General features: G+C 42.4%; 2 protein-coding genes, 1 non-coding gene and 2 pseudogenes across 6 annotated transcripts; 3 read left to right on the top strand and 2 right to left on the bottom strand.

Annotated features, from left to right (window-relative positions):
- Window positions 1–119,052: 119,052 nt before the first annotated feature.
- Window positions 119,053–119,170, top strand: LOC124796759 (annotated as a pseudogene).
- Window positions 119,171–229,285: 110,115 nt separating this feature from the next.
- LOC124796453 (myosin heavy chain 95F) lies at window positions 229,286–624,893 on the top strand. 4 transcript variants are annotated; one of them, XM_047260673.1, is made up of 26 exons: window positions 229,286–229,305; window positions 306,683–306,746; window positions 423,468–423,502; window positions 510,441–510,646; window positions 525,952–526,025; window positions 528,433–528,562; window positions 528,949–529,113; window positions 532,178–532,440; window positions 532,601–532,750; window positions 534,914–535,173; window positions 549,283–549,440; window positions 549,545–549,709; window positions 549,812–550,035; window positions 550,883–551,080; window positions 551,194–551,418; window positions 556,586–556,793; window positions 564,208–564,332; window positions 566,061–566,177; window positions 575,016–575,236; window positions 581,108–581,198; window positions 582,776–582,918; window positions 596,012–596,059; window positions 604,459–604,579; window positions 611,159–611,276; window positions 623,662–623,886; window positions 623,993–624,893. In XM_047260673.1, the coding sequence occupies exons 4-26, from the start codon at window positions 510,451–510,453 to the stop codon at window positions 624,145–624,147; spliced, it is 3,780 nt and encodes a 1,259-aa protein (XP_047116629.1). In that variant the 5' UTR covers window positions 229,286–229,305; window positions 306,683–306,746; window positions 423,468–423,502; window positions 510,441–510,450; the 3' UTR covers window positions 624,148–624,893. The 4 variants fall into 4 exon arrangements, with proteins under 4 accessions (XP_047116629.1, XP_047116630.1, XP_047116627.1 ...); XM_047260671.1 differs by having other exon boundaries at window positions 229,287–229,305; window positions 596,009–596,059; window positions 623,993–624,892; XM_047260672.1 differs by lacking the exon at window positions 229,286–229,305 and adding an exon at window positions 229,458–229,476 and having other exon boundaries at window positions 596,009–596,059; window positions 623,993–624,892.
- LOC124797062 lies at window positions 415,911–416,028 on the bottom strand (annotated as a pseudogene).
- Window positions 624,894–626,839: 1,946 nt separating the features above from the next.
- LOC124796005 (fatty-acid amide hydrolase 2-like) lies at window positions 626,840–1,050,982 on the bottom strand. Its single transcript, XM_047260088.1, has 12 exons — window positions 1,050,962–1,050,982; window positions 1,043,187–1,043,343; window positions 842,867–843,051; window positions 703,504–703,720; window positions 678,637–678,854; window positions 669,804–669,915; window positions 669,555–669,712; window positions 669,316–669,459; window positions 663,589–663,690; window positions 659,089–659,256; window positions 650,061–650,243; window positions 626,840–627,212 (listed from the first exon to the last, which is right to left on the bottom strand). Exons 1-12 carry the CDS (start codon window positions 1,050,980–1,050,982, stop codon window positions 627,111–627,113), a joined length of 1,767 nt encoding a protein of 588 aa, XP_047116044.1. The 3' UTR covers window positions 626,840–627,110.
- On the top strand, window positions 646,664–646,738 carry Trnat-ugu. The gene has a single exon. It is a non-coding gene; the product is annotated as a tRNA-Thr (tRNA).
- Window positions 1,050,983–1,153,433: the final 102,451 nt, after the last annotated feature.

Raw genomic sequence — 1,153,433 nt, 5'->3', positions numbered from 1 at the left:
ATTCGAAGTTCACTGCCAAGTTATAATAACCTTTCGGTATCCAGTCACGGGCTTTACCGCTACACTACGAGACCCCTTCATAAAAATTAAAAATACTGTATTGTCGTCCAATATACGAACTTCAGAAGCAAGAACACCCTTTTTCGCGCCTTGTTTTCCCGTACTCGTAGTTCACTGCCAGGCCGCTCCGAGCGCTGCTGTCATTCTCTGCTTCCTTGTCGTAGCACGGGCCTTACATTTTCTGTGTCCTACGCAGGTAAGAGACCACGTGCATGCTGCTGCTCTCCTTTAAATACGTTCCATGACATACGTGTTAAATATAGAAAAAATGACCGCTATTCAAAACTGTTACCAGACAGTTTTGTTTCCCAAAATTGCTCCATAAACCACTTTTCCAATTAAACTACCATATCAATTCAAACGATTAGCGATATATGAAAGTACAGAGGTAACGGAAACAAACACCACTGATTGCGAATCTGGTACGCACTTCATTTCACTTCTACACATTGAGCCGTGTCACGGCTCATCTCATTTGATTTACCCGCGAGATTATTCACTTGTTTTCGCCGCAGCGATAGGGGGCGTGATCGCTGAGCGCTGTTGGCGCTGGTGCGCGAAGCAACAGTTTTGGAGGACGGCTCGGTCGGGGAGACGGCCAGAGGACCAGTCTGTCAGTCAGTCTCGGCGAGTCTGGTCAGTCGGTTAGTCGCTCAGTCTGGGAGTCGGTGCAGTGAGGCGACAGAGTCAGTCAGAAGGCAGCTACTCGCATGTTAGTCGGTCGGCTTTAAGTATCAGTCGGGTTCGTCGTTACTCCGCGGTTGGACGAGTTGGCAGTCAGCAGCAGGCAGGTCCGCACGGTGCAAGTACGCGCCGGGGCCGTGGTCGACGCAGACGGAAGACCGTTGGTCGATCGGTCGGCTGGTCGTCGGATGGGTGCAGGACGGAAGCGGCTGGGAGTCAACTGGTGCCTGCCGTTTAAGGACTGCGATAAGATGGCTGTTTCCGAGCATGTGGGGAGGACGGAATGCTCGCTTGCTTAGCGTGGTTCTCCATGACCAGCTGTTGTTTGTTGGGCCTAGCACTCGAGTGTAACAGGAAACTGCATTGGTGTGGTTCTCGTCACCTGGCTAAGGCCGAAATTTTCATATACTTTTATTATATTTCATGATCACTATTTATTATGGGGTTGTTACTTGTAGCCAACATTTTGTGATTTGGAATAATTCAGAATATCATCACGTGCCAGGAGTCTACTGTGAATAGTTCTTAATTTGTTTCATAGTGTATGGCACGGTATCCACTATCATCGATCATTTTATGAAAGTTCTGTCCAAATTATTATTACATTAGATCTTGTTAAACTTGATGCGTTTAAATTGCAAATTTCCTAATTTTACTAATATTGCTTGGGATATAGATTTTGAGGTGTGTTGTCTATGCACTTAAAAGGACTGTGGTGAGTGAGAAGCACACTTGAGTGTGTAATGTTTTTCAGTTTCATTGTTACGAAGTGACTATTATTTATATTGCGTGATTTGTTGAATTTGTAGTGCGTGGAACTTTAATTTGTGTGATTCTGTTTTGTAGAATGTTTTTCGTCGCAGCATTTGAGGAACAGTTGTTACAAGAAATTGCTAGCTCTGAATTACCACCTCGTTAATCGATCATTTATTCACAGATGTGTTTGTCTGTCTGTAGCAAGTAAGAGGCAGCAACTGTAGCTTGTTAGTACAAAAACTGTTATGCAGAAATTTGAATAGGAAAAAAGCAGTCGTCCTTTATTATAAAGTTGTTTTATAGTATGTTGGAAGATCATTCTTTTGAGCTGTGTTTATTCTGTATCAATCAAATTTAGGTATCACACAGCTGGCAGAAATGATTGTTGAGCTCGTAATAGATTGTATGTGTGAAATAATTCGTGTACTTTTGTGAGTGATGTATTAAATTACTTATTTGTAAGTTGTTTTAAAGATCTGCATTTCTGGTGTTTTCACCTTATGTTGAACCAAAACAGTATTCGTGAGGTCTTGATGACTGCACGATATATAATATACCTTTTACTAACAGTACCTTTATGTAATGTTTCAGAGTGGGGCTGCATGTTCTTCTGGAGAATGTTTTAAAAAAATTCTATTGCTAAAATTTCCTTTAAACTGTTAATTGTATTGACTTGGATGTATAACCAATTATTGTTAAATAATAAATTTGTGTCAACAAGGCTTGGTCCAAATAAATCTGCCCACAGCTTCCCCATCCTGGCTCTGCTACCGTCTGAACTTTACAGATATGTTTAACGTTTTTCTGTAAACTGGGTCTGATGGCTGACTGTGGGAGAGTGAGGGCCACGGGGGTAAAACTGCAAGTGAGTCGTAAAACTGTTCCGCACTGAAAGGCAGAGTCCCAGCCAGGTACACACTGTCAGAAATGGTGTCCCACGTTCTGATAGAAGCTTTGAAGAGGGCACGAGGCGGAATTTGACAGGCTGTCAACTTCCATTGTGAGAATCAACGTAAAGAATGCTTTATAAAAATGTAGAGATATCCGAGAGGATGGGAAAACAAGAGGCACTCAGAGTGCGTAGAATCTGCTGGAGCCAAAGGTGGCCAGCAGTAATTGACGTTCAAATTTTGTAAGGGAGCACCAGCGTGGTTCACCAAAATTATTTTTGTAGAGGGGATGACAACTCGCAAGTGCGTATGTGCAGCCACTGTCATTGGGTGAGATGTGTAACCAATCACATAGGGGCAGAAAATTTTTGCTTTCTGACCCGTTCTAAGAGAGAAATGTTTGTTACTGGTCAGTCACGGGAGATTATTTAGAAGGGAGACTGCAGTTGTCTTTGTAATCTTTTCATTGGTCAGAACTCGAAAGGTTTACAGTGATTGGCTAACGAGAACCTGGTGCTGGCAGAACCAGCAAGATTTTGAGTGGGAGAGCAGATAGACACTTCGTCTTGGATTGTCAGAGAGAGAGAGAGAGAGAGATGTCCCTCGCTTTAGAACTTCAGAGAGGAAGGACTTTGTCCTAGCACTGATCATAGATGCCGGGACTGGACTTATAACTCTCAACTATCACTGCAGCCATCCTATACGCCTGAGTCGCAGAACAATGGTAAACACAAGTCGTATGTGCCTGTGTCTTGACGAGGGTACCGTGAAGACATTTGTTTGGCGTTAGAGTTCTGCTTTCCTGAATTAATTCATGCAGTCAACTAGTTGAACTCGGCATGCACTTCGGCAAGGAAATGTGTTTATATGTATTTTTCTGGATCTTTTCTTTAATCTGCTAACTAATTCAACAATCATTGCAGGTTTATGCGGATATAGCTAACTGTATCATTTCATTTCCGGTTCCACTCACCTGTGCCAAGGTACTATCGTGTATCTTTTGTAGCTTATTTGAACATCTGTGGATTTTATAATTATCTGTATTGCCTTTTCCATGACTGAAATCAGGTTAATACACCTTAGCAATAGACAGTTATTGTCACCTTTAGTTTCATCCCACAGTTTATTGAAACCCTTTCCCATTACATCTATGTAAGCTACAGTACCCATATTTCATATTTAATGGGGTCATCCTTGTTTAAATCCAGATGTTCATCAGTTACCGTCATACGACCTCTTCTTAATATTTCACACGCCCTTATGGGGAGTAATCTGTTCACTGTATAGGTCACTGGGATCAGATCTTCTTAGTATCACAGATATTCGCTAAACGCTCAACCATAGATTCCCATAATGCTGTATTCACACATGAACATATTATTAGACTAAACCTAGAATTATTATAATGTAAGGTGTCAGGCAAATGTAACACCTTCCATGAAAACCCTGACATGATAAGCAAATCCAGTAGTATGTTACATAGCTCCGAATAAATCGTGACATTAAATTAACCAAAGTAATACGAGTAACGAGTGAGCAAATGGAATACCACAGACTAGTACAAGAATGCCTAAATGCATGTCATACCTTCCCACCGTGAGACAGACGCAGTTCCGAGGGGAGAAACGAGAAGCCGAGAGCAGAACCGTGTTAAGCTAGAAGGCCCTACGATAAGGGACGGACACCCACGTCGCCAGCTAACCACCAGGTCCACCCCCCCTGCCCATGTTAAAAGCTAGAGCCCTCCAGAAGAACAGTATAGATCTTACGATAACACTAAAAGGGCCACACCAGCTGCAAGTTTTAGCGTGAGAGTTTTTCGCATCTCTATTACGTTGCAAACCTAAAAAACATTGCCCCACCACGAAAAGCAACCGCTAGGACCACCCCCCAGCCCATGTTAAAAGCTATAGCCCTCCAGAAGAACAGTATAGATCTTACGATAACACTAAAAGGGCCACACCAGCTGCAAGTTTTAGCATGAGACTTTTTCGCATCTCTATTACGTTGCAAACCTAAAAAACATTGCCCCACCACGAAAAGCAACCGCTAGGACCACCCCCCAGCCCATGTTAAAAGCTAGAGTCCTCCAGAAGAACAGTATAGATCTTACGATAACACTAAAAGGGCCACACCAGCTGCAAGTTTTAGCGTGAGACTTTTTCGCATCTCTGTTATGTTGCACACTTTAAAAACATTGCCCCACCACGAAAAGTATAACGTTTCTCATTGGATAGACAGCATTTTTGTAGGTGGAGCTTAAGGTTAACATTGAGACCCTGATTGTTCAGGTGAAAACACAGCCAGACAGTTTTTTTTAAACCAACTTCAGTAAATTGTAGTAAGGAGAAGTTAGAAAAGAGTTGCTTCCGAGACGGCGAGGTGAGCGGAGCTGTGCTGTCCGCCGCCCCCTGACTAACACCGACAATGTAATGAATGCACGCGATGCCGCATTTTTGAGTGCATAAGGCTTCACTCAGAACTGCAGAAGTCTCATCTGTTACATCCTCTTTTTACATAATACTAGTGTCGATCGTCAATTGAAGCTCATGGTATTCACATTTGCTACGTAAGTTAAAATCTGAAACGCGATGATTTTTCTGTTATATAATTGTTGAGAAGCCACATCAGCCACTGTAATTTACGACAAGTTAGATAAGTAATTAAAGATAACTGAGGGTCACTGTAGACCATTTTGATAGTTTTCTCTTTTGTGAAACTTAATTTAAACCTAGATTATAGATGTGATATGGCATAGGTCATCCTTCGATCCATTGTAGAACTTGGAAACCCATTCAGGGAATATTCGTTCACATTTTTGTTGAACGCAGTTGGTTTTTATCATCCTGTATTAAAACATTTCCTTTTATCAATAGTGCAATTTATAAACAATGTTTTGTGAGTAGGATAAAATTTCCAATGGTAAACTTAACTGCTTTTTTGACGTTATTTTACCAGCTAACTAAAAATAGGAAAGCCTTGAACCCCTTCCACTAAATTTAGTTAGTATTAAGATTCTTTTACAGGGAGTGCAGTGGAGCTGACGCTGAAATCATTAAGTATTTGGTTATATCATCGCTAGTCTCACTGAACTCTTCTGAACTCTACATGTCATGTGTGGTCTGGCGTCTCCTTACCAGCAACAGGTCCCAGGTTCAAACTAGTCAATTCCCTAAAAAACACGCTCAGAGCGTCGTTGCGCGAAATTGGTAGGGAGACACGACTTAGAAGAAACAGAAACCACGCAGAATGATAATAATCACTTTGCCATCTCTCGTTACAAAAAGAATGTAGTATTACGTAAGTTACGAGGGTTGCCCAGAAAGTAATGCACCTCATATTTTTTCTTCCACAGTTCCTTATTGAACATAATGAGAATTACACACACGAAAGACTGGTGTTTTATCTGCACACCCTATTTTTCTATGTAATCTCCATCCCGTTCTATGGTCTTCCTCCAGTGCGAAACAAGGACGTGTATGCCTTGTCAGTACCAATCCTTGTCCTGGAGGTAGAGCCAGTGCTTCAGTGTGTGAACTTCCTTTGCTGACACAGTTGCAGCGCCAACTGCCGTGTCGTAATGCGTCTGTCCTCGCGAATGACATCAGTTCGCTGCAACATGTCAGTTGTGACAGCCGTGGATGGTCTTCCCGACCGCTGCAAATCATGGAGCTCAGGCGAACCTTCATCTGATGGCCTCACCCTCCGTCTCCAGCGACTAACTTCTTCTGTCGACAGCACATGCTCCATAGACTTTGCACAAGCCTTTGTGAATATTCCACACAGTTTCTTTCTTTGCATTGAGAAATTCAATGGCGGCACGTTGCTTGTAACGTACATTACCTACAGACGCCATTTCGAAACTGTCCTGCATCTACACTATATGTCGGAAGCGACGGAAACTTGGCACGCTCACTCAGGATACTTCAAATAATACATAAGTAACGTTTCGCATTCGTAGCATTGTTTCCGGCTGAGAAAAAAAAAATCCGCTGCATCACTCTCTGGGCAACCCTCGTACTAGCAAAATTCCTAAACATAATTACATCTGATTGTACAATATGAAATAGTTATGCTAAAAAAGTGCGTTTTTCTGCCCTCTAGATAGATGGTCTTTCATGCAAATGATTCACTTTTTATTATTCGCATTTCTATAAGGACTTAATACAACATTTGTCAATGGCCATTTACATACTAAATCATTTGAAGTATATCTAACAGTTGACCGTAGGTAGTCATTACCTGGATGATTGAATAAGGAATTATGGAACTCAGGCTGCCTTCATACTACACTCCTGGAAATTGAAATAAGAACACCGTGAATTCATTGTCCCAGGAAGGGGAAACTTTATTGACACATTCCTGGGGTCAGATACATCACATGATCACACTGACAGAACCACAGGCACATAGACACAGGCAACAGAGCATGCACAATGTCGGCACTAGTACAATGTATATCCACCTTTCGCAGCAATGCAGGCTGCTATTCTCCCATGGAGACGATCGTAGAGATGCTGGATGTAGTCCTGTAGAACGGCTTGCCATGCCATTTCCACCTGGCGCCTCAGTTGGACCAGCGTTCGTGCTGGACGTGCAGACCGCGTGAGATGACGCTTCATCCAGTCCCAAACATGCTCAATGGGGGACATATCCGGAGATCTTGCTGGCCAGGGTAGTTGACTTACACCTTCTAGAGCACGTTGGGTGGCACGGGATACATGCGGACGTGCATTGTCCTGTTGGAACAGTAAGTTCCCTTGCCGGTCTAGGAATGGTAGAACGATGGGTTCGATGACGGTTTGGATGTACCGCGCATTATTCAGTGTCCCCTCGACGATCACCAGTGGTGTACGGCCAGTGTAGGAGATCGCTCCCCACACCATGATGCCGGGTGTTGGCCCTGTGTGCCTCGGTCGTATGCAGTCCTGATTGTGGCGCTCACCTGCACGGCGCCAAACACGCATACGACCATCATTGGCACCAAGGCAGAAGCGACTCTCATCGCTGAAGACGACACGTCTCCATTCGTCCCTCCATTCACGCCTGTCGCGACACCACTGGAGGCGGGCTGCACGATGTTGGGGCGTGAGCGGAAGACGGCCTAACGGTGTGCGGGACCGTAGCCCAGCTTCATGGAGACGGTTGCGAATGGTCCTCGCCGATACCCCAGGAGCAACAGTGTCCCTAATTTGCTGGGAAGTGGCGGTGCGGTCCCCTACGGCACTGCGTAGGATCCTACGGTCTTGGCGTGCATCCGTGCGTCGCTGCGGTCCGGTCCCTGGTCGACGGGCTCGTGCACCTTCCGCCGACCACTGGCGACAACATCGATGTACTGTGGAGACCTCACGCCCCACGTGTTGAGCAATTCGGCGGTACGTCCACCCGTCCTCCCGCATGCCCACTATACGCCCTCGCTAAAAGTCCGTCAACTGCACATACGGTTCACGTCCACGCTGTCGCGGCATGCTACCAGTGTTAAAGACTGCGATGGAGCTCCGTATGCCACGGCAAACTGGCTGACACTGACGGCGGCGGTGCACAAATGCTGCGCAGCTAGCGCCATTCGACGGCCAACACCGCAGTTCCTGGTGTGTCCGCTGTGCCGTGCGTGTGATCATTGCTTGTACAGCCCTCTCGCAGTGTCCGGAGCAAGTATGGTGGGTCTGACACACCGGTGTCAATGTGTTCTTTTTTCCATTTCCAGGAGTGTATGTGTAGCTCGTGGAGGATTTATGGCTGTGTCACATTTTCATATTTAATTTTTATAAAATCGTCTGTAATTTTTGATATAAAAGTTAGATTTGAAATGTAGCCAATTGTGGTGTTTGCTGACATCGTCCGCTTCCATTTGATGCTTCATATGATGTGTTCATTACAATAGTTTAATTTTAACAATATCTATCTTCCAGCATAATATTCATAGTTAAAAACAGTTGTAATGTTCTTAATAAGTATTGTATAATTGTGCTTGAAGTTGCAATGAGCTCATTTCGGCACCACAATTTATGCGGTGTATTTCATTTTATTGTTTCATGTTTATAAGGCCTTTAATGTAGTTTCCCTGAAAATGCAAAATCCATCTTATGTTTCCTTCACTGTTGTCGCCACGCCCATGGTTGTGCGGACCTGCTGGGGAAAACCTAGTGCCCACTGATTCTCTGCTAGCCTGAGGTCAGCCCTGCTCAGATGGCTATGGCTCTAAGAGGTGACTAGTCGTAATGCCATACCCCCCTCCCCCATTTCATATTGCACTTACTTAGTTAATTGTAATATGAAGTAGCACCAGACCTCGTTCTTATAATCAATTAGTTGCATAAATTCCTGTTTGTGTAAAAATGGTGTAGTAAATTTTTCTGACTCACGATTCATTATGAATTCCAACCAGAAAACACACATGTACATAAACATACAACTACATCTAACACAGTCACGTAAATATGTCTTAAAAAGTTCCATTTCTGGGCTTCATCTACATAACAGAGAATATTAAGAACTGAACACACACACACACACATACACACACACACACACGCACACACACACACACACACACACGCACACACACACACACACACACACACATATATATATATATATATAAATATATATATATATATATATATACATATATAAATATTTATATATATATATATACCAGTTAAACACTTTTAATTGACAGTATTTCACTGTGCAAAGAAACTCTTGGTTCTTGTTCATCGCACACTATTTCACATTCAACACTTCACCATAGTTGTGTATCAATTTTGATGACAAGTGTTGCTCTGTGACAACATTAGCTGATTATCACTGGTCTCCCGCGTCCTCTGCTACTAATGCTGCGTGTCTGTGTCTGGCCAACTACACTCTGCACCGCGTCTCTCCTTCAGCCAAGTCTATCGGCAAACAATCGACATGCCCTGACTTACTCTCAGTCGGTACTGGTCGTCCCCAAATAAACACAGATCCATTAACTACATTCATACATCTCCCCAAAAAAACGACATAGAGAAACAAGTAATTTCTTTGCGTGGCTGCTTTTCCACACACTATTCTCATATTCAGCTTGCGTGAAGTCTCTAAAATTGCTTCGAAGACTGTGGCACAAAATAAAAAAAAGTGGTAACCCTTTTCTAAAATAATAAATAAACATAGTTAGCTCTTTCTGCCCCCCCCCCCCCCTCAAAGAACCATGGACCTTGCCATTGGTGGGGAGACTTGCGTGCCTTAGCAATACAGATAGCCGTACCGTAGGTGCACCACAACGGAGGAGTATCTGTTGAGAGGCCAGACAAACGTCTGGTTCCTGAAGAGGGGCACCAGCCTTTTTAGTGGTTGCAGGGGCAACAGTCTGGATGATTCACTGATCTGGCCTTGTAACACTAACCAAAACGGCCTTGCTGTGCTGGTACTGCGAACGACTGAAAGCAAGGGGAAACTACAGCCGTAATTGTTCCCGAGGGCATGCAGCTTCACTGTATGGTTAAATGATGATGCCATCTTCTTGGGTAAAATATTTCGGAGGTAAAATAGTCCCCCATTCGGATCTCCGGGCGGGGACTACTCTGGAGGAGAAAGAAAACTGGAATGTCAGATCCCTTAATCGAGCAGGTATGTTACAAAATTTAATAAGGGAAATGGATAGGTTAAAGTTAGCTATAGCAGGAATTAGTGAGGTTCGGTGGCAGGGAGGAACAAAACTTTTGGTCAGAGTTATAAATACAAAATCAAATAACGGTAATGCAGGAGTAGGTTTAATAATGAATAAAAAAATAGGAGTGCGGGTAAGCTACTACAAACAGCTTAGTGAACGTATTATTGTGGCCAAGATAGACACAAAGCCCACGCCTACTACAGTAGTACAAGTTTATATGCCAACTAGCTCTGCAGATGACGAAGAAATTGAAGAAATGTATGATGAAATAAAAGAAATTATTCAGATAGTGAAGGGAGACGAAAATTTAATAGTCATGGGTGACTGGAATTCGGTAGTAGGACAAGGGAGAGAAAGAAACGTAGTAGGTGATTATGGATTGGGGCTAAGAAATGAAAGAGGAAGCCGCCTGGTAGAATTTTGCACAGAGCACAACTTAATCATAGCTAACACTTGGTTCAAGAATCATAAAAGAAGGTTGTATACATGGAAGAAGCCTGGAGATACTGACAGGTTTCAGATAGATTGTATAATTGTAAGACAGAGATTTAGGAACCAGGTTTTAAATTGTAAGACATTTCCAGGGGCAGATGTGGACTCTGACCACAATCTATTGGTTATGAACTGTAGATTAAAACTGAAGAAACTGCAAAAAGGTGGGAATTTAAGGAGATGGGACCTGGATAAATTGAAAGAACCAGAGGTTGTACAGAGTTTCAGGGAGAGCATACGGGAACAATTGACAGGAATGGGGGAAAGAAATACAGTAGAAGAAGAGTGGGGAGCTTTGAGAGATGAAGTAGTGAAGGCAGCAGAGGATCAAGTAGATAAAAAGACGAGGGATAGTAGAAATCCTTGGTTAACAGAAGAAATATTGAATTTAATTGGTGAAAGGAGAAAATATAAAAATGCAGTAAATGAACCAGGCAAAACGGAATACAATCGTCTCAAAAATGAGATCGACAGGAAGTGCAAAATGGCAAAGCAGGGATGGCTAGAGGACAAATGTAAGGATGTAGAGGCTTACTTCACTAGGGGTAAGATAGATACTGCCTACACGAAAATTAAGGAGACTGTTGGAGAAAAGAGAACCACTTGTATGAATATCAAGAGCTCAGATGGAAACCCAGTTCTAAGCAAAGAAGGGAAAGCAGAAAGGTGGAAGGAGTATATAGAGGGTCCATATAGGGGCGATGTACTTGAGGACAATATTATGAAAATGGAAGAGGATGTAGATGAAGATGAAATGGGAGATACGATACTGCGTGAAGAGTTTGATAGAGCACTGAAAGATCTAAGTCGAAACAAGGCCCCGGGAGTAGACAGCATTCAATTAGGACTTGGTTCAAATGGCTCTGAACAATATGGGACTTAACATCTGAGGCCTAGAACTTAGAACTACTTAAACCTAACTAACCTAAGGACATCACACACATCCATGCCCGAGGCAGGATTCGAACCTGCGACCGTACCGGACGCGCGGTTCCATATTGTAGCGCCTAGAACCGCTCGGCCAACGCGGCGGGCCAATTAGAACTAGTGACAGCCTTGGGAGAGCCAGTCATAACAAAACACAACCATCTGGTGAGCAAGATGTATGAGACAGGCGAAATACCCTCAGACTTCAAGAAGAATATAATACTTCCAATCCCAAAGAAAGCAGGTGCTGAAAGATGTGAAAATTACCGAACAATCAGTTTAATAAGTCACGGATGCAAAATACCAACGTAAATTCTTTACAGACGAGTGGAAAAACTGGTAGAAGCCGACCTCGGGAGAGATCAGTTTGGATTCCGTAGAAATACTGGAACACCTGAGGCAATACTGACCCTACGACTTATCTTAGAAGCTAGATTAAGGAAAGGCAAACCTACGTTTCTAGCGTTTGTAGACTTAGAGAAAGCTTTTGACAAGGTTGACCGACATACTCTCTTTCAAATTGTGAGGGTGGCAGGGGTAAAATACAGGAAGCGAAAGGCTATTTACAATTTGTACAGAAACCAGATGGCAGTTATAAGAGACGATGGACATGAAAGGGACGCAGAGGTTGGGAAGGGAGTGAGACAGAGTTGTAGCCTCTCCCCGATGTTATTCAATCTGTATATTGAGCAAGCAGTGAAGGAAACAAAAGAAAAATTCGGAGTAGGTATTAAAATCCGTGGAGGAGAAATAAAAACTTTGAGGTTCGCCGATGACATTGTAATTCTGTCAGATACAGCAAAGGACTTAGTAGAGCAGTTGAACGGCATGGATAGTGTCTTGAAAGGAGGATATAAGATGAACATCAACAAAAGCAAAACGAGAATAAAGGAATGTAGTCGAGTTAAGTCGGGTGATGCTGAGGGAATCAGATGGGAAATGAGGCACTTAAAGTAGTAAAGGAGTTTTGCTGGCAGAAAAATGGTTCAAATGGCTCTGAGCACTATGGGACTTAACATCTGAGGTCATCAGTCCCGTAGAACTTAGAACTACTAAAACCCAACTAACCTAAGGACATCATAAACATCCATGCCCGAGGCCGGATTCGAACCTGTGACCGTAGCGGTCGTGCGGTTCCAGACTGAAGCGCCTAGAACCGCTCGGCCACTCTGGCCGGCGGAGTTTTGCTATTTGGGGAGCAAAATAACTGATGATTGTCGAAGTAGAGAGGATATAAAATGTAGACTGGCAATGGCAAGGAAAGCGTGTCTGAAGGAGAAAAATTTGCTAACATCGAGTATAGATTTAAGTGTCAGGAAGTTGTTGCTGAAAGTATTTGTATGGAGTGTAGCCATGTATGGAAGTGAAACCTGGACGATAACTAGTTTGGACAAGAAGAGAATAGAAGCTTTCGAAATGTGGTACTACAGAAGAATGGTGAAGATTAGATGGGGAGATCATATAACTAATGAGGAGGTATTGAATAGGACTGGGGAGAAGAGAAGTTTGTGGCACAACTTGACTAGAAGAAGGGATCGATTGGTAGGACATGTTCTGAGGCATCAAGGGATCACCAAGTTAGTATTGGAGGGTAGAGTGGAGGGTAAAAATCGTAGAGGGAGACAAGAGATGAATACACTAAGCAGATACAGAAGGATGTAGGTTGCAATAGGTACTGGGAGATGAAGAAGCTTACACAGGATAGAGTAGCATGGAGAGCTGCATCAAACCAGTCTCAGGACTGAAGACCACAACAAAAGCAACAGCTCTTTCTGAAATGAAACTATGCACACGTTAATACAAACACGTGAAAATTAATATCAGTGAAAGAGAAAAGATAACTTACATCATCACGAAATTACACGTACAACAACGACCAGAATAAGAAAAACAGGACTTCCTAATGACAACGTAAATACTCCTACATATTCCTTTATCGCTCCAAATATGTTTCATCATCTTTATTTTGAATGCAGGCTTATTTCATTTCTGTTGACAATTATTCCTCATGTCCCTATCTTACACCGAGGTGATAAACGTGTTGGACTTCCTGTTGCCTGGCGTAGTACAGAAACTCGACGTGGCATGGACTCAACAAGTTGGAAGCCCCGTGCAGGCCATCCTGCCTCTATAGCAGTCCATAATTGCGAAAGTGTTGACGGTGCAGGGTTTTGTGCACCAACTGACTTCTCGATTACGTCCCACAAATGCTCGATGGGATTCATGTCGGGTGATCTGCGTGGCCAAATCATTCGCTCGAACTGTCCAGAATGGTTTTCAAATCAGTCGCGAACTACTGTGGTCCGGTAACATGGCGCATTGTCATCCTTAGAAATTCCATTGTTGCTTGGGAACAAGAAGTCTGTAAATGGTCTCCAAGTAGCCGAACACAACCATTTCCAGTCAATGATCGGTTCATTCCATGTAAACACATCCCCCACCATTATGAAGTCACACCAGCTTGCACAGTGCCTTGTTGATAATCTAGGTCCATGGTTTCGTGGGGTCTACGCCACATTCGAACCCCACCATAAGCTCTTACCAACTGAAATCGGGACTCACCTGACTAGACCACTGTTTCCCAGTCATCCAGGGTCCAACCGATTTGGTCACGAGTCCAGGAGACGCACTGTACGAGATGTCGTGCATAGGCACCCGCGTCGGTCGGCTGCTGTCATAGCCCATTAACGCCAAATTTTGCTGCAGTGTCCTAACGGGTACGTTCGTTGTACGTCCCACATTGATTTCTACGGTTATTTCAGGTAGTGATGCTTGTCTGTTAGCGCTGACAAATATACGCAAACGCCGCTGCTCTCGGTGGTTAAGTGAAGTTCGTCGGCCACTGGGTTGTCAAATAGTTCAAATGGCTCTGAGCACTATGGGACTCAACATCGGAGGTCATCAGTCCCCTAGAACTTTGAACTACTTAAACCTAACTAACCTAAGGACATCACACACATCCATGCCCGAGGCAGAATTCGAAGCTGCGACCGTAGCGGTCGCGCGGTTCCAGACTGAAGCGCCTAGAACCGCTTGGCCACTCCGGCCGGCTTACTGGGTTGTCCGTGGTGAGGGTAATGCCTGAAATTTCATATTCTCGGCACACTCTTGACACTGTGTATCTCAGAACACTGAATTCCACAATGATTTCCAAAATAGAATGCCCCATGTGTCTAGCTCCAGTTGTTATTCTGCGTTCAGAGACTGATAATTCCTGTCGTCCGGCTGCAACCACGTCGGACACCTTTTCATATGAATCAACTGATTGCAAACGACAACTCCGCCACTGCACTGCCCTTTTATATCTTGCGTACGTGATACTACCGCCATCTGTATATGTGCACATCGGTATCCCATGATTTTTGTCACCTGACTGTAACACGGTGTCGGTTGTCATTTTTTGTGCACATCTAGGGCACCGCCGTTGAAAATTTCTGAGGATGAAGAGACAAGGGAGCATATTTTACTGTGTTGCCAACGGTGTTGATTGGGAATTGATTGAAAAGTTTTGTTTACAGCCGTGACACACCTATCGTATTACAAGCGTTGGTACTGGTCTGTATATTCGAACTTAGTTCTATCTTCAGCAGCCAACTTACTAATTTTTCAGTGGCACGTTTAGGTTGTTTATCTAAAGTAACTGGCTTGGTGTTAGCCCTCTGATCTGGTGTTTTACACTACTCACAATTTCTTCAAAACCGTAATCTACGTAAAAATTACACTTATATCATCAATACGTGCAGTAATTTCTCATGTCCACCTATCTTCTGGTTTACTAGCTGGGTGACAAAACGAACTGTATGTTATCTGTCCCCCATGATCCGAAGTGATGAAAAGGAATCGAAGTGTGGAAAACATGTGGTAGTATAAGAATTTATGTTCGAAATTAGAACTTAATTGAAATGTACAGACTAGGTGTATCGGTTTTGAAAAGTGTAAGCAACATCAATTACTTGCCAGACTGTTAATGACGCCTATGAGATCCATAAGAAGTAAATTTCGTTCTTCTTGCAGCGGTGCTCTCCGTACACTAAGGGTTCGATGCATAGTGAGGTGTACCCGTTTCTCGCCAAAGTAAAACACGCCTGCCGACCCTTTGCAACATAACCTCGTCAAGGTGAAAAAAATGGTTCAAATGGCTCTGAGCACTATGGGACTTCACTTCTGAGGTCATCAGTCTCCTAGAACTACTTAAACCTAGCTAACCTAAGGAGATCACACACATCCATGCCCGAGGCAGGATTCGAACCTGCGACCGTAGCGGTCGCGCGATTCCATACCGTACGCCTAGAACTGCTTGGCCACTCCGGCCGCCGTCCAAGATGACACGAAACCTATATTGATATGTATTCTGTGGTATATGCTGACAAGCTGTTTGTGTTTCTACTGCGGCAGGTAGTAAGCGGTAGATACGTGGCTGATCACCTTACACACAGACCATCTTCATGAAGTTTTCTGCATAAAATAATGAATAGTATAATCGTTCTACTGCCTGAAGCATGTAGTTGAGATAGAGTTCCATTCGTTCCTTGACATATGTAACCGCAAGAACTGATGCACTTGTAGCTAGGAAAACTCCACACACGTTCCATGACCACCTTCTAAACAATCATTAAACCAGTCATTCTATAGCTTAATCTACGTATAACTAACGTAGAAGGTAAATTGAGTGTATGCGCCAAACTAGACGAAGGAGCATTGTACGCAAAGTCTGTTTATTATGTATAATGAGCTAATTGGAATTAATATGACGCAGTTTATTGCAATGTGAGCGAAAAGCTTGGCTCTGTGGCGATGTGGAACCAGAAGGTTGCTATGTGGAAACTTGCAAAACATTTCTGTACGTGTATACACACATATTGGAACAATGGACTCGATCAACAGACGCTGTCCAGAGACTGTCTGCGTGTTAGTACGAGCTTCAGTACTCTTTGTTAACAAGGTTCGTAGATAAACGTTATTATAAGTGGTGTATCACTTCTGCATCAGCATAGATCGTATAACGATCTAGCAAAGACTGCCTAAAGAGGTAATAAGAGAGAATAGTCGTTCTATCCGAGGACAGACTATTAGGTTGGTGCATAAGTTCGTAGTGTTTTTGTTTTGCATGTTGGGATTCCGGTTGCTCTTTATTTGTTTATTGATTAACATTCCTTTATTTGTAGTTCACTGTTACTATTTGAGTTTAGATATTGTCATTATGTCATTTGGAAGTAGTGAGTGGAGCTGTGGGCGCTAAAAAATGGAATGCGAAGAGAAGAAATCGGAACATTTCCGACATATTCTTCTGTTTAAGGGGAGGTTTACTATCTTTGGCCCGAAGAAAGGAAGTTTCTTGAGAATTTTTTCTCGGGATGAGTTATAGATATCAATGTCAAATTTGGTCGAAATGTTTATTGATATTTCCTCTACAAACTGGAATTATTTCGACCGGAAATGTCGAAGAGCAAAGGCGGAAGTGCCGATGAAACGAAACAAAATTTCGATGTAGACCTCCACGTGCGGTATGTCACAGGTCAGCCGGCTCGTCTGAAATCAAAACTGACTTGACGTTAGCGAAGTATATAAGATTCTTTATGAGTTGTACATCGCTTAAGTTATTTGGACGATAGGAAAGAAAATGGCGGCCATTTGAAGAAAAGGGTGTTTTTCACTGATTTTTCGACTTCGTCAGCCAAGTAAAAATATTTATACAGGGTTATTACAAATGATTGAAGCGATTTCACAGCTCTACAATAACTTTATTATTTGAGATATTTTCACAATGCTTTGCACACACATACAAAAACACAAAAAGTTTTTTTAGGCATTCACCAATGTTCGAAATGTGCCCCTTTAGTGATTTGGCAGACATCAAGCCGATAATCAAGTTCCTCCCACACTCGGCGCAGCATGTCCCCATCAATGAGTTCGAAAGCATCGTTGATGCGAGCTCGCAGTTCTGGCACGTTTCTTGGTAGAGGAGGTTTAAACACTGAATCTTTCACATAACCCCACAGAAAGAAATCGCATGGGGTTAAGTCGGGAGAGCGTGGAGGCCATGACATGAATTGCTGATCATGATCTCCACCACGACCGATCCATCGGTTTTCCAATCTCCTGTTTAAGAAATGCCGAACATCATGATGGAAGTGCAGTGGAGCACCATCCTGTTGAAAAATGAAGTCGGCGTTGTCAGTCTCCAGTTGTGGCATGAGCCAATTTTCCAGCATGTCCAGATACACGTGTCCTGTAACGTTTTTTTCGCAGAAGAAAAAGGGGCCGTAAACTTTAAACCGTGAGATTGCACAAAACACGTTAACTTTTGGTGAATTGCGAATTTGCTGCACGAATGCGTGAGGATTCTCTACCGCCCAGATTCGCACATTGTGTCTGTTCACTTCACCATTAAGAAAAAATGTTGCTTCATCACTGAAAACAAGTTTCGCACTGAACGCATCCTCTTCCATGAGCTGTTGCAACCGCGCCGAAAATTCAAAGCGTTTGACTTTGTCATCGGGTGTCAGCAATTGTAAGCGGCAAGGCTTCTGCTTTAGCCTTTTCCGTAAGATTTTCCAAACCGTCGCCTGTGGTACGTTTAGCTCCCTGCTTGCTTTATTCGTCGACTTCCGCGGGCTACGCGTGAAACTTGCCCGCACGCGTTCAACCGTATCTTCGCTCACTGCAGGCCGACCCGTTGATTTCCCCTTACAAAGGCATCCAGAAGCTTTAAACTGCGCATACCATCGCCGAATGGAGTTAGCAGTTGGTGGATCTTTGTTGAACTTCGTCCTGAAGTGTCGTTGCACTGTTATGACTGACTGATGTGAGTGCATTTCAAGCACGACATACGCTTTCTCGGCTCCTGTCGCCATTTTGTCTCACTGCGCTCTCGAGCGCTCTGGCGGCAGAAACCTGAAGTGCGGCTTCAGCCGAACAAAACTTTATGAGTTTTTCTACGTATCTGTAGCGTGTCGTGACCATATGTCAATGACTGGAGCTACAGTGAATTTATGAAATCGCTTCAATCATTTGCAATAACCCTGTAGTTGATGGGTCGGAATAAAAGTGGTACAACCACTAGACAGTTTAGTTAGCTTCGTCGGAAACAAAAAATCATGCCAATCGTTTCAGTAGATTTCAAGTTACCATAGCGCGCGATAAAAAAAACGTAATTTCGAGAAAAACGCGTTTGAAGTTTTGACTACATATAAATGCAATATTATGCAACGTACGTTCGATCTGCTATTCCGGGTCCATAAATTAGTCCTTCCTCTTCCTCACAGAGGGCGTTCTGCTCGATCTGGGCCATCTTGTGCTGCTCCAGAGCCGCTCGTACGGCCGGTGACAAGTGGTTTTCCGTCGCTTGAATCCGGTGGTCATCCGAATGCTTGGCGAACTGCGTCGAATAGAGTCCCAGGGTGACGTCATTCGTTGTCATGGCCTTCAGAATTGCTTAATATCCTTCGCTGAAGCTGCTCACTGCCAGGGAAGTCGCAACCTCCACCGTCTTCGCACCCGAATGCAAATGCTTGGGAGCTAACTTCCAACAACACGCGTTCAAACTTTCATTTTTTCCTCCCAAGCACCGGTACAATAACTCGTCCAGCGAAAGAAAAAAACTGGTGCGTGAAAAAGGCCGATTTCCGGCAGGTGCATTTTTTTGTGCAACCGCGAACAATGAACATTTCCGTTCCGTCGGAAAAACCATTTCAGGTGTGGATTCTAAACACTTCTGTGGATCCAAAAATGCAGTTTTAAAAAAAATCGATTTTTTGAACCAAAAGACAGTAAACCTCCGCTTAGTGGAGGGGGTGACAACATCAGAGGCAGCCAGAAACATTTGCGCCGTGTATGGGGATAAGGCCTATGGACAGAGCACGACAAGAAAATGGTTGTCTCGTTTTAAGGAGGATCTTTTTGACATTAGTGACTCTCCACATTCAGAAAGAGCATCAGGGTTTGATGAAGCTCCTTGAATCGCATTAATCCACAATGATGCCCTGCCAAAATGCTGAGCCACGCTGCCTCTATAGCCGCCCATAATTGCGAAAGTATTGCAGCTGCAGGATTTTGTGCTCGAACTGACCTCTCGATTACGTCCCATAAATGTTCGATGGGATTCATGTCGGGCGGTCTGTGTGGCCAAACCATTCTGTAGAATTGTCCAGAATGTTTTTGAAACCAATTGCGATCAACTGTATCCCAGTGACATGGCGCACTGTCATCCATGAAAATTCCATCGTTGTTTGGGAACATGAGTGGCTGTAAATGGTCTCAAAATGGCTCTAAGCACTATGGGACTTAACATCTGAGGTCATCAGTCCCCTAGAACTTTGAACTACTTAAACCTAACAAACCTAAGTACAACACACACATCCATGCCCAAGGCAGGATTCGAACATGCGACCGTAGCATCAGCGCGGTTCCGGACTGAAAGACCTAGAACCGCTCGGCCACAACGGCCGGCTGCAAATGGTCTCCAAGTAGCCGAACAGAACCATCTCCAGGCAATGATCGGTTCAGTTGGACCAGAGCACCCAGTCCATTCCATGTAAACAGAGCCCCCACACCATTATGGAGCCTGGTGGCTTGCACAGTGTTGGTGGAAGCGTATGGGAGCAATGCACCCACATGTGACACGGTGGCCAGGTGGCGCAGACGCTTCCAGTGTGGTCAAACAAGTATGAGTATCGGAGGACGAAGTGGAGGACCATCTCTGTGTGAAAACCGGCGGGAGCTAGAGGAGTGAAGGCCCTGGTGCTCCGACAACAGCTTATGACAACGGAGGTGACAGTGGGAGATGCGAAAATCTGCCATGGATCAGCTTTCAACATATACGAGATTTGAACGTGACAAACGTCGCCGCCCGCTTGGTTCCGCGACTTCTCACAGCCATTCGAGAAGCCCGCAGCACGGCGCCAGCGGCGGAAATGTTGCAGCTGTGTGGGGCCAATGCAGATGGCTTTCTCAGCCGACTAATGAACCATAGATTACTACTGGCTGTATCACTCTGATCACGAGACACAAGAACGAAGCAAAAAGTTGAAAAATTTCGATTAACCATCGCCGAAAAAGGCTCCGCCATCAGCAGGCAAGGTGGTTCATAGTGGATTTGGAACTGTCACTGTGTAATGCTAGAAGATTACGCTCATAAGAGGCAAACCATGTAACGAGTATGCCATCGGAATCTCATGACGAAATAATGGGAGGCTGTCAAGACAAAGCGGCGCGGGAAGCTGTGCAAGGAGGTATTGTTGCTCCAGCTGAAATTAAACTTTCTTGGTAGGGTAAGCAAACTGAGACGCTATGTATCATTTGGAGAAAGGGTTGCACAACGGAATGGTCAAAAGAGTAAGGCTCGTGGCCCTGGTTAATCCATAATTAAAGAGTAACAGAGGTTAACTAGCTACCGAAATAATAGCAAAAGGAGTTCCATTACTGTGGATTTATTTCACTAGGATCTACACTCATGAGGAGGAACTAAATGTAGCGGATATCTACATTCAAAAGTAACAAAATGCACATGGAGTATTAACTGTCTCAGTTAAACATAACACACACATGAGTTGTCCTCAAGGTACTGGGAAATTAGTATAAAAGATGTGTTGCCTCGAGAGATTGTGTCTGAATCACCTATAAACAACGTGGGAAAAATTATTGCTGTACCTATGCTACAAGGTGATGTGCTATTCTGACAAGCACAGGAGCTAATACGTGCAAGACATGGTAACCCAAAATTCACTGTAATAAGGACTCCCAAATCGCGAACGAAATAGAATAACTAAAATAAGAGTCGTCATTACAGCTATAAGTAACATCCAACGTTATCGTGACGTTCTTAAAATTCGCGCGGTGGCAGTCTCGGCTAAATTCAAACAACAAAGCGAGAACACTCACAAGTCTTCACGGCGCCAGGGTTAGAACTCCATCTTTACTGCTCCAGAATCGGGCCCCGAATGCCAGAAAAAGTTTTTCTCTCTCTAAATTCTGGGGGCGCACTGAAAAAGTCTGACTAAAACCGGCTTCAGCAAACCATTGTTCGTGCTGACCCATCAGAGAAGAGGATATTGTCCTCTCCAATCCTCCGCTATTCTGGTATGTTCCCTAGAAAAATCCACGCCATAATATTATGGGCGAGACAGTGCCCTATACATGGTGTTACAAAAAGGTACGGCCAAACTTTCAGGAAACATTCCCCACACACAAATAAAGGGAAGATGTTATGTGGACATGTGTCCGGAAACGCTTAATTTCCATGTTAGAGCTCATTTTAGTTTCGTCAGTATGTACTGCACTTCCTCGATTCACCGCCAGTTGGCCCAATTGAAGGAAGGTAATGTTGACTTCGGTGCTTGTGTTGACATGTGACTCATTTCTCTACAATACTAGCATCAAGCACATCAGTACGTGGCATCAACAGGTTAGTGTTCATCACGAACGTGGTTTTGCAGTCAGTGCAATGTTTACAAATGCGGAGTTCGCAGTTGCCTATTTGATGTATGGACTAGCACGGGGCAATAGCCGTGGCGCGGTACGTTTGTATCGAGACGGATTTCCAGAACGAAGGTGTCCCGATAGGAAGACGTTCGAAGCAATTGATCGGCGTCTTAGGGAGCACGGAACATTCCAACCTATGACTCGCGACTGGGGAAGACCTAGAACGACGAGGACACCTGCAATGGACGAGGCAATTCCTCGTGCAGTTGACGATAACCCTAATGCAGCGTCAGAGAAGTTGCTACTGTACAAGGTAACGTTGACACGTCACTGTATGGAGAGTGCTACGGGAGAACCAGTTGTGCAGGCACTATCAGCAGCTGATTGGCCTCCACGGGTACACTTCTGCGAATGGTTCATCCAACAATGTGTCAGTCCTCATTTCAGTGCAAATGTTCTCTTTACGGATGAGGCTTCATTCCAACGTGATCAAATTGTAAATTTTCACAATCAACATGTGTGGGCTGACGAGAATCCGCACGCAATTGTGCAATCACGTCATCAACACAGATTTTCTGTGAACGTTTGGGCAGGCATTGTTGGTGATGTCTTGATTGGGCCCCATGTTCTTCCACCTACGCTCAATGGAGCACGTTGTCATGATTTCATACGGGATACTCTACCTGTGCTGCTAGAACATGTGCCTTTACAAGTACGACACAAGTGGTTCATGCACGATGGAGCTCCTGCACATTTCAGTCGAAGTGTTCGTACGCTTCTCAACAGGGAGGTGCCACGGGTCGTAACACATCTGAAATGTAACGTCCACTGTTCAAAGTGCTGTCAATGCGAACAAGAGATGACCGAGTCGTGTAACCAATTTCACCCCATACCATCGCGCCGGGTGATACGCCAGTATGGCGATGACGAATACACGCTTCCAATGTGCGTTCACCGCGATGTCGCCAAACACGGATGCGACCATCATGACGATGTAAAGGGAACCTGGATTCATCCGAGAAAATGACGTTCTGCCATTCGGGCACCCAGGTTCGTCGTTGAGTACACCATCGCAGGCGCTCCTGTCTGTGATACAGCGTCAAGGGTAACCGCAGCTATGGTCTCCGAGCTGATGGTCCATGCTGCTGCAAACGTCGTCGAACTGTTCATGCAGATGGTTGTTGTCTTGCAAACGTCCCCATCTGTTGACTCTGGGATCGAGACGTCGCTGCATGATCCGTTACAGCCATGCGGATAAGATGCATGTCATCTCGACTGCTAGCGATACGAGGCCGTTGGGATCCAGCACGGCGTTCCGTATTACCCTCCTGAGACCACCGATTCCATATTCTGCTAACAGTCATTGGATCTCGATCAAAGCGAACAGATGTCGCGATACGATAAACGGCAATCGCGATAGGCTACAATCCGACCTTTATCAAAGTCGGAAACGTGATGGTACGCATTTCTCCTCTTTTCACGAGGCATCACAACAACGTTTCACCAGGCAACGCCGGTCAACTGCTGTTTGTGTATGAGAAATGGGTTGGAAACTTTCCTCATGTCAGCACGTTTTAGTTGTCACCACCGGCGCCAGCCTAGTGTGAATGCTCTGAAAAGTTAATGATTTGCATATCACAGCATCTTCTTCCTGTGGGTTAAATTTCGCGTCTGTAGCACGTCATCTTCATGGTGTAGCAATTTTAATGGCCAGTAGTGTATAATCCCCAAATCTAAATTTCCCCTGAATATCATTTAAATTTGGTTTCTTCATTTTTTTGCTCCCATCGTTACGTGAAATGCGGTGCAGTGAAACTACCTACTCAGCATATACCGGACTAGTCTGTAGTCACCATGGATTGATAGCGCAACCTGTTATCAGGTTCAGCGGACTGACACTTGCAGCTTGCCAGGTTTGCGAAAATCCAGGTTGGCCTGCTTCAACCATGTGCCTAAGTGCACATGTGAAAGTTACCCTTTGTATGTAAATAATGACAGTGCTGGGTTCAAATGGCTCTGAGCATTATGGGACATAACATTGGAGGTCATCAGTCCCCTAGAACTTAGAACTACTTAAATCTAACTAACCTATGGACACCACACACATCGATGCCCGAGGCAGGATTCGAACCTGTGACCGTAGCGGTCGCGCTGTTCCAGACTGCAGCGCCTAGAACCGCTCGGCCGCTCCGGCCGGCAATGACAGTGCTGGAAAAACTCTTACGTTATTTGATTTTCAAACAGCTGAGCAAAACTGAACGTACTCAGACAGTTCTCTCTTTACTTATTCTGATCATTAGTAAAGTGACACACAATATTTTTAGCGAAACGCAATCTGACTTTCAATAATCCCTACAAAACAATCGCCATGACTAACAAAAACTTATACCTTTCATGAATCACTTACCTCACAAAAATCTTCGTTACTCGAACTACTGCAATACAGCGAGCGCCAATACTGCCAGCTAAATAAAAGATTCTAACTACTTAAGGCACTAGCTACTGATAGGCATAGTTAGCAAATGAAAGGTTTTGATGGAGAACAAACAATGTATTTATCATAGTAATGTTCAGAAGTCATCATTTATGTATCAGTTAATGACATCCAGTCTTACAAATTTCCTTTTCCTGACGGACACACGTCCAGATCGTCCGCTCACAGTAACCTCTCCAAACCCTGGCATCTCTCTCCCCACATCCACCACTGCTGGCGGCTCACCTCCAACAGTCCAACGCTTTGCGCTGTTCACGTCCAACTGCCCAACACTACAATAGCAAATTTCAACACTGTAAACCAGCCGCCGGCCGAAGTGGCCGTGCGGTTAAAGGCGCTGCAGTCTGGAGCCGCAAGACCGCTACGGTCGCAGGTTCGAATCCTGCCTCGGGCATGGATGTTTGTGATGTCCTTAGGTTAGTTAGGTTTAACTAGTTCTAAGTTCTAGGGGACTAATGACCTCAGCAGTTGAGTCCCATAGTGCTCAGAGCCATTTGAACCATTTTTGTAAACCAGCCACAGACTGCACACAGCGCAGTCAGCGATTTTAATACAGAGCGCTACGTGGCGTCACCAACATAAAAACCAAAACAGCCTACTTACACATGTGCCTTTGTGTCTCCGTTACGGCAGATTGAGATGCTTTAATATTTGCTGCGAAGAAAGGAGCGGGCAGGGTGGTCGGAGTGTTTGTACACCTCTAGGTACACAGACAACAGCCGCCGCTTGTGTCGCAGGGTTGCCTGTTTGCGTTACCCTAGTCAATCAGAAGAGTCGGTTCTCCATCACATTCGAGCCAAAAGTTTAGCGCGTCGGCCCCCCTGCCTTGCATGAAAGACTAGCGTTAGACCCTCCGCGCCACGGTGACGCCCGTATACAGGGTGTTAAAAAATTCCCGTTACAAACTTCTAGGACTTGTAGAGGGGAGTGAATACATATTTTTTTGAATAGGAACCCATGTCCGGAAACGAACCGTTTCCGTGATACAGTCGTTTGTAAACATGTTTTCTAGGTGAATAGGCAACAGGATAGTTATGATAGGGCGTGGTTACATCGGATCGGCTAATGTCATTTGGCGTCTATCCTACCTGTTCTGACCTGATTGACGTCTCTGTGAGTGTTACAGCAACGCGGCTGAGTAAACGTTTGCAGATTATGTTGTGGCGTAACAAGACAGCTACGCCACACTGAAGTAGCCGAATGGCACGCGTAATCTCACGTTGGCTAAATAGAGATCTGAAACAGGATACGTAATGAATGGTAGCAAGAAAAGTACGTAGCTGCTTTAATACTTAACTTTTAATCCGTCATTGGTTTACAACGTTCTTGATGAGACATTTCATACGATAACTATCAAACTATGTAAGGCTAATGGCGCCTTGCTAGGTCGTAGCCATGAACTTAGCTGAAGGCTATTCTAACTATCTCTCGGCAAATGAGAGAAAGGCTTCGTCAGCGTAGTCGCTAGCAAAGTCGTCGTACAACTGGGCGAGTGCTAGTCCGTATGTCGAGACCTGCCTTGTGGTGACGCTCGGTCTGCGATCACACAGTGGCGACACGCGTGTCCGACATGTACTAAATGGACCGCGGCCGATTTAAGCTACCACCTAGCAAGTGTGGTGTCTGGCGGTGACACCACAGATTACATCGACATAATCCTTCTTAGTGGCGAAGCTCACGGTAATGGAAGAGCTACTAGTCGCCTTTATAAGGATCGTTCTCCACAACTTTCGACTCCATTGCACTTACCTTCGCCACAATTAAGCAACGGCTCCGAGGAGAGGTACTTTCACTGTCAGCAGCTTGACTATGATGCTCCAACGAAACGCCGCACTCTCCAATTGGAAGAGGCCGTACTGCATCACGCTGAAGAGAAATCGACAACGAGCACACGAGCAATTTCTTTGGCTATTAATGAGTGGAACTGTAAAACAAGTAATCTGTTAAGTCAAGCCTAATCAATTAGGTGTAGAGGAGGTCGCGTTACCAACATGTTTTCAAACGGCTGAAGCTTGGAAACTGTGTGTTTCCAGACATGGCTTCCAGTTTAAAATATTATCTGATTTCTCCCCTTTACAAGTCTTAAAGTTTGTAACGGGAATTTTCGAAAGCCCTGTACATTACATGGAAGGCGTCTCCATTGTCTGAGGAACAAATAGGCTGGTATTCCAGGAGGCACGCGACTCAAGAGTGGAACCTACCAGGCGAACATTACACCAGATGGAAATCATTTTAATAAAATCGGACGTGCTTATCCCTTGTCATCTTAAGAGGAGTGCAAGCTACTAGGCAAACAGCAATTGCTTCTGTTCTAATTGACACTTGCGGCTGCTATCATAATTTATTGATCGTGTAAATCTGATGAATGCAATGAAACATTTCCTTCCATTATGCTTTACTACCATTGCAAACAGATAACGATTGGCAAAGCAAATGAACGGCCAAGAAACGCAGAAAGATACACTGACAGAAAAAAATTGAAACACCAAAAAATGATGTAGAGTAATGAATTTCGGGAATACATTTGTCTGGGTGACTTATGTAAGTCATTAACATTGAAATATCACAAGTTAATGTAAGCACGAGATAAGCTAGTACAGTAATAACCAGCGTAACCGTTAGAACGTTGAACGTAAGCATGCATACGTACATACATTGTGTTATACGGGTGCCGGATGTCAGTTTGTGGAATGTAGTGTCATGTCTGTTGCACCTGGTCGGTCAATACAGGGGCCGTTAATGCTGTTTGTGCCTGACGCTGGAGTTGTCACCTGATGACTTCCCGGCTCTATTGGAGATAGAGATCTGGTGACCGAGCAGGCTAAGGCAACAAGTCGACCCTGTAGAGAATGTTGGGTTACAACAGCGGTATGTGGGCGAGCATTATCCTGTTAGAAAACATCGCCTGGAATGCTGTTCATTAGTGGCAGCACAACAGTTAGAGTCACCAGGCTGGCGTACAAATTTTCGGTCAGCTTACGTTGAATAACGCCCAGATTGCTCCTGCTGTCATACGAAATCACACCCAAGACCATAACTCTAGGTGTAGGCCCAGTGTATCTATCACAGACAGGTTGGTTGCAGACTCTCAGCTGGCCTCCTAACCAACACACGGCCATCACTGGCACCGAGGCAGAACCAGCTTTCATCAGGAAACACAACAGACCTCCACCCTGCCCTCCAATGAACTCTTGTTTGACATCACTGAAGTCGCAAATGGCGGTGATTTGGGGTCAGTTGAATGCACGTTACAGGGCGTCTGGCTTGGAACTGTCCTTGAAGTAACCGGTTTGTAACAGTTCTGTGCGACACTGTAGTGTAACTGCTGCTCAAATTGTTGCTGCGGATGCAGTACGACGCGGCATAGCCATTGGTCGAACACGATGTTCTTCCCTCTCGGTAGTGCCACGTTGGCGTCCGAGTCCAGTCTTAGTGCAACCGCACATTTCCGTGACAAACGGCGTCAGCAGTCATTTACGATGGCTACATTCCTGCCAAATCTTTCTGCAGTATCGCAGAAGGAACATCCAACTTCTCATAGTCCTGCTACATGAGCTCGTTCAAACTCAGTGAGGTGTTGATTATGGCGTCTTGGTTGCCCTTCAAGGCGTTCTTGGCTACATCTGCTCACCACTCTTACGCAGCTGGCGCGGAATTTAAACAGACATAATCTTTCAGATGTAAGAATACGCCTACCAACTTTCATTTGTGTCGCACAACTCCTTTTTGGTGTAGCGATTTTTTCCCGTCATTGGATAAGCGGTAGTAAAACGTATCAGTTACTAGTCTCACAGGAAATGCTTCTCTTCTAAATGATATTTGCTAGGCCCTATCATTACTTACTGATCATGAATACCTGACTAATACAATGACACGCTTCCTTCCATGAATCTTTACTAGCTGTTCAAAGAGCTACGCAATGGCAAAGAATATGAACAGTCAAGAAACGCAGAAAGAGGTGTCAGGGAGATCTGACGGGATCCTCTCGCATAACAACGCCCCAGCTCATTTGTACACAAGACATAGTCACACGTGCTTCTTGTTTGAGCTGTCAAATTTTCCGTCAGCCTCATATTCTGCTGACATGACTCCTCCGTGCTCGTATGAAGGGCCGCGCGGGATTAGCCGAGCGGTCTGCCGGCACGGTAGCTCAGCGTGTTCGGTCAGAGAGCCGGTTGGCTTCTGCAATAAAAAAACTGAGTGGAAGGATCAACCACCGAACTTGAACAGGATGTCTTGCGACGTCCGCAACGACCAAACACAGCGATTTAAAAAAAAATAAAAATAAAAATAAATAAAAAGCGCTGCCTCATGGACTGTGCGGCTGATCCCGGCAGAGGTTCGAGTCCTCCCTGGGGCATGGGTGTGTGTGTGTGTGTGTGTGTATGTTCTTAGGATAATTTGGGTTACGTAGTGTGTAAGCTTAGGGACTGATGACGTTAGCAGTTAAGTCCCATAAGATTTCACACACATTTTTTTTTCTATGAAAGAACCACTGCGTGGCAGGCATTTCCAGAATGACGAAGAGGAGATTTTCGAAGTGGAACGTTTCGTGAACAACCGAAATTCAGACTCCTACAATCTATACCTCCACGAAGTCGTCCTTCGTAAGGGAAAATGTGTCGCATTGAACGATGAATATAAAGATGGACTAACATTGTCATCAAGTTTCATGGTCTCAGCTTGATTTTTTTCAGGATGGTAATTAAAACTTTTTGACGACTTCTAATAAGCTAGCGAGATTATAAGAGTTCTTAATCACTCGCTTGATGTGGTCTTCTATGGACCATTCGAGAACGTATAGTTTGAGTTTTAACGTGACAGACTAGTTCGTTCCGCACATTTTGAAGGGAAATGGCTTCACGAGAAAAATGTACCACGTACGGCCTGGTTCGTTCGGAGTTCTGTTACGATTTCCATTGAACGTTTCTAGGTCATTATTCACGAAGATGCATACCTATATCTTTCCGCATTACAGCTGTCTGTGAAGAATGAAATGACTTCTTTTTAACCCCCGACGCAAACAGAGGGGTGATATAAGTTAATTTAACTTATGTATCGTGTATCTATCTGTGGCATCGTAGCTGCAAACCGAAATGTCCGATTTTAAAACTTTTTTTTTTATTTGAAAGATAGTTTAATGCCATGGTTCTTAGCTATGTTCCATGTAAGTCTGTTCAGCCCTTTTAACTTCATCAGCTACAGTAAATAAAAATATTTTCCTTCAGCGCACTCTCTTGACATACGCTACGTAATACGAGCTGTATCAAGTTATATCAAGTTACGTAGTATCAGACTGTAGAGCTCAAAAAGATCTCAATAAAAGTGCGGTAGAAGATTCGTTTATTTTTTACGGTTGACCAATAATGATGATTTTTGGCTTTAAAAGTGGCCTGTTTCGGAACCTACTATGCAGGAAAAGGATGAGTGTGACTCAAGAGTAGAAGATAAACGTATGCCTTCGCAGATTTTTTCATATTTCTTTTTGACGTCTACAATTCAGATATAAATAAAATGATTTTGCTCTAACAGTTTAGGCAACCCACTGCAAGAGAGCGCAATGGCAGCGTACTTCCTTCCGATTTGATTTAGGAGTACCACCACTGCTTATTGCTCATGTTACCTGAATTAGCTAAATATCTACTAAAAAGTAGCCAATGAATATATGTACCAATTAAAAAAAGAAACATGTATATCACACAAGTGAAAAAGATCTCTCATCGGAATTTCATGTTCCGTCGCAGACAGTATTTGTGTGAATATGAGGATAAAGTGTCGATTGTACCGTATCTACCAGTAAGTTACAAGGATAAAGTTAAAAAAAAAATCAAATAAGACTTAAATTAAAAATTTAAAAAATGATACAAAAACCAACAAAAAGTAAAAAATAATATGTATTGTCCCTTTAAGTTTAGTGTGAGTATAAATATTCTGACACAAGCGGCGTCGCGTCGGAAGGCCGCTGAGTAAATAAAATAAAAATAGAATACATCTAAAATTGATAAAGTATGAATTCTAAACACAAGTCAGTTACCCAGGCAACGTAGGTAAATATCAAAGCAACACTATCAGGTCGTGGACCCTAAGTCTTAATTAATTTACGCCGAAAAATTCCCAATAGATACAAAATCATCAACAGCGCCTACCTTCACGCGACTGCCCGTCCGTGTCGCTGCACTTGGGTCACGGTCCGCGTGCCGCATACCGCGCACCACGCGACTTGCGCTCGCGGTTTAATGACGTGTGAGTTAGTAGCCTGTGTCCTGCAGACGAACGTATTATATAAAACAGATAGATAACCCTATTTTTTAACAATTTTAGGCTAATTAAAGACGGATTGGTTTTCATTATTTATACAGGGTGTTACAAAAGGTACGGCCAAACTTTCAGGAAACATTCCTCACACACAAATAAAGAAAAGATGTTATGTGGACATGTTAGAGCTCATTTTAGTTTCGTCAGTATGTACTGACACAAGGTAATGTTGACTTCAGTGCTTGTGCTGACACGCGACTCATTGCTCTACAGTACTAGCATCAAGCACGTCAGTACGTAGCATCAACAGGTTAGTGTTCATCACGAACGTGGTTATGCAGTCAGTGCAATGTTTACAAATGCGGAGTTGGCAGATGCCCATTTGATGTATGGATTAGCACGGGGCAATAGCCGTGGCGCGGTACGTTTGTATCGAGACAGATTTCCAGAACGAAGGTGTCCCGACAGGAAGACGTTCGAAGCAATTGATCGGCGTCTTAGGGAGCACGGAACATTCCAGCCTATGACTCGCGACTGGGGAAGACCTAGAACGACGAGGACACCTGCAATGGACGAGGCAATTCTTCGTGCAGTTGATGATAACCCTAATATCAGCGTCAGAGAAGGTGCTGCTGTACAAGGTAACGTTGACCACGTCACTGTATGGACAGTGCTACGGGAGAACCAGTTGTTTCCGTACCATGTACAGCGTGTGCAGGCACTATCAGCAGCTGACTGGCCTCCACGGGTACACTTCTGCGAATGGTTCATCCAACAATGTGTCAATCCTCATTTCAGTGCAAATGTTCTCTTTACGGATGAGGCTTCATTCCAACGTGATCAAATTGTAAATTTTCACAATCAACATGTGTGGGCTGACGAGAATCCGCACGCAATTGTGCAATCACGTCATCAACACAGATTTTCTGTGAACGTTTGGGCAGGCATTGTTGGTGTTGTCTTGATTGGGCCCCATGATCTTCCACCTACGCTCAATGGAGCACGTTGTCATGATTTCATACGCGATACTCTACCTGTGCTGCTAGAACATGTGCCTTTACAAGTACGACACAACGTGTGGTTCGTGCACGATGGAGCTCCTGCACATTTCAGTCGAAGTGTTCGTACGCTTCTCAACAACAGATTCGGTTACCGATGGATTGGTAGAGGCGGACCAATTCCATGGCCTCCACGCTCTCCTGACCTCAACCCTCTTGACTTTCATTTATGGGGGCATTTGAAAGCTCTTGTCTACTCAACCCCGGTACCAAATGTAGAGACTCTTCGTGCTCGTATTGTGGACGGCTGTGATACAATACGCCATTCTCCAGGGCTGCATCAGCGCATCAGGGATTCCATGTGACGGAGGGTGGATGCATGTATCCTCACTAACGGAAGACATTTTGAACATTTCCTGTTACAAAGTGTTTGAAGTCACACTGGTACGTTCTGTTGCTGTGTGTTTCCATTCCATGATTAATGTGATTTGAAGAGAAGTAATAAAATGAGCGCTAACATGGAAAGTAAGCGTTTCCAGACACATGTGAGGAATGTTTCCTGAAAGTTTGGCCGTACCTTTTTGTAACGCCCTGTGTAATAAGCAATTATAACTGTTCCAGCTATTTTGGAGTGTGGATGCGGGGCAAGCAGAACATGAAGAGATGACGCCAAACAGAAGAGTCTTATACCCAGAAATAACGAAAGTTTGCTGTTCTAGGAAGGATAGCTGCTGTTAACTTATTACATTTTTTATTTATTTAGCATTCTCCCGACACGACGACGCTTGGACCAGAATATTACTACTTACATTAAACTTAAAAGAGCAGTACATATTAGTTATCTACTTTTTAGAGGTTTTTGTGTCGGTTTTTCTAATTTTTAATTGAAATTTTATCCTATATTTCCTTTCCTCGCCATACCAGTTGCCCGCAGTTGTAGTAGAACTATCGCCTATTTCTGCACTGTTCGGATCTGTGTGTGGTTACAAAGTTGATTGTGACGTCTATCGGACACTCTCTATTCCCTTACTTTTCGCGTGGGTATCACAGACCAAGTGGTACTAACCGTCTTTCCATTTTTTACTGTCCGGCGACAACGCTCCGCACACAACGTAAACCGTCACACGTGCTGGTCAGTGGATGGAGGACTGGAGTCGGAGGCGTCATGACCCCTCCCCACCCAAAATAAAGAAACATTTTAACAAAAGTGTGTATGCTTTTTACGTGCCGTATCAATTTCGAAAATTCCCAGCTAACTTCCAGAGAATAAAGCAGCTTGAAAACTAAGTCTCGAAAATGGCAAGGAATTCAGAAAATTAGCGGCGTGTTTAACACAGAAAACTTGTCCTTGCATGAGGGCTTGCTCATGCGGACAGGATCATGGCCTGATACTCTGCAGAGAAAATTTCAATCAGGAAAAGTCGCCCATTCACTGGCTGACCGTACCTCCTGCCAACAACAAATTCGACGTGGTTCGTGAGTCTAACAGAGCAGAAACAGCAATCCACAAGAAGTTGACAGAGATAACACAGAAGGGGAGAGACCCTCCGCGAAGGGAAAAATAACAAACTGTTTTGCCAGCCATCGGCAGAAACGATTGAAGGCAACAGTGTTCCCAGCATTTACACGCTCACAAAGCAGAGCTGTGTTCAGTCCGGGACACTAATAATGATGAGTGCACGGTCGGATTCTATATCGTGCTGCTGAACCAGGCAACGCTTCGCAGTTGCTAAATAAGTAGGCGAAGTGGAATACGTCCTAATTTCTTTCTCCCCTCTCTCCCTGTTCATCTCCTCCTCGCCCTACCTGCCTCTGTCAATCTCCTCTTCTCCCCTCTCTCTCACTCTCTCTGCCCATACCTCTTCCTCACACCTGTCTCTGTCCTCCCCCTCCCTCCCCTCGTCTGTGCCCATTTGCTCCCCCTCACTATCTTCATCCATCTGCTGTGGCCTTCCCCCTCTAACCTTGATCTTTGTTTATTGTTACTGCAAACCCTACATCGATTGAAAAATAAAGTCACTTAAAATGAACTGGTAAGTCGATTGGGATCATAAATACGAGGGTGGTTTCAAAAGTCCTCGGAACGGAATAGAAAAAAAGTACTTCATCACTGAAACTTTTTTTATTTTCCAATGTAGTCTCCTTGTAGATTAATGCGCTTTGTCCAACGATGTTCCAGTGCCTTGACCCCATTTCGAAAATGAGTTTCCTCCAGGCCTGCAACAAAGTTGTCCATTCCGGCTATCAATTCTTCGTTTGAAGTGAATCTTCGCCCACCAAGAAAAATTTTCAGTTTTGGGATGAGAGGGAAGTCAGACGGAGCCACATCGGGTGAATAAGACGGGTATCGCAACAATTCACACCTTAGTCCGTGTAATTTTGCCATGGCGACAGCTCATGTATGCGGGCGAGCATTGTCTTGACGGAAGATGACTTTCTTCCTTGCTAAACCTGGCCTTTTTTCACGTATCTTTCGTTGCAATTTGTCCAGGAGCTTAGCATAGGATTCTCCAGTAATTGTTTGCCCAGTGGGGAGATAATTTTCAAACAGAATCCCCTTCGCATCCCAGAACACTGATGCCATTACCTTTCCTGCCGAAAGAATTGTCTTTGCTTTCTTTGGTGGCAGAGAATCTGCATGTTTCCAGTTCTTTGACTGTTGTTTTGTCTCTGTGGTATAGACGTGCACTCAAGTTTCATCTGTGGTGACAAACCGTCGCAAAAAATCTTCTTTGTTTCTCCTAAAATGGGCCAAACATTGTTCCGATATGTCCATTCTCATGCATTTCTGACCCAGCGTCAAGAGACGTGGCATCCATCTTGCAGGTAATTTTTTCATTTATATCTCTTCAGTTAAAATGCGATATTTTCTTTCAGATGACATCTGGAAAGCATGACCAATTTCACGCACTTTCAGTCGGCGATCCTCCGTGACCATTTTGTGCATTTTTGCAATGGTTCCTGGAGTAGTGACACATCCTGGTCGACCACTGCGTGGATCATCATCCAAGCTCTCCCGACCAAATTTAACTTCATTTATCCACTTGGCAACAGTTGGACATAAAGGAGCAGAGTCCCCCAGTATATTCTGGAAATCGGCATGAATGTCCTTTGCTTTCATACCTTTCCTTACGAGCTACTTAATCACTGCTTGAATCTCGATTTTTTCAATCTTTGCAAATCACTTCGCGGGAACAACAACAGAACTACGTCACCATCATAGCTCTCTTCCAAGAGCACTGACGTGGCACGTGTTCACACGCAACAGTCCAATGAATATCACGTGAACAACTCGTTGCACTAGCGCTGACCTCTCGTGGTGATCCCGAGAACTTTTCAAACCAACCTCGTATAAGGGGTACAGGAGAGGCCTCCGCAGCTATTTAATCTGTGAGGATAGCAGCTCCAACGACAGTGTTCCTCACCCGACGAGAGGCCCTAGCCACACGACATTTAATTTCATAGTTTTAATGTGTGAACGAGTAGACTTGCAAAGTTTCGGATGGTAGTTTTGTAATAGCAAACCGATATGCCATAAATACATCATTCCTCTTTCTTCCTAAAACCGAGTGCAACGAAGAAAACAAAACAGCGGACTGTTTCGTATACGGTTTTTGTTTAAAATTATGTATAAGGAAAAATAATATACATGTGGATGAAACAGTTTGTCTAATGGTTTAAATGCCTTCGTGTCTAAGATAAAAGCACATCACTTTCTTTCTCTCAGTCGGTTTTAACGGAAAGTCTGCACATTATTGTTTAAAAAAATATAGCATCGGTGTCGGTCTGAAAGTTAGTAGGGTATTATGTAACACTTTAAGGTTAAACTACCAAGAACTTTTGGAGATTTTTGCTAACAACGTTTACCTTTCATATAATAAATATATATTTATGCTGCACATGTATTTAAAAGAATACACAGCCAATGTCTGTCTGTTCATTACAGCATTGTGTAAAAATTTCAAATAAATTGGTCGAGAACTTTTCGAGATATTTGCAAACGACGTCTCCCGTCTATGTATTACTTATGTATTTACAGGGTGTTTCAAAAATGACAGGGTATATTTGAAACGGCAATAAAAACTAAACGAGCAGCGATAGAAATACACCGTTTGTTGCATTATGCTTGGGATAACAGTACATTTTCAGGCGGACAAACTTTAGAAATTACAGTAGTTACAATTTTCAACAACAGATGGCGCTGCAAGTGATGTGAAAGATATAGAAGACAACGCAGTCTGTGGGTGCGCCGTTCTGTATGTCGTCTTTCTGCTGTAAGCGTGTGCTGTTCACAACGTGCAAGTGTGCTGTGGACAACATGGTTTATTCCTTAGAACAGAGGATTTTTCTGGTGTTGGAATTCCACCGCCTAGAACACAGTGTTGTTGCAACAAGACGAAGAATTCAACAGAGGTTTAATGTAACCAAAGGACCGAAAAGCGATACAATAAAGGATCTGTTTGAAAAATTTCAACGGACTGGGAACGTGACGGATGAACGTGCTGGAAAGGTAGGGCGACCGCGTACGGCAACCACAGAGGGCAACGCGCAGCTAGTGCAGCAGGTGATCCAACAGTGGCCTCGGGTTTCCGTTCGCCGTGTTGCAGCTGCGGTCCAAATGACGCCAATGTACACATATCGTCTCATGCGCCAGAGTTTACACCATTATCCATACAAAATTCAAATGCGGCAACCCCTCAGCGCCGCTACCATTGCTGCACGAGAGACATTCGCTAACGATATAGTGCACAGGATTGATGACGGCGATATGCATGTGGGCAGCATTTGGTTTACTGACGAAGCTTATTTTTACCTGGACGGCTTCGTCAATAAACAGAACTGGCGCATATGGGGAACCGAAAAGCCCCATGTTGCAGTCCCATCGTCCCTGCGTCCTCAAAAAGTACTGGTCTGGACCGCCATTTCTTCCAAAGGAATCATTGGCCCATTTTTCAGATCCGAAACGATTACTGCATCACGCTATCTGGACATTCTTCGTGAATTTGTGGCGGTACAAACTGCCTTAGACGACACTGTGAACACCTCGTGGTTTATGCAAGATGGTGCCCGGCCACGTCGCACGGCCGACGTCTTTAATTTCCTGAATGAATATTTCGATGATCGTGTGATTGCTTTGGGCTATCCGAAACATACAGGAGGCGGCGTGGATTGGCCTCCCTATTCGCCAGACATGAACCCCTGTGACTTCTTTCTGTGGGGACACTTGAAAGACCAGGTGTACCGCCAGAATCCAGAAACAATTGAACAGCTGAAGCAGTACATCTCATCTGCATGTGAAGCCATTCCGCCAGACACGTTGTCAAAGGTTTCGGGTAATTTCATTCAGAGACTACGCCATATTATTGCTACGCATGTTGGATATGTGGAAAATATCGTACTATAGAGTTTCCCAGACCGCAGCGCCATCTGTTGTAGAAAATTGTAACTACTGTAATTTCGAAAGTTTGTCTGCCTGAAAATGTACTGTTGTCCCAAGCATATTGCAACAAACGGTGTATTTCTATCGCTGCTCGTTTAGTTTTTATTGCCGTTTCAAATATACCGGTCATTTTTGAAACACCCTGTATATACCATATATGTTTAGAAAGTATGTAGAATATCTCTGTCCGAAATTTCACTACAATATTGTGAAAAAGTTTGAAGTAAATTCGGACAAGAACTATTCGAGATTTTTGGTAACAATGTCAGACTACAAATTATCTGTTCATAGTAGTGTAGATGACGTTTGTGTTACGAAAGTCTGTTACTACTGAAGTTCTTAAATCGGTTGCATGGTAAGTCTACTTCTCAAGTTTTCGGACGAGGCCATTTCAGGTCCTGAATTTGACTGGACTGCAGTTTCTTTTTTTCTTTTTTTTTTCTTTTTGGAATAAGCGCTGAGCGATATACCAAGCACGGATGTAAACAAATTATTATTGTTTGAAAATATTTATTATATTTTATTGTTATTTTTAGTATTATATAATATGTATTCGAACAGCGTTATGCCCTGTGCTGTAGCTTGCAGGACAGAAAGGTGAACCAGACATCCCGTACGCTACAGCCAGACCGGATTAACGACGTGTGTGCAGAGCACCGGCCAGACCCTGAGTGTGCTTTACAATTTACAGGCGGTTTCCCACGCTTGTTTAGGCAAATGGCAGGGCCGGTCGCCACATTCCGCCTCAGAGAATGCGACACACAAACAGTTAAACTACGATCACACAAACAGTTAAACCACGATCACACACAGGACAAGGTTTACACAAATCGCAGGCAGGTGGAGCGCACGACTTCCCTGTTTAAGGAGATTATTAGGGTAAAGTGCCCATATTTCTGATGGGGACTTACCCCGGGTAACTGAATATCTCCCTTACTTAATACTGCACTCCATAGCTGGCTCCGACAACCAGTAGCAAAGGTCATTCTCATACACTATTCTGAGTTTGTTGCCAGTCATGTTAACGTTTCGTTCTTCGCAGTTATTTTTGCATTACAGTGAATATAAACATTTTCTACAGATCTCATCTGGAAGCAAGGTGCCCGTGACCGGGGAAAAGTGTAGGCCACCTTCCCCACACCACCCCCTAGTTCTCAGGTAAAGGAAAAATATAGTCGGGTGTTTTTCTTTCAAGAAAATGATCGAGACGTCGGTTTTATGCAGGTTTTTAACACGAACGGGATTGGAACTTTTTATGGCTACATAGAAGTCGCCATTCGTCTTCCAAAGTATTAAAAATACCCCATATCTCGTGAACTCCCACCCCCACCCCCATTACATATTGTCGTATGGGTGCCCTTGGTTGGAAGTCCTTCTCCAAGTTAGGTAAGACGTAATTTTAAAATATTTCATATGAGACAGTAGTCTGAAACAGTCTCTTTCTTACCTAATTGATAGAAGTGTCGTCTACCACTCACTTATGGGTTAAGTTGTGCTTAAATAGAGGTAAAAGATGGTACCTAATAGCGGGTAGTAATAGGTTGCACTATATCGAGTACCCAAAATTCGACGGCTGTATACCCAAGCAGATGTTCTGAATTTTGTTGCAGATGGTACCTTTCCTGTGTTTAAGAAACAAAGACATTGGGCCATTTATGGTTTGGCCACACTGCAGAGCCGCAACAATAGAAGTGGCTCAAACTTGACCACTTGATTGTTTCGTATATGGATGTTCCTTCACAGCAACCGGCAGCATGTGCAGATAAGACTTCAGAAGCTACAGCAGGGCAACTGTAGATTGCAGCTTCCGGACTGCAAGAAATAACGTTTTTTACTTTTGAAAGCAGTTCAGCTCCTCCGCTTCCACCATCAAACCCAACACACAGCAGGTACAGCAGCAGTGCTGTCGTCATTTACTTTTATAAAGGCTTTGAAGAAGTCCCTGGCTAAAGGAAAAAAGAGAGCATCTACCAAGACTACAGGAAAGACACCACCTTCGACAAAAGCTGTTCTGGAAGCTTCGTGTGATGCATCTGATAGATCATCATCTCATTCCCATCGACACGCAAGTCGTCGAAGTGGCGACACCTCAAAAGACTTGCACCAGCCGACCGGTCTACCCGACGGGAGGCCCACACGACATTCATCTGATAGACCTTCAACAAGGGCTACCAAAAGGGAGCTCTGCGTAAGAAAGATCCTGAGAGGCACGAAGCAGCAGGATCGTAGTGAGGACGACTCTCTCCAGCGTTAATGAAACCATGTTGAAAGACTCACCAATTGAATATGCAAGAGGACGCGCATTGCGTTTACTGCGACCAGCTGTGGTCTGCTGATGCCTCTAAAGAGACCTGGATTAAGTGCATCGGTTGCTTTCTCTGGTGTTATGAGATTTCTGCGGGTGTCGACTATGACACGTGAATTTATTTTAAATGTGACTTCTGGATCAAAAAGCACGGAGACTAAACATTTTTCTTGTTATGGCTAAAACGTCGGAGAGTAATCGACAATTAATGGAACACTCTTTACTGATATAGGCTACGTTACTAATTTATTTTACATTTTAGTGTTTAGGAAATGCGAAAACCTCTTTAATTACAAACCATATTTTTTGTCTTGTTATTACAGAATGAGAAAATATTCGGAAGCTTTTTTGCAAGGTTAGTATTTAATTGTTCCTTAGAAATGATAAAGAACATTTTCCATAGTTTAAAGATTATTAATTTACTGGTAATCCTAGATTTAAAAACGGTACGCTTTTATAAGGCACTTCCCCAATGAAGTTTTAGGTGCCTGTGGCATGTTAAAAGTGAGGATGACGGAAAGTTATTCTTAGAGGGAGAAGGTGCTGAGGGCAAGACAATAACAAACCGTGACAATTCCTCAGTCTCCTCCAAATTCAATCCCAGGATTCGTGTCTGAGACAAAAAAATGGTTCAAATGGCTCTGAGCACTATGGGACTTAAATTCTGAGGTCATCAGTCCCCTAGAACTTAGAACTACTTAAACCTAACCAATCTAAGGACATCACACACATCCATGCCCGACGCACGATTCGAACCTGCGACCGTAGCGGTCGCGCAGTTGCAGACTGTAGCGCCTAGAACCTCTCGGCCATCCCGGGCGGCGTGTCTGAGACAGATGGTAACATTTGCCAGTGTGATGGGTGTCTTGCAGCCTGCTTCTCTGCCATGAGAAACTGTCTCAACAGTCACAGTGCTATAAACAGCTACACTGAAGTGCCAAGTAAACTGATATATGCACTTGTATTGAAATACAGAGATATGAAAACAGACAGGATACGGCGCTGCGGTCGGCAACGTCTATAAAAGACAACATCTGGCGCAGTTGTTAGATTGGTTACTGCTGCTACAAAGGCAGGTTATCAAGATTTAAGGGAGTTTGAACGTGGTGCTATAATCGGCGCACGAGACATGGGGCACAGGATCTCCGAGATAGCGATGAAGTGGGGATTTTCCGGTACGACCATTTCACGAGTGTACCGTGAATATCAGGAATCCGGTAAAACATCAAATCTCCGACATCGCTGCAGCAGGAAAAAGATCCTGCAACAACGAGACAACGACGACTGAAGAGAATCGTTCAGCGTGAAAGAAGTGCAACCCTTCCACAAATAGCTGCAGATTTCAATGCTGGGGCATTAACAAGTGTCAGGGTGTGAACCATTCAACGAAACATCATCGAGATGGGCTTTCGGAGCCGAAGGCCCACTCGTGTGCCCTTGATGAATGCACGACACAAGGCTTTACGCCTCGCCTGAGCCCGTCAACACCGACATTGGACTTTTGATGACAGGAACATGTTGCCTGGTCGGAAGAGTCTCGTTTCAAATTGTATCGAGAGGATGGACTTGTACGGGTATGGAGACAACCTCATGAATCCATGTATTCTGCATGTCATTATTCTGACAATGGCCTGCCACTGACATGAAGAACACACCTGAGCACACTGCAAGTCGAATTCTCAATGCCTATATGCAATTCGAAAAACCAAAGGTAGGTGTACCAAGGATGAGAACTCATCGGACAACTGAACTATAGAGTCTTTATCTGACTTGGCTGCGAAGTCGAGAGTAGACGGCAGCAACTGGCGTTGCAGCAGCTGTGGCGGCGGTGAAATACTAGTAGCATCGTGACGCAGTTGGTAAAATTAGTGTTACATAAAATATGCTTCAGTGCTCAAAGGAATGTGTGTTTTCCTCTGCTCGCCAACATCTGCTAAACATGTACATCAGTCTATATACACTACTGGCCATTAAAATTGCTACACCAAGAAGAAATGCAGATGATAAACGGGTATTCATTGGACAAATACACTCCTGGAAATGGAAAAAAGAACACATTGACACCGGTGTGTCAGACCCACCATACTTGCTCCGGACACTGCGAGAGGGCTGTACAAGCAATGATCACACGCACGGCACAGCGGACACACCAGGAACCGCGGTGTTGGCCGTCGAATGGCGCAAGCTGCGCAGCATTTGTGCACCGCCGCCGTCAGTGTCAGCCAGTTTGCCGTGGCATACGGAGCTCCATCGCAGTCTTTAACACTGGTAGCATGCCGCGACAGCGAGGACGTGAACCGTATGTGCAGTTGACGGACTTTGAGCGAGGGCGTATAGTGGGCATGCGGGAGGCCAGGTGGACGTACCGCCGAATTGCTCAACACGTGGGGCGTGAGGTCTCCACAGTACATCGATGTTGTCGCCAGTGGTCGGCGGAAGGTGCACGTGCCCGTCGACCTGGGACCGGACCGCAGCGACGCACGGATGCACGCCAAGACCGTAGGATCCTACGCAGTGCCGTAGGGGACCGCACCGCCACTTCCCAGCAAATTAGGGACACTGTTGCTCCTGGGGTATCGGCGAGGACCATTCGCAACCGTCTCCATGAAGCTGGGCTACGGTCCCGCACACCGTTAGGCCGTCTTCCGCTCACGCCCCAACATCGTGCAGCCCGCCTCCAGTGGTGTCGCGACAGGCGTGAATGGAGGGACGAATGGAGACGTGTCGTCTTCAGCGATGAGAGTCGCTTCTGCCTTGGTGCCAATGATGGTCGTATGCGTGTTTGGCGCCGTGCAGGTGAGCGCCACAATCAGGACTGCATACGACCGAGGCACACAGGGCCAACACCCGGCATCATGGTGTGGGGAGCGATCTCCTACACTGGCCGTACACCACTGGTGATCGTCGAGGGGACACTGAATAGTGCACGGTACATCCAAACCGTCATCGAACCCATCGTTCTACCATTCCTAGACCGGCAAGGGAACTTGCTGTTCCAACAGGACAATGCACGTCCGCATGTATCCCGTGCCACCCAACGTGCTCTAGAAGGTGTAAGTCAACTACCCTGGCCAGCAAGATCTCCGGATCTGTCCCCCATTGAGCATGTTTGGGACTGGATGAAGCGTCGTCTCACGCGGTCTGCACGTCCAGCACGAACGCTGGTCCAACTGAGGCGCCAGGTGGAAATGGCATGGCAAGCCGTTCCACAGGACTACATCCAGCATCTCTACGATCGTCTCCATGGGAGAACAGCAGCCTGCATTGCTGCGAAAGGTGGATATACACTGTACTAGTGCCGACATTGTGCATGCTCTGTTGCCTGTGTCTATGTGCCTGTGGTTCTGTCAGTGTGATCATGTGATGTATCTGACCCCAGGAATGTGTCAATAAAGTTTCCCCTTCCTGGGACAATGAATTCACGGTGTTCTTATTTCAATTTCCAGGAGTGTATATTATACTAGAACTGACATGTGATTACATTTTCACGCAATTTGGGTGGATAGGTCCTGAGAAATCAGTACCCAGAACAACCACCTCTGGCCGTAATAACGGCCTTCATACGCCTGGGCATTGAGTCAAACAGAGCTTGGATGGGGTGTACAGGTACAACTGTCCATGCAGTTTCAACACGATACCACAGTTCATCAAGAGTAGTGACTGGCGCATTGTGACGAGCCAGTTGCTCCGCCACCATTGACCAGACGTTTTCAATTGGTGAGAAATCTGGAGAATGTTTTGGCCAGGGCAGCAGTCGAACATTTTCTGTATTCAGAAAGGCCCGTACAGGACCAGCAACATGCGGTCGTGCATTATCCTGCTGAAATGTAGGGTTTCGTAGGGATCGAATGAAGGGTAGAGTCACGGGTCGTAACACATCTGAAACGTAATGTCCACTGTTCAAAGTGGCCTTACAAAATTGTCGTAAGTAGCACATAGGCGTCCAAGAGAGATGAAATTATAAATGTTAAGTGTCTCCATCACATACAAGCGCTTGTATGTGATGGAAACACTTAACATTTATAATATCTCTCTTGGACCTCTATGTGCTACTTACGACAATTTTGTAAGGCCTGCTTGTTATAGGCAACTATTAATATTACCATTGTTTGCCTTGATGTTGTAACCTGTTTGTGTCCTAAGATCCGATGATGGCGGCTTTAGTTTCGCCGAAACCGGTAATCATGGAATAAAAAGAATTCTTGGGATCTTGGCTACCAGTTTAATGTTTTACAACAATCTAGATCGCTCCCACATGAGCACAATGTGCTCCCTACACAATACACCAAGATATTTTAACACCTTTCGAAACCTACACACAAAATTAAAAAAAACTTCCTTTACTTAACACATTTATCTGTCCTTCCTTGACTAAAAACTCTTCGTAGAGCCGTAATCTCTAAATTTCATATGAACACAGACGATCTTCTTCGTATCTTACATCATAATCACTGATAGCTGTATCTTGCACAGTATAGTTCATAGGTATATGAAGTGTAGGGAGATATGGATGGATTTGGGGTAAGATGTATAGAGGTGTCTGAGAAGAATTGTAAGACGTCGTGGTCTCCTGACCTTCATTGCTTATATATTCCACCCTCACAATCATATTCCGCACATCAAGACGCTTCATTCGAACCCAAACTCGATAAGATTTAGTCAATGTTGTATGAATTCATGTAAACGATAGGCAAATAACTAATAAATCGCAAGTGCGCACTGTGGTTGAAATACTCGAGGCTGGCGTACACACATACATTCCAGACACGACGGTCACAGGAGCTTTTAGTTCGGGAGACGCAAACCGCACAACCCTTCAGAGGACGCCAAATGCCGAGGTGTCTGCCCGTGGAGCGGACAGCAGGTGCCCGAGTGAAAGGGGGAACGACCCCGTGTTCGGCTTAAAAGCAAATTCCGCTACATTGTGTGGGAGCGGCCAGCCTACGCATTCTTTACACATAGCAAGCAGTTTCAGAGATTTTCACAGGGAGACAGCAAACGCCAAACGCCAATGCTACGGATTTCCGGATTGGTCGCCTTAAATGAAACGTCATTCTCCCGTTTTAGAAGAGCAATGCTGATTGGCAGACGATATTCCTGACGTCTTGAGCTGAAGGAGTAATGGAAGAGACGTCTGGCGTGGAGAGGGGCCGTTCCGTTGTCGCTCTTGGAGCGAGAACACGTAACGAGAGCTTGTGTGCTCGTACGTGTACTCAAAGAGCGAGGAACAAGACTCTCCTCAGTACTTCACTCGGAGAGCACCTCTGTTGAGAGCGAATTGGAGTGCGACTCTATATTGAGTCCTTTCGATTAAGCATTGTTCACTGTGTTGGCCGCCACACTTATTGTGCGGTGTGAATGGACAGAGTTATAGTTAAACGCCTGCGAGCGAATTTTTGAGCGGCATCGTGGTGGACTGGTTATCTGACTGGTGTACCACGCCAATAGTTAGACTAGGGGCGAATAGGAGTCCTTGACTTCATCAAGGTGTAGGGAGAGTTTGATTGGCGAAGGTCAATCCAGATAGAACGAGAGTTATCTTATTTGTCAGCAGCGAGCGGCGCAGACAGCAGTCGTCGCAGCTTACATTATTGTGCGCTACAGTTTTTGCGAGCCCCATATTTCCTCCACAACAGTACACTTCACTGCATTTCACACGCGACAGCTTCGACCGTACCTAGCAACATTCTAAAGGATAATTATTCTAAGTTGAGTAGGCGCACCTCTCAGCCATTCTGCCAAGTCAACAACAATCTTAAACTTTGTATAGAAATTTCATTAGTGAATCCTATCCTTGAGAGGTAACTTCACATTCCGAAAAGAGCCAGAATATAACTTGTTCAATTCATAACTAAAAGTGCCATTGTGATTCCTCAGAATGTTTGCAAAATAAATAATAACTTTCGTTAGTTTCATGTTTTTCTTACACTAACTAGCACTACTCCAGTACCCAAGTATCCCACTAGTTACGTAAGAAATTTTGTGAATTTTTGTGTCATTTCCTTACAGCGGACGACTCCAGAAGATATTTATTGCTGAAAGTTTTTCAGGCATTTCTCTTTAGAACGTTAGGAGCGTCTGTCTGACTTCTGTAGTAGTGTGGGGGTGGAAATTGCATCTTGCGGGAGCCACAGGGTAAAGAGTACATCTCAGATTAATCCGTTGCGCAGAATAACAGAATCTCAGATCAACCCCACGCTCACACAAGTGTAAGAGTGTTGCGGCAGAATATGTGACTCGTTTGTATCGGGAAACGTCCTTTTTTCTCCTTTATTGCAATTCAATTCATATGGTGGGAGGCCATTAGATAACCACCCAGAACTTAAAAGTTTAAGTATTATGTAAGAGGATGTATTAAGCAGCAAGTCTTGTTTCGCATGATTTTTTTTTAAATTTTGCCTCAGGTATTCCGCTTGAGCTCCGTGCCGTCCAAAGAACTTCATCCTAGGTTAGGCTCCTGCTTTCGATTAGAATTAATTTTCTTTCAGGTGATTATGGCATACCAGCCCGTGTGAGCTGATGATCCAGAGTATGGTGATAGGGGGCAGAATGCTTCAGATGCCGTATTGCAAGTCGGTATGCCATTTTGATAGTAATAAGAAACTGAAGGTAATGATAGCAAGCGCGCATATACCCGGGGACAAAGCGACGCAGCCCCGCCCCCCCCCCCCCTTTCGCCGCCGTAGTTTTCATCAAAAGGAAAAAATACAGTGTAGTTTGGTGTTTTCTGTCAAGAAAATTATTTAAAAGTCAGTATTGCGCAGATTTTTAACAGGACCGGAAGTGGAATTTTTTTAATGGCTACTTACAAGTCGCCATTTGCATTCCTAAATATTAAAAATACCCCATATTCCCAGGTCTACCTCCCCTACAAACTATCGTATGGGCTCCCTTGGATGATACTGATGGTGCAGATGAGCGGCCGTCAAAAAAAATGCTTTTTTGTCGGAATGATGCACCAATGGGAAACAATGAACGTACGCTTTATTACTGTGGAAAAAAATGAATATACAATGATGAGCCAAAACATTATGACCACCTCCGTAACAACTGATTCTGAGTATCAGGGATCTGACAGTTTGGCGGTACGTTTGTGGAGATATGTGGCAGTTGTTGTCTACGTAGAGGTCATGTAATTCGCGTAAATAACTGGGCGCTGATCTGCGTACGCGGTGAAGGCGCCCGATAGCGATCCAGATGAATTCCATAGCATTTACGTCAGGCGAATTTGGTCGCCGAGACATCAACGTGACTTCAGTATAATGCTTTTCAAACCATTGTAGCACGGTTCTGGTTCCGAGACAGAGACAATTATAAGGCTGGAAGATGACATCGCCGTTGTGGAGGACATCAAGCCTGAAGGGCTGCAGGTGGTTCGCAGCTTTCAGCGTGTCTTTGATTACTGCCACGGGTCCTATGTACACTGCTGGCCACCGTAAATGCAACACCAAGAAAGACAAGAGGTAGCACAACAAAATTTATTTTGTAGATAACATGTTGACCAAGTATCAAATGATTACGTTTACAGACGTCTGTGACATGTGGTTCCTGCCAGAATCAGTAGCCAGAGTAGCCGCCATTGTTGGAGATCACCGCTGCCACACGTCTCGGCATTGAGTCAAAGAGACATTGGATGTGTTCCTGGGGTACAGCAGCCCAAGCAGCTTCCACACGTTGCCAAAGATCATCTGGTGTGGCAGCTGGGGATGTAATCTGGGTCACTCGTTGAGCAACCATGGACCACATGTTTTCTATCGGCGAAAGATCCGGAGAGCGAGCCGGCCAGGGAAGCACTTCAATCTGGTTATTGACGAAGAACCTTTGGACAATGCGTGCCACGTGTGGTCGCGCATTATCCTGTTGAAATATGGCTGTGGCCGAGCCCTGAAGGTAAGGAAGGACAACTGGCTCCAGCACCTCGGATATGTAGCGCCGGCTATTTAAAGTACCGGCAATGCGTACTAGAGGCGTGCGAGAGTACTATCCAATACCGCCCCATACCATAATACCCGGTGCAAGACCAGTGTGGCGGTGCATAATGCAGCTGTCCAGCATCCTCTCTCCACGGTGTCTCCACACTCGAATCCGACCATCGTGGTGCTGCAGACAGAAGCGTGCCTCGTCAGTAAAGACAACGTCATTCCATTCTGCCGTCCACATCCGTCTGTCATCACACCATTGGTGACGGAGACGTCTGTGGTTCTGCGTCAATGGTAGACGAAGCAATGGACGTCTTGCGGACAGACCACTCTGCTGTAAACGGCGTCGAATGGTACGCGCAGACACTGGATGATGCGTTACAGACGCAATGTGCTGTGCTATGGTTCGGGATGTCACTGAGTGATCCGTCACTGCTATGCGCACAATTTGCCTATCTGCACGTGCAGTGGTGCATCGAGGTGAATGCGATCGACCACGTCGGTCCGTCGTACCCTCCTGCATCCAACGGTCACATATCCGCATTACAGTTGTTTGGTTTCGTCCAATACGACTAGCGATTTCTCTGTATGATAATCCACGATCTCGGTAAGCCACTATCCTTCCTCTGTCGAACTCGGATACTTGATCAAACGATGTTCGCTGTTGTTTACGAGGCATAACTGATCGTCTTGTGAAACAACCACAAGGTAAACACACGTGCCGAACGTACACTCGTCGAAATCGCCAAGCCTGGCGCTATGAGGTGGCGTCACAGGCGCGCGTGATGTGCGTCTGCGCTGAAATTCTAATCAGTTGCATATCTCATCGCTGCAAACTCATGGTGTAAATTTCACTTGATTCGGATGCTTCCTTCAGGGTGTTGCATTTACGGTGGCCAGCAGTGTAAGTGCAGGAGCACTTGCCCGTAGCATAATACTGCTCCCGTAGCATAATACTGCTCCCACGAGTCTGAGTTTGTGGCGTGCTGAGCGTTTCGAGCCAACGTTCACCTCGATCACGGCGTTTGTGGAGGTGAGCATCGACCTAGTGTATCAAAAGTGTGATTCGTCCCAAGAGCCTACATGTTTCCGTTGATCTACAGTCGAATATCGATGGTCCCGTGCCCATTGCAATTGTAATTGACGATATCGTTGGGTCAACATGTGAGCACGTAGGGGTGGTCTGCTGTGAGCTCCATGTTCAACAATGTACGATGAACGGTGTGCTCCGAAACACTTGTGCGTGCACCAGTATTCTGCTCTTTTGGTAGAGATGCTACAGATCACCATCTATCCTACTTTACTGAGCAGACAAGACGAACCCCATGTTCTGTGAAGAGTCGTGGACGTCCAACCATTTAGCGCCCATTGGTAGTTTCATTGTCCTACCTCTTTACGTAGTTGCTCGAGATACTCGTTCACAGGCTCTGCGTAATAATAATCTGCCCTTTGTGAAAGTCTCTTAACTCAACGGATTTCCCCATTTGTAGTCCATATCTTCGCTAGGTGATTCTCCGTCGTTGTCTGATCCGCTTACATACATTTTTTTTTACCGCGTCACGTGAGCTCAACACCACCAGGCGGCATCCAACGTCTTGGTGGGCAGTGGTCATAATGTTTTGGCTTATCAGTGTAAATGGTGTTAGAAGGAGTTGTCAACAAACATCCGAACAAGGAGACAGAATACCAATACACATTTGCTGGGGGTAGATGGTGCAAGGAAAGGGCTTCCTCTTGATAGTACAGAGGAAGAGACCTAGGAAGCAATTTTTACAAACGAAATACTGGCACAAAAAGTGGTGCATACCAACAGTAAGTTACAGCAAGTGACAGACGGACTAAAGTAGCGGAACCAGATGGAATATCAAGAATAAAATCTTGAAACAATGAAAGGGTTTATAGGATTTTAGTTTTCTTCAGCTATATTTAAATCAAACAATGAATCCGCCATTTTCCCGTTATCCGTCGTTCCTTAGTTGCTCCAAATATCATGGAGATATGTTCTGGCTTTGAATCTAAATGAAAGGTCGTTTTTTTTTTTGAAGTACGCGTTTCGCTTCTGTTATTTATGAAGTATCTTCTTTGGTCTGTAATACATGTTTGTTTTTAGACAGGGCCTATATAATAAATGAATTACGTAGTTACTATGTTACATTTTATTGTCTTTTTCTCTTGTTTTTAAGGTTAGTACCACCTTTTACAGCACAACTTAGTGTGGCTAAATTATCGTTTGGTGTTACTTATGTGGTGTCACCGCCAGACAGCACACTTGCTAGGTGGTAGCTTTAAATCGGCCGCGGTCCTTAGTACATGTCGGACCCGCGTGTCGCCACTTTCAGTGATAGCAGACCGAGCGCCACCACACGGCAGGTCTAGAGAGACGTACTAGCACTCGCCCCAGTTGTACGGACGACGTAGCTAGCGATGCACACTGACGAAGCCTCGCTCATTTGCAGAGCTGATAGTTAGAATAGCCTTCAGCTAAGTCAATGGCTACGACCTAGCAAGGCGCCATTAGCCTTACATAGCTTGTATCTAAAGAGTCTCACTTGTATCGTCAAGAGCGATGTACCACAAGGATGGATTAAAGTTAAGTATTCCAGGAGCTACGTACTTAAATTTATAGCAATTCATTACGTATCCTGTTGCAGACCTATCTCTATTCTGCGTGAGCTTAGCGCGTGGCTTTCGGCTACTTCCGAGTGGCGTGGTTGTCTTGTTACGCCACAACAACTTAGATTTCCAGTGGTTCAAGTAGTAGCACATGGACTAACAACACTGCAGATCGTAAGAAAGACCAAACGATAAATTAACATCACGAAATTTGTGTTGTTCCGACCTAAAAAACAAGAGAAAAACATGATAAAAGGTAACTTAGTAACGTAACTACTAAATAACTTATTTATTATATACATAAAAACAAACGTGTATTATAGGTCACTGAAGATGCCTCATAAATAAAAGAAGTGAAACATGATGCCCAAAAGGAAACTACCTTTCATTTAGAAGCAAAGGCAGAATGTACCTCCACAAACAATGAAAGTTTAAAAGCAATGTTTGTAACATACGGTACAGATCGGAAGGTGTGTAACGCACTTGAAACATATAAGCGTAATTTTAGTTTGGCTTCGTTTCGATTCTGCAAGGGAAGAATTTGATGAAAGAACAGCCGTTCCACGGATATTTCAGAAGTTTGTTGAGAACTGCCAAGAAAAGTCTTCAATTGGTGAATTTACATGCATAGATAAAATGCTCATTGAATTTCGAGGAAGGTGTAAATTTAGGATGTACATGCGGAAAAAGTGGTAGAAAGTATCGTCTTAAAATAGTGATTTTGAAAGATGCAAGAAAACACTTTTTTTAGTGTATCCTCATATGGTGGAAAAGGCGGCGACGGAGAAATTCTAACAAAAGAAAAAAAAACATCTAGCCACTCCAACACACATGGCGTTACAAAAAAGAAGGGAGATGACGGTATAGACTTTTCTGCACGATACGTCGTTTTGAAGCCGCAGTGGGCGGGACCTGCCGCCATCTTAAATAACCAAAAACATCAGCAGAATACTGTTAACCGATTGCTTCTTGTTCATTATTTCTGTCGTGTACACGCAACAGCTTTTTTAAATACTAAAAATTAGTGCCTGCATGAATAACATAGCGTCAGAAAGGCAATTTCGGAATTTTCCTGTTATCGAGTGTGTATTTGCTCTAGTAATACATTTGGACTCGTTAATGAACTTGGTTTTTGCTGATATATTCCGAGTAAGCAAGAAGAGTCGGATGTGATGTGAAAAGAATGCTTTCGTAATCCATTTAATTCCACTTTTATTGTATTGGTGTGGACAGCAAATGGAGCCAGAAATCCGAAATCAATTATTGTTTGCTTGCCGGTACTCTTCTTGTTCGTCATATTTTCAGCTTTAGTCTTGTATGCACAGAACTTTTAAGGGTCACATTTACAAAAAACTTACCTACATCATGTTTGTTAGCCCATAAACGTGTATAATGAGGAAAGAAGGAAGGCATGCTATTGTGCTTTATGCATCTCAACAAAGTGAACAATTATCGAAATGTCAAAAAAAACAGAACTGCATAGAGGTATACATCCATGCAGAACAGAGTTCTTGTTTTATTAGATTGTCAGTGCATTAGTCTCACTGTAGTTTATACATATTCTCACTTTGAAATCTTACCTATGATGCCTAATTCAGTGTGTGGCCAATAGTAGCGATTTACAGGATTAAAAAAAAAAAAACAAAAAAAAAACCACTACAATAAAAGTAAACAGCGCAACCATAAATTATATAAATAAAAGAAAATATCGCTTGAACGGATCCACTTACGACTGAAATGTGATTCCTTTAAACTTTAGATTACTGTCGGATCGATTAATACACCAGTAGACGATGCAAGCTGTAATTTGTGATGAAACAACAGCGTCTCCACACAACCAAAGCACCAGATGCAATTTGGGATATGGCCACGAAGGCCACAAGTATACTCAACGGTCGAAAGTGAGCACAGGCACGTTAGAGTGACGTCAGGGGACGTACAACTGAGATGAACCATGGAGGTACAGATGCGGTGAACCTAACGTTTTGGGCTACATAAGATGGCGGACGTCGGATTCAAGTTTGTGACGCAATGACAACTCCATTCTTATTTTTACCTCCATGCCAACACAGGCTGTACTCAGGCTTTGCAAGCCTATCGCAGGAACTAATCGTAACATCTCTGCCGATAACTGGTTTTCGCCCATCACCCTAATGAAGGAACTACAAAAGATGAATCTAACTTACGTAAGTACACTTAAGAAAATCTAATTAGAAATTCTAAAAGAGTTTAGATCTTCAGCAAAAGGAGAGGTACTTTCAGCCCCGTTTGGTTTTCATGAAAAAATAATAGTAGCATCACATGTACCTAAGAGGAATAAAGCTGTAATTTTGGCATATTCTACTCGCCATGCAGCTCAGGTATCATAAGAAACTAAGAAATCACTAATCATTAATTTTATAACAGTTCCAAAAAGGGGTGGCATCTCTTGAGAAATGTACAGAATATTTCACAAACCACATGACTCGCAGACGACTTCTTGCAGTTTTGTACACTCTATTGAACATTTCCTGGTGAGTTCATCAATAATTTATTTGGCCATTCGTCCACATCAGTTGTCAAATCAATTCTTGGTAATTGGAAAATGGTGGTTTACCCTCAAAGACTACAAAATTTAACAGTATGTTCGTATGTTTTATCAAACTACAGCTGAATATTTAAATAAGTAGCTTGAACCCATTTTAAGTTTGCAGGACTGCAGTTGGGTAACACTTAAGGCAAGAGTACCCCAATGGAAGGATATACAAAAGACTAAAAATTTCATTCATGTAATGGCTCCTTCAACTACAATAGATGATAATGGTCTGTGTGATAAATATGTGTATATTTAAACAATACATCATACCATGGAAAATATTAGAAAATGGAAACTGGAAAAACTGTTGGGTGCACATGATTTCACATTGTAATATGGGCAATATGCCTTCTAGATTTCCGAAAGTTATTTGATCCGGTGTCGCATTGAAGGCTATCAAGAAAAAACGAGCATATGCGATAAGTTCACAGATATTTGAGTGGCTCGAAGACTTCTTAAATAACAGAATCCAGTATGTTGTCCTCGGCGGCAACTGTTCATTAGAGACAAGGGTATCGTCAACAAAAAAAGTGGTTCAAATGGCTCTGAGCACTATGGGACTTAACATCTGTAGTCATCAGTCCCCTAGAACTTAGAACTACTTAAACCTAACTAACCTAAGGATATCACACACATCCATGCCCGACGCAGGATTCGAACCTGCGACGTAGCGGTCACGCGGATCCAGACTGAAGCGCCTAGAACCGCACGGTCACAGCGGCCGGCTATCGTCAACGGTGCCCCAGGGAAAAGTAATAGTAACGCGGTTGTCCTCTAAATATAAAATGACTTGGCGAACAAGGTGGGCAAAGTGTCGAAGTTGAGTGTCTGGAGGAAGAACTTGTTAAGGTAATACTATACTTTCAGTTACAGCTTACGCTCACTCGCAAACAATTAACTGAAGTTCAGTATTGTCGTAATTTACTTTTAAGTTCATTAAATTGCAAAATATTGTACACATTATTCGGAAAAAACTGTTGTTTATGACTGGGTAGAAAATACTACACGTCCCAAGTTATGTGACAAAATTAATATATTCCACGTTATGGGTTGTGATGAATTTCCTTCACAAGAGGGCAATGTAAGGAAATTCGCACCGTACTACTTGCGAACGACCTCTACCGGTATTAGTTTGAAGCTCTTGCATTCAACGTAGTACTAGACGTTGCCAACCGATGGCGTGCACGTAACCGAGAGCTGCGCAACGTGCAGTAGCTCTAAGCATTTCAAAGGCGCGAGAAATTCACTTGTTTCCTCACGGGCTACCACAACGTTAATTCTGTTTCTCGCTTCGGCGTCCAGATGTCACTCGAAGACTTTTTTTTAAACTGCCTCACAACATATTTTCGATATTTTATTCATCAATGACATTTGCCTTAAATCAAGACGTGCATATTTCTTGTAAAAATGGCATAAAGTGGCATTTTTCGTAGATATTAGAACGTTAAGATGGATAGCACATCGACTGTCAAAAAGAAGGAGTTGTTTTCATTGCAGTAACAGGGAAGCTCAAAAGGTTAAAATTGCTAATTCGACTAATTGCTGCCGGTATTTAAATTTTTAGAATTTGCATTATCACAGGTTTTCCCGTTAAACTTCTACTTGCTCAATTACAGTGTTAGATGGTGAACGTCCCAAATCGCTTATGAAAGTTGTAAGAAGTCTGAAGAAACCATCAGTACCTTACAAACTTTTCACTAGAAAATATGCTCTGTTATTCTAGTTTCAATTCTTCACCTAGAAGCATTCAAAGACATTAGCAGGAACAGGATGGCTTAATCTAATCTTGTGTTATCAGCTGACAGCATCTTGTAGCTCCTCCCTGTCGTGTACCTTAGCGACAGAAGATAAGCAGTTGACATCAAAAACACGTAATATTACACAAAAGCATGTCTCTAGAATAAATTGCGCATGTCGCTGCAAAAACAAACACTGTTACTATTGCAAAAAAGTTGCTTGTCACAAACACCCAATCATGTTGCTAGCTGTTCAAGAAAGCGATAAGAGTACGGCGATCGGTTAATAGCACCTTATCAATTGAAGACATAAAGTCTGAAAATGAGTCCGTCATCATATATTTGGCACTTTATTTTACAGGTCCGTCTCGATCACACAAACTTTTACACTTCAGTATTACCGGTCTCGGCTACAGCCATCTTCAGATCTGTTGCAAACAAAAACAGTGTGTAACCAACTGAATTCAGTTTGCTGACGCTAAATCTATAAAAGGCCTGGTTCTTCATAAGAAAGATAAAAAGTGTTTGTATGATTAACAGCCATACGTACCATAAAATGTTCTGATGTAGTATCAACGTCAAACTAAACATGTAGGTTCATGGTAAGTGCTGTTAATGATTTTTTTTTTCTTTATTGAGTTTCGATTACCCCCGAAGGGGGCGGGCTGGCAGCAGCATAGTACGCCGCTCTTCAGCCTACAGAATTTTTAAAGCATAAGAAGAAGATAATAAACAATAAAAGCAGGCGATAAAAACGGTGACGCCGGCTGGAGTGGCCGTGCGGTTCTAGGCGCCACACTCTGGAGCCGAGCGACCCCTACGGTCGCAGGTTCGAATCCTGCCTCGGGCATGGATGTGTGTGATGTCCTTAGGTTAGTTAGGTTTAATTAGTTGTAAGTTCTAGGCGACTGATGACCTCAGAAGTTAAGTCGCATAGTGCTCAGAGCCATTTGAACCAAAAACGGTGACTTAAATTGTAAAATGGCGGAAAGTTTTGGAAGTTGAAACATAAAACAAAGGGTTAGAGAGGTTAATTAAATACACAGGAAGCAGACAGGTAGAATAGTAGGCAGACAATTAAAAAACCACGGTAACAGTCTGGTTTCTGTTCACAAGAGGTATAATCATATAAAAATCACGACCAGCGACAGTATGATTTCTGTTCGCAACATGGAAAAAGACGCACAACACTTAACACTCACTTAAAACACTGCACTAAAAAATTGGCAAGAAGATGACACACCACAGCCAATGCAGATATCGGGAGGGGGGGGGGGGGCGACCTGGTTAGATGAGGGGGAAAAAGAAAGGGAGGAGGAGAGGAAAAACGAAATTTGGGGGGGGGGGGAGCTGATGGAGGGAGATGACTCATAAGGGGGGGGGGGAGGGCAGATGCGAGAGGGAATGGGGAAAGGCAGAGGGGGGAAAGCAAAAGGACCCTGGGGAGAGAAGGGAGTCAGAGTGAGTGTAGGTGGGGAAGAGGGGAAAAAAAAACAGGATGGAAGGGGGGGAAGAGCGAGCCCGGGAAAAGGACAGAGGAAGGGAGGGGGAGATGAGGATCAGAGTTGATAGGAGGCATAAATGGAGGGAGAGAGGGCATCGTCTAGGAGGGGGATATGATGGAAGCCACCTTGGGAAAGGAGATGAAGGGTGTGGAGGTGGAGGGTAGGAGGGACACAACAGTGAAGGTGTGGGAGAGGGCGGGGGTTGGAGAGGAGAGGAGCAACCAGGGGATGAGGGGGATCAAGTTGGCGGGAGGTGTAGAGGACGCAGATATGATCAAGGAAAAGGAGCAGATGGGGGAAAGGAATCACGTTGTAGAGGATCCGTGTGGGGGACGGGAGACATACACAGAAGGCGTGGCAGAGTGCATAGTGCTTGAGGATCTGGAGGGACGTATAGAATTTGGGGGCGGGGGGGGCGGGGGGTGGATATCCAGGTGGGACTGGCATAACAGAGGATGGGGCAGAGCTGATGATCAGAATGCATCTAGTATTTATACAAGGAAACTGTGGCCAGCAGAGGGCACTATACCTAGGGTGTATGATTAACCAGTATCGTAAATGTAATGGTTAAAATGTGGTATGCTAGTCATTAATTAAAATTACTTTGCATAGTAAAACGAGCGTCTGACATACTATACGTGGAATCAGGTCCACACTTAAAATCCACATAAAAAGTGCAAATACTAATAATGTGAAGCCCCTAGCCTAGCAAGGTAAAACATACGATTGTATAAGAGCCAGCATAAAAAGTATAAGATTAAAAAAACCTATAAAATAAGATATTCTAGCCTGACAGGTCAATTGTCATAAACGTAATTTGAGGTAATTAACAAAGCAGTGGCTAATAATTAAAAATTGAAAAATCGATAGTCGATAATACATCCGGCGTGTGGTCACACTGGCGGCACGTCTTGGCTTGTCTGTATGAAGTTCTGTTTCCCTGCGGCGGAACTTGAAAGCCCAGTCTCCTCATCGCCGGCGGCCAGCGCACACGACAGCACGTCAATCCGCTAGGGCGCCCGACGCTGCTCAAACCAGTAGGTCTCTGAATACATCAGAATAAGCATTTAGGTTAAACTGATTCCATTCATTCAGCAGTAATTCCGGTTACCGTTTTCTGTGCACGTAAATCTCCATTTCCTCGAGTTGGTTCAGCAAGGAGCAAGGCTTTGAGCAAGAGGAAGGACTGGACTATTCTACTCTACATCTACGTGATTACTCTGCTATTCACAATGAAGTGCCTGGCAGAGGGTTCAATGAACCACTTTCATGCTGTCTCTCTACCATTCCACTCTCGAACGGCACACGGGAAAAACGAGCACTTAAATTTTTCTGTGCGAGCCCTGGTTTCTCTTATTTTATCGTGATGATCATTTCTCCCTATGTAGGTGGGTGCCAACAGAATGTTCTCGCAATCGAAGGAGAAAACTGGTGATTGAAATTTCGTGAGAAGATCCCGTCGCAACGAAAAACGCCTTTGTTTTGATGATTGCCACTCCAATTCATGTATCATGTCTGTGACACTATCTCTCCTATTTCGCGATAATACAAAACGAGCTGCCCTTCTTTGTACTTTTTCGATGTCATCCGTCAGTTCCATCTGATGCGGATCCCACACCGCACAGTACTACTCCAGAACAGAGCGGGCAAGCGTAGTGTAAGCAGTCTCTTTGGTAGACCTGTTGCACCTTCTAAGTGTTCTGCCAATGAATCGCAGTTTCCTCTACCCACAATATTACCTATATGAAAATTAAAATTTAGGTTATTTGTAATTGTAATCCCTAAGTATTTAGTTGAATTTACAGCTCTCATATTTGTGTGACTTATCGCGTAATCGAAATTTAGCTGATTTCTTTTAGTACTCATGTGAGTAACTTCACACTTTTCTTTATTTAGGGTCAATTGCCACTTTTCGCACCATACAGATAGCTTATCTAAATCATTTTGCAAGCCGTTTTGATCATCTGATGACTTTACAAGACGGTAAATGACAGCATCGTCTGCAAACAATCTAAGACGGCTACTCAGATTGTCTCCTATGTCATTAATATACACTCCTGGAAATGGAAAAAAGAACACATTGACACCGGTGTGTCAGACCCACCATACTTGCTCCGGACACTGCGAGAGGGCTGTACAAGCAATGATCACACGCACGGCACAGCGGACACACCAGGAACCGCGGTGTTGGCCGTCGAATGGCGCTAGCTGCGCAGCATTTGTGCACCGCCGCCGTCAGTGTCAGCCAGTTTGCCGTGGCATACGGAGCGCCATCGCAGTCTTTAACACTGGTAGCATGCCGCGACAGCGTGGACGTGAACCGTATGTGCAGTTGACGGACTTTGAGCGAGGGCGTATAGTGGGCATGCGGGAGGCCGGGTGGACGTACCGCCGAATTGCTCAACACGTGGGGCGTGAGGTCTCCACAGTACGTCGATGTTGTCGCCAGTGGTCGGCGGAAGGTGCACGTGCCCGTCGACCTGGGACTGGACCGCAGCGACGCACGGATGCACGCCAAGACCGTAGGATCCTACGCAGTGCCGTAGGGGACCGCACCGCCACTTCCCAGCAAATTAGGGACACTGTTGCTCCTGGGGTATCGGCGAGGACCATTCGCAACCGTCTCCATGAAGCTGGGCTACGGTCCCGCACACCGTTAGGCCGTCTTCCGCTCACGCCCTAACATCGTGCAGCCCGCCTCCAGTGGTGTCGCGACAGGCGTGAATGGTGGGACGAATGGAGACGTGTCGTCTTCAGCGATGAGAGTCGCTTCTGCCTTGGTGCCAATGATGGTCGTATGCGTGTTTGGCGCCGTGCAGGTGAGCGCCACAATCAGGACTGCATACGACCGAGGCACACAGGGCCAACACCCGGCATCATGGTGTGGGGAGCGATCTCCTACACTGGCCGTACACCACTGGTGATCGTCGAGGGGACACTGAATAGTGCACGGTACATCCAAACCGTCATCGAACCCATCGTTCTATCATTCCTAGACCGGCAAGGGAACTTGCTGTTCCAACAGGACAATGCACGTCCGCATGTATCCCGTGCCACCCAACGTGCTCTAGAAGGTGTAAGTCAACTACCCTGGCCAGCAAGATCTCCGGATCTGTCCCCCATTGAGCATGTTTGGGACTGGATGAAGCGTCGTCTCACGCGGTCTGCACGTCCAGCACGAACGCTGGTCCAACTGAGGCGCCAGGTGGAAATGGCATGGCAAGCCGTTCCACAGGACTACATCCAGCATCTCTACGATCGTCTCCATGGGAGAATAGCAGCCTGCATTGCTGCGAAAGGTGGATATACACTGTACTAGTGCCGACATTGTGCATGCTCTGTTGCCTGTGTCTATGTGCCTGTGGTTCTGTCAGTGTGATCATGTGATGTATCTGACCCCAGGAATGTGTCAATAAAGTTTCCCCTTCCTGGGACAATGAATTCACGGTGTTCTTATTTCAATTTCCAGGAGTGTAGATCAGGAACAATAGAGGGCCTATAGCACTTCCTTGGGGAACGCCGGATATTACTTCTGTTTTATTCGATGACTCTCCGTCTATTACTACGAACTGTGACCTCTCTGACAGGAAATCACGAATCCAGTCGCACAACTGAGGCGATACTCCGTAGGCACGCAGTTTGGTTAGAAGACATTTTGCCGTGTAGCACTTTACGAATCAAGCAGCCTGCTTTTTACTCTTGCAGCTTCAAATAAAATGAGAGCAACAACTTTTGAGGTATAGATAGCACTACTATACAGCGATCTGCAAGAGGAGATCCACGTGAACCAACCTGACGGATTCAACGATGCTGCAAATAGAGTTTGCAAGCTTAAGAGCACGTTATATGGTCTAAAACAAACTCCAAGAATTAGAATGAGTAATTCTCAAATTATCAGATGACAGGATTTGTCAACACTGACGATGATCCTTGTATCTATTATCAAGGAAGACAGAAGCACCATTACAACATTACTTGCCGATGATTCGCTAGTTACTGGAAGGAGGCCAGGCACCATACTGAAGTGTTGATCAAACTGAATCAGAAGACTGAAACGATATTTCGATGTTAGACATTATATCTTGCGATGGAAATTAAAATAAGTCTACAGGCACTTTTTGTAAATCAGTCTACGTATGCAAAGAAAATCTTAAGACAGTTTAAGCTTGATGATTTAAACGCAGTAGCTAGACCTGTGGTGCGTGCGATGGTGACAGATGAAGAATATCTTGTCAATGATGAGCCAATGGAAAAGCTTGAATCCTACAGAGAAGCTATAGGAAGTCTACTGTACCTTTGAAACAATAACCCCAACCAACATCAGTTTTGCCATTAGTTACTTAAATAGATTTACTGTAAACCAGTGGTTATTCATTAGAAAAAGATGAGACACATCTTTCAGTATCTAAAAGGAACGATGAAGTTTGGTATATTTTTTGATGGACGTTCATTATTGCTTTGCTATGCAGATTCTGATTATGAAGGTGATGCCTCAAGAAGTTGCTCCCCTAACGGAGTTCCTACCAAAGCAACGTCTTGGGGCAGCTTCAACAGCTGAAACAGAGAACCAAGCTGACGTCTTTTCGACCGACGATATAATTAAGTTGGATAAGACGCCTTCGACAAGAACTTGGAATTTCAGATTTGAATCAGTTCCCGGCGGAGGTTCGAGTCCTCCTTCGGGCATGGGTGTGTGTGTTTGTCCTTAGGTTTAATTTAGATTAAGTAGTGTGTGAGCTTAGGGACTGATGACCTTAGTAGTTAAATCCCATAAGATTCCACACACATTTGAACATTTTTTTTAATCAGTTGGCAGAACTGTATACTGACAATCAAGCTGCCATATATGTTTTGAAGACGAAAGCTCATTTAACAACATAGTGGAATGACTAAAACTGAAACACGTGGAAAGTTCAAGTCAACTTGCTGACATACTGACTAAACCACAGACTCATAAAGTGTTTGAAGAATTAATTAAAAATAATTAAGAAGGAATGTTGAGCGTTAATTATTTTGCAACGTTTTATTGTCATATGTTCCACATTGTTTTTTGGAAACAATGCTATAGTAATTACTCTTTGCTCGGTCAGACGTTTCTTGTCCAAGTATGTTGTATGTGAATAAGTTATATTACATTGCACTCCTTTAAAGATCATAAAATAGTTACTTAGCATTAAAAACAAAATTTATCAAGATCCAGTTAGAAACAGTAAAAGCTCTGACAGTGAGAAAAACTACATGTGTTAGCCTCCCTTGTACGGTCATCTACAACTGAAACACTCAGAACCAATAGGCATTAAGTCACTGTTTCAAAAGTTTTCGGTAAACTAATTAATGCTTTGAAAAGTAGTTTGAAATATTAAAACGATATCCATTTAGTAGGTCAGTTTGGTGATACACAATATTTTACTGGCTATTTCTCACATTTTTGACATGTGTTGCTTGCATTACAGCTTTTTTTGTGACTTAACAACTTTTGATTTGAACGGATGAAAAGTTGTTATGTCACTGACTTAAGAACTTCTCATCTTTAATTTTGGATATTTCCATACTGAAATATAATGACAAGTTATCACAGCTACCTGTTAGAAACCTATTTTCACCATTCCAATGTCTACTATGGATTTTCCAGTATTGGTACACACTAAATACTGTATACATTATATTAATTTCATTTTCGTCAAAATAACATCATTCCATCTCTACTACATCATCTTCCACGTCACTACCACACATGATTGTGTCATAAGACGTGGTACCTTCCGGCAAAGTAACACATTTCAGCAGCGAGCGAACATCAGCATATTTTGCCTTCTTAATCTTCTGAAATTTGTCTGATGCATTTTGAGCATTGTCATGTGCCCTTTGTAATGCTTGCAATCTCACTCCTCTCTCCAGAAATGACTGGGGTTGATGAAGTGTTGACGTTGTCTGACGAACTTCAGGCACACATCCTCTTCTGAAACACACTCCCTGGAGTGAAGAAAATTCAGGAACACATTGCAACATTGCCAAAAAAAAATCTTTCAGTGAGCATGATTGAGTGTACTAGTTTGGGATGGTACAGATAAAATTTCTGAGCACGTTCCAGAGAAATATGGAACCAGGATGCAAATACATATCAGAACATTGTCAGTGGCATCTTTGAAGGCATAAACTTCAACAACTGGGGTGCCGTCACTTTCCCCATTATCAGTGAGCGGTCATTTGAGACAAACAAAATCAATGGGATTCTTATGCAGTAATCTCTGATGAATTTGACTCGTACGGAAGGAACTAAGACTTTTTTTCCTGTCAACATTGCAAAAAAAAAAAAAAAAAAATCTGTCAGTGAGCATGATTGGGTGTACTAGTTTGGGATGGTACAGATAAAATTTCTGAGCACGTTCCAGAGAAATATGGAACCAGGATGCAAATACATATCTGTTTTTGCGCTGTGAAACGAAGTTCACCACGGAAACATTGACAGGCTGATCAACAGACTGATCGACTTTGTCTGCAACTTACCATTTCAGCCATCTAACAACTTCATTTGCTGATTTTCCACAAATTGTTTCAGAGGATATAAACACAGCTGCAGCATTGGAAGCCACGGTACATAAACCTGAACTATGTGGTCATAATTTTCTTTTACCGGAAGAAGTAAATTCTTTTAATAATCAAAATAAATTCACTCTTTCTCAGATGCCTCCTTCACTATCCACAATTATGTGTAGAAATGTTCAGCTAGTGCAATTTCTTTTCCAAAAAGACAGCAGCTTAGCTTGATCACGATGCTGCATTGTACCGAGCATCCATTTTAGTGCTATCATTACAAATATCTCTTTTCGGTTGACCAAATTTCTAAGGAAAATCATGTTGGTTTAAATCAGTTAACAACCAATATTTTATATCTTTCTGCAGCTCATGTCACGGATCAAGTAAGTGTCTATCTAATTGAGACACTGTCCGTTGAGAAGACAGATACTTCACAGTTATACCTTTGGAGTGACAACAATGACTCTCCTGAGTGGAAATGTTGGTGGTAGAATCACGTATCTTCTGGCGAACATAACCAGGTTCCTTATGTCCAGAAGCATGCTGTCCTCCGCCATCCTCCCGTAAATGATTCACACGTCTTATTTTTCCATCCAGTCTTCCTCGCTTTATACCATGAAGAACATGAAATTCCTTCATGCATATTTTAACTTGGAGACTGTCACATTTGACATAGTAATGGTAGTTTTCCTCTGTTTGGCATCCTGTTTGCAAGGACGACGAGTCTGAACCTGTGAAGTATGATTATTTTCATTAACACTGCTATAGAACACGACGTATCGTTCTCTGGTTCATGTCAGATTAACCATAATACTGAACAATTAACATTAATAGTATAATTGAACTTTAATTTATATAATGTTATGTCATGACTGTTACAGTTGCAGGATATGCTCCCAACTGCCTTTATTATTAAGTTCGAGGGGCGTTAAATAAATAACGCAACACATTTTTTTCGGAAAGCAGATTCGTTTTATCCAGGAATGCAGTGCACCGCATTATTCCCCACTCTTTTGGATAAGAAACCCAATTTTTGAGAATATCTCCGTTCATTACGACGGCCTTACGTCACGTTACTGGGAGAGCCTGTATTCCCGCCTGGTACCACTCTACTGGTCGACATCAGAACCAAAATCTTGCTGCATCAATAACCTCCACATCATCCAAGTATTGCTTCTCACGGAAAGCATTCTTCATTGAGCCAAACATATGAAAGTCGGATGATGCGAGATCCGGACTGAAGGGTAGATGAGGATGAACAGTCCAATGAAACACTGTGGACTCCTCCCGGGTGCGCAGACTTGCGTGATGTCTTGGAGAAGCAGAAATTTGTATTTTTGTGACGATGAACACGCTGAAGTCGTTCCTTCAATTTCCTGAGAGAAGCACAATACACTTCAGAGTTGAGTGTTGCACCATGAGGGAGCACATCAAACAGAGTAACCCCTTCAGAGTCCCTGAAGACTATCGTCATGAGCTGACCGGCTGAGGGTACGGCTTTGAACTTTTTCTTCGGAGGAGAGGTGGTGTGGCGGCACTCCTTGGATTGTGATCCGTATATCACCTCGAATGAGAGTGTCCACACGTTCCAACATTGCAGGAGTCACAGCTGTGTGCAGCCGGCCGGCAGACGTCTCACCCAACGACTCACCGTGGCATTGTTCACTGCCAAATCTCTGAAGGCATTCTGCAAGCGCCTATGAATATCTGCGATGCTCTGGTTTTCTCCAAAAGAAATTCAGTGACAGCTCTCTGTTTGGAACGCAGCTCCGTTGCAGATTCCATTTGCAACGTCCCCTTTGAAAAATTATACATGACTGTGCTTAAACTGATACACAATATTTTTTTAGCGCAACGCAATCTGACTTTCAATAATCCCTACAAGAGAATGGCCCTGACTAAATTAATCTATACGTTTCACAAATCACTTACCTCACAATAATCTTCGTTACTTGAACTACTGCAATACATCGAGCGCCACTACTGCCAGCTAAATAAAAGAATCAAACTACTGAAGGCACTAACTTCCGATAGGCATAGTTGGCAAAAGAAAGATTTGGATAGGGAACAAACAATGTATTTACCTTAATAGTGTTCAAAAGAGATAATATATATTATCAGTCCATGATATCCAATCTTACAAATGTACTGTTTCTGATAGACACAAGCCCAGATCGTCCGTTCTCAAAACTCCGCCATCTCTCTCCCCACATCCACCACTGCTGGCGGCTCACCTCAAACTGCGCAACGCTACGCGCTGTTAACATCCCGCTGCCCAACACTACAATGGCAGACAACAATGCAAACTAGCCGCAGACTGCACAAAGCACAGCCAGTGATTTTCATACAGCGCGCTACGTGGCGTTACCAATAAGAAAACCTAAACAGCCTACTTACACATTTTGAATGATACGTATAGCACCGTCACCTATCGGAACTTCATGAACCTATAGAGGCTGAAGCGGGAACCTTCAACAATGTTCCACAACAAATTACGCGTTTTTTCAACAGAAATTGGTCCGAAAATAAACGATATTTTGCATCACTTATTAAACACCCCTCGTATCCATTAAATAGTATTACTAATCAGGAATGTAACAGTATATGTGAGAATAAAATTCGACACAGAATCTAATGCACACTACAGTTTTAAATATTACGTCTGGACAAGAAAGAAAGTGGACATTAGGTTATTGTATGTATGGTAATTATTTCCACAGAAATATATGCTTTTATTTTATAACAGTGGACTACAATACCTGTTGTTGTTCGATGCAACTGTGGAGACAAGTATTTTGTTGCTCATGACTGTCGAGATCCTTAAAGTATTTGAAGGTCATGTCTTCTTGATCATTGGAGAACTTTTCTGCACACCCACATCTGCAGTGAAAACCTTGAATATGGTCACATGGAGTTACAGTAGCCCCTTTGAAATCTGTGTAGGCTTTACCTCAAACATCAGATTACAGAATAATAAATAAATAGTGCTGCAACACATGAAAATATGTTTCTACATGTTATAATTGGTTCAAATAGCTCTAAGCACTATGCAATTTAACTTCTGAGGTCATCAGTCCCCTAAAACTTAGAACTATTTAAACCTAACTAACCTAAGGACATCACACACATCTATGCCCGAGGCAGGATTCGAACCTGCGTCCGTAGCGGTCGCGCGGTTCCAGACTGTAGCGCCTAGAACCGCTCGGCCACTCCGGCCGGCGTTATAATTTTTTGGTCAAAAATTTATAGGTTTCTTACCTGCAGTTTTCAATTCCATGCCAGTGAACCAATTCCATTTGCCGGATTTCTGCATCTTTTACGTCCACGAACGATATTTGTTGTAGAAGGCTCAAATGATCTATAAGCAAGGACTTAATCAAAAGGAAGGGGGAGGGGGCGTACATGAAGTCTGGACGCCCATACCACCTAAACGACATTATACACGACCTATCTGCCATGTACTGAAGCTGACAGATATTTTGATTTTCAAACCGAAGAAAAAGGAATACGCACTATCGATAGTCAGCAAGGCCAACGATAGATTTAAACTGTCTATATCGACAGCACTATCGGCTACCGCCCTCCCAGCTAAGATCAACTACTGTACGTCTTTGGCCTTACGTGAGCTTAGTTGTTGTTTTGTTAAGACCAGTTCCTACATTCACTCGAATTTAATGTAAGTGCTGCCGTTTATTCCTTTTCTGCTGGGTGCTGTTGTCGTAATTTCTAACTATGGGTGAGTTCTAGCAAGAAAGAAGAGGAAAACCGATTTTGATTCACCCACTAGCGTTAAAAATATGTACACACTACTATAGTAGCCTAATTAGCTACACATATCACGTTAATGTTATCACTAGAATAGTTATGTGGAGCCTGGCAGAACTTTGTACTTGCAATATTTCAGTATTTGTTCAGAGTGGTAAACGTCATAAGAAATAATGTTAAATTAAAATCACTGCATAAAAATACACTTAGATTTGCCAGCATCGCCCAAAAATTTCAGCGATCAACAAAATCATCGCCGAAATGGCGATAGCTCCATTATTTTAAAAAATTTCTCAATATTTTATAATTAGTGCCCCAATGGTAAAATAGTGCCCAATCTGAGTAATAGAGTGACGGCGGCATCGGCGCAGTTTCGATATCACATTGATGTCCAATTTAATTAAATTTCTCAGTTAATTATCTCATCGCAGATGACGTCATACGATTTCCCCGGCCGGCACATGGGTTTCCATACCCTGCCCCTTCCTGCCCCTCCCCCACCACCCTCTTGGTGGGAATTTGTTTTTGGTGGGAATTTCGAATCTTGGCGGGAATTTCAAAAATGTCGGGAATTTCTGTGTCCCAGGTCTGTGCTCACGTCCCCTCACCTGTTGATTGGTGGGAAAGGAAAGCCCACGCGCAACCCCCCCCCTCCTCCCCCCCCCCCCCCTAACACATGGAAACTGTCAGGATGCAGGAGAGGAAGGTTAAGTTATTGTTTATTTTGGATGGGAAACAAGTAAAGATTGGTATTAATTAAGTAATTAATGATAAAGATCGGTACTAATTACATGTCTATTTGCATAGCACTGTAAAAGGAGCCCCTAAAATCGCAATCCAGCTAGAAAACTGACAATGCCATACAACTGATGTTAACCTGCTGGGAAAAATTTCACAATAACACTCGAAGCTAGTGGCAGACGTACTCAATCTCCAAGGAGAACAACCACTTTACTTACAAGCTGGCTGTGAAAAAGCTGGAGTGGAAGAAACTATCTTCACTTTTGGCTGGAAGAATGTTCAACTGACAAGATGCAGGTGTTGGACAGAGAGGAGTTTAATAAATGTATTACAGGTACTTGTAACTATACAGCTGAGGACATGTATATCGCTGTCTGGCGACAGAGTTCACTACAGACACTTCCCACTGCATTGCTTGACAATCACCCTACAGCCCAGGTAATCGAAATTCAAGGAAGCCAGTACATGCTACCACAAGTGATGGGAAAACCTTCACTGTTCTAAATACACATCGAAGCTGTAATGAAACAAAAAAACAGCACTCGTAATCAATGTGTCATAATGAAACACATGTACTGGGGATTGGGGAAAATCATAGTCCCAAAAGATTGCCTCTGGACAGAGGGGCAGCAATTGCACATGTTTTCATCAATATGTGGTCATGAACTAACCAACTCTTAGCCACTCTTACCTCCATTCATCCCTCCCTCTCCCTCGCACTCCCCATCTTAAGTAAGAATAAGGCTTGTTCTATCTTGTCACCAATCGTCCACAAAGAGATCCATCTGGTGGCGGTGATATACTGTCTCTGGTGTACAGAACTCAGACTTCCTGCATAGTAGCCGGCCGCGGTGGTCTAGCGGTTCTAGGCGCTCAGTCCGGAACCGCGCGACTGCTACGGTCGCAGGTTCGAATCCTGCCTCGGGCATGGATGTGTGTGATGTCCTTAGGTTAGTTAGGTTTAAGTAGTTCTAAGTTCTAGGAGACTGATGACCACAGATGTTAAGTCCCATAGTGCTCAGAGCCATTCCTGCATAGTAATAATAACAATAAACTGTTTGCAGCACTGTAGTAGCTCTTATGTAGTGTTACGACTTCTCCACCACTTGTTAGCAACAGACACAGTGGTTGCGCCAAATACTGAGACAGCGTGGAGTTTTACAAATATTTATTGAACTTCCTTATAATTTCTCCCTCGTCGTCGCTGCCCAGCCCTGCGGATCCCTCCGCCTGGCTGCTGCTGTGTAGATTCTCCTACAATGCGTGCAACGCGCGCCGCTGATCGCACTCAGGAGCCTCAGGCCACCAGTGCTCCACTGAAGCCAGGATGCCCTGTGGTTGACATGAACTCGGCGCCCCAGTACGGGCACGCCCACGGAGCCGCGCGCTGTGAGGTCAGCTGCCGACGCCTGCTGCACCGGCGGCTGGGAAGCTGTCAGTCGCTATGTCCGCGAGGTCCCGACATGGATGGACCACGCGCCATGGGGCCGGGTTGCAGTGGAGTCCGGGCATCAGTCCCCGGCGGCGCCTGTAACAGACCGCGCTGCAGCCGGTCCTGCTGGAAATTCTCGCTGTAGTTAGTCAGCCATGGTGCCGACCGAACTCAGGCCGACCTCCAGAGCTGAAGTTGACATCTGGCAGCGAACGAATGACTCCTACGAGCTGGAGCAGACTTCCGGAATCGTCACCTACAAAGACTGAACTTTTGGACACGGACCACGTCCGTCCTCAGATCCTAACTGTTTCCTAATGGCTTCTGTCTGTTGCTGCCTGCGCTCCACTATTTATATCCGGCAGGAGGACGTTTTTTACCCTCGGTGGTAGCTTTTTGTTATTACTCCCACCGTATATTGCAGCGTAACTTAGCGTGCTGGCCTCACTTCCCCTTACTCAGCACTCTCCAGGCTTCGCTCAGTGCTCGGTCTGTGTGCGTCCTTGCGTCAGCCTGTTGGTAGACTGCTGCTGTCAGCCAGGCTATCTGTGCGTGCTTACTTCGCAACGCCTCGATCGCCGGAGTGCCTCTGTTTTGCCATTCTCCACTGCGTGAAGCAACACTTACTAGATGTGGCTGCAACACCATCTTAAGTAAGAATAAGGGTTCTATCTTGTCACCAGTCGTCCACAAAGAGATCCATCTGATGGCAGTGATGTACTGTCTCTGGTCTACAGAACTCAGACTTCCTGCATGCTGTTAAACATATTTCTCGCAAAGACTGGAACAACAACGAAATTCCAGAGGACCCTCCAGATCGCTTTTTCAAGCGGACAGCTGCTATGGCTTCTGTGTGCCACCAACATCCACCCAGTGGGTAGACAGTGCCTTGGAGTGCGTGGCTGGGTGATCCACACGTTTGGTCAGCACTAACGATTCCCCCATACAAAATAGGCTGCAACGCCGGCGGCCCAATGAACAAAAAAAGATAAATGACAGCTATACCAAGCGCTACTGGTTTGTTTACAATGCAGCTGCCTTGCACCATCCTTCACACCACACCCACAAGAGCCTACCATTCTGTGATGAAGAACAATTGTATTTAACGTCAATGAACCTCTTGTAAGCGAGCATCTATTAAAAATGATAATAAATACCCTGTTTCCACGAAAATAGGTGCAAGCCATTTTCTTTTAGTTTCATGATCAAAATCTGTATAGTTTGAGAGTATTCATTGTGTTCAAAATATAAATTATCATGCAATGTGGGTATTACATTCTTTTCAGATGGTATCTGTACAGTCATTCTTTTACGTTCGACTGCAGGATACACTTCGCATCTCTCTCCCACTGCCTCCCATTATTTTGCGACGTCTAACGAAGTGAAAAAAAAAACTGCAACCGATTGCAAGTGACCAAATATCAGAGGTCGATGCTATACATCTGACAGATGTATTAACTTATCTCACGTCTCCTATACATGTCCACCTTCATTAAATCGAAAAAAAACTTCCACTATTTTTCTGCGAAAACTGACAATCACTGCAGAATGTCCTTGTTATTCCAAAACTGCCATTAGAGTAAAGAAAAACGCGAGAATTTAAACTCCAAGGTAAAAACATCTATGTTAAGCGATTTCTTCCCCTTTTATGAACAAAATTACATGGTCTCAGAGCGTTCCTCGTATTCAAATCAGTGTCTATAAATAAATTGTCATGTATGTGTGTGTTACAAACATTAAGTGAAATAACATTATAGAATACAGCCTTCCGCGCCATTTGCTCACATGTGAGAAAAACACACTCATTTTATGTTTGACACAACAAGCTATAATTCAAGAGGACTTTCTTGTTTTGTACACTATGACAGGTCCCGTTTAACCAGTGCGATGTAATATCACACTGGCGTTTACGAAACGTAAAAAAAATCGTGAGTGCATGTCTTGTAATAGAACCTCCTAACGACACCTAGTGGAAAACCCTATAAGACCCCTGCGATACATCGAAAACATAAACTGTCTGTGTGCTGACATCTGACATTTTTGCCCCATAACTCTCCTCTACCGAACTGTATGTAAGGTTTCTGCAAACCGTTCTTGAAGAAGTAGTCCAAATCCTGCAGATTCTTCGTTTTAGTTTTGTAACCAATTTGATCATCACAGAACGGCCTGTCTCACGCCCTCTACTCACATGTCGCGAAAAACACTATGATTTCTAGGTTCCACAATGAACTATAATTCAAGTGATGTCTATTTTATAATTAGAAGTTATGAAGTATGTAATAACATAAGACTTGAGGTAACGCATATTTTTAAACACACAGTCGTGACAGTAATAATAAAACAGCCTTGCTTCCATGAGAATAGGTGCAGTGGATTTATATTAGTTTTTTTTAGAAAATTCGTTGTAGTTTGACAGCATTCCACATGCTCAAATTACAATTTGTCATATTTGAGGGCATTGCATTCATTTCAGATGTATGAAATACCGATACAGATCAGCATTTATATAGCCATTTAGTATGTTTGAGAGCACTCCTCATCATTATTCTGTAACATCTAGAGTAGGAAGAAAAAACTATGGACTATCTGTTACCAAACTTTAACCAGTTATACCACTCCTTGTAACTGAATCTCACTGCTTCTCTCTGTTCCTATATTTCGAAAAAACAAATACCGTCTGTGTGTTGACATTGGGCATATTACATATACATGTACTTCTCCATTGGAGCGTATGGCCAATGATCAAAGTCACTTGCACAAACCTGTGTAAAGATTTGTTACCTGTACTGGAGCAAGACCATATCCCACAGACTATCAGTCACAAGAGAGGGTTCCTGTGTTGTTCTTTCGTAAGCAGTTTAATAGATTGTTCTTCAGCTGTAACACACTGAAGGAGTATATGACTACAGCTTTGTACACTGCCATACATTTTCTTTTCCTACCATGACTTTGAGGTATGGTTCAGGTGCTAAGCTGACATTAATATGTTATAATCTATTGGCTGCCACAGAAATCTGAACATTGCGTGCTGTAAACTATGCTGCACCCACTACACACAGGTTGGTAGAAATAAAACCAAGAGGTGATGTTTCTCATTAACAAAATTTAGAAGACATCGCAACATAAGGAAACTGTAGAGATTCAGCATTCCGGAGCATTTCCAAACAGGTATGCAAAGGTGACGACCTATACAGTTAATCTCATCTTCCACACTGATCGTGTAGCAGATGTGTCAGTGTTCCATTTTGAAGAGCATTGTTTTCTCTTCTTGCAGTCACGTGCATAATCTCTATTCTGGTGCTGACCATTGTCAGAAGGTGCTATTCACAACACATGTGGGCTAGTAGAAATAAAAAGCAGCACTGTTCTTTTATTGGGGAAAAAAACTGTGGAGGACATTGCAGCATATGGAAATAGGACGAGTCTGCAGCGTTGAGGAACTCATCCCAACAACTGTCTGAAGGTGATGACCTCTACATTCAATCCCGTACTCTACAGTGACAAGTTGAGAGGTGCCATGTCTTTACGAGGCACACAGTGACTTGCCCCCTCTCATATTTATATCTTACTCTGAGTAATTCGATTTGGGGAAGAATGCCCGAGTATTGTCATTACAAGGCTAGAATTGAGAACTCAGAAGATATGAATATTTTCCTCTCTAATTGCATGTGGTGAAAATTTGCTATTGCTTCACACGCGGACTTCTCACACAGCATCTCTCGTCGCCCTGGTGGTCCGGTGACAGACGGGTTCTGCTGATCTTGAAAGGGTTAAGCCGACGGGTGTGAGGGAGTCGAGTGGATACTGTCCACACGCCGACATTGTTATAGGAGCGGGGACGACACGCCCACAGGGGCCTGAAGGAGCGGCTGGGGCTAGAAATTCCGTTACTTCGTAGAAACGTAGTGAAAACACTTTCTGACGGACTACCAGCGAGGCGTGAGATTGACTTGTATTCCGAGGCAGTCTTGGCGGGCAAATTCCCGCGTTTTCTGCAAAATCATAACTGTGATTGGCTTGCTCAGGGGATAGCTCCGTGACGCAGCAAAATCGGCGCGGAAATTGGCGCCAAGTATCTCCAATGGTGGAATAGTAGTGCTTCGGCAATAGAGTGGAATTTTCCGCCGGTTTTCGAGTTGCTGTGGCACGTTTAACCACGGCCACTGTCGTGGGGGTGGGAATGTTCTGTGTTCGGCTTGTATGGGTGCTCTTGAGCGAGTCGGCTCTCTCCTCTCGGTCTGAGTAGGTTACAAGACTGAGCTCTCGCTGCTCTGGACAGCCTGCCATTGGCTGTCTAATATACTTTCATTTAATTGTAACTGTTGGGCGAAGTTTCTGAAGTTTCGACTTCAACCTAACTTTCCGATTACTGTTGGCAATTGAGCGTTCTGCGTACAAGCGGCCTATGTTGTCTGTCTTGAGCAGTTTTGGCTAAAGTTGACTGTATGGGAGTTACTGTGTGATTTCGCTTGTTAAAATCAATCACTGTACCGTCAGTGATTGTGTAGCGAGCCATCTTCGTCTCTCTCTGAGGCGCATTTGTGTTGCTAGGAAGTCTTTGGTCTGGAACAACCAGACCAGGATAATTTGTTTCAGGCTATACTCGCGACATTATCATCACCACGAGGGGACGTCGAAGCAACCAACCATCGCCTCAGCTATGCCAGATCGTGTCCTTGCAGTTAAGAAAACAGCTTGGTAATATATGTCCGCAGCACCGGCAGTTTAGGGAATTTTGCTATGTGACAATCAGATCTCAGCGGAGCGCGTCTGTTCCCGTTTTTTCTAACGTGGTTCTGTCTTGGGTGTTCATTGTCTGAGTTCTCACTACTGTAGCAGCAATTAATGTTGGGTTGGCTGGGTGTTGTTTCTATTAAGATTTCAGTTGCAAGGAATTGGCTCCACATACCACTTGGTCATAAATGTCACATCTAGTTTATGGACAACTTCACCTTCACAGCATTTATTTGAGTATCCAATTTGATGTATTGTAAATGTTTCATGTGTTTTGTTTATTATTTTGAGTTTAGTCATAATAAATCAAATTGTTATTTAGGACAGAACTTTCATTCTGTTGATCGGTAGAGCAACCCTTTCATTTCTCACTACGTTAATGAAACTTTCCTTTATCAAATTAATTTCTATCAAATTAAATTATTGCAGTTGCCAAACTCTTTTCTACTCCACTTGCAGGGTCGATTACAGTCAGTTCGCGTTGCTTCTTAACCCATGTGCAACAGCAAAAGTCGGAGTTAGAAAAGGGGGGGGGGGGGGTTGGCTTAGAGCATCATTTACATATGAAGATTCTTGAAGAATTTAGTGTTAAATACACTGCTAGCCCCGGCACCTCGCAAAGTAACAGATGTCCAGTTTTCTGCCAAGGATCTCGTCAACTCAATCAAATAGTGTCAGGCTATCATTATGTCGTTATCAACAGCGTACCAGTCGACAGATGGAATGGAAAAGACATGATCGATATGTGACGGTGTACTGTAATAAGCACCACAGTTGATAGAATGATCAATTTTACCACATTTTCCATAATTTGAATGCCAGCCAATAACCCTGCAGCATGTTTCGGAATTTTTGTATCATTGCTAAGCCATTCCCAGTACTCCGTCTCCTGCCTTCCAAACTTCACAGGAGTTCTTTTAGGAAACTTGCAAGACGAGCACTCCTGGAAGAAAGCAAGTAGCGGAGACATGAGTTAGCCACAGCCTAGAGGATGTTTCCAGGATAAATTCTTCATTCTGGCGAGTGGGCGCTGATAGGGAACTTTCCGGAAGATTAAAACTTTGTATGTGGGTGGACTTGATGCAAGGACCTTTGCCTTGAGCACGCAAGTGTTCTACCAACTGAGCTAACCAAGCACGACATACGACCCTTTGTCACAGCTGCCACGAAGTTTCTTATCAGGGCACACTCCACTGCAGAGTGAAAAATTCATTCTGGAAATCGTAATAATGTTCATGATGAAGTGCGAAGTAGGCGATCATCTGCAAGAACTTGATGTAAAATTTTGAAGAGGAAGAAGGGTTTCCCCGAGTTTCAAGAAGAGTTTTTTATGAAACTACTCGTGATCAGCGTCACAAAAATGATGATGACATCAAAACTACCGCTCACTTGTGGTTGGCAAATCTGACAACACATTTTTATGTGAATGAAATGCAAAAATTGGTTGTTCATTTTGATAAGCGCCTTACTGCCCCTGGAAATTATTTTGAAAATTTGTTTAAGCTTTAGTCTTTTACGTAATAATAAGATTATTTTAAAAAGCACTTACGTTTAATATAAACATGACACCCATTTTTTAAAAAAAAAACGGTCCCATATCTATGATTCTCTGCATTATATATGTGATACCTCATCTCTGCTGTCAATCACATGGGACGAATGCACAGTTCTAATATGAGTACCTGACACCGCTCCAGATTATATCAGGTACTCAATAGCCAGCATGCCTGTCTGGGAGACGACACATTGAGGAAAAAGCGAACTTACAGATAAGGTTAGACCTGTGAAGTCACGACACGTATCATCATTGAAAAATGGAAGGCAACTTCACTTGTTGTTTTTCAGATGCAGGAAAAAACGCAATTTTCCAGATAAGATACGGCCCCAGTGTACTTACGAGCTACAGTGCAGCTGTAGAAGGAAGCAGACGATGTACGTTGGACATCAGGTGACTGACACGCCACAACGGAGGGCAGAGCTCCATCAAGAGTCATGAAACTGAAAAATCTTACGAGAAAGGGTGTTTTTTCGAGTGTACGGGAAATGTATGATGTATCAGCGACTCAAGCATTATTCTGGAATGTTTTAGAAGGAACATTTTTTTTAACTGTGTGCCTTTAGTGTGAGAAAACATGGTGTCAAGAATAACAAAAATTGTTAGCAAGTAATTTGATTCCTGCGATTCAAAACCTAAGCTGACCAATTAAAAGTGAGGTGACATCCGGCACGAATTTCGACAGACCACCATGGGAGAGAGAAATTCATGTATATTTGTACGGAGAGACACTTCGCTCCCACTTTTGATATGAGACATTGATTTTCAGCTCTGGTGAGATGTGGTGGTTGATTTCTGCCGACAGTCGCTCAAGACTTTGGTCGTGACTGTTTGTGAGAGTCAGTACTGGTACACGCTTCGTCCAGTACTGCCCAGCTGGAGCCACTGCCATCGCCAAAGATAGTGATGGCGCCTACTCTGCAAAGGCAGCCATCAAAGCGCAGATAATCGTCACTTAATGAGACACATTAACGCACTCATATAAAAGTCCTCCTGCTAATGCTCTGTTTGTCACGAAGCAATTAATAATTAACACTCAGATAAGTGGCTGTGAGATTCCTAACAATGAAATGGCCATTTAATGTTTTTAAATTCTGGATTATGTTGGGAGATGGTACTTCTTTTGTTTTAACATTAAGAGAGAGTGACTTTCTAATAAATGTTGTAAAAGGGAACTAGCGTAAATTTAACAATAGTTCAGAATGGATGATTGTTGAACATTAATGTGCCTTCACTAATCCATATTTTTCCAGTTAACAGACCTCTTCCTTTTATTATTATTACCTACAGATGCCAAACTCAAGAGCTTGACTTTAATTAGCTTCATTTTAATTTGCCAAATTTAAGTGTATTATTTATAGCTGACAAAATCAATTAACAGTCCTTCACAAAAATTACCTCTCCAAGCTGAACAACTTTACAGATCGATAAATGCATAAATGATATGCCGTGTGTCCGCTAAACAAAAGTATAGTACAACTTCTTTTCGTGGAAGAGCCTTTATCAAAAGCAGTTCCCCGGTCTCAGCACTAGGTACATCGATGTTTAGATTTATAATCAGCAAACCATCAGACGATTCGTGACGGAGATGTCTGGCTCAATTTCCATTGCCCGTTCATTCTATACAGACCTTAAAAGAGCTGCACGTCCTTCTTTTATGTGCTCATGGTCTGTTGTTGTTATCCTAATGGGACATGTTGTGTTGATATGAATTCTACCGATAGTTATCAAGAGATCATTCAGATATATTTTCTGAGAGTACTTTTTTTCCTTTCTTATGCAATCCATAGTTTCTAGTGTCTTATTAACATCCTTCTTTCTGTTTATGTGGAATGTATGCGGTGTTCGCAAACGAAAAAATTCCGTTCACTAGTGTATACATGCGACTTGCTCGGTGTATAGTTTCGGAAATGGTGATTCGGACGTAGCGGTACTGCTATATAGTCGGTTCAGTCACCATATGCGGGAACTACGGATATCTACGGGGGTCGTGCGAAGAGCCTGGTTTACAAGTTTTCACTCGTCAGTCGCGAGGGCTTGGCAACTGGGTTCATCGCAACCGATTAAACTGTTCTTCATTTTCCTGGGATTGTGCGCCACTATGTGATCTGTTGTGATCACGACGGCCTATATTTTGAAAAGATGATGTGTTTGAACATTTGTGTGCAGTAATAGCACAGACATTCCACAGCACTCGTTAAAAATGTAAGCGTTTCGACTGAGTGTGTAGTATAAAATTATACGTTGTCGTGTTGGAAGTCAGATCTGGAAGCTGGAGAGACCTATAGAGATTGAGTAAGAGTCCCTAACCGTTCTTTCCTCCAACCTGTCGTCTTCTAAAGTTGTGTCCCCAGCGCAGAAGACAGTCGTCGGTCGTGGGATCTTCTTCAGCCGAGCCTGCTATGCTGTCATCTCGAACTTGTACCTGTGTTTGCGCTTTATTTGTGGGACGCCACTTGCCCACGCTAGTCTCTGTATCTACAGATGGCAAGATCTGTAGTACTGACAATGATGGTAGGCGACACCTCTCGTTATTGTATCCTGTTTGTTTGTATTACTATTCACTTTTTACTCTGTCTTGTACAACACTCGACATAGCTTTCTTAATAGTACGGTAACTTTTCTGGCAACTTCCGATATAGAGTACATGTCCGTCCGAAACAGAGATACATGTCCGGCTCTGAAGAGAACCCGAAACAGTCTGACTAGCGCAACCGAAGTATTTCGTCTCCCAGGCGCGCCAAAGCGACCCGAAGGTGTCGGAAGCACTTCGGTTGTAATATCATTACTCTTATGTTTCTCAAAACTAGTGAAATTTAATAAACAAAAACGTAGGGTAACCATGACAGATTGTGGTACTATAATAATAATGTCGTGTGACTAGGGTCTCCCGTCGGGTAGACCGCCCGCCTGGTGCAAGTATTTCGATTTGACGCCACCTCGCCGACTTGCGCGTCGATGGGGATGAAACGATGATGATTAGGACAACACAACACCCAGTCCCTGAGCGGAGAAAATCTCCGACCCAGCCGGAAATTGAACCCGGGCCCTTAGGATTGACATTCTATCGCGCTGACCACTCAGCTTCCGGGGGCGGAGATTGTGGTACTGAAAACTTGGTTAAATACAATGAAAACTATATAAATAATTAATAAGAGAAGTTAGGAGTCTAACTCGCGTAATTTGCTCTGCAAACTACTGCGACGTTTATGACAGAGGCTACTTCCCATTGTACCTCTTCTTAGTGATACGTCCCGTTCCATTCATGAATGTAGGTCGGGCAGAATGATTACTGAAACATTTCTGAAAGCGCAGTAATTGCTCTAATCTTGGTTTCATGATCCTTACGGGAGCCGTACGTAAGTGGTTGTAGTACACTACTCGCCATTAAAATTGCTACACCAAGAAGAAATGCAGATTATAAACGGGTATTCATTGGACAAATACATTATACTAGAACTGACATGTGATTACATTTTCACGCGATTTGCGTGCATACATCCTGAGAAACCAGTACCCAGAATAACCGCCTCTGGTCATAATAACGGCCTTGATACGCCTGTACATTGAGTCAAACAGAGCTTGGATGGCGTGTACAGGTACAGCTGCCCATGCAGTTACAACACGATACCACAGTTCATCAAGAGTAGTGACTGGCGTATTGTGACGAGCCAGTTGCTCGGCCACCACTGACCAGACGTTTTCAGTTGGTGAGAGATCTGCAGAATGTGCTGGCCAGGACAGTTGTCGAACATTTTCTGTATCCAGAAAGGCCCGTACAGGACCTGCAACATGCGGTCGTGCATTATCCTGCTGAAATGTAGGGTTTCGCAGGAATCGAATGAAGGGTAGAGCCACGGGTCGTAACACGTCTGAAATGTAACGTCCACTGTTCGAAGTGCCGTCAATGCGAACAAGAGGTGACCGAGACGTGTAACCAATGGCACCCCATACCATCACGCCGGGTGATACACCAGTGTGGCGATGACGAATACACGCTTCCAATGTGCGTTCACCACGATGTCGCCAAACGCGGATGCGACCATCATGATGCTGTAAACAAACCCTGGATTCATCCGAAAAAATGACGTTTTGCCATTCGTGCACTCATGTTCGTCGTTGAGTACACCATCGCAGGCGCTCCCGTCTGTGATGCAGCGTCAAGGGTAACCGCAGCCATGGTCTCCGAGCTGATAGTCCATGCTGCTACAAACGTCGTCGAACTGTTCGTGCAGATGATTGTTGTCTTGCAAACGTCCCCATCTGTTGACTCAGGAATCAAAACGTGGCTGCACGATCCGTTGCAGCCATGCAGATAAGATGCCTGTCATCTCGACTGCTAGTGATAAGAGGCCGTTGGGATCCAGCACGGCGTTCCGTATTACCCTCCTGAACGCACCGATTCCATATTCTGCTAACAGTCATTGGATCTCGACCAACGCGAGTAGCAATGTCACGATACGATAACCGAAATCGCGATAGGCTACAATCCGACCTTTATCAAAGTCGGAAACGTGACGGTACGCATTTCTCCTCCTTACACGAGGCATCACAACAACGTTTCACCAGGCTACGCCGGTCAACTGCCGTTTGTGTATGAGAAATCGGTTGGAAACTTTCCTCATGTCAGCACGTTGTAGGTGTCGCCACCGGCACCAACCTTGTGTGAATGCTCTGAAAAGCTAATCATTTGCATATCACAGCATCTTCTTCCTGTGGGTTAAATTTCACGTCTGTAGCACGTCATCTTCGTGGTGTAGAAATTTTAATGGCAAGTAGTGTATATCTGTTATGGGAGTTTCGTTACCTCATTCGGTACATGTGATAAAATCGTTGGAATACAATTAGTAATTAATGTGCTCGTTTGTGGTAACAAAACCCATCTTCCACAGTTCCAAGGACGGTGGATGCTGACGCATAACAGCAAATTACTTAATAACAAGCCGTTGGAAACATGGGCTCCCAATATCGTATAGTACAGGAACAACCTGTTAATACGAACTACCCACTTTTTTCAAGCTGTCAGAAATAATCTCCTTATTGTGTTAGTCTCTTCTCCATAATGTAGACGTTTTTCCACGAACTATCTTCTGCTATAATACTTTGAGGATATCTGTAAACATGACGTCCTGACGAAACAAACCATCACGAATCTTGAATTTCATAATAATTTCGTTTTCTTATTATTCTTTTAAAATTTGTATTCCCTGTGGACAATGACTCGATAAGGAACATATTGTAGCTCATTTGTGATGTTGCTGTAGGATTCTTTCCGGAAGTCAGGTGTTGTATTTCTTGCATATGAGTTCTTAAACGAGGCAGGTTAGACAAGGTTTTAAATTACAATTTTCACGGAAAAGGTTGCATTATCCAAAGAAGAGCTTCACTAGTAATCATTTCAGATAGTTATTTGTTAGGTATTTGATTTTTGTTAGGTATTTGATTTTAGCTAACTTTGGGGAAAATAATCTTACCAGCGTTTAACTGGCATAGTGGTTTCCTTAGTGAAGCAACAGACGAGCGGCATTCAGTGAGAAACGCATCACTTTTTTATCTGAAAGCATGATGGTTTTACTCGGGATTCCAATACACCATATTATTCTCCACTCTTTTGGCTACAAAACCCTATTTTTCAGTATGATCTCCGTTCATTGCGAAGGGCTTTCTCCACCTTAGTGGGAGGGCCTGTATACCTGCGTGATACCACTCAGCTGGTCGACAACGGAGCCAACCTCTTGCTGCACTAATAATCTCATCACCACCCATGTACTGCTTATCGCGGTGTGCATCCTTCATTGGGTCCAACAGACGGCATTCTGCAAGCGCATATGACTATCTGCGATGCTCTGGTTTTCCGACAAAAGGAACTCAATGACAGCTCTCTGCTTGGAAAGCACCTCCGTTACAGACACCATTTTGAAGGCTACGTACAGCGTCGCCACCTATTAGAACTTCATGAAAGTATAGGGGCTAAAGCGCGAATATTTCACGAAGTCTTACAACAAATTCGGCATTTTTTCAACCGAAACTGGCTGAGAACAGAAATGTGTTGCATTACTTATTAAACGCCCCTCATAAATTTGTGTTCCTAAGATTGTCGACAAGTTATGATAAAGGAACAGACAACCTCTTCAACAAAGCGTGCTTATGAAATTAACCTGAAATTGAGACTGGCTTAAGATGCCAATTATCTGACGTTTAGAGAAGGTTACATCTTTAGAAATTGCATCTAAATGCCTCCACTTTGGCTCTAATTTCGTCTTTTTCGTCTACTGTTGTGATAGATAGCCAGACAGCGCTTGCGTGGGCTCAATGGCTGACAAGCAAGTTTCACGTCGATCAATAAAGAATAAGAAATGTAGCGTCTCACCTCTCGTCGATGACGAGGTCATTAGAGACGGCGCCAATGGAGACAACTGAGTGAGGTGGCGCAGTAGTTAGCCCACTGGACTCGCATTCGGGAGAACGACGGTTCAAATCACGTCCGACCATGCTGGTTTAGGTTTTCTCAGATTTTCCTAAATCGCTCCAGACAAATAGCGGGATGTCTGGTACCGCGCGCAGCGGAATTTGAATCCGCGCCAGACGACATGGACGTCGAAGACCCCTAGAGGTCTCTGCACCATCGCGCCGTGAGCCGTGACGGCCTGCACCTCCTGGCCCACTTTTAGTGTGAGGGCGCCACAGTGGAACACGTGGTCTCAGCGGCCAATAGCGGCGCCCCGATCATGAATTTAAGCGCCGGCCTCTCCCTCAGCCGGCGCCCCTCCCAAATTCTGCAAGTCCCTCCAGATCCTTGAGCGTCATGCACTCTGCCTCGCCTTCCGTATACGCCTCCTGCCCCCTGCCACGTCAGCCGGCCGCTGGTGGCCGAGCGGTTCTGGCGCTACAGTCTGGAACCGCGCGACCGCTACGGTCGCAGGTTCGATTCCTGCCTCGGGCATGGATGTGTGTGTTGTCCTTAGGTTAGTTAGGTTTAAGTAGTTCTAAGTTCTAGGGGACTTATGACCTCAGCAGTTGAGTCCCATAGTGCTCAGAGCCAGAGAGCCCTGCCACGTCTTCACTGTTGTGTCCCCCCCTACCCTCCATCTCTACACAATTCATCTCCTTTCCCAAGGTGGCTTCCATCAACTCCCCCTCCCAGATGATGCCCTCTCTCCCTCCCTTTCTCCCTCCTATCAACTCTGATCCTCACTCCCCCTCCTTTCCTCTGACCTTTTCCTGGGCTTCCTCTCCCCCCCCCCCTTCCATCCTCTTTTTTCCCCACCTACCCTCTCTCTGCCCTCCTTCTCTCCCCCGAGTCCTTTTGCATTTCCCTCCTCTGCCTTTTCCCATTCCGTCTTGCACCTGCCCTGCCCCTCTCCCCCGCTTTGGTTCCCCCCCATTTTGTTTTTTTTTTCCCACATCTGTCCAGGTCCACCCCCCACCATCTGCCCTTGGCTAGGGAATGTCATCTTTGTGCCGACATTTTCGTGCAGTGTTTTACAGTGAGTGTTCAGTGTTGTGTGTCTTTCGGGAAGTGTTGCGAATGGACATCATAATGTTGCTGGGTGTGATTTTTAATCTCTTGCAAACAGAAACCAGACTGTCGCCATGTTTTTTAATTGTGTGTCTACTATGTTACCTGTCTGATTCCTGTGTATTTTATTAGCATTGCCAACCCTTTTGCTTTATATTTACTTTCTTGTTCTGTGTACGAGTGGACGTAGTTGTCTAGTTAGGTTTTGTTGTAGCTCCGTTGTTTCGATCTTGTTGTAGTTCGTAAGGTCCTTCGTTGGTCGCGTCCGTCGTCTCCCGTTGTGTTGTTGTTCGTGGGCCGCTCTGCGGGTCCCGCAGCGCTTTCCATCACTTCAACATCGCGGCCGTTCCCGTCGCAGTTACAACAGGACGGTTCCTTTGTAAGGACACTACCAATTTCCTTCCTCAACTTTAAAACAATCGGAATTTGTGCTCTGTCCCTAATGACCTAGTTGTCGACGGGACGTTAAACGCTAATCTTCCTTCCTTCCAATGGAGACGAAATGGTAAAACCAGGCACTGGCTTGTTGATATTTCTTATCGAAGAGTCTTAAACAGTTGCTGTTGTATCCAGAGAACAATAAAGTTATCTATGCATTTTGGCATGTTTTTCGTCGCCCAAATGATTCCAATGCCAGATTCTGTACTGAACCATCCAGATCCCTGAATCTCCCACTGTCCTATTACTACGCTCTATAGACAGACAATGCCGTGGCAACAAATTCCTTATCACATATGTCGCTTTTCCCTCCTTTAACTTCCCAGATAGCTTTATAAAAATTATAAGCTACATAGTGAAGGAAACGTTAAGCAATCGCTCTACTGCCTTTTTATATGAATTTCTTGATGAACAAATTTCTTGTGAAAATTTGTGTACGCTACTCGCGCTATTTCCATTTACTTTCCTGACCCAGCTAACGTCAGTTTAACACCACTGATAGAACGTTTGTAAGGATGAAGTAAATGCGAACTAAGAGAAAGACTAATTTATATCATGCTGTGCCATCTGATGTGCACTTTGTAGTCATTCGAAAGGACAGCGCTGCAGTTTTGGATGTAAGTATAGTATTAGCTTACGAATTATTATTATATATAGTATTAGCTGTGATCCAGTTTCCTCCTTTTAAGATTTATAATAACGCAAGACAAAATTACTACACTTGAATAGCAATTTTAAGCAACGTATTATGGATGGATCTCTAATTGCTTCAGACAGGAGAATTCGAAGCAATAAATAAACTTGTAAACAGGAACAGTCCATCTCTATCTTGAAGTGACTGAGAAAAACCTCGGAAAATTTAAACTGGGATAGCCAAAGTCAATATGAATGTGAGACATCCCCAATACAACCACAGGATCGCATCATTACCCCATATTGCTCCGAAGAAGTAATTCTTTCCAAAGCTGCATTTCACTTGAAATAAGTTAATCTGGAATCATGCTCACATCAAACAATGGCGGTAAAGTTAGATCCGAACGATGGCATTGATAATAATATCGTTTACGCCTCCATTATTAAGAACCTTTGGAGAACCAACCAACCAAGACAAAACTGTTCAACGTCGAATGGAATTACCGAACCTTCTTTCTAATAAATCATGGTTGGAAAACACTAACACGGATTATTTGCAGAAGGATGCAAACATCTGGTAACAGCCGATGTGGGGGAGGAACAGTTTGGACTACGGAGGAAGATACAAATAGGTGAAGTGAAACTGATCATACAACTTATCTTAGAAGATAGGTTGAAGGAAGGAAAACATACCTTGATAGCATTTGTGGATTTATAAGAAGAATTTGACAATATTCTGTGGAGTATAGACTTCAGAGTTCTTTAAATAGCAGACATAAAATACAAGGAGCCAAAAGCTATCTACAACTCGTACTGAAACCGGACTGTAGAAGGAATTGTAGAGGGAGTGAGACAGGGTCGTAGCGTATCCGCGATGTTATTCATATTCACACTAAGCAAGTACGAAAGGAAACCAAGAAGAAAGTTGGAAACGAATTAAATTTAAGGGAGAAGAAATAAAGACTAAGAGCTAGGCAGAATGCCGAGCTTAACGTCTGGCACCACGGGAAGGCGGAAAGAGAATCGCATATTAGAACATACTATGCACGAGACCCATTTAAACGTAGGACAGATTAACACACATAACAGCAAATTAGTCATGCAGGAACTCCGCAGAGTCGTGGAGGAGAGGAGTCTGGATGTGCTCTGTCTGCAGGAACCATACTCCCTGGCTGGGCGAATCCCATTTGCGGCAGCAGGATGGCAAGTCATTCACAGCGGAGCAGAACCCAGAGCAGCTATAATGATCATCAACAAAGCACTAAGAGCCACAGTGCTCTCCCAGTTCTCCGACGATCACTGCAACGTCGTGGAACTACAAACACCAGCCGGAGTACTGTACATCATCAACATGTACTTCCAGTACGGCCGGGCAATAGATGAATTCTTAGACAAGCTCATACAGGTAACCACGGCGTTGCGGGGACGTCGATGTGTTATCACAGCAGACATAAATGCTAAGTCCCCCCTGTGGTTCAGCGGCACACGAGACGACCGAGGAGAGAGGGCCGAGGAGACCATTATGGCGCTACAGTTAATGGTCGCCAATAAGCAAGGAAACCCGCCCACCTACGCAGGAGGTGGGGGCGAGGGCACGAACATTGATGTCACGTTGGTCACGCCCAATCTCGCCACCAGAATAACAAACTGGATGGTCTGGGATCAGGTAACAACCAGTGATCACAATCTCATCACATTCTCATTGGGAGACGAGGAGTGCCGCTGGGACACGGGGTGGGAGACACAGTTAACCTACAATAGAGCTGACTGGGACCGCCTGGCGAGGGAGTGTGAAATACCGACATTGCCCGATGGTGACGAAAATGTCGAAGGATACGCCGAGCAGCTGGTGAAAGCAGTTGTTAGGGCGGTGAAAGCTGCCGTACCAACCAGGAGAAGAGCCGTAGCGGCCTCTCCGTCACCATGGTCAGCTGAACTGGGACAGATGCGCCAGTCGGTCAGGAGGGCGAGGAGGTACTACCACCGGAGTGTCGTCTGGGAAGAAAAGCAACGCTGGTTGCTAAGATACAGAGAGGCAAAGGAGCACTTCCAACAAGAGCTTAAAGCAGTAAGGCTACAGAGCTGGGAAAAATATGTACAAACGCAACTAGCAACAGAACCATGGGGTGTACCGTACAAGTTAGTACGGGAAAAGATTAGGTCACCCATGGTGCTGTCCACCGTCAGGGGTCAGGGCAGGATGACGGAAACCTGGCAGGAAACTGCTGAGGTCCTCCTCCGTGTCCTGCTGCCTGACGATGACGAGAATGATCACTCCGAGGCACAACAGCAGATCTGGAGACAAGATGAAGAGGAATACCGGAATAACTACATGGTATATCCCTTCTCCGAGGAAGAACTAGCCACACAGATAAATGCCCTTAAAAAAGGCAAGGCTCCTGGCCCAGACGGCATCACCACAGAGGTGGTACAATTCCTGGCCCCCCAGTTGGTAGCACCTCTCACAAAGTTATACAACGAGTGTTTGCGGCTCGGGAAATTCCCCCAAATATGGAAAAGGGCAAACGCAGTAATAATCAAGACAATCCCAGACAAAGATCCACGAGAACCTAAGTCCTACAGGCCCATCTGTCTACTAGACACACTGGGGAAACTTTTTGAGAGGTTGCTGGCAGACAGACTGGCAGCACACCGAGCTTTGTGCGGGATGAGTGACAGACAATTCGGCTTCAGGTCTGGGAGATCGGCATCTGACGCTATTGCCCTGGCTGCGGAGGTCTGTGCCTCTACCCCGCACAAATACGTGGTCGGCATCATGGTGGATATCAGTGGCGCCTTTGACAACCTGTGGTGGCCCTCGCTCTTCTCCCGATTGCGAGAGAAGGAGTGCCCGAGGTCGCTATATGGCTGTCTCAGGAGCTATTGTGAGAATAGGGAAGCCTGGCTATCGTCCCCTAGCGGGAGAATAAGTAAAAAGATCAACAAGGGGTGTCCACAGGGGTCTGTCCTGGGGCCACACTTTTGGGATATTAATATGGAACCCCTTTTGGATAACCTTCAGAACAGCGACGATGTGCTAGAGGGCATAGCCTACGCGGACGACCTCCTCCTGCTGGTTGGTGGCCGTAGCCGCGAAGACTTAGAGCCAAAAATTGAAGGGGCCATATCAATTCTAAGTACATGGTGCCACATGTCCAAAACGAAGATTTCACCAACCAAATCTACATATTTACTTCTAAAAGGACAGTTAGCTAGAAATCCAACTGTAAGGATAGATGGCTCACCAGTTCTTCGACGCCATGAGGCGCGATACCTGGGCGTAATCGTCGATGAGAGGTGGACTTATGCATCACACATTGACACCATTACACAAAAATCATTAGAAACATTAAATAATCTAATTGCCATTGGACACAAGCGATTTCACTTACCACCAGAATTAATCAAATTATATCACAACAACATATTGACATCAATTGTAGGGTATGGATCAGGAATCTGGGCCCACAGACTCACGAGGGTTATGCCTGCCATGGCTGTGAGAAGAGTGCAGCGGAACATGTTACTCAGATCAGTTGGGGCATACAGAACAACACCAGGAGGAGCCCTAACAGTACTGATGGGGCTCTGTCCGCTTGACATAAAAATCAGGGAACAGGCAACATGGTACTGGGTAAAAAAGGGTAACAGGGATAAAATAGTTGATCTAATGGGGATTTACGTGGGGAACAAAATAGAAATCAAACGACGGGGGGGAAGAACTTTGGCAAGAACAATGGGATAATGAAGAAACCGGTCGTAGGACACATGAATTGCTGCCCAATATCAAGGAAAGGTTGCAATTAAAACACTTCACACCGTCACGAGGACTGCTGCACTTCCTCACAGGTCATGGACCTTACCCGGCATATCTATGCCGGTTCGGGAAACGGGCGACACCAGCGTGTGACTGTCGGGCCACACCAGGCACCCCAGAACACGTGGTGTATGAGTGCCGCCTCTTCGACGACGCAGCGGCGCAATTTCGCCAGCAACTACCACACCATGACACGTATCACCTGCTCAGGCAAGAGGACCATTTCACAATCTTAAACAAGTTGGCCAATGAGATCTCACTCAAAGTGATAAGGGAATATCTCAGGAACAATGACTAAGATCTCACTACACCCAAATTGACTCCGCGCACCTGACCTGTTCCGCCGAGGCGTGGACTTGGCCAGCCGCCTCACAGCTGGAATCCGCCACGCCTTGGATTAGGGGGGGGGGGGGGGGGGTGCGCCCAACTACCGATCTGAGACACTCACCGATTTTGACACTAGGTTAGGATAGGTTAGAAGTAGGATAAGTTAGGACAAAAACATTAGTATAGTGCTGCAGCGATCTACAACTTCGGCCAGCCCGGTGCCAGGGGCACGTTCACCGGGATTAGCTCGGTGAACAGGGCCAACAACGTAGGTTTATACTTTGCTGGCACATTTGTAACGCTGCAGGTAGAAGTAGCTTAGTATAAGTAGAATAAAATAACATAGGAAGACAAAAGAGTAGTGCCCATAGTGAGAGCAATAGAAAACCAATATAGAGTAAGCTGTAGTACTAAAACCAAACTGTATCAACTAGGACCCACTAATTGTATAAGGTGGTGGGTTGTATTGTATCATGTATGTATTGAGAAATAAAGATTTTTTTTTTAAAAAAAAGAAAAAAAGACTAAGAGCTCTGTCGATAACATTTTCATTCAATCAGATACGGCAAAGAACCTCAAGGGTGGGTTGAACTATCTTGAAGACAATTATAAGATGAACATCAACAAGAGTAAAACAAGGGTACTCGAGTTAAATCAGGTGATGCTGTTAGAATTAGGTTCGGAAACGAGACACAAAAATAAACACAAGAGGTTTGCTCTGTGGTCAACAAAGTACAAATAACAAACAATGGGAACAGCAAGAAAAAACTTTCCTAAAGAGATAAACTTGTTAACATCGAATATATATTTAACTGTTAGAAAATCTTCCCTAAAAGTTTCGTCTGAAATGTAGCTTAGTACGAAAGTGAAATGTGGCTGACTCACAGTTCAGACAAAAAGAGAATAGGAACTTTTGAAATGTGATGCTAAGAAGAATGCTGAAGATTAGATGGGTACATCGTTGGACCTGACGAAAATACAATCGTCAGTACAACTAAAGGTTCTTTACTTACTCCAAGAGGAGAACGAATGGAAATTAGAACATATAAAATATTAATTCACTTTATTACAAGATAGATATGAAGATTTACTTAACTTTCTAGAATCCATATACACAAGAATGTACTGAGTATTTACAACTATCTCCGAAAATTAAAGTATCCCTGTTTACAGACAATTTTGCAAGACTCTTCACTTTGAGTACACAGACATAATGTTCACAGCAAAAGATCACAATTACACATGAAACACTCTGATGCCGTATCTAAGGCATCGGTGTCGTGTTAATCGCTGATCACGAACTGGAGTTGAGCGTTCCTCTTCTTGGCTGTAAATAGGCGTCTAGGTGCGGTGGCGCTGCGAAGCTGAGAGAGGGTGTGGTTTCACCAGCACCTCCAATTCGTCATTGCCGTATGTAGCGAAACTCGTTATCTTCTGTGGTATCGATCAGAGGTACTGACTTTGTTACGGCACAGCGATTTTTAAACGACACCACTTACATCATACGACTAATGAGGAGGTACTGAATCGAGTAGGGGGGAAATTATATTTATGGCACCACCTGTCTAAATGAAGAAATAGGGCGATTGCGCACGTCTTGAGTGGTCAAGGAGTCATCAATTTGGCAATGAAAGAACGTGTGAGGAGTAACAATTTTAGGATACCATGGCGTGACAACTGTAAGAAGGTTCAGATGATTAAGGTTGCAGTAGTTATGCTTGGATGAAGAGGTTTGAAAAATATAGACTAGCGTGGAGAGCTGCATCAAACTAGTGTTCGAACTGAAAACCGCAGCACCAAGTGTCAGTTTCAAAAAGAGCATTAAATCATCAAGCTATTTTTTATTAATGCAATTTGTCTAGCATAGTCGATAGGCCTTGTAACGTCCGTATGGCAGTCAGAGTTCTTTACGTTAGTAGAACACACGGGTTTGGATGTGGATTAATGAAACACGCCGCTTGAACACTTCACTTATTTACAGAATAGGTAATTGCGACTGCGGCCAATTACCCGCGGAGATTGTTGACATTCATGCCCATCATTAGTGCATTAATCAGTCTGTTTATATATCATTAAGAGCATCGTAAAGTGTAAATTAGTCGTGATATTATTGTGAACATATTGAAACTGCTGCAAAATGTAAATATAAACACCCGGCGACCTGATACAAAAACATACCCACTTCCGGCTTCCATTTTTATAACAAGACATAGTAAAGTAAAATTATAGCAAAACTAAGAATTTCAAAGAGTCACTGGTTACAGTTAACAAAGATAGACGCTATTGCTGTAAATAAGGTGTACAGAGGGACTAGCTTATGATGAGAGTTAAGACCCGAAACGCGTAGTACAGTATTAACAAAAAATTGTGTTTCATTAATGAAGTCAGTTTGTTTTCTGTATTCTATGTGTAAATATAGCTGTACCTTACTGTCCTACTTCAGTGATAAAGTTTTTGAGGTCGGTAGACCTGGTTCACATTTAGCAGCTCGTGCAATACAACGTTTTTTTACCATCAAAGCAATTAATGCAACCGATGGAGATACGGTTGGTGACCTCCTTTTCGTCACATAATAGAGACTGTGTAAATTCGATAAGATGCTGTTGTTTCTTTAGACAGCTGTCTTGGTGGTCCGGACATCCTGATTTAGGTTTTCCATGATATCCCTAAATTGCTTTAGATAAATGCCGGTATGTTTCCTGTGAAAGGGAACGGCCGACTTCCTTCCCTGTTCCGACGGGACTGATGACCTCACCATTTGCTCCTCTCCCTCGAATCAACCAACTGACGTCTGGAGGACTCATGCCATTCTTTGTTCCACGCTGCCTTGGCTGGATTTCTAACTCTTCGTAGGAAAGCGATTGCTGGAATAAACAATGACTAATTTCTCCATTGTGATTCGTCTCTGTAGCCAAAACATTTACTATTTGCTGTAATGTACCTTTCTTCAATCACATGCTGACTTCCTGCTCAATAATGGAATAATGTTAGAAATTTCTGTACGTTGTGTGCAAAATAACATCTTTTGCTGTACCAGTGTTTCATGAGAGTAAGTATCCGATATGATGACGATCAGTTCTTCCACTTGTTGGCACTTTTCCAAAGTTGCTGCCGTGCGACCTTACCGCTGTTTTGGCGTTCTGCACCAAAACACCACTTTCCACGGACGCCTGGGTGATTCTGTACGATATCATAGCATTACGGCCTCCAAAGCAGCTGTCTGCTGGCATCTTAAGGTAACTTACCTGTGAACGCTCCAAAAGACAAACATCGTTTGTAAAGTTTATGCGGCTGTAACTAAGAAATGTGAACTTTGTAGAATGAAAATTGTAGCACAAAACGAGTGTTTCTTGCGGATACACAGTTCATCAAATTAGTTTTCACGTTCACTTTGTTACAATTTTTTGAAAAGATCAGTTAATTACATTTTTATACACCGGTTCATACTGGAACCTATGCACTGACTAACTAATTTACACAGCCGCATGATATTTAAGTACACATAAACAAAATGTCTATCTAAATAGCAGACTACAATCATGTCATTTCAGGCCGGTGTGGCCGAGCGGTTCTAGGCGCTTCAGTCTGGAACCGCGCAACCGCTACGGTCGCAGGTTCGAATTCTGCCTCGGGCATCGATGTGTATGATGTCCTTAGGTTAGTTAGGTTTAAGTAGTTCTAAGTTCTATGGGACTGATGACCTTAGAAGTTAAGTCCCATAGTGCTCAGAGCCATTTGAGCCATTTTGTGCATAAATAAATATGTCAGAAAATTTAATTCAAAGATTTATTTGGTCTATGATTGATCTTTTTTGTTTCTAATACATTCCAGTTGCATAATCTTCTTGGTTTACATGTTCCTCAACTTCCCTCTTCTTTTACCTGTTTCTCCTTGTTATTCTAGCATCTCGAGTTGCCTCAATGACCCACTTTTCAGCTTCGGCCACTGTCATGGAATCAACTACCAACAGTGATCGTCTCATATCAAACCCAGAATATATTTCTAGCAGCTCCAGAACTTCACACCCACTATCTGCCCGTTACTAAACAAATTGCAGGCATAGTATCTTTCGAGAATGACAAAATAGCTGCAGCTCCAACTACAGAAAAGTGTATAAGGAAAACAATGCTCGGAAACCAAATATATACACACATCAAAACAAATTTTGCATTACCTCGGTTCCGAGAGTTCCGGAACCTGTACAGAAAATTGGAATAGAGATCAACATAAATATCATTTCCGCCCTTTTTACTGTGTGTGTAAACAACACATTGCATGTTGTACCACCATATAGCGAGACCTTCAGAGGTGGTGGTCCAGATTGCTGTACACACCGGTACCTCTAACAGCCAGTAGCATGTCCTCCTGCATTGATGCTTGCCTGTATTCATCGTGCCATACTATCCACAAGTTCATCAAGGCACTGTTGGTCCAGATTGTCCCACTCCTCAACGGCGATTCGGCGTAGATACCCCAGAGTGGTTGGTGGGTCACGTCGTCCATAAACAGCTCTTTTCAGTCTATCCCAGGCATGTTCGATAAGGTTCATGTCTGGAGAACGTGCTGGCCACTCTAGTCGAGTGATGTCGTTATCCTGAAGCAAGTCATTCACGAGATGTGCACGACGGGGGCGCGAATTGTCGTCCATGAAGACGAATACCTCGTTTATATACTGCCGATATGGTTGCACTATCGGTCGAGGATGACATTTACGTATCGTAAAGCCGTTACGGCGCCTTCCATGACCACCAGCGGTGTACGTCGGCCCCACATAATGCCACCCTAAAACAGCTGGAAACCTCCACCCTGCTGCACTCACTGGGCAGTGTGTCTAAGGCGTTCAGCCTTACCGGGTTACCTCCAAGCACGTCTCTGACGATTGTCTGGTTGAAGGCATATGCGTCACTCATCGGTGAAGAGAACGTGATGCTAATCCTGAGCGGTCCATTCGGAAGGTTGTTGGGCACATCTGTACCACGCTGCATGGTGTCGTGGCTACAAAAATGGACCTGGCCATGGCCATAGGGAGTGAAGTTGCGCATCATGCACTCTATTCTACACAGTTTGAGTCGTATCACGACGTCCTGTTGAAAGTCGCGAGCTCTATCTTCTTATCTCGTGTTTTCTACTGAAAATCTCGTGCTTGTACTATTGTTAACTTTACTATTACAGAGATCGCCTAAACTTTATTATTTTTTTAATTGGTCCTGTGCACAACAAATAACTTACTTGGTCTTTCTGCTGCCACTGCTTGATCTGCTGCATTCCAATATTTAACAAAAACATAAAAAGACCTATTATTCATGCTGAGTGCAATGCATGTTCTGTATGGCGGTTCCTGCTGTTGCTGCGGCAGCTGCTGCTTACTACAACTACATATAATTCAAGAGAAAGGGTTTGGTCAAATCTAAACTCGATAAATGATAACCCAAACAAGTAATTCCTTTTTTCAAAAACTATATTCTGAAAGCGATTTTTTCTCATTCAATTAACAAAACGCTAGAAGCTCTTTGAACAATCGCTTCGTATGTAAATCTGTCTCCAGTGGCATTAAAGCACTATTACAAATTAATCAAACTCTTGAGACAGACTGAAATACTTCTCAATTAAATACATAGTGAAACAATTCCCTGACAATTACAAAAGAAAACAATGACAAAAATCAATACTTAATCTATTCGCCTAACAATGGTTTCCCTTAAGAATTCAACTCCTATCATTATCAAAATTACCGTCTGATGATACGCACATACACAAACGCTTTTCTTTAAATTAATAATCGCGCTGCAAATTATAAAAAATATCAACTCAATACCAAATCCTGTGTCGCTGCTGGCGGACACGGCAGTACGGCAGCTCGGCGACGACCCCTTGCCCAACACACGTGCGCACCACAGCAGGCGGGCTCCTACACTGGCTTCCAAACTGCCACTAGTTAATCCGTGAGCTGCGAAGCGCGACAACAATACCTTAGATTCCAGAGCTGATGTATGCGCGCTGTAGCCAACCTTTAAATCCTAAGAGAGTTCTGCAAACTCTCACTGTGACTGCACGAAAAGCATTATTCAACATGGTGGCGTTGCTGTCAGGGTTCCTCCGAGCCATAATCCGTAGATGGCGGTCACCCACTCCAGTAGCAGCCCTTGGGCGGCCTGAGCGAGTAACGTCATCGACAGTTCTTGTCTCTCTGTATCTCCTCCATGTCCAAACAACATCGCTTTGGTTCACTCCGAGACGCCTGAACACTTCCTTTGTTGAGAGCCCTTCCTGGCACAAAGCAACAATGCTGTTGCGATCGAACCGCGGCATTGACAGTCTAGACATGGTTGAACTACAGACAACACGAGCCGTGTACCTCCTTCCTGGTGGAATGACTGGAATTGATCGGCTGTCGGACCCCCCCCCCCCCCCCCCCTCCGCCTACGCCTAATAGGCTCTGCTCATGTATGGTTGTTTACATCTTTGGGCGGTTTTAGTGGCATCTGTTAACAGTCAGAGGGACTGTGTCTGTGATAGAATATCCACAGCCAACGTCTATCTTCAGGAGTTCTGGGAACCGGTGTGACGCAAAACTTTTTTTGATATGTGTACATACAAGGGAAACATAAGAACATCGTGAAGTGTATCTACTAACAGAGCTGAGAGCTTGAAAATCAGCTGTATAGTATATGTTTCTGGAACTGCAATTTCAACCACCGTTTTGTTCAAAAAACACTAAAGATCGATTTCAGATGGAAAAAAACAAAATCTCGATTTTTTTGAAGCAATGTCACATGCGAGTTACCTTGGATTATCAAACCTGATTGCAGCGTACTGGTGCTCATTTAAAAATCTTGTAATAAGATTACTCTCTCGATGTCCTCTGCCTAATCACAATCAGCTCTTATCAATCAGTACAGTTAACAATAAGTCCACTTCGTGCAATCCTTCGAGCAGCAAGTAATTACCACAACTTCTGGCCGAGGAAGGCGGAACCTGCGATTTGGGCACACACACGTGTATGCATATCCACAGATCGGAAGTGGAGATGCTAAAAGCAGGCTGGCAGGGGTTTCTTGAAGAGAGCTGACGCCATAAATAACTGCTTGCTGGCCTCTCATTACGCAGATAACTCGTGTCGCCGGCGGAACGCTTCCCCTCGCCGCATACATCACTGCTAACGAGGCGGACGGATACCCGAGCTGCCTGCAGTTGGTCGCACGCCGCTCAGCGACGTGGCCAAAATTACTGTAGGCACTTACATGTGATCCACGAACTACGTGAAAAGGCCAAAGTATTCAGTTAATGCCTTTAAAACTATTCATTTGTCAATATTTTCATATTTGAAAGGAATCTAAAAACGAGATAGCCCCCTAGCTGCAGGTTAAACCCTCCAGTTATTTGGATGTAGTAACTTCAAGAAACGAAATAGCACCCAAATCTAGATGGTGTGCTGGAACTTACTGACCAATCTGCCAGAATTTAATTGCTTAGTGTTGTATCAGTTTGATTCTGTGGCGCCGCGCCGAGCCGAGCGGACTGGACTGTGCTGCTGGTCCCGGCGGAGGTTCGAGTCCTCCCTCGGGCATGGGTGTGTGTTTGTCCTTAGGATAATTTAGGTTAAGTAGTGTGTAAGCTTAGGGACTGATGACCTTAGCAGTTAAGTCCCATACGATTTCACACACACTTGAACATTTTTGATTCTGTGGCAACGTCCAGACTCGGAAAATTCTACAGCATCCTGTATCTGTTCAATACCCATCAACAGATTTAACCTACCTTTGGGAAAATATTCTTTGTCCCCATCTCCCTACATATGTCAAAGACATTTCGTACGATGTAGTCACAGGCATGCTCCCGACATCCGATGGTAAATACAGGTTGTACAAAAATGCACTCCGTCTTCAGGCCACGAGTGGCCCAGCGGGACCATCCGACCGCCATGTCATCCTCAGTGGAGGATGCGGATAGGAGGGGCGTGGGGTCAGCACACCGCTCTCCCGATCGTTATGATGGTATTCTTGACCGAAGCCGCTACTATTCGGTAGAGTAGCTCCTAAATTAGCATCACGAGGCTGAGTGCACCCCGAAAAATGGCAACAGCGCATGGCGGCCTGGATGCTCACCCATCCAAGTGCCGACCACGCCCGACAGCGCTTAACTTCGTTGATCTCACGGGAACCGGTGCATCCACTACGGCAAGGCCGTTGCCCTTGTACAAAAATACTGATCGGAAACTTCGGAACTTTGTTCTCGATATCAAAATATTACAAAAAGCTCGTATGTACAAAGGGTCATAAAATCCTTCATTAGTGAGGTATGAAAGGATTTATTACCCATGTGACAAAATTATACATTTCCCAAACATATTTACATAACTGAAATGATTTGTTATTCATGGCGCGAAAATAAAAGATTTACCAAAGATATATACAATTACAAAAGCTGCTCGAACGGACTTGCATCCTCTGGGTCTGCGCTGCAGCATGTTTTAGAAAATTCCTGGTCTGTTCCACATCTGATCAAATCCATTTTGCATACGCTCCCTCAGAACATTGACATCGGTACGGCAACTGAATACACCAAGGGTTTTGAACGTGCCCGGTGGTAAAGAAAAACACTGGATTCAAATCTGGCGATCGGGCATATCATGCAATGGACCCCCATCGGTAAACCCACCTGTTCGGAAACTGGTTAGCGAGATACTGGCTAACTATCCGTGTAAAGTAATGTGGATCACCATCGTGGATCAACCACGTCCGTTGGATGGCGTCTAGAGGAAAATAAAGCCATCATTTAAACATTGAATACGTCATTGTGATGCATTATGATGGAAATTGTTCTAAAACAGAATAAACGATAAACAGATAAACCAAAACAAGTTCCGTGACGAACTGTAAACAAGAAATTGATTAGAATTTCAGATCTGAGCTAAGGTATAAAATCGGCAGTCACTGCACGAAATTCCTTTCATACCTCCCTAACGAACGATTTTTCAACCCATGTTTATAACAACTTTCCGTAATGTGTTCGTATCAAGAATAAATCCCTAAAATTCCTGACATGTATTTTATACACTCTGAAAATAAACTACACCTGACACGGAATTTAATCTCTTCAATCTCGAGAGCACCAATGTCCATTGCTTTTTCCGCAAGGAACCAATTCATACATGGAAAGCCGGTCGGTGGGGCCGAGCGGTTCTGGGCGCTTCAGTCTGGAACCGGAACCGCGCGACCGCTACGGTCGCAGGTTCGAATCCTGCCTCGTGCATGGATGTGTGTGATGTCCTTAGGTTAGTTAGGTTTAAGTAGTTCTAAGTTCTAGGGGACTGTTGACCTCAGATGTTAGGTCGCATAGTGCTCAGAGCCATTTGAACCATTTGAACCATTCATGGAAATGGACGAGCAGGAAACTAGCACTGACTGCTTAGACTATGCCTTAAGCGACAGGAATCATGGATATTTTGAGCCCGTATGGGGAGTTATTCTTATCTGCAGGGAAAAAATTTTCTTTTTTATAGGAACAGAATTGTCTTTGTTTCTCGGTGAAAGGCCATAAAGTCCATAATGTTAGGAACCGTTTAGTTATTGCGCCAATACTGATGTACGTAAGTAGAGAAATAAAATTTTTAAAAAAGGTGTGTCACATTACAAATCCAAAGGTCTTGAGTTCAGAAGCACATTATTCCATAGATTTATTCTGACACTAAAGGCTTTTTTAAACTCTGGCAATGATCTGTAAAAGTTAAAAATTTCAAGTTGCACCATGGTTGGCAGTTCATATTAAGATGTAGGATCTCCTCATTGCTGGCTGGATAAGTGAGTTCAAGGTCATGCCATCGCCATCATTACTGTGTCTACAAGTCCAGTCGCACAATCAGCTTAACAGCTCATGCATCCAAGTTGCTAACAAGAATAACATACAGAAAAGGGAAAAATAAAACTGCGGATGTGTTAGATGACGATCAGTTTGACTCTAGGAAAGTTAAAGGCACCAAAGAGGTAATTATGACGTAGCGGTTAATACCGGAAGCAAGACTAAAGAAAAATCAAGGCAAATTCATAGGGTTTTGTGACCTGGAAAGAAGCGTTCGACAATGTAAAATGGTGCGATATGTTCGACATTCTGAAAGAAATAGGGGTAAGCTACAGGGAGAGACGGGTAATATACAATATGTACAAGAGCCAAGAGGGAATGATAAGAGTGGATGACCTAGAACGAAGTGCTCGGATTAAAAAGTGCGTAACACACGGAAGTAATCTTTCACCCCTAGTGAGCAATCTGTACATCGAGGAAGCAATGATGGAAATAAATGAAAGTTTCAGGAATGGAATTAAAATTCAAGGTGAAAGGATATCAGTGATACGATTCGCTGATGACATTGCTATCCTGGGTGAAAGTAAAGAAAAATTACATGATCGGCTGAATGGAATGAACAGTCTAATGAGTACAGAATATGGGCAGAGAGTAAAACGAAGAAAGACGAAAGTAATGAGAAGTAGCAGAAATGAGAAAAGCGAGAAACTAAACATCAGGACTGATGGTCACGAAGTACATGAAGTTAAGAAATTCTACTACGTAGGCAGCAAATTAACCAATGACGGACGGAGCAAGGACAACAAAAGCAGACCGGTGTCGGCAAAACGGGCATTCCTGGCTAAGAGAAGTCCGCTAGTATCAAACGGAGGGCTTAATTTTAGGAAGAAATTTTCTGTGAATGTACGTTTGGAGCACATCATTGTATGGTAGTGAAACATGGGCTATGGGAAAACCGAAAAAGAAGAGGATCGAATCATTTGAGATATGCTGCTACAGACGAATGCTGAAAATTAGGTGGACAGATAAGGTAAGGAATGAGGAGGTTCGGCGCAGAATCGGAGAGGAAATAAATATGTGTAAAAACTGACAAAGAGAAGGGATATGGTCCCAGAATGAGATTTTCACTCTGCAGCGGAGTGTGCGCTCATATGAAACTTCCTGGCAGATTAAAACTCAGTTGGTAGAGCACTTGCCCGCGAAAGGCAAAGGTCCCGAGTTCGAGTCTCGGTCCGGCACACAGTTTTAATCTGCCAGGAAGTTTCAAGGGATATGATGATAGGACATCTGTTAATACGTCAGAGAATGACTTCCGTGGTACTAGAGGGAGATGTAGAGGGCAAAAACTGTAGAGGAAGACAAACATTGGAATACATCCAGCAAATAATTGAGGGCGTTGGTTACAAGTGCTACTCTGAGATGAAGAGATTAGCACAGGAGAGGAATTCGTAGCGGGCCGCATCAAACCAGTCAGAAGACTGATAACTCAAAAAAAGTCCTATTAAAATCACTTGATGGTTGAGTTCTGTCAGTTACTGATACAGTGTTGCCACATCGTCTACAAGCTACCCCTCAGTTGTGAGCGACACACAAACACGGCGTGCCACTTCACAAATGCTGTTAATGAGCAACGCCGAGCAATGTTGGAACCGGCCACCGCGAGGTATAACAGAAATGACAGATGCTTTGTCGACAGCTGATCAATTACTGGACAGCGGCAGAGGACGCCATTTGTAGTCCTGAATTTAAACTCATGTCCTAACTCTTACACAACCTCGTGGTGTGCAATTTATCCGAGAAAACAACGGTCAACAGTCTGCGGCAGAACTGATCGTAAAATCACGACCTCTTTGTTCACAGTGATTAAAGCTAACCTTTACGAACAAAGCTGAATCAGAAAAATTTCAGTTTCAGAGCTAAAAAAAACTGTAATTTCTCGCAATCATTAACTGGTTACCAGAAACTATCCTCACACTGTGTACACGATCAACCGCTTTACCAACCGATGAGCAGTCCTGGTTGGCACTTGCAGATCATGAAAATACAATAACGGAAGAAAAATAATGGCGAATAAAAAACACTATTTGATGCGGAAAATGACGCGGTAAAGCTTTAAAAATTAAAAAAAATTTCATTTCATCAATTGATTGAATAGATTTGAAAATAAAAGAAATAGTTACGTATTACGAATTTCGAACCTACGACCTTCTACACGGCATATTAATGTACCAACCTCTAAGCTCGATACTACAATGCCTGAAGTTGTTACATTAATTCTGATATCGCAGTAGCAACGATGAATTGCAACCTTCAAAAATTTGGTGTCACGTAATGTCGTGTGAAACTTTTCTAATGTAAGCCAATCTCTCTGATTATAATAACGCTGTACGTGACGCTGAATCGCGACTAGTATGGAAGGATCCAATAGTACAGGGTGTTTATAAATGAATATCGGGGTTTTAACGCTTTATAATATTTATTTTATTAAACTTACAGTTATAAATGATATGTCAAATGAAAGAGCAACTGAAACTTATAAATGTTCAATGTGAGTAGTATTTGTCACACAGCACACATCAAGTCTATAGCCGAGTTCTTCCCAAATGTTGATAAGTGTCTGTCTTTGGTGATTGTAGCAACAGCTGCTTCAATCCGGTTTCTTAATTCAGGGAGGTCTGCTGGAAGCGGCGGCACGTACACGCTATCCTTGATGAAGCTCCAAAGGAAAAAATCGCATGGCGTTAGGTCGGGTGAACGTGGAGGCCATGCAAAGCAAGCCCTGTCATTGGGCCCCTTGTAGCCTATCCAGCACCTGGGTACAGTGAAGTTCAACCAATCGCGTACTTCGCTATGCCAATGAGGTGGCGCACCATCTTGCTGGAAAATGAAGTTCTCTGGCTCATCTTCTTCCAACTGAGGGAAGAGCCATTGCTCTAGTGTATCAAGGTAAGAAGTGCCAGTTACAGTAGGTTCACCAAAAAAGAAAGGCCCATAAACTTTTCGCCGCTATACGGCACAAAAAACAGTCACTTTAGGGAATCTCGTTGCCTTGGTACCACCTCGTGAGGCTTTTCTGAATTGCAGATGCTCATATTGTGAGTGTTAACATGTCCACTAAGATGAAAGGTCGATTCATCACTGAAGACAACATGATCCAAAAAATCTTCATCGTCATGAAACAACATTTCGTTTGCGAAGTTGGCACATAATCTATGGTCTGCTGGCTTTAGAGCCTGTAATAACTGTAAACGGTAAGGACGTAGTTGTATGCGTTTTCTTAAAACTTTCCAAACAGTCGACTCGGGAACTTCACGACTAGTCCTCCGGACTGATTTCTTTGGGCCACGAATGAACGACTCTCCACTCGCACAACAGTCTCTTCATTAACTCTTGGTCGTCCTGTGCTCTTTCCTTTACAAAGCCAGCTGGTATCTTCAAATTGATCATACCATCTACGAATTTTATTATCACTTGGAGGATCACTAGTCGCCATCTTCGCTACTGCCGCTGTCTAGCGGATTGCGGCGGAAACCTTGCTCACTGGTGCCAAACACAACTGTTTTAGTTGCTCTTTCATTTGACATATCATTTATAACTGTAAGTTTAATGTAATAAATATTATAAATCGTTAAAACCCCGATATTCATTTATAAACACCCTGTACTTGGTTAGTACTGTGCGTGAAACGCGTGTAAGTCGTAAGCGTCGTGTGTGTGTGTGTGTGTGTGTGTGTGTGTGTGTGTGTGTGTATGCGTGTGCGTGCGTGTGTGTGTGTGTGTGTGTGTCATTATCATGTGTGATGAAATATGAAATCAGGATTCGGGATCCAAACACAAGAAGGGAGAAAACTGTACAAGGGGAACTCACCAATTATTGTGGCAGTATGGCAACGGCGAACGGTTCGGGCGTGACGCTGAGCACTCAGATTGGTGAAACCAGATCCAGCCGGCGAAGTGTCAACTAATTGTAATCAGACTATAATTAAGCACGGTAATGTACAAACCAACCTTCAGTTTGGTGACAGCTTTACCTTGTTACAAGCAAATTGTATAACAAGTTGAAGTTTTCTCTGATTTTCCTCATTCTCTTTCCTTGACAGCTATTCAAGCTGCTAAAAGGTTTATCTGCAACATATCTCGTCATTACCGCATACGGTACGGCCACATATAACAGATAAGTACGCATTGCTTTTTAATGTATGTACACTGCGATATCTGCTGCTGATGAAACTTAATTTCCTCCAAAAGTGCACGTGAAGAGTCCTCGTTATATAAAAAAATGTTTATCTACCGTTAACGCAGAAATTCTTAAAAGACATATCAAATACTGACAGTGATACAAAAGATAAGTTGGAGCTAACACATTTTGCACACGAGCAATGCCTGTTAAGTCTGCCGCTGTATGAAAGGACGTTTTGGCGTAAAGTAAAGCAAAATAAAGCGTTTTCTGTCAGCACTGTATCACTTTTACTGAAAAATAAGTCTTGTTTCTATCAGTTATGTAAGGACTTACACATCACGATGCCTACATCCAGGATGTGTGTCTGGATTTGACCCGAACTTTTGAATTACTAGGTTCGTGCATAAGTTCGTTGCGTTTATCCGTAGAACACAACAGATGCACATAAAAGAGACTTTAGTCATCAATAATACATTCTCCTTCACTACATAAAACAGACTGCCAACGCTAGTGTAAACTTTCGATTCCGCAACTGTAGAATCACGTGTTTTTGAGGCGAAGAACCCGTCGAGGCATGTTGAGAGCGCATTTTCATCTGGAAAGGAAGTAGCTTGAAGGTTGTCCGATAGACAGCGAAAAGGTGAAAATCTGAGGGCGCAAGATGAGGTGAACGAGGTGATGTACAGAGTTTTTCGTCAGTCGTGCAGAATGCGGGCGGACGTTATCGTGCAGTTGCATCACTTCACGCAGTCTTCCTGGTCGTTGCTCTTGGAATCCGTCTGCAAGACGTCTCAGTTGTTGACAATAGATGTCATCAGCGATAGATACATCTCGGGAAACCAATTGGTAGTAGACCACACCGTCGCTGTGATGCATAACAACAAAATGGTTGAAATGGCTCTGAGCATTACGGGACTTAACATCTATGGTCATCAGTCCCCTAGAACTTAGAACTACTTAAACCTAACTAACCTAAGGACATCACACAACACCCAGTCATCACGAGGCAGAGAAAATCCCTGACCCCGCCGGGAGCATAACAACATATTTTGTCAATGTGCGCAGATCTTTTGGCGGGGAGTTGCTGCTTTGTGTGTGCTCAACGTTTCATTTCCGTTCCTTATGTTGGTACGAAGACTCTATTTCTAGTTACCAGCAACGATACAAGATAGTAAAGGTAGGTGGTTGTTCATGAGCCAGTTGATGACAAGCAAACACAGATCCAGCCCCCCCCCCCCCCTCCCGTTGATTATTTGTGATTTTGACTTAGAGCACGTGGTACCCAACAGCCGATTTTTGAACCTTCTCCATTGCATGTTAATGTCGCACGATGGTGTAATGATCACGATTCATCACATTTGCCAGTTCTCAAGTACACTGCATGGATCATTGTGAATTAATGCGTTCAAATTGCAAGCAGACTTACAAACTACTCAAGAACATACTAACGAACAGGAAAATCAAGGTCTCACTCCATGGTACGAACAGTAAGAGCATGGTTCTGAATAATGGTCTGCCACAGGGTTCGGCACTAGCACCCGCTCTCTTCAATCTATATATAGCTGACTTGCCAGAAACTAAATCACGCCAATTTGCGTATGCAGATGACCTGGCCATCGCATATCAGAGTAAAAACTACAACGATCTCGACGAAACACTGAATGCAGACCTTGAAGTCCTGAACACCTATTACTCCAAGTGGCACCTACTTCCCAACCCCAACAAAACAACCAGCACCATAATGCACCTCAACAACAGAGAGACACACAGAAAATTACAGATCTCTTCGAATGGCCAAAGCATAAGACATGAGGATAAGCCTAAATATTTGGGAGTGAAACTAGACCGGACCCTAACGTACAGCTCACACCTCGAAGGCACAAAGCAAAAACTAAAATCCTGCAATGCTATCCTTTCGAAACTGGCTGGAACAACATGGGGATGTGGAGCGAGCACTTTGAGAACTTCAGCACTAGCCCTTGTCTACAGTGTAGCTGAATACTGTTCACCAGTCTGGAGGAGAAGTGCACACGTATCTAAAGTGGATGTCCAGCTGAGGGAGACAATGCGAATAATCTCGGGAACACTCAGGGCCACCCCCTGTGCATGGCTTCCTGTATTAGCGAACATAGAGCCTCCAGAAATCAGGCGATCACAGCTAGCCCTAAAAACCTACAAGAAAATTATAGACAACCCGGACCTCCCTATCCACCAAGATCTGACACCGACAAACAGGCTTAAATCCAGATCACCTTTTTGGAAAATCGGTGAAGAACCACAAGCCTTTGAGCCGAGAACGGCCTGGAACGAAGTATGGTCGGCAAGTGAACTTAAGAACAAAAATTTAGTGCACGATCCGAACAAGAAGATTGATGGCTTCAACCTACCAAGAAGAGTGTGGACAGCTCTAAACCGGGCCAAAACGAGTGTTGGGAGATGTAAACACCTGATGAACAAGTGGGGCCTAGCAGACAGCGCTGTATGTGAGTGCGGTGAAATACAGACAATGGACCATCTACTCGTGTGCAAAGTGTATGGCTATGGTGGTGAACTCATGGACATACATAGACTCAGTGACTCAGCCATAGAGTGGCTCAAAAACATATCTAATATAGTGTAGAATTATATTGTTTTCTTTTTTAGTATATAGTGATAAGAATATTGTAAATTATGCCTCCGTGATGCCGAACGAGTAAGTAAGTAATACGTTCAAACGATCTCCATCAAACGCCGAAGATCTTCCTCAACGTGGAGAGTCACTAATGTCAAAACGATACTCTTTGAAACGAGAAAACCATTTTCTTGCCCTGCTCTGTCCAGTGGCATTATCCCCATTCATTCGCAAATGTTTCTGGCTGCTTCCGTTGCTCTAAGCCCTTTATAGAAATCAAATAGAAGAATATGTTGAAAATGTTCTGATTTCTCCACTTGGCACACCATTTTCTAGCTTCCGCAGCTCCACTCACTACCTCCAAGTGCCAAAAAGACAATATGTAAACTCAAAAAGGAACAGTGAACTACAAATAAAAATTTAGAAGCGCTATATAAACCCGTAGCATAAATTTCCTTTACTTCACGCCGCGCAGGGGTTAGCCGAGTGGTCTCGGGCGCCTTGTCACGTTTCACACGGCTCCCCACATTGGAGGTTCGAGTCCACCCTCGGGCTTGGGCGTTTGTGTTGTCCTTAGCGTAAGTTAGTGTATGTTAGATTAAGTAGTGTGTAAGCTTAGGGATCGATGACCTCAGCACTTTAGTCCCATAGGAAATTACCACGAACTACCTTTACTTCACGTCTATACTCACAATTTTTTTTTCGTCATCAGACTACCGATTTGGGTCTATAATGACCATCCTCGGATCTGCAGCAAAATGTGGGGAAAACACAAATACACTAGCAGATTGTCTACATCTTAAAACAATAAAATAGACCATAATGAAAAGTATTACTGACATACATTTGCATTTGTGCCCTTTAAATATGAAGATATATGCTTGCTTTATAAAAAAAAAAAAGTCCTAATATACTGGAGCCATAGTGGCATCGTCAGATGCTAAACACAAAATCAAAATGTTCAAATGTGTTTGAATTCCTAATGGACCAAACTGCAGAGGTCATCAGTCCCTAGACTTACACACTATTTAAACTAACTTATGCTGAGAACAACACACACACACCCATGGCTGAGAGAGGACTCGAACCTCCGGCGGGAGCGGCCGTGCAGTCCGTGATATGGCGCCGCATACCGCGCGGCCACACCGCGCGGCACGCAAAATCAGCGCGAGCATCGTCAAATATTTATATAAATAATAGTATATACAAGAGTCATCTCGTCAGCAGCACTACTGTTCAAAACAAACTACCGTATAGTAGCCAAAAAATGTCTGTGTTCCAAGTTGGCCAGATATCGCTGCTGTCTGGCAGTCTGTTTGCATTCATTGGGCTTCTTTAGCTATTAGTCTTTTAATTTATATTATTCTGTGTACTCGGAAAGCTGCTTATTCTTTATGTCATTATCTATAATATCGCCGCTTGAGCATATGTTAATTGTTGTTGTTGTTGTGGTCTTCAGTCCTGAGACTGCTTTGATGCAGCTCTCCATGCTACCCTATCCTGTGCAAGCTTCTTCATCTCCCAGTAACTATTGCATCCTACATCCTTCTGAATGTGGTCAGTGTATTCATCACTTGGTCTCCCTCTACGATTTTTACCCTCCACGCTGCCCTCCAATGCTAAATTTGTGATCCCTTGATGTCTCAGAACATGTCCTACTAACCGGTCCCTTCTTTTTGTCAAGTTGTGCCACAAACTCCTCTTCTCCCCAATTCTATTCAATACTTCATCATTAGTTATGTGATCTACCCATCTAATCTTCAGCATTCTTCTGTAGCACCACATTTCGAAAGCTTCTATTCTCTTCTTGTCCAAACTATTTATCGTCCATGTTTCACTTCCATACATGGCTACACTCCATACAAATACTTTTAGAAACGACTTCCTGACACTTAAATCAATACTCGATGTTAACAAATTTCTCTTCTTCAGAAACGCTTTCCTTGCTATTGCCAGTCTACATTTTATATCTTCTCTACTTCGACCATCGTCAGTTATTTTGCTCCCCAAATAGCAAAACTCCTTTACTACTTTAAGTGTCTCATTTCCTAATTTAATTCCCTCAGCATCACCCGACTTAATTCGACTACATTCCATTATCCTCGTTTTGCTTTTGTTGATGTTCATCTTACATTCTCCTTTCAAGACACTGTCCATTTAGTTCAACTGCTCTTCCAAGTCCTTTGCTGTCTCTGATAGAATTACAATGTCATCGGCGAACCGCAAAGTTTTTACTTCCCAATGTGGCCGAGCGGTTCTAGGAACTTCAGTCTGGAACTGCGCGACCGATACGGTCGCAAGTTCCAATACTGCCTCCGGCATGGATGTGTGTGATGTCCTTAGGTCAATTGGGCTTAAGTAGTTCTAAGTTCTAGAGGAGTGATGACCACAGGTGTTAAGTCCCATAGTGCTCAGAGTCATTTGAACCAATTTTGACTACTCCCTGTTATCTACCGCCAGAAGCACAATAAATATTAATGAAATTCACATACCTTAGACTTAGCGTGAGCACATTAGTGCAGTAATTTCCGTTAAAGAAACTTCATAAACTGTATCGAGAAATTCACTCCCGGGTAGTTCTGCATGAGGCTGCTGTAAAAGTCCAAGTGTTATGTACTCAAACTGTCGGATGCCAAACCTCAGGATGACGGGAGGGGGAGGGTCAGTGCCCGGACGAGCAGGCGTTTTCCAGGGAGGGGGCTGGATGTGTTCATATAATTCAGAATCGCAGCTCTTCTTGATGTGTTCATAGAATGCATTTAAAAATACTGGAGTACTCAAAACCGAACATTTGCCCGAAACAAACATCAATTCGTGCCAACGCGATGGACAGGCTTGACTTTTTAAAACGCTCTTTGGTATAAAAAGCGACTCGTTTCAACTAAGAGAAGGAATTTCCAGTATCATAATACATTTAGCCAAACTCTGTTCTGAAAAAGAGATGTATCCACTTCCTTAACGAGCGAAAATGGCTTCAGAAAAAAATATACTTACTTTAAATGCTTTTCAGTTTTTTTTAATACGTATTCTGGTTACTTCTAAGAAATGGAAAACGTATGCGATCTATCAAGAAGAGTATGTGGTGCCGACCGACTGCCGTGCCATCCTCTGGAACATGGCATCATTTGAGTCTGCTAAGGAGGGGCGTGGGTTCTAGCACAGCGCTCTCCCACTCCTTGTCAGCTTCCCAGACCTCGCAATCTCTACTTTTAATTGAACTAGCTCCTTAATTGGTCTCTCGATGCTGAGTGTATCCAATTCTGATCCTCCCACCACAGAAAAATCCCTAACTGTACCGGCAATTGAACCTTGGTCCACCACATGTTAGTCAAACACGCAGTCCTCGAATGACGGAGGCGAATTCCAAAGAAGTGAAGTCTCCTGATACGTTTACAAAATAATTTGTGCTTGTTCTCTGAATCATAAAGACGTTCATAATTAATTAAAAATACGGTGCTAAAAGAAAAATGGCAATTAATTTTATTTTGAAATCCTGATCTGTGTGATTCTGGAACACGCAGTTTCGAATTTGAGCTTAATCCTGCAGCAAATGTGGGAGTCCCCCCTCCCCCCTCTCTACTCTGTCTCCCACACGCTTGGATCCTCTGTCTTAAATAATTTAGATTTTTTTTTTTCAACTGAATTTAGTACTGCAGTAAATTTTGTTGGATGTTCAATTGCGTCTTAACGGGCCCTTTCATTGCCACCTTCAGTTCGTGGAACAACCAGAAGTTAGCCGGGGCCAAATCCAGCGAGTGATCCGTTTGCTGGCCAAAAACCCGTGCACAATCTTCGCTTTGAGAACTGGCACGTTGTCATGGAGACGCAATCATGAACCTGCCCCTTGGTATTCTGGTCAAATTCTCGCCCAGAAACAAAAACCTTAGCACAAAATGTGATTTTGCCTCGCTGCTCCACCGCCATTTTCCGACGAGTATCAGCCACGTTCTCTTACATGTGCGACCAGGACGTCTGCTACAGCTATTTCTTTGGCCTTCTACACAGCTCTTGTGGAAACGTCGAAGATCGTAATGCTGCAACTCCTACTAAGACAGCATTGTTGTTTGGAATTTTACACAAGATTCCTAACAGAATGGGGACACATTGTGTATGGACACAAAATTACAACTTAGTCGTATAACAGGAAGTGCTGTAGACTTTTTAACATTCCGGTCTTATGATTATCACCTCTGTATTATGTATTACTATATCAATACTCTTATATCTCCAGAAATAATTAAATTCAATTACTTTTCGATAATAGGAAAAATTCCTTCATAAGAGTAATAACTATACCAAACAATAGTAGTTACAATATCCTTTGTACCATAAACAAACAAAATCGATTCAGAATATTAATATATGTAAAATGTTTCGATAAAAAAATATATATTTCGATCTTATCATCCGTAAATGGTAGGAATTAAATCTCGAGCCTAATTAACAAAATATAGATAGTTGGTCGTTTAGCATTGTTAGAATGCTTATTTCTGCAATTTCAGTATTAATGTGATTTTTATGTGCTTAGAAAATGTCTTAAACTTGTTCTAGCAAGGTAGGGAATATTATAGAGTGTTTGATAATGCTTTAAAACTATTTCATACTATAAATTATGTTTTGCACTATTATAACCAATAGTACATTGTAGGAAGAGTAAAAATAAACTGCCTCGAGTATTGTTAGGGCAGAGGACAGATCTGTGCACACAGTTGAGATAAGTGCTTGGTGCTTGATTCAGGCTTGGATTTACAATAGACCAACTCGTGTGTTGTACATTGACTAAAACAGCGTATTAGAACAGTAAAGTGACGGATTATTTCGGAGACTTAAACAGTTTGATTTAATATCGCAAAAGGCAGAACGATATGTGACTTTATATTCGTACTTTGTTGAGTATTGGTGTTGAACAGTGCAATATACCTCACACACGCATCTCTATCAAATTACTGCATCTGGACTACTTAATATCGCCAGTGTAGTATGTGACACTATCGGTTAACTGTAGTAGTAACAACGAGGCTTATTACACCGAAGATTTATCATGAGCTCATAAGATACAGGTTTTGAAGCGAATAAATCTACGTTGTGGCCTACATCATTGTAGTGAAATCCATTATGGTATCCTGTATTTATTGAACAAGCATATTTTAGCGCATGTATGCAGTCGTCGAGGGACACCAAGGCAAGATATTCACAGGTATTTAAACCATTTTTAACTACTCACTAACCGATGGGACGTTACAGCTTCTTCTTCTTCTCATCTCTCCTCTCCTTCTTCTTAGCCATTATCCAGCTATTACTGAGTGAAAAAAAAGGTTCAAATGGCTCTGAGCACTATGGGACTTAACTTCTGTGGTCATCAGTCCCCTAGAACTTAGAACTACTTAAACCTAACAAACCTAAGAAGATCACACACATCCATGCCCGAGGCAGGATTCGAACCTGCGACGGTAGTGGTCGCACGGTTCCAGATTGTAGCGCCTAGAACCGCTCGGCCATTCCGGCTGGCTACTGAGTGAAGATCTGTTAACGTATTCTTCCACTTCACTATTTCCAGTGCCCTCAGATTCCACGTTGTTATAGCAGTCCTGCTGATGTCACCGAGTCATTTTTCCCGGGGTTCCATGGCTGCTTGTGTGTCCCCAGGTTCTTGGTGAGCTCTCTCATTGCTTCACCTATTGAAGTCTTGGGCAGTGGTATTTCAGGCTGGTGGCTCCGTCGAGGGTGTGTTACCCGTGTTCTTCTTTTGATGATCTCGTTTCTCATCTTGCCCTGAGGCTGATGCCTATTAGCATCAGACATTGATTAATAATTTTGAAAGTGAACATTTTTAACAAAAAGGGCACACCTGAAAAACTGCGAAATTAAAACAAATTTTTAAAAATTTGCCAGATACCTGTAGGAGTCTAGTTCTGAGGGTTCTCTATAAACTTAATCACTTATATAGACAGCTCATCCATTTTGGGAACAGAGAATCTCGACCATTTTTGCCTCTTCGAGGAGGTTTTAATATGAAGTTTGAAGTCACATAACAAATGAAAAAAAACAATCTTTTTCCGTATGATATAATTACAAATTAACTATTTTTTTATTTTATTTATTTACTTGTGCTGTGAAACATTTCTTCTTGCCAAATTTTATGATCCTTCGTCAAGCAGAAGTACGGTATAGGTTTTAATGAATGAGTTTGCGAGTATAAAAATATGTGATATATATATATATATATATATATATATATATATATATATATATATATATATATATATAGCCGCATCCTTCGACTACATGACTTAGAAGCTTCAGGTTTTTACATCGCCAAGGGACCGTAGACCTTAATATGTGACATAAAGTGCAGCTTAATACATCTACCTGTTCCTGAGAAAAAAATGGTCTTAATAGACGGACGGGCAGACAGACAGTATGATAACAAATGACATTTTTTTTCATGTGAGATAATTACAGATTTACGCATTTCGGATTTTTTCTTTGGTTGTACTGTGAAACCTAGCTTCTTGACAATTTTTACGATCATAAGTCAACGGAAAGTACCTCGTAAATTTTGATGAGTGATTTTGCTAGTATCAAAATGTGCAACCTAAATGACCGCAGGTTTTATACATTGACTTAGGAGTTTACATTTATTACACCACCAGTGGCCTACAGACCTTAGTAATTGACATAAATTTTGACTTGATATGTCTATCCGTTCCTGAGAACAAGCGGTTTCATAGGCGGACGAACAAACAGAGAGTCAGATAAGAAACGAAGAAATAGATTTTCGAGTGATTATAATTACAGATTTCCAGTTTTCGGTTTTTTTTCCTTTGGTTGTACTGTGAAACATTCCTTTTTGCCAAATTTCATGATTCTCGGTCAACGGGAAGTACACTGTAGGCTTTGAAGAGTGAGTTTGCGAGTATCAAAACATGTGACATAAATGGCCGTATCGTTTGATTGTATTGACTTAGAAGCTTCAATTTTTTACAGCGACAGGAGACCGTACACCTGAGTATGTGACATAAATTTCAGCTTGAAACGCCTACCTGTTCCTAAGAAAAAGTGTTTTAAACAGTCAGACAGACAGACGGACAACAAAACGATCCCATAAGGGTTCCGTTTTTGCCGATTGACGTACGGTACCCTAAAACTTGGAAATGGTGCGATACCTTCTGGGGGGGGGGGGGAGGGGGGGGGAGGGAGCACGTTCAAAGCATCATATGGCGTAACAACACACTTGAGTCAGAGTGTAACACGAATTCAACGATTTCCAAATAAGATGTATTACAGTGCCTAATTGAGGTATGTCAAATGATGGGCAGTGATGATGTGGTATCAAGATACTCACGATTGTGTTCACATTTCACATTGTGATGACATGGATAAAGAATGGTTTCAGTTATCATTTTCGATTTACCATCACTTGATAGTCACTTTCAGCTCACCCAAGATTTGTACTTGTTACTGCGGTTACTCTCCATACTAATAGGTGGCTTTTATAGAGTGACTTTTATAAAGTGACTCTCGCCTCCTGAGAAACAAAGTTATGCTCCCTCTCACTTGCCCGAAGTCCGCTGACTGAACTAACGGAAATGCGCAAGGCTTTTCTAAGCACTGTTGGGCTAGTTTGTCCAGGCAAACATTTATTTGACTTCTTTTTATTCAGTTCGCTTCGCCATGCAGTTACGTTCTTTGAAAATTTTGCCGATCACAAGCAATCGATATCACGTTACTGGCCCCAAATTATCGGACTCGCAAGCACAGTGCTATCAAGTCACCGAGTCTGTATGAGACATGAGACATCAACAACAGCTAGTCATCGAGCAAGTGAAGTCGACTTAAATACCCGTGGTTTAGTTGACTCGCTATAGGCTATTGCTAAGATGACTATTTCAACATGAGGTTACTGATGGTGGAGATTTTGAGAACAGGAAGATGACAAAAGATTAGTGCTCTCCACCACAGTACATGCACTGGACGGTGAAAATACACTCCTGGAAATTGAAATAAGAACACCGTGAATTCATTGTCTCAGGAAGGGGAAACTTTATTGACACATTCCTGGGGTCAGATACATCACATGATCACACTGACAGAACCACAGGCACATAGACACAGGCAACAGAGCATGCACAATGTCGGCACTAGTACAGTGTATATCCACCTTTCGCAGCAATGCAGGCTGCTATTCTCCCATGGAGACGATCGTAGAGATGCTGGATGTAGTCCTGTGGAACGGCTTGCCATGCCATTTCCACCTGGCGCCTCAGTTGGACCAGCGTTCGTGCTGGACGTGCAGACCGCGTGAGACGACGCTTCATCCAGTCCCAAACATGCTCAATGGGGGACAGATCCGGAGATCTTGCTGGCCAGGGTAGTTGACTTACACCTTCTAGAGCACGTTGGGTGGCACGGGATACATGCGGACGTGCATTGTCCTGTTGGAACAGCAAGTTCCCTTGCCGGTCTAGGAATGGTAGAACGATGGGTTCGATGACGGTTTGGATGTACCGTGCACTATTCAGTGTCCCCTCGACGATCACCAGTGGTGTACGGCCAGTGTAGGAGATCGCTCCCCACACCATGATGTCGGGTGTTGGCCCTGTGTGCCTCGGTCGTATGCAGTCCTGATTGTGGCGCTCACCTGCACGGCGCCAAACACGCATACGACCATCATTGGCACCAAGGCAGAAGCGACTCTCATCGCTGAAGACGACACGTCTCCATTCGTCCCTCCATTCACGCCTGTCGCGACACCACTGGAGGCGGGCTGCACAATGTTGGGGCGTGAGCGGAAGACGGCCTAACGGTGTGCGGGACCGTAGCCCAGCTTCATGGAGGCGGTTGCGAATGGTCCTCGCCGATACCCCAGGAGCAACAGTGTCCCTAATTTGCTGGGAAGTGGCGGTGCGGTCCCCTACGGCACTGCGTAGGATCCTACGGTCTTGGCGTGCATCTGTGCGTCGCTGCGGTCCGGTCCCAGGTCGACGGGCACGTGCACCTTCCGCCGACCACTGGCGACAACATCGATGTACTGTGGAGACCTCACGCCCCACGTGTTGAGCAATTCGGCGGTACGTCCACCCTTCCTCCCGCATGCCCACTATACGCCCTCGCTCAAAGTCCGTCAACTGCACATACGGTTCACGTCCACGCTGTCGCGGCATGCTACCAGTGTTAAAGACTGCGATGGAGCTCCGTATGCCACGGCAAACTGGCTGACACTGACGGCGGCGGTGCACAAATGCTGCGCAGCTAGCGCCATTCGACGGCCAACACCGCAGTTCCTGGTGTGTCCGCTGTGCCGTGCGTGTGATCATTGCTTGTACAGCCCTCTCGCAGTGTCCGGAGCAAGTACGGTGGGTCTGACACACCGGTGTCAATGTGTTCTTTTTTCCATTTCCAGGAGTGTATGTTGGGGAATAGCGGAATCTTTAACTATTCATTGATGTCACGTTTTCGCCGGCTCTTACTTTGTGTTAACTAAGCAATCCTTTACAGTTTAGTGTGTACTAATTAAGAGATTTACCACAACTACCTCATTAAATATGTTGGTTTTAGTTAGACCTTTAATATCATTGGGCAATTTATTAGACAGTTTGATTGCCTGGTACAAAACACTGTTTTGAATTTTTTGTAATATCCTACACACATCAAAAAAACGTTTTGCATCAGCTCGGTTCTGAGAGTTCCGGAACCTGTATAGAAAACTGGAATAGAGATCAACATAAACATCATTTCTGCCCTTTTTATTGCTCATGAAAATCACACATTGCATGTTGTACCACCATACAGCGAGACCTTCAGAGGTGGTGGTCCAGACTGCTGTACGCATCAGTACCTGTAACACCCAGTAGCACGTCTTCTTGCATTGATGCATGCCTGTATTCGTTGTGGCATACTATCCAGAAGTTTAACAGGGCACTGTTGGTCCAGATTGTCCCGCTCCTCAACGGCAATTCAGGGTAGATCCCTCAGAGTGGTAGGTGGGTCACGTCGTCCATAAACAGCTCTTTTCAATCTATCCCAGGCATGTTCGATGAGGTTCATGTCTGAGGAACATACTGGCCACTCTAGTCGAGCGATGTCGCTATCCTGAAGGAGGTCATTCACGAGATGTTCACGATGGGGGCGCCAATTGTCGTCCATGAAGACGAATGCCTCGCCAATAGGTTGCCGATATGTTTGCACTTTCGGTCGGAGGCTGGAATTCACATATCGTACAGCCGTTACGGCGCCTTCCATGACCACCAGCAGTGTACGTTGACCCTACATATTGCCACCCCAAAACATCAGGAAACCTCCACCTTGCTGCACTCGCTGGACAGTGTGTCTATGCATTCAGCCTGACTGGGTTACCCTCCAAACACGTCTCCGATGATTGTCTGGTTGAAGGCATATGCGACACTCATAGGTGAAGAGAACATGATGCCAATCCTGAGCGGCCCATTCGGCATGTTTTTGGGCTCATCTGTACCGCTATGTATGGTGTCGTGGTTCCAAAGATGGACTCGTCATGAACGTCGGAAGTGTAGTTGCTGATCATGCTGCCTATTGCACATAGTTTGAGTCGTAACACGACATCCTTTGGGTGCACGAAAAGCATTATTCAACGTGGTGGCGTTGCTGACAGGGTTCCTCCGAGCCATAAACCGTAGGTAGCGGTCATTCACTGCAGTAGTAGCCATTGGGCAGCCTGAGCGAGTCATGTCATCAACAGTTACTGTCTCTCTGTATCTCCTCCATGTCCGAACAACATCGGTTTGGGTCAATCCGAGAAGCCTGGACGCTTCCCTTTTTGAGAGCCCTTCCTGGATCAAAATATCAATGCGGACGCGATCGAACCGCGGCATTGATCGTCTAGGCATGGTTGAACTACAGACAACACGAACCGTGTACCTTCTTCCCGGTGGAATGACTGGAACTGATCAGCAGTCGGACCCCTCCGTCTAATAGGCGCTGCTCATGCAAGGATGTTTACATCTTTGTGCGGATTCAGTGACATCTCTGAAGAGTCAACGAGACTGAGTCTGTGAATCAGTATCCACAGTCAACGTCTATCTTCAGGATTTCTGGGAACCAAGGTGATGCAAAACATTTTTTGATGTGTGCCTGTTATTCTTAATGTGCATATTGGATTGGTAGATGTACTCAGAAAATGCAGTTACGATCCTCAATTCTTTAAACATATCTTTACATTAAGTCCCATTATTGTTTTAGTTGTTATTCTTATTACATTTCCCTGTAGTTTGAAAATTATGTCTATATTTTGTGCATTTAACTCCCAAAAAAGTACAACACTTGCTGTTTCACACTGATGATAGAACTTGAAGGGCATAATACAATGTCAAATTTTGCTAGCATGTTTGAGTACTCTTTCAACTGACAGTCAGTAATAATCCGTAAAAAAATTACTATTTTAAACAATGTATGGAATTATCATATACATATACACTGAAGCGCCAATGAAACTGGTATAGGCATGCGTCCGCAACACCTATATAAGGCAACAAGTGTCTGGCGCAGTGTTACATCGCTTACTGTTGCTACAATGGCTGGTTATCAAGATTTAAGTGAGTTTGTACGTGGAGCCATAGTCGGTGCACGAGCGATGGGACACAGCATCTCTGAAGTAGCCTACGACCATTTCATGAGTGTACCGTATCAGAAATCCGGTAAAACATCAAATCTACGACATCGCTGTGGGTGGAAAAAGATCCTGCAAGAACGGGTCAACGACGACTGAAGAGATTCGTTCAACGTGACAGAAGTGCAACCCTTCCGCAAATTGCTGCAAATTTCAGTGCTGGGTCATCAACATGTGTCAGCATGCGAACCATCCAACAAAACATCATCTATATGGGCTTTCGGAGCCGAAGGCACACTCGTGTACCCTCGCTGACTGCACGACACAAAGCTTTACGCCTCGCCTGGACCGTCAACAGCGACATAGGACTATTGATGACTCGAAACATGTTGCCTGGTCAGACGAGTTTCGCTTAAGACTGTATCGAGCGGATGGACGTGTACGGGTATGGACACAACGTCATGAATCCATGGATCCTGCATGTCAGGAGGGGACTGTTCAAGTTGGTGGAGGCTCTATAATGATGTGGAGCGTGTGCAGTTGGAGTGATATGGGACCCCTGATACATCTAGATACGACTCTGACAGGTAACACCTACGTAAGCATCCTGTCTGATCACCACTGAGCATTCCGACGGACTTGGGCAATTCCAGCAGGAAAATGCGACACCCCACACGCCCACAATTGCTACAGAGTGGCTCAGGGAACACTCTTCCGAGTTTAAGTACTTCCGCTGGCCACCAAACTTCCCAGACATGAGCATATCTGGGATGCCTTGCAACGCGCTCTTCAGAAGAGGTCTCCACCCCCTCGTACTCTTACGGATTCAGGGTGTCAGTTTCCTCCAGCACTACTTCAGACATTATTCGAGTCCATGCCACGTCATGTTGCGGCACTTGTGCGTGCTCTCTGGGGCCCTACACGATATTAGGCAGGTGTACCAGTTTCTTTGGCTCTTCAGTGCATATACTGTATTACTTTCCCTCTTTAGGGTGAAATCCGTGCTATTTTTTGTTTCTTCATTTTCATTTTTAGTTGACTGAAGTTCATTACTAGTAAGCACCCTTCAGATTTTTGAATTGCTTTCTGTACAAGGCGTTCCTTTGCTGTATCTGTAATTAAAATATGGCTGTGATTGCCAAAAAGAGAATTTTTTCCCTTGTCTAACTTTGTCTGGAAAAGTCACGATCCTAAGGCACTAGGCTGAGGAACTCTTATATTCATACTTTTCATTTGAGAGTTGTGTTAGCTCAGCCCTCTCTTTCCTGATTTTCAGATGTGATCAGAACCGTAAAAACTGATTCTCGATAAAACACAGATTATGATCTGGCCGTAACAGTTTTCGTATCATGTGCAGCACAATAGTATTACGAAACTGACCATCAGTTACATAAGACCAGGGCCGGCTTAAGGCCCAAGCGACAAGAGTCGACGCTTGGGACGCTGAGGTGAGAGGGGCGCCAGAGGCGTCTGAACAGTTAAGATTTCAGTTCAGGACGTATCACGATTAGTGGCGACAGCTTGGAGTGCCAAGCTGAGGGGGCACCGAAAGTGCGAGATTTGTATACAGTGCGCACTGCAATAACAGTCCAATTAAAATTACTTGGTAGTTAAGAGTTCACGCCTTTGAGCTGTATTCTCCCAATCCGAGTGCTCAACGTCACGCCCGAACCGTTCGCCGTTGCCAGACTGCCACAACAATTGGTCACGTGACTTCCAATTCCTTGTCCGGCTCTGTTTCTTGATGTTTTTGGATCCCTATTCATGGGTCTGAGACATTTATTTCGTATTTCATCATACATGATAACCATACCAAAACCAACAACAAACACACACAACGTTGTAATGAAATACACACGATTGTTGCACAGCACTAACCAAACACTACTGGGTACCCGAGCACAAAACATGATTTAGCGTCATATATAGAGTTATAATGATCACAGAGATCGAGTTACGTTAAATAAGCTTTTCATGACATTGAGTGAAGCCGAACGTCTGAAGGCTGCAATTCGTCGTTGCGACTGGGCCACGACAGTTATAAATATAGCTACTTAACCTAGGATTGTGGCATAGCGTAATGGTTACGTATCTAAAGTCATAGGTTCGAATCTCATCAAAGGTTACGAATTCCTTTTTTAATTCTAAATCTAATCAAAAGAGTTTCATTATTATTATTATTATTATTCAATTAATTGTTTTAAATGTATTGTTTTATTTATAATACTTCGTCGCCCCATTTTCATTATAGTATTGACATTTTTATTTATTCTTATTTTTCTTCATATTATTCATTTTTCGTTTGAAATCTGCCTGTGTTGCCTACAATCTACCACCAAGTGCCAACGAGGACTGCTCATCGGTTGGTAACGTGGCAGCTCGTGTAGCGAACGTGAAGATAGTTTCAGATAACCAATGATACCGAGAAAAAACAGTTTCATTTTAGTGCTGAAACTGAATTTTTTTCTGCCTTGAGTTTGCTCGTAGAGGTTACCTTTAATCGCTGTGAATAAAGCGATTGTGACTTTTAGTTCTGCCGCAGACTTTTGACCGCTGTTTTCTTGGATACATTGCACATCAAGAGGTTGTGGTAAGGTTAGGATATGAGTTTAAATTCACGGCTACGAAAGGTATCGCCTGCCAAACTTCAATCATTGGTCACTTAAAATCAGCTGCCGAGAGAGCATTTCGCATTTCCGCGTTACACATTAACGAGATTTGTGAAGTGACCCGCCGTGTTTGCATGTCGCCTATAAGAGAGCGATGGTCACCTATCAAGTAATTTTAATCTGACTATAGCAACGAACACTGACTTGGATGAAAGTTGTAAGTAGGCTGTTTGTGTGTTTGTGTGTTGGTAGCGCTATGTATTATATCTCTGACTGCACTGTGCCCGCTCCATAAGAGACTCTGTGGCTGATCGGACTAGCAGTTGGAAGTTAATAGTAAGCGGTGATGGAAGTTGGAGGTGAACAGCCAGCAGTGATGGAAGTTGGGTGTGAGTAGTCAGCAGTGATGGAGGTTAGAGTTTAATAATTAGCAGTGTTGGAGGTTTGCATTATCAGCGCGAGCAGACGATCTGGACGTTTCCGACTTGGAGATTGAATATTATTCACGATTATATAATTTTTGGAACTGAATGTCATGCATGATTATATAATTTTTGAACTGGTTTGTCACATTATTAAGTAAAAAGAAACTTCTTTATTTATTTTTGAAACTGCTGAGTGAAACTGAATGCAAGTCGACCTGCTTAAACTGCTGAGTGAAACTGTACCTAGTAAGCCCACTTTCTCTTTACTTATTCTTATCATTTCAACACTGACCTACTGAAATTGCCCTCACTAACAGAACTCAAGCTTTTCCTATACATTAAACACCCACAATATTCAACGGTAACGCGATCTGACTGCTTTAAAATTAACACAAAAGTTTGGCCCTGACTAAGAAGAAATCTTAACAATAACCTATACAATCATAAGTAACTTACCTCACAAAAATCTTCATTACCCGAACTACTGCAATACAGCAAGCGCCAATACAGCCACCTAAATAAAAGATTCTAACTACTGTAGGCTCTAACTACTAATAGGTGTATGGTTAGCAAAGGAAAGATTTTCTTGCAAAGCAAACAATATATTTTTTTACCTCAATAATGTCGGTAACGGCCTTGCCGCAGCGGTTACGCCGGTTCCCGTGAGATCACCGAAGTTAAGCGCTGTCGGGCGTGGTCGGCACTTGGATGGGTGACCATCCAGGGCGCCATGCGCTGTTGCCATTTTTCGGGGTGCACTCAACCTCGTGATGTCAATTGAGGAGCTACTCGGCCGAATAGTAGCGGCTTCGGTCAAGAATACCACCATAACGACTGGGAGAGCGGTGTGCTGACCCCATGGCCCTCCTATCCGCATCCTCTGCTGAGGATGACACGGCGGTCGGATGGTCCCGGTAGGCCACTCGTGGCCTGAAGACTGAGTGCTTTTTTTTTTTTTAATAATGTCACAAGCAGTTCAAAAATTGTATAATCGTGCATGACATCCAATTCCAAAAGTTATATAATCATGAATAATATCTCCAAGTTGCACACGTCCAGATTGTCCGCTCGCGGTAATAATGCAAACCTCCAACACTGCTAATCATTAACCTCTAACCTCCATCACTGCTGACTACTGACACCCAACTTCCATCACTGCTGGCTGTTCACCTCCAACTTCCATCACCGCTGTTAACTTCCAACTGCTACTCCAACCAGCCACAGAGTGCACACAGCGCAGTCACAGATTTAATACAGAGCGCTACATAGCGCTACCAACATACAAACACATAAACGGTGTATTTACAAAGTGTACGAGGGTAAAGAGTAAAGAGAGAGAGAGAGAGAGAGAGAGGGGCCGGGGGGGGGGGGCGCCGAATGATAAGTTGTGTGAAATAATGTTGTCCAACCTGCTCTGCATAAGGCGTATGATACATAACGTTATCATAGTGCTTTAACACTTATGCACCTTGCGCCTAGTCGCCGTGCGACTGTATTTGTCTCACGCCCAACTAGAGGCGAGCGTATAGGTTGCATGTGTATGAGAGTGATTCCGTTCACAGCTTTGTTCGCACTGGGCTCCACTACTTCCGTGTGGGGCAAGCACGCAAGCTACAGCCGCACGGCGTCTACCCGCAAGGCGCACAAGTGTAAACCACCTTTATATGTACTCAGAAAAGGAAGCGGTAGGCAATAAATAACCTAGACAGGAAAAGCGAGAGCAGCGATATGGCCATGAGCAAGTGAAATCGGTTAACGGATCATGCTGTCTCGTCCCCGCAGCTTCACCGGAGAGTTGCAGCATCCGTGATGCGACGGCCGTCGCTGGGAACTTCCTGCCCGTCGCAGAGGCAGGCGCTGCCGCCGCCGTTGCCGCTGCTGACGCAACGTGAGCCGCCCGTTAAATGGGGCCCCTCCCGGCGCCGCCGCTTGTCCAACACGTTAACACATTTCAGCGGTACACTTCAAGGTACCAAGCCATTCCAGTGCAACGTCAGTCACATCCACTGCACGTATTGGGAACTGAGCGACAACGAAAATGTTGATATTAGAAAATTATCCAAAGTACTGGGTGGTTATAATTACAGTGCAGCTACTCACAGAGATCCAGTGTGTGCTATAATTATCGTATGGCAACGACACGACACTTGGTAGATATTCTAATGTCTTAATGTGTAACCGATTAACGCTGGAAAAAATTTATTCCAATTTTGGCCACCAGATGCAAACCTCAGGCTGTGAATGCAAGAAAGACGTATAGAAAAGTTTCCATATGTAGTGGATTAGGCACGGGCGTGGACAGAAAAGGTCAAACAAGTGCGAAAGGCATAATGTTGATTTTATTATTAACCGCCGTCTACGCAGACTGTTCAATATGAGCGCTGGAGGCGTCGACGAGATGCTGTACGGCGCCAGATTTGCACCTGGCGGCAAAATTTAAACTAATTTTTTACCAGCGTAAACGGTTCTGCCCCAATGCATTAGCATATCTACAAGTTTCACTGCCATACGATAATTGCGGCACCCCGTGAGCAGCTGCACTTTTTTTATAAGCACCCGGTACCTGATTAAGTGCATCCGGGCCACCTATTAGTGAACATTCGTACGCAGTGTGTCCAACCTTCGTCTTTATGACGGCCTGAACTTTGCTGGAAGCAGCCTTAATGAGGTGCCTGAAGGTCTCTGCAGGGATTGCATTCTTCCTCAAGAGCCGAAACCAGAGAAGTTAGTCGTATAGGACCGTGGGATTTGGAGAGAAACTGATGTTCTAACTCATCCCAGAGGTGTTCCACTGGATTCGGATCGGGACTCTGGGCAGGCCACTCCATTTCAGGAGTTGTCTACAAACCATTCCTCAAAGATGCTGCTTTATGACTGGGTGCAGCCTCATTCTGATACAATCATCCTCTAGTGTAGACAGTACTCAATGCCGTAAAGTGTGATCATATCCTTCCGCATTTAGCGTTTTCTTAAGCACAATAAGTGAACCACAGTCTAAGCACGTAAAACACCGCCATACCGTAACAACACGTTTGCGCGGACAGTACACTGTCTCATTCGAGAACGTTCAGCCCTTTCTTCTTTGTATACGCACGACATCCGCTGTTGGTACGACCTCGTATGGTTCCCAGACACTGTGCGTTATTCAAATGTGAGCCATACAGGTGAACTGCGTGCAGTTTGTTTTGTAGACAAACTGCAGTTTTCCAGTATCCTTCGACTGGGCCGTAGCCCGGTAACTGCTTTACCTCCAGCTGAACCTGTGCAGTTACACTACACTGCTACTCGCAGACATTCGTATGACATGAACGAGGCGTGACTTACTTATTACATAGGCAAAGGACACTGTTGTTTAACGGTTCGCGAAGAGCACAAATACGCATTTTTTTGCGCTGAGGGTTATTTGCAAGTCTTTGAACCAGCCTAATGCTTTGTTGAGGTCTAACTGGATATTGCTGAAATTTTTAAATGATCCAGTTTCCTCAAACGGAACGGCATCATCTGTCAAAAGCGTGAGATTGCAGTTAATGCTATCTGCTAAGGCATCAATAAAAACTTGGGGAGGTAAGTTATATATATCGTCTCACGCTAAGACCATTGCGCAAAAAGAGAGGCACATTGTCAGGAAAGAGCATATGTTCTGGGTATCCTGCAGGCAAGTAATGCTGCGGTACAGAGGATAGGTATATAACTAGATGCGCCTGAAATGTTGCGGCAACTGGAAGCGTACTACAAAGTAGAAATACGCGAGACAGTACAATTCTTGTTATCCAAACGTTTAAAATACACAGATTCACCTTGAAAATCTGGCGGCACATGGACCAAATGCTATGTCGCGCCCAGCGGTACTGAAATGGTGCCAACAATTTCACTCTGAATGAGATTACCACTTTGCAGCGGAGTGTGCGCTGATATGAAACTTCCTGGCAGATCAAAACTGTGTGCCGGACGGAGACTCGAAGTCGGAACCTTACATATCAGCGCACACTCCGCTGCAGAGTGAGGGTCTCATTCTGGAAATATCCCCCAGGCTGTGGCTAAGCCATGTCTCCGCAATATCCTTTCTTCCAGGAGTGCTAGTTCTCCATTTTCGCAGAAGAGCTTCTGTGAAGTTTGGAAGGTAGGGGACGAGGCACTGGCAGGAGTAAAGGTGTGAGGACGGGTCGTGGGTCGTGCTTGGGTAACTCAGATGGTAGAGCACTTGCCCGCGAAAGGCAAAGGTCCCGGTTTCGAATCTCGGTCCGGCACACAGTTTTGATCTATCAGGAAGTTTCAATTTGACTCTGGTCCCACACAGGTGGGCGATACTGATCAGGAATGAAGGAAGGAAGATATTGCACCATGTGATTTCCATCATTTCGGCAGAATAAAGAACATCGGATCGGGGAGGGGGGGGGGGGGATTTTGAGCGAGGAGGACATTCACATAGCGGTACTTTTAAAGTTCCGTGACTAAGAAGCGGATTTCCATCGTCGAGGAGTTGAAATACTGGCAGAACATTCCGACCGTTATAAACAGAGACTTCATGACTACGTTGAAAAACAGTATCTGGTAAGTGTGTCACTTTGAACTGTAGTGCAGCGTTCAGTAAACGTAACGGCAAAGTGATACTACGGTGTCAACCGGGAAAGTCCAACACAAACTCAGGACTACACTCAATTCATCTGGCAGATTCTCCACTGTTCGCCACCTGCAACCCTACTGATTACTAAGAACACAAACTTGTATGCGATAAAGCAAACAACGTATCATCGTTCACCAGAAAAAATTAGCAAGTAGAAAGAAGATTTCTGGTTGTGTATGATTAAGCAACACCACAAATTACAGGAAATTAACTGTTGTTGTTGTGGTCTTCAGTCCTGAGACTGGTTTGATGCAGCTCTCCATGCTACTCTATCCTGTGCAAGCTTCTTCGTCTCCCAGTACCTACTGCAACCTACATCCTTCTGAATCTGCTTAGTGTATTCATCTCTTGGTCTCCCTCTACGATTTTTACCCTCCACGCTGCCCTCCAATGCTAAATTTGTGATCCCTTGATGCCTCAAAACATGTCCTACCAACCGATCCCTTCTTCTAGTCAAGTTGTGCCACAAACTTCTCTTCTCCCCAATCCTATTCAATGCCTCCTCATTAGTTACATGATCTACCCACCTTATCTTCAGCATTCTTCTGTAGCACCACAGTTCGAAAGCTTCTATTCTCATCTTGTCCAAACTGGTTATCGTCCATGTTTCACTTCCATACATGGCTACACTCCATACAAATACTTTCAGAAACGACTTCCTGACACTTAAATCTATACTCGATGTTAACAAATTTCTCTTCTTCAGAAACGATTTCCTTGCCATTGCCAGTCTACATTTTATATCCTCTCTACTTGGACCATCATCAGTTATTTTGCTCCCCAAATAGCAAAACTCCTTTACTACTTTAAGTGTCTCATTTCCTAATCTAATCCCCTCAGCATCACCCGATTTAATTTGACTACATTCCATTATCCTCGTTTTGCTTTTGCTGATGTTCATCTTATATCCTCCTTTCAAGACACTGTCCATTCCGTTCAACTGCTCTTCCAAGTCCTTTGCTGTCTCTGACAGAATTACAATGTCATCGGCGAACCTCAAAGTTTTTATTTCTTCTCCATGGATTTTAATACCTACTCCGAATTTTTCTTTTGTTTCCTTTACTGCTCGCTCAATATACAGATTGAATAACATCGGGGAGAGGCTACAACCCTGTCTCACTCCTTTCCCAACCACTGCTTCCCTTTCATGCCCCTCGACTCTTATAACTGCCATCTGGTTTCTGTTCAAATTGTAAATAGCCTTTCGCTCCCTGTATTTTACCCCTGCCACCTTCAGAATTTGAAAGAGAGTATTCCAGTTAACATTGTCAAAAGCTTTCTCTAAGTCTACAAATGCTAGAAACATAGGTTTGCCTTTTCTTAATCTTTCTTCTAAGATAAGCTGTAAGGTTAGTATTGCCTCACGTGTTCCAACATTTCTACGGAATCCAAACTGATCTTCCCCGAGGTCCGCTTCTACCAGTTTTTCCATTCGTCTGTAAAGAATTCGCGTTAGTATTTTGCAGCTGTGACTTATTAAACTGATAGTTCGGTAATTTTCACATCTGTAAACACCTGCTTTCTTTGGGATTGGAATTATTATATTCTTCTTGAAGTCTGTGGGTATTTCGCCTGTCTCATACATCTTGCTCACCAGATGGTAGAGTTTTGTCATGACTGGCTCTCCCAAGGCCATCAGTAGTTCTAATGGAATGTTGTCTACTCCCGGGGTCTTGTTTCGACTCAGGTCTTTCATTGCTCTGTCAAACTCTTCACGCAGTATCTTATCTCCCTTTTCATCTTCATCTACATCCTCTTCCATTTCTATAATATTGTCCTCAAGTACATCGCCCTTGTATAAACCCTCTATATACTCCTTCCACCTTTCTGCCTTCCCTTCTTTGCTTAGAACTGGATTGCCATCTGAGCTCTTGATATTCATACAAGTGGTTCCCTCCTCTCCAAAGGTCTCTTTAATTTTCCTGTAGGCAGTATCTATCTTACCCCTAGTAAGACAAGCCTCTACATCCTTACATTTGTCCTCTAGCCATCCCTGCTTAGCCATTTTGCACTTCCTGTCGATCTCATTTTTGAGACGTTTGTATTTCTTTTTGCCTGCTACATTTACTGCATTTTTATATTTTCTCCTTTCATCAATTAAATTCAATATTTCTTCTGTTACCCAAGGATTTCTATTAGCCCTCGTCTTTTTACCTACTTGATCCTCTGCTGCCTTCACTACTTCATCCCTGAGAGCTACCCATTCTTCTTCTACTGTATTTCTTTCCCCCATTCCTGTCAATTGTTCCCTTATGCTCTCCCTGAAACTCTGTACAACCTCTGGTCTTTCAGTTTATCCAGGTCCCATCTCCTTAAATTCCCGCCTTTTTGCAGTTTCTTCAGTTTCAATCTGCAGTTCATAACCAATAGATTGTGGTCAAAATCCACATCTGCCCCTGGAAATGTCTTACAATTTAAAACCTGGTTCCTAAATCTCTGTCTTACCATTATGTAATCTATCTGATACCTTTTAGTATCTCCAGGATTCTTCCAGGTATACAACCTTCTTTCATGATTCTTGAACCAAGTGTTAGCTATGATTAAGTTATGCTCTGTGCAAAATTCTACAAGGCGGCTTCCTCTTTCATTTCTTCCCCCCAATCCATATTCACCTACTATGTTTCCTTCTCTCCCTTTTCCTACTGACGAATTCCAGTCACCCATGACTATTAAATTTTCGTCTCCCTTCACTACCTGAATAATTTCTTTTATCTCGTCATACATTTCATCAATTTCTTCATCATCTGCAGAGCTAGTTGGCATATAAACTTGTACTACTGTAGTAGGCATGGGCTTTGTGTCTATCTTGGCCACAATAATGCGTTCACTATGCTGTTTGTAGTAGCTAACCCGCACTCCTATTTTTTTATTCATTATTAAACCTACTCCTGCATTACCCCTATTTGATTTTGTATTTATAACCCTGTAATCACCTGACCAAAAGTCTTGTTCCTCCTGCCACCGAACTTCACTAATTCCCACTATATCTAACTTTAACCTATCCATTTCCCTTTTTAAATTTTCTAACCTACCTGCCCGATTAAGGGATCTGACATTCCACGCTCCGATCCGTAGAATGCCAGTTTTCTTTCTCCTGATAACGACGTCCTCTTGAGTAGTCCCCGCCCGGAGATCCGAATGGGGGACTATTTTACCTCCGGAATATTTTACCCAAGAGGACGCCATCACCATTTAATCATACAGTAAAGCTGCATGTCCTCGGGAAAAATTACGGCTGTATTTTCCCCTTGCTTTCAGCCGTTCGCAGTACCAGCACAGCAAGGCCGTTTTGGTTAATGTTACAAGGCCAGATCAGTCAATCATCCAGACTGTTGCCCCTGCAACTACTGAAAAGGCTGCTACCCCTCTTCAGGAACCACATGTTTGTCTGGCCTCTCAACAGATAACCCTCCGTCGTGGTTGCACCTACGGTACGGCCATCTGTATCGCTGAGACACGCAAGCCTCCCCCACCAACGGCAAGGTCCATGGTTCATGGGGGGGGGGGGGGGGGGGAGGGGGGGGGGGGAATTAACTATTGTCAAGATAAATATGTATTCTCCCTCAAAAGAACTGTAACGTGAATTCTACAAATCTATCGTCTAAGAAATTACTCAATGTACAATTTTTTACAGATTTCTGCACTGAAAATTGAAATTTGAGTGTGTTGTAGAGTACATGATTATTTACAAGATGAGTTTGTTTGCTGTTTTGTGATGCGATCATGTGAAAGTGTTAATGTTAAATTAAATACTAAAAAAGGAAATAAAATAAAATTTACTTGGTCTGCCACTATAACGTGTAACTTACTTCTTTAAGTCCCCTTGTACATAATGTAAACAACAACGATAGTACCGTGTTACATACGAATCGGGCAGTGTCTATCGATGACCGTCCCTTGAGAATAAAGTGTTGCAAAGCAACTTATTTCTTTAGAAGACGTCGATGTGTTATAGAATCAAAAACTTTTCGAAATTCTAAAAACACCGAACCATCTTTCTTTATTGAAAAATGTGTGTGAAATCTTATGGGACTTAACTACTAAGGTCATCAGTCCCTAAGCTTACACACTATTTAACCTAAATTATCCTAAGGACAAACACACACACCCATGCCCAAGGGAGGACTCGAACCTCCGCCGGGACCAGCCGCACAGTACATAATTGTAGTGCCCAAGACCGCTCGGCTAATCCCGCGCGGCAATTTCCTTTATTCTGCCAATGGAAATGATTACAGCGTGTGAATAGGGCAAGTTGGTTTCTAAATTATCGGTGTTTTCGGAATTCATTTTGATTTTCATGGTGAAAGTTATTTTCTTCCAGATATATCATTATCTTTGCAGTCAGAAAACGTTCTACCATTCTGGTGCAAGCAAATGTGAGTGATACAGGAGGGAAGCTTTGTGGATCAGTTGTCAGTGACCGGTGCTCTTTCCCAATCACGGAAAAATATCTCTGCTCAAAGGATCTCATGTAAATCATGGTTAAGAACGGCGCGAATTTATTTACAAGTTCTGTATACAACCTGGCATCGGACCCTGGGGCCATACTGAACTTTAGCGATTTAACCTGCTTTTCAACGCCAATGACAGTGATTAACAGGTCACTCCTCTTAGCAGGGGTACCGTATAATTCATCATTGCGACTTTTGTTTTACTGTTTTCTATTTAGGTTCCTGTACCGTCTGCTATTACCTGGCCACTGACTTTTGTGCCATTGGCAGCCTAAATGTATGGTTAAAACTGCTTGGGATGTTGAGATAGGTCCTGTGACAATATTTTGCGACGACAGTTATTGATGCTTCGTAGCTGGGTGCGCTGCAATTAACATACGCCTGTCTGGGGATTTATGATTTGTTTTTTTTTTTTACATATTGTGCAGTAGCCGCTTTTTCTTAAGATGCTTCCTGTGATTGTCTGTGTACCACGGGAGTCTCTTGAATCTTTAATTATTATGTTGGGTACATATTTTTCTAGAGCTTCGCTGACTATTCGTTTGAACTTCTTTCAATGACTGACCCCACAACGTCGCATGACTTTAAAGTAAGTAATTATCATACAAGACATTTATTGGAGAATCACGAACGCCCCCGTCTGCTTATTTTAACCATTAATATGTTGTATTTATGAGACAGTGATAAAGAAGCAGTCCATTGTACACTTAAACATATACAAGAAACTCCCTCAAGAATGCATGGCAAGACCATCAGTTGTTATTTCGAAAAGCGGAATCTCTGCGAATGAAGTTGTCTGCTAAAACGATATTCTTACTGCTTCCTTCTCCTAAGTAAATACTTTACTTACGTTAGGTGCATTGCCTCAGCAGATAATTCCAGTCACTGAAGTTCATTTTGCTCGGACAGTGGTTTAGGAAATGTCGTTTTACCTGATGCTCGTTAACATTGTCCACAGGTTATGAAGCAGTTATACAGTTTTATTAACGTAATTGTGTCAGTAGTGTGCGTCAATGTTAATATGCTGGGCATATTTTGTGATTATTGTTTGACCTCGCTCGTGACATAAAACACTTCATTTTGACAAACTGCCTATTGGCTTCTGTCTCGGGTTCTTCGGCCGACGTTCATCTAATGATTTTTCTGACATTTTGCAGGTGGATAATTTTTATATAAACTCTTGGAAGCATAGAATTATATGCTATGCTGTGTGGGTTACTGTGCTAAGATACGTTAGCCTCTTGAATAAATTTCCAGATGTCATTTTTCTTGTGATTGCTATGTTAAAGAATTATTGACCTAAACGGGCAGAGTATATAGGGTGTTCCAAAACTGCTCATTCAAATTAATACAGGAGGTAGAGGACATCAAAACAAATACATTTAGTTAGGGTACACATGGCCCCCGACGGCAGTGTCTGATGACAGGGCCGTTATACACCGAAGGAAGTTAAGCATCCTAATAACAGCAGTGGCATTCACATTCACAAGGACTGCACGAATACGCGACATTGGCATCTTCGGACCATTGAATGTCGTGTCCATTCGAAGATCCCTGGCTTGTCCGCACCAATACTAGCAGGACAACAATTATAACGACGACATCTTCTTCCGTTTCCACATTGGTTTCATGCCCTTCCAGCTGCTTCATATGCCCAAAGAGGTAGATCCATCGAATCCCGAAGGGGGCTCTCAAATGATTCTTCACGGTAGTGCTGAAATGGGCTGGCACCCCATCGTGCTGGAAGTATCTCCTATGCCTAGCATTCAGAGGTACATCGTCCAGCAGTTGTGGCAACACAGATTCCACGAAGATGCGATATGTCTGTCCGTTGAGGCGGAATGGAGGAATGTATGACCCAGTCAACACATCATCGAGAATGTCGGCCCACACATTAACACCGCAGCGCTGTTATAAGCAAGAGGTCGAGTAAAGTATGGATTCAGCTGTGCCCAAATATGCGAACTGTTGACATTGAACGTCAGTACACATTCACAGTCAGCGAGACCGACACAACAGGTTACGTCACACCACTAAAAAAAAGTTCCCTAAATTACAAACTGACATCAGAGACTATACACTCCTTTTCGAAATACACACATAAAAAAAAAGTTTTCCATCACCTCGGTTCCGAGAGTTCCGGTACGGGCACAGAAATCTGGAATAGAGATCAACATAAACATCATTTCCGCCCTTTTTATTGCTTATGAAAACCACACATTGCATGTTGTATCACCATATAGCGAGACCTTCAGAGGTGGTGGTCCAGACTGCTGAATACACCAGTACCTCTAATACCCAGTAGCACGTCCTCTTGCATTGATGCATGCCTGTATTCGTCGTGGCATACTCTTCACGCGTTTATTAGGGTACTGTTGGTCCAGATTGTCCCACTCCTCAACGGCGATTCGGCGTAGATCCCTCAGAATGGTTGGTGGGTCACGTCGTCCTCAAACAGCACTTTTCAATCTATCCCAGGCATGTTCGATTGGGTTCATGTCTGGAGAACATACTGGCCACTCAAGCTATGTCGTTATCCTGAAGGAATTCATTCACGAGATGTGCACGATGGGGGCTCCAATTGTCGTCCATGATGACGAATGCCTCGCCAATATGCTGCCGTTATGGTTGCACTGTCGGTCAAAGGATGCCAGTCACATATCGTACAGCCGTTACGGCGCCTTCCATGACCACCAGCAGGGTACGTCGGCCCCACATAATACCACCCTAAAACATCAGGGAACCTCCACCTTGCTGCACTCGCTGGACAGTGTGTCTAATGCGTTCAGTCTGACCGGGTTGCCTCCAAACACGTCTCCGATGATTGTCTGGTTGAAGGCATATGCGACACTCATCGCTGAAGAGAACGTGATGCCAATCCTGAGCGGTCCATTCGGCACGTTGTTGGGCCCATCCATACCGCGCTGTATGGTGTCGTGGTTGCAAAGATGGACCTCGCCATGGATGTTGGGAGTGAAGTTGCGGATCATGCACCCTATTGCGCACAGTTTGAGTCGTAACACGACGTCCTGTGGAATTATTCAACGTGGTGGCGTTGCTGTCAGGGTTCTTCCGAGCCATAATCAGTAGGTAGCGGCCATCCAGTGCAGTAGTAGACATTGGGCGGCCTGAGCGAGACATGTCATCGACAGTTCCTGTCTCTCTGTATCTCCTCCATGTCCGAACAACATCGCTTTGGTTCACTCCGAGAAGCCTGGACTCTGCCCTTGTTGAGAGCCCTTCCTGGCACAAAGTATCAATGCGAACGGGATCGAACCGAGGTGTTGATCGTCTAAGCGTGGTTGAAATACAGACAAGACGAGCCGTGTACCTCCTTCCTGGTGGAATGACTGGAACTGATTGGCTGTCGTACCCCCTCCGTCTAATAGGTGCTGCTCATGCAAGGATGTTTACATCTTTGGGCGGGTTTAGTGACATCTCTGAGCACTCAAAGGCACTGTGTCTGTGATACAATATCCACAGTCAACGTCTATAGTCAGGAATTCTGGGTACCGGGGTGATGCAAAACTTTTTTTGATGTGTGTATATTCGATGTGATGCTTTCTACCTCTTGCATTAATTTGGACGAATGGTTTCAGAATACCCTGTACAAATGTCAAGTTAATGTGCGGGATGTTTCAGAGAGATAATAAATACACTAACGGAAAAAATTTTAGCACCAAAATATGATTAATGCGGAGTAATGAAATTTGTCTAGGTGACCTACTTAAGTGATTAACATTGCAAGATAACAAGTTAATGTGGCTCTGAGCACTATGGGACTTAACATCTATGGTCATCAGTCCCCTAGAACTTAGAACTACTTAAACCTAACTAACCTAAGGACATCACACAACACCCAGTCATCACGAGGCAGAGAAAATCCCTGACCCTGCCGGGAAGCGAACCCGGGAACGCGGGCGTGGGAAGCGAGAACGCTACCGCACGACCACGAGCTGCGGACAAAACAAGTTAATGTATGTGCGGGATAAGCCATTGCAAACGTGAAATGCTGGTACATTAATAACCGGTGCAGATGCCAGAATTTTGAACGTAGACATGCAAACGTGTGTGCATTGTGCTGCTCAGGTGCCGGATGTCAGTTTGTGGGATGGAGGTCCACACATGTTGCACTTGACATCACTGAAGTTTCAAATGGCGGTGGGTTGGGGTCAGTGAAGTGCACGCTATAGGGCATCTGGCTCTGAGCTGCTCTTGAAGTAACCGACTTGTAACAGTTCGTTGTGTCAGCGTGGTGCCAACTGCGACTCAAATTGCTGCTGCAAATGAACCAGAGCCATACGCCGAGCACAATGGTTTTCCCTCTCCGTAGTGCCACGTGGCCGTCCAGAGCGCGGTCTTCTTGCGACCGTACATTCTTCTGGCCAACGCTGCCAGCAATCATGCACAGTGGTTACATTTCTGCCCAGTCCTTCTCCAATACCGCAAAAGAAACGTCCAACTTCTCGTCGCTGTACTACACGACCACGTTCAAACTCAATGAGGTGTTGATAATGGCGTCTTTGTCACCTTAAAGGTAGTCTTGATTAACATCAGCTCACCACATTCAATCTCAAAGGTAACTAACGCTCACTACCGTTACAGTGTGTGTTTAAAGCAAACCTGGCTTGCATCCTCATAGTGGCGCCACTCTTATGGGACTGGCTTGAAATTTAAGTAGACGTCTCCTTTCAGATGTAGAAACATGCCTACCAACTTAAGTTCATGTCGCGCAACTCCTGAGTGTTTCCATTTTTTTCTCTCAATGTATTTACGACGTGATAGTATAGCATAATTCGAGTAAAACATTCCATACAGCGTACGTCCAATTTTTATTGGTTACAGAGACACAGCTGGTTATAGTGATAAGTTTTCATTTCACCTGTTCGTATTCCAGTTGCTATGAGTTTATTTGTTAAATTTGTTAAATTACTTCAAAATCTGGAGACTCCAACCCAGTGCGAGTAAAACAGAAGTGTGTTGCTTCCATTTAAATAATCGTTTGGCGAACTTTAACTGGAAGTAAGTTTCAGAGGCAGAATTCTTCGTCAAAATTGGAACCCAAAATATCTTGGTGTCATCCTGGACCGTACGCTATGCTTCAAACAACACCTTCTTAACTTAGCTCAAAAGTTGTGGACTCGAAACAACATCCTCCATAAGCCATGCGGAACTACCTGGGAATCTTCAGCAATCATCCTGCGATCTTCAGCTCTGAGCTTGGTGTACTCAAGTGCTGAGTACTGTGCACCTGTTTGGATGAACAGTCATCATACAAGGCTTGTTGACACCCAGCTGAATAAGACAATGCGCATAATATCTGGCGCAATCAGACCTACTCCGGTTTATTGGCTTCCACTGTTAACCGGTATAATGCCTCCTGATCTACGTACTGCCCTTATGAGAGAATTCCACAAGATCTCCAGGTATTCTAATCTACCCGTGCATAGCGACCTGCCACTTTTAAATCGTAAGAGACTGAAATCACGCCATCCAACTCTGTGCGATGCTGCTGACATGGTTGCTAAGGATTTCAAACCTCTCGAAGAATGGAAATGTCGGTGGGAAGCAGTGACAGATGTGCGTCTGCATAACATCTTTTCAGGTGCTAAACTTCCAAGTGGATTCGACTTGCCACGCAAGACCTGGACTACCCTCAACAGAATCCGAACCGGCCATGGCCAATGCAGGGATGCTCTCTGTAAGTAGAAGAAGCGGCCTAATCCACCTTGTGACTGCGGGGCTCCATACCAGACTGTTCACCACATTGTCAGTGAATGCAGGGTTCGAGCCTATCACGGTGCTGAGGAGGACTTCCTGCTAGCAACTCCAGATGCAGTGCGCTGGATTGTAGGACTGGATATTCTGTTGTAAAGACAAGCTTAAGTTTCTTATGTGTCAACATGTGCTTAAGTTTCTTATGTGTCAACATGTACATATGTACAGGACTATTACAAATGATTGAAGCGGCCGGCCGAAGTGGCCGTGCGGTTAAAGGCGCTGCAGTCTGGAACCGCAAGACCGCTACGGTCGCAGGTTCGAATCCTGCCTCGGGCATGGATGTTTGTGATGTCCTTAGGTTAGTTAGGTTTAACTAGTTCTAAGTTCTAGGGGACTAATGACCTCAGCAGTTGAGTCCCATAGTGCTCAGAGCCATTTGAACCATTTTTGAATGATTGAAGCGATTTCATAAATTCACTGTAGCTCCATTCATTGACACATGGTCATGACACACTACAGATACGTAGAAAAACTCATAAAGTTTTGTTCGGCTGAAGCCGCACTTCAGGTTTCTGCCGCCAGAGCACTCGAGAGTGCAGTGAGACAAAATGGCGACAGGAGCCGAGAAAGCGTATGTCGTGCTTCAAATACACTCACATCAGTCAGTCATAACAGTGCAACGACACTTCAGGACTAAGTTCAACAAAGATCCACCAACTGCTAACTCCATTCGGCGATGGTATGCGCAGTTTAAAGCTTCTGGATGCCTCTGTAAGGGGAAATCAACGGGTCGGCCTGCAGTGAGCGAAGAAACGGTTGAACGCGTGCGGGCAAGTTTCACGCGTAGCTCGCGGAAGTCGACGAATAAAGCAAGCAGGGAGCTAAACGTACCACAGGATGGTGCTCCACCGCACTTCCATTATGATGTTCGGCATTTCTTAAACAGGAGATTGGAAAACCTATGGATCGGTCGTGGTGGAGATCATGATCAGCAATTCATGTCATGGCCTCCACGCTCTCCCTACTTAACCCCATGCGATTTCTTTCTGTGGGGTTATGTGAAAGATTCAGTGTTTAAACCTCCTCTACCAAGAAACGTGCCAGAACTGCGAGCTTGCATCAACGATGCTTTCGAACTCATTGATGGGGACATGCTGCACCGAGTGTGGGAGGAACTTGATTATCGGCTTGATGTCTGCCGAATCACTAAAGGGGCACATATCGAACATTTGTGAATGCCTAAAAAGACTTTTTGAGTTTTTGTATGTGTGTGCAAAGCATTGTGAAAATATCTCAAATAATAAAGTTATTGTAGAGCTGTGAAATCGCTTCAATCATTTGTAATAACCCTGTATATGTAATTTAATTCTATGATATGTCTGTGTTAGCGATACGCTAAATAAAATATTTGTCGATTGTCATTTTTGTTTCGAAGTTCAAGTCGTGAAGTCGTGCTTGAGCTTGCAAAACTGAATTCTTCAACTGTGATTCTGACTGTGATATGTTGGCCAGTTATACTGTATCGTTTAAGCATCCCGCACGTATTTGCAGATGCTAAGTATATCAGTATGATATTTGCGTACGGATTCTGTCATGGAAACACTGCTATTATTTGTAGAGAATAGGGTACACGATGTCCTAAACGCAGAGTACGAGATTTAAGAATGTTTAATCGTGTTTTCATTAAACTGTCTGTGACTGGAGCAGTACCCATCAGTCATACTTCATCTGAACGTGCAAACGAACCGAGTGTGGATGAAGTAGATAACATTATTCAGTTGGTAGCACGTAGTCCTCCAACAAGCACCCCCAAATTTCTACATGTGTCGGTGTCCCACATAAAAGGACATGACAGACATTACGTAAGCACGGTCTCTGTCCTTATTATTTACAGCAGACTCAACACAATTAGAAGAAGATGTAGGTAAACGATAGGAATTTGTCACTGGCTAATAGCAAATCTTCGAGTAATCCCATTTATACTGTTTGCTGATAAAGCCACTTTCACTCCTGACTTTATCAATAACACTCGTAACTCACAGCGGTGGCCCGATTAAAACTCACACGCCTTTGTAGAGAGAGATGTTCAGGAATGGTTCTCTGTAAATAATGTGCTGCAGTATGATAGACAATCAGTTGATTGGGCCTGATGTGCATCGTCGTAAGGTTACTTTTCTCTAGACAATCTTGAAAATGAGCTTCCAGCGTTACTGGAAGAGGTTCTTTAACTATAAGAATGGGTATGTTCTTCCAACATGACACGACCCTTGCACATTCTAGTCGTCAGATGACGTACCATAACACTCCCCGAACGACGGATCGGGAGAAATGGTCACGTTTCTTGACCATAAAGGTCCCTGGACCTTATCCTTTTAGATTTTTGCCTGTGGAGGTGATTGAAAGGCTGAAAAGTAAACCCAAGAGACGACCTCAGAAGGGCTGCACGTAGTGTTAAGATATGTGGTATCAAGATACACGCGATTGTGTTCGCATTTCACACTGTGATAATTCAAATTGGTTCAAATGGCTCTAAGCACTATGGGACTTAACATCTGAGGTCATCAGTCCCCTGGATTTAGAACTACTCAAACCTAACTAACCTAAGGACATCACACACATCCATGCCCGAGGCAGGATTCGAACCTGCAACCGTAGCAGCAGCGCGGTTCCGGACTGAAGTGCCTAGAACCGCTCGGCCACAGCGGCTGGCGTAGTACTGCCAAGAGAACTCGAAAATGTGTCAAAGTCGGAATGGTATTTATGGGAATCAACGCCGGCCTCTTGTGGCCGAGCGGTTCTAGGCGCTTCAGTCTGGAACCGCGCGACCGCTACGGTCGCAGGTTCGAATCCTGCCTCGGGCATCGATGTGTGTGATGTCCTTATGTTAGTTAGGTTTAAGTAGTTCTAAGTTCTAGGGGACTGATGACCTCAGATGTTAAGTCCCATAGTGCTCAGAGCCATTTGAACCATTTTGGGAATCAACTTTGGATTTAATCATTTGCCTTTGCTTAATAGTTTTGTATTTGTTTGGGTTACATGCTAAAGGCTTTATCTCTGCAACAGAGAAAAATTGGACACATATTATATGAAATGATCTACTCGTATTCAAATTCGTCTATGCTATCATCTGCTCAGACGTGTTTCGTAGATTTTCCCGGCGAATATGCTTCTCGACGACGTAACGCGCCATCATCATAAAGTTACTCCTGCTGATTCGCGTAACTGAAGTAAGTCGCACGGAACACAATCGACACGCCGACCTCCAGCAGCTCACAAAATCAGCAATTGCTAAACATTGCCTTGGAACCAACCACAAAATGAAATAAAAATCCACAAAAGTTCTGCGTAACACATCCTACTATTGGGACTGTGCACACAAGAAGACTATCGAAATCCGACTGCATGAGAACCTCATCAACAAGGATAATGGATTTCAGTTTAGTGAAGGGTGGGTTCCACCACTGAAAATTCTCCAAACGCAGCTGAAACGAAACAATGAGCGACCGGTAGAAAAGTCCGAGCAAAATGCGGTGGCCGATGCGCAGTGACCACTTTTCGTCCAAAATGCTGGGCGAGTTAATTCGTTTGTTCGGAAGAGGAGGCTGACAAGCGTTTACCACCTTGTAGCCAGTCGGCGATGTCAGAATCTAGGCGGACGCACTGTAATCTTTCTCAAACGATTTTACAGAAACTACTCGATAAAAAGGTCGTTTTTGCTTTACTTGTAGCATTATATGTTAATGGCCATGGTTATTGTCATGTTTACGTGAAAGTAAGACACTGCGAGCAATTCGGAAAAGTTTGCAACGAAAAATAGGGGTCGCTACGATTTTGGATCTGGTGCGTATTACGTAATATGTTGCTGCGTATGAAATTTAGCTAATGTATCGAATTTTTCTTTAGACTTGGGTGGAGGTCTCTATCTGTCACCAATAGCAAGAAAACTGGCCTGACGTAGAGCACTCATTTGCGATCGCACCGCGCCAGCGATAAAGGCAGAGTGAAATAACCACAACATTCCTCATATTTCATAAACGGTTTGAGATATCGAAATGAGATTTTGGCAAATGGTAGCACACGAAGAGGAGAGTTATTACGTTAAACTTCGTTATCTACTGTGTAATTCCACTAACTACAGAGTTTTTCGATGAAAGTATGTAATTTTCAAGGGCCATCGATAGCTGATAAAACGAGAAATGCTATGGGTTTTGGAACAACGTAAGTGAAGTCATTACACGTATATTTTGTACTGAGGAAGTGATTTTTCATAAAATGCTTTAAGGTGCAACATTTGTGGTTTACTTATTCTAGGATTGAAGACAACTGTGTAAGTTGAAATGACATGTTTAACAAATGTCGCAAAATTAGCACAAAAATACACGCTTTTACACAGCTTTCAATGTGACAGCAAAAAACAGTTGTCAGGATAACGCATCTCGTCAACATCAAAAGTGAAATAATTCTAAACACAACAATATTAAATATTAACTCTCAGAAGGTTAAATTATCGTAAACACGACAATATTAAAGTTTAACTAGAAGTTTCGTTACAGAATTGTTCCTACACTTACGTTATGATGTTGATCAGTACTACGAAAATCGTCCAATTCCGGTTCAAAGCAGCGGTGCTATTTTTAGGATGACAATCAAGTCTACGGTGGATGGTTAGTTATGTGACAAATTGAGCAAAAGATTACCCAAGGTCGTTCGAGTTTACAGTGGACCCAAAATGGTGAAAAAAGTGGCTCTGAGCACTATGGGACTTAAATCTGAGGTCATCAGTCCCCTAGAACTTAGAACTACTTAAACCTAACTAACCTAAGGATATCACACACATCCATGCCCGAGGCAGGATTCGAACCTGCGGCCATAGCAGTTGCGCAATTCCAGACTGAACAAGCTGCTGAACCAACAAGTTTACACCTCTGCCCATGCTGTTTACCTTAAGCTGCGATGAGCTATCGTCCGCTGGGCCTCTCTCTTCCGCTGAAATTCCTATAAAACTAGTTACACCTTTGCTGAATTTTCCAGCAGAAACTTTCCCTATGTTTCTCGTTATGCGAGAGAACATGTACTCATCCCTAGTCTTAGAATGTGGCAATATACACGCGCGTTTGGAGCAGTGTGCATATTATAATGTCCTCTCAGTTCCCACAAGAACAATTAACTAATTGGCTGGTTCGTTTCTCCACAGTTGGCGCTAAACGATGCTACAGCTAATTTCTAGCTGGATATCAGCCGCTATGAACGCAGTGTTCATACAAAGTTCTCCTCTGCGTCGTACAGAGCGTTATGCACTCTGTTCTGCACTTGACGCCAGTTCAGAGAAAAGTCCCTGAAAATTTCTGTCTTATCCTACTCATAGCCGAATTGTCTCCCCACCTGGGTTCTTTTGTTCTTCACGTCACGGCTTTTTTCGACCAATAGGAGCGTTCCTCTCTACCAGTCTCAAGGTCCCTACCAATAAATTGCGTCGAAACTTTGGCTCTTTCCTCCTTCCTAGCGCGTTTCTGCCAATCGGACGTTTTGTGCCCATTCCAGACACCTAAATGCATACATCGACTCTCTCACGTGTGTACCACTCGGCGGAGACATGGCCGAAAATGCATCACTGATCTTGTTTCGTATGCATTTGGAATTCCTAAATGCAGTTTTCTAAAAACTTTCTTTCCTGTCCTCCATCAGATGGGCAGTCATACTCGGTCTCCCCATCTGAGTCACCTGGACGGTCTTTGACTTACCACCTGGGACACCCCTTTAAGTAGTTTCTGTAGTACCCGCTGGAGTGCGGCCTTGCCTCTGCCCTCGGCCCTCTGAATTCCAAACTAAAACGCCTCTCGCTGCTTGTTTCACCTTCCGCTCAAACATGCATTATAGGAACGGTGTGTTAATTACACTCAATTGAGTGTCATCCCTTTTTGCGTTACATACTGATAGACAAATTTGCTCATTACCACCAAATTAAGTTAGGTGTCATATTTGGCTTCCCATTGTGATGTATAAAGCTCTCATGTAAGGTACAAATCTGACCACCATTTATTCTGCCACCTTACAATACTTTTCCTCAGTTTCTCACTTAATAACCCACTGTTTCAGAAATCTGTCACAATTGCGACTGCACATGTTAGTGAGGTGAGAACTGCGTAAACTCCGCTGAGATATGGCAAAAGAGGCAAATTTTAACATGATAACACGAAAAATGTGTAGGTTTTACTGAAAATTCGCCACTCGTGACACTTCTCTGAAAGTTGCGAATGGTTAACAAGGCAGACGAAATAAATCGCTGCATTTTTGGTGGAGTTCTTTTTAGATGATAACCAAAGCAGAGGTGACAGATTTTTTTGAATGGTCACCATGCAAGTGTGGGCGTGAAGGGACCCCGCTTAATATTTATAAAAAATGTCAGTGCAGACTTCAATTAGAACAGCACTTCACCTCCAGCTCTCGGCATTTCCCCTACAGCGCCTACCTGCAGCCCCCACCACTGCCACTCTTCTCACACGTGTCCTGCCGTCTGCGCATCTACAGGCCACGGTATTCTGCGTGCAGTACTCATATATCGCGCTTACTGGTCCAGGATATATATCAGAAGGAGTAACCTGGTGATGTTGGTACATTATGCCTTCGAAAATTTGTTCCACAACGGTAAATCAACCCGGCTACATGCCTGGAAGACTTTCAAGCAACTCCTCAAATATTTGCTATTCCTACAGAAGCATCTCATCCAGGTTTACAAAAAAAGAATAGCAAGGCGATGAAAAACTTACTACCAAATATAGTTGTGTCAAACAGGTAGCAAATAATCTGAGCAAAGAACGGATAAAGTTGGGATTTTATTTCCGTTTGTGCTCATTAGAGACAGGGAGATAAGGATGTGGAAGGAAATTTGGCCTTACCTCCATCAACCATCCTATTATTTGCCTGTAGTGATTTAGCAAAACCACAAAAACATAAGTCATGATGGTGGGAAAAGATTTTAACTCAGTTGAATAAGAGTCCAGTGTTTTAAGCACCATCCCAGCTGCGACATGTCCCATAGAATATACTCAACAAAAAAGTTAATGTCTAACAAAACAAAGAAGCACAAGAGGTCCACTGCAAGAGCACTACCTGCATCGTGTGAGAATAACAACTCTCTACACAGCAACAAAGAATTAGCAAATGACAAAGACACAAAAGCACTCCCAACTGTCCAAGAGGACATACACCAATCAATAGACAGAATGTTAAACACGTTCAGCAGGACAAAGCCTGCCGGTCTTTAACAGCTCAAGAACAGTTCACAACCTAAAGAAATAAGATGGATTAACGAAAGTAGGAAAGAGCCACTATACTGGGAGCAGTATTTCTCATCATCACAAATGCACGATTTGCAGGTGGTAAAATATGAAGTGGAGAAACGTTTTAATAGAAAAGGGTATAAGCAACGAAAGTGGAGCTCTGGTCAATGATGGGTTTTTATGGTGTCCTCAGAGAAGTAGAAGTCAACAATAAGGAAGATAATTAACTGAGCATGATTGACTGCTCTGGCCGCGTAATATTACCCAACATGGCCTCGCTATGTTGGTATCGTGCACTGCAGAAAGCAAGGGGGAACTATGCCCGTTGTATTTCACGAGACATGCAGCGCTACTGTATGGCTTAATCATAATGGCATCCTCTTGTGTAAAATACTGCGGAGGTAAAATATATCTCCAATCGGATCTTTAAGCGAAGACTACTCTGGAGGATATCATCATCAGAAAATAAAACTGGCTTCCTACGGTTCAGAGCGTCGGAAGTTAGATCCTTTAACCTGGAAGAGAGATAAGCTATCTTAAAAAGGCACATGGATAGTGTGACAAGTGTGGCGGTAGGTGGAACAGGACTTCTGGTCAGGCGAGTACAGATGATAAATACAAAATCAAATAGATGCAGTTCAGGAGTAGGTCTAATCATGAATAATAAAATGGGAATGTGGGTAAGCTACTGTGAACAGTGTGGTGAGCACAATATCATAGCTCCCGATAGACACGAAGTCAACACCCACCACAATAGTACAAGTTTATATACCAACTACTGGTGTAGACGATGAACTGGTTCAAAAGGCGTATGATGAGATAAAGAAATTTTTACAGATAGTTAGGGAGACAAAAATTTGTGATAGCAACTGGAATTCGGCAGCAGGGAAAGGAGGAGAATGAAAAAAAGTAGGAAAACATGAACTGAGGAAAAGGAATGAAAGAAGAAGCCTGCTGGTGGAATTATACACAAAGCGTAATTTAATTATTCAAATGGCTCTGAGCACTATGGGACTCAACTGCTGAGGTCATTAGTCCCCTAGAACTTAGAACTAGTTAAACCTAACTAACCTAAGGACATCACAAACATCCATGCCCGAGGCAGGATTCGAACCTGCGACCGTAGCGGTCTTGCGGTTCCAGACTGCAGCGCCTTTAACCGCACGGCCACTTCGGCCGGCAATTTAATTATTCCTATCAGTTGGTTTAAGAATTGTGAAAGAAGGTTCTGTACGTGGAAGAGACCTGGAGACATCGCAAGATTTCAAATACATTATATTATAAAGGAAAAGCTGAGGCTTCGAAATAGATTTCAAATTGTAAGACATTTCCAGAGGCCGATGTGAGCTCTGACCACTATTTTGTACATCAAAACTTAAGGTGGCGTCGGATAGTAACCAACTGAAACTGGGTAAAGGAATACAACAGAAGACGAACAGGTAGTTTTGAGAGACCCAGTAGAAATCTTTGCCAAACATAAGAGATACTGAATTTAATTGACAAAAGCAGAAATTATACCTAGAAAATGAAATAGGCAACAGGTAACAAAAGTGTCTATAAATGATGTTGACATAAAGTGCAAAATGGCTAAGCTGGAATGGGTAAAGGGAAAATGCAAGAATGGAGACACACACATGATGCTGCATGCTAAATGCACCTACGGGAAAAGCAAAGACGTTAGGATAAATGAAAATCAGCTGTAAGAATATCAAGAGCTCAGCTGACAAGCCCGTGGCAAGTGAAGGGAAGGCTGAAGAATGAAAAGAATACGTAGAAGGGCTGTAGTAGGGAAACAAACTTACAGATGATACTACAGAAATGGTCAAAGAAGTAAACGGAGACGAGATGGAAGACATGATGCAGCGAGAAGAATTTGACAGAGCACCGAAGTACCTACGTCGAAAGAACGCTCCTGCAGTGGACGACATTCCTTCAGAATTAGAGAGATACTTGGCAGAGCAAGCCGCGGCGCTAACACTGTACCGGTGCCTGACGTGCAATACACATAAGACAGGAGAAGTACTCTCAGACGTAAAGAACAAGAAATAATTTCAGTTAAAAAAAAACATGTGCTAAGAGATGTGAATATTATCAAACTGCAAGTTTAATAAGTCTTGATCTCAAAATTCTGACACAAGGTGTATGTACTGAATGACGGGAAAACTGATGGGAGGCAATCTCTGGGAAGATCTGTTTGAGTTGCTGAGAAATGTAGGAACAGTACTGACCCTACAACCTATCTTTAAGATAAAAGTCAAACCCACGCTTATGCGTTTGTTTATTTAGAAAACCCTGTTGGCATTGTTGGAATACACTCTTCGAAATTCTAAAGGTAACAGCAATAACATATAGTGAGCGAAAGGTTATTCATAACTTGTACAGAAACCAGACATGAAAGGGAAGCAGTAGTTGAGAGGCTTGCAGTCTATCCTTTCTGTTATTTAACCTTGACATTATAATCCTATCCAAAAGGGCAAAGGACTGGAAGAGCAGTTGAACGGAATGTTTGTTGTTGTGGTCTTCAGTCCTGAGACTGGTTTGATGCAGCTCTCCATGCTACTCTATCCTGTGCAAGCTTCTTCATCTCCCAATACTTACTGCAACCCACATCCTTCTGAATCTGCTAAGTGTATTCATCTCTTGGTCTTCCTCTACGATTTTTACCCTCCACGCTGCCCTCCAATGCTAAATTTGTGATCCCTTGATGCCTCAGAACATTTCCTACCAACCGGTCCCTTCTTCTTGTCAAGTTGTGCCACAAACTCCTCTTCTCCCCAATCCTATTCAATACTTCCTCATTAGTTATGTGATCTACCCATCTAATCTTCAGCATTCTTCTGTAGCACCACATTTCGAAAGCTTCTATTCTCTTCTTGTCCAAACTATTTATCGTCCATGTTTCACTTCCATACATGGCTATACTCCATACAAATACTTTCAGAAATGATTTCCTGACACTTAAATCTATAATCGATGTTAACAAATTTCTCTTCTTCAGAAAGGCTTTCCTTGCCATTGCCAGTCTACATTTTACATCCTCTCTACTTCGACCATCATCAGTTATTTTGCTCCCCAAATAGCAAAACTCCTTTACTACTTTAAGTGCCTCATTTCCTAATCTAATTCCCTCAGCATCACCAGACTTAATTCGGCTACATTCCATTATCTTCGTTTTGCTTTTGTTGATGTTCATCTTGTACCCTCCTTTCAAGGCACTGTCCATTCCGTTCAACTGCTCTTCCAAGTCCTTTGCTGTCTCTGACAGAATTACAATGTCATCGGCGAACCTCAAAGTTTTTATTTCTTCTCCATGGATTTTAATACCTACTCCGAACTTTTCTTTTGTTTCCTTTACTGCTTGCTCAATATGCAGATTGAATAACATCGGGGAGAGGCTACACCCCTGTCTCACTCCCTTCCCAACCACTGCTTCCCTTTCGTGCCCCTCGACTCTTATAACTGCCATCTGGTTTCTGTACAACTTCTAATTGCCTTTCGCTCCCTGTATTTTACCCCTGCCACCTTCAGAATTTGAAAGAGAGTATTCCAGTCAACTTTGTCAAAAGCTTTCTCTAAGTCTACAAACGCTAGAAACGTAGGTTTGCCTTTTCTTAATCTTTCTTCTAAGATAAGTCTTAAGGTCAGTATTGCCTCGCGTGTTCCAACATTTCTACGGAATCCAAGCTGGTCTTCCCCGAGGTCGGCTTCTACCAGTTTTTCCATTCGTCTGTAAATAAGTCGCGTTAGTATTTTGCAGCTGTGACTTATTAAACTGATAGTTCGGTAATTTTCACATCTGTCAACACTGCTTTCTTTGGGATTGGAATTATTATATTCTTCTTGAAGTCTGAGGTTACTTCACCTGTCTCATACATCTTGCTCACCAGATGGTAGAGTTTTGTCAGGACTGGCTCTCCCAAGGCCGTCAGTAGTTCTAATGGAATGTTGTCTACCCCCGGGGCCTAGTTTCGACTCAGGTCTTTCAGTGCTCTATCAAACTCTTCACGCAGTATTGTATCTCCCATTTCATCTTCATCTAGATCCTCTTCCATTTCCATAATATTGTCCTCAAGTACATCACCCTTGTATAGAACCTCTAATACTCCTTCCACCTTTCTGCTTTCCCTTCTTTGCTTAGAACTGGGTTTCCATCTGAGCTCATGATATTCATACAAGTGGCTCTCTTTTCTCCAAAGGTCTCTTTAATTTTCCTGTAGGCAGTATCTATCTTGCCTCTAGTGAGATAAGCCTCTACATCCTTACATTTGTCCTCTAGCCATCCCTGCTTAGCCATTTTGCACTGCCTGTCGATCTCATTTTTGAGACGTTTGTATTCCTCTTTGCCTGTTTCGTTTACTGCATTTTTATATTTTCTCCTTTCATCAATTAAATTCAATATTTCTTCTGTTACCCAACGATTTCCACTAGCCCTCGTCTTTTTACCTACTTGACCCTCTGCTGCCTTCACTACTTCATCCCTCAGAGCTACCCATTCTTCTTCTACTGTATTTCTTTCCCCCATTCCTGTCAATTGTTCCCTTATGCTCTCCCTGAAACTCTGTACAACCTCTGGTTTAGTCAGTTTATCCAGGTCCCATCTCCTTAAATTCGCGCGTTTTTGCAGTTTCTTCTGTTTTAATCTACAGTTCATAACCAATAGATTGTGGTCAGAGTCCACATCTGCCCCTGGAAATGTCTTACAATTTAAAACCTGGTTCCTAAATCTCTGTCTTATCATTATATAATCTATCTGATACGTATTAGTATCTCCAGGTTTCTTCCATGTATACAATCTTCCTTTATGAATGGAATGTGGAGTAGTCGAATTAAATCAGGCGATACCGAAGGGTTTAGATTAGAAAATTAGCCACTAAAAGTAGTAGATGAGTTTTGCTATTTGGGCAGCAAAATAATTGATGGCCGAAGTAGAGAGAACATAATATGCAGACCAGCAGCAGCAAGAAAACCATTTCCGAAAAAGAGGAATTTTTGACATTGAACATAAATTTAAATTCTAGAAAGTCTCTTCTGAAAGTATCTGTTTAGACGAACCCCTGTACGGAAGTGAAACGTGGACGTTAAACAGTCAAACAAGAAAAGAACAGAAGCTTTTGAAACGTAGTGCTACAGAAGAATGTTGAAGGTTAGGTGGATATATCGAATAACACTTAATGAGGGGGGACGGATTCGAAATGGGGTGGGAGGTCACTGAAGAAATTTACGACTTAACCTGATTAAATGAAGGGATCGGTTGATAGGCACCAATGAACCGTCAGTCTGCTAATGGAGGGAAGTCTGGAGAGTAGAAATAAGAGACGAAGACCAAGACTTAAATATAGTAAGCAGGATAGACTAGAGTGGCAAGCTACATCAAACTAATCTTCGGAATGAAGACCACAACAAAAACGTATGTTCTAAAATGATTACAAAATGCTATTCGTAAATACATTTTAATTTTAGACTAATTGCAATGCTTTTGGAAATAATAACCGAAACGTCACGCGTTTCATTTAGGTAACCGATGCTAACACAAACAAAAAGAACTGTCAAACTGAAAAACATACAGGTTTAAATCCGCAGAAAATTATGATTTTTATTTCGATTTATGTTATCTCAGTTTTTTGGCCACTGTATCAACATCAGTTCTCTTATAGTTACACTATGGCCTTCTCTGGCTACACAAATAAATTTAGCTAGCTCTATTGGCTTAATTGAAAAGAACCTACAGCTGAATAAACACTATGGCCTTCTCTGGCTACACAAATAAACTTAGCTAGCTCTATTGGCTTAATTGAAAAGAACCTACAGCTGAATAACCATTCAGCAAGTAACACTTGTCTTTAGCGTTGAAAAAATGTGTCTGTCAGAGGGTAACTTCGAAGAAACAAAATGCTTAAAATTTCTTCATTTCAATTGAGTTACCTGTATTTGGTGAAACACTGTATTAACAACCTGTGTGCCATAAAATAGGTTTTAGACCAACCTTGTTTCGATTCTTTCGCCTACATATTACTTTTATACATTTCCAATTCGCTTTATCTCGTCTTCTTATCTTTTCACTTTCACGCGTCTAGATAGTTGATTTCAGACTTCGCGACCTTGTCTGTCAGTCAAGAGGAAACGTTTTAACGCTTTAGATAAATTACCTGATGAATCATCGCATGCCTCTGTCGAGCCCTGCGTCTACTGCTCGTTGCAGAAGTGTGATTCCCGCAGTTCATCTGTTTGTGAATCACCTAGCTTAATTACCCTGCTTACTATTCAGTGCCGGAAATGAGCGAAGTAAATATTTTAGTGTGTCAAGACCTTTCTCTTGTTGCACAGTTTTGCATGCATACGTCACGCTGTAGAATTGCTATGCACTATAATAAAGAATTGTTTCCTACAGGTTGAACTTTTTCCACATTCTAAGCACACTCTACATAAACGTACATCGTTCGTTACTTTACCACAGTGGCACAATGCAGATTCAGAGTCAACCTGCATTTAGAATAAGGGTAAAATGGCCTACAGGGTTATTTGGACCTCAAGATCTCCATTCACACCTAAGGAAATACTGGTACCTTTATACTGGAACAAAATATATGTGTAATGCTCAACAGTAAATACGGTGAAGCAGTCATCAGGAAAACATGAAACTGATTTCTCGTTCAGTGTAAAATACCAGCCATCTTTATTGCATCAGAATATTTGAAGGCTAAAGAGTGAAACTCATGAACTACTTATTTGTGTTGATGAATTAAAAGTTGTCAAATCTAGTTGCCCTAAGCTGCCTCTGTGAATATCATGTGACTAATGGTATAGATATGTTAAGTGTTACATTATTTACGTTGACATCTAACTTCTGTAGAGCAGAAATCGAAAATGAAGTAGTTGCTACAATTAAGAGGAATTCTCATAAATTTAAGAAGAAAGACATTCACTAAATTTTGCTTAAAGTAGCATATGGTAGCGTGTACCACAGAAGTAAAATTTCATAATGAATTCTTTATTGCTGGCGATTTTATTTATTTCCTTACAAACTTTTTTACCAGCAATTTACGACACGTAGTAACATTATCAATGAACTTAGTCCTGACTGTAAACTTCACAAATAGGACAGCTAATTGGCAATATATTTAAAGACAGGTCTAATCAACAAAACTATATTACAGAACCAATAGTCAATGACGTCTCACACTATGACGTACAGTTTCTAATATTAATGCCAATTGGGATACAAAATCTACTAACCTAAGTTTTGGAGGATAGTCAATAAGTCAATGATTAATTATTTTAGAAAAATTTTCAACGATAATGAACTGCAGTGATGTATACAGTGCTCGTGACATGAATGAAAAATACAACACATTTATTAATAAAGTCCTTACCTTTTTTGAAAGCTATTTTAATTAAAACCAAGATTAGACCAAAGTCTGCAAAAAAAGCCAAGGAATAAAGGTATCATTTAAGAAAAAGAAAACTGTAGATGTCAGTCAGAAACAGCCGTTGTATTTATGCTATGGCTCTTTACAAAATATACCAAAATATACTGCAAAAAACTGAAGGTAATAACACAAACATTAAAGCAAACACTTTTTGAGAAAAAGATAGGGTCACTGGGTAACAGTGTAAAGACGGTATTGGATATAGTGAAGAAGGGGACTTGTAGAACCAGAAATCAAGAGGAGCAGACAAAATTAAGACTAAATTATTCATTGGTAACAATTGCGTGCAATGTTGCGAAAGTACATATAATTTAATCTAACCCAAACTGTTTTTGTTGTAGTGATATAATTATACAGGGTGTTAAAAAAGGTACGGCCAAACTTTCAGGAAACATTCCTTACACACAAATAAAGAAAAAATGTTATGTGGACATGTGTCCGGAAACGCTTAATATCCATGTTAGAGCTCATTTTAGTTTCGTCAGTGTGTACTGTACTTCCTCGATTCACCGCCAGTTGGCCCAATTGAAAGAAGGTAATGTTGACTTCAGTGCTTGTGTTGACATTGCGACTCATTGCTCTACAGTACTAGCATCAAGCACATCAGTACGTAGCATCAACAGGTTAGTGTTCATCACAAACGTGGTTTTGCAGTCAGTGCAATGTTTACAAATGCGGAATTGGCAGATGCCCATTTGATGTATGGATTAGCACGGGGCAATAGCCGTGGCGCGGTACGTTTGTATCGAGACAGATTTCCAGAACGAAGGTGTCCCGACAGGAAGACGTTCGAAGCAATTGATCGGCGTCTTAGGGAGCACGGAACATTCCAGCCTATGAATCGCGACTGGGGAAGCCCTAGAACGACGAGGACACCTGCAATGGACGAGGCAATTCTTCGTGCAGTTGACGATAACCATAATATCAGCGTCAGAGAAGTTGCTGCTGTACAAGGTAACGTTGACCACGTCACTGTATGGAAAGTGCTACGGGAGAACCAGTTGTTTCCGTACCATGTACAGCGTGTGCAGGCACTATCAACAGCTGATTGGCCTCCACGGGTACACTTCTGCGAATGGTTCATCCAACAGTGTCAATCCTCATTTCAGTGCAAATGTTCTCTTTACGGATGAGGCTTCATTCCAACGTGATCAAATTGTAAATTTTCACAATCAACATGTGTGGGCTGACGAGAATCCTCACGCAATTGTGAAATCACGTCATCAACCCAGATTTTCTGTGAACGTTTGGGCAGGCGTTGTTGGCGATGTCTTGATTGGGCCCCATGTTCTTCCAACTACGCTCAATGGAGCACGTTATCATGATTTCATACGGGATACTCTACCTGTGCTGCTAGAACATGTGCCTTTACAAGTACGACACAACATGTGGTTCATGCACGATGGAGCTCCTGCACATTTCAGTCGAAGTGTTCGTACGGTTCTCAACAACAGATTCGGTGGCCGATGGATTGGTAGAGGCGGACCAATTCCATGGCCTCCACGCTCTCCTGACCTCAACCCTCTTGACTTTCATTTACGGGGGCATTTGAAAGCTCTTGTCTACGCAACCCCGGTACCAAATGTAGAGACTCTTCGTGCTCGTATTGTGGACGGCTGTGATACAATACGCCATTCTCCAGGGCTTCATCAGAGCATCAGAGATTCCATGCGACGGAGGGTGGATGCATGTATCCTCGCTAACGGAGGACATTTTGAACATTTCCTGTAACAAAGTGATTGAAGTCACACTGGTACGTTCTGTTGCTGTGTGTTTCCATTCCATGATTAATGTGATTTGAAGAGAAGTAATAAAATGAGCTCTACCATGGAAAGTAAGCGTTTCCGGACACATGTCCACATAACATATTTTCTTTCTTTGTGTGTGAGGAATGTTTCCTGAAAGTTTGGCCGTGCCTTTTTGTAACACCCTGTATAACTATAGCCATACATGCTAGGTGAGCCAAATAAGCTTATTCTATGACGTTACTAAACGGTTTAAACAGAACTTAGGGCACATAGCGAGCGAAGCTATACTTTTGTATACATCAGGAGCGTACTACGATTATGAGGAAGTCCCATACTCCGAGGAGCGTAGGGGACGATGCGGGAGATACGCACCGCCGTACTAGGCAAGGTCCTAGTGGAGGTGGTTTGCCATTGCCTTCAACCGAACGTAATGGGGATGAATGATGATGACGCAGACGACACAACAACACTGAGTCATCTCGAGGCAGGAAAATCCCTGACCCCGCCGGGAATCGAACCCGGGAACCCGTGCGTGGGAAGCGACAACGCTACCGCAAGACCACGAGTTGCGGACTGCATACTACAGGGTGAGTCAAAAAAGGATTTTACAGCTTAGGAATAATATAGAAATTTATTGAGATAACTTAGAGAATCGGTAGATGTGTCATTTTATAGCAAACAACCTCAAATTCGACTCACGCTACCACGAGCCCCAACGTAGTGCACAGTTAAAATGACTACTTTCATTGGTGCGGAGCGTGCTCGCTATGTGTTTTGATTTCATTAAACTAACTCTGCAACAACTGTTCGGCTTAAATTTCGCACAGAATACTCTAGAGAACCTCCAAGCAAGTCTACAATTTATTTGGCACTAGAACTCTGTTGAGATGGGTTGTTCACTGCGAGATGATGAATCACCAGGTGCCCCGCGTGTCGATGATTATGTCGAAAGGTTAGGAAGAGCTTTGCCCGCAGGCCGCAAAAATTAAGATGACCAGGTTGGGATAGTTTACTACCAGCAAGACAGTGCACCACCTCTTTCCTCACGGAAGTTCGAGGTTTCCTCGATACTAGCTTCCCAGGTCAATGGATTGGTCGTGAAGGACCAATCGCATGGCCACCTGGCTCCCCAGACTTAACACTGCTGGATTTCTTTCTCTGGGGTTTCATTAAAGACCATGTTTATGTTCCTCCCTTACCAAACACATTAGCCGATCTGAAAAATCGAATTACGCTGCCGTTACACAAGTTACGCCCAATTTCCTGCGACGAGTGTGGGAGAAATTGACTACCGGTGGGATGTTTGCTACATCGCAAATGATAGTCACATCGAACCAGAATGACATTTGACAGTTTTATGCGAAACTTGATGTTGTTTGCTACATAATGACACATCTACCAATTCTATAAGTTATCTCAATAAACTTCTATATCATTGTAAAGTCCTTTTTAACTTACCATGTACTTGACGAATGACAGATGTAATGAATTCGAGGAAACATAAAATCACAATTGATATTTCAAGTAGTAACTACTACTTGGCGAAGCACATTCCTGGGATGACTTACAGACCAAATACTTCCCCTTCACATATTGCCTGGAATGCAGAATCCTCCTTTAGAAAGCAGCACACAATGAGGATTAAAAAACTTCCAGTACACCATGTACTCACACTGGCAGCAACATCTCGTCATGCGAGGATCCCACAAAACTCTGGAAAGATTTCGGGACAACACTGAACCATAGTCGCTCTATAGCTTTTCAAAAGTCGCATAATTCTCGGAATTAGGCTTGACCCCCACATTCCTTACGATATCATTCGAGACGTGACTAATTGGAATGGGAGTAGATCACTTCGGAAGCCAGCAAAGTATCTTACACACGTAGAGTGTTGATCAAAAGGCTATCGCACGATTCATAGGCGACAGAGTTGCCAAAGCGTCACGTTTAGTATTTTTTGTGAGCCAGAAATGCGTTTGTCCATACTTTGGGCTGAAAAAAATATGGTACACACAGTTATCATACTGTCGTACAGTACGTTGAGGAAATTACAAGCGATAGTTAGCGCCAGCACTGTTATAATAATTTCTTATTTTCAATGGCTTACTATGGTCGGTCGCCTAGAAATAAGCGAACTGCCAATAAGTGGTAAACTGGCTATTTTCTTACAGACTGTAACTTCAAGCATAAACTTGCAACGCTGAAATCTAGGGCTGATATGGCGCTATGTACAAAAATATTTTACAACTCAAATGGAAATTATTTTGATAGGTGAGACCGTGTGCGTATGAAAATACAATAAAGTAAAAACAGCGAGCAGCCACTGCTGTAATGTCATTTATTAGAAATAAGTAGGACCGTTACCAGTTTCGAACTTACAGGTTCATCTTCAGAACGATATCCACATTTAAAATTACATCACTGTGTGCATGTGGTGTTTGCTCACTATAAAGAACGTTTCTTGGGGTGGTGGAATCCTACAGCAGAAATCGATGTAATAAAAAGGCCTATTTTAATGTTAATGGAGCTATCATCAACTTACCGGGAGATCAAAAAATCAGTATAAATTTGAAAACTGAATAAATCACGGAATAATATAGATAGAGAGGTACAAATTGACACACACGCTTGGAATGACATGGGGTTTTATTAGAACCAAAAAACTACAAAAGTTCAAAAAATGTCCGAAAGATGGCGCTTCATCTGATCAGAATAGCAATAATTAGCATAACAAAGTAAGACAAAGCAAAGATGATGTTCTTTACAGGAAATGCTCAATATGTCCACCATCATTCCTCAACAATAAAGTTATGAACAGCACTGTAAAGCATGTCCGGAGTTATGGTGAGGCATTGGCGTCGGATGTTGTCTTTCAGCATCCCTAGAGATGTCGTTCGATCACGACATACTTGCGACTTCAGGTAACCCCAAAGCCAATAATCTGTGGATCTGGGAGGTCAAGCACGACGAAAGTGGCAGCTGAGCACACAATCATCACCAAACGACGCGAGCAAGAGTTCTTTCACGCGTCTAGCAATATGGGGTGGAGCGCCGTCCTGCATAAACATCGTACGTTCCAGTAGGTGTTTATCAGCCAGGCTGGGCATGATGCGATTCTGTAACATATCGGCGTACCTCTCACCCGTCACGGTAGCAGTTACAAAACCAGAATCACGCATTGCCTCGAAGAAAAAAGCCCGATATCGGTAGATGTGGTAAATCCAACCCATACTGTGACTTTCTCGTCGTGCAATGGAGTTTCCATGACAGTTCTAGGATTTTCGGTAGCCCAAATTCTGCAGTTGTGGGTGTTGACAGACCCTCGGAGCGTGAAATGAGCTTCGTCGGTCCACAACACGTTACTCAACCAATCGTCATCTTCCGCCATCTTTTGAAACGCCCACACCGCAAATGCCCTCCGCTTCACTAAATCGCCAGGTACCAGTTCATGATGCCGATGGATTTTGTATGGATAGCATCGGAGGGTACGCCTATGTGCCAACCAAACAGTAGTGTATGGAATGCCGGTGCGACGTGCGACTGCACGAGCACTGACTTCACCGTGCATAGACGAACCCGCTACAGTCTCCATTTCTTACTGAACTGTCTCAGCAGCATTACGCCTTGTGCTCGGTCGGCCACTACGGGGTCTATCGTCTAAACAATCCGTGGCTTCCCCATTCTGATAATACAGCTTCGCTAAAAGCGCCTTTTCAGGTAACGTGAACATGCTGCGACTGCTGGCGCATCTGATTCTCTCTCTCTTTTTTTTTTTTTTTTTTTTACTTTATTGTTATTTTAAAACCTATACAACAGGCAGGCTGTCAGCAGCACACTACGCTGCTCTTCAGCCATAGAAGACACAAGCAGCAAAAACAGTGAGAAGACACATAAGTCACAGAGCGGTGGGCAATAAAACAGGAGACACATAGAGACAATCACGGAGCCGTTCACACTCGTCGATAATCCACACTGCTAGCTGATGAGACGACGCACAACCACTGAAGATGATGATGGCACTGGTGAACGATGGAGGGGACGGTGAACACTAAACACTCTCTCTCTCTCACTACAGCTCCTTTTATACGCATTCACTGACGTTTTGTTGTCCAGCGCCATCTGTCGGACATTTTGTGAACTTTTTTTGTTCTAGTAAAACCCCATGTCATTCCAAGCATGTGTGTCAATTTGTACCTCTCTATCTACATTATTCCGTGGTTTATTAAGTTTTCAAATTTATACTGACTTTTTGATCACCCGGTTTAATAACAGAAACAACTTCCTAGGATAAGAAATGAATTTGTTTGTGTTACTTACATCGTACCTCCTGCGTCTTTTTATTGTACTGCTGACTGTTTTCGAAGAAAATACCAGGCAAGATTCCTTTACTTTTCTATACTTTGAACACTCAAAAAAAAGTGTAGAGTACCCAACACCAGAATGTAATTGCACTTGGGAGTGAGGGCGCTTTGGTGGCTCGTGTGTTTACCTGAACGTTAAGCTATTCGGACTTCCAAAGCGTATACGACGGATGAAAAAAAGAGATGTGCTTTTTGTTTACTGTTATGTCACCGTACGTTCCAGAGGACGGCCACGGGAGGCCAAGTGCAATAATATCGTGGTTGGGTAGTACGTATTTCGGCCACACGGAAGGATGGCGATAGCAGAGACCAGTCGCCGGCAAGCTAGCCGGAAGGTGGGTCCGGTCATATATACCCTGCCATCGCCGTGCCGAGACATGTACGAGTATCGGTCATCATCCGTAGGACGAAATATACTTTTAAAATAAATATAGCTGTTCAGTCACGCCCGTACTGTGCTCGGGGAACATCAGTGAATAGAGAGCATGCCGGGCGGAATTTATTCTGTTTAATTTTTCACGGGACGGACGATACGACGGTAGGCTGTGCAACTGTGCAAGGTTGTTCTGTGTACAAAAATGTATGTGGAAAAATGAAAAGAAGAAGTTCGTAAGTTTCCTGTTCTTTACAACCAGACAAATGAAAAATATCGGAATGCCGAGTACAAAAACAACACAGTCTGAAAGAAAACTGCAACAGATTTGGGTGCCAAAGGTAAGATAAAAATTATACAAAATTTAATAGCAGAAATATATTTATTTACTTTCTATTTTGCAAACAAACAGAAGTTTTTGCTTAATGTCATCCCTATATCTCCAAGGCTACGCGTTCTTGCCATTACATACTTCCTTTGGAGAATTTAGGAAATCTTTAAGTTGATCTCGAGCAGCTAATGCATTATCTGCTATCCCCCACGAATTGGAAGTAGGACCCTTAAAATTTTTTTGAACCTATCTTTAAAAAAATCGGCCAGACGTTCCTTGGGTAAAGTTGATAGTCTCCAGAAAACGTGTTTTTTTCTCAATTTCGGTTCTAGTTTGTTGAAAAGTTGACAGAACGTGTGCTGAGTCATCTTAAAATATTCATAAAACTTCATCTCGTCATTAATGAGATGAGGAGATAATGTACAAAACTCACACTATACTATAATGGTCTTGTTTTCCAGACACAGTGGATCCAATTCATTTTCCTTTTTCTGCCTTGCTTCTTTTTCTTCTTCCTCTAAAGTAAGTTTTATAAAGCCTAATTCACTATCAGAAAAGTTAGCGAACATATTTACAACTTTCACAAACAGAAACGTAGACCACCACTTCAGAGTCACTACAAGGAACTACAGAAATGCGGACGAGCCTCGATTATGAGTGGTTGCTAAAGGAACAGGCCGGAGCGTGACCGTCACCCGTCCGACACCAGGTCCTGACACGGACCGGGTACGTTTGACCGCATCTTGAGCGAAATATTCTTCGTCTGCTGCAGTGTGGCCGTTGACCAATTCACTACAGTGGGGAAACGTAGGTACCAGCAAACGAGCTGCTCTGCCAGTTTTCTAAAACTAATTTAAATAAACTATTCTGAAAAAAAAAAATATTCTTTCATATCTTGTAGCCTCTAACGTCTTCTGCATGGTGAACTGCCTATGTTTTCGTTGATGGTTGTAGTTACTTTGATATTTCGAAATTAAATAGTCCACTACACGAAATTCGAAAACTTTGTAACGAAAACTAAGTGTTGCTATGATCTTCTTTTCAGTAAACGTTTAGCGCATTGATGCATACCAAGTTTAGCTAAAAAAACTGGGAAGTTTATATCCATCCCGAAATTCGAGAAAATAAACTACATATGGTGCAATCACTCCCGTCGGAATGCGCCACTATACAGAAGGAGCAAATTGCTCATAACATCCATCATATTTCATGTAGATACAGATACAGCAGCCATAATCCCCTTCGAGACTCGGAACAGCAACAATTGATACAAACTACAGGTTTACTGCAGCTGATGTGAGCTCCATGGCTTGATTTAGCGATGGAAATGTAAACGGTTAAGTGGAAATAATGCTGTATGATGAAGTGAGGAATGAAACATTTCCTTTATTTGACAGTTTAAATCTACATTTCCAGTAACAACTGGTTTATTCTGAGTATAGCAACAGGAAAGTCAATTATAAATTACTGTGAGTGAAAAGAGTTGTTGAATTTGGTTTTGAGTAGTTAGGTAACAGCTTTCAACTATTCAGGAAACCTTTCGAAGGTAAAATAAAGTCCGCAGGCGATGTGCTGAAAGCTACGTTTGTATTCGACAGTTGTCCGCCAGTAAAAAAAAAAAAATGGTTAAAATGGCTCTGAGCACTATGGGACTGCCGGCCGGAGTGGCCGAGCGGTTCTAGGCGCTACAGTCTGGAACCGCGTGACCGCTACGGTCGCAGGTTGGAATCCTGCCTCGGGCATGGATGTGTGTGATGTCTTTAGGTTAGTTAGGTTTAAGTAGTTCTAAGTTCTAGGGGATCGATGACCTCAGAAGTTAAGTCCCATAGTGCCCAGAACCATTTGAACCACTATGGGACTTCTGAGGTCATCAATCCCCTAGAACTTAGAACTACTTAAATCTAGCTAACCTTAGGACATCACACACATCCATGCATGAGGCAGGATTCGAACCTGCGACCGTTTCGGTTGCGGGGTTCCAGACTCTAGCGCCTAGAACCGAACGGCCACACGGGCCGGCGTGTCTGCCAGTAAATTCGCAGATACCGCAGGACGATCGTGATACTGAACAGCTACAAGAAATGCCTGGAGTCCGAATTTGCAACACACGACACTTAAATCTAAAATTCACTCCTTCACAGTAAGAGAAAACTTCGAAAATTGCTTAAGCAGCCCCACAGGAGCTACGTCGCGCCAGTTTTCAAGTAAGAAAGACCTAAAGTAAATTAATTTGTTGGACTCAATATCAATTTGATTTCCTGTTAATTTAATTGCCTACGAGTAGTAATTTGATAATTTTGCTATCACTGGCTACAAGTATTAAGTATGAACAACAATTCCTGTAATTAAGAAATTTTTGTTTCCTTAGCATTAGAGTACTATTTCTTTGGCTCTCCTTCACTATACTGAGTCACTGAGTGTTTTCTTTACGTAATTGTGCTGATTTCTTTCTTTACGCATTAGTTCTATCAACTCTTCCGCTTTCACAGCAGCTAGCAGACAGGCCATGCTCAACCAGGTGCCACGCTCAACCGTTGAGCCAGAGCACTGTGGACATAGCTGTCGGTCACTTACGACATACGGATAGCATGATAGTCGTCCCTTACTGTTGTAATATTGCACGACAAAATATCACCCATCACTGTGTACGATTTCCTATAGTCATTGACTTCCCAAAGAATCAGTTTTGTTTAAGCGAAAATGTTACGCTAGCAACACCATTTCTCTACCCACATGAACTCATTAATGTACTGAAATTGCGCCCTTCGATGTCGCCCATGTATGCTGGAATTTGCTGTCTCGTTTTCACTTCTTTAGTCGGCTCTTCGTTGAATGAGTCAGACGAGAGTGCCTGCGTGACGAGGATGTCTCAGTACTCTTAATCACTTATTATTAGTATACTGTTCTACAAATCGTCCAGGTTTCGCTTTACTAGGACAAATCTTTCCAGATTTTCCATCTGCAACAAACGTCAGCGTAAGTCTTACACAATGTTTAGTTTTGCTGTACTGGTAACTAAACTGATAACGATGAGATCCTACGTCGAACTAAATACGACACGTTGCACGTATTCAACTTCCTGATACCTCTGCTAGCTTTTTCGCCTAATCGTTAAGCTCTAGTGACATATAAACCGCGTCGCAACACAAAAGGTTACCGTGATATTTAGCGGTGCCAAAACGTAGCAGATGACATACAGCAACAAATGTGACGAGCAGCATTCCCGCAGCACCTCCAGGAAGATTTGCTTATAAGAATTTATTTTATAAGGTTTTCGTATTTCTTATACCCCAACAGCAGCGTTTTCACTGTCTGTGTGAACTACATTTCACAATATGTAGCAGGCTAATTCATTTGTAGCTAATATAACTACCAGTGGTGATTCCACAATAATATATTGCCAAACATATTTCGTATGGTCTGTCGACGGCTACAGCATGGCTTTATTGATCACCTTAATCCGCGTAGATGATAGCAAAAAATGGTTCAAATGGCTCGAAGCACTATGGGACTTAACATCTGAGGTCTTCAGTCCCCTAGACTTAGAACTACTTAAACCTAACTAGCCTAAGGACATCACACACATCCATACCCGAGGCAGGATTCAAACCTGCGACAGTAGCAGCAGCGCGATTCCGCACTGAAGCGCCTAGAACCGCTCGGCCACAACAGATGATAGCACATTTTTCAGTTGTGAACATTTGAAGGAAACGTCGGAGCTTGATTCCTATTATCAGAACAATTCAAACATGTTCATTTGAACATACGTGCTATAATACGTTGGTGCTAATGCACAGAGGTTGCTACAAACAATGAAAACATTTATCACTACTGAAACGAATTATTATGATCCATCTGTTGTGCAGACGACTATAGCGTTTACGTGTCGCGCGAAACAAACTTGATTCGCTACGAATGTATAATACTCAGATGGCACTTACTGCCGAATGTGTCCGTAATAGCTCGCTACATTTGGTTGAAACACGATTGGGTCTCCGTGTACTTCAGTTCCGAGGAACGTAGGTTTTTAGACCGAAGAAAAATGGCTCTGAGCACTACGGGACTCAACTTCTGAGGTCATCAGTCCCCTAGAGCTTAGAACTACTTAAAGCTAACTAACCTAAGGACAACACACACATCCATGCCCGAGGGAAGATTCGAACCTGCGACCGTAGCGGTCCCGCGGTTCCAGACTGTAGCGCCTAGAACCGCACGGCCACTCCTGGCGGCAAATTTTTACACAATACTTCCACTTCTTCAGAACAAGTGAGAAAGTGCGGGTGGACACACTTGTATAAGTCAGTTTGCCTCTCGACTGTGGTGAGTAAAGAAAGCACCAAAAGAAAAGCACCAAAAGACGATGCCATGAGGGCAATTGAAACGTCGAATTTGTTTAAGAAATAGAAAACGAAAATAACTCAGAAGATTTTGCTAGTATAGCCAAACAGCGTTCTGTGCGACCTATGTTTGTAGCAACGTTTTGCCTTTTTTGGGTCCTACGTCTAACACTTTCCGACCCCTCTGATAGATATTCGTTACAAATATCTACAGCCATCCTGTGTATTAAGATTTCGAGCTCTTACGGGTCTCCTTCTTATCGTCACTGCCCCCACGGCAAAGGATGGATAATGAAGATAGATTCAAACTGCAAAACCAGTGCCCAACAATTTCGAGTGATTTTAGCTATTTTTAGGCGTTTTCCCTAAATGTCTGTCAATCAGATACTGTTACATTTTTGTTACTTTTTCGTTATGTGACCATTCGGGCTGCCCTTTTTAGTAAAATGTTCCATAAGTAATCGCTTTCGTATAAATATGCAGCATCCTTGTGCCGCACCAGGGACTCAATGCCTATCTTTTTCTATACATGCAAGTGAACCTATGAGAACGTTTCACTTCTTATACTTACGCCCTTTGTTAGTTCGAGGTATTCGTGTGACGGAAATAGCTCCTGATGTCACTTATTAACTACTTCATTTATGTTTCGTCAAGCAGAGAGCACTCTCTGCAATCTCTGCCCAAACTGTTATTTTGGGAAAATATGAGGGGAACTTCATACACTTTGCTTTGAGTAACTTCGGAGTACCCCGAAATAATTTTTGTGTCTGTAAAAGGCTCTTTGTCGAGAATAGCATGCTACCGGTACGTCTTGCTTAAGCACAAGTCCTCATCTAACCCCAAATCCTGGTTAGATATACAAATAGTAGGGCAGCAAGGACGCCACACCACATTGCATTGTTGCCAAATTTATTCAAGATGGCGGATCCAAGATGGTGGCGATAGATGTGGCAAAATTGCAATGACTTCATGTCAGGAAGTGCAAATTTGGCAGGAAAATAGGTCAATTGGGCTACCTCCACTAACCTAATCCCCTCCCCCCTCCTGGACAATGGCGGGAAGTTCAAATTTTGGTGGGAAAAAGGTCACTTGGGCTACCTCCACTAAGCTAAGGAAGTGGTGGGAAAATTTTGGTGAGAAAATAGGTCAATTGGGCTACCTCCAGTAACCTAAGTCATCTGACCACCACCTCTTCCTTGAAATTAGTGGGAAAAGGACTCAGTATGTGCTGGATAGGACGGATGTAAGTCTTTATTTTGTATGCATTGTTTATTTAAACAATTTGAATTATCGTAGGCAGTAGCTCCATCCAGTGTGTTCACCAGGAGTTTCAGAGTCTAACTGAGCTAGTACACAGTACTGCCCCCAGAGGGTGCTGCCCCCCTTGGCAGTCTGGGGAAAATAGTGGTAAAAGGACTCAGTCTGTCTCCAGCTGCTGGAGAGGGGAAGGAGTGTACTTTATTTATTTTGGAACAATTTATTTAGGAACGGATTTCATGTAGTTCATTTATTACACTGATAAAAAACACTCGTCCCTGATATGGTTGAGGTCACAGTAAATAGCCTACATACCTGCACACTACTCGTAAATCACCAAAATAAGCCGGCCAGTGTGGCCACGCAGTTAAAGGTGCTTCAGTCTGGAACCGCGCGACCGCTACAGTTGCAGGTTCGAATCCTGCCTCGGGCGTGGATGTGTGTGATGTCCTTAGGTTAGTTAGGTTTAAGTAGTTCTACGTTCTAGGGGACTGATGACCTCGGATGTTAAGTCCCATAGTGCTCAGAGCCATTTGAACCATTTTCACCAAAATAATGCAGTACACTGATGTATAGACAAGCAAACAACTCGTAAATTGTCAAAATAATGCATGTAAAATGCTCTGCAAACACTCTCACTAATTATAAACTGTCGAAATAATGCATTGCACAGCCTACAGATCTGTTCACAAAATAATGCAACAGACACGTACACTAGGTGTAAAATATAATGCATGTGTTACCCTCTGCAAATACACTCACAACGCTTAAACAGCCGAAATAATGAACTGCACAAACACTCATTGCACTTAAAAACGCTTTCGAACTGTGGTTAAAAAATTCGACCGAGACATATCAGTGAACTATTCCCTACAGAGTTCAAAGGCAGAATGATGACCAGATGTATTCTTCCTAGCAATCCTAATGGGACAGCCTGTCCCACATGTGAGACACCTCTAGCAGTGCACGTGTTTAGCTAACCACCATAGCTGATGCATAGCTTTCAGAGCTGCAGGTCCAGCGCCAAGGGAGATGTCTGCATAGCGGCTCAACCTCACAGGTGCAGCTAAAAGTTTGTCAGTGTTATACTGACGTCACATGTCTGTGTAAATATTCATAATAGCTAAGTCTCCCTCTAGGAAATCGTAAAGTGTCGCAGAAATAGTTAACGGTCACTTTCGTTGTTGTAGGAGCTTTTGTGATGTCTCAGCTTGTCTGCATGGAAATTCTTGCCCTAACAGGACTTGTTTACAAAAATAATCCAGAGTGAAACAGAATGCACTCTTCCTGAAGCTCCTAACGAGGCATCATGTGCTACCCTTCCTGGAAATCGTGACGTCCTACTTTCAACATGCGTCTCAGAAACGGTAAACGTTCTCACCGCTACAAACCTTCATCTTGTATGTGCACACTTGCGAAAACACCATTAATCATACAAGCATTCTTATTTTTTGGAAAGGGAGCACAGTCTAAGCACAGACAGGAAAATCGGAACGATTATTCAAACAGAATTCGAAGCACTGTCCTTCAGAAGAGAAAAATGTCTGGAATTTTCGGTGTCCTACAGTTGTTGGTACAGAGATGTCCTAATGCCGCAATGGCGGATGAGAGAGAGCATCCCACCAGAGATGAATGGTCTGCTTAAACTTGTCTTCGAACTCTTGAACACTCTCAGAACTGTTCGAACCAATCTGTAGAGGCTCTTATGTCCCAGCGCAAACGATGTCTTGTGAATGAATGGAGCATTCTGATTGGCTCTTACTTAATTTACCCGCCAAATTACTGATACTGCTGGTGTGGAAGCACTGTCCGCCTTTTTTTCTGCAAACGGGACTTTCAGTGGCAAAACCATTTTGCTTAGGTCGCCATATAGAACTGAAAGTTAAAACCTGCAAAAGTGGTGTACAGATCGTCAAATACGGGAAAACACTTCCTCAATTACATTGCTCTGCGACTGAGACGGATGCTTGAATATTTCAGCGTAAAACCGATCTCGAACCGGGCCGTATATCATCACATACTGTATCGATGTAGTAAATACGCAATTCGTATCCTGCCCCATGCAAAATCATCATCTATGACCGCAAGACACTTGACCATATACCGCGAAGACAGGATTAACACACGGACCGAATATAATCCTCGCAGCACTAGATATTTCCCGCGAGGTTGGTAGGTCATCCATCGAAGCCGATGGTCACAACTCATCTGTCCCCGCACACACACACTGGCTCAATGATGACCAGAGCACCCTCAGCAGACCAAGGTCACTCTCCAAACTGTTGTACAGAGGCTGGGTCGGTTCCCTTCGGCACAACGGCGTTACTGTTTCTGGTAACGACCTACTTGCTTGCTTGCTTTGTACACCAATCTCCAGACTGGCTTGGTTCAAATGGCTCTGAGCACTATGGGACTTGACATCTGAAGTCATCAGTCCCCTAGAACTTAGAACTACTTAAACCTAACTAACCTAAGGACATCACACACATCCATGCTCGAGGCAGGATTCGAACCTGCGATCGTAGCGGCCGCGCGGTTCCAGACTGAAGCGCCTAGAACCGCTCGGCCGAACGGCCGGCAATCTCCAGACTCTGAGATTACAAGAACATATATATTTTCACATGGTTTGCCAGAATATCATATAATTTGTGCGATACCTCTCTATATCAAGCATATAGTAGTATGCTACCGATGGCTTGCACAGTATAATTCCGAAGATATAAACTGGAAATTATTTCTCTAGAAACTCAAAGCTTTAGCGAGGTGCAGCGTGCTTTAAACCACTGAGTAACTAGAAGTTTATCCCGTCTGCGAAGATCTTTACGCGAAAACTCAAAAAAAAAAGAAGAAACTGAAGTTTCCACCCGTGAATACCGATGTCGGTGATATAACAGATTCCAAATCATCCCTATAATTTACAAAGTCGACTAAGGTGCTTCTTATGTCTAGAGAACCAGCAAACGTGTCTTCACCTGTCTTGCACCTGCTAGGTGCACACACCACAATCGATGTTCTCTCAACTAAATAACAATAAAAAGATTTTACAGCCTACAGAAACAGCAAACATATTCAACAAATACTTCACTGGGATAGCTGAAAATTTAATAAAAACTAATTTTAGTTCAACTCAGTATCAAGTGGTAAACAAGTGCAACAGTAATAAATTTTCAATGTTTGTGGACCAAGAAAGCAGGGAGGAGACATTGAAGGCTGTCAGAGAACTAAAGACAACATACTCAGCAGGAATTGATGGTATACCGAACAGAATCCTAAAACTCTGTATACAAAATATAATTGACCCCCTTACTCACTTATGCAACTGTTCCCTAGAGTCAGGCATCTTTCCAGATCAACTAAAAACATCAAAAGTCATCCCTATTTTCAAAGCTGGTGACAAAGATGAAGTAATAAACTATTGTCCCATTACATTAACATCCTGTTTCTCAAAAGTAATAGAAAAAATTATGTGTAGTAATTTGTTAAAGTTTATAAACAAAAATAGTGTGCTATCTAATGCTCAACATGGCTTTAGAAGCAAGAAATCAACGGAGACAGCAATCTATGAATGCATATCTACTGTATTAAAAACAATAGATGAAAAACAACAAACAACAGGTATATTTTTGGACCTAACCGAAGCCTTTGATATAGTAAACCACAAAACCCTATTGAAGAAGCTAGAGCACTATGGAATTAGGGGGTTGGCAAATGATTGGATTCGTTCATTTCTCAGCGACCATAAACAAAAAGTATCCATCAGACATATAGATGATAAAGCACGAATAATCACAGAATATGTATCATCACAAAGCCCAATCACTTACGGGGTACCACAAGGGTCGGTAATGGGACCCCTACTTTTCTTGTTATATATCAGTGATTTGGATATACATATTGATTCCCACAAAGTAATACTGTTTGCTGATGACACAACAATACTGGTAAAAGCAGCAAAAAATGAAGATATACAAGAAGAAGTAAACACAGTTACAAAACATCTAAGTAACTGGACAGCAGAAAATCAGTTGATAATAAACTACAACAAAACAGTAGCCTTAAATTTCCATAACCGCCAAAACACCACATTGATATATCCAGAAATAAAAATCAATCAACACCCTATTGCAAATGATGAGGCTACAAAATTTCTCGGCATCTGGATACAAAGAGACTTAAAATGGGACAAACACACAGAACAAATTAATGCCAAGCTGAGCACGGGCTGTTATCTTCTTAGGGTTCTCAAACAATGCATAAATGAACAGGCAATATTGTGTGCCTATTATGCATACTTCAATGCCCATCTCAAGTATGGACTCATATTCTGGGGAAATTCCCCAGCAGGTCAAGGGACATTCAAAATACAAAAAAGAGCCATTAGGATTATTACAGGGAGTGGTGCTCGACAGTCCTGCAAACCAATATTTAAAGCACTGAATATACTACCTCTGCCATGTATGTTTATTGTTGACACACTAATGTATGTAAAAAAGTATATGATTGGAAATGATGAAAATACTTTAAAAAACAAAGATATACATGATTATAATACTCGAATAAAATATAACTTACATGTACTGCCAGCCAATACCAGTTTGTATCAGAAAGGTACATGCTATCTGGGTATTAAACTCTATAATAGACTATCAAATAGTATAAAATGCTTACAAAATATTAGTGCTTTTGAAAGATCTGTCAGAGAATATCTACAGTACCACTGTTTCTACTCAGTAAAGGAATACTTGGACCAGAATAACTGTTAAGAACTAAAGCTACTGTAATTTTTAACATTGTATCATTGTACGAACTACAACTATTGAAATTGGTAGCATGTTGAAAAATGATTATTTAAATATGTATCATTTTGCACTTAGTAATAAGTCCAATATCATCCTGTACACTGTACTACATATGATCAAAGGACTCAATAAATAAATAAATAAATAAAGGCGGGATATGTACAGAAGCGGTCAAACGGACAATTTACATTGGACGGAATAATGGCCCAGCACAAACACACGTCCATATTGAATCTTCTCAAATTTCCACAGAGAACACTCGCGATCACGAAGGCTGTCCAACACATAGTGAGTATTAGTTCACTATTCAACCGTCTAGAGGGCGACAGGGTTAAATCAGTTACATTCTTGAACCGCAAACGGTCTCTCCATTTGCACAGCTCCTGCCATTAGCCAGAAATGTGAATTATTTCCGCCACAGGCCACCGCCGCCGCGCACCACGCACCCCCAGAGAGAATCATTCCTAGGAAACTGGCTACATATATATTTTATCACTATACTTACAGTTAAATACTACGATCGCGATCTCAATTGGACGATATTCGACAATGAGCGAAGTGTCGGAAATACCCCCTGCTGACGGCTCTGGCTCTGGAAATACACTATGTGATCATAAGTATGCGGACACTTGGCTGAAAATTACTTACAAGTTCGTGGCTCTGTGCAGGCAGGCCAGTCAATTACAGGGATGTTATTGTCGTGTAACCACTCCGCCACAGGCCGTGCATTATGAACAGGTGCTCGATCGTGTTAAAATATGAAATCGCCATCCCCGAATTGCTCTTCAACAGTGGGAAGCCAGAAGGTGCTTAAAACATCAATGTAGACCTGTGTTGTGATAGTACCACGCAAAACAACAAGGGGTGCAAGCCCCCTCCATGAAAAACACGACCACATCATAACACCACCGCCCCCGAATTTTACTGTTAGCACTACATACGCGGGCATTCACCATACCCACACCCTGCCATCGGATCGCCACATTGTATACCGTGATTCGTCACTGCCGGCCGGTGTGGCCGTGCGGTTCTAGGCGCTTCAGTCTGGCACCGCGTGACCGCTACGGTCGCAGGTTCGAATCCTGCCTGGGGCATGGATGTGTGTGATGTCCTTAGGTTAGTTAGGTTTAAGTAGTTCTAAGTTCTAGGGGACTGATGACCTCAGATGTTAAGTCCCATAGTGCTCAGAGCCATTTGAACCATTTGATTCGTCACTCCACACAACGTTTTTCCACTGTTCAGTAGTCCAATGTTTACGCTACTTACACTAAGCGAGGCGTCGTTAGGCATTTACCAGCGTAATGTATGACTTGTGAGCAGCCGCTCGATAATGAAATCAAAGTTTTCTCACCTCCCACCTAACTGTCATAGTTCTGCAGTGGATATTGATGCAATTTGGAATTCCTGTGTGGTGGTCTGGATAAATGTCTGCCTATGACACATTACGACCCTCTTCAACTGTCGGCAGTCTCTGTCAGTCAACAGACGAGGCCGGCCTCTACGCTTTTGTGCTGTACGTATCCTTTCACGTTTCCACTTCACTATCACATCGGAAACAGTGGAGCCAGGGATGTTTAGGAATGTGGAAATCTTGCGTACAGACGTGTGACACAAGTGACACCCAATCACCTGACCACGTTCGTAGTCCGTGAGTTCCACGGAGCGCCCCATTCTGCTCTCTCACGATGTCTAATGACAACTGATGTCGCTGCTATGGAGTACCTGGCAGTAGGTGGTAGCACGATTCACCTAATATGAAAAACGCATGTTTTTGGGATGTCCGGATACTTCTGATCACATAGTGTATGTTACCCGACAGTGGTCATGCAGTTGTATCCTTTAAAAGCATGCAACACGAAGAGCGAGCCGAGGATTCCCCATTGTTTCTACCGCACTACGCCACACAAAGCAACTACAGGGCGTTTCAGGAAGTGAGAATAACCCTTTCGAAGCTCACCTTATGCATCACTGGCGACGTGGTGTGCAGACATGCCTAGGGTTGTTTATTTCTCATAAAGTGCGTTAACGCTACATTGAATGCAGGTAGCAATTACTAATAACACTAACGCAAGAAACACATAAATCTCTGCACTCGGTACTACGGTTCTAGAGGCGAAACTGATTTTTACTTGTTCTCAGAATGAAATTTTCACCCTGCAGCGGATTGTGCGCTGATATGAATCTTCCTGGCGTATTAAAACTGTGTGCCAGACTGAGACTCGAACTCGGGAGCTTCGCCTTTCGCGGGCAAGTGCACTACCACCTGAGCTACCCAAGCACGACACACGCCTCGTCCTCACAGCTTCGCTTCCACCAATACCTCGTCCCCTACCTTCATATCAGCGCACACTCCGCTGCAGAGTGAAAACTTCATTTTGGAAACATCCCCCAGGCTGTGGCAAGCCATGTCTCCATAATATCCTTTTTTCCAGGAGTGATAGTTCTGCAGCATCGCAGGAGAGCTTCTGTGAAGTTTGGAGGATAGGAGACGAGGTACTGGCGGAAGTGAAGCTGTGAAGGGGGGGGGGGGAGGGGGGCGTGAGTCGTGCTTGGGTAGCTCAGATGGTAGAGCACTTGCCCGTGAAAGGCAAAGGTCCCGAGTTTGAGTCCCAGTCCGGCACACAGTTTTAATCTGCCAGGAAGTTTTACTCGTCCTGTTTGGAACGTTTCTTGAGCGATTCTGTTCAAAAATTTCTCTGAGCACTATGGGTCTTAACATCTATGGTGATCAGTCCCCTAGAACTTAGAACTACTTAAACCTAACTAACCTAAAGACATCACACAACACCCAGTCATCAAGAGGCAGAGAAAATCCCTGACCCAGCAATTCTGTCATGTGACTATATAAAATAATTTCACTGGACATATCTTAATACAGAAGAGTTATTTTTAGTTTATTATTGAGTATTTGCAGTTGTTAAATGAGCTATTCTGCAAAAACGCTAAACAGGTGAAGGTGTCAGCTGTCTATGTCACTGAAGAGCCTGTCCCAGATGCAACACGCTATCAGAGAGTATTCGACAAATGCATCGCCTCAGCCTCAGCGGTCCCACCGTCTGAAGAGGTGTACAGGATTATATCAGCTATCTCCTTAACAGAAGTAGGTCACAAAGGAATTAAGGAACTTCAGATATTTCAGCAAAAGTCAAGCAATGCATAACAGCAGATTACTGTTCTACATTTAAACGTGATCAGTCTTATTTCATCAGGCATATTGACACTCACTTAGAATATAAACTGTGGATGTGTTGTAAGTGGCTCCATTCAGTGTTTCCCACTCTATCAGTGCTAGCAATTTATGAATGGAAGAGATTTGTGCAGTCTACCAGTAACGCAGTTAATGGTGAGAGAAGTGCAGTAATTCTCAGGTTATTCATTCATTCACCACTAAGTGACTGCAACATGGTCACACAGGTTTAGTGTGCTGTCAGCGACAGACTGCAGCAAGATGCCACATTTACCAATCCAATCCCTTTCGCACCAACACTAGATACATCACTAACATCACGCTTACAGATTAAGCACTTCTCAGTCATTGTTTATAGGAACGAATATCAGATAAAAGCTCACTTAAAAAATGATAAGTACTCGTTTAATAAACAGAAAATGACTCCACTATATGATCACGAGTTTAGTGAAGTAATATTGTCTACTTACATAAGAGAACTGGACAGGAAACGAAGGGGAAGTATAGTATGTCTGCAAACGGAAAACAGCAGCGCTCGTGGTGGAGGACGTCATCTTTTCCAGAACAGTACAACTACTGTACAGGATGACTAACAATCAATTTTCCCTGTAGCAGTGCAGAACAGTGTGCAGAGATTCATGTGGAATCTGCCTATATGCTTTTCTTGCATTTCTATTATTAGCAACTTATATCTGTATTCAATGTAGTGTTAACACTCTTCACAGAAAGTAAATACTTCCACCCACATCAAATTCCCACCTGCCCAGGGTGTCTGCGCACTGCGTCACCAGTGATTCATAAGACGAGTTTCGGAAAGGTCGTTCTAACTTTGTAAAACATCTTGTAGCTGCTTTTTGTGACGTAGCGTGGTGGAGAGAAACGGATTCCGTCGGCTGGTTCTTCTTTTTTCAGACCTTTGAAGGAGGCAAATGCATGACGACTATCTGGTGACATACCTCCCCTCACTCTTTTATTGTCGACCTCCATCTTTCAACCCTGCTACATTTCCAGAGCACAATTTATCTATTAATTCGGTTGTGCTGCGTTCATATGTCGTCCAAACGTTAACATGTGTCCTGTAAGCATACTATTTAATAATTTACATTTATTTTACACCATTACACTGCTATTTTTAATAATTTGCAACTTCTCCATCCTCTGCAATGCAGAAACTATTAGCCCTAGAGCAAAAACAAACAAGACTTTTTCTGTAAGAAATTAATGTAGTTTAATTTTGTACTGGGGAAACAATTCGCTACAAGCCGCGGTGTTCTAGATATTTAAAAAAAAAAACAAAGAAATGATCTTTAAAGCCCCTTTCCGGCACTTCCCATGGAATTTTTTTAAATTTACTGGAACAAGTTCGCACGTAGATTTAAAATAGTACACTTGTATTAAATCGCAGCGTAACTACAGTTTCCTCTGGGCCGAGAAAAGTAGTTTGTAAAGAGTGATACGTCATTGTAAGTTTTATCACACGTCTTCAAAAATCGAAACTAGTGGCTTTTTATAGCTGGGGGGCAGGGGAAGGGGGAATTGGGCGAGGTTGTATGGTCAAAGAGATGCATTCTGGCACCTAAAAGTTTAGAAATTAAGCACTGGTAGTATCCCTTTGACGCTGTGGTAAATAAGATGTTTCTTGTGAGAGCAGAGAACAGCGAACGGAAACATTAGTGTTCTCCTCGGATCCTACTTGTACAAAGGTTATTCAGATCATTGGCATTGATGAATGGTGTTTTTTTAAAAAAAAAAAGAAAAGAAAAAAGCTTTCCGTGATTAAAGCAGAGTAAGTTCCCGCGGTTTAGGACAAAGCCATACCACGGTCGTGACAGAATATTCAGGTCCATTTCCACACATTGCCGCACGCTTATACTGGTATGAAAAGATGCAATTTATGTTCAGAGAAGGGACGCATTTTATATTCAGAAAAAAGAAATTCTGATCTCTGCTGCATTCGGGCCATGAAAGAATTGACTGGCCACTAATGAAAATTTGTGCCAAGGCCGGAATTCAAACCCGGATCCCCTGCTTACTAGTCAGATGGACATGCACATGTCCGAAAGAACAGTCACCACTCATACTGACAGACACAAGACGCAGTCGGCTGTTCCAGGTGATTCTCATCTGCAGCCGTGCAGGCTGGAGTAGGTCAACACACGGAACCTGGTCATATTTCTTTCTCCTATTGCGAACTTCCATTTCACAAGTATGTGGAAAGCTTCATTTCCTTTTACGCCGCAGTGCTGCCTCACTCCCACTTTAACAGTCCTTTCACCACCACGGCGTAATTCTACCAGCCGTTCTGCTGTTTGGCATTCCAAGTAACGGGTTGTGGAGATTTGCTTGACAAGTCTCATTGCTTAATGATTTGTACTTTTTTAGTATAGGAGACCAGCCGATCTGTATTATAAGACATTCGCGGATGGAACCACTGAAATAACACTACCTTTATGGCCAGTGCATTCCCTAATGTCTCTTCTCTTATTCTCATAATTCCTACGCTACGCACATTGTGTGACAACAAATCCCTTAAACACTTATTATTTTTATATACGGGGTGATTAAAAAGTCAGTATCAATTTGAAAACTTAATAAACCACGGAATAATGTAGACGGAGAGGTAAAAATTGACACACATGCTTGGAGTGACATGGGGTTTCATTAGAACCAAAAAAAAAAGTTCACAAAATGTCCGACAGATGGGGCTGACAGCAAAACGTCAGTGACTGCGCTTGACAATCGTGTATAAAGGAGCTGTAATGAGAGAGAGATCAGATGCGCCAGCAGTCGCAGCATGTTGAAGTTACCTCAAAAGGAGCTTTTAGTGAAGCTGTATTATCAGAATGGGGAATGTGCTAGTTCAGCGTTACGATCCTATCGCCATAGGAAGGGGATTCGAAAGGGTAAAGGTCCTTTCACAAATGCAGCTGTGGCGAGAATGATTTCGAAGTTCGAAGCCACGGGTTGTTTAGACGATAGACCCCGTAGTGGCCGACCGATCACAAGGCATAATGCTGCTGAGACAGTTCAGGAAGAAATGGAGACTGTAGCGGGTTCGTCTATGCACGGGGAAGTCAGCGCTCGTGTAGTCGCACGTCGCACCGGCATTCCCTACACTACTGTTTGGTTGGCAATTGGGTACCCTCCGATGCTATCCGTACAAAATCCATCGGCATCATGAACTGTTACCTGCCGATTTCGTTTAGCGGAGGGCATTTGCGGTGTGGGCGTTTCAAAAGATGGCGGAAGATGTCGATTGGTTGAGTAACGTGTTGTGGACCGACGAAGCTCATTTCACGCTCCGAGGGTCTGTCAACGACCAGAACTGCGGAATTTGAGCTACCGAAAATCCTAGAACTGTCATGGAAACTCCATTGCACGGCGAGAAAGTCACGGTATGGGTTGTATTTACAACATCTAGCGTTATCGGGCCTTTTTTCTTCGAGGAAATGCGTGATTCTGGTTTTATAACTGCTACCGTGACGGGTGAGAGGTACGCCGATGTGTTACAGAATCGCATCATGCCAGGTCTGGCTGATAAACACCTGCTGGAACGTAGGATGTTTATGCAGGATGGCGCTCCGCCCCATATTGCTAGACGCGTGAAAGATCTCTTGCACTATGAAACGTCCCCTTAGAACAATTATACATGACTGTGCTTAACCTGACACACAATTATTTCAATTTCCAGGAGTGTAGCAGTTCATGACAAATTACAAAACCCCGCCATCTCTCTCCCCACATCCACCACTGCTGGCGGCTCACCTCCAACTACGCAACGCTACGCGCTGTTCACATCCAGCTGCCGCTGCCCAACACTACAATGGCAGACAACAATGCAAACCAGCCACAGACTGCACACAGCACAGCCAGTGATTCTCACACAGAGCGCTATGTAACGTTGCCAATAAGAAAACATAAACAGCCTACTTACATAGCCCCCATGCTCCCCACAAAAAATTTTACAAATTGTTTTGGGCAGTGGCCGATAATGATTTGATAAAATTTTTCATAATTACAATAACAAAGAAATCAAAGGCACACACTTATTGATACAATGTTGGTCAAAAGCTAAAATTTTCTCACAGTCTATAAAGACAGTCCTGATTCATCACAGTAAAATTACAGTGTTTTTCTTTTTTTTCAAAGTCTGAACAGTAAAAGAGAATGCACACAGAAGTAGTGGATTTCCATGCAGTCTTGAAGAAGTAGTGTCCTTCCAATGGAAAGACAGTGCTGACTCTTGACATGCAGACAAGTAATGGGCCACAACAGAGTAAACCCACAGCAGAGTCATTCGACGTTTTGAAGAGTATTGGTAGGTAGGTCATCGCAGAGCAGATGCACTGTAGTCCTGGTAGAGATTACGGTATTGGTGGGCCACCAGAGGTGCAGACCCACTGCAGTCCTTGTAGAAATAATGGTACTGGTGAGTCAGCAAAGGTGTAGACCCACTGTAGTCCTTGTAGAGATTACGGTATTGGTGGGCCATCAGAGGTGCAGACCAACTGTAGTCCTTGTAGAGACGGCCAGCAGCCATCTGTTGCGAATGTGCAGGTGCACAATCACCATCGAAGAGTCTTGCAGAGAATATAGCAAGTCCATAAACCACCACTTTTACACTCACGAACTTTTTGGAATTGTCCTTAGAACCAGCAATGCTGTTATCCAGTCCCTTGCTGAATTATTAACACATGTGCAAACACTAACAGTCCCTACTTCTCACATATTGTCCATATACTATGACCAACAGAAACGTGTGCAGTGAAATGTAATTTACAAGTTACTTAATTTGATGAACTGGTGACAATTACAATTTTATAACATGAGAATACAATAACAAAGGTACAAAATACATCATTAAAGAACATAACAATACAGATAACATTTGTAGTAACACAGGCTTTACAAAAGAATAGAAACAAACATATACATCAGTATTACAAAAATAATGACATAAGTACATACATAAAGATCAGAATAACTTTTGAAACATCACCTTCACATATGAGCAACAAAACAGAATAAATAATATCTCAACATCTTTACAAAGTAAATAAGATATTATTAATGCCAGTTATATTTGAGGATAACAGTATTCCTCATCATAGTGAATGTAGCTTAGTATTAGAAGAGAAAAAAAATTCTATGAAACAGTACACAGAGACAGGAAGAAAATAAATACACAAGGGTACACAAACACATAGCATAATAATACAAAAGGAAAGGACAGGGTTTGTTTTACTGCAGTATTTTGCAAACAAAACTTTCTTTACTTCTTGGAGATCTCCCTTCATTCATCACTATTCCCAAAAAAGTCCTATCTATACCTGCTTTCTGTATTCTATTTATATTTCTTTCAAAATAATTATTTCTCAGTACAAAATACTCATTTTTGCCAAATCTGTTTCTTATAGCTTCCAATTCATCATAGTTAGTTTCTTATACAGTCTACCCCCTCTTAAGCTAACTTAAATCTACTGAGCTCAGATGCTAAACTAAGGGATGAGGCAATGCAGCAGCACAAAACAATTAATGCAAACAACAATAAAAAAATGGAAATTTGCAAAGCAAGCTACAGTAAATCTAAATTACCAAGCAATTCACATTACAACTAATATGAGGCAATGCGCAGCAAACAAGAAAAATAAATCTGGCTTAGCAGAGTAACACAAATTCAAATTCAGTAACACTATGCCCGGCAAACAGCAGCAGTAAATGCTATAACGTATACCTAAGCATGACAAAGCTCAAGCAGAAAAAATAGTACACTACAAATGGCCATGTCTAATACCTATGTCACATCTTAATACTAGAGTGATGCATCACGAGAACTTACACTACCAGATAAGTTACCAAATCGTAAAGAAATTATTTATGCAATTCCTGTGAAGGGAAATGTCTATTTATGTGCCCTCGTTTTCTTGGAAGTAGATCATAAATTTCTTATTGACTGGATCTGTAGGCATAAAATAACTATATTAGTACATATTTTATTTTAACCAATGCTGCAGTGCAGCTAGAAACTAGATATTAAAGAAAATGAGCAAATATGTACAAAGGACGGCTTGAAACATCATTCATTAGCCATATGGCATTTCATAAGGCAGTAACAATTCTCTCAATTCTCGAGAAAGATGCTTGTCATAATCAGGTGTGCAGATGTAAGTATCTTTCCAAGTAATGAGCGTGTCGTATTTGCGGTGCTTTCTACAAAGGAATGTCAATAGCGAGGATAATGGCCTCCCTTTTTTTTTCTTTTCTACCTGTGCCTCTGAGAGGCACTCTAATGGCTTTTTTCCAGGCGACTGTCGCCCAGCTGGGTGCCCACGACGCATTACGTGCAGGTGGTCACTTAACTTTCTTACCGAAGTATTTACGACAGCAGTTTCTGCTACAGTGGCAGTCTCATATAAAAATATTTCACAGGTCAAGAATTTGCGTTGCAATTGCGTAGATACAAAATCTTATGAATATAACAGTGTCATCTACCTCAAACGTACTTTAAAATCATGCTCCCTTACCAAAGACATCATTCAAAGCTCTCACAGAATCACAGTGGTACCAAAAAAATATGAACAGTTCACAAAGTACAGACAAAATACAATTTCGTAAGTGTGAAGTTATCCAAATGTGTAATTGTGTAAACATGTGTCACTGATGTAGTAAAAAAAAAATCTTTATCTCTCAGTTAAATGATCAGATAGCTGTGTAATTTGTGTGTTAGAGAAATATGGTACCGATGTGTAAAGTTGTATAAGCAAATACCATATTAGCTAGGGCTCCTTGTGCTTGCCAAACACATGGTACACAAAGTAAGCATGTACCCCCCTGAGGATCAATGTAATTATACCCTCAGATGTTACAGATTACAGCAATGGAATGAAATGTATCACGGAAAAACTTCGTATCATTGTACTTCAAATATCTTTAAAAATAAATGTTTTAAGTACAAAATTAATCACTCAAATGCGTGTCCTGTAGCGCTAAATGTGCGTCTTGCTGTAAGATAATTCTGTGGAAGTGTCGTAGTTATCGTCCTCTGTAAGAAAAGTTCTGCTGAAATCAATATACTTACCTCATCATAAACGAAAGTGAAATGCTTTGCGTATGGGTACCGTAGTTATTACGTACCTTACTGTGATCAAGAAAGTACTATAATGTAACGTATTGTTGTGCTACAAAAAAGGCTGTCTCATTGTAGCTATACCACAAAAGTTACTACTAAAACATGTTTTACTTTCCAGAATAATACAGAAAAACTGTGCAGAAATAAAACAGAAACACTGCAAAAGCAACATTGTATATTGTCACTCATTAGTAGCGTCGTGATAAAATCGTGTAGCTGTCACATAAACTAACCACTGTGTCATCTGGTATCTCACAGAAAGTACTTTAAATCCAGAATATATTTTCAAGTAAACCAAAATGTTGCATTAGATTCTCATTAGCAGTACCAGTATATGTTCTAAGTATGTGAGCCTTATAGTCGTTACGTAATCGTGCAACTAACAAGCAAGAATGTACAAATACAACACTGTGTCGTCTGTTCACAATAACAATGCATTCGTAATTTCTGTTTAAAAATGTTCCCTAGGTTCTAGACTGGATATTTAACTTCAAACATTGTTGTATGTTAACAGATTCTAAGTCTGACAAAGCATACTAGTAATGTAAAGTGAAAGGTTATATGGCAAAGACAAAGTTAAAAAGCAGATTATCTTTCAATAAACGGTTTTACATGTGAAATGTGGTGCAATCCTTTACCCTTTCTAGTACGCAGAGTTTCAACTTCAAAGTAATTATCATGTTGTATACGTCGGTAAAGAAAACTGGAATTTTTCTCAAGGTTAGCGTCTGTGTTATTTTTCTCTGAGCCAGCCGGCGCAGGTGGCTGCCTGTGGTGCGAGTCATTGTCTGTTCCTTTGTTGGCGCGCATCGTTATTGGGATTAGGAGACCTAGCTTCTACAAATTCACGTTGTCGAAAGTGCCCTGCTCTGTTTGAATCCCGCCAGTTCTGATGAAATTCAGGTCTGTCGTTATGATTATCTCGTCTGTCGTCATGTCGGTAGATTTTATAATTTCTTTCTTGTCGGTCATGTGGTGGAGAATTTCTTCCTGAATCGTAACTGCGCGCTGAACTGTTGCGTCTGAAAGTATTCTGTCTCCCTTGATAATAATAGTTCTGGTTGCCATATTGTCTATTTCTATGATTGTCTCTGTCATATTCATTACTACGGAAATGCGATCTTTCTCTGTAACTATTATTACTCTGCCAGTGGTTGTCATATGGGTGGTGTCTGTTTTGGTCACGATTTGCGTTGTAAGAATAGACCTGTCGTGTCCAGTTATTGTTTCTGTCGTCACGGAATTGTGACGGATGTGACCTGTAGTGATTGTTTTCCTGTTTTCGCATCCCGCGACTGTCTGTGTCAATTTCTAATTCTTGTAACAGTCCCTGAAAAGCTTCAGTGTCGTCTTTGCAACGTCCTGCCAAAATAATATGTCGTAAATGTTCAGGCAATTTGATTAAGCAAATGCGGATGAGTTCTGAGGGGCTGTATGGGTTTGACAGGTACTGATTCTTATGCAACATGTCTTCAAAATATTTCACAAGACTGGAAAATTCAGATTGTTCGAAATGTTTCATCATTATATGCCATGTTTTACTCGGTCTTGTGTGGCTTGAGACCAATATGCTAAGAGGAAGGCATGATAAAATTCTCCTTTGCTGTGGCAATCGTGAATGACCGATCGCATTCTTACAGCTGGTTCATTCTCTAAGTACCCACAAATAAATTCTAATCTGTGTTCTAACGACCAGTTGGGAGGAAAACAATGAGAGAATTGATGGAGCCATGCTTGTGGATGAATGTCGTTGCCAGAATTCTTAAATGTTTTAAATTTACATGTAGTAATGAACAGCTTATAGTCAAAGTCATCATGTCGGCGAGTCGCATAGCGGTCATTGTTACGTCGTTTTGGCGGTTCCATTTCAAAATTCGGTGCACCTTGCCAATTTCTGTCATAATTTCCGAAATGCGCTGTGTTATTATTTTGTGGCTGTTCCATATTTCTGTGTCCCTCATCCCGTATTGGGGCACGAGTGACCTCTGAAATACGTAATTCTTGTATTACCTGTGTCAGCTGATCTTGTACTTCCCGGATTTCTCTTTGGTGTTGCGTATTAATTTGATTCAGATTTTGTTTCAGTTTCCTAATTTGTTCGCACTCTTCTGTCTCATTAAAGACTACCGGTTTTGTGTCATTCAGATTATCATCTACCTTCGTAGATAAGTTAGTGAACTGATCCGAAAGTTCGGCTACTTTCTCCGATAGTGTACTTATTTCCTCAGTGTGTTTTTCTGAACCAAGTTTCAGAGTGTCCATTCGTGTTGAAATCGTATCTACTGTGTCCTTTAAGTTTTCTTGAGTTTTTGCAAGTTGCGTAACCGAATCGGTAGATGCAACTGAGTCAATTTTAGCTTGCAAGGTGTCGTGATTTTCATGAACAATAGTTTGCAGTTCTTTTGTGGCTGCTTCGTGATTCTGTAATGCATTTTCATGACGCGAAAAAATAGGTTGGAAATGCTCACAAATTTGTGTCTTTACGTCATTACAGACTTTTTGACATTTCGATTCGATGTTATGTAACTCAGTAGTTAAATCTTTCACGTATTTGTTCAAGCGTGGTGTCTAACTTTTGAAGATTTTGTTCCATTGTGTCTAACTTTTTAAGATTTTGTTCCATTGTGTCTAACTTTTGAAGCTTATGCTGTGTTTGTCTCTGATTCTGTTCCATCGTGTCTAGCTTTTGAAGATTTTGTTCCATTGTGTCTAACTTTTGCTGTGTTTGTCTCTGATTTTGTTCCATTTGTTGCATTAATTGCAATAATAATGTATTAGTGTTTGGAATCTGTTCCTCTATGCTTTTTGGCAGTGCATTTGCACCGGCAACATTCACATTTTGACAAGCAGAAAATGTGTCTTGACTTATTTGAGAAAACGGTGAGGACCCAAAACCTGAATCTACAGTATTTGCGAGATTGTGTCCTGTCATTTCGGATTCCTGAGGCGAGCTGTTGCCGAGCGATCGATCGATAATGCTTCCCTGTTCATTACCTGTTTCACTGTCTACGCCATTGTTTGCAACCCGCTCCATTTACTACTTTGAACATTAGTTAATTCATTACTCTGCGGCGCTAACACACTGCTTACATCTTCACAGTCATTTCTCAGTTTACTTTGGAGGCTAGTATTACGTTTTTCACACGCCGTAATTGTCACAATATTTCACACGATAACACAGAAAAGCACAATTTGAAGAGCAAAAATAAGAGAACACATTAACATAGCACTGAAAATAATATGTAGTTAATTGCAAGCGCAGCTGCGAAATACTTGGTGCAAATCTACATGCATGCCACAACTGTTTTACTGTACAACAATGAAAGACTGCAACTACAAAGGAGATTCTCTCTACAATTACGCGCTAGCAATAAACAAAAGCTACACTAATTACACAAACTACAAGAAAAAAATCAGAAGATTCCAGTGAGGTATCCTCGGCTAAGGGTCGACATATGAAACGTCCCCTTAGAACAATTATACATGACTGTGCTTATCCTGACACACAATATTTTTAGCGCAACGCAATCTGACTTTCAAAAATACCTACAAAAGAATGGCCCTGACTAACATTAACCTATACCTTTCACAAATCACTTACCTCACAAAAAACTTGGTTACTCGAACTACTGCAATACAGCGAGCACCACTACTGCCAGCTAAATAAAAGATTCAAACTACGGAAGGCACTAACTACTGATAGGCATAGTTAGGAAATGAAAGATTTTAATAGAGAACAAACAATGTATTTACCTTAATAGTCATAATATATATAGCAGTTCATGACAAATTACAAAACTCCGCCATCTCTCTCCCCACATCCACCACTGCTGGCGGCTCACCTCCAACTGCGCAACGCTACGCGCTGTTCACATCCAGCTGCCGCTGCCCAACACTACAATGGCAGACAACAATGCAAACTAGCCACAGACTGCACACAGCACAGCCAGTGATTCTCACACAGAGCGCTATGTAACGTTGCCAATAAGAAAACATAAACAGCCTACTTACAGCACGCGTCGTTTGGTGATGATCGTGTGCTCAGACGCCACTTTCGTCAAGCTTGGTCTCCCAGGCCCCCACATCTCATTCTGTGCGATTATTGGCTTTGGGATTACCTGAAGTCGCAAGTGTATCGTGATCGATCGACATTTCTAGGGATGCTGAAAGACAACATCCGACGCCAATGCCTCACCATAACTCCAGACATGCTTTACAGTGCTGTTCACAACATTATTCCTCAACTACAGCTATTGTTGAGGAATGATGGTGGACATATTGAGCATTTCCTGTAAAGAACATCATCTTTGCTTTGTCTTACTTTGTTATGCTAATTATTGCTATTCTGATCAGATGAAGCGCCATCTGTCCGACATTTTTTGAACGTTTGTATTTTTTTGGTTCTAATAAAACCCCATGTCATTCCAAGTATGTGTGTCAATTTGTACCTCTCTATCTATATTATTCCGTGATTTATTCAGTTTTCAAATTTATACTAACTTTTTGATCACCCGGTAAATTTGGTTTCGTGCGGCGGCCCGTGTTCACATGGGTCTGCATTCGCTTACTAAGGATACTACTCCAGACTAGCCCTATCGCCGTAAGTTTATCGACCTACGTACGGAGCTTTGCGATAGTACCTTTGTATACACTAATGGCTCTCGGACTGGTGTGTACCTTTGTCATTGGCACCGACGATTTTCGGTATCTGCTTCCGGAACACTGCTCACTATTTGCAGTGGAGCTCTTCGCCCTGTATCAGGCCACGTAGTACATTCTACGACACAGGCTTTTCATTTGCGTCATTTGCTCCGACTCTCTGTGACCTTCAGAGCCTCGGTGTGCTGCATATAGTCCATCCCTTAGTGCAACGGTCCAGGAAAGCTGTCACTTGCTCACTCTTGATGGAGCCGCTGTGATGTTTATGTGCTTCCTGATCACGTCTGTCTGACGGGAAACGAGGCCGCTGCTGCTGCTGCTAAGACTGAAGTCCTCGAACGTCGGCCCGCTAGTTCTTTCATTCCTTCCGGCGATCTCCGTGTTGCTGTCTGTCAGCAGATGGTGTCACTTTGGTATTACCACTGGTCTTTCCTTCAAGGGAATAAGCTCCGGGGAATTAAGCCTCTTTCAGAAGCTTAGCGAACCTCCCCTCGGCCCTTTCGCTGCGAGATCAAAAATGGTTCAAATGGTTCTGAGCACTATGGGACTTAACATCTGAGGTCATCAGTCCCCTAGAACTTAGAACTACTTAAACCTAACTAACCTAAGGACATCACACACATCCATGCCAGAGGCAGGATTCGAACCTGCGACGGTAGTGGTCGCGCGGTTCCAGACTGAAGCGCCTAGAACCGATCGGACACAACGGCCGGCCGCTGCGAGATCATTTTAGCTAGGTTGCGTATTGGTCACTGTCGTTTTAGCCATCGCTATTTGTTAAGTGGTGATCCCCTACCACTTTGTACCTATTGTCATCAACCTTTGACGGTTCGCCATTTCCTGACAGAATGCCCTTTTTTAACCACTTACGTTCTAATTTGCGTTTGCCGTCTGAGTTATCGACTGTTTTAGCGAACCATGCTCGGGCTGTCGACCGCGTTATACATTTTATCTGTCGTATCAATGTGGCGAAGGACACTTAATCTTTAGTTCAGGAACTCCGCTGCCTCTATGGCGTATTTGAGGGACCTTTCTCCAGCAGGAAGTCCCTGTTCATAGCTGTCTTTCCTTTCGTCGATTGGGCTTAACGTGTAGTCGCTTTTAACTCCTTTTTCGTCTTCATGTTCTACGGTTCCCACATGGGGGTATATGACCTTCGTTGTTTTTGCGCCCTAAAACAAAACGAAACCATCATAAAAGAGAGATATTGATGTTAGCATTCCCGGTGTTGAAAAGTAATTAAGACAACTTAACGTGAACAAGACACCAGGTCCTAGCGAAAGTTCAGTTATATTTTACATTGGATATGTCTCGGAATTAGCTCCTTCTCTACATCGCATTTATCGCGAATCTCGTGCGCAACTATCAAAATTGCTTGACTGGATATGAGCACAGGACACTCCCGTTTATAGACAAGGTTAATAGATCGGTGACACAGAATTACAGACCAGTATCACTGATCTCCGTCTATTGTCGGATCATATAAGCTCAAACATGATAAAACCAAGCGTGTGAAACACAATTTGCTTCATTCACATACGACATGTTGTACACGCTAGATGTTGGTGAACAGGTAGATTGCGTCATCCTGTTCCACATCGTTGACTGACCAAAGGAATATTTGACTAACAGAACCCAGTACGCTATACTTAACGGTGAACGTTCCACTGAAACGGAAGAAACTTCGGGTGTGCTCCAAGAAAGCGCAGTAACACTTCTATCGTTTCTAATATGCATAAACTCTTTATCAGCTGGGACCAGCAGTACTACATTGAGATGAAAAATTCATGAGATTCCTCCTAATATCGTATCGGACCTACTTTTCCTCGGCACAGTGCAACAAAAAAAGTGGTTCAAATGGCTCTAACCACTATGGCGCTTAACATCTGAGATCATCAGTCACCTAGACTTAGAACTACTTAAACCTAACTAACCTAAGGACATCACACACATCCGTGCCCGAGGCAGGATTCGAACCTGGGACCGTAGCAGCAGCGCGGTTCCGGACTGAAGCGTCTAGAACCACTCGGTCACAGCGGCCGGCCACAGTGCGACAACTCGACGTGGCGTGGACTCAAGTCTTTCAGGTCCTCTGCAGAAATATTGATGCATGCTGTCCCTATAACCCTCCATAACTGCGAAAGCGTTACCAGCGCAGTATTTTGTGCACGAACTGACCTCTCCATTGTGTCCCATAAACGTTCGATGGGATTCATGTCGGGCGATCTGGGTGGCCAAACCATTCACTTGAATTGTCCAGAATGTTCGTCAAACCAATCACGAACAATTCTGGCTTCGTAACATGGTGCATTGTGGCTCTGAGCGCTATGGGACTTACCATCTGTGGTCATCAGTCCCCTAGAACTTAGAACTACTTAAACCTAACTAACCTAAGGACATCACACACATCCATGCCCCAGGCAGGATTCGAACCTGCGTCCGTAGCGGTCACGCGGTTCCAGACTGAAGCGCCTAGAAGCGCACGGCCCCACCAACAAAAATTCCATCTCAGATGGCTGCAAATGGTCTGCAGGTAGCCGAACATTTTCAGTGATTGATCGGTTTAGTTCGACCAGACGACTCCGATCATTCCCTGTAGACAAAGCACACACCAGTATGGAGCCGCGACTAGTCTATGGTTCAAATGGCTCTGAGCACTATGGGACTTAACATCTGTGGTCATCAGTCCCCTAGAACTTAGAACTACTTAAACCTAACTAGCCTAAGGACATCACACACATCCATGCCCGAGGCAGGATTCGAACCTGCGACCGTAGCGGTCACGCGGTCGCGACTAGTCTGCACAGTGCCTTGTTGACAACTTGGGTCCGTGGTTTCGTAGGTTCTGCGTCACACTCTAACCCTAACATCCGCTCTTACCAACTGAAATCGGGACTCATCTGACCAGGCCACGGTTTCACATTTATACAGCGTCCAATCGATATCTTCACGAGCCCAGTAGAGACGCTGCAGACGATGTCCTGCTTTTAGCGTAGGCACTCACGTCGGTCTCTGCTGCCATAGGCCGTTAACCCCAAATTTCGCTGCATTGTCCTACCGGATACTTCGTCGTACGTGCCACATAGATTTCTGCGGTTATTTCGCACAGTGTTGCTTGTCTTTTAGAAGTGACAACTCTATCAAACGCCGCTGCTCTCGATCGTTAAGTGAAGCCCTTCAGCCCCTACGTTGTCCGTGGTGAGAGGTGATGACTAAAATTTGGTGTCCTCTGTACACTCGTGATTCTATGGGTCACGGAATATTAAATTTCCTGACGATTTTCGAAATGGAATGTCTCAAGTGTCTCGCTCTAACTACCATCCCGAGTTCAAAATTTGTTAATTCTCGTCGTGTGGGCATAGTCACGAAGCGTCGGTGACTTTCTCATGTGAATCACCTGAGTGCAAATCACAGCTTTTATACCTAGTGTACGCGATACTACCGCCATCTACAAATGTGCATATCGCTTTCCCAGGAGTTACTGTCACCTCAGTGTATAGGATTTCACGCGAAGTATGCTGGTCTGTATAGGAAAGTGTCAACCTTCGACAATCATAAGGAACTGTAGAAGTGCGAACGGGCGCACACATACACATACATACACTCTTTCTCTCCCTCCCTCCCTCCCTCCCTCTCTCTGTCTCCCTCTCTCTCTCTCTCTCTCTCTCTCTCTCTCTCTCTCTCTCTCTCTCTCTCACACACACACACACACACACACACACACACACACACCGACACAACTACAGACAAAAAGATGCTTTCTGAGCTTGCCTACACTCACAACCCACACAAAACACAAAGGAATGTGATAACGAAACTTTGCCAGCATCCAGCATGTGTGAAGATCTTTATAACAAGTAACAGTTGTACAGCAAACGATGGATGCTGGCAAAGTTTCGTTATCACAGTGTATATGCATACATATTGCATAAAAAATAGTGAAGTGTTACCAGCTGGCAATAGCAGTGGAGTCAGACGGATGGATACTAACAACAAAAACCGCCCACACTGTCACAAAGGAATGTAACTTCCTGTAACCATCTGAAGCTGAGCCTGAAAACGTTCGAAAACCGGTACATGGAATGAATAAATAACTATTTCAAAAAAGTGATTGTTTACAACTTTGTGTATTTACACTAAAAAAGAAGTGTTTTCGAGAATATATAAACTGTGACAGAACTGCCACATATTACTTTGCGATATTAAATAAATTCCGTAGTAGTATTGTCTTAACTTTTCTGGGGATATATGTAGCAAGGAGCAAGATTCTGAAAGTTTTGTTTTCTGAGATAGGCCAGAGTGGATGCGTTGCGGAATGCCTGTATGGTCTTGGAGCTTTGAATACGGTCTGATTTACAACACAACCCTGTTGGGCTGTGGGTTCGCAGAACTGTTCGGCCGTAAGCTGACCCAGTTGTCCACACGCCGGCATGGGACTTGAAATTAGAGCATAGCGCCCACTGGTCCCCTGAGTATTGCTTGCGCAATGAATCTGTGTGTCGTGTAGGCTTGATACAAACACGCAAAACCGCCATTTTGCCGTCTCCAGTGTGAGAAAATTTCTGAATCTTACATGGCGCGTGGGAAAAAGGAACACCAAAATCTTTCCGTTCGAGCTTTGATTTCTCTCATTTTATTATTATGATCATTTCTCCCTACGTAGGTGGGTGTCAGCAAAATGTTTTCGCATTCGGAAAGGAAAGTTTATGACTGAAATTTCGTAAATAGATCTCGCCGCAAAGAGAACCGCCTTTGTTTCAGTGACTGCCACCCCAACTCACGTATCATATCAGTGACACTCTCACCCATATTGCGCGATAACACGAAATGAGTTGCCCTTCTTTGCACTTTTTCGGTGTCCTCCGTCAATCCTACCTGGTAAGAATCCCACACCGCGCAGCAATATTCCAGCGGAGGACGGACAAGTGTAATGTAGGCTGTCTCTTTAGTGGGTTTGTCGCATCTTCTAAGTGTTCTGCCAAAAAAGCGCAGTCCTTGTTTCTCCTTCCCCACAATATTATCTATGTGATCTTTCCAATTTAAGTTTCTCGTAATTGTAATTCCTAGGTATTTAGTCGGATTGACAGCCCTTAGATTTGTGCGATTTATCGTATACCCAAAATTTATCGGATTTCTTTTAGTATCTATGTGGATGACCTCGCACTTTTCTTTGTATAGTGCCAATTACCACTTTTCGCACCACACAGAAATTCTCCCTAGATCATTTTCTATTTGGAATTGATCGTCTGATGATTTTACTAGACGGTAAATTACAGCGTCATCTGCAAACAATGTAAGGGGCCTGCTCAGATTATCACCTAGATCATTTATGTAAATCAGGAACAGCAGAGGACCTATCACACTACCTTGCGGAACGCCAGATATCACATCTGTTCTACTCAATGATTTACCGTCTATCACTACGAACGGTGACCTCTTTGAGAGGAAATCACGAATCCAATCACACGACTGAGACGATACTCCATATGCACGCAATTTGATTAATAGTCGCTTGTGAGGAACGGTATCAAAAGCCTTCTCGAAATCTAGGCATATGGAATCGATCTGAGATCTCTTGTCGACAGCACTCGTTACTTCATGGGAATAAAGAGCTAGCTGCGTTGCACAAGAACGATATATTCTGAATCCGTGTTGGTTATGTATCAATAAGTCAACTTCTTCACGGTGATTCATAATGTTCGAGTACCATACATGTAATTTCCAGATTGGGATAACATGTGTTCACCTGCCGCTGTGGCCGAGCGGTTCTAGGCGCTTTAGTCCGGAACCACGCGGCTGGTACGGTCGCAGGTTCGAATCCTGCCTCGGGCATGGATGTGTTTGATGTCCTTAGGTTAGTGAGGTTTACACAGTTCTAAGTCTAGGGGACTGATGACTTCAGATGTTAAGTCCCATAGTGGTTAGAGCCATTTGATTTCTTAATATGTGTTCACTTTCTTAGACAGTGCCTTCCCCCATTATTAGACGGACACAAAGTTGGCTGATACTGGTTAGCCGAGAGAAACGGAAGACCTTCAATCTGACTGGCATTTCCAGAAGAAGCTGAGTGGACAATGAAATGGAAGTCAACTGATTTGCTGTGAGTGTTTCCCTATCCGCCAAACCGGAGCGCGCTTGTCACCTGCTGTGGTATGGGCAGCAGTTGTACTGTACTGCACCTATGATCTGCTCGCTGGGGCGTAAACCCGAAGGGCTGAAGTTACCTCAGTAAAAGACAGAACACGAGTGCAGATTTCTATTTGCTCTCTAGTCAGGAACAGAAATTCGACTCAGGTATTCATCCGTAAAAAAGCACTTCATTGCGTGTCAGACTCTACAGAGAGGTAAAGAATAGTCACTCGAGTAAACAGGATAACAACTCCGTCACGGAAAAACGACTTCATGTGCTCCATATATCAAAACAGGTTCTCCACTGTGGCTTTCGCCAGCGAAGTCTCTAGGTCAGTCCCTAGAGGGAACTGTCTTTGATCTATCCCTGAAGGGAAGTGCCCTCGATCGGTCCCTGGAGGGAAGTGTTCTCTTCAAACCATACCCCGCACCCTCCTGGACATGTGGCGTCTATGTTTGAGCTCAGACGACGAATTCAGAGGCTGTTACAATACCACTAACTCCCATTACATGGGTCATGAATCTGCCAATCAAACGTTTGAAGCTCTTACTCCTTCCAGAAGATTTTCTGGAAGTTTCTACTTACCCTCCTACATACTTAGCACTGCACCAATCAAAAATACGTCTCTGCTTTTCAGCGGGAAGTGTGCCCCGGTGCTTTCTATCATAAAATCCCTCACAGGTTAGCTCGCGACTTCATTTGTGATCCCGCGCATTCCTTTGTACTAAAAGGATGTGTTTTCGCCTTATTCCGCCCCCACCCCCACCCCCATGCTCTTTCTCCGGATACGCTACTCAAATTTTTTTTCGTTCCACCACAGAGCAACCTCCCGTCTGCTCTGTCCATGCTACGGGGGTTCTGCGACCTCTATTGCTGTAAACCGCCGCCTCTACACTCTGCTTTCGCACAGGGCAGTAAATGTCTACCTCTGTAGAACACAACTCTCTTCCCAGTCCCTCTTCCGCCGATAGTGATTTCTGAGGAACGGGTGGCTCACTTTACCGTTTTTACAGTGCTCCTCTCTAATTAATTCCCAGACATGCAGTACTACAAGTCTTGCTAGCACGTGGTGCTAGCCAGTATCAGCCAATGACATGATTAATAATCCGATTATGCATCGTAAACAGTGATACAATATTAATATAAATACTGTATAAAAGAACGTGAAATGTATGGTGGCAAAGTCTTGCTACTTTCCAGTACAAAAAATGGTTCAAATGGCTCTGAGCACTATGCGAATTAACTTCTGAGGTCATCAGTCGCCTAGAACTTAGAACTAATTAAACCTAACTAACCTAAGGACATCACACACATCCATGCCCGAGGCAGGATTCGAACCTGCGACCGTAGCGGTCGCTCGGCTCCAGACTGTAGCGCCTAGAACCGCACGGCCACTCCGGCCGGCTTTCCAGCACAGTAGGCAACGGTAGAGAATGAGATTTTCACTCTTCAGCGGAGTGTGCGCTGATATGAAACTTCCTGGCAGACCAAAACTCTGTGCTGGACCGAGACTCGAACTCGGGACCTTTGCCTTTCGCGGGCAAGTGCTCTAGCACACTTTTTTTGTTTTTTACTCACATAGGACGCCCTCTGGACGGAAAATAATGATGCGTAATTAGCATCAATAACAAACAAAACATAAAGGGAATTAAAGAAAACGCCCTCCTGGCAGAACATACAAAATGGCATTCGCGTCCCACCAACTTGTGGGTAGACGCACACTGAATCCCAAGGCAGTCAGACATGTTCCAGACACGTCTTCGCGAAGAATATTCCACTTTGCCGGTACTTTGGTCCGAGTCTTGGTATTACACAATGACACTGAAATCACCTTCTCATACCTGGGACACCGCAGCTGCAGGGGGGATCGAAGACGGCACTACCCAAAAAGTTGGCATACGCGGATGGTGTACGAGAATAGTAAAGCCATCTTGGAGGAACGTCCAAAAATCACGAACACTCTTATCGCCGTCATGGAGCAAATAAGAATTCGAGAGGTCTTTTATCCAGATCACAGCGTTGGTCTTCGTATGTGGGAAATAAGTCTCATCTGGGAAGTAGAATCGGTGTAATGGCATGGGGAGCCGTACATAGAAGAAAGGCAACCATCTACTGAATCAGCTGCCACACCTCTGCAGAAGATCCACACGTCAGTCGATATTCGTCCGTATCAAACGGGTGACAATGTTGGCACAGCGGCGGATCTATCACTTTTATGGCGTTTAGATGAAGTTGTGTCATGTATTTTCCATTAACGACCAGACACCAGGTCGCACGGGCGCTCGTATCGAGGAGGACATGGTGCACACAACGCCAAACCACGGGCCATGCGATCGTAGGATATCGGCTTTCCACAACATTCCGAGTATGATTTCTCATCATTAGGCGGTAAACATCACGTGCTGTAGGGTTCCTGGTACTAGGCCAGTCGGCATGGACATAAATGTATTCGACGAAACAGATCCTGACATGTGAGAGAGAGGGAGAAATATGGGCTACTGCAACGGGTGCCACTCGAGAGAGAGGGGCCAGTTCGTCAATCAGGCTTCCCTATAATCCGGTTCGGCGGCGGATCCACGATTTAACCATCGTACTTACATAAAGGGCAGCTGCTCTCGCTTCGACGTTGACAAGGCTGAGGCCACCATCTCGAGGAGGAAGTGTCAGCGTGTCGTAGCGGACTTTGGAGATAAGACCTGCGATTAACAAAGCAGCCGAACGCCGCCTGCAGTCTATGTGCCATTGCCTTTGGCATCGGTAAAATCTGTGCTAAATTGGGTAGTCGCGAGACTAGATGAGTGTTAACAAAATCCACGCGTTGTAACATGTCCATTACTCTCATTGCTCTCAGGAGGTTGACACGAACGTTCGTGCGGATAGCTTGGAGCAGGCGATTATAGCAAAATGAGATAATGCGCTGTATTTCACACGTAAAGGTGATCCCAAACATTTGAGCTTGTCCACTAATGGCAGTAGAGCCACACTCTCCGCTACAAGACCGCGACCGACGAACATAGCACTGAATTTCGTCAGGTTCACACGGCTGCCCGCAGCAGTCCCATACTGGGTGATCCATGCCAGTGCCTCTCGCACTTCATCCTCCGACAGAACCAAGAAGCCGGCCAGAGTGATCGAGCGGTTCTAGGCGCTACAGTCTGGAACCATGCGACCGCTACGGACGCTGGTTCGAATCCTTCCTCGGGCATGGATGTGTGTGATGTCCTTAGGTTAGTTACGTTTAAGTAGTTCTACGTTCTAGGGGACTGATGACCTCAGATGTTAAGTCCCATAGTGCTCAGAGCCATTTGAACCATTTTGAGAGAAATTGTTGCTCATCATCATGGTAAAAGTTGGGAATCCTGCCCTCCAAATCGCATTTTATGGGAGCAGAGAGGAAGTACAAGAGACACGGAGACTGGGTGGAGACATGTGGCCATGGGGCACCTGGTCGCAGTCTCGCGTATTTCGCTGAGCCTTGAGTAAATGACACTTTTTGCGTTGGCGCAGATTTTCCTCTGAGCAACTCACAACTGATAAGGTCTACTCGGCAACTTGTGTTGCTTTCTCAGTAATTTCACTTCCTTAGATATTTGATCCATTTTTAGCTTGTGTTTTGAGATGTACAAATTTAGAAAGCCTATCACAGTTCCGTAGCAATCTTCCATGTAGTTTGAGGTACCAAGCAGCTGTTAACAGTACTTTCTGTACCAATTGAGCTTCACTCGAGCTGTCACTTCTTGTATTTTTGCATACATCAACGGTTTGAGTTACATTATTGTTGTGAGATTCAAGTGAGCAACTATTTTTTACATTCATCTATTGTTTAAATAGTTAATTGTAAATTACTCAATTGTGGTACAGACTTGAGAAAGATAAACTCATACGTTAAGCTAGGCAGATGCACTAACCACGACGCCACACATGCGCAGAGGTTTTGCACAGCTGCACGGATTACCCTAGCACGCATTCTTCCGCAATCCAAATTCCCATAAACTCGAACGCATTGTAGAGGCTCTCCAGGTGTACAGGGATAGCACCTCAGCATTCAACGAAGTGAGATATCCCGCCTGAAATCCAGGCGAAGGTGCTTAAATCAAATGAAGCTATACAGTTTCAGGGACATTTTCAGGTTGTGGGGTGGCGGGTGTAATTTATTGTTGTTATAAAATGTTTCCTATTATTTATTTAATGCTGTTGTTTGCCGTTCTCAACACTGGCTCTCTAACGACAATATTGGCAACCAGAAAGTGATTAGCAAAACGTGAAGCCTGTAATTAGAATTCCTAGTGCCCACTTCATCTGTGAAATACACTTATAGCTACAGCTTATAGCTCTGAGTAATTAGGAGATTGTCTGGGATTCATAATCAAAAACGATTCTGTCTAAAATTTTCACTATATTCTGAAAGTCACAGACCAAAAGGAATCCACACAATCCAACTAACAGAGCAGTTCAGAGTCTAGTGCGCTGATGCAACTATAACTGTTCAAATTAAATGTTTAAGTGAATGCTCGCCATAATTTGATGATAATGTTCATCAAACGCCACGCTAAATAATGGTAGAATGTCTGTCCCGCGACGGCACGTGAAAATACGACACACGCCAACTGAAGATAGATCATTAAAGTCATCCCAGAATTAACACTTCACTCGAAAACGATTTCATGGTTACGCGTATCCCGAGTAACTTATTACGGCATCCGAGGCTGTTTATAGCAATGATACAGACGCGACGCGACGCGACTCCTGACACAGGTGGTGCGCTAATCAGCGTCTGGAGAGAACTGGGGCCTCCTTCTCTCGCGCAGCGTTCTTATATATAAAGCCGCGGTGCGGACGGCTAAGGGAACGCCTGATTAAATCCGCTCTCCCGACTAGCCGCTGGGCTAGTAATGCACCACTTTAAGTTATTGAATAAATCATTGCTTCCTTTGCTGATGGCCGATGAAGCTCTCAAATTAAATGTGCATTCAGCACACAGGTAAGTAATGATAACAAAAGTCTGACGTGGCTAAGTCAAATATTTTGGGCGAGAGAATTAATTTAATTACACTACACGCAGGAGACGAGCTCTGAACTTGCCCTTTGGAGATATGCTATCACTATAGTTTTATAGTTATTCAGTTGAAACTTCTCACATCTTTATGATTATAGCGGATCTCCCTTCTACTTAAATTTAATCATCCTAGCCTTATTTATTCGCCTACTTAACCTATCTTGCTTCCTTAATTCCTAAGACAAAAATCAGAAAATTATGAATTCCAACTAAAATTTTAATTTGTGAGATCCAAAACACTGTTTCTACTAAATTATTATGAAAAAGGAATCTAAATATAAATTTTTAAGTTTCTAGCTCTTTTCTGTTACGCCAATGATTTTTACAGAAAAACGTCCAAATTTAGAAAATGGTTAAAGTTATTGAACTGATATTCAACACATATTGATTTAGTATTACTCCTGACATGCTAGAAACGTTTCAGGTCATTTACTTGATTTTTAAAGTATTGCGCAACATTTATGACGTCAGTGCTAGTTACAGCGGACTGACTGGCACACAATGGAAAGATTGATGAGAATTTTATAAGGCGTGAGTAGGCTGCTTCCCTACATCACCCTCTACTTAATTTTTTTTTATGTCAATGTACGAAGAAGAAAAAAATATTTAATTACAAAAACGGAAGCAAGAGTACAGCTTAACTCCCTATGAAAAATTAAAATTGAAATGTAAACATAGAGAAATATTAAAATAAAACTGATTACCTACTTCAATTATTTAAATTGCTGGCATGTTCACTGTCTCTTAAGCAACATTATCACTCGAAATTTAAGCAAAATCAATGAAACACTTTGGCATACATATTGTCTTAGACAAACAAACACATAAAATACGTAAAATTATGAAAATCTTAAATCCATTAAATACATTTTTACATAAACAAATTTAAAGAAAATAACACAGTTATTCATGTTACATAAACAGATAATTATATCTTAGCAAATCATGAGAATTTCATTTTTACACACGTGGTTGTAGCCGCTTTGGCTGGCGTTCTACACTTCCATTCACAAGAGTAGAGGAGAGGAAGTTGCTATGGTGTGCGTCCTTCACGTTCACTCTAAATTACATGGGGAAAGGGGAGGGGTCACTGTGAGTTGTGTCCAAGTCACTCCACGCTTTCACGCAGCTACCAGGCTGCCATTATCTGGTTTGTCCTGTAGAACAAACAAAAAGAGTGCCTCAGACTCTGTTCACTTAATATCTAAGGGTGGGTCAGAATGGAATGGGGATATATACATTTTACCTTTCAATATGTTACTGGAACAAAGTTCACAGAACTTTTTCAATTTTACTCTCGCAGTTACTTAACTGTCATAAAATCGGTAAACAAATGGCTCAAAACGCCGTTAGTCACGTACTAGAGAAAATTTATGCTCAAGGCATACAATCATAAATCCTATTTAATCTCAGTTTATTATTTCTGGGCCGGAACACTGAACCAATGCTCGGTACATTCCTGACAAATCTGTATTTTATTTACTTAACTGACTCATCTTCGATTACCTTATTCTTAGAGATAGTATGAGTATATTTGATTAGTAGTTGTCTTCTCAGCTTCTTTGTAATTGCGAGTAACTTGTAGTAATATTACAGTTCTGAATGTTCAAAACACACTGCGTTTAGTTGACTACTAAATCCACTTATTGGTCCTCTACTGCTGTGTCAGTTCCACATCTGCAATTATGTACTTACTTCATCGAAGTGTATTTATGCTGAGCTATAAATAATGTTTCACGTCTGCCATTATGTTACTCAATTATGTTGCTAGTGTATGTACTTATTTAACACTCACTCTATTAACATTTAAAGCATAGGATAGCACATTTATTCCATATCTATAGTGTATTGCAGCTGATCAGTTTGCTCACGTGGCAATCCATTTCCACTCGATCGGACGCTGAAACCACAGGTAGTCACTCTCGACCTACCACTAAAGTGCATTAAGTAATTATGAACGAGCGTAATGCTGAATTCCTTAAACCTATAGGACACCATGAGCTGCTCTGTCTCATCTAACATAAGGGTACCTATGGTCCCATTCACGCCTCCAACTCATAACCTCAATACGTGTAGGTGTGTCCTGTCACACACTTCACCAAATAATTTTAGGTGGATAGAAAAGATGGAGAGAGAGTGAAATCTGAAAGGGGAAAGAAGATCTCACACAGCTGGGACTGCACAGCTGCCAACTGTGTAGAGGTTACAGAACAACCTCCTCCCTACAGAATTCATTCACTACCTATGAACTTCTTTAGGTCGATCACGTTCCTGAGACCTAAGAGCTTTTTACTTTCAGGGTACTCTAGCCTATATGCATTGGCATGTGGTTTTCCTATGATCCTAAAAGGTCCTTGGTATACAAACATGAATTTCTTTGTTTCTGCTTTTATTTTTTTTTATTTTTTCTTGGTTTTGACAAGGACTAACTGACCTATTTCAAAACTGGTGGGTACAGCTTTTGCGTCATGATGCTTCTTCCTTTCCAATGCTCTTTTTCTTATATTTGGCCTAGCCTTTAACTTCTTCTCATCTGTGGATATTTGCGTTAGAATAGGGAATTCTACCATATCTGCAATCACATTGTGCGGTTCTTGGCCAAACATCAATTCGCAAGGCGCAAAACCAGTTGCATCATGCCTTATGTTGTTAATTACATTCTCAAAATACTTCATGTGCTCTGCCCAACTTGAGTGTTTCCGAGCACAATAAGTCCTGCAAAGCCTATTCAATTCTCTCATAATACGTTCACTCATATTTCCTTGGGGAAATGTTTCACTCCGGCCTTATACAGGCATTCTTTAAATCTATCAGAAGTAAATTGAGGCCCATTGTCTGACAGCAAATTCTTCGGAACGCCAACGTTCACGAAGAAATCTTTTTCCAACTTTCCTACCAACGTTTTTGCATTTGCTCTTTTAATTGGGTATAGCTTAACATATTTACTAAATCCATCCACAACAACAAAAACATAGGTGCAACCACCTCTCGAAGCAGGAAGAGGACCAAACAAATCACAAACCAGTAATTCTAGTGTTTCAGTTGGCTCTACTGAATGCATATCCCCTTGTATTCTGGTGTTAGCAGCACGGACTTTCTGGCACGCTACACAAGATGCTAGACGCTTGGCAACACGGCGGTACATGTTGTCAAACACAACCTTCTCTTTTAATTTTGCAATGCACTTCTTTGCACCGTGGTGCCCATACCTCAGGTGTACATAGTCGATTAGTAAGTCTACATGTTGTGAGGGAAAGCACAGCTTCCACTCAGAAATACCTACCTTTTCCCTCCTAAACAGAATACCTTTATGCAGACAATAGTATTGCGAAACCGTATGATAGTTCGCATTTCCTAAATAGCTCTTCACTAATTTCAGCTGGTCATCTGCATTCTGCTCACGTCTCAAGTTCTTAGTCACTCTCTTTAATGCACTTTCTTCCTTTACTTCGTGCAACGCAAACATTCGTACTTTACTTAGGTCTGTTGCTGTAATTCCCGCGTCATCACAGAGCTCCGCACTTCTAGATAACCCATCAGCTACCAGATTGTCTTTCCCTTGAATATATCTAACCTCAAGGTCAAACTGCTGGAGATACAATGACCATCTTACCAAACGAGCATTCCTCAACTTACAGGTCTTTAAAAAGGTCAACGCCTTATTGTCACTGTAAACAATTATCTTGTGACCTAATAGATACTGCTCAAATTTCTGTACCCCAAATACAATTGCCAATGCTTCCAGCTCTGAGTTGCCATAATTTCTCTCTGCTGCCTGTAAAGATCGACTTGCGAAAGCTATAGTCTTGTGCACTTCTTGTTCGTTCTCTATTTCTACTTGGAATACCTCCACAGCTATACCATAGCCACTAGCAACAACAGACATACAGAATGGTTTTTCAAAATCAGGATGATGTAAAATAGGACTATTAATTAAAGATTGTTTAAGCACCTCGAACGCCTGTTGACATTCTGCTGTCCAAACCCAAGGGGTATTCTTTTTCAGCAGGAGGTGAAGACAGGGCGCATTTAAAGCCTGATCACTAACAAAACGCCTATAGAAGCCGAAAAGACCGAACATCGATCTCAACTGCTTCTTGTTTCTGGGAGCCTCAAATCTTTCAATGACTGCTAGCTTGCCTGGGTCAGGCAGAATACCTTTTCCACTTATCATATATCCCAAGAAACCTATTTCCTCTTTAACGCACTCTGTCTTTTCAAGCTTTAGTTTCATGCCACCTCTCTCAATAGCCTCTAACACTTCCTCTAATAAAACTATGTGTTCTTCCCACGTAGGAGTTGCTATTAACAGATCATCTACGTAGACCGCTATTTTATTAATTAAGGCTGGCCCTAAAACATGGCACGTCACACGTACGAAGGCACAAACAGAGATATTAAGTCCGAAAGGTACCACACGGTATTGGTAACAAACTCCTTCGTACAAGAAAGCTGTTTGCTTCCTTGAACTTTCCGCCAGTGACAAATTCCAATATCCACACGTGATGTCCATAGAAGTTAAGAATTTTACTCCCCGGAACTTTTGCAATAACTCGTCCATGTTCTGCGGTCTATCACTTTCCCTAACCACTATTTCATTCAACCAACGAGCGTCCAAGACCAATCTGACACTCCCGTCTCTTTTTGGTACAACAACAAGAGGATTATTGTACTCACTGACCGCTTTTTCAATCACACCCCACTCTAGCATTCTCTGTATCTCGTTTCGATCCGCCTCCTTCCTAGCTACATGTATTTGGTATGGCTTCCTGAAAAACACTTGGCCAGGTTTCACCTTTAATTGACATTCATAACCTTTGACCACGCCAGGTCGATTTGAAAATACCTTATGATGCCTTTTTAATACTTGTCTCAGTTCTTCCTTCTGATTAGCTGAAATTTTATCGATTTCCTGCAATTTAGCTTCTATTTTGTCCAAAATAATTGCTTCTTCTTCTTCTTCTTCTGTGTTTAGCTTACTTTTACTAAGATTAACACCTTCGTCCCAATGTCTCTTATTTTTCAGAACTCGTATAGGCAGCTCCCAAGTTTCATCATTAGTTACTACATGTTTATCAATAAAAGGTACCGTAATTACTCCGGTTATCGGCAAGACCATTTTTAACTGGCTTCTTTCAAAGTCAACAACACTCTGATATTTTGACAAGAACTCTATGCCAATTAAAACCTCAATACTGAGATTGTTTACAATTAAGCATGGATGATCAATTATATTACCATTAATATCAAAGGGCAGCAAAGCTTCTTGCTTTACAGTTTTTGACACCTTGCCAGTAGCCCCAATTATTCTTAGTCCTGATACCCTCATTACTGTAAGCTTGTCTTTACCAGGTAATGCATCAAAGGAGGACTGAGATATCGCACTCACCTCACTTCCATTGTCTAAGAGACAACGTACATTGATACCCAACATATTGGCTATTGTTATAGGGTGGCTTATTCTAGTTTGTACAGGTGGTTCCTCAAACTCCTCCAATAGTTCCTTTTGGATTTGTCTCCAACTAAAGTGATCGACATCTGTCTTCATTACATTTAGGTCAAAGTGTGTAGGGGCTTCCTGAATTACATTTTCAGCTGCCTTTTCCAGTCGATCTATTAATTTCAAATCGAAACACCGCACGACTTCATTAGATTTAGTTTGCTGAACATGACCCAAATTACTGTAGTCTGAGCGATTCTGCGCCTCCAGACCGGGCATAACACTAGTTATAGCTAAACTTCTTTTATTATTATCGTCAGGTTCCTTCTCAAGTGACAACTGGTCACAGCTACTGGGTTCATCGACCCCCAACAGGCTATCCTCTACATTCTCACTTACCTCCTGTCCTAAATCTATTAGTACAGTATCAACATCCTGCACAGGCACATTAGATAAGAACACATCATCCTCATCGTAAATAGAAGCATGAATTTCTTCTGCTTCTTCACCTGACAATTCAGTATTTTGTAGCTCCTCCCTACCGTTACACTGCTGCGCCTTCTCTTTCTCTTCCCACTTAGAAAGCGTCTCTAACACGGTATCTATCAAATACTGTGAGTGATCTAATATTTCTGCTGTATCCTTAGATGCTACCGACCCCTCATCCACATGTTCAGTCTGAGTATTCTGATCGCTCTTACCAATTATTGTGACTACTGACTTAGGAAAAATAACCGCCTGGTGAGTGCCAGTGTCCTCATAGACGGGAACTAGTTTTCCTGCCTTGGCGTACTACTGTTTCCTTTATTTCCATTATAGTTAACTGGCACAGCATTGCTTTCCGCACCGTTGTTTACCTGCATAATATTGTTCAGAACAAAATTGTCATCATTTGGATGCCATTGTTGGTTCTGATAATTATTTTTCCAATTCCTACCTCTCTTAGGATGGCGAACACCTACTGTTCCGATGTTTACATTGCCGTTATGCTCGTTCTTAAAATTACTACTAGGGTTATTACCATTTCTGTTATTACGTGCTTGCTCCTCATTGACAGCAACACGCTCTACACGTTCCAAATATTCAATGAAACGATCCAGATTGTCTCTAGGGGCAGATATAATTCTAGTTTGCCAATACCATGGCAGTTTGGCTTCAAGACCTAGTATTATCATTTCAGGTTTTAGCTTTTCGGCCAAATATGACAACCGTGAGATCCGTGACCTGGTAAACTCTTTAATAGATTCCTTGCCTACATTGAAGCGTTTTCCACTCCAAAATTCTCTCAACACTTCATTTTGCTTATTGCTAGACCAATACTCATTAATGAAAGCTGTTTTAAATTCCGCTAATGATTTACACTTCAACATAACATCAGCTGACCAACGCATGGCGTCACCTGCTAAATGGCTTCTAATAAATGATATTTTCTCTCGTTCAGACCAAGTTGGTGGAATCACATCTTCAAAATCGTTCCAGAAATCTAGCGGGTGGATATTTTTATCTGGATCGAACCGCAAGAACTGGCGACACCCGATAAAAGCGGCGTTTGCAGCTACAACTTGTTGCATACTACCATTACCAGAAGTTACTGAAGCTACTTTACTCTCACTGCTAGCAATGTTAGTACTAATATTTTCTACTCTCATTTCAACATTATCTACTCTTTGCACAATATGAGTAGTATCAGTTTTGATTGCATCTACTTCTGCTTGACGTATGTTTACTTTTATATTAACATCTTTAAACCTATCTGAGCACAGTTCAGATTCCACCTCGATCTTTTCTGTTAGCTTGTGCTCCAGCTTCGTATCTTCCATTTGGAAGTCTTCGCGAGCCTCAGAAACTTCGGATTTTACTGTTTTATACATCTCAGATGACTGTTGAGCAACTTTTTTCTTAATATCCTCATGGTTGTAATCAATTTTATAATTTAAACTGTCCAGATCTTCTTTCAACTTATTGCAGCCAGTCTTGTAAGAAGTTTCTAATTCAGCTTTATTGGATTCTAATTTATTGTCCATTGCCTCAAATCGTTTATTAAAACTGGTTTAGCTGGCCACAATCCTGTTATTTACCTCAATTATATCAGATTTTAACTCAGCTGTCATTCTAGCATTACTGGCTGACATTTTCGCATTACTGCTTTTGACCTCAGTTATTTCAGACTTTAATTCAGCTGTCATTCTAGCATTACTGGTAGCTATTGCTTGTAATATAACATTTAAATCAATAGCCCCAGCCTCTTTGGGTTGCTCACTAACTGGCTTTTTATCACACTCAGGTGACGAAAAACTAGCTCCAATACCAGAATCATCAAAACTAAATGAAACTTCTGATCGATCAGTCATATCTGACTTATCCTTTTTAAATTCTACCACCTCTGATGACTGTTTCGTTTTTAACTCATCAGATAAACTATCATCCAATAAATTAACAATTTCTGGTTTCTGCTTTACTACAGGGGTCTCTATTATTGAATCATTGCCCCTTTTCACACTACTGTTATGAGTTAATACTTCATATTTCACTTTAACATTACTATTTTCATGCATATTTACACTTGAACCGTTGTCGGGATTTACAGTTGCCTCACCAGACATAGGTTCTGATTTAAGTTTAGCCTCGGTTTCTTCTGGCAGCTCCATCGCTGACAGTCTTTTAGTGCAGGTTAGTAAAATTTTTAACAGCTTTTCACTTAACTTAGTTCCTTCTGCACAACGTATGGCGTTGCCGGCGCGGCGTACCAGGATTACTGATGTGACGCGGCGCGTTGAACTGCAGAAGGCACTTCGACGACTGCTGTGTGTTTGCGTGGTCCGCAACTGCAAGCGCGGCTCCGGTTGCTCCGGCGGATGACTGCGGTGAGGCGAAACTGGCTTCTCGCGATGCCGGTAGCGCCGCTAGACTGAGTGCCAGCTCCGTCAATCCAGATGCGTTGTTAATCCAATTGCGTCGTTCACATGCACACGTAACACTATCACTGTTCTATTACTCAGTTGCGTGTCGCATTTCACTCCCGAATCCGAATATTTAAAATCACTTTCACTTTTAATCAGTTTCTTTCCCAGCCGATGCACCATATGTGGGGCGGCGGGTGGAATTTATTGTTGTAAAAAAATGTTTCCTATTATTTATTTAATGCTGTTGTTTGCCATTCTCAACACTGGCTCTCTAACGACAATTTTGGCAACCAGAAAGTGATTAGCAAAACGTGAAGCCTGTAATTAGAATTCCTAGTGCCCACTTCATCTGTGAAATACACTTATAGCTACAGCTTATAGCTCTGAGTAATTAGGAGATTGTCGGGGATTCATAATCAAAAACGATTCTGTCTAAAATTTTCACTATATTCTGAAAGTCACAGACCAAAAGGAATCCACACAATCCAACTAACAGAGCAGTTCAGAGTCTAGTGCGCTGATGCAACTATAACTGTTCAAATTAAATGTTTAAGTGAATGCTCGCCATAATTTGATGATAATGTTCATCAAACGCCACGCTAAATAATGGTAGAATGTCTGTCCCGCGACGGCACGTGAAAATACGACACACGCCAACTGAAGATAGATCATTAAAGTCATCCCAGAATTAACACTTCACTCGAAAACGATTTCATGGTTACGCGTATCCCGAGTAACTTATTACGGCATGCGAGGCTGTTTATAGCAATGATACAGACGCGACGCGACACGACTCCTGACACAGGTGGTGCGCTAATCAGCGTCTGGAGAGAACTGGGGCCTCCTCTCGCGCAGCGTTCTTATATATAAAGCCGCGGTGCGGACGGCTAAGGGAACGCCTGGTTAAATCCGCTCTCCCGACTAGCCGCTGGGCTAGTAACGCACCACTTTAAGTTATTGAATAATCATTGCTTCCTTTGCTGATGGCCGATGAAGCTCTCAAATTAAATGTGCATTCAGCACACAGGTAAGTAATGATAACAAAAGTCTGACGTGGCTAAGTCAAATATTTTGGGCGAGAGAATTAATTTAATTACACTACACGCAGGAGACGAGCTCTGAACTTGCCCTTTGGAGATACGCTATCACTATAGTTTTATAGTTATTCAGTTGAAACTTCTCACATCTTTATGATTATAGCGGATCTCCCTTCTACTTAAATTTAATCATTCTAGCCTTATTTATTCGCCTACTTAACCTATCTTGCTTCCTTAATTTCTAAGACAAAAATCAGAAAATTATGAATTCCAACTAAAATCTTAATTTGTGAGATCCAAAATACTGTTTCTACTAAATTATTATGAAAAAGGAATCTAAATATAAATTTTTAAGTTTCTAGCTCTTTTCTGTTGCATCAATGATTTTTACAGAAAAACGTCCAAATTTCGAAAATGGTTAAAGTTATTGAACTGATATTCAACACATATTGATTTAGTATTACTCCTGACATGCTAGAAACGTTTCAGGTTATTTACTTGATTTTTAAAGTATTGCGCAACATTTATGGCGTCAGTGCTAGTTACAGTGGACTGACTGGCGCACAATGGAAAGACTGATGAGAATTTTATAAGGTGTGAGTGGGCTGTTTCCCTACAAGGTCTCAAACATATATGATGTATGTATGCAGACTGAAGTGACAAACGAAAATTTCTACCTAGGCGAGGATTCGAACGGGTCTCCTGCTCCTTAGGCTGATGCACTGACCACTATGGCACGCTGGAACGGTGGCTTTACTCAACTGCCTTAGCACGCCTCCTTGATCAGTCGAAATTCCCACTGATGAAAGCATCTGTGCCTGTGTTGCAGGCAGGATCCCCGTTTCGTTCAATGGTTTGGTGCTATTCCAGTAGAGTGGGGGAGCCTCTGTAATGCTGTTTGAGTTTAGGGGGAATACCAAGTGGGCTGAGACGAGAATGGCAATTTGGATTGAGGAGAGAGGCGTGCTAGGGTAGCTTGTGCAGTTGTGCAGAGCTACTGTGCCAGGGCGGCGTAGTGTTTGTGTATCTGCCTAGTGAACAGGAGCTCTGGGTTCGAATCCCGGCAGTGGTAACAAATTTGATTCATCGCTTCAGTGAGCATATACAGTGTGGTCCGTTGATAGTGACTGGGCCAAATACCTCAAGAAATAAGCGTCAAACGAAAAAACTATAAAGAGCAAAACTAGTCTAGCTTGAAGTGGGAAACCAGATAGCACTATGGTTGGCCCGCTAGATGGCGCTGCCATAGGTCAAACGGATATCAACTGCGTTTTTTAAAAATAGGAACCTCCATATTTTATTACGTATTCGTGTAGTACGTAAAGAAATAGGAATGTTTTAGTTGGACCACTTTTTTCGCTTTGTGATAGATGGCGCTGTAATAGTCACAAGCGTATAAGTACGTGGTATAACGTAACATTCCGCCAGTGCGGACGGCATTTGCTTCGTGATACATTACCCATGTTAAAATGGACCGTTTACCAATTGCGGAAAATGTCGATACCGTGTTGATGTATGGCTATTGTGATCAAAATTCCCAACGGTCGTGTGCTATGTATGCTGCTCGATATCCTGGACGACATCATTCAAGTGTCCGGACCGTCCGTTGGCTAATTACGTTATTTAAGGAAACAGGAAGTGTTCAGCCACATGTGAAACGTCAACCACGACGTGCCCAAGTAGGTGTTTTAGCTGCTGTTGCGGCTAATCGCACATCAGTAGCAGACAAATTGCGCGAGAATCGGGAATCTCAAAAACGTCGGTGTTGAGAATGCTACATCAACATCGAGTGCACCCGTACCATATTTCTATGCTCCAGGAATTGCTTGGCGACGAGTTTGAACGTCGTGTACAGTTCTGCTTCTAGGCACAAGAGAAATTACGGGTCGATGACAGATTTTTTGCACGTGTTCTATTTAGCGACGAAGCGTCATTCACCAACAGCGGTAATGTAAACTGGCATAATATGCACTATTGGGCAACGGAAAATCCACGATGGCTGCGACAAGTGGAAGATCAGCGACCTTGGCGGATTAATGTATGGTGCGGCATTATGGGAGGAAGGATAATTGGCCCCCATTTTATCGTCGGCAATCTAAATGGTGCAGTGTATGCTGATTTCCTACGTAATGTTCTACCGATGTTACTACAAGATGTTTCACTGCATGACAGAATGGCGATGTACTTCCAACATGATGGATGTCCGGCACATAGCTCGTGTGCAGTTGAAGCGGTATTGAATAGCATATTTCATGACAAGTGGATTGGTCGTCGAGACACCATACCATGGCCCGCACGTTCACCGGATCTAACGTCCCCGGATTCTTTCTGTGGGGAAAGTTGAAGGATATTTGCTATTGTGATCCACCGACAACGCCTGACAACATGCGTCAACGCATTGTCAATGCAACTGCGAACATTACAGAAGGCGAACTACTCGCTGTTGAGAGGAATATCGTTACACGTATTGCCAAATGCACTGAGGTTGATGGACATCATTTTGAGCATTTATTGCATTAATATGGTATTTACAGGTAATCACGCTGTAACAGCATGCGTTCTCAGAAATGATAAGTTCACAAAGGTACACGTATCACATTGGAACAACCGAAATAAAATGTCCAAACGTACGTACGTTCTGTATTTTAATTTAAAAAACCTGCCTGTTACCAACTGTTCATCTAAAATTGTGAGCCATATGTTTGTGACTATTACAGCGCCATCTATGACAAAGCGAAAAAAGTGGTCCAACTAAAACATTCATATTTCTTTACATACTACACGAATATGTAGTAAAAAATGGGGGTTCCCATCCAAAAAAACGCAGTTGATATCCGTTTGACCTATGGCAGCGCCATCTAGCGGGCCAACCATAGCGCCATCTGGTTTGCTCCTTCAAGCTAGACAAGTTTCGTTCTTTGTAGTTTTTTCGTTTGACGCTTATTTCGTGAGATATTTGGCCCGGTCGCGATCAATGAACCATCCTGTATACATCATAGATTTCTGAGACCTGAGTAGGTATCAGGAACAATACAGAATCGTTGCGTGCTTTGAAGCTTAGGAGAGTTTTTGCTTTCGCCCTACAACTGTTCTGGTCAGACGAATCTTAATTAGAAAAAAACGACCAGCTTCTTTTGTACAGCTTCATCGTGACCTAACCTTGGCGGCGTTCAATTGTAAAACAAGTGTCCCAACTTGGAACATTTAATATCTTCGGTAGGAAATTTACTCTATTTACATCACTAATGATGAATGAGAATTACTCTGATTTTCATTTACAACAGTTTTGAGATTATTCAGAATTTCAGTGACTGTAATTAGCGCAGTTCGTTGATTTAATGTCGTTTACAGCATGCACCGCCTTGTATAACGTTTCTATGTTGAGTACGTAAGTGGGGTAGGCAGTATTCAAACTCCACTGCCGAGCCCTAGCACGTCTCTGCACACACCAACAATAAGCAAGAATATTTTAAAACAAGAAGCAAAAACACCGTGAGTAAATTACAAGCAGTTTTTATAAGGAAATACCATTTTTAGTACATAAGTAGTAAAATATTTACGTTTAGTTTGTAGGATATCCAATTTTCCAGGATGACCGCAGAAGGTGCTTTGTAAATAAAAGCGAACCGCGTCTGATAAAAATTCTCTTTAATTATTTTCAGTTAGCTTAAGACGGAAAAACCAATAACAATTGGTGCCTCAACATATGCCCATGCAAAGAAACATTATTGGAGCAGGACATGGACAAAATTTTCAGTTGGTATAATGAATGACAGCTCTCTTTAAATATGGATAAATGTACGACAACATCTGTAATAAAGAAAAAAAGTACCGTATATTGTCTGATTATAAGATGAGTGGTGAACATCTCAGTACGCCACAACACCACGAATTAGAGTAGTGTATGTCACTTTGTACGACACATTAAAAGTCGGGAGTTCTTTTTCAAACACTCTGTTTTCATAGGATACTGTGTTCTTTTTCCTTTGTTTTGTGAAGTGCACAGTTTTACATTTTGAACATTTAAAGCAAGCTGCTAATCCCTGTTCCAATTTCAAGGCCTAACTGAATAATTGTATAGGTTCGTTCAAAACGTATTTCGTTGTAGATAACTGCATCATCTGCGAAAAGTCTGACATTACTATTAATATTGTCTGCAAGATCTTTAATATACGACATGAACATCAAACGACCCAACACACTTCACTGGGGTACAACTGAAGTTGCTTCTACATCTGAAGATGACTCTCCATCCAAGATAACATGGTGTGTCCTCCCTACCAAAAAGTCCTCAATCCAGTCACACATTTTGCCTGATACCCCATATCCACTTTTGAGAATAATAATCGTAGTGCCAACGCTATTTTGTCGAAAGTCGACTTGTTGAGAAACGTGGCTGTTGTACTTAAGGTTTATAATTTATATAAAAAAACAGCTACCAGCCACATGTATGGTTTAAAAAAGGTTTATTATCTTCAGACCATGACCGGTTTCGGATTTTTCTTTACAAATCCATCTTCAGATGGCAGATTACAAGCATTCTTAGTTGGACCTAGTTTTGTTTGTGTTATTCGTTTGCTGCGGAGCTGTGTAGTTCTGCCTGACGAAATATTCGTGCGTTTATGTTGTCGAACGCAAGCTTAATACACTTAACAATATGCACTATGTGAGTGCTATTCCAGTCAATGAACGTCAAATCCAACCTCATCATCTTAATTACACACGCAGCACACACGAATAACGTTTACAAAACGTGGCCCAGCTTCATATTACAAACGAGAACAATATTTGCAAAGAGCTTACAGTCATAACGATGTTAACTTACAGATGCTGTATAGTCGATATGGGTACAGTAAAATATCTCTTTGCTGTTGTATGAAATTAATCTAAAACGGAATAAATAAAATTACATACACATAAGATTACAAACATTATACGTAGTACAGAATTACTGTGTGTTACTAATTAGTTGTTACAATAACACAATAACTATGAAAGACAAAAAATCAGTAAAATATGTAGCCCTACCATATATAGGCCCACTTTCATATAAAATTTCCAACTTATTCAAGAAGAAGAATGTCAAAATCAGTTTCTCTACCAATAACAAACTCCAACAAAGAGTCATACACTCACTCCCACGCAATAGCATACCCCATAAAAGATCTGGAGTATATAAACTCAAGTGTAACAACTGTCCTAAATTCTACATTGGCCAAACAGGTAGAGCTTTTGAAACAAGATTCAAGGAACACCTTGATGCCCTACGTCTGAAAAACCTAAGAAAATCTGCTTTTGCCACCCATCTTGCAGAAAACAATCATACAGTGGGGAATATAGAAAACAACCTGCAGATATTACACCTCAAAGGTTTCTCATTGAATCTACTAGAGGAGATTGAGATTCATACACATAAAAACAGGTTCCCTGATCTCATTTTGAATGAACAGACAGAGTCAGTTAACACCCCTTTCCTAAATAACTTTGAAGAAGCTCTCACTTTTTTAAAATAACTTAAGCCTAATATTCCATCAAAAACATTCAGTATACAGGCCCCAAAAACTGCGTATATGTCATTGAAAAAATTGCATAATGATAATATGTGCATTGCATATTATGTCATATATTAGAATTTATCTCCTACTATTGTAACAACTAATTAGTAACACACAGTAATTCTGTACTACATATAATGTTTGTAATCTTATGTGTATGTAATTTTATTTATTCTGTTTTAGATTAATTTCATACAACAGCAAAGAGATAATTTACTGTACCCATATCGACTATACAGCATCTGTAAGTTAACATCGTTATGACTGTAAGCTCTTTGCAAATATTGTTCTCGTTTGTAATGTGAAGCTGGGCCACGTTTTGTAAACGTTATTCATGTGTGCTGCGTGTGTAATTAAGATGATGAGGTTGGATTTGACGTCCATTGACTGGAATAGCACTCACATAGTGCATATTGTAAAGTGTATTAAGCTTGCGTTCGACAACATAAACGCACGAATATTTCGTCAGGCAGAACTACACAGCTCTGCAGCAAACGAATAACACAAACAAAACTAGGTCCAACTAAGAATGCTTGTAATCTGCCATCTGAAGATGGATTTGTGAAGAAAAATCCGAAACCGGTCATGGTCTGAAGATAATAAACCTATTTTAAACCATACATGTGGCTGGTAGCTGTTTTTTATATAAATTATAAACCTTAATAATCGTAGTTGTGGTATTGAGTCAAATGCTTCTCGAAAATCGAGAAATACTGCGTCTACCTGACAGCCTCGATCCATGCTGAATGGCATGGAGGAGGTTGTTCTGTTCGACATACCTCATTATGTTTGAACTCAGAATATGTTTGTGGCTGTTCTTGTGGTTATGATGTGATCCCCTTATTTCACTCAAGAAAACGCTAAATGCAGAAGGCTCTCAACACATATAACAGCAGTGTGTATTTTGCATAGCAGAGGAACAGTTTGGAGGCGATGACTGCTCAGATCAACACGTCAGTACACGTTGCCGTAAATCAGCGACTGCGAGGCAATGGTTTGTGAACAGAAACATACATGGACTGGCCGCAGCAAGTCCTGTTCTGAATCCAATGGAACGCCATTGGGATAAGACAGAACGAGCCGGCCTCCGTGGCCGAGCGGTTCGCCGGCACGGTAGCTCAGTGTGTTCGGTCAGAGGGTTAGCTGCCCTTTGTAATAAAAAAAAAACTGAATTAACCGATCAACGACGAACTTAAACGGGTGTCTTACGACGTCCGCCCCGAGCAGATGCTGCTAGCGAAAGCGAACAAAATTAGATTATTAAAAAAAAGCGGTTCTAGGCGCTTTAGCCCGGAACCGCGCTACTGCTACGGTCACAGGTTCGAATCCTGCCTCTGGCATGGATGTGTGTGTTGTCCTTAGATTAGTTAGGTTTAAGTAGTTCTAAGTTTAGGGGACTGATGACCTCAGATGTTAAGTCCCATAGTGCTCAGAGTCATTTTTTTAAGGCAGAACGTCGACTTCTCTCCAGACCGCAGCGTCGATCATCATTGCCTTCTTCGTACAGCAAGTTGAAAAAGGGAGAGTAAGGGCGTGGGGTAAGGCGATATTTACATGAGCATTATAAACCTTTTCCATCGAAATTTCTCTCCTTTATACCTCCTCTGCGCTACCACAGATAACGTGTCACTGATCTCATTTGTACTAAGATTGCAGTATACGCGAGGTGCCTACGAGTATTTGCTTTCACCGCCCTTAGTGGAATGCATAAGTTCTAACAAATGTTCACAGCCTGCAGTCTTCTATAGTTGTCCCCTGCGCAAAAAACAGCACGTAGGTCGTGATCCGTTATCTTGAGGCTGTAAGAAACTCTTAACGAGGAACTGTTGTTTTAGAATAATTAAATTTCCAATTAGTTTGTTTGTATGGGATACCACTCGCTTTTTATTTTCAGATCACGAGAAGCTGCACAATTACATTCCACTTTAGGGTCATAAATAATTTCCATCCTTCAACAAAATAATGAACTGTGTATTTCCGTAATTAGTATCATACTGCTCTCAACTATATGTCCAAATAGCCATACACTGTTAAAATAGTCTTGACACCGACTGCAGCAGACAACATGTCTGTCCTCCGATGCTGCCGAACCAGCTCTCATATTTACAAACTAGACATTGAAAATTAAGACTTAACTGATACCGCAGCGGAGAACATGTTCGTCTGCCGAGACTGCCGAACCCGCTCTGAACTTACAGGCGAACCGCTTCGCCCGCCAGTGAAGTTAGGCGCGATGCGAAGATCACCGAAGTGCTTCATCGGCCTTTTCGTCTTGCAGTTGTTTTTTATTCTGCTCGTTATTAATACTTGTGAAACAATGGAATGGTAGCAGGCTATTGAGAGATGCTTTAATCTGAACTGCAAAATAATACACTGTTTAGTTTACCTACTATTAATAGCAAAAAGTTATCATTTTGGAGCGCAACTTCCGAACGCTGCAGCCAGTTGCGGAGGACCTAAATTTAGGCGGTCTTTCTCACGATACTCATACCGGATAAACCATCCGCCACCCGTATCTCGCACCACCCTACGTCACCTTGCCACTGCCGCCCTCTCTAGTATACAATGGCTTGCAAAGTATACACTCATGCTCATAAATTAAGGATAATGCTGATACATGGTGAAACAACGCTCTGGTGGGCGGTTTGTGGGTTTAAATCACCTCGGGGTATGACTATGCGGTGCATTTGACCTGCGGTCGTCACACGGTGACGCTGGCAGCAGTCCACATACACAGAGGTGCGTCGCTGCATGTCAGAGTAGGATGCAGCGAGTAAGTGTGCAGACGTTTTCAGAAGTGCTAATGGTGACTGCGTGTTGAAAATGGCTCAAAGAACACATATTGATGACGTTATGAGGGGTAGAATACTAGGGCGACTGGAGGCTGGTCAAACACAGCAGGTCGTAGCACGGGCCATCCGCGTGCCACAAAGTGTGATCTCAAGATTATGGCAACGATTCCAGCAGACAAGAAACGTGTCCAGGCGCTACAGTATGGGACCTCCACAGAGTACAATACCACAAGAGGACCGATATCTCACCATCAGTGCCCGCAGACGGCCACGGGGTATTGCAGGTAGCCTTGTTCGGGACCTTACCGCAGCCACTGGAATAGTTGTCTCCAGACACACAGTCTACAGACGACTGAAGAGACATGGTTTATTCGCCCGGAGACCTGCAAGGCGGATTCCACTGACCCCTGGTCACAGGAGAGCCCGTAAAGCCAGGTGTCAAGAACACAGTACATGGTCATTGGAACAGTGGTCCCAGGTTATGTTCACGGACGAGTCCAGGTATAGTCTGAACAGTGATTCTCGCCAGGTTTTCATCTGGCGTGAAGCGGGAACCAGATACCAACCCCTCAATGGCCTTGAAAGGGACCTTTATGGAGGTCGTGGTGGAATTATGATTGGTGCACGTATACCCCTGCATGTCTTTGACAGAGGAACCGCAACAGGTCAGGTGTATTGGGACGTCATTTTGCACCACTACGTCAGCCTTTTCAGGGGTGCAGTGGGTCCCATCTTCCTCCTGATGGATGATAACGCACGGCCCCATCGAGCTGCCATTGTGGAGGAGTACCGTGAAACAGAAGATGCCAGGCGAATGGGGTGGCCTGCCTGTTCTCCAGACCTAAACCCCATCGAGCACGCCTGGGATGCTCTCGGTCGACGTATCGCTGCACGTCTTCACAGCCCTAGGACACTTCAGGAGTTCCGACAGGCAATGGTGCAAGAATGGGAGGCTATACCCCAGATCCAGAGTATGCCAACCCGTTGTGCGGCCTGTGTACGTGTGCATGGTGATCATATCCCACATTGATGTCGGGATACGTGCGGAGGAAACAGTGGCTTTTTGTAGCACATGTGTTTCGGGACGGTTTTGTCAACTTATCACCAATACCGTGTGCGTTCCCTATGTGCCTATGCTATTAGTGCCAGTTTTGTGTAGTGCGACGTTGTGTGGCATTACATTCTGCAGTTATCCTTAATTTATGAGCATGAGTGTATATTGGTTATAGCTGTACTACTGATTTCATTGGTCCGTTCTGTTTCGTATCTCTCTATGACACTATTTGGCCGACGTGGTCTAGCGGCCAGAACACTAGTCTCCGGCCGTGGAGGTCCGGGATTAAATTCCGGATAGGGGCGGTGATTTTTCAACGTTCCAGACCGTCCAGGCCGGCAACAGATCCACTTAGAGCGCTATCAAACGAGTCCTGGGAATCTTTCCCGTTGGTAAAATACTTACGTCCCACACTTTACCTTTTATTGTTCTGTCCCCAGGTATTTAAAAGTTTAAACACGTTCCTCTAGTTCACCAGTAATCTTGTGATCGTAAAATACCAGCTTCTTTCTCTCGGTTAGTCTTTATCGAACTATGGAAGAGCAGGGAGGAACGCGACAGAAGCGGCAACCGCGGCACGTGTGGCGACGTGCCGAGCCTGTTCAGGGAAACAGCTGGCCACCCCGCGCTTCCGGGGACCGGAAAACGGCGCCACGCCACGCTGCCGCCTGCAGTCAACGTACCGTCTGTCTGTCTGCCGGCTGTGGGCGACCGTACAGCCAGGGGCACACAGTGCTACGGCCGCCTCTGGCGCGCCTCCTGCATGCAAATCAAACTTGGCTGCTGGTCCAAGACCTTCTCAAACACCCGGACCCGCTCCTAAGCCCACTGACCTCGCTTAACCCATTTCTGCCCACCATAACACATACAGAGGGTTTCAGAAGTGATGGTCAATATTCAGGGATATGACAGGAATGATCATTTGAAACAAAAGTCAAGAAACATGGGCTCTAAAACCCATACGTTAATAGCTATGAGCAATTCTTGATCTTCGGTACTGTGAAACAAATCTCTTCTACTGCAATCTCTTTGCTTGGCATATTTTTGGAAGTGGTAGTACGGTCCAAAACAAGAAAAAAATGTCTCGTAAACATGTGTTCTAAAATCCACACCTTAAAAGTTATGAAAACTTCTTCATTAGAAGAGTTGTGTTTCTAAGTAGCGATGATGAACAGGTACTCATAACTCTTAAGGTGTGTGTTCTAGAGCGCATGTTTATTGGACATTTTTTTCTTGTTTTGGTCCGTTCTACTTCCCAAAATATGGAAAGCAAAGAGCTTGCAGTAGAAGAGATTTGTTTCACAGTATAGAAGATCAAGAATTGCTCATAGCTCTTAAGATATGCGTTTTAGAGCCCATGTTTCTTGACTTTTGTTTCAAATGATCATTCCTGTCAAATCCCTGAATATTGACCATCACTTCTGAAACACCCTGCATGTCACGTAACATTCTGCCAGTGTTTTATCTTGTTGTCAATAATGCATACGCTTGTAATGTCTATTGTTATATGTCTCTCAGATAAGAACGCTGTCTTGATTTCTGTCAGTAGAAACCAGGAGAAGGGCAGTGAATGGTGTTTCCATTATGAAGACTTCTTCTGAATAAGACTATGTCTTGGAATAAAAAGTAAGTATTATTTTCTGTCGCAATATATCACATAATTTTAAAAATGTTAGCTTAATTATAATTTCAAAGGTGCCGGAGTTTATGATATAGGATAACCATAAAATGCAATTCATTTTTATGGTCCTTTTGCACACATTTTACGCAGAACAGTCAGTATGATGATTCATTCTTTCTCACAGGTCTGTCTCTGCATGACATCCTAAGTATTCTTGAGGAAGGAGAAGACGAGGCAACACATATATCTATTGAGTCTCCTGAAGCTAATATGGAGTCAGATGATTCTGGTGAAGAAGACAGGGGGGGGGGGGAGATAGACAAAATTCGACCAAGGCGCCTTCATATACATGGATACTCTGCAAATCACATTTAAATTCCTGACAGAGGGCTCATCGAACACTCTGGAACTGCACGCGGAAAAAACGAACACCTATATCTTTCCGTGCGAGCTCTGATCTCCCTTATTTTATTATAATGATCGTTTCTTCCTATGTAAGTCGGCGTCAACAAAATATTTTTGCATTCGGAGGAGATAGTTGGTGACAGAAACTGTCAATTAAATGAAACAGGAAAGTTACAGATCTGAAAAACTGTTTGCAAAGTGATCACGCTTTATTTCCTGAGAGAGATCATAATGAATTGAGTAGCTTGTCTCCAGTTCAGTGCTTTGAATTATTTTGGAATGGTGAAATAATTACATTTCTCATCATTGAATCAACAAAATACGCCTTGTTCAAGAACTCCTAGGATCCCAAAATAATACATGAAGAAATAAAAAGGTTTTTAAGAATTCTAATTTCCTCGCGCTGTAATCCGCTACCTGCGACAAGATGTTACCGGGATTCAAGGTTGGACGTGAGAAATGAAATGGTACACAGCATGAGAAGTGGCAGATTTGCCACAATTATGAGATTCATTCACTCGTGTAATAACACACAAATCAATGTAACTGATAAAACGTGCAAACTTCGTCCACTAATAGATACGCTAGGAAAAGTGTTTTCTCTCCAGGTTCAGCCTGTGAAATAATTTCTATCAATTCACTTTGTAAGTAGGCTGTTTAGGTTCTTACATTGGTAACACCACCGCCACGTAGCGCTCTGTATGAAAATCACTGGCTGTGCTGTGTGCAGTAGAGTTGTGGCGATTCGTGAATGAGTCGTTCACTTGAACGACTCTAAATAAAGAATCGTAAGAATCGAATCGTGATACGGACGAATCGTCGTTCAAAAGAATCGTAAGAACGATTGCGTGTTTCCGAGTCGTGACGATTCCAAGTTCCAACGATTCATCGATTCTTAGTACGCTATGCTTCGAAGGCAACTTCCGAATCATGCAGATTGCAGAGTTGTGCCGAATGATTACGACCGTCAGATGGCAGTCAAGTGGAGGATGCGTGTGAACAAAGGAAGCTCGGAACGAATAAACGAAGTTCGTGGGCCGTAATATTACTCGCGGAGGGGGGGGGGGGGGGGGGGGGGGGGAAGAGAGAATATAGACCCTCTAACCAATAGGCCTACCTTTCTTGGCGGATCGCCGTGTAATACCGTCTTTAAACAAAAGCTTTTTAATTAATAATTTCAAGTTCGAATTTTCGAATGTTATCGTGTTGAGATTCATATTAAATTTTAGTGAAGTAATGTCGCTGTATGCGATTGCATCCTACTGTTTAGAATTATGTCGTCTTCTCACGTAAATATGAGTGACAGCGGCAAGTTCTCAGACAAATTAAAAGCAAAATACCTATGCTTAGTATTTAGAAGAAATGAAGTTACACTAAATTTGCTGTGTGGGAGGGCTGTCAGCTGCGTTATGAATTACAAGGGTGATGTGGACTTGGAAAGACATCTTAGCACAGAAAAACATAGGATGATATGAGCCAAACCACGTCTGCCTCGCTGCTAGATTTTGTTACTATAAAACAGACGTCTGTAGTTAGATACGTTCAAGCCACACAACCAAACTGGCATACCACATAATTTTGCACAACCTTTCGCACAAATCGACTCCTCTTTCCTGGCATACTGAAATAAAACAATAGATGCAATCAGATCAAACGTGACCCTTCATCAATTAAGGCATTACACGTATAAATCGAGAATCACACTTGTAACGTCATATGCATGTTTACTCATAAATAAACTATTTCTGGCATATCTTATCATGACAGAGTTCGATTCTAACCCCATTGACAATTTCAAACATGTCCTGCCATCTGTGAGTAAGATGTAGAACTTTTTGCATTCCGTAAGAATCGTGCCATCGCAGACTAGAATGAATCGTAAACGAATCGTAGGAATCGATTCGCAATGTGAGATTGAATCGTAAGAATCGAATCGGAAAAAAGAATCGTGTTGCCCAACTCTAGTGTGCAGTCTGTGGCTGGGTGGCATTGTTGGAATTTGCTATTGTAGTGTTGCGCTATATATATATATATATATATATATATATATATATATAATGACTTTTGAACACTATTAAGGTAAATACATTGCTTGTTCTTTATCAAAATCTTTCATTTGCTAACTATGCCTATCAGTAGTTAGTGCCTTCAGTAGTTAGAATCTTTTACTCAGCTGGCAGTATTGGCGCACGCTGTATTGCAGTAGTTTGAGTAACGAAGATTTTTGTGAGGTAAGTAATTCATGAAAGGTATAGGTTATTGTTAGTCAGGGCCATTCTTTTGTAGGGATTTTTGAAAGTCAGATTGCGTTGCGCTAAAAATATTGTGTGTCAGTTTAGTGCTGATCAGAATAGGTAAAGAGCGAAATGTCTGAGTACGTTCAGTTCTGCTCAGCTGTTTGAAAATCAAATAATGTAAGAGGTTATCAGCACAGTCATTCATAAATTTTTCTAAGGGGACGTTTCAACTTCCTGAAAAAAGTAAATAACTGCCAACAGATTTTATTTTGACAACCTATTTACATCACCAACATTGTTGGTTCTCCTAAAAGAACGAGGTTATGGTGCTACTGGAACTATTAGTGAGAACCATCTGCCTAAAAAATGTCATCTTATAACCTCTAAGACAATATCCAAAAATAATAAGAGAGGAGATTTAGATTACAAGGGCAGCAAGGAAAATGGAAAGATTATTACCAGATGGCCAGATAATTATGAAGTAACAACTGCTTTGACCAGGCAAGGTATCAATCATTTGACCTCTGTGGGCATATACTCCAGATAAGAAAAGAAAAGAACCTTTGTACCCCGATAACATGTTATTGCAGAATACAACGAAAATATGGGGGACCTGACCGAATGAACGAAACTAGAATGTTATATAGGATGAGCGTCTGAGGAAAGAAATGATGGTGGCTAATTTTTACATGGTTACTGGATGTGTATGTACGTTATTGTCGTTTCTCTACGGAAAGACAGCTATTAATATGCCACAACTACAGTTTTGGCGTTACGTTGTGAAATGTTACATGACTTCCAATGCAAAAATCCTTAGAGGTTCTGGCGGCCCTGCAGATACACTCCTGGAAATGGAAAAAAGGACACATTGACACCGGTGTGTCAGACCCACCATACTTGCTCCGGACACTGCGAGAGGGCTGTACAAGCAATGATCATACGCACGGCACAGCGGACACACCAGGAACCGCGGTGTTGGCCGTCGAATGGCGCTAGCTGCGCAGCATTTGTGCACCGCCGCCGTCAGTGTCAGCCACTTTGCCCTGGCATAAGGAGCTCCATCGCAGTCTTTAACACTGGTAGCATGCCGCGACAGCGTGGACGTGAACCGTATGTGCAGTTGACGGACTTTGAGCGAGGGCGTATAGTGGGCATGCGGGAGGCCGGGTGGACGTACCGCCGAATTGCTCAACACGTGGGGCGTGAGGTCTCCACAGTACATCGATGTTGTCGCCAGTGGTCGGCGGAAGGTGCACGTGCCCGTCGACCTGGGACCGGACCGCAGCGACGCACGGATGCACGCCAAGGCCGTAGGATCCTACGCAGTGCCGTAGGGGACCGCACCGCCACTTCCCAGCAAATTAGGGACACTTTTGCTCCTGGGGTATCGGCGAGGACCATTCGCAACCGTCTCCATGAAGCTGGGCTACGGTCCCGCACACCGTTAGGCCGTCTTCCGCTCACGCCCCAACATCGTGCAGCCCGCCTCCAGTGGTGTCGCGACAGGCGTGAATGGAGGGACGAATGGAGACGTGTCGCCTTCAGCGATGAGAGTCGCTTCTGCCTTGGTGCCAATGATGGTCGTATGCGTGTTTGGCGCCGTGCAGGTGATAGCCACAATCAGGACTGCATACGACCGAGGCACACCCGGCATCATGGTGTGGGGAGCGATCTCCTACACTGGCCGTACACCACTGGTGATCGTCGAGGGGACACTGAATAGTGCACGGTACATCCAAACCGTCATCGAACCCATCGTTCTACCATTCCTAGACCGGCAAGGGAACTTGCTGTTCCAACAGGACAATGCACGTCCGCATGTATCCCGTGCCACCCAACGTGCTCTAGAAGGTGTAAGTCAACTACCCTGGCCAGCAAGATCTCCGGATATGTCCCCCATTGAGCATGTTTGGGACTGGATGAAGCGTCGTCTCACGCGGTCTGCACGTCCAGCACGAACGCTGGTCCAACTGAGGCGCCAGGTGGAAATGGCATGGCAAGCCGTTCCACAGGACTACATCCAGCATCTCTACGATCGTCTCCATGGGAGAATAGCAGCCTGCATTGCTGCGAAAGGTGGATATACACTGTACTAGTGCCGACATTGTGCATGCTCTGTTGCCTGTGTCTATGTGCCTGTGGTTCTGTCAGTGTGATCATGTGATGTATCTGACCCCAGGAATGTGTCAATAAAGTTTCCCCTTCCTGGGACAATGAATTCACGGTGTTCTTATTTCAATTTCCAGGAGTGTACTTCATATCAAGGTAGCGCGCAGCATGACATCCGATACAATGGGAAAAATCTCTGGTAGCTAAGAAAAGAAGACGCTGCGCCGAAGAAAACTGCAAATGAACTCCAAGAACAACGTGTTGCAAATGTCATGTTGGATTGTGCACAGAGTTTCGTTCCGTTACACAGTACATGAGTGCTGTTGCCGAAACATAATACCGATGACATAAACTTCAGTATTTTATTTACTGTCATGTATTTCACTTAAAATATATGTTCTGCCTAGCTTGACATATATATTTTACACTCTCTTTTACTTAATTTGTTAACTACATTCTTTCTAGCTTGATGAAGTATTTTCTTTCACAACAATCTAATTAGTAGAATTCTTAATTGAAAGTTAACTGAGGGAGAAATGTGTTAAGCGACTGTAATGTATACCATGAGATGATGTGGAAATATCGCCGAATCGAGATTATCGTTAACACCAGAAACGTTTTAGAACTGGAGTGTTGGAGTCACGTTACCACGTCCAATTTAAATATACCCTAGCGACGATGTGTCAACGACTGGCAGACAGCTCCTAATGCCTAAACCAATCTCTGACGTAATTAGTGTCACACAGGTCTCACTCACTAAAATCTTGTAACAAATGCAGTTGTGGAACGCGGTACATGACTACTTTCTTGTAGCTTCCACAGTGTTAGAAGAAATGGGGACTTCAGCTGCGAAACATTTTTCATGGAGAATAAAAACTATTGATTTTCTCTCGAACCATTTCAAAGCTTCAACCATTCTGCTTGAGGCACACAAAGAGAATATCGATGTCTTATACACTGTGTTAGTAAGCCCCCCGCCGCCTCCCCCCCTCCCCCTCCCCTCTGGCGTAATTATATGCTAATGAACACACACCCATAAACGAAGTTATTGTCCTAGTAACTCAAGACATACTGTAGAATGGTTCGTTTGAATACGCGTGTAACTTACTTTCGGTTGGAGCGTTCCTAACAGTGGAAAAATGGTTCAAATGGCTGTAGGCACTATGGGACTTAACTTCTGAGGTCATCAGTCCCCTAGAACTTAGAACTATTTAAACCTAACTAACCTAACGACATCACACACACCCATGCCCGAGGCAGGATTGGAACCTGTGACCGCAGCGGTCGCGCGGTTCCAGACTGTAGCGCCTAGAACCGCTCGGCCACTCCGGCCAGCCCTTACAGTGGAGCGGAGTTTAGTGACACGCTGTCCAGCTGTTCTTGCAACGCACTCTCTCGGAGTTTCGGTAGTACACCCCTGCGTGATGAATATCTCCTCTCTTGTAGCGTCTGCCTGTGGAATGTGTTGAGCATCTCCGTAATGCTCTCGTGCCGAGTAAACGATCCCATGACGAATACGCCACTCTTCGTCGGATGTTATTTGCCTCATCTGTTACTCGTAGTTGGTAAGGATCCCAGACAGATAAACAGTACTTAGGTACCGGTCGAACAAATGTTTTGTAAGACATTTCCTTCGTGGGTGAATTACACTTCCTTAAGATTCTCCCAATGAATCTCAGCCTGGCATCTGCTTTCCCTACTTTTTGTATTAATTCCACTTTAGGCCTCTTGGAATGATAATTCCTAGGTATTTTGCGGTAGCTGCTGTTTTCAATGATTTGTCGCGAATGGTGTAACCGAACAGTAGTAGGTCTCTTCATCTACACTCATGCTCATAAAATAAGGATAATGCTGATACATGGTGAAACAACGCTCTGGTGGGTGGTTTGCGTGTTTCAATCACCTCGGGGTATGATCATGCGGTGCATTTGACCTGCGGTTGTCGCACGGTGGCGCTGGCAGCAGAGGTGTGTTGATGCATGTCAGAGTACGGTGCAGCGAGTAAGTGTGCAGACGTTTCCAGACGTGCTAATGGTGACCGTGTGTTGAAAATGGCTCAAAGAACATATATTGATGACGTTACGAGCGGTAGAATACTAGGGCGAATAGAGGCTGGTCAAACACAGCAGGTCGTAGCACGGGCCCTCCGTGTACTACAAAGTGTGATCTCAGTATTATAGCAACGATTCCAGCAGACAGGAAACGTGTCCAGGCGCTACCGTACGAGACGTGCACTGTGTACAACACCACAAGAAGACCGATATCTCACCATCAGTGCCCGCAGACGGCCACGGAGCAGTGCCCGCAGACGGCCACGGAGTACTGCTGGTAGCCTTGCTCGGGACCTTACCGCAGCCACTGGAACAGTTGCCTCCAGGCACACAGTCTACAGACGACTGAACAGGCACGGTTTATTCGCCCGGAGACCTGGAAGGTGCATTTCACTGACCCCTGGTCACAGGAGAGCCCGTAAAGTCTGGTGTCAAGAACACAGTACATGGTCATTGGAACAGTGGTCCCAGGTTATGTTCACGGACGAGTCCAGGTATAGTCTGAACAGTGATTCTCGCCAGGTTTTCATCTGGCGTGAAGCGGGAACCAGATACCAACCCCTTAATGGCCTTGAAAGGGACCTTTATGGAGGTCGTGGTTTGATGGTGTGGAGTGGAATTATGATTGGTGCACGTATACCCCTGCATGTCTTGACAGAGGAACTGTAACAGGTCAGGTGTATCGGGACGTCATTTTGCACCGGTATGTCCGCGTTTTCAGGGGTGCAGTGGGTCCCACCTTCCTCTTGATGGGTGATAACGCACGTCCCCACCGAGCTGCCATCGTGGAGGAGTACCTTGAAACAGAAGATATCTGGCGAATGGAGTGGCCTGCCTGATCTCCAGACCTAAACCCCATCGAGCTCGTATGGGATGCTCTCTGTCGACGTATCCCTGCACGTCTTCAAACCCCTATGACACTTCAGGAGCTCCGACAGGCACTGGTGCAACAATGGGAGGCTATACCCCAGCAGCTGCTCGACCACCTGATCCAGAGTATGCCAACCCGTTGTGCGGCCTGTGCACGTGTGCATGGAGATCATATCCCATACTGACGTCGGGGTACATGCGCAGGAAACAGTGGCGTTTTGCAGCACATGTGTTTCGGGACTGTTTTTCCAATACCGTGGACTTACAGATCTGTGTTGTGTGTGTTCCCCATGTGCCTAAGCTATTAGCACCAGTTTTGTGTAGTGCCACGTTGTCAAACGCCAGCCCCTGCATCAATTGCCTATTCTATAGCGTTGCAATCTTCCTATAGATAACAGCATCGTTCGCGAATAGCCTCGCGTAGCCTTCAACGTTATGCTCCAGACCAGGGTTAATCAACCTCTTTTATCCCACTTTAGTATTTCCGTTAGCAGTAAAGTTTTGTAACCAGCCATCAACTTGAAGGTTGGACGTTAATATTTCTTTGGAAAGTTGGCCACTGACTCTGCAGTGGTGTGCATACACAAACCCTGAGTCTGAGATATTATTATCGCGAGTGGTAGCGTACGAACAGTTGTTGAGAGTATTCGGACGCAGACTACGGTGGAAAGAAAACGCGTGACAAATGAAGGCTCAGCCTGCCGTGACCGTGCTATTAACGCCGGGGGAGACTTTGGTAATAATTGAGGATTTTTGCTAATTTGCTTTTTTGTTGCACGTTGTTGTTGCTTGCTTGCTTGCGCACTGGAGTGATTTTGTCAGATTTCTGGATGCAGACACTGAGAATAATACTCGTATCTTTATAATGACCAGTTACGTGGTAACTGATCTAAGACATTGTGGAATATTTAAAGTTGTTGCTATTCGAACTGTCTAAGAAAAGGAAAGGTCAGAGTAAAGTTCGTCAGTGTTTAAATTGTCCATTTTCAGAATATAGAAAATTAAAAATTTTTATTGGTTTCTTTCATTTTTTTATACCGCCTAAGGCTTGTTGACTAAACCTCTCCTCATCATTCAATTTCTGTATAAAAAAATTGGAGCAGTTGTGTCAGTAGTTTTGATCATGCATCGCATTCTGCGTGGATCACAGTATTTCTTTTGAATTAGTTTAGCGTGTTGCTGGTTGTAGAGTATACACGCAGTTGCAGCGGCAAGACGAGGTAAGTTGTCTGTTCCGTGCAGGAGCATTACTGTATTAATTGTTAGGAGACATTAGAAGATATTTTTATAATAGCAGTGAAGTAGAAGAGAATTTGATTTTTCATGATTTGTAGGAAGAGTAATAAATTTCTTTTTTTTCTTTTCTTCTTTTTCTCATACCACTAATATCATATGAGATGGAGCCTTACACATTTCCGTAGGTCTTTCGCCTGAACAATAATAGTTACAAATATTGAAATAGACAACTTTCAAGCTTCACGGTAATAGTGTTTTGTAAAGTGTGAAGTAGCTTTGCTTAATAAAATTTATAAAGCAGAGTTACAACAATTTAAAGCAGATAATAATAATTATTTGCCAAATATCTTGAAATGAGACAGTCTCAGTTGCAATTTTTTTATTTCTGGAAGTGAAAAAATAGCAGCAGAGGCTGTCTCATTTCAAGAAATACACTACTGGTCATTAACATTGCTACACCAAGAAGAAGTGCAGATGATAAACGGGTATTTATTGGACAAATATATTATTCTAGAACTGACATGTGATTACATTTTCACGCATTTTGGGTGCATAGATCCTGAGAAATCAGTTCCCAGAACAACCACATCTGGCCGTAATAACGGCCTAGATACTCCTGGGCATTGAGTCAAACAGAGCTTGGATCGTGTGTACAGGTACAGCTGCTCATGCAGCTTCAACGCGATACCACAGTTCATCAAGAGTAGTGACTGGTGTATTGTGACGAGCCAGTTGCTCGGCCACCATTGACCAGACGTTTTCAATTGGTGAGAGATCTGGAGAATGTGCTGGCCAGGGCAGCAGCCGAAAATTTTCTGTATCCAGAAAGGCCCGTACAGGACCTGCAACATGCGGTCGTGCATTATCCTGCAGAAATATAGGGTTTGGCAGGGATCGAATGAAGGGTAGAGCCACGGGTCGTAACACATCTGAAATGTAACGTCCACTGTTCAAAGTGCCGTCAATGCGAACAAGAGGTGACCGAGAAGTGTAACCAATGGCACCCCGTACCATCACACCGGGTGATACGCCAGTAAGGCGATGATACATGCTTCCAATGTGCATTCACCGCGATGTCACCAAACACGCATGCGACCATTATGATGCTGTAAACAGAACCTGAATTCATCTGAAAAAATGACGTTTTGCCATTCGTGCACCCAAGTTCGTCGTTGAGTACACCATCGCAGGTGCTCCTGTCTGTGATGCAGCGTCAAGGGTAACCGCAGCCATGGTGTTCGAGCTGATAGTCCATGCTGCTGCAAACGTCGTCGAACTGTTCGTGCAGATGGTTGTTGTCTTGCAAACGTCCTCATCTGTTGACTCAGGGATCGAGACGTGGCTGCACGATCCGTTATAGCCATGTGGATAAGATACCTGTCATCTCGACTGCTAGTGATACGAAGCCGTTGGGATTCAGCACGGCGTTCCGTATTACCCTCCTGAACACATCGATTCCATATTCTGCTAACAGTCATTGGATCTCGACCAACGCGAGCAGCAATGTCGCGATACGATAAACCGCAATCGCGATAGGCTACAATCCGACCTTTATCAAAGTCGGAAACATGATGGTACGTATTTCTCCTCCTTATACGAGGCATCACAACAACGTTTCACTAGGCAACGCCGGTCAACTGCTGTTTGTGTATGAGAAATCGGTTGGAAACTTTCCTCATGTCAGCACGTTGTAGGTGTCGCCACAGGCGCCAACCTTGTGTGAATGCTCTGAACAGCTAACCATTTGCGTATCACAGCACCTTCTTCCTGTCTGTTAAATTTCGCGTATGTAGCACGTCACCTTCGTGGTGTAGCAATTTTAATGGCCAGTAGTGTACATAGCCGGTTGCTGCACCAGGCGCTCAGTATGGAATGGAACCAATTCTACTTACCAATTACTTTATATCAAATATTAATGAAAACTTATTGTTTAATATCCCAACCTCCTGTCGTCCACCATGAAAGCTGGAACACCCACTAATGGGTAGGGCCCAGGTTGACTATCACTGTTGTAGATAATTACTACACATATTGTACACAGTAATGACCCCGTCATACACCGTTGCAGTACCCTGAAATTACGTTTACATCTGCCGATTTTGTCCCTTTATGAACGACTCTTTGCGTTCTGTTTTAAGAACGACATTTTGTGTTCTGTTTGTAAGGAATTCCTGAATCCAATCACAAACGCTAATCCGATACTCTTCAAGTTTATATGTTTTTCACTTAACGACAGATGCGGTACCGTATGGCGTGGCTTCGTGAAGTAAAGGAACACATGATCAACCTTGGCGCCTTATTCGCAAGAATCCTGAAATCCTTGTTGATTTTTATAGAGGAGAAGTGCTTTCTCTGAAAACGTTATAATGCTTGAGCATAAACATGTTCCATAACTCTACAACAGACTGACGTCAACGACACAGGCTTAAAATGGCGCATGTGTACGACGACCCTTCATTAAAACGGGAATGAGCTGCTCTTTATTGTAATAGCTAGGTGGCCTTCGTTAATCCAGCGACCTAGATAAACTACTGCTAGAAAAGGAGCCAGTTCTGTCACAAAATTTCTGTAGAATGTTGCGGGTATCTCATCATATCCAGTAACCCAGTAACATTTCCATATTTAGTATTGTTACCAGGCCTGGTAGGATATATAAGGGGCGCGAACAGCGTAAGTTTTTGAGTGAACACTGCGAAGGACACGGAAATGTCGCGTGCGCGTGTGAACAGCGTTATAATCACCCAACAGTCTGAATGGGGCGTCACTGTGGGTCTCCATCGGCCAGCTGGTCGAATCCTCAAATATCCAGATTTGTGAGCCATTTGGATGTGACAGTGGGTCAATGTTGGTCTGCACTGCATGGAATCGTGAGAGCAGACACATACGTCGCCAACGTTCCGCTCGACCACGTCTAACCACCACATGGGAGGATCACCGTATTGTGTACAAAGGACATCATAACTCTTTCACATCTCCGACTACCATCTGAAAACAAATAACGGGTCCCCCTGCAGAATTCTGTATCATCCCACACCATTAGTTGACTATCAACAATCTGTCTAGGGCATAGGCTGTTGTTGATACCACAACACCAGCAGTGCGTTTGGAGTGGTAGTGCGACCAGAATGTATGGACTGCTGATGAATGGCGCTACCCCGTGTGGCCATCATCAGGGAGTATGGCGGCGATCTGGAAAAGAGATCTAGTCCTTCAAATATTTCTGAGAGCCACAGCGGTATTCCTGCTCTCGTCATGGAGGAGAAAGCTAGCGATTATGACAAAGTGATAGTTGGTAGTGACTGAAGGAACTCTGATGGCACAATGGCACGTGAGGACGGGAGGAAGGAAGAAATATCGAGTTTAACGTCCCGTCGACTTCGAAGTCATTAGAGACGGAGCACAAGCTCGGATGGTGTCAAGGATGGGGAAGGAAATCGCCCGTGTGCTTTCAAAAGAAACCATCCCGGCTTTTGCCTGGAGCGATTTAGGGAAATCACGGAAAACCTAAGCCTGGATATCCGGACGCGGGTTTGAACCGTCGTCCTCCCGAATGCGAGTCCAGTGTGTTAACCACTGCGCTACCTCGCTCAGTGGTGCGTCACGGGCATCCTGAGAGGCCATGTGTTACCTCTCATACGACAGTAGCGCGGTGCCATCCTTTAACAGGACTACGCTTGCCGCATCTGACAAATGTCTCTGTGATGCTGAGAAACTCATGTGGCCACCAAGATGCCCAGTACTGACCCTGATAGAACATAATGTTGGACCAGCCCGGATCCCAATTCCATTCCAGTGCCAGTATCCTGGATATCAACGACCAGTTACAACAGTCATGGGTCAGCTTGTCTTATTGTCTTAGGAGAGGATACGACGGTTTTATGACACCCTTCTCAAACGAATCAGTGCATGCATCCAGGGTCAGAGGGGGTGCAGCGTCTTACTGATAAGTGGGCTCATACTGTTAGGTCCTTTGTAAATGTGATTCGATTTTGTAATCACTGACATAACATCGTATCCCTTCAACTCACGAAACTTCACTTTATACCCTTCTCCCCCTCTGGGTGTTCCACTTACAAGTCAGACAATGCTTTTTTAAGGCTGTCATATTTCTTTCTTTCACTGGTGCCATGACCCGCACTGGCGCAGGTTCGTCATTGTTAGGAACGGATTTGGCAAGGTTAGTGGAAACGGGCAGCCAGATGCCCTTCCTGCCGCCACCCCGTACCCCCTGGGACGGAATTAGTATACCCCTGCTCTGTCTGCGACTAGTGTAATTAATGGATTAGTGCGAACACGTTCAGATGTCTGCGAGTTGTGGAGCTGAGGCGGAATGAGGGGACCAGCCCGGTATTCACCTAACGGGATGTGGAAAACCGCCTAAAAACCACATCCAGGCTGGCCGGCTCACGGGCCCTCGTCGTTAATTCGCCGGGCGGATTCGATCCGAGGCCGGCGCGCCTACCCGAGTCCAGGAAGCAGCGCATTAGCTACCTTGGTGGGTTTAAGGCTGTCGTCTTTGTATACATTTAATTCCTTTCCCCTGTTAGTCCTCATTCGTATGGGTGGCACACTTTTGAGCAGTGTTGTACGATGGATGGCACGAGTGTTTTGTACACAGTCTCTTTTTGTTAACTTATTGCACTCTCCTGTTATTCTAGCAATGAACCAAGTCTGCTGCATGTTTCACCCATGTGATCGTTTCATTTCATATCCCCATACACTGTCACACCGAGGTATTAGAGTTGAGCGATTTCAGTTGTACTTCATTCACAATAGTCATATGGTACTATGTTTTTCGTTTTGTGAAGTGCACAGTTTTACATTTCTAAACATTTAAGGCGTCAGTCTTTGCACAACTTTGAAATGTTATTAGTGGCGGCTCCAGAGATTTTGCCGCTCCGTGCACCCCCCCCCCCCCCCCCACCCTTTCCCCTCCCTAGCCGGTCCCACTCCTTGTAATTTCACACATTGTCAACATTTTTCACAATGTCGTTCACCTGCGAGGTCTTATTTGTACACATCACACTTGCTCACACATGTTTCTGACTGAGTACGTCTTTACGACCACCAGTAATGAAACGGAAGAGAAACGTTTTCAGTATAATACATTTTGAGTTATAACTCCAAAATTAATTACGTTCCCTGAGCGAAGGGGAGCGAGCGGTGCGAAACCGGTAGCAGGACCAGCTCAGCTGAGTATTGCATTGTCGACGGCACGTCTCCGCTTCTGATGCACAAACTGAAAGGTCATAGAAAGCGAATCACTTACATGTAAATGCTTCATTTATTGAAAAAAAAGTGTATACATCGTCACTACCTATTTAGTGCGTCCATAGTACACAAAGGAAAATCTTCTATGATCGAATATTAAAAGTCGTGCTTTCCGACAAGCCCAAAAGAATAAGTTTTGAAACCACTTTCTTCATTTACTGTAGCGAAAATTAACAGTTATATCCTAAACAAAGTTGTTGAAACTCGAAGAGAGTGAAATGGAACGAAATTGCATAAACAGTTCGTGGAGTGCTGGTTAGTTGCTTCAGCCCCAAATTAAGGTTTGGTAGCTGTTTTCCGTTTTATCTTAGCAACAGTATCTATTGATTATGGCTTCAACGCCGAGAAAGAAATGGGAATGAGCGAATGCTAAAAGAACAAGAATGTAAGTGGTATTAATGGCACATCCAAAGGAGTGGGAGTGATGCGGAAGGACGCCATACATGTTTACACGAGTAAATGCCCCTTAATTACAGTGTCTGGATTCTGAGGACTATAGCATTTGACGGGCAGTGCATATTTCAGTTACTTTACCTGTTTATTAGAAAGGGTTTTTCTCAGCTGTACTGCTATAGGTATTTAAGGAATAATTAGACCACGATCAACTGACGTTTATCTTCATCTCTCTCTCTCTTTTTTTATATAGAACTTACAACTACTTAAGCCTAACTAACCTAAGGACATCACGAACATCCATGCCCGAGGCAGGATTCGAACCTGCGGCCGTAGCGGTCGCGCGTTCCAGACTGAAGCGCCTAGAACCGCTCGGTCGCAGCGGCCGGCCACATGGTACAAATTGACTTGGCAACACTGCCGCTAGCAACCTTTGGTATTTTGAAAGAGACGTGACCAATTCCGGCGCATCCTTAGTCGCCAATTTCACAATAACGTAGACTGTTACCTGTAGGATACTAGATTTTATGAACGATTTGCATCTACAGCTTATTCTCAGACTTCTTCGTTTATACAAAACTTTCATTGTTTTGTTTCATCCATCCTTTTGGAACCATACTAAACCACAAGTTTTTGCGAACCCCATCAAACCCCGCTGCCGGGGCGGTGGTACGGTTCGCCCTCCTCCACCTCTCCCTCCCCCGCTAGAGCCGGCCCCGAATCTTATAAAGATGAACTGAATATTCGTACTTCTTTTTCAGCTTTCGTTATAGACAACTACATTACTACACTGAAGAGCCAAAGAAACTGGTACGCGTGCCTAATATCGTGAAGGACCGCCGCGAGCACGCAGAAGTGGTGCAGCACGACTTGGCATGGACTCGATTACTGTCTGAAGTAGTGCTGGAGGGAATTCACAACGTGTATTCTGCAGGGCTGTCCACAAATACGTAAGATTACAAGGGGGTGAAGATCTCTTTTGAACAGCACGTTGCAAGGTATCCCAGATATGCTCAATAATGTTCATGTCTGGGGAGTTTGATGGCCAGCGGAAACGTTTAAACTCGGAAGTGTGTTCCTGGGGCCACTCTGTAGCAATTCTGGACGTGTGGGGTGTCGCAATGTCCTGCTGGAATAGAGTAAGTCCGCCGGAATGCGCAATGGACGTGAATGGATGCAGGTGATCAGACAGGATTCTTACGTACGTGTCACCTGTCAGAGTCGTATCTAGACGTATCAGGGGTCCCATATCACTCCAACTGCACACGCTACACACCAGCTTGAACATTCCCCAGCTGACATGCAGGGTCCATGGGTTCATGAGGTTGGCTCCTTAAACGTCCATCCGCTCCATACAATTCGAAACGAGACTCGTCCGACCAGACGACATGTTTCCTGTCATCAACAGACCAGTGTCGGTGTTGACGGGCCCGGGCGAGAGGTAAAGCTTTGTGTCGTGCAGTCATCAAGGGTACTCGAGTGGCCTTCGGTCCCGAAAGCCCATATCGATGATGTTTCGTTGAATGGTTCGCACGCTGACACTTGTTGATAGCGCAGCATTGAAATCTACAGCAATTTGCGGAATGGTTGCGCTTCTGTCACGCTGAACGATTCTCATCAGTCGTCGTTGGTCTCGCTCTTGCAGGATGTTTTTCCAGCGCAGCAGTTTCAGAGATTTGATGTTTTACCGAATTATGTTAACAGAATCTTCCGTCGGTTCTTAGTAGAACAACATTCTGATAAATGAAAAGCACCAGTTTGCTTTTTTTCTACAATATTACTTTTATTGTTAACCGGTTTTCGGCTTACAAGGCCATCTTCAGACATTCACTCAGTAAATTACTTTTATTGTTAACCGGTTTTCGGCTTACAAGGCCATCTTCAGACATTTACTCAGTAAATGTCATTCACTCAGTAAATGTCTGAAGATGGCCTTGTAAGCCGAAAACCGGTTAACAATAAAAGTAATATTGTAGAACACATGCAAAATGGTGCTTTTCATTTATTTTAGCGGATTCCTCAAGCGGTACACTAATGAAATGGTTGTGCGGGAATATCCCCACCTCATCTCTGCATCGGAGATGCTGTATCCCATGGCTCGTGCGCCGACTACAACAACACGTTCAAACTCACTAAAATCTTGATAACCTGTCATTGTAGCAGCAGTAACCGATCTAACAACTGCGGCAGACACTTGTTGTCTTACTTAGGTGGTGCCGACTGCAGCACCGTATTCTGCTTGTTTACATACCTTTGTGATATTAGAAACAAATAAGCCCTCGGTCACAAATATTAAGTTAAAACTGACCAGGTTTCGACGCTATTATGAGCGTCGTCTTCAGAATTAAACTAACTGTTCTAAAACATAATAGGTGTATAAGACATTAATAAATTAAAGTGTGTACTGACTGGAAAGAGATGCAGTACTTACAAGTCACATTTTAAAAAATCTAAGCCGGAAAGGCGACGTCATGAATAGTTGTGAATAAGTTAAGATGGCGAGGCGCTAAGGGCTGCTCGTACCTGAGTGAACAAGGGTTGCAACTTAATATTTTTGACCGAGGGCTTATTTGTTTCTAACATAATTCTGACACGGTCACTGAACCTTAGCAGCTATGTTCAAAGTTTTACATACCTTTGTATTTGAGTACGCGTGCCTATACCAGTTTCTTTGGTGCTTTAGTGTATTAAAATGTTCTTTGCTTCAAGAGGAACTGATAATGCTGGTGGCTGTCGCAGCTGAATTCCTACAGCCTCTGCTTCCTACGAAGGCTTTCAGGAACTGATGGTGCTGACTTCCTACAGGTCTGGTGGCTTCCTACAGAACGCTTCCGGAGGGCAGTTGCCGGGTATGCAAATGGCGGCGCGTTTCGCGAAGGGCCGCGAGCCGTGGCGCCCGGTGGACAGCCCTGCAACCGCTGGAACAGTACGTGGCTGACGCGGCGAACAAGAGACAGTCGGCGGCGGCAGGGCTCAGCCGAGTCGCGCGCCAGTCTGCGGCGGACCTGTGGCGTAGCAACACGTTCGCCCGTCTGGTGAGTCCGCGCTGCGCTGCGCCCTCACAGCTGGAACGCACTCACCTGCCGCGCGCGCGCCAGCCCACCACCGCCAACCGTCGGCTTTGTCAGCTGTGCTGCAAACTGACGGAGGTCAACTTCGCACCGCTGCGTTTGTCCTCAGTCAGGCTCCACGAACATTGGCACCAGGTGAACTTTTAACATCAGTGAACCAAACGGACACACGGAGCTCTACACTAACAATTGCCATTTCAAACTTTGTTCCTTTAGCTGAACTGTGCGGCTGCGCCTTCCTGAGTGACACAAGTTCCACTCTGCCGTCATCTTTCTCCTGCTACAGCGAAATGCACATAGATCACCTCGCAAGACGTGCGAAAATGACACTTAAGAACTACACCTTTTTGCAGTGTTAATTATTCGATATTGCCTACTCATTTCCCTACCAGTTTCTCTATTTACATGCTACCGTCATTGCCTTAAGGAAAACCCATTCAGGCTATTTTTACAAGTTTGTGGCAGGGACTACCTAGAATTTTACCTGTACCGTTTGGCGTTCTTCCGGTTTCTTTTACCGCTAGCAATATATAGTGGCAGTTAATAGTATACACGGTTTCCTGTGCTCTGCGACTTCCGACGCATGACGAATGGAAGGGTGGTCGGAGTGGGAGTGGAAGATGAATGTGTTTATGAGGGAAAAGTAATTTCCGCGTGGGAGGGACAAAACTACAGCTTGTGTGCGACAACTGGAAAGAGAGAGTGTTCGCGTCCTGGGCGTAACGTACATCTGACGTGACCGAATTAAGTGCGAGCTTCGGAGGTTCATTTGTAGTTGCTCTTTCTCATTAGAACAACATATGTAGCAGGTGTCAAGTGTCCGCTAGTCTGTTTTTAGGGTAGTAAATCTGCGTTTCACGTTATGGTAGGACGCAAAATCTGCTGAAAACACGCACGACGATGTGAAATAACATCTTTAATGGTTAATAATTGAGGCTGAAATTGTGTTAATCTTTATGTTTCCCTTGGTACGTATTTCTAGGCTGAGTACCGATAATGGCCAGTGCACACTTCGATGCTCAAATATTCTTCCAAACAGCTTGTGAGGTTAAAAATCTGTACAATACTTAGTAATATTTCATTTTTGTTCATCTCAGTAATACGCTCTCACTGACACCTACTACAAGGAGCGTGCTTTGTGCGTAAATGCAACCTGTCAGCATTCTGTAAGTATATTCTCATTCGCTAAATCATCAGTCAGAACTGTTGTCAGATCTAGTGCAAGTATTAAATCACATTTTCTGCTTACAATACGTGAAACCGCCAGTTATAATTTGACTTAGAACTGTCATACAGTGACCTGGCGTGTAGGAGGATAAAAGTGTGCTTCCGCCTCTAGATGATGGCGTCAGTCTGTGTTTAGCTAGAACTATAATCGACCTTGACGGTTGGTTCCAATGAAACTAGAGTCCCCTCTTCGTAATGAAAACGTCCGCGAGAGAGCCATCATTACGTTCGTAGATCACAGGCGAAAGGAAAGGACAGCTCAGCTTATAACTTACTGTACGCAGCCTTTATATGTGGCCGGATAAAGGTTTTAGTAGCCGTGCCTCATCATTGATCATTCTACATCATTTCGCGTTAGCTGCCACGCTTCTCAAGGGATGTACAAACGTTTATGGCTTATCGGTTTCCCTTTCCTACTTGTTCAGGAAAGTGAAAAAATCAGTGCAGAATTTTAACTTCACGCTAGTGCATACGCACAGGTTACGTGGGGCGGTCCTCAGCGCGGTACATATACATATTAAGTTGCAATTTCTTTGAAATAGTAAATCGTGCTGCATCAAGCGCATCTCAATGCAGCAGATAAGAACAAAGGCATTTTCGTATAACTAGTATGTAATAACCGACCTTGTGAATTTGTTAACTTCCAATAAGGTGAGACAGAGAGAAATTACTGTACGTCGATTAAAACAACAAAGTGAGTGACAATCAAGTAATGAGGGGGCCGACATCAGTTCACGTTTGTCCAGGCATACAATATGGCTGCAGCAGCAACAGCTAGGTGTATCCGTTCTAGATACGTTCACAAGTTGCCCGTTTACGCCAGTACTGGGTCTGATCCGCATGATGGTAATTTAACACTTTTCTGACCGACTAATTTAGGACATTTTGTGGAGTAAATTAAACAATGGAGCGACGAACAATGCAGACGGAAACGTATTACAATTGCTAACGTTTCCGGCCTGAAGCGTCGTCTGCAATAGTGTGTAGCAACTAACTCCTGAGGTAGCAGAGCGATATGACAACGGTAGACAGAAAAGCAAGCGTGACCAAGGTCATTCTTTGATTGATTGTTGTTATGGTAATTACATTATCACCTTTTTCTTATAATTCGCCGTTGCCTACTAGGCGCAGATGTTTGGGGAGGGGGTCACAATTTGTTACTGTCTCCTTCCCCTCCAAACAAATCTTGTCATCATCTCTTAACATGTTGGAGACTTAGATTTGTTAATAATAATAATTTGTTTACAATTGTGTTTAGTACATTGTCTTAGCCTAATCACCAAGAAATTGTCCATCAAAGAAATACGTCATTTGAAAATCTGGGATTTGCAGTCATGCTGTTTATTGCTTTAAGAAGTAATAACAGCGAAAATCACAACTCGACACTGTCTCACCCAAGAGGGGCCGGGGGGCAGACCTGGGGGTATGGTGTATTTTTAATATTTTGGACGACGAATGGCGACTTTTAAGCAGACATAAAAATGTTCCACTTCCGACCTTGTTAAAAACTTGCGTAATACCGACTTTTAAACCATTTATTGAAAGAAAAGGACCAGAGCGAGTTTGTAAACGGGTAATGTCCTACAGGGCCTTTTCTTTGCTGTTTTGACTGCAAACAGTCCTCTGGTTTGCCGGTTGTGCGTGTCAAGTCATCTAATCCCATACTCAGGGACTGAGCATAGGGGAGAAGGTGCAGGAATCTTGAACCGCCGTTCTAAGCTAGGTCTTACTGGAGGTGGTTTGTCGTTGCCTTCCTACTACCCGTTACGAAGTATCAAGTGTGTATCTGCGTTGTGTGGATGACTGAAGGCGTGTTGTGTTTGTGTTGTTATGGATGAAGGGAAGGGAGATAATAGAACCTACTCCTCTCGAACACTCCAAAGGGGTCGCCTAGCTTGGCACATCCCAGTCCGACGTATGGATCATCATCGACGGTGTCGCATGCTCTTACTTCGTGAGAAACTGTGGACAGGTTTGGAACTTAATCCAGGGACACTGACGCAAAGGATGTTTATCAGGAACTTCAGCTAATCTTGCTGACTAAATACTGGCACTGAAAGTTTTCTACTACGATGGCCCGAGGAGAGCGCCGCAGCGCTGATGTTCGTTGGCGACCTTGGCTACGATGGCGGGTGCGGTTCTGCATGTGGACTCACGAAATGGCTCCCATTTTTTCTTGACGGCCAGCACCATAAGCCGGTGAAGAGCGACATTACTTGGATCGAATGTTCTCTGCAGGCGATTGGGCCATAAGCCCATCCACGTGGACTAGGGCTCCGGCAAGAAACTGAAATCTGTCCTGTGTTAAATATAGCTTGCGATTTCTAGAATTCTTGGCCATTATCAGCTCTTAGTGCCCACGCTGCTCTATTCTCCGAAAGCTCGTTGATAAATTTGTCTGTGTTACTATACAAAATCTTGTTCTAAAATGATCTTGGGAGGTCTGGAGATATATGCCTGTGCTGCCTACATGGACATATACAGGTGCATCCGTCTGGAACTTACAACGGGAGGCCACGATGTAGGGATCACAGATATACCGGGTGATCAAAAGGTCAGTATAAATTTGAAAACTGAGTAAATCACGGAATGATGTAGATAGAGAGGTACAAATTGACACACATGCTTGGAATGACAAGGGGTTTTATTAGAACAAAAAAAAAAATACAAAAGTTCAAAAAATATCCGACAGATGGCGCTTCATCTGATTAAAATAGCAATAATTAGCATAACAAAGTAAGACAAAGCAAAGATGATGTTCTTTACAGGAAATGCTCAATATGTCCACCATCATTCCTCAACAATAGCTGTAGTCGAGGAATAATGTTGTGAACAGCACTGTAAAGTATGTCCGGAGTTATGGTGAGGCACTGGCGTCGGATGTTGTCTTTCAGCATCCCTAGAGATGTCGGTCGATCACGATACACTTGCGACTTCACGTAACCCCAAAGCCAATAATCGCACGGACTGAGGTCTGGGGACCTGGGAGGCCAAGCATGACGAAAGTGGCGGCTGAGCACACGATCATCACCAAACGACGCGCGCAAGAGATCTTTCACGCGTCTAGCAATATGGGGTGTAGCGCCATCCTGCATAAACATCGTGCGTTCCAGCAGGTGTTTATCAGCCAGGCTGGGGATGATGCGATTCTGTAACATATCGGCGTACCTCTCACCCGTCACGGTAGCAGTCACTGACGTTTTGCTGTGCAGCGCCATCTGTCGGACATTTTTCGAACTTTTTTTTTTGTTCTAATAAAACCCCATGTCATTCCAAGCATGTGTGTCATTTTTCACCTCTCTATCTACATTATTCCGTGGTTTTTAAGTTTTCAAATTTATACTGATTTTTGATCACCCGGTACTTCAAACTTTGCACACCTTTAGTAGACATTTATGACAACTACTCTTGCAATTCTGAGAATATCGCAAGAGAAGTTTTACACGTCTATTATGTGGCTTATGAATCTGCCAGTAGGAGCGTGGCGGTCAAGTGATTAGCGTTCGAACTTCGTGAAGACGAACGTGTATGAGGCGACGGTTCGAGTCTCGCTCAAACTTAATTATTAATCTATTTTTTCATCACTGGTCATATTATTTAATTTAGAAGACATTTGAGAGGTAATAAGATGAAAAAAATCGCATTTATTTGCACAAAGTATTTGTATGAAGTTTCAATTTGTGTTTTCCATGTCTGTATGGTAAATGACATCCTGCAACGTGTGATGTCGAGAGCACATCGGACGAGTAATTCCACATGACTCTTGTGGTCTGGCGCACTGTGACTTGCTATACTACTGACTGTCAATAACGTCATTCGCATCATTATTCATCGAGGTTTGACTTGGACTTTCCAAACGTGTCCCTCATCTTTGAAAATTTAATTACAAATAGTAAACAGTTAAGTAATATATGAAATTCACTACAATTTCACGAAAATGCGCATGGTTTATTTCATTATGTTACTCTCAAATGTCACACAAATTAAATAATGTGGCCAGTGATGAAAATAATGTAGATTGAAACATTAGTATTAACTGTATTCGAACCTTTGCCTCGTCCACGGCCGTTACGCTAATCAATAATGCTAACCACATGATCACAATGACTTCTTGCGCCCGTAACCATTGCATTGATACATCATTTAAATAAGAGACGCGTAAAACTTCTCTTAAAATTTTCTCGGAACTGCCAGAGTAGTGCACCTTACTACTTTCACATTATGTTGTTTCAATGGCCTAGTAAAGGTGTACAAAGTTTGAAGTAAATCCGTGATCCCAACGCCTCACGTTGTTAGATGTTCCCCATAATTCAGTATTGTGGCACCCTGATAACTTTTACACATTTATACTCGTTACCTGTTGCTGTTTCCCCAGGGCTGCATAAAAACTAATTCACAAAAAATTCATTTTCCACTCCAGTTGGCAAAGGTACTTGCACAGATAAAGAGGTGCGTTCTCGGCTGTAGATGATTACTTGACAGATAACCGAGCGAGGTGATCCAGTGGTCAGCAAACAGGGCTCACATTCTGGAAGAACTGGGTCCAGTTCTCCGTGCAACCACCCTGATTGTTTTCGTAAAACGACTAAGGCAAATTCTGGGATTGTTTCGTTGAAAGGACACCATCTATTTTCTTCCTCATTCTTGGACTATGCGGCTCAGTCTGTAAAGACCTCGTGGTCGACATGACATTACAGCCTAACTTTCCAGTTTTGAATGATAGGACTCTTCTTTTTATGTTTTTGTCAAATATGGACACCTTATGAAGTCTTCAGCTTAGTGAAAACCTTGTAGCGTTTTAATCGTATCACCTAAGGATGTCTGCAGCGACAAAATAAGATTCTTTTTTGTTTATTATGACCGATTTCGTCTTATGTTAAAACCATCCTCAGATTTTTTGGGCTTCGTGTGGCTGGTGCAGGCGGCTCCTCGGTTTTTCAAGTGATACCACGATCGTGCACCAGCCATAATGAGCCCAAAACATCTGAGGTTGGCTTTAACATAAGCCGAAAACGGTCATAATAATAAAAAAAAGATGTTGCGACCTCGACTAAAGTTTTAACTGAAATTAGGTTTTTTCGTTGTGAAGCCCTTCTCCGTTATAGCTTTACGTTTTGTTTACAGTCATCAACATACTAACATAATACTAAACATATAACGGGCGAAGGCCACAAACCACTGTGCCGAAACCTAACATTCTGTTAAGAGAACAATCGACAATTATTTACGTATTCATAAAGTCTGTGACGCTTGAATATGGTGGCTATATTAGCAAACAGGATACGATTTTATTATTAAGTTGACATAAAAAAGAGATGAGTTACTTTGCTATTGTTAAGACAAAAAAACAGGTGCAAACAGATCCTGGTACCACACGAAAGCAAATGAAAATTCCGCTGCGTAACAGAGTTCTGTGTCATTAATTTGTCATTAATAACCCATCTCAGTTCAAAAATAACAGCGAAGTGCATAACTACAACATTAGAAGAAAGAATTATCTTCACTGTTCTGGATTAAATTTCACTTTGGCACAGAAAGGGATGGATTATGCTGCCACTAAAATCTTTGGTCATTTGCGAAATAGCATTAAAAGTCTGACAGATAGCCAACCAACATTTAAAAGCAAATTAAAAGAATTTCTGAATGAAAACTCCATCTACTCAATAGGTGAATTCTTAGATATGAAGTAGTAACTCTAAAAAATAATTATTATTTAGTGTAAACATCATTACGAAATCTCGTATTCATGATCTATGGAACAAGGATTAATGTATGTATGTATGCACTAATTTAACGAGTAAACTTATTTACAGTGCGGTATTGTAACTTGACTAGTAGATATTATTTGTTCACTCGTTTGCGCTGCGCCCCTATTTTGTTCCAAGAAAGGGCTCGCAAAACAGTGTTTGTGTTCGTTGAGACTGCTGCGTATCTATTCCTGTCTACAAATTGGCAGGCGCAAAATTCACAAGCACGAACCGGACTACCGTACTAATACAAGGCAAACTATCGAAACAAGTGGTGTTTCTGCAGTGTAACGGATAACGCTTTTGAAGTAGTGTAATAACTCGTGGGGTGTTGTTGTTAGAATCTTGGAAAGACGTTCAGTGTGGCCCAAATCATTTACACTGTCTCTTTCATTGCAAAAATATGCATTATTATAATTAGGGAATCAAATCGTGGTGCTATAAAACGTCGTTGTTTGTAGAATCGTCGCAAAGCTTAGCATGTAAAGCTCCTGCATGCATACTTCCATTCTGTGATTTCGGAAAGATTCGGAGTGGCACGTATAGCCTATCCAAGCTGTTTATTATACACTCCTGGAAATTGAAATAAGAACACCGTGAATTCATTGTCCCAGGAAGGGGAAACTTTACTGACACATTCCTGGGGTCAGATACATCACATGATCACACTGACAGAACCACAGGCACATAGACACAGGCAACAGAGCATGCACAATGTCGGCACTAGTACAGTGTATATCCACCTTTCGCAGCAATGCAGGCTGCTATTCTCCCATGGAGACGATCGTAGAGATGCTGGATGTAGTCCTGTGGAACGGCTTGCCATGCCATTTCCACCTGGCGCCTCAGTTGGACCAGCGTTCGTGCTGGACGTGCAGACCGCGTGAGACGACGCTTCATCCAGTCCCAAACATGCTCAATGGGGGACAGATCCGGAGATCTTGCTGGCCAGGGTAGTTGACTTACACCTTCTAGAGCACGTTGGGTGGCACGGGATACATGCGGACGTGCATTGTCCTGTTGGAACAGCAAGTTCCCTTGCCGGTCTAGGAATGGCAGAACGATGGGTTCGATGACGGTTTGGATGTACCGTGCACTATTCAGTGTCCCCTCAACGATCACCAGTGGTGTACGGCCAGTGTAGGAGATCGCTCCCCACACCATGATGCCGGGTGTTGGCCCTGTGTGCCTCGGTCGTATGCAGTCCTGATTGTGGCGCTCACCTACACGGCGCCAAACACGCATACGACCATCATTGGCACCAAGGCAGAAGCGACTCTCATCGCTGAAGACGACACGTCTCCATTCGTCCCTCCATTCACGCCTGTCGCGACACCACTGGAGGCGGGCTGCACGATGTTGGGGCGTGAGCGGAAGACGGCCTAACGGTGTGCGGGACCGTAGCCCAGCTTCATGGAGACGGTTGCGAATGGTCCTCGCCGATACCCCAGGAGCAACAGTGTCCCTAATTTGCTGGGTAGTGGCGGTGCGGTCCCCTACGGCACTGCGTAGGATCCTACGGCCTTGGCGTGCATCCGTGCGCCGCTGCGGTCCGGTCCCAGGTCGACGGGCACGTGCACCTTCCGCCGACCACTGGCGACAACATCGATGTACTGTGGAGACCTCACGCCCCACGTGTTGAGCAATTCGGCGGTACGTCCACCCGGCCTCCCGCATGCCCACTATACGCCCTCGCTCAAAGTCCGTCAACTGCACATACGGCTCACGTCCACGCTGTCGCGGCATGCTAGCAGTGTTAAAGACTGCGATGGAGCTCCGTATGCCACGGCAAACTGGCTGACACTGACGGCGGCGGTGCACAAATGCTGCGCAGCTAGCGCCATTCGACGGCCAACACCGCGGTTCCTGGTGTGTCCGCTGTGCCGTGCGTGTGATCATTGCTTGTACAGCCCTCTCGCAGTGTCCGGAGCAAGTATGGTGGGTCTGACACACCGGTGTCAATGTGTTCTTTTTTCCATTTCCAGGAGTGTATATAGGAAATATATCGTTTGTTATTTGAAACGCAGCGTGCAAGTGGGCACTTTTTCAGGTGCCGCCATGCAGGCGCTTATTGTTTTGTGGGTCGTTAGAGCTCCGTTAGCACGCAGCTAAGCTGGCAGTGAGAAAGCCGAGCTACGAATCGACACTTAAAAAAGTCGGCGCTGCAAATTCGCTAGCTTAAGTCACAATGGGTCGTCAAAATAACTGTACAACGTAGTTACTAGAAAGCTGTTTTTCATAGAGTTTCTGACAACTACTGTAGTTCATGTCAGCCAGGATCCATTAATGTATTATGCCTGTGCGTTAGAGTGACTCTGAAATACTCCCGTGTCTAAAATTAAAGCAACAAACAGAAATTTTGCAAGGTTGCGTTTATCTTGCCACAAAATAGTATAAACAGGTGATAGTAAAGTAGAAACTGTGTAAAAATTACAGGGCACACACAATTGTAACACACATAACGTTAGACAAAAACAACGGATTTGCACACATTCCGACAACTGGTTAATGTGCTCAATACGGCGTGTGACCACCACTGGCAGCAATACGGGCCTGACAACTACTGGGCATGCTGCGAATGATGTCATCAGTTTCATGTTGAGGCAACTGACACTCATTCTTCCTGCAGAACTGCTCACAAGTACCGGCCGGAGCGGTTCTAGGCGCTTCAGTCGGGAACCGCGAGACTGCTACGGTCACAGTTTCGAATCCTGCCTCGGGCATGGATGTGTGTGAAGTCCGTAGGTAGGCCGACCCCGGTAGCTGAGTGGTCAGCGCGACAGACTGTTAATCCTAAGGGCCCGGGTTCGATTCCCGGCTGGGTCGGAGATTTTCTCCACTCAGGGACTGGGTGTTGTGTTGTCCTAATCATCATCGTTTCATCCCCATCGACGCGCAAGTCGCCGAAGTGGCGTCAGATCGAAAGACTTGCACCAGTCCCCTACCCGACGGGAGGCCCTCGTCACACGACATTATTATTATGTTCTTAGGTTAGTTAGGTTTAAGTAGTTCTAAGTTCTAGGGGTCTGATGACCTCAGATGTTAAGTCCCATAGTGATCAGAGCCATTTGAACCATTTTTTACTCACAAGTCTTGGAGAACGGTCAGTGCATGCTGACGTGATGCAACCTGTCTCCCTAGTGCATTCCAGACATCCTCCATGGAATTCAAACTGGGAGAGTGAACAGGCCATGTCATGCATGCAATATCTTCCGTTTCCAAGAAAACATCATCCACCCGTTCTCTATGAGGTCGAACATTATCGTCCATCATTACGAAGTCTGGGCCCACAGCACTTTGCAGCAACCACATATGATGTCTCAAGATCTTGTCACGATGCCTGACAGCAGTTGAACCTTGTTAGTTCACCTGAAAAATTTCATAACGAGGTATTTGAGTGGTCAACGTAATGCTTGCCCACACCATTAGGGATCCTCCTCGATATTGGTATGTTTCCACAATGTCTGGGTCCCAAAATCATGTTCCACGTTCCCTCCGGATGCGAATCCGTCGGAATCACTCTCCAGGGCAAATTGGGAATCAAATGGTTCAAATGGCTCTGAGCACTACGAAACTTAACTTCTGAGGTCATCAGTCCCCTAGAACTTAGAACTACTTAAACCTAACTAACCTAAGGACATCACACACATCCATGCCCGAGGTAGGATTCGAACCTGCAACCGTAGCGATCGCGCGGTTCCAGACTGTAGCGCCTAGAAGCGCTCAGCAATTGGGAATCGTCTGTGAAAGCAATACTGGCCCACTCTTCGACTGTACAGGTAGCATGTTTTCGGCTCCACTCTAGACATTCTCTTCTGTGAAGACGCACCAGAGGTAAACAGACGGCAGGTCTCCGACAATAACCAGAGTGCTATCTTCCGTGAAGAACACTATCGTACAGACATCTGTTGACAGTTTGTATGATTATATCGTGAACTAGACACGGGAAGGGAAAATAACGGTTTGTTGCTTTATTTTTGGACACCAGTGTATATAGATTTTGAGGATAGTTTCTCACACCCGAGAAGGAAGAAATGTTATGTGAACATACTCTGAGAACATCTGGTTTATACGAGAGTTGTACCAAAAGGAAGGTTCCCAAAGAGCTACAGCGTCGAAGGAAGGTGCAAGGCTAAATCCGACAATCTTTTCTCGATTTCTCGGAAAACTTTTGTTTGCGAACCTCATGTGAGGTTCAAAACGCTCAGTTCTGAGTCGATTGTTCCTCAAGAACTTTGCTGTTTTTCTCAAAAGCAAGAGCCGGCCGCGGTAGCCGTGCGGTTCTAGGCGCTCAGTCCGGAACTGCGTGACTGCTACGGTCGCAGGTTCGAATCCTGCCTCGGGCATGGATGTGTGTGATGTGGCTGGCTCTGAGCACTATGCGACTTAACTTCTGAGGTCATCAGTCGCCTAGAACTTAGAACTAATTAAACCTAACTAACCTAAGGACATCACACACATCCATGCCCGAGGCAGGATTCGAACCTGCGACCGTAACGGTCGCTCGGCTCCAGACTGTAGCGCCTAGAACCGCACGGCCACTCCGGCCGGCTGTGTGTGATGTCCTTGGGTTAGTTAGGTTTAAGTAGTTCTAAGTTCTAGGGGACTAATGACCACAGATGTTAAGTCCCATAGTGCTCAGAGCCATTTGAGCCCAAAAGCAAGAGAGAAGCGAACCAAAATATCTTAAGGATTTTTCATTTTAGGTGGTACACCAGCGACAATATATATAAATGAACTAGTAGAAAGCATCGTATGTTCTCTAAGGCTGTTCGCAAATGATACAGTTGTCCATAACAAAGTAGCAGCGCCAGAAGATAGTAACGATTTGCAGAATGATCTCCAGAGAATTGATGAATGGTACAAGCTGTGGCAGTTGACCCTTAACGTAAATATTTAACATATTGCGCATATATAGGAAAAGAAATACACGACTGATGACAAACTGCTGGAAACATTATCTACCATAAAATACCTACAAGTAACTATCCAGAGCGACCTTAAGTGGAATGTCCACATAAAACAAACACTGCGAAAAATACATGCCAGACTCAGATTCACAGTAAGAACCTTAAGGACATTTAACTCATCCGCGAAGGAAGTGGCTTACACGGCGCTTGTTCGACCGAGTGTTGAGTAATGTCCATCTATCTGGGATCCCTACCAGATAGGACTGGTAGAAGAGAGAGAGAAGATCCAGCGAAGAGCGGCACATTTCTTCACGGGATCGTTTAGTGGGCACGATGGGGTTACGCAGATGCTCAACAAACTCCGTTGGCTGACGTTACAAGGGAGGCGTTGTGCATCACAGAGAGATTTACAATTGAAATTTAAAGAGAGCACTTTCCAGGAAGACTCGGGCAACATATTACTTCCCCCAGATACGTCTCGCATAATGACCATGAGCAGAAAATTCGAGAAATTAGCCAATACAGAGACTTAACGACAATCAATCTTCCCACGTGCTGTTCACAGTGGAAGATGGTTGGAGTTCTCAGTTAGTGGTATAAAAAGTACCCTCCGCCACACACCATTAGATGGTTTGCCAAACGTGAGCCCAATCGATTGGCCCGTGTCTTAGGTCTTCTCGTTGTCAATGTAACTACAACACAGAATTTTTTGGACAACGCAATTAACTGGTTGTCTATATTATTGACTATGTATATTCCTAATATACTGGAGCCATAGTGGCTCCAGTATATTAGGACATGTTTTTAAAAAACGGATCTGAAGATGGTCATTATAGACCGAAACCGGTAGTCTGACGACAAAAAATTTCTAACCACGGACGTGACGTAACGGAAATTTATTCTATATTCGGGTCACTGTTCCATTCGCGACCATGTCGCAGCTTCTGTATGTACTTATGCTTTATGTATACCTTAACAGTGCAAAATAAATATTTATCGTCAGCAAACGTCATCTCTCTTTCAGGTGGTTTCATGAGTGTTTTATTAAATGTTTACTGACGTGATTGTAGCTACACAGAGAGAGTTATACGGAATTACACAGCCCGAATTATGCGGAATAGTAGACGGTGTGAGACACATGGAGCATTATACATCTACTGTTGGGACTTTCAACATTTATCAACCCACAGCGTCAAGAATGTACCGATATTATCATCTACATCTGACCCACACATGGTAAGCTACCAAAGATGTGTTACGGGAAGGGAAGCACAAAGCGTCATCATCATTAATCGATTTACTCATTGCTGAGTGTCGCGACGTCGTGTCTTCGTTCATTTCTTAATTAACTGAATATTCGACTGGACGTCTTCATCCACAGCGATCTTTAGCCCTTCTTCATACAATGTGAATCTTCATCGCTTGATCCAGCCATCTACTTGCTGCTCTTCCTCGTGGTTTCTGCCTTCTGTTTTTCGTTGCAAGGTGATCAGTTATGCATTAACCGCTTCTCCCCAAGGAACTGTAACTAGCTTTGACTGACACTGCAAGATAAACTTCAAATTACGCATAACATGCCACATCACGAAGGCATCAATTTGGGTGTTGTCACTAGCTTTCAAGGTCCAGGCCTCACAGCCATACAAAAACACAGGGAACACCAAATGATTTCACCAAGCTGATGTTCGCTGTTTTGGATGATGCTGGGTTCTGCCAGACCTTGGTGATCTCGCGCCTCGGACACGGACGATTCGTCATTTTATTTGGTTGGTTCAAATGGCTTTGAGCACTGTGGGACTCAACTGCTGTGGTCATAAGTCCCCTAGAACTTAGAACTACTTAAACCTAACTAACCTAAGGACATCACACACATCCATGCCAGAGGCAGGATTCGAACCTGCGACCGTAGCGGTCGCGCGGTTCCAGACTGTAGCGCCTAGAACCGCTCGGCCACACCGGCCGGCGTCATTTTATTTCTTCATCGTAATTGCATTTGTGATTGATCGGAGATTCTAAATATACACAACCATTCACTGCCTCCGGATCCTTTCAGCAACCTGTAAACTGGATTTTATCTTAACCTTGTCGATTAATAACCATTAGTTTGGTCTTTTTCATGTTTATCTCTAGACGAAATTTAGACAAACAGTCTTCATTCAGAAAAACATGCGGCACATTTTACATTTCGGTCCTATTCTAGTCTTCACATATGGTGTACAACAGTCACTGTCCATACGTCACCAAATAAGACAGGAATACTCTGATTTCATTTTAATGGTCGTTAGGTGATAGATACGTGGAAGAAGTGGTATTTACATTGATGATGATTGACAACAGTTCGAAATTAGATCGAATTAAATTTCCTGAATGCGAATAACTTGGTGTCAGCTGTATTAGGTTCAGATGTTCCATCTGTTGGTGACATGTGAAAATTTGTGCCGAACCGGGACTCGAACCTGAATTTCCCGCCATCGTGAGTGGTCACATTACCATTAGGATAACTGTGTCTAGTCTAGGCGAGAGATATGTAGGATTGCTCCACTGAATTTTATTTTGATAACTGTCTTCCCCACAAAGCGGTTAGATGATAATTTCTTTTCACATTGCTCTTATAGTTATCCATCGACATTTCGTCGATTCTCGTGGCCGATCGGGGTTAATGAAATGAAACAACTTCTTTTTTATCTATTTACACGCATTGGATTAACTATCTTACGTTGGCCATCATGTGCCAGTATTTGCAGTGAGCCTTGTCCTTCCTGATAACTGATAATTTGTTGATGTGACCATCCTACTTCATCCGCCTAGAGCCTCAGAGTTATCTGGAGGATATCAGTTTTCATCACGGACATAGTTGCGGTTAATTTTATTGTCCTGACCACAGACGTCGAGCGAAAACGTTCCCGTTAATGGAGAAGTATCAACTGAATAAGAGACGGACCAATGACGTCACTGACGAAGAATTGGAACTTGTCGGAATACGGCACCAGAAGACCTGCGTGAGTGATGGTACCAGAAGAACGCCAACGGAGTTAACTTGACACAGTGGCGTGCGAATACGTTCATTTGACACTAGATAGCTGGAATAACTTAACTTGGTTTGACGTATGAGAACTCCGCCGATTATATTTCTTGGGTGTGGTTAAAACTGCATGAAGTGCTCATCACTTATTCTACTGCTCTCCCGTGTAGATAACGTAAGTAAATAAAGCGATTTTTACCTCGCCAAACTTATCACAACTACTTTTCGGCTTCACGGAAGGCACATTGATATCGATTATCGTACCATACGGGGCTGTGACGTCCACAGTTTGCACTCGTCCTGCTTCAGAGATTCGTGTATATACGCTGCCTGGCAAAAAAAAAAAAAAAAGAAGAAGAAGTACACAGAAGGAGAGGAGAAAACGAACGTCACGGATTGAGACGGTATGTGTTACTGCAGTGATTACATAGCAGGGTCAAATTTACAACTAACTGGACAGTATGAGCGTCCTATTATGGTCTGAATGCATGCACTGATTCGTTTGGAAATGTAGTCATAAAGCCATAGTATCCTCTCCTGAGACAAACTGGCCCTCAACTGACGTAACCGGTTCTTGATATCCTGGATAGTGACTGTGCGACGGAGTTCGAGCTGATCCTACATATGTTCTGCCGGAGACAGAACCTCCCTGGCTATGGGAATACCTCGTAATCATACAGACAGTTCATAGGGACACTTGCCATGTGTGGACTTGCATTGTCCTGTTCAAAAATCGCACCATTATACTCTCGCATGGCAGGGACCATATGAGAACGCAGAATGTCTGTGACGTATCAATGTGCCGTAAGATTTCGCCCCATATAGCCATGACATGGACCCATATCCGATGGCTCCCCACACCATGTCCTTTACAAAGGAAAACCGAGGAGAACTGCCCCAATTTAATCCTCGTACCACTGAAAAGATGAAGGAAATAAGTATTAGTGTCAGTGGGGTTGAGAAACAGCTGAAATCGTTAAAATTGAACGAAGCTCCAGGACTCGATGGAATCCCTGTCAGATTCTATACTGAATACGCGGCTGAGTTAGGCCCTCTTCTAACTATAAGCTGTCGTAGATCCCTCGTACAAAAACCGTGCCATGTTTTTAGAATAAGTCACAGGTCAAGTTACCCACAAACTAACGTCCAATATCCTTGACATAGATTCGTTGTAGAATCAGACGATCATCTGAAACCCAGCTCGCACTTTTCTCACGTGACATACTGGAAGATTTGGCCCAAGACAACCAGGTAGATATCTACATGGATTCTCTGCAAATTACATTTAAGTGCCTGGCAGAGGGTTCATCGAACCACCTTCACAATAATTCACTGTTATTCCCATGTCGAACAGCGCGCGGAGAAAACGAACACCGATACCTTTCAGCGCGAGCTCCGATTTCCCTTATTTTATTATCATGATCGTTTCTCCGTATGACGTCGGCGTCGACAAAATATTTTCGCTTTCGGAGGAGAAAGTTAGTGATTGAAATTCCGTGAGAAGATTCCGCCGCAACGAAAACCGCCTTTGTTTTAATGATGTCTACCCCAAATCCTCTATCATTTCAGTGACACTCTCTCCCCTATTTCGCTATAGTACAAAACGTGCTGCCCTTCTTTGAACTTTCGGGATGTATTCCGTCAATCCTGTTTGGTATGGATCCCACACCGCGCAGCACTACTCTAAAAGAGGACGGACAAGCGCAGTGTAGGCAGTCTCTTCAGTAGATCTGTTACATTTTCTAAGCCTCCTGCCAATAAAACTCAGTCTTTGGTTTGCCTTCCCACAGCATTTTCTGTGTGTTCTTTCCAATTTAAGTTGTTTGTAATTGTAATTTCTAGGTATTTAGTTGAATTTACGGCCTTTAGATTTGTCTCGTTTATCATGTAACCGGAGTTAACGATTTCCTTTTAGACTTGTCAAAAGTACGAACATGCGAGGTATCAAGTGAAATTTGTGACTCGATTGAGGACTTTTTGGTAGGGAGAATACAGCATATTATCTTGGATGAGAGTCATCATGTAGAAGTAACTTCAGAAGTACCCCAGGGAAGCGTGTTGGAAGGCTGTTCATATGGTATATTAATGAACTTGCAGACAATGTTAATAGTAAAATGAGGCTTTTTGCAGATGATGCAGTTATCTATAATGAAGTACTATCTGAGAGAAGCTGCATAAATATTCAGTTAGACCTTGATAAGATTTCAAAGTGGTGCAAAGATTGGCAACTCGCTCTAAATGTACAGAAATGTAAAAAAAAAAAAAAAAAAAACAACGCAGTATTCTGTGACTATAACACCTGCGAGTCACAGATGAAATCGGCCAATTCATGCAAATACCTGGATGTAACGCTTTGTAGAGATACGAAATGGAGTGATCGCCTAGGTTCAGTCGTGGGTAATGCAGGTGGTACACTTCGGTTTATTGGTAGAATAGTGGGGAAGTGCACTCAATCTACAAAAGAAAATTTGCTTACAAATCACTTGTGCGAACGGTTCTAGAAGACTGGTCAAGTGTGTGGGATTCGTACCAGATAGGACTAAGAGGGGATATTGAACATATACAGAGACGGGTCACAGATTTATTTAATCCTTGAGAGTGTGTCACAGTGATGCTGAAGGGACGAACTAGAAGACTCTTGAAGACAGACGTAAACTACCTCGTGACTGTCTGTTAACAAAGTTTCAAGAACCGGCTTTAAATGATTGCTCTAGGGATACACTACAAACCCCTGCGTATCACTCACATAGGGGTCGTGAGGACAAGATTAGAATAATTACTGCATGCGGAGAGGCAGGATGTTTGAAAGCAGTCATTCTTCCCGCTCTCCGTACGTGAAAGGAACAGAAAGTAACCCTAATAACTGGTACAATGGGACGCACGGTGTTACGGCGTAATACCAAGCGCCGGCACGCCAGTCGGGAACAACAAAGCAGAGAAGGCTGTGAGAAGAAGTCAGCCAATCGCACGCTGACCGGGCCTCCCTCCAGGATGACAACGCGAGAGCAGCGGCCCCTAATGTGAAGAGGACATAAGCGCCGTGACCGACTGGTGACATCCAGTTCAGTAGCAGCTTCAAGACAAGTGACCTGGCTAGCAGCGTCCACGCTAGATCACTTCGCTTGTACTCGATATGTAGCACAGACTTCGGATTATTTCGTATGTCGTCGCCCTTTGCCTGCGACACATCTGTGTAATTGCAAAAGTTAAATATTTGTACTTGCCTTGTTGTAATAAAACTCATTAATACTATTTGTTTGAATGCTTGTCTAGCGGACCGAGTATGCAGGCTTTGTAGACAACACACTCTCTGTTATGCACCTCACGGTGGTTCGCAGAGAATAGATATAGATGTAGACAACGCCAGGTTTAACACCATTGTGCGTCTCCGAAATGTTGAAATATTGAGACCAGTTCCCAGGTCGCCGCCATAATCGTCGACTATGGTCATCCGGGATAGTGCAGAATCGCCATTGATCGCTGAACACAATGCGCCACCATTCATCAATAGTCCATGTTAGTTGGTCACGGCACCACTCCAACCGCAGCTGTTTGCGTTGTGGTGTTAATGGCAGCCATTTTCTTTTTTTCCAGTTTTTAGATTTGGTTCCACCTTTTGTGCCTTTTACTGTGTATCTTTTAATTTCGTTATTTTATAATTTGGCTCCCCTGACTGGATCCGTCCACTTTTAGCGCACCCTGTTTCTTCTGTGCGACTGATGACCTCGCCGTTTGGTCCCATAAACGCTCTCGATTAATCAATCAATCAATCAGTCCTCTCCCAGAAATCACAGCCATTAGCCTTTTCTTAATTTATATGTCTCTGTTGCCAAATTTCGTGTTACATCTTACATTGAGCATATCGGAAATATACAGATATTATAAGAGTAGTCCAATCAAACTTTAACAGGCAATAGCTTCCCCACCAGTTTTTACATTACGAATACTACTCAAATGGAAACAGTTAAGTCATCAATGGGAACATTGATCTGAATATAAAAGAGCATCACTAGTAATGGATTCACTGCGGCCCATAACCTATATTGGCAGAAAACAAATTGCAACACCAAAAAATAATGTAAAGCCAAGAAATTTCGAAAATACATTTGTCTACGTCACATATTTAAGTGATTAGCATTGCAAGATCAAAGGATAATGTTGAAACGTCCCCTTTGAAAAATTATGGATGACTGTGCTGGTAAACAGCTGAGCAAAACTCAACGTACTCAAACAGTTTTCTCTTTACTTATTCAGATCATCACTAAATTGTCACACAATATTTTTAGCGTAACGCCATTCAATAATCCCTACAAAATAATGGCTCTGACTAGCAATAACCTATGCCTTTCATGAATCATTTACCTCACAAAAATCTTCGTTACTAGAACTACTGCAATACAGGGAGCGCCAATACTGCCAGCTAAATAAAAGATTCAAACTACTGAAGGTACTAACTACTAATAGGCATAGTTAGCAAATGAAAGATTTTGATAGAGAACAAACAATGTATTAACCTTAATAGTGTTCAAAATTCATAATATACAGGGTGATTCAAAAAGAATACCACAACTTTAGGAATTTAAAACTCTGCAACGACAAAAGGCAGAGCTAAGCACTATCTGTCGGCGAATTAAGGGAGCTATAAAGTTTCATTTAGTTGTACATTTGTTCGCTTGAGGCGCTGTTGACTAGGCTGAAAACCAAACTACCCGAGGCAGCCCGTGACAGAGCACTTCATCACTGGCCTCCAAGAAGCCCTGATCTTACCCCCTGCGATGTTTTCTTATGGGGGTATGTTAAGGATATGGTGTTTCGGCCACCTCTCCCAGCCACCATTGATGATTTGAAACGAGAAATAACAGCAGCTATCCAAACTGTTACGCCTGATATGCAAAAGAGAGTGTGGAACGAGTTGGAGTATCGGGTTGATATTGCTTGTGTGTCTGGAGGAGACCATATTGAACATCTCTGAACTTGTTTTTGAGTGAAAAAAAACCTTTTTAAATACTCTTTGTAATGATGTATAACAGAAGGTTATATTATGTTTCTTTCATTAAATACACATTTTTAAAGTTGTGATATTCTTTTTGAATCACCCTATATATATATCTGTTCATGACATCCAGTCTTACAAATTTCCTTTTTCTGACGGGCAGACGTCCAGATCGTCCGCTTATAGTAACCTCTCAAAACTCTGGCATCTCTCTCTCCACATCCACGACTGCTGGCGGCTCACCTCCAACTGCCCAACGCTATGCACTAGACTTGGCCACTGTTTTTATGTTTCGATACAGTGTATCGATACGTGGGACTGTTTCAGTGTTTCGGAACGGCTGTGGTTCACTGTTTCGAAACAGTGGTGTTTCATTCCGCCCCTGTCTCGGATAACCGGACCAGATTCGATCTCGAGCCAGACACAGAAACTGTATCGTTGTTTCAAAATAAGGCTGTTTCAGTCCACCTGTGCTTGGAACGGACTAATTGTATTGAAACAGGGATGTTTCATTCCGCTCTGTGTCGGACGAGATTCTGAAACACAACATACCGCTTCATGAAACACTTTCAAGAGTGTCGAAATCTTTTTGACAAGAAATAGCATGAAGCTTAAGAAGATATCCGAAAATAAAGCTTCGTTTCTAGCTGACTGTGCTATTCCGAAATGGCGTAACATCTGCTTTATAAACACTAACAAAACAATAAAACAATGCATACTATTCACATTCAAAATAATAAATATGTGAAAATCGTTTAGTTAAATTACACTTTTTTATAACATACGCTTCTCTGTTCATGTGCAATACTCATATTAAGAAACGCAAGTAAGCCTACAACATTTTGAATAAAAAAAAAGGCGTAGAGTGACAGTTATTAGACATATACATAAATTTGATGTAGGTATAGTTGCAAGCAATCTGTTTGACATATCACTGATAGTGTAATGGTGAACGGGAAGGGCTGGGAAGCATGGTGAATTTATAGTAACGGTTCGAAACACCTTGAAAGACAAATTTTTTTTCTGTTATATTTTGTTATTTATTCGAATTATTTGGCGTTATTTGTGAGTCTGTAGTCACTGTGCCTATTATCCACAATGATTCCCTTTGTGTACATGGAAATTAGCAGGATGGGTATATTCCCCGCACTAACGGAATGTGGGAATCCCAGTAGCATATCCGTTGTTTCTGCAGTTCGCTCCCACCTCCAGTTCCGTTCGTGGCGGTTCTTCTATTTTCAGATACGGCTGTCCTCAGCCAATTGAAAAGTATGAAAGTCACACAACACGAAAGCAGCGCATTTGCAGCAGAAAATACGAAACTGCCAAGACACCTAGGTGATAGTTTCATACTTTCTGCGATATGATTAGCGCTCTCGCACCCACCTCATTTGTGTTTATATGGACATACTTATACAGTAGACATTCAAGATGATAAAATGTGTATCAGATTACAAAACACAAACTGTTTCACTGTTTCGAAACAGCGTATCGAAACATTACATTGTACTGTTTCATTTGTTTCGAAACAGTTATGTGTTTCAGTTTGCCCATCTCTACTATGCACTGTTCACATCCAACTGCCCAACACTACACAAACGAATATTCCAACAATGAGACCAACCAGCCACAGACTGCACACAGCGCAGTCAGCGATTTTCATACAGAGCACTACGTGGCGTTACCAACATTAAAACCCAAACAGCCTACTTACAATGTGACCCCGAGATAAGCCATTGCAGTTGTGAAATGCTGGTACATTAATAACCGATTTAACCGCCAGAATGTTGAATGCAAGCATGCAAACGTGCCCGGGGACCGGATGTCAGTTTGTGGGATGGAGATCTATGCCTGTTGCACTTGGTCGCTCAACACAGGGACGGTTAACGCTGTCTGTGGATGACGCTGGAGTTGTCGTCCGATGATGGCTCGTATGTGCTCGATTGAAGACAGATCTGATGATCGGGCAGGCCAAGGCAACATGTCGACATTCTGTAAAGTATGTTGGGTTACAACAGCGGTATGTGGGCGAGCGTTACCCTCTTGCAAAATGCCTCCTGGAATGCTATTCAGGAATGGCATCAAAACAGGCCGAATCTCTAGACTGACGCACCGGGTGGTAGGGATAACGAAGAGAGTGCTCCTGCACGGAACCGCACCCCAGACCATAACTCAAGGTAGAGGTCCAGTGTGTCTATCACGCAGACAGGTTGGTTGCAGGCTCTCCACTGGCCTTCTAACCAACACACGGCCATCACTGGCACCGAGGCAGAACCAAATTTCATCAGAAAATGAAACAGGCCTTCACCCTGCCCTCCAATGACCTCTTACTTGCCTCAATTGAAGTCGCAAATGACGGTGTTTGGGGTCAGTGGAATGCGCGATGTGCCACAGCCATACGCCGAACATCATCTCACCACGTCCAGTCTCAAACATAACTAACGCTCACGACCATTACAGTCCGTATTTAAAGCAAACTTGATTTGCAACCTCATAGTGGCGCTATTAGCGCCAGTCTTACGCGACTGGCGCCAAAATTCAATGGGCATTATCTTTCAGATGCAGAAACACGCCTACCAGCTTTCATTTACGTCGCACAACTCCTTCTTGGTGCTGTGACTTTTTTCCGTCAGTGTGTAAAACGCATGTACTTTATGGTAAATCGACAGTTTAATATAAAATACGGATCATGGAGAGTCTCAGTATGCATAATATCATCAGAGGCGAAAGTTACGCTAAGACTAAGGAACCGCCCCCCCTCCTTCCCCCCCTCTCTCAGGGAACCGGCATAATTTATTGTCGTACTTGTGTCTCAGCGAACATATCTATCGGATGCCTGCAATTGTTTATCTTTGTATTTAAATTCTGCTAGCTTTCGTTAATTCAGATTAGAATATCAGCATTACTTGATTGATGCCAGCGCCTGAGAAGCTGTATAAAATATCGGTAGAGAAGAATCAGATACCACTATAGCAAAGTTTTGTATTGTATTAACAGAATAATTTGAGAAAATAATACTTACCGGAAGAGAACAGTGTAACATATCACACATCTAGACAGAAAAGGCGGCGTATTAAGCTGGAAAAGGCTACGAATTAAGCTGTCGGTACATAAAAAATAAAGTCGTCGAAATCTGATTATGGTTTCTAGAAACTCTTCAGAGTACACTGACATCAGTGATATGAATTTTCAAGTGTTTTCAGATAGTAAATTCTTATTCTAAATTTTTACTATGAGTAAAATTGGTTGCATGCATCCATTTTCTAAGATGCCCATGGAGAAACATGAATCGCATGGTTCAAACGGTTCAAATGGCTCCAAGCACTATGGGACTTAACATCGGAGGTCATCAGTCTCCTAGACTTAGAACTACTTAAACCTAACTAACCTAAGGACATCATACACGTCCATGCCCGAGGCATGGATTCGAACCTGCAACCGTAGCGGTCGCGCGGTTCCAAACTGTAGCGCCTAGAACCGCTCGGCCACAGCGGCCGGCTGGGGGGGATGGGAAGTGTAATAACTTCGGGTCTTATAATGTAATGCTCTGCGGCTACACAAAAGGCTTAGTAGCTCTAATAGGACAGTTGAAGAGGAAAGGCAGCGCATGTTAGCTACTTAAAGCAATTATCGCTATTTACCTGTGATTTAGTAAAATCACTGAAAGCTTACATAAGGGGACCTGAATGAGGACTTCACTCTGTAAAAGTTCATTTTCTTGTTCTTTCTGTTGTTAAAACCCACTGTTTTGCAGCTTTCATATTTTTCATTTCATTTCTTTTTATACGTGTCTGTGAGTACTATGTTCTCTGTTCTGACTAACGAGCTTGTATCAGTTTCGTGATTCGCTGCTTTAACCGAGTCGGTTGCTTCAGTACTACTCACACCTGATTTTCGAAAGTCCATAATCTCGCTGTCATGTCCTGATTTCGCCTACAAATAATAAAATCCTCTTACAGTCTCTGTAGTGCTGTCAAACACATTGGAAGACTGTACTCTTTCTCTAGCATTCTGTCTCTCATAGGAGACGCAGGTCGGTAGATTACGCTATGAAATGTTTGGAATCTACTCATCATATGTAACTGTGACAAACAAAACAGATACTAAACATCTTGTCTAGGCAGGTATCATTATACATGTACCGTAGGAAATGCATAATGCAAATGCCGACTTTAATGCAATCATTTACCGACCAGTTTCAATCCAAGACGATGTTCACGGTAGTGTAATATGCAATTCCAAAACCAATATTACAAATCATGCACTTTTCAAAATCCAAGGTACATATTTTAAGTCTTGCGGAACAGTTCTGAACACATTAACTATGCCAAGCAGAATAATTCTGAATATTATAGCTGGTGCGTCATTCCACATAGGTATTGTTTTCAGAATTGGTCGGCTTGACTTGAATTATGTACGTAGGATTTCGAAAGATGTGTGACATGTAATGATGGTTTTATAATTGCGTATTTGACTATCTTGAATAAGACGGTCCTGCACTGGAAGCGGTCGATAAATAAATTGCATTAAATTCGGCGTTAGTTACATCTCTGTAAATTAAAGAAATCATTGATTAGTGATTACAAAAGTCTTTGGTATTCTTTCATGATGAAGCCATCAAACGATACAATGTCTACAGTCGTAACGAAGTATAAATTCTGTTAATAATAATAAATAAATGAATTTAAAAGGACCACAGACTACTTAAAAGAATAACAAACGCTTTCAGTTACTTTTAATGGCACCACTTGGAAGAAACGCGCTGTTTATTTAGCGGAACGAACTCTGATAATTACGCAGCACCCAAATTTAGATGGAGGTTACGATAGTACTGGAGTAGGCTGTAGCCTAAATATTCACAGCGTTAAGTCATCTTGATAACAATCCGGTGTGTTATTTCTCTGCGTCACTGTGCATCCAACACAAAAATCTGCTGTCTACTGATGATATTTGTACCTAAAATCATACAAAACGTTTCTGTAATACACGAATGAATAAATTTTACATTGCCATGATACGCTTGGGATGTTTTATCAATCAGCCATGGTTGACACAGCATTGTGTGTACTCGTGCGTGTTCCGTTCGTCAGTTGTTATCGTGCACACAACGCCAGCACCTCGGCGTAGATGGAACTTTTCAATTTGATTACCATTCGCTCCTAAATGCCACGCAAAACTATAAAAATAACCGATATTCAGTAGATAAATGTCATGCATTGCCTGTTTCTACATCGCAAACATTTCAAAGTGCTTATCGATTTAACATTACCATAAAAAAACAAAAACGGACATCATCTATTTTAGAACATTGGTCTTCATCGAACTTGACGCGTAACGCACACTACAAAAAACTGAGGCAATTTGCAAACAATTTCATTTCCAACTGTAACCTGAAATTCCACTGTCTTGCAAGTAATTAACAACCTTTTCCTAGGAAAACATGAGTGAAGTGATATGTTGCTGCTGGTTTCGTCTTATTTAATCCACAATGATCAGGTAGATTTCTTATTGCATAAGTAAAGTAGCTCACATATTAACCTGAAAATTATTTTGAATACCACAGTGCTTACTTTAGCATGCTCCTGTAATTTATATCATCGATGAATTCTACCAGAGGTAGTATAATCTTCGAAAAGTTAGGGTATCCATTCAGGATATTTTAAGATAGAACGAACACATGTATCTAGTCATGAGAAGTCAGGTGCAGAACTAAAATTTATTGGGAGGTCAATGAAGTGGTGTCGTTCATCGGCGGAAGGGCTGTTTAAAAATCTTCAGCAACATGTTCTTTATTGACGAAGGTGGCTGTTTACAAAACTCTCGTATGAGCGGTTATTAACTGTTGTTCAGTCTACAGCACTTACTATGTTGGATTCAGGGAAGATGGAATGTATTCAATTAAATACTGTCCGTTTTACCACGCATTAGTTTAATTAACATCTGCAGCTACACGTGGTCTTCATGTTCCTAAACGAAGAGGCGCCATGCCACTGGGCCAGAATTGTACGCGAATGGCTTGAAGAACATTCTGGACAATTCTAGCGAATGATTGGCCACCCAAACCGCCCGACATGAATCTATTGAACATTTATGAGACATAATCTAGAGGTCAGTTCGTGCACAACATCCTGCACTGGCACCACATTCGCAATGGCGGACGGCTATGGAGGCAACATGGCTCAGTATTTCTGCAGGGGACATCTAACGACTTGTTGAGTCCATGCGACGTCGAGTTGCTGCACTACGCCAGGCAAAACGAGATCCAACACAATATTAGGAATGAAACTTCCTGGCAGATTAAAACTGTGTGCCCGACCGAGACTCGAACTCGGGACCTTTGCCTTTCGCGGGCAAGTGCTCTACCAACTGAGCTACCGAAGCACGACTCACGCCCGGTACTCACAGCTTTACTTCTGCCAGTACCTCGTCGTGCTTCGGTAGCTCAGTTGGTAGAGCACTTGCCCGCGAAAGGCAAAGGTCCCGAGTTCGAGTCTCGGTCGGGCACACAGTTTTAATCTGCCAGGAAGTTTCATATCAGCGCACACTCCGCTGCAGAGTGAAAATCTCATTCTGGGAATATTAGGAATGTCCCATGATTTTTCTCGCGTCAATGTATAAGATGAAACATTTATAATGCGACTGCCATATTTATTTGAAATACTGAATGTTCGTGTATTTCGTTATTATTCTATCAGAGGTTTTTTTTCTAGCAAGCCATCATGCGATTTGTGGCAGAGGGTACCTCTCTGATACCACTATTATTTTCCCACTACCCTTTTCCATTCGCAAATGGCACATGGGTAGAACGACTGTTGGAACAAGGTGTACAGCTTTGCTTCCGCCGTTTTCCCAACATATGAGGCTTTAATGAAATAAATTGGTTACACATGTATCATTCAAAGTATTTTCCATCGCTGGCCACTACATTCTCCCATCATTCGGGCAGTGTACGAATCCCGCGTCGAAAAAATTGTTCATCTTTTGAAGCGATCCACGAATCGATCCAGTTTGTAACTTATTCATGAGATCGGAAGTGTTGGTCAGCCAGGCCATGCGCCAGGGACTGAGTGTTGTGTTGTCCTCATCATCATCACTTCACCCCCATCGATGCGCAAGTCGCCGAAGTGGCGTCAAATCGAAAGACTAGCACCCGGCGAACGGCCTATCTGAAGGGAGGCCCTAGCCACACGACATTTATATTTACTGCAGCGAAATCTTCAGACGTAAAAGTAATTTCATGTATAGTCGAAATAAGTATTGCAAGATCTATACGAGGGGGAGGCCCCCCCCCCACCACCACAAAAAAAAACGGAATAACATTGCCGTGGGTGGAGCTTGGAGAGTACGCATTTCTGCCGTTAGGCGTGCACAGCGCAACTCAGTGCCAGTTGTCGACCTGGCTTGTTCTGTTCATCTGTAGTGATTTGTTTTTGATAGCGCTGTTTTGTTCGTGTTTCGTTTTTGATGCTAGCATTTTAAGTGAACAACGCGCAGCTGTGAAATTTTGTTTTCTACTCGGTAACAATGCTGCTGAAACTGCTTTAATGTTGAAGACAGCTTACCAAGACGACGCCATGGGAATAGCTCAAGAGTACGAGTGGTTTGCTCGATTTAAAAATGGCGACTTGTCGATTGATGACAAACCTCACTCTGGACGTCCATCAACTGCCTGAATCGACGAAAAATTGAAAAGATTCGAGAGGTTGTGCCCACAGACCGTCTACAGACAATTGATCAACTGTCAGAGATTAGTGGGTTATCTAGGAGCTCGGTTCAGTTAATTTTAACAGAAGATTTGGGAATGGAAAATGGTTGCTGCCAAGTTTGTTCCTCGGGTTCTGACTGACAATCAAAAGGAACGTCGAGTTGAAATATATAATGCTTTGAAGCAACTGTTTGAAACCGATCCAGGTTTTCTGTCAAAGGTCATTACTGTTGATGAGTCATGGAGATGTGTTTACAACCCAGAAACAAAGCAAGAGTCAAGCCAAAGGAAGACGCATCGTCAGCCCGTCCAAAAAAAAAAAAAAGTCTTCAAGTCAAATCAAACATCAAAACAATGCCGATTTGTGTTTTTGATGCCAAAGGCGTAGTTCATTCAGATTTTGTTCTCCCATGTCAGACTGTCAATCAAACCTTTTATTTGGAAGTTTTAATAAGCTTGCGCAACAATGTTCGTCAAAAAACACCCGATTTGTGGCAGACAGGAAAGGTTCTTCCACCATGACAACGCATCTGCACACACAGCCGTCTCTGTCAGACAGTCTTTGGTTAAAAATGGCACTGTTCCGCTGTCCCATGCATCTCAGCTGCCTGACCTGGCTCCGTGCGACGTTTTCTTATTCCCGTGAAAGGACAGCTGTACGACAACATTGAAGAAATCAAGAAAAAAACGAAGGAGGAGTTGTCAGCCATTTCTAAAGATGACTGCAAAAATTGCTTCTAACAGTGGAAGCAGAGTTGAAGCACCGATGGGACAAATGTATTAGTTGTAATGGGGAGTACTTTGAATTGGATAAGGTTGTTTTGTAAGCAATTTGAAAATATATAGCTTAAAAGAATTCTTGTTTTCTTGGGTACCGCTCATACTTTTTAAAATATGTGTAGATGACCCAGTGGATAACATCGGAAGTCCCATTCGGTGTTTCGCGGATGATGCTGTTGTACACAGAGAAGTCACACAAGAAAACTACAGCAAACTGTAGGAAGAGGCTGAAGAGGATTGTCACTTGCTTCAGGGAATGGCAACTGATGCTCAGCATAAACAGATGTAACATATTGCACATAAATAGGCAGAGAGACACTTTATTGTTTGATTACACGATTGCAAAACAGTCACAGGAAGCAGTCACATCCATGAAGTTTCTACAAATACGCGTACGGAGCGATTTAAAGTGGAACGACCAAATAAAACTTAACTGCAGGTAAGACAGATGCCAGACTGAGATTCATTGGAAGAATCCTCAGGAAATATAGTCCACCCACAAGGGAGATAGCTAACAAAACCCTCGTTCGACCAATACCTGAATATTGCTTGTCGATCTGGAATCCGTACCAAATACAGGAGATTCAAAGAAGAGCAGCGCGTTTCTTTACGGGTTCGTTTAGTAAGCGCAGTGGTGGAGGCATCAAGTGAGGCGTACTGCATCACTCCGTACACTACTGTCGAAGTTCTGAGAGCATACGTTCCTAGGAGAGTCAAGCAATATGTTGATTCCTCCTACATATGTCTCATGGAATGACCATGAAGGTATAATTAGAGAAATTCGAGCTCACACGGAAGCTTACCAACAATCCTTCTTCCCGCGAACCGTGCGCGACTGGAACAGGAAAAGGGGAACAGACAATGATACACAAAGTACTCCCTGCCACAAACGGTAAGGTGCCGTGCGGAATATAGACATAGATGTTGAATCAATGACATATTCTAAGCCAAACAACTTTTGTGAAGACAGGAGGTCTCTGGAGACGAAGTGAGCTGAATGTGTAGCTATTGTAATGGCTCTCTTGAAAATAAATTTCTGTTGTTTAGAAATGTGACGTCTCTCGCTTACATTTTACTAAACCTTGCACAAAACGTTGTGAACACTTCGGTTAGAGAACAAGACAGCCGAGAAATAAAAGGAAATAATCAACTATTCTCTATTCCTCCCACGGGCATGAGTGTGTGTTTTGTCCTTAGTGTAAGTTAGTTGAAGTTAGATCAAGTAGTGTGTAAGCCTTGGGGCCAATGACCTCAGCAGTTTGGTCCAATAGGAACTTACCACAAATTTCCAGTTTTCTTCCTCTCCTTGGCTCCCTCCATCTTCTCCTCTTTCCTTCCTCTGTTTTCCTCTGATTGGCCTGTCAGGCTTAATCCATAACAAATTCTGTTCACTTGCAAAAGAACACCAGTAACTTCCTAAACTGAAGCTTCCTAAACAAAATGCGATATCGCTAATACGCCAAAAGATTACTTAACAGAATTATTGTAATACCAGAGTGATTCATCCCAGAACATGGCTGGAGGAAACAGTTCCATTCCGCCTGAACCCGCAATATTGCGAAGTGAGCACCCATTTGGTGACGCAGCGTGGCTCGAACATGAGAAACCCGCCCACAATGTAGCTCTTCGCCACCTTTGCCGGAGCGGGTAGAGAGAAAGTGCAGGCTGCCTTCCTGTGTAGTCACCGAGTCAGCTGTTGGACCCCTTCGCCCCCTCTCACGCGGCTGGTGTGGCAGGATGTGTGCAATCGGGTCTGGCAGCAGCAAGTCGACCGCGCCAAGGTCGCCACCGCAGGTCGATGCCGCGTGCGAATCGATTGCAGCTGCCAGGTGGCGTACGGCTTCTTCTGTTGGGGCACTGTGATGTAATGTATTCCTACACGAACACCATTAATACATTCATGTCTAGCGAATAGGAGAACACGGTAATCACCCTGACCGATGGTTTAAATATTTACAAATCATGGTCTTTGTTGAAGGGGACATGCCTTGCCTTCCTCTCACTTGAGAACTGGGCCACACAGCAACTCGAGAAGTTGGCTTACGGCTAGTTATGAATTCATACGCACGGCGCAACTTGGCGTTTCCTTTCACGCCAGTAAAGTATTATTAGTGTACTAGAGGATATCTTTCATGTAACAAAGTATCCAACAGACAGCAAACTGTGATTTTATAATCGTACTAAATTGCCTGGGTATGTATTTACTCCATTCTTCTATTACTCCATCTCCAACTCCCTCATCTCTCTGTCCATCTCCTTCTTCTCACTCTCTCTACCCATCCCCTCTCTCCTTTTCCACCACTCCTCTCTTCTCTCTATCCATCCTCCTCCCCTCTGTCCCTGCAAATCACCTCTGTCAACCTCTGCCACCCCCTCTCTCTGTCCACCTCCGCCACCCCCTCTCTCTGTCCACCTCTGCCACCCCCATTCTCTGTCCATCTCCTCCTCTCTGCTCCCTGTGTTAATCTAGTCCTCCCACTTCTGCCTATCTGCTCTTTCGCCTCTGTTCATCTCCTCCTCCCCCTCTCTTTCTCATTCTCCTCCTGTCCTCTCTCTGTCCATCTCCTCCTCCTTCTCCTCCTTCTCTCTGTTCATCACCTCGTCCCACTCTCTCTGTCTGTATCCTCCCCTTCCCTTTTTGTTTCTGTCTCTTGCTCTCCTGTCTCTCTGGCCATCCTCTACTCTTCCTTTCTCTATCTATTCCCACCTGCCCTCTGTCTGTTCACCTCTTCCTCCTCATTTCTCTGCCTCTGTCTTCCTTTCCTGCTGCTTGGGGTAGCCACGCGGTCTGAGCACCTTGCCATTGTTCACACGGCTCCTCCCACCAGAGGTGCGAGTCCTCCCTCGGGCATGAGTGTGTGTTTTGTCCTTAGTGTAAGTTAGTTGAAGTTAGATCAAGTAGTGTGTAAGCCTTGGGGCCAATGACCTCAGCAGTTTGGTCCAATAGGAACTTACTACAAATTTCCAGTTTTCATCCTCTCCTTGGCTCCCTCCATCTTCTCCTCTTTCCTTCCTCTGTACATATTTCCTCTCCCCTCTCTCTGTCCATTTCCCCCTCACCTATCTCTATTCTCCTTCTGCTCGTCTTCCTCATAACTGTGCCTCTCTCTACCTTTCCCCTCGTTGTCTGTCTTACTCTTCGTCGTCCTCTCTCCACATTATCACACTCACCCCAGTAGTAAGTTGGTGGTTCTTGCTCCTACAGTATTTCCTTCCAGATTGTAACTAATATGTGCACCAAATTTGATTGAAATCGTTCCAGGGGTTTAGGATGGGTTTTCTACTCTTGGTCTTGCTCACATAAACACATGTCAAATATATTTCACAACCTTTTTGACACATATTTGTACCCATATTTCACCTGTATGTCAGCGAATTTTGCACTGCAGATTCATTTTCATGTAGTTTAATGGTTATGATATGGTACCTCCTGGACTAAGTGTGGTACGATGATATATTTTTGTAGCCATATTCAGTGGCAAATGTGGATACTGTCCATGAAAAGTGTTGTGAATAGTCTTAGTAGCTAAAAAGTAACAATTTAAACGTTATGCGTGATGTGGTAGTTTTTAGCACATTACGTGTTTATGACATCATATCTCCTGAATTAAGTGTCGTACAGTGATTTAATTTTCCTGGTACATTGAGTGATGATTCGAATGCTGCTTGAAAAATGTGTCAGCGAGAAAAAGTTTCGTAAAGATTTGAAATTATGTGTAAAGTTTGTTGGAAGTCGCTAAGTGCTCTCATCCTTAAATACTGTACGAATAAAGTCCGGTTATTTGCGCGTCGTCAGATACGCTGCAAGACAAACATACAGTTTCAACTGTATATTGGTCGTATTGTGTTAAACTTTTAACATAAGATTATAACTCTTAATGAGCAGATTGTGAGAGTATGTTAAATCTTCAAGTTCAGTCAATAATAACGCGGAACATTGAAAATCAACTTTTTGCTGCCCCTGGAAGCCTGTACGTGGGCAGCCTTGCAAATGGGAATGGGTTATAGGATAGTCGCTTAGTAATACAGATTTTAACACGTATCCTGCGGATGTATAGCATCCTACAACTTCTCACTTGGTTGTTTCTATATTCTAACTTATTCACCCATCCAGAACACATAGCGTCAGTCTGAAGAATCTTGATACTTCCGTTACAGATCGTGTTGCACTTTACTCCTTAAACATATGTGTACAAGATGATCATGGGTGTGCACCACATATTCTTACAGAACGTTTTTGTTCAATGAAGACTTTCTTTCTTAAAGTTGGGTTATCCCACGACATTATTCCATATGACATTATTGAATGAAAATATGCAAAAATGTAAACTTACTGATTTGCCTCTCTCCAAGATTTGCAGTGATTCTAAGTGCAAATGAGGCTGAACGATGTTGTTTTAAGAGTTCCAGAATGTGCTTTTACTATTTTAGACTCTCATCAATACGGACATCTAAAATTTTTGTAGTTTCCACCCTATTTATTATTTCCTCACCACGTGTTACGCTTCTAATTGGTGTAGTACCCCTACATGTACAGAACTGAATTAACCATTTCCTCTGTTTCTGTATGTATGCTTGGATTGATTGCAATACTAGTCTTATCCGCAAAAATAACTACTTGTGATTGTTCTACATTAAACGGAAGATCTTTTACATTTCTGCAGTCTGCTTCATGGTAATAAATGGTAGAACTCGTATATTAATTAAACAGTGACACAAAACTTTGGACAAAATTACCAACAGTAGAGTTGTTGTTACCTTTAAATTTGTTTTCCTCTTGATCTTCTTGAGAAGTAAGCTTCTTGCCGGCCGGTGTGGCCGTGCGTTTCTAGGCGCTTCAGTCTGGAACCACGTGACCGCTACGGTCGCAGGTTCGAATCCCGCCTCGGGCATGGATGTGTGTGATGTCCTTAGGTTAGTTAGGTTTAAGTAGTTCTAAGTTCTAGGGGACTGATGACCACAGATGGTAAGTCCCATAGTGCTCAGAGTCATTTGAACCATTTTTAAGCTTCTTGTTCTCGTAGTCATATGCCCGAAGATTGGTTTGACGCTGCTGTCCGTGCTACTCCGTACTCTGCAAGTCTTTTCACCTCTGCATAATGACTGCCTCCAAGATTACTGAGCTGCAGCTGGTAGTTTCTGCCTTACGGATTCTTTACCCTTCCAAAAAGCTGCAGATATAAGATATTCGTCAATACCGCTGTTCAGCTAGATAAAGAATATGCCTAGCTAGTCGCTTAAGTCAATTGCAAAACTGTGGAAAAGCCAATGTCACTGGTTCGTACCTAGATATCGTAAGGAATTCGAACCGCATTGCGTTGTCAAAGACACGCAAAGATACGATTTCTTTAAATTTTGATTTATATCCTCATCGCGTGCCGTTGTCTGAGCAGCCACCTGTCAGAAAGGTATCTACTAACAGCTCGGAGCAATTGCAGTTCCTGAATACCGGAACACAGCTATCAACAACTGGCTATACCACTCCGTTCCTCTTCTCCCACCCGAAGTGGACAAGACGCCACTGACCACATTTTTCAACCCATAGTGTATAGCTTTCGAAGCATCGGGCAATAAATGAACTCTAGCAGCCCAAGACACACGTCTAAATAACAGAAGCATTAGCTATCAATTTGCATTGATTGATTGTTCCGTTGGTTCTTGGTAGAATATTTTATACATTAGAAATGATAACACGCACACACTTGTGTAATATTCTGCAATATCTATTATTTATTTCACCACAAAAAGTTTCTGAAAAACAATTGGAAACAATAAAAATAGATTAAGAATGTGCATTATGTGATGAGATCGCCACTAAATACCTGGGAAAGTCTAACATCGTTTCTAGTGCCCCACCAGCGAAAGACAAGATGTATTAAACAATTTCAAGAAGAAAATGAGGGATTATAATGTTACTGCAATCCGATCAGACAAAGGAAATACTGTTGTCTTAATGAACAAACGTAACTACGTTAACAAAGTGGAAGGTTTCTTAAACTCCGCCAACTTCCAACAGATACAGAAAGACCTTCAGGTCGTATAATGATAAAATTAAAACTGTTGTTAAGCAGTACAAAAGTATATTAGACTTGATGCCTACTTTCTCACCAACATAAATCGTATAGCTCCCGGACTGCATGACCTCCATAAACTCCATAAAGATAATATCCCAATCCGCCCTGTGGTGTCTGCATTCTCAGCTCCATTTTACAAATTAACCAGAGAGTTAAGTGCAAATCCCCCGCCCCCTAGTACCAAGCTAGTTTCTTTTGATGTTAACAACTTTTTCAGTAATATACCTGTTCAAGAGTGCCTAAACATTCTCACAGACTTACTAGATAAATCAGGAGTTAACCCAGTAGTCACAGATGACATAAGATTAGATACACAAACTTACCTAACAGTAAATTATTTCCGTTTCAATAGCAGGATATACAGTCAGTTGCTCAAGACATTGCTGAAATCTTCATGGGCAGTTTCAAAAAACAGTTTTTGGAAAGTGATCCACTCTCTACCAAGGTTGGAGAGTGGTTTAGATATGTTAATGATGTGTTGTGCTTATGACAGATGAGGAATTCCTCAAGCAACTAAATCCCAAACACAACAGTACAATATTCACAATGGAGTTTGGAGGTAAAAACATATATTATTTAGATCTAACCATAGACACAAGTCACGATAATTATGGTTTCAAGATTTGTAGGAAACCTACCATCACGGATGTTGTAATACCTGCCTATTCTCAACTCCAATTCCCCATAAAGATGCTTCCTTTCCTTCAGTGATAGATCACTTTATGTCCATCCGCATGACAATTTACGAATGGAATTAAATAAAATCAGACATATGGCTTCAAACAGTGGGCTACTCTTGTACCTTGGTCAACACTATAATGCACAAAAAGCAGAAACAACAGGTGTACTCTGTTCTTTCATCCTATTCTAGACTCACCACCGCAAGAACGCAGTAAATGGTGCACAGTGTCATATTTAGGAAAAATCTCATTAGGTATAGCCAGAAAGCTTAAATCCAGGAAAGTAAAACTATTATTTTCTGTGCACAACACTGTTCGACACTTTTTGCCTGATGGTAAAGACAGCAGTTCAGCTTTGAAAATGAGTAGAATATATAAAATAACATGTAATTGTGGTAAATTCTATACAGGTCAGTCTGACAGGATAATACACACCCACTTGAAGAAAAACCACAGAAGTTGGAAACTTAGGAAAGGAGGTTCTACCATCGCAGACCACCTGCTTAAACGACGCCATAGATACAAGGTGAAACATGAAGTATTACATCACATCCCTAAGGGAAGGAAGATGAACTTTCTTAAAATAACAGAAATTATAAACATATGTTCATCAATCAGCCCGAGCTTAGTACTGCATGACCAGACACAATTCCCTTATTCGCCACGTCTAGCTGCAGATACCACTCATAATACCAACCAGGCCATGTTGTAAATTACTTCTTTCACTCACATGCCCCTTTTTCCTTTGTTTCAGTTACTATAATTTCTATAGTTGTGTTTTAAAAAAATAACTTTGTATTATCACAGCTGTTTCAGTTACCTGCTTAATCTCACTAGTATAATTTATCCGTTTGTAGTTTAGAACTATTTTGTTCAACCACACCTTTGGAACATGCCAGCCAAGTTTCTTGTTCAATTTATTTTCTTCTATGAACAACTGTTATGATTTGTATTTAGTCTCTTAGTTAATGTGTCACACATTTTACCTTAGTTAAATAACATTAATCGCATTTACACTGAAATAATCCCGTTTGTTTTATTGTTAAATCTAACATTAACATTTTTCATGCCTGTAAATGGAGATACTCTGTAGGTGCACTAGTTTAAATCTTTGATCCAACAAAATTTCACTGCACCACATACTTATCTTTGTATCCGATGATGGCGTAACAGCCGGAAACGGGTTTGTAAAATAAATAATAAATATTGTAGAATATTATATCATTGTTTTCATTCATAAACATGTCAATTATTTAAAAAAAATATAGTAATAATCGTTCATATTCATTAAAAAACGCCAGTCCAAAACTGTCTTTGACTTTATTGCAATTGTAAAGCTAAAAGCAACATAGTCCATTGCAGTGAAAAGTTACTGCTAACACGCACTATAAAAGTCCTCTATGGCATTCATAACTGTGATTCAAATGAATGATACGAGCTTTAAAAAGTGAACATGAGTCAATGAGATACCATCGCAGATAGATCAGTGGGACGCCAAAGAAGTGAAAGGTAATTTTCACTGTTTACCAGAATTACGAAGTGGGGAAAACAAAACAGATTTCCATCACATTGCCGGCGAAGGAACTTGTGACAGGGAATGCCAAAATGTATTCCAGACTCCTCCTGATCTTAAATAGCTGACGAGAAAAAGCCCAGAAGGTATTTTTTTCGTCCTGCTGATGGAGCTACGAACAAGAAACTGTCCCCAGTGGTCAGAAGAAAGCACAGGTCACACCCATTTAGAAGAAGAGCAGCAGAAGCAATCGACAAAGCTACCGGCCAATATCCTTGATATCCATCAGCTATAGAATCTTAAAACATATTCTAATTGCAAATGTCATGAGTTACCTTGAACCTCCTTCACACCAAACCGGCATACATTCGGAAATCATCGATCATGTGAAACCTAAATCGCGCTTTTCTCACGTAATGTCCGGGAAGCCATGTATCAAGGCACTCAGATGCAGGGTGTTCCTAGACTTCTGAAAGGCATTTGACTCAGTGCCACACATACAGTTATTGTCCAACGTACAATCATATGGGATATCAAACGAGATTTGCGACTGAATTGAAGTCACATCTTGATAAGAATTCAAAATGGTGTAGGGATTGGGCACTCGATTTAAATGTCAAGAATTGTAAGATTGTTCACTTCACAAAACGAAAAAAACGTAGTACGCTACCACTACAATATCAGTGAGCTACTGTTGGAATCGGTCAACCCGATCAAATATCTGTGTGCAACTATATGCAGGAATTTGCCATGGAAGGATCACATAGCGTCAGCCGTAGGTAAAGCAGATGGCAGACTGCAGTTCAATGGTAGAATGCTAGAGAAATATAATCGGTCTATAGTGGTGACTGCATTCGCGCGACCAACTCTAAAATATTACTCAAGTGTATGGAACCCATACCAGATAGGACTAACAAGGAATATTGCGCGGATACAAAGAAGGGCAGCACGAATAATGACAGGTTTATTTGACCTGTGGGGGAGCGTCGCAGAGATGCTGGAAGAACTGAACTGGCAGACACTTGAAGATAGACGCAAACTATATCGTGAAAGCGTGATTAAATGTTTCGAGAACCATCTTTAGAAGGTGAATCTAAGAATATACTGAAGTCATGTACGTATCGCTCCCATAGGAGTCGCGAAGACAAGATTAGACTAATTTCAGGGCGTGTAGAGGCGCTTAAGCAATCATTGATCCTGCGCTACATGAGTGAATATAACGCGAAGAAGCCCTAATAATTGGTACAATGGGACGTATTTCCTGCCACTCACTTCACTAGAGGTGTGCAGAGAATAGACGTAATCTTTTCTTCATGTAATCTAACAAAGAACCTCCTTGGTTTATGGACGAATTCATCCGCCTGGCTTCGTATTCCGCTCGTCACCATCTCGTTTTCATTGCGGTTATAATCTCTGCATAAAAGACGGGATGTCCCGACAGGCTGACTCACTCATTGACTCATCATCATCCAACCCAGACCACTAAGGATAGAAACTTGAAATTTTGTAGACAGTGTTCATCTCATACGTTAGACGTCATTTAAGATGGGATTTTTCGAAATTCTACCCCTAAGGTGGCGAAACAAGGGACGAAAGGTTTCTTAAAAAAAATGTCGCTAGTAAGGCAATTTTGAAGCTAGCTCTACGAAAATTGTCACTGTCACTGTCTCCTTCTTGTTCTCTCTTAGTGCTATTATCTCATTCATTTCTTCCCGTTGCTGCCGTCTCTTCTCGTCGTCATTATCTCCCTCTTCCTCGTTTTCATTGTCATAGACTCTGTGTCACTGGCTGTCATCCACTTCCTTCTTCTCTTTTCTCCTCTCCCACTGACACTGTCTCCTTCCCTCTTTTCTTAGCACTGCTCTGTCGCCGTCATCTATGTTCTACCGTCACTGTGTCCCTCTCTTTCTCTCACACTGCCATTGTCTCCTTCGCTCTTTCTATACCGTAAGCACTGTCTGCCATCTTCCCGTATTTATTACTTTTCCGTCTTTTTGCCACTGCCATTGCCTTTTTCTCTTTCAGCATAAAAATGCGCGAATGTATTTACGTGCCGAAATTTTTGGGAAAATTGAATGAGGCAGAGCAGCAATTTTTGTGGTCTGATAGAAGCATTTTTCCGTTGGTAAATTACATAGTTATTGCTTTCCTCTAGGACAGTGGTTCCAAACCTGGGAATGATTACCCTCTGAGGGGTAAAATGAAATTTTCCGAGTGGTAAAAACTAAAAGATTCGCTTCTGTTTCAGTTACGAAACTAAATTATTTTCAAAAGATCATTGCTATTATCACAATTTAGTAACACTCTAATATTGATTACATAAGCTATCAGTAGCTACTTTTTCTCAGATAGCATTAATCCGGTGGAGGTTATAGGTTCTTCTACTTGCCAGGTTAGCCGAGAGTGCTAATATTTTGCTTCCTGGACTCTGGTAGGCGCACCGGCCTTGGATCGAATCCTCCCGGAAGATTAACGACGAGGGTCGGTGTGTCGGCCAGCCTGGATGTGGCTTTTAGGCGGTTTTCCACATCCCACTAGGTGAATACGTGGCTGGTCCACACGTCCCGCCTCAGTTCCACGACTCGCAGACATCTGAAACGCGTTCGCACTCTTCATGATTTACACTGGATGCAGACAGTTGGGGCACACTGATTCCATTCCGGGGGGAGGGGGGGGGGGTGTAAGGGGTGATGGCAGGAAGGGCGTCCGGTCACCCCTTAACATTAACCATGCCGTATCCCATTGTAACCTTGCCGACTATGTGAAAACTATGGGACAAAGGCAAAAGCGATGGATGGATGGAGGTTATAGGTTCCTCTCATAGTTCACCCGCTACACATACATTTTGTTCTTTGTCCTGTACATTGCTGATGATAAAAGTGAGACTTATACGTAACAAATGCTAAATATCTCGAGCAGATGTGTTCTCCAAGTTGGAGATAGTATCAGCAATCGTACAGAAATTGCTTCATTACATGCTTTGAAACAGGTTAATGAAGTAATTGACAGTGCAACACAACAGCAACTATGTAAGGATGTACACAGTATTATTATTGTTATTATTATTATTATTATTATTAGACTGGTTGGACACAAAACATTAGGAGTCTGAAGTTGTCTAATTTGTGCCAGTTCAGAAGTAAGGAATCCAACAAAAAAAAAGAAACAGTGAGTATAGTGCACACGTCTGAACTTGTTTAATTTTAAATGGGTTTGCAGTGTGCGGTTCAAGCAGATGCTACGATGGAGAGGAGTAACACAGGGAAATATGTTTCGTAACGAGTTCTACCCACACTGTGGATAGTTTGCTTTCATATCCGAGAAGGAGTTGTAGGTAGCATTTATGATGCACCACAAATCGCTTTGTCATTCTAACACACACACACACACACACACACACACACACACACACACACACAAACGCACGCGCGCACGCGCGCGCGCACGCGCGCGCGCACGCACGCACACACTAAATGTCATTCGTCTTTCCCATCTTTCATCATTTTAAAAATAAAAGTGTTCCAAGAAAAGTCTTTCAATCCAAAGGTTAGTTAGGTACTAAAGTTGGTGATATTGTGGGAGATGGGGAGTAATGGTCTGTGAAAGGTAGGGAACCGCTAGTCTATGACGACTTTTTAGGCTCATCTGTCTTTCACACTGCCAGTATATCAACAATATGTGTGCTTTCTACGTTGTTCTTGTAGTGTCTCTTAGCATATCATAAAGAGAACGTTTACTTTCTGCAAAAGCGGGTATGCCGTTTGGTACAGGTTTTCAGGTCATTGTTATGAATTATCAACGGCTATAAAATACGCACATGAGAACACAAGTTTCTTCGCAAAGTTTCTTCACGTCCAGTAACGTAAAGTGCGTGTTTCGTAGCCTAGTTTCTTCGTGGTGTACTGCAGATTGTTTTTAACCGTTCGCCGGTGTTCCTCGTTGATGACGTACTGTAACGTTAAGCGGCTCTCGCGCGCCAGTGTTTGCTCTGTGCGGCTCTGTCTGCCGATGAAGGCTTCAGGAAGCGACTTACCCCTCGCGCACTCCAGAGGCTTCCGACAGTCGTAATCACTTTTGTCTCGTGAGTCTGCACGTGGAGTAGACCCACAGTAAGCGCGGTATTTGCCGAATAACTCTGGCCCGGTGTAGGTCTGCTTCGTTGTTTGCACTTATTTACTTACTTACTTACTGCAGTAGGTTATGTTTCGCATTCACATATAAAGAACATCGGGCTTCCTTCTTCGGCTTTCTTGAATGAGATTCCTCTTATCATACCACATCTGTAACCGAACAAATTAACTGTAGGGTTCTGTCTCGTCATGTGGATCTACGACAGGAAGCAGTTCCAATCTCACGATTCATGAAATCTGTTTTCAGGTTTATTTTTTCAAGTAGCGGTAACAATCTACGACCATAAACGTTAAATTGAAATTCATCCAACCGCTGTACACACATCCTGATAAGGTGTAAGTTACCCGCTTGACGTAGAGTTGTACTGCTCCAAGTTTAACACTATAGATAAAGAAGGTGATAGTGTCCATGGAAACAAGTTTCGTGCTCTGCATACGATAGATAAAGGAGAATTCTTGGAAAAAAATTATTGCTGTATTGCGTGTTGAAGTATTTGCGATGGCTCTGAGCACTATGGGACTTAACATCAGAGGTCATCAGTCCCCTAGAACTTAGAATTACTTAAACCTAACAAACCTAAGGACATCACACACATCCATGCCCGAGGCAGGATTCGAACCTCCGACCGTAGCGGTCGCGCGGTTCCAAACTGAAGTGCCTAGAAACGCTCGGCCACTCAGGCCGGCTGGAGCATTTGCAAAGATACTACGATTCTCAGACATAGGTTTTGTACACATAAATGACTTAACTCCGAAATGATAATTACACAGGGTACAGTATGATTTCTGATGTGGAATTATCGCCGTTTGTTCGTCTGCAGACAGTGACGATAGTGAAACTTCCTGGCAGATTAAAACTGTGTGCCCGACCGTGACTAGAACTCGGTCCCGAGTTCGAGTCTCGGTCGGGCACACAGTTTTAATCTGCCAGGAAGTTTCATATCAGCGCACACTCCGCTGCAGAGTGAAAATCTCATTCTAGTGACGATAGTGAATATGGATTCGCCTGACTAAATTGGCACTCAGTCTGAAGACTTTATGGTACACGCAAAGGCGTCAACGCAACTGCACAAAATAATGCTTAATTTGGAACGCTACACGGAAACAGCTTCGACCGAACTATTTCTGGTGAGATCGCGCGGTACATAAACGATATACGAAGCTGGCTCAAAAGAAACTTTCTGATTGTTTCAGTGTATAAAACTCAGATCGGATGCGGCGAAGTGAGGACTGAATGGAGGGTGATCGATGACAGTGAACCCAGGGTGTCGGATTGTTGCAGATGTCACAGCGCTCGTGTGTGATCTGCCAACATCTGATCAACATTTATGTGGGAATAATGAATAATTTGGGTGTTTACGTGAAAATAAATATAAAGTGTGTGTTTATGGCATTTAACCATTGACATTCTAATATCGAGATGGCCTAGTCCAGATAGACGAGATTCCACTTTAATCTCACTCGGAGTACATAGGGAGTTTAAAATTTGGAAACGCCTTTTCTTTCTCCGTAAATCAATGCTGACCGACCTCATGAACTCATTTGTCTTCTCACGTACAATGTACTATTCGGTGATCATTTCAGCCAATATGAAAAGCTTTGTTGATGTCTTGCAACTGCCGGCCGCGGTGGCCGAGCGGTTCTAGGCGCTTCAGCCCGGAACCGCACGACTGCTACGGTCGCAGGTTCGAATCCTTCCTCGGGCATGGATGTGTGTGATGTCCTTAGGTTAGTTAGGTTTAAGTAGTTCTAAGTTCTAGGGGACAGGTGACGTCAGATGTTAAATCCCATAGTGCTCAGAGCCATTTGAACCTTTTTTTGTCTTGCAACTATGAGAGTATGCTGAAAACTAATGCCCCTTAATTTTTAATGTGAGAACTCTTAAACCGTTTTAAATAAAACAAACATTATTAAATTCTACAAATTTATTTCTCAATACAGTCACCCTGGCGACGAATACATTTCCCCCAAGTAGAGACCAGTTTGTTGATAACATTACTGTAGAAAGTTTGTCTTTGTTGAGGGAGTCACAATCTCACCTCTGACTGCACCGCTTCGTCACTATCAAAGTGAAGTCCTTCAAAGTGTTCTTGAACTTTTGGAAACAGATGCGGCCAAGTCACAACTGTACGGAGGGTGATCGATGACAGTGAACCAAACGCGTCGGTTTGCTGCAGCGCTCATGTGTGATCTGGCTTGTCATGCTGAAGGAGAGGGTGTTCCATGTGTGGACAAACTCTTCTGCGTTTAGAAATTCGATTACAGCACGCTCTTTCTCGCGCACCAGCGTAGTTACGTTACACACCGCCATGTTTTTTTTTTTTTTTTTTTTTTTTATGTCCCATACTCCGAGGAGCTTAGGGGACGATACGGGAGACCCACACCGCCGTACTAAGCAAGGCCCTAGCGGACGTGGTTTGCCATTGCCTTCCTCCGACCGTCATGGGGATGAATGATGATGACGACACAACACCCAGTCATCGCGGGGCAAGAAAAATCCCTGAACTCTACGGAAATCGAACCCGGGACCCCGTGCGCGGGAAGCGAGAACGCTACCGCAAGACCACGAGCTTCAACCGCCATGTAATATGCTACAATTAGTGACCATCTAGCGGCAGTGGGCTGCAGATATGTAGACATGAGGAATAAAGATGTTTAACGTTAATAATGTTTGTTTTATTTGGAAAGATTTAGGAGGTTTCACATAAAAAATTAATTTTTGCTTACTTAGGGAAATTGTGGTTAACAATATGCGTCGCTTCAAAACGAACGGCAGCATTTACTCGTTCAACTCTCGACAGAAAAACGGTTTCGGCTTGGATAACAAACACGTCCTTAATCATTGCACGGAGAGCAGTGCATTTTTCAACAGGTCCCATTTCAATAAACTTCCAATAGGACCGAAAAATGTGTGGGATGATGCCCCCATTTTTAAATCTATGCTGAAAAGCATCCTTATGGCATTTCATTTGTTTGTTTAGTATCTGTTGTTGGAGTGACGTAGGTGTTCGCAAGGGTAAGCGGGGAAGAGGGATTAGGGGGGATTTGCTCCCCCGAACCCCGAAACTGAAGTTTTTATTCATTACAGATGTCTGATGGACTTCTAGCAGTGATCGCCTGTGATTCTATTAAACTTGGGCTTCGGCCCAGATGGTCCCGCTAAGCCTCTTCCTAGTTGCAACGGACGAAGCTGAACGCTCCGATTCACAGTCCATTAGCTGAAAGTTATGCAGCGTGATAGCCGCGTCTGCGGCAGAAAAACTTCTGGTAGGTGACAGAAATGGCCACCCAGGCAGTTCCGCATACGTGTATGTCGTACTAATTGCCTCTTTCGCCGAGAACTGTGGTAATGAGATTCTTGCTCCGTGGTGGCAACTTGCACACCCGTTTCGTAAGAGTCTAGGGCAAGAGTCTGGAACGGATATCCACTGTTGGGAAGCAGACTGACTACTGACTTTCCAGTTCTCGGCACGTAACTCACTTCAAAGAGTAGATTCAGTTAGACGGCAAAGTAAAACATTATGTGGTTTGTCATTTTCGGAAGAGATTTCCTGGACCGCAAATTACGAAAATGTTAAATGTATTTCTTTTCTACATGTTTCATTCACTTGAGCACAGGATGAATATGAACGAGACCAATAATGTGAATAATTTTTTTTAATAAAATTGAATTTTTAGTATACCACGTTTTTACATCGCACTAAAAAGTATTAAAATAATTTCTCCTATCCCCATACAGATACCTAACCCCGTACACATATTCCTGAAACTTTCTGATTGTACATTTTGCATGGCTTGTAAGATTTAAAAGAAAAAACGTGGGGCGCATGCAGTACAAAACTGATGCATGAATAGTGCACCTCCTTATTGTTTTCTGTTGCATGTGCCCCACGTTTTTCGTCTTGCATCTTACAGGTATTTTCTTACCTATTAAAAATTCACAATCGCAAATTTCAGGACTGTTTGTACGGGTTTGGGAATCTGTATGGTGCAAGGAGAAATTATTTTATAGTTTTTAGCCCAACTTAATACCGTGGTAGATTAAAAATTCATTTTTTAATTAATTATTTTCTGCTGTTTAGTCTGTTATACCTGGAAATTTTCAATCAATTTCAAACATTATGATGAGATTAGAACCGAGACATAGCGTAAATTTCGGGATTATCCCAGTTCCTTTTCACCTGATTCAACCAATATGTTGCTCCTACGTATATCTCACGAACGTAAAAAAGAGAGAAATTCGAGCTCACACAGAGGCTTACCATCATTCGCAACTGGAGACGAAAAAGAAGGAAATGGAAGTGGTACACGAAGTGCCCTCCGCCACACACCTGTCAAGAAAGCGAGTTAATATGGCATTGTCATCGAGTTCTGAGCTATCCTTAAAATTTCCACTGTGACCGAGCGGTTCTAGGCGCTTCAGCCCGGAACCGCACTGCTGCTACGGTCGCAGGCCTCGTACGCTGATGTGTGTGATGTCCTTAGGTTAATTAGGTGTAAGTAGTTCTAAGTCTAGGGGGCTGATGACCTCAGATGTTAAGTCCCATAGTGCTTAGAGCCATTTGAACCATCTGAACCTTAAAATTTCAAGTCTGTAGCCCATGGGGAAGTTGGTTTAAAATCAGGTGCAAAATATTATACCGAACAGACAAGAAAATGATATACCTCTCCTCTTCCCCCCTCTCTCTGTTCAGATGTGCCCGCACGCTCGCATGCCGCCTAGAACACATTCCGATCCTATCCTCACAACACACTCGTCCAGCAGATTACCCAAGATGTCTGGCATTACCAACATTTTATGGAAATCTGTTTTCAATTAGAAACACAAATGTAAATGCAGTCGAAATTCGCCCAGAGAGTTTAGAGCAGTGTGATGATATAACGGAATTCTTAAAAGCATTAAATATATGCAGAGAAAAAACTTAATTATCGATAAAACCAGTGTTTAAGGAAGGGCAAGGATGATTTCAAAGACAAAGCATTCCTGCTTTTTCTTCTATCCTTCTTTTGGGAGACGGACTTCGTGGCACAGTTATACAGGGTGAAAAGCATTTAAACCGATATCAAAACAAATATTTTTCCCTAATGTCGTTTTTTTCCTATGAGGAGTATTTAAACCGGTAGAGGAAGATTTCTCTGGCGGCAAATTAATTAAACCAACAAACACTTTTCCATTTTTTATGACAAAGAGACAACACAACACAACCCAATTTCAATTACAGTAGATTTTCAAAAATGCCTCCATTGTCACGCAAACAAAGGTTACACCGTCGGATCATGTTCTGTCTGACACGGGCAAAAACCCCAGGAGTATCCTGAATTGTTCCTGCTGCTGCTACTATCCGGGCAACCAGATGCTCTTCTGATGCAACAGGAGTTGCGTAAACAAGGTTGCGCATCTCTCCCCACACAAAAAAGTCCAGAGGGGACTGGGGACCGAGCAGGCCATGGTACAGGACCAACTCTGCCAATCCACGTTTCTGGGAACCGTAGGTCCAGGAATCGACGCACACGACGACTGAAATGTGCCGGCGCCCCGTCATGTTGGAACCACATGCGTTGTCTTGTAGGGAGCGGGACTTCTTCCAGCAATTCCGGCAATGCTCTGGCGAGAAAATTGTAATAGTGTCTGCCATTTAATGGCCTAGGTAGCAGAATTAAACAGTCCCCAACAACACCGACCCACACATTAACGAAGAACCGCACTTGATGAGCGCTAGTAACTGCGGTATGTGGGTTATCCTCACTCCAAACATGCGAATTGCGCATGTTGAAGACTGCATCACGCCCGAACGTTGCTTCATCGGTAAACAACACAGAGGATGGAAATGTAGGATGCATTTCACACTGTTTCAGGAACCACTGCGAAAATTGTGCTCTAGGTGGATAATCAACTGGTCCCAGGTTGTGGACACGCTGTAAGTGAAATGGACGTAACAACTGCTCTCGAAGAACTGTTCTTACATTCGTCTGATTGTGCAATTGCACGAGTGCTGATTGAAGGATCCCGCTCCACATGCTGCAAGACAGCTTCCTCAAATTGCAGCGTTCTTACCATGCGATGGCACCCCTGTCCAGGTAATCTGCTAAATGATCCGGTCTCACGGAGACGTTGGTACACACCAGCAAAGGTCGTATGATGCGGGATACGGCGATTAGGATATTGTTGTTGATAAACCCGCTGTGCAGGTTGTCCGTTGTGGTGCGCTACGTAGTACGCACGAACCATATCAGTGTACTCACTACAGTCACCCTGGCGACGAATACATTTCCCCAACGAGAGACCAGTTTGTTGATAACATTACTGTAGAAAGTTTGTCTTTGTTGAAGGAGCCACATTCTCACCTCTGACTGCACCGCTTCCATTAGTAAACAGAGACAATGCTCTACTACACTGGTGGACAGCAGTTGCCTACAACTGAAGATCGTAATACGCCCTCTAACAACCGAAGATCGTAATACGGCCTCTAGCAACTGAAGTGCGTGAAACGGCGTCCACCGGTTTAAATAATCCTCATAGGAAAAAATGACATTAGGGAAAAATATTTGTTTTGATGTCCCCTACAACCTCCCAGAGTTTGTCGGTTTAAATACTTTTCACCCTGTACACACCGAACTCGCGTTAGATTTGCGATTTAAATTTCCATCTAGTCTTCCAGATTTAGGTCGATTCCAGCAATGTCCGTGAAGTCAGTTCTTTTTTTCGTTACTGAAGAGACTTTCTGTCTTTTCTTACTTCATTTCCGTGTCGGATTTGTTGTTGACGGCAATCAGGCTGTGAACGTGCTCCATTATCTGGCTGGAGTTACAGCTATCAGACCGCAAACACATCCACGGCACGCCCTCGCGCTAGCAACTGAAAAGTTCAAAAAAAAAAAAAAAAAAAAAAAGAAAAAGAAAAATGGCTCTGAGCACTATGGAACTCAACATCTGAGGTCATCAGTCCCCTAGAACTTAGAACTGCTTAAACCTAACTAACCTAAGGACATCACACATATCCATGCCCGAGGCAGGATTCGAACCTGCGGCCGTAGCGGTCACGCGGTTCCAAACTGAAGCGCCTAGAACTGCACGGCCACACCGGCCGGCAACTGAAAAGTATCCAGTGTTGAACACAGTTTTTAATTTCAGGAATTCCTTTCCATTTTCCAGATTCTTGGTTTTTAAGCTACTTTAGTTACGAAATTTGGCCTCGAAGTTTGCAAGTTGATGTATGTGAAATTATAAACGTTTCTACTGAAATGCCCCTTTTATGATTCCCCCCCCCCCCCCCTGCCTCCCTGGCTCTGCGACTGCTGCTGTGTGCACTGAATGAGACATACCGAGAGCGCAAGGAGTGGGAAACACGTATGGTCAGAGCGACGAGGCATGGTGGGGGGCGGCAACCAGCCGCGCCGCTGGTTACCTTTACCTCCTCCGGGCTGTCTCGGACGCGACGTGGTCAAATATAGCCAGGCAGACACGCGAAGCCCGGCACGGCGCGATGCGCGACCTTGCACCAGTCGATACCGCCTTACGTAACACACACAACACCTGACTGGCGTTCCAACATTTCCTCTTACCACATCTGCGTCTCGGATCACTGTGTGTAGCTGATGGTACTTCGTAGAGGTCCATCATTTCGCCCATTTCCTGTACAATTCGTGAATGGTTAGCGGAGAGAACGACTGCATCTGAGCGTCCGTATGAATTGAATTCTCCAGTATTCCAGTTACGGTCATTTCGCAGCATGTACACTACTGGCCATTAAAACTGCTACACCAAGAAGAAATGCAGATGATAAACGGGTATTCATTGGACAAATATATTATACTAGAACTGACATGTGTTTACATTTTCACGCAGTTTGGTTACATAGATAATGAGAAATCAGTAACCAGAACAACCACCTCTGGCCGTAACAACGATCTTGATACGCCTGGGCATTGAGTCAAACAGAGCTTGGATGGCGTGTACAGGTGCAGTTGCCCATGCAGCTTCATCACGATACCACAGTTCATCAAGAGTAGTGACTGGCGTATTGTGACAAGCCAGTTGCTCGGCCACCATTGACCAGACGTTTTCAGTTGGTGAGAGATCTGGAGAATGTGCTGGCCAGGGCAGCAGTCGAACATTTTCTGTATCCAGAAAGGCCCGTACAGGACCTGCAACATGCGGTCGTGCATTATCCTGCTGAAATGTAGGGTTTTTCAGGGATCGAATGAAGGGTAGAGCCACGGGTCGTAACACATCTGAAATGTAACGTCCACTGCGAACAATTTTGCTATAAACACTATTTATTTTTAAGTAACAGGCAGGTGAATAACTACATGAACAAAAATGTCCTGTGGGTTACCGGGCCCTTTTATATGCTCACTCAGTTTCTAGACGGTTCACTCCTGGTTTTTAGGTAAATCTAGTAAGACACTGCTCGGATACGTAAAGAAAGCGATCGTTATGAGATAATGCTTGATACTATGCAACACGTCTAACGTACAGGTAACGCACATAGACCCCTAGTGTTGCCTATAATCCAGTCATCAGCTCCGTATGAAAGAGGGTAGGCCGACCATAATTAAAGTTCCTAATTCGCTGCTAAAATATTTTTCTCCGCTTAGAGATACTCATTCTTAAGGACTTCTTGTTGACAATCATTCTAACTATTTAGTGAGGTAGGTCGTATGCAGATGCAGCGCACCTGGTTAGTAGGCCCTGTTAGTTCGGTGAAATTTCATCGTCTCTGAGCCGCCAGATTCAATAAAAAGTCGCTTATCGTCACCGAGAAGTGTCGGCGGACATTCTGTCTCGAACAAAACTTGTCCAACACAACTGGCATTTATTGAAAATACTTGCAAACGCTTTGTATATACTCAGCAACTAGTCGCAAATCGGAGCTGGGGACGAGATGCTAAATGATCAAAGTGCCCCGTGACCGGAGACGCAGCGGGACCGAGGTAATAATCTCTTCGTAATGCCTCCCACTGAGTCGGCTGCTTGTGACAGCGGCCCCTCTGCTGCTGTCGGCTGCGACGTGGTGGGATTTTGTCTAGCGGTTTCCCGAAGTAGCTGTGACGGGGAAATCTCCGGATGTGCTCTTTCGTCTTGCCTTCAAATCACACCTCAGATCCCACTCTTTAGTTGAATGCACTTTTATCCGTTTTGCCTCATTTCGAAAGGAGTAACTTTGTAGGAGGAGGAGATTAGCGTTTAACGTCCCGTCGACAACGAGGTCATTACAGACGGAGGACATGCTCGGGTTAGGGTTAGGGAAGTAAATCGGCCGTGCCCTTTCAAAGGAATCATCCGGGCAGTCGCCTGAAGCGATTTAGGGAAATCACTAACGCTGTAGGTTCCTAGTGAAATTTTTTAACGCCTTCCGGTAAAGCTGAGTCATGACGATTGTATCCATCGGACCAGGTACCACAGTAACAACGCATTCAGCTTTGGTGTGAAATTCTCTGTGATGTAAGCGAAAGAGTTGTAAGTGAAAGGGTGCGTGCTGAATTGAACACTTAATTTTTTCCAGTACACACTAATGTGAAGTATCGGCGGTGAACACTGTGAGGAGATGAAGCTGACGTCGATGACATAAGAAGAAGAATGAAGATTTATACAGAAACACAGAGAAACTGAAAGCACAAAAAAAAACAAGATTAAAATTTTACGAACACCTTCGCTGTCTGAAGAAAAACTAACCAAAATATTTTTCTTCTTCATTTCCAAATTAAAAAAAAAAAAAAAAACACTGGCAGGCTAAACTAAACAAAATGGGACTAAGACGACTCAAAGACAGGAGAACAAATCGTTAACAAAAGGGCGACTTCCGTAAACTGATTAATTCTACAATATTTATGACTAAACACCAAAATCCAAAGCTAACAGACTGATGTTATTTGACTGGCAGTCAGCCAACGTACGAGAAAGTTCTGGAAAGAAAGAAGGAAACATGCTGTACTAGATTCTTAAGCTACGGGTCGTCTAGAAATAGTCTAATTCTTAATTTAAATAAATAATAATCTGTTAATAACAGGATGAGAAGTAACAGAAATGAGAACAGCGAGAAACTCTTTAACATCAGGATTGATGATAATGAAGTTAAGGAATCGTGCTAACTGAGATAAAAAGCAGACTAGCACTGGCAAAAAGGGCATTCCTGACCAGGCGACGTTTACTAGTATCAATCATAGGCCTTCATTTGGGGAAGACATTTCTGAGAATGTACGGTTGGAGCACAGCATTGTATGGCAGTGAGACATGGACTGTGGGAAAACCGGAGCAGAAGAGAATCGAAGCCTTTGAGATGTGGTTCTACAGAAGAATGTTGAAAATTACGCGGGCTGATAATGTAAAGAATGAGGAGGTTCTGCGCTGAATCGGCGAGGAAAGGAACGTATGGAAAACACTGACATGAAGGGACAGGATGATAGGATATCTGTTAAGATATGAGGGAATAACTTTGTTGGTACTAGAGGGAGCTTTAAAGAGGGTAAAAACCGTAGAAGAAAACATAGATTTGAATATATTCAGCAAATAATTGATGACGTACATTGTAACTCCTACTCTGAGATGAAGTGGTTCGCACAGGATAGGAATTCGTGGCGGTCCGCATCAAATCAGTCAGAAGACTGATTAAAATAAACACAAGTAGTCTCTCTCTCTCTCTCACACTCACTCACTCACTCACACACACACACACACACACACACATACACACACACATACACACACGAACATATCATAGATATCACAAAAACACAGTCAACAGTTGGCAATAAAATTCGATCCTTGCCAATAACATTCGACAGCTGCTAACACATACCAAGATACATCAGAACAAGTATTCAGTTCCTAGTTCTGTGAAGTCTGAAAAACAAACTTCCAAATAGCAATTATAAGAGAAAGAACAGCGCTAAAAATGGAACAAAAACACAACGTATAGAACAACATCCACGAAACCTGTGAGTAAAACTTTAAATTATTGCTACAACAAAGAAAAGCAAACTGGCAGAACTGTTTCTAACCAACACACACATCGCCCCAAATTTATATCACATACTATAAACAAAAATTTGCACGTATTCCCGGCCACTGAAGATGCATTGCAAATAATAAAGGTGAAACGCGTATGGCACCAAAATTGTTTCATTAAGTTGTAATTAGAGGGTCAAAAAGTAAAAATTATCAACTTATCGCGATATTATACGCAACTGAGGACGATAGGACTACAAAATCTGAATACGTCGTGAAATTTAAGAGGACCTGCAGACCAACAAGCTTTGTACAAAGACTAATGGCGACCACTCAAAATTAGTAAATATATTTTAGTTTGCATAAATAGGCGAAAAAACTCAATAACATTTGTGATCATATGTCGACTGTCATGGGGGATCACTGTAATGATTTCAGATGGAAGAACTACAAAATCCTTGTTATGAGGAAGGCAAATGCCAGCCTAATGCTCATTGGGAGAATGTGAAAAGCAGCAAGAATGAAATCTTTCAGTCTGCAGCAGCTGTTGTGAAACTTCCTAGAAGATAAAAGCTGCATCCGGGTTCGGGTACTGATCCACATTGAAGATTCAATGTGTCTGGATACACAATCCGTAAGTGCATTGCTCACGAAAGGTGTAGGTTCAGGTCCTGGTATGACACAAATTTTTAATACCAATGTCGGGAAGCTTCACATGGAAGTGGCCTTGTTTCATTTATGTGGCCGCTTACGAAACCCTAGTCAAACGTATTATTGAATACTGCTCGGCAGTCCTGGATCCACAACAACCTGAATTAGAGGAAGAGATGGAGAAGAGCTTCAGAAATTGCGTGGGTAGTCAGAGGAAGTGCACCATGGAAATATTTGATTGGTGCAAAGGCTACTGGGTAGATCAGTGTGTTGCTACAACAGCTTACTGTTTAAATGCAGCGAATTAACGTCCCAACCTACAGTGATCAGCGGGATCTATGCCCAACATGCAACCGCTGACCTCTGCCGTCCGTTTCGCAATTCCGCTTAGTTACTTTGATACAGGGTACGAAAATGCTTCATTGTATTTTGGGCCAATCAGAGCCCTCCGTTTTGGTGCCTACGTATATCTTGCCTTCTGGAGTCGACCAATGATCGTCTTCATACCTGGCTAATGTAATACCATATCACCAGGAGCGCTGCGCTGTTCTCTCTCTGTTCCCCACTTTATTTACACTCTCTCTCCCAACCAGAGGCAACATATTGCCCATATTGCCCAACGTTGCATAATCTTAAGTATCGCTCAGTTGAGTAATCTCTGTTAAAGTAATCATTATAAACTGTCCGCCACAGCCACCTCCCCAGGTGTGGACTCGAAGCCATCAATGCCATATGATCATTTCATTTCATCCACATTTTTCGGCCAACAAGTGTTGTGCTTTCTTCTGCATTTGCGTGATGCTTCTGCTGTGTTTACTCCCTTCTTCCAAGATGACAACAGACGCATTCACTTGTGCGGAATTAATTTTAATGTTTATCTGCCGTGGCGAAACACCCACAAACAACATCGGCCACAGCTCGCCATAAATTGCGTCCATACAATTGTAGAGCTCACAGCTTATCGTTCAACAGCAGCGTTGAATTCCCAAGCGTCTCGGTTTCACCACCAGTTCATTTCGACAGTGCCAAAATTATTAATCCACAGTTCGGACCATCCGGACCCTAACACTCTGCCGTTCCGTCTTCCTCGCTCGGTACGGTCCAACCCTCCTCTCTTCGTCGTCAGAGGGCCACTCGGCACCAACTCGGCGCCCCAGTATCTCTGGCGAGGCCAATATTGAACACTCGCGGCCGGAACACAATCGTGCCGAAAATCGGCACACACTGGGCTGGTGCTGCAAATCACCCGATATTAATCCCATAGAAAAAGTCTGAGGCTATTTGGAACAGCTGTGAAAACGTAGCAGTAGTTCCTCACAGTGTAATAGCTCTACGCGATCTACTCGTCAGTGAGTAACTACAGCTATATATGGCATACCTGAAGAAATGTGTAGACTCTCTTCGTCATCACTATCAAGCCTAGAGGTTGTGTTCCAAAACTGAATAGCATAGAGACAGAAGTGATGACACTTTCTGCATGACCTGACCATCAGTTTGCAGAACAATGCTCAAGAACGTACAGTGCAAGCTGTTACTGATTTGACTGATGGGACTGCTAAGTGTTATACAACCTATTGCACTCCCCTGACTTAAGCCTTCGTGAGTTCAACTCGATTTCTAAACTGAAGGAAACACTTCACGGCATTCGCTTCAGAACTGCTACAAATTCGCCGGGCAATAGACCGCGCCGCTCGAACTGTTAACACAACTGGCAGTGCTAAGAGTATCCTACGTCTTCCACATCGCTGGCAACTGGTTATACCCAATGCTGGTGACTACTTTGAAGATCAGTAAAACTTTGAAACACGTATCTATTTTGTAGGAGCTGTAAATAAATATTTGCCACTATTAAAGTTCCAACCCTCGTATCTGAAAGGGAAGGGACCAATGTGGGCAAAGCAAGAACAAACTTTCCGACAGGCGAAATCCACCCCGTTGGGATTTCCTTGTCAGCAATGCCGTAAGGCGTTTACGTTTACGTGGACTGTGGAAAAAGCGGAAGAGAAGAGAGATGCAGTGCTGTAGAAACACGTTGAAAAACTAGGAGGACATGTTAATATAAAGAAATAGGCTGTTCTTTGCTGCATCAGCTAAGAGGAAAACACTGACAAGAAGACAGGATGATAGGACATGTGTTAAGACATCAGAGAATAACTTCCTTGGTGTTGAAGCGAGCTGTAGAGCGTAAAAACTGTTGGGGAGACAGAGACTGGATTACGGGCCACAAGTAATTGAGGCCATAGGGTGCAATAGTTTCTCTGAGATGAAGAGTTAGCATAAGAAAGGAATTAGTGGCGGAACGTATTAAACCAGTTAGGAGACAGATGACAGAAAAGAAGAATGAGAAAGAAACCACGGGAGTGTTTTGCGACATCGTTTAATCTTAAGATATCCATCCAAGGACAGTCACCACCCTACATTTTCTGACTCAGCGGTAAGCTTTGAGGTTTCACTCAGAAAATTAACGCAGGCCACAGAGATGAGGAACTATAAATCAGCTCTTCTGTCCTTATGAGCCACGAATTCACGATGAAACTTTCTTGCACCAACAGGATTACATCTGAGTTAGCGCTACCCCACTGTTTAGTGTTAGGCCGGTATTACACTATCAAATTTCTTTGTCCAAACAGAACCTGGATTCATCCGAAAAAATGACGTTTTGCCATTCGTGCACCCAGGTTCGTCGCTGAGTACACCGTCGCAGGCGCTCCTGTCTGTGATGCAGCGTCAAGGGTAACCGCAGCCATGGTCTCCGAGCTGATAGTACATGCTGCTGCAAACGTCGTCGAACTGTTCGTGCAGATGGTTGTTGTCTTGCAAACGTCCCCATCTGTTGACTCAGGGATCGAGACGTGGCTGCACGATCCGTTACAGCCATGCGGATAAGATGCCTGTCATCTCGACTGCTAGTGATACGAGGCCGTTGGGATCCAGCACGGCGTTCCGTATTACCCTCTTGAACCCACCGATTCCATATTCTGCTAACAGTCATTGGATCTCGACCAACGCGAGCAGCAGTGTCGCGATACGATAATCCGCAATCGCGATACGCTACAATCCGACCTTTATCAAAGTCGGAAACGTGATGGTACGCATTTCTCCTCCTTGCACGAGGCATCACCAGGAAACGCCGGTCAACTGCTGTTTGTGTATGAGAAATCGGTTGGAAACTTTCCTCATGTCAGCACGTTGTAGGTGTCGCCACTGGCGCCAACCTTGTGTCAATGCTGTGAAAAGCTAATCATTCGCATATCACAGCATCTTCTTCCTGTCGGTTAAATTTCGCGTCAGTAGCACGTCATCTTCGTGGTGCAGCAATTTTAATGGCTAGTAGTGTATCTGACACACGTACGACACACCTCCCACACATTCGGAGGCCGGTGTGCGCAGTGGAAGAAAACCTTTCTGACAGCCGGCTGAATCTATGGGATATCCCATCGACAGTGCAGTGCGACATCTAAAATGCCTAATACTGAAATTTAAAAACTAAAATTCACGATATAAATTTACCTTTACAGCCTTTAATTTTCAATTTTAGCCTCAGTTCCCATGAGTAAGCGAGATATTTCCGCTGTTAATGAATTACGTGAAAAATATAGCTCGCGTTTTGTTCAGCAGTGGCTCTTGAATAATCTCTACCGCCATGCTCATATGTTAAGCTATTTTGACAACAAAATTTTTCAGAAAATACATTCTGAAATACGTCTTAAATTGCAGCGTTAAAAGATCTTTTAAAATGTCGGTACGTATTTCTTTTTCTTTTCTACAAACGTAATGCAACAGGTGAAAATTTTGGATGCGTCGTTGATTTCTGTCCGACGCCGGTGTTAAGTGTCAGCAGTTTATTGGCACTTACCTTCGATGATCTCAGAAACAGCTCCGTGTTCCAGTCGATAGTGACCGGTCATCAGAGCCACAAGAAAAAGAGAAGCCACATCAAATGAGGAAGCGTTAATGCTGACATTAAAAGTTTGTTTTAGCTCGTGAATTATCTGTGAATATTATCGAGCCATTAATTTAATGAGTGACTGTTGTAAAATATTAATACTAATTGCCTACAGAAGAATGGAACAACTGGTGGTAGCAGACCTGGGGGGAAGATCAGCCTCGATTGCGGAGAAAACTAGCAAAATGGGAGGCAATACTGACTGTACAGCGTGTCCTAGAAGAAACAGAAACCCGCATGTATAGCTTTTGTCGATTTAGAAAATGCTTTCCACAGTATTATGAAGGATGAAAGATGTTTTTGTTTAACGTCACTCTGCAGTCATGGACTGTGCGGCTGGTCCCGGCGGAGGTTCGAGTCCTCCCTCGGGCATGGGTGTGTGTATTTGTCTTTAGGATAATTTAAGTTAAGTAGGGTGTAAGCTTAGGAACTGATGACCTTAGCAGTTAAGTTCCATAAGATTTCACACACATTTTGAACATTTTTTAACATCAATTGCACATCGAGGTCATGAGAGATGGAGACTGCCCGTCGACTTGGGAAGGATGTCGGTCGCGTCATTTTAAAGTAACTATTCCGGCACTTGCCTTAATGATTGATGGAAACTACGGGAAACATAACTCTATATCAATGGTTCCCAATGGTTCTTAGACCCCCCCGCCCCTCCGCCCGCCCGAATATCACGAACTTTAGCACCTAACTAAATCGTAGAATGAAAGACTTTCTTTTCTTGGAACACTTTTATTTTTAAACTGATGAAAGATGAATGATAGTTTGTGTGCGTGCGTGCGTGTGTGTGTGTGTGTGTGTGTGTGTGTGTGTGTGTGTGTGTGTGTGTGTGTGTGTTAGAATGAATGCATTTCAAGTGCTACAAACAACTCCTTCTCAGATAAAAAAAGCTAACTATCCACAATGAGGGTGGACACTTGTTACAAAACATACTTCCTCAGCTTTACTCCTCTCCACTGCGGGACTTCGTAGTGGTAACGCCGATTCGCGTCAGATCACCGAAGTTAAGCTCTTTCAGGCTTGGCTAGCACTTGGATGCAGATGTGCAGAGGCTGTTGTTAAGCGAGGTGCACTCAGCCCTTGTGGGGCCAATTGAAGAGCTACCTGATTGAGAAATAGCGGCACCGGTCACGAAAACTGACAACGGCCAGGAGAGCGGTCTGCTGACCACACGCCCCTCCATATTCGCATCCGGTGTGGAGAGGAGTAAAGCTGAGGAAGTATGTTTTGTAACAAGTGTCCACCCTCACAGTGGATAGTTAGCTTTTTTAATCTGAGAAGGACTTGTGCCTAGCACTTGTGATGCACCACAAATTCCTTCGTCATTCATTCTAACACTGAGAATGATCGGTACCGTTGGGCCGTTGGGCCTTGAAGGCTTGTTCGGACGTTTTTTATTTTATTTTTTTTTTTCATTTCGGCATCTTGACCTGCACTCTGCAACTCCATTTAAAATCAACTAAGTTAAAATGTGTGTGTTATACTTACTCTTCGTAAATCACTCCATTGCGGCAGTCCTTACTTCTGAATTGGCAAAAATTGGGAGATTTCATATTGTTAATGCTTGGCGTCTGACCACAGCCACTAATAGTAACAGTAATAATAATAACAATACTGAGTACAGCACTATAGTAGTAGCTCTTATGTAGTTACTGCTGTGTCATGCTTTCAAATAATTCACTTATCTGTTTTGAAGCGAGTAATGAAGCGATCTCTGGGCTATTGCAGCTGTTATCTACAATTTGGAGAAGACTTTTCTTGAGATATGTAGAATTTGTTACGTATACGAGGTGCGACAATAAAGTAATGAGACTGATGTGAAAAAAATGTTGCTTACCGTTTTGGTCAAATTTAGTGTTGTCTCCTTCAAAGTAGTTCCCTTCTGATTGCACACTTTTTCGAGCGCTTCTGCCATTGATGGTAACATTATTGGAACTCATCTTCTGTAATATCCTCCAAGACCCTCGTCACAGCTTTTTGGCCATCTTGTGTTGTTTGAAAATGGTTTCCCTTGACCACCGTTTTGACACTTGGGCATAGAAAAAAATCGCGCGGAGTGATATCTGGTGAATAAGGTGGCTGTGGTAGTACTGAAATTTGTTTTGAGGTTAAAAATTGCTGTACTGACAGAGCAGTATGGGATTGCACATTATCGTGGTGCAGAATCCAGTCATCAGCAATGCTGGCACGGACACGAAGAACTCTTTTACGAAGTCTTTCTAAAATTTCTTTGTAGTATTATTGGTTAACTGCTTGTCCAGGAGGCACTCACTCTTTATGAACAATTTCCTTTGAATCAAAAAAGCACACAAGCATGCATTTCACTTTTGATCTTGACATGCGAGCTTTTATTGGTCTGAGTGATCACTCTGAGTACCATTGCGAACTCTGGCGTTTTGTCTCTGGATCGTACTCAAAAGACCAACTTTCATCACCAGTGATAACACGGCTCAACAATTCTGGATTGATTTCCGTTGCCCTAACAGATCGGCTGCCTTATTTTTCCGTGTTTCTCGCTGTTGTGGTGTGAGATTTTTGGGGAACACTTTTGCGCAAATCTTTCTCATACCAAGATCTTCAGTTACTATTAGACGAACCGTTTCTCGATTGATGTTCAGTTCTTCTGCAATTATTTTCACAGATAATCTTGGATCAGATCGTACGAGTTCATGCACCCTGGCCAAGCTAACATCCGTCCATGAGGTTGATGGTCGTCCACTGCCGGTCTTCATCTTCAACATTCGTTCTGCCTTCACTAAACATTTTATGGCGATGAAAAACTTGAGCTCTTGAAATAACCTCCTCTCCAAAAGCCTTCTGAAGCTTACTGTAAGTTGTCGTCGCGTTTTCACCCAATTTAACGCAAAAAGAAATGGCATACCGTTGCGCAATATTATGCGGTTCCATTTCCGTGACGAGAGACAGAAACACGTGTTAACGTATTACAGCACAACTCACGACTGAGCAGTTGCATCGACGTGCTGCTTGGACTAGAAGCAGCTTATAGACCAAGGTCACAGATATTGTGCCTACACAAGCCTGCAGGGTTGCCACATCTTGCAAAGAAAATCAGTCTCATTACTTTATTGTCGCACCTCGTAAGTCTCACTTTTATCATCAGCGATGTACGGGACAAAGCACAATATATGTGTCTAGTGGGTGAACTATGTGGGGAACCTGTAACATCCATCGCATTAATACTACTAATTGAGACAAAGTAATTATTGACAAATTATATAATCAATATTAGAGTCCTACAATATTATGATAATAGTAATGATCTTTTGAAAATAATTTAGTTTCGTTGCTGAAACAGAATCGAATCATTTAGTTTTTACCCCTCATAAAATTTCATTTTACCCCTGAGGGGGTAATTACCACCAGGTTGGAAACCACTGCTCTAGATGCCCTTCGTCCAGTCCTTGTAGCCGCTAAGGATGCCCACCGGCCGACGTGTCATCCTTCGCCGTGCGGGGTAACGGTGATGTGGTATGCAGGGGCATGTGGTCAGCACAATGCTCTCCCTTCCGTTTCGTCGACCTACAGGCCTTGGAGCCACTACCTCCATTCAAGTAACTCCTCAGCTGGCACCAAGAGGCTGAATATACCCGGCACCATTCCTCCCAACAAGGAAAAATACTTGACGGTACTGGGAATCGAATCCTGATCCGCCGCATGGCAGCCGTTTACGCTGGCTACTCACTCACGGAGACGGACCAAATCTGGATGAGCATATGGGATTTGAACTACCGTCCTCTCTTATACAAACCTAGTGTCTTACCACTGAGCCACTTCGCTCAGTTCGACAACGTTGACTGGAATACACTCTTTCAAGTTCTTTAGTTATCAGGGATAAAATACAAGGAGCGAAAGACTATCTACAGCTAGTAAAAGCTTATAAGGTTTCAAGCATATGAAAGGGAAGCAGTAATTGATATGGGGGTAAGGGGGGGGGGGCAGTTGGAGACAGATTTGTGCCCTACCCTTCACGCTATTCAGTTTCTGCATAGAGCAAGCAGTAAAAATGAAATGAGGGAAAATCTGGAAAAGGAGCTGTAGTTCATGAAGAAAGAATCCAAAATTCAAGGCTTGCCAGCTTTTGTTAGAACCAGGAAAATGTACTGTTTTTGTTATCAGCAGCGTAAGACACTGTCAGCCCTCGGCTATTGTTAACTAAGCGCTACAACCTGACCGAGGACTTCAACTTGACCAGGTTCATCTCCTTTCTTCTATGGAATCGTAGGTTCTACGTTGACTTTCAACGACAGCACAGCCGATGGAGGTCATCTGAGAACGTTCTCCCTGAAGGAAGGTACTGGCCCCAATACTCTCAAATACAGGGTGTACATAAAGTCCAGGAACGCTTTCAATTATTTATCGCACAAGAACTTAACATTGTACAGTTGTCATACATATTGCATTTTGAAGAGAAACTCTGAAAGTGTTTTTTTTTTCTTATTTACAAACATTCGATATGCGAACCATGAGTGACCCGCAGACGTCAATACGGCGATCGAATTCTTGCCATACCCATCCCAGCAAGGCATCGCCAACTGTGGCAGTCGCTTCCCGTATTCTCTCCCAGAGCTCTGCTACATCACGTGGTTGAGGCGGTACATACACCAGATCTTTAATGTGTCCCCACAGAAAAAAGTCACACAGAGTGAGGTCTGGTGATCGGGGAGGCCATTTCAGGAAACAGCTCGCTCCGCACCTGAATTCGCCATGTTTGCGACTAGCGCTGACTATTGGCAAATTACCAAACTATGCTGTGGCGGTATACATAAAAAAAACTTTCGGGGTTTCTCTTCACAATGACATACGTATGATATCTGTACAATGTTATGTTCTTGTGTAATAAAGAATTGAAACTGTTCCCGGACTTTATGTACACCCTAAGAGTCTTAAAAAGGTGTGCCTGAATATGTGTAGAGATGGCAATGCAAAGCCTCATAAAAGTGTCATAATTGTAGGATACTGAAGAACAGTTCTTATTCAACAAATGAAAATAAAATGAGTTAAGGTTTTTGAACAATAGTAACTTTAAGGTTTGTTAGTAGGGTATAGTACCAATATTTAGGAAGGTATTTATTATTTTTCAATGTAGTTGTAGTGTTATAGTTCTTCGAGGGAAAAGTAAGTACACTTAACTATTGAACTAACAGCTGTACTGGTATACAGAAACAGGTATTTTTTTTAACATTTAAGGGCGGACAGTCACGAAAAACACACGCTCCTTAAAAGATGAACCAAATCCACAATTTTGAAGATAGGGCAATTAAATTATGTACCATGCTTTACATGGAAACAATACATTTACTGTTTAATTACTTGTATTGTATATATTTAACTTCTTTACGGAATTAAAAAAAATTATACTAAAAAAAAATAATATATGTACGTTTTTCTCAGAAACTGTTCATGAGATTTTTGCAATTTTTTCTCTGTTTAATTTCTTTACATATAGTAAGCTTCTCTCATGAAGTTTCTAAACTATATGGAATAGGAGAATTTTAATATTTTTTAGTCTGAATTCTATAAGTACAAAAAAAATTTCATGCAAAATGCCGTTTTCACGTCGTCGTCATCGTTGTAAGGTTGCCACTGAAGTGTTGTTTGAGGTGGAGGAACAGATGGTAATCGCTCGGCGCAGGATCAGGACTGTAGGGTGGGTAGTCTAAAACTTCCCAGCCAAAACTGTCCAATAAATCGCACGTCTGACCTGCAGTGTGAGGTCTTGCATTTCATGGAGAAGGACAATTGTCTTTGTCAGCATGCCGCGTCTTTTGTTTTGGATCGCTCTGCGTAGCTTTCTCAGGGTTTGGCAGTATGCTTCTGCATTGACAGTGGTTCCTCGTTGCATGAAGTCGATCAAAAAAACACCATGCCTATCCCAAAAAACCGACGCCATGATTTTGCGCTGGGACAGAGTCTGTTTGGCCTTCACCTTTACAGGCAAGTGTGTGTGTCTCCATTCCATGCTCTGTTGCTTCGATTCGGGCGTGATATGCGAAACCCATGTTTCGTCTCTGACTCAAAAAGCCGTCACCTTCTTCGTGATAACGAGTCTAGAGCTTCATCGCACACTCAAATCTTTGGTTTTTGTGGCCCTCTGTTAGGAGTTTCGGGACCACAGTTTCCTAAACTTTAGGGTTCAGAAACAGTGTTGTAAAGTACTTATCTCGACACGTCAGGAAATTGGTTTGAGAGGCCTATTATTGTGAAGTGCCTGTTCTCACGAATCATTGCTTCAACGGAAGCCACTGTGATCTGTATTCAAAGAAGGGTGACCAGAGCGGTCCTCATCATGGACGTTGTCACGGCCATCTTTGAATTCTCGTACCCACTTAACGCACTTTTCTTTCGCTCATAACAGTATCACCGCCTACTTCGCAAATCTGTCGATGAATTTTTGCAGCACACAGGTTCCTTGCTAACAAAACCCATTATCATTGAGCGAACCTCACACGCGGCGGGCGAGTTGATTGTCTTAAACATTTTGAAAGCACAGAACAGAACCGTACAGGTTAGCTACAGAGCTGAAACTGAGCACAGTTGTTCCTGAGGCACACGCGCTCGTTGCGGTATGCGCGCGAACTGCTAGTTTCAACAACAAAACGGACCTTACTTAAGGCCGGTATTACACTATCAAATTTCTTTGTTAAATATCTTTGTCAAAGATAGTTGATGGTGTAATAGGGAACTTTGTCAAATGTCGTCCAATATTTGATCAAATCTAGGTCCTCGCTGTAGATTTGATCAAAGAAGTCGCTTGTCTACTGTTCACTGCAATGTGACATGTTACCACATGGAGCGCTAGCATCGCTGCAGCGTCCTGTCATCTGTAGTGTTTTTATAAACATTGCCGGTAAATACAATTGGTGTTTGTCGACAACTACAAAATTAATAGAGATGTATGAAGCTGATGAGGCGCTTTACAACGTGAGGGACCATGAATACAAAAATAGATTAAGAAGATTGGAGACCTGACCTAACATAACCTAACCTAACCCTCTCCTGTAGCAAGGAATCGGAGTGTTACAGTGAGCCTGTCTTCTGCAGATGTAGCAGTTCTTAAGTGAACATTGTGCTTTGTGATATGAGGATACACTTCACTGTGCACATACAGAAATGTATGCTCATCCATTCTTAAGCAACTGATGTACGACTTGACGTCCTCCACTATAAGCTCACGTAACAAGTTTTGTTGGATGCTTTTATCGTGTCGTCGTAAAACCCACGGCTTCACTCAGGTATGTTTCCTTTTTTTCCCCTGCTTCTCTTCCACATGTGCACACAGTGCAATTGTGGTACATGCAACTGCTGCGGTTAATAACAAGTTGTTGTCGTCAGCCATCTTGAACTTTGACGAAAAATATGATGACAGTGTAATACCGCTTCTAGCGCTACGTCAAAGATCTTTGTCAAATATATTTGACGGAATATTTGATCACATCTTTGATCAAATCTTTGACAAATAAATTTGATAGTGTAATACCGGCCTAAAAAACACGCCTCTTACAATATGGTCCATACCCTAAAATAGAAGGATAAAGTAATATTAAACTGTTTACTGAATAATGTAAATTTTTTCCCAGAACTGATTTTTTAACCAGCACCGTACGTTGCATTGTGTTACCTATGGGTCTCATGCAGGTTCTTTTCCTTGTACAAGGTTGGCGCTAGATAAGTCTTAAGTACTTCTTTAACCTCCCTCCCCCCAACCTCTAAAGGCAGACAGTGGTTATCAGCAGGAAAGGAACGGCTCACGAGAGTGTCGCCATGGAGACACGGCGGTGAATGCAGGTGTTATCTGGTGGCCACACCCAGCGCTCCCATCGACATGTCCATCATGCTGTCACCGGCTGTCGGCGCGGAGGCAGTCAAAGGAGGCAGCAGCCGCAGTTATCAGCCTCACGCTTTGACGCCCGCCCCTACTGTACGGCTTCCGTGTTATGCGCGACACCAGACACTGCTATTCCCTAGCGCCAGCTTCAGTGATCGAGAACTGCGTGGCTGTTGTACGCGAATGGTGACATCAGAGTTGCACATGCTTATCAAAGTAACGGGAGCACCTCTGATATGAAGCATTGACTGAGTTTGGGAAACAGTAAGGAAAAATATAAAACTTCCTGCCAGATTAAAACTGTGTGCCGGACCGAGACTCGAACTCGGGACCTTTACCTTTCGCGGGCAAGTGCTCTACCATCTTAGCTACCCAAGCACGACTCACGCCCCGTCCTAACAGCTTAATTCCGCCAGTACCTCGTCTTCTACCTTCCAAACTTCACAGAAGCTCTCGTGTGAACCTTGCACAACTAGCGCTCCTGGAAGAAAGGATATTGCGGAGACATGGCTTAGCCACAGCCTGGGGGTTGTTTCTAGAATGAGATTTTCACTCTACAGCGGAGTGTGCGCTGATATGAAACTTCCTGGCAGATTAAAACTGTGTGCCGGACCGGGACTCGAACTCGGGACCTTTGCCTTTCGCGGGCAAGTGCTCTACCATCTTAGCTACCCAAGCACGACTCACGCCCCGTCCTGACAGCTTTAATTTCGCCAGTACCTCGTCTTCTACCTTCCAAACTTCACAGAAGCTCTCCTGCGAATCTTGAAGAACTAGCACTCCTGAAGAAAGGAAAAATATAGTTCGACGTCACGTCGACGACTGGGTGGTTAGAGACTAAGAGCAGACTCGGACTGAGGTAGGAAACCAGTTATGCCTTTTCAAAAGAACCATCCCCTGTTTTGCCTAAGTAGTGTAGGAAAACCACAGTTATACTAAGCCTAAGTGGTTGGACGATGATGTGAACAGTGAAAAATACTAGTCCAGAGTGCTAACCTCTGTGCCACCTCGCACTGTATATTAATATTACTTTTCTAGGCAACATATTCTAACTCAGTATGAGGCTCAACCTAAGACTTCAGTGTTACGAGTTCGGAATTGACAATCATTCATCTGTCAACTGATGTCATGTTCAAAAAATGGTTCCAATGGCTCTGAGCACTATGGGACTTAACTTCTGAGGTCATCAGTCCCCTAGACTCAGAACTATTTAAACCTAACTAACCTAAGGACATCAGACACACCCATGCCCGAGGCAGGATTCGAACCTGCGACTGTAGCAGCAGCGCGGTTCCGGCCTGAAGCGCCTAGAACCGCTCGGTCACACCGGTCGGCTGATGTCATGTAGCTCAAAAGACACAGTAGTAATCGGAATACAGTAAATTGTATTTCATACCAGTGAGTTGGACTTACGTTTGAACTGTGTACGACGTTAACAACGTTGAAAACTGGAAATTTGTAAATTACGGGAAATAAGAGAAAGGAATTAATGAAAAAATTCTAAAATTTCCAATGTGACAATTTTACGTTGAAAAGCTATAATGAACATTTCGTATCAAATGATTAAAGCAAATGAACAGTGGTGCACTGAATATGTTTTGCAGAAGTAATCTTACGAGAACGTAGTTTTTCGCGGTGACATTTTTGGGTAAATGTTTCACGGATTTCTTACCACGTTACATTTGTATGTACGAGTAAATTCAAGCTTTTGACAGCTTCTTCCATCTTCATCGTCAGGAGATATCTGTAGACTGTATTGTCTCATTATTTAGTTGACCAAATTCTGTCATGGAGACGTCACGAAGTCGCGGAACTTGCACAGACTACTACAGATTATGTCGGTGTCTATGACGGAGGCACATTAGTAGCGATCTTTATTTCGTTAGACGATGGATAATTTAGCTTATTTCTCTGTGCTCCCTTGGTGGTACACGGTTGACGTTGAAAGGTTACAGATAAATAAGCCGATTTATCCAGCGCCTAAAGAAGTCGACATCGCTACTAATATCTTCGTATATCCATATTTAAACTGGATGAAGGTGGGACACACTAGTTACTGCCCGCCATCCATGTGGAGCACGTGTTGGTCTCACCGCGGACTTCTAGACTGAGCCACACACAACTGATTTGATCAAAGTGTACGGGCCTAAAGATGGCGTTGAAGCAACGTCGAAACTAGTACCGAAGTAAATATAAAATCTTAAGTACAGCTGGAGGAATTCCATTTTTAATAAAAATCGCTACTAATATTCCTCTGTAATATTTCTTTCTTTCGCTTACGCCATAGTCCCGCAGTGATCGCAGGGTCGGCGTGGTTACAACGGATTTGGCAGAGTTAGTTTTAGGAATGGCCGGATGCCCTTCCTGCCGCCACCCCGTTCCCCCCAGGACGGAATCAGTGTACACGCCTAGTGTAAATCGTGAAATAGTGCGGACGTGTTTCAAATGTCTGCGACGCGTGTAACTGAGGCGGAACGTGGGGACCAGCCCGGTATTCACCTAGCGGGATGTGGAAAACCGCCTAAAAACCACATCCAGGCTGGCCGGCCCATCGGCCCTCGTCGTTAATCCGCCGGGCGGATTCGATACGGGGCCGGCGCGCCTACCCGAGTTAGCGCGCTCGGCTACCCTGGCGGGTATTGATATTCCTCCGTGATAACATCGACGTATTCTCTACGAGGGGCGTTCAGTAAGTAATGCAACACTTTCTTTTTTCTCGGCCAATTTCGGTTGAAATAATGCGGAATTTTTTGAGGACATCGTAGGATATTCCCGCTCCAGCCCCCAAGGATTCATGAAGTCCAATAGATGGCTGAGCTGTACGTTGGGTGAGGTGTCCGTCACCGCAACAAGAGCGTTCAAATCTGTTCATCTCCCGCTTGCCGGCCGACGCACACAGCTGTAACTCCTGCAATGTACTCGTAGGCATTTTGCGGATACACTCATGCGAGGTAACCGACAGCTCACAGTCAAACACCACGCTGCTCAACTGCACATTCCTATTGGTGCCGCTTACACGCTGTTCCACCGAAAGAAGTTCACAAAACTTCATTGAACTGTTCGCACTCCGCTGGAAGCCGTACGTGGATGATGGGAAAGTTATGGATGCAGCAAGACGTTGCCTCCGACGTCAACCAGTAGAGTTGTAGCTTGCGGGCATACAGGCCCTCACAGTAAGGTGGCTTAAGGGCGTCGCATGGGACGGAGAATATGTTGAAAAATAGGGTCTTGTAGCCAAAATAGTGGGGAGTAATATTGTGTATTGGGATGAATGAAACCAACCTACGTTCACAAAAAGAAACATGTGCTGCATTACTTACTGGATGCTCCTCGTATATGCAAGTTTCGTGACTTCGTGACGTCTCCAAGACACAATTCGATCAAGGGTAACACCCATTTCACAAGACTTTCAACAGACGTGACTTCATTTTCACATCTCGCGCGATATCGACAGCTGTAGGAACTGCTATCGACTTTTGACAAGGAATAATATGAATGTTATTGCTCATCGTTTCACTCACAGCCAGTTAAAATGCCCTCTTAGGCTCCTGCCTAACCACACGCTCGGAAATCGCCATATATTCGGAAATAAAGAGCCAAATATTTGCAAAAAGGAAATGTATGAATTTTTAAGATGCTGTTTTCATTCGCAGCAATTAAAACTGTCCTTTTAGTTTTCTCGAAAATTTCCAAATATTTATTTCACCCTTTGTTCTCTAATCAGACGGAAATGTAAGTACCATCGAATACTGCAGAACATAGTTGTGTTACATTCGTAAGGAAGTCCCAGAATGTGTTGAGAACACTAAGACGAAAAAAAATTGCGTATAGCGGGATGCGAACCTACATCCTTCGATTACATAAACAACGACATTATCATGACGCTAGGACTTATTAATCTCCTGTCTTGGTTACCAGAGCACGTCTTGAAAGCTTGTACGTTGAAGTATGTTTCATGCTTAATTTGTAAATTATTGATGATAACAACCTATATGACTTTTAATTATAACAATAATTATAATTAATCGTACGAAGAACGGTGTGTTTTTATAAATCTCTGATAAATGTGCATAAGGTTTTGTGGGAGGCCCGTACCGAACGCTAACGAAAGTCGAAAGCGGTTGGTGATTTTGAGTCAAATTTGCAGAAATTCTTGCGAAATGTGTGTTCCCTTTCGGCCAACTAAATAAAGTACCACTCGGCCTACAGGTACGTCCTGACGATGGCGTCAGAGTTGGTGTCGAAAGCATAAGCTACCATACAAATCTGACGCAGTAAGAGGTCCATGAAGCCTTTATCCAAGTGATAATGTTTGATATTCATCCACAACATCACACTGTAATCTGATGCCAAGCACATTTCCAAGAATCGTATCAGACTTGTGAAATTTCAGCTTAAGCATCGTAACGTGAATATCTTCATTAGGTATTACTTTATTCAAAATAAATTGATTGTGTCCATACCGACTGAAAACCAAACTACTTGGCACCGAGATTAAAGCACTGGACTCGTCTTCGCGAGTAACGGTGTTGACATCCCTCCATGGACATCCAGATTTAGTATTACTGTGATTTCCCAAAATCTACTGAGGGAAATTGAGAATGATTCCTGCAAACACACACAACCCGTTCCAGTTCTTGTTCAATCCGAGGATGTGTTCCGTGTGCAATGACCTCATCGGCGATGGCACGTGAGTCAGCGAGGCAGTGCAACCCTTGTGGTGCGACCAAGAAGCTAAATCTTCACGATATGAAAATTTGTTATTATATGCTTATCGAGAAAATAGCAATACCAGTTATCCATTCTAAATTAAATTTCATTTTGAAGCTGTCGTTTCGTCAGTACTGGATGAGGCAAGCGTTTGTGATCCCGCAACATGACGTCAAAAAGAATTTCACCACCCGGAAAGCAGAATTTGTACGGAAGTTGAAAGCCTACTACACATTTTTTAAAACTAAAACTGAGTACATAACTGGTGTAGCCTCAGTAGTAATGTCCCGAAAATTGCCATTTTTATGCGAAATTTTGACCCAAGAATGAATATTAACGCGATCTGACTTCGTTGTGATTGATGTGCTCAGAAATGGGGCTCGCCGTGCAACACAGGTGCCTCGGTACCGGTTTTGGATAGCGCCATTTTGTCATACGAACAGTTTACAAATTTATCTGTTTCAGAAATGCTTCCACTCTTGCCACGAAAGCGAATGATCATCCGCTCTTGAACGTCGGATAAATCGTTCCGCTTCTGCATTACGGCGACTGCACTGTTTTCTGGGTCCCCCAACACGTTTTATATACCCTCAGCTCTAGTGCTGCTACCTGCTGTTTGCGAGTGGTTATCGCACGTTGACGTCGAACATAGATGGTGGTCACTGGACTCGTACTTTTCCTGACATACGTCGCTCTTCATCCTGAGATGAAACAAAACCCGCAACAGTCCAATTTTGCACCTCATTCCTTGAACAAGCTGTTCCCAGTTCGATGCGAGAATCATTTCCTACTATAAAAACATAAATAAATAAAACTCTACCAATTCGGTTTAATGATCAGCAGGACACATGGAAATGACGTTCAGTTCCTCGCTCATCTTATCCGTAATTACGTCGGACCTCTAGGGGACGAATATTTGGTGATGAAGCGAGGTGGAAAACGCATTTTAATCCACGTGCTCCAGGACACGAGCACTTTTCTCGAGTCCTTGGTAAAACTCTCTCATACTGAGAGAGTTTATAATAGTTGAAAATTTCAAGTTTGCGTCTTTCATTGATCAGTTATTATTGGGATGAATAACTGCTCTCGCTTGGCACCAGCAGAGTAGTAGTAATACAGTAACGGAGACTGATTTTGGGACATTCCGTATTTATGTGACAATCAAAACTGTCTGCCAGACGACAGATGTGGTTAAGAAGAGACCAGTTGCCTATAAGTAAGACGCAGAATGCAGATGTAACTAAAGAGGCGCGTCACACATTACGCCTGCACCACAGAGGAGTCGCAGGATGGGTTTCGACGGTGCAGGTCATCGACAGCGGCTGTGTGTCGATCCTGGTGGGTATCGACCGTGGTGACTAAGACGGGTAACCCGATGCACGACGTGTCTGCACGGCGCGGATCGATTTCAGCCCTCGGTGCCACGAGTGGTGCTGAGAACAATGTGGAACTCGAAACCAAGTTCCCAACCGCCGCCGAAAGCTAGGCGTTTTATCGAGTCGGTCGACCGGACATTATTCGTGACGGAAGTGTATTACCATTAGAGATACACCATTTGCAATTTGGTGCTGAGGCTAACTCAGAAATTTTCAGCGTGGTCATCGAAGCAGAACGTTCACGCGGCTAACGGGGTTGATGCAAAGAGTGGCAACATCGCATGAACGGAGACTGCAACATCAACACTTACTAGTACGTTATTTGATCAAAAGTGTGCGGACACTTATTAGTGTGTCTACTCTTCGCCTCGATGCCACCGTACTCTCAGTGAGGTATGTGAATGTCTTTGGAGAAATGGCAGTCCGGTCTTCTTAAGGAGAAGAGCAAACCTGACAAGGTAGTGATGTTGCACGCTGGGGTGTGAAACGAAGCCGACGTCCTAACTCATTCTAAAGGTATTCCAGCGTGTACAGATCGGGATTCTGGGCAGGCCAGTGCATTTGAGGAATGTCACTGCCTATAAATCGTTGCCTCACAGATGCTGCTCTATGACAGGGGGGAATTGTCATGTTGAAAGAACCATTGTCTTCGAGCTGTTCCTCTAATGCACTGTTGGCGCTACACATGATGACAGGTGTTCTCCAGGCGTACACCCGTCCCACTCTCTTCCATCTTTCTATTTACATGCCTCACATAACGCCATCAGCAGTTCATTCATTCCAAGGGGCGTCGCTGTTAACAAAGCGGCAAAGCAGTTCGGAAACTGTTCCTTATCTCTAATACGTGATTGATCGCGGTTGAATCTGCAGGATTACTGGCAGTAAGATTGCGTCATATAACAAATTTACGGTGCGTTTTGGGCTTGTCATCTGAAAGCAACAAAATTTCCTGCAGAAAGTGTCATCACTTCTGTCTCTGTGCTATTCATTTTTGGAACACAACCTATGACCAGCTTAGAGACAGAAGTGATGACACTTTCTGCAGGACCTGACCATCATTTTGCAGGACAGTGTTCAAGCACGTACAGTGGAAGCTGTTACTGATTTGTTTGACTGATGGGGCTGCTAGGAGCTATACCACCTACTGCACTTCCCTTACTTAATCCCTCGTAAGTTCAACTCGATTTCTAAACTGAAGGAAACACTTCACGGCATTCGCTTCAGAACTGCTACAAATTCGACGGGCAATAGACCGCGCCGCTCGAAATGTCAACACAACTGCCACTGCTAAGAGTATCCTACGACTTCTACATCGCTGGCAATGGGTTATACCCAATGCTTGTGACTACTTTGAAGGTCAGTAAACTTTGGAACACGTATCTATTTTGTACGAGCTGTAAATGGCTCTGAGCGCTATGGGACTCAACATCTTAGGTCATCAGTCCCCTAGAACTTAGAACTACTTAAACCTAACTAACCTAAGGACATCACACACACCCATGCCCGAGGCAGGATTCGAACCTGCGACCGTAGCAGTCCCGCGGTTCCGGACTGCAGCGCCAGAACCGCACGGTCACCGCGGCCGGCTGGAAATAAATAGTTGCCACTATTAACGTTCCAGCCCTCGTATAATTAGCTTGCGTGGAAGAATCTGCAATTTCTACACGGTTGTTTTCCTCCTCCTGGCACATTGCACTTCAGAAGAATCTGTCTTTTCGAGTTTCGTAATCAATTTCTCCAGACACGTAACAGACATCACACTCCTGAGTGCCCGGAACTTATGCAGGGCTAATGGCGCATAGTCACCGTTCTTGTAAACGACGTTTACCAGCAGCGCGAGACGCTGCATTGAGACATTCATGCCGAGGACTTCAAACTGAATCAGACACAAACTGAGGAACAGCCGTGTACCTCGCTTCTGTTATTTTACATATTCTGCCGCTTACGGCGCCATCTAGTGATAAAATGTTCGTTAAATTGTGTGTGTGTGTGTGTGTGTGTGTGTGTGTGTGTACGTGGGCGTTTGTGAGTAACATCAGTGCTCCTCTGTTGAGCCCCATTGTAGGTCGGTGAGAGCATCACAATAAGAACTCGGCGGACTTCTTACGTCGATTAGAGGGAATGCCTTTGAATGACTGATATTCTAGTAAATTTTAATGTGGTCTCTCTTTTCACTCGTGTTCCCCTGTCTGATTTGTTACGGGTGATTGAGGTTAGGTTTGGTGTTGGATTGACGAACCTATTTCGACATATGTTGACTTCTACTTACTTTTAATTCAGTGACCAGCACTGCGAGCAGACATATAGAATTACGATCGGAAGCCCGTTGTCACCTATTATCGCCACTTTGTTTATGGAAGACTTCGAGAAACGTGCCTTGGAGTCGACGTCTTCGAAACTTGCGTGTTTTTTTCAGATACGTGGACGATACTTTTGTTGTTTGGCCTCATGGCAGTGAGAATATGAACGACTTTTTAGAACACCTATATTCAGTCACTCGAATATTTGTTTCACGGTGGAGGTGGAAAAGGATGGCTGTCTTTTCTTCCTTGGTGTGTCGATCAGGAGGAAAGTTGGTGGTACGTTGGGACATGCAGTTTATAGGAAGCCTGCTCACACTCGCTTGTATTTGCAGGCTGACAACGGCTGGCTGTTGTCACCCTCTGGCTCAACATGAAAGAGTACTGCGTACCTTACTTCACAGGGCCCATGTCATCTCGGACCCTGGGGGTTTGTCGGCTGAGTTAACCCACCTCGTGGTCACTTTTCGTCAGAATGGTTGCCGTGAAAGACAGATCACAAGTGCGTTACCCTATCGACCAATTGCGCATCGTGTGAACGGTGATGATACAGCCTTCTTGCCTAACGCAGGGAGCATTTCGAACAGAATTGGTCGTATTTTGCCGTGATGTGAAATGTGGTTTTCGACCACCGTTTAAGATCAGGGGCCATTTAGGTTCCGCTGAGATGATCTTGGATTGCATAAGACGGATGTACATCTTATTCCTTGCAATTGTGGCATACCATACATTGGTCAGACTATCAGGACTGTGGCCCGCCCGGTTGGCCATGCGGTCTACCGCACGGCTTTCCGAGCGGGAAGGATCGCCTGGTCCCCGGCACGAATCCGCCCGGAACATTTGTGTCGAGGTCCGGTGAGCCGGCCAGTCTGTAGATGGTTTTTAGGCGGTTCCCCTTATTCCGCCTTAGCTCCACTACGTCGGCGATTGCTGCGCACACAAGTTCTCCACGTACGCGTACACCACCATTACTCTACTACGCAAACATAGGGGTTACACCCGTCTGGTGTGAGACGTTCCCTGGGGGGTCCACAGGGCGCAGAACCGCACAATAACCCTGGGTTCGGTGTGGGGTGGCGGAGGGTTGAAGTGGACTGCGGTAGTCGTCGTGGGGTTGCGGAGTACTGCGGCTGCGGCGGGGACGGAGCCTCTCCGTCGTTTCTAGGTCCCCGGTTAGCACAACATAACATCAGGACTGTGGAGGACTGGTGTACCGAGCCTGAGCAAATGTGCCATTGCAGAAAATTGCCTTGACACCGTTCATCCCGCAGAATATAAAACACGGAGAATCTAGCATCTACTTCCAGCTATGGGGAAAGTGGTATTAATGAATCAGTTGAAATTAAATTAACAAGTAACGTTGTTAATAGAGATGGCAGTTTTTGTTTAAATTGTGCATGGAATCCAGCTCTCCTCCTTGACCTAAAACCTAGGATCAGGGTTAATCCTATCTCAGCCATTGATTATTGATTTCGCTATCGATAATTTTTGACGTCAGCCATCACTGTTTTGTGATGCGCTAATGTTTATTGTATGTGTGTTTGTGTGTGTGTGTGTGTGTGTGTGTGTGTGTGTGTGTGTGTGTGTGTGTTACCGGAGTTTCTCTGGAAAGCGTGGTTCTAAATTCGCTTGCACAGCGCTTACTTGCTGCAGTTGCCTTGAACACGGGAGTTTATACTCATGTCCAAATATTGGCGGTTGTGGACGACATCACCTGCCTGTATTCTCCTATGTTACTTATAATCTGTTTTGGTTTCATAATGTTTATTCTTTCCGTATCTGCCGTCCCTGAATCGAAAGCAACACACATTCGCAGATAAGTCAGCCGTGAAAAACTTTTCTCGCTTAGGGATGAGGTTTGAAGGGGAGGTAAATTTCGCATTGTCGTGGAGTGCAGCGCCCCCGCGACGGCTGAGAACCGGCGGCGCTTACAAAGCGATGCACGTACGGTACAATGCAGTGTAGTGGGCGACCTCGCTCAGCCAGTGGCGCGGCTGTGGCGGTCAGGACCTTGCCCTTGGCGACAGGAGACGGCAGGGGCCTGGCAGCAGCGTCCCCACAAACGACCCGCTGCTACGTTTGCTGTGCACAAATTTAGGTTCAGCGAGCGTTGTAGCACAGGTATTCACCTTCAGTTATTACCGCAGCTCCTATCGAAGCTCAGGTGAACGTTCCCCGGAGAATAATACTGCCACCATTGGTTTACAATGAGGCGACAAAAATCATGGGATAGCCATAAGCACATAGACAGATGGCGGTATTATCTCGTACACAAGGTATAAAACGGCAGTGCATTGGCGGAGCTGTCATTTGTAACCAGGTGATTCATAGGAAAAGGTTTGCGACGTGATTATGGCAGCACGATGGGAATTAACAGACGTTGAACGCGGAATAGTAGTTGGAGCTAGACGCATGGGACATTCCATTTCGAAAATCGCTCGGGAATTCTGTAATCCGATATCCACAGTGTCAAGAGTGTGCCGAGAATACCAAATTCCAGGCATCACCTCTCACCACGGGCAACGATGTGGCCGACAGCCTTCACTTAACGACCGAGAGCAGCAGCGTTTGTGTAGAGTTGTCAGTGCTAACAGACAAGCAACACTGCGTGAACTAACCGCAGAAATCAGTGTTTGACGTACGACGGACCTGTTCGTCAGGACAGTGCGGCGAAATCTGGCGTTAATGGACTCTGGCAGTAGACGACCGACGCGAGTGGATTTGCTAACAGCACGACATCGCCTGCAGCGCTTCTCCTGGGCTCGTGACCGTATCTGTTAGTCCCTAGACGACTGACAAACCGTGGGCTGGTCAGATGAGTCGTGATTTCAAATGGTAAGAGCTGATAGTAGGGTTCGAGTGTGGCTGCCTGTGCAACCTGGTGGAGGCTCCATAGTGGTGGGACTGTGTTTACATGGAAGAGATCGGTTCCGCAGGTCCTGCTGAATCGATCGTTGACTGGAAATGATTATGTTCTGCTGCTTGGAGACCATTTGCAGCCATTCATGAACTTCATGCTCCCAAACAACGATGGAATTTTTATGAATGACAATGCGCCACGTCACTCGACCACACCATTTCGCGATTCGTTTGAAGAACATTCTGGACAAGTCGAGCGAGTGATTTGGCTACCGAGATCGTCCGACATGAATCCCATCGAACATTTATGGTACCCAGCATGGCTGAGTATTTCTATAGGGGACGTACAACGAGTTGTTGAGTCCATGGTATGTCGAGTTGCTGCTGTACGCAGGGCACAATATTAGGAAGTATCCCATTACCTTGTCATCTCAGTGTATGTGTGACATATTTGTCACAACATGTTTTGGGACTGCGTTAGCCCATTATCAAGTGGTATAAAACAAAGAAACAAATCAATACATCGCAGTACTAAAACACGTACTGACAGCCATGTAAATACCTATATTGCCCTGTAGTACACATACCTCGAAGTTTCTGTGCCATTAAACACCGCCAAAAGAGAAAACCCAGCAGCAAACATGCATTGTCAAGCTTGGAACTCTTCCTTTATCACTTCATGTTTGCTCACAACACTCTCACGACGCTCACGTGTAAACTAGGCAGCTAGCTGCTTCAAAAATGATTCAAATGCCTCTGAGCACTATGGGACTTAACATCTGAGGTCATCAGTCCCCTAAACTTAGAACTACTTAAACCTAACTAATCTAAGGGCATCACACACATCTATGCACGAGGCAGGATTCGAACCTGCGACCGTAGCGGTTCCAGACTGTAGCACCTAGAACCGCTCGGCCACACAGTCCTGCAGCTGCTTCACTTATCAAAGATAGTACTATCCTGCAACGTATATATTTATCCCCCAATGACACTACTGTATACCGTAAAATCTTTGAACAATATATCATGTTCTAGCAAATCCTAACAGCTAATACTGCACTTACGGTGCAATGTGTGCATCCATGTAGACTGACGAACAGCACACATTAAAAGCTATGACTAACAAGTAGAATAACTTGGTGGCCGCTTCTGAAGGAGGAGATAGGCGGTAGGTTTTAATGTGTGCTGTTTGTCTTCCTACACGGATACACACACATACCACAGTCGACTATGTAGTCTGTTACTTACACATGGCAGTCAGCGCGTCCAATTTCAGTAGCGAAACTGCTCGTACTAATTTTAGATTGGCGTCATTAGAGAGTGCCACATGCAAATTGCTTCTAAGTGCCCACCGAACAGGAAGGTCTAATGTTTTCACCACGTCTGTAGCTCTGTGGGATTGTATGCAGACAACACAGTTATGTCCTGGAAGTTGACATCGTTAGGAGATGGTTACGAAATGCATATAGATTTACGGATGACCAGTGTCTGGTGCAAGATTAGCAGTTGACGCTCGACAGTTATTTATGTCCCAGCTGTGTCCATCCACAAAGCAGATCCGTTTGCAAAGATAACGCGTGTCTCGGTTACATGAGAAGTCAATACGAATTTTCAATATTTTTATCGTTATCACTTTCACGTGATTCTTGTACAGTAATTATGATGATGAAGGCTTGCACCTTCTAAATGCGTCAGTTTTAGTGCCTTCGCGTTTAATAGGTCGCTAAGCCTACATTTTAACGTTGATTTTAACAACCATGTTCTCGAATCCATTATGGGTAAAATCAAACTTGTATTTGTATCTACCTGTCGTTGCGGCGAAGCTTTATTTTTCGCGAGATTTACAAAGAATAAGAGGATACTGTTATACTTTTAACTTGATCTGCAAACTTATGGTTTCTGTCCTTTCTTCGCAGGTCTGGTGCCCAGTCAGTAGTGACGTAATCGAGGACGGAGCCTGTTTCCCCAAGATCATTGAAGGTAAATACTAATGAAAAGAAAGATAAGTTGTAGCATTTAGTATAGCTACCGGTTGACGTAGGTGCAGGGCGGAAATACAGACAAAATTGTTGAGATTGCACTTTAATAAATTAAATGAACCACGAATAAATTTTGTTAACGGTAGGAAATTGTGTGTGTATGTATGTGTGCGTGTGTGTATTTGTTTGTTTGTTTTTTTGTTTGTTAGGGGCGCTCAACGAGGAATGTGTAAAAAAGTCCTAGTAAAGAAGCAGTCAACTGCAATGTGTGCATGCGTTAGCAATAGTGATAAAAAGAATGCCACACTTATAAATGGAGTTACATATCGGCGATTTAACTTATTGCCGAGGTAAAAAATGCATCATTCCAACGTAATTCTCTTTCTTCCACTCTCACTTTAATTCTTGCACCCCTTCTTTCACAATTATCTTCCCAAGTATCGTTCTTTTTTACTTTTGTCACAGCAGTCTGCAGCTGAATTTCAATGAAAACAGATAAAGCCTATATTTTTAGAAAAAAAGCTGTTACTTCAACAGTCAAAACAGTAAGGCCATAGTTATTATTATCGTTGCGAATCATGTTTATTACCATGTCCGTGCTGTCATTGAGAACAACGTCAGCACTGACGAGCCTGCTCCACGTCAGAGATTCCTACTACCACCAAAAAATGTAGATCTGATGATGATCTTTGTAGTAGATCGATCAGCAAATAAAAAGTAACAACTTATAAGCGACCACGACTGTGTTTACTAAATAATTATAATACTATAAGGTCGTTGTTCCCTAGAACAATTTTTCAAAAATGCCAGGTTACGAACTACTACACAAATTATTTTTCCTAGAAATGAAGCTAATACTCATAAAATGTTTCCCGTTAATATACTAATACACAGAAAGAAATTCTCACAAGATTGTGGCTGTCTGCTCGCAGGCTCTCTCACAGCCAGTCAACTGTGTAAATGTGATCATAGGAACAAACAATGAAACAGTTTCAAAATCTTACAAAATGTGGAAACAGTGCTCGGCAAGGCGGACAGATTCTTTGAAAAGTCAACATGTCCAATTGCTGATAGCGGCCAAATCTAGTCTTTCAGTTAGCAAGAGAGTAACGCAGGTGTAAACAATTAGATAGCTGTCGTTTTTGTTCTTACTTGCGCTTGGATGTACACTGTCGGAAAAAATCGCAAAACCAAAAACTAATTAATGCAGAGTAATGAAATATTGGAAATACATTTGTCTACATAACGTTATATATTTGCAAGATCACAGGTTAATGTAAGCGCGAAACGAGCCGTTGCAAATGTGAAATGCTGCTACATTAATAACCGACGTAACCGCCAGAATGTTGAATGCAAGCATGCAGACGTGCATACAGTGTGTTGTACAGGTGCCGGAAGTAAGTTTATGGGAAGGAGGTCCATGTTTATGGCATTTAGTCGCTCAATACAGGGACGGATAATGCTGTTTGTCGATGACGCTGGAGCTGTCGTCGGCTGATGTCCCATATGTACTTGATTGGAGACAGATCTGGTTATTGGTCAGGCCAAGGGCACATGGCGACACACAGTAGAGCATGTTGGGTTACAACAACGATATGTGGGTTAACCTGTCTGAAAACACCCTCTGGAATACTGTTTACGAATGACAGCAAAACAGGTCGATAACCCAGATTGGCGCAAAACTTTGCAATCAGCGAGCTTGGGATCACGAGAGAACTCTTGCAGTCATACGAAATCGCTCTCCAGACCATAACTCCAGGTGTATGTCCAATGTGTCTAGTACGCAGAAAGGTTGGTGGCGAGTCCTAAACTGGCCTCCCCCTAACCAACACATGACCTTCACTGGCACCGAAGCAGAATCAAATTTCATCAGAAAACACGACCTCCATCCAGCCCTCAAGCGAGCTCTCGCTTGACAGCACTGAAGACGCAAATGGCGGTGGTTTGGGGTCAGTGAAAGGCACGCTACAGGGCGCCTGGCTCTGAGCTGCTCTTGAAGTAACCCGTTAGTAACAGTTCGTTGTGTCACTGTGGTGCCAATTGCGGCTCAAATTGCTGCTGCAGGTGCACTGCGGTGCGCCAGACCTTACGCCGAACACGATGGTCTTCCCTCTCGGTAGCGCCAAATGGCCCTCCGGAGCCCGGTCTCCTTGCTACCGTACATTCTCAAGACCACCACCGCCAGCAACCATGTACAGTGGCTACATTCCTGCCAAGTCTTAGTGCAGCATAGCAGAAGGAACATCCGGCTTTTCGTAACCCTGTTACACGGCCTCGTTCAGACTCGGTGAGGTGTTGATAATGGCGTCTTTCTCGCCTCAAAGACGTTCTTGACTAATATCAACTCGCGCAGTCCTATCTCCAAGGTAACTAACGCTCACGACCGTTGCAGTGTGTATTGAAAGCAAACCTGATTTGCATTAGAGTCGCTCTTATGCGACTGGTGCGAAATTTGAATAGACGTCATACTTCAGATGCGGAAACACGCCTATCAACTTTCGTTCATGTGCCACAACTCCTTGGTGTCGCAATTTTTTCTTCCGTCAGTCTACTATTATTGATACTTCCTTGACTTTTATCCCTAGCACCGAGAGATGGTGCAGTGGTCAGCACGTAGCACTCGCTTCTGGAAAATGACGCTTCAAATTCCCCATCTGGCCATCCATATTTATGTAGTTTCTGTAAATCGCATATGGTCAAGTTCTCATTCAAATGAGCAAAAAATAGGCTAAGTTTGGAAATTTTTTTGGGACAATGAAAAGACATACAAAGGGTCTGTTTGGGGTTTACGATTGATCATAGTTTGAAATTTATTTAGATTTTCAATAAACAGACAAAATGGCGCCCGTAAATATGTTTTGATCAAGCACCTGCGAATCTGAAGTACGCAGACTGCGTGCAGTGTAGCCCCTTATGAGTTACGTGAAATCAAAAATGGATAACATCAGTCGATACTACATTAAATTTATGGGAGCTTGTACATAACAGCAATGAAATAATCTTAAATTTAACGATATGGTGCTAACTCGAACTTTGAGTTAGTTTTTTCTCTCATTCTTACAGCTTTACCAAAAATTTTTAGTATTAACAAATTTCATGTAAGTCTTATTAATATAAGCTCCCAAGAAAAGTATTCACTTCTCGGGGGTCAAAGTTTAATAGTTTGAATCGCTTTTCTTTTATGCTGCACGCAGTTTTGAAAAATCTTTTTTCGAGAAAAACCTGTTTAAAGGTTAGGGAAAGCTTTTGTATGTATTATTAGTTCATTTTGCATGAAAGCTACATGTTATTACATGTCTTTGGTATCGCTGAACACAAATCTGAAGTCAGATTTTCAAAATGCAAAATGGATAATCCAATATGGCTGGCCAAAAATTATGTTTTTACCAGTTTTGACCAAAATTTAATCTGAAAAAATGTTTTCGTTACTTACGTTTAGTCTGCAATTCCAGGAGGGTACATCAACCCTTTCTCTATCTCGAATTGTTCCTAGAGAGTAATTCCCTCATTCTTCGAGACGAGAAAAGTCGATCTGGATGAGGTGGATATGCTGCGTTCGGCAGCTCAAAACGGCTCTGAGCACTATGGGACTAACATCTTAGGTCATCAGTCCCCTAGAACTTAGAACTAATTAAACCTAACTAACCTAAGGACAGCACACACATCCATGCCCGAGGCAGGATTCGAACCTGCGACCGTAGCAGTCCCGCGGTTCCTGACTGCAGCGGCTAGAACCTTCGACCACCGCGGCCGGCGTTCGGCAGCCTGCACACATTGTTCGCCAACGTTTTCGGGGCTACGAGTGCATGCATACTGCAGTATAAATCTTTTGTGCACGCACGTCACGGCACGACAAGTTTTCTACCTGAGCCGGATGTCTCCCGCTGAGATTGTCCCAAATCGGCCGTGACACTGCTTGGACCAATGGGCTGTAGAAACTTCTGTAACGCATAACGTACGCATTAAAAAAACGTTTTCTTCCGAACATTCTAGACACATGTACCTTTCAAAAAATGCAATAAAAAAATTGAATTTTCGACCGTTTTGAATGAGAACCTGGCATTAAGACAAATGCCGGAATGGTTCTTTTGAAAATCCTTGAGAGGTTTTGTTCCCTCTTTAATGACCTTGCCGTCAACTGCACGTTATGTCCTAATATTCCTTCCTAATTTTGTTTTCTGTACCTACCACCGAAAAGAGCTCTTAGGACGATACTACACTGCTGGCCACCGTAAATGCAACACCAAGAAAGACAAGAGGTGGCACAACAAAATTTATTTTGTAGATAACATGTTGACCAAGTATCAAATGATTACGTTTACAGACGTCTGTGACATGTGGTTGCTGCCAGAATCAGTAGCCAGAGTAGCCGCCATTGTTGGAGATCACCGCTGCCACACGTCTCGGCATTGAGTCAAAGAGACGTTGGATGTGTTCCTGGGGTACAGCAGCCCAATCCGCTTCCACACGTTGCCAAAGATCATCTGGTGTGGCAGCTGGGGATGTAATCTGGGTCACTCGTTGAGCAACCATGGATCACATGTTTTCTATCGGCGAAAGATCCGGAGAGCGAGCCGGCCAGGGAAGCACTTCAATCTGGTTATTGACGAAGAACCTTTGGACAATGCGTGCCACGTGTGGTCGCGCATTATCCTGTTGAAATATGGCTGTGGCCGAGCCCTGAAGGTAAGGAAGGACAACTGGCTCCAGCACCTCGGATATGTAGCGCCGGCTATTTAAAGTACCGGCAATGCGTACTAGAGGCGTGTGAGAGTAATATCCAATACCGCCCCATACCATAATACCCGGTGCAAGACCAGCGTGGCGGTGCATAATGCAGCTGTCCAGCATCCTCTCTCCACGGTGTCTCCACACTCGAATCCGACCATCGTGGTGCTGCAGACAGAAGCGTACCTCGTCAGTAAAGACAACGTCATTCCATTCTGGATTCCACATCCGTCTGTCATCACACCATTGGCGACGGACACGTCTGTGGTTCTGCGTCAATGGTAGACGAAGCAATGGACGTCTTGCGGACAGCCACTCTGCTGTAAACGGCGTCGAATGGTACGCGCAGACACTGAGTGATGCGTTACAGACGCAATGTGCTGTGCTATGGTTCGGGATGTCACTGAGCGGTCCATCAATGCCATGCGCATAATTTGCCTATCAGCACGTGCAGTGGTGCACCGAGGTGAATGCGATCGACCACGTCGGTCCGTCGTACCCTCCTGCATCCAACGGTCACATATCCGCATTACAGTTGTTTGGTTTCGTCCAACACGACTAGCGATTTCTTTGTATGATAATCCACAATCTCGGTAAGCCACTATCCTTCCTCTGTCGAACTCGGATACTTGATCAAACGATGTTCGCTGTTGTCTACGAGGCACAACTGATCGTCTTGTGAAACAACCACAAGGTAAACACACGTGCCGAACGTACACTCGTCGAAATCGCCAAGCCTTAAATGGCGCTATGAGGTGGCGCCACAGGCGCACGTGATGTGCGTCTGCGCTGAAATTCTAATCAGTTGCATATCTCATCGCTGCAAACCCATGGTGTAAATTTCACTTGATTCGGATGCTTCCTTCAGGCTGTTGCATTTACGGTGGCCAGCAGTGTATTTAGATATTCGCAAAAAAATTTCGAGTATGTAACCGCAACTGTTGTTTATACGTCATGATCAATTTCAATGAATTTTGAGTTCATTTATGAAGCAACCTGTCCTTTCGAATGAGTTGTCCATTGCTCGATAACATCGGGAAATCAAAATGCGCGGTCGTCCACATTTTTAGGAAATCTAGAATACTTGATCTGAGTAGGTGGTATGAAATGTTCTGAATTTGATTTATATAGTCCGTAGCACCATAGCTATTGTCTGCAGTGGACTGTCGCGTTCACGTGACTGCCGTCGGACTTCTTTGTGCCTGCAACCCTGTTCTCGGATGGTGGTCCGGATACATGCTGTAGATGGCTTGCAGAGATCTTTTCTGCTTAGAAAGCGCATCAACGCCAAGGCTTCGCGCCCTGTTCCCGCGGGGGAGAACCAGCTTCAAAGTTCAGCGACCGTCACGACTTGGAGAGACACGCAGCTCGCCGTTCCGCAAAGCCACGCTCTTCTTGGCACATCTCGTGCTGCCGTCTCCTGCGTGCCAAGCATTTCTGTCCACCAGTTCAGCGAAAATGATCCTTGCACTGTGTGTCTGGTTGCACTAGCAACTACGTGCTTCTAATGACCAACTGCCAGGTATCCGCGTTACTTTGCTCGAGGAATAGGTACTATTTTTAAATCGCTACTCCGCAAGTCACCGCGTTCTGGGTAACGACAGGTACGTAGCGTGTCAACATCGTTTAATCCCATCTTTTGCAACGCCTGAATTGTTGCGTTATTTATTTAATCGTCTGGCTCACGGCCTGATGAAGGTCTTTTTAGCTGACACTGCTTGGGCGGTTTGCTTGTCAGGTATCTCTGAAATACACTCTCCGACCAAAAGAATCCGGACACCTGTTTGTGGACATCAGCATCGGACGTGTCCACCGTTCACTTGCTTCCCGCACTACGACAAGATTTTGGAATCTGAACTTGACTGTGTCGGGAAGTTAATATTAATTTTCACAAAACAAGGTTCATTGATACGCGGTTCGAATAAAACAAACTAACCCACTTAACTACTGAGCCTTACAAACATATGCATAAGTAATAAAGATCTATAAAAAGGTAATACACAAACAAGGGTTTACGAGCATAATTGTCATTTCTTTTCCCATGCTACTGTACACGGTACCTAATTTATCATCACTACCGAGATATCTTTTCGTTCAGAAGGAAAATAAAACAAAACAATTATCCAGATAACGTTGTTTAGCTACCTGGGGGACGTTAACCAGCACGTTTGGTTCAAATGGCTCTGAGCACTATGGGACTTAACATCTGTGCTCATCAGTCCTCTAGAACTTAGAACTACTTAAACCTAACTAACCTAAGGACATCACACACATCCATTCCCCAAGGCAGGATTCGAACCTGCGACCGTAGCGGTCATGCGGTTCCAGACTGAAGCGCCTAGAACCGCAAGGCCACAGCGGCCGGCACCAGCACGTTTACCTTTCTTATACACTGAAGGGCCAAAGAAACTGGCATAGGTATGCATATTCAAATACAGAGATATGTAAACAACCAGAAATCGGGTCTGCGGTCGGCAACGCCTATATAACACAGCAAGTGTCTGGCACAGTTGTTAGATCGGTTACTGCTGCTACAGTTTATCAAGATTTCAGTGAGTTTGAACATTGTGTTATAGTCTGCAAACGAGCGATAGGACACAGCATCTCCGAGGTAGCAATAAAGTGAGGATTTTCTCGTACGACCATTTCACGGGTGTACCGTGAATATCAGGAATTCGGTAAAACATCAAATCTCCGACAAACGCTGCAACCGGAAAAAGATCCTGCAAAACGGGGACCAACGACGACTGAAGAGAATAGTTCGACGTGACAGAAGTACAACCATTCAACGAAACATCATCGGCACGGAGCCGAAGGCCCACTCGTCTACCCATGATGACTGCACGACACAAAGCTTTACGCCCTGCCTGGGCCCGTCAACACCGACGTTGGACTGTTGATGGCCGGAAACATGTTGCCTGATCGAACGTCTCGTTTCAAATTGTATAGAGCGGATGGACGTGTACGGGTGTGGAGACAACCTCATGAACCATGGACCCTGCATGTCAGCAGGAGACTGTTCAAGCTGATTGGAGGCTCTTTAATGGTATGGGGTGTGTGCAGTTGGCGTGATATGGGACCCCCGATAAATCTAGATACGATTCTGACAGGTGACACGTACGTAAGCATCCTGTCTGATCACCTGCATCCGTTCATATCTATTGTGCATTCCGGCGGACTTGGCAAATTCTAGCAGGACAATGCGACACCCCACACGTGTAGAATTGCTACAGAGTGGCTCCAGGAACTCTCTTCAGAGTTTAAACACTTCTGCTGCCCACCAGACTCCCCAGACGTGAACATTATTGAGGATATCTGGGATGCCTTGGAACATGCTGTTCAGAAGAGATCTCCTACCCATCGTACTCTTACAGATTTATGGACAGCCCTGCAGGATTCATGGTGTCAATTCCCTCCAGCACTACAGACATTAGTCGAGTCCACGCCACGTCGTGGTGCGGCACTTCTGCGTGCTCGCGGGGGCGTACACGATATTGGCTCTTCAGTGTATGACTCAATTGGATGCCTCTCGCCTGACGACCACAGTTTGCACATCTGGAAGCTCACTGTCGACGTTTCTACCTACGGGAACTTTTTTCGCCGTGGAATGGAGGGCTGAGGATGATTGATGCAGTGGTCTACGCAGAAACTTGAAGATGGCTTCAGATTGTCGACAGAGCGTAACCGAGATGGTCCATTGGGGAAGAGCCTTGTAACAAAGCGACGTTTCCTATGCCTATCACTCAAAGAAGAAACAAAAGAGGACGAAGAAAAAGAAGAAGAAGAAGAAGCAGACGAGTTCAACAGTGAAGGAACTGAGAGGCCTGGTGCGGCGGGCGTCAGCGCTGAGCCGCCTGTGGTAGAGGAATCTGGAGCGCGGAGCCTTTGTTTGTAGCAGTTCGCGGCGTGACGCCATCGTGTACTCGGCGGTAATTGCTCATGTTACACGCATTCCTGCTAATCGCGAGATCGCTCGGTTATCACTTCCCACAACAGCGCAAATCTGTCCCGACAGATAAGCTGGTACGGAGAGATACCAGCCGCCACGTTGGTGAAGTCTGACTGCAGAAGTCAACCATTTTGATACTATGCTACATCCACATTACCGTGCAACTGTGGCAACTAACTTTGAAGTCATCGGCAATGCTTAAATGCACCCCTGCTTTTTCTGATTTATATGCAAGAAAGGGCTAACTCGTGAACACCCATGGTAGTAGGCATCAGAATATCTGGCTAGCCGACTGCCTTAACTCTACGCAAGGGAGGGACAAATAACTTCTCGTCGCTTGATCTACCGCACTAAAGCTACCGTATCCGACAACATAACTTTCTTGTAAGGTTTTGGTTGCTCCCTGTTCATATGATAATTCGGCTCCATGTAGGGGAAGGTCTGGTACTCTCAGACAAGTAAGCTTTTGCGAGTTTACATGTTTTTAAAAATGTTATATTGGAACATTCTGCACACTAAACAAGATTATGATACTTACTTAACAGAATTATAAAAATCAATGGCATAAGAATATACGTTCATTGATTTTTTTAAAATATTTGTCCACCATTTATATTTTTGTCGTTTAACTTTTTGGATAATTGCAACGAGTAAAAAAAGTCATTTTTGTTATAAAAAGTTTTAATTGGACAGAAAATGATTATAAACATCAAACTAAAGTAGACGTAAATTATATATCTTAGTACTAATTTTTCACGTTGACTGAAATACGGAAAAATTCAAATAAAGTTATTAAGTTAGTTTTCAACAGTATAGGCCTAAATCAAAATATTGATTTAGCGTGTTGTGATACATTTAGCATACATATATAAAAGACTGTTCAACTTTACATGGGCACCATTCTCATGGCCCCAATCCTCACAAGCATAACACTGAATCGAATCTTCTTGTTGAACAATATTGTTTCCTGTCCATTATTGAATGTTTTCGGAAAATTCTTATTATTCCCTACAACGAATTTCGTGGCCACCTCCTTGTTTTCCTGTACAGCTTGATGTCTGTTATCTGTGTACTTCTCCGAACTGAATATTTTTTATCTGCTTCCCTGATTTTCATTTCAAGACGTCTGTCTTTTTCTACGGTTTCCTTCATATTATTTTAATCCTATTATTGTCGTAACTTTTCCATATTTGCCTGATAAAAAAAGTTATTTTTTTTTGCTCCTGTCTAGTCCGGCACAGCCCGACATTGCTTTTGCCGAAAGCTACCTTAACGTACCGCTGTTTTAGTCTTAACATTCCCGTCGTTATTACTTGGGATAGGCATTGTCAGAGGCTACAGTGTCTAAATATACGATAAAAATATAATAGTAATTACTTGCAAACCAAACGCAACTTTCCTAGAAACAGGCAACCTGTTGCCAATCGGGAAAGCACTAGTTTTGACTCAAAATTGCGTGATCGGTCTTTTTCCTCAATAATTCGCTCTGCTGTGACGCGACAAGTGCTTTCAATATCGCAGGAGTTTAGTTTGGAAACAGCTCTTGTACAAAGCAATTCGCTGTCCAATACTGCCCGACCTTCCATTACACAGAGTATCTCACGGCTGAAATTAACGAAGCATGATCTTCGACAAGTGATATTACGCCAATAGTTGAGTATTTTTCTTAATAGTAGGTACTCGCAACTTTCTAACATCTCCATACTTATACACTCTGCAGCTACTATACTGTATCATGTTTCTGTCCTACTCAGTTTGTGTACGAACCAAGGGAAAGATGTCTGTATGCATGGCTCCTACGCGCCATGCTCATCTTTCCTCTGTGAGACATTCAGGGAATGGAAAAAAAAACATGGAAACACCAAAAACACAGCACATTACCATGTCTAACACCGTGTAGGAAACCCGTTGGCATCCAAAACAACTTCCACCCGTCACGAAATGGATAAATATAAGTCCTGTATGGTTTTCAAGGAACTCATACCAGTCTTCCTCCAAAATATTTGCAAGTTCAGATAACGGTGGTGATGGAAACGTATAGCGATCACGGACACTTCTCTCCAAAGCAGACCAAAAAGGCTCAATAATATCGAGATCTGGTGACTATAGTGGCCAAGGCAATTCATCCTTGTCCTCACAAAACCAGTCCTGGACGATGCGAGTTGTCTTGGAACGCAGCTTCACCTTTGGCGAACAAACATTGTAGCCGGCCGCGGTGGTCTCGCGGTTCTAGGCGCGCAGTCCGGAACCGCGCGACTGCTACGGTCGCAGGTTCGAATCCTGCCTCGGGCATGGGTGTGTGTGATGTCCTTAGGTTAGTTAGGTTTAAGTAGTTCTAAGTTCTAGGGGACTTATGACCTAAGATGTTGAGTCCCATAGTGCTTAGAGCCATTTTTTTTGAACAAACATTGTACCATGGCATAGAACTGACCATCCGAAATGGTCACACAATCCCTGGCAGTAATGCGGTCTTGCAGAGTAGTGATACGGTTATCTAGTCGTCACCGAGCCCCGGCCATGTTTCACCCTTGGAACGTACGAGGGGTGTTTGAAAAGTCTGTGCAAAAATAAAAAACTACTTACGTACTTGGGGTAAACCTTTTTTATTTTTCAACATAGTCTCCTTTTAGACTTATACACTTCGTCCAACGCTGTTCTAATTTGTTGATCCCTTCCGAATAATAGGAATTGTCCAAGTCTGCAAAATAGCTATTAGTTGCTGCAATCATCTCCTCGTTTGAATAAAATCTTTGTCCCGCCAGCCATTTCTTCAAATTGGGGAACAAATAGTAGTCCGAGGGAGCCAAGTCCGGAGAATAGGAGGGATATGTAACGAGATAAAATCCATTTTCCATTAATCTTGCGACCACAACTGCTGAGGTGTGTGCTGGTGCATTGTCGTGATGGAAGAGGACTTTTTTGCGGTCCAATCGCTGGCGTTTTTCTTGCAGCTCGGTTTTCAAACGATGAATAATATTTAACTGTAATAGTTTTACCCTTTTCCAGATAGTCGATGAGGATTATCCGTTGCGAATCACAAAAAACAGTCGCCATAACCTTTCCGACCGAAGGAATGGTCTTCGCTATTTTTGGTGCAGATTCTCCCTTGGTAACCCATTGTTTGGATTTTTGTTTGGTCTCAGGAGTATAGTAATGTATCCACAGTGACGAAACGACGCTTAAAGTCTTGCAGATTCTTCCTGAACTGCTGCAAACCATCCTTGCAACATTTCACACGATTCCGTTTTTGGTCAAGCATGAGCAATCGTGGAACCCATCTTGCGGATAGCTTTCTCATGTCCAAATATTTATGCAAAATATTATGTACCCGTTCATTCGAGATGCCCACAGCACTAGCAATCTCACGCACCTTAACTCTTCCGTCATCCATCGCCGTATCATGGATTTTATCAACGATTTCTGGAGTCGTAACCTCCACAGGGCGTCCAGAACGTTCAGCATCATTTGTGCCCATATGGCCATACGAAAATTTTGAAATCGCGTATAAACTGTTCTAATCGAAGGTGCAGAGTCACCGTAATGTTTATCAAGCTTCTGTTTAGTCTCCTGAGGCGTTTTGCCTTTCATAAAGCACTGTGTATTCACCACACGAAATTATTTTTCGTCCATTTTTTGACAATCATTCGACTTCCCTGATTCACATGAATGCCAAACACAAAGAAATAGACCAATATGGCTGAAACTTGGTGCGCGTTCTTTCCAAAGATGCTATTAACTAAACATGACCTCGATACGCGCCGGTGGTGCCATCTATCGGACTTTGAAAGGACTTTTCAAACGCCCCTCGTAAAGTCGGCCATAACTTGTTTGCGGTATAAATCTAGTGTACGGTGCCTCTAGAAGCATCAGTCACTTCGGTTCCCTAGGTTACGGAAGCACCAGAAATTTCCCCACGTTCGAATTCACTTAGCTCCGATATAATGCACTCACAACTGCACAGGACACTGTTCTGAACACGACTGATGCAACGTGTTGAGGACATTGCACAGGTGCCGTTCGTGGTCAGATACAACCACGCAACCTGCAGGCTTGGCTAGCAACAGTAAGCATGCATTTCTCGCCATATTTCCATATTTTTGGCCAAACCGTGTACGATAAATGCTGCAGAAGTGCAGCATACATTTAACACCGGTTCTCAAACTTTGTTCTCGTCTTCCAAAGACTTCCTTGTAACTTCCCTGAACATCTCTGTTACGCATTCACAACGGTTACGTCGACCTGTTACGATACTATAAAAAACTGATTGTTGCAGGAAAACAGATCATACTATTGTTTTTCAGACAGTTTCCTCAACAAAAACCATTTTTAATAAACGTCATCCACTTTTACAGAATACTTCCAAAAAACCTAAGTAGTCCATTAACCTTTCCTACTATTTATTCCACGTGCGTACTCCGTTTCATATTCCCCCGCAGTATTACTATTAGGTGTAGGCTTGTGTCTTTCGATATATTGGAACAAGAGTGTCTTTAAATACACTCCTGGAAATGGAAAAAAGAACACATTGACACCGGTGTGTCAGACCCACCATACTTGCTCCGGACACTGCGAGAGGGCTGTACAAGCAATGATCACACGCACGGCACAGCGGACACACCAGGAACCGCGGTGTTGGCCGTCGAATGGCGCTAGCTGCGCAGCATTTGTGCACCGCCGCCGTCAGTGTCAGCCAGTTTGCCGTGGCATACGGAGCTCCATCGCAGTCTTTAACACTGGTAGCATGCCGCGACAGCGTGGACGTGAACCATATGTGCAGTTGACGGACTTTGAGCGAGGGCGTATAGTGGGCATGCGGGAGGCCGGGTGGACGTACCGCCGAATTGCTCAACACGTGGGGCGTGAGGTCTCCACAGTACATCGATGTTGTCGCCAGTGGTCGGCGGAAGGTGCACGTGCCCGTCGACCTGGGACCGGACCGCAGCGACGCACGGATGCACGCCAAGACCGTAGGATCCTACGCAGTGCCGTAGGGGACCGCACCGCCACTTCCCAGCAAATTAGGGACACTGTTGCTCCTGGGGTATCGGCGAGGACCATTCGCAACCGTCTCCATGAAGCTGGGCTACGGTCCCGCACACCGTTAGGCCGTCTTCCGCTCACGCCCCAACATCGTGCAGCCCACCTCCAGTGGTGTCGCGACAGGCGTGAATGGAGGGACGAATGGAGACGTGTCGTCTTCAGCGATGAGAGTCGCTTCTGCCTTGGTGCCAATGATGGTCGTATGCGTGTTTGGCGCCGTGCAGGTGAACGCCACAGTCAGGACTGCATGCGACCGAGGCACACAGGGCCAACACCCGGCATCATGGTGTGGGGAGCGATCTCCTACACTGGCCGTACACCACTGGTGATCGTCGAGGGGACACTGAATAGTGCACGGTACATCCAAACCGTCATCGAACCCATCGTTCTACCATTCCTAGACCGGCAAGGAAACTTGCTGTTCCAACAGGACAATGCACGTCCGCATGTATCCCGTGCCACCCAACGTGCTCTAGAAGGTGTAAGTCAACTACCCTGGCCAGCAAGATCTCCGGATCTGTCCCCCATGGAGCATGTTTGGGACTGGATGAAGCGTCGTCTCACGCGGTCTGCACGTCCAGCACGAACGCTGGTCCAACTGAGGCGCCAGGTGGAAATGGCATGGCAAACCGTTCCACAGGACTACATCCAGCATCTCTACGATCGTCTCCATGGGAGAATAGCAGCCTGCATTGCTGCGAAAGGTGGATATACACTGTACTAGTGCCGACATTGTGCATGCTCTGTTGCCTGTGTCTATGTGCCTGTGGTTCTGTCAGTGTGATCATGTGATGTATCTGACCCCAGGAATGTGTCAATAAAGTTTCCCCTTCCTGGGACAATGAATTCACGGTGTTCTTATTTCAATTTCCAGGAGTGTATTTAACAATGGTATTACTAACAGTATGCGACATGTTTAGAAAAGAAGATTATAACTGTTAAAACTTCAAGCAAAATTTTTCGCAACAAAAGGCGAGAAAAATGCTAAATGTTACGAAGCAAACGTCATCTCTTTCTAGGATATGTACTTGCCATTAGAAGTGAAATTGCTGAGAAGTGGCACTCTGGACCTCCAGTCTACGCATTATTCGATGCGCAACACTGGAGTCGTTGACAAACATTATATCATTCTACTGCTGTTTTGAAGCGTTCTGAAATGCTGCCAAAATTACAGCTCTCCATTTGAACAGAAAAACAGAATTGGCAGTATCAAACGGAGCCGGAGTTCTTTTCCTGGTAAGATCTGTTGCGTGTAGCATTTTCAAAGTATGCAATAAAATTTTTACTTGCATGTCTCGATGAACATTATTGACGAAAGATTGCGATCCGAAATTACTTAGAAATAAATTCACTGAACGCGAGTAAGTTGGCTTCAGCTGTGTTAGGTACAGGTGTATTACCTTTTGGTGACGTGAAAATGTTTGTGCCAGACCGGGACTCGATCGTGGATTTCCCGCTTGTCGCTAAGGTTGCCTTAAACATTAGGCTGTATTCATCGTGGCGTACTACCCTCAAGGTCATCAAGGCACTCAGTGTTGGTCCAGATTGCCACACTCCTCAACGGCGATTCGGCGTAGATCTCTCAGAGTGGTTGGTGGATCAGTCGTCCATAAACAACCCTTTTCAGTCAATCCCAGGAAAAGTTGTAACACATATTTTCATTTTGAGGGCAACACGTGGTACACTCGGATCGAACTGTTAGTCTCGGAGATACGTCGGGAAAAAAAAATCGAGGTTTTTCTTTGCGCGTGCGCATTTCACGAAGTCCAGCTGCCAGGAATGATGGAGTAGTACTGACACAAAGTTGCATCGTCCCTTTAAAAAAAATTGCGAGTTGAAATACTGACGTTTGAAATTAGTTCTTTACTGAAGTACAGCTGCCTCGTCAACATTTAGCATGAGCCGTGTGGTGGCTTGTTCGTGACAGTCTCATTCAACCATGTAGCTCACGGTGACTGGACAAGTCAGTTCGTTCGGCAGTGAAAAGTTGTACAAACACAAAGACTGCCACTGTTCGGCGAAGGACGGGTCGTGGTGTAGGCAAAGTCGGGGATAATTATTTATTTATTTGCTAGTCTTAAGCAAAGAAGAAAAGAAATGGAGACTGGGATTTAATGCCCTGTCATTCTAGACAGAGCACTGGGTCAGTTGGCCTAAGGCGAACGGAAGCGTCCTCAGCAGCCGTACTCAAGCAATCAATCACGTTACGAGCCTCCGGGAATCAATCACGTTACGAGCCTCCGGAAAGTTAAATGCGCTCCGAATAGGACTAGGTTTAAAGTCTACTTGCTTTGCTGCTTCGCGCACAATTATGAGCATCGTGTATAGAATTCTATTAGAATTAGTGACACACAATAATGGTACATGAACCTGAGGGAGTTTTTTAAGCCCAGTTAGTATGTCACATTGATCCGCAATGAATAGAAATCACGCTTCGCTACTCAAAATGAGCTGCCTTGTCCCGCACACTATTATTACAGCCACCCACCTGGCCCATTATGCAATAAATCAACATGCTTTAATCACTGTCGTGAAAAGAGAGCAAATCGGAAAGGCGAATTGCTATACTGGAGAACAGACAAGAAACTTTAGTCAAGTGACCACTAAAACAAGACACCTACTTTCGCAGAAACCTGACGCGAGATTTAATTTCTCGCGATAGAAAACAACCTGCTACTAGAAAGGAAACGCCGTTATTCGCCTCAAGTGATCGAGGAATATCACAGAAAAACCTCAGACTGAATGGCTGCCTAGTCATGCTCCTACAAGACGCTGTTCCAATGAAATATAGAAGCGGCAACACATTAATAAACAAATGCGTGACCCACATATTCTGCTGTAGCAGGTAACTCTACCGGAACAGTAAACGTTATCGGTTATCAGGCAGATGCGAGTAGGGACTCACTCACATCAGCTCCTATCAAGCCGTAAATCACTTTTCCTGCTCCAAAGCAATCAGCTGGCAACGCTGAACGTCTGCTATGCGTTGCCAAGTGCTTTCAGGTGGCTCATTTTTTTTTTTTCTTTTCAAAGTTTGCAGTTTTCCACCGTAGCATTAAACGAGCCTTCAAAGGTACAAAATTGGAAGTACGGTTCTTTGAAAATAATCTCCAATTTATGAACTTTAACCTGTAGCGCGATTAAAATTACGGAATTCGTATGACGTAATTGGGCGATGATCTTTCGACAGCTGATTTTAAGTGACCAATGACTGAACTGCCGCAGATGACGCGTTTTGTAACCCTGCATTTAACCTCATGTCCTAACTCGTGGTGTGCAATGTATCCACTCTTCAGCTGATGGTTGTCCACATTCGCAAGTGCGAATACATTTAATGATCAGCCTTTGGCTCGGGCCAGATCCTTACTACCGTCCCACGTCCAATTTTTGTATCGCTCTACTGTTCGGTTTTAGGAAACCAAACGATGACTACGTTTGATGGCATCGTCTGTCTGGCTGCTTGAATTTGCGCTCGCAATGGCCTGATTGGGTAACTTCAATGCTAATTTACTCGGAAACGGCGCAACAATTGTTTCTCGGCACAACCTGCGCTGCAACACCCTCACAAGCTTTTCAAACTTCCTGACCACTTCGTATGATGGGCCAGATATCAGCGGTTGTCGTTTGCCGTTGTTTTACCCCGTCCTACACTCGTGTTCACATGTTGAGAGAGCTTCGAAAGTCACGATACAACATGAGTTACAGCCTTAATATTTTTACTAAAATGTGCCGTTACAGCATTGTCACACGTGACACAGTGATACACGTACAAAGTATACAGGAAAACCAGCAATGAATTCTGGGTAACTGTTTGTGGTTTCCCTCCACCACTGGCTTCCAGCCCGCCCCAGAGTGGGATGATAATGTGATAAGGGGTGCTTAACAGCAGGAAGTGCTGTGGTTGAGACCATCCATCGTAGTGTGCGTGTACATTTTTCATCGGAGGGGGGGGGGGGGGGGGGCCGTGATCCGAGGTGGCTGTGCAAGCAAGGACTGCAGTCCTTCGGCCTGTATTACCCACGTTGGTTCAGTCGGTCCTAAGTTCGGAGGAATTAGCCGACCTCGTCCTGTAAACTACATTTATAATATACACCGAGCGAGATGGCGTAGTGGGAAGACACTGATATTATGTTCTAAAAGATGGTGATTCATATCCCCATCCGACCATACAAATATTGGCTGTCTGTGATTTCCCTAAGTCGTTTAAGGAGAACGCCTAGGTGGTTCTTGCGACAGTCAACGGCTAATTTCCTTCGCAAACTCGCCCCAGTCGAAGCTTGCGTTTAATTTCTAACGACTTCGTCTTCGACAGGACGTATAACCCTAAGCTTCCTTTCTTTTTTAGGTGGTCTGAATTTCACATCAATGTATGTAGATAACTTCCCTCTCCCATTCTTTCTTCTGTGTAACTGGCTTCTTGTAATTTTTTGGAAGGTAGTAGTAACGAAATTTTCTATACTTGCTTTGTGTCCCATCACTAGCAGATAGCTTGCCTGACAAAGTAAGACATGATCGGATTTCAATGTGAATTCGTACATGTACATGTACAAACATCGTCATAAAAAGAGCTGCACCTAAAAGGACAAGGCGGATTGCGATCATCGTTGGCAGGCAGGTGGACGTTGGTACCACACATACGAAATGATGTGATACACCATCCCATGCTGCTTGCAGAGCGCGTAGATCCCACTGATTGGTGGGTGGAGGTGGAATCCTAATGACACGTTCTGTAGCATCCTCCACATTTTGGATCGGGGAGAGATTGGTGAATGCGGCTGGCCATGTCAGCGTGTCCAACGCAGCCCGGGGAGTTTGCAGCGGTATGAAAACGACAGCTGTCCTGTTGAAATAGGACGTCGGTGTGAGCGTTCACGAAGAGCAGAGCTACCGCTTGTAGAACCTCATCCATGTGCAGCACGTCTGTCACGGAGCCCGCTGGGAATGCTAATGGTGGACGGGCACCATAGGATAACGGACTCCACACCATCACATTAGTTCAAATGGTTCAAATGGCTCTGAGCACTATGGGACTTAACATCTTAGGTCATCAGTCCCCTAGAACTTAGAACTACTTAAACCTAACTAACCTAAGGACATCACACAACACCCAGCCATCACGAGGCAGAGAAAATCCCTGACCCCGCCGGGAATCGAACCCGGGAACCCGGGCGTGGGAAGCGAGAACGCTACCGCACGACCACGAGATGCGGGCACATTAGTTCAAAAATGTTCAAATGTGTGTGAAATCTTATGGGACTTAACTGCTAACGTCATCAGTCCCTAAGGTTACACACTACTTAACCAAAATTATCCTAAAGACAAACACACACACCCGTGCCCGAGGGAGGATTCGAACCTCCGCCGTGACCAGCCGTACAGCCCATGACTGCAGCGCCTTAGACCGCTCGGCATCACATGAGTCTTACGGGACGTGTGATAGGAGAGCATAAACCGCTCTTCGTGGCCCTCTGTGCCGCCTCTTCAGACACAGACCCGGTGGTTGTCACCTCCAAGACAGAAGCGGGACTCGTCACTAAAGGTGACCTGCTGCCAGTCTGCAGGCCACCATGTCCACCATATAGTCGATACCAGGGGAATGGGGCGCGACGCTGTGGAGAGGTGAGTGGCAGCTGTCATAATGGTTGGCGTCTGGCGAATGCTGCGTCATTCAGCCGCCTGCTAACGACAGTAGCTCTTTCCGGATGTTGCATTTATGGTAGGTCAGCTCACTACTGGATGGCTCTTATCGTTGCCATCGGATCTGCTCACGTGTGGTGGTCAATCCTCCAGTGGTCCCCCTCGTTGTGCGTGCCTTCTTTACTACTGTGTACTTTATGTTCCTCTTTCTACTGATTTATCGGCAATTACGTAATCGTGTAGTGTATTTCTCCAACTATTTTTGCGTAGTACGATGTATTTATTTACGTTTACGGTCAAATGGCCGTCCGTACACCAATCATCGAACCTCTGGAGGTACTCCCGTAATTCGCTACAGTCTTCTGCAATTGGTACCTTCTTACAGACAACCGCATCATTTACGGACAGCCTTAAGGAGATTTCGGCGTTACACATTACATCTTACCGGGTAGTTGTAACTAAAATGCAGCCATTAACGGATGTTCAGTACAGGCTGTAACTATCGTATGGCAGCGAAACTTGGTAGATATGTTACTGCGTTAATGAAGAAGCAGTGAAGCTGGGGTAAAAATATTTTCAGTTTTGGCCACCAGGTGTAAATCTGGCGCTGTACAGCATCTCGTCGACGTCTCTGATGCTTATATTTAACAAATTGTGTAAGTGGCGGTTAATAATAGAACCAGCACTATGCCTTTCTCACGTGTTTAACCTTTTTTGCCCACGTCTCGTTCCTAATCCGTCACACATGGAAACGTTTTTATATGTCTTTCTAGCATTCACAGTGCCACATTTGCACCTGGTCGCCAAAACTGAAACTAATTTTTTCTAGCATAACGCATTAATCTACCAAGTTTCGCTGCCATACGATAATTACAGCCCGCACTGGACCTCTAGGAGTAGCTGCACAGGGTGTTTGACTATTATAGGTACAAATCAAAGGGGCGAGTAGAGGACAGTAAAACCGTTATGAAAATAGCTCAACTAACCAATGGTTTCTCCAATACGACGTTTTGCGACTGAGTAAAAATGCTTCAAATGGCTCTGAGCACTATGGGACTTAATTTCTAAGGTTATCAGTCCCCTAGAACTTAGAACTACGTAAACCTAACTAACCTAAGGACATCACACACGTCCATGCCCGAGGCAGGATTCGAACCTGCGACCGGAGCGGTCGCGCGGTTCCAGACTGTAGCGCCTAGAACCGCTCGGCCACAACCGGCCGGCTTACCACTGAGTACATGAACATCTAATAACACTGTCCCCGAGTATCCTAACTACAGATGCGCATTTGAGAACAAACACATTACAAGAGTGTTCGACAAGGCCACCGTTCCTGTGAAGGCAGGCATCAGCACGTCTCGTCGTCGATGTCCGTATACGTTCAGAAATTCCACGCGCGTTCCGAAGCACTGACAACCATTCACATTGCGTTCCCAGAGTTCATCGACACTATCATCAGGGCTTTAATTTTTGTGGCGGTGTTCGTAGCGACAAACACTTGGCTGTAGAAATGGCTTACGAAGTCACCGCCACACTTTTAATAGCGGGCCGACCGGTCCGCTGGAACAGTGAACAGAAAGATGAAAACCCAAACACTCTGATTAAATAAAAGTCGGTACTTATCTTTATTACGAAGATACAGAAACACGGTAGTGAACTCCGTGTCTACAGAAATCTGTCTAGTTCGAGTCGGAGCGGCTAGGTCAGCGTCGGCTGACGACAAACAACAACTCTGCCGCGATGAACACACAACTGACTAGCAAGTACACAATTCGGTGGCGAGTATACAACTGAGCGGCGAATACAGAACTGTACTAGCGCTCGCGACTCCAGCGCTTAAGAAGCCAGAAGCCAGCGGTGGCGCGCGCAGACTTGCGGCGATTTGCTGTCTCGCTGGCGCTGCTTATGCGGACGGCGTCCGGACTTTGATGCTGCCAACCTTTTGGCAGCGGGCTCGGGTGGCATTACTGGCTAGGACATAACATTAATTATACCCACAAAAAAATTCAGCACGTTAAAATCGGGAGAGCAGGGAGGGTATGGTATTGGCGAGCCAAGGCAGATACAATTGTCGAAGATTCGTGATACGTATCCCCGAGCAGGCACATGAAATTGAGCCAGTGCACCATCACGCATGTACGACACACGCATCCTTTTACAATAAGGAACATTTGTAGAACGTAGGCTTAGACATTAGCAGTGTTGTAACATTGCCACGACTGCTCTTGTGGATACTTCGTATAGGGGAAGCCATTGCTTTCCGAACTGATGCTCATGAAGGTTATTTGCTTGTTTCAATACCTTATACTCGCCACTTTGGTTTGTACCTGTAACAGTCAGACACCTTGTATACCGTAAACAGTAACTATTCTATCACACTTTTATGGGCTCTCCTGAAATGACTTCTATATCTGTCGATTTTGTCCATTAAGAAGGACTTGTTGAATACGAAATGGTTCAATGGCTCTAAGCACTATGGGACTTAACATCCGAGGTCATCAGTCCCCTAGACTTAGAACTACTTAAACCTAACTAACCTAAGGGTAACACACAACCATGCCCTAGACAGGATTCGAACCTGCGACCGTAGCAGCAGCGCGGTTCCGGACTGAAGCGCCTAGAACCGATCGGCCACAGCGGCCGGCTGTTGAATTGCATCTGCAAGGAAGTCCACAGTCCATTCACAAATCAGGTCCAATAGCTGGTAAGTCAGCGACTGTTTACAATTATACGGATGAGGAATAATGCTGGAACAAGTTTAAATTCAGTCGAATGAGCGAATTATTTAAACATAAGTGATTCTGGACTTAAGCCTATCTGAAGCCAATTTACAGTAAAAAAAAAAAAGAAAAAAAAGCGCACCACGAATGAATTATCCGAATGGGATGAAAAATTGTAGATGTAGATGTGATGAACGTGTAAAAACAAACAAATTATTACAATTTCAGGAAATTGGATGATTTATTCAAGAGACAGAGCTTCACAAACTGAGCAAGTCAAGAACACGTTGGTCCTCCTCTCGCCGTTATGCAAGCAGTTATTCGGCTTGGTAACGATTGGTAGAGTTGTTGCATGCCCTCCTGAGGGATACGACGGCAAATTCTGTCCGATTGGCACATTAGATCATCAAAATAACGAACTGATTGGAGTGCTCTGGCGGTAATGCTCCAAACGATCTCAATTGGGGAGAGGTCTGGTGACATTGCTGGCAAAGGTAGGTTTGGGGAGCACGAAGGCAAGCAGCAGCCGGCCGGTGTGGCCGAGCGGTTCTAGGCGCTTCAGTCTGGAACTGCGAGACCGCTGCTGTCGCAGGTTCGAATGCTGCCTCGGGCATGGATGCGAGTGATGTCCTTAGGTTAGTTAGGTTTAAGTAGTTCTAAGTTCTAGGGGACTGATGACCTCAGATGTTAAGTCCCATAGTGCTCAGAGCCATTTGAACCATGTTTGATTTTGAGCAAGCAGCAGAAACTCTCGCCATGTGTGGGCAGGCTTATTTTGCTTAAATGTAAGACCAGGATGGGCTGCCATGATCGGCAACAAAACGTTTTGTAGAATATCGGTGACGTACCGTTGCGCTGTAATGGTGCCGCGAATGACAACCAAAAGGTTCCTCCTATGAAAATAGATGGCATCCCTGACTATCACTCCTGGTTGTCGTCGGGCGGTATCTCGGGGCGCGTCCAGACACGTGTCCGGCCTGGAACCTCACTGACTGCAGTAGAACTGTTTTGAGCGATGAGTTCCGCTTGGAACTGTGCCTCGATGGCCAGCGAAGACGTGTCTAGAGAGGCCCCGGACAGTGGTGCGATACCAACCTGACTGTAGCCCGCCATAAGGCCCGACTACCTGGAGTGATGAACTGGGATGCCATTTCTGTTCATAGGAGGAACCTTTTGGTTGTCATTCGCGGCACCCTTACAGCGCAACGGTTCGTCGACGATATTCTACGACCAGTTTTGGTACCCTCCAAGGCAAGCTCTCCTGGACCTACATATCGGCAAGATTATTCTCGCCAGTACACGGCGAGAGTTGCTATTGCTTGTCTTCGTGCTTGCTTGGCCAGCAAGGTCGCCGGATCTCTCCAGCGTTTGGAGCATTATGTGCAAGGCGCTCCAATCAGCTCGAGACGATCTAAGGCGCCAATTGGACAGAATCTGGCACGGTATCTCTCAGAAGGACATCCAACAACTCTATCAATCACTGCCAAGACGAGTAACTGATGCATAAGGGTCAGAGGTGGATCAACCGTTATTGACTTGCTCGATTTGTGAATCCCTTTCTCTTGAATAAATCGCCCATCTTTCTTGAATCGTCGTCATTTGTTTGTCCGTACGTGTACATCACCTCTACCGATTTCCAACCCAACTGGGTAATTCTTTCGTGGTGCGTCCTTTATTTTTTTTATTTTTATTTTACAATACTGGCCATTAAAATTGCTAGACCACGAAGAAGACGTGCTACAGACGCGAAATTTAACCGACAGGAAGAATATGCTGTGATATGGAAATGATTAGCTTTTCAGAGCATTCACACAAGGCTGGCGCCAGTGGCGACACCTACAACGTGCTGACATGAGGAAAGTTTCTAACCGATTTCTCATACACAAACAGCAGTTGACCGGCGTTGCCTGGTGAAACGTCGTTGTGATGCCTCGTGTAAGGAGGAGAAATGCGTACCATCACGTTTCCGACTTTGATAAAGGCCGGTTTGTAGCCTATAGCGATTGCGGTTTATCGTATCGCGACATTGTTGCTCGCGTTGGTCGAGATCCAATGACTGTTAGCAGAATATGGAATCGGTGGGTTCAGGTAGGTAATACGGAACGCCGTGCTGGATCCCAACGGCCTCGTATCACTAGCAGTCGAGATGACAGGCATCTTATCCGCATGGATGTAACGGATCGTGCAGCCACGTCTCGATCCCTGAGTCAACAGATGGGGACGTTTGCAAGACAACAACCATCTGCACGAACAGTTCGACGACGTTTGCAGCAGCATGGACTATCATCTCGGAGACCATGGCTGCGGTTACACTTGACGCTGCATCACAGACAGGAGCGCCTGCAATGGTGTACACAACGACGGACTTGGGTGCACGAATGGCAAAACGTCATTTTTTCGGATGAATCCAGGTTCTGTTTACAGCATCATGATGGTCGCATCCGTGTTTGGCGACATTGCGATGAACGCACATTGGAAGGGTGTATTCGTCATCGCCATACTGGCGTATCACCCGCCGTGATGGTATGGGGTGCCATTGGTTACACGTCTCAGTCACCTCTTGTTCGCACTGACGGCACTTTGAACAGGGGACGTTACATTTCGGATGTGTTACGACCCGTGGCTCTATCCTTCATTCGATCCCTGCCAAACCCTACATTTCAACAGGATAATGCGCGACCGCATTTTGCAGGTCCTGTACGGGCCTTTCTGGATACAGAAAATGTTCGACTGGAGCCCTGGCCAGCACATTCTCCAGATTTCTCACCAATTCAAAACATGTGGTCAATGGTTGTCGAGTTACTGGCTCGTCACAATATGCCAGTCACTACTCTTGATGAACTGTGATGTCGTGTTGAAGCTGAATGGACAGCTGTACCTGTACACGCCATCGGAGCTCTGTTTGACTCAATGCCCAGGCGTATCAAGGCCGTCATTACGACCAGAGGTGGTTGTTCTGGGTACTGATTTCTCAGGATTTATACACCCAAATTGCGTGAAAATGTAGTCACATGTCAGTTCTAGTATAATGCATTTGTCCAATGAATACCCGTTTATCATCTGCATTTGTTCTTGGTGTAGCAATTTTAATTGCCAGTAGTGTATTTATTTATTTTTTGTGCTAGAGTGTGTTTTTCTTCGAAAGAGACTCGGTTATTTACCTAACACAATGCAGATACAGAATGTTAGATTTTCTTTGTGTAGTAAATCCTTGCGGTGATGACTTGTTCAGCACTAGTGTTCGAAATGTTGCCCTCCGCATAAGAACAGTAACGCGTTTTGGCGGCTTAACGGCCTCAGCAGGGAGCGATATTTGCAAACATAGGCGGACTCGCGACTCGGCGGCAGCGGCCGCCACACCTGAGCGCTGCCGCGCGGCAGTGCGGGTGAAGGCACGCTCTGCGGGTGCTGATAGCGATAGGCTTATCTGGCCGGCCGGCCGTGTCGCGGAGCCGCTATCTGCCAGCCGCCGGCAGTGGATGCGGCACGCCTGTGCGAGCACCAGGACCCGCCCTCCCGCGGTGCACACGGCCACCTCCTGGTTCTGCCACACCGCCGACTCTTCACGCGGGCGAGCGGATTTCCTTACACTCATCTGGACGTCACCACTCGCCAGGTACTGTACACCAGCATGTGGACAAATGGGGCAGCCACTTGCTCGCCCGCTCAGAACTGCGACTGCAGTATAAAAGTGTTCTTAGAACTGTTACGTGGTTGATAGTAAAGTCCTCTGTCGAACAGAGCGCCCAGGAAAGTCTGTTCAGTTCAGTTGCGCTGCCATCAAGCCTTTGCGGGTTGCCAAAGTGCATAATGAACATCTTGCTCTGAGACCTAGAGATAGCACCATTGGTTCGTCTCCTTATTCGTTTGCCAAGTTCTTGACAATATTGTTACGACTGTATTGGCTCCGATCGGACTCCTTTATCAAGAATTCGGCAAATTTTATCAGTAAATTGAACGGCATAGTGGTCCAGCCGGAGTATATATTACTTAGTCTGATGTGGTATCGCTGCTTACGATGGTTCCTCCTGCTATTGCTGAACTTTTTAAATTTTGCCTCAAAACTGTTTATTTAAACTGGAACGATTATGTCTATGAACCCACGGATAGCGTAGCTAGGGAGACCCCCTTAAGACCAGTTAGAGCGAATTTCTTTATGGCATATTTCGAGGAGCGGCCATTGGAAACTGCCAACAGGAAGCCGCATATTTAGTTCCGGTACGTAGATGATATGTTTGTTTTGTGGAGGCATGGCAGAAAGGAACTAGGTCGTTTTCACAAGCAACGGGATTAATACGAAGATTCACTTTACCATGGATGAAAAGGCAGGCGGAAGATTAAATTTTCTTGATGTGCTAGATTTCAAGAAAGAAGGTAATACCTTAAGCTACACAGTTTACCGAAAACCCACGGACACAGGCCGTTACCTACACCGGGATTCGAGCCACCACCCATAACAAAGCCGGGGCGTTGTAAAAACATTGGGAATAGTGCAAGTAACATTGCGAATCATAGCTGGTTAGGGCGGAATTAAAACACTTCACCAATGCTTTGCTCAAGAATGGTTATTCGTTCGTTGAGATAAAGAGAGCGTTAAGATCGCAGTGCAAAAATCATAGCGATCCACAAGTACCTGCAAAATAAAAAAGTCTTTCGTTAAGGATTTTACTGACCGCATGGGACAAATCTTGACAAAACGAAACTTGGCGATAATATATAGACCCTTCTGGAAGATATATCATCACCTAAAGTTGGCCAAGGGTAGCCGCAAACCACTAGGAAAAGCAGGAATTTACAGGATGCATTTGTGGGGAAGTGTACGTGGACACTAGAAAAAGAACGGCCAAAACACGACTAGAAGAGCACAAGGGCATCTGTATAAGGGGAGAGATTGACAGATCAGCTGTTGCGGAACATGCTTTCCAGCCACCAGACCACCACACTCATTTTGATACAACTCAAATAGTGGCCGCCACAAGCGGGTCCTATGAAATGTTGTACAGAGGGCCATAGAAATTATTAAACATCCCAGGAATTTCAGTCGAAGGGAAGAGGGCATGAAACTGAATGACGTTTTGTTCCCGGTGCCGAGGAAGATGTGTACCTGCCTTCCACCATGGGATGACAGCAATAGCAGACGACATCAACCGACAACGGCTAATTACGCTGGGTATTCAAAACATGTAATGTCACACCACTGCGCTGGTGCACACGTAAAACGGAATTTTGCCTCAGTCACTAGCGAACCAGGGTGTAAATTGGACACTCAATGAAGCTACGATCCCCTTTGAAAATGCCCTCCGCAGATGGAGATGAAACCTTGGGTTTTATTGTGACATCCATAAGACCACGGAGTAACAGCCGCACTATTTTGTTAATTGTGAGTATAAAAAACGATCGCACATCGTAATCGCCCGAAATTTGGTAAATTTTCCCGTCTCTAATGTCATATTGCATCCTACTTCATATCCTTTCGTTTTAGTTAGTAATTTTTGTATTGAAAGTTGCAAGAGCTAAAACCTCGTCGCCTGGTACTTTTTTTTCGCCACACATGTTCCAAGACAATTTATTTGCAGGGTATATCTTGATGGTGTGGGACGAGATAGGGACATTTTCTGAGCATTTTGGCGTAAGGAACCGACGGTCTTCGGTGACTCGTTACAGAGGAATAATGTAATTATGATGTATTCGAGTTGTTATCCCCGAATACCTACGTTTCTGTGAAAATATCTTCAGAACAGTGGAAAGGCTAATAATATGCGATCATCGAAATTTACAACACACAACACAGATGCAGAAGTGCTGTGTTGTGGTTGACATGTAGCGGGAACGGCTCAGCATAGTGTTGCTGTCCCGCTCTTCCGTTGCATTCAGTGGACGAGGTGCATACCGATCAGCTCTTCATCATTGAACTCATCCATATTGCTGAGTTTTACTTTTAATAAACAACTAACACTGCGGAAAAAACAAACCCGAGACATATTCCTTATTGTCGTTTCTTGTTACCAATATTAGTTTATTTCTAAGAATAAGCAGCTTTCACTCGGTTAATACTCGGCAGAAATCAAACCTCCATTTGGATCGGACTTCCTTAACTCTTGTGCAAAAAGGTGTGCAGTATACTGCTGCATCCATTTTCAATAAGCTGCCACTCGAATTCAAAAGTCTTAGCAGTAATCCACGCGCTTTCAAATCGAAACCGAAGAGTTTCCTCATGGGTCACTCCTTCTATTCTGTCGAGGAGTTCCTTGAAAAATTGAGATGATTCTCATTGTATTGCTGATAGCGTTTACTTAAACTTTCTTCTCTTAAACTTTCTTTTCTTTTCTTTCAGGTTCATGAACATTTATTTTTATCTGTTATTACTTTTCATGTTGTAAGTTCATGTACTGACACGTTCCATGACCTTGGAGATTTGCTCCTCAATTTGGTCCTACGGAACTTGACATTTAAATAAATAAATAAATAAACACAGCAGTAGTGAATGCAGACTTGTGGGTGAAGGGTAAAGTTGGCATTACTGTTGTCGAGAGAAAACACCGTAACTGAATGGAACGAGTTACTTTGCAAACAAGGCACACAGTGCGTATACCGTTGACATTTTCAATGTTGTGCAGATAAGACAGATACAAAAATTAACGGGTGTACGAAATCAAACGAAATAAAACTCCTCTGTATCGAACAAGTGGAGGCCACAGATTCCTTATACTAAAATACTAAGAAAATATCCCTTAACAGCTTCCGAACTTTTGTCGGTGGAGTTTGGATTCAATCTGTGGAGTTCGGGTTTACCTCGTATACAACATAGACTGAAAACTTTTACTGTTACCAGTCACCGTTTATTTCATTTATTTCGACAACGTGCTTCGAAGGTTTCCATCATGAGATTGATTTATGTAGATTAATATGGCATGTGTGTATTGTGCTGGGGCTTTGGATAAGCTTGTGACAGTGCCCAGTAGAGAAAGACAAAAGGAAATGTTGAAGTTTAGCATGATCTCCAACATCTTGCTCATTGCATATTGTTTTGATAACAACGCCTCGTCCGAAACCATTGCGATAAGATACAAATGGCTATGACGCATGGTCTGCTTTTGCTGTTATCATCTCATGCACCGACGATAGGCAAAACGTAATAATGTTCGATTTAATAAAAATACGACAGCAAGGTGAGGTGCAGACGTGAAGGGTATGACATTTAATTTGAACTTATTGCGTAAGTTCGTAGCGTTTTTCCGTAAGTTTAATAAACACAAAAGATACACATTATGCTAATGCTGGAGAATTGGCTCATAGCCTGTGTCAACACATTCGCCCAGGATTGATCATTACTTGGATGCTGCACCGGATCCACTCCCATGGCAGGAGGATCTGCAGCGAATTGACGCATGGTGCAGGGAATGGCAATTGAATCTCAATGTAGACAAGTATAATGTGCTGCGAATACACAGAAAGATAGATCCTTTATCATTTAGCTACAAAATAGCAGGTCAGCAACTGGAAGCAGTTAATACCATAAATTATCTGGGAGTACGCATTAGGGGTGATTTAAAATGGAATGATCATATAATGTTGATCGTCGGTAAAGCAGATGCCAGACTGAGATTCATTGGAAGAATCCTAAGGAAATGCAATCCGAAAACAAAGGAAGTAGGTAACAGTACGCTTGTTCGCCCACTGCTTGAATACTGCTCAGCAGTGTGGGGTCCGTACCAGATAGGGTTGATAGAAGATATAGAGAAGATCCAACGGAGAGCAGCGCGCTTCGTTACAGGATCATTTAGTAATCGGGAAAGCGTTACGGAGATGATAGATAAACTCCAGTGGAAGACTCTGCAAGAGAGACGCTCAGTAGCTCGGTACGGGCTTTTGTCAAAGTTTCGAGAACATACCTTCACCGAAGAGTCAAGCAGTATATTGCTCCCTCCTACGTATATCTCGCGAAGAGACCATGAGGATAAAGTCAGAGAGATTAGAGCCCACACAGAGGCATACCGACAATCCTCCTTTCCACGAACAATACGAGACTGGAATAGAAGGGAGAACCGATAGAGGTACTCAAGGTACCCTCCGCCACACACCGTCAGGTGGCTTGCGGAGTATGGATGTAGATGTAGATGTAGATGTAGATGGCCTCGAGCTTATTGAAGAATGTTGGAACGTGCGGACACTCTCACTCGAAGTGATCGACGGATGACAATAAAACACCTCGCTGCTCAACTAGACGTCTCTGTTGGTAGTACTGAAACACTCGACCATCAGTTGGGGTACTAAAAAACGTGTACCCGCTGGCTTCCTCGGTTTCCAACTTCCATCTGTTTGGCCCAATGACGGACCACTCCGCGGCAAGTGCTGCGTGGGGTTGATGGGGAGATTACTGTTGCAGCAAAACGTTGACTCCGACAACGACCAGTAGGGTAGGGATGGCGGTTATCGCTGAAACAACCGGCTTGCGGTTATATCTGTTTTCTTCGACGCCAGTTTATCCTGACTGTTAAAATCGCTCAAAGTAACCAGTTTATGAAATAACCAGTTTTCGCTTTTTATTCCTGCTATTTCCTGTAATAAACACAGATATCGAACAGAGATTGAAAACTTTTGACTCCCTCAGTTTCAAGGCACATAGAATCAAAATACCACATTAAATAGGCAAATAAATGAGAAATTAATCCGTCCACCGTTCGCTGCTTTTCTCGAAGTGGTCGAATACTACAAAAAATCACTAGTCTTCTGATACTGATTCTAATTTTTTGAAACTCTGCTCAAAAATCATGTTGTAATCGAGGATGATAGCATTTTTAGGGCTTTAGGAATAATCAGTGCTAAAGGGCAAAAGCTGAGGTTGAAGAACTCTATTTTTCGTGTTAATTTGTCTATTTACAAGGGCTACAAGCAGATAAAGGTATATTATGTAAACATAGGCAGCAGATCAGCTACATTCTATTTTTGTCTAACCTATGAATGAATTGCTAAGTTTGAAGTTTTCTCCTCAAATGTCGCACGCTTGTCGTGGAGACTAGGGACGATGCCATTGTATTGTATGTGAACCGGAGGCCTAGAAACGACGGAGAGGCTCCGTCCCCGCCACAGCCGCAGTGCTCCGCAACCCTACGACGACTACCGCAGTCCACTTCACCCCTCCGCCGCCCCACACCGAACCCAAGGTTGTTGTGCGGTTCGGCCCCCGGTGGACCCCCAAGGGAACGTCTCACACCAGACGATTGTAACCCCTATGTTTGCGTGGTAGAGTAATGGTGGTGTACGCGTACGTGGAGAAATTGTTTCCACAGCAATGGCCGACATAGAGTAACTGAGGTGGAATAAGGGGAACCAGCCCGCATTCGCCGAGGCAGATGGAAAACCCCCTAAAAACCATCCACAGACTGGCCGGTTCACCGGACCTCGACACAAATCCGCCGGGCGGGTTCGTGCCGGGGACCAGGCGCTCCTTCCCGCCCGGAAAGCAGTGCGTTAGACCGCACGGCCAGCCAGGCCGGCACGGTGCCATTCTGTAGTACAAATGATGTCCGACGACGACACTGAGAAAGTACCATCTGGAGCAAATGGGGTATGTCCTGCACCCTGCATGTACACGCTACCAGCTAATAGACTACGCCACATGGTAACAGGTATTGTCTCAGTCACGCTAAACTATTTCTCATGCCATGTGTTTGTTGCTCGTTTCTGCCGGCATTCTTATTAAAACGCCACTTATAGCTTTCTCCTTTTTCTGTTATAACGCGACATTTCAAAGCAGTGAAATTAAAACGTACTCGTTTTTTTTAAAAAAAAAGCTTTATTTTAAAATAAAAAATTTTAACATTACTGCTGCATTTGTTAATTGATATTTCGTTTCTTTTTACCCGGTTCTTAGTAAAAAATAAAAAGCACCTGTTGCAACCGAGGCCAAACAAATACCGAAAAATACCGGTTGGTTATTCAGTGCTAAAATACCGGTACCGATGTTAACTAGTCGTTTGCTCCCATCTCTTCAGTAGAGTGGTACCACGGGGGAATTCAGGTCCTCCTAGTAAGGTGGCGCAAGACGGTCGCATTGAATGAAAATTATGCTGAAAAATAGGCTTTTGTAGCCAATACAGTTGGGAGTAATATGGTGTTTCGAATCCTGATTTCAGAAAAAAAGAATACGCTACATTACTTATTGAACGCCGCTAATTCATTGCCGCTAGCACTGACAATTTGTATTTATTGTTCTATTTATCGTCAAATAATGTAAACTGTGTGTTTTTACATGTAACATTGTAATTTACAAAAGTAGTGTTTGATGTTTGATGTAACTTATAACAAGCTTCTGATTCTTCAGTTGCTCTCGGCACGTTACTTGATCGAACAATCCACGGGTGTTCTACCAGTTCATAGTGCACAAATGTTCGAAATCTTGCCAGATTAAAAATATCAATAAACGAAATATTGGAATAACAGAGCAACGCCGGCCGCTGTGGCCGAGCGGTTCTAGGCGCTTCAGTCCGGACACGCGCTGCTGCTACGGTCGCAGGTTCGAATCCTACCTCGGCATGGATGTGTGTGATGTCCTTAGGTTAGTTAGGTTCAAGTAGTTCTAAGTCTAGGGGACTGATGACCTCAGATATTAAGTCCCATAGTGCTTAGAGCCATTTGACCAATTTAACCGAGCACCCTGAGTTATTATCTAGAAACAAATATAAAATTCATGTAAACTGGAAATATCGTTTACGCTAGATAAGAAAAATGGCTCCGAGCACTATGGTACTTAACATCTGAGGTCATCAGTCCCCTACTTAAACCTAACTAACCTAAGGACATCACACACATCCATGCTCGAGGCAGGATTCGAACCTGCGACCGTAGCGGTTGCGCGGTTCCAGACTGAAGCGCCTAGAACCGCTCGGCCACACCGGCCGGCCCGCTAGATAAGATTTTGAAATGACATATGTAGTGCAGCTGTATCGACCCAGATAGCAGTACGCGTCAAGCGCCACTTCCCGGACAGAGAGATGTCCCGGCCACGGATCGAATCCGCCTGGTGGATTAGCGCCGAGGGCCGGTGTGCTGGTCAGCCTGAATGTAGTTTTTAGGCGGATTTCCACAACTCACTAGGTGAAAACTGGATTGGTACCCAAGTCTCACCTCTGTTAACACGATTTGCAAACCTTTAGAAAACTGTCGCTCGCTATCATGCGCGGACAGACGGGGTACATGCATTCGTCCCGAGGGGTAACGGGATGGCAACAGGAAGTGCATTCGGCCATTCCTTAAATTAACAATGCCACATCCGTTCACAGTCATTCCGACCTTGCTCCGATGCGGTACGAAGGGACAAGAAAAATATGTCGTTTATGCATTACGTTAAAGTGCGTCCTCTATGACAAGCTCAGTACAGTGGAAATATCCAGTGTACTGAGATATATAGCCACGTTATCAGCAGCGCGATGAGTGTGCATTGCTGTCTGTTTCTCGGAGGCCTAACAGCCTTGTATATCCTCTTTATCGGGTCGTTACGGAGGGACTTATCCAAGTGGACTGAAAATGAGTGTGAGGGAATCGACCTGACTGCCATTAGAGAAGCATCAGACGGGCATCTGAAGTCTCTCATCGGAGACAGCATAGCCGGGCGCTTCTGTAGCAAAAAGTGGACACCGCCCTTCTGCAACGAGAGTGGACAGCTTCGGTGCTTGTTCTTGCTGCATTTCCTGCGTGTAATAAAGTTAGAAAATGTCGAGGTCGAAGACAAGAACAAGATAACAATGCCTGTTATGCATATAAATCACTTGTCGACTTTGAAAACGTGTGTGGATGTCAATCATATATCTTGGTCATTTCCGATACGGCATAAATAAGCATTAAAAACAAAAAGGAAGAAAACTATGTAGACATTTACTCGTCAGGCCACAAATTTAAAGTACTTCGTAACACATTGTTAATAGTCTGCAAGAGAATTTGCTACAGCTCACGACCAAATTTAAACATTCACACTATACTGTCAAAAATGTCAGTCTTCTACTTAAAAACTCTTTCACGCTCTCAGAGCGTGTAACGTTGCTTGTCTTGATTAATCTCAAATTTTCTTTATGATGCAATATAGCAGTTTATCTTGTGTTTGCACCTTTCTTATTTAGAAATCTGTTTGCAATCATCTACATAAATAAAAATCTATCCAGGATAGGTCTTGAAATCTTGATGCCTCTATCAGCCAAACGATTACAGAAAGTGGAGACTTCGTCTCGTTCGAATGACAGAATGTAGGGAGGCGTCATCACACTGGAAGTGTTCAGCGAAGTGATATATTGAATTCGTAGTGGATAATAAAGCACCCTCTAGTTGTTCAACGAGCTTTCGTTAATGCTTTGTTGTGTCTTCTCATCTGATCCTCCAACGTTTTATAGGTTAAGAGGCGTCGCACATTGATTGAGAAACGACACTGTAAATTTATTTCCATTCTGTCGCGTCTGATGTCATACGATTATCAAGAACGGACCGAGACTCAAACTCGGGACCTTTGCCTCTCGCGGGCAAGTGCTCTACCAACTGAGCTACCCAAGCACGACTCACGCCCCGTCCTCACAGCTTTACTTCTGCCAGTACCTCGTCTCCTACGTTCCAAACTTTACAGAAGCTCTCCTGCGAACCTTGCAGAACTAGCACTCCTGAAAGAAAGGATATTGCGGAGACATGGCTTAGCCACAGCCTCGGGGGTGTTTCCAGAATGAGGTTTTCACTCTGCAGCGGAGTGTGCGCTGATATGAAACCTCCTGGCAGGTTAAAGCTGTGTGCTGGACCGAGACTCGAACTCGGGACCTTTGCGTTTCGCGAGCAAGTGCTCTACCAACTGAGGTACCCAAGCACGACTCACGACCCGTCCTCACAGCTTTAATTCCGCCAGTACCTCGTCTCCTACCTTCCAAACTTCACAGAAGCTCTTCTGCCAACCTTCGTTTGTTACTGTTCATGTGTAAATGTAGCCGCAAGAAAAAGAAAATGTATTGTCTCCGAAACCATTCTGAAATAGCGTAAATCTACGTATACATACTTTTTGCTTGAACTGACAATTTCCGTCACCTTCCGGAATGTCGACTTTGCCAGTTGGGAGACCCTGTGTAGTATTACGATTATAGCTGAACGACGGACGTTGTATATCGTTGCGTATTATAGTCAGCCGGCAGTAGATGCTGCATCAGAGATCACTAACCCTTGTTGTTGCCTGTGGTAGCCGCATGGAACACTTGAACTCGCGCAAATGGTCGGCTGTCGATAATATATTTACCCCCATCGTGACGTAGTGCATGCTGGGTGTAAAGTTAGTATCTTTACTACACGATCCAGTCACATTAATGTGACCACTATGTTCGACGTCAGCGTGCAGTAACCACTCAGACAGGTAGGTGGTAGCACTGGCAGTGGAGGGTATATAAAACTTGTCGGGGGGACGCGGAAAACAGTGCACTCGTTCTCGTAACATGGAAACGGAGCGATTTATTTGACGTCCAAAAGGGAATAGTCATTTGCTTTCGGACCTAGTGTGGAAGCATTTCCGAAACGTCTGTTTGTGAACTTTTCGCGCGCCGCTGTGGTTGAACTACACTGTGCATGGCAAAATGGCGCTATCCGAAACCGGTCTGAGGCAACTGTACTGCATCACAGACCGTAGATGACAGGGTTGAACGACAGTTGCGGAGATGTGTTCGGGCGAATAGGTGTGCAACTGTTGAGCAACTGACCACGTAGGTGAACCAAGGGTCTACCAACGCTGTCTCCTCAACGACCTTCCAACGAATGTTGCTGCGTATGGTCTTCTGCAGCAGCCACCTGCATAGTTGCTGAGTGCTTTTCATTGGCGAAGAATCCCGGAATTTGCTCGCCTGCACCGCAGCCGGACGTCCACTGAGTGGCGACACGTGACCTTTCCAGATGAACCTAAGGACATCACACAACACCCAACGTTAGACGCAACGACTTATCTGCTCCAGTTCTGTATTACGTAAGCATTATGCATGCTCAGTGCTGACGCAGTACGGGTTTTCGGCACATGGTTGCTTTGCGAAATATATTTGTTTTTATCTCCTGTATCGTCCCTACTAGGTTGGACATTGAATTTTTGAACAATCTGTGTACACGCCCACCAGAGTTACCATTACGAGACAGCCGGCCGCGGTGGTCTAGCGGTTCTAGGCGCTCAGTCCGGAGCCGCGCGACTGCTACGGTCGCAGGTTCGAATCCTGCCTCGGGCATGGATGTGTGTGATGTCCTTAGGTTAGTTAGGTTTAAGTAGTTCTAAGTTCTAGGGGACTGATGACCACAGATGTTAAGTCCCATAGTGCTCAGAGCCATTTGAACCATCTGAACCATTCCGAGACACCCAAACAACGGTCTCCACGAAGTTCGTGGTCTGACATCACAGATGTCTCACCGTCCTTTTCCAGGCTAAGAATAATTTGTGTGAATGCACAGTGTTGCCCAAAAATGTAATACGAAGCGGGATAATAGAGCCAAAACAACCATAGCAAACAGGCCTTCGCGTTTCAGTGCCAGAGATAGCCGAGGTCATTCTTATACGACAGACGTAATTATGATTGTAATGAAAAGGAAATTAAGATGGATGGAACATGTAGCCAGGTGAATCACAGAAGTTCTTTGCTGGATAGCAAAAGACGAGGAAAGATGGTTGACGACATAATGGAGGGTGAATGCAGAAAAAAAAAGTTCAAATGGCTTCAAGCACTACGGGACTTAACATCTGAGGTCATCAGTCCCCTAGACTTAGAATTACTTAAATCTAACTAAGCTAAGGACATTACACACATCCATGCCCGAGGCAGGATTCGAACCTGTGACCGTAGCAACAGCGCGGTTCCGGTCTGTAGCGCCTAGAACAGCTCGGTCGTAGGGGCCGGCTATGGGTGAGTGCATGGCGCTATGGGTGAGTGCATGGCAGTTGGAAACATTCAGGGGCAACGTAATTGCGTGCTGTTGAAAACCGCAAATGTAGAGAAATACCGCTCAAGGACTTCGTCCACTTGTGAGTGCCAGATGGCTGATGGAGCAGATAACGCGTGTGTTTACATAGAACCGGCGCCTAGGAAAGCTGCGTCGAAGGCCCTGAACCAAATTTGCACATTTTTTCTAGCTTCGTTTCTGTGGCGCCGTAGTAAAATGTGTGTAGTGCGGCTATTAGAAATGCGTTTTTCGTAAACGAAGCCGTATCACCGAGTCTTGGTACTGAATCCTCTGTTTCTGGTCTTGTACGGGTCGTATCAAGAGAGGATAGTTTTCTTGAAATGCCTGCAAACATTAATAATTTAGTGCTATACCACAATGCAGCATTGTGAATGAGAAAAATTTAATTGTAATGCGAAAATGATCAACAAAAATAAAAGCTAATAAATGAATAAGAAGACAAAGGTGCCGTTGTAAATTAAAAAAAAAAAGAAAGTAAAATAACACATTGGAATAACTGATACCCAGAGAGTAATTTCATCTGTTGGGCATTCAAAGGCTAAGTAAACGTAGCCAATAGGTTGAACTATAAGTAAATGCATTATCATATTTTTATTGTGGTTTTCTTTCGCCTTTGCTGTAGGGAACATTATCGATTTACATCAAAGACTGTTACTATACAGGGTGAGTCACCTAACATTACCGCTGGATATGTTTCGTAATCCACATCAAATACTGACGAATCGATTCCACAGACCGAACGTGAGGAGAGGGGCTAGTGTAATTGGTTAATACAAACCATAAAAAAATGCACGGAAGTATGATTTTTAACACAAACCTACGTTTTTTTAAATGGAACCCCGTTAGTTTTGTTAGCACATCTGAACATACAAACATATACGTAATCAGTGCCGTTTGTTGCATTGCAAAATGTTAATTACATCCGGAGATATTGTAACCTAAAGTTGACGCTTGAGTACCACTCCTCCGCTGTTCGATCGTGTGTATCGGAGAGCACCGAATTACGTAGGGATCCAAAGGGAACGGTGATGGACCTTAGGTACAGAAGAGACTGGAACAGCGCATTACGTCCACATGCTAACACCTTTTTATTGGCCTTTTTCACTGACGCACATGTACGTTACCATGAGGGGTGAGGTACACGTTCGACGGGCGTTTCATAGGACGTGGAGGACGCATAAATTGGCCAGCCCGTTCTCCTGATCTTACACCTCTGGACTTCTTTCTGTGGGGTACGTTAAAAGAGAAAGTGTACCGTGATGTGCCTACAACCCCAGAGGATATGAAACAACGTATTGTGGCAGCCTGTGGCGACATTACACTAGATGTACTGCGGCGTGTATGACATTCATTACGCCAGAGATTGCAATTGTGTGCAGCAAATGATGGCCATCACATTGAACATCTATTGGCCTGACATGTCGGGACACACTCTATTCCACTCCGTAATTGAAAACGGAAACCACGTGTGTACGTGTACATCACCCCTCATGGTAATGTACATGTGCGTCAGTGAAAAAGACCAATAAAAAGGTGTTAGCATGTGGACGCAATGTGCTGTTCCAGTCTCTTCTGTACCTAAGGTCCATCACCGTTCCCTTTGGATCCCTACGTAATTCGGTGCTCTCCGATACACACGATCGAACAGAGGAGGAGTGGTACTCACGCGTCAACTTTAGGTTACAATATCTCCGGATGTAATTAACATTTTACAATGGAACAAACGGCACTGATTACGTATTTGTTTATATGTTCAGATGTGCTAACAAAACTAATGGGGTTCCATTTAAAAAAACGTAGGTTTGTGTTTAAAACATACTTACGTGCATTTTTTATGGTTTGTATTAACCAATTACACTAGCCCCTCTCCTCACGTTCGGTCTGTGGAATCGATTCGTCAGTATTTGATGTGGTTTACGAAATATATCCAGCGGTAACGTTAGGTGACTCACCCTGTATAATAAGAGATACATCACACGATCCAGTAAATTCAGTGGTTGTCTGACAGTTGATATGAGCTATTAGAGCGGCTTCAGCTGACAGGTGCGATTTCTGAGGAAAGAGTCCCTTATCGCGACAAGAGAATGCACTGGTCGTCAAGCGCGAGCAGTCGCTTTCGCAACGGGAAACATTGATCTTCATATCTGTTCCACTGGCGCATCTCATGAAGTTGATACTGACGTCTCCACTTCACTAAGCTGTCACTTTTGGCTTCATTTTCTCACACAGGCAGCGCTAGTAGATTGAGGAAGACGAGGCTAGAAATCGTACCGCGTAATTTTGAATCAGTAAGCAAAAATTCTTACCACGTGATCACAGACAATTATTCATCTCACTTTTCCGTATCTCTGAAGCCATTGAGGTAGTATATACTCTTTATACAGTGTGATGGGGAACTATCAGTTTCAAAGTGAAACATTTGGACTATGAAGCATATCTTATGCTGGCTACGTGTTCAAAATAGTGAGACTTTCACATCTGTTCGGCAAATACATGTTACTATTCAGTACTTCGTGCATCGGAATGTTCATTGTAACAGCTCGAATAGATTAGCGCAAATGTGGTAGGGTTTGAGATTGTTTCGCATTGAGTTTATCCACAGGAAAAAGTAAATGTAAATGTCGCGTGACTAGGGCATCCCGTCGGGTAGACCGTTCGCTGTGTGCAAGTCTTTCGATTTGACGCCACTTCGGCTACTTGCACGTCGATGGGGACGAATTGATGATGATTAGGACAACGCAACACCTAGACCCTGAGCGGAGAAAATCTCCGACCCAGCCGGGAATCGAACCCGCGCCCTTAGGATTGATATTCTGTCGCGCTGACCACTTTTTTTTCTGCTCGGAGCGGACGTCGTAAGACATCCATTTAAGTTCGTTGTTGATCTGTTAACTCAGTTTTTTTATTACAGAGGGCACGTTACCCTCTGACCGAACACGCTGAGCTACCGTGCCGGCTGACCACTCAGCTACCGGTGGCGGACAGGAAGAAGTTACAAACGGAGAAGTCTGAATAGCGTAAATGAGAACTCGCCGTTATGGTTTCACCGAGGTGAAAAACTATGCTTTCATCGGTCGTGGGTAAGTCTGAACAGAATTCGAATGCCCGTGAATCACGTCCGCACCCGCCGTTTGGAATCTGGATGATGATGATGATGATGATGATGATGATGATGATGGTTAGTGTTTAACGTCCCGTCGACAACGAGGTCATTAGAGACGGAGCGCAAGCTCGGGTTAGGGAAGGATTGGGAAGGAAATGGGCCGTGCCCTTTCAAAGGAACCATCCCGGCATTTGCCTGAAACGATTTAGGGAAATCACGAAAAACCTAAATCAGGATAGCTGGAGGCGGGATTGAACCGTCGTCCTCCCGAATGCGAGTCCAGTGTGCTAATGGAATCTGGAAGCTGTAATCAGTGTTCCAGGTGCATTGTGTGTATTTGCAAATGTAACATGGCTCAGAAGCTTCCCGGGGACTGGGTGTTTGTGTTTTCCTCATCAGTTGATCATCATTCGGAAAAGTGGCGAGACTGGATAGTGTAATGACTGGGAATTCGTACGGGCGCAGATAACCGCGCAGTTGAGCGCCTCACAAACCAAATTTCATCATAGTCATCATCAGGCACTTCCATCCGACGTCCACGGTATCAGTGTGTGGCAACGAGAATAAGGCCAGAATCTATGCTGTATTACCTCTTCCTAGTTTCTCTGAGATTCGTACAGGTTGTTTGTATGTACCATGTAGTCGGCATTTTATACACAGGGGCACTCTATTAAGATAAAAGCGTAATTGTGTTTGTTGTTCGGTCTTCAGTTCGAAGACTGATAAATGCACCTCTCCATGCTACTCTATCTTGTGCGGGCCTCTCCAAATAACTGTTGCAACCTACATCCTCCCGATTCTGCTTACTGTATTCACATTCTGATCTCCCTCTACGATTTTTACCGCCCACACTTTCCTCCAGTATTAAATTGGTGATCCCTTGAAGTCTCAGAATGTGTCCTATCAACCGATCCCTTCCTTTGGTCAAGTTGTGCCACAAATTTCTTGTCTCCCTAGTTCTATTCAGTACCCCCTTATTAGTTGCGTCATCGACCCTCCTAATCTTCAGCAGTCTTGTGTAGCACCACTTTTCGGAAGTTTCTATTCTCTTTTTATCTGAACTGTCTATCGTCCATGTCTCACTTCCATACATGGCTACAATCCAGACAAATACTTTCATAAAAGATTTGCTAATACTTCAATCTATAATTCAGCGTTAACAAATTTCTCCTCTTCAAAAATACTTTTCTTGCTATTGCCAGTCTGCGTTTTATATCGTTTTTACTTCGTCCACCGTCAGTTATTACGTCCAAACAGCAAAATTCATCTACTACTTTGTGTGTCTCGTTTCCTGATCTAATTTCCGTTGCGTCATCTGGTTTAATTCGACTACGTTCCATTATCCTTGTTTTGCTTTTGTTGATGTTCATCTTACATCCTCCTTTCAAGACACTGTCCGTTGCATTCAACTGCTCTTCCAAGCTCTTTGCTGTCTCTGACAGAATTACAATGTCATCGTCAAACCTCAAAGTATTCATTCCTTCTCCCTTAACTTTAATTCCTATTGCAGATTTTTCTGTGGTTTCCTTTACTGCTTGTTCTTTGTACATATTGAATAGCATCGCGGATAGGCTGCAACCCTGTCTTACTCCTTTCTCACTCACTGCTTCCCTTTCATGCCCCTCGACTCTTATAACAAACAATTAGGGTAGGACGCACTGAGCACTTAGTCGCTGATAACAAATCATAACAACAAATAAATTTCATTTTGATTATTACGGGAAAAATGTAAACAACAGTACAAATACATGGGCTCGTAAAAATCTTATGATTTTAAACTTGGCTATGATACAACAACCGTACAAGAATATGATATGTAAAATATAGACAACCGATTGCAACAAGATCGTAATTTAACCTGATTTCGAAATCGACTATGGGTGTCTTCATTAGAAAAGCCAAATAGCTACATGTCGCAACAGATGAACGGATTTATGAGCAAAATGCTCTCGTCATCTAAAATGCTCCGTAAGAAGATAATATGTAAACCATATAAAAATTAAAGAAATTGGAACTGACATAGAATTGGTAATTGTCAATAAAATTATGGCTACATGACGTAGCACACTATTCACCGCTTGGGGCTATTAGAGGAAACTGACAGTTACCAATTTTGTGCCAGTTCCAATGTCTGTAATTTTTATTCTATTTAAATATTGTCCTCTTATGAAATATTTCAGAAGAGGAGAGCCTTTTACTCCTAAATATGTTCATCTGTTATTACATTAATTGTTTCGATTTTCTGATGAAGACATCCACAGTCGGCGTTGATACCAGATTAAAGTAAAATCTTGTTACAACCGGTTGCTGTATTATGCAAATCACAGCACAAATACAATAATTTGTTCCGAATCGAAATTGTTAGATAACCTTATGGCGATACGACAGCTTCCGTAAGGTAAAAACAAGCAATACTCTCACCAGGCCGCCGATTTGATAGTACAGATACTCTCCATGGGAATGCAGAATCAGTTAGATGTGCAGATTACAATCTCTTAAACTATCCTTGATTCTGTTAAGTTGTATGGGAATGCAGGTTTTCTAGGCCAATATCATTGACGAAATCTTCACTGGTTAACAGCTGAGTCGTGGCGTCGTAACGTTTCGACAAGTTTCCTCCTCGTCATCTTCAGACGAACTCAAAGCTGCCTGAACCCGAAGGTTACTTTGATACCGCAGTGCTTTACTAGACATGGTTCTGTTGGAGGTGGTATGCCGTTGCCTTTTTCTGTCCATTGAACTGAAGGGACATACAGTTTAACATGGACTCCGAACCACCTTGCAATTTGACATTTTGCACGTGTTTAAATCATTACCAGAGACGAACGAAGTGATAAAAGACTGAACCCCAGAGCTTAGAATTTCTTATGTAACACACATTTAGCCACTAGTACGCGAGATCAATTTGCTGAACCTCTAACACAAACTGGCTTTCAAAACGGTAGAGAGCAGCAAGGGGCGTAATGTTTTTGGAGAGAGGAGTAATGTCCGGATCGGTGGATTGGAAGGAACGGGCCAACAGCCTGGCCACCCCGCTCTCCAGACATTACGCACCTTGACTTTTTTCTGATGCTATATCAAGGACAGAGTCTTCGTCACACCAGTTGCACACGTCGACGAACTGAAGGCTAGGATACAAGCTGCTGTGAGTACTGTGACAGAACACATGTTACGAAACACCTGGCGGGAACTGGAATACAGCCACGACATTCTCCGAGCTACCAAGGGAGCACATGTTGAGGTTTGCTAACACAAGTGGTCTTAAAAAAACTAGTAACAATAACCTATGTAACGGCTTCAAATGTAACTTATTATGTCAAACTGTTATTCTGTTATAAATTTTTATAATCAGTGTAAGATTTTGTGTTCACCCTGTATTACGACCCTGTACATATAGCTCCCGTAGGGATCGCGAAGGCAAAATTAGACTAATTATATCGCGCAGGGAGGGATTTAAGTAATCGCTCTTCTCACACTTCATACGCGGTTAGGATGGACTGAAGCCCTAATAAATTGTACAACAAGTACCCTTGAAAAACGCTTCATAGTGGTTTGCACAGTTTATATGTAGATGCAGAGCGCCGCGTAAACGACAGCCCATGCGTTTCCGTTCGGTGAAGAAAACCTAAAACAGTTGATTCCGCTTTTGGGGGTTCAGCAAATATAGTGGTCTTACTCACCTTCCCAAGTCGTCAAGTGGCAGAGACCTGTCACTTGTTACTCAGGACGGTGTACAAGGAAAAGGCGGCGGCCCTGGACAGCCGCGTGGCAACACGGTAGGCAGGCAGTAGTGTTGGAGCCGACATCAGGTGTCTGGTGACGACGAAGCGCTGATAACGCGCCGCTGCTGCGTCACCTCACTGATTGCGTCAAACAAGGCTCCAACAGCAGCCCGCGGACATGCCGCAGAGACGCTGGCGATACCCAAACGAATAACCAAGATTTCCGATACTCCCAGTATTGTCGGAACTGACCGACCGAGGTGGTGCTGTGCGTAAGGCACTTGCGACGCCCCAGAACAGTTCCGACACATGTTTAGGCATCTGTCAAAACATATCTGGCCACAGCAACAACTGCAGGAATATCTATGTGCACAGTACATCTATATCTACGTTTATACTCCGCAATCCACCCATTACGTGCCACTGTCATTACCTCCCTTTCCTGTTCCAGTCGCGTATGGTCCGCGGGAAGAACGACTGCCGGAAAGCCTCCGAGCGCGCTCGAATCTCTCTAATTTTACATTCGTGATCTCCTCGGGAGGTATAAGTAGGGGGAAACAATATATTCGATACCTCATCCAGAAACGCACCCTCTCGAAACCTGGACAGCAAGCTACAGCCGCGTGGGATTAGCCGAGCGGTCTAGGGCGCTGCAGTCATGGACTGTGCGGCTGGTCCCGGCGGAGGTTCGAGTCCTCCCTCGGGCATGGGTGTGTGTGTTTGTCCTTAGGATAATTTAGGTTAAGTAGTGTGTAAGCTTAGGGACTGATGACCTTAGCAGTTAAGTCCCATAAGATTTCATACACATTTGAACATTTAAACATTTGAGCAAGCTACACCGCGATGCAGAGCGCCTCTCTTGCAGAGTCTGCCACTTGAGCTTGCTAAACAACTCCGTAAAGCTATCACGCTTACCAAATAACCCTGTGACGAAAGGCGCCGCTCTTCTTTGGATCTTCTCTATCTCCTCTGTCAACCTGACCTGGTACGGATCCCACACTGATGAGCAATACTCAAGTATAGGTCGAACGAGTGTTTTGTAAGCCACCTCCTTTGTTGATGGACTACGCTTTCTAAGAACTCTCCCAATGCATTTCAACCTGGCACCCGCCTTACCAACAATTAATTTTATATGATCATTCCACTTCAAATCGTTCCGTACGCATACTCCCAGATATTTTACGGAAGTAACTGCTACCAGTGTTTGTTCCGCTATCATATAATCATACAATAAAGGATCCTTCTTTCTGTGTATTTGCAATACATTACATCTGTCTATGTTAAGGGTCAGTTGCCACTTCCTGCACCAAGTGCCTATCCGCTGCAGATCTTCCTGAATTTCGTTGCAATTTTCTAATGCTGCATCTTCTCTGTATACTACAGCATCATCCGCGAAAAGCCGCATGGAACTTCCGACACTATCTACTAGGTCATTTATATATACAGGGTGATTCAAATAGAATACCACAACTTTAAAAATGTGTATTTAATGAAAGAAACATAATATAACCTTCTGTTATACATCATTACAAAGAGTATTTAAAAAGTTTTTTTTTTCACTCAAAAACAAGTTCAGAGATGTTCAATATGGCCCCCTCCAGACACTTGAGCAATATCAACCCGATACTCCAACTCGTTCCACACTCTCCGTAGCATATCAGGTGTAACAGTTTGGATAGCTGCTGTTATTTCTCGTTTCAAATCATCAATGGTGGCTGGGAGAGGTGGCCGAAACACCATATCCTTAACATACCCCCATAAGAAAAAATCACAGGGGGTAAGATCAGGGCTTCTTGGAGGCGAGTGATGAAGTGCTCTGTCACGGGCTGCCTGGCGGCCGATCCATCGCTTCGGGTAGTTGACGTTCAGGTAGTTACGGACAGATAAGTTCCAATGTGGTGGCGCTCCATCCTGCTGAAATATGAATTGTTGTGCTTCTTGTTCGAGCTGAGGGAACAGCCAATTCTTTAACATCTCCAGATACTGTAGTCCAGTTACAATAGCACCTTCGAAGAAAAAGGGACCAAAAACTTTATTGGCTGAAATGGCACAGAAAACGTTCACCTTAGGCGAGTCACGTTCATACTGAGTTGTTTCCCGCGGATTCTCAGTGCCCCATATACAGACATTGTGACGGTTGACTTTCCCGTTAGTGTGGAAAGTTGCTTCATCACTAAACACAATCTTTGAAACGAAAGATTCATCTGTTTCCATTTGAGCAAGGATAAAATCACAGAAATCGATTCTTTTAATCTTATCAGCTGCAGACAGTGCTTGAACCAATTTCAGACGATAAGGTTTCATAACTAACCTTTTTCGTAGGACTCTCCATACAGTTGATTGTGGAATTTGCAGCTCTCTGCTAGCTCTGCGAGTCGATTTTCCTGGGCTGCGAACAAATGCTTGCTGGATGCGTGCTACATTTTCATCACTCGTTCTCGGCCGTCCAGAACTTTTCCCTTTGCACAAACACCCATTCTCTGTAAACTGTGTATACCAACGTTTAATACACCACCTATCAGGAGGTTTAACACCATACTTCGTTCGAAATGCACGCTGAACAACTGTCGTCGATTCACTTCTGCCGTACTCAATAACACAAAAAGCTTTCTGTTGAGCGGTCGCCATCTTAGCATCAACTGACGCTGACGCCTAGTCAACAGCGCCTCAAGCGAACAAATGTACAACTAAATGAAACTTTATAGCTCCCTTAATTCGCCGACAGATAGTGCTTAGCTCTGCCTTTTGTCGTTGCAGAGTTTTAAATTCCTAAAGTTGTGGTATTCTTTTTGAATCACCCTGTATTGTGAAAAGCAATGGTCCCATAACACTCCCCTGTGGCACGCCAGAGGCTACTTTAACGTCTTTAGACGTCTGTCCATTGAGAAAAACATACTGTGTTCTGTTTGCTAAAAACTCTTCAACGCAGCCACACAGCTGGTCTGATATTCCGTAGGCTCATACTTTATCAGACGACAGTGCGGAATTGCATCGAACGCCTTCCGGAAGTCAAGAAAAATAGCATCTACCTGGTAACCTGTATCTAATATTTTCTTGGTCTCATGAACAAATAAAGCGAGTTGGGTCTCACACGATCGCTGTTTCCGGAATCCATGTTGATTCCTACAGATTCTGGGTTTCCAGAAATGACATGATACGCGAGCAAAAAACAGTACCGTAGTAACACATTAAAAAAGAACGACGCACCAGGATGAAATTATCCAGTTCGGACGAAAATCTATAAATATGATGTGCAGACAAACAAATGATTACAATTTCAGAAAAATTGAATGATTTTTTCAGGAGAGAGATCTCCACAAACTGAACAAGTTAATAACGCATTGGTCCACCTCTGGCCCTTGTGCAAGCAGTTATTCGGATTGGTATTGATTGTTAGAGTTGTTGGATGGCTTCCTGGGGGATATCGTACCAGATTCTGTCCAATTGGCGTGTTACAAAGGTAGTAGGAGTAATCCACTAAATTACTCGCCCATATCGCTAACGTCGATATGCAACATGATTTTGGAACATATATTGTTTTAGAACATTATGAATTTAGAAGGAAGGTCTACGTTGGCCGTAATATTGATGGTTTATTGACACCAAAATCGATTTTCAATCACATAGTGATCATCTTCAGTGCTGTAGTATACAAATTAAACTCATAGGCACTGGTATCAAGTTATTATCAGTAACCAAAGCTTTGTGATCGTTTCATAGCTTTGGTTACTGATAATAACTTGATACCAGTGCCCATGAGTTTAATTTGTACACTACAGCACTGAAGATGATCACTATGTGATTGAAAATCGATTTTGGTGTCAATAAACCATCAACATTACAGCCAACGCTGATCTTCCTTGTAATTTCACGTATATGGTCGTTGTGCACACATGGAGTCGCCAATCAATAACATTATGAATTACCTCGAGGAAAACGGTCTATTGACACACAGTCAACATGGGTTTAGAAAACATCGTTCCTGTGAAACCCAACTAGCTCTTTATTCACACGAAGTGTTGAGTGCTATTGACAAGGGATTTCAGATCGATTGCGTATTTCTCGATTTCCGGAATGCTTTTGACACGTTCCACATCGCCAGCCGGAGTGGCCGAGAGGTTCTAGGCGCTTCAGTCTGGAACCGCGCGACCGCTACGGTCGCAGGTTCGAATCCTGCCTCGGGCATGGATGTGTGTGATGTCCTTAGGTTAGTTAGGTTTAAGTAGTTCTAAGTTCTAGGGGACTGATGACGTAAGATGTTAAGTCCCATAGCGCTCAGAGCCATTTGAACCATTTTCGTTCCACATCATTACGAAGTGTTGTATTCATGATCTATGGAACAAGTACAAATCTAATCTAATCTGTACCACACAAGCGGCTCGTAGTGAAATTACGTGTTTATGAAATATCATCTCAGTTATGTGACTGGATTTGTGAAGTCATCGAGTAAAACAGAAGTGATTTCTGGCGTTCCCCAAGGTAGTGTTATAGGTCCTTTGCTGTTCCTTATCTATATAAACGATTTGGGAGACAATCAGAGCAGCCGTCTTCGGTTGTTTGCAGATGACGCTGTCGTTTATCGACTAATAAAGTCATCAGAAGATAAAAAAATTGCAAAACGATTTAGGAAAGACATCTGAATGGTGCGAAAGTTGGTAATTGACCCTAAATAACGAAAAGTGTGAGGTCATCCACATAAGTGCTAAAAGGAATTCCTTAAACTTCGGTTACACGATAAATCAATCTAACGTAAAAGCCGTAAATTCAGCTAAATACCTAGGTATTATAATTACGAACAATTTAAATTGGAAGGAACACACAGAAAATGTTTTGGGGAAGGGTAACCAAAGACTGCGTTTCATTGGCAGGACACTTAGAAAATGTAGCAGACCTACTAAAGAGACTGCCTACACAACGCTTGTCCGTCCTTTTAGAATACTGTTGCGCGGTGTGGGATCCTTACCAGAGAGGACTGACTGAGTACATCGAAAAGTTCAAAGAAAGGCAGCACGTTTTGTATTATCGCGAAATATAGGAGAGAGTCTCACAGAAATGATACAGGATTTTGGCTGGACATCATTAAAAGAAAGGCGTTTATCGTTGCGACAGAATCTTCTCACAAAATTCCAATCACCAACTTTCTCCTCCGAATGCGAAAATATTTTGTTAACACCAACCTACATAGGGAGAAACGATCACCACGATAAAATAAGGGAAATCAGAGCTCGTACGGAAAGATATAGGTGTTCGATCTATCCGCGCGCTGTAGGAGATTGGAATAATAGGGAATTGTGAAGGTGGTTCGATGAACCCTCTGCGAGGTACTTATATGCGATTTGAAGAGTATCCATGTAGATGTAGATGTACATCGTCAAAATCCCGAGCTAGTTTAAGGGCTCTGGCCGTTGTGCTCCAAACGTTCCCAGTTGGGGAGAGGTCCGGTGACCTTGCTTGCCAAGGGTTTGACAAGCACGAAGACAACCAGTAAAAACTCTTGCTGTGTGCAGGGGGCATTATCTTGCCGAAATGTAAGCCCAGGACGGCTTGCCATGAAGGGCAACAAAACGACGTACCGCTGTGCTGTAATGGAGCCACGGATGACAACGAAATCGGTCGTTATGAAATGAAATGGCACCCCAGACCATCACAGCTGGTAGTCAGCTCGTATGGCGGGAGAAAGTCAAGTTCGTGGATCAATGCTGTCCGGAGCACCTCCAGAGCCGTCTTTGCGGATCATCGGATCTCAGTTCGAAGTGGCAGTCATCCCAGGAGACAATTCTGTGGGACTCATCCCTGGAGAAAATTCTACTCCAGGCGAATGTGCCCGACACCACAGCAAAGAGGTCAATGGTAGTCGACGCAAAGGGGTTCCACGAGATCAGCCTCCCTTCTGTGAGCCGCCTGTTAATGGTCCTTGTGGTCACTAAAGCACCAGTAGCACGTCGAATAGAGGATGATGATGAATCTGGGGCTCTGAGAGCCTCTCTGACGATTGCTCGGTCCTCTCGTTCCAGCGTCTCTCTGGTCGACACTTCTTTCTTCATGCTGTGTTTGACAATGGTTCACCCATGCCTGCCAAAATCGTCAAATAGAGGCATCGCTGCTATTCAGATGTCGAGACATTCGCCAATTACTCCAACCGGCTTCCTTGAGCCCAACGACACACCCACTCTCAAATGCTCACATCCGCGTATATCGTTCACGCGCCTGTGTGCGAATCATAGTTACTGTCCAACTAAGTACACGAAATGAAATTCACACAGACTTTATGCCCTGGTATCGACATGTCCCCTGTTTGCTATCCTTACCAGCTGACCGCCAAAGTTTACAGTTTTGCATTTTCCGTCGATACCTATATGAACATCAATTTGTGACCAATTTGCGTAAGTCCTTCGCGGTGTGTTGTTGTTTTTTTTTGTGTGTGTGTAACGGAAGTAAGACATAGAAATTCTTTCCTGTGCCACTTCTTGTGTCATATCATGGAAGACGGAGGTAGTGACAAAATCTGCGCTACTCTCTTTTATTTTCTACTCTGAACGTGTTTCGAGAGCTGTTGGGATTAACCCAAACTATTACTTAAAGTTTTCCTAGTCGTGGGTCATTTTCGAAGAAACTGCCGTAACGAGAACCGAATGCATAAAAATGGTTCAAATGGCTCTGAGCACTATGGGACTTAACATCTGAGGTCATCATTCCCCTAGAACTTAGAACTACTTAAACCTAACTAATCTAAGGACATCACACACGTCCATGCCCGAGGCAGGATTCGAACCTGCGACCGTAGCAGTCGCGCGGTTCCGGACTGAAGCGCCTAGAGCCGCTCGGCCACAGAGGCCGGCGAATGCGTAAAAATGGCTGTACTTCTTGCTGTTGCATACATGAACAACCCGATTACGACATGCGGAGCTCTTTGTTGGATCTTTTCTTCTGTTACCCAACTCGATACACGTCCTCAGTTGACGAACCGTTCACGAGAATCAGTCGGGCGTCTATTTTGTAAGAGAACTCCTCCGTTAATAAATTACACTTTTTTGGGGATCTTCCAGTGGCACCTGTCGATTCACGTGATCATTCCATCTTCAAGCGGTGCCGATGGATACCTCCAGATATTTGAAGATTTCCAATTCGAACCTGGTTTCCATATGTATTTCGCTATTGCTACCTTTGAAACGTTTCTAAGGCCTGCACTTGTTCGAACACAATTGTATCCCCGACAGACACTTTCCTGAAAGCCCAAACCAAGCTTCGAAATAAGAGTATTTCACTATTGATACTTCGCCTTTAAGAGTCAGACTAATTCTTTGCGACCTGTTTGTGCAGTGAAATCGACACTACGAACTGTGTGACGCAATCTTACAAACATTGCTGGGTAAACTGCGACGACTATCAGATTTTCCCAGCTGCGCGAGCGATAAGCAATGCCTACGTAAGCACAGCGTATAACAGAACGCAGGGTTAGGTGACAGCACTCTTTGTGATGAGCCACACAACTTTTTTATTCATCTTTGCAGTGTAATGTACACAATTAGGAAAAACACAATAACTCTGGAAAACATTCAATCACTGACACTAAAGTTGAGTACGTAGTTGTCATATGAGCCATACACAGAATACCCACAAGCTACCCGACGGCGCTGCAGTTTGCTGCGTTAACTGTTGAGTGCTCGACAACTTCCATGACGCTTTTCCAGAGGATGCAAAGGGAACTCTTTGACAGAGTTGTCCATAGGAAGAAAGTCTGGAAACTATCCTTTTCGCTATTAAATCGAACGCCAAATCAATCCAACTTACGCTGCTTCTTACAAAATTACTACAAAACCTGTTCGATATGAAAGCTGTCATGTTCATTGCACAAATTGCATTTGCACAGGAAGTTTTGATGTGCTCTGTCAGACACACCAGATGTTCGGTAAATCATTTTGTCACACCCACTGCCCGTGCGGCCAGATCTACTTCCGACGATACAGGGAACACGAAAATAATACTGTTCATGTAATCCCACAAGAAAAAGTTTCCAGTAGGTAACACCGGGAAACAGAAGCCACCCCTATATACGTGCATCTCTGTTAACTGTACATCAAACGGCAGACAAGTTAGAAATTTGAACGCAACACTTTGGTTTAAGCTGCTTTCAATATTTTTAGATAATCCTTTGCCTTTATTTTGTTTTACTTTTCTCTGCCACTTTTATATCTTTGTACGCTTATTCCCTTCGATCTCTTCGTATTGTTGTTGTATTCAGTATGTTACTTTTTATAACTGTTTATTCGATCTCCTTTACTTTTAGAATTGGTTGAAAAAATGTCTAATATTTTTCTCCACAAAAACTTCTGCCACTACTTTTTTCAATAGTTTCGTATTACAAGGAGGCGGCTGAGAATGTGGATATTTACCTACAATTAACTTACATTACGTGTCGCTTCCGTGCTTGCAAAATCGTCCCCCTGAAGATTTTTAAAATCGCGTCGACATTGAAGTCGGTAGAGGCGAAGGTGTTTCCCCCTTGGAGAATGGTGATTGACGATATCGGCCATGGCCATGAAGGAATTGTCTCGGCATTCGCCTGATGCTATGTTTAAGGAATCCGTGGGAAACTTGAAATGAGAATGTAACCTCTTAAGTGTAACTACACTACTGGCCATTAAAATTGCTACTCCAAGAACATGACGTGCTACAGACGCGAAATTTAACCAACAGGAATAAAATTCTGTGATATGCAAATGATAAGCTTTTCAGAGCATTCACACTAGGTTAGCGCCGGTGGCGACACCTACAACGTGCTGACATGAGGAAAGTTTCTAACCGATTTCTCATACACAAACAGCAGTTGACCGGCGTTGCCCGGTAAAACGTTGTTGTGATGCCTCGTGTAAGGTGGAGAAATGCGTAACATCACGTTTCCGACTTTGATAAAGGTCGGATTGTAGCCTATAGCGATTGCGGTTTATCGTATCGCGACATTGCTGCTCGCGTTGGTCGAGATCCAATGACGGTTAGCAGAATATGGAATCGGTAGGTTCAGGAGGGTAATATGGAACGCCGTGCTGGATCCCAACGGCCTCGTATCACTAGCAGTCAACATGACAGGCATCTTATCCGCATGGCTGCAACGGATTGTGCAGCGACGTCTCGATCCCTGAGTCAACAGATGGGGACGTTTGCAAGACAACAACCATCTGCACGAACAGTTCGACGACGTTTACAGCAGCATGGACTATCAGCTCGGAGACCATGGCTGCGGTTACCCTTGACGCTGCATCATAAACAGGAGCGCCTGCGTTGGTGTACTCAACTACGAACCTGGGTGCACGAAAGGCAAAACGTCATTTTTTCGGATGAATCCAGGTTCTGTTTACAGCATCATGATGGTCGCATCCTTGTTTGGCGACATTGCGATGAACGCACGTTGGAAGCGTGTATTCGTCATCGCCACACTGGCGTATCCACCCGGCGTGATGGTATGGGGTGCCATTGGTTACACGTCTCGGTCACCTCTTGTTCGCACTGACGGCACTTTGAACAGTGGACATTACATTTCAGATGTGTTACGACCCGTGGCTCTACCCTTCATTCGATCCCTGCGAAAGCCTACAATACAGCAGGATAATACACGACCGCATGTTGCAGGTCCTGTACGGGCGTTTCTGGATACAGAAAATGTTCGGATGCTGCCCTGGCCAGCACATTCTCCAGATCTCTCACCAATTGAAAACGTCTGGTCAATAGTGGTCGAGCAACTGGCTCGTCACAATACGCCAGTCACTACTCTTGATGAACCGTGGTGTCGTGTTGAAGCTGCATGGGCAGCTGTACCTGTACATGCCAACCAAGCTCTGTTTGACTCAATGCCCAAGCGTATCAAGGCCGTTATTACGGCCAGAGGTGGTTGTTCTGGGTACTGATTTCTCAGGATCTATGCACACAAATTGGGTGAAAATGTAATCACATGTCAGTTCTAGTATAATATATTTGTCCAATGAATACCCCCGTTTATCATCTGCATTTCTTCTTGGTCTAGCAATTTTAGTGGCCAGTAGTGTATATAGTGTAAGCAGCGAACAGTGCGTGTAGAGACAGGCAGCAAAGAGAGAGACAGAGAGAGAGAATATCTGACTGTATCCTGTAACAAGATTAGTGGCAAACTACTGGTGTTCAAGCAGCCGCCAATCTCAGGGTCTCCATCATATCGAAGCATTACAATACCCACTCTCTCACCCAATCTTCCTTTATACATCATTTCTCCAGGTAAAGTTTCACTGTTACTATGCTTGCGTTTTTTGAATAAGACGTTAGATTGTTAAAGATATAAAAACTGCGAAGGGTGACGAAACTGCGTGCCGCGTAAAACAAAAGTACAAATAATTGTATGTACGAAGATCATTTCAAAGTTCCTGCACACTCTGCGTACGCGGCTGTTACTGTGGCGTGACCAAGTTGAAATTCATGTCAGTTGTGAGGGAGACTTTAGGCGTGAGCGTCGTATATGTGTTTGCTGGATGGCTTGACTGTCTCGTAATTCATCTTTAAAATGGAAGTTGAAATCTAGTCGAGTCGGATTACACTTTGTGACAAGCGTTCCTACATCAAAATGGAATCGCTTCGTGGAAAGATTTACAATGGTTTGAGAGAAGTATGTGGGAATAGTGTAGCGGATCGTAGCACAATATCACGGTGGTCTGCTCATTTCCGTGAAGGTCGACTAAGCACTGAGGATAACCCAAGAAGTGGAAGGCAATCACCTGCAACAGACTACACTTCTCAGGATGTTGTTAATGACAGTTTGAGAGAGGATCGACAAAAAACGTATGAGATGAGAATATTACATATGAAGCCAGAATGTCTTTTCATTTCAGTGCAGAGAATCATAACTGAAAAGTTAAAGATGAGAGAACTTGCTGCCAGATAGGCTCCTCATGATCTGAATGAAGAACTAAAAGCAGGTCGCAAAAGAATTACAGAATAATTGCTTGAACTTTATCGAACAGAAGGAAAACAGTTTTTGAAAAGGACTGTTGCACTTGAAACCTGGATGCGAGATTTTGAGCCAGAGCCGAAGTCTCAAGGAGTTCCGACTGACTACGCCAGAAAAAATTTCTCCGCCAAAAATTAATGATGAAACTGATAACGATGTTTGCGTATGACATGAATGGACTCATAGCTATAAATACAGTGTTTTGCGCCCGAAAATCCGTCAAAGAAGGCACGACATGCTTGCAGCTGGACCTCATTTTCCACGTTAATGCAAGACCGCATATTCAGAGGAACGCTTGACAAATAGCCGGCCGCAGTCGCCGAGCGGTTCTAGGCGCTTCAGTCCGGAACCGCGCTGCTGTTACGGTCTCAGGTTCGAATCCTGCCACGGGCATGGATGTGTGTGATGTCCTTAGGTTAGTTAGGTTTAAGTAGTTCTAAGTTCTAGGGGACTGATGACCTCAGAAGTTAAGTCCCATAGTGCTCAGAGCCAATAGAGGTCTCCTATTCGGAATGCAGAAGTCCCGAAACGTTTTGAAGCTGTCATAAGCAAGAATGGAGATTATATTGAAAAATTGTAAAGGTATTTTGTAAAATAAATTATTTTCTTCAATTCCATCTTACAGTGCACAGAACTTTTGAAATGACATTCGTAGCAAATGCTTCCAATATATCTTTGTTCAACAGACAGGGGGTTACTCGAAAAGTGTCAAGAAGTAGTTTCTGAAAGTATTTGTATGGAGTGTAGCCATGTATGGAAGTGAAACGTGGACGATAAATAGTTTAGATAAGAAGAGAATAGAAGCTTTCGAAATGTGGTGCTACAGTAGAATGCTGAAGATTAGATGGATAGATCACATAACTAATGAGGAGGTATTGAATAGAATGGGAGAGAAGAGAAATTTGTGGCACAAGAAGAAGGGATCGGTTGGTAGGGCATATTCTGAGGCATGAAGGGATCACCAGTTTGGTATTGGAGGGCAGTGTGGAGGGTCAAAATCGTAGAGGGAGACCAAGAGATGAATACACTAAACAGATTCAGAAGGATGTAGGTTGCAGTAGGTACTGGGAGGTGAAGAAGCTTGCACAGGATAAAGTAACATGGAGAGCTGCATCAAACCAGTCTGTGGACTGAAGACCACAACAACAACAACAACATTGGATTACTATTGCTTTTAGAGATACGACCAGTTGATACCTGTTGTGTGACGTATTCGGAACTTTAGAGAGACTCGGTCAAACGTAAGACCGCGGTGTTGGTGTGTGCTTTTGCTGTCAGAAGAGACGGGAGAGTTAATCCAGGAGCTGCGGCTGGCACTGTTCCCGTGCAGTACGCCATTGTTCATGTGACAGGTTGGCAGCCGGAAGGGCGGACACCCCGCTTCCCTTCCCTTTCCACGGCCAGTGACCACCCGGAAGTGGGCCTGCTCCCACAATTAAGCGCTACACTCGTTCCGCATTACTTTTTATGACTGCATGGCGATATCGGGGCGCGGTGCAACGACTGCCAGCCGCACAGGTCCGCTCTTACGGATAGTGTGCTATACAGTTTTGAGAATGCGTACACACGAAGTTGGAAAGAATAAGCAGCTTCACAACATATAGAGTAGTTCGTAAAGGCTCCATATTGTACTGGGTTGATCCTTCGATAGAAATATTTTGTTTCGTTGTGGCCCCGACTTTCATGTATTTTCACTGTAGTCTTTAATAAACTTGTGAACAGTGAGAGTACAATTCAGTAAGTTGACCTCCTAATGTAAGTGCAGCATTTTTAATTTTTGTGGGTACATAGAATCGTAGAATATGACGAAATTTGAGCAACAAATGTGTGTCTCGATTTCTAAAGCCGGCCGGCCACTCCAGGCGCTTCAGTCTGCAATCGCAGGACCACTACGGTCGTAGGTTTGAATCCTGCCTCCTGCATGGGTGTGTGTGATGTCCTTAGGTTAGTGAGGTTTAAGTAGTTCTAAGTTCTAGGGGACTGATGACCTCAGGTCTTAAGTCCCATAGTGCTCAGAGCCATTTGAATCATTTTTGATTTCTAAAGCTCACCTGTTTTATAACACTACTGGCCATTAAAATTTCTACACCAAGAAGAAATGCAGATGATAAACGGGTATTCATTGGACAAATATATTATACTAGAACTGACATGTGATTACATTTTCACCCAATTTGGGTGCATAGATCCTGAGAAATTAGTACCCAGAACAACCACCTCTGGCCGTAATAACGGCCTTGATGCGCCTGGGCATTGAGTCAAACAGAGCTTTGATGGCTTGTACCGGTACAGCTGCCCATGCAGCTTCAACACGATATCACAGTTCATCAAGAGTAGTGACGGCGTATTGTGACGAGCCAGTTGCTCGGCCACCATTGACCAGACGTTTTCAATTGGTGAGAGATCTGGAGAATGTGCTGGCCATGGCAGCAGTCGAAAATGTTCTGTATCCAGAAAGGCCCGTACAGGACCTGCAACATGCGGTCGTGCATTACCCTCCTGGAATGTAGGGTTTCGCAGGGATCGAATGAAGGGTAGAGCCACGGGTCGTAACACATCTGAAATGTAACGTCCACTGTTCAGAGTGCCGTCAGTGCCAACAAGAGGCGACCGAGACGTGTAACCAGTGGCACCCCATACCATTACGCCGGATGATACGCCCGTATGGCGATGGCGAATACACGAATCCAATGTGCGTTCACCGCGATGTCGCCAAACACGGATGCGACCATCATGATGCTGTAAACAGAACCTGGATTCATCCGAAAAAATGACGTTTTGCCATTCGTGCACGCAGGTTCGTCGTTGAGTACACCATCGCAGGCGCTCCTGTCTGTGATGCAGCGTCAAGGGTATCCGCAGCCATGGTCTCCGAGCTGATAGTCGTCGAACTGTTCGTGCAGATGGTTGTTGTCTCGCAATCGTCCCCATCTGTTGACTCAGGGACCGAGACGTGGCTGCACGATCCGTTGCAGCCATGTGGGAAAAGATGCCTGTCATCTCGACTGCTAGTGATACGAGGCCGTTGGGGTCCAGCACGGCGTTCCGTGTTACCCTCCTGAACCCACCGATTCCATACTCTGCTAACAGTCATTGGATCTCGACCAAAGCGAGCAGCAGTGTCGCGATACGATAAACCTCAATCGCGGTAGGCTACAATCCGACCTTTATCAAAGTCGGAAACGTGATGGTACGCATTTCTCCTCCTTACACGAGGCATCACAAGAACTTTTCGCCAGGTATTGCCTGACTCCTGCTGTTTGTGTGCGAGAAATCGGTTGGAAACTTTCCTCATGGCAGCACGTTGTAGGTGTCGCCACCGGCGCCAAACTTGTGTGAATGTTCTGAAAAGCTAATCATTCGCGTATCACAGCATCTTCTTCCTGTCGGCTAAATTTCGCGTCTGTGGCACGTCATCTTCGTGATGTAGCAATTATAATGGCCAGTATGTACATGTGGTTCAGTCATTTGATGTCCACTTCCACTGACAATATTCGACATCGCATTGGCACTCAGAAGTTTTTCGGATCGATTTCCAACCAATATGTTAGAAAAATTTTTCACACTGTTCCGTTGTGGCAATTAAAAATATGTTTACCTCAAACCCACGTCAACCTCGTCACAGCCACTCGAAACCCAGTGCTGAACAGAAAACCCCAGACTGTTTCATGTTGCTCCTTAATTTACGTCGTCTGCACAGCTCAATCTTTTCGTGTCTCTCTAAAACCAGCAACAAACATCCTTGATCCATCCATCATCCATCCTCGTGGTGAAATTTCCTGGCCACCTGCATTTCATTATCTTAGGTGTTACAATGACGTCTTGCACTCCAGGCTGTTATCTCATTTTTGTTGTTGTTGTTGTTGTTGTTTTCTGCCTCTCCTAAAATCATCCCATCATGCATTCATGTCCGCTGAGTAACCCTCAGATTAATGGTTTGGCATTGCAACAATAAAACTGTTAACAAATGCTGATAGTGTTGTGATCAGACGAAACTACTTTCGTCTGGCCATAACTGTGGGTTCTTTGATTGTTCTGGGGGGTAGGATCATCAAACTAGAATACATGAAATAGTGATTCACTTTATTACAAAAATGAATAAAACATTTACTAAATTTTGATACAGTTCTTTGCCACAGGATTGCTTGATAATTTACAACTGTCATTCACTATGAAACAACATTATGAGAAGGAAAGTTGCTACTCACCATATACCGGAGATGCTGACTCGCAGATAGGCACAACAAAAAGACTTTCACAATTAAAGCTTTGTCAACAGTACAAACACACACACACACACACACACACACACACACACACACACACACACACACACACACACACCACGCAAATGCAACTCATACTCACGAGTGGAGTCTCAGGCAACTGAAACTGGTAATATTCTAGAGGGCGGTGCTCTTCCTCATACGTCGTGCCCTAGCGCCCTCTCCTGCCTCAGCCGTTGGTAATGTTGTGTCCGATTCATTTCTCTTGCTGACTCACCTTGTAGTGGATGCGATACAACGTTGTACACAATGGTTCCGTATTCGAATCAAGAGCTTGCTGACATGGTGTTTACTTAGGGAAAGGCAGATGGCAACGGGCGGCGGGCAGCAAGTTTGTATCAGTAAACCTCTCCCCACCGACAACAACCACAGCATTCAATGTTTGCAACAGTATTTCGCCGTTTGTCTGAGACAGCGTCGTTTCGGGAAGCAGGAAGTCATGAAGGACGTACCCGAAATGTTCGGACCACAGACTTGGAGGAAAATGTGATTTAACACTGTGGAAGACGACCGCCTTATCAGTTAGGCAGTTGGCCCGCCAGTACAGAGTGAGAGAGATGACCGAGTGGAACATTCTCCAAATGGCTCTGAGCACTATGGGACTTAACATCTGAGGTCATCAGTCCCCTAGAACTTTGAACTACTTAAACCTAACTAACCTAAGGACATCACACACATCCATGCCCTAGGGAGGATTCGAACCTGCGACCGTAGTGGTCGCGCGGTTCCAGACTGAAGCGCCTAGAACCGCTCGGCCACAACGGCCGGCAACATTCTCCATGACAATTGTTGCTACCCTTATCACCAGGCGACCACAACTCCGGGGTATTTGTGTCATCCATCCTACTCACAGATGAGGCCACCTTTACGCGGAGTGGTGTCTTCAACTTTCATAAGAGTCATTGTGGGACAGTATACAGAACCCCCATGGTATGGTTACAGCGAGTCATCAGCATCGGTCCAGCCGAAATGTGTGGGCCGGCATAATTGGCGACAGCATTTTGGGACAACTCTTCCTTCCACGTCGCTTAACAAGCAGGAACTATCTGCGTTCCTTGCTGGTGACTTTGTCTCCAGTGCTGGAAGAAGTGCCATTGATGATTCGGAGGGTTATGTGGCTGCTACATGATGGTGCTCCAGCCCATTTCGCCGTTAACGTCCGCACGAGTCTCAATCGTGTCTTCCCTGGTCGATGGATCCGACGAGGGGGTCCAGCTGCATGGGCTGCTCGTTCACCGGATCTCAACTCGTGCCATTTCTGGGCCATCTCAAAAGTATCGTATATGCAGAGCTCATTCCGGAAGTGGAGACACTGGAGCAGCGTATACGCGCTGCCTTTGACACTGTTCAGACGCAGCCTGGCCGATGTGAACGTTTGGGACAGAACATGCTACAGCGGATACACGCATGCGGAGGCAAATAGAAACCACTTTCAACGCATACTGTAACTGTGGCTGCACGGCGCAGTTCGTATTAGACCACAATCTTTGTAAGAATGTATGATTGAATAAATGGTCTCTAGTATGAAAATTATGCATTTCCGAACATAAGTTCATAAGACCATTTTTGTCCCGTATCCTCTCATCGATCAATCCCTAGAGTCTATCCAGTGAAAAAATCACTCTGGATACAAGTTATATTGAAAATTATCCAGAAGTTTTCTCAAAATCTATGAATTAGATGGAGACTGGAAATACAGTTTCATTGCCTCGTCCTCCATAGTTTCGTTCGCTTAAATCTGGGATGAAGCTCACTTGTCTTTCGTAACAACTCTGACGCTACTATTGAATCACGACGGGTCCTTTCCATTCCACGCAAGCAGCGCTGCTCGCCACATACACGTATAAAGCCTATTCTTCAATAGTTCTGACTTATCCGATGGTACTTAACATTTTCGTCCCCAGAGTAGAAGGTCTGATGTTGGTTGGTCAGGTAACGTCTCTTCGGTCACACAAAAATATCTTCGTAATTTTTTAATTGCTGTTGCAACCTTATGCGCATTTATTCTTCCTGTAGGTCAGACGAGCCAAAAGCTTTGGGTACGTTACCACGAGCTCTGAGCTGTTGCCGTCACGAGTGGATTATTTAACTAACGATTTTCTGAAGATACGTTCAAAACATTCTCAATAAATCCTTGTCCCTGGTAACAGTTTTAGCAGTTTTGCCGCTATCGGCCCTTAAGCTGATAGTCTATAAAAGCATCCGATTACGATATAGCGATATAGCGGCCCTTAAGCTGATAGTCTATAGGGCATCTTTAATACTGGCATTCACTCGAGTTATTTCGCTTTGGGAATCGGTAATAACCTAAGTAGGGTTCTCGAAAAATTTCCAGTAGCGTTTCTCGAGAGTAACGACGTGTTTCTTTCAAAGATTCGCCTGTAAGTTCCCTGAGTATCTTGAGTTACACTGAACTATCAATGATTGCTGTTGATTTTTCAGTCCTGATCCAGCTCACCCAATACTTTGTCTTAATGACTTTAATGCCGACGGGACATTAAACTTCTTCATACTGAACGCATCTCTTCCAGCAGAATGATAACATTTGGATGCAATGTCTTGTCTTCTTTTCTTTTTTTTGTTGACTTTAGCGCTTTTATTTTCCGGTTTCCGCAGGCATGGAGCATCACCCTTGCTTTATTTAGCCTTTGGCAGTTTTTTTGCATCGGCATAATATCGCTTTAATCTATGATGAGAGTGTTATTCGTTAACTACACGTACCTGCAAAATGTTTATATTGCTCTCTGGTTTCGTTGTTCGTCTGTTTCTGCCGATATATGTTGTTGTACTGACGCACAGATAGGAAGCCAATCCACTATTGCCTGAAGTGATTTTGGGAATCAGCTAATGCTGACTTGTGTATCAGTTCAGCGGCTGCCAGTCTGGCACGCAGATACGGTCCCTATATGCACCTCTCTCCCCCCCCCTCCCTCCCCCCTCAGGCTTGCAAGTCTTTACGCGGCAAGTTAGGCTATACGAACACATTATGGATGCCATTATCGATGTAAAATTAGATCATTGATCGTAGACTATTTTGGATAAAATGTCTACTTGGTATCGACTGTGTACTGCACATCCGCATTGCGAGAAGCAACCTGGGCGCAGAACACTACAGGCGGAAACGCGAGCCCCAGGGTTCGTGACCGGATATTACTGCTGCGGGGGAAACGACTCTGAATCGCTCAATAGGGTGACGTTGCGGACCTCGTTGCAGGCACGTTTCTGTCAGGAATTTTCAGGGACTTTACTCACGAGGAAGAAATGTGGCTTACCAGCGACAACAGTCAGGTAGGTAAGGTGGTTTTCCACTCACTCACGATATGAAATGAATACTCAGCAGTAATTAGTGGTTAAAATGCCATTTGTTAGCTCTTATTCAGAAGGAGCTAGATTCAAAAAGCTTTCTACCCACTCCAATTTAGTTTGTCCATAATTTCCCTGTAACACTTCACTACAGTGCCAGTAGGGCTCGCCGGCCGGGGTGGCCGAGCGGTTCTAGGCGCTTCAGTCTGGAAGCGCGCGACCGCTACGGTCGCAGGTTCGAATCCTGCCTCGGGCATGGATGTGTGTGATGTCCTTAAGTTAGTTAGGTTTAAGTAGTTCTAAGTTCTAGGGGACTGATGACCTCAGAAGTTAAGTCCCACAGTGCTCAGAGCCGTTTGAACCATTTTTTTGAACCAGTAGGGCTCCTCCAACGAGACCACAGACACACTGTTTCCAATCAAATTAGTGGTCCCATTTATCCCACATCTTCTGTCAAATCCGCTGCTGTCGGTGCCCTCATTTTAAATCTGCCTGCCTGTAATACGTCTTTGTTGTTCTTCTCATCAATGAATACAAACTTTATGTGTTTTGTAAATAAAAACGCCGTTTTCTTGCTGCAGTGTATTTTGTTTGTTTCAGACGCGTTTCGCCTTTTACTTCAAGGCATCTTCAGCGAAATCTAGAACGACCCAGTTCTGTATATGCGATATTTTTGGATTATAAAACAGTTCACGTCTTATTTTTTTACGCAAATAAGTGAAAACTTACAGATATTCGAGATTTCTGGCATCTGCATTTTCTCTCATGTGGTCACATGCTAAAGGTCGCACTGTAACTCCACTTACGAAACATAAGCACATTTTGACGTTAAGAACTTTTTTGATGATCTGTGCGCTAACAACTGGGGGTTCGTCATTAACTTTAGATATCTTACCGAAAAGTGTGATTTAAATTCATAACTAAACTCTCTCTCTCTCTCTCTCTCTCTCTCTCTCTCTCTCTCTCTCTGTGGGAGGGGGGTTAATCAGGTCGACTTGTAGAAAGTTGAATGTAACAGCTATCAGAGTGTGGTTGCAAGTTTTGGTGTTCAGCTGATTTCAGTTTTGGTTTAAATGTTTTGTGTAGGGTTTCGTGGAAGACTGAGGGGAAATGGGGCTGGATGGAATAATAATAATAGTCTGTTGGAGTGTTATTTACCATTTTATCTATTAATGTAAACGCGGAATTATTTGTTACGTATAATTGATTATTCAACAGGGTTTTCTTTCTGCTTTGGGTTTTTGTATGTGGTAATTTTCTTGCAGGGTTGGAGGGTGTTTTTTATTGTTTATTCTAATTACTTTCATGTCTTCTTCTTTGGGGATTGGTTTGTGATTGTGTTCTCTTAGGTGTTCTGCAAATTTGAAGTAGTTTGTCACATACTTCCCGGCTCTCATGTGTTCTTTGCATCTGACATCAAACGTTCTGCTTGTCCAAATCTGCCTTCACAAGTGTTACGCAGTAATTGATACATGAGAGGAAACGCAAATTCCAAGCACAAACTCAACAACTGTAATCATTTATTTGCGTAAAAAAAAGACATTAACTGTTTTATAATCCAAAAACACCGCATTCAGGACAACACTATATCATTCTAGGTTCCACTGAAGATGCCTTACAGCAAAACGCATTTGGAAGAAATAATACGCATTTCAACACGAGACAGGCTGTTTTTATGTACAAAACTAATATTTCTGCGCTTGCTGCGGATAATGGCTACGCAACCAAATTGGTGAACTTTATCTGCTATAAGCTGCTACCGTTTCCAGAAGCTATGATGTAGTTAAATGGAATTGTTGGATTTCATGTTAACTGTAAAAGTTTTTATAGCATCTGTGTCATAATGAACATAAAATGAGATTTTTAGAATGCCTTATTACGTGTAAGAGAGGTCCTAACGACGCAGATCTTCCCTCGATAAGTAAATCAGTAAACAAATGCAAAGAAATAATGATCACAACATCAACTTCACGCTAACTTTAATTTACATTTCTCTTTAGGTATGAATGAATTCCATTAAATATGACATTCATTCCTAAGTTTCATTCTCTTGGAAAAGGAAAACGTTCTGTGGACGACTGAATTCAGTAGAGACGGTGCACATGATCGAACCGGCAGGCATGGGGACTGCGGGTTTTTCAAAGCACGGAAAATCTAAACCTGGATTGCCGAAAGGAGATTCGGACGCAGCTGCTCCCGAATACGAATGCAGTGTCGTTGTCTTGGAATTGATTATGCCAGCACAATAGTAAGACCATACGAGCTGAGAAGTAGTTCATCCAGTGAATTATGAGTGAACGTACAGGCAGACGTGTAGTCTGTAGCAAGATTCTACTGGCCATTTTAGTTGCCAAAAAAATATGCACTGTGAGTAACAGACGAGCAACCGCCAAACGTTTTGATCGGTAAGTCTGACAAACAGGACTGGTGTGAGACAGTCTCCGGATTCTCTCTCTCTCTCTCTCTCTCTCTCTCTCTCTCTCTCTCTTCGCGCCAGACGAGCAACCGCCAAACGTTTTGATCGGTAAGTCTGACAAACAGGACTGGTGTGAGACAGTCTCCGGATTCTCTCTCTCTCTCTCTCTCTCTCTCTCTCTCTCTCTTCGCGCATAACACCTGGAGACGAAAAGCCAGCTGCAATATAACAATTATATTAGCTGCTTGTTCGAAATAGATAGAAAGACTGGAGTTTAACGTCCCATCGTCGACCAGGTCATTAGAGATGGAGCACAAAATTTGAAATCGCTTATGTTCTTAGAGGAAAACCATCTCGGCATTCGCGTTAAGCGATCTGGAGGAATCATGTTGTTGTTGTTGTTGTGGTCTTCAGTCCTGAGACTGGTTTGATGCAGCTCTCCGTGGTACTCTATCCTGCGCAAGGTTCTTCATCTCCCAGTACCTACTGCAGCCTACATCCTTCTGAATCTGCTTAGTGTATTCATCTCTTGGTCTCCTTCTACTATTTTTACCCTCCACGCTACCCTCCAATGCTAAATTTGTGATCCCTTGATGCCTCAGAACATGTCCTACCAACCGGTGCCTTCTTCTTGTCAAGTTGTGTCACAAACTCCCCTTCTCCCCAATTCTATTCAATACCTCCTCATTAGTTACGTGATCTACCCATCTAACCTTCAGCATTCTTCTGTAGCACCACATTTCGAAAGCTTCTATTCTCTTCTTGTCCAAACTATTTATCGTCCATGTTTCACTTCCATACATGGCTACACTCCACACAAATACTTTCAGAAACGACTTCCTGACACTTAAATCTATATTCGATGTTAACAAATATCTCTTCTTCAGAAACGCTTTCCTTGCCATTGCCAGTCTATATTTTATATCCTCTCTATTTCGACCATCATCAGTTATTTTGCTCCCCAAATAGCAAAACTCCTTTACTACTTTAAGTGTCTCATTTCCTAATCCCCTCAGCATCACCCGACTTAATTCAACTACATTCCATTATCCTCGTTTTGCTTTTGTTGATGTTCATCTTATATCCTCCTTTCAAGACACTGTCCATTCCGTTCAACTGCTCTTCCAGGTCCTTTGCTGTCTCTGTCAGAATTACGATGTCGTCGGCAAACCTCAAAGTTTTTATTTCTTCTCCATGGATTTTAATACCTGCTCCGAATTTTTCTTTTGTTTCCTTTACTGCTTGCTCAATATAAAGATTGAATAACATCGGGGAGAGGCTACAACTCTGTCTCACTCCCTTCCCAACCGCTGCTCCCCCTTCATGCCCCTCGACTCTGGTTTCTGTACAAATTGTAAATAACCTTTCGCTCCCTGTATTTTACCCCTGCCAACTTTAGAATTTGAAAGAGGAATCTTGGAAAACCTGTATCTAGATGGTCGGAAGTCCACCCGTACATGAGTCTAGTATTCTACTACTGTGCAAATTCGCTTGGTTTCTGTTGGTGTTTCTAATCGGCAGTTCGCTGATCATTGCGGCTCAGTTCGATGGGGGACTCATCAGTGAAGATAATTCTACTTCAGTCAGTGAGGATCCAAGCCGAAAAGCGTCTGGAGACGGTCCTGACAATCGTGGAATACCAACCTGCCTGTCGCTCGTCTTACGTCCCGGCAACCGGAAGTAATGTTCCGGTGTGCCATTTGTTTCTACAGCCGGGCCGTTTTGTTGTCATCCGTAGCATCCTTACAGCACAGCGGCACGTCGCCGATGTTCTGCGCCCCGTTTTATTGTCCTTCATGGCAAGCCATCCTGGGCTTACATTTCAGCAAGATAGTGCCAACCCCCACATGGTGAGAGTTCCTACTGCTTGTCTTCATACTTGCCAAACACTACCTTGCCCAACAAGGTCGTTGGATCTCTCCCCAATCGAGGACGTTTGGAGCATTATGGGTAGGGCTCTTCAACAAGCTCGTGATTTTGACTACCTAACGCGCCAAATGAACAGAATTTGGCACGATAACCCTCAGGACGACATCCAACAACCTGTCAATGCCAGGCCGAATAACTGCTTGCACAAGGGCCAGAGGTGGACCAATTCGTTATTGACTTTCTGAATTTGTGAAGCTCTTTCTCTTGAATGAAATGAACCATCCAATTTTCCTCAAATTCTGATCTGTATTTGTACATCACATCTACCGATTTCTGTTCCATTCGCATTATTCTTTCCTGGTACGTTTCTTTTGTCTTAAGAGTGTACTTGCTGTGAGATCTACTATTTACTATTGCGACTTCATACGCATAGGGAAAGAAACCAGTCGTAACACTGGCAGCTTACTTACTTCTTTGTTTCTCCTTTTTTTATTATCTTCATTACTCATTTGAAGGATTTGACTGGGCTTCTCACGACTTCGACACTTGTGCCAATCTATTCGTCTCAGAGTGGCACTTACATCTAACTTCCTCAATTATTTGGTGGGGATATTCTAAACCTGTCTCCTCAGCAGTTTTTTGCCCTCTACAGCTCCTTCTGGTGCCATATGAAGTTATTCCTAATGTCTTTACGCATGTCCTACAATCCAGACACTTTTTCTAGTCAGTGTCTTTCAAATATTTCTCTCTCCCCCGATTCCGAGCTGAGATTCCTGATTTCTTTACGTATCAGGTTACTTAAAACTTTCAGCACCCTTATGTAACACCACGTCTCAAATGCTCCGATTCTCTTTATCACTGTTTAATTTACTGTGCTAATATCTTTACAGATCTTACAAATTGTTTCCAACAGTTCCAATTTATTTCGCAATTTGGTAAAACTATTAATAAAGCACTTTGTAGACAGACGAAACATTCTGAGGACCGTGACCATCTGTCACTGACTTTCAGTCCATTAGCTCCCAAGTGCTTTCGTGGCTGCTAGATGATAAGTGCTTCTTAACGTTACATCACGCTCTTCATAATCTCCGAATGCATGGCGCCAACGTAGGTAACTCATCAACTCTGATACGAGAAGAATGTGCAAGCAGACACTGAAATATTCTGCTCGTACTTCTCACTGGTTCGTTGCAAAACCTTACACAAACATATACATACAGTCCACACAACACATCAAGAGTGGTTAGCACACTAGACTCGCATTCTGGAGGACGAGGGTTCAATCCCGCGTCCGGCCATCCTGATTTAGGTTTTCCGTGATTTCCCTAAATCGCTTCAGGCAAATGCCGGAATGGTTCCTTTGACAGGGCACGGACGACTTCCTTCCCCATCCTTCCCTAATCCGATGAGTCCGATGACCTCGCTGTTTGGTCTCTTCCCCAAATCAGTCCAGTCCAGACAAAACATCAAGAGCTTTGAAATTTCAGTGTCCTCTCTTCTCTATCGACACCTATTTTTTACACTATTATGTAAAGCATAGCAGCGTCCCTTATGATCTGTTATTCTGATGCCTTTTTCGAAACTTCTGTAACAATTTAGGCATTTATTTCCTCTCACAGAATTTCTCTCTGCCCATCTATTTCGGTGATCCGTATTAATGAGCGAGGGAATGGCAGAGTAGCTACGGGAGTGGACACATGTACTGGTGGAGCGAGAAAAAAATCACAGCACCAAGGAGTTGCGCAACATAAACAAAATCTGGTAGGCTTTCTACATCTAAAAGATGCTGTGTATTCAGATTTCGCGCCAGACACACAAGAATGGTGCTAGTAGCGCCACTACGACTATGCAACTCAGGTTTACTTCAAATATACGCTGCAACGGTCGTGAGCGCTAGTTACTTGTGAGAGTGGTGGGCTCATATTTGTCAGGAATGCCTTTATCACGCCATTATCAACACCTCATTGGGTTTGACGAGGTCGTGTAACAGGGCTATGAAAAGCTGGATGTTACTTCTACGGTATTGCAGAAAGGCTTGGCAGGAATGCAGCCATTGTGGTCATGGGAATGTACGCTCGCAAGAAGACTGAACTCCGGACGGCCACATGGCACTACATTAGCGAGAGGGAAGAGAATCGTGTTAGACGTATGATTGTTGCGCATCGTACTGCATCTGCAGTAGAAATTTGAGCAGCAGTTGGCACCACAGTGATAGTACGAAATGTTACACACCGGTTTTTTTAAAAACAGGTCCGAGCCAGACACCCTGTAGCGTGAATTCCACTGACCCCAAACCACCGCCATTTGCAACCTCACTGGTGTCAAGTGAGAACAACTGGAGGGCAGGGTGGAGGTCTGTTGTATTTTCTGCTGAAAACTGGTTCTGCCTCAGTGCCAGTGATGGGCGTGTATTGGTCAGAAAGAGGTCAGTTGAAGTCCTGCAACCAACCTGTTTGCGTGCTAGATACACTGGACCTGCACCTGGAGTTACGGCCTGGGGCGTGATTTCGTATGACAGCAGAAGCTCTCTCGTAGTTATCACTCGCACCCTGACTGCGACTGCACATTTGCCGTCAATCTATCGATTCGATCTGTTGTGCTGTCATTTATGAACGCATTCCAGAGGTTTATTCAAAAATGGTTCAAATGGCTCTAAGCACTATGGGACTTAACATCTGAGGTTATCAGTCCCTTAGACTTAGATCTACTTAAACCTAACTAACCTAAGGACATCACACACATCCATGCCCGAGGCAGGATTCGAACCTGCGACCGTAGCAGCCGCGTGGTTGCGGACTGAAACGCCTAGAACCGCTCGGCCACCTCGGCCGGCCCAGAGGTTTGTTTTCCAACAGGATAACGGGCCACATACCACCGTCGTAACCCAGCATGCTCTAAAGAGTGTCGGCATGTTGCCTTGGCCTGCTCGATCACCAGATCTGTCGCAATTGAGCACAAATGGGACATCATAGAACAACAACTCCAGCGTTATTCATTAACCGTCCCTGTATTGGCCGACCAAGTGCAACAGACATGAAACTCCATCCCACAAACCGATTTCCGGCACCTGTACAACACAATGCATTCACATTTGCATGCTTGCATTTAACGTTCTGGCTGTTACACCACTTATTAATGTACCAGCCTTTCATATTTGTAATGGCTTATCTCTTTCTCTGTTTTTTTGTGTCTGTTGCGATTTTTTCCCGTCAGTGTGTTTCCACCTGGTCACTTCAGATTTCCGCTAACCTTCTGTTTCCCTGCCTGGTTTCACGTGGCTGTCGGGACCACTTTCTTCCCGGATTCTTCTCAGCGCTCTCTCTCTTCCTCTTCTCCTTCATGATTTCGACGCCGGCTACATGTTAAGTTAGAGGTGGTAAATTGGTCAGCATATTGGACTCACGTTCGGGGGACGACCGTTCAAACTGTGCCCGACCCTGCAGATTCAGGTTTTCCATGATTTTCCTAAATCTCTCCAGTCAAATGCCGGGATGGTTCCTCTGAAAGGGCATTGCAGATTTCCGTCCCCATCCTTGAAATAATCCGAGCTTGAGCTCCGCCTCTAATGACCTCTTTGTCGACTGGACGTTAACCCCTAATCTTCCTTTATTTCTCTTCGAATTTAATTTCTGTGCAGTAGTTACGACAGTCTTTAACATATCATTTGTTGGTCACGGCCGTCGGTTAATCCTGGTCGCTGTTGCGAACCCTGCAACCGGTTTCTCTGTGGGCCTTCCAAGCCTATTCAACTTGGACATAATAGGCAGATCTTCCCTTAATCCCCCTAAATAGTGATGGCCTCAACCGACCGTGCCGTTTTCAAATGCGATTGATTTCCATAGGGTAGATGGTGTTTCCTCATACTCTTCTCAGAGGGCTGTAAGCAAGCAGCACCTTGCAGCAACCACTGTGAGCGTTAACAGGAAATAGCTAATCGAAGTGCCTACATTCCGCACTGGCCTACATTGGCCGAAAGATCTGCATGTCAAAACAATGTCGTGGAGCGTTTTTCGGAGTCGTCCAGCAGCGCTCGTTAGAAGCACGAATCTAGATTTGTTCTCTCTTGGGCGGAGGAATTGTTGCGGAGCCTATCTAGGAAGCTGGGAGTCGGTGAACAGTGAAGTGATTCTCCTCGTACGTAGTGTTTCAAAAGAGTTCGAGAGAGCGTTCCCGTGCTCTAATGTGCGTACTGATTCAATCGTTAGCCTGTTTTCAAGGCGGTTGTTGCTGTCTAGTGGGTGTGAACTTAATCCGTAGGGAGAGGCTGCGTAGCAGCCTATGGAGACATCAGCTGGCTGGAAGTGTTTATCGAATGAAACGGACATGGCGGCTCGCGGCTACAGATGAGAAGGAAAGTTTGCACGTTCTCTGTCTCTCTCTCTCCCTCCCTCCCCCTTCTTCCTTCCTCATGATGCATTCCAACTTTGTCATTGCAGTAGTTATGACAAACGTGTATTACAACCCAAGTCGATCTGTGCAGGATTCGCTTAATTGCTAGCATTGCTACACGTTTAGCATGAGACATGTCATTATATCAGATAAAAAAAATTCCTGGACACATTTAGCTACAGCCATTCGCTTCATCTGTCTGGACAATATATGTGTATGTTAGCCGCACAGTGCTCATGTTGGCAGTGCCAGAGATAAAATATTTAATTCACTTGTCAAGAAAGGTTTTATCCGACGACATATCTGGATAGATAAGCCTTGTGAAGGCATTTGTGTTATCAGCCAATGGTAAGTAATGCTGACGACGTCTTTCCGAGAATCTAAAAGTTGAGTCTCCACCTATGCACGTTCACAGTACGTTGCAGGAGGAACAGTAAGAAATATAAGCTGAACATAGAAAGTTTGTAAACTTGTCTACAGCCTTTCATGAGTGTAGAGTTACTGCTCTTTTAATGTTGCGTAAGAATCCAGTTAGATGGCGTGGTTGAGATTGTGGACCCGTATTTGGTGACCAGGTGAGGTGGCGCAATGGTAACAAATGGCTCTGAGCACTATGGGACATAACATCTACGGTCATCAGTCCCCTAGAACTTAGAACTACTTAAACCTAACTAACCTAAGGACATCACACAACATTCAGTCATCACGAGGCAGAGAAAATCCCTGACCCTCGCCGGGAATCGAACCCGGGAACCCAGGCGCGGGGTCATTGGTAACACGGTTGATTCATTTTCCAGAGGACTGTTGTCAAAACCTCAGTCCGGACTAGATGTTTTAAGTTTTTCTTGATTTCCCTGAATCATTTAAGACAATTGTGGGGACCTTCCTTCTGTAGGTCATGGACGGTTCCCTTCCCATCCTTCTTCAGTCGCAGTTTGTGTTCCGTCTATAATGACCTCATCATAAATCGAACGTTAACTCTCTACTTTTTCTTCCCTTCGTATTTGAAATATAAAAATCAGGATAGTTGTTCAATTAGACCCAATTCTTTCGCATCTTTCCACTATTATGCTAGCGCCACGACTTCAGTGACCCCGACGCTGACGGCAATTTAAACTATAGCCATTAATCTATTTCATAAAGTAACTAATTAACTACAGCTGTGATCAGGCGTTGAGGACTGCACGATTGCTTCTGAGGCGTGGCTGAGGCGTTGTTGGACGGCAGTGTACATGGTCGTGTGGTCGGCACAGGATTTACGTTGGATCTGGAAACCGGAACGACGACTACTTTGCCCTTCAGTCGTCGCCTAAGGTTGTGTCGATCCATTACAGGTGGCACTGGAGATCAAACTTGGGGAATCAATGGGCAGCCAGACAAGCTGAGGGCTGTGATAAAACTCGTGTACGTTACTCTTGAACACCCCTACTGTGTACAGGCGTGACTGTAAGAGGAACACGTGATGGACTCTTTAAACTCTGATACACGGTTGTTCTTCCGGAGTTTCAAAAGACGACTGTGCGAAAGCAAGACATACAGAAAACAGTGAGATAGCAGTGAATAGAACAACACTCCATGTTTTTAATTCACATTACAGATGTTCATTGTGGGCAATGTCTGTGACACGGTAAACGTCAAAACAATTGTCAGACTCTTGCCATACATGTCATAAGAAGTTAGGGTCAGTATCAGCTAATGCATTAATTCTCATTCCATATCACTCTTCCAAATTAACTGGCGGTGGAGGCACAAACACACTATATTTGACAACTTAACAAAAAGAAATCACGTGGATATAACTCAGGTGACCATGCGGCTCACTGAAGAAGAGGAGAATCATGATGGGGAGCATGTCGAACCTAATGTTGAGACAGCTGAGGTAATCTCGTACGTCTGAAAGAAAGTGTGGTGGTGTACCTTATTCTTGCAAAATGAAGTATCCACTGTCTTGCTTAAATGTGCAATAAGCCATTGCTGCAGCATGTCCATGTACACAAAACCAGCTACAATTTCCTCCGCAAATAAAAATTGTCCATAAACTTTCGAGGAGAACATGCACGAAAGACGTTAACTTTAGGTGCATGACGCCTGTGTTCCACAGTCTTCTGTGGATGCTCTATGCCCCAAACACGTGTATTATGACGATTCACCTTTCCAAACAAATGGAACATGGCAACGTCACTGAAAACCTACTTCTGCGAAAAACCGTCTGCCTCCAGTAGTCGCTGCAAGTCATTGCAAAATTCAGAATGGGGTTAGTTGTCGCGCGTTGTCAGTGCGTGTAAAAACTGCAGCCAATATTGTTTTACATGGAAACGTTTACGTAAAAGTGCCACATAGCTGACTTCGGTATTTACAGTTTTCTCGTCGCACATTTTGTCGATTTCTTGGGGCTCCTTGACGGTTGATAACCGCCCACGCTCCGTCTTCTTCACTGATGGACCCAGCCGCTCTGCATTCTTCGCAGTACATACGCAGCTAGTCTCACGGAATGTGTTGTACCACGTGTGGTTTCTTTCTTTCATTTAGTTTCACCCACGGATCGTTACGTGTGCCGGAGCTTTTAACTGGTGTTTGGTATAAAATCGTTGCTTCCCGTCGCTACTGATTCGCATGTAGCGGACTCTTAGGACACAAAACGCACGCATCGCACCAATACACGCCATGTTTTCACACGGCTGCCCCTCAGCGGTGCGCACAGCAACTTAGCCAAGACGCGTGTTACGAATCGAAGCTTGGAGAGTGATATGTGTCATTTTTCTGTATGCACTGTAATTTTCGCGCAGTCTTCTTCTGGAACGTCGGATTCTTAGGAATATCCCTTTACGTGTCGAGCAGGTCATTGACTTTGATAGGCGAGACACCCAAAAATTTACGCAGTCGTACATACGCTAGGCTTACATACTTTTTCACTGGGACAGAATCATTCCTGCTGGAAATTAAAATTATTTCCAGCCCTCTGATTTCAATCAATGTTTTTAGGAGCTGACTGCCAGGCAAACGCCAGCACTGGCAACTATCCTCCAAATTTCCAAAATGAATCTTTCACTCTGCAGCGGAGAGTTTCAAAAATTCCTGACAAATTAAAAACTGTGTAATTAACGGGGACTCGAATCTGAAACCTTGCCTTTCGCGGGTGCTGCTCTTATCGACTGAGCCAGCCAGGTTCGTCCCACGACACACATTCCTGATACAAGGCAAGGTTCCGGGCTCTAAATCCAATTCGGCAACAGTTTTGATCTGCGAGGAACTTTCACCCTCCAAATAATCCCAGTTGGAAGTTCATCGTCCCTACTGACAGCCAACGGTCAGGTCACTGAAAAGAACTGAGTTCTCCTATGGATCAGTTCCCTAAACAGCATTTTCTGTCCGCTTGCGTGGGAAATGAAAGCTCTGAAACAAAATAAAGGTGAATAAATGTTCATTACCAGGGTTGATCATTTATCCGATGGGCGTCATAGAAGTAACAGCCACAAAATGAATTACATTACACTTGGTTCATAAAATCATGGAAATAAAATTGTGGATACTTGAAACTTCGTGGCCGGTTAAAACAGTGTGCCAGACCGAGACTCGAACTCGGAACCTTTATCTTTCGCAGGCAAGTGCTCTACCAAGAGAGCTACCAGGAGAGCTCCTGTAAAGTTTGGAAGGTAGGAGGCGAGGTACTGGCAGAAGTAAAGCTGTGAGGACGGGGCGTGAGTCGTGCTTGGCTAGCTCAGTTGGTAGAGCACTTGCTCCGGCACACAGCTTCAGCCTGCCAGGATGTTTCGTATCAGCGCACACTCCGCTGCAGAGTGAAAATCTCATTGTGGATACTTGCCTAAATTCCAAATTAGAAACTTCATAAACTACAGTGTTTTGTGGATAGTGTCAGTTTTATCTTTGTGAGTGCTTTGTGTCTATGATAAACGCCATGTCGCTGCCTTAGTTCGGATTTCACTTTGATCTGTAGGTACATGCGCAGGCAGCTGTGAAGAGAAAGACATCATATGAAATAAATTAAGAATGTAAGATAGTTGTATTATTGAAGCAGCTGTGGCTGAATGTTGAAACTGTGTCTCTACTTGAATATTTATTTATGTGATTGCCGACAGTGGAATGTGTTTCATATGTTCAGTTTGCCCTAATTATTTAAAAAATTAAACTTGTTAGTTGACCTGAAGGTTTCTGCCGTTTTATCATCGAAAGATTTCTGCATGAATTCACTCCATTTATTCATTTGCTCCTCAGACTCTTTATTGCCAGTTTTCTGTTTAAGAATCTCCGTGAATCTTCATTTAATTATTAACATTATAAACCGTACATGATTTGTGATGAAGTATGCTGTGGAAGTCTTTTCTGTCTTACATATCATCTCTAGTTTCTTCGCCGCGCGGGGTAGCCAGGCGGTCTCAGGCGCCTTGTCACGGTTCCCGAGGCTGCCCCATCGGAGCTTCGAGTCCTCCCTCGGACATGGGTGTATGTGTTGTCCTTAGCGTAAGTTAGTTTAAGTTAGATTAAGTAGTACGTAGGCCTAGAGACCGATGACCTCAGCAGTTTGGGCCCATAAGATCTTACCACAAATTTCCATATTCCTAGTTTCTTCTAATCAGTTAATCTTTACCTTCTGAGCTGATTATCGTACCAAGACTTTCGGCCTACCTGACGTCTGTTCTATAAATACGTCGCATGTTGTATGTGGAGAGCTGCATCAAACCAGTCTTCGGACATTATATCTGTTTTCTTTTACTTTATTACACAGAGACGCATTCCGAGCTTGTTTCACCCATTTCTAGGCGTTTCTCGCACAAAAATTGAAAGGTTTTCAGAAATACATTATCACTATAGCTGGCATATATGTCGCGAGAGTTGAGCAACAGTGTTGATATTTTAAAGTATTTCATGTTCCATATTTACAAATTGAATTTACTGCTTTTGCATTTGCCGTGTTTACCAATAATTTTGTGTGCCATTTTTTGTCTCAGTTGCACGTTTTTTTACGGTGAGACTATCGATCATACTTGATCTTCTTCAGATCCCCATCGTGCGTATGCAGATGCTATAAGTCATCTTCTTTTGGGTACATTCTCCATTCCCTCTCCGCTCGACATTATGTCCCTCTAGCAGTAATTTGCACATCGCCGACCTACTTACTGTAACACTTTGCTTCCTCGTTTTGTCACTTTGTCGTTCAGCACTTTCAATCCTTTCTCCTCTTCATTTTCAGTAACTTTAAGGACGTTAACAGGAAGCTGTCACAGCTGCCAACGAAGGCATTTTCTGCAATCACTTTCCATGCTTGCAATGCAGGATAGCAACTTGTATTGCTTTGACTGTACCTAGTCACGTCACCAAGTTACTTACAGCTTCCGGAGGACCTACGGTTCGCTTAGTCGAGAGATAAACTCATTGGCGAATTTGCAAAGCGATATGATGCAGTGTTTCATTGTAGTGTAGCGAAGTTGTGAAGTAATGTTTCCATGTAGTGTAGCGCTGCCAGCAGGAAATGCAAGTAAGAAAACTCTTGGACTATTAAAGAAGCAATATTGTGAAATACAATCAGTGACGGACGGTACACTGTAGTCGAGACAGCATGAGACCCCTGACAGCTCGCAGCACTGTTGTCAGCTTTCAACAGCGAAGCGCTAATGGATGCAGGCGCAAAGTAGGGCAATTGATAAGATATCGACAGACCGATATTTTTTCAAAGAATGTCGATGTACATCGGCGATATTTCACCACGATATATCGATATCAAGACGGCAATGTCGAGTGACGATATTTTTATTTTATATTATATTTTTTCATAATTTTCGGTAAATATTTAAAGTTTTTCTTCTGAAAATGTAGTAGACCTGCCTTTTCTTTCATTGTGCGAAGGAGTCTTACTGCTTCTTGAGCTTTCATCACTTTGGCTGTGTGAAGCAAGTATATGTGGCACAAAAGGAGAAGTCCGATTGCACTGGAGCGGGGGGGGGGGGGGGGGGGGGGGGTGAATGGAATAACAAGATTTCCGATGTGAAGAAATAGCATACCAGTAGCGTTAAAAACCAATTTTTAACGCTACTAGTGTGCTATTTCTTCAAATTGGCATCCTTCAAAAACAGTTGCTAAAAATAATGAACAAAAATGCAAATGGCAGTACTGGTCTTTGGGGTGGGCAGAGATGTGTGAGGGCAAATGCTGACGTAATCAGGACTCGGACCCACCAACAGTAACTGCGACGTTTAGCTCCACCATGGAATTTTGACACTATAACTGCTAGGTCATTGGCGTTGGCAGAAATGAAAAAAATGGGGAAGACGACATCAAGCGTTCCGAACAAATCCGCTATATCGCAGAATCGAAGGGCGGACCGATCAGACGTCTTTTATTGTGCCACTTGCATACAGTTACCACTGTAAGTAAAGTGGCTATCGCCAAGCGTGAATGTGCATCGTTTTCCTTTCAATACTTGCCCTAAGGGAGAGAGGAAGGCTGCTAGCTTGTTGATGTACAGAATACCTTATAATAAATCAATACTTAAATGTACAGCTCCAAAACAAGCAGTATATTTAGAACGTGCAGCCGATATTTTATCAGGCATGTACGTCGATATTTTTCCCGCCGATATACCGATACCTTTCTCGATATATCGAGTGCCCATGATATTACAGTTTTAAGCCGGCCGAAGTGGCCGTGCGGTTAAAGGCGCTGCAGTTTGGAACCGCAAGACCGCTACGGTCGCAGGTTCGAATCCTGCCTCGGGCATGGATGTTTGTGATGTCGTTAGGTTTAACTAGTTCTAAGTTCTAGTGGACTAATGACCTCAGCAGTTGAGTCCCATAGTGCTCAGAGCCATTACAGTTTTAAATATCGATATCTCGGATACCGAATATTTTTAAAAATATCAACAGTCCTAGCGTAAACAGTAGCCGTCTACAGAGCTGTGACAAGGCTAAGGCGTTGCCATAGGAAGTTTACAAAATCGCGTTACATTGGTTGAGGTAGACGCGCGAAGCTGCCGCGCGCATTTCACTGCAACTTCCGGGGAACAACTTACGCCGACTCATCTACAAAATCTTACAACAACAAATGATTTCCAGTGGTATTCACTTCTCACCGCGCATCTTCCGCAAAGCTATTAACAGAACATTCCGTTATTTTGGGTTAGTTGTACTACAATAAAATAATTAATATTTCGTATTAGCGACTAGCCCCGTCTTCGCATGGCTAAGTCCCTACGCCCGGAAAACTTGTCTGGCGTAGCTGTAATAAATTATATCCGCACACTTTCCTCATGAAACAGTCCACCTCTTAGTGCAGAATACCAAAACCTTTCAGACAAACAGAAGCTAAACGATGTCAAAGTTAGCGTGAGGAGGGCTATGCGTGAAGGATCCAGTGAATTCGAAAGTAAAATTCTATGTACCGACTTGACAGAAAATCCTAGGAAGTTCTGGTCTTACGTTAAATCAGTAAGTGGATCGAAACAGCATATCCAGACACTCTGGGATGATAGTGGCATTGAAACAGAGGATGACACGCGTAAAGCTGAAATACTAAACACCTTTTTCCAAAACTGTTTCACTGAGGAAGACCGCATTGCAGTTCCTTCTCTAAATCCTCGCACAAATGAAAAAATGGCTGACATCGAAATAAGTGTCCAAGGAATAGAAAAGCAACTGAAATCACTCAACAGAGGAAAGTCCACTGGATCTGACGGGATACCAATTCGATTCTACACAGAGTTCGCGAAAGAACTTGCCCCCTTCTAACAGCCATTTACCGCAAGCCTCTAGAGGAACGGAAGGTTCCAAATGATTGGAAAAGAGCACAGGTAGTTCCAGTTTTCAAGAAGGGTCGTCGAGCAGATGTGCAAAACTATAGGCCTATATCCCTGACATCGATCTGTTGAAGAATTTTAGAACATGTTTCTTGTTTGCGTATCATGTGATTTCTGGAAACCAATAATCTACTCTGTGGGAATCAACATGGATTCCGGAAACAGCGATCGTGTGAGACCCAACTCGCTTTATTTGTTCATGAGACCCAGAAAATATTAGATACAGGCTTCAGGTAGATGGCATTTTCCTTGACTTCCGGAAGGCGTTCGATACAGTTCCGCACTGTCGCCTGATAAACAGAGTAAGAGCCTACGGAATATCAGACCAGCTGTGTGGCTGGATTGAAGAGTTTTTAGCAAACAGAACACAGCGTGTTGTTCTCAATGGAGCGACGTCTACAGACGTTAAAGTAACCTCTGGCGTGCTACAGGGGAGGGTTATGGGACCATTGCTTTTCACAATATATATAAATGACCTAGTAGATAGTGTCGGAAGTTCCATGGGGCTTTTCGCGGATGATGCTGTAGTATACAGAGAAGTTGCAGCATTAGAAAATTCCAGCTAAATGCAATAAGATCTGCAGCGGATAGGCACTTGGTGCAGGGAGTGGCAACTGACCCTTAACATAGACAGATGTAATGTATTGCGAATACACAGAAAGAAGGATCCTTTATTGTATGGTAGCAGTTACTTCTGTAAAATATCTGGGAGTATGCGTACGGAACGATTTGAAGTGGAATGATCATATAAAATTAATTGTTGGTAAGGCGGGTGTCAGGTTGAGATTCATTGGGAGAGTCCTTAGAAAATGTAGTCCATCAACAAAGGAAGTGGCTTACAAAACACTCGTTAGACCTATACTTGAGTATTGCTCATCAGTGTGGGATCCGTACCAGATCGGGTTGACAGGGGAGATAGAGAAGATTCAAAGAAGAGTGGCGCGTTTCGTCACAGGGTTATTTGGTAAGCGTGATAGCGTTACGGAGATGTTTAGCAAACTCAAGTGGCAGAGTCTGCAAGAGAGGCGCTTTGCATCGCGGTGTAGCTTGCTCGCCAGGTTTCGAGAGGGTGCGTTTCTGGATGAGGTATCGAATATATTGCTTCCCCCTACTTATACCTCCCGAGGAGATCACGAATAAAAAATTAGAGAGATTCGAGCTCGCACGGAGGCTTTCCGGCAGTCGTTCTTCCCGCGAACCATACGGACTGAAACAGGAAAGGGAAGTAATGACAGTGTCACGTAAAGTGCCCTCCGCCGCATACTGTTGGGTGGCTTGCGGAGTATAAATGTAGATGTAGATGTAAAATACCTATAGTAGTTCCTGAAATTAGCCTTCACAAAATAAAGAGAAAAACGCGGTGGAGGACTTCAAATTATAATATGAATCGAAGAAGGAGGTATGTATAGATTCCAGTAATAATAATTTCGTTTGGCTCAGTGGCCTGTAGACGTATTTCGAGTGGGCGCCTCTTTGGTGACTTGCGTGTCCCTCACCTACACCAGTTATCCAACTGGAAAAAGAGGACTTAACAGTTCTACGTGGCATCCGAACCATGCGTCGATTCTGGCGAACCTTCACATCACTGAGTGGTGAACGCTAGGTTAAAATGCAGACTTAAAAGTCCGCAGTTCGAATGCGATTCGATCCCACCTACCTCTCTGTTTCCAGGCAGGCGCTTTACAGCCAAACCGCCAGGCTCGACAAAGAATCTGGTCAAGCTTCACTGCTCCCTGAAATTGAGATGGCTGTTTACTTTACCGCATTTCCCGCCAGATACCGCCTCCTCTGTAGGTGAACAGCTCTTAGCTCCCACCATCGCCACGAGATGTAATTTCAAACACCAAATAAATACGGTACAGATAACAATACCTATATTACACACTCGTCGTTACTGTTGTTGATGTGGTCTTCAGTCCAAAAACTGGTTTGATGCAGCTCTTCATGGTACTCTATCCTGTGCAAGCCTCTCCATCTCCGAGTGACTACTGCAACCTACTTCCTTCTGAATCTGCTCAGTGTATTCATTTTTTAGTCTCCCTCTAGGATTTTTACCCCCCACGCTTCCCTCCAGTACTAAATTGGTGATCTCTTGATGCCTCAGAATGTGACCTATCAACAGATCCCTTCGTCTAGTCAAGTTCTGCCACAAATACCACTTCTCCCCAATTCTATTCAATACCTCCTCATTATTTACGTTATCTACGCATCTAATCTTCAACTTTCTTCTGTGGCACCACATTTTTAAAAGATCCTATTCTTTTCTTGTCTAAACTGTTTATCGTGCGTATTTCACTACCATACACGGCTACATTCCATACAAATACTTTGCCGGCCGCGGTGGTCTAGCGGTTCTAGGCGCTCAGTCCGGAACCGCGCGACTGCTACGGTCGCAGGTTCGAATCCTGCCTCGGGCATGGATGTGTGTGATGTCCTTAGGTTAGTTAGGTTTAAGTAGTTCTAAGTTCTAGGGGACTGATGACCACAGATGTTAAGTCCCATAGTGCTCAGAGCCATTTGAACCATTTTTGAACAAATACTTTCAGAAAATACTTCCTGACAGTTAAATCTGTACTCGATATTAACAAATTTCTCTTCTTCAAAAATGCTTTCCTTGCCATCGCCATTCTACATTTTATATCCTACATTTTATATCCTCTCTCCTCTGACATTCATCAGTTATTTTGCTGTCCAAATAGCAAAACTCATCTGCTACTTTAAGTGTCTCATTTCCTAATCTAATTCCCTCAGCATCACCTTATTTAATTCGGCTACATTCCATTATCCTTGTTTTGTTTTTGTTGATGTTCATTTTGTATTCTCCTTTCAAGACACTGTCCATTTCGTTCAACTGCACTTCCAGGTCCTTCGCTGTCTCTTGACAGAATTACGATGTCATCGGCAAATCACAAGGTTTTTATTTCTTCTCCCTGGATTTTAATCCCTATTCCAAATTTTTCTTTTGTTTCCTTTACTGCTTGCTCAATATGCAGATTGACTAACATTAGGGACAGGCTACAACTCTGTCTCACTCCCTTCTCCTTCGACTCTTATAACTGCTATTTGGTTTCTGTACAAATTGTAAATAGCCTTTCGCTCCCTGTATTGGACTCTTGCCACCTTCAGAATTTGAAAGAGAATATTCCAGTCAACATTGTCAAACGCTTTTTCTAAATCTACGAATGCTATAACTGTAGGTTTGTCTTTCCTTAACCTCTCTCTTCTGAACAGAAGTCGTAGGGCCAGTATTGCCTCCCGTAATCCTACATTTCTACGGAATCCAAACTGATCTTCCTCGAGGTCGGCTTCTGCCATTTTTTCCATTCATCTATAATTATAAGTTATATATCCAAATATTCCCGGTGAATCAGTCTCTCTGTTAGTGAAAACTGAAAACCGCATCAATATCCCTACAGTGGTTTATGACGTTAGCCTTTACATAGATACCGAAACCGTGCCGGGGGACTTTGATTTATGTACTACATCATGTACATGTAGATGTACCTCTACATCAATACTTCGCAAGCCATCCGACGGTGTGTGACGGAGAGTACTTCTGGCACCAATGTCTGATACGCTCTTCCCTGTTCCATTCGATAATGGTGCGTGGAAGAATGGTTGTCGGTAAACTTCTGTATTACCTCTGATATCTCGAATTTTCTTGGTATGGTAATTTCACGGGACCTATGTGGGAGCAAGTAATGTCGTTCGACTATTCCCAGAACGTACTCTCTCGGAAGTTCAATAGTAAATCACTCCGTGACCACAAAGCCTCTCTTGCAGCATCTGCCACTATAGTGTGTCGAGCATGTCTGCAAAGCCCTTGTGCCAAGGAAACTACCCTGTGAACAAACGCATTACTCTCTGTTGGATCTCTATCTCTTCTATTAGTCCTACCTGTAAGTGTTCCAGTCCGACGGGCAATACTCAAGAATCCATTGAACAAGTTTTTTGTAAACCCCTTCTCTATTGGAAGAGTTACATTTCCTTAAGATTCTTCCTATGAATGTAAGTGTGGCATCTGATTTTTCCTACTTTCTATATTCCTCTTAAGATCGCTCTCAGTAGTTATTTCTAGATATTTTACGGTAGATACTGTTCTCCTTGAGGTACTCCGGAAATTACGTTTACATCTGTCGATTTTGTTCCGTTAAGAGCTCTCTTTGCAAGAAAGACTTGAATCCAATAGAAAATCTGGTACGAGACTCGGTAAGTTTGTACATTTTTTTTTTTTTCGCTCATGCTGGAACACAGCGAGATGGATTTCGCAAAATCTCTGTTTGCGGAATACATGTGTAGACGTAGATATAATAGACTATTAGTAATGAAGTATAGGCTGTGCCGTCTTGTAATGTTTTGTGGTTTCTGGTTGGGTGAGGAGAGGGAGCTATGAGAGGTGGGTGGCTGGTTTCCTCTCACTACAACACAAAATGCCCAAATGGTTAAAATACACTTTATAACAGGAACCAATCGAGTACTTCAGTGATGTCCAATCTGAAGTTCTGTGGTTAATAGCAATCAAATAACATGTACTATTTCTTGCCCGTGTCCGCATCGCAACTATATACACTACTGCCCATTAAAACTGCTACATCAAGAAGAAATGCAGATGATCAACGGGTATTCATTGGACAAATATATTGTACTAGAACTGACATGTGATTACATTTTCACGCAATTTGGGTGCATAGATCTTGAGAAATCAGTACCCAGAACAACCACCTCTGGCCGTAATAACGGCCTTGATACGCCTGGGCACCTAGTCAAACAGAGCTTGGATGGCGTGTACAGGTACAGCTGCCCATACAGCTTCAACACGATACCACAGTTCATCAAGAGTAGTGACTGGCGTATTATGACGGGCCAGTCGCTCGGCCACCATTTACCAGACGTTTTCAGTTGGTGAGAGATCTGGAGAATGTGCTGGCCAGGGCAGCAGTCGAACATTTTCTGTATCCAGAAAGGCCCGTACAGGACCTACAACATGCGGTCGTGCATTATCCTGCTGAAATGTAGGGTTTCGCAGGGATCGAATGAAGGGTAGAGCCACGAGTCGTAACACATCTGAAATGTAACGTCCACTGTTCAAATGGGAACAAGAGGTGACCGAGACGTGTAACCAATGGCACCCCATACCATCACGCCGGGTGATACGCCAGTATGGCGATGACGAATACACGCTTCCAATGTGCGTTCACCGCGATGTCGCCAAACACGGATGCGACCATCATGATGCTGTAAACAGAACCTGGATTCATCCGAAAAAATGACGTTTTGCCATTCGTGCACCCAGGTTCGTCGTTGAGTACACCATCGCAGGCGCTCCTGTCTGTGATGCAGCGTTAAGGGTAACCGCAGTCATGGTGGTGGTGGTGGTTAGTGTTTAACGTCCCGTCGACAAAGAGGTCATTAGAGACGGAGCGCAAGCTCGGGTTAGGGAAGGATTGGGAAGGAAATCGGCCGTGCCCTTTCAAAGGAACCATCCCGGCATTTGCCTGAAACGGTTTAGGGAAATCACGGAAAACCTAAATCAGGATGGCCGGAGACGCGCAGCCATGGTCTCCGAGCTGATAGTCCATGCTGTTGTAAACGTCGTCGAACTGTTCGTGCAGATGGTTGTTGTCTTGCAAACGTCCCCATCTGTTGACTCAGGGATCGAGACGTGGTTGCACGATCCGTTAGAGCCATGCGGATAAGATGCCTGTCTTTGCGACTGCTAGTGATACGAGGCCGTTGGGATCCAGCACGGCGTTCCGTATTACCCTCCTGAACCCACCGATTCCATATTCTGCTAACAGTCATTGGATATCGACCAACGCCAGCAGCAATGTCGCGATACGATAAACCGCAATCGCGATAGGCTACAATCCGACCTTTATGAAAGTCGTAAACGTGATGGTACCCATTTCTCCTCCTTACGCGAGGCATCACAACAACTTTTCACCAGGCAACGCCGGTCAACTGCTGTTTGTGTATGAGAAATCGGTTGGAAACTTTCCTCATGTCAGCACGTTGTAGGTGTCGCCACCGGCGCCAACCTTGTGTGAATGCTCTGAAAAGCTAATCATTTGCATATCACAGCATCTTCTTCCTGTGGGTTAAATTTCGCGTCTGTAGCACGTCATCTTCGTGGTGTAGCAATTTTAATGGACAGTAGTGTACAATGACTAACGCTCCCTCATATCTAACTAAGATGTGAGGCGATGACTATCACTGTTGAAGATTAGAGAACAGTGCGACGTATTGCGTAGCAATGCGAACTCAGTCCGGATGCGACGTACGAAGGTACTGTGACTGAGCGATTGAGAGCTCGGTAGGCGGCGGCGGCGGCCTATATGCACGCTGCCAGGGGGCGTTATCGGCGCGTAGCCTGCGAGCGTGTCTTGGTCTTCCCTTATCATAGGCGCCCCTAGTTTAGCGATTGCTGTACGGTGTTTCCTACTGCCGACCGGTGTGCTGGCGAAGGCATATGCCAGCACAAAGTAGAAATAAATAAACGTTCCTCCTGCCTGACAAAGCGTCTGGACCGTAGGTGAGAGTAAGAGACGAGCGCAGCAGTAGCACGCGATGAGAGGGTGGGAGGGGAGGGGGTTGTAGGCGGATGACGCGGCGGGGACCTTCCATTGTCTCCGCGAATGCCGGCGCCTGGGAAGCGACGCTGAGGTGGGAGTTGTGGTCGCCAAGCGGCCGCTGGCGAGGAGAGCTGTGCAGGCTGTGTGACGGGACGGCGCAGATATCCGCCAAGTTGCCGGCGGAGAAAGCGGACGAGTGGACCGCTAAACGCCGCCAGATTCCGCACGCTTCGCCGTGGACCGCCGATTCTCGGGCGCGAACTTCTCTCTGCTGCCAGCTGCCGGCTCAGTTGACTGAGGCGACGAGACACACACCACACGATTCTCGCTTAACACTGAGGTGAGTGACGGAACTAGTGTAACACACAGTGATCTTCCCGTCACATCAAGTCGACTGTAGTTCAGGTTGAACTACCATCTACCCTGGCAGGCTGATTATAACTCAAACTTTGCTCCCGGCGCCCTTGTTAGAATCGTACTGAATATTCGCACAGCAGCGCAAAATCAATATTCTGGAAGCGGATATAACGTAACCACTTGTTGGGCTGTGTTGGATAACACTCAACTGAGATTCTTGATATTAAAGATAGGGCGTATCTCTTCGCTGCAAATATCTTTACCTGTAAGAAAGTTTTTCAGGACTTGCGTGTCTTCAGTAATCAGTTCTACGAAATGATGTGACCGAAACAGCTAGTTACTTTAGAGCTGTTATTTATTCGCATCATAGATTGACACAGGTTTCGTAGCTGAATGATGAGATAACACTGCCTACCTCCGGCTAGTGACACCGTTTCTTATATATTCTTTTTTAAAAAGATCACGCCGCCATTTGACTGTTTTATTGTTTATTTAAGTACAACCCAGGTTTCGGCCTTTTATGCCATGTTCAAGTATTTCCTAAAAGCAAAATTGCATACAACAAGATCACGTAAAATTTCGAAAGATGTAAATTGGTGTATAATTACGAAATATGTACTTACATTTTATGTCTTTAACATATATTGCAGAACACTTAACATGTTGTCAAGCTCCCCATAAAATGCCTGATGTAAAATCACCATCTTTTAACAGATCAGTGAATAATCGTGGGAGTACGTCACATTTAGTGAAAACAGTCTTACGTTGGTAAATAAAAGATGAGCACGTGTCCTTAAAACGTAATGACAGTGAAATCAAAGAGTCTGGACAATAGAACGGCTGAATATTAAAATGACAACGTGTCATAGATATATGACTGTTAACGTTAAATGTGAAAATAATGGCACTCTGTGTACAAGCACTGCTTAGAGTGTTAATTTCGGATATACAATTAAAAGCTGAATAGTTTTACAGCAAAAGTTACGGAGTTTGTATTTATAACTCATGACAGTTACTTACGAAAAACAAACTTCCCGAAATGAAACAATTATCGTTCCAAAATATTTAAGATACCTTTTTACAACAATACTTAATTTACAAAATGTAATAACTTTTTAGTTAAAGAATGGACTTTGTTGCTAAAATATTTCCTAGGGCTTTTCATCAAGCTGTATACTAATTACTAATTGCTTTCGTGTATACATTTTATAAATATGACTTCTGTTATTTGTTTATACTTTCTCAACATACTTTCGAAAAAAATTGTATTTCACCATATTTTAATTATAGAGCATAATAATTACGTTGTAACTATGTAGACAAAGCTAAATCAGCCACTCAGCACGATTGCAATATGTGCTAATAGAGTTTTCCTGCTTCGCGTATACATCGCGAAGCGGTATCGAACAGTTCAGCTGGCCGGTAATCGTGGTTTTCTTTAAGAATCGGCCCATTATGCTACTTTACATGGATGATTCCTAAGAAATGTACTTATTTATTGTCAGAACGTATGTGCGTATTTTATATTACGAATAATGTCTCTCTCTCAGGCGAAAGCAACCTAAACGATAACATAAATAGCTCATAATGGCCACCGTCAACTATAATGTAAGTCATGAATGGTTTCCGTGGATTAAACCAGTCTTCAGGTGGTTGCATGCACCCTTATCGCAGATTATCTAGCTTCTAACGTTTCCAAAATGTTATATGTTAATGAATACCATATTAATTCTCTTGTTTACCAGGACTGGTTGTGAAAAGTATAAATTTTTTTTAAATCACATAACAATTAACTGTTACAAATTTTGCTTGATTCTGCCTATTTGTTTACGATATAGCTTAAATGTAAATAATGGGCGCCCCAGCAGGAATGGTCAGCATTGAGGAATATGACGCGAAAGATCAATCGAAACAAAAAAGTCTAGTAAATTTGGGTCTTAAAATGCGTAACTTAACGAGCTATGAGCACTTCTTCATCTGCGCTACTGTGAAACACATCTCTTCTACTGAAAAATGGTTCAAATGGCTCTGAGCACTATGGGACTCAACTGCTGTGGTCATCAGTCCCCTAGAACTTAGAACTACTTAAACCTAACTAACCTAAGGACATCACACACATCCATGCCCGAGGCAGGATTCGAACCTGCGACCGTAGCAGTCGCACGGTTCCGAACTGCGCGCCTAGAACCGCGAGACCACCGCGGCCGGCTCTTCTACTGAACAAGTGCTTATAGTTCTTAAGGTATGTATTTTAGATCCCATGTTTACGGCACTATTTTTTGTTGTTTTGGTTCGTACTACCTCGTCCCAAAACATGGAAAGCAAAGAGCTTTCAGCAGAACAAATTTGTTTCAGCGCATCGAAGATGAAGAAGTGCTTATAGCTCTTAAGGTATACATGTTAGAGCCCATCTTTAACTTTTTTTTTTTTTTTTGCTTTGAATGCCTGAATGCCTGAATATTGACCATTCCTTCTGAGACACCCTGTATACAAGTAGGCTCCACAAGCCACCATACAGTGAATAGCGGAATGTAAGAGAGCTATTTATAAATTAACCTCTGAAGAGCTATTAAAATACGCAAATACTTGTAGCTTACTGGTGGTAGCGTGCTTGGAAAAGGAGACCATGAAGGTCACATCACGTTGCGTCAGCCTGCTCACTGTCTTTCGTTAGCATGTAAGCTGCAAGCGGCTGAAATGGACGGTGTTAACGTGCCTACCGGCAGTTGCGAGGTACGTTTTGTTATTCACTTTCAGCTAGCATGTGGAGTTAGTGCCGCCGAGATTCATCGTCGATTGTGTCGTGTGTATGGGGATGGGGATATGAGTGATGGGTGTTCTGGGGGAGTGGTGCAGGAGACTCAACGCATGTCGCACACATGAGGAAGACATTCAAATGTGACTGATTAACTTGTGCAACACGTTAGTGAAATTAGCTTTCAAAAAATGTGCCTCAAATTTCAGAGACAGCCCTCTTTAACATTGCCGTAGAGAGGCTAGGTGACCATAAGGTTTGTGCATGATGGGTACGAAAATGTCTAACCAGTGTTCACAAAACTGAAGAAATGGGTTCGGCCTTGACATTCCATCAGCACTACAGTGAGGAATGGGAGGTATTTCTGAACAGTATCCTGACTTGTGACGATACATGGTGTAGTATGTGGACTCTGAAGCTAAGGAACAGTCCAAACAGTGGATGTACACTCACTGCCCCAATAAACCGAAAGCATTCAAGCAGACGCTGGCAAACCGCAAAATGACGGTTTTCCCAAATCGTTTAGTGCAAACGCATGCATCGTTCCTTTGGAAAGGGCATGGCCGATTTTCTTCCTCATACTTGCCCCTTCAGAGCCTGTGCCCGTGGCAAATGACTTCGTCGTCGTATATTCCTGTAGCTTTTCAGGAGTATCCCTGCACTAGAGAGCTGTGTACTCTACAGCTACTTTACATCGTTTATCAAGAGGTAACGGTTGTCTCTGTCATTAACTAAACTCGAATAGCTCTTGTTGTTAGGGAACATCTTAGTGACATCGGCAACCACCTGTTGTGACTGGGGCCACGCTTCCGATGGCTGGTCACGCCATACGTTCCACGAATTTCTCTGCTACGTCACTGCACAACACAACTTACACACGTTCAGAAATGAGCGTTGGAACGTTACACCACTGCAGACGCCTAGCGGCCCATGCGCAATGTGCGTGCGGCCCAATCACAGGCTAGGCAATTCTTCTGCAGGGAATCATAAACAGTGTTAATTTTCGTAAGCCTTAACGTAGTTTTCTTGTGAATGTCGTGAGTATATTATAGAATGTTCTCGGCTGGGCTCGTGTTCTGCAGTACATTAATGGAAATATTTCTAGAAACTATGATGCAAGTAATGGTAATGTGAAGTCTTATCAAGGCTCAACACCAAGTAGAGCAGTGTTACTATCAGAAGGTTCAGCAGACTCTGAGAGTATTCGTTACTGATCTAAAAGCCATTCAGTCCCTAATGCAAGTGTGGGTAAAATGTCAAATGTTGAGCTGTCATAGGAGATGCTTTGGGCTCGAGAAACTGAATAGTTGTGCTCGAATTTCCATCGAATGGAATTCATCGTTTTTATCGTCTTTCGAGTGCCGAGTGAAGGTGACTGTTTTGGCTTGTGCATCTCCAAAATGTTCGTCATTTGTCCTGAATAACATGTTCACCGCACATGTCACGCATTGTCTCATGAGTGGAACATGATGAGCCAGTACCATGCCCTATCTGCATTACAGGTAACGTACATTAATAGATTTTTGTCAGCAGGTTGAAATCGTATTGAGGACTGTTCCCCAAGATGATATCTGATAAATTTATGATAGCTTCAATCCATTATTGTAGAATTGCACTGTAACTACAAGGGGCTATGTAAGCTACTGAAAACATTGTGCAAGACCACTTGCTTGCGGTTGCATGATCTTACGCAGAGTACAACCTGTATAAAACGCGAGTTAGACTTTATTTATGTTGTTACATTTCTTCAGGGTGTTCATTTTCCACGTGTGTGTAACACGATTAAACGAACATATAAAAAGTTATGCTAGCGACCCGCAATGGCTTCGTATGGATAACACTTAGTATCTACGACCAGGCAACTTGTCTGGTGCAGTGGTGATAAATTTTATACAGAAACCCTCCTTGTGAATTAGTGTATCTATTAGTGAAAACCGTATCAAAATTCCTACATTAATTCGTGAGATTAGCTTTCACTACAGACAGGTGTTTCAATGTCCCATCAGGGGCGGGCTTGCAGCAGCGACAGAAAAAGGCAGCGAGGGTGTTTTATTTATCATAGTTCAACAAGTTTCCACAAAATATTTTTAAATTATATACGCAAACCTTCCCGTTGAACCACTCTATATAGCTGTGAAAACTTACGAAAATCTGTACAGTAGTTCCTGCGATTAGCCTTCACATACAGATAGAAAAGTGCAGTGGTAGGCTTTAATTCATAATATGTAGTGGTATGTAGCTAGATCTGTATAGATTCTGCTCTCTGGAGGTGGGGACGGATGTTTACTGCATTTCCTGCCAGATACCGCCTCGTCTATAGCTGACCAGCTCGTGACACATCTTTGCCACAAGATGTCACTGCAAACACCACTGGATTGTGGACTATGAAACAGACAAGCAACACATATATTACACTCTCGTCATTACTATAGTTATGAATTATCTACAAAAACCTTCCTGGCGAATCAGTCTCTCTATTAGTGAAAACCATATCAAAATGTCTACAGAAGTTCCTGAGGTTAGCATTCGCATACAGACCAAGAAACACGCCAGGGAACTTAAGTTTAAAGTACGAGGGTGGTTTGATAAGTCTGGTGAAAAACAAGTAAAAATGTTTGCTTCGTAAATAACTCACGTTACTTCTCGACTTAGTCTCCTTTGAGGGCTATGCACTTCGTCCAGCGATCCTCCGGGTTCTTCATCCCCTCGAAAAACAGGTTATGTCAATCCGCAAATATCGCCTCCTCATTTGAGAAAATTTCGTCCCAGCCAAGGAAAGTCTGAAGTTAGGGAACAGGAAAAAGTCACTTAGGGCTGTGTCTGGTGAACAGGGTGGATAAGGAAGCAACTCAAAACCCAGTTCTTGCACTTTCGACGTCGTTATCGCTGCTGTATGGAATGCTGCATTATGCTGGTGAAAGAGCACTTTTTTGCAAGCTGCCAACCTCGTTCTGCTTTCAGTCAGCGCAAGCTTCATACGATCCATCAAGGAAGCATAACAGAGTCCAGTTAAGGTTCTGCCTTCTTCAAAGTAATCTTGGAGGATTATTCCGTGGGTATCCCAAAAAACAGTGGCCATTATCTTACCAGCTGACAAAATGGTACTTTCACCAACCTTTGTTAATTGTTTTGAGTGGTGTTTTGACTCTGTTGTATAACGATGGATCCAGGTTTGCCGGCCGGGGTGGCCGAGAGGTTCTAGGCGCTACAGTCTGGAAGCGCGCGACCGCTATGGTCGCAGGTTCGAATCCTGCCTCGGGCATGGATGTGTGTGTTGTCCTTAGGTTAGGTTTAAGTAGTTCTAAGGGACTGATGACCTCAGAAGTTAAGTCCCATAGTGCTCAGCGCCATTTGAACCATTTTTTTGATCCAGGTTTCATCAACAGTCACAATTCGACGCAAAAGTTTTGAGTGTTGCGGTTAAAAACCGCCTGACTTTGTGTTGAAAAGCTGTGCTGGATGCGCGTTTGGTAGACTGTGAGCAATCGCAGCACCCATTTCGCTCACAGCTTCTTTATTGCAAATTCTCCGTGCAGGATATTGTGCACTCGCTCAGTTCAGATACCTGCAGTCTGAGGAGTCTCATGAATATTTATTCTGCGGTCTTCCATTACCATTTCATGGATTTTGGCAGTGGTTTCCTTTGTGGTGACCTCAACTGGACGGTCGTAGTGCGCTTGTTCGACCACAGCGCTCGTCCGACCACGTTTAAATTCATTGATCCAAAAGTAAATGGTCTTCAGTGATGGTGCAGAGTCCGCGTGAAGTTCATCCATTTTTTTTTTTATTTGTGTGGCAGTCCATTCCTTCAAATCAAAATGTTTAATAGCACGAAACTCGGTTTTCCCCTTAAATGAAACAACAAGTTTACTGTTACCATTCACTGTTCATTTATCTCCACGACGCATTTCAAAGGTTTAAACCTCCAGCATCAGGTGTATTTACAAAATATAACAGTATACATGTGATGTGTTACGACAGTGAAAGGATCCTGTGAGCACTGGAGACAATGCCACAAGTTCCTCCAAAAAATCGTAACACAACACACATACACACACACACACACACACACGCGCGTCGTACTAACAAGTCTAAATCCACCTGATGATTGAGGTTTAAATCTTTGAAACGCGTCGTGGAGATAAATAAAGAGTGACTGGTAACAGTAAACTTGTTGTCCGATTTAATGTCAATAACAGTCACGGTAAAGCCTAACCCAAAATGTTCGGTTTTCTCAGTTTTCAGACGCAGTCGACAACTGTCCATTTCAGACAGCTGTCAACAATGAACTGTACATTGTTGAAATTCTTCGTACGATCCGAAGAATAATGAAGCTTACCAATCATGAAGGTGCAACAAAAATGTTCCATTCTTTCAGGGAAATTTACCAGACATATCAAACCACCCTCGTATGTACAGATGTAGGAACAAGGAACTGAAAATGAGGATAGTCTCGAAACGCATTGTGCTCCTTAAAAATAAACAACATTCGTAAAATTGCTGTATATACATACAGTCATGGTATTTTCCACGTCCGCTGTATAGTGGGTAAAGTGAAACTATTAAACCAATAGTAATTACAAGGGTCACTCCAAAAGAAATGCACACAATTTTTTTTTAAATCCATCTACATGTTTGAAAGTTTTACAGTATGTAGATACATCCTTTAGGAACAATATTTTCATTTCTCCACATAATTTCCATCCCTCTCAACTTCCTTACGCCATTTTGGAACCAGTGCCTGTATACACGCACGGTACAATTCTGGACCAACCTGTTGGAGCCACTGTTTGGCAGCGTGCACAAAGGAGCTATCATCTTCAAAGCTTGTTCCACGAAGAGAGTCTTTCTGTTTCCCAAAGAGATGATAGTCACATGGAGCCAGGTCAGGACTGTAAGGCAGGTGTTTCAGTGTTGTCCATCCGAGTTTTGTGATCGCTTCCATGGTTTTTTGACTGACATGAGGCCGTGCATTGACGTGCAACAGCAAAACATCCTGCTTTGTGGTCGAACACGACTCAGTCGAGCTTGAAGTTTCTTCAGTGTCGTCACATATGCATCAGAATTTATGGTGGTTCCACTTGGTATGATGTCCACAAGCAAGAGTCCTTCAGAATCGAAAAACACCGTAGACATAACTTTTCTAGCAGAAGGTGTGGTTTTGAATTTTTTTTCTTGGGTGAATTTGCATGATGCCACTCCATTGATTGCCTCTTCGTCTCTGGTGATAAATGATGGAGCTATGTTTCATCACCTGTTACAATTCTTCCAAGAAATTCATCTCCACCATTCTCGTACTGCTCCAAAAGTTCGCTGCATACCGTTTTTCTTGTTTCTTTGTGAGCCACTGTCAACATCGTGGGAACCCACCTGGCACAAACCTTTTTTAACGGCACCACTTTCAGTATTCTACAAACACTTCCTTGCCCTATCCCAACGTAGCGTGACAATTCGTTCGCTGTGATGCGTCTGTCAGCAGTGACCAATTCGTTAACTCACTGCACATTATCTGGAATGTGTGCTGTACGTGGCCTGCAGCTGCGAGGCCAATCCTCTATATTGCCGTGTCCGCTTTCATCACGTAACCTGCTTGCTCACCGACTAACTGTACTGCGATCGACAGCAGCATCTCCATACACCTTTTTCAACCTCTTGTGGATGTTTCCCACTGTCTCGTTTTCGCAGCACAGGAATTCTATGACAGCACGTTGCTTCTGATGAACGTCAAGTGTAGCAGCCATCTTGAAGACATGCTGTGACGGCGCCACTCACGGGAACAGGTTGAACTGAGCTTGTAAACAAGCGGGAAGGATGTATCTACACACTGTAAAACTTTCATACATGCAGAATGAAAACTGTATTTTTACAAAGACATGCTGTGACGGCGCCACTCACGGGAACAGGTTGAACTAAGTTTGTAAATAAGCAGGAAGGATGTATCTACACACTGTAAAACTTTCATACATGCAGAATGAAAACTGTATTTTTACAAAAATAGTGTTCATTTATTTTGGAGTGACCCTTGTAATTCAGTGCGCTTGTTGATCCTTGCGTGGGGCATCGCGTTGTGGAACAAGCTGGCGTATTATACAGGCAGGTTTATTGGTACACACAGTGATGCATATGACTACAGTTGAGACACTGATCTCATTTATCTGGACTTTTGCTTCTGGTCATGGATGTCATTTAGAAACGAGTTTCTCTGAAGGGAAAGGATATCGCCTGGGGACCGGGACGTCGCAGCACAAACGGTCCCCGCAGCAAAACGCCGCGGTCGCGGACGGGCGGCTTGCTTTCGCTGCCGGGTTGACCGTGTCGGCGACGCTGCAGATGAGTCAGCCGCGGAAAGTTCACTCGCCGCGTCGCTTTCTAGCGTGCAGCGCTCTGCGCCCGGCCGGCAGCCGTTGCGTCACGGCAGGTACGGGCGCGGAGCGCGAGCAGCCGCCACAAAAACAAGCTAATGACAAGGCGGCGGCAGCAGCAGAAGCTAGCGGCAGGTGCCAGGCTGCCTACAAGCCACAGACGAGGCTTCGGGACGTGCGCGGAATCTCCAGCCTCTGCCGCAGGGAATACAGCCGGTGCCAAAAGTAATGTCCGTGGCGGTAAAAGCAGTACTCATCGCGCTCCATGTATCCATTTATTAAATTTATATATATTATAAATTACAGTCCACTGTAAGACCAATCACAGGAAATACACTATGGATTTTGATACTGTTTTCACTAATAGACTGATTCAGGCAGAAGATTTGGTAAAAACATTGAAGAGCCAAAGAACCTAGTACAGCTGCCTAATATCCTGTAGGGCCCCCGCGACCTCGCAGAAGTGCCGCAACACGACGTGGCATGGACCCGATTAATGTCTGAAGTAGCGCTGGAGGGAATTGACACCATGAATCCTATGGGGCTGTCCATGAACCTGTAAGAGTACGAGGGGGTGGAGACCTCTTCTCAACAGCACGCAAGGCATCCCAGATATACTGAATAATTTTCATTTCTGGGGAGTTTGGTAGCCATTGGAAGTGTTTAAACTCAGAAGAAATGGTTCAAATGGCTCTGAGCACTATGCGACTTAACTTATGAGGTCATCAGTCACCTAGCACTTAGAACTACTTAAACCTAACTAGCCTTAGGATATCACACACACCCATGCCCGAGGCAGGATTCGAACCTGCGACCGTAGCGGTCGCTCGGTTCCAGACTGTAGCGCCTAGAACCGCTCGGCCACCCCGGCCGGCACAAACTCAGAAGAGTGTTCCCGGAGTCACTCTGTATCAATTCCGGACGTGTGTATGTCGCATTGTCCTGCTGGAATTGCCCGAGTCCATTGGAATTCACAATGGGCTTGAATGGATGCTGGTGATCAGACAGGGTGCTTATTTGTCACCCGTCACAGTCGTATCTAGACTATCAGGGATCCCATATGACTCCAACTGCACACGCCCCGCACTATTACAGAGCTTCCACCAGCTCGAACAGTCCCCTGCTGACATGCAGGGTCCATAGAATCATGAGGTTGCCATGCCCGTACACGTCCATCCGCTCGATACAATTTTAAACTAGACTCGTCCGACCAGGCGACATGTTTCCAGTCATCAACAGACCAGTGTAGGTGTTGACGGGCCCAGACGAGGTATAAAGCTTTGTATCATGCAGTCATCAAGGGTACACGAGTGGGCCTTCGGCCCCGAAAGCCGACATCGATGATGTTTCGTCGAATGGTTCACACGTTGACACGTGTTGATGGCCCAGCATTGAAATCTGCAGCAATTTGCGGAAGGGTTCCACGTTAAACGATTCTCTTCAGTCGTCGTTCGTCCCGTTCTGGTAGGATATTTTCCCGGCCGGAGCGATGTCAGAGATTTGATGTTTTACCCGATTTGCGGCGCATTCGTGAAATGGTCGTACGGGAAAATCCCCACTTCATCGCTACCTCTGAGATGCTGTGTCCCATCGCTCATGCGCCGACCATAACACAACGTTCAAACTGACTTAAATCTTGATAACCTCCCATTGTAGCGGCAATAGCAAATCTAACAACTCCGCCATAACTTGTCGTCTTATATAGACGTTGCCGACCGCAACGCCGAGTTCTGTCTGTTTACGTATCTCTCTATTTGAATGCGCGTGTCTGTACCAGTTTCTTGGACGGTTCAGTTCAGTAATGATGGTTCAAATGGCTGTGAGCACTATGGGACTTAACTTCTGAGGTCATCAATCCCCTAGAACTTAAAACTACTTAAACCTAACTAACCTAAGGACATCACACATACCCATGCCCGAGGCAGGATTCGAACCTGCGACCGTAGCGGTCGTCGAGCGGTTCCTGACTGTAACGCCTAGAACAGGGGCGGGCAGGAATCCTGCACATGTGCGGTGCACTTGCACGCGTGCAGTTAACAGGTGTTCCGCGTGCACACAGGGGCAAGCTGGCCACCCGCTTATCTCCCATCCCCACCATATCTTCTGTCCGCTCCTTCCTCTGTAATGCGTTTTGTTTCCTAGCTTGCTTTATTGAGTGAATGAATAAGGTGAGTAGGAGTGCTTGAAGGAAATCATGGTTTGAAAGAGTACCTATTACCTACGATACGTTTTATTTAACTATCACAGGTGGAGTTTAAAATACGTTTAATATCTGGAACAAAATTTCTACATACAGACAAAAACAAACAGTTACGTAAATTTTCATCACTGATGTTTGCTCTTAACCGAGACTTATTAATTCAGCAAATGGTTTTCCAGCTCTCGCTATATTAAGCGCAGTCTTATAACTTGAACATACCGCTGGGCTATTATTGTTCTCGTCCTGAAAACTTGAAAACAGTGCTCCATAAAATGTTAAATCAGTTAGATGAGAGACATGACGAGAGAAAGTCGCAGATCTCTCGTGACAACAGCAACTACGACAAATTCAAATGGCTCTGAGCACTATGGGACTTAACTGCTGTGGTCATCAGCCCCCTAGAACTTAGAACTACTTAAACCTAACTAACCTAAAGACATCACACACATCCATGCCCGAGGCAGGATTCGAAGCTGCGACCATAGCGGTCGCGCGGTTCCAGACTGTAGTGCCTAGAACCGCTCGGCCACTCCGGCCGGCCAACTACGACAGATCCATCTGGTATCGTCAGATCGCTGTTCTTAAGCTCAGTCAATTCCCCATCCGCTCAGAATCCGACAATAAATTGTACTCGTCCTTGTGAAATTTATTATAATGGCCTTCAATACTAAACTTCCGTTGATCAGCGAGAATGCTGCCACATATTAAACATTTCGAGTTTTCACGTTTTTGCACAAAGAAAAAATGATTCTCCCATTACTTTTTAAAAGATAGCAAATCTCCACTTCTCCGTTTCTTGAAATACAACGTTCACTACATAGTGCTCGCTTCGCATCAACGTCCGCAGCTTAGCCTGGCACTACACTGCCGCAACCTGCCGGCTGTCGCCACTGCCCCGGTCGACGCCAGCACGCGAGCAGCACACGTGCAGCGCTGTGCGCTCATGAGCCGCGTGCAACGTTTGCCCGCCCCTGGCCTAGAACCTCTCGGTCACTTCGTCCGGCCAGTAATGATGGATGTGTACTGTATCTACTGTTATCTGTTCCATATTTCATTGGCGTTTGGAGTGAGATTTCGTTGCAAAAATGGGACTCACAAGCTAGTCTGCTACGGAGGGATGGCTATCGGGCTGGGAAACTCCGTTCACTGATCAGTGAAACTTGGCGGCAATCTGTATATGCCTATCACTAAATGCCCCCGGTAGCTGCTGCGGCTTTGTATCGCGATGTCATTGCGCTAGCGCAGGCAAGTAACATAAAATGTGGACTGCTTTTCATAGACTTCCATAAGGCATTTGATCAAATTAATCACAAATACCTGATAGAGATAATGCGCCAAATGGACTTCCTGCCAAAAACCATCGACATCATCAAGAACATGGCAATGGGTGTTACTGCACAAATCTCCGTTAACTCTCAACTGACAAAAAAAAATTGAAATAAAAAGGGGTGTTACCCAAGGAAGCCCCTTATCCATGCTCCTGTTCGTTATGTCGCTGGAACCTTTCTTGAGACAGCTACAGCACAAACTCACAGGCATTACCATTCAAAGAACAAAGACCGTGGTAGGTGCTTACGCGGACGATGTAGGCGTAATCATCAGAGACCAAACAGATGTGACACAACTAGAGATGATACTTGCAAAATACTGTTCCGCATCAGGTGCGAGGGTAAATGAAAATAAAAGTAAATTTCTAAATATAAAGCGGCTTGCTAACTTACGCATTGAGTGGGCGAACCATGTTAATGAACACAAAGCTCTTGGAATGTCATTGACAACGTCCCTTTTAAAAATGATAGCAATAAATTGGCGGGAGGTGGCAAGAAAAATCCAGGGAGCTTTGATTGAAAACTGTCAACGTAGCATACACCAGTTCCAGAGAATACTGTTTATCAACACGTATATTTTATCCAAGGCCTACTACGTAGCACAGGTTCTCCCCATTCCATCAATGGTGGCGAAGACGATCATGTCCACCTTAGCAAAGTTCTTGTGGAAAGGGGAATTGTTTCGAGTGCCGGTGAAGACAGCAGTTTTGGATCCAAGCAATGGAGGAATGGGTCTAACCGACATCAAGTCTAAAGCGATGGCATTTTATGTCAAACGAACATGGAGCATAATGTGTAATGATCCAGGGTGCATTACAGCAAAACTATACGATATTGTCCGGCCAGAAAGTGTAGAGCTGCCGATAAATATACAAAAAATAAGTTTTAAGCTGAAACACATTAGGGAGTATTATCTTGAACTAAGTTATCTCAGCAAAAAGATTTTAAACTCCAAAAACATTACAGCAAAGGCGATTTTAGCTGAAAGACGGAAACATGAAAGGAAAAATAACATAGAAACCAAATATGGGGGAATAGCATGGAATGTGGTCTGGAAAAACATCAGTAGTGATGTTCTTTCGTCTGACGTGAGAACAGCGTGGTACAAGGTAGTAGTCAATAACATCATCAGCGCTAATAGCGTCTCTTTGCCATCGGTTTAAGTGACACAAACCTCTGCAGCAAATGCAACCTCGTTGATAGTGTGCCTCATCGTTACACTTGTGGAGATCGGATTACCAACTGGAGGTGGACCAGGGAGAAAATTGCTCAAATAACAAGAACTTCAGCAAACAATGTACCCACTAACATTTTCTTCAGACCAGAGGAAAGTTACTACCCTCAGGCAAAAAATAACGCAGTGATTTGGTTGATGGGCAAATATACAAGTTATGTTTTTAACAATATTGGGAGCGATGACCATATTGAATACAAGATGTATATGGAAAATGAATTCGAGAAAATACTCAAATATCAGAATCACAATAAGAAATATGGTAACATGCTCCGAATTGTCTTCAACCGAATGGGTATAGGTTAGGAACTGGATTCCTACTAGAGAGGGAATGGATTGGGTCACGTTCCCGACCCTAACCTCACCTGCAAGTCACACATGAAAAATAAATCAGTAGTACAGCAGATACAAGAATATGGCGAGAAACATCTGGTGTCTGATATAAAGGAAGATCTTGAACTCCCTATAGATGCGTTTAGAAGGCTGGAACTGACAAAAATAACAAGGCAGTGAAGGACTTTGCGATGTCGCTGTTCGGGACTTCTCTTCTGTCCACGTAATTTACCCTGGAAGGAACACATATCAAGGATTTACTGAATGATTAATTTGGGTCTGGGAAATGATGATGAGGAATCTCAGGCTGCAGAAGAAGAAAATGTGCATGCTGAACTGCCGCCAGTTGAAGATGACAGTGGAGGTGCTAAATTGTGCTACTGCTAAAGACTCATTCTTTGAATGCTGTAATTTATGACTGCAATTATCTGTCACCTTATTTATGTCATTTCATTGTAGCCAATTTTGTTACTGTTTTTGGTGAATAAAAAAAAAAAGTGGTCAACGCGACGGACTGTCAATCCTAAGGGCCCGGGTTCGATTCCCGGCTTGGTCGGAGATTTTTTCCGCTCAGGGACTGGATGTTGTGTTGTCCTAATCATCATCATCATTTCATCCCCACCGAAGCGCAAGTCGCCGAAGTGGCGTCAAATCGAAAGACTTGCACCAGGCGAACGGTCTACCCGACGGGAGGCCCTAGCCACACGACATTTCATTTCATTTCAATGTCTAGACATATTATAAGTTAACTCTCTCATTGCCTTTTTCTGACTGTATGCGAAGGCTAATCAAAGGAACTACTGCAGAGAGTTTGATACGGTTTCTACTAATAGACAGACTGTTTTCAGAGGAGGGTTTGTGTACAAAATTTATTTGCGCAACCGAGACAAGCTGTCCGCTACCTGTGCGAAGCTGGAGCGGGTCACTAATACTGAAATACGGAGTGTGGCAGAAAAACGGGCCGATATGGATATAGCGAAACATGCGGAGGATTATGTAGTAAAACATTTTAAACCACAACAACGAAACACTTGCGTACTGTCATTTCACTAATTTTTCATGTTTTGAAAAATAGTGTACGTTGGTGCTCATACAATATGCGACGTAAATCGTTCACGGCACATTCAAGCATCTGTATAGCAATCTTTCTGGTTTCTGCACGAATGGAGTCTTTCAGTTCCGTAATTGTGGATAGACGTGTGACATACACCCTGTGTTTCAGGGACCCGCAAAGGCAGTAATCACAGACCGATAAGTCGGGAGATCTGGGAGACTACAAAATGTCCCAATTCCATGAATGAAGGGTTTACCAAACAATCTGCGCACTGCTGCTTTTGAAATTTTAGTACAATCAGACGTAGCACCATCTTGCTAAAACCAATACATATTTGTAGGAAACTGTTCAAATGCAGGTGCGAAGAATTTGTCAAACATGGCAGCATACCGCCAAGAAGTGACTGTGGTTGCTGCTCGTCCATTTTGAACCTCAAAAAAGAAAGGGCCGATTGTGCCCACTAAAGAGGCAGCACACCACACTGTGATTTTCTGTCTGTTTAAGACCTCGTTCGCGCGAAGTTAAAAAAGCGTTGCGTTAAATCCCGACGTTGGCGTTTTTAAAACGTTCTTGACGTCTGTTCATACGGACGCTTAAAAACCGCTCTTGCCTCGTTTCTCGCTGTAGTCGGACGTGAAATGAATTCCGCAGTATTACTAGCAATAGGGCTCTGTGTTGCCAAGAAGGCGAAGAAGGAAACACAAGGTATTCTGGGTGCGTCCCCTGAATGACAAACGATGTTTAAAAGGACAATCCGTGGCACTTTACGAAGAGTGGAAGCAGTATTCTGATAAATTTTCTAATTATATTCGGTATAGTTTCATGAGTGCGTTATATAACTGAAATATTACATAGCAAAACTGAGTTAGTCCAATAAAGTAAGACGACTGAGTGAAATAAGCTTAATGCTTGTCCCAGCAAACAAACAATATCATACGTTGTAAATATTCTCGTAACCACGACTCGATCAAGCATTATTTATATTTTTCGTTTTGATATTCTGGACGAAGAGCTTCTGCAACAGAACACTCCACAACTCGTGGAGTGGATAAAAAAATATCGATATTGCTGTTAGTCTACAGTTTGTACCTCTAGCATGTACGAGCACGTGTATTCCCTGTAGCAAGTTCATCATCACGATTGTGACTAAATATGATTGGCCTAGAACCTCACATGAGTAGAATTCAGAGACATGGTCTCGAGACCTAGTATCGCACTATCCTGGAGCGGATACACACCATTGTGGTTCAGGAAATTTAAAAAAGCGTGAATCTAATTTGTTGTGGAAATGAGTTACGTTTAAAAACTGGACTAAAAAGAAATAAATCATTATCTTGGTCTCTAGAAAGTACTGTTTCGTTTGCAATGTCGTTCACCTTGACACATATGAAACTGATACCAGCATCTCGTTATTGCAGTTTCATATCATGTTAAAAAGGGAGAACGTGCACGTGTCCTACATTAGTACCGTGGATGTACTGTTCGTGATAACTACTGTACACTGAGGTGAGAAAAGTCAAGGGACACCACCTAATAGCCGGCCGGAGTGGCCGAGCGGTTAAAGGCGCTACAGTCTGGAACCGCACGACCACTACAGTCGCAGGTTCGAATCCTGCCTCGGACATGGATGTGTGTGATGTCCTTGGGTTAGTTAGGTTTAAGTAGTTCTAAGTTCTAGGGGACTCAATGACCACAGCAGTTGAGTCCCATAGTGCTCAGAGCCATTTTTGAACCACCACCTAATCTCGCGTCTGACCTCCTTTTGTCCTGCGTGGTGCAACAGCTCGACATGGCGTAGACACAACAAGTCGTTGGAAGCCCCTTGCATAAATAATGACTCACGTTGCCCCTATGCCGTCCATAACTGCGGAATTGTTGCAGAATTTTTTGCACGAGCTCATCTCCCGATTATGTCCCATAAATATTTGATGGGAGTCATATCGGGCGATCTAGGTGGGCAAATCATTCGCCCGAACTGCCCTAATGTTCTTCAAACCAATCACGAACAATCGTGGACTAGGGACATGGCACATTATCACCCATAAAAATTCCACTGTTGTTTGGGGACGTGAAGTCCATGAAGGGCTGCAAATGATCTCCAAGCACTAGAACATAACAATTTCCAGTCAATGATAGGTTCAATGGGACCAGAGGATCCAGTCTATTACATGTAAACACAGCCCACACCATTATGGAGCCACCACCAGTGCACAGTGTCTTGTTGACAACTTGGGTCCACAGCTTCATTGGATTGCGCCACACTCGAACCCTACCATCAGCTATTACCAACTAAAATCGGTACTCATCTGACCAGGCCACGGTTTTCCGGTCGTCTAGGATCCAACCGATATGGTCATAAGCCCAGGAGAGGCGCTGCAGGCGATGACGTGCTGTTAGTAAAGACACTCGCATTGCTCGTATGCTGCCACAACCCATTAACGCCTCATTTCGCAGCATTATCGTAACCGGATATGTTCGTCGTGCGTCCCGCATTGGTTTCTGCGGTTATTTCACGCAGTTTTGCTTGTCAGTTAGCACTGACAACTCTACGCAAACGCCGCTGCTCTGGGTCGTTAAGTGAGGGCAGTCGGCGACTATTGCTCACGGTGAGAAGTAATGCTGAAATTTGGTACTCTCGGCACAGTCTTGACAATGTGGATCTTGGAATATTGAATTTGCTAACGATTTCCGAAATGAAATGCTCCAACTAACATTCTTCATGTTAATTCCCGTCGTGCGGTCATAATCACGCCAGAAACTGCTCCACAAGAATCACCTGAGCACAAATGGCAGCTTCAATCCACTGCGCTTTTATACTCTGTGTACGCAATACTGCTGCCATCTGTATATGTACATATCGCTATCCCATGGCTTTTGTTACCTCAGTGTAATTCGTAAATGGTTCGCGTACAAAGTACTGTGCACTGAAACTATCTTGAATTGTCCAGGTTCCTGCGCTGCAGTTTAAAATTTTTGACCATTACTTGTCAAACACCATATTTGCATCATTTAATTCTTAGGGTCATTATTTGATGGTTGTGTTTGCAAGAAATACTGATTTTAGAATTCTGCCCTCCACAAAAATAAATTATTATTTTTAATTTTATTCATACATTTTGATCATTTTCTTTACTGTTCCAGTAGATATTGTTGGATTACTTCAAAAACTGGGTCTGTATAATCGTTTTTATACGTTTGTATAATTAACACTAAACTCTGTTTTAACAAATTGAAAAAAGGTATTTTTAAAGAATTCTTGATCTTTGTTACCAATTTGGAAAAATAGTTTTAGGGCTAATGTTCACGAACTTGACAGAACTGGTATATTTTCACAATTTTACAACAGTCACTCACTGATGGCAACACATGTACTGATAAAGTAAAAAATACAGTATCGTGTTTGTGTATCACGGAATTACCATAACAGCATTTCAAGAGTCATGCTTATGTAAACTGTAGCATTAGAATAAAATACCAAAATCAGTAGTTGTAGTATGGTATTCTGCCTTACGGCAGGTATTGTTATGGCTTTAGCCTCTTCCACTTTTGCCTGTCCATAGCCAGTCTTTTCATTTCTAAACATTTGTCTCCTTTGATATTGTCCAGCATTTGATATCTTATTTTTCCTCCTCCCCTTCTCCCTGCACCATTCCTTCTATTCCTTCCTTCAATAAACAGTCCGTCCTCAAACAATGTCCAATCCAGTTCCGTTTTCTCTTTCTGATGACTTTCATCATGTTTCTTTCTCCTCCAACTCTTCTTAATGCTTCTTCATTCCTTACTTGGTCTTCCCATTTCACTTTTTCCATTATTCTCCATATCTACATCTGTAATGCCTCCAATCATCTCTCATCTTTCTTCCACAATGTCCAGGTCTCCGCATCATACAGTGCAACGCTCCGGATGTAACATTTGATAGGTCTTTTCCTCAGATCTTTGTGTAGTGGTCCGCAAAGTCATTTCTGTTTCCTCTTGAACCCTTCGTTTGCCATTGCATTTGTTTTCCTAATTTCTGTTGAGCAATACATATCATCCATTATTACACTTCCCAAGTAACTGAACTTATTCACTTGCTCTATTTCCTCTCCCCCCATTTTCATACGGCATTTTCTCCCCTTTCCTCCAGTTACCACGCTTTTCGTTTTCTTGTTGTTAATCTTCATTCCATATTCTTCTAATTTTGTGTTTAGATCATCGAATAGTTGTCCCATCTCTCTTGCACTCTTTGCCATCACAACCATGTTGTCTGCAAATCTTATACTCCACTCTCCGACCCCCTATACAAACTCCTCTCCTTCTATCAAAACTTTCATTAATAATTTCCTCCAGATAGATATTCAACAGTGTTGGTGATAAACAACCATCTCGTCTTACACCTCTCCCCAGTTTAATTTCTTCACTCGTCACACCACCTATTCTCAGTCTTGCTCTCTGGTTCAAATATAAAATTCTAATTAGCCGTCTATCCCTTCAGTCAACTCCATGTTTCCTTAGGATTTCCAGCAGGTTGTCCCACCTGACATAGTCAAAAGCCTTCTCAAGATCAATGAACACAACACACACCTTCCTTTTCTTCTCCATGTACCTCTCCCCTATCACTCTCAGTAGCCCAGTGGCATCTCTAGTTCCCACCCCTCGCCTGAAACCAAATTGTTCATCTCCTATAACGCAATTCAGCTTTCCATATAGCCTTCTGTTGAGCGTCCTCAGCAAGACTTTGGCTGCGTGCGATATCAGGTTCACTGTTCTATGTTCCTCACACTTTTGTCTGTTCTTTTTCTTTTCTATAGGTATTGATATACTTTCTGTAAAGTCCTTTGGCCATTTTCCTGTCATGTAGGCTATATTTGATTACACAATTCAATCCCCTCCCTTTTCCCTTCTTTCTCAAATGCCTTTAACAATTCCACAGGAATGTCATCAATTCCCATTGCCTTTCCATTTTTCATCTCCTTCATAGATGCTTCAATCTCACTAGTTGGCATTGCATTTCCTTTCTAATCATCTGCAACTTTATCTTCTTCTTCTACCCCGAGCTCTTCTTCACTTGGTCAGCTGTCTGCAGCGTACAGCCATTCTATATATTCATCCCATCTTCTCATTATTTCTTGGGGTTCAAATGGCTCTGAGCACTATGGGACTTAACTTCTAAGGTCATCAGTCCCCTAGAACTTAGAACTACTTAAACCTAACTAACATAAGGACATCACACACATCCATTCCCGAGGCAGGATTCGAACCTGCGACCGTAGCGGTCGCGCGGTTCCCGACTGTAGCGCCTAGAACCGCTCGGCCACCCCGACCGGCTCTTGGGGTTCACTCACCATTTTATCATCTGCTGCCTCTACTTCCTTTAGTCCATTGTCGTTTCTCTTTTCCCTGACTGGCAAACCCATTGCTTCTTTGTACATCAAATCATATTTTCCTTCTTTCTCTAATTTCTCTATCTTGTCAAACTTTTCTGTCAGCCATTTTTCCTTTGCTTTTTCTGTCTCCCTTATTAATTCATTATTTAACTTCTTGTAGTTGCGCTTCCCTTTTCCTGCGGTCATCCATCTTGGTTATCATATCTTGTGTTACCCATTCTTTCTTTACTTTTTCCTCTCCTTGACTCCAAGCGTTTCCTTAGCTGCCTTTTTGATCCCATTTTTAAAACGATCCCATCTTCCTTCTGTGCATACCGTTTCCTGTCCTTGCATCATGATTTCGCAATATGCATTCTCGGTTCTGGGAAGTACAGAAGAGATAGTGAAAATCAGTGACACATGGAATTAAATTTCAAAACATTAATACTCCATTTCATGAGATACATGGCTTCCTCTGTCACTGACTTTCCAAGACTGATAGATCGAGTGAGGTGGTGCCACTGGACTCGTATTCAGAACGACGACGGAACAAGTCCTGGTCCAGACATCCAGATTTAGGTTTTCCATGATTTCCCTACATAGAGTAAGGTGAATGATGGGATGGTTCCTCTGAAAGGACACGGGCAATTACCCTTCTGCAGTGTGAGCTCTTGCTCTGTCTCTAAGGACCTAGTCATCTCTCCTTCCAAGATGTTTGCATGGAAGTCGATTGGTATGAGTAAGATTTGATTCCACCTCTTTCTGCAGTGTTCAGGAGGTACATTTAGCATCGAGTTGTTTGTCGTCCTTGTGGTATCATGTATTGATACCACGCTACTGTCATCTTCAAGTTGGCAACGGAATTGCAAGTTTTCATCAGACGCCCATAGCATTAGAGCGGGATCTGGCGGATCCAGTGGTGCGCGCCAACAGAGCCACCCCTTCAGTGGCTCCGTACTACGAACGCCCTCTGCTGCCGCATTGTAGGACGGCCGGACACCCCACTCGCGCTCGGCCCCATTTCACTATGTGATCCTACTCAGACGCCGCCTAATCACAGCTCTAACACGGTAGTTTACTTTTGTTCTGAGAACTTCACCCTTGTTGACACTGATAGCTGGGCTCTTTATTTATTGCTGCATTATTTGTAACGGGTTTTCGTTCGCTTGGAGAAATATAAGTTAAGTAACTCTTCTGTTAACTGTGTTAACTGGTTCTCTAATCATTTCTGCTCCTGTCTAGCCTTCCTACGATGACTGTTGCCGCACCACCCTGTAGCTCCCCTCTCCTTACCTTTGTGTGTGAAGACGTAGACAACCGTCCTGTAGCTCAAAGCGTCACTGATGAGATGGTTTCACCGAACAAACGGGCGTGTCTTGATTTAGTCTCTAATCTCGTAATCCCGCTATGATAGCGGACGACCGGATTTTTCTATCAACAACCCTATTATCTACTCGATGCTGGCGATACAACTCAGGAGTCACGCATCGCAGTCAGCAGGTGATCTACGTATTAAAAGCTAACCTTACAGAATTAATGTCCTGAGGTTTCATATAAAACCAGGATAATATCATAATTACTAGCTTGCGATAGCAACAATGCGGGATTCTGCATGCATTTGTAGAAAGGTCTTACTGAGAGAGATTTCTCACTATAAAACTCGGTACCCTATCAACCCTGCTCTCTTCTCCTGACTAATTCAGCCTATGAAAATTCTTTCCACTGACTCTCGGCTATGGTTGACGTTCTCTCTGTTACATACTTTAACAACATCAAAGACTTGTAAAACGAGGGACAGAGGAAAACGAGGCTGTGCTTTGAAGCAAATAGAAGTGATACATTATACACGGTCCAGTCACGTTAATGTGACCACCGCCTATATTCGACGTCAACTTGCATAACCGTTCACTGGTGGTAGGTGGCAGCACTAGCAGGTTCAAAATGGCTCTGAGCACTATGCGACTTAACTTCTGAGGTCATCAGTCGCCTAGAACTTAGAACTAATTAAACCTAACTAACCTGAGGACACGACACAGATCCATGCCCGAGGCAGGATTCGAACCTGCGACCCTAGCGGTCGCTCGGCTCCAGACTGTAGCGCCCAGAACCGCACGGCCACTCCGGCCGGCAGCACTAGCAGTGGAGGATATATAAATCGTGTCAGGGAGAGACAGAAAAACAGTGCAGTTACTGTCATAATGAGGAAATGGAGCGATTTATCTGACGTCCAAAAGGGTATGATCATTGCTTTTTGGGCCAATGGTGCACTATTCGCGTGTCACCGTGGTTAAAGTACAGGGCGTACATAAAGTCCGAGAACACTTATAATTATTTATTGCAGAAGAGCTAAACATTGTACAGATGTCATACATATACTCTGTAAGTTTTTTTTACATTCTATGTGCGAACCACGAGTGACCCGGCTCGATTTCTTGCCATACCCATCCCAGCATGGCATCATCGACTGTGGCTGTCTCTTTCCATATTCTCTCCCGGAGCTCTGCTACATCACAGCGTAGAGGCAGTACATAAAAGCACTCCGTGTTCAGGCCACAAGTGGCCCATCGGGGCAATCCGACCGCCGTGTCATGCTCACTGAGGATGCGGATAGGAGGGGCGTGTCAGCACACCGCTCTCCCGGTCGTTATGGTGGTTTTCTTTGACCGGAGCCGCTACTATTCGGTCGAGTAGCTCCTCAGTTGGCATCACGAGGGTGAGTGCACCCCGGAAAATGGCAACAGCGCATGGCGGCCCGGATGGTCACTCATCCAAGTGCCGGCCACGCCCGACAGAGCTTAACTTCGGTGATCTGACGGGAACCGGTGTATCCACTGCGGCAAGGCCGTTTCCCAGAGGCAGTAAATAAACCAGCCCTTTAATGTGTCATTGTTGGTGGCTTCTTACCGTACTTGGTTGCAAACATCCGTCGAACTCCAACACACAGAAAGCTCGCTCCGCACCTGAACTCGCCATGTTTGCGACTAGCGCAGACTATCGGCAGATTATCAAACTACGCTGCGGCGCTATACATGAAAAAAAAAAAAAAAACCTTTCAGGGTTTCTCTTCAAAAGGACATATGTATGATGTGTGTACAATGTTTGGTTATTGTGCAATAAATAATTGAAAGTGTTCCCGGACTTTATGTACACCCTGTATACCATGCATGGTACAATGGCGCTGTTCAAAACCAGTGCCGAGGCAACTGCAGTGCACCACACACCTTGATGACAGGGGTGAACGATGGCTGCGGAGATGCTTACGGGCAAATAGATGTGCAGCAGTTGAGCAACTGGCTGCCCAGATGAACCATGGGGCTACAAATAGTGTCTCATCGACGACTGTTCAGCGGATGAAAATGTCGTGTGGCTAGGGCCTCCCGTCGGGTAGACCGTTCGCCTGGTGCAGGTCTTTCGATTTGACGCCACTTCGGCGACCTGCTCGTCGATGGGGATGAAATGATGATGATTAGGACAACACAACATCCAGTCCCTGAGCGGGGAAAATCTCCGACCCAGCCGGGAATCGAACCCGGGCCCTTAGGATTGACAGTCTGTCACGCTGACCACTCAGCTACCAGGGCGTATGGGCCTCCGCACCAAGCGCCTTTTACAATACCCATACTGACCGCTGTTCATTGACGACGAAGGCTGGAATTTGCACGCCAATACCGCAACTTGACGCCCACTGAGTGGTGATCGGCGGTTTTTTTTTTTTCCAGATGAATCACGTTTTATGCTCCATCGGACAGATGAGTGTTAGCGTGTATGGCATGAAACGTGTGTATGGCATGAAACGTCTCAAAGCAAATGCCCTGCAACAATCGTCGGAAGGGTCCAGACCACAGGAGGGAGAGTGATGGTCGGGGGAAGGTTTTCGTGGCATTCCATATGTGACCTCGTTATTCTGGGAGGCACAACGTATCAATACGCATTTATCCTTGGAGACCACCACTTCTACAAGCAGTTTGTTTTTCCCCAGCACGATGGCATCTACCAACAGGATAATGCAACGTGTTACACAGCTCGCTGAGTGGGTGCATGTTTCAAAGAGCACTAGGACGAGTTTACCTTATTCCCCTGGCCAGCAGACTTCCCAGGTTTACCAGATTTAAACCCAACTGAGAACCTGTGGGACCACCTCGATTGTGCTGTTGGTGGTATGGATCTTCAACCGAGAAGCCTAGCGCAGCTGTCCACAGCCATGGAGTCGGCGTGGCTCCACAGTCCACATCCCAGTCGAAGCTCCCAGAACATCACTGACTTTCTTCTTACATCCCTCGCAGCGGTCCGCGCTGCCGAAAAGACGGTTTTTCAGGTTTTTGACAGATGCTCACATTAATTGACCGGACGGTGTCCTTGGTCAGCGGGATTGCATTGGAACAGTTTTGTGAACTGTAGAAACTCGTCGCGCTGTAGCATATTGGTGATGAAGATTCGAACTGGCATCCACGCAGGTGGTGTGACAGTTCTTTTGGGTGCGACGCACTGTTTTTCTGGCCTAGTCCAAGCGACTCGACTCACAAAGGTTTCCAGCACGATATATTAACATAAGCTTCCAGTTTCCCAGTAGCGAACGAAAGCGCTTCTCCTTCGTGAAGGTTGTCGATTAGTGTCCTGATTCTCGGAAAAAAGTTTCATTGACAACATTTATCTGGAGGGGAACTGAGATATGGCGATGTACAATTTATGATCAATGCTGACGGTGATTCGTCTGACAGAAGAGGACTTCAAGTGTTCACTATTTTTATTCCTTACATTTTTACAAACATGCGTAACGACTGTAATACACCACTTAAGTGCGAAGGTACTCATCAGTCACCCACATGATTCCGTTTCAGTTCTGATATGGAAGCCAATGCGATAGGAAATTCTCAAAGGATGATAGGCATGTTCAGTTTAGGATAACCAGACATCCAGATCTCTGCCATCCAAAGGAGTCACCACACTGCATAATGAGTGCAAAGATTCAGACACTCGAACCAGCACGACACAACAACAATGGAACAAGTACTTGCGAGCCGCTTTCCAGCTTTTACCGTTCGCTAGTGCAAAAGCAGCAGAAAGCTTTAGTAAAAGTACTTCAAAAAACATTCGGAGATCATGTGAATGGAATCTGATATTAAATTCGTCGCCATAGAAAGTATAGTGATTTTAAAGACAAAATCTTGTAGCTTGATTTACTTCTACCAGGTGAATTGACGTTATCTTTGCAAAGGTTTGTTCTTTGTATTGGTGTAGCGAACAGTACTTGCCAAATCAAGTTTACCTTCCAAATAAAAAATTCCCGTCTTGCGAGAGGCTACTGAAATTTCCAGGCCTTCAGATTTCCCAAGAAGAAATACAGGACAGTTAAGGTCATATGAACAGGAGCCTGACATTAGAGAGGAAAAGGTTTTAAGACATTCAGGCAGCAAAGAGTTATGTTGTTGACACCAATAATTTGTCTTGCGGAGTTAACGTTCGTCACAGCCCCCCCCTCCCCCCACCACGGCCTCCACGCCCTCACTCACACACACACACACACACACACACACACACACACACTTACATAATTCCTCGTCACCAGGTACTCTTTCCTTCGCAGACTCCGTAGTGACTGTCTTGCTGATAGCACATAACTGACAAACCTAGAAGTAAACAGTTGTAAATATAATGGAATTTAACCGGTAAATACGCGGCCTAATATAATTTTACAAATAACTGTAAGACTGGTTTTCCCAGATGTTAATTCTCTGAGGTTACTGGAACACATAAACACACAATTTCTTTTTGTTATATCGGTACCTCCATGTACCAAAATTGAGGATTTTACTTTTTGAAGCTTGGAAGTAAGATCAATTTTATGAAAAGGTGCATTAGTACTTCTTTTAATAGCCGTGCTTTTGTTCCTAATCAAATATCAGTTTGTGCTATTTAAGAAACAGGAAACGCACTTTTTAACGTAGCTGTCAAATGGTCAGTTGTATTAAAACGAATGTCATGAGCTGGTAGCAACAAGGCAATTTTAAGTTCGGGTTCTGCAGTTTTTTTGTCGATATCAGACAAAAACTTTGCAAAAGTAGTGCATGATTTTTCAGTGATATCCCTTAACTCACGAGGCGACTTTTGTGTAACATATACTAAGAGGACCCTCTGGGACCCTATGTTTAAACCAAGATTTAAGGTGCAAATCATTTGAAATTTTTAAGTTATATCATGTAACATTTATTTTTACAATTATTTAAGTGTTGTTTAAATGCTATTTGTTTATTTTACTGCACTAAATAATGCCTGCAGCATTTTACTTTTCAACACACAAAGTCATATACTTTTGTGTGTTTTTTTTTTTAAATAGTACACATAAATGAACTGTTAGAGAACCGAATTTTACACTTTGAAAAATTATAGCGTCTCTAATGTAGGTAAATTTCCACATAAAACTAAATTCCATGGTTTAAACGTGCCATAAAAATTCCACTCGGTAGGTGCAAAGAGAAAGTCGGTTGGGGTTGGTGTGGGGGAGGAGACCAGACAGCTGCGTCATCGGTCTCATCGGATTAGGGAAGGACAGGGAAGAAAGTCGGCCGTGCCCTTTCAAAGGAACCATCCCGGCATTTGCCTGGAGCGATTTAGGGAAATCACGGAAAAGCTAAATAGGGATGGCCGGACGCGGGATCGAACCGTCGTCCTCCCGAGAAAGTCGGCAAAATTGACATTCAGTGATGGAATCCACAGATTTCCTTATCACCACAGAGAACGCATTTGGTTTTAACTTAACACTTTTAAGTATTTTATTGGAGAAACAGAAAGATATCCATCACGATTGCCTTGCAGTCTTTGCTCTGAATGATCCTTTTGTTCGATAGTAGAACTGTGATCACTGGCTATCGCAAACTAGCCGGCGTTTTTGGATATTTCTTGATCTGTATCCACTGATACATTCCTCCATTCACCGACTAAATTTCATCAAACTCGAGAAAGTTAAAACTGACACGTTCCTGCGAACACATTTTGTACTATACTGAAGAAAACAGGTATGTAGTTCACAGTTCACGAGACGCGATCTAGGAGACTCGAACACATGTCAGTAACACGTGTCAACAACAAACAAAGGGGGTCGTGACGCAACATACAACAAAACATTGTAGGGTTGGCAATTTAACCCTTAACTACTATCGACCGTCTCTCAGACCGCTACTAATTTTTGTGTCGAGATATTTCTCACACCAATCCAAAGCCAAATGGACTCTTCCATGTACCTTCCTATTGACTGTCAAGCTACTCGTGCCAGCATTCTTGCATTGTTGCTGCTCTTTGCTTCGTAATTATTAGCCTTGAGAAGTCTCACAGACGTACCATAGTGTTTGCGTTCCGCGTTTTTATTGCATGCTACTGTTTCTCCATGGCTGGGAAAGCTGGGCCTCCTGTGCAACGTGTGTTACGTGAGACAGATGCCTTCACTTGCAAGATGAGCATCAGACACCGAAAGAAGAATTCGAAAATCGAAAAACGTGCACCTTTTGCCCCCCTCGTCTGAAGAGGAAAACAAGGTATCCACGTCAACATCGTGGTGTTCCGATTTGTTTGGAGTGTTCCAGGAAGGTCTGAATGAAGTGTTTGCAGGTGCAAATTGACTAAAGTATGATTCAGTGGCACATGAGAACAAGTATTTAGTTTTTACTTGTGATTTTAGAAGTAAAATGGTGGCAAAGTTTCTCCATTCATAGACTTATGGACTGAAAGATTCGCTCTACTTTGCAAAGTGAGTCGTAAATTGAAAGCTGACTTCGCACACATTTTATCGTAAGTCATGTCGGATTTTTCCACCTAGTTATATTGCCAATTTGTAATATAATCCCTCTGATGAAAATCTATGTGTGAGTAGAGAGCTAACTAGCTGTTATTTTCGTAACTCATAAAATAAAAATATACTCCAGATTTCGCTTTGTTTTAATTGTCGAAGTGTTTAAAATACCGCAGTGTTTAAAAAAATCAAATTTCTACAAAAGCCACCTCTAAGAAGTGGTTTGAATGATTGGAAGTCAAGAAACTATATATATTCAGCAAAATTCTGGTTTGATATATAAAACAGAAAAATGCGGTCTGTGAGACCCCTCCATTGTAATTGTGTTCCTGTGAATGACCATCGTAGTTAAGGGTTAAGGAGGGTAGGCGTAGTATGGAAGCATTCCGCTACAACTGAACGTTGGAGAGAGAGTTCGAAAATTTTCGTGCGGTCTGAGAGACCACACCTCGTGAGTGAAGGGATACTATTCATTTTATTAATATGCTATTATATTTCATGTGTTTCTTCAACCATTGTGCCTACATTGGAGTGCCTAGGTAACCTTCATAACAATAACAGTCAATTTTTCAGGTGTAATGAAACTAGTGTACACAAGCCTCAGGTTATCCCCCATTTGCATCCATAAGTGTCATAATAAAAGCAAAATTAAAATACTGTCAAAGAAGAGCATTTACATGAGAAGGAACATAATGCACTCTCTAATCTACGCTGAAGAGCCAAAGAAACTCGTACGCCTGCCTAACATAGTGTAGGGCCCACACGAGCACGCAGAAGTGCCGCAACACGACGTGGCATGGACCCGACTAATGTCTGAAGTAGTGCTGGAGGGAATTGACGCCATGAATCCTGCAGAGCTGTCCATAAATCCGTAAGATTACGAGGGGCTGGAGATCTCTTCTGAACATTACGTTGCAGGGCATCCCAGATATGCTCAATAATGTTCTTGTTTGGGGAGTTTGGTGGCCAGCGGAAGTGTTTAAACCCAGAAGAATGTTCCTGGAGCCACTCTAGCAATTCTGGACGTGTGGGGGCCGCAAGACGAAAACCGAATGTCGGAAACCGTTTTCCCTGTCGCGTTTACATGTTAAGGCCTGAAGCGGATTTGCTAGCCCAGTTAAATATGACGCATGGAAAACAGCTGTTACAGTTTGATTTTATCAGCACAATCGCTATTTGTCTTCCATTAGACGAGGTATAAACAGCTTCAGTCTAATATATGTACTTATCCTTCACTGTACAAAAAGCCACTCCGTCCATATTAGCCGAAAATATGTGAAAACAAGACGAACCTGACAGCCGAAGCATGTTTCAAAACCGGTTGCGTTTACATGGGAGCGAAAATCGATTGCGACATTGGATAACTGGCAACCAGAAGCGGATTTCCAGAATCAATCTTGAAGTGTTTGCATGACCACCCAGAAGCGGTATTGGGAAATCGTTTACGAATCCAGTTTTTGGAGCCCCATGTAAATGTGGTGGGTGTGACATTGTTGAAGACTGCGCTGAGTTTCTCACTTCTTGGCAACTGAACTCTTCGCATCTTCTTTTCCTTTGACGTAGAACCACAGCAAGTCTCACTGTTTGACATTTCACCCGCTTAATAAATTACCCAAACTAGCACAAAATGTTATTGTTATGTGTTGTTTGACAAGACGGTTACGTACCGAGCCATAACATGAAGAGCTGAGAATGATTGTTAAACAGCCCACTGTACAGCTGCTGGTATAACCACGTGTAATGAGAAATCATACGTCATACGCTACAGGAAGCATCTATCCGAAATCCGTTCTTAGTTAAATATCGAAGTATTAAGCCAAACTTTAATGGACACACATCGCTAAAATGAACCTTACTGCATAAGAAGGTACTGGGGAGGCGCGTCTATCAGAAGACGTTCTTACACTCATGTAAATTATCTTAATGTTAGCGTAGTTCATTGTTGTGCGTGTGCTGTGTAATCGCTTGATGGCGACCTGATGATGATAAGAGGGTAATGTATGCAGAGTTGATTTGCTTCGCAACGGTTTCTCGCTCAGAAAGAAAAAAATCACAAAATTATTTTCGCTTATAATCCCTCACTCAGTATTATATGATACAGGACCTGAAATTAGTGTGCATATGAACGTTATTATACACCTAAAAACCGTGGTACAAAAGTGTTGCCCTCGCAGAATAACGCATCCACATCATTGGACATCGTTTGAGTTAAGGTAAGGTCTTATGGGACCGAATTGCTGAGATCATCTGTGGACATCGTTGGAGACACTGACCATTGCCGAAGCGGCAAGCTGACAATAGCGATATTCAAATTTAAGTATCGCGAACTGCCCGTCCAGAATGTATTACAAGCTAAGTCCTAGTCATTCGTCGATAGCACAAGACGCTTGCATTTCTGATACAGATTCTGGTACTACGAAAAACAGTTCGTGGCGATCTGAAACTTTACACCTGCCTTGTCGTTATTCTTTCTTTGTATCTAACATTGTTTTCTTCATTGTTACAGGTGAAGGACAGTCCTGTATAACACACCAGCTGTGGGTAAGTTACCGTTTAACGTTGTAATTGTTTACAAAGAATTTTCTGCTTGTCTTCCACGTTTGTTTGCACATTTTCGTTCGAGGGAAATGCATAACTCTTCTGCATTTCGTACGAGAACGCAATAATCAGTAGCCTCATGTTGTACCTAATTCACAGATAGTTCAATAAGAAGCGATTTGCATTGTTTTACAAGTTTCCTATTTAAACATAAGGTAAAAGTTTGAAACCTTTCTTTTCCAGAAAATATGATAGACGTTTTACCAGATTCTAATTTCTGCAATGAATGTCGTCAGAAACAGAACTGACGTCCCTTTTTAACGATTATAGTAACTTAATTAGTTCTAGCATATTTCAGTTTCACTCTGTTTTTGATTTGCGTGGTGGACTTCTTTCGTACCAAGTGAAGTTATCTTACAGAGCAGGAATGTAGTTCACTCATCGATATCGGCAACGTAATTGCTAAATGCAACACCGTTTTGTAGCGTATTTCCAGTTGTTCTTTTACTTCTATCACACCTTTCCTTAAAAGAAATGCGCTGTTCCAGAAGCAGTCAGAGGTAATGAAGATCTTTGCTACCTCTGGCTGATGGTCAATAGTTAATTACTTGATCACATATTTATAACTGCAACGATCGATTCATCTTCGTTATTTTGACACGTTTATTCACTTCATTAACCTTTCTCGTAATATAATGTAGTTCTAGTTTGTGGTAAAGCAACTACCCTTAATTTACGAGATGACTTTTCTGTAGCGTATGGATCTCTGGGACCCATATATTCAAACCGAGATTTAAGGCACAAAATCATTTGAAATTTTTATATAAAAATTATTTTTACAATTATTTAAGTGATGTTTAAATACTCGTTGATTTTATTACATTAAATACAGCCTGTAGTACTTCATTCTTTATCACACAAAATAACATACTTCCGTGTGGATTTTTAAGAAGTGCACGTAAAGGAAATGTTATAGAATAGAATTTTACATTCTGAAAAATTATAGTGTCTCTGTAACAGGTAATGTTCACGTATAATTAAATTAAAAGGTTTAAATGTGCACTTAAAAATTGCCCTCGACCGGTTCAAAAGAAGAAAGTCTGCAAAATTGAAATGCAATGGTGTGAACTACAGTTTTCTTTATCACCATTCAGAACACACATGATTTTAAATAACGCTTTAAGTGTTAAATTGGAGGAACAGTAAGGTCCCAAACACAGTTGTCCTGAATATCTTCTTCTGAATGATTCTCTTGTTCACTAGCAGACTTGTGATCATTGGCTATTGTAAAATCGCCCACTTCTTCGGGCGTTTCTTGATTGTTTTACTGACATCTTCCTCCATCCACCAACTAACAATTTCCTCAAACTTAGGATCGTTAAAACCGACACGTTCCAGTGCACACATTTTTTACTATACTTGCAGAAAACAGGTATGTAGTTCACGAGGCGCTATCTAGGAAACCACAACATGTGTCAGTAACAAGGGTCAACAACAAATAAAGAAGGCGATAATGCAGCCGACAACTAAAGATTGTATGGTAAGCGATTTAAAAAGGGTAGGTGGAGTATAGAAGGATTCCGCTAGAACCGACCTTGGCGAATGAGCGAAAATTTTCACGCGGTCTGAGAGACCACACCTCATGAGTTAAGGATTAAGAGACAGCATAAGTAGAACATTGAATCACCGTGACAGTAATTACAGCTAGAGAATGAAGGTTTCAAAGTCATGGTTTTCTTAAACCGTAATAACATATTCTGACTTTAATAAGTTACAAGTATGATTTAGTGATCAAAGAAGGTTACGTACGTAGTTATAGCGTGCATTCGTGAGATGAGGCAATCAAGTGACAGAGAAAATAATTCCTATGTGTCGGAAGTAACGGTAATTTAGAACGCCCTACAATGAAACCAGCGCGGAATTAGTGTGTTACTCTCTCTCTCTTTACCTGTTCGTTTTATTATTTTCTGTGCATTATCCTATTTTACAGAATTTATCAATATTGGATGTGAGGTCCGCCCGTTATGCAAAACACCGTTTTTCTCAGTACCCAAACATGTTTCGGCACCACTGTGCCATCATCAGTGAGTTTTCGTATTTATTCTGCAATGTGAACATTTTTGTTAAATGATTATAAAATTATGTGCATTTTTACTTCAAACAACAAATCGTTTCTTTTTGTAAATACCTTTACATTTAGTATGCATGAATTTTCTGGTTCACTTGAGTGTTAATTACTACAGGTACTGAGAAAAACGGTGTTTTGCATAGCTGGCGGACCTCACATCCAACGATTTTAACAGCAAACACGGCCAATGAAAGGAGCTGCAAATCAAAATGATGGATATTTAACAATATTGGTAACCAGTGTAGTGCTTAAGTGCATGGTCGCTGTCTGAAGCTTGTTTCTTGTACGCTCTGTTTGTCCATATAATGTCTCTGACAAAGTTTCTACTGACATGAGTAATCGAATGAAAACAATTGTGTTGTGACAGCTGAAAGTGAACACCCTGTACCGAACTGAACTTAATGACCGATGCGGCCCTAGAATAATTGGCTCATGCTAAATTTTCTTACTGAGCACCGCGTGCATGCTCCAGTTAGGCTACGCATACCAGCGATGCAAATTAAACACTGAGGTGACAAAGGTCGTGAGATATCTCCTAAGCCGGCCGTTGTGGCCGAGCGGTTCTAGACGTTACAGTCTGGAACCGCGCGACCGCTACGGTCGCAGGTTCGATTCAAAAATGGTTCAAATGGCTCTGAGCACTATGGGACTCAACTGCTGTGGTCATAAGTCCCCTAGAACTTAGAACTACTTAAACCTAACTAACCTAAGGACATCACACACATCCATGCCCGAGGCAGGATTCGAACCTGCGACCGTAGCGGTCGTGCGGTTCCACACTGTAGCGCCTTTAACCGCTCGGCCACTCCGGCCGGCTCGCAGGTTCGAATCCTGCCTTGTGCATGGATGTGTGTGATGTCCTTAGGTTAGTTAGGTTTAAGTAGTTCTAAGTTCTAGGGGACTGATGACCTCAGAAGTTAAGTCCCATAGTGCTCAGAGCCATTTGAACCATTTGATACCTCATAAATCGTGTTGCACCATCTTTTGTCCGGCGTAATGCAACAAGTCGACGGGCGGGGCCTGGGCTCAACAAGTCGCTGGAAGTTCCCTCAAAAAATGTTGAGCCGTGCTGCCTCTGTAGCCGTCCATAATTGGTAAAGTGTTGCCGGCGCAGGACTTTGTGCATGAACTGACCTCTCGAATATGTCCCTTAAATGTTAGATGGGATTCATGCCGGACGATTTGAGTGGCCAAATAATTCGCTCGAATTGTCCAGAATGTTCTACAAAACCAATCGCGAAAAACTATGGCCCGGTGAGATGGCACATCGTCATCCATAAAAATTGCATCGCTGCTTGGGACTTTGAGGTCCATGAATGGCAAGTAGCCGAACATAACCATTACCAATTAATGATTGGTTCAGTTGAACCAATGGATCCATTCCATTTAACGACTACTATACAGCCACCACCAGCTTGCACAGTGCCTTGTTGACTACTGTGGTCCTTGGCTTCGTGGGGTCTGCGCCACATTCGAACCCTACCATCAGTTCTTACCAGCTGAAATCGGGACTCATCTGAATAGGTCACGGAAATGTTCACGAACCCAGGAGACGCATTACAGCCGATGTCGTGCTGTTGGCAAAGGCTCTCGCGTTGGACATATGCTGCCATAGCCCATTAACGACAAATTTCGCCGCGCTGTCCTAACGGATACTTTCGTCTTACGTCCTATATTGATTTCTGTGATTATTTCACGTACAGGGCTATTACAAATGATTGTAGCGATTTCATAAATTCACTGTAGCTCCATTCATTGACATATGGTCACGACACACTACAGATACGTAGAAAAACTCATAAAGTTTTGTTCGGCTGAAGCCGCACTTCAGGTTTCTGCCGCCAGAGCGCTCGAGAGCGCAGTGTGACAAAATGGCGACAGGAGCCGAGAAAGCGTATGTCGTGCTTGAAATGCACTCACATCAGTCAATCATAACAGTGCAACGACACTTCAGGACGAAGTTCAACAAAGATCCACCAACTGCTAACTCCATTCGGCGATGGTATGCGCAGTTTAAAGCTTCTGGATGCCTCTGTAAGGGGAAATCAACGGGTCGGCCTGCAGTGAGCGAAGAAACGGTTGAACGCGTGCGGGCAAGTTTCACGCGTAGCCCGCGGAAGTCGACGAATAAAGCAAGCAGAGAGCTAAACGTACCACAGCCGACGGTTTGGAAAATCTTACGGAAAAGGCTAAAGCAGAAGCATTTCTTAAACAGGAGATCGGAAAACCGATGGATCGGTCGTGGTGGAGATCATGATCAACAATTCATGTCATGGCCTCCACGCTCTCCCGACTTAACCCTATGCGATTTCTTTCTGTGGGGTTGTGTGAAAGATTCACTGTTTAAACCTCCTCTACCAAGAAACGTGCCAGAACTGCGAGCTCGCATCAACGATGCTTTCGAACTCATTGATGGGGACATGCTGCGCCGAATGTGGGAGGAACTTGATTATCGGCTTGATGTCTGCCGAATCACTAAAGGGGCACATATCGCACATTTGTGAATGCCTAAAAAAACTTTTTGAGTTTTTGTATGTGTGTGCAAAGCATTGTGAAAATATCTCAAATAATAAAGTGATTGTAGAGCTGTGAAATCGCTTCAATCATTTGTAATAACTCTGTACTGTTGCCTGTCTGGTAGCACTGACGAATCTACGCAAATGCCGCTGATCCGGGTCGTTCAGTGAAGGCCGTCGGCCACTGATTTATCCGTGGCGAGATGCAATGCCTGAAGTTTGGTATTCTCGGCACACTCTTGACATTATGGTTCGCGGAATATTTAACTTCTTAAAGATTTACGAAATGGAATGCCCCGTGCATCTAGCTCCAACTACCATTCCGCGTTCAAAGGCTTTTAATTCCCATCGTGCGACCATTATCACATCAGAAACCTTTTCACATGAAAAATAATTCCTCTGCCAATGCACCACCCTTTTATGCCTTGTGTATGCGATACAAATGCCATCTGTATATGTCCACATCGCCATCCCACGACTTAAATCACCTCAGTGTATGTCTGAATCCAACCTGCAGTCCTGTATAAGCTTTCGAGTTTCCTGTGCTCCGTTTTTCGTAGCGTAATATGAACATTAAAGTCGCGACACAGATATTGGAAGTCATATCATTAAAATAGCGAAGTGTTATCGAGATTTGCTTGTGACGTTTGAAGTCGTGTATGTAATCATGCGTGACATTTAAGTAGATATGGGAAACATTTTATTATATATCGAGTCACTTTATTTAACGCGAGACGTTGCGGCTACGTTTCAATTTCTAGATCTGAATAGCATTGCAGTGACTGTAGTCAAGACGCTGGCTGTATTTGTTAATTCGTGTAAAACTGTGTTCAGTGTAATAAAGTGTTTTTTGAGAGACGTCATTTAAGCAGCAGTCGAAAAAGAAGGTTTTCATTGTCATTTAAGAGAACAGGAATGTAGGAAGAGACAACAGGTACCCAAGTCTTTTCCTCACGTGAACTTTAGCGTTGGGAATCCACGCTGCTACACTTCCTTGGGAACATTCCGTAATTACACACCGGGGTTGTGAACGCGGTGGCTCCGCCCCCCCCCCCCCTCCCTCCCCCTCACATCTCTACATGTTGTCACTCATGAACGTAGTTGTAACTGCATGTTGGAACCACAGTTTCTTTTCTCTTACTTAGTCAAGGAGCTGCTATGCTGCAAAATATGTTTATAAACTGCTGTATTATATATGGCCTGCATTCATGCTGCTTCTGTCGAAATGAAGATGTTCTTATGTCGTTAATATTTGATCAATCTTCCTCATTTGCTAGTTCAAAGCTGCTCTTCTTACTAGTAACATACGAGGGCCGTTCAGAAAGTAACCTCCAGTTGATTTAAAAAAATACACCAAGTTAAATAAAAATATTTTAATATATACATCTTACAACTACATCTTTGCACTATTTTTCTACATAGTCTCCATAGCGATTGAGGCACTTATCGTATCTCTTCACAAGCTTTGAAATTCCTTCTGCATAAAAATCACCCGCTTGTGCCTGGAGCCAGCCTGTGACGCATCTTTGAGCTCTTCGTCGTCATCAAACCGCTGTGACCCGAGCCATTTCTTCAAATGCGTGAAGAGGTGATAATCACTTGGCGCCAGGTCTGGGCTGTAAGGTGGATGGTTGATAACGTCCCACTTGAAGGACTCAAGAAGGGCCGTTGTTCTGCGAGCAGAGTGAGGACGGGCGTTATCGTGCAAAAAAACGATACCGGAAGTCAGCATACCACGGCGTTTGTTCTGTATAGCCCGTCGTAACTTTTTTATTGTTTCACAGTACACGTCTTGATTAATGGTCGTACCATGTTCCATGAATTCAACCAACAACACCCCTTTGGCATCCCAAAACACCGTTGCCATCAGTTTTCTGGCAGAAAAATCTTGCGAGGCTTTTCTTGGTTTGGTAGGCGAATTTGAATGTGCCCACATCTTTGATTGTCCTTTTGTCTCAGGGTTCACGTACTTAATCCAGGTTTCGTCACCGGTCACGATTCTGTTTAACAATGGTTCTCCTTCGTCCTCATAACGTGACAGAAAGTCTAATGCAGAGGCCATTCTTTGAGTTTTGTGGTGGTCGGTAAGAATTTTGGGCACCCATCGTGCACAGAACTTACGGTAACCCAATTTTGCTGTCACTATCTCGTACAAGAGAGTCTTAGAAATCTGTGGAAAACCAGTAGACAACTCCGACATTGAGAAACGTCGATTTTCACGAACTTTTGCATCAACTGTCTGAACGAGTTCGTCAGTCACCAATGTTGGTCTACCACTCCTCTCTTCATCATGAACGTTTTCTCGTCCACTTTTAAATAAACGTACCCATTCACGGACAACCCCTTCACTCATAACTCTTGGTCCGTACACGGCACAAAGCTCACGATGAATAGGTGCTGCAGAATATCCTTTGGCTGTAAAAAACCTTATGACAGCACGCACTCACATTTGGCGGGGTTTTCTATTGCAGCACACATTTCAAAGTGCCACATAAACTAAACTAGCACAGGTACGATGTTCACTCGACCACGGCTTGATGCCGACTGACCTGTTGAGTGCGTGAACGCACAGATGGCGTCGCTACTCCCCCCACAACCCGCACTGTGACCAATCGGAGGCTACTTTCTGAACCGCCCTCGTATATGATGAGCTAACAAGAGGTACTGCTTCGATATGCTACTTATTGAAATCAAACAACTCAAAATAAATTATTTGCAGACAAGTAATTAATTATGCTATGAATCATTTGCTTCGTGAAGACTGAAGATGCATAAAAAATCAGGTGTAACACGCTTGGTTAAGAAACAAAAATAATATACTCTAGTAAAACGTTACCTTTATCAACAAGATAACAAGTGGAAATGTGCGCTTTGCACCGTTTTTAGAGAGTTTGAAGCGCCCAGAGCATTGGTATGATTCTGACATATAGTCATAAATGTGATGAATGACATTAAATACTGTCGGAAAGAAGGAAAAGAAGAATCTCTTCGTGACATCATTTCTTCACTACAGTCTTGGGACAGAATCCGCACGAGATGGCACTTCTTATGACTGACGTAGGCTGTTTAATAGATTTCGAATTCCGAGGATATTTAATTTGTGTTGATCAGAAAAAGATTGTCTTGATTTTAAAATTTTCAAGTGCGTTAACAGTTAGAATTTTTATGCCCCATGCACATTTGTTTTTCTCTTTGAGATTGGAAAGGTTTTAAAATTTCGGTGACATCCACATTACCAGTGACTCATGAAGGGTTGAGCTGGATGTGGTTGGATGAAGGTATTGGTCTTGCCCTTATAGAATAACCATCCGGACATCTGTGTGGAGAGACGCAAATAAAACTGGACATCTAAATCTACGTAATAGAAGATTTTGAGCCTCTCTCGTCCTGAAATCGACTTCAGAGTCTTACCCGCTATAGTTCGATTATACTAACAAGGAGAACACGGCAAGTGGCATAACCCAATTTCACAGAAACTTCGACCAATTGAAGAGGGTTCAAATTAAGATAATATGTGTCTTATTTGTAGATACTCAAACGTTTCTTAGAAAACGACGTTCAAAGTCTTAGATGTGTTTTACGTGCCAAAAACGCAATCAGTTCAACCGAGCCGACAGCACAGTGGCTTGTGTAGCGGCTTCCACTGTCGCGACCCGGGTTCGGAATCCTATTACTGTATTTTTTAATTTTTTTCGATTATCTGCATATACCCGTTGAAGGTTAGTGCACGAATGTTTATTATCAAGTTGGGGGATACAAGGGCGTTAAATCAGTTGTCGAAGTACAATTGGTTTCACAATAAGTGTCATACATTTATTACATGATAGATGTGTGTGTGGTATTTTCAGCGGTTACAATCATTTTAAATCCCCATACTCCTATATTTTATTTTTATATCAGTTCTTAATTCTTATATTCTATTCTTAATATTTGTTCTGCAGCAAGATTTGGTGCATTCATTTATCGTTTTGGGCATTCTTATTGTAATCTTCTACGGACAAGCGTGGATATACGACAAACAATAAAAAACAATAATCGAGTTCAGAACAGAGTGCGCGAAAGTAGGAATGTGGAACGCTAGCTGCTGTGTTACCGCTTCGTTTGGTCTTGCTATGCGCTAAAAGGCAAAGAAAACTTTCACTCTCATTTTCCCAGAAAAGGTAGAGTATCTACAGATAATCCGAGACATGTATCCGCTTATTTTGACGTTTCTTGTACTGAGCGAAGCTTCTGGGAAATCGGATTATGGCACTTGCCGTGTTCTCATCGGAAGTTGGGCATGACGTTTTACCAAGTTTAGTTGTAGCGTGCCACGTGATCTCTTTGTTGCCTGTTTTGTAGCTGAATGCATATATATATATATATATATATATATATATATATATATATGTGTGTGTGTGTGTGTGTGTGTGTGTGTGTGTGCGCGCTTGTAACTGGGTACTCATTTCTGTTCAAGATATGCTCTGTCGTAAAGAAGGAGCTGTTAAGAAAAAAAAAACTTTAATGTACACTACATTTGAAAACACATCTGATGTTTGTCAAACTGTTTCCCCGTGGACAAATTTTCCAAGAGGTTTATAGCAATGTATTTCACTCGTTTCTGCACTGTAATTTAGGCAGGAAAGAGATACTGTTCGTATAAGTCTGGGTCTCTACCTAGTTGGATAGATGAGAAATATGGAGAATATTCAAAGACGAAGTGCACGTTTAGTCACGGCTTCGTTTGGCCAGTGTGAGGGCGTCACAGAAATTTTCAACTTCCGTGGGTGTCGCCTTAAGAACGACGTTATACTTTTCAGGGGGCGTTGCTCTTCTAATTTCGAGAGCTAACGTTTCAGTCGTAGTCAAGAAATGTACGACTTTACCTCGCACTATGGTGACTACGGTAAAAACAGAGAAATTCTAGATCTACACTTATACTCCATAGACCACTGTGAAGAGCATGGCAGAGGTAACTTACCATTGTGCCTCAGGTTATGGTTTCCTCCAGTGTCATCTGCAGTATGGATTGCAGGGAGTATGAATGTTTACAGCCCTACTGGGCGCTGTAATTGGTCTAAGCTTTTCTTCGCGGTTTCTCTGTGGGCCCTTGTAGGGAGTAATTATGAAGTCCATGAAACATTTCAGGCTATCTATACGACCAACAACAACAATGGTACACTGTGTGAAAGAAACTCTCGAAGCAAGTTAGTTTTGTTTTCTTCTCTCAGTGTTTATAAATGCCTCGTGTGTCCACCCTTCATCACACAGTATTTATCTAATAGCTAGTCCATTTCTGCTCACACCCGATCCCGCATATCAGGAATGACGGTAAGAGTAGCTGCTGCGGTAGTGTCGCAAGCCTTCGAGGTTCTGTGGTAGAGGTGGAACATAAACGATATCCTTAATGTAACCCCACAAGAAAAAATAGCCAGGCGACGAATCTGACGAATCTACTGCAGACGGTGGCGCCTCTGTCGGCGGCTTCACAAATTAACTAGCCCAGCACCTCGTTGTCTTTCATCTATTTGTTACGTTATGTTTAGTCACATCCCTGTCCCTAATTTTTAAAAATGTTTCGTGGTTTTATAATGACGCTGTATTTAGAATCACTGGTGTATAGTTGTGCAGTGTGACAGCTTTCCCGTATTCCCAGGTAGTATTGTTGTGCACCACGTTCCCCAGTGCACTGTTTTGTGTATTTGTCTGGTGATGCACTACATTGGACTGCAGACGCGACGTCAACGCGTCATCTAGGCAACAGGAAACGGACGAGGGCACTGGCCGTCAACTAGCTTACGGGCAGAGCAATTGGCCTGGGAAATGTCAACCTCAAAATGTGCATACTGCATGCAAAGAAGAAAAAAAGAAAACTAAAGAACCATTCCAGAGCATCACAATGACTGTGGCTGTCCGTTGTGGAACAGTAAGTGCGGAACGTCGCACGGACAGTATTTCCTTGAATGAGTCATAAGTGCTGTAGGGAATATCCTTGCGTGGGCGGGTACTGCGAAACTGTAATGACCTTTGAAACAAATCATTCTGGAGGACGACGGTTAAAATACCAGTCTTCCCATTTAAATCTACACCTTTCTTGGTTTCCCCAATTCGCTTCAGGTAGACGCTGAGATCGGTCCTAAGGGAAGGGCACGGATAATGTCTTTCCGCGTGCTTCCCCAATCCGAGCATGAGTTGCCTCTCCAATAGCTTCATCGTGTAGGCCTATGTAAAGTTAAACCCCTATCTTTCTTAATTTTTGCTTATCAAATATGCGTTGCCATTTCTTTTTTCTTGAATCGACAGATGTCGACACTATAACAACACTGTGCAGTTGTGTTTGCGAGGATTTTGAATGCAGATTCGAACCCTGTCTAGTCATAGTGACTGATGTTCCCCCTCAAGTATTTCATGTAAGCGTTCCAGTCGTTTCTTCTAAGTGTGTAGGACTGGTTCCCTCCGTTGACAGATTGAGCTATGCTCATCGTTTAATAAATTTGCTTGCACGGCACACAGCCCCCTAACAAAGCAAGAAACGTAATTGTCCAGCGAATAGAACTTTATAAGCACCGTAGTATATACCTTTACTGACCACCCATCTTATGTTTTTGCCATTTTAGCTTTCAAATAATTAATCACGGAAATATGGTTCTGCCTTGAGCAAACACATATTCTTCTTCTTTAACAAATGGTTCAAATGGTTCAAATGGCTCTGAGAGCACTATGGGACTTAACATCTGTGGTCATCAGTCCCCTAGAACTTAGAGCTACTTAAACCTAACTAACCTAAGGACATCACACACATCCATGCCCGAGGCAGGATTCGAACCTGCGACCGTAGCACTTCTTTAACACCCAAACATGTTTCGGTGAATTTTCACCATCGTCAGTGGGTTCATTTATTTTCTTGGTGTTATATATATATTGAGGTTTAAATGGATATAGGATAGTAACCTATGAGTTCAGTGAATTTGGGCCACCAAGAACTGCTCTGCAGAGCCCCTTCAAACATCCACTGCGTGACGTCACATCCGTCAGCTACAGAGGGGCGGTCATTACCCTAGTGGACGTAAACGTAAAATAGTAAAATACGTCTTTGACCATATATTTAACTACAGATGGTTTGTTTGTAGAGGGGATTCACTTTGAGCAATACATAATATAATTTTTTTTCTATTTCCCAGACATGTTTCGCTGAAGTTTTGGCATCATTAGAGAGGTATCTTTCCTTCTGTCGTCCGCAGCTCGTGGTCTAGCAGCGTTGCTGCCGATGGATCATGGGGTCCCGGGTTCGATCCCCGGCCGGGTTGGGGATTTTCTCTGCCCGGGGACTGCCTGTTTGTGTCGTCCTCATCATTTCATCATCACCATCATCATCACCATTCGTGACAGCGGCTAGATTGGACTATGTAAAAAATTGGAGTGTGAAAAAAATTGGGACTTTGTACGGGCGCTGATGACCGCGCAGTTGAGCGCCCACAAACCAATCATCATCATTATTTCTTTCTGTTAGACACGAAAAATGCTCTTTACTACTTGTGCACATATAAATTTGAGTTTTTAAGACAGTAGTTGCAACTTTGTCATTGAAAAGCAGACAGAGGTTTCTACATACACATCGTTACCACGTGCTGTACTTTTCCTCGTTTTCTTTCCTTTTTTTAAATTACATTTTTTTTCCTTCCATAGTTCGTCATCTGCAACCAAATAGAAGCTAATGTAGAAAAGTTATTTACATCGAAATTATACGAGTGGGAATGTTATGGTTGGGCCTAACATTAACTAATTCTATGTGAAAGATTCTCTCTCTCTCTCTCTCTCTCTCTCTCTCTCTCTCTCTCTCTCTCTGTGTGTGTGTGTGTGTGTGTGTGTGTGTGTGTGTGTGTGTGTGTGTGTGTGCGTGTGACTGAGAGAGATCGAGAGAGAATAGGTGAGGATTTTATTTATTTAATTACTACTGCTTTATTCATTTATTTTTTGTTTCTTTATGAATTGTTTGTGTGTGTAAGTCGCTGAAGGTTTGTGGATTTTCTTTAATTGTTTCGTTTGGTGTGTGTAAGGGATTGGGTGGGGGGGGGGGGGGGGAGTTGGTGTATGTATCGACTGGTGTTGTCCGACAGTTCTTTGAGGGCATAGAAGAGAGTTCTGTTGCAAAGAGCTGTTTATTTATTTATTATTTGTTTACCTTCAACCATGGCGTTTTTTTGTATTTGACAGTTTTTTTCAATTATTAGTTTTTGTGTAGGGGCTGTTGCTGCATTTGAGAATTACGTTACAATTCAGTGGAGGCATTGACTCGTGTTCGGAACCGCGCGACCGCTACGATCGCAGGCTCGACTCCTGCCTCGGACATGGATATGTGTGATGTCCTTAGGTTAGGTTTAAGTAGTTCTTAGTTCTAGGGCCCTGATGACCTCAGATGTTAAGTCCCATAGTGCTCAGAGCCATTTGAACCATTTTTTGATTCGTGTTCTCATGTCAAACGTAAACGAAGACATTGCTTCTGCCTGAACGCATTTTAGAATCTAATGTTTCGTTTATTTCTTAATCAGTTGCGCATAATGCCAACCGTTTTCCAGATGTGGAATTATTAGTTTTGTTTGTCTCATGATTTGATATTTACACTTTACCGCTGAAACAGTAATGAAAATAACCATTGCATAATTTAACATGTCTATAAATCCATATAATCCTAGAAAACGTGAAAGTGGTAATGAAAAAGTCTGATACTGTCATACTTATTAGAGTCACCGTCAGAACTTTCAGAAAAACATTAAATACTATAAGTTCCCATAAGGTACTTTAACTTTTCTATTGATTTTTCTTCGTCGTCTTTCCTTGGAGGAGATACGCTCGCATATTAAATTTTGCCGACTTCTTCAGAGGGAGCCAATTTAATCCGAGCACTTTCTCCGGCTGCCTACATTCCCTGTTACATTTTACGGCCGATGCCACGAAAGCGGACTGCAGCCCGCGCTTTCCCGTAACTAATTGGCGGCGTAGTACGCCTCGAGACAGCTCGCCTTTCATTTCGCCCGCCGGAAGCAACAGCCGCGTCCTAGCACCATTTCACAGTGTGTTGCGCCGTTCAAGTCGGCACAATGGAACAAAACGCTTCGTTACTCGAGTGAGAAGCGACCGCGGAGTAACTGCTGAGCCTTGTACTACTATTGTCTTTGCGTCACTCACAGCTTCGGCGTTAGCTTCCAATGTCGTTCAGGTTGGCGCTTTCTTAGCTCCCCCGAAAACATATATGTCGCCTCCCTTAAAAGACCACCCTTTTCGCTTTGGAGCGCTGTAAGTGCAGTAGAACAGGCTCTAGCTCAGTGGTTCCCAACCTTTCTGAGACCGTTACCGCCGGCCGGAGTGGCCGAGCGGTTTTAGGCGCTCCAGTCTGGAACCGCGCGACCGCTACGGTCGCAGGTTCGAATCCTGCCTCGGGCTTGGATGTGTGTGGTGTCCTTAGGTTAGTTAGGTTTATGTAGTTCTAAGTTCTACGGGACTGATGACCTCAGCTGTAAAGTCCCATAGTGCTCAGAGCCATTTGAACCATTTTTGAGACCGTTACCCCTAAGTGTAATCAGATGCTAGATACACCCCCCTCCCGCCCACCCCTCTCTCCGCCCATCATCACCAGATCACTGAGTCGGTGAGACTACAGGTACGGCGTATTTCGAACAACCTTTTTTATAAAATGATAAATTAAAGCGCATTGCGAGTGTTACCCGCAAGTACTTCTCACAAAAGAAAGCTAACTATCGACATTGAAGTAAATACTTATTAGGAAACACGTTTCGTCAGGACCAGTCCTCTCCCTGCCGGCACTTCCTTCACCCACCTCCTGCACCTCCGTTTAAAATCTACCGAATTAAAATGTGTACACTTTACAATGTTTTTAGACCACTTGACTGCTGGACTCCTGAACTGGGTGCCAATGCTTTGTGTCGGGCGACTGCCACTAATAATAGTAATAATAAAAATACAATGTAGGCCCTAAAGCAGTATAGTAGTAGTCATTTACATAGTTGCTGTTTTGCTGTCAGTTAGTTCGCTTATTGTTGTGGAGTGAAAAGGAGGCATATTCATGAGATATTTAAGTATATGTGACGTTTAGGTTTCAATTATACTGTCATAGATGCAGGGTACTAAGTACAAAGTATGTGTGTAGTGGGTGGTATATGTGAGAAAGATGGTGTTCATACAATTTTTTTTTTTTTTTCATCAGTCTACTGACTGGTTTGATTCGGCCCGCCACGAATTCCTTTCCTGTGCTAACCTCTTCATCTCAGAGTAGCACTTGCAACCTACGTCCTCAATTATTTGCTTGACGTATTCCAATCTCTGTCTTCGTCTACAGTTTTTGCCCTCCACAGCTCCCTCTAGTACCATGGAAGTCATTCCCTCATGTCTTAGCAGATGTCCTATCATCTTGTCCCTTCTCCTTATCAGTGTTTTCCACATATTCCTTTCCTCTCCGATTCTGCGTAGAACCTCCTCATTCCTTACCTTATCAGTCCACCTAATTTTCAACATGTGTCTATAGCACCACATCTCAAATGCTTTGATTCTCTTCTGTTCCGGTTTTCCCATAGTCCAGGTTTCACTACCATACAATGCTGTACTCCAAATGTACATCCTCAGAAATTTCTTCTTCAAATTAAGGCCGGTATTTGACATTAGTAGACTTCTCTTGGCCAGAAATGCCTTTTTTGCCATAGCGAGTCTGCTTTTGATGTCCTCCTTGCTCCGTCCGTCATTGGTTATTTTACTGCCTAGGTAGCAGAATTCCTTAACTTCATTGACTTCGTGACCATCAATCCTGATGTTAAGTTTCTCGCTGTTCTCATTTCTACTACTTCTCATTACCTTCGTCTTTCTCCGATTTACTCTCAAACCATACTGTGTACTCATTAGACTGTTCATTCCGTTCAGCAGATCATTTAATTCTTCTTCACTTTCACTCAGGATAGCAATGTCATCAGCGAATCGTATCATTGATATCCTTTCACCTTGTATTTTAATTCCACTCCTGAACCTTTCTTTTATTTCCATCATTGCTTCCTCGATGTACAGGTTGAAGAGTAGGGGCGAAAGGCTACAGCCTTGTCTTACACCCTTCTTAGTACGAGCACTTCGTTCTTGATCGTCCACTCTTATTATTCCCTCTTGGTTGTTGTACATATTGTATATGACCCGTCTCTCCCTATAGCTTACCCCTACTTTTTTCAGAATCTCGAACAGCTTGCACCATTTTATATTGTCGAACGCTTTTTCCAGGTCGACAAATCCTATGAAAGTGTCTTGATTTTTCTTTAGCCTTGCTTCCATTATTAGCCGTAACGTCAGAATTGCCTCTCTCGTCCCTTTACTTTTCCTAAAGCCAAACTGATCGTCACCTAGCGCATTCTCAATTTTCTTTTCCATTCTTCTGTATATTATTCTTGTAAGCAGCTCCGATGCATGAGATGTTAAGCTGATTGTGCGATAATTCTCGCACTTGTCAGCTCTTGCCGTCTTCGGAATTGTGTGGATGATGCTTTTCCGAAAGTCAGATGGTATGTCGCCAGACTCATATATTCTACACACCAACGTGAATAGTCGTTTTGTTGCCACTTCCCCCAATGATTTTAGAAATTCTGATAGAATGTTATCTATCCCTTCTGCCTTATTTGACCTTAAGTCCTCCAAAGCTCTTTTAAATTCCGATTCTAATACTGGATCCCCTATCTCTTCTAAATTGACTCCTGTTTCTTCTTCTATCACATCAGACAAATCTTCACCCTCATAGAGGCTTTCAATGTATTATTTCCACCTATCTGCTCTCTCCTCTGCATTTAACAGTGGAATTCCCAATGCACTCTTAATGTTACCACCGTTGCTTTTAATGTCACCAAAGGTTTAGCCTTGCTTCCATTGTTAGCCGTACATACGTTTCATAAACTGTAACCCCCACGACAATGTGTCATATGTAACAAATAATTTGGTTTCTTGACCAAAACGCAGTTGAATCCTTTTGTTTTTACCCCTCAGAAAATTACGTTTCACCCCTCGGTGGCTGATAACCCCAGGTCGGGAACCAATGCTCTAGCTGGTCACGGGACCCTCCATCGGTGACGTGGTGTGGAAGTGACAAGTCAGCTGTATGGAACCAACGCAATAGGATGGGTCGACGTGGAAACGTGTCGAAGTGATGGACACGAGTTGTTGGGTTAGGAGGTGCGCGTGACCAGACCGTGAATGAAATTATCCTTTTGGTTGGCCCATGGTGTCTACACGAGGAATGGTGTACCACTCAGAGCCAAGTAAGACTGAATAAGAATATTAGTCGCATAATCTACATACCTATTTTGCCAATTACTATAGAAATCGTGCCCGCATCTCGTGGTCGTGCGGTAGCGTTCTCGCTTCCCACGCCCGGGTTCCCGGGTTCGATTCCCGGCGGGGTCAGGGATTTTCTCTGCCTCGTGATGGCTGGGTGTTGTGTGCTGTCCTTAGGTTAATTAGGTTTAAGTAGTTCTAAGTTCTAGGGGACTGATGACCATAGATGTTAAGTCCCATAGTGCTCAGAGCCATTTGAACCATATAGAAATCGTGGCAGAGAGTGCATTTAAGTGTACTGGTTATTGTGATTACTTATCCTTCTATTCACGGAGACAGCGTGGCGGTAATGAGTGATCCATCTTCTCTCTGTACAGTGGTGATTGTATAATTAAATCTTCACACTGTTTTTACGACCAGATTGGCACTGTATGCCTACGAAAGATAATGATTTAGCTATCCAGATTAAAGTTAAGGTTCAGAATTCACTGTTGACGTGACGTAAGGGAAAACGCGATCTTAATGCTTGACCAAGGATTCTACGAAGGAAATAAGAATCTCGCAACTGTTCGTGAACGAGAACTACACGAGGTGACAAAGTAATAGAATACCTCCTAATATGCCCGGCTTAGTGCAGCAGCTCGACGCGACAAGGACTCGACAGGGCTTTTGGAAGTCCCCTGCAGAAATGCTGAGTCATGTTGTCTCTATAGCCGTACATAATTGAGAAAGTGTTGCCGGTGCAGGATTTTGCCCACGAACTGACCTCTCGATTATGTCACATAAATGTACGATGGGATTCATTTCTGGCGACCTGGGTGGCCAAATCCACTAAGGAGACTGCCTACACTACGTTTGTCCGCCCTCTTTTAGAATACTGCTGCGCGGTGTGGGATCCTTACCAGATAGGACTGACGGGGTATATCGAAAAAGTTCAAAGAAGGGCAGCACGTTTTGTATTATCGCGAAATATAGGAGAGAGTGTCACAGAAATGATACAGGATTTGGGCTGGACATCATTAAAAGAAAGGCGTTTTATCGTTGCGACGGAATCTTCTCACGAAATTCTAATCACCAACTTTCTCCTCCGAATGCGAAAATTTTTGTTGACACCAACCTACATAGGGAGAAACGATCACCACGATAAAATAAGGGAAATCAGAGCTCGTACGGAAAGATGTAGGTGCTCGTTCTTTCCGCGCGCTATACGAGATTGGAATAATAGAGAATTGTGAAGGTGGTTCGATGAACCTTCTGCCAGGCACTTAAATGTGATTTGCAGATTATCCACGTAGATGTAGATTCACTCGAATTGTCCACAATGTTCTTCAAACCAACAGCTAATAATTGCGCCTCTATGGTATGGCGCATAGTCATCCATAAAAATTCCATCTATGAGTTGCTGAAAATGCTCTCCAGTACCCAAACATAACCATTTACATTCAGTGATTAGTTCAGTTGGACCAGAGGAGCCAGTCCGTTCCATGTAAGCACAGGCCACACCATATGGAGCCGCCACCAGCTTGTACAGCGCCTTGTTGACAACATGGGTCCATGGCTTGGTGGGATCTTTGCCACACTCGAACCCTACCATCAGCTGTTACCAAGTGAAATCTGAACTCATCTGACCAGGCTACGGTTTTCCAGACGTCTAAGATCCAACAGATATGGTAACGAGCCCAGGAGAGGCACTGCAGGCGATTTGCTGTTAGCAAAGGCACTAGTGTCGGTCGTCTGCTGCCATGGCGCATTAACACCAAATTTAGCCGCTCTGTCCTAACGTTCATCGTACGTCCCACACTGATTTCTGCGGTTTTCCATGCAGTGTTGCTTGTCTGTTAGTGCTTGGACCCATTTGAACTGAGGCATTCTCACTCGCCACTCGAAGTTGTTCCGGTCTTTCTTGGGTTCTTCGATCAGGTCAACGGTTGAGTCGTGGATTTTTCGCCTAAATTTTTTTCGGTGTGGCACATCAAGTTGTGATATTCCTATTTTCTTCAATTCTTCTTTTATTGGACCTATCCATTTTATTGTTTCAGTTTCAGCTCCTCTGCTATTTTCTTTATAATTTTCAGTTTCTTTATTTTGTCATAGTTTGTATGTTCCTCCTTCAGTATAGTGAGGTCCTAAAATATTTCTGCTTATCTCTCTCTCTCTCTCTCTCTCTCTCTCTCTCTCTCTCTCTCTCTCCCTCTCCCTCTCCCTCTCCCTCCCCTCAATGGTCCACAATCTGGTGTGCCACTTGCAGTATGGTGGGGGGTGGCGAGCTGGAAGGTACAGACAGCTCAGAATAAAGCAGAAACTTGCAGTCAGACAACTCAAAAACTTCATAATCTTATTACAGTTAGAGTGTGCATATTTTGTGGAACTGAAAGCATCAGCGTGTCCTCACATATCACCAAGTTATTGGTGACACAACACGTTCTTTAGTCTGCAGTCGCCATTCTTAGCCCACACCAAAGGGTATTAGGAAAGTTTTGCAATACAGCTTTATTTACTTAATTTTTTCGAAATAATTTCTGCCACTGTGAATACACCTCTCCATCCTCTGAAACCAATCCCTAAACCAGTCCCAAGTTTCTCAAGGGACTAAGGCAGACGCTTTGTCTCAAGCCCTCAAGAAGTCCTCAGCACTTGAAAATTGAACTCCTTTCAGCAGATTTTCACATGCAGGAACAGTGCAAAGTCACAAGGAGCAACGTCTGGACTGTAAGGAGGGCGCTCAAGAAGTTCCAGTCCTGTACCCCGCATATATTCGGTGCCTGCTTTGGCGGGGTGAGCTGGAGGTTGTCATGCTGGAGGAACCAAGTCCCCATTCCTGGCTTCAGTCGCAGGTTCTTCAAAGATTGGATAACTTTGGGCGGCATTGCTCAGTGTACCAATTAGCTGTGACTGTCTTCTGTGTGTCCAAAACAACACGCTCCATAATTACACTCGATTTGAAAAAAAAGCTATGAGTTTCTTCTTTACTGATCTGGATTTTCCGACAGCTACAGCTGTGTCGCCATCTTCAAAGAACCAAACCTTGTTTTGAGTCTTAGTCGGCACGCCATAATAGCACATCTAAGTCTCGTCACCTGTCACAATGTTATACACATACTGAGATTGTCCCTTAGAAAATTTCTTTAACATCACCTGGCACCAAGTCACACGTAATGTCCTCTGCTCTACCTTCTGTCTATGCGGCACCCAGACACAACAAAGTTTCTTTATTTGCAAATGACCATGCAGAATCGAACGAATTGCTGGTGCATTTAGCCCTAAGGTATACTCTATCTGGTTATAGGTCACTCGCTTGTCTTCGTCTAGCATTTTCCTCACAGCATCAATGTTTTTCTCCGTAACTGATGATCGTGGACTTCCCGCCCTCTCAGCGTCCTCCAGAGCGAAATTTCCTCATTAGAATTCTCTTTGCCACCTGAATATAGTTGTTCTTCGAGAAACAGGTCAATGTTTAAACCGCGCGCGAAGTTGTACAGCAAAACTGCCCAAACCTCACTTCGTGACTACGATACCATAACAAACACTTCGAACTAACTCTGCTAGTGAATGACTGTGCACTACAATGCAAGTATGAAGCACTCTCAGAACACAGCAATAATCAGCCTTCTGTGACTTATTGTTACGTTACTGCAAAACATTCTTTGTGCCCTTAGAAGTAAACAGTACTCTGTGACTTATTAGGCTTTCCCGGGGCATAATAAGCTTTCGCTGATGGATCCTAAAATCAACATGATTCGATATTTCGGCAGTCCATCGGCCCACCAATCTCAGGAGAAGATGGCGGAGAGATAGGCCATCGGTATACCGAATCAAGTTGATTTTAGGGTCTGGTAGCAAACCCAAGGAGACTCTCAAACAGTATTTTTATTTTTGATAACGTAGATTTTCCCGGCGTACCAAATACTGATGATTTTCACGGGTTTGCAGCCGGGTTCCATCGTCCTGACGACAACACGATATTTCGGCGGACCACCTGGCCGCCGAAATATCGTGTTGTCAGGACGATGGAACCCGGCTGCAAACCCGTGAAAATCATCAGTATTTTTATTTGTTTTGTACAGCGACTGAAAGCGTCTTTAATAGACAATTGTTGTAAAATGAAGACTAATTTAAGTATGTATAGAGCAATGGGTCCCAACCTTTTTTGCCTAGTGGCCACCTTTGAAATCACAGGATATCTCAAGTCTCCTGCTATTATTTATTTTATTTAGTTATTTATTTACAATTTTTTTATTTTTTCGAAAAATTTTATTTCACAATAATCGACAATTCACACTTTAATAAAGTGGAGTTATCATAGGTAGAGCAATACAAAACTGCAGTGTTTCATAGGACTTGGTAGCCGAAACGTCTTTGTGCCTTAGTTTAATACCTAATAATATTGTTTTCACTTGGCCAACACATTTGATATTAAACATTTTAAACATTACAAGAAAAATTCAGAGCACTGATTTCTTTAAGCAGCTCCTTCATGTTTAGTTTCACACTAGATAAAGCACATCTACGATCACTCTCCATGTTCAGGCGACTGCGGTGTTGTGTTTTCAAGATAGGTAATGTTGAGAATCCAGTCCCTCAGAAGTGTGTTGGTGAGAACTGTACGACAGCTTTTATGGCTTCCTTTACTAGTCTTGTATGAACAGGGATGAAACTGGCCCAAAACTCTTCCAACGCCATTTGTTGAAACTGTTCTTTAGCTCTCGAATCACATTTCAATTCAGTTGCATCCTTATGCATTTAATCAGGAAGCACCTGCATATCAGTTGAGATGGCTGAACTTGCTGATTTGCTCGACAGTCTTTTGAAGATAAATGAGGAAAACAAAAGTAGAACTCTTCCTGAAGCTGTTCCAGGTGTTCACTGATGATAACTCTCCACTCCCTGACATCGCACTATTGCCGATTTTGAAGTTCATTGAATCGAGGGAATGACGAAAAGTTAGTAATGGGAACATCCAGGCAACGCTTCCATAGAAGGCCCTTATGGCGTCATTGTCTTCCATTATTGTGGTGTTTCTACACCGTACTTTCGAATTTAGATTATTCAGGATTTCAGAGAAGTGCGCAATGTATGTTAGCGAAAATATGAAGCTGCCATCAGTGATGAATGAGGCTCAGCTTTCCTTTGACCCAAAAGAAATAGTTCTACCTCTGACTTCAGTTCATACAAACTGCTAAGCACAATGCCCTTCGAACACAGGAGTTGTGTGTGAAATATTAAACATCAGTGTTCACCATTGAGATCCTCACAGAGGATTCGGCAAAAAACGAGTATTCACAGTACTCCATTTAATTTTATTAACTACACCGATAGGCAGTGCATTGTTCAGTTTCTCAGGTGAAGTTTAAGAAGCTAGGCCTTGTCCGTGGCTCATGAAGCGAGAGCCAATAGAATATGATTTTTTTCGTTTGTTAGTACTTTTGAAGCCAGAACGTGAATGTAATTTTAGAAGCTAGGGCCTGTCTGTTGCTCATTCAGTGAGAGCCAATAAGATTAGGATTTTTTTTTCCTTTATTGATGCCTACGAAGTCAGAACGTGAATGTAACTTCGCTGGTGCCCCGTCAGTACAAAGTCCTATAAATCTGTCTCAAGACAAACATTATCAACAAAAAATGGAAAAATTTTCAGGCTCTTAGCTAGCTATTCTTTCACGTTCAGGACCGTTTCTTCATTCCTATGTTGCACAATGTTGTTTGAAAGAGAAACTTGTCCATTTTTCGCTTACTATCATGTCCAAAAACAATTCTGGTTGCTTTAAGAATGGAAGGTTTGATGAGCATCTCACCGATAGCATGAGGTGTATTATTTTTTACTATTAAGAAAGCAATTTTATATGATACTTCTATAACTTTCTCATTTTTCTGCTGGAAGAGCTCAGTAGAGTCCAGTTTCATGCGGTTTAAAGAGTTTCTTTCTTAAAAAAATAATTTAGTTTGTTATTCAACGCCAGATGAGCTATTGTTAGACATTTCAGACGCACAGGCCGCAATGAGTCGTTACTGAGGACGTTATGACACACACATAGTGTCGCAGTTGGACCTTGTTCTTAATAAACGTGAATCGATACTTAATTTATTCTTCATTATGCAATCCTCTTTTAGCAGATATTTGCACTCAAGGGACAAAACCAATAAAAATACCGTTTACTTCTACATAGCACAACAGGCGTAATACCAAGTTGAGAATGAAGGAATGCAGACAGAAGAACGTGGGGTCAGCAATAACTAGGTGACGCGTGAGGCAAAGCTGTAATAAGAATATGAAAATTTTGACTTGTCTGATGGCATGGTTTTTGCTTTCCCCTGAACTGTCTACCACCCTCCCCCCTGCGGTAATCTCCCCTCCCCCCACCCTCCCCCCAAGGGGCGCGGTCTCTCTAGGTTGGGAATATCATTGACACATCTCGTGGTGAAAACCATATCAAAACCCCTACAATAGTTTATACGGTATACATCCCCATAACAGACTGAAGAACGCGGCCGGGGACATTTATTTATAAAATGTATAGATATGTATAGACACTGGTCAAGTTTCGCAGCTCTCTAGAGCTACGGCGGCTGTTTACTTCACTGCTTTTCCCATCAAATACCGCCTTCTCTGTAGTTGACGAGCTCGTGGCCCCGATCTTCGCCAAGAGATGTCACGCCATCCGGCCCGAGTGACCGAGCGGTTCTAGGCGCTTCAGTCTGGAACCGCGCGACCGCTACGGTTGCAGGTTCGAATCCTGCCTTGGGCATGGCTGTGTGTGATGTCCTTAGATTAGTTAGGTTTAAGTAGATCTAAGTTCTAGGGGACTGATGACCTCAGATGTCTAGTCCCATAGTGCTCAGAGCCATTTGAACCAAACGCGAATTAAATACGGAACAGATAGCAATACATATATTAAACTCTCATCACTACTGTAATTATAAATTATGGACACGAACCTACCTCGTGAATCAGTCTACCTATTATTAAAACCGTTTCGAAATCCCTGCAATAGTTCTGAGATTAGCTTTCACACACAGACAGTAAAACACACAGGGGGATTTTAACTTAGTAACATGTATAATTTTAAACATTAAATTACAGTCCACCATATTCTCTGATGTTATGTTCAGGGATAAACTGTACCACCCGGTGAACACGGTAATTTTAGCGGATCTTGACTGTCTTCCCCTTTCCACTTCGTCTGATGCGGCTGGAAAATGTTCCTACTCAGCGCTCTTGGCCTTGCATCGTTTAGCGACGTGCCAGCGTGGGAGCAATGGCAGTTAACAGAATTTCTGTCCAAAAGAAGATACATCTCGCATTTAATGTTCCGTCAAGAACGACGCCACTAGTGACGGACCAGCTGCTAAACTGGACAAGCGTGGGAGGAATCAATCGGCCGTGGTTCCGTAGAACAAACAGTTCTGCCATTAGCGAGAAGCGATTTCGCCTTTATGGTCTATTGGTTAGCGTCGATGGCTTCTGGCGAGGCGAAATGATTACCTGTTAGAATAGACGTGAAAGCCACTGAAGTGTCATCAGATCAAGTTGCATCAGGTTGGCGGCAACATGACGAAATTTATTTGTAGAAAGGCGGAGGCTGTAAATGGAAATAACTCGAGCACAGCTTGAACCAAACTGACCTAGAAATAGTTCTTGTGTCCGGAATTAATCCACCAGATACGTCGCTTCTACAATTTCTCTCTAATGGGGCTTTTCGTTTTGGAAGTAAGACGTCGTGGCTGTGTAGAACTCATCCCATAACACTTGCTCTTCCACGGTTTAATTTTTCACATGGCATCAGAGTATGCGTTCTTTTGAAAGTTCCTGGCGAAATAAAACTGTGTGCGGGATCGAGATTCGAATCCGGAACCTTGTGTTTAGCGGGCAATTGCGCAACTGATGAAGCTATCCGGCTACGACTGAGGACTGTCACTCGGTTCAGTACACAGATGTATCCAGCCATGAAGTTTAGAAACATCATCCACTCCGTTGCATAGTGAAAAATCACTTGACCTGTGTCTAAGCCATTTCTCTGGGATGCCCTTTCTTCCACAAGTGCTCGTCCGACAAGTACAGGAGAATTTTGGAAAAAACGGGAAGAGGTACTGACAGAACTGAAGCGCTGAATAGTGAATAGTGGGACGAGAATTGCGCATAGGTACCTCCGTTGGCAATAGCATTGCCCGAGGAAGGCAAGGTTCCAGCTTCAAATGTCAGTCTGGCACACGGTTTTAATCTGACACGAAATTTCGTAATAGCGCACTCTCCGCCGCAGAGTGAAATATTCCTTCTGCGCTCACTGTGAATAGTGTTGATCGCTAGTCCTCTGCAAATGTGTTGTCGTCTCCGTAATGACCCTCCAGTGGATGATCTCGCTCAGTCGCAAATATTTGGTGAGATGACTGGCCACACGCGAGGCTTTAGGTTTACTGAGTTATAGATAGCGGCTTTCGGCACAGACAGCGGTAACCGTACACCGGGAACGAGCTGAAGTTCAAAGTCATCTCCGCATGTGGCGCCGCTGGCGGGCAGTGCTGCCGGAAGCGCAACGAGGCGAAACGGCCTCGGAACACAATGGAAGCGGCGATCCGACTATACAGTACGCACTGCCTGCCTACTGGACTGCACAGCCGCAGGCAGCGGGCTCTGCACTTCCCTGCCTCATAAGCTGACCGGGCGAAACATTACTCACTCTCGAGTTCCACTGGGGTTAATATAACCCCATAAGCACAATGGAAATATACACTGAAACGCCAAAGAAACTCTTATAGGCATGAATATTCAAATACAGAGACTTGTAAGCAGGCAGAATACGGCGCTGCCGTCGGCACCAAGTGTCTGCGTCCTTTTTATATCGCTTACTGCTGCTACAATGGCAGGGTATCTAGGTTCAAAATGGTTCAAATGGCTCTGAGCACTATGGGACTTAACTTCTGAGGTCATCAGTCCCCTAGAACTTAGAACTACTTAAACCTAACTAACCTAAGGACATCACACACAGCCATGCCCGATGCAGGATTCGAAGCTGCGACCGTAGCGGTCGCGCGGTTCCAGACTGTAGCGCCTAGAACCGCTCGGCCACTCCGACCAGCAGTATCAAGGTTTAAGTGAATTTGAACGTGGTGTTATAATCCGCGCACGAGCGATGGGACAGAGCATCTCCGAGGCAGCGATGAAAGGGGGATTTCCTATACGACCATTTGGAGTGTATCGTGAATATCAGGAAACCGGTGGTAAAACATCAAATCTCCGATATCGCTGCGGCCGGAAAAAGATCCTGCAAGAACGGGACCAACGACGACTGGAGAGAATCGTTCAACGTGACAGAAGCGCAATCCTTCCGCAAATTGCTGCAGATTTCAATGTTGAGACATTCACATATGTCAGCGTGCAAACTATTCAACGAAACATCATCGATATGGGCTTTCGGCGCCGAAGGCCCATTCGTGTACCCTTGATGATGCATGAGGCAAAGCTTTACGCCTGGCCTGGGCCCATCAACACCGACATTAGACTGTTGACGACTGGAAGCATGTTGCCTGGTCCGACGAATCTCGTTTCAAATTGTCTCGAGAGCATGGACGTGTACGGGTATGGAGACCACCTCATTAATCCGTGGACCCTGCATGTCAGTTGGGGACTGTTCAAGCTCGTGGAGACTCTGTAATGGTATTGCGCGTGGGCAGTTGGAGTGATATTAGACCCCTGATACGTCTAGATACGATGACACGTACGAAAGCAAATTCCAGCGGGACAATGTGATACCCTACACGTCCAGAATTGCTACAGAGTGGTTCCAGGAACACTCTTCTGACTTAAATCACTTCCACTGGTCACAGTACTCCTCAGACATGAACATTATTGAGCATATCTGGGATGACTTACCGCGTGCTGTTCAGAACAGATCTCCACCCCCTCGTACTCTTAGGGATTTATGGGCAGCCCTGGATTTATGGGCAGTCCTGCATGATTCACGGTGTCAATTCCCTCCAGCACTATTTCAGACATCAGTCGAGTCCATGCCATGTCGTGTTCCGGAACTTCTGCGTGCTCGCGGGGGCCCTACACGATATTGGGCAGGTGTACGAGTTTGCTCTTCGTGTATATCTCCCTTGTTTTCAGAACTGCTTGTCTCAAAATCTACGACTGTCTTCCTCTGAGTCAATTGTGTCTAACGATGTGTCGTTCATTTTATAACACATTAAAATTTATCCATGGCTTTTGCACTGACAAGGAAAACTCCCCATCCCACCCCCTCAGATTTAGAGGTAAAATGGTCCAGTCGGTAGTCCGTCTAAAACTGAACACAGATCAAGCACGAAGGTGTACCCAAAACAAAATAGCAAAACATAAAAAGTGAACGGTCCAAGCTGAACATGTGGAATATTGAGCAAAGTGGAAGAAGCATGCCGTTGTGGTTGTGTGGTCACAGGCTTGGACTGCGCAGCGGGAGATCCGTGTTCAATTCTGCTTTGTGCCCCATGTTTTTTTTTTCACAAATTTAAGAACTTTTCATCCGGTAATTGACTCTGTTCTCCTTCTGAAGTTTTGGCAATTGTCATACTGTACACAGATTATAGAACATGAGTCACGTGGTAGGAACATATTACCGTCGCAAGTAATTGTAATGTATAGTGAGAGCAGGCGAGATGCAATATAGACCTAACAGAAAGGAAAACAACAAATAAACGGGTGGTAACTGTATTACAAGAAAGGAATTCAAGAGTAAAAATCTTCCAAAACGGAACACAAGGGACATAATATGTAGTTTTTGTGTAAAACAAATAGGAGGTACTGGGGTCTGGAGATCTCTTCGTTACACCTCGCTGTTGCAAACGGGCCTTACACCCGGACACAGACACAAATTTGAATACAGCGAACAGACCTGTCAGTGGCCGGACAGACATTTCATAATTCTGTGGAAAAAAAAAGGAAGCACGAGGGAGGTTTGAATATGTATTTCCCTCTTCGCAGTCCAACACCGTAACCACATAACCACAACGACGTGGCTAATTGCAGTGGGTCGCTGTTGCATATCTTCGACTGCTCACTGTTTCTATTTTGCTTCTTTTTTCGTAGTTCAGTATTTCTTCCTGTTTTCATGCTTGATCTGTGCTCAGTTTTTGTCGGGCTATCCACTGGGCCATCCTACCACTAAATCTGAGGGTGTTGCGACGGAAATTTTCCATTGTAAGAACCACTAGAGTCAGTATGACTCCGACAGAAATTGTTTGTTTCTTGGATGTAACATTTATGGAAAGAGAATGATGACTTTTATGTTGAACAGCTGTTCTACGAAACACGTGCAATAATGAAAATATTATTTTCGGCTTATTTTTGTATCCATTGTTAGTGTTTCTTGCATCAGCGGTTGTTGTATCCTTCTTAGTAAAACTATAGCCGATATGACCCCACAAGCACAATGGAAAAGCATGGCTTTCTTGTTTTCAAAGCTATTTTTTTCAAAACATATGACTTTTTCTCTTAATCAGCATCCAGTGATGTTTCGATCAGTTTTATATTTACAAAAAATTAAAATTTATTAGCGGCCTTCTCGCTGAGTATCGCTGGTGTCAATATGACACAATCTAAATTTCCATTTGTATCTCGAACGTTATTTTTATGAAAATAGAATCAACACTGTTACACTGAACAACTGTAATGTATGTTTTTTGTTAGTTCATTAAAATACTGCGAATATGTACCGTGTAAATTACTTGGGGTCAGTATTAGCACTGCTAATATTTTTAAAAATATCGGGAATCCGATGTATCGATTTTTAAAAATCATTCTTAGCTCTCAGTATATCAAAAAGAAGCATCGATATATCGTCGTAAAACGTCAACGACCATGGCTATAAAAATATCAACTGGACATTGTAAATATACTGCTGGTTTGAGCGCTGTGTAATTTAGTATTGATTTATTATTAGATATTCTGTAAAAAAATGTAAAGGAAAACAATGCACATTCACGCTTGGCGATAACCACTTTGCTAACAATAGTAACTGCATGTAAGTGCAGAATTCATTTCATGTAAACTTTCCTGTTTTTTTCCGTTTCTGTCAACACATGCAATCTAGCAGCTGTAGTGTCAAAATTGTTTGGTGAAGCTAAACTCAACAGTTTCTTTTGGTAGCACCGAGGGCCGATTACTTCAGCAGGTCCCCTCACACGTCTCCGCCCACCGCAAAGACCAATCTCGTCATTTATATTTCTATTCATCATTTTCAGCACCTGTTTTTGAAGAACGTAAAGAAATAACACACTAGTTGTGTTAAAATTGTTTTCTAACGAGACTTATGTGCTATTTCGTGACATCGTATATCTTGTTACTCCATTCATACCGCCAACCCATAGTTCATTCGCATTTCAAAGAGAAAGACAGGTCGTGATGAAACGTCAAAGATCAGTAAGACTCCTTCACACAGTGAAAGTAAAATTATGTTCTACTACAGTTTCAAAAGAACAATTTCAATTATTTACCGAAAATTGCGGATGAAGTATAATATAAAATAAAACTATCGGCACTCGATACAGCCATTTTGATATCGATATATCGATATGATGGAGGAAAAGATATCGCCGATATATATTGACGTTTTTCGAAAAAATATACCCATATTGGTATTTTATCAACAGTCCCAATCTATATGACCCCAATGGTACTCACAAGGGAAACTCCCCATCGCACCCCCCTCAGATTTAGTTATAAGTTGGCACAGTGGATAGGCCTTGATAAACTGAACACAGATCAATCGAGAAAACAGGAAGAAGTTGTGTGGAACTGTGAAAAAATTAGCAAAATATACAAACTGAGTAGTCCATGGGCGACATAGGCAATATCATGGAGACAGTTGGCACACGAGCGCCGTGGTCTCGTGGTAGCGTGAGAAGCTGCAGAAGGAGAGGTCCGTGGTTCAAGTCTTCCCATCGGATAAAAGTTTTACTTTCTTTATTTTTGCATAGTTATTATCTGTCTGTTCGTTCATTGACGTCTCTGTTCACTGTAATAAGTTTAGTGTCTGTGTTTTGCGACCGCATCGTAAAACCGTGCGATTAGTAGACGAAAGGACGTGCCTCTCCAATGGGAACCGAAAACATTTGATCGCAAGGTTTCCGCAAGGCAACCGATTCCTCCACAGGAAAACACATCTGATATATTCTATACGACACTGGTGACGGCATGTGCGTCACATGACAGCAATATGTTGTCGACCCACATAACTTGTACACTTGGCGAATGGGTAAAAAGATTCTTCTACCGTGCCCGATTTAGGTTTTCTTGTGAATGTGGTAATCACTCCCAAAAAAGTGATGAAAACATAAGAGTTTGTCACATAAACTGAAAATAAAAAATCAAACTTTTCACTCGATGGAAGATTTGAACCAAGGACCACTCGTTCCGCAGCTGCTCACCTTACCACGAGACCACGGCGCTCCTGCGTTTCCGGTGTCCTTGATGTTGCCTATCTTCCCATGAACTACTCAGTTTGTATTTTTGGTTATTTTTTCACAGTTCCACACAACTTCTTCCTGTTTTCTCAATTGCTCTGTGTTTAGTTTATCAAGGCCTATCCACTGTGCCAACTTATAACTAAATCTGAGGGGGGTGCGATGGGGAGGTTCCCTTGTCAGTGAAAGAGTCCTGGTAGCACGAAGGTTACAAGAGCAACCTGATCGCTATGGACCACTGTCGACGGTGTAGAACCGGTGCCAAGCGGCCGTGCGATCCTCCATTGGTGGTGTGATTCGTGGCAGTGGAGTTGTGTGTGGGCGCCAGCTGGTTTTACGTAAGTCACTCCTGCCGGCATTGATTACTTAAGTCTCTTGTTATGTGTATCTGTTGTGTTTATGGAAAAACGCTGCGAACTTTTGCTCCAAACCAATATTTATGCAGTAGGGTGCTAGAGTTGCCCCACATTCCATAACGGCAGGGAAAAGCAAACCTAAAATAAATTTCCCGATTTCTTGACGGAAGGGAATAATTAAGAAAATGTACACACCTCAAGAACAAATCATCGTCCACTGTTTTTCCTCTGCTTCCAAGCATTCATTCTTAGTTATTACACGAGGGCGAGTGTTAGGGGATTTGTGTTCTGAAAGAATGAGCCAGGAAGGCGCCAATATTCCTTCTCCCCTGTCATCAGTCTGAATTACTGCGTTCTTTTATGGAAATAGAAGATCTACTTGATGGACACCATTTTGGGTCAATTAGTAATAGTCAGCAAGGCATAACGGAGGAGACCGAGACCTTGCTGTTTGAGGCGTATTAAGTAGAACTGAAGTAGTTACTTTGAAGTTATGTAATTCGAGACAAAATTATTTGGTAGAAACTATACTGTTCTCTTCCTTCTTACGATAAACACTGTCTCATTACCTTTCTTCCACATAGCGAGCATTCATTATGGTTGAGCTGGCAACGTAATTACTCGTTAGTTATACGACAGAGCTGCACGCTGAGGAATGCTAGCAAACTGCGCGGAAGCCCAGTGTACCTCTGCAGCGCAGTCGGCTGAAGTTTGTGAAGCTCGTAAAACACCGCACACCAAGTTTATGCACTCGCAGACGGTTGTGAGACTACTGCAGCCCCCCGCCCCCCAGCCCCAGCTACCGCATTTCACCATCACGCGACGAACATTGTCTGCGGCATTTTGCCGGATTTCAGACGCGAGGACGAGTGATGTAACGTGGCACCAAGTTCTCATATTTGTGACGTCAGACCGCCAGGTTGGCACCCGTCTCGTCAGGAAGACGGTTGGATCTCGAATCAGGACGTTTACCGTTTGCAGGAAATCTATCACTGAAACGATTTCCGCGTAAAACAAAGATTCGCATTCGCAAAGTGAAAACAATACTAGCTACTGACAGTAACACAGGACACTCACGGCGCTTGTTACAGAGAGAGCTGACATGATTCTGTAGCATTCCCGTCACCTGCCACTTTTATTTTTTTATGCTCAGTTTTGTGGCTGGTACAAATAAACGTAATGCGAATTGCACTGTAAACGCCCTGTGAACACGCGAGACTGACTTCGGTTGTAAATACACGAAAGTACACTATATTATGCCGGTTTTTAAAGTAAGCTACTAACTCAGCTGAACCGCTAGTGTCAGTAAGAACTCTTATTTGTTCTGGCATTTCTTTTTAAATTATGAAACTAAATTAAGAAATTTTAGTTTTGGAAGTTACTCTACATGATGAACGGTTCGTATATTAGGTACCCAGATCTGATACCAATGGTTTAAGATGATTTACTTATATTTTTAAAGCCACTGTATGAAAGTTGTCCTAAACGTTTTCGAGGTAATGCGCTGGCTTCAAGCAACGAACTGTATTTAATAGTGTCATACTTTCGAATAAGGTGAGTCATCCTCATAAACCAGTAGTTTCGAACCTTTTCTACCTGGCGTCCCTCATTGTAAACCCAGAATATCTTATGTCCCTTATGTTTATTTTATTTATTTATTTTCTGCTTGGCCGGCCGAGGTGGCCGAGCGGTTGTAGGCGCTACAGTCTGGAACCGCGCGACCGCTACGGTCGCAAGTTCGAATCCTGCCTCGGGCATGGATGTGTGTGATGTCCTTAGGTTAGTTAGGTTTAAGTAGTTCTAAGTTCTAGGGGACTGATGACCTCAGATGTTAATCCCATAGCGCTCAGAGCCATTTGAACCATTTGTCTGCTAATGATCGTTCCGTTGTGTTAGCTTCCATTCGCTCTGGTGTAAACCAGGCTTTACTGCGCTGATTCCACATGACGGATTGACGAATACTCAGAACTCCACTGCCATGGCTTGTGGAGGAGGTTGAAATCACTGCCTGGTGCCAGTCCTACATTGTGTACCGCGCTCCAAAACGATCACTATGTTCTCTTTAAGGTAGTGTCTAATATTTTGTTCATTGTGCTTAAATTTGACAAGTGGGTCATTCCACTTGAAGTGCTCTATGGCTCCCAGCTCAACCATCTTCAATTTTGACGAATTTTGTTCAGTATGTACCTGAGGGCCCTACGTGAACTTATGCAAAGTTTCAGCCTCACCTGCAACTTGGTTGAGATGCTAGAGGAACTTTTGTGAAGACCACTTTTAACGAGACCTAAAAATAGCGAAGAAATCTTCAAGTTTGGCGTTCCCTATTCCTAATGCAAAAGAGATAGACTCTCGCTTCTGGGAATAGTCATACAACTTTTTGTGCTCTACACAAAAATGATGGAAGTAGAGTTCTGAAAGCAATGCATTTGGCATAATCTCAGTTTAAAGTGGGCAACAAATCATGTCGTGAGAAATTTGTCCCATACTTTAACGAGGCGTAAGTAGTGGAGAAAGTACGCTATGGACCTGGTCTTTTGCCAAACTACTGTTTGTATGGGTATTTAGTATATCACAAATTTGAGCCTGAATTGTGTGTTTAATTATTGTGATACCATCCTGTAAATTTGCTAAGAAACAAGAATGTATCAAAATATACCTGTGTTCAAAGTCACGTGTCTCCAAATAGATATCTACCACATTACATTCAACAGGGCACATTTCATTTTAGTGTCTCTTTGGGTAAGGTGTAAAAATTGCCCCTAAACTATTGAATTTTTTTGTAATTCGAGAAAAATCCTTCCGTTGGTCCATGGTGGCTATGCCACTACCAACCTCAGTGAGTGGTGGCCCCATCGCCAAGGGGCCACGCCCAATAGCCATGCAAGGTCAGCCACGGGTGGCTTCCTTTATTGCAGGTTCCCAAGCCTGAAAGTGGGTATCAAACAGGTTCCTAAGTCTTGTTTGGGTTTCTTTGTGATTCCCAAGCCATAATGTAGAATTCTTCAGTTGCTGAATGCTTTTAATTTTTTGTTGATGTCCAAAACCTATTGCTTCTGGCAAACTGTATTGGCATCCCAGCATTGAAGCAGCTGGAACTGGTATGATTGCAATTATCTGTTGCATATGTCTCTTCTAGTAGGCCAGTGAAATGATTGAGCAGCTCCATGAGGATGCATGAGATTAATCAAGGCATCTTTTTCTTCACATGAAAGTTCACAGATATTTCCTATCCACCATTTTCCATCATAAATGCAAGCGACATACTGGCCGGGCTGTAGTTCAGTAATGGCAGCATGTTTAGGAGCAACTTTAGCATATCGGTTAACATTTGCTACAAAGGACAACGTCTCATTTGATGCTCTAAGATTCTGAAGTCGCTTTTCATCAGCTGGCACAAAATGGTGATGGTCTTCCTTTTTAATCTAGATAAATTCAATGCCATGCAAATTTTTTTGGCAATATTCAAGCAGATCAGTTGGTGTTAAGATTTCGTTGTCAATTGGGAGCTGAACGCGTAACTGTGCCCCCAATTCTGTCACGTGGTGATTTCCCATATCTTGTTCCGAAAAAATTCCATTCTTAAGTAATGCCAAAATGTTTTTTATCATGGCAAAGATTTAGGAAGCTCTTTAAATTTTTGTATTGTGCGGGAGAACCGTCACTAAAATAATGAATATGCTGAATTTCTTTACAAATGCATTTCAGGGATTTGATCAAGTACGTTTAAAACACATGCGCTGCAACTGTGTCATGTTGGAGGCAATCATGCAGTATGTGACACTTTTTCGGTCTTCATTATATTTTTAGTAAATGACAAATGAATGTATTGTAGCTTGACTATTCTCCCAATGAAATCCTTGGACTGCGTCTTGGACAATAAAGGTGTAATTTTCAGAGAAATTCATTAATATAATCAATACTCCTGTTTTGAGACCTTCTTTAGTGAACTGCAAATGGTTTGCTCTGATGCTTTGCAATGTAGTGGTGAGTAGAAAGGGCCAAAAATTTCGTAACTAATAGTTCAATGAATTCTTCAACTGTCATTTCTCTGGCTTCAAGTGTATCTCTGTCAGTGTGAGTCCAATGTTTGAACTGAATTGTATCCTCGGGATCAGTATCTGCAAAAGCGCTTTCCAAATATTCCTTTAGAGCTTCTGTTCCTGGACATACTTCACAGTGATGAACCATGCAATAATTTGTTTCCAAATAATTTTGCTCAGTAATATTTTGTAATCTTCTTTTATTGGGCTATGTGCCAACATTAGTTTCACTTTTTGATGTATTGTGCAGAGACAAACTGAATGTGAGCCAGGTGTGCGTATAGGCACACACACCACTTTGGCCTTAGTTCAGAAAATTTGGAAAATCCAATTTCCGGTCCATTTTCATTGCGGTAGGCAACAAACATTTCTTTTAAGTTGCTAAGTAATAAGTATTTTTGGTCTTGAACCTTTTCTCCATCAGTCCGAACAGTAATACAATCCTTTTTTCCTAGACAAATTCGACTAAACTCTTTATCATAAAAATGTTCGATGACTCTCGCCTTCACAGCCTCAGAAAGCTTTTTCACACATTTAGCTTTGGTGTGTGCCAATATTCCCTGTTCAGCTTTTAACCTTCCAGCCTTCCTTACCATTCTTTCAGAAAAATAAAATTTTTCTATAGCCGTTTTGATCGACCAGCTTTGGGGAACTAATGTCAAAATTTGAATTTTCTCATTATGATCTGACACATGTAATGTGTCTTTCAATTCTTGGATCTGCTGACTGTAATCTGAACAAGTCAAGCATTGCTTGCTTATGGATGGTTGCTCCAGTTCACTGGGATCAAGTCCTTCCACTTCTACAATTTTCTTAATAATTGCACCTTCAACTTGATGTATTTTGCGCTTTGCATATCCTTTTGGATCCCTTGCAGCAATTCGTTGAAATTTTAATGGTGATATTCCAACAGCTGTTAAGCATGTATTCAAATTGTGAGCAACATTGATCTAATCATCTTCATCTGACTGAGGTGTAACTTCCATTTGTGAATATTTCAGTGTATCAGATTCTTTTCGCCGCGCGAGGCAGTCTTAGGCGCCTAGCCACGGTGCGTGCGGCTCCCCCTGTCGGAGTTTCGAGTCCTCCCTTGAGCATTGGTGTGTGTGCTGTCCTTAGCGTAAGTTAGTTTAAGTTAGATTAAGTACTGTGTAAGCCTAGGGACCGATGACCTTAGCAGTTTGGTCCTATAGAACTTCCCACAAATTAAATTAAATTCTTTTCTACATGAAGGGCACATTGTTTGGCCTGGTTTAATATCAGACGTGGTTATCCTTTTTAGCAGATCAGCTGTTTCTATGTTGATTGAGCGCAAACTTTTTCGTGCAGTATGGTTTTTCTTATGAATGGGTCGCAGCATGATCTTCGCAAAAATTCAGACCTTTGTAGGAGTAAAGCTTCATGGTGGAAGCACAGTTGAGCATTTTCAGTAGAGTGGAAACCCCGTCTTGTAAGTAATTCTTGTTCTGCTAAGGAAAGTACCTTTACAGCTTTTAGACCTTTTAAGGCATTGTATGTCGTTAAATGGCATGGGGAATCAGTATTTCCAAAACTGCATACATTAACTTGATCCTGTTTTTCCATTTTAGCAACAACTTGACATGCTTCAGGCACTAAAATCAAATTTTAGAGTCCTAAATGAAGAAAAGAAATAAAATTAACAAGCATTCAGCTCCACAAAAATTATGTAGTGGTACCTAGTACAGTTAAATGGTTAAATTTAACAATGACACTGTCACAAACCGGTTTAAAATCACCAAATAAGCCGGCCTTTGTGGCCGAGCGGTTCTAGGCGCTTCAGTCCGGAACCACGCTACTGCTACGGTCGCAGGTTCGAATCCTGCCTCGGGCATGGATGTGTATGATGTCCTTAGGTTAATTAGGTTTAAGTAGTTCTAAGTTCTAGGGTACTGATGACCTGAGATGTTAAGTCCCATAGTGCTCAGAGCCATTTGAACAACAACCTGACTAGCATATGGATAAGGGAGGAAATGTGGTTTTTAATGGAGCTAACATAGGAATTTTACGCTCGTCCAGTTTCGTAAACAAAATGTGTGACTTGCGAACCAGATACAACCGACACCTGTCGCTGGACAGCGCTGAAAACACGTTAATGAGCACGTTATCATATGATGCGGGCGCATTGTCTCGTGCGTTCGGTTTTTGCGTCCGTGTCCACGTCGACGTCAGCGGCCGCATCCCTTGTAGGGACGGTTTTTAACCGTTGCAACGTCGCCAGTCAGCTGTGTTAGTAGACTTCCCACCGTCGGGAAGTGCAGTTCTGGAGCAGGCCGGTGCTGGCAGCAGTCGCAGGGAGCTTCCCTAGCGGCGCGCGGGCCAGATGACCTTCCTGCGCCGCTTGCATCACCGCTGACTCAGTTGAGGCAGCACCGTCGCTTTTTGCTGCTCACGCCTAACACAGCTGTGCACACGCCGATTGTTTCGCAAAGAGCAAACATGGCCAGCGCAACAGGACAGCGGTATGACTCGCGTTCCTGTTCTGCACTGCTGCCAACTGCGTTCCTCGAGAAATTATGTGGAGAGCTTTCATTTATTGTCTGATATTGATATAGATAAATATTACATACTAGAACAGCGGAAAATGTGGTACCTCCAGAACAGCGAAGATGGGTTATTTGACCTGTAATGACATTTGCATTAGAATTCACAACATGGGTATCGTTATGTCCCATATTTTTCCTTACATTCGTATAGCATGTACACATTACAATCAAAGTCGAAGTTGTAACTTTTTTAGATTACTGTGTTGGTTACGAACACATTGCTTGTCTGTCGAGCACGATGCGGCTTAGTTTTGAAGTTCCTAATATTTATTGCTTTATTTCAAATGTTTGTTTCTAAAGAAATAAGTTACTTTTTGAGCGGATTATTAGTATTTTTCGCGTACTCCATCATTCCAAAAAGTTTCGAGACAGGATTAATAAAAACTAGAGAGAACTTAAGATGCTCGTTTTAATACTTCAGGTGTTTTACATAGTTCCCACACACTTGAGTACAATGCACAGAACGTTCATACAACAGTGTGAAACTGTAAGAAAAGTTCTTTGTTGGGGTGGTGTTCAATTACGCATCGCCACGCTGAGTGGCCACAAATCAAGCGGTACAGGACAAACTTCGCACACTTCACTCTTCTTCAAAACATTCTGCAGAGTGCCTTGAAAACTTGTTTTGGAGTTTTTTTTCTTTTTTGTAATTTGTGGTAAGGTCTTATGGGACCAAACTGCTGAGGTCATCCGTCCTAAGCTTACACACTACTTAATCTAACTTAAACTAACTTACGCTGTGACGACACACACACACCCATGTCCGAGGGAGGTTTCGAACCTCCGACGGGGGATGCCGCGCGGACCGTGACAAGGCGCCCTAGACCACGAGGCTTTTAGAGATCTTCACTTCGTTAGTAATGCGATTTGTAACACAACAACTTTGACAAACTACAATCGCACATCCGCTACTTAAGACTGCCTGCTCACAACTGACTGGTCGAATTCACATCTGTTGTTTAGAGTTGTTCATTCAAGCTCACACCATAGTGCGCTGACGTCGCTTGTATGCCAGGAATAAATCACCCTCGTAATTTTTTTTTTTTTTGGACAGACGGTGTTACATTTTCTGCAGACAGCTTAGTTGTATTTCTGAAGGATGTCGCTAGTCTCGTTACCCTTGCGCATTCCAGTTTTACACTTCTTTCGTCTTCTTCGTTTATCTGTTCCAAGAACCGCTCCTTCATTCTATTGGCTTCCTTGCTCCTGTCTGGCTCTTTCTTGTTCCATATTAGTAATTTCATTTACTAGTTGAAGAATGAACGCCTTCCTCTCCATCTTGTACGGATCGTATAAAAATATTCCGTTTGAGGGCGCTGCTGCTCCATATATGCAACGTGACGCGACTTCGATGTGGATATAAGTAGCGACATGTAGGCAAATGCGTGCGGTAAATGTGGAAACGTGAACTATGGCCACTTTATTACCAAATGCATCCCAACAGGACGAACGTGCTGTTATTCTTTTCATGGATGCCGAATAACAAACACCGGAGAATGAAGAAATTGTATGGGGGGCATGTCAATCGAAAACCACCCTTGTGGGAAATTACGATAAGAATTGGTGTGCTACTTCATGATAACGCACGTAGCCGTATCGCAAATGTCGCAAAGCAGAAGTTCCGCCCCATGCGATTGTCACGCCATCGGTCCCTTAAAAAAGGCCTTGAAGGGTCAACGATTCCTGTCGGGCAAAAATATGCAGTGCAGGCAGTTACGGACTTCTTCACGCAGCCGGACACGGTGTTTTACCAAACGGGTATCTTCAAAAACTGGTTCAAATGACTCTGAGCACTATGGGAACTGCTGCGGCCATCAGTCCCCTATAACTTAAAACTACTTAAACCTAACTAACATAAGGACATCACACACATCCATGCCCGAGGCAGGATTCGAACCTGCGACCGTAGCGGTCGCTCGGTTCCAGACTAGCGCCTGGAACCGCTCGGTCACCCCGGCCGGCCGGGTATCTTCAATCTTGTGCGTCGGTGGGTTGATTGCCTCAGTGTTGCCTGATTGGCATACCGATTCTGGTGTGTACAGTCTTCGAACTGAATCTTTTTTATCGCCCATTATATTTTTGGGTATTTCACTGTAAATGACCCAAGCATTCATATCAGGGCTACTGTTAAATAAATGCGTCGCCCATCTCCTATAAGCAACCTGAACTGAGTATTTACGAATATTTGGACCAACGACGTCCATACCATAGTTTGTGGCTTCGTAGAAGGTAACTGTTTCTGATTTCTTTTTTCTGTCTTCACTCACTGCTACTTCAGGATGTTGTAAGCTGAGAATAAAGACATTTTATTCTAGTTCCCATGGTATGCTGTCAGGGTACACAGTAGCTTGTCAGTTTTTTCAAGATGGTGGTAGATTGTAAGACGGTACTATTCTGCTTCGCGCATTTGAGTGATTCTCTACGAATCTTGTTCATGTTCCCACTTGTTATTCTGTTGAAGTTTCTTCGAAAGCTGAAGGAATGTAAAGAAATTGTCTGTCGTGTTTCTTCCTTCGTTTATAAATGATTTCATGAGGTAAAGAACGACATACTCTCCTTATGGCTGTCTGTCTGTCTGTCGGCCTTGCTCCTTAAGGCATTGCAGATGTATTTGAATGCCACTTCTGCAGCCGTCCATAACTTGCTACAATGCACGTCACAGGCGCTTTTCGTGCTAAAGATGTCCACATCTGCCAGACAATTGACCTAAAGAAGATTTATACAGATCTTTTGTTAACCTACACAGATCAATTATATATGTCAAAATTGTCATTATCTTATAAATAATTATTGAAAGACTATGGACCAGTTTTTAGACATAGATGACTCCTGATACTGATCATAGCGGATAAATTCAATCGTGAACAACTTGCCAGTGGACTACGAGGGAGATGTAGCTTAGAACAAAGAGGGATATTAAGACCCATGGTCATGATTCTGATGTTAGACAATATGTCCATTTTAACTGTATGTTTCTTTCTCTAAGCACAATTACTATTTGTGCTCAGGTACCTGTAGCTTGATTTTCCATCTTAATTAGCTATGTCTGTCCCCAATCTTGTTGGTAACTCTCAGACTGCCAAAAATTGTGTTCAAATTTTATAAACATTATTGCATTGGTATTTTGCTAACCATTGTTAATCAGTAATTTTTGAAATTTATGTGACTGATCTTTTGTATGTGACAGCTACACTATTGTCAGTTGGTTCCTGTATATATTGCAATAATACTTCTTGGTTAACTCGACTGGAATTTTCTTCTTCTGTGAACACCTGGGCAGGACACAATCCCGTTATTTTACATTTATTTTCATTTTATTACGAGACAACTCTTTGTTTTGATACGTCTTCACTCATAGAACGTATTTACTTTTCCACCAGGAGATACATCACTGTAAATATTAGTCTCTCCACACAGTGGACCGTCTATGTTAGGGGAAGATACAGTACATGGTTTTTATTAGCGTTTTGGGTATCAGTGTTTTATTGTACAGATGTTCACTTACCTTCTTTGCTGACAGGCACTTTTAATTCTAATTTAGATTAAATTGGCTCTCCACCACATCTGATGACTATGGTGGCTAAGACTTGGCTGAGTCTGGTGCACCTTTCCGCGCATGCGTGACAGACGGTATTTCCGTACATTACTCATGAACTGTCAGAACATGCTGTGCTTTGGGCTGGGTTGCTCCACGCGTGTCCTGTCACTGCCACTTGTGTAAGCACTGTTTATAAGTGGAGTTTTTAAACTGGGTTCTTGGAGGACCTCTGCTCTTCTACATGGGGGCGTAATTTTATCAGGTGTACAATGCGAGAAGAGAGACTTCGCGAACTTTTCAGATTCCTCCGCTCCGATGAGAAGCCATCCCGAGTTCATTGTTGCCAAGATCGCTATTATTTCAGAAAATGTAACAGATTCGTGGAAAACTGCTTCCGCTATTACCGCTCTGGTGAAAATATTACAACTGAAGAGCAGTTATTTTCAAGCCAAGTAAGGTGCAGGTTTACACAATTTATGCCAAACGAAACTGTTAGAATCTGAACTCGTTACTGCGGGAATAAAAGTTGAGTGGTCTTTTTTCTGCCCTTTCGCTGTTCTAATGTTAAAAAGACACTTAATCAGTACATCTGAACCATTACAACAAAATCTATAATTCGTCGAAATTCGACGAGTTGAAATCAGAATCCGTGAGTTTCTGACTGAAATGAAGAGAGCAACCAGTCGTTATGATTTATCCTACCTACTTTAGATAAAGAGAGCCGTTTGCGATTTCGACCCTCAAAATTACTACCTTATATGGCAATATGCTCATTACATGATCTGAACGTCTGGTGATTGACAGTGGAATGTACAATGGCGAAAAAAACAGCACTCCGTCCTTAGGCCACGAGTGGCCTACTGGGACCATCCGACCGCCTTGTCATCCTCATGGAGGATGCGGATAGGAAGGGCGTGGGGTCAGCACACCGCTCTCCCGGTCGTTATGATGGTATTCTTGACCGAAGCCGCTACCATTCGGTCGAATAGCTCCACAATTGGCATCACGAGGCTGAGTGGACCCCGAAAAATGGCAACAGCGCAAGGAGGCCTGTATGGTCACCCATCCAAGAGCCGACCACGCCCGACATCACTTAACTTCGGTGATCTCGCGGAAACCGGTGTATCCACTGCGGCAAGGCCGTTGCCATGGAAAAAAACAGCCTCGCCAAAAAATAATTATTGCAGAGTAATGAAATTTCGGGAATACAATTGTCTAGTTAACATACTTAATGTTAGCTCGAGCTAAACCATTGCAAGTGTGAAACGCTGGTACATTAATCACTAGTATAAATGGAAATGTCGTGTGGCTAGGGCCTCCCGTCGGGTAGACCGTTCGCCTGGTGCAGGTCTTTCGATTTGACGCCACTTCGGCGACCTGCGCGTCGATGGGGATGAAATGATGATGATTAGGACAACACAACACCCAGTCCCTGAGCGGAGAAAATCTCCGACCCAGCCGGGAATCGAACCCGGGCCCTTAGGATTGACAGTCTGTCACGCTGACCACTCAGCTACCAGGGCGGACGCATTAATCACTAGTGTAACCGCCATAATGTTGAATGCATTCGTGCAAACGTGTATGCATTGCGTTGCATAAGTGCCGGATGTCCGTTTGTGGGGTGGAGAGGCATGACTGTTGCACTTGGTCGGTCAGTACAGGGACGGATAATGCTGCTTGCAGATGACGTTGGAGTTGTCGTGCGCTGATGTCCCACATGTGCTCGAATGGAGACAGATCTGGTGATCGAGCTGGCGAAGGCAACATGTTGGCACTCTGTAAAGCATGCTGGGTTACAACAGCAGTATGTGGGCGAGCGTTATCCTGTTGGAAAACACCCCATGGAATGCTGTTCATGAATGGCAGCTAACAGGTCGAATCACCAGATTGACGTACAAATTTTCAGTCAGGGTGAGTGGGATAACCACAAGTGTGCTCCTCCTATCATACGGAATCGCACCCCAGGCCACAACTCCAGGTGTAGATCCAGTGTGTCTAGCACGCAGACAGGTTTAGTGCAGGCTCTCAAGTGGCTTCCTCCTAACCAGCACACGGTCGTCACTGGCACCGATGCCAAATCAGCTTTAATCAGAAAACACAACAGACCTCACCCTGCCCTCCAGTGAGCTCTCGCTTAGCACCACTGAAGTCGCAAATTGCTGTGGTCTGGGACAGTGGAATGCACGTTACAGGGCGTCTGGCTCGGAGCTGAGTTTGTAGTAACCGGTTTGTAACAGCTCGCTTTAACAATGTGGTGCAAACTGTTCGCGGCTGCAGTAGGATGCGCCAGAGCCATACGCCGAACACGATTGTCTTCCCTCTGGCTAGTGCTACGCGGCCGTCCGGAGCACGGTCTTCTTGCGACCGTACATCTCGTCACCACCGCTGACGGCAATCACGTGTAATGGCTACATTCCTGCCAAGTCTTTCTACAGCATCGCAGATGGAATTCCAGCTTCTCGTAGCCCTGTTACACGACCTCGTTCTGTGAGGTGTTGACAATGGCGTCTTTGTCTTTCTTGACTTACATCAACTCATCACGTCCAATCTCAAAGGTAACTAACGCACACGACCGTTACAGCGTGTATTTAGAGTAAACCTGGTTTGCATCCTCATTAGTGGCGCTACCAGCGACTGGCGCGAAATATGAATAGACATCATCTTTCAGGTGTAGAAACACACGAAACCAACTTTTGTTGAGTCGCACATTTACTTCTTGGTCTTACTATTTTCCTTTCCGTGACTGTAGTTTCATATAGTAACAGTCTACATCAGTGTAGCAAACAGTGCAAAGATAAGTAAGTAAAGCAGTTATTAATCTGAAGATTGCTTTGAACAGCACAGCGCTTTTTTAAACATGGTTCTGTTCGAGGTGGTATCCCATTGCCTTCCTCCGACGTTTGAACCGGTTTAAACCAGCCACTTACAGGCAGACCTACAGCTTAAAGTGGGTTCCGAACCACGATGCAACTCGGCCTTTTTCACGTCAGTGGACATTGCCAGGGTAGAAAGAAGTGATAAGTGACAGATGCAAATTCCAGGATTGACAAGAGATCAAACTCGAGACCTCTGGATTTGTAGTTTGGCAGCTAGTCACTGAGCCGCCGAGCCAGCCAGACAAAATTTCGTTCTCATCTATAAAAACATAAAAAAACAACCTTTTAGTTCACAAGCTACACAACCTTGACACATCATTAACAAAAATGGTTCAAATGGCTCTGAGCACTATGGGACTTAACAACTGTGGTCATCAGTCCCCTAGAACTTAGAACTACTTAAATCTAACTAACCTAAGGACATCACACACATCCATGCCCGAGGCAGGATTCGAACCTGCGACCGTAGCAGTCGCGCTGTTCCGGACTGAGCGCCTAGAACCACGAGACCACCGCGGCCGGCATCATTAACAGCTTTATCGTATTCATTATACAGGGTGTTACAGAAAGGTACGGCCAAACTTTCAGGAAACATTCCTCACACACAAAGAAAGAAAATATGTTATGTGGACATGTGTCCGGAAACGCTTACTTTCCATGTTAGAGCTCATTTTATTACTTCTCTTCAAATCACATTAATCATGGAATGGAAACACACAGCAACAGAACGTACCAGCGTGACTTCAAACACTTTGTTACAGGAAATGTTCAAAATGTCCTCCGTTAACGAGGATACATGCATCCACCATCCGTCGCATGGAATCCCTGATGCGCTGATGCAGCCCTGGAGAATGGCGTATTGTATCACAGCCGTCCACAATACGAGCACGAAGAGTCTCTACATTTGGTACCGGGGTTGCGTAGACAAGAGATTTCAAATGCCCCCATATATGAAAGTCAAGAGGGTTGAGGTCAGGAGAGCGTGGAGGCCATGGAATTGGTCCGCCTCTACCAATCCATCGGTCACCGAATCTGTTGTTGAGAAGCGTACGAACACTTCGACTGAAATGTGCAGGAGTTCCATCGTGCATGAACCACATGTAGTGTCGTACTTGTAAAGGCACATGTTCTAGCAGCACAGGTAGAGTATCCCGTATGGTCCGCAGCTTGTGGTCGTGCGGTAGCGTTTTCGCTTCCCACGCCCGGGTTCCCGGCGGGGTCAGGGATTTTATCTGCCTCGTGATGACTGGGTGTTGTGTGATGTCCTTAGGTTAGTTAGGTTTAAGTAGTTCTAAGTTCTAGGGGACTGATGACCATAGATGTTTAGTCCCATAGTGCTCAGAGCCATTTGAACCATTTTATCCCGTATGAAATCATGATAACGTGCTCCATTGAGCGTAGGTGGAAGAACATGGGGCCCAATCAAGACATCACCAACAATGCCTGCCCAAACGTTCACAGAAAATCTGTGTTGATGACGTGATTGCACAATTGCATGCGGATTCTCGTCAGCCCACACATGTTGATTGTGAAAATTTACAATTTGATCACGTTGGAATCCGTAAAGAGAACATTTGCACTGAAATGAGGATTGACACTTTTGTTGGATGAACCATTCGCAGAAGTGTACCCGTGGAGGCCAATCAGCTGCTGATAGTGCCTGCACACGCTGTACATGGTACAGACACAACTGGTTCTGCCGTAGCACTCTCCATACAGTGACGTGGTCAACGTTACCTTGTACAGCAGAAACTTCTCTGACGCTGACATTAGGGTTATCGTCAACTGCACGAAGAATTGCCTCGTCCATTGCAGGTGTCCTCGTCGTTCTAGGTCTTCCCCAGTCGCGAGTCATAGGCTGGAATGTTCCGTGCTCCCTAAGACGCCGATCAATTGCTTCGAACGTCTTCCTGTCGGGACACCTTCGTTCTGGAAATCTGTGTCGATACAAACGTACCGCGCCACGCCTATTGCCCCGTGCTAATCCATACATCAAATGGGCATCTGCCAACTCCGCATTTGTAAACATTGCACTGACTGCAAAACCACGTTCGTGATGAACACTAACCTGTTGATGCTACGTACTGATGTGCTTGATACTAGTACTGTAGCGCAATGAGTCGCGTGTCAACACAAGCACCGAAGTCAACATTACTTTCCTTCAATCGGGCCAACTGGCGGACAATCGAGGAAGCACAGTACATACTGACGAAACTAAAATGAGCTCTAACATGGAAATTAAGCGTTTCCGGACACATGTCCACATAACATCTTTTCTTTATTTGTGTGTGAGGAATGTTTCCTGAAAGTTTGACCGTACCTTTTTGTAACACCCTGTATAGGTACGCATTTTCCCGGTTATCATAGACCTGCCATTGCACACAAAATTATGTAACTTGCCACACTAACACAAGATGTCGTTTAAAGGACGTATGCATTCATTATATAGGTACGTATTTTCCCAGTTATCATAGACGTGCCATTGCACACAAAATTATGTAACTTGTCGCACTAACACAAGATGTCGTTGAAAGGACGTATGCAGATTGCAGGTGCCGCAGAAACCAAAGGTCCTGAAGATGCCTGCAAATTGTTGGAAATTAAATTGTGCGTGACTAAAAAAAGAAAAAAAAGTTGTTGGAAATCAAGGGGGAATGCATACCTACATATTTACCACAAGTAACGGGCCAGAGGAAGTTGGTAGCAATCCAACTCTTCTGAAACCTGGTCGGGGAAGCAATGTGGAATTCCTGTGTTCTCGAAGACTCTTACTGACAAGTAATGGAACTCACCTTGACTCCTATTTTACGAAACGTTATTAGAAAGGGAAATTGAAGAAGCAAGATTCGTCCAGCTCACTGACTGCAGTAGGCTGAGGAAGGGTGAAGCGAGAAGTCTCTGGTGCTAACACTACACACGTGCTTTGTGTTTCATAGTGATAATCAACGAAACTGCAACTGACTTCTCTGTGCACTGTAAGCCTTCTGCTCCGAGAAGTTTTTGGTAGCGCCTGCGATGAGTCCGAAGTTGCTTCATCAGTCGTGTCCAAAGAATTAAACCGCCAGCCACTACTCGGAGACGATGGTTCAACGAATCTGGTGGCAAGAGACAGTCACAAGCCAATAGTAGTTCTCGCTCGAGCGCCATGTTCTCCGTGTATTACCTTTTACGGGGAGCAAGCCGAGCTCGGTGAAGTATGACTGGTTGCACGCCGGCAGCACTACATGCTGCCGCTGTAATATCAGTCAAAGAACTGTTTATTCAAGCTACGTGTAACCGCTACTACGCTACAAACTGTATTGTTATTGTTAGATCTGCGACGTTGGCAGAAACTGGACATACATTATAGTGCTTGTAAAAAAAGTTCAGTACCTACGGTCAGATGTCGATGTAACTTCGTGCACAGACACAAATGATGAGAGCTGCAATAATCTATGACAGATAAAAAGGACACCAGAGTGCATTAGTGGTGTTTGTGTGTAGTGTTGTTGTACGAGTATGTCGCGACGAGCTTCAACCGTGAGACGAAACGCCCTTGGAAAACATCTTTCACAGCAAGAGTGCTTCTGATTTGCAAGAGGCTTGTCGCGTGCGCCGCTGTTTCCTAGGGATGACGGCTTGGAAGGCTCGTTCACGCGAGAACCCACGCAGGAATGGCTCACAGCTAAAACAGGCAATGGCGCTGCTTCTTTGTTCCGCTTTGCGAGAAGGTTGAGCCGGCTTAGTCGCCACAATTTAAAGGCTCATTGCCATGGGCAGTAGCATATTCAGATCTTTTTCTCCCTCTCCTTTTAATCAATGCTGAATTCTTTACCGCACTTTCTTCCAATATGTCCCTCCTGACGAAAGCTTTTTAGATTTATTTATATTCTGAATCCGTTTTACACCTTATCATTTCGCACTTTATCTCCGTATTCTACTTTTTAACATTCTTCCGTGGCTTTGGGAAAAATACAGCATCTCTCAGAAGTATTTTACTACTTCGTACAAGATTTCTGATTGCCGGCCAGTTTCTTCCAAACTTCACAAGTTTGCATTTGTATCTCAACTGAGGATAAAATTCAGAAGACTTTGATGTATTGGGAGAACTCTTGGAAGTGTAGTGTATCGGCAACTGCGTGCTCATCATAAGTACCAGATGCGTGTGTGAGTCTCGTAACATTTGGTTTACCCGAAGAGACTGAAGAACATTGAAGTGTTGCTGGAAGGGTTGTAACATTCCTGGTCAGTGGAACTTAATTGGGTGTCCGTGACAGCAACTCCGTTTGTTTCTGGCCCGTGGGTAAATTTAGAGAGCGAATATTTACGATACGTGTGTATGTACGTGATTACCCTGCAATTCACACGTAAGTGTGTGGAAGACGATTCACAGAACCACCTTCAGACTATTTCTCGACCATTCCCTCTCGAACACCACATGGGAGAAATAAACACCTAAATCTTTCCGTGCGAGCTCTGATTTCTCGTATAATATTATGACGGTCATTTCTCCTATGTAGGTGACGATCAACGAAATATTTTGGCATTTGAAGGAGAAGGCTGGAGATTGAAATTTTATGAAAAGGTCTCGCCACACCGAAGAAAAATACTTTCTTTTAATGATTCCCACCCCAATACGCTTGTCAAATCCGTAACACTTTCTCCTCTATTTAGCGATAATACAAAACGATCTGACCTTCTTTGAACTTTTTCGATGTCCTCCGTCAATCCTAACCACTTGTGTCTGTATGTATTACCGCGCTGCACAAATGCGAAACGCAGCAACTTCTGCCAACAAAACGCAGTTTTTTGTTTGCCGTCCCAACAAAATTTTTATATTGTTTGTAATTGTAATCAAATGGTTCAAATGGCTCTAAGCGCTGTGGGACTTAACATCTGAGGTCATCAGTCCCATAGACTTAAAACTACGTAAACCCAACTAACCTAAGGACATCACACAAATCCATGCCCGAGCCAGGATTCGAACCTGCGACCGTAGCAGCAGCGCGGTTTCGGACTGAAGCGCCTAGAACCGCCACAGTGGCCGGCGTAATTGTAATCCCTAGGTGTCTAGTGGAATTTGCAACATTTGATTTCCGTCATTCATAGTGTAACCGAAATTTCAATCTAATTTATCTAAATCATTTGGCAATTCGTTTCGATTTCCAGAATACTTTATTAGCCGGCCAGTGTCGAATAGGAGGATTTGAAGAAAAGAAACGAAGATGGAGATTTAATGTCCCGTCAACGAGGTCATTACAATCGGAGCACACGCTTGGATAGGAGTAGTACGGCGAAGGGTACCGCTGCGACCTTTCACAGGAACTATCCCGCATCTCATTAGACGATATGGGGAAACCACAGAAAACATAAATCTAGAACAGGGATTTGAACAACTGCCCACCTGAATGAGAGTACCGTTTCTTAATTACTATGCCAGCTTACTTGTTTCCTTCTTTTCTCACAAAGGATTCGCGAATAGAACAGTAAATTGGACCATTAACAATAACACGAAGTAATTTTCTTCCTGGGTTGTACAGAACGTTTCAGAGCATGTACTAAAATCTCGGACATTCTGACAGCTCTGTGCTAGCCTTTGTCTGTTTGGCGCCAGCGCAGGTGGCGTTGCTGCTCTGTTTACTGGCTACAGATGGCCCGGAGATAGTCTCCCAGCAAGTACAATGAACTCCAGGCGTTGCGAAGCGGGCGAGGCGCAGCGTGAGTAACGGTCCGAGAAAGAGGCGGGCTGCGAGCACAGTGAAAGCGAAGGCCGAGCGCTGAACCCCTCACCTCGGCTTGCTTTGCGTCTGCATATATCACAGCGCTTCTCAGGTGCGAAACGCAGCAACTCCCTTTCTCCTAGTAGCCCATTCTGCAGTTCTGAGGCCAAGCGGTTATTTAGTCCGTGCTTGATTGATTTTCCTTTATTTTACAACTGCTCACGTTCTTTAATGATGGGGGATGTTTGTAGAAAGATAGTCTGTTTTGTTATGCCAACTGGAGGAGAAAAAAAAATGGAATGACATGAAGGAATCAACAGAAGAACATGAAGTCAGTGGCACTTAAGTCCAACAAGGAAATCTTAAGGATAAGCAGTCTCCGATTTTCTTCATATTTATTGCATTTGAAGGTCACGGCCCGCACATAAATTTAATAAAGCAGTACGACGCAATTAAAATAATTATTTAAATTACGATAAATTTGAGATATGCCACGTTTTAAAATCGGACTACAAAGTATAAAATAATTTATCCTAGCTCATGTTGTTGTTGTTGTGGTGGTCTTCAGTCCTGAGACTGGTTTGATGCAGCTCTCCATGCTACCCTATCCTGTGCAAGCTTCTTCATCTCCCAGTGCTTACTGCAACCTACATCTTTCTGAATCTGCTTAGTGTATTCATCTCTTGGTCTCCCTCTACGATCTTTACCCTCCACGCAGCCCTCCAATGCTAAATTTGTGGTACCTTGATGCCTCAGAACATTTCCTACTAACCGGTCCCTTCTTTTTGTCAAGTTGTGCCACAAACTCCTTTTCTCCCCAATTGTATTCAATACTTCATAATTAGTTATGTTATCTACCCATCTAATCTTCAGCATTCTTCTGTAGCACCACATTACGAAAGCTTCTATTCTCTTCTTGTCCAAACTATTTATCGTCCATGTTTCACTTCCATACGTGGCTACACTCCATACAAATACTTTCAGAAACGACTTCCTGACACTTAAATCTATACTCCAAGTTAACAAATTTCTATTCTTCACAAACGCTTTCCTTGCCATTGCCAGTCTACATTTTATATCTTCTCTACTTCGACCATCATCGGTTATTTTGCTCCCCAAATAGCAAAACTCCTTTACTACGTTAAGTGTCTCATTTCCTAATCTAATTCCCTTAGCATCACCCGACTTAATTCGACTACATTCCATTATCCTCGTTATGCTTTTGTTGATGTTCATCTTATATCCTCCTTTCAAGACACTGTCCATTCCGTTCAACTACTCTTACAAGTCCTTTGCTGTCTCTGACAGAATTACAATGTCATCGGCGAACCTCAAAGTTTTTATTTCTTCTCCATGGATTTTAATACCTACTCCGAATTTTTCTTTTGTTTCCTTTATTGCTTGCGCAATATACAGATTGAATAACATCGGGGAGAGGCTACAACCCTGTCTTACTCCCTTCCCAACCACTGCTTCCCTTTCATGTCCCTCGACTCTTATAACTGCCATCTGGTTTCTGTACCAATTGTAAATAGCCTTTCGCTCCCTGTATTTTACCCCTGCCACCTTCAGAATTTGAAAGAGAGTATTCCAGTGAACATTGTTAAAAGCTTTCTCTAAGTCTACAAATGCTAGAAACGTAGGTTTGCCTGTCCTTAATCTTTCTTCTAAGATAAGTCGTAGGGTCAGTATTGCCTCACGTATTCCAATATTTCTACGGAATCCAAACTGATCTTCTCCGAGGTTGGCGTCTACCAGTTTTTCCATTCGTCTGTAAAGAATTCGCGTTAGTATTTTGCAGCTGTGACTCATTAAACTGATAGTTCGGTAATTTTCACATCTGTCAACACCTGCTTTCTTTGGGATTGGAATTATTATACTCTTTGAAGTCTGAGGGTATTTCGCCTGTCTCGTACATCTTGTTCACCAGGTGGTAGAGTTTTGTCAGGACTGGCTCTCCCAAGGCCGTCAGTAGTTCTAATGGAATGTTGTCTACTCCCGGGGCCTTGTTTCGACTCAGGTCTTTCAGTGCTCTTGTCAAACTCTTCACGCAGTATCGTATCTCCCATTTCATCTTCATCTACATCCTTTTCCATTTCCATAATATTCTCCTCAAGTACATCGCCCTTGTATAGACCCTCTATATACTCCTTCCACCTTTCTGCTTTCCCTTCTTTGCTTAGAACTGGGTTTCCATCTGAGCTCTTGATATTCATACAAGTGGTTCTCTTTTCTCCAAAGGTCTCTTTAATTTTCCTGCAGGCAGTATCTATCTTACCCCTAGTGAGATAAGCCTCTACATCCTTACATTTGTCTTCTAGCCATGCCTGCTTAGCCATTTTGCACTTCCTGTCGACCTCATTTTTGAGACGTTTGTATTCCTTTTTGCCTGCTTGATTTACTGCATTTTTATATTTTCTCCTTTCATCAATTAAATTCAGTGTTTCTTCTGTTACCCAAGGATTTCTACTAGCCCTCGTCTAGCTCATATAGAAAGCGAAATTCGTCATTGTGAATTTTTAATAGCTATGAAAACGCTTATTTATAACGAAATTGTGGAGCGCATGCAATAGATAATAGCAAGGAGGTGAACCAGTCATGCGTCAATTATGTATTGAATGGGACCTACGTTTTTGTTTTAAATCTTGCAAATATTTTCATAAGTATTAGAAATTCACATTCAAATTTTCCAGTTTTATCTGTGTGAGATTAGGAATTTGTATGGAGATGGGAAAATTATTTTATACTGGTTAGTCCAATTTGAAGACGCTGTCTTTTAAAAATTTATTTTTATTTTAATAATCTTTCTGCTTTATAGATTTCGATGTGTTTTCCAATCGCTTTCTATCATTTTATGAGATTATAGCAGAGAGATGTAAAAGTCAGATTTATTTCAGTTTCTGTACACCTGAGTCAACCAGTATATTGCTTCTTTCTACATATATTTCGAGTAAAGACCGTAAAGATAAAATCTGAGAGATTCGACCTCACACGTTTTTCCCGCGAACCATTTGCAACTACACCAGGAAAAGGTGGAAATGGCACTGGTACACAAAGTAAACGTCTACATCTACATCCATACTCCGCAAGCCACCTGACGGTGTGTGGAGGAGGGTACCTTGAGTACCTCTATCAGTTCTCCCTTCTATTCCAGTCTCGTATTGTTCGTGGAAAGAAGGATTGTCGGTATGCCTCTGTGTGGGTTCTAATCTCTCTGATTTTATCCTCATGGTCCCTTCGCGAGATATACGTAGGAGGGAGCAATATACTGCTTGACTCTTCGGTGAAGGTATGTTCTCGAAACTTCAACAAAAGCCCGTACCGAGCTACTGAGCGTTCTCCTGCAGAGTCTTCCACTGGAGTTTTTCTCTCATCTCCGTAACGCTTTCGCGATTACTAAATGATCCTGTAACGAAGCGCGCTGCTCTCCGTTGGATCTTCTCTATCTCTTTTATCAACCCTATCTGGTACGGATCCCACACTGCCGAGCAGTATTCAAGCAGTGGGCGAACAAGCGTACTATAACCTACTTCCTTTGTTTTCGGATTGCATTTCTTCTAATATTCTAAAGCGATTTCCAATGAATCTCAGTCTGGCATCTGCTTTACCAACGATCAACTTTATATGATCATTCCATTTTAAATCACTCCTAATGCGTACTCCCAGATGATTTAAGGAATTAACTGCTTCCAGTTGCTGACCTGCTATATTGTAGCTAAATGATAAGGGATCGATCGTTCTATGTATTCGCAGCACATTACACTTGTCTACATTGAGATTCAATTGCCATTCCCTGCACCATGCGTCAACTCGCTGCAGATCCTCCTGCATTTCAGTACAATTTTCCATTGTTACAACCTCTCGATATACCACAGCATCATCCGCAAAAAGCCTCAGTGAACTTCCGATGTCATCCACACCAGACAAGAAGGCGAGTTAATATTGCATTGTCATCCAGTTCTGATCTATGTTGAAAGCTTAGGCTAAGCCTCTAGCTCAGCGAGAGCTTAATTAAAATCAGTTGCAAAATTTGTTCCGGACGGACAGACAAGAAGGAAGGCGACATAATAAAAACGTGATAAAAATTGACTTTGAAGGTTAGAATAATTCCGAGTAGTGTTAAGTAAAAAACATTTCTAACTTATTAATTGAGGTACTGGGTAGTTGAGTACACACTGTGGTTTTCCTGTAATTATCAAGTCACAGACCTGTTCAATTCTCGGTAGGACCTGTCTTTTTTTTTCCCCCTTCTCCTTCTTCTTCTTCTTAGACCTATACGCGACACAGTCTGCTACCAGCGACTCCGTCAATAAGTTGCAAATATTTTGTTCTTGAGAGCACTCGGAATCTTCTAATATTCTAAAGCGATTTTCTCACTTTATAACACAGGCACGAACTACAAATTCTATACGTATGAAACATATTCGGAGAATTACAGAAACACGTGAAACAATACTGACGCTGTGGTTTATTTTGGAAGATGACTAAAGAAAGGCTGTTAGCCAAAAATTTGGTGGTCCACCGCATCCGGTGGCGAATACGTTTTAATCGCTGCCCTCAACTACAGGCTAATAGAGGCGACGAGAAACGTACGTTCGTACAAAGCATGTACCGCCACTTTGACGATTTGGCTCCGTGGATATCATGCCAGGATGCGTTAGACAGAGGTTCAGATTTTCTTTGTCGGTGTACACAAAGCCGAATGATGGAAAATAGCTATTCCCCATTGGCCACTGGGTCCTTCTAATGACAGTGCAAAAGTGGTGGTAGTGTAGGTAAAAACATGGCCATACGTGGTCTTGCCAGTGTATCTGCTTAGAGTACGACACTGCAGTGGTGTAAAGTGCACAAGAAAGGGATTTTATTTTCATTCAGTTTCAACACACACGCCGCAAGTGCCTTATGATGAGGCTACTCGCTCGATTTCGGTTTGCAAAGGGTGTCCCATGAGTAATGTAACTTTTGACTGCATAATAACATATAAGTTCGTTACTGAAATTAAGTAATTTATAAATAATGTGTTATGTATTAAGGATGATGTTACTTAAATGCCTCCACTACTCTGTACGCAGACTTCCGTTCTTTCGATGAAATTTTCCATAATTTTCAACATACTTGCACCTCTGGTTCTGAAAAGCACACTGAATCTCGGCCTTGAGCTCTGGAAGTGATCGTTACTAGATAGAGAACGCACGAGATTTCAAATACAAGCCGCGCGGAGTGGCCGTGCAGTTTGAGGCGCCATGTCACGGACTGCGTGGCCCCTCCCGCCGGAGGTTCGAGTCCTCTCTCGGTCATGTGTGTGTGTGTGTGTGTGTGTGTGTGTGTGTGTGTGTGTGTGTGTGTGTGTGTGTGTGTCGTTCTTAGCATAAGTTAGTTTAAGTAGTGTGTAAATCTAGAAACCGATGACCTCAGCAGTTTGGTCCCTTAGAAATGCACACACATTTGAACATTTTTTCAAATACCCCCACAGCAAGGAATCAAATTGTGACAGATCACAAGATCTGGGTGGCCAAGTCGCGGCACAGTTGCCAGAAAACACCCAGCCACGTAACCTCTCTCGTAACAAATCCATTGTTGCAATCGATGTGTGACTGGCTGCTCCATCGTACTGAAACACAAACCTCGTCAGCATTCACACCATGCAGTTAAGACCACAAAAAGTCTCAACATATCGCAGTTGTGGTCACCGTCCACTGTTTATGCGTTTCAGGGCGCAATCTGGGAAGAATTATGACCCAATTACGCCCTCAGCCTAAATGCCACACTGCACAATCACTCGTTACGGATATATTTATTGGCTTTTCCGTAATTACTCGGCGTTTTCTGTGTCCCAAATCCTGCACTTTTCCTTGTTCGCGCAGCCATTCGACAGAAAGAGCACAACAGTTAACATTATTCTTGATGAAACTGTCCGGCCTTTCTTTCGCAAGCATCCTTGAGGCAAATGTTCAACGTTTTTCGTGATCGTTTGGCTTCAGTTTTTATGTCAGTTGGATTTTATGGGCCCAAACGTGCAGATTTCCTTTCAGAATTCGTTGCATGCTGCTTCGGAGAATATCCGATTGTTGTGAACGTCGACGAACAGATTCCACCGGACGCACAGCAATATTGTAACTCGCGAAGGCGATGTTTTCCGAAGAACGACTAACACGAGAACACCGTGAAGTTTTATTAATGTCCACAACCGAAACGGATTTTATCAAATTTAGCAGTCAATCTCATCATCTCTCAATCGACTTTATTCAATACATTACGTTGACCAAACATTATACGGTGCCTCGAACAGTCTGTACACAACATTGGATACATTTGTTAAAATTCTGCATTGTGGCAACATGCCGTTGAAGCGCTCGATTACTATCCACAAAGAAAACATGAAGTCGTGTAACGTTCAGTGCTCCCTAATGACTGGAGCAGAAATAGCGGGCATTTCAAAAGTTTCGTTTTTTATGGAGGCATCCTTTACGTGGAGTGCTATAAGTGTCGTCTGCAGTAGGGTGGCTGTGAACGAACGACGTACAGGTATAGAATTTGCAACTCTGGAAGAAGCCTTTGACAATCGATAAGTAATGACAGTTAGTGATTGGTGCTCGAATTTGCAGCTCTGGGAGATGCTATTTACGGTGAATATACACTGCGGTCACAAAAGTTATGGGACAGCGATATGCACCTACACAGATTGCGGTAGTATCGCGTACACAAAGTACAAAAGGGCAGTGCTTTGGTGGAGCTGTCATTTGTATTCAGATGATTCATGTGAAAAGGTTTCCGTCGTGATTGTGGCCGCACAACGGGAATTAACAGACTTTGAACGTGGGAGTGGTAGATACATGGGACATTCCATTTCGGAAATCATTAGGAAATTCCGTATTCCGAGATCCATAGTGTTAACAGTGTGCGGAGAATACAAAGTTTCAGGCATTACATCCCACCACGGACAACGCAGTGGCCGACGGCCTTCACAAAACGACCGAGAGCAGAAACAATTGCGTAGAGTTGTCAGTGCTAACAGACAAGCAACATTGCGCGTAATAACAGCAGAAATCAACGCGAGACGTACGAAGAGCGTTTCCATTAGGACAGTGCGGCGAAATGTGGAGTTAATGGGCTAGCAGACGACTCGGCACGAGTGCGTTTACTTACTGTACGATACCGCCTGCAGCTCCTCTTCTGGGTTCGTGGGACCCTAGACGATTGGAAAACCGTCGGCTGGTCAGATGAGTCCCGATTGCAGCTGGTAAGAGCTGATGATTGGGTTGGAGTGTGGCGCAGACCCACGAAGCCAATGTGGGCTGTGTTTATATGGAATGGATCCTCTGGTGTAACTGAACCAACCATTGACTGGAAATGGTTACGTTCGGCTACTAGGACACCATTTGCAGCCACTCATGGACTTAACGTTATCAAACATGTTACCGGGCCACAATTGTTCGCGATTGGTTTGAAGAATATTCAGGACAGTTCGAGCGAATGATTTAGCCACCAAGATCACCCAACATGAATCCTATTGAACATTATGGGGCATACTGGAGAGGTCAGTTCCTACACAAAATCCTGCACCGGCAACACATTCGCTATTGAGACGCATACAGAGGGAGCATGGCTCAATATTTCTGCTAGGGATTTGCAACAACTTGTGGAGTCCATACTACATCGAGTTGCTGCACTGCGCAGGGCAGAAAGAAGTCCGACACGATATTAGGAGTTATCCCGTAACTTGTCACGTCAGTATATAGCGACAGTTGATAATCGATGCACGACCAGGCCTCGAACCCGGATTTCCTCGGTTTCGCTAGCAGTTAGGCTATCTGAGCAAGTCCCTAGGCCACACTCAGAACTTTCGTTGTCACTCATGTTTCCACCTATGATTTCCGGGCAATACTATCAGAGGATATCCTACGCATTATGTGAGAATAGGATTCTCGTGGAACGAGTCGGTGGAGGACTGTGGCTGAACCTGCAGTTTAGTTGTTTTTACACCAACAATATCAGAAATTGAGTCTACCTTGATGCAGAACACCTTGTTATTCGTTTATTTCTTTATTCTCCCAAACTAGTTTCGGCGACAAACATCACCATCATCAGTGATTTTTTTTAATCTAAAACACGCAGAAAATAGCGTGGCTATGAAAATTGTAGCGCGAATTATGACGACTTCTGTTCCTTATTTAGAGCGGTAAAGAGTGTGTTGTTGCAAAGTCTTGTGTTTTCGTTTATTACATTGTTAGTTGTCGGTATAGACTGCTGCTGTTTTTCCGAATGTGTAGATCGTTTTCGATATTAGTGGGGTTATGGTTTTTGTTCATTAGATGTTCTGCAAAAGTTGAATGTGCGCTGTCACTCTTTAGAGCTCTCATGTGCTCTATGTACCTCGTTCGGAAGTTTCTGCTTGCTTGTCCTATGCACTGGGCGTGACAGAAGTTGCAAGTGAGTTGATATATTAGAGCGTTGCTGAATTTGTGTGAGGTTTTTCTGACTGGTCTTAGTCTTTTCTGAACTGTATTGTTTGTTCTGAATGTTATTGGGATCCCTTGCTTTTTCAAGATGTTTCCTATTCTATGTGATATTTTGTTACTGTATGTTAGTTTGTACCAACTCTCTCTTTTTCCTGAAGTGGTGTGGTCTGGTGCGTTGTCTGTGTGCACTGCATGTTTCAGTTTTACCTTGTTGTTGAGTTTGTTTATGATGTCTGTTTTGTAGTTGTTTTCAACAGCAATTTGTTTGATTATATTTAGTTCCTGTGTGTAGTTTCCTGGTTTAAGAGGTGTTCTGTTTATACTGTGGAGCGTGTGTGTGAAACTGGCATATTTATGCACCGTCGGGTGGTTGGATGAGCTGTGGAATACAGTGCTTGTGGATGTGGGTTTTCTGTAGATGGAGAGAGAGAGAGAGAGAGAGAGAGATGAGCGTATGGCATCGTTCGTTGACCGGGAGGCCCCTATTTGGGGAAGTTCGGTCGCCAAGTGCAAGTCTGATTTCATTCGACGCCACATTGAGCGACTTTCGCGTCGGTGATGAGAATGAAATGATGATAAGGACAACACAGCACCTAGTCCCCGAGCGGAGAAAATCTAACCCCACCGGGAATCGAACCCGGAACCGCTTGCACGGCAGGCGAGTACGTTAGCACCCAGCTAAGCTGGGTGACTCTGTAGATGGAGAATTCATGTTGGTGGTTGTTTCTTGTGATTGTAAGATCAAAGAAATTTAGTTTCTTATTTTTTTTCATTTTTTATTTGTTTACTAACGGCCGCTCACACAGGTGCAGATGACATGATGTCGCTGAGTAAAAACGGCTACAGAAAAAAAGCGCACAGAAAATATGTCGCAAACAGCGACAATAATTCTCAAAAACGTACTGTAAAATACAATAAATAAGGTAGTATGAAAGTATCCATAGAAAACTATATTTCAAAAAACGAATAGTAAAAATGTAATAATGTGCCACTGTGTTTGTATATCCATCTATTTTCTGCATGTTTTAGATTAAAAAAACCCACTGATGATGATGATATTTGTCGCCGAAACTTGTTTGGGAGAATAAAGAAATAAACGTATAACAAGGTGTTTTGAGTCAAGGCGGACTCAGTTTCCGATACTATTGTTTTTCTATGCAAACACGGACTAAATGGAAGAGTTCCAAGACAAAATTATTGTTTTTACGCCGATGAACCAAAATATTATGACCACATGTTTAATAGCGTAATGCTCCAATTTTCAAACCCAGTACAACAGAGGTAGGCATGAATTCTACAAGTCCTTGACAGGGCTCCAGAAATATGTGGCACCAGATGTCTAGGCACAAGTCAAGCAGTTCCCGCAAATTACGGGATGGTGGTTACGGGGAGGCTGCTGGCGCTCGACATGTGTTCCAGTGGTTACAGATCAGGCACACTGGCTGGCCAGGACATCAGTGTGAGTTCACTATAAAGTCTCAAACCACTGTTGCACGATTCTGGCCGTGCAACACTGCTGGAAGAAGCCATTGTCGTAGGGAGAGAGCATGAAGCGATGAAGGTGATCCGCAATATGTTCACCTACGAGGGGCATTTGAAAAGTCCGTGCAAAATCCGAGAGATGACACCACCGGCGCGTATCGAGGTCATGTTTAGTTAGTAGCATCTTTGGAAAGAACGTACACCAAGTTTCAGCGATATTGGTCTATTTCTTTGTGTTTGGCATTCGTGTGAATCAAGGGAGTCGAGTGATTGTCAAATAATGGACGAAAAAGAATTTCGTGTGGTGATTAAACATTACTTTATGAAAGGCAAAACGCCACAGGAGGCTAAAGAGAAGCTTGATAAATATGACGGTGACTCAGCACCTTCGATTAGAACAGTTCATAAGTGGTTTCAAAACTTCCGGAGAGGCCATATGGGCACAAGTGATGCTGAACGTTCTGGACGCCCTGTGGAAGTTACAACTGCAGAAATCATTGATAAAATCCATGATATGGTGATGGATGACAGAAGAGTTAAGGTGCGTGAGATTTATAGTGCTGTGGGCATCTCGAATGAATGGGTACATAATATTTGGCATAAACATTTGTACATGAGAAAGCTATTCGCAAGATGGGTTCCGTGATTGCTCACACTTGATCAAAAACGGAATCGGACTTAGAGCGTCGTTTAGTCACTGTGGATGAAACATGGATACTTTACTATACTCCTGAGACCAAACAACAACCTAAATAATGGGTTACCAAAGGAGAAACTGCACCAATAAAGGCGAAGACCATTCCTTCAGCCAGAAAGGTTATGGCGACTGTCTTTTGGGATTCAGAGGGGATAATCCTCATCGACTATCTGGAAAAAGTTAAAACTATTACAGGTGCGTATTATTCATCGTTATTGGACCGTTTGAAAACCGAGCTCCAAGTAAAACGCCGGCGATTGAGCCGCAAAAAAGTCCTTTTCCATCACGACAATGCACCAGCACACACCTCAGCATTTGTGGTTGCAAAATTAATGGAAATAGGATTCCAACTCGTTTCACATACCCCCTATTCTCCAGACTTGGCTCCCTCGGACTTCTAGTTGTTCCCCAATATGACGAAATGGCTGGTGGGACAATGATTTTATTTAAAAGAGGAGGTGATTGCAGCAACTAATAGCTATTTTGCAGACTTGGACAGTTCCTATTATTCGGAAGGGACGAACAAATTAGAACAGCGTTGGACGAAGTGAATACGTCTAAAAGGAGACTATGTCGAAAAATAAAAAAGGTTTACCCCAGACAGGTAAGTAGTTTTTATTTTTGCGCGGACTTTTCAAACACCCCTCGGGTAGTTCACTGTCGTCATGATGCTTTCGATTACCACCACTCATCACGTGGAAGCCCAATTCAATGTACCGCATAGCATAATTCTGCCTTCGCGCAGCCATCCGCCTGGATGACGGCATGTAAGGAGCCAGCCATCGACCTGGTGTAACAAGAAATGTGATTCTTTCGACAGGCGACACGTTTCTATTGATCAAGGTAAAACTCAGTGATGCTGAGCCCACTGCAGTCATAACAGAAGACGTCGTTGGGTCAGCACAGGAACGCGTAGTGGTCGTGTGATGTGGAGCTCCATGTTCAACAACGGCCTTCGAACGGCGTGCTTCGAAACACCTATGTCTGCACCCGCGTTGTACTCTGTCGTCAGATCTGCCACAGAGCGCTGCCTATCCTGGATTGCACAGCAGGGAATCGTCCGACCTCTACGGCTTGTGATGAGACGTGGTCGTCCGATACCATACGGTTTACTCGTTATTTCACCATCCTTAAATATTTTTCCATAGGTGCTCACACCAATAGGTGACCAGCTTCGCCGTTTCAGAGATTCTCGTTTCCAGCCGCAGGGCCATAACAATGTGCTCTTTGTCAAACCCGCTTATATCATTGAATTTCCGCGTTTGTGGCCCATGTATTGGCTAGAATGACTGCCCATTCGTCTCTCTTTCGCTTACATTCTTTCCTTACTGCGCCACGTGCCCGTGACACCAATAGAAGGCATTCGACCTCGCGGTGGGCAGTGGTCATAATGTTTTGGCTCATCAGCGTATGTGTCTCCCTTGTAACTGGGTGAACTTCATATGTGTACACTATATATGTCAGAAAGGGTAATGCAGATAATTCTAAATTAATAATTTGTTATTTTTTGGTAGGTTTTCTCGACGACACAAAATGTATCAGTAGTAACGTCTAGTATTGCTAAAATATATATTTCAACTTCGCCTTATGTGATAATTCCTTTTTTCTCTCATTACATTAGATCCCTTATAGCAATAATTCTAGCATATTTTGTACTTTGAAAAATGGCTCTGAGCACTATGGGACTCAACTGCTGAGGTCATTAGTCCCCTAGAACTTAGAACTAGTTAAACCTAACTAACCTAAGGACATCACAAGCATCCATGCCCGAGGCAGGATTCGAACCTGCGACCGTAGCGATCTTGCGGTTCCAGACTGCAGCGCCTTTAACCGCACGGCCACTTCGGCCGGCTTTTGCACTTTGATATTTCCTCTGTTAATTGAACAACTCAGTAGTGATCTCAATTCTGTTTGTTCTTAAACAACTGTATTTACATTCGCTAAAACTAACAGTGCTTATCCCTATTTGTAACTCCACTGAAATATTTTGATAGCGAAAAGCTTCTCTACATCTAGATAACTTAGAAGAGACGGTTATCATTTTAGCCCTGGTAACATTTGTAAGTGCAGAGTTCAACACGTATCATGTAGATTATGTCTTTTAAAATTACTACACATGAATACGAGAGGATGAGCGCCTCATTCGTTAGTTGCGGTGACATATAGACCAAGAGGACCCAAGAGATCCACTTATCAATGTCACATACATACTTCGACATCTTGCCTCATATTTCGAAGGCCTATTGTATTGTCTCACAGCGCAAGAGGGCAAAATATTCTGTGTATATTGATCTCCATAGATGGGATCAGACCTCGGTAACAGTAATAGCATTCCAAAAATAGAAACTGCTATAGCATATATTTTCCATGCTAGTTATACTTCAGTGCTCGCCAAGCACACGAGCTACTTGTTTGATAGTGACGACGAAGGCAGTGTCAAGGGTCCAAAACTTATGGCAGTAAAACGGATGCCACACGAAAAACAGAAATATTGCCATATTGCCACCAATTATAGTGTAAGAGAACCAATATTAATTTCGCTTACTAGCGCTAAGCGGGCTAGATGAAGTGCCAGAACAACAGATGTTCGGCAGGCATGGCCTAGTCTTGAGATGGATTTCCAGAGGCTCTAATTTTTCTCAAACAGAAATTGTTACAGGTAGTGTCTGATTATACTGAGGTAACTCTCAATTGCTTCTTCATCCGTTAACAACGAATATATTGATTAAAGAGGAAAGATCTTCAAAATCGCTAGATACTGTGGTCAGTCATGTAATAATATTGACAGTATCTAAGGCGGCTTCATAAAATAAACGGAGGTCGAATTAAGTAAATACAGCCTTAAACATCTTAATTTGATGTCTGATTATTACTCTTCTGCACTTTGGTGTTTCGTCCACTTGGTACGAAATCTGACCTTCTAGTATTTAACTAAACGGATTTCCTTTTTGCGGAATGTGTTTCCTGTAGCGACACAAATACGTCACGGTTACGGCAGAGAAAACGGTCCACGTGGCGCGATTTTCTGGTGGTATTCAGACCAGCCGTGCGACAATCCGCGACGAATCCGATTCGGATGGTGCATCCAGTCGCTCCTGTTGTCTTTACGTCGGGGGATTATCTACGAAAAATTCGCAAAACTAATCGAATTATTCAGGCTTTCGCAACTGTTGATTCAACTGTTATCGTGTGAATAACTGTTTGGATAGCTCGGCTGATTTGTTCTTCAGAACGTCTAACATTTCACTACGCCATCGATGTAAAGAACTGATACCTGTTTAAAATCCTGAAAAATTAACTGTGGCTGATAGCCCAGTGCTGAAACTCTTCCAATGTGTACTTACTTAGACGTAGTGTCTTGAGACAAAGACCCGTTGGTCATACGAAGAAGAGCCGTTTCCGACATAATATGCCCCTTTTCCATTCAGTTGAGCAATCTTTCTATTCGAAACCATTATGCATGTACCATATCTACGAAATAGGAACGTTCAAATTTTAGTCCAAATAAACTATGCTGGGAAGACATGTTTAGTACTGTGGAACCCGTCCTAGACGGTGTGAACGCTAACGAAAAGAAGAATATATAGGAAGAAATACTGCATGTCATTGGAGATACAATGATCAAAATGTTTGTTCAATATAAACTCCGTTTTTCTCTGCCTCGTGATGACTGGGTGTTGTGTGACGTCCTTAGGTTAGTTAGGTTTCAGTAGTTCTAAGTTCTAGGGGACTGATGACCGTAGATGTTAAGTCCCATAGTGCTCAGAGCCATTTGAGCCATTTTTAAACTCCGTTGCTTACCTTATACGTCCAACGGCAGTTCAGTTCTTGCGCAGAAGGTTCAAAAATTTAGTGAACTCAAAATCTGGAAAACTTCAAAGTCATAAATTGTAACATTTGGTTTAAGTTTCTATCTCACAATGTCGTTTACTGTAGCAGGCACTGGTGTTTCCTGCTATACCTTAAACTTAGTTTTGCTGAATTTCTTTCCATCGCAGGGTCAGCGACAGGATTTCCAATTTATGGAGGTTCTGAGTAGAACTTGACTAAAAGAAGGGATCGGTTGATGGGAGACATTCTGAGACATCAAGGGAACAGCAATTTAGTATTGGAGGAAAGCGTGGGTGGTAAAAATCGTAGTGGGAGACTAAGAGCTGACTACAGTAATTAGATTCAGAAGGATGTAGGTTGCAGTAGTTATTCGTAGACGAAGATGCTTGCACAGGATAGAGTAGCGTGGAGAGCTGCATCAAACCAATCTACAGACTGAAGACAATAACAATCACAACTTGGTCGTTTTCTACGAATCACAACTATTTGTTTGCCACTTAATGACACTATACAGTATGTTTAGCGAGCAAGTCTTCATAATGACGTGTTACCATGTTAATTTAGATTTTTATCTATCTAGCTTTTACGGTCGAGTAGTTTGAGTGTGAAAAATCCGCTGAACATGAAATCCACCTGTAAGAATTACTTATTCGGGACTGTTACTAAGAATAAGCATCTTATGGTTGCTTTACTTACCCTTTATGCTCGAGACGAAGCTTCTCATGTGGCAAATGTGTGTACGATACACGGAGACACGAAGTACACGATGTTTGAACGAAGGCACAGATGTTTGCGTAGATAAACACTAGGAGTTTAAAATAATGCACTCTAAGCTCCTTGGATAAACATAAGAACCAAAGATTAGTTATCAGATACTGAAATCCAGAATATGAAGGACCAAATACGACAGTTGTGGGTCAGCTTGCCTAAGAGCACGCAGTGGCTTGCGACAGCCTTCCCGATTGAATCAATGCATGCATCCAGGCCAGACGGGGTAAACATCGTACTGATAAGTGGGCTCTTGCTGCCAGGTTCTTTGTAATTTGGACTCAATTTTGTAATCACTGAAACAATACCTCATACCCTCTGAACGAAGTTTCATTTCGTTTCCTGCTCCCCTTCTGCCTGCTTAACTCTTTTTCGGGGCAGTCTATATTGAGAACATGAGCGGTCGTATTATGTTTCCTTCCAGCACTGTCGATATCACTTTCGTTCCTGTTGAAAATTCATCCACCTTCCAGTACAGCGTACTGGATTCCATCAGTAACTTAAAAATCTTTTGAGCCGAAAACATATCTAAAAAGATACTGCTTACGTAATATTTTTTGTTATCTGTTGATAGCGTAGTACAGTATGGTTCAAATTGCTCTGAGCACTACGGGACTTAACTGCTGAGGTCATCAGTCCCCTAGAACTTAGAACTACTTAAACCTAACTAACCTAAGGACATCACACACATCCATGCCCGAGGCAGGACTCGAACCTGCGACCATAGCGGTCGCGCGGTTCCAGGCTGTAGCGCCTAGAACCGCACGGCCGGCTTGTATAGTATGCAACGCCACTAGACATTTCAGTGCAGCTACAACTCTATCTATAATAACCATTGTCACATGACAAGGGAGCTGCAGTAGTATGATCTTGATCTTCTATTGCTTGAAAACAATAACATTAACGAAACTGCGTAGTGCCGACAGACTTTGGCGTCACATCTAGTACGTTTACCAGATAGCTTTGCAAAGTACTTAAACATCTAAAAGGGAGGAATACTACGCCGTTCTCAAGTTGTTTAGAATGTCATTAAGTACATCATGTTATTTTGGAGGGAAAAATCACAGTTTAATCAAATGGCTCTGAGCACTATGGGACTTAACATCTGAGATCATCAGTCCCCTAGAACTTAGAACTACTTAAACCTAACTAACCTAAGGATATCACACACACATCCATGCCCGAGTCAGGATTCGAACCTGCGACCGTAGCGATCGCGCTGTTCTAGACTGAAGCGCCTAGAACCACTCGGTCACACCGGCCGGCATAGTTTCATCAATATTTTGGCTGCTAAACTGCGGTAGTTAAACAACAAGCTACTTACGTCTTTCCAGATTCAACATTTTGTGAAAGCTTTATTTCGATGCCTGGAAAGGCTTTTGAAATATCGATATCGGACAAACCTGTATGTACTATCTACTATATAAAATCCTGTTATTACTAGAACTTCTTGCAGCGCTCTTGATGAGACTTAGAGGTTGATAACAGAGACAACCATCGAAAGAACACGTCAAAGCCAAAAGGGATGCATGACGCTTCTTAGTACTACACTGTGGTCAACTGTCCAACAGTGTCACTGATTACGACTATGATATTCAATTATTATTTATTAACGAAACGAAAAAGATACGCAGAGGTACGGGAGCTTTCTGTTGATCCGGTTCTGGGGCTGTGTTTGTCTAATTATAATTTCAGTTTATGTTCATTATTTAGAAAACAAACGGATATGTTGTATTATACTGCCTATCAGAAAATAAAACAAACCAACCCTTCAGTAAGAAAGTTAAGTAGGTTAATACAAACACATTTGGAATTGTTTTTTTCTCTTCAGAAAATAGCTAACATTTCCAGAGTAGGAACAGCCAGTTCCTGGAGGGACGCCATTCTGTTTCGTCGCCGTTTGAAATTACGATAGTACGAGCTCTCCAACACACTCTACGGGAGCAGCTTAGACGGGTGGCATTGTCACCTGAAAATCACTCCAACTGCCTTCCTACCAGCAGAATCTTCAGGTGTTTTCCCTGAAAAACAATCCCTCTGTAGGAACTATGAAATAGATTTAATGGTGTGGCAACTGGCTACTTAGAAGAGAAATACACTTTTGTAGACCACTAAATATATGCCGAAACAAATTCTACAAAGACGTATAACACATTGTGTCCAGCGCTTTACAGCAGTTGTATCCGGAATAATGCAACAGAAGTCTTCCCTTCACAGTTGACACGCAGAGCCCGCAGTCACTATAGCTACATAAACTGACGGAGAAGTTGCAAAGTCGGCAAAAGTAATTTAATAGCTCGCCCTAAAAATGTACTCTTGGAAATGAAAATTTTAATTAAACTTCCTTAATATGAAGAGAAATTACTTGCGACGGGGCAGTAAGCTGGATGTTTACCAATTCCTATTGCATGCTCCATGGATTGTAAAGGGGAATTCTTAGATAAACTTTGATAAGGAACCCATGTCCAGAGATGTATCGTTGGATCTAAAATAAGTTTGAAGATCGGATCTCTTTCAAATCTCACGCTTCACGGAACGCATACAGCGGAGACAATTTTAGGAATGTGTAGTTCATTCGTAAAGGATACCATGTATGGAACACTAGGGCGACCCACTCTTGACTATTGCTCAAGTGTTTGGGATCCCCACCAAGTCTAACTAAAGGCAGACATCGAAGCAATTCCAAGGCGGGTTGCTAAACAAGACTACTGCGACTATTAGAATTCTTTATTGGACAACAAGACCAGTTTGGTAAATTAAATTTGCATCTTCAGGTGCTTCAGGTCAAAACATTAGAGGTTCTATTTAAACCGGATAAAGCCATTCCCAACATTTATATCCATTATAACTCCTGAATCACAAATGTGCGAGCGTCTGTGATAAAATTTATTGAGGGCTAATGCCATCCCCAACCTCCATTGTCGACAGCCTAGGGAGGAAGCGTTGCTGTTGCCGGGCCAAACTAACGGCAGGCAATCGTTTTTCCTTCGCTTGTCTTACGAGTGGAACAGGAGAGAAAGTGGCTAGTAGTGGTACAAGGTACCCTCCGCCACACGGCATATGGTGGCTTGCGGAATGTGTATGTAGATGCAGAACGAGCTGTTTGCTCTACAAGAGCATGTGTATAGTTTCGAGTACTCGTCGCCGGGCGTTCTCGTGCATGACGAACACCCTCTTCAAAGTCGAGAGCGTGATGCGTCTCCAGAGCACCACAGCCAACCCTCCTATGGTTGCAGACTTATCAAGTTTCTCGCAGCCGTTGTAGTAGTCGGACGAATATGATATGTGACGTCACAACCTCAACAGTGCCTGGCAACGGCGCCCTCGTATCGTATCATTTTGTGTGCGTGCTGTGAAACGGGACATTTGAAAGTGATCTGATGTTCAAACTGGCTACAATCTACGTTATGACAATGCTGCTGCACGTGTATTTATACCTTTAGTAACGATCAATAGTGATGTGTAAGATGCAAATTTACAAAACTAATACACAGAGATAAACTATGCATAGCGTAATTTAGGTGTATTACTTCCTGATGAGTATGTATAGGTAGTTTGTGAAATAAAAAATTTAGAAGCTTGAAACAAGATATTATATGGAAATTAACAACGGGAAGTATATTTGATTAATTTATAAGCAAAATTTAAGTTGCATCGTTTCCTTACACATATTGGAGTTACAAATTAAATGTGCTTTGACTGATTAGTAACCACAAAATTCATAATTTTTGTTAGGGCTGAAATCGGTATACGTTTACATTTGTAATAAAGGACTGCATAATTTCTCTTTACTTACAAGCGATGATGCAAATATTTTACGTTGCTGCCCTATTGTACTGCAGACTTTGATGAAAAAGTGCATACAATGCGAACAGAATATGAAGCAAATGTAAATTCTAGTGAACATTGATAGTCATTAAGGAATTTAGCTAATTAGTGGCTTCAGTGTTAACCAAAAATATCCCTACTGATTATAGAGTCTGGATATTAAGTATACTTGAATCTGATGTAGTCATGACCTTTCTATTTGGCTTTTAACCAGAACTTCCTTATTAACTGCTGTGTAATTCGCATAATAACTAGTATCAAACTATAGTATTCGAATGTTTGGCAATATGTTATAGGCGTATTGAGGGCTCTTCGGAGGGTGTTCTGTAAGATTGATTCAGATGTTCGTGATGAATGTTTGCATTTTCAGCTCTTTTGAATACTTAGTTTATTGTTGACAGTCGAAAAGGTTGTGTATGTTTTCAAACGTTGGGCGAACTTTTAGTTTTGGAAAAGATTTATCACAGAATTTACATTAAATTTTGCTTGAAAAATGGAATAAACTGCAGCAACGCGTTCAGAATGTTCACTGTTACTTTTGGTGAGCTACAATGAGTAAGACAAGAGTTTGCGAGTAGTGTATACGTTACAAAGGGGGGCGAGAAGACGTTGAAGACCGCCCTGGACTCCCTAGCACAATAACGACAACAATGTGGACGAAGCAAAGAAAATGGTTCTGTAAAATGACCGAACCACCGACAGAGAGGTTTGCTGATGATGTTGACACATGCCAAGCAGTTTTTTTAGGATGTTTTGAGCACGAAACGTATCGCAGCAAAGTTTGTTCCGAAATTGTTGAATTTCGAACGAAAACGAAGTCGCTTAGACATCGCTCAAAAAATAGCTGAGTGAAGTCCGCAATAATCGAAAGCTTTTAAAGAAGGTGACAAATGGCTCTAAGCACTATAGGACTTAACATCTGAGGACGTCACACACATCCATGCCCGAGGCAGGATTCGAGCCTGCGACCGTAGCAGCAGCGCGGTTCCGGACTGAAGCGCCTAGAACCGCTCGGCCACAGCTGCCGGCAAAGAAAGTGACGAAACATGGGTATGCAGATATGACATCGAGTCAAAGACCCAATAGTCCCAATGGTAACTGCTTGTAGAGCCAAGGCCGAAAAAATTCGTCAAGTTCGATCACATGTGAAGGTTCTTCTCACATTTTTCTTCGATTACCATGGAATTGTGCCTAATGGTCGTACAGTCAATAAGAAATACCGACTGGAAGTTATGCGCCGTTTCCGTGAAGCAGTCGGAAGGAAACGATCAGGAATGTGGCAAACCACTCGTGAAAATTGCGACACCGTAATGCTCCCACTCAAACCACAATGCTTGTTCGTGATCTTTTGGTAAAAATATAATAAAGAAAAACAACGTTATGCTGCCACAGCCACCGTATTCGCCGGACATTGCCCCTGCCACTTCTTTTGCCACGAAAAGACGTTATTTTGCCACCACTGGTAATATGAAAACAGAATGGCTGTAGGAGTAGAATACCACAACGAAAGTGAGTCCCAGAAGTGCTTCCAGGAGTAGGAAAAGCGCTGGTACAAATGTACACTCACGCATAGGTGTGTTGGTGCATGTCAAGAGTACTGTGCAGCGAGTAAGTGTGCAGACGTTTTCAGACGTGCTAATGGTGACTGTGTGTTGAAAATGGCTTAAAGAACACATATTGATGACGTTGTGAGGGGTAGAATACTAGGGCGACTGGAGGCTGGTCAAACGCATCATGTCGTATCACGGGCCCTCCGTGTGCCACAAAGAGTGATCTCAAGATCATGGCAACGATTCCAGCAGACAGGAAACGTGTCCAGGCGCTACAGTACGGGACGTCCACAGTGTACAACACCACAAGAAGACCGATATCTCACCATCAGTGTCCGCAGACGGCCACGGAGTACTGCAGGTAGCCTTGCTCGGGACCTTATCGCAGCCACTGGAACAGTTGTCTCCAGACACACAGTTTACAGACGACTGAACAGACATGGTTTATTCGCGCGGAGACCTGCAAGGTGCATTCCACTGACCCCTGGTCACAGGAGAGCCCGTAAAGCCTGGTGTCAAGAACACAGTACATGGTCATTGGAACAGTGGTCCCCAGTTATGTTCACGGACGAGTCCAGGCATAGTCTGAACAGTGATTCTCGCCGGGTTTTCATCTGGCGTGAACCAGGAACCAGATGCCAACCCCTTAATGTCCTTGAAAGGGACCTGTATTGAGGTCTTGGTTTGATGGTGCGGGGTGTGATTATGATTGGTGCACCTACACCCCCGCATGCCTTTGATAGAGGAAGTGTAACAGGTCAGGTGTATCAGGACGTCATTTTGCACCAGTATGTCCGCCTTTTCAGGAGTGCAGTGGATCCCACCTTCCTACTGATGGATGATTACGCACGACCCCTAAAAAAAAAATGGTTCAAATGGCTCTGAGCACTATGAGACTTAACATCTATGGTCATCAGTCCCCTATAACTTAGAACTACTTAAACCTAACTAACCTAAGGACAGCACACGACACCCAGTCATCACACGACCCCTCCAAGCTGCCATTGTGGAGGAGTACCTTGAAACTGACGATATCAGGCGAATGGAATTGCCTGCCTGTTTTCCAGACCTAAACCCCATCGATCACGTCTGGGATGGTCTCAGTCGACGTATCGCTGCACGTCTTCAAACCTCTACGACACTTCAGGAGCTCCGACAAGCACTGGTGCAAGAATGGGAGGGTATACCCCAGCAGCTGCTCGATCACCTGATCCAGAGTATGCCAATCCGTTGAGCGGCCTGTGTACGTGTGCATGGTGATCATATCCCATATTGACGTCGGGGTAGTTGCGGAGAAAACAGTGGCGTTTTGTAGCACGTGTGTTTCGGGGACGGTTTTCTCAACTTACCACCAATACCGTGGACTTACAGATCCGTGTCGTGTGCGTTCCCTACGTGCCTATGCTATTAGCGCCAGTTTCGTGTAGTGCCACGTTGTGTGGCACCACATTCTGCAAGTATCCTTAATTTATGAGCATGAGTGTATTACATCTGAGTGGTATTACTTTGAAGGGCACAAAGTTAATGTTGATGAATAAATAAAGATTCTTTAAGAAAAGAAAAATAACCCGTTTCTTTTACATCGTACCTCATGTTTTGTCCAATCAGTACATTTCCAGACATGGTTTCGTGACCAGAACTTTGTACACTGAATACTCTCGACAATAGGAGCTGTGGGGCTCTCAGTGCGATGCCGCATTCTTCCCGCCTCGCGCTGTGGTTTGCGCGGGGTATTATTCGGGTTGTCGCTAGCTGCCTGCTGCTCTGTTGTTGGCGTGGCGTGTCGCACTCCGCTCACAACCCGAAACCGCTGCGCGAGACCGCAGGGCTGCACATAGTTCTCACGGCGCCGCTTCAGTTCACGGCGCTGCCACACCAGGCGTAATCTTCTAACACGGCTGTTCACTTGCCACAAAGGCGAAATTACAGAATTTTAGATGGTATTTATACCTCTGAGTCAACGACCTTGCCGCAGTGGTAACACTGGTTCCCGTCACATCACCGAAGTTAGGCTCTGTCGGGCTTGGCTATCAATTAGATGGGTCACCGTCTGGGTCTGCCGAGTGCTGTTGGCAGTCGGGGTGCACTCAGGCCTTGTGAGGCTACTTGATTGAGAAGTAGCGGAGCCAGTCTTGAAAACTGACAACGGCCAGGAAAGTGGTGTGATGACTGTAGGCCTGCGAGGTGCGACAATAAAGTAATGAGACTAATTTTCTTTGCAAGATGTGGCAAACCTGCAGGCTTGTGTAGGCACAATATCTGTGACCTTGGTCTATAAGCTGCTTCTAGTCCAAGCAGCACATCGATGCAACTGCTAAGTCGTGAGTTGTGCTCTAATAAGTTAACACGTGTTTGTGTCTCTCGTCACGGAAATGGAACAGCATAATATTGCGCAATGGTATACAATTTCTTTTTGCGTTAAATTGGGTGAAAACGCGGCGACAACTTACGGTAAGCTTCAGAAGGCATTTGGAGAGGACCTCATGTCAAGAGTTCAAGTTTTTCATTGGCATAAAATGTTTAGTGAAGACAGAACGAATGTTGAAGTTGAAAACCGCAGTGGACGACCATCAGCCTCACGGGCGAATGCCAATTTGGCGTGAACTCGTACGATCTGATCGAAGATTATCCCTGAAAATGATTGCAGAAGAACTGAACATCAATCGAGATACGGTTTGTCTAATAATAACTGAAGATCTTGGTATGAGAAAGATTTGTGCAAAAATGGTCCCCAAAAATCTCACACCACAACAGCGAGAAACACGGACACCAGTAAAGGCAGCTGGTGTCAGGTGCATTACATTGAGCTGTTGAATGAGTCATTGTTGCAAAATACTGACAGGAATTATCTACAGAAGAATGGAACGCATGCTTAGAAGCCTCTGTGAGAGAAGATCGCTTTTGGTTCCGAAGAAATATATGAATACAAGAGATTTAGACAATGTTCACTTCGATAATTGCTTAGGAATTCTGAATTCATCAAGGATAAGATATGAACACATGTTATCTGAAACTTACTAAAAAACCAAACTGCAGTTTTAAAAGTCGAAGGACGTGAAAGGGGGATCATAGTTGACAAGGAACTAAGACAGGATTATATCATATCCCCCTCGTTATTCAGTCAGTATATAGTGTATTTAGGAAAAAGTGTCTGTAGAAGGTGGTACTGGTCAACACCAGAAGAAAAATTCCCTTAATTATGTGTCAAGGGCCATCCAAAGGAGGATACACCGGTTCCCGCCAGATTACCGAAGTTGAGCACCATAGGATGGGCCCAGTGCTTGGGTGAGTGACCGTTCGGGTACGCCGTGCACTGCTGGCAATTTGCCGTTTGCATTTATGGCAGGGGAGACAGGGGGGGGGGGGGGGTGTAAAGTCCCTAATCACCTGATTTTGTACCAAAGTCCTGGATTAAATTCCAAACGTTTCCGCATTGTGTCACGAAATGAGGGCATTCGATACTGTTGATGGTGATACGTACGTTGGGTGGGAACGTTAAGCTCAAAGGCGCCTTTGATACTTTTCGAGAGGAGTGCAGTATGTGCTTGTACCGATTTTCACCCTTTCTCTTGTCGTATTATCTACAACATGAACAAGATACTGCAAGGGGAGTTTGAAAAGTCTGTCCAAAAATAGAAAATACTTACGTATTTGGGGTAAAACGTTTTCATTTTTCGACATAGTCTCCTTTTAGACTTATACATTTTGTCCAACGCTGTTCTAACTTCTTGATCCCATCCGAATAATAGGAATTGTCCAAGTCTGAAAAATAGCTATTAGTTGCTGCAATCACCTCCTCGTTTGATTAAATCTTTGTCCCGCCAGCCATTCCTTCAAATTGGGGAACAAATAGTAGTCCGAGGGAGCCAAGTCCGGAGAATAGGGGGGATGTGAAACGAGTTGGAATCCTATTTCCAATAATTTTGCGACCACAACTGCTGAGGTGTGTGCTAGTGCATTGTCGTGATGGAAAAGGACGTTTTTGCGGTTCAATCGGTGGCGTTTTTCTTGCAGCTCGGTTTTCAAACGGTCCAATAATGATGAATAATATACACCTGTAGTAGTTTTACCCTTTTCCAGATAGTTGATGGGGATTATCCCTTGCGAATTCTAAACGACAGTCGCCATAACCTTTCCAGCCGAAGCAATGGTCTTCGCCTTTTTTGGTGCAGATTCACCCTTGGTAACCCATTGTTTAGATTTTTGTTTGGTCTCAGGAGTATAGTAATGTATTCATGTTTCATCCATAGTAACGAAACGACGCTTAAAGTCCTGCAGATTCTTCCTGAACAGCTGCAAACAATCCTTGCAACACTTCACACCATTCTGTTTTTGGTCAAGCGTGATCAATCGTGGAACCCATCTTACGGATAGCTTTCTCAAATGTTTATGCAAAATATTATGTACCCATTCATTCGAGATGCCCACAGCACTAGCAATTCACGCACCTTAACTCTTCTGTCATCCATCACCATATCATGGATTTTATCAAGGATTTCAGGAGTCGTAACCTCCACAGGGCGTCCAGAACGTTCAGCATCCCTTCTGCCAATATGGCCTCTCCGGAAGTTTTGAAACCACTTATAAACTGTTCTAATCGAAGGTGCAGAGTCACCGTAATGTTTATCAAGCTTCCCTTTAGTCTCCTGATGCGTGTGCCTTTCATAAAGTAATGTTTAATCGGCACACGAAATTCTTTTTCGTCCATGTTTTGGCAAGTACTCGACTTCTTTGATTCACACGAATGCCAAACACTAAGAAATAGACCAATATGGCTGAAACTTGGTGTGCGTTCTTTCCAAAGATGATACTAACTAAACATAATCTCGATATGCGCCGGTGGTGCCATCTCTCGGACTTTGCACGGACTTTTCAAATGCCACTCGTATATACACCACACACTTATTATTACAGGTGGTGTCAGGGAATGGTGGTGTTTCTGGTAGTTCGCTTAAGAGAACATTAAATGCGGAAGGTGATGACAACATTTTACAATATTATGTACTTGGGCATAGTAGAGAAACGGTTGGGAGACGATGATTGTTTGCGGCAGCATGGCGATGAACCCTGTCAGAAAGTGAGAACTGCGGTGGAATGGTTTGTGAACAATAATATTTCTGAAGTGGACTGACCTATCCAAAGGTCTGAACCCAATGAACACCTTTGGGATGAGTTGCAGTGTCGACTTCGCTCCAGACCAGAGCTTCCAGCATCAGTACCTTCTCTGGTCTCGACTCTTGGGGAAGAATTGGCTGTCATTCCCCCACAGAGATTCAGAAATATTAAACTGTCCCCAGCAGAGTTCAAACCATCACGAAGGCGAAGTGCGGACACACCCCATGTTAATGACCACTGATAGCTGCCCTGATAATTTTGATCAGATAGTGTACTTAACAAAGTCCCTGCCAATTTTGGAAGTAACTGTCGCGGTCTCGGTGTCTTGAGTGGTAAACACCTCTGTCGGAACGCGCACTGTAGTCGCCGCCGGCTGGCGTCGGTGCAGGCGAGAAGGCGCGGGCTAGTGACGTGGGTGTTGTCGCTATCGCTCGAAGCCGTACGCCGTGCCGCGCTAACGGGATTCCCGCTGAAACAGCCCATTCTGAGTCTCCCACCTGCTGCTTTCCTGCTCGCCGGTCGTCATACTGTATGCAACGACGAGATATTTCGGAGAAATTCATCTGTTCAAATGGTGCAAATGGCTCTGAGCACTATGGGACTCAACATCTGAGGTCATCAGTCCCCTAGAACTTAGAACTACTTAAACCTAACTAACCTAAGGACATCACACACATCCATGCCCGAAGCAGGAATCGAACCTGCGACTGTAGCGGTCGTGTGGTTCCACACTGAAGCGCCTAGAACCGCTCGGCCACACCGGCCGGCGAAATTCATCTGTCATCGCGGAAAAATGACCTGCGCATGGAATAGGTTTTGCTGGAACAGACTTCAGTAGGTTGTTCCTGGCTGGAGAAGGAACTAAAAAATCCGATGTAGACCCCCTACTCTACAGTGAAGCACTTACTGCGCTGCAGGACATCGAACTGCATATCATTACAACATCAGTGCTGTCATATTTGCGAGAGTTGTTCAAGATGGCCGCTATGCGATGTGATTAAAGTGTCCGGCCGTCGTGTCATGGATAGCCCCCTTGTCAGAATATTCCAGCCTATTGTGATTGATTAGATTAGTACTTGTTCCATAGATCATGAATACGACACTTCGTAATGATGTGGAACGTGTCAGGTTAATAAAAGCTGTCTATACAAGATATTACATTACACAAAATATTACATGACAATTATTTTTTTGTGTGGGGGGTGGGGAAATTACCCACATACTATATCCAGAAATTCATCTAATGAGTAGAAGGAGTTACCATTCAGAATTTCTTTTAATTTCCTGTTAAATGCTATGTGACTATCTGTCAGACTTTCGATGCTATTAAGTAAGTGACCAAAGACTTTTGTGGCAGCATAATTTACCCTCTTCTGAGCCAAAGTTAGATTTAACCCTGAGTAGTGAAGATCATCCTTTCTTCTAGTGTTGTAGCCATGTACACTGCTATCACTTTTGCATTCGTTCGGATTGTTAATAACAAATTTCATAAGTGAAAAATGGTTCAAATGGCTCTTAGCACTATGGGACGTAACTTCTCAGGTCATCAGTCCCCTAGAACTACTTAAACCTAACTAACCTAAGGATATCACACACATCCATGCCCGAGGCAGGATTCGAACCTGCGACTGTAGCGGTCGCGCGGTTCCATACTGTAGCGCCTAGAACCGCTCGGCCACTCCGGCCGGCTCATACGTGAATATATATATTGTGAGGCTACAGTGAAGATCCCTAGCTCTTTAAACAAGTACACAGACAGTGTTTGTGCCTTGTGGTGTGTTCCCTGTACTTAGGATTCGCCTAGTGAAACACTCGTATTTCCTCTGCTCTGTCAAAGTTTCCATTTGAATTCGCTAAATGTGCCGTCCGACAGTGCTTAATACACAATGATTATATACTTTAGCTCACTTATTGCATTTTGTAGCGCCTTTGCGTCAGATTTCTTGTGAAGTTAGTTATAGAACATATTGATTCTCCTTTTTGAGACTATCCTGTTGCCCGAATTTTACCTTTGGGGCATATTTTATTCTTATTTCATTATTGTTCTTTCTTAATGCCTGGTATATTTTTTTATGTATGACCGAATTATGGTTACAGTGCAATTTTGTTTTTGTAATAAAGTTGTGTTACCTAGCAAAGTATATTTTCGTCCCCTCATTTGTTTTGGATGCTGTTGTATGCTAAATGTCTTGGGATAAATTTTAACACGTTCTGCAACTATTCCAACACACTGTTAATGAAATACGAGGGAACAGCAAAAAACAGGTTACACATGCCGTACCACGCTAAGAAGGAAGGAAGATATGATTTAAGGTCCCGTCGACATCGAGGTAATTAGAGACGGAGCCCAAGCTCGGACTGGGTCAAGAATGAGGAAGGAAATTGGCGTTGCCCTTTCAAAGGAAACATCCCGGCATTTGCCTGGAGCCATTTAGGGAAATCATGGAAACCTAAATCTTGACGACCGGGCGTGGTTTTGAAACGTCATCCTCCCGAGTACGAGTCTGTAAGAGTTTCGCATTGTTAGAAGGACTACACGCTTCGGATTTCCTGCAGACAGTTCTGTTGCGGAATGGATTATGGGTGCATTACAGTGTGGGAGTGAAATGGCAAGGCAACTAGAAGTGGATTAGAAAGTTGAAACATGAGGGACAGCACGATTTTTGTTGCATAAACGTCTAGATTGCACACAATTGACCTTGAAATTCTAATGGTATATGGATCAAATGCACTATCGTTTCTAGTCATAGTGAAATGGTCCCAAAAATGTGAACAAGGCCGCACAGACGAGGATGGCGCTGATGGGGAAAGAAGGCAATCGACATCGACCACAGACGGCAATGTTCAGGCAACTGAAGAACTGATTCGCAGTAACCGCAAATTTTCCAATAATGAGGACATTCTCACAGCGATTCCCTAATCGTTTCGTGACACCTCTGGCAAGTTTGATGGCTTCATTGGTCACCTGATCACTGCGCTTAGATTCCCCTATCTTTTGATTGGCGTTTGATGAAAAGTGTGTGTGTGTGTGTGTGTGTGTGTGTGTGTGTGTGTGTGTTGTTGGGGAGAGGAGAATTCGAAACGTCTAGAGCAGTGGTTTTCTGTGTAAAAGATATATACCTGTCTCTTTGTTTTATGGACTGCCTGATGTTTTTCAGCGATGGTCAGTATTTTCAAAACAATCTCTTTCTTCTGTTCGGATAAAATTACGAAATGAATCTCGACCTTGAAACCTATAATAATAAGTTTATTGCAGCCAAATAAGCATACAAGTTCAAAGCACAATAATAATACGGTACGCGAAATTAGAAATTTTACGTATTGTGATTTGCATAGTCACTTATTTGATACAGAGTTCTATATGGTAACGTTTCCATACTGACGAAAGATTTAACACTCACACATTGCGTTAGGTTCATGTTATGACGTACTGGTGCAAATAAGGAGGTGGAAACCATGGATTGCCATTCTGTTGGTCACGTGTCTCATTTCGAAGTTTTCCTTTGTCCGTGTTTTGTCAATTATGGCGCCTGTGCTGTAAAATTCTGGAGGTTTTTTTCCTTCAGTGTTTTTAGTAGACTTTCCAAAGCGCTCATGTTGGGTAGCATCAGGCTTATCCGTAAGTCTTCAGTGAGGAAGGGTTTCCCGCCAGTATATAACTCTGGATCGTGTTGTTTTGGACACTCCTATTGCTTTCTTTATATAGGTCGCCTTTACTCTTCCTAGTGTCGGTAGGTTTTTCACTGTACGATGTGGTCCGATAACTTCTATACCATACGTCACTATTGGTAAGATTTTTGTTCTGAATAGTGCCATTGCTGTCTGTAGGCTGAGGGATCTAATATATTGTATGTCATGGATTGCCATTATTGCTTGCATTGCCTTCTCTGTCACATGTTTCGCGAAACATTTTGCGGTTGTTTGTATTGTCACACTTGGGCACTTGAAGTCTGGTACGATATTCAGTTTTCTCTCCAGTATGAAGACCTCGGCTGATTCAGGTGCTCTTCCTACATTTCGGAGTGCCATCATTTCTGTTTTTCCACATTTATTTCGAAGCTGTGTTCGACACACCAGTCTTCCACATCGTTTATTGCTTCTTGAAACTTTGCAATGTTCGTTGCGCTTATTACAATATCGTCTGCATATGCATATGAGATTACACCCTCCCTTTGGGATACCTCACAGTTTCTTCCGCTGCAAGGATAAATAACAGAGGACTCAGTGGGTCTCCCTGAAGGACTCCGTTTGATAGGAATATAGGCTCCGATAGGGAGAGGTTATGCGAGATCCATATTTCGTTCCATCACAGTATTGTGCCTATGATTCGTGTCCATATGTTGTTTTCACTTACGTCTTCTGGAATGGAGGCTGTTTCTAGCACTCACTGCAGAGTTTTGTCCATATTGGCTTTAGTATTTGGGCAGTATCTTTTAAATGTTCGCTATAAAGTCTGTCAGGGTGTGGTGTCACCGCCAGACACCACACTTGCTAGGTGGTAGCCTTTAAATCGGCCGCGGTCCGGTAGTATACGTCGGACCCGCGTGTCGCCACTGTCAGTGATTGCAGACCGAGCGCCACCACACGGCAGGTCTAGAGAGACGTCCTAGCACTCGCCCCAGTTGTACAGACGACTTTGCTAGCGATGCTACACTGACAAATACGCTCTCATTTGCCGAGACGATAGTTAGCATAGCCTTCAGCTACGTCATTTGCTACGACCTAGCAAGGCGCCATTACCAGTTATATTGAGATTGTCATTATATACACTCCTGGAAATGGAAAAAAGAACACATTGACACCGGTGTGTCAGACCCACCATACTTGCTCCGGACACTGCGAGAGGGCTGTACAAGCAATGATCACACGCACGGCACAGCGGACACACCAGGAACCGCGGTGTTGGCCGTCGAATGGCGCTAGCTGCGCAGCATTTGTGCACCGCCGCCGTCAGTGTCAACCAGTTTGCCGTGGCATACGGAGCTCCATCGCAGTCTTTAACACTGGTAGCATGCCGCGACAGCGTGGACGTGAACCGTATGTGCAGTTGACGGACTTTGAGCGAGGGCGTATAGTGGGCATGCGGGAGGCCGGGTGGACGTACCGCCGAATTGCTCAACACGTGGGGCGTGAGGTCTCCACAGTACATCGATGTTGTCGCCAGTGGTCGGCGGAAGGTGCACGTGCCCGTCGACCTGGGACCGGACCGCAGCGACGCACGGATGCACGCCAAGACCGTAGGATCCTACGCAGTGCCGTAGGGGACCGCACCGCCACTTCCCAGCAAATTAGGGACACTGTTGCTCCTGGGGTATCGGCGAGGACCATTCGCAACCGTCTCCATGAAGCTGGGCTACGGTCCCGCACACCGTTAGGCCGTCTTCCGCTCACGCCCCAACATCGTGCAGCCCGCCTCCAGTGGTGTCGTGACAGGCGTGAATGGAGGGACGAATGGAGACGTGTCGTCTTCAGCGATGAGAGTCGCTTCTGCCTTGGTGCCAATGATGGTCGTATGCGTGTTTGGCGCCGTGCAGGTGAGCGCCACAATCAGGACTGCATACGACCGAGGCACACAGGGCCAACACCCGGCATGATGGTGTGGGGAGCGATCTCCTACACTGGCCGTACACCACTGGTGATCGTCGAGGGGACACTGAATAGTGCACGGTACATCCAAACCGTCATCGAACCCATCGTTCTACCATTCCTAGACCGGCAAGGGAACTTGCTGTTCCAACAGGACAATGCACGTCCGCATGTATCCCGTGCCACCCAACGTGCTCTAGAAGGTGTAAGTCAACTACCCTGGCCAGCAAGATCTCCGGATCTGTCCCCTATTGAGCATGTTTGGGACTGGATGAAGCGTCGTCTCACGCGGTCTGCACGTCCAGCACGAACGCTGGTCCAACTGAGGCGCCAGGTGGAAATGGTATGGCAAGCCGTTCCACAGGACTACATCCAGCATCTCTACGATCGTCTCCATGGGAGAATAGCAGCCTGCATTGCTGCGAAAGGTGTATATACACTGTACTAGTGCCGACATTGTGCATGCTCTGTTGCCTGTGTCTATGTGCCTGTGGTTCTGTCAGTGTGATCATGTGATGTATCTGACCCCAGGAATGTGTCAATAAAGTTTCCCCTTCCTGGGACAATGAATTCACGGTGTTCTTATTTCAATTTCCAGGAGTGTATAAACAAGAGCGATGTTCTCCAATTATGGATTAAAGTTAAGTATTCCAAGATCTTCGTACTTTATTTGCAATTCTCAAGACATTGTCCTGTTCCAGACCTCACGCCAGTCTGCGTGAGCTTAAACGCGTGCCTTTCGGCTACCAGTCATAGTGGATTGGCTGTCGGGCCAGTCCACTACACAGAGCGTGCAGCTTTTTTGTTCTTGGTGCTGTTAATGGCATATTTGACCTCTTCTGTGGCCAATGGGACCCATTCCGTAGTTGGTTGTGGCATTGTGTCCTGTCTGCCGTCTGGTCTCCCTTTTAGTCCTTCCTTGTTCATATGTTATCGAAGTGCGTCTCCCACATTTTCATATCGATGTAATGTGTTTTAGTTCGTTTTCTGGGGCATAGCCCAATATATGGATCTCTTGGCCGGCCGAAGTGGCCGTGCGGTTAAAGGCGCTGCAGTCTGGAACCGCAAGACCGCTACGGTCGCAGGTTCGAATCCTGCCTCGGGCATGGATGTTTGTGATGTCCTTAGGTTAGTTAGGTTTAACTAGTTCTAAGTTCTAGGGGACTAATGACCTCGGCAGTTGAGTCCCATAGTGCTCAGAGCCATTTGAACCATTTGGATCTCTTGAGGCTTCCTTCACTAGTTTCTTTCCTTCTCTTACACAGAAGATATTCTTATACGAGGGTAATCGCAAAAGTAAGGTCTCCTATTTTTTTTTATAAGTAACATTTCTGTCGATGCATTTTTGTAGACGCTGTGGCAGTTTTTGTATGCCCATGTCATACCAGCTCGCCGCCATGCAGTTCAGAAAGTTATGAACATCTTCTTTCACCTCGTCGTCGGAGCTGAATCGCTTTCCGGCCAAATGTTCTTTTAACCTAGGGAACAGGTGATAGTCACTGGACGCCAAGTCAGGTCTATAGGGTGTGTGGATGATTATGTTCCACTGAAACTGTTACAGGAGAGCAACGGTTTGCCTAGCGATGTGTGGGCGAGCGTTGTCATCGAGAATGTGTCCGCCCTTGCTCAACATTCCTCTTCTCCGGTTCTGAATTGCCCGTTCGAGTTTTTTCAGAGTCTCACAGTACCGGCAGACTGTGTTTGAATTTCCACGGCTTTGGCGAAGGAGGATGCCGCCACTGGCGTGATTTTTGCTTGGTCTCAGGTGTAAAGTGTTACGCCCAGGTTTCGTCATCTGTGACAATTGAGTCCAGAAAGATGCCCTGTTCGGTTGCAAGGCGGTGAAGAAATGCGCGGGGGAAGCATCAACTCGTTGCCACATGTGGTCCTCAGGCAGCATGCGTGGTACCCATCTTGCACACACCTTCCGGTAGTTCAATGTTTCCGTTAAAATTCTGTGACCGGTGCTTCGGGAAACCTCGGGAACCAACGTGCAGAGATGATCCAGGGTGATCCGCCGATCTTCACGCATTCTTTGCTCAACCTTCAACACTGTCTCCTCAGAAATTGACGGTCTCCCGCTCCTTTGTTCGTCGTGAATTTCGGCCCGACCAGCAGCAAGCTCTCTACACCGCTTACGAACATTTTTGACATCCATGCACAACTCACCATACACTTCCGTCAATTGACGATGGATTTCAATCGGCGCAGTGCCCTTTGCGTTCAAAAACCGAATAAATGCGCACAATTCGCACTTGGCGTTAACATCCAACGGGAGCTCCATTCTCAACGGCTGCCAAGCCAAGACTTCGCGCCTCAACGCGGCGTGCGCATGTTTACACACAGCGCGTGAAGCACTCTTCATAACAGTGTGACCAACTACAACACAAACAGAGTTCTGTACTTATAAACAAATAGGAGACCTTACTTTTGGGATTATCCTCGTATATATTTCGCTTTTCGGCGTAAGACCTGAGGAGTGTAAGGTTTTCTGCACGCCGTTTTAGTTGTTGCAGGCTTTCAGGTACCTTTTCTTAGATTGTGACACTGTGTTGAACAATTTTTTTGCTCTTCTTTTGTACCTGGGATTAGCGGCTTGTCTTAGAGTAGTTCTCTATCGCTTCTGTTACTTCCTTGAGTCGCGAATTGTCTATTAGAATTTCAATTTGTTTTATGTCGTCTGATTTTGCTTCCACTTTCCCGATGTCAATTGTTCTCGAAAGTGCTTCTTCCTCTTTTTGGTACAGGTTGTAGACATATGGTTGATGACATACGGAAGTTTGAGTCTGGCTGTGTCATGCTATATAGCCTAATGATAGTTGATGTGATGTCAACGCACGGAACTTAAGTGGGCATTACCATGAATGTGGCTAAATCCTCGTCGATGCCCATTGGACATGACCTCTCACACAATGACTTATCACCCCTCTCGTGGGTACAGAACCTATGAAACCATGGTATCATTTTGACCTTCACTGCGTGACACTTCACTGCCATCTGTTTTCCGCATGCTCTCTAACTCATCCTCATGGCAGTTCAACATGATCTCCTCCGATGACTCAATTCTTTACAACGTGTCGGATACCTCAGTCAATATGTGGGGTAGAAGATGGTCCACATCACACAGATACTCCCACTGCCATCAACTATGGGTCGCAGTCTCCAGGTTGCGTTTGGATACTTTCTAATGGCTGGTACACCCTATAAGGTCCGTTAAAAGATGCTCACACTCCTTGGCCTTGCCAATGTGTGACTTTGAGCGGCATCCTTGTACATGCCCTCCATGCACAAGCAGGGGATGCCTCCCTTACACAAAGGTTTCTGGACATTCTTATGCTCACGTACATATCCCCGGCGGTACCAATAGGTCATATCACGCCCCATGTGGTGCACATTTCTGATTTCATTGTTGACTTCGGTTACTCTCACACTCACTTATTGAGCACGCGCCTTCCTCAAACCAAAGACTTCTATATCACACTACTTCCACTGCTTCACGGCAAACCCACAACAACGTCAAACATCCATCAATGCAGTGGACCATGGTTGTGTGTCATATCCACCAGCCTTTCCTTCCTTCCAATGTCCGGATAACATGGCACCACGTCGCATGTGGAAAATTCGTCACAAATCAACATTGTCACGCAGTCAGATTGTTGGACATACCCCTTTGCCACGTAGTGGATGACGATGGCCACCACCTGACTTGTGCTACCACCAGTGACGTCTGGAAACTGGATCAAAGGGATGGACGATCACTTACCTGTATACTGATGGCAATACATTTTATCTTGACTTTTGACAGTACTTACAAACTTCCCACAGAGAAATTGAGCACTAACCGTACTACTGCACCTTCTTTGCCAACTACCTTCATCTACATCTACATCTACATGACTACTCTGCAATTCACATTTAAGTGCTTGGCAGAGGGTTCGTTGAACCACAATCATACTATCTCTCTACCATTCCACTCCCGAACAGCGCGCGGGAAAAACGAACACCTAAACCTTTCTGTTCGAGCTCTGATTTCTCTTATTTTATTTTGATGATCATTCCTACCTATGTAAGTTGGTCTCAACAAAATATTTTCGCATTCGGAAGAGAAAGTTGGTGACTGAAATTTCGTAAGTAGATCTCGCCACGACGAAAAACGTCTTTGCTTTAATGACTTCCATCCCAATTCGCGTATCATATCTGCCACACTCTCTCCCCTACTACGTGATAATACAAAACGAGCTTCCCTTTTTTGCACCCTTTCGATGTCCTCCGTCAATCCCACCTGGTAAGGATCCCACACCGCGCAGCAATATTCTAACAGAGGACGAACGAGTGTAGTGTAAGCTGTCTCTTTAGTGGACTTGTTGCATCTTCTAAGTGTCCTGCCAAGGAAGCGCAACCTTTGGCTCGCCTTCCCCACAATATTATCTATGTGGTCTTTCCAACTGAAGTTGTTCGTAATTTTAACACCCAGGTACTTAGTTGAATTGACAGCCTTGAGAATTGTACTATTTATCGAGTAATCGAATTCCAACGGATTTCTTTTGGAACTCATGTGGATCACCTCACACTTTTCGTTATTTAGCGTCAACTGCCACCTGCCACACCATACAGCAATTTTTTCTAAATCGCTTTGCAACTGATACTGGTCTTCGGATGACCTTACTAGAAGGTAAATTGCAGCATCATCTGCGAACAACCTAAGAGAACTGCTTAGATTGTCACGCAGGTCATTTATATAGATCAGGAACAGCAGAGGTCCCAGGACGCTTCCCTGGGGAACACCTGATATCACTTCAGTTTTACTCGATGATTTGCTACGGTCTTTACATCATCTCCCCTCAGCTGGATGGTATCACATGTGATCGGCACTGCCCCCCCCCCTCCCTCCCGCACCAGATGATGTCTGAGACTCCCTCCCTCTATACCGTACCCCATGATGGGTTAGGCGCATGGACACATGCCCCTTTCTTTTATGCAATATACCAGACCAAGCTGGGATTTCCCCCAACTCTACTGTCCCCTCCTCCTTGACTTCCGCCTTCCTTTTGTGCGCTTCTACCTGGTAGTGGTACTGGGGACAATGTGGCCAGGCCTTTCTTAAGAAAGATTTTTGCACATTTGCTCGGGTGTTGTGTCTGGTGGAAGGGAAGCCTTTACATTGTTTTGATGCTTTTACAGATAAATATGTTTTATTTAATTTGCTTCCTGTTCAGAAACCACTCGCAATAAGTGGGAAATCCAGGGTCGAGTCCCAGCCTGCACAAATGTTTGTTGTCATGATTCCATTATACAGGTGATAGTTGTCCATTTTCACAACTGCGAATACATTTCATGTACATATTTTGTCATATTGATACTCGTGAACGCTCATAGTGTTTCGCAGAAATTGAAAAATCCAAACTTCTTCAAGCAAACTGACAGATATATATTGGATATATTGGGACCGTCAAAGAAGCAAGGCAAAATGACACAGAGTTTACTCTGCACAGTCACATCAAATAAGAATTTTACTTTCTGAAAATTGTGATTAGGACCAACCTGATGTGGCCAATCTTAATCATATAATACTGTTGTGGCCAATCTTAATCATATAATACTGGCACACACAAAGTAAAAGAAAGCATAACAAGTACTATGCAGCAAACTGGTTTCAAGTAGTTTTCCCTACATAGGTGTGTTACATCCGTACTCTGCAGATTTGATGTGAATGAATACAATGTGATACCGGAATACTTAAAAGAAGCTGTTACACAGTTTTGAAATTTTTACTATAAGTCCACTTGGTTCAAGTAATTTTTTGAATTAAGAACATATAATTGTACATAAGGGCAGAAACTGTCACATCTTAGTATACTTTTTAATATAGAAGCTACATTTGTATCTACAGACCCACACAATCTTGAATAAGCTGCTCCATATGAAACTATTCTAAGAATAGTATCTTACATAATGTAATCTCCTTAGTTTTGTATATTGTACTATCCACAAGGCTGAGCTTATTCTGTCAGTTTACTTTAACTCTAAGTTTTATGTTAACTCTGTGCAGTTTTAACTGTTGCTTGCTGTTTGCTCATTGTTGCCTAAAGCCAAAATAAATAAATAAATGATGCCTGTCAAGTCTTCCTCCTCACATTTGATAAATGTAACAGTTACTTACGTGTGTCATTCTTATGCTTGTAGGTGTGAAGCAATGAACAGCATGGAGAAGCAGAAAGTGTGGGTTCCTGACCCCGTGGAGGGGTTTATACTGGGGCAGATCATTGACCTTGGCTACAGTGGACAAGCAACAGTGTTACCATTTGATGGCAAACATTCCAAGCAGACATGCAGCTTAGACAGAATTCATTATGCAGAAGACAACGACAGCAAAGAAGTGGATGATAATTGTAAGTTAACAACATTTCCATGCTCTGTTTCTAGTGTTGCCTGCTTACAAATCTCATCTACTGTAAGTTGCAAGACTAACAAAGAAAATAAAGACTCAATAATTTGAAAAGTGTTTCAGGAGCACATAAAGATAAATAATTTCTGTGTAATTAAAAATAATTATTGCCCAGATAGTAACATTTTCTATGGCTGTTTAGCTCATATAGTTGCACAGTACAGTTTCTAAGCATCTAACACTGCAAATGTTCAATTATGATAAGTCCTGATAGACCAGGCATACATTCTGCATTACAAGTATATGAAGTTGATTTGCCTTTTGGTTACCAACAGAGGAAGACAAATAGTCTCTTCCAGCATGGCCAGCGATGCTTGGCTCACCTCTGTAAGTCTGTAGTTTTGAAGGAAGGAGGATTAAGATTTAACATCCCATCAATGATAAGGTCTTCATCAACTTGAGGAGACTTTTTTTTTTTTTTTTTTTGGTCATCAGTCTACTGACTGGTTTGATGCGGCCCGCCATGAATTCCTTTGCTGTGCTAACCTCTTCATCTCAGAGTAGTACTTGCAATCTACATCCTCAATTATTTGCTTGATGTATTCCAATCTCTGTCTTCCTCTACAGTTTTTGCCCTCTACAGCTCCCTCTAGTACCATGGAAGTCATTCCCTCATGTTTTAACAGATGTCCTATCATCCTGTCCCTTCTCCTTATCAGTGTTTTCCACATATTCCTTTCCTCTCCGATTCTGCGTAGAACCTCCTCATTCCTTACCTTATCAGTCCACCTAATTTTCAACATGTGTCTATAGCACCACATCTCAAATGCTTTGATTCTCTTCTGTTCCGGTTTTCCCACAGTCCATGTTTCACTACCATACAATGCTGTACTCCAGACGTACACCCTCAGAAATTTCTTCCTCAAATTAAGGCCGGTATTTGATATTAGTAGACTTCTCTTGGCCAGAAATGCCTTTCTTGCCATAGCGAGTCTGCTTTTGATGTCCTCCTTGCTCCGTCCGTCATTGGTTATTTTACTGCCTAGGTAGCAGAATTCCTTAACTTCATTGACTTCGTGACCATCAATCCTGATGTTACGTTTCTCGCTGTTCTCATTTCTACTACTTCTCATTACCTACGTCTTTCTCCAATTTACTCTCAAACCATACTGTGTGCTCATTAGACTGTTCATTCCGTTCAGCGGATCATTTAATTCTTCTTCACTTTCACTCAGGATAGCAATGTCATCAGCGAATCGTATCATTGATATCCTTTCATCTTGTGTTTTATTTCCACTCCTGAACCTTTCTTTTATTTCCATCATTGCTTCATCGATGTACAGATTGAAGAGTAGGGGCGAAAGGCTACAGCCTTGTCTTACACCCTTCTTAATACGGGCACTTAGTTCTTGATCATCCACTCTTATTATTCCCTCTTGGTTGTTGTACATATTGTATATGACCCGTCTCTCCCTATAGCTTACCCCTACATTTTTCAGAATCTCGAATAGCTTGCACCATTTTATATTGTCGAACGCTTTTTCTAGGTCGACAAATCCTATGAAAGTGTCTTGATTTTTCTTTAGCCTTGCTTCCATTATTAGCCGTAACATCAGAATTGCCTCTCTCGTCCCTTTACTTTTCCTAAAGCCAAACTGATCGTCACCTAGCGCATTCTCAATTTTCTTTTCCATTCTTCTGTATATTATTCTTGTAAGCAGCTCCGATGCATGAGCTGTTAAGCTGATTGTGCGATAATTCTTGCACTTGTCAGCTCTTGCCGTCTTCGGAATTGTGTGGATGATGCTTTTCCGAAAGTCAGATGGTATGTCGCCAGACTCATATATTCTACACACCAACGTGAATAGTCGTTTTGTTGCCACTTCCCCCAATGATTTTAGAAATTCTTATGGAATGTTATCTATCCCTTCTGCCTTATTTGATCGTAAGTCCTCCAAAGCTCTTTTAAATTCCGATTCTAATACTGGATCCCCTATCTCTTCTAAATCGACTGCTGTTTCTTCTTCTATCACATCAGACAAATCTTCACCCTCATAGAGGCTTTCAATGTATTCTTTCCACCTATCTGCTCTCTCCTCTGCATTTAACAGTGGAATTCCCGTTGCACTCTTCATGTTACCACCGTTGCTTTTAATGTCACCAAAGGTTGTTTTGACTTTCCTGTATGCTGAGTCTGTCCTTCCAACAATCATATCTTTTTCGATGTCTTCGCATTTTTCCTGCAGCCATTTCGTCTTAGCTTCCCTGCACTTTCTATTTATTTCATTCCTCAGCGACTTGTATTTCTGTATTCCTGATTTTCCCAGAACATGTTTGTACTTCCTCCTCTCATCAATCAACTGAAGTATTTCTTCTGTTAGCCATGGTTTCTTCGCAGCTACCTTCTTTGTACCTATGTTTTCCTTCCCAACTTCTGTGATGGCCTTTTTTAGAGATGTCCATTCCTCTTCAACTGTACTGCCTACTGCGCTATTCCTTATTGCTGTATCTATAGCGTTAGAGAACTTAAAACGTATCTCGTCATTCCTTAGTACTTCCGTATCCCACTTCTTTGCGTATTGATTCTTCCTGACTAATGTCTTGAACTTCAGCCTACTCTTCATCACTACTATATTGTTATCTGAGTCGATATCTGCTCGTGGGTACGCCTTACAATCCAGTATCTGATTTCAGAGACTATGGAAAATATAAATGTGGATGGCTGGCTGTGAATGAGAACCAAGTGCTATAACCACTGTGTCACCTCACTTGGTTATGGCTCAGAGTGGCTCCTGAACTGAATGCAACAAGGGAGGTGTGCAGCAGTGCATGAATCTTAACCTCTCCTGTCCACTGTCTTGTAAAAGCATTACATACTGCTTGTCTCTGAGAAAAATTGCATATGGACATGCTTAATGATTTTTTTGATGCTGCTTTATGCTGCTATTGTTGCTACATGATGTCAGTTGATTAGTAATTGCCTACAACCATTGCCATTTGCTGGAAGTTTAATATCATGATTCACAAGTAGTAGTTTGTGTGAATTCCTAATGAGTACAAAATTTGCATCCTTGACAAGTAGTGGCAATGATATCTTCTGATGAGCTGCATTAGTATCCAGACCTATTCAGTTGTACTTGTACCTTGTGAATATGCAATTTGCGACTGTCTCTCTCGCATGCTACGTTACTTACATACAACACTATCCTTCAACATCCATAGGGAGTAAATAATTTCTGATTCTCCAATCTGAATAAAGATTTTGGGAGATTTTCCTTGGTTATCAGGTGAATGTCAAAACTGGAAACCCGCTCCCAAATATTGCTAGTCGGGATTGCCTCTGGCCCACCCTCAACCTGTTGGAATATTTGACTGAAAAAGATGAAGGGCTACAGCAGCCCTCCCTGCTCTCACAATCTGGGAATGAAAGATTAAAAATAAATGAATATGAATTTGTATCCTGCAATGCAGTTGCACTTCACATAAGAGTAGTTAGCTTTTGGGATTGAAACACTTATATGTAACCCAGCCCTGATACAAAAATTTATACACTGAGGTGACAAAGGTCATGGGACAGCAATATGTATGTATACAGATGGCAGTAGTAACATGTAAACATGATACAAAAGGACAGTGCATTGGCGGAGCTGTCATTTTCGCTCATGTGATTCATATGAAAATGTTTCCAATGTGATTATGGCCACACAATGGGAATTAACAAACTTTGAACATGGAATGACAGCTGGAGCTAGATGCATGGGACATACCATTTCGGAAATCATTAGGGAATTTAGTTTCCTAGATACACAGTATGCTGAAAATACCAGATTTCAGGCATTACCTCTCACCACTGACAGTGCAGTAGCCGATGGTATTCATTTAATAGCTGAGAGTAGCGGCATTTACATAGAGTTATCAGTGCTAACAGACAAGCAATACTGCATGAAAGAACTGCAAAAAATCAATGTGGAATGTCCGATGAACGCATCCATTAGAATAGTACAGCAAAATGTGGCATTAATGGGCTATGGCAGCAGACATATGGTAGCTTTGCTAACAGCACGACATCGCCTGCAGTACCTCTCGTCGGGTCATGACCATATTGATTGGACCCTAGATGATTGGAAAACCTTGGTGTGGTCAGATAAGTCTCAATTTCAGTTGGAAAGAGCTGGTGGTAGGGTTCCGGTGTGGCACAGACCCCATGAAGCAATGGACCCAAGTCGTCAACAAGGCACTGTGCAAACTGGGGGTGGCTATGTAATGGTGTGGGCTGTGTTTACATGGAATGGATTTGATCCTCTGGTCCAGCTGAACCAATCGTTTGCTGGAAGTGGTTATGTTTGGCTATTGGAGACCATTTGCAGCCATTCACGGACTTCATGTTCTGCAACAACAATGGAATCTTTATGCATGACAATGTGCCATGTCACAGATCCACAACTGTTCGTGATCAGTTTGAAGAACATTCTGGACAATTCGAGTGAGTGATTTGGCTACCTATCGAACATTTATAGGTGGTCAGTTCATGCACAAAATCGTGCACCAGCAACACTTTGACAATTATGGACAGCTATAGAGGCAGCATGACTCAATTTTTCTGCAGCGGCTGTCAAACTGCTGCACTACGCTGTTCAAAAAGGGATTTGGCATGATATTAGGAGGTATCCCATAACTTTTATCAGCTCAGTGTACTAATTTATCACCACATGTCAGCTTAGTTTAAAACTGTTTTTATACTCTCAATATGCTGATCAATTTACTCAAAACGTAATCAGAAATTACAAATCCATGAAGTTAAAATGTGAACTGTAGAGAGTATTTTGGGATTGTTGTATGTGTGTCATATATACTATGTCCACTTTGATAATTGATCAGCAGAGCTGACCTCCATGCAGATGACCCATGCCCAATAGCCAGAACTGCCAGGGATTTTCCATTGGTGGGAGGACTGAGGCAGAGTTTACCGACCCGTATGAGGCCAGTTGACAAGCTACAAACTACTCAGATGAGAAGTAGCGGCTTTAAGATCTGAGAAGCTGACAATGTTTATGTCATACAGATGATGGGTCTCACTCACTCCAGGAGACTGTTCATTCCCAGGTCTAGTGATGATCAGTAGCTGCAAACAGGTGGCATTTGGTCATGGTCATCCTGCAGCCCTTTTAAGCATTTCGACTGTATGCTGATGCCTGCCTGCTGGTCGCTACATCTCCGCACAGTGGCTGTACTGCTTCCTTGGAGTGACGGTCACATTATACCTCACAGGAAAAGCATCCGATAATGAAAGACATAGTGAAACCTCGTATTCACATTTCATCCTATGAGTGTCAATTATATGTAAAGAAGATTACCCCTTGGTGACCTCATAAAGTGGATCCACTTCTAACTGTAACATCTGACAACAATCAGAGGTAGAGGGTTGAAACAGAATATCCTTTAGACCTGTGTCACGTTACAACTGATGTCTGCATCAAATGTTTTCAATGAAGTTACAAAAAAGTGCACCCCAGCGTACTAAGGAAATCTGGAGGAATGGCTGCTGTCTCCCTTATCAACATAAACACTCCCAGTCTTCATCAGTCATTTCAGTTTCATCCATGTCTACATTATACTGTGCAAGCCACCTTACCATGTCTGATGGAGAGTACAACTATTTCTCCTCATCCTTGTTTCATTCATGCATGGTGTGTAGGAACAGCAACTATTGATAAACCTCTTCATGTGACATAAATTTTCTTTTTTTTAATTGTGGTTACTTCTTGAGATGTATGTGGAAGAAAATAATATGTTGCCCTTTTCTTTTTGGAACATGCTACAGTAAACCTCGCTTAGCTGATAGTACTGGATGTCTTAACCTATTTATAAGCACCAATCACTGATCCTCTGCAGATCTTCCTGCGTTTCACTACAGTCTTCTGTTGTTTAACATTCTTAAAGACAATAGCGTGAGTGAATAGCTTCACAGAGCTTGTAACTTTTTGCACTAGATTGGTAATGATGTAAATCAGGTACAATGTAATTATCACTGCCTTGGAGTACTACCAAAATTAAATTTACATTCATTGATTTTGTTCTGTTAAGGTTAATATATTGAGTTCTATCACCTAGGAAATCATGAATCTTATCACAAGTCTGGAACATCATACAATAAACTTGGATTTTGTTTCCAAGTGATGAAACTCATGATCCACAAGTCTATAGATGTGTCACCAGACTGCAAAACACTAAATAGAACCTGTCATTATTTCTGTTATTAGTCATATGAATAAATCATTCACCTGAGAGAGGAAGGGGAAAAGAACTGGAAGTGTTATGGATGAAAAGAACTTCAGCAGCCAATAAATATCCAGGTGCAACAGAGCACAGTTTGTGTTTTTTGTGCCACAAGGATGTTTCACGACCTCATAGCCACAAACTTTGAGGGACTGTAGGCTGTACATGCAATGAATATATATATATATTTTTTAATTTAAGTAATGTGTTTTTTCAACCCATCTTTTGAGTTATGCTGATGAGGTAAGGTTCTAAGAATGAATAACAACAACCATATGCAAATTATAGTTTGTTAAATGTGTGTTAGAATAAATACACACTGCTGGTTGTTAAAACTGCTGCACTGTGAAGGCCGTATGCAACAAACATGAAATGAGCTTGAACTGTACTACTTGCTTGGATGTGCAAATTTTTAACATTTCAGCACAACTGCACAAAGGAGATAGAAATAACGTTATACACATTCTGTGTGTAAGGAAAGATTGCGTAACGCCTCATGTATAGTAAGCAGTAGAAACATCAGACCGGACTTGTTGGAATTAGAGAGTGGCGCAATCGTGGTATATACAGACTGCAATTTACGCTGCAATGATGTGATTGCTCTCAATGGTCAAGATCCAGCAGCTGCCGCGTGAGTGTGGAATTGATGTGTTCAGAACAGCCAACTCAATGCCGTGAAAGATCTCAGTGGCCCTTGCAATTAGTGTCCAAGAGGACAGACGTATCATTCATTTACACATGCAGGATCAAACAGCCATGTCATGTAACTCGTCACGAAATGGGCTTTTTTCCTGTAAGACAGATGTCCACATAAACAATGTGTCGAGCCCCAAGGACTGTCAACATAGAAATCACTGTTGCTACTTCCTTTAAAACAGCAGCACAGAGAGGTGTGAAGGCAGTTGTGCACCTAACGACAGCACTGGACCCAGGATAGGCAACACATCATATTTTCAGATGAGTTCCTGTTCTGCATATATAGTATTATGATGGATGTATCTGTGTGTAGAGATTCTGAGAACAATGAATGATTCCAAATTGTATTCAGCATTGACATTTGCCTGACATAGTGATTTGAGGTGCCATTAGATTCACAGCACTACTACCACCAGTTTACACAGCTGGTGCTTTGGACAGCGCCCGTTACCGTGCTGACTGTCGAGCCCGGTGGCTGTGACATATCTTCATGTTCTCCATGACATTATCTTTCAATAAGATAACATGAGATCACATGTTGCCTGTATTGTCCTGACCTACCTTGATGCAGATAGTGTTTGACTATTGCCCTGGCCAGAACATTTTCCAGATCAGCCGCCCATCGAAAACATCTGGTCATAAGTTGCCGAGAGACTGGGACACCACCACTCATCAGCCTCTAGGAGTGATGAACTTTGGAGCAGAGTTGAAGCAGCATTGAGTGATGTTACCGAATGTGTCAGTCTAGCTTAATTGTACTAGAGGCCCAGCTGTTGTTGCTACCAGAGGTAGCAGCTCTGTGTCTAAATTTTGCACCCTGTGTACTGCCATATCACCTACAAATTTAATCTTGTGCTCTTGCTACTATACAGTACATGCACAGTAAGTGAAATCTCGTTGTCTGCTTCCCTTCCTGGTGCCACAAATGTGATGGTCAGCTGCGCACAACACATCATCAACTACTCTGGCCTGAGCCTAATTATGTGATTTTAATGCCATTCCCAGCAGTGAGCATACAGCGTTGTCAAACACGTCAGGATTGTGTAATGTTGTGAGACACATCATTGGTTGTCATCAGCTGTCATGGCTATTCAAGTTACGCGTACCACTCTTCATGTGTTCACATTGTTCTATTGAAGGGGGATTAAGTCAGATGAAAGCTCTGGCAGGCAAAAAGTCCTGCATGAACTACACACTGATACTTTCTGATATATGGTAGTGATAAGCTGTGCTGGATACGGCTGTTGCAGTGCCCTGCAAGCATTATAGCATCCTGAAGAAATCACTGCACAAGTTCCATACAAGGTCCAAAACTGACTGTTCCTCATGTCTACACCTTCTGAAGATGCTACACAAGTGAAGGCTGTATTTCCTCAAACTGTCTTTATAGACATGTGGTTTGAGCCCATAGAAATGAAAGAAATGGATATGAATTACTAAACTTCTCAGCCATGGATTCCAAGAAAACCTATTATCTTCACATCCTGATTTCCAGTCCCAACATGTTCAAATGAATACTCACAGTTTCTTGATACATCAATACAGTGCCATGATCATACCATAGTCCAGTTGTGGTGTGAAGTACAGGAAGATCTGTGGGGGCCTGCATTTCACCCTTGTTGTTGTTGTTGTGGTCTTCAGTCCTGAGACTGGTTTGATGCAGCTCTCCATGCTACTCTATCCTGTGCCAGCTTCTTCATCTCCCAATACGTACTGCAGCCTACATCCTTCTGAATCTGTTTAGTGTATTCATCTCTTGGTCTCCCTCTACGATTTTTACCCTCCACGCTGCCCTCCATTACTAAATTGGTGATCTCTTGATGCCTCAGAACATGTCCTACCAACCGATCCCTTCTTCTTGCCAAGTTGTGCCACAAACTCCTCTTCTCCCCAATCCTATTCAATACTTCCTCATTAGTTATGTGATCTATCCATCTAATCTTTAGCATTCCTCTGTAGCACCACATTTCAAAGGCTTCTATTCTCTTCTTGTTCAAACTATTTATCATCCATGTTTCACTTCCATACATGGCTACACTCCATACAAATACTTTCAGAAACGACTTCCTGACATTTAAATCTATACTCGATGTTAACAAATTTCTCTTCTTCAGAAACGCTTTCCTTGCCATTGCCAGTCTACATTTTATATCCTCTCTACTTCGACCATCATCAGTTACTTTGCTCCCCAAATAGCAAAACTCCTTTACTACTTTAAGTGTCTCATTTTCTAATCTAATTCCCTCAGCATCACCCGACTTAATTCGACTACATTCCATTATCCTCGTTTTGCTTTTGTTAATGTTCATCTTATATCCTCCCTTCCAGACACTGCTCTTCCAAGTCCTTTGCTGTCTCTGACAGAATTACAATGTCATCGGCGAACCTTAAAGTTTTTATTTCTTCTCCATGGATTTTAATACCTACTCCGAATTTTTCCTTTGTTTCCTTTACTGCTTGCTCAATATACAGATTGAATAACATCAGGGAGAGGCTACAACCCTGTCTCACTCCCTTCCCAACCACTGCTTCCCTTTCATGTCCCTCTACTCTTATAACTGCCATCTGGTTTCTGTACAAATTGTAAATAGCCTTTTGCTCCCTGTATTTTACCCCTGCCACCTTCAGAATTTGAAAGAGATTATTCCAGTCAACATTGACAAAAGCTTTCTCCAAGTCTACAAATGCTAGAAACGTAGGTTTGCCTTTTCTAAATCTAGCTTCTAAGATAAGTCGTAGGGTCAGTATTGCCTCACGTGTTCCAATATTTCTATGGAATCCAAACTGATCTTCCCCGAGGTCAGCTTCTACCAGTTCTTCCATTTGTCTCTACAGAATTCGCATTAGTATTTTGCAGCCATGACTTATTAAACTGACAGTTCGGTAATTTTCACATCTGTCAACGCCTGCTTTCTTTGGGATTGGAATTATTATATTCTTCTTGAAGTCTGAGGGTATTTCGCCTGTCTCATACATTTTGCTCACCAGATGGTAGAGTTTTGTCAGGACTGGCTCTCCCAAGGCTGTCAGTAGTTCTAATGGAATGTTGTCTACTCCCAGGGCCTTGTTTCGAATTAGGTCTTTCAGTGCTCTATCAAATTCTTCACGCAGTATCATATCTTCCATTTCATCTTCATCTACATCCTCTTCCATTTCCATAATATTGTCCTCAAGAACATTGCCCTTGTATAGTCCCTCTATATACTCCTTCCACCTTCCTGCTTTCCCTTCTTTGCTTAGAACTGGGTTTCCATCTGAGCCCTTGATATTCATACAAGTGGTTCTCTTTTCTCCAAAGGTCTCTTTAATTTTCCTGTAGGCAGTATCTATCTTACCCCTAGTGAGGTAAGCCTCTACATCCTTACATTTGTCCTATAGCCATCCCTGCTTAGCCATTTTGCACTTGCTGTCGATCTCATTTTTGAGACGTTTGTATTCCTTTTTGCCTGCTTCATTTACTGCATTTTTATATTTTCTCCTGTCATCAATTAAATTCAGTATTCTTCTGTCACCCAAGGATTTCTACTAGCCCTCGTCTTTTTACCTACTTTATCCTCTGCTGCCTTCACCACTTCATCCCTCAAAGCTATCCATTCTTCTTCTACTGTATTTCTTTCTCCCATTTGTGACAATTGTTCCCTTATCGTCTCCCTGAAACTCTGTACAACCTCTGGTTCAATCATTTTGTCCAGATCCCATCTCCTTAAATTGCCACCTTTTTGCAGTTTCTTCAGTTTTAATTTACAGTTCATAACCAATAGATTGTGGTCAGAGTCCACATCTGCCCCTGTAAATGTCTTACAATTTTAAACCTGGTTCCTAAATCTCTGTTTTACCATTATATAATCTATCTGATATTTTCTAGTATCTCCAGGGTTCTTCCATGTATACAACCTTCTTTCATGATTCTTGAACCAAGTGTTAGCTATGATTAAGTTATGCTCTGCGCAAAATTCTACCCTTAATGTAAATAAACATAATGTACTATGAAATATTTGGGACTAATCGACCCGTGAATCCTAAAGTCGAATGGTCATATACAACTAGTTTCAGAAAAAAACAGATAATACCCTGAGGTCCATTAAAAGAATCTTCAGGAACTGTGATTCATCCATTATGGAGGTGCTCATACTCCAATTCAGACAGTACTAGTTTAGTGTTGTGCTGCAAGGAGAGGTTTACCGTTTAAACTGTGATAGCAAATGTCCCAAGAAGAGTCAGGTTAATATTAATCTTCCATACCTTCTGATAAAAAGTATCCAGACACTTGTTACAGGACATAAACATGGAATGTGTCCAACCTTAGCCTTTATAACAGCTCCATATCTGCTGTGGACACTTTCAGTGAGGTGTCTGAATGCCTGTGAAAGCATGGCAATCCATTCTTCCTCAAGAGCTGAAACCAGAGAATGTAGGGATGTTGGATGCTGGGGGTCTAGAATAAAGTCGATGTTCTAACTCATCCCAAAGGTATTACACTGTGTTCAGCTCAGGTTTCTGGGTAGAACAGTCAATTTCAAGAATATTTTTGTACACAAACCATTGTCTCATATATGCTACTTTATGACAGGTTCATTGTCATGCTGGTGTAGACAGTCTCGTAGTCTCTGAACCGTTCCTCCATTGTATGCAGTACACAACGCTGTGAAATGTATTCATATCCTTCTGCATTTAGTGTTTTATTAAGTGCAATAAGGGGACCAGAGCTTACCAATGAATAACACTCCCACCCCTCAACACTAACCAGTATGTACTTCACTGTAATCACTACACATGATGGCAGATCATGTTCTCCAGGCATTTGCCAAACTCAGAGCCTTCCATCAGAAGTGATTCATTGCTCTACATCACTTGTTACAAGTCACCCACAGTCTGATGGTGTTGGTCTTTACATGAATTAACACTGACTACAGAAAAGTGTGGCTTATAAGTAGCTGCTAGATCATTGTACCCTTTCTTTTTAACTCTATATGCACAGTCATTGTGGTGGCTGGAATACTGGTAGCACTTCAGAACTGACACTCTCCTCCTGCTAATTTCATGTAATAATTTGCAGTGTCCCTTCTCAATGCTGTCCGTCAGTATATAAGGTTTTCCTGGTCTTGGTTTAGCTGCTGGTTTTTCATTCACGTTTCAACTTCACATTCACATTTCCATTTTATAATCAAATTACTAGCAGTTGTCGTGGTTGGTTTTAGAAAGGTTGAAATGTCACTTATGGATTTGTTAAACTGGTTGCATCCAATGACTAGCCCACGTTCGAAGTCACTAAGCCCCCCTGGCTAACCCGTTGTACTACTGTTATTGCTTCTCTACAGTGACACAATACTGCTTGCCTCCTTTTATGCTGGTAGGCCCACTTCTCATGACATTTAGTGGTCAAGTCCACATTACACAGTGGTGTCCAGGTACTTTTGATCAGTAGATTGCATCTTGTGAACTGGTTATCATTATAAAAATGAGAAAAAATAGAGTTCATGAGAAGGCTGACTGATTGCAGTTGTCGTGGTTGGTTTTAGAAAGGTTGAAATGTCACTTATGGATTTGTTAAACTGGTTGCATCCAATGACTAGCCCACGTTCGAAGTCACTAAGCCCCCCTGGCTAACCCGTTGTACTACTGTTATTGCTTCTCTACAGTGACACAATACTGCTTGCCTCCTTTTATGCTGGTAGGCCCACTTCTCATGACATTTAGTGGTCAAGTCCACATTACACAGTGGTGTCCAGGTACTTTTGATCAGTAGATTGCATCTTGTGAACTGGTTATCATTATAAAAATGAGAAAAAATAGAGTTCATGAGAAGGCTGACTGATTGCTGTTTTTCCACATTTTTCACTCACGACTTTAACAGGGAAAAGAGGGTGAGGAGAGGTGGAATGGTAGTGATAGAAGATGTACTCTTTTCCACATATTATAAAAACGTTTGCCTTGTATGGATGTAGATGGAGATGTCTCCAGGTTGAAAACTGAAGCTCATATAAAGGCTGAACATCTCTTCCATTGCCCCTCATTTTATTGTAACACAAAAACATGTCAGTGATGACAGTAAATTCACAAAAAGATAAAATCCATACTAGACTAAATCATTAATTCTACAATGCACGGTAAATTATTTTGAAACTTCTTGACAGATTAAAACTGTATGACATTGTTAGTTGGAAGTGAACTAAGAGGTTGTTCTTCCTTCACAAGTGTTAATATACCCCGTCAGTCCAAAAATTTTTGAGACGGGATTTTAAAAAAGTAGAGAAATGGTAAGACAGTGATTTTAATGCTTGATGTGTTCTACTTGAGTACCATGCAGAGAACATTCATACAGCCATGTGAAAGTGTCAGAAAAGTCCTTCTTTGGGATGCTGTTCAACTTGTGCGTCACATTGGCTTGAGCATTTGATTAGATTGTATGTAGTTTTCATTCCAGGAGATCTGTTGTGAGGAGATCATCTAGGATGTAGAACATATCAGAAAACAAGAATACACAATAAATATGTATAAAAAAGATAAATACACTAATTTACCTTCCACAGATCCCAGCCCTCTCGGATGTGGAATCAGTAAAAAAGAATTAACTTTTCACAAAACATGTAAATATTCAGTACAATAAGGTCCATAATGTTATGTGTTGAACCTTCACGCAGATATCTGCACTTTGTTTTTTTGTGGTCGGTTCATATTGATAACAAGAAGTCTTGTCACCTATGATGATTTCTTCCACAAAAGTGTGTGCATTCTGCATTTGTGTCAAGTCTCAGCAGGTGTCCATACTTCCTTGTTTTTGTTCGGTAGTCAGGCTGTGCGGGAAAACTTTGTGCATACTTTTTTCTTCTTTGGAACATTCCAGATAATGTCTTTTTGTTTTAGAGATGTTGCTCCATATTGTAGTTGTGACACAATGATGTTGACACAATGGTTACATGTCCAGTGCTTAAAGCTGCCTGCTTGCACACCTGTTGTTTGCACTTTTTAGTTCAAGGAAGAAATGAAGGACATTAGGGGTTTACCATCACGCCAACATTGAGATCATTAGAGGTGATTGAAGCACAAACTCCAACAGTTTCAAGTAGGGTGAAGGAAATTGGCTGTGCCCTTTCAAAGGAACCATCCTGGTATTTGCTTGGAGCATTTAAGGAATTCAAGGAAATCTAAATCTGATTGGTCAGATGCAGATTTGAACCATTATTCCCCTGAATGTGAGTCCAGTGTGCTACCTCACTCTGTGCTTCTCAGTACAAGCTGCCACCTTAGCTACTGCGAACTTTTTGATCAAATGGTGTATCTGTCCAATGTAGGTGATTCTGATGAGAGCATGTGGAGTTTTAGTGTCATATTTCTGTTCTTGATGACAATGAGTGGACTAGAGAGGATGAACTATGGTATTGACACACAGTCTGCTCCTCACAAATAGCACCAGGAGGCACTGAGCTTAATGGCCTCATCTGGCAGATGAATCACAGTCAACAAATTCACACACCATCAGTATGTAATGGTTTGGAATGTAATCCACAACAGTGGAACAGTATCTGATTATCATAAACTGCATGTCATCGTGTCACTTTTCCCCTTCCTCATCAAGAACTGGCAACGAAAATTTCTTAGACCACCGAGATTCTATCTGGCTACCTCAGTGTTGAGTACCACTGCATAAGTGTGTGTTAGTGATCTCTGGTATGTAGGCTAGTTGAACAGTTTAGAATCCGTGATGGACCCAGACTCAGCCATCAAAACAGCAACTGCTAAGACTAATACCCTGAACAATTTCAGTCTACAAAATGGCTATGATGTGTTATGTGCCATGACAAACACTTATCACTTATGCATTTTATTCATAAACAGAGCATTGGAAATAATTTGTTCTGCTAAAAAAAAAAAATAATAAAAAAAAAAAATAAAAAAAAAAAAAAACTACGTGTGACCTATTGTGCTGCGAGGTTTATCACCTACCTCAGGAATAACTCTGTGAATAATCTCAAGTTGAGGGTTGGAGGTTATTTGGAGCCAATTCTGTTAATCTCGGCTGGACAGTGTCATCTGACTGGTCTCATAATCTGTGTAGTACCATGGTTGTATTGAATTGCACTTGGCCTTGATACGAGTTATTAAATGTACTACCTGACAAAAAAAAGTTAAGCACCCAGAATATGAGGATGAAATGTAATGAAGCTTCACAGGTTGAGAGGATATGTGATGTTATTTCTGTGACTACATTATTGAGTCAAATGTACAAATACCTTGGCATTATGAGGCCACAAACTTTTTGTTTGTGTATAAATTTTTCTTCAAATAACCATTTCTCTATGATGACAGATAGATATATGTTGTGTTCTTTTTCTATAGGTGGGTTAATGTATTTAAATCCAGCAACACTGCTTCACAATGTTCGCCTTCGTTACTACAAAGACAAGATATATGTAAGTATGATCCATTTCTATTAGTAGTATTTTGTAAGCGAATTCCCCATACTACATACATGAGTAAACAGTCTGTTATATTTATGGTTTGCCTATTGCTTTTCCATACAGGAAACCACATAAAGGGATAAGAACAGAATTTGTATTTGTGCACTTTTTTGTACCGAGTGAACAATGTCATGTAGGGAATACATATTTTGTTTCCTGTTCCAAGATATTTCTGTAGACAATACTGTAGGTTTTCTTAATGTTTGTATACACAAGAGTTCTGTGTGTATTAACCATTGTGGAGCTTTCTCCATATGTGTCATTATCTGAATTTTTATTACCGTGAGAATTTCTCGAGAGACATAATGGAAAATTTTCTCCTACACATGGAGATATTTATAGACTCAGATCAAATTCAGAATGTTTATGGAATATCTGTGGGTTAACCACCAAGAAAATAATATTAACTATGCCCTCAAGCTTACATATGGTATATTGGCGATTAAAGTTAAAACTCGTGCAACAAACTTCGAAGTGTGCTACATGCTTGGATATGCAAATGATTAGTGTCTCAGTACAATTGGGGAAAGTGTGTAGCAGAAACAGCATTTACAGTCTGTATGTAAGGAAAGACTATGCAACATTATATATTCAGATATCACATTTGAATTGTAGATTGCTTGTGAGAAGATCATGTTATGTTTCTTATAAGAGGGATAAACATCAACCAACCTGTCAGTGGCAGTATAGAGACTGCAGTATACATATTCCGTGATATCATTGTTCATGTTGATATGAATGTCATAGCTGTCGTGAGAATGTAAAATAGAGTCAGGAGGACAATACTACTGCCATGCAGCATCTCAGCAGTTGGGCACTGCTGATGCCACAGAACACAGACATTCACTATCTGGTCAAAAGTGTCTGGAAACCCCTTTGAAATGTGGAATTGACCAGTAGATGTCAAGAGAGGCAGGTGCCAGTGTAAAAGGAGGCTGGGAGTATTGTGTCGTCAGTAGAGGTGCCTGTTGCAGAGGAAGCAAAAGGTGATTTTAATGAAGTAGAAGTCTTGAAAGATAAGTTTATAGATAAGCCTGATGTGCCAAACCTTATCAAAAGCTCTTTGTATGTATAGAAATACAGCACCAGTACTGAGCTTGATTTGACAAGACAAACAATATACTCAGCCAGTTAAAATGTTAGTGAACCATTATGTGGTTGTTGTGGAAGCTGAACTGCTGAGGAATGATGATGTTCCTGGCTGACAGAAAGTCTTGGAGGACTGCAGAATGCATTTGAGGGTTTTCCCGAGACAGCAGAGGAGGAAAATTGGCCTATAATTTTGTAGAAACAATAAGTGCTCGCCTGGCTTAGGAAAAGAGATCACGTTTTGCTAACTTCCAGGGCTTTGGATAGGAAAGCCGATCAAGGCAGGCATAGTAGATGAATGGGTCGGACTGGAGGGCTCACTGGGTTCAAACATGGACTATAGTTGAGACGGCCTGGGATGATGTGTGACGAGGTGTAGCTCTCTTGTCAGCTTTCAACTGCAAAGCATTAATGGCTTCAGGTGACAGCAGTAACTGTATGTAGATGTGACAACAATGAAGTGTTGCCATAGAGACTTTTACAAGATCGGGTTACGTTATTAGTTGATATAGATGAGTGAAGCTGCTGTGCCCAGCCCACTGTAACTGTCAGGGACCAACTTAATGCCAACTCAACTACAGTCACTGAATGTCACCTAAGTAACAAATACATCAGGACTCTTCAACCTTTCTAAAATTGCCCAAGTTGACTGTTGGTGATGTGATTGTGGAGTACTGGGCTTCAGAAAAAGCTAAATGCAGATGGATATGCACACATTTTACATAACTGCATACTGAGTTCAATAGAAGAACAATTCAGAGAGAGTGACTGCTTCTGTCTGCATGAAAATGCCTCAATCATTAAGCAGCATCTATGATTCAGAGGTCTGTATTGATCTGACCTGCCCAAAATCCCAACATGAACCAAGCCTTTGGGATAAGTCAGAATGTCAACTTCACTTCAGACCTGTGTCCAACATCGCTATCTTTGCTGGTGTTGACTTTTGAGGAAGAATGGACTATCATTTTTCAACAGACATGCAAATATGTTGTTGAAAGTTCCACAGACAATCAGACATGTCATTGAAAGTGTCCCCAGCAGAGTTCAAGCCATCACAAAGGCATAGTGTGGACACACCCCATATTAATGTTCACTAATAGGTGTCCAGATGCTTTTTGTTACATAGTGTATTTGACCCAAATTACCTTAAGAAGAAGAAACTGAAAACTACCATCTGAAGTTGCAAATGATTAAATAAAAGACTGCAATTAGACTGGTTAGCTTTTTTGTAAAATTTTCTTTTAAAAAATATTTTCTCTCTCTTTTTCAGACATATGTCGCCAATATTCTTCTCGCTGTGAATCCATACTTTGAAATCAAAGATCTTTATTCAAAAAATACTATAAAGAGTTACCAGGGAAAGTCATTAGGTGTTATGCCTCCACATGTTTTTGCAATCGGTATGTATGATATCCCTTCCTATTTACTGAACTGTTTAGCATCCTTGATGCAATCCTTTAACTTTCTGAAATGACACACAAAAGTTTCTACATAATTACAAATCTAAATTCTTTAGCAACTTTGGGTTTTGTGAACCCAAGAACTCGTACAGTACCATCTGAAGATGATAGAGCTATATCTCAGAATGTATTGTTGCATAATATATACAGTTTCAAACAACATGCAGAAACTTATATTTCAAATAGTTAAGGAATAGCATATGGGTTTTTTAAGTTGGCCCAAAATGAAGGCAGTTCAAATAATTGCATGATAATCTTTTTATTTGTTTATTATAGCTGCTGATATATTGAAAATAAATTTCTAATGCTGCTTCTGCTATTCGCAGGAGACAAAGCATTCCGTGACATGAAGGTCATGAAGCAATCACAGTCAATAATAGTGTCTGGAGAATCGGGTGCTGGGAAGACTGAATCTACAAAATATCTGCTGCGGTATTTGTGTGATCTCTGGGGTACGACAGCGGGGCCAATTGAACAGAAGATTCTGGATGGTAACTCTTGTATATAGTACTGTATTTCAGTTTGGTTATGATACAGTAGTGCAGTTTGAGACAAGCAGAGCAAAACAGTCATACACATAAATCCAAAGTATTCATAGCATAGTTCTCCAAGACCAGTAGTCTCCTGTGGGGTTACGGAGTCTCAAAGATTATTTTTCCATGTCTCCAAAGGACTATAGCAGCTTCTGCAATCAATGTCACTAATGATATTACTTTCATGCTCAAGCAGCAGTTCACCATTTGGAATCATGATGCTGAATGAAATTAGAGGGAGGAACTCAACAGTTATACTAAAGGAGATGAAGTGATTAGGGTGAGCAGTTACTGAGGTTACAAATGGTGCCAAACTTTTCAATTAATTTATCAAAAAACTTGGAATTATTGATGATAAGGCCATTATAGCAATATTGACTATGAGTGTTAATAGAAATGTTAAGAAAAGTAGGAATATATGTCTGGTTAGCAAATGCGACAAGAGACAGATTTCAAATTTTCTGAGCAATGAGAGTCAAACAATTGGACATAACTCTAGACAACTTGATTTTAATGTAGCCAGAGGCTTGTTGGGGAAAAAATACTATGTAAAAATGCTAATAATTTTTTTGGATGAACAATTTATGCAGACTTTGTTAGTTGACTCTTAACATAAACAAATATAGCATACTGATCAAAATAGTTGTAATGTTTCAATACTGTTTGATGTGATGGAACAATCACATCTGTTAAGTATCTGGAAGTATGCAAGTGAAGATAGGTAAAGAGGGTGTCTGTATAAAACTAACCGTAAGAAAGGCAGATGGCAGTCTGTGAGTCATTAGAAGAATTGTGAGGAAGTGTAGCCGACACATGAAGAAAGTAGCTTTCCAAGACCTTATTCAATCCTTATTAGAGTATCGCCCTTTAGTCTGGGACCACTATCAATTAGGATTGAGAGAAGAAATAGAGTACGAGGGGCATTTGAAAAGTCCATGCAAATAAAAACTATTTACATGTTTGGGGTAAACCTATTTTATTTTTCGACATAGTCTCCTTTTAGACTTATACACTTCATCCGATGCTGTTATAATTTGTTGATTCCTTTTGAGTAATAGGAATTGTCCAAGTCTGCAAAAGAGGTATTAATTGCTGCAATCACCTCCTCGTTTGATTAAATCTTGGTCCCGCCAGCCATTTCTTCGAATTGGTGAACAAATAGTTGTCCGAGGGAGCCAAGTTTGGAGAATAGGAGGGACATGAAACAAGTTGGAATCCTATTTCCATTAATTTTGCGACCACAACTGCTGAGGTGTGAGCTGGTGCATTGTCGCGATGGAAAAGGACTTTTTTGCAGTCCAATCGCCGGCATTTTTCATGGAGCTCGGTTTTCAAACAGTCCAATAATGATGAATAATATGCACCTGTAATAGTTTTACCCTTTTATAGATAGTCGATAAGGATTATCCATTGCAAATCCCAAAAGACAGTCGCCATAACCTTTCCAACCGAAGGAATGGTCTTCGCCATTTTTGGTGCAGATTCTCCCTTGGTAACCCATTGTTTAGATTATTGTTTGGTCTCAGGATTATAGTAATGTATCCATGTTTCATCCACAGTGATGAAACAATGCTTAAACTCCTGCGGATTCTTCCTGAACAGCTGCAAACCATCCTTGCAACACTTCACCTGATTCTGTTTTTGGTCAAGCATGAGCAATTGTGGAACCCATCTTGCGGATAGCTTTGTCATGTCCAAATGTTCATGCAAAATATGTACCCATTCATTTGAGATGCCCACAGCACTAGCAACCTCATGCACCTTAGCTCTTCTGCCATCCATCACCATATCATGGATTTTATCAATGATTTCTGGAGTCGCAACCTCCTCAGGGCATCCAGAACATTCAGCATCGCTTGTGCCCATTTGGCCACTCTGAATATTTTGAAACCACTTATAAACTGTTGTAATCGAAGGTGCAGAGTCACCGTAATATTTATCAAGCTTCCCTTTAGTCTCCTGAGGTGTTTTGCCTTTCATAAAGTAAAGTTTAATCACCACACGAAATCCTTTTTCATCCATTTTTGACAATCACTTGACTTCCTTGATTCACACGAATGCCAAACACAAAGAAATAGACCAATATGGCTGAAACATAGTGTGCATTCTTTCCAAAGATGCTACTAACTAAACACGACCTGGATACGCGTCGGTGGTGCCATCTCTCGGACTTTGCACAGACTTTTCAAACGCCCCTTGTAGATGTAAAGAAGTGCATTATATTTCATCACGAGTTGGTTAAGCAAGTGAAAAATCATCAAAGAGCCCATGACAGTGTGGTTTGCAGTTAAAATTCTGACAGGACACATTCATAGAACAGTCTGTCAACATATCCCTCCCTTCTATGTTTATCTCACAAAAAGGGCTAGGAAAGTAAACTGAGAGAGATTCATATAGAAGCTATCCAACACTCTTTCTTCCTGTATACCATTCACAACTGGGTCAGGGAAAGGGGGGGGAGGTGGGGGAGGGGAGGGGGGAGTGACAGTGACACATGAAATACTTCTACCACACACAGTGAGGTGGTGTGCAGAAAATAGACAAAAGTTCATAATTATTTTACCAACCTCCCAGGAATCCCAGCCCTGGGTGTGCAACCAGTGGGCCTGCTGTTAAATCTGCTGTGGATGCTTTAAGGAAGAGAAAATCCATGATGTGTGACTGTGATATTATCATCAGGCTTCCAACATTTAATACTGTGACAAACTGATGCATAATCACTGCTTCATATTAAAACATGTCACCTGCTGATGAAAAACAGTGAATCAACAGAATTAAGTAAATAAGTACACTGCTTATCTTAACGCATTTTAAGTGCTATGTTGTATGCAACTAGAAAGGCAATAGGGGAATATGTGGAGATGTTTCCAAAGTACTGCAAAAGGGATCTGGTGGTATTCTAGAATTTTTTATTTGGGAACTATTGATTAAGAATTCATCTTTGTTAATTAGTTGCACTTCTGTCCTGTCAGCATCAGCTGTACTTGATAGCAAAACTAACATTTTCTTTGTACATTTCTAGCAAATCCAATCATGGAAGCTTTTGGAAATGCAAAAACAACACGAAACAATAACAGCAGTAGGTTTGGAAAATTCATGGAAGTCCACTTTGACAACAAATATCAGGTTGTCGGTGGCTACATCTCTCATTATCTTCTGGAGAAATCCCGCATTTGTGTGCAAGGCCCTGAGGAGCGAAATTACCATGTATTCTATCTACTGTGTGCGGGTGCACCTGACCAGCTTCGAGCCCAGCTAAATATCACCAAACCTGATGACTTCCATGTAAGTCTCTTATTGAGAATTTTGTTTAGCTTATAGCTCAGCTACTTTGTTCTTGTTGTAGCTGAAACATTTGTGATCACACATTTTTCTCATGCCTGTTGTGTGGAAGAGAGCTGCAGATTTTAAATTAGTGTTCAATTTTTGTTATCATCGTTAACAGTATTTAAAGCAAGGATGCACCCAGTATTTTGTAAACAACACAACAGAGAAGAAACTGAACAACAGTCAAAAATCTCAGAGTCAAATTAAAAAGGGAGGCCTAAAGGATCCATTACTGGATGATGTGCAGGACTTCACTACCCTGGATCAGGTATGTTAATATTGTCTTTTCTAAATTCATGCATTTCATTAAAAGAGATTTTATCCCTGTATATCAAAAGAGTACTCGTGGTTATTTCGTAAAAAATGTATACCTCTACCTCTGTGTGATAGACACCAGTCTCATGAAGTTCTAATTTAAATTAAAGTTGCAAACAATGAAACTAGCATGGGGGGGGGGGGGGGGGGGGAGGCGGTACGAGTTTCTTTTTATCACATGTTCTTTCCTTTGGAGGACAGATAGTGTTTTTGGGAGTGTTCTAAAATATATTTTCACAAGTACTACTTTACCTTACCAGTTTCTCATGTGTGTATGCTGCATCACCAGCAATCAAGAGGTTAAGTGTCCTTTCTATTCATAGTTCAGGTCACAAATGTGAGATGTATTTACCTGGACAACAAAAACACATAAATTTGTTGTAATTTTGCTGTTACATGAATTTAATTGATCTGAAGAACTTCAGTTTTACAACTGAAGCAGTTTTTCCACGAAAAGTCAGTGGAAAGGAAATTCTCATGCCCCAGAAAGAGTTATTCGTATGCACAACTACACTCCTGGAAATTGAAATAAGAACACCATGAATTCATTGTCCCAGGAAGGGGAAACTTTATTGACACATTCCTGGGGTCAGATACATCACATGATCACACTGACAGAACCACAGGCACATAGACACAGGCAACAGAGCATGCACAATGTCGGCACTAGTACAGTGTATATCCACCTTTCGCAGCAATGCAGGCTGCTATTCTCCCATGGAGACGATCGTAGAGATGCTGGATGTAGTCCTGTGGAACGGCTTGCCATGCCATTTCCACCTGGCGCCTCAGTTGGACCAGCGTTCGTGCTGGACGTGCAGACCGCGTGAGACGACGCTTCATCCAGTCCCAAACATGCTCAATGGGGGACAGATCCGGAGATCTTGCTGGCCAGGGTAGTTGACTTACACCTTCCAGAGCACGTTGGGTGGCACGGGATACATGCGGACGTGCATTGTCCTGTTGGAACAGCAAGTTCCCTTGCCGGTCTAGGAATGGTAGAATGATGGGTTCGATGACGGTTTGGATGTACCGTGCACTATTCAGTGTCCCCTCGACGATCACCAGTGGTGTACGGCCAGTGTAGGAGATCGCTCCCCACACCATGATGCCGGGTGTTGGCCCTGTGTGCCTCGGTCGTATGCAGTCCTGATTGTAGCGCTCACCTGCACGGCACCAAACATGCATACGACCATCATTGGCACCAAGGCAGAAGCGACTCTCATCGCTGAAGACGACACGTCTCCATTCGTCCCTCCATTCACGCCTGTCGCGACACCACTGGAGGCGGGCTGCACGATGTTGGGGCGTGAGCGGAAGACGGCCTAACGGTGTGCGGGACCGTAGCCCAGCTTCATGGAGACGGTTGCGAATGGTCCTCGCCGATACCCCAGGAGCAACAGTGTCCCTAATTTGCTGGGAAGTGGCGGTGCGGTCCCCTACGGCACTGCGTAGGATCCTACGGTCTTGGCGTGCATCCGTGCGTCGCTGCGGTCCGGTCCCAGGTCGACGGGCACGTGCACCTTCCGCCGACTACTGGCGACAACATCGATGTACTGTGGAGACCTCACGCCCCACGTGTTGAGCAATTCGGCGGTACGTCCACCCGGCCTCCCGCATGCCCACTATACGCCCTCGCTCAAAGTCCGTCAACTGCACATACGGTTCACGTCCACGCTGTCGCGGCATGCTACCAGTGTTAAAGACTGTGATGGAGCTCCGTATGCCACGGCAAACTGGCTGACACTGACGGCGGCGGTGCACAAATGCTGCGCAGCTAGCGCCATTCGACGGCCAACACCGCGGTTCCTGGTGTGTCCGCTGTGCCGTGCGTGTGATCATTGCTTGTACAGCCCTATCGCAGTGTCCGGAGCAAGTATGGTGGGTCTGACACACCGGTGTCAATGTGTTCTTTTTTCCATTTCCAGGAGTGTATATACATGACTATGCGTAAGTATGAAAAGCTTGTTGTTCACAGGAAGATAAAAATGTGAAAGTGGTTTATTTTGTACGATCATGTTCTCTTTTGGACAATTACAGACATCATGCCTTGCATTACAAATTTTATATTTTGTATATTTACCTAAGTTGCATTTTTAATATTCTGTTGGTTTAGGCGTTATCTCGAATAGGTCTGGATGATGCAGAAAGGCTAAACATATATACAACAGTAGCATCAGTGCTCCATCTAGGAAATGTCTCTTTTGAAGAAAACCCAGAGGATACAAAAGGAGGCTGTAGGATCACTGCAGCATCAGAAAAATCACTAACAATAGCATCTAAATTGATGGGAATGGATCCAGAGGAACTTAGACAAGCCCTTGTTTCTAAAGTCATGCAGACCAGTCGTGGTGGCCTCAAAGGAACTGTTATAATGTGAGTTTTGCACTAATACGTACTATTAGTTCTTAATTTTCTGCAATAATATTTCAGTATAAATTGTGATAATTTCTATCTTCCTTTATTGTGCTTTTTAAATTGCACATTACCTGTATTTACTGTTTAATATTGAACAGTTATAGTTTCTTCTAGTATGTACAAGTGATACAAACACAAGCTCTGTGGTAACTGTGAAACAAATAGCAATACAATATTTACATACTTTTGACGTTTTTACAAGTATAAATGTTCTCAGTTGTTTTCATGAATAATTTCTAAGTGCTAATGAATTTCATTTTTTTCCAAAGATGTCATAGTTAACTGTGGAAACTGTGTGTTCTGCTGTGCTTGAAGCTATCTAGGTATGCAGTACTTGTCATGATGAATTGCCATGCAAAGTAATGATTAGGATCTATGAGTGCCAATCAGAAAAATCTGTGCTGTAATAATGGAAACTTTTTTAAAAAAATAACAAACAAATGCAAACTTTCTACTAGTCTCATCTGACAGTAACTATCTGTTGTTGTATTGTTCACTATATTTAAAAAAAAAAATGTTGCCTGTTTCTGACATTTGTGGCAGTTTCAGTTTTTCCCATCATCATCTATGCATGTTATCACTTGTGTACAGCTGACAACTAACTCCAAATGTTGCATGTTAGAGACGGTGTATGGCACATGCTCAAAATGGCTTCCCTGCAGTGCCTCTGTGAGTCATGAGCTCAACTTGATTTCCAGTGGCCTATTATAAATCATTATGGCACTATAACATAGTGAATGGGATATAAATAATGACTGAGAACATGGACCACAGCTCACCATTGTTAATAAGATGCTTAACCACAAATAGGCACCTAAAACACAGGGTATTTCAAAATAGTAAACCTTTCATTTAAGTGTTTCCAGTTTTCAACATAATGAAAAGAACAGTTGCTACTCACCATATAGTGGAGATGCTGTGATGCAGAAAGGCACAACAAAAAGACTGTCAAAAAGTTAGCTTTTGGTCGACAGGGTCTTTGTCAAAACACACACACACACACACACACACACACACACACACACACACACACACACACATGAAACGTACACACACATGATGACCACAGTCTCTAGTCAGACTGGCTCCAGCTGCCAGAGACTGTGGTCATATGTGTGTGTGTGTGTGTGTGTGTGTTTGTGTGTGTGTGTGTGTGTGTGTGTGTGTTTTGTCTATTTTTGACAAGTGCTGTGTTGGCCCAAAGCTAATTTTCTGACAGTGTTTTTATTGTACCTTTCTGAGACTCAGCATCTCCGCAATATGGTGACTAGCGACTATTCTTTTCATTATATTGTTACATTCCATCATGGATTTTCCATTGTTTGTATTTTCGGTTTTTAATTTTTAAACAGATACACCTGGTTAGAGATAAGCTTTTGTTTTGCACATTAATACTCCAGTTGTTGTGGGGGTTATTTATCGGCTGTCGCTTTTGTTTTGAAGTTCAACTTGTGAAGTTGTACGCAAGTTTACGTAATTGAATTTTACAATTTTAATTGTGGTTTATTGAATAATTCGACTGTTTCATTTGAGCATGCCAAATATATTTACAAATGCAGTATATGATGACATGGTATTAGTGCATGGGTTTTGTAATGGAAACACAGCTACTTGTGGAGAATATGGTAAACTGCTTCCTAACTGTGGAGTACCTGATTCAAGAGTGGTTATTGTGTTTCCACTAAACTGTGTGAGACTGATTCAGTGTTCAGAAGTCATGTCTCAACTGAATGTGCAAATGAACAGTGTGGATAAAGTAAAAGATTACTTAGACTGTACAATGTAGTCTTTCAACAAGCAAATAAAGAACTTCTTAGACATTGTAATGGCACTGGCCAGTGTAAGCACTCATTTGCGTAATCATGCTGCTTGCGGTAAAATGCTAGAGCAGCATTTCACTACCACACCTTCCTCAATATGCTGGTATGACCACTCAGTTGATGACCAGTGGCATTACTAAAATCTTGGATGCTTCGGCAACATTGCGGCAAAGGGTCTATGTGACAGCTGGAGCGTCTGCTTAGCAGTGTGCCCAATCATTCATCCTGCCATCTAGAGGCATCAAATTGGTGATCTCTGAGGAGCAGGCTACTGCTGTGAGGCTGAAGAGACATTGTCACTCACCTGCCATTTGTGAAGCAGCTGTCTTTGTTTGCCTTCTTATGTAAACACTTGCCTTGGAGGTCAAGCCTCCACACTAACAGGTTCAACTGAGACCCTCTCAGCAACTAATCTGCTATTTGTCCACCATTGCCACTGCCAGCCAGACGTTAAGAGTGATATTCGTTCCCCGGTTTTCTGTGCTTCTGTCACTCACCAAGGTTGGTGCAGGCCACCAGCCCACATTGCTAGCAACTTAGCTGTGCCTGATCCCAGTGCCAGCATTTGACAGAGCTCTGCTTGGTATGCAAACCATGCAAAGTCGCTCCACTCCCAAGAAGCACTGAGATAAAAGTTTACATTTATTGACTAGTGTTATTGGCATTGTATAGGCTTACAGGATCATTTGTTTCCTTTTCCCTTTCAGACCTAAGTAAAATGTTATGCTTATTTATTTTGGTTTCTGGTAGTGATAGATTTTGTGCAGGATTCCATCAGGTACTGGGGCAAGAAGGTTTGTACCCAGGAGGTAATCAAATGTATTAAACTGGATCAAACTGCTGAAATGTAAGCTGACAACTTAGTTTCACAGGGAATTAGGGAAGGGAACTGTCCCCTTCTATTTGTGTCTACCTGTCCTACATACTAGCATTGCTACATTAGTTAATCCTTTTGTGGTAGTTCAGGGATGGATATTCTGACTTTTCTGGATGACCTATATATGGCTGCAGAATAGCGGGTTGGAATCATGAGCAGTTGTTGAGTATGGCTTGATAACAGGAGATGCAAGGACATATGTTATGTACCATGAAAAGATGTAGAATGCTCCCCTTGCATGCCTCGCAGGAAGGGTTGTTGGAATACTGTTGGGGGAAGAATACCCTTAGATACAGATAGTAACAGCTAAATGGTATAGCACAGAGAGAAAGGGAGTCCATAGAAAATTTTGGGGACAGAATTAAGAAATTAAATGTTGATACCTGTGAACTTAGGGGCAATGACAATGCCAACAAAGCCATTCTGCAGGATGCAGAGCAGAGGGCAGTAGGTCCAATCTTGCAGGGGTTGTCAGCTGAAGTTTCCCACAAGATATAGCAGAGTTTCCAAAGTCTTTAAATGAAGCTGTGGCAACTACAATGTCTTTGGCAGGAATAGATACAATGACCATATCCAGAGGGTGGTCTTATATGGTGAAGTGACATGTTATCGTTGTGGTCATTGTGGTCATGTTTGGTGCAACTTCAGGAAACCTCAGTGCAGGAAGTTGTTGTAAAATGGGTGAGCTGTTTACTCACTTCAGGAAACCTCGGTGCAGGAAGTTGTTGTAAAATGGGTGGGCTGTTTACTCTTTGCAATGGCAGAAACGGTAATCACACTTTGCATGTGTTTCATACAATCTCACCTAAGTAAAACACAATGCCTGTAACTACAGGGTAAGGGTCTGATGATCAATGGTACTAGTTGTAATGTACTGGGACCCTCTTTTCAACTGCCTGCAAACATAAACAGGAACCATGGTAGTGAACAATGCCTATTCATTACCTTACCTGCCTGACCTTCCATTAGAGATCCTGCCAAGCAAAAATCTCTCCTCTGTAAACACCACCTTAGATTCAATGCTTCTCTCCTTCCAAGAGTAAATGGTAGCTGGGCAAGATAATTGAATTGTGATGGAACAGCTATTGGGACATATAAAGCAGTCCTGCAGAGAGCTTCAGCATTGACTTGTATTAGGAATGTCTATGTCAGCCAAACTCTGAGCCCTGATCTCAAAGGTCACTGTCTGTTACTGCCACAACCGTAGAGTCATCCAAATTCAGTCCTCACTGTCCTCCCACATATACCTACAGTGTCAGCAGACATGAAGAAATGGCATGATAGCTGGGAAAATCCCAGTATGTCTCTTTTATATGTAATAGCATGACCAATGTAAAAAAAAAGGAGTTCAAGACTTTGCAAAAAGTGTATCCACCATGAAATGTGTAGAATGCAGAAAAGTTTCAGATTTAATCACAGAGTGGGATTCAGATAGTTGTATTCTTCAAAGAAGGGTAGAATGTAACAGTGATGGCTGGTCGCATTGTTTCACCACTGCACATGCTTTGGCACACTGGCATGATCACTCTGTTGATGATCAGTGGTGTTACCAAAATCCGGGATACTTTACCAATATTGCAGTAAGGGGTCTATGTGTGACAGTTGAGGGTCAGCTTATCAACACTGTGATCCTGACACATATATATAGTGGCTGTCCAGGTGGCTATAGGTATCAAATTGATGACTGCTGTGAAGTGGCCTACTGTCATGTGGCTGAGAAGCAACACTGCTCACCCTCCATCCACTGAAGCAGTCATCTCCTTTCGCCATCCTATGGGGCCACATGTCTTGGGAGTCCAGTGTCTGTACCAGTGGGCCAAGAGATGAAAAGAAATCCTAACAGCCACCAATCTGCTGGGCAGCCACCTTCACTAGTCACTGCCTGCCAGAGATTGAAGCTATGTTTATTCCCCAGATATCTATGCATCTGTCACTAACCAAGGCTGGGGCAGGCCTCCACCCCCTACCTGCTAGTAGCTCTGTTGTGCTTGATTGCAGCTCCAGCACCTGATGCAGCTCCACCTGGAGTGCCTACTGTTCAAGCTCATCCCACTGCTGAGACACACAGAGCATGGTGATCATAGGTGTATACGTGACAATGATTCACTGCTGGGCCTAAGGATTTGATGCCTCTCCCCCACCTGTTATAGACTAGATTGAATAAATAAATCCACTGATACCAAACTGAACATAACTGGATTGGCCCTCATTTACCCACTGGAGAACCCCAAGCCCCAAGTACTGGTGCCCCACATACAATAATATGTTGTTGTTGTTGTTGTGGTCCTCAGTTCTGAGACTGGTTTGATCCAGCTCTCCATGCTAGTCTATCCTGTGCAATCTTCATCATCTCCCAGTACCTACTGCAACCTACATCCTTTTGAATCTGCTTAGTGTATTCATCTCTTGGTCTCCCTCTATGATATTTACCCTCCACGCTGCCCTCCAATACTAAATTGGTGATCCCTTGATGCCTCAGAACATGTCCTACCAACCGATCCCTTCTTCTAGTCAAGTTGTGCCACAAACTTCTCTTCTCCTCAGTCCTATTCAATACCTCCTCATTAATTATGTGATCTACCCATCTAATCTTCAGCATTATTCTGTAGCACCACGTTTCAAAAGCTTCTATTCTCTTCTTGTCTAAACTATTTATCGTCCATGCTTCACTTCCATACATGGCCACACTCCTTACAAATACTTTCAGAAATGACTTCCTGGCACTTAAATATGGTGGATATTAATTGTACATGGCCTCTTTGGTTGTAATTTACAGCATATTCAATACCTTCAAGAAATAGATGAAGGTAGACAATTGGAATTTTGTTGTTGGCTAATTTCCGATTGCCAAGTAGTCCCATGAATACTGTTTATTGATGAAATCACTTTCACTCATTATAGTACTATGGTACTAATACATTTGTAGAGTGTATGCAGAATAACATGGCCAAAAGATGTGCAGTCTGCTGGACAAGCATGGGGAAAGTGGTATGGTATTGGTAGGGGTTGTGGGCAGGCAGTCAGTGCGCTGTAGGGAAATGTCTAGCACTGGAGGGGAAGTGCTGTTCTAAACCTAAGCCTATGCTCACATTTTTTGTAAATATTAAGTGGACCATCAAATTGAATGAAAACTTTACGAACAAAAAGTCAGAAGTTGAAAATATTTTTAATAATCATTTTCTAAATGTTGTGGATATAGTAGGATCCAGGTGTTCATTAGAAGATGCTAGGCTGTTAATGGAAGAGGCCATACCTATGCAATTTGATACAATTGAAATCTCACCCACTTCTCCCTCTGAAATTAGGAAAGTAATAAACTTGCTTAAAAGCAAAAACTCACATGGAATTGATGGCATTTCCAGCAAAATACTAAAAGCTTCTTCTCAACAGATAAGTAAGATTCTCAGTCACCTGTGTAATAGCTCTCTGGAACAGGGCATTTTCACTGATAGATTGAAATATGCTATTGTTATACCTTTGCATAAAAAGGGGGATGGATCTGATGTCAACAATTACTGTCCAATCTCCCTTCTAACAGCTTTATCCAAAATTTTTGAGGAAGTAATGTATTCAAGAGTAGCTTCACATATCTGTAAAAATGAAGTACTAACAAAATGTCAGTTTGGTTTCCAGAAAGGTTTTTCAACAGAAAATGCCATATATGCTTTCACCAGTCAAATTTTGAATTATGTGAATAACCGAACACCATCCATTGGGATTTTTTGTGATCTCTCAAAGGCTTTTGATTGTGTAAATCATGAAATTCTGCTAGACAAGCTCAAGTATTGTGGCATGAGTGGGACAGTGCACAAATGGTTTAATTCGTACCTAACTGGAAGAGTGCAGAAAGTTGAAATAAGTAGTTCTCATAGCATGCAAAGATCAGCACATTCCTCAAACTGGGGAACTATCAAGAATGGGGTTCCACAATGGTCAGTCTTGGGTCCTTTGTTGTTCTTATTATATATTAATGACTTGCCATTCTATATTCATGAAGAGGCAAAGTTAGTTCTCTTTGCTGATGATACAAGTATAGTAATCACACCTGACAAACAAGAATTAACTGATGAAATTGTCAATACTGTCTTTCAGAAAATTACTAAGTGGTTCCTTGTAAACGGACTCTCACTGAATTTTGATAAGACACAGTACATACAGTTCCGTACAGTGAATGGTATGACGCCATTAATAAATATAGACCTTAATCAGAAGCATATAGCTAAGGTAGAACATTCCAAATTTTTAGGTGTGTCCATTGATGAGAGATTAAATTGGAAGAAACACATTGATGATCTGCTGAAACGTTTGAGTTCAGCTACTTATGCAATAAGGGTCATTGCAAATTTTGGTGATAAACATCTTAGTAAATTAGCTTACTACGCCTATTTTCACTCATTGCTTTCATATGGCATCATACTTTGGGGTAATTCATCACTGAGGAATAAAGTATTTATTGCACAAAAGCGTGTAATCAGAATAATAGCTGGAGTCCACCCAAGATCATCCTGCAGACATTTATTTAAGGATATAGGGATATTCACAGTAGCTTTCTTATGAAATTTGTTATTAACAACCAAACCCAATTCAAAAGTAATAGCAGTGTGCATAACTACAATACTAGGAGAAAGGATGATCTTCACTATTCAAGATTAAATCTAACTTTGGCACAGAAAGGGGTGAATTATACTGGCACTATAAAGTCTTTGGTCACTTACCAAATAGTATCAAAAGTCTGACAGATAACCAACAAGTATTTAAGAAGAAATTAAAAGAATTTCTGAATGACAACTCCTTCTACTCCATAGAGGAATTTTTAGATATAAATTAAGAAAAAAAATATAAAAAATAAGAAAATAAAAATAAAAATAAAAAACAAAGAAAAACAAAAAAACACAAAAAAATAAAGTTGTTATATTAACTTAAGTATGTTGCTAAATTAACCTAATTATGTCATGTATTGGAAAATTCGACTCGTTCCACATCATTACGAAATATCGTATTCATGATCCATGGAACTTGTATTAATCTAATCTAATCTCTAATCTAATCTACTCTCTCCACACCTGCACTAGCATGGTGAACATCCAAAATGATCTACTATAACCTCTGCTTTGGTTAGTACTAAAAAGAATTCTGCTGAAAATGCAGAAAAAACAGCAATTTATTTTTGCCTCATTTGTTAACCATTTATAACTTTCAGAGAAGCATCATGTGGGTGAATTTTGAGTATAGCGTATATATCTCTTGTTACTGTGTTAAAATTTGCCTCTTTTCCAAAACACAACAGAATTTACACAATGTCACCTCATTAACATGTTGTGCAGGTGCAGTTCCCACAGAATTCTGAAACAATGGTTTATTAAGTATATTAACTGAGGACAGGTAAGGTAAATAGCTTATGAAGAAGCACACCATTGATACCAAAATAAATGAGTAATGTCTTCGCTTATTATGTTGTTAAAATATCCACAGCATTTCTTGTTTCAACAACTATTGATGGCCCCTAAAAATTCCATTATTTCATTGAAAAAGTCTGTATTTAGTGGAATAACATGGTAGATAAATAAGTTTTGTGCAATAAGCTTATGGCAAAATACTCTCCTCTTTGCATGCTATCTTTTGCCAAAATGTTGTTTCAATATCTCAAAGCATTTATAAGGTATGGGGAATGTTATGGGTATTTCATTTTTTCTTTATTGCTGTTGCACGTTACTGCAAATGAGTACACTATGTAAAAGAAATTTTCTCAAATTTAGTGACAGATAGACCTCCACCAAAATCTAAATAAAAATTCAATATGTTCAGTGAATCACATACACACAACATATGATGTAATATCCACCAAATGCAAAATCTTAGCTACTCTTATTTTTCATATAAACATTTTTGAATGTCGTGCAGTGCCTTACTTAAACACCATATTACAATACCTGTGACAAGTAAATTATGATATTTACATCATTGGAAGTTGACATATTAAGTTATAAGTAATACAAAAACGATTAATTTCTTTGCCAATTACTTTCTGTAAAATCATTTGAGAAAGATTACAGGATGTGGACCTCATTTCTCTTAGTGCAGCACATTGCTAACCAGCCAAAAGCATGCAGACAATGTCGACCTCCCCTTGCAAACAAACGAATAAACTTGTCCAGTGCTTTGGACACATACCAGACAATATATTCTGCATGGACTGCAGCTCACATTAGTTTTCCAATGAAAACCCACATCTCTTTGTCAAAACACATTTTCAGGAATGATTCTCTGTAAATGTGTGGTCTGGTGTGATGGGCAATTAATTGATTGGAGCTTTTGTGTTACCATGTCATCTTACAGGGCCCTGTCATTTAGACTTTCTGGAAAATGAGCTTCCGGCATCAATGAAAGAAGTTCCTTTGAATGCAACGATGAGTATGTTCTTCCAGTGTGCCAGGGTCCCTGCACATTCTGGCACTCGTTCAGACATAATTTAATTCTGACGTTCCTTGGAACATAGATTGGCAGATATGGTCACATTTCTTAGCCACCATGTTCCCCACACCTTGCAACTTTAGATTTCTGCCTGTAGGGTTGGAGGAAAGGTGACATTTAAATATAAAAGGTAAACACAAGAGACAAATTGATCATTTGGATTATGAATAGGGCTGCCATAATAAAATAACACTCAAACAACCTCAGAGCAGCTGTGGTGTTTTGAAGAGAATTTGGAAGTGCGTTGATATTGGAGGTGGAATTTTTGAAAATCAGCTTTGAAGTTAATCATTTGCCTTTGCTTAACAAATTCTGTGAGTATTTGTTTAGGTTACATTCTCCAGCTATATGTTTGTAACCAGTACAAATTGAACACATGTTATATTGAATATTTCACTGAAATAAGTGATTAGCTCTCTGGATTCACATTTGGGAGGATGATGGTTCAAATCTGTGTCCATCCATCCAGATTTAGTTTTCCCATGGTTCCCCTAGATCACTCCAGGCAAATGCCAAGGTGGTTCTTTGAAAGGGCACAGCCTATTTCCTTCCCCATCCTTGAAAACATTCAGAACTTTTGCTCTGTCTCTAATGAGCTCAGTCTCGATGGGATGTTAAACATTAATCTTCCTCTCTTCTATATTACTACCAACTAAAATATCTACTATTCATTCTGAAACACCCTCTATAGTGATACTTACAAGCCTTTGAAATCGTATTCTTCTTCAGAATAGGATGAGTGGAATTGGGAAAACTGCAAAAGTGAGGGATGTGGTTTTAGAAGGGATGAGGAGGAGTGGTATGAGGACAACATGTGATATCAGAATGCAGGGATGACTCCTAGAGGTAACAGAAAACAGTTGTAATTTTTTTTAGTCTTTCCTGGCTGTCTGTTGACATTTTGAGGTGTTGAGTATTCTACCGAATATCAGCGTCATTCATGCACATATTTCTACAACATGACTCATTATCTTCATCAGTTGCTACCTAAGACTGCTCGTTGAGTGAAGCAGGTCCAGTATTGTGCCTGTGGCCTTCCCCCTCCATGGTCCATTTCAGGCATTCCATCTGTAGTCTGCTCCTGCTATAAGGATTGTTAGGTCCTCCTTTGGTCCAGTGTGCCAGGCTGAGTGCTGGCATTCCATCTTCGGTTCTGCAGCTGCCCCCATTGCATTTTCAGCAACTCCAGTGCAGGATCCCAGGCTCTATTGAGTCTGTACTCAGTGTCATGATCATGAGGTTGTCCATCACCTATATTTCTATGCTCTCTTATATCACTGTCCTAGTATCTGAAAGTCTGTGCCAGAACCCTCATTTCATGATAGTTCATGGAGTGATGTAGTTCGAGACAGTGCTTGGTAATGGTTGATTTAGTTCCCTGTTTTAATCTTAATCGGGAGTCACTCTGATGCTCTTTGCATTAAACTGTGTACCACTTAGGTTTTAATCACAGTGTGAGTGTCCTCCATCCGCTGCACCTTCTTACTCGTGTGGTCAAACTTCGAAGACTGGCACACTGAGTCAATTCTCCTGGTGCACTCCACTAGAGACAAAGAGGCAGTGACCTAGTTGGAGTCTTCACCTGCTAAGGAGGCTACCATATACTTTTGGAGGTGTAAAAGTTACTGGCTACTGCACCTGGCCTGTGGTACATACTTCGTATCTTCTCTCTCACAACTGAGAAGCTGACCTGACTTTTTACATTGTTCACAACTCTAGACTTGAAGTGTGATGCTTAATCCTGGTGAAAACTGGTACTACATCTCCATCTCAACATGAATCTGAGAGAACTCAGCACCCTCCCTTCTCTCCATCAAAGGTTGTCAAGCTTCTTTACATTTTGGTACATCTCCTCCCTGTAGAATCTCTTGATGTAATTCTTCAGGTATCCTCCTTTCCCCCCCCCCCCCCTCCCCCCCTCCCCATCCCACCTATGGTGATCTGTTGACATCTTCAGGTATCAGCTATTCTGCCAGATAATGTGACTCATTATTTTCGTCAGGTGCCACCTGAGACTGCTTGTTGAGTGAAATGGGTCCAGTATTTATACCTAAGGCCATTCCCCTCCTCCATGATCTTTTCCAGGCTTTCCATCTGCAGTCCTCTTCCACTAAAAGTGTCCTTAGATTTTCCATCTTTGGTCTGATGTGCATGTCTGCATGCTGGTGTTCTGCCTTTGGTCTGGTGTGGATGTCATTTCATGGGGGAGAAGGGTGTATGAGCAGACATGAAACAGGAAACTGGGTAAAAAATGGCACAAATGACTGAAGGAAACATAATGAAGATAAAATAAAAGAAACAGAAACAACAAAAGAGAGAAATAGAAACAGAACTGCAAAAGAAGGGAAGACTGAATGAGTAGAACCAGTGAGAGTTTGGAAAGCACAAGACTTGTGTGCTACAGTCCTTTGTAGAAATAGTTCCCAGCTGAACAATTAGGAGGTGGGTGTTGAGGAGGAGATTGATATTATATGATTTGAAAAGCACTTTTGAAAGCAACTGCGCTGTAATGAGCAGCTAACTGTTAAAAAAGACAATGTTTTCAACCATTCTTTTGCAAAGAGAAGCAGTCATCAGTTTACCATTCAGTTAGCGTTCCATTCCAAAAATGTTAATGTGCACATCAAACCAATGATGATTAATAACAACTAAACCGAACTTCTTAATCATCAGGATAGTACCAGGATTCAGTGGAATGTCTGTTATATTTTATACGGAATTTGCACGTGAATTAACTCTACCCTTAACAATAACAACACTCAGACTCCTTGAGCAGAAAATTGTTCCCAGTTAGTGAATGACAGCATGGGTCATCTGTTACCTCAAGGGAGAGTAGATCCTGAAAAATCACCATGCTGAAGTTTATCTATAATATATTTCTATAACATTTTACCTTAAACAGAATAGTCTTCTCCATGCCAACCAGCATGGATTCCAAAAACACTGATCATTTGAAGTCCAACCTGTGTTCTTTACATGATATACTTAGAATCATGAGTCAAGATAGGCAACTTGAAGTAGTGTTTTTCAATTGCAAAAAGCTTTTTGGTCCTTGCTGTGCAGACAGATGCTAAAGAACAAACATTTTTGTGGGATATCTAGTTAAAATTGTAATTAAGTGAAGGATTTCTGGACAGACAGAAAGTTGTGTGTTATGTGGGAACTGTATATGACTGTTATAATAGGGAGAATATAGCATACATAAAAGAGATTGGTGCCACTGGTGACTGGCTTGTTTGGTTTATAGAAAGGTTTCACAGAATTTATAAAAAATCAGAACTGTCAAACATTTGAAGAGTCATGAAAAACCTTCTTTGAAACCATGAACAAGCAGTTTCTAGGAGTGAAGGTTATATAAGGTTGCTTACAAGTCAGATAGTTGTTAACATGTTCCAGTGCGGTCATTTGAGGTCTTTTCCTGTGTTCTGTTTTGAAGTTTCTTTTTAAATATTTGGGCATAACATTGGAAAGCTATATGAAATTGAATGAGCTTGTAAGGATTGCGGTAGGGAAGGCAAATGATTGACTTTGGTTTATTGGGAGAGTTTTAGGAAAGTGTGGTTCATCTGTAGAGGAGATCCCATACAGGACACTAGTGCGACCGATTCTTGAGTACTGGTCCAGTGTTTTGGATATGCATCAGGTTGGATTAAAAGAAGACATTGAAGCAATTCAGAGGCGGGCAGCTAAATTTGTTATCAGTTGGTTCGAACAACGTGCAAGTGTTACGTAGATGCTTTGGTAACTCGTATGGGAATCCTGGGAGGAAACGCAATGTTCTTTTTGAGGAAACATACTGAGAAAATTTAGAGAACTGCCATTTGAAGCTGACTGTTGAATGATCCTACTGCCGGCAACTTAAATTTCATGTAAATACGATGAGGATAAGATATGAGAAATTAGGGTTCATTCGGAGGCATATAAACAGTGGTTTTTCCCTCGCTCTATCTGCGAGCAGAATAGGAAAGGAGACAATTAGTAGTGATACAGGGCATTCTTTGCCATGCACCGTATGGTGGCTTGCTGAGTATGTATGTAGATGTAGATGTAGACTTGTGTTTGGAACTGACATTCACAAAGTCATTTTATTACCTGTGCTTTGGTTACATTTTCCACTTTTTGTTTTCCAGCTGAAACTGCATAGCAGTCCAAGATGAGAATAGAACATACAATAATTTATTTAGTGTATACACCAAAATCATTGTAATAATATATATGCTGTGTGTTCTATACTTGTAAAGCATACTTACGTATTCTGTGTGTATGATATTTTTGACGTATTTATTTTCATTGTGTAATGATGACAAATCCAAATCATTGTAAGATGATCAATGGATGGAAGGATAAATAATTAAGTAGCAATTGTTCTACATGGTCATTTATTGTCACAGTGAGGTTGCATCTCACTGTACAGTCAGTTAATGTACTATTACCGTTTTACATGAAGATAATTTCTTGGTAACAAGCACTAAACCCCACGTAAATGAGGCTTGTGAGAAGACTGAAATTAATATATCCATACAGTGATTATACTGATACCACTGGCAAAAGTCGGCCATCTTTGTTCACTGTTTTCTAACTGATTGTTATTCAGTTATTTGCTCTCTTACATATTAAGTTTCAATTAGTACTTTCAGTGTTCACTTATTTGTAGTGTCTATTATTGGAAATTTCTTCCACTTTGGACTTTTATGTATCATTACTGTCATATGTCTTGATGCATTCAGCAATTTTCTTTTGTTCATGTGCCTACATTTACGGTCCTACCTATTATGTAGGAATTATAGGTGGTCTGTCTTATTCTTTACAAACTCCATCTCATCTAGGAAAAATATGATCTATCGAAGATACAGGTTAAGCGTTATTCCCAGTAATCTGATTCTCTTTTCTTGTTAACAGGGTGCCACTTAAAGTCTATGAAGCCAATAATGCCAGGGATGCTTTGGCTAAAGCATTATATAGCAAACTGTTTGATTATATAGTTCAGAGAATTAATAAATCAATCCCTTTCAAAGCATCCAGCTATTATATTGGAGTCCTAGATATTGCTGGTTTTGGTAAGTAAAGTGAGTTACCTTACACAAAGAAGTCACTTTTTTTGTCAGTTGACTGAAACATTAATAATGCTTTGTGCATTGTTTCCAATCTTACACCATTCCAGAATACTTCACTGTCAACAGCTTCGAACAATTTTGTATTAACTACTGCAATGAGAAACTGCAGCAGTTTTTCAATCAACGGATATTGAAGGATGAGCAAGAATTATATCAGAAGGAGAGTTTAAATGTACCAAAGATTGAATTTAGAGACAACCAAGACTGTATTGGTAAGAACCTTACAACAAAACTTCCATAAATTGCAAATTTAATGTATCTTCTGTCTTATTTTTATGTGTCTAATTGTATAACTTGTATTTCTGTTTATCCAGATCTCATAGAAACAAAAGCTTCTGGAATATTTAACCTTTTGGATGAGGAATCTAAACTTCCAAAGCCATCTTCAGAACATTTCACAAATGAAGTCCATAGACACTGGGCCAATCACTTCCGACTAGCTAAAACACGTGACTCCAAACTTAAAGCACATAGGGAAATTAGAGATTCTGAAGGGTTCATGATCCGACATTTTGCAGGTGCTGTTTGTTACCAGACTGTAAGTTTCTTGTAAAACCAATTTCTTGTATATTATACTACAGACTATAACATTTGTAGAATTTTATTGAAGCAAAGTGTATTCTGTCCATTGTTCCATTCTGTATGCAGCACTGGTACTACTATTGTTAAATTATGCAACACTGTTACCACTGTTATTATTCATTCTCTTTATTCATATACAGTTTTGCCTTTCAACTAATTTTGAACTCATTCTGTAATTAATTAGATGAACTAGGATTTTATTAAGTACTGGTAGTTAAAAAAAGATAAATATTCGGATCCATAAACCATGAATGAAACACTGAAATATTAATTGTAGTGCTCCTACTGCCACGTGAACATTTTTTAATTTTTTTTGTTAGGACATTATTTGTTTCTGCTTAATAATTGTATATTTTATGACTGACTAATGGAAACTCAGTTGAATTTCCTGGTAACTGCATGACTATAGTCTGTATGATGAGAGAAAATCCCTAATAGAAAAGTGGGCCTGATGTGGTTGCTTCACACATTTGCCCCAACCAATCTCGTAACAGTGTTTTGTTTACAATTCTGTGGCCGCACAGTATATTGATAGCTAATATTCTTTGCTAAATATCATTATAAACTTGTTGGTTTAAAGCAAGAAACATGTATGATTTATAGCAATTAATAATAATAATAATAATAATAATATAATTATAATTATAATTATGACAGTTATAAATTATTAATGCAGCCACAAACAGGTGCTTCTCTATGTCAGTATGTATCTCAATTTTTTACATAGTTCCGCAGATTCTTCTTTATGATGTAATCTATGGAACACAATGAGTCAATGAGTGACAACCTTTTCTTTTTTAAAGGCACACTTTGTAGAAAAGAACAATGATGCTCTGCATGCTTCCTTGGAAGGACTGATTCTGGAGTGCAAGAACAAATTTCTTCAAGGTCTGTTTCCAACAGCTGATATTGGCCATCAAAAAGGAAAATTAGCATTTGACAGTGTTGGAATGAAATTCAAAAATCAGTTGTCTGAACTGATGGAAAAGCTTAAGAGCACAGTAAGTAGTCATTCGAAGTGAACCTTTTTAGTCATATAATTTAAAACTAGACATAGTATTAATATGTTTGCATTGTAGAAGTAATTACTTACCACATATTGTTCTTTTTTCAGGGTACTAATTTCATTCGGTGTATCAAGCCAAATCAAAAGATGGTTGATCACCAATTTGAAGGAGGCTCAGTACTATCACAGCTTGAGTGCTCTGGTATGGTGTCTGTACTTGAGTTGATGCAGAATGGTTTTCCATCAAGAGTTCCATTCAGTGAACTACACAGCATGTATAACAAACATTTACCAGAAAAACTGAGAAGTTTACCACCTCGTATGTTCTGTAAGGTAAGTATTCATTCACAGTTAATTCTTACATGCATCAACAGTGAATGTCTTCATTTCAGCAAGTTGTGTTTGAACAAAGATTTTTTAGCCTTCTTATTTATGTGGTGTAGGTGCAGCCCATAAATGATCTATTCACATATTTCCTTCCATGTCATGAAAAAAATGCTCCTTTTATTTCTGTTTTGTTAGATATAAAGAAGTACACCACCTATGATTAATTTTAGTTTTGTTGTTCAATGCTGAAATAATGATTGTATAAGAAACTTGAAAATTTTAAATTTTTTGTTGACACACTATTTCTGGTGGCCCATACACAGTATTTTGCACAAATTTGGCAAATTTCATGCTGAATCTCTCACTACAGAGTGTATGATGAAATGAATGTGTTAAAGATTTCTTTTTGCCAAATAGCAGCAGACGTATTACTTAAAAAATGCTAGTGTTCATTTGGTAAAAGGAATAACCCTGAATTAAGGCAGACGCAGAAGACTAAGAAGACAGGGAAATCAGCAATAAATTCTGGAAGGGTAATGCATGGAAACTCACAGTAAGGGGCAGCTCATTCATGGAAACTTACAGGGTTGTGCCTTATAATTATTCCATTATTTGCAGCAGTACAGGTGTGTCGCTGAATGTTACATTGCACTGACATCAAATTCATTTTAAATGCTGCAGAAAGAAATGAGTGGGCAGGACACTTTCTCCAAGCTGTATATGTTGCACAAATTGATCAATATGCATCTGCACTCTCCTGTACCTACGTCCTACATGATAAGTGTACACAACAAGTACCTTTTTTATTTGGTCCACTACAAAATCCTCTCTTGTGGTGCCAAACTCATCACCTCAGAGTAGCACTTGCATCCCATATTCTCATTTATTTGTTAATATGTATTATAGTCTCTGTCTTCCCTCACAGTTTTACCCTCTACCACTCCCTCTAGTATCATGTAAATTATTCCCTGATGTCTTAATAAATATTGTGTCATCTTGCCCTTCTTCTTGTCAGTGTTTTCCATACATTCCTCAGTCCCCCTTAAACATCCCAACAACCACCACCACCATACATTCCTTTCTTCTCTAATTTTACAGAGAATCCACGTGATTTTCAACATTCTTTCATAGCACCAATCACAAAACCCTTTTATTCTCTTCTTTTCCAATTTTTCCACAGTCCATGTGTCACTACCATAAAAGCCGTGGTCCATACATACATTTGCAGGAATTTCTTTCTCAAATTAAGGCCTATGTGTGGTATTAGTAGACTTCTTTTTGCCAAGAATGCCCTCTTTGCCTGTGATAGTCAATTTTTTATACCTTCTGTGCTTCATGTGGCATGTATTATTTTGATTATTAGGTAGCAGAATTCCTGTACTTTGTCTTATTTACGGTCATTTATTGATGTTAAGTTTCACACTGTTCTTGTTTCTGCTACTTCTGATTACTTTTGTCTTTCTTCAGTTTACTCATAGTCCATATACTGTACTCATTAGACTGTTGATTCCATTCGACAGATCCTCTAATCTTTTTCCTGAGGAAGGTAATTTCATCAGCAAATCTTATCACTGATAATCTTTCATCCTCAATTTTAATCCCACTGTTGAATGTTTCTTTCGTTTCTATCATTGCTTCTTCGATGTTTAGGCTGAACGGTAGAGGCAAAAGAATGCATCCCTGTTTTACGTCCTTTTTAACCTGAGCACTTCATTCTTGGCCTTAATTTTTATTGTTCCCTCTCTGTTCTTGTACATCTTGTATATTTTCCATCTTTCATTAGAACTTGCTCCTATTTTTCTCAGAACACTTTTTCTAGGTTAACAAATGCTATGAACTGTCTTGATTTTTCGTGCCTTGTTCCCACTATAAACTGCAACATCAGAACTGCCTCCTGGTATCCTTACCTTCCCAAAAGCCAAACTATCATTTCCATTCTTCTGTATCTTATTCTTGTCAGTAATTTGGACGTATGAGCTGCAAGGCTGATTGTGTGATAATTCTCATACTTAGACGACCTTGCCATCTTTGGGACTGTGAGGATGACATTATTCTGAAAATCTGTTGGTATGTCTCCAGTCTCATAGATCTTACACACCAACTAGAATAGTCATTAGGTTGCCAATTCCTCCAATGATTTTAGAATGTTTGAGTAGGTGTTGCCTATATCCCACCTGCCTTATTTAACCGCAAGTCTTCCAAAGCTCTGTTAAACTCTGACTACAATACTCAATTCCCTGTGTCTTCCATACTGACACCTATTTCTTCTTCAGTCATGTCATCAGATAACTCCTCTCCATCATAGAGGCCTACAGGGTACTCTTTCCACCTATCTGCTCCCTTTCCTGCATTTAATAGTGAAATTCCCACTGGTCTCAGTATGTTGATGGCATTGCTTTTAATTTCTCTGAAGGTTGTTTTTGCTTTTTTCTGATGCTATTTCTTTTCAGCTTCTTCACATTTTTCATGCAGTTATTTCACCTTGGCTTCCCTACACTTTCTATTTATTTCATATCTAAGTACTTTATGCAAGATCTGTCAGAAAAGTATCTGACCTTTGGCTGGGGGGGGGACTGGCTGATCTGGAGCATTGGACACCTAATCAGCCTCAAAGTAGTTCCTTTGGGACTTCACACACTTCTCCCAGTGGTGCCGCTATTGTTGGAAACATGCCGAAAAAGCCTCTCTCAGAATGGAGTTTAGCTCACCTGCCACTGCTGCCATATTGTCCTCTCTTGTCTGAAATAGCATTCCTTTTAATGGCGTCTTGAGTTTGGAGAAGAGCCAGAAGTCACAGGGAGCCATACCAGGAGAGTAAGAAGCCTGTTGAAGCACAGGAATCTGGTTTTTTGTCAAAAAAGTCTGAATCAAGTGCGAGGATTGTGCTGGAGTATTGTCGTGATGGAGGTGCCAATTTCCTATTGACCACAACTCCAGTCTCTTGCACTGCACATCACATAGGCAAAGGAGAACATCCCTGTAGTACTCTTTGGTGATAGTTTCATCCTGTGGTGTGTATTCATGGTAGTACCACACCATGAGAGCCGAAGAAAGCGGTTAGCATCACTTTGATGTTGCTGCATACCTGGCAGGCCTTCCTTGGTCTAGGTGATGAGCCGTGCTTCCTCTATGACACCTGGGATTTGATTTCCGGGTCATACCCATACACTCAGGACCTGTCACCAGTGATTGTGGTGTTCACAAAGTTGGGGCCTCTCTTTGTGGAGTCCACAATATCCTGTGAAACTTCAGCATGAAGCTGCTTTTGCACTGCCATCAGCAGCTCCAGCACGAATTTCACTGACTCTCTCTTCATGATCAAATCTTCGGTCATAATGGAATGTGCTGAAAAAGTGCTGATGCCAAACTCTTCCACAGTTTCTCTGATAGTCACATGATGGTCCTGCATCAGCACAGCGTTCATGTTGGCAATGACCTGGTCATTTCTGCATGTTGACGGCCGACTAGAGCTTGTCTTACTCTCCACCAATTTGCAGCCATCTTTAAACTGGTTGTACCATTTCTTAATCTATGTGACGCTCTTAACATCATCATAAAAAGCCATCTGAATTTCCTGAATGGTTTCCATCTGGCTGTCTCCCAGTTTCTGGCAAAATTTGATGCAGCAGCGCTGCTGCAATCTTTCCGTCATTTTCCTTGCAATGAAAAATTGACACAAGTACTACACAACACCTCACTCAACAGCAACTGACGTTATTGACAGGCGGGAAAAAATTCATGCATGCACGTGAAGGTTCAAGGTTGGCTCATGCAAGTGTGCTAGATTCAAACCCATCAAGTGTTCACCCTTGTACTTAATGATTGTCCAATATCTGTGGCTTCCTGTTTTAGAGATGTCCATTCCTATTCAACTGAACTGCCTAATTTGGTATTCATTATTGCAGTATCTACAAACTAAGAGACCTTAAGATAGATTTCATCATTACTCAGTATTTCAGTATCTCATTTCTTTCCACAATGATTCTCCTGGAAGATTCTCTTCACCAATACTAAACTGTCATCTGAAGTTTTACCTGCTCCTGGGTACACTTTAAAATCCAATATTCGATCTTGGAATCTTTGTTGGACCATCCAGCCCTTTTTCTGTATACCTTCTTCTCTTGTGATTTTTTAATACTGATTAGTTATATGCAGTATACAACCACAAAATTTGATCTCTCATTCCTGTGGCATGTTGAAATGGGCTTTACACATGTCAGTATTGTATTGCTCATAATGTCGCTATTTAAGTACACTTGTCCCACAAGCCTGCACCTATTTCTAAATATTTATGAAATTTTGGTATACACAACAATCCACCTGCTCTAAATATTTTCATGATTGTAGGTAATCGATGTTAAATACCTTAAAAAATCATCGTATTATTTGAAATAAAAGTTTTAATGAAATAAACAAATAATAATTTGATAACATAAAATTCAAATAAAAATAAATGAAACAGAAGGTGAGGGTGTATTTACCAGCCCTTAAAAAAAGAAACAATTTTAACAGAGACCTCAGGACCTGGTAATGTTCCTTTGTAATGAGAAACCTAAATCCTTGATCGGGGAAGGTGCAGTTTACAGTAGAGTATTCAGAGTTAACTGTGAATGGAGTCCTTAGGAGAAATGAGTGGGGTAACATGCATACAGTATTAGATTGAAAGTTCTACTTGGAGGGAGTCTCATTTCCCAAAATGTGTTGACTTTAAATGTGTTATTCACCAATAAATGTAACCTGAATGTCACTAAAAAATGACAAGCAGGGAAAAATTTGTAAGAAATGTTACCCTATAACCTTAGACTTGCATGAAGTAGAGGTTAAAATTCTTAAATTGGTTAGTACTTTGTAACCCTGGATATGAAGCAAGTTTGCGCTGTGTGTTGCAAAGTAGCAACCAAAAATCAATAAACAGAAGCTCATCTGCTTGTAAGTGCTGATCCTCATTTTTAATGCTGAAATCACATTCTTATGTGGAGAACAAGTAAATGGTTGCCCTGAATTTAAGCAGCCCACACCATTATTGTACTTGTTGCTCTTAAGAAACATCATTCAGTGACGTATGTCCGTCCACTGTATCAATTTATGCATTGCAGATAATAATTTTCAAATGAGGTATCTATCTACTAACATTACGTTGTGTATTTATGTGTAATTTTGGCTACTTTCACAGGCATTACTCAAGGCTTTAGGAATGACAGAGGATGATTACCGCTTTGGTGTAACCAAAGTGTTCTTCAGACCAGGCAAGTTTTCAGAATTTGATGCAGTTATGAAATCTGATCCTGAAAACATATCAGCAATGGTGAACAAAATTAAGAAATGGTTACTCAGTTCACAATGGAAGAAAGCCCAATGGTGTTCACTGTCAGTGATAAAGTGTATGTATATCAAATTGTGTTTCATGCATGACTTGCTTCACAAATTAGCTTTGCATGAGTAGTATTTCTGTCCTCTACCTCACTCTCAGGCTTTTAAACAGCACTAACCAACTGACCTCTGAACCAAAAAATTTTCCTTTATAGCTGACTATTGCAAATTAACACCAAATAAAAAAGATAGTTGTATGTTAAATGTTATTTTTAAGTAGAACAGATGTCTGTTTTCTGTGAAACAATTTTGTAGATGTGGGAAGCATATAACTCACCTTATCGACAAAGCCATTATTGATTCATGCCATGCAGTGAATAAGTAAATGTTTTATTTATTTACATTGTGAATTCAGCAGTTCCCATTCAAAGCTGACACACTGTTTTTGTGTGGAGCTTGTTACATAAGTATGTCATAAAAAATGTGTTTTATCACTGATAATAAGAAACTAAAATTGACAGAGGGAAAAAATAATAGGGCACACTGAAATAACGGAGATTGACAGTCATGGAGGATTTAAGAATATGTGTGTTCTACACAAGCACTAGTAAATTGAGATGTAGCAAGATAAACAATATAATTGTTAAATTCTGCCTTCTGCCCCTAGACAGACCAACCAAGCCCGATCAATCACTGTGTCACACTTAGCCAATGGCATCATCAGATGCAGTATGGACGGACATGTGATCACCACACTGCTCTCCCAGTCTTTGTTGTGTTTCTTGATCTTGTAACTGTTACTAATTGGTTGAGTAGTTCATCAGTTGGCCTGATGAGGCTGAGTACATCCTGTACCAATCCTCCCACCAGCAAAAAATCTCAGGCATTACTGGAATCAAGCGTGGGCCCCCGCATGGCAGTCAGTCATGCTGACCAGTCAGCTACGAAGGTGGACAAATACTATAGAAGGGTGAGAAGGGTTCTACTCACAAATGAGAAAGAGTTTCCACTCTGGTCCCTGGACCACTAAAAATTTGGGCACAGTTGGCCTGCCTAAAAGTTCAGTGCCCATAATTTTTCTGGCACAATTTCTTAGTGATTTTATTTCTTTCTTTTCATGTACTTACAGATCTACCTTCTATGAGCTGTTCAGTGGAGACTGTAGTTCTTGCATTGATTGTTCAAAGCTGCTTTATAGTTGACATTTTAGTAGGAACATGTGAAGGCATGAAGCTGACTTGCCACATCCTGCACAGAACACACACGTAATTTTACATTTCATTCAACTCACTCACATGCTCAAACTATTCGGTCTGCAAAGTTGGAAGTAGCATCAGTATCTTCTGGAAAAGCTGCAGTATGTTTTCATTTTGGTTCTACTTGTCACACTAAACTTTTTAGACAATATACGGAATCTTTACAAAAAACCATTTTCTGGTGGTGATTTTTGACATGCAGGACACTATTTTGTTATTGAATTTAAATGAAACGTTATGCAAATGAGATCTTAAGAATATTCATATTTGCATATGCTCTAAACTGTAACTCACCCAGAGATCCCTAACATGATATAATTTGAAGTAAATGTGATGCACAATGCTGCATTCATGCATCAAAACCTCTCCTGCAACCTGTTTGATTTCATAATAATGATCAGAACTTATAAAAACATATTTCTTCTATTCAGGCATTTAATCTGCACATACCAAAAATTCAGTTGAATCCACCTGTTGATCTTCTGTGTGATAACAATGGAAAAACCATATTGACATTACTCTTGTTGCATTTATGCTTGAAGTAATATTGTCACAGCCAATGTTCACTAACATATCGCTTCCTGTTATAATTTTTTTAAAATACTCCATTTTACTATGCTTTTTCCATTATGTGCTGCATAACAGATGACTTCCCTAACAGCTTCATTGCTGAGTGCCTGAACTGCAGACAGCAAATTTTTTGATGATTGTTATTGCTGGCAACATATCCTTTCAACTGGGTCAATACAATTCTGTTGGGTTGAAATGACAGTGAAAAAGGTGACAGCCTAATGACTGTATGGCTGTATGCTTTTGTCAGCACATAGATTTAGTATAAGGGGAATTGTGGTTTATTCACAGATATTAGATCCAAAGTTCTGCTTTTTAAATTTATCACTTACTTCAGTGTTTTGAGCTGAAGGTACATGTGTCCTTTTTCACTTCTGCTATACTAGGCATCATGTCCGTAACAACAGAATGTTTGGCATCATTTTCTACAAACATTGTTGACGCTGTAGGTACATAATGCTTAAACTGTTTCCCTTGATGGACCTCATACACCAGTGTCCTGACCGAGAGACATTTGTTTCATGTTGAACTCTTCCACTGAGTAACATTTGAAAAACTAGCTACTAACAGTGTTGAGTATGACACAACACATGACAAACGATAACAAAATGAGGTAAAATATTAACTCTGGAGCTGTAAGAAGTTAAAATAAACAAATCCCAACACATAATCAGTGTTTTCACAGGACAGCTAGCTGCCTGAAACTACAGGATATACAATCTTAGAAATGTCATGGTGGGGTGAAAACCTAGGAATTGCAAGTGGTTGCTCAGGCAACAGGCCTCGTGATGGGGGAATGGCTGAATTTGTGCTGTGCCTTCCTTGTGAGCCTCACCTCACCATTTCCTTTGTAGCTGTTAGTTGTAAAGTAATTTTGAATAGACCACGGGTCGTACAGTCAAGGTATGGAAGTATGTACATTTTCTCCTTGTGCATTAGTGCAGAGGCACATTTCTGCTACATGAGCTCACTTGTATCAACATGCCAAGGCAAGGTTTGATATGATGATGAAATTGTTCATGAAATATTTTGTGATTTTGCAGAAAATGGCTTGATATTTTTGAAGATGATAATGTGGATAATTTGGAGGATAGCTTGGACTATGTTCTTGAAGAATGTTGAAAACAAAGCATTAGATAGAGTTTTCTTCATATTGTGCCTCAAGATGTTGAAAACTAAGGGAGAGAGTGAGAACTTTATATCAAACAGATTCCGAGGAAGATTGTACTAAAACCATCCATGTTACCATTATCTGCTTAGAAAATCTGGACAGTGCAGCATCACCAGTGTAGATGAGAACAGTTCAGATCTAGTCTTTTTTCCTATTTCAGTACAGATTATGTGATGCACTGCACAAAGTAGACTTCTACTGGAAATTGTTTGTGCTAATGCCCATTGTTCAGATACCCTCTCTCAAGAAATTACCATCGATGAAGGCAAGAGTAAATTTCTTAGCCATGTGTGTTTCAGGCAGTAATTGTCTTAAAACCAAATAAATAAGGTCACCAGACAAAGCCCATCCCATTAAAAGGGCACATTGGTTACTTTATCTGTGTGATTCTCCACTTCTGACATAAGTCTTGGGACTGAAATGTTGTGTATGTATCTGTAGGTTGTATGGAATCAGTACAGTAAGATGTCTCGATGTGGAGTCATGACTAGATAGCAGAAAGGAACTATCATGTTACGATGCATCCATGACCACACCCTAAATGAAATTGCTTCATTTGTTTTTTGTATCAAAATAGAGTAGTTCCTGTCTACAAGGAATGGAGCATCACTCACAGCTATGTAATATGGCGTAAGAATAGTGGTCGTAAACAGATTATAACTAACCAGAGACATGTGTCACACCTCGTCGATTATTAAAGCCAACTGAATGCTGCTATCAGTAAATGAAGTTGTAACTACACACCTACCAATGCAACTCTATGAGTCATAATTTCTATTTATTTGTTTACTGATTCTTTAAAATAAGAAAATGAAGCATACTACAAATTTAATGAAAGCAGTAGTGGGATGTTACAATAATGTAACATATTACTTAACTTGTACCTTCATTATAATGCTGATAATGGATGTCGAAATCTGTTTGCTGCATCTTCCACCATTGATCATGTAATTCACTGGAACATTAGTTCAGCACATTGATAACAATAATGTACACAGTACTTCTGATTTTGATTAAAGTTTAATGGAAACCAAATACTTTTTCCATAGTACATTCACAGTTATACTTTGACCTTAACACAAACTTTCACTCAACATACCACCTGGGAGGACGGAGCCACCAGTGCTTTTACATATTCTCAACAGTTGAAAACAGTAAGAGTACTGTTAACAATACAATTTTGATTAAATTAGGCATGGAAATGAATTACAGTACAATTGGGACATGTTGTGACATACATAGTAAAACATAAACACAGATTTGTTACTCAGTAATATGTAATGGCCATCATATTACTGACAAATTTTTTTTTTAATTTTTTTTTTTTATTACACACCATAACTTGGTCCTGGTTATTCAGGTTACCGTGAACAGAACCAAGATGTTTATTTAAACATCCTTAATGACCAAATGTTGTGCTTTCTTCTGAATCTTCAAAATGAGTCTTCTAAGACGGCAACATCTCTATTCACAGAGATGCAAGCATATGTTCATGGTTTGATGCACACTCAGGCAGCCTACTGCACCTCAACTAGCTTGCTAAATCATGGGTCTTAATCTCATAGAAAACGTGTAGGAGCCATTTGGTCAAGTGAGTGGAACGGAGTTCTCAGCACTCCGCAGTCTGGTAACTCCATATAAGATCCAACCATCAGTGAATGGCTTTGGGTGGGTATGGCATACCTGAAGAAATCTTCGGACTGACTGAAGGCCATTACTGCTAGAGGCAGTGTTACACAGTATTAGCTTGATGTCTCCTTAGGATGGCTAATTTTTGGTCCAGTATGCTGACATCGTAAAGCTCTGTATGGAACTTTTTATGCAGCTAAGAACTGAGTCACAATGAATCTAATAAAAACCTTACTCAAGGATTTGTCTGGGAAGGGTTACACACTCTACAGGTATGTATTAAATGCATGTGCACACTCATACCAATCCATTGTACCTGTCTCTTTAAGAAACTACATCAGTTCCTCTATAAACCACAACATCTAGCTACATCCGCCAATCACTACTGATAAAACAGAAGTTGGAGTATAAAATAAAACAATTAATTGTGTTTAGTATATATTCTTGATTGGTTGCAGTTTGATTTGTCAGTTAGGGGGTTATTTGTCTTCCTACATCTACTGTAGCTTTTCCTTTGTTATGTACAAAAGCTATGCAGAAGTAGAGGAAGTTGAGCTTATTGCTTTTTAATCTGTGGAGTGGTGCCATTGGGCTTCTCTAGCACAGTATGTTAGTAAAAGAATGCTTGAGTATATGTACTTTATACTCTTACAATACATTTTGCTGTTACTCTTGTTATAATCTGCTTGTAAATTTTTTTTGCTATGAAGAGTATATAATATGGTATTTGATATCCAAAATATAAATTTATTTATTGTAATAATTAAGTTCCTATGATCACTGATATATAGGAGTGGATTAGATGTGGAAGGGAAGGGAAGTCATTATTGCCTTAGCTTGAGAGAGGTGCAAATGACCCATCCTGCATCTGTTCATAACCCTCGTACTGTTTTTTGGCCTCAGTATTGATCAAGACAGTAGAACTAAAATATATATTCATTATACTTTTAGTAGCTGCCCAAAGGACTTACCTGTTCTGTTGCAGTTATTGTTAGTGCCCATTTTTTCTTTCATTTTGAGTAAACATCTGCCAAAGGCTCTAAAATATATACAGTGGGAACTGACATTTTTTTTCCACTTATTAATTCAAAATCCTTGTAATTTGGATTGATATTGTTGTAAGGATATCCATTACGAAGAATGTAATGTAATTGGATAGATTAAAAAAATCTTCTCTGAAGGGGAAGGAAGAGGGGTAAAGGTAGAGGACTGGAGAGGTTTAGAAAAAGGGATAGAGTTTGGAAAAGTTGCCCAGAACCCTGAGTCAAGGGAATTTACCAGATGGAATGAAAAAGAAAGTCTGATTGTTGGAGACAGTGTGTTCTCCTGCTGCCACATGGGGAGTTGTTATTTTTACCATTAGGATGAATGTAATTTTTGATGAGCTTTAAAAATCATTTTAAGCAGTATGAAATACTCATTGCAACTTATCCTTTAAAGAGCACTACAAGCACTAACATTCCCAGCAAGAACTAAAGAATTGCCAACATTATTTCATGTTTTCTCCTTCAAGATGCTGTAGATTTAATGTAGGGTGATGTTTGTAGGTTGGTGGCTAGAAACTACAGGGACATTTCATGTCTAATTTTTTGAAAGTGACCCACTTGCCCTCTTGGATTTTGATGAATTTTTGTATATAGAGTACCTCATGTCTCAAACGAACTTTGATCAAGCTTTAATTTCTCCAGTGGAATACTCGTAGAGATAAAACCACTTGTTTGACACCATACCCTGACCACTTACCAACTTTGAGACCTTACCAACTTTAAGAACTAATATCTCTCTTGGTATTTTTTTAAGCATGGAACTTGGCTAGCTTGTACAACATTTTGCAGTCTATTTTATGGTAGTAACAATTATTATTTCTGTGTGTGCCATAAGTAGATAAATTGTATCACAGTTGGCCTAGTGTAAAGTTGACGATTTTTGTAAAATGGCTAAAAATAGGGTATTTTCAATCCCGTTTTGCACAAAAGTCTCTTTTAGAAATGTTTTAGAACCACTCTCATTAGAATGAATATGTTTTGAACATCCTAACACTGGCATACAGTGTCAAAAAGAGCACCAACCAGCTAAGTTTCATGTTTGAAAAAAAAATACCAAGAGAGATATCAGGCCTCAAAGTTGGTGAAAGCTCAGTGTCGTACTGTATGTGGTCAGCGTATGGGGTCAAACATACGACTGTATCTCAACAAATATTCCACTGGAAAATCTAAACATAATCAAAGTTCATTTGGGATATGTGGTACTCTACATACGAAATTTCAGCAAAATCCAAGTGGATCGAGCAGGCAGCCCTAGACCACTTGACATGGAATGACCCCATCTGCTGCTGTTTGTCATGTCCTATGATTTATACACCAACAATGAAAACTGTTTTCACTACTAACATTTGAATTAGCTAGTCACAGGTAAAGCAGCAGAATATACCTGTGATTTTGTAACTTCTCGAACAGGAACAAACTAAAAGGTTTAACCATCAATTGGTGCTTATGTACAGGTAAAGAGATAAATATTTCAAGTTTCCTTTCTGAGATCTAAAATTTAAGATTTCATTTTTAAATTATTAATGTTTAAGTGCTCTTTCTTACGTACAATCACATACCTTAAACTTAGTTTTAATGTGAAAGATTGTCCTGAAATTGGAACAATGTAGGTAAAAGCAAAGGTTATCATATTCCTTCATCAATGAATGTCTGTGCTGAATGTGAATTCTTGTATGTTGTATCTGAAAATGAAATGCAGTTGAACAAAAGCCAGCCATCTAGTAACATAGATTAATGTATTTATAAGCCTTTATCGTACCAGTTTCCTACATAATCGAGATGTCCTGTACTGATTTATTGTCAACTGTTTCAGTGAAATATAAAATATTATATAGAAGACATTGCTTAATTGTAATACAGAAGAATGTTCGAATGTTTTTGGTTAAGAAGAAATATCAACCTAGAATAAAGGGACTCACCAAAATCAACAGGCTAAAGGTAAAACATTTTGATATGTAGACTATCATAGATTTATACAGTCTTTCAGATCATCTCCTGAACATGTTGCAAAAATATTTGCTGTTTGTTTCTACCATTACAGCTAACACGAATTAGTAGATAAAAATAGCAGCTGAATTGTGTAATAGAAAGACCAGCAGTTTTTGTAAAGCAGCTACCTTCTATATATGAAGTAATTCACATAATTATCATTGTGAGTGGATTACCACTCTTCATAATTGGTTGTTAATATACTTTTCAGAACTAGCATGTGGTGTTTCTCTTTCTGAGGTTTTTTTTCCAGTAGCAGGTTCAATCCATTCTGAGAAAAGGCAGCTACCTCAGAAAAAATTGCTGCCATCTCATTTCCTTTGCTACTGTGTAAAACCTGTCAAGTTTTTCTTTTGCTAACGTATAACAAAATTTGGTAAAAATAAAGGCCCACTGATGATACTGAACTGCAGTGAAACATGCCAGGGTATAGAAGTAAAGGAATAACTGTGTTTTGCTCAAGGCAGAATCCTTTCAAACACAAATTTATGTGTTTTTAATATTGATTAGAGTGACAACACATCTGTGCACTAACCTTTGACACATAAAGAGGGAACAACACTTGACAGCCTCATCTGACATGTCAACACTCATTACATTGCAGTAAAATTCTTCCTATGGGTATCCCATCAAATTCAGCACTTGACTGATTAGCATTTTGTTAGCATCTGAAACTGACAAACCTCTAGCTGACTCTTCATCAGTCCTATAATGTCTTAGTTAATAGAATTTTTACCCAATATTATTAATACTGGGTCTTCTTCTTACAGAAAGAATCTTCAAAGCTACATCTGTATCCTAGCCTGAATTGGAAGTACATACTCCCATCAAATTAATAACCTTCTGTTGCATCATCTGTGGAAATGGGCCAAAATATGCATTTCCATTAGTATTTAATGTCACTGATGAGTTTATGAGAACGAGATATAGGATCCATTCACTTTTCAACAATATAAATTTGTTGTTTTCACTCCATTGCAATCCAAGTTTAGGATTTACAGATTTTGGGCCAGGACAGTACTAGGAAGCCTGAATGTTCTATGCTTTTACTATTGTTTAATATGGTTTTTGTTAATTTAGCCTTCCATTAAATTAAAATAAAGATCAACAAGAATCAACTCCTCATGAAATGAAAAAATTAATGTATTAAATAATTGTCCATTAAAAATATAATAGCCTAATAAGACATTACCTGTGACTGCACTAGCTGCAGGAGTACGAACATTAGTGTAAGCAATTTTATAACACTACAAGCCTACGTTAGCAGCTTCTGCCTGTTAATTCATAACTTCACTCATTACAGTCTTGATGACACTCTTTCTCAATGACATTTCTGAAACATGATTTGTAAATGAATTAATGAATGAGTGCATTCTAGATTAATCAACAGTAACTGAAGAGAATGACTGTATAGCCAATAACATGTGCTTGACCCATTTTTCTGCTGTTAATTTTGTTCCTGATTTCTCACTCTTTGCCTTCTGATGCATAATTCTTAATATCTTCATTTCTGCTCTTTTCTGTTATTATTTCTTCTTTTGCTGAAGAAATGCACTGTTCTTAATCATCACTTATCCGGTTAAGATTTCTACAAGTTCTTGTTTGCTATTTAATTTTTGCAATGATTTATAAGCCACTGTTTTCAACATGATATAAGCTGTTTCTGTCTCTTTTCAGGACAATCTTAGTAGGATGGAGAAAATTATTCCTCAGCTCAAAAAGGACAAAGAATCCAGTGCAGCAGAAGTAAAAAAACTCCACAGTGATATTGAGACAGCATTGAAAAAAATTAAGGTTGGTAGTATTTACAGGTGTATCAGTTGTGAAACATTCTGGTATTTGTCATTTATTGAGGCATGAAATATTTAATGTGGTCTCTGTCTCTCTGTGGGTATGAAGCGCCAATAGCAAGTAATTTTGTTGTGTAAGTCAGTGGGCAGGGGGGTGGGGATTGACACTAAATTACATCTTGCTGGTGTTTGTTAACAGCTGTATTTTGTGTTTTAAATGTAATCAGTGGACTGATTAGTTTGCAGACTGGGTTTGTTATGCTGCTGTTGATGAAGACAAATAAACACTACACAGTACACATAAAATTGCATATTAGGTTCTTTTAAATCATAAGGATGAATACAAATGAGACCAGTTAGACAAGTAGAAACCAAGAATACTAAGAAATAAGAAAAAAGAATGAAACCCAGCACACAAAGAAGGATCTACAATAGACTGGTGCAAGAATTGAAAAAGAGGCTGCATTGATGAAATCCAGATCAAGTGTACCAAACATTTTGTCCCTAAAACAAAGGAATAGTTTTCAGTTCAACTGTGAATGTCTGAATAAATTCGATATAGGGAACATCTAGAGGCAAGTCCATGTTATGGATGTATTGAACCTAGGTGAGCCTATAATTGATCCAAATGACTGTAGGTCAATATCTTTGCTGAGCTTCTGTACATAGTGATTGGATGATTGATTCTGAAGCAGTAATCAGTAGAAATAGAATCCCTCCTCATATAAAAAGAAAATTCAGCCACAGAACTCACAAATCAAAATCCTCAATCTAATGCAGCACTGGCCCTGTGAGAATGCCTAGAAAAGAACCTTACTGAAGCTATGTTTGTACATCTGACTGCAGCTTAGGACACAATAAAGCAAACAGCTTTCATGAAGAAATCATACCACTCCATAAAAGCCTACAAAAAGACCAGAGCGTCAACAAAGTCACTGGAAACACCAAAAATATGTACTCCCACAGAATAGTGTGCTTTCACCTAACCTCTTTAATGTGTTTACAAATAGCTGACAAGTGTGGGTGCTATTGGGAAGTTTTCTTATGCTGACAATCTGATGTTTTCAGTACAAGAATATACACTGATCAGCCACAACATTATGACCACCTACCTAACAGCCAGTATGTACACCTTTGGCCAGATAACAATGGTGACTCGTCATGGTATGGAAGCAATGAGGCCTTGGTAGGGTGCTGGAGGGAGTTAGCACCACATCTGCATGCACAAGTCACCTAATTCCATTAAATTCTGGGAAGGGGGCGATGGGTTCTGATGCCACATTCAATCACATCCCAGATGTGTTCTACCGGGTTCAGATATGGTGAGTTGAGGGGCCAGTACATCAATTGGAACTCACCACTCTGTTCCTTGAACCACTCCATCACACTCCTGGCCTTGTGTCATGGCATATTATCTTGCTGAAAAATGCCACTGCCATCGGGAAACGTGATCGTCATGAATTGGTGTACATGTTCTGCACCAATCTCCAATACTCCATGGCCATCATGGTGCCTTGCATGAGCTCCACTGTATCCATGGATGACCATATAAGTGTTCCCTAGAGCATAATAGAGCTGCCGCCAGCTTGTCTCCGTCCCACAGTAAAGGTGTCAAGGAGCTATTCCCCTGGAAGATGACAGATTTGTGCCCTCCCATTGGCATGACCTGTCAGAAGATGCAACGCTCTGCCACTGTGCCAATGTCCAGTACCGATGGTCACGTTCCCATTTCAGTCATAGTTGCCAATGTCTAGGTGTTAACATTGGCACATACATGGGTCATCAGCTGCAGAGGCTCATCGTTAGGAGTGTTTAGTGCATTGTGTTTTCAAACACACTTGTACTCTGCCCAGCATTAAAGTCTGATGTTAGTTGTGGCACAGTTTGCCGCCGGTCCCTGTCAGCCCAGCCTACGACATCCAACATCACTAATGAGGGGTGGCTGCCCAACCCCATGATGTCTGGACATGGTTTCACCACATGTTGAAGACATCAACCACAGTACTCCTCAAACACCCAACAAGTCATGCAGTTTCTGAAATGCTCATGTCGAGCCTCCAGATCGTAACAATCTGCCTTGGCAAGGCAGTATTCTGCTTTTATCTAGTATAGGTCTGTGCACACAGTATAGATGGAATAACCTTAAACATGACAAGTAGACTTATTACAGAGTATGTAACATCATTTCCACTGTAAATATACAACTTTATGCTGACATTCTCCTCCATAATACCAAAAAGTGCTGCACAGAATGAATAAATCAAGGTGTGAACATATGGATTTAATCCACAACATGGATACCAGCTCCTTTGAGTGGAAATGAAATTTGGAGCTAGCTTCTTGAATACTTATGTTGACCTTATGTATGGGCTGATACTGGCAAAATTAATTCTGTGGAAGACAAGGAGGAGACACCATAAATAGAGACACTGTTGCAAGTCCATGGACTTTGCAGAGGTCACTGAAAAGACTGCACACAGATGTTGTTTGATCCAAGGACAGTCCAAAATAATTCTCATTTTTAAACAATTTTTTCAAAAAAGAAATTTAGAAATCCTTTTTTTTATCAAAGTTATTTAATCTAACACCTTGACTGTCATTATGGACATTTTATAAAAGTCTCTGTGATTGCCTCTTGGTTTGCCTGATAATCTCTGTGAACTTTTTCTTGATATTTTTGAGGTTGGTTGCATTTTATTCTGTTTTGTGTGTTTGAAATTTTAACCATGCATGATGTCTTTCTTCATGAATTTTGTCATATTCTGAGTTCCACCAGACATGTCTTTTATGTGGATTCAATGGGTCTAAATTTTCTGCTTGTTGCCTGAGAATTTGAACCAGTTCTTCTAAATTATCTGTCAGTTTTATGTTTTGTGTGACTTCACTATATTTATCATTTCTATTTAATTGGTGGGGATCGAAGTTCCTCTTTTGTTTATTGCATTTTGGATTCTTTTTTAGTGGTGTGAGCTTAATTTTGATTTTGACAATGTAATGTCTGAACCTGTATCTACCCCTCTTAATATTTTAACATTGTAGATTTCTCTGTGAAAGAATTTGTCCATAAATACATGATACAGCTGCCATTCTCCTTTTCTCCAATTAGGATGTTTCCAAGTTTTAAGTTTGTTTGGCCTCCTTTTGAAGTATGTGGACTTTGAGTAATTATATCACACAGAATAATCACAAACAAACACAAACATACACACAAAATTCAAGCTTTCGCAACAAACTGTTGCCTCATCAGGAAAGAGGGAAGGAGAGGGAAAGACGAAAGGATCTGGGTTTTAAGGGAGAGGGTAAGGAGTCATTCCAATCCCGGGAGCGGAAAGACTTACCTTAGGGGGAAAAAAGGATGGGTATACACTCGCACACACACACATATCCATCCACACATATACAGACACAAGCAGACATATTGGTCTTTAAATATGTCTGCTTGTGTCTGCATATGTGTGGATGGATATGTGTGTGTGTGCGAGTGTATACCCGTCCTTTTCTCCCCCTAAGGTAAGTCTTTCCGCTCCCGGGATTGGAATGACTCCTTACCCTCTCCCTTAAAACCCACATCCTTTCGTCTTTCCCTCTTTCCTGAGAGGCAACAGTTTGTTGCGAAAGCTTGAATTTTGTGTGTATGTTTGTGTTTGTTTGTGTGTCTATCGACGTGCCAGCGCTTTCGTTTGGTAAGTCACATCATCTTTGTTTTTAGTTATATTTTTCCCACGTGGAATGTTTCCCTCTATTAATTCATATCTTACATATATATAGTTATAATAGAGGGAAACATTCCACGTAGGAAAAATATATCTAAAAACAAAGATGATGCGACTTACCAAATGAAAGTGCTGGCAGGTCGACAGACACACAAACAAACACAAAAATATACACAAAATTCAAGCTTTCGCAACAAACTGTTGCCTCATCAGGAAAGAGGGAAGGAGAGGGAAAGACGAAAGGATGTGGGTTTTAAAGGAGAGGGTAAGCAGTCATTCCAATCCCGGGAGCGGAAAGACTTACCTTAGGGGGAAAAAAAGGACGGGTATACACTCGCGCAACACACATATCCATCCACACATATACAGACACAAGCAGACATATTTAAAGACAAAGAGTTTGGGCAGAGATGTCAGTCGAGGCAGAAGTGCAGAAGCAAAGATGTTGTTGAATGACAGGTGAGGTATGAGTGGCGGCAACTTGAAATTGGCGGAGATTGAGGCCTGGTGGATAACGGGAAGAGAGGATATATTGAAGAGCAAGTTCCCATCTCCGGAGTTCGGATAGGTTGGTGTTAGTGGGAAGTATCCAGATAACCCGGACGGTGTAACACTGTGCCAAGATGTGCTGGCCGTGCACCAAGGCATGTTTAGCCACAGGGTGATCCTCATTACCAACAAACACTGTCTGCCTGTGTCCATTCATGCGAATGGACAGTTTGTTGCTGGTCATTCCCACATAGAATGCGTCACAGTGGAGGCAGGTCAGTTGGTAGATCACGTGGGTGCTTTCACATGTGGCTCTGCCTTTGATCGTGTACACCTTCCGGATTACAGGACTGGAGTAGGTGGTGGTGGGAGGGTGCATGGAACAGGTTTTACACCTGGGGCGGTTACGAGGGTAGGAGCCAGAGGGTAGGGAAGGTGGTTTGGGGATTTCATAGGGATGAACTAAGAGGTTACAAAGGTTAAGTGGATTGCGGAAAGACACTCTTGGTGGAGTGGGGAGGATTTCATGAAGGATGGATCTCATTTCAGGGCAGGATTTGAGGAAGTCGTATCCCTGCTGGAGAGCCACATTCAGGATCTGATCCAGTCCCGGAAAGTATCCTGTCACAAGTGGGGCACTTTTGTGGTTCTTCTGTGGGAGGTTCTGGGTTTGAGAGGATGAGGAAGTGGCTCTGGTTATTTGCTTCTGTACCAGGTCGGGAGGGTAGTTGCGGGATGCGAAAGCTGTTCTCAGGTTGTTGGTGTAATGGTTCAGGGATTCCGGACTGGAGCAGATTCGTTTGCCACGAAGACCTAGGCTGTAGGGAAGGGACCGTTTGATGTGGAATGGGTGGCAGCTGTCATAATGGAGGTCATGTTGCTTGTTGGTGGGTTTGATGTGGACGGACGTGTGAAGCTGGCCATTGGACAGGTGGAGGTCAACATCAAGGAAAGTGGCATGGGATTTGGAGTAGGACCAGGTGAATCTGATGGAACCAAAGGAGTTGAGGTTCGAGAGGAAATTCTGGAGTTCTTCTTCACTGTGAGTCCAGATCATGAAGATGTCATCAATAAATCTGTACCAAACTTTGGGTTGGCAGGCCTGGGTAACCAAGAAGGCATCCTCTAAGCGACCCATGAATAGGTTGGCGTATGAAGGGGCCATCCTGGTACCCATGGCTGTTCGCTTTAATTGTTGGTATGTCTGGCGTTCAAAAGTGAAGAAGTTGTGGGTCAGGATGAAGCTGGCTAAGGTAATGAGGAAAGAGGTTTTAGGTAGGGTGGCAGGTGATCGGCGTGAAAGGAAGTGCTCCATCGCAGCGAGGCCCTGGACGTGCGGGATATTTGTGTATAAGGAAGTGGCATCAATGGTTACAAGGATGGTTTCTGGGGGTAACGGATTGGGTAAGGTTTCCAGGCGTTCGAGAAAGTGGTTGGTGTCTTTGATGAAGGATGGGAGACTGCACGTAATGGGTTGAAGGTGTTGATCTACGTAGGCAGAGATATGTTCTGTGGGGGCTTGGTAACCAGCTACAATGGGGCGGCCGGGATGATTGGGTTTGTGAATTTTAGGAAGAAGGTAGAAGGTAGGGGTGCGGGGTGTCGGTGGGGTCAGGAGGTTGATGGAGTCAGGTGAAAGGTTTTGTAGGGGTCCTAAGGTTCTGAGGATTCCTTGAAGCTCCGCCTGGACATCAGGAATGGGATTACCTTGGCAAACTTTGTATGTAGTGTTGTCTGAAAGCTGACGCAGTCCCTCAGCCACTTACTCCTGACGATCAAGTACCACGGTCGTGGAACCCTTGTCCGCCGGAAGAATGAAGATGGACCAGTCAGCCTTCAGATCACGGATAGCCTGGGCTTCAGCAGTGGTGATGTTGGGAGTAGGATTAAGGTTTTTTAAGAAGGATTGAGAGGCAAGGCTGGAAGTCAGAAATTCCTGGAAGGTTTGGAGAGGATGATTTGGAGGAAGAGGAGGTGGGTCCCGCTGTGACGGAGGACGTAACTGTTCCAGGCAGGGTTCAATTTGGATAGTGTCTTGGGGAGTTGGATCATTAGGGGTAGGATTAGGATCATTTTTCTTCGTGCCAAAGTGATACTTCCAGCAGAGAGTACGAGTGTAGGACAGTAAATCTTTGACGAGGGCTGTTTGGTTGAATCTGGGAGTGGGGCTGAAGGTGAGGCCTTTGGATAGGACAGAGGTTTCAGATTGGGAGAGAGGTTTGGAGGAAAGGTTAACTACTGAATTAGGGTGTTGTGGTGCCAGATTGTGTTGATTGGAATTTTGAGGTTTTGGAGGGAGTGGAGCTGGAAGTGGGAGACAGAGTAGATGGGAGAGACTGGGTTTGTGTGCAATGAGAGGTGGTTGAGGTTTGCTGGAAAGGTTGTGAAGGGTGAGTGAGTTGCCTTTCTGGAGGTGGGAAACCAGGAGATTGCATAGTTTTTTGAGGTGAAGGGTGGCATGCTGTTCTAATTTGCGGTTGGCCTGTAGGAGGATGCTCTGAATAGCCGGTGTGGATGTGGGAGAGGGAAGATTGAGAACTTTTATTAAGGATAGGAGTTGGCGGGTGTGTTCCTTGGCTGAGTTGATGTGTAGGTGAAGGATTAGGTGGGTGAGGGCAATGGATTGTTCAGTTTGGAACTGGTATAGGGACTGATGGAAAGAAGGGTTGCAGCCAGAGATGGGAACTTTAAGTGTGAGGCCTTTGGGGGTTATGCCAAATGTCAGACAAGCCTGAGAAAATAAAATATGTGAGCGTAATCTGGCTAGGGTGAAGGCATGTTTGCGGAGGGAATGTAAATAAAACTTAATGGGGTCGTTGTGGGGGTGTTGTGAGGGTGACATGGTATTACACTTTCCACCTTCTAATACCATGTCATCTACTCAGTCTCCCACTTCCAGCTCCACTCCCTCCAAAACCTCAAAATTCCAATCAACACAATCTGGCACCACCAACACCCTAATTCAGTAGTTAACCTTTCCTCCAAACCTCTCTCCCAAGGCAGTGGCAAACCACCTCCGCTAGGACCTTGCCTAGTCGGTGGTGCAGGTCTCCTGGATTGTCCCCTATGCTCCTTGGATTATGGGACCTCATCATCAGCAATTCCCATTGACCTAGAATTGTGAAATTTTGCAGAGAACAAGGTTTCACAGCACAAGTAAAGGAAAAAATCCAAAAATTGTTAATTTGTAATTAAATCACACAAAAGATTTCTTTTTTCATTTGTTATCCAAAGTAAAACTTAAAATCAAAACTTTCTCAGAAATTTTGGAATCCCTGGGACCAATATCTTGCCAGTATCAATGTTGATAACAGGCAAATATTGTCGAGATTCTTGATTCCCAGGATGGATGAGCTGTCTGTATACATAATTAAATGTGCATAGAACCTTCAGAGTGCATGTTGTACTCACATCTGGCCAATTTTTTAATTAATAAATAGATTGGTTGATGAGGAAGTTTTGTAGGCCCAGGAGATAGGTGCAAGGTTGCCTGACTGCAGTGCCAGGCCGGTACGAGCTGCCACTACCCAGAAGTCATCGTGAGCTGCCACCAACATCCTGACTGAACTAAGATGCAGCGTGTATTGATTAAGAAGCTGATAAGAGCAGATTTCTTGGTACAGAGTTAATGTTTAAGGGACGTGAAGGAAAAATGCAGTAAAAGGTCACACAGGGAATGTGACTCACGCTGGACTGGTGCTTGAGTCGGGCAGCCAGCAAGTGGCCATAGCTCCTGTCAAACTGGTACTGCAGTTGGGCAGACTGGGTTGTATGGTAGCTCACAGCTCCCATTATTGCCATGAGGTGTCGCTCCAGAAGTGAACAGGTGACATTCAGTCTCCAGAGAACTTTCCTTCCTTGAAGAGTTCCTAAGATGTATGAAAATGGTGATATTCAGTTAGCTAACATTGTTGTCTGAATTTTAATCATAACTATTCAGCGGCCCATAAACAAAATTACTGCTATGCGAGACAAGTTGTCTGACTGTAGATACTTAGTGCTATCCACACCAAGCTGGGGAAGGTTGTTTTGATTATTTGTAGATGCCTCAGGCTGTGGCCTATGAACTGTGCCCTCCTTTTTGTCAAATTGTACCAGAAATTTTCATCTCTCCATGACACAACTCATTGCCTTTTCGTTAGCTATTGCATCTACCTATCTATCCCCAACCTTATTCAGTAGCACCAAATTTCAAAAGCTTCAGTTTTTTTTTGTGCATACTGTTTATTTTCCATGTTCCACTTTCATACAAGGCTACACTCTGGACAAACACTTTCAGAAAAGAAGTAATAACACTTAAATGTACAAGAAATGTAAAAGCTTCTCAATTCCATAAACACTTTTCTTACTAATACTAATCTTCATTTTATGCTCTCTCTAAATCAGTCATCATCAGTCATTTTGCTGCCAATATAGCAAACTCATCCTCAGTTTACCGAATGAATTTCATGGTGATATGTTTTAAAAGGAATTTATTGTTCAAAAATTTTAAAAAACTTTGACTAAGCAACTTTCATTTAGAGTAACATGTGAGGAAACATGTATGCAGGTAAGAACTATTTTTACAACACAAGTAAACTGGTATAACTAAATAGCAAATGACAATTCTATTATTACTTTGAAATATGCTCCTGTTCCAGACTGATGACTCAATCACTACAGCCCAGGTGGACAGTCTACACCTTCAGCTGATGAATCGAATAAATGAGCAAATGAGCCAATTACAGACAAAACTGCAACAGCAAAAGAATGCAGAAGAACAAGAACGATTGCGCAAGATTCAAGAAGAAATGGAGAGAGAAAGAAAGCGCAAGGAGGAAGAAGAAAGAAAGAAAAGAGAAGAGGAGGAAAATAGAAGGAAGTGAGTAACAACATTTCTTAAAGTGAATGCACAAAAAAGTATTACATTTCATGTTAAAGTACCTTCTATAATTAAGGAAAACTCACATAAAGATGAAGGGAATACAAGAGCGAACGAAAAATCTTTGTTTCAGAATATCTCAACAAGCAAAGTTTTTACCTGTTGGTACTGCATGTGATTGTTGTGAGAAAAAATTCTGTGATTATTAGTAAGATTATTGCAGATTATGCAGTTATGTCTAATTTAATACTATTAGAAAGAAGTTGCATAAATATTCAGTCAGATCTTGATAATATTTCAAGGTGGTGCGAAGATTGACAGCTTGCTTTAAATGTTCAAAAATGTAAAATTGTGCACTTCATAAAATGAAAATACATAGTATCCTTTGACTGAAATAGCACTGACTCACGTTTGGAATCAGCCAATTCATATAAATGCATGGGTGTAACAATTTGTAGGGATATGAAATGGCTTGATAGGTTCAGTCGTGGGTAAAGCAGGTGGTAGAATTCAGTTTATTGCCAGAATACCGGAGAAGTACAGTCAGTCTACAAAGGAGATTGCTTACAAATCACTCCTGCAACTGGTTCTAGAATATCGCTCAAGTGTATGGGACCCATAAGAAATAGGACTAACAAGGGGTGTTGAATATATACAGAGAAAGGCAACATGAATGGTCACAGGTTTATTTAGTCTGTGGAAGAGTATCACAGAAATCCTGAAGGAACTGAACTGGAAGATCTTGAAGATAGACATAAACTATCTCAAGAAAGTCTATTAATGATGTTTCAAGAATTGGCTTTAAATGATGACTCTAGGAATATCCTACAGTCCCCTAGATATCACGTAAATACGTATCGTGACGATAAGATTAGAATAATTACTGTACACACAGGGGCATCCAAACAATTATTCTTCATGCGCTCCATATGTGAATGTAACAGGAAGAAACCCTCTGTCATGCACCTCATGGTGGTTTTCAGAGTGTAGATGTAGATGTAGAGAAGTATGTGATGAATTTTGGATTGGTTTGTACTCGTTTTCTATTACTACCCATGTGGTATCAGTTTCCTGTTTTTCGCTCTCTTCTTCTTCTTCTTCTTCCTCCTTCTCTTCGTTCTCCTCCTCCTCCTCCTCCTCCTTCTATGTGCTCTTTTGTTTGCACCTTTCCACCATATTGGCTTTCTGACTATATTGATGTTCCACCAGTGTTTTCTTGAAGAATCACTAAACTTTTGTGTGGTATTAAAACTTGCAAATGTTATTGTATGCTGAATATAGTCCCACACACAGCTGTTAAGAGCTGTGATTTGGCGAAAAGCATATTAAAGAAATATTTGAAATTATGAATCACAAATCTGACTCTGTGTAATAGATAAAAACACACAGTCTAATAATTACATGATATGCTGATGTTCTGACAGCTTTGAATAACAATTAGCATGTTAAATAAAACGTGGTCTGAGTTTATTTCTCGCAGATCTTCATACCAACACAAAAACGTGGGAATAAAATTGCAAATTGCAACAGCTTTGAGGCACATTTGTTTGTTGTCCACTCGTGATAATAACAATTTGATACTGTTACTTTTATCTGTTGATACAGTTTTTAACGTACCAAAAAAAGTTTTGATTTTTGTTGTGTCTATTAACGATGTTTCAAGAATTGGCTTTAAATGATGACTCTAGGAATGTCCTACCGTCCCCTACATATCAAGTACCTAGGGACCGTTTTTATCCCCCGAAAACTTACACATTTCTCTTAATGAAAATTTTAAAAATTGATTTGTTGTGCAATAAGTATTTTCACTGAGTTTTATTATTCCTTTCGTGCAGGGTAATATACATACATGTGAAATGAGTCAAAGTATAATCATCAAAGTGAAGCAGGTCATGGAAACTGATTTAATACTTTACTGCCATTGAACTAATATAAATTATTTGTAATTGCCCAAGCAAATGTAAAGCAGTAGAATAAACAGAAAAGTCACTTTTTTTAGGAGGTATTGGGAGCTGGTGCTCTTCCATGATGTTATTGGCTGTTGTTTATCTCTCTTGTGAATGTTACTGTATCTACATGGTCACATTGATATTTATCATACAATGGTAACTATCCATGAGTTGTTATGGTAGAGCTCTAATTACGATAAAAATTGTTACTTGTCATGTAGCTAACAGTAGTCTTGAATCAAGATAGTCAGATAATTTGTAAGGGGAATAGCTAATGAGATATGTTGTTGATTTTATTCTGAATATATTGGACTCCTAAATTCTTGTTTTATGTTGAAGGGACCTTGTTGAACACCTTTCCACCAGAATACCAAACCTACTCTGAATCATAGGAAAGGAAATAAATACTACAACCAATATTTTTCTCTATTGTGCATTATGGTTATGTAAACCACAATTTAAGTGAAACTGTTTATTATTATTGTTATTATTATCGTTATTTGCTTAAAATAGCATCAAAGCATAAATACACTGGGAAGTAAGTGTGGGAATTCCAAGATCATTGAAGAGGCCTCTAGGAGGTGTGTGCTGGGAAACTTGGTGAAAATAAGACAGATATAAGCAAAATACAAGATGATAAAGCAAATTGTGTCCTCATAACAGGACATTGGTTATTCATTAGTTGTGATCAGTTTATAGTCAGAGTGACGCATGTTTCTCTGTCTCTTCTCCTTTGTAACAGTAGGCATTTACTCAGATCCTGGTAGTGTTTCTACTGGCTTAATGTTTTACTAAGCTCAAAATAAAACAAATTAGCTTCAAACAATATTATGAAAAGGATAGATCGCTATGTACCATAAGGATGATACCTTCGAGTTGCAGACAGTCTCAAAGAAAGGACTGTTACACAATGAGATTTTGACCAAAGCCCCTTCAGAAAGGAAAACACACACCTTCATTCACACAAGCAGGCACACCTCACACACACATGACCCCTATCTCCGGCTGCTCTGGCCAGAATCCAACTGTGTCCTCTATGAACCATTGAATTGTAGGAAAGGAAATAAAAAAGTTGTATATTTCTCTATTGTGTATTGTGGTTGTGCAAACCACAAATTAAGTGAAACTGTTCTTTTTTGTTATATGCATCAAATACCATCAAAGAGTAAATGCACTGAGAATGAAGTGTTGAAATTCGTAGATCTTTGAAGAAGCCTCTGAGAGAAGTTTGCTGGGAAGCACGCCATGGGGTCATATACCTGTGGAAGACCCAGATGCAAGACCTGCCCGATCCATCCACCCAGCATTTCCTATTCTAGCCATGTCTCGGACTTATCCTACACCATCAGAGGCTGTGCCATGTGTGAAAGAAGCCTACCATATACCAGCTATGCAGCAATTGTTTGCTTTTTATGTTGGTAAGACTGTCAACTTGCTGCCCACCAGGTTGAATGACAACTGCCAGATGGTAGCCAAGAGCAAAGTGGCACAACATGCAGCCAAACATAACATACTCGATTTTAATGGCTGCTTTGCAACCCAAGCCATTTTGATCCTCCCCTCCATCACCAGATTTTCTGAACTGCCCAGATGGAAGTTACCCTTACAACAGGTTCTCTGTTCCTGAAATCATCCCGGCCACAACTTATGGTAATCTCGTATCCCCACAACCTCCACCCAACAGTTTCCACCCACTCTGTCCTATCACCTCCTCCCAATCCATGTTGTCCCTTCACCTTCATTGTGTGCTGCTGTCTGACAATGCAGTTTTCTCCTCTTATCTGCTCCTCTCCTTTCTGCTCCTTGTCTCCCTCTTCCTCTCCCCTCTGCTACAGCCTCTCAATGCTACATGTGGCAGCCTTGTCTGACTACCATCTAAACCTTACATTTTGCTCCAGGATACACTGAATTTTCTTCACCTACTCATACCCTGCAGCCCGTCCCCCTTCTCCACCCCACTCAGGATTACTGCTTCTGTTTGATGTGACAAAGCTGCATTCTGGCCAGAGCAGCCAGAGATAGCAGTCATGTGTGCTTCAGGCGTACTTGCTTGTGTGAATGAGTGTGTGTTTTCCTCTCTGAGGAAGGCTTTAACTGAATGTGTAACAGTCTTTTTGTTGGCCTCTCTGCAACTCTGTGTGTCATATTTATGGTAAGGAGCAATCTATCATTTTCGTAATATTGTTGATATTCCAACCTGGATTTTTCATTGTTTAACGTATAAACTTTGTTTATACTTGCTATAACCACTAGATATTCTTTTTGTCTTAAAGATTTCTTGGGGAACATTACCTCTCCTGATGTTGTGAAGATCATATTCATATTACTGAAGTTATTTGTAACAGCTTTTCCAAGACATTCCATGGCAGTATCTAGTGAGCCTGACATCCCCATCTTTTGAGTAAAAGTTACAAAATGCTTGTTAAAAAGTTTTACAATACTGTACACTTCTGGTGCCAACATATCAGTTACTGTTAAAAGATATCTGCCCGACCTATGATCAACATAACATACATTTTCCTGTCTCTGTTGTACCATTCTCCTCCTTCACTATACCCATGCTGTCTTTATTTTGTTACTGTACTTGGTGGGACTGTGTTCTGCTCATAATAAATTTGTGTATATGTGTGGAGTATGTCTAATAATGAGCTCGCTGACAGATACTATTCCTTTTTATCTCACAAGATACCTTTACTCTAATTTCAGATAAAGACAAATTTATTAATAAATATGCTGTATTTGTTGACATGGCATCATTTTCCTCTATACACCACTCCAATTCGTGCCTTTGAGAGATTTCCTAAAATAGCCAATTTTTGGATTACTGATTACCCTCCTAAATTCAAATTTAGTAAATTTTCTACCATTATCAGTATTATCATTTAATATATGAAACTGCATGTCATGTTCTTACAGGCCATTGATGACTAGTGGTTTTGATTAGATCTTTTTATAAAGATATTATCAACATCTATTGTCAAGCAACTCACTACCAACAAGCTCCAGTCGGACTTAAAGCTGGAATTGGGAATCTCTATAGTTTCAAATAAAAACCAATTACATGATTTGTAATTATTCCTAAAAATTGTACAATAATCTAGACAGGAGGATTAAAAATTCTCTGCTAACAATGAAACAATTGTAATTTTTGTTTTCATTGTGCATCATTTGCTAAAAATGTAGGTGTAACTTTTATGTGATAAATATCAATATAATCCTTTTGATGCTAAGCTAATAGTGTGAGATAAATGGCAACTGTTTATCATAACTGAGGAAGCAACATTTTCTTTAAAAGTACCAGCTTTTCTTTTGGTTTTGTTATACCAACATTACCTTGAAAAATTACACATGATTTGTAGTAGTTTAATGATAGTTAATTATTAATGCAATTTTAAGCTGCTTCTTCCCTTGAGCATGTTTACCTGTATTTGTTACACTTCATTGAAAGTTTATATTAACTGTTTTCTGCACCCATGATTACTGTATAGGCACAACAGCATGTTGTTTCCAACAGCCACACTTCTCATCATCGAATCCCACTTTGTCATGTCTTTTATTTTATAACTGCTATTCCTCAGTAGAGTGGTACTCTGGAAACATTATGAAAACAATGGTAAAGAATGGATTTACAAAATGAAAGTACAATCAAATATTACTGTAAAACACTTCATCTGTGTGAAGAAACCTCTGTTTCCAAATTGTAGGCTGTTTTTTTATTTGTATGTGTGTGCCTGATGTCACCTTATATGTATGTATAATTGTAATGTTTTTGGGAGAATGTGTAATGCATGTATTTGAAATAATTAAATCTACCTTATATTTTTTACCAATAATAATTGTCGTAAGGGCTAAGAAACTTTATTACATTTTGTTGTAGTATGGAATTTAAGCATTACACTCTTGATTTCACTGAAATTTTCAGAAAGGCTGAAATGGAAGCTAGGAGAAAGGCTGAGGAAGAAGCAAGGAAAAAACAAGAGGAGGAAGACAGGAGAGCTGCTGCAGCACTTCAGGTGAGTGCTAAAAGAAGTTAAATTTTCATTCTTTAGTGTAACATTTTCTGTGAATTACCTGTCATCTCTTTATCAAGTGTTAATCAAATTAATACTGCTTTATGCTTTGAAGAAGAAAAAAAATGTTTGTCTTTCACATAGAGAATTACAAAACATAATTAGTAACAGCCATATAATACATTTGTAAAGAATTCCTCTATATTTTTATTTTAGTACTGAAGAAACAGTTGCAGATATTTTTCTGTACATACGTTTCCTTTAGGTGGCAGAAAATCAACTGATTCTTTATTACTTCTTATACACATTGAGGAAATTGGAGTAAAGATCCATTGCTGTTAGAAACTGAATTTAGAGATGCTAAAAGCACCATTACTATTTCTTGTCTGCTTAAAGTGCCATCTCCCAATGGATTTTTAAGAATCCCCTAGGAGACCCCTCTGCAACTAATTGCAGGAAAAGGAATTTGGTTTTCTTGGTGGGCACAGGGACAGAAAAAGACAATAATTATGCTCAACATTAAGTCAGTTGTGTCCGAGTTGAAACTGAAATCTAAAAAGTTTGTCAAGTGTGATAAATCTATTGCCAGCCATTTGTAAGAGTATGTTGTTAGTTATCGTGTACATTACCATCTGGAGATGACAGTGGCCGTGTGTGTGTGTGTGTGTGTGTTTCACTACATCTGACTAAAGGAATTAGTCCAAGCTGATAGTATCTAACAGACTTTTTTTGTACATGCCTTTTTGGTTCTCAGTGCCGCCTCTGTGTGGTGAGTAGTAATATATCTATTTCATATTGGCAACCCAGGATGGCTTAGTGGCAGTATACATTGCTACTCACCAATAGAGGAGCTGTTGAGTTGCAGACAGACACAACAAAAAGACTGCTTCACATTTAAGCTTCCAGCCAAAAGGCCTTCTTCTAAGGTAGAAAACACACCCATTCATGCAAGAACAATCTATCACATGCAGGACCACTAACTCTGGTCACTGAGGCTAGACTGGAGCAGCTGCACCTGATGGGAGAAGCATTCCATGTATGGAGGGGTTAAGGATGTGGCTGGGGTGGGGAGGGGGAGGAAAAGCAGGGTAGGGATGGGGGAGGGTGTGTTGCTTGTAGGAGCATGCACCTACATGGCGGCGACAGGGTATGGCATCTTGGTGCAGTTGGGTGGCATGAGGGGGGGGGGGGGGCGGCAGAAAAGGGTGGAAGTAGTGGAGGAGAGGAGGAACTATTGGATGCATTAGTGGAACAGAAGGCTATTCAGTGCTGGAGTGGGAGCAGTGAAGGAGATAGGTGGGTAAAGGACAGGGATTAGTGAAGATTGAGGCCAGGGTGTAACAGGAAAAAAGGATATATTGCAGGGAGAGTTCGCACCTGCAAAATTCTTATTGTTGTTATTCCAACTACCTAGAAAATTTTACCAGTTATTGTTTGTGAGATTCATGTCTGTAGTGATATGGAAACTGATGAATGTTATACCTTTTGTAGTTGATACAAAAGCCAATTCTTGTGAAAACTCAATTTACTGACTAAATTATAGTTCCATTATTAACTACTTAAAATAAATATATTTGCAGAAGCAACTGGAAAAAGAAGCTTTGGAAGATGCAAAGTACCGTGAACAGTTAGAGCAAGAAAAGAGAGACCATGAGCTGGCACTCAGACTGGCTCAGGAAACAAATGAACAGATTGAGGATATGCCTCAACCATCTGCTGCGAGGTAGGTTTCTTTATCTCAGTGAGGCAAATTTTTAGTTCTGTAGATACATTAATTATGGACAAAATTATGGTGTATATGTTGCTATGAGGGAGTAATGGATACAACTACACTAGTGTCTGTAACTTAAATATATGCATGAAATGAGAGCAACAAGGTAAGTCTTAATCAAAAGACTACAGCATACAACAGTGTCCAATTAAAGTAATTAAAAGAGCTGTGAAAACAAAGCATAATTTTTTTTAAAAATCGCTAAACCAGATAATGTCTTTCCCAACAAACCTCTGTTCTGCACATCTATTGTAGAGTGTGCCTTTGGAGTTAGATGCACATCTTCTCAAATTTTTGGTAAACTGATAGATCTTTCTGCTTCTTTCTTTTTTTTTTTTTTAAATTCAATTAACTGAATGCTTCTTGCATTAATTCCTTTTTATTCATCTGGGCTTCGTTCAACTTCTGATGTCAACAAGACTTTTGTTTCATTTAAACTAGTAATGAAGCACTCTTTGCCTTTGTAGCAACTTACCGACATACACTATGTGATCAAAAGTATCCAGACACCCTCAAAGACATATGTTTTTTGTATTAGGTGCATTGTGCTGCCACCTACTCCCAGGTACTCCATATCAGTGACCTCAGTGGTCTTTAGACATTGTGAGAGAGGAGAATGGGGTGCTCCGCGGAACTCAGACTTCGAACGTGGTCACGTGATTGGGTGTCACTTGTGTCATACATCTGTACATGAGACTTCCACACTCCTAAACATCCCTAGGTCCACTGTTTCCAATGTGATAGTGAAGTGGAAACTTGAAGGGACACATACAGCACAAAAGCGTACAGGCCGACCTCGTCTGTTGGCTGGCAGAGACTGCCAACAGTGGAAGAGGAATTCCAAACTGCATCAGGATCCACTGCAAGTACTATGACAGTTGGGTGGGAGGTGAGAAAACTTGGATTTCATGTTGAGCAGCTGCTGATAAGCCACACATCACACCAGTAAATGCCAAACGATGTCTTGCTTGGTGTAAGGAGCATAAATATTGGACGATTGAACAGTGGAAAAACATTGTGTGGAGTGACGAATCTTGGTACACAATGTAGTGATCTGATGGCAGGGTGTGGGTATTGCGAATGCCCGGTGAACATCATCTGCCAGTGTGCGTAGTGCCAACAGTAAAATTCAGAGGCAATGGTGTTATGGTGTGGTCACATTTTTCATGGAAGGGACTTGCACCCCTTGTTGTTTTGCTTGGCACTATCACAGCACAGGCCTTCATTGATGTTTAAGCACTTTCTCGCTTCCCACTGTTGAAGAGCTATTCCAGGGTGGCAGTTGCATCTTTCAACATGATTGAGCAGCTTTGCATAATGCATGACCTGTGGCAGAGTGGTTATATGACAATAACATCCCTGTAATGGACTGGCCTGCACACAGTCCTGACCTGAATCTTATAGAAGACCTTTGGGCTTTTTTGGAACGCTGACTTCATGCCAGGCCTCACCGACCAATATTGATACCTCTCCTCAGTTTAGCACTCCATGAAGAATGGGCTGCCGTTCCCCAAGAAACCTTCCGGCATCTGATTGAACATACACCTGTGAGAGTGGAAGCTGTCATGAAGACTAAGGGTGGACCAACACCACATTGAATTCCAGCGTTACTGGTGGAGAATGCCACAAACTTGTAAGTCATTTTCTGCCAGGTGTCCGGATACTTTTGATCACTTAGTGTAGCTATAGAACCACAACAGACCTTTTGAACTCCTCACAACCTTGGTCATCATATATATGTTAAAAATATCCTCCACTGCAGCTCAAGCCGGAGAGTCCTGACTGATCATGAGAAGGAAGTATGGACTACTTGCACTGCTGATAAGTCATACATTTGGTTGCAGTACCTCATACCTACTCCTCTGAGCATTAAAGGTATTCCTCAAGATGTCAAACTTCAAACAGACATCCAGCATGATGCTTCCCCATGCTAGGGCCCCAACATTACCAAAATGGTAACTTTCCACATTGTTAATGTGATTTTATTGGCTACCACTACCTCTCAAGATGTACCACAAGGATCATTCTGCAAAACCAGAACAGAATTCATCTTAAAGAGCTTGTTACTCTATTCATTCAAGAATATTTCTGAATGTACTACTTTTAAATTGAACGATTTTGTCTCTGCACTCCTGTGGAGGGGACACCTGCTGCTGAACATCAGGCACATGGACCAGTACACACTTTTTTGGAAAAACTGCACTTCACTGCTATCTCGGCTGTAAACTCTGCTGAAAATTGTATTCAAAACATCAGATATTGGCTGTGTTGTAGCCTAATCCTTCCTTGGTCAACCTTGCCTCTGGGGAACATTTCCTGTATCTCAAAACTATCACCAAAATCTTGAAATAACACTTTGTGCTCACTCTCTTCTCTTCTTCGTCTTCTTCTTTTTCTTCATCTGCTACTACCACTACTACTACTGAGACTTAAATGTGCGTCTGATAGCTTCAGGGTGTGCAATGATTCTATTTCACAAAGCAAAATCCATATAGAATCTCTACAGCATTGTGCTGCTCTCAGTAGAAGTGCAACCATGCCTGACACCCATTGGTCCTTATGAACTGCTTTTTGTTGTCCTTGGATCAAATGTTTATTCAAAGCAGAATCTTCTCCTTTTCTATACACAAAGCACGGTTCCAGATAAGGGTAAATATTGACTGCTATCCAGTGGTCACTTACTATACCTTTCTTTTTTAATTTTCCTGGTTATGCTTCAATTTTGGACACTAGAGTATGTAAAGAGGTTTGCAAATTAACAGAATTTCATGCCTGAAATGGCTTTAAGATGAATGGGGAAAGGAAAATGACATAAGATTATAAACGTAATGATTATGTGGCATAATAGTGTTTTAACCTTAAGCTATTTCATATAACTGTCTTGGACATTTTACTATGTTTCATTGATTCATGTATATCATCTATTTTTAAATCAACTCAAGCTTTTATTTCTAACTATTGTTGTTATTGACTTATAGACTTCTACAGCTGTGTGATATTACAGTCTTCAGATCTCAGCAATGTTTAAAGTAGTTCTCTATACTGGTCATATTTTACCCATTGACACTTGTGTCCAGATGTAGACTAGGAGCACCTTGGTGGACTTGCAGTAACACTGTTTTGATACACATACACCAAATGACAAAGTACATCTATGTCTGTTCAACAGCGTGAGAGTTCAGGAGAAAATATATGAGAAAATAGGGTCTTTTTACTGACCATACTAGTGGCAGTTTTCAAGAATTTGTTTCCATGCCCATTGAGATAAAGTAATATAATATAATCATATTAAATAAGAAACCATTTTATGACACAATCGTAACCAATTTTGATCACAGTGGTGATCTTCAGATGCTAAAAGCAGTATTTGGTGAACACATGTTCATAGATAGTCAAACTGACCATTTGTCAGTTTGATAACACATGAACATGTTCACAAAATGCCGCTTTTACTTACTTACTTTACATATCTGGGTCACCAGCTACACTGCATATTTGCAGTAATCAGCCACATGAATGGCTTTGTCATGTGCTATGATAAAGTCTATCACTGTGCAAATTTTACCTATTTTTGGGTATATTGATAGATGTTGATGATCCTGTGTTACACCAGACTCACAAGAGTCACTCTCTTCATACCCCCATTTCCTCAGGTTGGTTCTGTACCATGTGATACCAGTTTGTAAGCAGTTAAGTGCCATCCAGGCTGGAAATGGTGGGTGATTCCCAGCAGCCAAATGTTCCTTGGGATTTATTAGTGTCTGATTAATACATGTTTGCCATAAATATTCTCACTATATTTCATTTGATTCATCTAAGGAATTGGTTATTCACATAAAACATCACTGGGACTTTAATCATCTGTGCTGTATTTGGTTGCTGTATAGCGGGTGTCTGTGATCATCAGGCTGTTTTCTCCTTTTGAACTCAGCTGCAACTTTCCTTCTGATTGTGGCTGGAGCTATGCTGACAATGGGGTGAAATTGTTGAACTGGCATTGGTTTTAGACAGCCAGATAACTATGCACACAGTCTCATTATTGGCACATAGATGTATATGATGTATTTGGTGTGTGCAGAGTTGTACCATGCAGCTTCTGCATGCTCTGGTGCAGAGAAACGTAGTGCAAGTGCCATTATTCTGAAACTGAACTCCTCATTTGATGCTGGTTGGTTTTTGGATGATATTATTCCTCACACGTACTTTTCCCTTAACGTTTTGACCATGCATCTGAAATTTCGAGAGTCCTGTGAAGTTGGATACCCAAACATGTTGATAAGTCATCATGGTTCAACTCCTGATCCTGCCACATTACTTTCAGTTGCCTATGTGTGTCTTTATTTCTGAGGTTGAAGGCACATGCCAGAGTTTTACAGTGATTTGGCTTGGGGAAATGTTCTCTATAGTAGGTAACTAAGTCTTCAGGAGCCTACATAAGTTTCCCTTCCACTTCCTCAAATGATTTTCTTTGTGCAGTCATGGCAGTATCATTGGCGTATATAAACTGTCTCGTATCAGTGTTTATAGGCTGGTCATTTGTATGGTTGTTATATAAAATTAGTGACAGAACACGGCCTGGAAGTAGGCCATTCTTTTGCTTTCTCTCGCAGCTATTCCTCTCATGTAGTGCCACATAAAAACAACTGTTTTGCGGGAGACATTCCACAAATTTTGTCATCCGGAAGTCCTCAGTCATGTTATAAATTTTAATGAGCAGCTGTTGCTGCCTGACAATCTCATAGACAGCTGAGAGGTCTATAAAAGTGACTCCAGTTATCGGGTTCCATTTCAAGCCATCTTTTTGTGTTGGGTGAGATGGAGTATTTGGCCACAACATGACATATGAGGCATAGATTCTGTTAGTTCTGTTATGACTTTCGTCTCTGTTGAGCCAAAAATTCTGTCATGGACCATACTTTCAAATGCATGGTGGACATGATGAAGACAAGACACAGGCCTGAAGTTTTGTGAATCCTTAGGTTCTTTCCCTGGTTTTAGAGGGGCTATCACCTTGGGTTTTCTCCAGAGAATGTGCATGATAGTGATACCACTGTCAATTAACTATACACTCAATTTTAGGGCAGCAAGCCCAAAATGCTTTATTTGTTCAGTGTGGATATCATGCAAGCCAGCTCTGCACTTGGTGGGTCAATCATCTTAACTTTTCAATACTGAATGGTCTGGCAAAGATGTCCACTTCATTACTCATATCATGTTGAATTTTCACTTTAGATAGTATTTTCTCTTCTGTCAGTAGGTATCCCAATGAGATCAGGTTCTGGAGTTACAGGTTTGTTGCAGATACTTTTTACTAACTTCCAAGCTCACCAGTTATTTTGCTTCGTCTCAGTTTAGACCATCTTTCCATTCACATTGTTGATACTGCTTTTAGAAACTCTTCACCTGTTTGAATACTGTTTTCTGAGAAAGGATCATCATTGAACATTGATTGATACTGCTCTAGAAGTTCTTTAGATCCTCCTTCAAGGTCCACAATCTATTCAGTCCTGCTGGCCCTCAGCCTGTATTTCCTGTATATTTTTTTTACTGGAAGAACAAAGTTAACGGACAAATTGATACAATGTTCCAACAGCACAATTTCTTGGTCCAGTTCTTCTTTAAAACTCTACCATCTTGCTTTTTTAAAGCTGAAGAGTCTTTTAAAGGGAAATATTTTGTGTATGATAGCGGCACTTTTGACATCTGGAGGTGGCTATTGTGACAGACACGGCCTATGATTGTGCCATAATGAAGCGATTGTGTCAAGAAATAAACACAACCTTATAAAAAGTCAATCACTGTCTTCTGAAACGAAATTTCTTTTTATCCAAATTCCTGTTTAATTTAGTTACCGTGTTCTGCTGAGTACTGATGGAAAATTCAGTTAATGAATATGGTGTGAATAAATTTAACAGGTACTCCTTATTTGCTTCCATTCTGAACTGCTCTTGGACCACATACAACATTCCTTCAAAATTTGTAATCATTGTTAGTCTGTTTGCAGAGTGATTTGATTCTTAAGATAGAAATTTGTTTTTGGAAGTAGTAAGCAAAGTTTTGGTAGGTGGAAGTGCTCTGCCCCCTATGATTGTCTCTTGTGTGCATGACCTTGCAAGAACAGTAGGGAAGATTTTGTCACAGCTAGTGAGAGTGGAAAAGTGAGCATAAGAGATCTACAACTGCTTTTGGCCAATAGCTCATCAAAATAACTTGCCTTTGCGTGTTTCCTGGAATGTGTATAAAATTCGTACTCCTTTAGAGCAAACTGTCCCTCCTGAAATGTGAGATTACAATTTATACCACCTATAATCACTGGACAAATTCAGGCCCTGGATGTTTGTTTTCTCTGTGCCTATAAGATATACTATCATACAGTTACAGGTACACCTAAAAGGATACCAAGTTTCTGTCCATGACAGACTATTTCTCATTTAGTTACAAGCCATCACAGGCCATCAGTTCTCATCAGCCCCTTACATGAGTATGATTCTATATGCATTTACTAAGAGTGGATACATAGCTGAACACCCTGCATGGTTTGTAACTCCCAAGGAGTTTGTCTTCAGTCTTGATAATGTGAACCTTTGGATCACTGTAGCATCCTATTTTTCATTCAGTGTTCATGGTGTAAGTTAATGGTTTGTTTTGAGCATTTCTTGAATGTAGACAATGTCCATTTTGTGAAGTGTAACACATACATTCCATAGAAGGTTGATCTCTCCACCTCACAGACACTCATTTTCTGTCACCTTCCTGTATGCACATGGTGAGTCATTAGCAGCTAATATTTTTCCTGTCCTAATCATTAGCACAACACTTTCAAATGAGCCTTACTAAAGGCTGAACTTGTGACCTCACAGTCATGGGATTCCTTGTGAGAGGTAACAAAGCGGCACTTTTGACTGAGACCCTGCAACTCGGCAACCCAAGCATGATACAATTCATGGGCTGCTGCCTTCACTGTTAAACTCAGCCCTTGAGGAAATAACATGAGCAGATTGGTGGTAATAAGCTGTCAGTAAGGGACACATTTCTTGACATGAGAGAAAAAAGGGTTCCTGAAGCAGATGGCAAAGTGATGCTATAAATGCTTCTTGTACACCTCCCTGCCCTCGACAGACTCGTCATAAGGTGGGGAAGGGAGGCAGATGGGCTGGCAGTTGCTGTGGCTTTGCGAGCAGTCTGCTCAGTAGCCTGTCCAACATCGCCATGTGTCCCTGCAGTTGCAATTCCAAATGCCAGTGGAATTCCAGCTTCTGCTGGAGTAAACGTTGAAGCACCACCTCCACGTGTGCACCAGTTGTCATTGTCAAATTGGCCAGAAACAAACATGAAAGCTCAACTGCTGTTGTTGCCACTTGTGTAGTAATTCCAGACAGAAATAAGAATGTACACAAAGTTCTAAACATTTTAATGTGAACACAGTTACAGTATTTCATACAAGTCAGGATACAAGCTAAGTCGAGTACACGATACAAATCACAGTTCACCGCAAGAGTGGAGTCCAAGTTACTGCAACAAAATAAAATAATGCAATGAGATAGCATGCTCTCTGCTCCAAGGTTATATGAAGTTAGTTTCTTGATTGGTGAGTTGAGGTGATGCTGACCATTAGCGGTGCACGCAGGTCCTGATGTGGTGCTGTCATCTGATATCTGATCAAAAGCATGAGGAGGCACAAGATAACGGAAACCACTGCATTAAAGATGCATAATGTGTATCCGAAGAACATGTGGTCTGTAACTGAAAAAGTGTCATGATGATCTCTCCATTGGCAAAAGATTCCAGAATAGATCTTTGGGAGGTGACCATGAGAAAAAATGTTGAATAACCAACGAAAGGATAAAATTCGACGAGTTGGGGCATGGAACATCAGAAGCTTGAACATGGTAGGGAAGTTAGAAAATCTGAAAAGGGAAATGCGAAGGGTCAATCTAAATATAGTAGGGGTCGGTGAAGTGAATTGGAAAGAGAGACAAGGATGTCTGGTCAGCTGAATATAGGGTAATAACAACAGCAGCAGAAAATGGTATAATGGGAGTAGGATTTGTTACAAATAGGAAGGTAGGGCAGAGAATTTGTTACTGTGAACAGGTCAGTGACAGCGTTGTTCTTATCAGAATTGACAACAAACCAACACCGACAATGATAGTTCAGGTATACGTGTCAGCATCATAAGCTGAAGAAGAAGGGATAGAGCAAGTATATGAGGATATTGAATGGGTAATACAGTATGTAAATGGAAATGAAAATATAATATTCTTGTGGGACTCAAATGCTGTTATAGGGAAAGGAATAGAAGAAAAGGTTACAGGAGAATATGGGCTTGGGGCAAGGAATGAGAGAGAAGAAAGACTGATGGTGTTCTGTAATAAATTTCAGCTAGTAACAGCAAATATTCTGTTCAAGAATTTCAAGAGGAGAAGGTATACTTGGAAAAGGCCGAATGATATGGGAAGATTTCAGTTAGATCACATCATGGTCAGACAGAGATTCCAAAATCAGATACTGGATTGTAATACATACCCAGGAGCAGATATAGACTCAGATCACAATGTAGTAGCGATGTAGAGTAGGCTGAAGTTTAGAAGATTAGTCAAGAAGAATCAATACGTAAAGAAGTGGGATGCAGAAGTGCTAAGGAATGACGATTTATGCTTGAAGTTCTCTAAGGCTACAGATACAGAATAAAGAACTGCTCGGTATGCAGTACAGCTGAAGAGGAATGGACATCTCTAAACAGGGCAATCATGGAAGTTGGAAAGAAAAACAAGGTACAAAGAAGGTTACCTCAAAGAAACCATGGGTAACAGAAGAAATACTTCAGTTGATCGATGAAAGAAGAAAGTACAAAAATGTTCAGCGAAATTCAGGAATAAAGAAATACAAGTTGCTGAGGAATGAAATAAATATGAAATGCAGGGAGGCTAAGATGAAATGGCTGCATGAAAAATGAGAATAAATTAAAAAAGAAATGATTGTCGGAAGTACTGGCTCAGCATACAAGAAAGTGAAAACAACCTTTGGTGAAATTAAAGACACGGGTGGTAACAGTAAGAGTGCAATAGCAATTGCACTATTAAATGCAGAGGAGAGAGCAGATAGGTGGAAAGAGTACACTGAAGGCCTCTATAAGGGGGAAGAGTTGCCTGATGTGGTAGAAGAAGGAACAGGAGTCGATTTAGAAGAGACAGGGGATCAAGTATTAGAGTCATAATTTAAGAGAGCTTTGGAGAACTTAAGATTGACTAAAGCAGAAGGAATAAATAACATTCCATCAGAATTTCTAAAATCATTGGGAGAAGTGGCAACAAAATGACTATTCACAATGTTGTGTCAAATGTATGAGTCTGGGACATACCATCTGATTTTCAGAAAAATATCATCCACACAATTTCGAAGACTGCAAGAGCTGACAAGTGCAAGAATTATTTCACAATCAGCTTAACAGCTGTTGCTTACAAGAATAATGTATAGAAGAATGGAAAAGAAAATTAAGAATGTGTTAGTTGATGATCTGTTTGAGTTTAGGAAAGGTAAAGCCACCAGAGAGACAATTCTGACATTGCAGTTTATAATGGAAGCAAGACTAGAGAAAAATAAAGACACATTCATATGATTTGTTGACCTGGAAAAAGTGTTCAACACTGTAAAATGGTGCAAGATGTTCAAAATTCGGAGAAAAATAGGGGTAAGCTATAGGGTGGGATGGGTAATATACAATATGTACAAGAGCCAAGAGGGAATAATAAGGGTGGATGGCCAAGAACGAATATGTGGAAAGCACTGACAAGGAGAAGGGATTGGATGATAGGACACATCTGTTAAGGCATCAGGGAATGACTTGCATGGTACTAGAGGGAACTGTAAAGGGCAAAAACTGTAGAGGAAGATAGAGATTTGAATAAATCCAGCAAATAATTGAGGACGTAGGTTGCAAGTGCTACTCTGGGATGAAGAGATTGGAACAGTTGAGGAATTCATGGTGAGCTGCATCAAACCTGTCAGAAGACTGATGACTGAAAAGACTGGAGTAGGATGTGGCAGGTCTTGCACCTGTGTCTTCCACAGGTGTAGCACCCATTCGGCAAGGGATTGGAATGGAAGTGGTATAGGAATGGACTGGGACGTTGTGTCGGTTGAGTGGGGAACTGGGCAACAGAGTTTTACTTTAGGAGGGATGGGAAGGAGCTTGGATAGCATGTACCACATTTTTGGGCGTGATGATAGGTAATCAAAGCTCTGGCAAGGGATATTATTCATTTGCTCCTGACCGGAACAATATTGGGCAACGAGGGGAGGATTGGGCATGGTTGGAGGAATAGGTATGTGACACTGTTGAGCGCAACATGGGTGCTTCGCAACTCATGCCATCTGGATCCTTCCCTCAAGCAAGTGTGTTTCTAAACTGTGTCAACAGGAGCTCTCCTTGCAAGACATCCTTCACCCCCATAATCTTCCTGGCCTCAATCTCCGCTAACCCACTGACTTCACACCCTCTACCCAACAGTTTCTCCTGTCTCTGTCCTTTCACCCTCCAAGCCCATGCCTCCACATCACCATTGCATGCCCCACCTCACTAACTCTGGTACCCAGGTATTGCGTCGTTACCCTGTGTACCTGACACCACTTCCTCCCACATTCTTAGCCTGCCCACCTGCTCTGCTGTCTTCCTTCAATCTTCTGCTAGCTCTTCCTGTTTCTTTCTAAATCTGCTGAACTGCTCTCTCTCTCTCTCTCTCTCTCTCTCTCTGTGTGTGTGTGTGTGTGTGTGTGTGTGTGTGTGTTTTAGCTGATTAGTTGATATAGTGAAGCATTAATAAGATCATGTCCCTTCATTGTAGTGTTTTAAAAGTGTATAAACAAATTCACAATAGTCATGAAACAAATGTGATCATTGTGTATGAGCAAGATTCTTGTCTGTCTTTTCAGCATTATGTGCTACTTGAACTAACTAACAATAATCAGAAAACAAGTGTTACTATTGTCTGTGACCAGGATTCCTGTCAATTTTTTCAACACTATGATCTAGTTTTACTAGATAGTTTAACCAATGTAACTATCCACAAGAGACGTATTTCTAATGTGGAACATCAAGCAAATATAGACTGAAAACTTCTTAAGATGTAGTGGTGCCAGACAGACTTGCAGTCATAAAAAGTGCTAGTTTCAGATCTGTAAGTTCTTGTGTCCACCAAAAGTGGGAAAATAGTTGGAGTAAATGATTTTTGATATATGGATTGATTAATTCAATAATCACTACAGCTTAACAATATTTGTCCTAAGATAATGCCTGTTGTCAGGATATAATAAATGTCATAACTTCATATTATTGCACAGATTTTTCTTAAATGTTCAAGTGACAGGTGCTAAACCATTAACCGTTTTAGTACCCAGCACACTATGATAACTCCAGCTATGATTTGGGTTTTGCTACTAAGCATCATATTAAATTCATGAAGTCCCACTTGAAAGCAATAAGCGACTGTCATGTTAGTTACAAACTCAAAGAAGAATCACATAGAAAAGCAACATATCCACTGATATGGTAAAAAGTAACCCAAAATGTTGGAGCAGACTTATGTAAGCAATGGATATGATGTAAGCAGTGCAATATGAGAAAGTGACCTGTTCCACGGCAGTTATGATGTGCTATGATTTACATCTAATCTTTTGTGACAAATCACCAAAGCAGACTCAACATACATGTTGTGAGACATCCTCAAGAATTACAAAATTATCCAAAATATAATGAAGGAAAAGGCAGTTTATAGGACGTTATATGTAAGGAATTGTGTCTGGTATGATAAACCACATGGATTTCAATATTCGTTTGCTATCAAAATAGATTTCCTTAGATTTCTTTGTCTGATTCCTATACATGGTAAATGGTGTTGAGGATGATCCATATTTTTGCTAATTGTGGTTCAACAGTTCCTGTTCTCTGAAGTTTCCAGTCCTAGCTTAGAGTATTTTTATGAATTAGGGGAACTCAAATATGAACAGTTTGAAAAAAGGATCGACTCCTCAATGTAACAAACAGTAGGGTACACCAGATTTCTTGTTAGTCTTGTGTACATGCGTGTTGATGCATCAGTGCTAATGAATAATGAGTCTCTCTTCTCAGCTTGTAAGCCTCAAATCAGCACAAACCTTGGTTTCAAAGAATAGAATTTTTTTCCATTCAAAAGTCACATCCCATACTTGAGTTAGTAGGTTATATTGGTAGAAACTATTTAAAGTGTTTCTACAGGTTGATCACAATGTCTTGAATCACAGACTGCTTTACTTTTACATTTGGGATTTAGATAATGACTGTCGCAGAAAGTTTAAAGGGACAGAACTAGGCATTATTTTTCAGATAACCCTTAACAATTATCTAGCTTGCAAGAGGTGCTACTTCTTGATGTGGCAGTGGTTGTGAACACAACAGAGGTGGCTGTGATCATTGTGTATGTCCTTACTGCTTCTGCATACATGTTGTAAAAGTGCTAAAGTGTTGAGCCTGTGAAGTTATGTTTTTGACATTTTAATATTTTTATGTTTCTTAACACAGGGATGACTAAATAAATCAAGAATTGTCAACTATAAGAAATATTTTTATTACATTTTAAAAATATTTTTAACTCTTCATTGTTTGCAGTTCACTTTTTCTGTAAACAGTGAATATAACAGTCTGAGAGACTAATGCAGTATTAGATAAAATAGATACAAATACACATAATCAATTTGAGTCAAGAAATTCTGCAGTCTTTATCAGAAATTCTGGGTAATATCTAATGAATCTTGGTAATAAGTTATGAAATTTATCCCTCTGAAAAATATCTAATTTGGCTGTCTATTACTTCTACAACTGTTATGTGATGCCTTCAATATTTATAGTGTATAAGTGACTATAGCTTGTTCATTGCAGTTTTCCTGCTTGCAATATTTGTGTTTCCATGTGGGCAGTGTGACAATGAATTATTCTGTGATGTTCTGTAAACACTGAAATGTAAAAATATTCTGTGTACAGTTCCATGTATGGTTGTTTCTCCAACAGTAGGCCTGTCTACAATGAAGTCAGAAGTCCAACGCCAAGTAAACTCAACAGGTAGATACCATCACATTGCACTGTGCTATATGTATAGTGACACAGCTTCTTGCACTCTGCATGTCCTATTACTGTCTCTGGTGATTCTTTTAACTCTTTTTGTTACTACTTTTTGTACATTTGTAAAAAAATATCATTTCACTATTGCCTTGCACTAATGATAGCTCTCTTTTCACTTGCTGCAAAAGCTGTAACATTTGTTGCTAATTTTACCGCACACTTGTAAAATGTTGTTGTACTGTTGCCATTAACTCTCTCTTTTTTCCTGTCATGGTCTTGTAACAGCCCTAATTGATTGCCAGGATTATTCAATGGGTGTTCCTTGTGCTTAGTATTTGTGAGAAAGATACACCATACCCGTACCCAAGCTGCACAACTTCTTTATTTATTTCATTTTTACTGCTCGTTCTGAAGTGAAATATGCACAAACTATCCATGAGTGTAGAAGTCCCTGAACATAAGAGCAATTTTATGGCTTGCAAGCAGGCTTGGCACTCAGTGGCTTTGTAACCAAGGTTTAAGTGCAGAAACCCATTCTTAGTGAAGCATTTACGTGACATGGTGACTGTACCATCTACATTCTAAAGTCTTACACATGGTCGGTGCATACACTGCTTGATAATGGCAATTCCCAGAACTAGCCATAGCGAAATAAATAAAATACAGTGCAACTGTGGTGGGGATATTGTGTTAACATTTTCACAGTTCATATGCTGCACATTCCAGCATGAATAAACTTGTCATTATGTAGCTTTTGTCATTGCACAGTGATGAAGTAGAATATTGGCACCTCCTTTGGATATAAATTCCTTCTTTTTGACTAAATGGAAGGCAGGTTGTTTGGTTTCCAGTCACATTTTGGTGTACAGAGTAGGAATGCTTTCTTAGGGGAAACTTGGTGAACATATTGGCGAAGGGGGAGATCTTACATTTCAGCCTCAGGTCACAATAGTGGTATCATTCCCAATTTCAACTTATTACCAAAATATCATTAGATTTTCTGATTAAAGTGAAAGAAAAAAAGAGTAGTAAAATACTAAGAAACTGAGGAGGACAAGAGAGATGCTCAAAGTGCAAATATGTTGGTGCTCTTATTATTGAAACGGAAACCTATAGTTGACTGTGTAATAATATGAGGTTGGTAACTCTTCAATCGCAAATGTAAAATTGATTTTCAAGAAAAAGTCTTCTCAAAGTGAGAAATAATAAAAAATTACTTGACTACTGGTGTAGATTATCTAGACATGCACTAGAAGATAGATGACACCCATCTGCAGGCACAATCTGTGAGTAACAAATTAGTATCTGGCGATCACAAGTTTACACTGAACATCCAGTAAGAAAGAACTGGTGAATCAAGCTACTATTAGCCCAATGCAAGCTATCAGAAAAAGGAACCCCAACTTAGGAAAAAGGCAAAAAGCTTGGAGAAGGGACATCATGAAAGACCAGAAAATACTTAAAAAACCTCTTTATTAATTTAACAACTGTTGTGGGCAATTTTTAAATTAGTGAAAAGTTCAAGCTTTTAAAGTACATTCAAATAGCATCCTTAAGGAACATGGTGATAAATATCAAGATGTTGATCCATGCATCCTCTTTTATGTCTGCTGTTTTATTATTACCTACTTTATAATGTTCTCTAAAGCTGACTTACAAAATCTGCTCATTAAGCCTGCATAAACTTTCAGACAGGCACCAGATTTTATCTTGTATAAGCCTGACTTTGAGTATTTTTTATGAACAACTCTGTATGCCAAATTGTATGTTGACTGTCAGTGTGGAGAACTACTCTTTTTTTCCATCTACACTGTCCATCACCTTCTTAATTAACTTCTTATGCAAGTTTTTGACATCTTTTGCTTTTTAATCTTTAGTCACAGCTACTTGTTTTAATATAGCAAATTTGTGATTGTACTCATTTGATTTAGAGCTAGAATGTGTAATCTGTATATCACAGACTGGAAAGCGAAACACATCTGTCAGCTAAACGAACTGCCTTTCATTTAGTCACAGAGATGGAATTTATACTCTAAGTAGATAATACTGAGTAAACTATTTTTGTATGGATGTATTTGGGCTTCAAAGCTGTAGTGAATTTCTGTCATACATTTCAAATGCTTTTGTACATTTGGTTTTAGATAGCCAACTCGTGATAACTTCAGTATCTAATTGATTCATGACTATGTAAATATTTAATTGTGATATGAGTAAAACATAGGTGAGATATTGAGCAATACATAGGCACATAAACAGAGGAAACAACAGTCTGGCACATGTTTTTAGTTTGTGTTCATTTGCAAAACTTGCACTCTCACTAAAGCAAATGATGGGATAGTTGCTTTGCTCTTGCCCAATCTGAGTGCATGCTCCCTCTGTAATTACTTATATTTCACCACTTAGCATAATTCAGGGTAGTGTAGTGTTGATTTCAGGATATGAAATTATTAATCAGAAAACATGTCATTTAGGCAACAGTAATTGAGGTAGTTGATGTTTATAAACTGATCATTTTGCGCTGATATTAGTTGTATTAGATTACTACGAAGTGAAAAGATACTGAAATTTATTGATATGTTAATATAATAACTTGCAAATCAGGGTGCTTGTGACTCATGGGTACAAATGCTTGGAGGTGAAACACGGTATAGCAATTCACAAGGGTAGCAGCCACACTGCAAATGTGTTTAGCTGAAACCTGTATGCAGTTATAGGCCAATTCTATGAATAATGTTTCTTGGACGTTTTATTTTCTTACAAAATTTCATACAGGTTAATGTTTATATGCTGTAAATGTGATCTAATACTTAATAATTTGAGACTAACAGTTTTTGAGAGAGTGAAGTTTAGTAATGTGGCCACTTCTGCCAGTCATGTTTGAATCAGTAGGTGTGATGTACATTAACTGTTGAAAGTAGTCAACACCAGATTCGGTGCACAAATTATGGTGAGCTGTATATATAATATGCCATGACAGATTTGTGAGTGTTGTAAATGATAGGAACTATATCAGTAGCCTATTTGTGAAGTTCAACATATGTGGCATGCAGGGTCTTATATAGAAATATACTGAGGAGGCTTTAAAAAAGGTAGTGTCATGTATAAGGAATGTGGTGGCCACTCCATTGGTATCCCTTTGCCTATCTAGCACTAATCAACACTTTCTGTTAATCAGATTTGACTTGTCATGTATCCAATATTTTATTGAAGTATGTAATGGCTCAGAATGGACCAGTAAATTAAGATGTGGTACCAGAGATGCTAGTGTGTTATAAATCCATGACCTCCAAATGAATGGGCTGTATGTCCTCTAAAAATTATCAATAAATCAAAAGAACTGGATGCAAAAGAATCTGGTGAGGTTCTTGCTGACAATGCCAGCCTGTAAGTTATCATTAAAGGTCACTTGATGACAGTGTTCACCCATTGCAAGTGGGCGTAGACCACTCCAAGTTTTGTTATTGCACATTAGCATCACCACCCATGAAAGAAGCCTAATCTGACCACAGAATAAACCAAGGGAAGCCATATTAATATACTGCAAAGCAGAAAACAAGAAACAATGTTGAAGCTTTGCTGGAAATCAACTGATTGTAAAGCTTGACCATTTCATGATGGTATGACTGTAATTATTGTTATTGCACACCCACACCATGCTTAGATAGTTTATATGCTTTGTGCAAGTGATTCCATGAATGCTAAATGATGGTGGATTGGTGGTAAATTCAGAAAACATGCTGTTCTGAAATGGCATTGCTTATAGGTTACAGGTATTGTGCTGTTTGTTTTCACTGTAAGATGATTCTACGTCATAATGATTTGAAAGTTTCAGGTTTTGGTTAACAGTGACATTATTCAAAGAGGTGGCCTTTGCAATTTCTGTGATGTCTGTCTGTTGCAAGATCCTAGAGCACATTCTAAGCATTAAGACACTCCTAGAAGAAAACAAACTTCTCTCAGAGAATCAGCATGGATTCAGGAAAACCCAATCATTTGAAACATGGCATCTCACAAACAATAGATGCAGGTGGACAAGTAACAGATTTCCAAAAGGTGTTCTGCACTGTGCCACATCATTGACTACTATAAAAGATACAATAACATGAAGAATACTTGAGTGACTCTATGAAATTTCACTAATAGAAACTAGTATGCAGTACTGAATGAAGTACGTTCACTGAAAGAAAAGTAACGTAATGTGTTTCTCGAAGAAGTGCCTCTAATGTTGTCAGTACATTTAAATGATTTATTGGACAGGATCAGCAGTACTGTAAGATTTGTTCAATGATGATGTTGTTGTGTACAGGACAGTATCATTATTAGACAATTGTAAGGATTTGCAGGAAGCATTGGACAAGATTTCCACTGTCTAATAAACAGCAGCTGTGTTTAAACGTGGATAAATGTAGTTTAAATACGGATAAATGTGAGATAATGCCTTAAAAAAAAGTGTAAAATGGCAGTGCATTGATGGAGCTGTCATTTGTACTCAGTTGATTCATGTGAAATGGTTTCCAACGTGATTATGGCCACACAATGGGAGTTAACAGACTTTGAAAGTGGAATGGTAGTTGGAGCTAGTTGCAGGGGACATTCAATTTCAGAAATCATTATGGAATTCAATATTTAGAGATCATCTGTGTCAAGAGTGTGCTGAGAATACCAAATTTCAGGCGTCATCTCTCATCACGAACAATGCAGTGGCTGACAGCCTTCACATAACGACCAAGAGCAGCAACATTTGCGCAGAGTTGTCAGTGCTAACAGACAAGCAACACAGTGTGAAATAACCACAGAAAACAATGAGGGATGTACGATGAATGTATCTGTTAAGACAGTGCAGCAGAAAATGGTGTTAATGGGCTCTAGCAGCAGATGACTGACTAGAGTGCCTTTGGTAACAGCATGACATAGACTGCAGTGCCTCTCCTTGGCTTGTGACCATGACCTGGTCCAACGATTCCTGATTTCAGTTGGTAAGAGCTGATGGTAGGGTTCAAGTGTGGTGCAGACCCCATGAAGCTGTGGACCCTAGTTGTCAAGAAGGCATTGTGCAAGGTGGTGGTGGCTCCATAATGGTGTGAGCTTTGTTTACATGGAATAGTTTGCGTCCTCTGGTGCACCTGAACTGATCATTGAGTAGAAATGTATATGTTCAGCTACTTTAAGACCATTTACAGCCATTCATTGACTTCACTTTCCAAAACAACAATTTCATGGCACTGGCCCATAGTTATTCGCAATTTGTTTGAAGAAGATTCTGGGCAATTTGAGTGAATGATTTGACCATTCAGATGGCACTACATGAATCCCATCAAACATTTATGAGACATAACTGAGAGGTCAATTTGTGCACAACATCCTGCACCAACAACAGTTTCACAATTATGTTTGGTTATAGAAGCAGCAAGTATTTATGCAAGGGACTTCCACTGATTTGTTGAATCCATGCCATGTCGAGTTGCTGCACTACCCTGGGCAAAAAGAAGTCCAGCACGATTATTAGGAGGTATCACATGACTTTTGTCACCTCAATGTATGTGATCAGATAAGCCAATTAGAAGGTAACTGAGTCTGAAAACAAACTGTCAATGGCTGCTGCACAGTATCCTTCAACCTGTTGGAAAATTTACACTGGGAAACATGCTTTGCAAACGTTTGCATATTTGTGTTTGGAGACCTTGTCACTGCATCTTGTATAATGTACATTATATTTTAAAAGCATTATTTTTCTCCTCTGTTTTGTGTATAAACTTACAAATATGTTGCCATAAACATTTGTAATTTACTAAACAGACAAAAGGTTCATAGTGATCAAACCAGGAATGTAACTGTGAGTGGTACTGTGAATGAAGTGAACACTAGTGGAAGTATCATTTAAATGCCTTGGGAATTTTCGTATTGGAATCCTCAGTTTATGTTTTTGCAAGAAAATATTTTTCAGTTTAATAGTTATAGAACAACTTGTAATCCAGGAATCAACCAATATGTATGTACTTTATTTTATGCAAGGAATTTTTTTCATTTTCTTCTTCTTCTTCTTCTTCTTTTGAGCTTGAATTTACTTCCTGAAATTTACAACCCTCCCTGAATTTCATTATTATCTCTTTTTATAATTGTGTTATTTTCTTTGGCTTACCAGATACAGTGAAATTTTCTCCCATGTTTATGAAGTGGAAAATAATAAGCAAAAATCTGAAAGATGCCTTATAAATAAGGTTGCTATTACACCAACATAGTGATGCATCAGTGTTCAGTTAAAAAACATTGTGGGCTGCAGCAAATTTACTGTATTTGTCAAGTCACAAGCCAGCACTTAACCAATTATATGGTTAATAAATTACAACAGGACATCTAAGTAAGATCCTGTTACAGCTCACTCTGAATACAGAGTGAACCTGAACTCCACACTCCACTGACACGCGATCTCTGGTGGCTCATTACTGAGTAATAATGTATAATGATTTATTCAGTTTGTTATCCTAATTACCTTTGTTTCTGTGAAAATGCTTTTACAACAATGAAAAGACTGTAATCTGCAATCACCATATTTAACACAGGAACTATCTGGCTTCTCACAGCGGCCTGTGTAGAAATATATAACTGCTGTGATATCGTCACTGCCACTGTGTGGAAACAAACTGCGTAACATCACTGTGCCACTGTTCCATTGCATTCAAAGAACCAATACACACTGTGCACAACAGCCACATCTTCATCAGTAATTCGACCCATACTAGTATGCATCAGTGTTAACATACAACTAACACTGCCATAGAAACAAGCTCAAGGCGTAACTAAACAGTACTGAATACAGGCTTGAGGATGAAGAGTAAAGTGGGCATTAGTGTTGTCAACAGCAGGTACCGTCAGTGAATCCTACCCATACTATTATGCATCACATCAGTGTTAACATATAACTAACACTGCCATAGAAACAAGCTCAAGGCATAACAAAACAGTACTGAGTACAGGCTTGAGGATGAGGAGTAAAGTGGTTATTAGTGTCGTCAACAGCAGGTACCACAAGTGAATGGAACAAATTCACATCCAAACAAGACGCACTGTGCATACCATTGACATTTTCAGTGTAGGTATTGATGTGTTGGCAGAAGAGCCAACACTGTGTTGCTAGAGGAGGCCGAAATGCACGCGTTTAATTACACGCTGACTGGCGTGAAGTCTGGAACAGTTAAGGGAATTAATAGTAGCAAATAAAGTACGTAGTTGATATAATACTTAACTTTAATCCACAATTGTAGAACATCTCTCGTTACGGTACAGGCTTCACAATATTAATTATCAAATGCTATGGCGCCTTGCTAGGTCGTAGCAAATGACGTAGCTGAAGGCTATGCTAACTATCGTCTCGGCAAATGAGAGCGTATTTGTCAGTGATCCATCTCTGGCTAAGTCGGCTGTACAACTGGGGCGAGTGCTAGTAAGTCTCTCTAGACCTGCCGTGTGGTGGCGCTCGGTCTGCAATCACTGACAGTGGCGACACGCGGGTCCGACGTATACTACCGGACCGCGGCCGATTTAAAGGCTACCACCTAGCAAGTGTGGTGTCTGGCGGTGACACCACAGGTATTTTCTGTGCAATACAGATACAAATTAAATGATGATAGGAAATCAAATGGAATGCAATTACTCTGTAATGAGGTAGTGGATACCACGTGTCACTTAAAATAGAATACTCAGAAGATATCCTGGAACTACCTCTGAAATTTTGTCATTTTTGTTCAGCTTTACACTGTCTGTCTCAATATCTGCACCTGGGTATTGTTTGCTGGTACAGAATATCAGAAAATGATGTGGACTAACTATTACATGTATGTTTGCTCTAGCCGGCCGAAGTGGCCGTGCGGTTAAAGGCACTGCAGTCTGGAACCGCAAGACCGCTACGGTCGCAGGTTCGAATCCTGCCTCGGGCATGCATGTTTGTGATGTCCTTAGGTTAGTTAGGTTTAACTAGTTCTATGTTCTAGGGGACTAATGACCTCAGCAGTTGAGTCCCATAGTGCTCAGAGCCATTTTTGAGCCATATGTTTGCTCTGATGATTCATACATTTTGCTCAAGACCAAATGTTCTTGTGCAGTAGTAAGATACTGGATGTGCATTTTTGAAGGTGATGGCTAAAGTCCCCTTATGACCATATAAATTTAGGGATCATTTCTTTGAAAAGGATGCAGCCCATCTTCTTTCCCCAATCTCAGCCTGTGCATTGTCTCTAATGGCCTACTTGTTGGTAGACCTTCCCTCTCCTGTCCCATGCCTTTGCCAATCAATGCATATTTCCTACATGAAGAATAACTTGTTTTTCTGAAGTTTGGAGCGCTATTGTTGTTGTTTTTTGTATGTTCTTTACAATATTACTTAGTTTTTTCCATAATTTCAGGTCGGAGCTAGCTCGTTCAATACAAGGAAGTCAAGGGAAGCAGAAATATGATCTTTCAAAGTGGAAATATTCAGAACTAAGAGACACAATTAATACTTCATGTGATATTGAACTACTGGAGGTGAGAATTTTTCGTAATATAACTGTTTTTGTTCTCTTTCCCATTGTCTGCCTCATGATTTATCTACAGAGTAAATAAACTAGTCGGGTATCTTTGGCTATAGGGTCTGCAAAAGTGGTTGTTTGATGTCATATTGCTAAGGATAAGAATTTGAGAAGAGTCAGCTATGGTTTCCTCCGGGTGCACACCTTGCAAGACAGAGGACAAGTGCTTACTAAGAAAATGCTGAACTAGTAAAAATGAAATCTAGGTCGAAAATATATTTGGAGAAAATACTACCTGTACATTTTGCATCCTTGTCTATAATTTTGTCAAGTGCCATTCCATCCAAAAGTATTTTCATGAATTATCTTTTGTTTTCTTTTCAATTTTGTAAGCCTATCTGCCTCTGTCTCCAAATTAAAAAATGTCTGGTTCAAACAGAATACTTAATTTTTTCTCTCTGTACTTAGGTGAAGAAACAGGGCAAACCGTAAAATTTTGTACAGTTGGAACAAGTCTGTAATTACTAGAAATGACGTAACCAAATCCTCTTGATACATGTTCTGATAATAAATCATGTTATTATTATTATAACAGTGAACACAGCAAGTGAGTTCAGTATGCTGGATTTCATATTTTATGCCTAGTTGGGCATTTCCTATGTATCTAGTACATCTGGTGTATTGGTGGATAATTTGTGCAGATCCCAGTGCAGTGACTTTTTGTAGTTAATGGATGGGAACAGGATTTAGTGCTATGTGCAGCTCTATAATTGAATTATTTGTCTCGTTTTACTCATTGGAAACAGTAAAAGGTAATCACCCAGTTTTAAAATGTTCTGTGCTTGAAAAGTGAACTATGTTTCATTATGTACATTATTCAAAATAAAAACTGTTTGCTGCTTTGAAAATGGCTTATCTGACTAATTATGTGACAATAAAAATGACCACACTTAGAATAAGTCCACCAGTATGCACAAGCTGGAGACATTCTAGGCTGCAGCAGTTTGTTAGGTAAAGTTTTCTTCTTCTCCAGTTGTCAAGTGCTGTTTGTCCTAGTGGTCTGATGGCAAATGATGTACAGTGTAAACAGCAAGTTCAGTGTGTGATCTTAAGCATTCACAAGGCCAGTGCTTGAGGCAATTGTATGCATACATTTTTTATGCCGCATTTGATCAGTATATTAAAAGTACATCTCTAATGCAAGCAAAGTCACAGTGTATTTCTCTTTCTCACACGAGAGTAATAACATGACCATTTAAAAATATTTCTGTGACATAGTTCCTTGATGACAGTCCAGCTTTGAATCATTTGTACATGAGAATTTACCTTCGATGCTGTGGATGCCAGACTCCACCTTATGGCCACTAACTACTGTCTGGATATTCACTTTGTACTGCAGTTAGCATCTGTGATATAGAATGTCTGCTACTGCTCCGATTTCGACAAATGTTAAGGTATTTATTTTTGTTTTGTGAGTGCCCATGGAAAATTTCTACAATAAACTGAGTGAATACCATGCACAGTGTAAGTTTAATGGAAAATCACACAGACTCTCTAATTCTGACTTCAGTGGAACGGAGTCCTGAAGTATGTAAACTGATAGTGATATGTTCTGTTCACAGTTGACAAATTGCTCTGCTGTGGCAGGTAGTGGCTGCAGTGGCTAATAGCAACCTTTGTAGCTGGTAACCCAACAGTTATGATCTGTTTTCATTGTGTGCTTTGTTTCTCTGTGCAGAAAATTTATTTTGTGTTACAAAATCCCAGAATCTTTCAGCGGAATATTGCAGAAAAGTATGGTTGCTAAATGGAAAGCTGAATGATGTGCTCACATTTTGCATGGACAGATGTGAGTTTGTATGCTTAGTACCAGAATATTTCAAGGAGGAGAGAAACAATAATGTGACTCTACTGCCTCCAACCAAGGTAGTTGAAAGAATTGCAGATGCTTTGAAGATTCATAAAATTACTGTCTTTAGAGTTTATAAGGAAAAAAACTGTGCTGTCCAGGAAGGGGCTGACACCCAGTAAAAAGAGGAAGACAGACCAATGAGTTACAAACTTGGACTCGTTCAAAAAAGATGCTCAGAATCCTCACATACAGGGTGGTTCATGATAAGTCACCTGATTGAATTTTGATCTTACAATTATGCTATTGTGCACTCAACTTCGTGCAGTTCACAGAAATTATGCCAGATACCGTTGCAAGTTCATCACTTCCATTGTGAGTGCGCCATTTCAGTTTGTCGATAGTGGACAAAGGATGGTTGACTGTCGCCCAAGAGTTGCAGATTGTGTTATTGTTCGCAGTGACGAACGGCATTACATTGACACAGAAAAGGTTTCATGCTTATTTCAGCACACAGTGAGCTCCCAGCCCACAGACAATACACAGATTACATCAAAAGGTACTGGATCTGTTTTGGAGTGTCAGCGGCCACATGCACGTACCAATACATTCGCTGCAAAACATTGTAGCGCTTTGAGTGGCTTTGACTTGTAGTCCGAGTAAATCAACAAGAAGAGCCAGTGCTGAGATGGGAATTACACGTTGTACTATACAAAGAATTATTGAATCCGACCTTCACTTGTATCCATACAAGATGACTGACGCATAAGCTTACTGCGGGAGATAAGGAGCGGAGACTGCAGTTAGCAAGGTGAGCGATCGAGCAAGACCAAGAGGCAGTGCTACACAACACTTGGTTTTCTGACGAAGCTTATTTGTATGTGATCGATGTTGTGAACAAACAGAATGTTTGATTCTGGGTATGTGAACCTTCATGAATAATCCACATGATAAACACCTACAAGGAAGAAAGTGTGCATGTGGGTAGTGATGTCAAGCCATAGAATCATTGGTCTGTTCTTCTTCAATGCTAAAGTAACCAGTGAATGCTATTTACACATGCTGCAAAACCAGTTCTTTCCTCAACTCATGGCCTGATGTCTTCCGTTGCAGACACAATGGTTCATGCAGGATGGAGCACACACCCATACTGCCAGTGTTGTGCTTGATATCCTACATGAAAGACTTGGCCTTAGGGTATTGTCAAACAGATTTCCAGAATGTTATGCAGGAGGAGTAATGTTGCCACCCCATAGCCCGGACATTAACCCATGTGACTTCTTCCTTTGGGAGTTCCTTAAAGAGAAGGTGTACCACAGAAAACGCGAAAATGCAGTTCAACTTAGAGCCATCATTGTGGAGTTATGCCGCACCATTCCAGAAGATTTGTGTCCGAGAGTTGTCACAAATGCATGTGTGCAACTTGAAGAAGTTGTAGACCAAAATCGCGGTCATGTTGAACATGTGATACATTAGGTTGTATTTTCAAGCTGTATGAAACAAATCAGGTGACTTATCGTGCGCCACCATGTATATGGATATTACAAGAGAAAAAAAACAACCTGTCATAAAAAAGCTTCTTCATGAGACAGAATTATTCAATGTCAGTAGGACTTCTTTGTTAACAGTTTCAGTGCTCTTGGTTTCAGGTACAAAAAAATTAATTGATGCATAATTACAGTGGAGAGAAGTGATATCATTGCATAGCATTGTCAGTTGTTTAGAGAGATTGTTGAGGTGATGTTTGAAGACATTGTGTGGCTCAATGAACATGTCCATCAGAAAAGACTGGACAGATGACAGTATATGTGGCATGTGAAACTTCCTGTTCCTGTGGGATAGGACAGAAGATTTATCGTCCTACATGCTGGAACTTTCTCTGGTTTTGTACTGATCTGTCTCTAGGTTACAAATTGAGGAAAACAAGTAACTACCATGAGGAGATGAACCATGATAGTTTTCTGAAGTGGTTCAAGGGGCAACTATTGAAAAACTTAAATCAGCCATCTTTCTTGGTAATGGATAATATCTCACACTGTTCATTTATTAAAGGTAAAGCTCCAGTGATGGCAGTGAACTCATGCAATTTATGAAACAATGTAAATCACAGTTTTAATAGTAAGTTGTTGATGAGATGTTCTCAAGCTTCCACTATACCACTGCCAGTTTAGCACTATCAAAATAGTTTGAGTATAGATCAAACATTACATGGTAGCTAATAATGAAAGCTTCACAGTGGTAGAAATTTAGAAATTGTTAGGAAGAGCAGTGGGACAAATAATGCCAGAAGAGTGGAGTAATGTTGTATGCCTCACAAAAACCGTTGTTAGAGAAGCCTGAAAAAGTGAGCTTAATTTTAGTAATATGGAAAATATAATTAGATCTTGGGTGATTCCAGTTACACTTCCATGAACCACAGCCCACTTGAAAATAGTGTCGCAGAAGGAAGGGGCTCTGAAGTGAGTAGCTTTTACCCTGTACCATATATTGTCTTTCTTCAGTGTTTGTAGGCCTGGTTCGTGTTTCGTATTTTGAGTGAGTGGCATGTACTGCCCATCCATAATAAATCTAATCTAGTTACTAGAGAGTACCTCACTGCACAAGTATAGTGTACTAAATGCATGTTACAGTGACAGATAAGGACTTAAGCAGTTGATATTATTGTAATGCTTTAGTTATTATATTCACGTGATGTATTCAGATCCATTTGAGCACCCCTTTCACATTGAATATGCCAACTAAATGTGAATCACACTGATTATTGTAAAAGGCAATGCAAGACAATAGAAGGAGAAACAGGAGTTATCAAAACATTTAAAAAAGGACACAAAACACTGGAAGTAATTTCCAGTATATCCCATTCAGTACTTTTATGACAGAAAGAAATTGAAACAACAACGAGGACAGTAAATTTACAAAGTTGAGCTTGGGGCATGATTTCTACATAGCAGCCCATAGTTGGGAATGTCTTCTTTGAATTTAGTTCCCAATAGCAGTTCCATAGGCTCTAAGACATAGTTAGTATGAACCGATTGATTATTCATAGAGAAATAGTTCATTGTAATTATTGTAACAGACTATACATCAAGTGGTTGTCCACTTGTGACTGAATGTGACTAATTTGGTGGTGTCAGTTTCAATTTCAGTCCATCTGTTAGTAAAATTACGTATAATTTCTGAATTGCTTATTTCATTAGTTAGTAAAATTACTGAGGGCTAATTTTCCAAAGAGCATATTATCTTCAATACTATAAATAAGAAATTAAAAGTGGTAAGATTGTATGTGTGGATATAGGAAGTTTTGTGGTAGAATGCAAATCTAACTGCTTTTTTTGCTTCAAACAGAGCCAGCTGTAAATGTTACATATCATATTAAGCTGAAGAACCCTTAAAGTGTGTATTTTGTCACTTTATCACTACATAAGTTATCTGTCTTTGTCAAGAAACTCACTTGTCTTTTCCAAACTCCAGAGTTTGGAATGTCCCCTAGTTTATTTCTTATGTTTCATAAATTTGTATTCTTTTGCTTTCTGAGGAATTCTTGAGTACAATTTTTCAGTGGACAAGGTTCTGATGACTTACAATATAATACTGGTTTCATATACCCCCCCCCCCCCCCCATCCCTGAAATAAAAACTCAATTGCTGGAAAGTCAAAGGCTGCACAGAGCATGATTATCTAAGCCACAATCATCAGTTATGTTTTACATTAGAGCTGCTCTGTCTACTTAAACAAATCATGGTGTCTTTATAAACTGTTCATCACATGCCTTTCAAGTGTGATAATGTCAAGAGTGCACAGTGTATGTTTAATATACTACTCAATTACTTTTATTCGTTTATTTTCATTATTCATTCAGAGACAACCAGTACTGTTAGATCTAGGTGGTAGTGACCTCATAACCATCAACCAGATGTACTATCAAATTGCAATCAAGTGATTTTAGCATCATAGGCATAAGATTAATTCTTTATTGGCTGGTAAACCATTCTCAGCATCATTACGCTGGTGACTGGGGTTGTAAATTGCAATCTATTAATACTGAAATAAGATATTGCTAATTAGCATCAAGTATTCATATTTTGTAACGTTAACAACAATATGGATTAGAGTAGACTGCTAACCAACACATATAGGAACGTTCATTGGCAGACAGGCAAGTTTAAAAGTAGACAGCTGGGTATTATTAGGCTATCAGACAAAGTCCTGTGTCAGATTCCCCCAAACCCACAAGTATAAAGAGTTTAGGGATGGAATGCAAGCCAGGAACTGTGTCACAAAAATACTTTAGGATGGATCTGCTATTAATGATGACCATTTTTTATGTCAGAAAGTGAAATTGTGATTATGCTTCCCACTAGACAAGTACTTTTAGCATACAGAGGAAATTAGTGTCAAAAAATTATGCAAATAGTGATGTGCTATACGCAACTTACATGCACCTTGCCACTAGACAATTAGCATGTGCAGCACTAGAATGTACACCTAGAGCTGAGGAAATCTTTACCTTAAAGAAATGCTACAGTTTACAAGATCGCCAGTTGTTTCGGATCGGCTGGCTTACAATTCTGAAGGCACTCAGGTCAGCTTTAGTCAATGTCAGAGCAGTCGAGCATCCAAATGTTCTTTTTTTTTTTAAAGACTGTTCATTGCAAACACACTTTTCTATGCATATGATTATAGCTCAGTGATTTATACATATAAAAATGCCAGTTTACGTGATTAATCCTTTCAACATTTTCCCAGGCATGTAGAGTGGAATTTCATCGCCGTCTGAAGGTTTATCATGCTTGGAAAGCAAAAAATAGGAAACGCACAACAATGATGGAAAATGAAAGGGCTCCACGTTCAATTATGGATGCAGGTAAGCCCTTTAAATGATTTTCTCAATCATTAATAGTACTCTTTAATGGGTCAGTACTTCCACATCTCTAGATTTTTTTATACAAAATTTTTTCAGCATTCTTTGTAATATTAATTTAGAAGGAAAACCAAAAGATATTACACTATGAAGCACATTTTGTTGCTTCATTCAGTGCACAATTTTTGTAGCGGAAATACTATTATGATAGTTAATTGTTCTGTTGTTTGGCTATTTTATTTTCATTGTTAAATGTTTTTCCATTTAGATACTTATTTCAGATGGCATAGACCTAAAATTTCTCAAGATTTAATGGATGTATGAAATTTTGAGGTTAACTACTGATTGATCTTACAGTACCTCAAATGCATGAAGTAGTTATTGAGTTAAATACTTGTACTGGAGATGGTAACTTGTAACAGTGGCTCTCTTACAATGATTACAAGAAGGATAATGGTTTTAAAATAGGTGTAATATTATGCCCCTGGAGTGGTTATCAAAAAGTGGAAAAGGAATAAAAACTCACTTGTGTAAAATTATGATTTGTAGGTATGAAGATGAAGTAATTGCTTCTTGAGATTCTTCTGCTGTAGTTACAACATGTACTGTAATTTTAATGTTATTATTGATATATCTTATAATAACAGGGTATCTGAAGCCTTCTTTTTAATTATGCAGTATCATTTTTATGTAGCATGTTGAGCCTTTATGAAGATATCACTACACAATATCAACGAGACTTTTTTACTAATTTATAACTATTTAAAATAACCATATGCTATTTTTTTTAAATACTTTTCTTCTTGTGCCATATTCTGCTCAGGCAAGGGATTTCCATCTCCTTTCTAGCTTCGGTTCTTAATGCCAGTTGACTATAAGGTTGGTATTGAGCTGGTTCCTAGCATGGCTGTGCTACAACCACCAGAGTGTTGTCATTTAGTATCCTATTATATTGACATCACATATATTTTATGCAGTGCTAGTGTTTTTCTCAGATACACAGAAATGGGCAAGTTGAGAAAAAGTGCAGTTACAGTGTTGGCATACTGATCCTGTATATTGCTCGATTCTCAGTCAGTCAGGTGATAATATACATTAATCAATGAGAATCTCTGAATCTGATTTGCTTTTTGGTGAGAGATGCAATTTCATTGGGCAGGTTTGGAACTTCTTGACATTTTCTCATGAAAGATTACTGGATTCTGCTTGTTCACTCATTGGATCTGCTTTCATGCTATTACCAATAGGGAGACACCCAATCAATACCAACAGTGATATAATTATGTCTTCTGTAGTTACATAGCAGCTATTTTGTGACAGAATTACAGCAAATATTTCCTGAAAATCGAATGTCCATACACCGTTACATTCAAAGCAAAACATCACCTACAAGAGCAATATATAACAAGAGCAAGAAGAAAATTCATGTTGTGTTTGTAAAAAAAAATGCACATTTTAGGTCACTGCCCTTTGTCCATTGTATTCAACGTGAATAAATTCCAGTCCTGAAGTGCGATTCTGGAAGATCTGCAAAATATCAATTTGTGACTACCATTACCTCTTTATTGCACTCAAGATGTTGTCCACTCACAAATTTCATTAGAGAGAGAAATTACAAGTATCAAATCTGGTGAACAGTATGGATATTCCAACAGTTCATGCTTTAGTCCCTCTTTTCCCACTACCAAAGCATCCTCATAGGTAGGCGCATAGCCCTGATGAAAGCTGTTGACCTTTTTTATTATCAGTTATGGGAAAGCAATTACGGTCCTTTTACCAATCTTCAGCGCTTCTCGAGAAATTGTAACAGATTCTGCATGAGTACAGATGGAAAAATTCCATTAAACATGGTTGACAGTCTGTGTGCATCAACACGCAGACTAATGGAAAAGTTAAGAAAGTGATAAATTTACCAATTTCAGACTGTTAGTCATATGTTGGTAGTGTTATCAAAAACATTGGCATGACACACTCCAGCTTGGGTTGACTGTGTCCTCAGCCTAATAAGACATCTCCAGAGTCAGCCATTAAACACCAGCAATAGCTAGCAGTCTGCTAAGCCTTGCATTCAAAGCAATAAATGTTAATTCTGGGGCAGCTCTCATAATCTTGATATTTATTGACTAGTTGATAGTGGTTAGCCATTGTTTCTTTGTTGTTCTGTCTGATCTCAAGGCATGGTAATTGTTAATTTTCTTTGCAAGAAGATGCCACAGTTTACTATCCTTAAAATTCGTCATAAAAGAGGGTTTGTAGTGTAAATGAATGTTCCATAGCATCTTTTGCTCCTTAACTTTGATGGATCAGTCAGTGAATAAGAACAATAATTTTTAAGCAAGTCATGTCCAAATTAATTTTACACTCTTGCACGTAAGTTAAAATCATGTCAAATGTTATTTTTGTGGGTTATTATAAAGTCAGTGTTCATTAATGCTGGCAGCCAAAGAATCTATGTCTACATTAACTTTCGTTTGATTTGACGAAAAAATACCAATTGCTGCATTGTGTTGTGTAATGTAGCAATCGAAAATAATTAAAGTTCTCACAGATTAAGCTTTGAATTAAGCCCTGTCCACACAAACTCCCTATCTCACTTCCCTGATCTCACTTAAAATATGAATTAGCACTTCTTTTTAACAATAAAAATTTTCCCTCTCACAAAGACAATTACTTTCAGGGAAGGTGGAATGTACTTCCGAAATTAAAGTTTTTATTACTTTCATTCTGTAAATTTTCACAATCAAGTGCTCACCCAAGGTAACGCAGTACAGACTACATGAGACAAGATGAGCTGAGACAAAATGACAGTGAGACACTTTTGTCTCAACTATTTATAGACTTATACAAAACAGAAGTTGATGTAAATATAACTTCTTAATCCTAAAAGTTTTAAGTACACTACTTATTATTTTGAAATGGTTATTCTCAAATAATTCACAATTATACAAAATATTAATCAAGTTATTTAAAATCATGGCTTATGGCCATATAAGAGTGGCTCCATTTGCTCCCCAACTGGGGACAGTGAATAATTGTTTTGCTGGCCTGAGTCCAGAAGGAGCCATGATATCATACTCATTAAATTTTAGGCTAAGCTCTCAAAGTTAGTTGTGAGCCTAACAATTTGCTCTATTAAAAATTTTCATTCCTTAAGTACGGCAACTTAAAACTAAATGAGCCCATAAGGTTGCTTACTATAAACTTCAATTATTTCTTATTTTACAAACAGTTTTACACTTTTCTTTCATGTCACTTCTTGTACTGTCTTCTTTTTGTAGTAGCCAGATCGATGATCTTAAGAAGTTTGAGTGCACAGATGTGCCAACCCACTTGGTTTGTGGCTGGCGGTTTAAGAACCAAGCCCAGTGGGTCATTTTCTCAAAGATTGTTGAGTGCACAGGTGTGCCAACCTACTAGGTCTGTGGATGGCAGTTTAACAGCTGAGCCCAGTGGCATCATTTTCTCTATGGCTTTTGCTCGTTGTATAATTGGTAGCCTGTGATGGACAGCTTTTGGTACTCCAGCAAGCGAACCTGTAACAATCAAACATGGCATAAGACAGTTATCAACACTCACAATATCTGGAAGCACGTAAAGTCGTGGACCAGTCTCTGTTATTCCAGATATCCACTTTTTTCTTCTCATAACATTTATCATAGTGAAATAGCATTTAGATGCAGTCCGTTCGCTGCTTTATTATTTTCGAATACTCAAGTTTTGTACATTTGTGGTGAACTGTGATTATGGTTCCTTCACTTTGTGACACCAAGATTTGTTTTTGCATTTCGCTCATGCTACTGCTGGTCAACAACTCGTACATTGTTATTATGTATGTCGGTACAACCCTTTTCACAAATAATTCTGCGGAGCTTATCAATTAGTCTTTTTCCATTTTTCTTTTTACATGTCATCACAATTTATCATTTTACACTTGATGTTACAAGATTGTGACTATAAATGGTTAAATACACATGAGTAATGATGGTTTAAATGGTTCATTGGGAGCTTAGCAGACACTGGTACCTGCAGTTTTACACTTTTTTTTCATGTCTTTGCATTTCGCTCGTGCTACTGCAGGCCAACGACTCATGCATTGTTGTTAAAGTCTTCCCTTCCACTGTTTCCCTTCATCCATCATTCACAGTATATCGTGTGAGAAAAGTGCCAGCTGAGTTTTGCAAAAGCGATGCTTTCTAAAACCATGACGATTCTCAGACTCAAGAAAATTTATTATATTCGATCTGAGAGTCTGTTCAAACAATCTGCAGAAAATTGATGATAGGGATGTTGGTCAGCCTGCCTCTGAATTGCTTCAATGTCTTTCTTCAATCCTTGAGCAAAACCACTATGCTCGATCTGAATAAGAAACAAAACTCTAATCTCAAAACATGTTAGGACCAAGTGACCTCCCTTGATTATACATTCAGACTTTAATTATGATGAGGAAATAGTTTGTCAATGAAATTTGATACAGGAAAATCTTTTCTATCACAATAAGCACAAGTTTATAAAATTTTACTCGTGCATTTATGTTTTAGAGACGTGCATACTAGAAAGATTCAATTATTATTTCATATCTATTTTCAGCAGCTCGATGGTGGCATGGGCTCCACAAGTGGTGAAATAATGAGCCATGCTGCCTCTATAGCTGTCTACAATTGCGCAAGTGTTGCTGGTGCAGAACTTTTTGCACAAACTGACCTCTTGATTATGTCCCATAAATGTTCAGTGGGATTCATGTTGGGTGATATGCATGGCTAAATCTGCACTCGAATTGTCCATCTACATCTATATCTACATAAATACTCTGCAATCCACCGTACGGTGCATATTGTAGGGTACCCCATACCACTACTAGTCATTTCCTTTCATGTTCAACTCGCAAATAGAGTGTGGCAAAAGACTGCCTACATGCTTCCATATGAGCCCTAACTGCTTGTATCATATCTTCATGGTGCTTACACGTAATGTTTATTGGAGGCAGTAAAATTATTCTGCAGACAACCTCAAATGCCAATTCTCTAAATTTTCTCAATGGTGCTCCTAAAAAAAAAAAAAAAAAATGTCTGGAACCCTTGCATGTTGTTCGAAGCTACCAGTAGCGGATCTAGTAGCAGCCTGCCTCTGAATTGCTTCAATGCCTTTCTTCAATCCAACCTAGTATGGATCCCAAAAACTCGAGCAGTACCCAAGATGAACCATACTTTCCTCAAATTCTCCCAGAAAACTGAACTTGACAATTCGCCTTCCCTTCCACAATCCTCACATGCTCGTTCCGTTTCATATCACTTTGTAATTTTAAATGATGTGACTGTGTCAAGCAGGACACAACTAGTGCTGTATCCGAACACTATGGGTATGTTTTTCATACTGACCTGCATTAACTTACATTTTTCTACATTTAGAGCTTGCTGCCATTCATCACACCAACTAGAAATTTTGTTTAAGTCAACTTAAATCCTCCTGAAGTCACTTAACTTCAACACCTTACTGTAAACCTCAGCAGCATCACTGAAGAACTGCAGATTGCTGCCCAGACTGTCCACCAAATCTTTTATGCATATAGAAAATAACAGCAGTCATTCCACACTTCTCTGGGACACTCGTGGTGATACCCTTGTCCATGATGAACACTCACTGTTGAGGACACTATGCTGGTTTCTATTACTTACGAAGTCTTTGAACCATTCACATATCTGTGAACCTGTTGTATATGCTTGTATCTTCCTTAATAGCCTGCAATGGGATACCATGTCACGGTTTCCAGAAATCTAGAAATATGGAATCTATCTGTTTCCCTTCATCCATCGTTCACAGTATATCATGTGAGAAAAGTGCAAGCTGAATTTCGCAAAAGCGATGCTTTCTAAAACCATGGTGATTCTCAGACTCAAGAAAATTTATTATATTCGATCTGAGAGTCTGTTCAAACATTCTGCAGAAAATTGATGATAGGGATCTTGGTCAGTAATTTTGCAGGGCTGTTCTTTTGCCTTTCTTATGTACAGGAGTCACCTGTGCTCTTTACCAGACACTTGGGACTTTGCACTGGGTGAGAGATTTTCGATAAATGCAAGCTAGGTAAGGGGCCAATTCTGTAGAGTACTCTTTGAAAAACTGGATTGGGGTTCCATCCAGACCTGGTGGCTTATTTGTTTTCAACTCTTTCAGTTGTTTCTCCATGCCAAGGTACTTATTACAATATCATCCATGCAGGAGTCTGTTCAGTGATTAAATGATAGTATGTTGGTATGATTCTCCTGTGTGAATGATTTCTTGAATGTGAAATTTAAAACTTTGGCTTTCATTTTGCTACCTTCAACTGCTGCACAAGACTGGTCAACAAGTGACTGGATGGAAACTTTCGATCCACAAAGTGATTTTACACAAGACCAGAATTTTCTCGGTTTATCTTCTGCCAGATCTTTTGCTAATGTATAATGATGGAAGTTGTTGTACACTTTGTGGGAAAAAATTTGTAGTCTGTCTCGCGTCCGTCGGCCGTCGTAATTTAATATATTATTATTGTTATTATTATTTTTTTTGATTGTTGCCGAATTTCGTGGTGGGCCTTAATAAAAATGATATTTCATTTAATTTTGATTTATGATTAAATGCTTTCCTGAAGTTCTCCTTTTTAATAATATTAATCTCAAATTATTTGTTACGTTAATAAATGTTAGACTCGCTGAATCTTTTAAAACATGAGCATATAAGTTGAACAATGTAATAAACTTTTCATATTAATTTCCTCGGCTAGTCAGTTCACTTTAAAGCAAAAAATCTTTAGTTATTAATTACAATTGCGGCCCACACACGCGCGAGAGTATTTTTCTTACCTCCGTTAACCATTGTATTGTAGTCGAAGTCCTGTCTCTGGCTCTCACCTATGGTACTGAAAATAAGAATTTTAAAGCTAAGTATTTTCTGCAACGTCAGGCGGCTGTGGAGAAAAATTAATATTATGTTAATAGCGGGCGAGTTTTCCACTTCCGCTAATTTTTCATAAGTTAATATCGCCACGTAATGGCGTCGTTGGCTGCATCGGCAGCTGCGATTGTTGAACTGTAAATTACTTGAATGCAGGTTAATTCAAGGAAGGCGGACATGAAATCGGGATCACCTCTTACAAATTAAAAGTGCACAATAATATTAAATCAGTATATTATATGCTTAACTCATACAAATATGCTTACATTTGCCAGCACTCGCAAGATGTCCGTCTGTACATCATCAAGACAAGTGAAGAAGTGAAGTTGACTAAAAAAAATTAACAAAAGAGCGTATCTTGTCGTCTCTTTAGATCATTTTGTCATAAATTATTTCTTTGCATTGCATTTCCTTGCATTTCTTGACAGAGAAATTATTGTTTTATGGCTACATGATAAAAATATATTATTCAATTTTTAAATGTCTCTTCTTTATAAATACTGTTTTTTAAGTCTTTTCGTAATATAGCACTGGGGACGCTATATCTGCTTAAACTTTGCCTGTAATTCCTCTACATCCATCCTGTTGGAACTAAGTGTTGTCGGTTCACTGTCTATGGGAGATGCTAACAACTGGTTATCTGCTCTCTCTAGTAGAAACACTCTTATAGCCTTCTTAACTGATTTATTAACTTTCATAACCGTAGTTGCTATGATGACATCATGATCACAATTCCTCATTTCTATAGTGACACTGTCAATAAGGCCCAGCCTATTTGCAGCTACAAGATTTCAGATATTTCCTTTGCATATAGGCTGCTGAACTAACTGCTCAAGACAGTTTTCAGAAAAAGTGTTCAAGAGTACTTTGCATGAAAGTCTGTCTGTACCTCCTGCAATGAATCCATAATTATCCTAGTTTACACTTGGTACATCAAAGTCACCTCCAACTAGTATTGCATGATCTGGGTCCCTACACGCTACTGTCCATAGACTTCCTGTGAATGACTAGAACTGCCTCAGCAGAATCGCGTGACCAGTAAAAACATCCAACAATGAACTTGGTTTCACCTAGACCTGTTATACATGACCAGATAACTTCACTGTCACACTGAACTTTGACCTGAATAGAGACAATATTTTTGTCAACTGAAATGAACACTCCTCCTATGGCCTTGAGTTTTTCCAGTATAGGTTCCCTAACTGGCTAAATATCTCTGAGCTTTCTGCTTTGTGTTTCAGCCAGCTCTTGATCCCAAGAAGAGATGCTGCAGGCAATGTCTGCTGCCCTAGCCTGTTAACACCAAATTTTGCTGCACTATCCCAATGGATACAGTTGTCCTATATCCCACATAGATTTCTGCAGTTATTTCATGCATTGCTAGTTGTGTGTTAACACTGACAACTCTACACAAATGCTGCTGCACTCAGTAGTTAAGTGAGGGCCATGGGCCACAGCATTATCTGTGGTGAGGAGTAATGCCTGAACTGTGGTATTCTTGATACACTCTTGACAGTGTTGATCTCAGAATAATATTGACTTACCTAATGATTTCCAGAATGGAATGTCTGATGTGTCTCCCTCCAACTACCATTATGTGTTCAAAGCCTGTTAATTCCCATTGTGCGGCAATAATCATGTCGAACATCTTGTCATGTGAATCACCTGAGTACAAATGACAGCTCCACCAACCCACTGCCCTTTTATACCTTGTGTACACTTTACTACACCAACATCTGTATATGTGCATATTGCTATCCCATAATTTTGTCACTTTAGTGTATTATTATCTGCTCATTCTTGGCTTGTTTGAGTTATTGTGACATCATTGGAGGCACTGGATTTATAATTGTTTTTAGAGTTCGTAAACTTGCACACATTTTTGTGGTCTTGTATTTCTGTTTGATGGATTCCACACTCATAGGACAGCTTTTTTTTTTTTTTTTTTTTTTTTTTTTTTTTTTTTTTTTTTTTTTTTTTTTTTTTTTTTTTAAATAGTCTATCATTTTCTTCCTTTGTTGTTAATATTTCAGCTTTTAATGTCTGAATGTCCTTTTGAAGCAGTTTTATAATCTCCATTTTATGAGTCTTGTTCTGTTTCTGTTTGATGGATTTGATGCACACAGTACTGCTTTTCTCATATTAATCTCTCATTTCCTTTCTTGAGGAAATTTGATAGTTTTTTTTTTTTTATTTTGTCTGTCTCAGTTGCACGAGTGATGTCAGAGTTTGATATGCTTTTGTATGTTTGTTGGGTGAGATGGTATGACTCTCATTAGGCTTTAGAACTTTATATTCAGCAAAATTCACAAACTAGATTCCTTTAGAGTCCCAAAAAATGGTGTTCATAATCTGGCTTGCTGTGAGAATTTGGCTGTTTGTTGGGTGAGGTGGCAAGACTTCATGTAAATGACTGGTGTTTTTTCACCTCACCAGCATAAGAAAACCTTAATTCATCCATCATTGGTCACTATTTTTCACAGTAGGCTTTCTCCTTCAGCACTGTAATGAAAAAAGAAGCAGTCATCCATTTAGTTTTGTAGTTCTCAAAAACAATTTTTCGGGCCTCCGTACAAGTGGTGCCCTAATTTTTTAGCCATGATCTCATGCAAAAGTGTCTGGTAAATCTGTGAAATTTTGTCTGACAGATGAGATATCAAAAATCTGTGAAATTTTGTCTGACAGGTGAGATATCAAGAAATGTGAATTACAGCAAATATTGTTGTCACTTTTCCTTATGAGTTCATTGCTGACTATAAAATGATGGCCACTGATGTTAATTATTTACATTTACATTAACATTTATACTCCACAAGCCACCCAACGGTGTGTGGCGGAGGGCACTTTACGTGCCACTGTCATTACCTCCCTTTCCTGTTCCATTTGCGTATGGTTTGCTGGAAGAACGAGTGCCGGAAAGCCTCCGTGCGCGCTCGAATCTCTCTAATTTTACATTTGTGATCTCCTCTGGAGGTATAAGTAGGGGGAAGCAATATATTCTATACCTCATCCAGAAACGCACCCTCTCGAAACCTGGACAGCAAGCTACACCGCAATGCAGAGCGCCTCTCTTGCAGAGTCTGCCACTTGAGTTTGCTAAACATCTCCGTAATGCTATCACGCTGACCAAATAACCCTGTGATGAAACGTGCTGCTCTTCTTTGGATCTTCTCTATCTTCTCTGTCAACCCGACGTGGTACGGATCCCACACTGATGAGCAATACTCAAATATAGGTCGAACGAGTGTTTTGTAAGGCACCTCCTTTGTTGATGGACTACATTTTCTAAGGACTCTCCCAGTGAATCTCAACCTGGCACCTGCCTTACCAACAATTAATTTTATATGATCATTCCACTTCAAATCATTCTCCCAGATATTTTACAGAAGTAACTGCTACCAATGTTTGTTCCGCTATCACATAATCATACAATGAAGGATCTTTCTTTCTCTGTATTCGCAATACATTACATTTGTCTATGTTAAGGGTCAGTTGCCACTCCCTGCACCAAGTGTCTATACGCTGCAGATCTTCCTGCATTTCGCTGCAACATTTCAGAAACAATGTTCATTTGGCATGGTTGCTGTGGTTGAATGAGATGCAATGTGGCTTTTTTCACTGTCACAGTTCTGAGCACACTGAACTACTGTATGCATCATGTGTAGCAACTGCTAGATTCCCTCCACTTCTTTTGATGCCATGGAAACAGTTTATCTACTGGATAGCCTTTGTATTTGCAAGTAATGAGGGATTAACAAGTGTGCATCGTTCAAATGTGTTATTTTATTGCAAACTGTATTATAATTATTTCAACACTAGGACACTGTTGAATTCCTGTTTCTAGGTCTTCCTCCTCTTTTCATCAAACAGATACATCAGCACATCACCACTTTTATTTTAGTTTTCAGTTCACTGCAGCTGGAGGTATCAGAGATTAATAACCAGATTTAATATATGCTGAACAGCAACAGTCCTTTGTGTAAGTCATAATATCAAACCATGCTGATTAACATACCACAATCTCTATCTCTGTTGTATACTCATATATCCCAGTGATTGTTACTAAGAAACCTGTGATGGCAATGCAACACCTTCACTTCACTTTTGTTGTGGAAAGATTTGATGCCACACTGTGACTGTACTTATCTTAGCTGATAACTGTGGTGTTAAAGAGTTGAACATCCCATTGACAACAAGGTCATTTAGAGATAGAGCATAAGCTTAGGATAGGGAAGGATGGGGAAGGAAGTTGGCCATGGACTTTACAAAGGAATCATCCCTGTATTTTAGAATGAAGGCTTTCATGACTGGATGACACAGGATGTGAGGTCGTGGTCCAAGAAACTCTTCTGTTTCTGACGTTTCATCCAGGACTGCGCTGGACACCCTCAGAGGTGCCTCTGAGGATGTCTAGCACAGTCCTGGATGAAACGTCAGAAACAGAAGAGTTTCTTGGACCATGACCTCACATCCCAAAAGGTTTAACTACAGCTATCCCTGCATTTGTATGCAGCGATTTGGGGAAATCACAGAATACTTAAATCTGAATGCTTGGACGGGAATTTGAATCATTGCCCTCTTGAAATTAAGTCCAGTATGCTAATCACTGTTCTACCTTGCTCAGATAACTGGATAACTTATCATCCTCAAGATTGTACTCACAGCTTGTTCATGTCACTCAGTGTCTGTTACTTATTTTCAATACATCCTCTGCCTGAAGTGAAACAGGCTGCGTGAAATTGAAAAATTTTTCTTTATCTCTTTTAAAATATAGCAGTTTCTACAGTATTTAGATCTGTGCTTAAATAGTTCAAAGGTTGTGGTTTGTTGTAGGTACATGTCCAGGTAGTGCTGCAGTGCAATCATCTAGAAAACGTCATGTTTTACAATGTAAATTTCATGTTTGACATTGTGTACCTTGCAAATGTTTAATTTTCACCAACAGCAGTATATTTGCATTAAAATTCAAAGCCATCAGTGAAGTTAGCATCCTGAGAAATTCATGTTGTTATGGAAACAGTGGAAAATTTTGTGCACGAATGTGAAAGTCCTTCACTCGTCTTTAGCTGACTAGGAACATAATAATTACCTTTATTTTTGCAGTCTGTTAAGTGATTATTTCGTTATTGTTGTGGCTAACACAATTTAAGCACAGTGCAGATATCAGTCAATGGTTTGTTCTGTGAAATTTTCCTGCAGGAGAGATTAAATCTTTGTCTTCTGTTGTGATAGTATAATAGACTGCATTAACTGAAAAATATGAACTAGGACTGATACAATTTAATGCGAAGTGCCTAGATTTTTATTGTGTAATGTAATAAATTGTGCCTCTTTATATTATTGTCATCAACGTAACATAAGAGAAGTCTAAAATGCATGGCATATATTGTCATTTTTTCTGGTTTTTCTTGAAAATAAGATTACTTCCGCCTACTTTATTTATAAATTTCATTTGCAGCAACAAAAACCCCAAAAGTGGTACAGAAAGCACCAATATCAACAAGTACTCAACGTTACTTCCGCATTCCATTCATTCGTCCTCCTACAGTCAACAATAATCAGGGAGAAGCCTCAACATCTGTTGGAGATAAACGTGGATTGTGGTATGCACACTTTGATGGACAGTATGTTGCAAGACAAATGGAGCTACATCCTGACAAACCACCTATACTTCTTGTGGCAGGTAGGCTGCAGAAACACTTTTCTTAAAACTAATTCTCATTAAGTTTGTACTAATGTGTACTTACGCATGGAGCTAAATACATGAACATTTACAATATTGTTTGCAGGCATTGATGATATGCAGATGTGTGAACTTAGCCTTGAAGAAACTGGATTAACTCGCAGAAGAGGTGCTGAAATTCTAGAGCAAGAATTTGAAAAAGAATGGGAACGTAATGGTGGCAAGCCATATGTTAAAGCTGCTGATCGTAGAAGGCAGTAAACTCAAAACTAGTTTGCTTTGTATAGTATGGCAGTGTCCCTTGAAACATGAGAAGTGCTTTTGGTGAAGGCTTTGTTTCTGCAATGTTCAGTTTTATGGATGTAAATATATTTTTATGACTGCTTATTCATTTGAAAGAGTAAAATAGATTTATAATATTTTTGGAATAAATATATGGTGCACTTCAGACCATTAAACTATAAGTAAATCTGACATTATGAGTTTACTGAAGAGAGCAGACTTAATTTTGCCTGTTACTTAAGGGACATTGCACCTTTGTGTGGTGTGGCAGTACACTGCATTTGGTTCCTAAGCCTGTGAGTGTGTGTTTAGAAAATATTTTTACAGCATAAAATGACATGCTGCAGCTTGTAACAGAACTGCATCTCTCTATTCCTGTCATTCATTTAGTACTTTCTGAGGTCACCTTATTTTCACACATGAGCTGCACGTTGATAAGCTAATCATTGTAATACTGTTGCCAAGTCAAAAAAGGCCTGTGTATCAAGAAATAATTTATTTTTTAAAGTGACTGTGTATTAAGATAAACATACTGTGTGTTGAAAGATTGTACATTAATTTTTGTTGTCATTGTTCAGATGCTGTTGTTTTACACTAAGACATAAAAGCCAGGTGTGTAACAAATCATTCTTAAAGTTAGACAGTTTTGATATTTAAACATTCCATTCAACTAGTCACCTATAATATTTATCTGTCTGATGAACATGTATTTATGCATAATCTAAATAAATCTGACTTTCTGAGTTTATAAAAATGACTTGATTTTCTTTTGAGCTGAGGTATATTGTGATTATGAATTAATGAATACCTGGTAATTTGGCATCTCACATGAAACCTAATGAGCACACAGCATATGGAGCAGTGAGTGGTTTTTATACCAGTGTGTTAAAACACTGTACATCATTTTGAAATGTTAAACTCTGGTATTGTACATATACAGAGGGGTCCAAAAAATGTATCCACTGTTTAAAAGTTCATAACTGGAAAACTAATTGACAGAGTTGTCTTATCTTTGATAGTGTAATAGCTTTTAGCTCCAGCAATCGCCACACAAGTGTTGTATTGCATTGTTTTTTGTTGTCAGAGGACAGTCGCCAGATAGTCACTGTTTTGTTCTTAGTTGCACCTCGTTACTTGAGTAAACATGGCTGGCGCAAGGCTTACATTCAATGAAAGGAAGTCAGTTTTGAAGTGGTATTTGAAGTACGAAAATATTAATGAGGTTCAACGGCAATGGCGAAATGAGTATCAAACAGAGCCACCGACATGTTTAACGATTCGTCGCATTCGAGACAAATTTGAAGCCGAAGGCTGTGTTAAAGATGTACACAAACAATGATCTGCATGACCTGTAACAGTAACAAGTGTGTTTCAACATTTCACTCACTCACCATGGAAGTCTGTGAGACAGTGTGCCCGTGAAACTGGTGTGAGTCGCTCAAGTGTTCGGCGAATTTTGAAGACAGCAAAGTGGAAGTGCTACATCCCATGATTGCTACAAGCAATGAACAAGGACAATCCATATCGCAGAATGGAGTACTGCGAGTGGTTTACTAATGTGGTGTGCAACGATGAAGAGTTTGCAGAGAAGATTGTATGGTCTGATGAGGCACAGTTCAAACTCAATGGTACAGTAAATCGCCACAATTGCATCTACTGGGCCACCGAAAATGTGAACGTCCATGTAAACAAAGCCATGAATTTGCCAGGAGTAAATGTGTGATGTAGTTTCAGACATCCATTTTACCTGCCATCCGAGACTTGTGTGGAGACGGAAGAGTTTACTTTCAACAAGATGGTGTCCCAGCCCACTGCCAAAATCGTGTTAGGGCGTATCTCGACGGAAATCTACCAGGAAGGATGGATAGGCCATAGAGGTGCTGTGGAGTATCCACCACATTTCCCAGACCTAACTCATCTGGACTTTTACCTGTGGGGAACACTAAAGGATGTCGTTTATCAACAAAAGCCACGCACATTGGATGAACTTCGAGAATCCATTCGTACATTCATGTGGTAATATCCAACTGAACACGTTGCAGTCAGTAGTTCATGCTGCAGTTCTGCGGCATAGTTTGTGTGTGGATGTTAATGGTGACCATTTCGAACATCTACAGTGATATCTTTAAGTTGGACTTTAAGCTACACTTTCACCAAAAATGAGACAACTCTGTCAATTAGTTTGCAAGTTATGGACTTTTTTTTTGGACCCCTCTGTATAAGCTTACAACGAAGAGTAAAGTAAATATCAGCTAATCCTGCATAAACAAAAAAATGCCCACATTTATCCACCAGAACATTCCAGCCACCAAGCCATTACTCCTTTTAGGCACTGAGCTGGTATGGTTTTTGTTTACGCATTTGTTATCAATGTAATTAATATGAAAATAACAGGCTCTTGCATTTTTCTTAAAAGTACAGAACTTGCAGTTACAGTAATGCTCCAGTCAGTAAGTAATTCCTTAACATTGTTCATTTTGGGTACCTAATGCTAATGTCGGGTGTGTGAGATCCTTGGTTCCAGTTTCTCAGACATTATGAGGAGATCCACAGTATGTTCAAACACTGAGGACAGAGTATTGTTGCCCAAAGTGACTGACTGTTAATGTTTTTTCTTCACATATGTGTCAGTGTTGTGTTCTTTTTCAATCCAAATGACACAAACAGCAGGCTAAATAAACATATTTTATTGACACAACCACAGTACACTTATTGACGCAAACATGGTACACAATTTTTAATTTTGGTGTTTTACACATTTTATTATTTTATTTGCACAAAATCACATGCACATGTGCAGCAGAACAAACACACACACACACACACACACACACACACACACACACACACACACACACACACACACACAGAGAGAGAGAGAGAGAGAGATTATACATAATTATTTACAATATAATTACATTGTGATGTGCAGAAATACTATGTTAACAACTGCTTTCAGGTGGTGGTACCCAGCCACCAAATTCCTTTGACAATTCTTGTGCTACAGCAATACAAAGCCTGTCTTGGTGTGGAGCTGCGACCACCTACATTGAAACAAAGGTTCCATTAGATTCAGTTGTATATCTCCTTAGGCAGATTAGATACAAGAGTCAATTTCTTATTTTTACATGGTGGTGTCAGCAAAGAGAATTTCAAACATGTATTGAAATCTTCAGCAAAGATCATTTATTGAAATCTTCCGCAAAAAAAAGGTGTCCTCTTCCATCACAAAATGAAAAGAAAGTTAATAGCACTCTCCAATACGGACGCAACTCTTCTGAACTGTTTCAATCAGTCGGGACAATAATAGGTTGGCCCATAAGTTCACAGCATTTTCGATTTGCATATTGGTGTTCTGGTTTCTATGGGTCTATTTTCAATTGTCATTTTTTATTTGTAGTTCACTGTTGCTATTAGAATTTACATACTGTCATTTTTTCATTTGGTGATAATGAGTGGAGCTGTGGACGCTAGGAAATAGGGTGCAAAGTGGAGGAATTGGGACATTTCCAACATATTCTTCTGTTTTGAGTTCAGTAGAGTGGTGACTGCAGTAGAGGCAGCCCAAAACATTTGCGCCATGTAAGGCGATAGTGCCACTGGACGTAGCATGCCACGTAAATGATTTTCTCATTTTAAGGAGGATCATGTTTATATTAGTGACTGTCCACATTTAGGAAGACCTTTGGGATTTGATGGTTTAATCACATTAATCCACAGTGATTCATGTCAGTGTACTGAATAACTGGCAAATGTGATGAACTGTGATCATTCCACATTGTGATTCTTGAGTTTCTCCCGGCGTATTTGATAGTCAAAATATCCACGGGTGTGCTGCCGGTCTATAGTGTCCAACGGGCACAATATTTCGGCGATCATACATGTCGCCATCATCAGGTGAACTGACGGACTGAGCTCCTGTGAACGTGCCGGCACGGAGATCCGCACGCTATGGCTGCTCAGAGGGAACTGAGTTCGGTCGCGGCGGCGGCCGATTTAAATACCCTCCGCCCGCGGCGCGCTCCCTCCGCCGTCCGCGCCCCGCGCCACGGTCGCGCGGTGGAACAGATTGCGACGGCGTCTGAGATGACGTCGGAGTGATGGCTCTGTCCGCCGTGGTCGTCACAACTATACGTTTGCTCGATTTACTCTTGATTAACCCGATCGCTGGTTCCCACGCCTTGCTAAGATTATAGCCACAGTCACGGTTTATGAGGTCGTCATTGGTGCAAATTTCGATGGCCTCTCTAACAACGCTGTCCCAGTATCTCGATGTCTGTACCAGAATCCTCGTGTGGTCATATTCCATGGCGTGATTTTCCGACAAACAATGTTCAGCGACCGCCGACTTGCTCGGATACATCAGGCGAGTGTGCCTCTGGTGTTCACGGCATCGATCCTCGACGGTACGCATCGTCTGACCAATATACGACTTGCCACATTGACACGGAATCTGGTACACGCCGGCCTTCCTCAAACCGAGGTCATCTTTGGCGCTCCCCACCAGTGCACGAGTTTTATTTGGAGGACAAAACACAGTTCCGACCCGGTGTTTCTTCAGAATGCGAGCAATTTTCCCCGAGAGTGCGCCTGTGTATGGAATAAATGCAGTGCCTACCTCCTCCCTCGTGACTTCATCCATTTCAAGAGGTTGTGCTGCAGTGGTTGGGCGGAGAGCACGTTGAATCTGCCACTCTGAGTACCCATTTTTCCGAAATACAGTTCTCAGATGTTCCAATTCCTGGGGTAGACTCTCTGCATCAGAGATAGTGCGCACCCTATGTACTAGAGTTTTAAGGCTACGCACACGGATCTGTATTTGCACGCAGACAGCTGCCACAACCCTTCACAGAGGAATGGGGTACTTAAAACTCTATTACATAGGGCGCGCACTATCTCTGACGCAGAGAGTCTACCCCAGGAATTGGAACATCTGAGAACTGTATTTCGGAAAAATGGGTACTCAGAGTGGCAGATTCAACGTGCTCTCCGCCCAACCACTGCAGCACAACCTCTTGAGATGGATGAAGTCACGAGGGAGGAGGTAGGCACTGCATTTATTCCATACACAGGCGCACTCTCGGGGAAAATCGCTCGCATTCTGAAGAAACACCGGGTCGGAACTGTGTTTTGTCCTCCAAATAAAACTCGTGCACTGGTGGGGAGCGCCAAAGATGACCTCGGTTTGAGGAAGGCCGGCGTGTACCAGATTCCGTGTCAATGTGGCAAGTCGTATATTGGTCAGACGATGCGTACCGTCGAGGATCGATGCCGTGAACACCAGAGGCACACTCGCCTGATGTATCCGAGCAAGTCGGCGGTCGCTGAACATTGTTTGTCGGAAAATCACGCCATGGAATATGACCGCACGAGGATTCTGGTACAGACGTCGAGATACTGGGACAGCGTTGTTAGAGAGGCCATCGAAATTCGCACCAATGACGACCTCATAAAACGTGACTGTGGCTATAATCTTAGCAAGGCGTGGGAACCAGCGATCGGGTTAATCAAGAGTAAATCGAGCAAACGTATAGTTGTGACGACCACGGCGGACAGAGCCATCACTCCGACGTCATCTCAGACGCCGTCGGAATCTGTTCCACCGCGCGACCGTGGCGCGGGGCGCGGACGGCGGAGGGAGCGCGCCGCGGGCGGAGGGTATTTAAATCGGCCGCCGCCGCGACCGAACCCAGTTCCCTCTGAGCAGCCATAGCGTGCGGATCTCCGTGCCGGCACGTTCACAGGAGCTCAGTCCGTCAGTTCACCTGATGATGGCGACATGTATGATCGCCGAAATATTGTGCCCGTTGGACACTATAGACCGGCAGCACACCCGTGGATATTTTGACATTCCACATTGTTTGATGTCTGCATGCAATGGGGAATGTTTTGTGAGTATGGCATGCTGTAAGCCAAAATCACAACAGAACTTCCTTGCATGATGAAAATGCACTCCAAGCAGGGCTTGGAGAGTTCTTCACCTCAAAACCATGTGTTTCCTACTTTCACAGAATTGAAAAGTTACGCCAGTGTGAGCAGACTTGTTAATAGTGAGGGAGAATATATTGCTGATGACTAAAGTCTCTGTTACATGTATCTGTTGTGTTTATTAAACTTACGGAAAAATGCTAGAAACTTACGCATCAACCCAATAATTACCAAACTGTAAAGATATCTTTATCCAGAATGAAATTCTCACTCTGCAGTAGAGTGTGTGCTGATATGAAACTTCCTGGCAGATTAAAACTGTGTGCTGGACCAAGACTTGAACTCGGGACCTTTGCCTTTCATGGGCAAGTGCTCTACCAACTGAGCAGCCCAAGCACAATTCATGACCCATCCTCACAGCTTCAATTCTACCAGTACCTCATCTCATGCTTTGGAGCTGTGAGGACAGGTCGCATGTCGTGCTTGGATAGCTCAGTTGGTAGAGCACTTGCCCGTGAAAGGCAAAGGTCTCATGTCTCAGTCCGGCACACAGTTTTAATCTGCCAGGAAGTTTTGTAAACATCATGTATACATTTATCAGGTCATTACAGCCTTTGATTAAAAGATGTTAGGAATCAATATGCTATTTGTGTGTTCACACCACTTCAACTCGGAATCAATATTGATTCCTAGAACCGATACGCTATTTGCAGAATTAAGATTATGGCCTGTGTAACACTTCTTGAATAAAAAAGAAGAAACACAAACAGAAATAATGTGAGTAAATTTAAAATAAATAATCAGTGTTAATTGCAAAAATATTTTTAAAATATTTTATTTTAATGGTTACAGGTTTTAGTCTTTAATATCATCGTGAGATCATTACATGTCTCTGAAATGTAAATACCATTTTCCTTAGAGGTGATCAGGAACATGGAGAAACAAGCAATAACAACATGTACAATAAATTTTGTAGCAATGTTTAGAAAGCTATGTGCAGAGATGCTGAGTGGAGCAGGAACGTATGTCAAGAGATACAACATGACCACAGAAGGAGCCAATAGGTCTAATGTGAGACGTATGATGATATCATGAAAAAGCTTAAAATAATCAACCCAGTTGTATTATAAATGAAAAAATATAAAATAGCAGGTAAAATACATAAAATGGCCACTGTACACTACAGTTACATTTATTAAAAAGTAATTAAAAATTATGTGGATAACCAATAGAAATTGGTTATGGAAACAATAACTGCTATCTATGGGCAGTGTAGCCACCCTCTGTCAATCTGCTGTCGTCAACTTCTCTGACGTACAATATTTATGTTGTTATCTACTGTATATGCTTCACTGTTATATCTGTAACTCAGATTGAGCAGCCACAAACATCTTCCCTGTAATGTCAACTAAATTTTGGGTTTTCAAGATAATTAATGTTAAATTTTTGCTCAGTCAATCACGCTTCATTTGTTGCTACATTACCAAATACAAGATACATAATAATGTCTTTAGATGTTATTTATTAATTACTAATACACAAGTAATTATGGAAATCACTTTAGTTTTTTATTAACGATATTCAATAATAATTAAATGATCATGAATGATTGCATTATATATAGAGGGAAAAGGAGGGTTGATCCTACAATTACTCTCAGCAATTATGGCAACTAAAATGTCCGTGATTTTTATAGTTACTCAGATATATTATAGCAAGGACTGTGGTCCATTACTATACTTCGATACAGTCATTCAAACTTCGTATGCCATTACTTTCTCAAAGTTAAGTATCCAATTCTGTTCTTATATTCAATTTAACGTCCCTGCGTATAGTCCACAGATCCTATTTAACAAAAGTGTCCTGATCCCGTCCGTAGCATATAGTACAGAAATGCCCACTACATCGCATGCCGCAAATATGTAGATGTATTCTGGGTGCAGAAAACAAGACAAGACAGCTAACAATACCACCTAATGGTTTATATAGTAGGATTTATAAACAAAAGTAGCCACGTTAAACCCTCTTTGATTTGCCTGAAGCGCTGCTTTCCTGCGGGCGTTACTCTGATGAGTGATTATATATTGATAATTTTAATTAAAACTTTTTCAATGCCATTAATTATTTCTGATATTATCAATCACTTCTCCCCTATATGGAACTAAGCCTGATAACATCATTCTTAATTAAAAGAGTGTTTATAGCAGTAAGTGAAAATAAAAACAAAGTCATAGAAATGTGATGTAAAGATGAAGTTGTTATGGAGATGGGTAGCATGGAGCATATTGATAAAGCACTTATGCGATAAGGCAGATGACAAGCCAAAGATATACTGTAAATGGACTTTGTCAGTCACAACTGAGACAAGAACATCAATGAACCAAAGATGTACCAGCAAAGGACACTGTTGGTCAGCATGGAGACGAGAACATCAATAAGCCCAGAAGTTTCTGTTGGTTCATATGTAGTCAGCCCAGAACTTGATGATGTTAGTGTAACAGTGGCAAGAAAGAGTCTGTTAAAATATCACATTACTTGCTGTTAGGATGATGAATGTTGTGTAAGTCAGTATTTAGTGAAACATTAGATCATGTGCCCCATCATAAGCATATGACTTATTAAAGTAGTTGTTGTTGTTGTTGGAGGTGGTGGTGGTGGTGTTGTTGTTGTCTTCAGTCCTGAGACTGGTTTGATGCAGCTCTCCATGCTACCCTATCCTGTGCAAGTTTCTTCATCTCCCAGTACCTACTGCAGCCTACATCCTTCTGAATCTGCTTAGTGTATTCATCTCTTGGTCTCCCTCTACGATTTTTACCCTCCACGCTGCCCTCCAATGCTAAATTTGTGATCTCTTGATGCCTCAGAACATGTCCTACTAACCGGTCCCTTCTTTTTGTCAAGATGTGCCACAAACTCCTCTTCTCCCCAATTCTATTCAATACCTCCTCATTAGTTATATGATCTACCCATCTAATCTTCAGCATTCTTCTGTAGCACCACATTTCAAAAGATTCTATTCTCTTCCTGTCCAAACTATTTATTGTCCGTGTTTCACTTCCATATATGGCTACACTCCATACAAATACTTTCAGAAACGACTTCCTGACACTTAAATCTATACTCAATGTTAACAAATTTCTCTTCTTCAGAAACGCTTTCCTTGCCATTGCTAGTCTACATTTTATATCCTCTCTACTTCGACCATCATCAGTTATTTTGCTCCCCAAATAGCAAAACTCCTTTACTACTTTAAGTGTCTCATTTCCTGATCTAATTCCCTCAGCATCACCCGACTTAATTCGACTACATTCCATTATCCTTGTTTTGCTTTTGTTGATGTTCATCTTATATCCTCCTTTCAAGACACTATCCATTCCATTCAACTACTCTTCCAAGTCCTTTGCTGTCTCTGACAGAATTACAATGTCATCGGCGAACCTCAAAGTTTTTATTTCTTCTTCATGGATTTTAATACCTACTCCGAATTTTTCTTTTGTTTCCTTTACTACTGCCTCAGTATACAGATTGAATAACATTGGGGAGAGGCTACAACCCTGTCTCACTCTCTTCCCAACCGCTGCTTCCCTTTCATACCCCTCGACTCTTATAACTGCCATCTGGTTTCTGTACAAATTGTAAATAGACTTTCGATCCCTGTATTTTTTGCCACCTTTAGAATTTGAAAGAGAGTATTCCAATCAACATTGTCAAAAGCTTTCTCTAAGTCTACAAATGCTAGAAACGTAGGTTTGCCTTTCCTTAATCTTTCTTCTAAGATAAGTCGTAAGGTCAGTATTGCCTCACGTGTTCCAATATTTCTACGGAACCCAAACTGATCTTCGCCGAGGTCGGCATCTACCAGTTTTTCCATTCGTCTGTAAAGAATTCGCATTAGTATTTTGCAGCTGTGACTTATTAAACTGATAGTTCGGTAATTTTCACATCTGTCAACACCTGCTTTCTTTGGGATTGGAATTATTATATTCTTCTTGAAGTCTGAGGGTACTTCTCCTGTCTCATACATCTTGCTCACCAGATGGTAGAGTTTTGTCAGGACTGGCTCTCCCAAGGCCGTCAGTAGTTCTAATGGAATGTAGTCTACTCTCAGGGCCTTGTTTTGACTCAGGTCTTTCAGTGCTCTGTCAAACTCTTCACACAGTATCATATCTCCCATTTCATCTTCATCTACATTGTATAGACCCTCTATATACTCCTTCCGCCTTTCTGGTTTCCCTTCTTTGCTTAGAATTGGGTTTCCATCAGAGCTCTTGATATTCATACAAGTGGCTCTCTTTTCTCCAAAGGTCTCTTTAATTTTCCTGTAGGCAGTAGCTATCTTACCCCTAGTGAGATAAGCCTCTACATCCTTACATTTGTCCTCTAGCCATCCCTGCTTAGCCATTTTGCACTTCCTGTCGATCTCATTTTTGAGACGTTTGTATTCCTTTTTGCCTGCTTCATTTATTGTGTTTTTATGTTTCCTCCTTTCGTCAATTAAATTCAACATTTCTTCTGTTACCCAAGGATTTCTACTAGCCCTCGTCTTTTTACCTACTTTATCCTCTGCTGCCTTCACTACTTCATCCCTCAGAGCTACCCATTCTTCTTCTACTGTACGTCTTTCCCCCACTGCTGTCAATTGTTCCCTTATGCTCTCCCTGAAACTCTGCACAACCTCTGGTTTAGTCAGTTTATCCAGGTCCCATCTCCTTAAATTCCCACCTTTTTGCAGTTTCTTCAATTTTAATGTCCAGTTCATAACCAATAGATTGTGGTCAGAGTCCACATGCGCCCCTGGAAATGTCTTACAATTTAAAACCTGGTTCCTAAATCTCTGTCTTACCATTATATAATCTATCTGATACCTTTTAGTATCTCCGGGATTCTTCCATGTATACAACCTTCTTTTATGATTCTTGAACCAAGTGTTAGCTATGATTAAGTTATGCTCTGTGCAAAATTCTGACAGACGGCTTCCTCTTTCATTTCTTACCCCCAATCCATATTCACCTACTATGTTCCCTTCTCTCCCTTTTCCTACACTCGAATTCCAGTCACCCACGACTATTAAATTTTCGTCTCCCTTCACTAACTGAATAATTTCTTTTATCTCATCATACATTTCATCAGTTTCTTCATCATCTGCAGAGCTAGTTGTCATATAAACTTGTACTACTGTAGTAGGCATGGGCTTCGTGTCTATCTTGGCCACAATAATGCGTTCACTATGCTGTTTGTAGTAGCTTACCCGCACTCCTATTTTTTTATTCATTATTAAACCTACTCCTGCATTACCCCTATTTGATTTTGTATTTATAACCCTGTATTCACCTGACCAAAAGTCTTGTTTCTCCTGCCACCGAACTTCACTAATTCCCACTGTATCTAACTTTAACCTATCCATTTCCCTTTTTAAATTTTCTAACTTACTTGCTTGATTAAGGGATCTGACATTCCATGCTCCGATCCGTAGAACGCCAGTTTTCTTTCTCCTGATAACAACGTCCTCTTGAGTAGTCCCCGCCCGGAGATCCGAATGGGGGACTATTTTACCTCCGGAATATTTTACCCAAGAGGACGCCATCATCATTTATTTAACCATACGGTAAAGCTGCATGCCCTCGGGAAAAATTACGGCTGTAGTTTCCCCTTGCTTTCAGCCGTTCGCAGTACCAGCACAGCAAGGCCGTTTTGGTTAATGTTACAAGGCCAGATCAGTCAATCATACAGACTGTTGCCCCTGCAACTACTGAAAAGGCTGCTGCCCCTCTTCAGGAACCACCCGTTTGTCTGGCCTCTCAACAGATACCCCTCCGTTGTGGTTGCACCTACGGTACGGCCATCTGTATCGCTGAGGCACGCAAGCCTCCCCACCAGCGGCAAGGTCCATGGTTCATGGGGGGGAGGACTTATTAAAGTATTGGTAGTATGTATTGAAGTGACAGTACTCGCCAGGGAGTATACAACTGACCAATGAAGATACACAAGCTTAATGCCTGAAAATGCGTACATGTAAGAGAAGAATTAAATGGAGTGTAAAAGTATTTACAATAATTTAAAACAAAAGATAAAAGAGCAGTAATGTACTACACCAAATCTCCAAACGGGCCATAGAATGTTCATTTCTGTGCAGGCCAAACACTGTATGCTCTTTAAAATGGATGAGAAAGTTATGACCTGTTTGTCCAATGCATTGTTGGTACAGTCGTACAAAGAACATTGTTGGCACCAGAGTTGAAATATATGCTATCTTGCCAACTGTATGTTTAAACTCTTTTTGGAGGAGGTTATTGATGGTAAATGCTTAAGTTCTGCCTGTATTTATTAACATTTTTTAAAATCAGATTGCCCGTACACATCATTTTAACAAATTTTGAAGCAGTTGTGACAGAACAGTCTGAGGACTTTCATTTTAACTTATTGAACAAAAAATTAACCTCATTTAAATGAAAATCGTTAGCCATAGCTATTTGTTTGAGAATAGCAATTTCTCTTTGAATTTCATTTAAATCTACTGGGAACTTTAACATTCTATGAATTATCAAGAAAAAGACTGCTCTTTGATGTTTCTGTGGATGACAGGAAGTAGCATTTATGATAGCATCTGATGGAGTAGGTTTTCTATAAATAGCAAAATAATGTTTGCCTTTAAGATTGGTAATTGAGGTTAAGGAGATTAATTCTTTTGTCATTTTCATGTGCTACATTAAATGACAGTTTTGGATGAATGTTACTTAAGACTTCAGCTTAGGTGTCTATTTCATCTTTTGAACCTTTGTAGAACAATGATGTATTGTCTTCATATCTCCTGTAATAAATATTTTTATTGATAATTTCAGGATTTTCTGTAAAGAATTTAATTTCAAAATCTCTGCTAAAAATCCAGGTAGAGAATTATCCATTACTGGTGCATATTTTTAACATTAAACCACATCATTGGAAGAGAAATAATTAAATGTAAAAGTACTTTCTAACAATTCAATAAGTTGTGCTCTTTCCCCTGTGCTCATTGTTTTATGTCTTAGTAGATTATTTTTGATCATATCTATAGTTTATTTAATTGGGATGTTGATATTCTTAACATCTAATGAGGCAAATCAAGCATCATCTGGACCATCTGTATGGTAAATATTGCTTGGACAAGTTCAAAGTTATCCTTAATATTATAAATTCTTCGCATGTGTATGCAGAGTTTAAGATATTATTACAGTAAGTTTTCTCTTAAGTTTGTAAGATGGACAACATATTATTAATGATTGGATGTATTGGCTCATTTTGTTCACGTGATTTGATCTGGGCCTAAGGTTCAATAATTGTGGATTCATTACTTTCAAAGAGACCTTTTCTCATGGCAGGAATAAAGAATTTTTAATATCAATTAACTTCTTAAGTTTAGTTTGAAACTTATAAGGTTGGACCTTTGCTAATTAATTTCATTTAAGTCATTTTCATTAAAAAATTGAATAGTTTCAGATAAATTCTCATTTTCTCTAGTGATGACAAGGGTATTCACTTTATCTGCCATACATAGTTACAAAAGATTTACCGATGGCAATTTATTATTTAAGCTTTTTACAATATGAAGATTGCTATTTAACTGTTGTTTACTTTTCTCTTTGTTAGTATGTGGACTTGTTGAGTGTAGTAGATCTAGTTGCAACTTTAACCTCAGGAATTATATGTTTTATACTATCCTGCTTTAAAATTGGTGTTAATTTCTGTCTTTAGCTTTACTGAATTACACATCTGTGCAACGAATGACTTTAGAATTAAAGTTGTGCATTATTTGTAGATTCCTGCATAGCATTACTCTATTTATCAGAAAGTTAATTTTCTTGCGGTGTCGATCACAAATGAAATTTCACAAGAGATTTAGCTTTTCCTCTGTAAATATGAGCAACATTGAATAAATTAGAGGAGAAATCTGATTACTAAAAGGAAGTGCACATTATGGATTTTGTTATTTAAGATATCTGTAGATTTGTAGGCCGCCATAATTTTGGATTTAATTCAATATAGGCTGCTCTTTTGTTACACAAGAAAAGCAACAGGCAAATTGGTCTTTTGCATATTTGCATAACGCTCCTGAGGGGCACCTGCTAAACAACCCTGAAGAAATCTAAATCTAAGCACATTACTAAAAGCATCTGTTTAACTTATGAAACAAACTCCTGGACTCCTGTTGGAGAGAAACATTTCTACCACCTATTTGATGATTTGCTGTATTAGATTACTACTCGTTTGTTCTTTTATCTCTTGTTTTAAATAATTTTAAATAGAACTTATACAATATTCATCATCCTAACAATGTGACTAATGTGACATTGTAATAGACAATTTTTTGCTGCTGATACACCATTATCATAGAGTTCTAGGCTGATTACTTCTGAAGCAACAGGAACAGGTTGGCTCATTGCCAGTATGTCTTTGGCTCATTGGTATTCTTCTCTCCATGGTGACCGATGTTGTCTGTTGCCAGTACATCACTTGACTTCTTGCCTGTCTTACCACCTAAGCAGTTTGTCAATAGGCCCCATGCCACCCATCTCCATGAAAACTGATGGCTTCGTCTACATTTGCAAATTTCTAGGAATCAATATTGATTCCCAGTGAAGTGGTGTGAACACACAGAGGTACGAGCAAACAGAATGTCAGCAGCATGTTATGCCCTTGGAATCCTATCATCAGTGTGTAAAGTGCAGTGTCTTTTAGTTACATACTATTCACATGTACACTCAATTCTTAGCTATGGCATTCTTTTTTGGGGAACAAATGCGCAAAATATGAACAGAATTTTCAAATTCCAGAAAAGAGCCATAAGAGTAATAACCAAAAATAATAGTTGAGCTCATTGTAAAGATCTGTTCAAAACACTGTGTGTGAATGCATTTACCAGCCAGTTGTACACATCAAAAATAACACTGGTAATTACTGCACAAACAGCTCTGTCCATGACCATGGAACAAGAGCTAGACTCAACTTACATTTACCAAGAAAAATAAACATAAAACTCAAAACAGTGTTTTCTAGCAAGGAATAAAACTGTACAATAAACTACCAAAAGAGATTAAAGAAATTTCATACACTTATTTAAAAAGGCAGCTAAGAAGTACCTGTTATCCAATACAGTTTGTACACTGAAGGATTACTTAGACAAAACAGAGTAGGGGTCTGAAGTGTGTGTGTGTGTGTGTGTGTGTGTGTGTGTGTGTGTGTGTGTGTGTGTAATGAGTGAAGTGACATGAAACAATGCGAGTATAGTGTGTGCAGTGACTGGTAGTGAGATACAAGTGAACAGTGTGGCATTACATTATGTAATAAGTTATTTGTAAAAAAAGTATTGTATACCAAGAGTAAATCTAATGAATGTCTCCAACTAGTCTGTAATTGTATGTGTATACGAATTAGCTTATTTTAAATTGGTCTAAACTTGTAAATACTTTGACATGTCCTATATGCTTGTAAAAAGAGATCTATGGATGAATAAAGCTACTGCTACTACTACTACTACTACTACTACTACATTCATCTTTGTGTCATGTTTCTATGCACGGTCTTCATAACAGATTTCTAATGTTTTTCTATGTTATTTTTAATTATTTGTTTACATATATAACTGTATCTTGTTGGCTCCTTCTGTGGTCATGCAGTAGGCAATTGGTGGGGCTCCACCAATTTAATATTCCTCCATTCTCTAGCATTTGACGAATGCGTCTCTTGACATGTTCATGCATCACTTGGCACCTCTGTATACCACCTAAGAGTATAAATCTTTCTATATTTTGTTGTAACTTTTGTTGTAAATGTTGTTTTAACTTTTTTCCTAATTCCCTCTAAGGAAAATGTTATATCCATTCCAGAGACATGTAACGGCCTGATGATAATCTTCAAGATTGAAACCAGTCATCATTAAAATAAAATATTTAAAAAATATTTTAGTGAGCAAGACTTATTATTTATTCTAAAATTCATTGTGGATCACAGTGTTTCCAACAATGTTATCAAACGTGGTTAACTGAGTAAATGCTTCACAGGGTTCTTGCTGCATCAGATTTGGCTATCTCAAACTTTCAACAACTTCCTCCATTGACATCATAAGGGAATAAGATACTTTAGTTGACTGAATTATGTCATAGAGGCATAACAGATCTTCCATGCATCTCGAGAGACTGTGCTGATGTCTTTGATTGTTGAACATTGGTAGTGATGCTTGATTTCATTAGACGGTGGGTGACTCAATTGATTTCTCTGTTGCCTTTCAGCATCAAGCACCCATTTCATTGCTGCACTGAGGTTGTAACCTCTGTCTTGTTTAAAGTTATAGTTAAACATACTGATCTCAACTTAAACTGAGGCAGTGGCTACATCCTCAGTGCTGCATGGAAATGGGCACTTGATGATGTAAGGTAATAGAGAAATCAACTGAGTCATCCTCCATCCAATAAAATCAACATTATTGTGAACATTCTTCAGTCGTAGACATTAACATAGTATCTGGTAGAGTATGGAAGTTCCATGAATTCATGATGTCTCCATAACATAATCTGGCCAACTAAAGTACCTAACAGCATACTAAAATCTCAGGTCCATACGATGACAACAGAGGAAGTTGTTGAAAGCTTGTGATTGACAAATGTGATGTGACAAGAACGCCACGAAGCATTTATTCAAGAATGTTACTATGAAGAACTATGTGGTCAGAAACAACTGAGGTTGGCTAAACAGGTAATATATGTTTATTTTCTGAAAATACTTTGATTCATGCAAAAGAAGTTGCTCTAGACAGAAGGTCAGGAAAAATAAAGCAGATCTGTATATGTACTGAATAGATGGCCACATGATCTACATGCCACTTTCCTAGCTGTTAATGTCAGCCTTCAAATCCATATTTCTAATTCCAGTATTTTAATAGTATTCTATTGCAGTCCTTCCTCTATGATAATTTCTGTGGCAGTACTGGGGACTGTACCCAGGTCTTACAAGTGCCTGAAAAAATTAGTCACAAGGAACACAAGACTGGCGGCTAGGATTCAAATTTCCAATTACTGATGTTTTCCTTAAGGCCAAAGTATAGTGTTGAAAGAGATTGTAGAACGCAGATGAAACTGAAATATGAGGGGAAGTGAAATGAAAACTGTAAAAATATAATAAAAAATCATCATTTTGTGCCATTGTTCTCTAAGTTGACAGTACAGTTACCAATGATGCAAGGAAGGCCCTACAGGTGGCAGCATACTATAGACAAGTGAAACTCAGGCACAATACCAGTTCAAAATGGCTGCCCCATTTGAGGTTTGCATCAAGGAAGAACAGTGTTCTGTCATATGTTTTTAGAGCAGTGGAGGTATGAAGTCCATCTGTGGATGAAGGTCCAGAGTGGTTAAGCATGTTTATCACTGCAGTAAATGTATGAGTGCAATAGAAAGTTCGAAAATGGCATGACTTCTGCAACAGACACTCAGTGCCTGGGTCTCGCACACCATGTTGTGACACCAGACTCTACTGTAGCAGTTGAAGAGATTATGATGGAAAATTGCTTTGTGACAGTGGACGAAATAGTCGCAAATTTGAACATTAGTTATGGCTCAGCACATCACACCATCCATGAAGTGCTTAAGTTTCACAAAGTGTCTGCAAGATAGGTGCCATGGCAGCTCACTCCAGAACTGAAACAGTGATGCATTGATGTCTGTGAAGAACATCTGTGGTGCTTTGGATCAGAAGGTGATGGCTTCTTTGTGAGAATCGTTACAGGAGACAAATTTTGGTACACTACCACCAACACACAACAAAGAAAGCAAGCAAGGAATGGTGCCATTCTTCATCATCAAAACCCAAGAAGTTCTGGATGCAGCAACTGCTGTGAAGGTTTTGCTGACTTCTGTTTTTGGATGAACGAGACGCTGTCTTGGAATACTACTCAACTAACAGAAACACCACCAACAGTGCATCATATTCCAATATGTTAAAAAACCAGCTATGGCATGCAATAAGATCAAAGTGACATGGACCTCTGACTACGTTGTCATTTTGCAACATGACAATGCTCAGCCTCACACTTTGATATTCTGCCACATCCACCACACCCACAAAACCCCGCATCAAGTGATTAGCACATATTTGGACCACTTAGAGGTGATGGTAGGAAAGAAATTTTATTCCAATGAAGAGGCGCAGCAGGCAATACATGAGTGGATGTGCAAACAACCAGAGGAATTTTCTTGTTTGGAGGAGTCCCTACACTTGCTATGTGTCGGAGGATGTGTGTTGAACGACAAGGAGACAATGTCAAAAAATGATACACTTGTGTCCCATTTTTGTTTGATAAATATTTTTAAAAAAATATTTAAGGTTTCAGCTTGACTTCCCCTCATGTACAGAAAAGCAGAAAAAAAAGAGGATGGAAGGAATGATGACCAGAGGAGCTAGGCGAGATAAACAGAACTGAATACATAAAAAGTACGAAACTAATAATAAATGTGTAACAGCACAAAATAACCTACAAATTTACAAAAATGTTAAAATAAGAGTAGATACTGGATCAAAAGCACAGAAAAATCCCGGTGATAAAAACATTGGAAAAATTACTTGAGTGCCTGCCCTTGCATTCCTCAGTGTGTTCAGACACATGTCATTAGAACTTACTGCTAAAGACAGCTTGCTGTGGCAAATCACTCAAAACTAAGAGCCTGGAGCCTGACTGTGAAGATGTCAAACTGATGAGCAAAAAATACATATAAGGTTTGCTTAAGGCTGTCCAACAGTTACTTGCAAGTCACAGAGGTGGTAGTATTAGAGCAACTGCTATACTACATGCATACTGTCATACCCATGAAGCTAATAAAACTGGTACTCTGTCGCCACCACTATTGATAGAACAAGGTAAGTTAAATCCTCAAAGACAAAGGAGGACACTCCACTGTTACTGGTAGTTGTTATTGAAATGCTATGGGCTATATAGAGCCACCTCAAACCTACAGCTACCATGATGCTGGAAACGTAGTATGCCTCTGCATCCTGCTGAAGTGCTGTGTAAATTACAACAGAAGGCATTCCAGGAAGGAGAGCATGCTAGTTAGTAATCAGCATGTTCTGCAGATCATAAGTGTGACCAGTTGCTTTCAAACGTAACAAAATGAGTGGGAAAACCACCTGACTGTAGGAACACTTTCCAAGCTATAGAAAGTGTGAAGCTATCATGTACGTCCTCTAGTGGTAACATACTCTGGCACAAGTTGCTTGGAAGACAGCTGTAACTAAGGCCAGGGTAAGATAAACAGCTGCAGTCTCACTAAAGATGGATCGACCTGCACTCAGTAGTGATTAAGCTGACAAGAACTGCTAGCAGCCAGCGAGCAGAATACTCTACACCAGGGGTCACCAAACTATGGCCTGCAGGCCTGATCCGACCCGTGATGTCAGTTTATCTGGCCCGCAACGTCAGTTCATCCAGCCCATCGATGGTACTTGAATTTCATTGAATGTGACAAGACATACAGTGTATCTGACCTACTGCTGTGCTTCTATGACTATGTGCAGTTGTTAAACCTAACACTGGGGCTTCTACAGCAGAATTCATGTATGGTGAACCACTCAGACTCCATTCAGAATTTTTTGAGCAGCAACATTGCCACCCGTCACAAGAACCTCTGTTCCTACTACAGTAAGTCAAGAGTTGCATCTCCAAAATTTGCCTGTTATGTGGGTCCAAATATTTTTGTATACAAGGATCTATGGATGTGTCATCATGTCATATTATGTAAAGACTCTGTCAAACCACTGTTGCAAACATTGTACATGGTCTCCTGCCTGTGTTAACCTGCATGAAATTCATATGACATGTACTCAATCACCATCTGCTTCAAGCTTTTCTTGAAGAAAGTGATTCTTAATTCTATGATTTCCTAATCACACAGCAGCAAGGTGGTTCAGATGCAAACTAAAGTCCTGTTTCATTTTTTCATTCTTCCAAATGAAATACTGTAGCTGTCTTTCTCACTGAAAAAGGTAGAACAGGGCCACTGCTGCTGGATCCTACCTGGCTGCTGAAGTTGTCATTTTTTATTTTTTGTCAACATCAAACCCTACCTGAATCTGAAACTTCAGGGAAAAGATAACCTCATCTCTGATCTCTACAAAATCATCAATGGATTTAGGAAAAACTGTCATTATTTGAAGCACACTTGGAAGGAGAAAACTTTTCCCATTTTCACTGTTTTAAAGGGTTTAGTGCTACAATACCTGAAGTTTCAACCTTGATTCTAAAAAAAGAAAAAAAAAATTCCTGACTTGAATAAGCATTTTTGGAGAGATTTTCAGATCTAGACAGAATTGAGAGTGACATTCCAGAATCCGTTTGATTGCAACCTAGATGACGTGCCAGTTGAACTGCAGTTGTATCTCATTGTTTTGAAGGCAAATGCGTTGCTGAAAGAGAAGCGCAAAGAGAAAAAACTTGTTGAATTTTATTGCTGCTTACATGACACTGAGTTTCCGAAACTTGAAGGAATTTGCTAGTGGTATGTGCATTAATGTTTGAAACAAATTATGTCCATGAGTAAAAGTTTTCAAAAATAATGTTTCAGAAGCCAGAACATCAAATGAGAGTGACTAATGAACATCTGAAGGCAATTCTCTTGATTCGATAAGTAATACCAAACCAAACATTGGTGATATGTAGGCAGACAAATGTCAGTTATTCACATCTCACCAACTCTTTTTGCTGCTTAGTTTATCATATTTGGCTATGTGCATAGTATATTTGATGGTACTATATTTTTACTAACATTGCCTTCATTGATAACTTTATTATAAAATAAATTTGTTGTTTCTTCTTGTTTTTATGCATTGCATGCCACTTGCTCATGAGTAACACGGAAGTTTGAACTTAGTTTTTCAGCTTTTTTCCCAGATGTTTTGTTCTGGCTTGTAAATACTGTTCACAAGAATAATTTGACCCAGGCTTGTTATTTTGTCAGTCATTGGGAGCACAATGTAAAAAGTTTGGTGGCATCTGCTTGACACAAACTAGGAAGAAGGATCAAGAAGTTGGGTGGTAGCATAGAGGTCCTAAAGAGCAGCAGTGCCAGCAAAATCTCAAAATACCTTAAATAATGCCCTCTAATCTCAAAGCTGTCATTTCAACCGACTGACCCCACATTCGACAGCAATTTGATACCTACATCTTCTGACCTCAGAGTAACCCTGCCACGAAACAATGTGTTACTAAACACCAACACACAGTTGATGTTGGATTTGCCATAGGAAATAGCATCTGCAGTGCACAGACAGCCATCAAGACAATTGTTAGGGTGCAACAAACAGACCAGCATGTCTACCATAATTAATAAGAGGTCAATCTGTGTGTGGAATTCAAACAGCATTCATGTGCGATGTGAAGAAATTATGCAATTTCTCGATGACAATTAGAGGCCATGGAAACAACAGGCATCACTGTTGAGACATAACACTGACAAATTACCTTCATTGGTGTATATTATCCACCTGTTGGTCTACTCCAACTAGCTGATTTTATGAAATTACTGTCCCTCCATTGCGAAGTTTTCACTGGTGGAGATGTTAATGCAGATCATGGAGACTGGAATTCCAGAATAACAAACATCATCAACTGCTCTCACAACTGTGTATTGTGAAGCAAAACAACACCATCGTACTGTACATAAAAAGCCAACCATCTACCGAACAGGCAGCACATGGCCAAACATGGCTGATGTTGGTATCATTAAGTGCTACCAAAGTATTTGTACACATCAAATCTGAACACTCATTTTTCTCTCCACTTGCTGACAATTTTCAACATCAACTTTGACCCCATTCCAAATGATATTTCCACAACATATTGAAGGCGTCATCCAAGAGGCTTCACATTTTGACACAAAATGAGACACGTGGTTCAATTTAAAAATGCTGAGGTGGAGCAATCAGTTAATTACCTAAGGGAGATAACAACACGAGCAGCAGAGGCAGCATTACCACCACTTACAAGGGGTCAGGCAAGACCGCTCACAACACCTGTCACCACATCTGCTTGATGACAGCTACAAACAATTTAAGACTGTCATGGATCTCACCCACCCAGAGACCCAGGAACAAAGTGGTGATGAAATGAAAATTAAATGGACACCCTAGCTGCAAGCAGGTGTTGATGTAATTCATTGGGGACATGTTGAAAATGTGTGCCCCAATCGGGGCTTGAACCCAGGATCTCCTGCTTACATGACAGACACTCTATCCATCTGAGCCACTGAGGGCACAGAGGATAGCGCGCCTGCAGGGACTTATCCCTTGCATGCTCCGCATGAGACCCACATTCCCAACGTATCCACACCACTACATTCGTAGTGCACCTAATTGATGTTTGCCCATCTTACTCATTACTCATGGCAGAATAATCTACCAAGTCCCATACGAGTTTGGGCATAGCGTGTGCATTCGCACAAGAAGGTTAAAGGCCGGGAAGCCATATTAGTGGTGTGGACATGTTGTGAATGTGGGTCTCACGGGGAGCGTGCAAGGGATAAGTCTCTGCAGGCACACTATCCTCTGTGCCCTCAGTGGCTCAGGTGGATAGAGCGTCTGCCATGTAAGCAGGAGATCCCGGGTTTGAGTCCCGGTTGGGGCACACATTTTTAAAATGTCCCCAATGAAGTACATCAATGCCTGCTTGCAGCTAGGGGTGTCCATTTAATTATCATTTCATTTCTAGCAAAGCTGCATGGTCATCTACGGTAACCGTTCTTTTGGGAACAGATACTACCGTCATATGAAGTGGTAATGGATCAACTGTGATAGGAAAAAAAAAACACTGTTGACAAACAAAGGAATCAGGTGAAGGCTCCCAAAACATCTTTGCTGGCAGACAATAAAGGCTTATTTCCATAAACACCAACAGAAGATACCATCACCTCAGGAAGTAGAGTCTGTGATTCAACTAGGTGCTGAGGCCACATATTTCGTCTACATCAACAAACCAGAGCACACAATTGGTCAAAAAGTGATTACCACATTTTTTAGCTGTACAGCATGCTGCCAATGTAATAGACATCATTCGTCACAAGAGGTGGAATGCCAGAAAGGCTCCAGGTACTGATTAGCTGACCAATCAATATCTGTAGCAGCTGCCCGTGAATGCAGCACCAAGTCAGGTGGTGCAGTGGCTGGCACACTCTAGTCATATTCTGGAGGATGTCGTTGTTGTTGTGGTCTTCAGTCCTGAGACTGGTTTGATGCAGCTCTCCATGCTACTCTATCCTGTGCAAGCTTCTTCATCTCCCAGTACCTACTGCAACCTACATCCTTCTGAATCTGCTTAGTGCATTCATCTCTTGGTCTCCCTCTACGATTTTTACCCTCCATGCTGCCCTCCAATACTAAATTGGTGATCCCTTGATGCCTCAGAACATGCCCCAAGGATGATGATGGACCTAATTATTGTCAAGACATCCAGGTTTCAACTAACTGTGATTTCCCTAAATTACTTGATGCAAATGATGGAATGGTTCATTTGAAAGGTGACAGCCAATTTCCTTTCCCATCCTTCCATAATCTGAGCTTGTACGTGGTCCAATATATCACAGCCACCTCCAGTGATATGCTCCATATTGTGCACTATATGAAGGTTTGGAAATGTGCCTAAATGGTGGCCACCTCAAAAGGCAGAAAAAAATTTGTGGCTTCCAAAGAGTTGTTGACTAATCAGCCTACTGCCAGAAATGGCAGTAGTTCAGATTTTGGTGAGGCCGCTACATGAGCTATCAACTTCTGCAATTGGTGGAGGAGCTGATAGACTCAGTGGAGTACTGAATTCTCTGAGTCTTCCTGGACATCTCTCATACATTCAACAGCATGTGACATGAAAGCCACCTCTTCACACCTTTTTGTCATGAGGTCTCTGTGTCAGGTATCCATCTGCTTTCAACATGCTGCCAAGGAAGAACATTCCTTGTGCATATCCAGCACAGATCCTCCTCACACAGCAACATAAATGATAATGCACAGTGAGGGTCAGTACTGGAGCCAATCTCTGAACTGCAGACCGCATGCACCTTGCACTGTATGCAGATGATAAAGTGGTCTTTGGACTATAAATGAGCACCTGGCACCTTCATTAACACCAAAATTTGGTTGATCACATAACATCTTTGACCCTGTAGTGGAATCTACCTTTCAACAGAGACAAAAGTCAAGCCATTATCATTAGCTGGCTGAACATCACGGACAACCTACAGACTGTCCATGTTTCTAGAAACTTAGTGCAATGGAGCAGAACTGAGTGTTACCCCAATGTCACATTCTACACTTAATTAAGATGGCACCAGCGCATAAAGTAACTACAGGGGAAGGTGCTGGGTTCCATCAAGCACCTATACTCACTGCTACATCCAACATAATTATTGAAACATTTTGGCATCACTGTGTACAAGTCTCTGCCTTAATCAGTGCTAGAGTATGCCGCACTAGTGTGGGAGAAACGCAGTTTCTTGACACTTCGAGCTCACATTTATAGTATGAAATCATGCAGTGCTATTGGCATGCTTTTTGCCAAGGGACTTCTTGACTGTGTAACTGCCACTAGGTATCTCTATCTCAGTGAGCATTTTCCGGAGACTGTACGAGTCTTTTACAGTAAAGTGCAGCAGTCCCAGAACTGCCACAATGGGAATGGTGACATGAAATCCATCAAATTGCTAATAGAAGTCCAGATCTGCTGGCAGACTAATTACCACTTAATTTATGTAGGAGTTAAAGGTATACTAATAATTGACAACCAAATGTAAATGTGCAAATTATGGACTAAACAAAATGGAAAGAAAAATTGGAAGGTGACATACTTCAACACAACCAAAGTATACTTAAAGAGTGGCTTGTAAGGATTCCTTCTGATTGTTAATGTACAGCCGAATGGTAGCTTTATGTTTTGAACTGTACAATAATTATTATAACCATATGTGGTAATAGCAGCATGTGCAAGGTAGGTTTTGCAATGAATCTGAACATTTGGTAGGAAGGTTATTGCAGGACATGTACCAAGGAGTTTGATTGGTTTATCTTAATACCAAAGCATGAGCTTAGAAAATTATGCATCTGGTGTGCCAGCTGATCATGTTTCCATACAGGATGTAACTATGAAATGAAGGAATACTCTCATTTTCAGGTAGGGTATCTTTCAGACTGGGCATAAATATAAAAGATCTATGTACCCAAGTCATTCTGTGTAATTTTAAGGCATCATGTCTCAGCAGGAACATAAATACCACTTTATCACTTGGATCCCAACTTCTTATACAAGTGGCTGCAGAGTTCAGAAAAGGAAACTGGCTCTCCAAAATGAGTTTGGCTCCCACTATCCACCTTATCTCTATTTACACTATTTTTCCTGGCTTTGTTTCAGTTTCTTTCATGGTGTTATATTCCCCACACATCTCCTCTCCAGTTCCTTTTGAGTTTGGGTGATAACTAACCTTCTAACTGAAGTGAAAAGTGCAGCCTACAACATCACTGATTACAAGACTACCAAACATACAGGACTGATCAGATGACTAATCAAAAATACAGGGCATTATGTTCTTCCAACTAATGTCACTAGTTTTTATTTTATGGATGGATAATTTTTGCATCACTGCTGGAGAATGTGTAATGCCCAGAACTAATTATGGGAAAGAAATAAAGAAGCAGTGCACCTACACTAGAATCAACGTGTTGCCAATTCCACTGTAGGCTACATAGCAACTGCAGCACTCATCATGAAGAAAATATTTCTATGGTTAATATCTTGTTGTTGGTAATTCTCCACCCAGTAGATCATGACTCTCCAATACCCATACAACATTTTTTGTAACAGGTCAGTCAAACAGTCCCAGATCGCCGTATACTCAGCAGCCAAAACATCTTTTTATTATTCCTCTTGTTTTCTATCCACAAAAAGTTATTTTCATGAATGTTACCTGTATGCCAATTGGGAGTCCCTCACTGTTAAGTCCGAGTGGTACATGTGTTGCTGGCATACCAAGGACATTAAATACCATTGTATACAAAACACCAGCAGTCTTTATGTATGAATCATTGTGATATATGGCTGCTGTTGGATGGGTTGGGTATATAAATACCCCACTGTCTCCTAAAATATCCTGAAAAATGAAAAACATCAAAAAAATTATTCTGCTTTATAAATAATACAATGATGAGATAAAGAAAAGGAGAAAAGGGACAACTTGTAGAAGATATAATGTAAGTTATATCTGAAATCTTCTGCAGAGCTTTCTGTTGGCACTATGTCTCCTGCATGTACTCTATATACATTATTTTTATTCTTTGGGTCTCAAGAAATTTTGCTGCTTAGTGAAATAAGGTATTTTGCAGGACTATGCATTGGCCAAAATCATTGCTGGTCATACACTGAGGGTCAGTTTGTGAATGGCAAGAAGCTTAAACATAAATTTTAAATAGACTTACGAGCAGTAGTATAAAAAGAAACTATTTGGTACATGAAACCATTCCTAGATGAGTTTTTCTCACAATTACACGAATACAAAACAATTTGGCACCAAATGCTTCTCCTTCTAATTTCAAAAATATTTTTCAATCTCTGTAGATACATATTCAATAACTGGCATAAAATGATATACACTCAACTATTTTATAATTCAGTATTTTAGAAGAGTCAAAAATAAGTATAGCTTAATATAACAACAATAGGTAACTGCTTTAACTGAAATAGTGAGTCAGAAATAAACATGTCATGTTATTTTACATGATGGAGAAACTTATAATCATTACATTTTATTCAGTAATCAATGGGTTGACTTGAAACTTCCTGGTAGATTAAAACTGTATGCCGGAGTGAGACTCGAACTCGGGATCTTTGCCTTTTACGGGCAAGTGCTCTACCATCTGAGCTACCCTAGCATGACTCCCCACCCATCCTCACAGCTTTAATTCTGCCAGTACCTCATCTCCTACCTTCCAAACTCCTTTCGTCTAGGAGTGCTAGTTCTACAAGGTTTGCAGGAGAGCTCCTGTGAAATTTGAAAGGTAGGAGATGAGGTACTGGTGGGTGGAATTAAAGCCATGAAGATAGGTTTCATATCAGTGTACACTCTGCTGCAGAGTGAAAATTACATTCTGCAGTGTGTTGACTTGTTAATAAAATGTCTGGGGCACAGTCACATAGCATACCTTTTTTCCTCTTTTTTGCTTTATTGTAATGTGGATAACCAATTCAAACAATAATGTCAATGTTTTTGTTTGCATTTATTAGTCAAAACCCACAACACTCATTCACAGTCTCTCCAGTGAATTGAAAGAGGTGACAAACAAGGGGGAAAATATTAAAATTTGCATCAATGTAGGTCATCCATTATAGGCCATGGATGGAAAAATTTTGAATAGGTATGTATGCATAAGTGTGTTTTATAATTGGAACCAAGTTCACTATAAATGTACACTACACGCTAAAAACCAGCATGAGAGGTTTTGGCCAGCAATGCAGGCATAGACAGACAGATAAATTTAGCCGTTTGTTATTTATTCCTTGGATAAATATCCAATAATTCATTATGATGTTGAATGTTGCAGTGTGTTGTAAGGCCAGTGTGCCTCATACCTTTTTCAAGAGTTTCTTTGGTCACTAGAAGACAGTCAAATATCTGTACTTATTGAATAATTATGAAAACTATATTTTAGGGTTGCTAGTGTAGGAAAACACACACACACACACACACAAACACAAACACACACACACACATACACACACACACACACACACACACACACACACACACACAAAGAATCACATTGGCTATTACGGATTCTTCTGTCAAGTAGAATTGGGTATCAGGAAGGTAATCTTCATTTAATATTTTTGCTATATAAAACAACCTTTACATCAGCAAATAAATGGTAAATGTCTTTTATGGTTGCCTACTTTTCTTCTTTCTGTGCCATGTAGAAGCTGTGTAAATTAACAGTGTGGGACAGTTTACCTTGGGTATTATGTTTGTATAACTTAACTATTGTTAACTGTAGCTGGCAGTTGACAACAAACTTCACAAAAGAATAATTTTGTTCTGAAACTGTTTTAAGTATGCCTGACTGTTGAAGGACTTGGCTTTTATATCATTTAGCATGGAAATAACATTGTTTTTATTACATCTTTTGGTGCAATAATTACTTTATTCATAAGTGAAAAGGAAAACAATGTTACACAGTGAAAAATTAGTGAAAGGAAATAGATAAAAAGTATTAATTTTTGTCAGTTTCATTTGCAAAGTGTATTATTGCTTATAATGCAAAAGAAACTGAACTTAGGACATTTACAAAGTCCTTATAATATATTACTTGCAATTCAAATTATTCTCAACATACATACTCAAAAATTTTGTAAATGATGTTTTATGTCTTAATTTTTGATGTGCAATCCTGTTGAGGTGTGCATGGTCATACCTAAGGTTCATAACTGAGTGTACTAAATTTTATTCTAGTTTAGTGTTTAGTGACAAATCATTTGCTGAGAATCAATTCAGAACTGTCAACAAATTTTTATTTTTATTTTTTTTATTGTTGAAGTGGCTCTACACTATGTACTCTCATCAAAGAGAGGATCACATTTATACAACACAAATGAAAGCAGACTCAATACTAATCTCTATAACAAAGTGATATGATTTCTCTTCACTCTGAATATGCTGGATTACTTATCTACCCTGAATCATTTAACTCTCTGCATTCTACTGGTACATAATAACTTCAAACATGAAGCCTCACCCAACATGTGTCCACTGAAACACTCTTCTGGTACCTTAAATAATATATTTGCTTGGAATTACTTAATGCGAGTCTTTGTGGGAACAGAATTGAGCAGTTAGCTGTGAAGTTGCTGTAAGCTTGTTCCATTATTCTTCCTGGTGTTTCAAGTATGGAAGTGTTTAGGCCCTTTAACAGCATACTTGCGTTACCAGCATTACAATTTTGAGGAGGCTTCCAAAAGTCCAATAGTAATTCACTTACGGAGGTGAAGAACAGGTACAAACCAGCACTGAACCTCTATTTGTTATATTAATCCTCTGTTTCCTCTCATCCAGATATGACTCCATTCATGCAAATGGGATTGCTTTAATCAATAATATTTTGATTTTTTTGTAGAATTTTATCATTATACAATCAAAGGCCTTAGCAAGATTATAAAAAATGTGAATATGATAATTTTTCTTACTTTGTTGTACCAAGACAGAATTTGTGAGATCATATATTGCTTTCTCTATAGAGAAGCCTTTATGGGAGCCAAACTGAGATGCTGTTAAAAGGTCAGTATCAGATATGCGGTCCAGTATTCTGTTGCAAGTTAGCTTTTCAGTAACTTCTGAGCACTCACAAATCCACTTTAAACATATATTGCTATTGCCTATTTCAGTGTTTCAGGAAATGTGCCTTGACTCATTGGCTTAGAAACAAACCTAACTCAAAGGCGGCAACATCAAGTAAACACAAGATTTCTGTAGTCTGGATGAAATACAATCAAGAATAGAAGTGCTACAATATTTCAGTAGCCCAATGATTTTTGTGGTATCACTGACTTGGCAAAGCTGATCTCAGGTAGTGAAATATGCAATGCCTGTCTTAATAAATCTAAAGGATCAGCATTATGTGATCCATTTTTTAGATCTGTTTTTTTCAGCAACTGTTAAGAAGAAGTCATTTAACTTAGTGAACTCTCTCTTGCTGCCACAACATACTTGGTTCATAGATAATAACCATCCTTTCTCATGGATTCCACTGTTACTACCTCTACCCACCAAACCAGGAAAACTGAATTCAAAGCATTGCAAGAATATTTTAGGAAAAAATTAATCTTGTCATCTACCGTGCAGCCTTGGTAAACTACTTCCCAGTGTTCATCCAGTAAATTCTCTTTAACATTGTAACTGGGCCAGCATTTATAATTCGGTTTAACAAGGCTTTGCCATTGTTAGCTGAACAGAATTGAGAGGGATGCTTTATCACTCCCATTTGACCATTATATTCACCTGAACCATTTGCTATGAGTTCATCTGTATTTTATAAAAATGTCCTACTGTTCTTGTAGGGAAAATTACTGTAGGGAACAAACCAAAAGTGATAATTGCCCTCAGTGCCCTCATGAAGCAAATAACTTCAGCATGCTGTGCACTTAGAATGATAAATTAAATGTATAGTAGCACTAGAACAATATTTTTGGCATGTGTTCATTCTATAATTGATTGTGGCATAACCTTCTAGTGAAGAAACACGTGGAATGTACAAACAATCTTTAGGCTACAAAAAAGGATTGTATGAATTATAATAAAAAGTAGCAAGAGAGCTCGCTGCACTGAGTTGTTTAGATGTATGAGAATCTTGACTGTTTCATGCGATCCACATAAAGAAAGACATCGACTAGTATCCAATGAATGGTCTCTACATGAATATGGAACCAGATCCACTCACCACTTACATGTCAGTAGGAAATACAAAACAAAAATGCAAAATAGTGTGCTATATAATTAAATTATACAACAAACTGCAAATAATAGTCATCTAGCTATTGAACTACATGCAGTTTGTATTACATTAATAATAAACTTCTTTTATATTATTTGGATTATTTCACATCTTTTGTGTTATTTCCTTTTTAATATTTAAGTAATCTGACACCATAACTATGTAGAGCTTTTAATGTGATGAAATTAGTTTAACACTACTTTGATCCCAGATATGTTCCATAAGGTTGTATGTTCCCCACACTTCGGTTTATTAAGAAGACATGTAATCCGCTGTTATATTTTACACTGAACACTTGTTAAAAAAATCAAAACTGTGACAATGGCCAGTAAACCTTTGTAAATTACTACAATTATTATAATATTGTGAGTTGATGTCCTGTTTGTTGTTAATATGAACTGCACTTAAGTTAATAATTTAGCTATAAGTGCATTGGTATCCTGTATTTCAGCTAAATTTATAATAATATTAAGATCATAAATTCATAATAATATTAAGATCATATGTAAATTACAAATTCAGTTTTAATGCCATCTAGCAATCATCATCTCAAGTAGCTTATTGAACTTAGAGGCTGTGTTTTCTATTCACAATAATACTGGCCACTCATGTTTACATGATGTGTATAACAAATATTGTATTACTTGTCTGCTGCACTGGTCATCAACTGTAATGCTATCTTCATATATCATGGTGTAATAATGTACTCACAATGATCTCTGCTATGAAACAACACAAATACAGACTGAATGTATCAGTGACTAAGTTTTAATGATGTAATGGCTCAGGTAAAATGATACCTCACTGCATGTAAACTTATTCCATTCGATAATTTTGACTTCTGTAAATATGAGTCTTTCATTTTCACTGCTTCTTCCTTAACCAACTTCCAACTTCCGATTTTATGACCTTCGTTCTAATTGATGGAAGACAAATGACATGTCAGATTATTCCAACTGTATATTCTGTATTAATGTTGTCATTCAAAAGTCTTTTATGACAATGCGTTAAGCTGTTATGGTAATTACACTAATCAAGACTGTTTTTGTGGTACATGTTCTGTAAAAATTTTCTTACATCTCATTGGACACTGTCGTAATTTTACGTGCAGTTTCTGCACTTTTGGTTCCTGTATGCTGCTGGACTTTGCTATATTCTTATATGTAACTTTAAGTTTTAGATCTGAACATTGTTTGTATGCAGCTGAAACTAGTAATCACAAAAAAATTGTTTGCAATCTTGACTTTGAGGACTTCTAATCCTTAATACACAAAAAAATGACAATTACAGTTTCGTTAATGGTGGGTGTGGTAACATTAGTAAGTGCCCTCTCTGAAAACTACCTAGAACTGGTAGTTCAGAACCCCACTCATGATGGAAATATATTGGATGTAATGCCAACAAAGAGATCTGACCTTTTGGAGGATGTCCTCATCAAAACTGATATCAGTGGCCATTATGTGGTTGTAGCAAATGATTACCAAAGTATAAAGGGTAACTAAAACAAGCAGGAAGTTATATATATTCAGTAAACTAGATGAAAACTCAATGAGGAACTTCAAACTTCCATCACAGGGCAGAAGCATATAGAGGAACTATGCTCCAAGTTTAAAAGGATTGTTGAACGTACTCAGTAGAAAAGTTCATAGTAGGAGGGAACTTCCATGTTATATAGTCACTGTAAAGTAACTAGAGAAACAGAAACTACGGCATAATAACTGTGAAACAAAGCACTGGGCTGTAGATAAAGAGATGCTGAATAAAACGAGTTTTGCTGTCAACAGAGCAATGTGTGAAGCCTTCAGTGAGTACCATACGAGAATGTTGTCAAATGATCTTCCACAGAACTCAAAGACAGTTTGGTCATATGTTAGGGCGTTAGTGGTACCAAAGTTAGTGTCCAGTCCATAGTGAATGAGACAGGAACTGAAAATGAGGATAGTATAGCGAAAGTTGAAATTCTTAATTCCATTTTCAATTGCTCCTTTACAAAGGAAAACCCAAGAGAATTTCCCAAATTTAATCCTCATACCACTGAAAAATGAATGAAATAAGTATTGGTGTCAGGTGAAATCATTAAAACTGAACAAAGCTCCAGGGCCTGATAGGACCCCATCAGATTCTATACCAAAATTGCAGCTGAGTTAGACCCTCTTGTAACTATAATCTTTTGTAGGTCCCTCAAACAAAAAGCCATGCCCAGTAGTTGGAAGAAAGCACAGGTTACACCCATCTACATGAAGGGTAGTAGAAATGATCCAGAAAACTATCATCCAGCATCGTTGAAATTGATTTGCTGTAGGATCTTAGAGAATATTCTGAGCTCAAAGGTAAGGAGATATCTTGAACAGAATGACCTCCTCCATGCCAACCAGCATGGATTCTGAAAACACTGATCATGTGAAACACTACTCACACTTTTCTCACATGATGTGCTGAAAATTTGGATTAAGGCAGTCAGGTAGATAACTAATTCTTGATTTGCAACAAGCATTTGAATCAGTACCACACATACACTTACAGTCAAAAATACAGGCATATGGGGTATAAAATGAAATTTGTGACTGGACTGACTTTTTGGTATGGAGGTCGCAGCACATTATCGTGGATGGAGAGTCATTGTCAGATGTAAAAGTAACTTCGGGTGTTCCACAGTTAAGTGTGTTGGGACCCTTGCTGTTCATGTTATATATTAATGACATTGTGGGCAATGTTAATACTAAACTCAGATTTTTTGCAGATGATGCAGTTATCTATAACAAAGTGCTGTTTGGAAGAAGCTGCACAAATATTTAGTCAGAGCTAGATAAAATTTAGAGTGGTGCAGAGATTGGCAACCTGCTTTAAATGTGCAGAAATGTAAAATTGTGCACTTCAAAAAATGAAAACAAAAAAGGTGTAGTACCTTATGACTATAATATCAATGAGTTACAGTTGAAATCGACCAACTCATACAAATACCTGGGTATGACACATTGTAGGGACATGAAGTGGAATAAATGGAATGATCACATAGGCTCAGTCATGGATAAAGCAGGTGGTGGACTTCAGTTTATTGGTCGAATACTGGGGAAGTGCAGTCACTCTACAAAGAAGACTGCTTACGAATCACTCATGTACCCCATTCTAAAATATTACTCAAGTGTATGGGACCCATACCAAGTATGACTAACAGGTGATATTGAACATAAACAGAGAAGGGCAGCATGAATGGTCACAGGTTTCTTTGAACCAAGGGAGAATGTCACAGAGATGCTGAAGAAAATGAACTGGCAGACTCTTGAAGATAGACATAAACTATATCAAGAAAATCTACTAACAGAGTTTCAAGAACCAGCTTTACATGATGATACTAGGAATATACTACAACCCCCTACATTTTGCTCACAGAGGGATCATGAGGACAAAATTAGAATAATTACAGTTTGCACAAAGGGATTAAAACAATCATTTTTCCTGTCCTTCATATGTGAATGGAATGGGAAGAAATCCTAATAACTGCCATGCACTCACAGTGGTTTGCAGAATACAGATGTAGCTGTAGATGTAGATCTTTCGTCTCTAACATTGACAATGTCAACAAACATGATCCGAAAAATTATCTGTTAGATAAGCATTCTTATAGTGTCAAAGATCACCTGAAATGATATGTAAATAATGCTGAAAATTATGCTAATAATTAACTGTTATATTTAAGAAGAATATGTTTAATAGAATAGTGAAATATGATGTACAAACATGTAACATAGTAAAGCAAATCTACTTAAACAGTGGTAAGTACAGGATGGAGTAAAAAAAATATTATGAAAAGTACAGATTGCTAATCACCGTATAGAAGAGATGTTGACTCAAGACAGCCACAATGAAAAGATCTTCCTCCAAAATAGAAGACACACACATACAAACAAGCACAACTCACACACACTCAAGACCACTGCCTCCAGCCAGAGACAGTGGTCATGTGTCTGTGAGTTGGGCTTCTGTGGATAAGTGTGTTTTCCATTTCAGAAGAAGCTTAAATGTACAGCAGTTGTTACGATGTGCCTGTCTGCGACTCAATATACCCTCTACATCGCAAGTACCAATCTATCCTTTTCGTAATATGTCGTGTATCTATGTACATGTCTGTATACACTTATATTTATGTATTATGTACATTATTGTGCTGACAACATCCATACAATTCACAACGTCTTGATGTATAAATAAACACAAAAATATCCAAGATGAAAGCAACATTTAAGTCTATGGCCAGAGACTTCTTTCCACAATATGTTTAAATTGCCTTGAAATGTTGTTATAAGACAACAATATTAGTCAAAAAATTATCACATCTATAAAAAGTCTGTGCTATTGAAAAAGAGGGTTATAAAAATGGATCAGACTTTTTTAAAAATATCTCTCCCAAATGTGTAACTGGTTGTATGAAAAATCTTATAAAGAAGCCAATTTTCTTACCACAAATTTCTTCCTTAAAGCATTTCTCTGAGCACAGTAATCATTGTATTTGTAACGTGGTATTAACACATTCATTTCCTTCAACAAATAGAAGGCCAGTGCTGCTGGCGAGTACTTTGAAATACCAAATATTGACTTCAGTATTTCCACAAATAGATTATGGCTCTCCTGAAATGTAAAGAATAGATATAAAATATAAACTGTGAAGTTAACCTAGAACTTAATTGTAGTTCTTTGTTAAACGCAGCACTTTGATATCTTAATATTTGTCACTATGGCTAAATAATATATGAAGCAACGAGAATGAGATTCAAAATTTCAAAACCAGTCATGTGAATGAAAATATTACAACAGTGAATGTGGTGAGTTCATTCAGTACCTTCCAAAAAATTTAATGCTTTAACCAATTAATACTGCAAATGTATTTTCAAGTTGTAGCAAATAAAGCAAAGTAACAGTCTCAAATAACTGGTCTATACTTTTATTGAAAGTGTTCTGCGTATTAATGTTTGTAATGTCAGATACCTCTGAAGGTAGAGATCTGTGAGTCCGAATGCAACAGTATACATATAATGCTGATATTTTCAAGTGGTACGTTTACTGTCAACTTATTTATTTTATGTGTGGAAGTGATATATTAACTATCATCAGTGAAACATAAATTGTGTTTCACCAGAAGGGAAACACAAAGTTAGTTTAACTGTTTTGTTAAGCAAACACATCTTCTGGTACTTCTTGCTTTCTTATATGAAAATGATATTGCCATGAGCTGTGGTGCATGCAGTGTGTGTAGGGTTTAGCATTACTGGTTGGCATGCTGTGGGCATCAGTTCAAAACAGATCACAAGCAATTATTTGTTACTACATTTGTAATGTTTGTATATTCTGGATTATTCAGCGTCAGCATTCTGGAATATCTTATGTGTATAAGCAGCTGCACTCTCTGTCCACGAGGTCAGCTGTGTTCTGGTTGTTGACTGGTGTCAGTAATTAATTTGCTTTGAGTGCTAAGTATTGTATTTCACTGAAGACCCTCCTTTCAGTTTTGGACTTGAGTGTGGTTCACGTGTGAAATTGTTTGGTGCATTTAGTGAGTACTTCAGAATTCTACATCATCAAAGCTACAATTAGGCAATGTGAAAACTGCCAACTAAATGGACAGAAACTAGAATACAAAAATGTGGTATTGTAGTGCCTGTGTTACTCAGAAATATGACACAATGTTCCTTCAGACATGCATGCACATGGTTGATGATGTATGGAAGTTTGGGTTTGGCCATAAGTCATGCTCAGATAGCCTAATGGTAAGGCGGCCACTCATGATAAATGGGAAATCTGGGTTCAAATCTCAGTCCAGCACAAATTTTCATTGTCGTCACTCCATTATACAGCTGAAGGTTGTCCATATTTGCAACTGCAATTACATTTCATGTATAGAATACAAGTAGTATACCATTACCAAGCTCTGTATATTCAGGAGGCAGGTATAGTCCAAAATAATAGTAAGTCAGCTGCACATCCGGCATCAATCAATATTTTCTAGAGGCACTGATCAGGACCCAATGAAATAGCTGACAGGATTTGACTGGGGTGCCAAATACCACAAGTGGAATGACATGTGTTTGGCAAATGTGTACTTTTACTTGGCTGATGCAGCCCAACAGTGATTCAAGAAACAATGAAGAGAAGCTTAATAGCTGGGACAAATCCCAGCCTGAACTGAAGAAAACATTTGGCAAGAACTGGCAGCAAGTCTGATTAGCAGAAGAACATTTGAAGGACACAGCCTGATGTCATTGGGGAATGACACAGTCATACACACGTTTCGGCCCTATGCAACATCATGAATCCTAACATGACGGAAGTCAACAAAATCTCACACTTGATGAATGGAGTCACTGAAGACATAACTAAGCTCTTCTGGTAAAGGATTTCACCACAACAGAGGAATCTATCAAGTAGCACCAGTGAATTAATTAAATGCAATGGAAAAGTCTTGGGCAAAGGAGATACGATTGACTCTAAATGTGGTCCCTATGGCAGTTAGAGATGACCACCACGAATCCACCTCTCTCCAACATCAGATAGTATGAGAACAGATACAACAGTGTATGGCATCTAGAAATATCAGACCAAGTAAGCAAGAGACAGCAGCCTTGAATGTCAAGCCGGTATGTCAGCAGATAATAGAAAATGTTGAGGAGGAGGCTTATCAGTCATTAGCACCAATCTCTGCCACCAGCTGAACGTACTGAGAAGAATGGACCAGCCAACTGACACTAATGCTGCAGCCATCAATGACAACCCAGCACCCAATCAATGCACATCTAACCAAGTAGAATGCCCCACAGGAGAATAGACATTTGGAGGACAGAGGGCAACACACTGCTGTGTTTCCACTGTTGATACATGAGACAAATTGTGTGCTGCTGCAGAGATAGAAGTCTAGTTTTCAACAGTCATACATCAATCAACACATCAGTTCTATTCACATCAGTCAGCTGCAGATGACTGTAGCAGACCTGTGGGATAAAACCCCTTGCAGTACCCAGGACGAGGTCACTCCCCAACATGTCTTTGCCATTCTCCCTCACCATATAGTGGTACCAGCAATTTGCCTAGCTGCCAACTTCATGAAAACCAAGCAAAGCTGATCAGCTGTGGAGGAGCGACCATAAAAGATGCTTATCCTCCCTGGATGAAAGTCATTAAGATATCAAAAAATCTCATTGACATCATCATTGACAGCCAACCTCTCTGGGTGTTAAGTCAACTCAGGGGCTTCCTTTTCTGTAATGTCAGATGCTTATCATCACCAGCGAAAAATGACTATGTTCCATGATATGAAACTGATTGGCTGAAAGCCACAAATGGGAAATACATCCAACTGACAGGAATACATATTTCATGAGTAGATATCAATGACAGAAAATGGGTCTTTGAATGTGTCATTTTAACCGAATGTTACTCAGTCTCACAAAAGAAATCTACATGCCAGTGATGATCATAAGCATTATGCATGCTCAAGGAGAATTTTGGATCACTAATTGTCATAAGCAGCCACAACTCATCTCTAAAGATATGTGTGAAGGGACAGCCAGACTAGTCCAGGAAGGGTAGCTCAGTGTCATTGTCAAAGAATCATGCTTTGCTATCACTGCAGAAAATGTGGGTGAGGAAGCTATTATCAAACTGCCAATAGGATCTGGCCTGACTGAGGAACAACACTGGCAAGTGGTGGCCATTCTGTTTCAATTTTTGGATGCTTTCACATCTGGAATGGAGAAAGACAGACTGAATGTCCCATGATAAAACACACTGTCAACATTGGGATCATCTACAAATTAGCCAGTGCTCATTTAATTTGTCACTGGATGAACAATGGGTGATTGAGGAGGAAGTGGAGAAGATCCTGCAAGATGATATTATTGAACTTTTGGAGCATCTTTCATCCTCTCCTCTGGTACTTGTGAAGAATAAAGATGGCACATGGTGTTTCTGTGTTGACTACTGACAACTGAATTAAAGCACAAATAAAACTGCAAATACACTTTTTGAGCTTGCCACTGGATTGCATTGTGTAAATCCCACAATATTTCACTGACACAACTGCTTGACATCTTCATGTGCTGGTAGTTGCTGTTATCACTGCTGCAAGATACAACTGATGAGAACACATGTCACAAACTCAACTGAATGATATGCAAACAAACCAGTGGTGGGGATGGGACCCCCAGTAATCAGTGAATGATACACAACACCTTAGTCAGTGGCACCAAAAATGTGGGAGACTTGAATGTGTGTTGCAGTATTTTGCATGTAGTGAGGAAGTGGCACATTTCTGGACATTAGTTACTATGCTAAACTTATCTGTTTTGGTTGATGAGTTGAGTAGTTGGCCAGGAAAGTACAGTAAAGTGTGTTTTATCTGAAAGCTCAGCAACAGTTTCATTCTTGTTTATGTGCATTTCAACTTCTCAGTGCCAAGCTACACAGTGAGTAGTTAGCTTTCCTCTTTCAAATTAGAAGGTAGATGGAGGCAAGTTTGCTGATGACGAAATTGCGTGACCTTCTGGAGACTGATTCCACATGCTTTAACAGTCCATGCAGGATAACATGATAATTTGAAAATGATATATTTTTATTTAGTACTAAACTTTGTGAACATTACTGGTGTTCCGTTAATATCACAGAATACTGTCACATAATTTTGTTAACAGTGCAGTGCAACTTAATTTAGCAAGGAATCTTAAATAAAGGTTTAAACTGATACCTAAGACTTCAGTGGTCACATAGGAAAAATACACTAATATTAAAAGTAATGATGTTACAGAGAAACTGTAACATCTCAAATAAAAAATGTAAATGAGGAAGGAAGAAATAGATGATTAGTTCAGAGGTGGACTAAATTACTCAGTTAATAAAACAAATAGATATTTTAGGTGAGGAGGTGGTCTTTTAAAATTTATGTTACATTTGTTTTATTTACCAAAAATTTACCTTTGGATTATCTTCTTTTTGCAATAAATTTGGTATTCCTGGCATTCCAAAGAAAACAGCTGCACTCATTTCTACAGAGTCTGACATTTCTTCAATATTCCCCTAAAATAAAGGAAAATGTTGCTAAAACTTTTCATGAAATCATTAGATAATATGATAACACACTATACATGGGGTGACAAACAACAAAAATTTCATTTATAAAACCATGAAGAAACACATGTGCATAATACAATATTAGAATAGTACAGAAAAGTACCTCAACATGAAACTACAGTAAAAAAGTATAGAAACAAAAACATGAATGAAATATAGCAAATTAGCTAGTTTTGAGAACCAGGGGGAATTTTGAAGAAATAAAACTGTACAGAGATTACATGCATAAACATCTCAGGCCATTGGAATGGAAGAGGCACACTTGAACAATTTGAGGGGGAAAATGAAAAATGAAATTCAACAGATAAAATTAAAAAACCTAAAAATTTAGAAATGGCAATTAAGTCAGTTGCCAAAACTAAATCAGCATGAAGAATGAAACTGCTTGGGTTCTGTGCACCTTTAAAATGGAAGTGTCCTACATAAGACTTAGAAAAGAAATCATCATTTAATCTGTTCTGTGAGGAAGAATTGGATTGTTCACATGCATTACAAAGTTGTACAATTTAATGTAATTGGATAGATAAAAAATCTATTCACCAAATAGTGGCAGGAGAACACACATATAAAAACTGTTTTACAAGTGCAAGGTTTTGGAGCCACTGGCTCCTCTCCTTCTTCTGGCAGAAGGGTTGAAGAGGAAGGAAAGAGGGGTGAAGGAAAAGGACTAGAGAGGCTGTAAAAAAGGTTTAGGAGTTCAGGAAAGCCACTCAGAACCTCAGGTCAGGGGAGACTTACTGGACAGGATGAGAAGGAAAGACCAATTGTTCAGGACTGCACCAGCTGAGATTAGAAAACGTGAGAGCTTAAAGGTGGAAGACAGAGCATTATTAAGACAGACATTACTGCTAAAATACTATGCATGGATTAATAAGAGTGAAAAGCTAAGTGCATTGTATATAATAGATGTGGAAGGGGGATGGCGAAAAATAAATGGAGCAGAAAATGAAAGATATAGAGAATTAAAACAGAATGAAGAAAGAAGAAGTTACTGTGAAAAAATGCTGAGACAAAAGAAACTAACATAAATTAAGGCCAGGTGTGTGGAAAGAACCAAAGACATGCTGTAGCACTAATTCCCACCTGCGGAGATCTGAGAAACTGGTGTCTGGGGGAAGAATCCCAGAGGGTGCTTGTGGTGAAACAGGCACCGAGGTCATGACTGTCATGTTGTAGAGCATGCTCTGCAAGACTAATGCATGCTCTGTAACATGAAACTGTTTGTTATTGGTATACACCCCCCTGCCTAACCCATTCATCCTAAATGATAACTTGGTGGTAGTCATGCTGATGCAAAGGGCCAGTGTTTACATAACAGTTGGTATATGACATGTCATTTCACAGGTGATAGTATATGTTTTGCCAGTTACATGGCTGGTATAGGTGGGGAAGGTGGGTGCGTAGGTTAAGTTTTGCCGCAGGGATGGTCACAGAGGTAGGGTAGGGAGATGGATGCAGAAGGAGCATAGGCAACAAAAAGCTACTCTAGGTGTGGTGGGCAAAACCTCAGATAGAACGGATCTCATTTTAGGGTATGATTTTCGAAAGTGATGGCGTTGTCAAAGTAGCTGATTAATACATTCAAAACTATGATAATACTGTGTGACAAGTAATGTGCCTTGAAGCTGGTTTTTGGAGGGATCAGCAGTACTTGAATTGGATGTGATGGCCTGGGAAATCTGCTTTTGAACTAGGCTGGTGGGATAATTACATCTAGTGAAGGCTGAGATGAGAATGATGGTGTATTGCTGTAGAGAGTCTGCATCTGAACAAATATATTTGCCCTGAATGCCAAGACTGTATGGGAGGGATCATTTGACATGGAAAAGATGGCAACTGTCAAAATGTAAGTACTGTTGTATGTTAGTAGGTGTAATGTGGACACAAGTGTGTAACTGGCCTTTGGTAAGGATGAGATCAACGTCAAGGAAAGTGGCATGGGGTTGAGAATAGGACCACATCAAATTTCATTGAGAGAAGGTATTTAGAGGTTCCAGAAATTTTAACAGGTCAGTCTCACTGTGAGCACATATGACAAAGATGACAACCAAACCAGGGGCTGAAGGCTGATGGATCACAGGAAACCCCCTCCAAGTGACCCTTGAAAAGGTTGACACAGGAAAAAGCCTCCTGGTTCCCGTGGCTGTACCCTTGATATGTTTGTCAAAAATTGATTATTAAAGTTGTTTAATTGTTCTACATAATACCCCTCACAACTGAAGCAGGTTTACTAACACTTAAAAAATGCCTGGATTACCACAGTAAGGAATTTGTTAGGAAATCCACATAACTGCATGTATGCTGCATAGTATACCTGTTTATCAGAATGAACTGTCACCCAGTGTTTCTTTTGAGTGATCTAGATATATGGATATCACTTGAGAAAATGTCTGTTGAATGTGATGGAATATAGTAACTTCAGGTCTGGGATTGTCACAACTGTTGCATGAGCCATGTAGTGTCATGTTGCAACAGAAACTTTGCACACATCAGTCCATGTCTGTTTGATTTTATTCTGGAGAAAAGATAAATTTTTAAATCTGAGTATGATGCCTCTGTGATAGCAATTCATTGCAACATGTAATGCTCCAAATTAATGTCTTTTTATCTCTAACAGGAGTCATCTTAACCTTCCTTGTTAATGATTGGTCTTAGAACTTCAACACCTAAATTTTCTGGTTGGTAGTAGAGGACCAGTACGTTATTCTTTCAAGGAAGGGATTACCTTATCATGCACTATAAGAGCTGATCGCCTGCACCAACCTGTTGCTGTTGAGGAGTCAGGTACTAGGCAGCTGCTTTATGAACACACAGTGAAATAGGACATCATGCACTTTGTGATGTTTGAAACCATGACTACTACATGGTGACCATTAAAACTGCAGCACTAACAAGGATAGCAAATAACAAAAATTTACTTGTATATTTAGTTGAGTGGAGAGAAAACCTGTTTAAATTTGTAGGTGATCTGGGATATAGAGAGAGGGATATTTAGTTCACAGAGCTGCCACATCTGGCAGAAACAACAACTCAGCAATGAGTTGAACTGAACTTGGGTGAAAGATATAAATATGTCAGTTCTTGCTGATTAAAGTCTATGGAAGAGTTCATCAATAATAATGGCATGGCACCATATATTTGTAATGGGGCCCAGCTGAAGAAAAGATGTAGTGCAACTCCTGTGCCCCGCATTGTCATTGAGGACACCACTGTGGGCATGCCAAGCTCTGCTGCCATGTACAGGGAAGCCAAACAGTGGTTACTGTGCTGACAGTCCATGGTCTCCATACTTCATCATATTGTCGATGTAGATATGTGTCTTACTGCAAACAAGCCCATTTTCTGACTCAAGGTGTGGGTGTCAATGATTGTAAATCCTATAAATCTATCCTCTTGAGTGCTATTTGTGTGGGGTCACTGAGGCACTGCATGGCAGTGAGCGTGAGCCCCCTATGTCCATTGATTCCATATTCACATTATAGCTGTGGGGTTGTGAGCAACATGAGCAGCAGTATCACAGAATGGTAAAACAATGTCTCATTAGGTGATGATGCTAACATTGTCGGATTCTGAAACATATTTCCACAAATAACTGACATTCAAATGTGATTTTTGAATGTGAAACCTTTGTGTATTATTTCTTTATATACACGATGTAGATGGCGTGATTCCTATCCGCATAGTGCAGTTGTGCTGAAACACTAGTCATTTGCATATACAAGCATGTTGCACACTTCGTAACAGTTTGAGGTTTGTTGCATACTGCCTTAATGGCATTTTGGTTGTAATACCCAATAGTGTCTTTGCAGATGTTGCTATGTCAATCACCAGTTTTCCATCATAGTGGATGTTATGGCTAGTGTTTTCTAGAGTCATGATGCAATATGATATCATACCAGTTACAAACTTTAGACCCCATTTGTAGATTTGATGTTGTAAGAAATATGCTTTCACTGTGCTGAACCTTTATAATGCACAAATTAAATAGCAGAAGACTATTCATTCCTGGCGGAATCTGTTAACTGAGCAGTGCTCTATACACCATTCCTGTATTGGTGTTCGTGTTGGATTTCCATGATACTGTACTGACACCTTTTCAGCCTTCAGCACACTGTCACATGCTTAGGACATTGCAGGCTACTGGTACCTTTCTCATTTTTTATTTGATATTTATGATTTTCATTTGATTTGATATTGTTTGTCAAAACTTCTCCAATTTCCTCATTACTCAACCTGTGAGTTGTGGTTCTGTCTTCATCCAGCTTTTATTGTACAAGAATGGGATTTAATAAATTAATGGAAATTACTTGCATGAAACTTACTTTGTTCCCAATCCTCATATTAGTCATATGGTCTAAATTTATTTACTTTTTTTGTAGTATCAATCAAAAGATAGGAAAGAATAAGGAAATCATATAAAGATTATTACAGAGTTATATTATATTCAAAATAACAAGCAAAATCAGCTTATTAATGTGAGGGAGAAACTATAATGGAGATGACCCTATCTTTACATTCTTTTTATTACAGTAATCATGTTAAATGAACCTCACTGAGAGAAGTCTCTGGAATTTGGGAAGAAATCAAAGCCATATATTTTAATTAAGTGTTATACTTTGAAATAACTTAAGTTTATGAAAATTCACAGTATTATAATGCTTAAATTGTACCTTAAAACATTTTAAGAGTTTATAAGAGGATAATTTCTGATGGAGTAGAAAGAGTTATGCTATAAAAAGTTCTCTGAGTCAGTCTTAAATTCAGTTCATCACCTTCAAGTCATTTAAAAGTATCTGGTACATTGGCATACCTGACTCCTTTCTGCAGCAACATTGAAGCTCAAGAAGTTGTTTTTGAACTTAGTATTATATGCATGCAGTTTACATTAATTTGGGCAACACAAAATCAACAACTAAAGACATTAATGAATGGATGCAAAACAGTTCTCAAAATAACAATTTTTTGCAAGAGGCATCTGCTCGATGTTCTAGAACGAAAGCCAGTTAAAATTCTTATAACACATGAGTGAATTCTGGGAATGTTAACCAGTTAAATCAGTTCTACAAATCTTTTACATGACTTTTCCCTGATGACTGAAAAAATGGTGAAGAAATTAATGTAAAAAAGCTTAAACATTAACTGGAAATTGCATATGAGTTGTTAACCTCCTTTCTTACAGATGGAAGGTATGTGACTCTAACTTTTCTTTTTCTTTTCTTTTTTTTTTAAAAAAAAGAAGGTTAATGAAAGGAAAGTTTCTTTGACATGCATGAAACATAATGGCTCTTTCTTCTACAAGAGAGTAAGATCTATAAAATTTATTAAGAAAATAAATAAAAGGAAAGGATAATATTCAAATAAAATTTACCACTAAAAATTAACGTTGATCAACATTACACAAGCTTTCCGTCATAATTTCAGCAATGATTTGTATCAAAAATGCAGATAAAAATAAGACAGTGACACCAGAATTATTGGTATCCAAGATGACCCCAGCAACTTAATCTGAAAATGAAAGCAGATACTACACTATTTCTTATACTTCTAAGAAGACAGTTTTCTGAAACTTACCTTCTGAACAGGTATGTCAAATTTCTTGTGCAAAAAATTAACAGCTTTTTGTAATACTTTTCTGATCTCATTGTCTAAATGTAATATAACAAATGAGAATCCTGCCTCTTCCATATAAATGACTCTTAAATCCTTCATGTTAACCTAAAAAGGAGAGGATATTTTACCTCATACACTTAATATACAAAAACATGTAATAACAAATGTTTAATTTCATTAGAAAATAAAATGTTGCATACTTCCTCATCTAGTCTAAGACCAGATGCTTTCTCACCAGCCATTACTTTTAACACTGGTTTCAAATCTTCAGAATAACGTGTAAGTGGCCCCACAGTTAGGTAGTGCTTGAACTCATCACTAGTAGCACTTGGATAATGTCCTTCAATTGATATATACCCTGAAAAATAAAACAGCAGATACTGTTCTAAAGCTGCTTCTGCATGCCTGTATCAAATAATCATTTTCATGCATCACATCTTACAAATTACCTGGAGTAGGTTTGTGGCCAAAAATTCCATTGTACATAGCAGGTATGCGGATAGAGCCAGCAATATCAGAAGCAACACCTATAACAGATGCTCCAGCTCCTAACAGAGCAGCCTGTGAGAATATTATAAAAATATCAGATATTTTATTTCACTGATAGTCACCTAAAATCACTACTTATGGAAAATTAAGTTCATTGAATACTTGAAGTACTGGAGATATCACAATGAAGTTTGCTGAATAGTGATAGAAAACACACTTTGTCAAAAATGTTGTATATTTATTCATCACAACTTCAAGGCAATCTTCCTGAGCTTTAATGGGTTTCTCCATTCACTTTTTAATCTTTGAAGCATTTGCAAAATTGTTCTTTTGCTATCCCCAACAATTCCTCTGATATTGATTTCTAAACAGCTTCTAGAATCAAGATATGGTGACTTTTCAGACAAACTACATTTTTTATATACATGAAAAAAGTGTGCACATGCACACCAGCGCAGGCATGTGTGCGCGCCCACGCCCCCCCCCCCCCCCCCCCCCCACACACACACAGTAATATATCCAGTGTCTAGGGGCAGCTGAGAACAGCAGTGCCTGTTCTGGCTGCAAACTGTTACTCAGTAATGTCCGTGTAAGCTGGTGCTTTGTTTTGGTGAAGCATCCATTACTTCACTTGTTGCAGATTGGGTCTCTTTCATGTAAACATTTCTTTACCTCCTAATTGTAATTAGAAGAGACCAACTGACCTCCAAGAAACCATTCTTGAAACACAATTCCTTTCCCACACAGATGAAAAGATGATTATATGCCTGGTAGCTGGATGCCCTGTTCATTCACCCATCCCATACTGAGCTTGTCTCCTGCCTGAATTTCCTATCACTTGAAGAACTAACTTCTCTTCTTCAAACAACAGTTTCCACATGGAGGTTTCATCATTTGAAGAATCTTCAAAAATGTGATCACTTTCCGTTGCCAATAAATAAATTAATAAAAAATACAGGTACAAAAAGAGAACTGCTTTCACTATTATGTTCACTAAAATCAGACAGTAATTCAAAGATATTTTGGAGACTGAACAAGCACAGAGTTACCGCATTCAACACGATGCTATTGTACCCACAATACAATCAGTCCACAAACTCTATTGTCATACCTCATATGCCTGAAAGCTATGTACTTGTTAACATACTCAAAAAGAGTGACTAAAACTTAGATAGAATAAGGGAAAGGCAACCACTCCCATATAGCAGACCACTACAACAGTGGGTGCCCTTCCCTTATTTTACATATTTTTTCATCCACGAATTTCCATTATTGTTATGACTAAAACTTAAGCCTGTATAATAATGTATTTTTCAGTAAATGTCTGAAGATGGCCTTGTAAGCTGAAAACCAGTTTACAATAAAAGTAATATTGTAGAACAAAAGCAAACTGGTGCTTTTCATTTATTTTATTTTATCCATAATGGTTAGGTAACACCACAGCTGTATTTGTAAATTATACAAGCTACAAGTTTTTTAGAAATGATTTTATTGTACCATTACTAGTTTCAGGCCTGAACCCATTGTCAGACAGCGGCACTGATTTTTTGGCAAGTTTTACATTTGTGTCCTAAAATAAAGTTTTCATGATTACATAGTTTATAAAAGCTTTTAAATGGTATGTACTTCATGAAAAGTACTCCTTTACATATCTTAAGATAGATACAAATGTATTTGCCATCTTCTATTTAGTTTAGCTCATGGATCAGCATGCATAGAGAAAGAGAAACCTCTCTCCTACAACATGTAATAGAGAGCTTTCATGGAGTAAGTATAATTTATAGAGCTTATATACAATGTAAAACCTTTTGTAAACAATGCAATCACAAAAACTCTGTTATATTGTAGGTGACAAATATTAAACTTGCCAAGAAATCAACACTACCATCTGATGATGGGCTCACACCCGAAACTAGTAATGGTACAATAAAATCATTTCTGAAAAGCTTGTGGCTGACTGCAATATTTCCTACAGTCTAATAATTTCCTTGGCTATGTACTTGCTTACTGTAAAAAGATATTTCCCACTGACAATATAATAACTGTTTTCTTACAAACTACAGCAGCAACTGCAACACATTATACAAGCCACTGGTGCTATCATGTAATTTATTCTTTGTTATGATCTTTCCAACGAGTACAGGACAAGTGCTAAGGAATAATATTGAACTGACAGTTGTTCATTGTTCAAAAATTGGTGGTGTTGTTGTCTGCAGCAATACTTTCTTGCTGTATTTATTACATATCAGGCCGCATAGATTCTCTCATAAAAGAGATCTTTCAAGAATATGGAATGGTTTGAATTATAAATTAGTGTTATAAGTTCTTTAAGAATGCTACACTACTTATTATTGGCACTAGTTGTAAGGTGATAACCAAGAATGTTTACTCTTTTTATTCCCATAACACAAATAAGTTCTATACGTAAAGAAACAAATAAAGAAAGAAAGAAGCAGCTAGTAGCATAAAGTTTTTTTGATATAAAGGCCCAATCAAGTTAAACTCTGTACTCCATCTTTTGAGAATCTTTACCACTTTTCTCATCGTCAGGAGATAAATATCTGACTCCCTATATGTTCCTTGTAATTCTCCACAAAAGGGTGCCATAAATATTTTAAACTACAACCAATCAGTTATTGGCTGGCTCCTCTCACAGTCTATAAAGATACAGAGGCTACTACAAGTATCACTGTGATAGTTTATATTGGTACCTGTCTAGTGACTCACCTATTTAGCTACAACTGAGTGGATTTTCATTCAAAAATTAATTAATTATTTATTTGCACTCCATGTTCCATAGCTCTCATGATTAGAGAGAATCCACTGGAAAGTGGAACAGCAGATATGCAGCTATGATAAATCCCTCTTTTAGGCTGCAATAATAATTATCATTAAAGGTGCACATCTATCATTCTTTATTTATGCCACATACCATAAATTGTTCCTACTTTAAATGTGAAAAGGCAGCCAGTTAGTGCCTTAAATAATTAAGAAAAGCTGCTCTTATGGAGTGGAGGGGAACCTGCTCTCCAGTTATACTACTCATTACTCTCATTATGCAGATTCAAAGAAGTAGCAGAGACCTGTTGGCGCCAGGAAGAGAGTGAATGAATCACATTTTGACTTTAGGACACATGTGGATGTTTGCATTTCATACTATTACTTCTGTATGGAGCAAAGAAAATAAAGAATCTATTCATAAAACAGTGAGCAGTAAGAACATTGCATGAAATACATAACCACACATATTACAGTGTTTTTTTTTCCTTTCTTTTTTCCAGTAGCTTGGAATAATTACAGAACAAGACAAAATAATTTCCACGTATATCCTGGCTTTTTCTCTAGTTCTTAGAGCTGGGTGTATTCTGGTGCAAAGGCTTCCAATGAGCTCCCACTGAACATAAAACAAGAAACTGGAAATTCTATTAAATTCAAAACAAAATGGAAAGTATGCCTTACTAACCACTTTCTCAACATATTATCTGGTAAGCTACAGTCAAGGATTGAAGATACCTGTTAAAGTCATGACAAGTAGTAACACCTCTAGTCCTCTGTTGTTGCTGATCCAACTTTACGCGATTCTTCAATAAAAGTTAATGTAGTCGTACATATAAGGGTTGTTCAAAAAATCTCTCCACACTGTCGTATGATTGTTAGCTGCATGTGCCGTATACCGCAAAGAATATACTGAAATGAAACTCAGTGAAATACAAGTTATTAATTGAATGAATATTCATTTTTACTTACAAATTTTCACATTAAATGTTGAAAGTGTTCCCCCCTGTTGTTGAATACACAATTCAATTCATCTAATTAAGTTTCGAAACACAAGCTCTACCATTTCTTCTGTAACAGAAGCAGTGAAAGTAGATATTGCAGTTTTCAATTCATCGATGGATTTTCGACGGTTTTTATAGACAGTTGCTTTCGCTGCACCCCAGAAGAAAAAGTCAGGTAGTGTTAGGTCAGGCGATGTTGGAGACCAAAGTCTCTGTGAAATTATGCAATCACCAAAACATCAGCTAGCACTGACATTGAAACACGAGCTGTGTGTGTGGGTGCACCATCTTGTTGAAAATAATCGTTCAGTATTTCACTTGACACAAGTTCTCCTATGAATGGGTACAGAATATCACAGCAGTATCGTTGTGCATTTATTGTTTCATTGAAAAACCCAAACAGTTGAACAATCATACGGCACAGCGGAGAGGCTTTTTGAACACCCTGTTTTAAGTCAGCTCTAGGATACAATCAGTGATAGTTTAATACATATGGGGAAGCAATGGTTTTTTTTTATAAGTTATGCCTCTGATGTTAACAGAGCAGAACCTTGCTTAACAAGCACCTTCCATAATGCACAATTTGCATAACAAGCAAAACAAATTGTAAAAAAGTGCTCACTTAACGAGCAATGTTCTGCATAACATGTGATGACAATTTAGTGTGACATCACTAGCCGTTCATATGCAAAGGGGGAAACATTCAACAATGTGGACACCTTTCAATGTCGGCAGTGGCATATGAACAATGTCTTTAGTATGTCCTGCAGTGTGGGTTTAGCTCTCTTTCTGCTACCATCTTGGTGCTGCTTGTGATCACACATTTTTCTAAACTTGTGTTCACACAGTGTGTTTTTTGTGTGCAAATTTTAATACCCTTCGTAGAAATGTCCCCAAAGATAAAGCTGCAAGAAGATGACCATGAAAGAAAGAAAATGACCCTAGAAATAAAACATAAAATCATTGAAAAACAAAAACATAATATGAGCATTGCTGATTTAGCATGCACATACAATCGATCTACATCTACTATCTGCAAGACCAAGGACAAGATTAAGCAGAGAGATGCTTCAAAGGGAGTAACAAGAGTATCTAAACAATGGTTTCATATCCTGAACAATGTCAATTATTTGTGAGAAGGTGAGAATGATTTTTGCTGACCTTGTTAAGAAGATGTCAGGATCATCAGTGGCCGAAGAATTGTTTAAGGGATGTCATGGGTGGTTCAAGAAGTTTAAGAGAAGAACCGGCATCCACAGCATTGTGAGGCAAGGCGAAGCAGCCAGCTCTGACACAAAGGCAGCAGAGAACTTCATCAGCAACTTCAAATGCTCATAGATTTTGAGGGTTATCTACCACAATAGGTTTTTAATTTTGATGAGATGAGTCTATTCTGGAAAAAGATGCCCCAAAGCGTACATTTATAATAGCAGAGGAGACTACATTGCCTGGTCACAAGCCAATGAAAGACCATCTCACACTGCTACTCTGTGCCAATGCAAGTGTGCAAGTGGTGATTTGAAAATTAAACCACCATTTGTTTACCAATCAGAAACTCCACGAGCCTTCACAAAGTGTAAAGCCCAGAAGAGCAAGTTAAATGTGATGTGGAAGTCCAACAACAAAGCTTGGGTGACACTTGATTTTTTTCATGACTGGATCAACGAAGTGTTTGGTCCTTCAGTGAAAAAATATTTTGCTTGAGCTGAATCTGCCACTCCATGTCATGCTTGTTATGGACAACACTCCTGCCCATTCTCCATCCCCACAGGAAAACCTCCTTGAAAAATTTCAGTTCATCAAGTTCCAATTTCTGCCTCTCAACACCACTCTGTTACTCTAGTCCAGGGCTTCCCGATCTTTTCAGCTGGCAGACCCCTTCTTCAGTCGAAAATCCATGGCGGACCACCTAGTCAGTCAACAGCACAGTAACTTCAAATTTCAGGGCGAAACCCATGGGAACTGAAAGCTTCTTAATGCAGGTGCCATGTTCCCAATGACCCCTCCCCCCCCCCCCTCTCCAAAGTATCAATAGTCTTTGGTTTAGAGATGAATGAAAACAACTTGAAATTAATGATCCAATTTGAATTCCCACTGTATACTGACACTTACTAGTGGATTTACTCTCTTTGTTCAACACACTATAGCCTGTTTAAAATTACTTGGTAATTGAAATTTCACACGATGGAGCTTTCTTCCTCCAAGAGCAATCAACGTCACATCCAAACTGTTCGCTGTTGACAAGCTGCCGCTTATGGTCTGTTCACTTCAACTGTTTGGCTACTGTTGTGTAAGGAGCATGCATATTTCGTAACAGTCGTGTGTGTGTGTGTGTGTGTGTGTGTGTGTGTGTGTGTGTGTGTGTGTGTGTGTGTGTGTGTCTGGTTTTTCGTGAAATCCGAAGAAAAATGTTCAAATGTATGTAAAGTCTTCCTTTGATCGTCCTCCCTGCTCATTCATTTCAACTGGAAACTTCCCTTGTTGTGAAGGCGATGGAGAAACTGCAGCCTTCTTCAATGATCCTGACTTCAGCCACCGATCCATGTTAGAAGTAATAAACTGGTCAAAAATTGACTTATGTAACAGGTAGTGCACTGACAAGGCAAGTTTAACATATAATGATGCCTGGGGCCGCTTATGTGCCAGCGAGAGATGTGATTGGTCGACAAAGCTCGCTCCGCGCATGCGTAAAAGGTTTCTGCGCATCTAGTGCTGTGAGCCAGCGCACGAACGACCCCCGTATTGTTGCTAAACAGTCGATCAGAGAAGCCACATTCTCCAGCACTAAACTGTGTATACGTTCTCACTGAGGAACCACAAAGGCTGCTTGGGGATATGACACGTTTTTCACACGAAAAAAAAAAAACAGTGATGAATTTGATTTTCACATTTTTATTCAATAATTTTACTCATTATTTTACCCGATTTGGTAAAAGGTGGCCGTGGACCCCCTAGAAAGAGCCGGCGGACCCCTAAGGGGTCCGCGGACCACAGGTTGGGAAGCCCTGCTCTAGTCTATGGACACACAGATTATTTCTAACTTTAAGAAGCTCTACACTACAGCACTCTTTCAGTGTTGCTTTGAGTTGACTGAAGCTAGCAACCTCACTCTTAGAAAGTTTTGGAAATATCACTTCAACGTTGTTGCCTGCATCAAGATAATTGAAAAGGCTTGGAAAGAGGTTACCAAGATAACTCTCACTTCTGCTTGGAAAAATCTTTGGCCAGATTGCAATGGTGAATGTGACTCTGACGCATTTGAGTCAGTACCTGTGGAGTGTAATCAATGAGATTGTGTCCTTTGTCAAGAGCATGGGACTGGAAGTGGATAACAATGATATCGATGAGTTTGTGGAAGATCACAGCAGGAAGTTGTGGAGAGGAGTTCTTCGGAGGAGGAGGAGGAGGGGGCAGTAACAGCAAAGCAGCAATTTTCTGGTGCAATAAGAGAAATGCTGAAAGCATGAGAACCCACTGCATCGTACACTGAAGATCATCGTCCCAATAAAGCAGTCGCTACACTAGCTACAAATTTATTTGACAACAGTGCCATGTCACATTTTTGCCAAATGTTGAAGCATCAGCACAAACAAATGACTACAGATAGTTTCCTAGTAAAAAAGTATTAGTTATGTACACAGAATAATAAAGTACATAATACTGTATACTGTAGGTATAATTTTCTTCACATAAATGGCCTGAATAAGATAACACTTCTAGTACTTTTTATGCATGGAACGCGTTATCGTATTTTATATTAATTTATATGGGATAAATTGATTCACTTAACCAGTGTTTGGCACTACAAGTAAGATTCTGGAATGAATTATGCTTGCTAAGTGAGGTTTCTCTATATTAGTATTTCAAATGTAATTTGAGTGGGCATAGATACAGTATTGTGGTGTAGTTATAACTTATTTTTAATGCAGTGTATACATACATACTTAAAGCAAATGCTTTTCTTTTGCCAACGTGTAACTTGACTCATTTCACATCTCCATAAGTTGTGCTTCACAGTGGGATCTATATAATATAATGAGTGAATGCACACCTGGTTGTGTCAGAATTATCAAAGTTTTATATAGGTGTAATACCAGAATTATTTTTGAGGAAAGGAATTATGGTCTGGTACTGAACTTCCAAGCTGACAGATATTTATTTTTAATTGTGGGTAAAAAACAGAGTTGCAACTTCTAAAGATGAAAATAATTACTGGATGTGCAAATCAGTGTTAAATAGCTGAGAGCCACTTGCCTGCACTCATGAACAGCAGCACTTAGGAGGTCTAAGAGGACCACAAAACAATGAAGTTTTCACAAAATAATATTTTTCTGAGAAGTGAAAAGGGAAATGAATGTAAAAAAATGCCAAGAGGAGGTGAGAGGTAAACATTCACTTTGGATCCAATAGCTCAAGTAACTTTTGCTTTCTTTTAATAGTATGCTAGATGGCATCCCACATCTCACATTTTGTTGTTGGTTTGAAATGAAAAGTCTTCAAGATCCACTAGATTAGTATTTGTCATCTTAAACTAATTTATGTTCCACCATTCTTATTGTAGTTGGTACTATTTTGAAGGTAAGTATGCACTTTTAAATCTTCCTTACAAAAGACAAGTCTACAAATTTTAAGGAAAACAAATTTGTGGTGTAAAAATTTTATAATAAGTATGATATAAGAGAACTATGATACAAAGTGTTACAGTCACTAAGTCACTAAAACAGAATCATTGTTCAATTTTGAAACAAAATTAATGGTTTATGTTGTGAATGGATTGTTGCAGGGAAATACATCATATTTTTAAAATATACATTTAAAACAGAAAGTGGTTAAATTTGTATCATCATAAAGTTTTAAAGTTTAATTGTTATCCTCTCCATCACCCATTGTTGAATTATTTGGAACATTACTACCTGTACTTTCTTGTAAATTTTCATGCAAATAATTTTTTACAAACAAATTAATAAATTTTACTGTAAGTTAAGCACCTGCATGTATTATAAATGCATAGTACCTCTCCCCCAGAAGATCCACCACTGGTTCTGAGAAGATCATATGGATTACATGTTTTTCCTGTGATGAGATTATTTGTTTCCCAACTAAGGCATAATTCTGGTGTGGCTGTTACTGCTAATGGAATAGCTCCAGCCTTTTTCATTAGAGCAACCACCTGCCCATCTTTGTCTGCCTTCATACCTTTTCTTGGGACAGAACCAACACAGCAGCTCATTCCTGAAAGTATAATATTGCTAGATGACTGAAACTATTTTCATCATATAATATATATGCTAATTAATGGCAGTTAAATAATGGCATCTATCATCATATGAATTCAGTTTTTTTCTCCACAAAAACAATAAAATAGAACATGACAGAGTCTGAAAAATTCACAACCATACAAAAAAAGAACAAAAACAAAACAATGTAATGTAAAGTAACACATACTTCAATGTACACAATGAAACATCAGTTGCAAAACATGAATGACGTTTTCATGCAATAACTTTCTAAATATAAACTGAGGTGGGGTGGGGGAATTGGGAGAGGTTTCTTGACTGAATAAAAGAGAAGAAAAGTCATTGGGACTTTTCTAGATTTATCTGAGGCCTTCAATTCTGATGCAAGGGGAATCACAAAAGATATTTGTTTGATAGATGACAATATGCCCAAGTATGTTATAAAAATGAAGGGAAGACCCTAACAGTGAAATATACGCAAAATTATCAGCTGTGGAATCCCACATAGAAGTATTTCTGAGCCATTTTTGTCTCGTGGATATATTAGTGTTGCAACACTGCCACCAACTTAAAGTTAGTGATCTATGTTGATTACTAAAGACAGTTTTAAATACTGATGAGAAATACACACTGATCAGCCAAAATGCTATGACCACTGCCCATCGTGATACTGGATACCACCTGGTGGCTTTGTGGGCACATTACACAGTAACAAAAGCATGTAAGCAGATCAGACACAGACAGGGGATCACCCTAGCAAAGATAAGGGCTGCAAATGGGAAAAATCAATTGAAATAAGTGACTTTGACAAAGGGCAGATTATTATCATGCAGAGCCTGTGAACAAGTATTGCAAAAATGGTGAAGCTGGCCACATGTTCAGTGCTAGTATTATGAGCATCTACAGAAAGAGGTAAAAGGACAGTGAAACTATCACTAGGCGCTAAATGGTTGGATGTGCACCACCTCTTCAAAGAACATGGGATTTGAAGGTTTGTTTGCTCTGTAAAGTATGGTAGGTACTGATCTGTAGCACCTCTGCTGAAAGAGCACAATGCTGGTGCACACACAAACGTTTTGGGGTGCACCATTCATTTTACACTGTTGAACATGGAGCTCCACAGCAGACCACCCCTATATGTTCACATGCTGACCCAATAACATTGTCAATTATGACTGCAGTGGATACAGGACCATCAGGATTTGACTGTTGATGAATGGAAATGTGTTGGCTCTTCGAGTGAATTGACATTTTTGCTACGCTAGGTCAATGGTCTTCTCCGTCATCAAGGTGAACGGCAGCTTGAAATGTGCAGCACGCCATGGCTGTATGCATCCCTTAGTGCTCGATGTCTTCCCCAATGCTGATGTCATCTTTCAGCAGTGTAATAGTCCATGTCTTGGACCAGAACCCTGCTACAGAGGTTTGAGGACCATTATAGTGAACTCATATTGATGTCTTCATGACTAAGTTTGCTTGATGTAAATCTTATGGAACCTATGTGGGTTGCTATTGGGTGCCATCACCACTTACACAAATGACTGGTTCATTATTTACACAAATTACATGACCTGTGCATAGACATCTAATGTCAAATACCTCCATATGCCTACAAACAAACTGTCACATCCTTGAGATGCAGAATCAGTGAAGTATTTCATTCCAAATATGGACACACAAGCTATTAAGCAGGTGGTCATAATGTTTTGGCTCATCAGTGAATAAGCAATCAAGAGATAATTGTAAAATTTTCAGTGATCACTTTTTATATTCTGATGAACAAATAGGCAGCAATGACTTCTTTTCAAGTGCCATGGGACTACTGAAGCACCATTTTCATAATCCTGTAAGTGGAATATAAGAATATCCTCCATAACTAGAAATGAAGCAAAGAAAACCATGGCCTCTTTGAAAACCAAAGGATCATCAAGTGTAGAAAATATTTCCAGTAAGGTTCTAAAACCCTGCTCAGATCAGTTAAGCAAAGCTTGCTATAAAGAAGCCTTTCCACAGAAAGGAGGTATGACACAAGTCACAAACTATTGTTGCACCTCTTTGTTGACCACATTCACAGAGGTCTGTGAGAAGACATCATACTTCAGAATTGTGAGACACCTCTGAAACTTTGATATCATCACTGAAACTTAGTTTTGATTCTGCGAAGGAATATTCACGACTGAAGTTCTATTTTCTTTCATGAATGATTTACTCGAATCCCTGTAGTTGAGTCACCATAAGTCAATTACTAACAGTTGCAGTGGACTAGGCATGGCAGCACCGTAGGCCTTTCTTAACCAATAACACACTTGTAAATGTCTCTATGGCAATGTCTCAGTGTTGTCACAACTCTGTAAATGGCCATTGGTTCCACCTGCAGCTGTCAGCACTTTACAGTTGAAAGCTGGCAACAGTGCTGTGAGTTGCCAGAACTCTTCTTGCACCATCTTCATTACAGACAAAAAAAAGGGCAGTTGGTATATTTTGTGATCTTTTAAAAGCTTTCAGCTGTGTGTATCACAAAAATATTTTCCACAAAGCACACTTATGGTGTCACAGAGGCAGTGAGAAACTGGTTAAAATCCTACCACAAAGACAGACACAGAAGATAGTTTTGGATGAAAGCAATAATGCAGGGGAGGGATAGAGACTGACTGGGGCACTGTAGTCCAGTGTGAGTGGAGGGAGAAGTGGAAGGGAGGGTTGGGGAATGGTAGCTAATGACTCAGAAGGAGGTAGCAAGTGTGTGGAATAGGAATGTGGGAAGGAGAGGCAGCAGAAGCATAGGACAGGAATGTGACATACGGGCAACAGAGCCAGTGAGTTCACACAGGCACACAATGATGATGTGGGGAAGTGGACTGGGAGGGAGTGACAGGACAGAGAAAAGAGAGACTGCTGGGCAGAAGGTGTGGGTACATTGGGTTAGTGGAGATCGAGGCCAGGAGGATTATGAAAACAAAGGATGTATCACAAGAATAACTCCCATCCACATAGTTCAGAAAAGCTGGTGCTGGGGGAAAGATCTAGATGGCATGGGTTGTGAAACAGCAATGTTGTGCTTAGCAGCATGTATAGCCTACTGGGCAGTTAAATCTGCTCTTTGTCACAGTTTGGCAGTCGCCATTCACTCTGGTGGGCAGCTGACTGATGATCACAACCATGTAAAATGCTGTGCAGAGACTGCAGTAGAGCTGGTGTATGTCATGGTAGCTTTCAAAAGTTGCCCTGCCTCTGATGAATAACATAATAACATAACATAAGAATAGGGTGTGTTGACTGAGTGAATCATACAGATCTTACATCTGGGTCTTCCACATGGATATGACCCTTGTAGCAAATGGTAGGGAATGAAAGTGACATAAGGATGGACCAAGATGTGGGCATGACCATCAATAGCACTTTTTCTATTTTTTCTATTTCTGCTTCTGATGTTGCAGGTAAGAAATGTGTGTGGTCCAGTTCTGAGAGATAATTATTTTTGAGAGTATTTGATAGATTTTCAACAGTTTTAGTGAAGTAGGAGTTGAATTTATCTGCAATTTCTTTTTTATTGTTAGCTAGACTCCTAATTCACTTTTACATTAATGCTACTTGATGGCTGTTTATTTCTACCAGTATTTGTACTTGTAGGTTTCACATGAATTTATTTTCTTTGATGATATTTTCAGCAGGTAACCATACTGTAGATATTATTATATGCACTGCAGTTCCCCTTAAATTCTTCACAAATGACAAATTCGGTTTTTCTCGGGGAAAGAAGGTACCTTTTTCTTTTATCTGATTTGATGATGCTTATGGTGGTCTACTTTAAATGTTTACTGTTATTACACATATGAATATATTTGCTTTTGAAGCAAGAGGTAGCTGAAGTAATAGTAGAAAGTATTTCAAGAAGCTTCAGATTTGCTATTTACTCTTTGGGACTGGTTCAGGGTCTTATCAGTTATCCCACTCATGTGCAAATTGTTTCATAGAAGTTCACAATTTTTTTTTTAATTTAGGGCTTGCTCATTGGCAGATTTATCCGTAACTGATGCAATGAGGTCAGAGAATCCTAAGTTCATGGAACATGCAGTGCATTTTGTTCATGAGCTACTTGATCAAGACAACTTTTACTATGATTTGTTAGCCTGGTTGAGTATTTAACCTCCAGATCACAGATGTATTAACTCATAAAAATTTTACAGTTAAAGTGGACACTATACTCTGAGTGAAAATTTATGTTAATGTCACCACAGATTAAGATCCTAGACAATTTTTATTTTATTAGTTTCTCTATTATTGAAGCTAAGTTCTTGCAGAAAACACTTATGTTCACTGAGGGTGAATCATAAAGCTGATATCACAAAAAATACTGAAACCTGTGAGTTTTATGCTTGTTAGCTGCCACAGGCAGAAGACATGCTTTGCTCGTGCTCCACAATTTTTGTGATTTTCACTGAGGTAAACAGATGCTGCAGAGTTCATCTTTGGCATGCCAGTGTAGAAGTTGTCACAGATCCAGCTAAGTTAAAAATCTGTGCAATTTGCACTTATTTACATATATAAGCAGACTTACGAATTTTCCTTTGTGTGAGACCACATGTGCCAGTTGAGTCCAATTTAAGTTCTAGATTCTAACATTGTACAATATTGTTTGTGTCATTTTCAAATAATCTTTCATTGTTGTGTCAACATTGTGTTTTTTTGTTTTTCAAACATTTGTGAGTTCAGTGAAAAAACTTGTACCATGTCATGAATTGTAAATTTATGTTGTGCCTTTTAGAAACTTTTATCCACTGTATCCTCATTAAAAACAAATCCTTCCCTAATTTCATTACATATTTGTGGGAAAGGTATGGTATATTTTTGAGAATTTTTGGATGCTTGCAAATGTAAATTTTCGCGAATTTTTGTACAGTGTGGGTATTGTGCATAACCAATTTCATAGTAAATTGGTGTCTGTGATTTGCAGTTACTATAAATAACTAACATGTCATGTCATATCAGTTTTCTCTTTGAGCAGGAGTGTATATTGCCTACAATGTTGGTAAATTAACACAAAACGTTTCAAAGAAAGAGTAAACTTTGTAACTAGTTTTTCTGTTATGTAGTAGATACCTTATTTTGACAGTTAATCAATACATTTTTAAAAGGCTACTGGTAGCCTAACATTTGTAGCATATCTGATCCATAAATTTAAAAATAATCAGCAAGCGAAGTTTAAGGTTATTTGTTTACTGTTCTGTAAAATATTGCACCAGGCATAATGCAGCCCCACTGTGAATGATGTTCTCAGGCATGGAATGAGTTACTTGCTGTTTGTAAGGAGATGGAAATTGTCCTGACTACTGTCATGCAATTGGAAACCGCTGTGAATGGGCATGTTGGGAGGGCTACCAAGAGTCACGTATCAGAGACATGAAAGGTATCTCAAGTACTATCCTCTCTGTGGACATTGTCTCAATATAGGATGTACCACTGTTGATTTGACAGTAACAGGCACGTTAGTGGTAGACCTAGGCATCCTATACAGGGGAGACAGTGACCAGAGAGAAATCAAGATGTTACACACACACCCATAACTAAAAAGTTTGAGGTGATGTCTTCCATTGAAACCTAAACTAAGCCAGTGGGACTCACTTCACCTGTTTCTAAAGCTTCTGAGTCCCATGCCAAAGGGAGGCAAACACTAAAGTGTAGGGGTCTATTAATCATTGGAAGTTCAAATGTATGGTGCATAGTGGTACCCCTTTGGAATGGCAGTAAGGGATGGGAAGGAACACCATATGCACTTAGTGCATATGCACAGGTGCCTCATTCAGCATGCTGAATAGACTATTGTAGCAGCCATTGAGGAGTCGAGTGTAATCAACTGCATATTCTGGCTCGTGTTCGGATGTATGATGTGCGTAGTCTGAGCTCCAAGGTCATATTTGGATCATTCCAGAAACTGGCAGAGAATGTTGAGGATACCAGCACAGCTCATGGAGTTTCAACGAAGCTCACAGTTCAGGTCATATTTGGATCATTCCAGAAACTGGCAGAGAATGTTGAGGATACCAGCATAGCTCATGGAGTTTCAACAAAGCTCACAGTTTGTGTCATTGTCCCCAGAACAGATGGTGGTCCTCTGGTTATGGTTGATTGGATGGCTTGAGGAAAGGGACCAAACAGCAATGTCATTGGTCCCATTGGATTAGGGAAGGACGGGGAAGGAAGTCGGCCATGCCCTTTCAAGTGTACTGTCTCGGCATTTGCTGAAGTGATTTGGGGAAATCATGGAAAACCTAAATCACGATGGCTGGACGTGGGTTTGAAATGTTGTCCTCCCACAAGTGAGTCCAGTGTCTCTGATTATGATTTGAAGTGGAAGAAGGCTTGAACCAGAGGCTGTTAAGGTTCTGTGAAAAGGTAGGCTGTGATCATGTAGGGTTCCCCTAAATAGTTCAGGTGTGCATTACACATCAGAGGTTGCTACAAAGGCAGCTGACTGTTTATGGGGTGCACACAGAGGTTCTTAGAACAGGCAATATCCATCCAGTCCAAATATTGATAGTAATAGGATATACAGCAGTATCAGAGTAAGATCCAAAGAAATGCCCACCATAGGTGAGAATATTAAAATTCAAGTGGTTAGATGTTAAAGCAGTGGTAACAAAGTGCCAGAGCTTGAAGTGGTCCCATAAAAAAGCCAATGAAGCTCATATAATACTACATACAGACAGCTGGTTAAGACTCAAAGCTGATAGCAATGAGACTTTTGAGGAAAATTTAATTGTATATTGAAAGGATAGGCTAATGAGAAATTAAGGTGGTGCATTTGCTGCAGCAGATAAAAAACTCACATCTATCAAGATAGGAATTTAAGGTACAACCAAGATTGTTTCAGTAAGGCTCAGTACCAGGTGTGGGCATAAAACTATAACTGGATCATTCTGTCAACCAACAGACTCACCTCCTGATGAAACAAAAATTTTGAAGAAAACCTCAGTTCACTAGTACATACATTCCCCAATCATACTGTGATCATTGGAAAAGACTTTAATCATTCAACAAACAACAGGGATAATTACAGTTTTATTAATGGTTGAAATGAGAAGACATCCATTGAAACATTACTAAATGCCTTCTCTGAAAATTACCTAGGATGGATGGTTTGGAACCACACTCACGATGGTATTATACTACATGTAATGGCAAGAAAATAGACCTAACCTCTTTGAGTATGTCTGCATCAAAGCGGGTATCAGTAATCATGAGGCAGTTGTAGCAATGCATGTGCGAACATTAAGGAAGGCGAACTACTCGCTGTTGAGAGGAACGTCGTTACACGTATTGCCAAATGCATTGAGGTTGATGGACATCATTTTGAGCATTTATTGCATTAATGTGGTATTTACAGGTAATCACACTGTAACAGCATGCATTCTCAGAAATGATAAGTTCACAATGGTACATGTATCACACTGGAACAACCAAAATCAAATGTTCAAACGTACCTACATTCTGTATTTTAATTTAAAAAACCTACCTGTTACCAACTGATCGTCTAAAATTGTGAGCCATATGTTTGTGACTATTACGGCGCCATCTATCACAAAGCGAAAAAAGTGGTCCAACTAAAACATTCATATTTCTTTATGTACTACACGAATATGTAATTAAAAATGGGGGTTCCTATTAAAAAAAAAAAACACAGTTGATATCTGTTTGACCTATGGCAGCACCATCTAGCAGGCCAACCATAGTGCCATCTGGTTTCCCCCTTCAAGCTAGACAAGTTTAAGTTCTTTGTAGTTTTTTCGTTTGATGCTTATTTCATGAGATATTTGGCCCGGTCACTATCAATCGACCATGCAACGCGCCATGTAAATTTGGGAATCATATTGATAAACATTGTGTGTCAGACTGATGCAGTGATTGATTTCTCTACGCAGTAAACATAAGATGAACGCTTCCTTTGATCAAATATACGGTGAGGCGCTGGATTTGATCAAAGAAAATTTGACCAACGCCTAACTTTGACAAAGTTCTTTATTATACTATCAAATTTTATTGTAGTCTAATATTGACCTTACCAATCCACTTCCTGGCAACCCACTCTGAAACACTGCATCATAACTTGAGCAAACTGTGAATATTTCGCCAGGACGTGAAAAATAAATGTATAAGTGAGAAAAATGTAAAGTGAAAAACGTATAAATTAAGCTTTACTGTATGTTCATAAACATGAAATCATAACTGTGAATTATTTAGTTGCTGTTATGATGAGAGTCTAAAACAATGGCAGTGCCATTGTCGAAGTGCCTTGTGCTCGAGTGACAGATATCGACAATATGTTGCCAGTCATGTGATCCATCCATAGATTACACATATGTGTGTAAATTGCTGATTGCTTGTATTTCATGTGCAATCTGATGGATCATTTGTAGTCCTGTATGGCAATATGGTTAGCTGGCTGTGGCCTATGTACCTGTTAACTGTGGTTTTGATGTTTTGTTTTGTTTTGCTGTGGCCATGGTGAGTAAAGGCTTTATGTCAATTTATAGAGTTATTCAAGAAATTCAAACCACTCTGAAAAGTGGAGTCAAAACACTAGTTGCCACTTACTTTAAAAAAGGGTTACCATACAAATAAAAAACATTGATACTCTCAGCTTTTACAGTGGTCAGCATTCTGAAGCCTCTGCCTTAGGGAAACAGAGATTCTAGGGAAGTCAGTAGTAATATTTACAATAAACAGGACTCCAACTGACCTTTTTTTTTATTATTCATAACGAGATAATGTGCAGCGAAAGTTTTAATTTGATTTTTGTGGGCCATTTGGTACCTATTTTACAGAAATACTTAAGTCCCTTGCCATCTCGTATAGGTAATCTCTCTCTCCCCTTCATCCGATTTACAACAAGACTTGAGGGAACCAGCAGCACTGCTATTTATAAGACTCTTATAGACACATTGAGATTGCAAAGCTATATTTCAATTGCAAGGCCAGTGATTTGAAAAGAAATTGAGGCGTTATAGCTGTATCCACAAAATACAGACTAGAAAGCTGTGTGCAGCACACTGGGAATCAATAAAAATGCAATGTATTCTGTATAACAATATTAGGAAAAGGGTAGATTGCTACTCACTGTAAAGATGACACATTGAACTAGAGACAGGTACAACGAAAAGACTGTTACACATTTAGCTTTCGGCCAAAACCTTCTTCAGATCCACAAACAGATACATCCCTTGTGATCCTATAAGCAGTACCAGGACCCATCCGAAAATGCAGTGTGGTATCACTTCTGTGTCCAATGTTGTCTTTGGGTGGACCACAGTCAGCACACCTCTGTCTGCTTCAGTGTCAAATGAAATCGCAACAGTGACTACCGTACTGACAGTCCCTTGTGCTCCTGGCATCACACAGTCTGTTTCTTCTGTTTCTGTACTTGCCTTGCTTCAAACAAGCCTGTTTAACTGAGTAAACTTACATGATTTACCTGTGTGGTTCTACACAGCTGGGGAACTATATGTCTGTTCCCTCAGGTGCTAGATGCATGGTATTGTGAGTGTGGCCATGTAGAAGCCATTGATTCCATCCACATTTCCATGACAGTCACAGGATCCCTACCCAAATGAGCAGTAATGTCATGAAGTTGCAAATTGCAGTCTCGAATAGTCCAGTCAAATGGTGGTTTTCCAATAGTAATATTGCAGAAGTTTTTTCCTCAACTGTTCTGTGTGTTCCCTGGGGGTGTTGAATCCTAATTTCATACTTGGTGCCTTGTAGCAGGTCGGCTTCACAACGAAAAATTCAAAGAGATATCAAAATTTTCGCACTTTTTTCAGATTTTCACTTATACACTGAAGAGCGAATGAAACTAGTTCACCTGTCTGTCATTTAGGGCCCCCGCAAGCACGTAGAATTGCCACAATGCAACATGGCATGGACTTGACTAATGCCTGGAGAGACACATGAACCTGCAGGGCTGTCCATAAATCCGTAAGAGTACGAGGGGGTAGAGATCTCTTCTGAACAGCACTTTGCAAGACATTCTGACATGCTCAATAATATTCATGTCTGGGGAGTTTGATGGCCAGAAGAGTTTTCCTGAAGCCACTCTGTAGCAATTCTGGATGTGTAGGGTGTTGCATTGTTCTGCTGAAATTAGTCAAGTCCGTCGGAATGCACAGCGGACATGAATGGATGCAGGTGATCAGACAGGATGCTTACGTACGTGTCATCTGTCCGAGTCATACCCAGACATATCAGGTGTCCCATATCACTCCAACTGCATACGCCCCACACAATTACAGAGCCTCCACCAGCTTGAACAGTCCCCTGTTGACATGAAGGATCCAATGGATTCATGAGTTTGTTTCCATACCCATACAAGTCCATTCACTTGATACAATTTGAAACGAGACTCGTCCAACCAGGCAACATGTTTCCAGTCATCAGCAGTTCAATGTTGGTACTGACAGGCCCAGGCAAGATGTAGAGGTTTGTGTCGTGCAGTCACCAAGGTTACAGGAGTGGGTCTTCGGCTCAGAAAGCCCATGTTGATGATGTTTCGTTGAATGATTCGCACGCTGACACTTGTTGATGGCCCATCATTGAAATCTGCAGCAATTTGTGGAAGGGCTGCACTTCCATCATGTTGAACAATTCTCTTCAGTCATCGTTGGTCTGTTTCTTACAGGATCTTTTCGCAGCCGCATCGATTTCAGAGATTTGATTTTTTACCATATTCCTGATATTCACGCTACACACGTGTAATGTTTGTACAGGAAAATCCCCACTTCATTGGTACCTCGGAGATGCTGTATCCCAACGCTCGTGCACCGACTATAAGCCACGTTCAAACTCACTTAAATCTTGATAACCAGCCTTTGTAGCAGCAGTAACCGATCTGACAACTGCGCCAGACAATTGTTGTCTTATATAGACATGGCCGACGGCAGCACTTTATTCTGCCTGTTTACAAATCTCTGTATTTGAATACGCATGCCTATGCCAGTTTCTTTGGTGCTTACCGAACAGTAAGATTTCACATCTCCACTCATCTTTTTTTTGGAATGTAGACCAGACGGTGCTGCTGCTCCGGCTAGGTGGCCAGTTGGCTTTACTGTATAAAATGGTAGAACTTATGCATTAAAATATGCACAAAAACACCCGAAATAAGCACTAAAATAAGGAAAATATGCACCAGGAATATGCACTTAAAATGAATGATCCTGTACCTAAATCCAACACCAAATAGAATTGGAAAAACAGAAATCTAAAAATTTATTAGTCATTCCTGACATTACAGTGATACTGATCCAATTATGAATTGATTTTAGTTGTGTATGTTATGGTAAATTACTTCACGTTTTTCTAACTCTTTCAGAACGGCCATCCTTCCATATGTCAAAATAGTTTTCACCTCTGGAAAAATCCCCTCCTGTCAAATTATGGTTGAAAGTACAACTTCATTGTCGCAATGTCACTTGCAAAATAATGCCCGAAAAGTACGTCCGAAATAATAATGATCGATATAATGTTTTTCTTTAACTCACAGATTTAACAGCAAGCAAGTATATGGCGATTTTGAAATTTATAAAAAAAAATTATTTAGAGTGTTTCATATAAATTGAGGGAATCACAAATTACTACAAATATTGCAGCGGCTGTAACGACTGAGCTTTTCATCGTAATTTTTAACTTTAAAGAAGCAATAGCGGCAGGTTCAACGCTGTGTTTCCAGACTGTATGAAAATTTGATCTATTTTTACATTCACGACAAACAGCCAGTGAGAGCTGTCGTAGAAATAAACTGCACGTTCTTAAATTTTGTTTTCGTCATCCTTCATCGTTGATGAGCATACCTTAGTATAAGTTCACAATAGTTGCGAGCAAAGCCCGGTTGCCTTGGTAGTAGTAACTTTTAAATGCAGCGCTAAAACCATGGAAAATTAGGCATATAATTTAATAAATTCTGGCTACGTTAAATAAAACAGGGATAAGCCTACTAGATTGTAGAGACATTGTTTTAAAAATTACTCCTCTAAATGTTCACTTTTCTTGCTTTTTGAGCAGCGAAGATCTTCACTAATTTCTCCATGTCGAGCAATTGTGCAATCTGCCATCCCGCTGCCATTATGGCTGGTTCTCACTGAAGATCTGAGACAGTTTTTAATTATCTTTAAGTCGAAAAAGCTACGTTCTGCAGAAGCTACAGATACCGGCATGTACAAAAATATTCTTCTCGTAGTTGTTACATATGGGAAAACGTCCTGAATGTTCATTTCGAAGATCTAGTGAAGTAATTTTAAACGTGTTCGCAATTTGTGGAAGCATAGGAGACACCAGTTCCAATTAGTTTGCAAAATCCTCCGAATTTATGTCTCCTGAATACATTTAAAGTTTTTCAAAGCTTCTGCAATATTTCTACTTCATATGTTGAAATAGTATTTTTTTGTTGCCAAATGCTCAACGTCACAGCACGTCACAGCAGTTATTGAGCTGCTGAAACTTTTCCTTCAAAGACAACAGTGGTATCTGCCACAACAGAGAAGAAGTTTATTCTTAAGCGGTTCTTCCTTACTTTCATAAGAAAACTCGCTTTTAATAGTTGCAGATCTGGGTTCCGTTAACTTAGCAACATTTCCTAAAGATGCAACTAATACCTCTGTTTCTTCCTTAACCTTTTCAAAACTGTTGGCTCTATATTCTTCCATAACACTAAGTGTTGATTTTATTATTTTCGCTGTAGTGCCTAACTGCGTACCTTCTTGCTCAACTGCTTTATTGACTCTGTTGACATGCAAAGGACGTTGTGCTATATCATAGCACACAAAGAAAACTTAAGTTTTGAGATTTCTTTCAAGAGACTAGATTCTTCACTGAAACACAACAGATCATTTTTACATGCGTTATTTAACTCTGTCAAGGCAAGTCTTTTCAGAACTCATAATCCGAACACTTCATTCAGTACTAGCCTCTCATCTTGTAACACACAGCAGCTTCAGAGTTAGGCTTATGTGATTCTCGAGCGCTTCTCAGCGCTTCACAGAAGCAGAAAATAATGTGAACAATCTTCGAACTACACCAAGAAAAGCAGCGCAGCTATAGATTATTTAACTGCAATCACTAACATCCAAGTTCAAGCTATGAACACAGCAAGGGATATAGCGAGCTCTTGGATTTTCTTCGATGATATGAGCTTGAGTACCACTCTTCTTGTCCTTCATGTTGCTCCCATTGTCGTAAGATTATCGCCTACAACCTGTAAGCAATATGGTAAGGTTGTGTATCATCTGAAGCAACAACTATGTAAGACCTTTTCCAGTACAGTCTCTCGCTTTAAAAAATAAAAAAAAAACCTCCTATTGTTGCAGCTGGTATGGAAAACACATCTATCGCTCTTAAGATCGCACTTAATTGTTCTTTGTCACTTAAGTGTAGTGTACTGTCCAGTATTACTGAATCATACTCTCATGCTCATAAATTAAGGATAATGCTGATACATGGTGAAACAACGCTCTGGTGGGGTGGGCGGTTTGCGTGTTTAAATCACCTCAGGTTATGACCATGCTGTGCATTTGACCTGCGGTCGTCGCACGGTGGCGCTGGCAGCAGTCCACATACGCAGAGGCGTGTTGGTGCATGTCAGAGTACGGTGCAGCGAGTAAGTGTGCAGACGTTTTCAGACGTGCTAATGGTGACTGTGTGTTGAAACTGGCTCAAAGAACACATACTGATGCGTTATGAGGGGCAGAATACTAGGGCGACTGGAGGCTGGTCAGACACAACAGGTCGTAGCACGGGACCACCGTGTGCCACAAAGAGCCCGCATCTCGTGGTCGTGCGGTAGCGTTCTCGCTTCCCACGCCCGGGTTCCCGGGTTCGATTCCCGGCGGGGTCAGGGATTTTCTCTGCCTCGTGATGGCTGGGTGTTGTGTGCTGTCCTTAGGTTAGTTAGGTTTAAGTAGTTCTAAGTTCTGGGGGACTTATGACCACAGCAGTTGAGTCCCATAGTGCTCAGAGCCATTTGAACCATTTGTGCCACAAAGTGTGATCTCAAGATTATGGCAACGATTCCAGCAGGCACAAAACGTGTCCAGTCTCTACACTACGGGACGTCCACAGTGTACAACACCACAAGAAGACCGATATCTCAGCACCAGTGCCCACAGACGGCCATGGAGTACTGCAGGTAGCCTTGCTCGGGATCTTACTGCAGTTGCCTCCAGTCACACAGTCTACAGGCGACTGAACAGACATGGTTTATTCGACCGGAGACCTGCAAGGTGCGTTCCACTGACCCCTGGTCACAGAAGAGCCCGTAAAGCCTGGTGTCAAGAACACCGTACATGGTCAATGGAACAGTGGTGCCAGGTTATGTTCACGGACAAGTCCAGATATAGTCTGAACAGTGATTCTCGCCGGGTTTTCATTTGGTGTGAACCAGCAACCATATACCAACCCCTTAATGTCCTTGAAAGGGACCTGTATGGAGGTCGTGCTTTGATGATGTGGGGTTGGATTATGATTGGTGCACGTACCCCCCTGCATGTCTTTGACAGAGGAACTGTAACAGGTAAGGTGTATCAGGACGTCATTTTGCACCAGCATGTCCGCCTTTTCAGGGGTGCAGTGTGCTCACCTTCCTCCTGATGGATGATATCGCACGGCCCCACTGAGCTGCCATCGTGGATGAGTACCTTGAAACAGGTGAATGGAATGGCCTGCCTGTTCTACAGACCTAAACCCCATCGAGCACGTCTGGGATGCTCTCGGTCGACGTATCGCTGCACGTCTTCAAACCCCTACGACACTTCAGGAGCTCCGACAGGCACTGGTGCAAGAATGGGAGGCTATACCCCAGCAGCTGCTCGACCACCCGATCCAGAGTATGCCAACTCGTTGTGTGGCTTGTATATGTGTGCATGATGATCATATCCCATATTGATGATGGGGTACATGCGCAGGAAACAGTGGCGTTTTGTAGCACATGTGGTTCGGAACAGTTTTCTCAACTTATCACCAATACCATGGACTTACAGATCTGTGTCGTGTGTGTTCTCTATGTGCCTATGCTATTAGCGCCAGTATTGTGTAGTGTCACGTTGTGTGGCACCACATTCTGCAATTATCCTTAATTTATGAGCATGAGTGTATTTATTTTTGAGTATGGCATCTTTCATGATAGATACAATCTCATCACATGATAATGATTTCATTTAGTGTGTCCTTACTTAGGTAAGAAATTAACCAACCTTACAGATTTATCCACATTATTACTATGATCACTTAATATAGGGCTGAAGTTGGCCATTAATTCTACTTCATCCAAAAAGTGTCCATTACCTGCATATCCAAACTTTGCATGGTCGCCTTTTGATACAAGATTCCTTTCTATGAGGAAACGTCTACGGAAAATAATCTTAACAAAACCCATCTCCATCTCTCTTTTCCTTGATGAGTTTGATCTTGAGTTACCTTATCAATTAATTTTGAGTTTTTAATGCTCTATGAAAGCACTTTCCACTTGCACATTTCAGTAATGTGGCTGTGGGGTAGTTATGATTAGAGAAAACTACCGATAAGCTTTGCCAGTCTCTGAGATTATTTGTTGTGATAGCGCCAGCACTCGAACTGAGCAACTTGCAACAAAGCCAACGGCATCTTTTGTTGGAGAATATGCAAGGCACATTCGCTTAACTTTTTCATTATTTGAAAGATGACAGAAGCAATGAAAAACAGTAAAACACCTTATCTCTCTATCCATAGGACCTTTTTTCACCAATATCTTGCCTACCTTCTTTGATTGGTCTCATCACGAATGTAAAATTAGAGAGATTAGAGCGCGCACGGAGGCTTTCAGACAGTCGTTCTTCCCGCGAACCATACGCGACTGGAACAGGAAAGGGAGGTAATGACAGTGGCACGTAAAGTGCCCTCCGCCACACACCGTTGGGTGGCTTGCGGAGTATCAATGTAGATGTAGATGTAGATCCTAAAATAATCATTTATAATATCGGGCCAGGTTCCCATATCGCCAAGATCATCGACAGCTTGAAAGCTGTTACCTTCTTTAGATGAGTTTCTTTCCTCTTGAAGACCTTGGCCTGCTTCGGTTTCTCCTGCAGTGACATTATTGTCAACTATTTCTGCTAGTGGAACAGTTTCATCAGCCACTAGTTCTTGCTTGCTTGAAATGTACGATTCTTCAGCATTATCAACTGATGAAACTTCAGCATCACTACATCCTTTCACATCACACTGTATATTCACTGAAACACTACTAATTCAGTTTAAAAATTTATTTGGTGAACACTTCTGCCACAACGCTCTTTTATGTTCTCACACCTTTTTGGCACCCAAAATCGACACTACATCTACATCTATACTCTGCAAACCATCGTGAGGTGCATGGCGGAGGGGACGTCCCATTATATCCGTTATTAGCATTTCTTCCTGTTCCATTCACGTATGGAGCGAGGGGAGAATGATTGTTTGAATGCTTCTGTGCGTGTAGTAACTATTATAATCTTATCTTCATGATCCCTGTGTGAGAGATGAGTAGGGGGTTGTAGTAAATTCCTAGAGTAATTATTTAAAGTCGGTTCTTGAAACTTCGTTAACAGACTTTCTCGGTATAGTTTACGTCTGTCTTCAAGAGTCTGTCGTTTCAGTTTCTTCAGTATTCAATGTCCTCTGTTAGTCCTACGTGGCACGGGTCCCACACACTTGAGCAATATTCTAAGATGGGTCACACTAGTGATTTGTAAGCAATTTCTTTAGTAGACTGATTGCACTCAATTAACCGGAGTCTACCACCTGGTCTATCCACGACTGAACCCATGAGATCATTCCATTTCATATCCCTACAAAGTGTTACACCTAGGTATTTACACGAGTTGGCCGATTCCAACAGTGACTCATTGATATTATACTCATAGGATACTACGTTTTTTCGTTTTGTGAAGTGTACAATTTTACATTTCGGAACATTTAGAGAAGTTGCCAATCTCTGCACCATGTTGAAATCTTATCAAGATCTGACTAAATATTTATGCAGCTTCTCTGAGAGAGTATTTCAGTATAGAGAACTGCACCATCTGCAAGAAGCCTGATTTTACTACTAATATTGTCTGTAAGGTCTTTAATATACAACAGCAAGGGTCCCAACACACTCCCCCGGAGTACATCCGAAATCACTTCTACATCTGTCGATGACTCCCACCCAAGATAAAATGATGTGTTCTTCTTACCAAAAAGCCCTCAATCCAGTCACAAATTTCGCTTGATACCCCATATGATCGTACTTTTGATGATAAAGGGCGGTGCAATACAAGTACACTACTGACCATTAAAATTGCTATACCACGAAGATGACGTGCTACAGACGCGAAATTTAACCGACAGGAAGTAGATGCTATGATATGCAAATGATAAGCTTTTCAAAGCATCCAAACAACGTTGGCGCCAGTGGCGACACCTACAACGTGTTGAAATGAGGAAAGTTTCCAACCGATTTCTCATCCGCAAACAGCAGTTGACCAGCGTTGCCTGGTGAACGTTGTTGTGATGCCTCGTGTAAGGAGGAGAAATGCGTACCATCACGTTTCCGACTTTGATAAAGGTCGGATTGAAGCCTATCGCGATTGCGGTTTATCGTATCGCGACATTGGTGCTCGTGTTGGTCGAGATCCAATGACTGTTAGCAGAATATGGAATCGGTGGGTTCAGGAGGGTAATACGGAACGCCGTGCCGGATCCCAAAGGCCTCGTATCACTAACAGTCGAGATGACAGGCATCTTATCTACATGGCTGTAACGGATCGTGCAGCCACGTCTCGATCCCTGAGTCAACAGATGGGGAAGTTTGCAAGACAACAACCATCTGCACGAACAGTTCGACGACGTTTGCAGGAGCAGGGACTATCAGCTCGGAGACGACATTTTTTTCGGATGAATACAGGTTCTGTTTACAGCATCATGATGGTCGCATCCGTGTTTGGTGACATCGCGGTGAACGCACATTGGAAGAGCGTATTCGTCATCGCCAAACTGGCGTATCATCCGGCGTGATGGTATGGGGTGCCATTGGTTACACGTCTCGGTCACCTCTTGTTCGCATTGACGGCACTTTGAACAGTGGACGTTACATTTCAGATGTGTTACGACCCGTGGCTCTACCCTTCATTCGATCCCTGCGAAACCCTACATTTCAGCAGGATAATGCACGACCGCATGTTGCAGGTCCTTTACGGGCCTTTCTGGATACAGGAAATGTTCTACTGCTGCTCTGACCAAGACATTCTCCAGATCTCTCACCAATTGAAAACGTCTGGTCAATGGTGGCCGAGCTACTGGCTCGTCATAATACGCCAGTCCCTACTCTTAATGAACTGTGATATCGTGTTGAAGCTGCATGGGCAGCTGTACCTGTACACGCCATCCAAGCTCTGTTTGACTCAATGCCCAGGCGTATCGAGGCCGTTATTACGGCCAGAAGTGGTTGTTCTGGGTACTGATTTCTCAGGGTATATGCACCCAAATTCCGCGAAAATGTAATCACATGTCAGTTCTAGTATAATATATTTGTCGAATGAATACCCGTTTATCATCTGCATTTCTTCTTGGTGTAGCAATTTTAATGACCAATAGTGTATTTGTGATCCATTCTACACTCTAGCATAACACAAATCACAGGCTCCGATAGCACCAGACACAGACCATAGACTGCCTTCGTACTTCACACCTGACTGAGTTGCTGAACCAAGATACAGGAAACTTTGTCCCTTTAGTTCAATGCGCCTGCCCATGGATTATAGCTCAAGCAGGATACGGTGGCCGATGCGCAGTGATCAGTTTACGTCCGAAGGGATGGGCGAGATCATTCATTTGATGGAAGGGGAGGCCGATAAGTGTTTTCCACCTTTTGGCCGTCACCAATTACAGAACCGAGGGGGTGTTCCCTGCAATCTTTCTCAAACGATTTTACAGAAACTATTTGTTAAAAAAATAGTTTTTGCTTTACTTATAGCTCTATATGTCAGGTTCATGATGATGTGACCATTATTTCGTTAATGGTCCCAGTTATTGTGGTATTTACGTGAAAGTAAGACTGCGCGAAATTCTGAAAGTTTGCAATGAAAAACAAAGTCGCTATGATTTTGCTTTTGGTGCACATTACATAATGTGTTGTTGCATATGAAATTTAGTTAACATATTGAATTTTTCTTTAGACTTGGGTAGAGGTATCTGTCACCAGTCACAAGAAAATTGATTTGATGTAGCACACTCATTTGCGATCGTGCCTCGCCAGCGATAAAGCCAGCGTGAAATATCTGCAACATTCCTCATGTCTCATTAACAGTTTCGGATATCGAATGGTTCAAAAGGCTCTGAGCACTATAGGACTTAACATCTTAGGTCATCAGTCCCCTAGAACTTAGAACTATTTAGACCTAACTAACCTAAGGACATCACACACATCCATGCACGAGGCAGGATTCGAACCTGCGACGTAGCAGTCGCGCGGTTCCGGACCGAACTGCTTAGAACCGCTCGGCCACCGTGGCCGGCTCAGATATCGAATTGAGATTATGGCAAACAATAGCATGTACAGAGGAGAGTATTTTACCATATCATTGTTATCTAAAACTTGGTTATCTACCGTTTTATTCCAATAACCACAGACTTTTTCGGTTAAAGAATGTAATTTTGAAGAACTACCGATAGCTGGTGAAACAAGAAATGCCATGGGTTTTGGAGCAACATATGTGAAAATATTACACTCTTTTTTTTGCACTTTTTTCATAAGCTGACTTTACTTTTCCTTGGTTCCTCACTTAATAAACTTAATAAACCACTGTTTCAGAATTATGTTGCAGTTGTGTCCGCACAACATGTTAGTGAGGTGAGACAGTGTAAAATTGTCTGTGCTTTTGCAAAAGAAGAAAATTTTGACATGGCAACCAGAGAAATGAGTAGGTTTCACTCCAAATTCGCCACTAATGATGCTTCTCTGAAGGTTACAAATGGTTAATAAGCCAGGCGAAAATAAATTTCTGCAATTTTGGAGGAATTCTTTTTAGGTCCTAATGAAAGCATAGGTGACTGTAGATGTTTTTCAATGGCCACCATGCAATTGTGGACATGGAGGGGCCCCACTTAATATTTACAAAAAATTTAGGCTTCAGTTCAAAACGGCAACTTCCCCTCCAGCGCTCGGTGTTTCCCCTACAGCGCTCTGAGCAACCCCCCACCACTGCCACTCTCCCCACACTTCCCCAGCAGATTGAGCATCTAGCCGCCACAATATTTTGCGGGAACTGTAGCAGTGGAAACCCCAAACCGCTTGCTAGCCTACATGGCGCTCTTTGTCTATCACAGGGGTTCCCAACAAAATTTTCTTGAGGACCCCCTCATCGAGCATGATTGGTACCTTGTCATATCACACTATCAAGTACCTAAAAAAGCCAAATTAAGAGTATTTTTATACGTTTTCTATTTTTGGGACTTAGAAAAAATATTGACATATTCATTATTGAAAAAATATTGAGCTTATAAGTTTTTCAATTTAGCCATCATTGTTATTGTTAAATTTTTCATTATTGCTCAAAATCTTTGTCTTCAAATCTGGGTGTTCATTCGAAAGGCTTTCATAGCAGATTACACATTGAGGTTTAGGCTGTTGCTCAGGTCCAGTGAACGTAAAACCGATTTACAAGTAATCAGAGTTATATTTTCTAATTTTTTCAGTAAGCTTAACACTGATCTTGGAAGGGTTAGGTTCAAGGGACGCTGACGATTTAGGTTCAATGGACACTGACAGCTTCGGTTCGAGAGTCACTGACTTACTTGCTTGAACATCAAATGCATTATCTTCCTCTTCATCTGTAGGCCTTTCTTGTTTTAACGAACCACTTTTTAACCAATGGTCCATTTTGAACTACGCAAACTGTAGCTTCCGCGAAAAACAACGCTTTGCAAACACTACTGTTTTAATACAGAATATTGAATATGTAAACAACAAGGTCTGTGAAAGGCCGGGTAATAAATTAACAATGGCTGATTGTCGTCTGAAATGCGAGTTTCTGTGTAAAGTGACTGTCAGTTGTCAGCTGCAAAGAGGCAGCGCGCGCAGTCTAACGGCATACAGCAGAACTATTTGCCTCTATCTAATTCTAGTTTTGTGCTAGAGTGTCAGTTGGCTCTATGAATATGCTAGACACAGAGGTTAGCGTTCGCCAGAGCTCTGCTCATGCAGAAAGCGGCCAAAACGAAAAATCTGTTTTCATACGAAATATATTTAATATATTTGTTATTCTAATAGCATCTTGCGGACCCCTCTGGCATAGCTCTCGGACCCCTGGGGGTCCGCGGGCTACCTGTTGGGAACCACTGGTCTAGCAGCCAAGGCGTCTCCCGCCACTCTGCAACATCAAATGTTTCTCTTTATCTCCGCAAAGCCCTGCGACCGACTGGGACAGAAATGGAAATCCCCATCTTCGTTGGTTCGCTGGCAGAGAAACTGCTGGTGGTATTCATCAAAGCTCTTCAGTTTAAGGGGACATGTCCCTGAATGACCTCCATTTTTAACGTTCTCTTTCCCCCTCACAGTATTACTGATCTCTAAAGCAGAAGTAGCTCAAAATTTGTACAAACTATTAGGATTATTAGTCAAAGCATTTCTGAGAAAATCAGTTAGAAGTCTATTATACTGTTTAGTTGACAACAATATTCATAAGAGGCTAGAAAACAGAATGCTGTTTAGCTGAGGTACGATTTTCTTTCGTACCATTGACTGTACAGCTTAGAAAAACAGTCATGCTACAGACAACATTGAGGGAAGTTTGTTATCCCTCCATTTTCCTCTTCGGAAGCTAATCTGTGAGAAATTTACAAAATTTATTGTACCATGAGAAATATACTTAAAAATTTAGATCAGCGGTCAGACACATTGTCATCATATTTTAGAATTTTCTGAAAACAGTAGTCAAGTGAACTTCAGTCATTTCGGGGAAAAGTGTATCTGAACGACAAAAATTCAGGTTTCTGGTAAATTGGATAAGAAGATTCACAAATTTATTAGCTTATCATTATGCAGTTTTAGAACATTCAAGCTGCATGTTCCTGTTGGTCACCTGCTTCTTTATCTTCCTTCCCCCTTCTCTTCACTCTTTTATTTATCCTAGCCTCCTTGGTAACAGCTTCTGTAGCTCCCTCGGCTTCAGTTCCTTGCAGCCAGTGGGTTCTAATTTTTTCAGAAGACCAACCCTAGAAATTGCACCGTCATTAAAAGTTATTATTGCAGCCAGTACACCTACTTTCAATACTGTGAGCCTGACAAAATACAGTTTTCGGTATGTAACTCTTGAAACTTCCTGTTGGGATTCTGTGACAGACCATGAAGGTACGTCCTAAGAAATTTTGCATTTGCCAGAGCTCTTTATTTAGGCTAAATTGTCTCCATAGCAGCAAGGAATGCTTGTGGGTGTATTGTACGCCTGTACATCCAATTTCTGCAGGTGACTGCTGAAGCAAATGACGTATATTATTCGATGTTGCCCTGAACTGGTTGCCTCGAAACCTCCATTTGGTATTAAATTTCTTTGTTCTTGGCATTTATAACACAGACACTGAAACAGAAGAACACAGCAGCAGCTATGAAGGATAGGGGTTTCAAATTCCGAAAGCAATAAGTAAACAAACATAAGATCTTGGGTTGCAGCCAAGCCACAGCATCCTAGATACACCTGCACTCAGGTTCCGGTAGTGAGAGCCTTCTAAAATACACCTGTGTTTATGATCCATATCCAAAAACCGAAAAAAGTAATGAAAAGAAAGATACATCACGCATTCTGGCGCAATTTGAAAGGACAAGGAGCGTGACACCTTTGCAACATTATTTTCAAACTAATTTTATGAACAAATGAGAAATAAAAATGTCCATAAACTATAGATTTTTGTAATCGGCATGAAATGCTCTTTTCTATAGAGCGGAAGTATATTTTTCATAGTTTTGGTCATTTGCCACGAGAAAGCCCCTTACACAAAAATACACTACTGGCCATTAGAATTGCTACACCACGAAGATGACGTGCTACAGACGCGAAATTTAACCAACAGAAAGAAGAGGCTGTGATATGCAAATGATCAGCTTTTCAGAGCATTCAAACAAGGTTGGTGCCGGTGGCGACACCTACAATGTGCTGACATGAGGAAAGTTTCCAACCGATTTCTCATACACAAACAGCGGTTGACCATCGTTGCCTGGTGAAACGTTGTTATGATGCCTCGTGTAAGGAGGAGAAATGCGTACCATCACGTTTCCGACTTTGATAAAGATCGGATTGTAGCCTATCGCGATTGCGGTTTATCGTATCGCGACGTTGCTGCTCGCGTTGGTTGAGATCCAATGACTGTTAGCAGAATATGGAATCAGTGGGTTCAGGAGGGTAATACGGAACGCCGTGCTGGATCCCAACGGCCTCGTATCACTAGCAGTCGAGATGACAGGCATCTTAACCGCATGGCTGTAACGGATCGTGCAGCCACGTCTCGATCCCTGAGTCAACAGATGGGGACGTTTGCAAGACAACACCATCTGCAAGATCAGTGCGACGACGTTTGCAGTAGCGTGGACTATCAGCTCGGAGACCATGGCTGCGGTTACCCTAGACGCTACATCACAGACAGGAGCGTCTGCGATGGTGTACTCAACGACGAACCTGGGTGCACGAATGGCAAAACGTCATTTTTTCGGATGAATCCAGGTTCTGTTTGCAGCATCATGATGGACGCAACCGTGTGTGGCGACATCGCGGTGAACGCACATTGGAAGCGTGTATTTGTCATTGCCATACTGGTGTATCACCCGGTGTGATGGTATGGAGTGCCATTGGTTACACGTCTCGGTCACCTCTTGTTCTCATTGACGGCGCTTTGAACAGTGGACGTTACATTTCAGATGTGTTACGACCCGTGGCTCTACCCTTCATTCGATCCCTGCGAAACCCTACATTTCAGCAGGATAATGCACGACCGCATGTTGCAGGTCCTGTACGGGCCTTTCTGGATACAGAAAATGTTCGACTGCTGCCCTGACCAGCACATTCTTCAGATCTCTCACCAATTGAAAACGTCTGGTCAATGGTGGCCGAGCAACTGGCCCGTCACAATACTCCAGTCACTACTCTTGATGAACTGTGGTATCGTGTTGAAGCTGCATGGGCAGCTGTACCTGTACACGGCATCCAAGCTCTGTTTGACTCAATGCCCAGGCGTATCGAGGCCGTTATTGTTGTGGTTGTTCTGGGTACTGATTCCTCAGGATCTATGCACCCAAATTGCGTGAAAATGTAATCACATGTCAGTTCTAGTATAATATATTTGTCCAATGAATACCCGTTTATCATCTGCGTTTCTTCTTGGTGTAGCAATTTTAATGGCCAGTAGCGTATGATCAACAATCAAAGCGCTCTGGCAGGGCTAGTGTGAGTGGGGCCTGTTAACACTCTAAATTTGAAGAACTTCTTTCATTTAACGGGAATCAAGAGTGAATGAAGTGTGAAGAAATATTTACAGGGCTCAAGTCCGCCCGCACTCCCCCCCGCGACTGCGTTAGCCTTCAGCCGTCCGTGGCCTTCATCGTGATCGTGCTGCAGTCTTACCTTTGAGTGTGCAGCTCTCTTTGACAGTGAAGGGCACTCCGTGCAGCGGCGGCAGCTTGTGCAGGTCCCCCGCGGCACCGCGCTGGGCTACCAGGCGGTCCGCGTCCCGCGCCTCCTCCACAGCCGCCTCAAAGCGCCCCTCCACCAACGCGTTCAGAAAAGGGTTGACCGCGCGGATACGCTCCACGTACGCCCGCACCACCTCCTCGCTGCTCACCTGAGTACGAAACAAGCCGCCGCTGCTCACACGATACACTTTATTAAAAATATATATATATATATATATATATATATATATATATATATATATATATATAAATTTTTACATTACGAATGAAAACACACAAGACACTGGTGTAATATTCTATAATATTTATTATTCTTGATCATACAGTGTAAGCTTTCACGGCCGGTACTGTCTTCAGTTAAAACTTTCGGGTTGACAGGCCGTGGCCGAAGTATTAAACTCTCCCCTGACGTTTCGTCTCCGACTGCGGGAGACATTCTTGGAGGTACAGCGGCGAACTACGAAGAGAACGCAAGGAAGCGCTGATTGTGTAGGCAGTACAGGTGGCGCCAATGTCGATCACGTGGCGTCGGCTATATGATTGTCTTTGGTTGTTGTTGTTGTTGTTGTGGTTTTCAGTCCTGAGACTGGTTTGATGCAGCCCTCCATGCTACTCTATCCTGTGCAAGCTTCTTCATCTCCCAGTACCTACTGCAACCTACATCCTTCTGAATCTGCTTAGTGTATTCATCTCTTGGTCTCCCTCTACGATTTTTACCCTCCACCCTGCCCTCCAATACTAAATTGGTGATCGCTTGATGCCTCAGAACATATCCTACCAACCGATCCCTTCTTCTAGTTAATTTGTGCCACAAACTTCTCTTCTCCCCAATCCTATTCAACACCTCCTCATTAGTTATATGATCTACCCATCTAATCGTCAGCATTCTTCTGTAGCACCACATTTCGAAAGCTTCTATTCTCTTCTTGTCCAAACTAGTTATCGTCCATGTTTCACTTCCATACATGGCTACGCTCCATACGAATACTTTCAGAAACGACTTCCTGACACCTAAATCAATACTCGATGTTAACAAATTTCTCTTCTTCAGAAACGCTTTCCTTGCCATTGCCAGTCTACATTTTATATCCTCTCTACTTCGACCATCATCAGTTATTTTGCTCCCCAAATAGCAAAACTCCTTTACCACTTTAAGTGTCTCATTTCCAAATCTAATTCCCTCAGCATCACCCGACTTAATTCGACTACTTCCCATTATCCTCATTTTGCTTTTGTTGATGTTCATCTTATATCCTCCTTTCAAGACACTATCCATTCCGTTCAACTGCTCTTCCAAGTCCTTTGCTGTCTCTGACAGAATTACAATGTCATCGGCGAACGTCAAAGTTTTTATTTCTTCTCCATGGATTTTAATGTCTTGGGTAATGCCAACATTCTCGATTGAAAGCAATCGATTGCCTTCCTTTGGCGCTGAGGGATACAAATGCTGATAAAAACATTATTGTCCTTAATGCAGATAAGGGTAATGCCACCATCATACTGAACAGTGAGGGCTATCATGGAAAAATCAATATTTTGGTTACCTCCAATTACAAAAAACTCCAGAAAGATCCGACTATGAAGATTTAAGAAAGACCAATCGACTGGTGAAAGCGTCTTCATTCGCCTCCGGCGATAAGAAGCTGCTTTGTAAAACAGAGGCGTACCTACCTAGACTTTATGGCTTACCCAAAGTGCATAAACCTGAGATTCCGTTGAGGCCAACTGTCAGCGCTATAGGCGGACCAATACACGAGTTAGCTAGACACCTTGCCTTATTGCTGCAACCTTATGTTGGTAGGACTGACAGTCATATTAAAAATTCAGCTCATTTCATGGACAAATTAAAGGAAACGAGCGTGGGCCCGGATGATATCCTCGTCAGTTTTGATATTGTGTCGTTATTTACCATGATTTCGGTATCTTATGCATAGCGGATATTTTTCCAACCGATATTGTGGCATTATTCCGACACTGCCGCACCACAACCTACTTTCAAAAAATGGCTCTGAGCACTATGGGACTTAACATCTCAGGTCATCAGTCCCCTAGAACTTAGAACTACTTAAACCTAACTAACCTAAGGACATCACACAACACCCAGCCATCACGAGGCAGAGAAAATCCCTGACCCCGCCGGGAATCGAACCCGGGAACCCGGGCGTGGGAAGCGAGAACGCTACCGCACGACCACGAGATGCGGGCACAACCTACTTTCAATACAATAATAACTTTTATGAACAAAATGGTTCAAATGGCTCTGAGCACTATGGGACTTAACTTCTGAGGTCATCAGTCCCCTAGAACTTAGAACTTCTTAAACCTAACTAACCTAAGGACATCACACACATCCATGCCCGAGGCAGGATTCGAACCTGCGCTGTTCCAGACTGTAGCGCCTAGAACCGCTCGGCCACCCCGGCCGGCTTTTATGAACAGATGGATGGGGTGGCTATGGACAGTCCTCTTAGTCCTGCTGTGGCTAACTTATTTATGGAGACCTTTGAACAACGGGCGTTGGAAACTGCCAGTAAGAGACCAGCCAGATGGTATCGCTATGTCGATGACACGTTCGTAGTATGGACACATGTAGCAGAGGAGTTGGATGCCTTTCTGACAGATTTAAACAGCATTAATCCGAAAATCCAATATACTACGGAGAAGGAAAGGAATGGGCAATTGTATTTCCTGGATGTGTCTGTGGTTAAACGACGGGACGGAACGTTGGGCCATAATGTGTATAGAAAGGCCACACATACTGATCGTTATCTACATAAAGATTCAAACCACCACCCTAGACAAAAAAGAGGTATAATGAAAACCTTGGTAGACAGGGCGTAGAAAATTTGTGAACCTGTTTATTTAAAAGATGAGATTGAACATCTACGGTCAACTTCCGTGAAGAATGGCTATTCTAGCAAGGATATAGATCGAGCACTTCGCTCTAGGCAGAGAATCAGGAGCAACGATGAACAACAGTCGCCCAAGGATAAAGTTTTTCTTCCGTTCATTAGTAGGGTCACAGATCGCATTGGGAAAGTTTTAGGCAAGTATGGGGTGGAAACTATTTTCAGACCCACCAGGAAAATAAAAGAATATTTAAGATCGGCAAAAGATGCACGACACCCTTTGGCTACACCGGGGGTATATAAAATTCCTTGTGGTTGTGGACAGGTTTATATCGGTACCACAAAGAGAAGTGTGAACACCCATATTGTTGAACATAAGAGGAATTGCCGCCTGGGTCACACGGATAAATCGGCAGTAGCGGAACATGTTTACCAGGAAGAAAAAAAATGGTTCAAATGGCTCGGAGCACTATGGGACTTAACAGCTGTGGTCATCAGTCCCCTAGAACTTAGAACTACTTAAACCTAATTAATCTAAGGACGTCACACACATCCATGCCCGAGACAGGATTCGAACCTGCGACCGTAGCAGTCGCGCGGTTCCGGACTGCGCGCCTAGAACCGCGAGACCACCGGCTTTACCAGGAAGGGATCATGAAATAAAATTCAGCGAGACGAACGTCATATCAAAAACCTAACATTATTATGCACGCATGTATAGAGAGGCTATCGAGATTGATAAACACCGTAATAATTTTAACAGGAAAGACGAAGGTGTTAAACTTGATAAAATTTGGATGTCAGCGTTGCACCGCAAGCGTGACGATTGATTACCTCCAATCGAGAATGTTGGCATTACCAGAGACAATCTCATAGCCAACGCCACGTGATCGACAGTGGCGCCCTCTGTACTGCCTATATAATCAGAGTTTCCTCGAGTTTTCTTCGCAATTCGCCGCTGTACCTCCGAGGATGTCTCCCGCAGTCAGAGACGAAACGTCAGGGGAGAGTTTTATACTTCGACCACGGCCTATCAGCCCGAAAGTTTTAAGTGAAGAAAGATTTATTATCCTTTTCACAAACCGGTTTTTGGCTGTTACGCCAATATCAAGTACATACGTAAATATGTGGTGAGGTGAAATTTTTGTGTGATCAAAGTTTTTAAACTAGTGCATCCATAGAGTATGTATGGAGTGAGCAATCGGATGCGCAGAATGAGAATTCCATCCGCGACGTCTTCTGCAGCTCAAGTCATGCGATTTCGGGGTGGCGCATTTTATTCCGTATATCACTTGGTGTATTTTGAGTGTTACTACTACGCTGGTACACACAGATCACTTTCAGACACGCGTTTTACAGACATCTCAACGGTTTGATACCAGGAATTGAAGTTGGCTTAAGGATGTGAAGAGCGGTGGTATTGTGCTTTTTCGACACAGTATCATAGCTCAGATTACATTTTATTTAAGTTTTTTCGGTAACAGGATAAGACGTGACAGCCAACAGTAAGTTTTCACGTTTTCTGTTGCATTTATTAATTGTCGTATCTCTGTTTTAATTAATTAAGCTACAATGACACTGTAGACGGTGCCGAAATATCACAAAAAGACAACGCATTTGGAACTATGGAATTGTTACAGTAAGTACGGTAAGCGATTTGCACCACCTGTTTGCGCATTATTGTGTTCAGTGTTTCTTTATTCACCCTTCTGCTTTTTATAGACAATTAAAATATCTATAAAATTCTTTCGCCGTCTTATCAGAATAGCAAAACCATACACTACGCACAAAAAAAACAAAAAAAAAAACAAAAGCAATGCCCGAACTCTGGAGCAATAAAAGAAGTGAAAGTCAACAAAAATTTTCTAGGTTTTGTATTGCACTGATTCGATTCGTCGAATCTATTTCAATTAATTACGTTACAATGACAATCTTTTGCAGAAATACTTAGATACACACAAGGGTTTGTGAGAACCTGCGTAAAGTGGAGGAAAGACTGCCAAGTACAAATTTTATCTGCATATGAACGTAGAATCAGTATGTATATACTGACTGGCAGTTTACTCACACAAATTTATCTAGCACTTGTCTCATAAACACACGGCTTAAAATTGCAGGAATTCTCTATACAAGACTTAACAGTACCATGTCTTGATATTTTTCAATATATAAAGTGTCTCATATCAAAGACATTTACAATTATACTTTCGTTTTACAACCTTTGAAAAGCAACTGGTCCTCCTTTCACATACTTCTCTTTTTATTCGTAGCAACGACAACACTACACCATAGCTGTTACAAAATTCAAACGTGCGAAAACGTGTTTAAAACAAGGGAAATATGTATAATATTCAAGTTTTGCTATAACTGCAAATTGTAAACAAGCAGCGTCGTCCCAAAATCACATGACTCGCCCAATTTGATGATGAGAACATGTGCTGTAGACTATGCTCACTCTATGGATATACATACTCTATGAGTGTATTTACAGAGTATCTCGCTTTCCAAACATGAAAAATGTTAATATTTGATTTAGGCCTAAATCGAGAGGAACTGTTTCAGTGAAAATACGATGTAAAAATATTTAACCGAGATAAATACGTGACACGTTAGCTAGTGAACTTTATAACAAATTACGACAATTGTTCTAAGAAGAAAATAAACAATAACTTTGGTGACATACCCCAAGGGAGTGGCTGAACAAAATAATCTTGTCTTTAACAGGTCCTAAATAACAAAGATATAAGATATGCTAATGAGATTGAATAGGTAAGTGATGAGCTGTGATTATACCTACAGCTGCAGTGGGAATCACTATACGCAGAACGAACTAAAATGAAATTAATAGTACAAAAATCAACGCTGATATCGAAAAATTCTCTTTAATTCTATATCACAAATGGATATCGCGATACGCAATTACAAAAATATGGCCGGCCGGAGTGGCCGTGCGGTTCTAAGCGCTACAGTCTGGAACCGAGCGACCGCTACGGTCGCAGGTTCGAATCCTGCCTGGGGCATGGATGTGTATGATGTCCTTAGGTTAGTTAGGTTTAATTAGTTCTAAGTTCTAGGCGACTGATGAACTCAGAAGTAAAGCATAGTGCTCAGAGCCATTTGAACCATTTTTGAACCAAAATATGTATCATGAGTAAATCTAAAGAGGTATAACAAAAAGTACTTTGATTATTTATCGGAAAGAAAACCAATCAAATATCGTAAAAGAAACCACTAGAACTGTAATGAGGACAACTTTAAATAGCACTATTTTCTTAAAATTATCGTGATGACTTACGAGTTGTATAATACTGTAATTACCTCCGAAGCAGAAGAGAAAATATTTTGTCTCTCGTATACATCAGAGATTATAAATATAATTTCTCTCGAAACCTACGAAAATATGACAACAAATGGCGCTATAAAGAAATGCTGTTCAAAATACGCACCATAATGTGACGTCACAGCAGCCATTACGATTACGTCATTGGTCAAATCCGACGGTTAGTACTCCCAATTTTTCTTGACTCGTCAGGAACACTAAGTTAAAAATGTAGTATCTCTAACACTTTGGTGTGAGCAATGCAGTGATGCTTATTGAGACAAGATCGCATTATTTCTGCGACTTGAAGCGATCCGGCTAGCGAACTGTGCTCCAGGAACGATGAACTGCCGCAAACTTCTCAGATTAATCCAAGTAACTCAAGACGATTAGCTCAGCGAACTTAGTTGGTGATTTATATAGAACGATCGTTGCTAAGCAACTGAACCATTTTAATCATCATGTCTCTCAACAATGCAGCCTCCTAGATTGCTACCATCACGGAACCCTGTAACACACATGTGGAAGTATCCGTATGATATAGGTTACATCAGTATTCGTCCGAGAAGCCATATTTAGGCACTCACTAAACTACTGGCGGTAACGTTCACATGCCCACTGCAGCTTGAGTCAGTGCTCGTCATGGAAAGAATTTTCCTGGGGCAGAGGTTTTGCCCGTGTTCAGTCATGGTCTCCGACTTATTCTGGCTGGACAAAGGAAAGAAGGAAGAAAGATAAGGGTTTAGCGTTGCATTGAGGAGGACGTAATTAGAAACGTAGCAGAAGCTCGGATGGGGGTAGAAAAGGGAAGAAAATTGGCCTCCCCTTTTCAAATGAACCATTCTGGCATTCGAGCCGTTCAGGAAAATCTCCGTGGTCGAATTGGGATTTGAACCGCCGTCCTGCCAACTACAAGTTCAGCGTCCTACCAATGCACAGTCTGGCTCGGTTCCAGTTGGACACGAAAAGCGAGATGTTCAAACAGATGAAATGAACCGATTGCCTTCTGTTTCCGGCAGAAAATAAATTTGGCTGCAAAAATATTTGGAAGTTATCCCTTTTTCTGCGCTTCAGAGGGACTAGACATGCAGAACAGAAGGAAATTATCCGAAATCTTTTTAATGTCTTGCGTAAGCAGTATTATTTGGAAATAATCACTTTATTTCATGATATAGCCACTAGCTAATTTCGCTTGCTTGGGCATTTTCATCCTGACTGTGTTACTTCTTTCACAGTAAAACATCGTAAGCATATACGTACGTAGCATCATGTATTCAACACATCTGGGTGGAGGAAGCAACATGTGATGGCATTCTTTACGGCTTCTCACAGTCGTGATAGGGCACACCTGTCTCACACCTGTGCAATATACCAGATGTAGAAGTATGAAAGTGATAAACAGTATTTTATCCAAAATAATCCCCATTGCTATTTATACATTTCTCTCACGTCTCCGGCAGGCTATGAATGCCACGCCAAAAAAATAGTTCTTTAGAAAGCGAACCATTCAGCGAGCCATTTTCGTACATTTTCATACGAATTGAAGCGTTGTTCAGAGAGAGCATGTCTCAATGATGCATACAGATGATAATCAGAGGGAGCCAAGTCTGGAGAATAAGCCGCATGCCCTAGTATTTCCCAGCTGAACGCCTCGATCGTTTCCCTGACCCTTTTTGCTGTGTGTGATCGGGCGTTATCATGGACTTTGTGTTGCCTTTTTCCATATTCCGGTCGTTTTTCAAGTCATGCTCCATTTCAATCAATCATTTACTGTTGGTAGCGATCAGTGTTAACGGTTTCACCAGGTTTTAGCAGCTCATAATAGATGACACCCTTCTGATCCCACTAAACACAGATCGTTGACTTCCAAAGCGATTTGGTCTTGCAGTGTATGTTTATGGTTTGCCTGGATTCACCCATGACTTAAGACGCTTAGGATTCTCAAAATATATCCATTTTTCATGACCTGTCACTATTCGATGGAGAAACGACTTTATTTTGGATCTGGCGAGCAGCATTTTACAAGTGGTCTTTCGATTTGCTTGCTGTCATTCATTCAGTTCATGCGGAACCAATTTTCCCACTTTCTGCACCTTTCCCAAGCTTTCAACAGAAGAGAAACGGCTTTCTGCGTCTCATTCAATTGTTCCGTGAGTTGCTGTTAAGTTTGAGTATCATCTTCATCCAATAATGCTGCAATTCGTTGTCTTCTAACTTCTTCGATGGTTTCGCGCGTTCATCGTTTCTCGCATAAAATCAGCACTTTTGAAGTTTTTAAACCACTCGAAACATTGTGTTTTCCGAAGAGTATGTTCGCCGAGAGCTTCGACAAGCTCAAAATGGTTCAGATGGCTCTAAGCACTATGGGACTTAACATCTGAGATCGTCAGTCCCCTAGACTTAGAACTACTTAAACCTAACTAACCTAAGGACATCACATACACCTATGCCCGAGGCAGGATTCGAACCTGCGACCGTAGTAGCGCCGCGGTTCCGGATTGGAGCGCCTATGACCGCTCGGCCACAGCGGCCAGCCCTCGATAAGCATTCGATGCGATTCTGCTGCAGTTTTCTTCAAATGATAACAGAAAACTAATGCTGTCCGCTAATCGTAGTTCGTAGGCACAAAACTCGACATGCTTATGGGTTTGAAACAGATACCGAAGTATGGAACTTGGGTTAATGTGTGTTGACATTCGTCGTTAGCCGTCACTGGAAGCTGAAGGCGCTGCAGACGCGGTCTCACGGACCGTACACTGACGGCTAGCACCATCTATAGGGGAATTCCGGTTTCATACGTCTGCACCTGGTGTGATGCTATATAAATGCCAAAGGGGACGAAATTAGCAAATTGCTAAATTATGAAGTAAATTGATTATTTGAAAATAAAAAAGCCTACGCAGTAAAATGTCTTCCCTCAAGAAATTCACAGCGGCTGAGGTTTTGTATTCTTCGCGTGCCACATATAGAGGCATTTTCTCTGAGAGTACTTTTACAGTCGTAATTGGGTATAAATTACATTTAGTTATGTCAAAACGGCCCCCTCCCCCATCTCTTCCCCTCCCTCCCTTCTTCAGGTCTCCCTCATCTCCTTGAACCTGGCAGATCCTCTGTATTGATCAACATCAGTGTGCCACGTCAGTGTTGTGTTTCGTGCTTTTCTCGTGTGCGTCAAGAGGTGTGATTTTAATTGTGTACTGCCTTGAGGTTCGCCGTCAGTGCTACGCTGTGTGCTATGCCATCCGTCAACACCTTTATGCTCCAGTCATACTGTGCCTTGTGTTCTTTTAATCGTCGCAGTGTGTGGCTTTTTGTGTGTGCTACTTTTAAACAGTTTTTTATCTCCATTTTACAGTCACCCCGTTTTTTGTATATTGCCTTCCATGATGTTCTCCCTTTTTATATCTATGTTCGCCTTCTTCTCTCCTTTGCTGTTTTTAAATGTCTTCTATTGTTTTGTTCTATGTCTTTCGGCTGAAGAGCAGCGCATATGCTGCTGCCAGCCCGCCCCGATGGGGAATTGAAATACAATAAAGAAAAAAAAATGTCAAAACGGTGTCGCTTAATCATTTCCAAATGGTATGGCTTTGTGAGTAAGTACCAGACTTCGAATACAAAGCTCTGGAATTCGATACCCAGCAGGTCGCAGTATTTTGCTCGTTATTTATCGTTTGTTTCACTTCTGGCAATGATTTGAGGATGAAGACAGGTTTCCTTACAAATCGATGTTCAGATATGCAACAAATGTTTTAAAAAGAGGAACGGTAGAAGTATTTTCCCTTCTTTTTTGTCAGCTGAGCGCCACCCCCTTTTGCTCATAGTCTCCTATAAAAAAAAAAAAAAAAAAAAACGACAGTGTCATTCTGGTTTCAGAGCACTACTAGCCAAAAGTCGGCATCCGATCAGTCTTCTGACTCGTTTGACGTAGTCCGCCACGATATCGTCTCCTGTGCCAACTTCTTCATCTCAGAGTAGCACTTACACCCTACTGCTCAATAATTTGAGGATGTATATTCCAATCTCTGTCTTTCTCTACAGTTTTTGCCTTCTGCAGCTCCCTCCAGTACCATGGAAGATATGCCCTGATGCCTTAGAAAAGTCCTGTAATCCTGTACCGTTTTCTTGTTAGTGTTTTCCACAGGTTCCTTTCTTTACCGATTCTACGGAGAATCTCCTCATTCCTTATCTTATCAGTCCCCTAAATTTTCAACATTCCTCTGTAGCACCACATCTCAAACGTTTCGATTCTCTTCTGTTCCGGTTTTTCCACTGTACATAATTCACTATCATACAATGCTATGTTCCAAACGTACATTCTCAGAAATTTCTTCCTCAAATTAAGGGCCTATGTTCCATATCAGTAGTCTTCTCTTGACCAGAAACACCCTCTATACCTGTGGTAGGCCGCCTCTTATGTCCTCCTTGCTTCGGCTGTCATGGGCTGTTTTGTTTCCAAGGTAGCAGAATTCTTCAACTTTGTCTACTTCGAGATCACCAAGTTTGATGTCAAGCTTCTCGTTATTCTCATTTCTGCTACTTCTCATTACCTTAGTATTTCTTCGGTTTACGCTCTGTCCATATTCTGTACTCATTAGACTGTTCATTCCATTCAATAGATATTCTACTGCTTTTTCACCATCACTGTGGATGGTAATGTCATGAGAAAATATTATCAATGATTTACTTTCACTCTGAATTTTAATACCTCTCTTGAGCAGTTCTTTTATTTCTGTTCTTGTTTCTTCGATGTATAGATTGAACAGTAGAGGCGAGAGACTCCACCCCTGCCTTACACCCTTTTTAATCTGAGGCTTCGTTTTTGGTCCTTTAGTCTTATTGTTCCGTTTTTATTCTTGTACATCTTTCCCTATAGCTTACTCCTATTTTTTCCAGAATTTCTAACATCTTGCACGATTTTAAACTGTCGACCGCTTTTTCCAGATCAACAAATCGTGTGAATGTGTCTTGATTTTTCTTCACTCTTGCTTTCATTATCAAGCAAGCGTCAGAACTGTCTATGTGGAGTTTTACATTTTCTAAAGCCAAACTGATCGCCTCAATTTTTTCCATGTCTTTTCCGTTCTTTTGTGTATTATCCTTATCAGTAAACTTCGATGCATGAACTAAGCTGACTGTGATACTTCTCGCACTTATCTGCTCTTGCTATGTTTGGAATTGTATGGATGACATTTATTCGAAAGTCTGCTGGTATCCCGCCAGTATCATAATTCTACACACCAACTTGAATAGTTGTTTGGTTGGCACTTCCTCCAATAATTTTAGAAATTATATAATTTCAAGTCTTCCAAAGCTCTTTTAAATTCTGTTATAGTGGATTCCTATGTCTTCCATATCGACTACACTTTTTTCTTCATCACGTCATCAGACAATTTTTCTCCTTCACACAGGCCTTCAGTGTTCTCTTTCCACCTATCCTTCACTTATCTGTGTTGAATAGCGGAATTCCAATTGCACTCTCAATGTTACCACCGAAGTTTGTTTTGACTTTACCCTATGCTGAGTCAATCCTTCCGGCGATCATTTCTTTTTCGATTTCTTTACATTTTTCCTGCATCCATTTCGCCTTGGGTTCTCCGCACTTTCTATTTATTTCATTCCTGAGTTATTTATATTGCTGTAATCCCGTATATCCCTGAATGTTTTTGTACTTACCTCTTTCGCATATCAGTTTGAGTATTTCTTCTGTTACCCAAGGTTTCCTCGCAATCACCTTCCTTGTACCTGTGGTTATCCCACTGCGTTGCCCCTTTGAAATTCGGCTGTACCGCAAGACATTCAGCCTGCCAGCGACTGGCTCGCCACAGATTATAGCACTAAGAGACTCCACATCCACTGTCGGCAAACATATATACCGACAGACTTACGGGAAGCTTCGCACAATACAGCGGCGTCAAGGAGGCACCACAATCACCGTACTATTTTCCTACGCCGGTCTCGTGCCCCCTAAAATCCGACCGTGTAGTCTTCCGCCGGGCGTGCATACAATCAGCCGGCCGAGGACAAGCCAGCGGGGATCCAACCGTTGACCACAGCCTCGAAGGACTCTGCCTGCAGCACGCTACCGAGTCGCCTCGCCGTCGCCCCCGACCGGTCGCTGCCTTCCATCGTGGGTCCATCTCCGTGCACTTCGCGAGCTGATATGCCGTCACCGTACAACCGCTGCTCACCCGCCGACCACGACCTCTCTAGACGTCGTCGAACTGCTCAGCCGTCGTAATGTGCAGCCACTGCTTACCACTGACCATTGCCTCGCGGGACTCGTTTTTTTTTTTTGGGGCACTACGAGGCATTTCCTATTTTAGCGACCGTACCTAGACTCTGGGTGAACCTTCCATTTGTGTATACAGATTACTTTTTTTACAGATGACCACCCCTCTTCAACTAAACTGCCTACTGTGATATTCCTATTGGGAGTATCCACGTTTTTAGCACCGTTCCTCAGTACTTCGGTATCCCACTTCCTTCCACACCAATTCTTCCAGCAGATTCTCTTAACGTTCAGTCTACTCTTCGTCATTACTATAAGGGGTGATCAAAAAGTTTCCGTTCGAAGGCCGTACAGTCCAGAATCGGTATGCCAATCAGGCCAAATCGGCATGAGCATTGAAACAATCGTCCCACTGACAAACGATCTTGAAGATACTCGTTTGGTAAAACACCATGCTCTACTACGTGAAGAAGTTCGTAACTACCTGCTGCACATCCTCGTTCTACAGCCCGTTCAGGGCCTTTCTAAGGGGCCGAAAGCGTGATAATCGCATGGGGAGAGACCAGGGCTATAGGCGGGTGCTTGAGTGTCTCCCACCAGCTTTCTTCGTCTGCAGCAGTGTGGGCAAGGAAAGTGTTGCGTCTTGTGTCGAAGCACGGTGTTTGTCCTTTGGTAGCCAAGAAAAGAAAAAACAACGCCCCTCTTCAACTGAACTGCCTACTGTGATATTCCTATTGGGAGTATCCACGTTTTTAGCACCGTTCCTCAGTACTTCAGTATCCCACTTCCTTCCACACCAATTCTTCTAGCAGATTCTCTTAACGTTCAGTCTACTCTTCGTCATTACTATAAGGGGTGATCAAAAAGTTTCCGTTCGAAGGCCGTACAGTCCAGAATCGGTATGCCAATCAGACCAAATCGGCATGAGCATTGAAACAATCGTCCCACTGACAAACGATCTTGAAGATACTCGTTTGGTAAAACACCAGTTCTACTATGTGAAGAAGTTCGTAACAACCTGCTGCACATGCTCGTTCTACAGCCTCTTCAGGACCTTTCTAAGGGGCCGAAAGCGTGATAATCGCATGGGGAGAGACCAGGGCTATAGGCGGGTGCTTGAGTGTCTCCCACCAGCTTTCTTCGCCTGCAGCAGTGTCGGCAAGGAAAGTGTTGCGTCTTGTGTCGAAGCACGGTGTTTGTCCTTTGGTAGCCAAGAAAAGAAAAAACAACGCCCCTCTTCAACTGAACTGCCTACTGTGATATTCCTGTTGGGAGTATCTCCGTTTTTAGCACCGTTCCTCAGTACTTCGGTATCCCACTTCCTTCCACACCAATTCTTCCAGCAGATTCTCTCAACGTTCAGTCTACTCTTCGTCATTACTATAAGGGGTGATCAAAAAGTTTCCGTTCGAAGGCCGTACAGTCCAGAATCGGTATGCCAATCAGGCCAAATCGGCATGAGCATTGAAACAATCGTCCCACTGACAAATGATCTTGAAGATACTCGTTTGGTAAAACACCATGTTCTACTACGTGAAGAAGTTCGTTACTACCTGCTGCACATCCTCGTTCTACAGCCCGTTCAGGGCCTTTCTAAGGGGCCGAAAGCGTGATAATCGCATGGGGAGAGACCAGGACTATAGGCGGGTGCTTGAGTGAGTGTCTCCCACCAGCTTTCTTCGCCTGCAGCAGTGTGGGCAAGGAAAGTGTTGCGTCTTGTGTCGAACCACGGTGTTTGTCCTTTGGTAGCCAAGATAAGAAAAAACAACACGTTGGTCCTGTTCGGACGCATTTGGTAATAACATCGCCGTAGTTCACGTTTCTGCATTAACCACATGCACGTTAGAAAGACACGAACGCTACACTGAACCTTTCTATATAGGTTCTTATATACCGGCATCGGAGTCGTGCAACGTTGCATACACACTGCAACAACGCCCGCAAACGGAAACTTTTCGATCTCCCCTTTAAATTGTGATCTGAGTCTATATATCTGCTCCTCGGTACGCTTTACAATCCAATATCTGATTTCAGAATCTCTGTCTGACCATGATGTAATCTAGATTGAATCTTCCTGTGTCTCCAGGCCTTTTCCAAGTATACCTCCTCCTCTTGTCATTCTTGAATAGAGTTTACGCTATTACTAGCTGACAATTACTGCTGCTCTACTCTGGACAAACGACTTCCACCTCCGCTTCCTCCGGCCTGCTCCAATTTCTTCGTTGCCTCCTAAGTCAGCACCAGAGATAACTGGAGGGAGACACTAATCGCAACCTCATACTTACGAGTTCGCGCAAAATAATATGTTACCCCATCAGAAACGCATTCTTATCATGAGCGATGGGTGAGTTCATCCCGTTGTTCTGAAAGGGAGACTACCTCAGTTGAGTGTCATCTAGTGACCTGCACGTCTTGAGCGTTCTTGCTGCTGTCTCTTTACTACGTAGCATGGAACTGCAGTCTTACGCACTATAGGCCCAGTGAACGTTCTTCACACTTAGGCACCTGTGATTATGTGCAACACTATTACATTTTTGTTGGAAGAGACAAAGGAATAAGCGAAATTTCGTTGTAAAGTCTGCTTGAAAGGACTGTACAAGCCGCTAGTTATTCCAGTCACTCAATAAAGAGAACAAATAATGGGGAAGGAGGAGCATAGGTACAAGTACTTCCCAAGGCTTCGATACTTCAGAAAGATGCCCAAAAGGAAGAACATTTTATTTTTACGTGACATTAATGTACAGCTTGCCAAGGGACTGAGACAAAATTTTCACATCATTCCGCTTCTTTATATTACATTGTTAGCATTGCAGTAAGCAAGGTTATCTGCTACGCTACATTTTTTTACCTTTTTTTTGTTTCGTGATTTTTCCTGCTGACACCACGTGGTCAGACTTTCTTTGATTGGTCCTTTCCCTTTTTTCAGTGCTGCAGTGAGAAACTGTTGGCTTTGAAAGTATGTACGTTTTCGTCGAATTTTTTGTTGTGCTGAAGTAACCTGTTAACCCTTTCCTGGCCATCTATGAAAAACTGTGATAAAGGATTTTATATTTGGTAAGAACATTACCAAAGCAACTGAAAATAGAGTAGTGCCTTGTAACACACATATTTTGCTTAAGTACGAAGCACAAGTGGGACTTCTGCGCCCAATCAGGATATAATCAACGTATCTGGTCACGTTATTTACTTAGTAACGCTTTGGAAGTAGTTATGAAAAACAGAGAACATAGTTATTATTATATCATGATATACACCGAAAGTCGATTTCTTCTCAGTCAAGCACAGGAAAACTTTACACATTTTGCGTTTTATGTGCGGTAGTGATTCAATATTGTTCTCAACGTCCTCTGTTTTTCACAAACACCGTCCAATGCGCTCCTCTGATTTTTTAGTGTAACAAACTTAGGCAGAGAAAAACTATTTCATTTTACCATTTGTTTGGCTCATAATGCCAGGACTGTCTCTTGGTGCAGCCCTTCAAATTTTTTTCCCTTTTCTTCCACCACTTCCAGTATTTTCTTGGCGATCAACCCCAGAGGAACCTGTCTTCTGGATAGTAAGACAGGCATTGTTTCATACAAATTACAATAAACTGCATATCCACTGATATATGCTGTATCAATAATAGCCCAGAATATTCTGTGCCACAATTATGGCGATTTAAGATCAACAATGTGCAAAGATCTGAATTGATCTGCATAATCTACCCCTCTCGCTTCTTTCATTTAATCTCTAAGCTGAGACAAGGAATATTTACCTTTGAACCACTCTTGCTTTCTAGCAGCAGTGGCTGTTTCTTTCCCATGGCGATAGGAGCTAAGTGTCAAAAGTTTTACTGTCCTTCTACTTGAAAACAGATATACCAAAATTAGCAATCTTATGGTCAAAGCCACCTCATTTTAATTATGTGTCTTCTGTCATTTGAGGCATACCATTTCTTTCTGTTCTAACTGTCCGACACCTAAATATGTCGTATGCTTTCAGAACTTCAAGCAAACGAAGGGACGTAATTATCGAAATATACCACTGAGTTTTTGTTCCTCGTATGTTTTGTCAGCTTTAAAATTACTCTTCTCGTAACATTAATGAATCTGAGAAAAAAAACATAGTACCACGATAAATGAACATGTTAATTTAACGTAAGTGATAAATAAACAATTCAAGCAAAATGATAACCACGTAACTACGTCGTGATTTGCGAAAAAAGCCATGTGCAATGAAAAACGCTCGTGCACAACAATGTCTTTGACGTCCTGACAGTACTAGAAATGTCCTTACACATTATACAACGTTACTTAAATTCAATGAACATTATTTCATTATTATTAGTTTACATTAACTAAAACAATGCAAAACCAGATTGTAACGTGAAACGACACACAATAACTTTCTTTCACGTCATTAGGGCCAACAAACTCTTAGGACGATGTAAGCAACACAGCATTACGACCAGTGGTGGCTGCTGAGTAAGAGGACAAGGGCATGTGAACACCCTAACTTTCAACGCCTTGCAGATTTATTGGCTAATTTTCTTTGAATGCTGTTAAACGTAACGTAGATGCTGCAATCGGAAAGACACAGCACTTAAACCTACAGCGCTACTGCTTCTCTAGAGTCCGTGAAATTTGGCATCACAGTCGTGAGCACACCTTCAGTTGTGCACATTTTAAGGAGCTTTTGCGCTTATGCAACTCGCGGGGACGTTCGGATTTGATAAACAATGTGCACGGCCACGGTGTGCACAGCTAGCCCTTGCCACTCAAGCAGAAGTACTGCGGCCGACTTTTATCCTCGTTCCCTCGGCATAAATCCTGTTGGATGACAGTACACGTGTCAGATATGGTAATTCTCTGACTATATACTGTAGTAAAATTAGATAGGACGTCAGTATATGTTAAAGCCGTACTGGCAGTAAAACCTATTTTGTGGGTTTCTGAATGAGTTATAGTACATATATTAAGTTATAAATTTTATCATACGGTTATCCAGTTGAGGCGCTGAGAATCATAATGGCCTAAAGCACATCTCTGGTTATTGTGAGATTGTACATTTATTCACACTTCTGAAATCTATTGGTCTTACAGTGAGTCAGATTTATGCGTGCTGTAGGCCCACATTGTATTAATGAAAACTTACGAAAAGCTGTACCAATGGTTGCTCTGATATTCGCTTAAATACGGGATCGACGGCAGTGTGCTTTAGGCTCTCATCGATCTCAGCGGCTCATTTGTATTCTAATCAATTGACCTTGTTTGTTGGCATTACTACATGAGTTTAGTCATTTCCAAAAACGGCATTTTGTATTTGGTTTTGGTTGTTCACTGTGCGGGAATCGGCTTTCGTGTGCAGTGTAAACATGAACTATGTTGAATCCGCTTTAAATACTAAGAGAAGATTGACGCTATGAGGACGGGTCGGGAGTAGTGCTTGGTTACTTCAGTCGGTAGAGCACTTGCCCGCAAAAGGCAAAGGTTCCGAGTTCGAGTCTCGGTCCGGCATACAGCTTTAGCCCGCCAGGAAATTTCATATCAGCATACATACCGCTGCAGAGCGAAAATCTCATTCTGGTAACGGAAAAGTAAATTTCCAGGAAAAGTTAGCCTCAAAGGATCTAAGGCCTCCGAGAACAGATCCTTTGATTGAGAGAGTGACGAAATCAAATAAGCGTGACTACAAGCGAGCATTTAACAAGGAAGTGTACAGTTAGCACAAGCTGTTGTGTGGGTGCTGCGTAAGAATATCTGATTTTCAGTCCGGAGGTAAATTTGTGAACTAATGCATCTGTTATTGTTCTTAAAAATTTGTCAAAAAATGTAAAAGTACGAAAACTCCCACTTACACAAAAATCCGAAATGGAGAGCTGTGAAAACTTACATTTTCTTAGTAATTGCCCTAAACTATAATTAACATCAAAATTCCACAAAAAGAATTCTTTCTTTTGTCAGAGAAGTTATGCATCTTATTATTATTATTATTATTACTGTTGTTATTATAATTTGCAGTTGCTGTAGTTGTATAAACTTTTTGATAAGTATAGCTGTTGTACAGCAGATGCTATTAATTTCACACTCGAAGAATTTATCTGAATCTAAAAATTTGTGAACACCAAGAATGTATACTCACGAACCGGCTCTGGTTACGACTCTCTGTTGTTTACTGTCCTCTTTGGGCAGATATACTAAACTACTATTTTGTACGCACTCTACTCGTCAGTTAAGAGCATCTGCTAAACAGCTCTAGTCTGAGAAGTTTATGGTTTCTGGTCACTGATAACTGGAGCCAACATGTGTGTGCCACCAGTAGACCGTGTCAAACTGTCAACTCACTGAGGGCTACAAGCATTGCGCTGCTTCAGAATCCCGCCAACACTGACGACGGAGCTTCAAGGGCCGTTACAGTTCTTCTAATAAAATAAGGTCCAACATGTGCTATAGCCAAATTACGTGGTCAAGTATCCTCCTGTTGCTGTGTGTAACCCTCTTACATCGAGTGGCCCACCTTCTTTGCAGCATCATGGCCACAATGATACGGAAAACTCATTCCTAAGGGACTGACAGTTTTGCATCGGTTAGACTCACTCACAAGCCAACAGTATGCTCTTTGATTTCGAAATTACATAAGGACATCTGCTTTTACACTTTCATTTCGTTTGTGTGCGTGTTTGTGACTGAACTTTACATAAAACAAATCTTTTCAGTAACACAAGAGAGAAAGCTACTGAGCGTATGTATACGTCATCCATTTCTGCATTACTTATTGCATGCATTCTGTTCTGCACATCCTCCAAGAATGATTCATCAGAGGCATTCCTTGGATTCACAGCCGAAAGTGTAGTTGTCGGTGAAGGCAGACTGAAAATGATTGGAAGAATCCTAGGAAAAGAAATAAGATCAAAACTTACCTCCCCATCGAGACCACGTCATTAGCGACGAAATCTAAGGAATTGTAATTCAATGTCGAGGGAGATCGCTAGCAAAAGTCAATCGCCAAACTAACTGTACATAAGAAAGAGATATTCCAGAAGAAAGTGCACTGGATGATACTACAAAAAAGAGCTCGAATGTTACAGAAAACTTTGCTCTTAAAACAGCTTAGTTGCACTTTCTGCGACAAGTTTACAAAGATATTACTTAATTCTACATTAGGGTATTTTTAATAAAGTGTCACATTTCCTGTAGGAGGTAGTATTGATCAAAACTAGATGAAAAATTCTTGTAATATGTTCAGAGACCAATACATGTTGAGATACGGTCCGCTTTTTACTTATGACGAGCAGTGTGGAGTGCACATTGATGTAGCCAGGATTCACAAGAGATAAACTTCCGAAGTTTCTCAATAATATACCAGAATTACAAGATGCATTGGCGAGAAATGTTATCTACGCAACTAGGTGAGAAAATTTTTTATTTGTGAATGACGCTGAAAGAAATGCTGTGAGTCTCTCATGTCAGTTTATAGATAGGACCTTCAAGAATTGGCCTACGATTTTCCATCAAATATTTATAACTCAGGGCATAAATGGAAAAAACTATTTCCCAATGGTATTTTTTCTGCTCCCAAACTAAAAGACATGAAACATGTAAGGAAGTTTTTACCTTAATTGCAAATAACACCAATGTGGACATTAGGTACGCTGACTTTTAAACGGAATTCGCCAGGCAATTGCTCACGTTTGGTCCCAAACGAATATAAAGGGCTGCAGAGCTCATCTCGGGCAGACATGGTTGAGAAAGATTCAAAATTTAGGTTGATCAAATGATTCTAAGTCACATAAATCTGAATTCGGAAGACATCTGAAAACTTTGTTTGGACTGCCTCTTCTGCCCCCTGACAAAACTGAAGATTGTTTTGTCGAAGATCTAACGTCCAGCAAACCTAACAATGAACATCTGGATGACTTTTTTGATTATTTACTTCGTACCTATATTTTTGCAGATAGCGACTTTCCACCCATTATGTGCTCCCTGCCGCCGTAGGATAAGCAGCTGCAGCAGCAAGTCGTATACTCCTAGCTCACTCATTTGTTACATAGTTTAATTCTTAATTTCTTTGCGTGTTTTTGGTACTTGCATTGTTTAATTCATAAATTTCGGGCGTATTATAGTATTTGAGAGTTGTAGATCGCGTTTTAGTACCTGAATAGTGTAAATTCGCGTAGTCGTCTGTCTTCTGTTTTTGTTTTGAACGGCCAGTGTCGGTTGGTCACAGTCAGTGTGCTCCCTGCCGCCGTTGGATAAGCAGCTGCAGCAGCAAGTCGTATACTCCTAGCTCACTCATTTGTTACATAGTTTAATTCTTAATTTCTTTGCGTGTTTTTGGTACTTGCATTGTTTAATTCATAAATTTCGGGCGTATTGTAGTATTTGAGAGTTGTAGCATCGCGTTTTAGTACCTGAATAGTGTAAAATCGCGTAGTCTCCTTCCGCCGCCAAGCAGTGTGTCAGCAGAGCGCAAGTAGCAGCATTACTGCATTTACTAGGCAATCTTGTATTTTAATAACCGTTTAAATTTTGTGTCGATTTGTTTGCGCTCTCTGTAGATTAGTTCAGACGTTCTTTGCACAACAGTTTTTAGCATGGATAGGGACTGCAACTGCTGAGTTGGCATCCCTTCGCGCCCAGCTTCAGGCAGTGTTGGCTTCGGTCACACAGCTTGAGGCTGTTGCCAATGGGCATCACTGTGGGGGTCCGGATGGGGGTTTGTTGGGGACGGCCAGCTCGTCCCACGCATCCCCCGATCGGACTACGACTGTGGTTGCGCGGGATACTGCACGCATTGAGGTTGATCCCTCACCTGTGGTAGAGTGGGAGGTCGTCTCAAGGTGTGGCAGGGGGCGAAAGACATTCCGGAGGGCTGAACGGAAGGCCTCTCCAGTTTGTCTGACGAACCGGTTTCAGGCTCTGTCTCAGGCTGATACTGATCTTCGGCCTGACATGGCTGCTTGTCCTGTTCCAGAGGTTGCCCCTCAGTCTGCAAGATCCGGGCGGTCGCAGAGGGTGGGCTTACTGGTAGTTGGGAGCTCCAACGTCAGGCGCGTAATGGGGCCCCTTAGGGATATGGCAGCAAGAGAAGGGAAGAAAACCAATGTGCACTCCGTTTGCATACCGGGGGGAGTCATTCCAGATGTGGCAAGGGTCCTTCCGGTTGCCATGAAGGGTACAGGGTGCACCCATCTGCAGGTGGTCGCTCATGTCGGCACCAATGATGTGTGTCGCTATGGATCGGAGGAAATCCTCTCTGGCTTCCGGTGGCTATCTGATTTGGTGAAGACTGCCAATTTCGCTAGCGGGATGAAAGCAGAGCTCACCATCTGCAGCATCGTCGACAGGACTGACTGTGGACCTTTGGTACAGAGCCGAGTGGAGGGTCTGAATCAGAGGCTGAGATGGTTCTGCGACCGTGTGGGCTGCAGATTCCTCGACTTGCGCCATAGGGTGGTGGGATTTCGGGTTCCGCTGGATAGGTCAGGAGTCCACTACACGCAACAAGCGGCTACACGGGAAGCAGGGGTTGTGTGGCGTGGGCTGGGCGGTTTTTTAGGTTAGATGGCCTTGGGCAAGTACAGAAAGGGCAACAGCCTCAACAGGTGCGGGGCAAAGTCAGGACATGCGGGGACCAAGCAGCAATCGCTATTGTAATTGTAAACTGTCGAAGCTGCGTTGGTAAAGTACCGGAACTTCAAGCGCTGATAGAAATCACCGAAGCTGAAATTGTTATAGGTACAGAAAGCTGGCTGAAGCCAGAGATAAATTCTGCCGAAATTTTTACAAAGGTACAGACGGTGTTTAGAAAGGATAGGTTGCATGCAACCGGTGGTGGAGTGTTCGTCGCTGTTAGTAGTAGTTTATCCTGTAGTGAAGTAGAAGTGGATAGTTCCTGTGAATTATTATGGGTGGAGGTTACACTCAACAACCGAGCTAGGTTAAAAATTGGCTCCTTTTACCGACCTCCCGACTCAGCAGCATTAGTGGCAGAACAACTGAGAGAAAATTTGGAATACATTTCACATAAATTTTCTCAGCATGTTATAGTCTTAAGTGGAGATTTCAATTTACCAGATATAGACTGGGACACTCAGATGTTTAGGACGGGTGGTAGGGACAGAGCATCGAGTGACATTATACTGAGTGCACTATCCGAAAATTACCTCGAGCAATGAAACAGAGAGCCGACTCGTGGAGATAACATCTTGGACCTACTGATAACAAACAGACCCGAACTTTTCGACTCTGTATGTGCAGAACAGGGAATCAGTGATCATAAGGCCGTTGCAGCATCCCTGAATATGGAAGTTAATAGCAATATAAAAAAAGGGAGGAAGGTTTATCTGATTAGCAAGAGTAATAGAAGGCAGATTTCAGACTACCTAACAGATCAAAATGAAAATTTCTGTTCCGACACTGACAATGTTGAGTGTTTGCGGAAAAAGTTCAAGGCAATCGTAAAATGCGTTTTAGACAGGTACGTGCCGAGTAAAACTGTGAGGGACGGGAAAAACCCACCGTGGTACAACAACAAAGTTAGGAAACTACTGCGAAAGCAAAGAGAGCTTCACTCCAAGTTTAAAGACAGCCAAAACCTCTCAGACAAACAGAAACTAAATGATGTCAAAGTTAGCGTAAGGAGGGCTATGCGTGAAGCGTTCAGTGAATTCGAAAGTAAAATTCTATGTACCGACTTGACAGAAAATCCTCGGAAGTTCTGGTCTTACGTTAAATCAGTAAGTGGCTCGAAACAGCATATCCAGACACTCCGGGATGATGATGGAATTGAAACAGAGGATGACACGCGTAAAGCTGAAATAGTAAACACCTTTTTCCAAAGCTGTTTCACAGAGGAAGACCGCACTGCAGTTCCTTCTCTAAATCCTCGCACAAACGAGAAAATGGCTGACATCGAAATAAGTGTCCAAGGAATAGAAAAGCAACTGGAATCACTCAACAGAGGAAAGTCCACTGGACCTGACGGGATACCAATTCGATTCTACACAGAGTACGCGAAAGAACTTGCCCCCCTTCTAACAGCCGTGTACCGCAAGTCTCTAGAGGAACGGAAGGTTCCAAATGATTGGAAAAGAGCACAGGTAGTCCAAGTCTTCAAGAAGGGTCGTCGAACAGATGCGCAAAACTATAGACCTATATCTCTGACGTCGATCTGTTGTAGAATTTTAGAACATGTTTTTTGCTCGAGTATCATGTCGTTTTTGGAAACCCAGAATCTACTATGTAGGAATCAACATGGATTCCGGAAACAGCGATCGTGTGAGACCCAACTCGCTTTATTTGTTCATGAGACCCAGAAAATATTAGATACAGGCTCCCAGGTAGATGCTATTTTTCTTGACTTCCGGAAGGCGTTCGATACAGTTCCGCACTGTCGCCTGATAAACAAAGTAAGAGCCTAACGGAATATCAGACCAGCTGTGTGGCTGGATTGAAGAGTTTTTAGCAAACAGAACACAGCATGTTGTTATCAATGGAGAGACGTCTACAGACGTTAAAGTAACCTCTGGCGTGCCACAGGGGAGTGTTATGGGACCATTGCTTTTCACAATATATATAAATGACCTAGTAGATAGTGTTGGAAGTTCCATGCGGCTTTTCGCGGATGATGCTGTAGTATACAGAGAAGTTGCAGCATTAGAAAATTGTAGTGAAATGCAGGAAGATCTGCAGCGGATAGGCACTTGGTGCAGGGAGTGGCAACTGACCCTTAACATTGACAAATGTAATGTATTGCGAATACATAGAAAGAAGGATCCTTTATTGTATGATTATATGATAGCGGAACAAACACTGGTAGCAGTTACTTCTGTAAAATATCTGGGAGTATGCGTACGGAACGATTTGAAGTGGAATGATCATATAAAATTAATTGTTGGTAAGGCGGGTACCAGGTTGAGATTCATTGGGAGAGTCCTTACAAAATGTAGTCCATCAACAAAGGACGTGGCTTACAAAACACTCGTTCGACCTATACTTGAGTATTGCTCATCAGTGTGGGATCCGTACCAGATCGGGTTGACGGAGGAGATAGAGAAGATCCAAAGAAGAGCGGCGCGTTTCGTCACAGGGTTATTTCGTAACCGTGATAGCGTTACGGAGATGTTTAACAAACTCAAGTGGCAGACTCTGCAAGAGAGGCGCTCTGCATCGCGGTGTAGCTTGCTGTCCTGGTTTCGAGAGGGTGCGTTTCTGGATGAGGTATCGAATATATTGCTTCCCCCTATTTATACCTCCCGAGGAGATTACGAATGTAAAATTAGAGAGATTAGAGCGCGCACAGAGGCTTTCAGACAGTCGTTCTTCCCGCGAACCATACGCGACTGGAACAGGAAAGGGAGGTAATGACAGTGGCACGTTAAGTGCCCTCCGCCACACACCGTTGGGCGCCTTGCGGAGTATAAATGTAGAAGTAGATGTAGATGTATGTGGGCCGACTTTAGTAATAATTCTGAATGGACTACTAACAGTTGTGAGGCTTCTACTCTGAACAGGAGAGTTAATTTTAGTCTTCACATCACAGCATATTCATTGTTTAGAGACATCAAGGGGTGATCAAACTGAAACTTACGGTAAAATGAGAAGCAAGTTTCTTTCACTTACATAATTTTATCACTTATGCTTGAGAACTGCAACTTTGCTTACACTTGAAAGGGGCTGTCCTTTTTGCCATGACGATATTCAGGTAGTTCAGGCCATAAATATGAATGAAATTGCCTTATTTGATGAATGTTCTCAACTTCTGTAATATTATATTCTTTGGTCAGAGAGGTTACTTTTGAAGGGAGTAGCAGTACGTGTTGGGCAGTCTGGTTACGTACTTGGTTTGGAGAGGATGGAAGGCGGCCTGCCGCGTAGTGGAGAAAGAATTATTAAAAAGGGTTTTGTAACAATATATTCCGAGGAAAAAATTTGAGCAAATGAGATGACATGAATGCAAGAATGACAAGAGCCAACTTTTAACGTAATTCAGTATTTTTATATTTGTAGCGGTGTAGTTCCTTATTATCAGCACATTGCTTATGATTGATATTTGCTGTAGAAATCTTTTAATGCAACATTTGGTTTTGTCTTATAGCTGAAGCGAGTGTCAAAGGAAGTAATTGTACACAGGAAAGCTATTAAGAAATTTTTTGCTAACCTTATGAAAAGGTGTATTGTTCTCGTGGCTTAATGAAGCATATTTAAGTTTAGTCTAGTTCTCATTTATCAATCGATAAGATTAGTTCCCCATTTTTATGTACTTTCATAACTGCACATAGCGAGTTGCTTACTGAGAATAATTTTTGTGACAGTTGGTAAGATACCGTCCTGCAGTGCACATCGCAAGTACGGCAAATCAAATTTCGTTAATTTGATTTTTGACAATATCATCGTTATCCTAATAGTGATAGGTTGCAGAGCAGAAGAGCGTTCCCTGCGCACAGGTATGCAAATAAATTTAATTAGAGTAAAAGTTCATGTACATTGTAAGTCACAGTGATTATCACAGTGTTTCTGTGAAATTATCATTATTAGTTCTGAGGCTTAGTAGCAATTAAAGATTTCAGTAAAGCGCTACCTTGTGGACTTTCAAACAGTTTTGTCAGAAAGTCAGATGCGTTAATTTTCATGTTCATTCGTTTTATAATAACAGTTCTGGTACAGAGTGTTTACAAGACTGATATAAAGATTAGCAATTTCAGGGCCAGCATTTAAATCGAGTTATATGTTTTGCAGTCAGATAGCATATGTAAATTTCATTGAGAAAGGGTTGCTCTCTCGCAGGTGAATTGTTTGATACACCGGCTAGTGTGGATTTTGCATTGCGTGGTGTTAGCGCGACATGTTTACTTTCAAAGTTAAATTTTCTGAAAGTTCTGTTGCCCGGCACATTTCGATATCATAGAAGTTTAACGCATTTCTCATTTTTGTGTAAGTGGGAGTTTTCGTACTTTTCCATTTTTTTGCACAAATTTTTAAGATCCCTAACAGATGTATTAGTTCACGAATTTACTTCCGGGCTGAAAATGACACTTACAAAGAAGAATTTAGAAAAATAACGAGAAACTTGCACATCGTACTTATATTATGAAAATATCAAAATACCAAACTTTTTAACCATGGCTACTGCATGCACACAGTCCTAGGACTGTGTAGAATGGGAAAGAAAATGTTATGGAAAATAGCTTATGGAATGTACACGTTCGCTATGGAAAAACAAGACGTCAACTAAACGGAATCAATATGTCCGCTGTCGGATAAATACGGTGGCAGTTAATGGGAAACATGACTTTCATTTCGGAATCAATTCGGGATCAGTCCAGCTGGCGAACTACTGGGTTTATTGCTATGTCCCAAATAAACTCACAAATTTTCTTTGGGACTGAGATCGGGTAATTTAGCGGACCAGTCGAGGTACGAGAGGATGCTTGAATGTTGTTCAGATCGGGAATGTATGTGTGGAACCCAGTGAGCACGGCTTTCGTTATTTTGGAAGACATCTGTGCCCACAGAGTGCTCATTATGAAGATGTTGAAGTAATGGCGACATATGGTCAATGAGAATATTGAAATAAAAGGCCTGATTTGTATTCTCAGTAACCTGTGAGCTGCGGTCATTGTATGATACACATCACAAAACAATCTAGACCTGAATCATACCCTTCACAAGCTGCTGGTTAACCGCCTAATTGGGCCAACAGTGCTCTCGTCGCCTTGCATCATTTGAAAAGAGGCAAAATTGGAATGAGCTTTATGTGTCACTGTGAGCAACGGCCTTTTGCGAGGTATTTGAGTCCACATATCCATTGAAAACAGGAAAACAGCTGTCTTTACAGTCTTCGCCGGAGAGTGGTTGAGATGGACTTACATTCACTGAAAGCACCAACTCGTGTCTGATGGAAACCAACCGTCGTTGACAAGGCGTCAAACTCGACTCTAGTTCCTGTCGGTTAGCATCCTTTTTTATGATCACTATTCCCCGTCCTGTTACATGACTGGGAGTGGTACAGCCTGCATTGAATGTTGATGGTGTGGTGCTCAGTCCGAAGACTGATTTAATGCAGCTCTCCATGCTACTGAATCCTCCGAATAACTACTGCAACCTGCTCTCTTTGTCTTCTACTATGATTCCCCCCCCCCCCCCCCCCCCCACACACACACACACTTCCCGCAAGGTGATCCCTTGACGCCTCAGAGCGTGTCCTATCAACCGATCCAGTCTTTTAGTGATGTTGTGCTACAAATTTCTGTTCTCCCCAGTTCTATTCAGTACGTCCTCATTAGCTACATGTTCAAGCCATCTAAACATCAGCATTCCTTTGAAGCAAAACATTTCGAAAGTTTCTGCTCTGCTTTCTTCTTGTCTGAACTGTTTATCGTCCACGTTTCATTCCCATACAAGGTTGTTCGCAGAATTTCAAAGAATGTATTGCAGTCGATACTGCCAAAAGCTTTCTCTAAGTCTACAAATACTATAAACATATGAGGGATATGTGTGTGTGTGTGGGGAGAGGGGGGTAAGGGGGGGAATTATAGAAGAAGACAAAGAGATGAACACAGTATGCAGGTTTAAAACGAGGTTGGATGCAGTAGTTATTCGGAGGATACAGTAGCATGGAGAGCTGCACTAAATCAGTCTTTGGGCTGAGGACCACAACAGCAAGAATGCTATAAACATAGGTTTCATTAACCTTTCTTCTAAGAGAAGTCCTAGTGTCAATACTGTCTCGCATGTTCCTACAGGGTGACAATTATTGAACTATATGAAAAAAAAAAAAACGTAAATTAGTTGCAAACAACGCGTGCAGACACTTTATTTAACATGTAAACTTCACTACGGGATATTCGGACTTAGGTTATGACATGTTTGGCATGCCTGCCATTAGTGGCGATGACGTGAGGTAGACGAATAGCGAAATTCTTCACGACCGGCTGAAGTGTCGGAACATCGATGCTGTCGATGACTTCCTGAAAGGCTGTTTTCAGCTCAGCAATGGTTTTGGGGTTACTGATGCACACCTTGTCTCTAATGTGGTCCCGCAAAAAGCAGTCGCATGTGTTCAGATCCGGGGAATATGGCGGCCAATCGAGGCCCATGCCAGTGGCCTCTGGGTACCCCAGAGCCACCAAAGTGCTGCTACAGGACATCAGAGACTCTCCTGCTTCGATGGGATCGAGCTCCGTCTTGCATGAACCACATTTTGTCGAAATCTGTGTCACTTTGGATAATGGGGATCCAATAGTCTTCTAGAACCTTGATGTACCGCTCAGTAGTCACCGTATTATCAAAGAATATCGCACTGATTATTCGGTGACATACATCCGCCCATTGAGGGTGAAGAGACTTGTCGATCGCGAAATGCGGATTCTCAGTCCTCCAAATGCACCAATTTTGCTTATTGACGAACCCACCCAAATGAAAGTGGGCTTCATCACTAAACCAATCATGTTCACCTCACAGTCCTGTTCGTTAATTCTGTGGACAATAGTGTTGGAGAAACACAGCCGCTGTTCCATGACCCTGGTGCTTAATTGCTGATGGGTTTGAATTTTATGTAGGAAGAAATGGAGGTGTTCGACGATTATTTGTCGCACTGTGTCCCGGTTGATTTCCACCTGTTGTGCAGTTCGTCTGATCGATTTTCTGGGTCTGGTTTGAAACGCTATACGCTCAGGCACTCTGTAGCGTGACATTTTCACTTGAAAATGGCCGACAACAACAAGGCGCGTGTGCATTCTCATATTAATTTCCCCCATGCCCCGAGGCCAACCATGCAGTTTAAACGTCCTAACGCAAACAGTTCAAAAGTTATGACGACTTTATTTCATATAGGTCAATAACTGGCATCCTGTATATTTCTCTGGAATCCTAAATGACCTTCCCCGAGGCCGGCTCCTACTAGTTTCTTCGTTCTTTTGTAGAGAATTCCTGTTAGCATTTAGCAACCATGACTTATTAAACTGATAGTTACGTAATATTCACATCTGTCAGCACCGGCCCTTTTGGAACTGGAATTGACATTCTGATTGAAGTCAGAGGGTATTTCGCTTGTTGATACGCCTGCAAATTGGACAACTCCATTCAACATGTTATCATGGATGTAGCCAAACGCTATATCAAATTTCTGTCATTTTGGTACGTCTCCCTGACGCCCCATTTTACTGCGCCGCTTCCATACAAACGTCAGCTACACACACACACACACACACACACACACACACACATATATATACATTCCTTCTCTGTCATGAGTTGCATCAGGTCTGGAGGGGTATAAAGTCGCCTGGTGCTAGTTCTACAGCGACCAGTGTTCTCTTTCAAAGGGTGGGACGTCGACGAAAATTTTGACCGAGCTAAGTAATTGAGGAGAAGGTGAGTGATGCTAAAACGTAATGCGACCTCCATCACATAAACCGGTTGGTTATAATTAAAGTGCAACTACTCAAAGAGGTCGAGTGTGTGCTGTAATTATCGTACTGTAAAGAAATTTGGCAAATGTCTAAAGCGTTAATGCGGAACCGATTTACACTGGAAAAAAATGGTTCCAATTTCGGCCACCAGGTGCAAATTTGGCGCTGCAAACGAAAGAAAGATATATAGAAATGTTCCGAAGGGTTACGGGTTAGGAAAGGGACATGGGAGGAAACGTCAATTAAGTGAGAAAGGTATACAGGTGATTTTATTATTAACTGACGCTTACACAATTTCTTCAATATGAGCGCCAGAGGCGTCGTCGAGGTGCTGTATAGCGCCAGAATTGCACCTGGTGGCAAAAATTGGTACTATTTTTTCCAGGGTAAATCGCTTCCGCATTAGCACATTACAATATCTATCTAGTTTCCCTGCCATACGATAATTACTGCCCACATGGGACCTCCGTGAGTAACCGTAATTTAATAATTATAACCACCCAGTAATATGGTTAGTGGTGGTGATGGGGTGTAGATGTAAGCAGAAATGTTTCCGTTGCAAAGGTGTCACTGGCGGAGGACAGGATGCGACGGCTGGATGGCTAGAGGCCACGGTATAGTGGGGCCGCACTGCCAGCTGATTGGGATGTCGGAGCACGCTACCCGCAGTGGGGACAAGGCCGCCCAGCCAAGGCCGCCAGCAGGGGCACCGTTTGCTGGCGTAACAGGTGCTGGCGCCAAGCGGCAGCCTCCGTTTTCCCCTGCCAGCACCGATGACTTGTCGCTTCAGTCGCGGCTTTGGACTTGAACGATTATCTCCTTCGCTTTGTTATGTCACACCTTCTTCAGCACACGAACAGTCGGCGCAAGTGAGCCCCGAAATTAGCGATGTGCGAAGTTGGTTTGTCTTTGATACGGATTTCGCCATCGTCATCTAAACAATTATGATCGATAATAAGCGTATCTAAACAATCGATATCGTTTAATATGGAGACTAAATAATGATTTTTAGGCAGGAGTAAAAAATTGGCCAAGTGCGAGTAGGACTCCCGCACTGAGGGTTCCGCACAAACTTAATTTTGTATATAGATAATTAGTTACATGTTATTCACATGTACATTCAGTTATTAACTATGGTGTTCTTTTTTGGGGAACAAATGCGCAAAATATGAACACAATTTTCAAACTCCAAAAAACAGCCAAATGAATAATAACCAAAAATACTAGTCGTGCTCAATGTAAAGATCTGTTCAAAACACTGGGAATAAATAAAACTCGTAATTACTGCAGAAACAGCTGTGTCCATGACCATGCAACAAGAGATAGACTCAACTTACATTTACCAAGAAAAAATAAACATAAAACTCAAAACAGCATTTTCTACCGAGGAATAAAATTGTATAATAAATTACCAAAAGAGAATAAAGAAATTTCAAAAATACACTTATTTAAAAAGGCAGCTAAAAAGTACCTATTATGCAATACATTTTATACATTGAAGGATTACTTCGCTAAAACAGAGTAGGGGTTTGATAAAAAAATGTTATACAAATAAATAATAATAATACTGATTATAAAATATCCATCATTCCACATAACACATTCACTCTAGGTTTTTTTCCTTCTTTTTTCCTTTCTAGAAATACTTCCCCCCAAGCTATGCATAGCACAAGACTAACATCTCTTCCTCTTTCTGACCTCAACATCTCACTCATTATGGAGGGATGATGGCTCAGTTTTTCAGGATAGCAAATGCGAAGTTACGGTACAGAAAATGGCCCAGAGATCACCAGTGTGTGTGTGTGTGTGTGTGTATGTGTGTGTGTGTGTGTGTGCAAATGGATCAAATGGCTCTGAGCACTATAGGATTTAACATCTAAGGTCATCAGTCCCCTAGAACGTAGAACTACTTAAACCTCACTAACCTAAGGACATCATACACATCCATGCCCGAGGCGGGATTCGAACCTGCGACCGTAGCTGTCGCCCGGTTCCGTACTGATGCGTCTAGAAGCGCTCGGCCACCAAGGCCGTGTGTGTGTGTGTGTGTGTGTGTGTGTGTGTGTGTGTGTGTGTGTGTGTGAAGTGTTATGAATCAGTGTGTGCATAGTGCGTGCAGTGACTTATAGTGAGATTGAGTGCACAGAGTGTTTATTTGTAAAAAAAAAAGTATTGTATACCAGGAATAAATCTAATGATTGTCTCTAACTAGAATTCTGTAAATATATGTGTATATGAATTAGCTTATTTTAAATTGATCTAAATTTGTAAATACTTTGAAATGTCCTATATCCTTGTAAAAAGAGATCTACGCATGAATAAAGCTACTACTACTACTACTACTACTAAATCCATCCCGGGAATCGAGAATCGCGAAGATTTTTGCCTGTTATCGATATCGATACTGGCGATATATAGGTTCCGGGAATTCCGAGACGGTATCAGTATCTCTACAGTAGCTCCTGAGACTAGCCCAGACGTACAAAAATAAGCGTCCGGGACGGATCAGTTTACATAATTAAGAGAGAGAAGACTTAATAAAATAATTTTTGTTTACTTACTATAACATGAGTAAAACTTACATTTTATGTTTGTATGCAGTAATATTTTTCTGTAATGCTTTTGACGTAATTATGATGAAAGCAATGTAAATTCTAACGGAAAAAAATATATTTTTATATGATACAATTACAATTTGACATTTTCGGACTTTTTTCCTTTAGTTGTACTGTGAAACCTTGCTCCTTGCCAAATATCATGGTTCTGGGTCAACGGGACGTACTCTATAGGTTTTGGTGAGTGAGTTTGCGAATACTAAAGTATGTGACACATTTGTGTATGCTGCCGGTCAGCTACCAATCCCTGCGCCTTGGGTGGATTCTCTGTAGACTACAGTTTTCCAGTGTTTCGACTTCTCTGTATATTATTCACAGTCCAGTCACATTAATGTGCGCGCGGGATTAGCCGAGCGGTCTAGGGCGCTGCTGTCATGGACTGTGCGGCTGGTCCCGGCGGAGGTTCGAGTCCTCCCTCGGGCATGGGTGTGTGTGTTTGTCCTTAGGATAATTTAGGTTAAGTAGTGTGTAAGCTTAGGGACTGATGACCTTAGCAGTTAAGTCCCATAAGATTTCACACACATTTGAACATTTTTGAACACATTAATGTGAGCATCTGTCAAAAGTGTAAGTAACCACATTTTATAGCGCGGACATGCAGGAAGAAAGTCAGTGAGGTTCTGCAAGGTACCGACATGGATGTGGAGCCATTCAGGCTCCACTGCCGTAGCCATCTGCGCTGGGTTTCTCGATTGAGGATCCACAGCGCCAATAGCTCGATCGACGTGGTCCCAAAGATTCTCGACTGGGTTTTAATCTCAGGAGCCTGGTGACCAGGGGAGTATGGTAAACTCATCCTGGTGCCCTTCGAGCCAAGCAAGTACACTGAGAGCTGTGTGACGAGTTGCATTGTCCTGCTGGTAAGTGCCATGGTGCTAACGAAGAAAAAAATTGGAGGAAGAGATGGGGATGGTTCGCAACGATAGACGCATCAGTTGTGCTTTCCAGAATGATGAGATCACCCAGCAAATACCACGAAACTGTTTCCCCCATCATAACGCTCCCTCATCTGCCCTGGACCTGTCCGCTGATTGTTGCAGGAACGTATGCGCCAACGGAAATCTGTCCGATGTAGCATAATACATAATTCATCTGAAAAGGCCACAGGTCACCACTCAGTGGACGTCTGGTTGCGGTAGTGGCCTGTAAATTCCAGCCTTCGTTGCCAATGAACAGCAGTCAGCTGCTGTGCCGTTCCATAGGCAGTAAAGTTCGCTGAGCTGTCGCTGAAGAGTCTTTTTCGTAGCCTCTTGTTGGGATTGACAGTTGCTCAACAACTACACGTCTATTCGCCCATATGGCCAATGGTGCGCCACATTTGCCTCACCGCCAGTTTTGGATAGTGCCATTTCGCCATGCACGATATACCGCGTGATCAAAAAGTCAGTATAAATTTGGAAACTTAATAAACCACGGAATAACGTAGATAGAGAGGTAACATTGACACACATGCTTGGAATGTAAAGGGGTTTTATTAGAACAAAAAAAAAAACCGAAGTTCACAAAATGTCCGACAGAGGGCGCTGGAAAGCAAAACGTCAGTGGCTGTGCATGACAATCGTGTATAAAAGGAGCTGCAATGAGAGAGAGAATCAGATGCGCCAGCAGTCGCAGCATGTTGACGTTACCTGAAAAGGCGCTTTTAGTGAAGCTGTAGTATCAGAATGGGGAATGAGCTAGTTCAGCGTTACGATCCTATCGCCATAGGAAGGGGATTCGAACGGGTAAAGGTCCGTTGACAAATGCAGCTGTGGGGAGAATGATTTCGAAGTTCGAAGCCACGGGTTGTTTAGACGATAGACCCCGTAGTGGCCGACCGAACACAAGGCGTAATGCTGCTGCGACAGTTCAGGAAGAAATGGAGACTGTAGCGGGTTCGTCTATGCACTGGGAAGTCAGCGCTCGTGCAGTCGCAGGTCGCACCGGCATTCCATACACTACTGTTTAGTTGGCACTTAGGCGTACCCTCCGATGCTATCCGTACAAAATCCATCGGCATCATTTGCGGTGTGGGCGTTTCAAAAGATGGCGGAAGATGACGATTGGTTGACTAACGTGTTGTGGATCGACGAAGCTCATTTCACGCTCCCAGAGTCTGTCAACGCCCACAACTGCAGAACTGTCGTGGAAACTCCATTGCACGACGAGAAAGTCACGGTGTAGGTTGGATTTACCACATCTAACGTTATCGGGCCTTTTTTCTTCGAGTAAATGCGTGATTGTGGTTTTGTAACTGCTACCGTGACGGGTGGGAGGTCCGCCGATATGTTACAGAATCGCATCATCCCCAGCCTGGCTGATAAATACCTGCTGGAACGTACGATATTTGTACAGGATGGCGCTCCAACCCATATTGCTAGACGCGTGAAAGATCTATTGCGCGCGTCGTTTGGTGATGATCGTGTGCTCAGCCGCCACTTCCGCCGTGCTTGGCCTGCCAGGTCCCCAGACCGCAGTCCGTGCGATTATTGACTTTGGGGTTACCTGAAGTCGCAAGTGTATCGTGATCGACCGACATCTCTAGGGATGCTGAAAGACAACATCCGACTCCAATGCCTCACCATAACTCCGGACATGCTTTACAGTGCTGTTCACAACATTATGCCTCGACTACAGCTATTGTTGAGGAATGATGGTGGACATATTGAGCATTTCCTGTAAAGAACATCATCTTTGCTTTGTCCTACTTTGTTATGCTAATTATTGCTATTCTGATCAGATGAAGCGCCATCTGTCGGACATTTTTTGAACTTTTGTATTGTTTTGGCCCCATGTCATTCCAAGCATGTGTGTCAATTTGTACCTCTCTATCTACATTATTCCATGATTTATTCAGTTTTCAAATTTATACTGACTTTTTGATCACCCGGTACTTTAACCACAGCGGCACGCGATCAGAGCCGTTTTGGGCGTAAGATAAATCGCTCAGTTTCCGCATTACAACGAGTGCACTGCTTCCTCCCTCCCCCCCCCCCCCCCCCACTCCCAGGACACGTTTTATTTAACCTCCATTGCAAGTGCTGCACTGCGAGTGGTAATTGTACGTGGACGTCGAATATAGACGAATGGAACGTCTGATGTTTTGCACTACATAATTTAAAAATTGCGGCCTTTAACTCCCCCTTGAGGTATGCCCAAAGCCCACGCCTTAAGATTTCTATGCTTTAAGAATGGCTTGTTGTGTTTTATTTGTTAAGAGCTTTTTCAATTCAATTAGCAAAGCTTATTTGGTATTCCGTCCTCTAATATTTCATTCATTAGGCAAGAGTATCAAACGCCTTACGGAAATCTGGGAAAACGACCGCAATCTGATCACCAGTGTCTATATGATCTCGTTTACGGATAGAGCGAACTGGGTTTCACACGAACTTTGTTTTGCGGAATGCGTGTTGAAATGAAATGTGCGTGTGGCTGTGTCTTCCGTCGGGTTGATCGGTCGCCTGGTGCAAGTCTTTTTAGTTAATGCTTCTTCGGCGGCTTGAGTGACGATCAAAAAATTGGCTCAAATGGCTCTGAGCACTATGGGACTTAACATCTGAGGTCATCAGTCCCCTAGAACTTGGAACTACTTAAACCTAACTAACCTAAGGACATCACAGACATCCACGCCCGAGGCAGGATTCGAACCTGCGACCGTAGCGGTCGCGCGGTTCCAAACTGAAGCGCCTAGAACCGCTCGGCCACACCAGCCGGCTGAGTGTCGATGAGGATGAAGTGATGACGAGGACAACAGACACCCTGACCCAAAGGGGAGAAAATCTCCGCCCCGAGCGGGAATCAAACCCGGGCCTCTCGCATGGCATTCTGCTGCGCTGACCACTCAGCTATGGAGGCGGACTAAATGCTTGTTTATTCGTAAAGAGTATATTTTCAGTCGGCTGAACGGTCATAATAGGCGAGCATAAAACGCATTCCAAAATTATACACCAGACTGACGCAGATATATAGGTCTATAGTTGCATGCATTTGTTCGACGACACTTTTTGAAAATTGAGATGATTTGCGCATTTTTTCCAATCATTTGGAAAACTTTATTCATCTACAATAGATCCTTGCTAGAAGAGGAGCAGTTCTTTAGCATATTGTATGTTGAATCGTATAGACAGTGGAATTCATCCTGCTTTTGGGAACAGTCTTTCGAAAGCTATAGATTTGATTACAGTGGGCAAATATTTAGTACCACGTTTTGTATTTATGGTAAGGTTATAGTACTGACAAGCCACAGTACTTCTAATGGATGTCTAATGCCGAGAAGGCGGTCTTCCAGACAGCAATTAAATCTATGATGATACGCTCCTTTCTATTCCAGTTTGAAAATTATTTTTGCTTGTGCTATTTTATACTTAATAGTTCACAAATTTAATTCAGTTTCATTGTTTTTCTAGAATATATCAGTATGATATTAGCCTTCACTAACAGTCATCTCAGTAGTTACAACCAAATAAATAATGGTTTTGATTTCCTTCTGAAATGTCAAAGCATCTTGAAGGTGTATGATTTTGAATCTAGTATCAATCAACGGTGATCTGGGTAAATGTAACGTATTCAGTTGATATTAAGTGCGTCGTAATTTGTTATGTTGCTACTGCTCAGACTTTCATTGCCTGTTGTGTTTTCATGCTGGATATTTTAATTCAACACGTGAGTTACCTTAATAATTATTGTACCGTAATGAAACTTGTTCACAAAAGAATCGTCTAAGCGACAAAAAAATATTAGCTATTTTAACAAGTACTATTTCTTTTCCAACATCAAGGACAACATTTTGTTTTTGACCTCGATATTACACTGTTTCAAGGATGTGAGTATTGGTACTGTCACACTCATGTTCCAATGTCCAACATCGATATTTTGAAAATGTAGTTGATCATAGTACATAATACTCGAATTCTCACAAGTGTTATATCATCGATGCGCAAAGACCATTTGATTTGGTGGTTGACGTAGTTTTGAGTCTGAACTGCATATGAAGGTAACCAATGACAGAAAACACTTGGTAAACGTATCAGGCGATAGACATAGGCAGGGAAGGCTTTGTCGCAGTACTGGCGTGACTAGTTTCGATCTTTTAGCTATCGAGTAACATCGAATCTTTCTGAGTGGCCTGCAACTATAGAGGTCAAGAGTTGCGGGACATCCATTTTACTGGAAAGCAGTAGTTGCGCCAAACAACTAACTCCGATGTCGCCGGGCGGGGTGGACTCAACTTCTGGAGGAAGAGAATCTTGTGGCGTAAGTTTTCCGTGGTAGTTTCCTGCATCTCTTCAGGTTAACGCTACAGTGGTTTCTCCAAAATGCTCACAGCCTATTTCATATGGTATTTCTTCCCAACGTTATCAAAACCTCGCGCCCACGGGCACTTTTCGATCCTTTTGACGCCTAGTGTTCGTCTAATATCTGTAACACTGAAATTCAACTACATGACTCGGCCTGTCAAACGGGGTAGTCGCCTTTATTTGCTTTCTTTTTTTTCCCGCTAATGAAACCACATAAAACAGAAACTGCTTTTTTTTTAAGTAATAGCTCATCTTCTTTCTGACCAATATTAAAGAGATGTTTTAAGCCATTTCGGATCAGTCTTCTGTGCCTGAAGAATGAGTATCGTCATTGCTTCTGCCGGCCGGTGTGGCCGAGCAGTTCTAGGCGCTTCAGTCTGGAAGCGCGCGACCGCTCCGGTCGCAGGTTCGAATCCTCCCTGGATGTGTGTGATGTCCTTAGGTTAGTTAGGTTTAAGTAGTTCTAAGTTCTAGGGGACTGATGGCCTCAGATGTTAAGTCCCATAGTGCTCAGAGCACTATGCTCTGCTCTTCTCTCTACACGTAAGATGTTCCGTCGAGTCAATATTGATAGGGCAACTTCGAGCAACAGGTGCTACTACGTATCATTGTGACGCACAACAGTGAAAACGCTATTTTCATGTCAGACAGCTCCTACGTAATATGTCCTCGACTGTCAGAGCAAACACTTAACATTTGTCACTGTCTGCTGTCTTATATATTGAAAAGTCTACTCTTCATGACGAGGAGAGCTGAAACAGGATGCTTCTGAAGCCACTTATCAAACACACGAATACCACCGTGTTTTCTCAGCTAACAGGCGAAGAAGGCATCAAGGGCACACTGGCTTCAACCATTGGCCTGCGTCAGCAGCACCTTCTTTTGACCAGAGGAGGACTCTTGATATATTCTTCGAAAAAAAAAAACAGATGTAGACGTGCGAACGTTTGGTTTGAGGTAAGCTCTCGATGTGCGTATTTATGTTTCCAAGGTAACGCAACACTGACGGCAACTGAAGCTGCGTCATTTTGTAAACAATACACAGAGTCGATTCGGTGGTGATGCTCGAAAGGCACGAGCGCATCAAAATAACATAGACTGACTCAGACAGGCTCACCGAATCTCAACTCCTTGAAGACATTTGGACAATTGTATACAGCTGTTTGACAAACAGAATAAATACCTATCGAATATTTGACTGGGCGCCGTCTCACCCGTCTGGAGATAACGTAAAGCTCAGATTATGATCTCGAAACCCGCCTTGGACGTGGATGTGGATTTCAGACGTTACGTTATACGTTCATAGAATTCACTGAAACAGAACTTCAGTTGTTGAAGACTGCTTAACTGGATGATGTGTGACATAATGTGGATTAGTTTGCTGGCATAAAAGATGATTTTGCTCTAAAGGTAATACGTTTCGAAGACAAATGGGTAAAATTAAGCCTGCTCATAAGTATGTCGATACCTATTTCTGTTCATGATGCTAATAAACCATAAATCGAGCTACGTGAAACAGCAGTTAGTAAACTCGAGTTCGCAGTCCGGGGAAACGGTTTTTAAATCCCCTTATGACCATCCAGAGCTGGGTTTCACTCGGTTTCCATATATCGTTTAAAGAAAGAGTACGGTTGGCTTGAGCTCTTAGGTTGAACGACTGATTAATGGTGTGCTTCCGTGTGCTCCGTCGAGATGTTGTTTCCATTTCATTCACAGTATTTCATCTTCTTCAGGCGCTTGAGTTTTGCTGTTATGTGCACTTGCGGTCTGGGTGGAGTCGAAGCAGCGAGTAGGCAGCAGCAATTCTCGCAGCACCTAAAGAAGATAGCTGGATCGGTCATCGAAATTTTGTACACAATATGAAAACAACAACCTGGCTGAACATCCGGCGTCGCAATATGAATATGGCTGGTTTTCTTCCACTTCTTTGTCTGCGTCTTTGATAATCATTTCGTTGAAGAGAGATATTACAATGTCTTTTATATTGTATATGATTGTTAGCTGACGGCGTTACTGATTATTGTGAGGTATTGTCCCCACAAAACTGTCTAGCTTACAGGAATTCGAGGCTGAAGTGACAGGTGAGTGGACGTAAAAATACACTACTGGCCATTAAAATTGCAACATCACGAAGCTGACGTGCTACAGACGCAAAATTTAACCGACAGGAAGATGATGCTGTGATATGCAAATGGTTAGCTTTTCAGAGCATTCACACAAGGTTGGCGCCAGTGGCGACACCTACAAAGTGCTGACATGAGGAAAGTTTCCAACCGATTTCTCATACACAAACAGCAGTCGACCGGCGTTGCCTGGTGACACGTTGTTGTGATGCCTCGTGTAAGGAGGAGAAATGCGTACCATCACGTTTCCGACTTTGATAAAGGTCGCATTGTAGCCTATCTGTCACCAGTCCTCTTTACCGACGAAGCAGCCTTTATCAGAACTGGCAACATCAGTAATGTATAATCGTCATCTGTGGATCACAGACAGTCCTTGGGTAATGGTTGACGCGTCTCATCAGCATCGGTTCAGCATCAATGTGTGGGCAAGGATTCTTGATGACCACATACTGTTGTTGTTGTTGTTGTTGTTGTGGTCTTCAGTCCTGAGACTGGTTTGATGCAGTTCTCCATGCTACCCTATCCTGTGCAAGTTTCTTCATCTCCCAGTACCTACTGCAACCTATATCCTTCTGAATCTGCTTAGTGTATTCATCTCTTGGTCTCCCTCTATGATTTTTACCCTCCACGCTGCCCTCCAATGCTAAATTTGTGATCCCTTGATGCCTCAGAACATTGCCTACCAACCGGTCCCTTCTTTTTGTCAAGTTGTGCCACAAACTCCTCTTCTCCCCAATTCTGTTCAATACCTCCTCATTAGTTATATGATCTACCCATCTAATCTTCAGCATTCTTCTGTAGCACCACATTTCGAAAGCTTCTATTCTCTTCTTGTCCAATCTATTTATCGTCCATGTTTCACTTCCATACATGGCTACACTCCATACAAATACTTTCAGAAACGACTTCCTGACACTTAACTCTATACTCGATGTTAACAAATTTCTCTTCTTCAGAAACGCTTTCCTTGCCATTGCCAGTCTATATTTTATATCCTCTCTACTTCGACCATCATCAGTTATTTTGCTCCCCAAATAGCAAAACTCCTTTACTACTTTAAGTGTCTCATTTCCTAATCTAATTCCCTCAGCATCACCCGTCTTAATTCGACTACATTCCATTATCCTCGTTTTGCTTTTGTTGATGTTCATCTTATATCCTCCTTTCAAGACACTGTCCATTCCATTCAACTGCCCTTCCAAGTCCTTTGCTGTCTCTGACAGAATTACAATGTCATCGGAAAGCCTTGAAGTTTTTATTTCTTCTCCATGGATTTTAATACCTAATCCGAATTTTTCTTTTGTTTCCTTTACTACTTGCTCAATATACAGATTGAATAACATCGGGGAGAGGCTACAACCCTGTCTCACTCCCTTCCCAACCACTGCTTCCCTTCCATGCCCCCCGACTCTTATAACTGCCATCTGGTTTCTGTACAAATTGTAAATAGCCTTTCGGTCCCTGTATTTTACCCGTGCCACCTTTAGAATTTGGAAGAGAGTATTCCAGTCAACATTGTCAAAAGCTCTCTCTAAGTCTACAAATGCTAGAAACGTAGGTTTGTCTTTTCTTAATCTTTCTTTTAAGATAAGTCGTAAGGTCAGTATTGCCTCACGTGTTCCAATATTTCTACGGAATCCAAACTGATCTTCCCCGATGTTGGCTTCTACCAGTTTTTCCATTCGTCTGTAAAGAATTCGTGTTAGTATTTTGCAGCTGTGACTTATTAAACTGACAGTTCGGTAATTTTCACATCTGTCAACACCTGCTTTCTTTGGGATTGGAATTATTATATTCTTCTTGAAGTCTGCGGGTATTTCGCCTGTCTCATACATCTTCCTCACCAGATGGTAGAGTTTTGTCAGGACTGGCTCTCCCAAGGCCGTCAGTAGTTCTAATGCCATGTTGTCTTCTCCGGGGGTCTTGTTTCGACTCAGGTCTTTCAGTGCTTTGTCAAACTCTTCACGCAGTATCGTATCTCCCATTTCATCTTCATCTACATTCTCTTCCATTTCTATAATATTGTCCTCAAGTACATCGCCCTTGTATAGACCCTCTATATACTCCTTCCATCTTTCTGCTTTCACTTCTTTGGTTAGAACTGGGTTTCCATCTGAGCTCTTGATATTCATACAAGTGGTTCTCTTTTCTCCAAAAGTCTCTTTCATTTTCCTGTAGGCAGTATCTATCTTACCCCTAGTGAGATAAGCCTCTACATCCTTACATTTGTCCTCTAGCCGTGCCTGCTTAGCCATTTTGCACTTCCTGTCGATCTCACTTTTGAGACGTTTGTATTCCTTTTTGCCTGCTTCATTTACTGCATTTTTATATTTTCTCCTTTCATCAATTAAATTCAATATATCTCCTGTTACCCAAGAATTTCTACTAGCCCTCGTCTTTTTACCTACTTGATCCCCTGCTGCCTTCACTACTTCATCCCTCAGAGCTACCCAATTCTTCTTCTACTGTACTTCTTTCCTCCACTGCTGTCAATTGTTCCCTTATGCTCTCTCTGAAACTCTGTACGACCTCTGGTTTAGTCAGTTTATCCAGGTCCCATCTCCTTAAATTCCCACCATTTTGCAGTTTCTTCAATTTTAATCTGCAGTTCATAACCAATAGATTGTGGTCAGAGTCCACATGCGCCCCTGGAAATGTCTTACAATTTAAAACCTGGTTCCTAAATCTCTGTCTTACCATTATATAATCTATCTGATACCTTTTAGTATCTCCGGGATTCTTCCCCGTATACAACCTGTGGTGTCACCGCCAGACACCACACTTGCTAGGTGGTAGTTTTAAATCGGCCGCGGTCCATTAGTACATGTCGGACCCGCGTGTCGCCACTGTGTGATCGCAGACCGAGCGCCACCACAAGGCAGGTCTCGAGAGACTGACTAGCACTCGCCCCAGTTGTACGGACGACGTAGCTAGCGACTACACTGACGAAGCCTCGCTCCTTTGCCGAGCAGATAGTTAGAATAGCCTTCAGCTAAGTCAATGGCTACGACCTAGCAAGGCGCCATTAGTAACATTGCATGTATCTAAAGAGTCTCACTTGTATCGCCACAATATCCAGATGTACCAAAAGGATGGATTAAAGTTAAGTATTCCAGAAACTACGTACTTTTCTTTATAGCATTCATTACGTATCCTGTTACAGACCTATATCTTGCCTGCGGTAACTAAACGCGTGCCTTTCGGCTTCCTCTCATTGTGTCTAGGCTGTCTTGTCTAGACACAACACAACCTTCTTTTATGATTCTTGAACCAAGTGTTAGCTATGATTAAGTTATGCTCTGTGCAAAATTCTACCAGACGGCTTCCTCTTTCATTTCTTCCCCCCAATCCATATTCACCTACTATGTTTCCTTCTCTCCCTTTTCCTACACTCGAATTCCAGTCACCCATGACTATAAAATTTTCGTCTCCCTTCACTCTCTGGATAATTTCTTTTACCTCATCATACATTTCATCAATTTCTTCGTCATCTGCAGAGCTAGTTCGCATACAAACTTGTACTACTGTAGTAGGCGTGGGCTTCGTGTCTATCTTGGCCACAATAATGCGTTCACTATGCTGTTTGTAGTAGCTTACCCGCACTCCTATTTTTTTATTCATTATTAAACCTACTCCTGCATTACCTCTATTTGATTTTGTATTTATAACCCTGTATTCACCTGACCAAAAGTCTTGTTCCTCCTGCCACCGAACTTCACTAATTCCCACTATATCTAACTTTAACCTCTCCATTTCCCTTTTTAAATTTTCTAACCTACCTGCTGGATTAAGGGATCTGACATTCCACGCTCCGATCCGTAGAACGGCAGTTTTCTTTCTCCTGATAACAACGTCCTCTTGAGTAGTCCCCGCCCGGAGAGCTGAATGGGGGACTATTTTACCTCCGGAATATTTTACCCAAGAGGACGCCATCATCATTTAACAATAAAGTAAAGCTGCATGCCCTCGGGAAAAATTACGGCTGTAGTTTCCCCTTGCTTTCAGCCGTTCGCAGTACCAGCACAGCAAGGCCGTTTTGGTTATTGTTACAAGGCCAGATCAGTCAATCATCCAGACTGTTGCCCCTGCAACTACTGAAAAGGCTGCTGCCCCTCTTCAGGAACCACACGTTTGTCTGGCCTCTCAACAGATACCCATCCGTTGTGGTTGTACCTACGGTACGGCCATCTGTATCACTGAGGCACGCAAGTCTCCCCACCAACAGCAAGGTCCATGGTTCATGGGGGGACCACATACTTGGACTGGTTATTATTCCACAACCCCTCGCGGAGAAATGTACCTGGTCTTCCTGCGGAACACTCTGGCTGGGCTGCTTGAGAATGTGCCTTTGGCAGCGCGACACGTTATGGGGTTTCTGCGTGATGAAGTGTTGTAGTTAGTCGACACCTCAACATCATCTTCCCCGGTCGCATTATAGTTCGCCGACACGTCAACAATATCTTCCCCGGTCACTAGATAGGACGCAGAGACTCTGTAGGTCATACATGCTGGATCACCCCCTGGATTTTTATCTCTGGACCATCTGAAAAGCTTTGTGTATGCTGAACCGTTTCCTGATGTACAGACCCTTCAATAGGGTGTTCACGACGTCTGTGACACTATTAAGAGAGAGGCCAGAGCATACAAAAGAGTGTGGCAATCCATGATGCAACGTGCGAACATGTGCATTGCATCCCATGGAGACCGCTTTTGTTGTGATGTAGGTGCGATGTAGTTCTGTTCTGTGTTCCAGGACAATTTGTTGTTGCATGCACCACGTCCATTTCCAGACACGTGTTTACAGGACCTTTCTTCATCTATTTCCAGTCGGGAACCCATCCCTGCAGTTCGTTGGTTTGATTACTGTTCGCCTTATAAATGAAATAAGTTCCTAGCAGGAAACTTTACAACCTGTCCCTGAATATTATTAATTTTTCTGAGTTTCTTGTTAATGATAAATGACAAAAGAGGTGCAGAAAAGCTATGTGGTGTATCCGTTATCTTTTGTGCAGGTATATATAGCAGAGTTTATAGATGTATGTCTGGGATCTCCTTCCAAACCGCTCGATCAATTTCAACCAAATTCGGCACAGAAACAGCAGGCCTCACGAGTATCAACATTGTGAGGTTTATAACCTTCTAACTCGGATCAGAGCAGTGATACTGACAAAAACGTGTTTTTTCAACCCCCTGGTGAAGAGACTGCCCTGTATGCCAGGCATGTTGTGTGAGAACGGTATCGGCTTTGCGTGGCAACCAGTCATCATGGACCAATAAACGATTTTCATATGATGTGTAGCCTGCCCTACATGACAGCTGGGTTGTGGGAGTAGTGCTTTACTGACCTGTACTGCAGGGGCTACACATACCGATGAGCAAGGCTGGATACGGGTTGATATGTATAGAGAATGGGATGGACAGAGCAATGTGGAGGAGGAAATGAATAGAGAGAGGGCAAGAGGAGTAGATGCATGAGGCAGATGAAATATATAGAAGGGTAGTAAGCAGGTGGAAAAGGAAGAGGGGGAAGCAGAGATGGAAAGAAAGAAGTGGAGAAGGATAAGAATAGAGTAGGCGGGAGCAAGATGTGGTTTGAGGGGGGTTGGAGGAAATGAACGAAGAGACGGGGAGACGAAATGAAGAGATAGAGATAGAGGGGAGGGGGCGATAGACAGATAGTGGTAGGTGGATGAGGTGGACAGATAGAGAGAGAGAGGAGGAGGAGGAGGAAGTGTGTTCAATATATGTGTCGAATGCATACGCAGGTTAGATCCAGAAGACCGTGCCGACCGCCATGTTATCATCTGCCATACAGCATCATGGAGATGAAGTATGGAGGGGCATGGGGTCATCATCATACTGCTCTCTAGGCTCTTATCGACTTTCCAGACCTTGGAGCCGCTACTTCTCATTTAAATAGTGCCTCCGTTGGCATCTTGAATCTGTGAGGACCCCGTTCCAGTTCTCGAACCAAGGAAAAATCTCTGGCACTACCAGAAAATGAACTCAAGTCCTCCACATGGCAGTCAGACGTTTTGACCACTCAGCTACGGAGTCGATAGTTCATACCTCCGTAACCGATTATAACACTTAAGTCAGTAAAATGCAGTAGATTTTTTCGTTCATCAAAACTGCACTACATAAAAAAGGGACAGTAAGTGGCAGTTTCTCGCTGTTCGGAAAAATAGGGTTTTGGGGCATTCAGGCAAACTTCTGGCATCGATAGCGCTTCTGAATTCAATTGTGTTGTTGTCTGCCGCTTTAGTTCAATGTTTCTTTTATTGCTGCTGTTAATGAATTCTTTACACGTTTTATTATTTACTGAGTTGCCCATACCAAATCCTTCTCATGAGTGTCAAATTTTTCGGTAAACGTAAGGCTATCAGCCAAACATTACGCAAGTTCGAACAGCAGCAATACCATACACATCATAAAACAGATCAACACAGATCTGTGTCACTATTTTCCAGCAGTCACAGGAAGTAGAGAGTGTTTAAACGGTACCCCAGCAAGAAACTTTATACAAATGAAAAGGAGCTGAAAAGATCAACTCAGTGAAAGAAAGGACTGATAGCGGCAAAGATGTTATGCATACGAAACAATCAAAAGAATACCACCCGAAGATGAACATTACTTTGTTTCTGAAATGCGTAGTGAAAATTGGGAACAAACTCGAGAGTACTAATTATCTTTCTGCATTGCAAAAGCTTACTCAACTAAGTATGGTACGATTCCATTTGCTGGAGTCTGTAGAGAAGATGTTTAATCACAGGGAAGAAATAGCAAGCAAGCTTCAATGAGTCTAATCAATTTGCGTGGTTCCGTGCAAGCGTACAGGCTGTTTACGATCCACGTGACAATGAGAAGACCTGCTAAAAAGGCTTACGCTGACATACCCAAATAACTAAAGGAAACAGTATGGATGTTGTGTTAGTGTTCTGATACTCAGGAAGTTTGCTCGGAGCTAATGGAGGGTCGGAGTGCGAAATAACGTTAACAAACAGGCAACATGGGAGAAGGTGCTGACGTCTTTCAACCTCCGCCAGCTTTATGCAGTTAATACTTGTGCTTCTAAACTCAACTGCGAACCAGGTCTTACATTTTACAAAGGGTATTGCGAATAAAACTGTACTATAGTTACTAAAATATTGGTCATTTTTCCAGTTGTATAGCACCTATGGGTGTTCTATCGTTTTTTATCAGACATCCTTGTGAACTCCAGCTGGATTATGTGAGAATTTTCAAAGCCACCTTTTCCAGAAAGAGAGCAGCTGGCATAAAATAGTGACAGCGACAAATCATTGGATATTAATTAGATAGAGGATGAATCTTTCACTCCCTTGTGGAGTGTACTTTGTTGTGAAACTACCGGACCGATTAAAATCATTTGCCGGATTGGACTCGAGACTGACTATGTTTTTCACGGACAGAGCCTTTATCGAGTGATCTATATAAAACTTGCCAGAAGCTTCAGATTGCTAATGATTCTCCCCTAGCTCAACACTTCTCTTCATACTGAGGAAACTTTGAGGCTGTGGCTAAAGCCATTCTAAGCTAAATCTCGGGTGTTATTGATATACTAGAAAAAAGAGTCAAAAGAGGACTGAACAGAGTAAAAGACATAATGTCATACGGACTCGAATCCAGGAACAGGTAGACTTTCTCGGAAGAAACGACAAAGGAATTTCACTATGGCGGAACTGCTCCGGGGTGATTTACTTTCCAACGCAAATAACAGTGAGTTTCTTGTAGTGGCAGCAATTATAATAAATTGCAGCAGTTTTCAAGAAAGCGACCTTTTGCATGTGGCACATGAATTTTGTTTTTAGTTTTATACATCCAGGCACGTTTCGGCAAAAAGCAAGGTGTCTTCGGTGGGGTTCCTGGTATGATTTCTTCATTTCAACATGTTTGTCGTTAGATTTAAAACAGTTCAGGAGTTTATTTTATAACAAAATGGAAAGATACTTACAGTAAAACATCTAATTTACTATTTGAAAATCATACAGGTTTCAGCCGATCAATCCACGTGGGGGAAAACTTCGCGATTTTCAAATAATAAATTACACGCTTTACTGTAAGTATATTATTATAAAATATTTCCGTGAACCATTTTAAATCTAAAAACGAATATGTGAAAATAAATATCAAAAAGCATGTAATATCCCAGGACACCCACTGAAGATGCTCTGTTAAAAAGGAGAAACGCGTCTCTGTGTTTAAATAAAATGAAAAACTCATGTGCAGCTTGCAGAAAGGCTTTTCTTGCATCCTACTGACGCTAATAACGTTTGAACAAGAGCTCTTCGGACCGCGCTCAAGTTCGTCTACGTCTACATCTACTCGACTACTTTGTAGTACTCAACAGTGTGCTCACAGGATCGCTTTCAGACTATTTCTCTATCGTTCCACTCTCGAACAACCTATCAGAAAAACGAACATTTAAGTCTTTTGTGAGAACTCTGATTTCTCTTATTTTATTAGATGGGTGTCAACAAAATATTTTCATATTCGGAGGAGTTTTGAATCGGGCTACTACACTTACAGTGGACTTCAGTGACCTTCACTTCAGAGTAGTGCGACCTCTACGTCGTCTTATACCTCGTCTCCTACCTTCCAGACTTCACAGAAGCTCATCTGCGAACCTTGCAGAACTAGCACTCCTGGAGGAAAGGATATTGCTATGTGGCTAAGCCATGTCTCCGCAATACCCTTTCTTCCAGGAGTACTAGTTCTGCAAGGTCCGCAGAAGAGCTTCTGCGAGGTTTGGAAGGTAGGAGACAAGGTACTGGCAGAAGTAAAGCTGTGAGGACGGGGCGCGAGTCGTGCTTGGGTAGCTCAGTTGGCCGCCGGCACGGTAGCTCAGCGTGTTCGGTCAGAGGGTTAGCTCCCTCTGTAATAAAAAAAACTGAGTTAATCGATCAACAACGAACTTAAACGGATGTCTTACGACTTCCGCCCCGAGCAGATGTAACGAACAAAATCGAACAAAATGAGATTAAAGAAAAAAGTTGGTAGAGCACTTGCCCGCGAAAGGCCAAGTTCCCGAGTTCGAGTCTCGGTCCGGCACACAGTTTTAACATGCCAGGAAGTTTCATTCCGCATTTATTTACCCGCACTGATATTACATCATACGATGGAGCGATTCTCAGCTAATACCTAGATGAAGTTCCCCTATTTGGTTCTTGAGTTCAACTCTGGCAGTCATAAGAAATCCAACATGGGTCAGCAATTTACTGTTTGACAGGAAATACTTAATAAAGTTAAACAGACGAAATTTATCCTCTTATCGGTGTGCGGGACCTGATGTTAACATTTTTCGAAATCCTCTCCCCCCCTCCCCCCCCTCTCTCTCTCTCTCTCTCTCTCTCTCTCTCTCTCTCACTCTCTCTCCCTCTCTCTCTCCCTGCTATATATAACAGAAGGTATTTTTCATTAATCAACATTATTCACACTACATGCAGTGTACTGCTTGGTTAAAAGTGCCCATTCTCACAAGGAGAAAGCCTCAGACACGGCCAACCACTTCGGTTCTATTTGGGAGATAACTAGTGAGCAAAATAAAATGAAACAGTAGGATATTTTGGGTCAATAACTCCACGTTTTTGAGAAAATCGCCTCTGAAGTTCATAGCGCGGAATCGGGTCAAAATTGACGGAATCGATAGGTAATTGAAAACAGCATTTTTCATCATTATATCCACGTCCGAAAATTCAGGAAAAAAACTGTTGCGACTGCAGATTATGTACTCATAAAGTAAACGATGTTGAAGGAAAGCGCCGCTGGCGTAGCGACCAAGACATTTGACTGGGGAGCAGAGAACCTGTTTTCGATTCTCAATACAGTCTACAGTTTTTTTATTTATATTTTTTCCATATCTAAATTGGTAGGAATAGGAGAGTTAAATGGAAATAAATAAGGAATAACAACAAGATGGGCAAAATATTTTTCAAATTACTTGGATTTGTAAAGAATTAGAATTTTAATACTAGTTGCCTTACAAAGGCTGTTTCAATAACTCCTCTACATGTCCTCTCTTTTCTTCGAACAATTACATGTGTAGTACTTTTCATATAAACATTCGAAAAAAATATATTCGCGACACCGAGAACTTTACAGCAGTGACGAAATCAGTGAATGACAGCTACAGACTCTTTACTTAAGTTAAAACAAAGAACCTGACGACCAGTGGGTATTTTTCGGCGCCTTTGATTCCCTGCGTAAATGGTCAGGGGGAGCGAAGACCGTTGTAGAACTTTCTGTTCTTGTGAGCCAAACCTCAAAGAGCTGGGGCGAGGCAAAGGGGTTCCCATTTCGGAATGTGTGGGAGGTGACTGGTGTCCATTTTTAGTTGTTTCCGTTCCAGACAAAGATATGAAGGCCAAGTGAATGTAATGTGGGTGATAGAGTAAAGTACTGCAGTACACTGTATTTGACCTCAATAAGGAAATGAATTACAACTGTGTGTAAACTCTCCCATGTGCTAAACGTAAATTAAGACTAAGTTTGCAAGGGACCACGTACAGATACATCTCCTGATTTAGTCGTTAGCACCGAATTACAGATCCTTTGGTTAAAACAATTCAAGGCGTTAACGACATATTGGAATTCAATTGGTTAAACCAAGTTATTGGAAGTTCAACAAGAAAACTGCATATGCGCTCTCCGAGACTCTCAAAACATGCGGTCTTATGCAAAACTATTGCTGGAATTAGTCATACTGGTGACTCAAAAATGCAAGCAAAGAACATACAGTGAAATATCAACGTATTGACGATACTTTCCACACCAGACTCTACGCATTCAGATACGTGGATGACTGTCTCCTTCAAAGTTAGTGTTCTCGAGCTTTAAGTCACCAACGTGGCTACTGACAGCGAGAAATAAAACATGTGACAGGTGAGATCAGTCTATCTGACTATTGGATCTTTTAGCGAGAGCGTAGATCATAGAAGTGGAGCGTGCAAAGTAAACGCTACGCGTTTCGATTAATTTAAAGCCTGCAGTGAATGGGAGTTCGTTTCTCACAAGCGACTTCTAATCGCATTCCGTTACTGTGGATTATTGTCTCAGTTGTACGATTGGATCACGATTTTCTGTCAGTAGGATCACAGTTCATAGTAACTGACGGATAGTCATCGAGTAAAACAGAAGTGACATCTGGCATTCCTCGAGCTAATATTATAGACCCTTCGCCGTTTATCATCTATATAGATGTTTTAGGATACATTCTGAGCAGATATCTTAGATTGTTTGCATATGACACTGTAATTTGCAGTCTAGTAAAGTCATCGGAAGATAAAAACCGAATCAAAAATGATTTAGACAAGATATCTACACGGTGCGAAAAGAGGTAATTGACCCCAAATAAGGGAAGGTGTGTGTGTTTCGGTTGCTGTGGAACTCCTTTAAATTTCGGCTACAAGATAAATCGCACAATTCCAAAGAGCGTCAATTTATGTAATATCTAGGGATTATAATTACGAACAACTTAAACTGGAACGAACATGTAGATAATGTTGTGGGCAAGACGAACCAGAGACTTCGTTTTATTGGCAGAACGCTTAGAAAATGTAACAGGTCTACTAAAAAGACTGCTTACACTAGCTTGTCCGCCATCTTCTAGAGTCCTGCTGTGCAGTGTGGGATCTGCATCAGATAGTGTTGACGGAGGTCATCGAAAAAGTTCAAAGAAGGACAGCTCGTTTTGTACTATCGTTGAATGAGAGAGTGTCACGGATGTAATACGTGAATTGGGATGGTAATTATTAAAACAAAGCTGTTTTTCGTTACGACGAGATCTTTTCACGAAATTTGAATATTCACCTTACTCCTCCAAATGCGAAAATAATCTGTTGACGCCCATCTTCATAGGGAGAAATGTTCACAGTAATAAAATAAGAGAAATCATAACTCACACGGTGGCATGTAAGTACTCGTTTTTAACTCTCGCCGTTCGAGAGAGGGACGATAGAGTAGTAGTCTGAACTTGGTTCGATGAACCCTCTGCCAGGCACTTAAGTGTAAATTGCGGAGTAGTCATGTAGATTTAGACGAGGTGGTGCAGTGTTAAGACACGGTGGTTTAAATCCCCGTCTGGCGTCCAAATGTATGCCATTTTCCTAAATCGTTTAAAGCGCATGACGAGATGAGTTCTTTAAGAGGCCTCGGTCGATTTTCTTCTCCATCATTCCGCAGCTCGAGTTTCTATGACGATTTCTTCGACGGGACGTTAAACGCTGATTGAGGATATTGTACACTGATAAGCAGTGATGCCATGAAGTTGGTGAACATGATGACCTATCAGCCAGAGAAGAAACGGGAAAGTAGGTGTACAGGAGCAAGAAATAAAGAAAACATGAAAGGAAGTGTGAGTGACAGAACGGAGCGAAGGGTCCGGAAAAGGCAGGAGAGGAAAGGAGCGTAGCTGAATCGTGAGTATGGAGGAACCATATGTGAAGACAGTGGGGAGGAGTGAGAGGGAAAAGAGAAATAAAACCGAATGGAAACGAGAATCGATGGTTTACAAGAAGAAACAAAAAGGCTCGCGGTGAAACAATACTATACCCGTGTAATTATTTTGTGGAAGCAAGGTGGCAGCTATATTGACTGTAAAACGTAAGTCTCTAATTTCCTTTCTACGGTCACAGAAAAAAATCGCAACACCCAGAAGGAGGTGTGGAACATAATCGAAAGTTGGTAGGCGTGTTTCTGTATCCGAAACATGATATCTATTCAAATTTCGCGCTAGGCGTATAAGAGTGTCGCTAGCAGCGCCACTATGATGATGCAAATCAGGTTTGCTTTAAATACGCGCTGTAATGGTCGTGAGCGTTAGTTACCTTTGAGATTGGACGTGGTGGTTTATGTTAGTCAAGAATGCCTTTAAGGTAACAAAGACGCGATGATTAACACCTCACTGCCGGCCGAGGTGGCTGAGCGGTTCTAGACGCTACAGTCTGGAACCGCGCGACCACTACGGTCGCAGGTTCGAATCCTGCCTCGGGCAGGGATGTGTGTGATGTCCTTAGTTTAGTTAGGTTTAAGTAGTTCTAAGTTCTAGGGGACTGATGACCTCAGAAGTTAAGTGCCATAGTGCTCAGAGCCATTTTTTAACACCTCACTGAATGAAGTCGTGTAATAGGGATACGAGAAGCTGGACGTTCCTTCTTCGATACTGCTGAAGACTTTGCAGGAATGTCGCCACTGTACGTGATTAATGGCAGCGGTGGTCACGAGAACGTACGGTCGCAAGAAGACCGGTCTGTGGACGGCCACATGGCACTACCGAGAAGGAAAACCCTCGCATTAGGCTTATGGCTGTTGGGCATCGTAATGCATCTGCAGCTGCTATCTGAGCAGCAGTTGGCACCACAGTAGCACAACGAACTCTAACAAATCTATTACTTCAAGGCAGCTCCGAGCCAGGCGACCTGCAGCTTGCATTACATTGACCTCAAACCATCCCCATTTGCGACTTCAGTGGTGACAAGCGAGAAAGCGAGAACTCATTGGAGGGCAGGGCGAAGGTCTGTTGAGTTTTCTGATGAAAGGTGGTTCCGCCTCTGTGCCAGTGATGGCCGTGTGCCGGTTAGGAGGAGGCCATTTGAGGCTCTGCAATCAACCTGTCTGCGTGCTAGACACACTGGACCTATACCTGGGGCTATGGTTTGAGCTGCGATTTCGTGTGACAGCAGGAGCACTCTCGTGGTCATCCCCTGACTGCAAATGTGCAAGTCAATCTGGTGGCTCGACCTCTTGTGCAGCATTCCAGGAGTCTTCCAACAGGATAACGCTCGCCCACATACCGCTGATGTAACCCAACATGCTCTATAGTGTGTCGACAAGTTGCCTTGGCCTGCCTGATCGCCAGATGTGTCTCCAATCGAGCACACATGGGACATTATCGGAAGACAGCTCGAGGGACATCCACATTAACCGTTCTGTATTGACCGACCAAGGGCGGCAGGCATGGGACTCCATCCCACAAACTGACATACGGCACGCATACACAACAGTGCATGCACGTTTGCATGCTTGCATTCGACATTCTGGCGGCTACACAGGTTATTAATGTACCAGCATTTTATATTTGCAATGGCTTATTTCGCGCCTACATTAACCTGTGATGTTGCAGTGATAGCCGTTTAAATACGAGTATGTTGCCTAGACAAATGTATTCCCGAAATTTCATTACCCTGCGTTAATTATTTTTTGGTGTTGTGATTATTTTTCTGTCAGTACATTAATAGCGAAACTTTAGTATTGTTTTGAGAACTGAAGAACCGCGTGAATGCAGCGGTCGCAGGTTCGAATCCTGCCTCGGGCATGGATGTGTGTGGTCCTTAGGTTAGTGAGGTTTAAGTAGTTCTAAGTTCTAGGGGACTGACGACCTCAGAAGTTAAGTCCCATAGTGCTCAGAGCCATTTGAACCATTTAGAACTGAAGAAAGAAGGTCGAAATTGGCGTATAGAGTGTCTTGCTGATGAAAGTCAACGTTTGCGCATTTCGCCACATCTTTCTGAAGAGGGAAGCATTCATTGAGACGACGGCATTTAGAAGCAGAGCCATCCTGCTTAACGGTGTAGCTCCCATCCGCTGCCAATGGGCCTGGCGCCCAGATCCAGCACGTACTGGTGTTTTGTGCTCAGCCGTACGTGTCCACATGCTGACGAGAGGAATGTCTTATACACGTCCAACCGACTCGGCTCATATTTGGCAGACCGCTAGCGTACAACCCAAAATGGAAGACTCTAAGGTATATTAGCTCAATGCGCCTTCGGTTTTGAGAAAACGCCTAAAGTTGGATGACGCATAATCCACTTAAAATGAACAGAATCGATAGACAGTTGAAAACTGAGCATTTTTCGTCGTTATGCAAGGAGCCGGCAAGCCCATATTTTCTTAAAAATTGAGGAAAGAAACTGTTACGACTGCCCTTACGCTTACCAAGGCAAGCGCCTCTGATGTAGCTATCAAAACATCTGGCTGGGGAGCAGAGAACCGGTGTTCAAGTCTCAATATAGTCTGCAGTTTTTTTATTTGTATTGTTTTCCGTATTGATAGGAATAGGAGGGCTAACCAGGAAATCAATAAGTAATAATGAAAAGGTACGCAAACAATTTTGTTAAGTGGTTCGGATTAGCAAGGAATTGAAATTTTAAGCTGTTTTACATGAAAAGAATTTCGAGTAATACTGCTGCGAATTCGTGACGAGGGACTACGGAGAGCCTACCGGACGATGCTTGTTTACAACAAGGAGCAGTACCGAACTTTACTTGGAATTTTCAAAATTGCAGTGTGCTTCTGGGAACCCAAAGACAATTGCAAAACTGCGTAGATGCAACAAAGGGTCAAAGCATAATTAATGATTAACTTTCAACACCGATTTTTCAGGCGATGTTATCGTAGGCATGGTATGCGTTAAAATTAAGTCCCGGAAAAGAACTATTTCTAAATGTAAACCAAGCCCGTTTTCCGCCAAATCTTCGAAAGGGGCGATTTAGTTGCTTGAGGATTACGTTACTTTGGGCCTTATAGTACAGGTTATAACGGATAGGACACACAGTAGTGCCGCACGGGGTAGCCATGCGGTCTAAGGCGCGTTGCCATGGTTCGCGCGGCTCCCCGTCAGAGGTTCGAGTCCTCCCTCGGGCATGGACGTGTGTGTTGTCCTTAGCGTAAGTTAGTTTAAGTTAGGTTAAGTAGTATGTAAGCCTAGGGACCGGCGACCTCAGCAGTTTTGTACCATAGGAACTAACCATGAATTTCCTAAAATACATATTAGTGTTATGTTATTTGTTGAAAATAGAAAAGAGGCTGAAACTCTGTGAAGAGCAAAGTGTAGTCGTCTCGAATAGCACGAAGGCCTCCGGAGTTAGAATACCCATCCGACATACATGTCACAATCAACAGCATTACAAGTCCTCATTCCAACAGAGAGCTTTAAAATATTACCCACGGTACTGAAGCTATAACTGGTGTTCAAGAATTGTACGCCACCATCACGCAATTCCTTTGTGGTCAACTTTTAATACTGAAAATTTCTTCCTTTGTGCGGAATTCGAACCAACTAACGCCAAATGAAGCCCCAATACAGCAGCTAGCTTTAGCAGATCTCGGGTACGTAGGCATGTGCTACAGCACCGCAGGTGTTCTGCCAGCAAGACTGGTGTGTATTATTGACTGAGAGCGACTGCGTAGGGTACTGTCTGCGGCTGCTAGAAATGGTGATAATTGTGCTAAAAGCGTTGCTGTCATGATGTATCGTTTCGAGAAGCTGCAGGGAAATGGTCCTCCGCTTGCAGTAGCTTTTTTACCTCACTGCAGTACCATTTTAAAATATTTAAAAATCCAACACAGGAAGGAAGACGTTTTTCCAGTGCTATTACAAGTCAGCGGCATAGGACGGATCAATGTCATTATTATGATTGTCTTTAGTGATGAACCGGGGGACATGGCACAGTGGTATAGGGATTGGGTTAATATTTGCGCGAGTGGGTCCAAATCCCTTGTAGGCCAACCTGATTCTTGTTTACCATGGCGGAAAGAAACTACTGCCGAATACCGGGTAGTTTCCTAATAGATGCAGCGACTACTCCTGCGCTCATCCTTCTCCACCTGAGAAGGTTATCGACATCGGCGTAGTAAATTTTACGTATGGCACAGCAAGATGTAGAGCTGCCTTATGCTTGTGCAGATGCTGCATTGAGAGGAGCCAAGGTGGCTGGATGGACCAGCGCTATGCAGTGAGTCATCCGACGTGCTGCAGAATGGGAGGGTGTACTGAGAAGCTACATTATGCAACAGAATGTGATTCCACTTTTAATCATTTCCATTAATCAATGTTAATTAAACTTCATATTAGGGGCATTCAATAAGTAATGCAACATATTTTTATCGGAATGCAGGTTCCAATATACCATATCATTCCCCTCTATTTTGGCTACAAAAACTTATTTTTTAACGTTTTTCTCCATTCAATGCGACGACCTTACGCCACATTATTGGGAGGGCCTATATGCCGCCATTGTTCCACTCTAATGGTTGAGGTCGGAGCCAACGTGTTGCTGCATCAATAACTTCTCCGTCATTTACGTACTGGACCCCTGCGGAGAGTATCCTTCATTGGGCCAAACAGATGGAAGTCGGAAGGTGCTTCTGTTAGTCAGCGAGGAACCCAGCGGTCAGACACCTTTGAGTACCCCAACAGAGACGTCCAGTTGTGCAACGAGGTGTTTGTCTGTGATCCGTCGATAGCCTCGACGGAAAGCGTCCGCACTTTCCAACACTGCAGGAGTCACAGCTGCGTGCGGACGGCCGGCACGCGGGAAATCGGACAGGTTGGCGCGACTTTGTTGCGATGATGACAAGACGCCTCGTTCTACGACTCAACGTGCTTTTGTTCACACCCAGGTGTCTGCAGACTTTCTATAAGCACCTATGAATATCTGTGGTGCTCTGGTTTTCTCTCAAAAGAAACTCAATGACAGCTCTTTGTTTGGAAAGTACCTTCGTTACAGATGCCATTTTGAAGGCTACGTATGACGCTGCCGCCTATTGGAACTACATGAAACGACTATTCCAAGATGTCCGACAGCAAATTCCGCATTTTTTCAACCAAAATTATCCGAGGAAAAAACTGCTGCATTACTTATCGAATGCCGGTCGTACAATGAAATTGTGTAGAAGAATGAGGCACCGCACAAATTTCAAGTAACCCTATATATATATATATATATATATATATATATATATATATATATATATATATATATATATATGCTTAATGTGGTGTCACCGCCAGACACCACACTTGCTAGGTGGTAGCCTTTAAATCGGCCGCGGTCCATTAGTATACGCCGGACCCGCGTGTCGCCACTGTCAGTGATAGCAGACCGAGCGCCAGCACACGGCAGGTCTAGAGAGACGTACTAGCACTCGCCCCAGTTGTACAGCCGACTTTGCAAGGAAAGGTTCACTGACAAATACGCTCTCATTTGCCGAGACGATAGTTAGCATAGCCTTCAGCTAAGTCATTGGCTTCGACCTAGCAAGGCGCCATAGCTTTGATAATTAATATTGTGAAGCATGTATCATCAAGAGCGATGTTCTACAAATGTGGATTAAAGTTAAGTATTACAGCAACTGCGTCCATTTTCTAAGTTCTCATTTCCTTTTAACTGTTCCAGACCTCACGCCAATCTGCGTGAGCTTAACGCGTGCCTTTCGGCTTCCTCTCGTTGTGACTTGGCTGTCTTGCTAAGTCACAACACTTAAAATACAATATTTCCGTAGTTAAAGAGTTATGCATATTATCAGAATGTTTGTAGAGCGAATGGGAAGTGTACATGAAGAAAGAATCTTGAATTTGTGAGCAATTAAGAACGTTTTAGTGAGGAAATACTCGTAATATTTTGTAATGGTGGAGTGGGTCACATATACTGTGTGAAAGGAATAATCTGAAAACGGCCAGTGATTATATCGGTAAACCAATAGCTTTACGATATGACGAGTAAAAATGTGGTTATTCGGAGTAAATTTAACGTATTGGAAACAATATTTTGGCAATTAACCTCAATTCCATTTAAGAGTTATGATTGGTCAGCTGGAGAATTTTCTTAGTTATTTGAGAACAGGCAGAATTCTTAGTAGTCATCAGAAGCATGAGCGAGTCAGAGAACGGCGTGTGTCCAGGTTCTGAAGGTGGGAGGTGAACTGCGCGAGCTAGAGTATCAGGGAGTCGTAATCTGCTGCACATGCAGTGGTTCCCATGAATTTGCTAAAATGCTAAATTTCGTTTTGAAGCAAACAAAGAGTTTGCGGATAGTCAGAAGTGCACATGTACAATGACATCCCATATGGATGACGGTTGTGATAAGTTATTTTGGTGACTGGGATTTTTGTTGTTTTGACATTTATCGATTACCACATTTTAATTTTCATTTCAGTCGGAATTTTCATGGTTAATGAAGGGACTGGGAGATCCAGCCGCACGACCATTACTAGGTTCTCACAAACATTCATTTCGACGAACAAGAATGTTTTAGACCAGGAGCTTGCGTTCGCCTCTATTGGCCTAGACTTCGATGGGAGGTAAGCCTTAACCTTCCTTCTTCCATCCTTTCTTTAAATTTGAGGTTCTCAGTAGAAGCTGCGCAGATATGAAGCCACTGGAAAGTAGACTTGTGATGGGCTGCAGCGCTGCTCATATCTTCATCGGATCATCCGGATTTAGATCATCATCACGCTAATGCCTGGATGATCCCTTACATAACGCCACTGACTCAAATTTCCTCCACTGTGCTTGGCCAACTGATTGTGGTTCAGTGGCCAATGAACTCGGCATAGCGATACGTTTCATTACAGACCTTCCTTCCTTAGCTGCCCTAGTTCACAGGAGGAAGACAATAGATTATCCCCTCTAGTAGAAACAAATGTAGAGTTTTCGGAGTACCAAATTATTCAAAAAGACGACGTTGAGTTAAAGTATAAAAAAATGGTTCAAAAAGCTCCAAGCACTATGGGACGTAACATCTCAGGTCATCAGTCCCCTAGACTTAGAACTGCTTAAACCTAACTAACCTAAGGACATCGTACACATCCATGTCCGAGGCAGAATTCGAACCTGCGACCGTAGCAGCAACGCGGTTTCGGGCCGAAGCTCCTAGAACCGCTCGGTCACAGAGGTCGGCTAGTTAAAGTAACGGCCGACGTTGAACAATGTTCATAAAGCTCACGCGCCTTTGACGAGATTTTTATAATGTCAGAGTGACAGTAATAAAAATGATAACACATTTTCTTCTAATATCTAATATTTCGAGGTGTTCTGTACCATTTATTGTGCATCAGGTTTTGGCGCATAAATGAATGGGTGACAGAGAGGGAGAGGGGGGGGGGGAGATGCAATATCCATCTGTAACTGCTGCATAACTAACAGTTTGGATTCTTACTAGCAGTATCTTACGCCATGCAGTCACCTACACTGAGGTGACAGAGATCATGGATGTACAGGTGGCGCTAGTATCGCGTACACAAGGTATAACAGCGTAGTGCATTGGCGGAGCTGTCATTTGTAACCGGGTGACATGTAGGAAGGTTTCCTTCGAGAATATGGCCGCACGACGGGAATTAACAGCCTTTGGAGGAGGAGTGGTAGATGGAGCTAGACGCACGAGACATTCTGTTTATGAAATCGTTAGGGAATTAAATATTCCGAGATTCATAGTGTCAAGAGTGTGCCGAGAATACCATATTTCAGGCATAACCTCTCACCAAGGACACAGCAGTGGCCGACGACCTTCACTTAACGAACGAGAGCAGCGGCATTTGCGTAAGTTGTCAGTACTATCAGAAAAGCAACAGTGCATGAAATAACCGCAGAAATCAATGTGTAATTTTTCCTCCTATCTTTTCTACGTAATTCTGTAGCTCTCAATTCGTTCGAGCAATCGATCATTCATGATAGGAAACAGAGTCATAGCTCAGTCACTCAAAATGATTCTGAAATTTTACGTGTTAGAATGAAATCAGGTGATGATTCTTCTTCTCTGCAGGCTCATGCTTTGCGGCAGTCTGCTAATCTGTACAAATAAAATGCCTCGTAATTTTGGGAGCGTTGTATAATCAGTCGGGAAACCTCATATCAAGCGGATATTTGGCTTTGATGAAGTTTAACCTTCCGAAGAAGTAATGGAGCTCTTGGATTATTAAATGCAGGTTCGTATCCAGTCTTTCGGAAGTTCCCTTCTGATTAACAACTACGCAATATATCGATAAATATCATTAATTCTCAAATTTCAAATACACACCTTTTTTGTGAAGGAGCAATTTATATATATTTCCTCTTAATCGTACAGTTCGTATCAGTTATCTTCTGTGATAAATCTCAATAATCAGATTACAGTTCATCCAAACCAAGCTCAGGCTAATCGGCACGAAGACCATCTCGGAAGCTCCCTTTCTTTTTTTCTAACAACCACCAGAGACAGTACTACAAAGAATACTTATGCGCTCATGGCATAGCAATTGTATGAGCTACTTTTCGCATGGATTCCGCGAGTATGAAGATAGAAAATTAGTAAACGGCATTCAAGGGTAGAATTGTATCTGAATAATTCATCGAATATAAAGAGATATTACAAATGTAGACCGTGTGACGAACGTGTCCGTTAGGTCAGTGCTGCGAAATTTGGCGTTATGACAGCAGACGACCGACGCGAGTACCTTCGCTGATTGCACATTGCCTGCAGCGCCTCTGCTGGGCCCGTGAGGATATCGGTTGGATCCTAGACGACTGGAAAACCGTGACCTGGTCAGAGGAGTCCCGATTTCAGATATAAGGGCTGATGGTAGGGTCCGAGTGTGACGCAGGCCCCACGAAGACATGCATCCAGGTTGTCAATAAGGCACTATGCAAGCTGATGGTGGCTCCATAATGGTATGAGCTGTATTTACACGGAACGGACTGGGTCCTCTGGTCCAACTGAACTGAGCATTGACTGGAAGTGGTTATGTTCGGCTACTTGGAGACCATATGCAACCACTCAGGGACTTCATGTTCCCAAACAACGATGGATTTTTATGGATGACAATGCGCTTTGTCAACGTGTCACAGTTGTTCATGATTTGTTTGAAGAACATCCGAGATAGTTCGAGCGAATGATTTGGCCACTCAGATCGCCCGACATGAATCCAATCGAATATTTATGGTACATAATCGGGAGGTCAGTTTGTACACAAAATCCTTCACTGGCAACAGTTTCACAGTTATGGACGGCTATAGAGGCAGCACGGCTCAATATATCTGCAGGGGACGTCCAAAGACTTATTGAGTCCACGGCCACATCTTGTTGCTGAACTGTGCTGGCCAACAGAAGGTCTGACACGATATTAGGCGGTATCCCATGCCTCTTAGTTTATATGACCAGTGAGGATTTTAACGTACGTCTTCTCGAATGTGAGTCCATTGCCTTGCCACTGTCCCTCCTTGCTCGATGAGAGTCAGAGGTTTACCTCAAACGACACAAACGTAATTGGTGTCGGCCTTTCAGGGTAGTACGGAATGTAGCGCAGGTCTCTGAGAAGCCCCATCAGCTTCTTTTTAAGGTGCCGTCTCTCTTCGGAGGCTGCCTATCATTACGGCTAAACTTGTTTTTGACTTTGCATGTCTAATCAGTTGTATGGAAGAGGATCCGAACCACATTGTCAGATTCTGTAGCCACAATGTTCGTTTTCTTCCTACTTATCTTTAACCTACAACTTTTCCTTCCATTACTTGTCTTAGAGTACTGTACATTCCTCCTCCCACGATATGGCCGAGATAATGTAGTTTTCAGGTTTTGATTGTGTTCCACATTAATTTTCCTTATTGATTCGCATTAGAACGTATTAATGGTAACTCTCTGTGTCCAGAATATTTTAAACACTCGTCCATACAATCATATTTCGAATGCCTCTATCTCCTTCACTGTAGCCTTATTGGCCATGACTCCATTACACACAAGAGTATTGGGATTACATAACATTAAATCATTCCTACTCTTAGTTGCAAGTTTAAGTTACGGTTGGTAAAATACGACCTCTCTTGAAACAGGCGCCCCTATCTTGATCAATTCTGCTATTGATTTCCTGAGTGTGATTTTATCTTTCATCCGAGTACCGCGTTATTTACTTATTTATTTATTTAGACGTCTAGTTCCTTAGGACCAAATTGAGGAGCAAATCTCCAAGGTCATGGAACGTGACAGTACATGAAATTACAACATGAAGTAATAACAGATAAATTAAAATGTTTATGAACCCAAAAAAATCAAGCCATAAATTTGAGTAAACGCAATCAACAATATAAAATAGAAATCAGCTTAATTTTTCAAGGAACTCCTCGACAGAATAGAAGGAGTGACCCGCGAGGAAATTCTTCAGTTTCGGCTTGAAAGCGCGTGGATTATTGCTAAGATTTTTGAATGCTTTTGGTAGCTTTTTGAAAATGGATGCAGCAGTACACTGCACACTTTTCTGCACAAGAGTTAAGGAATGCGATCCAAATACATATTGAATTTCTGCCTAATGTTGACTGAGTGAAAGCTGCTAATTCTTGGGAATAAGCTGATATTGTCAACAAGAAACGACAGTAAAGAATATATATATTGAGAGGTCCAGACTAGTGAACAGGAGTAGACAAGAGGTTCGCGAACTTACACCACTTATTGCCTTAACTGCCAGTTTCTGAGCCACAAATATCCTTTGAGAATGGGAAGAGTTACCCCAAAATATAACACCATATGACATAAGCGAATGAAAATAATTTAGACTAATTTTCGTGTCGAACGACCACTTTAGATACCGTTCGAATAGTAATACTGGCAGCATTAAGTCTTTGAACAAGATCCTGAACGTGGGCTTTCCACGAGAGTTTACTATCTATCTGAACACCTAGAAATTTGAACTCTCCAGTTTCACTAATCGTATCCCATTCTGTAAAATTAAAGCGTCGGGTTTTGTTGAACTGTGTGTTAGAAACAGTAAAAACTGAGTCTTACTGTGATTTAGCGTTAGTTCATTTTCTACAAGCCGTGAACTGCACTATTTTGAAATAGAGCCAATGTTGTACACAACATCCTTTACTACCAAGCTAGTGTCATTAACAAACAGAAATATTGTAGAGTTACCCGTAATACTAGAGGGTATATCATTTATAAAAATTAGGAACAGGAGTGGTCCCAACACTGATATCTGGGACACCCCCCACTTGACCGTACCCCACTCAGACCCCACATCGCAGCCATTCTCAACACTGCGAATAATGACCTTCTGCTGTCTGTTGCTAAAGTAAGAGGTGAACCAATTGTGAGCTACTCCCCGTATTCTGTAATGGTCCAACTTCTGGAGCAATAAATGCCTTAGTTAAATAAAAAAAGATGCCTAGCGAACCAAACTTTTTGGTTAATCCATCCAGTACCTCACAGAGAAAAGAGAATACAGCATTTTCAACTGTTAAACCACTTTCTAAAGCGGAATTGTGCATTGGTCAGCAAAACGTGTGATGTAAAATGATCAATTATCCTTACATACACAGCCTTTTCAATAACATTATCAAACACCGACGGCATAGAAATACGCCAAAATTGTCTACATTACCCCTTTCTCCCTTTTTATAAAGAGGCTTTACTGCCGAATACTTTAATCGTTCAGGAAACTGACCATTCTTAAAGGAAAAATTAAAAATGTGGCTGAGTACAGGGGTAGCATGTGCAGCACAGTACTTATAATATTCTGTTAGGCACACCATCACATCAATGATTTAATTATAGAATCAATCTCCCCCTAGTCAGTATCAAAGAGGAGCATTTCAGACAATCTCGGAAAGGCATTTTCCAAGAGAGTTATATGATTCCCTGTAGAAACTAAGTTTTTATTTAATTCAGCAGCAATGCTCAGAAAATGATTGTTAAATACTGTACATATATCAGACTTATCAGTGACAGAAATATTTTTACTGTGGACTGACTTCATATTGTATATTTATATTTTGATACTCTTTCAGAGGACATCAATAGTGATATCTGATCATATTTTTGGAGTTTTGCTAGTAATCTTGTTTTTTGTTTTGCTAAAATTCATTTTTAAGCCAAAATTGTTGCTGACAATTTTAATATTTTAGAATACCGTCCGTAGCTGTGTTAACTTTCTGCCAACACTAATGTGACGTCAGCATCGGGTGTATTATTAGTTTTCGATACCTATTTCTACATGTGATGGAGCTTACTCGAGGACTGCCGTCGAGTAATAGTTAAGTAGGAGTGGGGAGAGAACACAGTCTTGTCTTAAGCCTTGCGTTATCTTAATATCCTCTGATGATTTTCCGTCTGTTGCTAAGTTTAATTGCTCTAATATCCTGCGGGTCGGTTTTATTTTTTTCCAATAGGCTCACCAACTTATCATACCGCACTGTGCCAAAAGCTTTTCGTAATCAATAAACCCCAGCACCAAATGCTGATTCACCTCTACACATTTTTATACCAAAATATTCACTGCAAATAGGGCTTCTCTGGGTGCCACACCGTTACGGAATCCAAACTGATTTTCACTTAAATTGTATCCTAGTTTATTGTATATTCGACTGTGAATGATACTGAGGAAAATTTTTAAAGTATGCGACATTAAGCCTATCATTCTATGTTCGGTGCTTTCTTTGGCATTAACCTTTGTTCGTGGTACCATTACAAAAGTGGATTTTAGTCATTCTGTTAGAATGAGCCCTGCTTCGTACAGAGTACTATATACATCAACAAGTACCTGCAGTTTGTAACCTTCTACTGTTAGGAGTTTCACTGGTATGTCATCTGGACCGGATGATTTCCACACAGTTGCACATTTTAGTGTGTTTTCCATTTCAGTTTTTACAACGGGTGGGCCATACACTACTACATCCTCTTTCCCCTCGTATCTGTGGTCTTAAAAAAGTTATTTTATGTATTCTTCCCATCTTATAAGCTTCCAGGAAGAATGCAGCATTTGGTTTCCTTGTTTATCCATTAACTTTGAGACTCATTAATAAATTTGCACCCTGAAGGACCAGTCCCTTACGAAGCTGTCAGTAGAGGAAGTTGAACGGTCTACACACTAGTTTACTCAGTGATATTAACTATCTGATACAGTTAGTAAAACTAGCAGTGCAACCGATCTCGACGCTTAAAGTGCCCTCTCTTTTGTGAAATTACGTCATATACATTTAGGCTAATCACTCTTTCCTTGAATTAGCGCTCTCAACCTGTGTGATTCCGCCTTTTGCGAACTTCAAGTGCATTTCGCCTTTCGCACGTTGCTGGGTCTATCACGAGTCCAGTTACACAGTTGTTGACAGAACGTTACAAAACCGAGGTCACCAGACCCGTTAGGGAAATGGCAGCAGTTATATCACCGGCACGCAGACACAACACACGGCGGTGGGCTGACGCAGCCTTACCTCTGAAACTGAAGTCTCCGTAATAGAGACAATTATACGGATCAGATTTAACCACACTGCTGACTTCGCCTCTCTTGTCAGACAAAATGAGAGAAAAATGACAGCTACTGTGAGCAAGCAGTGGGTTTACATGCATGCATCGATAGGTACTCCCCATGGTGTAACAGTTAAACATATAAATTTGCTTTCCATTCGTTAAGTAAGATATCATGTTATTAAATAAGATACTACCCTAAACGTTATCCATACCAGAATGCAAATTTTTGATCAGAAAGTTATAGCAAACTTTCAGGGTTTATCGTCAGACCGGAGCGCCGAAGACAACATTGACCGGAGCGCCGGAGGCAACATTCGTAAAACGGATTTCCTTACTTGCCATGCGAAAAAAGATTATATCCGGCCAATACCTCATGAACACTTTAGTGCTCGACCCGTTGGTGGCTATTCGAATTCAGGTTTTGGAATAAATATTCACTGATAATTGGCTGTAGAAGGAAAAGTCATAGTGGTGTATACTTGTTGGTCATTTCTCAGCAATGTCTCATGGAGTGAAGACAATGACACTGTTGATGGGCATCAGCTCGTCAGATGGGGACGCTCAGCTCGGCTCATTCTTTCGCCAATTTTGAGTGGAGCATACCACTTTCCAGAACACTGTTTTCATTCCCTCTCTCTCTCTCTCTCTCTCTTCCTTCCCTCTCCGTCGACCCTTCCCCCTTCCCCCCCCCCCCACCCCCCCCCCCCCCCTCACCCCGCACGCTCCGTTCGTTCCACACTCATTTGCATCAACACTCAAATTATGCTTCATAAGCACTCGCTAGAGTCTTCCACATTTAAACATCTCAATATTTCCATAATTCCTGTGATTATCTACTCCCTCCTCCTCCCGACCCCTTCCCGCTAAGGCTAATCGCCGAGTTTAGAAAAATCATACATGGAAAACATTACGTTTGCAGTTCTAATTCGACTGGTACATGAATGCTGCCAAGTACATTTACACAGACGAAGCCGCGCGGAGTGGCCGCGCGGTTTGAGGCACCATGTCACGGATTGCGCGGCCCCTCCCGCCGGAGGTTCGAGTCCTCCCTCGGACATGGGTGTGTGGGTGTGTGTGTGTGTGTGTGTGTGTGTGTGTGTGTGTGTGTGTGTTGTTCTTTGCACAAGTTACTTTAAGTTAGTGCAGTTAGTGTGGAAGTCTAGGGACCGATGAGCTCAGCAGTTTGGTCCCTTAGGAATTCACACACATTTGAACATTTGAACACAGGCTGAAAGACAGAAACTTGGGAGGTAAATCGATAGTAATGAAGTGCACTAGAGACACGAGGGAATATTATGCCCCAAGCATAAACCAGCACGTATCATACCGCACAAGAGACTAGTCTCCCAGAGTGTTTCTTATCCTTCTAACTAGCAATAAGATAGCGCTTAGTTTTCAAGCGAAAACATGTCGTCAATTGTCCAAGTTTTTGAAAGGAGAACACGCGTATCTGCGCTGCACAAGAACAACATGTAAGTTAAGTGAATACTAATGTGTCATAAAATATTTTAATAAAGTTTAAAATATATTTCGCAAAAATGGTACAATTAATTTATCGATTATCTTAATACACAGAGAACTTGTTTGTGTGAATGAACATTAGAAGGTGATTTAATCACCTTTCTTCTGGGCCCATCGCGTTCAGAAAGTCACTTTCTTCAAGCCAATATCCTGCCTCGGGCATGGATCTGTGTGATGTCCTTAGGTTAGTTAGGTTTAAGTAGTTTTAAGTTCTATGGGACTGATGACCGCAGCTGTTAAGTCCCATAGTGCTCAGAGCCGTTTGAACCATTCTTTCAATCCAATAAACAAGCTGAAACACCAGTTTCTTACTATATGATACCACTACCATCCTCGTTTAAGCACGACATAGAGATGTCACTGCGAGGTGGCAATTTTGAAACTACGGTGACATGTAGCAAACTAGGTCATTGTTGACCTGAAAGTCTGAGGGAGCTAATCAGAAAGGCGAGAAAACATGTCCTCTTACAAGAGAATTAAATGCACAGCAACCGCAGAAATCTGTTCGTCGAGAAATGCGAATGCCAAATGCCCCGTTTTAGGAAGTACTAGAAAGCCAACACCAAGATGCAAAGAAAAATAATTATAAATGAAAATACTTTTAAATAAACTGAGTACTGAAGAGAGGAATATTAGTGTAACGATTAGGATTGGCGGCAAGTTCCGTGGGATGGCTCAAAAGTCCTTCTCAAAAATACAATTAATTGTTTGTAGTAGTAACAATATCTTAAAAAAGTTCACGATGAATCTGTTCGCTGTATTTTTCAATGCGAGGATATTAGTGATATCGTATAGTAAGAAACTAGTGTTGTAGATTGTTTTTTGAATTTCTGAACGCGATGGCCTCAGAAGAAATCACCTTCTAATGTTCATTTACACAAACAAGTTCTCTGTGTATTAAGATAAACGATAAATTAAATTTTCCATTTTTGTGAAATATATTTTAAATTTTATTAAAATATTTCATGACACATTAGTATTCACTTAATTTATATGTTGTTCTTGTTATAAAATTCATTAATACCATTTGTTTGAGTGTTCGTGTAGTGAATCGAGTACGCAGATACGCGTATTCTCCTTTCAAAACCTTTGCCAATATCTGGAGCTTGGAGTCATAATAGACATTGAAAGGTGGCTACACTGTGCCACTGCGCCAGAGAGTGCGCCAAAGAGTACTATTAAGCCGCCTCCACAGTGCCTGTTTAGAGTTCGTAGCAGTCAGTGTGCTTGTTATGAGATCGGACTGGACAGTGGTTGTCGAGAGTTCATGGCAGTCAGTGGTTGTTGAGAGTTCGTGGCAGTCAGTGCTAGTAGAGAGCTTGTGGAGGTCAGTCGTACCCAGAGGTGCTAGTGGGCACTGCTTGTCGTGAAGTCGGAGTGAGATGTGGTAGTAAGAGTGTTGTTCCATGTTTTATGCAGTTATTTGATGGGAGAGATAGCAGATGTTATTGTAATGAGTGCATTTCATCAATATATGAAGGTAAAACTTACAATGTTCCTTTATTTTTTGTGTATCTGAAATAATGTGTCACTACAGGTTCAGTCAACAAAGCATCTGGCTTGTGTTCTTGGATTAGAGTGTAATTGTGATTTTCTTGCGTAATTATAGTTTTTCTAAATTTTCTTTTGTCACGTCAGCATAGTTGGTATTTAAAAAGAAAATTCTTGTCTTGTTGGAAAAGAACCGTGCCAGATGTGGACGTTGAGTCACACTCCCACATACAGAACAGTTACTCTTGTGCTTGTTGGCTTCGTAGATTTTTATAGTTGCTGGGGTCTTAATTAATTAATTGTGTTTACGAAAATCTTCTTACATTGTTTGTTGCAGTCAGATTGCGTAATAATACTAGTCAGGGCCAACCGATTACGAGACACAGCGTAATCGGACATACAGCTACTAAAAAAATCATTTTCAATCAAAAATATATTTAATAAAGCCCCCATTGCACGTGGCGACCGCTGCTTCGGATCGTCCCTTGGATTCTTCTGATTGTGAAAATTGTAGACTGTAGTATTGTTGTAGTAATTTGTAGTTAGTAATTGTAGTCTATTTTGCATGTGTAGATTTGGTAATTGTCATTCTTCTAATGGTATTTTTCAAAATTTAATTTTTATTGCCTTGTATACGCGTTTGACAAATTAGTGCAATTATTTCAATTGTTCGATTGATCGTGTCTGAGGGAGACATTTCATGTGAATAGTATTGTTGGAGATAAGGAGGCATTGTGTGTAATTTTCGTACAGTGACGAATCTTTTGTATATTTTGTAAATGATTACGCGATCAATGAAAAAGGCAAAAATAATGGATAGTGAGAATGGCGAAATTGTTAACATGGCGAACTCGCCAACAGAGGAAAACAGTATGATGAATAATGGAGTTGAAAACAATTTAATAAGTCGGGAAAATAGTCCAGAACCATTTCGAAATTTTTTCTCAATCAGAAAATTCACAGAATACGAGAGTAACGATAGAAGATTTTGGAATAGTATCGAACACAGATAGCTTTACAGCCATGCAGAAGGAAGCTGGTTTTGTGGGAAATGTGAGGGGTGAAAAGAATTTTGAAACAGTTACTATGGAGCAGTTGATGAGTGCTATATTAAATGTGGGATCACAGTTACGATCTGAATTAAAAACAGATATGGAAACACAAATAGGAACAATTAAAACAGAGATGGGAATTTTACGAGCTGAATTAAAAACGGATAGGGGAACAATGGAGCAGTTTCGATCTGAATTTAAAACAGAGATAGGAACAATTAAAACTGAGATGGGAACGATTAAAACAGAGATGGGAACAATGGAAACTCGGTTAGGATCTGAATTTAAAACAGAGATGGGAACTTTGGAAACACGGATAGATTCACGAATGGGGACATGTTTCAAAAATATGAAAGATGAATTAAAGAAAGAAATCAGGGAAGAAGTACAACCGATTCTGAATTCTCACAATAATAGATTAATTGCAGTAGAAATCAGACAAAGGGAACAGGATAGAGAACAGGAAGAAAGAGATCGCGTAATAGTACAGAATTTTTCAGAGTTAAATTTACAACGTGCAAAGGATAAGGAAGAAATATTTGAGAGAATCGAAGGATCCGTACCAAATGACAGATTAAATAACCTAACACAACAATATGAACAGTTAACTACCAAATGTGTCAATACTGAAACTCGAGTCGCGACACTTACGGAAGACGTAAATAAACAGAAAGAACAATTAGGTGACTTATCGGAAAGAGTTGAGGAAATTTCAGATAAACTGACAAATCTTAGTTTACATGGGGACAGAGATTCGGATGATACAGCTCCATTACCATTCTCAGAAACCGAAGAGTACCAGAGCATAAATAAACATGTTGAAAATCAGGGAAAATTTAATGAACGCGTGAAAAAGGAATTTGAGGCATTACGAAAGCAAGTCATGCAGATCGAAGGCGAAATTGTAGGAAAGGACAGTAGAAGGAACTTAGAATCACAGATAGCAGAAGGGTATGAAGAAAATAATTTATTTCATTTACGAGAAGCAACAAGAGAGCGCCAGGCACGTGAACTTGACAATAATCGACAGTCGGACTGGGACAGACGCGGTAGGTCTTGGTCGCCACGAGGCGAAAACTTTGATTATAAACACTTTTTGACTGTCCGGAAGATTAAGATATTTCGCAACTCGAAGAACGACATACATCCATGTTCATGGCTAGATCAATTTATGTACGCACTTCCGCCAAAGTTGCCATTAAGTCACAAACTTGAAATTATGTGCAGTTATTAAAGTCCTCAGGGGATTCACTACTCTAAGTGAATATGTGCCGTAGCGAGCATAGGGCCCCGAGCTGTAGTGGTGCTGTTTCTCTTTTAGTTTTCTGTACCGCTGCCTACTCTTTTACTATTCTTTGCATCTGTCAAACCAACTCTTCGACTACCAATCTATCTAGTGAGTAAGTGAACAATAGCCGGATATGACTGTTTTACCCAAAAGTGACTTTGGAAATTACCATGTGGAGTTACTGTACCTTCAGCAGCATTCATTGTAGTTTAAACGAAATTTTACCTGTTTATCTTTGTGACAATATTACTTCGTATGTTGACGATATTATTATTGCTAAACATTCTTGGAGTGAGCACAACAAAATTTTGGATTCATTGTTACGCATCTTTGCAAAAGTTGGCATGACAGTGAACTTGGAAAAATCTGAATTTGGTCGTTCTCAGGTGAAATTTCTCGGTCACATTATTGCTACAGAAGATATTCTTCCTGATCCAGAGAAACTAGATGCTATTCAGTTCGCATTGACATTCTTTTTAAACGAAAATCGGTCAACAACTTTGTTTGGTTAGTTTGTATTCCTGATGAGTGGGTCAATAAATTGATTTGGTATACGCATTTCAGTTATGCACACTTTGGTCCCCGAAAATGCTTTCACAAATTACGAGAAAATTGTTACTTCAGTAATATGGAAAAACGTATTCGATCTGTTCTTGCCAAATGTAAATTATGTCAAATGGCTAAGCCTCCAACGATTTCTCACAGAGCACCGTTGTTTCCCATCATTCCAGCGAAATTAAAGGAGATGGCTGCAGTCGATTTGTTTGGTCCAGTGGTTCGTTCTACTAATGGTTTTGCGTACATTTTCGTAGCAGTGGAACTGACGTCAAAATATGTGTGTTTTACACCATTACGCAAAGCAACAGCTCGTTCAGTATCTAACGCTTTTATCAAACATTTTCTTAAAGAAGTTGGTCATGTTGACAAGGTTATATCAGATAATGGATCACAGTTTCGTTCTAAAATTTGGCCTCGTACTCTACACCGTCGTAAAATTAAACCAATCTTCATTTCACTTTTTCACCCTCAATCGAACGCTTCAGAGAGATGGATGAAGGAAATCAATAAATTGTGCCGTCTTTATTGTCATCAGAATCACAGAACTTGGGATCAGTATCTTCATATTTTTCAAAACATTCTGAATGAACTTCCTAATGACTCAACTTCTTTACCGCCACTATTGATATTAAAAAATAAAGTACCGACAAATCGCATTTCTGAAATCGTTCCTTTTCCGCCTTCACGGAAACTACGGCATTCTGAAGTTGTTAACCTGGCTCTACGAAATATTGCATCTGCGGCTGCAAGAAGAGAGAAATCAGCTAGACGTCCTGGTCGTTCAAAATTCTTGTCGGTTGGTCAAAAGGTATTAATTAAGTCCCACCGTTTGTCTCATAAAGGGAAAGGCTTATGTCGCAAATTTTTTCTGCTTTATAACGGTCCATACAGAATTCGCAAAATTATACATGATAACACTGTTGAAGTAGAAACTCTTAAATCTCGACGCTCTAAAGGAATACATCATATATCAAACGTTAAAATTTTTGTGGAATGACATACTTGTGAGAAACTAACAGCTACATGTAAACACGCGGAGAGTACAAGGATACCGCGCTGTGTTTTGGCGGCGGGACATACTCAAAGCAACAGTGAAGTCTGCGCGCCGCACAAGGCAGTCGTTGACCGCGAACAATAGCTTCCTACGTCACGCGCCCACAGCTGATCGAGCGCTCAGTGCGAATGCACTGACAGCCGTAAACAAATACACAGTCTAATTTCTCCGACTAAATTCTGTATAAGCTATAAGGACTTGTTGAATTGTGTTATTAACATTCAGTATTTTGCAGGATACGGTTGTATAAAATATTTAAGACCTTCAGGTAAATTCTGTGCGTGTCCGACGTTAAGACGACTTGCTATCGAGAAAATTTCAGGAAGAATGTAATTTCGAAGAAGAAACTAATTAACTAAAAAAGGTAACTATTAATTGAGTTCATTTTCAGGTAACAAATTTCCACTTAGGTACGTACTTTAGACGTAATTTGCTGCTCGCGATTACGTGATTCATGCTTTGTGCTAATTTCATGTTCTATGAATTTACGTGTGAAGCGACGTGCTTGTATACATTTACTGATTTTGACAATTATTGATTAATGAACTGGGTTGTGACTTGTATATATTATGCATCGCTTAGCCGCTATGCTTTTTCACTGATGTCATATTTTCTTATTATGTGTCTGTTGTGCTTATTTATTTAAATTGTAATGGTAACCTGATTTATTGTGCTGATGTGTTTAGGTATGTAAGTTATACTTTGTGATTTATCTGCTTGCGCCTCCATGTTTACTTATTAAGATGACATATGAACATTTATTTGCTTATGCTGATATGTTGCTAATAACCTGTTTATTACGTAAGATATATGTTTGCTGCTTTTTGCATGGATTACATATTTACACATTTCTGTTTTGTTGCCATAACTGCTCTTTAATTTGGTGTATAGAAATGCTGATATACTGTGTATAAACATAGAGTTTAGGTCACACTATTGAATTAATTATAGATTGTTCGCTTGGCAGAGCCTCGTTGTAGGAATTGTGCTGCATACACTTGTGGACATTCTGTTCACTACTGGTCTATTTAATCGCTATTGCTTGTTTTGCTTACGCTCAGTGCCTTATATTTTTAAGATAAGAAAATTAACTGCTATAATTCGACGAACGACATTAGTACAAGAGAGTCATAGAAGTCACATGAGCTGAGGTTTTATGAAAGCTGTATAAATTTATGCTAATAGGAAGGAAGCTAACGACATGACATACCAATACTAGGTTTAGACCATTAACAGTTATTACACTGCATTTTTCGTGAGCAATTGAAATAGGAAGTGACACTTGACACAAAAAATACTCCACATGTTTGCTTCTGCTATGATTTTTGAAGTGGTGTACACACTGTGAAATATTATGATCATTCACACTCCGTAATCGTACTTAATTACTGAGAGTTATTCAAACTAAGTCTGTTAGAGGTCAGGTATGCATTTCTTTTATCTAATAATGGACAAGGAACCAAAATGTATCTTATAATTTATAATGAGTAGAAAATTTGGGTCAGATGGATTACACAGAGGTTGTGTGTTGGCAATGTGTCTTCGGATTGTATGGGATGCTGAATTGAAGTTGCATTAGGATTTTATCTGTACTTGTTCGAGGAGACTGACGAGAGGAAAGAGTTGTTATGGAAGTGAAATGATATTGGTGCTGAGGTTTATATTTATCGATGTATTATTATAGGTATTGAGAGTATATGAAGTTGTTTGTGGACAAGAGGTAAGGTGATATTGGTGCTGAGGTTTACATTTATCGACGTATTATTGAGGTATTATTGAGATTAAGTTGATGATTATTGGAGTTTTGGTGTATAAGAGGTAAAGTAAGTGAGGAGCATTTTTTTTTTTTTTTTTGGTCTTATGGAACAAGGAGGATGAAGAGAGCAGACTAGAACACTAAAATAGACGGAAGATAGTCTATACACACACTTTGTTAAATAACTAAGCAGTATATACTTTTTTTTGAAGAGAGGAAGTAATTGCATATCTTGGCTCACTGACAGTTGTTCAACAACAGTACATTTTGATCTGGCTTGGCAAACATTGGTCTTGACATGATGACTATGACGTTGACTTAACTATTATTGACTGTTATACATTGCTGCCAGTACTACTTGATACACATGATGAACATCAGATTTTGACAGAATTACATTTACACAGTTAACACTATTCAATTACACAGTAGTACTTAATGTGGATGAAAGATGAGTGAGTGTGTTTTGTGTGTTTTGTGTGTTTTCCTTTCCTAATCCTACCCACCTATCTCCTAAATATTATTTTATTTGTTGGTAGTGGCTTGCACTGACACCCATGAATATTATAGGTTTACTGGTATTTGTGTATTGTAATAGTTAATAGGACAATTATCTGATATCATTTATGTGTTTGTTATGATTTGTATGTTTAGTGTAAAAGCACTGTATGTGCATTCAAACTATTGTTCATGCCTGAACTGTCTGATTAGTGAAGATAAATATTCTGAACTGTTACCTGCACTTTTCAACATGATGTGTGACATTTAGTCATGTTTAATTTCTGCCGATGAACAGTGTGAACAGTGCTAGTGAATTTTATCGAACTGTTTCTACTGAAATGGTGTCACTTGTTGGTGTCTGCACCTGCTCTCAACTTTACTGGGTGCAACTGATGGACTGCTCCTACTGAAATGATGTCACTTGTTGGTGTCTGCACCTGCTCAACTTGCTGGGTGCAACTGATGGACTGCTTCTACTGAAATGATGTCACTTGTTGGTGTCTGCACCTGCTCAACATTCCTGGGTGCAACTGATGAACTGTTTCTACTGAAATGATATCACTTGTTGGTGTTTGCACCTACTCAACATTGATGGGTGCAACTGATTGACTGCTTCTACTGAAATGATGGCCACTTGTTGGTGTCTGCACCTGCTTAACATTGCTGGGTGCATCTAATGAACTGTTTCCACTGAAATGAAGTCACTTGTTGCTGTATGCACCTACTCAACATTGCTGGGTGCAACTGATGGACTGTTTCTACTGAAATGATATCACTTGTTGGTGTTTGCACCTGCTCAACATTGCTGGGTGCAACTGATGGACTGTTTCTGCTGAAATGATGTCACTTGTTGGTGTCTGCACATGCTCAACATTGCTAGGTGCAACTGATGAACTGTTTCTACTGAAATGAAGTCACTTGTTGCTGTCTGCACCTACTCAACATTGCTGGGTACCTCTGATGGATTGCCTCTACTGAACTAATGTGACTTGTTGCTGTGTGTACCTCTTGAACTTTACTGGGTGCCACAGATGGAACTGCTTCTACTGAAATAATGTCACTTGTTGCTGTCTGCACCAACTCAACATTGCTGGGTGCAACTGATGGACTGTTTCTACTGAAATGATGGTCACTTGTTGGTGTCTGCACCTGCTCAACATTGCTGGGTGCCTCTGATGGACTGCTTCTACTGAAATAATGTCACTTGTTGCTGTCTGCACCAACTCAACATTGCTGGGTGCAACTAATGGACTGCTTCTACTGAAATAATGTCACTTGTTGCTGTCTGCACCAACTCAACATTGCTGGGTGCAACTAATGGACTGCTTCTACTGAAATGGTGTCACTTGTTGCTGTCTGCACCTACTCAACATTGCTGGGTGCAACTGATGAACTGTTTTTACTGAAATGAAGTCACTGGTTGCTGTCTGCACCAACTCAACATTGCTGGGTGCAACTGATGAACTGTTTTTACTGAAATGAAGTCACTGGTTGCTGTCTGCATCAACTCAACATTGCTGGGTGCCACTGATGGACTGCTTCTACTGAAAAGATGTCCCCTATTGCTGTGTGCACCTACTCAACATTGCTGGGTGCCACTGGTGGACTGCTTCTACAGAAATGATGTCACTTGTTGGTGTCTGCACCTGCACTCAACATTGCTGGGTGCAACTAATGAACTGTTTCTACTGAAATGAAGTCACTTTTTGCTGTCTGCACCTACTCAATATTGCTGGGTGCCACTGATGGACTACTCTTACTGAAATGGTGTCACTTGTTGGTGTTTGCACCTACTCAACATTGCTGGGTGCAACTGATGGACTGTTTCTACTGAAATGAAGTCACTTGTTGCTGTCTGCACCTGCTCAACATTGCTGGGTGCAACTGATGAACTGCTTTTACTGAATTAATGTGACTTGTTGCTGTGTGTACCTCTTGAACTTTACTGGTGCCACAGATGGAACTGTTTCTACTGAAATGATGTCACTTGTTGGTGTCTGCACCTGCTCAACATTGCTGGGTACCACTGATGGTCTGCTTCTACTGAACTAATGTGACTTGTTGCTGTGTGTACCTGCTAAGCTTTGCTGGGTGCAACTGATGAACTGCTTTTACTGAATTAATGTGACTTGTTGCTGGGTGTACCTGCTAAACTTTACTGGTGCCACTGATGGACTATTTTTACTGAAAAGATGTTACCTGTTGGTGTCCTTTTTTTTGTATAAACTAATCATTGAAAGCATTTTATGTGAACATTTGTATAAACTAATTTTTTGTATATTGTGTAAACTATTATGTAAAGCCACGTGTATGAAAAGAATTTGTATTGCCTACTGTACTTTATATATTAGGTTAGTAAAAGGTCAGTGCAAAGCCAAAATTTTTAACTAATTATATGATACTTAGGTATTAATATTATCTTTTATTTTTGTCTGTATTTTTCTGGACGAATTTGGTGGTATTTTCACCACCAATGCTGGCAAAAATACCATCAAATTCTGGCCTGTGGAGGAGGGGCATATGAAAGGTGGCTACACTGTGCCACTGCGCCAGAGAGTGCGCCAAAGAGTACTATTAAGCCGCCTCCACAGTGCCTGTTTAGAGTTCGTAGCAGTCAGTGTGCTTGTTATGAGATCGGACTGGACAGTGGTTGTCGAGAGTTCATGGCAGTCAGTGGTTGTTGAGAGTTCGTGGCAGTCAGTGCTAGTAGAGAGCTTGTGGAGGTCAGTCGTACCCAGAGGTGCTAGTGGGCACTGCTTGTCGTGAAGTCGGAGTGAGATGTGGTAGTAAGAGTGTTGTTCCATGTTTTATGCAGTTATTTGATGGGAGAGATAGCAGATGTTATTGTAATGAGTGCATTTCATCAATATATGAAGGTAAAACTTACAATGTTCCTTTATTTTTTGTGTATCTGAAATAATGTGTCACTACAGGTTCAGTCAACAAAGCATCTGGCTTGTGTTCTTGGATTAGAGTGTAATTGTGATTTTCTTGCGTAATTATAGTTTTTCTAAATTTTCTTTTGTCACGTCAGCATAGTTGGTATTTAAAAAGAAAATTCTTGTCTTGTTGGAAAAGAACCGTGCCAGATGTGGACGTTGAGTCACACTCCCACATACAGAACAGTTACTCTTGTGCTTGTTGGCTTCGTAGATTTTTATAGTTGCTGGGGTCTTAATTAATTAATTGTGTTTACGAAAATCTTCTTACATTGTTTGTTGCAGTCAGATTGCGTAATAATACTAGTCAGGGCCAACCGTTTACGAGACTTACGTAAGCGGACAGACAGTTACTAAAATTAAAAATCATTTTCAATCTTATATATATTTAATTAAGCCCCCATGCAACATCATGGTAACTGCTAGTAAACATAATTATCAAGGGAAAAGTTGGAAACAGTACAAATACACACCTGGAAATTGAAATAAGAACACCGTGAATTCATTGTCCCAGGAAGGGGAAACTTTATTGACACATTCCTGGGGTCAGATACATCACATGATCACACTGACAGAACCACAGGCACATAGACACAGGCAACAGAGCATGCACAATGTCGGCACTAGTACAGTGTATATCCACCTTTCGCAGCAATGCAGGCTGCTATTCTCCCATGGAGACGATCGTAGAGATGCTGGATGTAGTCCTGTGGAACGGCTTGCCATGCCATTTCCACCTGGCGCCTCAGTTGGACCAGCGTTCGTGCTGGACGTGCAGACCGCGTGAGACGACGCTTCATCCAGTCCCAAACATGCTCAATGGGGGACAGATCCGGAGATCTTGCTGGCCAGGGTAGTTGACTTACACCTTCTAGAGCACGTTGGGTGGCACGGGATACATGCGGACGTGCATTGTCCTGTCGGAACAGCAAGTTCCCTTGCCGGTCTAGGAATGGTAGAATGATGGGTTCGATGACGGTTTGGATGTACCGTGCACTATTCAGTGTCCCCTCGACGATCACCAGTGGTGTACGGCCAGTGTAGGAGATCGCTCCCCACACCATGATGCCGGGTGTTGGCCCTGTGTGCCTCGGTCGTATGCAGTCCTGATTGTGGCGCTCACCTGCACGGCGCCAAACACGCATACGACCATCTTTGGCACCAAGGCAGAAGCGACTCTCATCGCTGAAGACGACACGTCTCCATTCGTCCCTCCATTCACGCCTGTCGCGACACCACTGGAGGCGGGCTGCACGATGTTGGGGCGTGAGCGGAAGACGGCCTAACGGTGTGCGGGACCGTAGCCCAGCTTCATGGAGACGGTTGCGAATGGTCCTCGCCGATACCCCAGGAGCAACAGTGTCCCTAATTTGCTGGGAAGTGGCGGTGCGGTCCCCTACGGCACTGCGTAGGATCCTACGGTCTTGGCGTGCATCCGTGCGTCGCTGCGGTCCGGTCCCAGGTCGACGGGCACGTGCACCTTCCGCCGACCACTGGCGACAACATCGATGTACTGTGGAGACCTCACGCCCCACGTGTTGAGCAATTCGGCGGTACGTCCACCCGGCCTCCCGCATGCCCACTGTACGCCCTCGCTCAAAGTCCGTCAACTGCACATACGGTTCACGTCCACGCTGTCGCGGCATGCTACCAGTGTTAAAGACTGCGATGGAGCTCCGTATGCCACGGCAAACTGGCTGACACTGACGGCGGCGGTGCACAAATGCTGCGCAGCTAGCGCCATTCGACGGCCAACACCGCGGTTCCTGGTGTGTCCGCTGTGCCGTGCGTGTGATCATTGCTTGTACAGCCCTCTCGCAGTGTCCGGAGCAAGTATGGTGGGTCTGACACACCGGTGTCAATGTGTTCTTTTTTCCATTTCCAGGAGTGTACATTGATATCTTCCTAAGCGGAACCGCACAAGAGACTAGTCTTCCAGAGCGTTTCTTATCCTTCTAACTAGCAATACGAATGTGCTTAGTTTTCAAGCAAATAACAAAATGAAAAGATACAATACGTAACTTTGTAATAACACAGAGTATTGAAGAGAGGAATAATATTGTAACGATTAGGACAGGCGGCAAACACATTTCACCGTCGTTACTCGTTGCACAGTCTCAGTGACAGTACTGTAGTAGCTTACAGCATTAAAAAAAATTTTAAAGCACGTTCTGGCCAAGTTTGAGTCGCTGAATATGTAAAAGGTTGTATCTAAGTACTTCCGATGGAAATAGGAAATTTTAGTTTCAATTTTATGAAAGTAGAGAGACAAATCATAAATTGTTATTTTTTACGTTATTTGCTAATCGGTTTCTTTTCTGATCACACAAAGGCAAATGACCTTTCACCGTCGACGGAAGCCGGCGTTATTCAGCATATACCGTACTTTGTCAAAAGATAGAGGCAATAATATCATTCCTGAGCCTAAAAATCAAGGGTCAAACTAATTCCACGATTTTTTTCTTTTCTTTGAAAACGTCCATTAACAACAATTTATAAATTTCGATGTGATTTTGGTATTAAGGCAGGGCTACCTCTAAACTGAAAGAAGATTAGTTCGTTTGCCCTGCTGAGTGACCTATGTCAGTGTCGTCTTGGGTAATTTAGGATACAGACAGAATCAAGATTCGATGCCTACTTCGTCCCAGCAGGAATCTAGTCCTTTAACCATTGCTGCACGTAACCCGGTGTCATTATTTTCGTCTATCAAAACAGCGGAAAGGATTGTGAAAAGAAAAAGAAGTGTTTGTGGTATAAACTAAGATAAACTGCTATGTAAATTGAGTGGCCACTGATGACTTTTAGAGTGCTCAGTCCAAGATGTGACTTGACAACCATTACAGTTGTGTACTTTGCCTCTGTTAACTCTGCCATTTCATATGACATTCCTTTCTGCAGCCAGTACAAAAGAAAGTAGTTTACAGGCAAAAACGATTCTGAAGATCGTAATATGATTGCCACGTACGCCTAGCTTCAAAAAACTGAGGATACTGTCTGTCCTAGGCATATAAGTATTGGAGACAGTTAATTTGTAAATAAGAATCGATATCTGTTAGAAACACACTAATGACGTACGTGATCATCACATCCCCACTAGCGGGTGCATTCATCTGACAAGCAAGAGACCGAATAAATGCTGTGACAATGTAAGGTACATACGCTTTATACTTTAGAATAAATTAACTCGCTCAGTTAAATAAAAGTTACCAATTTAATACTCCAGCACTGTTGTTGTTATTAATCACGTTAGTATTTTTTATTTTTCTTACATATTACTAGCCCTGTTGTAGAAACCGCTTCAGCTAATTCAGCTTACAGTGTTAGCACTGTTTTTCTATTTGTAACAGATCCGAAGATCCCAATGGCCGAAACTGGCAACTGCGAATGGTATATTTTACGTGACCAAGAGGAATAAAGTGCCATGACATGATCGTGGACTCATTTATATACTTATTTCTTCAGTTGATGTTATTTTTCTGTTGCCGAATTTATGGAGACGAACTGGTGTGAAATATAACTTTAATTTTATCCTCAATGCAATAATTTTGAATGTTACAGTAGTAAACTTACAATTAATTCTTATGTTGATATTTATGCTCTGTCCTCTACAGCACACATATATTTACAAATTGCGGTAACGAAAATATATGGATACTCTGTCAGTTAAAGTTGTTGCATACTTTAAAAAAAATATGGTAACAGAGAGGTGTGTCATGATAAGGGTTTCATTAGTACATAAATAAATAAGTCATCTCTCAAAAACACGTTAATATTTCCCATTTCCGTACAGATTAAATGAGTGTGGTACATGGTGGCTTGAAGCCGTGCCTTTCGCAAGTAATTCTCGTACAACTAACTTACGCGTACGCGCTTCCCAAGTCTGATTCGAGGCTCTTTCAGTGCCTCTGTTTTACATTAGCAACTCCGCAAAAATTATCCTACGGCCTGCAATTAAAGTTTAATCTGCGAGCAAGTTCTACTGCAATGTGCACCCGGCTGCACAGTAAAGGATTCATTCTGGTAACTTTATTTAATGAAACTTTCTGTTCGAGGAACTGCGAGCTGGTTTGCTACATGCTTGTGTCCAAGGTTGACGAGGAACTGACAAGAGAGTAACCGGTTCTGGAACACGGAAATGCTTTTTCCGCAAGATACCTAGACTCGTTTCGCCACGCGCATGTACAGTACCTCCTGCTTGGTATAGATCAGACAGCGCACTGCACGCCACGACGGTCAGTTACAGAAGTGTCTCCAACTACGGCACCGTGCAAAGGTTCATAGTGGATAATGCAGTGGACTTCTGTTTGGAAACGAGCTTAGTCGGTGGGGAAGACGACAGGATGCTCCTGGGGGGGGGGGGGGGGGGGGGGGGGGTAACTTGTGCGTGTAAGATGTTTCATTATACTCTGACGGATATGTAAAGTGTTACAGTAATCAATGCTACAAAACTAATACTCGTGTACTTCCATGCTTGTGGGATAAGTTATCTAAAATTTTACCATTTCGTGAGCTTATTTTCAGAACAAAAAGAAGCCATACCTACATACGCACAACGAAGCGAGTAATTAATGGCTAATGGGCGCCTGAAATTACTGGAACTTCCCATGTGGGAATCGCTCAACAACGTCCCCAGGCAACGTGCGCGTGTAACTTATTGCCGTGTTTCGACAGCTGAGATACGTCGAATCACGTGCAGGGGAGGGGGGGGGGGAAGGGGGAGGGAAGTGAGCAGTGAGCATTTTGCACAGACCATCTGCAGTGCAGTAGCCCCCAAACAAGTGCTGACGATATGGGCCCTGGACAACATTGCGGCAAGAAGAGAAAGCACAGCTGCTTCCAGGAAGACTCACAGCAGTGGTGTTTACAAAATCACTTGCAATGACTGCAACAAACTGAACATTGGTCAGACAGGCAGGGGCATCACAACTAGGCTGATTGCACACAAACGCAGCTGGCGACTGCGCAAGTCACACTCCACCTTTTCCGAACGTGTGCTGAAGGAAGGACACAAATACCAAATCCACACAGAAACATGTAACTTCCTGGCAGATTAAAACTGTGTGCCGGACCGTGACTCGAACTCGGGACCTTTGCCTTTCGCGGGCAAGTGCTCTACCAACTGAGCTACCCAAGCACGACTCACGACCCGTCCTCACAGTTCACGGTCCGGCACACAGTTTCAATCTGCCAGGAAGTTTCATATCAGCGCACATTCCGCTGCAGAGTGAAAATCTCATTCTGCACACAAAAATACTACATGTAGACAACAAAGGAAGGAAGTTAATCCTATTAGAAGCACCTGAGATAAATAGACATTTAGCCCAAAATCTCCAGCTGGTTCTAAATGATCAATTATAGATGGGCACATCTCCACTTTTAAGCTTCACATGATGCTATCAACCAGTCACATACCCAAAAACCGCCACAATGACATACTGCTACACCAGATTAAAATGTAAAAGACTTTCCTATTCCTTATCCCACAAACTTCAAGAATATAACTTGTAATACTTTAATACTGCATATTTTAACGATGTACTGTGTTCAACATTGTCCACTCCGTAAGAAAACCACGTTTGGTGCACAACATAAATGAAAAATGCTCATTTTAACAGTACCTAAAAAAATCCATTTAACCTCTAATACTGTGTGGTTTAATTATTTATTGAGCTTAACATTGTCCATCGTGTAAAGTATAATTTCAGTATTAAGACACAAGTTTGATGCATAACACTGTATGCAAGTGCTTGTATCTTCGCCTATATTTTTTGGCTACCTTAGAACCAGGGTCTCTTCCAGACGCCAGCCAGTTGTTTCCTGAAGATAGCCAATAGGCCGAAAACTACTTCGAAATAAACAAAAACCAATAGAACAAAAACAGTGTACTTGTTATTCAACCTTAAGTATGGAATTGTTCTACCATGAAGTAACGGAAGAATCCATACATAAGACTACACAACCAGAATATCGTAGGATTCTTCGACTGGCTCTGACCAATAGATGGATGGTAACACCTGAAATCCAGGCAGAGGCTACGAAACATCGGGAACAGAGTATTGGTAATTGGATTTAGATCTCCACCTCTGACGAACAAATAGGGGTCTGAAGATGGTGCCAATGAGGCACCGAAACTAGCAGCTAAACAAAATAATTAAATGGAATTACTGCTGTTGGATCTCCTTTCTTCAAGGCATTATGAACACATTTTGTGGTTTGCTTCTAATATTGTTTACTAACATCTCCGGAAAAAATAACCATAACCTAACTCGCTCCCTGTATAGTAAATACACTGACGGAAACGGAAGCCCTGGACTGATATTTATCAAACTTTGTAAACATCTTCATCATATAAAGTGTATTAAATGACTAAACATCCATTCGATTGGCAGCTGACTTCCTTCACCAACACCACGATAAGGTGTGACCCCAACGGGCACAAATACACTCTTGTATTCTGTGTGGCGTGGAGGCGACAAGAGCCTCCGTATGTCATCTTGAGTAATTTCTTGCACATGCCTGATACACACGCATTTGGCTGGCTGTAGGCATGTATAAACGTCTACGTCTTCCTGTAGAGTACCAGACATGCTCTATGGTTGGCAACTCATAGGACTGGGCAGACCAATGACATATCCATATTGCCCTCAAGTCATATGTGATGAGAACTGCAGAGCGCTCTACCATTATCCTGCTGGAAAATGTCATTTAGTTCAAAAATGGTTCAAATGGCACTAAGCACTATGGGACTTAACATCTGAGGTCATCTGTCCCCTAGACTTAGAACTACTTAAACCTAACTAACCTAAGGACATTACACACATCCATGCCCGAGGCAGGATTCGAACATGCGACCGTAGCAGCAGTGCGGTTCCGGATTGAAGCGCCTAGAACCGCTCGCTCACAGCGGCCGGCTGTCATTTACTATTCTGCTCGCAAAGGGCACGACAGCAGGGTTTAACAGTCTTGTCACATGCAGGCTAGTATTCAGCCTCCCTTCAACGATAACCAAACCGTCTTGTCATATAAAACAGCTCCCCATACCAAGGTTCCAAGAGCCGGAGAAGTATACAGGTCGAGAATCACATTCACCAGCACATCTACGGACCCGTTGGCATCAATCTGACGACTACAAAGAGAAGCGAGCATAATCGTCATAGAATGACAATTAGTGTCCCAGCTGACTTTGGTTGTACTCCATTCAAGTCCCTGTCGTCTGAGATATGGCGTCATCGGTAAACGACGTCTACCGAGAAGAAGTCTACGGAAACCAGTCGAATATAATGTTCTCTATGATAGCACAAACGATTAGACGATTTATGTAGCTAAAGTATAGCGGCCTAAATAAAATTATCAAATAAAATTACAGCTACTGGTGCTTATTTTCTTCAAGTCTTTGCCAGACCATTGCATTTACACAATATGGAATCACAGAAGTTTCCATAATATGTTAGCGACTCTTAAACTCTTTAGAAAATAAAACTGTAAATCCGATAGCGAAATATCGCCGTGTTCATATTGATGCTTATTAATTTTTGAGATACGTTTCAGGTCTCATTTATTGAACGGTATTTCGTATTGCTATTCCATGCTATCCGTGTGACAAAATTTCAACAGACAGAATAAAATAAGGCTAAAAGTCTCACATCAAAACTTCTTTCATTGGAAAGGGGTTTGTATCCGCTAGTAAGGATTCTGATCGGGAGATGCAGAAAGAGACAGTTACCGCAACAAAGATGTTAACATTTAATTCACCGTTTGAAGTTCGACAACGCAGTCTCACGTTGATTTTCGCTTCAATTTTCCACTTCATGTCTCCCATAATTTTTAGGAGTATTTTTGCATGGAATATTCCTATTATCTAATCTGGATACCGTGGTTGAAAGCAACGCAGTTTAATATTCTCACGTTTTAAGAATTTGTCCGTACCGACACTCGCTGAACCCTTATTCTGATGCTGCATTACAGGATCAATAAGACCGAAATATGTAGTGCGGACAATTGATGCGTCATGTTCTGATGTTGTTTTGAACCATCAGAGACGGGCGAGAACATAAATGTTGTCGAAACATATTAAATAAACTGGACGTATACCTATATGTATTATTCTACCCTCGGACTTGGGTTTCTTCAGACCATACACATTTATCAAAATTTGTTGATTCTGAAAAGCGCTCTAGCTGTTTGTTAACAACAAATTCCCCTTACCGCTACGTGAGTAATGTGCTCCGGGTTATCATACTAAGCTGCCCCACGGATATGACGGTTGGGCGGTATCCTCACCAGTCATTTTGTGTACAAAGCCATACTTAATAGGAAATGGTATTCTTGTACGTTGTTCAGAATTATCAGTGGGTGCACAACTTCCTCCTAGGGCTGAAAGTGCTGCAGTAGGCCGTATCTGAAGCGTGTATTGTCGTTAGGATATTCTACATTCGTCTCAACTCTGCTTGTATACACTACCGAAAAAAAAAATCGCAACACCAACAAGGAGTTATGCGACATGAACGAAAGTTGCTAGGAGTGTTTCTACATCTCAGAGATGATGCCTATTCAAATTTCGCGCCAGTCACATAACAGTGGCGCCAGTGAGCGTAAGTTATCTCTGGACGTGGTGAGTTGATGTTAGTCAGGAACGCCTTTAAGGCGACAAAGTCGCTATTATCAACACCTCACTGAGTTTAAACGAGGTCATGTAATAGAGCTACGCGAAGCTATGGTCGCAAGAAGACCGGATCCTGACGGCCACATGACACTACCGAGAGGGAAGACCAATGTGTTTGGCGTATGCCTTTGGCCCGTCGTACTGCGTCTGCAGCAGCAATTTGAGCAGCAGATGGCGCCACAGTGATACGACGAACTGTTACAAACCGGTTAATTCAAGGACAGCTCCGGGCCAGACGCCCTGTGGCGTGCACTCCTCTGACATCAAACCACCCCCATTTGCGACCTCAGTGGCGTTAAGCAAGAGCTCATTGGAGGGCAGGGTGGAGTTCTGTTGTGTTTTTTGATTAAGCCTGGTTCAGCTTCGGTGCCAGTGACGGCCGTGTGTTGTTTAGGAGAAGGCCAATTGAGAGCCTGCAGCCAACCTGTCTGCGTGCTAGACACAGTGCACCTACATATGGAGTTATGATCTGGGGTGCGATTTCGGTTGGGAGCGGGAGAACTCTCATGGTTATCCCATGCACCATGACTGCAAATATGTAAGTCAATCTGGTAATTCAACCTGCTGGCTGCCATTTATGAACAGCATTACAGGGGGTGCTTTCCAACAGGATGACGCTCGCCCACATACCGTTGATGTAACCCAACATGCTCTACAGAGTGTCGAGCTTTGGCATGTGCGATCGCCAGATGTGTCTCTAATCGAGCACATCTGGGACATCATCGGACGACAACTCCAGCGTCATCCACAATAGCTGTATTGACCCACCAAGTGCAGAAGGCATGGAACTCCACCCCAAAATGGTTCAAATGGCTCTGAGTACTATGGGACTTAACATCTGAGGTCATGAGTCCCCTAGAACTTAGAACTACTTAAACCTAACTATCCTAAGGACATCACACACATCCATGCCCGAGGCAGGATTCGAACCTGCGACCGTAGCACTTGCGCGGTTCCGGAATGAAGCGCCTAGAACCCCACGGTCACAGCTGCCGGCAACTCCATCCCACAAACTAACATTCGGCACATGTACAAGAAAATCCAAGCATGTTTTCGCGTGCTTGCGTTCAACATTCTGATGGTTACACCGGTTATTAATGTACCAACATTTCACATTTGTGTTGTCCTTTTCTTTTCCGTCAGTATACTTTCCTCAGGGTGTTACGCGACTGCAACGCCACCAGGTAGCGTTCAGTCTTTCGGTGGATGTTGGTAGTCCCTCTTCGCTGTAAGACTTCTACTCAGGCCACATGAAGAAGTTGCAATATTGTGCACAATAGTGGAATCGTTAAATCGGCTGGATACTAAAAAATGTGCAGCTAGAAAAACATTCTGCAGTTGAACCTATCCACCTACGGCCTCCCAGTCAAGCAAGCCAACCGATTTTATTTACAGTAAAAATAATTTCACTGTAAGTGGCAGTCACTCGCCGTTAATTCGATAGTGCCGTGACAGTTTGTACAATAATCATGCAATCATTCCCCCTGTACTTCTATCTTCCCTGAGAGCTTGCTACGTTGTTACAAATAATTCCTATTCAGTTCTTCCTGCAAATACTTTCGTTGCTGTGAGCGTACATTCGGATGCCTTACTACGTGTTGACGTGTTTTGTGGTATGTGACATTGGGTGAGAGAGATGAGGACAGACGTGACCTAAGGGGACAGACACGTGCAGTAGGGACAAGGTCAACGTAATCACAGAATTCCCAGTGCCGTGGGCGGAGTTGACGCACAGCGTGTTTTGACTGCGTGCTGCATGCGGCCAGCTGCTCTTGCATTCGACGCGTAGCTTACCCCAATGCCGCACGTTATGCAACACGGATGCTTAGGTCAACACGTAGGCTACCTACTCAATCCGGCCCTCGCTGCGAGGTATGCAGCGATGTTGCATAGACGTAGCTATCCCACTAACATTTTCCTTGGCACGGTTTTCTCATCAACTGCTTTGCGGACACAATGCAGGTCTAGTTTTGTAAAAATATAATTTTGATACTTACTCTTTACTATTCGCTACATTTTCAATACTTGCATTAGAATACAGAATGATAATTCCGAAACCATTGGGCCAAATTAGAGGAATATTCAGTACTTTTTTTCCATAGGTATTCTAGTGTTGTGACGATGAAGTGACTAGCCAATATGAAAAACTTCAGCATGCGCGCGTATTACTCCTGCTACTGCAAATAAAGCACTCATATAGTTCTTTTTTGTGTCTTATTGTGGCTGGCCTGTGTGGCCGGGCGGTTCTAGGCGCGTCAGTCTGGAACCGCGAGACCGCTACGGTCGCAGGTTCGAATCCTGCCTGGGACATGGATGTGTGTGATGTCCTTAGGTTATTTAGGTTTAAGTGGTTCTAAGTTCTAGGGGACTGATGACCTTAGCTGTTAAGCCCCATAGTGCTCAGAGCCATTTGAACCATTTTGTCTTATTGTCTATGAGTACGCATCACAGCAACACAATAATATTCTTCGTGCGAATGTGTTTCAAAGAAGTGAACGTGAGGTTTCGTAAGCTTATAAAGAAACGATGTTAGCAACATAGATACTCGAGGCAGAAGACTGCAAACCATGCGAAGACGCAAAAAAATAGGATTCTGTTCGAGAATGAAAGTTTCACTCCGAAGCGGAGTGTGCGCTGATATGAAACGTCCTGGCAGATTAAAACAGTGTGCCGGTCCGAGACTCGAACTCGGGATCTTTATCTTACGCAGATAAGTGCTCTTCCGACTGAGCTACCCTAGCACGACTCAGATGCCGTCCTCACAGCTTCAATTCTGCCAGTACCTCGTCTTCTACGTTCGAAACAGAAGCTATCCTGTGAACCTTCCAGAACTAGCACTCCTGGAAGAAAGGATATTGCGGAGACATGGCTTGACCACAGTCTGAGGAATGTTTCCGGAATGAAATTTTCACTCTGCAGCGAAAGTTAGGAGAAGGTACTGGCGGAATTGAAGCTGTGAGGACGGGAAGTGAGTCGTCGTTGGGTAGCTCAGTCGGTAGAGTACTTGCCTGCGACAGGCAAAGGTCCCGAGTTCGAGTCTCTGTCCGGCACGCAGTTTTAATCTACCAGGAAGTTTCAGAATTCTCTTCGTTTAACAAATTACAGCAAAAGCTAACAAGCATTATACGCTGTGTTCATGGTATCTATAAAATCATATGCCAGGAAAGTTCTGTGTTGTGCCTGAGATAAAACGCCCGGGAGTTCCACATCAGGTATTCAGAATACGGAAAGTGCTTTCACACATGACAAACGAGATCAGCGATAGACAGGCGTACACGCAACACTGGGCACAACTTTGGAAACAGGAAAATGTATTAAAGAAAGAAAGTGGTTAAACATAATCAACAAATGTATTTGAGGGAACAACTAGAGATATACTGAAATAAGAAAAAATATGAAACCAAAGTTCTAAATGAAAACTAGAAAGTTCAAAAATGGCTCTGAGCGCTATGGGACTCAACTGCTGTGGTCATAAGTCCCCTAGAACTTAGAGCTACTTAAACCTAACTAACCTAAGGACATCACACACATCCATGCCCGAGGCAGGATTCGAACCTGCGACCATAACGGTCGTGCGGTTCCAGACTGTAGCGCCTTTAACCGCTCGGCCACTCCGAAACTAGAAAGTGACTCTCTGGAATTCTTCAGATGCTTCGATAATATTATTAAGAATTGCAAAGTTTTGCAATAGTGTGTAGAAAATAAATCATGTAATTGTTATAAGTGCAATCAATATTCTTTGTAGTGTATTAGTAAAATGTTTCCTACTATAAGTAAGTAATAACTATTCTCTGTTGACGATCTGTGAGGTTACATCTCTGGTTATTTGTGTCTTCCACGTGTTCATTTTCTCTGTGTGTCATGTTGTCTATGTTTCTGCTTTTAATTTGCACAAATGATCTGTGTACGTTCCCGTTGTCGACAGCGGTCGTCGAATAGACGCAGAAAACTATAGGCCAATACCTATGACGTCGGTCTGCCGTAGAATTTTGGAAGGTGCTTCATGCTCGCGTATTATCACATTTCTGGAGACCGAAAATCTTCTCTGTAGAAGTTATCATGGGTTCCGAAAACAACGACCGTGCGAAACCCAGCTCGCGCTGTTTGTCGACGTGACCCAAAAAGCAGTAAATACAGGTGCCTAGGTACATGCCGTCTTCCTTGACTTTCGGGAGGCGTTCGATACGCTTCCGCACTGCCACCTAATGAACAAAATACGAGCGTACGGAATATCGGACTAACTGTGTGTGCCGGCCGGCGTGGCTGTGCGGTTCTAGGCGCTTCAGTCTGGAACCACACTGCTGCTGCGGTCGTAAGTTCGAATCCTGCCTCGGGCATGGATGTGTGTGATGTCCTTAGGTTAGTTAGGTTTAAGTAGTTCTAAGTCTAGGGGACAGGTGACCACAGATGTTAAGTCCCATAGTGCTCAGAGTCATTTGAGCCATTTGAACTAACTGTGTGATTGGACTGAAGCATTTGCAGCAAACAGAACATAGTACGTCATTCCGAAAAGAGAGAAGTCTTCAGACGTAAAAGTAACTTCGGACGTGCTCAAGTGAACGTAACAGTCAACAGCTTTTCACAATTTATATAAATGACCTAGTAGAGAACGACAGAAGGTCCATGACGTTTTCGAGGGTGATGCTGTTGTATACAGATAAGTCGAGACGCTAGAAAACTGTAGCGAATCGCAGGAAGACCTGCAGAGGACCGACGCTTGTTGCAGGGAGTGGCAATTGACACCCAACATAAACAAATGTAACGTATTGCGAATACACACACAGAAATATTGTTTATTGTTCGATTACTCAATTACAGAACAGTCACTGGCAGCAGTTACTTCCATAAAATACCTAGGAGTATGCGTACGGAGCAATTTGAAATGGATCAACCACATAAAATTATCCGCGAGTAAGGCAGATGCCAGACTGATATTCATCTTCAGCAATGTAGTCCATCAGCAAAGGAAGAGGCTCACAAACACTCGTTCGAGGGATACTTGAATATTTCTCGCCAGTATGGGATCCGTAGCAGGTAGGACTGATAGCGGAAATGGAGAAGATCCAGCGCCTTTCGTTACAGTATCATTTAGTAAGCACTAAAGGAGCAGGGAGATGCTCAGCCAACTCCAGTGGCAACGCTGGAAGAGAGGCGTTCTGCTGCACTGTGTTATGAGACCGTACGTTCCAAGAAGAGCCAACCAATATATTGCTTCCCCCAACGTAATTTCGAGAAAAGGCCATGAACGCAAAATCAGAGAGATTCGAGCTCACAAGGAGACTTACCAGCAATCGTGCTTCATGAATATCATTCGCGACTGCAAAAGGAAAAGAGGAAAGTCACAGTGGTACACAAAGTATCTTCCGCCACACATAGGGGGAGGCTTGCGGGGTTTAGACGTAGGTGCAGGTGTAGATGCGGTGGTTTTGTATAACACACGTAACGACAAAAAAAGATAAATTTGAAAAAATTGAAGCCGTTCATACATAACAAGCATAAAATAACAAAATACCAAAGTCACTTCACAAGAAACTGAACAAACATAAATCATCATTTGAAGCGTCAAATGTCTCGGTAATAACAAAAACAAAAAGCGTTTGCTGTAAAGATAATTTAGTTGTATATGAATACTGAACTGTCTAGGTAAACAGTTGCAGTGAAAGGAAGTTTCTTTTCCTCTCATGTAAATAACAGACCTGTAGCTATCCAGCATATTATTGTCATTATGAGTGATATACTTTTCTTTAGTCACAGTGGAATAAAATCGCTATTTCAGTAATGATTTCTTTGAATATTCGTTCTTGTCAGAAGTTGTTTGTTATTAAAATAAAGTTTCTGAACGTCGTGAACTACAGTTCCGAAGTAATGGTGTGCGATTTCCTTTATTAAACTTCTGCATTTTAGACGTACTGTTCACATCTTCCACTGTAAATTACAGGAAGATGGGTGTACCGGTTTCAGAAATTTCATACAATGCCCACTATTAAAATGCATGGTTTATTTATGGGTTGCAAAGTTTACGAATATCAAGTATACTACTTTGCCAACTATATACAAGGACAACTTTTAAAAAATGAATAATATGTCCACTACACCAGAAATTCTTCTTTCATTGACATGACATACGTGACTAATGCGTAGTTTGCCAATGAATCAAATGTGATTATCAATTTCTATCCTGCTTTGGTGGCAATGAGCTTATAGAAATATTGTTGAAGATATTTATATACGCCCGTCTTCTTCGTAAGAACAGCAGTCATTTCGGAACAGGAACTGCTGGTGTAGCTTAACACGGACTGCACTAGCTTGAGAGACAGGAAGGGAAGCCAGACCTGAATAGAACCCGCGCTGCATATCAATAGTCATTGGTCCGGTACAACCGGTCAGCCTGAGGGTAGTTTTTAGGCCCTTTTCCAGGTTCGTTGAGGCAAAGGCTGGGCTGGCAACCAAAATTCGCCTCCTACAGTAGCCAAACAATTTAAATATGGGTAATAGAAAAGAGGCTATACAATATGCAGACAGTCGGCGACCACGATTTCCTCCTTGGTTAACCGAGGCAGTTGGCGCAGGGATTAGCACACTGAACTCGAATTCGGGAGGTCGACGGTTCAAACCAGCGTTCGGCCATATTGACTTAAGTTTTCCGTGACTTCCCTAAATCGCTTCAGGCAAATGCCGGGATGATTCCTTTGAAAGGGTACGGCCGACTTCCTTCCCCATCCTTCCCTAATCCGATGGGACCGATGACCTCTCCCATATCAAGCGACCAGCCTCCCTTGGTTAACTGAAGACTGTGGTGGCGGCAACGTTAAATCAAAGTAAATTCCCCACATCATAAAAACAGTCAACCCCGTACGACGAGATAAGCGCTGGGAAAGCGAGGGAGCTGTCATTTCGGCACGGACGTCATTGTTCATTTCTAGAATATAATCACGTCCCGAGTCTAGTAGTCGCCAGGTGCACATCGTACACTGCAAGGTTGTTTACCATTCGCTAACGCCTTTAAGCAAGCGTGTTCACTAAATTATTTGTCATATCCACGATATCGGTTTCAGATTTAGTGGTACGAACTATTCCCGCGTTTTGTAGCACGGCACCAGGACGTTTATACAGTCACGCCACTGCACATGTGTGATCCGTTAAGAAAGCGTAGAGGAACTATGGAAGTTATCGAAGACAGCGATTTTGTAAATAATCCTGCGATCTTTCCGGAAGGTATTTCTCATCGTAATGCCGTCCACGACCACGTCCCCGCTACCAACAGCATCAAGGCCCACACGTGTTCTCAGAACAACGTGACGACAACGAACAACCAACTGCACCGGTCTTCACCTGGTTCAAGATCCGAACAACATCCATATCAACAGCAGTGTGTTCAGCCTCTCCTACTAGGAGGCAACCGTCGCCAACCGAAGACATGGAGATGCACTATTAGCCGCCAGCTTCCCACGACGTCGAACTGGTTCAGCAACTACCGCATCAACTACGACACACACCAGCTATCCGAAAATGGCTCTGAGCACTATGGGACTTAACATCTATGGTCATCAGTCCCCTAGAACTTAGAGCTACTTAAACCTATTTAACCTAAGGACGGCACACGACACCCAGTCATCACGAGGCAGAGAACATCAGCTATCCATTCGACAGGTATGCAGCAGTGACATCAAGGAGTACAGTATAACCTGCCAGTTCAAAATCGCTTTGAAGTTATTGCAAATTCTTGTGCAAGAGAAACTGAGCCTCCTGTCAATAAGATCCTCCACAACCACCTACGAAAGCGAAGATCTCTCCCGTATTTATATACGACAGTAAAAAGTGGAAAGGTCTAGCAAAAGACCTGGAGAAGGTCCTTTTTTCATCTGTACTTGGCTACTTCACGACGTGATGCTATAAGAATTGTGACTGAGATCCCTGACGATTACAGGAAATGTGTTAGTTTCTTGGAAGAGAAACGCATAGAATTTTACTCTTATGAAATTGACCTGACTAACAAACCGCTAAAAGCAGTCATCAGGGAGCTACCAATCACAGCCTCTGAGAAGGAGATTTCTGTTCAATTTACTAACAAAGGACATGAAATAGATTCTGTAGTACGAATATATTCGCCATGTCAAACGACCATTATCTCTGGTTCTTAGTAATATTATCTCGTAATGCTAAACCTGCAGACATATACTTCCTGCCAAAGTTATGTTGTATTTCAGGTCTAATTGTGGAAGTTTACAGATCACATGGTCCCAACCTTTGCAATAAGTGATTTAATCATTCGTCAGTACATTGTAATATGGAATTAAGTTGTGTAAAGTGCGCTCGAAGTCACCTGCTTCAGACTGTAAAAAACACAGACACTCTAGCCTGTTGCAATAACTGTTGCGAAAGCCATCCCGCGTCATACAAAGGTTGCGCTGTCTACCAGCAACTGCGCTCGCTCCAAGTAAACGCATTCGCGCAGCAGGAGCAGCCATACTGCCACAAACAGCCGCCAGTGCCATACAAAACATGCCCACTCTGGCTTAACAACCAAGTTATAACTCGTTATCCATGAAGAGTGCATCATATGCCGACATAACGAAAGGCAGTCGCCCGCAACGGTCAGCTGACCAACACCTTCTATGGCCAAACTTGCGTTCTCCCGAACTGTTATATACTTCTACTCCTCCTCTGAGAAAATATCTCGATCTCATACTAATCTAACAAATCTTTTACAAATATTAGCGCATTTCAGAGTAAAAGATCTTTTGAAATGGCTCTGTAAAAGTCTAGCAACAATTATCAGTTCACCGCAAAATACGTCAGTATCAGAAATCTTGTTACATCTACTGACCATCAATGTATTGTAGCAGTGGAAAACCTTAAAGTCATTATCTGGAATGCAAGCGGCGTAAAAAAACAAAGTTCACGAACTAAAACTTTTCATCAGTGAAATCTTACCTGAGCTAACCTTGCTCAGTGAAACTCACTTTCGGCCGTCAGAAACTTTTAACTTACCACAATTTAAACGCTACCGCACTGACAGAGAGCTCTGACGAGGGGTTGGTACTGCCATACCCGACCAGCAAAACATACAGCACTGGGAAATTCTTTTGCTGCAGAAACTTAACCTGGAAGCAACAACTGTGAAGATACGAACGTGACGTAACATTAGTTTCCATGTGCTAGCCACCCCAGAGAAAACTTCTACCGGCAGTTCTCAATAGCGTCTTGGATGACCCTACTGAACTTGTAATAGCAGCGGTGATCCGAATTATAAACATCCCAAGCGGCATTCAAGTATTAGAGTCTGCGCACGATACGGTGTCCGATGCGCAGTGACCAGTTTTCGAACAAAACACTGGGCGAGTTCATTCGTTTGTTCAGAAGGGGAGGCCAACACTGTCACCTTTCGGCCTGTCGGTGAAATCGGAGTGTACGCTCTGCAATCTTTCTCAAACGATTTTACATGAACTATTCAGTAAAAGCTTCATTTTGATGTGCTCATCATTTCGTTAATGGCCATAGTTATTGTGATATTTACATGAAAGTAAGACAATCCGCGAAATTCGAAAAAGTTTGCAATGAAAAATAGGAGTCGCTATGATTCTGTGTTTGGTACATATTAAATTACATGTATGAAATTTCGCTAACATATTGAATTTTTCTTTATACTTGGATGGACATCCGTCCCCAGCGTCTAGAAAATTCTTCTGGCATCCACGCCGGCCGCTGTGGCCGAGCGGTTCTAGGCGCTTCAGTCCCAAACCATGCTGCCGCTTCGGTAGCTGGTTCGAATCCTGCCTCGGGCATAGATGTGTGTGATGTCCTTAGGTTAATTAGGCTTAAGTAGTTCTATGTCTAGGGGACTGATGACCTCAGACGTTAAGTCCCATATTGCTTAGGGCCATTTGAATTTGAAATATCCAAACATTCCTCATATTTCATATACGGTTTCAGACATACACTCCTGGAAATTGAAATAAGAACACCGTGAATTCATTGTCCCAGGAAGGGGAAACTTTATTGACACATTCCTGGGGTCAGATACATCACATGATCACACTGACAGAACCACAGGCACATAGACACAGGCAACAGAGCATGCACAATGTCGGCACTAGTACAGTGTATATCCACCTTTCGCAGCAATGCAGGCTGCTATTCTCCCATGGAGACGATCGTAGAGATGCTGGATGTAGTCCTGTGGAACGGCTTGACATGCCATTTCCACCTGGCACGTCAGTTGGACCAGCGTTCGTGCTGGACGTGCAGACCGCGTGAGACGACGCTTCATCCAGTCCCAAACATGCTCAATGGGGGACAGATCCGGAGATCTTGCTGGCCAGGGTAGTTGACTTACACCTTCTAGAGCACGTTGGGTGGCACAGGATACATGCGGACGTGCATTGTCCTGTTGGAACAGCAAGTTCCCTTGCCGGTCTAGGAATGGTAGAACGATGGGTCCGATGACGGTTTGGATGTACCGTGCACTATTCAGTGTCCCCTCGACGATCACCAGTGGTGTACGGCCAGTGTAGGAGATCGCTCCCCACACCATGATGCCGGGTGTTGGCCCTGTGTGCCTCGGTCGTATGCAGTCCTGATTGTGGCGCTCACCTGCACGGCGCCAAACACGCATACGACCATCATTGGCACCAACGCAGAAGCGACTCTCATCGCTGAAGACGACACGTCTCCATTCGTCCCTCCATTCACGCCTGTCGCGACACCACTGGAGGCGGGCTGCACGATGTTGGGGCGTGAGCGGAAGACGGCCTAACGGTGTGCGGGACCGTAGCCCAGCTTCATGGAGACGGTTGCGAATGGTCCTCGCCGATACCCCAGGAGCAACAGTGTCCCTAATTTGCTGGGAAATGGCGGTGCGGTCCCCTACGGCACTGCGTAGGATCCTACGGTCTTGGCGTGCATCCGTGCGTCGCTGCGGTCCGGTCCCAGGTCGACGGGCACGTGCGCCTTCCGCCGACCACTGGCGACAACATCGATGTACTGTGGAGACCTCACGCCCCACGTGTTGAGCAATTCGGCGGTACGTCCACCCGGCCTCCCGCATGCCCACTATACGCCCTCACTCAAAGTCCGTCAACTGCACATACGGTTCACGTCCACGCTGTCGCGGCATGCTACCAGTGTTAAAGACTGCGGTGGAGCTCCGTATGCCACGGCAAACTGGCTGACACTGACGGCGGCGGTGCACAAATGCTGCGCAGCTAGCGCCATTCGACGGCCAACACCGCGGTTCCTGGTGTGTCCGCTGTGCCGTGCGTGTGATCATTGCTTGTACAGCCCTCTCGCAGTGTCCGGAGCAAGTATGGTGGGTCTGACACACCGGTGTCAATGTGTTCTTTTTTCCATTTCCAGGAGTGTAGAAATGAGTTTTTGGCAAATGATAGCACGCAAAGAGGAGAATATTTTGCCATACGGTTATTACCCAAAATTTCATTACCTACCGTGTTATTCCACTAACTACACACTTTTTCGACGAAAGAATGTAATTTTTAAGGGCAATCGATTGCCGATGAAAAGAGAAATGCTGTGGTTTTGGAACAACATACGTGAAGGCATTACATGTTTATATCGTATCGAGGGTGTGCTTTTTCATACGATACTGTCCTTACATTTCGTCAGTTCCTCACTTAAAAAACTAATAAACCACTGTCTCAGAATTCTCTCGCAGTTGCGTCTGCACAACTTGTTAGTGAGAGGAGACTGTAAACTCCGCTGTGATTTTGGCAACGGAAGCAAATTTTATCGTGGCAACAAGAGACATGTGTAGGTTTTACTCAAAGTTCCCCATTCTTGACACTTCTCTGAAAGATACAAAGGGTTAACAAGCCAGGCGAAAATAAATCGCTCTATTTTCGGCGGAATTCTTTTAAGATACAAACCAAAGCAAGGGTAACAGATCCCTTTGTATGTCACTATACAAGTGTGGGTGTGGAGGGGCCTCACTTAATATTTACAAATATGTGAGTGTAGGCTTCAGCTTAGAAAGACACTTCTCATCCAGCACTCGGCATTTCCCCTACAGCGCCTGCCCGCAGCCCTAGCGGTTTTTTCACCAAATGAAATACCTTATTACCCCGCAAATACTGCATTCTTACCAGACGTTCTGGACGTCGTTCTCTACAAAAATGTCCTGACTTCCATGAATCTCTTTATACCCCAAATTCTGATAATAACCCATGATTAATATCCCCCAGAGATACGTCGCCAGGCAGAGAGATAATTAAGCTGCATAGGGATATTGACGGGGGAACTCTACGAGCAGCGGATTGTTCGTCATATGCAGACTGTTGAAGACCTGGAACTGCAAGTTGTATTATTTACCGACATTTCGACCACAGCAGCTAACATTAGCACCTTGCCCTCCTTCTGTCGCACAAATTACACCCCAGAATTTCCTCCGAAATGTCTTCGGTTAAAGAAAACTAAGAATTACATAGGGAAACTCTGCCAACAGACGTGCAATACAGCAGTAAAAACTGAATTAAATAGATTACCTAGGGAAATCAGTGAAAAAATAAAGCAACTTGAAAACGACGCATGGCACTATAGACTTAAACCGATCAACCCAGGTTCAAATTCTGTCTGGAACGCTACTCGGAAAATCCTTCACAAGCCGACTGTAGTTCCACCACTTTATGACGGAGCTACTGTGGCTACTTCATCAAGAGAAAAGGTGCAAGCTTTGGCAAAAGAAATTGCATTGTCCTTTACTCCAAACTCTGCAGCTTCAATACCTACAACACTGTTACTGTTACTAATACTTTCACCAATTACATCGACCTTGAAAATAGGCGCATCGATTTAAGTAATCTGCTGGCAATTCAAATTTACCCCCCCCCCGCCCTCCCCTCAATGCCCGAAAAGTGCTGGTCATCATCATTAATACAACGTTAAAACTAAGGCATTTTAACAGTCAGTGGAATTATGCCGACGTCATTGCTATACCCAAACCAACCAAAGAATATAGGTATCCTGAAACTTACAGGCCAATTCGTCTCGTATCATCTATTTCGAAAGTAGCGGAGCGGGTCATATTTCTTCGACTCCGCAAAGCATGCAACGAAATATCAGTTCACCCAAAAAGGCAGTTTGGATTTCGTCCGAAACATTCAGCTCCTCCAGAGTTACAATGTCTAGTGGAAGCCATTACAGGTGGTTATAATGATGCTCAGCCCTCGGCAGTTGTATACCTGAACATTGCTCAAGCCTTCGACAGGGTATGGCATAGTAGTTTACTGTATAAGCTAATAAAATTGCAATTCCCACGGTACGTTGTTAGATTAAGTAGTTGATATCTTACAGATAGTACTTTAATGGTCACACTGTCTCTGGTGTCTACCTTAAAGCGCCAGCGTGCCACAAGGTTCCATTTTGGGATGTATATATATATCCCAAAATGGAAATATATGCCTATATATAGTGAGAGGAAGAGATATATGTTCTTAGCAATACATGTCACAGTCAACAAGTTTTCCTCATTCTTATCATTCCCATTACTTTTCTTTCCTATCCTATTCTTAAAAACATTTTGTAATTGGTCATTCTGTCAGTCCATTTCTCTTTTAGAATTTTTCCCTCAACCACATTTCAAAACTATCCTACCTCCACTCTTTGCTGTCAACACACCTTTCACCTTCTCAAAAGCTCTTTTACCCAAAGATATATCCTTCTTCTTATTTCCTTCAAACTGTTCCCGTTTTCTATCGCCATTTGTCCTAAGTATTACTTTCTACTTGTTCCAATGTCTTTCCTTCCAATGATATTCTGACGGAACCTTCATGTTTGCTCATTCTCGTCACTTTGGGCTTTCCTACATTTCTCATCATTCCAGAATCTTTTTCTGTTGTATAATCCTCTCCGTTATTAATTGTATGTGCCTCGCAATCAGCCAACACTGTTTGAACAATTGAATGCGTTTTCTCCACTTCCTTCTCCAATCTTAGTTCTGTATTATCTTCTTCTATGTCCATTTGCTCCTTTCTACACACACTGCCATTTTTTCATTTTTATTTAGTAAGCACTGTCTGCCGAGTTTCCTTGGATCTTTGTTACTTTCTTAATTGTCTGTAAGTTTCTTCTAATTTACATTGCTTTTCCAGTTATTTAGCCTTCTCAAACTGTCTTTTGCCTGTTGCCGTCTACTGTGATCAATGTTCTTAGTTTACTGTTCGGCTTTTTGTTCCGCCTTTTTTTCCATTCCATAGACGGTTATTCTTTCATTTCCTACTTTTATCCTTTTTATTTAATATACTAGATGTATTCTATCCTTTCTACTCCTTCCTTCTCCTATTACTTTTTCTAAGGTTTTCAGAATTATAATTTTATCCTGTTCCATTCTTCTCTTACATTGGTACTTTTTGTTCAATTTTTGCAGTTTTCTTTAATGGTTTGAGCATGATCATTAGATACTTCTGGGTTCAAGTTATATCCCGTTTTGTTGTCGGTTGTCTTCTTTTAATACGCTTCAGCCTTGTTTGTATGTTTGCTCCTAGAAAGTTGTGATCCGAATCACGATTGGCTCAAGGGACTCTTCTCGCCATTTTGATATTTTTTGAATCTTAGTTGGTGATAATGAAATTTGCCTTGTATGTTTCACTGTAACCAGGAGCTTTCCATGTATAAAACTGTTACCATGTCTTATGTAAATTAGTAGGAGAGACTCGTCTACAGCAGTGACAGTGCTGAGAATGACGACCAATATCAAGAAATGTAAAGAAAGGGGCAATATCGGGACGGCGTGTACTTCAGACGCAGATAGGGGTACCTCAGGACTCAACTGCGCTGAAAAGTTCCACCTCTACCCCAACCGACACAGGATGTATGTAAAATAATAATACAATAACCTTCTCACTTCTAAACGAGGAAATGGAAGATAAATGCAAGTAAACGGGTTTAAGAGCTAGGAGCTGCTGTTGTTTCCGCCCTGAGTTTGTATTTGGCGACCGTGACCCTATGTCGGGACGTTGCCTTTTGCAGACATGCAGGAGAACTTCTATGATGTTTGGAACGTGGGACAGACAGTTGGGCAGAACTGAAGCGGTGAAGGCTGGCTGTGGGTCGTTCCCTGATGCTCATCAAGTGAGAACACTGGCATCGAGAGGCAAGGGAAATTACACATTCGTAAAAGTTACATGGTATTGTCGTGGCCTACATCTTGCGGTGATACGGGAGTAAATTGCGAACGCCTCACGGCAACATGCAGGCCATCAATGGACGACGTCTCGTTGCGCGTAAGGTAAACCAAACTTCACACTTGAGTGGCTGAAACGGCAGCAGAACTTATCAAGGAGAGTGGGGAGAAAATCAATCCAGTGACAGTAAGGGTCGTAACCAATGGTGCACTGGGAAGTAAAAATATGTCAGCCCCTATTTAACGTTGCAAAATCATCAAGTCGCTTTGTTTTAACCGCGCATATGCGACAAATATTGTAACAGCTTCATCATGAGTGTTTCAGTATTATAAAGCGTTATAGTGGTGACTACCAAATTGTCCCCAAACGATTATGTTATTTAACGAAACAACCACTTTTGAGTGCTGTAAGGAAACAGAACGCCCGAAAGGTGGTATCCACATGGCTGATTGAATGCAGCCCGCCTTAAACGCAAGTACGCACAAGCAGAGGACAGAACTACTCAGTGCCGAATCAAATCGTATCATTTATACCAAGCCTTTGGAGCTGAAACATCTAAAATTTTTAGTTACTTTTTTAAAGTTGAATTGAAGACCAACGTGAAATGTTATGTGTTATATTCACTTTATGTTTGACTTTTACTGTTATGATGCTGATATATGCAATATTTAAATCGTAACTAAATGAGGAAAAAGGCGAAAGAATACAATGATCTATTTTTTCATCAGTTTATCCGAGAGTGAAGTCTTGCTCACAGACCATGTCGCATGTACAGATCATTTCTGCTGGAAATACCTGCATACACAAACGTGGTACTTTAAAGGTGTGTTTTAGGGTGCACAGCGGAGTTACTGGCCCCATTTCACGCACAATATTTCGACGAACTCGGTGCCCTAAAACAACTAGAAAGTATTTTTCAAAAAAATCTTTCGTTCCGTCTCTTGAAGAGAACTTATGCTCTTTACAGTTGTAGGTTGGTTTGTTTTATTTGGACTCCATGTATTTATAAACGGGGAAAAAACAGAATTTTCAATTTATCGTCTATTATTCTTTTTCGATTTTGGTTCTGATACTGTTTTTTTTTTTTTTTGGTTTTGTGATGCTGATAACCCTCTAAAACCTCACACGGGATTATGTTGCGTATGTTGTGGACGTTAGGTTGCCTAGTTTTTCTTTCTCGGTTTTCCGGTATGAGATGGTTTAACCTCCTGTATGCAGTTCTCTTTCGTTGTTGTACTCGCCTCTTTTCTGCATGCATTGGACTGTGATATGTGGCGGGTAACCGCAATGAAATATTGGAAATTTGAAAGGTATCGTTTTATTTTTAAGCAGGTCCCTTGGTAGAATATTGGTAATCAGTCTGTTCAGTCCGATTTTACAAGCAAGTTCTGTGAGTCGGCATTTTAAAGGTTTTATGTCGGCTGTTTCGGATGCGGCTGGGTTTGGAGTAAGTGTACTGGATTCTCTACCTATTTCTGTAACTCCTCTTCCTGTGCCGAATAATCTTTTTATTTGGTTGGTTTACCAATCCAGATAGGCACTGCATATTCGAGAATTGGTCTAAAGAAGGTCTTATATGTATGAGCTAACATTTCGTTTGAATAGCTGTTAATGCGTCCGAGTCCGAGCCGTTGTCTCCTTTTTTGAAGCACTGTTTATTTGTCTCAGCGCAGAGCTCGATTACTGGCATACCCTCCTCCCTTCAAGTCTCATTTGTTTCTCAGCCTCCGCAATGTTATTTCGTGAAACTCTCAGTCTCTCAGCGTTTTCTAGCTCTGGTGGATAAGATGGCTGGGAAGGTCTTAATCCACTACTGGCCATTAAAATTGCTACACCAAGAAGAAATGCAGATGATAAACGGGTATTCATTGGACAAATATATTATACTAGAACTGACATGTGACTACATTTTCACGCAATTTGGGTGCATAGATCCTGAGGAATCAGTACCCAGAACAACCACAACAATAACGGCCTCGATACGCCTGGGCATTGAGTCAAACAGAGCTTGGATGCCGTGTACAGGTACAGCTGCCCATGCAGCTTCAACACGATACCCACAGTTCATCAAGAGTAGTGACTGGCGTATTGTGACGAGCCAGTTGCTCGGCCACCATCGAGCAGACGTGTTCAATTGGTGAGAGATCTGGAGAATGTGCTGGCCAGGGCACAGTCGACAATTTCTGTATCCAGAAAGGCCCGTACAGGACCTGCAACATGCGATCGTGCATTACCCTGCTGAAATGTAGGGTTTCGCATGGATCGAATGAAGGGTAGAGCCACGGGTCATAACACATCTGAAATGTAACGTCCACTGTTCAAAGAGTTTCGCCAATGCGAATGGCGATCACGAATACACGCTTCCAATGTGCGTTCACCGCGATCTCGCCAAACACGGATGCGACCATCATGATGTTCTAAACAGAACGTTTTGCCATTCGTGCACCCAGCTTCGTCGTTGAGTACACCATCGGAGGCGCTCCTGTCTGTTATGCAGCGTCAAGGGTAACCGCAGCCATGGTCTCCGAGCTGATAGTCCATGCTGCTGCAAACGTCGTCGAACTGTTCGTGCAGATGGTTGTTGTCTTGCAAACGTCCCCATCTTTTTACTCAGGGATCGAGACGTGGCTGCACGGTCCGTTACAGCCATGCGGATAAGATGTCTGTCATCTCGACTGCTAGTGATACGAGGCCGTTGGGATCCAGCACGGCGTTCTGTATTAACCTCCTGATCCCACCGATTCCATATCGGAGCAACAATGTCGCGATATGATAAACCACAATCGCGATAGGCTACAATCCGACCTTTATCAAAGTCGGAAACGTGATGGTACGCATTGTTCCTCCTTACACGAGGCATCACAACAACGTTTCACCAGGCAACGCCGGTCAACTGCTGTTTGTGTATTAGAAATCGGTTGGAAACTTTCTTCATGTCAGCACGTTGTAGCCGTCGCCACAGGCGCCAACCTTGTTTGTGTGAATGCTCTGAAACGCTAATCATTTGCATATCACAGCATCTTCTTCCTGTCGGTTAAATTTCGCGTCTGTATTACGTCATTTTCGTGGTGTAGCAATTTTAATGGCCAGTAGTGTAAATTGAGAGCGGGACCCCAAACCTTGTTTAAATTGTAAATCTGGCCCGGAAATCTAACTCTGTTGCAAACAGCGACACGGCACCAACAATAGTTCAAACACTGGTTGTAGTCCAGACAGCTATAATATTTCTTTAATGACCTGTTTCGACGTCACGTAGAAGTCATCTTCAGAAAATAAGCACAGTAATAACAAGAACAGCAGAGTTACAGAATGTCTGAAGAGTATGGCGTTAGAGAAAAGAGTAGTGAAGCAGTGATATAGCATTTTCCCATCTGGCTGCTGTTGGCGTCTTCTCGGATGCCCATGCGGCAAGAAGATTGCAAATTACTGAGTGATGACTGCAGGGCCATGAACTAGGTAGTGTGAAATTTCGCGCCGAAAACGTATTACGTCTGCCTCAACTAATGGTAAAAGTTTCACAAAGAGTGAGATGTTGATGTTATTTCGAGTTTACAAAATAAGATATCCTACACAAGGTACGAGTAGACAGGTAAATAGATACATATCACCAGACATGTAGTGTCCTTATGATAAAATTAGTGAGGTTACAGACTGAAAGAAGCTGAACCGCTGCCTAATGGCATTGGCACGCGTTTCAAAGATGTCGTTCTTAACAGTTTCCAGCCGATAAGCAAAAGAAAAAAATAAAAAAAATATTTTTATATACATGCTGGCATAACGTGACATACAACTGGAAAATAATTGCATTCGATTACGAAAATACAAAAATATTTAGATATCGCAGTATAACTGCTAACCAGTGCTCTCTAGTGTGTACTCGAAGTGACGCTCTTGTCAAGGTTACCAATGAACAAGATGGTAGCTAAGAAATCAGATAAGTACAAACAGTGACGCCGACTGTAGTCATAGAAACGGTACAGGTCGATATCTTCAAAGACCTTTACGTAGACTGTTGCTTTAACCCAGCTGTATCACCAGATCGCTTTTACTCCTCTGGACAAAATTGTCCAGACTTATGAAGAGTTCACAGAACCTGAAGTAGACGACTGGATCGGTCGTCAAAACATCGCGCATATAATGGAATCAGTAAATCGGCTGTACACATTCGGGAGGACAACGGTTCAAATTCGCGTCCGGTGACCTTGTATGGGTTTTCCGTGATTTCCCTAAACCGCTCCAGGCAAATGGCGAGATGGTTCCTCTGCAAGGGCTCGGCCGATTTCCTTCCTCATACTCGACACAACCCGAAATGGTGCTCTGTCGCTAATGACATCAATGTCGACCGGACGTTAAAAAATCAAATGACTCTGAGCACTATGGGGCTTAACTTCTGAGGTCAGCAGTCCCCTAGAACTTAGAACTACTTAAACCTAACTAACCTAAGGACAACACACGCATGCCCGAGGCAGGATTGGAACCTGCAACCGTAGCGGTCACGCGGTTCCAGACTGCAGCGCCTAGAACCGCTCGGCCACTCCGGCCGGCCCGGACGTTAAAACCTAATCTTCCTTCCGGCTGTAGACGTAAAGCACCCAATTAATCAATTACGCCAAGAAAATTTGAGAGGTCACGTGTGGCATATCAAAAGAAAATATATGATGAGCCGAGAGTGAAGGGTTGCAGAACATGCGCCGCGGTGTGCGGTGTGCCGCAGCGTCGGTAAGCCGGCGGAGATTGAACGTGTGGCGGCGAGCGGAAGCTCCAATTGAGTGAGACCAGCTGTTGTGTGGCCGCCTACGCGAAGGGCTGCCAGTTATAACGCGCCCGACCGCACCGCGCTCCAGCTGCATGCTCGGCCTAGCTTCAGATCTACTTCGCTCTTCTACAGGGAGTTCAATAGTCTTCGCTCTCTGATCAAAAGCATCCAGGGATGCCTAATTGTGGACTAATATAGGGTGTACTCACCCTTCGTCTTGACTAAGGATTGAACCTTGCTGGGACTATTTTTAGTGAGATGTTTGAATGTCTGTGGAGGAATGACAGCCGGCCGGTGTGGCCGTGCGGTTCTAGGCGCTTCAGTTTGGAACCGCGTGACCGCTACGGTCGCAGGTTCGAATCCTGCCTCGGGCATGGATGTGTGTGATGTCCTTAGGTTAGTTAGGTTTAAGTAGTTCTAAGTTCTAGGGGACTGATGACCACAGATGTTAAGTCCCATAGTGCTCAGAACAAACCAAACCGAGGAATGGCACCTCATTCTTTCTCAAGAGTCTGAACCAGAGAAGCTAGTGATGTTTGATGCTGGGGTCTGGAGTGAAGTCTATACAGAGTGTTACAAAAAGGTACGGCCAAACTTTCAGGAAACATTCCTCACACACAAAGAAAAAAAATATGTTATGTGGACATGTATCCGGAAACGCTTACTTTCCATGTTAGAGCTCATTTTATTACTTCTCTTAAAATCACATTAATCATTGAATGGAAACACACAGCAACAGAACGTACCAGCGTGACTTCAAACACTTTGTTACAGGAAATGTTCAAAATGTCCTCCGTTAGCGAGGATACATGCATCCACCCTCCATCGCATGGAATATCTGATGCGCTGATGCAGCCCTGGAGAATGGCGTATTGTATCACAGCCGTCCACAATACGAGCACGAAGAGTCTCTACATTTGGTACCGGAGTTGCGTAGACAAGAGCTTTCAAATGCCCCCATAAATAAAAGTCAAGAGGGTTGAGGTCAGTAGAGCGTGGGGGCCATGGAATTGGTCCGCCTCTACTAATCCATCGGTCACCGAATCTGTTGTTGAGAAGCGTACGAACACTTCGACTGAAATGTGCAGGAGCTCCATCGTGCATGAACCACATGTTGTGTCGTACTTGTAAAGGCACATGTTCTAGCAGCACAGGTAGAGTATCCCGTATGAAATCATGATAACGTGCTCTATTGAGCGTAGGTGGAAGAACGTGGGAAGAACGTGCCTACCCAAACGTTCACAGAAAATCTGTGTTGATGACGTGATTGCACAATTGCGTGCAGATTCTCGTCAGCCCACACTTGTTGATTGTGAAAATTTACAATTTGATCACGTTGGAATGAAGCCTCACCTGTAAAGAGAACATTTGCACTGAAATGAGGATTGACACATTGTTGGATGAACCATTTGCAGAAGTGTACCCGTGGAGGTCAATCAGCTGCTGATAGTGCCTGCACACGCTGTACATGGTACGGAAACAAATGGCTCTCCCGTAGCACTCTCCATACAGTGACGTGGTCAACATTACCTTGTACAGCAACAACTTCTCTGACGCTGACATTGGGGTTATCGTCAACTGCACGAAGAATTGCCTCGTCCATTGCAGGTGTCCTCGTCCTTCTAGGTCTTCCCCAGTCGCGAGTCATAGGCTGGAATGTTCCGTGCTTCCTAAGACGCCGACCCATTGCTTCGAACGTCTTCCTGTCGGGACACCTTTCGTTCTAGAAATCTGTCTCCATACAAACGTACCGCACCACGGCTATTGCCCCGTGCTAATCCATACATCAAATTGGCATCTGCCAACTCCGCATTTGTAAACATTGCACTGACTGCAAAACCACGTTAGTGATGAACACTAACCTGTTGATGCTACGCACTGATGTGCTTGATGCTAGTACTGTAGAGCAATGAGTCGCATGTCAACACAAGCACCGAAGTCAACATTACCATCCTTCAATTGGGCCAACTGGCGGTGAATCGAGGAAGTACAGTACATACTGACGAAACTAAAATGAGCTCTAACATGGAAATTAAGCGTTTCCGAACACATGTCCACATAACATCTTTTCTTTATTTGTGTGTGAGGAATGTTTCCTGAAAGTTTGGCCGTACCTTTTTGTAACACCCTGTGTACAATGCTGAAAAAGTGTTCATGTCCTTCCGCATTAAGCGCAGTAAGTGGACCACACTCTAACCAAGAAAAACACCCTCATGCCGTAACACCATCTCCTCTATAGTGCACAACTGGCACTCCACATGATGGCGTGCCAAACTGAAACCCTTCCATCGGATTGCCACAGGGTATAGCATGACTCATCATTCCAAATCACTCATTTCCAGTCATCCAATGTCCAGCGTCGCACTTTACACCATATCAAGAGTCGCTTAGCATTGAATGCTGAAATCTGTGGCTTGCGAGGAGCTGCTGCACCGCAGTACCCCACTTGTTTTTTTAACTTCCCAGGCTCAGAGTCATTATGCTAGTTGGACTGCACTTCGGAACACACGAGTGATTCTGCTGATTTCATTTGATTTCTAACAGTCATCCTGTGCAATGATCAATGGTCTCTGTTCGTCGTTACACGAGAAATTGGTTGTCCCACCGCATTTCCGCATTATAGTCACACCACCACCAGTCGACTTTGACAGCTTTTGAAGGGCTGAAATATCCTTGATGGATTTTCACTCAGATGAGATCCATGTTCGAAGTCGCTGACCTCTTCTGACGGACCCATTCTGCTGAAGCAGTATCCCTACTGACAACACAACACTCCCCGTCACTTTTCACAGTGATGAATCGGCCTCTAGTGACGTCTGATGGTCAATCCCGCACCACATAGGGGCGTTCAGATACTTTTGATCATAAAGTGTACAACTACTTCTATATGACTGCAATTCACACTTGAGTGTTTGGCAGATGGTTCACAGAACTAATTTCAGTCTGTACTCCTCTCGAATACCAGGTGAGGAAAAACGAACCCCTATTTCTCCTATAAGAGCTCTAATTTTCCTTATTTTAGTGCGATGGGCGATCCTCCTTAAATATGAGGGAACGAACAAAATAGTTTGACATTTGGAGGAGAAAGTTAGTGACTGAAGTTTAGTAAAAAGGTCTTTGCAACGAAAAACGCCTTTGTTCTAGCGATTGTCACCCCAACAGTCGTATATCAGTGACTCTCTCTCTCATCAATTTAGTTACAATACAAAAAGCGCTGCTCTTCTCTGAACTTTTTCCATGTCGTCTGTCGACTCTGTATGATAAGAATCCCATCCAGCTCAGCAGTACTCTAGAAGAGGGCGGACAAGTGTAGTGTAGGCATTCTTTTTTTCAAGACTTGTTGCATGTCCTAAGTGCTATGCCAATAAAACACAGTCTTTGGTTCGCGTTCCCCATAATATTTTCTAAGTGATAATTCCAATTTAAGTTGTTTGTGATTATAGTACTGTAAGTAAGCTTTTTAGGTTTTTATGTTGGTAACGCCACGTAGTGCTGTGTATGAAAATCGCTGAGTGCGCTGGGTGCAGTCTGTGGCTGGTTGGACTCATTGTTGGAGTATTCGCTTGTGTAGTGTTGGGCAGTTGGATGTGAACAGCGCGTAGCGTTGCGCAGTTGGAGGTGAGACGCCAGCAGTGGTGGACGTGGGGAGAGAGATGCCAGAGCTTTGAGCGGACGATCTGGTCGTGTGTCCGTCAGAAAAAGGAAATTTGTTTAATTGAATGTCACAATTATATATATATTATGAGTTTTGAACGGTATTAAGGTAAATACATTGTTTGTTCTCTATCAAAATCTTTCGTTTGCTAACTATGCCTATCAGTGCCTTCAGAAGTTAGAATCCTTTATTTAGCTGGCAGTATTGACGCTCGCTGTATTGCAGTAGTTCGAGTAACAAAGATTTTTGTGAGGTAAGTGATTCATGAAAGGTATAGGTTATTGTTAGTCAGGGCCATTCTTTTGTAGGGATTATTGAAAGTCAGACTGCGTTGCGCCAAAAATATTGTCACTTCAGTGATGATCAGAATAAGTAAAGAGAAAACTGTTTGAGTACGTTGAGTTTTGCTCAGCTGTTTGAAAATCAAATAACGTAGAAATTTATCAACACAGTCATTATTAATTTTTCTAAGGGGACGTTTCAGTACTTAGACATTTAATTAGATTGACAAATTTTAAATTAGTGTGATTTATGGTGTAACAGAAATGTAACGAATTTATTTAGTAGTTATGTAGAGTACCTCACACTTTTTATTGTTTAGGGTCAATTGTGAGTTTTCATGCCATAGAGATATTTCTTTAAATGATTTTGCAATTCATTTTCATCTTCAAGTAACTTTGTCAATTTTTTCCATGACTTTACTAGGTAGTGTGGCCGTTCACACTGTGTTCTGAATTTTTATATAGATTAATAACATCAGAGAACAATTTCTTGGGGAACCTCAGATATCACTTCGCTTTCACTGGATGACGTCCCGTAAGTTACTACGAAATGTGACCTTTCTAACAGGAAATCATGAATCCAGTAGCACAATTAGCACGTTACTCAATAGGCACACAATTTCATAAGAAGCCGCTTGTGAGGAATAGTGTCAAAGAAGCCTTCCGGAAATCTAGAAATATGGAATCTGCTAGAGATCCACTGTCTATAGCACTTATTTCTTCGTGTGAATAAAGAGACAGTTGAGTTTCACAAGAACGATATTTTCTGAAATCGTGATGGTTATGGGTCATTAGGTCGTTTTCTTCTTCGTGTTTCAGAATGCAGGAATACTATATATACTCTAAGACAAAAAACACGACGCACCGCGAAGAAATTATCCAAATTGGACGGAAATAGCTACATGTGATATACATGTACAGACAAATAAATAATCACAATTTTGGAAGGACTGAATGATTTATACAAGAGAAAGAGATTCACAAATTGAGCAAATCAATAGCGCGTTGGTCCACCTCTGGCCCTCATGCAAGCAGTTGTTCGGCTTGGTATTGACTGATATAGTTGTTGGATGTCTTCCTGAGGGATACCGTGCCAAATTGGTGCCTTAGGTCGACAAAATCCGGAGCAGATTGGAGGGCCCTGCTCATAATGCTCCAAATGTTCTCAGTTGAGGAGAGATCCGGCAATCTTGCTGGCTAAGGTAGGATTTGACAAGAACGAAGACAAGCAGTAAAAACTCTCGCCGTGTGCGGGCGGCCATTATCTTGCTGAAAAGTAAGCCCAGAATGGCTTGCCATGAAGGACAACAAAACGGGGCGTAGAATGTCGTCGTCGAACCGCTGTAATGAAAGAACGCTGCGGATGGCAACCAAAGGGGTCCTGCTATGAAAACAGGCAGCACACAGACCATCACTCCTGGTTGTCGAGCCGTATGGCGAGCGACAGACAGTTTGGTATGTCACCGCTGTCCAAGGCGTCTCCAGACACGTCTTCTACGTGGAATGTCAATGACTGGAGTAGAATTATCTTCAGTGATGAGTCCCACTTCGAAATGAGCCCCGACAACCAGGGAACAACTCTTATCAATCAATGCCAAGTCGGTTAACTGCTTGCTTTAGGGCTAGAGGTGGACCAAAGCGTTATTGACTCGCTCAATTTGTGAAGCGCTTTCTCTTGAATAAATCATCTAATTTTTCTAATCGTAATCATCATATCTACAAATTTCTGTTCCATTCAGATAATTCCTTCACAGTGCATCTTTCTTTTTTTTCTTAGACTGTATGTTCTAAATTCCTTCTACAAATATTCAGCGGATTACTTGTATTTCTTTTCTAGTGTATTGGTTAGAACAGTGCGCCTTTCTAATCTTTGGATGCGGATCTTTCGTACAGCAAAAGACTGAAATTGCTTCCTCAAGATGAAGCTATTGTATCAACGTACTCCGAATGGAACCTAATAGGTATACAATCTGGACAGGAAAAATTTCCTTTATTGAGTGACTTGCATCGAGAGTAAAATTGCTTATGTTGGCAGCTATTCTTCATTCTCACTGCACATTGTAGCACACATTACATACCTTCCTAGTTTAAATTCAAGGGATAACTTTAGTACACAAACTAATGTGCCCAAATTTATATTGTTGTTTTCGGTCACAGATGATGTTTGAAGAGGGCACACATCTGTGCATGACTTCTGAATGCAAATACTCAGGCGAAGACACTGAAACCGACTAAAAGATTGTGAAAGGAAATATAAATAACATTGCACAAGAAAGGTAAGCTTTTTGTGTAGATATGCTTTTATTTCACACGACCTCAGTTCCAAACCCATTTTCTAGTATTACCAACACCAAGTCTTCATTAATTACTTCTGGTGTACTGTCAAACATGAATTCTCTAATATCCCACACACAGCACCGAGGTACCTATGAAGGGACTAGGGCGCTTTGCGAATGCCCACAGCGTCATACCCATATAGCCACATGACGTTGGTATAACGCCGTTGACTACATTTTGCAGTAAGAACGAAATGCCAAATATTACACACATTTGCCCTGTTTCCCACTTTTATTTACCAGAAACGGTAATGGCTGCGAACTGTTGCTGCTAGGAATACATATCGAAACTCGTCAAAGGAGTAAAAATTACTTTGATAGGCAAGTACCACGAAGACCTAATTGTAGTTATTATACTAGTAAGTTGCACTTTTTGTGTTGATTAATATCGAGACACCGTGTAATGAAGAAATAATATAATATAGCTAATTTTTGTGACTATATTGACGTATACTTTCGAGGCAAGTTCCCGATAAATACGGAAAATCGGCCGTGCGTTTCCAGTCAGTGGTTTGAACATAAACGAGTATATACAATATCTGCTCAAAATTACCCGACACTTATTAGCGGACATTAATGTGTGGTGTGTCCCCCGTTCGTCTTTATGACTGCTTGAACTCCGCTTTCGTCACTTTCAATGAGGTGTGTGAATGTCTGTGGAAGAATAGGAGATAACTGTTCCTTTAGAGGCGAAAATCGGGAAGGTAGTGTTGCTGGACACTGGGGTCTGGAAAGAACTTGATGTTCTAATTCATCCCAAAGGTGCTCCGCTGAGTTGACGTCGGGACTCGGCGCAGGTCAAATCATAGCTCCACAGATGCTGCTTTATGACAGCGTGTTGTCGTGCTGGTAGTACACAATACCAGCTGCGAAAATCACCTCCATACCATAACATCGCCTCCTCCGTACCTCATTCCTGGCACTACACATGATGGCAGGTAAAGTTCTCCAGGTATTTGGAGAACCCAAACCCTTCCATCGGATTGCTACAAAGTATAGCGTGATTCATCATTCCAAAACACTCGTTTCCAATTATTCACTCTCCAGCGGTGACGCTCTTTACAACACCTCAAGCTTAGCATTCACTACAAAAGTGCGTGGCATATTGGGAGCTGTTCGACATTTGTACCCCAATCCTTTTTTACTGTCTACACAGTCTCTGCATTAGTTGGACTGCTAGCAGCACTTTGAAATTCACAGTGACTTCATCTGCTCATTTTACAACTACCCTCCGCAATGCATGACGATCCTTGACCGACAGTTATGAGGTCTGCCTGATCGTGGTTTAAGTGTGGTTGTTTCTTCGCATTTACAATTTACAATTTTGGAAATTTGTGGTAAGTTCCTATGGGACCAAGCTGCTGAGGTCATCGGTCTCTAGGCTTACACACTACTTAAACTAACTTAAACTAACTTACGCTAAGGACAACACACACCCATGCCCGAGGGAGGACTCGAACCTCTGACGGGGGGAGCAGCGCGAACCGTGCAAGACGCCCTATGCCGTGCGGCTACCCTGCGCGGCTCCAATTTACAATGACGCCATCAATAGTCGACTTGGACAGCTGCAGAAGGGTTGAAATGTCCCTATGGATCTGTAACTCAAGTGACATCCAATGACTAGTCCACGTTCGAAGTTACTGAGCTCTCCTGACCGATCCATTCTGCTGTTACTGCTCGTATATTGACAACACAATAGTTCCGGCTTCCTTTTACTCTGGCGTGTCCGTCTCCCGTGATCTCTACTGATCAATTCCGCATCCCTGTGGTCAGATAGTGTATGGGTCTGCAACATTTCTGTCTAGATTGCTAATGTGTCTTCTAGTAGGACGGAGTGATTTAAGCTGTGTAAGTAGGCTGTTTAGGTTTAGGTTTTTATGTTGATAACGCCATGTAGTTCTTTGTATGAAAATCGCTGACTGCGCAGTGTGCAGTCTGTGGCTGGTTGGACTCATTGTTGGAATATTCGCTTGTGTAATGTTGAGCAGTTAGATGTGAACAGCGCGTAGCATTGGGCAGTTGGAGATGAGCCTCCAGCAGTGGTGGATGTGGAGAGAGAGATGCAAGAGTTTTTAGAGGTTAATATAAGCGGACGATCTGGACGTGTGTCCGTCACAAAAAGAAAATTTGTAAAGATGGAGGTCATGAATTGATACACACACACACATATATATATATATATATATATATATATATATATATATATATATATATATATATATATATATATATATGATCACTTTTGAACACTGTTAAGGGAAATACATTGTTTGCTCTCTGTCAAAATCTTTCATTTGCTAACTATGCCTATCAGTAGTTAGTGCCTTCAGTAGTTAGGATCTTTTATGTAGCTGGCAGTATTGGCACTCGCTGTATTGCAGTAGTTCGAGTAACGAAGATTTTTGTGAGGTAAGTGATTCATGAAAGGTATAGGGTATTGTTGCCAAGGTCATTCTTTTGTAGGGATTATTGAAAGTCAGACTGTGCTGCGCTAAAAATATTGTGTGTCAGTTTAGTGACGATCAGAATAAGTAGAGAGAGAAATGTCTGAGTACGTTCAGTTTTGCTCAGCTGTTTGAAAATCAAATAACATAGAAGTTACCAGCACAGTCATTCTTAATTTTTGAAAGGGGATGTTTCAGCCGCCATTACCAGACATCGGTCTCATGATATTCGTATTCAGCAATGCTGAAATATCCAGGGTCGACGAGCAGTCAGATCTCCAGTCCGTTGAAAAATTTCGTGTTCAGTGCCACCAAACTATATTCTGGCCACTTGTTTCCGTCTGTGCTACCATGGCAAGTATTGTCTAAAACTTTATAAGTAATCAGTGAATCTACACGAGTATAATGTGTGTATTTGATGATTCTATATTTCTTCACACATGATTGAAATACTCGTTGCAATTGAAGTGTTATTATAATTATCACTGTCATTTCGAGTGCCTCTGTTGCCAAATGCTTGGCATAGCTGCGCTAGACGCAGAAACGCCCAGGTTGTATTCACGGCCCCTCCTCGGATATTTCGAGGTAGGGAGGTCTAGAAAGGGGTACATTAAGTTTCGTAAAGCCAAATTAGGAGCTACTTGAATAAAGGAGCGTCATCATCAGAAGTCATCTACTGTCAATAATGGCTGGAGGAGCTGGTGACATGATCACGATCGTAGATTGCTCCTCACGTTGACTTAAAGGCTGCAGTCGGCCAGTTGGAACAGGTCGAAGACCTAATCCATGATTGGCGTTTGCGTTTACTGTTATTATTGTTATTGCTAAGAATCTCAATGACGAGAGAAAAGTTGCACATGATGCAATGTGGAGAAGAATTGGAATGCCACTAGCCTCCAGAACATGGAAAACATTTTATCCTCCAAAAACGACTACAAGGTTTGTAATGCAGCTTAACAGGTTTTGCACAAGGCGCGAAGTTGGACAAGGACGTCACGTAACTGGAAACATGTTGTGCCAAGTTGAAGTCTGCTGAAGCTCACCTTGGTTTTATGGGAAATAAACGCAGACTAATTACCGTGTCAAAGAGGTCGTTGTAAATTCGTCCGCGACGCCTGAGTACTTTGTGGCAAGCCCTGAAACTTCTTTATTAAAATACTTTACTTAAACTGCTGAGTGAAAATGAATGCAAGTGAACCTACTTTCTCTTTACTTATTCTTATCATCTCAACACTGATCCACAATATTCTAACACAACGCAAACTGACTGCTCAAAAAAATTACAACCTGACTTCAAATAATTAATTCAAAAAACTGGCCCTGACTAAACAGAAATCTGAACAATATCCTATACATTTCATTAAGCACTTACCTCACATAAATCTTCATTACGCGAATTACTGCAATACAGCGAGCGTCAATACTGCCAGCTAAATAAAAGATTCTAACTACTAAAGCCAGTAACTACTAATAGGCATGTGGTTAGCAAAGGAAAAGATTTTGCTGCAAACCAAAGAATGTATTTTTTTACCTTAATAATGTGACATCCAGTTCAGACACAAACATAAATCGTCATTGACATCTAGTGCAAAGGTATATAATCATGAGTAATATTCAATTTCCAAGTCGAACATGTACAGATCGTTAGCTTACGCTAACACTTCAGACCTCTACCCTCCATCATCTAACATCCATCCGTCACTGCTGGCCGTTCACCTCCAACTGCCCAAAGCACTTCCATCACTGCTGGCAATCCTGCCTCGGGCATGGATATGTGTGATGTCCTTAGGTTAGTTAGGTTTAAGTAGTTCTAAGTTCTAGGGGACTGATGACCTCAGATGTTAAGTCCCATAGTGCTCAGAGCCATTTGAACTATCACTGCTGGCGACTAACTTCCAACTGCCTAACACTATTGGCGATTAACTTCCAATAACGAGTCCGACCAGCCACAGAGTCTCTTACAAAAAAAGCGTAGCCAGAGATTCAATGCAAAGCGCTACACAGCGCTGCCAACACAGAAGCAGCCACTTACAGCCCTATCGCCCACGGAACATGTTTTCAATTGTATGACGTTCTTGTCCAACAAGTACCCCTATGTTGCTTTGTTATCGCTTCTGTCAGTGTATTTCATCTGCTAAGTAAACATTCTCCAAAAGTAAAAGTTCCTTATTTACAGCAAGCCTTCAGTTGTATAAAATCGTTTTCTGTTGAAGATGTTTAAATCTGTGCCTGCAGTGGCATCTCTCTTCCCTTATTGCTACAGTACTATGATTTAATTTAGTTGGCAGCTGGTTTTTGGGGTCTGAAGTTATGGTGTTGTCTGACGGGTATTGTCTGCAAGCAGCTACCACAGTGCATCGACGTATATGGAGGTACAGTCTTTTAATAGTATATTTCCTAAAAAAAATCAAGTAAAAATTCTGAAATTAACCTGTTGTATGAACTCTTTAATGTCTTTCAGTGTGTAAAATATTTATTAAGGTTATGATTTCCTGTTAAATGCCGGCCGGTGTGGCCGTGCGGTTAAAGGCGCTTCAGTCTGGAACCGCGTGACCGCTACGGTCGCAGGTTCGAATCCTGCCTCGGGCATGGATGTGTGTGATGTCCTTAGGTTAGTTAGGTTTAATTAGTTCTAAGTTCTAGGCGACTGATGACCTCAGAAGTTAAGTCGCATAGTGCTCAGAGCCATTTTCCTGTTAAATAGGGAAATAGGTCCTTGATGTTAGTTACGTTTTGATTTTCAGTGAAGTAGGAGAGATTTTCGAGTCCGGAAAAATTTGCTACTCAACAACTGCTGGCAGGTAGTGTGTTTTGCGCAGCGGATGTGACAACATAGTGGCAGCCGACACTGTGAGGCTCCCAAAGGCGTACAGCTGTCGAGGGAAGTTAAGCCAGCTCGCTCACAAATGCCAGCTAATTTAAACGGATCACTGCAAGATGTCTCACGAAGTTTCTCTGAGCACCATCGGATTTCATCAGGAGGTATACTTCGCATGCGCAAATTGTAACACAATACATTCGAATGCGCACGAGTGTTACAAGAACTCTGCGAGCATGACAACCGCCAGACACAGCTTCAAAATGAATTTTCACATTAAGTTTTGACCTAGTTTGTTTTCTTCTAGAGAGCTGTACAAGTTACCTCACTACAAACGCTTAGCAAACGTCACATCCATTTCGTTGAGTAGAGGGAGCAACACACATATCCAACTGAAAATCATTATTGGCGACGGGGATATTAATTCACATCAGTGATGATTCTTTGGCGTTGCTCGACTCTCCCCAGACATCCAAAATGGCAGAGAATATTTTATTAGCACACACAAAGCGACCTGGTGCTTAAGATATCGTATTTTTATTCTGATCATAGTTTGTCCATCCTTACTTGGGAATTTCTATTATTTACTTAAATAGAATGACGGAAATGGAAACTGTCATTATTATTATTATTATTGTTATGAGACACAACTTTGTAACTGGAAGAGCAAGAATATTCCCAAAGAGTAGAAGATTGTTAGAGCGATATCAATTTTTTTTTTTTAAAGGAGACACAAGCCTATGCAGTAACTACAGAGGAATAAGTTTACTAGATTCAGCATAGAAGATATATGCTAAGATTTTAAACAAAAGACTTGCTTCAGGAACAAATGGGTTTCAGGAAAGGACGCTCTACGATAGATGCAGTTTTTATTTTACAGCAGATAGTACAAAGACGAAGAGAGTAGAATAACGAAACACACGTTGTTTTCATCGATTTTTTAAAAAGTGTTTGAAAATGTCGATAGGCAGAAACTTGGAATATGATGACGCGGATATTCGAAACATCTAATAAATGCAAAAAAAGTACAATGTCAATAGATAGAAACTTGGAATATAATGTCGCTGGTATTCGAAACATTTAATAAATGCGATGAAAAGATTGTATCATAACACGACTATCATTCTAGTTCTCAACGGAAAAATAATTACTGAAATACCAGCTAACAAAGGAGTACGAGGAGGCTGCTATATTTCCCAAATTTTCTTTCACATTTGCATATATGAAATAATGCATATATGGAAAGGAAAATGAGTAATGGACCAGAATTTCAAAAAGGTATATACATAAACAGGAGGATTCTTTTAAATAACTTGCTACATGCTGACGATGCAGTGATCCTAACAGATTAAGAAGAGACCTTCAGAAAGGAATTTACTTACTGAAATAAATAAGTGCGAAATTTGACAGAGATCTTAAGAGAAAAATACTAAGACAATAGCCTTCATGGGGAAAGAAGAAATTAGAACCAAAATAATAGGAACTCATAAGATTTTAGAACAAATGAACAACTTCAGTTACCTAGGACGTGAGGTGACATATGGCTACAGTAAAAATGTAGAAACTAAGCTTAGTAAATTCAACCGGGTATGTGGAGCAATTAACAGAAAACAGAAATTAAATTGTACAAAACAGTTGCAGTACTCACACTGCTCAGTGGAAGCGACCAGGATGATAAGCAAAAAGCAAGAAAGCCATATTCAGGCTCAAGAAATGAAATTCCTGAGATGAGTTAAAACTTGTACAATAGAAGAAAAAGGAATCAAGATGTTACAGAAGAAATAACAGTCTTTAGTTCAAATAATAAATACCTTCAAATGAAAATTTGTACCAAGACCGAGATTCGAGCCCATGTTTCGTGCTCATTAGACAGACTCGCTAACTTTTACGTCAGCCTGGCATCGTAGCTTTGTACAGCTGTACCGATTACCCTAGCACGCCTCTGTCCTCAGTTCCCCTTCGCGCCTCAGCCCACTTGGTATTCCCCTGGAACTTGAACGTCATTGGAGAGGCTGTCCAACTCTTTTAGATACTGCCTGAAACTCAGGCACAAGTGCTTTCAATAAAATGAAATTATATGGTTCCAGAGAGTTTTAAGTCTCAAACACCTATGATGTACACTCCTGGAAATGGAAAAAAGAACACATTGACACCGGTGTGTCAGACCCACCATACTTGTTCCGGACACTGCGAGAGGGCTGTACAAGCAATGATCACACGCACGGCACAGCGGACACACCAGGAACCGCGGTGTTGGCCGTCGAATGGCGCTAGCTGCGCAGCATTTGTGCACCGCCGTCGTCAGTGTCAGCCAGTTTGCCGTGGCATACGGAGCTCCATCGCAGTCTTTAACACTGGTAGCATGCCGCGACAGCGTGGACGTGAACCGTATGTGCAGTTGACGGACTTTGAGCGAGGGCGTATAGTGGGCATGCGGGAGGCCGGGTGGACGTACTGCCGAATTGCTCAACACGTGGGACGTGAGGTCTCCACAGTACATCGATGTTGTCGCCAGTGGTCGGCGGAAGGTGCACGTGCCCGTCGACCTGGGACCGGACCGCAGCGACGCACGGATGCACGCCAAGACCGTAGGATCCTACGCAGTGCCGTAGGGGACCGCACCGCCACTTCCCAGCAAATTAGGGACACTGTTGCTCCTGGGGTATCGGCGAGGACCATTCGCAACCGTCTCCATGAAGCTGGGCTACGATCCCGCACACCGTTAGGCCGTCTTCCCCTCACGCCCCAACATCGTGCAGCCCGCCTCCAGTGGTGTCGCGACAGGCGTGAATGGAGGGACGAATGGAGACGTGTCGTCTTCAGCGATGAGAGTCGCTTCTGCGTTGGTGCCAATGATGGTCGTATGCGTGTTTGGCGCCGTGCAGGTGAGCGCCACAATCAGGACTGCATACGACCGAGGCACACAGGGCCAACACCCGGCATCATGGTGTGGGGAGCGATCTCCTACACTGGCCGTACACCACTGGTGATCGTCGAGGGGACACTGAATAGTGCACGGTCCATCCAAACCGTCATCGAACCCATCGTACTACCATTCCTAGACCGGCAAGGGAACTTGCTGTTCCAACAGGACAATGCACGTCCGCATGTATCCCGTGCCACCCAACGTGCTCTAGAAGGTGTAAGCCAACTACCCTGGCCAGCAAGATCTCCCGATCTGTCCCCCATTGAGCATGTTTGGGACTGGATGAAGCGTCGTCTCACGCGGTCTGCACGTCCAGCACGAACGTTGGTCCAACTGAGGCGCCAGGTGGAAATGGCATGGCAAGCCGTTCCACAGGACTACATCCAGCATCTCTACGATCGTCTCCATGGGAGAATAGCAGCCTGCATTGCTGCGAAAGGTGGATATACACTGTACTAGTGCCGACATTGTGCATGCTCTGTTGCCTGTGTCTATGTGCCTGTGGTTCTGTCAGTGTGATCATGTGATGTATATGACCCCAGGAACGTGTCAATAAAGTTTCCCCTTCCTGGGACAATGAATTCACAGTGTTCTTATTTCAATTTCCAGGAGTGTATATACACTTATGAAAATTGTTATTAACAATCCGAACGAATTCAAAAGTAATAGCAGTGTACATGGCTACAACACTAGGAGAAAGGATGGAAATTGAAATAAGAACACCGTGAATTCATTGTCCCAGGAAGGGGAAACTTTATTGACACATTCCTGGGGTCAGATACATCACATGATCACACTGACAGAACCACAGGCACATAGACACAGGCAACAGAGCATGCACAATGTCGGCACTAGTACAGTGTATATCCACCTTTCGCAGCAATGCAGGCTGCTATTCTCCCATGGAGACGATCGTAGAGATGCTGGATGTAGTCCTGTGGACGGCTTGCCATGCCATTTCCACCTGGCGCCTCAGTTGGACCAGCGTTAGTGCTGAACGTGCAGACCGCGTGAGACGACGCTTCATCCAGTCCCAAACATGCTCAATGGGGGACAGATCCGGAGATCTTGCTGGCCAGGGTAGTTGACTTACACCTTCTAGAGCACGTTGGGTGGCACGGGATACATGCGGACGTGCATTGTCCTGTTGGAACAGCAAGTTCCCTTGCCGGTCTTGGAATGGTAGAACGATGGGTTGGATGACGGTTTGGATGTACCGTGCACTATTCAGTGTCCCCTCGACGATCACCAGTGGTGTACGGCCAGTGTAGGAGATCGCTCCCCACACCATGATGCCGGGTGTTGGCCCTGTGTGCCTCGGTCGTATGCAGTCCTGATTGTGGCGCTCACCTGCACGGCGCCAAACATGCATACGACCATCATTGACACCAAGGCAGAAGCGACTCTCATCGCTGAAGACGACACGCCTCCATTCGTCCCTCCATTCACGCCTGTCGCGACACCACTGGAGGCGGGCTGCACGATGTTGGGGCGTGAGCGGAAGACGGCCTAGCGGTGTGCGGGACCGTAGCCCAGCTTCATGGAGACGGTTGCGAATGGTCCTCGCCGATACCCCAGGAGCAACAGTGTCCCTAATTTGCTGGAAAGTGGCGGTGCGGTCCCCTACGGCACTGCGTAGGATCCTACGGTCTTGGCGTGCATCCGTGCGTCGCTGCGGTCCGGTCCCAGGTCGACGGGCACGTGCACCTTCCGCCGACCACTGGCGACAACATCGATGTACTGTGGAGACCTCACGCCCCACGTGTTGAGCAATTCGGCGGTACGTCCACCCGGCCTCCCGCATGCCCACTATACGCCCTCGCTCAAAGTCCGTCAACTGCACATACGGTTCACGTCCACGCTGTCGCGGCATGCTACCAGTGTTAAAGACTGCGATGGAGCTCCGTATGCCACGGCAAACTGGCTGACACTGACGGAGGCGGTGCACAAATGCTGCGCAGCTAGCGCCATTCGACGGCCAACACCACGGTTCCTGGTGTGTCCGCTGTGCCGTGCGTGTGATCATTGCTTGTACAGCCCTCTCGCAGTGTCCGGAGCAAGTATGGTGGGTCTGACGCACCGGTGTCAATGTGTTCTTTTTTCCATTTCCAGGAGTGTATATATATATATATATATAGACTGAAGAGACGAACGAAAATTTGTACCAAGGCCAGGATTTGAACCCGGGACTGCATATATACGTCATACATGTTTGAGTCTTGAAAAGGTCTCTTGACTCAACATACACTACTGGCCATTAAAATTGCTACACCAAGAAGAAATGCAGATGATAAACGGGGGTTCATTGGACAAATATATTATACTAGAACTGACATGTGATTACATTTTCACACAATTTGGGTGCATAGGTCCTGAGAAATCAGTACCCAGAAAAAACACGTCTGGCTATAATACCGGCCTTGATACGCCTGGGAATTGAAACAAACAGAGCTTGGATGGAGTGTACAGCTGCCCATGCAGCTTCAACACGATACCACAGTTATCAAGAGTAGCGACTGGCGTATTGTGACGAGCCACTGGCTCGGGCACCATTGACCAGACGTTTTCAATTGGTGAGAGATCTGGAGAATGTGCTGGCCAGGGCAGCAGTCAAACATTTTCTGTATCCAGAAAGGCCCGCACAGGACCTGCAACATGCGATCGTGCATTACCCTGCTGAAATGTAGGGTTTCGCAGGAATCGACTGAAGGGTAGAGCCACGGGTCGTAACACATCTGAAATGTATCGTCCACTGTTTAAAGTGCCGTCAATGCGAACAAGAGGTGACCGAGACGTGTAACCAATGGCACCCCATACCATCACGCCGGGTGATACGCCAGTATGGCGATGACGAATACACGCTTCCAATGTGCGTTCACCGCGATGCCGCCATACACGGATGCGACCATCATGATGCTGTAAACAGAAACTGGATTCATCGGAAAAAATGACGTTTTGCCATTCGTGCACCCAGGTTCGTCGTTGAGTACACCATCGCAGGCGCTCCTGTCTGTGATGCAGCGTCAAGGGTAACCGCAGCCATGGTCTCCGAGCTCATAGTCCATGCTGCTACAAACATCGTCGAACTGTTCGTGTAGATGGTTGTTGTCTTGCGAACGTCCCCATCTGTTGACTCAGGGATCTAAACGTGGTTGCACTATCCGTTACAGCCATGCGGATAAGATGCCTGTTATCTCGACTGCTAGTGATACAAGGCCGTTGGGATCTACCACGGCGTTCCGTATTACCCTCCTGAACTCACCGATTCCATATTCTGCTAACAGTCATTGGATCTCGATCAACGCGAGCAGCAATGTCGCGATACGATAAACCGCCATCGCGATAGGCTACAACACGACCTTTATCAAAGTCGGAAACGTGATGGTACGCATTTCTCCTCCTTACACGAAGCATCACAACAGCGTTTTACCAGGCAACGCTGTTTGTGTATGAGAAATCGGTTGGAAACTTTCCTGATGTCAGCACGTTGTAGGTGTCGCCACCGGCGCCAACCTTGTGTGAATGCTCTGAAAAGCTAATCATTTGCATATCACAGCATCGTCTTTCTGTCGGTTAAATTTCGCGTCTGTAACGCTTCATCTTCGTGGTGTAGCAATTTAATGGCTAGTAGTGTGTATATATATATATATATATATATATATATATATATATATATATATATATATATACAGACTGAAGAGACGAATGAAAATTTGTACCAAGGTCAGGATTTGAACTCAGGACTGCATATACACGTCATAGATGTTTGAGTCTTGAATAGGTCTCTGGACTCACTTAGTTTCATTTGATTAAAATCACCTATGCCTGCGTTTCAGACATAATCCCCTGTTTCGTTACATGATGAGCTGCTTTTCCATTACAGTTGGAGAGCCTCTACAATACTGTTCGAGTTTAGGGAGAATACCAAGTTGACTGAGGAGCGAATGAGAATTTGGATTGAGGAGAGAGGCGTGCTAGGGTAGTCGGCGGCTCCGTGTAGTTGTGCGAAGCTACTGTGCCACGGTGACATTGTGGTTAGCGCATCTGCCTAGTGAGCACGAGACCAGGGCTCGAATTCCGGCCTTAGTACAAGTTTTCATTCGTCTCTTCAGTCTGGTGCAACACAGTTTCATTTGACTAAATGGTAAAAATCTAGAATACAGAAGAAAATGGAAAGAACACCTAGAAAGAATGGAGGGTGACAGACTCCCCTTAAAGGAAAGAAATTATAATCAGCAACGATGGGTACCGTAACAGGCAACCTCGCCTAATACCTGAAAAGAAGAAGAAGAAATTTGTAATCAGCCAAAACATGTAAAAACTTGAAAGGTGGCAGTCAAACCACCTTTCATATAATTTTGAGGTTTTATAATTCTATGGTTTTATCAAGCACGTCAGAGCGTCTTTTCTCTGCCTGCTATTTCTTATTTTCCATGCCAGGGAAAATGATGCTGGGTACCTAAATTGAGTGTGTTTTATTCTCACTTTCATTACATTTGTTATTCACCACAACATGTAACTGTAAACCCGTTCTTAACGGGAGTGATCTCTGGATTGAATGAATGTCGGTGTAATTGCAAATCGCTTCCCACGCCCGGGTTCCCGGGTTCGATTTCCGGTGGGGTCAGGGATTTTCTCTGCCTCGTGGTGACTGGGTGTTGTGTGATGTCCTTAGGTTAGTTAGGTTTAAGTAGTTCTAAGTTCTAGGGGACTGATGACCATAGATGTTAAGTCCCATAGTGCTCAGAGCCATTTTTGTAATTGCAAACCCATGTAACTGGGTGAATTCGGGTAGAATTTCTTGGTCCAGCTTTGCGGTGGCGGCTTGGAAACAGCAGTTGAGTTCAGCCTTCAAAGCTGGTTTGAGGCGGCGCCTCGGATTGTTCTCTGGGCGGGTTTTCGTAATGGGCGCCCTTGTGACTGGTTCTCTCAAAGCCACGAGTGAGGGACGCGTTCGTTCAAATCTCAGACGTTGAATCGATGGAAAATTTTTGGGAATGAGTAAACAGACGTCGTGCTCTCCTCTCTTCTGACTGGAGGAGATGCCTGGCACCACGAAAGAACTCGTGTTGTTAATTGGTCAATTCAACACCTATTGGTTTTTTCGGTCTCTGTGCCCGGAGGATAGACAGATTGGATTTTGAGCAGAAGTTATCAAAGTGCAGAAGAGTAGAGTCCCTGTGCTGGTGAAAGCCATGTGTCACTTCTGTGCACAGTTAGATGATTATTTTGAAGGGGAATTAATTCAGATTTTTCTAATCGGGAGCCATCTGTAACTTTAAAGCCATTAGTTAGAAACGTTACGTGACTCTTGCCAGTGACAATTTTGCGATTATTTAACCAAATTCAGATTGAGTAGAACTAGTCCTTTACCCAGTCACGATTCGCTCCGTGCCTCTTGATTCTCACTACGCTCCGTATTTTCTTGCCGCTGCGGGGTACAAGCCAGTTTTGACGACTCTACGTTGGCTAGAGAACGCTGAATATTACCTTGTCTGAGAATTTGCATATGAGTTTACGTGCGTCCAGGTTGCGCCTTCTGTCCCAGCCTAATGTCTGCTGAAAATAACGATCAGTATACTTTGCTCTTACGGAACCATAGTGTTAGGATTTTATACATGTTCCATGTTTAATGCAGTTCAGGAGCACACTCCACTTTTGAAGAAATGTTCTCTAAGATTCAATTTAGTTCTTTAAACTCTGTCCCAACGTGCATACCAGCACGCTATTCTTTCTCCTGCAGTCACTCACCTCATGTATCCTGCAAGAGAAACTTACCAGGAAGCACTGAGTAAAATTCAATCCTTGATCAGTTGATCTGAAGTCCGGTAGTTAGATTTCTGTGGTGCGTTGTACCTTGCGATAGAAACTAGGGCTAAAGCCAACTACTGTTTCTGAGAATTCAGATGACTTGGCACCCAGGGAAAGGTAGAGAATGTATCTCTTCAATAGGAAGCGCGCGGCTATGGAAAGTCAGTATTATAGGATGAAAGATAGTCCTACCAAAGACTTAACAACCAATATTTTGATTTTCCGATATTGTAATTCTGACAGACAACGAAAGCCTTGGAAGAGCATTTGAACGGAATGGACAATTTCTTGAAAAGAGGATATAAAATGAACATCAACAGAAGCTGTGACGTTTGCCTGTTTTATTTCCTTGTTGATTGTCCTCGGTGTCGACGTATTGCGTTGCTATACTGGCTGAAAAATAGGGAAAAGCGAGGGGGGGGGGGGGGGTTCAACACTGACCACTTTAAATGATGTAGCCAATAGGTGCACATTTGCGTTTCACAGTTCATTACTTTCCCTTTTCACAGCCCCCCCCCCCCCCCCCCAATAATACACAGTTATATGGCCAGTCCACTATCGGTTAACTTTGATAAGCCTCATTAATAGGTTGCAAGCAAACATCGAACAGTAAAAACCTAACCACACAGTTCACAGTTCTTGCAGAATAATACGGTACGCATTGTCAGACACTGTCATTGTTTTAACACACGGCCTATTTGTCTTACACTTATTTCACAGTTAAGTTGATGCAATGTTGTTGTTGACCTAACAAGTACGACATGAGTTTCTCGTCTGAAAATCGGCCGTGGACTGGCAATGTCGGGACCAAAAATCGGGCCTTTATATATCATCACATTAATAGGTACTAAAACTACACATTGTTTGATGTTTAATTTACAGAAATTACAATTAAAACTTAACTCATTAAATTAAGTGAATACGTGGAAAAATTGGTTCTTTTTAATAGTTTCTTCTACTATGAGGGTCAAGCAGAATTATTTGTTTAAATGATGAAACTAACAGATATAGTTACGCAAACAATACTTTTAACAAAACTGGTAATTACTTTGGAATTAATTAAGAGCTGGCTTTGCTAACATGTTTTCGAATAGAGCCAAATAGATCCTTTAAGAATACTATTAGTTGTTCCTCCAAATGTTTATAATTAGTACAGAATTTATATTTGTTTGTAAGTCAACAATAGAATTGTTACAAAACAATTACTGATTTCACCCTATAACGAAAAATACTAACTAGGAATAGTCAAAATAAATTAGGAAATCAATTACATACATAAAACTTATCACAAAATTAGATCTGGTACTATATTCTTTAAACTGAGGGCCAACCTTTCTCTTTTATGGAAATGCAGATTATACTCACGTATGTTAATAATAGTTAGACAAAAATTTAAAAAATGAATTTTAAGAAGGCAGATGGCAAAACAAGAGAGGAAGTAAAACTAGTCCAGCTTGCTTCGTCACAAAGCGAGACCAGAATAATGGAATTAAGTCGAATTGTCTCAGGTGATGCTGACAGAATTAGATTAGTAAATGAGACATTTAAAGTAGTAGACGGGTTTTACTGTTTGGGCAGCAAAGTAACTGATGACGGCCCAAGTAGAGAGCATGTAAAATGTAGACTGGCAACGGCAAGAGAGGCGTTTCTGAAGATGAGAAATTTGTTCAAAAAATGGTTCAAATGGCTCTGAGCACTAAGGGACTTAACTTCTAAGGTCATCAGTCCCCTAGAACTTATAACTACTTAAACCTAACTAACCTAAGGACATCACACACATCCATGCCCGAGGCAGGATTCTAACCTGCGACCGTAGCGGTAGCACGGTTCCAGACTGTAGCGCCTAGAACCGCTTGGCCACACCGGCCGGCGAGAAATTTGTTAACATTGAATATAGACTTAAGTGTTAGGAAGGTTTTCCTGGAGGTATTGCTCTGAAATGTAGACAGGTATGGAAGTGATATATGGACGATAAACTGTTTAGGCGAGAATAGAATAGAAGCTTTCGAAATGTGGGGTACAGAAGAAGGCTGAAGATTAGATGGGTAGATCAAATAATTAATAATGAGCTACTGAATAGTATTGGTGAGAAAAGAAATTTGTGGCACTTCACTAAAAGAAGGGATCGGTTTATAGGACATTCTGAGACATCACTGTATCACCAGTTTAGTACTGGAGGGAAGTGTGTGCGTGTGTGTGTGTGTGTGGGGGGCGGGGGGGGGGGGGGAATTGTAGAGAGATGAACACAGCAACCAGATGCAGAAGGATGTAGGTCGCAGTAGTTATTCAGAAATGAAGAGGCTTGTACAGGGTAGAGTAGCATAGAAAGCCGCATCAAATCAATCCTTGGACTCAAGACAACAAGTTCAACATTTAGGCGTGTTGGATACTCAAAACACAGTGGGCGTCTTTTAAATTGCAAAAAATGTTATAAACACGACCTATTACATGAAAGGAGACAGTAGGTACATAGGAAGCAATTAAAAAAAAATGGGAAGTGTTACACCACGAACGCCTTGATATAGTGCTCCCAAAATAAACTCCATAGTTCCATACCTCTGAGATCATAATCATAATCATGTTCATCAGCTAGTTCGATCAGTTGGTGATTTGGCTTCTTTGAGTCGGAGTGGAACATATGGTCCCAGCAGATTCTTCTATTTCTTCCGATCTTGAGCTTCCCGTTGCCAGTTCAATCTGGATATCTTTCTTGCGTTTTTGTCCCAGCTATCCGGCGATCGTCGCCTTTGTCTTTTTTCGTAAATTGCGCTCCAATTCAGTTCTTTTTTTGACCACCTGCTATCTTTTCCTGTAGCAACATGACCTCTGACGTATGTTGATTAAATTTCATCACAGTATTTTCAGTCCGCCAAGAGGTTATACAAATTTGCTTATTGCCGTCTTGAAAAAGGCTGAATCACTAACTTGAGGGACACTGGATTAACTTAGCGACAGATCGCACAGAGAGTTGGTTGTAATGCAATGACTGTAGAATGAATGGTGACGAGATGACTCTCAAGACAACAGTAAGACAAAATGAGTAGACACAGCTGCTTCCAGATGGACTACAACAACAGAAGATCATGAACTGGCTCTGACGCATAGGCAGATGACATCAGCTGAAATCCAGGTAGAGGGTACAGGCGGAGTCTCACCAAAGACCGTCTGTAATAGATTAGATTACTGGAAGATAGGGTGAAATGCATCGTTTACTGCTGATAACACACCACAAACAAGAGAGATTTGCATGGGGTAGAGCCAGAGTCAACTGGGACCTTGAGTGTCTCTCTGTTGCGTTCAGTGATGAGTTTTGTTCCTGTTTTTGGTAGTGAGATACACACCAATGTGTCCGCAGACGACCTGGTGAGGTTACAGGATGCAGCAAACTCGGGATTCTTAGTTCTCGAACTCCTGGGATCATGATAAGGAGTGCTACTGGATATGGTAATAAGACTAATTTGTTAGTTAGTGATAGGTGGCTGAATGATCGCCAGTATGTTGCAAGCATGCTGAACTCTGTTATACTCCTCAAGAACAGGGAGCAAAGTGGCATATTCCAGAGGGATAATACACGGTCTCACACTGTAGTTCACAGCGCAAATGCCTTGAGGAATGTTCGAGTCCTTGAGTGGCCTGCTCGATTTCCTAGTTTGTCACCCACAGAGCATGTCTGGGACGCCATGGGGAGACTATATTTTCATATCAGCCTCCAACCACCAATATTCATGAACTGACACCGCAAATGTTTCAAGCATGGCAAGAAATTACTGAAGGTTACATTCGGGGGCTGTTTGCTTTCATGCTACGGCGAATAAAAGACTGCATTCGTGTCCCTGGGAGTCTTACATCTTACAATTGTTGAAGACGGACATTTGTTCCAAAAGGAAAGAAAGTCTGACCATTAATGCCCTTTATGAGATGAAAATCTCCACAAAATTTGATAAATAGCAGACTGATGTTTCACGGTGTATGGCATCCCATTTCCCTCAGTGTAACGTCTTGCGAATGCCAAGATGTTTATGTGAATAGGTTACGGGTTATTCATTCACCCAACTGCGTTGATTTATTATGTCTTAAAGGCTTCCTTCCATTTTTATGAAGTTACTAGTTGCTTACCCACCACTGATCGGTTGCCTATTTATCCCTGTCTTGTGGTAGCATAACTCAAGAACGCCCATAATCGCCCCCTTACCTCCCCTGTCCACGCATCTATTTCCAGAAGTGCTATCTGTTCCAGACACTAAGTCATTTGTGTACCAGTTTTGGTTGAAATTTCTCCTTCCGTTCTAGGCTATACATCAGTTGCCAGCTCTTCGTATCACCATACCCATCCCTAACGGTTAAATATCGTCGGGTCTATGATCAATCAGCGCAGAAGGTTAGAAAACTATGAATTCGATGTTAATAGATCTAGTTCTCGATTATTTCCTGTGACAGTGTTAATTCTGCCTAATTTCCCCTCTCACGATCCAGCCAGGGAGGGCGCGCAGGAAGAATGACTGTTGGTAAATCTTCGTTTGCGCTCTGAACGCTCATTTTTGACCTTAATGGTTTTTCAACAGCTGATGTTCTACGAATATTCACCCTCGGAATTTTAACAGTAAACCAATCCGTGATGCACAACTAATAACTTCTGCCACTGATGTCAAATGAGCATCTCCGTGACAGTTAGTAAACCGAACTGTGACGAAAACACTGTCCTCCTTTGGTTATTCTCTGTTGCCTTTATGATTCTTATCTGATAAGGGTAGCAAACTACAGAACAACACTTAAGTATCGGTTGAATGATAATGCTGTAAATTACCTCTCCTTAGTGGGTGGACTGTTCTTCCTGAACAGTCTTCCAATGAATCTAAGTCTGGGCTCTGTCTTTCATACGTTTAGTTTCATGTGGTCGTTCCACTTTAGTCCGCATACTCCCAGGTATAGAATGATGTGGCTGTTGCAGTGATTGTTCTGCAATTATGTAGTCAAATAATAACGGGTGGCCGAGCGGTTCTAGGCGCTTCAATCCGGAACCACGCGGCTGCTACGGTCGCAGGTTCGAATCCTGCCTCGGGCATGGATGTGTGTGATGTCCTTAGGTTAGTTAGGTTTAAGTAGTTCTAAGTCTAAGGGAGTGATGACCTCAGATGTCAAGTTCCATAGTGCTTAGAGCCATTTGAACCAATAACGAGTGTTTTCGTGTATTTAAGTGCAATGTGTTACTTATTTTGAAAATCAACTGCTATTCCTTCCACCAAGAGTCTATCTTCTTCATTTCGGTCTTTTATATATACGATGAAAAGCAGTGTCATACTGGAGTCATGTCACAGTTGCTACCAATATTTGTCTGAATTTCGGTCCAGCACAAATCGTTAGCATCATATACAGTCAGTGATCAAATTTGGGTACAAATAGTGATCAGTGATCAGCGGAAGAGACATAATTGCCGCTGTACTTTTTTTTTACAAAATTCGTCTCATATTTTAAAGGCAGCTTTCATGAGACAACAACAAAGTGCTGCAGTAGTCACGATACTAAATTTATGTTGAAAGTGTAATGGTACTTGAATTACGTAACCATTACGGCACCTCACCTCAACCTCTCCATACCAGCAATATTCCACTGTGTTTCTGAAAAATAGTTAACATATTTCTGTGACAACATTCAGATTTGATTTCATTAATGTAGAGGTACTTCGATACATCGATATGTATATATTCCAATGATATTATTCTTATGTGTATTCTTTCTTTTGTCACTATGATCTTTGACGTACTTGTAACTCTGATTTTTGGGCGCGTAGCGGTTACTAGAGAGTCAAGCTCTGGTCGTCATGTTAAAAAGATGCAAATTGTAGTCAGTTTATGAAATGTGACCTTTAACAGTGAGGAAGATATTTTCAAGTATGTTTTATATTGTGAAGTGATGTTTTGGAACGAGTTAAGTGATATTGCAACAAAAGTAATAAAAAAGAAGTGTAATTTAAATTCGGAGTGCTGATTACTTTTTTACATCACCATTGTCCTAACTTGCAGAAGTTTAATCTTCAAGAATGGTTTATGAAACACATCTATAAAACTTTTGCATATCGTAGAATAACACTTAGGCCTCTTTGCATCTGAGCTTGGAATCATCACTACCTAGATTTTCGACGATTGAGCCATGAGTTCACAACGAGACCAGCGTGGGAAGATGAGTGCCTAGTTTATCCATTATTTCAAGAAATGACTTTATTAACTGTGCTCTAATGACACCTGTCACATAATATAACTTTGTTGTTGCCCGAAAATGCAATATTTAGCAGCGTGAGCAACACTACAATCATAATTAATTTTTGACCTTTGTTGTGGTAGGGTTGTTAGAAGAGGAAGCAATATACAATGGTCAAAATAAATGATGCATGTTCCCGTAACTTTATCACTGAACTTTTGATCTAGCAATACACTGTGGCCGGCCGGTGTGGCCGTGCGGTTCTAAGCGCTTCAGTTTGGAACCGCGTGACCGCTACGGTCGCAGGTTCAAATCCTGCCTCGGGCGTGGATGTGTGTGATGTCCTTAGGTTAGTTAGGTTTAAGTAGTTCTAAGTTCTAGGAGACTGATGACCTCAGAAGTTAAGTCCCATAGTGCTCAGAGCCATTTGAACCAATACACTGTGATATCAACACATTGGTTTGTTTGTAATGTAATTCTAGCTGAAACAGTCTATGGTTTCACTGCTAAGGGGCAGTAAGTGCAGTCTGCGGTAACCGCGTCATCTGTAAACATTGCAGTACTTGTACTGTGTGCCATTACGAGAGCTGTATTGCTTCAGGATGGTTCGGACAGCTTTAAGTAGGGTCAGAGTATCCGTACAGTCGCTCCAATGGAGAAGGGACTGAGACAGGTGGACATAGCAGCGAACGTTGGTGTAAGTCAAAGTGATGTCTCTAGAGTCTGGAACAAGTTTCTAGCGAGAGGATCAGTTGAGGATCATCACAGAAATGACCGCTGATGAAAAACAGCTAGTGTGCAGGACCAATATATCTGCGAATAACAGCATGCAGAAACCCTCAACGTAATGCACGTCTAGGGCCCCAGTTCAAAACAGCTACAGGAGAGCAGGTGTCTACACAAACGATACGAAATAGGCTCCACGAGCAGGGATTACGTGCCAAAAGACCTCTTCCGGCTTCTCCTCTCGAAATTGGGTTTGGAGAGGGGCTCGTGTCGTAATGGCACGAAGCCATTCTTTGTGGGCTAGGCAGCAGTGAGACACAACTCTGTGACACCCGTATCAGTCTCCATCCTGACAATACTGATACTGGTGTGTGGAGATAACTAGGACAACGGGCACCCTAACACTATCGTAGGCCACCGCCCCTATGAAGGCGGTTCAGTCATGTTTAGGGGTGGAATCAAGCATGGCCGCAGAACACCCCTTGCTCCAATACATGGAAGGATGACTGGTGTGAAGTATTGGGACGTCACTGTTGCAAGCATTGTGCCTCTGTTTGGTGTACATATGGGATTGGGATTCACGCCGAGGAACGACAATGCACACCCCCATCGCCAACGTTTTGTGAACACGTTGTTAGTGGAGCGCAGAATCAGTCGGATGGAATGGTTTCCATGTTCTCCAGACCTCAACTGCATTGAAAATGCACGGGCCACGCTAAAACGAGCGGTTTGCAAGCATTCTGTCCCGTCAGAGACCTTACAGGGCACCTTAGAGGTCGCTGTGGAGGAATGAGAAAATATTCCACAGTCTTCTCTGGACGATTTGGTAAGGGGTATGCCTAACCACTTAAAATGTGTCTCCTGTGACAAGGATGGCCAAATTATTCATAAACAATGTGTTACGCAAGACGACAGTAAGAACAAAGTGTGGTTCTTCCAGTGGATCTCTTGTATGGTTTTGTTTTAGCTTTTTTTGCTTGTGTTTATCAAGTGGTAATGTGTTGATCTTCTTTATTTTTGTTGACTTACTGAAAGAACAAAATCAGTTTTCTTTCTATAATGCACAGTATTGACAATAAAGCAATACGCAACATTTTTTTATTGCTGACTGGACACCACAGACATGTAAGTCCGTGATAAGAACGATCAGATACAGCGGACGAAAGCACATTCATCGTGTCTCAATACAGAATGGACTTACATCCTGTGAAGTGACTGCTGGGGATAGTTGCAGTTTAAGCGGTTGGAAGTGGTAGACAATACGATTCGTAACGCTAAACCGACCACTCGACCCTGACGTTCTTGAGTCATTCAGATAAAATGAGGTCACATTAACGTGCTGCGAGTAGTTCATTGGCCTTTGACACATGGCTTCCTTTCACGGTCACACCAGGGCGCGGAGCTTGTTAGGAACTCATCTCACCGTATCGCGTTCTGGTAGACTGCCTTAACTAAGCGCTTTTTTTGTCAACAGAGAATCGCATATTATTTGTCTATGCTCTTTCCCTAGAATTTCGGCAACACTTGTTAGATGCTACACAGCCTTAAACTTCTTGAAGATATTCGGTTTCCGTCCTAAATTATTTCGTTAGTGAATGCTTTTAAAAATAATCATTCGTTGACTTCCGATGCTTTAAGAGCAGTTGTCCTTTCAAAACAAGTTAATGGGCTACGTGCCTTATTGAAATCTTAACTATTGATGGTTAGGTTTTGCAGAATCTTTCTTAAGTGGTTGGATAAATTTTCAGAATTTGTTTTGAAGTTCTTGTCATCATGCACATATTTCTTCTGTGACGATGGAGGTTCGCATTCGTGTATATGTTATTTTTACTAACAAGTTTTGTCAAGCTTTAGCTTCAGGCACAATGTTCACACTGAAATACATAGTTTATACTCGTTTGTTTGAAGCTAATGATTATGAAAATCACGTGGGTGCTTCCACTAATAATAACATGTACAGCGATTGTCACGTCTCCATCGTCACATGAGGAACATGTGCATGATGACAAGAACCTCTAAACAAATTACGACAAGCTGTCCAGCCAGTTAATAAGGTTCTAAAAACTAATCAACCAGTAATTAAGATTGCAATAAAATAAGAGCTTAATGAAGTTGGCGTAGACGAAGTGAAAAAGTTTTGGGGACAATTATTAATGTAGAAAGAATGACTGCTTTTTAAAAAAGGCGGGACACAGTCCTGTAACGAGCTTAAAAATAATTTTGTCATATCGATGTACTTAACAGGGTCATGAATACTTACAATTATTACAGCGATGGCACTAGTGATCATGCATCTGAGGACTCCTGACGTATAAAGATTGCCAACAATAATTTGGTGTTGAATGGCTGTATTGCTATGTCTGTATCGCTGTGATTCAACATGAAAAAGCATTTGTTCTTCCAAGCAACCAACTTCATTCTTGTAACAGAATTTTGGTTCCAACGTCAACTTAATGCCTAGGTACTTAATTAGTATTCATATTAGCCAATTATTAGATATCAAAATAAATCAGCCATCTTAATCTTGGGAACCATGCATAATACCCGGTATAAGACTAGAAGGCTACACCTAGTCACACGACATTTACATTTTTATTCGGTTTTCTGAAATTGTAATCATCTGTTTGTATATGTACATCACATCTACTGTTTTTTTGGCGACATTTAATAGAACTTAAGATAGGCAATCCAACTTGTATCACTTGCAACTGATTCAGGTGATGCAAGTCTGATTTTCCTGTCCAAGGGTGCATGAAATATTTTCTAGGACAGATTTATTTTGCCAACCCAGTACCTGCAGGCTGCTTTTTATGGAAGTTGTAGATCACTTTCCGATCTCTGCGTATTATCGCTGGTCTCATCATAACCTAGTTAGCAAAACAGAAACTTAGACTTAGGTGACAGAATTCATGGGATAGCGATATGCACACATGCAGATAGCCATAATATAGCGTACACGAGGTATAAAATAGCAGTGCATTGGCGGAGCTGTTATTTGTACACAGGTGATCCACGTGAAAAGGTACGATGCTGCCGCACGTCGATAATTAAGAGACTCTGAACGCAGAATGGTTGTTGGAGCTAGGCGCATGGGACATTTCATTTCGGAAATCGTTAGGGAATACAGAATTTGGACATAGTTTGACATAGTGTCAAGAGTGTGCCGAGAATACCAAATTTCAGCCAGTACCTCTCGCCACGATCAATGCAGTGCTTCACATCCTTTACTAAACGACCGAGAGAAGCGGCGTTTGTGTAGATCGTCAGCGCTAACCCACTAGCAATAATGCTTGACATAACCGCAGAAATAAATATCGGATGTACGATTACCGCATGCGCTAGGGTTGTGTAACGAAATCTAACGTTAGGGTTATGGCAGAAGACGACAGACGTGAGTGCCTTTGCTAACAGCACGACGACGCTTCCAGCACCTCTCCTGGGCTCGTAACTATATCGATTGGACCCCAGACGACTGTAAAACCGTGTTTTGGTCAGATGAATCCCGATTTCAGTTGGTAAGCGCTCCTGACATGGTTCGCGTGTGGCTCAGACCCCACGAATCCGTGGACCCAAGTTGCCAAGAAGGCACCGTGCAAGGTGGTGGTGGCTCCATAATAGTGTGGTCTGTGTTAATATAGAACCGACTGGGTCCTCTGGTCCAACTGAACCAATCACTGACTGAAAATGGTTGTGTTCGGCTACTTCGAGACCATTTGCAGCCATTCATGGACTTTATGTTCCCAAAAATCGATGAAATTTCTATGGATGACACCGGGCCACAGTTGTTCGCGATTTGTTTGAAGAAATTCTGGACAATTCGAGCGAATGATCTGGCCACCCAGATCGCCCGACGTAAATTACATCGAACATTTATGGTTCATAATGGAGAGGCCAGTTCGTGAACAAAATCTTGCGCTAGTGACACTTTTGCAATTGTGGACGGCTATAGAGGCAACATGCGTGAATATTTCTGCAGGGGACTTTCACCGAGTTATTGGGTCCTGGCCACGTCGCTTTACTGCACTAAGCCGGGTAAAAGAAGGCCCGATACTATATTAGGAGGTATCCCATGCCCTTTGTCAACTCGATGTACGCTACTGGACATTAAAATTGCTACACCACGTAGATGACGTGCTACAGACGAGAAATTTAACCGACAGGAAGAAGATGCTGTGATATGCAAATGATTAGCTTTTCAGAGCATTCTCACAAGGTTGGCGCCGGTGGCGACACCTACAACGTGCTGACATCAAGAAAGTTTCCAACCGATTTCTCATACACAAACAGCAGTTGACTGGCGTTGCCTGGTTAAACGTTACTGTGATGCCTCGTGTAAGGAGGAGAAATGCGTACCATCACGTTTCCGACTTTGATAAAGGTCGGATTGTAGCCTATCGCGATTGCACTTTACCGTATCGCGACGTTGCTGCTCGCGTTGGTTGAGATCCAATGACTGTTAGCAGAATATCGAATCGGTGGGTTCAGGAGGGTAATACGGAACACCGTGCTGGATCCCAACGGCCTCGTATCACTAGCAGTCGAGATGACAGGCATCTTAACTGCACGGCTGTAACGGATCGTGCAGCCTCCTCTCGATCCTTGAGTCAACAGATGGAGACGTTTGCAAGACAACAACCGTCTGCACGAACAGTTCTACGACGTTTGCAGCAGCGCGGACTATCAGCTCGGAGACCATGGCTACGGTTTCCCTTAACACTGCATCACAGACAGGAGCGTCTGCGATGGTGTATTCCACGACGAACCTGGGTGCACGAATGGCAAAACGTTATTTTTTCGGATGAATCCAGGTTCTGTTTACAGCATCATGATGGTCGCATACGTGTTTGGTGACATCGCGGTGAACGCACATTGGAAGCGTGTATTCGTCATCGCCATACTGGCGTATTACCCGGCGTGATGGCATGGGGTGCCATTGGTTACACGTCTCGGTCACTTCTTGTTCGCATTGACGGCGCTTTGAACAATGGACGTTACATTTAATACGTGTTGCGACCTGTGGCTCTACCCTTCATTTGATCCCTGCGAAACACTACATTTCAGCAGGATAATGCACAACCGCATGTTGCAGGTCCTGTACGAGCCTTTCTGGATACAGAAAATGTTCGACTGCTGCCCTGGCCAGCACATTCTCCAGACCTCTCACCAACTGAAAACGTCTGGTCAATCGTGGCTGAGCAACTGGCTCGTCACAATACGCCAGTCACTACTCTTGATGAAATGTGGTATCGTGTTGAATCTTCATGGGCAGCTGTACCTGTACGCGCCATCCAAGCTCTGTTTGACTCAATGTCCAGGCGTATCAAGGCCGTTATTACGGCCAGAGGTGGTTGTTCTGGGCACTGCTTTCTGAGGATCTATGCACCCAAATTGCGCGAAAATGTAATCACATGTCAGTTCTAGTATAATGTATTTGTCCAATGAATACCCGTTTATCATTTGCATTTCTTCTCGGTGTAGCAATTTTAATGGCCAGTAGTGTATATCAAAAATATGCATTAGGTTCATCATTCTTTTAGGCTATCTATGTGTGTGCGTCTGGTCGCTGGCAGTGGTGACGTTACCTGCTGCGTGCGGATGAGCTTTGCCAGGTGGGAGGCGCTGTGGAAGAGCAGGCGGCTCTGTATGGGCGGCAGGCGCGGAGCCGGCCTCAGGGAACGCAGGTACTGCAGGGGCCGCAACATCAGCCGCAATAGCAGCTGCAGCAGGCCGATCAGCCGCACCCCGATCTCCATGACTGCTTTTTCTCCTGCAACACATGCAGTAAAATGTAAGTCTAAAAGATAAAAACTTTGGACTCCGCTTGGGTGCGGATCCACCTCATCGTCCCTACTTTTAAGGTGCCATAAACGTGTATAGATTAGGTTAGTACTTGTTCCATAGATCATGAATAGGACACTTCGTAATGATGTGGACCGTGTCAGTTTAATAAAAGGTGTCTATACAAGATATTACATTACACAAAATATTACATGACACTTAATTTTATTTTTTTTTTTTTTTTGGTGGGAGTGGGGGAAATTACCCACTTACTATATCCAAAAATTCATCTAATGAAAAGAAGGAGTTGCCATTCAGAAATTCTTTTAATTTCCTTTTAATGCTATATGGCTATCTGTCAGCGTTTTGATGCTATTAGGTAAGTGCTCAAAGACTTTTGTGGCAGCGTAATTTACCCCCTTCTGAGCTAAAGTTAGATTTAACCTTGAGTAGTGAAGATCATCCTTTCTCCTAGTGTTGTAGCCATGTACACTGCTATTACTTTTGAATTCGTTCGGATTGTTAATAACAATTTTCATAAGTGAATATATATGTTGTGAGGCTACAGTGAAGATCCCTAGCTCTTTAAATAAGTGTTTGCCGAATGATCTTGGATGAGCTCCAGCAATTATTCTGATTACACGCTTTCGAGCATTGAACACTCTTTTACTCAATGATGAGTTACCCCAGAATATGATGCCATACGAAAGAAGAGAATGAAAATAGGCGTGGTAAGCTAATTTACTGAGATCTATATCGCCAAAATTTGCAATGACCCTAACAGCATAAGTAACTGAACTCAAACGTTTCAGCACATCTTCAGTGCGTTTTTTCCAGTTCAACCCCTCATCAATGCATACACCTAGAAATTTGGAATATTCTACCTAAGCTACCGATTTCTGATCGAAGTCTATATTTATTAATGGTGTCATTTGATTTGCTGAGTGGAACTGTATATACTGTATTTTGTCAAAGTTTAATGAAAGACCATTTGCAGAGAACCACTTAAAGATTTTCTGAAAAACATCGTTTACAATTTCATCAGTTAATTCTTGTCTGTTGGGTGTGATAGACATACTTGTATCACCGGCAAATAGTACCAGCTTTGCATCTTCGTGGATACAGAATGGCAAGTCATTAATATATATTAAGAACAGCAGAGGACCCAAGACCGAACCTTGTGGCACCCCATTCTTGATTGTTCCCCAGTTTGAGAAATCATCAGTTTTTTGCATACTACGGGAACTGCTTATTTCAACTTTCTGCACTCTTCCAGTTAGGCATGATTTAAACCATTTGAGCGCTGTCCCATTCATAGCACAGTACTTGGGCTTATCTAGAAGTATTCCATGATTCCATGATTTATATGATGACAATTTCGAGTATAACAATATACGAGGGCGTGCTGAAAAGTAATGCCTCTGAATTATTTGTTCTGTTTTCAATATCGGTTGAGGTATTGCATGTCACGTATATTACTCGGTCGACCCTCTGCCTCTAGAGGACTCCAAACTGAAGCGCTTAATGCGATGGTGTATAATGTAACGATGTCGGCACTTGGGAGACCCACAGAAAACTGAAAGCACGAATCCCAATAGTTCGTCCGCACATGAAGAATCCTCTCCTTCAACATGGCAGTGGCAGACTACACACGGCAACAATCCGACGCCTTGGATTCACGGTCATCGAGCATCCTCCATACGGATGACATCGAAAAAGTACAAAGAAGGGCAGCTCGTTTTGTATTATCGCGAAATAGGGGAAATAGTGCCATAGACATGATACGTGAATTGGAGTGGCAATCATTAAAACAAAGGCGTTTTTCGTTGCGACGGGATCTTCTCATGAAATTTCAATCACCAGTTTCTCCTCCGATTGCGAAAACATTCTGTTGGCACCCACCTACATAGGGAGAAATGATCATCACGATAAAATAAGAGAAATTAGGGCTCGCACGGAAAAATTTAAGTGCTCGTTTTTCCCGCGTGCCGTTCGAGAGTGGAACAGTAGAGAGACAGCATGAAGATGGTTCACTGAACCCTCTGCCAGGCACTTTATTGTGAATAGCAGAGTAATGATGTAGATGTAGATACAGACTCGACTTGGTCCCATCCCTTTTTCAACTCTTTCCAAAACTTAAAGAACATCTCCGAGGACTTCACTTCAATAGTGAAGAAGCGGTGCAAACAGAGGTGAAGTTGTGACTCCGCCAAGAAAGTCAAACATTGTACAATGACGATATCAAAAACTGGCCTCGCGTTGGGAGAAATATATTCGTCGCCAGGCCATGTTGAGAAATAAATATATAGACATGAAGAATAAAAATGTAGAATGTTAATGCCGTTTGTTTTATTTGAAAAGTTTTGGGAGTTTTCACGTAAAAAATTCGGAGGCATTATTTTTCAACAATATGTAAGGGGCGATCAAAAAGTTTCCATTCGAAGGCCACACTATTCCCTTGCCTATACGACGGTGGTTATATACCCGCATCGGAGTCGGGATCGGTTGCATATACGCTGCAGCAACGCCCTTAAACGGGAACCTTTTGATCGCCCCTTCTATATGAAATGTTTTAATATCATAAATAATAAATTGACAGGCATTTGCAGATGAGTTGACAATACTCAGGAACTATAGACGAGAAGCACTGGAACACTTACATAAAGTCTCTGCTAAAACAAATCAAAAGGTCATTACAAGGAAAGAATGAATACCTACGCACATGACCCTGACATACGAGGCGTGTTTTTTAAGTAACTAACGTTTTGAAATTAAAGAAAGACGTGCTAAGATATCTCAATAATTTTATTTTTACATGAAAGCCTGTACCTGAATCAACTTTTCTACATGATTTCCGACAATATTGAGGCACTTGTCATAACATTGTACCAGTTTTTGAATACCCTCCTCATAGAAGTCTGCCGCCTGACTTGTTAACCACTGCATCACCACTGTTTTGACTTCGTCATCGTCTTGAAGACGCTGACCGCCCAGGTGTTTCTTCAAGAGCAGGTAGTCACTGGGCGCAAGATCGGGGCTGTACGGAGGGTGATCTAGAGTTTCCCATCGAAAATATGTGATGAGATCTTTGGTCTGATTCGCCACATGCGGGCGGGCATTGTCTTGCAGCAAAACGATGTCCTTGCTCAACTTTCATGGACTGTTGCTATGATTCTGGTGTGACGTAGGCCACCCATGTTTCATCGCCCGTTACAATTTGGCTTAAGAAATCATCACCCTCGTTGTGGTACCGCTCAAGGAAAGTCAATGCACTGTCTAAACGTTTGGTTTTGTGTACATGTGTCAACATTTTCGGTACCCAACGTGCGCACAATTGTCGGTAATTCAAGTGCTCGGTCACAATGCCATACAAAACACTACGAGAAACATTAGGAAAGTCATCCCGCAAGGAGGAAATCGTAAAGCGTCTGTTTTCTCTCACCTTATTGTCCACTTCCTGCACAAAACTTTCATTAACGACCGAAGGACGCCCACTCCGTTGTTCATCATGCACATTTGTGCGGCCATTTTTAAATGCTCTCACCCACCTTCTTACCATTCCATCACTAATAATATTTTCTACGTATACTGCACAGATATAACGATGAATATCGATCGCTTTTAGGCCATTAGCACGAATAAATCTTATAACAGCCCGTACTTCACAGTCGGCGGGACTCACGATTATCGGAGGCATCTTAAACACTCAGGAAGAATCAGACTGTAATGGCGTCAGTTCGTAGATTAAGGTAAAGGCTTTCATGTAAAAACAAAATTATTGAGATATCTTAGCACGTCTTTTTTAGTTTCAAAACGGTACTTACTTAAAAACCCGCCTCGTAAAATATGGAAAAGTTAAAAGAATGGAAAAATTCAAATATCCAGGGGGATACAAAAAAATAGGATCAAAAAAAGCATCAAACACAGAAAGAACAGAAAAGCGTACAAACTCATATGAACAAACTACAGTAAAAAAACATATCAAAACAGCCCAAACTCAGGTTCTTCAATACGGTTGTGTTACCAGAAGAACATCGCGCATCAGAAACGGTCGCAATTGGATTATCAGGTAACACATAGACAGAAAAAATAGACCGTAAAATCCTCAGAAAAATGTTTGGAGCAATACATAGCGATGATAGGATGGATAGAGAGACGAAACAAAGAATTATACTAACAGACAGAAAGTTCATAGACATGATCAGCAAAACGCCTTCTTGGAATACTCGTGAGCAGCTAAGTTAGAAATAGCTGCTGCTATGTCAGAGGCAGAGCGCTCATCTTACGACAGCGAATGGGATATTTCAGTGTTTCACGCTACTGGACCCTGCACAGCTAGTGCGACATGACCAAGGCTCCTGATATCAGCTTACTTCACTGCCTCCGACTCGTGGTTGCCTGACGCAAACGATACTCCTTCTCCGAGGTCAGGCAAGCACTGGCTTTTCTCGTGGCGCAGTGTCAAGCGTATAACGTTAGGACCTCGATTTGGGAAAAATCACCATCGTTCCAATATGCTATGACTATAAAATTAATAAGTCACAAATGGAATCATTCATGGGTTACTGAGAAAATGCAGTCACCCCGTAAATGAGACTGTAAACAAAATACTTGGGATACTTACTTTAGGGTACTACTTAAGCGTGTGAGACCCGTACTAAACAAGACTAACGAGGGACGCTTGCAAAGAAGGCAGCACGATGGAGCAAAGGCTTATTTGACTTGCTGGAGAGCGTCATGGAATGCTGAAAAATCTGAACTGTCAAAAACTGGGTGATACACGCCAACTACCCCGCAAAAGCCTTTTTACAAAACTTTGAAAACATAGGAACTGTTTAATTCTCTTACATATATGGAGGATGTTTGCACGGGAAGGGAAATGTCCCCTAATAGGTCTTCCATCGTCTCCTACGGGTAAACGATAAAGAACCCCGGAGGCGATTTGTAACTTAAGTAAAACAATGTACCAACAGCTCGCTTCCAAAATGAGAGATAATGGTCTTGGGGAAAACTCTAAGAACTGCATTATGGAGCACATCATCGTGGACATTTCGCGAGATGTATTTTGGAGGAAGTACCAAATTGTAAGACTTTTCCCCGAAATTTCAATAGTAAACCTTTTCGTGATGCACATGCCTCTCTTGTAGCGTCTGCCATTGGAGTTTGTTGAACATCCCCACAACGTTATCGCGCCGATTAAACAAACCCGTAACGAAACGCGCCGCTCTTCTTTGGATCCTCTCTGTCTGTCTGTCTGTCTGTCTCTCTCTCTCTCTCTCTCTCTCTCTCTCTCTCTCTCTCTCTCTTTCTCTCTCTCTCTCTCTCTCCTACCTGGTAACGGTCCCAGAATGATAAACACAACTCGAGAATCGGCCGAACAAGCGCTACGTAAGCCACTTATTTTGTAAATTAGTTACATTATTTCCATAAGATTCTTCCTATGAACCTCAGACTGCCATCAGCTTTTCATGTTATTTTATGTGGGCATTCCACTTAAGACAGGTATTTTACGATAAATACTATTTCCAACAATTTATCATATCAATAGTGTAGGTTTACTGTAATTGATTTCTTTTTCTATGTATGCCCAATATGTTACATTTATTTACATTCAGGGTCAACTACCAGAGCCTGCACCATTCGTCAGTACTCTGTAGGTCATTCTGCAAATTGGTAATGTCTTCTTGCGTTGCTACTTTGTTATAAACAACCGCGTTGTGTGCGAACAGTCTTAAAGAGATTCTGACGCTTTCTGCTGGATCATTTATATATATTGTAAACAGTAACGGTCTTGTCACACTTCCATCAGGTACTCTGGAAGTTACCTTTACATCTGTCGAGTTTGTACCGTTAACAGCGACATGATGAGTTCTAAGTGCAATTAGGTATTGAATCCAGTCGAAAATCTTGTTCGGTACGTGATAACCTCGTATTTTGTTCACTAAGCGGCGGTGCGGGACAGTGTCAAATGCGTTCCTGAAGTCAGGCAACACGGCATCAACCTGAGCGCCGTTGTTGACAGCGCTCTGGGTCTAATGGAGGAACAGAGCGATCTGAGTTTTGCAAGATCTCTGTTTGCGGAAGCCATATTGATTGTATTAGAGGAGACTTACATTCTCCAAAAACGTCGTAATTCTTGAGCGTAAAACATGTTCCATAATTTATCAACAGATTGACGTTAACGATATAGGCCTATAATTGTGTGCATATGTCTTACAGCCCTTCTTGAAAACAGTAATGAACTGCACCTTTTTCCAGTTGCTGGGTATCCTTCGTTGCTTCAGCGATCTACGATAAACTGCTGCCAGAAGTTATTTCGCATAATTCTGTAGAGTCTCATAGGTTTTTTATCTGGTCCTGATGGCTTTTCACTACTAAGCGATTGTTGTTTTTTTTTATTCCGTTATCGATTAGCTCATATCGATTAGCTCATCATCCGCCATTCCGACGTTCGTTCGATGATTAAAAGGAGGGGCCTAAGATATATCCTCAACGAAAAAGCCTCTATTTTAATGACTGCCACCCTACCTCTTTTATCACACTCTTCACGCTCTTCACCTATTTTGCGATAATAGAAAAAGAGATGCCCTCCTTTGTACTGTTTCGATGTCCTCAATCCTATTTGGTAGCGATTCCATACCGTGCAGCAATACTCCAGAAGAGGACAGACAAATGTAACCAGACAGTCACTTCGGTAGATTTGTTGCATCTCCTAAGGGTTCTGCCTATAAAGCGCAATCTTTGGTTTGCCGTCCGCATATTTTCTATGTGATTGTTTCAGTTTAAATTATTAATTGTAGTCACTAGGTTTAAGTTTAATCGACAGCCTTTAAATGTGTGTGTTTTATCGTCTAACTGAAATTTAACAGAATTTTGTTAGTATTCATGTGGAGGACCTCACACTTTTTATTGTCCAGTGTCACCTGCCTCTTTCCGCACCATGGAGATATAATGTATTTTTACTTTTATTTACCAATTGCACAAAGCAATAAAAATTTGGTACAGAAATGCGAAATGACTTATTGCCATACGAAAAGATATTTATATCAATAATACTGTTCAATCTGTAGAAATAACAATGTATTTTATTTCATATTTGAAGTTTCGCATTTTTTTACCACAATTATTGTGTGCTTTGTCCTAAGTCAGCACCACACAAGATTGCTCTGCGCGTCCTTCTGTGTTCTGCTGCTCTCTTCATTTCGAGTGGCTTGCACTTGCTTTAACATCATCTAAAATTTTTTATTTTCTTTTTCCTTTGATTCTTCTCGCACACACCCATCCTTCCAATGTATACGCGATCAAACAGTCCCGTCGCAACTTGGCCAAGTATATTCTTGATATGTGATCGGACGCTTTACTGGCGTATGTGTTGTTTCCAGGGCTCTCGGGTGTCCAGCCGGATGCGATCGTTGAAGTCCCACGATATTTCGGCGAATAACCTTTTCGCCATCATCAGGTGGCTCTGATGGAATGACAATGAGCAGACAGACCATTCCATCGGAACCACCTGATGATGGCGGCGAGGTTATTCGCCGGAATATCTTGGGACTTCAACGATCGCATCCGGCTGCATACCTGATAGCCTTTGAAACAAGTATATTCTTCTTTCTTTTTCTTATAGCTTCCAATGGTCTTCTTCTGCACCTAATTGATCCTATCCACCCCACACGCCCACATCTCAACCTCCTTTAGTCCTCTCTTCCAGTGTCCACGTTTCACCTCCATCGAGTGCCACGCTCCAAACGAAACACTTAGCTAGTCTTTTCCTGAGCTATTTATCTAGCTTTCTACGTAGTATGCTTCTCTTTATATTGAAATCTTCCTTAGCTATCGTAATTTGAGCTTTGACATCATGGTCAAATATTTTTTTTTTTTTTTTTGGACTAATAGTGATCGCATAGGTCTTAAGGCTACTTGGTCTGCCGGCCGAAGTGGCCGTGCGGTTAAAGGCGCTGCAGTCTGGAATCGCAAGACCGCTACGGTCGCAGGTTCGAATCCTGCCTCGGGCATGTTTGTTTGTGATGTCCTTAGGTTAGTTAGGTTTAAGTAGTTCTAAGTTCTAGGGGACTAATGACCTCAGCAGTTGAGTCTCATAGTGCTCAGAGCCATTTGAACCATTTTGAGCTACTTGGTCTTTGTTTTCCTCTCTTCCCAAAATCTCTTCATTCTTTCACCTCTTTTCTTTCACCCACACGCGGAAATGTAGTACATCGACCAGCTTTTTTAGTGGTTTCTCTTCAAATGATTTTGTGCTGTCATCCTTGTTTTAGAATTCTTCCCTGTTTCGGATCATCTATAGTGTAATAATACCAGTTTATTGTGTGTCTCTTTTGAATTCTTCTGTCCGCTTGCAAGTGTACTTTAATGACGTGATGTAATTGAAGATATTATTGTTCAGTCTGTTTTCGTCCTTTCTTACTAGGTGCCCATAAAATTTCAACCGTCGTTTCCGCATTCTATCCCTGATCTTTTCGGTGTACTTGTAGAGCTTCTCGTTTCCCTTATTCTTCCAAGTCCCATCAGTAATCTTCTGTAGTCCCCTAATTTTCCCGAGAATCTTCCTTTCTTTCTTTTCAAGTTTCTCCAACTGTCCCTTTCTAATTAAAATAAGACACTCCGAAACTTTAAATGTTTCTTATTTTATGATGGAATTAGAGTGTCTGATTTTGGACAAATTTTCAAATTTTAATTTATTCTGAATACTCACTCACATTCAAGCAGTTAGTAACTTAAACTGAAATGATTTCTTTTTTAAAAAAAATTGTGATTCAGTAGTTGTTAATTAACTTTCCATTTGATAACAAATATGGAATTCAAATGAAAGAAAAAAATATATTAAAAGTTCCCTTTTCATCCGGCAGTTTCATTTTTTACTCACTATATTTTGCTTTTAGTTGTCTTTGGAGTACTGTGCCTGCCTCTTCTATACTCAGCTTCGATTGATCGAAGTAAGCTCTTTGAGCAAACTCTGCTTTGCCACCGAGGCACCTTCGGATCTTTGAGAGGTCGGTTTGTTTACCAGCCAATGGAAAACAACCGCGGTTTGGAAGCCACGACGGTTTCCTTGTTTGAGCGCACTTCCGCCATTCTGATTGTGAATGACTGGCTTGCTGTGTTCTGTCCTTGTACTGTGAGAGTTCTGCCTTTGGAAGCAGACTAGCTGCGTCTGATGACGATCTCAGCTTGTTTGGATATTCTGCTGCTGAATAAATTGAGATTATTTCAATTACTTGCCGTGGTGAAGCTTAGGTGAATTGGTTAGGTTATTTCGAGGCTGCGTGATAAATTTCTGCACTTTATTGATAATAATCACTGTTCGTGAATATTCTTATGCATCAGAGGCCACTCACTAAAATACGTATTCTCTCTTAGCACGAAATTTCATTTCAATTGCAGAAATGTAGGTCGCCGACTGCAGTTACGGCGATCGGCCCTTGCTAAATGCAATGTGGAGTGATGTAGCGCCTTACGGAGATATTAGATGCAAATGGAATTCATAAATTATGTCTTAATTTTGATGAATCAATTTGTTCTTTCATGCTGAGAATCATCGACTACGTTCTAGAGGGGACATCCTCATGAGCACTGTTGGACGCCATAAGCAGATACCAAACACTGATTTAATATACGTTCAGTTTTTTAATGAATCATTACTTACTACGCGAAACCCAGTTTCAGCTGCGCTTAAATTATGTAAGTCTGTGAGTGTGTTAGACTATTCCGTTAATCAATAAGGGCCAAATTGCGTCTCCATTTTCATTCGGGGACTCGGAAGTTCATACTTAACGCATAACTTCAAAGTTAAAGGAGTCAACATTCACTACTCATGGGAGTAGTTCACTTATTGCAAAACACAACTCACATAATGTTAGTACCAGGAAGATAAAAATGGTTCAAATGGCTCTGAGCACTGTGGGACTTAACATCTGTGGTCATCAGTCCCCTAGAACTTAGAACTACTTAAACCTAACTAACCTAAGGACATCACACACATCCATACCCGAGGCAGGATTCGAACCTGCGACCGTAGCAGTCCCCCGGTTCCGGACTGAGCGCCTAGAACCGCTAGACCACCGCGGCCCAGGAAGATACGAACCAACAACTTTACGATTGCAAGACCTACGAGCTACCACTCAGATGTCGGCGGCTCTGTTGCCTGAAATATTTTGTATTTCAATGAGTTCTGCAATCTTTAAATGTTCAAAGACGGTTTTATCGAGTTTTATTGAGAATGGCGCCATACTACTTTAGGATACTGACGTCCGGGCAGTGAACTCCAAATCCTATAAATGTGAACGAAGTAGAAGAGAGCACAGCAGTCCGTAACGACCTTGACAGTGAACTGCGGACAGCGATTGAGTGTTTATGGCTCAAGAAGGCTTCCCAGTGCTTCGGCTTCTCGTAGATTCCATGCGGAAACCCGCCGCTGCTATCATTAGGGAAAAAAGATCGCATTACTAACGACATGTTTCTAAATCAATGGCTCATAAGCGTAAAGCGATCAACGTAACTCTGAGCCATCACTCCAGCCAGGAAAAGTACGCTGCACCTCCCACTATCGCTTCATCTCGTAGCGTAGTTGAAAAGGGGATAGTACGAACACAAGTCATGGATTGCTGAGGCGATGGGCTATGCACCACAAATTTTTTGAGTACGATATACCTTAACGTCTTATTTAGAGTTCTAATGCTAGTGCCTTATGACGAATCCTTTCCAATTTATTTCATTTAGCAGTATTTACTATCTTATCCGGTCACATTAGTATTTGTAATATTAGTAATTTCACTTCGCACAGCTGTGAGCGGCGAGCGCTATGTGTATTGGTGTGCAAAACTTAAGAGCAAAACAGTTTCGCTTGATGTGTCACAGCCAAGTAATATACACTACTGGCCATTAAAATTGCTACACCAAGAAGAAATGCAGATGGTAAACGGGTATTCATTGGACAAATATATTATACTAGAACTGACATGTGATTATATTTTCACGCAATTTGGGTGCATAGATCCTCAGAAATCAGTACCCAGAACAACCACCTCTGACCGTAATAACGGCCTTCATACGCCTGGGGATTGAGTCAAACAGAGCTTCGATGGCCTGTACAGGTACAGCTGCCCATGCAGCTATAACACGATACCACACTTCATCAAGAGTAGTGACTGGCATATTGTGACGATCCAGTTGCTCGGCCACCATTGACCAGACGTTTTCAATTGGTGAGAGATCTGGAGAATGTGCTGGCCAGGGCAGCAGTCGAACATTTTCTGTATCAAGAAAGACCCGTACAGGACCAACAACATGCGGTCGTCCATTATCCTGCTGAAATGTAGGGTTTCGCCGGAATCGAATGAAGGGTAGAGCCACGGGTCGTAACATATCTGAAATGTAACGTCCACTGTTCAAAGTGCCGTCAATGCGAACAAGAAGTGACCGAGACGTGTAACCAATGGCACCCCATACCATCACGCCGGGTGATACGCCAGTATGGCGATGACGAATACACGCTTCCAATGTGCGTTCACCGCGATGTCGCCAAACACGTATGCGACCATCATGACGCTGTAAACAGAACCTGGATTCATCCGAAAAAATGACGTTTTGCCATTCGTGCACCCAGGTTCGTCGTTGAGTACACCATCGCAGGCGCTCCTGCCTGTGATACAGCGTCAAGGTTAACCGCAGCCATGGTCTCCGAGCTGATAGTCCACGCTGCTGCAAACGTCGTTGAACTGTTCGTGCAGATGGTTGTTGTCTTGCAAACGTCCCCATCTGTTGACTCAGGGATCGAGACGTGGCTGCACGATCCGTTACAGCCATGCGGATAAGATGCCTGTCATCTTGACTGCTAGTGATACGAGGCCGTTGGGATTCAGCACGGCGTTCCGTATTACCCTCCTGAACCCACTGATTCCATATTCTGCTGACAGTCATTGGATCTCGACAAAGGCGAGCAGCAATGTCGCGATAGGATTAACCGCAATCGCGATAGGGTACAATCCGACCTTTATCAAAGTTGGAAACGTGATGGTACGCATTTCTCCTCCTTACACGAGGCATCACAAGGACGTTTCATCAGGCAACGTGGGTCAACTACTGTTTGTGTATGAGAAATCGATTGGAAACTTTCCTCATGTCAGCACGTTGTAGGTGTCGCCACCGGCGCCAACCTTGTGTGAATGCCCTGAAAAGCTAATCATTTGCATATCACAGCATCTTCTTCCGCTTGGTTAAATTTTGCGTCTGTAGCACGTCATCTTCGTGGTAAGCAATTTTAATGGCCAGTTGTGTAGAAAGAACTGATACAGTGTAGTACAGAAGGTAACTGAAACGTAATAAGGGAAACAGAAATGACGCTTTTATTCAAATAATAACTACACTGAAGTCACCGTGTTTCGTGATAGTCTCCTGGACATTACAAACGGCGGGACATGATTGCCAATAAGATGGATGATGACCACAGTTGTGAGCCCATACTCTGCAACGCGCTCTCTTGCTGGCCAGGACGATGGTAAGGTGTTCTTGTGCAATGATGTTCCATTGCTCCACCAACGTGGTTGATAGTTGCTGGATGTTCGTTGGTGCATGTGGAGGTGCTACAATAAGTATCCCCAACGTGCTCGAAGGGATTTAAGTCGGGGGAACGTGCAGGTCAGTCGATTCGCTGAATATCCTCTCGCCACGAGCTCTTCCACCCGTCGACTCTCATCCACAAAAACGAGATCGGGGCTGAAAGTCCCACTGAAAAGACGCACACGGGAAAGAAGAACAGTATCACAATAATGCTGACCGGTGAGTGCACGGTGTTCATAGATTTGAAGGTCAGCAAGCCCATGCAACATAATGCCTCCCCACACCAAAACATCTGAGCCAGCAAAACGATCATGTTCGGTAACATCTCAGAGTCCATTACGTGTTCCAGCCTCTCGCCGTATGGGGGTATGTCCAGCACTGTCGAACGTGATCATTTTGGAGGTCCAAATGTTATGATGTGGGAACGCATAATGTTGCGTGGGTGTACTGGCATCCAAATCTTTGAACACAGTACACTCACAGGTCAGTATTATTGTGACACTGCTGTCCTTCTACAAGTGCGTCTTTTCAGGGGTGTATTCAAATCGGACTTCTTTCTTCTGGATGACAATGCGCAACCGCATCGAACTGTGCAGTTGGAAGAGCTCGTGCAACGAGACGATGTTTGGCGAGCGACCTGGCCTGTCCGTTCCCATGACTTAAATCCCATCGAGCACATATGGGATGCGTTGGGGAGACATAATGCAGCACGTCCATTCGCTCTAGTCATCAACCACGCTGGTGGAGGAGTTGAAGGCCCAGCTACACGAACTCTTTACCAAGCTTATGATCATCATGGGAGCACGTTGCAGGGTATAAATTCCCGTTCATGATCATCGCATCGCTTTTTAAGAACCATATTCTAGCCTTCGTTATGTCCAGCTGACCGTAGAAAACACGTTGACTCCAGTGTAATTATTATCCTTGAATCAAAGTGTCGTTTCTGTTCGTCTCAGTTACCTTCTGTATTATACTGCATTAGCTCTTTTCATGTATGGTCCAAGTTTCATTGAGCTATGTTACTTGGCATGTGAAAGTTGCTTTCGTATTAAGTTTTGCGCATCTGTGCATTAATGATTTCCTCACACAGGAAGAGCATCTACGGCCTAAGGTGTTTGTCGAGTAGCAAAGGGGCACAATGCTATGTGCAGTTGCCACGGTATGGCCGGTAAGTACCAAATCATGTAAAACATGGTTCAAATGTCTCTGAGCACTATGGGACTTAACATCTGTGGTCATCAGTCCCCTAGAACTTAGAACTACTTAAACCTAACGAACCTGAGGACATCACACACATCCATGCCCGAGGCAGGATTCGAACCTGCGACCGTAGCAGTCGCGCGGTTCCGGACTGAGCGCCTAGAACCGCTAGACCACCGCGGCCGGCCCAAATCATGTAGCCGCCAAAAAGGGAGAGGCGACAACGTAATATCCTTTATCGAAGTGATTATGCGCGAATGCCCATCCTGAAAAACACCATTAATATTTAAGCCCGACAACGCTTAACGGCAACACGCGAATACTGAGAGGAAAGCGAAGGTGACAGAAGCTACTTGATCTGTGCTAAAGGAGTCTTAGAATTCATATCTCGAACCTCAGGTTAAGTGTGACTGCGCAATCACTTAGCGCCAAACCGCAACCCTGTAGTCTGGGGTTGAATCCCACTCGCTACTAGGAGATTTCTGTGTCGCCTATCGATTGATTCATCTCTGGCAACGATTTTTTAATGTGAACAGTGCGGTGCTGGACCGTGCCTTGGAGTCCACATTAAATTGTAGGTCTCCCTGCATCTGTCTGGCTAAGTCATTTCAAATGTCGGACGAAAGCTAGGAGATACAACCTCCAATATAAAATGGGATGGACTTCTCAAATCAGTCTCAGGGAGGGTGGATGGAACACATGTAGGCTGACAAGATTCTGCGAAAGTCTGAAGCACAGTAAAGTGAGCTTATACGAGAAGATGCTACGACGTATTACGGAGTAACACTTATTAACCATTCTGCAGCTATATTATAACCATACACAGCAACATCACTTCACATTGCCTGACAGTAGCTTGTTGACTGACAAGACATTAATAATGCAGTTGCACCTACCGTTGGGACGGGCGGCTTGTCAGTGCCCTATACCACAAAATCCATGCAGATCCATCGCTGCATCGCAGTGACATATCAACATAGTTTTGTTCATCACAAATGATCAAATATTGATTTTCTTTGACTGGTGAGCCATCTTCCGCAGTCTGCTTCGAAAAAGTGCCTTTATTAACACAAAAATCCTATTGTCAATTCATAGCATGTCTTAACTGTTTCCATAATCTCAACATACCATGGTACTCCCATCATAAAATTCGATGCGCCGCTCTATGATTCTTCGAATTTTATCAAAAACTTCCAATCTTTTTACGTGTTTTATAGTTCACAGTAAATCACCAATAAGAATTTAAAATAAGAGTTTTAACTCTTTTTAAAATTAGAAAGATATTTTAGACAATTATCTGTAATATACTGTTGCAGAGCCGGTAGTGTACATAATCAGTGTAGGCCTAGATCAAAACGATTAGCACTAAAATGCGAGAGGAAATGGAAGCCTTACTGACAGTATTTCTTTCCAAATAGAAATAACTTTCGACACCACATTAAATTACGTAAGTACGATCTAAAACTACAAAACATTTGACCCATAAAAACGCCTTCTGCATGAGTGAACTATTACACATACTGGCTCCTGACGAGTAACAAACAAATTTAACTTACTGCGCAATAGACATCAAATCAAGAACAAGTTTGCAATAATAATATAACGTAAACATATTTAGGTGTTAATTATTAAGGAGAACTGATGTGAAAACTCATTCCTCATCTTTATGGAAACCGTAAAACATTTGCATATTTCTCAATATGAATACTGTATTCATTTTGTGAAGTTCAGCCCGGTTAAATTCGAATGTATCTTTTACAGCAACTCAAGAATAACACGAAGGTTACGTATCATATTCTACATTTTCGTAACTGTTTGCTACCACTCTTCTCTCCTAATCTTGAACGCGGGTACGCTCAAAATTATAGTCACCATACATCGCCATCAAGATTGAAGCGAAAAGCAAAGGCATTATCATACTCGAACTCATAACAGATAGAACACACAATGACCACTGGAAAACTCGTACTGTATGTGTTTGAAATTATCAACACTTACTTGCAAGCTTATCTTCTGCACACGCGACTTAGCGTCCGCATTTCATAGATGAAAGGAACAGACGAATAGCAGTTTCTGCAGCTACTCACGAGAACCGGATTGGAAACATCGGAAAATGAACATCGCTCCTTCTTTCCGTTACTGGGACACGGAAGTCTACCATTGTTTATAAATTGCAGACGCTATACGTCGTTCAGATGTTTTCAAGGAACAAACAGCCGTAACATCGATGCCGATCGGAACGTAAAACAAATGACAATGCCATAATATTTAGGAAGCTTTTCTGTACATTGGGAGTACAGGTCTTTAAACTGGAAAATTTGGACACTTTAACACAACCATAATTTTTCTGAGTTATATTTTTCCTTCGTTAAAGTCGTTCTTAAAGTGAGGTAGATGTAATATCATGAGACAGTATATCCTAAGAAAACACGGCGATATTGGGGGACCACGATGAGGTTAGGGCTAAAGGCTTCTCTAAATGTTGTTTTGTTAAATAACACAAGTTCACCGGACAAAATACTAGTCACCCTTTTCAAAAATCACTCTGATGACTTTGGAACGCTGTAAATAGAACGAGAGCGCGCTGAAAATCAATGCCACCGAAATAGATCTTTTTAAGTAAAGAAACGGTATTAACGTTCTACAACTATATCCTACAAGTCTTCTTATCTGCACCGAGCGAGATGACTCTGTGATTAGCACACTGGATTCGCATTCGGGAGGACGACGGTTCAAATCCGCGTGCGGCCATCCTGATCTAGGTTTTCCGCGATTTCCCTAATTCGCTTCAGGCAAATGCTGGGATGGTTCCTTTGAAAAGGCACGGCCGGGTTCCTTCTCCATCCTTTCCTAATCCGATGAGACCGATGACCTCGCTGTTAGGTCCCCCCCCTCCCCCCCACCAAAAAAGATTAAAAACAATCAATGGCGTGTACAGGTACAGCTGCCCATGCAGCTACAACACGATACCACAGTTCATCAAGAGTAGTGACTGGCGTATTCTGACGTTTTCAATTGGCGAGAGATCTGGAGAATGTGCTGGCCAGGGCAGCAGTCGAACATTTTCTGTATCCAGAAAGGCCCGTACAGGAGCTGCAACACGCGGTCGTGCATTATCCTGCTGAAATGTAGGGTTTCGCAGGGATCGAATGAAGGGTAGAGCCACGGGTCATAACATATCTGAAATGTAACGTCCACTGTTCAAAGTGCTGTCAATGCGAACAAGAGGTGACCGAGACGTGTAACCAATGGCACCCCATGCCATCATGCCGGGTGATACGCCAGTATGGCGATGACGAATACACGCTTCCAATGTGCGTTCACCGCGATGTCGCCAAACAAGGATGCGACCACCATGATGCTGTAAACAGAGCCTGGAGTCATCCAAAAAATGACGTTTTGCCATTCGTGCACCCAGGTTCATCGTTGAGTACACCATCGCAGGCGCTCCTGCCTGTGATACAGCGTCAAGGGTAACCGCAGCCATGGTCTCCGAGCTGACAGTCCACGCTGCTGCAAACTTCGTCGAACTGTTCGTGCAAATGGTTGTTGTCTTGCAAACGTCCCCATCTGTTGACTCAGGGATCGAGACGTGGCTGCACGATCCGTTACAGCCATGCGGATAAGATGCCTGTCATCCCGACTGCTAGTGATACGAGGCCGTTGGGATCCAGCACGGGGTTCCCTGTTACCCTCCTGAACACACTGATTCCATATTCTGCTGACAGTCATTGGATCTCGACCAACGCGAGCATCAATATCGCGATACGATAAACCGCAATCGCGATAGACTACAATCTGACCTTTATCAAAGTCGGAAACGCGATGGTACGCATTTCTCCTCCTTACACGAGGCATCACGACAACGTTTCACCAGGCAACGCCGGTCAACTGCTGTTTGTGTATGAGAAATCGGTTGGAAACTTTCCTCATGTCAGCACGTTGTAGGTGTCGCCACCGTCGCCAACCTTGTGTGAATGCTCTGAAAAGCTAATCATTTGCGTATCACAGCATCTTCTTCCTGTCGGTTAAATTTCGCGTCTGTAGCACGTCATCTTCGTGGTGTAGCAATTTTAATGGCCAGTAGTGTAATTTCAATCCTTTTGGAATTATTTTCTCGCTAGAGGTCTCAGAATTGTAGCTTGTAACAAGGTGGTGTGCATCGTAACTATGTCGGCGCGTGAGAAACAAAGTGCTCTAATTGAGCTTCGTATTCGAAGAGTTCGTCAACACGTGGAGCACCCTCTCCTGCAGCATGACGATGGCAGACCACACATGGGCACTTCGACCTCTGCAACCATCCGTCGCCTTGGATTCACTGTCATCGAGCATCCTCCATACAGTCCCAACTTGGTACCATCCAATTTTGATCTGCTTTCAGAATCTGAAGAACATTTCCGAGGACTTCACTTCGATAGTGATGAAGCAGTGCAAGCAGAGGTGAGGCTGCGGCTCTGTCAACGAAGTCAAACGTTCAATAGTGGCGTTATCAACAAACTGGTCTCTCGCTGGGAGAAACGTGTTCGTCGCCAGCGTAACTACACGATGTGATAAAAAATATCCGGACACATGGCTGAAAATGACTCACAGTTTCGTGGCGCCCTCCATCGGTAATGCTGGAATTCAGTATGGTGCTGGACCACCCTTAGCCTTGATGACAGCTTCCACTCTCGCAGGCATGCTTTCAATCAGGTAATGGAAGGTTTCTTGGGGTATGGCAGCCCATTCTTCACGGAATGCTGCAATGAGGAGAGGTATCGATGACGGTCGATGAGTCTTGGTACGAAGTCGGCGTTCCAAAACATCCCAAAGGTGTTTTGTAGGATTAGGTCAGGATTCTGAGCAGGTCAGTCCATTACAGGGACATTATTGTCGTGTAACCACTCCGCCATTGGCCGTGTATTACAAACAGGTGCTCGATCAGGTTGAAAGATGCAATCACCATCCCCGAATTGCTCTTTAACAGCGGGAAGCAAGAAGGTGCTTAAAACATCAGTGTAGGCCTGTGTTGTGATTGTGCCATGCAAAACAACAAGGGGTGCAAGCCCCCCTCCATGAAAAACACAACCACACCATAACAGCATTGCCTCCGAATTTTACTGTTGGCACTACACACGCTGGCAGATGACGTTCACCGGGCATTTGCCATTCTGACACCCTGCCATCGGATCGTCACATTGTCTACCGTGATCCGTCATTACACACAACGTTATTCCACTGTTCAATCGTCCAATGTTTACGCTCCTTATACCAAGCGAGGCATCGTTTGGGATTTACCGGCGTGATGTGTGGCTTATGAGCAGCCGCTCGACCATGAAATCCGAGTTTTCTCACCTCCTGCCTAACTGTCACAATACTTGAAGTGGACTCTGATGCAGTTTGGAATTCCTGTGTGATGGTCTGGGTAGATATCTGCCTATTACACATTACGACCCTCTTCAACCGTCGGCGGTCTCTGTCAGTCAACAGACGAGGTCGGCCTGTACGCTTTCGGCTTTCGTACTGTACGTGTGCCTTCACGTTCCCAGTTCAGTATCACATCGGAAACAATGGATCTAGGGATGTTTAGGAGTGCGGAAATCACGCGTACAGACATATGACACCCAATCACTTGATCACGTTCGAAGTCCGTGAGTTCCGCGGAGCATCCCATTCTGCTCTCTGATGATATCTAATGACTACTGAGGTCGCTGATATGGAGTACCTGGCAGTAGGTGGCAGCACGCAAAACTGCCGCAACACGACGTGGCATGGACTCGACTAATGTCTGAAGTAGTGCTGGAGGGAATTGACACCATAAATACGTAAGAGTATGAGTGGGTGAGATCTCGCCTGAGCAGCACATTGTAAAGCGTCCCAGATATAATCAATAATGATGTTAAGAGAATCGAGATGTGCTGCGTTTTGTCTGTGTTAGTGTTGATTGCCCTCTGTTTTGTTCCATAATCGCATATCAGGAACCAAACACGGACAAAAAGAAAGGTTCCACCACAAGATGCCCCCAAAGTGTTCGTCAAGGTTGTCACTAACTTTAACTCGCTCCGACACAGGAATAGCAACAATAGTGCGTTTAATATGCTAAGATTTGTCATCCACGAAACATAAACCTATCACATTTATATCAAAATGATTAAGGAGAATCAGAGGAGTGAGATCGAAATTCCAAATCTATACTGCGACCTCAAGGGATTACTTTAAGGCTACTTGCGGGGAACGCTGCTGCTCACCAATATCTGAGGAATATTACGCTGTTAGCCAGCGTCCTTGCATAACAGTACTGCCGACAGTACTTTCTAATTTACTGAGCGCACATAACGCGTTTAACAGAGACTTAATGAGGGGAGGCGCTCCCTTGCATCAGAGGCGAGAGCAGCTGCACACGGCTAGATTAGCGCTCGGCTAATCTGTACAGGGTGATGTCAAAAGCAGCTGTACACACTTCGTGGGTGTAATGTATGCAACAAAATAAGAATAAAAAGTTAAATAAAGCTTTGTCTGAAATTGCTTTATTTCGGAGTTATGCAGGTGAATAGCAATCACAAAATACACAACATTAATTCTTCTAGGAAAGCAACGACAAGAAGAGACCCGAAATTCAGCTCAATTACGTAGTGTACATTTACCCCGGGATATGTTCAAAATTATGTCCGAGTAGACGAAGACAATGAAGTGCCCGACTGCTTACTGCTTTTAAAATGTAGCAGGCTCCGTTCATTCCATTCCGCAAAGCTGCACAGCTATTTTCAATTCGTGACTGTAGTCGTGCTACATTCTAAACTGCAACACCGTACGTGAGGTCCTTGAGAGAAGTCCAGGGGTTAAGATCCGGAGATTGGCGGGCCAAGCAATTAGTCCGGCACGACCTGTGCAGCTATCGGGATGAGCGATTCTGAGATATTCTCTTGCCTCCTGGCTGAAATATGTAGGGGCGCCCTCGAAAAAGCACCAGCGATATGCAGGCGAACACGATACGCCAGAACCCTGAACTTGTCCATAATGTAATTCCTACCCCCAAAGATATAACGTAACACAAAACTGAAATAGTCTCAGACAAAACTTTATTTAACATTTTACGCTTATTTTGATGCATACGTTACACCCACTAAGTGTGTACAGTTAGTTTCGCATCATCCTGTATACTAAACTGCTTCCAAGGAACAATAATTTGATTTTAGGTGCTTAATACAGTTACTGACAATTTAAAAATTTAAAATTCTGTCATAGTCTATTCATTAAGAGGTACAATCTTACGTTAAATAATCAACAAAACAAGTCAAGTATTTCAGTTAGAAACTGCGTATATGTCTTGAGGCAGCGTATCTCAAAACGCGCAGGTTATCCAGACTATATTCATCGTATATTTGAGAATGAGAGGACTTACTGACTCCTAGCAAACTTAGCAAGTACACTACTGGCCATTAAAATTGCTACACCAAGAAGAAATGCAGATGATAAACGGATATTCATTGGACAAATATATTATACTAGAACTGACATGTGATTACATTTTCACGCAATTTGGGTGCATAGATCCTGAGAAATCAGTACCCAGGACAACCACCTCTAGCCATAATAACAGCCTTGATACGCCTGGGCATTGAGTCAAACAGAGCTTCGATGGCCTGTACAGGTACAGCTGCCCATGCAGCTTCAACACGACACCACAGTTCATCAAGAGTAGTGACTGGCGTATTGTGACGACCACTTGCTCGGCCACTATTGACCAGACGTTTTGAACTGGTGAGAGATCTGGAGAATGTGCTGGCCAGGGCAGCAGTCGAACATTATCTGTATCCAGAAAGACCCGCACAGGACCTACAACATGCGGCCGTGCATTATCCTGCTCAAATGTAGCGTTTCGCAAGGATCGAATGAAGGGTAGAGCCACGGGTAGTAACACATCTGAAATGTAACGTCCGCTGTTCAAAGTGCCGTCAGTGAGAACAAAAGGTGACCGGTACGTGTAACCAATGGCACCCTATACCACTACGCAGGGTGATACGCCAGTATGGCGATGACGAATACACGCTTCCAATGTGCGTTCACCGCGATGTCGCCAAACAAGGATGCGACCATCAAAATGCTGTAAACAGAACCTGGATTCATCCGAAAAAATGACGTTTTGCCATTCGTGCACCCAGGTTCGTCGTTGAGTACACCATCGCAGGCGCTCCTGCCTGTGATGCAGCTTCAAGGGTGACCACAACCATGGACTCCGAGCTGATAGTCCATGCTGCTATAAACGGCGTCGAACTGTTCGTGCAGATGGTTGTTGTCTTGCAAACGTCCCCATCTGTTGACTCAGGGATCGAGACGTGGCTGCACGATCCGTTACAGCCATACGGATAAGATGCCTGTCATCTCGACTGCTAGTGATACGAGGCCGTTGGGATCCGGCACGGCGTTCCGTATTACCCTCCTGAACCCACCGATTCCATATTATGCTAACAGTCATTGGATCTCGACCATCACGAGCAGCAATGTCGAGATACGATAAACCGCAATCGCGATAGGCTACAAACCGACCTTTATCAAAGTCGGAAACGTGATGGTACGCATTTCTCCTCCTTATACGAGGCATCACAACAATGTTTCACCAGGCAACGCCGGTCAACTGCTGTTTGTGTATGAGAAATCAGTTGGAAAATTTCGTCATGTCAGCACGTTGTAGGTGTCGCCACCGGCGCCAACCTTGTGTGAATGCTCTGAAAAGCTAATCATTTGCATATCACAGCATGTTATTCCTGTCGGTTAAATTTCGGGTCTGTAGCACGTCATCTTCGTGGTGTAGCAATTTTAATGGCCAGTCGTGTAATTTCAAACCTTTTAGAATTATTTTCTCGCTGAAACGCCTCCATAAAATGATGGACGGAAAAATTTGTCGCTTACTACATTTTTGCTTCTCGTGCAGTAAAACTGCGGCATTAGGCATGACGTTTTAATTTATTACTTCTTTATTACTAATTCTAATCGTAATTCGTTTTGCAGGCAGTACCCACGTACACCACTGAAAGTACCTACAAAATTATATCACTTTACGACACCTAGTTTGGGAGGTATGATGTGTTACACAAGGGATTCGATTTTTTAAGGAATCGGAGGTGAATTTTTCCTGGTCACCTCAGGCCTGACGTGTCACTCAGCTTTCCTCTGGTTGATGCTCTGCGCTGCTGCAGCTTAACCTCTGAACTCGCTGTCGGTAAGTGTGTGGGTGTGACTTCCGAGCGCGTTTTCTTGCGCTGTCAACGAGACATTTTTGGTCCAATACTCCTTCCTTCCTAACGAACTACGTGGCGCAGTGGTAAAACACTGGACTCGCATTCTGGAGGTCGATGATTCAAACGCCAGTACGGCCTTACAAGTCCATATTTAGGTTTTTCGTGGGTTTCCAAAATTACGAGGTGGTTCCTTTGAAAAAAGACACGGCGTGTTTTCTTCGCCATCCTCTTCAAATGCCAGTTTTTGCTCCGTCTCTAACGATCTTACCGTCGACGGGACGTTAAACTCTAATATTCCATCGTCTTCTCCATCCATGTAATGACGTAATATCGACGAAACTATCTATCCCTTCCTCTCCTTCCCAGCTACGTAAACAGACTCAGTTTTAAACGGTTTTCCAGGCGAGCAAATAGCACAAAGTCACATGGCGCAAGTTCTGGACGGTACGATGGGCAGAATAAACCACCACCTTCCACAGAGTACCTCTGTGGCTCTGGAGCAGTTTCCACGAGTTTTGTTTTCATGAAGAAATCCATCTAGCCTTTGGCTTAGTGTAATGATTTTAACGTTTAATAATGATGGAAATCCATTGCTCTTTACTTGCGGTCGTAGACGGTCTTGCAGCCCTCCGACCCGTACACTACAACTCTCCCCACGCTGATACAGACGACCAGTGCTCTCCTTACAATCTGTTATTCATCCGTGAGATTCCATTACGTTATCTGGCATGCAGCGAAGGTCTGAGATGGAATTAGATGAGATGAGAATGAGAAGTAGTAGGAGGCACGACTTCGTCAAACAGCGATGTATCTGCCCCGAACACAAATACGGAAATATTCCGAGTGGAATATTACTCTTGCATTCTGATCGTTCTGTCTGCCGTCCCCCTAATGTGACGAACAACTTAAATGCTAACAACTGTAGCCTAAATCGGCGCGGAGAGTTAGTCGTTGAGCCCAGCATTGCTGTTACAAGCAGGGAACTCAGTCCTTCACATCACGTGGTAAATCACGTGTTAATCGTAATTACTGTGGAACCTCACAATGAAGCAAAACCACGATATGTACAAGAATAATAATAGTTTATGTGGATGATTTATCTGGGTACCAACTACCAACATTGTGTATTCGTCTAATTAATGGAAAACTGGGGACAGACGGGCGCTTCAGTCGGGATCGATGTGTGTGATGTCCTTTGATGTCCTTAGGTTGGTTAGGTTTAGGTAGTTCTAAGTTCTAGGGGACTGATGACCTCATATGTTAAGTCCCATAGTGCTCAGAGCCATTTGAGCCATTTGAACCATTTGAAAACAGTTGGCAAAAAGCGCGAGAAACAATACAGAGAATTCAAAAAGAGATTTTGGAAAGAGAAGAGGAAAAGGATGCTGTCAGAGCACGATAACGAGTTGAGATGCGCTCTTTTACTGCACATAACGAAGAAAGAAAGACGAAGAAGAAGAGTGTACTGCTGTCAACAAGAAACTTGTTTTAAGAACTTCTCGTATGGCTTAACGCGCAGAGCACCGTTTTGCAAGACAGGGTGGTGTGGCAGATCGAATCCGTGCACCGAACTAAGGACATTTGGAGACACAACCCCAGACTAAGTGTGGTTTTATGCAGTTTTCCGAACTCGCCTATACAGGTTGTTACAAAAAGGTACGGCCAAACTTTCAGGAAACATTCCTCACACACAAATAAAGAAAAGATGTTATGTGGACATGTGTCCGGAAACGCTTAATTTCCATGTTAGAGCTCATTTTAGTTTCGTCCACCTACGCTCAATGGAGCACGGTATCATGATTTTATACGGGATAGTCTACCTGTGCTGCTAGAACATGTGCCTTTACAAGTACGACACATGAGGTTCATGCGCGATGGAGCTCCTGCACATTTCAGTCGAAGTGTTCGTACGCTTCTCAACAACAGATTCGGTGACCGATGGATTGGTAGAGGCGGACCAATTCCATGGAATCCACGCTCTCCTGACCTCAACCCTCTTGACTTTCATTTATGGGGGCATTTGAAAGCTCTTGTCTACGCAACCCCGGTACCAAATGTAGAGACCCTTTGTGCTCGTATTGTGGACGGCTGTGATAAAATACGCAATTCTCCAGGGCTGCATCAGCGCATCAGGTATTCCATGCGACGGAGGGCGGATGCATGTATCCTCGCTAACGGAGGACATTTTGAACATTTCCTGTAACAAAGTGTTTGAAGTCACGCTGGTACGTTCTGTTGCTGTGTGTTTCCATTCCATGATTAATGTGATTTGAAGAGAAGTAATAAAATGAGCTCTAACATGGAAAGTAAGCGTTTCCGGACACATGTCCACATAACTTATTTTCTTTCTTTGTGTGTGAGGAATGTTTCCTGAAAGTTTGGCCGTACCTTTTTGTAACACGCTGTATAACCACCTGCCTAACTCCCCATTTACAACAAGTGATATACACTTCTGCTTGAAAAAGTGAAACACTCAGACGGAATGGTCTGCACGATAAGAAGACGTGTAGAACAGCGGAACTATAATATTTGATTTAAATGGCAGAGAGGCGACGTGCACGTAGGTCCAAAAGCGCCCTCTTTTTTGTGACCGGACAGGTCAGTGTTACGCAACGTTCTGTTGGTGCGGAGGCGTCATATCAAGTGGAAACGTGTAACCTAGTGCCACAATGCCTAGCCGACATCACAGGGTGAAATATAGGCATATGAGTGCGTTCGGGGGGGGGGGGGGGGGGGGGGGCAGAATGATTGGTCTCCAGGAGATGGCCTTGTCGTTTCTTGACACTTTGGCTCCTATAGGGCACGCTGCTTCAACAGCGTATGTGCAACCAATCGAGAGAAGAGGGCCGTACAAGCGGCAACAGGGTACTGGACGTCACAATGTGCCCACAACGTGAGATGACCGCCATTTTGTCCGCTTGGCCGTAACGTAATTCTGGCGCGACGTTGGAGCACTGCAACGGCTATGGATGTGTCTGCGTCGACATTTCGACGCCGTCTTCTGCGGGCTGGACTGTTGGCACGAACGCCATTTCGTTGGCATCCAGGGGCACGTGAACGCCTACACTGGCGTGCTTAGTGGCAAAATGTAATGTTTTCGGACGAGTCCCGCGTCAACTTGTCCTGCAGTGATGGCTCTATACGCGTGCGACGGCGCATGGTGAACGCAATCGGGCAGATTGCGTTGTTGAGCGGTATAGCGGACAAACGCTGTGTTAAAGATCTGGCGAGCCATTGCCTGCAACACACCTCCTACATCTTGAGGGTTGTGTAATCTCCCTGATGTAGAAGCTACTGCTACACCAGGGAGATTATACAGCCTGAGGCACTGCCCCACCAGCAGGCAATTCCACATCTTATATTTCAGCAGGACAACGCCCGGCCTCATTGGAAAGTGCAAGCCTTATTCGTAGAACGACGGGTGCCACTGTTTCCTTGTTTTGTCTGGATTTGGTCCGTGGACAACTTGTTCGTTCAGGTGCACCTGCAGCAACAGTCGATGATTTGTGGACGCGCCTACAAACCGCGTGGCATTCCAGTATTCCCCAAATGCTTATTAAGGCGTTCTTTGATTCCACCACTAGAGCTAGCGGCTCTGATGCAGCATGTGGTGATGCAACTCCGTACTGAAATTCCGTAGTCACAGTACATGTGTCTGTAATGACAATCACTTGTGTAGTGTCATGTCTCTAACTGGTGGAATAAATTTCATTACGATCACATCTCTCGGTCATGGTGTTCCAGTTTTCCCAAACAGTAGTGTATAAGCAGTCAACAAAGAACATTGAACACACATAGAACAGTGTTTGTCCGATTGACAGAGTGACGCGTGGGACAACGAGAATCACGCGGCCAAAGATGAATAATCGTGGCTAGGCAGTCGCTCGTCGTTAGCGCATCCCGTGACAGATGGGAGGGACGATGAAGCAGGAGAAGAAAGGTTAAATACAGTTTTGTTCATAGCGCACTTGATATGACTTCGGTGGCTTCCCCTTCAAAGTCGCTGCTGCTTTATTCGTCCATCGCTATAGTTATTTCACGGAGCTAACTGGATCCCACGACAACCTATGCGTCACCCCAGAATGGATTCCCACGCTTCTACGTTAGTTTCCGGCTACGATAAGGAAGCGACCACATATCGGATCGCCGTTAATCTGGCACCAAACTCGAGAAGAACGCTTGACTAATAGGTTCCAGAATAATCCTATAGCGAATGCAGCCTATGGTGAAACTGCTTGACAGATTTTCCGCTGTACACAAACAATATGATTCGAGTCTAACAAGTTTGTCGTAACTAACGTAAAGATAGAAAATGAAAAAATCGGATTGGATATGAGAGAAAGCTTTATGTCACTAATACTTCCCAGATAAACAAATAAAAATAAAATTTTCTTTGGTACAAGAACTCGAACACAAAACTTATCCTTTTTTAAGTTTGCATAAATAATTCATTTTCTTAGACATTTATTAAGCTCCTCCGACTTCACTGATCATTGAATACATCTCGTGTATGAACTGTGTTCGAAATATGTGCAGAAGTAGATTATAGGATACAGTGATTGTCGTTTTTTAAGTGAATGTTTTAAAGAAATCTAAATATTCTACCAAAATTTTTGCTCGATTATTTGTTCATACTTCAATGGTTGGTTGGTTGTTTTGGGGAAGGAGACCAGACAGCGTGGTCATCGGTCTCATCGGATTAGGGAAGGATGGGAAGGACGTCGGCCGTGCCATTTCAGAGGAACCATCCCGACATTTGCCTGGAGTGATTTAGGGAAATCACGGAAAACCTAAATCAGGATGGCCGGACGCGGGATTGAACCGTCGTCCTCCCGAATGCGAGTCCAGTGTCTAACCACTGCGCCACCTCGCTCGGTATACTTCAATGCATTAGAGATGTGACGAGGAAATAACGTAAGCAATCACTATTATTCTACTAACAAATTAAATACAAAAATTTACAGTCATATTTCTTTTCTACAATTCAAGCGAATTAAGTGGTTGGTAAATTCACATCGAATGTTGTATACGTCTTTGAGTATGACGTATGCGGTTACCTTTGATGGCATGTCTCACAATCAACAATGAAATTCTTACAGACCAGAGGCGTTCGCTATCACACTACTTTTATGTTTTTTTCCAGATCTGAGTTTCAAAAATGTTTAATTAATGTGAATTCCTAAGGGACCAAACTGCTGAGGTCATCGGTCCCTAGACATACACACTACTTAAACTAACTTAACCTAACTTATGCTAAGAACAACATACACACCCATGCCCGAGGGAGGACTCGAACCTCCGGCGGGAAGGGCCGCGCAATCCGTGACATGGCGCCTCAAACCACGCGGCAACTGAGTTTCACTTCCGTATACCGTATACTTGGTAAAAGCCATGTTAACGTTTCAGGAAAACTCACATTACAATTACCGACTATATGATAAACATTTTCGTAACGTTTTTTTCTGAAATACTGTGAATTGCTTTCTGATTTTACTATGCTTTCATCACTTTCACTCATCCAGTATATCCCAAATATCACTCCATTGTGATACTCCTATTGAGTGCCACACCATTACCTTTCTTTTTTCTTCACGAATCTATTTGGTGCTATGGGGGAACTCTTTTCAAGTCTCAAAGATTCTGGTACCACGAAAGAACAAATGTATGACACTGGCTCGTAACATTCGTTGCAAAAATTGGAACGCTAAGACCTCAGCATCTTTAGGTTTGTAGTTGATAATGTTAATCTCTCTTTATGCTAAAGAAAATATTCGTCCGTTCTACCCACTAAAGGTGACGTAAATAGCTTCCCATCATTTAACCACTGACATCATATCTACATAGTACCATGTTCAAAATACATCACGATAATGTAATTTTGTAAGTTGCAACAGTCTGTTCTCAGTTAGACAGGATCACAGAAGGAAGTCGGTGCTGATATATTCAAAGGAACCATGGCGGTATTAACATGGCCTTATTAATGGAAAAGATAAACGATTTAAATCTGAATGGGAAATTAATCCAGGGTCTTCCCAAATGCGAGTCTTCAGGTGTTTACTTTCTCGACCGGTCATTCGGAATTGGGTTCTCCATGATTTACTTAAGGGGATACTCCTCTTCGAAAATTTTTTTGCTTCAAATGTTCTCCGGGATGTCTGTTCCATTGCAGAGTTCATCCCAAGTTCGCCAGAAACTCCATTATCGAGTTGCAAGACGATTTGTGATAAAGTGTCTCTGAAAACCACTCACCGCGGGAAAAAAAATAATCGACATCGCAGCCTTTTTGGCAGCGCGTAATTTCAATGACAGCCTGACAGGCATTATGGAAATCATGAATTTGGTCGAATTTTAGGGACAGCATGTTACAGCTTAGGCACAAAAGCGGACGAAAAGTGTATCGAGGGAGCTGAGCAGAGGGTGACAGAAGCTGTCAAAGAGGCCCACACGACTACCATGACCATGAAGAAGATAGAAGAGCATCTCCTTTTGGATCTGGAAGGGTTTCCGTATGGTCCAGGGATCGCTGACTGGAGGTATGTTTAACTACAAAAAATGTAACCCAAAATTTTAAAGGCATTTTTCTCGATGCCGTATTTTTCAGACTGGTATGAAACGTAACTTGAAAACGGTAAATACGATTTTGAACAGAATTTGATGCCGGCATTCTAAAATGAATTCCCTATCAGCGTACGTAGCCGTTTTGAGATATCTTCAAAAGTCTATTTTCGATGCACGCTTTTGTATCGATGTTTTGGGCGAAGAAAATTACATTTGTTTCAACAAGTTCACTATTTTGTTGGGACTTAATATTTTTAATTATCCTTTGTGTGCTGAAGGGTTATATCTTGAAAATGACTTATATAGAATCATTTTATTACAGGTCCAATAGGAGAGCTACGCCAGTACCCAACCCTGCCCCTTCACTACTGCAGTAGGCAATACCAGCACACCTCTTAAAGTACTCTAAAACGGAACAGTTGTTTAGGAAACAGCGGTCATGCGAGACACAGCTAGCCCTCTTTGTGCATGATATACAACAGGCTCTAGATACCGGCTCTCAGGTTGATGCCATATTTCTCGACTTTTGAAAGTCGTTCGACTCAGTTCCGCACTGTCGCTTGCTCCAAAAAGTGAGCGCTTATGGTCTATCCGATGACATATGTGGTTGGATAGAAAGTTTTCTAACAGACAGGGAGCAGTATGTCGTCCTGAACGGGGTGACTTCAACAGAAACAAGCGTAACTTCAGGTGTGCCCCAGGACAGCGTAATCGGTCCGCTGCATTTTACGATTACATAAACGATCTGGTTGATGGTATTGACCGCGGCATTAGACTTTTTGCCGAGGATGCTGTAGTCTACAGGAAAGTAGTATCACACGAAAGTTGTGAACAAATCCATGAGGATTTGCAGAAAATAAATGCGTAGTTTAATGACTGGCAGTTATCTCTCAATATTAGTAAGTGTAACCTGATGCGTATAACAAGGCGAAAATCCCCATTAATGTACGAGTACAGAATAAATGCCCATTCTTTGGAAGCGCTAACATCCGTCAACTATCTGGGTGTGACTATTCGAAAGTATCTCAAATGCAATGATCAGATTACACAAGTAACGGGTAAGGCGAGCTCTAGATTGCGGTTTATTGGTAGACTCCTGAAGCGACGTAGTCCTTCAACAAAGGAAATAGCTTACAATGCTTCGGTTCGTCCAGTCTTAGAGTATTGTTCGTCTGTATGAGACCCTTACAAGTTGGGTCTGATTCAAGATATTGAGAAGGTCCAAAGAAGAGCGGCAAGATTCGTGACTGGTACATTTAGCCATCGCGAGAGCGTTACAAATCTCATGAAAAGTTTGAAGTGGGTCACTCTTGCAGATAGACGGCGCGCTAAACAGAAGGAGCTGCTCACTAAATTCCTAAATCCGATCTTCACCGGCGGTGTAGAGTATATATTATTACGACCAACTTTCAAACCGCGCAATGATCACCATTCAAAGATAAGGGAAATTAGAGCTCGTACTGAGGCGTTCAGACAGTCGTTTTTCCCTCTTGGGGTCCGCAAGTGGAACAGAGGGGGGAAATGTGACTGGCGCGAATTGTGCCCTCCGTCACACACCGCTTGGTGGCTAGCGGAGTATATATATATGTAGATGTAGATGTAGATAAGAAACACCCGTAACAACTGTCACTAATTGGGGATGCCAGTTGGGTTCAGGTACGGTATTCCAAAAAATTCAGGCTGGCAGTGACGAGTGAAAATCCAAACTGAGCGATGTATAAGCAGAACTGAACAGTTTCAACTTTAAGTTGGAATCAGTAAGGAGGGATTAAAGGTGGAATAAAATCTGAAATGAGCAGTTTGGATCAAGATATGAAGGCACAACTTGATTCAACGTCAAGCTGCCTTGTTGCGTGGTGGACAATAAGTATAAGGGGAAAGTGCGTAGACTAAAATGAAATCTAATCAAACGTTCCACCACGTGTGGTGCATTGTCCAGGAACACAGTGATAATAGTGAGTGATAAAAAGTGAAGTGGCCTGGCACAGACGCATCCGAATCGTGGGCAGATGAGACAAAATAAGTGAAATAAGCGGCGTGGACAAGTAATAATGTCTCTGAGGCGTGGAGACTTGACAGTGGATGTCACGTTTAGTTACCTTGAACACATCGAGCAGGAGACAGAGAACGAGTTGCTGTTGCTGTGACAAGCGTTGACGGCTGTGGTGGGAACCGAAGGCGTGCGTCATCGTAGTGCTCGTAGTGTAGCACGGACTCGCAGAGGCCTTGCACCGTTACCTGCCCCATACCCCCTTCGCCTCCCTTCCACTTACTGCAGTAAGCGACCCATGCACCAGTCGACGACGCAACAGTGAGTGCTGCTGCTTCGATCATGTTATGTCGTCGAATCTCGTCTGCTGGTAGAGTGTTCCGGCATCACACGTCGGTAAAGACAACGTAAGTTAAGAATACTTCTACTTCTTGTTGATTGCTTCTAACCAAATGGCTAGAATGGAGTTTAGGGAAGATGGTAACTTGAATAGAAAAGTAAAGCTGGAAGAAGTATCAGTCCATGAAAGTGAGTAGTTCGATGATTCAGTACTAGTGGGGAAGTCAAACTATGCAGAAAACTCTGTTGCAGAACAGAAATGAGTAGTGTGAAATCAGAGCTGAGTATTTTGATCTCTAAGATGGAATCCAGTAAAAAAGAATAAAAAGCTCAAATGAATAGTCTGAGTCAAGATACGAAGGGCCGGCCGGGGTGGCCGAGCGGTTCTAGGCTCTACAGTCTGGAACCGCGCGACCGCTACGGGCGCAGGTTCGAATCCTGCCTCGGGCATGGATGTGTGTGATGTCCTTAGGTTAGTTAGGTTTAAGTCGTTCTAAGTTCTAGCGGACTGATGACCTCAGAAGTTAAGTCCCACAGTGCTCAGAGCCATTTGAACCCAGATACGAAGGAAAAACTGAATTCAACTACAAACTGCCTTGTTGCGTGTCGTACAATAAGTATTAGGACAAAAAGGAATAGATTAAAAGCATACCTCACGACCAGCCTCACCACAACTGCCTGCTCTGAGAAGCGCGTAACTGAGCCGCATTTTATACTGACCTGCTGATCTAAAAATGGTTCAAATGGCTCTGAGCACTATGCGACTTAACTTCTGAGGTCATCAGTCGCCTAGAAATCAGAACTAATTAAACCTAACTATCCTAAGGACATCACACACATCCATGCCCGAGGCAGGATTCGAACCTGCCACCGCAGCTGTCGCTCGGCTTCAGACTGTAGCGCCTAGAACCGCACGGCCACTCCGGCCGACCCTGCTGATCTTCTTGTTGCACAGTCACCTAGTGGCACTAATGAGGTCATGATGTTAATAAATACAGATCACCTCGTAACTGCGTGGTCTGGATGTAGACTGCCACATGAAGGACTGGAATGCGATTTCTGGTTTCTCCAGGGATTTTTCCTTGGCGGAGAAACTGGAACAAGGCCACTTAGTTTCGCGGGGCCGTCTGCTAATGTACCGGAGGAATAAATAATGTCTCGGGTTTCAAAAGGTGGCACAAGAAAAAGGAAGGGCAGTGTTTTGTCCTGGTAGACCACGACAGTGGCGTTCATTTACTATCCGAACTTATACAGAGTAGAGGGTTCTAAATTGAGTATTTTCAGATAAGGAACTAATGGTTGAAAATGAATATCCAAATTTTATCCGCTACGGTCGCAGGTTCGAATCCTGCCTCGGGCATGGATATGTGTGATGTCCTTAGGTTAGTTAGATTTAAGTAGTTCTAAGGTCTAGGGGACTGATGACCTCAGAACTTAAGTCCCATAGTGCTCAGAGCCATTTGAACCATTGTGACCGGGGACGAAAAACGGGTTCTTACCCATAGCCCTAAACGCAAAAAATCGTGGGGATATGTCGGCCATGCTTCCACGTTGACGGCCAGATCGAATATTCACGGCTCCAAAGTCATGCTCTGCATTTGGTGGGACAAGCTCGGCGTCGTGTGCTATGAGGTGTTAAAACCGGGTAAAACAATCACCCGTGCTCGTTATCGAACGCAGTTAATGCGTTTGAGCAGAACATTGAAAGACAAACGGGTGCATGATAAAGTGATTTAGCAGCACGACAATGACCGACCCCACGTTGCAAAAGAGATCAAAATGTACTTGGAAACTTTAAATTGGGATGTCCTGCTCCACCCGCCGTATTCTCCAGACATTGCTCCCTCTGACTACCACCTGTTTAGATCAATGGCGCATGAACTGGCTGACCAACACTTCCGATCTCATGAAGAAGTCACAAATTGAATCGATTCGTGGATCGCTTCGAAAGATGAACAATTTTTTCCACGCGGGATTCGTACTCTGTCCGAAAAATGGGATAAAGTAGTGGCCAGCGATGGAAAATACTTTGAATGATGCATGTGTAACCAATTTGTTTCATTAAAGCTTCAAATGTTGGGGGAAAACGGCGGAAGCAAAGTTTTACACCTTACTGGCCTTCAATGTAACCAGCATTAGCTGCAACACACTTGCGATGTGGATTGTAAAGCCGTTGGAAACTATCACGCAAACGCTTCTTGTGGCATCTCACGAAGCAACGTGGTCACTCGTTGCCATATCAGCATCATTACAGGCGATGAGACCTGGAGATACCAATAAGGTTTGGAGGCAAAGCGTCAGTCAACGGCATGCTGTTCGTGATCTTCCCCACCTCCCAGGGTAAAAATTCATGATAGATCGAGCTCTTGCTGTCGAAAAAGGCGATCAACATCTTAATATTGGATTTTGTCAGTCTACTTTTTTGAGAGGGGGTAGACGATGAACAGTGACTGTCGCTTAGTCTGCGGATCGTGCTGGTAACACAAGGTCTCATCTCCTGTAATATGGCGGATATCCAACAATGCATGACCACGGTGCTTCGAGCGATTCCACAAAAAGCTTTACAACAGATGACAGCTTCGAAGCTCGGAAAAGGTATTTCGCGTGCAACTCATGTTTCCTTTATTTTCTGAGATCATTCGCCGAACTTTAAAGGTGCGCTTTGAATCATCACATCTCAAACTGCGAATGGACAAAAAGACACTATCATAGGAGATAACAATAACGAAAGGAATTTTGTCATTAGACGACTTTTGCAGGCTCTGTGGTTGTGTGGTAAAATAAGTTTTATAGCAGCTTCAAACCACTGAATTATTCATACACAACGAAGCCGCAAAGAAACTGGTATAAGCTTGCGTATTCAAATACAGGGATATGTAAACAGGCAGAATACGACGCTGTTGTCGGCAACGCCTATACAAGAGGACAAGTGTCTGGCGCAGTTGTTAGATCGGTTACTGCTGCTACAGTGGCAGGTTATCAAGATTTAAGTGAGTTTGAATTTGCGTTATACTCGCCGCACAAGCGGTGGAACAAAGCATCTCTGAGGTAGCGATGAAGAGAGGACTTTCCCTTGCGACCATTTCACGAGTATACCATGAATATCAGGAATCCGATAAAACATCAAATCTCCGACATCGCTGCGGCCGAAAAAAGATCCTCCAAGAACGGGACCGATGACGACTGAAGAGAATCGTTCATCGTGATAGAAGTGCAACCCTTCCGCAAATTGCTGCAGATTTCAAAGCTGGGCCATCAAGAAGTGTCATTCAACGAAATATCATCCATATGGGCTTTCGGAACCGAAGGCTCACTCGTGTACCCTTGATGAATGAACGACGCAAAGCTTTACGCCTCGCCTGAACCCGTCAACACCGACATTGGACTGTTGATGATGGGAAACATGTTGCCTGGTCGGATGAGTCTCGTTTCAAATTCTATCGAGCGGATGGACGTGTACGGGTATGGACACAACCTCATGAATCCATGGACCCTGCATGTCAGCAACGGATTTTTCAAGCTGGTGGAGGTTCTGTAATGGAGTGGAGCGTGTGCAGTTGGAGTGATATGGGAGCCCTGATACGTTTAGATACGACTCTGGCAGAAGATGCGTACGTAAGCATCATGTCTGATCACCTGTATCCATTCATGGCCATTGTGCGTTCCGACGGACTTGGGCAATTCCAACAGAACAATGGGACACCCCACACGTCCAGAATTGCTAAAGAGTGGCTTCATGAACACTCTTCTGAGTTTAAACACTTTCGCTGGCCACCAAACTCCCCAGACATGAACATTATTGAGCATATGTGGGATGCCTTGCAACGTGCTGCTCTGAAGAGATCTCCATCCCCGTGTGATCTTACGGATTTATGGACAGCCCTGCAGAATACATGGTGTGAATTCCCTCCAGCACTACTTCAGACATTAGTCGAGTCCATGCCACATCGTGTTGCGGCACTTCTGCATGTTAGTGGGGGCCCTAACGAAATTAGGCAAGTGTACCAGTTTCTTTTGCTCTTCAGTGTATTTTATAGCATTTTTTTTTTTTTTTTTGTTTCCTGCCACCACCGCTTTCGAGAATATTATTCATCTGTCTTTTAACCAACTATTGAGCGTTGGTTTGAAATCACGCTATTGTGTGTCCAAGGGGTCGTACGGGGATATTAAGCAGTTCTGACTGCATCCATTACAGAATAGTACGAGAAGTGTTCCATGAAACTAACGACACAGCTTTCACTTACAGCAGTGCCCTTCGTTTGTTGTTATTTTTTACAAATGAAATCATTGGGAGTTCTTTCTGAAAAGAGGCGCATATTTATTACATTTAACATCAAAATTATTCTTCATAAGGAGTTATGTTTCAGGTTAATCGTTAAATTACAGTTGGCTGAATGATTGTCAGTGGACTAAGCCGCCATTCCTGTGATCTAAGATTTTCAACGCGATGCTGGACAGCCATGCCGCCCAAACATTTCTGTCTAACTTAGGTTGTAGTCGGTTAAATGTAAGCTATTTCCTCTAAAGTAAGTTTTGTGTCTTTGTTTCGCAATATAAACTACACTTCCTTTTTTTTTTTTACATAATACTGTACAGTTCATTCGTAACCAGACAGTGCAAGAGATCATATCCTTTAGCATTTTCTTCTCTAGCGACTGAGTGGATTTTCGCTGTACCGTTTGATGTTGAAAATTTTGTTATTATATTTAGTTAGCCTCAGCTATCGATCACGTCTTTGTTCAACCCGTCATTTTCTTTAGGCACAGATACAGAAGTGGTTGCTTCGATACACTCTAACTAGGTCACTGTTATTGTTATTTTTTTGTTACTGGTGAGAAGGTATGTAACTGGATTCCTGCAATCATGTGAGGACAAATGAAAAGGTACATGAGTAAGTAAGCAGTCACATTGAAACTATGGCCGATTAAGTGACGTCAACTCGAAAGAGCTGCACCAGCCGGTGACCTGCAATACATGTGCTACCTCAGCTAGCAAATAACTGTATTTATTTGAACTCTCTTTATATTCAGACGATATGAATTCCCTAAGTAAACAAATAAAATAGTGTCCGATGTTGAAATGATAACAAATATAACAATATTTTCTGTGATTGCTCACCTCATTGCACGTAAATTCAGAGAGCAATTCGGTTAGAGGAATTAAAATGGAAGCAGAATATATTACTCTTATTAACTGGACAGTGAATCTCTCTCTTTTACCACAATAAACAATGAAAAAGTTGACGATTTGAGAATTGGTGTAATCCACACGGTGGGTGATACCCGTCAAGGAGTCTTACGGTCGTGAGATCAGGAGCTAACCTTTGTGCTTGTTCAGCTTTACTACTGTCACCATGAGTCAATGACGTTATGTAGGAAAGCCGAAGAAAAGTGTCCTTTTTTCATTCATTTGGTTGTGAGGTGATTTCATCCACGAAGTTCATAGTCGACTATTGATTATTATACGAAAATCGATCGTGAACACTAGCAACAGCCTCTTTGACCCTAACCTAAATTGACGTCACGAAAAATCTATTTTTTATATATGACCTGTGTATAACAACAATACAACATTGCTTAATACTGGATTGTTCCATATAAACCAAACATTCCTTCTAAAATTGTATTCAAGGAATCATGTAAGAAGCCATATTTCGAATCCTGAAACCAGTTAAATTCAGCTACCATAAATTGAGAGCCTATGACTATAACAACCAAAGATCATAACAGGGAATGTGTTTCATGGGGTGACATGTTCATCTCGGTTATTCCAAAATTGTGTGAAATACCAACGAGAAAATTTATGATGCAATATTGATATTCAATTAAAGGACTGTTTTCAAACTAACATCCATTCAAGTAATACTAGAGAACAAAAGATCATGTGTTATACATACAACTGCAAGCTAAACGTGTTAGATAAACACTAATAAAATATTAATTATAATTTTAAATTATTCATAACTTCGAAAATACTTCAAGTGCGCGAAATCCAATACCAGTTTTGGAATCAGCACAAAAATTTATTTAACGTGAAATCTTTCACACGTCATTTCACTGTCGTTTTAAATTTCTAAAAGTTAGATTAATTAATTTGCTGGGATGCCAGAACGATTAGTGGTAGGAGTTTGAGACTCAATGTTGAGGTACTTCGTTGTGACCGACAACACCTTTATTTTTGTGACTGTGTTCTCAAGTTAGGATGACATCACTTTGAAAACACGACCTGTGCCTGTTGATTTTGTGTATGTGTTTGCGAATTGTGGTTACATAGTAAACGTAATTCTACGTAGACATGTCTTTGCCTACTATTTGTCACATGGAACATGGCACAGGTGAACCCTGGAATCAGACTCCTGGAATGAACTGCAGCCGGCATAATCCAACATTATTTGTTGTTGAAACCGACAGAAATGGATCTGTCGTGTTATGGTATAATTTAACAGCTTATTTACGTCGAACTTAGAACCGCCACAGGGTAGAGTGGGCTTTTTGATTCTGATCCATCGAAAAGCCCCGGTTCTTTTCAGCCAAAAACAAGGCGAGATAATAGTGGAGCAGAAGAGTTCCCAAATTGGGAATAAAATAGGAGGGGATTATCTGTCCCAGTGTCTGCCTTACAACGGAAGGAAACCCGCCAGGAGCCTTGGTTGAAACTGGGTGATCATAACTACTACTGGATCAATGTTGTCCATTGTCCCAGTAACAAATAAAAAAAATTGTGTGATGTGTGTGTGTATGTGTGTGTGTGTGTGTGTGTGTGTGTGTGTGTGTGTGTGTTGTGTCTGGGATGTTATGTGAGCTTCTAACGGCTCCCAGGGGCAACAAAAATTTGATTTTCAATATTTTGCATAAATGCTCATTAGGCCTAAGTGGAATAATCTTACAAAGATAGGTTCAACCCATAAGACAAGTTCTGCAGTTATAAACTGTGTATATGTCTTGGCACAGCGTAATTCACTGAACGCAAATACTCAGACTATATTCGTGCAGTATTTCATAATGATAGCAATTACGGTCTTCCAACAAACTTTACACACTATTGTAAACCTTTATTAAACGTTTTCTCGCTGAAACGACACACACAATGAAGAAAGGAAGAAAAGCTTATTACTCACTAAATTTTCTCTGATCATCCAGTAAAACTGCAGCATCAGCCATGACGTCTTAATGTGTTTCTTATTTATTAGGTAGAAGTTGTGTTGACAACACATTTTTCGGACAGTGTCTACATGTAGCACTGGGTGTACTTGCAAAATTATATCACTGTACGACACGTGGGTCAGGAGGTATGACGTCATAAACATTGAGATGCCTTAAAAACTATCTTTTGCTTAAAATGGAGCGCAAATTATACAGAATACACTCATCCAGTGTTTGCTAAGGAGGGCTCTTATCGACTTCCAACAAACATTAAACATAGTATCAAAACTTTTTAAAACTTTTTCTTACTTATAATGCTGAACGTCAAATATTTAACTCTTAAATTTAGCTGAAAAGTAACAAGAAGTTTGAAGCTGTTTTGTAGATGGAAGGTCGATTCTTTAAAGACTCGTGTGTCTACTGGTTATGTAGTAGCTACAGTTTCTGCTGCACACGTAACACTACAGCTGAGTCAAGGAATGTGCTTTAGGCATTAACGCCAAATGGGACTGCTATACTCCGCTTTGGATGTGGAAGTTTTTAGCGTTCGCGGTTAAACAACTCATTACTACTGCGTGGTTTTCCGTAGTAAGCTGTTTCTCGCAAACGGTATCTCTTTCGTATCATAACAGTACAGCTTGACAAGTAATGTCTTCCGTTGGGCTGCTTCAAAATATTTTCATTTCTCAGGTCGGTCTCTGGATTTCGCTGTGTTTGCTAGTACGTAATAGCAGAAAGATTTCTCGTATTTGACTTACTAGAAAGCTCTGTATTTACATCTACCTCAACATACATACTCCAAAATACAGTATATGGCGGAGAGTACCTTATGCCACTACTTGTTTTTCCCGTTCCACTCCGAAATGAAGTGAGGCCAAATGTCCGTACTTATCTTGTTTCCGCGGTCGTTACGTGAAACGTACGTTGGCGACGTTAGAAACGTTCTGCAGTCAGCCACAAATGCCAGTCCCCTAAATATTCTCAATAGCGTTTTGCAAAAAGAATGCCGTCTTCCCTACAACTACCCCTCTAGCAGTAGTCAAGAATGGATCGCACTAGTTTCCTATATGCTGCCCCCTTTACAGATGGATCACATTCCTAAAATTCTCCCAATGAACCGAAATAGATCATGCGCCGTCCCCACTACGATCCTTACACGTTCGTTCCATTTCAGTTCACTTTGCACCGTTATGCCTAGCTATTTAACCGACGTGGCTGTGTCAAGCGGCACACTACTAATGCTGCATTCGAACATTACTCGGTTGTTTTTTCCTGCTCATCTGCATTAACTTACATTTTTCTACATTTAGCTACCTACCATTCATCACACCAGCTAGAAATTTTGTCTAAATAGTCTTGTATCCTCTTGTAGTCACCCACGAAGACAACTTCCCGTACAATTCGGCGTCATCGGAAACAACCGCAGATTACTGGACACCCTATCCGTTAGATCGTTTGTTTTGAGGAAAAGAGCGGTCCTATCACACATATCCGGGACACTAGTGACAATACCCTTAGTCTCTGGACACTCGCCGTCGAGGACAAAGTACAGCTTCCTACTACTTAAGAAGTCTTCGAGCCACTCACATACGTGGGAATCTATTCTATATGCTCGGACCGTCGTTAACAGTCCCCAGTGGGGCACTGTGACAGACGCCTTCCGGCAATCTAAGAATACAGAATCTATTACCCTTCATCGATGATTCGCAGAATATCGTGCGAGAAAAGAGCAAGCTCAGTTATGCACGAGCGATGCTTTCCAATCCGTGCTGATTTGTGGACAGAAGCTGTTCTGCGCCGAGGAAATTTATTATATTCGAACTGAGAATACACTCCATAATTCTGCAGCAAACTGATGTTAACAATAGTGCTCTATAATTTTGCTGGTCCGTTCTTTTAACTTTCTTATATAAGAGGGTTGGAACTTGAATAGTGGCAACTATTTATTTATAGCTCGTACAAAATAGATACGTGTTTCAAAGTTTTACTGACCTTCAAAGTAGTCACCAGCATTGTGTATAACCCGTTGCCAGCGATGAGGAAGTCGTAGGATTCTCTTATCAGTGACATTTGTGTTGGCAGTTCGAACGGCGCGTTCTATTGCCCGACAAATTTGTAGCAGTTCTGAAGCGAATGCCGTGAAGTTTTTCCTTCAGTTTAGAAATCGAGTTGAACTCACGAGGACTTGAGTGCAGTAGGTGGTATAGCACTTAGCAGCCCCACCAGTCAAACAAATCAGCAACAGCTTGCACTGTACGTGCTTGAGCATAGTCCTGCAAAATGATGGCCAGGTCCTGCAGAAAGTATCATCACTTCTGTCTCCATGCTGTTCATTTTTGGAACACAACCTACGACTAGCTTAGAGACAGAAGTAATGACACTTTCTGCAGGACCTAACCATCATTTTGGAGGACAATACTCAAGCACGTACAGTGCAAGCTGTTACTGATTTGTTTGACTGATGGGGCTGCTAAGTGCTGTACCATCTACTGCACCCCCCTGACGAAAGTTATCGTGAGTTCAACTCGATTTCTAAACTGAAGGAAACACTTCACGGCATTCGCTTCAGAACTGCTACAAATTCGTCGGGCAATAGACCGAGGCCGTTCGAACTGCCAACACAAATGGCATTGCTAAGAGTATCCTACGACTTCCACATCACTGGCAACGGGTTATACACAATGCTGGTGACTTCTCTGAAGGTCAAAAAAATGGTTGAAATGGCTCTGAGCACTATGGGACTCAACTGCTGAGGTTATTAGTCCCCTAGAACTTAGAACTAGTTAAACCTAACTAACCTAAGGACATCACAAACATCCATGCCCGAGGCAGGATTCGAACCTGCGACCGTAGCGGCCTTGCGGTTCCAGACTGCAGCGCCTTTAACCGCACGGCCACTTCGGCCGGCTCTGAAGGTCAGTAACTCTTTGAAACATGTATCTATTTTGTACGAGCTGTAAATAAATAGTTGCCACTATTAAAGTTCCAACCATCGTCCAAGATTCACCTGCTCTTTTTTACAGTCGCTTTGGGCTTTGCGCTGGATAAGAGATTCATGATAAAAGCAAGCTAAGTAAGGGGCCAATGTCGAAGTGAACTTCTGTAAAACCGATTTGGGAAGCCATCAGGGCCTGGTGAATTGTATGTTTTCCACTCTTTCAGTTGCTTCTCATCACAAGGGATGCCTATGCCTGTGTTCTCCATAGGGCAGTCTGTGCGACAGTGACACGATAGTACGTCTGGATGCTCCCATTACATAAATTATTGTTTAAACGCGAAATTTAAAACTTCAGCTTTTCCTTTGGTGTCTTCTATTGGCACTCCAGACTGGTCGACGAGTGACTGAACGGAATCCTTAGATCTGCTTAATGCTTTTACGTAGGACGACAAATTTCTCAGGTGCTCGGAAAGATTTTCGGCTAACGTATGACGGTGAAAGTTGTTGTATGCTTCTGGCATCGATCTTTTTCAGACGCACGAATTTCTACTAACTTCTGTCAGTCGACATTTCTGCGTTCTTTTGTTACCGAGTGTGCAACAATCTCGTCTTCTTAAGCGTTTTCCGAATTTCGTTACTAAACTACGGTGGACCTTTTCCGTCCTTAAACTACTTAACTCGGTATATACTTCTCCAGAGCGCGATTAACATTCTGTTTAAAATCTGCCATAATTCACTACGTCCCTCATATTGGAATTAAATGATGTCCTTTCATTGTCTGAGTACGAATAAGATAACAACTGCTTATCGTTCAGTTACCGAATGAAATGACTTGCCTAGCAAAATATAGTGTCTACTAACGTTACCAGGCGCAGTGCAATTTCATTTCTGTCGTCATGTAAAAATTTTCTAACTAAATTGAAACTGTCGTTGTCGAGCGATTTAAGCCACATGTTTATCACGCAATCTCTTTTTCAGGGCACTTCTTTAAACATGTACACGTTTGTTTCACTGTTATATTGTTTTAAAGACCTATTCCACGGTTGTTAATAATGCTACATAGATCCATTATGTAAAAAAATTAGAATTTCATCCCTCAGAGGTTATGAATAATTGCTAACTTAACGGTGAAATTCTCGCCCCCCTCCTGAACCATTACTTGGAAACCATATGTTACGGTGAACAGATTAGAGAAACTTTGATATGCCTTTGAACGATGATTGAAATCATGTGTAGCAGTTGAGAGACTGTACTCATACGTTAGTGACGTAAGAAGGCCACTGAACGAAATTTCATTCTTTAGTACTCTTTAAAATTCCAAGATGTAAGTCAACTTTAAATTCGGCACCTTATTTGCTTACATGATTTGAACCATCATTCAAAGGCACATAAAGTGTTTCTGACATGCCACGACGTTACGACTGGAAGGTCGACAACATACAATACATCCCAGAGTCGTGGTCAAAACGACGTAGATGTGGCAGGACGGACACAATACTTGGACCAAACTGACCAGTATACAGGGTGAGTCACCTAACATTACCGCTGGATGTATTTCGTAAACCACATCAAATACTGACGAATCGATTCCACAGACCGAACGTGAGGATAGGGGCTACTGTAATTGGTTAATACAAACCATAAAAAATGCACGGAAGTATGATTTTTAACACAAACCTACGTTTTTTTAAATGGAACCCCATTAGTTTTGTTAGCACATCTGAACATATAAACAAATACGTAATCAGTGCCGTTTGTTGCATTGTAAAATGTTAATTACATCCGGAGATATTGTAACCTAAAGTTGACGCTTGAGTACCACTCCTCCGCTGTTCGATCGTGTGTATCGGAGAGCACCGAATTACGTAGGGATCCAAAGGGATCGGTGATGGACCTTAGGTACAGAAGAGACTGGAACAGCACATTACGTCCACTTGCTAACACCTTTTTATTGGTCTTTTTCACTGACGCACATGTACATTACCATGAGGGGTGAGGTACACGTACACATGTGGTTTCCGTTTTCAATTACGGAGTGGAATAGAGTGTGTCCCGACATGTCAGGCCAATAGATGTTCAATGTGATGGCCATCATTTGCTGCACACAATTGCAATCTCTGGAGTAATGAATGTCGTACACGCCGCAGTAGATCTGGTGTAATGTCGCCGCAGGCTGCCACAATACGTTGTTTCATATCCTCTGGGGTTGTAGGCACATCACGGTACACATTCTCCTTTAACGAACCCCACAGAATGAAGTCCAGAGGTGTAAGATCACGAGAACGATCGTCATCGTAAACATGTCCGTGCAGATGCTGCTCGCCGACCGTGGCCCGTGTTTGTTACAACATGCAACTGAACGTCGGAGGTTTCAAGCGTCAACTTTAGGTTACAATGTCTCCGGATGTAATTAACATTTTACAATGCAACAAACGGCACTGATTACGTATTTGTTTATATGTTCAGATGTGCTAACAAAACTAACGTGGTTCCATTTAAAAAATCGTAGGTCTGTGTTAAAAAACATATTTCCGTGCATATTTGTATGGTTTGTATTAAACAATTACACTAGCCCCTCTCCTCACGTTCGGTCTGTGAAATCGGTTCGTCAGTATTTGATGTGGTTTACGAAATATATCCAGCGGTAACGTTAGGTGACTCACCCTGTATACAGTAAATGTAAATTTCATGTGACTAGGGCCTCCGCCACGGTGCAACTCTTTCGATTTGACCCCACTTCGGCGACTTGCGCGTCGATGGGGATGAAATGATGATGATAAGGACAGCACAACACCCAGTCCCTGTGCGGAGAAAATCTCCCACCCAGCCGGGAAACGAACCCGGGCCCTTAGGATTGACATTCTGCCGCGCTGACCACCCAGCTACCAGGGGCGGACAGTATATACAGTGGCCGATGCACAATGACCAGTTTTTGTCCAAAGCGCTGGGGAAGTTCATTCGTTTATTCCGAAGGGGAGGTCGACAGTGTTTTCCACCTTTGGATGATTAGCGACGACAGAATCGAGGCGCGCACCCTGCAACATTTTGTAAACAATTTTACGGAAACTCTTCGGTAAAAAAAAAATTCATTTTTGCTTCACTTATAGCTTTATATGTCTGGTTCGTGATGAAGTGACCTTCATTTTGTTAATGGTCGTAGTTATCTGCGTGAAATTCGGAAAAGTGTGCAATGAAAAATGGAGGTCGCTATGATTTTGTGTCTGTGCATATTACATGATATGTTGTTGCATATGAAATTTAGCTAACATATCGAATTTTTCTTTAGACTTGGATAGAGGTATGTGCCTGTCACCAACCTCGAGAAAATTGATCTCATGTAGCACACTCATTTGTGATCGCGCCGCGCCAGCGATAAAGCCAGAGTGAAATATCTACAACATTCCTCATATTTCATAAACGGTTTCATTTATCGAAATGAGATTGTGGCAAATGGTTCAAATGGCTCGAAGCACTATGGGACTTAACATCTCAGGTCATCAGTCCCCTAGACTTAGAACTACTGAAACCTAACTAACCTAAGGACATCACACACATCCATGCCCGAGGCAGGATTCGAACCTGCGACCGTAGCAGCAGCGCGGTTCCGGACTGAAGTGCCTAGAACCGCTCGGCCACAGCGGCTGGCGAGATTATGGCAAATGATAGCACGCAAAGAGGAGACTATTTTACCATATCGTTGTTATGTAAAACTTCATTATCTACCGTGTTATTCCAATAACTACAACTTTTTCGGTGAAAGAACGTAATTTTTAAGGGCCATCGATAGCCGGTGAAACGAGAAATGCTATGGGTTTTGGAACAACATATGTGAAGACATTAAACCTTTTTTTTTTTTAGCGAGGATGTGCATTTTCATAAGCTATTGACTTTTTTCCTCAGTTCCTCACCTAATAAACCACTGTTTCAGAATTCTCTCTCAGTTGTGTCTGCACAACATGTTAGTGAGGTGAGACAATGTAGCTCCGTTGTGTTTTGAGAAACGATGCAAATTTTGACATGGCAACCAGAGATATGTGTAGAACGTAGGCTTTACTCAAATTTCGCCACTCATGACGCTTCTCTGAAACGCGAAAATAAATCGCTGCATTTTCGGTGGAATTCTTTTTAGATACTAACGAAAGCAGGGGTGACAATAGATCTTTTTGAATGCTCACCACGCAGAGGGGGGCATGGAGGCGCCCCACTTAATATTTACAAAAAAGTGTGAGCGTAGGCTTCCGTTTAGAAAGGCACTTCCCGAATCCGAATAGCGCTCTGAGCGACCCCCCCCCCCCCCCCCCCCCCACCACCACCACTGCCGCACTCCCCACGCTTCCCCAGCCGACTACGCATCTAGCGGCGTTTTGCGCACACTGTAACAACTGACCCCTCACAGGCGAGACAGCTGAGATGAAGTGGTAATTTATACCCAAACAGAACCCCCGGATATTGACGTTCCCCAGCTGCCACAATTCCGGAACACTGAGGCGATAATGGTTTGCATTAAAAAACTACGAAGACCTAAATTAATGCTAATCTGCATTTACGTTAGACCCCTGTCCGATATCCCAATTGACTTCTACGCCATGTGACAAACCTTCAACATTATATCGTAATGGGAGACTTCAATCACAAACGTATCCTGCTTGGTGACACTACGACTAATAACAGTGGGAGTCAATTACAAAACTTGCTGATCACAGAGAACATATGTAGACTTCCGTTAACTGGACCAGACTTCGTAAGTTACAGAGAACATTCCCTACCAGGACCCATCCTCTTCAGCTCTGAACTTACTGACCACACAAATGACCCGAGAACTGCCAACAGCATAACTAGTGATCATCTACTCATAAAATTTAAAATGACAGTTATGAACGTATCTCCCCCCAAACTCACTGAACGTACAATTAGGCATTTAGCAGCAGCAAACTGGGAGACCTGCGAAGGCATAATACAAAAACAGCCTCAATTCCTCGTGACCATCACCAACAACCAAGACATGGAACTAATCAATAAGAACAGACACTACAATTAGCTACGGGCGAAGCAGTTCTCAAAATCACTGTTAAAAACTACAGACCGGCTATACCGTAAAACGTCCTTAGACTAATCCAAGAAAAGAGGCGAGTATAACGGGAAAGTAAAAGGACTAACAACACAGATTCTAAAACCACGTGGAACAGAGTCAACGCCCAAATTAAACGCAACAGTGGGACGACTCCTGTCAAATACTCGCCTTTAAGGAAGAACGAAAATTCTGGAAGAAATTCGAAACCCTGACAGGACTAGCCTAACATTTACAGCCGATGTTCTTCAGACGTATTGAGTCTAATCTTTATCTACGATAATGATGTCGACTGAAACAACAACGCTCCACCCGCCAACGACAAAGAAAAAGCGGAGGCCTTTAGAGATACACTGCAATCTTTCACTCATTCCCGCAGGACGACCAGTTTGTTCAAAATATGTGTGAAATCTTATGGGACTTAACTGCTAAGGTCATCAGTCCCTAAGCTTACACACTACTTAACTTACATTATCCTAAGGACAAATACACACACCCATGCCCGAGGGAGGACTCGAACCTCCGCCGGGACCAGCCGCACAGTCCATGACTGAAACGCCTAAGACCGCTCGGCTAATCCCGCGCGGCCGACCAGTTTGACGACATCAGACAACTAGTGACTAGAGAACTTCCATGCATTCGAACAATTCCCACACAACAGAGAGACAGACGACCTCCTAACTCACGAAACAACAGAGGACGAGGTGACAGACATATCAGGACGAAATGCTTCCCCTACTGGCAGTGGCATAATCTGCCTAAAGCTTAGTAAAGCCCGAATGATTATCATCATCCCACTTCTGACTACACACTCTTAAACTATTATCTATTAAACGAAACCATACCCCTAGGATGAGTCCAGAACAATAATAATTCTCAAACCAAGTAAACTTCTTACACACTGGAAGTCCTACCATCCTATCTCCCTCCTCGATGTCATTAGGAAGACTTTTGAAAGGATGTTGGCCGACACTCAGCAAATTTGCAGAACTACACTACCTCCTCCCTGATCACCAAGCAGACTTCAGACAACCCAGATCAACTAGTGACCACATACTCAGACTTACTGCCAAGTCTATCAAACTTAATACGTTGCACACCGGCATTCTTCTTAGATATACGGGGTGTTCACAAAGTCTCACCGCAGTGCCGAATGATTGTTAGCCGCGCGTGCCATATGATTGTTCGCCTGCCTGGATTACTTCCCTTCACGTGGACTCTCCCAACATTCCACTGTTTCGTTTATCTCAGTAAAAAGGAATATTCAATAAATTAATAACTTGTATTTCACTGAATTTCATTTCGGTATATTCACTGCGGCATACGGCACGAGCGGCTAACAGTCATACGGCACCGCAGAGAGACTTATTGAACACCCCGTAGAAGGTGCGTTCTTTAAAGATCTGGCATGAAGGGCTACTGCACAGACTGATAACTATAAAAAATGGCTCTGAGCATTTACGTTAGACCACTGATCGATATCCCAACTGACTTCTACGCCATGTGACAAACCTTCAACATTATATCATAATGGGAGACTTCAATCCCAAACGTATCCTGCTTGGTGACACTACGACTAATAACAATGGGAGTCAATTACAAAACTTCCTGATCACAGAGAACATATGTAGACTTCCGTTAACTGGACACATCAGTCCCCTAGAACTTAAAACTACTTAAACCTAACTAACCTAAGGACATCACACACATCCATGCCCGAGGCAGGATTCGACCCTGCGACCGTAGCGGTCCCGCGGTTCCAGACTGAAGCGCCTAGAACCGCTCGGCCACACGGGCCGGCACTGATAATTATAGGTGCCTCACCAAATCTGTCAGGCTCACAGACCTCACATAATGACAGATGCTGCAGTGTACACATTAACAAAGCCACTTCTGACGCATGTACTCCACGGTTTATAGACTTGAATACATCGTCATACAGAGTAAAATTTCTAGGGCACATTGTCATGGTGGCAGGATATCTTCAGTCCCATCAACAATAAAAAAGCAGGAGGCGTTGTACTCTATCACGCTCAAGAAACTAAAACAATGGGGCCTCTTCTGTACACATGCGGAGGATTCTGCTACGTAATGGCAGTTGTGGAGCTGACATTCAAATTCGTCACTCTTATATCACTGCCGAAACCAACGGCTGTGATTGTGTCAAGAGCTTTATGCAAGGACTTCCTGCATTAATAAGACATGTGGATAAGATTATTTTAGAAAAAGGGCCTCAATTTAGATCAGAAAGATGAAGGCCTACATCGAAGAGGCACAGGATAGAACCGATTTGCATCTTTTCACATCACCTGGCTTTGAACCCACCAGAAAGCGTAATAAAAGAGCTAGACCATTTTTGTAGAATGTACTATGCAAAGCAGTACACTACGTGGGATATTTTCCTGAGGGATTTCCAGCAGGTAATGAATGAGGTTCCCACGGTGCCACGATGCCGACTTCTGTTACAGTATTAAGAAACAGTCATGCAAGAGATCGTATCAGAGAAGTCGTGGACTTCCCGCTAAGGACAAGAGAGCAACATAAAGAGATGTGCAAGCAGTCCACAAGATCCGTTTTGTGGCCAAGAAATGGAACGAACGGTAAGACAAGAAGGCACGATTAAGCGAGTTCCATGTTGGTCAAGAAGTTCTAGGAAAGTCCTTACAGCTATCAACTAAAAAAAAAAACTGTGGCACAGATTCTTTTCAGTTTGCAATGGACCTATCCATACTCGGAAGGTCGTGCATCCAAATGCAGTGGAACTGGAATCCACCAAAACCAAGAAATTGATTGGAGTACATCACATATGTCATATTAGACCATATGTTAAGTTATATCATGCAGGCTCAGCTATGCTAGGATTATTATGTTTCAGTTTATTTGTTATTGTATAACAAAAATTGAATTGGAAGATGGTCTTAATATGTGGTTGCCTTCTAGTTAATGATGAGCATCATCAGAATGTTATCGCGCGGGGTAACCGTGCTGTCTAGGGCACCTTGTCACGGTCCGCGCGGCTCCCCCCGTCGGAGGTTCGAGTCCTCCCTCGGGCATGGGTGTGTATGTTGCCCTTAGCGTAAGTTAGTTTAAGCTAGATTAAGTAGTGTGTGAGCTTAGGGACCGATGACCTCATCAGTTTGGTCCCATAAGATCTTACCACAAATTTCAATAAAAAAAAATCGGAATGTTGTTGTTGGTAACTAGAATTCAGTTCACAAGCAGACGCTCACAGGTAGACATTCACTTGATAAGGACGTGAACGTTATTTACATCTCTGAACCTGTCTTTTTATCATATTGTTTTGATAGAAAGGATTAACAGATGTGGTGCAGACTCATCATAATTATATCGGAAATAAATTTTTTTCTGACATGATCACAGAAGTATGCTCACTTTATTTTGATTAGGTTGACTGTTATGTGGGAGAAGTTATCATGCTACTCCATGTTATCGACGTCTGGTTTGTTTTACTTTTCCAAGACTTGGTCATCTTTTCGCTCACTGATAGTGTGGTTGGTGTTTCTTTCTGTCATTGTGTTCGGCTATGCCTGAGATGCGTCGCACCTGAGTTGTTTTCCCGAGAGACTTTGTGTTGTGACCATGCAAAGGACGAATGTCTCATGTGATATCCTACAAGCACCAACAATTTGCCCAAGTTTGAAGTCACGTAGCTCGACATAATACGTTAACAACTACACAGAACACTTTTCTGACCGCAACTGATACTTACAACGTATTGAGAATATTGTACAGGTGCCGATCGTAGTGAATACAACAGGGCAACCTCTATGACTGCCTAGCCACTAAAGTTGCATTCAACAGGACTGCGATTCAAACCTTTGTTCGGCCTCCTCATTTAGGTTTTCTCTGATTTCTCTAAATCACCCCAGCCAAATGCCAGAAAGGTTCCTTTGAAAGGATAGGACTGGTTTCCTTCCCCATACTTAATACAATCCGAGCTTGTGCTCCGTCTCTAACGACCTCGATGTCGATGGGACATTAAACCCAATCTTCCCTTCGTTTTTTTCCTAGTAACTGCATTTATGTTCCTGCATGCAGTTCTCGCTGTTTCCATATATTTGCCAAACCCCTGTACGTTGCTACACTGATTTCGAGGTCTAGTTGCCGGAACTGTTTTATTTTTACCAATGTCGGGTCGTTTCTTTATAAGCGATGTTCGTGGCAACGGTGGGTGCACATTTAAAACTTATTTCCGTCATTGTGATGTTCTAAACTACTCACTCCATCAACAGGATTACTAACAGCCTCCTCGTTGTTCCCATCTGGAATAGTATCTTGTTAATAACTGAATCTCTGTGTGTGCCCGTAATCAAATTTGAAAATAGACGCTGATGTTTGCGCACCATTTCCATACGTAATTTTCGTTTCGTGAAGTCCCCATTAATATGTTCGATTTTGCTGCATATGAAACGCTATGTTCGATTTTGTTGCATATGAAACGCGCTGGGGGTTGACCCATGTACGTCTTACATAGCTCTGATGGCCACCTATGTTTATCGCTGATGGAATTGGGTTTTTAATCGATTTTTACTAATCGTAGACCGTTTGAAAGGGGAAACAGGTAGAAGTCAACCCATACCTTGTTCCGAATACCACAAATATTATCATAAGCTTTAAACTTTTGTTTTGAAACTTTGTTCGGAAATTCCGTTGGTATATTAAACACTTTCACATTAATCTAGTTGCTTTCTATTGCACTGTCAGAAAACTGCAAATATGGAAGTAAGTATCATTTTATAGTTGGCTCAACCTTCCTGAGCAACACTTTCGTCAATTACGTTTGACCAAATTTTGAAAAAAAGCATAGACTCAATAGTATCGAGTTTTACACTTGATCTTTAGTAAGTTTGAGAGTGGTGGCTACCCAGTTCTGGATATCTGCGGTGTTGGCCGCTCGTCGTCCTTTGAAAATTCCAGTCTGTCAGTACTCTTTTTTGGGTACGGTTCCACAGCAGTATGCTTTTCCTTCACACTACAGATATAGTGTTGACACACGTACACAAGAATTAACACTGACGGTCACGAACGGAATACGATCACGATATGAGTAAACTCGGTAACTGAACAATGTCAGGAAGTAAACGGTAGTATCGCGACCGCGTGACCGCTCGCTGCGACTGCTAAATGTTGACTACGCTGTACTTATTAGAACTTCGTTTGCATACAGTGGGTCGCATTTACACTGACGAACAGCATTTCCTTATCCCGCCACGTGTCACTCTATGAAACTCCTGCCGCCACTACAGCTAACATTAGCTCGCTCGCTAATATACACCGGCCTAATATCGTGTAGGACCCCCGCGAGCCGCAAAGCGACGTGGCATGGACTCGACTAATGTCTGAAGTAGTGCTGGGTGGAATTGACACCATGACTCCTGCATGAATACGAGGGGGTGGAGAGCTCTTCTGTACAGCACGTTGCATCCCACATTCTCAATAATGTTTATATCTGGATAGTTTGGAGGTCAGCGGAAGTGTCCAAACTCAGAACAGTGATCCTGGAGCTACTCTGTAGCAATTATGAACCTGTGGGAAGTCTCTTAGTTCTGATGGAATTGCCAATGTCCATCAGATTGCACAATGAACATGAATGGACACAGGCTATCAGACAGGATGCAGCCGGCCAGTGTGGCTGAGCGGTTCCAGGCGCCTCAGTCTAGAACCGCGCGACCACTATGGTCGCAGGTTCGAATCCTGCCTCTGGCATGGATGTGTGATGTCCTTAGGTTAGTTAGGTTTAAGTAGTTTTAAGTTCTATGGGACTGGTGACCTCAGATGTTAAGTCCCATAGTGCTCAGAGCCATTTGAACCATTTTAGACAGGATGCTTACGTACAGGTCACCTGTCACAGTCGCATCTAGACGTATCAACAGTCCCATATCACTCCAACTGCACACGTCCAGCACCATTACGGAGCCTCCACCAGCTTGAACAGTCCCCTGTTGACATGCAGAGTCCATGGATTCATGATGTTGTCTCCATACGTCCATCCGCTCGATGCAATTTGAAGCGAGACTCGTCCGACCAGGCTACATGTGTCCAGTCATCACCAGTCCAATGTCGGTGTTGACGGGCCCAGGCGAGGCGTAAAGCTTTGTGTCGTGCAGTCATTAAGGGTACACTGGTGGGCCTTCGGCTCCGAAAGCCCATATCCATAATGTTTCGTTGAATGGTTAGTACGCTGACACTTGTTGATGGTTCAGCATTGAAATATGCAGCAATTTGCGGAAGAGTTGCACTTCTATCACTCTGAACGATTCTCTTCAGTCGTCGTTGGTCCAGTTCTTGCAGGATCTTTTTTCCGGCCGCAGCGATGTTGGATTCCTGATATTCACGGTACACTCGTGAAATGGTCGTAAGGGAAAATCCTCACCTCATCGCTACCTCGGAGATGCTTTGTAGCAGCAGTAAGCGATCTAATAACTGCCCCAGGCACTTACTGTCTTATATAGGCGTCACCGATCGCAGCGCCGTATTCTGCCTGTTTACATATATTTGTACTTGAATAAGCGTGCCTGTACCAATTTCTTTGCGCTTCAGTGTATATCCTAATCCAATAGTTACCCTTTCATGCCCAGTGACCAGCGCTGTAAAGCTAACAATATTCTTTAAGTTTTCGAAACTATAAAATGACAAGTGGAAATTGTTACACGATTAGCATCAAATTATAATGTGACTCTTAAATGATTGAAAAACTTTATTATTAAGTCTTACACTCTGTAGTTCAGATGACAGCATAAAGAACATGTGGAAGTTACTTCATTGTGATTTCGTATAAAATAGCAAAATTCACAGTGACGTGGTTCTAGCGTCTTGACATCACAGTGAAGATGCTTCGATATCAGCGGAAGTGCTTATGATGAAGTTGTGCTTAGAAATATACATGGGGTAGTACAAACGCCATTAAAGAAGAGTAGGGAAAATTTATTATTAAGCTTTCATTTCTCTGTCTCTGTTCGGCCGAGAGCAGTCTCTATGGCTACAACGGTATTCGAAAAACTACTGTATCAAATCACCGAGCGAGGTGGCGCAATGGTGAGCGCAGAGGTGAGCGGCATTCGGGAGGACGACGGTTCAAACCCGCGTCTGGCCTCCAAATTCAGGTTTTCCGTGATTTCTGTAAAACGCTGTTTTCCATCCGTCTACATAGTCAAATGGTTCAAATGGCTCTGAGCACTATGGGACTCAACTGCTGTGGTCATCAGTCCCCTAGAACTTAGAACTACTTAAACCTAACTAACCTAAGGACATCACACACATCCATGCCCGAGGCAGGATTCGAACCTGCGACCGTAGCAGTCGCACGGTTCCGGACCGCGCGCCAAGAACCGCGAGACCACCGCGGCCGGCCCTACATAGTCATAAATGGAAGCAGACCTAACCTGCGGAGTTAAAGAATGAAGAAATATTATTGCATGTATTTGAGTCTGAAATTGTTTGAATTTATCGATGGTGTTCAATGGAGGCTTTCTTTGCACACTATTGAAACAAAGCGCTGGCTATGGGGAAAAGTACAGCAGAACGGGTTACGTAAGCACAAGCGCACTGCCGCTTCACCGACCTGACAGACGGGTGGAACCACAGATGGTCATCGCTGATTGCTCGCAATTAACACAGATACTGACTGCCTACTATATATTACGTAATACCTACCGACGCAAACGAGGGTCATTGGAGTCGACGCAAGGCACAAAAATCGCTGTCTTCGGCATTGTTCTGATGAAGGTTATTTGACACTGCCTCCAGCAGACCGTTCGGTTGTGTAAAAGAGTGTATTAGTCGACCACAGCATTATTGCACCTGGGGCGCTTCGGTCCTATTGTTTGTTTACCTGTGAACTTTAAGACCATCGCAATGTTCTCTGCTGCTTTAGCGACCAGACAACTCGCTCGTGAAGCTGTGCTGACTACTAGTGTATACCACAGTCGAACATATGGGTATGGTTTTTGTTTACTGTAATGTCGCCGCATGTTTTCGGTAGCGGTCACGGCAGGCAAAGTGCAATGAATCATGGTTATGTAGTAATCCTATAACTGCGTGTAGTGACTGTTTCCAATAGAGTCTTGTACAGCGTAGCTTGCTTGTGTTATCAATATGGAAAGGAAAGAATGGAGAGAATGAAAACTGGCACGTATAAATTAAAACTACAGAATTGTATTTCATATCGTATCTATATTATAAATGCCAAAGTTTGTATGTTTCTTACTCCTTCACACTGTAACGGCTGGACAGGTTTCGGAGAAATTTGGAACGGCATTGCCTTATACCCTGAATTAAAACATAAGCTAATTTTAAGTGCTTAGTACAAGACATTCTTTGATTTGAAGCCTATGATACGATAATTACTATTAGAAAAAGATATTTACTCTTTGAATTTTGACCTGTATTGTATTTATGATTATGCTTTGATTGTATAATATGTCTTGTATAATACGTTTCGAAGTAATAAATACAAAGGTTATATAGTGCTCAAAGTGTTTAATCAATATTTTCAAACAAGCCCGTAGCATTTCGGCCGCTTGAAGACTCACAATGACGATGTCATTCAAATGCTGTATGACAGAGAGATTCAAATGGTTCTGAGCACTATGGGACTTAACTTCTAAGGTCATCAGTCCCCTAGAACTTAGAACTACTTAAACCTAACTAACCTAAGGACTTCACACACATTCATTGCCGAGGCAGGATTCGAACCTGCGACCGTAGCGGTCGGTTCGCGACTGTAGTGCCTAGAACCGCTCGGCCACCCCGGCCGGCTGACAGGGAGACCTCGTGCCTTTAATGTAAAACGTGATAGGCTTTTAGTGAGGTTGGATTTGATAATGATGCATACACATCAAAACAACTGTGATCTTTTCTGTACTAGGAATGTCGCAAACACTCACGGAATTATTTACTCCCTTTACCGACACATTTTGTAATTCAGTACTCGGTCGCGTAATTTTTTTTCCTTAAGTAAACGAGTGATTAATGAGCAAATGTATTACGTCAGCGTCCGCATCTCGTGGTCGTGCGGTAGCGTTCTCGCTTCCCACGCCCGGGTTCCCGGGTTCGATTCCCGGCGGGGTCAGGGATTTTCTCTGCCTCGTGATGACTGGGTGTTGTGTGATGTCCTTAGGTTAGTTAGGTTTAAGTAGTTCTAAGTTCTAGGGGACTGATGACCATAGATGTTAAGTCCCATAGTGCTCAGAGCCATATTATGTCAGCTTCTTCCATTTCTTCCCGATGCCGCGCGGTTCACCGAGTCGCAAGTGGCTCGCGCCTCAGTACCTTCAAGAGATATCTTTTGCGAAGCATACACATGGATAGTGAGTTTCGGCATTAACGTATGTTTATTTTTTTTCCTTAAGTAAACGAGTGATTAATGAGCAAATGTATTACGTCAGCGTCCGCATCTCGTGGTCGTGCGGTAGCGTTCTCGCTTCCCACGCCCGGGTTCCCGGGTTCGATTCCCGGCGGGGTCAGGGATTTTCTCTGCCTCGTGATGACTGGGTGTTGTGTGCTGTCCGTAGGTTAGTTAGGTTTAAGTAGTTCTAAGTTCTAGGGGACTGATGACCATAGATGTTAAGTCCCATAGTGCTCAGAGCCATATTATGTCAGCTTCTTCCATTTCTTCCCGATGCCGCGCGGTTCACCGAGTCGCAAGTGGCTCGCGCCTCAGTACCTTCAAGAGATATCTTTTGCGAAGCATACATATGGATAGTGAGTTTCGGCATTAACGTATGTTTATTTTTTTTCCTTAAGTAAACGAGTGATTAATGAGCAAATGTATTACGTCAGCGTCCGCATCTCGTGGTCGTGCGGTAGCGTTCTCGCTTCCCACGCCCGGGTTCCCGGGTTCGATTCCCGGCGGGGTCAGGGATTTTCTCTGCCTCGTGATGACTGGGTGTTGTGTGCTGTCCGTAGGTTAGTTAGGTTTAAGTAGTTCTAAGTTCTAGGGGACTGATGACCATAGATGTTAAGTCCCATAGTGCTCAGAGCCATATTATGTCAGCTTCTTCCATTTCTTCCCGATGCCGCGCGGTTCACCGCGTCGCAAGTGGCTCGCGCCTCAGTACCTTCAAGAGATATCTTTTGCGAAGCATACACATGGATAGTGAGTTTCGGCATTAATGTATGTTTATTTTTTTTCCATAAGTAAATGAGTGATTAATGAGCAAATGTATTACGTCAGCGTCCGCATCTCGTGGTCGTGCGGTAGCGTTCTCGCTTCCCACGCCCGGGTTCCCGGGTTCGATTCCCGGCGGGGTCAGGGATTTTCTCTGCCTCGTGATGACTGGGTGTTGTGTGATGTCCTTAGGTTAGTTAGGTTTAAGTAGTTCTAAGTTGTAGGGGACTGATGACCATAGATGTTAAGTCCCATAGTGCTCAGAGCCATATTATGTCAGCTTCTTCCATTTCTTCCCGATGCCGCGCGGTTCACCGCGTCGCAAGTGGCTCGCGCCTCAGTACCTTCAAGAGATATCTTTTGCGAAGCATACACATGGATAGTGAGTTTCGGCATTAATGTATGTTTATTTTTTTTCCATAAGTTAATGAGTGATTAATGAGCAAATGTATTACGTCAGCGTCCGCATCTCGTGGTCGTGCGGTAGCGTTCTCGCTTCCCACGCCCGGGTTCCCGGGTTCGATTCCCGGCGGGGTCAGGGATTTTCTCTGCCTCGTGATGACTGGGTGTTGTGTGCTGTCCTTAGGTTAGTTAGGTTTAAGTAGTTCTAAGTTGTAGGGGACTGATGACCATAGATGTTAAGTCCCATAGTGCTCAGAGCCATATTATGTCAGCTTCTTCCATTTCTTCCCGATGCCGCGCGGTTCACCGAGTCGCAAGTGGCTCGCGCCTCAGTACCTTCAAGAGATATCTTTTGCGAAGCATACACATGGATAGTGAGTTTCGGCATTAACGTATGTTTATTTTTTTTCCTTAAGTAAACGAGTGATTAATGAGCAAATGTATTACGTCAGCGTCCGCATCTCGTGGTCGTGCGGTAGCGTTCTCGCTTCCCACGCCCGGGTTCCCGGGTTCGATTCCCGGCGGGGTCAGGGATTTTCTCTGCCTCGTGATGACTGGGTGTTGTGTGCTGTCCTTAGGTTAGTTAGATTTAAGTAGTTCTAAGTTCTAGGGGACTGATGACCATAGATGTTAAGTCCCATAGTGCTCAGAGCCATATTATGTCAGCTTCTTCCATTTCTTCCCGATGCCGCGCGGTTCACCGCGTCGCAAGTGGCTCGCGCCTCAGTACCTTCAAGAGATATCTTTTGCGAAGCATACACATGGATAGTGAGTTTCGGCATTAATGTATGTTTATTTTTTTTCCATAAGTTAATGAGTGATTAATGAGCAAATGTATTACGTCAGCGTCCGCATCTCGTGGTCGTGCGGTAGCGTTCTCGCTTCCCACGCCCGGGTTCCCGGGTTCGATTCCCGGCGGGGTCAGGGATTTTCTCTGCCTCGTGATGACTGGGTGTTGTGTGCTGTCCTTAGGTTAGTTAGGTTTAAGTAGTTCTAAGTTCTAGGGGACTGATGACCATAGATGTTAAGTCCCATAGTGCTCAGAGCCATATTATGTCAGCTTCTTCCATTTCTTCCCGATGCCGCGCGGTTCACCGCGTCGCAAGTGGCTCGCGCCTCAGTACCTTCAAGAGATATCTTTTGCGAAGCATACACATGGATAGTGAGTTTCGGCATTAACGTATGTTTATTTTTTTTCCTTAAGTAAACGAGTGATTAATGAGCAAATGTATTACGTCAGCGTCCGCATCTCGTGGTCGTGCGGTAGCGTTCTCGCTTCCCACGCCCGGGTTCCCGGGTTCGATTCCCGGCAGGGTCAGGGATTTTCTCTGCCTCGTGATGACTGGGTGTTGTGTGATGTCCTTAGGTTAGTTAGGTTTAAGTAGTTCTAAGTTGTAGGGGACTGATGACCATAGATGTTAAGTCCCATAGTGCTCAGAGCCATATTATGTCAGCTTCTTCCATTTCTTCCCGATGCCGCGCGGTTCACCGAGTCGCAAGTGGCTCGCGCCTCAGTACCTTCAAGAGATATCTTTTGCGAAGCATACACATGGATAGTGAGTTTCGGCATTAACGTATGTTTATTTTTTTTCCTTAAGTAAACGAGTGATTAATGAGCAAATGTATTACGTCAGCGTCCGCATCTCGTGGTCGTGCGGTAGCGTTCTCGCTTCCCACGCCCGGGTTCCCGGGTTCGATTCCCGGCGGGGTCAGGGATTTTCTCTGCCTCGTGATGACTGGGTGTTGTGTGATGTCCTTAGGTTAGTTAGGTTTAAGTAGTTCTAAGTTGTAGGGGACTGATGACCATAGATGTTAAGTCCCATAGTGCTCAGAGCCATATTATGTCAGCTTCTTCCATTTCTTCCCGATGCCGCGCGGTTCACCGAGTCGCAAGTGGCTCGCGCCTCAGTACCTTCAAGAGATATCTTTTGCGAAGCATACACATGGATAGTGAGTTTCGGCATTAACGTATGTTTATTTTTTTTCCTTAAGTAAACGAGTGATTAATGAGCAAATGTATTACGTCAGCGTCCGCATCTCGTGGTCGTGCGGTAGCGTTCTCGCTTCCCACGCCCGGGTTCCCGGGTTCGATTCCCGGCGGGGTCAGGGATTTTCTCTGCCTCGTGATGACTGGGTGTTGTGTGCTGTCCGTAGGTTAGTTAGGTTTAAGTAGTTCTAAGTTCTAGGGGACTGATGACCATAGATGTTAAGTCCCATAGTGCTCAGAGCCATATTATGTCAGCTTCTTCCATTTCTTCCCGATGCCGCGCGGTTCACCGAGTCGCAAGTGGCTCGCGCCTCAGTACCTTCAAGAGATATCTTTTGCGAAGCATACACATGGATAGTGAGTTTCGGCATTAACGTATGTTTATTTTTTTTCCTTAAGTAAACGAGTGATTAATGAGCAAATGTATTACGTCAGCGTCCGCATCTCGTGGTCGTGCGGTAGCGTTCTCGCTTCCCACGCCCGGGTTCCCGGGTTCGATTCCCGGCGGGGTCAGGGATTTTCTCTGCCTCGTGATGACTGGGTGTTGTGTGCTGTCCGTAGTTTAGTTAGGTTTAAGTAGTTCTAAGTTCTAGGGGACTGATGACCATAGATGTTAAGTCCCATAGTGCTCAGAGCCATATTATGTCAGCTTCTTCCATTTCTTCCCGATGCCGCGCGGTTCACCGAGTTGCAAGTGGCTCGCGCCTCAGTACCTTCAAGAGATATCTTTTGCGAAGCATACACATGGATAGTGAGTTTCGGCATTAACGTATGTTTATTTTTTTTTCCTTAAGTAAACGAGTGATTAATGAGCAAATGTATTACGTCGGCGTCCGCATCTCGTGGTCGTGCGGTAGCGTTCTCACTTCCCACGCCCGGGTTCCCGGGTTCGATTCCCAGCGGGGTCAGGGATTTTCTCTGCCTCGTGATGACTGGGTGTTGTGTGATGTCCTTAGGTTAGTTAGGTTTAAGTAGTTCTAAGTTGTAGGGGACTGATGACCATAGATGTTAAGTCCCATAGTGCTCAGAGCCATATTATGTCAGCTTCTTCCATTTCTTCCCGATGCCGCGCGGTTCACCGAGTCGCAAGTGGCTCGCGCCTCAGTACCTTCAAGAGATATCTTTTGCGAAGCATACACATGGATAGTGAGTTTCGGCATTAACGTATGTTTATTTTTTTTCCTTAAGTAAACGAGTGATTAATGAGCAAATGTATTACGTCAGCGTCCGCATCTCGTGGTCGTGCGGTAGCGTTCTCGCTTCCCACGCCCGGGTTCCCGGGTTCGATTCCCGGCGGGGTCAGGGATTTTCTCTGCCTCGTGATGACTGGGTGTTGTGTGATGTCCTTAGGTTAGTTAGGTTTAAGTAGTTCTAAGTTGTAGGGGACTGATGACCATAGATGTTAAGTCCCATAGTGCTCAGAGCCATATTATGTCAGCTTCTTCCATTTCTTCCCGATGCCGCGCGGTTCACCGCGTCGCAAGTGGCTCGCGCCTCAGTACCTTCAAGAGATATCTTTTGCGAAGCATACACATGGATAGTGAGTTTCGGCATTAACGTATGTTTATTTTTTTTCCTTAAGTAAACGAGTGATTAATGAGCAAATGTATTACGTCAGCGTCCGCATCTCGTGGTCGTGCGGTAGCGTTCTCGCTTCCCACGCCCGGGTTCCCGGGTTCGATTCCCGGCGGGGTCAGGGATTTTCTCTGCCTCGTGATGACTGGGTGTTGTGTGATGTCCTTAGGTTAGTTAGGTTTAAGTAGTTCTAAGTTGTAGGGGACTGATGACCATAGATGTTAAGTCCCATAGTGCTCAGAGCCATATTATGTCAGCTTCTTCCATTTCTTCCCGATGCCGCGCGGTTCACCGAGTCGCAAGTGGCTCGCGCCTCAGTACCTTCAAGAGATATCTTTTGCGAAGCATACACATGGATAGTGAGTTTCGGCATTAACGTATGTTTATTTTTTTTCCTTAAGTAAACGAGTGATTAATGAGCAAATGTATTACGTCAGCGTCCGCATCTCGTGGTCGTGCGGTAGCGTTCTCGCTTCCCACACCCGGGTTCCCGGGTTCGATTCCCGGCGGGGTCAGGGATTTTCTCTGCCTCGTGATGACTGGGTGTTGTGTGATGTCCTTAGGTTAGTTAGGTTTAAGTAGTTCTAAGTTGTAGGGGACTGATGACCATAGATGTTAAGTCCCATAGTGCTCAGAGCCATATTATGTCAGCTTCTTCCATTTCTTCCCGATGCCGCGCGGTTCACCGAGTCGCAAGTGGCTCGCACCTCAGTACCTTCAAGAGATATCTTTTGCGAAGCATACACATGGATAGTGAGTTTCGGCATTAATGTATGTTTATTTTTTTTCCATAAGTAAATGAGTGATTAATGAGCAAATGTATTACGTCAGCGTCCGCATCTCGTGGTCGTGCGGTAGCGTTCTCGCTTCCCACGCCCGGGTTCCCGGGTTCGATTCCCGGCGGGGTCAGGGATTTTCTCTGCCTCGTGATGACTGGGTGTTGTGTGATGTCCTTAGGTTAGTTAGGTTTAAGTAGTTCTAAGTTGTAGGGGACTGATGACCATAGATGTTAAGTCCCATAGTGCTCAGAGCCATATTATGTCAGCTTCTTCCATTTCTTCCCGATGCCGCGCGGTTCACCGCGTCGCAAGTGGCTCGCGCCTCAGTACCTTCAAGAGATATCTTTTGCGAAGCATACACATGGATAGTGAGTTTCGGCATTAATGTATGTTTATTTTTTTTCCATAAGTTAATGAGTGATTAATGAGCAAATGTATTACGTCAGCGTCCGCATCTCGTGGTCGTGCGGTAGCGTTCTCGCTTCCCACGCCCGGGTTCCCGGGTTCGATTCCCGGCGGGGTCAGGGATTTTCTCTGCCTCGTGATGACTGGGTGTTGTGTGCTGTCCTTAGGTTAGTTAGGTTTAAGTAGTTCTAAGTTGTAGGGGACTGATGACCATAGATGTTAAGTCCCATAGTGCTCAGAGCCATATTATGTCAGCTTCTTCCATTTCTTCCCGATGCCGCGCGGTTCACCGAGTCGCAAGTGGCTCGCGCCTCAGTACCTTCAAGAGATATCTTTTGCGAAGCATACACATGGATAGTGAGTTTCGGCATTAACGTATGTTTATTTTTTTTCCTTAAGTAAACGAGTGATTAATGAGCAAATGTATTACGTCAGCGTCCGCATCTCGTGGTCGTGCGGTAGCGTTCTCGCTTCCCACGCCCGGGTTCCCGGGTTCGATTCCCGGCGGGGTCAGGGATTTTCTCTGCCTCGTGATGACTGGGTGTTGTGTGATGTCCTTAGGTTAGTTAGGTTTAAGTAGTTCTAAGTTGTAGGGGACTGATGACCATAGATGTTAAGTCCCATAGTGCTCAGAGCCATATTATGTCAGCTTCTTCCATTTCTTCCCGATGCCGCGCGGTTCACCGCGTCGCAAGTGGCACGCGCCTCAGTACCTTCAAGAGATATCTTTTGCGAAGCATACACATGGATAGTGAGTTTCGGCATTAATGTATGTTTATTTTTTTTCCATAAGTAAATGAGTGATTAATGAGCAAATGTATTACGTCAGCGTCCGCATCTCGTGGTCGTGCGGTAGCGTTCTCGCTTCCCACGCCCGGGTTCCCGGGTTCGATTCCCGGCGGGGTTAGGGATTTTCTCTGCCTCGTGATGACTGGGTGTTGTGTGATGTCCTTAGGTTAGTTAGGTTTAAGTAGTTCTAAGTTGTAGGGGACTGATGACCATAGATGTTAAGTCCCATAGTGCTCAGAGCCATATTATGTCAGCTTCTTCCATTTCTTCCCGATGCCGCGCGGTTCACCGAGTCGCAAGTGGCTCGCGCCTCAGTACCTTCAAGAGATATCTTTTGCGAAGCATACACATGGATAGTGAGTTTCGGCATTAACGTATGTTTATTTTTTTTCCTTAAGTAAACGAGTGATTAATGAGCAAATGTATTACGTCAGCGTCCGCATCTCGTGGTCGTGCGGTAGCGTTCTCGCTTCCCACGCCCGGGTTCCCGGGTTCGATTCCCGGCGGGGTCAGGGATTTTCTCTGCCTCGTGATGACTGGGTGTTGTGTGATGTCCTTAGGTTAGTTAGGTTTAAGTAGTTCTAAGTTGTAGGGGACTGATGACCATAGATGTTAAGTCCCATAGTGCTCAGAGCCATATTATGTCAGCTTCTTCCATTTCTTCCCGATGCCGCGCGGTTCACCGCGTCGCAAGTGGCACGCGCCTCAGTACCTTCAAGAGATATCTTTTGCGAAGCATACACATGGATAGTGAGTTTCGGCATTAATGTATGTTTATTTTTTTTCCATAAGTAAATGAGTGATTAATGAGCAAATGTATTACGTCAGCGTCCGCATCTCGTGGTCGTGCGGTAGCGTTCTCGCTTCCCACGCCCGGGTTCCCGGGTTCGATTCCCGGCGGGGTTAGGGATTTTCTCTGCCTCGTGATGACTGGGTGTTGTGTGATGTCCTTAGGTTAGTTAGGTTTAAGTAGTTCTAAGTTGTAGGGGACTGATGACCATAGATGTTAAGTCCCATAGTGCTCAGAGCCATATTATGTCAGCTTCTTCCATTTCGTCCCGATGCCGCGCGGTTCACCGAGTCGCAAGTGGCTCGCGCCTCAGTACCTTCAAGAGATATCTTTTGCGAAGCATACACATGGATAGTGAGTTTCGGCATTAACGTATGTTTATTTTTTTTCCTTAAGTAAACGAGTGATTAATGAGCAAATGTATTACGTCAGCGTCCGCATCTCGTGGTCGTGCGGTAGCGTTCTCGCTTCCCACGCCCGGGTTCCCGGGTTCGATTCCCGGCGGGGTCAGGGATTTTCTCTGCCTCGTGATGACTGGGTGTTGTGTGCTGTCCGTAGGTTAGTTAGGTTTAAGTAGTTCTAAGTTCTAGGGGACTGATGACCATAGATGTTAAGTCCCATAGTGCTCAGAGCCATATTGTGTCAGCTTCTTCCATTTCTTCCCGATGCCGCGCGGTTCACCGAGTCGCAAGTGGCTCGCGCCTCAGTACCTTCAAGAGATATCTTTTGCGAAGCATACACATGGATAGTGAGTTTCGGCATTAACGTATGTTTATTTTTTTTCCTTAAGTAAACGAGTGATTAATGAGCAAATGTATTACGTCAGCGTCCGCATCTCGTGGTCGTGCGGTAGCGTTCTCGCTTCCCACGCCCGGGTTCCCGGGTTCGATTCCCGGCGGGGTCAGGGATTTTCTCTGCCTCGTGATGACTGGGTGTTGTGTGATGTCCTTAGGTTAGTTAGGTTTAAGTAGTTCTAAGTTGTAGGGGACTGATGACCATAGATGTTAAGTCCCATAGTGCTCAGAGCCATATTATGTCAGCTTCTTCCATTTCTTCCCGATGCCGCGCGGTTCACCGCGTCGCAAGTGGCACGCGCCTCAGTACCTTCAAGAGATATCTTTTGCGAAGCATACACATGGATAGTGAGTTTCGGCATTAATGTATGTTTATTTTTTTTCCATAAGTAAATGAGTGATTAATGAGCAAATGTATTACGTCAGCGTCCGCATCTCGTGGTCGTGCGGTAGCGTTCTCGCTTCCCACGCCCGGGTTCCCGGGTTCGATTCCCGGCGGGGTCAGGGATTTTCTCTGCCTCGTGATGACTGGGTGTTGTGTGCTGTCCGTAGGTTAGTTAGGTTTAAGTAGTTCTAAGTTCTAGGGGACTGATGACCATAGATGTTAAGTCCCATAGTGCTCAGAGCCATATTGTGTCAGCTTCTTCCATTTCTTCCCGATGCCGCGCGGTTCACCGAGTCGCAAGTGGCTCGCGCCTCAGTACCTTCAAGAGATATCTTTTGCGAAGCATACACATGGATAGTGAGTTTCGGCATTAACGTATGTTTATTTTTTTTCCTTAAGTAAACGAGTGATTAATGAGCAAATGTATTACGTCAGCGTCCGCATCTCGTGGTCGTGCGGTAGCGTTCTCGCTTCCCACGCCCGGGTTCCCGGGTTCGATTCCCGGCGGGGTCAGGGATTTTCTCTGCCTCGTGATGACTGGGTGTTGTGTGCTGTCCGTAGGTTAGTTAGGTTTAAGTAGTTCTAAGTTCTAGGGGACTGATGACCATAGATGTTAAGTCCCATAGTGCTCAGAGCCATATTGTGTCAGCTTCTTCCATTTCTTCCCGATGCCGCGCGGTTCACCGAGTCGCAAGTGGCTCGCGCCTCAGTACCTTCAAGAGATATCTTTTGCGAAGCATACACATGGATAGTGAGTTTCGGCATTAACGTATGTTTATTTTTTTTCCTTAAGTAAACGAGTGATTAATGAGCAAATGTATTACGTCAGCGTCCGCATCTCGTGGTCGTGCGGTAGCGTTCTCGCTTCCCACGCCCGGGTTCCCGGGTTCGATTCCCGGCGGGGTCAGGGATTTTCTCTGCCTCGTGATGACTGGGTGTTGTGTGATGTCCTTAGGTTAGTTAGGTTTAAGTAGTTCTAAGTTGTAGGGGACTGATGACCATAGATGTTAAGTCCCATAGTGCTCAGAGCCATATTATGTCAGCTTCTTCCATTTCTTCCCGATGCCGCGCGGTTCACCGCGTCGCAAGTGGCACGCGCCTCAGTACCTTCAAGAGATATCTTTTGCGAAGCATACACATGGATAGTGAGTTTCGGCATTAATGTATGTTTATTTTTTTTCCATAAGTAAATGAGTGATTAATGAGCAAATGTATTACGTCAGCGTCCGCATCTCGTGGTCGTGCGGTAGCGTTCTCGCTTCCCACGCCCGGGTTCCCGGGTTCGATTCCCGGCGGGGTTAGGGATTTTCTCTGCCTCGTGATGACTGGGTGTTGTGTGATGTCCTTAGGTTAGTTAGGTTTAAGTAGTTCTAAGTTGTAGGGGACTGATGACCATAGATGTTAAGTCCCATAGTGCTCAGAGCCATATTATGTCAGCTTCTTCCATTTCTTCCCGATGCCGCGCGGTTCACCGAGTCGCAAGTGGCTCGCGCCTCAGTACCTTCAAGAGATATCTTTTGCGAAGCATACACATGGATAGTGAGTTTCGGCATTAACGTATGTTTATTTTTTTTCCTTAAGTAAACGAGTGATTAATGAGCAAATGTATTACGTCAGCGTCCGCATCTCGTGGTCGTGCGGTAGCGTTCTCGCTTCCCACGCCCGGGTTCCCGGGTTCGATTCCCGGCGGGGTCAGGGATTTTCTCTGCCTCGTGATGACTGGGTGTTGTGTGCTGTCCGTAGGTTAGTTAGGTTTAAGTAGTTCTAAGTTCTAGGGGACTGATGACCATAGATGTTAAGTCCCATAGTGCTCAGAGCCATATTGTGTCAGCTTCTTCCATTTCTTCCCGATGCCGCGCGGTTCACCGAGTCGCAAGTGGCTCGCGCCTCAGTACCTTCAAGAGATATCTTTTGCGAAGCATACACATGGATAGTGAGTTTCGGCATTAACGTATGTTTATTTTTTTTCCTTAAGTAAACGAGTGATTAATGAGCAAATGTATTACGTCAGCGTCCGCATCTCGTGGTCGTGCGGTAGCGTTCTCGCTTCCCACGCCCGGGTTCCCGGGTTCGATTCCCGGCGGGGTCAGGGATTTTCTCTGCCTCGTGATGACTGGGTGTTGTGTGCTGTCCGTAGTTTAGTTAGGTTTAAGTAGTTCTAAGTTGTAGGGGACTGATGACCATAGATGTTAAGTCCCATAGTGCTCAGAGCCATATTATGTCAGCTTCTTCCATTTCTTCCCGATGCCGCGCGGTTCACCGAGTTGCAAGTGGCTCGCGCCTCAGTACCTTCAAGAGATATCTTTTGCGAAGCATACACATGGATAGTGAGTTTCGGCATTAACGTATGTTTATTTTTTTTTCCTTAAGTAAACGAGTGATTAATGAGCAAATGTATTACGTCGGCGTCCGCATCTCGTGGTCGTGCGGTAGCGTTCTCACTTCCCACGCCCGGGTTCCCGGGTTCGATTCCCAGCGGGGTCAGGGATTTTCTCTGCCTCGTGATGACTGGGTGTTGTGTGATGTCCTTAGGTTAGTTAGGTTTAAGTAGTTCTAAGTTGTAGGGGACTGATGACCATAGATGTTAAGTCCCATAGTGCTCAGAGCCATATTATGTCAGCTTCTTCCATTTCTTCCCGATGCCGCGCGGTTCACCGAGTCGCAAGTGGCTCGCGCCTCAGTACCTTCAAGAGATATCTTTTGCGAAGCATACACATGGATAGTGAGTTTCGGCATTAACGTATGTTTATTTTTTTTCCTTAAGTAAACGAGTGATTAATGAGCAAATGTATTACGTCAGCGTCCGCATCTCGTGGTCGTGCGGTAGCGTTCTCGCTTCCCACGCCCGGGTTCCCGGGTTCGATTCCCGGCGGGGTCAGGGATTTTCTCTGCCTCGTGATGACTGGGTGTTGTGTGCTGTCCGTAGGTTAGTTAGGTTTAAGTAGTTCTAAGTTCTAGGGGACTGATGACCATAGATGTTAAGTCCCATAGTGCTCAGAGCCATATTATGTCAGCTTCTTCCATTTCTTCCCGATGCCGCGCGGTTCACCGAGTCGCAAGTGGCTCGCGCCTCAGTACCTTCAAGAGATATCTTTTGCGAAGCATACACATGGATAGTGAGTTTCGGCATTAACGTATGTTTATTTTTTTTCCTTAAGTAAACGAGTGATTAATGAGCAAATGTATTACGTCAGCGTCCGCATCTCGTGGTCGTGCGGTAGCGTTCTCGCTTCCCACGCCTGGGTTCCCGGGTTCGATTCCCGGCGGGGTCAGGGATTTTCTCTGCCTCGTGATGACTGGGTGTTGTGTGCTGTCCGTAGGTTAGTTAGGTTTAAGTAGTTCTAAGTTCTAGGGGACTGATGACCATAGATGTTAAGTCCCATAGTGCTCAGAGCCATATTATGTCAGCTTCTTCCATTTCTTCCCGATGCCGCGCGGTTCACCGCGTCGCAAGTGGCTCGCGCCTCAGTACCTTCAAGAGATATCTTTTGCGAAGCATACACATGGATAGTGAGTTTCGGCATTAACGTATGTTTATTTTTTTTCCTTAAGTAAATGAGTGATTAATGAGCAAATGTATTACGTCAGCGTCCGCATCTCGTGGTCGTGCGGTAGCGTTCTCGCTTCCCACGCCCGGGTTCCCGGGTTCGATTCCCGGCGGGGTCAGGGATTTTCTCTGCCTCGTGATGACTGGGTGTTGTGTGATGTCCTTAGGTTAGTTAGGTTTAAGTAGTTCTAAGTTGTAGGGGACTGATGACCATAGATGTTAAGTCCCATAGTGCTCAGAGCCATATTATGTCAGCTTCTTCCATTTCTTCCCGATGCCGCGCGGTTCACCGAGTCGCAAGTGGCTCGCGCCTCAGTACCTTCAAGAGATATCTTTTGCGAAGCATACACATGGATAGTGAGTTTCGGCATTAACGTATGTTTATTTTTTTTCCTTAAGTAAACGAGTGATTAATGAGCAAATGTATTACGTCAGCGTCCGCATCTCGTGGTCGTGCGGTAGCGTTCTCGCTTCCCACGCCCGGGTTCCCGGGTTCGATTCCCGGCGGGGTCAGGGATTTTCTCTGCCTCGTGATGACTGGGTGTTGTGTGCTGTCCGTAGGTTAGTTAGGTTTAAGTAGTTCTAAGTTCTAGGGGACTGATGACCATAGATGTTAAGTCCCATAGTGCTCAGAGCCATATTATGTCAGCTTCTTCCATTTCTTCCCGATGCCGCGCGGTTCACCGAGTCGCAAGTGGCTCGCGCCTCAGTACCTTCAAGAGATATCTTTTGCGAAGCATACACATGGATAGTGAGTTTCGGCATTAACGTATGTTTATTTTTTTTCCTTAAGTAAACGAGTGATTAATGAGCAAATGTATTACGTCAGCGTCCGCATCTCGTGGTCGTGCGGTAGCGTTCTCGCTTCCCACGCCCGGGTTCCCGGGTTCGATTCCCGGCGGGGTCAGGGATTTTCTCTGCCTCGTGATGACTGGGTGTTGTGTGCTGTCCGTAGGTTAGTTAGGTTTAAGTAGTTCTAAGTTCTAGGGGACTGATGACCATAGATGTTAAGTCCCATAGTGCTCAGAGCCATATTATGTCAGCTTCTTCCATTTCTTCCCGATGCCGCGCGGTTCACCGAGTCGCAAGTGGCTCGCGCCTCAGTACCTTCAAGAGATATCTTTTGCGAAGCATACACATGGATAGTGAGTTTCGGCATTAACGTATGTTTATTTTTTTTCCTTAAGTAAACGAGTGATTAATGAGCAAATGTATTACGTCAGCGTCCGCATCTCGTGGTCGTGCGGTAGCGTTCTCGCTTCCCACGCCTGGGTTCCCGGGTTCGATTCCCGGCGGGGTCAGGGATTTTCTCTGCCTCGTGATGACTGGGTGTTGTGTGCTGTCCGTAGGTTAGTTAGGTTTAAGTAGTTCTAAGTTCTAGGGGACTGATGACCATAGATGTTAAGTCCCATAGTGCTCAGAGCCTTATTATGTCAGCTTCTTCCATTTCTTCCCGATGCCGCGCGGTTCACCGCGTCGCAAGTGGCTCGCGCCTCAGTACCTTCAAGAGATATCTTTTGCGAAGCATACACATGGATAGTGAGTTTCGGCATTAACGTATGTTTATTTTTTTTCCTTAAGTAAATGAGTGATTAATGAGCAAATGTATTACGTCAGCGTCCGCATCTCGTGGTCGTGCGGTAGCGTTCTCGCTTCCCACGCCCGGGTTCCCGGGTTCGATTCCCGGCGGGGTCAGGGATTTTCTCTGCCTCGTGATGACTGGGTGTTGTGTGATGTCCTTAGGTTAGTTAGGTTTAAGTAGTTCTAAGTTCTAGGGGACTGATGACCATAGATGTTAAGTCCCATAGTGCTCAGAGCCATATTATGTCAGCTTCTTCCATTTCTTCCCGATGCCGCGCGGTTCACCGCGTCGCAAGTGGCTCGCGCCTCAGTACCTTCAAGAGATATCTTTTGCGAAGCATACACATGGATAGTGAGTTTCGGCATTAACGTATGTTTATTTTTTTTCCTTAAGTAAATGAGTGATTAATGAGCAAATGTATTACGTCAGCGTCCGCATCTCGTGGTCGTGCGGTAGCGTTCTCGCTTCCCACGCCCGGGTTCCCGGGTTCGATTCCCGGCGGGGTCAGGGATTTTCTCTGCCTCGTGATGACTGGGTGTTGTGTGATGTCCTTAGGTTAGTTAGGTTTAAGTAGTTCTAAGTTGTAGGGGACTGATGACCATAGATGTTAAGTCCCATAGTGCTCAGAGCCATATTATGTCAGCTTCTTCCATTTCTTCCCGATGCCGCGCGGTTCACCGCGTCGCAAGTGGCTCGCGCCTCAGTACCTTCAAGAGATATCTTTTGCGAAGCATACACATGGATAGTGAGTTTCGGCATTAATGTATGTTTATTTTTTTTCCATAAGTTAATGAGTGATTAATGAGCAAATGTATTACGTCAGCGTCCGCATCTCGTGGTCGTGCGGTAGCGTTCTCGCTTCCCACGCCCGGGTTCCCGGGTTCGATTCCCGGCGGGGTCAGGGATTTTCTCTGCCTCGTGATGACTGGGTGTTGTGTGCTGTCCTTAGGTTAGTTAGGTTTAAGTAGTTCTAAGTTGTAGGGGACTGATGACCATAGATGTTAAGTCCCATAGTGCTCAGAGCCATATTATGTCAGCTTCTTCCATTTCTTCCCGATGCCGCGCGGTTCACCGAGTCGCAAGTGGCTCGCGCCTCAGTACCTTCAAGAGATATCTTTTGCGAAGCATACACATGGATAGTGAGTTTCGGCATTAACGTATGTTTATTTTTTTTCCTTAAGTAAACGAGTGATTAATGAGCAAATGTATTACGTCAGCGTCCGCATCTCGTGGTCGTGCGGTAGCGTTCTCGCTTCCCACGCCCGGGTTCCCGGGTTCGATTCCCGGCGGGGTCAGGGATTTTCTCTGCCTCGTGATGACTGGGTGTTGTGTGATGTCCTTAGGTTAGTTAGGTTTAAGTAGTTCTAAGTTGTAGGGGACTGATGACCATAGATGTTAAGTCCCATAGTGCTCAGAGCCATATTATGTCAGCTTCTTCCATTTCTTCCCGATGCCGCGCGGTTCACCACGTCGCAAGTGGCTCGCGCCTCAGTACCTTCAAGAGATATCTTTTGCGAAGCATACACATGGATAGTGAGTTTCGGCATTAATGTATGTTTATTTTTTTTCCATAAGTAAATGAGTGATTAATGAGCAAATGTATTACGTCAGCGTCCGCATCTCGTGGTCGTGCGGTAGCGTTCTCGCTTCCCACGCCCGGGTTCCCGGGTTCGATTCCCGGCGGGGTCAGGGATTTTCTCTGCCTCGTGATGACTGGGTGTTGTGTGATGTCCTTAGGTTAGTTAGGTTTAAGTAGTTCTAAGTTGTAGGGGACTGATGACCATAGATGTTAAGTCCCATAGTGCTCAGAGCCATATTATGTCAGCTTCTTCCATTTCTTCCCGATGCCGCGCGGTTCACCGAGTCGCAAGTGGCTCGCGCCTCAGTACCTTCAAGAGATATCTTTTGCGAAGCATACACATGGATAGTGAGTTTCGGCATTAACGTATGTTTATTTTTTTTCCTTAAGTAAACGAGTGATTAATGAGCAAATGTATTACGTCAGCGTCCGCATCTCGTGGTCGTGCGGTAGCGTTCTCGCTTCCCACGCCCGGGTTCCCGGGTTCGATTCCCGGCGGGGTCAGGGATTTTCTCTGCCTCGTGATGACTGGGTGTTGTGTGCTGTCCGTAGGTTAGTTAGGTTTAAGTAGTTCTAAGTTCTAGGGGACTGATGACCATAGATGTTAAGTCCCATAGTGCTCAGAGCCATATTATGTCAGCTTCTTCCATTTCTTCCCGATGCCGCGCGGTTCACCGAGTCGCAAGTGGCTCGCGCCTCAGTACCTTCAAGAGATATCTTTTGCGAAGCATACACATGGATAGTGAGTTTCGGCATTAACATATGTTTATTTTTTTTCCTTAAGTAAACGAGTGATTAATGAGCAAATGTATTACGTCAGCGTCCGCATCTCGTGGTCGTGCGGTAGCGTTCTCGCTTCCCACGCCCGGGTTCCCGGGTTCGATTCCCGGCGGGGTCAGGGATTTTCTCTGCCTCGTGATGACTGGGTGTTGTGTGCTGTCCGTAGGTTAGTTAGGTTTAAGTAGTTCTAAGTTCTAGGGGACTGATGACCATAGATGTTAAGTCCCATAGTGCTCAGAGCCATATTATGTCAGCTTCTTCCATTTCTTCCCGATGCCGCGCGGTTCACCGAGTCGCAAGTGGCTCGCGCCTCAGTACCTTCAAGAGATATCTTTTGCGAAGCATACACATGGATAGTGAGTTTCGGCATTAACGTATGTTTATTTTTTTTCCTTAAGTAAACGAGTGATTAATGAGCAAATGTATTACGTCAGCGTCCGCATCTCGTGGTCGTGCGGTAGCGTTCTCGCTTCCCACGCCTGGGTTCCCGGGTTCGATTCCCGGCGGGGTCAGGGATTTTCTCTGCCTCGTGATGACTGGGTGTTGTGTGCTGTCCGTAGGTTAGTTAGGTTTAAGTAGTTCTAAGTTGTAGGGGACTGATGACCATAGATGTTAAGTCCCATAGTGCTCAGAGCCATATTATGTCACCTTCTTCCATTTCTTCCCGATGCCGCGCGGTTCACCGCGTCGCAAGTGGCTCGCGCCTCAGTACCTTCAAGAGATATCTTTTGCGAAGCATACACATGGATAGTGAGTTTCGGCATTAACGTATGTTTATTTTTTTTCCTTAAGTAAATGAGTGATTAATGAGCAAATGTATTACGTCAGCGTCCGCATCTCGTGGTCGTGCGGTAGCGTTCTCGCTTCCCACGCCCGGGTTCCCGGGTTCGATTCCCGGCGGGGTCAGGGATTTTCTCTGCCTCGTGATGACTGGGTGTTGTGTGATGTCCTTAGGTTAGTTAGGTTTAAGTAGTTCTAAGTTGTAGGGGACTGATGACCATAGATGTTAAGTCCCATAGTGCTCAGAGCCATATTATGTCAGCTTCTTCCATTTCTTCCCGATGCCGCGCGGTTCACCGCGTCGCAAGTGGCTCGCGCCTCAGTACCTTCAAGAGATATCTTTTGCGAAGCATACACATGGATAGTGAGTTTCGGCATTAATGTATGTTTATTTTTTTTCCATAAGTTAATGAGTGATTAATGAGCAAATGTATTACGTCAGCGTCCGCATCTCGTGGTCGTGCGGTAGCGTTCTCGCTTCCCACGCCCGGGTTCCCGGGTTCGATTCCCGGCGGGGTCAGGGATTTTCTCTGCCTCGTGATGACTGGGTGTTGTGTGCTGTCCTTAGGTTAGTTAGGTTTAAGTAGTTCTAAGTTGTAGGGGACTGATGACCATAGATGTTAAGTCCCATAGTGCTCAGAGCCATATTATGTCAGCTTCTTCCATTTCTTCCCGATGCCGCGCGGTTCACCGAGTCGCAAGTGGCTCGCGCCTCAGTACCTTCAAGAGATATCTTTTGCGAAGCATACACATGGATAGTGAGTTTCGGCATTAACGTATGTTTATTTTTTTTCCTTAAGTAAACGAGTGATTAATGAGCAAATGTATTACGTCAGCGTCCGCATCTCGTGGTCGTGCGGTAGCGTTCTCGCTTCCCACGCCCGGGTTCCCGGGTTCGATTCCCGGCGGGGTCAGGGATTTTCTCTGCCTCGTGATGACTGGGTGTTGTGTGATGTCCTTAGGTTAGTTAGGTTTAAGTAGTTCTAAGTTGTAGGGGACTGATGACCATAGATGTTAAGTCCCATAGTGCTCAGAGCCATATTATGTCAGCTTCTTCCATTTCTTCCCGATGCCGCGCGGTTCACCACGTCGCAAGTGGCTCGCGCCTCAGTACCTTCAAGAGATATCTTTTGCGAAGCATACACATGGATAGTGAGTTTCGGCATTAATGTATGTTTATTTTTTTTCCATAAGTAAATGAGTGATTAATGAGCAAATGTATTACGTCAGCGTCCGCATCTCGTGGTCGTGCGGTAGCGTTCTCGCTTCCCACGCCCGGGTTCCCGGGTTCGATTCCCGGCGGGGTCAGGGATTTTCTCTGCCTCGTGATGACTGGGTGTTGTGTGATGTCCTTAGGTTAGTTAGGTTTAAGTAGTTCTAAGTTGTAGGGGACTGATGACCATAGATGTTAAGTCCCATAGTGCTCAGAGCCATATTATGTCAGCTTCTTCCATTTCTTCCCGATGCCGCGCGGTTCACCGAGTCGCAAGTGGCTCGCGCCTCAGTACCTTCAAGAGATATCTTTTGCGAAGCATACACATGGATAGTGAGTTTCGGCATTAACGTATGTTTATTTTTTTTCCTTAAGTAAACGAGTGATTAATGAGCAAATGTATTACGTCAGCGTCCGCATCTCGTGGTCGTGCGGTAGCGTTCTCGCTTCCCACGCCCGGGTTCCCGGGTTCGATTCCCGGCGGGGTCAGGGATTTTCTCTGCCTCGTGATGACTGGGTGTTGTGTGCTGTCCGTAGGTTAGTTAGGTTTAAGTAGTTCTAAGTTCTAGGGGACTGATGACCATAGATGTTAAGTCCCATAGTGCTCAGAGCCATATTGTGTCAGCTTCTTCCATTTCTTCCCGATGCCGCGCGGTTCACCGAGTCGCAAGTGGCTCGCGCCTCAGTACCTTCAAGAGATATCTTTTGCGAAGCATACACATGGATAGTGAGTTTCGGCATTAACGTATGTTTATTTTTTTTCCTTAAGTAAACGAGTGATTAATGAGCAAATGTATTACGTCAGCGTCCGCATCTCGTGGTCGTGCGGTAGCGTTCTCGCTTCCCACGCCCGGGTTCCCGGGTTCGATTCCCGGCGGGGTCAGGGATTTTCTCTGCCTCGTGATGACTGGGTGTTGTGTGCTGTCCGTAGTTTAGTTAGGTTTAAGTAGTTCTAAGTTGTAGGGGACTGATGACCATAGATGTTAAGTCCCATAGTGCTCAGAGCCATATTATGTCAGCTTCTTCCATTTCTTCCCGATGCCGCGCGGTTCACCGAGTTGCAAGTGGCTCGCGCCTCAGTACCTTCAAGAGATATCTTTTGCGAAGCATACACATGGATAGTGAGTTTCGGCATTAACGTATGTTTATTTTTTTTTCCTTAAGTAAACGAGTGATTAATGAGCAAATGTATTACGTCGGCGTCCGCATCTCGTGGTCGTGCGGTAGCGTTCTCACTTCCCACGCCCGGGTTCCCGGGTTCGATTCCCAGCGGGGTCAGGGATTTTCTCTGCCTCGTGATGACTGGGTGTTGTGTGATGTCCTTAGGTTAGTTAGGTTTAAGTAGTTCTAAGTTGTAGGGGACTGATGACCATAGATGTTAAGTCCCATAGTGCTCAGAGCCATATTATGTCAGCTTCTTCCATTTCTTCCCGATGCCGCGCGGTTCACCGAGTCGCAAGTGGCTCGCGCCTCAGTACCTTCAAGAGATATCTTTTGCGAAGCATACACATGGATAGTGAGTTTCGGCATTAACGTATGTTTATTTTTTTTCCTTAAGTAAACGAGTGATTAATGAGCAAATGTATTACGTCAGCGTCCGCATCTCGTGGTCGTGCGGTAGCGTTCTCGCTTCCCACGCCCGGGTTCCCGGGTTCGATTCCCGGCGGGGTCAGGGATTTTCTCTGCCTCGTGATGACTGGGTGTTGTGTGCTGTCCGTAGGTTAGTTAGGTTTAAGTAGTTCTAAGTTCTAGGGGACTGATGACCATAGATGTTAAGTCCCATAGTGCTCAGAGCCATATTATGTCAGCTTCTTCCATTTCTTCCCGATGCCGCGCGGTTCACCGAGTCGCAAGTGGCTCGCGCCTCAGTACCTTCAAGAGATATCTTTTGCGAAGCATACACATGGATAGTGAGTTTCGGCATTAACGTATGTTTATTTTTTTTCCTTAAGTAAACGAGTGATTAATGAGCAAATGTATTACGTCAGCGTCCGCATCTCGTGGTCGTGCGGTAGCGTTCTCGCTTCCCACGCCTGGGTTCCCGGGTTCGATTCCCGGCGGGGTCAGGGATTTTCTCTGCCTCGTGATGACTGGGTGTTGTGTGCTGTCCGTAGGTTAGTTAGGTTTAAGTAGTTCTAAGTTCTAGGGGACTGATGACCATAGATGTTAAGTCCCATAGTGCTCAGAGCCATATTATGTCAGCTTCTTCCATTTCTTCCCGATGCCGCGCGGTTCACCGCGTCGCAAGTGGCTCGCGCCTCAGTACCTTCAAGAGATATCTTTTGCGAAGCATACACATGGATAGTGAGTTTCGGCATTAACGTATGTTTATTTTTTTTCCTTAAGTAAATGAGTGATTAATGAGCAAATGTATTACGTCAGCGTCCGCATCTCGTGGTCGTGCGGTAGCGTTCTCGCTTCCCACGCCCGGGTTCCCGGGTTCGATTCCCGGCGGGGTCAGGGATTTTCTCTGCCGCGTGATGACTGGGTGTTGTGTGATGTCCTTAGGTTAGTTAGGTTTAAGTAGTTCTAAGTTGTAGGGGACTGATGACCATAGATGTTAAGTCCCATAGTGCTCAGAGCCATATTATGTCAGCTTCTTCCATTTCTTCCCGATGCCGCGCGGTTCACCGAGTCGCAAGTGGCTCGCGCCTCAGTACCTTCAAGAGATATCTTTTGCGAAGCATACACATGGATAGTGAGTTTCGGCATTAACGTATGTTTATTTTTTTTCCTTAAGTAAACGAGTGATTAATGAGCAAATGTATTACGTCAGCGTCCGCATCTCGTGGTCGTGCGGTAGCGTTCTCGCTTCCCACGCCCGGGTTCCCGGGTTCGATTCCCGGCGGGGTCAGGGATTTTCTCTGCCTCGTGATGACTGGGTGTTGTGTGCTGTCCGTAGGTTAGTTAGGTTTAAGTAGTTCTAAGTTCTAGGGGACTGATGACCATAGATGTTAAGTCCCATAGTGCTCAGAGCCATATTATGTCAGCTTCTTCCATTTCTTCCCGATGCCGCGCGGTTCACCGAGTCGCAAGTGGCTCGCGCCTCAGTACCTTCAAGAGATATCTTTTGCGAAGCATACACATGGATAGTGAGTTTCAGCATTAACATATGTTTATTTTTTTTCCTTAAGTAAACGAGTGATTAATGAGCAAATGTATTACGTCAGCGTCCGCATCTCGTGGTCGTGCGGTAGCGTTCTCGCTTCCCACGCCCGGGTTCCCGGGTTCGATTCCCGGCGGGGTCAGGGATTTTCTCTGCCTCGTGATGACTGGGTGTTGTGTGCTGTCCGTAGGTTAGTTAGGTTTAAGTAGTTCTAAGTTCTAGGGGACTGATGACCATAGATGTTAAGTCCCATAGTGCTCAGAGCCATATTATGTCAGCTTCTTCCATTTCTTCCCGATGCCGCGCGGTTCACCGAGTCGCAAGTGGCTCGCGCCTCAGTACCTTCAAGAGATATCTTTTGCGAAGCATACACATGGATAGTGAGTTTCGGCATTAACGTATGTTTATTTTTTTTCCTTAAGTAAACGAGTGATTAATGAGCAAATGTATTACGTCAGCGTCCGCATCTCGTGGTCGTGCGGTAGCGTTCTCGCTTCCCACGCCTGGGTTCCCGGGTTCGATTCCCGGCGGGGTCAGGGATTTTCTCTGCCTCGTGATGACTGGGTGTTGTGTGCTGTCCGTAGGTTAGTTAGGTTTAAGTAGTTCTAAGTTCTAGGGGACTGATGACCATAGATGTTAAGTCCCATAGTGCTCAGAGCCATATTATGTCAGCTTCTTCCATTTCTTCCCGATGCCGCGCGGTTCACCGCGTCGCAAGTGGCTCGCGCCTCAGTACCTTCAAGAGATATCTTTTGCGAAGCATACACATGGATAGTGAGTTTCGGCATTAACGTATGTTTATTTTTTTTCCTTAAGTAAATGAGTGATTAATGAGCAAATGTATTACGTCAGCGTCCGCATCTCGTGGTCGTGCGGTAGCGTTCTCGCTTCCCACGCCCGGGTTCCCGGGTTCGATTCCCGGCGGGGTCAGGGATTTTCTCTGCCTCGTGATGACTGGGTGTTGTGTGATGTCCTTAGGTTAGTTAGGTTTAAGTAGTTCTAAGTTGTAGGGGACTGATGACCATAGATGTTAAGTCCCATAGTGCTCAGAGCCATATTATGTCAGCTTCTTCCATTTCTTCCCGATGCCGCGCGGTTCACCGAGTCGCAAGTGGCTCGCGCCTCAGTACCTTCAAGAGATATCTTTTGCGAAGCATACACATGGATAGTGAGTTTCGGCATTAACGTATGTTTATTTTTTTTCCTTAAGTAAACGAGTGATTAATGAGCAAATGTATTACGTCAGCGTCCGCATCTCGTGGTCGTGCGGTAGCGTTCTCGCTTCCCACGCCCGGGTTCCCGGGTTCGATTCCCGGCGGGGTCAGGGATTTTCTCTGCCTCGTGATGACTGGGTGTTGTGTGCTGTCCGTAGGTTAGTTAGGTTTAAGTAGTTCTAAGTTCTAGGGGACTGATGACCATAGATGTTAAGTCCCATAGTGCTCAGAGCCATATTATGTCAGCTTCTTCCATTTCTTCCCGATGCCGCGCGGTTCACCGAGTCGCAAGTGGCTCGCGCCTCAGTACCTTCAAGAGATATCTTTTGCGAAGCATACACATGGATAGTGAGTTTCGGCATTAACGTATGTTTATTTTTTTTCCTTAAGTAAACGAGTGATTAATGAGCAAATGTATTACGTCAGCGTCCGCATCTCGTGGTCGTGCGGTAGCGTTCTCGCTTCCCACGCCCGGGTTCCCGGGTTCGATTCCCGGCGGGGTCAGGGATTTTCTCTGCCTCGTGATGACTGGGTGTTGTGTGCTGTTCGTAGGTTAGTTAGGTTTAAGTAGTTCTAAGTTCTAGGGGACTGATGACCATAGATGTTAAGTCCCATAGTGCTCAGAGCCATATTATGTCAGCTTCTTCCATTTCTTCCCGATGCCGCGCGGTTCACCGAGTCGCAAGTGGCTCGCGCCTCAGTACCTTCAAGAGATATCTTTTGCGAAGCATACACATGGATAGTGAGTTTCGGCATTAACGTATGTTTATTTTTTTTCCTTAAGTAAACGAGTGATTAATGAGCAAATGTATTACGTCAGCGTCCGCATCTCGTGGTCGTGCGGTAGCGTTCTCGCTTCCCACGCCCGGGTTCCCGGGTTCGATTCCCGGCGGGGTCAGGGATTTTCTCTGCCTCGTGATGACTGGGTGTTGTGTGCTGTCCGTAGGTTAGTTAGGTTTAAGTAGTTCTAAGTTCTAGGGGGCTGATGACCATAGATGTTAAGTCCCATAGTGCTCAGAGCCATATTATGTCAGCTTCTTCCATTTCTTCCCGATGCCGCGCGGTTCACCGAGTTGCAAGTGGCTCGCGCCTCAGTACCTTCAAGAGATATCTTTTGCGAAGCATACACATGGATAGTGAGTTTCGGCATTAACGTATGTTTATTTTTTTTCCTTAAGTAAACGAGTGATTAATGAGCAAATGTATTACGTCAGCGTCCGCATCTCGTGGTCGTGCGGTAGCGTTCTCGCTTCCCACGCCCGGGTTCCCGGATTCGATTCCCGGCGGGGTCAGGGATTTTCTCTGCCTCGTGATGACTGGGTGTTGTGTGCTGTCCGTAGGTTAGTTAGGTTTAAGTAGTTCTAAGTTCTAGGGGACTGATGACCATAGATGTTAAGTCCCATAGTGCTCAGAGCCATATTATGTCAGCTTCTTCCATTTCTTCCCGATGCCGCGCGGTTCACCGCGTCGCAAGTGGCTCGCGCCTCAGTACCTTCAAGAGATATCTTTTGCGAAGCATACACATGGATAGTGAGTTTCGGCATTAACGTATGTTTATTTTTTTTCCTTAAGTAAACGAGTGATTAATGAGCAAATGTATTACGTCAGCGTCCGCATCTCGTGGTCGTGCGGTAGCGTTCTCGCTTCCCACGCCTGGGTTCCCGGGTTCGATTCCCGGCGGGGTCAGGGATTTTCTCTGCCTCGTGATGACTGGGTGTTGTGTGCTGTCCGTAGGTTAGTTAGGTTTAAGTAGTTCTAAGTTCTAGGGGACTGATGACCATAGATGTTAAGTCCCATAGTGCTCAGAGCCATATTATGTCAGCTTCTTCCATTTCTTCCCGATGCCGCGCGGTTCACCGAGTCGCAAGTGGCTCGCGCCTCAGTACCTTCAAGAGATATCTTTTGCGAAGCATACACATGGATAGTGAGTTTCGGCATTAACGTATGTTTATTTTTTTTCCTTAAGTAAACGAGTGATTAATGAGCAAATGTATTACGTCAGCGTCCGCATCTCGTGGTCGTGCGGTAGCGTTCTCGCTTCCCACGCCCGGGTTCCCGGGTTCGATTCCCGGCGGGGTCAGGGATTTTCTCTGCCTCGTGATGACTGGGTGTTGTGTGCTGTCCGTAGGTTAGTTAGGTTTAAGTAGTTCTAAGTTCTAGGGGACTGATGACCATAGATGTTAAGTCCCATAGTGCTCAGAGCCATATTATGTCAGCTTCTTCCATTTCTTCCCGATGCCGCGCGGTTCACCGAGTCGCAAGTGGCTCGCGCCTCAGTACCTTCAAGAGATATCTTTTGCGAAGCATACACATGGATAGTGAGTTTCGGCATTAACGTATGTTTATTTTTTTTCCTTAAGTAAACGAGTGATTAATGAGCAAATGTATTACGTCAGCGTCCGCATCTCGTGGTCGTGCGGTAGCGTTCTCGCTTCCCACGCCCGGGTTCCCGGGTTCGATTCCCGGCGGGGTCAGGGATTTTCTCTGCCTCGTGATGACTGGGTGTTGTGTGCTGTCCGTAGGTTAGTTAGGTTTAAGTAGTTCTAAGTTCTAGGGGACTGATGACCATAGATGTTAAGTCCCATAGTGCTCAGAGCCATATTATGTCAGCTTCTTCCATTTCTTCCCGATGCCGCGCGGTTCACCGAGTCGCAAGTGGCTCGCGCCTCAGTACCTTCAAGAGATATCTTTTGCGAAGCATACACATGGATAGTGAGTTTCGGCATTAACGTATGTTTATTTTTTTTCCTTAAGTAAACGAGTGATTAATGAGCAAATGTATTACGTCAGCGTCCGCATCTCGTGGTTGTGCGGTAGCGTTCTCGCTTCCCACGCCCGGGTTCCCGGGTTCGATTCCCGGCGGGGTCAGGGATTTTCTCTGCCTCGTGATGACTGGGTGTTGTGTGCTGTCCGTAGGTTAGTTAGGTTTAAGTAGTTCTAAGTTCTAGGGGACTGATGACCATAGATGTTAAGTCCCATAGTGCTCAGAGCCATATTATGTCAGCTTCTTCCATTTCTTCCCGATGCCGCGCGGTTCACCGAGTCGCAAGTGGCTCGCGCCTCAGTACCTTCAAGAGATATCTTTTGCGAAGCATACACATGGATAGTGAGTTTCGGCATTAACGTATGTTTATTTTTTTTCCTTAAGTAAACGAGTGATTAATGAGCAAATGTATTACGTCAGCGTCCGCATCTCGTGGTCGTGCGGTAGCGTTCTCGCTTCCCACGCCCGGGTTCCCGGGTTCGATTCCCGGCGGGGTCAGGGATTTTCTCTGCCTCGTGATGACTGGGTGTTGTGTGATGTCCTTAGGTTAGTTAGGTTTAAGTAGTTCTAAGTTGTAGGGGACTGATGACCATAGATGTTAAGTCCCATAGTGCTCAGAGCCATATTATGTCAGCTTCTTCCATTTCTTCCCGATGCCGCGCGGTTCACCGAGTTGCAAGTGGCTCGCGCCTCAGTACCTTCAAGAGATATCTTTTGCGAAGCATACACATGGATAGTGAGTTTCGGCATTAACGTATGTTTATTTTTTTTTCCTTAAGTAAACGAGTGATTAATGAGCAAATGTATTACGTCTGCGTCCGCATCTCGTGGTCGTGCGGTAGCGTTCTCGCTTCCCACGCCCGGGTTCCCGGGTTCGATTCCCGGCGGGGTCAGGGATTTTCTCTGCCTCGTGATGACTGGGTGTTGTGTGATGTCCTTAGGTTAGTTAGGTTTAAGTAGTTCTAAGTTGTAGGGGACTGATGACCATAGATGTTAAGTCCCATAGTGCTCAGAGCCATATTATGTCATCTTCTTCCATTTCTTCCCGATGCCGCGCGGTTTACCGAGTCGCAAGTGGCTCGCGCCTCAGTACCTTCAAGAGATATCTTTTGCGAAGCATACACATGGATAGTGAGTTTCGGCATTAACGTATGTTTATTTTTTTTCCTTAAGTAAACGAGTGATTAATGAGCAAATGTATTACGTCAGCGTCCGCATCTCGTGGTCGTGCGGTAGCGTTCTCGCTTCCCACGCCCGGGTTCCCGGGTTCGATTCCCGGCGGGGTCAGGGATTTTCTCTGCCTCGTGATGACTGGGTGTTGTGTGATGTCCTTAGGTTAGTTAGGTTTAAGTAGTTCTAAGTTGTAGGGGACTGATGACCATAGATGTTAAGTCCCATAGTGCTCAGAGCCATATTATGTCATCTTCTTCCATTTCTTCCCGATGCCGCGCGGTTTACCGAGTCGCAAGTGGCTCGCGCCTCAGTACCTTCAAGAGATATCTTTTGCGAAGCATACATATGGATAGTGAGTTTCGGCATTAACGTATGTTTATTTTTTTTCCTTAAGTAAACGAGTGATTAATGAGCAAATGTATTACGTCAGCGTCCGCATCTCGTGGTCGTGCGGTAGCGTTCTCGCTTCCCACGCCCGGGTTCCCGGGTTCGATTCCCGGCGGGGTCAGGGATTTTCTCTGCCTCGTGATGACTGGGTGTTGTGTGATGTCCTTAGGTTAGTTAGGTTTAAGTAGTTCTAAGTTGTAGGGGACTGATGACCATAGATGTTAAGTCCCATAGTGCTCAGAGCCATATTATGTCATCTTCTTCCATTTCTTCCCGATGCCGCGCGGTTTACCGAGTCGCAAGTGGCTCGCGCCTCAGTACCTTCAAGAGATATCTTTTGCGAAGCATACACATGGATAGTGAGTTTCGGCATTAACGTATGTTTATTTTTTTTCCTTAAGTAAACGAGTGATTAATGAGCAAATGTATTACGTCAGCGTCCGCATCTCGTGGTCGTGCGGTAGCGTTCTCGCTTCCCACGCCCGGGTTCCCGGGTTCGATTCCCGGCGGGGTCAGGGATTTTCTCTGCCTCGTGATGACTGGGTGTTGTGTGCTGTCCGTAGGTTAGTTAGGTTTAAGTAGTTCTAAGTTGTAGGGGACTGATGACCATAGATGTTAAGTCCCATAGTGCTCAGAGCCATATTATGTCATCTTCTTCCATTTCTTCCCGATGCCGCGCGGTTTACCGAGTCGCAAGTGGCTCGCGCCTCAGTACCTTCAAGAGATATCTTTTGCGAAGCATACACATGGATAGTGAGTTTCGGCATTAACGTATGTTTATTTTTTTTCCTTAAGTAAATGAGTGATTAATGAGCAAATGTATTACGTCAGCTTCTTCCATTTCTTCCCGATGCCGCGCGGGTCACCGAGTCACAAGTGGCTCGCACCTCACCATATAACCGCGGTTAACATCGCGGGGCGCACCTAGTATTTAATAAAGGCGTGCTAAGCCAGATTTAGGTACCCAGTGAATGTAATAGAGATGTTACAGGCTCAGTACCCGATAACGGAGATGTGAAACTCGATTTAAAATACAGTTGAACAATTGCATTATTAAGGGATTATTCGTGGCGAAGTAATACTACGTGGCCATTTTCGACTATGAATCGTGTCCTTAAGCTGCGAGAAGTTTCAGCAGTAAGGATGGACTTAGTAGCGGTGAACGAGTACTTTACTAGAGACATGCCTGTTTAGTGTCGAAGGAAGATTACAGTGCATGTCCTGTCAACAAGAAGATCATTAGAGAGGAAAGCACATGCTCGGATTGGGGAAGCATGGGGTAGGAAGTTTGCAGTGCAGTTTCAAAGGGGTGCTTGAGAGAAATCACGGTAAAGCTAAATCCGGATGGTCGGACGGGAATCTGAACCGGCGTCCAGCGTGCTAACCACTGCGCCACCTCGCTCAGTCTCTTGATCTTCGACAGAAGACACAGATGGTGGACGTGCAGTGCAAACGGGAGGAAAAGGACATGCGGAAATGTTTCGAGCAGCTGGAGCGACGAATACAGACGTATATGGACTCAAATTGGCATTACCTCGAAGGTAACCACCACTGACTGGAATCACACTAATTTTTACCATCAATATCGTTTCTTTCGTGTCATACTTCGTAAACGATATTTTCCGAACGAAGCATCAACGGTCACCGAGAAGATCGATTTTCATGAAACTCGACATAGCTTAAGAACGAAGTTCAAGGTAGAAGATCAATCGCACACTAGTACTTACGAAAATACAGTATTCGCCATTAAAATTTGCAGCACCATAACGGCACCAAGCCACAAATGTCAAATTGGCGTGGATATACCGGGTGACCAAAAAGTCAGTATAAATTTGAAAACTTAATAAACCACGGAATAAAGTAGATAGAGAGGTAAAAATTGACACACATGCTTGGAATGACATGGGGTTTTATTAGAACAGAAAAAAACAAAGTTCACAAAATGTCCGACAGATGGCGCTGGACAGCAAAACGTCAGTGACTGCGCATGACAATCGTGTATAAAAGGAGCTGTAATGAGAGAGAGAATCAGATGCGCCAGCAGTCGCAGCATTTTGACGTTACCTGAAATGGCGCTTTTAGTGAGGCTGTATCATCAGAATGGGGAATCTGCTAGTTCAGCGTTACGATCCTATCGCCGTAGGAAGGGGATTCGAACGGGTAAAGATCCGTTGACAAATGCAGCTGTGGCGAGAATGATTTCGAAGTTCGAAGCCACGGGTTGTTTAGACGATAGACCCCGTAGTGGCCGACCGAGCACAAGGCGTAATGCTGCTGAGACAGTTCAGGAAGAAATGGAGACTGTAGCGGGTTCGTCTATGCACGGGGAAGTCAGCGCTCGTACGGTCGCACGTCGCACCGCCATGCCATACACTACTGTTTGGTTGGCACTGAGGTGTACCCTCTGATGCTATCCGTACAAAACCCATCGACATCATGAACTGTTACCTGGCGATTTAGTGAAGCGGAGGGCATTAGCTGTGTGGGCGTTTCAAAAGATGGCGGAAGATGACGATTGGTTGAGTAACGTGTTGTGGACCGACGAAGCTCATTTCACGCTCCGAGGGACTGTCAACACCCATAACTGCAGAATTTGGGCTACCGAAAATCCTAGAACTGTCGTGGAAACTCCATTGCACGACGAGAAAATCACGGTATGGGTCGGATTTACCACATCTACCGTTATCGGGCCTTTTTTCTTCGAGGAAATGCGTGATTCTGGTTTTGTAACTGCTACCGTGACGGGTGAGAGGAACGCCGATATGTTACAGAATCGCGTCATCCCCAGCCTGGCTGATAAACACCTGCTGGAACGTTCGATGTTAATGCAGGATGGCGTTCCACCCCATATTGCTAGACGCGCGAAAGATCTCTTGCGCGCGTCGTTTGGTGATGATCGTGTGCTCAGCCGCCACTTTCGTCATGCTTGGCCTCCCAGGTTCCCAGACCTCACTCTGTGCGATTATTGGCTTTGGGGTTACCTGAAGTCGCAAGTGTATCGTGATCGACCGACATCTCTAGGGATGCTGAAAGACAACATCCGACGCCAATGCCTCACCTTAACTCTGGACATGCTTTACAGTGCTGTTCACAACGTTATTCCTCGACTACAGCTATTGTTGAGGAATGATGGTGGACATATTGAGCATTTCCTGTAAAGATCATCATCTTTGCTTTGTCTTACTTTGTTATGCTAATTATTGCTATTCTGCTCAGATGAAGCGCCATCTGTCGGACATTTTTTGAACTTTTGTATTTTTTTTTTTTGGTTCTAATAAAACCCCTTGTCATTCCAAGCATGTGTGTCAATTTGTACCTCTCTATCTACATTATTCCGTGATTTATTCAGTTTTCAGATTTATACTGACTTTTTGATCACCCGGTACATCGTCTACTCACATTGTGACCACCTGTCTAAGCCCTGAACAACTACCTTTTGCAGCGTGAACCGCTGCGAGATGTGCAGGAAGAGAGTCAGTGAGGTTCTGGGAGGTACCGACAGGGACGTGGAGCCGTGCCAAGTGCCGTGGCCAGCTGTGATGGGTTTCTCACTTCAGGATCCATGGCTCGAACAGCCTGATGGATGTGGTCACACAGATTCTCCATTAGTTTTAAATCCAGGGAGTTTGGTGGCCAGGGCCGTGCGGTAAATTTATCCTGGTGCTCTCCGAACCACGCACGTACACTGTGAGCTGTGTGACACTGCATTGTCGTTCTGGTAGATGTTGTCGAGCCGAGGAAAAACAAATTGCATGTAAGGATGGATATGGTCCCCAGGGAAAGATGCTTACTTGTTTTGATTCATTGCGCCTTCCAGAACGACTAAATCGCCCAGGGAATGCTCCCTCCTCCAGCCTGGACCCTGCCAAGATTGTTGCAGGGTGTCGGTCACCTGTTCGATGGAGCAGAAAACGCGATTCATCTGAAAAAGCCACTTATTGCCACTCAGTGGTTGCCCAGTCGCGGTATTAGCGTGAAAATTCCAAGCTTTCGTCGCCAATGAACAGTAGTCACCATGGATGCATCAAACCGGCGCTTTCTGCAGAGGCCCATACACAGCAACGTTTGCTCAACAGTCATTAGGGAGACACTGTTTGTTGCCCCTTGGTTCATTTGGGCGGTCAGTTGCTCGAGTTGCACATCTGTTTGCGTACACATCTCCGAAGCAGTCCTTCACCATTCATCTGTGGCCTGAAATGGTGATTTAGCGACAGGCGTTTGCCTCTGTAGCTTCGGCGCTCAGTACCGTCACTGGATGTTTCCGGATATTGGTTCCTATCCTCCATTTGTTCCTCTACAACCATTCGAACTTTGTGGATATTGTTCTGTTACAAATGCATATCCACCAACTGCGCCTAAGAAAGGAATCACATCACTCCATAACTAGCTCAGTAGTGCTATGTAACAATTTATTTACTATTTAACACAGTAAACTAAAGTCGTTTGGCATTGGTGGCCGGGAGTCTCAAAGGGATAGATGCGGCCACACATATTGGCTCCTTTCCGTGCAAACACGTGAGATGTTTGTCTTGTGTGTATTTGTAGATTGTAGATGAATATAATGCATGCATGGAAAGCATAATGTTATGTTTGTGTTGTATGACGACAATTATTATGATGATGGTGATGATGATGGTAGTGGTGGTGGTGGTGGTGGTGGTGAGAGAAAGGAGAGAGTGAAACCCAGTTCCGGCAAATAGCCTTCTCCTCTCTTATAACACGAAGTCCCTATCCGATGGACGTGTCACCATCAACAGTTTTATATTATTTATCGTATGGTGTCTAAGGAGGTAATAAAACATGTATGTACTGAGGACTATAAAGCATTGGCAAAAAGACAGGTATTACAAATAAAATTTAAAAGGTACTGGATGTTTAGTAGTGATATATTATTTAAACATTCATTCAAATCTAGTTTTTATGTAGCTCTTCATTTTTCTTATGTGTCTGCTACAGTGCGGCGTCCAGTGAATTCAGTCACTTAATTGCTTCAATTGTTTCTGCTTGCAGGTCGTCCCGAATCCCGTGGAATTTCCTGTGTGGACACTCCAATCCTAAGTGTTGTACTGTTAGTTCTGCAGGACCACAGTCGTATTGAAGATTTTCAGACATTTTCCACTTAAAGAGCATAGCTTTCGTTCTGGTATGCCCTTTCCTGATTCTTTTCAACCGGTTCCATGATTTACGAGGCAAATGTGTTCTAGAAGTGTTTTGGTTGGATCTGTTTCATCACATCAACAGTGACACAAGCCCTCACTTCATGAGACACTGCGAAGAGGTTTCGAATTGAATCCTGAACATTGTCGCAAAGTCTGATGATGAGGAGCTTTACGCAACACGATCTCTCCTCTCCTCTCCTTGCCGGCCAATTACTGGCAGTGGCAGTTTAATCCGGCCGGGATTCTTGCCGTCTTAGCCTCCGAGTCGGGTGCCACCGCATAGACGCGCGTTAGCGTCCTCGGTTACGAAGGCGGGCACTATTTAACATGTGAGGCATCAAGTAAGAGAAACATTGAGGGTGCAGATAAGGAGACAACACCGTAAACGCTACAGGCCGCCCGCTGTAGTCGAGCGGTTCTAGGCGCTTCAGTCCGGAACCGCGCTGCTGCTACGGTCGCAGGTTCGAATCCTTCCTCGGGCATGGATGTTTGTGATGTGCTGAGGTTAGTTAGGTTTAAGTAGTTCTAAGTTCTAGGAGACTGATGACCTCAGATGTTAAGTCCCATAATGCTCAGAGCCATTTGAACCATTTGAAGTCCCGCTACAGAGACTAAAAGGGTAGTCAAGACAATGACGCACTCTGAAAATATAAAGGAATCAATCAGAAAGAGGAGCAGATCTTTATAAGTAAACATTGATATCGATAATTTTTTATAGGCATGATACGTTTTTGTACTTATAAAACCTCACAATTTAATAAAACTATTTCCACTCTATTGATAAGAGTACTTTAGTTATAAGCAACAAAGTACCATTCTCCTTCTAAAACCGTGTAGCTGCTCTGTCGCTTTCATCTATACCTCCTTGCCCGTAGTGCATGTGTTTCAGGTCCACCCTCGACCATCGATAAGTATGTCGTTGTGTAAGATTCCGTCAGCCCTCTGTAACCTAAAGACAAAAGCGAAAGACTGGAGGGAGTGCTCGATAAAATTCAACTTCCTTGAGTCCTTGCGAAACTGGAAAATTCGTCAGGCAAGAAGACATAAGCCATTGCTATCTGCTTCCAGCTGGCTCTCGGCTGCAGGACATCGGTAGCAGAAGTGCTACTCGTGAACGGGGAAACAGGCGTTTGCTTCAACTAAATGAAATTGTTCTGTTCTCGCAGTGTAAAGAATTTACCGTAAACTTTAATGGGATTATTAGTAAATGAGGTGACCAGCTCTCCATCTAAACATCCCCTCCCAATATAGCTACACAGTATCTGATCAAAAGTACCCGGACACCTCTATGTAACGCGGACTTGACTGCTAGATGTCATGCGACGCGGACCCGCCAGTATAAAAGGAGGCAGGGAGTATTGCGTTGTCACAAGATCCTCCGATCAGGTGTCTACCCCTCTGCGTGGAAACACGCGGAGGTTGTGGCCATTCTGAAATCCGACAAGGACTCAAGCCAGGCATCTAAGTTACCGGCCCATCAGCCTGCTCCCGTCCCTCTCGAAGGTTTTCGAGAGGCTGTACGCGAGAAGACTGATGCGACACGTCACCCAGGTGGGCATCATCCCAAACGAACAGTTCGGGTTTCGAGAAGAACATGCCACTTCCCACCAGCTCCTGCGGGTGGTAGAACCAGCGATGAGGGCACTGGAAACAAGGGAATACCTTGGGGCAGTGTTCTTCGACGTCTCCCGAGTGTTTGACTCGGTGTGGCACGACGGTCTCGAGTTCAAACTTTTTGAACAAGGGATACCGACGTCCCACATGACGCTACTGCGGTCGCAGCTGTCTGAACGAACGTTCCACGTGAGGGCCGACGACGGTACGTCCACAGACCGGTAGATACGTGCAGGAGTGCCGCAGGGGTCGGTCGGTACTCACCCTCTCTCTGTACTCCCTGTACACTGCCGACGCCCCGAACGTGGCAGGAGTTGAACTGGCGCTGTACGCGGATGATACGGCCCTGTTCACTAGCAGCACGAACGCCCAAGTGCTGAAAAATCGTCTCCAACGTTGGTGCAACGCCTTTGACTCATGAGCAACAAAATGGGGGCTGAAATTCAAAGCTACGAAGAGCCAGGCAGTTGCTTTCATCCGAAGACTTCTGCCGCCAGGGCTTACGCCAGTCGAAATCCTGGGAGAACCTGTCCCATGGAATGGGACGGCGAAATACCTAGGGGTCACCCTAGACCGCAGGCTCACCTAGAAGCATCACATCCGTGATGTGAAAGGGAGAGCAATAGCACGCCTCCGCGCCCTGTATCCGCTGCTAAACCCGCAGTCGTCATTCCCACCGCAACACGGCATCACGCTGTGCCTAACATTGGCCCGCCCACTGTTAGAGTATGCGGCTGTGGTCTGGGGGAAAGCCGCAGATGCTCACACTGTGACTCTCCAGCGGATACAGAACCGCGCCCCGAAGACTGCCATGCATCTTCCGAGGCACTTCTCGACGCGCCAACTCCACGAGGACACCGGGATCCAGCCTCTCCGAGACAGGATTCTCGCCATCGCCAAGAAGTTATACGAGAAAGCGGCACACAACCTCATCACATGCCAACTACGCGTTGGCCTGATATGCTGACGGATTAAGTTTTACTAATTCCTTCCACCAGCAAGGACAAATCAACAAGAATGGTAAGATCTATTCTCTCCCCCCCCCCCCTCCCCCCACAGGAACCGCAGGAATGACAAATTTTTGTCCAAACTGCACCATCTCGAGCCAAAAGAAGCAGCGACAGGAGAGCTCAGTGATTTCGCATGTGGACTAGTCGATGGATGTCACCTGAGCAGTAGATCCATAAGAGACATTTCAATTCTTCCAAAACTGCCCAAGTCGATCTTTAGTGCCGTCATTGTGAAGTGGAGGCGCCAAGGAACATCAACAGCTAAATCTAGACCAAGAGCTCATCATCACCTACTGATGGACACGGACCGTCGAGCATCGCGGTCGTTGATTCCAACAAAAAATCTCATGAAATTGGCGCAAAGAATCACTTGTGGGTTTTAAACAGCTAATAGCTGTCCAACTGACTCAATGAATGCGCGTGTTGAGTTAAAAAGAAGGGGTACTGTGATAGAGCAGCTCCTCATAAGCCGCACATAGCTGTAGTATATGCTAAGCTATGCTTGAGGTGTGTAATGAGCGACGATTTCGAGTGATGAATCACGCTGCACCCTGTGGAAGTCCTATGGTGTGAATCGGGTTTGACGAGTGCCTGGAGAATGTTACTTGCCATCATGTGTAGTGCCAACACTGAAGTCCGGAGGGGGCTGTTTTACGGTATGGAGGCGTTTATAGTGTTTGGGGTGCAGTCCCCTTATGGCGCTTAAGAAAATGCTAAATGCGGGGGGATACGAACACACTTTACGGCATTGTGTACTGCGTACAATAAAGGAACACTTCGGGGACTATTTTTCCATAAGCATTACAATGCACCCTCTCATAAAGCAACGTCTCTGAGGCAATGATTTGTGGACAATAATATTTCTGAAATGGACTGGCCTACCCAAAGTCCCGACGTGAAACTAGTGGAGTACCTTTGGGACGTGTTAGAACTTCGCTCCAGGCCCAGACGTCCAACATGACTAGGTTTTTCTGTTTTGAGTCTTGAGAAATAAAGGACTGCTATTCCTCCACAGACATTCAGGCACCTCACTGCACTGAAAGTGTCCCTAGCAGAGCTCAGGCCATCTTCAAGATGAAGGATTGACAACCCATATTAAAGCCCACCAATAGGTGTCCGGTTACTTGTAATCAGATACTGTATTCGGCTGACATATTGCATCTGATGCATCAGTCCCTCACACCAATGAACCATGGACCTTGCAGTTGGCGAGGCGGCTTGCGTACCTCAGCGATACAGATAGTGCAACTACAGTGGAGGTATCTCTTGAGATACGAGACAAACACGTGGTTCATAAAGAGTAGCAGCAGCCTATTCAGTAGCTGCAGGAGCAGCAGTAAGGATGATTGAGTGATCTGGCCCTGTAACATAAACCAAAGCGGTCTTGCATTGTTGGTACTCTAGCAGCTGAAGGCAAGGAGAAACTACAGCCGTTATTTTTCCCGAGGGCATGCAGCTCTGCTGTACTGCTAAATGATGACGACGTCGTCTTGGGTGAAATAATGCGGAGGTAAAATAGTTCCCGATTAGGATCTCCAGGCGAGGATTATTCAGAAGGATGTCGTCATCAGGACCAACAAAACTGGATAGTGGAATGATAGATCCCTTAATCGGGAAGGTACGTTAGAAAATTTAAATAACGAAATGGAAAGGTTGAAGTTAGATATGGTAGGAATTAGTGAAGTTCTGGCCAAGTGAGTAAGGGGGTTTTAAATACAAAATCAAATAGGCGTAATCCAGGAATGGATTTAATAACGAATAAAAAATGGGAATGACGGTAAGCTACTGTGAACAATATAGTGAACGCATTATCGTAGCCAAGATAGACACGAAGAAAAGTGTGAAGTTATTCACATGAGTACTAAAAGTAATTCGCTAAATTTCGATTACGGGATAAGTCACACAAATATGAAGACTGTATATTCAACTAAATGCTTAGGGATTACAATTGCACTACTGGCCATTAAAATTGCTACACCACGACGATGACGTGCTACAGACGCGAAATTTAACCGACAGGAATAAGATGCTGTGATATGCAAATGATTAGCTTTTCAGAGATTCACACAAGGTTGGTGTCGGTGGCGACACCTACAACGTGCTGACATGAAAGTTTCCAACCGATTTCTCATACACAAACAGCAGTTGACCGCCGTTGTCTGGAGAAACGTTGTTGTTATGCCTCATGTAAGGAGGAGAAATGCGTACCATAACGTTTCCGACTTGAATAAAGGTCGGATTGTAGCCTATCGCGATTGCGGTTTATCGTATCGCGACATTGCTGCTCGCGTTGGTCGAGATCCAATGATTGTTAGCGGAATATTGAATCGGTGGATTCAGGATGGTAATACGGAACGCCGTGCTGGATCCCAACGGCCTCGTATCACTAGCAGTCGAGATGACAGGCATCTTATCCGCATGGCTGTAACGGATCGTGCAGCCACTTCTCGATCCCTGAGTCAACAGATGGGGACGTTTGCAAGACAACAACCATCTGCACAAACAGTTCGACGACGTTTGCAGCAGCATGGACTATCATCTCGGAGACCATGGCTGCGGTTACCCTTGACGCTGCATCACAGACAGGAGCGCCTGCGATGGTGTACTCAACGACGAACCTGGGTGCACGAATGGCAAAACGTTATTTTTTCGGATGAATCCAGGTTGTGTTTACAGAATCATGATGGTCGCATCCGTGTTTGGCGAAATCGCGGTGAGCGCACATTGGAAGCGTGTATTCGTCATCGCCATACTCGCGTATCACCCGGCGTGATGGTATGGGGTGCCACACGTCTCGGTCACCTCTTGTTCGCATTGACGGCACTTTGAACAGTGGACGTTACATTTCAGATGTGTTAAGACCCGTGGCTCTACCCTTCATTCGATGCCTGCGAAACCTTACATTTCAGCAGGATAATGCACGACCGCATGTTGCAGGTCCTGTACGGGCCTTACCGGATACAGAAAATGTTCGACTGCTGCCCTGGCCAGCACATTCTCCAGATCTCTCACCAATTGAAAACGTCTGGCCAATGGTGGCCGAGCGACTGACTCGTCACAGTACGCCAGTCACTACTCTTGATGAACTGTGGTATCGTGTTGAAACTGCATGGGCAGTTGTACCTGTACACGCCATCCAAGCTCTGTTTGACTCAATGCCCAGGCGTATCAAGGCCGTTATTACGGCCAGAGGTGGTTGTTCCGAGAACTGATGTCTCAGGATCTATGCACCCAAATTGCGTGAAAATGTAATCATATGTCAGTTCTAGTATATTTGTCCAATGAATACCCGTTTATCATCTGCATTTCTTCTTTGTGTATCAATTTTAATGGCCAGTAGTGTACAAATAACCTAAAATGGAACGATCATGTAGATAATGTTGTGGATAGAGCAAACCAAAGACTGCGATTCATTGGCAGAACACTTAGAAGGTGCAACAGATCCACTAAAGAGACTTCTTACACCACGCTTGTCCGTCCTGTTCTGGAGTACTGCTGTGCGGTGTGGGATTCGCATCAGGTGGGACTGTCGGATGACATCTAAAAAGTACAAAGACGGCAGCTCGTTTTGTGTTATCGCGAAATAGGGGAGATAGCGTCACAGACATGATACGTGAATTGGAGTGGCTATCATTAAAACAAAGGCGTTTTTCGTTGCGACGGAATTTTCTCAAGATATTTCAATCACCAGTTTTCTCCTCCGATTGCGAAAATATTCTGTTGGCACCTACCTACATCGGAAGAAATGGACATAAGAGAAATCAGGCTCGCACAGAAAAATTTAAGTGGTCGTTTTTCCCGCGCGTAACAGTAGAGATACAGCTTGAAGGTGGTTCATTGAGCCCTCTGCCAGGCACTTTATTGTGAATAGCAGAGTAATCACGTAGATGTAGATAGATATAGAAGCCCACATCCATCACAGTAGTACATGTTTATATGTCAGCTGGCTCCGCAGATGATGGAAAGACTGAAGAAATGTATGATTAGATAAAAGAAATGACTCAATAGTTACGGGAGACGAAAATTTAATTGTGATGGGAAACTGGAATTCGACAGTAGCAAACGGAAGTGAAGGAAAAATAGTAGCTGAATATGGACGGGGGAAAGGAATGAAAGTGGAAGCCGCCTGATAGAATTTTGCACAGGGCATAATTTCATTACCGCTAAGACTTGGTTTAAGAATCATGAACGGAGGTTGTGTACATGGAATAGACCTGGAGAGACCGGCAGGTTTCAGGTTGATTATTTAATGATACGACAGAGATTTCGAAACCAGATTTTAAACTGTAAGACATTTCCAGGGGGCCGACGTGAATCTGACCACAATTTATTGGTTATGAACTGTAGAACTGAAACTGAAGAAATTGCAAAAAGGTAGGAAATTAAGGAGATAGGACCTGGATAAGTTGAAAGAACCTGAGGTTGCTGAGAGTTTCAGAGGGAGCATTCGGAATTTTCCCAAATTTGTGGTAAGTTCCTATGGGACCAAACTGCTGAGGCCATCTGTCCCTGGGCTCACACACTACTTAATCTAACTTAAACTAACTTACGCTAAGGTCAACACACACACACACACACACACACACACACCCATGCCAGAGGGAGGACTCGAACCTCAGACGGGGGGAGCCACGCGAACCGTGGCAAAGCGCCCAGACCGCGCAGCTACCCCGCGGGCAGAGGGAACATTAGGCAACGGTTAATTAGAAAAGGAGAAAGGAATACGTAACTGAAGAATGAGTAGCTTTGAGAGACGAAATAGTGAAAGCAGCAAAGGATCAAATAGGTACGAAAAAAGGCCTAGTAGAAATCACTGGACAACACAGGAGACACTGCATTTAAGTGATGAAAGGAGAAAATATAAAAATGCAGCAAATGAAGCAGAAGAAAGAGAATATCAACGCCTAAAAAATGAGACTGACAGGAAGCGCAAAATGACTGAGCAGGAATCGCTACAGGATAAATTTTAATGTTTATATATTTCACTAGGGGAAAGGTAGACACCGCATACAGGAAAATTAAAGAGTTCTTGTAGAAAAGAAGTTCTTAAGCAAAGAAGGGTAAGATGAAAGGTGGAATTAGTATAAAGAGTATACGACTTGTACATAAACGAGATGGTAGTTATAAGAGTCGAGGAGCACGAGAAGGGAAGCAGTGATGGAGCAGGGAGTGAGACGGGATTGTAGCCTGTCCTCGATGTTATTCAGTCTGTAGATTGAGCGAGCAGTAAAGCAAATTTGGAGTAGGAATTAAAGTTCAGGTTTGCCGATGGCTTCGTAGTTCTGGCAGAGACTGCAAAGGACTTGGAAGAGCAGTTGAACGGAGTGGACGAGGTCTTGAAAGGAAGATAAAAGATGATCATCGACAAAGGCAAAACAAGGATAATGGAATATAGACGAATTAAATCAGATGATGCTGAGGGAATTAGGAGAACAAAATAACTGATGAAGGTCGAAGTAGGGAGGATATAAAATGTAGGCTGGCTATAGAAAGAAATTTGTTAACATCGAATATAGATTTAAGTGTTAGGCACTCTTTTCTGGAAGTGTTTGCATGGAAGGTAGCCATGTATGGAAGTGGCACATGCACGATAATAGTTTTGACGAGAAGAGAATAGAAGACTTTGAAATGTGACGCTGCAGAAGAATGCTGAAAATAAAATGGGTAGATCACGTAAGTAATGAGGAGGTATTGGGAGAAAAGAAATTTGTGGTACGACCTTACTAGAAGAAGGAAGTGGATGATAGGAGACAGTCTGAGACATCAAGAGATCACCAATTTAGTACTGGAGGGAAGTATTGGGGGTAAAAGTTGTGGAGGGAGATCAAGAGATCAGTACAGTAAGCAGATTCAAAAGGATGCAAGTTGCTGTTGTTATACGGAGAAGAAGAAGTTTGCTCAGGATAAAGTAACATGGATAGTTGCATCAAACCAGTCTTCGGACTGAAGACTACAACAATAATAATGGATCAATAATTGCGCAGCGAAAACATGAAAATGCGCTTCGTAAATCACGTTTTAAGTAGTTTTCAAAATTCGCTTCACTATTAGTATGACAGATTTCTTACTCCTTCTTTTTGTGATGAGGTAGGTGCGAGATGACTTCACTACCGACGAGGCGTTAACGCACAGCGAAAGGAAGAAACAAGATTTTATCCTATGACACACACGCGAACGAGTCGTTAAACGACGAACCCAGGTAAGTAAATATACCCGACGATCTCCAAGCAGACGAAGAATTCGGAGAGTAAATTCTGCTCGTTTCTGCCCAGCGTTTCCAAACAGCATTGGTAGGTTATTACCTGTGGTCATTCGGCATATGTTGTTTACCATCGATTATCACCTTCTGACTGACCATCCACATGCAGAATGTAACGTCATGTCTGTGCCTCGTACTGACGAAAGAACTGTCCTCAAAAGCACAAATAATTTCAGAAAGGGCACACACATCCGGAAGCGGCGCACGCAACAAATGGGATCAAAGAGAATATCAACGAATCGATTTAGAACATATCCGAGAAACAATGGCAGTAACGAACATTGTAAGTCTTTCTTGTCTGTCTTCCTACACTTCTGACTGTGTGTGTGTGTGTGTGTGTGTGTGTGTGTGTGTGTGTGTGTGTGTGCTCGCGCGCGCGCGCGCGCTAAGCCAGACCAATAGGAAAGAGAGTATATGTTATGAATTTTTTCGAATTAATATAAATACAGAAAAAAGGTTTCGAATCTTGCTGAACAAGGTGGGTCCTGCACAGCTTTCCGCAACATGCTGAGGAAATAAAAGCAGGAACATGTAACTGAAAATGCACCAGAAAATAGGTGTAAACCTTACAATTTAAATTCACATCGCTATCAAGGCAAAGAAACATTATCCATGTTGGACAAGGACGATGGAATGAAACTCGTCCGTGGTCTTCTTGAAGGAACCAGCACGGTATGGGGATGAGGTCATTCAGGGAAACACAGAAGGCTAAATTAGAATGACCGAACAGAGATTTTCATTCTGCTCCTCCGAAATATTGAGTCACCATGTTCGGTGAAAATGATTAAGGTCTCTTTTTAACCACGAATAATGCATTTATTTCGAAGCGTAGAGCGTTGTAGTAATGTTATCAGGCAATCAAAGAGCACCAACTCGGTTTTGCGGATGTAACTCCTCAACCATAATCCCAAAGGATCCGCAACTCGTCTGACTTCTTTCATTTTATGACTTAGCTTTAATAAATTTCAAAATTTCAGGACAAAAATGAAAAGAACATTAGCACACTTACCGAGAAACATAACTGTAGGATGGTTGACCAAAAATACACTGAAGAGCCAAAGAAACTGGTACACCTACAATATCGTGTAGGGCCGCCGCGAGCTCGCAAAAGCCCCACATTACGACGTACCAAGGACACGACTAATGCCTGAAGTAGTGCTGGAGGAAACTTACACCTTGAATCCTGCAGGGCTGTCTATAAATCCGTTAGAGTACTAGGGGGTGGAGATCTCTTCTGAACAGCACGTTGCAAAGCTTCACAGATATGCTCAATAATGTTCATGTCTTGGGAGTTTGGTGGCAAAGGAAAGTGATCAAACTCAGAAGAGTATTTCTGGAGCCCCTATGTAGCAATTCTGGGCGTGTAGGGTGTCCCATTGTCCTGCTGGAATTGGCCAAGTCCTGCGGTATCACAACGGACATGAATGGATGCAGGTGATCATACAGGATGCTTATGTACTTCTCACGTATCAGAGTAGCAATTAAACTATCAGGGGTCACATATCACTCCAACTACACACGCCCCACATCATTACAGGGCCTCCACCAGCTTAAACAGTCCCCTGCAGACATGCAGGGTCCATGGATTCATGTGGTTGTCTCTATACCCATACACGTCCATCCGCTCGATACAATTTGCAGTGAGACTCGTCCGACCAGGCAAACATGTTTCCCGTCATTAACAGTCCATTGTCGGTGTTGACGGGATCAGGCGAGGCGTAAAGCTTTGCGTCGAGCATTCATCAAGGGTACACGAGTGAGCCTTCGGCTCCGAAATCCCATATCGATGATATTTCGTTGAATGTTTCTCACGCTAACAATCGTTGATGGGCCAGCAATGAAATCTGCAGCAATCTGCGGAAGGATTGCACTTCTGTCACGCTGAACGATTCTCTTGAGTCGTCGTTGGTCCCGTTCTTGCAGGATCTTTTCCGGCCGCAGCGATGTCGGAGATTTGATGTTTTACCGTATTCCTGATATTCACGGTACGCTCGTGAAATAGTCGTACGGGAAATTCCCCACTTCGTTACCTCGGAGATACTGTGTCCCATCGCTCGTGCGCCGACTATAACACTACGTTCAAACTCCCTTAAATGTTGATAACCTGCCATTGTAGCAGCAGTTGAAATACGCTTGCCTACACCAGTTTCTTTGGCGCTTCAGTGTACTTTGAATAGCAGTTGACCCGGACTAAGCAGAACACTTAAAAGTCCTAAAATGGCAGAATTCTGCAGCGGATATCGAGTTAAGGCTGACTGACGTGTAACTCCTGTGCTGGAATTGCTTTTATTAGACTCCTGTGCACGTCTTGAGATACTTCAGTTGTTTACGATAGAAATATTACAACCCACGTCGTCTTGAAAATTCAGGCTATCGTTTACCTTAAGACTGAGAACAATTGTGCAGCGGTAATAATTTCTTTGGCCTTGTTCTTCGATATGTACGCTATTGCAATTTTGTAAATTTGTCAGGTGATTTTTTATTTAAATATAATAAGTTAAAGACATGAGAAATGATTCTAGCAATGTAGAGGATCCAGAGTATTTTCTCGTTTAGCTTTTACATATTTCACCGATTCTTGCTATGAAACAAAGTCTCGCCCATTGCAAACCAATTCTGTCGGCGAGTTTCGAAAATTCACATTTCACAAGTGTATAATTTACTTTTTAATGTTCGCAACTTTACTTTGGTCGATTCCGCAATACAAACACGTTAGTGAATTCAACAGTTCTCCAAAAATTTATTGCAATGACACATACATTTGACTGTTTAGAGCGCTATTCCAGACGCCACTTTTTTTTTCTCCTGCTTCATATCATTCAGCCTGGGTCTATACCTTCACATGCGACTAGTGTTTGGGTTATCTATTTCATACAGGAACTTTCTATCGAAGCTGTTTCAATCACCAAAATATATTCTTTTTTAAATCAACAGATAAAAAAAATACAAAATAATTTACATGCAGCAATACATAAAATGTACGTTACAAATGGACAAAGCCGGAGCTGGTATGATCTCTCCTCTCCCCTCCGCTCCCTCTACCTCTACCTCTACCTCTACCTCTACCTCTACGTCTACGACCAGTGCCTGGCAGAGAGTTCATCTAACCACGTTCACATTAATTCTCTATTATTCCACTCTCCAACAGCGCGCGAGCTCTTATTTCCCTTATTTTATTCAAAAATGTTCAAATGTGTGTGAAATCTCATGGCACTTAACTGCCAAGGTCAGCAGTTCCTAAGCTTACACACTACTTAACCTAAATTATCCTAAGGACAAAAACACACACCCATGCCCGAGGGAGAACTCGAACCTCCGCCAGGATCAGCCGCACAGTCCATGACTGCAGCGCCCTAGACTGCTCGGCTAATCACGCGCGGCCTTATTTTATTATGGTGTTCTTTTTTACCTATTAGGTCTGCGTCTACAAAATATTTTCACATTCGGAGGGAAAAGTTTGTGATTGAAATTTCGTGAGAAGATTCTGCCACAAAGAAAACGCCTTTGTTACAATGGTGTCGATCCCAAATTCTGTGTCATGTCCATGACTCTCCCTATTCCGCGATAATACGAAACGTGCTGCTCTTCTTTGAACTTTCTCGATGTACTGAGTTAATCGTATCTGGTAAGGATCTCAGACTGCGCAGCAGTACTCCAAAACAGGCAGTCTCTTTAGTAAATCTGTTACATTTTCTAAGTGTTGTGCCAATAAAACGCAGTCTTTGGTTTGCCTTCCCCACAACATTTTCTATTTGTTCTTTCCAATTTAAATTGTTCGTTATTGCAATTACGAGATATGTAGTTCAATTTACGGCCTCTAGAGTAGCCTGATTTATCGTGTAACCGTAGCTTAATTGATTCCATTTAGCAACTCATGTGGATGACCTCACACTTTTCATTATTTAAGGTCAACTGCCAATTTCCGCACCACTCAGATATCTTTTCTAAATTGTTTTGTGATTTGTTTTGATCTTCTGGTGAGTTTACTAGACATAAACGAGAGCATCATCTGCAAACAATCTAAGACGGTTGCTCACATTGTCTGTTAAATCTTATACATGGATAAGGAACAGCAGAGGACCTATAGATTAGAGATTAGATTAGATTAGATTAATACTTGTTCCATAGATCATGAATACGACACTTCGTAATGATGTGCAACGTGTCACATTAATAAAAGATGTCTGTACAAGATATTACATTACACAAAATATTGCATGACATAAATGTTTAAGTTGGTTTTTTCCCTCCCTTAATTTATATCTAAAAATTCAGCCAATGAGTAGGAGTTGTCATCTAGAAATTCTTTTAATTTATTTTTAAATGTTGGTTGACTATCTGTCAGGCTTTTGATGCTGTTTGGTAGGTGACCAAAGACTTTTGTGGCAGCATAATTTACCCCTTTCTGTGCCAAACTCAGATTTAACCCTGCATAGTGAAGATCATCTGGTCTCCTGGTGTTATAGCTATGCACACTGCTATTACTTTTGAACTGGGTTGGATTATTAACAACAAATTTCATAAGCGAATATACATATTGTGAGGTTACTGTGAGGATCCCTAGATCCTTAAATAGATGTCTGCAGGATGACCGTGGGTGGGCTCCAGCAATTATTCTGATTACACGTTTTTGAGCAATAAATACTTTTCTACTCAACGATGAATTACCCCAGAATATGATGCCATACGAAAGCAGTGAATGAAAGTAGGCATAGTAAGCTAATTTACTGAGATTCTTATCACCAAAATTTGCAATAACCCTAATAGCATACGTAGCTGAACTCAGACGTTTCAGCAGACCATCAATGTGTTGCTTCCAGTTTAACCTCTCATCAATGGACACACCTAAAAATTTTGAAAATTCTACCTTAGCTACAGACTTCTGTTCAAAGTCTATATTTATTACTGGAGTTGTGCCATTTACTATATGGAACTGTATATATATTGTGTTTTATCAAAATTTGAAGAGAGTCCGTTTGCTGAGAACCACTTAATAATTTCTTCCGCGAAGTTAAGAGGCTTACGTACTAATCATTGTGTATTATTTTTTGTGTTCGGTTCTCGTAAGTGGACAACACAACAGATATGTGGAAATCATATTGCTCATCTTCCAAGACAAGAGCTTCGTGAGTTTTGTAGTTCATCTCGCTGTTTCCTGGCTAAAATAATTCCGCTGGACAGTATCTCAAGATGCTGGAGCAACATTAGCCAAATACCTCGAACGGTGGTACCAAGGACAGCGACTTGTTATTTGCAAACCGCTTTTTATTCGACGACCTTTACATTTCAGGGTACCTAACGCTGCGAGGTCGGTCAACTGGTTTTTGTTTCGATGTTGTTCCAGCACCACGAAGCCAACAGCAGGAAAATTTTCAGTCACGACTAAGAATGCGTCTAGAAATACCGAAATGTTTACATAAAGTTTTTAGTGTCGTTATGATACGTTCTTGAGCTCGGAGAACAGTTGGGCAACGAGATCACTTCGCTCCCACGAATAACCAATGATATTAACTGAAGACCCTTTCCACAGCAGTACCTTCTCCATATTGCGACCAGCGATCACTCAAAATGAAATGGAAAGATATTTGTGTTGTGGCCTATATTTTCGAAATTCCTATTAACTAACGCTTTTGGGAAAAATAGTGCTATTCGATGACAATAATGTACAGAAAAAAGTATTGGCTTCTTTCGAGCACTTTCATGTACAAGGTGAACCAATTTGTCCTATGTGCGACGCTCTACATTGTTGAGAAGCATACTAAGATACAAATCTAGCCCGCCCGGTTGAACCGTGCGTTCTTACGCACGGCTTTCCGGGCGGGAAGGATCACCTGGTCCCCGGCACGAATCCGCCCGGCAGATTTGTGTCGAGGTCCGGTGACCCGGCCAGTCTGTGGATGGTTTTTGGGCGGTTTTCCATCTGCCTCGGCGAATGCGGGCAGGTTCCCCTTTTTCGCCTCAGTTACACTATGTCGGCGATCGCTGCGCAAACAAGTTCTCCACCTACGCGTACACCACAATTACTCTACCACGCAAACGTATGGGTTACACTCATCTGGTGTGAGACGTTCCATGGGGGGGGTCCACCGGGGGCCGAACCGCACAATAACCCTGGGTTCGGTGTGGGGCGGCGGAGCGGTGAAGTGGACTGAGATAGTCGTCGTGGGGTTGTGGACCACTGCGGCTGCGGCGGGGACGGAGCCTCTCCGTCGTTCTTAGGTCCCTGGTTAACATACGATACAATACAATACAAGATACAAATCTTCTTTACAATCCATCCTTTCCCTTTCTTCCTAGAAAGCAGGTTTCGCATCTTCACTTCAGTTGTTTAGCGAGCATGTGTTTGTTTGACTTGCACAATTGTCTGTGAAAGCCGGCACACCTGTTTAAGTTTTCTACTCTGAATCGTTTTGTAGCACTCCTTTCTAAATGATTTTTTTTTTCAGAATTTAGTTCTGGTGAAAGAGCAGCACTCAAAATATGAAACACAAAAAACAAATGTACTCCTCATTTTTTGCGGCTGCTATTTAGCGTTAGCTCCATGACGTTGATATTGTTTACTTTTATTCACTCATTTACCATTTATGACAAATCAAGCTTTTATAATGCTAACAACAGACTGCATGTTTTCTTAAGTGTTTCTTAAGAATGTTCTGCGTATTTCCCACAACGAATACCTCAGCAACTTATGACATTCTGTCGGTCGACATTTACTGGGGACTAAAGATTTTTTCCAAAGGCGTTGCTGGAAAATAGATACTTCTTTATGCATTGCATTTTTAAAATATTTCTGTTACAAAAGGTTTACATTAAGAACTGTCTTATTTGAACCATGATAACTGCATATAATCTTTGGATCTGCATCTATAATTGAATGTGATGAACGGAGACATTTTTGTTACACAAATTATTGTTGTCCTTAAAAGGATTCTTGTTGAAGACTACAGGTTGCAGCATACATTCTTGTTAGCCTTTTGTTCACTGAATATCTCCATCACGAAAGAAAAAAAGGGTTCAAATAGCTCTGAGCACTATGGGACTTAACATCTGAGGTCATCGGTCCTCTAGACTTAGAACTACTTAAACCTAACTAACCTAATGACATCACACATATCCATGCCCGAGGCAGGATTCGAACCTGCGATCGTAGCAGCAGCGCGGTTCCGGACTGAAGCGCCTAGATCCGCTCGGCCACAACGGCCGGCTCATCACGAAAGCCCAGAATTCAAGTCAAACATGTACATGTAATCAAATTATCATTTCATTCTAAAATTATACGTTACAATGGTTTATCGAAAGGTGATGATATAAAACACAGGAAAATTCCTAAAACGCTACCTTCCCGTGTTAACTTCATTTACTAAGAGAACGTTTGTTTAACCACTTTCCTACGAAATCATCATCATCATCATTGCTCATGCATTTTATTAGTCCTGGCAGAAGTTCTTTTATTGCAATGTCGTAAAAATGTTCCACCTTGTCTTATCGCCACCTCTTGAACTTGAGTATCCTCTGTAGAAAGCATCTCCACCCAGATTTTTTCCTTTGAGCTTGGTAAGATATGGAGAGCACGTGTAGCGATATCGGCCCTGTTTGGTAACTGCGCTCGAACTTCCCATCACCTGACCAAGTGCCATAATTCCTCTAGGCAAGAGGATGGCTGTTGTGTAGTAAACAAGCTTTTCTCGCCGTTTGTTTGTACAGCACGATTCAGATTATGTAACGCCCATCTATAGACATCTTTCCTAATAACGTATGCCACAGGCAGAATTTCGACAAGAAGTCGCTCCGAAAATGATTGTCATAATTGTTCTGCGCGCCGTCGTAATTTCGAGTACTGTTTTATGGTCACCATATGTGGCGCTATTGTATAGATTATCACTTAGTATCATGGTGCCATATATCCACGGGACTCCGCAGAAATATATGCAAGAGGGGACAATGTTCTAAAAATGCCATTTTTTATATAACTGATTCGATGAATTTGAGAACGTATAGAGTGTCCCAGGAACAAAATTTTACACGAACTATCCAAAACGTTTTGTGCCAAATAACTGACAGATGCCCATGGAATGTTTTTAAGTAGATTATGTTGATACAGAAATAGCAAGCAATTAGTGTATGCTAATGATTAATATCAAATGCAGTCAGTTTTATCTACCGAGCTGACGTTCCATCCTTCTTATGATTAATCATAACCAGAATTTTAAACACGTTATTCACAGGTAATATTTGTATTATACACCAATAGTGTTGTCACCGACAATTTAAAATCTGAAATAGAAAATGACAGAACCATTGAGCAAATCAATCTCCTTCTACATCTACATGGACACTCTACAAATCACATTTAAGTGCCCGGCAGAGGGTTCATCGAACCACCTTCACACTAATTCTCTATTTTTCCAATCCCGCACAGGCGCGCGAAAAAAGACGAATACCTATATCTTTCCGTGCAAGCTCTGATCTCCCTCATTTTATTATGATGATCGTTTCTCCCTATGTAGGTCGGCGGCAACAAAATGTTTTTGCATTCGGAGGAGAAAGTTGGTGATTGAAAATTCGCGAGAAGATTCCGGCGCAACGAAAAATCCCTTTGTTTTAATGACGTCCACCCCAAATCCTGTATGACTTCAGTGACACTCTGTCCCCTAATTCGCGATAATACAAAACGCGCTGCCCTTCTTTGAACTTTCTCGATGCATTCCGTCAGTCCTACCTGGTAAGGATCCCACACCGTGCAGCAGTATTCTAAAAGAAGGACGCACAAGCGTAGTGTAGGCAGTCTCTTTAGGAGATTTGTTACATTTTTTAATTTTGTTACACAGCAACAAAGATAATCAGGAAAAAATTAATGCTCTTCAAAATGAAAAAAAAAAACAGAAGTAAACTTAAAAAATAAACTATTTTCTGTCACGCTCAGCAATGCTATTGCTGTGATTTAGTTGTGTCGTAGACAATCGTTCTTCGAAATAGGCGATAATTTTATAAAGAAGGATGAAATCTGTATCTGCAGATTGCATGAGGGCCGAAGGCCTCCTCTAGCCTCCCCTCCCCCCTTTTCTCCTCCCCTTGTAGAATCCTACGCTTGTATATGGCGTTTCATGTTATTTTCAACTATTTGCAGTTTTGTAGTTGTAGAGTCAGTGCAGACAAAGACTGCATATGACAAAAGAGTACCTCGTTTTCATTATTTATTACAAACGAAATGATGTGTCAGCCATAATTTTGTCGGGCCAGTTGTTAGGAAAACCTCAGATTTGTCGTGTGAAATAATCATTTCAATAACGGGGCATCAGTAGGCAAGCATGCGTAACATTTCCAGCAGCGTATCACTGAGGATGTTGCATCGCGCCGAGTTTTCTTCGCAGTCTCACTGCCTGGCATTAAGGACAAGCAGCTCTCAAAACCGCAGCAGGGCCTCCATGTTCAGGTTTCACGTGGATTCAGTAAATCATTTAAAGCGGTTGTCAGCAGCACTTGAAACCATTTCGTTCGACCTGTAGACCTGTCATAGTTTTGGTCACGACACACGGGAAAAAATGCATTTCATAACCGATTAGTAATATGAACCGGTAGTTTCAAGGTGGTCAGCGTGTTTCAAGTCAACAGTTTAGTTGCATTTATATTGTCGATCGCAACGCGGAGCAGGAAAACCATTTATTATTCGTGCAGTCCAAGCTGTCACTCGACGCGATGGCTGATGAGACCGATTGTAAAGGCAGAATCCCTTACGTGTCTAGGAAGCAGTTCCAAAAACTGCAAACTTTATTACACAGCACTCTCTTAAAGTTAACTTCACATCATTAAGGTGATTTGGTTGGTATGGAAAGAAAAGGAAAGTCACAACTGTAAGGTAGACAAATCGACTAGACAATCTCTCTCGATTATTGAGAAATCACCAGAAATGTGGGAACGTGGCGGTCATCTGTTTGATTTCTGTTGACAACAGAATTTAGTATCGAACATTTCGACTGGTAGAGAACGAACCATTTTCAAACCCTGTACCACATTCACACCCAGCAGCAGCAGCTTTTTTCGTTCCCCAATTCTCACTTTGCCTCCATTCTCACAGCTTTTACCTTATTTCGTCAGTCACCTTATTTACGTATCATTGTCGTACATTGCCAAATTTTCTAGTCCGTAATGGACAGTTTTTGAAATTGTGAGCATTCATTCTGCTTCATATACTTTTCGCAGATCGCATTTCGATTCACAGTCAGATCTTATACAATTATCACTTCTGTATAACTATAAAAGCCTGTGAATATTGGTCTTATTGTTCTTTTCCTTCTTAAACAAATTGTTTCTGGTCACTGAACAGTTTTCAGAGTACTCGACCGCTGCTGAATCGTCAAACAAGAGATTTTTGTAATGCTGTTCCACCATTCTAACGTTATTTTATTTATTGTGGCTGTATCTTTATCTTTATGGCTCATTTGTCATATTAATTTGTATGCTATTGACATCGTCAATGTATATAATTTTCAGTTTATTTTATGAAACGTTCTCACGATTCCCGTTACTTTTAGCTAGTTATAGTTTTAACTGTATTTCTTTTCGTGTGATATTTTATGAAAAGTTCCTGGACCTATGACCGCAAAGACTGAAGAATAGAAAATCAATAGAAACAGCCGCAATAAATTACTTAAATTCGGAGGATTTTCATTGGAATAATTTATGCTATATCCCATTAACCTGTGACAGACATCGGGTTAAGTACCTGAGAAGTGAAACCTGGCTGAAATTTTCTCCACATTCTAGAATGACAACAGAAGCTTCCGAAACAACTATAGTAGTCTCGGTAGCACAGGGTATAAAGTCTATAGCACGATCTGACTGCGCCCTATCCCTAACGCAAATGTATTAGAAAACCAAATACGTTTCAGTAAAAACTATCTTGCATTGATGTTATTTTCAGTCTAAGACAAGTGGTAGAGAAAAAGGAAGAATTTAGCTTTTAGGACGAACATAGCTTTTGTAGATTATGAAAAGGCTTTTGACAAAGTCAGTAGACATATATTGTGCCACATTACGGAACTACAGGTACTTAATTAACCCCGCTTAAGCTCTTTACAAAGAGACAAAATACTAATCGAAGATTAACACAGTCTGTCTAAACAATTAACAACAACACAGCGAGTTACAAACGGATGTTGGCTGTCTCCAACTTTATTCAGTGTCTACGTAGATGACCTTACTGTTGTTTGAAAACAATATATCTGTACTATGCATAAACGATTAAATAATAATTTAAAAAATGAAGATCATCTTCAAAGAGACATTTACAAACGTAATTTGTTGGCTTCAAAACATGAACATCTAACAAAACAAAGGTTACAGCATTCAAGGGAAAAACGGCTACAAGATGTAAAGCTATAATAAATACAGTACTACATGTACAGGCAACCAGATTTCAGTATCACGACTCTCACACAGGACGAAATTTCGAGAATGAACTTGAGAACACAATTCCAGTACAAAAGCAGGTGGGGCGCGTTGTGTTGTCAATAGACGAGCAATAAGAGCAGAATGATCGGTTAGGAGAGCTTAGGTGTTGGATGTCAGCTGAGTAACAAGTCCCTTAGCGACATTTCAACCACTGAGTTGGTGTGGAGATTGGCGCTACTGGGCAGTGGATCACTGGAAAAGACTGATTTGGATTGATGAATGACGCCGTACCCTGGGGCAATCCGATGGAAGGGTTTGAGTTTGGCGAATACCTGGAGAACTTTTCCTGTTATTGTGCGTATTGCCAACACTGAAGTACGGAGGACGTGGTATTACGGCTTGACGGTGTTTTTTATGATTAGATTTTGCTCCCCTCACTAAGCTAATGCGAAAGGATGTGAACACTTTTTACGTATTTGTGTCCTGCATACGGTTAAGGGATGGTTAGGAGACTATGATTTTTTTTGCATCAGTATGACAACGCACCATGGCAAAATGGAGTTCCAGTGAGGCAATGGTCGCCGGCCGGAGTGGCCGAGCGGTTCTGGGCGCTACAGTCTCGAACCGCGCGACCGCTACGGTCGCAGGTTCGAATCCTGCCTCGGGCATGGATGTCTGTGATGTCCTTAGGTTAGTTAGGTTTAAGTAGCTCTAAGTTCTAGGGGACTGATGACCTCAGCAGTTAAGTCCCATAGTGCTCAGAGCCATTTGAACCATTTTTGAGGCAATGGTCTGTGGACAATAACGTTCCTGAAATGTACTGTTCTGTCCAGAGTCCCGATCTGAAACCAATGGAACATATTTGGGATGAGTTGTAACGTCGGCTTCGCTGCACACTCCAGCGTCCAACATTACTACCATCTCTGGTTTCGGATTTCGAGGAAGAATAGGCTGCCATTCCTCCATAAGCATTCAGACACCTCACTGAAAATGTCCTCAGCAGGGTTCAAGCTCTCATAAAGGCGAAGAGTGGATACACTCCTTCTCAATGTCCACTAGTAGGTATCCGGACACTTTTGATCCGATAGTGTATTCCTCTGTATATCTGGTAGAGGGTAGTCGGTATATTATATCAGTGAGAAGTTGTGGTAAAATATGTCTTCGTCTTCGTAATTAGTACAGACGAATAGCTTTAAAGCGAGGCTCAAATAGTACGATATCACTCAGAAAGCTCTTTGCAGTCTTCGTAAAACAGAGAGACATGGGCTAAGACTTCAGAGTGCGTCAATAAGGGTTAATCATAAAATATTACATACCGCCGCACGCGACCGTCTCTGTATCGACCTCCGTTGTGTAAGGAGACAATATTAAGTGGCTCCTGAATGTGCCCTACGCTCGACTGGTCTCAGGTAAATTGCGATGCTTCCAATACGCGACGTGCTCCTGACTGCCTCCACACTGTGATCGCCATTCGCCTTAATCGAACTTAACAGAGTACTATAAAGGCAGGTAAATCGCTAAAACCAGAGACAGTTGTGCATATTGTAACAATACCTTGGATCAGTGAAATCTCTCCTTCAGCACGAAACTAGGACCTCCAGCTAAACACACTTCAAATGCATATACGCCCCTCACGTCATTCTGGAAGCTACGTCGTACATAACCGTTATCCTTCATGTACCAGGTACACCAACTGGAACGTGTGATGATCTAACGAGGCATAGAAAAGATCAGAGGTCCCGACAATAGGGATTATTAATATATTCATTAGACCAACCAAAGCAACAAGACACAATTTTTGTTTGGCATAAAAGAACAGTCCCAGCTGTGATTTTTCTGAAGGGAGGTTTTTCTTCGGCCATAATGCGAATGCCGGGATTAATTAATGAGTAAACGAACATCTTCCCCCAATCCACCAATTTCACATACTATGTCCGAACAAAATAAGAAACTAAGATTAAAAATAAAGAGTACCAAAACAGCATTATTTACAGCTGACTGAAAAGGACTCCGCCCTACCGCAGCCTGCAGCGCGCCAACAAAAGTGTCTGGACATCTGTTATTAAACATGAATACGGGTTGTGTACACCCTTCACACTTATGACGGCTTGAGCTTTTCTGGAGACGCTTACAGTGAGCTGCCCGAATATGCATGTGGAGGAATGGCAGTCCATTCTTCATCAAGAGAAGCTGGGCTGTGCAGCGAAGTCAACATTCTAACTCATCCCAGAGGTGTTCCATTGGCTTCAGGTAGGGACTATGGGCAGGCGAGTCTTATTCAGTAATGTTATTGCCCACCAGTCAATGCATCGCACTCGATTTACATAAACGATCTGGTTGATGGTATTGACAGCGGCATTAGAGTGTTTGCCGATGATGCTGTAGTCTACAGGAAAGGCGTATCACACGAAAGTTGTGAACAAATCAATGAGGATTTGCAGAAAATAAATGCATGATGCCATGACTGGCAGTTATCTCTCAATATTAGTAAGTGTAACCTACTGCGTATAACAAGGCGAAAATCCCCATTAATGTACGAGTACAAAATAAATGCCCAGTCTTTGCAAGCGGTAGCATCCGCCAAGTGTCTGGGTGTGACTATTCGAAATGATCTCAAATAGAATGATCAGATTACACAAGTAATGGGTTAGGCGAACTCTAGATTGCGGTTTATTGGTAGAATCCAGAAGCGAAGCAGTCCTTCAACAGAGGAAATAGCTTACAATACGTTAGTTCGTCCAGTCTTAGAGTATTGTTCGACTATATGCGACCCCTACCAGTTGGGTCTGATTCAAGAGATTGAGAAGGCGGCAAGATTCGTGACTAATACATTTAGCCATCGCGAGTGCGTTACAAATCTCATAGAAAGTTTGAAGTGGGACACACTTGCAGATAGACGGCGCGCTAAGCGGAAGGGCTGCTCACTAAATTCCGAAATCCGATCTTCATCGAGTATGTAGAGCATATATTATTACTACCAACTTTCAAATCGCGCAATGATCACCATTTAAAGGGAAATTAGAGCTCGTACTGGGGCGTTCAGACAGTCGTTTTTTCCTTGCGCGATCTGTGAGTGGAACAGAGGGGGGAATATGACTTTGGCACGAATTGTGCCCTCCGCCACACACCGTTTGGTGGCTAGCGGAGTATATATGTAGATATGTAGACGTAGATGCTTGCTTCATGACAGGGTGCACGATCAGGCTGATACAAAGATCGTCTCCGAACTGTTCCTTTCTGTAAGCAGTACTCAGTGCCATAAAACATGTTCATGCCCTTGCTCATTTAGCGTTTTCTGAAGCGCAATAAGTGTACCACGCCCTAACCACGGAAAACACCCCCATACCATAACACCACCTCCTCTGTACTGCACTGTTCAAAACTGGTTCAAATGGCTCTGAGCACTATGGAACTTAACATCTGAGGTCATCAGTCCCCTAGAACTTAGAACTACTTAAACCTAACTAACCTAAGGACATCACACACATCCATGCCCGAGGCAGGATTCGAGCGCCTGCGACCGTAGCAGCAGCGCGGTTCCGGACTGAAGCGCCTAGAGCCGCTCGACCACAGCGGCCGGCTACTGCACTGTTGACAGTACGCATGACAACAGGTGAAGTTCTGCAGGCACTTGCCAATCCCAGACCCTTCCGGCATCGCTCTTTACACCACCTCAAGTGTCGTTTAGCATTCACTACCAAAATATATAGCTTATAAGGAGCTGTCCCGTTCTTTATAACTTCTTAAGCTCGTTCGTAGTGCTAGATGGATTGACGGTAGCACTTTGGAACTCACGAGTTCCTTGTGCTGATTTCATGTTTTTAAAAAAAAAAAAAAAACAGTCGCCCTCCACAATGCGTCATGGTCCCTATTAGTATATGAGGCGTGACTGGTATTGGTTTCGGTGTGGTTGTTCCTTCTTGTTCCCACTTCATAATCACTTCAGTCACAACACGAACGGTCGATCTGGATTGTTGTAGAACAGGGTTGGAATGTTGCTGATGGGCCAGTTACTCAGGCGACACCCAGTGACTACTCCACGTTCGAATTCACTGAGCTCTCCTTACAGCGCCACTGACTTTCTAATCACAACACAACATCCCCCGCTCCCTTTCATATTGGCGGGTCCGCCTCGTGTGACATTCAGTTGTTAATTCTGCATTACATAGGGTGTCCAGATGCTTTTTATAAGGTAGGGTATGTTCGTGAAAAATCCCTGACTCTCAAAGGGATCATTACTGGCAAAGACCATTCTACATGTAAAAGTAAGGAATGAGAAGTAGCTTTTTTTATGTATTGTAGCGTCGTGAGTGACGGTAGGTACACTGTAATGTTGGGCAAATTATCGAGATTACTCTGTATAATCATTGGCAAGTATATTCTCACTTACAATACACTTTAATATTTCATCTTGGAAATACTGTCACAGAATTAAATTAAAAATAGATCCAATCCTCCGGTTCTGATCAAACTTTCCGCGATGTTTCCCTTGGTTGTGAGGCAGATTCCCGGACTGACGATTCCCCTCGTTTATTCCGCATTGGAACTCTCTCTGCCAAACTATGAGCTCGCCCAGAATTTGGCTGAAAAGTCCCTGACTCTAAAAAGGTCGTTACTCGAATACACCACTCTACTCAGAGAAGGAATAGAATTTTTAAAAACGTCTGTCATGATTCTCAAAACACACATGCACATACATAATGGACATTACTGTCTCAGGAATAAGTCAGAGTTCTTAACCTTGGTTTCTTGTAAGGTTTTCGCAAGATTTTCCTTGGTTATCAGGCGCAAGCAGGAGCTGTAAATCCCATTTTGATTATTCCCAACTGGGGATTCCTGCCGTACGGAAGCTTGGGTCGCTCCGGGAAGCGTGCACGGATAGCCGAAACCAAAAGCAGGAAATTCGGGTTAGGTCCCGGTCCGGTACTAATTTTTCAGTTGTCACTATTTGCAGTAGACATATACATAATACAGCTGACGACAAGTAATTCTCATTCAGCGAGCCAATTCGGATGTGGGAAGAAGTCAAAGATGTAAATTTTAGTCAGTTGCATTACAATTATGTGATTAACATTACGAAAGACTGTTGCATTACAGTACCCAATACTAATTAGTACGTAAACTAAAACATTAATTTTAGGAGTTACTAACGAGATAGGTACCGCACTTGTTAAGCACACTGGACACGCATTCAGGAGGACGACAATTTAAAACCTCGTCAGGTCACACAAATTTGAGTTTTCCGAGATTTCTCTAAATTGTTTGAGGCAAATACCGGGATGGTTCCTTTCAAAAGGGCAAGGCGGATTTCCTAACCCTAGCTTATGCTCTGTCTCTAATGACTTCGTAACAGACTGGTAGTAGCAAAGAACGCCACCAATTTACTAACTGGGAACACAACCTCAGGCGGTCCACACAACTGAGATATATAAAAAAAAATTAAGTAACACTTAATCTAAGTTGTGCGTTACTGTCTACACAAAAGAATAAATTTTTGGGTTTTGTATCCGATGCTGTCTTTGCAAATATTGCTATTCTATTTACCATAGAGTTTTTGTCATCTGCGTGACAAAGATGCAGAATATTTCCGTCTGCGCACAGTGTTTGTGTTTTCGTAATAGTGGCCATACAAGATGTTGGTGTGACTGTCTATGTCTAATGCACAACACAAGGTAAACCACTGCAGGCAGAATGGAATATTCAGTGTTTTTTGGCAGAGACCGCAACAGTGCTACAATAAATTGGACAATAATGTTTGTAATGGCAGCAATTGAACCCATCTGTAACACTAATAATCTTTATGGACAGCGTTTTCTATAACGTAAACAGATTTTTAAACTCTGTTTTTATAAGTTATTTGGTAATCCGGTTCATGGTTCAGGGTTCAAGGTCCAGTTGCAGGTAGCCCCTGTAACGGCTTCCAGGAGCAACAAAAACTTGATTTTCGGTATTTCACATAATTATTGACCAAATTTAAAAGTTTAAAATACTGTCATAATCTCCTCATTAACAGGTCTAGTCTTTTGTTAAAGGTTCGACACAGTAAGGCCAGTGTTGCGAACTGCGTGTGTGGATTTTAGCAGTGTAACTCACTACGCGCAGATTAGCCGACTGCATTCATCCAGTATTTGAGAATGTGAGCACTTAACTACTTAAAACGAACTTTAAGTATAATTTCAATCCTTTATTGAACTGTTTCTCTGTAACGCCGGGGAAAATGTAGTGGTACTTCAGTATCAGGAGTGACATTTTTAATTTATTACATCTTTACTACTAACTCTAATCGCAACACGTTTTGCAGACAGTATCCCACCATTGAATGTACCAGCATTATGCGATACATAGCTTAGGATAGATCACGTAGTAAGCATTGAGATGCGTGAAAAACTAGCTATGCTAAAAATGGTGCTCAAATTACTCACACGGTGCGGTGCTTCTTAATAGGAACATTAGCGACCTTCAACAAACTTTAAACATAATTTCGTATGTTTCTAAATTTTTTCTCGATTGCATGCTTAGCGGCAAATATTTAACACATTTGTGAAGTTATCAGACTTTGAAACTGTTTTATACAGGGAGGCTCGATTCTTTAAAGATTCGGGGGTTCACTGGTGTTTACTGACACCTCGATGGTATAGCACACAAACCAGTTTGGCATTTGCTAACGAGATACGTCTTTTTTATTAACATTACAAAAAAACCGTAAATTGTAAATCTGTATGTTCTTGTTTGACATTCAGTTCAAGGATATTTATTGACGATACCAGCAAAACAGGAGCAACAATCGATATTCCCAGTAGAGATGAATAAGGTGTAGATGTCGTGTCACGGACAGTGAACTTCCCCAAACGCTGCAGCAGATATTGACTATTCATCGTGTTTTGCTATTACGGTCAATCAATATCCTTAAGCCGAATATCGCACCGACGACCTCCATGGTCTCTAGCCTGCTTGCTGCTCCATAAGGCCAAGGCCGTGAGTACAGGCAACGTTCATAAACAACAAGATTTTCAAAGGCGGCATTACTTCGTCTGAGGTACGTAAGTTATGGATGATAGCATGGATATCAACTGCATCATTCATACGAACTAGAGGATTATCCGGCAGTTTACATTTATGTATTTATCCCCCGCTCCCCTTCATTTCCTATCGTACCTCAATTTGTAAATGTCATTGTTAGGGGGTATGTGTATAAAATGCAGACAGAATTTTCAGAACATAATGGTCTGGGAAAACAATTTGTTAAACGTTTAATTTCTTCCTGTAGGCTCTACCCAGATATTCCTATAAACTTTTATTTATTTTGTTCGATTAAAATTATACTTCAGTGTCATCTCTACTGCCATCAGTCAACCTAACGACCACAAACCGTCAATGTTACACTAATATTGATCGTTTTAGACGATTTCTAGGTTTATACGCTTGTCCTGCTCCCACAGCAAGTTTTCTCAAATATTTTAGACGTAAGTGTGATAAGTTTGGTTAAAATGTTTAGGTATTCCAGTTTTGATTATTTTTATTGTCAAGCTCTTTCAGCTGCATCCGTAGAGTTGTTACGGGTGTCTCACTAGTACGGTATTATTTTTTTCAACATAGTACGTAATATGCGAGTGTGATTCGGTGGTACAGAGGTAAGTGTCAATCCACAAACCCAAAGGTTCGTAGCGTAGGATGCTTGCCTGACTCATGCCACTTCGCCGTGAAATTGCGCGGGAGCTAACGTGCAAATCCACCGGAATAGCTGCAAGAACTTTAATTTCCCGCTCTTCTGTCGCCACTTGTTTCCTTCTATTACACTGTCTGGGTGTTAAACTACCACTTTCACGTAACTGTTTGAAGAGGTTGATAAATACTTGCCGATATGGTTGACATCTATTGGATATCTTTCCGAATACACCATACAAGAACGAACTGAATTCTTCCTGCGCTCTCCATACACCCCGAGCAGGTCGGCTTTTTCTGCATTGCTAAATCCCATTGCCCACTCAGGACCTACTGCTTGGACTGTAGCGCATTAACTGACTGGCAAATCGCAATGCACTCAAGGAACATACAAGCACACTGTAAGCAAACATAACAACATCGTATCTAGCAACTATGCATGTTAAATGGCACAAACAAGTGTCGATGTGGAAACTTTTCAAAATACGATATCTCGTAAATGACTCGCACTAGAATCCTGCTATAAACACCACTTACATTCTAATTTACCCAGCACTGTTCCTTTTAAAAAAGTTTATATTTACGCAAAAAATGCGCTTTCTAAGTATTATTACAATCTGTTTATTGGCTAACAGCATGAGTCCCTGACTACCAATATATTCTATGAAAACGCACATCAGTAGCACTTTCCATTTCAGCAATATTTGCAGTTCAAGTTTTAGGTGATTCATCCCGTATAGCTTTGAGTCTATTCTACTGACTGAATGCACAAAATTACACTTTATATGACATTTTGCTGCACGACGTTAACCGTTGACGACGGGCCTTGCGTAAAACACTCGAGCCGTCCGCTGTGGCCGGGCGGTTCTAGGCGTGGAACCACGCGTCTGCTACGGTCGCAGGTTCGAACCCTGCCTCGGGCATGGGTGTGTGTGATGTCCTTAGGTTAGGTTTAAGTAGTTCTAAGTTCTAGGGGACTGATGACCTCAGATGTTAAGTCCCATAGTGCTCAGAGCTATTTGAACCATTTTTTTTTAAAAGACATCTGGCATGGTGTCATTCCTTGGCGAATAAAGGGCATTCATACGCTGCCTCACAGGCCCTTCTCGCGCTCCAGAAACTCGTTCTGCCGACTGCTGAGTTCATCATATAATCGGCCCTATAGATAGTGCAGTCATTATTGGGATGTTACGTGAGAAACAGCTGGATATATGCCTTTCGCAGTACGTGACTGTCACCAGGTACTGGTCGCACGGGGACAATATCCAGCTGTAGATAGTGATGCTCCGCTGAAAAATATCTTGCATTCTAGCATTATGGCCACAGCATTTGGGGAGTGTCATTAGGAAGCTTCGCCGCCGTTTGAGTCCATCGCAAGGGAACAATGTCCCAGGGCCGCTCACTGTCTTCGACCGTTCTCCGATTTTTGGCACATCCCCTGCACTATACTGAGCTGGACGTCGTGGTAACGCAAATAAGACGGTGAAAAAGGGGCTATGGATCCATGAATTTCAACATTCCACAGAAGGGAGTACACAGCTGTAAAACAACCTGTATTTAGAAACCTAACGCGTAATTTATAGGCATTACATCTCCTTCTGTAGAACATAATTTGGTAATTATCGAAACCTAGGTCAAGGGCTCTAGTAAACCTATGTCACGCAACTGGTTGCCGATTTCTTCATCCTTTCCAAGAGTATTTATGAACTCCTGATGGTTTCAAAAAGTTTTGGCGAGCAGGAACTTGTAACTATTCTGGTAAGAATGCATACCAACTTTGATTAAACACCTATCCATTTGCACCAGAGAGGTATAAATAATAACCGTATCTGCAGATTTCAATAGAAAATGGAAGGGATGCGACCCATGTGTATTTTTTCAAAGAACAGTAAAAACCATTACTCCAAAAGTCCAGGGCGCTCCTGCCAACAAGCGTGTTATCGTTCAATATCAAGAGCCTTTTTTGATAGTACATGGGCATCTAATTCTTGTTTATAAATTCTCTTGCATTGCCACTGTTACAGTAACATTGTCTTTCTGTATATGCATTCTGAACTCTGTTTAGCTCTTTTTTCAGTAGGCTGCAGTTACACACAAATACACATTACAGAAGCTTTTACTCGTTCCAAGGCGCCGCTTACTAGGTAATTAGCAGCCCGCGTTGCTAATGGCAGAGTGTGGCGGTGACTAATTCAGATTTATCTGGAGGAAGATCATGTGGAGTGGTTTTCAGTCAACTTCGCAAGCTCTAGTTCTCGGAAAGATAAGCAGCGTCCTTGTTGAAGAAAGAAGGAAGGTTGCAGCTCAAAGTCCCATCGATAACTTTATGGACTGATTCTAGTTCAAGTGCACAAGCATGAGGAGGGAAATCTGCCTTGGTTTTGATGGAGGGCAGTCATTTGAAGAGGCTTGGGTAAACATGAAAAACTTAAATCAGGATTACGGGTGCAAGACTTGAATTCCTCTGTTCCACAGTACGAAAACTCGAACAGTAAGATCTGTCGACCTGATAAGTATGTGTTTTAAAAACGTTACAGTATAATGAAATTTCTGTTACTACAAGATAACTGAGCATGTTCTGGCTAAATATTATGGAAACATATGTTAGAACATAATTAACGTATATTAACAACTGGTACACTGTAGTGTAACCACAGGGAATTTATAATCAAAACTCCCTTAATGTGGAACACAGATGTCATCAAATATTGTAGCGTCCGACAAGTGCCTCGAAGAATGCTAGTCGTAAACTAAAAACTGCCCTCTTGTCACAACAGTGTTACAACTCCATCTCGTTTGTCCGTTACTACGAATCTTAGTCTCGTTATTGTTCTCCCAGCCGTGGCATTTTCTTCTCCAGTCGTGTAGAGAGCCGATGCTGGATATCCAAATTCAGTCAATTGTGGTCTTTCCCTGTTAACGCACAGCAACTGCTGTACCAAATACCAGTTCACAACAAGTACAGTAATACCGAAAAATAGGCGCTGGCGACACTCAACCTTAAGAACAAGAACAAGATTTTGTTTGTGCAGAAATGCTTTCTAGGTCACGGTTCAAAGTATTGGCACTCAGTTATCACAGAGGTGGTAGAGATGTGTGTTATCAGCTTTCTTACATATTCGCGTTGCTCAGCAACGTTTGGAAGCGTGTTCTTGATACAGAGGTAGTCTGTCAAATGAAACACAATGTTGTGGAGGACGTGTTAGCGTTGACGCCGAAATAATCTCTGTTCATAGAGTGCGTCCACTGCAGCATTTAAATCCGTCATCTTTTTGACAGACGGTTACTCTCCTAACGGAGACGATTGCGAATATAGTCGTTATTTCGGAACTGTGTACAGATTTAAAGTGTTTACCAAGGGCACTCATTACAACAGAGGTTATTTTACCAAATTATGCAATAAATTACAAAAAAAAACTGTCGAAGTTGCAGTATTAATTTTCTTTATTGATGACTTGTTTCGAGCCCTGAGCTTATTATCAAATCATCATTGAAGCTATGCAATACCATCCATTGCGACAGCTACGTGACTATTCTTTTTAGTTAAAAATAGCATTATAAAGTAGTGCAGGATTGAACTACATTCACCTTGAATTTTAATTCTTCTCTTGAACGTTTCTTTTACTTCCATCATTGCTTCTTCGATGCTTAGTCTGAGTCGTAGGGGCGAAAGACTACACTCCTGTCTTACACCCTTTTTAACCCGAGCTTTTCGTTCTCGGTCTTCCATTCTTGATCTTCTTCTTGGTTTTGTATATACTGTTTATTCCCCGGCTTTCTCTATAGCTTATAACAATTTTTATGAGAATTTTGGACGTCTCGTGTCATTTTACGTAGTTAGATAAATAAAGTTCAGTCCTGAACTATTTTACTGTGATACATTTAACGAAAATGAACAGTCATGTGACTGTCGTAATGGATGGTTTTATACAGCTTAGTGGACGATTTGATAATGAACTTAGGGCCGGAGCTAGTCATCAGTAAAGAAAATTAATATTGCAACTTGGACGGTTTTTTGCTGTTTATTGAATAATCTGGTAAACCATACAGTTGCTGCCGTATGCCTTCCAGAATCCTAGAAACTAGTAAGGAGGTTTTTCTTGCGTCATCAGTCTTGTGACTGGTTTGATGCAGCCCGGTAGGACATCCTCTCCTGTGACTTCTTCTTCTTCATGTCAGAGGGGCACTTGCCCACCATATCCTCAATAAGTTATTCAAATCTCTGTCTTCCCCTGCAGTTTTTACATTCTGCTGCTCCCTGTAGCACCATGAAAGTTATTCCCTGACTTCTTAACACGTATCCTATCCTCCTTCTTATCAGTGTTCTCCATATCATCCTATATGCGCCGAATCTGCGAATAAACTGCTAGGTTTTTACCATATCAGACCACCTACGAGTGTTGCCCAGAAAGTACTGCACCACATTTTTTTCCTCGGGTGAAAACAGTGCTACGAATGCGAAACGTTACGTGTGTATTAACTGAAGCCTCCTGAGTGAACTCGCTAAGATTCCGCCACTTCCGACAGATAGCGTAGCTGCAGGACAGTTCCAAATGGCGTTTGTAGGTGATGTACATTACAAGCAATGTGCCGTCATTAAATTTCCCTCTGCATTGAAACGCTTGTGCAAAGTCTATGAAGCATCTGCTGTCGACAGAAGTGCAGTTGTATTGTATTGTATTGTATGTTAACCGGGAACCTAGAAACGACGGAGAGGCTCCGTCCCCGCCGCAGCCGCAGTGGTCCACAACCCCACGACGACTACCGCAGTCCACTTCACCCCTCCGCCGCCCCACACCGATTCACTCTTTCAGGGTTATTGTGCGGTTCGGCCCCCAGTGCCGCCACCACCACCCCCCACCCCCTCCTCTGACACCAGACGAGTGTAACCCCTATGTATCCGTGGTAGAGCAATGGTGATGTACGCGTACGTGGAGAACTTGTTTGCGCAGCAGCCGCCGACATAGTGTAGCTGAGGCGGAATAAGAGGAACCAGCCCGCATTAGGCGAGGCAAATGGAAAACCGCCTAAAAACCATCCATAGGCTGGCCTGCTCACCGGTCGTCGACACGAGTCCGCCGGACGGATTCGAGCCGGGGCAAGGCACTCCTTCCCAACCCGGAAAGCCGTGCGTGAAACCGCACGGCTAACCGGTCGGGTGAAGTGCAGTTAGTCGCTGGTCACGGAGGGTGAGGTCATCAGAAGGCGGTTCGGTCGATCTCCACGATTTGCAGCGGTCCGGGAGACCATCCACGGCTGTCACACCTGACATGTTGTCATTCGCGAGGACGGACGCATTACGACTCGGCAGTTGGCGCTGCATCTTGTCAATCAGCAGAGCAAGCGCGGATGCAATTATCCGCACTCTTCGATATTCAAAAGTGTGTACAAGATGAGTCCAACAGTGTCTAACGGTGGATCACAAATCGCACAGAAAAAAAAATTGTCTTGATTTGTTGCAACGTTTTGAAGCTGAGGGGGAGGCCTTCTTGTCCCGGATTGTGACAGGTGATGGAATGACGCCATTCCCACTCCCCACAGAAGGAAGAATTCAAAGCAACTGCTTCAGACGGTAAGGTCATGATCACCGTGTTCTGGGACTGTGAACGTGTGATTCTCATTGATATGATGCCAAGAGGCGGCACTATTAACTCAGAAGCATATGTCAACACATTAACAAAACTCAAGACGAGCTTCCGGCGACTTCGGCGCCACAGCAGCCCAGGAGATGTTTTGCTGCAACGTGATAACTCAGACTCACACAAGTCTGAGGACTGCTAAACACATCGCTAAACAGGGCTGGACAGTGTTATACCATCCACCCTACAGCCCTGACCTATCTCCTCGGGCTTCCATTTCTGTGGGCCATTACAGGATGCCATTCGCGGAAGACATTTTGAGGACGATGAGGAGGTGATTCACGCAGTGAAGCACTGGCTGCGCCAGTAGGACAACGATTGGTACCAACAGGGCATACACGCCCCTGTTTCGCATTGGAGGAAGGCAATAGAACGGGAAGGAGATTACGTGGAAAAATAGGGTGTGTGGATAAAACACCATTCTTTCAAACGTATAATTCTCAAGAATTGTTGAAGAAAAAAAAAGTGCGGTGCATTACTTTCTGGGCAACCCTCGTAATTGTCAACATCCTTCTTTAGCACCACATCTCAAACCCCTCGATTCTCTTCTGTCAGTTTTCCTGCCGTCCATGATCCATTTCGATACAATGCTGTGCTCCAGACGTACATTATCAAAAATCTCTTCCTCAAATTAAATCCGATGTTTGAAACTAGTCGACTTCTTTTGACCAGAATTGCCCTCTTTGCCTTTGTTAGTTTGTTTTTTATGTGCTCCTTGCTTCGTCGGTCTCCAATTTCGATGTTAAATTTATCGCTAACTTAATCTCTACTACCCCTAATTACTCCTCAGTTTGTTATCAATCCATACTTTGTACTCAGTAGACTGTTAATTTCATTCAACAGGTCATGTAACTCTTCATCACTTTTAGTGAGGATATCAGTGTCATCAGCAAATCTTAACATTGATATCTTGTCACCCTGAATTTTAATCCATCTCTTGAACCTCTATTCAAGAAAGGGGATAAAGAGATACTATCAAACTACAGACCGATTTAACTTTTGACCGCATTCTCAAAAATTTTAGAAAAAGTAATGTACAGGCAGCTTCTCAACCATCTGACCACAAATAACATACTATCAAGAACACAGTTTGGATTTCTGAAGGGTTCTCATACGTAGAAGGCTATTTACACCTACAGTGAAAATGTACTTAATTCATTAAATAACAAATTATAAGCAGCAGGTATTTTTTGTGATTTGTCAAAGGCATTTGATTGTGTGAACCACAACATCCTTTTAAATAAATTAGATTCTCTGGTGTCACAGGCAGTGCTGCAAAATGGTTCAAGTCATACCTCGCTAACAGGAAACAAAGGGTGTCAGTGCAAGGGACTAGTGAATTAAGTCATCAGTCGTCATCAGAATGGGAAGAAATTACATGTGGTGTCCCACAAGGATCCATCTTAGGGTCATTGCTTTTTCTTGGGTACATTAATGATCTCTCATCAGTTACACTGCCAGAAGCAGAGTTCGTTTTGTTTGCAGATGACACAAGTATTGCAATATATAGTATGTCGAGTGTAGTTCTAGAAAGATCTGCTAATGATATTTTCATGGATATTAATAAATGGTTTAAAGCCAACTCACTGACATTAAACTTCGAAAAGACTCACTATATGCAGTTCAGAACCTGTAAGAGTTTTCCACCCAGCATATGCATAAAGTATGAAGAAGAGCAGATAGAAGAGGTTGACAGTCTTAAATTCCTGGGATGACTACTTGATAATACATTCAGTTGGGAGGAGCACACCACAGAACTGCAAAAACAACTTAACAAATCTGTATTTGCAATTCGAGTGTTAGCAGACATAGGCGACATAAAAATGAAAAAGCTTGCATACTTTGCCTACTTTCATTCCATAATGTCATATGGTATAATATTTTAGAGTAACTCTTCAAGTCAAACAAAAGTTTTCAGAGTCCAAAAGCGTGTAATACGTATTATTTGTGGAGTAAATTCACGGACGTCCTGTAGAAACCTCTTCAAAGAACTGGGTATACTAACTACTGCCTCTCAGTATATTTACTCCTTAATGAGATTTGTCCTAAATAACATATCTCTTTTTCCAACAAACAGCTCAGTTCATACATACGATACCAGGAACAAAAATGCTCTGCACAAGGACTTAAAAGCACTTACTTTAGTTCAAAAAGGGGTCCACTACTCAGGAACACTCATCTTCAATAATTTGGCAGCAAACATAAAAAATTTAGTTACAAATAAAGATCAGTTTAAAAGGAGCCTGAAAGACTTACTAGTGGCCAACTCCTTCTGCTCCATTGAAGAATTTTTTAATAGAAACAAATGATGTTGTATATATTCGTACTATTAGTATTGTTATTTCAGCTTTTAAGAAATGATGTATTGTATATACTCATACTATTAGTATTGTTATTTCAGCTTTAAAAAAATTGACATGTTCCACATCCACGAGGATCTCCTCAGCACGGATCTATGGAACGAAAAACTAAAATATCTATCTAACGTTGCTTTTATTTCCGTCATTTCTCCTTCGATGCACAGATTGAGCTGTAGGGGCAACAGACTACACCCCTGTCTTACACCTATTTTAATCCCAGCTCTTCGTTCTTGGTCTTCTATTCTTGTTATAATTATTGGTGTTTTATGTACTGTGTATTTTCCGTCTTTCTCTACAGCTTACAACATTTTTTCTGAGAATTTTTGACGTCTTGTACCATTTTACGTCGCAGAACGTTTTTCTCTAGATCGACAAAACCTATAAACATGTTTTAATTTTTCTTGAGTCTGGCTTCCATTATCAGGTGCAACATCGGATCTGCCTCTCTGGAGCCTTTGCCTTTCGTAAAACCAAACTGATCGTCATCTAATTTATATCAAATTTCTTTTCCAATCATCTGTACATAATTTCTGTTAGCAACTTCGATGCATGAACTATTAAGCTGATTCTATGACAGCTTTGACACTTATCTGGCCTTGCTCTCTTCGGGATTGTGTTCATGGTATTTTTCTCGAAAGTCTGATGCTACGTCTGCAGTCTCATAGATTGCACACACTAACTTCAATAGTCGTTTGGTGACTTTAGACGGTAACTTCCGATGCAATTACTGGATCGCCTATGTCTTCCATATCGACGCCAGTTTCTTTTTCTTCCGTTACGTCATCAGGCAGTTCTTTCCCCCTGCAAGGGCCTTCAGTGTTCTCTTTCCACATATCCACTCTCTCGTATGTGTTTGGTAATGAAATTCCTCACGCACTGTTAACGTTAACGCCTTTGTTCTAATTTGACATTTCTGTATGCTGTATCTGTGCTTCTTGCGACCGTTTTTTCCGATTTCTTCGCGTTTTTCCATTGGTATTTCGCGTTAGCTTCCCTGCATTTCCTTCTGATTTCATCTCTAAGTGGTCTATATTGCTGTATTTATGTTTTTTGTGCAGTGGTGTACTTCTTTCATTCGCCGATCAACCGAAGTATTTCTTCTATGTTTATTTGCAGTTTTCTCGCTGTACATCTTACTTCATCTCAAATTTCACTGCTGTTCAAAGGCTACCATTCCTGCGTCCAAAAATGTTGCCAGTTATTCAACTTGAGGAGACCCGGTTAGCTGGAAGCCAAGGCAAACTGACCAAATATAGCCGTGAATTATCTTTTTAGGGTCTTCCATTCGCATTTAGGAGGAATGTGGGTAGGTAAGAAGCATGTCGAGTTCACTAGGAACGAAGTAGAAGAGCAGACTAGCCGTGTCCTCTTCAACAGAACCCTCGCGCAACTTCCCTGGCTTACTGAGGGAAACCTCTAATTGTAAGAATGTAAAGTAAGAATGACCAGAGTGAGGCTCGAACCGGATCCCACCTCCCGACCGCGAGTCCAGCGCTTGCAGCTAGAAATTTCTCGGAATTAGTCTGCATTGTTTCCGTGACTTCCGGCCTCTGTGAATGCCTGACAGACGAATCTGACCATCTCCCACAATTAGTGTCACAGGCACAGGAAGCGCGTGCTTGCATTACGTTCATCTGCCACTGCCCTACGCAACACACACAAAAAAGGTCCTAACGTTAAATTAACCTCCGATGCAATCACCGAGGTCAGAACACAACGAGGGGCAGTTGCGTAACTCTGTCGCTACGTGCCGGGCCCGTGGAGGCAGCGCTCGTTATGCTGCAGTCAGCGCTGAGAGGTGGTCCATCTGCATAAGATACCTCATCGGCCTAGCCCTAATCTCCAAACCGCAAATGGGACTCGAAATTGACATGGCTGAAGAACAAGATCCTTCTCTGAAGGCTTGTTGTCCTCATCATAAATACCGGGGGCATCCAATAAGTGATGCAACACATTTTTTTCTAAAAACAGGTTGGTTTTCTACAGAATTTCAATATATCATATTATTCCTCGTTATTTTGGCTATGAAATCCTATTTTTTACATAATCTCCGTTCATTGCGACGGCCTTACGCCACGTTACTGGCAGGGCCTCTATGCCCGCATGTTACAGTCGACGTCGGAGCCAACGTATTGCTTCATCAATAACCTCCCCATCATCCACGCACTGCCAGACAGGTGGAAGTTGTATGGTATGAGATACGGGCTATGGCGTGAAAGTGGAAGAACAGGTCCAATGAGCTTTGTGAGCTCATCTTGAGTGCACCGACTTCAGTGAGGCCTTGCTTTGCCATGGAGAAGGAGAAGTTCGTTTGCATTTTTGTGGCAACAAACACGCTGAAGTCGCTTCCTCAGTTTCCTGACGGTTGCACAGTACAATTCAGAGTTGACTGTGAAACGTCCCCTTAGAAAAATTAGTGAATTACTGTGCTGATAAACCTCTTACGTTATTTGATTTTCAAACAGCTGAGCATAACTGAACGTACTAAGGCATTTCTCTCTTTACTTATTCTGATCAACACTAAACTAAATATTTTTAGCGCAACGCAATCTCACTTTCAGTAATCCCTACAAAAGAATGGCCCTGACTGACAACTACTTATACGTTTCATGAATCCCTTACCTCACAAAAATCTTCGTTGCTCCAACTACTGCAATACAGCGAGCACCAATACTGCCAGCTAAATGAAAGAGTCTAACTACTGAAGGCACTAACTACTGATGGGCATAGTTAGCAAATGAAAGATTTTGATAGAGAACAAACAATGTAATTACCTTAATAGTGTTCAAAAGTCATCATCATATACAGGGTGTTACAAAAAGGTACGGCCAAACTTTCAGGAAACATTCCTCACACACAAAGAAAGAAAATATGTTACGTGAACATGTGTCCGGAAACGCTTACTTTCCATGTTAGAGCTCATTTTATTACTTCTCTTCAAATCACATTAATCATTGAATGGAAACACACAGCAACAGAACGTACCAGCGTGACTTCAAACACTTTGTTACAGGAAATGATCAAAATGTCCTCCGTTAGCGAGGATACATGCATCCACCCTCCGTCGCATGGAATCCCTGATGCGCTGATGCAGCCCTGGAGAATGGCGTATTGTATCACAGTCGTCCATAATACGAGCACGGAGAGTCTCTACATTTGGTACCGGGGTTGCGTAGACAAGAGCTTTCAAATGCCCCCATAAATGAAAGTCAAGAGGGTTGAGGTCAGGAGAGCGTGGAGGCCATGGTATTGGTCCGCCTCTAACAATCCATCGGTCACCGAATCTGTTGTTGAGAAGCGTACGAACACTTCGACTGAAATGTGCAGGAGCTCCATCGTGCATGAACCACATGTTGTGTCGTACTTGTAAAGGCACATGTTCTAGCAGCACAGGTAGAGTATTCCGTATGACATCATGATAACGTGCTCCATTGAGCGTAGGTGGAAGAACATGGGGCCCAATCAAGACATCACCAACAATGCCTGCCCAAACGTTCACAGAAAATCTGTGTTGATGACGTGATTGCACAATTGCGCGCGGATTCTCGTCAGCCCACACATGTTGATTGTGAAAATTTACAATTTGATCGCGTTGGAATGAAGCCTCATCCGTAAAGAGAACATTTGCACTGAAATGAGGATTGTCACATTGTTGGATGAACCATTCGCAGAAGTGTACCCGTGGAGGCCAATCAGCTGCTGATAGTGCCTGCACACGCTGTACATGGTACGGAAACAACTGGTTCTCCCGTAGCACTCTCCATACAGTGACGTGGTCAACGTTACCTTGTTTAGCAGCAACTTCTCTGACGCTGACATTAGGGTTATCGTCAACTGCACGAAGAATTGCCTCGTCCATTTCAGGTGTCCTCGTCGTTCTAGGTCTTCCCCAGTCGCGAGTCATAGGCTGGAATGTTCCGTGCTTCCTAAGACGCCAATCAATTGCTTCGAACGTCTTCCTATCGGGACACTTTCGTTCTGGAAATCTGTCTCGATACAAACGTACCGCGCCACGGCTATTGCCCCGTGCTAATCCATACATGAAATGGGCATCTGCCAACTCCGCATTTGTAAACATTGCACTGAATGCAAAACCACGTTCGTGATGAACACTAACCTGTTGATGCTACGTACTGATGTGCTTGATGCTAGTACTATAAAGCAATGAGTCGCATGCACCGAAGTCAACATTACCTTCCTTCAATTGGGCCAAGGGCGGTGAATCGAGGAAGTACAGTACATACTGACTAAACTAAAATGAGCTCTAACATGGAAATTAAGCGTTTCCGGACACATGTCCACGTAACATCTTTTCTTTATTTGTGTGTGAGGAATGTTTCCTGAAAGTTTGGCCGTATCTTTTTGTAACACCCTGCATATATATCAGTTCATGACATCCAGTCTTACAAATTTACTCTCTCTGATGGACACACGTCCAGATCATCCGCTCTCCAAAATCCGCCATCTCTCTCCCCATATCCACCACTGCTGGCGGCTCATCTCCAACTGCGCAACGCTACGCGCTGTTAACAGCCAACTGCCCAACACTACAATAGCGAATATTCTAACAATGCTAACCAGCCACAGACTGCACACAGCACAGTCAGTGATTTTCATACAGAGCGCTACGTGGCGTTACCAACATAAAAAACCTAAACAGCCTACTTACACCTAAACAGCCTACTTACAACTGTTAAGTGACAAGGGAGTGCACACAGGATAAGCCTTTCATAGTCTCAGAAGATCGTCGCCATGACTTTACCGGGTGAGGGAACGGTTTTGAACTTTTATCTACGGAGGAGGTGTGGCGTTTCGCCACTCCCAGGATTGTCGTGTTTCCGGTTCGAAGTGATGTATCCATATTTCATGGCGTGTGCCGATGTTCGACAAAAAATTGTCACCATCAGTCTCGTCACGCGCAAGCAGTTCCGCACAGATGGTGCTCTTTATGGGCATCCTTTAGGCGGAGAGGAACCTAGTGCGCACACACTTTTGAGTATCCCAACTGGTGTCTGTCAGCACCACCAACAGAGTCGTCCAGTTGCGCAACGAGGTGTTTGACTGTGATATGTAGATCACCTCGAATGAGATTGTCCACACGTTCCAACATTGCAGGAGTCGCAACTGTGTGCGGCAGGCCGGCACGAGGGACATCAGACAGGTTTGAGGTTTGCACGACCCTGTCACGATTATGACAAACACATCGCCCAACGATTCACCGTGCTTTTGTCCACTGCCAGGTCTCCGCAGATATTCTGCAAGGCGCTTATGAATATTTGTGATGCTCGAGTTTTCCGCTTAAAGAAACTCAATGGCAGCTCTCTGCTTGGAACACAGCTCCGTTACAGACGCCATTTTGAAGGATACGTGTAGAACCGCCACCAATCGGAACGTCATGAAACTAGAATGGCTGAAGGGGAAATTGGTCGAGAAAAAAATGTGTGGTATTATTTATTGAACGCGAAAAAATCAGAACGGAACGGATCTCCTCCCACTTCCACAAAAAAAGAGACTCTGACGAAAACATTTAATAGATGGCACAAAATGAATAAATATCACTGGCTGAGTGGGGCAGCCGCGACCGTCTAAATCTATTTGAATAAATAAACAATCGCAACAGCTGCCGCCAGAGCATTTATTTTTGGGGGTTCTTAGAATGGATTTTCAATTTCCTTTGGGTGTCATTATTTATCACTGAGATTCTGTTATAATTTGATTGGGTTCTTAGAATTTCTTTGTGTTTTAGATTACATCTCGGATGCAGTCCACTGTCAAGTTTCTTGACCGTTGCGTTTTTACGCTATAGTCAGCATAAGCATAAGTGGCATCTATGTTTCGTTGAGGGATGGCTTCCATGTCTAAAAGAAGGTCTGAGGGAGACGCTTAAAATAGTAAATGAGTTTTGCTATTTGGGGAGCAAAATAACTGATGATGGTCGAAGTAGAGAGGATATAAAATGTGGACTGGCAATGGCAAGGAAAGCGTTTCTGAAGAAGAGAAATTTGTTAACATCGAGTATAGATTTAAGTGCCAGGAAGTCGTTTCTGAAAGTATTTGTATGGAGTGTAGCCATGTATGGAAGTGAAACATGGACGATAAATAGTTTGGACAAGAAGAGAATAGAAGCTTTCGAAATGTGCTGCTACAGAAGAATGCTGAAGATTAGATGGGTAGGTCACATAACTAATGAGGAGGTATTGAATAGAATTGGGAGAAAAGAAATTTGTAGCACAACTTGTCGAGAAGAAAGGATCGGTTGTTAGGGTATATTCTGAGGCATCAAGTGATCGCCAATTTAGTATTCGAGGGCAGCGTGGAGGGTAAAAATCGTAGAGGGAGACCAAGAGATGAATACACTAAGCAGATTCAGAAGGATGTGTAGGCTGCAGTAGGTACTGGGAGATGAAGAAGCTTCCAGAGGATAGAGTAGCATGGAGAACTACATCAAACCAGTCTCTGGACTGAAGACAACAACAACAACAAAATGTTGTCATACATTTTATCTTATGTAGCTGAACAAAAGGTTTTTTTTGCATGCTCTTTATGTCACGAAACTACTTGTGAACCAATAGGAGATCAATAAATCTTCTCACTGTAGCCTTTGGGGTTATTTATTTGTAGAAAATAATTACATTTTGACTTTTAAGAAAAACGGTCGAAATTCTTCAGATAAAGCTGTTGTCAACTCTGAAGACGGTTTGAATAGCACTGTATTTCATTATACGCGATTCTATTGGAGGTAGATGCTATCGCCTTCCTCCGATCTATGGACTGATTTACAAGGCCAGTTACAGGAGGGTCTACAGTTGGGGTGGACCCCGAACCACTGTGAAACTTGGCATCTGTCGCAACTTAACTGCAGAGGTGAAGGAAGCGTCGACAGACGGGAAAAATTCTACGACTGAACGGGGATGGAAACTCGATCACTTGGATCTGCAATCGGTCGCTTACCAAATGAGAGACCAAAAGACCTCCTACTATTTCAAAATTACTTCTCTAGACTGCTCCATCCTCTAGGGAAGTATTCTTCCAATATGGTTTTGAATTTGTTCGCTGTTCGGTGCACTCTCGTAGCTGACGGTGCACTCTCGTAGCTGATCTACAATGAATTTTACTTTCTACTTTCTGATTCAATCAGTACCCTTGTAAAATCGGGTGGACCAGAATCTAACGTAGGCCCCATAGAGAAAAAAATTACTCGCGCGCAAATTTAGTGGTATTGTGTGCCTGGTCACAACATAGTCACATATTGCCTAACAATGCGTAATGCCCTACTATCCCACTAAAACCAGAATCAACGAAGTCGGGGAAAATTATGGTTTACAAATGCAACAAAGGGTTGCAGCACTTCTTCATCCTGACGTGACGAGCATGATGAACCGCGCTTCATTTCCGGAAATGTTCAATGGTCTCGATGTATGAATTCATTTCAGTACAATTTAGTTTACTGACATGAGTTTTAGAACTGTTATCTTGAAACTTTAAGCAAGTAGTACATATCCAATACCCATGACAACATGCAATGAACCAGTTAAAAGCAACATAAAGTGAAAGGAACTAAGTTCTAAGTGGATAATTTCCATCTTTAATTACTAGATATGTTACGCGTAGCCTCGGAAGAGCTCTACACTAATCTACATTGCCACCAATGGCAACTGTGTGCCTCGGAAATCTTTTAGTCTACTCTTACCTATGCAGGCAGTCATTGCATTTTTTATTTATTTTATTTTCGATGTTTTATATTTTCTCTTAGTTATATTCTATTCCTGCCCATCATTTTCTATTATGGAGGAAACAATTCTTCTTAGTCTTCTACTTCGTTCATCTGAACTGTTAACGTTATTTTTATTTTGATATTCAAACTCCGCTTAATCTTAAAGAGTGCAGGTTAAGCAACTGCTTTTTAGATATTCAGTGTGTAGTTTCATATTAACTGTAGTCCATAAGTTTTGGTCATTTACAACTGTTTGCAGATCGCAGTCTATTTGTCTGCATTCTCCATCCGTCAGGAACAGGGGCAACTGAAAACTTAATCAGCGGAACCTTCCTCTCAAATTCACAGATAGGTGGGTTCCTACATCCCACTCTATCTTGCTGTTTGGGATATGGTTCAATGGCCTGTTAATAGCGGGGGCAATGTTGCGCGTACTGAGTTTGTTCTTAATGTTTGAGGATATGTTGTATACCAATCAGACACCCGTTCGTCTAACTTCCAGACTTGTAAGCGTCTTTTATAAAAAACAAGAGCGCCCGTGATCTCGCACCCTTGATCATTTTATTCACACCGCAACCAATACAACCCTACCCTGTAACGTACCACGGTATCCGTCGGACATATATCGAGAATCACCAGTAAACTCTCGAAAGATGTAGTGCGAAAGGCACCGGTCCTGTATGAATAAACTACAATGTGACCAAAATACAATTGGCCTGAAAAGCGTTGGTGATACTTCAAGACAGAGTAATGAAGACATAGACAACTGGAGTTATTATTACGTTCAGAGTAGTTGTCCCGTCGATTAAACTAAGAAAATTTATTTCTTCCCAGACTTACAAAATTTCCGAGCAAGTTTATTATCGACGTCATGCATTTGTCTGAAGGGTGTTAACGAACTATTTTATATTGTGTGTGTCCAGTTAAAGCTCGTGTTTAGGACTGGGAGTCGAACCCGGGTCCTTGCATTTTACGAAGTGTGAGCTACCAATTGCAAAATTTGAGCGCAGCTCGTGAAATGACACGAAGGTTTAATGTGTCACGAGCTCCTTCTCAATCCTTGCAAAGCCACTGAGGTTCCCGCACTTTTGTAGGGGGACTACCAACATAGAGACAATGAATGAGGCACAGTGTCTCTGTGGGATTTGGAAAGATTATGGAAAAGCCCATAGCAATTTGTGGCTTTGAGCCGCTTCGTGAGACTTTCTCGAGTAGTGAAACTAATTGCACACTCTTCGTAAAAGGCAGAGATCCGTGTTTGAGACCTATCCAGCACACAGTATTAACTTGTAGTGTATAAACACAGGCCATATTCCGCTCAAATAGAGTTCAGGTTATACATTTGGTTTATCATATGTGAGGATAAAAATGGGTCTCATTCGACTCCAACAGCTCTGCAGATAAGTACGGGAAAGTGTACACACGTCTATTAGCTCTAAATATAGTTTCAAGAATAGTCATCTCTATTTAAAAGACGGTATAATGCCCATGGTTTATATTCATTAATTCATACGAACTAAATGTTTGAATACGGTCACTGTTTATGAAACACACATTTCAGTCCCAATAGTTCCAGTACGGATCCGCGCGTGTCACTCTGATTACAATACTATTATCCCCGTAGTTAGTGTCGTTCTGCCCTATGAAAATCAAGAAAAATGAGATGAAACGTCGTATAACACTACCTCTGTTTCTTATTACTCGCAACCACTTGGAACTCGAACACAACTTCCTTAATTTTTTACTGTTATTCAGAGTGTATCTTTCAGGAGCCGTCAGACACGTTTTCTCTGGTATTTCTGCAGATATCTGAAATTTACTTGTTGCAGTAAGTAGCTGGAGTCGCCCCAAGAAATACTGCTCGTAATGTCTTTCATGAGATGTCCAGAGTCGACGGAAGCCTCGATTTGTTTCCCGTTATGAACCAAATGATATTACAGCGGAATTTTGTATGTCCATTCGATAGAGCGGTTAGAAATTAGCCTAGTGCGATATTTGTTTTCTCGGTATGTATTAACAGAGACAATAAAACACAAAGAATAACCAGAACTTCAACGGTGACTCGTGTGCCACTCTGACCCGCGCTGACTGCTACCGCAGTGCAGAAGCGCTGGAGTACTGGTTATTCTTCGTGTTTTACTGTCCCTGTAAATAGGTACCTATATAACGAATATCGCACTAGACCAATGTCGGACCGCACTGTCGAATTGGCACGTAAAATTTCGTTATATAAATTATTTTCTTTCCTCTTCAGATTCCTACATCCCACTCGATGTTGATGTTTGGAATATTGTCCAATGACTTGTTAATAGGTGCACCATACCTGGAATAGTGCCAATGTCGTGACTCTGGACGTCGCATGAAAGACGTGATGAGCAATAAATATCTGTTTGGGGCAACTTCAGCTTCACACTGAAAAAATGAAATTGCAAATATCTGCCGAAATACCAGAGGTAACTTGTCTTACGACTCTTAGGAAGGACATCCGGTATAACTCAATCTCAGGTCACAAAAAATGGTACCATTACGGTTTCGACATATTGCCAGGTCATCATCAGACCATTTGTTTAAAAACAACGAAAAAGGCGAATCGTAAAGTGGGAAACCCACCACCTGAAAAGGTCAGAGAGGCGCCCACAAACACTAAACAAATTGTAGCACACTGTATCATATAAACAGCAATTTAAATTTTTAAATTTGGTCAATAATAGTACGACGTTCTGAAAATCAAATTTTTGTAGTATTTGGGATCCGCTAGACTGACAAACTGCAACTGGGACCATGCACCGTTTTACCTGTGTACTACCATAGTTAGGGGGGGGGGGGGGGGGAGAGAAGTGGTTGTGCATACTTCCCTCAGATGTAGAGGTAGTGTCTGGCATACATCATGCTGGTATGGGAGGGCGCTGCTGCTTGCGATATACAATACGTAAGGGATCTGCCCGAAAACGTCTTGTAGGCCTATGAGGCTTTTTATATATCACGCAACTGGTGATCAGTACTGTAATCAGTCACAAATTTCTACTATCTAAGTGGTTCTGACTGGACGAATTAAAGGTGGAATGACGACATAAATCCAGCAGTGGAGAAGACAGCTAGGAAAGAGATTACATACCACACCGTTGCTCAACCATCCTTTACTATTTGTTGGCTTCAGAGCCGTACCAATCTGGAATAATGGAAGAGATAGAAAAGATTCAAAAAGGAGCTGCACGATTCATCTCGGGTTTATTTCTTCAGCACGAGAGTCACAAAAATGCTTGACAAAACTGTACAGGGGGACGTCACGGAAAGTCGTTATTTCGTAGGGGAGGGCGATATGAGGAGGAACCTTCCCCCCCCCCCCCCTCACCCCCCCCCCCCCTGGATTCTGGGTACAGCTCTTTTTATTCATTACAGAATTTTCACGCATTCTTAGAAACGAGATTCTGTTATTCGACTTGAACGTTTAGCATCACTGAATGGATCGAGAAACACTGTGGCTAAGCAAACACTACATACATTCAGTTTATTTAGTTGCCAGGCTACTCACGATGAATTATACGCTCTACACATCACGGCGGCGCCTTTGGGTTTGTTTTAGGCACGCTGGATGCGACGCCCAATAAAATTGGGTGAAATGAAGTCCACATTGTTATCTCTGTCGATTCCTCGTGCTCACAAATCACTTATCAGGTTGCAGAAAGGAACATTTCAACACCCCTGACAAAATAAACATGGTACCGTTACGCTTCTCATGCTGCACAACTTGATCACAACCGCGGTTACCAATTGTTTGTTGACAAACAAGACGCTCCTAGGCGAGCTGAGAATGCATTCGTGGCAGAACGTTTGTAGTGGCCTCTGAAGGACGCCGCCTTGCTACACAGTGCGGTGCTCATAAGTGAATCAGACGAAAAGAATAAATACCATTTTTTTCACTAGTAGAGAAGAAAAAAGTCTGTGAATTTTTAAGATGGAATATATGACGTTTGTAAGAGCTGGAACATTCCCAAACTCTCTGAGATGCAACACAATGCTACATGCAGTCATAAATACTGAAGAGCCAAAAAAACTGGTACACCTGCCAATATCGTATAGGGCCTCCGCGAGCACGCAGAAGTGCCGCAGCACGACGTGGCATGGGCTCGACTAATTTCTGAAGTAGTTCTGGAAGGAAATGATACCATGAATCCTGCAGGGCCATCGACAAATTCGTAAGAGTACGAGGGGGTGGAGATCTCTTCAGAACAGCACTTTGCAAAGCATTCCAGATATGCTCAGTAATGTTCATGTCTGGAGAGCTTGGTGGCCAGCGGAAGAACACTCAGGAGACTGTTCCCCGAGCCACTCTGTAACAATTCTGGACGTGTGCAGTGTAGCATTGTCCTGCTGGAATTGCCCAAGTCCGTCGGAACGCACAATGGACATGAATGGTCGCAGACGATCAGACAGGATGCTTAGTTACGTGTCACCCGTCAGAGTCGTATCTAGGTGCATCAGGGACCCATATCACTGCAACTGCGCACGCCCCACATCATTACAGCGCCTCCACCAGCTTGAACAGCCCCTGCTGACATGCGGGGTCCATGAATTCATGAGGTTGACTCCATACCCGCACCCGCACGCGCTCGATACAATCTGAAACGAGACTGGTCCGAGCAGGCAACATGTTTCCAGTCATCAACAGTCCAATGCCGGTGCTGACGGGCCCAGACGAGGCGTAAAGGTTTGTGTACTGCAGTCACCAAGGGTACACGAGTGGGCCTTCGGCTCCGAAAGCCCATATCGATGATGTTTCGTTGAATGGTTCGCACGCTAGCACTTGCTGATGCCCCCCCCCCCCCCAAAAAAAAAGTTCCTCTTGCTTCATAAGAGGTGCAGTACAGAAAGAATCATGTTCATTTACTACAAAATAAATAAAAAATAAGAAAATAAATATAAATAGCACTGAAATCTGCAGGAATTTGCGGAAGGGTCGCACTTCTGTCACTTTGAACGATTTTCTTCAGTCGTCATTGGTCTCGTTCTTGAGGGATCTTTTTCCGGCCGCAGCGATGTCGGAGGTTTGATGTTTTACCGGATTCCGGATTTTCACGATACACTCGTGAAATGGTCGTACGGGGAATCCCCATATCTTCGGTATTTCGGAGGTGGGAGGTGTTGTGCCCCACCGTTCGTGCGGCGACTATAAGACCACGTTCAAACTCACTGAGATCTTGATAACCCGTCATTATAGCAGCAGTAAGCGACCTAATAACTGCGTTAGACACTTGTTTCCTTATATAGGCGTTGCCGAGCGCAGCGCCGTATTGTGCCTGTTTACATATCTCTGTATTTGAATATGTATGCCTATGCCAGTTTCTTTGGCGCTTCAGTGTAATTTCGAATTCTGATGTCTATTTGGCAAGCCTTCACAATAATATGTCAAACTGGGGAGCAGCATCCTAATGCAGGCCTTGGCTGTTACGTCAGGTCTACGAGCCAGTCTGAGACTTTTTTTTGAGGGTTTTCCACGTTCGTCTCGTTGAATGCTGGTCCTGGGTTAAACTTACCCCAAACAACCAGACAAATGGAAAACATTTCGTTCAGCTTTTCTTACGCCAGTTAACATTAATATATAGGAAACATGAAAATAATGCATCGGTCTATTAACATGATGACATGTTAAGTCTTGAAGGAAGGAAAAATTGCTAAAGACTGAATCGAAGTTTTTTTTAAGATGTCTATTTCTAGAATCAACTATTGGCATTTTATGGGGGTATTTTTGTTGCTATCTAACAGTATTTCATCAATAGATTAGACTTGTTTTCTGTTTCAGATTTTTAATTTTCAATGTAATTATAGCTGTATCAATAAAAATCACTTTTGTGATTATTTTCTATTTATCAACTCATTGGAACATTTGGTTTAATGACACAAGGATGTAATTTCAGGCTGTTAATTCACAAACGTAGTATCCATACTCATATTACTAACATAAAAACGACGTACTTTGCATATCCTAAATATTATATTTACCGTTTCAGGCATCAAAGTAGTCTAACTGAAAAGAATTGTTGGTTAATTATTAAACATTTGAGATACACTGACTTAGAAAAAATCGCAACACCAAAAAACAGTTACGGCAGAGTAATGAAATTTCGAGAATACGTTTGTGTAGATAACATAAATAAGTGATTAGCAATGCAACATGACAGGTAAATGCAAGCGCGAGGTAAACCATTGCAAATGTGAAATGCCGGTACATTAATAACTTGTGTAATCGACAGAATGTTGAATGGAAGCATGCAAACGTGCATGCTTTGTGTTGTACAGGCGACGGATGTCAGTTTGTGGTACGGAGTTCTGCACGGCTATTTGGTGAATTTCGTTCTTCGTTAAAAATTTGACCAGCCGCTGTCCCACACCCACAATGGATCAACAGAGACTCTGTAAAGGATGTTGGGTCACAGCAGAGAGTTATCCTGTTGGAAAACACCCCCTGGAATGCTGTTATGTCCTAGACCATAACTCCAGGTGTAGGTCCAGTGTGTCCAGCACGCAGTCGGATTGTTTGCAAGCCCTCAACTGATCTCCTCCTAACAAACATACGGCCATCACTGACACCGGGACAGAACTAGCTTTCATCAGAAAACACAACAGACCTCCACCCTGCCCTCCAATGATCCCTCACTTGATACTACAGGTTTGGTGTCAGTGGAGTGCACGCTATAGGGCGACTGGTTCGGAGCTGTCTTTTAAGTAACCGATTTGTAACAATTCGTTGTGTCACTATGGTACCAACTGCTGCTCAGATTACTGCTGCAGGTGCAGTACGATGCACCAGGGCCATGCTCCGAACACGATGGTCTTCTCTCCCTGTAGAGCCACGTGGCCGTCTGGAACCTAGTCTCCTCGCGACTGTATATTCATGTGACCACCGCTGCCAGCAGCCGTGTACAGCGGCTAAATTCCTGCCAAGTCTTCCTGCAAATCGCTGAAGAAACGTACAGCCTGTCATGATTCCGTTACACGACCTCGTTCAAACTCATCGAGGTGGTGTTAATGACGTCTTTGTCGCCTTAGTCAGTCTTGAATAACATCAGCTCACAGCATCCAATCTGAAAGGTAACTTCGCTCACGACCATTACAACGTGTATTTAAAGCAAGCCTTATTGACATCCTCGTAGCGGCGCTGCTAGCACCACTCTTATGCGACTGGTGCGAAATCTGAACAGACACCACTTTTCAGATGTAGAAACAGGCCTACCAATCGTTTATGTCGCACAACTCCTTCTTGGTGTTGCGATATTTTTCGTCAGTGTATAATACGTTTCTTGTACATATTGTCCAATTTAGTTGTTCGAGCGTGATACTTTCTGAAACTCATCGAATGGCTTACAAAAAAAAAATGACAATTTTGGAATTTTGTCTCCTCATGTATAAAGTTATGCGTCCATGTTCATTCTTAGCGAAGAGCGTTGATTAGATTAGATTAGATTAGATTAATACTAGTTCCTTGAATCATGAATACGATATTTCGTAATGATGTGGAACGAGTCAAATTTTCCAATACAAGACATAATTAAGTTAATTTAAGAACATACTTAAGTTAATATAACAATTTTTTATTTTTTTGTGTTTTTTAATTTTTTTCCCTTAATTTGTATCTAAAAATTCCTCTATGGAGTAGAAGGAGTTGTCATTCAGAAATTCTTTTAACTTCTTCTTAAATACTTGTTGGTTATCTGTCAGACTTTTGATACTATTTGGTAAGTGACCAAAGACTTTAGTGCCAGTATAATTCACCCATTTCTGTGCCAAAGTTAGATTTAATCTTGAATAGTGAAGATCATCCTTTCTCCTAGTATTGTAGTTATGCACACTGCTATTACTTTTGAATTGGGTTTGGTTGTTAATAACAAATTTCATAAGAGAGTATATATACTGAGAAGCTACTGTGAATATCCCTAGATCCTTAAATAAATGTCTGCAGGATGATCTTGGGTGGACTTCAGCTATTATTCTGATTACACGCTTTTGTGCAATAAATACTTTATTCCTCAGTGATGAATTACCCCAAAATATGATGCCATATGAAAGCAATGAGTGAAAATAGGCGTAGTAAGCTAATTTACTAAGATGTTTATCACCAAAATTTGCAATGACCCTTATTGCATAAGTAGCTGAACTAAAACGTTTCAGCAGATCATCAATGTGTTTCTTCGAATTTAATCTCTCATCAATGGACACACCTAAAAATTTGGAATATTCTACCTTAGCTATATGCTTCTGATTAAGGTCTATATTTATTAATGGCATCATACCACTCACTGTACGGAACTGTATGTACTGTGTCTTATCAAAATTCAGTGAGAGTCCATTTACAAGGAACCACTTAGTAATTTTCTGAAAGACAGTATTGACAATTTCATCAGTTAATTCTTGTTTGTCAGGTATGATTACTATACTTGTATCATCAGCAAAGAGAACTAACTTTGCCTCTTCATGAATATAGAATGGCAAATCATTAATATATATTAAGAACAACAAAGGACTCAAGACTGACCCTTGTGGAACCCCATTCTTGATAGTTCCCCAGTTTGAGGAATGTGCTGATCTTTGCATATTATGAGAACTGCTTATTTCAACTTTCTGCACTCGTTGAAATAAGCAGTTATCATAATATGTAAAGATCAGCACATTCCTCAAACTGGGGAACTATCAAGAATGGGTTTCCACAAGGTTGATTACGAAATTCCAAAGCCCACGCTTCAGAGCGAATGAAGAAACATACCAATCTCTCCAGCATTAATTTCGGATAACGATTACGACGCCAAAATTATAAAAATTCGAGCTCCTATGGAGAGGTACCACCAACGGTCTTCTTGCCCACTTACCATACGCGAATGGAATAGAAAAGGGAAGGTGCAGAGTGGGGGGAGCGGCCTCTGGCACACACCGTGCTGGGCTTGTCGTGTACAAATGGCTCTGAGCACTATGGGACTTAACTTCTGAGGTCAGCAGTCCCCTAGAACTTAGAACTACTTAAACCTAACTAACCTAAGGACATCACACACATCCATAAAATGCTCAAATGTGTGTGCAATCTTATGGGACTTAACTGCTAAGGTCATCAGTCCCTAAGCTTACACACTACTTAACCTAAATTATCCTAAGGACAAACACACACACCCATGCCCGAAGAAGGCCTCGAACCGCCGCCGGGACCAGCCGCACAGCCCATGACCGCTCGGCTAATCCCGCGCGACTTGCGGTGTACAGGTCTCGATGTACATGTAGCAGCGTGTAGAGTTAATAGCCGTCTTCGTTGCACTTGTGTAGCGCTTTTTTTTTATTCTTGAGTCAGCATGTCAAACGTCAATCCTGCGGTCATCATTTGTCACATTCTCGCTACAACAGAATTACCGATAATCCTATAACCTGGCTACGTCTTCAAATAGTTCAAATGGCTCTGAGCACTATGCGACTTAACTTCTGAGGTCATCAGTCGCCTAGAACTTAGAACTAATTAAACCTAACTAACCTAAGGACATCACACACATCCATGCCCGAGGCAGGATTCGAACCTGCAACCGGAGCCGTCGCTCGGCTCCAGACTGTAGCGCCTAGAACCGCACGGCCACTCCGGCCGGCTGGCTACGTCTACCTGAGTTCGTCTCCAGTCTTCCAATAGCCCTCTATTACAGATGTTTCTGTTACTAACGCTTCTGCCATTTTTCCCATACGAGACGCATTCTGTCGGTCTCAGAACACTAACCATTCACGCCAATCAAGTAGATGTCGCTTCTGATGAGACGTGCTGATTCATAACAGATCTACACCACATGAAAAAGTTTACTACCTAGTAGGTCTTCCACCACCACCACCACCACCAGGTACCCACCAAGAGTACGCATCCAGATTGGAAAAATCTAAGGGATATTAATTTTAGGACCCATACATTATATGGGTACCAACCGATAACTCAGAGGTTCGAGGTGAGAAAGAGCCTTGTTCATGCGACAGAAAGTCTCTCTAAACCATCCTCACACATTGGAATAAATTCATGGCAGTCTATATCCAGCCACGTTGCACTATGGACGATGTCTTCTGAAAACGTTCCTTTAGATCACGAGGAAAGTTGGCTTATACACAAAGCGCCAACAGCCTGCGCTCTGAAGTTGGCAGAACGAAGGTCAAGATGAGGAAACAGCTGGTTTGCCTGCAACTCTACCTTATGCGAATGTTGTGTAGATGAGACAATGAGCTACCATTTGGTCTGCAAGTTGTGCCCGACTACATGCTGTCTAAAGAATGTGGCTGATGTTACCAAAGAACCATGAGAATTAGCTGCACATTGGTCGCGCCCTTTGTAGTATATATATGTGCAGTAAATAATCAGCCGATACCGTTAACTGCTAGGAAAAACAATAACGCCTATAATCTCAATCTGTTTCGAGCATCTTTGTTAATGTTTGTGATATCCTGTAAGTTATAGTTTATGTTTCTGACACGAGTAAAAAATAAAAACACTGACTGACGACACAGTCTGGACCATGCGGACGACTGAGGAACATTTGAATGTATTCCAGCGTCGCTAGTTTTCTGATGCAGATTTGTCTTGGTAAAGTAATAAAGTGTTCAGTACCCGTCGTTTTCAGTAATTTTGTAATCTACAGAAATCGGGATAGTCTTTCCAGTCTGCACACGAAGGCACAGTGGATCGCATTCCAATTAGCCGACCAAGTGAAAGCGCTTAGATCTAAAACTGGTTTCTTCAGCGAAGCTAAACCAATACGGTGAAAATACCTCAAGGAAGTCTTGTAGCATTTAGCGTTGCACTTGTGTCAGGTGCAAATCTATGAGTGAAAGGAAGAGAGAGATGGTGAACGCCGGTACCGCTATAACTCGTTCACCTTGTGATCACGTCCAACTACGATGGTCAGTTCACTTTCAACAGCCGGCCGTGCGGTTCTTGGCGCTACAGTCTGGAACCGAGCGACCGCTACGATCGCAGGTTCGAATCCTGCCTCGGGCATGGATGTGTGTGATGTCCTTAGGTTAGTTAAGTTTAATTAGTTCAAAGTTCTAGGCGACTGGTGACCTCAGAAGTTAAGTCGCATAGTGCTCAGAGCCATTTGAGCCAATCACTTTCAACAATGCCACGTTCCTATGAATCTGGTCTACGACACTTGAGTAAAATCTGGTATCCAGGGTTGTACAAAGTAATTTCTCATTGCATTAGTGACTAAAATCGTGAGATGACAGTGTTTCTAGAATTCAGAGAAGAATGAAAATTTTTATCTCGTAGACCAGTGAATCATTACGGAGGCGGTTATCTTCAGTTGTAGTTTGTCAGTTCCTTTGCACCAGTTTCCGCACGATAGGTGAACTTAGGGTATTGCACAATATTCGAGCAATATAGGATAACATGATTTTCTCACCCGTCGAATGGTGTCGCACGTGAGAGACGCATGAATACGTCAAATGTTCCTGTGATGCTCTGTATCCAGTCTAGTTTGTCTGCAGACATTGTGTATGTCACGGCGCAGAAAAAGTATGTTGAATTTTAAATGATAAATATTTTTTTCACCAAAACGCTCTCTCATGTCACTCGTAACGTGGTATAGTACTGGAATAAAAACAATTCTTTAACAATATGTCACAATATGTCATAGCATCATCATTATGATGGAAGTTTTCCATGTGTCTTTGTCTGCCTGTAGCACGAGGAACACTCATCTCCACGCCTAACTCTTCCATAACTGCCTTCGCCTCTTCAACAATACGAGAAAAATGGCTATCAGCATTAGCTCTCATGCCGTCATACACCTTGAACGTCGAATCTAATTTTGCTTTTGCCATCGCAACGTCAAAGCTAGGGTCTTGTAAGGTTTTACTGACTGGATGTGTTATGCTCATAATGTCACTCGGTGTAAACAGAGTGATAATAAACTCGCAATTAGAGAGAGCTCGAAGGACAATATTGGCTTTGGCAGCCGTTGTTCGTTCCCTCCAACACTGTATTTCTTTAAGAACTTTGCAAACTGTTCCGAGATCGGCTGCGAATTGAATAACAGCAAGTCACTCAATCCATCTCGTTTGACAATGTGACTGCAGCTAGTGTTTTAGGGGACTCTTCAATGTTGCAAACCGCTTGCTAGGCGCTGTCAAGAACGATACTACTTCTTCAGTAGTACCAAGTGAGTTTCTCACAATTATTACTTTGCACCTGCAAGAGACATCAAAGTTGAGTTGATGATTTCGACGCGGTGCTACTTGCACGTTGATAACTTTCTTTTTTATTGTAGCGACAGGTCCTTTCAATTCTGACATATTAACTGAGCAACCATCACAGCCTATACCCACAGAGTTCTCCAGTAACAGAGAAAGGTTTTCCATTCTCCTTAGAATCGTAGTACCTAATACTTCACCAGTAACGATCCGCTCTTCATCTTGACTTTCTTGAGGTTCATCGTCAATGTTTCCACTACAATCATTGTCTTTATGGATGTCAACGAAACCCAAAAATCTTTCGTGTAATTGCCGTCACCATCAACATTATTCTCGAATAAGCAATTTATTCGCACTGAAAAATGCAGCACTAGTACACTTAACACTAAAACACACAGCGTCGCATTCTACGTATTTCTAATATCACTAAGCACAACACTGACTGAAGTCCGTGGTAATAGCCAATAATCGCAGTTCACTTTTTATCACTTCCAAGTTATTACGACGACCGTTATTTTCAAACTGACTACCTGGCAGCGACTCTGTCTCCCTTATATATGTGGCTCGGTTGTTTCGTCAACATTCGCTGTCAGAATGTTCGCTTCCAGACTTTTATGGAGTGTGAACAAATACCTACTATGCAAGTGACAAGCCAATGTGAACCTTACGACGTATAATATAAGGGCGAGTTTCCAATGGTGACGTCGTCCGGCAATTTATGTGTGTGGAAGTTTTATTGTCGGTTCCGATCCTTTCTAGTGCATTCGATAGAGGGCCTTTATAGTAACAATGCGCTTTTAGGAATCTTCTCGAAAATCACTATTACCGGAGATACAAGCATCAATAGTTTCCCATACCTAACGAGTTAGGTATGGCAAACTACTGTTACGTTATTAGCAAAAGTATTGTTGCGAGTCTTATAAAAATATTTTTACTGAGAAATTACTATGAATTACGATTATTAATACTTCACAATCAACCGATCTTCACACTTGCTCTTGCTACAACTAGGACTTTTTACTTAACCATTCTTCAGTCTTAATATTTCTGCTTCTGAATGTAAACTAGCTTCCCATTCAGCGAACAGTCCGTATTTATAACCCTACTTATCGAAGGTTCTCTGCACAAGAAAACAGCAGAATATTTGCAACTTTTCTCAAACAAATGCCAGAGAGAATAACGTAACGTGATCATTAGAATGGCAGCGACTTTTCTCGTAGATATGTGTTAGCTATGTGCCAGACAGAAACGTATAAAATACGATGACGCGGACGCTCGTGCTACATAGGAAAGTACAACTACTCGATTCAGCCGAGTCGACTGACCAAAGAAACGAACGAATAGCGTGCGGGCTGACGGGCGAGGGCGGCGCGTGTGGAAATGCGGGCGGCCCCGTATGTATCCGCCACTGCACTGAAGAGACAAAGAAACTAGTACACCTGCCCAACATCGTGTAGGGCCCCTGCGAGTACGCAGAAGTGCCGCAACACAACGTGGCACTGTTTAGAGCTGTGTGCTGAAGGATTGACATCATGAATCATGCAGAGCTGTCCATAAATCCATAAGAGTACGAGGGAGTGGAGTTCTCTTCTCAACAGCACGTTGCAGGGCATCCCAGATATGCTCAAAAATCTTCCTGTCTGGGGAGTTTGGTGGCCAGCGGAATTGTTTACACTCAGAAGTGTGTTTCTGAAGTCACTCTGCAGCAATTCTCGACGTGTGAAATGTCGCATTGTCCTGCTGGAATTGCCAAGTCATTCGGAATGCACAATGGATATTAATGGATGGAGACGAGCAGACATAATACTTACTTACGTGTCACCTGTCAGAGTCGTATCTAGACGTATGAGGGACCCCATGTCACTCCAATTGCACACGCCCCCATCATTACGGAGCCTAGACCAGCCTGAACAGTCCCCTGCTGACAAGCAGGGTCCATTGATTCATGAGATTGTCTCCATACCCGTACACGTCCATCCACTCGATATAATCTGAAACGAGACTCGTCAGACCAGGCAACATGTTTCCAGTAATCAACAGTCCAATGTCAGTGTTGACGGGCCCAGGCGAGGCGTAATGCTTTGTGTCGTGCAGTCATCAAGAGTACACGAGTGGGCCTTCGGCTCCGAAAGCCCATATCGATGATGTTTCTTGGCTGACACTTGTTGATGGCTCGCATTGAAATCTGCAGCAATTTCCGACACTTCTGTCACTTTTAACGATTCTCTTCAGTCGTCTTTGGTCCCATTCTTGCAGAATCTTTTTCCGGCCGCAGTGATGTCGGAGGTTCGGTGTTTTACCCGATTCCTAATATTCAGGGCACACTCGTGAAATGGGCGTACGGGAAAATTCCCACTTCGTCGGTACCTCGGAGATGTGTGTCCCTTCGCTTGTGCACTGACTGTAACACCTCGTTCAGACTCACTTAAATCTCTATAACCTGCGTTTGTAACAGCAGCAACCGATCTAAAAGCTACGCCAGACACTTGTTGTCTTGTGTAGGCGTTGCCGACGGCAGCGCCGTATTCTGCCTGTTTACATATCTCTGTATTTGAATACGCATGGAATGCCAGTCATTTGCATATCCAAGCACGTGATACACTTCATTACAATAGATGGAGAACGAAATGGCTTCACGCACATAGTCTATTCCTGTCGAGAAACCTTGTACATGTTTTCATGCTCCAACTCTCCATCCGATAGATGAATTGCTAAGAACAGTGTTCTTATGTCCTTACTCCAAAAGATGTTTCAAAAGCGGTTTGGTTCTTAATCCAGTACGATAACGAGCAATGGTTTCATCAAAAACCATATGTTCTGATCATAGATGTCTGAACACCAATACGTAACTTGAAATTGATCACCAGATACCACGAGAGACGGACTAGTCACTGTAAAAGGGCTGAGTTGTCGACAGAGAAGCGAGTGACTTCGAACGTGGACTAGTCGTTGGATGTCAAGTGGCTAAGAAAGCAGTCAGGGACATTCGAACTCTTCTAAAACTGTCCAAGTCGGCTGTTGGTGATCTGATTGTGAAGTGGAAACGTGGAGGAACAACAGCAGCTAACCGAAGGTTAGGCAGACCTCACGTACACCTGGAACCGAAGTACAGAGGTGGTGGTTTACGGTGAGGGAGTATTTTCGAGAATAGGGTGTCGTCCACTTCTTGCGCTTAAGAAAACGCTAAATACGTTGGATGGGAACACATTTTTGAATCTTGTGTGCCGGGTACAGTAGAAAACAGTTCGAAGACAATGATTGTATCAGCACGACATTGCACCTTGTCATAAAACAGCATCTGTGGACAATAACATTTGCTGAAATGTACTCGCCTGCTAAGATTCCCGACCTGAACCCAGTGCAATAACTATGGGATGAGTTAGGCCATCGACTTCGCTACAGACCTAAACGTCCAACGCTTCGGCTCTTGAGGAAGAATGGGCTGCCATTCCTCCACAAATATTCAGATACGTTATTGAAAGTGTCCCCAGCAGATTTCAGGCCGTTATAAAGCTGAATGGTGAACACAACCTCTTACTAATATCCACTAATAGACATCCGAATACTTTTGGTCAGATAGTGCATAAGATCTTAGTTATCTTCCTTTTTACAACGGAGTACCGTAGCTGATATTGTGACCAGTCTCCGAGATGTGTATCCTACATGATTGTTATCTACCATCATGTGGAGGTTCGCGGCACAATGGGGGCAGCACAGGCTTATGCATGAAATCTGTTACAGAACAATAGATCTCTCTCTCTGTCGTTCACGCATGTACAACTATTATCGACTTAATATTAACCTGGTTGATTATAAAAATACGGAGACTTTGTCTGCTCGAATCGTGAACGTATTCATTCTGGAAATTCGTTCTGGAAAATCAACAACATGGACAAGAAAATGACGTACGTCGTAAGCGTCTTATCCAGTGAAATTCTTCACTGGATATTCAGAAAACCTTTTGGTTACACAGAACTGAGTTCAACAAGAGAAAGAACCACAACTATAGAGCTATAACGCAGTAACTGCAACAACAGACTCGCTTTCGGAAGCAGGGGGGGGGGGGGGGGCAAATTCCCGTCTGGCGACTCTGACCTAGGCTTCCATGGTTCCCCAAATTACTTGAAGGCCAATGCTGGATGTTTCTCAGTGACCACGGTTGCGATCTTCCAGCACTCGTCTACAGACACGGTTAGTTTTTCTTGAGTGAAGAAACGTTACAACTATATGTTTTTCTTCCCTGTTGTAGGCTCTATAAATAAATTTGTTGGGACAAACGATTTTGCTGATTTCATGTTAGGAAATATATTAGCAAAATTTATCCCGTGTGTGTGTGTGTCTAGGAACAGTAATGATTATGCTTGATTGCATAACGAAGGTATCCTTTAGAAAAAAAAGAACCGTTGCACTACCAAAATGTAAGCATTCCAACAATTAAAACACTTGATACTGGCTTCTTTAATGACGCTGCCGCCATTTGACTGCAATAATTTGTATTTTATTCTTACAGGATCCAGACTTCGGTCATAGGCCTTTTTCAAGTATAAAAACTGGAATAGATAGTAGAAGTATAACTCACAAAAGCAAGAAACAGGGCAGCCACGATTCTTTACCGTATTTGAGTATCAGAACACACAAGACTAGTATAAAATACAAGTCCTTGTTGAAAACGTATATCAGGGCGCATCTGTCACTTGTAAAAGTGAGAACACCTTTAAAACGCCTAAATATGTTGCAAACTTTCATTTGTGGACCATATATCACAGCTGTTATACGAAACTGCTAACCAATAAACAGGTATACGCTACACTATGTGTCTGAACAACAGGTGACATGGAAGTAGATGAAACGATCTTCCAAAGATCTCCTTGGACAGACATTAGTTTGCAAAACGCAGTCTGCGGTGTGTTAGGGAACAAGGTAGGTGAACTGTTTTGCGTGATAAATACATTATCTTTGCTTACATTGGTACAGTCGACTAATAAAGTTCACATGTAACCACCGTGAAGTATGTTAGCGTAATATATTTGTGACAGACGTGAACTTTCTGTCTTGAAATACAGATAATTATGTAAAACATGGTGCATTAAATAGGTGAGTATTAATATGTATCGTAACAGATTGCAACAGCAGTACGCAAATGCTCCCAAATGTCCTTTACACCAGCAGCCTCAAACAGGAAAACCACAACGCAATAGTGCCGAAAAAAAATGGTTCAAATGGCTCTGAGCACTATGGGACTTAACATCTGTGGTCATCAGTCCCCTAGAACTTAGAACTACTTAAATCTAACCAACCTAAGGACATCACACACATCAATTCTCGAGGCAGGATTCGAACCTGCGACCGTAGCGGTCACGCGGTTCCAGACTGAAGCGCCTAGAACCGCACGGCCACTTCGGCTCGGCAGAGATACTGAAGTCTCTTATTATCACTACTTATAACTAGATATTTCGATGTAGCGAGGCTGCTATATTGTTTAGTTCAACTGAGTGTTACTATTTTTATTGGCTAAGATCATCAATCTTGCGTACTGCGACTTACATTGGCCTAAATGAACAGTGGTTCGGTAGCTCTTGATCAGAACTAGTAAAAACGATGAAACTTAACGTTTGAGATTTTACACTGACGGGGAATGTTACACGACGAACAGCTTGACCAAATGGCACCATACTGATATATCAGTATTTTCATGCTGTAGGATATGTTCATCGAAATTCCATCCGTGTGTGAGCTTATTTTCACTACTGGAAGAAGTCATTCCTAAGGATGAAGGATTGTGTGAATACATGACGGCTATTGGGAATGTCCAACGTTACTGGAACTCCCTAGATGAAGATCGCAACACAACATGCTCACAGAACGTGCATGTGTGGCTTATCGCCATCTTTCGAACTTTGAGGAAAGTCAGATCATTGGTCGGAGGAACTTGGGAGCATCATACCAAAAAGTCGCACAGACATTTGGCTATAGAGAAATGGCTGAAGAACAAGCAGTGACGAGATGGCGTCAGAAGAGCAGTGTGACCAGAAGAACTGCACCACGAGAACGTAGCACTGTTGAACTCGGTCGGACAAGTACATAGATGACAGCAGCTGAACTCCGGGCAGAGATTGCAAGCAGTGTGATGCCAAAAACTGTCGGTAGCAGATTACTCAAAGCTGGCTTGAGATCACGAGTTGTCATCCGTATTTTACCGCTGACGCCGTACCACTGACAACAGACTTGCATCACGTTGAGTCAGTGTGAACCGCGACATTGAGTGACAATCTGTGGTGTTCAGCAATGAGCCTTGCTTCTCTTTGTGGCGACCACACTGACACTAAGAAGTCCTTACAACGACTCCGTGAAACGTCGCAGGAAACTGCGTTTCTCGGGACCCATACCTCTCGAACTCCTGGGATCATTGTATGGAGTGGTATTGGATATGACAAGACTTATTTGGTAATCAAGCTTTTGTATGTCCATCCTTTCAGCAGAAGGTCTCTGGGACGACGGCCGTTTACTATCGTGACAAATAAAAACACCTATAGCCGTCCTTATGATTTTATTTTATTTTGTCGCTACCAGTTTCAACGGTTCAGTGCGTCGCCTTCAGGCTGTTTTCGATGCCGTACGGGTTGATATGATTCCCATGCATAACACATCAGTTGCCAGCATTACTGGACACGCAGATAATGTGTCAGCACTCCAGCCATCAACTGCTAACTCAAGTAGGTGTTTTTATTTGTCACGATTATTTGTGTAAGTAGGCTGTTTATGTTTTCTTATTGCCAACGTTACGTAGCGCTCTGTATGAAAATCACTGGCTGTGCTGTGTGCAGTCTGTGGCCAGTTTGCATTGTTGGCTGCCATTGTAGTGTTGGGCAGCTGGATGTGAACAGCGCGTAGCGTTGCGCAGTTGGAGGTGAGCCGCCAGCAGTGGTGGATGTGGGGAGAGAAATGGCGGAGTTTTGAAATTTGTAAGACTGGATGGCATGAACTGCTATATATATCATGACTATTAAGATAAATACATTGTTTGTTCTCTATTAAAATCTTTCATTTGCTAACTATGCCTATCAGTAGTAAGTGCATTCTGTAGTTTGAATCTTTTATTTAGCTGGTAGTAGTGGTGCTCGCTGTATTGCAGTAGTTCGGGTAACGAAGATTTTTGTGAGGTAAGTGATTTGTGAAACGTATAGATTAATTTAATCAGGGCCATTCTCTTGTAGGGATTACTGAAAGTCAGATTGCGTTGTGCTAAAAAAAAAAAAATTGTGTGTCAGTTTAAGCACAGTCATCTATAATTGTTCTAAGCAGACGTTTCATATGGCGACCCTGCCAGGATACCTCACTGGAATCTTCTGATTTTTTTCTTGTAGTTTGTGTAATTAGTGTAGATTTTGTTTATTGCTAGCATGTAATTGTAGAGAGAATCTCCTTTGTAGTTGCAGTTGTACAGTAAAACACTTGTGGCCTGTATGTAGATTTGCACCAAGTATTTCGCAGCTGCGCTTGCAATTAATGAGATATTATTTTCAATGCTATGTTAATGTGTTTTCTTATTTTGCTCTTCAAATTGTAGTTTTCTGTATTGTCGTGTGAAATATTGTGACAATAATGGTGTGTGAAAACCGTAATAGTAGGCTCCAAAGTAAACTGAGAAATGACAGTGAAGACGAAAGCAGTGTGTTAGCGCCACCGTGTAATGAATTAACTAATGTTCAAAGTAGTAATTTGGTAATTGTGCATAGGGAAATGGAGCGGGCGGCAAACAATGGTGTAGGCAATGAAACAATTAGTGATCAGGGAAGCATTATCGATCGATCGCTCGGCAACAGCTCGCCTCAGGTATCCGAGATGACAGGACACAATTTTGCAAATACTGTAGAGTCAGGTTTTGCGTCCTCACCATTTTCTCATATAAGTCACGACACATTTTCTGCTTGTCAAAATGTGAATGTTGCTGGTGCAAATGCACTGCCGAAAAGCGTAGAGGAACAGATTCCAGACACTAATGCATTGTTATCACAGTTAATGCAACAAATGGGACAAAGGCTACAAAAGTTACACACAACGCTCGAACAAAATCAGAAACAAATGGGACAAAATCTTTAAAAGTTAGACACAATGGAACAAAATCAGAGACAAACACAGCAAAAGCTTCAAACGTTAGACACAATGGAACAAAATCAGAGACAAACAGAGCAAAAGCTTCAAAAGTTAGACACCACACTTGAACAAACACGTGAAGATTTAACTACTGAGTTAAATAACATCGAATCGAAATGTCAAAAAGTCTGTAATGACGTAAAAACACAAATTTGTGACCATTTTCAACCTATTTTTTCGCGGCATGAAAATGCATTACAGAATCACGAAGCAGCCATAAAAGAACTGCAAACCATTGTTCATGAAAATCACGACACCTTGCAAGCTAAAATTGACTCAGTTGCATCTACCGATTCGGTTACGCAACTTGCAAAAACTCAGGAAAACTTAAAGGACACAGTAGATACTCCGAAACTTGGTTCAGAAAAACACACTAAGGATATAAGTACACTATCGGAGAAAGTAGCCGAACTTCACTAACTTATCTACAAAGGTAGATGATGATCTGAATGACACAAGACCTGTAGCCATCACTGACACAGAAGAGTATGAACAAATTAAGAAATTCAAACAAAATCAGAATCAAATTAATACGCAAAACAAAAGAGAAATCCGGGAAGTACAAGATCAGTTGGCACAAGTAATACAAGCACGGGAAGAGGGACGTAGAAATACGGAACAACCACAAAATAATAACACAGAACATTTCGGAAATTATGAAAGAAATTGGCAAGGTATACCGAATTTTGAAATGGAACCGCCGAAATGACGTAACAATGACCGATATGCGACTCGCCGACGTGATGATTTTGACTATAAGCTGTTCATTACTACACGTAAATTTAAAACATTTAAGAATTCTGGCAACGACATTCATCCACAAGCGTGGCTCCATCAATTCTCTCATTGTTTTCCTCCCAACTGGTCATTAGAGCACAGATTAGAATTTATGTGTGGCTATTTAGAGAATGAACCAGCTGTAAGAATGCGATCGGTCATTCACAGTTGTCACAGTGAAGGAGAATTTTACCATGCCTTCCTCTCAGCATATTGGTCTCAAGCTACACAAGACCGAGTAAAACATAGCATCATAATGATGAAACATTTCGAACAATCTGAATTTTCCAGTCTTGTGAAATATTTTGAAGACATGTTGCACAAGAATCAGTACCTGTCAAACCCATACAGCCCCTCAGAACTCATCCGCATTTGCTTAATCAAATTACCTGAACATTTACGACATATTATTTTGGCAGGACGTTGCAAAGACAACATTAAAACTTTTCAGGGACTGTTACAAGAATTAGAAATTGACACTGACAATCGCGGAACGCGAAAACAGGAACACAACAATTACAGGTCACATCCGTCGCAATTCTGCGATGAAAGAAATAATAACTGGACGCGACAAGGCTATTCTCACGACATAAATCGTGACCAAAACAGACACCACCCGTATGACAACCGTTGGCAGAGTAGTAATACTTACAGGGAAAGATCACCTCTCCGTGGTAATGACTATCACAGAGACAATCAGAGAAACAGGCAATATGGAAACCAAAATAAATATTATCAGGGGAGTCAGAATACCTTTAGACGCAACGGTCCAGCGCGCAGTTACGATTCAGGGAGAAGTTCTCCACTACATGACTGACACACAAGAAACTACGTAAACTACCAACAAAACGACAGACCTGAATTCCATCAAAACTGGCAGGATTCAAACAGAGCAGGGCACTCTTGACAAGGTGAATTTGTAGAAGTTAGGTCTCCTAATCCCAGTAACGACACGCGCCAACAAAGAAACAGACAATGACTCACACCGCAGGCAGCCACGTGCGCCCGCTGGCTCAGGGAAAAATAACATAGACGCTAACCTTGAGAAAAATTCCAGTATTCTTTACCGATGTATACGACATGATAATTCCGTTGAAGTTCGAGCTTTGCATAGTAGGAAGAGTAAAGGCTTGCACCACATTTCACATGTAAAACCGTTTATTGAAAGATAATCTGCTTCTTAACTTTGTCTTTGCCATAAAACTTTTCACTTTACATTACTAGTATGCTTTGTCAGACTTAGAATCTGTTAACATGTAACAATGTTTTGAAGTTAACTATCCAGTCTAGAAGCTAGGGAACATATTTAGACAGTATTTACGAGTGCATTGTTATGGTGAACAGACGACAAGTTGTTATCGTATTTGTACATTCTTGCTTATTAGTTGCACAATTACGTAACGACTACCAGGCTTACATACTTAGGACATATACTGGTACTGCTAATGAGATTTTAATGCATCATTTTGGTTTACTTGAAAATACATTCTGGATTTAAAGTACTTTCTGAGAGATACCAGATGACACAGTGGTTAGTTTATGTGACAGCTACACGATTTTATCACGACGCTACTAATGAGTGACAATTTACAATGTTGCTTTTGTGGTGTTTCTGTTCTATGTCTGCACAGTTTTATGTATTATTCTGGAAAGTAAAACATGTTTTAGTAGTAACTTTTGTGGTATAGCTACAAGGAGACAGCCTTTTCCGTAACACAACAATACGTTACAGCACAGTACTTTCTTCATCACAACAATAAGCGTAATAACTAAGATATCTATACGCAAAGCATTTCACTTTTGTTTATCATGAGATAAGTACATTGACTTCTGCAGAACTTAGCTTTCGGAGGACGATAACTACGAGACTTCCACAGAGATTATCTTACAACATGACGCACAGTTTAGCGCTACAGTACACGTATTTGAGTGATTAATTTTGTACTTAAAACATTTAAAGATATTTGAAGTACAATGATACAAAGGTTTTCCGTGATACATTTCATTCCATTGCTGTAATCTGTAGCACCTGAGGGTATAATTACATTAATCCTCAGGGGGGTACATGCCTACTTTGTGTACCATGTGTCTGGCAAGCACAAGGAGCCCTAGCTAATATGGTATTTGCTTATACAACTTTAGACATCGGTACCATATTTCTCCAACACAGAATTACACAGCTACCTGATTATTTAACAGAGAAACAAACATTTTTTTACTACATCAGTGTCACATGTTTACGCAATTACACAGTTGGGTAACTTCACACTTACAAAATTGTATTTTGTCTGTACTTTGTGAACTGTCCATATTTTTTCAGACCCGTTGTGATATTATGAGAGCTTTGAATGATATATTTGGTATGGGATCATGATTTTAAAGTACGTTTGAGGTAGATGACACTATTGAAATGAGCAGAGAATTTTCTTTAGGTTTTGAAATTATTGCAGAAAGCTACGACGTTTTTGAGATTTGACTGAGGTGTTATGATGTTATTATTATGACGACGATGTGTATTATGCTGCTGAGGTATGTTTATGATCAATAAGCTGATGCTATATGAGTTATTTGAGTATGCTACGTATCTGTTATGATGAAATATTGAAGAGTGTCGACCGAAAAAGTTAAGGAATAATGAGTAGTGGTTAGGGACTCTGGTTTGTGAAAAAGGTTGTTGGAAACCAAGAATCGTACTTTAAGAGTTATGAAATGTATGTAAATGCGTGAATGTATTACAATGCCGACAAAAATTTTTTGGACTCTGTTATATCAATAGGATTTTGTTTCTACAGATTTGTAACGCAAATTCTTGACCTATGAAATATTTTTATATGAGACTGTCTCTGTAGCGGAAACTGCTGTCGTAAATATTTCGGTAAGAAAGTTAAGTGACCACCTTCACGTAATGTGTCGTGGGCACCCAGCTGCGCGACAGACACCTGGAAAAAAGCCATTAGTGTGTGCCTTTCAGAGGCACAGGTGGAGAAAAAAAAAAAAAAAAGAGGCCATTATCCTTGCTATTGACATTCCTTTGTAGAAAACATCGTAAATACGACACCCTCAAACTTTAAAACATGATTACACTGTAGAGTTCTTAATTTATGATATTTACTGAAATGAAATGATGAGAAACATTTCATGTCTATTGTCTTGCTAGTTGAAAGATTGTTTACTGCATTATGAAATGCCATATGGCTAGTGAATGACGTTTCACGCCTTGCTTTGCCTATTTTGTTTAATATCTAGTTCGTAGCTGCACTGCAGCATTGGTTAAAATAAAATTTTAATAGATGTACTAATATAAATATTTTATGCCTACAGATCCAGTAAAAAAAATAACTTTATGATGGATGTACTCCAAAAAAAAAAAATGAGGGAGCACAAAAAGACATTTCCACTTCACAGGAATTATAGACATAATTTTTGTCAGTGACTTGGTAACTTGTCTGCTAGAACAAGTTACAGTGATGCATCACTCTAGTATTAAGATGTGACATAGGTATTAGACATGACCATCTTTAGTGTAATATTTTTTCTGATTGAGCTTTGTCATGTTTATATATAAGTTATTGCATTTGCTGCTGCTGTTTGCCAGGCATAGTGCTACTAAATTTCACTTTGTATTACTCTGTCAAGCTAATTTTACTACTGATTTATTTTTCTTGTTGCTGCACATTGGCTCATATTAGTTGTAATGTTGCATTGCTTGGTAATTTAGATTTACTGCAGCTTGCTTTGACAATTTCCATCTTTTTTATTGCTGTTTGTATTAATTGTTTTATGCTGCTGCATTGCCTCGTCCCTTAGTTTAGCATCTGAGCTCAGTAGATTTAAGTTATCTTAAGAGGGGGTAGCCTATAAGAGAATGAGTTGCGATGAATTTGAAGAAATGCACTGAGAGGCTATACGAGAAAAGCACAGAAAGCAGGTATAGATAGGACTTTTTGGAAATAATAAAGAACGAAGGGAGATCTCCGAGAAGTAAAGAAAGATTCGTTTGCAAAATACTGTAGTAAAACAAACCCTGTCCTTTCCATGTGTTATCACACTATGTGTTTGTGTACCCTTGTGTATTTATGCTCTTCCTGTCTTTATATGTTTATCTGATAACACTTACGTTGTAGAATTTTTCTAATACTCAGCTACATGAACTACGATGAGGAATACTGTTATCCTCAAATATAATTTGCATTAATAATACGTTATTTACTTTGTAAAGATGTTAGACATTATTAATTCTGTTCTGTTTTAATGCTCATGTGTGAAGTTGATGTTTCAATAATTATTCTGATCTTTTATGTATTTACTTATGTCATAATCCCTGTAACACTGATGTATATGTTTATTTCTATTCTTTTTTAAAGCCCCTATTACTACAAATGTTAACTGTATTATTATGTTTTAATGATGTATTTTGTACCTTTGTAATTGTATTCTTATGTTATAAAATTGTAATTGATACCAGTTCACTGCACACGTGAGAAGTAGGGACTGTTAGTGTTTGCACGTGTGTTGATAATTCAGCAAGGGACTGGTTAACAGCATTGCTGGTTCTAACTTCAACTCCAAAAACTTTGTGAGTGCACAAGTGGTGGTTATCGACTTGCTATATTATCCGCAAGACTCTTCAATGGTGATTGTGCACCTGCACAGTCACAACAGATGGCTGCTGGCCATCTCTACAAGGACTACAGTGGGTCTGCATCCTTGATGACCCACCAATACCATTATTTCTACAAGGACTACAGTGGGTCTACACCTTTGCTGACTCACCAGTACCATTATTTCTACAGGGACTGCCGCTACGGTCGCAGGTTCGAATCCTGCCTCGGGCATGGATGTTTGTGATGTCCTTAGGTTAGTTAGGTTTAACTAGTTCTAAGTTCTAGGGGACTAATGACCTCAGCAGTTGAGTCTCATAGTGCTCAGAGCCATTTGAACCATTTTTTTCTACAGGGACTGCAGTGGGTCTGCACCTCTGGTGGCCCACCAATACCGTAATCTCTACCAGGACTACAGTAGGTCTGCTCTGTGATGACCTACCTACCAATACTCTTCAAAATTTCGACTGACTCTGCTGTGGGTTTGCTCTGTTGTGGACCAATACCTGTCTGCATGTCAAGAGTCAGCATTGTCTTTCCGTTGGAAGGACAACACTACTTCTTCAAGATTGCATGGAAATCCGCTACTTCCGTGTGCATTTTCTTTTACTGCTCAGACTTTAAGAAAAAAAAAAAACACTGCAATTTTACTGTGATGGATGATCAGGACTGTCTTTATAGACTGCGAGAAAATTTTAGCTTTTGACCAACATTGTATCAATAAGTGTGTGCATTTGATATCTTTGTTATTGTAATTATGAAAAATTTTATCAAATCATTATTGGCCACTGCCCAAAACAATTTGTAAATTTTTTGTGGGGAGCATGGGGGCTATGTAAGTAGGCTGTTTATGTTTTCTTATTGCCAACGTTACGTAGCGCTCTGTATGAAAATCACTGGCTGTGCTGTGTGTAGTCTATGGCCAGCTTGCATTGTTGTCTGCCATTGTAGTGTTGGGCAGCTGGATGTGAACAGCGCGTAGCGTTGCGCAGTTGGAGGTGAGCCGCCAGCAGTGGTGGATGTGGGGAGAGAAATGGCGGAGTCTTGAAATTTGTAAGACTGGATGGCATGAACTGCTATATATATCATGACTATTAAGGTAAATACGTTGTTTGTTCTCTATTAAAATTTTTCATTTGCTAACTATGCCTATCAGTAGTTAGTGCCTTCCGTAGTTTGAATCTTTTAATTAGCTGGCAGTAGTGGCGCTCGCTGTATTGCAGTAGTTCGAGTAACGAAGATTTTTGTGAGGTAAGTGATTTGTGAAACGTATAGATTAATTTAGTCAGGGCCATTCTCTTGTAGGGATTACTGAAAGTCAGATTGCGTTGCGCTAAAAAAAAAATATTGTGTGTCAGTTTAAGCACAGTCATCTATAATTGTTCTAAGGGGACGTTTCATTTGGTAATTGTTGATGGGTGGCTGATTGCACGCCAATATGTGGCAATAATGGTAAACCCAGTTGTCGGACCCTTCATCACCAGGATATTAAATGGCATATTCCAGCTGGATAATGCAAGCCCCTACGCTACAGTTCACACCACAGACACCTTTAGAAATATATGGACCTTGCTTGGCCTCCCACGTCCCCTAATTTGTCATCCATAAAGCACATATGTGATGTGATGGGAAGACGCATACTTTCATACCGGCCTCTAGCCAGCACTTTTCATGAACTGACACAGACATGACAAAAAAGTTGAACAAGGTAACTTTCGGAGGATTTTTGCTTTCATGGCTCAAAGAATACAAGATTGTATTCGTGCCCATCGGGGTGAAACCTCACCTGATGATGATGTAAGGGGCACTCAAAAATCTATCGTTTGAGAGCGCTGCTGCAGCGCATATGCAATGTAGTGCGACTCTGGTGCGCGTATATACAAGGTGCGTTCCATAAGTAATACGACCAAATTCATAAGAAATCATTTGTCGAATTATTCGTACAAATAATCAAAAATTCTCAAAATAGCACCCTCTTGCGTCGATACACTTCTGGAGGCGGTGTTTCCATGCCTGGAAGGCATCCTGGAATGCCTTTTCTGGAATGTCCTCTAGAGCTGATGTAACATGCGCCTGGATGCTTTCAATCGTGTCCCAATGTTTTCCATTCATGGCTCCTTTTAACCGAGGAAACAAAAAAAAGTCAATGGGAGCCAGGTCAGGACTGTAGGGAGGCTGGGGAACCAATGGGGTCTTGGTCCTGGCCGAAGTCGTTGACAATGAAGGCGCTGTGGCTCGGCGCGTTGTCGTGATGAACTTTCCACGTGTCCCTGATGTCGCTTCGGCAGCGCGAGACCCTCCTTTTCAGTCTTTTGAGCACTTCCAAGTAGAAAGCTGAGTTCACTGTAGTCCCAGTAGGTACGAATTCTTGGTGGACAATGCCTCTGACGTCAAAGAAGACAATGAGCATGGTTTTGATCCTGGACTTGCTCATGCGGGGCTTCTTGGGACGGGGCGACGATGGGGTGTGCCACTCTAAACTCTGCCTTTTTGTCTCAGGGTGGTACTCAAAAATCCACGACTCATCACCATTGATGACTGAGTTTGATCATTTTCACACAATTCCAACATTTCTCGCCACCGAATCACTTGCATGTGCTTGTGTTCGTCGGTCAACACTTTTGGGACGACTTTGGCACACACCTTTCTGATGTACAAATCTTCGGTTACAATGCGAAAAACGGTTGTTCTTGACATGTTTAGAGTTTGTGCTGTCAATTGAATGTTCAGCCGTCCGTCGGAGTTCAAACAATTTCGCACACACGTCACATTTTCGTCGACTCGTGCGGTTGATGGCCGTCCACTGCGAGGTTCGTCGGTGATCTCCTCTCGACCCTCCATGAACCACTTGTGCCATCGGAAAATTTGTGATTTGGACAAGCAATCAGTCCCAAAGGCATTCTGAAGTAATGGAAACGTTTCGGTGGCGGACTTCCCACGTTTAACGCAAAATTTGATAGCGTACCGTTGCTCTACAGAAAGATCCATTGTGACGTGTTACATAAACTCAGAACGGGGTTGTCGGAAACGCGCGTGCTGACTCTCCGGCAGCTCGCAGCCAAATGAGACAGAGAGCATTTTGAAGATAACATCCTTCTCCACTTAACCCAGCCTGTTACAACACGGTGTGGTGTACCGTTTCGTCAGAAAAAAATTGGTCGCATTACTTATGGAACGCACTCTGTAAGCATCGACTTGTAGACAAGGGTTTAGTACGACATTCATGTCTTTCCGACGTGTGTGCGGTGAATGCAGAAACGTTAACTATGGCGGCATCATTACCAAATGCGTCCAAATAGGGCGAACGTGCTGTTATTCTTTTCTTGATTGCCGAAGGACAAACACAGATAGACATCCATTGGAGATTGAAGAATGTGTATGGGGTAGCATGTCCGTCGAGAAACCACAGTTGTGCAATGGTGCTCCAATTTCCGTGCTGGTCGCTATTCGACACACACTGGTCGATCCGGGGGTCCAGGCTCAACTGTGAGATTCAAGTGGGGGACAGTCGAACACCCGCCCTATAGTCCTGATCTCTCCCCCACGCTAATATCACGCTTTCGGCCCATTAAAAATTGCCTTGAAGAGTCGCCGATTCCTGTCGGACGAGGATGTGCAGAAGGCAGTTACAGAGTTCTCCACGCAGCAGGACACGGTGTTTACCAAACAAGCGTATTCAGCCTGGTGCGTAGGTGGAATGATTGTCTCAATGCTCACGACCATCTTTTCTGATTGGCCTACCGATTCTGGAATTTGTGACCTTCGAACAGGAACTTTTTGAACACCCCTTATAAACATCTGTTGCGAATGGAACGACAGTTCAGTAATTTAATACCAATTATGGGATGAACATCTTCACAGAAGTCGATACATATCGGACTGATGCTTAATGGTGTATTTAAGAAATTCAAATAAACGATACCGTGAGCTTCAAGGAACCGGAACAATTGAATCCTCGAAAAATTGTTGATAAAATATAGGGAAGACAGCAGACAGTAGCGGAGAACTGAGCTGGAGAACCATACGACTTTACTGTCCATTGCTGAGCTTAGGAAAAGAGAAAGGAGGGATTAGGTGAAGATGGGGACACTAATAATTTTGCGGGGGCAAATCTGGCAAGAGGAAATTGTTGGAACGAGGTAATAATTTTACATCTGTTTCTATCAGTGCGACAATCCAACTCCACTCTACCATTACACAGACTTCAGTGAATTGTGGGGCGGTCAGCAACCAGTGGGCTGCTACCTACTTCTTTTAAAGGCACGTTTAAGATCTTCATGTCGAGTCCAATAAAGTTGTGAACCTAATCTTAAAAATGGACGTGCATATTAATTGAATTGGCTAAAATTTCCTGGAAAATTGTTGCAGATCACTAATAGTGAGAAAGCTGATGAGAGTGGTTTAGCATAGAAAACATACTTACAGTGCCATTTCAGAGACACAAGTAATGCCTAGAAATGTAGACATTAGAGATAACAAACTCCTCTATTAGATTCGGTATTGGATACTTACCTAAAATTAAGTTAAATTCGTAGAATGCTGAAAGTGTATCAAACATGGGTAATAAATTACTAAGTTGTTAAAGCTGAATGACACATTACGAGGCCTGGAAGTTCAATTTCATCATTGTTTGATACATGGCTTGTCTGTAGCTTTTGTGGCTCTTGTTGCACATATGGGTAAACAGGTTGGCACTAGGCTCATAATTTCAGCACTGAATAGCTAATTTTTAAGCAAATGTGTTTACAGTGATTCCTTTCGTTTGGGGGAAAGACATGTACTCGGTATCAGCCTCGTTTTGTAAGAACTAATGTTCTCCGTCACATTCTAGCACAGAACATTCAGATAAGTGTGCTCAGACCTAGCAGCAAGCGAACTGTATAGAACAAATACGTTACCCTGTACATTTTAAGCGGAAATTTCCCCACATAGGACAATATAACGACTTGCCACACGACTGACACACACATATATGACAACGTATGTGTGTTTGTGTTGTATAGTTCGTTTGGCAATAAATATGAGCGACCTGAACTGGTATGATGTTCTACAATATGATTTATATTCAGCTGGATTGACGATCTGTTTGGCACATTCCCGGCTATTTTCATTTTAGTTCGTAGGATATATATATATATATATTACTCTTGTCTTGGTTGACAAAACATTTCCTTTGCTTTTCACTCCTTCTAACGTACTTCGGTATCAACAGCACCAGATCTGTGCTACAAAATTATAAGACACTGAAGAGAACTGATTTTCTGTACAATGACGCATTGAGTTACATACATTTATTGATGCACAGTAGCCAGTATCCGTGACATTAATTCTATAAATCTTTCTTTATTTAATTTTAATAGGTATTATGTTAGTATGAATTGTTAAGTAATGTAGTTTAGATTGCTTTATTCTTTGGAAGAAGCCATGCATTTGTTGACGATGGTAATAATGGCAAATGCTGATACGGATAATTACCGACAGTCGTTCTTCTCATGCGTCATCAACCAATGGAACAGGGAAAGGGGAACTGGGCGCGAGGGGCTCTGGAAGGCGCAATTATGGTGGTAGCAGAAGTATCCTCCGCCATACAGCGTAAAGTGGCCTTCGTAGTGTAGATATAGTCTTTCCGTACTTTCCCTTACTACCTTCATTCTAATGCCGGGACTATTCCGTTCACAAGGTTGCAGCTCGTTCATTCCCCATCCTTTCTGTTCCGAGCAAATGCTCCGTGTCTATTAAAGAAACGTCTAAAGTTTCTTCCTGTCTTCTAGTCACCCTCTTTGTATTGTGGAAATCGCCAATAAGCGTGGATCAGCTCTTCTTTTTTTTTCATTGAAAACTGACAACAGCAGTTACACACACATCAAAAAGAATTTTGCATCGCCGCGGTTCCTAGAACTACTGAAGATAGACGTTGACTGTGGATATTGTATCACAGACACAGTCCCTTTAACTGTTCAGAGATGCCACTAAACCCACCCAAAGATGTAAAAAACCATGCATGAGCAGTGCCTATTAGACGGAGGGGTCCGACAGCGATCAGTTCTAGTCATTCCACCAGGAAGGAGATACACGGCTCTTGTTGTCTGTAGTTCAACCATGCGTAGACGGCCAATACCAAGGTTCGATCGCGCCCGCAGTGTTACTTTGTGCCAGGAAGGGCTCTCAACAAGGGAAGTGTCCAGGCGTCTCGGGGTGAACCAAAGCGATGTTGTTCGGACATGGAGGAGATATAGAGACACACGAAATGTCGATGACATGCCCCGCTCAGGCCGCCCAAGGGCTACTACTGCAGTGGATGACCGCTACCTACGGATTATGGCTCGGAAGAACCCTGACAGCAACACCCACCATGTTGAATAACGCTTTTCGTGGAGCCACGGGACGTCGTGTTACGACTCAAACTGTGAGCATTAGGCTGCATGATGCGCAACTTCACTACCGACGTCCATGGCAAGGTCCATCTTTGCGGTACAGATGTGCCCAACAATATGTCGGATGAACCGCTCAGGATTGGCATCACGTTCTCTTCACCGATGAGTGTCACATATGCCCTCAACCAGACAATCGTCGGAGACGTGTTTGGAGGCAACCTGGTCAGGTTGAACGCTTTAGACACACCGTCCAGCGAGTGCAGCAAGGTTCAGGTTCCCTACTGTTTGGGGTGGCATTATGTGGGGCCGACGTACGCCGCTGGTGGTCATGGAAGGCGCCGTAACGGCTGTACGAAACGTGAATGCCATACTCCGATCGATAGTGCAACCATATCGGCAGCATATTGACGAGGCATTCGTCTTCATGGACGACAATTTTCGCCCCCATCTTGCACATCTTGTGAATGACATCTTCAGGATAACGACATCGTTCGACTAGAGTGACCAGCATGTTATCAGACATGAACCCTATCGAACATGCCTGGGATAGTTTGAAAAGGGTTGTTTATGCACGATATGGCCCACCAAACCACTCTGAGGGATCTTGGCCGAACCGCCGTTGAGGAATGGGACAATCTGGACCAACGTTGCCTTGATGAACTTGTGGATAGTATGCCACGACGAATACAGCCATGAATCAGTACAAGAGGACGTGCTACTGGGTATTAGAGGTACCAGTGTGTACAGAAATCTGGACCACCACCTCTGAAGGTCTCGCTGTATGGTGGTGCAACATGCAATGTGTGGTTTTCATGAGCAATAAAAAGGGCGAAAATTTGTGTTGATCACTATTCCAATTTTCTGTACAGGTTCCGAAACACTCGGAACAGAGGTAATGCAAATTTCTTTGTAATGGGTTTGTAATGTGCGCGTCTCAAACGTCAATTGAATATCCCGTTCTATCACTGTCACTGAGTTACTAGGCAACACATATATGAATGGGTGCCGTAACTAAAAAAATAAGATGGCACGCGAATGCGCTTAGTCCCGGAAAGTACCCGATGGTTACATTTTTTTCGTTTGCAGAGGAGCTTAGACCGTCCATTGCTATACCTGGGAACTAAACAACCCGGAATCAAAATGAATTTTCTGTCTTTATACTTTCAATCACTCTGTAATCATGTCTGACTGAACCTATCACCATAACTTCCACGCACTGCGTCGGAAACTATCCCAGGAAGATTACTATCTTCAAGGGTCTCACACACCGAAGACGAATACTTATAGCTACAGTACACCTGTAATCAAACTAGTTTCCGTGGGTCCACTGTGAGATTATCGTCACCATGTTTCACAAGCTTACGAGTTACATATACTGCAAATTTTTGCTGCGAGCGTTATGTCTGCTGCTCTTGTAGAAGGCATCGCGTAACACAGGTAACGTTAAACTCCAACGGTTCTGCCCAGGAGATTCGTCGTGGTTTCGTCCTGCAGAAAAAATTAACAGGATCGTTATGTAGGAAATTAATGTAGTTAAATTTTCACTGGGATACGTTTTCGCTGGAGGCCATGGATTTCAAGTTATTCAAGGAAAACGCCTTTGAAGGTCACTTTTGTACGTTTTTCTTGAATAATTCCAAAACTCAAACCTCTATTGAAAACGTATTTCAGTACAAAATTGAACTACATTAAGTTTCCTACAAAAAGGTACTATTCATTTCTTCTGTAGGTCTAACAGGGTGCGTTCAGCGAGCAAGAGATTATGAAAACCTTTCACGTGCTACATCTACATCTACATGGATACTCTGCAAATCACATTTAAGTGCCTGGCAGAGGGTTTATCGAACCACCTTCACAATTCTCTATTATTCCAATCTCGTATAGCGCGCGGAAAGAACGAGCACCTATATCTTTCCGTACGAGCTCTGATTTGAAGGCTTTGCAGGTTGCATAAAACCCTATGGTAGGGGTAGGTCAATCGCCATGTACATCCATGTAAGGTAACAGATACAGCTTCTGAACGCATATTAAATCACAATTCTGACTTGGTCAGTCTTCCTTGTTAGATGAAAGACCATCAATTGTCTGTGATGATGTTCCGTTTTTCCTCCGAAAAGCACCATTTTTACTAACCATGTTGATCATTGACTTGCTTCTGGATCGTACTGTGCGTGCGAACGTATGAAGGAGGAAACCAGAAATAATATCTTCCGCAAGATCACTGTTAGCCCGCGGGGCTCTCGACCACGAACCCCGAGGACGTCGGCACTAGCAACATGTTATGGTGCTGCAGAGTATGTGTGCACAGTCTGGTACAAATTTTCCCACGCAAACATAGTTGACAAGGCGCTAAACGATACGTGTAAGCTCATCCCATTCAGTTTGAAACTCACGTCACTTGTGGAACTCTACCAGCTCGCAGTCATAGTGCCATCAGACAATAATCGTGAAGTAGCTGCTAACGCGGAGAGAATACATCAGGCTCATCAGGAATTCCATCCGTTACACGAGTACGACGCAGCAGCCCAGAGGTTGAGGTCCAGAACAAGTTTCCTTAAGACCACTTCACTCTTACAAACAACAGCAGCTGCAGCAACGAAACAACTGTGGATTTGTCGACGTGAGAGTAACTCTACATGGCACCTCCCTTCGGAACCCCTTTCCCCACCTGGGCAGGAACATAATTTGTTCGTATGGAGGTCACTCAGCCGTCTTCGTTGTGGAATTGGAAGATCCAGGAGTAACCTCCACAAACTGTACTTCCCTGTGGATACCACTAACTGTGACTGCGAAGACATACCGCACTGTCAATTGTGACCTGGATCTTACGACTCAGCGCAACTGAAGTTGCAAAATTTTGAGCAGAGTAACTTGTTTATTCTGTCTCTCATTTGCTTCTAATTGTAATAAACACGTATTATATAAGAATATACAGCCTACAGTTGCAGGTTAACTTTATCGTTTACCTATGTTTCAACGTTAGTAATAACGTCTTCTTCAGAACCTGCAAAAAGTTAATATTATAATGTGCTAGTAAATTATATTAGATATGGTCGTCCTACAGGATGCAACGTATAGTACTTACATAAACTATTATTTAAATGTTTGCCTAAAACGAGTCATGTCCTAAGTCAACTTTATAAAACTTGATGCATAACCATAAGTTTTTGTCACTTCTATTAACCTAGGTAAACGTTAAAGTTAACCTGCAACTGTAGGCTGTATATTCTTATATAAACAATATCAGTTGCTGTCGCTGCATAAAAATGTTAAAAATTATGAAAAACATGTATTACATTTTTTGTGATTCGAATAAATAATTAGATACAGCTCTTAATGTAAAAAGTTAAAAATTCGAGCAAACGATTTCCTTTTGCAAAGGGCGGATTTTTGTTCGAATGTAGTGCCTAACCGACAGCAGATCTATAATCGTCCGTGACTTGATATAAAATTTTGTTTTTGTGGTTAACCACAGCCTCCGAATGTTTAGTAAAAAATATATTGTCCTTAGTAGACTGTAATATAGACGATCTTTATTTAAATTGTGCGGTTAGTTAATTTCGAAGACTTGTCATTTTCAAGCGCCTGTAAAACCAACTTGGAAGAATACCACATTGTCTGCATACATTTCCATTCTTCGCCATATATAAGTAACAGATTACACACCTCACTTTAACGTACCATCTTACTATGCAAAATCCCTGCTTTCATGTCCGCTTGCTTCGCTAAATAGTAACGTGTCTGCCTACCTTGCAGCGGGTCCGGGTTCGATTCCAGGCCGGACTGCAGATTTTCTCCATTCGTGGACTGGGTGTTTATGTTGACCTCATTATCTCATAATCAATGACACGCAAGTCGCCCAATGTGGCGTCACCTGATATAAGACTTGCGACCTGGTGGTCGAACTTTCCTGGATGGAGCCTCCCCGCCAGCAATGCCACACGATCCTTTCATTCCATTTCCTGCTTACATATGTAGTATTACGTATTACATGTCGTAACTGTCAACTTATTTTTCCCCACATCGAAAAAATTGACGTTATATCCGGTCTTTACATTGTGAATGGATCCACATTCACGCGACAACTTTAAACATCACGTAGCAAGCAATGAATGGATTGTTTATTTTTCAATATTTTGTGAAATTTGTACTTATGTCATACATTATTGTTCATGTACTGTATAAAATATTTTCTTACGTCTCTTTGTGAGACCTTAACTAGTCTTTGATCGCTGATTGTCTTATATGCAACACATCAACTAAGCCTGGCACGCTGGTGTATTGTACCACTGACGTCTGCTATCGATAGTCTTACAATTTTTGAATGTATGTGTATCTTTGACAGCAAAATATCAGCCGCTGTCAGTTGTTAGGCTATGGTACTTAGAACAAAGTTCGCAATATAATGTTTAAAGTTGTCACGTTAGTATGGATCCATTCACCTGTGAGGATACAATATAACGTCTATTTTTTTACTTGCATTGAAAAATAATTTGACAATTACGACATGTAATACGTAATATTACATAGGTAAGTAGGAATTTTGCACGGTAAGGCATTACGTTATTGCCAGGTGTGTAGTGTGTTAATCATACGTGGGAAGGTATGGAGATGTTGCAGAAAATGTGATACTCTTTCACTTCGGTTTTACAGATGCTTGAAAGTGACAAGTCGTCGAAATTAGGTAATCGCACGGTTTAAATAAAGATCGTCTGCATTAATGCCTACTGCAAACGACGTTTTCTTTTAGTAAACTCAATAGAAAACCTCAGCCAGCCGCTGTGCTGCGTACTGAAAGCAGTCTATTTCAATTTCTTTCGCCATTTATCATTTCGTTTTATCATATCTCGCCCTCTTTGATAACACACATATAAATTCGTAGTTAAGTAGTCCTCCCTCTTTGTACTTGGAAAAACATCGGCCACCGTCGTGCTAATATCATTGAAGTAAGAGAAAGACACATGCTGGAAAGGTAATGTTTAGTCCATGTTTACCGCATGTGCAGGAGGGACACGTGGCCAGACATTTCATTCTAGCCTCATTCTTTGGTCCACAAACATCGTGTAGCGAGCGAAGTCGTGGGACTCCACCGGGTTGGCAAGTAGTGATGATTCTTGGTCAGCCGTTTGCAAACTGTATTCAGTCGCTCGATCAAGTGATTGTGTCGGCAAATTCATCACTATCTGGTCCATTAATATCCTTGTCTACCCTGCTCTATACGGAGTGAACCAGAACTCCTTCGACAAAATGCCGGAGGATGTTCAGGAATATTTTCTGTATATTTGGGGGTCTCCTTTGGCTCATTACATAGCAATTGCATTTTATTGCCTTCATTTATCTTTGTATCTTCATTGCACTGCATAACATTGCAAATATTGACGATATGCACTGTGCGTCTTATTTGAAAACACTTGTTACGTTCACTCATGGTACTTGTCGACGACACTAAAGCCCACTTTACTCTTCTATCTCACGACTACAACCAGTACTGCTCGGTTCTGTCTCGTTTTATTTTTTCCGGCTGAGTTAGTTGCTCTTTAACAGTGATACACAGCAGTACGAACAGGTTTGCTGACGGCGAGTTTGCCGAAATGCAACTCGTGAACGGGTCCATTGAATGCAATGGAAGAAAGGCACCACGATGCTACGCTCCCGTCAACGAGAATCCCTTCGCACCACTTCTGCACCTGTTTCTGTGTTGTTGCATAACTCTGTGATTTGAGTTGTATAACGTACTTTTTTACTGCTGTGAAGGTATTTGGTTGGTGCATAAGTTCGTAGCGTTTTTGTTTTGCATGTTGGTATTCCGGTTGTTGTAGGTTTTGTTTGCCGGTTGTCATTTTGTTTGTTTGTTTGTTTGTTGTCGTTTGAGTTTACATGTTGTTATTTTGTCATTTAGAGATACTGAGTGGAGCTGTGGACGCTAGAAAATGGAGCGCCAAGTGGAGAAATCGGAACATTTCCGACATATTTCAGTTCACCAGAGGGGTGACAGCAGTCGAGGCAGCCAGAAACATTTGCGCCTTGTATGGGGACAATGCCACTGGACAGAGAATGGCAAGAAAATGTTTTTCTCGTTTTAAGAAGGATCGTATTGACGTTAGTGGCTCCTCACGGTCAGGAAGACCTTCCGGGTTTGATGAAAGTCGTTTAAACTCATTGATCCATAATGATTTACGTCAGTGTACTCGAGAACTGGTAAATCTGATGAACTGTGATCACTCTACCATCGAGCGACATTTGCGTGCAATGAGAAGGTTCAAAAATGCTCTAAACCAAAATTACAAAAATCAGCGGGTGGCCATACATGCATCTCTGGTCGCTCGTCATCAATTGGCTCGTGAACAACACCGACTATTCCTAGCCTTTATCGTTACTGGTGACGAGAAATCGTGTCTTTATGCTAATATAAGGGAAAGAAAGGAATGGCTGAGCCTAATCACAGCAGTACAAAGACCTGGGCGTATCCACATAATGTTATGCATCTGATGGAACAGCGGCGGTGTGGTGTACTAGCAATTGTTTGCCGGAGGTGTAGCCATTACTGCTGATATTTTTTGTCAGTAACCGAGAAGTCTTGCAGAAGCGATCCAAGAACAACGACCATGAATAGTGCATCCACCATAACGTCTGTGCGCATTCTTCTAGACTTCAAAAACACTTTACAGTAAATGGATTAGGAATTCATTCTGCACCTACTATATTCACGTGAACTTTCACTCCGCACCCTCAGATTCTCACCTTTACCGCTCTGTATCAAATGGTTCAAATGGCTCTGAGCACCATGGGACTTAACATCAGAGGTCATCAGTCCCCTAGAACTTCGAACTACTTAAACCTAACTAACCTAAGGACATCACACACATCCATGCCCGAGGCAGGATTCGAACCTGCGACCGTAGTGGTCGCGTGGTTCCAGACTGAAGCGCCTAGAACCGCTCGGTCATACTGGCCGGGCGCTCTGTATCGATCAGCCTTCAAGGAACTTCTTTTCCGAATGAAAATGCGCCCCGAACATAGCTCAATGACTTCTTGGTTTCAAAATCACGTGATTTCTACAGTCGCAGAATCGAAAAGCTACCCCAGCCTTGGCAGACTGTTGAAAAAAGTGAAGGAAAATATATTGTTGGTGACTAAAGTCTGTGTTATGTGTATCTGTTGTGTTTATTAAACTTATGGTAAAACGCTAGGAACTTATGCACCAACCCAATATTTTTCCATAAATAAGGTTAACAGGGAAACATACTGAAAAGTCACAATTACATAATTTCTCTGTGACGACACATCGGAGATCATGGGTTCCTTATACCAAAATACTCACAAAATATCCATGAACAGCCTCTGAAATTTTATCGATAGATTTCTGGTTCACTCTGTACACAATAAAAGGTGTATTGTGAACTTAACATTGTGCCATCGCTTTCATATGGTCATAACATAACATTATTCTCTCAAATTTCAACCTCGTTCTCGGCATGAGGTACCAATTAAAATACCGTGCATCAGTCAGTAGCTCAGATCAATAATCACAAGCAGTAAAACACGGACAGGTTTCACTGTGGACAGCCACAAGACTAGGATCCAACATTAGAATTTTCGAAAGGATATTGGTTTCAGTTATAAAATAGATCATCAGACCTGATGATTTTGTATATCAATAGCGGCTTGTCTCACATACCACATATGCTCCTTCCTATAGTCTCTTACAGACGAATTAAGAAGGTATCACCGACGGAAATGTAGTGTCTCCGAAACGCTTATCGCCGGCACCAGTAATGGACAACATCTCGCTTCATTGTAAATGTCTTTTAGATGAGTTATTTAGCAGATTCAAAACGTCATCGCCAAGGGTTAAAATTCCCCAAACCACACATTGATGGTATTGTATAGGGTGTCCAAGAAGTCCCGTACTCCTGTCGACTTTACACATAAGGAGAAATAAGTAATTGTGTTATTGGTATCATTGCCTTTAAGCTGGCGGTGGGCGCTGTTGCCAGTAGGTGCCTTTTGTATTGTTCTGTTTCAGTACTGAACTGTTTTAGTTATGAAGCTACGGTTGATGCGAGCGGACACAGCTACACTGCTGACGAGCGATTAATGGCGTGTGTGTAGGCGCACGAACGTCCGCAGTGACAGAGGTAATGAGACCACTTTGGCAAGATCTTACCTTGTAAAGCAATCATACTTGTTTGGGAGAAACGTGCTTTTGTTTCAGGCGGTATCAAAGACAGACCGCGTAGTGCCACGTAAGGAAACGCGAGAGGAAACATGTTTCACCGTCGCTCAGTCAGCTGTGCAGTCTCCAGTGAAAGCTACACGCAAAAGACTCAATGAGCTTGAAGTACTAGAGTCAACATTTAATGACTACATCAGAGATTTGAAAATGAAAGAATTTAGACCGACGTTTGTGAATGAATTATCTGATAACGACATGGAGCAGCGAGTTGCAGCTGTGCAGCCCAAAGTGGTGTTAAGGATAGAAAAGAGCATTTTTTTTTTTTTGAGCACTATGGGACTTAACGTCTGGGTCATCAGTCCCCTAGAACTTAGAACTACTTAAACCTAACTAACCTAAGAACATCACACACATCCATGGTCGAGGCAGGATTCGAACCTGCGACCATAGCGGTCTCGCGGTTCCAGGCTGAAGCGCCTAGAACCGCATTTTTTTTCCTTTTTTGTTTTTTTTTCTTTTTCAATTTTTGCAGTACTTTTTTTGCTGCTACCACTGGGTATCAATGGCGTGATGTAGGTTACGTAAGCAGCTCTGTGTCAACAGAGATGGATTCCACACGCGGTTCCGCTGAGTTAGGGTCGCTGTCTCCGGGGCTGCCAAGTAACGCCCTCAGAAGGTTCAAAGCCAACCAGTGGGAGAGTAGAGATCGGTCACGTGGGGTGTGCGGGTTGCGAGTCGAGACAGTGGCCGCAGCAGTGGATCTGTCTTGTTTACCAGCCCTCCCACCCTACGGACGTGTCCGTCTGCTCCTTCCATTGAGGGCGAAATGCTATCAGTCACCATGAGCGGTTCCCTATGTGGTCGTAGCAGACGATGGACCCAGTGTACCCCGCAGAATAGGAGAAAGAGAATAAATCTCCAATTTTTATTTATTTACTTTTTTTTGGCAGCGCTCTGTTTCATTCCATATGCTAGAGTGAACAGACTCCTCTTACGCTCCTTAATCCATTCTGACACGTACACAGCCTTTCGTGTTGGCACAGTCGCCAAATGCCTCTCACTCTGATGAATATGCAATACATCGGAGATCACAAAGGAGGAATGAAAGTTTCTAGTCTGAGGAAAATCCCCATGGGCAGTAAGGAAGTAGGTTAGAGGCGATTGACTGAGTTGAGTTATCAATTACAAATCTCGAAAATTTATTCAAATAGGACCACAGCATGTAAAACACACGATTTCAACTCCAGTAACTATACTTTAAAACAATATAGTATAAACAAGGCTCACAAATATTTTACTCAAACCGCTAGAAAGTACCAACGGAGTTTAACTTGGAAACACTGACAAAAACCACAACTTTCTAAAATATAGTTTGATAGTTACAAAATTAATATTAAAACAGAAAATGAAAATAATTACAGAAGATGACAAGAGGAGGCAGCCTCCCCTTAACGGACAAGGATGTCGCCAGGAGTGGCCAGGTGAGTGCGATAGGACCGTTACTATTTTTTATGTACATAAATGATCTGGCGGACATGGTGGACAGCAATCTGCGGTCGTCTACTGATGCTGTGGTTTACGGGAAGGTGTCAAAGTTGAGTGGCTGTAGGAGGATACAAGAATAACTTAGATAAAATTTCTAGTCGGCGTGATGAACGGCAGATAGCTCTAAAGGTATAAAAATGTAAGGTAATGCTAATGAGTAGAAAAAATATACTCTAATGCTCGGATACGGCGTTAGTGTTGTCCTGCCTGACACGGACACGTCGTTTAAGTATCTGTGCGTAACGTTACAAAGCGATATGAAATAGGTCGAGCATGTGAGGCCTGTGGTAGGAAGGTGGTCGAGTCCAGTTTATTGAGGGAATTTTACGAGTGTATGGTTCATCCGTAAAGGAGGATGGTGCGACGTATTCTTGAGAGCTACTCGGGCGTTTGGGATCCGCACGAGCTCTCTTTAAGGGGAGTTAGAGCTGAAAAAAGAATTTTTTCACATTTTCGGATTTTTATCTCATTATAAAATTTACAATTTTCCGAATATAATGATATATATATCACTTACAAAGTCACATGGGAAGTTTTTTTTTTTAAATATAAAAATTAATTTTAAAATTTTTACGTGCATTACTTCAAGATCTAATATAATTGGTAATTTTTTGTATAGAAGGCTATGGATTGCTGTGTTATAAAGGTCATGTCCAGAAGAGGATGGGAACCAGGTTGAGGAAGTTGAAACAAAGTTTGAGAGACAACAAGCTTTCTGATGGTAAAACCATAAGAGGCAGGCTGACAGACAAAATGATTGATGAACTACAGCAGTATTATAGGATGGCCATTAGAAATAATACTGAGGATTTGTTGAAAATAAAGCAGGCAGTATGGGCTACTTTCCTCCACAGACTGTCAATTGATGAAAAACCAGTACACCACCTTTGTCCTCCTGGACCTGATTCATGATGCAATTACCGCAATGACTAGTACTCAGACTGTTCATACAGCCGTACACATTCCATCCTAGTAGCAGTCATGGATATCATAAAACCTATTTACAGAGACCTGGCAAATCCTGAATTAATGAAGAAGTGTCTGCATGGTCAGACTCAAAATCCCAATGGGTCGTTCAAGAATCTTATATGGACTCGCTTACCAAAAAATGTTTTCGTTGGACACTCAAGCAGGGAGTCATTAATGCTGCTACTGCTTTTAATGATGGCAACATTGGTAGGGTGTAAGTGCTACAGCATATGGGAATTAACCCTGGAGTAAACTGCATCAGAGAACTTGAACGGATGGACAAGATTCGCATTGATAAAGCAGCGTATGCAGCATAGCTGGCCGCTAAGGAGTCCAGAAAGAAGAACAGAAGAGAAAACTTGGAAAAAGATTAAGAGGATGGTATACAGTACGGTGCAGCGTGCTTCTGAGTGACTAAAAATAAAAAATTATGCGTATATTAAGTGAGTTACAGTCTTCTGAAACTTTAGAAGGCGTTCCTGAAAATTTACATTTGCTGTTGCATTTTTCCCTAAGTCTCAGAAACCACTTCGAGTAGAGCATTCAAATTTTCAGGGGGTAATAACATACATATCCTGAGTCTACTGAGCTAAAAGAACGTAATGTTATGTATAATTAAAATTATTTAGGGTAACGAACAGAAAAGTACACAAAATTTTAACCGTGTAATCAAAAAATTGTATTTCCCAAAGCAGTGGCTGAAATGTAATTATTGTAGTTCAGTAGACTCAGAACATACACTTTAATGTCCTGTAAAAGTTTCATGTCAATGGCTTTCACCAACGGTCAGGCATTGTGTGTTATTTGACTAACGCTTGGCGTTCCAGATGAGCCGAAGTTCGTAAGATCGCTGTACTCAACTCGCAAAGCTAATTACGCCAAGTGACAAGAAATAAACATTGACGGGAAGGATGCAGTGCTGTTAAAATGTTGGTGTGTACAAGTTACGCCAGTTTACTCCCCATTTTTGTAGTAATGAATGTTGCCTGTAGAAAAATGTAATGGAGCTTCAGTGAGAACTGTAATCCACAATCTTTTTAACGTCATATTGGAAAGGTCAGCATTTCATAATTCAAGGAGTGTCCCGTTGTCTGAACCGGTCAATAAAACTGGATTATTTACACGGAGCTGAGTTCAGGCAATTGATCTTCGCCGCAGGCAACGTGACGAATATGGATCGAGGTTCCACTAATTACTTCAAGTTATCAGGGGAAATCAAGATATAAGTAGGCTACACATGTGTGACTCTGGAGTGTAGTAGATGCGATACAACTTCTGCCCTTTGTTTTTTGTTACGTTGATAAGACACATTTTCTCGATGTGAATTTCTTAGTTTATTTCTATTTTTAGGGATCCATTATTTTTATGTCGTATTTATCTTCTTTTACTATGAAAGACTGCAAAATTAATTCATTGTTCAATTTTTAAGTTAATGCAATTAGAATATGACGTAACATATTCTATTTAAGTTTTATTTGTGTTTAAAAATCGATGAGTATTGTACTGTATAAGTATCGATGTGGGGCTTATGTATCTTTGGTTTATGTTTTCTCTGGCTATTAGTATAGGCGGAGAGTTGGTTGTGAGCTGTGATGGAAAGAAGTCGAAATGTAACTGATTTCTGATGTACTTTTGTGGGTTATACATTGTCAACTTACAAGTACATGTAAAAATGGTTTTGCGGTTATTTAAAAGTGAAGAATAATATGAATATGAGTCTAACTGGTGTTTCATGTCAAAGAAGTTACATTTAATACCTGTTAAAGACGTTTTTAGCAGAAGACAGAAATGCTTTCTTGCTGACTTTACTGAATGAAGCAATTACGCCACAATACTGAGACTGAGAAGACGATTAACATATTCTAATTAATTAACATATTCCAATTACGGTACGTTGATAATGTTTAGTTCTAGACAGTATAATTACAACTGAATGAAACAATTTTCGTGCCATACACGTTTCGCCTTTATTCTTTGTATGGCATCTTCAGTGGCTTGGAATATGTACATCTTTTTGTTTATATTATTTAGTTCACATTTCGGGAAAATTTATGTATAGGTTATAAATAGTTCTGATGGTTGGCTTTTCTATGACGTAGTAATAATTTAAATTCTACTTGCAGGCTTAATATAAACACAAATATGTACATATTCCAAGCCACTGAAGGTGCCATGCAAAGAATAAAGGCGAAACGGGTATGGACCGAAAATTGTGTTTTATTCAGTTGTAATGAGACGTTCCAAAAGTAAAAGTTAGCAACATATCGCAATGTTACATACAACTGAGGGCAACAGGACCACAAAAGTTGAAGATTAACGTATTCTTCGTAAACACTTTCAAGACCCAGGAAAACTCTCGGCGAAATTATACCCTATTTATTTTCAGAACAACGCGCAACAGCAACTACAGCATCAGCCAACTACGACGTCGAACAGAAAGGTGAATATTCTTCTCAATAAATGACTTTCCTCAGCATTCAGCGGTATCGAAAAGAGATTAGGAGCCATGCTTTGCAATTAATTTTAATCAATTCTATAACCGTAACTGTACTTCTATTACGTCAATAATTAACAATATTTTAATTGTAGCTAGGACATAGGGTTCCATTAGAAGAGAACAGTCTAGTACATTATTTTTCAATTTTACCATGGCCGACGAGCGCATAGTGCCACTAATTTATCCTTCAAGGCTGCAACTATAGTCCTGGCATCGTGCCATCACTTGATTTATTGCTGTGAGGCCTTGTGGAAGCATCACATACTTAGTTGAAGCAGTACGTTAACCGTTCTTCCGGTGAAGCTTACAGGTACTTCCAATGTGACGAAGAAAGTGAATAATGAGCGGTTCGCTAAAGTTTTCCGAATCTATAGCTGTATTCCTGTTCAAAAAAAACCAATTATCTCACATAAGATAAACGACTAGACAATCAAAATGTGGCGCGGAGAAATAGATCAATGTGTGCATGGATGTATTTGTAATTTGTTTCAAAACTAGTAACTACCCCCGCACATTGAAAGGACACCGTTCGTAAAATGTGTTGCGACCAGAATAAGTAGTACATAAGTAATACATTGAAACGTGTTGCATAATGCTGAAGCCTTACTAAATGAACAGTGAAAATGTCCTGATAATTTTTTTTCTCTTTCATTATTTTGTGTGTGTGTATGTGTGTGTGTGTGTGTGTGTGTGTGTGTGTGTGTGTGTGTGTGTGAGGGCGGGGGAGATGTCAGCGAGAAAAATTTTCGAAAAGGTTTGAAAATAAATAATTTGTTTGAAAGTCGCTAAGCGTTCTCATTCTCAAAATCAGGATGAATATAGTCTCCTTACTTTGCGCGCCATGAGTTAACGCTACTCAAGACGTATAGTGTTTGTAACTTTAATATCCAACTGATTGTGTTAACTTTTTAACGTAGCATTATACCTCTTCATGAGTAGATTTCGACGGAACTTTAAATTTTTAAGTTCCGTTAGTAATTATATAAAATACTGATAATTAAATTTTTTGCCCTTGGAAGCCTTAATTAGGCTACTTGCAACTGGGGCCAGACGAACCTTTTAGATGTTTAGTAACACGCATTCAGTATAGATGCGTTTAAATTACTCTGCAATGAGATGAATTTCCCACTTTGACAGGAAGTATGACCCTTTGTGACATTAAAACGGTGTGGCAGAACGAAGCTCTAACCAGGATTTACTGCTTCCTCCTATAATGCTCTTACCGACTCGCCTTCGTACTGAAAGGTTAATACACTGAAAGAAATGAGAGTAAATCATATTAGTTTATTACATTACCACTTGGTGCATATTTCAATAAAAATATAATAAAAATATTCTGCTTATTCGGAATATTAACACTTAAAATATCTTTGAATGCTAAATACAAGAGCAATACACAGTCTCTGGTTTCCAAAAGTTGCAAAATTGAGGAAAGCGCGGGCAAGCTAGTAGGTAACAGTCGAGTTGAATCGCAGCCTTGCGAAGCAGTAGTCGTGGAGAGAGGGTGTTGGATCATGGCGGAATGAGTAACTTGGATAATGGAGGTGATACCCAGAGCTTTCTATTCTTAGATGTTCCATGATGTGTAACCTGAGCATGCAGGATGATTTTTAAGATGATTGTACAAAGGGACAGCACTTCATAAAACGGTAACTTATTTTTAGCTTGTTAGCGGCAAGCGCAAGTTATTGCTGTGCAAAGGCTTCATTGTGTCCAAGAATATATACATGTTCGTAATAAAGGAGATGGCTCTGAGGACTATGGGGCTTAACTTCTGAGGTCATCAGTCCCCTAGAACTTAGAAATACTTAAACCTAACTAACCTAAGGACATCACACACATCCATGCGCGAGGCAGGATTCGAACCTGCGACCGTAGGGGTCGCGCAGTTCCAGACTCTAGCACCTAGAAACGCTCGGCCACTCCAGCCGGCAATAAGGGAGAACTATCAATCATGTGTTTAGTATTCTGACTATCCCTCCCCCATTTAGATTACTGACATAATACTGACTTAAGAATTCAAGAAAACAAATTTTTGTAATAGAAATGTTTTGTAGAGGAAGACATTATCGTAATTTTTTTTTTTTTGGTCATTAGTCTACTGACTGGTTTGATGCGGCCCGCCACGAATTCCTTTCCTGTGCTAACCTCTTCATCTCAGAGTAGCACTTGCAACCTACGTCCTCAATTATTTGCTTGATGTATTCCAATCTCTGTCTTCCTCTACAGTTTTTGCCCTCTACAGCTCCCTCTAGTACCATGGAAGTCATTCCCTCATGACTTAGCAGATGTCCTATCATCCTGTCCCTTCTCCTTATCAGTGTTTTCCACATATTCCTTTCCTCTCCGAGTCTGCGTAGAACCTCCTCATTCCTTGCCTTATCAGTCCACCTAATTTTCAACATTCGTCTATAGCACCACATCTCAAATGCTTCGATTCTCTTCTGTTCCGGTTTTCCCACAGTCCATGTTTCACTACCATACAATGCTGTACTCCAGACGTACATCCTCAGAAATTTCTTCCTCAAATTAAGGCCGGTATTTGATATTAGTAGACTTCTCTTGGCCAGAAATGCCTTTTTTGCCATAGCGAGTCTGCTTTTGATGTCCTCCTTGCTCCGTCCGTCATTGGTTATTTTACTGCCTAGGTAGCAGAATTCCTTAACTTCATTGACTTCGTGACCATCAATCCTGATGTTAAGTTTCTCGCTGTTCTCATTTCTACTACTTCTCATTACCTTCGTCTTTCTACGATTTACTCTCAAACCATACTGTGTACTCATTAGGCTGTTCATTCCGTTCAGCAGATCATTTAATTCTTCTTCACTTTCACTCAGGATAGCAATGTCATCAGCGAATCGTATCATTGATATCCTTTTGCCTTGTATTTTAATTCCACTCCTGAACCTTTCTTTTATTTCCATCATTGCTTCCTCGATGTACAGATTGAAGAGTAGGGGCGATAGGCTACAGCCTTGTCTTACACCCTTCTTAATACAAGCACTTCGTTCTTGATCGTCCACTCTTATTATTCCCTCATGGTTGTTGTACATATTGTATATGACCCGTCTCTCCCTATAGCTTATCCCTACTTTTTTCAGAATCTCGAACAGCTTGCACCATTTTATATTGTCGAACGCTTTTTCCAGGTCGACAAATCCTATGAAGGTGTCTTGATTTTTCTTTAGCCTTGCTTCCATTATTAGCCGTAACGTCAGAATTGCCCCTCTCGTCTCTTTACTTTTCCTAAAGCCAAACTGATCGTCACCTAGCGCATTCTCAATTTTCTTTTCCATTCTTCTGTATATTATTCTTGTAAGCAGCTTCGATGCATGAGCTGTTAATCTGACTGTGTATGACAATGTAAAGAGACATATTGCTAATTATTCATATTAGTTGGAGTTTAATTTTGTGTCGTTAAAAGGCCTGAATTTCAAGAAACTTCCTTTTGTCACTTATAGATAATCCACAAAGTACATCCCCACAGTTCAGTGCAAAATGTTCGATAAAATATGAATTGTCACGCCTTGCACTTCTGCATGAATAATAATTAATAGTTTCGAAAAGAGAATCAGAAACTAATTTGCTAAAACATCAACTTAAAAGAAAGAAGAAGGCTAACGGCGGGCAAGTGGTTCATTTCAAATTATCATTTGCAGTGCAGCCAAGGCACAGTCAAGTTATCTGTTGCAAGAAAAGACTTTCTTGTGGGGCCTAAATGAACATTTTTGACATAATATTACGAACAGTTTTGAAACAGTGGAATTTAATGTAAATTTAACCGATGCGTTTTTGTAATGGCGTAGATTTAGATTACATAATAGTCATTCTGAGTATTCTTGTGAATCATTCTTTTATGCAACATAAGTTATAGAAAGTCAGATGCATTTCAGATTAATTAAAATCACGTTCCTAAAAAGTGGCATAAATAAGTTCATGTTCAAAAGTACGGTAGCTACGCCGATTCCAAATCTGAATCTGTAATTGGAATTTAAAAAATCGGACAGTTTTCAGATTGTTAGCGAGAAATCCACCTACACTAAGTTTCAGCATACAACTAACAACCTACAGATAACTTTCACGAGCTTCAGATCTATCCATTTTTCTTTCCCCTTTTTCCAAAGCTCACAGAAAGCACCCTGTTTGTTTTGTTGCTACAGAGAGCAACATTAGAAGAATTCAAGCTGTGAAGTCGAGTCGTACCTGTATTGATGTCAGTTAGAATACTGCAGCCGATACGTATAGACTCGGGTTCGAGCACCGGTACGGCACACAGATTTAGTCTCCCATAATGTCTTGTTCTCGAATAGTCTTATAATGGTGCAACAGAGACGGAAACTACTTTGTTAAAAGCATTCACTACCGAAGAGTGGTTTGATGCACTAAGAGTCGTAAGAGAAGTTCATTCCAGTTTACTTTAACAGTCGTACAGTGTTATTAACTTCGAGCCGGCCGTGGTGGCCGTGCGGTTCTAGGCGCTCCAGTCCGGAGCCGCGCTGCTGCTACGGTCGCAGGTTCGAATCCTGCCTCGGGCATGGATGTGTGTGACGTCCTTGGGTTGGTTAGGTTTAAGTAGTTCTAAGTTCTAGGGGACTGATGACCACAGCAGTTGAGTCCCATAGTGCTCAGAGCCATTTGAACCATTATTAACTTCGAAATACATGAATTAGGAGTCGTTAAAAAGGAGAACTGTGAATTACACAAAGCCAGGTGGATTCATGTCTACGAGTTTCGCCACCAGAGTTTAATTTTTCAAATTTTAGGTACCGGAACCCGCCTTTTCAATGACACAGCCCTCTCCCGCCTCAACCATGAAATAACGAGTTTCGATTTTTGAAAATCTGTGATAAAACTTACAATGGAAAATCAAAACAATAAAACCACAAGATTTAATATAAACAACAGGTGCTACCGTCTGTTCCCGTAGCAGTATTGCTATGCTCCCAAGTTCTGTTAGATGGATATCGGCACAATAAGGTAGTCTTCGTACCAGTGACGACCTGTCTTCATCTGCTGTCTGCGACAAAGTTCAGTTGCATTTTAGCTGTTCTGTGAATGTGTTACCAGTATTAATTAATAGATGATTTAGCATTTAGCGATGAATGATGATGAAAATATTCTTGGCCTATTCGGATCACGCATAATTTCGATTTCCCAAAGAGTTGGGAAAAACAAAAGACGGTGTGTCACGACACACTGAGTTAGACGTTTAGAAAATGCTTTAAACGCCATTTGTCTTTTGCTCGTTGAATTGTATTAAAACTGGATTGATTTAAGTTCTTATTCATTTCTACAAATAAGTAATACATTTGAACACGAACTTCCGTACAAGCGTCTCAGGGCCAATTTATGGTCATGCTGCCATTTAATGCACGTGTACTATTTTAAATCTCCGGTCCCGTCTTGTTTCAGTGAGATCAAAAAGTTCCGGCCGAAACCAAGCCCTTTTCCCCTCAGTTATTTAGGTTTCTGGTGATTTTCCGAAATCACTTTAGACGAATGTCTGAATGTGTGCTCAGACAACCCATGGTGTTTCCTTCTCTTTTTACGATTAAGCTAGGCCTCGGCATTCGTGAGGCATAAACTCTAACCTTTTTTGTTTCTTTCATTTGATAATCTCTTAAATCGACGAATAGGAACTTCCACTACAAATGTTAAACAGACAAAACTTTGAAGGTAATTTTATTTTGTATCCTGAGGTACGACACATATTTAGGCAAAACTGGTAGATTAGAACTCGTCTTGAGTTAAAAGGCGGTCTGAGATATCCAATTTGTCGATTTACATAGTGCAGTTAATCTCCAATAGCGTCAACACAAACATCACACGATTTCCCCTGGAGGAAACAAATATACATATCGTAGGTACTTAATTCTAATTAAATAAACGTGTATGCAGAGTTTTGCCGTAACGCGAGGTCCTTTTCGTTTGTGTATTTGCAGTTGCAGGTGTTTAACCTGTTGTCTATGTACTACAGCAAGTCACTTAAACCTATGTCTAAATTACAACTTCAGGTGACTGCCGATCATTTTGAATTGAAAATACGTTTGGATGCCCTGCGGCTACTGTTTTACTAATGTGCTAGTGTACTACAGATTACATATGTTAATGTGTCAATATGTTTACATTGTTGTTGTTGTTGTGGTCTTCAGTCCTGAGACTGGTTTGATGCAGCTCTCCACGCTACTCTATTCCGTGCAAGCCTCTCCATCTCCCAGCACCTACTGCAGCCTACATCCTTCTAAATCTGATTAGTGTATTCATCTCTTGGTCTCCCTCTACGATTTTTACCCTCCACGTGGCCCTCCAATACTAAATTGGTGATCACTCGATGTCTCAGAATATCTCCTACTAACCGATCCCTTCTTCTAGTCAAGTCGTGCCACAAGCTCCTCTTCTCCCCAATTCTATTCAATACCTCCCCATTAGTTATGTGATCTACCCATCTAACCTTCAGCATTCTTCTGTAGCACCATATTTCGAAAGCTTCTATTCTCTTCTTGTCTAAGCAATTTATCGTCCACGTTTCACTTCCATACATGGCTACACTCCATACAAATACTTTCAGAAACGACTTCCTGACATTTAAACCTATACTCGATGTTAACAAATTTCTCTGCTTCAGAAACGCTTTCCAGTGATTGCCAGTCTACATTTTATATCTTCTCTACTTCGACCATCGTCAGTTATTTTGCTGCCCAAATAGCAAAACTCCTTTACTACTTTAAGTGTCTCATTTCCTAATCTAATTCCCTCAGCATCACCCCATTTTATTCGACTACATTCCATTATCCTCGTTTTGCTTTTGTTGGTGTTCATCTTATATCCTCCTTTCAAGACACTGTCCATTCCGTTCAACTGTTCTTCCAAGTCCTTTGCTGTCTCTGTCAGAATTACAATGTCATCGGCCAACCTCAAAGTGTTTATTTCTTCTCAATGTATTTTAATACCTGCTCCGCATTTTTCTTTTGTTTCCTTTATTGCTTGATTAGTTTATTCTAAATGATCCATTAAAATATTGAATTATTCATATTTATTTATTCTAGCTGTGTATAAATATTGTTATTATTATTACTTTTATTATTACTGTTGTTTTAGTTATTCGGCTTATAGTTTTGCAGAGGCTGTGTATCTCGTCATGGAATGGCTTTCATACAGTATGCTAACCTTGGGACAACAAGCTCGATCTCCTTGGTTCTAGGAATATAGTTCCCGTCATTATCCTTCAGCACATTATGACTGCTACCACTGCTGCTGCTACTACGGGCTGATGCCTTGACGACCCAGAGAGAGAACATTTCACAGTAGGTAGCGTGGTTCTTTACGTGAGAATAACGTCGTCCCAGTCTCCTCCTGGCTATTTGCAATGGCTTCGGAGAGTCTTAAAGCAATAGGCTTAAAAGTTTCCTGGTGCCGTCGCAATAATTGTCCTCTGAGTTTCGTGTACCAGTACACAACTGTATATCTCTGTAGAGCACACTACACAATAAAATCGTCAGGCCTCTAAACCTGCGTGCTGAGCAGGAGGCAAGGCCGCTGGAGGTAGACAAAATGGGACATCACACAGAGAGACATACACTCCTGGAAATGGAAAAAAGAACACATTGACACCGGTGTGTCAGACCCACCATACTTGCTCCGGACACTGCGAGAGGGCTGTACAAGCAATGATCACACGCACGGCACAGCGGACACACCAGGAACCGCGGTGTTGGCCGTCGAATGGCGCTAGCTGCGCAGCATTTGTGCACCGCCGCCGTCAGTGCCAGCCAGTTTGCCGTGGCATACGGAGCTCCATCGCAGTCTTTAACACTGGTAGCATGCCGCGACAGCGTGGACGTGAACCGTATGTGCAGTTGACGGACTTTGAGCGAGGGCGTATAGTGGGCATGCGGGAGGCCGGGTGGACGTACCGCCGAATTGCTCAACACATGGGGCGTGAGGTCTCCACAGTACATCGATATTGTCGCCAGTGGTCGGCGGAAGGTGCACGTGCCCGTCGACCTGGGACCGGACCGCAGCGACGCACGGATGCACGCCAAGACCGTAGGATCCTTCGCAGTGCCGTAGCGGACCGCACCGCCACTTCCCAGCAAATTAGGGACACTGTTGCTCCTGGGGTATCGGCGAGGACCATTCGCAACCGTCTCCATGAAGCTGGGCTACGGTCCCGCACACCGTTAGGCCGTCTTCCGCTCACGCCCCAACATCGTGCAGCCCGCCTCCAGTGGTGTCGCGACAGGCGTGAATGGAGGGACGAATGGAGACGTGTCGTCGTCAGCGATGAGAGTCGCTTCTGCCTTGGTGCCAATGATGGTCGTATGCGTGTTTGGCGCCGTGCAGGCGAGCGCCACAATCAGGACTGCATACGACCGAGGCACACAGGGCCAACACCCGGCATCATGGTGTGGGGAGCGATCTCCTACACTGGCCGTACACCACTGGTGATCGTCGAGGGGACAGTGAATAGTGCACGGTACATCCAAACCGTCATCGAACCCATCGTTCTACCATTCCTAGACCGGCAAGGGAACTTGCTGTTCCAACAGGACAATGCACGTCCGCATGTATCCCGTGCCACCCAACGTGCTCTAGAAGGTGTCAGTCAACTACCCTGGCCAGCAAGATCTCCGGATCTGTCCCCCATTGAGCATGTTTGGGACTGGATGAAGCGTCGTCGCACGCGGTCTGCACGTCCAGCACGAAAGCTGGTCCAACTGAGGCGCCAGGTGGAAATGGCATGGCAAGCCGTTACACAGGACTACATCCAGCATCTCTACGATCGTCTCCATGGGAGAATAGCAGCCTGCATTGCTGCGAAAGGTGGATATACACTGTACTAGTGCCGACATTGTGCATGCTCTGTTGCCTGTGTCTATGTGCCTGTGATTCTGTCAGTGTGATCATGTGATGCATCTGACCCCAGGAATGTGTCAATAAAGTTTCCCCTTCCTGGGACAATGAATTCACGGTGTTCTTATTTCAATTTCCAGGAGTGTATATATCAAAATTGGCATCCATATGTATGACGAAACACTCAAGAGTTTACATTACTAATACATTAGCAAGCAACAATTACGGGGCTGGCATGAACCTTTGTATTAGGCAGCTGGCCTTACCATCTTGTCTGCTAAACTCACAATCCTTCATCGAGCTCGTTCATGATGTCCAGAGAAGCAGTGAAATATCTACTGCTCAACAGTACCTTAGTGAATGGCGTACCTATGTGATACGGCGCGCGCCGCAAACCTGTGATCTTGCTTAGAGCGCGCACTGTAATCGATTATAGTTCGCTGTCCTGGTGCGGGTGTCGCTCCGGTGGCGATTTGCTATGACGTCGCTGGCGTGTGTTTGCGGCGGCCGGCGGAAAGCGAGAGGGTAGTTGGTTTTCCGGGTATTGCACGAAACGTGAAGTTCGCTCTGCCTGACCGGCTAGTGACTAGCGCTAAGGTTGTTGTGTCTCGCAATATGAGCAGAGTGGTCTGAGGCGGAGACGACTCACCGCTGTGCTGGTCATGCGGCGTACTTGTTCTTCCTGCCTGTCTGATGTGGAGGTCCGGTGGGGTCCTGTGATACTCTGGCCCGGAGACAACTAGCTGCTGAATCTTGGAGTCGTCTGCCAGGTTAGGGTGTGGGCTCGGTTGGCTCTTCAGATTTTCCCCTGGAAGCTCCAGCAGCGGTTTCTGAACTTCTCTGATGCGGGACAGTGTTGTTGGAACTTTTTGCTGCGTGTGTGGCTCGTTACGATATTTGTTGCTACTAATTTATTTGCTCAACTGTAGTCCTGCCCGGAGTTGCGTTCATGTATGGTACATTTGGCAGCAAGAAGGGCGGTTTTGTACAGTATATACATAATGAATTACTGCTGCTTGGTATATGTGGTCTTCTGGGACCTGAACAACACGATCTAGTCAATTTGGTTGTGTAACAGCATTTAGTGGTATGTTCTGTATTTTTTTACTGTGTTATTATTAACTTGGTGGAATAGTCGCGTTTGGTGTCGTTAAGGCACTTCTAAGACTGTGGTTTGACTATCCATGTGCGCTTGGCTTTTATTGTTTCGTTTTAGGAAGCGAGAATTGTTTGAGATTTGTGTGTGTTGGCTTCCGGCACTTGTTAAGAGCGCCCGCGTTAACGGCGCCGTGGTTATAATGTGCTGTCGGGATGTTATACTGTATTTTTGAATGTTATCTTGTGTTGCTATTATCTGTCGTGTGTTACAGAACATAACCAGGGTGCGTAAGTGATGGGCAGTTGTGGGAGGCGTGTCGGGGAGCTCTCAACGGTTTATTTCGGGGACCGTTTCTAGTGGGAAGGCTCCGAAGTGTTGAGAGCTCGCTCGTCTGTGATTGCGTCGGGAGTTGCCCTCGCCCTTTGGTTGTATCAAATTATTATTTTGTTATTATGTTTATTGGTTGTGTGTTGCGTTTCTTTCATTTTATGGTGCCAAGCGCCATTATCTTTCTCAAAGTTTTTTTATATAAATCATTTTAAATTGTAATGCCAAGTTAACTTATTATTGGATTTCGTCTTTTGGATAAACTCTAAAAGCACTATTGTAAAAGATTCTTGATTTTATGGTGGCAAGCAGCCGTTATTGTTTTTAAAGCTCACTCTTTAACCATTTGTTAAGTTATATGAATTTGTTGTTATTTAAAAGTGTTTAGTATTGGCAATTTAATAAATTGTGTACAAAGTCTGCTGTTTGAATACTATCGGGTGGAACTCATTGGATAGTCGTCCTATAAGAATACACATTTCACTATGAAACACCAGGCACGCAGTTGGTACAGTTCTAATGGCGAGTATTGCAGGAGGACTGAACAGATTAAGCGATAAGTGTCGGCAAAAATTTGAAATCCGCATTTACTTAAAACAAAATTTGCACAGCTCCCAATTTGCCATTTATTGCAAATTGTGGTGCCTGAGCAGAAACAGTCACCGTTAACGTCTCCCCGTTATGGCGACACTTTCCCATTTTCCAATTTTGTAGACATGCCACATTAAGCGATCAGAGACTGTTTGGAATTTTACAAATTTTCAACATTGGGTCATTGTGACATTCACTGTGATTACGTCACATGTCATTAACACAAAACTGTTAAACATAAGAAGCGGAAAATAAGCGTTTCCACCACGTCATGGGAAATCACTTTCAGAGACTCATCCTGCAACGTAAGAGCAATCTAAAGATCAAAAACATGTAATTAATTGAGATACACTGTACGTAATAGCGGGAGTAACTCTCATGGCATTAACATCTGCACCGAGAAGTTCCGCTGCGCTTTTATCCACCTGAGAAATCAATGTGAGGGACTCTAAACCCACATGCAGTTCCTGTGGTGTTGGTGGCTGCAGTTTTAAAATGTGGCGCCGAGGGCGGGACAATGACCGACAACGTCTTTTAGTTATGGCGACGTCCTCGAATGCTAATAATTTTTTGGACACGCCACGTGAGGAATGACTTAGTGCTAGGCGGTTAAATGGTAAGCTGGTGATCGCTCAGAAATATCAGGAGAAAGGAGACGCCATATTTCGGCAACATCATGGGAATCATAGGCAGAGACCTGTCCTGCAACGTAAAATGAAAGGACGGAGTAGCCATGAATATGTGCGTTACCTAGAGCGGAACCAACACTTCACGGCGTACACACCACAATGTAACTGCCCCAACTTCCGGATCCAGAGACAACCTGGTTGCAACAAAAGCTAGCGCTCATTGCTGATGGCGAGCAAGAGAAGAATAAAAAAAATTGAATCTCGTTGGCAAATTAAAACTTTGTGCCGGACCACATGCGCCCATATCTGTACATACGAGGCGAGTCAAGGAGGAAAGGTACATGCTTTTAGGGGTGATAGTGCTTCTGAACAAAAAACGCCACATGAACATACGTACTGCTCTTAACACTTTCTGAGTGAACTAATGAAAACTGGGAAACACGATAAATGTGGGTGATAGTAAATGAAAAGTTGTGATCTAATGCTTTAATTGTTACATTTCCTCACAAAAGATGTTGAAAAGTCCACTGTCAACTACAATGCACTTTGCAGCTCTTGTAGGCAGCTGCTGCTTTGCTGATCTTAGGTCATTCGTGCTGTCTACATCTACATCTACATTTATACTCCGCAAGCCACCCAACGGTGTGTGGCGGAGGGCACTTTACGTGCCACTGTCATTACCTCCCTTTCCTTTTCCAGTCGCGTATGGTTCGCGGGAAGAACGACTGCCGGAAAGCCTCCGTGCGTGCTCGAATCTCTCTAATTTTACACTCGTGATCTCCTCGGGAGGTATAAGTAAGGGGAAGCAATATATTCGATACTTCATCCAGAAACGCACCCTCTCGAAACCTGGACAGCGAGCTACACCGCGATGCAGAGCGCCTCTCTTGCAGAGTCTGCCACTTGAGTTTGCTAAACATCTCCGTAACGCTATCACGCTTACCAAATAACCCTGTGACGAAACGCGCCGCTCTTCTTTGGATCTTCTCTATCTCCTCCGTCAACCCGACCTGGTACGGATCCCACACTGATGAGCAATACTCAAGTATAGGTCGAACGAGTGTTTTGTAAGCCACCTCCTTTGTTGATGGACTACATTTCCTAAGGACTCTCCCAATGAATCTCAACCTGGCACCCGCCTTACCAACAATTAATTTTATATGATCATTCAACTTCAAATCGCTCCGTACGCATATTCCCAGATATTTTACAGAAGTAACTGCTACCAGTGTTTGTTCCGCTATCATATAATCATACAATAAAGGATCCTTCTTTCTATGTATTCGCAATACATTACATTTGTCTATGTTAAGGGTCAGTTGTCACTCCCTGCACTAAGTGCCTATCCGCTGCAGATCTTCCTGCATCTCGCTGCAATTTTCTAATGCTGCAACTTCTCTGTATACTACAGCATCATCCGCGAAAAGCCGCATGGAACTTCCGACACTATCTACTAGGTCATTTATATATATATTGTGAAAAGCAATTGTTCCATAACACTCTCCTGTGGCACGCCAGAGGTTACTTTAACGTCTGTAGACGTCTCTCCATCGAGAACAACATGCTGTGTTCTGTTTGCTAAAAACTCTTCAATCCAGCCACACAGCTGGTCTGATATTCCGTAGGCTCTTACTTTGTTTATCAGGCGACAGTATCCTTTACTGGAGCACGCGCATGTAAAACACGAGTGAGAAGCTCTACCTTTGTGTCCACTCTGCGCTTGTAGACTTCGCTCTTAAGCCAACCCCACAAACAATAATGTAATAGAGTAAGACGGAGACGGATCCAACGCCCAGAATACGTTTCAGTGAGGTATTGTGTCACTGGCCGTACGGAATGTGCAGGAACTTCGCCCAACTGAAAGTACATACGACGTTGTGTTGCCAAAGGGATATCTTCCAATTATTTTGGTAACACGCTTTGAAGGAAATCAAGATATCATACTCCATTGAGACGGTTATGTGTGTGGTCCGTAGAGAATACACTAAGTAACCTAATGTCTTTTTTATTGTATTCGCACGTAAGTGCTGGTGAAGAAGGAAATGCGACTGACGCTCGTGATTTTCAAACAGCTGTATGTCGGATATGATTAAGAAAAGGGCATTTCTTGATTTCAAGTTTTTGTTCAGAATCACCACTACTGTCGCCCCTCAAAGCATGTACCTTTCTTCCTGACTCACTCTATCCGTCTGTACTAGCGGCAGACAGGCTGCAAGGTCTGGTAGTCAGTCGTGCTGGATAGTCCAGCCGATTAAAGTATTGACAGAGAACGGCTTTGTTCTGTGTTCGACTTCTTGTCCGCCAAACAGTTTTAATCTGTCAGCAAGTATGCAGGTCCATTTATAACGAAGGCTTCTCTGGACCCTGAAAAATTTCGCCTGAATCTGTGTACGACAGTGTCGATCAGTTTCATGCAGAATCCTTGCTCTAGTGTTCTTCCACTAATCTGCTGTTCAGTGGTCGCAATTTGTTATGTACTTCCAAATAACTTAAAAGAGGAGCAGAAATTGCAGCCTAAGCTCAAGAATAAAGCGGTTGATCCTCTACGTCGAAATCTACATCTGTACTCCGTGAGCCACGTTGCAGTGTGTGGCGGAGCGTACTTCGTGTAACTGTCACTTCCCCCCTTTCCTGTACCAGTCGCGAATAGATCGCGGGAAGAACGATTGCCAGTAATCCTCCGTGTGGGCTCGAATCTCTCTAGTTTCATCATCATGGTCTTTTGACGAGATATATTTGTTGATTCTCCTAGAAACATACACTCTCGGAACATTGACATTGAATCACACCGTAATACAGAACGCCTCTCTTGCACCACTGAAATTGATTGATCATCTCTGTGACGCTTTCGTGCTTACTAAATGAACTTGTAACGAAACACGCTGCTCTTCTTTGGATTTTCCCTATTTCCTCTACCAGTCCTAACTGTTGCAGATTCCATACTCACGAGCAATATTCAAGTACCGGTCAAACGAGTGTTTTGCAAACAACTGCTTTTGTTGATGGACTACATTTCCTCAGGATTCTTTCATAAATCTCGGTCTGCTATCTGTCTTACTCGCGATTAACTTCATATGTTCACTCCATTCCAAATCGTTCCGTACACCTACTCCTACACAGTTTATGGAAGCAGCTTCTTACAGTGACTGTTCTGCAATTGTTTAATCACATAGTAAACGGTCTGTCCGTCTGTGTATTCGCAACACGCTACATTTGTTTATGTTGTGGGTCAGTTGCCACTCCCTGAACAAGCGTCGATCCTCTACAGGTCTTCCAATTTTCTAGCGTCGCATCTTCTCTATATACCACAGCATCATCTGCGAAAAGCGTCATGGAACTTCTGTCGTTCTCTACCAGGTCATTTATATACATTGTGAATAGCAGTGGTCCTATAACAGTCCCCTGAGGCACGCCCGTAGTTTTTTTTACGTCTGAAGGTTTCTCTCTGTTCCGAATGACATACTGTGTTCTGTGTGCTAGAAGTGCTTCAGCCCAATCACACAGTTGGTCCGCTGCTCCATACGGTCGTATTTTGTTCATTAGGTGGCAGTGCGGAACCGTATCGAATGCCTTCTGCAAGTCAAGGAACACGGACTCTGCTACGGCGTCGGTACTGCTCATCTCGTAGACAAACAAAGCGAGCTGGGTTTCGGGCAGTCGTTGTTTCCGGAACCTTTGTTTGTAAATCCTAGTAAAAAGTTCTCGTTCAGCTGATTTATTTTAGAGAGACCTTATGAGACAAATCTTTGCCCCGATACAGTCGTTCATGCGCAGACCCACACTTCTTATTCCATTCTAATTTACTAAATCCCATTTAAATATGTATAGATCTAAATATGGATTCCTATGACATTTTTCTTATGTTTTAGAATATCAGATGCGCTAAATGTTACTGTCTCCTTGTCTTACTGACCACTCTAGCAGTAAATGTCACCCATCAGTTTCAAACGAAACATATTCTGTAGTATCTTACTCTAATATCAGAAATTTATTACGAATGCTTCTTCGATTCCGGAGCGTACGCTGCAGTGAAAATATTGTGAGAGATGAAGACTGTGTTCCGGACCGGGGCTCGAACTAAATAATTTAACAAACGTGTAGACATTGATACCACTGGCTGATGCAACCTGCCCTGCCTCGCCGTCCCTGCCCGTCTTCTGATTTCCAAGTTTCCCAGAGGCTCGCCTGTATTTCCCACAAAATTCAAGAGTCCACGTTCGAGTCCCGGTGCGACAAACAGTTATAACGCACCTTGCTGACTGGAGGTGGTCTGTACCATCCATGCCTTGCAAGAAATTTTCAACGCTAGTAAACGGTCTGTCCGTCTCGCAACACGCTACATTTGTTTATGTTGCGGGTCAATTGCCACTCCCCGAACAAGCCTCGATCCTCTACAGGTCTCGGGCGGAATTCGCACTCACAATTTCCATTATGCGGTGCATGAACGGCGATTTGTCCTCAGTAATATGCAGCTATTCGCGGATGATGCTGTAGTATACAGAGAAGTTGCAGCATTAGAAAATTGCAGCGAAATGCAGGAAGATCTGCAGCGGATAGGCACTTGGTGCAGGGAGTGGCAACTGACCCTTAACATAGACAAATTTAATGTATTGTGAATACATAGAAAGAAGGATCCTTTATTGTATGATTATATGATAGCGGAACAAACACTGGTAGCAGTTACTGCTGTAAAATATCTGGGAATATGCGTACGTAACGATTTGAAGTGGAATGATCATATAAAATTAATTGTAGTAAGGCGGGTGCCAGGTTGAGATTCATTGGGAGAGTCCTTAGAAAATGTAGTCCATCAACAAAGGAGGTAACTTACAAAATACTCGTTCGACCTGTTCTTGGGTATTGCTCATCAGTTTGGGATCTGTACAAGGTCGGGTTGACAGAGGAGATAGAGAAGATCCAAAGAAGAGCGGCGCGTTTCGTCACAGGGTTATTTGGTAAGCGTGATAGCATTACGGAGATGTTTAGCAAACTCAACTGGCAGACTATGCAAGAGAGGCGCTCTGCATCGTGGTGTAGCTTGCTGTCCAGGTTTCGAGAGGGTGCGTTTCTGGATGAGGTATCGAATATATTGCTTCCCCCTACTTATACCTCCCGAGGAGATCACGGATGTAAAATTAGAGAGATTGGAGCGCGCACGGAGGCTTTCCGGTAGTCGTTCTTCCCGCGAACCATACGCAGCTGGAACTGGAAAGGGAGGTAATGAGAGTGGCACGTAAAGCGCCCTCCGCCACACACCGTTGGGTGGCTTGCGCTGTATCAATGTAGATGTAGAATTGGAGTGAGAAATTAGAGGGGGTGATGGGTAGGTTCTGCGTTCCAAGACTCTAGATGTAAGTCCAAATCTCTGCAAAGTGTCTCACAGATTGAGAGAATGTGCGACTGTTGGCAGTAACCTGTCCGTATGACGTGTGCGTTAAGCATTGCGGCCCGTTGTTGAAAGTCGAAAGGGTGTGCCGACAGCGGTAGTCTCGCTCTCCCTTTCTTCCCACCGTCAACAACACAAACACGCCAGTGCACTGCTCATGCAATCTTCATAAGCACCTCCACTTAGTAGTTACACTTGAGACACCTGACCCACAAACTTCCGAAGTAGCGTTAAGTCTTGCACGACGTCATGAGTCACTTGGCAGTCCTTTTGTAATTTGGCCTTCGATATCTGAAATTACACATTAATCACACGTGTTGCAATCTCGTCAGCTGCGAACGCACTATTTAAATTTCCTTATTCCCGTCACATATTTTGTGTCAATGCAGAAATGACTAAGTAATGGAGCATTTAAAACAGGCATCCATACTCGGGCGGAATTCGCACTCACAATTTCCATTATGCGGTGTATGAACGGCGATTTGTCCTCAATAATATTGATGACACACTGCAACAGGAAATAAACAAATAATTTATATCAGTGTGTATAAGGCTGCCGAAATACTGTGTATCAGATTCCGCGCTGCAGCCGTAGCACAGGGAATACAATCGTGAGAAATTCCCTCCACTACAGTATCTACATCTACATCTACATCCATACTCCGCAAGCCACCTGACGTTGTGTGGCGGAGGGTACCTTGAGTACCTCTATCGGTTCTCCCATTCCAGTCTCGTATTGTTCGCGGAAAGAAGGATTGTCGGTATGCCTCGGTGTGGGCTCTAATCTCTCTGATTTTATCCTCATGGTCTCTTCGCGAGACATACGTAGGAGGGAGCAATATACTGCTTGACTCCTCGGTGAAGGTATGTTCTTGAAACTTCAACAAAAGCCCGTACCGAGCTACTGAGCGTCTCTTCTGCAGTCTTCCACTGGAGTTTATCTATCATCTCCGTAACGCTTTCGCGATTAATAAATGATCCTGTAACGAAGTGCGCTGCTCTCCGTTGGATCTTCTCTATCTCTTCTATCAACCCTATCTGGTACGGATCCCACACTGCTTTTTTTTTTTTTTTTTTTTTTTTTTAATCTCATTTTGTTCGGTTTTGTTCGTTGTGTCTGCTCGGGGCGGACGCCGTAAGACATCCATTTATGTTCGTTGTTGATCGATTGACTCAGTTTTTTTTATTGCAGAGGGCACGTAACCCTCTGACCGAATCTGCTCAGCAGTATTCAAGCAGTGGGCGAACAAGCGTACTGTAACCTACTTCCTTTGTTTTCGGATTGCATTTCCTTAGGATTCTTCCAATGAATTTCAGTCTGGCATCTGCTTTACCGACGATCAGCTTTATATGATCATTCCATTTTAAATCACTCCTAATGCGTACGCCCAGATAATTTATGGAATTAACTGCTTTCAGTTGATGACCTGCTATGTTGTAGCTAAATGATAAGGGATCTTTCTTTCTATGTATTCGCAGCACATTACACTTGTCTACATTGAGATACAATTGCCATTCCCTTCACCATGCGTCGATTCGCTGCACAAGAATAAAGAGGCTAGAAAGAGAACGGAGAACGAGACTTTAAAATAAATATCATATGCATACGAGATTGTACGTATTTACTGCAACCAGTCACAATGCTTATTGATTATTCATTTTATTCATTTATTTGTGACGTGTTTAGAGTCATAGGCGACCATCTTCAGGAGATAAAGCATACAAAAATATTTAAATATTACTTTTCTAAGTCTATTAGCTGCATTATCGCCAGTTTGTTGAGTTGCCAGAGTCTTCATTAGGTCCTTGTGGTATGTCTCCTTACATAGTAATAGAAAAATATCTGTGGCATATTTCTTGTCAAAAAGACGTGCCGATCTGTAAATACTTTCTGGTTATCTTGTACTGGTTACTTAAGACATGTACGCCCACTGGCTGTTGCGGTGGTCGGCCATCTATCCTCACTTTGCAACACGTTTCTCTTTCGCATTGTGCCTTCATGCCTGAAGATGAGCACCAGTGGCTCGAAATTCGCGGCAAATAAGTTAACTTTATAAGAAAAAAATGGCTCTGACCACTATGGGACTTAACTTCTAAGGTCATCAGTCCCCTAGAACTTAGAACTACTTAAACCTAACGACATCACACACATCCATGCCCGAAGCAGGAATCGAACCTGCGACCGTAGCGGGCGCGCGGTTCCAGACTGTAGCGCCTAGAACCCCTCGACCACTCTGGCCAGCACTTTATAAGACTGAAAGTCAATAAACATTGACACTGGTTGCGGTACATGCATAAAAGCTTTACTGTAAAAATACCGCTAATATTGATTAAACGCTAACCAGCATTGCAGTTCCCTACGATAGTAACTTTCTAGTGGATTTATACCGAAGTAATGTTGAAGTTATCTGGTGGAAGTGCGACGTTTCTTTAAGAAAGAGGCTGTTTCATTCTGGTATTACATCAGCATCACGGTTTATAGGATGGCGCTGAGAAGATGAGAAGACTGTTTTTATTTAATTTTTGTTCTACAAATTTCCTGCATCCGCATTGTTTTTATCTTCCAGAAATTTGACAACTTCGAGGATTTTTCTACGCGTGGTTCAGGGGGCATGTTACCATGCCTTTATACGGGCTTGACGAAGTGTAACTGTAAAGTCTTATTGGTTTCTTTTTTTAATTTGGCTTCTGAGATCTCAAATCACAGCCATACCATACTGCAATTTTGTCGTCTCTGAACGCATTAATCGTATTAGAATTCCTTAATACTTACAAATTTCCATATTCTCATCTCATATTTTGTATCTGTCATAGGACTGGCGCAATAACGGCGCATTTAAAACACCCACCCAGGACCGAGAGGAACTCCAACCCATGACCTACACCTTGCGAGGTAGCAAGATCACGAAACGTGACGCATTTTATATTTGACGACACTTACCACGCATTACAATGCAAATAGTACTTGTAAATCTGTATAATGTTGCCGATATGTAGTAGATCAGCTGTTGCGCTGATTCCGAACCACAAGAAATGTTACCTTATGTGGCTCCTCCATTCAAATGTTACACGATAGACAAAGATAAAGAAGACAACGAAACATGTACCGTAAAGTGTTAATGATACGCTTACCCGTACTACAGTTCAATAATACAGCAACCATATAACATATTGACATCGGAATGACGGAAAAGGAGTCTCTCTTTAAAATCGAGGCTGTTTTGCGATTTGAATATCAACTCCGCGGCGTATCGTGCGGTACCAAGGAGACGGCAAACTTATATTTATCTCATGTTTTCAGACATTTTCAGTAACCTCATTGTTACAGCTTGTGCAAATTGTCATCTGTGTCTATTAGTACCGGCCTGATGGTGTACCTTTAATGGGATATACTTTTTAAATATTACTAGCTGTAGGTACACGCATGCAATGGATGTGCATAGGAGATTACATACATTTAACATATTTCACACATATTTGTGCACGTATTTAATAGGTATCTCTAGCGAAGTCGCCATGTGTTTCATCTTAATTTTGAGGAAACTTTTAATTCTGCCAATAACTGATTGTCGTTTCGAAAAAAAGGACTACACTGGCAACTCTGATTCTCTGCTGTTTTGCACCATGCCATTCTGGTGACGACGTTAAATGTATCTGACGTGCTGAGTCATGTGGTATGACTTTTGGCCCCGGACCGTAATGTGGATTATGCGTTGGAAATCGCAAATCAGAGACAGGTTGCGTTTTACACTTTTGTATTCTAAGTCAATTAATTACAGGAAAGAAATGCCGACAGATGGTTTTCAGACGTTTCTAAATGTCATCCCTTGTCATCGTCACCACCACCCCTACCCTCCCGTCCCACCAACGGTAGTAGACATCAAAATTTAGATACCAAATTTTTTTATACTTCGCTGCTACATTGTAAACAGTGAGTAATGCATGTACCAAATTTGGTTGAAACTGCTGCTGACGTTCCTGAGGTATGATTTTCTGTGACGCCTTTTCACCCCAAACCCGCAGCCACGGGGGTGATACTGTAAATTTTTACAGACAGCAACTGATACGTGTGCCAATTTTGATACAAATTCTTTCAGGCGTTACAGAGAGATGCTGAGAAATGTCAATATCGTGGCATTCCCCCTCACCCCCTACCCCAGCAGTAGGCGTGAAACATCATCGTGACTCTCGGGCATGGATGTGTGTGATATCCTTAGGTTAGTTAGGTTTAAGTAGTTCTAAGTTCTAGGGGACTGATGATCACAGATGTTAAGTCTCATAGTGCTCAGAGCCATTTGAGCCCATCATCGTGACTGTAGCTAGTAAGTGTAGTGACTCCGAAAGGTGTTGTTTTTGCCTGTTAATATCGATCGTCATCACATATTTTTACATGCTACATCTTTTTACCCCACCTCCACACCTAGGAGTGGTTGGATTATATTACCGCAACAATATTTTTATACAAATAATTGCACAAATAATGAGTCATGTATATACAAAATTTAACTGAAAATGCTCCAGAAGTTCCCGAGTTAAGCTTTTATGTCACCCCGTCTGCATCTCCGCCCCTAGTGGTGGCAGGTGGTTCTTACCCCCACAGAAACATTCGCGAGCATGTCCACAACAGCTCTCCAAACTTTCATCGTAATCGAACAAATAATATGGGTACGCACAGGAGATGAACAAAGAAATATTCATTTTTAGGGTTTCGTGCCTCAGTGTATAAAAACGAAAGCCTTATACGATGACTTCGTTTTCCGTCTGTCTGTCAACCTGTTTATCTGTCCGACTGTTAAGAACCCTTTTTTCTCAGCAACGAGCAGGCGTATCAAGTTAACTTGTATCACACATTTCCGTCTGTGGTCTCTTGGAGGAGTAAAAATTTGAAGTTTCTACGTCACTTCACTCAAAAGAGATGGCCATTTACCTCATATATTTTGATACTCGAAAACTCTCTCATCAAAACCGACAGGGTGCTTCCTGTTGACATAGAATCATAAAATTTGGCAAGAAGCAAGATTTCACAGTACAAGTAAAGGAAAAAGCCCGAAAATTGCTAATTTTAGTTGTATTACACGAAAAAAATATTTTTTGTCTTTTTTTAACCATCTGTCTCTCTGTTCGTTTGTTAAGACCCTCTTTCCCTGGAACAGTTTGGCGTATCAATTTCAAATTCATGTCACACACTAAGCTCTACGGTCCCTTCGCGGCGTAAAAATTACAAGCTTCTAAGTCAATTTAGTAAAAAGATATGGCCATTTGTGTCATATGATTTGATACTCGCAAACTCACTCATCAAAACCTGTATGTTTACTAGAACCACGAAATTCAGCAAGAAGCAATATTTCGCAGTAATAGTATAGTAAAAAATCTGAATCTTGTTAAATTGTGATTATAACATAAAAAAATATCTCTTGTCATTTGAACATAGTTGCATTCATCATCCGCCAAGAGCATAACAGGCGAACATTACTGCATGCAAATATAAAATGTAAGTTGCAGTCATGTTTTAGTACGCAGATAACCAACTTTTTATTATCTCTTCTGTTTCTACATATATACAGTGTAGTCCCCTGCTAGCTTCTTTTTGCATGTCCGTTCTAGCCTGAGGAACTACTGTAGAGATTTTGATACGGTCTTGGAATTACCGGGACCAGTATCTTGCCAGTATCGATATCGATAACAGGCAAAAATCGTAGAGATTCTCGATTCCCAGGATAGATGAACTATATTGAAACCCTCAAGGCGCGAGTCCTACTCGCATTTGGCCAGTTTATAAATATTAGATGCATGATATATCACTATAGTCCTGTCTATGTTTGCGTATAATGGTCGCTGGCCTCCGACGCGAAGTTTTGTCGCAAGCTAAAGTAATCGTGTCCAGGTGCCGCCTGTGTCCAGTTCCTCGAAAGTCGCGCGTTTCGCGCTGCCGGCCGCACTGTCCACCGACTTACCGGGACGCGCCGAGTAGCTGTGAGCCCAGCTGCTATCTGTGACGTGTGGCCGCGGCGGTTGCTGCTGCTGCTGCTGCGACGGCGCCCGGCAGTGGACTGGGGGCCCCTCCGCGACCAGCTCACCTCCTCGCTGCGCCTCCCAGAAGGCCTCCGACAACTGGCGGGGCGGCGCCGGTTGTGGTTACGGCAGCGGCAGCGGCGGCGGCGTACAAAGGACGTAGCGGCATCCATGGCGACGGATAATAACGCGCACCACGCACAGGCTACGGAGGTAGTATTAGGCAGATTAGCGTTCAGGCAATCCTTCCCCCGGCACAGCATCCGCGTTTGGGGTAGGAACAAGGAAACTATCTCATTGCTAATACTCGCGAGTGAAACTGGCATTTTTGGGGTGTTTTATCAAAAATTTCGCAGTTTTCCAGATACGTAAAGCAGTAGCCGTTAAACAATTGAAAATTCAGGAAAACTGCCTATGACGACTATTAAGGCGTCTTTGAGATCATCACGAAGCGTAATCGTACAGCGCAATTACTAGGAAGCTATTCACTGCTCTTTAAATAATATAAAGCTAAATACAGTAGTCACTGAAGAGCCAAAAAGAAAGTGGTACACCTGCCTAATATCGTGTAGAGCCCCCGTGAGCAGGCAGAAGTGCCGCAACATGGAGTGGTGTGGACTCGACTAATGTCTGAAGTAGTGCTGGAGGGAATTGATACCATGAAGCATGCAGGGCTGTCCATAAATACGTAAGGGTACAAGGGGGATGGAGATCTCTTTTGAACAGCACGTTGCGAGGCACCCCAGATATACTCAATAATGTTCATGTCTGCGGAGTTTGGTAGCCAGTGGTTCAAATGGTTCAAATGCCTCTGAGCACTATGGGACTTAACTTCTGAGGTCATCAGCCCCTAGAACTTAGAACTACTTAAACCTAACTAACCTAAGGACATCACACACATCCATACCCGAGGCAGGATTCGAACCTGCGACCGTAACGGTCGTGCGGTTCCAGACTGGAGCGCCTAGAACCGCTCGGTCACTCCGGGTGGCCAGTGGAAGTGTTTGAAGTTAGAAGACTGTTCCTGGAGCCACTATGTAGCAATTCTGGACGTGTGGGGGGTCGCATTGTCCTCCTGGGATTTCCGAATTCCGTCGAAATGCACAATGGACACGAATGGATGCAGGTGATCAGACACGACGCTTACGTACGTGTCACCTGTCAGAGTCGTTCTAGACGCTTGAGGGGCCCCATGTCACTCCAACTGCAAACGCCCTACAGCATTACACGGTCTCCACCATCCAGTCCCCTGCTGACATGCAGGGTCCAAGGATTCAAAAATGGTTCACATGGCTCTAAGCACCGTGGGACGTAACATCTGAGGTCGTCAGTCCCCTAGACTTCGAACTACTTAAACCTAACTAACCTAAGGACATCACACACATCCATGCCCGAGGCAGGATTCGAATCTGCTGCCGGCCGAGATGGCCGAGCGGTTCTGGGCGCTACAGTCTGGAACGGTCGCAGGTTCGAGTCCTGCCTCGGGCATGGGTGTGTGTGATGTCCTTAGGTTAGTTAGGTTTAAGTAGTTCTAAGTTCTAGGGGACTGATGACCTCAGAAGTGAAGTCCCATAGTGCTCAGAGCAATTTGAACCATTTTTCGAACCTGCGACCGTAGCAGCTGCGTGGTTCCGGACTGAACCGCCTAGAACCACTCGACCACAGCGGCCGGCTCCATGGATTCATTAGGTTGTCTCCTTACGCTTGCACGTCCACCCGTTCGATACAGTTTGAAACAAGACTCGTCCGACCAAGCAAAATGTTTCCAGTCATCAACAGTCCAATATCGGTGTTGACAGCATTACACGGTCTCCACCATCCAGTCCCCTGCTGACATGACGTGCAGTCATCTAGGGTTCACGAGTGGGCCTTCGGCTCCCGAAGCCCATATCAATGATGTTTCGTTGAATGGATCGCACGCTGACATTTGTAGATGGCCCAGCATTGAAATCTGCAGCAATTTGCGGAAAGGTTGCACTTCGGTCACATTGAACGATTCTCTTCTGTCGTCGTTGGTCCCGTTCTTGCAGAATCTTTTTCTGGTAGCAGCGATGCCGGAGATTTGATGTTTTATCAGATCCTGATATTGTCCAGGTGGAGGTTCGAGTCCTCCCTCGGGCATGGATGTTTGTGTGTGTTCGTCCTTAGGATAATTTAGGTTAAATAGTGTGTAAGCTTAGGGATTGATGACCTTAGCAGTTAAGTCCCATAAGATTTCTCACACATTTGAACATTTTTTTTTTTTAGATCCTGATATTCACGGTACACTCGTGAAATGGTCGTTCGGGATAATCCCCACCTCATCGGTACCTCGGAGATGCTGTGTCCCATAGGTCGTTCGCCTGCTATAACACCACATACAAACTCACTTAAATCTTGATGACCTGCCATTCTGACAGCGGTAAACGATATCAACTGCTCCAGACAGTTGTCTTGTATAGAACTAGGCCACCGTAGCGCTGTATTCCGCCTGTTTACATATCTCTGTATTTGAATACGCATGCCTATACCAGTTTCTTTGGCGTATCAGTGCAATGTAAAGCTAAATACAGTTACAATTCAGTCTAGAAAGCTGCACTTATTATAGTACTAGTACATACCTCCTTAGATAGTATAAAACAAAGTACATGTAAATCAATTAGAATGCTGCCAAATTAAAACGGTCAGAGAACCGAACGAAAATGAGAATACAAAGTAAGTCATTTTCATTCTTTTTCTTTTGTCCTACTTTTTTAAAACTATTTCTGTCCTACAGCGTATGTAAATATGCCACTAGTGTCACATTGCTTGACAACTGCTAAGTAACAACTGACACTTGCTAAGGAACAATTGCCAGTTACTAGGGAACACCCGACGATTGCTACGGAATACCTGGCCAATGATAGTAAATGGCGGAACGTGTTGACTGCAGCGAAGCCTGAGCTCGAACGCTTTGTATGCATTTGTCAATTCATCCATTACGGTTTTGGGCGAAGGTTGTTGTGGAATCGGTAAGTACAACATTCCGTGTGTTACAACACGTCTGCAAGACGTCATTTGAGTGCTTACGGTCGCACACGAGCAGTTGGACGGTTCGAAGCCGGTCAAAGCGTCTCTGCTGTAGCCACTGTAAGAGGTGTTGAAACTGTCAGGTTTTCAAAGACGTACGGAAATACATGACGTTACATCTCTGACAATAATACAACTCGTTTTAAAGTATTCTCTAACAATGCAATGGTCCTGTACCCAACCGACAACTTACTTCGTCTTGCCGCAGCAACTGCGTGATCAGCAACATGCTAAAAATATATCAAAAGCAATACTGTGATCCATGCAGAGCGCCATGCATGGTCCTAATAACTGTAACAACTACTGCCATATTTTTTTTAAATATAGAAATTGAATGATCAGGAGGAGTGTGGTCAACTAGCCATAAACTAAAACTAAAACTTAACTCCGTCCGAACAGGCCATGAAGGCGCGACGGTACCGACCGACGTCACCGAGTGTGGATATGGAGGGGCATGTGGTCAGCACACCGCTCTCCCGGCCGTATGTCTGTTTACGAGACCGGAGCCGCTACTTCTCAATGAAGTAGCTCCTCAGTTTGCCTTACAAGGGCTGAGTGCACCCCACTTCCCAAAAGCGCTCGGCAGACCGGATGGTCACCCATTCAATAGTAGCCCAGCCTGACAGCGCTTAACTTCGAAGATCTGACGGGAACCGGTGTTACCACTACGGCAAGAAACCAATGAAGACTTAAATTTACTGTACTCGCTAAATAGATTATTTAAACACTGACAGACTTTACACAGACCTCATTTAGTCCACAATGCCCATTACTCAATAAACACGTCGATGCCACAACAAAGATAAGAATATTACTCTCAATGTATGCGTATACAAATCTGACAAAATCCCACCTGAGCGCAAACAAGCAACAACTACTTGCAACAAAAGGCAAAAAAGCCTCAATTAATACCAAAGTCTCCTCCTCCGCTACTAGCACGATCACGGCAAGCTGCGTCCGCCCCCGTTAGCTGAGTGGTCAGCGCGGCGGAATGCCACGCCAAGGGGCCCGGGTTCGATTCTTGACTGGGGCAGGAGATTTCCTCCGCTCAGGGACTGGATGTTGTGTTGTCCTCATCATCATTTCATCCCCATCTCCGACGCACAAGTCGCCCAATGTATCGTCCAATGTAATAAGTACTTGCCCTCGGCGGCCTAACTTACCCGAATGGGGGCTCCCGGTCCACAATGCCGGACGCTCATTTCCACGGCAAGCTGCGACCTCTCATGCTGCGCGGCTTCTCACCAACCACTTCCAACTCCTCTCCACATCTGTTCGCTCTCTACTACTCGCGATAATAGCATGTCAGACTCAGAGTTCGTGCCGAGCGCTCTAAGGTGCTGCAGCCATGGACTGTGCAGCTGGTCCCGGCGGAGGTTCGAGTCCTCCCTCGGGCATGGGTGTGTGTGTTTGTCCTTACGATAATGTAGGTTAAGTAGTGTGTAAGCTTAGGGACTGATGACCTTAGCAGTTAAGTCCCATAAGATTTCAAACGCATTTGAACATGTTTGAACTCAGAGTTTGTGTATGCACACCACAGCAGAATCATTGGCCAGTTTTGCAATGAAGTATTAACGTCCAACTTTCAGTTTATCTAAAAGTGTCATCTCGCGATTAAAAAAGCCAACTGAAGTTGTAAACGCTATGCGAAAGCATGACGGTTGTCATAGACGGACCATCACACCGCAGGAGGCTCGATTCGTAGCCCTAGTGGCGAAAAGGAACAATCATCTTAGCACTAGGAAGATCGCTGTAGACCTTGCAACTGCTGCCGGTACGTATGTCTCTGCCACAACTATTTCACGGTGCTTGAATCGGGCTGGTTTGTCCGCGGTGGTCTAGCGGTTCTAGGCGCTCAGTCCGGAACCGAGCGACTGCTACGGTCGCAGGTTCGAATCCTGCCTCGGGCATGGATGTGTGTGATGTCCTTAGGTTAGTTAGGTTTAAGTAGTTCTAAGTTCTAGGGGACTGATGACCACAGATGTTAAGTCCCATAGTGCTCAGAGCCATTTGAACCATCGGGCTGGTTTGTATTCTCAGAGGCCTGTCAAATGCACTCTACTTCACCCACGTTTTTTTCGAAAAAGAGTTCGTTGATGTAGGGAGCATGTTTGATGGGTTCAGCAACAACTGCCCAGAGTGACGTTCTCTGACGAATACCGCTGAAATGTGGCAAATGATTTTGGCCACCAGCTAGTGTGGGGAGAGAGGGGAATATGTTACACATCGCAGAATGTTCAAGACGTCATCGGTATGGCCTAAACCTAATGGTGCGATAAGGCATTAAGCACAATGGCCGAAAGCCCCTGCTTGCATGATGCACCGTTGCAACACAGTAGTACTGCAGGGAGGTTATTCTGGATTGTGTCCTTCTGTTTAGGGGTGCGGTAGGTCTCGACTTCATGAACGAGCCCCCCTCCCTCCTCCAACCCCCCCCCCCCCCCCCCCCCACACACACACAGGGCACCGGACACACTGGAAAGTGAACATATGAAACGTACGGAATGACCTAGGTACTCCCGGGACCTATGCCTTTTTTGTACATGCTTGGGATGCTCCTGACAGACGCGTTTCTCAACAAACACCCCTCCCCGAACTGTGCAAGAACAGAAAACCGCCTTGAGGGAGGGCTGGTACAATACCCCCAAGGACAATACAATAGTTTGATTGCCAGAATGAATGACGGTGGAAAATGTGCATCAGTGCCCGAGGGGGAATTATTCCTTACTGAGAGTACGGAGCCGGCCGGTTTTGCCGAGTGGTTCTAGGCACTTCAGTGTGGAACCGCGCGACCGCTACGGTCGCAGGTTCGAATCCTGCCTCGGGCATGGATGTGTGTGGTGTCCTTAGGTTAGTTAGGTTTAAGTAGTTCTAAGTTCTAGGGGACTGATGACCTCAGATGTTGAGTCCCATAGCGCTCAGAGCCATTTGAACCATTTTGAGAGTACGGTATAGACCATTATGATGGGAGTCTGACTTTGGTCAAACATGAGGGTTATTTATATCTGTTATCCCACTTTGCCGCCCCCGTGGCCGAGCGGTTGTAGTCGCTCCAGTCCGGAAATGTGCTGCTGCTACGGTCGCAGGTTCGAATCCTGCCTCGGGCATGGACGTGTGTGATGTCCTTAGGTTAGTTAGGTTTTAAGTAGCTCTAAGCCTAGTGGACTGATGACATCAGATGTTAAGTCCCATAGTGCTTAGTCATTTGAACCATTTTTAACCCGCTTTCCCATGTGGTGAAATCTGTACCATTTTTCATTAAAACTATACCAGTCCACCTCGGTTACGTATATACTGTGTTTCATATCGCCAATCATTGCCTATAATTATTTCTGTCCATCAATGTCTCTGTTCCTTAGTCCCTGTCAAGCAGTGTATAACCTTCCTTGACAAGCTTCATGCCGATCACGGTGTTGCCCGTCTCTGAAAAGCTTGATATAACACGATTAAAAGTAGCTAAGCAAAACGAAGGAGAGAAATAAAATATACAAGGAAGAAATTAATTTAAGATGGAGTGCGGGAGAATGGTCACTGCTGTAATCGCCAAAAGGGATTACCTTGGAGTAAAACTCAAATCGCGTAATGGTCTGAACTTCTTAACTACAAGCGGTTCTAATATTAATAAATCTTTTGTTTGTTCCACGTGTCTTGTCCAACTCCTAATCACTAGAGCCCGGGGCGCCAATGTGAGACCCTGTTTCTGCTGTATCTGCTGTTTACAAATATTGTTTCAGTTGTTCTTATTTCAAGTGTTAGCATAGTGCTCTTGATAGCATCCCAGTTGTCATCAACCATTCTAACGGTAGACGACGTCAAGGTTCAGGCACTTACTTATCTTTAAAGCCGTAGAGATTTCATTAAGGCACAGGTAATTCTAGGAAAGTGTAGCTCACCTATAAGGGAGACGGAGTGTACAACAGTAGTGCGACCCATTCTTGAGTACTGGTCGATTGTTTGGGATCCCCACCAGGTCACATTAAAGGAAGACATCGAAACAATTCAGAAACGTGCTGCTAGACTTAGTAACAGTAGGTTCGATCAACATGCAAGTATTGTGAAGATGCTTCGTTAACTCAAATGGGAATTCCTGGAGCGAAGACGACTTTCTTTTCGCGAAACACCAGTCAGAAAGTTCAGAGAACTGGCGCTTACGGCTGACTGCAGAACAGTCTAACTGCTGCTAACCTACATTTCGCTTAAGGACCGCAGCTCCATTCACGAATGGAACAGGAAAGGGAATGATTAGCTGTGGTACAAGGTTCTTCCGCCTTCTAGAGGTTGAATTCAGCAGAAAGTAAGGTAGTATATTCTCTTGCAGAACGCTCAGGTCTCCTGGAGATCCCAACGAACGAGGTAGTGGTAGATAAGATACTGGACTCGTTTATGTGAGGAATATGATTCTAATCTTATCTGGCTCTCATGATTTAGGTTTCTACTCTTTTCTCCAAGAACCTTGGAGCGGAAACCAGGATGTTTCTTAAATGGGGCCACGATGTGTTTTTCCATCATCCATTACGCTCTTCTGCGCTGTCTCTAAACATTCCCTGCTTCCGTTGCAGCAGGGTACTGCAGGCGTGCTGACGCACTTGATCTGGCAGCAGATTCCTGTCTCGGTCACCTGTGAATGATTACAGCGGTCATGGACCAATTTTACTAGATGCAGCATTACCGATTTGGGGATATCACCCATGGTCTGCGACGCATCCTCATACTGAGGAGCGAACGGAGACACTTTAAAAAGAATAACTTTATTAACAGACGAAACTCAATTATAATGTCCTAAACGAATACCCAACAACTATATAAAACAAATTTCTCTTCTGTGACGACGAACCCTAGAGTCGTGGTAGGCGGTGGCGTGAAGACCTGGGACACTAATGGGACAGTGCTGCCAGCGTGTGACGGGTGACATGCTGTTCGTGGAGACCACTATGAACTGGGCCCGGTCTGCTGGCACAAAGCACTGGAAGAAACTGCCAACTGGTAGTGCTGGAACTGAACGGCTGATGCGGCCGAACGGGATTGCTGGTACCGCTGACTTGAGGCGTAGGGCGTAACTGACTTCGCATGGTCCATCGACGGCCTAAATAATCGGGCAGGGATGGATATCCGCGTGATGCTACGAGGACACGTGTCCTGCCGTAGCAAGACAGTGTCCTGCCGACAACGTCCTTTTGCGACAGGCACACTGCCCGCCTCCAGATGCTGTGGAGGGGACGTGTAACTCCGTGGTTAACATCCCAGGCCATGCAAGGAAAATGTCTCTCTTTTGATGAGAGCCGTTACAGGCATTCTCCTCGTGCAGTGACTGCAAGCACGACCTGCCCGGTGTGCGGAGGAATCGACTACCAGGCAGATACAAAGATCTGTGATATACCCTCCAGGGGTAGTAACACAGCACACGTAGGGGCGTATACTCTGGCATCAACACTATCGCCACATTAGCCGAGGTCACTTCGTACACCCGAGTACTGGAACTCTATTCGGAGGTAGCCGGTTCGAATCCTTGTGACTAGTGGTATTTCACCGCCAATATTTGGCGAGCAGGTGAGGGTAAGTGGTGGCGTACAGTTCCTCGTCAACAAACTTTGTATCAATAGCCTGTGTTAAAGTCCAAACATCTCAACAATGTGTGGAATGAGGGCATGTGACACTGTTTCTGGTGGTTTGTCTATCAGATAGCGACATAAAGACCGTTGGCCCCCTTGGTGCTATTCGAAAGAAGTAGGCTGTGTCAGAACCAGGTTTTATCATCCACCAGCCAGTCTCCAGCTATCGCCTGTCACATATCTACAGTTCGGCATGTTACATATTTAGCTTTTCCTGTGTTTTTCTAGTAATATATTTCTTAAATTCTGTGCGCGTTCTTCTGTTTAAGAGGCTTAATATCGCGTTTTTAACTGTAAAATTTTAATTCAGAAAGTATGTAGCGCAGTTTTCATTTTTTCATAACAGTCAGCTATATAGCACATTAAGGCATCAAGGTCAATTAGTGACAAGTATTGAGGGCAGCAAGTGGTATAATAGGTTTCTGTCTGCTCTCATAGTTTGCTTCTTCAGTTAGTCTTGCTAGGATGATTAGAATGTGTGCATGTTGTCTGCGGATGCAGGAGGAGCTGGCCTCAGTTCGCGAACAGCTGAATGCGCTTACAGCTACCGTCAGCCGTAGCCGTGATAAAATATTTTGTAGAAACAGAAAGAGCCTACATAACCATGTAGGTGAAACAATCAATCTAAAAATAAAACATGTTATTAAAACTGCAGTCTAAAAATGTGGTAACTCATATACAACTGTATAATTTTTTGTAGCAGATAGAAGCTAAAATTATTTTAGAAACTATAAGTCATCAGCACGAAAAAGCTCTTAGATATACAACATGGTGCGTAGCCCGAGGTCCACGTTTGATTTTGGACTTCCAACAATCGTTAAAAATGGGAAAACACTAAACTCTCGAAACTAAAATCATAGTACAGCAGTGGTAAGAAAGAAATTCACTGAGACATTGAAAGAGTTAGATGAAGCAGGAAGTGTGACGTGTAATTACGCGATATAATGACTGTGTGGATACAAGCAAGGACAAAAACACGATTTAGGTACATAAAGGTCATAGCAGACTGATAAGGCCATGCATAACCCAGCTTAAGACACATGAAACAGGGTGACATTCAGCTCTAAGGTGGCGTGAAATGTCAGGCAGTTAAGAACATTATTTCTGTGTCGTCTTTATGACTATATACCCGTATTTATAAATTCTCCAAAATATCTTACTACTTCTTGTCTTTAGGGGCATTGTGAAGATTTTTCATATTAATACTGGTGCTAGTAATGCTGCGGTTTGAGTTTCACAGCCGGCCGGAGTGGCCGTGCGGTTCTGCGCGCTACAGTCTGGAGCCGAGCGACCGCTACGGTCGCAGGTTCGAATCCTGCCTCGGGCATGGATGTGTGTGATGTCCTTAGGTTGTTTAGTTTTAATTAGTTCTAAGTTCTAGGCGACTGATGACCTCAGAAGTTAAGTCGCATAGTGCTGAGAGCCATTTGAACCATTTTTGAGTTTCACAGACGATCGCCGATATATTATTAAGTTTCCCAGCATGTTGACTATATCCGGAGAGTAAAGATCGACCTCTTTGACCAACATAGAACTCTTTACACTGACTACATTCTAGCTTATACACACCAGACTTTTTATATTCATTATTTTCTCCAATCTTATGCTGTCATTTAAAATATTGAAGTTGTTTGAAAAACTACTGAAATATTAGATTTATGGAATTGCCGTTCAATTATATCAGAAAATTTTCCTTTATAAACCATAGGTATTCACTTTTTAGTGAACTTCACTTTATTTTTGGGAACCTTACCACTGCTACCTTTATTCAGTTTCTTTTTCAATTTTTTATGTAAGATCTCGACTAATATGCGGCAACTTGCATTTCGGTGGCTGTACAATCTGATTCTAGTAGTAACTTTAGGATTCTATGAATCATGGAGTTAAAAGGTCGTGTTTACTCTGAAGAGCCGAAGAAATTGGTACACCTGCCTAATATCGTGCAGGGCCCCCGCGAGCATGACGTGACACGACGTGGCATGGACTCGACTAATGTCTGAAGTAGTGCTGACGGGAATTGATACCATGAATCCTGCAGAGCTGTCCATAAATCCGAAACAGTGCGAGGGGCTGGAGATCTCTTCTGAACAGCACGTTGCAAGGCATTCCACATATGATCAATAATGTTCATGCCTGGGTAGTTTGGTGGCCAGCGGAAGTGTTCCTGGAGCCACTCTTTAGTAATCCTGGACGTGTGGGGTGTCGCATTGTCCTGCTGCAATTCCCCGTCGGAATGCACACCTGTCAGGGGTCCCATATCACTCTAACTGCACACAGCTCTGAGCCAGATGCCCTGACCCCAGACCATCATCATTTACAACTTCAGAGGTGTCAAGTGAAAGCTTGCGGATGTCTGTATTGTACTTGCGATCTTACGCGCTCGTTCGCGTCCCAGTACAAGTTGACACTTCCAGAAAAATTGTTAGTAACAGTTTTTGTTTGCCTCCAAGACGTTAGTGGCAAAATTGGTCGTCGAATGCAACAAGATGTAAACCAGCCAATGGAACAGCATCATAGTGGTACGCAATAGCTACAAAATCTGAAAGGTCGCAAATAATACCTATCATCAATTTTTGGACAAAGGTTTGTGACCTTACATAAAAATGGAGCCGTTTCTGTACAGTATTGAGTGTACGGTACTGACATTGGACTGTTGATGATTGGAAATATGTTGCCTGGTCGGACGAGTCTCGTTTCAAATTGTATCGGGCGGATAGACTTGTACGGGTATGGAGATAATAACCTTATGAATTCATGTAGCAGCAACCTGAGCAGCAGTTGGCACCGAAGTGGCACAACGAACTGTTACAAATCGGTTACTTCAAGGACAGCTCATTGGAGGGCAGGGTGGAGATCTGATGCGTTTTCTAGTGAAAGTTGGTTCTGTCTCGGTACCAATGATGGCCGTGTGTTGGTAGGAAGTGGGCCAGTTGAGGGCCTGCAACCAACCTGCCTGATGCTCGACACACTGGACCTCCACCTGGAGTTACGGTCTGGGGAGCGACTTCTCAAGACAGTAGGAGCACTCTCGTTGTCCCGCGCACCCTGACTGAAAATCTGTACGTCATTCTAGTGATTCAACCTGTTGTGCTGCCATTCGTGAACAGCATTCCAGGGGATGTGTTCCCACAGGATAACACTCGCCCGCATACCTCTGTTGTAACCTGACATGATGTACTACCGAGAGAGTGGTTAACACACTGGACTCACTTTCGGGAGGGCTACGTTTCAAACCCGCGACGCGCTATCCTGATTTAGGTTTTCCGTGATTTCCCTAAATCGCTTGAGGCAAACGCGGTGATGTTTCCTGTGAACGAACACGTCCGATTTCCTTCCCTATTCTGCCCTAATCCAATGGGACCGATGATCCCGCTATTTGGTCCCTTCCACCAAACCAATCAACCAACCAGAACGAACGACATGATCTACTGGGTGTTGACATTTTGCCTTGGCCTGTTCGATCACTAGGTCTTTCTCCAATCGAGCACATCATCCACAACCAGCATTAATAGTCCCTGTATTGACCGACCAAGTTCAACAGACATGGAACTCCCGCAAACTAACATCCGCCAAGTGTTCAACACAATGCATCCACGTTTGCATGCTTGCATTCAACATTCTGACAGTTACACCGCTTATTGATGTATCAGCATTTCACATTTGCAAGGCTTCTCTCGAACTTAAATTAACCCATGATCTTGTAACGCTAATCACTTAAATATGTTACCTAGGAAAATGTATTCCTGAAATTTCATTATTCTACATTAACTATTTTTTGGTTTTGCGATTTTTTTCAGTCAATGCATAAGATCTGTGATGATAATTTGAAAAGCTTATTTATTTTGTAAATAAATGCATCGTATTTCTCGATGTCACAAAAACACTGACGTCAATGATCTCACATACTTCAGCGACAACCAAAGGAAAAAAATAGCAACATAAAATTGGATTTGTACACGGAGTGCAAAAACTCGAACCGGTGCTGTTAGGCACTATACCTCGATAATTCACATATGAACGTTGTGATAGCCTAGAAGGGTCGTTAGTGAGAAACACCAGAGAAATAAATTACAGTGAAATGCGCCAACTTCGTGATACCATAAAGAAATTCCGTCCCACGCTTATCAAGGATAACCTGTTCTTGTTAGTATCGTTCATCTCTGTCTTAATCTGCCAGAAAACTCGTTCATCAGGCGCTTTTCGCTGTTAGGAATTTCATTGTTTTGAGTCTAGGAAAGTCGTTCCAATAGAAAGTGCAACTTACCGCCATTTATGTTGAGAATTCTCTGTCTTGATGATCATTGAGACAAGAAGGGAGCGCTGTTTGACACAGTTGTATGCTGGCTTCTTCTGTGAAAGAGGCAATACCAGGCAGCTGGCCAATCATTAAAGAAATCCCGAAACAACCTTCCCCCATACGTGGTTATCGCTACCTTGATTCTTAACCCTGTAGATCTAAAGGGGAAAGACGTGCTGAATTGCACAAGTGTTAGTGTCTGCTTTCTCTGCTTCTGTCAACTGTATTGACATAATAGTGGCACTGAATAATTTGTTATCTGGATTTTGTTATGTTTCTACCCCCACTGCTACGTTTGCATACTTCCGTGGTACTGCTGTACCGCTACTTCAATATGACTGTGGACTGAACGTAGAGACAGATGGCTTCGAAGCCGAAAGTACGTGTTATGCTGCTAATTCGTGACAATTTGGGTTACTTCGTCGTATTAAAAATCACTGTTCTCTTAACATTGTCGTAATAAATTGTATCGTGATGACTTGGTGTTGTGTGATGTCCTTAGGTTAGTTAGGCTTAAGTGGTTCTAAGTTCTAGGGGACTGACGACCATAGATGTTAAGTCCCATAGTGCTCAGAGCCATTTGAACCATTTAATAAATTGTAATTCATTTGTGTTAGTACAGTGCATACTAAATAGCGTACTTTGAAAGTTTATTGAAAATTGCAAACAAACATGTAAGATAAATAAATCAGCAGCAATATAGTCTCTCACATTATCTAAAACAGTCTGAAAATGTTCGTATAGTTTTTCGACTTCACGTCTAAATACAATATTATGTTGGTAGCACTTCATCTCCTTGCATGTTACGATGTGTTAACTGACGACAAAGCTATGCCGTTCAGTATAATGATAAGGCGAGGGGTCTCACGATTTCTGTCACCAACTGTACTTGAGTTACAGCTTCCAGACAAACCTGCGTGTGTTTACACCGAAGTGTCAAAAGTCATGGGATAGCGATATGCACATATACAGATGGCGATAGCACCGCATACACGAGGTATAAAAGGTATTGGCGGAGCTGTTATTTGTACTCAGGTAATTCGTGCAAAAAAGTTTTCGATGTGATTATGGCCGCACGACGGGAATTAATAGACTTTGAACGCGGAATGGTAGTTGGAAATAAACGCTTGGAACATTCCACTTCGGAAATCGTTATGGAATTAAATATTCCGAGATCCTCAGTGTCAAAAGTGTGCCGAGAATACCAGATTTCACGCATTACCCCTCACCACGGACAACGCAGCGGGCGGCGGCCTTCACTTAACGACCGAGAGCAGCGGCAGTGTTAATAGGCAAGCAATACTGCGTGAAATAAATACAGAAATCAATGTGGGACATACGACGAACATATCTGTTAGGACAGTGCGGCGAAATTTGGCGTTGACGGGCTATGGCAGCAGACGACCGCCGCGAGCGCCTTTGCTAACAGCACGACATCGCCTGCAGCGCCTCTCCTCGGCTGGTGACCACGTGGGTTGGACCCAAGACGACTGGAAAACCGTGGCCTGGTCAGATTAGTCCCGATTTCAGTTCGTAAGCGCTGATAGTATCGTTCGAGAGTAGCGCACCCATCAAGCAATGGACCCAGCTTGTCAACAAGGCACAGTACAAGCTGGTGATGGCTCCATAATGGTGTGGGATGTGTTTGCATGGAATGGACTGGGTCCTCTAGTCCAACCGAACCGTTCATTGCCTGGAAAGGGTCATGTCTGGTACTTGGAGACCATTTGCAGGCATTCGTTGTGGATGACAATGCGCCATGTCACGTGGCCACAATTGTTCGTGATTCATTTGTAGAACATTCTGGACAGTTCGAGCGAATTATTTAGCCACCCTGCCGGCCGGAGTGGCCGTGCGGTTCTAGGCGCTACGGTCGCAGGTTCGAATCCTGCCTCGGACATGGATGTGTGTGATGTCCTTAGGTTAGTTAGATTTAATTAGTTCTAAGTTCTAGGCGACTGATGACCTCAGAAGTTAAGTCGCATAGTGCTCAGAGCCATTTAGCCACCCAGATCGTCCGACATGAATGCCATCGAACATTTATCGGACATAATCGAGAGGTTAGTTCGTGCACAAAATTCTGCTCCGCAACACTTTCGCAATTATGGACGAATATAAAGGCAACATGGCTCAATTTTTTCTGCAGAGGTCTTCCAGCAACGTTTTGAATTCATGCACGAATTGCTGCAGTAAGCGTGGCAAAAGGAGATCAGCTACGATATTAAGAGGTATCCCATGACCCTTTTCACCCGCGTGTAGTTCTGCCTGTCGTTTCTAAGTGGGTCAGGACCAGGTGATTAAGACACTCAGCTTTTAATTTCTACACAAGAGGTGTAGTGCAGCATAACAGCCGATGAGAACTCAGACCACGTGCCAATTCACTTCGGGAAATCTTCATTAAACTGATTAGCCATCGATGTCAGGAGAGCCATATTTTGGCACAAGTTTATTTAGACCAGACTATGGTAATAAGCGACATCACATAGATATTATGATCAACAAGACATCTGTTTCCAGTCGGAGGTATACGTCATTGTGGACGTACCCGTGGGAAGAGACTGCGATGAGAACGAACGCAAAGATATTCTGGTCATACATAAATCACATCAGTGGCAAGACGCAATCAATACCTTCACTGCGCGAAATTTGGAAATTTGTGGTAAGTTCTACGGCACCAAACTGCTGAGGTCATCGGTCCCTAAGCTTAGACACTACTTAATCTAACTTAAACTATCTTGTGCTAAGGACAACACACACACCCCTGCCCGAGGGAGGACTCGAACCTCCGACGGGGGGAGCCGCTCGAACCGTGACAAATCGCCCTAGACTGCGCGATAACAACGGTGAAGTCACTGATGACAGTGCAACTAAAGCAGAGTTATTAAACACGATTTTCCGAAACTCCTTCACCAAAGAAGACGAAGTAAATATTCCTGAATTCCCGTCAAGGACAACTGTCAATATGAGAAACATAGAAGTAGATATCCTCAGTGTCGCAAAGCAGCTTAAATCACTTCATAAAGGTAAGGCTTCCGGTCCAGATCGTATATCAGTCAGGTTCCTCTTAGAGTATGCTGATACAATAGCTCCATATTTAGCAATTATATACAACAGCTCGCTCACAGAAAGATCCGTACCTAAAGATTGGAAAATTGCTCAAGTTACACCAATACCCGAAAAGGGAAGTAGGAGTAATCCGTTGAATTACAGGCTCATATCACTAACGTCGATTTGCAGTAGGGTTTTAGAACATATACTGTATTCGAACATCATGGAGTACCTCGAAGAAAACGATTTAGTGACACATAGTCAGCACGGATTCAGAAAATATCGTTCTTGCGAAACACAACTAGCTCTTTATACTCACGAAGTAATGAGTGCTATCGACAGGGGATATCAAACTGATTTCATATTTTTAGATTTACTGAAGGCTTTCGAGACCGTTCCTAACAAGCGTGTTTTAACCTAACTGCGTGCCTATGGAATATTGCCTCAGTTGTGCAACTGGATTCGTGATTTCCTGTCAGACAGATCATAGTTCGTAGTAATAGACGGAAAGTCATCGAGTGAAACAGAAGTAATGTCCGACGTTCCCCAAGGAAGAGTTATAGGCCCTCTACAGTTCCTGATCTATAGTAACGACATAGGAGACAATCTAGTAGCCGGCTTAGATTGTTTGCAGATGATGCTGTCATTTACCGTCTTGTAAAGTCATCAGATGACCAAAACGAATTACAAAATGATTTACATAAGATATCTGTATGGTGCGAAAAGTGGCAATTGAGCCTGAATAAAGAAAAGTGTGGAGTTATTCACATGAGTATTAAAAGAAATCCACTAAATTTCGATTACGCGATAAGTCACACAAATCTGAAAGCTGTAAATTCAACTAAATATTTGTTATTGTTGTGGTCTTCAGTCCAGAGACTGGTTTGATGCAGCTCTCCATGCTACTTTATCCTGTGCAAGCTTCTTCATCTCCCAGTACCTACTGCAACCTACATCCTTCAGAATCTGTTTAGTGTATTCATCTCTTGGTCTCCCTCTACGATTTTTACCCTCCACGCTGCCCTCCAACACTAAATTGGTGATCCCTTGATGCCTCAGAATATGTCTTACCAACCGATCCCTTTTTCTAGTCAAGTTGTGCCACGAATTTCTCTTCTCCCCAATTCTATTCAATACCTCCCCATTAGTTATGTGATCTACCCATCTAATCTTCAGAATTCTTCTGTAGCACCACATTTCGAAAGCTTCTATTCTCTTCTTGTCTAAACTATTTATCGTCCACGTTTCACTTCCATACATGGCTACACTCCAAACAAATACTTTCAGAAATGACTTACTGACACTTAAATCTATACTCGATGTTAACAAATTTCTCTTCTTCAGAAACGCTTCCCTTGCCATTGCCAGTCTACATTTTACATCCTCTGTACTTCGACCATCAGCAGTTATTTTGCTCCCCAAATAGCAAAACTCATTTACTACTTTAAGCTTCTCATTTCCTAATCTAAATCCCTCAGCACCACCCGATTTATTTCGACTAAATTCGATTATCCTCGTTTTACTTTTGTTGATGTTCATTTTATATCCTCCTTTCAAGACACTGTCCATTCCGTTCAGCTGCTCTTCCAGGTCCTTTGCTGTGTGAAGTACTTCAAAAGGGAGAGGACGAACGTAGTGAAAACAGTCAGTTTAGTTGACCTGTTGCATTTTCTAGGTGATCTGCCAAAAAATAGCAACCTTTACTTTGCTTTGCCCACGACATTATCTACAAGATCGTTCCAATTTAAGATACTCGTAATTGTAATCTTAAGTATTTAGTTGAATTTATAGCCTTAAGATTTGCGTGTTTTGTCGTGTAACTTTTAATTTAGTGGATTCCCTTTAGTACTCATGAGGATGACTTTACACTTTTCATTACTTAGAGTTAATTGCCACTTTTTGCATCATACAGATATCTTCTCTAAATCATTTCGCAATTGCTTTTAATCAACAGATGAATTTACAAGACGGAAATGATAGCATCGTCTACAAACAATCTGGAAGGGCTATGCGGATTGTCTCCTATGTCGTTTATGTAGATCAGGAACTCATCAGGGTTTATAACACTTCTTTGCGGAACGCCAGATTGACTTCTGTTCTTCTCGACGACTTCCTGTCAGTCACTACGAACTATGACCTTTCTGACAGAAAATCACGAATCCAGTCGCACAACTGAAACTATACTTCATATGGACGTAATTTCGTTGGTAGTTGTTTATGAGGAACGGTGTCAAAAGCCAGCTGTAAATCTAAAAATATGGAATCAATTTGACATACCCTTCGATAGCACTCATTATTTCGAAAGAATAAAGATCTAGTCGAGTTTCACAAGTACGATATTTTCGGAATCTGTGTTGGCTGTTTGTTAATAAATCGTTTTCTTCGAGATACTCCATAATGTCCGAAAACAGTAGATGTTCCGAAATCCTACTGCAGATCGACTTTAGCCATATGGGTCTGTAATTCAGAGAATTATTACTGTTTCCTTTCTTGGATATTGGTGTGAACTGTGCAATTTTCCGAACTGTAGGTACGGATCACTCGACAAGTGAGAATGAAGATATTGTATTAGTATACCTTGAAAAGAACCTGACTGGTATGCAGTCTGGGCTGGAGGCCTTTCCTTTATCAACTGATTTAGGCTGATTCGCTACACCGAGGACATCTACTTATATATTGTATTGTATTATATTGTATGTGAACTGGAGGCCTAGAAACGACGGAGAGGCCCCGTCCCCGCCGCAGTCGCAGTGGTCCACAACCCCACGACGACTACCGCAGTCCACTTTACTCCTCCGCCGCCCCACACCGAACCCAGGGTTATTGTGCGTTCGGCCCCAGTGGACCCCCCAGGAAACTTCACACCAGACGAGTGTAACCCCTATGTTTGCGTGGTAGAGTAATGGTAGTGTATGCGTACATGTAGAACTTATTTGCGCAGAAATCGTTGACATAGTGTAGTTGAGGCGGAATAAGGGGAACCAGCCCGCATTCGCCGTGGCAGATGGAAAACCGCCTAAAAGCCATTCACAGAGTGGCCGGCTCACCAGACCTCGACACAAGTCCGCCGGGCGGATTCGTGCCGGGGACCAGGCGCTTCTTCCCGCCCGGAAAGCCGTGCGTTAGACCGCATGGCCAACCGGGCGGGCTTACTTATATGTTACTTACGTGGCCAGCTGTTCTTAGTTCGAATTCTAGAATACCTTTAATCGCTAATGCTTCCTCCTGTATTATGTACCTACAAGAAGTAAAATTTCGTTGCTTGCGATCCTTTTTGCTGTTGCAATTTTAATGGCCAGCCATATTCTTTCGTTCGTCGTCAGTCTTGAGATCTCAATGGCACCGAGAGAAACGAGCGAAGTGGTTAGTACACGGGATTTCCATTCGGCGGGACGACCATTCAAATCTGCCTGCGACAGTCCAGATATAGGTTTTTTGCGATTTCCCAAAGTCGCTCCTGGCAATTGCCAGGATGGTCCCTTTGAAAGGGGGCGACCTATTTTCTTCCCCGTCCCCGAAAGAATATGGGCTTGTGCTCCGCCTCTGATGACGACGGGAAGACTACGGATGGTGGTTATGGCGGGATAACCGGTGTTCGGTTACATATGTTCTTTTCGTCTCCAGTTCAACCAGTCTATTAAAGCCGCTCGAAATAACAGTTTTCTGAAATAACCAATTTTCGGCTCTTATTGATATTTTTTCAGAAATAAACATAGACATCGAAAAAAGATTGAAGGATTCTAAGACTCTGTCAGACTTTCGCATTCTACGTTCCCTACTGATTCCAATGATTTAAATTTGTGCTCAAAAAACATGTTGTAATAAAGGATTTGGGAATTTCGTGTAGTCTGTGCTAAAGAATGAAAACTGAAGGTGGAAAATGTTTTATGTGTTAAGTTGTCCGTTTCCGAGTGCTGCACGCAGATAAAGGCATATTAGTACGCAGAAACAGCAGCAGACCGCCTACTTTCAATTTTTTTTTGGTAGCTATGAATGAATTAAGTTTTTTTTTATTTATTACTGCGACTAACTTCTTTTCTCTTTTATTATTTCACGCAAATGGCAGGCAAATAATTAGATTTTGTGTAAAACTTGTAGCATTATTTTTCCTCTGTTATTTAGAACGAAAAATCGGCGTTTTACTCAAATATATGTCTTTACATTATACTGGGGATTTGAATACAACTGATTTTTTGTTGACAAGACCGAAACAGCTCTTTAAAAAATTCAGTTGAATAATTTAGATAGTAGCAGTAACAATTACATGACAATAGTTAAGATTTCAATAATAAATTAATCCATTGGCCAATATTTATGGTCCAATCTGTTCACAAATAGTTATTCTATAATGTGTTGACCATTAAATTGACTCCTTTCACCAATATAATTCAAAGACGAAGCGAAACTTTCAGAAACCAAAGAACTTCCTATGAAACACTTTTTTTAAAAAAACAAAATTCCATTTAAAGCCAAAAATTGTAGTACAACTGCTATGACAAATTGATTTATCGGTTTTATACTCAGTTATCTTTAAAAAATGAAAATGACTTCTGTACCAAAGCCAAACAAATACCGAAAAATACCAATTATTCAGTACTAAAATACAGGGTGTTTATAAATGAATATCGGGGTTTTAACGCTTTATAATATTTATTATATTAAACTTACAGTTTTAAATGATGTGTAAAATGAAAGAGCAACTCAAACAGTTTTACCAAGAATCTTATAAATGTTCAATGTGAGCACCATTTGTCACACGGCACACATCAAGTCTATAGCCGAGCTCTTCCCAAACATTGATAAGTGTGTCTGCAGTGATTGTAGCAAAAGCTGCTTCAATCCAGTTTCTTAATTCAGGGAGGTCTGCTGGTAGCGGAGGCATGTACACACGATCCTTGATGAAGCCCCAAAGGAAGAAATCGCGTGACGTTAGGTCGGGTGAACGTGGAGGCCATGCAAAGCAAGCCCTGTCATTGGATCCCTTGCGGCCTATCCAGCACTTGGGTACAGTGAAGTTGAACTAATCGCGTACTTCGCTATGCCAGTGAGGTGGCGCACCATCTTGCTGGGAATTGAAGTTCTCTGGCTCATCTTCTTCCCACTAAGAGAAGAGCCATTGCTCTAGTGTATCAAGGTAAGAAGTGCCAGTTACAGTAGTTTCACCAAAAAAGAAGGACCCATAAACTTTCTGCCGGGATACGACACATAAAATAGTCACTTTAAGGGAATCTCGTTGCATTTGTACCACCTCGTGAGGCTTTTCTGAGCCCCAGATGCGCACATTGTGAGTGTTAACATGTCCACTAAGGTGAAAGGTCGATTCATCACTGAAGACAATATGATTCAGAAAACCTTCATCGTCGTGAAACAACATTTCGTTTGCGAAGTTGGAACGTAGTCCATGGTCTGCCGGCTTTAGAGCCTGTAACAACTGTAAACGATAAGGACGTAGTTGTACGCGCTTTCTTAAAACTTTCCAAACAGTCGACATGGGAACTTGTATTTCAAGATTAGCCTTCCGGACTAATTTCTTTGGGCTTCGAGTGAACGATTCTCTCACTCGCTCAACTCTTTGGTCGTCCAGTGCTCTTCCCTTTACAAAGGCAGCCGGTATCTTCAAATTGATGATACCATCTACGAATGTTATCACTTTTGGAGGATGACAACCGAACTTCAGCCAGAATGCACGTCGCACAGTAACTACAGATTCGGTCTTTGCAAACTGCAAAACACAAAATGATTTCTGTTCACTAGTCGCCATCTTCGTTACTACCGCTGTCTAGCGGATTGCGGCGGAAACATTGCACACTGCGCATGCGAACTGGTGTCAAACACAACTGTTTGAGTTGCTCTTTCATTTGACATATCATTTATAACTGTAACTTTAATGTAATAAATACTGTAAAGCGTTAAAACCACTATATTCATTTATAAACAACCTGTACTAGTATAGATTGTAATCGGTCAGTTTTTCCCATCCCTAGATGGTGGTTATCTCAGAATAGGCGGTTTTCATTACACTGGGTCTTTTCGTCTCGAGTTCAACCTGGCTATTAAAATCGCTCAAAATAACCGATTTCTGAAACAATTGATATCCGGTTTTGTTATTTCTATAGAATCCTGTAATAAAAGTCAATTTATTACAAAGAATGAAAAACTCTAATGAAGGTGAAGGACAAGGAGGTCGCGAGCGATATGTAGTTCAGCCTGCGGCAGAAATATGTCTCATTGTCCCCAAGTGATGGAGGTGTGGTGGCAGCGAGAGCGAAAGGTCACAAGCTGATCACTTCCCTGCATCGTCACTTTGGATGTTACCAATTTTTCGCCCTCAAGCAACCATAAAATTAAAGGTTCAGTCGTTATGCATAGTTTTTAGCATGCCAAGAAAGTTATAAGTAAATCAATCAAATTTTTCTTCCAAGGATTTTTTAAGTGACAGAACGCAATGTCCCCGACCGCAAGTGTACATCAGAGACAAGGGTATCGTCAGGAGTGCCCCCAGGGAGATGTGATAGGAGCGCTGGTTTTTTTTTTTTATATAGACATAAATCATCTGTCACACAAGGTAAACAGCAGGTTGCTGCTGTTTGCTGATGATTTTGTGGTGTATGAGAAGGTGTCGTCGTTGAGTGACAGTAGGATTCAAGAGACTTAAACAAATTTTCTTTTTGGTGTCATGAATCGTAGCTAGCTCTAAATGTAGAAAATGTAATTTAATACAGATGAGAAGGAAAAACAAACCCATAATGTTCGAATATAGTATTAGTAGTGCGCTTCTTGACACAATCATATCGATTAAATATCTAGGTTTAATGTAGCAAAGCAATTTGAAATGGAATGAGCATATAAGGACTGTTGTAAGGAAGTTGAATGGTCAACTTCGGTTTATTGGGAGCATTTTAGTAAAGTGTGGGTACGAACAAAGCGTAACTATTTCGGAGATACTTCGGGAACTCAGACAGCAATCACTGGGGGTAAGGCGACATCCTTTTCGAGGAAATTTAGAGAACCGGCATTTGAGGCTGAACGATTCATCTGCCGCCAACGGACGATTCGCTTAAGCACCATGAAGATAATTTTAGAGAGATTAGGACTGGTACAGAGGCATGTAAACAGTCGTTATCAACTCGGAGTATTTGCAGAAAAGAAAATGACTTGTAGCGGTACGAGTACCCTCCGCCTCGCACCATATGGTGGCTTCCGGAGTAGGTATTTAGACGTGGAACACTGTGGATGTTTTCTCCTTACTGTGATGTCGCAAATTCGTTGTGGCTTCTCCAATTTTTAATCTTTTAAAGCAAGTGGAGCATTGTACTTCACTGCTACCCTACTCCGTAAAATGTTTCCAAACTGGGGTTGATACCATTCTGCAACTGATAAAAGAAGTTTTGAAGACGTTAAAAAAAAGTTTTTGCACTGCTGCTGTGGCATGTTGATAGCTGCTGCTTTTACCCAGTTATTATTGAAAATGGAAATATCTGTTAAAACTGAGACAAAACCAACACCATAAACTACCGATTATCCAGAACTAAAATACCGGAATCGGTTTTAACCGGTTGGTTTTTTCCATTCCTAACGCGAACCACTAAACTTTCTTCCTTTTTCGTTTTCCACTGACCACACGTAGGATTAATTTAACAGTTGTCTGATGAAAGAAGGTGGTTAGCAGAACGAAAATGAAGGAAGTTAATCTCAATTTTTTTGCAATATTATAGTTATTATCAGTTATTCTTGAATACTACGCTATTACACTAAAACGCCAAACAAAGTGGTATAGACGTGCTATGAAACGTCCCCTTAGAAAAATTGTACAAGACTGTGCTTAAACTGACACACAATATTTTTGGCGCAACGCAATCTGACTTTCAGTAATCCCTACAAAAGAATGGCCCTGACTAACATTAACCTATACGTTTCACAAATCACTTACCTCACAAAAATCTTCGTTACTCGAACTACTGCAATACAGCGAGCGCCACTACTGCCAGCTAAATAAAAGATTCAAACTACTGAAGGCACTAACTACTGATAGGCATAGTCAACAAATGAAAGATTTTGATAGAGAACAAACAATGCATTTACCTTAATAGTGTTCAAAAATGATAATATATATACAGCAGTTCATGACATCCATTCTTACAAATGTACTGTTTCTGATGGACACACGTCCAGATCATCCGCTCTCAAAAATGCGCCATCTCACTTCCCCACATCCACCACTGCTGGCGGCTCACCTCCAACTGCGCAACGCTATGCGCTGTTCACATCCAGCTGCCCAACAATACAATGGCAGACAACAATGCAAACTAGTCACATACTGCACACAGCACAGCCAGTGATTTTCATACAGAGCGCTACGTGGCTTACCAATATAAAAACCTAAACAGCCTACTTACATGCTCCCCACAAAAAATTTTACAAATTGTTTTGGGCAGTGGCCAATACGGATTTGAAAAATGTTTCATAATTACAATAACAAAAAAATCAAATGCACACATTTATTGATACAATGTTGGTCAAAAGCTAAAATTTTCTCACAGTCCATGCAGACAGTCTTGATCGTTCATCACAGTAAAATAGCAGTGTTTTTTTCAATGTCTGAGTAGTAAAAGAAAATGTACACGGAAGTAGTGGATTTTCATGCAGTCTTGAAGAAGTAGTGTTGTCCTTCCAACGAAAAGACAGTGCTGACTCGACATGCAGACAGGTAATGGGCCACAACAGAGCAAACCCACCGCAGAGTCAGTCGAAGTTTTGAAGAATATTGGTTTAGATCCACTGTAGTCCTGGTAGAGATTACGGTATTAGTGGGCCATCAAAGATGCAGACCCACTGTAGTCCTTGTAGAGATAATGGTATTGGTGGGCCATCAAAGATGCAGACCCACTGTAGTCCTTGTAGAGACAGCCAGCAGCCATCTGTTGCAACTGTACAGGTGCACAATCACCATCGAAGAGTCTTGCGGACAACATAGCAAGTCCATAAACCACCACTTGTGCACTCACAAAGTTTTTGGAATTGTCCTTAGAACCAGCAATGCTGTTATCTAGTCCCTTGCTGAATTATTAACACACGTGCAAACACTAACAGTCCCTACTTCTCACATATTGTCCATATACTATGACCAACAGAAACGTGTGCAGTGAAATGTAACTTACAAGTTACTTAATTTGATGAACTGGTGTCAATTACAATTTTATAACATAAGAATACAATAACAAAGGTACAAAATACATCATTAAAGAGCATAACAATACAGATAACATTTGTGGTAATGCAGGCTTTACAGAAGAATCGAAATAACATATACATCAGTGTTACAGGAATTATGACATAAGTAAATACATAAAAGATCAGAATAACTTTTGAAACATCAACTTCACACGTGAGCATTAAAACAAAACAGAATAAATGTCTGAACATCTTTACAAAGTGAATAACATAGTATTTGAAAAATTCTACAACATAAATCTTATTAGCTAAACACTTAAAGACAGGAAAAAGACAAATACACAAGGGTACATAAACACATAGCGGAATAACACAAAAGGAAAGGACAGGGTTCGTTTTCAGAGTAAAATTTCGCACTGCAGTATTTGGCAAACAAAACTTTTTTTTCTTGGAGATCTCCCTTAGTTCATCATTATTCCCAAAAAGTCCTATCTATACCTGCTTTCTGTACTTTTTTCGTATAACTTCTCAATGCATTTCTTACAATTCATCATAGTTTGTTTCACATATAGTCTACCCTCCATTAAGCTAACTTAAATCTACTGAGCTCAGATATATATACCCAGGTACGAGGCAATGCAGCAGCACAAAACAAATAACAAAACAGCAATGACAAAAAAATGCAAATTGGCAAAGTTAGCAGCAATAAATATAAATTAGCAAAGCAATTGCAATATTACAACTAATATAAGGCAATGTGCAGCAAACAAGAAAAATAAATCCGTAGTAAATCTGGCTTAACAGAGAAATACAAAGTCAAATTCAGTAACACTAGGCCTGGCAAACAGCAGCAGCAAATACAATAACTTATATCTAATCATGACAAAGTTCAAGCAGAAAAAATATTACAGTAAAAATGGCCATGTCTAATACCTATGTCACATCTTAACACTAGAGTGATGCATCACCTTAGCTTACACTACTAAAAAGTTACCAGTCATTGACAAAAATTATGTATGCAATTCCTGTGAGGGGAATTGTATTTTTGTGCTCCCTGATCTTTTTGTGAGCATAAAGTTATTATTTACTGGATCTGTAGGCATAAAATATCTGTATTAGTACATCTATTAAATTTTATTGTAACCAATGCTGCAGTGCAGCTAGAAACTAGATATTAAACATAATAGCCAAATGTATATATAAAGCAACATATGAAACGTCATTCACTAGACAAATGGCGTCTCGCAAGGCAAAAAAATCTCTCAACTAGAAAGACAATAGATGTAAAATGTTTCTCATCATTTCATTAGGCATTTTAGTAAATATCATAAATTAAGAGCTCCACAATGTAATCATATGTTTTCAAGTAATAGTGTGTGATATTTGCGATTCTTTCTACAAAGGAATGTCAATAGCAAGGTTAATGGCCTCTTTTTTCTCCACCTAATGGCTTTTTCTCTAGGCGGCTGGCACAATTGGGCGTCAACGACGCATTACGTCGAGGTCACTTAGCTTTCTTACCGAAATTTACAACAGAAGTTTCCGCTACAGTGACAGTTTGATACAAATAAGATTTCACAGGTCGAATTTTTGCGTTACAAATCTGTAGAAACAAAATCTTACAAATATAACAGTGTCCAAAAAATTTTTGTCGGCATTGTGATACATTCATGCATTTACACACCTTTCATAACTCTTAAAGTACGATTCTTGGTTTCCAGCATCCTTTTTCACAAACCAGAGTCCCTAACCACTAGTCATTATTCCTCACCTTATTACACATATACATATTCGTCGACACTTCTTCAATATTTCATCATAATAAATACGTAGCATAATCAAATTCCTCATATACGGTAGCATCATCTTATTGACCATAAACATACCTCAACAGCATAATACACATCGTCATCATAATAATAACATCATAACACCTCAGTCAAATCTCAAAAACGTCGTAGCTTTCAGCAATAATTTCAAAACCTAAAAAATTTTCTCTGCTCATTTCAATAGTGTCATATACCGCAAAACGTACTTTAAAAATCATGATCCCATACCAAATACATCATTCAAAGCTCTCATAGTATCACAATGTTTCCGAAAAAATATGAACAGTTCACAAAGTACAGACAAAATACAATTTCATAAGTGTGCAGGTATCCAACTGTGTAATTACGTAAACATCTGTCACTGATGTAGTAAAAAAATGTTTATTTCTCTGTTAAACAATCAGGTAGCTGTGTAATTCTGTGTTGGAGAAATATGGTGCCGATGTGTAAAGTTGTATAAGCAAATACCATATTAGCTAAGGCTCCTTGTGCTTGCCAAACACATTGTACACAAAGTAGGCGTGTACCCCCCTGAGGATTAATGTAATTATACCCTCAGGTGTTACAGATTACAGCACTGGAATGAAATGTATCACGGAAAACTCTTTGTAATTCAAAAACCTTGAAAAATAAATGATTCAAGTACAAAATTAATCACTCAAATGCATGTCCTGTGGCGCTAAATGTGCGTCTTGCTGTAAGATAATTCTGTGGAAGTGTCGTAGTTCTCGTCCTCTGTAAGCAAAGTTCTGCTGAAGTCAATGTACTTATCTCATTATAAACGAAAATGAAATGCTTTGCGTATAGATATCGTAGTTATTACGTACCTTACTGTCATCGAGAAAGTACTATAATGTAACGTATTGTTGTGCTACGGAAAAGGATGTCTCATTGTAGCTATACCACAAAAGTTACTATTAAAACATGTTTTACTTTCCAGAAGAATTCAGAAAAACTGGGCAGATATAAAACAGATACACTGCAAAAGCAACAATGTAAATTGTCACATATTACTAGTGTCGTGATATAATCGTGTAGCTATCAAAGAAACCAAATGCTAAGTCATTTTTAATCGCACCGAATGTACTTCAAATAAAGAGTATCTTTTCAAGTAAACCAAAATGTTGCATTAAAATCTCATTAGCAGTGTATGTTCTAAGTATGTAAGCCTGATAGTCGTTACGTAATCGTGCAACTAACAAGCAAGAACGTACAAATAACAACATTGTGTCGTCTGTTCACTATAACAATGCATTCGTAATTTCTGTTTAAATAAGTTCTCTTGGTTCTTGACTGCATATTTAATTCCAAACATTGTTGCATGTTAACAGATTCTAAGTCTGACAAAGCATACTAGAAAAGTGAAGTGAAAAGTTTTATGGCAAAGGCAAAGTTAAAAAGCAGATTATCTTACAATAAACGGTTTTACATGTGAAATATGGTGTAAACCTTTACTCTTCCTAGTGCGCAGAGTTTCAACTTCAAAGTAATTATCATGTTGCATACGTCGGTGAGTAACACTGGAATTTTTCTCAAGGTTAGCTTATGTTATTTTCCTCAAGCCGGGCCGGCGCACGTGGCTGCCTGCGGTACGAGACATTGTCTCTTACCTTTGTCGTCTCGCGTCGTTACTGGGATTAGGAAACCTAACTTCTACAAATTCGCCTTGCCGAGAGGGCCCAACCCTGTTTGAAACCCGCCAGTTCTGACGAAATTCAGGTGTGTTGTTATGATTATATCGTCTGTCGTCATGTCGGTAGTTCCCGTAGTTTCTTTCTTGTCGGTTAAGTGGTGGAGAATTTCACCCTGAATCGTAACTGCGCTCTGGACTGTTGCGTCTAAAGTTATTCTGTCTCCCTTGATAATAATTATTTTGGTTCCCATATTGTTTGTTTCTCTGATTGTCTCTGTGATAGTCACTACCGCGGAGAGGTGATCTTTCCCTGTAATTATTACTACTCTGCCAACGGTTGTCATACGGGTGGTGTCTGATTTGGTCACGATTTGTGTTGTGAGAATAGCCTTGTCGTGTCCAGTTATTATTTCTTTCATCGCGGAATTGCGACGGATGTGACCTGTAATTGTTGTGTTCCTGTTTTCACATTCTGCGATTGTCAGTGTCAATTTCTAATTCTTGTAAGAGTCCCTGAAAAGCTTCAATGTCGTCTTTGCAACGTCCTGCTAAAATAATATGTCGTAAATGTTCAGGTAATTTGATTAAGCAAATGCGGATGAGTTCTGAGGGGCTGTATGGGTTTGACAGGTACTGATTCTTGTGCAACATGTCTTCAAAATATTTCACAAAACTGGAAAATTCAGATTGTTCGAAATGTTTCATCATTATGATGCTATGTTTTACTCGGTCTTGTGTAGCTTGAGACCAATATGCTGAGAGGAAGGCATGATAAAATTCTCCTTCACTGTGGCTATCGTGAATGACCGATCGCATTCTTACAGCTGGTTCATTCTCTAAATAGCCACACATAAATGCTAATCTGTGCTGTAATGACCAGTTGGGAGGAAAACAATGAGAGAATTGATGAAGCCACGCTTGTGGATGAATGTCGTTGCCAGAATTCTTAAATGTTTTGAATTTGCGTGTAGTAATGAACAGCTTATAGTCAAAATCATCGCGTCGGCGAGTCGCATGTCGGTCATTGTTACGTCGTTTCAGCGGTTCCATTTCAAAATTCGGTGCACCTTGCCAATTTCTTTCATAATTTCCGAAATGCCCTATGTTATTATTTTGTGGCTTTTCCGTATTTCTAAGTCCGTCTTCCCGTGTTGGAGCGCGAGTGTCCTCTGAAATACGTAATTCTTGTATTACCTGTGTCAGCTGATTTAGTACTTCCCGGATTTCTCTTTGGTGTTGTGTATTAATTTGATTCTGATTTTGTTTCAATTTACTAATATATTCGTACTCTTCTGTGTCATTAAAGACTACCGGTCTTGCGTCATTCAGATAGATAAATTATTTAGCTGATCCGAAAGTTCGACTACTTTCTCTGATAGTGAACTAATTTCCTCATGTGTCGTTCTGAACCAATTTTCAGAGTATCTACTGAGTCCTTTAAGCTTTCCTGAGTTTTTGCAAGTTGCGTAACCGAATCAGTAGATGCAACTGAGTCAATTTTAGCTTGCAAAGGTCTCATGATTTTCATGAACAATAGTTTGCAGTTCTTTTATGGCTGCTTCGTGATTCTGTAATGCATTTTCACGCCGCAAAAAAATGGGTTGGAAATGCTCACAAATTTGTGTTTTTACGTCATTACAGACATTTGACATTTCGCTTCGATTTTATGTAACTCAGTAGTTAAATCTTCACGTGTTCGTTCAAGCGTGGTGTCTAACTTCTGAAGATTTTGTTTCATTGTGTCTAACTTTTGAAGATTTTGTTCCATTGTGTGTAACTGTTGCTGTGTTTGTCTCTGATTTTGTTTCATTTGCTGCATTAATTGCAATAATAATGTATTAGTGTCTGGAATCTGTTCCTCTATGCTTTTCGGCAGTGCATTTGCACCGGCAACATTTACATTTTGACGAGCAGAAAATGTGTCTTGACTTATTTGAGGAAACGGTGAGGGCCCAAAATCTGAGTCTACAGTATTTGCAATATTGTGTTCTGTCATTTCGGATTCCTGAGGCGAGCTGTTGCCGACCAATCGATCGATAAAGCTTCCCTGTTCACTACTTGTTTCACTGTCTACACCATTATTTGCCGCCCGCTCCATTTCCCTATGCACAGTTACCAAATTACTAGTTTGAACATTAGTTAATTCATTACACGGTGGCGCTAACACACTGCTTTCGTCTTCACTGTCATTTCTCAGTTTACTTTGGAGCCTAGTGTTATGTTTTTCACACGCCATTATTGTCACAATATTTCACATGACAACACTGAAAAGCACAATTTGAAGAGCAAAATAAGAAAACACATTAACATAGCACTGAAAATAATATCTAGTTAATTGCAAGCGCAGCTGCGAAATACTTGGTGCAAATTTACATGCATGCCACAAGTGTTTTACTGTACAACAATGAAAAACTACAACTACAAAGGAAATTGTCTCTATAATTACGCACTAGCAATAAACAATAGCTACACTAATTACACAAACTACAAGAAAAAATCAGAAGATTCCAGTGAGGTATCCTGGTAGGGTCGAAATATGAAACGTCCCCTTAGAAAAATTATACAAGACTGTGCTTAAACTGACACACAATATTTTTGGCGCAACGCAATCTGACTTTCAGTAATCCCTACAAAAGAATGGCCCTGACTAACATTAACCTATACATTTCACAAATCACTTACCTCACAAAAATCTTCGTTACTCGAACTACTGCAATACAGCGAGCGCCACTACTGCCAGCTAAATAAAAGATTCAAACTTCTGAAGGCACTAACTACTGATAGGCATAGTCAACAAATGAAAGATTTTGATAGAGAACAAACAATGTATTTACCTTAATAGTGTTCAAAAATGATAATATATATACAGCAGTCCATGACATCCATTCTTACAAATGTACTGTTTCTGATGGACACACGTCCAGATCATCTGCTCTCAAAAATGCGCCATCTCACTTCCCCACATCCACCACTGTTGGCGGCTCACCTCCAACTGCGCAACGCTATGCGCTGTTCACATCCAGCTGCCCAACAATACAATGGCAGACAACAATGCAAACTAGTCACAGACTGCACACAGCACAGCCAGTGATTTTCATACAGAGCGCTACGTGGCGTTACCAATATAAAAACCTAAACAGCCTACTTACAATGCGTATTTAAATACAGACATATGTAAACAGTAGAATACCGAGCTGCGGTCGACAACACCTGTATAAGACAACTGTCTGGCGCAGTTGTTACATCGATTACTGCTGCTACAATGGCAGCTTATCAACATTTAAGTGAGTCTGAACGTGGTGTTATATAGTCAGCGCACGAGCGATGGGACACAACATCCCTGAGGTAGCGATGAAGTGGGGATTTTCCCGTCCGACCATTTCACGAGGGTACTGTGCATATCAGGAATCCGGCAAAACATCAAATCTCCGACATCACTGCTGCCGAAAACAGATCCTGCAAGAATGGGATTAACGACGACCGAAGAGAATCGTACCAACGTGACAGAAGTGCAACCCTTCAGCAAACTGGTGCAGATTTCAATGCTAAGCCATCAACATGTGTGAGGCTGCTAAGCTTTCGGAGCCGTAGGCCCACTTTTTTCCTCTTGATAACTGCACGACACAAAGCTTTACACCTCGCCTGTGCCTGTCAACAACGACATCGAACCGTTGATCACTGGGAACATGTTGCCTGGTCGGACCAGTCTCGTTTCAGATTGTATCGATCGGATGGACTTGTACGCCTATGGAGACAATCTAATGAATCCATGGACACTGCATGACAGCAGGAGACTGTTCAAGCTGGTGGAGGCTCTGTAATGGTGTGGGGTGTGTGGTGTTAGAGTGTCATGGGACCCCTGATATGTCTAGATGCGACTCTAACAGGTTACACATACGTAGTCTGATCACCTACATCCATTCATATCCATTGCGCATTCCAACGGACTTGGGAAATTCCAGCAGGAAAATGCGACACCCCACACGTCCAGAATTACTACAGAGTGGCTCCAGGAACACTCATCTGAGTTTAAACACTTCCACTGGCCACAAAACTCCCCAGACATGAATATTATTGATAAAATCTGAGATGCCTTGCAACGTGCTGTTTAGAAGATATATCCACCCCCTCGTGCTCTTACAGATTCATGGACAGCCCTGCAGAGTTAATGGTGTCAATTCCCTCCAGCAATACTTCAGACATTAGTCGAGTCCATGCCATGCCGTGTTGCCGCACTTCTGCGCACTCGCAGGGGGCCCTGCATGACATTAGGCAGGTGTGCAGTTTTTTTGGCTCTTCCGTTTATGACCGCTTGAACTGTGCTAGGGACACTGTCAATGAGGTGTAAGAATGTCTATGGATAATTAGCATCCAGTTCTTCCTTAAGAGCCAAAAAGCCATTTGGTAGTGATGTTGGATGGTAGGATCTGGAGCGAAGTAGACGTTCTGGCCCATCCCAGAGGCGTCCACTGGGTTCCGTCGGGATTCTGGGAAGGCCAGTCCATTTCAAGAATGCTATTATCCACAAACTATTGCTTCAAGATGCTACTTTATGACAGGATGCGTTGTCATGCTGATAAGAACGCTCATCGTCTAAGCATTGTTCCTCGACTGTAGACAGCACACAACCCTGTAAAGCGTTTTCATATCCTTCTCCATTTAGAGTTTTCTTAAGTTCAATAAGAGGGCCAAATCCTACTCATAAAAAGCCTCCGTATACTGTACTACCACGTCTTCTGTAGTTCACTGTTGGGGGTACACATCCATGATGGCAAGCAATCCTCTGCAGGCACAGAAATTTGTGGCTTATCAGTAGCTGCTTGATCATTGTACCCCATTCTTTTTAACTCTCTGCAGATAGTTTTTGTGCTAAATGGACTTCTGGCTGCAATTTCGAAGTCGCAAATGGTTTAGTTCGCTAATTTCATGCGACCTTTAACAACCACTCTCCGGTCCATGTCCGTCAGTAAATGACGTCGGCTTGATCTTGGTTTAGCTTTGGTTGTTTCTTCGCGTTTCCACTTCACAGTTACGTCACCAACCGTCAACCTGGGCAGCTCTAGAAGAGTTGAAATGTCCCTGATGGATTTCTTACTAAGGCGACATCAAATGATTTGTCCACGTTCGAATTCACTGAGCTTCTGCTGTTACTGTTTCCATATTGACGACACAGTGCTTTACGCCTCCTTACATATTGGCTGGTCTGCCTCTTGTGACATCTTGCTTCCGCAGTATACAGGGTTGTCCGGATCAAAAGATCACGTAGTTTATTTTTGAAGGCCAGTCTAGTGGCAAAGAATTAAGCAATACGTCGAACCAGGCACGCTGACGTACTAGATGGCTAACTAAACGTTAACTAACGATAATTTCCTGAACTATCAGTATAGTATTGCATAACTCAACAGAGCACTCTTTTTTAAGAAAAAATATCACAGGACGAGGCAATATACAGTACTCTGGTGCATGATATCTTCATTATCACAGAGAGGGAGGGAGCCACTTCTGTAATCTCTTCAATAATGTTTAGAGCATATGAGCTGATATTCCAAAATGGATGACTGCATGCAGTGAACCGATAAGATAGCATGGAAATCCATTTCATGAGTAAAGCTCCTACAGCTCTATAACACACCTTCAGAAATTCGTGGACAGAATGCTGAAACATAGACAAGGCTCGTCTGCGAGCACAACAGGCTGTTCGCTGTGAAAGAGGCTAGTAACGAATATTAGTTACTCTCGATCGAAACAGACACGTTACTGATTTTTCTAACAACATAAACCATACTTAAGGTAGCGTAGCACAGCCTGCGTAGATACAGAGGCAGAGTATGCTTGGCTGCTTCATGAGAAAACTTCCTTTCTCAAAGCTGGCAATTATAAAGGTACTGTGCTCTGAAGATTGCAAATGCATACCGCAGGGACTGCGGAAATCCCACAGACAAACATCTCGTCATAACAGTTTCATTACTGCAACATCTCATTGCTGCAATGTCCGCTTCTAATGTACCTGATGAAAGATTTAGCAGCGGGCAGGCGGAACATGTAAGTTCCATTACTTTCGTTCTACTTCGTCGGTGGCTGATTCCCAGCGAACTGCTAATACGAGATTATTCCGTGGTATGCCTTAATTTTTTCGCGTTTCATTCTATATCCTATTCGGAAAATGGCGCTCCTGTTTAACTGTGAACTGGCAGTGAGCGCAAGGCGACCGCCGATGGGAAATATTTTTAACGGATTTCCATTCTTGTCATTTAACTTGCAACCAACGGAAACCTCCCGCAGTCACAGACGGAACTGGAAGATCGAACAGCGTTACAACAGCACAGGGATCAATTGCCTATGTAAAAGCCAAAAACATGCTCGTCGGTGATGTATAGTTCTGTATCCACATACTGCTGTCCTGGGAATGATTCCTGCTTGTCAACCAGTACAAAGCTCGAAAACAACTAAAACTGCTAAGAGACCCCACATGTATCCTACATGCTTCTACTATTGTCCTCACCTATAAATCCGCCGGCCGGAGTGGCCGAGCGGTTCTAGGCGCTACAGTCTGGAACCGCGCTACCGCTACGGTCGCAGGTTCGAATCCTGCCTCGGGTATGGATGTGTGTGAGTTAGGTTTAAGTAATTCTACGTTCTAGGGGACTGATGACCTCAGAAGTTAAGTCCCATAGTGCTCAGAGCCATTTGAACCATTTGAACCTATAAATCCCTCACCTATCCCATCTTAAGTTACGTTCATATTGCCTGAATCATCACCCTTCCTGCACTCTACGAATTTCTCAAAATGCTACAAAGATAAGGTGACTACATCGCGTTCAGCATCCACCTCTCTTTCCCATCTCGCACCTTCAACCAACCTATCCATTTCCGGCACCTTCTTCTCTTCTAGGAGCACCTTCGGACGCAATACGTTAATCAGAAAAATCTTAACTCAGCACCCATTATGCTACCCCACCATAACTTCAACCAAAGCCCTCTACTCAACGATGAAATACGTCGTGAGATATGTATTATTCCACTCTTAGTCAACAGCACTCCACTTCAGTCCATCCTTCCATTTTCTCCCTTCTCCAACCTCCTCCTCGATAATTCCATTTTCTCCCTTCTCCAACCTCCTCCTCGATAATTGTTAGTTGCTTTCTCCGGTTCACAGGGTCTCATTGTATAACTCAACATTCCACACCCATTATGAACATGACCATTTTGATCCACCAACAACAACATTATAGCGTAGCAGTGTTAACATCATCTGCGATTACATTTTGATTTTTGCGCAAATTCAGCTAAAATTTTTAAAACTACAAAATTTTTCGCTAATGTATATATTTTTCAAAACAGAATTTATTTCTCATGTTCTACATAGTTAAACATTTTGTTAAATTTAGGCTGAAGAATGTTTTATACCAACTGCCAATCAGTCCCTTCATTGGGAACTGAATTAATAATAATGTTACTGTGGTGGTCTGCAGTCTGAGGACTTGCACCTCTCCATGATACTCTATCCTGTGCGAGCCTCTTCGTCTCCGAATAACTACTGGATCTGCTTACTTATTCATCTCTTGGTCTTCCTCTACGATTTTTACCTCCCACACTCCCCTCCACTACTAAATTGGAGATCCCTTGATGTCTCAGAATTTGCCCTCTACACCGATACCTTCTTCTAGTAGGTTCTGCCACAAATTTCTTTTCTCGCCAGTTCTATTCAGTACTTCCTCGTTAGTTACGTGATCTGCCAATCTAATCTTCAGCATTCTTCTGTAGCACATTTCAAAAGCTTCTATTCTCTTCTTGTCTAAGCTATTTATCGTCCATGTTTCACTTCCATACATGGCTACACTTCATACAAATACCTTCAGAAAAGACTTCCAAACACTTAAAAATACATTCGATTTTAACAAATTTCTCTTCCTCAGAAACGCTTTTCCTGCCAGTCTACATTTCACATCCTCTCTACTTCGGCGCCGCGCGGGGTAGCCGAGCGGTCTCAGGCGCCTTGAAACGGTTTATCTCCGTCCCGTCGGAGGTTCGAATCCTCCCTTTGGCATGGGTGTGTGTGCTGCCCTTAGTGTACGTTAGTTTAAGTTAGATTAAGAAGTGTATAAGCTTAGGGACCGATGACCTCAGCAGTTTGGTCCCATAGAACTTACCACAAATTTCCAATTTCTACTTCAGCCATCATCAGTTATTTTATTGGCCAAATGCCACAAGTCACCAACTGCTTTCAGTGTGTCAATTCCTAATCTAATTCCCTCAGCGCGCCGCGCGGGATTAGCCGAGCGGTCTCAGGCACTGCAGTCATGGACTGTGCGGCTGGTCCCGGCGGAGGTTCGAGTCCTCCCTCGGGCATGAGTGTGTGTGTTTGTCCTTAGGATAATTTAGGTTAAGTAGTGGGTAAGCTTAGGGACTGATGGCCTTAGCAGTTAAGTCCCATAAGATTTCACACACATTTGAACATTTTTTTCCCTCAGCGTCACCTGATTTAATGCGACTTCATTCGATATCATTGTCTTACTTTGGCTGATTATCATCTTACATCCTCCTTTAAAGACACCGCCCGTCCTGTTCATCTGCTCTTCCAAGTCCTTTGCTGTCTCTGACAGAATCACAATGTCATCGGCAAACTTGAGAGTTTTTATTTCTTTTCCCTAGACTTTAATTTCTACTTCAAATTTTTCTTTGGTTTCCAGTACTGCTTGCTTAATGAGCAGGTTGAATAACGTCAGAGATGTGTCACTCTCTGCTCAACCACTGATTCCCCTTTTTCATGCCCCCCCCCCCCCCCCCCCGACTCTTGTACTGCCATCTCGTTTCTGTACAGATTACAAATGGCCTTTCTCTCCCTGTATTTTATCCCTGCTATCTTCAGAATTTCAAAGAGAGTATTCCAGTCTACATTGTCAAAAGCTGTCTTTACGTCTACAAATGCTTTAATCGTAGGTTAGCCTTCCCTTAACCTTAACCTACATTCTAAGATGAGTCATAGAGTATTGCCTCGTTTGTTCCTACGTTTCTCCAGAATTGAAACTGATCATCCGCCAGGTTGGCCTCTTGCTAATCTACATTTTACATCCAGTTTTTCCATTCGTCTCGAAAGAATTCGCGTTAGTATTTTGCAACCATGCCTTATTAAACTAACAGTTCGGTAACATTCACCCCTCTCAGTTAGTTAGTAACATGTTCCGTAGATCATCTGAATGATTCTTTTATGGAAATGACATGGAACGAGTGAGTTTACAGGATCTGTATAAATTATTAGTGTTAACACATTAATGAATGTTTATTTTTTTCAGTCCTACTTATGCAACTACATATTTTTAGTGCCCGTCAGTTTTTAAGTAGACATTCTTCAATGAAATGGAAGGAGTTGTGCAGGATAAATGATTTTAAATTAGCTTTAAAACTTGCTTCGCTACCTGTCAGACTTTTTATATAATTGAGAAAATGATCAAAAACTTTTGTTGCTGCAGACTGAACTCCTTCTGAGCTACTGACTAGTCTTGTGGAGTTCGAGAACGAACTAGTTCGGATGGACTTCTACAATGCGATGATGTGGAGTACGGTACGGTAATGCGTATCGGTTGATTATAGGGTTACTATGTTTTGTTTTAGGCTGTTTATTACTATGTCATCAAAAAGGAAACATAGTTCCTTGTGGACACGTTTCACTGATGACAGACGAAAGAACATTAATAAGTATTTCAGCAGGCTCAAACGGAAATTTAACCCGGCATATGAAAACAAAACATCTTTAATCCCAATAACGATGGAAAGACAACCACTGATAATGTCTAGTTTAAACTCACTGCAAGCAAATCAAACTACATCCTTATTGCAGAATATTTCGGTATCAGCCTCCCAACAATCAATGAACCAATATATTCGAAGACTACCGTCAGTCCGAAAGGTTGAAGAAATAGACAGATAAGTTGTTAAGATGGTAACTAAAGGGCATCACGCTCCACGAATTGTGGAAATAAAAGATTTTCGAAAACTGATAGAACTAGTTTCTCATTGGCCAAAAAACTTCCATCAAGAAAAACGTTATCGGAAAATTTAATATCAAGGGTTCACAATGATATAATGGCTGAAGTACAAAAGAAGGTGCAAGCTGTATCTGCGTTATCTCTCAGTACTGATGGTTGGACGTCGAGGAATAATGAAAGCTATAGATGAAGAGACTAAACTTGAGTCGGCATTACTTGGTTGTATTAACTATAAAGAGCGGCATACCAGCCAAATCTTGTGCAATTTCATGAAAGACGTTATCACGGACTGGCATATTTCCCACAAAGTTGGTGCTATTGTTAGCGATAATGCTGCAAATGGCTTATCTGCTGTCAGACTTGGTGAGTGGCGATCAGTCTCATGTTTCGCCCACTCTCTAAATCTTGTTGTACAAGAAGCTACTAAAGAAATATCTGACGTTTTGGCGCAAGTTAAAAACATTGTCGAGTTTTTCAATCGTAGTAAAAAAAAAAAAAAAAAAAAAAAAAAAAACTGATTGCTACACTGCAGCAAATAAGTCTGCCTGTCCTCAAGCTCAAACAGGACGTCCAGACCCGCTGGAATTCTACTTTTGACATGCTTCAGCGAATAATGAAGGTAAAGGATGCAGTGATTGCTACGTTAGCACTTCTGCGCTCTGACCTAACAATAACAGAAAGTGACTGGCAAATAATGGAAGGAGTTTTGCCTTTACTTAGTCCATTCTATGAAATTACGGTAGAAATAAGTGCCGAAAGAAATGTGACTTTGTCAAACATTTTTGTGTTTTGTAACCTGCTCAACAGTTTTCTGCAGAAGCATGCTTCTAACAATAAAAAAATTGTCGCTGTGCAAATCAGTGCTCAAGAAAGGCATGGAAGACCGTTTTAAAGATTTAGAGAATAACATTCTATACGCTGAGTGTACTATTCTGGACCCCCGATTTAGACAGAGAGTATTTAGAAATCAAAAAGCTTGTGAAGTTGCAATACAACGCTTCAAAAATAAAGTTGGCAGAGTGCAGTTACTTCAGAGGGAGAATCGAGATATTTTAGTGGCTTATCGTACTGCTAGCGACCCTTCGGCGTCTTGTTCTAGTAGCAGCAGTAATGAAAATAAAAGACTCTATATGGGACGTATATGACCAACAAATAGGAAAAATCACTAGACCAGATAACCAACTTGCTGCTGGTATTCGCGGACTCGATAAATACCTCAATGAAGAGTATTTAGATCGAGAAAAAGATCCGGTTGAGTGGTGGCGCGCGCGTCGTCAGTTATATCCTCAAGTATATGCATATGTGTTAAAAGAGATTTTGCATAGGAGCGACATCAGTGCCCTGCGAACGCGTTTTTTCGGCGACGGGACAAATCCTTAATTAACGAAGAACACTGTTATCAACGAACAAAGTTTCCAAACTAATGTTTTTACATAATAATATGTAAATTTTTGTAATATTTCACTTGAAAATTAGAAGACTGATTATTTAAAGAATGATAATGCAAAGCACCGAAAGAATGCTTTAGAATACGATCTCACTCAGGGGTCATAGTTATTTTTTCTGTGTCTTTGTTTGGTAACAAATTATAAGTGTTAGTGTTTCTTCTGTTAATGATAAAGGTATTATTGTTTGTGCCATATAGTACTCAACCTGTACCTAAAGCAGAAATATTTTTTGCTGGTTATTTCCAAAAGTTTAAAAAAGTCGATTATTTATGAAAGTGTATTTTTATTCACAAAAAAACGCATTTAGCATATTCTGTAAGTAATATTCCTACAATGAACTAATAAATAAATATATTTTAAAATTAAAACACTAAGAGTGCACTGTATGTAAAGTAAAGTAGTTGACTACCACATTTTACCCATTTGTGTAAATAACTGGTTTATTTGCCCTTTCGAAGTCTAATTACTCGACATAAAACTGTAATAATACAGGCATTGGCAACACTGGTCATTATTTAAAAGACTAACATAACGAATAAAAGAGCGTGTGCAGTAGCAGTAGCTAAGCGAGCGAACTGTCTTTCTGGAAATCGAGATGGGAGCTAACGAAGTAAAAGAGCGACGGAACCGCGAAATAAACTGAACGTTCCCAGTCGCGAATTATTATGCGCAAGACTACTACTGACACCCTTAACAACGGGTAATTAAGGTCATTGTTTCCTATGGTGTTGTGGGTATTAACATCTCTCTCTCTCTCTCTCTCTCTCTCTCTCTCTCTCTCTCCCTCTCTCTCTCTTCTTAGCGATCACAGGCCCTGTAGACCACGCGCTGCATCAACGATCTGCTTCCACCGCCTTCTATCCCTCGCAGCCTCTCTCTAGCCTGCGGGAATTCCTAATGCTGCGATGTCCTTCTTTATGTCATCTTTCCACCTTGTACGAGGTCAGCCCAATGGTCTTGTTGCCTGGAGAGTTCCTTCAAGAACATCACTGTCCCCCTCAACTTGTGGTGTATTATTTGTGAGGAATTTCATTAGCGAATATATGCATTGCGTTGGCTTAGTTAAAACGACTAGCTCCTTGAAGAGGTTCCTACATGACGACAGTGGGTGAACACCACATATTATTCTTACTGCTCAACTTTGTACAGTCAGTATTTTCTAACTTATGAGTTACCCCAAAACTACACTCCTGGAAATGGAAAAAAGAACACATTGACACCGGTGTGTCAGACCCACCATACTTGCTCCGGACACTGCGAGAGGGCTGTACAAGCAATGATCACACGCACGGCACAGCGGACACACCAGGAACCGCGGTGTTGGCCGTCGAATGGCGCTAGCTGCGCAGCATTTGTGCACCGCCGCCGTCAGTGTCAGCCAGTTTGCCGTGGCATACGGAGCTCCATCGCAGTCTTTAACACTGGTAGCATGCCGCGACAGCGTGGACGTGAACCGTATGTGCAGTTGACGGACTTTGAGCGAGGGCGTATAGTGGGCATGCGGGAGGTCGGGTGGACGTACCGCCGAATTGCTCAACACGTGGGGCGTGAGGTCTCCACAGTACATCGATGTTGTCCCCAGTGGTCGGCGGAAGGTGCACGTGCCCGTCGACCTGGGACCGTACCGCAGCGACGCACGGATGCACGCCAAGACCGTAGGATCCTACGCAGTGCCGTAGGGGACCGCACCGCCACTTCCCAGCAAATTAGGGACACTGTTGCTCCTGGGGTATCGGCGAGGACCATTCGCAACCGTCTCCATGAAGCTGGGCTACGGTCCCGCACACCGTTAGGCCGTCTTCCGCTCACGCCCCAACATCGTGCAGCCCGCCTCCAGTGGTGTCGCGACAGGCGTGAATGGAGGGACGAATGGAGACGTGTCGTCTTCAGCGATGAGAGTCGCTTCTGCCTTGGTGCCAATGATGGTCGTATGCGTGTTTGGCGCCGTGCAGGTGAGCGCCACAATCAGGACTGCATACGACCGAGGCACACAGGGCCAACACCCGGCATCATGGTGTGGGGAGCGATCTTCTACACTGGCCGTACACCACTGGTGATCGTCGAGGGGACACTGAATAGTGCACGGTACATCCAAACCGTCATCGAACCCATCGTTCTACCATTCCTAGACCGGCAAGGGAACTTGCTGTTCCAACAGGACAATGCACGTCCGCATGTATCCCGTGCCACCCAACGTGCTCTAGAAGGTGTAAGTCAACTACCCTGGCCAGCAAGATCTCCGGATCTGTCCCCCATTGAGCATGTTTGGGACTGGATGAAGCGTCGTCTCACGCGGTCTGCACGTCCAGCACGAACGCTGGTCCAACTGAGGCGCCAGGTGGAAATGGCATGGCAAGCCGTTCCACAGGACTACATCCAGCATCTCTACGATCGTCTCCATGGGAGAATAGCAGCCTGCATTGCTGCGAAAGGTGGATATACACTGTACTAGTGCCGACATTGTGCATGCTCTGTTGCCTGTGTCTATGTGCCTGTGGTTCTGTCAGTGTGATCATGTGATGTATCTGACCCCAGGAATGTGTCAATAAAGTTTCCCCTTCCTGGGACAATGAATTCACGGTGTTCTTAGTTCAATTTCCAGGAGTGTATTTCGTAAGACATTATTCAATGGTAGTATGCAGAATAGGTCAGGAGGTTGATACGTTTGTTTCCAATGTTTGAAATTACATGAAGTAGCTGAACTTGTTTGAGAAGTGCAGTAACATGGTTCTTCCACTTCAAGTTTTGTTCAGTGCACAGAACTGAATGTGGTGTGCTTTTTCAAAATTGGGGAGAGTCCATTTTCAGAGATCCGCTTAATAATTCTCTGTAAAACATCATTTGCTAACTCTTCTGTTGCTCTTCTCTAATGGGATTTATTACAATACTTGTTTCATTTGCAGAAAGAACCAGTTGTGCTTGTTGAGTATTAAGTGGAAGTACATTCAAGTATATAAGGAATAGGAGTGGACCCAAAATTGAACCCTTTGATTTTTCCCCGGTCACTAGAGTTTTCTACCTTTCTGTCTATGTGTGGATTATTCAGCACCACTTTTTCATTATGTTTGTTAATTATGATTCAAAACAGCTGTGTGTAATGTTATCACTTCCATAAAAGTGAGTCTTTCTAAGACAGTAATATTATGTACACAGTCAAACGCCTCGGAAGGATCACAAAAAATGCCAACTGGCAATATGTTATTACAGTATTTACGACTTGTACTATTTGATGTGGGAATGTATAAATGATGTTCTCAGTCGTCGGCCTTTCTGGAATCTAAACGCTGTTACGTTCAGTAGATTGTTTCCACTTAAGTGTGTGACAACTCTTTATCAAATTAATTCTTCGAATATCTTGGAAAAAGATATCAGTAAGTAACTGGACGATAATTATTTAAGTCTGCCTTGTCATCTTTCTTGTGAATTGGTTTAACAATTGTTGTGTTGTTGTTGTGGTCTTCAGCCCAGAGACTGGTTTAATGCTGCTATCCATGCTACTCTATCCTGTGCAAGCTTCTTCATCTCCAGTACCTACTGCAACCTACAGCCTTCTGAATCTGCGTAGTGTATTCATCTCTCGGTGTTCCTCTACGATTATTACCCTTCACGCTGCCCTCCAATACTAAATGGGTGATCCCTTGATGTCTCAGAACATGTCCTACCAACCGATCCCTTCTTCTAGTTAAGTTTTGCCACAAATTTCTCTTCTCCCCAATTCTATTCAATACCTCCCCATTAGTTACGTGGTCTACCCATCTAATCTTCAGCATTCTTGTGTAGCACCACATCTCGAAAGTTTCTATTCTCTTCTTGTCTAAACTGTTTATCGTCCACGTTTCACTTCTATACATGGCTACACTCCATAAAAATACGTTTAGAAACGACTTCCTGACACTTAAATCTATACTCGATGTTAACAAATTTCTCTTCTTCAGAAATGCTTTCCTTGCCATTGCCAGTCTACATTTTATATCCTCTCTACTTCGACCATCATCAGTTATTTTGCTCCCCAAATAGTAAAACTCATTTACTACTCTAAGTTTCTCATTTCCTAAACTATTTCCCTCAGCATCACCGACTTCATTCGACAACATTCGATTATCCTCGTTTTGCTCTTGTTGATTTTCATCTTATATCCTCCTTCGAAGACACTGTCCATTCCGTTCAACAGCTCTTCCAGGTCCTTTGCTGTCTCTGACAGAATTACAATGTTATCGGCGAACCTCAAAGTTTTTATTTCTTCTCCATGGGTTTTAATTCCTTCTCGAATTTTTGTTTTGTTTCCTTTACTACTTGCTCAATATACAGATTGAATAACATCGGGGATAGGCTACAACCCTGTCTCACTTCCTTCCCAACCACTGCTTCCCTTTGATGTCGCTCGACTCTTATAACTGCCATCTGGTTTCCGTACAAATTGTAAATAGCCTTTCGCTCCCTGTATTTTACCCCTGCCGCCTTCAGAATTTGAAAGAGAGTATTCCAGTCAAAATTGTCAAAAACTTTCTCTAGATCTACAAATGCTAGAAACGTAGGTTTGCCTTTCCTTAATCTATCTTCTAAGATAAGTCGTAGGGTCAGTATTGCCTCATGTGTTCAAACATTTCTATGGAATCCAAACTGATCTTCCCCGAGGTCGGCTTCTACCAGTTTTTCCATTCGTCTGTAAAGAATTCGCGTTAGTATTTTGCAGCCGTGACTTATTAAACTGATATTTCGGTAATTTTCATATCTGTCAACACCTGCCTTCTTTGGGATTGGAATTATTATATTCTTCTTGAAGTCTGAGGGTATTTCGCCTGTCTCATACATCTTGCTCATCAGATGATAGAGTTTTGTCAGGGCTGGCTATCCCAAGGCTAGCTCTAATGGAATGCTGTCTGCTTCCCTGGCCTTGTTTCGACTTAGGTCTTTCAGTGCTCTGTCAAACTCTTCACGTAGTATGATATCTCCGATTCCATCTTCATCTACATCCTCTTCCATTTCCATAATATTGTCCTCAATTACATCGCCCTTGTATAGACCCTCTATATATTCCTTCCACCTATCTGCTTTCCCTTCTTTGCTTAGAACTGGTTTTCCATCTGAGCTCTTGATATTCATACAATTACATATTTTAATCTATCTGGTAAAAGTCCCTGTGCCAGTGACGCACTGCGTATATCGCTAAGGACATTACTTATTAAGCTGGAACAACTTTTCAACTAGAATTTTTATAACTATATTAATTTCAGAGAAGGCTGCTGGTGCTACTTCCAGTCGCTTGAAGTTTTGTAGAATGACACTTTTAATATATTCTCTTGCTTCTTCAACTGAACCATTTAATCCGATATTTGCTCTACGTTTAGAAAATGATTGTTAAAAGTCCTTACAACTTGTGAATCATCAGTCATAAAATTGTCATTTAGTGTAACTGTTATGAAATCTCGTACTCTGACTGGCTGTCCAGTCTCCAATTTGAGCCGGCCGGGGTGGCCGAGCGGTTCTAGGCGCTACAGTCTGGAACCGCGCGACTGCTATGGTCGCAGGTTAGAATCCGGCCTCGGGCATGGATGTGTGTGATGTCCTTAGGTTAATTAGGTTTAAGTAGTTCTAAGTTCTAGGGGACTGATGACCTCAGAAGTTAAGTCCCATACTGCTCAGAGCCATTTGAACCATTTGAATCTCCAATTTGGCAATGTCCCACACAGTGTCATCTGGTTACCTACATTATTTACTTCTGTTAGGACAAGCATACTTCTGGACATTGCAATGACTTTCCTTAAAATAATACAGTATTTTTTGTGGTATGCAAGTAATATCTAATCTTGACTTCCTCTGGCCTTTACATGAATTTACCTCTTTCTCTTGCACGAGATTTTAACTTCCTTAGTTATCCACAGTTTACTTGTTTTTTAATGGATCTTCTGAATAATTTTTTGGAAAAACATCTTTAAAATACTGACTAAAATTGACATTAACATCTCTTTCTACTCATATCTCATCCCGTGCCACCTCTTTTAGCTTACTGTTTTAACATTGTATCCTCTTCAGCTTAACAAGTCTCTTTGCTTCGCTTGAACTTGCCTCAGTGTTGTAAGTGCCATACTATTTCCATTAATTGTATATCATGATCAGATAGTCTATTAGCAATTAGGTACACATTAATTGTTTCAGCCTGAGGGCTGTCTGTAAAAATGTAATCAATCAATCCTACTAGTTTGCTGCACAAGAGACGGAAAACTCAGTACTGAAATTAGAATGAAACACCCAAATAATAATTTCAATTCATTTTTTCTACACTGAAAGCTCCAAAAACTACTAACTGTTTCTTCCTATCTGAAAGGTAACTCAATAATACATCTAGGTTTCTCATAAATAACAAAAAGTTTCCCAGAGGGAATCTGTGGACTCTTACTATTACCAGAGAAGTATTTTGCAGTAACAATTACAAACAATACCTGGTTTCTTTGGAACTGGAATTATGATTTTCCTCTTGGAGTATGAGGGTGTTTCGCCAGATAAGAATACGACTATGGTCTGGTTTAGCGAGAGAGCCCACTTTCATTTGGATGGGTTTGTAAATAAGCAAAATTGGCGCATTTGGGGGATTGAGAATCCGCAATTTGCGATCGAGAAGTCTCTGCACCCTCAACAAGTGACTGTGTGGTGTACAATGTCCAGTCACAGAATAATCGGTGCGATATTCCTTGAGAGCACGGTGACTACCGAACGGTAAGTGAAGGATTTGGAAGATGATTTCATCCCCATTATCCGCAGTGTCCCTGATTTCGACAAGATGTGGTTCATGTAAGACAGACCCCAACGAAGCAGGAGAGTGTTTGATGTCCTGGAGGAGCACTTTGGGAACCGCATTATGGCTCTGGGGTACCCGCAGGCCACTGACATGGGCCTCGATTGGCCGCCATACACTCTGGATCTGAACACAATGGCTCCTTTTTGTGGGGCTGTATTAAAGACAGGGCGTACAGCAAGAACCTCAAAACCATTGCTGAGCTGAAACCAGGCATTCAGATCATCGACAGCATCGATGTTCCGACACTTCGGTGGGTCATGCAGAATTGCCACGTCATCGCCAATGATGGCAGGCATATCGAACATGTCATAACCTAAATCCGAATTCCTGTAGTGAGGTTTACATGTTGAATAAAGAGTGTGCACGCCGTAGTGCGTAACTAATTTACGTTTTTTTTCATATAGTTCAATAATTGTCACCCTGTTGGTTCGAAAAACGATGACTCGTTTCTAGATATGAGAATGCCACGAATATGATTTATCAGTGGCTGTAATCATTGAAAGACAACTCCACAGGATCCAACGCAACTATGTGGTTGAATGGCTAGACTTGATTCCGGACAGCATTTCTACCAGAAAGCGTAACACTATTAGCGGCTCTTGTGTGTGACTGTAGAACCAAGACCGCTTTTTATGCAGGTGACAACACTATAGTCATTGTGATTGTGTTTTTAATAACGCGATCATTAAGCGAAGTGTACGTTGCCGGCGGTAGAATTCTTCTGCAGTCAGCTTCAAATGTCGGTTCTCAATAATATTCCTCGAAAAGAACGTAGTGTTCCCTCCAGGGCTTCCCATTTGAGCTACATGGTGAGTGTAATCCGACTGCTGGAAAAAATTACTCGCCATGAAAAGTGACTCTCAGATCAATTTAATTAATTAGCCTATCAATGACGTGCCACCTGACGCGTGGAAGTGAAGGCTAGGGTACAGCAGATATGATTCTTGACTTGGAGGGTAAACAAGAGTTTTTTTCGTTGCGGCGATATCTTTTAGCGATATTTCAGTCTCTCTCCTTCACATGGGGAGACGACCATCGTAATAAAATCAGATGTGTTACCGAGTTTATAAAGTGATACATGTTATAAACCTGATGTTTACGACTTCTCGACATGTAGCGAGGCATTTGGGCCGTCATCTGTGACCGAGCAGCTCTAGGCGCTTCAGTCCGCAACCGCACTGCTGCTACAGTCGCAGGTTCGAATCCTGCCTTGGTCATGGATGTATGCGATGTCCTTATGTTACTTAGGTTCAAGTAGTTCTACACCTAGGGGACTGATAACCTCAGATGTCCCATAGTGCTCAGAGCCATTTGAATTTTAGGCATTTGGTTACTTTAAGGGAGCTCGAAACTGAGGAAGCGTCCTGTGATAGAGGTAGACCTTAGCACTCTGTCATGGGTCAAAATATTTAATATTCTAGTGCTGTGATGCATGACGCAACAGATAAGAAAAGGTTTTTTCATACCTAATGACAAAATTAAATGTAGACTATGCCATACTGTTTCAGGATTTTCACAAGTAAAGATACTTTAGCGATGTGAGAATGTGTGTATGCCTCGATTTCCTCTGCCTTCGAAAATGACTCGTATAAAAGGGAGAATCTTCATGCCAAGTGAGAAATTCGGAATGTATGGTCAACAACATCGCTGCCTCAGATTGGGTAAAGTAGGTTTTCTTAAACTGATGGGTCTATGTCGGGATGGAATTCTTTAGAACTACTGTACAGTGTACACGTCCAAGCTGCAGCTGCTTGTTTTGCAGTGCACCGCGGCTGCCTGTAAGGATGGTCACGAGCCTTCAGACACCGGAAGTTGCATATTAGCTCAGCCTGTGACGAGTACAAAGAATGCGCCGACCTGTCTTATCTTGCCCACGGCAGTGAGGGCCGGCGAAGTGACCAGTTCGAAAATTGAATTTCCAACTATCATTTCACACTTCACCGCTTCCAATCGTGACACCGAATAATAATAAAAATTGTTCACTTGGCTCTGAGCACATGGGACTTAACTGCTGCGGTCATAAGTCTCCTAGAACTTAGAACTACTTAAACCTAACTAACCTATGGACATCACACACATCCATGCCCAAGGCAGGATTCGAAACTGCGACCATAGCGGTCGCGCGGTTCCAGATGTAGCGCCTAGAACCTCTCGGCCACTCCGGCCGTCCATCAAATAATATAGATTTTGATTATTTAATGTAATTTCTCGTCAAAAACATAACACTGTTGTTCATGCAAGCAAACTACTATCCAGTGTCGATCTTTTTTCTTTTTATTTCGAGTAGTTTTAAACTGTGTGAAACAAACCGTTTAAACACTATTTAGTTAATATTTCCCGTGGCACATCTTCGGAAACAACTAATGGTTCATGGCTCTGAGCACTATGGGACTCAACTGCTGAGGTCATTAGTCCCCTAGAACTTAGAACTAGTTAAACCTAACTAACCTAAGGACATCACAAACATCCATGCCCGAGGCAGGATTCGAACCTGCGACCGTAGCGGTCTTGCGGTTCCAGACTGCAGCGCCTTTAACCGCACGGCCACTTCGGCCGGCCTCGGAAACATCATCTGTGACATCTTCAAGACGTGATATTCCACACTAGATTCAATAATTCCTGAAGCAGTTCGTGAAATGCACCACAAGGAAGTGCGGCAGGAAGGTTGGGACAGTTTACGGTCCATGGTGGAATGAAATATCTCATGCTAGTTCCTATGTCGTCTGCAAAGCAAACTACAGCTCTCTCCTCTCTCTTTATATGCAACGATCCATTTGTTAAGTGTATTTCGTGTCAGCCTCCTACGCACTAGTTTTTGTGACGTCGTCAGTTTGTGTGTGTGTGTGTGTGTGTATGTGTGTGTGTGTGTGTGTGTGTGTGTGTGTGTGTGTATGTGTGTGTGTGTGTGCAATAGTTACCGTGTCTGCTTTATATTCCCTACATAAGGATCATGTGACCGGAAATTAATTTTTATTAACTTCAGCAGTATTTCAGGATCGATACCCAATCAGCTATATGCTTTGCAAGGAATGTGTCTCTCGCATGCGCCGCTATCCGACAGGTTGGTTCACAGATAACAGGCAATTTAAGACGGCAGTCGACAGACTACAGCGGTGGGGCGAGCCTTCTGGCGTTTCCAAAATCCCTCTGGTACGTCCCATCCTGCGCACATGGCAAGATGCGAAAAAGTTTTTCGTATATATTAAAGCGGTCTGTGACAGTTTAAATACGTGATTCCTTACACAATAGGAATGAAAATGCATCGCAATTGTTTAAATATTCCATACATTTTCCTTGCATCCCATAAAATGTTTAAATAAACAATATTCTACACATTGCCTAAATTGTTTAAACAATATTCCATGCACTGCAATCGATTTCCAATCAAATCCTTTACGTAAATAAATAAACTATGTTCCATACCTAACCTCATATCCCATAAATTGTTCAAATAAACAATATTCCACATATTCTCTAAGTTGTTTAAACAATATTCCATACGCTGCAATCAATTTTCCATCAAATTCTTTAAATAAATAAATAAACTATTTTCATACATGGTTTTGTATCCCATAAACTGTTTAAATAAACAATTATCCGCGGATTGTCTAAATTGTTTAAACAATATTCCATGCACTGCCAATCCATTTCCCTCCAAATGGCCAATCAACCAAGCCTTTTTCCTGCCAATTTCTGGGTGGGGCACGGGGAGGCCTGGAGGGTTTCCCAGAGGGGGTGTGTAATTAATTGATTGATTTAATTAATTAGTCAATCAAAGTGATATCAAAAGTCAGCTTGTATTGGCGAGGGGAGCTTCCAGAGGGAAAGGGGAGGAGGAGGGGTGGGGGAACAATAGGTTAAGGGACCTGTCAGTCAAAAGAGAACAATAGGTTTGCCCTGATGTAGGCAACCCCCAATGTGGGGTGATGTCCTTGTTGCCCTACTACTATTATGACTTTTATTCGACATATTGGGATGTGTGGTAGAAAATTCCAGAAGAGATAATCGGTAGTGTTTTTTACGCTGGGAATATTCCTTCACAATTCAAGATAGCTTTTAGCATAAAGATCCTTAACCGTGGTAAATCATACAATGACACATCAAAATATAGTACCAAAGGATTACTTAGCATCTTGCCAAACACCTGGAACGCTTAACAGTCAGCAGACTTCAGGTAATACTAACAAAAGCAGCTTCAGCGTACCAATCCGGTTTCTGAAATAAGAAATCCTAGAATGTGTACTGGCACTGACAAATCTTATATGTTGTCAGCACTCCAGAATAAGCTACGAAAATCAGTAGATTTTGTGGTGGCTATTTGTAGTGTGTGAACCATACCACTGGATAAACTCAAGAAATATACATCAAGCAAAACTCTGACCAGACTCGTAACTAACATTCTTACAGATCGCTCTTCCAAAGCCAGAATGGGTGTAGTTCAAATTAGTAACTCACAATAAAGAAGAGATTATCTCAAGATTCTGTATTGGCTCCAAAAAGCTCTAAGTTGTACATCACCCACTTCCCAAACACAATTATGTAATGCTTCCCTAACACAGATCCGTAATGCTGATGACCTAATATTAATTGTTCAAATTGCATCACTAGAAAAACGGAGGTCTCTTTCAGGGACCGGGAAAGCTATAATTGATATGTCAAGAAGTGGAACTGACCAAATTCGTCTTAGAGACGTGTGCATTACATTTCAGTAATAGTGTAGGAAGACAACAACGTAAACTTAACAAGGTAAAAGCTAATTTCAACTCAAAATACATTAACATAACTTTGGACCATCCTTTGATGTGCAGTTATAAGCATTGGGAAACATTATCCAGAATTTCGAGATGCGAAATATCTTCCTGAAGCACTTAGCGAGTGCCTCTTGGTTGCTGATGCATCTGCTCACCATACCACAGATCTCCTCCTACTGTACATAGTCGCTGACTGTTGTGAATAGTCAGTCACCGTACTAACAAGAGTGACGTACATGTTGATGAAAGTATGAGAATTATTACAGGCAACTGCACTCAATTCCTATGCCACGTCTGCTCACCAACAATAACAACGCATCTTCACGACAACCCAATGATTAATAACAGTAATTAAGCAAATTTTCTCCAACAACGATCTTTTTTTTTTCTCTAGCCACTGAACTTGCAAGTGTCCAACAGATTCAACGAATTACCTTGCTCAGAGAGTACAGTGTTACATGTAAGTGTTGTAACTTGTTTTTTTTCTGAAGCAGTTCCACTGAATGAAAGCGTAAAAAGTGTATAATAGTTTTGTTTAATTATCTTGGCTAACGCAGTGTAGTTTTTATTCTTATCTTGTTTCAGCGAGGATAGACCTATAATTATTTGGATTTTAAGAAAATTAGGAAAATAAATCTCACCAAACTGGCAAACTGTGTGATAACTGTTTTTCTGTGAATGGATACGACAAAACTTGTAAAAAGGAGCAAATTTGTAAGAAAGATATAACTGTGTATGATAAAGAAACTCTTAAGTCAGCGCACTTTTGTGCCAGATGAATATAGCTCTAGTTTCCCTGTCTTAGTCTTCATACCACAATGTTCTCCGGAGCTGGGGTAACTTTGTGACAATTAATATGTTATATACAAATATATCACTGCACATAATAACTTTATTGCTATTTCAATAAAGACACTTTATATGAATGGAAATCAAATGTCGTAGTACATATTTGTGTAACGTTACGTTACAAAAGGTGCTACAGGTGTAACAAAGTTGCCAGTTTTACGATTATCATTGTATCTTAAGATAGTCTTCTTGTAAGAAGTGAATAACTGTTTCGCGGGATAAAGTTGCGTTTTGTGTACGCAAACTAAGAGCATAAAACAGTCTTATATTTTGCTGAGCATTACAAAAAGCGATGATATTGTTATTTGATTATACTTGATATTTACACTAATTCTTTCTGGAGAGGTATGTCACAGTGTAATATTTTGTAGTGCTCAAGGAAGACCGGAAAAGAGAGGATGCAAAGAGAAATAACCTCATTCTAACACGATATCTCTTTCTAAAATGTTAGTAACCAGTAAACGCCCCACCCCCAGAATCTTTAAAATTATCTCCCATATATGAAACGGAACTGTGTATCGCACAGTGATGCAATTTTTAGTTATATTCAGTGGTATATGCAGATACTGTTTGTAAAATATGATGGGAATAGAGTTAGTAGTAAAACATAATAAATTATAACGTCACGTCTCACGCTGAAATTTTAGTGCAAGAACAGTGAAAATGTTCTATAAGCTTTTTGTGAGGATGTCAGCGAGAAAAAATTTCGAAAAGGTTTGATAATATGTGTAAAGTTTATTGGAAGTCGCTAGGGAGTATGTCTCATTCCATTGCATTGGACGAATATAGAATGAATTTTTCTCTCTGTGCGCGATATGAAACTTCCTGGCAGATTAAAACTGACATGAACTCAGGACCTTTGTCTTTTGTGAGCAAGTGCTGTACCAACTAAGCTGCCCAAACATAACTCACGACCCCTCCTCACAGCTTTACTTTCGCCAGTACCTCATCATCCACCGACGGACATCACAGAAGTTCTCCTACGAAACTTGCAGGACTAGCTCTCCTGTAAGAAAGTATACTGCGGTGACATGGCTTAGCCATAGCCTTGGGGGTGTTTCCGGAATGAATTTTTCATTCTGCAGTAGAGTGTGCGTTGATATGATACTTCTTGACAAATTAAAACTGTATGCCCGATCGAAACTCGAACTCGATAAGTTTTTCCTTTCGCGGACAAGTCCTCTACTAACGTTTTTTATTCAAACAATGGAAAATCCAGGATGGAATGTAACAATACGAGAGAAGGAAAGTTGCTACTCACCATATAGCGGAGATGCTGAGTCGCGATAGGCACAGCTCTCTGAGACTACAGACGTGTGTGCAAGTTGCACTTGCGTGAGTGTGTGTGTGTGAGTGTGTGTATGGTGTCTACTGCTGGCATAGGCCTTAATGGCTGAAAGCTATGATTGTGTGAAACTTTTTATTGTGCCTATCGCGACTCAACTTGTTTTATTCATTGCTGCAGAGTGAAAATCTCATTCTGGAAACATCCCCTAGGCTGTGGCTAAGCCATGTCTCCGCTATATCCTTTCTTTCAGGAGTGCAAGTTCTGCAAGGTTCGCAGGAGAGCTTCTGTAAAGTTTGGAAGGTAGGAGGCGAGATACTGGCAGAAGTAAAGCTGTGAGTACCGGGCGTGAGTCGTGTTTCGGTAGCTCAGATGGTAGAGCACTTGCCCGCGAAAGGCAAAGGTCCCGAGTTCAAGCCTCGGTCGGGCACACAGTTTCAATCGGCCAGGAAGTTCCATGTACAATGTCCCCTTAGCAACCAGATACAAGATCGCACACGCGTTCACGTAGAGGAGGACATGGTATACAGAACGCCAGACGCGGACCGTGTGATCGTAGGATATTGTCTTTCCAACACATTCTGGGAGTGATGTTTCATTATTACGTGATAAACATCAAGTTTCGTAGGGTTCCTAGTACGAGGCAAGTATGCTTGGACATAAATGTATTCGACGTGTGAGAGGGAGGTAGAAATATGTGGTACTGCAACGGGTGAAACTCATGTGGGATGGGCAACTTTATCAATCGGGAGTCCTGTTAATCCAATCCGGTGGCGGGTCCATGATGTAACCTTCGTATTTATATAAAGCGCAGCTGCTCTTGCACAGACGTTGACCAGACCAAGGCCGCCATTTCGAAGAGGGAGAGTTAACATGTCGTAGCGAATTTTGGCGATAAGACCTGTGCTCAGAAAGTTGCCAAACGTCGGCAGCAGTCTGTGTGCCTTTGCCTTTGGCATTGGTAAAATCTGTGGTTCCGACGCCAGATAAGTGTTGATCAAATTAACCTGTTGTATAAATGTTCGTAGGATTCACTTAAAGGAGGCCTTTACAGTTATACGAGGCCGCTCGCTGTATGAAGACGATCCCCAGTAATGGTAATGGGGTCACACTCTCTGCTGAAAGACCTCTACTAACGAACATAGCACCAGACTTCGTCAGATTAATGCGGCTTCCCACAGCAGTCCCATATTGGTTGAACCAGTCCAGTGCCACTCACACTTCATCCCCCAATCGAACCAGGAACATGAAGTCATCTGTGTACACGCGACAAATGAAAGCATGCACCATCATTGTGATGCCCATCAGTCGTTTATATAACAGTGACTCAAGGGCTATGGCATAAAGAACCATCGACAGCGGACATCCCTGACGGATTGACCACATGATCGACGCAGGGCCCACTGCACGGCCATTGAACAGCACCCACAAAGTGGCACCTCGCAGAAGTCGCAAGATAATGTGTATAAACATGCAGGGGATGGTCATCTGTCAGAGAACTGTCTCAGGAACGTTATGACTCAATCTGTCAAAGCCATGGTCAAAGTCCATTGTCACTAAGGCACCGTGTATAAGGTAGGCCTGTGAAAGGGCTGTGATATCACGTTAAACTCTGAGCACCATCTGAATGTTGCTTTCAACACCAAAGTACATTTAATCCATAGAGATGACTTGAGGGAGGATCCGCTGAAGGCGGGCGGCGCGATTCCGCGTAAAAATCTTGATGTCACTGTTTAACATTGTAACCTCCCCACAAAATAAAAATAAATAATATGAGTATGATTCTTGTTTAGTGCAACCTCAAAACAAAATTCTTTCACAGTGTAACCTCCCCACAAAATTCATTCTCATTTGATCTAAGCTCAAAATTCATTCACATTTAGCGTAACCTCACAACAGAAAATTTCCTAAACCTCTCAACAATAAAAAATTATAATTACGTCTTTCACATTCAGAGTAACCTCCCAATAAAAAATAAATTCAGTAACCTGGTAATAATACAATGTAACTAACCTCTCAATTAAATTGTCGCTCGCTTATGACTTTTCAATAATTCAGTGTGAATTTAACCTGGTAAATTTTGGACGACAGCAGTGCTGCGTCATGGCCCTGAAAGATCATTCTGAATAACAAAAGGAAAAATTCTTACCTCAATGAACTCGCCGGATATATCTGCTCTTACAATAATTTTTTCCGGCACAGCTCTGTGCAATGCTGGCCGATATATCTCTCGTTTATGAAAGGAAGCAACTGATTTTTCTATTGCAATAATCGGGATGATCATGGATGGGAGAAATTAGTAAATTCTTTAAATTGAAATGAATTGTTGTTAAAAGTTATTTTTTGTAAGGAAGATTATTATTACGAGAGTTTTAAAACATTTACATGCGACTTGAGACAACATTACTACATATGCACGAGGCTGCTTTTTACCTTATACAATAATACTCAGGCTCCAGCATCGCTGCACCGCGACCGGGCCAGCCAACACGATACACCAGACCAGACCAGAGCAGACTCCAGACTAGCACAACTTACTGCTACAGCTACACAGTTCCTACTGCAGTCAACACTGCTCTCTGGTCAGAGATTTTCTTAAACCTTGTATATCGCAGGCAGCGCATGTGCAATACATCGAAATTACATCTGTTCGGACCTCTTACATAACTCTCCACTGGGGGGGCAAAAATTTGGCAGCGATGGTGAGTCAATTGGACTTGCCATGAGCAACAATTTTTTCTAAAATCTACTTAATTAACTAAGTTTACAGTCACAGAGTATATATATATATATAAGTGCAGAACATGAAATGAAATAGAGTGCACATGCACTGAGTACAGAACATATCAAGCAATGACAAAATGTATACGCAATGAGTACAAAACATATTAACAAATGACATAAAGTGCACACACACTGTATATATATTTTTTACCATTTTATAAGAACTAGGAAAGGAAAGGGAAGGATTGCATCATGGTTGTAGCGCAGTAGGTTGCACGTAGCTGCACTGAAAGTCCATATCTTTCTACAGAAGCACAACACCAAGTGAGACAATCTGAAGTTCTCTTCCCTGAAGTATGATTCAGTGTAGCCAAGACACTGAAATGTCGTATTAATATTCAATGTTATCATTTTGGTAGTACATTAGGTACACCAAACAGTGGGATCATAATAACATCTCCATCGTTCAAGGTGGTGGACAGCATGATGTGTCAACACCACATTCTTGTAAGGTACACAAACGTAGAATTAGTGCAAAAACCAAATATAGTGCTCCATGATCATGAGGATAGACAGGACAAACGGATATTGCAGTAATTTCTTTTAATTAGGTCAGAAGGTGAAGGACATTAAGTCTTATGCTAATCATCATAGAGAATTACACTAGTCTATTAACCGATTTGAGTAATTGTTGGCACTCATTGCCTAGTTACTAAACATTTCTGTACTATGTATGGAGTATTAAGAACATTATTCATAAGTCATCTGATTACAATAAATATTGGCACTCATTGGCCAGCTACAAACCATATTTATGCATTGTTCAGAGGTCATCATTCAAAGCAAGAGTTAATTAATGGCATAGCATTAACATAATTCATCTAGTTATAGTAATCATTGGCACTCATTGGCCAGTTACAAACCATTTTTATGCATTATTCAGAAGTAATCATTCAAAACAGGAGCTAATGAGTGTAGCATCAAGCTACTGGTATTGATATATAATAGCATGTAAGTGACATAAGACAAATTTAAAATATAAGAAACAGTGGCATTCATTGGCCAGTTACAAAGTATTCATATAGTTTTATAAAACATTATTCAGTATTACTCAGAACTCATCATTCAAGTGACATAGGACACATCCAAAATGCAACACACTGCAACTATTACTCAAGGTCCATGGTCCAATAATACATAGATATAATGGATTCAATACATCTGACAAATCTGCATTATGTTTAGTACTATAAATATCTCTTAAACTAGTAGCATTATTTGAGACTGGTAATACATTTTTTTGTGCTAGCAATGCATTGCGTTGGGATCGATAATTAATTGCTGGGGCATGAAAATATTTGCCTTTGACTTATTGCTGCAAATAAGGATTAGTAACGTCATTCGTCATGAGTCAGCTGTAGCAATGTTATGAAACAAGTACGGTATATGTGATCACATTCATGAATGACACACACAAATGGGTAAAAAAATGCAAGTACTAGAACAGGTTTAATGACAAACTGCATATAGCACATTAATTTCATGAATAGCTTCTCCTGGAAAAAATACAAAATGGATTATTCAGCTGAAAAAAGAAACGCATATTATGCTGAAAAGTAGTGAACTTCGAATTAACAGGTAATGAAACGTGTACTCAATATGTATGTATTCTAGTTGTCCTTTCCAAAAAAATCAGTCATTATACCATACGATACAAGAAATACTGTCAAAAAGAACTGCAACAAATACTTAAATAACTACATAGCATTTCTTAACTAACAGTAAATATATAAACTTCATCATTATCCTCATCTGCAAAGAAAAACTTCATTATTCATATTACCATAACTTCATTACTATCATCAGCTGAAAAGAAAAACCTCATTATTCATATTAGCATATTCTTCATATAACTATTCATCATCATTCATTATCATCTGCAAAAAAGGCACTTCATTATTCATATTACCATTTACTTCATATAACTATTCATACTATAGAGTTTCTTATTTCTAGCATATTTCGTCACTAAAACTAAGATGTGTAGTTCTGTCTGACAGCCTGCATCAATCGCCTCGTATTCTGAAAGAAAAATAATTAGTTAAGACTGTTATCATACGATGTGTATAATATATTCTTGTTAATGCTTGTTAATTCTGATCCATTTACTCTTCATCACAAGGTATTCCATTTTCTTTCGTTCATTCCGACGGTGAAATTCCCACTTCATAGTAATCCACTGTGGTTTGTTTAATTTATTTCTTATTGCTTTCTGAAAATGATGAATAAGGATTAATATCTTGCATTTAAATCATATACCCATTAAATAAAAACTGGTTTCTAGTGATATAATTAAGCATACAGCATAGCATGACAGAAAACGTATTATATCAAAAACATAGACAGTTTTCAAGTGCAAAAAATGTACACACAGTATCATAATGTAGTGGCAAAAAAATGTAAAAAAGTCACGATGTTGAGATATCATAAGGCAAAATGTCTAAGTCAACTGGTGTTTGTTATATCTTAAAGATTTCGTAGTGCATACAAACAAAACAGAAAAACAATCATACATACACGAAAAATGGAAAATGTGCACGGTCTGATATACGGAGTTATTACAAATGATTGAAGCGATTTCACAGCTCTACAATAACTTTATTATTTGAGATATTTTCACAATGCTTTGCACACACATACAAAAACTCCAAACGTTTTTTTAGGTATTCACAAATGTTCGATATGTGCCCCTTTAGTGATTTGGCAGACATCAAGCCGATAATCAAGTTCCTCCCACTCTCAGTGCAGCATGTCCCCATCAATGAGTTCGAAAGCATCATTGATTCGAGCTCGCAGTTCTGGCACGTTTCTTGGTAGAGGAGGTTTAAACACTGTATCTTTCACATAGCCCCACAGAAAGAAATCGCATGGGGTTAAGTCGGGAGAGCGTGGAGGCCATGACATGAATTGTTGATCATGATCTCCACCACGACCGATCCATCGGTTTTCCAATCTCCTCTTTAAGAAATGCTTCTGCTTTAGCCTTTTCCGTAAGATTTTCCAAACCGTCGGCTGTGGTACGTTTAGCTCCCTTCTTGCTGTATTCGTCGACTTCCGCGGGCTACGCATGAAACTTGCCCGCACGCGTTCAACCGTTTCTTCACTCACTGCAGGCCGACCCGTTGTTTTTCCCTTACAGAGGCATCCAGAAGCTTTAAACTGCGCATACCATCGCCGAATGGAGTTGGCAGTTGGTGGATCTTTGTTGAACTTCATCCTGAAGTGTCGTTGCACTGTTATGACTGACTGATGTGAGTGCATTTCAAGCACGACATACGCTTTCTCGGCTCCTGTCGCCATTTTGTCTCACTGCGCTCTCGAGCGCTCTGGTGGCAGAAACCTGAAGTGCGGCTTCAGCCGAACAAAACTTTATGAGTTTTTCTATGTATCTGTAGTGTGTCGTGACCATATATCAATGAATGGAGCTACAGTGAATTTATGAAATCGCTTCAATCATTTGTAATAGCCCTGTATAACGACAAGAAAAGCGACCTGCTAACCTTACCTTGCCCGGCACTTACCAAGAAAAAATATGATAATCATCAGTAATTGTTCATATAAATGTAATTGCATAAGTGGTCATATAAAAATCAGAAAATGGCATTACAGTGTGATAAATCATAAAGTATGCTCATTCAATAAAGGGTTTAATATTGGAGACATGGTGATTGCCTTTACTTTTTCTGGTTCTCAGAATTTCGACATGTACTACATTGGGGTGAGGAATGCTGCGAATTCTGTATGGACCTGCATATAGAAGATCAAATTTACTGCATCTACTCTTTCCTCTGTTGGATAAATAATGTGTGCGTACTAATATCTTCTGTCCAATGTGAAAGTCACGGCGTGTACAAACCTGTTTTTGCTGTCTTCTCCGGCGCTCTGCGGCACGTTTGATGTTTTTCAGCGCAATGTTAATTATTTCATGGTGTCGTAGTTGACGAGATTTAGGAAAGGATACTAATTCTTTAATTTTGTTAGGTGGTTCAACATTTTTCAGTATAACAGTCGGAGATAACATAGTAGATTCATTTGGTATGGAGTTAATTACATCCTGGAACGACAGTATGTGTGTATCCCAATCAATATGTGTTTTTAGCAGTATATTATACATAGTTTACCAATTTCTTTCATTAGTCGTTCACAAGGGTTCGAAGAAGCATGATACCTAGATATATAGATCAGAGAAATGTTTCTAGCTCGTAACATACGTGTCCATATAGTAGATCGAAACTGTGGTCCATTGTCGGAAATTACTTTCAATACATGCCCTACATGAAATAGAAAATGTTTTACAAATGCATTCGAAATAGTTTTAGCAGTAGCTTTGCGTAACGGTGGGTAGGTTACAAATTTTGAAGTGAGTTCAACAGCGACAAAGATGTAACAAAAACCTCTATTAGATCTGGGAATCGCACCAAAAATGTCTACAGCGGCCATGTGTCTCGATTTAACAGGTACAATGGGATGTAACGGATGAATATGTGAAGTCGTGTCTGACTTAGCTTTCTGGCAGATTTTACATGACGCTAAAACTCGTCGAATACGTTTCTCCATGTTGGCAAAATAATAGTTCTGTCTCAGTATAAGAAAACATTTTCTGGCTCCGTAATGTGCGTAACTTAAATGAGTATACCAAATTAATTTGTTAACAAGCTCGTCAGGAATGCATAGTAACCAATTGTTGCTGTCAGGGTGAGAGCGGCGAAACAGATTGTTATTGCGTACAGTGTAATGGTTTCTAATGGTAACATTATTCCATTCTTCTCAAAGGTGTTTAATTTCTTTCCATACGTTGTCTTTGCTCTGCTCTTGTGCTATGTCTCGTAATGACGACGAAATGAAATTTTCAAATGCAACTTGTTGAATATACATGACGCTAAAATTTTCTTGGCAGAAGTTGGTTGCGATGTCTTGCTGATTGTTGCTGAGAGAACGGGATAGTGCGTCTGCTACAATATTTTGCGTACCGGGAATATGAACAATTGTAAAATTAAATTCCTGTAAATAAAGTTTCCATCTGCTTAACCTGTCATATGTAAATTTTGCTGAAAGTAAAAACTGGATAGCTCTATGGTCTGTGTAAACGGTCGTATGTCTTCCATAAAGAAAATGCCGAAATCTCGTAAATGCCCATACAACACATAATGTTTCAAGTTCTGTGACAGAATAATTGCGTTCAGCAGGTGACAGAATGCGACTCGCAAAGGCGATGTTTTTAATTACTGTAGAACCATCTTCTTCAATTTCCTGATAAATGTGTACGCCTAAAGCGGTGTTAGAACTGTCGGTGGCAATGGAAAAATTTCTAGTAAGATCTGGATGTGATAAAAGTGGTGCATTCAACAAAGCTAGTTTCAGATTGACAAATTCAGACTGTGCTTGGCTATCCCAGGACCAAATAGTGTTTTTACCCGTCAATTGACATAATCTAGGGGTGTCTAAAGCAGAGTAATGAATAAATTTACGAAAAAGTTAATTAAACCCAAAAAGCTGCGTAGTTGTTTCTTCGTCCTAGGAACAGTAATATCACGTAAAGCTTGAAGTTTTTCCGGGTCAGGTGCAATGCCTTCTGCTGAAATTACATGTCCAAGAAAATTTATAGAAGTTTTGCCAAAGTGCGATTTACTGAGATTAACTGTAAGTCCTTGTGCACGAAAAGTTCGTAACAGTTGTTCAAGAATCAAATTGTGTTCAGACCAGTTAGCTTCTGCAATAAGAATGACGTCTACATACGTTGTGATTCTGTCTTTTAATTCTGTCGGAAGTATAGTATTCAAACCGCGAATAAATGCTGCTGAAGAATTAGTTAAACCGAACGGTAATTTACAAAATTGATAACAGTCACCAAAACAGAGAAAAGCTGTGTACTTTCTGCAGTTCGGATGGAGCTGAATTTGCCAAAATCCCGATTTCAAATCTAATGTGGAATAAATAGCAGTACCATGAAATTTCTGTAGAAGTTCTTCTAGTGTCTGTGGGCGATCTGTTTCATTAATAATAATGTCATTGATGTGACGCGAATCAAGTACGAGGCGAAGTGAACCATCCTTTTTCTTAACAATATGGAGCGGGTTTATGTACGGACTAACTGCCGGTTCAATAATTCCTTGGTCAAGCATAGCTTGCAATTCTTTCTTAACTTGTTCTCTGTGTATATACGGAATGGGATAATATTTGGCTTGAAATGTGTCGTGCTGTTTAACTTGAAATTCATACATAAAACCGGACATCGTACCATGGATGTTGTCAAAAACTGGAGCTTGCTGTAAAAGAATTTTGCGTAGTTGCGTGCGTTCGTCGTCCGTATTTGCACTGCTCTGTTTAACTTTATCAGAAATCATTTGCATAACGTCGTAGTCGGCTTCGTCTGGAGTATTGTAGTTGTGTACGTACGTATCTGTGAACAATGTGGAATGACAGTCTATGTTACGTGATGCAGAAATGACTTCTGTCCGATTAATTATTTGTTCTTCTGCAGATAAAGAGTGCTGAAATTCTAATGCCAGTTGTACATTTTCATCCTTTCACATTAAATAGGAATTTTGAAAGTCAATAATTGCGTCGTGTTGTACCAGAAAATTCGTACCTAAAATAACGTCTGTTGTCAATAAGGGAACAATCCAAAAATTTGAGTGAAACGTATGACCTGCAATAAAAAACGATAAGTGTGTCTGTAATTTTACATCTACTCCTTTACCAGATACTGCTCCTTTTACTTTAGTTTTGCCTAATGGTAACGTAGGATAGGTATTCTCTTTGTTACATTCGTTGAAAGTTTCCTCATTTATAACTGACATAGGTGATCCAGAATCGATTACTGCTGAAAATTTGGATGATCCAATCTTTACTTCAATGACAGGGTGTGAAACGTTTTTTTGAATAACCGGTTTTTCTTGCAAAAGAGTGTCTCGGATGTCGTCAAAAGTAATAACATTTTCGTGAACAAGGTTCTGTGTGTCAAAAGTATTGCTTGCGTTGCTGGAAGATGCAACTTGTACTGTATCTAGTCAAATTCTTTCTGACGTGCTGTTATTTGCGGGAGGATGCTGTGGCATTTCAACTATTTGTACTGTTCTATTATTTCTTCCTGACGTATTACGTTCGGGATGATATCTACTGTCTGGTTCATTCATGGTAATTTGTTGTTGCGGATGATTCTGCTGCTGGTAGGACCGACTGTTATTAAACGTACGCTGAAAATTGTGCTCATTACTTTTACGTCTGTCATAATAATCGTTGCTATACGGCGCATTGCGATAGAAATTGAAATGGTGTGTTTTCTGTACGTACTGATTTCCTTGTTGCTGTGCGTTACTATTTGGCGGAGCCGACGCTATACGTGTAGGCAGCGAAACATTAAAGCTTGGTTGACCTTGCACATTACATTGTTGGTTAGGTATGCTAACCGGTTGGTTTTGTTGCTGTTGTTGGGAAAAGCCTTTATTGTTGCCTAAATGTATCTGCGATTGCAAAAAAAATTGTACATACTGATGATTAAACTTTTGTATGGTATTAAAGTTCTCGTGGTTGTCATTTCCGAAGCGTATAATGATAACTGTCACTTTCAGGTAGAACTTGTCGTATCAGGTTTTCTTTACTCATTCTTAATTCTAGATAGATCGATAGTTAAAGAGCTGTTTTGATAGATATAAAGGATAGTAAAAGAGAAGGCAGCAGTGCAGAAAACTAAAGATGAAACAGCACTACTACGGCTCGGGGCCCTGTGCACGCTACGGCACATATTCATCGAAGTGTAATGAATCCCCTGAGGTCTGTTACGCGCTGCAAATAAATTTTAGTTTCTGCATTACAGGCAATGAAAATTCGAAAGAAAATTGTTGTATCCAGTCAAAAGGGTGAATCTTTGTTCTGTCATTTTTGAATGCCTTAAATTTTCTCATGGATAGAAAGTGCTTGTAATCAAAATTATCGTCTCTGAATGTGTGAACACGTTCAGGATTGTATGAGAATCTGTTTGTCTGTGTCTCTTCGGATTCTAAGTCACGTAGTCTCTGTAAATTACCTAAGTTACACTGGCTGTGTAAGTGTGACAAATGTTCCGAATGTAGCGTATGCTGTGCCGTGTTAGTGACTGAAATATTTTTCATTTTTATCACTTTAAAACGTTCGTCTATTTGGCTGATCTGTTGTTCAAATTTCTTATCTACTTTCACATCCAGAGTGCGTGAAAGTTCTGCTGACATTAGTTTTTAAACTCGTTGTGTAACTGTGTTGCATTTTCAGAACATTGTTTAGCGACTGCACTACTTTCATCTCTAAGTAATTTCGATGTGGCTACACGTGTACTACTTAATTCTTGTGCAACAGATCTAATTTCTTCACTACTGTTCCTAGCACAAGCCTTAATTTCCTCACGTAATTGTTCTTTAGTATCATGACGTTGCATGGCAACGGCTGTAATCTGTTCACTAAGTTGTTTGTTCTGTTCATTAAAGTTGTCGTGTTTTTCATTCGATTGTTTGAAACTTTGGTTAAGTTGTTCGTTCAATTCATTACATTGTTTATAAATGTTGTCCTGTTTTTCATTAAGTTGTTTGAAACTGTTGTTTAGTTTTTCATTCCATTGTTTGAGATTTTCATTACGTTGTTTGTACGATTCATTAAGTTTGTCCTGGTTTTCATTAAGTTGTTTGAACGATTCATTAAGTCGTTTGAAATTGTTGTCATATATTTCATTAAGTTGTTTGAAATGGTTGTCGAGTATTTCACTCTGCTGTTCGAAATTTTCATTAAGTAGTTGTATCAATAATGCCGTAATGCGATCCATGCCAAAATTAGCTGCTGTATTCTCTGTGCTGTGTGATGGTGTATGTGCATTTGTCACGTTTTGTGTACCGGTAACCATTTGGTCATTCTGTGATTCTTGAAAAGGTTCGCCAATTGGATGTGCACTGTTAGTCACTACCTCGAAAGCAAATAAATCTGACGTACTTTGAGTACATTGTTCACCTTCGTTAGAAACAATTATCTGTCCCCTACGTAAATTTTGCAAATTAGGCATGTCAAACTGGACAGCGTTCATTGTAACGGAAAGTGCCGCATCATCAATTGTTACATTTACTTTGGACATAATTGCATTTGTTTGCTCATCTTTAGGATCAAAATCAATATTAGCGATCGGCACGCACTGATTATCTATAATTAGGGGATTATCACTATTAGACTGAGTGTCGCTAGTATTATCTGTCAAATTATTCAAGTCGGCTATTTCACTCATTGCACATCGCGATGTACTGTTAACAGTTTTTCGCGGCATTTTCACAGTTCAAAATTAAACACAAAAATGAAACAAAGACGAAGCAAAAAAATGGAACAAACACAATTACAACAAAGAGTAATAAATTGCCGATGATCTGTGAAAGAAAGAGTGACAAATTAGTAAATGCGTTGCACCAGATGCAAACTACTTTTAAGTAAAAAAGAGCAGATATATGATTACTTCTCAGAGATTCACAAAGAAAATACGATCCTGGCCGGTTGTCGCCAAGTGTAACCTCCCCACAAAATATAAATAAATAATACGAGTATGATTCTAATTTAGTATAACCTCCCCACAAAATAAAAATAAATGAGTATGATTCTTATTTAGTGCAACCTCAAAACAAAATTCTTTCACAGTGTAACCTCCCCACAAAATTCATTCTCATTTGATCTAAGCTCAAAATTCATTCACATTTAGCGTAACCTCACAACAGAAAATTTCCTAAACCTCTCAACAATAAAAAATTATAATTATGTCGTTCACATTCAGAGTAACGTCCCAATAAAAAATAAATTCAGTAACCTGGTAATAATACAATGTAACTAACCTCTCAATTAAATTGTCTCTCACTTATGACTTTTCAATAATTCAGTGTGAATTTAACCTGGTAAATTTTGGATGACAGCAGTGCTGCGTCATGGCACTGAAAAATCATTCTGAATAAAAAAAGGAAAAATTCTTACCTCAATGAAGTCGCCGGATATATCTGCTCTTGCAATAATTTTTTCCGGCACAGCTCTGTGCAATGCTGGCCGATATATCTCTCATTTTTGAAAGGAAGCAACTGATTTTTCTATTGCAATAATCGGGATGATCATGGATGGGAGAAATTAGTAAATTCTTTAAATTGAAATGAATGGTTGTTAAAAGTTACTTTTTATGAGGAAGATTATTATTACGAGAGTTTTAAAACATTTACATGCGACTTGAGATAACATTACTACATATGCACGAGGCTGCTTTTTACTTTATACAATAATACTCAGGCTCCGGCATCGCTGCACCGCGACCGGGCCAGCCAACACGATACACCAGACCAGACCAGAGCAGTCTCCAGACTAGCAACAACTTACTGCTACAGCTACACAGTTCCTACTGCAGTCAACACTGCTCTCTGGTCAGAGATTTTCTTATACCTTGCATATCGCAGGCAGTGCATGAGCAATACATCGAAATTACATCTGCTCGGACCTCTTACAACATGGTCAGCCACCAATGATATCCGACTCTCCGACACCCTGACGGCTTGAGATCCAGGATAAGACCTTCTACGAATCCAGACAGGAGGGGAAGGTCAGGGGTCATCAGTTCTTGGTACATCTCAGTCCAATGTGAACCCATGATGTCGTGGATTGGGCGGTAGAACTCCAATGGAAAGCCACCCTTAGGGAGAATTTCAGCGAAGTCATCAGCCTTAGTTGTCACTTTGAAAAGCTCCACAGTCACTCCATAAAGGGTCCCCATTAACGATACAAGGACATCAGCCATTGCTGTGGTGTCCTGGTCTACTGCTGTAAAGAACTGTTTGTAGTGGTCCGCAAAGACACATATCTTTCTGGGGCTCAATCGGTGACCATTTGGCATGGACCAACGTTTCCCAACTGCTCTGCTTCTCTCGGATTGGATAATATGAAGGATGGACGTGGCTTCTCCACACACCCAGCCTTGGCATCTATGGTCCCATCAAGGTGGCGATGTTTAAGCTAAATTATCTTTGCCTTAATGAGTTGAATTTCAACCAGTCGTTGAATAGAGAGGGCATGGCCTGGGAGCTCGTGGAGTATAGTTAAATAGTACTCCATGGAACGTCGTATGTTGTTGTTACTGCATTTTGTCACAACCATAATTTATCGCCGATCGACGTAAAGCAGGCTTGGTGCAGTCAAGCCATCACTGGAAGATCGAGGGATATGTTGAGAGATGTCTCTTGCAGATGTTTCAAGTCGTTTCTATGAACGACCAGCATTCTGGATCTTACAGGTAGGTGCCATTCAGCTTCCAAGTGCCTCAAACTCGCCACATCCTCTGCCGCTGGAGGGGAACAGTGTAAATGTAGGCGATATGGTCGGAGAAGTCTGTCAGCTACAATTCAACGTCAGGTATGGCAGATGTGAGTCCTTGGGAAACATATACATGGCCAAGACGACTCGCTGAATGGCTGGTGACATACATACAGACGGGCCAATCACTATGATGTGGTCTCAAGTATTGGCAAGTTCAGTTAGTACAGTAGAATCTTGAGTTCCTGGTATAACGGGAATGTTGGTCCTCCTGGGCTAACTCACTATTCAAGCCGCTGCCAAGAATACAGCGAGGTACTGAAGTCATGTGATACCTCATAACTCATCTCGGACATCCCTTTGCCTAGTACAGTGCAGCAACATGAGGTAGCATGGACCCAACAAGACGTTGGAAGTCATCTGCAGAAATAATGCGCTATGTTGACTCTTTAGCCGTCCTTAATTGCGAGCATGTTGTCAGAGCAGGATTTTGTGCGTGAACTGACCTCTAGATTGTGTCCCATAAATGTTCGATGGGATTCATATCGGGTGATCTAGATGAACAAATCATGGCTCAAATTGCCCAGAATGTTCTTCAAAGCAGCTGCGAACAGATGTGCCCGGTGACATAGAGCATTGTTACCCATAAAAAATAATTTTTTTTGCTACATTTGGTCTCCAAGTAGTCGAACATAAATTAATTCCAGTGTACGATCGGTTCAGTTGGACCAAAGGACCCAGTACATTCGATTTAAATACAGCCTACACCATTATGGAGCCACCACTAGCTTGCATAATGTCTTGTTGACGACCTGGGTCCACGGTTCGTGGAGTTTGCGCCATACTCGAACCTTACCATCAGCTCTTACCAACTGAATCGGGACTCATCTGACTATGCCACGATTTTCCAGTCGTCTACGGTCCAACCTATATGCCCACGAACCCAGGAGAAGCGCTGTTGGTGATGTGCTGTTACCAAAGGCGCTCGCGTCGGTCGTCTGCTGCCATAGCCCATTAACGTCGAATTCCGCAGCATTCTCCTAAGAAATACGTTCTTCGTGAGTCCCACATTGATTTCTGCCGTTATTTCAAGCAGTGTTACTTGTCTGACAACAACACGCACACGCAACTTCTCTCGGTCAAGTATTGAAAGCCGTCGGACACTCTTGACACTGTGGATCTCGGAATATTGAATTACCAAACGATTTCCGAAATGGAAGGTCCCATGCGTCTAGCTCTAACTACCATTCCGCGTCCAAAGTCTATTACTTCCCGTCTTGAGACCATAATAACATCGGAAACCTTTTCACATGAATCACCTGAATACAGCTCTGCCATTGCTCTGCCCCTTTGTACCTTGTGCACGAGGTTCTACCACCATCTGTAAATGTGCCTATCGCTATCCAATGACTTTTGTCACCTCAGTGTAATATGGCGGTGACAGCCCACAAGGGGGCGACCTATTCAGAATAGAACTGCACCCATTCCCGCCGCTTGGCCACGCCCAAAGGAGCGTAAACACGGATGATTCGGACACAATGGAAGGTCACCACAAGACCTCTAGCCGATGGAAGTTAAACCACTTCGTTAACCTCGGTGATTTATTTTAGGAATACAGCCGTCCCGCTAACATTAGCAACACATTGCGTTATATAAGCAGCATAGCCAGGAGACAGGAGAACAACATCGAGATCCTTCACCCGCAACATTTCGTACTGCAATAGTAGTTTGACAGGCATACCGATGGTGGTGACATTGATTGAGCCAATCCTGTAAGCTTGTCGCGGAATTGTGACTATTGGGACGTTCATTGAGGCAAGAAGATCAGCAAGGTACAGAACTGTCGCGCCAGCAGGCGGCTCATCCCATACAGTACCTCAGTCGATTAACAGTCGTGGGTAAGAGCAGCAGCTTTCGCTACTGTAACTAGGACGGGTGTTTCGTTTTCTACATCATAAGAGCAGAATTGCGTGGATCCAGTGGATCCAACAGAGCCCCTGTCGAGTTCGAAGGTGGTGTTGTGTCTGTGTGAGAGCTTGGCGCTGTCGCAGCTGTTGTTCAACGTCCATAGGCGCAGCTGTGGGTGCATGCGATGATGGTTTCTCCTCCGACTGGGAGCAGGTTTTTTGTTCTGCCAAGGAATCATCCACTGGGAGACGATCTTGGAAGATGGGGTCGTCATCATCTTGTGATTGTGTCTGGCAGGTGTCAGATAGTGCGATCCGACGTTTCCGATGTCATATCGGCGACTGTTGATTACGCATGTGACCTTCAATGCCCGAAGGCGCCTGGGACTCCTGGCAGTCAGGCACGATAGCACCGGTAGGCATCGCCGTAGAGTCGAGGTCCATCCCCGCCGCTGGAGGTTGGACACTACCGCTCAAGACAGGCAATGTAGGAGGGGGCAAAGATGCAGGCGTGAATCTGTTCACAACACCCTGAGGTACTACTTGAGATGGTGGTGGGTCAGCAGTAAGAGTGAGCACTGACTGCCACTGGAGGTCGTTTTGGAGAACCTTGACAAACGTGAGCAGGAGCGCCGTTGGGGTGGTCATGACCTGCTCTTCCTTAGGTGACAACTGTGTGACCCTGGATTACAGCTAGGACGGAGGTGTCCATCTTGACCACATCCCAACCATGTCTTCAACTGGCCATCACAGATTATAATGACAAGGCACCCACCTATATACAAGAAGGACGGCACATATTTGGTCAGCACTATCTGGATCTATAGCACTCTGTTGAGAACTGGATATGTGGTAAACTGAGCCCACTTTTCAGCTGTATGGAAAATCACCTTACCGTACGATCAGAATGCGAATACCACCATCTCTGAAGGGACCTCAAAAGGGAGTTCAGATACTCGGGTCGTCCGCAGTCCATATCCCTCATGTTCCGCAGTTACATACTGATGTGTCCGTCCGAGTGATGGGATTTGAGACCACTTGTAGTTGCACGTAAAACTCTGTGACATACTTCGTCTTTAAACAGTTTCATATACACCACGCTGCTCACTATAGACAGGTGGACGCCAATAACATCGTTGTAATCAATATTTACCTCACGTCTGATGAAGTGTACAACTTCAAGTGCCTACGGTCGTGCATATTCAATCTAAAAGCTGATTTTCAGTGTGGATTTGCGGTGAGAATAAGCCATTCTCCTTCTAAGAAAATATAGCGCACTAAGATGGATGAATCACAAAAACACCTCCGATTGCGAGCCCTGTGGCGAGGGTGTAACCAAGACGTCCGTCCCGCTAAACTACCAAAGGCACACTCGAATAGACTGAGCTACCCAAGCACAACTCACGACGCATCCTAACAGCTTTATTTCCACCAGTAGCTCAACTCCTATCTTCCAAAGTTCACGGAAGTTCTCCTGAGAAACTAGCAAGGCTAGCACTCATGGGTGAAAGGATATTGCGGAGACACGACTTAGCCACAGCCTAGGGAATGTTTCCAGAACTAAATTTTCACTCTGCAGAGCAAAGTTTTAATCCACCAGGAAGTTTCATTGGATGAACGTAGTCTGGGCAATTTGTGCGCCGTCACTTACGCTGCTTAAAAATATTTTCACACTTTCAAACTTCAACAGTTGAGTTTTGTGTTAAACCAGTATCGTAAGATTATACCTCTTAATGAACGGGTTATGACAGCATTTTAAATTTTGAAATTTTGTCAGTAATTGTATGAAATATTGAAAATCAGATTGTTGTTGCCTCTGGAAGCCGTTAAACAGGCCATTTGCAACAGCCCATGTGCCCATGCACTGTACACCGTTTTAGTCGTGTAGTAACATGGAGCATTATTAACATATTTCCAGCAACTTCCATTCCTGTAAGTGTTACGATTTTTTTTTGCCAAAGGCGCAAAGTTCCAATTCAATACGTATTCAGGCAATAGTTTCGTATACAAACAGTTATCAGTATTACGCGTGGATCATCGGAAGTAAGGAGAAGAGGAACCTGGAATCATTTCAACAAAGAACGTTAAAAATTACGTGGACGGATAAAGTACAAAAGGACGAAGTACTAAGAAAAGGGTGAGTTTAGAAGTCTATAAAAGAACGTTACCAGAAGAAGAGACAAATTAATGGGACGTCTGCCACAACTTGCAGGAACTGTTGCCAACCTAGCGCTGGAAGGAGCAGCAGAGAGGAAAAAATAATGGCAGGCTAAGGCTAGGAAATGCATAACAGGTTACCGAAGATGCTGTATGTAATAGGTTCGAAGAGATTAGCACAAGGCAGGAATATACGGACGACAGCATCAAACCAGCTGAAAGAGTGATGATCTACAGAAAGACGTAGGCGTATAATAACTATTTACTCATATCATACCTAAAAATGGAAGGATCTAGAGGCGAGTTACCTTTCGTGAAATCAATGAATTTGAAAGTTCGGAAAGTGAGTGGCTACTCGTAAGTATTTCATTCCTATTTTGCAACCTTTGATAGCTTCCTGTGACGACACTTCAACCTTCTTTCAGAATTTCCGTTTATAGTTTCACACTGTGTCCTACTTCATTCATTAACAAATTGGAGAAAAGAAAAATGGTAGTTTGGCCAACTGTATAGTGCAAATTAATTCGAGGCTCCATTTATCCTTTCCACGCTACAGGACTCCTTTAGAAAGATTCCACCTCCTGATCTATCTGAAGATGTCACTGACAACCGAATTCTCTCAGCAGCCAGAAATGGTAACTACCAGATGCCAGGAGCTTGTCGTCTGTCTCGATGAGGACAGGGGATAATAAAGCAGTAAACAAAACAGAATAATAAGCTGCAGTGCAGAATAATCCACAAGGACAGTAAACGACGGAAGGAAGTACTTAATAACTGACAATCGCCTGACAGAAAAAGTTTTTAGTGAGTAGCCCTCCTCCCTCAAACAACTATTTGTACCACTGATAACATTATTGTGCTTTGCTTGTCGCTAGCTTCCATAGCAGGTGGATGTCAAATGTTCTTTTAAATAATTATACCTGCAAAATATTTGAGAGTTAACAGTTGACAATGCAAACAGCACGTGTGCGTGAGATTGTTAGCAGAAACACGCGAATTCCGAGAACAGAGCTCGGTCCAATGCTGTCGATGTTTGGAGAAGCAGTCAACAAGCAAGATGAAGTGGTGCCGACAAAAGACTGTCAAACAAGGAATATTTATCTTCTGTGACTAGCCTGCGTTTCAACCATGTGACTACATTGGCCTTCGTAAGTAACGCAAGGGGTCAGTGGCTGCAGAGATATTTTCAGAGTAATTGATGTTTCGATAAACTGAAGTATTAAATGTAAATATTTGTTTTCTATGCATGTTGTAGTATTAACAGGACTGTCTACTTCAAAGAAACAAGGTACATACCTTATTTTGTTGTCCTATTGCACTATGATATACTATCCAAAAGTTCTCGGGATATTAATAACAACCGTCACACCCTATCTAGATGTTATTCACCAGCACAACACTCACAGAAGTCCCTTTTCGCTCGTAGATTTCGATCCCAGCGAAGCTGGCACTTTCGAAATCTTTCTTTCTTAGCTTTCTTAGCACTGTCTGCATTTGCACTAGAATTTCTTTAATTTGTAAATTCTTCGCCACTACAACACGGTGATCAACTAAAGGAAGATAAAGAAGTGGCACAGAGCTAAAATTAATGAGTGCAGCGTCTTCCAGAATGATTCGTTCTCTTTGAAACACTGTGTACACTGTTGTCATGCAAGTTCGCAAAAATTTATCTAAGGGATGGAGAGGGGGAAGGCTTCGAAGTTGCTACTTTTTATATAACTGAGTTGGTTGATTTGGATATGTATAACATCACAAGAACTATATTTGGTAGAAAAAACAAATAATTTAGGTTCTAGAAAATTGGCGGTTTTATCTCAATCCTTATTTTAGAGCAGATGACTTTTGTATTTTGAAAATAACTATGGATGTGAAACATTTTCAAGTTTATTATCTAAAATTTAACCATAGCATAATTAAACCTGCTAAGTATCCAAGAAAATGACAACTAACGTTGGAAATAAAACAATAAAATATTACCAAAACATATTTTAATTGTGTACCATGAATGTTAGGTTGAAACTAAAAACTGGAAACAGAAAAAATCAAAATACTGAGAAAAATCTGTTGGCTATCAACAAAAATAACGAGTCAAAAGTGAGTTTGATCAATATTTCTCAAAACTGAAAAGGCAGAAAACAAATTTTAAAAAATCACTTATTCAGTTTCACGGCCTTCTGTCCATAACACTGCTTGTAAATATTCGCACTTGTTCATGTAAATGGATTTACTGCACAGTTTCATTCTTATCCTTTATTCTTTAACATTGCAAATCATAAATAAAATTTAATAAATGTGATGGAAGCCAATTTTTTTCTCTCTTCTGTAACATGTAACTAAGGAGTAATATTCGCCTGGATGAATGTGAGGTACTTTGTTAGACCATTTTCAAACTGGCCACTAGAAATAACTCACAAAAACAGGGCCGTTTAAGGGACAAGCGAACACTTCGGTCGTCAAGCTGGGAGTGCTAAGTTTATATACAGGATGTATGATAATTAATAGCGAAAACCGACACGGTCGGAAGTTTACAATAAGAGAACCAAAAACATTCCAGTAAACAGGGGTCGGCAATCGAGCCGTTTGTGGGATCATTGCGAATTTGTTGTTATGAGCCGCCAATGTCTTGAGTATAAAACAATGTCCCGACCAATACACCTGTATTTGAAGTATAAACTATTAGACTGATTCCTGATCCAATTTGTTTCGAATTTCACCCAAGGTCTACGTTAACAAGAAATACTATGTTATTCCAGCACGTTACATGTTTAGGTTTAAAAAGTTCCACGTGTATTCCTCAGATTTTGATGTAACACTGCATTCGTCTCTGCAGTCAGCTGTGAGTTCTTTCACACAAACCTGGATCATCTCTTAAATGCTCACAAGACTGTACAATTGGCTCCTCCATTTTTTGAACAGTATCAGCGGAAGTGCTGTACACTTCACTTTTGAGATAATCCCAGACCCAAAGACCCAGAGGACTGTGGACAGGTGACCTTGGAAGTCAAGGTGCAGACCTCCATCGACCTTTCTATCTTGGACCGTACTGCCCAGTTACATGTTATCTTACACTGAAGAGCCGAAGAAACCTGCCTAATATACTGTAGGGCCCCCGCAAACACGCAGAAGTGCCGCAACACGACGTGGCATGGACTCGACTAACGTCTCAAGTAGTGCTGGAGGGAACTGTCACCATGAATCCTGCAGAGCTGTCCATAAATCCGTAAGAGTATGAAGGGGTGGAGAACAGCACGTTGCATGGCATCCCAGATATGCTTAAATAATGTTCATGTCTAGAAAGTTTGGTGGCCAGCGGAAGTGTTTTAACTCAGAAGAGTGTTCCTGGAGCCACTCTATAGCAATTCTGGACATGTCGGGTGTCGCATTGTCCTGCTGGAATTGTCCAAGTCCATCGGAATGCACAATGGACACGAATGGATGCAAGTGATCAGAGAGGATGCTTACATACACGTCACCTGTCAGAGATATATCTACACGTATCAGGGGTCCAATATCGCTCCAATTGCACACGTCCCACACCGTTACAGGGCCTTCAGCAGCTTGAACAGTCCCCTGCTGACATTCAGGGTCCATGGATTCATGGGGTTGTCTCCATACCCGTACACGTCCATCTGCTCGATACAATTTGAAACGAGACTCGTCCGACAAGGCAATATGTTTCCAGTCATGAACATTCCAATGTCGTTATTGACGGGCCCAGGCAAGGCGTGCAGTCATCAAGGGTACACGAGTGGGCCTTCGACTCCGAGAGCCCATGTCGATGACGTTTTGTCGAATAGTTCACACGCTGACACTTGTTGATGGCCCAGCATTGAAATCGGCAGCAATTTAGGGAAGTGTTGCACTTCTGTCACGTTGAACAATTCTGTTGAGTAGTCGCTGGTCCCGTTCTTGTAGGAACTTTTTCCGGCCGCAGCCATGTCGGAGATGTTTTACCGGATTCCTGATTTTCACGGTACACTCGTGAAATGGTCGAACGGGAAAATCCCCACTTTCTGGTACCGCGCGCCGCAGAATTTGAATCCGCGCCAGACGACATGGACGTCGAAGGGGTAGCATTCATCTCGCGCTAGGTGAGGAGAGCCGTACGTCATAGTGACGTAACGCAACGTCATCGTGACGTCGATAAACCTAAATCGACTTCATGAGTAAGTATATTGATCTTTGCAGTTGTACCACAGAGGTTGCACGGTAACGTGAAAGCTAAATGTGGTATGTTCAGCCCAGTTGAATTAGTTATGAAGCTGGAATCCCAACAGTTTTGCCGGCCGAAGTGGCCGTGCGGTTCTAGGCGCTACAGTCTGGAACCGTGCGACCGCTACGGTCGCAGGTTCGAATCCTGCCTCGGGCATGGGTGTGTGTGATGTCCTTACGTTAGTTAGGTTTAATTAGTTGTAAGTTCTAGGGGACTGATGACCTCAGATGTTAAGTCGCATAGTGCTCAGAGCCATAGTGCCCAGAGCCCAAAAGTTTTCGATGTTATTGTGTGTTTCTTGAACATAATGAATGTCTGAACGAAGGAACCATAACGAAAGAAAAAAAAGAAACGCTCGCAGTCATTTTTTTAAATCCGATGAATCGTCCAGAAATCATATGGAAGAAACGTGAAATAATTAATTATTAAGCTGTAGTCAAAAGAATTTAGGATGTTATTGGGTATTTCTGAATATAACGAAAGTAAAAAAAAACTTGTAGGCATTTTTGAAAAATCCCACGAATCGTGCATGATTGTGCGACGGAAACGTGAAATAATTAATTATTATGCTCTAATTCCAAGAATGTGAGACGTTATTGTGTGTGACATGAATATAGCGAATATCTGAACGAAGGAACCATAACCTCAATGAAAGTAAAAAAAAAAGCGAGTAGTCATTAAAAAAATCCCATTAATTCTGCATAAATCATGTGGACAGACACGTGAAATAGGGAGAAATTAAAGTGTTTCGTATTTTTATATAAGCCAGTGGACTGTTCATAACTCTTCTGGGCAGAAACGTTTAACCGAGAAATTAATGTGGTTCCAAAGATAATTCGGAGTATTGCTGGAGTTTTAATTTTGCCTTCATTCTTTATACGCTGTATACTGTGAAAAAACGATGATATTTCGTCTATAATTGTTTCTCACATTTTAATATGTAAGCAGTATCAACTATAAAAAAGTAAGTCTCCTAGTAGTTGCCAAATGACGTTGGAACACTGGCTGTTACAGTGGGTGAGCTACTTGACAAAATAGCTACAACAGCCCACTAATCGATGTTTCATATGCGATGGTGGAATACTGTGTTTGTTTATTCTCTCTATAGACATGGTATTAATTTTGGAGGTGTTTGGCATGATTACTATAGCTATTTCCAAATTGCGTAAGAGTCATACACAAAGTAGCTGAAAATGGCAACAGCACTCACTGCTCTCAGTTGCTTAAATTTCTGGTAAATGTGACTTGCATGTCATTGTTTTTTCACAGTATACAACATATGAAGAAAAATAATGACATGTGTTGTAACAGGTCAGTACATTATAATCATCAGGAAAAACTTATTTCTGAAGAGCAAAAGTGTCTGTGCTTATCTACAGCATGAAGGCAAAATTAAAATTCCAGCTACATTCGGAATTATCTTTGGAACCACATTAATGTCTCAGTTTAACGTTTCTCTCCAGAAGAATTATGTAAAATCCATTGGCTTTTATAAAAATACGAAACACTTTAATTTCTCTCTATTTCACGTGTTTGTCCACGGGATTTGTGCACAATTAATGGTTTTTTTTAAATGACTAAACGCTATTTTTGACTTTCATTATTGTTTTGGTTCCTTCGTTCAGACATTCATTACATCAAGAAACACGCAATAACATCGAAAACTGTTGAGATTACAGCTTAATAAGTAATTCAACTGGGATGAGCGTACCACACAACTGCTGTCACTTCGTTTGTACACGTGTATTTACGTTTAGCTTTCACGTTACCGTGCAACTTCTGTGGTACAACTGCAAAGATCAATATACGTACTCATGAAGTCGATTTAGGTTTATTTACGCCATGATGACGTAGCGTTACTTCACTATGACTTAGGGCTCTCCTCACCTAGCGTGAGATGAATGCTACCCAGGTCGAAGACCCCTTGAGGTCCCTGCGCCGTAAGCCGTGGCGGCGCGCGCCTCCTGGCCCACATTTAGTGTGAGGGCGCCGCAGTGGAGCACATGGTCCCGGCGGCCAGATTAGATTAGATTAATACTAGTTCCATGGATCATGAATACGATATTTCGTAATGATGTGGAACGAGTTAAATTTTCCAGTACATGTCATAATTAAGTTAATATAACAACTTTTTTATTTTTTTGTTTTTTTTTTTTAAATTCTTTTTATTTTTTAATTTTTTGTTTTTTTTTGTTTTTTTTTCTTAATTTATATCTAAAATTCCTCTATGGAGTAGAAGGAGTTGTCATTCAGAAATTCTTTTAATTTCTTCTTAAATACTTGTTGGTTATCTGTCAGACTTTTGATACTATTTGGTAAGTGACCAAAGACTTTAGTGGCAGTATAATTCACCCCTTTCTGTGCCAAAGTTAGATTTAATCTTGAATAGTGAAGATCATCCTTTCTCCTAGTATTGTAGTTACGCACACTGCTATTACTTTTGAATTGGGTTTGGTTGTTAATAACAAATTTCATAAGAGAGTATATATACTGAGAAGCTACTGTGAATATCCCTAGATCCTTAAATAAATGTCTGCAGGATGATCTTGGGTGGACTCCAGCTATTATTCTGATTACATGCTTTTGTGCAATAAATACTTTATCCCTCAGTGATGAATTACCACAAAATATGATGCCATATGCAAGCAATGAGTGAAAATAGGCGTAGTAAGGTAATTTACTAAGATGTTTATCACCAAAATTTGCAATGACCCTTATTGCATAAGTAGCTGAACTCGAACGTTTCAGCAGATCATCAATGTGTTTCTTCCAATTTAACCTCTCATCAATGGACACACCTAAAAATTTTGAATATTCTACCTTAGCTATATGCTTCTGATTAAGGTCTATATTTATTAATGGCGTCATACCATTTACTGTACAGAACTTTATGTACTGTGTCTTATCAAAATTCAGCGAGAGTCCGTTTACAAGGAACCACTTATTAATTTTCTGAAAGACATTATTGACAATTTCATCAGTTAATTCTTGTTTGTCAGGTGTGATTACTATACTTGTATCATCAGCAAAGAGAACTAACTTTGCCTCTTCGTGAATATAGAATGGCAAGTCATTAATATATATTAAGAACAACAAAGGACCCAAGACCGACCCTTGTGGAACCCCATTCTTGATAGTTCCCCAGTTTGAGGAATGCGCTGATCTTTGCATATTATGAGAACTGCTTATTTCAACTTTCTGCACTCTTCCAGTTAGGTATGAATTAAACCATTTGTGCACTGTCCCACTCATGCCACAATACTTGAGCTTGTCTAGCACAATTTCATGATTTACACAATCAGAAACCTTTGAGAGATCACAAAAAATCCCAATGGGTGGTGTTTGGTTATTCAGATCATTCAAAATTTGATTTGTGAAAGCATATATGGCATTTTCTGTTGAAAAACCTTTCTGGAAACCAAACTGACATTTTGTTAGTACTTAATTTTTTCAGATATGTGAAGCTACTCTTGAATACATTACTTTCTCAAAAATTTTGGATAACGCTGTTAGAAGGGAGATTGGATGGTAATTGTTGACATCAGATCTATCCCCCTTTTTATGCAAAGGTATAACAGTAGCACATTTCAGTCTATCAGGGAAAATACCCTGTTCCAGAGAACTATTACACAGGTGGCTGAGATTCTTACTTATCTATTGAGAAGAAGCTTTTAGTATTTTGCTGGAAATGCCATCAATTCCATGCGAGTTTTTGCTTTTAAGCAAGTTTATTATTTTCCTAATTTCAGAGGGAGAAGTGGGTGAGATTTCAATTGTATCAAATTGCATAGGTATGGCCTCTTCCATTAACTGCTTAGCATCTTCTAATGAACACCTGGATTCTACTATATCCACAATATTTAGAAAATGATTATTAAAAATATTTTCAACTTCTAACTTTTTGTTTGTAAAGTTTTCATTCAATTTGATGGTAATACTGTCTTCCTGTGCTCTTGGTTGACCTGCTTCTCTTTTAATAATATTTCAAATTGTTTTAATTTTATTATCAGAGTTGCTGATTTCAGGCATGATACACATACTTCTGGATTTTTTAATAACTTTTCTTAATATAGCACAGTAGTTTTTATAATGTTTGATAGTTTCTGGGTCACTACTCTTTCTTGCTGTCAGATACATTTCCCTTTTCCCGTTACAAAATATTTTTATACCCTTAGTAAGCCATGGTTTGTTACATGGTTTCTTACGAGTAAATTTAACTGTTTTCTTGGGGAAGCAGTTTTCAAATGCATTTACAAAAGTGTCATGAAATAAATTATATTTTAAATTGGTATCAGGTTCACGGTACAACTCATCCAAGTCTAACTGCTGTAGGCTTTCCCTGAAATTCGCAATTGTTAAATCGTTGACTGAACGTACTACTTTGGAGGACTGTTTAGTACTGCTGAATGGAGCTATGTCATATATTGTAACTAGCTGTGCACCATGATCAGAAAGACCATTCTCAACAAGCTGAGCATTTATCTGGTTAAACTTAACTTGGTCTATAAAGAAGTTATCTATCAGTGAGCTGCTATCCTTTACCACCCAACTAGGAAAATCAATAACGGGTGTCAAATTGAAAGAACTGAGTAATACTTCAAGGTCATTTTTCCTATTACCCTCTTTCAGAGAATCTACATTGAAGTCCCCACAAATAATAATTTGCTTCCCCCTGTCTGACAGATAGCACAACAAGGGGTCCAAATTTTTCAGAAATAGATGAAAATTTCCCGATGGGGACCTATATACAGTTACAATTATAAATGTGCCTTTATTTAATTTAAGCTCACAGGCACATGCTTCTATATGTTTCTCTACACAAAACTTTTTTGTTTCTATACTTTTTGCACAATGATAACTTTTGAGATATATGGCAACTCCTCCTTTCTCAGTATTTTCTCTAATTACATGTGCAGAGAGCTTATATCCACTTACATTTACCTTATCCATATCAGTAACAATGTGATGCTCAGACAGGCATAGTACATCTATTTCATCCTCAGCTTCTAAATCTTCTAAACAAACCAGAAGCTCATCTATTTTATTCTTTAAACTTCCAATATTTTGATGAAATATACTTACATTATTTTTAATTATACTTTTATGAGAACCTTTCCTTATTCTATCATTTGCAGTACTCTCCTGTCTGAGTTTCTCATTGCGCTTAGGCCTAGTTCCTATACCAGTGGTCACATGGTGTTCAGAGAGGCAGATTATGTCAACTGGGTTGGGTGACTTTAATTCATCAATGCAATTACCTAGGACTGAGATACAACTTGGTGGAGATAAAATTTCTGGTGATTGGTGAAAATTTATAATTGACAGCTGTGATTGGTGATCCAATGTGCTAGAATTGTGCAGTTTAATTTCTTTCCTAAACTGCAGATTTGTTTCAATCCTGACCTCTCGTAGAAATTGACATCTTTCTGTCTTACCTATCCTAAAAAAGGTGCTGCTCCAACACCTGTAACCACTGGTATTTTACCATTCATGGCAGTGCCTCCCCCCCTTAAATTTCCTGCTATTACCCCAGCCAGTTTACCCAATAGCACCGCCCCCGATCATGTATTTAAGCGCCGGCCTCTCGCTCAGCCTTTGCGGCCGAACGGGCCGCGCTTACGGAAGAGCTCGTAAGTGTTCATCGCCAGCTCCAGCAGCTGCGTGAGGAGCTGCGAGTTCTCAAGAAGAAGGTGCCCGCCTCACCTGCAGGGCGTCCGGTGGGGGTGGACGCCGCCATGCAGACGCCCATCACTTCACCACCTTCAGAAATGCGGGTGGCGATCGACGTCGAGTCACCTGTGAAAGACGTATGTATTCATTACCAGCGATGGCGAGGCATGACAGAATCTCTGACCAGAGAGTTATTTATCGTTGCTTGTCTGCGCTTGACCGCGCGAGTCGGCAGTTGCGTGTAGCGAGTCGACAGTACTAGTCAGTACCATGTAGCGAGTCGGCAGGAGCAGTTGTACTCTATCTGTAGTAGAAGTCAGTCAGTTGCGTGTAGCGAGTCGACAGTGCTAGTCAGTACCATGTAGCGAGTCGGCAGGAGCAGTTGTACTTTGTCTGTAGTAGAAGTCAGTCAGTTGCGTGTAGCGAGTCGGCAGGAACAGCAGCATGTAGCGAGTCGGCAGTAGGAGTTGTCAGTCGACAGTAGTAGCGAGTGGACGGTTGTACTTAATGCGTCCGCGGTGTGCTCTGCCCGCGACTCTGGTCACGATTCTGGACGATGGGTATGGTTGTAGAAGGTAAAGAAGCAGTATTGCGCGTATTTAATAATGTATGTCAATTATAATTTAATTTGTTCAGAAAAGATGCCCGAATAATAATTTTTTATAAAGTAACTCTTTTAAAGAAAAGCATTTATTTCAATTTAAAGAATATTTCCTATGCATTCCTTCCAAGAATCAAATATATATATATATATATATATATATATATATATATATATATATATATATATATATACGCCAGCATTGCACGAAGCTGTGTCGATAAGTAAGAGCAGATGCATTTTATTGAGGTAAGAATTTTTGCTTTTTTTTTTATTCAGAATACAGGGCCGAAGGTCAGCGCTGCTGTCCTTATAAAATTTATCAGGTTTAATTATTTCACAGGGCCGAAGGTCAGCGCTGCTGTCCTTATAAAATTTATCAGATATTATTATTTCTGCTGAGAGGTTATATTTGGGCGATTATTATTCTTTAATTTCTGTGTGAGGAGATTACGCTTGGATTCACTTCAATCTAACGATATTCTGTTAGGAGGTTACATTTGGCTCCATTTTCTTATTTCTCATTTAATTAAACTTCCTTGCGGGGAGGTTACACCTGGACTGCCTCCCGCTGTGGTGGCGGTCCCACGAACCAGGAAAAAGGCGCCGCCAGTTACCTCCCACGTCGAGGAAGAGACTTTCGAGGAGGAGGAGGAGCTGCGCCTGTGCCTGCCGCTCCCTGATGAGCGCAGTGTGCAGCCCTTCCTTAAGAAGATAGCGGCGTCCATAAAGGATGGGTCATAGCCTCACGGGGACAACCCATATCCTTTTACGCCGCCAGACGTATCCAAGCCTCCCCTTCCCCACCGCCCGTGCGACCTCCGCCACACTCGTGGCCTGTTGCACGAGGCGGTGCCTCGGTAGGAGCTACGAGCGATCAGCGCCCTCCCCATCTTCATCCCCGACGACTGGGAGCACGACTACCAGGTCGCCGAGGAGTAGCTGAAAGAGGAGTGGCGCTCTGGCAGAAGAAAACCTGCCCCAGAGGCTGCAGCCGCCATCGCCTACTTCGAAAATCTTCGAAAGTAGCCTGAGGACCATCCGAACCAGAGGCCATCGTTACCACCATTGCCTATCATGGAGGAACAGCAGCTTCGCTGCTTAGACTCCTGCACCATCGGTCTCGATGTTCAGTCCGTGCATTAAGTGAGTGAGTCAGCCGGCCAGTCTAATCTTGCGTACGTCTCTGGACATATCGCCTCGCCTTAGACAGAGTATTTACTTTCTTGTTCTGTGTACGAGTGGACGTAGTTGTCTAGTTAGGTTTTCTTGTGGCTCCGTTGTTTCGATCTTGTTGTAGTTCGTAAGGTCCTTAGTTAGTCGTGTCCGTCGTCTCCAGTTTGTGTTGTTCGCGGGCCGCTCCGCGGGTCCCGCCGCGCTTTCCATCACTTCAACATCGCGACTGTTCCCGCCGCAGTTACAACACACTTCATCGCTACCTCTGAGATGCTGTGTCCCATCTCTCGTGCGCCGACTATAGCAACACGTACAAACCCTCTTAAATCTTGCTAATCTGCCACTGTAGCAGCGGTAACCGCTCTAACAACTGCGCCAGACACTTGTCTTATAAAGGCGTTGCTGACCGCAGCGCCTTATTCTGCCTGTTTACCTACCTCTTTATCTGAATACGCATCCCTATACCAGTTTCTTTGGCGCTTCAGTGTATATCAGCACCAAAATCTGCCGCGCCCCCCCCCCCCCCCCCCCGTCGTACATGTAGCACATTCCTCAACGTAATCTGTTGGGGAAATTTGAGCCCAATTAAATGGTTCAAATGGCTCTGAGCACTATGGGACTTAACTTCTGAGGTCATAAGTCCCCTAGAACTTAGAACTACTTAAACCTAACTAACCTAAGGACATCACACACATCCATGCCCGAGGCAGGATTCGAACCTGCGACCGTAGCGGTCGCGCGGTTCCAGACTGTAGCGCCTAGAACCGCTCGGCCACTCCGGCCGGCTGAGCCCAATTAGCTGGGGATTTAATCGAGTAACATTTCAAATACGTGTGTGCTAACTAGGACATTATTTCATACGGAAGACAGTGGAGGCTAGTAATCACAAGTTTAGAGTTACCACATACTCCTGCACATTTTCTTTGGTGTTTCGTCAGATCTTTGCTATTTCTTTTTGCCAATGTGAAGCAGGACTCAGATGAAACAAATACTACTCATGCAAAGCCCATTGTAGACGGAAAGAGTTGGTTTGTTTCTCATTACGCCGGCCGCGGTGGTCTAGCGGTTCTCGGCGCTCAGTCTGGAACCGCGCGACTGCTACGGTCGGAGGTTCGAATCCTGCCTCGGGCATGGATGTGTGTGATGTCCTTAGGTTAGTTAGGTTTACGTAGTTCTAAGTTCTAGGGGACTGATGACCACAGATGTTAAGTCCCATAGTGCTCAGAGCCATTTGTTTCTCATTACAAACAAAATTATTTTGACAGAGGGATTTTAGCTGCCAGTCCGACAGAGTGGTCCCAGATTAGAGTAGTGTGATATTTGTTTTACGGATATGTACTAACAGGGCCAGTGAAACACGTAGAATAAGCAGTATTCGAGTAGCGACAGCACCGCCCTGGCCCGCACTGATTGCTGCCGCCATGCAACAGCGCTGCTCGGTTGCTGCTGGAGTTCGGGTTGTTCTTCGTCTTTTGCTGTTCCTGTTAATACATATCGATAAAACAAGTATCACAATACTAATTTGGGAACGCTCAAACAAATATGTACGTAAAATTGCACTTTAAAAATAATTTCATTTGTAATGGGAAACAAACCAAACTTTCTGTCGACGCTGGACGTCGTATGAAAGACATGAGCAGGATTTGTTTAGGCTAACTCCAGCTACACGTTGCAAAACTAAATTGCACATACCTGCCGAACCATCAGTGAAATTTGCTCCTGACGTTCCGTAGGAGAGACATCTGGTATCTATGCTGTGAGTGGTTAAACACTACTGGGCATTAAAATTGCTACACCACGAAGATGACGTGCTACAGACACGAAATTTAACCGACAGGAAGAAGATGCTTTGATATGCAAATGATTAGCTTTTCCGAGCATTCACACAAGGTTGGGTAGCCTATCGGGATTGCGGTTTATCGTATCGCGACATTGTTGCTCGCGTTGGTCGAGATCCAATGACTGTTAGCAGAATATGGAATCGGTGGGTTCAGGAGGGTAATACGGAACGCCGTGCTGGATCCCATCGGCCTCGTATCACTAGCAGTCGAGATGACGGGTATCTTATCCGCATGGCTGTAACGGATCGTGCAGCTACGTCTCGATCCCTGAGTCAACAGATGGGGACGTTTGCAAGACAACAACCATCTGCACTAACAGTTCGCCGACGTTTGCAGGAGCATGGACTATCAGCTCGGAGACCATGGCTGCGGTTACCCTTGACGTTGCATCACAGACACGAGCGCCTGTGATGGTGTACTCAACGACGAACCTGGGTGTACCAATGGCAAAACGTCGTTTTTTCGGATGAATCCAGGTTCTGTTTACAGCATCATGATGGTCGCATCCGTTTGTGGCGACATCACGGTGAACATACATTGGAAGCGTGTATTCGTCATCGCCATACTGGCGTATCACCCGGCGTGATGGTATGGGGAGCCATTGGTTACACGTCTCGGTCACCTCTTGTTCGCATTGACGGCACTTTGAACAGTGGACGTTACATTTCAGATATGTTACGACCCGTGGCTCTACCCTTCATTCTATTCCTGCGAAACCCTACATTTCAGCAGGATAATGCACGACCGCATGTTGCAGGTCCTGTACGGGCCTTTCTGGATACAGAAAATGTTCGACTGCTGCCCTGACCAACACATTCTCCAGATCTCTCCCCAATTCGAAACGTCTGGTCAATGGTGGCCGAGCAACTGGCTCGTCGCAATACGCCAGTCACTACTCTTGATGAACTGTGATATCATGTTGAAGCTGCATGGGCAGCTGTACCTATACACGTCATGCAAGCTCTGTTTGACTCAATGCCCAGGCGTATCAAGGCCGTTATTACGGCCAGAGGTGGTTTTTCTGTGTACTGATTTCTCAGGATCTATGCACCCAAATTGCGTGAAAATGTAATCACATATCTGTTTTAGTATAATATATTTGTCCATTGATTACCCGTTTATCATATGCATTTCTTCTTTGTGTACCAATTTTAATGGCCAGTAGTGTAATTAAACATTCACTACTTGAACTAGTGTTGGTGTTGTTTAGATTGTGCGCAGCATGATATGCGTTGTTACTACTTGTCATGACTTGCCATTGGTGGCGGTACTGGTATGGCGACGTAGAAACACAAGCATCAGTGTGCATTATAATTACAGGCAGTGAACAAAGTGAGCACAGCTTTACTCGTAAAGCTATTTAATCAAAACGACAGCGATAGCGCTGCTGGTCTTCGCGAGGATGGATGCATTAAAGGAATATGGAGAGGCCATCCTTCCGCTCCGGGGTTGAAGAACGTGATTCGGAAGTTCAAATTAACTGGCGATTTGGCAATAGCTCATTGAAGAGGCCAACGGCCAATTGCACCACAAATTGTTGAAGAAGTTACTATTGCCGTGGATGAGAATGCTGGAGATAATGTGCGATTTTCAGCCAGTGTACAAGCTGTCTTACGACAGCTGAACATTTCATGGTCCACCGCTCAAAAACTGCTGCGAACGATTGTGATATGCTATTTGTACAAACTTCACACTACTCACCAACTTCTGCCACAGGTCCCAGACGTTCGAGTAGACTTTGATCTTATGTCTCTTGCACGGGTTAAAATTGACATGTGGCCTTCGAACATTTTGTGGAGTGATGAAGTACACTTTACCCTCACTGGGGCAGTGAAGACTCATTAACTGTCGCGTTGGGGAATCGTCGCCGCCAACCTACATTCGTGAAGTTCCCTGCACAGGGAACAAGCCACTGTGTGGTGTGGCTTCATGGCACAGTTGATGATCGGTCCATTTTTCTTTCAGTGACTCAGATCCCAAGGACCAAGGACATGCAGCGTGAGTGGCACACGTTACTGTCATCTGCTTCGCCAGCATGTGATCCTGCTCCACAGGAGAGAGATGATTTGGACTCTTCTGTTTTGATGCACGACGGAGCTCCACCTCACACTGCTCATGGGATTACTCGGTTACTCCGCAGCACGTTTGGGGAAAACTGTATCACTGGCCGAGTGTTCGAAACTACGTGGCCACAAAGATCACCATATTTGAGCCGGCCGCTGTGGCCGAGCAATTCTATGCGCTTTAGTCTGGAAGCGCGCGACCGCTACGGTCGCAGGTTCGAATCCTGCCTCGGGCATGGATATGTGTAATGTCCTTAGGTTACTTAGGTTAAAGTAGTTCTAAGTTCTAGGCGATTGATGACTTCAGATGTTAAGTCCCATAGTGCTCAGAGCCATTTGAGCCATTTGAACCAGATTTGAACCCACGTAGTTTGTGGCTGTTGGGTTACGTTAAGGACACGGCTTATCGACAGGTGTCTAACACACGTTGAAGGTTGAAGATGAGCATAGCAAGGGAAGTAGCCAACATCCCACGTGAGATGTTTCGGACAACAGTAGAGCAATCTTTAGTGTAGTTCCAGGTTATAGTGAATGCAGATAGTCGTCATATTGAGCAGCGTCTATAACCTGGAATGTAAGCATGGCACGCAGTTAACAGATGTTACCCTCTCATGTGGAAATTAAAGTGTGTTTCTTTCAGTGGTTTATTCGTTATTGCTCTTACGCATGTCCTTACAAATGTTTCCACAATGTTTAATTGACCTACAATCACTCGTTTTTAGTGGGTGGCCCTCTCAAGTAGGAACAGTTTTATTATAACCACCAAATATTGTGTGTGTGTGTGTGTGTGTGTGTGTGTGTGTGTGTGTGTGTGTGCGTGTGTACAGAGTTTTTGGAAACTCCCGTTACAAGTTTCTAGGAGTTGTAGTGGGGACTGAGTACTTAATATTTTGTACAGGTACTCTTGTCCAGAAGCGTACCTTTTCCGTTCTACAAAGGTTTCAGTTCAGATGTTTAGCTCATCCACTTCTGCCTGAAGAACTAGACTAGACGTGACGCACTGTGATTATTAGCTAAAGTTTGATTCTTGTAGAGAAGATAACAGGAACCGGCCACTTTTTATAATGCTATTTATTTACATAAATAGCGCCACTACCGATTTCGAACCAACAGGTTCATCGGATGGCTTGTTCACATTAAGATACTTTTTTTGCTATAGTTTATATTAGTTTACACTTTTCACACCCCCATATGGTTAAAATTCCTCGGGGTGGTCGTGCCATGCAACCAAAACATGATGTGAGAAACTGTCTGTTTAACTGTAATTGTGCCTCATAACGATTTCAAATAATGTAAACAAATTATTAAATGAAAATGTTTCTGTTGTATCATTTCATTATTGTAGTGTGATCTGAAAAATGACCGCTTGGTCAGAAAATTGATGTTGCTTAATATCAGTTGTGCTTTACTAGTTTATTTTGTCGTCCTGCAAGCCACGACCATGTGATGCGATAGAAATGTATAAATTTGATACTACATTAGTCAGACATTAACGTATGTGACAACTCGCCTATTGCGGCCATCAGTACTTACTTTAACCCTCGAGTATGTCATTAAGATAGGAGATTTTTATCGGCTGCTAATGCTAAATGGCCAAGTAAACTGCAAAAGGGTAAGGGGGACTGTATTTGCACAAATGTTTGTGGAAAATGTTACAACAGCGATCTTTTGGTGTAATTCTTTAGAATTTTTAAAATGTGATTTCATTATCCAATGCTTTTTCTTATCTTTTTCAGCTTTAAATGTTACTATAAAAATAAGAAAAAATTATTGAGTTCAAATTTTTGGTAGGGTCAGGTAAATACTAATTCAAAATACTTTAGAGAATACATAATTTATTGTACTTGCAAAAATATTTTATTTGATTTTGAAGTAAGTTTTGTTGTAGCTCTTCTAAATGCAAATTTGTCTTCTTGGTTTTTAGTTGGGAGAAACATGAATTCCTTAAAACATGTCCTGTCCCTCGATGCGCACAAGTACACATTACAGTTTTTGCACCGCATTTTGCTGCAACTTCTGCGCAGTTCGTTTCTGCAAGTACATGGGGGGGGGGGGGGGGATATCATCAGCACTTATTAGCAAGTGGATTAAAGAATTTAGACCTTTTGGCTGCAGGAAAATTCATCTTCATCTTGTTCATTGTCACTGCTACTTAAAACTCTTCTATCCACAGGCGGAATTGCGAGCACTCCTTCTGCTACCTAGAAACATGTGATAATATCAAATAACATTTGTGTAAAAACAAAATAATTTGATATGGCAAATTATCTCTGATCTCTAATTTGAATGTTTCTGTTCTTTCCTTGGAATATTATTCCCTTTGGTGTTTATCATGCATTGATTCTATGCATTTACCACAGCGAGGTCCACAAAGTGCAAAACTATTTTCCATGTCCATTTTTTACTTATGAACTTGGCTCTGTAGCATCGCATCTGCTGGTCTTAAACATCAACACCACCGGTGTTTTGGTTGTATTTGAGCACCACACGAGGACAATCGACTTCACTGTGTTTGTCTTCAATTTTGGACCAACGTTGCACGAGTTCAGTCGGTGTGGAGTCACAGCAGTTTGAAGCCATGATTACTTTGCTGACGTCTTTCCACTCTACGACTACTAATTCACGATTCTGAGCAACACGTTCTCTACTTTGACCAGAGGCAAGCCCTTTATTCGGTTGGCCGTAATTGTTCCACTTCCATAGAGCTTCGTTTCAGTCAGTTTCTCCAGTAAAGGAAATGACGTGAAATATCTGTCAAAGTAGATGAAGCTTACTTACTAATCCAAATTCCTTAGCCCATAGGGGAGTTTAATCACCTTAATTTATTTCAAAGTCTAATACAAGACCAACTGACGCAGTAAGTACAATTTTTTTTAATCCAGCTGGTCGAGGTCTGTTTCTTACAAACTGCCTCAAAGGGGCAGCGGTCTGTAAATGGTATCATTTGTTCGTCAGCTGAGTGTGTTACATGATCCAGTGGGAGCCTGAGACACACATTTCTTACAGCATCAAGAACTGGCTGTATTTTTCACAATTTATTATAATTGTCTGGGGGACAGGAATCATCAACTACAGAAAAAGAATTTCTGAGTGCCAGAAATCTCTCTCGTGACATAATTACTGGTAACCATACTCAATGCTCCAGTATAATCTCAACTGAGGCAATGTGATGCGACCCATAATCAGGTTGACAGCTATAAATTTTATAAGTTCATTTGCATCTGTTTTAATGCTTTTTCCATACATCCACACTTTATACCAAATAGTACTTTCTTCAGCAATCTTAAAGAATTTATTTGTAAAATATGAGATAAAATACTATTAGGAAGTGCGCAGTGGATCTAAAAACTTAAAAGAAAATTGATTTGAAAACATGACGAAATATATTAGAGCAACCCAGAGACAAGTGGTATATTGTACCTGCATTCTGGAACAATCTAATGGTCCCGGGTGATGCATCGGCTTAAATAAATTCTTCTTCCGTATATATTTTTCAGCTCATAGGTTTTGTTTCTTTATTATTTATGGAAAAATAACTTTGAGAGTTTCTGCTTTTGGTTGATTATTATTTCTTGAGGACTCTGATCTTATTTCAATTGATATTTCATCTGTATCAGAATCGAAGTTCGGTGCACCAATGTTCTCTGGCACAAACAAATCTCCACAATCGTCATCATCATTTGTTTCTAGATCTGATCTATCAAGCAACTTCAATGCATCTTCGTTAGTAAATCCATTCATTATCTAAAAATGTTCCAATACATTACTCCACGTATAATTTCAGGACAGTGGTGTTTAGTTAACTGTATTTGGAAATACATTCAAGTAAGTCCATACAAGATTATAATATTGCATTAATCAGTATTCAAGGATGCGAAATAAATTTATTTGGGCAAAACTAACCCCAATAAGTGAAGAATGGATCAAATCACGAATGTGATGGTGGAGACACTTTCAAGCATCAGAGATGCAATTGCCACGCAAAATAGATATTTCGGTAATATAAAAATACTAAGAGATGCCCAGATGCTAACTGAATCCGAGCAGTTTTTGAAACTTATACACTAACGCAACCGCTACTGATAAGATGAAGTCACTATATCTCACACAGCGAAAAACAACATCGCAATGTGGACACAGCTGCGATTTAGTGGTGTCCTTCGGTACTAAATGATCTAAATGATCGTACGTTTCCAGCTGCAATTACATTCAAACTACAGGGGAAAAAAAGTACAGAGTCGTACCTAACCTTCACGACCGTGGGGATAGGGGCGTAAAGAGATAACGAGCCACGCAGTAGCCCGTGGGAGCCGTGAGAGATGAACTACCCGTGAGCAATAACAGCGAGAGACAATACCCGTCGTCAAAGAATGAAAACCATGAAGAAATAAGATATTTTACACTCGTTCATTGGATTGTGTTCGTGAAACGTTAGATGTGCCAAGCCAAAGATTATTACTTGATTTGGAATGTACGATAGCTATACTTTGAAATGGAAGCCACTGTGAAAATCCGATGAAGCACTGCACAAATTTGTTGGGCAATGTCTCCAGTACGCCCGTACATCGCGTCACTCACTCATTTCAGTGCTGAGCCGAAATAAGCACGTAAAGATGCCTAGGAAATAGTCTCTCCTGTCAAGTATGAGTACCTGCTGAAATATTTCGTCTGATTTCATGAAGCTCACATAAGAAAACTGTCATCATTTCCTTCTTCATGACAATTCTCGTACGCACACTGCTATATAGCCCGGAGTTGCGTCTCTGCTCACATGACGCGATGGCTATGAAGACAACGTTTTGACACAGACAACGAGCTGCAGATCAACGTAAAGAATTGACAGGCAGCAAGGGCGGATGTCTTCAACGACTAGGGTATTGGAAAGTTGTTACCGCGTCACGAAAATCTTCATGGCGGTGCGGCGATAATCTAGAGAAGTAGCTTGAGGGTGTAGCTAACTGTCGCGAATGAATTATTTCTGATTTTCACTGTGGTTTGCCGGCCGCGGTGGTCTTGCGGTTAAGGCGCTCAGTCCGGAACCGCGCGACTGCTACGGTCGCAGGTTCGAATCCTGCCTCGGGCATGGATGTGTGTGATGTCCTTAGGTTCGTTAGGTTTAAGTAGTTCTAAGTTCTAGGGGACTGATGACCACAGATGTTAAGTCCCATAGTGCTCAGAGCCATTTGAACCATTTTTTCACTGTGGTTTCAATTTCGCGACTTATTGGACCTTAATAAACGAACAGCGATCGTATTTAAATATGAACTGAAGTAGTTAGGGATTTTAACGACGCACTACTTGCATATGATGTTTTCAAAATGTAAGAAGAAATTTGTCTTTGCATTTGTGCTGTTATGATTGGTAGCTTGGACTTCACTGAAGTGAAAGTGTCTTAGCACTGTTTAATAATTTTGAAGTGTAGGAGCTTGAGCACTTTCAGTTGAAGTGAGATTTATCACGGAACTTATTACGTCTTTGGACAATACAGAACCTCTGTAATAGTTAAGAATTTTGCAGACCACATGCATTAATCAATCAATCAATACAATTAACTGAACGTTGCGCTTGTTCTAGGGACGTATTTTAGGACTGTAGTCACCTTCCATTATTCGATAATGCCAATTCAATGAGTCAGCAATATTCGATTTAAATTTTTTATTTCACGCACTTAGGTAAGTGAGACTTGACAAGAACTCGAGTAAGCAAGAAACTGTTAAACACAAAAAGAAAGGTTGAATACAACAGCGGTAAAATATGTTACCAATCCAGAGAAGAAATAAGATACGCTTTGTATCTTAATCCGCAGTCGACTGTCGATGCCTCCCCCTTAACCTCCACCTGCAGTAAAGAGTAGTTTCCAAAATCTGCGAGTACTTGTAGTGCACTCGTCTGCCTGTTGCTGTGTAGACGACTGCCGCCTCTGGTGTTTTTGCGAGCTTGCTTGCTAAGCTGACAATGGCACTGAGTGTGCCTGGCCATTCCCACGAACAGGTGGACTCAAAACTCCTGACGCGGAGTTGTCAGTTTCCTGATGTTCTACAGGAGTATCTGGTGTCAGCAAATATGTCGGTTTCACTATTTCCATTGAGCTCGTGAGTGGCTTATCATTATTTATTATCTGTACCGCATGCCCATTACACTTCGAAACTATGAACGACACAAAGCTGCAATGGCGGGCACACTGCACCAGTTCTCACCGCTATGTGAGAGCGCGTTTTAAGATCTCCGTGTACAAAACTTCCTGCTCCCCATCGCGGAATGCTGATGAAGATTGTACTTTGGATATTTGGACTTCGATTTGCTGATTAAAAACAGGGCAGTTCTGCCTCCACTGGCAGCTGACTTGTTGGGGTAAACTCTGATGGTAGGTGTAATGTTTCTCTGTAAAATATTATCTTCTGTTGATGCAACAATGTCTGGCTTATACGCTGTGCGAAGGCCCAGTAAAACCAATGGCAGGAGTCAGAGCTCCACCTGTTTCCATGGCACGAAAGTGCAGCCTTTAACGTTGTATGTCAGCGCTCTATCATCCATTTCTTTCCGGATGGTAGTTGGTCATGTGGTGGTGTTGGACATTGCATAACTTGGGCAGTTCAGGGAACAGTGCCGACTCGAATTACCGTCCTTGATCTGTAGTGATTTGAGCTGGTCAGCCGAAACGGGACATCCATGCCCTTGTCTTTGGCGTAATGTCACTTACTGGAATCGCCTCTGCCCACCAAATTTATCTGTCAGCTGGGGTAAATACACTAAAGCGCCAAAGAAATTAGTATAGGCATGCATAGTCAAGTACAGAGATATGTAGAGGCAGAATACTGCGCTGCAGTCGGCAATGCCTATATAAGACAAGTGTCTGGTGCAGTTGTTAGATCGGTTACTGCTGCTACAATGGCGGGTTATCAACATTTAAGTGAGTTAGAACGTGGTGTTATAGTCTGCGCACGAGCGATGGGATACAGCATCTCCGAGGTAACGATGAAGTAGCGATTTTCCCGTACGACCATTTCACGAGCGTACCGTGAATATCAGGAATCCGGTAAAACATCAATTCTCCGACATCACTGCGGCCGGAAAACGATCTTGCAAGAACGGGACCAATGAGGACTGAAGAGAATCGTTCAACGTGACAGAAGTGCAACCCTTCCGCAAATTGCTGCAGAATTCAATTCTGGGTCATCAAGAAGTGTCAGTGTGTGAACCATTCAACGAAAAATCATCGATATGGGCTTCGGGAGCCGAAGGCCCACTCGTGTACCCTTGATCACTGCACGACACAAAGCTGTACGCCTCGCCTAGGGCCGTCAGCACCAACATTGGACTGTTGATGACTGGAAACATGTTGCCTGGTCGGATGAGTCTTGTTTCAAATTGTATCGAGCAGATGAACGTGTACAGGTATGGAGACAACCTCATGAATCCATGGACCCTGCAAATCAGCAGGGGCTGTTCAAGCTGGTGGAGGCTCTGTAATGATGTTGGGGCTTGTGCAGTTGGAATGATATGGGTCTCCTGATATGTCTAGATAAGACACTGACAAGTGACACGTACGTAAGCAGCCTGTATGATCACCTGCATCCAGTCACGTCCATTTTGCTTTCCGACGGACTTCGGCAATTCCAGCAGGGCAATGTGGCACCCCACACGTTCAGAATTGCTAGAAATTGGCCCTAGGAACACTCTTCTGAGTTTAAACACTTTCTGGCCACGAAACGCCCCTGACATGAGCATATTGAGCATATCTGGGATGCCTTGCAACGTGCTGTTCAGAAGAGATCTCCACCCCCTCGTATTCTTACGGATTTATGGACTGCCCTGCAGGATTCATGGTGTCAGTCCCCTCCAGCACTACTTCAGACATTAGTCGAGTCCGTGCCATGTCGTGTTGTGGCACTTCTGCTTGCTCACAGGGGCCCTACACGATACTAGGCAGGTGTACCAGTTCCTTTGGCTCTTCAGTGTATGTAATGATACCCTTCTGATGGCGGTAGGGGACCCACAATGTCTATGTTGATATGGGAGAAACGATCTGTTGCCTCTGGAAATTCTCCAGACATTTTGTGTCGATATCTGAGCACTTTGTACCGATGACAAGCTACGCATGTTCTCACCCATTCACAGCAGTCTTTGTTTATAGAGAAAAGTCAGGTAAGTTGACGACATTAAGATATAATACGATTTTTCTGCCCTTTACTTTGAGGTAAAACTGCCTATTTATGGAAATATTATTATTTCATGTATTCCCTTTAGATTCAAGCTCTTAAACATTTCCTGAAACTAAAGATTTTTGGATGGACCTGCTTTTGTTAGTAATAGTACCAGTCTTCAACTACACTATTTTGAGGGTAAGATGACGAAATGAACATTGTATTTAGCAAATAAAGACATTTTATTGATGATTACGTATTTATCACAAAAGTCACAAATATAACATTTCTCCTTGGCTTCTCTGTAATTTAAGCCTGTACACTGACCATGAGCCCACTCTTGGCACCGGGAATGTTGTTACCACATTTCTGTCTTTCCAACCTCACCACAAAAGATGCAGTCTCTTTCATCGACTGAATCGGAACCACTGTCACAGCACTCAGTTTCGTTGGATTAGTTTGAAGATTAATCGCAGGAGTTTGTTCTAGTATCCTTTCTTTCTTTCATGCCAAAATCTCCCCCACAAGATTATGTTTCGGACCTTTCCTTTTTTGCCTTGGCGTTTGTATTGTATTTTCCTTTCCTGTTTCTTCTTCTCGTTGTCCTCTTTCCTTTGTCTCTTCCGGAGAGAATTTCTCGGATATGCTGGTTATGTCTAGAGATGGAAAATTATTTCTTCTGTTTCTTGGACATCCCTTTGATCAGCTTGAGGTGACGATGGTAAAGTATTTCTTCCCGTCTCAGTAGAGGAAACCTTTATTACTCTTCTTTTGCCAATACAACTCTGAACAGGCGTACATTTGTGGGAACAGTTGAACATCCTGTCACCTTAACATCTAAAATCTGGTGGGCTCAAATTTGTATTTTGCTCTTATTTCTCTATCATTAAAGGATCCCTTTACATTCACTTTATTAAATGCAGCCAATATAGCTGTTGTCATATACTCTGGTTTCCGAAAAGAAAATTTAAACTTGGTCATGACATTTTGAATAAAATCTTTCCCTGTCATCTTTTTAGCTTTGCTGAATTTGCGGAGTATATTTTAAATTCAGCATAACCGTAGACAATTCGAGTGAAGTCAGACCTTGTCAGTCCAAAAGTTCTTCTCTACAAACCAATGACATATTGCTTCAGTTCTTGTAAATGATCATCGTTAAATGTATTTTGTGGCAAATTCTGAAATCAAATAATCAATGTGAATTATTAGGTCCTCATTGAGATTTTACAAAAATTGAATGACAGAGATTCTATTTTAATTTTGCTTTAAATGAAGAATAAATAAATAAAATATTAATTTTGAATGAGATTTCCAAATACATTTAAATGTGAATAGAAGCAGTGGTTGCTTCATAAGTATATTTTTTTACTTAGACATGTAACATAGCTTCAGGGAGGCTGAATTTACTAGTGGCAGTATTAATAAGATTTCCATTTATTACTTGCTGCTTGCCTTTTTAATTGATTCCTTGCCCCATTTATTTCGATCTGTCTTCCATATATACACTTTCCCCATTGTTTATTATGTAGCCTGTAATCTAACTGACATGACTATACAGTAACATAGGAATTAGAAGCACGGCAATAGAAAGAGGCAGATAAGGCGACGAATTCTTCATCTTACCCTCTGCTAATTCATCATCTTAGCAGCAGTCGACGTTTTGGATACAGACTTAAACACACCCAAAATCTTAGACAATAATTACATTAAAGCATCAGTAAACTTGTGAGGCTTAAGAGGGGTCATCTAATATTTATTAAAATAAAAGTATTACTTATATGGGGCTTATTAAACTCTCGGAAAAATTGTTACAAAAACATTATCCACTTCAAAGCCCTTGTTACCAACAAAACAAAATGACCAAGCGGTTCTAATTCAACAGACATACCTGCAGAGCGCGTTCAGGAAGCAATATCATAATGCATGTAGCACAATCTGTAGAATTATTGGAAAAATTAAAAATATGTGATTGTAGACTCTTCTTCAACTTAACCTACTTTCTCCTGTTGGGCCACACAAACCTCTCCATCATCAACTCAAGGCTTGCTTTTGTACTAGGCTGGGCGAAAGGTTCTGGATATGTCAAAAACTGTTTTACATGGTGTTTCAGGGACAAAAGGTCTGGGATTGGGTCTGGAAATATCAGTCCAAGTAAAGTATTCGCCAGCTAATAACTACACTCGCTTAAGCTACAGGGTGGTTGAATTGCTCTGTAAATATTATTGCAGTTGAGTATATGTAGCTTGCTCTCCACTGAGTACTGTAATTAATGACACACAAGATGGCCCCAATTCTCGACTAAGAAATCTGTTACCACGTTTTCTGCCCTTTTTATACGCCTTATTTTTGTTGTAAACTGGCCTATAAATTCTAGCTGGCGAAACTGTCGAGGAGAACAGCTATCTTTGAGCTTACTAAAATAAGATGTGACTGGCCTGTGGTCCATATAAATTACAAATGGTTTAGCTTTGACATAAGGTTTGAAGCACCACACAGCTTTGTACATGGCTGACAGCTCTCTGTCATATGCGATCCACTTGGTTTGAGCCTCCGTGGGCTTACAGAAGGAAAAAACCCAAGGTCTTCCAACTCTTCCTGACAAACTGGTGGAGAGCTGTGCCGATAGCCTACTGGCTAGCATCTGCCACTATAGCTAATGGTGCATCTTAGACTGGGTGAGAGAACAGCATTGCTTTCTGTAAGTTTGTTTTTACTTTTTTGAAGATACACTGGATCTCAGGTGTCCAGTGCAGAGGACGTTGGCTTGTAGTGTCATTGCCTGACAGAGTATTTTCCACTCCCAATAGGTGTCATTGACAGTTCACAATTCCCAGGAATCTTCTTAATTGCTGAATTATCTTGAAGAACACTGAAATTATTTTTGTTTGTTTATTAAAATGATTTGGCTAGTTTATTAATCAATATTTTACACTACTGGCCATTAAAATTGCTACACCACGAAGATGACGTGCTACAGACGCGAAATTTAACCGACAGGAAGAAGATGCTGTGATATGCAAATGATAAGCTTTTCAGAGCATTCACACAAGGTTGGCACCGGTGGCGACACCTACAACGTGTTGACGTGAGGAAAGTTTCCAACCGATTTCTCATACACAAACAGCAGTTGACCGGCGTTGCCTGGTGAAACGTTGTTATGATGCCTCGTGTAAGAAGGAGAAATGAGTACCATCACGTTTCCGACTTTGATAAAGGTCGGATTGTAGCCTATCGCGATTGCGGTTTATCGTATCGCGACATTGCTGCTCGCGTTGGTCGAGATCCTATGACTGTTAGCACAATATGGAATCGGTGGGTTCAGGAGGGTAATACGGAACGCCGTGCCGGATCCCAACGGCCTCGTATCACTAGCAGTCGAGATGAGAGGCATCTTATCCGCATGGCTGTAACTGATCATGCAGCCACGTCTCGATCCCTGAGTCAACAGATGGGGACGTTTGCAAGACAACAACCATCTGGACGAACAGTTCGACGACGTTTGCAGCAGAATGGACTATCAGCTCGCAGACCATGGCTGCGGTTACCCTTGACACTGCATCACAGACAGGAGCGCCTCCAATGGTGTACTCCACGACGAACCTGGGTGCAAAAATGACAAAACGTCGTTTTTTCGGATGAATCCAGGTTCTGTTTACAGCATCATGATGGTCGCATCCGTGTTTGACGACATCGCGGTGAACGCACATTGGAAGCGTGTATTCGTCATCGCTATACTAGCGTATAACCCGGCGTGATGGTATGGAGAGCCATTGGTTACACGTCTCGGTCACCTCTTGTTCGCATTGACGGCACTTTGAACAGTGGACGTTACATTTCAGATGTGTTACGACCCGTGGCTCTACCCTTCATTCGATCCCTGAAAAACCCTACATTTCAGCAGGATAGTGCACGACCGTATGTTGCAGGTCCTACGGGCCTTTCTGGATACAGAAAATGTTCGACTGCTGCCCTGGCCAGCACATTCTCCAGATCTCTCACCAATTGAAAACGTCTGGTCAATGGTGGCCGAGCAACTGGCCCGTCACAATACGCCAGTCACTACTCTTGATGAACTGTGGTATCGTGTTGAAGCTGCATGGGCAGCTGTACCTGTACACGCCATCCAAGCTCTGTTTGACTCAATGTCCAGGCGTATCAAGGCCGTTATTACGGCCAGAGGTTGTTGTTCCGGGTACTGATTTCTCAGGATCTATGCACCCAAATTGCGTGAAAATGTAATCACATGTTAGTTTTAGTATAATATATTTGTTCAATGAATATCCGTTCATCATCTGCATTTCTTCTTGGTGTAGCAATTTTAATGGCCAGTAGTGTAAATTTGGCATGCTGTTTTTGTTTGTTCTGCAACAACGATCTGACCTGTTTTGTGTACCATGGGGGATCAGTACCATCACTTATTAATTTATGCGATATATATCTCTCAATTACTGTCTGTACTATCTCTTTGAAAATATTCCACAACTTTTCTACTCTTACATGGTCAGAGCGGAAGGAGTGAAGACTATCTCTTAAAAAGGCGTTAAGAGCATTTTTATAAGCTTTTTTAAATAGAAATACTTTGCATTTCTTTTTTATGGTTGTAGGTGTTACAGTATTCATCCTAGCTAATCCCTGTATTCGTCACAATACTCACTATTTGCCCAAATTAAATTGTCCAGATTAAATTTTAACATCAAAAAATTAATTGGCACTGGTACAGACAACGCCTTTGTTATGACAAGAACAAACAACAGCGTCCATCAATTACTTAAAAATGAGATCAGTAACTGAAGCTTAATATTAATACGCTGTTTCTCCCATTCCTTACAATTAGCTATGTTGTATGCCTTGGAAGAGTGATTACCCAGGAATATTGATTTTCTAGTTTGGGAAATATATAAATGGTTTAGTCATTCATTGAAGTGGTAACTATATTACAAAGATTTATATAAAACCATAAACTGTGGGTCAGGGCCTATAAAATATTCCTCAACTGTACACACCAGATGGATCTCCATTGAGCCATTTTATGTCACATTTTGGAACAGTGGAATGAATTAAAATTTTCGTTTCGAGTTGCCAGAGGAAATGAAAACTGTTACATGGCAGATATGTTGTACAGCATGTATAGTGACCTTAAAAACCCGTTATATTTAATTTATTTCAAGCCAATAGCACACAAGGCCCAAGTGGTGAACACACTTTTTGAAATCACTGATGTTGAAATAGCCAAAATTTACAAAGAACTGAGAGCCTTAACAGAATCTATAAGTTGTCGTCTTCTGAAACCTCCTGTCAGAATTAATATACTAACATTACATTATTACCTGATCCATCTTTGTATATGGGTATGCTTTCGAGAGAAAGTTAAGTGAATACAATCCAACATATGAGGTGGTGCAAAACATTAAACAGCAATGCGTAAATTTTACTCCAAAATTTGTCAACGAATTAAAAGCAAGATTGCTTACAAACTTTGCTGTTCTAGAAAACTGTCAATGCCTTTTGTACAAGAAAGCCTGAAGGTTATTAAACCATCAATTGTCGAAATATCCCAGGACTTTAAAATGGATGTGACAGTTATTGAACTTATATCTCAATGACAAAACCATGTCGATATATAATGCCAGTGTATTTCAATCACTACTGAAATTTATTGAGACATTCTGAACTATAAAGATGGTGCTGAAAGAAAACCCTTTTGAGCACTGGATGGATTTGCACCAAAATTATTAACTTCAACACATTAAAATGTGAAAACTGAGTGTGTCTTCAACCAAGTCAACTTGGTTAAATCTGAACTCGGGAACAATTTGTCAACCTCAACATTAAATCCAGTTTCATACATAAAATTTGGATTTAAAAGGGTAAACAAATATTATCACACTTATGATGTCATGAACTTTATCTTACAAATTATGGGAACACATGAGATATATGTGGCCATGTCTTCTGCAGCAGACCCATTAGCTGTGTCTATTCAAGAAAACACAAATGGGGATCTAAATATTTTATTTGTGTCACAAAATGACAGATTTTAATGTTAAGGCTTAGGCTATAGATGCACCCCAAAATGTTAATAGAAAATATATATTATTTTAGTTGGAAGATGTTGATGTCAGTCGAAATTATGTATAAAATAATATATTGCACTTTAACAAATGAACATTATTTTCGTGGAGTGATAAAATTTTAGTATCATTTATGTACTTATTTATTAGAATAATATATCACAGTGAATCAATATTCATAATTATTAATTTTATGTTGATTATTTTATACATTTTACATGTGTAACGGATCTACATAAAATGAATTAATAAAAAAAACTTTTTCACAAATTGAAGTAATTCAGTTGCTTTAAGACATTAAGGGCGTACTGTTTATCCTGATTTTTAGCTAACTTTTAGGTAATTCAGTGTAATATCTCTTTCTATTCGATGAATTATTCTGATAAAATTCTACCCTTGAATGACGTTTACTAATTTTCTATCTTCATACTCACAGAATCCATGCGCAAAGTAGTTTCATACAATAGCTATGCCATGAGAGCATAATTATTCTTTGTAGTACTCTCTCTGGTGGTTGTTACAAAAGAAAAAAAGCTTCTGAGACTGTCTTCGTGCTGATTAGCCTGAGCATTGTTTGAAGAATTGTAATCTGAATATTGAGATTTATGACAGAAGATAACTGATACGAAATTGTACCATTAAAAGGGATATATATATATATATATATATATATATATATATATATATATATATATTGCTCCTTCATACAAAAAGTGTGTATTTGACATTTGAGAATTAATGATATTCATCGATATGTTGCGTAGCTGTTAATCAGAAGAGAACTTCTGAAAGACTGGACACAAGCCTGCATTTAATAATCCAAGAGCTCCATTACTTCTTTGGACGGTTAAACTTCATCAAAGCCAAATATCCGCTTGATCTGAGGTTTCCCGACTGGTTATACAAAGCTCCCAAAATTACGAGGCATTTTATTTGTACAGATTAGCAGACTGCTGCAAAGCACGAGCCTGCAGAGAAGAAGAATCATCGCCTGATTTCATTCTAACAAGTAAAATTTCTGAATCGCTTTGAGTGACTGAGTTATGACTGTGTTTCCTATTACGAATGATTGATTGCTCGAACGAATTAAGAACTACAAAACTACATAATTACATAGATAGGAGGAAAAATTACATCAGTTACTAGAAGACATTAAATATTTACTTCTTATGCTCATTTTTAACCAACAAGTATATCATGATATCTCTCTTACTTACACAAGCTAATTAATGTTTTCTGCTTTTTCCTTGCATGATACACAAATGTATGGTAAAAAGTATAGAAATATAGAATTATTCTAGTGAAGTCTTATTCTGGTAGGTTTACTATTTGTTAGACATCTTTATGCTAAGCTTGTGATTAGTAGAGTGTAAAAGTGGTAGACGTATTTATTGTAGATACTGTATTTGATAGAGATTTCAATGTCAGAGATGCTTACGATAGAATTTTCATGCAGTAATCTTCGTAAATGGTACAGATGTTACTGGATACAAATAATATTTGGTAGAATTAATTATTGGTATCGTTTTTTATGGCAGTTAAGGTAATGATTGTGGCATTTTTCCATAAAATTTAGCATATTTTTGGCATTTTATAAATGTAGATTTGGCACACTATATTTTTAGGGTTGGCACCACTGATTGCCAGGCATGTTTTGTGCTAACTTAGATCAAGACATAAACTCCTTTCGTGGATCCAAGTTAAGCACTATACAAAACAACAGAGTCCTGAACACATTTCAGTTTCTGAACTAACACCAAATTTAACTTCCAGTCAGTGGTGTTTATATAGTCAGCTGGAGAGATGGGTTTGTATCCTTCAGGCCAAAAGCCACAATAACGAAATTTATCTAACATGTGTTTAGATACTTAGTTAGACAACTCAAGGCCACACCCACTAACTGCTGCTCACCAACACTAAGCACTGTGATTCGTCTGCCTCATAGCTTTGTTGGCACAAGTACACTATTAACAGCACAACAGGTAAGCGCCTGAATATTCTGTGTTTCTGTACAGTGCCATGTGCTCATCAGTGGTTTCAGTTTGGTCATGGGCGAAATACAGCAGCATGGTCTGACATGTAGTGCAGCTCTCACCAGTGTGCATAAAGGATGAAAAGTCACTCGAAAACATTCGAAAATTGTTGTATCGAACGTAGTGAAGATTTTTTGCCGATCTGGCCAACAGTGAAGAAGCCAGAAACAATATAAATTATCCGCAAATTCGTGAAATAAAATTAAAAACTTGTGGTATTTCCGAATAGATCGTATTCCATATTAATAGTGTAGTAACATTGACAGAATCTCTACATATGAGCACGTTTTTATTCTCCAAGGAAGGGATATAAATTAAAACAGAAATTATAGAATTTTACGATTTTGATAAAATGTTAGAGTTTAGAACAATACTTTGATACTACAACAGAGGAGAAAAATACAGAGTGATCTTCATGAAGAAATTAATTATTTTGGCTCAGGGGCCACTGCTCTCTCTCTTCTCCGCTCACTTGGTTTTTGATTCAGAAAGTGTAAAAATAGACGAAAATATTTCATGGAATATGGAGACATTGCAGCATCAAGAACGAAGTTTGTGTAACACACACTGCTGCTAAGGACAATAGTATTGTGGCATACTTTTAACAAAACTTGGGTCTTACAGAACGACATGTAAAAATATATTTTTCTCTACTTTAACGCAAATATTGTCCTGAGACTACCGACAGTTACTCTTACTTCCATCGACGATATGGGTGATGGGTGGAGGGACAAAGGGCCAGTAAGAGCTGAAAATAATGTTTTGGGAGGTTGGGAATATTCTTGGTCCTATCAAAGAGAGCCGTCAGTACTAAAATGCCGGGGGCAGCACACAAGCACGCATGCAGTTGCACCAATTCCCTAATAAAGTCTTATATATTATCAAAATTAACTTCATAGCTTTCTTAACAGCTTTCTCACTGTAAGTTTGTACAAGACCCAACAGAGAGAAAAATCGCCAGCAACGGCAGTTTTTGTTACACAGGTTGAACAGTTTCTCAACTCTTGCGATATTTTATTTTTTAACTCTGAATACTTTTATGTTTTAACAATAAAATATGTGTAACATGAATCTATAAACTTTGACAATGTTCATATATTATTTTCACTCCAAATATATCAGTGATTCCATTCTTTCCACAGATTTAATGTAAAAAATTTTTCTTGTAGCATAACTTTCTTTTAGTAATAGCTGGCAAGAATTTTGTTATTAAAAGTACTCCATCATATTCTAGACTAAAAACAGAAGTATCTAATATTTTTCTCGTAATTTTTACTAACATCTGGAATTATCACTAACCGACAGTGTGGTGGGATGATGAGATGCCTTTCAGTTGGCTATTTTTGTAATGACCACTAACAGTTAGTTCTATTTTCATGTTCTTTGGATCCTTTGCATCATAAATCGTAATGATGGGGAATGAGTTATTCTGCATTCACATAGCTAGTTTTATTGTAATTAAGGTTATGTCCTGAACATTTTAAGTTTTATTATTATTATTATTATTATTATTACTAGCTGATAAACTCGGCATTGCCTAGGTATTCATTTTGTCAATTTTGTATTAGAAAGGAAAACAAAAAATAAATAGCAGCTTCTCCACAGTAGCAGAGAAATAATTGCCTACAAAATTTGCCAGTTCCTGAGACCTTTCTATTAGTCTGTCCACTGTTTTAACTTGCATGTTATTATACTTGTGGTTGCATTTTCTAGTATCGTGTTTTATAAGATCCCAGACTACTTTGCTTTTATTTTCTTCATCGCATCTTAATTTGTCACTGAACGTTTTTTTGCAGTAAACATCTGTATATTTTTTATACCTGTGATAGTATCCCAGGAGCTGCGGACAAGTGCAGTACTTCTGCAAGGAACTGAGAAATTTTAGTGTCTGTGAAGACCTTTTTATATTTGCAGTTATCCATGTACATTGAAGTGCAAACGAAACTGGTAAAGGAATGCATATTCAAATACAGAGATATGAAGGGCTTATTTCAATAGTGGTACAAGTCCATTTTTGTTCATTGTGAGATATGGAGTCCTAAAGTTAAATGAGCTCTGAAAAATCTGCAGATGAGATACCAGAAACATCCAAGCATATGGCTTCTTGCTAGAGATGAACCTTTCTTTCTGTTTGTTTGGCTCATTAACTGCAAAAGCATTATAGGCAGAAAAGTGGAGGTAATGGACTTGTACCACTATTGAAATAAGCCCTTCATATGTAAACAGGCAGAATACGGATCTGCAGTTGGCAACGCCTGTATAAGACAACAAGTGTCTGGCGCAGTTGTCAGATTGGTTACTGCTGCTGCAATGGCAGGTTATCAAGATTTAAGAGAGTTTAAACATGGTGTTATTGTCGGTGCACAAGACATGGGACACAGTACCTGTGAGGTAGCGATGAAGTGGGGATTTTCTCATATGACCATTTCAGGTCTACCATGAATATCAGGAATCCAGTAAAACATCAAATTTCCGACATCACTGCGACCGGAAAAAGATACTGCAAGAATGGGACCAACGATGACTGAAGATAATCTTTCAACATGACAGATATCAATCTGGGTCATCAACAAATGTCAGCGTGTGAACTGTTCAACAAAACATCATCGATATGAGCTTTTGAAGCCCTCAATACATGTATTAATATTCATGCCACCACATATTATTATGCTACTCTTGAAGCCTGAGACCTTTTCCAGGCCTACATTTAATTTCTTGAAAAAAGTATTCCCATTATCATCAGACAAGACATGGAATGAACAGTTCTTATGGGTATCTAGCTTTGTTACTTCAATGGATGACAATTCAAAATGTTTATCTACACTATATGCTGCAATTCATCATCTCTGTAATGCATGCTACTGTGCTCCTCAAAGAATGTAACAGCTCCAAGCTCATGCACTTAATTTTTAATGAACCGCACATCTGCGCATTTTGATGAATAACAGATAAATCTGAGCGAAGTTCCGTTTTGCTTGCACACTCCTGAGTGGTGCATTCTATTTCCCACATACATGGTGTAGAACTCTCTAAGCTGGTTGAGACACTTTTAAAAGAGGAGATCTTATTGTCATTGTTTATTCTACAAAAAAAAGCCTAGTTCTCCTACCCATGGCAACAGGCATTCGACCAAAAATCTTGAATGCTTGGTGCTCTGTAGATTTAACACATTAATTAGAAGGCATCTTCTACAAACTATGAGCTGCACTTGAAATGTTTGTTGACCAAACCAGTATTCAGGTGTATAAAATGTTGTCAGTGACAGCTGATTCAAACAAACAAATAACTGTATGTACATCACTTTCTACAACGAGACAACAGTATATATAGCAACAGTCAGATAATGACAAGTCTTGATGAGATCTGACATAACTGACATGTAACGTAAACATGGAACTGGTAGGTCAAAGGGACTACCTGTCTCTTGTTATTTCTAAGATCATATACTTCTGCAACATACATTCATATATGTGGAATACATCCTTTGGGCTGTTGATACATGAAGGTAGAACACAAAAGGTATAAAGTTGCAAAATAATCCAACATAATAAGTCAAATTAAACAGTTTTACATGCAGAATATGGAGAGTCCAAAGCGAACTTATTCAGTTAAAACATTGAACATTGTTCAATTTTGTATACGCATCTTATTGTGTAACTCTGTTTGTTCACAAAGTATTTTGTTTGGTTGTTTCATCATATGAGTGTATATTTCAATTTCTTCTAGAATATTTAATAATCTGCCTTTTCTGCTTTATGAAGAATGATGATTTATTTTTATTAATGTTATTAGCAGAAGGCTTGTATTGTCCTAAATGAGTACTCACTGCTGAGGGACTGGCTTCACTAATATTAATATTAGGGTTGGAACTTAAATAGTGGCAACTATTTATTCACAAGCGATACAAAAGAGTTACATGTTTGCACCTGTTACTGTCCTTCAAAGTAGTCACCAACGTTGTGTAGAACCCGTTAACAGCGATGTGGAAGGCATAGAATACCGTTAGCAGAGCCTGTTCTGCTGATGTTACGAATGGAGTGGTCTACTGCCTGTCGAATCTCTGGAACAGTTCTGAAGAAAATGCCACGAAGAGGTTCCTTCATCTTTGGAATCAATTCCGGAATTTATTCCGGGGAGTATCGTGGATGGTACAGTACTTCCCAACCGAACAGAGCAGGCACAGCTTGTGCTGTATGCGTCCGCGCATTGTCGTACAAAATTATGGGTGGGTTGCACAGAAAGTATCGCCGCTTCTTTCGCAAAGCTGTTGCAGGTGATGCTCTAAAAACGAATCCTGTGCATTGACGGTCTGTTGTGGAGGAACGTAATGTGTTAGGATAACACCATCACAATCGTACATGATAATCACCATAAGTTTAGAACACTCCATTCACACCATCAACAGAACAGGCTTGGCTAACGGTATACTACGCCTTCCACATCGCTGGCAAAGGGTTCTACACAATGCTGGTGAGTACTTCAAAGGACAGTAACAGGTGCAAACATGTAACTCTTTTGTATCGGTTATCAATAAATAGTTGCCACTATTTAAGTTCCAACCCTCATATGTTCTCTAAATCTCGTTTTGAAGCTTCTCACCATTTGCCCAACATAAAATTTATCATGTTCATTGCATGTTACTTTATACACATCTGACATGTTATATTATTTGCTCTTATCTGTATCATGTATAAGAGGTGATCTTACTTCGTACTCTGTCCTGAAGCCAATTTTCAGGCTATTTTTCGAAGCAAACTGCTTAATCTATGAGAAATGTGACCCCAGTATGTTAATGTTATAAACTTAATTTTTTCTACATTCTCGCTCTTTTCCTCTGTATCAGATGCCACTGGTGATGTATTATACACCCAAAAACCCAGTCTGGCAAACAAACATTTCAAGTGCAGCTCATGGTGTTTTGATGATGTCCTTTAATAGGCATTTGACCATGTATGTCTTGACACCCACCTACTATATCCTCACTAATCAACTCCATCAACCACTCTTTCCCAAGCCTGCTGAGGAGGAGACCATGCCTAATGTAGCCCCATCTCCTGGTAGTCCCCACTGGCACCAGGACATATGTGCCCAGCCTGTAGTCATCATCACCACCTCCAGCTCCAAGCTGATATGCCTTACAGCACTGCTAAGATGAAGCTGATCATGCCACTGTTGGATTCATCAGGTAGGGAAGCTATCTTATTCAAGACCCAACCTATGTTTCATGCCTTGACCCTGCCCAGGCTGTTCCTTGGTCCTCCCACTATCATTACCTGATCATCTTTCGTGAAGCTCTTACACAAAAGTCCTAAACCCTCAATCAACTGATCCAGCCCAGTACTTGGCTTGAAAATGCTGGTGACCCAATACCCCCCCCCCCCCTAACTTCATCTGCTCAGACTGACACCTAGCAGCAGTACTCTCTTCTTCCTAACATTAGTGTTATTCCTAACCCTCCCAATTACAGACAGAGTCTGCTGCACATATTGCATACTTATATCAACGTGATAGATGCTGTGACCCCAGCTACCAGCAACATATGAAAACAAGTTTAACATCAAATTCTGTTAAATAAATAGATATCATACACTCATTTATGAAAAATTTGCTGCAACTTACATTCTGCATGTGTGAGAGAAATGATAAAAGATATTTAAGGCTCTGAACATATTGTGATGTATTTTACTGATGTGCTATTTTACTTTGCAAAGCCAGTCCACAAGCTTTTACTTGTGCTGTCCTTTGTGAACCTGCATATTGTAAACATATAAGTTGTGAGTGAAAACATTGAAACGATAAGTCTATATTTTAACCAAAAGTATTATTTTAGCTAATGCATTTACCTACAAGAAGTAACAGCAGACTCTCCGTTTCTGTTCATGCATCTGCAGGTAACACAAGCAACCATATTTTCATAATTGTTACACAGTTGTCGATGAATAACACTACAATACACATACACTGCTCACAATGTTTTGGTCACAGACAAATGACTCCATGATTTCTGTGTTTACATGAAGATCACATGAACAGAACTGCACTGCAGCAGAGCGGCGCAGCACAATACAGTTCTGTTTAGTATACTGCATTTGAACTTCAGTGCCATGACAATATGTAGCAATTTTTTTGCTTAAGTCCTTCATCAGCCTCCGAGCAAAATGGACGAAAGTGAAAGGATATGTGCAGAAGATAAGTATAAAGTTATATATGTGAAAATTGGTGACCTTGGATACAGGGGTCTTTTCGCGGTCAGACTTAGCAGAAAAACTGGAAACCAATGTCTGAATACACCAGGGCCAAAAGAATTACCAGGCATGAGGGATCGACTGCCTCATGTGGTTGTTAGAGATGAGGCTTTCTGATTAAAAACCGTATTGATAAGATCTTACCCTGGTACTTGGCCAATCAAAAAAAAATTCATAGTTACAGACATAACAGAGTCCAAAGTATTTTAGAAAATGCTTTCAGAATATTGTGCCAAAAATTAGGATTT

The sequence above is a fragment of the Schistocerca piceifrons genome, chromosome 4, assembly GCF_021461385.2.
Source record: "Schistocerca piceifrons isolate TAMUIC-IGC-003096 chromosome 4, iqSchPice1.1, whole genome shotgun sequence".
Lineage (NCBI taxonomy): Eukaryota > Metazoa > Arthropoda > Insecta > Orthoptera > Acrididae > Schistocerca > Schistocerca piceifrons.
Note: the sequence above shows the minus strand (reverse complement) of the source record. Positions and strands in the feature narration are given on the sequence as shown.

What these genes read in the sequence shown, in the direction of transcription:
- LOC124796453 (XM_047260671.1), top strand. Translation starts at nt 510,451, where the DNA reads ATGAACAGCATGGAGAAGCAGAAAGTGTGGGTTCCTGACCCCGTGGAG. An exon ending in CAGCATTGAAAAAAATTAAG is followed by an intron (nt 566,178 to 575,015) that starts GTTGGTAGTATT and finishes CTCCTGTTCCAG; the next exon opens with ACTGATGACTCAATCACTAC. An exon ending in ACGCCAAGTAAACTCAACAG is followed by an intron (nt 596,060 to 604,458) that starts GTAGATACCATC and finishes CCATAATTTCAG; the next exon opens with GTCGGAGCTAGCTCGTTCAA.
- LOC124796005 (XM_047260088.1), bottom strand. Translation starts at nt 1,050,982, where the DNA reads ATGGGTGATATCCCCAAATCG. An exon ending in GTGGATCTTCTGGGGGAGAG is followed by an intron (nt 669,916 to 678,636) that starts GTACTATGCATT and finishes ATATTCTCACAG; the next exon opens with GCTGCTCTGTTAGGAGCTGG. An exon ending in GACTCCCAATTGGCATACAG is followed by an intron (nt 627,213 to 650,060) that starts GTAACATTCATG and finishes GTTTCAATGTAG; the next exon opens with GTGGTCGCAGCTCCACACCA.